General features: G+C 44.9%; 12 protein-coding genes, 3 long non-coding RNA genes, 1 other non-coding gene and 1 pseudogene across 49 annotated transcripts; 13 read left to right on the top strand and 4 right to left on the bottom strand.

The window, feature by feature from the left end:
• The first annotated feature begins 10,049 nt into the window (after positions 1-10,049).
• On the top strand, positions 10,050-18,347 carry LOC102575984 (arylacetamide deacetylase-like 4). Its single transcript, XM_006264478.4, has 4 exons — positions 10,050-10,205; positions 12,677-12,893; positions 14,368-14,431; positions 17,548-18,347. Exons 1-4 carry the CDS (start codon positions 10,050-10,052, stop codon positions 18,320-18,322), a joined length of 1,212 nt encoding a protein of 403 aa, XP_006264540.1. The 3' UTR covers positions 18,323-18,347.
• A 1,168-nt stretch (positions 18,348-19,515) lies between these two features.
• Positions 19,516-278,393, bottom strand: LRRC38 (leucine rich repeat containing 38). 21 transcript variants are annotated; one of them, XR_009456174.1, is made up of 6 exons: positions 160,463-160,550; positions 157,525-157,646; positions 156,748-156,784; positions 155,873-156,144; positions 151,608-151,648; positions 19,516-20,899 (listed from the first exon to the last, which is right to left on the bottom strand). XR_009456174.1 is itself a non-coding variant. In XM_006273446.4 (2 exons), the coding sequence occupies exons 1-2, from the start codon at positions 194,220-194,222 to the stop codon at positions 172,499-172,501; spliced, it is 1,008 nt and encodes a 335-aa protein (XP_006273508.2). In that variant the 5' UTR covers positions 194,223-202,326; the 3' UTR covers positions 169,420-172,498. The 21 variants fall into 21 exon arrangements, 1 of the variants encoding a protein (XP_006273508.2); XR_009456175.1 differs by having other exon boundaries at positions 20,807-20,899; positions 156,026-156,144; XR_002087305.2 differs by lacking the exon at positions 19,516-20,899 and adding an exon at positions 148,213-151,528 and having other exon boundaries at positions 156,026-156,144.
• Positions 35,373-37,012, top strand: LOC106738715 (arylacetamide deacetylase-like 4). Its single transcript, XM_059716723.1, has 2 exons — positions 35,373-35,509; positions 36,238-37,012. Exons 1-2 carry the CDS (start codon positions 35,373-35,375, stop codon positions 37,010-37,012), a joined length of 912 nt encoding a protein of 303 aa, XP_059572706.1.
• Positions 44,849-50,997, top strand: LOC102575756 (arylacetamide deacetylase-like 4). The gene is made up of 4 exons (XM_006264477.2): positions 44,849-44,965; positions 47,107-47,323; positions 49,852-49,915; positions 50,211-50,997. The coding sequence occupies exons 1-4, from the start codon at positions 44,849-44,851 to the stop codon at positions 50,995-50,997; spliced, it is 1,185 nt and encodes a 394-aa protein (XP_006264539.2).
• Positions 68,199-70,289, top strand: LOC102575295 (arylacetamide deacetylase-like 4). Its single transcript, XM_019500752.2, has 3 exons — positions 68,199-68,397; positions 68,748-68,811; positions 69,303-70,289. Exons 1-3 carry the CDS (start codon positions 68,199-68,201, stop codon positions 70,075-70,077), a joined length of 1,038 nt encoding a protein of 345 aa, XP_019356297.2. The 3' UTR covers positions 70,078-70,289.
• Positions 83,358-87,963, top strand: LOC109286449 (arylacetamide deacetylase-like 4). The gene is made up of 3 exons (XM_059716562.1): positions 83,358-83,565; positions 83,916-83,979; positions 85,668-87,963. The coding sequence occupies exons 1-3, from the start codon at positions 83,367-83,369 to the stop codon at positions 86,440-86,442; spliced, it is 1,038 nt and encodes a 345-aa protein (XP_059572545.1). The 5' UTR covers positions 83,358-83,366; the 3' UTR covers positions 86,443-87,963.
• Positions 95,424-100,871, top strand: LOC102575060 (arylacetamide deacetylase-like 4). The gene is made up of 4 exons (XM_006264474.4): positions 95,424-95,667; positions 96,839-97,055; positions 98,584-98,647; positions 99,500-100,871. The coding sequence occupies exons 1-4, from the start codon at positions 95,491-95,493 to the stop codon at positions 100,272-100,274; spliced, it is 1,233 nt and encodes a 410-aa protein (XP_006264536.2). The 5' UTR covers positions 95,424-95,490; the 3' UTR covers positions 100,275-100,871.
• Positions 100,964-108,385, top strand: CFAP107 (cilia and flagella associated protein 107). The gene is made up of 4 exons (XM_019500636.2): positions 100,964-101,527; positions 103,720-103,833; positions 104,699-104,873; positions 105,831-108,385. Exons 1-4 carry the CDS (start codon positions 101,396-101,398, stop codon positions 106,022-106,024), a joined length of 615 nt encoding a protein of 204 aa, XP_019356181.1. The 5' UTR covers positions 100,964-101,395; the 3' UTR covers positions 106,025-108,385.
• Positions 116,006-116,079, top strand: TRNAI-AAU (transfer RNA isoleucine (anticodon AAU)). The gene has a single exon. It is a non-coding gene; the product is annotated as a tRNA-Thr (tRNA).
• On the top strand, positions 128,381-139,790 carry LOC132244677 (uncharacterized). Of its 3 annotated transcripts, none has more exons than XR_009456392.1 (6): positions 128,381-130,701; positions 131,004-133,421; positions 133,513-133,588; positions 134,433-136,989; positions 137,086-137,170; positions 138,899-139,790. It is a non-coding gene; the product is annotated as an uncharacterized LOC132244677 (long non-coding RNA). The 3 variants fall into 3 exon arrangements; XR_009456393.1 differs by having other exon boundaries at positions 130,979-133,421; XR_009456394.1 differs by lacking the exon at positions 131,004-133,421 and having other exon boundaries at positions 128,393-130,701.
• On the bottom strand, positions 135,903-138,899 carry LOC132244678 (uncharacterized). The gene is made up of 2 exons (XR_009456395.1): positions 138,242-138,899; positions 135,903-137,079 (listed from the first exon to the last, which is right to left on the bottom strand). It is a non-coding gene; the product is annotated as an uncharacterized LOC132244678 (long non-coding RNA).
• On the top strand, positions 220,642-250,583 carry PDPN (podoplanin). Of its 2 annotated transcripts, none has more exons than XM_006273444.4 (6): positions 220,642-221,037; positions 238,026-238,111; positions 239,644-239,776; positions 246,069-246,107; positions 246,738-246,849; positions 249,219-250,583. In XM_006273444.4, exons 1-6 carry the CDS (start codon positions 220,968-220,970, stop codon positions 249,223-249,225), a joined length of 447 nt encoding a protein of 148 aa, XP_006273506.1. In that variant the 5' UTR covers positions 220,642-220,967; the 3' UTR covers positions 249,226-250,583. The 2 variants fall into 2 exon arrangements, with proteins under 2 accessions (XP_006273506.1, XP_006273507.1); XM_006273445.4 differs by having other exon boundaries at positions 220,646-221,037; positions 246,738-246,843.
• On the top strand, positions 278,391-388,052 carry PRDM2 (PR/SET domain 2). Of its 3 annotated transcripts, XR_009456171.1 has the most exons (11): positions 278,391-278,476; positions 293,775-293,848; positions 306,212-306,329; positions 308,546-308,649; positions 314,099-314,251; positions 326,140-326,266; positions 354,216-354,326; positions 357,225-361,713; positions 383,054-383,189; positions 384,621-384,981; positions 387,706-388,052. XR_009456171.1 is itself a non-coding variant. In XM_059716258.1 (10 exons), exons 2-9 carry the CDS (start codon positions 293,840-293,842, stop codon positions 383,160-383,162), a joined length of 5,220 nt encoding a protein of 1,739 aa, XP_059572241.1. In that variant the 5' UTR covers positions 278,391-278,476; positions 293,775-293,839; the 3' UTR covers positions 383,163-383,189; positions 384,621-388,052. The 3 variants fall into 3 exon arrangements, 2 of the variants coding, with proteins under 2 accessions (XP_059572241.1, XP_059572242.1); XM_059716258.1 differs by having other exon boundaries at positions 384,621-388,052; XM_059716259.1 differs by lacking the exons at positions 383,054-383,189; positions 384,621-384,981; positions 387,706-388,052 and adding an exon at positions 365,352-366,943.
• On the bottom strand, positions 324,136-326,126 carry LOC132244596 (uncharacterized). Its single transcript, XR_009456187.1, has 2 exons — positions 325,854-326,126; positions 324,136-324,332 (listed from the first exon to the last, which is right to left on the bottom strand). It is a non-coding gene; the product is annotated as an uncharacterized LOC132244596 (long non-coding RNA).
• Positions 388,053-400,621: 12,569 nt separating the features above from the next.
• KAZN (kazrin, periplakin interacting protein) lies at positions 400,622-1,037,028 on the top strand. Of its 5 annotated transcripts, XM_059716417.1 has the most exons (16): positions 400,622-400,713; positions 403,255-404,704; positions 525,242-525,399; positions 713,189-713,399; positions 928,345-928,536; positions 987,154-987,290; positions 992,818-992,988; positions 998,324-998,513; positions 1,003,338-1,003,468; positions 1,007,098-1,007,148; positions 1,008,627-1,008,750; positions 1,030,700-1,030,905; positions 1,031,482-1,031,600; positions 1,034,602-1,034,833; positions 1,035,521-1,035,622; positions 1,036,088-1,037,028. In XM_059716417.1, the coding sequence occupies exons 2-16, from the start codon at positions 404,584-404,586 to the stop codon at positions 1,036,256-1,036,258; spliced, it is 2,316 nt and encodes a 771-aa protein (XP_059572400.1). In that variant the 5' UTR covers positions 400,622-400,713; positions 403,255-404,583; the 3' UTR covers positions 1,036,259-1,037,028. The 5 variants fall into 5 exon arrangements, with proteins under 5 accessions (XP_059572400.1, XP_059572401.1, XP_059572403.1 ...); XM_059716418.1 differs by lacking the exons at positions 400,622-400,713; positions 403,255-404,704; positions 525,242-525,399 and adding an exon at positions 712,928-712,983; XM_059716420.1 differs by lacking the exons at positions 400,622-400,713; positions 403,255-404,704; positions 525,242-525,399; positions 713,189-713,399 and adding an exon at positions 901,062-901,283.
• An 18,018-nt stretch (positions 1,037,029-1,055,046) lies between these two features.
• On the bottom strand, positions 1,055,047-1,058,630 carry LOC132244657 (nicotinamide N-methyltransferase-like; annotated as a pseudogene).
• A 58,533-nt stretch (positions 1,058,631-1,117,163) lies between these two features.
• On the top strand, positions 1,117,164-1,149,793 carry TMEM51 (transmembrane protein 51). Of its 5 annotated transcripts, XM_059716336.1 has the most exons (4): positions 1,117,164-1,117,255; positions 1,142,317-1,142,805; positions 1,145,353-1,145,785; positions 1,145,895-1,149,793. In XM_059716336.1, exons 2-3 carry the CDS (start codon positions 1,142,456-1,142,458, stop codon positions 1,145,765-1,145,767), a joined length of 765 nt encoding a protein of 254 aa, XP_059572319.1. In that variant the 5' UTR covers positions 1,117,164-1,117,255; positions 1,142,317-1,142,455; the 3' UTR covers positions 1,145,768-1,145,785; positions 1,145,895-1,149,793. The 5 variants fall into 5 exon arrangements, with proteins under 5 accessions (XP_059572319.1, XP_059572315.1, XP_059572316.1 ...); XM_059716332.1 differs by having other exon boundaries at positions 1,145,353-1,149,793; XM_059716333.1 differs by lacking the exon at positions 1,117,164-1,117,255 and adding an exon at positions 1,117,338-1,117,657 and having other exon boundaries at positions 1,145,353-1,149,793.
• The last annotated feature ends 3,640 nt before the right edge of the window (positions 1,149,794-1,153,433 follow it).

Below are 1,153,433 nucleotides of genomic sequence, written 5' to 3'. Positions count from 1 at the left end.
CCACTTTAATTGCATCACCTCCATCAGGGTATTTCCCCTGCAAGGTGGTTTATGCTTGATCTGAGCTGAAAGGGAACACCCGGGAAGAGCGGGTAGGGAGCGGGCACCCACCCGCCTCCCACTGCTGCCATCACCGCTGCTGCCGGGAGCCAGGGCAGAGCCCTGCGGATGGCGTGAGCCCAGGATGGAAGAGAAGGCAGTGGACAGGACCTGCCTCTCAGCATGGAGAGGTGGGTGGGAGGAATTTGTGTCTTCTTTAGGACTCCCTGGGGCAGCATAGGATAGATAGTCGTTGCGCTAGGGGAGGATGGGAGCCATGAATGTGTGACGAGGCCCTAAATCAAACGTCTTTCTTCCCTAAAGCACAGCGTGCACTTAGGACGGGGGTAGCTGGCAGAAGAGCACTCTGAGGCTGGCTGGCTGTTACGGGGCCGGGCCAGAACAGCTGCAGAGGCGATAGTCATACCTTTTCAGTAGTGTCTAATTTAAAGGCTGGATTTTCGGAGAGGAGGAGAACAAGAAGCAATCAAACAGCGAACACCGCCAGGCAGGATGACAGGAAGTGTAGTTTCAAGGTTCGTCTGTATGTGCAGCAAGGTATTCATGAGCCGCAAACAAGATCACTTTAATAAGCCAAGTAATGGTTCAGTCAGCCTTAACCCGCAAAGCCCCTGAGCCTGTGCTTTCCTTGCACTGTATCAAGTAACATCCCTGAAAGGAGCCAGTTTATATTAAGACAAGGAGCGTATCTCCTCATACCTCCCAGCACCCCTCAAAGGATCCTGGTTGAGAATCACTGCTGGAAGGACAAATGCAGGACTGGATGGCGGGGGTCCCAGGTCACCGAGTCCAGTCCTGGCATTCACAGACCAACATTTCCTCAAGGATTTGTCCAGATCGCCACTTCAAGCTGCCATAGACAACTACAAGCCTGAATATAGCCAGCTGGGAAGCAGGGGGGACACGGGTGCTCCCAGTCCTTTCCAACCTCAGCTTGGGGGATAATTTCTTCCTGACTGCCAAACTGAGGTCTCTTAATAGTTTTTGGAGTATTTGCAGCCAGCCTGAAGAGACCTGGTATTGTGTGATATGGACTCCACACCTTCGCTCAGGATACACCCTCTTGCTATCTTGCACATCAACCAACAGGTCTGTGACTAACCAGGATCCTTCCTCATTACCCACGTGCTTAAAAAAGATCTCAACCCCAGCTATTTCGTGACATCAGACTCAACTCTGACGTGAAGCACATCCCCTCCGGCCTCCTTGCACAACCTGCTTGTGAAACGCCAGATTGGGAAAATGAACCCAATGGCACCAAAACAGTGTGGTGCCTGGAGAGAGGTGTCACAGAGCAATTTTTTGGGATCTATTCAGTCAATAAAGTGCCCTGCTTTGCCCAGCTTCCTCTACGCCTGGCAAGCACCCAGACACACAGGAAACAGCAGTGGGTAGTTTTTCTTGGTTCGTGTCTGCCCTTGTTTGCCTTATAAGCCATTGGGAGGCTCTGTCCCTGCTGAGCAGGTTGCTGATTGCTAGGGAAAAGCTAGAGACAAATGGGTTGGAGCAGCCTGGAGTCAAAAGAAGTAAGCACTGCAATGAACGGCATGTCCTGCTCCCCGCAGCTGCCCAATGCCAACTTCTCAGCAATACAGCTCCTCGTGCGGTGCGACGCTATCTCCTGCCGTATTTGTTCTGTGCTAAATTAAACCATGAACCTTAGACTTCTTTGCACTTGTGTCAGGTGTCCTTGAACCTAGTCCTAAGGCTCCTAGAGAAATCCCATATTGGCATGGCAGCAAGCTGACAGAAGGGGAAAAGGGGAAGCAATGTTAATGGTTGAGATCACCAAAATATCCTCTGATGAGCAAATGTGACTGGGATATAGTCCTTTACGGCCATTGATTTTCTGGAGGTTATCTCTATTCTGACATGATTCAGACACGTTTGCAGCACTAAGCCCAGCCTGTTGGAGACAGCTGACATGGCTCAACTGGGCTAATTAAAGGGCACCGATGGACGCATATGGTTGCGCTTTCTCTCTCTTCTTGCAGCGCCAAATGCATGACTGAGGATGAGACTGTGCAGGAGACTATCCCTATGGGTAAAGCACAAGAGTGTGATCATCAAGATACACCATCAAGACAGATTTACTGTGTGAATCGGGGCACGTCTCTTAAGCTTTCTGAGCTTCCACTTATCTGTTGGGGGGAAAAAGTGGATGTTAAAGCACAGGATGTTGGGGATGTTCCTATGCTCATGGTTGAAACCGCTTTGAAATCCTTGGATGAGAGGGACAAGGGAAGGGGAAATAATTGTCCTGTTAGGAGAGGGGCACTACATTGCTATGTGTCCCTCAATTCTTGGTGCTGCTAGGGGCAGCCTAAGCTTTGGGGTGGTAAAAGGCTAGCTTGAACTGTGTGCTGGGAGCTGTGAGAGGGAGAGGGGTCTCAACAAGGCTCAGGCCACCACGTTGTTTTACAGAACGAACATTTGAGACCTGATGCTGACACCTTTTCTTTTTCTTTAACTTCTTGGTTTTATACTTGGTAAAAGCAACAGCCTCAGCTCAGGCATCTTAGCACCCTAATGTTGGAGACGAGCAAGATACACATGCTGCACCACAATAGATCTGGCTAGAATGAATGAGAGCTTCATCGCTGCCTTTTGTTCTGCAGCAAAAACCCTCCATTTATACTGTGCCTTTTATCTGAGTGTCCAATAGCACTGCCCCTAAATCGCTGCCTGCTTTTTAAAATATTTGAAGACCTTGTGCCTGTTATGATGACACCCAAACATGCCAGAATTTGTATGGCTAATACATAGCAAACTCAGCTAGACGAAAATACAGCACTGCAATAAATGGCCATGTCCCGCTCCCCTTTGCTAGCCCAATGCCAACTTCATCAGCAGTATAGTTCCTCCTGGGATGAGGCAATATCTCCTGCCAGATTTGTTGTCGCAGGTAGGTCATTGTCATGGGAAATGACCCATGTCACGGGTAGGCATTGTCACGGGTAGGCATTGTTGTAGGTAGGTCATGTCTGGTGTTACTCACCACCTGGATAAGGGAGAGGAGGCTGATGTCATTTACTTGGACTTTAGGAAGGCCTTTGACTTGGTGTCCCATGAGGCTCTCAAGGTAAAACTGGGGGACTATGGGCTCAACAATTCAATGGTCAGATGGGTGGGAAACTGGCTGTGGGGTTGGACCCAGAGAGTACTAATAGACAGATTTATGTTGGCCTGGTGGAAAGTAGCCAGTGGGGTCCCCCAGGGTTTGGTACGTGGACTGATGCTTTTCAACATCTACATCAATGATTTGGAGGTGGGGGTGAAAAACACACTGACAAAGTTCGCCGATGACACTGGGCCGTGGGGAAGTAAGGCCACGCAACAGGGTCGGCTGGTGATCCAGGCGGACCTAGACAGATTAGTTTGATGGGCGGACCAGACCCAGATGCTGTTCAACACTGAGAAGTGTAAAGCGCTCCATCTGGGGAGGCAAAATCTGCAACAAACTTCCAGGCTCAGTGCTGCTACGCTAGCTAGCACCACGTCCAAAAGGGACCTGGGGGTCATGACTGACCATGAAATGAATATGAGCCATTGACATGATGCTACAGTTAGCAGAGCAAACAATACGCTGGCATGCATCAACCGATGCATCTCAAGCACATCTAAGGCAGTTATTCTCCTGCTCTACTCGGCATTGGTGAGGCCGCAGCTGGAGTACGACATCGGTTCTGGGCACCGCACTTCAGGAAGGATGTGGAGAAGCTTGAGAGAGTCCAGAGAAGAGCCACTCATATGATTAGAGGCCTGAAGAACAAGCCCTACGAGGAAAGGCTGACAGATATGGGGCTGTTCAGCCTAGAAAAGAGAAGACTTTAGGGAGATTTGGTGGCAGCTTACAAATATATCAGAGGAGAGCATCAGGGGCTAGGTGAGCAACTATTCACCAAAGCGCACTAGGGGAAAACCAGGATCATAAACTCATAGAAGAAGGTTTTAGACTGAATATGAGGAAAAACTTTTGCACGGTTCATGTGACCAGACTCTGGAATAGACTCCCAGTGGGGCTAGCGCAGGCACCTACCCTGCAGATCTTCAAAAGGAGACTGGACGCACACCTTGCTGGGGGTATTTGACCCCAGCCGTCTTTCCTAGACCCGATGATCTCACAAGGTCCTTTTCAGCCCTAAATTGTGAATTCTGTGCTAAATTAAACCACGAACCTTAGACTTCTTTGCAGTTGTGTAAGATCTCTTTGAAACTAGTCTAGGTTTGCTGCGCTTCAGCGTCTTAATAAAATGGCTATCAGCTAAATTGAACAACTCAGCCTTACTCAGAGAGTATACTATCATAGAGTGTACTACAGGCATGGAGTGCACATGCTGTAATGCGTAGGCAGGGGCATCTGTTATATCATGTTAATGGCATGTTTTTCATCCTTGCATTTATTCATCTTTCTTGTGTAACTCAATTTGCTTCTGTCTGGAATTTCCATGGGAAGAATGGAGATGGGACACTTGCTGAAACCACAGGCAGGATTATTTAAGAACAATTTGAATTTCTAATGAGGGGGAGAGGTGAAGCAAACCGCCTTGCACAGAAACATGTTTGACATTTCATTTTAATTCCAATGCATGTCCTAAGACCCGGAGCCAGGGATTAACCTGGGGTAGCCTTGCTGGTGACCTTCCAGTTCTGAAGTGCATGAGTGAGCACACTTAGATTTCATAGATTGCATAGACATTCGGGCTGGAAGGGCCCTCGGAAGATCATCGAGTCCAGCCCCCTGCCTGAGGGGCAGGAAGTCAGCTGGAGTCATAGGATCCCAGCAAGATAAGCATCCAATCTTTTCTTAAAGGTGTTCAATGTAGGTGCTTGAACCACCTCTCATGGCAATCTATTCCAGACCTTGGGGACTTGGACAGTAAAGAAATTCTTCCTTATGTCTAGCCTGAAACGGTCTTGTAGGAGTTTATAACCATTTGACCTCGTCATCCCTTGGGGCGCTCTGGTGAACAAACGTTCCCCCAGATACTGGTGGCCACCCCTGATAAACTTATAGGTGGCCATCAGATCACCCCTGAGCCTGCGCTTTTCCAGGCTGAAGAGTCCCATGGCTCTCAGCCTCTCGTCGTAAGGTCTGTTTTCCGTACCTCTGACCATGCGCGTGGCTCTCCTCTGGACTCCCTCAAGCTTCTCCACATCCTTTTTGAATCGTGGAGCCAAAAACTGGACGCAGTACTCCAGCTGTGGCCTCACCAAGGCCAAGTACAAGGGGAGAATGACGTCCCGGGATTTGCTTGAGAAGCATCTATGGATGCAAGCCAGCGTTTTGCTTGCTTTACTAGTCGCAGCATCACATTGAAGGCTCATGTTCATCTTGTGGTCAATGATGAGCCCCAAGTCCCCTTCATCCGTGGTGCTAGCCAGTGTAGCACTGCTGAGCCTATAAGGATGCTGCAGGTTTTTCCTCCCAAGGTGGAGAGCCTTGCATTTTTTGGTGTTAAACACCATCAGGTTCTCGTCCACCCATTTCCTGAGCCTGTCCAGGTCAGCCTGGATCGCCCCCCTGTCTTCAGGTGTGGATGCTTTGCCCCAAAGTTTGGTGTCATCGGTGAACTTGGCCAGTCTGCTTTTGACTCCAGTGTCCACATCATTAATGAAGATGTTGAACAATATGGGTCCAAGGACAGAGCCTTGGGGGACCCCACTGGTCACAGAGCACCACGATGATTGACTTCTGTCATCCACCACCCTCTGGGTCCGACCACAGAGCCAATTCCCCAGCTAGCATATCGTGGTGGACGCAAGGCCACAACTGGCCAGTTTTGCCAAGAGGTGATCATGGGATACCAGATCAAAGGCTTTTTTGAAGTCAAGATATGTGACATCAATCTCTTCTCCCTTGTCCAGGTGATAGGTCACCTGGTCGTAAAGGGAAATGAGATTGGTCAAGCAAGACCTACCCGCAACAAACCCTCAGGATATTGGTATTGACCAGTCCATTAAGGATGGCCTCTTTAAATAAACTTTTCTAAGACCTTCCCCAGGATAGAGGTCAGGCTGATGGGCCTATAGTTTGCCGGATCCACTTTCCTCCTTTTCTTGAAGATAGGCACCACATTGGCCTTCTTCCATGGGAAGAACATGGGGCAGACATGTGCAACCTTGTAGACTCCAAGATCCATGCCCATCTTGGCATAGACAAGATGTAAATCAGCGGCCCGTTTTTGAAAAAGAACAGTTCCTCCTATGACTAGAGATAGTCAGCCCAGCCTGTGGGCTAAAATCCATGGTTACATTATGCTCAGCAAACTCTGCCTTGAATGACTTTTAGATGTTGAAAGGTGTTAGTGGAGGACTGACTCGGCGTTGTGTCCTGAAAGGGTAAGTTTTACTCTGAGGTGCTTAGTGATCATTTGATAAAAGATATCCTACCAAGTTGAGAATAGTAATTGTATTTAGCAGTGCTAGAAAAATACACTGGGGGGGGGGTGTAATAACAAACATAACGTTCAGCGTTCTAGCCAGAGGGAGAAAACTAAAAAACTCCACAACGCCGACACACAACTTTAGGAAGTTAGTTGGAAGCAGCTTAGAAGAGAAGGCAAAAATGTCAAAAGCCTGCAGGCAGCTTGGAAGCTGTTTAAGTATACCATATTCAGGCTCAGAAAATGTGTATGCTACAAGTCAAAGGGTACCAAGCACACCATGAAAACCCCTGCACGCATGCCTTAAGAGCAGAGTTAAGGAGGCCATTCAAGGCAGAAAGGCATCCTTCAAAAAATGGAAGGTAAGCCCAAATGAGAAAAATAGGAAAGTGTGTGTGTGTATTGATCTATCAATCTATCTACAGCTCTGTGCATGTGTACACACACACACACACACACACACACACACACTTTATATATATATATATATATCTATATATATATAGATAGATATTACGGAGACTCTTTCTTCCAGGTCCCCAGGCTCTAAGAGACATTATCAAGTTTATATGAATATAAATAGTATTTTATATTTCTAGTATATTAGTATAAACTTGATAATGTCTCTTAGAGCCTGGGGACCTGGAAGAAGCAGTCCCACATATAAGTCAAGTCTTATAGGTTTAACTTGCAGACTTGACAATCCCCAGCACCTGTCACATTTACAGAACCGGAGCTATTACCCTCTATTTGAGACTTCAACATCAAATGTTCCTCTCGACAATGTAACATTTATTTATTACAGACCAGTAATATAACTAAGGGGAGGGGGTGACCAGGGCAACAGCCCTAGGTGCCCACTTTCAGGGCGGAAATAGCACCTACTGCAGCTGCTGGCCAGCCACACTGCTCTTCCCACTGCCCCGTGAGCCTCTGCTGCGCAGGGCACAAAGCAACACTATTATGCCTCTGTTACAGTCCCCAATATAAGAGATCTCTGGCCAGGGGCGGGACAAATTCATTTACAAACAGTTTACAGCATTTTTTGGTGCTACAGTCCGTCACTCCCTCTATTCTACATACCTCCACCAGAGAGGGAGCGTTGTTTGTCCATCCAGCAAACAAACAGCTATGAACATCTTCCCAGAAATAGGATTTGGACCTGAATTCTAGGCAAATACTAACAGAAAAACAATTGCAAGATGAACTACAGAAGTCCATTAGCCCCCTGGCTAACACAACCATTTTGGAGATGTTGCTGCTGCTTCTATATATGATGGACTAAAGTCAAAAGCTTCCTCAAGGTGGTGAGGACTGTGCTGTGCTGGAGATGCAATCTCTATCGCACTCTTTCTATTGTTTTTCCAGGGATGCTGTTCCTGATGGGAGGGGGTTCAGAAATCACGATTCCTATCTTACTTCAGGTTATTTCAGTGATGAGCTGAGCTGTGCCCCGGGATTACATAAGCTTTAATCATAACTATGCAAGGCAATACATGATTCATTATTGAATATATAATTCTTCACTATCTCCCAAAGCACAGTCTCTAATTAAAGTGTTAGATTGTGAAAAAGTCATCACAGGGAACTGGTGGCTCTCCACAAGTTACAGCAGGGGACCTGCATGTCTGTCAGTACCCTTGAGGGCCGTCTGAGCGGCTTGGCTCAGGTGTCAGCTGCAGGGGCCAGCAACGGAAAGATTCCTATTAAAGAGCAAGTCTATGCTTGGTTGGGGATTTGGGACCAGAAAATCACAGCAGAAGGTGTTTCCTGGCATCAGACTCCTTCTGCTTTTTTTTTACATGATCAGTGAATTGTGCCGACTATCACTAAATTCCTCTGGGTGAAATGCACCTCTGGACAGAGAAGATGGTGAAACTGTTAAGCTTTACTTTGATTGCCTAGGTGTGACATTGTGGGTGCACCAGTCATGAGCTTCCCTTCTTTAAAGGCATCTCATTCACCCTTAGGAAATGAACCTAGGGTCCCCTTTGTACAGAAGACTAGAATAAATAGCCCTGAATGTAAATTAAAAAAAAAAAATCCCTGCCAAGGGAGCTGATTTGCACACAAACCTGACTATTTTCAAGACAGAGGGAGCTGTAACATCACTTTGTCTTCCCATAGCACCAGTGCCAATGACTTAAAAAACCAAAAAAAATCTCACTCTTGGGAGCTGGGGAGAAGAACAGAAATGCAGAATGAGTGAAGTAAAATATTGGAAACCCTGATAACGCAAAGGGGAGAGATGATATACCTCTGGTCTGCTGGATTCAGGCCAACATACAATAGGCCTGTGCAAAATGGCACTGTTTCATTTTGACTAGAGTTTCAAGTTTTTGATGAAACAACATTTTGTTTCGAATACCATTTCGAGTTGAAACAGCTGTTCCGTTTTGCTTCATTGAAACAGTGAGGCTGTTTCGATGCTGTTTCAACGTTTCACCCATTCGCTATAATGGGGAAGCTTGGAACAGCCTCTCTCATCTGGCAGGCAGATCAGGGCCCAACCCTGGGGGGGGCTGCCGGGGCTGTGCCAGTCCTCCCGGGGCTGTGGGCCCCCGATCTGCCTGCCAGATGAGGGAGGGAAGCTGGTGCTGTCACCTGGGACTGGGGAAGGGAACTGAGCCCAATTGCTCAGGTCCCATCCCCAGTGTTACGATCAGGCTGGGGAAAGGAAGTCAGCCCAGCTGGGCTGAGTTCATTTCCTTAGCTAGATGGTTGCACTGGGGAGGGGAGCTCAGCCCAGCTGGGCTGACTTCCTTTCCCCAGTGCAATGGTCATGCTGGGGTTGGGAATTCAGCCCAGCTGGGCTGAGTTGCCTTCCCTACCCGATCACAGGGCTGGAGTGGGAAACTGAGCAGTCTGGCTCAGTTGCAGTGCCGGGGCTCAGTTTCCTTCCCCTGTGCTGTGATCCCACCCCAGCCGCAGGAGGTGGAGAGAGCCAGGGCTGTGCTCCCTGCCTGGCTGAGCCTGGAGCTGCTGGGCACGCAGCCCTGGTTCTCCCCTGTCTCCCACCACCTGGCTGCTGGCTGCTTTGAAACTTGAAATATTTTGAAAGTTTTGAAACATTTCAACTAGCCTCGTTTTGTTTCGAGGCTGTTTTGAAGCCATTCATTGCATTTCAATTTCGCTGTTTCGAGCTCGAAATGAGTCGAAGCAGTGCCGAAACAAAACAGCCAGCAGAATTTCGCGCAGCCCTAATATACAATCTTTTTAGTGTGACAGGGTGGTAACCAATGCCATCCCGCTCTGTTGGGAGCCACTGGTTGAGCAAGTTATGTGCCTCAGCCATACCAATGCAATGAAAAATTACGGTGAGATGCATCTTCCTACAACACACATACAGGTTTTGATAGCTGACAGCAAACTAGAGATGGACACAAATATTAATAATTGCTTTGAGAAGCCACTCCCATTTCTAATGTAGACCAACTGTTATGTTTTGTACTTTGTCACATGACTACATGTACTTACTAGCATTCCTAGGTGGTGAATGAGAAGAGGTAGGAAGGAAGCTTTAAATTCTGTAACTTTACCTAGGGAGACACTTCTGGAGCCACAACAGCTAAGATTGAGTGGTTCGTCCCTTAGCACAGGGACATGGGGTTCATCAGAGATATCTTTTTTTATCCTATTAAGTTTTTGTTGGCGTTCATATTGCATTATGAACACCCCAAGGCGGAGATCCCTCAAGGACTTGAACAGCGCATAAAGGTTTTTCTTTTACATCACTTCCTGAATTTCGGACTTGGTCTGGTAAGTGTGTTTTGTTGGAATTGGTTGCCTGATTTCATTTCTGATAGAAAGGTGCAAGCGGCTGGGATTTTGTAGAAGCTGATGTTGAAATATACTGCAAAAAAAAATCACAAAAATATCCCTGCCAGCTAGATTCACTCTAACAGGGGAAGAAAATAAGTGGTGACTGTAGCTGTAAAGTGCATGGGTACTTTGGTACCCAGATGCCTTCCCAGGCTGCAAGCGAAATAAGCTGCCTTTTGTGGTTGTTTTTGTGAAAGGTTTTGTTGCTTGCTGCTGTGTGTAATGGAAGTATTGAGGGAAAAGCAAGTTGGAGAAAGAACGTGTGCGACCGCCTTGTGAATGGGGTGCATTCTTCAGCCCTTCTGGCATCTTGAAAAAAATTGTTCTGTGGTTGGGTCCAGCTTTGGTGAAGCTGTCCCCTGCACTGAGGACCTTCCTCTGCATTGGATGGAGTTTTACTGCTTTCTTGAAGCTGCTGCCCTCAGGTAGGATCATGTTTGCAGGATGAAGCAATGTCTTGGATAACCAGGGCCAAGCACATTCTGGTCTTTGAGTACCAGCACAGAGTCCTCATGTTGGATGCTAAACAATACAGACACTAATTAAGAAAGCTGAGCGGCCAGATGACTCACAAGATAAACTGAAGCTTTCAAAGAGGAATCCACAGTGTCACTCTGACCTATTGTGGTCCTTCTGAGTTCTTTGCAACAGAAGAAATGCCCAATTTTTTGGTTACAGTCAAAAAACAAGTAGCGACTGGGATCCGGTGTTTTCTGAGGGGTGCCTTGAATCTGAAAAAGTTGAGAACTGCTGATCTAGATAATGGCAGCATACTGATCTCTGCTCTCTTTTCCAGCCACTTCACTCCCACTTCTGTTCCATTTTTGAAAGGCCGCTGCTGCATATGTTTTCTTGTAGGGTTGTGCGAAATTTCACTGGCTGTTTTGTTTTGACACTGTTTCAATTCATTTTGAGCTTGAAACAGCAAAATTGAAACAAAATGAAGGGCTTCAAAACAGTCTCGAAACAAAACGAGGCTAGTTGAAATGTTTCGAAACTTTCAAAACGTTTTGAGTTTTGAAGCAGCCAGATGGTGGGAGAAGGGAGAACCAGGGCTGCGTGCCCAGCAGCTCCAGGCTCAGCCAGGCAGGGAGTGCAGCCCTGGCTCTTCCCGCCTCCTGCGGCTGGGGTGTGAAGCTGATCACAATGCAGGGGAAGGGAAATGAGCCCCGGCACAGTTCCCCTCCCCAGCTCTGGAATCGGGCTGGAGAAGGAACTGAGCCGGATCACTCAGTTTCCTTCCCGAGCCCTACCATCGGCCTGGGGAAGGCAACTCAGTGCAGCTGGCCTGAATTCCCAACCCCAGCACAACCATCACACTGGGAAAAGGAAGTCAGCCCAGCCGGGCTAAGTTCCCAACCCCAGCCTGATGAACTCAGCCCAGTTGGGCTAGCTACAGCAGCTAGTCTGTGTTCATATTTTCAAGATCATCTTTACAACACTTATATAACAAAGAGCACCTTTCAAAAATACTCCCTGAATGTGGGAACATCCATTTTGGTAAACAGCTAAATATTTGATGAAAGAGATATTGAACTATTTGTCCCTCTCAGTGGACATAATTATACATTAGTCAGTGCTAATGTAACAAATTGAAAAAAACTAAGCATTAGTGTTTGACCTAAGAGCTAATTTATGAGCAGGGGGAAAGGACAGAACGTAAGGAACAGAAGAGATCCACCTCAATCTTTACAGAAGAAGATGAAAAATGGCTAAATGTTTCAGGGATGGGACTAGCTATCAATGCCAGGGAGCTGATGAAATGGTTTCTCTACTGGCTGTCTCTGCCCACTGTTGTACAGGGTGGTTTAGGCAGGTGTGTGAGCGCAAAGCGGGCTGCGTACCAAAGCAGCTGGCTGTATGAGTGACTTCTGGATGAGGAGTTTTACAAAGCCAGGCCAGGTCAGCTCTCAGGGACCCCTCACAAGCATAAAATACGTGCCCCAGGCCCATACATCTTGGCACAGGCTCATCTCCTTTACTTATAATCCTAAATTGAGCATGGCCTTTATCTCTTTCCGTTCCCTTCAGATCTGAGCCACCCCCATTGCCCAACATATGTATGCGTGACATGGAACAGTTTGCATGCAGGTGGGACTTCAATTGCTTAAACAGTTCAAAACTTACAGGCTAGGTACAGAATTTACACTTTTACTGGTATAAGTAATCAGAAACAGATCTGGACCCTTAACAGAACAGAAATTTAGTACGTATAGACTGGTTTAAAAATGGCAGAATTGCTGAATTTAGAATTGCTGTGAATTTAGAGAAAGAACAGAGAAGTGTCTTGTTAAGTGCTTGTGTGATAAAGTTGATTGCAATGAGAGATTCACCCTTCAGTATGTTGTTGAAACAAACTGCCTAGGATCTGCATGTTAAGTCTGGTTTATATATTTTTTTACAAACAGGCAAAAGTTTTGGACAAAGCAGGCCTCTGCTATGAGCATGATGTCCTGCGATTTTTAGTGGATGGTATACCACCACAGAAGACTAACAAGCTTTTAATTAAAAATGTGATGTTCAACAATTTAACCGTGAGGATCTACCAGCCTAAAGTGCCGTCTGCCGGCCTGCGGAGAGGAATCGTTTATTGCCATGGAGGAGTTGGCCGGTTTGGAAGCATTAGTAAGAAATTCTGGAATTATACAAAACTAGAAACTAAAAACTACAAAAATTACTGTGGAGTTCTTTTTAGGACATGGGTATTCTCAAATGCTACCATGAACGGGAATTAAAAAAAAAATGATTGGTATAACCAACTTCTTTAATATAAAAGCAATCTACTTCTATTGCTGTTGGTTATAGCTGTGTTGGAAGAAAATGTTCTTTTTGGGTAAATGTGGTCTCTTTTATTAGACCAACTAAATAGTTGGAAAAATTGTTCTTTGCAAGCTTTCAGGCACCGCATAGAACGAGTCTACCTATCTACTTCTACTTACACTTAAGCAGTGTCATGCAGCTGAGTATTTTCTTGAATGGCAATCTGTACTGTTCAATGATTTCCACCCTTTGGTCATTTGTGTCTTACTAATTTACTAATCTAATGAATCCCCTCTTATTCTGGATACTAGAGAGAGAAATTCAGGCTTTGATCATGCCACATCTCTTGGGCTAAAAATGGATGTCACTTTTGTTGTGGCATTTTTGTTGGGTCCATGCCACATCTCTTGTGCTAAAAACAGATGGCATTTTTGTTGTGGCATCAGCCTTGCTGGGATGTGTTTCAGCACAGCTGATCTGATTGATGAACAAAAACAGAGGCCTAATCCTGCAGGACAATGACCCCTGGTGCCATGTCCCAACCTGGGCATAGCAACTTGATTTTCAGGGTGCATACCTGGAAGCACATGAAGGGGAGCCCATAGAGGTTCTCTCCTCCCCACTTACAGGCTGTGCCCTGATCTGGGGTACAGCAGCATGAAACACATGTCCCGGGAATCACTATGGGTACATCAGCACGCGTAGAGGTAGGAACTGCTTTGGGACTGCCTGCCTGGGGTAGTGGAGAGCATGGGCAGCCCAGGGCTGCTGGTGATTACCCACCATACACTAACAGATATTGGCTAAGACTATTACCACAAATTGTAATGACCTCAACTTTGGGTATATGTGGTGCAACAAAGGGCAGAGACATCTGTTAGCTTGGGGTTTGTACCACTATAAATATTTTATAGCGGCACAAAGGTAATAGTTGTTTGCAGCCTAGCAAATATAATCCCTGGTTAGAAGCTGTGCCTGAGTTCCTTTACCGTTGAAAATTTCCCTCCATGGAGGAATCTCTTTAAGAGATTTCCCATTATCCTGAGCAGTCTCTCTCATTTTTTGATTAAAAGAAAAAAGAAAAAAAAAGCTTTGAGTTTATCATTCAAAATGCTTCTCTTCCTTAATCTTGTATAATGACAGGGTTTGTCTTAAATTCTTTCAATTTCCTTTCCCAGGCAGAGAAGGAACAATGCTTTTTAAAATAAATCATAATTCTGGTTGCCTGATTTCACAAGGTGCCTGGCACTTGCTGGCTGAAAACCCAGTCCTTTAAGGCACCCCAAGTTGGACAAAATATTTCATCAATGCATCTCATTTAAGCGCTTTTATTTTGCAGATGCCTATGAGAGAGTATGCCGCTACATCTGCAGAAACAGTGACTCAGTGGTTGCAAGCGTTGAGTAAGTGATCTTGCTCTAGCTGCAGTATCTGGGAACCATTTATTACATGTCACGTGTGGGCTTGAGCATCTGCTGTGTACCCCAACTCAGCAACTGGTTCTTGAAAGGAGAAAGTGGATTAGCAAAAGAGACATACTAGGCATGTCTACACGTTCATTAATGCACCTTAGTTACTGTGCATTTACTTTAGTACCTCTAATAAGAGGTACTAAGTGAATGTGCAGTAAGTAGAGTTACTGCGCAGTAGCTCCAGTGCAGTTTTTTTAGTGACACTTACTGTGCATTAGCCTAATAACACTGGGCAGTAAGCTATTAGCACAGTTAATACCTGCTACACTACTACATGGTATTACTAGACTAATGCGCAGTAAGCATCTTGTGTAGATGTGCCCACTGATTCCTTGTGCTCTATGCTTTGCTGTCTTGTTGAGCAACTTGGAGTAGACCAAGAAGATGTCTGGTTTAGAGCCTAAAAGAATGGACTTATAGTAGAAAAAGGACTTGAAACAATTAAAAAAGCATCCTTTTAGCAGGTATTGGGTGTGTGACCTCTTCACAAGAGAAGGTCTTACTCCCTGCAGGGTGACATAGCCAGGTCAACACTTAAAACGGTGGTTGGCCAGCACATTGGGAAATACAGCGTGACTTTTGGATCACAAGCCAGAAGTGCTGCGGGCAGGGAACAGCTCTGCCGAAGGATCTCCTAGAGTGCAATTTAATTTGCCTTTGGTCATTCAAGTGGCTGGTTAATGGTCTTCTAAATACTGTTTTTGGCACCTGCACGTGTATGCACTGAGTGCAAGTACCACGTGTACAATCTGTTGCAGTTGACAACCATTACTTTCTGTCCTGTCCTGTCCTGTCCCCTGCAGTCACAGAAAAGACACTATCACCATCCCCTTTACATTTGCCCCTCGGGTATAAGAAGACATCACATCCCCTCTTATCAAATAACAGACCTTTCTTATCTACATGTTCAAAGAGCATCATTCTCTCTATAGATTTGCACTCATTATTAAGAGCTCAACAGAGGCTGTTTTCAAAACCTGTCACAGGTCCTCTCGATCCCAGTGGCCGATTAAACTAGCCTGGTTAAAGCCCAACACTGCCTATAGCCAAGGGTACAAAGTCCAGCATGACATCTTGGACTCCTGAGTCTAAATGGCCACGTACCCGTTAACAACTGGGTTAATTGAGGGGGCAGCCCTTTTATGAGGCTTAAATTGACCTCTCTGGAATTTGTAGAAAGACACCATAGCTGTTCTGCAGATAAGTCCCCTTTCAAAGCCATATCCAATCATTTTAGATTATTTAAAATTGTAATTGATCTTAGCATGTCCAAAATACTTTTTTTTATGCCATGGTGACCTCTGTCACAGCATGGCTGTTCTAATAATTAATTTTTTATTTCACTTGTAGTCCAGAAAATTTAGGGGGTAGGAGACAGGGGGCAAGAGAAAAGTTTGTTTTGGTTCCACCCAAAAGGAAGATCCTCTAAAATTGCTTGGGGAGCTGAAAATTAAAACACTTCATTTTTGACAGAACAAGAACTTTTTCTTTGCCTCAAAATGAAACGTTTCACTGAGTTAAAAGGATTTTGAAATAAAATGGAAGAAATATCTAACCCACCAGTAATTTTGAGTTTAAAAAATTGAATGGTTTGATAAGAAAAAAAAAATATTGAATCAAAATGTTTGACTTTTCAAATTCTCGTCTCCAAAACTATTAACTAAAATCAGTGCACATGGGGGAAAAAATGACAGGTTTTTTAGAACTGAATCACTGCTTCTTGTGAAAAAGATATTTCATCTGAAAAGTGTTGCCCAGCTCCAGTTAAGAGCAAATACAAAAGAGCAGCCCAAAGATGTTTTATTGGCCTTACCAGACTCAAGGATTTTGCTATGGATTTGGGAACAGCATTCTTTAGTAACACAAGGTCACCTACTGGTGTACTCTATCCACTAACGGGGTGCTAATGTACATGTATGACCCATTTACCCGTAGATAGTCTTCATTGCAGAAGTCCAGCTACATGACCCTGTGTTGGATACCAGGAGTTTCTGGAGAAATGTAGTTCAGGCAATCAATGTGGAAAACAGTGTGGCCCAAACTGTAGCTCAGCAGCATGCATCCCATTTTAACAACATAGCTTTAGTCCTGCTAGGCTGAGGCCAGCTGGCTGGCTGATAGGAGGAGGTGGCCAGAAGAAGGCTTGGCTGTCTGCACTTGGAAGGCCAAATGGAATTAATAATGATTTTTTTTTTTTTATCCTGAAACCTTTGGCTAATCCAAATGGCATCGTAAACTGGTAACCCCCCCCCCCACAAAAGTACACATCTGTGCATATTTTAGTCCTCTGACTTTTAAGAGCTAGCTATATAAGTGAATAATTGTGGTTTGTCCAACCCCATCTTTCATATTTCTGGATTAAGGGTTTTATTTATCCTCATTAGGTGTGGAGAGACAAATGACCTGAGGAAAAAATGTTGTGCTCTTTGAATTATATATACAAAAAAATTGCATTGGTTGCTCCTTAAATCCAGGACTGGTGGAACTAAGCTAATACCTGGCTTAGAGCAGTGGTGCTCAACCTTCGGGCCCCATGGACTGGATGAGTGGCATGGAGCCGGTCTGCAGGCAGGATCCCACCAGTGGGGTCAGTCTGTGGGCTGGATTCAGGATGGGGTTAGTATCCAGGGTCGGTCCACGGTCCACTGCAATTAATGCTGACACTGCACTTCCACCACCAAATATCTATGGGGGGGTCTCACAGACCAGATGACACGGGCAGGAGGTTAAGCAACACTTCCAAGCTTCTCCCTTTACAAATCTTTTGTGATCCAGAAGACAACGGGATAGCTTTAACATTTTCAGACGTTTACTTTCTAAAATCCTGTTCTTGAATATTTACTGGAGGAGCTGTAAAAAGTTAGACTCCGGGATTACAGCCAGGAGGCTGGTTACTGGTTCATACCCTGAAGCATTCAGGAAAAATAAGTCATGTCAGCCACTGCCTGAACCATAATGCAAAATTAGAATAAAAAATAAATAAATATATTTGACTTTTCCTATCAGTCAGATACAAGGTAATTTAAATTCTTTCTCTGGTATTTTAGGTATCGCTTAGCTCCCGAGCACCCATTTCCAGCCCAGTTTGACGACTGTCTCGCTGCTACCATCCACTTTATGAGGACGGCAGAAGACTATGGGGTGGACCCCTCTCGCGTTATTGTCTGTGGAGACAGCAGTGGAGGCACAATTGCTGCTACTGTTTGCCAGGCCCTGGTGGACAGAACGGACCTCCCCAAGGTGCGGGGACAGATCCTGATCTACCCATTTCTCCAGGCTGCGGACTTTAATTTGCCTTCATATCAGCAGAACGAGGACGCTCCAGTCTTATTAAAGAGTAGGACTCTTGACTTTGGTTTCAAGTATTTGAATCTGGACCTATCACTGATAGATGATCTCCTGAGAGGTGCTCATATTCCTGAAAGTCTAAGACAGAAATACAGTAAATGGCTGAGCCCAGACAATCTCCCTAAGGAATTTAAGACAAGAGGCTACAAATCACCTCAACTGGCTCCATGTAAAGAAGAGGTGTACGCCCTGGCCCAGTCATTTATTGGGGCAACCTTTTCCCCACTTTTAGCCGAAGATGCCATTATTCGTCAACTCCCCGACTCTTTCATTTTGACCTGCGAGTATGACGTGCTCAGGGATGATGGGCTGCTGTACAAGAAGCGACTGGAGGACAATGGTGTTCGAGTGACCTGGTGCCACCTCAGCGATGGCTTCCATGGTGTGCTTTTTGCAGTCGACTATGGGATTTTATCATTTAAGGCTGGATGTAGAGGAATAGACAGGACAGTCAACTTTATAAAAACTTTGTAAAAAACCCCCACCTTTTTCTTCAGAGCTGGGAGCATGGCATTATCTGTCCAAAGTCACTCCTCTCAGCCATCACAGAAATGTCGAGATACTCTCTGCTGTCAAAGATTTGGTCATGTCCATCATTGGAGCTCCCCTCTTGCATGTTGTTCGAGGTGCTTGAGTTGGTGACTGCTGTTTCTTGCCGCGTGTAAGTGATGTGGTAGGATGACCTGCAGATTCACAGACTACTCGCTTCCTGGTACTCAGCTTCTTATGGCTGTTAGTTATACCCATGAAACACTTGGCCTCCCAGAAAGAGACTGGTGCAGTGCAGTGAATGCTAGGGAGAAAAGGCGGGGCTTGGTAAATGGCACTGGGGCTAAGTCTGAGGCTGTAGGAGGATGAATCTGCAGGATAAGTGGAACAATGAACTTGGGAGAGCTGGATCTAGTGCTGGTTCCAGAAGGGCCTAAATTTGATTGAGTTTGAATCTAAGTGAAGGCTGCAGGGACCTAGAGAACTGAAGAGATACGGGGATACAGGCAGAGGAGAGATGGTGGAAGGAGAAGGGAGACAGAACTGGGAGGAGCAGAACAGCACAAATTATAAGGTAAAAAAATGCAACCAACATTTAACGAGGAGCTCGATATTAATGGTGCCTGTAGACATGCAGGAAGGTTGCTCCAACATGCTGCAATTACAGCACATTGGAGCAGCCTCGATTGAGTCTGCTGGAGCATGCTAAATTGGCGCACCTCCAGCAGCCTCCGCGTCTTGTGTATCGGTGTCCCTGCGCTTCAAAATGGTGGTGGAGGAACTTTAACCAAAGCTCATTTGACAAGCTTTAGATAAAGTGCCCCCTTGGTCATTTTGAAGCATGAGGATGCTGATACACGAGATGCTGTGGGTGCTTTAATTAGAGAGGCTCTCAGAGTTACTCTAATTAAAGGCCCCCCCCCGACCAACTCCCCTGGGCATGTGTAAAAATGCCCCTTGGGCTTTCAAGATAAATTTAAAAAAATGTGCACCAGGAAATATAAACAGTGTGACTGGGCACATCTACATGTGCGCTTTACTGTGGAGTAGACTAATTAGCTCTGCAGTAAAGTGTCACTGTTAACATGTGCACTGCGACTAGGGTGCAGTAAATTAATTAACTCTGTAAGATGCAATGCAATCTCTGTACTAAATAATCATAAAGGTATCTTTTGCTCAGCCACTGCAAAGAGGGGCTGGCACTGTAGATCCTGGGCCAGCTGTATCCAAACAGAAAGAATTTTGATTAATAAATTCCCCATGGTTACATCAGTCAGGATTTTTCAAGAAAAATGAAACACTGCTTTGCAAGAATTCTGCATATTTCTTTGAGGCTTGAAACAGGGAGTTTGTATGTGTGTGTGTGTGTGTGAAAGAATGACTATGTTTGATCTGCTTGGGGGTAAATGATCTTAAATGGCTTTGCATTTAAGTAAGAAAAATAATGACATTCAATTATTTTGGATTTAAAACATTAGAATTATTCTTTAGTGGCATTTCACTCCCAGCCATGTGACTCAGTTGAAACAAGGCTTTTTGCCATTTAACTCAGAACTGTATTAAGGATTCATATTTGATAGACGCAGTTCACCAAGACTTCTCCCCCTTTCCTACCCCCTCTTCTATCTTTCTCTCACAGGGCCTCTGATCTCCCCTGCCACACATTTCCATTTTCACAGACCAACATTTTGCATACTGGCTTCCATTCTACCCAGGAGAGGTCACAAAGAAACAAAAAACTCTCCATATATCTGAAGATGGGGGTTTGTACCCAAAAGCTTGCAAAGAACAACATTTCCAGCTATTTAGTATGTCTAATAAAAGATATGCAGGGGTGTAGGTTGTAGGTTGTAGCCGTGTTGGTCTAAGGACATAGGCAGACAAGGTTCTATTAATTCATTAATTCTATAATTAATAACTATTCTCCAACTAGTTGGGTTGGTCTAATAAAAGATATCAGATTCACCCAAGGAACCTTGTCTGCCTAATAAAAGATATTGCATTTACCCAAAGAAACTTGTCTGCCTATTCTCCAAGAATAACATTTAATAAATTGGTCATTTTGCTTATTGTACTCAATGTTTTACTTTATTTTATTTTACTTTAACTAACACCACTTTTCTTTCAAAGTATCTTGCATTTTCACTGCTTCTTCATTGGTCCCCAATACCAAAAGCTAATTGTCATTTATCATATTATCACACCTTTTATCTTGATGTTCTCACACCTTTTACCTTAATATGTTAACATTTTGAACCACTCAGTTTTTCATATTTCTATATTGAAAATGTGCCTGGGCTTATACCTTTATAGGAATATTTGTTTCTAATTAATGCATGAACACATTGCATCACGGTAACTTTTCTTGCATTAAACCAGCGTTTTTCAACATGTGGTCCACCAACCCCTGGGGGTCTGCAGGCTATGACTAAGGGGTGCATGAAAGACGACTGTGATCAGTCAAAAATATGTGAATACCCACACTTACAGTTCAAAGGGGTTTGTGTCTCCATTCAAAATTTCCAAAGGGGTCTGAACCTCCATTCAATTTTTTTTAGGGGTCTGCGAATGAAAAAAAACACTGCATTAAACTAAACCGCAGTCACACCTTCGCCCACAATTATTTTGTGTTATTGCAAGCACATGCTATTCATCACTGCTAGATGTGAGGGATACCAAAAATCAAAAACAACTTGGGAGAATGCTGCATTGAACATACCTGGAATGCAAAAGTAAAGACTGTTCTAGACGCTGGCTCTAGGCCTGGGAAACTTCAGCTTGGTTCATTCAATTCCCTGTGCACCTTCAGCTGTTCCCTGTGCATCTGTAACACTGTTCTTTACTTTCTGCCATACGCTGTTGCACTGAGCTGCAGCGCTGAAGCAAACACTAGCTACCTTCTAATCTGGAAGTGATTTCATATAGGCCCAGATCCTTTAGATTAGGCATGGCAAACTCACCTGGCCCTGCAGCCAACTTTGTTGTTGTAGAAGATGGATAGGTATTAATGGGAGTAAATGATGCTGACATATGTAACTGGTGCCTCCTGAATCTCGGAGGGCACCTGCAGAAGCTGCCAGTCCTGTCAGGGGGGGCACGTGCACCCCTGTGCACCCCTACCAGTCGCCTATGGATGCTGATTAGTGCATGGGGTTTGGGAAGAAGGGGGCAGAGGGATGACTGAAAGGAAGAAGGGGGCAGAAGCCATGAGCTAATGGGGTGGTATATGGGTGGTGGCTGAGCATGTTAGGCTGGAAGAGTTGGAAGTGACTGGGGGAAGCAAGGCAGTGGCTAGAAGAAGTTTAATTTGCAAGGGTGTCCAGGAACTGGTGAAGACAAGGGGATGAGGAATGGCTAGGGTTCATGTCTTGAGGAAGGGCTGTTGATAAGTTATTTACTAAGATTCAGATCATTTTGTAAAACACTGAACTCATCCGTGATGGGCAGGGCATTAAAACATTATTAAGAATGCCATGTCAGAGCATCATTCTTATATAATAAAGGGCTTAGTCTGTCTGTTCTGCATGAGCCCCCCAACCCCACCTTGCTCCCCCAGCCCCCCATGGGTGCCCCACCTGGGCCAGCTCTGGCCCTTTAAGGAAAAAAAAAACCCGAAAAAACCCCGGGACTCACCACTCCTGCTGGCAGGGGGTGATCCCCGCTGCCCCACATTGCCCCACACCATGTGGGGGGCTCTGCAGGGGCCCCTGAAGCCCCAAGGCCACTGCAGGAGCAGTGAGTCCTAGGGCTTTCCTCATTCTTTTTTAAAGGGCCGGAGCTGGCCCGGGTGGGGCACCCGGAGGGGGCTGAGGGAGCACGGGGGGTCGAGGGGTCATGGCAGAGCCCCCCCATGCAGCGTGGGGCAGTGGGGGGGGGGCAGCAGGGATTGGCCTCCTGCCCGGCAGCACCCAGTGAGCACCAGGGCTTTTTTTTTTAATTACAGGGAGCTGGGGTGGGTGGGGGAAGCCATGGGTGGGGCTGAGGGAGTAGGTGGGGGTTGGGAGGAGTCCCCCATGGTCCCAGCCCCCCTGCCCTCCTCCCCCATCCCTAGTATTTACCAGCTCGCAGTCAGCTGCAGCAAGGGGGACTGCCCAAATCATCAAAGCTCTCTGAATCTTTGCCGAAGAGTTCTCCAAATTTCTCTCCAAGCTATACCAATATCTATAGATGCCCGGTTGTAATAGTCTGCAAAATGTCACCTGGCTGGTTTTATTTAAATTTCTTTGTTTCACCAAAACTTGTGCAGCTGGATTAAATCAGCTCTCTTGTGGACTGGGAAGGTGGCAATTACTTGGGATTTATTTTCTTGGGAAAGTAAAAGGGAGGAATCTTTATCTCCTTTTGGTTCCTCATTGTGGAATGCTATTCAACACTGGCCTGGTTCTTCTTTACCTTAGTTATGGTCTTCTCTGACAAGGTTGTTTTGGTTTTACAAATTATCTAAGCATTTTAATAAAAATGTATCTAGTATAGCAAAATAGCATCTAATACATTTGGTTGCACCAATCGTTACTAACTAGTGTTTTAAGATTAAGCTATGATATACTGTATTTGGATTATTTAATGTATGGTCTTCCCTTATAGCGTCTCTTTTCAGGCCTTGTGCTTTGTTTAATTGTGTTTAGTTAGACATGTGAATGGCTTCCTTTACTTTGCTGACCATGCTAATTGTCACATCTGCAAAGGTTCATGCTACAGTCACTCAGAAACAAGCTTTGGGGCCTTCTGCTTAGCCACACTTCTGCAGATTGGTCTAGGTCCCTTGACCAAGGCTGGCAACAAAGCTCTGCTACCACAAATTAATTATTTTCTTCGCTGTAAAAAGAACAAAGAATGAGAGGATGAGTCCCTACACATTAGATGTGAATAATCTAAGTACTCTTAAACCTCCCCTAAAAACATTAGTATTTTAGGTCTCATTTCACTCCTTGGAGCCATGCTATGCAGTCCGAGTTTGGGACTGTCTTAATTCATCATACATTTTCTGAGGCCTGCAGAAGACTGAGGTGGTTGTTACTCATATAACTGTTATGGAAAACAAGTCCAGGAGGCAGAGCTACGTTTGTCAAGCATTGGTCACTAGAGACACTGGACAGCAATCTCCCAAAGACACGTGCTCAGGGCACATCCCACCCATTGTTTTAGTCACTGGACCTTAGCGTTTCTGCTCTTTATCGTGCCTAGTCAGTGCCCATCTTATTGCAGGAACATGCCAATTTATAGGGCAAGTAACAATGAGCTTAAATTGCCCCAGGGAAGATTTGAATTAGATGTTGGCAAGAATTCCTAATTATGTGGTGGTTAAACAATGAAAAGAAATTCCTAGAGGGGTTAGGAGTTTCTGTCACTGGAAGTTGCTAAATGTAAGGTAGAGAAATATTTGTCTGTGATGACTTAGACAGATATGATCCTGGCTTGAGCAAGGGTGCTAGAGATGATACACTTAGATGTCTTCCATTTCTATTAGTCTATGCTTTTACATCCACAACATATTCTTGGAAGATATCCTGAAAGAGCGCAGTGTTCTGAAGCATCAGAAACGGCTGAGTCTAGACAATATACTAAAGACATTTAAGATCAGGGTTATAAACCTCAACTATCTACTTCAGGTTCATATAATCCACTTTTTTTAGCTGAAGATGTCACTGCCTATACCATGAAGCCTGCGTTTGAGTAGTATGACATGGTCAAAGAAGATAGATCATTGTACTAAAAACAACTGTAGGACAACGGTGTTTAAAGAACTTGGGACCACATGGAAAATGTATTCTCTGGAGAGAGATTGCTACCATCTTCTACAGTTTTCCTCTCACCCTCCCCTTTGTGGTATGTTACCCTTGGGTCTGTTCAGTCCTATGACTTGTAAACTGTTTGAAACTGGGAAGTGATCTTTCTGGAGGGAGCACCTGGCAAAGCTGGCAGTATTTTAGGTCATCAATAATATTAACTTCTAAAAAACAGTAAACATGAAAAAAACAGAAACTGAAAAACAAACTATGCAACCAAATAAAATATCTAAGCAGCGTTGCCTACTGTCTGCAAATTTATGGTCAGACCGTGAAAAAAATGGGCAAAAAAATCCTGTCCATAAAGTCCTTAGAAATTCAGGCATCTGCAAAAACAAGCACACAAAAACACTAATCTATCTGGAGCTTGACTGAAGATCCCTTATGGGGAAAGTAGCTGGAAGCAAGCACCAGCTTGTCTGAGCATGAGCACAGGTCCTCCACAGAACATTGTGTTAGGGTTGGAAACCCTTTGTGAAGATGGCTGGCCTCTGTTTGTAATGATAGGTTAGATACTATTGCCAAAAGTTCTGCAGTTTATTGATTTATTCTAAAACTTCTGTTGTCACTTCAATGTGGTCCAACTCTTCAGACCTATCTACTAGGAAGGAATGATCTGGTATGGGGATTTTCTTAGTATCTTCTGTGGTAAACACTGATGCAAAGAACTTGTCTAGCTTTCCTGCTATGACCTTATCAATCCTGAGTGCACCTTTTATACCGTGGTCATCAAATAGTCCCACCAATGGTCTTGCTGACTTCCTGCTTCTAATAATTTTTTTTAAAAGTTTTTCTTATTAACTTTAAGTAATCATAACTCTGGGAGAGGTGAAATCTTTTATTAGACCAACTAGATAGTTGCAAAAAGTGTCTTTATTTGCAAGCTTTCAGGCACATACGCCCTTCCTCAGGCATAGGAGAGTGCAAAGACTATAAACGTTTTCCCAGGTGGAAATGAAAATGCATCTTTCTTGTAAACGTTAACATCTTTTGCTAAACACTCCTCATATTCTTTTTTTGGCTTGCCTTATTTCATTTTTAAACTAAACCTGCCAGAGTTTGTGAGCTTTCCCATTTTCCTCATTCAGTCACAGCTTCCATTTTTTTGAAGGATGCCTTTCTGCCTTGTATGGCCTCCTTAAATCTGCTATTAAAGCATTACTGGATCTACTGGATGCCTATTTCCCTTGTCTAACTATATTTAACATTAGGGTAAGTTGAGGTGAGAAATAATTAGACATATTAGGTTTGGATAAAGTTCTGGCCTGTAGGCTACAGAAGCATGGGGAGGTATTATTTTGGGTAATTTATCATATGTTCTAATTATATGGAGCAGGAGCAACTGTATATATTTATCTGAAGCTCTTTTGCATTATCCTTTTTCTGCCCTGCTGCATGTGGAAAGCTCCTAAAAAGCATTGATTCATGGGCTGCTTTATTAGTCAAGTCATTCATTTATGTGCAGTTTAACCAAGGTGGAAAAGAAGATGGTATGTGGAAGTGTAACCAGGTAGCTGGATGCCCAGGATAGCTGTGACGCACAGGGGCAGTGGTGACTTCCGGCTGCCACCGCACTGTCAGCACGATCATGTCACTGAAGCAGCATCTGTTTTTTTCCTGCTGTTTTTCCCCACCCAAGCTTGTGCTGGGGGTGGTTGTCCTGGTCAGCCTGTCCTAGTTACACTACTGGTTGCATGCACGTCGTATCCCTTTTGCACCTGAAAGCCTGCATTCGCTTACTGCTTGTTTGTATCCCCAGGCTGATGAATGGGTAGTTTGACTGAATTATACACAGTGCCAGCAGCTTTTTCTGTGCCCGTCTAACAGATTCCAGGGTCAGACTCTGCACTCATTTCCCCAAACGATATCAAATTAATTGTTGGGCCTGAAATATTTTTATCTTCCACCTGCTTGCTAATCAGGACCTGTGTCGTGTCTATGGCATTTGGGCATCATAGAGGAATCCTTTTTGTTAATGATGTATTTTGGTGTCAGAATCGATGGTATTCTTCTCCTGATCCTTACTCGCCCAGGCATAAGAAGGCAGGTGGGTACCCGGGGCAGCTGCAACACAGGGCAGTAGGTTTTTCCACCTCCCGTCTAAGTCAGCATCTGTCCCAGTCATGCCACCTGTTATGCTACGGCAGGGGCAGGCAATTATTTTGGGCAAAGGGCTGCTTACTGAGTTTTGGCAAGCCATCGAGGGCCGCATGACAGCCAGCCCAGCGCAGATAAATATTAATTTTCTAAATTTTTTAGGGGCCCCACGAGCTGGATAGGAGGGCTGCATCCGGCCCCCGGGCTGCATTTTGCCCACCCCTGTGCTACTCGTTACTCATCTGGGTCATAACAAAGATTTCTCTGTAGCTGTTTCACATGAGGTGCTCTGTCCCATACAGTGCAAATTAGCTCCTCAGCTACTGCTACAGGGATATTTCTTCTGTAAAATTTAATTGAAGGGTTTTAGTTCTCCTTTTTGTGCATATCATGAGATATACTTAAACAAGGATACCTTCATTTGCTATATTAGCAGAGCTATAAACTGTGTCAGGTTTGAGTTCCTGAAGCTGCTGTTTAGTTCCTTTACTTTTTAAAGAAAGGGAGACAACTTGGTTTTGGTCTTCTTTAATGGTATCCTCCTAGATTTAGTTTCTTAAGCATTTTTAACGCCACCTGTTTCTAAAGGTGCTGAATATGCAATGTCTGAGGCAAATCTAAGGACCATATTGTTATTCCTTATGCAATACAGAAGAAACTGAAATAGGTGTCACGACACAACTAGAAAATGTCTTATGGCTGTGGAAAATGTGCCGAAATGTGCAGTGATGCTCACCTGAACCTGCAAAGTCCCTGGGACTATTGCTGCATGAGGTCTTAACAGTTCTCTTCAGACAGATGAAATGATCACAGAAAGCTATGAAAGACCATTTTGGGGCATCTAAGCTAATGATTTCAGCACTATTACGGCAATCTACAGTATTGAAAATGGGAGCAGTTAATTCGATCGTGACTAGAAAGTGATTAGAAGGTGATCGTGAGGAGTGGTTCCCAATTCCTTTTCCTATGTGGTGTCCAGTATTTACCTTCCTCATTTGCCACACATATACTTCCTTCTTTTATTGTCAGGCTTCTGTTATTTAGAAAGCATTTTTATTTCCTGCCCTTCCCACAATGGGATTCAGACCTGAATAAAGGCACTTTGTACTCAAAAGTTTGTCTAACATTTCTCCCAACTATACAGTTGGTCCAATAAAAGATATCACAAATAGCCTTGCATCTCACATCTTGCCTGGACTACTACATCAACCCAACTCCAACTTTAGTAACGTTTAAAAATGCCATCTAAAGGCATCGTGGGAAACCTAGGAACACGGAAAACACGTCTTTTGTTCTTCCTTTTGGCCACCAGGCATCACTGCAGAACGGAGTTTGAACAAGGAACCGACTAATGAACAATGACTAACAGATAATTATCCCACTCACCTGATCAACTTTTTCTGTTCTGAGCATAAACTATGGGGATGCAACAGTTTCCATGTAAGGAAAAAGAGAGCTGATCTTCAGCATCTTATATTGAAATGTTCTTTAATGTTCATGACATTGTATCTTCCTAGATTTTGCTCAATACCTACAAGGATGAGTGGATAAATAAAGAGCAGCAAGTCACTTAGGACGCTCACAGACGTTCAATCAAAGGATCTGATCCGCAGTCCCAACAGTTGTGCCTCCTGCCATGCTACACATTACAAAAAATGTGTAATAATTTTGTGGCTTACACATTAAAAAAAAAAAACCAGGAAGATTTTTTTTTTTTTTCTGAACCCACAGGTGATACTGCTATAACTATAAGGCTTGGAAATTGTTGAAAGTTTATTTTTGTCGTACCATTAATTGCTTGAACGTGCGGGTTACACTATGAGACGTGATCAACTGGTTAATCAATCATGTCTTAAGTGTAACATCTACCAGGGATGTCAGATCCGTTAGTGTTCGATCGTGACAGCTGAAGGGAACCCAAGAATGAAATGGTTGAGCTGCTAAAAACAAAATACAGTCTCTGTTTAAAATCAGTTTGTAAAGTAAGGACTCAGAGCTCCTGTCTTTTAAAAAGGGACTTGGGATGGTCCTGGGAATTACCAAGCAAGGAGCTTAGCTTCAGTACTAGGTAAACTGGCTGAAATAATAGTTGAAAATGGAATTTTAACATACCTGGATGTATGGGTTAAGGGAAAAAAAATATCTTTCAAGGAAAATTATACCTCCTGACTTACTAAAGCATATCAGCAAACTAGGGAATAAGGGAGAAACATTTGATATAACTACAGCTCTGCTCTCTTTTTGCTACACAACAAGCATAACAATATTTTCATGACCCCAACACCCAAAACTTAAATGAATTTTAATCAAGGCAACCAGAATGCAACAACTAATGAAGGAGAGTTCAGTGGAATTGATGCTACCAAAACCTGTACAATTTGAGAACCTTTCTCCACCGGCTATTTGATCCATCCTAAAGTGTGCTATTGCAAGTGTATCATTTCAATGACGTTCTGTAGGTTGTTCCAAAAAACTACAGGAAGGTGAGCATGCTATCTTTATTCCCTTAAGAGGACGAACAAGCAGTTATTATATTCCTAATGTGTGAAGGCTCTACATTGCAAAACTGATCCTCTGAGACTTTTTTTGGAGAAGATGTAAACAGATAATGCAGTCTGCTGTTTAAGCTAGGAGGTTGCTTTTCTAGGATTATTAAAATTGCAATTCCTTTATTCCTCATAGTCACCGAGGGCTCATTTCCATTCCCAGATAGATGTTCCCAGGTCCATTTGAGGAGGGAGAGGGAGTGGAAGTGAAGATTACTTTCTATATGACAGCAGAGCAATTGGAGCAGGATTTCTCCAAATTCCACCAAAGGCTTTCATCTCACAATATCTCACAGACTGGACCACAGGTATCCTATTTACTGCTTGTACATGTAACAAAAGGAAAATATCTCAGCATTCAAGCTGAGCGACTGAATTGTGACAGTCATATTAGGTAATAGTAAGAGAGTCGACACGTGGGCTGATGAAATCTCTTTTAGAAGAAGTGTTGTATACAAAATGTAGTTTGACAAAGAAGAGTGGAAGGCAGGAGGGGCTAAAGGGAATGACAAAAGAGAGAAACAGGATAAAGAGAATAACAAGGGAAGCAGTCAGAAAGGCTAGGAGCCTACTGGGAAAGTTGCCAGAAGCATCAATGCCGAAAATGTATAATTAATTGTAGTGTAAGAGTGACGCAGTAGCTGTGATGGTCCAGCTTGTGCAAGAGGCAAGGATTTCCTAGAGTGGCAGCTTTTATTGGACCAACTAACTATGTAGTTGGGTGAGAGTTAGGCTTTTAAATGAAAGATCTTCTTCGTCAGGTCTGATCAGAACCAGATCAGTTTTTAATCAACAACCCATCGCATCCTTTAAGAAATCGAATCAGTCCTGATGAAGAATACCTAGCATCTGAAAGCTTGTCTGACTCTATCCCAACTATTTAGTTGGTCCAATAAAAGATATCACTCTAACCACTCCTTGCCTCTTTGATAATTAATTATTATCATGTTACCGATAAAAAGAAATGTAGACCAGGTTATATAAGTATCTTCCCTTATAAATTTTTGGTTTGACAAGTACATTTTACTTCCAGAACATTTCTGTTGTCTACATGCTCTATCATTGGTCCTGAAATTTGGCTTTGATAACATGCCAGTGAAGAAATTGCAAAATCTCTTGTAACACGCCAGAAAAGTTGTTCTAAATTTAACAAATGCCACATGGGGTTGAATGAAATGCAATGAATGTAGGACACGAGCTCTGTAAGAAACATGTTCAACAAGACCCGAGAACGACAGAGAATTGTACAAAGAGGATGATCCCCAAACAAGAGGGTCTTATAACAATTCATTGTAATGTTAGCATAACTAAGAAAATTCATACCTACTTGCCAACATGAAGTGGTCTCCTTAAAATGCTCATTGAGAATTAAGGCAGACAAGGTTCTTTGGGTAAATCTGATATCTTTTATCAGACCAGCTCAAATAGTTGGAAAAATTATTCTTTCAAGTTTGCAAAGAAGGTTTCCAGCTATTTGAGTTGGTCTGATAAAACATATCAGATTTACCCAAAGGACCTCAACTACCTGTGTCCTTAGACCAACATGGCTACAGCCTACACCCCCATTGAGAACTAAATGAGAGGAACAGCAAAAGAGTCTGAATCAGCCCCAGGATAAGGATGAATCTGTAAAAGGGTATGCTGGGGGTTTGGGACAGGTCCTTCCCCTTGCAACAGGTTTTTATCTTTCCAGTGGCCAGGTAATGGAAAAGAAGAGCTGACTGGCTTTTTGATTCCCTTCCCTCAGTGTTTTTACCATTTTATTGAATATTTCATACCTCTCGCTCAATCTCTTGCAAGTCTGGATCCACAGACCTGTGCTTAGAAAATGACTGCTTAAGATACGGTCTTATGTCAGAACATGCATGTACTACGTTTTTATTTCTTAACAAGTGTACAACTAAAGGAGGAACAGGAGTACTAGCTGGTTTCTTGAAAATAGGCAATATGCTTTTGACATACGCTGACATTTATTAGCGCACCAAACCTGTACAGTCAATGACAGTGAACAGGAGTAGGAAATACAGGCTGTAGGGGTCATATGTACATCATTTCAACTTCACAAGGTGAGCATTATAACTTATTTGTTGGGTCAGTATAAAAATCACCATATTACCTGTCTAGTTATAATCTGTCTAGGAAAACTATCATGTTTTCCTTTAAGGACTAAGACATTCCAGATATTCTCTCTTGGCTTCATAGCTCTCAGATGACAATTGGGTTCTCTTCCTAAACTCATCGTAATTACTCTATTCTGTATAGAATAAAAAAAGAGCCTGTTCATCAGCCACCAAAGTCTGATGAGATGTGTATGAAAGACCTTCATACAATAGATCGAGCTTCATGTGTACCTGGTTTTAAGAGTGCTCAGTTACTACACATGATAAACAGCACGATTAACTTGTCTACTGAACAGAAGAGGAATGGTTTCTTAAAGAACGCGATGGGTTGTTTAAGGACGGAGGTACATTATGGAAATATTAAGCCCAACTGACTTTGATACCAGTGTATGATCTGAAAAGATATACATCACCTCCAGCTCCAGCATTATGGTAAAGTAAACCTGATACTTTCCTTTAAGGACTAACAAACTCCAAATATACTCTCTTGGCTTCATAGCTCTCAGAGTGACAAGAAATGAGTTCTCTTCCCAAACTGACTATACCTGCTCTATTCTGTACAGATGAAGTTGTTTTTTTTAATTATTAAATTTGGTACCATATTTACTCAAATACTATACACACCTTTGCCCCCAGTAAATCAGCCCAAAGATTGCCACCCTGCTCTGGCCCAACAAAAGCAGAGGCAGTTTTGTTAAGGAACTGGCAATAGCCATCAATTCATTAGCAGCTTTTTGAGAGGGTTAATACTGGGAGGGTTAGCACCCTTTGACCTGGCTGAGGTTGAGTGAGCTGCTGCATGCAATCAGATGCAACTGAATTTTTTCCCCCAACATTCTGCTTTCCAAAAATAAGGTGCATGTCTCCATCTGGGGACATATAGTTTTCAAAAAAAAAAAGGTATCTTTTAACAGTCAGAGTCCATTGATAATGCTTTGGGAGAAAGTGCAAAGACTTCATCAAGCAGTTGTGCAATAGGAAGAGCAGGAAACAGGAAGATTATTTTCTGAACCCACAGGTTATATTGCTATAACTATGAGGCTTGGAAAATGTTGAAAGTTTTTTTTATCTAGAACGCAGTGTCAGCACCAGTGAAAAGAGCATCGTGGCTGTAGAAATATATAAAATAGCGCCTAAAAGGAGGTATTCCTAATTTTTGGGTAGTTTGTGTCTCTGCTATCTATGAAACTGGAAGTATATAAATAAAATGTAACAGTTTGGTGGAAGGAAAAAGTAGAGAATGGTAACTCTCTGGAAATAACTAAGGCAAAGAATAAAATGCAGAAGTCCCATAGGCTAGGACTTTGTTGGCAGAGTCTCCAACAGAATCCAGTTCAATACTGTGTAATTAGTAGTTTCCTCACCAACAGCCAAAAGCAAAGCTTATATAAAACATCTCTCTTGACTCTTTCCCTTTATAACACCATAATCATAACCTGCCTCCTGTTTTCTCCAGGCTTATTTATTCTTTGGAACTTGGTTATATTACATGTTTCACTAAGCCTTGCCCACACATACGGCGATTATCCCCTCTGTACTACGCAATTACCATTGCATGTTGCATGACCCACATATTATAATCAGTTAGTAAACATTATGATCCTTATATATGCAAGGACAGCAAAGCAAAAACAAAAAAATTGCATTGGATGAGCTGGTAAGAGGGATCACTTTCTTATCTTGCTCATCACCCCAGTACCTTGACTCTGTTGGGTCACACCACATACTTTTAAAAAGTTATCAGTCTGGGTCCCTCACATTTGATATATTCTCACTTGGCAATCAGGCTCCTCTAATTTCATGCAAATGACCACCGCTTTATATAGAATAATTTTACAGGGGCTTTGAAAGCACGCAGAAGCATGGCATTTTAGTGCCGAGAAAACCTGTTTTGAATGGAAACATGACAATGAATACGAGTTTGTTCCCTGTACCGTAAAATAAGAATGTTCTACCTAATGGCTTCCTACACACAGTATCATTTTTACTTCTACGTCTTCCATAAAAAATACAATTTGAAATAAAATAGAGTAGATTATGCATCCATAGTAGCCACTCCATACTTTCTATTCCATGCCTAAATTAGACCACCTCTTTTCCCTAAATTTTGGCGGGGGAAACTATATCTTTAAACTGACTGCTGTATTGGCATAGATACATCACACCTTTAAGAACTTTTAAAATGCTGATTTTGCTGATGAGGACAGGACCTTGTATTTGGACGAGAGGGCTGATTGCCCAGTTTTAAAGAATAAAATAGACAATCACTTATTTATGATGGTTTAGCTAAGAAGGATCCTGCCTTGAGTAGCAACCTGGATTAGATGTCCTTTCCAGCCCAATTTTGCTATGATGGTATGCTTCATTGTACTCATTAGCAATGAGATGGCAGGGGCATGTGGAACCTAGTACCTCTAAGAAACTAGTTAAAAATAAGACTTTTTTCTTTTTTATAGTAACTGAAAGATCTTCTGGAGGCTGACTACTGGCCTATTTTAAAATAATCTATGTGGAACCTGGTTGGATGGAAGGTGGAAAATATTGCAACCTCATCATTTTCTTTGCTCATTTCCAGGGTGATAATGCTAATTGCCATCGTTTCAGATGTTTCAGATACTCTATAGGAGCACTGGCAGAGTAAACTCAAAGCCAGTTTACTAGCCACATCATTCTCAGCAAAGCGAAATGGAGCTTCTTCATATTCTTGTCTCATTAACTGCAGTAATTTTGCCTGCTGCTTTTCTAATACTGTTGGCCTCAGCACTTCATTATGATTACGCCAAATCAGTACTACCTCCTGGAGTTGAGCAGCCTTTAAAGCTCAAAATCATGCACTGGGGGTTAATTATGGCAGTAATTTTGGTGAGTTTGCCTGGTTTAAAGCCAATGCTTCATTCTGGCTCGAGAGATGTGAGGGCGGGGAAGGAGGAGAGAAGTTGGTAAATTAAATGCTGTGTTTTGTGTGGTGCTCAGAGATGAAGGAATTTGAAAAGTAATGGATTTTAAATTGCAAGTTGCTTTTTTTGCTGCTGCTGCTTTCGTACAGTGTCAGAGATCAACTTCCAGATGTACGAGCCAGATCCGTGAGCCACTGTCCGCTATTGTCACTCAATGAGCAGATTACATTTGCTGTATTTGAGCATTAGTAGAGATTGCAGCTTTTGATTAAGAGCTGTGCTGTTCGTTGGATGCCACATTCACGCAGGGGGCTGTCCAAGATATTTCTCTGATGAAGGGTTATTTTGAAGCGTCCGTAGCCATATCTCAGTCTGTTCAGCTTGACCCACATTTCTCTGTCAAAGTTGTGCTCAATGGGGGACTCATTTGGTGTTGGTATAAAGCGCTGTAGGAATAAGTCTGATCTTTCTTAGCGGTCAGCCCACTCTGTTACTGCCCATAGGTTTGGTTCAGCCTCCTCAATCCCTTCTAGGAGCTTGTGGGCTTCACATACAAACAGTTTATGACTTTTAAGCCTCTTACACGTCCATCTGTTTGGGTCTTCGGTTAACAGTCAATGGAGCAGGTGATTTTTGTCATCTCTTGTGTCTCTTGCTGGTAATGATGTGAGGGGTCTGTCTGCTTACGTCACTTGGTCTAATGCCCGAGTGTACAAGGAGTACATCTGTGTGCGTGTGTGTAAGTTGTGCAGACTGTTATGAGTCTCGGTGCATTGCTAAGTACGGTGTGGAGATTTTTAGTGACTACTTTCTCGTGCTACCTCCTGTGAGTAGCTGTGAAGCAAAACTAAAAGTCACGCCTAAGGCAATAGGACTTTTGATTTTATGCTTAACGGGTATAGACAGAAATCCCAGTTGTAATGTGACTTTAGGGTATGGACATATGTACATTTGGAGCTGTTTCAGAAGAGGAACATTTCAGAAGGTCAGCACCTGTTTCTTCTAACCATTACATGTGGACAAGTCAGGAACAGCACACATGTAGCAAAACTGCTACATTTAAAATGTAGCACCTACCCAGGTTCAAAAGGAAGGGTGGAGTATACCTTACTCCTAAAATATTCGGTTACCTTGCTATTAGGTCACCCTTCTGGGAAGAGGGAAATGTAGGTGTTAATCTCCCTCAGGCTGGAGGAGGGCCTAGAACTGGCTTCTCCCTCTTGTTTGTGGGTTTCTGACCTGTGAGGTTTTGATATAGCTCCAGAAATGAAATGACACCTCTATTTCCCTATGTATTGTACCATGGATGTATTGTAGCATGGATATAAAAACCTCTATAGTTTCTGAAAAATGATGAGATCTGAGACACTCTTTGCATTAACTTCATTCTAACAATAAACAGGGAAAATTTCTGGAGAAGCTTGGTATCTGCAGTGAGCTTGACTTCATACGGTATGAAATGGATGGCATAAAACCAAGGAAAGATCCAACCCTCGTCATCAAAGATCTACAGTTTGGGGAGGTGCCAGTGCGGGTTTACCAGCCAAGGAGCCAGTCAATTTGTCCAAGGAAAGGACTGATCTTCATTCATGGCGGCGCTGGCCAGTTTGGAAGCATCAGTAAGAATTCTTGAGAAAAAAAATTTTAATTTAAATGTTAGTATGGCAAGGCGCAAAAAGGGACTAGACAAATTCATGGAGTATCCTCTGGCATCTCTGAGCCAATGGTGGTGGATGCCAGGGGGAATAATGAGCAGGGGATAGATATCTCTAGATAAATCCTGTTCATATGCTCTCCTTTAAAGAAGTGGTGCTTAACTTCCCAGCCCCACAGACTGGATGAGTGGTGCAAGGCTGGTCTGTGGGCAGGGTCAGTCCACAGACTGGATCCAGCATGGGGTTATTGCGTGGGGTTGGTCTACGGGTGCAATGCGGTGCTCCAACTTGGCGTCACCCACTGGATCCAGCTGCAGAATGACCCCATGCACTGGCACAATCGGATGCATGGGGCCACATCGCCCGGCCCGCAGGGCTGCCCATGGGTCTGGAAATATGGCAGTGAGGGAGCGGTGGCAATGTTAATTGCCATGGCTCTGCCAATGCTCCTCCGCCACCAAATTTCCAGACCATTAACTGATAGGTCAGTATGGAAAAATGAAGATAATTCCAATTTAAGAACTGTATTGTCATCTAAGGTAGAGGCTTTTGTTTCTATGGTGTTACAGTTCCTCAGTGTTATTTTCCACTAGGTATATTTGAAGCTGTGGGATAATGTTGCTAAAATTAAGTCAGGTGGAATCGGAGGCAATTAAAAGGTGACAGTTTCATAGAAGGGCATCTTATACACTCTGTGGGTTTTTACCTTCTATGTTGTAATTTTGTCACTTTAGTATAGCTAAGCAAAGCTGTCATTCATGTATGATTTCATATTAAGTCCACTTATCTGATTTTTTAGGTATTGCTTGGCTCCTGAAAATAGGTATCCTATCCAACTCTTAGACTGTGTCACTGCTGCCATATATTTTATGAAGACTGCTGAAGACTATGGTATGGATCCAGCTCATGTTGTCATTGGTGGAGACAGTGCTGGAGGCAATCTTGCTGCTACTGCTTGCCAAGCATTAGCACATAGAAGAGATATTTCTAAGTTGCGAGCTCAGGGCTTGATCTATCCAGGTCTCCAAGGACTGGACTTGAACTTGCCATCGTATCAGCAGAACCAGTCAGTCCCTTTTTTATTCCAGGAAACGGTTGCCATGCTTGGTTTGCGGGGTTTTGGATACAGCATGTCATTCAAGGACTGTCTCCTGGAAGGACCTCATGTACCCATGGATATGAAACTGAAATATAGGAAATGGATACACGCAGACAATATTCCTAAAGAATTTAAAGTCAGAGGCCACACACCAAAGTCGCCTTCTTCATTCTCATTGGAAAGCTATGGAATAACTAGGACACTTTTAAGCCCAGCTTTTTCCCCACTTACAGCTGATGAAGGTACCATTTGCCTGCTCCCTAAGCCTTGTATTATAACCTGTGAATACGATGTTTTTCGGGATGATGGGCTCTTGTACAAGAAACGTTTAGAAGACAATGGTATTAAAGTGACCTGGTATCACATCGAGAATGGATCCACGGAAGTATACGGTTTTTTTGGTTATCGCCTTTTTTCATTTCCATCAGGGGAAAAAGTATTGAACCACACCATACATTTTATAAAAGATTTATAATGTAATTCTCCCTCCCCCACCATAGATACATCTGCCTATTCCTACTAGAAGTGCTTGTAATGGTCTCTAAATGAGTCAGCTCTATTTCCTTATACTGACTATAATCAGAACTGAAAAAATTTGCAATGCGTTCATATGAGACACTTTATGCCCAAACAAGCATATTGTATCGGCTAACAAAAATTACTTACAGGGACCTCATCAAACACTCTGCCACCTGCTTTTTCACCTCCCTCTTCAAACCCATTACATAAATCACTCAAACCTTATCACCTCTCCCTGATATTACATATTCTCAGATGGAAGGAATGACATTATGATTCCATGTCTGAAAAAGCACTGTTATAAATCCAGTATATGGATGGGAGTTCTGGACACAAAATGCAAACAGCTTTACAAAGAAGCAGCTTATTTTGCTCTCAAATTTAAAAAGAAAAGCAAATGTAGCTCTACTCTAAACTACTGCAGAATTTTGTTGCCCATTGGAAGGATTCCTACACGTGGAATGACGATTTAGCCCCTCTTGCAATGCAAATTATTCCGAGACAAGATTTGTATCTATTATACTTCCTAGTTACCAGAGCATTTGAAATTAATCTGTATGATATGGAGCAAAGGTAGATGCAGCATAGTCAGTTCTATAGCTCCTATCCCCTGAATCCTTTCCTTATATTCTGGGGGGAAAAACCCACCATCCAAATCTAGCATGCTTATATTTGTTGCCAGAGAAACACATTTTTGGCATGTTTTCAATTAAACAATATAATTTAGAATTAAAGAGTTTAGAAAAAAAACCCCACTTGATTGCCACTCTTTTGTTTGCTCCTAGTTTAAAATTCTCCGGACCCTTTATGCCTGACTCATATAAGGGCCTTGTTACATGGTAACTTTGGGCGGCTCCTGGAGCTTGTAATAGCTGGATTGTCCACACAATAACACACCCAAAACTGATTTTAAGCACTTCTAATGCTCAAAGTTACGCCACTCTAGGACAGGATTATCTCTGATCTGTGTTACCCAGCTCGTGTTACAGTAAGGTGTGTAGGCTTATACTGTAGGCTACACCTTACCATAAACACCCCCCCACCCACTTGGGTTCGCTGCCCTCCCCATCGTCCTCAGCACCCCAGATCCCTGCACATTACTTCCCCTCTCCGCCCTGTGCATCGCTGCCACAGCCTGAAGGCGCTTCAGAGTATGCTTTGATGTGTGCAGAGGCGCTCCTTGGCTGTGCAGTGTCAGTGCTGCCAGCTCGCTGCTCTTCAAAGGCTCAGCACTCGAGTGTCTGTTCAGGCACCTCTGGATAAATTTTTCTACCAGGAGAACAAACCTGGGAGAATTCTCCCAGATTATTTCAACATGTGTATGCAGCCACTGTAAACTCCTGTTACACCAAAAAGTTTCCCCCTTCCCAGGTACAATAACATTCTTTAGAATAATTATCCAATAATCTCTCCATATAAATGGCCTGGTCCGTCTGTCTGTGTGTCTGTCTGTCCGTAATGCTCGGGGGGGGGCGTGGCTCCCACCAGCGCTGTGTCAAGAATGCCCAGCACCCCTGCAGTTTTCATCCCGCTGCGCCTTAACACACACAGGGTCATCTATGTCCTGAGTTTTGCCTGTCAGCAGCTTGAGGGGCAGTTCCCCCCAAACCTCTGCACCGATCTTCTGGAAACTTGGCAGGCTTTGTGGCCTCACCAGGGGCCACCATCCCTGCAGTTTTCACCCCCCTGCGGTGTAACACATACACATGACATGAGTTTTGCTTTCAAGAATTTAGGGTGCAGTTCTCCCTGAACCCCTGCACCGATTTTCTTGAAACTTGGCAGGCTTCATGCTCTCCACAGAGGCTACCACCCAAATAAGACAAAAAACAATAAAGTTATAGATATTTCATTGATTCCCCATTATAGCCTCTGGCCGGATCTCCGAGGTGGCTCCGAAGCTTCGGCTGGATTGAAGCAGGAACCCAGTCTGGAGCTCCAGATCAGATCCCTAGCATCCGAAGCGGCTGGATCTGAAGCCAGATCAAATAGCTGCCTACTCGTGCAAGCCTAATATGCAGGTTAGGATATGTTTTCTATTGCAGATATAAATGCAATGAAAATAGAAGACACTTACCTCACATTACTAAATCACCTTGAAAAAAAAAAGTTGAGATTTGTGCTGTGAGGATGGTTACAGGTTTAAAACTTTTGTGTCAGCTTCTCTTCTGGAGGCTTAGCTTGCATTTCCTCTCTCTACAGGAAGTACGACATCTACCATGGTATTCACAGTTCATTTCCCCGTAGGAGAACATTTCAGAGTTCTGTGGTAGGAAGCATGAAATCTAGGAGAAACTCCAATAATGGTAGAGGGTCTGTGAAATCATCTTTTTTTATTATTATTTTCTCCCCAACAAGGTATAATTTACCTCGGGAGTCAGAAAGCTTTTGTGATTCGTGAATTGCCACCACTTCCATGCTAATTGTCACCAGTCAAGTTAATTATTATGTTGAAGGGACAGAGGAAATTGATTTGCTGAAATAATGAAAGGCTTGAAGAAATGAGTAGGAGTAAGAACGTTTGGATTGTCTCATCGCTCTTAAAAAACTTTGTGTACTGGTAAATCCCGCTGAAGAGATACCATAATTCGGGCACATTTTCCAGTTCTACAGCTTAACTATCATTTGGCGTCCACTTTCCCAGTGGTAGGAATTTTTGCATGGGTTATTATGATCAGTTCTAATTATTTTTTGTGTAGTGCCTGTGATCTCTCACTTTGGACCAGTATCCACGATGTATCATGCAATCACAGAACTAAAAGATAGTCCCTCCTCTAAAGAGCTTTCAAACTAAGTATAAAGCAAAGGACAACAGATGGAGGCACAGACACAGGAAGAGCATGAGTAAACAATGAGATAATACTGGTTGGCACGGCATGATGAACAGATGAACAGTGATATCAACTTATCAGCAGACAAGGAAAAACTCAGGAGGATGATGAGAGAGATTTCTGGATGTTTATAAAGTGCTTCTCTCAAGTTTGAAGGGGCACTGTGGGAGATCACACAAAGGCGCTCATTTGAAAACTTCACAAGTAGATTTGTAGTAGTAGAAAATTATTAGCCAATCAGACAGGAGTCAACATCCTGATGAATAAGAAATGATAGAAAGTTTGGAAATAGTCTTGAAAGTGAAAAAGTAGCTTATATTTGGTATGACTGCATGACTACCAGACTCATAAAATTGTTGAAGGCCAAATATAACGCACATAAAAAGACTAAGATCTAAAATGAGGAACAAAAAAAGACATGCATGTAGGCAAGATCAAATGACATAGAATTAATTCTTGTCGTTCAAGTAGTAATTTCTATAACCTGTTTCATGTTTCTTTAATGTGCCTGTTAATGTATTTTCAAGAAATGGAAATACAAAAAAATACATGTAAAATGTAATTCATTCTGGGGTTCAGATGAGGGAAATAGATTTAATAGATTTTGAGAGTCAGAAGGGACTTCAGTAGGTCATGGAGTCCAACCCCCTGCCCTGGGCAGGGAAGAGCGCTGGGGTCAGACGACCCCAGCCAGGTGCTTGTCCAGTCTCCTCTTAAAGACCCCCAAGGTAGGGGAGATCACCACCTCCCTTGGAAGCCTGTTCCAGATTCTGGCAACCCTCACCATAAAGAAGTTCTTCCTGATGTCCAATCTAAATCTGCTCTCTGTCAGTTTGTGGCCATTGTTCCTAGTTACCCCAAGGGCTGCCCTGGTAAGCAGAGCATCTCCTATTCCTTGCTTTCCCCCCACAATGAGTTTGTAGGTGGCCACAAGATCACCTCTCTTCAACCTTCTTTTGTGGAGCTGAAGAGATCCAGGTCCCTCAGTCTCCCCTTGTAGGATCTTACCTGCAGGCCCCTAACCATACAAGTAGCCCTCCTCTGGGCCCTCTCAAGGTTATCCACATCCCTCCTGAAGTGTGGCATCCAAAACTGGACACAGTACTTCAGCTGCAACCTGACCAAGTATCACAAGGGGAAGTATCACTTCCTTAGACCTGTTCATGATGCACCTGCTAATGCATAATAGAGTGCGGTTAGTTTTACTTATTGCTTCATCACATTGATGACTCACGTTCATCTTGGAGTCTGCTATGACTCCAAGATCCCTTTCTGCCACTGTGCTATTTAGAAAGTCATCTCCCAATCTGTATGTGTGTTGGTGATTCTTTCTCTCTAGATGCAGCACTTTGCACTTATCTTTGTTAAACTGCAACCTATTCTGTTCTGCCCACTTTTCCAACCTGTCCAGATCCACCTGGATTCATTCCCTGCTCACCGGTGTGTTTACTTTGCCTAATAATTTGGTGTTGTCCACAAATTTGGACAGTGTGCTCTCCACGCCCTCATCCAAGTCACTGATGAAGATACTGAACAGCACTGGTCCGAGGACCGAACCTTGTGGGACCCCACTGCCCACATCTTTCCAGGTCAATACCGACCCATCCACTACCACTCACTGGGTGCATCCCATAATCCAATTCACCACCTACGTCTGCTTAGTTATAAGAATGGGATGAGACACCATATTGAAGGCCTTTTTAAAATCCAAGTAGATGACATCTACCTCGACTCCTGCATCTAAGCATTTTGTGACCTGGTCATAAAAAGAAACAAGGTTAGTCAGGCAGGATCTACCTGCTATGAACCCATGCTGACTGCCCTTCGGCATTAATTTTCCTGCTGGACTCCCAGAAATGTGATCCTTAATAATTTTTTTAAAGGTTTTCCTGAGGATAGAGGTGAGACTAAGCAGCCTACAGTTACCCAGATCTTCCTTCCTCCCCTTCTTGAAAATAGGGGCCACACTGGTCCTTTTCCAGTCCTCTGGGACCTGTCCTGAGCACCATGAGGGCTCAAACAGTTTTGCCAGTGGTACTGCTATGACACTGGCTAATTCCCCCAGCACCCTTGGATGAAAATCGTCTGGGCCAGCTGACTTAAACATGTCCAGCCCCTCCAAGTGCCCCATCACTAGGTTGGCACTAACTATTGGTGGGCTGGTGTCCCTCTTGTGCCTGTCTATAATCCAACTGGGAGATCTGTCTTTATCTGTGTCTTTATCTGCAAAAAACTGATTGAAGAGCTCAGCTTTGTCCCTCCTATCTGTCACCAATTGCCCTAGTCTGTCCTGTATGGTTCCTATGTTGCCATGTGCCTTCATTTTGCTCCCTATATATCTAAAGAAAGACTTTTTGTTGTCTTTAATTTTTGTTGCCAGCCTGAGCTCCATTGCTGCTTTGGCCTTTCTAACTGACTCCTTGCCAGTACGAGCCAAGTAGGTATACTCCTCCTTGGTGGCTCCCCTCTGCTTCCACAGTCTGTATGCCTCTTTTTTCACCTCTAGACTTTCCTGCATTTCCCTGTTCAGCCAAGAGGGTTTCTTGGCCCCCTTGCCCCACTTTATGTGCAGTGGGATAGTTCCCTTCCATGCCCGCAGGAGAACGAGCACCCTTCCTGGTTTCCCATCTCACCAATGCTCTTGTCCTTCAGTGCCTCACTTACTAATCTCCTGAGCTCATTGAAATTAGCCTTTCTGAAGTCTAGCACTTCTTCCCTACTGGTTATCTTTGCCACTTTTTGCCGGATAGTGAATTCCAACAATTGGTGGTCACTGTCCCCTAGGTTACCCTGTATCTGCACATCTCCTACCAGGTCATCCTCTGTAGCGATGCAGAAGACATGGGTTTAGTATGGGTTGACACTGGGGATTGAAATGGGACCTCCAGGGGGGAGGATGATTTTGTATAATTAGAAGTACAGAGCTGGACATGCAAGCTGAGAGCTTTAACAAAACGAGGTCAGCTGTAGATCAGGCCCAGCAGTGGGTGAACAACACAGTAAGTGTCATACTTCCTGTAGATAGAGGAAATGCCGTCATAGAAAACTGACACCCAGGACATTTCTAATGAGAGTATCACTATTTTGGCCATAGCTAGTAATTAAAATGGGCTCTCCCTAGCTAAAAGGATGAATCTTAACAGCTTGTGTTAAAGAGCCAGGCTCTTTTGGGGAGACCTATGACATAGTCTCATCCAGTGTGCAGCAGTACAAAGGGAGAAAGTTATAAATTGTACTTGCCAGTACATTACATTAGCCAACCCCAAAGTAACACTGATACTTGTCCGAATCTAGACAAAGGGAAGAAGCTTGTAGGAGTATGAAGGAATTACAGGTGTCTGATGGTCCCGTGAAATCCATTGGTCTTCTCTGTTACTCAAGAAAATTAGATCAAATGAGATGTAAAGCCGGCAAAGCAATTCATTAGAAATTTAGGCTTGCTCTTTCTGATAGATTCTAGCCCTACTGCTAGAAATTATCATAACTTCTAGTAATTATCGTAACTAAAAATCATTCCATCTCAGAACCAATATTAAAGGCATTGGGCCCTAAGCAGTGGTTTGCTTTATCCAAGACAAAAAACATACCATAATAAATCTAGAAACATTTCAGTCTATTATTCAAGTAAGATTAACTGCGCAATCATTATATATCTGGACAATCACTTAATCATATAAGTATGTATTTGAAGCTGACAAGTCTAAGTTGATGAGTAAGTGCTCATTGATATAAATAAGGTTTGCACAATCTAAACCATATATTGCAAAGGCCTCCTACTTTTCCTCTCTCAGTGCAAAGCCAGCACCTCCAACATAAGAGGTAGAATCCTTTTTCACTTAAAATGCCCAAATAGCAGTTACCTTGTGCTAGTTTGGGCACTTATGCAGCTTGCGTCCACATAATTACTGAGCATTTGCAGGCCAAGCAGATACGTGACACCATACTCACCTACACAGAGCAAGCATATATTACAAAACTGTACCCAGCAAACATCCACGATTATATGGAGAAGGGAGCTCTTCCTCGTTTTAGCCTGATAGCCAAGTGGTTAGGGCACTCTCCTGGGAAATAGGGAACCCACATTCTAGGCCGTGCCGTCTAACCTGGATCCTTGCTGCCAGTGGGGAAGAAACTTTCCCACTGTTCTCCAAACATTTTATCCAATGACTATTAAGTGTAAAGTGCAACAGCTCAGCTTGAACAGGAAATTTGGAGAGGGGACTTGATACTACCTTGCTTGTGGGCTGATTACTAAGAGGACTAGGTTGGGAAGATGGAGAGATGCAGGTTCTGGTCCCTTCCGATTGAGGAGCTATACAACCGGGCTTTCCTGCTTCCTGGGAAAATGCCCAAATTTGGCTAATTAGTTCAAACATGGGAGGATTCTCCTCCTCCTCGTTTTTGCTAGGCCAGTTTCAGGACTCACACTCTGGTCTATATGTAATACCGCATATCACCCAGAACATGGCGCGTGGTGCAGGTCCAGCAGCCCTGTGAATGTGGATGTTTATGCAACCACCCTGCAAGACTAGGATTGCAAACTTCTGCCCCAAATCTCTTATCAGCTACATGTTAATATGCAGGTATAATAACACCACACTGTCCTTTTGTCTTACTGAAGAACAAATACTATGCACCAAATTACACTTGACGCTGATCCCTGGAACATTATAAAGTTTTTGGCTCTCAATTAATTGTTACATTTTTTGGGGGGTGGAGCCAGCAGGATCATTAGCTATGCAAGGGTGGAGAGTTCGCAATATTGCAACATTAATATAATATTTACCATGACCTGGAAGTCAGCACCATGCTCTTTATCATTTAATTGTCTGCAAAGACACTGGTGAAACAAGAGCTGAGAGTCAAATCAGAATCACTTCTTTGACTATATCATTATGGCATCTGCTTGGGTTCATTTGAAATTAGTAGGAGTCATTTTAATTTCTCCCTTTATGTTACCAATGCTGTTTGTCTGTGGGATTTGTTACGATCTCTACAGATCAGAATTACCTCCTGGACTAGGTCAGCCTCTAAAGCTTCGTGTACTTCACTCACTGGTCGTTACAGCATTTATTCTGGTAAGTTTATTATGCTTAAAAGGTGGGGGATTCCACTTTTATTTTTGAAAGAAGCGGGAAGGTAGATTTAGCCTCTTAAAGATAGTGCAAACCGTTGGAACATGAACCATACGAGGTTAAATTAACTCTTAAAACTAAAGACATATGTAGTTTTAGTTTAGTTTAGTTTAGAAGGAATCCATAATAGCACGGTAACAGAATCCCTGCTCATATTTACACATTGTTTTATTGTCCATGTACATAGAAAATAAAGTAAGGTAAAATAAAAGAAGAGATGGATTTTTGCAAAACCTGCTTCCTCCGTTCCAACAATTAGTTTGGTTTCCAAAATCTCTGCTGCCCCCTTGACCCTCACACCATGAGATGTCTCTTGCCTTTAACCTCATTTCCAATCAATGGGTATTTTTCTTTTTCTTCTCATTTTTTTTATGTTCAAACATTTATGTGATTATTTAAATTGATTTGTAAAACTGAACAACAACAAAAAGGCACTTTTCTATTGGAAATGGGGATGAGCGAGGGACTCTGTATTGTTCACATTGGTGCTGCTTCTTTTCAGTGGATAAAGATAAGTCGTCTCCAGCAATGTCAGACTGGCAATTGTCAGCAACATTACATTCACATTGTAAAGCTGTATTGTTTCTCGGGTTGTTACTGTGTCTGCCATGAAATACCACCTATCTTTCCTGAAATACAGCACAACACAACAAGCTCTAGGCTCTCATAACTTTCTATAATTTGGAGAGATCTGGATTTCATACCAGTTTTATACCAGTAATTCTCAACCAGGGTGTTGGGATATGTGGGGAGAAGTGGGTATGCTAGTAGGAAGGAACAGGCTGCAATAGGATCTGGACAGGTTACAGGGGTGGGGGGGATGAGAACAGGATGGGGTTCAACACTGAGAAGTGCAAGGTGCTGCACCTGGGGAGGAAGAACCAGCAGCAGACCGACAGGCTGGGGATCTCCCTTCTCGTCAGTGTTGAGACAGAAAAGGATCTTGGAGTCATCATTGATGCCAAAATTAACATGGACGGACAGTGTGGAGATGCGGGCAGGAAGGCCAACCACACCTTGTCGTGCATCCACAGATGCATCTCGAGCAGGTCCAGGGAGGTGATCCTCCCCCTCTACGCGTTGCTGGTCAGGCCGCAGTTGGAGTACAGCATCCAGGTCTGGGCGCCGCACTTCAGGAGGGATGTGGCCAGCATGGAGAGGGTCCAGAGGAGGCCACCCACATGGTCAGGGGGCAGCAGGGCACACGAGGAGAGGCTACAGGACCTGAACCTGTTCAGCCTCCACAAGAGAAGGCTGAGGGGGGATCTAGCGGCCTGTTACAAACTAGTCAGGGGGGACCAGCAGGCATTGCAGGCATCCCTGTTCCCCCGAGCACTACCAGGAGTGACAAGAAATAGCGGTCACAAGCTGGCCGAGGGTAGATTCAGGCTACATATCAGGAGGCGCTACTTCACTGTCAGGGCGGCTAGGATCTGGAACCAATTTCCAAGCGAAGTGGTGCTGGCTCCTATCCTGGGGGTCTTCAAGAGGAGGTTAAATGAACACCTTGCTGGGGTCATTTGACCCCAGTACACTTTCCTGCCATGGCAGGGGGTCAGATTTGATGATCTGCTCAGGTCCCTTCCGACCCGACCGACCAACTATGAAACTATGACACCCAGGATGCCTTAAGTTCCTTTGAAGGGTGCCCTGAGGTGTGAGGAGGTGTGAAAAGTCAGGTGTGAAAAGATAAGTGCAGGCTTAGACTCAGTCCCTGCTTGGCCATTCTCCAACCCCTGCTACCTGGCTGCTCTGCAAGATAGTAGGCACTGTAATAAATAAGTTAGTTTCTGAAATGGGGTACCATTTAATTCACAAAAGATATGGAAGGGTGCCTTGAATCTAAAAATGATTTCCTAAAGCTAGATTCTAAAAATGATTTTCCCTGAGCCTGGGGAGGGGCGCGTGTGCCCGAAAGCTTGCAGAAAAGAACTTTTTTTTGCAATTTCTTAGTTGGTCTAATAAACGGTAACATCTCTGACCCAAGAGTTGTAGAGTTGTGCATTTCTTCTTTGAATCTAAAAAGACAGAGAACTCCTGGCTTATACGAATCAATTTCTGACCTTTTTTATTCATGTTAACAGGGAAAGATTTTGGAGAAGCTGAATATCTGCAGCGATTTGAGAGTACTCAGATTGCTTCTAGAGGGACTACCAGCATGGAAGGATTCAAATCTCCTCATCAAAGACGTACAGTGGGATGAGGTGCCAGTGCGGATTTACCAGCCAAAACCAATATCTGCCAGCAAAAGGAAGGGAATCCTGTATTTTCATGGAGGCGCCGGCACGACAGCCAGCATTAGTAAGAAATACCAAGCTTCATGTAACGATTGATAGGTTTGAGTTTTTTTTTACATTTTGTACATCCAAAGAGGTTCATATCAGACATGAATTTCAAGGTGTTCATCAATTTGTATTGTCTGTCCCAAATTAGCATGTGATTTAATCAGCATTGGAAATAGTTCATATTGGTGCCACCTTTGTCCACAATGACATGCAGATAAATGTTCTTTCTTTGGGTTATATCCAATGAAGGGCTGTCACGCCCAAAGAAAGCAATGAGAAGACATAGGTGCCCAAATCCAAAATTACAATCCAAAAATGTACTCTACTGTGTCCAGTCGCTATGCCTCAGTAGTTCCAGCACCCTCCCAGGAAATGGGAGATCTGGGTTATACTCCCTCCTCAGTTGGACAAGAGTCCTCTACCCATCCGGCCAGAGGTTAGGCTGGGAGGAGATACCCTCCATCTTCCTTGGTGAGCCTTGGCCCCTGTTTAAGCAAGAAGTTAAGATTCAGCTTGAGTCTGTACCAAGGGATTAAGGCACTCAGCTGAGATGGGTCCTTGTTTATAGGACAACTTTTGTCTTTGATTTAATAACTGCTTAATGTAAAATACAGGAAGAGTCCTGAAAATGGGAACTCTCCCCACTCCTCGGTGAGTATCATACCCTCTTCCGGAAGTTGAAATAATTCAATTAAACCTCATCAGAGTGAGGAGGAACTCGATATAGGTCTTCCCCTTCTTGGACAATCCTCTGACCGCTGAGCTAACCAACCACCAAATTACTCTTTTAAAGGCAAGTACTGCTTCCACTGTTGTTTCAAAAGTGTGTGTGCTTCTTATCTCTTAGTAGACATCCACCCTCTGGAGAACGGTCTGGGTTATAGAGCCCAGCTGGTGTGAGGCACTTCGTTTCGTCTACACACGTCCCTAAACTCCAAAGAAGAGCAGGCTTTCAGATGGCTTTTGTCTCCATATTTTCCTACTGGCTGACTCTAGACAGCTCCCTGATCCGTGTGCTAGTGGTCCAGATGCCACTCTGAAGCACCGATCTTACAGCACATTTTTACATGGAAATTGGCACCTAACAGAAAGTTTTAGAGACTACACTAGGGGCCAGGCATTTAGCACAAGTGACTAAAGCCTTTACTGTATCTAGTTGTGTGTTTCTAATACAGATAACAAATCATGGGTGTGTGTACATACAGGAATTTTGGCCATCAGCCAGGACAGAACCTTTTAAGACTTTAAAACCTTATCTAAAGGAGACTTAATTTCACTATGATGATGTATTGTGCAGCATTGCATAAGTGAGAAGCTACGTTGCAGGCACTGAACAACACTGTTTATGGAAACCGGTGGCTTTAGGAGAAGCCTTTCTTGCTCTGCCTTTTAGGATGCATGACGCACACTCCTCTAAGCTTTTCTGTCAAATGTGATCCCTTCAGTAGGAGGCCCAGTTTACCACTGGAAAAAAACTACAAGTCTGGTCGCCTTCATTTTCTTTTTGAAAAACTGCAGATCTGCAGTATCCGTTGAATGCTATAGGAGATCACAGAAAGCGGTGGACCCAAATCTGGCCACCCGTTTAGCTCCTGGAACTCTTCTTTGCGATTCCTCAGTGTCATCACCCTCTTCAGTTTTAGGAAAAGACAGTATCAAAATCCTTAGCGACTGAGCTCCTGCTCATGAACAAACCTGAGCCTCGGCTACCAGCTCTGATGCCCATCTTTCGGAAAAATGTTATCACGTAATTTGAACTGAAAAGTGTCTGATGTTTGCCCCACCTGATTTTTCCAAGATTTCAAAGCTTGAATTTGAAATGCGCCACAAACAGGAGTTTGTGTCCACAGGTATCGAGTTAAGAGTACAGAGGATCTGAATAAACCGTTGGCTTCTGGATAAAAGTCAAACTCCAATTCATGCTAATTTGGATTATTTTTGAAAGCACAGAATGGCTGTATGATACCAATTTCATTATAGATTGGGAACACTATATTTCCACTGTTCTTGCTTTTCATTTCTGTTGAATTGAATACACCTTCTAGGCATATAGGGGTTGTAGAGTACAATGCTATTCTGTCTACCAAAGTAAAAAAAAAAAAAATCATAAGACCTCTGAAGTCAATGAAGGTATACCAGTAATGAGTAAAATGATCCGGATTAAGCCGTTCTGGAGGTTTGGGGTATTCAAAACATGTTGAAATCCGTCCTTATTCATTAAAGGAAAGATCTGATTGTACGTAAAGATTGCATTATGTGAAGAAAGTCCACTACAGGTCTCAGGGTTGCAGCAGTTTTTACAGAATATATACTTTTATCCCCAAGACAGAAAGTAAATAATAATTGAGATTGATGCTTATGCTCTATTATGACTTCAGTACAGAGATATCAGGTAAGAATTTGGCACAAAGAAACTAGGGATGCAGAAGACAGGATTTAATACTTAGACTCTTAAATAATTTTTCATGCGAGTTTCAGGTTGGAATTTTAATTTCTAAAGAAAATGAGAACTTGAATACATCACTCAATATATTGTGTTTGCAGATTCATTTGAACGGGTGTGTCGCTATCTTTCCAGAGAAACTAATTCTGTGGTTGTGTCGGTCGAGTAAGTAAAGCCAGTCCTTTACTTTATTTCCAGTAAGAAACCTTGCATTTAGAAAGATTCTGGAATATGTACTGAAAGCTGAAGATATGATCGCTTGGTCTTTACTAGTTGTAGTCTTTTGCATATTTTAGGAGCACATTTTTAGGAAAGCTATGCCAAAGTAATTTTGTACAGTCACATTATCCCCACACATCCAGAAGAAACCCAACGTAAATTTTAAAAAGTCCATACTTTTAAATTAAAAGACATCATTTTTCCAGTTTAAAAATAAGCATTTCTTTTTTTCATGTTTTAGTTATCGTTTGGCTCCCGAGCACCCATATCCGGGTCAGTACTGGGATTGTCTCAATGCTACTGTCTACTTTTTGAAGAATTTAGAAAGCTATAACATAGATCCAGCGCACATTATCATTTCTGGGGACAGTTGTGGAGCTAATTTTACTACTGTTATTTGCCAAATGCTGGTGAGCAGGAAGGACCTTCCCAAAGTAAAAATACGCGCACAAGTCTTGATATATCCAGGCTTCCAGGGGCTGGACTTCTACCTGCCATCCTATCAACAAAATCATTCAATCCCTATCTTGTTCAGGGACCGCGTGGTCTATTTTTGTTTGCGCTACCTTAATAAGGACACATCGATAGTGGAAGATGTCCTCGAAAACTGCCATGTTACTAGGGATATGCTGCTGAAATACAGGAAATGGGTAAGTGCAGAACACATACCCAAGGAATTTAAGACCAGAGGCTATAAACCCCAGGATCTCACTTTGCATAAATTTAAACCGGAAGTTCATGAAATAATGAAGCCGGTTTTGGAAACAAGATTTTCCCCCCTTTTAGCTGAAGATGCCATCATCTGTCAGCTCCCCGAAACTTTTATTTTGACCTGTGAATTTGATGTCCTGCGAGACGATGGACTGTTGTACAAGAAGAGATTAGAGGACAATGGGATTCGAGTCACCTGGTACCATTCTGAGGATGGTTTCCATGGAGTTTTACCTGCTTTTGGCTATGGGATTTTTGCCTTTCCAGCTGCCAAAAAGATGATGGATACTATTGTGAGCTATATAAATGCGTTATGAAAATATCCTTTTTAAATACCATGGGCATCTCTATTTTTTTTTTTACCGGCAAGGCACTTTAAGGCAAAAAGTAGGTGGTTTGGGTGTCAAACAAATGCGAAAAGCAGTATTGTGGTTACCTGTCTGCAACAAATGATAAGTTGGAGGAACCACAAGCCATAGGACCTTTGATGCAGTGCAGTTGTCTATCAGATGACACGATTCTGATCATATATTTTATTGATTAATGACAGCAATTGCAGCTTTACAACATGACAACAAGAAGAGCAGTTTAGGTCTCTCTCTCAACCAGAAATTGTGCATGAGAATGCCTGCGGTTTGGTTTTTGTTGGAAACTAAAAATTGAGGACTGTTTTAGACCTGGATTCTTAAACTGGACCCCCCAAACTTCATTGCAAGCACATTAGAGAAACATGAATGGTGCCAGCCATGATTTGCTCTTCGCCTCTTTGCACTTTTTATTTCTGTTTTTGAGGTTATATCTTGTTGTAAGGATTCTTTTAACATTGATATAAACTGTTATGAGATTCACCGGTGGAAGGACCTATAAGACTGTGGCGTTATACTATTTTAATAAAAAATGGTAATGTGGAATCAATTTTGCATATGTTCTCAATAAAAGTCATGTAAACTGGCAGTTTAATCAGATTGTTTCTCATGGTCCTTCCCTTCACCCCCTGCAAACTACTCCAAAGCGCACTTGATTAGCAAACACTTACCTCTTGTGGAAATGCCGGACTAACAGAAAAACGATCAAAGTCTACCTGTCCCAACCTAGTTTCAGCTATAACCAATGTCTTCACCATGCCAGGTTGTGTAGGTGTGTAGTGGCACAGGTGTTAGCAAGGGGCTCTGATCATCATTCAGAATGGGGAAAAATAATGATATTCCCAAAAATGTACGTGTGGTGGTCTGGCACGGGCATTTCTAATCACACCGCTGCCACGAGGATGCTGCCTAGATTGTATGAGGGGCAAAACGTGGCATGGCAGCTGAGGAAGTATACAACATGACATAAACGGGTATTACAAGTCTGAGGCTTAGGCTGCATAATGGTGGAGAGGTTGAGGTCACGTTTTTATGGGAGGCAGAGGTATAACAACATGGCTGAGAGCCTGGGGCATCGGCCACGCACAGGAGAAGTGATGACATCTGGTTGCTGCTGGCATGGTTGCTTCATGGCAGCTGTTTGTTTTCCATCCCATTTCTGTGGTTCCTCCCCAGTCCCCCCAGTTGGCGCCTGGAGTGTCTGCCCGTTACCCCACACTCGTTACACCACTGGTGGAACGGCACCAAGCGAGGCACGAGAATGCCATGCAAGACATGGAGCAATGAATATGGTGAGGGATTAAGTATATGAAATGAATGACTAAGAACACTTATAGGAATGGATGCTTCGAAAATTAGATCTCAAAATGGAAGCCTCATTATGCGCTGTGATTAATAATTTATCAACAAGATCCAGTGTGCCACGTGGCTGTATCCTGAATTACAGCTTTGTCTATGAGCATGTGTCTACATTGTGCATGTATGAACTTCCATATCTATGCAGACCTTTATATTCGTATCTGCCTTTTTGTAAAGAATGGGCTGAAAGGCTGAATTCGGCCTATCGATCACCACTGAATTTGGCACGTGGATCAACAGATTACTGCTTCTGCAAGGTGAAATGTAATCCCATCGCACAATTTTGTTCATAACCTGTGCTTGTTACAACAAGCCTCGCTTGCACGAGCTATGAAGCATTTATATATGTGCAACATATACTTATAGCAATATAGCAGAAGTGTTTTGAAAAGCAAGATAGACTCTCTTTGTGTTATTACACTTTTCATGAATACAACACAGCATCAAATACAATTTGTTCTAACGTCATTGGTCGATGTACGTGTAGAGAGAACAGGGAAGTAACTTGTTTTTGGAAAGCCAATGCATACCAGTTCCAGCAGTCGGACAGACTTTGTATTTGCTTTCTTCATATTCTTAAGAAAAAGTATGGTTAGTGTTTTCCCATTCATTTGGGTAGCAGTGATATATTACATTACCACCTTAAAAACTTCAAAGCTCTCACTCATTCATTCCTAGCTGCCAGCAGGCAACAGGCAGACTAAGCCTATCTGCTATAAACAGCCCATAGGTTAACCTAGTTAGAGAAAACAGAGCTGATTATAATGACCAGAGGGAAGAAAAGGACAACGATATGATATGAAGGATGAGTGAGTAGAAAGGCAAAACGTTCAGTTCTCAAGTATCAGCAACTTTTTTTTCTGCAGTAGTATTTGGCTGACCCCTAATATACAGGAATCAGGTTTGCTGTCATATATATTTTCTAATGAACTGATTTAGTCCAAATAATTTTCTAAATCTTGTACGGTGATAATTGGTTCTTCATTTAAAACTGAACATAAGAGCTATTAGAGTGGAACGGACACATGATTCACTTAATCCAATAGCCCATCTGAGATTAAGACTAACGCTCGTATTTAAGAAGAATCTGAAAACCCTGCACGCCATCCCAATTTTTGCAGTACTTTACCCCAAGGGACACTTGCCTATTCCAAGCTTCTTTAAACCTGATCAAAATTGAACTGTGATAATTTCTTGTTACCCACTCATGCACATGGACTGGCATTTTTGAAACATTTTCAATTTCTCTCAGTGTTAAGATACTTTAAATAGCTCCCCTGAGAAAATAGAAATTTAATTTTTGTGATGAAAAAAATATTACATAAATCTAGAAAAGATCACATTTGAAAACCACAGAAAGAAAAAACCAAACCAAACCTGACTATACTATTTGCAGCCACAAAAACAGAAATATTGGAAGATTTCCTTAAAGAGCTAGACCATAAATAAAAGAAAATGAGCACATTCTGTAGTCAATGAGTATTTGAAAAAAGTCTCTCTGGACACTTCAAGTGATATGAACAGAAAGGAACGTCACATGACTGCTGCAAGAATGAATAGGTTTTTTGAAGGAATATCCTGAGGATTTATCAAGGATTTAAAATAGCAGAGCTCCATACAAACCAGTTTAAGGTTAGGTACAGACATTCATAGATGCTAGGGCCAGAAGGGACCTCAACAGATCATCAAGTCTGACCCCCTGCCTGGGCAGGAAAGAGCGCTGGGGTCAGATGACCCCAGCCAGATGCCTATCCAGCCTTCTCTTAAAGACCCCCAAGGTAGGAGAGAGCACCACCTCCCTTGGAAGCCCCTTCAAAAAGCCCAAGATGGAATTGCTCAAAACTACGCAGGTTTCTGAAAGCCACCCTAGTTTGTCAGGAATGAACAGAACAAAAGATCACCCTTCGCCATGGGGTGGGGGGGCACATAGGCTTCCTGCCTTGGCTGAGGCCAGCAGGTTGGGGGCTCTTGAGCAGGCCTCTCAGAATAACCTGCTGGCTTTCGGGGCTGCTGGAGATTGCTGAGTGCTGCCAAGTCAGTGCCAAGCATCTCCAACCTGGTTTGTTCTCTGTCACTGCACCTGCTCACAGGGGTCTCTTGGGGGGCTCCTGCATGCCCATGTCCCCTGGGAGCCAGCACAGTGCCGGGGAGCTGCGTGGGCTGCAGATGCCCGTCACTGATGCTGACTGCTGATGTAGGGGAGGGGGCAGGGGAAGAATGCTTGACCATCCCTAGCCCCAAAAACCTGGCTTGTGGAGGGTATGGGGGTCCTTCAGTGGGTGTGTGGAAGTGAATCAAGACTCCCATGCCCCCTGCAAACTGCACAGTGCCAGGGACCAAGGCATGGCCAAGTCCCCCTTCTCCCCTCCTGTTGTTAGCAGTCAGTGTTAGAGACTCCCTGAGCGGGACGGCTAGTGGGGGACCACAAAGGCACCTGGGATGCTGGTGAACAGTGACCTACGTTGATTTGTGAGTGGACCTGGTATTGAAGTTTGATTCACTGGTTTAACCTCGATTGATTAAGTGTCATACCACATCGATGTAGGTCTATCTTAGACCGGGATCTGCCATTTTAAAACCAGTTTATGTGCTCCAAATTTGAGTTCTCAAAATGGCAGCATTGGGTTCTGTATTTATTGTAAGAGGCACATTACGTTGATGCAGGTCTGAAAGGAAAGAACTAATTTTACTGAACTCCTTCCCAGAAATTCTGTTTCTGGATCCTGCATCGCACCAGGTAACAAAATGAACGAACCTGGAACTTACTTGTTCATTTTATTCATTCCAATCAACAAAGCACCTATGCACGGACCTGCCTTCAAACATGTAAACAGACTCATTAAAATCAATGGGACGACTCAAGATCCAAGTTAATCCCATGATCACACGCTTTTCTGGATTGGGACATAAATGATGCCCGGGGTTCAAGACAGTGCAGCTCATTTTCCTATCACTGTGATAGCACTGCAGTACTAACAAGAAGTTAAATGAAAAGTCCATACATATCGATATCTTCACAGCAAAAATCTCATTTTACGAATGGGAATTAAGCAATCGGAAAGCAGGAAATTCTAAAAGGGAAAGAGCCTATTTGTCATTTCATAGACGATTGCATCTCTCTTGTAGTACAAAGGGGCCTTCGAGTAGTAGTAAAATATTTCCTGTAAGTCTAACTCAACTATTGAATACCAACATGGCATTTGAATTGCTGGTCTCATAATTTCACAGCTAAAGACCAAAGAGTGTTTAATCGCGAACCTGAGTGTGGATGTTTAATTAGCAACTTTAATTTCTGGTATTTAACTTCTGTGTGTGTAATTTCTCAGTGTTAGTGTTGCAAAACTTAACATAGATGCTTTTACTACACAAATGGTTAACTACAAAAAAAATGGGAGATTAGAGAGAAATAATGATTAAGCAAGGAACCATTACAAATAAATAATAAGCAACAGGCAGTGACATAATCTTTGCAAGGGCTTTTTATTATGTTGAGCCAAGCTCTGTGCTCCTTACATTAAACTCCCATTGATTTCCAAGGAAACTTTGAGTGACTAAAATCTCTTGGCTTTGGTCCATTAACTGAGGACTTTTATAGACTTTACTGTGCTCCCAGTTACAATCAGAAATGCTAAGATTATCTTCTCTGATGTCAAAACCAAACACTGCTTGTTTGGTAGGGCTTGCTTTAGGAGACCATTTCCCCCAGCCTTGGAAAAAAATCTCTTACAACTTATTTTCTATCATGATAAGAAGATAGCAGATGGCTCCTTGTGCCAGTGGCTTGACCACTCTGCTATCTTTGGCTTATGTGCAGGTGCATTATTGGTCAAAGCACTTGGACAAACAAACTACTCAATACTCAGTTAAATTTTCTATTATTCTGTTCTTAGGTCTCCTCTCCAAATCGGGGTCCTAAAAGTTGGCTCTGTTAAGTCAAAACCTTCAATGTCAAGGGGTGGGGAGGGTTTGAAACATCACAAAGAAACGAGCAGATTTCTCCTTTGATAAGGAATATAATTTGGTTTTATATACTGTATCTTTCATGGGTAACATATTTAAAAGTGCTTGATAGTAGTAGTCGAGTACTGAAGTGATGTACTGTGTAAGTAAGTGCAGTGAGTTATAAGGCTAACAACCTGTAGACAGCAATGATCGTTCCATTGAGAGATGGGATCTTAGCATCCAAATACGGCACAATCTACCACGGGAATTGAAATCTCTTTATTTACACGATGGATTAATTGCAGTAGAAGTGCAGTACCCTACACTTATCCAAGTGCAATCTCGGCATTGGATATATGGATTTGGCAGCTGACTTCTAACTTCTGGAACCATGCCTCTTCTAACAAGCCGGAATGCCAAATTTACAGGAGTTACAATCTCATCTCTGCCAAATGGCCCTCAATGGCCATAGAGTTGGCAATGCCTAAGCAACAGCCAACCCAATGATCTGTAAGGTCCCTTCCAGCCCCTAACAACTATGAAACTATGGAGAAGAAACCAGTTCTCCATGCTGTGCATTAGTCCTTTGCACTTAGATTGCTTGCTCTATGAGGAAGGGATTATCTTTAGCTACACATGTGTCCTGAAAATAATACAGTGGATTCCTGTTTCTTGACTGGGACTTCTAGTAGGTAGATGCAAAATGTTGACTGAAAAATGTCAATAAAAGCTGACTGCACCGGTAAAGAGGAAAACAGGAAGGATTATGTGGTTTTACAGCGTGTCACAGAATATTATTACAAGACTAAAAAAGATGCTTTGTAGAGGAGATTGACTATGAAATAATCGAGATTCATTTCCAAATGTCCGAAGAAATGTATCATTCAGTCCTAGCTCCATTGAGAAGTTTCTTACACGATATTGCTGGGGTCGTTTGACCCCAGCACTCTTTCCTGCCATGGCAGGGGGTCGCACTTGATGATCTGCTCAGGTCCCTTCCAACCCTACCCTCCCTCCCTCCCTTCCTACTACATGCATTCACGATGACAGCATTTTCCATTTCTAAATGTATGCATAGGGGCCAAACACTGCTCAAGGCAGGAACATTCCTGTCAAAACCATTCAAGTCAAGTGTTTGTCTAATTTGTACTTAAAAATTACCAATGATGGAGATTCTACCCCTTCAGGTACGTTGTTCAGGTCACCACCTTGGGTTAGAAGGTTCTTCCTAATAGCCAAGCTAAATCTCCCATGTAGAAATTTAACACTTGCTAAATTTCTACATGGCCTGGTTACACAGTGATTTTGGGTGGACCCTGAAGCTGTTAACCCCTGGATTATCCACACATTAATACCTTTAAGTGGCTTTAAGTACTCATTATGCAGCTCAGAGTTATGCCACTTCAGGGCAGGATGGTCTCTGCTCCACACTACCCAGCTCCTGTTCCATTAAGGCCATTCCCTACAGATGTGCCACCCAAATTGAAGTCCTCCAGTGTCCCAGGATCTCTTAAACCCCTGCCTATAGAGCAAAGATACAAGCCTGCCCTGGCTTACCAGCCCACTAGCAGCAACTCACAGCTACTGTTCCTAGTCCTGCCCCATCTCACCAGGCCTCTGGTGGCAAGTCATAGCTGTGCAGGTGGGGGGACAGACAGAGAAGGTTTGTAGATTAAGGCTGTGACTGCTTCAAACTCCAAGCTAGCACTAACACTGATCAACATTGGTGCGGCTGAAAGCATAAAGCCTAGATGAACCAGTTTTCCCTATTAGAGCCTGTCAGTGGTTGCATAGGGTGTTGTTGGGCATTGTTTTCCCCACATGTTAAATCCTCTTAAGATAGGAGTGCTTGCACACTAAGGCAAGAAAAGACAAGCTAAGTGCCCTCTGAGCGTCTCAAAGTTGCACCCGTTTTGGCAAAGATTATCTCCAGCTGACATTAGGCCGCTGATGTTCCAGTAATGTCAGTCCGCTCCATGGGGCCAATACCAGCAATTTGCAGCCCTCCAGTATCCCAGGATGCATCACTTCCACCCCCCCTTCCCATGTGGACAATCTATTATTTAAAACTCTACTGATCCAGATTGACAAACCTGAGGTGAGCCAGATAGCTGCTGGGGTGGGGGAAAGATGTCACCTTTCATCATCGTTGTGCCACCCATAGACATTTTTATGCAGGCACAAAGTGACAGCAAATAGATGTCCATATCTTTTGTCACACCACAATGTATCCCGGGATCAAAAAAGCCTGTCTCCCAAAAAAGTGGAGCATTCCAGGTAGGGGTAGCGTGCGTCACCCAAAACAGGAGCCTGGCCAGCCGGAGCCACGATGGGAAACAAACATCCACACTGGTGTGGACATGGGCTTTGAGGTTAAGACGGGAATTAAACCGTGTCATTGCTCCGGTACTCTTCTCGATATTCCTTACCGCGATGCTACATCTGGCCACCAACAAGCTTCGAGTCGGAGTGGACTAAACTACCAAATGAATGTTAAATCTGTTAAACAGCTGTTAAATCTCAGCCAACTCCAAGCCAAAACCAAGACCACCCTGACCTCAGTCACATGTTCAAAGCAACACTGAATGAGCATACATGGAATGGGAGCTATTTTCTGGTAGCTCGAACACTTCTGGGTGATACCTGTAGTCCAGGAAAATGTTTAATCATATATGTAGGGATCTACTGAATTTATCATTGCACCATTTTCATGGACACCATGAATTCAGGCAGGCTCCATGAAAAATGGCATTTTAAATCATTTGGGGATAGGTTGGCAGCACGTGGAGCAGCCAAACTGTCTAAATCCTGCCTCCCGTCCTCCATCCATGAAAACAAATGTGGAGAGAAGGTATTAGTGGAAAGTATAGAGAATGGAGTTGCAATCACCAAGGAAGGAGAAGATGAAGACATGAATGACGGGATTAAGTCTAGGTTGCTGGTGAGAGAAAGCCACATGCAAAAAGGAAGGTGCTAGGGCAGGGCTTGAGGTGGCTTGTAGGGGTTACTCAACACCAATAAGCTATGTAGAACTGGGCCCTAAATGCCAGTTGGATGGCATATGTAGCATACAAAGGTAGAGAGTATGAACCAGTATTTCTGTTCTTTCACAACCACTTTCCAAATGCTGGGGACTTAGCAGAATATTTCAGACTGCACGCAGAAGCATTTCAACAGCTCAGTTTGCTTGGCCACCTTTGCATGTGCTTGAAATTAGTTACAAGAAATATCTGAATCACTCCCTCCAATCCCGGATCACTGCCCACCACTCCGATCACCCCCGCTGCCCCCTGATCACCCACCCACTTCCCAAATCACCACCTTGCCCCCCTGATTACCCCCACACCCCACTGATTGCCTGCTCTGCCCCCTATCAGCTCCTCCACCCCTGGATCACCACCTGCAGCCCCAATCAATCTGAGAGCAGTGGTGGCATGAGGGGGTCTTCCACCTCCTTGCTTTCTCCTGGGCTTTCTGCAGCCTGTGCCACCCCGCATGCCCGGACCCAGCCCCTGCCAAGCTTTGCAGCTGAAGGGGGCCAAGAAGGAGGGGACAGGGATTTTCTGGGCAGCTGCGGGGCCTGGATCCAGGCTTGTGGAGGCAACATGGGCTACGCTGAACCAGACAGCAGGCAGAGAGGGGGAACCCTCCTCCTTCACTGCTGTTACTGTCACTGCTCTCAGGCTAATCGGAGTGGCACAGGGTGGTGATCTCACGACGGAGGGGCCGATTGGGAGGTGGGGGCTAATTTGGGGGCCAATAGGAAGCAAGAGACAATTTAGGGGGTGGGGCAGTGATCCAATTGGCAGAGGGAGGACCTCCTTCCTCCATCCTCACCTATATTGTGGCTAGAGAGCTGGCAAGTGGGGCAGGCACAAGGCACACCTGCAGCTCCTAGCCACTCACCTGCTCTAGTGACATCTCTGAGCTGTGCATGTTAGAGAGGGTATTAACCCTTACGTGCGACTGATCACTAGCGCGCGCTAACCTTACCACTGTCTAACATACCTCACAACTATAGCCTGCTAACTCTAATGTACAATCTCACCCTGAAGTAACCCTAATGCAAGCTAGGTAGCACGGCCCAGAGTTAACCCTAACCCGAAGTGGCATTATTGAGATGCTCAGAGGACACTCAGCACTAGTTAACAAGCTTTAATGTGCAGGCATTTGCATTTTAATTGCCTTTCGCATGGCCTAAGTGTAACATGTAACTTTACCCTTAGCATAAGGCTGAGTATCCTCTGAAGACTTAACTCTCCCTTTCATCTCCAGCCCAAAATAAAGGCCCAGTGACAAGGTTGTGTTTGTAGGCACCTGCATACACATTTCCATCCCGTGGGCAGTGCCCCACAGTCTTCAGGATTCGCAGTTTGGCACCTACTAAGCCAAACCATTATGCCCTTGTGTATTATTTTAGTTGTACCATGCTGCTGCCTGAAGCACGGCATTCCTTATCTTTGATTTGATAGCATGAGATTTTCATGTTTCCCTAAATATAGCACAACTGGAGCATGCTGAGCCTACTGCCTACGCAGTCTCGGCACACTGAAGAGATCAGACCATTCCTATTCTAACCTGTGGGCTCTCTCTTCTTGAACAGGGGGCAGTTTTGGACCAGTTAGGTTTATCTAGTTCATCCTACCTGTAAAGAAACGAGGAGTAGACCTGGAGCAATCCATCAAGAATTGGAGTTTGAGAAAATAGCAGTGAGGATTTATCAGCCTAGAGCACCATCTGCTGGCCCAAGAAACGGGGTCATCTTCTTCCATGGAGGTGGTAGGACAGGTGGAAGTGTTGGTAAGATGAAGAAAAAACCATTTGTGGAAACAACTTAAATGTACGCTGGCTGGGAATTTTACCAACTTGTGAGTGTATGTGTCTTTGTGCAAGAAAAAAAACTTCTCTTTAGAAATGAAGAAGAGAAAAACCCAGAAAAACACAGGAATTCATGGCAGTATATAGCAGCTGATAAAAAGAAAAAGGAAGCAAAGAGTAATAGCAATCACTTGCAAAAGACCTGCATTAGATGAAGACCTTGAGGAAGGAATTCAGTAGGGGTTGTGCGTAGCAAAGGCAACACACACACACACTAGTGCAGGGCCAGAGGTGGTTTGCAGGGCTTACCGTGGTCCAGAGACACTTGTTTGAAACATATGCTACAGTGGGAAAAAAATATGCTGTAAAATGTTCCTGGAGACATAGCTCAACTAGGACCACCCCCAAAATGCCTGCTGTATCTCTGAGCATAGCAGAAAGGTCCCTGGCTTCAGTGATATGGTGAGAGAGCTATTCTACAGTAACTAGTGCAAATAAAATAGAGACCACAGCAAAACTGGGCTGTAAAAGCCTGTATGCTGGTAAGTTTAGCACACAGGAACAGAAAATATGAACTGATATTTTCCAAACACAAAAGACTTAACACGGGGCAATTCCCTTCCAAATGTATACAGGACCTTTTCAACAGCTCAGTTTCCTCTCCCATCTTTGCACCTGACTGCAAACACTTCTAACAAACATCGTCCATTCTTGCTGAAGTTCAGCCAGGCCAGTGAGTGTTTGGTGGAAAGTGTGGGGATATGCAGAACTGTCAGTTCCAAATGCTCAAAATCATTTATCTAGCTTTGAAAATCACACAAAAAAATTGAATATTGGGTTGTTTATCTGTGATTTCTGGAGTTGGTGCATGTGGAAGTATGCTTGGGTCATGTTTCCATGCTTGTTTCTGCTATGAAGAAGTCGAAAACAATTGTTTTTTTGGATAGAAGCTGAGACTCAGAGGTAGTTATGTAATTCCTAGTCCTGCACCTTTAAAACGCACCAACCCGTAAGACATGCCAGGACCTTGAATTTTACTGCGTAACTCTACAGATGTTATTTCTTAATATATGTATACTATCACCAGTGCAACACTCACACATGCCCATGCACACATCCCCAAGCCCTGCATCTCTTCTCCCTTCCATAGTGAACAATGTCACTTCAATATACTAACATGCACGGGTGCCTATGCACAAGTAGGGAGGCTGACATCTCTGTAATTCCTGACTCTCCTTCCCTTTCTTAAGGATGGGCACTATAGTTGCCCTTTTCCAGTCATTCATGACCTCACCAGACCGCCATGATTTCTTAAAGGGAATAGCTAGTGGCTCTGAAATTATCTTGGCCAATTCCTTCAGCACCCTACAGTTATTCGCATCTGGCCCTCCCAACTCGAAAGCACCTAGCTTCTTTAAGTAAAGCCTAGCCTAGTCTGCTAGGCTGCTTGTCTCCTTCCTCACCTTTGCTGCCAACAGTGCTTGTCTTCTGGTAGCTGCCTCTATTTGTGAAGATCAAAGTAAAAAAAATGAATTAAAGGCTTCAGCCTTCTCCATATCAGTTGTCTTCTGCATTGCATAAGGGACCTCCCACCTCCCCTCACCCCTGAAAATGGTCTTTTAGCAGGCAAGCTGAGCCTTTGGATCCTGTGGAGTTTTGCCATGTGTCCTGCACACCTGAGTCGCATTACGTCACGGGCAGCATCCTGCCCACTGCATGGTTGCATTTGAAGGGACAGTTACGGACTACCTCCTCCTGCACGGGCACCTGAAAGAACCATGAAATATAGAGGTAGCAAGCACAAGAAAAGGCTGTCCCCATGCCAAAGAGATCCTTGCCTTTGCATAAAGGCTTCCAGAAATGGTCCCAATGATGGAGCTTACAAGGGAAACTGTGGAGAGCACACTTTGCCATATGTCATAGTTGTCACAGACATTACACATTAGGGCTGGAAGGGACCTTATAAGATCAGGTCCAGCCCCCAAATGTATGCTTTGATGCTGTGAGGACACAAACTGAAGGAACACTTAAGATTGAGATGCACACTGTGATAATCTTCTCAAGTCCTCCAAAAGGGATAATAAATACTCAATGTGGAAACACATAAATATATGTATTGCAGACATTCATTCTAGCACAAAATAAGTGGGATTATATTATAGGACGAAGGCACGTCTACAGGTATAGCTGCATCCTCATCTGTAGGTGTCGGAGCATTTTAAGGAACATGGTTATCCACCTTGGTAGGTTTACCAGCGGGTAAAAAAAAACACAAAGGAAAAATACTCATTGGAGGTGGCAGTCAAAATACCTAGTTGTCTGGCTCCCAAAGCCCAGATTTCTGGATGTACCCTGTATATACACAGAATTGTTCAACTGTTTAATATTCCCCTTCTAGGTGTCACGGAGGTGGACCGGCTAAACAGCCTGGGTTAAACACAAAAGATAGTTTTCATGATTTATTATAATCCAGCTGGCATGTCTTCTAAACTCTCAGGAGCCCACTGGTAGTAACAAGTCTTTTCTCTACTAAGTGGTTTCGTTCTTTCACATCAGTGGTACTCAGTCGTTTGGCCTTGCGGGCCAGATGAGTGATCCGAGTCTGGTTGTGGGGCAGGATTATGCCCCAGGATCTCTTGCCACTCCCACCCACCAAGATCAGGTCCTTGCATTGCCTCTGCCCATTGGGATCAGATCCCGAGGACCCATGTAGCCCCTACCTGGCATAGATTCCTAATCTCCAAGATGACCAAAGGCACAGTTGGGAAATGAGCTCACTAATATCCAGCCTCAAGATTGTGCAACTTGGGAGGACCAGTTTCAAGAAACTACCAACAACTTCTCTGTTTCCTACCTGGGGTTTATCACAGCTTGCACAAAGCTCAGAAGTGTATCCAGGATCTATCGTCTTCTTGGCAGAACTGCTTCGCTACATAGTCCTATAAAATTCACAGACTTTATATAGGCTGAAGGCAGGGCAGGGTTATACATTAGTTCAGGAATGAATAAGGTTTTATAGGCGACTGACAACCTACTTTGCCAGAATGCCACTGCCTATAATTAAGGGTTTAGGACATTGAAGAATTTACATATGCAGATGAGGGGAGGGAGGGAATATCTTTCCTACCAAAACCTGATGGATTACCTTTACCAGGGATCCTCAGGACCAGAAACAACAAATCAGAGATCTGAGACAGTCAAGTCCCTGGATACCTTTGTCTTGAGCCAAGTGAAATGCAGGGCACCCTACTACTGGGATTAACCCTAGCAGCTTTCACTGCTGTCATGCTGGGGGGCCTGAGGATACTTTTTTTCCAGCTCTCCAAGCTACAAATCCCTCCTGGAGTGGATCAGCCTGGAAGGTACCGAATGTTTGCTGCTCTAATGACAACCATATATACTGTGGTGAGTTGACCTGGCCCCTGCGGGTCCTGTGTACTTTCTAAGAGAGGTGGGGAATTAGTTGAACTAGGGTTATCTCTGAAGGGAGTATAAGAGGCTGCTTTTATGCTTCCCAGTGAGCTCTGTCAGACCATGCATGATATTACAAAGTCAAACTTTGCCTGGCTCCCATGTAGGTACATATTGTTGTGGGAATATTGGCAACCCCGGGGCTCAAAAAACCATGAATCAAGCTCCCCAGCCATCATATCACCTTCAAAATCAGTAGGCTAGTGCCATGCAGCGTTAGCAGAGTTGGGTGTGCAAACTTGATTCTCATAATAAACCCAGAGCTTTCAAATAGTAATCCATAGTATTAAAAACATTTCTGATCTGTTGTAGTCTTGGGTTCTTTGCAAAAGAAAATTTCTATTATTTGTGTATAGTCAAAAAGTTTGGAAAAACGAAGACCTGGCATTTTCCAAGGAGCACCTTGGGTCTGAACAGTTTCAGAACTACTGCCTGGGATTTTAAGAAACAGATGGAGTTGGTTTTATTTCCACTCATGGAGCAATGTATTTAGGATGCATTCTGGGCATGGTTTCAAGTTGCTACCTGTAGACAAGAGACCGGGCACTCTAAAAATATTTAAGAGTTGAAATTCTCAGGAAATCCACCTACCGTCATTGCCCGGAGAAGGACTGAGTAGCTTTCCCTTCTCCTGCCTCCTAGTCAGCAAGAATTGCTCTGTGTACCCTGGGAAGTGCAGGGTCCTATCCAGCAATCTCTGGCCAAGGAGAAAGGCTGGAGTCAGTGCCATGGCTCTGCCCTGGTCTATCTATGACCAGTAGAGCTGAGCAGCTGGGTGGAGAAGCATAATAGCACCCTAAAAACGATCCCATAGCAGGCAAGTGCGTTTGTATGTGTTAGAGATTTGCCATGTGTCCTGCTTCTCAGAAGCACATGACCTCATGGGCAGCATCCTGCCTACCATGTGGTTGTATCTGAAGGGACCATCTCTCCTGGAGCATGCACTAGCCATTGGGCACCAGAAGGAGCAATGCATTTTAGGGGTGGGAAAGCATTGGAGATCATTTCCATGCAAAAGAGACCCTGCTTGTGCAGATAGGTTTCCAACAATGGCCACACAACTCTGTACAAACCTAGGTTTGTAAACTCTTTCAGACAGGACAAAAAACATTTTGGATGGAAACACATATATACCTGTATCTCATATGCAAATTCTAGCATGATACCATCACGCTAAGCCTACATGCAAATAACAATATAATAATACATTCATTTGAATAGCTAGGTTTGTGATTCTCCCAAATATATCAGCAACTTGAAAATCCTGTTCTCTCTACTTACTGAAGTACTGGTTTGATTGTGCTGGAAACAATTAGATGCACAACTCAGTAAGTGAGGAATGACAGACAAACAAGCACTGAGTATACTATGGCAACAATATAACTTTGGTATTATTAGATTTCAGTTTGATTTGATAATTGGAAAATACAGTTATCCTAACCAATGTATCCATGCTTACATATAAGAAGGAGTACTAGGAGTAGCTTTTAGCAGAGCCATAATATGTTTTGTCATCCCCAAACAGCCCCAGCTATGTTTGGGTACCTCAACTTGAAGATATATGGAAGTAGATTGATTCAAATGACATTTAACAAAGGCAAACAAAGTTGCTGCATGATCTCATTCACTTCAGTTTGGATTTGGTTCTTATACACTAAGGGTGCTGACAGAAGTGATGTTTTGCCTATGAAAGTGCTCCACAGCCGTGTACTGACAGAAGTGCATGGCTCCAGAGTGCTTTAAACAGTGCCTGATCGTGTGACAAATGAACCCTCATGAGATGAGGGCTCAGATGAAGGGATTTTGAAGTGGAGCAACCTCATTGACTTCTGTTAGTGCATGCTGGGAGAAGTGCTGGGTTGCTCCTGGTGCTGTCTTCAGGATGGAAGGGCGGCGGGGGGGGGGCGCTCCAAGCCACCCTCTCCCACCCCTCCAGCGCAGACTGGGCAAAGCCCAGAACAGACCGCGCTCCCCTGCCTTCTCCCCCTCCCATCCTGAGACACCACCAGACCTGTGCGGGGCAAGGGGAGAGCAGGTCTAGGCAAAGAGGCTACAGACACACAGCTTCTCTCACTGGATAAGCTCTGAAGTAGAGCTCAATCCTTCACTCTCCTGATCCAACAGTGAATGTCTGTTGGGTTGGGAGAGCTGGTTTACCCTCTGACGCTTTCTGTGAAGCACCATGAGTTAGACTAGGGAGCTACATGTCTGTCAGTGCCTTGTGTCTGTGAAAAAGAGCTTCATAATCTTATCTATTTGATTCTCTATAGCCCATACAGCTCCTACTTCAGATCAGATACTAGTCTTGCTAAAAGGCATCTAAGTGCAATTCTACTTCGGCAGGTCCAAGTCCTGAAAAGCTACTAATATATCTACTCTTCAAACACACTGTCCTCTTACTTTTAAGACTGAGTCATAAAAAGGAGAAAAGAGAAGGAGGGCCCACACCCCTTTTGGCATTACATACTTTTCTGGGACTCGAGCAGAGTGGGACTGGAATTGCACTTGTGCACGGAAGTCCACTAAGATGAAAATGGAAGGTTTTGGGGGTAGGGGGTGCTGCCTTGTCTTGCCATGCAAACAGTCTAGCAAATTGCTGAATGTGGTCCATACCATCCACAACATGACTCATTATTCACAGTGCTTCATGGTCTCAGAAAATAAAACCACCTGAGAACTTCAGAAATGCATAACTAAGTCCTGTGCACATGATTTTATTGGTGTTATCAACTAGAAATTCAAACCAGAGGAGGAAAAAACCAATCTGAGTGCAGAACCTGAGAGAGTCAATCAGTGTGGACTGTTTGTGGCAGCTCTTAATGCAACAGCAGAATGACTCTGGATTTCAATAGGGATAGCCAATATCTTTTTTTTTCCTTGTAAGAAGTGACTGTTGGTGCAGGGAGGATTTTTTTACATTGGGAAGATGAATTTCCTTCCCTGTTTAGAGAGACCAGGGAAAGGTGCCTAGTAGACAATTGAATCAAACTTTGATTTTCAGTCTGCTTCTCTTTTGGGTGGACTGGATGGTTCAGATGATTGATACCTGAAAACATGATAGAACTGACCTCCTCCCCTTCAAATCCAGTCCCTCCAGGCATAAAAACAAAAAAACTGCAAACAACTGGCGTTCAAATGCTGTTCAGTATCTTCAGGAAGATGGACTGAGATGAATATCCACAGGAAAAGCCAATTTAAAGCGGTTTTCTTTGTGCATTGCTTAGTATAGGACCAGATATCCTCTGTAGGCTTCATTCTCCCTTCAGGTCCCAGGCTAGAAAAGAGGCCCATGAATAAGGCTGTGTTTGGACCTGGGCAGGCTGAGCTCTACTCAGGGCTCTCTGTCTGGCACCTATTACCCCAAATCATCAGGCTGCTGTCGCTTCTCATTTCAATTGTCTCACTCTCCTGTTTGGAAGGAAACATTCCTTATTTTTGCTTTTGGAGCGTAAGATTTTCAAATGCACACAGTCCATGCAGTTCCCAGGCACTGAGGAGATTGCATCCTTCTTAATCTAATCTGCGGGCTCTCTCATTTTGAACAGGGGAAGGGCTTGGAGAAGATGGGGATCTGCCGTTTTCACACCTATATGCGCTATGTACTCCATAAGAAGAAACACAAAGCAGACCCCGAGCTCTTCATCAAGAACCTGCAGTTTGAGAAGGTGCCAGTGAGGGTTTATGAGCCTCGAGCCCCATCTGCTGGCCTAAGAAAAGGGATCATCTTCTTCCACGGAGGCGGTGGGGTATTTGGAAGTGTTGGTAAGATGCTAGAGGAAAAACCATGTTGTAAATATTTTGGAAAAGCTATCTCCAGATTTTACAAACCTGAAAGGGGGGCACATTTGGCCTCACGTTCAAGAGGGTCTCTGATGGTTGCCCTTTTAAAGGAGACACATGCTGATACTCTGCCAGACAGATCTGCAGAAGAGGCACCTCCTTGAACATCACTGGCTCTTTGAAACAAAAGGTTAGCCTAGAAAAGGTGTAATAAAGAGAACACCGAGTATGAAAGGGCAGTATGTTCATGAATAGTATGGGGTATATATCCCAAAGATAAGATGGACTAGAACTGTCAGTCCTTAGCACCCATAAAAATACTTGTTTTTCAGACACTCACGATAATGTGTGCCGGTACATTGCCAGAGAAAGCGAAGCTGTGGTTGCATCTGTTGAGTAAGTGAACTCTGCTCAGTGCTGTTATATGGAGGTTGCTTGCACTGCTTTGACTAGCCATTACTGAGAAAATGTCACAGTTTTCATTTGGGTCTTGTGCCCATGGTAGTCAGAATAGACTCAGCATAAGACGCTGAATCTAAGCATAATAGGGAAACCTTGTACAATTGAAAAAGAAGGGGAGGAAGGCAGGAAGCAGAGGGAGGAGAGAGACCGTTCATAAAAAATCATGTTACTGAAAATGGTCTGTCCTGATTCAGTGGTAAGCAAAATCTTGTTGGATACTCTGCCAAATACTCTGCTCAGAGCAGTCTGATAAGCAAATGCCCAGTGGCATTTCCAGGCATCACTGCCATCATTTTTAGGAGGGTGCCTGTTTATGAAGTATTAACTGAGAAGTCTTCTTTGGGGGGTAGGAGTGGCACAGAGATAACAATCACATTTCTATCAGGTTTCCCTGCTTTCTAATCACGCTCTCTTTCATACCTTAGGTATCGTTTGGCACCTGAGAATAAGCCCCCAGCGCAGTACGAGGACTGTCTCACAGCTGCCATACACTTCATGAGGAATTCAGAAGACTACGCAGTGGATCCGACACGTATTATCACAGCTGGGGACAGTGCTGGAGCCTACCTTGCTGCTACCGTTACTCAAACACTCTCAAGTAGGCCAGACCTTCCTAAACTCCGTGCTCAGGTTTTGATGTGTCCATTTATCCAAGCCCTTGACTTCAATTTACCATCATATCAACAATACTGTAGGATTCCAATATTGTCCCGAGAAGAAGTTGCTTTCTTTGCTTTGCAGTGGCTGAAAGGGGACACATCATTGTTGAAACCTGCTCTAGAGGGTGCCCATATTCCTCCAGAAATAAGATTGAAGTACAGGAAATGGCTGAGCCCTGACAACATCCCGAAGGAATTTAAGGTTAAGGGCTACAAGCCACATTTTCCTACTGAGTATAGAAAAGATATCTATGAGCAAATTAAACAAGTGTGTGACCCAGTTGCTACCCCACTTATAGCTGAAGACGCCATTGTTTGTCAGCTCCCTGAGACTTTCCTTATGACCTGTGAATATGATGTGCTTAGGGATGACGGGCTCTTGTACAAGAAACGATTGGAGGACTGCGGTGTCCCAGTAACTTGGTACCATGGTGAAAATGCTTTCCATGGAATTATTAACCTGTTTGATAGTGGCATGCTGACATTTCCAGCTGGAAAAAAGGCACTGGACAATATTGTAAGCTTCCTAAGAGGCTTATGAAAACTCTTTATTTCTTTGATTATTAGCATCTCATGGAGCCAAGGGTCTCAGGAGGTCACCTAGTCCCAATGCCCGCTCGATGCAGGATTCTCCACTAGGGCTGTGCGAGGCTTCGGATCCAGAGAAGCTTTGGACACTTTGGGGTCGAAGTGCTGGCCTCGTTTGGCTTCCCGAAGCTTCGGAGCCTCTTCGGAGATCCGACCATAGGGTATAGTGGGGAAACAATAAAATATCTATAACTTTGTTGTGTTTTGTCCAATTTGGATGAAATTTTCAGAGGTGGTAGACTCTGCAGAGAGCATGAAGCCTGCCAAGCTTCAAGAAGATGGGTGCAGGGGCTTGGGGGGAACTGCACCCCATATTTTTGAAAACAAAACTCCTGTCATGTCTATGTGTTACAACACAGGGGGGGTCAAAACTGCCGGGGTGGTAGCTCTTGTTGAGGCCACAAAGCCTGCCAGGTTTCAAGAAGATCGGTGCAGGGGCTTGGGGGGAACTGACCCTCAAGCTGCGGACAAGCAAAACTTGTGCCATGGGTGACACTGCGTGTGCTAAGGCGCAGCGGGGTGACAGCTGCAGGGATGGTGGCCCCTGCTGCGGCCACGACACCTGCCAGCTGTCGAGGAGATTGGTGCAGGGGGGTTCGGGGGCCCTGTCTTGTCGCAGTGAGGACAGGTGTTTCCAGCAGGGATGGGCACTGCGTTGCTGCGTCGGATGTTCTGATGCTCTTCGCCTGTTCCACTTGTCCTCTTCTGCCTGTTGACGAGCTGTTGAGGTCCCTCCCAAAAAGCCTTGTACATATACTCTTGTACATATACTCACCCGCAGAAGCATATACTATTTGTCACTGTTGGAGACAGGATGCTGGGCTAGATGGACCATTGGTCAGACCAAGTATGGCACTTCTTATGTCCATCTTCTGCAGTGCTCCAGCTTAGCTAGTCATTCCCTAATTGCATTTATACAGCTATTTGTTTTACCCTAAATGCAATACTTTACACTTGTCCTTACTGAGTAATACCAAAGTCTCCAGGTCATTTTTAATCCTAATCGTCTCCTCCAAAGTGCGCACTACAACCAGCTTGGGGTCAGCTGTAAGGTTACTAACTGGGCAGTCAGTTCCATCCACCAAGTCATTAATGACACTATTGAAGAAGCACTGGGCACAGGCCGTAAGGTTGGGGATCCCCACTAGATACCTCCTCCCAGTTAGACGTGGAATCATAAATCCTCACCGAGCATGATTATGTAACCAGGTAGTCACCCATTTTATGGTGGCTTTACCTAGATCTCCAACAAGCAGAGGCAAAAGAGAGAAAATATACTTTCAACATCAATGCAGCTAAAGAAGGAACTGAATCCTAGGATCCCAAACAACCTTTCCATCTGAAATATTTTACCTGCTGTTAAGGCTCACGGAGCGCATGCTGTATTAGAGGAGGGATTCTTACAAGTAGTTTTTCTTCAGTTTTGATGCTCGTATTGGAAGACTAGCTGTCTTTGTCCTTTTAAAAAAATCTTGCCCTGTTTCCAGGACTGTGCAACACTGAAAAAGGGCTTCTATAGGAACTATGGAAATTCCCATCCTCATGGCAAAAAAGATGACTAGGGAAGCAACTTCTACAATGCAGACCACATCTAAAAACCTGCACAGCTTCAGAGGGATGCTCCTGAGAGACTAATGCAATAAACCAGCCTTGATAATGAAAACTGCACATAGAAACATACAATATGCCCATCTTATTATCATGATGTACATGCAAGAATATACCAACTATATTCCCTTGCCCTAGTGCCCTCTGCTTGCAGAGGAGAGTTTGTGGGCAAAGGACCTTTAGAGCATGATCAAAAAGTATTTAGGAGGCCACAATGAAGGTGGAATGGACATGCCTATCTACAAAACTGCAAAGCTGAAAAGTCCTGCTCAGCTGCTGCCTAATACAGGAGATGCCTAAACCCCACAAGGGCCTTGCTTTTGGACTGGAAGTTTGCACACTAGCCTGAAGGGTCCTGCTCTGGGCTGGGTGGAGCGGATGGCCACCTACCTCATGTCTAAGCCCACTCACAACCCACAAACAAGATACTTCTCCACCTATGGCTGGTGACAGGCATGCACTCTCAAGGGGGTAGGCTAACACAGTGGTTCCCAAAACTTACATTTTATACTGCAGACCAGCATGGGAGCGAGATGGGGCACACGGAGCTGGCTGCCTCCCTCCTGGGGCTGCCCCACCGCCCAGCTTTAACCCTGCACGTGACTGCCAGCAGCAGAAGCCGCTCGCCCGGGCAGACAGACGGGGGTCTGAGTGGGGGGCTCATGCCACGACCCGGCAGCCAACCTTCTGTAGCTCAGTATTGGGCCGTGGCCCGGTGGTTGGAAACCTCTGGGCTAACACACCAGCAGCATTGGCTTCCTTAAAAGGCAGAGTAGTAACTGGCTGCTGTTTTTATTTAAAACAGGGTTAGAAAAGGAAGCAGCTGTGCTGAGTACCTTTTCACCTGACCGACATCGCAGTATAGGGTGGCCCCTGGTCCTGTTTTATACCAGACTGTCCTGTTTCTAAACCCCTTGTCCCCTGTCCATTTCTAAATGAGGAACGGGCTGCAAAAAGTCGTGGTTTCCAGTTCATTGGTGGAACTACACGTCAATCGCTTGTCCTCGCGATTCTATTGGCTGTGCCTAGAGGCAGGGCAGTGCACAACCAGGAGGAGCAGGGTTCTGAGCCAGGGAGGGAGGGACATAGGCTGTTTTGTGGTGGCCCCACCCCTTGCTGATGATTGGCCAAGGGGCCTGGTGTCCCCACCCTTTGCTGCTGACTGGCTGAGGTGATCCCACCCCTCACCACTGATTGGCTGAAGGGGCCAGGGGTTCCTCCCCCCTCACCAAGGGGATGTCCTATATTCTTGGGATGCATCAGTGGCCACTCTATTGGGGTGAGAGCATGAGAGTATTTGGGCTGATAACTAGCCTAGTATATGTAGGCTACAGCAGGAAACCACAGTCTTTTCTTCAGCAGACAGGGTAAATTCTAAACAGGATTCATTTCTCTAAAAATGCCATAGATTAAACTGTGCATCCCTTGCACAGATCAATGAGAGCGCCTTATTTAACATTAATTAATAAGATTATAGGGATACATTCTATATAGGGAGGAAAAAGCCACAGGCACTTTAGTGCAAGCCTGGCGGTGGCGTACAGAGTCCACTCAGGTCAAACAGCCCCCAGCATCTGGATAATTTGGAAAAAATATTGAGTAAAAATATTCATCCAGCTCTAACTCAACCAGGAATCCATGACTGCCCACTTCCCTGAATGCCCACCGTCTGTCTGGGCCTGGCAGGAAGCCCCCTGTTTTAGTGGTGTGCTTAGAGAGCCAGCCAACAGCCGGGAGTGGGAAAAGGATGTAGATCAATGCAGAACTGGGCCCTAAACACAATGCTGGCAAATGTCACACAGAGGAAGAACAACCAATATTTGGACCTGATTCCAGAAGCATTTGCCAAACACAAGGGACTTCATATACTGCCATGATTTGCAGAATATATGCAAGATCTGTTCAAGAATTCAGTTTGCTCCTCTGTCTTTGCATCTGATGGCAAACAGTTCCAACAAACATCTTGACTTCTGGCTGAAGCGGGCAGGGAGCAATACAGGACTATCAATGCCAAGCACTTGAAAAGCCAGGAGATGTTGCATAAACAGATGATGGGTTTTTTTACCTGTGATACCTGGCACCTGTGCCCTTTGAATTCGCAAACGGGCCATGTGCTGAAGCTTCTTTCTGCGATCAAGGAGCTAAGAAAAACTCATTATTTTTTAACACAGAAGCTGAGAGTGGGGTAATCACATGGTTTGTAGTCATGCACCTTTGAAAGAAGCCAGCCAATGAAGCACCTGCAATAAAATCATGAGGTGAGAATGCTAAGTCATAGGGTTAAAGCTACAGCTGTATTAGTATTACTGCAAATTGTGACAAGGTTCAAAATAACTGGAACAGCTAGAGCTCCCTTAGTTATTACTTCAGTTCCTGACATGTTGAAATGCTGTTCTCAGCTCAGCCTTGGCAAGGAAATTGCCACATTTATTTTTTCAGGAAAGGGAGCCTGTTGTTCAGCTCTGCCTTCCTAAAAGCCCCATTGGGCTGCAAGCAAAAAAACCCTAAACAACCCCCAAAAAAGCCAACCCCCCTCCAGGGTCTACTATCATCCCCAGGCACTGCTGCATGGATTATGCAGTATTCAGGGGTGGATCCTGGGGGTGCAGTGGTGAGGATAACCCCTTCCTGCCACTGTGCCTGGCTGCTCCAGGTGCAGGGGAAGACCCAGAACCACTCCTGCCCCACCCCACTCACGGGTGCTGGCTGCAGCTGTCAGGAGGGTAGGCAGGGGTGGTGGGGGTGGGTATGGAGCCCCTAAGTGCACAGAGCTGGCCCCGAGCCAGCACATTGGGGTTGGGGGGTACTATGTGGTACAGGGCCTCTTTCCCCCAACCTCTGCCCCTGCTCCTGGTTCTGGTGGACAGCCGCAGCAAGGAGCCTCGGGAACTCACACAGCCCTGTGCTGGAACCGCTGAGCAGACTCGCTGCCGGCAGTGACTGCACTGCTATGTGGTTCACCTGAAATACCTGCTGCTGCCTCGAGCTCCCCCCTGGTGTTGGCGTTACAGAGCCACAGGAAGTGGGAGCAGATTTGCTGCTCCTAGCTCCCATGTCCCTGCATGCATAGACACTTGCCCGAGATCATTTACACATGAATAGTTTACTCTCAGGTAAACTGATATCGGATCAAATGCATGTGTAGACGCACCCAGTAGTATCCTCTGATTCAAAAGCAGCCTCTGCAGGCTTAATAAAGGAAGTAAAGAAAAAACAGCTGTCTGCTCAGTTCAGCAGCCTCTCATTGGCAAAGAAAAGGACTGAGATGAGTGTCCCCATGAAGAAACAAAACCAGCTGTTTTCTTTCTGCACTGCTTAGTATAAGACTGAATATCCCCTGAAGACTTGGTTCTCCTTTTAGTCTTCAGTATAGAAAAGAGGATTAGGGATGAGGCGGTGTTGGAGGTGCTTGCATACAAATTTTCATCCTGTGGAACTCCACAGTTTTTAGGGCTCTCAATTTGCCACCTATTAAACACAATCATCTTGTCATAGTAAGGATGCGATTATTATTTTAGTTGTATCACACTGGTTCCTGGAACATGACATTCCTTTTCTTTGCTCACGGGCGGATTAATGCCTGGGCCAGCTCAGCACAGACAAAACCAGCGTGCGTGATGCGGCGGGCCATGACTGCTGGGTACCAGGTGGGGGGTGACTGTGCCAAAGCCCTGGGAGTGGCCAGAGCCACCAGTGGCAGGGAGTGGAGCCAGACATGTGCATAGCTGGGAATTGCTGATGACGGGGTGGCCCCAGAACAGCCAGGTCCCAGCCTGACCCGGCCACGATCCTGAGCACTGGCTGGGTGCCACTGCAGCCAGACTGAGCCGCGGTGGGGTGAGGGGCTGCCCCTGGAGCTCAGTCCATGCTGCACATGCCCAGTGGGCACCAGCGTGGAGGGGTGGCCAGGGCTCCTGCCCTGGGCCTGGAGGGCAGTGCATCCCGCTCTGGCCACTGCTCCCACTGCACCAGCTGGGAACAGAGCCATGGCTGCAGGGCAGGGTGAAGCGGGGGAGGCAGGCTCAGGGCCCCATTGAATTTTAATCTGCCCCTGTTTTTGCTTTGCATGTGATTTTCAAATGCATACCACCTATGCAGTTTCCATGCACAGAGGAGTTTAGGGCATTCTTATTCCAATCAGTGGGCTCTCTCATTTTGAATGGGGGAAGGTTTCCGAGTTTCATAGTTGGTAGGGTCAGAAGGGACCTGAGCAGATCATCGAGTCAGACCCCCTGCCATGGGCAGGAATGAATGTTTGGGTCATATGACCCCAGCTAGGTGATTATCTAGCCTCCTTTTGAAGACCCCCAAGACAGAAGCGAGCACCACTTCTCTTGGAAGCTGGTTCCAGATCCTAGCTGTCCTGACTGTGAAGTTACACCTCCTGATGTCTGGTCTGAATCTTCTCTCAATCAACTTGTGGCCATTATTCCTTGTTACTCCTGGTAGTGCTCAGGGAAACAGGGTCTCTCCTGTTCCCTGCTGGTCCCCCCAATAAATTTATAGACAGCCACCAGATCCCCCCTCAGCCTTCTTTTGTGGAGGCTGAACAGGTTCAGGTCCTGTAGCCTCTCCTCATAGGGCCTGCCCTGCTGCCCCCGATCATGCGGGTGGCCCTCCTCTGGACCCTCTCCATGCTGGCCACATCCCTCCTGAAGTGCAACGCCCAGACCTGGTGTTGGAGAAGATGGGTATCTGCAGTTATATCAGCTTTATGTAGCTTGTATTGGGTATGAGGATACATGGCATGAGCCCCAAGCTCTGAATCAGGAACTTGGAGCTTGAGAAGGTGCCAGTGAGGGTTTACCAGCCTAGAGCATCATCGTCTGTCCTAAGAAGAGGCGCCCTCTTCTTCCCTGGGGACAGTGGTATATTTGGAAGTGTGGTAAGATGATGGAAGAGAAGACGATAAATGTTTCTGAAAAGGGAACTCTAAATTTTCTCAGATCTCACTTCGAGGGGATGATTGTGGCTTCAGATTTGGGAGGAAGTCAGAATTTGACTCTTTCAAGTCGGACATCTTGATATTTTGCTTAACAGTGTCCAAAGGAAGAGGGTTCTTCCTGAAGGCTACTGTGTCTGAAGCGTAAGTAGGCTTGGCAGGATTCAAATGTACTGATAAACATTGATTTCATTTCACACTTAAAGCTGGATGGAAAAATATTTCCATCAACAATAATCAACATTTATAGAAAGGGGACTGTAACAGGAAAACCTTAGCCCTGTTACTGGACAGTGGAGAAAGAGAGTTGGAGGGCAGAGGGGTTGAAGAGGAAAACAGTGGGGAGCCTAATGACTGCTTAGTTAAGCAATTAGCTGCTATTCCATCCTAATGACACATCAATTAAGTAACGAACTGCTCACACCCCATGTTCCCAGAGCTCCGGGAGTGCCACTGCCCAGCTTCTTCCGGCAGAATGAACAGAATGATATAAAGCAGGAGTGATTCATGGATTTATGGATATTTACTTGTTATATCCTGACGTGATTTTATAAAGCTTTTAACAGTGTACTGTCATTACTAAATTGTCTGCCCCCAACACCCTGAATTTGCACAATCCTGAAAATTGTAATCAGTAATAATCAAAATAAATGTTTAAACCCCGCAAACCCTCCCCTGCCCTGATTCATAGGTTCATTAATAGATCCATAGATGTTATGGGCTGGAAAGGACCCCTCAAGATCAGGTAGGACTTGGGCAGGAAAGACTGCTGGGGTCAGATGATCCCAACAAGGTGGGTGTCCGGATGTTTTTTGAAGATATCCAGAGTAGATGATTGTACCACTTGTTGGGGAAGTCTATTCCAGACCCTGGACACTCAAGTTGTATAGAAGTTTTTCCTTATGTCTAATCTAAAGTGGTCTTCTTGTAATTTATGGCCGTTAGTCCTAGTCTTCACCTGGGGAGCCCTGGTGAACAGATGATCTCCCCATCTCTGATATGCACCCTTTATATATTGATAGGCTGCCACCAAGTCCCCTCTGAGTCTTCTCTTCCCCAGGCTGAACAGACCCATGTCTTTCAGTCTCTCATCGTATGGCCTGCTCTCCATACCTTTAATCATAGGCGTAGCTGTCCTTTGGACTCTCTCACGCTTCTCCACATGCTTCCAGAAGTGCAGTGCCCAGAACTGGATGCAGTACTCCAGCTGCGGCCTCACCAAGGGCAAGTAAAGCATGAGGATGATATCTTGAGTCTTGTTTGAGATGCATTGGTAGATGCATGCCAGTGATTTGTTTGTTTTGCCAGCTATGGCATCACATTGGTGGCTCATGTTCATTCTGTGGTCTATCAAGACCCCCAGGTCTCTTTTGGTTGCAGTGCTAGTAAGTGTAGCACTGCCAAGCCTGTAAGTATGTTGTGGGTTGTTTCTCCCCAGGTGGAGCACTCGATACTTCTCAGTGTTGAACATCATCATGTTTTGATCTGCCCACCTTGCAAGCCTGTCCAGGTCAGCTTGTGTCCCCAGCCTATCCTCCAGCATGACCACAGTCCCATAATTTGGTGTCACCTGCAAACTTTGCCAGTCCATTTTTAACACCTGAGTCCAAATCATTAATGAATATGTTAAAAAGTACTGGTCCGAGTACTGAACCCTGAAGGACGCCACTGGTCACCAAGTGCCATGTTGACTCAGTTCCATTTATTATTACTCTCTGGGTCCTTCCTCGGAGCCAGTTTCCTAGCCACCGGACCATTGGGTTATCGAGGCCGCAGTTCTCCAATTTTACCATGAGCACATCGTAGGAGACCAAGTCAAAGGCTTTGTTGAAGTCCAAATAGGTGACGTCAACCTCATCTCCCTTATCCAGGCAGCGTCTTACCTGATCATAGGAGGAAATGAGGTTGGCTAGGCATGACCTGCCCACAACAAAGCCATGTTGGCTATCTATTAGGATGTTGCCTTCCGTTAGCCTATTGCTAATGGATTCTTTGATAATTTTTTCCAGGATTTTTCCAGGGATTGAGGTCAAACTGATTAGCGTGTAATTCCCTGGATCCTCCTTCCTTCCCTTCTTGTAGAAAGCACCACACTGGCCCTCTTCCAGTCTTCTGGAGCCTCTCCTGAGCGCTACAAGTTCTCATATAGTTTTGCCATGGGTTGTGCAATGACATCAGCCAATTTTTCAGCACTTTTGAGTACAGTTCATCTGGGCTTACTGACTTGTAGAAGTCCAGCCTCTCTAGATGTTCCCTCATGAGATCTTTGCCAACTGCTGGTGGGTGATCGGCCTCAACTTGATCTTCCTGTATCCTCTCAAGCAGGGTGGTACCCTTGGACTGGTGGACTACCGATGCAAAGTAATCATTTAGGAATTTGGATTTCTCCTGAGTGTCAGTTATCATCTGTCCTATTTTGTTCAGCAGGGATGCAATGTTTCCCTTATTTTTTCTCTGATTTCTTATGCATCTGAAGAAGGACTTTTTAATTCTTCTTGACTTCTGTTGTCAGTGTGATTTTGGTTTCCACCTTCATAGGTCAGAGAAAGGCTCTTGCTGACTGCAAAAACTTCAAACTTTCTCATTCTGCTCCTCTGCTGAGTTAGTCAAATAGGCCCAGTGCAAGACAAGAACAGGAGGAAAACCTGATAGAATATTTAAAAAAAGGAGTTGGGGGTGGTGGTGGAAATGAGAGCTTAGAAGAGATCATTTTAGTAAAAAGAAAATTGTTGCTCCAAAAATGAACACAAACCTGTCAGGTCCCACACCAAGTCCTCTTTGGCTTAGTGCTTATGCAGACAAAAGCCCCAGCAGTATTTATAAGCATGGACCAAGAGGTGCCAGTAAAACTGCCTAGTTGTCTTGCTTTGTCCTCCCAAAGCCCAGATTTCTGGACATACCCTGTATATACACAGAACTGTTCAAATGTTTAACGTTCCCCTTCTAGGCCTCACCGAGGTAGACCAGAATCTTTCCTCTGCTACTTCGATTGAAGAAAAGAGAGTGAAATCTAAACCCTACCATCTCTTCACCAATTACTTCCCCCAGTTATTCTGCCCATGGAAGGAAAGAGAGAGAGGCTGTAAAGGTATAAACCAGGATGGCTGTTATTTCGTTGGTGGTAGAGCGCTCCATTGGAGGTTGCTGGTAACACACCTTGTATTCCAACACATTTCTGGGCCTTGGGAACTGATTTGTGTACTGTCCAAAGAGTTCATGAGGAATATTGATGAATATTTCTCATATTGAACTTCACCGTCAGATGCCAGACACCATGGATTAAACACAGAAGATAGTTTTCATGACTTATTATAATATAACTGGCATTTCTTCTAACCTCTCAAGACTCCAATGCTTTTCGAACTGAGTAGTTTTCATCAGTAGTGGTACTCGGTCTTTTGGCCTCGTGGGCCAGAAGAGTAATCTGAGGACGGGTTGTGGAATAGGATCAGGCATCACGCCACTAGCACCTACCAGGATCAGGCCCTTACATTGCCTTTGCCCACTGATATCAGGCCCTGAGGCCCCGCACTGCCGACACCCAGCACAGATTCCTGTCTTCAAGATGACCAAAGATACTGTTGGGAAATCAGTTCATTAATTCCCAGCTTCAAGACCGTGAAACATCAGAGGACCAGTTTCAAGCAACTAACAAAAACATCTCTGTTGTCACCTATAAAATTCACAGACTTAATACAGGCAGAGGGCGGGGCAGGGCGGGGCAGGGCAGCACCTTAGTTCAGAAATGAATAAGCTTTCATAGGCAACAACCTACATCTGATCCTATGAATTGCACTGCCTATAATTGAGGCTTAAAATAATTTAGGACATTGCTGTCTCTCTTTCACCTTTGAAATAATTAAGAGGCCTTTATTTATGCAGATGAGGGGAAGCATGTTCTTCCTACCACAACCTGAAGGATTACCTTTTACCAGGGATCCTCAGGACCAGAAACAACAAATCAGAGATCGGAGACAGTCAAGTCCCTGGGTACCTTTGTCTTGAGCTCAGTGAAATGCAGGGCACCCTACTACTCGGATTAACCCTAGCAGCTTTCACTGCTGTCATGCTGGGGGGCCTGAGGACACTTTTTTTCCAGCTCTCCAAACTAGAATTCCCTCCTGGAGTGGATCAGCCTGGAAGGTACCGAATGTTTGCTGCTCTAATAACAACCATATATACTGTGGTGAGTTGACCTGGCCCCTGCGGGTCCTGTGTACTTTCTAAGAGAGGTGGGGAATTAGTTGAACTAGGGTTATCTCTGAAGTGAGTATAAGAGGCTGCTTTTATGCTTCCCAGTGAGCTCTGTCAGACCATGCATGATATTACAAAGTCAAATTTTGCCTGGCTCCCATGTAGGTACATATTGTTGTGGGAATATTGGCAACCCCGGGGCTCAAAAAACCATGAATCAAGCTCCCCAGCCATCATATCACCTTCAAAATCAGTAGGCTAGTGCCATGCAGCGTTAGCAGAGTTGGGCGTGCAAACACGATTCTCATAATAAACCCAGAGCTTTCAAAAAGTAATCGATAGTATTAAAAACATTTCTGATCTGTTGTAGTCTTAGGTTCTTTGCAACAGAAAATTTCTATTATTTGCGTATAGTCAAAAATGAGGGAAAACAAAGACCTGGCATTTTCCGAGGGGCACCTTGGGTCTGAACAGTTTCAGAACTACTGCCTGGGTTTTTAAGAAACAGATGGAGTTGATTTTATTCCCACTCATGGAGCAATGTATTTAGGATGCATTCAGGGTTTGATTTCAAGTGGCTATCTACAGACAAGAGACTGGGCATTCTTTAAAAATATTTAAAGACTACTCTTTAAAGAGTACACTTTAAAAATATTTAAGCCTTGAAATTCTCAGGGAATCTATCTACTGTCACTGCTTGATGAAAGCTCGAGTAGCCTTCCCTTCTGACTCCGGGCATTGCCTGCCTCCAAATGAGCTAGAATTGCACTCATATGAATACATTCATTTGCATAGCTGTGTGTGGGATTCTCCCAAAGATATCAGCAACTTGAAAATCCTGTTCTCTCTACATACCAAAGTACTGGTTTGATTGTGCAGCAGACAATTAGATACACAAATTAATGAGTGAGAGATGACACACAAACACACATGGAGTATACTATGCCAAAACTATATCTTTGGTTTTATTAGATTTCAGTTTAGTTTGATAACTAGAAAATACAGTTCTCCTAACCAATGTATCCATCTTTACATATAAGAAAGGGTTCTAGGAGTAGGTGTTATCAGAGTCGTAATAAGTTTTCATCACCACTGCACAGCCACAGCTATATTTGGTACCTCAAACTTAAGGAACATGGAAGTGAATTGATTAAATTGAAATGTAACAAAGGCAGACTGACTTGCTGCATAATTTAATTCACTTCAGTTTGGATCTTGTTCTTATTCACTAAGTCTATGAAAAAGAGCTTCATAACCTTATCTATTTGATTCACTACACCCCATATAGCTCCCACTTCAGGTCAGATACTAGTCTTGCTAAAAGGCAGCAAAGTGCAATTCTATTCCACCAGGCCCAAGTCCTGAAAAGCTATTAATATATCTACTCTTCAAACACACTGTCCTCTTACCTTTAAGACTGAGTCATAAAAAGAAGAAAAGAAAAGGAGGGCCCACACCCCTTTTGGCAGTACATACTTTTCTGGGACTCGAGCAAAGTGGGGATGGAATTGCACTTGTGCACCGAAGTCCACTAAGATGAAAATGGAAGATCTTTGGGGTAGGGGGCTGCCTTGTTTTACCCTATAAACAGTCTAGTATATTGTTGAAGGTGGTCCACTTCCACAACGTGCCTCATTATTCTCTGCGTAGCCAGCGTGCTTCGTGGTCTCAGAAAATAAAACCACCTGACAATTTAAGAAATGCATAACTTAGTTGTGTGCACACTATTATATTGGTGTTACTAACTAGAAATTCAGTCCACACGAGGGAAAAAAATCAGTCTGCATGCAGAATCTGAGTCAGTGAATCAGTGCGGACTCTTTGTGTCAGATCCTAATGCAACAGCAGAATGACTCTGGCTTTCAATAGGGATAGCTGATTTCTTTTTCTGCTTGTAAGGGTAGACACTTTCAGGGAGGATTTTTTTACATTGGCAAGATGAATTTCCTTCCCTGTTTAGAGACACTAGAGATGCTTGGATGACAAATTGATCAAGCATCCTTTCATTCAAATCCAGTTTCTTTAGGCATAAAGACAAAAAAATAACAATCCCAAACAACTAGCATTCAAATGCTGTTCAGTATCTTCAGGAAGATGGACTGAGATGAATATCCACAGGAAAAGCCAATTTAAAGCGGTTTTCTTTGTGCATTGCTTAGTATAGGACCAGATATCCTCTGTAGGCTTCATTCTCCCTTCAGGTCCCAGGCTAGAAAAGAGGCCCATGAATAAGGCTGTGTTTGGACCTGGGCAGGCTGAGCTCTACTCAGGGCTCTCTGTCTGGCACCTATTACCCCAAATCATCAGGCTGCTGTCGCTTCTCATTTCAATTGTCTCACTCTCCTGTTTGGAAGGAAACATTCCTTATTTTTGCTTTTGGAGCGTAAGATTTTCAAATGCACACAGTCCATGCAGTTCCCAGGCACTGAGGAGATTGCATCCTTCTTAATCTAATCTGCGGGCTCTCTCATTTTGAACAGGGGAAGGGCTTGGAGAAGATGGGGATCTGCCGTTTTCACACCTATATGCGCTATGTACTCCATAAGAAGAAACACAAAGCAGACCCCGAGCTCTTCATCAAGAACCTGCAGTTTGAGAAGGTGCCAGTGAGGGTTTATGAGCCTCGAGCCCCATCTGCTGGCCTAAGAAAAGGGATCATCTTCTTCCACGGAGGCGGTGGGGTATTTGGAAGTGTTGGTAAGATGCTAGAGGAAAAACCATGTTGTAAATATTTTGGAAAAGCTATCTCCAGATTTTACAAACCTGAAAGGGGGACACATTTGGTCTCACGTTCAAGACGATCTCTGATGGTTGCCCTTTTAAAGGAGACACATGCTGATACTCTGCCAGACAGATCTGCAGAAGAGGCACCTCCTTGAACATCACTGGCTCTTTGAAACAAAAGGTTAGCCTAGAAAAGGTGTAATAAAGAGAACACCGAGTATGAAAGGGCAGTATGTTCATGAATAGTATGGGGTATATATCCCAAAGATAAGATGGACTAGAACTGTCAGTCCTTAGCACCCATAAAAATACTTGTTTTTCAGATACTTATGAACACGTGTGCCAACACATTGCCAGAGAAAGTGAAGCTGTGGTTGCATCTGTTGAGTAAGTGAACTCTGCTCAGTGCTGTTATATGGAGGTTGCTTGCACTGCTTTGACTAGTCATTACCGAGAAAATGTCATAGTTTTCATTTGGCTCTTGCACCCAGGTAGATTAGGCTCAGCATAAAACAGTGAATCTAAGCATAATAGGGAAATCTTATACAATTAAAAAGGGAAGGGAGGAAGGCAGGAAGCAGAGGGAGCAGAGCTAGAGTTTATAAAAAATCATATTACTGAAAATGCTCTGTCCTGATCCAGTAATAAGCAAAATCTTGTCAGATATGGCCTTTGTACATGCCACGAAATTGGCCTTTAAAGTGGCTTAAATGCCCTTTTGCAGTGCTTTAATGGTGTTGCTGTTGGTGGTGTTACACTGCCAGCGGCGTATTGTGCTTTAACGGTGATGCTGTTTACACTGTCGGAAGTGTATTGCGCTTTAAATGAATTTGGTATGTGGCAAAATAAAACACCTCCAAGGTGTTTTAGTTTTCTGCCTAACAAAGTGCAACAGCCGCAGAGGGAAGCACCGAGCCCTGTGCAGCTCAGGGGCTGTGCATGCAGCCCGTGCAAGCAGGCTCTGAACATGAGCCTGCAATGTGATTCTGCAGCCAGTAAAGCGAGCAAAACGCTGGCCTGCATCCAGAGATGCTTCTCAAGCAAATCCCAGGACATCGTTCTCCCGTTGTACTTGGCCTTGGTGAGGCTGCAGCTGGAGTACTGCATCCAGTTTTGGGCTCCACAGTTCAGAGGGGATGTGGCTTGGGAAAGTGCATTGGAGAGACACACACATGATCAGAGGTCAGGAAAACAGACATAATGACGAGAGGCTGAGAGCTATGGGACTCTTCAGCCTGGAAAAGCGCAGGCTCAGGGGCGACCTGATGGCCACCTATAAGTTTATCAGCGGTGTTCACCAGGACCTGGGGGAACGTCTGTTCACCAGCGCGCCCCAAGGGATGACAAGGTCGAACAGTTATAAACTCCTGCAAGACCGTTTCAGGCTGGCCATAAGGAAAAACTTCTTTACTGTCCGAGCCCCCAAGGTCTGGAATAGACTGCCTGCCCACTTGAGCTGTGCCTGCCCACTTGATGCTTCACTTCGCAGCTGCAGGGGAGGCTGGTACTACCTTCTGCAGCTGCAGTGCCCATCCAGACTGCCCAGGCCAGGTGCCAGCAGGCGGGTGCTGTCTGGGGGACACCGCCGTGGAGGGAAGCACCGGTTCATCCCGCAGCTCAGGGACTGCTCAGCTCACCCTCCACCCCTGCCACCAGAGAGGCAGATAAGGATCAGGCCCCCCACACTTGTGTACATGCCATAGGGGTTTAGATCGGTTTCATTCTCCCTGAATTGAAGTGGTGTTTTTAAAAACCCACTGCTTCAACACAGAGAGAACTAAACCGAATGAAACCCTTGTCGGGTATACAAGCAGCCATACTCTGTCAAATACTCTACTTGGAGTGGTCTGACAAGCAAATGCCCGGTGGCATTTCTAGGCATCACTGCCATCATTTTTAGGAGGGTGCCTGTTTATGAAGTATTAACTAAGAAGTCTTCTGTGGAAGTGGCCGGGGGGGGGGGGGGGGGGGCGGTGGGAGGAAGTGGGTTTGCAGGACACAAAAAGATGAGATGGTAACATCACATTTCTATCAGGTTTCCCCACTTTCTAATCACATTCTCTTTCATACCTTAGGTATCGTTTGGCACCTGAGCATAAGCCCCCAGCCCAGTACGAGGACTGTCTCACAGCTGCCATACACTTCATGAGGAAACCAGAGGACTACGGAGTGGATCCGACACGTATTATCACAGCTGGGGACAGTGCTGGAGCCTACCTTGCTGCTACCGTTACTCAAACACTCTCAAGTAGGCCAGACCTTCCTAAACTTCGTGCTCAGGTTTTGATGTATCCATTTATCCAAGCCCTTGACTTCAATTTACCATCGTATCAACAATACTGTAGGATCCCGCTATTGTCCCAAGAAGAAGTTATTTTGTTTGCTTTGCAGTGGCTGAAAGGGAACTCATCAATTTTGAAACCTGCTCTAGAGGGTGCCCATATTCCTCCAGAAATAAGATTGAAGTACAGGAAATGGCTGAGCCCTGACAACATCCCGAAGGAATTTAAGGTTAAGGGCTACAAGCCACATTTTCCCACTGAGTATAGAAAAGATATCTATGAGCAAATTAAACTAACATTTGATCCACTTACATCCCCACTTTTAGCTGAAGAAGCCATTGTTTGTCAGCTCCCTGAGACTTTCCTTATGACCTGTGAATATGATGTGCTTAGGGATGACGGGCTCTTGTATAAGAAACGACTGGAGGACAGTGGTGTCCCAGTAACTTGGTACCACGGTGAAAATGCTTTCCATGGAATTATTAACCTGTTTGATAGTGGCGTGCTGACATTTCCAGCTGGAAAAAGGGCACTGGACAACATTGTAAGCTTCCTGAGAGGCTTATGAAAAACAACTTTCATTTCTTTGATTATTACCCTCTCACAGAACGCATAGAAATAAGGCTAAAATGGATCTCAGGAGGTCATCTAGTCCCACTTCCTGCTCAATGCAGGATTCTCCATGTCAAAACCATTAGCAAAATGTTTGTCCAGTGCCTGGACTTCCACAACCAATGCACCTTTTCTCTTCCAATATTTAACCACCTATCCCACCGACTTGGAATGTTTTTTGTAACATTCATCCTAACATCTCCCTTGGTGCTATCTAAGCCCATTTTTACCTGCCCTCTCCAGATACAGAACATGTGACCACTGTCCTCTTTAGAAGAATGTTTTTTTCTAATCAAAGACCATTCAAATTCCTCTGCCCCACTCCCAGTCTTTTCCTCTCCACACTATATAATCCAAATGCTTTTGTCCTTTCTTAATATGTCTTCTCTTCCCTGTTAATTCATCCCTGGATGCTGTTACCCTTTTTTTTTTAATCAATACAGCTATGCCAACTGATATTCAGCTTGTGGTTCACCATAGGACCCAATGGTGATAAGTGTAAAGTAGTGCACATAGGGAAAAATAACCTCGGCTCTACATACCCACTGCTGGGCTCTGACCTAGGCGTCACACCTCAGAAGGAGGAGAACTTGGAGTCAATGTAGATAGCTCCCTACAAACACTGGTGCAATGTGCATTGCTAACCAAAATAGCCAATAAAATGTTGGACATCCTTCAGAAGAGAATTGAAAACAAAATGGAAAACAACAGTATGTCACTACGTATGCCGACATGTTGAACACGGCAAGCAGTTCTGGTCTCCCTGTACTCTCCCTCAAAAGCATATTCTATTTTCCTTGTTGGAGACTGGATTTTGGGCTAGATGGACCATTGGTCAGAACAAGTATGGCACTTTTTATTTTCTTATGTCCTTCTTCTGCAGTACGCCAGCAGAGCTAGTTGTTCCCTTATTGAAGTTATGCAGCTACTTGTTTTGCCTGGAGTGCAATGCTTTACAATTGTCCTTACTGAGTAATACCAAAGTATCCAGGTCATTTCAAACCCTATCAGTAGCCTTCCAAGTGTCCACTACAGCCAGCTTGGAGTCATTTGTAAGATGACTAACTATGCAGTCCATCCCATCTGCCAAATCATTCATGACACTATTAAACAGGACTGGGCACGGGCCAGATGGTTGGGGATCCCCACTAGATACCTCCCCCAGTTAGACATTGAATCATCAATGACTCCTCATTGAGCATGGTTGTGTAACCAGGTGGGCTGGTTACAGAGGCTTTACCTACTGCTTATCTGTTGCCTTTATTTATGCCTCAGAAATTAAACCATATCAGTAAGATACACTGTTTCTATGACGAGATGTCATGCAAGATACCAATTGATGCTGAAGTTTAGAGGATTGTGTGAAAACCCTTTCTGCTGATGGTTATCATATGCAATAATATAGTTGTCTATTTTATGATTACTTTTCACTTTGCTGCAAGTACTTGCCTTTATCTGTATCCATAAATATTAAAAATCTGTATTTGACCAGTTTAACACATTTGTTGTAAGTAAGGCTTGAGACATAGAGTGTGTTTGCCATTGTATGCCTATCTACATTTGCTTGACATTAAAAATGTGAAAACCACCTACATCATCACATTATGATGTAGGTGCTATGGTATACCTTTGTAGCATCAGAATCGAAGATTGCAACTTACAGCAATAGTTGTGAAATATTTTTTAAAGTACTCGCTCTCTTTTCTTCTACATCTGTAAAGACTCATCATGGATGGTGGAATGTTTTACACTTCAGTCCACAATTTTAAGTTGCTTTCCTTCAAAAAGAAAAAAAGGAGTAATCAAAGCTTTTGAGGAATGTAATATATTCACATAGCACATACTTACATCTGTGCTACATCTATAAATAAAATGAAATATCTATTCCTTACTATGACATACTGAAGATGTCGATCCACACACCGTTCATTGCCAGACTCAGCGTTCCAACCCATAGCGTGACTTGGAACATCTAATTTCATATTTATTACACTAGGAAGTCATTGACACTTGATCCCCAGGGACTCATTTGGGATGTAGGATGCAAGATTCAGGTTTCTGATTTGCTTCCTTCAGAGCACAGCCTTGGTTCTGGTTCTCCCTCATTCCACAGGGGCACTTTGAGCACATGGGGAGCACCTTTCACTCTGTTTTCTATCCAAAATGTCCTCAAAAATTGAACAGTCTCTTAAAAAGCTTTGGGTTTGGCAAAGCAATGCTTCCCAAAGAAAATTCCTGGCTGGTTTGTTCAGTTATTTTCACTAAAATACCAATCCTGTCAAAGCTGTCATTGCTAATAGGAGCATGGAAGAGAAGATACACAGGATCATGGGTCTGCATCATGTAGTGAGAGTGAAATCTTTTTTTGGTTTGGAAAATGTGACCACTTTTTATTCCTGCTTTGTTCAAAGAGCCAGGCCTACACCTAGTGTAAGAAAGCCCAGCCTGGCACCTGGGTCCCATTGTGGGGGACCTAAGTCTAAGAAGTCCAGCAGGACTTCTTAGGTTAATGGACGTGGTGGGATACTGCTGGCTGCATCTGGGACACGAACTCCAAAAGTTACAGGGCGCTTACACAAGTGCCTTCCAGGCACTTCCGATCATGCTGTAACTTTTGCACTTTACACAAAGCGCTTAAAGATCCATTACAATTGACCTTGACAGCGGTTTGGAGGTCTATTGGATCCTCTTTCCACTGGCAGAGGCCAGGAGTTGGGGGTGCTGTTGCACACTTCACAGCATGCTCTGCAGGCTCCTCAGGCTGTGGGAGACTGCCTAGAAAAGGGTCTAGCCATAGAAGAAACTGCATTCCCCATGCCCAGCCCAGCCCTACAAAGCCGCACGGGATGTGGGCAGAATCACTCCAAATTAACCCTTACACAGGTTTCCTAACCCTTACCCTAACCTAAATTAACCTATACACAGGTTTCCTAAGGTGCTTTGCTCTAGGGCCTCTTCAAGTAGTAGCTGTTTAATGAGGGTTAATTTTTCACACGATTGGCCATTTTTAAAGTGCTCTGCAGCCATGAATGTTTGTTATGTGATGGCTGTAGAGCACTTTCAGGGGCCTTATTGAGAGAAAAAAATGTACTTCTGTAAGCGGTCCCAGAGGCAGCAGGCAGTACATTGCCACAAGAGCTTCCTTTCACAAGCACGTGGCCATGGAAGCTCATCACTCTGATTGCTCTGGTTCAGCAGCTAACCAGTCTACTGTAGGCAAACCAGCTGTTGGGTTGGAAGCACGTGATGGTATTAAGAAAGGACTGCCACATATACACCTGATCTCTTCTCTACCTACGTGCTTTCTCTTTATTACACTTAACTTCTGATAAGTAGGTCTTATGTCTCATTCCTGCCCAAACGTTCACTTTTCTTGCGGCTCCTGTAATTTAAACCATCTCCTCTTAATTAACACTTATCCAGACATTGAGTGATGGCCTAGTGAATTGTATTCCTGGTTAATATTGAGTTCTTACTCATTCACTCCCTTCCCTTAATCTTAGCAATTAGTTTAGCTATTATACCAATAGCAACTATTAATACTAAATAATAGCAAATCTATTTTTGCTATTATCTATCTGACAGGTCAATGAAGAAAAGTGCCAGACAATTTCAATGCAAGGATACTGTAACAAAGAGCCTGGGGCTGCCTGTTACTTTAAGATAATAGCGGCTCAGCCAGGGAGCAGTGCAGGCTAAGCAGCAGCTGCAGGTTGCCAGGGCAACAGGCTAATGGAGTAATTAGCAGGCACCTGCAGGTGGTCAGCTGACCACCCTGGGAACATATAAGCCCAAGACTGAGCCCTGAGAACATATAAGCCCAAGAGTGGGGCTGGTGGGCTGTGTAGCAGGACACTAAGGTATTTGCTACTGAGAGAGCCTGGAGGGCTCCTCAGGTGCTGGTTGCCAGGGCAATGGGAGGCAGCAAATGACCCACACCTGCCAGTGATCAGCTAGCTATAAGGGGCAAGGCCTGGCTCTATGAGGGAGGGAGTTGAGGCTATAGGCAGTTTTTCCTACTGGTATCCAAGACAGAAGGAGCTCCCTGCCAGCAGCCAGAGAGCGAGAGAGACTCCTAGAGCAGTGATGCGAGGAGAAGCCTGACTGCAGGTACTGCTAGCAGGGTAAAGGGTAGCAGCTCCAAGATGTCTAAGCAATGTCATTACTGCCAGGTGGCTTAGGTTTAAGTTATAGCCAAGAGGCTTGAGTTTATGTTGCAGTTTGTTTAACACCAGTGGTTTGGGTGAGGCTATAAGGGGATGGAGGAGGCCTCATAGGGGATTCACGGCAAAGTGAGGACCCCAGCCCCAGTGAGGGCACGGAGTTCGGGGGTACAGACCCCAGCTCCAGAGCCCAGCCCGGTGAGAGGGCATCCTTGCAGAGGGAAGAGCCCAGCCTGGTGAGAGGGCAACCTTGCAGACAAGGCCCTAGTGAGGGCCTGGAGAGCCCCAGTGAGAAAGGCAGCAGTACGGAAAAGGCCCTAGTGAGAAAGGTGGTGTACAGAGAAGGCCTGCAAGGCTTAGATACTCAGGACACCCAGAGCAGGAGAACTGTGGCCAAGTGGAGGAGAGGTAGCCTCCCTATAAAAACACATATCACCAAAGTCGTGGCGGGCGAGAATACGAGGGTGCAAGTCCGAAACTTAGCACAGTAGAGGAGGTAGCAAGGGCTAGCACGGTGACCCTGCCGTCCCTCCTGTTACAGGCTTCAAGGGAAAAACAGAGGACATCAAAGTGTTGGATTTCGTATCAATGGAGGACAGAGTAGCAGAAAACCAGAATGTCCTCTATGGTGGCCACCCTAGGCCAGGCCGGGCTGGGGGATGCAGCCCTGGGGACAGCAAAACAGACAGTGTCCCTGCCTGTGTTCTCCTGACTCTGCCCCTGCAGTGCCTGCTGTAGCACTGGGACCTGTGGCTGCTCTGGAGAGCCTGGAGCAGCAACTTAAAAAAAGAATTAAAAAAAAAAAAAATTTCCTTGCACATCTCCTGGCATGCCAGGGAAAATGTCTCCATTGCCACTTATTGGCATGCGTGCCAGGCTGTTGTGCTTATCTTGTTCCAGCAATATGTGATAGCCTGTTCTTTGCAGTATCTAGAAATGGACTCCTCCAGAAAAGGTCATTCCCGTGTCTCTTGTTCCTGTGGGCATGCAACTAAAGCTTGGGAAAATAGATAAATGCAGACAATATCCCTAAACTTTTTAAGACAAGAGGCTACAAACTTCACTTGATCACTTCATATTTGTAGGAAGTCTATGAGGTAGTTACACAAGCTTTAGAGTAAGATGTCCTTTGGGAGGATGGACTGCTCTACCAGAAATGATTAGAAGACATTAGCATTCATATAACCTACGGCTAGTTGATCATGGAATGCTATCATTCTCCTTTGGAGAAAAGAGGATGGACACTGTAAGCTTCCTAAAAAGCTTATGTAAAAATGCACTTCCATGTTATATTTCTTTGTGTGAATTTTTCCCTCGTCTCTTGAAGTCTGGATCAAAGACAATTTTAACAGGATGGGGACTGCAGTCTTCTCCTTTCACATTTTCAGTTGTGAGATTAAAAAAAGCAAACCCTTGACTGCTTTTAAAACTTTCTGAATTTGTGCTCTATAAGAATAAATGGTACATTTTTCTTTAGTGTTAGTTCCTAAAGGGAAGTTTTCTTTCTGTTTTCAAATAATTTTTCCTCTGCTTCTGGGATGCACACAATGCAGCACATTGTCATAAACTCATCTATTTGGAATAGGAACTATATTTGACAGCTCAGATGCTGTTTTATGATACCTATACTACTGGTAAAGGTAGGATATTTAATGGTTATCATTGTATATACATGAGGCACTGCAGAGAAGTTTTCAGATTTACTGAAATAAGAATAAAAGTGGGCAAATCCCCATCATCTCCATAGGAAAAGTTATAGCTAGTAAATCAGTTTTGACCCTGGAGGTGCCTAATCCCATGGCTCTCACTTTTATACACGTGGGGAGCCTGCTCTGATGTGCTGGAAATCCAGTGAATCAGAGCAGCCTCGATTAATCGAGTCTGCTGGAGCACAGAAATTGATGTGCTCTGGAAGCCTTCCATGTTACGTGTATCAGTGTCCCCACGCTAAAAAGATGGTGACGGGTCGCTTTGAAATAAAATATGTTCAATGAGCTTTAGTTGAAAGCACCCCGCTACCATTTTTTTCAGTGTGGGGATGCTGATACATGTGACACACAGACAATTTAAATTAGTTCAGCTTGCTAATTAAAGCACCTGGTACCACATCCCAAAGCACGTGTAAAAATGCCCCTTGAATCAACATCCTTTCAACACATGAGGGCACCTACAGTAGCCTATTGACACATATTTCAGTCTTGATAGGGATTACCACCCTCCCATCTGAGCCTGATCAGGATCAGAGCTCTTCACAACAGGAGTGACTGGTGCCTCCTGAGTCTGGGAGGGCGGGCACAATTTGTGGGAGGGCCCAGGGATGGGCCAAAAACCCCATATCCACTCCTATACTTTTGTGCTACGGCTTAGTGCCCCCCCACCCCAACATGCTACTGGCCCACGCAGCAAAAAAGCTGCCCTGTCCTGAGCAGTGTCGAGTCGGGGGCCAATCATGGGGGGGCACATGCCCCCTCTGGCATCCCAACCAGTTGCCTGTGCTTCACAACATCCCTATATATTCCTTCACCTGTGTCTTCTGACAGGTTTGATTCAGTAAGCACTCTCAAAAGCACAGCAAACATTTGGCAACAGCACTGGATTCTGTTAAAAAAATAAAAAAAATACAGTGGCAGCTGGCTACTGCTTTTTCTTAAACTATTAATAGAGGAGGAGGAGGAGGTGGCAGCAGTTCTGCTCACCTTTTAAATGATAGTCCAGCAGTTACAGCATTCTTGCAGAAAGTAGAAGATTTGGGTTCAGTTCCCTTCTCTGCCAGAAATGGGTCAAATCCTTGCTCCATGATTCCCAAGACAAATAAGTGCTCTTGCCGCCAAACTATAGGTGAATGTGGGTGAAGGACTCCCCATATCCTGCAGAAGCTGTCTTACTGTTCAGAAAACAATTCAAGATCCCTGGGGCCAAGGAGAGAAGCCTGACTCTGGGCATGTCTATACTGGCTCTACACTGTTCTCAAGACTTGGGCCAAAAAATAATCTTCACCCACCTGTTGATGTAAATATACTCCAAGCCTGGAACAGAGACGGTGAGAACTCCAGGAGATGCCCGCACTGCTACTCTCGGGATCTCAAGAGTGGCATCAGGGGGCAGCTCAGAGGGTCCTCACCATCCTAGTTCTGGGTTTTTGGAACATCCAGAGTAGGAGCAGGTAAGCAAGGTGTTTTTTGGCATCAGTTTCGAAAGCAAAGAGCCAGTGAAAACATCCACTGTTGCCTGGGGCTGATAACGCTCACCTGCAAAAGTACAGAGTTCTTGGTTCCAGTAACGGTGAAGGCACCCAATCATTTCATTTGTGCAAACAGCAAGTCATATATCTGATTTAGCCCTTGTCTCCTGCTGGGAGATTCTGACAGACCCATATTTTCATTTTGCATGGTTTCACGAGCCTCTTCTTTTATTCCCCTTCTCCTAGATCCTAAGGGGTTTTATTTGTTGTTTCCTAAGAATGGGATTGCAAACAATTCACTGAGTAAGGCATCTGGTATCTGAATATGAAAGGTTAGAATCCCCCCATCCCACCCTGGCTCCCCACCACCATTACTTGTGACTGCCTACACCAGGGGTGGGCAATTATTTTGGGCAGAGGGCCACTTACTGAGTTTTGGCAAACCATTAAGGACCACGTGACAGTCAGCCAGGGGCAGATTAATATTAATTTTCTAAATATTTTAGAGGCCCTGCAGGCTGGATAGAATGGCCTGGCAGGCCACATCCAGCCCCCGGGCCGCATTTTGCCCACCCCTGGCCTATACTGTCTGTCTCAGGGGAGAAAGGCAGGCAAAGGTTACCCTGCCTTGCTAGCTCCTGCCATTTCCACTGTCAGGCTGCTGCTTCTTTCTGGGCTGAGCCTGGCTCAGACCGTGGCGGTGGTAGTGGCCAGGCAGTCTGGTTAACCCTTCCCTGACTGTTCCCCTGGGACAGACAGCATAGGCAGCCACAGGTAAGTAAGGGGGGGTGGGCAGTGAGCAGGGATCTGGGTTGCTTGTGAGGGCATGGGGGGGCAGTGGGCCCAATATGGTCCAGCAGGAAAGGTGGGTGGGGTGTTTACACCAAGATGTAGCCTAGAGTGACCACACCTTAGTGGAACAGGGGTCAGAGATAAGCTGGCTCTGAAGTGGTGTAATTTGGTGCTGCTTAATAAGTGCTTAAAACCAGTTTTACATATTATGATCTCTAGGAACCACCCAAAATTACTGTGTAACAATGCCCTAACACTCAGTAATCCAAATGCAGCGGACCTGAATACAGTACGGAGGCAGAACACATTCAGCGTTTCTCCAATTTCTTGTAAATGGCTTTACCACTAACTTTCATTTCAGGTTATCTGCACCATCCTATGAACGTTAGCCTTAAACTTTTTGTCTCTCTTCTGGTGGATGTAAGACTGAAGTGCTCACACAGATCACGCAGCTCTGTATCGCTTCTCCTTCCCACAACTAATATGAAATTAAATGCAGCTTAAATATACACATGTGATTTCTACTTTCTCCTAGCTGGTGTTTAGTGGCAACTTGCCTAGTGTTTTGACATTAAAAATTAAAGCATTATTTTTGCTTGAAGCACAAACCGTGTCTAACATGTCACGGGTAGAGCTGCTTGGATACTGGCTGTTTTAAGATATTGATTTATTAAAGTTCAGGAGCAAATATTCTGTTTCTCTAGTAATAGAAGCCAGGAGCCTTTGTTCATACATTAACTGTAAGAGGGGAGGAGAAAAATTCCTCCTAGTGATCACGTGCATGAGTCTAACAGGAATAGGAAACAATACATCAGAGAGGCACAGGAGAGTTCAGGAAAAATCAGATCTTTGCCCCTTGCTAAGCAAAATGGAGTTTCTTTTTACACTGCTTGTGTTGGTACTGGCAGTGTTCGTTGCTTCTTTTATATTGCTGGTTTTGGGGACAATTCAGTTTGAAATCTCCAACACAGAAATCCCCCCTGGAATGGATCAGCCTATAAAACTCCGAATCATTCACGGTTTTCTAGTGGGTTCAGCTGTCCTGGTGAGTTTAACCTGCCTCGACCTTTCTCTCTCTCTTTTCTTTTTTTCTCTCTCTCTTTTTTTAAGGGTTTGAGAAAGGTGGGGAATTAGTTGAATTCATAAATGTTAAACACAATGCAAATGTCTGAAACAGGAACCATGACAGATCCGTTACCTTTGATGTAAAAGCAGGAACCTGCTTTTATGCTTCTAGCCATTTTGTTTTGTGTTCATAAAGTTTCTGCACAGTATGTTCTGCCAGACTGGCTTTCATCAGGTTGATTCAGCCAGACTGCCTGGATTTTATGTACAGACAGCGTGTTGCTGAAATAATGCCAACCCCCTGGCTTAAAAATATTACATGCACAACCCCTTCCAATTGTTGTGAGAGACATTATCATTTAGAGATACTACCTAGCAGGAGGCTGAGGGACTTGTGAATCGGGAGATAGTGTCGCAGTTATGGAGAAGCTAGCTAGTTGGTTAGTTAGAGACAAAAGGGTCTGCAGGGGTTGCCTACAGCTCTACAGTTAAAGTCAGTTGTTCATTGAACGGCCATATTTAATGAAACCAATGATCACTAAAAGAATCATGGTATTGGCTTAAAAACCACTAGACATAAGAAGGAAAAAAAAGGGGGGGGGGGGCATTTTTTCCCAGCTTTCTCTAACCAGGGAGGTAACTGCTAGGAATCTCTGAAAACAATAAACTATCAAAAGCCGTACCTTAAAGAAAAACCATACATACTGGAAGACAGGAGAGAAACCAACACGTTTGGCAATACTGCCTCAGGACAGCAGGAGAAGCCTTCAATTCTCTAAGAGCCAGGCAATAGGGTAGGGCTGAATCTAGCTCCACTCTTGCAAAGGTGTCTGACTCACCAGAGGTGAAAGTGCCACAGCTCTTTGATAAAGCTGTGCATGGAGGTGCCTCTATAGACACTGCCTATGCTGCAGGTAGGCCCCCACAGCTTCCAGAACGGTCATTTGGCACCTAGTATATGGTTGTCAGTATTATTTTATTGGTATTATGTTCGTGCCTAATACATGTCCATTATTTTTGCTTCAAGAACACCAATTATTTTGTGTTTCAAAAAATACAGCATAGCTGAGCATACTGTATAGCTGTTTTCCATATGCTAAGAAGACTGGAGTCTTCCTGCACTCACCAGTTGGTTGTCCCACTTTAACTAGGGGAAGATTTTGGAGAGGATGGGTCTCTGCAGCCAACTCAATTTTGTCCGGTGTATAAGATATGGAAAGAAACCAGGGATGGACCCAAAACTCTTCGTTAAAGACCTAAATTTTGAGACGGTGCCTGTGAGGGTTTACCAGCCTAGAGCATCATCGTCTGGCCAAAGAAGAGGAATTGTTTTCTTTCATGGTGGTGGCTGGGTATTTGGAGACCTCGGTACGTATTCAAGATTGCCAACTGTCAGTAAATTTATGTACAGTCAGTTGTAACAAAAAAAAAAAAAAAAAACCTAAAAACCCCTCTCTACAAAGTCCATAGAAAAAGAAGAAAATGGAACCATCCATAAAAAAAACCTAAGCAACCAGGAGCTTTATTGAAGCTCTGTCTCTGAACAAGGCTGAATGCTAGACAGGGAAGAGCACTGCCACCAGATATCTGAGTGGCAGTGCAGCACCCTGTAGGAAGCATCTTCTCAGGGATTTGTAGCCTATATAGCTCACCCTCTCCCCAGACATGTGCTGTTGCATTCCAGTACCGGCCTGTAACATGGCTGGTCAGTAGAGGAATGGGGCACCAGCGCTGGGATCCAACTAGGAGAGGGCACCAGAATTGCCAACTAATGTTTATGTACTGGGGTTGGGGGGGGGGAGAGGGGAAAAGGAAAGAGTGAGGAAGGGAACGAATGGGACACAGGTTGGCTAGAGAGCCTAGCCAAGGGGCTGCTGCCACCCAAGTGGATCTGATGCTGCTATAGCAGTGGCAGCAGTAGCATGGAAAAGTAAACCTTCCCTTCCCTTCACTCACATTTCCCCCACCAACCTCCAGTCCACAGTGCTGGCAACACCTGTCACCCCCCTTCCCCATTCCTGCCCCTGCTCCAGCCCCCTCCCTTCCCCAAGCAGTCAATGAGCTTGCCATGCCTCTGCTGCATGGTCACAGGTCAACAGACAGCAGTCTTTCTTTGGGAGTCTGTGCTAGGACAGGGGGTGGGGCCAGTGGGGGTAAGCCTTGGAGGGCAACATGGTCCGGGATGCAATCCAGGGCATCAGGTGTGGGGGTGAAAATGGGACCTCTGTGGTGGGGGGCAGCACAGTGTAAAACCATTCCTGAAGTCAAGCAGGGTTGCCAAACCAAGGGGAAAAGTTATTGGTAATTTGCAATTACCCAATTTGCAAAGTTTACTGACAACCAAAATTATTTACTATGGTTGGTGTTAACCACCTAAGTTTGAAACCATCCCCTGGCCAAGGCCTTGCAGAATGGTTAAATTTACATTATGTAAAATGTATGTCAGTAAAAATATTGCCTGTCAGTAAAAAAATTGTAGATTATCAATAAAAATGGCTTGGGTTGGCAACCTTGCATGTGTTTAACAGAAAAATTGAGATGGATATTTCTAAAAAGATTTCTCTATGCTTTTACCAACCTCAACATCAAAAACAGAGCTTGGCTTTCACCTGAGATTTGGGAGATGCTCTGATGTTTAACTTTTCTGGTTAGCTGCACTGATTCTGTATCAGATGTTTTTTGTAGGAGAGCACTTGGCAAACTTTACTGGCTGTATCAAGCATCAGGACAGCCTAGAAGAACTAATAGGGCATGAAGGAAGGCAGCATTTAAGAGTGAATGGGGGAAGGAGAGAATTTCTTCTTTCTTTAACTGTAATCTTGGGGAAAATAGGTCATGGAATTGGAAATCCTTAAGACACTAGCAAAGCATCAAGAAAAAAACATTTTTCTTTCAGATTCCCATGAAAAGCTGTGCCGTTACATTGCCAGAGAAAGTGAATCAGTGGTTGCTTCAGTTGAGTAAGTGAACCCCACCCGGTGCTATTATGTGGAGGTTGTTCACTATTTATGTGATAGGCACTTTGAAGGGATGCACTGGTTTTGGAGACCCCCTTTCTCAGACATTATTTCTACATTCCAGTAACTCAGAAAGACTGAGGCTGAGTGAATTTTAAAGCTTTTTACTTTCGTCTTGTGCTGAGATGGTCCTAATAGGCCCAAAGTAAGCTCTTGCATCAGAACACAGCAAGGACATCTGCTGGAACTTAAAAATAAAAAAAAATAAAAGGTGGCGGGGGGGAGAAAGCAAATGTAATAAAGATCATTTTACTACAACATGAATCTCTTTGTCTTCCCCTAATAATTATTATAAACTTGTTAGATACCGAGTTAACTACTCCTCCTCTTAATCAATTCTTGGCTAGACGAACTGCCCTTGAGATTTTGGCTTGAATAAGAAATCTTTCATCTTGTATCCTATATTGTGGAATAACTTTCAGGCATCAATTTATGTTGGCTCCGTACTTTTATAGTCTCTGCATAATCGCATAGTAAGATACTGCACTTGCCCAAAAGCCATGCAATTGAAGTGGACAAGACAAACCCCACAAATATTCAAAGAAGTAAAAATAATATAGGAACAAGTATTATCATTCCCATTGGACAGATGTCATTGAAGCACACAATGATTAAACGAATTAGCCAAGAGCCCAGAGAGAGTCTGGGGCTAAGGTGGGAAAGGAACAGAAAAAGAAACCCAACAGAAAACCAACCCCCCCCCCATGAGGGCTGAATATTAAGACAATTGTAAGACATAAAGAGCCAATTATAAAGTCTCTCAATTTTATAATAACTCTTTCTTTGATATACTAGGTATCGTTTAGCCCCTGAGCACAAGTATCCTGCACAGTTTGATGACTGTCTCACAGCTGCCATACACTTTATGAGGAATACAGAAGACTATGGAGTGGATCCCACACGTATTATCATAGCTGGGGACAGTGCTGGAGGCCATCTTGCTGCTCTTGTCAGCCAAGCAGTCGTGAGTAGGCCAGGCCTTCCTAAACCTCGTGCTCAGGTCTTGATCTATCCGTTCGTCCAGGGATTGGACTTCAATTTGCCATCATACCTACAAAACTGTAAGGTGCCACTTTTGTTCCGAGAACGTGTTCCTTTCTTTGCTTTGCTGTGCCTGAATGGGGACGTATCGGTTTTGGAAGATGTCTTGGAGGGCACCCATATTCCCACGGACATAAAACTGAAGTACAAGAAATGGTTGAGTCTTGACAACATCCCTGAAGAATTCAAGGTCAGAGGCTATAAGCCACAGTTGTTCATTGAATGCAAAAAGGAAGTTTATGAGCAAGTTAAGGAAATATGTGAGCCAACTTTTTCCCCACTTTTAGCGGAAGATGCCATTTTCTGCCAGCTCCCTGAATCTTTCATCCTGACCTGCGAGTATGATGTGCTTAGGGATGATGGGCTGTTGTATAAGAAGCGACTGGAGGATAGTGGTGTTCAAGTGACCTGGTACCATGTTGAGGATGGATTCCATGGAGTCATTTCCATGTTTGATAATGGCATACTTTCATTTCCAGCTGGAAAAAAGGCACTGGACAAAATCATAAATTTCCTAAGAGGCTTATGACAACACTGTAACTATTCTAAAAGGCTTCTAAATGTTGTCATTTTCTTTGTTCCCATGGTGTTTGTTCTTCCATTTAGTGATATTTTATCACTCGGCCTCTTGTGGGCTCAATTCAAGTTTAGTTGAATTCCACTTCTACTGGGAAACTAAAATCTTCCCTTGCAGTGAATCATGCTAAAAGATTTACTTTCGCTTTCTTCTATTGGATTTTCCCTTTGAGAGTCCATATAAAGCAAATTTACAGAATCTATTAGAAAATTAGAACTTTTAGTGACCACACTGTAAAATTTAATTGCATTTAATTGCTGCCTGAGTGCTGTGCTGCGGCTGCATGCAGCACGGGCAATTATCGGCCAAATTATCAGCCACATCTGGAACCTAAGCCCTTATTTCCCATAGACTCTTGGTGTCTTTTTACGCAATTTCTATTTGCACCGTGTTGTTTCAAGAACGTAACCACTGTGTAAATGAAGGCCTGACTGTACTTTGGGTATTTTATTCTATTTTCAACAGAAGCATACTTAATTTCTGAGATAACTGATTGCCTGTATCCCTCCTAAATTCTATAGCCATTTATTAAAGCTAGTGCCATTCTCATGTCCAAGTATTACCTCTTTAATGATGCTCTTCCTTTACAATTTACAGGACTCTTGAGCACACTTGGAGAAATGTAGTGTTGTTCAGTGAGTGGAAAACGTTCAGTTTACTTCAGTAGAAAAGGACCCTCTCTATCTTAGTAATAGAGAGAGGTAATCAGCTACTGTTAGTCTCAGATCAGACAGGGTGGCACTTTATGGCCTGGTTGAGAGAGCCATAAGCTTTCATGGGTGACAGCTTGCTTTATTAGCAATAGGTTATGCCGTTGCCTGGCGAGTGTTTACACACACTGCCAATCCCCACGGAAACGGAAACAATGGTGATTCTGAAGCATCTGAATTAATGAGTTGCACACAGTCACTATCTCACCTTACATGCAGGCAGGTGAAAGTCTGAGCCCCTTTCTACCTGAGCTCTTTTGCCTGACATACTGACAACCGTTCACGTTGCAGAAGAACAAGGGTAGGGGAGCCATTCACTCTTACGTTATAGGAGGGAAGGTGGAGCTTGCGAGACAAAGAAACATGTTTGCATCTCAAGGAGACGTAGAGGACCTGTTTCATCCCATGGGGAAAATGGAACAAAAATACTCCAGTAAAGTTCTCATTGGAAACTGGTTCGAAGACAGGCAAAGGGTAAGATGGGGAAAGGAGGAATAAGGAAAGCGGCGAAATAGCAATAGAGGGGAAGGGGGAAAAGAGGAATAGAGAAAGTTGGAATGGATGCTCTGGAGATGATCAACTACCAAATATTGGGGAAGTTGGGATTGTGATCCATCTTAAAACGAACAAAGGAGGAATGGCAGAAATCGGTTTACCAGCCTGCATCCTGGGCAGGGGCTGGCAGTCTTGCCACTGAACCAGGACTGAAGCAATGCCCGAGTATGAAGGCACAGTGGCTGACAGACAACATACGACCTTTGGCCATGTATTTTCCCATGGTATTTTTCCCAGGACTAGGTATGTTAACTTCCAGTGTTTCAGCCCCATTCCAGTTGGGTAATTACTTTCTGTCTGCCTGAGATGACCACAAATGCATAGATGTTTATCCCTGTATCTTGTACTGTTAATAAGCTATCGTCCTTCCTTCTCAATGGTTTTTAGTGGTTGTTGAAGTGACCCCCATACCAACAGACATTTTATCACCTGCATCTAAAAATCTCTCAAGCATCCTGGGTTCCTTAGGTGAAAGAAGTGTTGTAATAATACTTCATTATTTTTCATTCCTATTATGCTGTAGCATACTTTTGTGTTTCGCTGTGAGATTCATGCACCTTGCCAACTTTCCATTCTTTTAACATATGCTATCTGTCTTTGTGAGCACCGCTTTGGGAAAAAACCCAAAACAAAATGCAACAAAAACAGCTTGTTTCATAATGGTATGTCACAAACAGTTCTCCTGGAAGGGTGCAATTCCCTTAGTTTTCAAAAAGAAAATAAATACATTTAAGTTTTACTGGGTAAGATGGTTTGATAACTGGAGCTTTATTTAAAATGGCAACACCCCAAGACTGAGGTCTTTTTAGACAACCTCTTTTCTTCCTCTCCACACTCAAATTGCATGTCTAATGCAGTTTGTATTTGTGTTGGGGGGGTTTTTAATCTCCAAGAATCAAAAAAATTGTAACTAGTAAGTGCAATGTATTGCATAGAGGACAATACCCTAGAATATATGCTTCTTGGGGCAAGGCCCTTCTCTTTCCTATTTCTATATGGTCTTACCTCAGCGGGTTCCCATGGGAAAAAAATAATATTTCCCCCACCACTAACCTCCAATCATCTCAGAGTGATACTGCATTGGCAATTTAATACACAGAAGGCAGGGTAGATTTGCACCTTATAGATTAACTAAATCAGAAATACATCTAGCATAAGCTTTTGTGAGCACAAGCTCACTCCATCAGATGCTGTGACAGGATGTGCGTAGAGCAGTGTATAAAATGGAGAGAGTGATCTGAATACAGAGGGCAGGAAGGGAGGGAGGAAGGGCAGTGCTGGGAGAAGTGAACATGCATTACAGGACAGAGGCCTGGTTACCTCTCCCGCTTCATAAACTAATACCTGCAACACCCCACCTATTTAGCAAAGGTACCAGAGGACCTGTGAAGATCGTGGTTGTTGTGAATACTGGGTTTATGCCGGGTAAACACCAGCACTTCCAGGAGCCCGGTAGCCTCCTATACCATATTGGTCGTAAGGATAACTGAGCAAAATATTTTCAGAATTTTATTTTTTTTTTTACCAAACACACCTATTCCTTTCAAAAGAAGTGACTCATGAATTTATAATAATTGTGAGACTTAAGATTAAGCTGGATAAATCGTAGAAAGTGTATTGGTAGGGAGCAACCCTGAACCGGTGGGAGATGAGCAAAGTACCAAGAAGAGTGAAATCAACTGCTCTTCCCCCTCCGCTTCCCCCTCCAATAATTAATCCCTGGATCACAAAAAAAGCTATGACAACAAGCCACCGCAGGGCCTGTATTTGAAGCCCATCGTGCATTCACACGCAAAGGATTTCACAAAGAGAGGTTACGCTAATTGATTTGAATACCCGAGACAGAGGGTTAAGAAAGGCTTCAACAAACAGCAAGTATTTCCCCAAGTGACTCTAAAGCCACATCCATTGGCTTTGTGGTTCTTTTTATTGACAGAGGTTCTGTAGACACCAGATTCATTTCTGCTTTGGTGGACAAGCACAAATGAGTTCAATGCCCAATTTCAATGCCCAGTTTCTGCGCTGTGAAAATCTCCCGCAAGAGGCAATTGTTTTGATGACGGCTCCTGGTCTCTTGGTTCAGCCGTTCTGAGTGTGAATAACCCAGATGCAGTGCATACCTCTTTTTCTAGCCGACACAAGAATTTACAAAGCCCAGCAATAGCACCTACAGGACAGACTTTGTTCGCTTCCCGTTCTGCGCTCCAGACCAAACAGTGAAGAGAAGCGTGATGAAGAAACTTGAAGTAAGTGAAAGCAGTCTCAGATTGAAGGATGGATGAGTCAGTGCAGAAAAGAGGAATGAATTAAGAGTAATAAGGTTTCAAATTCTGCCCTACCTCCTCAAATACGTACACGCCCAGGGGGAGGGAGAGAGAGACAGAGGCAAGGGGACCCCAGAACCACCCTGGGTGCCTCGGGCAGGACGATGGCTTGCAGAGAAGGGATAGCACATGCTCTGCAGTGCCTGCTGCCGACAGTACCCCAAATGACAGAAAGGAGCATCGTCTCTAGCGGGAGAAGGGGCTGCGGGGTGGTGAGAGGAGTACCATGCCATCAGGCCCTAAGGCAGAGTGCCGATAGGGGTCCTGCCCTCCTACAGCAGAGATGCACTAGTGAAAAACTGTTCTCTGTTTCATCATTGCACCACACAGGAAAGGTCTGTGCCATTAATGGGATCTAGATTCAGCAAAATGTTAGCTATCACCCAACCATAACCCCCTTATAAAGTCCTTTCTGCAATATCCCCCATCCCAGCCTTCTTAATTGCTCCCTCCAGAATGGGATGAGAGAGGGTGAGTGTGTTCACATGTGTATGTACATGCTGAGACATGTCAAGACATAAGTAACACAAAAGGGTAAGCTTTTCAACTGCAAAAGCCTGAGTCAGTGTTCAAGGTAGGTAAACGCACATGACCGCCAGATGTGAGCACTTGACTTGATTGGGAATGTACCTGATTGCATGTGCAAATGCAGGGTTTTATTGGGCCCAGGTACCCAGGCACTCCTTACTTTATCACCTGTGGCATAATCTGACCCCCCAAATCTCCTCCACCTTTTGGAGGTCCTGCGCACGTACTAGCCACTGGCTTTGTTCATATCTCATTATAGGGCCTGCCCAAGAAGTTTCTCTTTACCCGTGATGAAGGACCGAACATCCAGAATCTGGTTTCAGAATATGACGATCATTACAACAGACACGGCAATCCTGCGCTGCCTGCCTTCCGCAGATGGAGTCAACACAAAAATACCTGGTTGCCCGAGAAATCAGATTTCCCGACTCTCGGTAGTTTTCCGCATTACCTGTTCAGAGATAGATTCAGCTTGGGTTAATGGTCAGTCCCTAAGACCTGAAACAAGAGGAGCCTCTCTCGCTTGCAATTCTGCACAGGCTTCACTGGGTGTAAAGCTCTTACCCACTTCATGGCTCTCCTTCCCATTTGTAAAAGGGGAATAATCATAATCACGACAATTAACACTTCACAATTGACAAGGGAGGCTTGTAAAAACCTTTCCTTACATAGGCAATAGCACAACTGCCACTGAAGGCAGTGGCTGACATGGGGTATAAGTGGTAGGGGGAGAACTTAGCCTGTTCATATTTTTCTTTGAAAATTAAATTCATCGCAGGCCATTCAGTTCCTACTGCATAGGAACCATGCAATCAATGTCCCATCCAGTGATTAGAGCAGGGAATTCCCAAGATTGGTGTTGTTCTAGTCCAGGTTTGCACAGAGTTGATTAGGCATCTGTTTGATGCCCTTGCAAGCTTAGGACAATTTTTTTTTCAAAAACTTTAGATCCTAAATCTCATTTTCCAAAGACATGTGAAAACTTAGAAGCCTACATCTCATCTTATGACTCAGTCACTTTGGCTCCTAAGTCACATAGGTGCTTTTGAAAGTTTCACCGACAGTCCCATAAGCTGTTGTAGTTGCCCAGCATCACTGTGAACAATGGATTTCAGCAATACATGTACAAGCTGCTAAATTCTCCACGTCCCGGGGACACTGTGCATTCGAGGGGAACCAGAACTCTACACGGGTGTGCCGCGTCCCTCGTTTTTCAATAGGTAGCAGGGGGCTCTCCTTTTACTCATCTATTTTGGGGGTGGGGGTCTTTGAATGTTGTACTCTATTGACATGATGCTCCAAATGATCTTTATATTCACTGTGCAACGAAGACCCCAGTGATCAAAAGGTTCCTTCTATTATCTTTGACATTAATGCACTTTCTCTTCTAGAACCACCCACCAACTACGGCCTTTCTGGGCTGCTGTGGAAAAAATGGACCAAAGAAGAAGGTGGACCAATGAACAGTGTCTATACCGTTTCCTATGAAAAACCACCTGTTTCTGCTTATCCCGTTCACCAAGTCAGGCATCAGGCCTCAACCCAAAAATTATCTTCCAGCAATGGGCAGTGTGTTTCCCCATAACCTCAGCCTGGAATATGATGGGGCAGCTGGCTGAAGATGCTACAATAATTGATGCTTCAGTGTAGGCTGCTTATAGTGATATAATTGCAACTGAAATACAGCAGGTTGCTGAAACACCTAAAATATTTTGTTCCATGTGGCAGAAATGAGAATAACAGCACTCCATGTGTATCCTCTAAGAGCGGGGCATGGAGTGGAGGCTGCCTGGATGATAGTGCTACCAAGAGCTTCTTGGAAATCTTCCATACTTGAGGACAGGTAGTAGCCTGGTGGTTCAGGGACTCACTGAGAATGTAAAAAACCTAGGTTTAAGGCCTTGATTCATGCCAGGAACCTGAACTTCAGTTACCTACATCTCTTGTTCAGGCATCAGCTCTGCCTACCGCTTACAAAAAACTCAGCATTTCCCGCTATCTCAGCACACTGTACACCGATGGTAAAATCTGAAATGGGATGCTTTCACATTAGAGTGAAGATAGACCCCCATAAGTGCAGTGTGGATAAAATCGGGAGCGGGGGTGCCAAACTCAAGTGAGCTAGTGGGTCAGATGCATACTGTGGAGCTAAATTCGAGTGAACTAATGGGCCAAATCCACACCACATGGCTTCTCCGAGGCCAGGCAATCTTATCTCTGGATCTGGCCTGCAAGGCTCTTCACTGCAGACGCCAGAGCCGCTGCATTACTGCAGCTAGCACAGAGGGTGCAATAATACCACTGCTCGCTGCCTTTCCATGGTTTTGTACACCAAATGGTCATCCAAACCTAGAAATGTGGCAGCAGGTAAGTAAGTGTTAAATCCCTCTCCCGCCTGAGTGCTGGCTGTCTCAGCAAGCAGCTATGTTGGCCAGATCTGGAGGGGGGTAGTCCAGACCAAGGCCAGGTACAGACATTACACTTTTACCAGTATAAGTAAGTATACCGATAACAGAACAGAAGTTCAGCATACATAGACTGGTTTAAAAATGGCAGAACCTGGTGTAGGATTGCCTAGGGCAAAGGTGTGCTCTGTTCACTACCGATCTAAACTACGCCACTTACAGAAAACTGTGCAACTTAGGTCGAGTCTACCTCAAGCTTTTGAATACCTGTACCTTGCTCAAGAGACACTCATGGGCCAGATGACCCGTGTCTGTGGGCTGGATCCATGGGCCCATATGACTGGCACTCTGGGTCAAGAGTATCTTTGGGTTTCTCACGTTTTTGTTGCAGGCAACTATGTGTAAAGCAGGTTTCAGGATCTTTGCTCACCTCCATAGTGGGTTGAGAGGCTTAGCACTTGGAGGTCACTGGCTTGGGAGTTGCATAATACCCCCCAAATATTCAAAAGAAATGAATCAACAGGGTGTCAGTCAGGCTAGAAAGAAGCCAAGGTGCTCAGCAGAGAAAGTATCAGTTTATACTTGAGCCCAACTCATGCTTACCAGGATGTCTTCAAAACAAGGACAGAGTTTAATGGTTTTTATGTAGAATTATAATCTTTCAGGATGAATGGGATTTAACTCCAGTTATCCCTGTGTAGATTATATTTTGGGCAGCCAGTTACTCTAGGTATTAAGCCTAATTTGGGGTGGGGGCAGAAAGAGATTTCCAGCCCTATTTGCCTCTGTGAAACTTTTTGTGGAAGTGCTTGCCAGTACAAGAAAGACGTGAACAATCATATTCTGTAAGAAGCAGGACAGGACTCAGCCGTAGGCTCCACTGCAGAGTAGGATTTTACGCTAGTAGAGTAAAGGCTACAACAATGTGGTCATCAGTCTTCTTCCAAATTCTGTATTCAGGTCCCACGAACAAAAGACCTCTCTAACAGTAATAGTAAAGTCGGATATTAGTTGATTATTTAAACAAGAGAGAAACACTACCTTGATTTTCCTAAATTGATTTGCAAAGTTTATATAACTGGTGTGTGCAGATTTGTCCTGTTGGCTTGTTTAAAACAAGGTTACACTGTTTTCTTTTTAAAGAAGGAATAAAATCAAAGCATGCAGCTCAGTTTTTTATATGCAGCTTGTAAAAGATAACTTACGGTATCAACAGAAAGAGTAAACAAGAGAAAATCTTATCTCGATTTCTTCCACAGCTATAGATTTAAGTAGGCAGTCGTCACAGGCTACATGGAAGTTTCAAAGTCAATAAGGTCATAAGAAACACAAATTATACAAGCACCAGTTATAAAGCTGTATATACAAGTTATAAAAATCCAACAACTGTATCTTGGCGAGGTTTTACAATGGTAGGTTTTACAGGCTTGACATTTCATTTTAAACAATATGTCTATTTTCAATTATTGTTCACTTGGAAGTAGAGGATCAGCTATCACAGACTTTGAAATAAATAATGCATTATAATAATGCCAAGTTGTTTCAGTGTTACTGAGTAATTTTTTTCCTATTGAATTTTTGCTCTTGACTTACAGATAAGCCCCTGCTGCAAAATTCAGAACACCTCAAATTTCAAAGGTATTTGAATCAATGGTTTTCATTCAACCATTACAGAAAAGGGGATTAGCAACAAAATTAAGATCAGGGTCTGGGTTTTGATTCCCAATTCTCTCTGAATTAACAGGTTGATCAAACCTGACATTTAAGGTCTAAATTCCTGGATGGAAAGCCCTTATTCTATTATCTTTTGAAGGACCTAAGGAAGCCGGTCAAAAATCTATGCAGCTCCATCTCAGTTTGCAAAGAAGCAGAGTTCAAGTACAGTATTAGAGCTAGTCCAAACCAAGTACGACTCTGGATTTGATGATCCCCAAAGTGCGGAAGTGTTTAAAGCCAGGGCTTGGTTCAGAGTCATTATTTAAGCTTCCACCAGGAAAGTGTGTTCAGTGTACAAACACGCTGCCACGGGCTCCGGCCCAATGGTTGAAGGTGCTGCAGTACAGCTTGGATATCTTACTCTTGGAAGGTGTGTACATCTCATTTGACTTGTCTCTGTCCTCCAACTTCCCTTTCTACCCTGGTTCCTACATCTTTCTTTTGAGAAGCTGAGGACAAGGAATTTGTTTTTGCCTTGAAACGTATCCAGCACCTCTCAGACTTTCTACTCGTGTGCCAAAAGAGAAGGAAGTCCAGGTACAAGGTGAACCCGGATTTCTCCCATTGCAATAGGCAAAAAACTTAGGATCATAGGGAAGTAGGGCTGGCAGGGACTTGCTGCTCAAGGCAGGACCATCCTGGAGTAAAGGATGTGTTCAACCTGCTCTTGAAATTTCCCAAGGATGGAGAGTCCACAACGTCTTTAGGTAGCCTGTTCTAATGCTTGATCACTCACATAGTCAGAAAGCTTCTCCTAATTTCCAGCCTAAACTTCCTCCACTCCAGGATAAATGTCCCAGGCCTTTACACATTCTTGTTGCTCTCCACTAGACTCTTTCCAATCCATCCACATCCCTCTTGAAGTGCAGGGACCAAAACTGGACACCGTACTCCAGGGGAGACCTCACCAGTTCTGAATGGGACAGAAGAATCACTTCCCTTGGCTTGCAAGTGACCTTCCTGTTGAAACCCAGTATACCGTTGGCTTTTTTGTAACAGGAGCACACTGTTGGCTCCTATTCCTTTTATAGTCTACTGTAACCCCCAGCTCCTTCTCTGCAGTACTGCAGCCTAGCCACTCATTCCCCAGTCTGTATTTGTACATCCCATTATTTCATCCCAAGCACGGCACTTTGCACTCGTCTTTGTTGAACGTAGGTGTGGGTGTCTGTGGCTTCACTTCATCCACGTTACAAGAGAGACAACCTGCAAAATGAGCTTTGTGGTCAGGCTGTACACTACCAGACAAGGTAAACCTAGAAGAAAACATAGGCGTGACCTTTCTGCTGCTGTATGGGGCACCTTGCTGCTGTTTTCAATTGTTCACGAGCACGTGAATGAACTGCTGACAGACTGCTGGTGCAAGTCCTAGCTCTGGAATTGATTTAAATGCAAACATTGCTTATCTATGCACACCTGACTCCAAGAGGAGATTTTAGCCCACAAGGAGGTTCAAGATGGGTACAAACTGCTACCCGAGGCTCGCCAATGCATTTGCAGTTAGCTGACTGCTAGAATAAACGTTAAAATAATGCCAGGCAAATACTCATTTTACATCCACCCATTAGAGCTGCCAATCAGTTCTTTTCCCAGCCTTCCTTAGAATAGGATCCACTATCTGAAGGATCTCATTTATTTCTATTGGGGTTTTTTGCCATTGCTATCATAAACAGCCTAACAGTGAAGTTTATTATGCAGTAATATACTTTTAATACAGTGGTGGTAACTAAAAATGACTTTGCTCGCTTCTGTTTTAAATCTTCCCTGCTTGAGATTAGCAATACTAGATCTGCTCACAGACATGTGCATCTTTTAAGCATTTGAATTCAATCTTTGCACAGCTGAGGCCTTAACACTTGAGTGGTGCATAGATCAGGACGGTGCCTCTGCACAGGCATGAATTTTATACATTGTAATTAGAGCTTTGTTTCTTCCAAGTTAAATATGATTGATGTCAGAAATCAAATTTGAGCCAATCATGCTCCTTTGGAAGCAAAGATCCTTGTGTATTGCAGAACAGTGACATCTCGTGGTATAGTGACTATTCCCAGCCCAGGCAAGCATACCAGGCTAATCAAATAAAAATGTATAAAAGAGAAGCAAGTTGAGTACAGGTCTGTTCTAGGAACTAACTAGCAGTGCTAGCTTCTCTTTTGGAAGAGGATTGACGAATCAATTAAGTTTTACATGTCCTACTTCACTTCTGAATCCTAGAGTCAGACTTCCACAATCTATATAAATGCAAACCACATGCAAGTAAGAGTCTAAAAACAGTTGCTGGCATACACCCAGCACAACTTTGCACCATTACATCCCTTGAAAATCTACTTTATGAGGAATCCAAAAAGGACCCTTCTGGCATTCCTGCACCTACAAGAAAAGTCTGACGTATAACTGCAGATTTCTATTACAAGGGATTTATAACCCAGTCAACAGCAAAACTGACTCCATGCATTTAAAATGCCGGTTCGGCACGCATGCAAGGATAGCCTTCATTACACCCTGCTCTACCAGTTTCCTTGGAAAGCTAGACCTCAATCTTTTATAAATATTAAATATTTATGATAAATGAAACATTCATGATTATCTGCAGCATGTCTAAAACCAAAGGTCACACATGGGGAGAAATGCCCAGGTTGGTGCACTGGGAATTATGAAAAGACAAGTATATCTCTGTGAAGCTGGCTTGAAGAATTCATTCCTGACTGTTGAAAAGAAATTCCATAATATCTAGTTGCTCCTTGGACATGCTTTTATTTGTGTGTCTTTCAGACCAAAGGAAAACCCCATGAAGGAACCAAAGTAAGGTCCCATTAGACAGAATGCAAAATGTGTCCTCACATATTGGGCTACACTGTGCAGTCTTGGCTGGGCTCCTTGCAGCATAAGCGTGAACAGATAAAATTACTTATCCTTTTAAAATTAAATGACTAAACCACAGAACTCAGCAGATTTGGGATTACCACTCTAGATGTGTATGGGCAGGAGAGACTAGACAATGTTAGCAGTAAGGAGTTGGCCTGGCTTGAATAGTGCTTCCTGCACATAATCAAGGGTCTGATCTGTTTGTCTGTGAGATAATTTCAACAGAAGCTAGAGTTGTGTAAGAAGTATACGGTCAAGTCCATATCCTGGTAGTTTATTGTCTGGAGTCAAATATACAAGCATAGTGAATTATACCTTATTTGCAGAGGTATCTAAGTAAAAATACACACCAAAAACTCCCACCTCCTTCACCAAAGGATTTGAACGGTGCAGGAAAGAGAGGCTTGTAGAACACAATTTGTGGAGGGAGAAAGGAGTGAGAAACGAAATGTCCACAGAGAGAGAGACGGACTTGAAATGGGAACCAAAAGTCAAATGTCTCTAAACACTGGGGATCTGAACTGTGGCTCCAGTTTTGTAGTTTGAACCTACCACTGTTAAGATGAACTGCCGGTATTAAACTAACCTCACTCTGGTGCTGTGAGGCTTAATGCATTAACATCTGGAGAGCACCCTGAGACACTTGAATAGCAATCACTAAAAAAGAGGATGAATTAATGGCAAAACATGAATATCTTGGTAGAACATCTTCAGTAAAACTTCATTTTGTTGAAACATGCCGTATTGGCAACCTGGGATCATTTGCCATCAATGTGCCGATTTAATGAAGCTGTCCTCGGGACTATTATTTTCAAACAAACGTTGAATTGCTCATGAGCAGAAGAAGCGAGACAAACCCAGGCTTGAAATTTCCAAGTGTAAAATGTGTCGGGTATCCAGGCTGTAGCCGTATTGCTCTAGAGGAAAAGGCGATCAGGACACGTAGTAGAGATGCTCTACTACAAGTCCTGATTGCAAGTGTAAAACAGACATTTTGCCACAAAAGCAGTCAGGAAACCTTGGTTGTGTGAAGTCCGGCTCGCCCGTGAACCCCTGCGACACAACAGACGCTTGCTGAGTGTCAGAATTGATAGGTGTGCTCACAGCAAAGACGTCTCTTGAAACAAGTTAAAAAATTGGGGGAATCATGAAATAAATCCTCACAAACTAGCCAAGGTTTCCAGTTCCATTTGATTTAGTGCTGGAGGATGCCACTTTCCTGGAGCAATTTCCACGTGATAGCAAATAAGAGTATTTTCTGGGCCTGATTCGGAGCAGACCAGTGGAGTTCAAGCAGCTGCGAGTCGTTCTGGGCAATGATCCTCGTTGGGCCTCATGGTATGAAAGATGGGGGTGGGAGATCTTGGGGAAAGCGGAAAGCACCTTCCAGAGGGTGCACGTGGCCGTGCCTGTATACAGCGACCTGCAAGAAAGGATGGTGGCAGGAGCTCGGAGAACCTGGTGCTGGGTCAACATCAGACAGAAATTGTCTCTGCTGCACTCGCGTGCCCCTGCCTGCCAGGCATAACATGCAGCCAACCAGCCCCAGGGGCCTTGGTCTGGGCAGGGAATAGCGTGACCACCCCCAGGCAGTGCAGGACAAGGCCAGACGCCCTCCTATTCGCTTACCCTCTGTCTGGCCCCTGCCAGAGCAGCATGAGCAGGGGCCTTGGTTTGTAGCAGGGGTATTTAACATAGACCGGGGCAGTCACACGGCACCATCTCAGGCCCGGGATAGTCTGGGCTCAGGGCAAGTCAGCAGGACTGAACAGAGCCGCAAGCAGCCACGTGATGCTGTGAGCATGCATCTGCATGGGGTGGCCCTGGCATGGTGCCCATGGCTGTCCCCTCGGCCGTGCTGCTGCCCTGGCTCAGCCTAAGCAGCAGGCATCCCAGGAGGAGTGCCCTGCATCACCCCTTGTCTCCAGGTCCATCTGCCCCACGGTGCAGGGGTGACGGCAGCTGCCCGCTCTCTGCAAGGGCTGCGCAGTCGAGGCCTTGAAGCTGGTCCGGGCACAACACAGCTGACTGGGGGAGCTGGGTCACCCCATCTCCACCCTCTGGACAGGGAACTAATTAAGGGGCACACTGCTACCAGTGGCCTGCAAGCTAGGCTGTAAACAGCCTCTGCCCCTGCTCCCTACCTCATTGCTGCTCATTTCTTACCAGACTCACGCAGTGTGCTGCTTGCGTGACACCAGACTGACCAGGTCGGTGTAGTCCGAGATGGATTCGGGAGCAGGTTCTGGAGCCTCTTGGATGTGCTCAATGCTACACCCAGCATCTCTTACAGCTCCCAGTCCAGGCCCGGGCAGGAGAAGTTGTGCTGCCCGACCAAGTAGTAGGTTCCTTTCAGGACTGTATTTAACACCAGGGAGCTGATGTTCTTCACGGCTGCACGAAAGGTGCCCAGGTCTTTGCAGGCAGCTTCCAAGCACAGCGCGGAGAGCAGGCACTCGGCCGCGGGCAGCGTCCCGGGGGCCAGAGGGTTGGGTTTCCTCACATCGCGCTTCAGAACCTGCTTCACTTTCTTCCTCAGTTTCTCTTCCTTCTCAGCCCACTTTTCCCTGGGAGGAAATGTCTAGTGAGTGATCCCGTGGGGTTACCTGCCTGCCTGGGAGCTCGTGTACAGAGAAACAGGAGGATGTTCAATGAAACCAAAAGGCAGAGCATTAAAATGGACAAAAGAGTGTGCTTTTGCCCATGCAATGCACAATTAGGTTGTGGAGCTTGCTCCCGTAAGGGGCCAAGAGCCGGGCAGGAGGTGGAGACAGGAACATGCTGCCAGGACCAAGGGGCTGGAGTAAAACCACCTTGCTGGGTCTGCACCATCCCTGGTGGGCAGTGAGTGTCGAGCTCCGGGTGAAGCTCTTCCCACATCCCTTGCAGGAGAAGGGCTTCTCCCTGGTGTGCACGCGCAGATGCTGCGTGAGCGTAGATCTCTTGGTGAAACTTTTCCTGCACTGCGTGCAAGTGAACGGCTTCTCTCCCGTGTGCACGCACACGTGTGCTTGGAGGTGATCCCACTTGGTGAAGCTCTTCTCGCACTCGGGGCAGAGGTAGAGGTTCTCCCCCGTGTGCACCCGCAGGTGATTTCTGAGCGTTGAGCAGCGGGTGAATCTCTTCCCACACTGCGTGCAGGAGAAGGGCTTCTCCCTCACGTGGATGCGCTGGTGCTTTGTAAGCAGTGAGCTTTCAGTGAAGCTCTTCCCACACTGGGTGCACAAGAAAGGCTTCTCCCCTGTGTGTACCCGCAGGTGCGCTCGAAGGTAATCCCGCCTGGTGAAGCTCTGCCAGCACTCGGTGCAGTGGTACGGCTTCTCTCCTGTATGCACGTGCTGGTGGACTCGCAAGTCTTGTAGAGAAACAAAGTTCCTCCTACTCTCAGAGCAGAGGCGGGGGTGCTCCCCCACGTGTGCTCGCTGGTGCCTGATGACCCGGTATTTAGGTCGGTGCCTCTTCCGTCCCTCATTGCAAAGGTGCTCCTTCTTGTGTGCTACTCCATGCCCCCGGAGCTCCTGAGAACCTGTGGTGTGGAGATGTGGAAGGTGGTACCTGTGCCAGGGGCTGGAGCCCAGTTGGAGGGGCCATGTGCAAGCTCCACCATGCGGTGAAGCCGATAGGAAATGCTTGGCACTTGCTCGCTGGCCTGCTTGACGGTCTTGAGCCGAGAGGGATGCTCTTTCTTTCCTAGAAGCTGTGTCACTGAGCTGGTAGAGCATTGACTGTTCAGTTTGAAGTTCCCTGATTGAAGTCCTTCCTCTGGCAAGGTGTGTGGCCTTGTTACCTGGTGTGGTGTGTGAAGAGGAGAAACTTGTGAGTTGGGCGAGGAGGCAGGAGGTCACAGCTTCTGCAGCCCGGCTCCCCGCTGCTGCCTGCCCACTGTGGACTTGGGCACCGGAGGCTGGTTCTCCATTGCTGCATGCACACCCAGGGGGCCGTGCCAGCCAGATCTGAGCGCAGGGCAGGATGTGTCCTTGGGCGGAGGGGGTGGCAGCTCTCTGGCTCTGCACGCACTCCTCGGGAGGCAGGGGGGACCTGCACACCCCACATCTATCCACATTGTGGGCGCAGCCTGCGGGCTCAGGCTCCCACCCTGCTCCCCTACCCTGGGACCGCTGCAGCCCAGTGGGCACGACCCAGCATGGCAGGGAGCAGTGGGGCAGTCCCAGCCCCCGCCTTCCCCAACTACCCCTATCTCCCCTTCCCTCCCTATGGGGGCTCAATAGCGCCCCTTCCTACACCCCGCATCAGGACCTGCTTTCTGGGCTGCCTGGGGCCATGTGCATGTACCGCCCTCCTCCAGCTCCTTGCCAGCTCCTGGCAAATTTGAACTGTGCCAGCCTGCAGGGAGTTCATGGCAAAACTGCAAAATTCACGGGCTTCCCCGGTAAAATGAGAAATCCACATTTGCCTCCGGTTAAAGGTAAAATCCACGATTTAATCCATTTTTTTCCGAGGGAAATGGAAAGCCCTGATCATCAGGCTCCTGTAGGGACACAAATGAGCTAAACTGATTTCTTGACAGAAACCCTGAATGACACAGCTGAAATTCCCATGATTTTGACCCAAAGACAGAAGGCTTTGTGGCTTAGTTGGCTAAAGCACCTGTCTAGTAAACAGGAGATCCTGGGTTCAAATCCCAGCAAGGCCTACTTCTTGCATTTGGCATGGCCCTGTAGCTCAGGTTGTAGAGGCCTGGGCTTGGGAGTTTAAATCTCACTATTTCCTTGCTTTATCATGGGATAAATTTTGGAGCTCTGGACTCTAAAACCAATCATTATTCAAACCTAGTCAGATCATTGTACTCAGTCGCAAGAGGTCCCTCATAAGTCACAGGGTCTGTCTACACATGCAATTAATGCTATTTGGGTTTACTGCTCAGTAATTTACTGTGCAATGAGCCAGCCCTGGGATGTTGTCTACGCATGCATCCATTTGGAAGAGATTTCCTCCTTATGGGAGCAGCCTGCTCCAGGCCTCCTGTGGCCCTGCTCTGCCTCCCTGCCGTAGCTAGCAGAAGGTGGAGGCTCCAGCCACAGCTGCGTGCGTCCTAGGATCACTCTTTAAAAGGTAGTCCAACATGATGCTCCCTGGCCACCTGCTTTCCTGCCCCACAGCAGTCTGCAGCATGCTGGTGCAGCCCTCTATGACTCTGTCTGCAGATCCTGTGCCCACCGTGGGAGGGCTGCTCCACCCCCAGGCCCCAGCAGTGAGGGTGGCTGCTGCTCCCCCTGCACTGTCTGCTCCCCCTTCTGCAGCATGAGGCCAAGGCCAGCAGGGCCTGCCTGTGGTGCAGCTGCTGCTCAGGTGCTCAGGGGTCACATGGACTCTTGCAGGGTAAAGGTGAGCAATGATAGGCATGTGACTTGTTGGTCTAGGGGCATGATTCCTACTTAGGATGTGAGAGATCCTGGGTTTAACTCCCAGATGAGCCCTGGTTAGTGCTGTGCCTGGGCAGCCTGGTGTGCTGAGCATCCCCTTCTATCTAGCTCCAGAGGCAGCTGGCGCCATTTCCCTGGTGCAGCTGGTGCATGTCCCAGAGCAGGGAGGTTTAGGCACCTTCTTGCCCCTGTCTCCTTGGTCCCCCAAGCCAAGGGTCCTTTTCACCCTTGCTCTGTTATCTTCTAACCGTGGCCTGACAAGGTGGCTTCACTCTTTCCATCCTCAAGGCTGCCTTTGTGTCTAGGATCACTTGAACATGTTAGCAAAAATTCACCCCATATAGCACAACAACTATTAATGCATTTGCTCACCTGTGCTATTAATATTTTAGGATGCAATTGTAACACGGAGTATATAGGCCATAGCACCATCGAGCTGGGCCGTGGGGTTGTCACAATCCAGCACACACAGAAAACTTGTGTCTGGAATGAACACACACACACACACACACACACACACACACACACACACACAGATCTACAAGGTCCCTTCCGACCCTACATCTATGAACCTATGGGACAGTGATGACAATCAATTAATTGAATCACTGTCCCCAATTCAGGCTGAATCTGAATTGAATAGGGCCCATTTTGCGCACCCCTTCCGGTGCCCCCGACTTCTCTGTGGGACCCCAAAGCACATGGAAGAGGAGAAGGAAAAAAATCCCCAAGTACATCAGGTGGGAGATCTTCTGGCAGAGTGGGGATGAAAAGGAAAGGGAAGCATTAAAGCATCTGACCCCATGATGCAACGGTAGCATGTCTGACTCCACCTGAGATGGCTGTGTGTGCAAATCACGCTGGGGTCAAGTAACTCATTGTGAGTGGTTCCTGGGAGAGCCCCACTCTTCGTGGTGTTTTAGTTGATGGTGAGGTGGTGGGCAGGGACCAAAGGTCTGTAGCCAGGTGAGAGAGGGAAGAGGTGCAGCAATCCCTCTTGCACAGGTGAGACGTGTGGAAGGAGGTGCAGTGAGACAGGAGCAAGGGGCAGTGGGTTTCAGCCGGAGGAACCTGCCCCAGGGCTCTACCAAGAGCAGAGTTGACATCTGTGTACCTGGAGCCCACGGTGGGACCATGAGAGCAATGGACACGTGGGCGCTGGGCTCCCTGCTTCTTCCCATCTCGTGCTGTGGCCAGTCCCCAAGACCTCCTGTGCAGCCAGCCAGGCAGGCAGCAGGTGGTGGAGGCTGCGTGTGCAAATTGCACGAGGCTCGGGGGTTTTGTCTTTGGGGGACTGTGAGAGCCTGGTCCTGTGGGGTCACACTCATCCTCTGCTGGTAGGGAGGGAGGGATAGAGGCCAAGGAGGGCTTTTTGCCTGAAATGGTGGTGAAAGGAGATTTACGCTCCATTTTGGAGGATCATTTCATTCTCTCCCTGAGTCCAGGTGTTTCGGTATTGCGCCTCTTTGCTAACAAAGGCAGCTACATGCCCAGACCCCTGCACCGGTGATGGCGGAGCTGGGCTGAGAGTGTAGATTAGATGCTTTTTGCGGATGCTGAAGACAGCACAAAGCCTCCTTAGCTGCACCTGTTACCCGATCGCCTGCTCTATTTACCAGTGGGTTAATATAAGCATGCAACACATCTGGAATAATGGGATGGACATGAACTCAGTGATGGTTGTGTCTGTTTATTGCTGGACTAGGGTGCACAGGGAGCTCATTGCTGCTTGTTCCTGCTACTATGCCATTTCCCTTCCCACCAGAATTCGCTTTCCCCAGGATATTCTCCTCCAATGACTTTGCGAAGGCATCAGGTGAGGCCACGTGCTTTGGATGTCAAGGTGCGAAGGCATCCCAGTGACCCCGCCGGCATAGCAAGTGATACTAGAGCATCCTACTAAACTCTACAGGTGGTCTTTCAGTTGCATAGAAGTCCATAGAATTGCCCAGTATTTCCTGCCTATCACACCCTTTAGCTGCTGGGAGGAGTTTGGGGAAGACATTGCTGCTTTTCTCCCCCGATTCCCCCTCTCTCAAGAGCAGAGACCATATCTGGAAAAAATGGGACAGTGCCATTAGATCGGGGTGAGCAAAATGCGGCCCGCGAGCTGGATGCGGCCTGTGGGCCCCTAAAAAACACAGAAAATTAATATTTATCTGCTCGGGAAGCGACGCTGGCCCCGCTGCTGAGCAGGGCGTGGGGCAGCGGTCGCCCGACTTGGCGCTCTGGGAGGCAGGTGTGGGCGGTGGGCCCGGCCGTGCGGCCGCAGCCCCAGACAGCCGGGACCGGGTCCCTTCGGGGGGGGCGGGCCGCTCACTGGCTGTGGGAAGCCGCTGAGGGCTGCCGTGCAGGCACTCGGGGCACGTCAATATTCATTTTCTAAATTTCCTGGGCGCCCGCAGGCTGGATACAGTGGTCTGGCGGGCCGCACCCTGCCGGCCTCTGCCTTACATCTTCTCACCTCGGGTTACTTTGTGCGGTCGAGCAGAGGTGCTGCCGTGGGTTATGGGGAGGCTGCAGGTTTGCAGAGGAGCCCGAGCGTGTGAAACCCCCGAACGTAAGGGCGCAGAGGAGGGAAGTTGCAGCTGCTGGACACGTGCTCCGGCCCTGGTCACGTACAGCCGGGCTCGGTCTCTGTCCTTGCAGGCCTCGGACGCATCGGCAGGAGACACGGATGGGGGAGCAGCGGGAGAGAGGCGAGGACGGAGAAAAACCAGCTGGAGAAACAGGATGCGAAGGGAAGGGACCCTGGACAGAGCGGCCTCCCTGCCTCTAGGGCTCGATCATGTATTGGCCAAATCTCAGCTCCACGAAACTTATGTATTAGCCAAATCTCGGCTCCAAATTTCACGCGCTTCCTTTGGCCGAGCCTCCGTTGAGCGACCCGGAAATGGGCCTCTGCCCTTGATGGTGTTGCACTTGTGCAGCAGTCAGGTGGCAGGTGGGCAACCCTGTAAGCAAGGCGTGTGTCGCCGCCGCCTCGTTCGTAAAGCTGTGGATCTGGGTGGTGGTCTTGTGCAGCGCAGCCGCCCTGTAGTCAGGGTCCAGGCCAGCTGCCAGATGTAGCTGCCAACGGCGCAGGCTCCCGTAAGCGGGGTGCGTGCTGCCTCCTACCACACAAGAGGGGGAGTGGGTTTGGACGTGCGTAGTGCTGGACGTCCTGTAACTGGGAGGCCAGGTCCGCTGCCATAGCCCTCCAGTCAGAGAGGTGCCCCTGTAAGCAGGGTGGGCATAGCCTCCTTGCGCTGGCGTGAGCGAGCCGGAGCAGTCTGCAGCGCGGTGCCGCAGGGCGGCCTTGCAAACAGGAGCCGAGTCTCGTGGGGTGATGGCAAACTCCTTAGACCCCAGAGCTGGATGACCTTCCCGTGGCTGGGTTGAAGTCTGTGGCCTCCTCTCCGATCCCTGTGTGCAGGCATCGGTCCTTCTCTCTGCATCTATGCCTGGCACATCCGGACGGCTGGGCCACCCTGTAAGGAGGGTGCGAGTCCCGTGCCCCTGGTGGAGGGCGAGGTTCTGCAGAGCTGTAGACCACCGTGTAAGCAGGGTCCAGCTCTCTCACTGTGCCTTTGGGGACAGCTCTGTCCTTTGCCTGGCTGAGGGGCCCCCCTGTAAGCAGGCTCTGCGCCTTTCCCTTTTGCCCTCTGTGGTGCCGGTCTCAGCCTTCTTGCCCCCTGGGAGCGGAGGAGGATTTTCCTGTGGAAGGCTGGAGGGCAAGCGGTTTGCAGCATGGAGCTCCTTTCCAGCCTGGGAACAGTCTTTTTCCCCTTGTGAATGTGTGGATGGCGCAAGAGAGGAGTGCCTGGGTGCGAAAGCGTTTGTTATTTTCTTTTTGTTCTTAAAATCGCTGCAGCGTACTTTCTTTTCTTCCCAGTGCTGGAAAAGGGGTGAGATGCATCCTCGTAGCCTTCTCCTCCCACCTCATCTAGGGGATAAAGCAACATTACAGATTTCCATGCCTTCTAGCCTTGGGGAGCATTAGGCCCCCTCTCTAATACTTTTGGGCACGTGACCTCCTTGTACCTCAGGGTACGGGTCTTATGCCCCCTCTTTTTGGTGGCTAGAGTGTTATTTTGGCCACTTGGTAGCTTGCACAAAGGGTTACTGCCACCCTTGAGGGAAGGCTATGTATTCCCTTCCTGAGACCCTGGAAACGAGTGCCCTGGCACTTGGCCAGCCGTTCTTGTGTGCCCCCGCCCCTGGCCTGCAGCCTGTAAGCAGGGTCCAGGTCCCCTTCATTCTCCGGGTCTGGTTCCACTTGGAGAGGCTGGCCAGAGAGAATAGCCACGGACTACAGGGAAGGTTCAGGCTTCTGGAGCCTACTGGATGTGTTGGCACCCCGAGACGTAGTGACCTTCCTGTAGCTCAGGTCCAGGTCTTTGCTCCTCTGTTCTACTGCTCCAGGCACTATTGAGACGGCCTCCCCCGGCACCCTGTAAGCAGGGCTGCACCCCCACCCCTTCTGGCCGTGGGGGAGGAGGCCTTGCTTAGTCCTTTGGGCTCTGGCTTCTGTGACGGGAGCCTAAAGTCATGGGGCTTATGTCCCCAGACATGGGGCAGCATTGACCCCTGATCGAGACCGCATGAGGCAGCTGTCAGCTGGCATTCAGGTCTTTGCAGGTTGTCTCCGGGCTTCACGCCCCAGCAGCCAGCTGTGTGGAGGGAGCACCGCCCTGTAAGCAGGGTTGCCGGTGCTTGCAGTCACTGTTCATGGTGCCGCCTGAGCAGTCCTGGCCCATCGCACTCTGCTTCTGGCTGGATGTCAGAGGCCGAACCTGCAGACGTCTGCTCTTCCCACTTTGCACGGACTGATGATGGAGTGGCAGCAGGTTCGTGTACAGGTAAGAGGAGAAGAGAAGTTAGGGCCTGTAGTCTCATCCTCTGACGTGCTGACTTCAATCCAATGCCCGTCTGTTTTCTAAGGCCCCAGAAGGAGAAGCAGGGAAATGACAGACAAGCAGCAGTTAGTCACTAAGGAGGGAGGAGACCCACGTGAGCCCACCCGGAGAGAAGGTAAAGGAGTTCGAACACAATGTCTGTCCTCTCTGCAAGTTGTATCCCCAAGTTGTTGACCTTGTGATGAACATGTCGTGGAAGGTTTGGAGCGGTGGGACCCCCTTATACACAAGATTCGTGCCTTAGGTCCTCCTGTTGTCATACACGGGTGAGTGCTAGCGGGGTACCCCTCATTTAGGAAACCGGACGTATGTCACACACCCCTTGTTTTGAAAGGACAGCAAGCTTGAGAGTACAATAGGCGGTGTGAGCTACATTACTGTATATGTTATGGGGGGTGTGCAATTCATTGCCAGTCAGCTGGACTTCTGTCTTGTGTACTATTGCAGGTCCCTGAAGGGCAGCTGGACAAGAGTGAACGGAAGCAGGAAAAGAAACTGGGGAACAAATAGTGTGGGTTGGGGTGGGCGGGAGGGAGGGAGGGAGGGAGGGAGGGGAATTGTTAATGCATGCTTAGACGAGTCCTGATGGAGACGGTGTGCATCTCTCCACTTTCAAACGCCCATTAGGAGCAAGCAGCCCCACGCTTCAAGTTGCACCGTGCATTCGGTCTTGGGTTGGCGCCGATTGTGCGTGGCGAGGCTGAGGCATTGTGCCGGTTGTGCGTACTGATATGCGGCAGTTGAGGGTTTTGCGGGTTGTTTGGCTTTGCTAGTTAAGCGGTTGATCCAAATAGATGCGACTGAAGGCAGCGTGTAGGTTTTTCTTGTTGAGCGGGTCTCGGTGGTAGTGTAGAAACGCAGGTTTGTGCTCGGTTCTGTTCGTGGCTTGGCTGTAGCTGCTTTGGCTGGAGGTTGCGGGGCCAATTTGAGGCTGTTTGTGGTCCAGTTTGTTTGTGTCTGGAAGTGAAGTCTCCATGGGTGCTTGAAAGTGTTAATCTCCAACTCCAATTGGGACAAAGATCTTGTCCTGTGTCCAAACGATCATAAAGTTAGTTGATGCGGTCATTGTGAAGGCGGTAGGAACAAGCGGGCCTAAGATGTACACGGTCGAATAATAAATGGTATAAAAAACTTTTCTCCTTGTGGCTGGTGCGTTTCTGCACTGAGACGATTGGGTCATTATCCTTCCTACTGAGGCTGGCTGAAGGAATAAACCTTTTCATTCTGTCTACCCATCCGACCTGTGTTCCTGCTCGTTTACTGCAGCTATTTCCTGTTGTGACTTACAAGCGGTAAGAGACTGTGTAACAGATGGTTCCTAGTCGTCAGTTCACAATTGTTAATGCCCGGTAGGAAATCAGTCCCGATTCTGTGAGGAACTGAAAATAAGGTACAGCGAAGTAGTGATGCTTTGGTATGATCTGTGGAAGTCCAGCTGATCCCTGTCTAAAAAGAGAAACTGGTCCCAATAAAAGTAAAATATTTAGGACTAACTTCTCAGCTTCTTGGTGTTTTTTAGTTGCAGTGTTTCAGACCGTAGTCTCTGAATGCCTCTGGTACGAGTCTTGCTTCTTCTACTAGCACGGTGGGTGCTCTTTCTGTACCGGGCTGGGTCACGGCAGTGGGAAGATGCACTTGTCCCCTTGCGAGAACGAGAATGCCTGTGTCGATCCCCAGTCGCCTCCAGGTTTTCGCGAGTCCCTGAAGTCCAGCTGTGGTCCCCCCCCACCCCCATGCCTGTTCAATGTAATGGCTTTCAGCCATGTCTCCCGATTTTTCATCCCTGAGGGGCCACTGAGTTGTGAGGGAGCCAGACACATTTTCTCACTGCCATTATATTTTTAAAATATATAACTTTTTAATTCATTTTGAATTTATTTTCGGCCATATTATTTTAATTCTTGGGGAAACGGTGAGTCAGTGACGGTAAAGCAAGGGAAGTCTGAGAGGAGTCTAAGATGGTCCTAGGGTCTGCATTACTACAGGAACACAACCCCATATTAACCAGCTCCCGGGGAGGGCTGGGGCCCAAGGCCTGTGGCGCACCCTTGGTCTCTCCAGCTGTCTCCCTCCTATGTCACAGTGCTAGTGCAGGGTTTTTATTATCTCGATCTCTATATTGCGCGCTCGCTCTCTCTCTCTCGCTCTCTCTCTCCACCTGATTTGGCTGTACTTGCACCTCTGCCCGAGCCCTGGCACCCTGGCAGTCTGAGTACTACAATGTGGCCAACCTGCTGTCCCTTTAATTGCTGTGGCCAGAGGCACCGGGTCAAGAGGCGTAGCCGACAGCCTGCTCACCAGGAGAGCTTGCTAGCCTGGTGGGGAGGGTGCTGGCTTAGGGCCTTGGTATCATGGGTTCAAATCCCACCCTGGCACTGTGAGAAAGTACCCTGAATAAACTGGTCTGTGGGAAAAGTTCTTTACTTCCAGGCCCCCGACTCTTTCATTGCTGGGCCCAGAGGCATCGAGATAAGAGGCGCACCCGACAAATCCTTAACAAGAAGAGGTAGCTGGTGTTGTGGGTGAGGTGCTGGATTGAGACTGGGAATTATGGGTTCAAATCCCACCCTGGCACTGTGAGTAAGTACCATTAATAAGCTGGTCTCTGGGACAAGTTCTTTACTCCTGGGGCCCTGGACTCTTTCATTGCTGTGGCCAGAGGCACCGAGATAAGAGGCGCACCCGACAGGTCCTCAGCAAGGAGAGCTTGCTGGCCTTGTGGGTGAGGCGCTGCCTTGAGACGCTGGAGGCATGGGTTCTAGTCCCATGCGTGTCTGGGCTGGTGAGTGATCCTGTGTGAGCCCAAGACCCATGGCCTGGGTGCCCCCCTAGCTGTGCTGTTTGAGCGCACAGCAGCTGGGGTTGGCTCCATGCTGCTGCTCAGCGTGACTTAGGCTGCTGGTTACTGTTTGTCACCTGACCTTTTGGAGGTCACGGAGAGGTCGCCCGGGTCTGGGGGCGTCCGGTTTTGGCACTCCAAATGTACATGTACAGTGTACAGTCATACGTCCAGTGTACAGTCGTCCAGGTGAATGTAGAAGTCCACGTGGACATGACTAGTCTGGTTTTACGTTCACCTGGACGACTGTAAACTGGACGTACAACTGTACACTGTACATGTACATTTGGAGTGCCAAAACCGGACGCCCCCAGACCCGGGCGACCTCTCCGTGACCTCCAAAAGGTCAGGTGACAAACAGTAACCAGCAGCCTAAGTCACGCTGAGCAGCAGCATGGAGCCAACCCCAGCTGCTGTGCGCTCAAACAGCACAGCTAGGGGGGCACCCAGGCCATGGGTCTTGGGCTCACATAGGATCACTCACCAGCCCAGACACGCACGGGACTAGAACCCATGCCTCCAGTGTCTCAAGGCAGCGCCTCACCCACAAGGCCAGCAAGCTCTCCTTCTCAGACACCTGTCGGGTGCGCCTCTTATCTCGGTGCCTCTGGCGGCAGCAATGAAAGAGTCAGGGGCCCCGGGAGTAAAGAATTTGTCCCAGAGACCATCTTATTAATGGTACTTACTCTCAGTGCCAGGGTGGGATTTGAACCCATAATTCCCAGTCTCAAGCCAGCACCTCACCCACAACACCAGCTACCTCTTCTTGTTAAGGATTTGTCGGGTGCGCCTCTTATCTCGATGCCTCTGGGCCCAGCAATGAAAGAGTCAGGGGCCCTGGGAGTAAAGAACTTGTCCCAGAGACCATCTTATTAATGGTACTTACTCACAGTGCCAGGGTGGGATTTGAACCCATAATTCCCAGTCTCAAGCCAGCACCTCACCCACAACACCAGCTACCTCTTCTTGTTAAGGACTTGTCGGGTGCGCCTCTTATCTCGATGCCTCTGGGCCCAGCAATGAAAGAGTTGGGGGCCTGGAAGTAAAGAACTTTTCCCAGAGACCAGTTTATTCAGGGTACTTTCTCACAGTGCCAGGGTGGGATTTGAACCCATGATACCAAGGCCCTAAGCCAGCACTCTCCCCACCAGGCTAGCAAGCTCTCCTGGTGAGCAGCTTGTCGGCTATGCCTCTTGACCCGGTGCCTCTGGCCACAGCAATTAAAGGGACAGCAGGTTGGCCACATTGTAGTACTCACACTGCCAGGGTGCCAGGGCTCGGGCAGAGGTGCAAGTACAGCCAAATCAGGTGGAGAGAGAGAGAGAGAGAGAGAGAGCGAGCGCGCAATATAGAGATCGAGATAATAAAAACCCTGCACTATCACTGTGACATAGGAGGGAGACAGCTGGAGAGACCAAGGGTGCGCCACAGGCCTTGGGCCCCGGGAGCTGGTTAAATATGGGGTTGTGTTCCTGTAGTAATGCAGACCCTAGGACCATCTTAGACTCCTCTCAGACTTCCCTTGCTTTACTTAGCCAAGGGAGCATCACTGCACCTGCGTGAAAGGGGGACCTGTTACATAACACCTGGTGCGTGGAAGTGGGGTGCAGATTGAGATGCAGGGGCAGAGCCACAACAAAAAGGGACCTTGGGCAGGTAAAGTGGGGCTCAGGTTGCAAGCCGGGAGCCTGAATCCAATGCTGTTACCCGAAAACCCCGACTCGACTGCTGCCCAACCCTGGAGGTGACCAGACATCAGAGCCACCTCTATCTCGGACCTTAAGGCTTCCCCGATGGCAACAACTGCGTCTCAGTGAAGGCGGAAAAGTTTCCCAATCTTACCCAAACAGCAGCCAGGCGCCCAACTCCCTTAAACCCGCCAGCATTCAGAACATAGCCCTACCCCCCAGCAAGCCCCACTGCCCCATGGAGCAGCGCCGGCTCACGCCGCTCCGCACCTCTTCTCCAGCCCTGCAAGCACCGCGTCCCGCAGGCCGGGCCCGCCACCTCCGCCAAGCCCCGCGGCTCCTGGCTCAGCCCTGCCCCGAGCAGGGCTGGCTTTCCCCGGCGCCACGGGACGGCAGCACTGAGCAAGGGTTTTTCCTTCGGTACATTTTTTGTTTTTGGATGTGGATCAGCCAAAAGCAAGAGTAGCTTTGTATCTTATGTCAGTCAGAAGCCTCCACTTAGTCAAATGCATTTTTGTTTCAACAGTTCAAAAATATTCATTCCCTCCCTCCAGCCAAATGTGCTGGGAAATGTGCTGACCGTCACTGACTCACCGTTTCCCCAAGAATTAAAATAATATGGCCGAAAATAAATTCAAAATGAATTAAACAGTTATATATTTTAAAAATATAATGGCAGTGAGAAAATGTGTCTGGCTCCCTCACAACTCAGTGGCCCCTCAGGGATGAAAAATCGGGAGACATGGCTGAAAGCCATTACATTGAACAGGCATGGGGGTGGGGGGGGACCACAGCTGGACTTCAGGGACTCGCGAAAACCTGGAGGCGACTGGGGATCGACACAGGCATTCTCACAGGATGCCCTTGCTCCTCCAGTGTGCAGTGCATGTGCACCCCGAGTCTCCCTCTGGGGACCCTGAGCTCAGAGTTAGGGGCCTTTCTCTGTCTGGGAACAAGTGCAGGTGCCTGGCCATGGCCTCAATGGCTTCTTGTGGCAGTAAGGTCTACAGCCTCGTTGTGTATAATGGTGGGGGGGGAGCATCCCCTCTTCAAGGCACTGCTTTTCAGTTTCATTGAACGCCCTCCCTTTTCTATCCACACAAGCCTCTAGGCAGGCAGGTGACTGAGCGGTTTCATGCACTCAATATTTCCTCCCAGGGAAAAGTGGGCTGAGAAGGAAGAGAAACTGAGGAAGAAAGTGAAGCAGGCTCTGAAGCGCGATGTGAGGAAGCCCGGCCCTCTGGCCCCCGGGACGCTGCTCTCCGCGCTGTGCTTGGAAGCTGCCTGCAAAGACCTGGGCGCATTTCGCGCTGCTCTGAAGAACATCAGCTCCCTGCTAAAGCCAGGGGGACCCCTGGTAATGGTGACCGTGTTGAAAGAAACCTGCTACGTGGTTGACCAGCGCAGCTTCTCCTGCCTGGACCTGGACCAGGAGTCAGTGGAAGAAGCCATTAAAATGCTGGGTTTGACATCAAGTCCATCAAGGAGATTCAGGAACGTTCCCCAAACACCTTTGCAGACTTTGGAGCCTTGCTCCATGTGGTTGCACGCAAGCGGGGCCCTAAACCAGCGCGAGGAGGAGCATTGCTCAGCGCTGACACCAGCTCGAGTCCTCGTCTGCTCTGCATCGCACCTGGGAAATGCTCTCGGGCGAGCCACTGTGTTCAAAAATTACCTTTTGCTTTTCAATAAAGTGGAGCTGGAAACCTCCGCCAGCTTGAAAGGGTTATTAGTGCTGCCTACCACCTTTTGGGGGGCCTGTCTCCTGCAGCGTCGGGGGGTGCAGTGGAGCAGCCAGCTTCCAGAAACAAGAGCACTTTGTTAGTGAAGTCCCCTTCATGATTAAGGAAAGGGAAGGGGAGGGAGGGAAGTGGGAGCCAGCTGTGCCTCCGAGCCCTGGTCCCTGGGTGCAGTGTCCCAGCGCTATGCTCGCACCTTCCCGCCAGTCTCAGCCCACCACGCGCCTGCGCGGGGCGCGGAGCCGGAGCCCAGCCCTGGTCCCCACAGGAGGTCGTGCGGCGATTGGCTGGGAGGGATGCCGTTCTGTGCGCCGATTGGTCCGCCTGCGATCCTTGGCGGTCCCATAGCGCGGGCCGGGCCGGGCCGGGCCGGGGCTCTCCTCGCTCGCGGCGTTTGCACGGCATCCCCCCCCTCCCCCGCCTTCTTTCACAATAAAAAGCAAGCGGGAAAGAAAGCAACGAGAACCGCGGGGCGGGAAGAGCGGGAACAAGCCGCGGGGGCACCCGGTTTTGCACCGCCGCGTGTGGAGAGGAGCGGGGCGGAAGTGGCGGGAAACTGGAAACGGCGGCGATGTGTGCCAATAAGTGTGCGCGCGCGTGCACAACACGCACTAGAGCAGCGCGGCCATCCCCGCAAGCAGAGGGGGAGCGATGCGGGTAGTTACAGATAACGTTGTGTCCCCATGCACGTTAACACGCCTCAAGCCCGGTAGCACAGGTTTGCTGCGCAGCCACACAGAGCAGACCCCTCCCCCCAACAAAACAGAACCAGAAAAAAACCCTTCCGGGCGCTGCCCGCCCCGCGCTGCGACGCGGCCGGCAGGAAGCACGGCAACGCCGGCAAAGCCCGCTTCGCGCCGGGCGGCGCAGCCAGGGTGCGCGGACAGGCACCACGTGACGCTGCGCAGAGCCAGACCGCGCACGTGGCAGCCATGCCGCGGCCCCGTGAGCTGGGGCAGAACGGCGCGGTCTGATTGGCTGGGGCGTTTCCCTCCCCGCCAATCAGGAGACGGCAAGAGGAAAGTTTCCCCCCACGTGCCCTAGCGACAAGGTGAGAAAGTGGGCGCTGAGGGGGACTGGCCCCTCCCCGGGGGTTCCTATTGGTCCCCCATCGGGGGCCAAGAGTATAAAGGGCCGCGTGCCGCGCACACGGGCGGACTCGGTGACGGACGGCGGCGGGGGGCAGAGAAGAGCTGGTGGAGCTGGCCAGCGGGGGGGAGCGGTAACCCCAGAAGCGCCCTGAAGCGGCAGCGGCGCCTGCCTCGCGCGGCAGGAGGAGGAGACGGGCGGAGAAGAGCTGGTGGAGCTGGCCAGCGGGGGGGAGCGGTAACCCCGGAAGAGCCCTGAAGAGGCGGCGGCGGCGCCCCGAGGAGGTGAGGCGGAGCCGCGGAGCTCCCTGCCCGCTCTGTGCCGGGGTGGGCGGGGCGGGGCGGGGTGGGGCACGTGGGCTGCAGTTGGGGACCTACGGCCCCTCTGCAGGCCCGGGGCTGTGAAAGGCTGTGGGGAGTGACGTCCCGAGCCACGTGGGTGCTGCGTGGCTTGTTCTCGGTCAAGCACCGGTGACCTGCAGGGTGGGCAGTGGCCGGGCTTGCACGTTTCTGTTCCTTCCCTGAGGGCACCGTTGGGGGCGGTGGGCGAGGTCCCTGGGCCTCGGCCGCAGCTTTCCCTTAAGGTGTCACAGGGGGGCGGAGGCTCAGGTCCGTAGCCAGCTCTGCTGCCCCCTTAAGGTGTCATTTAGGGGGGCCGTGGGCAGGGGCGGTTTGTCTCTGCCCGCGGTCCTCTCAAGGCATCATTTGGGCCAGCAGCAGGGAGGGCCGGAGGGCCCCCGCAGCCATCCCCTAAGGTGCCATTTGTGGGGGGCAGCGGCAAGGTCCGTAGGCCCCCGCTGTCCTCCCTTAAGGTACAGTTCGGGTCGGCAGTGGGTCTGGTCTGAACCCCTGTAGTTCTCACTTAAGGCCTTTGGGGGGGGGCCACGGGCCAGGCCCCTTGGGCTTGGCCCACGGTCCCTCTTTAAGGCGTCACTTGGGGCTGCAGCGGGCAAAGGCCTGGAGGTCGCCGCTGTCTGCTCGGGGTCATCTTGCCGAGCTGCGGTGTGGTGCTGCCCTGCTCGCAAAAGGGTCAAGCACTGACAGTCTTTCACACCCCCAAGCCCGAGCTAGGCGTGGTGCTGCCTAGCTCTGTGGGCGGTCAAGCACTGGTGGTCACTTGAGGGGGCTTATGCCCTCAAGGCCATCCCATGGGGAAGCACGAGCACACGGGGTGCCGCCAAAGAAAACCAGCAGAGAAGACCAGAGAAAAGCAGGTGTGAATTTGCCTGCTATTTAATGGACAAATAAAGTTGATCTGCCAGGCACCTCCTTGGTGTCTGGTGCCTTTCACCTCCAAGTTCATCCTTCCCCGCTGCGCTGTTTCTCTCATCTCCTTTCCTGTTATTTCACCTCCAAGTTTCCCCGCCCGCTGCCCGCTTTCGTTTCTGCAGTGGTTCCCTTGTAACCACTGCATGCTGAGTGTCCGAGCTGGTCACCCGGGATGCTGAATCCCTCGCTGGAAAGGGATTGATGAAAGACATCGCTTGACTGGACCGGCCACCTGAGGCTGCAGCCCTGAATCCCACGAGACCGGTCCCCTCTGAGGGTCAATGTGCATCGCCCCAGGAAGGACAAGCAGACGAGCAGCAGTGAGCTGACCGGGAGGGAAGAAGGCCAGCCCAGCCAAACAGGAGGTAAAGGTAAGAGAAATTGGACACAGGGAGTGTCCCTTCCACGCGTTTCATTGCTAAGTTGCACGCCCTGGGATTTGGAAGGTTTGGGATGGGATTTCCCGTGCCGCTAGTCTGGGAGCAAGGTTCAGGTACCCTGCCTTTATTGCTTGTCTGAGGCTACTTTCTGAGGCTGGCCAGAGGTATTGCCTGTGCGTTACGGGGGAGGCTGCAAGTTTCCAGAGAATACTAAGTGCATTAAGAGTTCAAGCCGCTAGATGTATGCTCTGGCTCTGTTCGCTTACAGCCCATCTCGGTCCCTGTGCTTGCAGGCCTCGGAAGAACCGGAAGGAGATGCAGATGGGGGAAGAGGCGAGGTAGGAGAAAAGCCAGTCAGAGAAACGGGATGTGAAGGAAAGGGACTCTGGACAGTGGCATCTCTGCCTTTAGGTCTCGATCACGTCTTAGCCAAATTTCAGCTTTGTGAGCCTTTGGGCGAGCTCCCTGTAACTCAGAAACGAGTCTCTGCCCTTGATGTTGTTGCACTTTTGCAGCAGTCAGGTGGAAGGTGGACAACCCTGTAATCAAGTTGTCACCACCATCATGTTTGTAAAGGCCACGGATCTGGTTGGTGGTCTTGCACAGCACAGCCCCACCCTGTAATCAGTGGCTATTCCCGGCCGGTCGGAGAGGAGCCCCTGTAAGCAGGGTGGACTCCTTCCACTGGTCTTAGATAGCCGGAGCAGTTTGCAGCATTGTGCCGCAGGGCGGCCTTGCAGACCAGAGCCGAGTCTCATGGGATGACAGCAAACTCTTTAGACACCAGAGCTTGACTTTCCTGTGGTCTGGGTTGAAGTCTGTGGCCTCCTCTCTGAGCCCTGTGTGCAGGCACCTGTCCTTTTTCATGCATGTGTGTCTGACACTAGATGTCTGGACCCCTGGACCGCCCTGTAACAAGGGTGCAAGTCCCGTGCCCCAGTCGAGGGCTAAATAGCACAGAGCAGTGGACCGCCCTGTAAGCAGGGCCCAGGTCTCTGTGCCTTTGGGGACAGCTCTGTTCTTTGCCCTGGCCGTCTTCCCTGTAAACAGGGTTCTGGGCCTTTGCCTTTTGCCCCCCCCCCCGTGGGCAGTGTGGCTAGTCAGATGGACCGTGCCCTGTAACGAGGGTGCGAACCGCACGTCTCTTGGTGGAGAACTAGGTTCTGCAGAGCAGTGGACCACCCTGTAAGCAGGGTGCAGGTCACAATGTGCTTTTGTGGACAGCTTTGTCCTTTCCCTGGTCTGACAGCCCTCCCCATAAGCAGGGCTTGGCCTTTTCCTTTTGCCTCCTATGGGCAGTGTGGCGAGTGAGACGGACTGTGCCCTGTAACGAAGGGAGCGAGTCCCGTGTCACTTGATGGAGGGCTGGCTTCTGCAGAGCTGTGGCCCGCCCTGTAAGCAGGGTCCAGGTCACAGTGTGCCTTTGTGGACAGCTCTGTCCTTTCCCTGGCCTGGCGGCGCCCCCTGTAAGCAGGGCTCTGCGCCTCTCCCTTTTCCCCACCGTGGGCAGCCTGACTCCCCAGGCGGGCCGGGCCCTGTAACGCGGGCACCGGTCTCAGCCTTCTCGCCCCCTGGGAGCGGAGGAGGATTTTCAGGGTAAGGTTTGAGGTCAAGCAGTTTGCAGCATCGAGCTCCTTTCCAGCCTGGGAACACTTTTTCCCTTGTCAGTGTGTGGAGAGCGAGAGAGTGGTGCTGCGCCTGGGAGCGAAAGCATTTGTTATCTTCTTTTTGTTGTTAAAATCGCTGCAGCGTACTTTATTTTCTTCCCAGTGCTGGAAAAGGGGCGAGATGCGTCCTTGTAGCCTTCTCCTCTCACCTCCATACCTAGGGGGACGGACTTCCAGGCCTTTTGGTCTCGGAGCATTAGGCCCCCTCTCTAATACTTTTGGGCACACGGCCTCCCTGTATTCCAGGGTACAGGCCTTAGACCCCCTCTTTTTGGGTTCCTTTGGGCACTTGGTAGCTCGAGTGCAGTTCCTGCCCTCCTTGAGAGACAGCCACGTATTCCCCACCCGAGTCCCTGGGGACGAGTGCCCTGGCACTTGGCCAGCCGTTGCTCTGCGCCCCCACCCCCGGCCTGCAGCCTGTAAGCAGGGTCCAGGCCCCCTTGATTCTCCGGGTCGGGTCTCGTCCCACTCGGTGAGGTTGGCCACAGATGATACCCACAGACTACAGGGAAGGTTGTAGACTTTTGGAGGATACTGGGTGCGCTGGGACCCCTGAGGCTTCGTGACCTTCCTGTAACTCAGGTCCAGGTCTCTGCTCCTGGCACCATTGAGATGGTCTCTTCTCGCACCCTGTAAACAGGGCTGTGCCCCCCCAACCCCTCTGACCTTGGGGGAGGAGGCCTCCTTTAGCCCTTTGGGCTCTGTGACAGTCGTGATGGGAGGCTGAACCTTTGTGTCCCCAGACACGGGGCTGCTTTGAGCCCTGATTGAGACCGCCTGAGGCGCCCGTCAGCTGGCATTCAGGGCTTTACAGGTTTTCTCTGGGCTTCATGCCCCGCAGCCAGCTGTGTGCAGGGAGCACCGTCCTATAAGCAAGGTTGCTGGTGTCTGTGGTCACCTTCACGGTGCCGTCCTAGCACTTCTGTCCAGAGTCCTGGCCCATCGCACTCTGCTCCTGGCTGGCCCAGATGTCGGCAGCCGAGCCCGCAGGCATCTGCCCTCCCCCATCTCCATGGATAGAGCACAGATTGGCAGCAGATTCAGGTATGGCTTAAAGTGGGAGAGAAGTTGCAGCCCATAGACTTGTTTTTCAACATGGTGGGTTAAATGCAGTGTGTGTCTCCGTTTATCGTAGGCCCTGATGGGAGCAGCTGGAAAGGTGGTGCACAAGCAGGAGTCGGCTGACAAGGAGGGAAGAAAACCATGCAAAGGTAAGGGAGTTTGGATGCGGCCCCTTTTTTTATTTTCGGTCCCTTTGCCAAGCCATAGACCTTGGGATTGGGGGGCTTGGAAGTGGTTTGTTGGCACCTTCTTATGAGCAGGATTCGTGTCTTAGTTCATGATGTTGTCATACGCAGATATGTTTTAGGTGGAGTACTGAGGATCTTGTAAACCAGAGGCATGTCTCGTCCGCTTCGTTTTTACAAGGCAGCAAGCTCTTGAGGACACTGGGCGTTGTGAGCTTGCTGTCACTTGGGTTCGGTCTGGCAGCCGCAAGCAGGCGGTCGTTCCTTCCCCCACTCACTGCTGTTACCTGGGGTTTGGTTACATCCCCAACTGGAATGCAGGTGTTTTGAATGTTTTTTTGGTCCGTTGAGGGGTTTGACTTTGCTGTCGAGGAAGTTGTAGTTTCTGCCCATTGTCCTCCTCATGTGCGGATGCTCGTTTCCTTGAACCGCACCGCCTGAGCAACCAGCGTTTGGTCAGCCTTGTGCCGTGGCAGCTGGTGTTTGCAGGGGTGGCACCATCCTGTAAGTAGAATTGCAGGTGCCTCGTGCTGCAGTATCTTGTGATGTGGTACGAGTTGGGCCTGTAGGCTTGTGGCCCATGGCTTTCCATTTCCAGCTGACCCAGTCTTTGGGAGCTGAACAAGGAGATTCCTGTTCGCCCCGCTGTCAAACAGAAGACGACGGATCAACAGGGGTGGCAGAGAAGGACCAAACAGACATTACCACTCCCTGTCTCAGTCTCTGGCCCCATGCCTTACACCCAGACTGTGTCTCTCTTTCTTTGTCGGGGGAGGGTCCTTATTTCTTTTGTTTTTCCTTTTTGCAGCTGCCAGACAGACAAGCAGCGGGCGAAGCACACCAGGAAGAAAAGCCAGGAAAATAGGACGCGAAGGAAAAGGACTCTGGACAGAGTGATCCCCCTGCTTTTAAGTATCAGTCATGTATTAGCCAAATTTTGGCTGCATGAGCTCCCTGTAGCGCAGTAACGAGCTTGTGCCTTTGATGCTTTTGCACTTCTGCGGCAGTCGGGTGGAAGGTGGACAACCCTGTAAGCAAGGCGTGTGTCACCGCCACCTCGTTTGTAAAGGCTGTGGATCTAGTTGGTGGTCTTGTGCAGCGGGGCCGCCCTGTAAGCGGGTCCCGGGCCAGCTGCCAGACATGACTGCCAGGGGCGCAGCCTCCTGTAAGCAGGGTGCATGGTGCGTCTTACCGTGTAAGAATGACAGGCAGTTTGATGTTCCTAGCATTGGACGTCCTGTAATTGGGAGTCAAAGTCCACTGCTGTTCCCAGCCAGTCGGAGAGGAGCCCCTGTAAGCAGGGTGGACGTAGCCTCCTTCCACTGGCGTAGATAGCCGGAGCAGTCTGCAGCGCTGTGCCGCAGGGCAGCCTTGCAGACCGGAGCCGAGTCTCGTGGGGTGACAGCTAACTCCTTAGACCCCAGAGCTTGATGACCTTCCCGTGGTCTGGGTTGAAGCCTGTGGCCTCCTCTCCAATCCCTGTGTCCAGGCACCGCTCCTTTTTCATGCATCTATGCCTGGCACTCCACATCCAGACAGCTAGGCCACCCTGTAAGGAGGGTGTGAGTCCCACGTCCCTCGGTGCAGGGCTGGATTGCACAGAGCAGTGGACCGCCCTGTAAGCAGGGTCCAGGTCTCAATGTGCCTTTGGGGGCAGCTCTGTCCTTTGCCAGTCGTGACCGGCCCTGCCTGTAAGCAGGGCTCTGGGCCTTTCCCTTTTGCCCCTCTTGGGCAGTGTGGCTAGCCAGACGGACTGTGCCCTGTAACAAGGGTGGAAGTCCTGTGCATCCTGTTGCACAGCTAGGTTCTGCAGAGCTGTGGACCGCCCTGTAAGCATGGTTCAGGTTTCTGTGTGCCTTTGGGGACAGCCCTTTCCTTTGCCTGGCCTGGCGGCCCCCACTGCAAACAGGGCTCTTTGCCTTTGCCCCCCCGTGGGCAGTGTGGCGAGTGAGACGGACCGTGCCCTGTAGGGAGGGTGCAAGTCCTGTGTCTCTTGGTGGAGGGCTGGCTTCTGCAGAGCTGTGGCCTGCCCTGTAAGCAGGGTCCAGGTCACAGTGTGCCTTTGTGGACAGCTCTGTCCTTTCCCTGGCCTGGCGGTGCCCCCTGTAAGCAGGGCTCTGCGCCTCTCCCTTTTGCCCACCGCAGGCAGCCTGACTCCCCAGGCGGCCCGGGCCCTGTAACGAGGGCACCGGTCTCAGCCTTCTCTTCTTGCCCCCTGGGAGCGGAGGAGGATTTTCAGGGTAAGGTTCGAGGTCAAGCAGTTTGCAGCATCGAGCTCCTTTCCAGCCTGGGAACACTTTTTCCCTTGTCAGTGTGTGGAGAGCGAGAGAGAGGGGCGCCTGGGAGTGAAAGCGTTTGTTATTTTCTTTTTGTTGTTAAAAAAATCGCTGCAGCGTACTTTATTTTCTTCCCAGTGCTGGAAAAGGGGCGAGATGCGTCCTCGTAGCCTTCTCCTCCCACCTCCATACCTAGGGGGACGGATTTCCAGGCCTTTTGGTCTCGGAGCATTAGGCCCCCTCCCTAATACTTTTGGGCACACGGCCTCCCTGTATTCCAGGGTACAGGCCTTAGACCCCCTCTTTTTGGGTTCCTTTGGGCACTTGGTAGCTCGAGTGCAGTTCCTGCCCTCCTTGAGAGACAGCCACGTATTCCCCACCCGAGTCCCTGGGGACGAGTGCCCTGGCACTTGGCCAGCCGTTGCTCTGCGCCCCCACCCCCGGCCTGCAGCCTGTAAGCAGGGTCCAGGCCCCCTTGATTCTCCGGGTCGGGTCTCGTCCCACTCGGTGAGGTTGGCCACAGATGATACCCACAGACTACAGGGAAGGTTGCAGGCTTGTGGAGGGTACGGGGTGCGCTGGGACCCCTGAGGCTTCGTGACCTTCCTGTAACTCAGGTCCAGGCCTCTGCTCCTCTACTCTGCTGCTCCTGGCACCATTGAGATGGTCTCTTCTCGCACTCTAAACAGGGCTGCGCCCCCCCAACCCCTCTGACCTTGGGGGAGGAGGCCTCCTTTAGCCCTTTGGGCTCTGTGACAGTCGTGATGGGAGGCTGAACCTTTGTGTCCCCAGACACGGGGCTGCTTTGAGCCCTGATTGAGACTGCCTGAGGCACCCGTCAGCTGGCATTCAAGGCTTTACAGGTTTTCTCTGGGCTTCATGCCCCGCAGCCAGCTGTGTGCGGAGCACTGCCCTGTAAGCAAGGTTGCCGGTGTCTGTGGTCACCTTCACGGTGCCGTCCTAGCACTTCTGTCCAAAGTCCTGGCCCTTCGCACTCTGTTCCTCGCTGGCCCAGATGTCGGCAGCCCAGACCACAGATGTCTGCCCTCCCCACTTTCTGCAGACAGAGGACAGTGGCTACAGGTCCAGGTAAGGGTAAAAGAGGGAGAGAAATTGGGGCCTGCAGACCCATCTTCCATCGTGCTGACTCACATCCCGTTTCTGTCTTGTCCTTTTTGCCTCCAGAGGAAGAAGCAGAGAAGACAACAGACAAATAGGAGTTATCCTATAACCAGGGCAGAAAACAGTGCCAGCCCACTGGGAGACAAAGGTGAGAGAGTATGGGTAAAGACTTGGGGTATGAGAGCCGTGGAAAGCTTGGAGTGCCAGGACCTCCTGGGTCTGTTGGCTTATAAGCAAGGCACAGGTCTCCCGCCCTGCTTTCTCCAAATCTTAGTGTGACAGGTCATCGCTCTGGGCCGCCCTTAATGTGGCCCATGCACCTGTCTCTGGGCAACTGCCCACCTCCTCACTTGCCATGCCTTGATCTTGATTAATTAATTGGTGGGAGGCTGCCCTTATACTGCCCCATCGCTAGGGGGCGCTGTCTGCGGCTCCTTTCCTCCCCAATACCGCAGCCCAAGCCTCGCAGATGGAATCGCTGTTATCTCTATTCTGTCCCTATTTGGCCCCTTCCTGTCCTCCCTGGGCCCTCCTTCTCTGTGCCCACCTTTGGGCCTCCTGATGATGAACCCCTTTGTCTGGGGTTCACCTTGCCCCACTTGGGCTTCCTAATTATGCTGCCCTCTGCCTGGGGTTCACCTTGCCCAACTTGGACTTCTTGTACTGCTGCCCCCTATCTGAGGCTTCCCAATGACATTGCCTCCTGTCTAGGGCTTGCCGTGTCCCACTTGGGCTTCCCAATAACGTTGCCCCCTGTCTAGGGCTTGCCGTGCCCACACTTGGGCTTCTTAATCATGCAGCCCCCTCTCTGGGACTTGCCGTGCCCAACTTGGGCTTCTCAATAATAGTACCCCCTTTTTGGGGCTCTCTGTGTCCACACTTGGGCTTCTCAATAGTTGCCAACCTTCCTGGGGCTCACCCCACCTGCACTGGGGCTGCTCAATAGTGCCCCGCTCTGGGGCTCGCCACGCCCATGCTAGGGCCTCTCAAATGCCCCTCTCCAGGGCTGGGGTCTATGCACCCTGTGTGCTGCGCCCGCTGGCGCTGGGGTCCTCGCGCTTCGCTGCGAGTCCCCTACGAGGCCTCCTCCAACCCCTAATAGCCTCACCCAAACCACCCGTCTTGTAACAACAAAACACAAGCCCCTGGGCTGTAACGTAAATTGAAGCCGCCTGGCTAAAACAACACTGCTCAAGCCTCGAGCTGCCATAAGCTGTACCTGCAGTCTTGCTTCTTCCCATATCCTGGCTTAGGGAGCTCCTGCCTCTCTGGCTGCTGGCAGGGAACTGCCTCAGCCATTTGCTCTGTGCTTTATATAGGAGCCAGGCCCTGCCCCTCTGGTCAGCTGACCTTTGGTTACCTTGGCAACCCCCAGGTGGGCAGTTTCCCCCCTTCAGGCCCAGGGCACCCCAGTGCTCTGTGACACTTAGGCTACTTTGTGAGGTTGGGCAGAGGGGTTACCTAGGGATTGCAGGGAGGCTGCAGGAACCCCTTCACGGCAGGGCTGAAAAGGGAGAAGCTGCAGCTGCTCGAGATGCACTCAGGCTGTGCTGACTTACCCCTGCACCACCGAGTCTTTCCAGCACTGCAAGAACAAAGACTGGGATGGTGTGAGGTGGGTGCGAAGGAAAGGGACTCTGGACACAGTGATCGCCCTGCCCTTGGCTCTCAGTCACGTAAGAGCCAACGTGGCTGAGGGAGCCTTGGAGCAGTGGGACCTCCCTGCAAGCAGGAAGCCGGTCACACCCCCCTTCTTTTAAAAGGTCTCCAAGCTCGTGAGTATAATGGGCGGCGTGAGCGACATTCGTGTATATTTTTAGTGGTGTGTGCAGTTCATTGCCAGCCAACTCCACTTCTGTTTTGTGTACTCTTGCAGGTCCCTGAAGAGCAGCTGGAGGAGGAGGAGCAGAAGCAGGACAAGAAAGCTCGGAAACAACAAGTGTGGGTTGGTGTGGACAGGAGGAAGAGAGGCACATGTTTAATGTATGCTTAGATAAGTACAGATGGTGGAGACTGTCATGTGCATCTCTACACTTTCAAACGCTCAGTAGGAGCAAGCTGCTGCACGCTTCAAGTTGCACCATGGACTCGGTCTTGGGTTTGGCCCTATTTGTAGGCAGTGAGGTTGAGGTGCGCGTATTGGGTTGGACCCAATTTGTAGGCAGTGAGGTTGAGGAGTTGTGCGTATTGCATTGGACCTAATTTGTAGGCAGTGAGGTTGAGGCGTGCGTATCGGGTTGGCCCCGATTTGTAGGCAGTGAGGTTGTGTTGTGCTAGTGCGTATTGATATGTGGCAGTCTAGGTTTTTGCAGGTTGTTTGGCTTTGCTAGTTCAGGAGTTGATCAAAATAGATGTGACTGAAGGTAGCATGTAGAGTTTTCTGAGTTGGGTTGTCAGTGTTGGTGTAGAAATGCAGGTTTGTGCTCAGTTTGGTCAGTGGCTTGGCTGTAGCTTGCTTTAGCCGTAGGTTGTGGGGCCAGTTTGAGGCTGTTTGTGGTGCAATTTGGTTGCGTCTGTAAATTGAAGCTCCATGGGCGTTTGAAAGGGTTAATCTCCATCTCCACGCATGAAGATCTCCTGTATCCAAATGATCCTAGCGGTAGTTGGCGTGCTCAGCGTCAAACCGGACGTGCACAATCGAACAATAAACAGTGTAAAAAAACTTTTCACCTTGTGCCTGGTGCTCTTCTACACTGAGAGGACTTGGCCCTTACCCTTTCCTGGTGCGAGCTGGCTGGAGGAATAAACTTTTTCATTTAGTCTACTGATCTGATCTGTCGTACTTGTTGAATATTTTACCATTTTTAAATCGGAACAGGAAATATTTTTAATGTGGCAGGTGCTGCCTAGTCACCAATTTGCAACTGTTAATGCACTGTAGGAAATCAGTCCTGATTTATTTGAGAAAATAAAAAAGAAGGTACGGTGAAGGTGTGGTGCTTGGGTGCAATCTGTTGAAGTTCAGCTGTCCCTTGTCTCAAAAGAAAAAAATGGTCCCAATAAAAAGAAAAGGCTCAGGAAACTTTGTGAGCTTCTTGGTGTTTTTTTAGTCCAGTTGTTTCAGACTGTCTTGTCTGAATCAAAGGGCCCCTTGGGACTCAGAGCGGGGGGGCAGCAAAGGCACCAGTCGCAGGGCTCAAGTGCCTATATACTAATGCTAGGAGCATGGGGAACAAGCAGGATGAACTAGCGCTCCTGCTTGCACAAAACACCTATGCCTTAGTGGGGCTAACGGAAACCTGGTGGGATTCATCCCATGACTGGGCAGTACATATTGAGGGCTATAGATTGTACAGAAAGGACAGGTCGGGGAAGAAAGGTGGAGGGGTGGCGCTCTATGTCAATGAGCAATATACATTGACCCTCATCAAGACGGAATCCAAGGACGAGGAAGTAGAAGGATTGTGGGTTAGGCTACACGGGGGGGGGGGGGGGGGCAAGGAGGAAAGGGATTTGGTGGTAGGGGTCTGCTACAGACCCCCACACCAAGGGGAAGAAAGATTTGGGGCTCCTGAGGCAACTCTCAGAGACCATAAAAGCTAAAGAGGCGGTAGTCATGGGGGACCTAAACTAACCAGACATCTGCTGGGAGTCACAGAGGGCAAAGTCCCACCGCTCACGCAGGTTTCTAACCTGTGTACAGGACCTCCACCTGACACAGGAGGTACACGGTCCCACTAGGGGGAATGCCATACTGGATCTGGTATTGGCAACGGGGGATGACATGGTAGGGGACCTACAGATCGGTAGCCATCTGGGGGACAGTGATCACCTAATAATAGAATTCACCATAAGACGGCGAGGGGGTAAGGTAACTAGTAGGGTGAAAGTGCTAGACTTTAGGAAAGCTGATTTCAATGAACTCAGGCGATTAGTCAAGGATGCACTGCAGAGTAGGAGATTTGAAGAAATGGAAGCCCAAGAAGGGTGGCCGTGCCTTAAGGAAAGGATCCTTTGGGCACAAAGCAAGACGATCCCCGAGCGAGGCAAAAGAGGGAAAGGAGCCAGGAGGCTTCCCTGGCTGACCAGAGAAATCCAGGGCAGCTTAAGGGCCAAAAGGGGAGCACATAAAAAGTGGAAACAGGGTGAGATCACTAAAGATGAATATACCTCCTCTGCTCGTGCTTGTAGGGAGGCAGTTAGGCGGGCCAAAGCTACCATGGAGCTGAGGATGGCAACCCAAGTAAAGGACAACAAGAAATTGTTTTTTAGATATATAGGGAGTAAAAGGAAGGCCCAGGGAGGAATAGGACCCCTGCTAAATGGGCAGAAGCAATTGGTGACAGATAGAGGGGACAAGGCTGAACTTCTCAACGAGTTCTTTGCCTCAGTGTTCCTAAGTGAGGGGCACGACAAGTCTCTCACTGGGGTTGTAGAGAGGCAGCAGCAAGGCGCCAGACTGCCATGTGTAGACCCTGAGGTGGTGCAGAGGTACTTGGAGGAACTGGATGCCTTTAAGTCGGCAGGCCCGGATGAGCTCCATCCGAGGGTGCTGCAGGCACTGGCCGACGTCATTGCAGAGCCACTGGCGGGAATATTTGAACTCTTGTGGCGCACGGGCCAAGTCCCAGAGGACTGGAAAAGGGCCAACGTGGTCCCCTTTTTCAAAAAGCGGAGGAAGGAGGACCCAGGCAACTATAGGCCAGTCAGTCTCACCTCCATCCTTGGCAAAGTCTTTGAAAAAATTATCAAGGCTCACATTTGTGAGAGCCCGGCAGGGCAAATTATGCTGAGGGGAAATCAGCACGGGTTCGTGGCAGGCAGATCGTGCCTGACTAATCTGGTCTCTTTTTATGACTAGGTTACGAAATGCCTGGACACAGGAGGAGGGGTGGATGTCGTATACTTAGACTTCAGGAAGGCCTTCAATACAGTATCCCACCCCATACTGGTGAACAAGTTAAGAGGCTGTGACTTGGATGACTGCACAGTCCGGTGGGTGGCGAATTGGCTAGAGGGTCGCACCCAGAGAGTCGTGGTGGATGGGTCGGTCTCGACCTGGAAGGGTGTGGGCAGTGGGGTCCCGCAGGGCTCGGTCCTTGGACTGATACTCTTTAATGTCTTCATCAGTGACTTGGACGTGGGAGTGAAATGTACTCTGTCCAAGTTTGCAGATGACACAAAGCTATGGGGAGATGTGGACACGCCGGAGGGCAGGGAACAGCTGCAGGCGGACCTGGATAGGTTGGACAAGTGGGCAGAAAACAACAGGATGCAGTTCAACAAGGAGAAATGCAAAGTGCTGCACCTAGGGAGGAAAAATGTCCAGCACACCTACAGCCTAGGGAATGACCTGCTGGGTGGCACGGAGGTGGAAAGGGATCTTGGAGTCCTAGTGGACTCCAAGATGAACGTGAGCCGGCAGAGTGACGAAGCCATCAGAAAAGCCAATGGCACTTTATCGTGCATCAGCAGATGCATGACGAATAGGTCCAAGGAGGTGATACTTCCCCTCTATCGGGCGCTGGTCAGACCGCAGTTGGAGTACTGCGTCCAGTTTTGGGCGCCGCACTTCAAGAAGGATGCGGATAACCTGGAGAGAGTACAGAGAAGGGCAACTCATATGGTCAAGGGCCTGCAGACCAAGCCCTACGAGGAGAGACTAGAGAAACTGGACCTTTTCAGCCTCCGCAAGAGAAGGTTGAGAGGCGACCTTGTGGCTGCCTATAAGTTCATCACGGGGCCACAGAAGGGAATTGGTGAGGATTTATTCACCAAGGCGCCCCCGGGGGTTACAAGAAACAATGGCCACAAGCTAGCAGAGAGCAGATTTAGACTGGACATTAGGAAGAACTTCTTCACAGTTCGAGTGGCCACGGTCTGGAACGGGCTCCCAAGGGAGGTGGTGCTCTCCCCTACCCTGGGGGTCTTCAAGAGGAGGTTAGATGGGCATCTAGCTGGGGTCATCTAGACCCAGCACTCTTTCCTGCTTATGCAGGGGGTCGGACTTGATGATCTATTGAGGTCCCTTCCGACCCTAACATCTATGAATCTAGAAATAGCAGGACATGTACTCAAAGCATTCATAATGGCATGGTGTGGGTGCTTTTTAATACAAAACAAAATGGGCCTGAGGATGCATCTTAAGGAACGAGGTCCAAGCTCTCCCTGAGCTACCAACTAACTGGCTGGGTTTGGATTGTGCTGCCGTAGGATGGTAAAGCAGAGACGCAGCTGCCAGGCAGGCACTGGGGGTGTGTAGGGCTCAGCATCCTCCACAGGTATGACCCGCACTTGGGGCATGATCTCCCTGCCTTTAAGTATCAGTCATGTATTAGCCAAATTTTGGCTGCATGAGCTTTAATGCAGTAATGAGCTTGTGCCTTTGATGCTTTTGCACTTTTGGGCTGTTTCCTTAAGCACAAGAAGGGACTGAGGCAAGGAGCAGTTCAGTGCTGTTACCTTCAAAAACTGCTTCTGCAATGTTCCCCAGGACGATGCACGGGGTTTTGAAGGAGTGATAGTTTAACAGGGTGCTGTGTCCCCTTTTAGGACCACTGGGACTGAGGACTATTGGGGCAAGGGAGTGGCCTAGAGATGCCTGGGTCTCTGCCAGTGCAGAGTTCACGACTCCCCCAAGCTCAGCCCCTCCAACACCAAGGCTGTGGGCAGCTACTAGTCCCCTCCAGCTGGGCTCAGAAAGCCTCCTGCTCTTGCTGAGGGTGAGGGGTGCAGGGCCAGCCACAGTGCCGCAGGCCGGGAGCCCCAATCCCTGCTGCAAGCATTCAGCCCACTGCAAACCATCAGTGCTGGGTGCTCTACTGGTGCCACGGGCAGGGTGCTTCGATTTGGGGGCTCAGGCCAAGCTGTGACCCAGCAGTGGCCAGGTGAGACATCGACATTGGAAAGGCTCCAGGTCGGGATCGGTGCTGCTGAAGCTCTGCAGAAGCAGGGCCTGTGCGAGCCCCCCAGACCAGGCTCAGCTGTACCTTGACATCGAGGTGAGCTTTGCCCCCGCGTCCAATCCTGTGCGCTGAGCGGGAGAAGGGCTTGCAGCAATTGCTGCTGGTTTCAGATGAGCTGCACAGTTGCAGTCTGGGTCTAGGGGATGCCCAGCAGGAGGAAGGGAAGGGCTGGGGGCTCCAAGAGCTGGTCGCTAACTGGGTTTGCATCCAGCCAAGCAGGACACTTGTGGTCAGAGCCAAAGAGGGACAGTGGCTCTTCCAGAGGCTTGTAACCGTGCTGGTTGGATGCAGCTGGCTCCGGTTAGAAGCAAGGGCTTTGAGGGGCTCTGCATTTGGGCTGACTGCACTTCCCTGCCTCTCCTTTGCTGCATTCATCAGTGAAGTTACCCTCTTCCTGCAAACCCACAACAGCTCCTCTGCTGGACCCACCAACAGCACAGGAGGCAGAAAACAGAAGGACTGTTATATGTAGATACAGATAATACACTAGAAGATAAGATACTTAGATATACAGATAATATACTAAAAGACTGGGGCATTCACCACGCTGCGGAGCTGCTGCCTATCATTTCTGTTTGTTCTTTCGGACCGAGTTATTTTTTATATGAGCACAAACAGCGCAAAGCCAGTCCCTGGCCCATCTAGGATTGGCTCAGTACACTGACAGTGTTTTAAAAATATACATTTGGGCAAGCCTGGCCAGTCTCAAATAAGAAACGTGGACTAGCTGCAAAAATATGTACCTATCCGGTGTAAATATGTAATTTAGGCTGCCATCTCTGACCATGCTTTGCATCTAATTTAAGGTGCTGCTTATTTGGCCAAGTGGGGTCTGGATGCCTGTCAGGTAAATATTACAAGCTGTACATTTTCATGGCAGATTTTCACTAAATTTAGTAGGCACTAGATTAAAAGAGAACATGTGGCAGGCTGCAGCTTTGCTCCTTTGCCATGTTTGTGTTGGGAGCTATGGAAGGGGCCCCACCGAAAGCTTGCTGGAGCTTGCCTGGAGTTCGGAGGGACTGTACCGTCACGTGGCAAATCTGACATCTTTACAGTAGGGCGCCGCATGCCCATCCCACACCAGTGCAGGTCTAGGGCCCAGTGTAAAGGTGGAGGATCCCCTCTTTCCCAATGCTCCCCTTCATTAGACTAGTAAATGTTCGCACTAGACACCGCTGTGCTTGTGCTCACCAGTCAGCTTGTGTCTTCCCCCGGTGCTTTGAATCATGGGTTTCGGGTCGGCGAGACTGCTTGCACCCACCAGTTGGTTTCATATGTTCATTTTTTTTTAAACACAAAAATAGAGCAGTTTTGAATCCCCAACAGCACGCAGGAGCCATGGCCAAGTACAGCCAGCTTGCTGACTATTTTATCCGCGCACTGTCCGAGATTTAATTCGGCTTTGATAAGCACATGGAGGCACCTTGAAGTGTGCTCTACTATAAGAAAATCCAAGCCTCCAGTTACGCCACCAGTCCCAACAGATGTAATCCCTTAACCTACCCTTTCCCAGTGCTGTTTTAATACAGCCATCGCAGTGCGAGCTGTGATCTGAACAGGTCTCATTAGCTCAACTGCTCCACGCGTAACCTTTCCTTGGACAGGCAACCTCAAAGAAAGGCTGTGTGACTTGCAGGGATGTCAGCGGGTCAGAAGGTGGTGCTCGTCCCTCTTTTTATACCTAATCATCAACCTCATCTACCCAGGGTAAGGGGCATGCTGGAATCCACCACTTCGGTGTGCGGTGCCAGCTCTTGCCAGAGATGCCCTGATTTCTTGTGGATCTGAAATTCCCACTGCACTTCCTATGAGTCTGGGAATGAATTACCTGCAGATTTGTAGCTGAATGCCAGCACAGGCATCACCCAGATCCTCCCAGCAGTTTCAGCTGGATGCAGCTTTCTTTCTTCAGTCTCCATGGGGAGGAAAGAGGCTGCTGCTCTGTGTATTCCCTATTGCAACAGTGCCTAAGGGCTCTCATCAAGGCTCAAAGCCCTTTCTATGCATGCTGTTATTTTTCTGCACCGCAAAGACAACAGTCTCAGCCCCAGCCCCACCCCAGGAAGCACAAAATACAGATATCAAATATTAGGGCTGTGTGAAGCTTTGGGTGGTGATTCGATTTGGAGGAATCTCCAAATCCGAATCGAATCAGGGGACCAATTAAAAGGTCCGAATCGATTCAAAGCCCTCTGAATCTTTGGAAAAGATTTGGAGATCTTTGATGATTCGGGCAGTCCCCGGTGGCTGCAGCAGGGAGCTGCAGCTGGACTTGGAGCTGGTCAGTACTGGGGGGGGACCATGGGGGGGGGACCCCTGCCAGCCCCAGCCCCTCCCTGCTCCTCCAGCCCCCCCCCCAGTTCCCACCTGCTCCCCCAGCCCCCCTATGGGTGTCCTGCCCACCCCAGCTCCCAGCCCTTTACAGAAAAGCCCCAGTGCTCACTGGGTGATGCTGGGCTGGGGGGGGCAATCTGCCCCATGCTGTGTGGGAGGCTCTGCCACGAGCCCCCCAATGCCCCCCAGCCCCTGACATGGGTGTCCTGCCTGCTGCAGCTCCGAGCCTTTAAGAAAAAAAACAAAAAACAAAAAAACACCCAGAGAAAAGCCCCGGGACTCGCTGCTCCTGCAGCATCCTCAGGGCTTTGAAGGGCTTATGCAGAGCCCCCATGTGACATGGAGCAGTGGGGGGGCAGCGGGGATCACCCCCTGCCATCAAGAGCAGGGAGTCTGGGGGTTTTCGGGGGTTTTTTTTTTCTTAAAGGGCTGGAGCCACAGCAGGCAGGGGAAGCCATGGGGGGACCGGGGCAGCAGGGGGGCAGTCGGGGGGCTTGTGTCGAGCCCCCCATGCAGCATGGGGCAGTGGGGGGCAGCAGGAATTGCCCCGTCTGGCAGCACAAGCTGATTTGGGGCTTTTTTCCCTACAAACCCCAGAGCTGGGGTGGGCAGGGCAGCCATTGCTGGGCTGGTGGGGATGGGCCTGGCTGATTCGGAGATTTGGCAGAACCAATTTGGGACAGTGATTCGAATCGAATCAGTCCCCCAAATCGGCCAAATCCGAAGTTAATACTAGCGACTTCGCACAGGCCTCTCAAACATGCTGTGACTGGCAGACAAGGTGATATTTCTGTGTCCTACTCCCCATCAGCCTTTCCCGATGCATAGTTCTGTTGAAATCAATGCAGAACAAGGCACCATGCAGAGGAAGAAAGGTGACAAGATTTATCCCAAAACAAGCTGCAATGCTGGTTTGTCGGTATGACAATACTTTGCTTTTTCATGTAGAAGGTCAGTGTGTTTTACACATTAACTTAAGTCTATCGCTGCCCTGGTAACATAAATTTTGAAGGTATTTTCACACTCACATTTCTGCTCCCTTTGACCTCAGTGGAAAGAGGATTGGGCCCCTTTATCAATGCTTAAAAAAAGACAGGGAAGCAAGGTGGCTTGCTCACCTTAAGTCAGCAGCAGAGGTAAAGAAAGGTCCCTGACATTATTTTCTTTTAAATCACTTGTCTCAACTTTCCTTTGCACAAAACATGAGCGTACAATCCCTTGTTCTGCTCTCTCCCTCCCATACAGCAGTACAGCATCAGTCTGTACCTGTTCCCCTGATTAATGAGGTTCTTTTTCTCCGAGCGGGTCATTTCATAGGAACAGGCACACTCTTTTCTATTTATAGGGGAGGATTTGCAAAGCCACCTCAGCCAGCAGCACATCCACCCCACGATCAGCAAACGGCTACAGGCAGAAATATGTTCCAATTAATACCAAATGAGAGATGTGTTGTTTTTCTTTTTCAGAGCTGCTAATGAGGGGGGAAAAAAAAGAAAAAATCAAAATAGCATCTCCTGGGGAGCTGGTGACAGCCATAAGGTGTTAAAAGTTTAAACTTAAAAGAAAACAAACACACAAATATCAACCCTGTTAGTGAGAAATGTAAAAAATGCCCGTGAGGTTGGAGATGGCCTTTTTTTTTTAAATCACGATGTGTTGGCACCAAAAAACCTGAAATAATGAGCCAGCATGCTGCCAACTTGGAATAGGTTCTCCCAGTTTTTTAAAGTAAATGTAGCTTTGGCTAACAGGACTAGTTTGACAGCCTTAGAGACCACAATCATCTGTTTCTGCCCCAGGCTACAAAGGCAAGAACATAAGCGGTGAGCTTAATCGGTGTTCCCATTTGAAGCAAGCTTATAGAAGAGAAGCTTATTAGAAAGAGGGCAAAAATAGCAGGTATTTAATGAATTCTGCTCAACACGTCTTCACTCCGAGACACAGGCGGGGAATTATGTTTATAAAGGCCCACCTCACCAACCCAATTGCTGGTGCCTTTCTTCCATACAAGCCTGTGCTGAGGCAGCTCCGTGCCATCCTGCAGAAGCTGTGCAGCATCAGCGCGCGCGCACGTGCAATGTCAAGACAAAAGTGTTTTGGCCACAGGAGCCCCCCAGCTTGAGAAACCCAGCACAATCTTCAGGCCCTTTTTCATGTATGCTCTGCCTTCCCTTTAGTATCCCAAAATGAGGATTTCCTTCTCTCCTTAGATAACAGCTGCATTTCCTTTCCATCAGGGCTTCCACCAATTACTGACATGAAACAGAAGCAACAAAAAGGCACAGACTGGGCCCAAGCCTAGTGCTTCATCTGACTGATGTGGAGAAGGCATGCCATTTCTGCAGCTAGTATCCCACAAAGGGAACATGTGGCTAACATCTTACCCAGTCACTTTTTGATGCCCCAATCCAAATAACCACAATACTCATTTACATCTGGGTTGGCGTGGAACCACCTTCATGGGAAGGTCAGAGAAAGGCTCACTTACGCTTCTGGATCCCCTAGTACAGGGGTGGGCAAAATGTGGCCCATGGGCTGGATGCGGCCCGCCAGGTCATTCTGTTCGGCCCACAGGGCCCGTAAAATATTTAGAAAATGAATTTTTATCTGCCCCTGGCTGCCTGTCATGCAGCCCTTGATGGCTTGCCAAAACTCAGTAAGCGGCCCTCCGCCCAAAATAATTGCCTACCCCTGCCCTAGTAAGACCTCTGCCACCATGTCCTACATGAGAAAAAGAGTATTCTTAGATTGTAACCCTTCTACCTACCACCAGAAACAATGGTGGTTTTTCAGCGGTGACCCCCTTCTTTTGAGGGGACATTGGTTATAGGACACACATTGTTTGTGTCATTAGTGGGAAAAATCCTCTTTCCCTCAGCAAGCGCCACTAATAATTAACATCCAATGGACATGACACTCTCAAAGATGCAATGATAATCTGTAGAAGAGCAGGTTTTCCCCCCCACCTCCATGGTTTCAGGAGAGAAACAGAGGGATCCAGTCAGCTGGGTTCATACCTCCCTATGACAGGTATATTAAGAAAAACCCACAAAAAAATGGAACAGTAAAAAGTGTACAGAATTCTACAATTGCGCATCACTTCCTCTTCCTGCTTCCAGGTGCCTCTGGGATTTCTATTCCACAGTTGCAGCCAGTAGTAACTTTCAGTAAGTTTAGTAGAGCAGAGCAGAGCAAGAGCAGGGCAGCTCTGTACTCAGGGGAAGGTGGGATTTAACCAGGGAAAAGGGGTTTAACCCCCTTCCCTGGCCCCAGGCCCCATTTGGGGTTTGCTTGAGAGGTGGGGCAGTGCCTGCCTCCCCCAACCCCTTTTCTGCTGTAGCAAACAACACAGCCCAGCCCAAGGCTGGAAAGCTAAACAGGAGACTCTGATTTAACTTAAACCAGGAAGGGGTCTGGGACAGAAGTTTCATAAACCAGGTTGATCCAAATCAGTTAAGTCTGATGCCACATTCAACCAGGTTCATCTTAAACCCGTTTCAGCCTTTTTAAAACTGTTTTATGTGCATTGCATTTCTGTTCTGTTACATATTTAAACCAGTTTCTGATCACTAAAACCAGTTTATGTATAACATCTGTCCCTAGCCTGAATGACTATAGACACACAGATTGCTTCTGTATGCTCCCCTGTGACACAGTATTGGTCAGCACGGTAGGCAGCTGTATCAGCACAACAGTAGACAAAATGCTGCAAACTTTTTGACAGACTTCATGGCAAAGGACAGTTTTAAGGAGGGATTTTTGAGTGCCTGTGGAGATGCTGACAGGCAGCTCCTGAGCCTCAGGGCAGCATGAGAGAAAGCCTGAGTATACTTATTTAAAAATGGAACAAACAGGTGGTGGAGACAGGCATCAATAGTCGGTCTGAGGCAGGAGCTGCCATCCTAATTCTGCAAGACAGATGATGGGGGTGGGGATAGACTTTGCAGGCCCTGGAAAGCAAAGACCAGGAGCTTATGTTTGATGTAACAGAGAAAACTGAGCCAGTGGATGGCTGCAAAAAGCAGTGATGTGGTGGAAGAAACAGGCTGGGAAAATGATCTTCGTACCAGCATCCAAAAAAAGTACAAGCATGGTAAGATGGCATTTGTCCTGCATTGCAGTAAACTAGATGCAGCATGAAACTAGATGCACCCAGTTCTGGGAACCGGCTAAAGAGAGGTCACGATAGACTTTGGCAAAACCAATTTTAGTGCAGCGCAAAAGCTAGAAGCCAGAGTGGGGAGCACTGCATCTTGGATGGAACCGGAGGGGAACTCCAGACCAGTTGGACACAGCACATGCAATGAAAAGAAAAAAAGGTGGTAGCTGGAGAAGAAAGAATCAAGAGTGGGTTTGGTTTTTTTTTAAAGATAAGGACTAAAGGATGTTTGTATGATGAGGAAGAGTCATGTGGGTGGTTAAGGAGAGGAACAGAAGAGAGAGATGAGAAAAGGCATGAGGAAGTCAAGAGACAGGCTACAAACTTCTGAACCAAGATGCCACATGCGCTTGTTTTGCCTTCTGCTCTCCCAGCACAGAGTCAACTAATGCACCTGCAGGTAACAGGGCTCCACCTCAACAGCAGGCTCTGCATGTATGACTGCAGATGAGGATCTCAGGAACTGACTGCTGCCAATGTGCACATTAGGAAAAGTAGCTCTCTTCTGAATTTCTCGTCCAATGCAATCCTGCCTGCCGTGACCTGCCTGTAAGACAACGTTTGCTTAAACACAGGTGGAGGAGGCTAATGCAGCTAGTGGCTGCATTCCCTGAGCAACAAGAGTAGCTGCAAACTCAGAATTCGTGCTTCTTGGCCCTCTTGAAATACACACACACACCACACTTCTTGGAGGTAAATTTGCTCTTTACCAAAAGGCTGAAAGATTTGTGCAAGGTAAAGAGAACCCCATGTATGAGTTAGAAGGAGCCAAGATTAAGAAGACTAGAGAAAGACATTATAGGGGCACTCCTCTATAGCATTTCTATAGCACTTTTCACTCCACATCCCAAAGAGGTTAGCAAGCTCACATGCACATTATATACATATATGCATTTACTGCATCACTTTTGGATGAGAGATGGCAGTTATTTTAATGCTGCTCATAGACAGCACAGACTACCGCATGCACAGATTTAGGGAGGACGAATGGAAACCTCTGAATCAGAATCTAGCCAGGATGCTACATCTCGTGTACTGCTTCTTGAGGTACTACAGGCAGTTCAACTATTTCAGGCAGTCAGGGTGTTGCCAGCTCAACTAAGATCTGGACAGAAAGCATGAAACCATTCAGTTCAGGCTCTACAGTAGTAAAAATGAGAACAGGAAAGCAGTCTGCAGCTTACCTGGGGCTGTTGCAGGTGGGAAGCAGTTTCACCAGTGATGCCTAGAAGTAAGGAAACTGTTATAAGTATAGTTTATATAATTACATGTAAAACCAACCTCCCCGTGAAGCAATGCACATGCTTAATGACCAATGCCATCTTGCTGCTCTAAGAAAAACAACATTTTTCTATAAAATAAGCCGTTTCATCATGAAAACTTTTCAGTCAAAACATTTCTAGCCGCTCTACTTGGAAGGTGATTTCTTGAAGATTGTAATAAGGGCTCATATTTTACAGGTTGCATCTACAACCCCATATGGCAGCATGCACCAGGAGGGTGCAGTTCATGTAATTCATAGCTTTCCCTGTCCCAAAGATGTTAATGTCTAATTATTAGAGAAATAATTAAAAAGATAAGCAGCAGAGAATGGTCCAGGACTTAACAGCAGCTCTCCCTCATTTTGCCCAATATGTTGTTTGTACCATTCCTGTCTTTTTCTCACCCCCTAAACTGCCTGTCACATCCTCATCATGGTCCTAGCTTGGGAGTATCCTGAGCAGGGACTTGTTAGCATGATGTGCAATGAGGCCCTGATTCTTGATTAAGATGTGGGGATGGTATTGCCTTGATTAAACTGCAACAAGCATAATAAAATGTGAATAAGCAGGAGAGAGCCTCAGACTGTTGGTCTCTCTGGAATAAGTCTTCAGCAACCACTTTCCATTTGTGAGCACCAGATAACTCGCACAAGATGACTGGGGATTTCTGCAGGCACTGAACACATCCCAGTTTTTCCTTCATAGGTACAATTTGTATGGGCTGGGTTTAGTCATTCAGGATATTTAATCGATTGGAAAACTTCAAACCTGTCAGTGCTCTTTGTTTGCAAGTACAGGTGCCAGTAGCATTGAGCCCTCTCCTAACCCTGGCATGCAGGATCCCTTCTGAAATTCACTCTGCAATCAAATATATTGAGCTCTCACTATACTAATTTGCCTCACTGTCAGAAGCAGATTTATGTTGCTGTCAATGGTATCATGTGAACACCACTCAGCCTCCCGTGCCCTTCAAATAAAAGCCAGAGCTCGGAGCCAGTGGCAGAAAGAACAGCAGAGTTTCCTGCAATGTTTGGACTGCAGCCGCTGCATTGGATTCGTGCATAGGCCTAATAAGACCCCTCTCCCAGCGCCCTTCCTTAGAAGGACTACTGCACGGTTTTACTGCTTTAAGAAATACGGCTTTATTATAGACCTTATAAATCATATAGAAGGCCAGTTCTCAAATCTGTCTGGCATGTAGCTCCGATGCGTCTTGTGGCTCAATTCTCTATGCACTCTATACTCAGATGCAAGTGCGCAAAGTTAATTTTTGTTCCCTCTCTTCTCTTGGCCCCATTGCTACTCAATGCAGGAAACCCCAAAATTCAGAAAATGAACACATTCAGAAAATGAAATGGCAATGCAACCCCACTCCCCCCCAATTTAGAAAAAGTTTTTATTATACAGCTTTTGGAATAGGGTGGGTTTTCTCCCAGAAGCCCCTGTTTATTTCACAGTGAGTCAGGCAGTATACAGCTGTACCTTCTTGGAAAGTCTACCATTCCAGGTGTCTCCGAATAAGGTTGTGAAAATCATGTGGCCCAATGACTTCATATTATCTCAGGGATGTATTTTAGCCATCTTCAATGGTCCAGGCTCAATGCACTTCCTATTTATCTACAATTCTGAAAAACTACCATGTGCCTGCTAAATACAATATAGTCAATACTAAAACAGCACATAGCTATTTGCCTTAGGGAGGTCTCAAACTGAGTTTGTCCAGTTAGCTACAAGAAAAAAAAAAATCTTTGTAAACAGTGTATATTAATTATGAGTTTGTTGAAAGGCAACAAAGATGAAACTTCACACAGCCACGCTTGAAGTCACTTTCACAGAAGGCCTGTATTTCATACATTACAGTGTGCTTGGCATATACTGAGATATTCAGTAAGTTGGTATATTTTTGTGGATGCAAAGCACATTCATTGTCAGATTTGCTTTAAAACATTAGGTGAATTTGGACGATTATATAAATGGCAACACGTTCAGCTGCAACTCCCCCTCCGATTTTAGAAACAATATTTAATCCTAAACATAGTTCCAAGACTGGATTGGTAAAATTAATTATAACCCATGAATACTTTCAGGGGGAAAATAACACTTGGGTTAGGTGCTGGTTGTGTTACAGGGACAAATCGACCTGAAATGTAACCCCAGGGCCTTCCACAGAAATTATTCATAATGAGCTTGCCGTGGAGGTGTAACGTTACTTCCTGTTCTTTCTCGGTAGATACAGGAAGTCTCCTTGTGGATGGCAGCTTACCGTGGCTATTATAGAAATGCCTTCAGCTATGTTGTCCAGTTCTGGCTGAACCTGGGATTAAATTAATTCAAAGTAACGTGTGCCAGGACAGAGGTCATAGGTTGTGTCAACATGTCTTTAGAAATGTATTAACAAGTTGCACCACATATATAATTAATAGAGGAAGGAACCTTAGACCGTCAGAAAGCCTGCATTGCCTCTCAGCCTATCTCCCTTTCCGATACTTCTATACACCTTTTTTCCCTGTGAAGTTGACTTTCAGTACTGTTTGGTGTGTGTTACTCAAAGAAAGGAAGAGCAAATAGGAGTGCGCACAGAAATGTTGCACTAATGATAGGCCTAAAAAGCATTCGTATAAAAACTGGTTTACCCCTCCAGAGCAGCAGCTTTTTATATAGAGCTCGAGGTGCTTTGCAAAGCTTAATAAAAATTTAAGCCTCACTACCCCAGGGTCAGGCAGGTAAGTAGTATCATATCCATTTTCCAGATGGTTAAAATGTAGCATAGAAAGTTTAAGTGACTTGCCCAAAGTCATTGAAGAAGTCAGCTGCTGTGTTAGGAACAGACTCCAGGAGCAGAATTGGGTAGAAAAATTGAAAAACCATTTGGTTCACATGGGACTGAAACAGAATTGGTTTTGGTGGGGGAGAAGGGGGAAAGTCTGCTGATACATGAAAAAAATAATTTGTTTTGGGTCAATCTAAAATGTCTTCCTTGGCTCAAAATGAAATGTTTTGCTTAATTTGGGGATGAATTAATTACTCCTTTTATTTGACCGTTTTTCCTTTGTCAGTTTAAAGGAAAGGAAATAAAAATGCCATTTTGAAACAGGAAGTTGGACATTATTTTAATGCAGGGGCGGGCAATTATATTGGGCAGAGGGCCGCTTACTGAGTTTTGGCAAGCCATCGAGGGCTGCATGACAGGCAGCCAGGGTCAGATAAATATTCATTTTCTAAATGTTTTAGAGGGCCTGCAGGCCAGATAGAATGACCTGGTGGCCCACATCCGGCCTCCGAGCTGCATTTTGCCCACCCCTGTTTTAATGCAACTTTTCAAGTGAAATGTTTCAGCATTTCTGAGTTGAAAGCAAAATCTTCTCTCCCCATTTTTGGCCAAAAACTGCTTGTTGAATTGTATTCACGAGTCCTAGCTTCTCTTTAAGAACTGTAGGGATTGGACAACAATTATTTCCTTGGATGATTTAAGAACACTGTTCCTAAGCCGCTGTTCTTTGCTATATGATAGTTATTGGTTGGTGGACTGGATGGTTCCTAAAACTAGGATTGGTCAGTTAATAGGTTAAAAGATCCTACTCTCCGAACCCTGCTACACAGCACACGTGAAATAAATGAAATGGTCTCAATCAGAACCGAAGAGGGTTTTCCTTTTTTAGTTACCCAAGTGCAGATCATCAGGTTAAACCAGCAGATCCAGAGGGGGACACAAAGTAAGGAATCTGAACCCACACTTACAGGTTTGGGAAAGAGTCCAAAGGGTCAGTGGATGCTGGACAAAGAAATGGAAACGAGTTTAATGGAAACTGTCCCCCTTCTCAGCCCTCACATACTCCTATCCAGATTCTTCCTCCAGGACTGATGAACAACCACCTGGGCCAGTAGCAGGAGGAGACTGAACTGGAAGCCGTAGGCCTAGCGCATGGTGGGACAGGAGGACAGCACATCTGCAAAGGGCTTGGAAGAGATGGAAGAAGAGCTGCAGCCAGATTCATTGCAGGCTGGCACGTTCAGGGGTCTCACTCCTGCTGCAGAAGGGCTGGGTGCTGGTGGTGGGGAAGCAGCGGGGTGGTCAGTGAACTGTGACAGAATAACAGTCCCAGACACTGCAGTCCTTTTTCTCTAGATAACTTAGGTATGGTATGGGCGGCAGAACAAGAAGCTTTCTTCATACGAATAACTCATACCTTTTGGAAAGACTCCAAGACTTTTCACCAACTGAGTGCCTAGTCCTACATCCACTGAAATGACTGTCTTTCTATTCATTTCAATGAGCTATGGATCGGGCCCTAAAGAAAGAAGTGATGGAGCAGCCCAAACAGGGAACTTGGACATCAGACCTTCTGGATTTATTGCCAGCTGTCACACATGCCTATGCAGGGCCAGGCCTTCTTGAGGGGTGATGGTTGCAACTGAAGGGAGGAAGATTTGGTCCCTCACTTGTACATTAATATGTGGCCTTCAGGGAAGAAGAAGAAGAAAAAAAAAAAAGTGTCATGACAATTCAGAAACCATGTGATAACCATCAAATCATTGTAATTAAGACATACACAGAGCATTGAACGACATGCCCCAGTCAAAAAAGAAACCGTGCCGATTTTTGCTTTTGTATACCCTTGTCACTCACTATGACCTCCGTCAAGTTGCCTCAGTGACAACAAGATCACAGAACCAGCCCCTTCCCCACAAAGAATTTCCATCTCTCTGTGAAATCAAAGGTCTTCAAACTATCCCTAGCACTTTATGTAACATTTGGAGATGTCATAAATTTACGTACTAAAATCTGCTCTTTAAAAAGACTAGGGCAGGCAAGACAATTATCTTCTGCTTTTTGTTTAATCCAAGCATCACAGGGAAAAATCCTTCCCCTTCCAGTGTCACAGAACTTGGACATTGCTGTATCCCAAACCATCCCCCCAGGGGATGTCTGTTTTTAACTTCAAACCCAGGTATCCTAAAGCGTGTTGCTGAGGGAAAGGTACTTGGTATGCAGAAGTTTGTCTATTTTCCTTCCAGCTAGATACCTGGTCCAGTAAAAGCTAACACCCACAAAAATCCTTACCTCTTGCATGTGTTCAGTAGTTCAGATTCAAGGGACTCTGCAGTAAAAGGTAGAGGGGAAAAAAAAAATTAAAGCAATTATCCAAACACTTCCTTTCTCTGCTCTTGGCATGGTGAGGGGGCTCCGGGAAGAATGTTCTGTCTAAGAGTCTGTCTGCGTGACACTGTCCTCCATAAGAAACACGGTCTGAGGTCCCTTTCTATTGCTGATTTTGCAAAGTCATAACTGCCACTCATTTTGCTCATCCCTATAACATGACTGCACAACACACTCGTAGGGTTTCAAGTGCCTAGACCAATGATGCTCATCCCGAATGCCACAGCACCCTGGGGTGCTTTGAGATCCTTTCAAGGGTGTCACACAATGTTAGCGCAGTTAAGTATGCAAACATCATTCCGCAGATAAACCCAGAGTTTTCAAATAGAAATCCATAGTTGTGGTCTTTCTGAGATCTTTGCAACAGAAAAACTGCTTTCTTATTTTCTTTGTTAGTCAAAAACAAGTGCAAAGTAAGAGCTGGCATTTTCCGGGGAGCACTGCGAGTCTCTGCAGGGGTGCTTCAAGTCTGGGAAAGTTGAGAACTGCTAACCTAGATTCTCTTGACTTCACTGAATCATATAAAATGCCTTGCACGTTGGGACAGTGAAGCTTGCTGTTACTATTAAAGAGGCTTCATCGGGTGATCCCTTAAGAGGCCTTGGTTGAGATGTTAGTTGGGGTGTTGCTATTCACTTTGAGGAGCCTTTAAGTTTTTGAACACAAGGGCTAACATGGTACCTGGACAGAGTGCATCTTGCATCCTCTCTCTTGGGGAGCATCCATGCTGGGTAGGGCAACGCCTTGCCTTCTTATGGGGGACGAACACAAATCAGCACTTGTTTTGCCGGACTACAAGGCACCTTGAAGCAAGAAACAGCTCTGATATGTCAGTCTGCCTGGTGCAGCAGATGGCTGAGCTAGGCTAAAGTCACAGATGCTCATTAATCCATTGTTAAACTAGGACAAGGTATGTGGAGATGCAGTGATTATCAGATGCAAAGGATGTGCTTGGAATGGCAAAGACTCAAGGGCCTGTTGGCAAGAGACAAGGCTGCAGTCATGGGCTTTGATTTTCCTTTCAATGACCCTGGAGTGACTGCACTGGAGTCACCATAAACTTAGAAACCAGCCCCATAAATCTGTAAAAAATAATCTCTCTCTCTCTCTCTCTCTCTCCCCCCTTATGGATCATTTCCTTCCTTCCTATGCCAAAATAAAAATTAAACACATGCAAGAGTGCTGGAAGGGTTTGTGCTTTCCAGCCAGTATCTTCATCAGAGCTAAATACTGATGTTCACAAACCTCTCACTTGATACTGAGTCATGTATCCTATGTATTAGTGGATAAGCAGGAATTGAGACCGTAGAGGAAATACTGGTCTTGGGCCACACACAGCCAAATGCAAGCACATGCTCCACAAACCAACTATCTGTCAATAATACACAACCTACAAGATAACTTTAGAAAGAATCAGTCTCTATGAAATATTTCTGCTGGAAACACTAAAATGCTCTCTGCTCAATGTGTTTTGTGCTCCTAGGAAGCAATATTATTTAGATGATGATAAATGTTTAAGTCACTGATGTTATGCCACCAGTCTTGTGTTCATGAGGCTATGGTTGCAACACTTTCAGCTTTCATTCAGAAACCTACATTTTAGGATTCATCTTCATGTAATTTTTTTTTTTTTTTTTTTTTTTTTTTAAGAGGCCAATGCAGATTAAATAATCCCAAGAACAACTTTTTTCTTACAGTTTTGCTTGAAAGATTTTTTTTTTTTTTTTGCAGCTACAGCTGATTTTTAAGTGTGGATATTCCGTAATCTAACTTGAGCCTTGACATTTTGATTAGTGCTTGGATTCTGAGAATTTCCCATATGGTGTTATATGGAATAATGGATTTCCTACCCCTGTATTTAAAATTGTCCTTGGCTGGAGTGAATAGCCACTGTCCAAAAGCAGAATGGCATGGAGAAGTTTGCCATAAAAGGGAAATCTCTGATCCATTGCCCTACAGCATAACACTCCTCCTCCACCCCTTTTAAAAATGCAACACACATAGAAAAAATAAATGTTTCTGAATGCAGTGATCATGAAAACTGAAGGATGAACTACACCGAGAGGGAGCTGGTGGTGGGCAAATAGTGGCATAGCCAGGCAGACTTTAGGGTTTTGTTCACACAGAGGGACTTCTACTGGCTGGCAAGGGCCATCACAGGCATGTTCACACCCGTGGGGTGTCTGGCACCTTCATGTAGCTTAAGTTAGAGTAAAAGGTAAAAGTATGCATCAATATAGATGGTACACACCCACTGGTACTGCTGCTAGTTTAGTATTATTATTGACATCAGCATCACCTAGCTGTCCACGGTACAGATTTCAACATAAAATACAACGTTCCCCCCAAAAAGATTAAAATATTCTATTGTTTTTCCTAGTTTCCAATACTAATAGTGGATACAAAAGACAAAGGATAACTAGAAAGCTATATATTATTTTGGGCTCCCATGGATGGAAGGAAGACGTCAGTCTCCGAAGAATGAAGACTCGGACAAGATATTCAGTTGTAAGGTCTTTGGAACGGAAAGCATGCCGCCCTACACAGTTCTCCAGTGCACAGCATGTTGCGGGTAGTGCCAGAAATAGAGAATAAGAACAATGATTTTAAAACAACTTCCATAAGGATTTTAAAGTGTACTACTCATTGGCACCCACAAGAAGCTGCTGAAGCTCTTAAATTACAAGTGTTGCTATAAACCATCACACTATATCTTTACATGGCAGACTGAACAGGCTTCAAAGGAGCACCACCAGCTTTTCAGGTTCCCTGTTGTCATGGCAGGGTCCTACAGGAGGGCCGTGATCTCCTTAAGGCCCCTTCCTCCGTGCCAAGTCGGCTCAAGGGCACCCTTGGGTTCTCGCCTGCTTCGTCTTTGATGTTCACATAAGGTTGGGAGGCTGCCTTAAGTCTCCTTGGACATGGTTAGTTGTGACCTCTGTCCCCTTGGACTCCCAGACCCCTTGTGGGTCTTGTCGTGCAAATGAGTGCATGGCTCCAACCACCCCTTATACCACGCCCCAAGCTTCACGGTTGGAATTGATGTTGGTCTGTCTCTACCTCTCTCTTTCTACGTACACTGCCGCCCCCTCCTGGGGCTCTCCTCGCCCACTCCGGGCCTTCTCTGCACTGTTGCCCTCTCTCGGGGCCTTCTCAATAGTGCCCCCTCCTGGGGCTTGCCACACCCAACTTGGGCTCCTCAGTAGTGCAACCCCTCCTTTCTGGGGCTTGCTGCGCCCAACTTGGGCTCCTCAATAATACGCTCCCCTCTCTGGGGCTCTCCACGCCCACACTTGGGCTCCTCAAAAGTGCCCCTCTCTAGGGCTGGGGTCTATGCACCCCATATGCTGCACCCTCCTGGGCACCAGGGTCCTCACACACCGCTGTGAAGCCCCTTTGAGGATACTGCACCCTCACTAGCGCTGGGGTCCCCACACCACTGTGGGTTCCCCCTGAGGCCTCCTCCAACCCCCAATAGCCTCACCCAAACCACCGGTGTAACATCAAAACCAAACAGAAACTCGAGCCTCTTGGCTATAACCCAGACATAAGCCACCTGGCTAAACCACATTGCACCAACGCCCTAGAGCTGCCATCCATAACTCTGCTTAAGTAGTACCTGCAGATCTCACTGCTTCTTGCATCATGGCTGAGGAAGCTCCTGCCTCTCTGGCTGCTGGCAGGGAACTGCCAGCCTGGCCTCAGCCCTGGGCTTTATAAGAGCCAAGCCCTGCCCCTTCCGGCCAGCTGACTGCTGGCAGGTGTGGGTCATTTGCTGCCTCCAGTTGCCCTAGCAACCCACAGCTGTGCTCCTTATTCCCTGCTAGGGCTTTTTCTCTAGCAGTTTCTGCCCTCTAGGAGCAGGGCACTTCAGTGCTCTGCGACACCTGTACATAAATTAAATAAAAATCTTAATATGCATTTGCCCAACTGACCCAAATGACCGTGAGGATTTGTTGTAGTTACTTTCTCCTGTGACCACAATCCATGTGAGAGGCCAGATCTTTAACAGGTAATACTTTAACCTACTGCAGATTGTGCAACATAATTTATTCCAGAGACATTAAGAGAGTTACGAGGTTTGGGGGAGAATTAATAAGTGAAAACAGACTGGGAATTTTTGCCGAGACTGCCAGGATCATTTAATCCATTATTAAATGCTTCAAGGGACAAAATATCACTTCTTCTGCAAAGCCTTTCAATAATTATCTACTTAAGATGCAGAAGCACAGCAACATACACTCCAACACTAATAAGCCATCTATCTGATGTACTCAAACTCTATAATCTGTGTCTAGTTTGGGTTATAAGAGCCTGATTCCCTTTAAAATTGGACAGCTTTGCAGGGTATGCAAGGCTGATTTAGCTGTCCAGGGGAAAATACCTCTTGTACGGGGAAGTTTTCTGACAATGCAACTGCCTTAGGCTGTTCTTATGCTACCCCACCTTCACTCATGACGTCTGGCCAAGGGTAGGGCCAGGAAGAAAAGAAGTGGACTTTAAATATGTTTGGGGTGTCCCTCTCCACCGGTCATTCTAGGTTGGCAGAATGGTCTTGCACTTTTTCAACACAATTTAGGGCAGCCTACAAGTGCGGATGGGGATTGCAGCTCTCCTGGGTTGCTCAGATCAGTGATTTTGGTTCAGCCAAGGAGAGATGTAGCCCATCCTGTTTCAGATCCAGATTCAAACTCTCCAAACTTCATTTCAAAGTTGTGTAAACTGAGTTTTAGTGCCTGTCTGTTAGAAGCAGAATCTTTTAAGGCTTAAAGGATACATGCCTGGTTTGGATAGTCAAGCCTTCAGTCCTCACATTTGTGGGCAGCATGTGTGGAAGAGGGGCTTCGTGATGGAGCAAAATGCTCTGTGTAGAGCAATCTTGCACGTCCTAAACAGACCTGGCTCAAGCAACCCAGTGTATTCCTATTCATTGTTCATTCCTACAAACTCTTGTCTTTCCATGACCAAAAAGTCAGGTCTGTTCTGCAGGGTTTTACTCAGATTTTTTTTTTTTTTTTAACAAGCTAAGAGAAAAAAAAGTACATTATGCACTACTAACCCAATATTACTCATTGCTGTGGGGCTTTACAGGGCTGGTGGTGGGGAATGAGATCTGAGCAATAGTGTCCGTGAGCCAGGAGAGTCTAACCATAACTCAGGCATCTGCCACTGCCAGGAAAAGTGTCACTCGTGGACCGTTACTGTCACCGGCTCTTGACCTTGTCCTTTTCATCGTGTATTTTATCATTGCACTGCATCAGTCGTAAGAGATGGGAGGTGAAATAAATGCCTCTGCTGGGAGATCAAGAACTTCTGTGGGCTATGTAACGGACTCTGTAATGTCCATAAGCAGTCACATTTCATCATATTTATTCCTTCTTTGGAAGAGGAGTACAAATATTCAACATTTCAACAGAAAAAAACACTTTCATGAACCACCACTTAACTCCACAGTAAAGCACCTGTATTGCCACTAGAGGTCACTAAGAACAGGTTTTTACAACAAATAAAACTATTAGTAAGCCCTCCTGCTTAAGATGGTCATATACATTAAGATTTAACCATAAAAATCAGCCTTTGGGGGGGTTTTGTCCTTATTTGCAGGCAGATAAATTTAATCAAGACATGCGTCAGATTGGCAGTTCTGGAGACAAGAGTGTTTCATTCACACGACCAGTACGGAGCACAGGGCAGAAATGGTGCGAATGCCTCCAGGCATCTCTGACCACAGGTTTGATGGCTGGCCTGAAGGGACCACCTCCAGGAAGAAACAGCCATTTTATCCCGCGTCATCCATTCGGTCTCCGAAAATGCTTATCTCATTCAAGTATTTTGATTCTGATCCATTTTATCCCACGTTGTTCATTCGGTCTCAGACCAGTCCGCAACAACTGCAAGAGGACCTTAGCTTAGCCCTGATTCTATGTGGAGCCGAACTAACGAACCAGGCGCACTTTGCTCAAGTTTCATTGATGTCTACCAGGTCAACTGTCCATTTCTGCACATTTTAAAAGCTGTTTGCTATGGCCGCAGACTTTCCCAGTCTTGTGCTCATTCAAGCATTTGTTCCTGATTTGTTGAACCCGACCTGTGTCAGCAAGCAAGAAATCCAACTGAGCAGAAGCCAAGTCATCGTAAGCTGTAAAGATTCACAGCTTTTAGGACCCAAAGGGAACATTGTACGTGATTTAATATATAATGCAAGCTATACAATTTCACCATTGCTTCTACATTGAACCTGATAAGTTGCATTTGATTAAAGAAATCTTCCAGAAAGGCATCCAGTCTTGATTTGAAGACTTCGAGAGGTGAAAAAAATCCACTCTTTTCCCTTACGGGAAAGCTCCAAAGATTAGTAGGTACAGCCAGCTTTCCTCTTCCTTGGTACACGGGCCTTGCTTTTAGCTGTACTAAAATCATTTTGTTTTTATGGGTCCAGCATCTCAGGTGATCCGGACTGTTTTGTAAAATTGCCCTGACCTCAATATTATTTACCACTTTGCTAATCTTCACACCATTTGTTCACACATTTTATCAGTACTGATTTCATATTTATTTCCAGACCATCGATGAAAGCACTGATCAGCCTTGTAGCGATCCCTGAAGAAACCCAGTACTGTATAAACTTTCCCATTCAATGACAGAGAGAGCTCTCCCTTCTTAATCCAGTTAGAGTTCTGTTTATTGAGTTTGAATATCACTAACATTTTAATCAGAATATAATGCATCATGAAGGCAAATGTCATATGAAAGTCTATCACATCTATGCAAACTTGGAAGTTCATGACAAGATTAAATCAGGCTTGTTTAAAGTAGTGTGGTTTTAGGGATGGGTTCCCTGTCCTTTAATTCATTATTGACTGAATCCCATATCAACTTTTCATATCAACCAGCTGATAATTGGGGGCCATTTTCTTTGCCTTATTAGCATGAAATTACCACACTTGGAATGTTCTTCAATGCCTCCTATGCGCCGGCATTTATTTTAAAATAGTATAATGGTAACCCAGATCATTCTTTGCAGGGGTGGCTGGTGCAAAGCCTTTTTGGTTGCAGTTCTTATTACTGAAATCCTATTTGCCATTCGTATGTGACCTGCCTATTTTCCATGGTATTTTATGGAGAAGCCAGCTCATGTGCCCTGCTTCTTCCAAGAGACTCTATTGATTTGCTAGATTTTATTTTCTTGCGATTGGTACCACATGCCTCTCTGCATGCTTTGACACGAAGTCAGATTCTGTAACGATTTGGCTGCATGACAGCAAGCACGGGACCTCCGAACCCAAACCCAAGTGAAATCACACACAAAAGCAGAGTGTTCTCCTCTAATCATGAGCAATTGCAAACATGAGAATTTGCATTTATGCAACACAGATGGGGGACCTGGCTTCAGCCCAAAGACCAACTGTTTACAAATAAAGTCAGCATATGGACTAGACCCCTGGCAAGATTTGCAGTGAACCAAATTAAAGGATTCTGATCAGAAGCACTTGGGGTGCTGTCATTGTAGTGTGGCAAATTAGTTGCTGGCAGCTTGGTTTCATGCAACCTACCTCCCAGGCACTAGAAAGAAACATTTTTAAACTGGTATGTGTATCCTGGACTGGATTCACATTGACTTGGCCATTAAGATCTCCATTTCCCAGTGGTACAATCAACAAGCTTCCCCACTGTTGTTCCACTGCTCCAAACAGTGGCCCATTCACATTCACAGTGGCATACGACTCACAGCACAGACAAAGTCAGCTGAAAAACATCTAGGCCAATCAAGGATGAAATGGTGGCTTCATATAGTTGATCTAATAAAAGATATCACACCTACTCAAAGAACTTTGGTTTCATGTAGTTGCTCTCAGGCATTTTTTTAATTTCCATTACCTCTTGATCAGACCAGTCTCTTTAACCCTCCTAGATCTAAAGCATTAATGCCCATTTTGCAGATCTTCACAGCATAAAAGTGCTTCCCAGCCAACTTTCTGGACCTTCATGCACAAGAAGATCCAGCATTTTGTCAAGGAGGTGCATCCACAGGCAATTTAACAGCTGCTTCCTGGCTGTAAGAGATTTAAAATACTATCTGGGTCATGCCTGGTATCTCTTCTTCCCTTGCAGCACGTAAAACATTTGCTCCTTTCTGGGGGACAGCGGGAGACTTTACTGCAAACCCAAAGCCCTTTACAAGGACACACCTGCTTAGTGACTGCACAAGCCTACACAGTAACCTGCAGATACAGCTTCTCAAATCTGCCTTGTTTCTAGTCCAGTGCAAGTTCAGTCCTTCTAATGGGGTTCTTGCACATTAACCTCACTAGAACTGAGGAGACCTATGCAGAGGGGCTTCGTTCCCTGGACAGATATCCCACCCCTACATAGAAAGGAGAGGGCCGTTAGCCATACTCCACCACAGTTGCACAGCTAAGGGTAGAAAGATAAAGCTGCACCCCCAGACTGCTTAATTTCTCTCTCACAGCTGTCTTTGTGGTGTTCAAGGTGGGTGGGAGATCCCAAAGAAAGTACTAATTTGTGGAACACCCCCCTGCCCCAGCAGCTGCATTACTATGGGAAGGACCTGGCCCCATGAACTAGTGGAAAGGCCTGGGTCAGACAGCTGTGCTGACCCACACACAACCCAAGAGATTTACAGGGTTTGGTAGCTGACTCTGCAGCACATTCCTCCAGGAGCGAATTGGCGCTAAAATGCAGAGCTCAGGGTTAGGGGTGTAGGCTGTAGCTGTGTTGGTCTAAGGACATAGGCAGTGGGTGCTTGTGCCCAGAAGCTTGCTAAGAATAATTTTTCCAACTATTTGAGTTGGTCTAATAAAAGATATCGGATTTACCCAAACAACTCGGGGTCAGACTCTTGTAACAGGTACTCATCCCAGGGGTGGCTGTGACACACCCTAATGGCTGTTGAGCCCTTGTCTAGTCTGGTTCTCCTTCTTGCCTGCCATGGCATGATGCTATTATCCTTTAGAAGAAGGGAGGCTGCCCCAGGGCTTCCCAAGTCAGATCTCCTCTTGTGACCACAAGTGTCTGTGCTCATTTCCTTAAGGGCTAATTGCATGGCTCGAACCGACCTTATACCACACCCATGCCTTGCAGGCTGGGTGTCCAATGACTCTCTTGTTGGGCCTTGGCCTTCTCAGCCTTCTCCTCTTTCCTCTGGTTTGGCCTTCTAGCCTGGGCCCACTCTACTGGGCCTGGCTTCTTAGGCACCAGTCTTGTCTGCATTATTTTAGTTCTGGGCCCCCAAGCTCTGCACTTCTCTGGGGTCTGGGCCCCCCAGCCCCAGTTTGTACCTTAAGCCATGAGCCTGGTAGGGCTTAAAGCAGTCGCATGCCCCTCAGGCACTAATGGGACCTCCAGCCCCAACTTAGGCCCTTTCCATACCACCAGTTGTAAACTGTGACAAAAACTTCACCAGCTCTAGATATAGCCAATGACAGCAATAGCTTTCCGTCTTGCAGCATGACTTCCCCTTACCCGGGGTTGTGTTGCTCTGTAAGGCACTGATATTTGGCTGGTAGTCCTCTTGCTGCTCGAGTTAGGCATTGCCCTCTTGGTTTCTTGTGGGCAGCCCAGCCTGGGGAAAGCAGCCATAGCGCAGGTCTCCAGCTGCCTATTAGGGCTGTGCAAGGCTTCGGACCGTGCTTCAGATCCAGAGAAGCTTTGGATGCTTCAGACGCCGAAGCAGTATGTGCAGATCAAAGTGCTGGCTTTGTTAGGCTTTCTGAAACGCTTCGGAGCCGCCGTGGAGACCCGGCCATAGGGTATAATGGGGAACCAATGAAATATCTATACCTTTGTTGTTTTTTGTCTGATTTGGATGACACTTGCAGGGGTGGTAGCCTCTGCTGAGAGCGTGAAGACTGCCAAGTTTCAAGAAGATCAGTGCAGGGGCTTGGGGGGAACTGCACCCCAAATTCCTGAAAGCAAAACTCATGTCACATGTATATGTTACACCGCAGGGGGGTGAAAACTGCAGGAATGGTGGCCCCTAGTGAGGCCACAAAGCCTGCCACGTTTTAAGGTGATAGGTGCAGGGGTTTGGGGGAAACTGCACCTCAAGCTGCTGACAGACAAAACTTGCAACATGGGTGCTCGTGGGACCGACTGTGTCTGTCTTGGGGCAGTTGATTGTCTGTCCTGCAACGGACAGCAGAAAATGACCCGTTATCTTTATGTGGTGAGGTTAGTGTCTTGTAAAATCTATTTTTATGAGCAGCCGTAAATTGTCTCTCAGCACACCTGCATGTGATGGTTTCTTATGTCCTCACAGCTGCCAACACTTTCCACTGATTAATAAGCCACTACTCCATGCTTATTATTTTTTATTAACAAACCCTTCAAGCAGAGTATGCAGTCATGTCAAGTACGGGAAATAAATCAGAGTAATTGGTTAGCAATTAGTGCGGCGTAACCAGTGCTGCAAAAGTGTGCGCTGCTAGTGGTAATGGAACGCTTTTCCATAAGCTTGTTTGCAGCCCGTTTTCCCCGCCACCTCTTGTCTGCCCAGAACAGACGGGGCCTGGACCATGCTGTGACAAAACCCTAGGGGTCACGGTGCTCCCAGAGATACACCCTGGGTTTCCATGAACTGCTTGGTCCCCATCCTGCTGAAGGGGCATGCCCACATTATTAATTTGCCCACATTTTACCACAGCACTTTGGTAAAGTAAGAAGAAAACAAGAGGTTTTCTGCAAGGAAGAACAAATGGTATAAAAAAAGAAAAAAGCAATCAATTGCTTTGACAGTGGAATATAGTAAAGCAAAACTGACAACAGCTTTACCCTGTGGTTGGACTACCACGTAGCCCTCCTAAAAATTCCTCTGAAAATCTCCAGGGGTCAATCACGGCCAGCTCCCTCAGTTGGGGACCTCCAGTTTTCCTCTCCTCACAGCGAGCCCTCTCTCTCTCTTGCCACCTGCCCACACTTACCTTCTGGGGAGCCAGAAAATCCTTTGAAGTGTTTCTGCCTATGGATCCATGATCCGGGCCTGTTTGTTTACTATCTTGTACAAGATAGGCATATAGGGTGTGTCTACACATTCAATTAATGTGCTTTAGGTTAATGCACATTAACCTAGCCTAGGTTAATGCGCATAGTCCCTCCATTGGGAAGTACTAAAAAAATGTGCATTAGCCTATTTTAGTGCACATTAACTAAAGAGCATGGATTTTTTGTGGCGCTTTAATGCACATTAATATAGGCTAATGAGCATATATTACATATATACCCATATATACACACCCACAAGAGCACCTTGGTCTAATTGGGGACTGTGCTTCTGTGTGGTAGGCATAATTTATGTCATAGCAACACATAAGAGCCTACTGAAACTAGTCCCAGGAGTTGCCCTAATGCATTGTAAGGGATAATCCTATTCTCATGATGCTTCCAGTCCACATAGGCATGACAGAAAAAAGGAAATTTGAGTATTATGGACACATTTCAAAGCTGGGGAGGCTTTCTCATGGTCATACTGGGGGACTGCAGCAGAGCTAGGAATTGAACCCATGCTCTTCAGTTGCTGTTCATTTAATAAACTCATGCCCAACCACCCTTTAAATATAAATATTAAATAATGACAGTAATCCCAGGAAGAACCAGATCCAGCTTCTGTCTCATGGAGTCATGGCTTGCAATATGAGAATCCAATGTTAAAAGCATGTAAATGTCTATACCTATTCAGTGCATAAATGTTCCCGTGCATGAACGTTCTGGATCGGGTGAATGCATATAATATTATGTATCATTCAGTAGTGTCAGTGTTACGAAACTTTCTCATCTTAATATTTTTTGCAAACAGTCACTTTAACACAAAGAAGTCGCCGTAGAGATAAGCCTGGGAAGCTGAGCTCTGTTGGAGCTGAGTTAGCTGAATAAGGCTTGGTTTCAACTTGGGCCACTTCTCATTTGCTAGGTTTCAAGCAGACCTTACACCCTACCCAAAACCAGCATTTCAAAGGGCTCCTATATTTACAGTGGGTTGAAACATTCCCAGATCCCAACATCTCTAAATGTAGGAGCATTGGAGAATTGTATGAAGTCATTTTTAACACATTTAGAATTATTTTGAAAATTTAGAGTGGAACCCGCTCAAAAGACCAAGTTTCACAAGGTTTGGTGCAACAGCACCACACAAAACTGCTGGGCTTCACATGATACTAATGCAACATGCAGTAATGCATGATACTAATAAAGCTACTCCTCAAATCTATAGAAAGTATAGGATATTCCTGTAAAACACAGTGAAGTCACCCTTGAAAGTCTGGCTAGACAAATCATTTAATGAAGTTTGGCTGTTTTAGATCTGTAATGAAACTTGAAAGCAGGAAGAGTGACCTAGTTCTATGTTTCAATGCAAAACTCTGCCAAGCTCTAATTATAGGCCTGTTTATACTATGGCTGTAATTGCTGTACATGTTACGTACTGCCCAAACTGCATGGGACAAAGAAGTTGCCCATTTCCATTCATGTAGTGAAAGGCCTCTGTCTGTAATCAGAAAAGAGCCAGGTGTTGTTTCCATTTCTGCCCTTTCTCTCACACACAAATGACCGACAACAGCGTAGTAATAGAAATATATTGGTGTTATTTGTAATCATGGCACTACATATTGAAAATCATGTCAATTCATTTTCTTAAAAGAACAAGAATAGAATAAGCCAGTACAGATGTCGCATATCCTTCTCCTGTACTGCCTAATTTTGTTGCAATGTATTTCTAGAAAAAAAAAATCTTCTGACTGGCTGTAGCATCACAACAAGTTGAAAAAGCTGGAAAGATAAGAAGGAGTGAAATACACTGCGCCTGGTTTTGATCTCAGCCTGGTGTAAATGAGGAGTCCGTCCTCTGACATCAATGGAGTTAGACTGATGTGAGATCGATATGAGATCTATTGTATATTTTGTGCCCCAGCCTACCTTATGTGATGAGAATACATGACCCCAATACAATGGGTTTCACCCATAGATCTCAAAGCACTTTTAAGAAGGCAACTAAATATTGGGATCCCCATTTTACAGACAAGGAAACTGTGGCGCAGAGAGGTGAAGTGACTTGCCAAAGGTCACACAGCTGGTCACCAGCTAAGAATGAGTCCTAATCTTGCACCCTATCCACTAGACCATGCTACCCCTCTAATAGGCCAATACAATTCCAGTTCCATTTATGTGAGCACTAGCACACTATTTAGATACAAAAGGTTTGGGGTGATTGCCATACAAGTCAGTTCACATTAACTGTACAAGGCAAAAACATAGAAAACAAAAGGAAAAGGAAAAGCTTTATAGAAATAATACCAATTTTACAGCAGTTAAACAGACGCTACTTTTTGTCAGATCTGATTGTTCTGAAATAGAATATAGTCTTTAGCCTGGGTTTTTCTTGTTTATTTATTATTATTTTCAGCCTTCGTGGCTTTTCTAAATATTATTTTCAATATGTATGTTTTTTAAAAAAATATTTCCTTTACAAATTTGTTAAAAATAAACTTGTCCTAAAAAGCTGTCCGGCACTATTCCAAAAAGCTCTTGTAACAAATGTTCATTTTCATTTTTTTTTAACAAAAATGTCTATCCTCCTGTAGATGAAATCAAGTTTTGACAAGAACTACAGTACAGCCAGAATTGTAAGATTTGAGGGCCAGATTCTACTCTTGCTTCATTGCTGTTCATTAAGAGAACACCACTGACCTCAATTGTCATCACTCTGGATTTATACCACAGTAATTGAGTAGAATATAGCCCTTAGTATTTCAAAATGATTCATACCTGATTCTGCAGGTAAGTCTTTAAGCCTGGGTGAAGTCAACGAGGAGGGGCCCACATGGATCAGCTTGAAGGATCTTGTTGGCCAGTACTCATAATTGATTATGTTATCTTGCCACAGTGGGAAAGCTCTCCTCATATCTAACCCCGGATCCACGTAAGGCATTTTTTTCATAATTTATTTAATGCTAATTATTCAGAGAACAAATTATTTAAAGTATATCCTTTGATAAATGTGAACCCCTTTGGCTGAACAAACTCCATGGCAATCTCTGCTTTACAGAAACATAATTTGATCCTATATTCAGTGAAAAGGCTGTTAGGATCATTGCTTTGTAATACGGATGGACAAGAGAAACCCCAGATATGAGTATATTTTTGCCCCTATTCATCAAAGCAATCTTATTCAGGGCAGTAGGTAAGCAGGCGCTTATCTTAAAGCATATCATTAAATTCTACCGACGTGAATAAGGCTTCAGCACATCCCGACTCATGGATTTTAGACTGAAAAATGATCCAGAGAAAATTTTACACTTGGCTTCATCTCCAATAATGTATATATTCAAGGGCAAATTAATAATGTGTGTATTCAAGACAGATCCTATTTTTCCTCCTCTACTTTCTGAAAGCAAACCACAGTATTAAGTATGAATATTTTAATTGCTCTTTTTGTATTTCCTAATGGGACATGCTTATACTCATACTTCAAACCCACTTATAATGAGGCATGCATTGAGCTCCATAATTCAGACTCTGATCAACCCAGATTGCCAACTCCATAGAGACTGGGGCATCTTAGCTCAGGAGAAGGGACCGATTTTTGAAATGCAAAGCAGCTCTCCATGTTTGGGGCTGTTCAATTCCCAGGTTTTGCCATGTCTCTTTGTAATGAACATGGGTATCACAAAATTCTGGTTACGCAGAAGCAGAATGAAAGCACCAGAGTATTTCAATGCATTACTATTCCAGTCGCAATTCTAGTTGGAGTGACCCCCTGTTTATAGTAGTCAAGTTATTCAGGTGAGTAATGAAAGCCAGCATTGTGCTGGGGCTTGAATGATATGGTAGAATAAAGATACTGAGATCCAGCGTTATTAAACAAGGATTGTCTTTGCCTCATTGCATCTAACAACACAGAAGAAAGTTATCATTTGTATTTGTACATGGCCAAATGTACTGGGTAGGTAGCTGCTTTTCAGCAGCCAGTGATTGAGAGAGGTTCCCTTTGCTGTTAAGACCTAGAACAATATTGGCTTACGTAAAACATTTCTTTGCTTTAGTGAAGCCCAAAATCAGTGTCATTGGCTGAAGGGTGGATATTTATATCAAGAAAATGCTAGCCTTCTGTTACTACTCTGTCAAGATCTATGGACTATTTTGACTGAACTTTGTCATGCTGCAAGTTGAAGCGTTTACCAGAATCTCCCTTTTACCTAGTCCTAGTGAGGAAGATATATGATTGCTTTTGTATTTCCAACTCAAAGCCCTGCAATAAAGCAGATCCTTTCTGGAGTGTAGTTACAACCAACTAGTAAGCACTTATAGCCATTCAAGAAGGCAAACTAAAGGCTGTCAGAAGTTAGTTTTTCTTAAAACACAGGACTTCTCTACACATCCTTTCCATGTCCTCTTCCCTTCGACTTTGAATGCAAAGTCTGAGTAAACATCACAGAAATGTCCAGTTTCACGGTCTCTTGGTTAGAAAGAGAAGTCCAGCTGCAATGTTCTCAGAGGTGCATTGCGCTTTCCACCATTGACTTCAGTGAGATTTGGTTGGGCCATTATTAATTTGTTGGATTTAGTTCACATATTTAAAGCGCTTCCATTTCTTCTTATTTCTTTTATTTTCCCATTTTTAACATAAAGAGAACATAGACAATGTTCAGCCCTCACTTTCTTCGTCGTCTTCATCCTCACCCTCTTTATTAGGAGCACATCTTTGGAAGCAATGTACCAATGCTGCCAAGAAGAAGCTTGATAGAATAGCAGCAATGGAGACTGCAACTCCAGAGAAAATGATGATAAAAAGGTCCGTTAATGATAAATTAAATTTGCATTCACTGAAGCTGACATCAGATAATTCATTCAGAAAGATTCTTCTATTTTCCACAGGCAGGGAACACTGGATTTCATGGAGACCTGCAAAGAAAAAGAGAAGAAATCAGAAGAGCACTAGTGAACTATGCAGCTGAAGAAATTAGTAGCAAGATCACTCTATGTTCTCAAGTTTGTAGTCAGCTTAATTAGATAATACCCAAAACTAATATCATATGATGGCTGGGATATGGTCTAGTTCAGATAAGTGGAGCATGGTATTGATGTTCATGTACTGTAAAACAATATTGTTATCTAGAGCAGTGGTTCTCAACCTTTTTTGTGCAAGGGCCCGTTTGCAAACATCAATGGCCAGTCCTGACCCAGTGCCCCTCATTCCTGACCCGCTGCCCCCCACCCCCAGGAAGGGGGGTGGGGAGGGGCATGGGGAGCCTCAAGCAGCCCCTTCCAGGCTGGAGGTCTGCCAGCCTGCAAAGGAAAAGCCACGGTTTCCCATGTTTTTCGCATCTAAAGGAGAATCCATTTTTAAAGTTTGTTGATCCATTTTTAAAGTTTGTTCCCGTCCCTTTCATATATTCTTGCAACCCACTTTTGGGTCATAAATTCATACATTATAGAGTCGGAAAGGACCGAATGGATCATCGTGTCCGACCCTCTGCCACTCGCAGAAAAGAGGATCGAGTTTGGACAACCCCAGGTTGAGAAATGCTGATCTAGAGGAAGGAACAGTTTTTTTTTTTCCCTTTGTGAAACAATCCCAACCAGGAATGAATTCTCTTTGAGTACAAATCACACCCGTGCAGAGGGTCTGCACATCTAGATCTGACCCATAGCTGGCACCACCTAAATCCCAATTATGCCCTGCTTCGAGGGTTTAAATGAGACTTGAATCACGCAGATGCCCTGCACTAGCACTAGCTTTCTATACAAGAGGAAATTCTGTAATCATTTTACTGGAAACAGGTCTTTGTCCCCGTTAGCCAGAAGACTTGCTGCCTGCTACACAAAGCTGTTGTCTTAAGTGAGGAAACAGCACACCTTTCTACCTTCCCTTCTACCTCATCAAGGATAAAAACATGATGAGGTTTTTCCTTCTGATCAAAACAACAGCTTAGGTTTAACTGGTGCTTGTTTAACTCTGTGATCTGCTTTCACCTTCTCCTCATGCTGTTATAAGAGATGCAGCTCAGCTGATATTATTCATGCATGTATTATTGAAGAATGCGTAGAGCTGGGCAAAAGCGTCAGGTATTTATAGTGAAAGCAAGCAATCTAAATTCAGAAAGTAATGCAAATATATTTGGGCACTAACAGCCAGGACACAGCAGTAAAAGGAATTGGTCTCCCCCAGCAAAGTAAGTAGAATATGGTGAATATTTTAATGGGGCCAAGGAAGGGTGTGGATGAAGCAAAAGGTAGAGTGAGTGAACTCTTCAGCGCCCTTAGCATGACAGGTTCTACCTGGCTATTGAAGATATGAATGTAAGGAGGAAATACGAGAAATGTGTATTAATGACCTGAGAGCTATAGCTGGTCTATTTGATACGCACTTCCCTTTGTCTGACGCTGAACACAGGAGGGCTAGAAAGGAAATCGGCCTTTCAATTTTTGATTCTCCCTTACAGAGAGATGCTCTTCTGGTGCAGTGCTATGCTTCTGCATGAATATAGCCTCACGTTGTTAAGGGAAGTATGATGATATGGTTTCTCCTGTGGCTGGGAATCCCTATGTCATGTAAATAATGTCTAGCTTTTCTTTCGTGCTGGTCTTGGGTGGTTGGCATTAGTAATGTAGGGCAGGATTCAGAGAGGTGCTTTACGCACCTCCAACTTTGGCACGACAATGGCCAGAATGTAGGTGACTGGCCATAACAGGCTGATACAAGGAAATGTTGATTGCTATTAATGAGGCACTTTCAAAGGTCAGTTTACAATGGATGGAGAGAGTTTTGCACCTCCAACACCCAGGGCATGTCTACACATGCACTTTAATGCACATTAGTTTATTTTAATGTGCATTAAAGGCTCATGTAAAAAACCAAACTTTTTATTTAATGTGCATTAAAATATGCTAATGCATATTAAACATCAATTTTAAAAGTTTGTGCTTTAGTTAATGTGCATTGTCCAGGCTTCATGCACATTTTCCTTGTACCTCATAATAGAGGTACTAGATGTAATACGCATTAACTAAAGCACATTAATGCATGTGTAGAAATGCCCCATATCTTCTGTACTCCTCTGGGACAATGCAGCCGACAAAAACCAGAGCTGGAGAACTAGAGAAAAAGCATTTTTGGGCTGTGGGACATCCATAAATGGATGGGTGGCAGCCTAGAGCTAGCCAACAGGACATGCTAAATTCAGGGGGCTTGCTCCACTCCTATCCCTCTCTGGAGCTTACAGTGTGGCACATTTGGCATTGCCACCCACTCTAAATTGAAAATACGGTCATCTTCTAAGGATACACACCTAACTGAACAGAACTCGCTCTGCTTAAAAGGCATGGCTGGACTGTGGTGCCCAACTTCTGTACAATGGGTAGAGCCCTTGAACAGAAAACAGGAGACCTGGATTCTAGACCCTGCCTGGATTTGGCAAGGGAAGGGATGGAGTCAGACCCATCACATCTCCCACTTCCTACAAGAGAACCCCAACCAGCAGGCTATGCTACCTTTCTGCACAAGAGAAAATGCTGTATGTGTTTTGCTGGAAACAGGTTGTGGTCCCTTTTAGCCAGAAGACTTTGAGCGGCAGAACCTTGCAGTCTTCTTTTCAAAGCTAAGCCACTGTGCAGCCAGGGATGTAACAGCCAGGGCAGGAGGGAGAGCAAACAAAAAGGATCCTGCATATAGCCTAGTGGTTAGGGCACAGCCCTGAGGGAGTCTGACTGTGGCTCAGTCCGCTAAATTGCACCTAAATCCCATTTTAAGTGCCTAGGCTGGTTCTTGGGAATTCGCTTCTTGATATAATCGACTACCTGGATTTAGCCCTGCTGTTACATGCTAGTTGCCCACTTTGGGAGTAGTAGGGGAGGAGTTAGGTTAGGGTATATCACAGGCTTATTTTTCAGACTTTTTCAATTTTATTTTTTTTAAAGACATATTTTGTGTTCCAAGCCAAATCAGCCCAATCAAGTCCAAATCCATGAGTCAGTGCTGAACCTTAAGTGGCCCTACAACCGGCAAACATCCTCCACCCCCACCAGGGGCTTCAGATATTTCCAGTGTCTTTTGGCAGGCATCCTATGTGCAGGCCCACGCCTGGAGGCTTGGGGTTCAGATGCCCCCAAGTTTCTCCTGCCTTCAGCCATATGGCCACAGGAACAAGCTAGGGAGGAGCCTCCTATTTCCATAAAATGCGTTTTAAGTCCCAATACCTCAGCGGGTACTAAACTACTCCAGAACTGTTATCCCGGAGAGGACTTAAGGAAAACCTCCTTCATGGACCCAGATACAGATCCTATTATGTTAGGACTTTGCTTTAGGAAATTGTGACTACAAAAATTCAGCCTGACACCAGCTAGTTCTTTCATGTTTTGGTGCCTTTGCGGCTTTCCTCTTCCCTCTCCCCCGCTACACAATACACAGCTGCCATCACAAGAGGGTACCAGGCATCTTGCCCATAGTTCTCTAGCAAAGGAAGAGTCTGAGTCATTTTCTCAAGGCGTAATGCCACCTGAAATATGTGCCGCACGTTTCTCTTGAGCCTGGGGTGCTGTAGGATTGTGTGTTGGAAGCCTATGCAGGTTGCCTGGCTTTTTGTACCTTTTAAAACCGTTCTGTCCGCATGGCTGAGGAAGGTGAGGAAGTCAAAGTTCTCGACATCTTCACAAAATTGGAGCTGTCCTGTATTCCCAGCACACATAAAGGTTTCCTTAGAGCTTATGCTCACAGGCTGGCAGACTGGGACACCCAGGGAGTGGGAGGAAGGTGAAATTTAATTATAATGTCTGTGACTGCGGAGGACAGCCAGGGAATTTATGGGGTAATGTGCTGCCATTTCACAGCTCACAGTGGAGGTTTCTCTATGCCCCAGCCTCCTGCAGAGATCTCCATAATGCACAGCCTGTTTCCTAGATCTGTGCTTTGGGTCAGTGACAAACTTCAGAGAAACATCCCACATGGTAACAATAAGAGTGAAAAGCAAAACAAGAATATAAGGACTTCTCCTCCCCCCAAATCCCTTGCAAAAAAGCCCCAAGGGCAAGAGAAAATGTAGAGATCATGGCTGTGAGAGACCTATATCTCTCCCTTTCTCTTCTGTCAGACTGCAAAGCAATGAGTGTTTTTTTAAATAAAAACATTGCAATTTATAGAGGCCACTGCCAATTTTCAACTGACAAAAAGAGGGCAAGAGCTGTGACCCAACATCACCTGGATCTACTTCCTCCTGCTGGAAATATCTGCCATTTCTGCAGTTGAGCGGATCTCGAATTGGCCTCTTCGGTCATCTACAGACTCACGGATGGCTTTCCTATTTAGTGAAAGACTGTCATCCTCGTATTGAGGGTCTGCCATCACCACTGACTAGTTTGTCACAAGCAGGTATTTTTGTTATAAATCAGGAATACAGAGCAACCATATTATGTCCTTGTGGGGTGCCCGCTAGGCTCATTTCCATCTAGCCACCTAGTCTTCTGTACTCCTCTGGACAACGCAGCCAACAAAATCCAGACTTGGAGAACCGAAAGGAAAGCCTTCTTGGGCGGTGGAACATCCTAGCAGAACGGATTACATGCTTTTGCTAATGAACTTCTAGCAGAAGGAGAAGGCTTTATTATTATTATTAAAAATGAGCACATGAACCGACAAACTAGAGTTTCCTAGATTCCTACACCCTGGAAAAGCCAACCAGCAGAAGTCTACTATGATCTCTTTACACTCATGTAATTTACCTTTATGATCTCTTTACACTCATGGTCTACTATGATCTCTTTACGTTCATTAAATGCTTAGGCTATATGGGGCCAGCTTTTCCAGTGTATCAAGCATACGGGGTGCTGAGGAGTACTGAAAATCTGACCCCAACTGCGGGCAGTGAACATGTGAATGGTGAGCTAAACAGAGAGCCCTAAAATGGAGCCAGGATGGGCCCAGGGTTTAACATCTGTCTAGGTTCTCCAAGAGTCTGAAACCACTTCTTTGAACAGCACAGTTGTCTTTCCAAGAGCGTGATGCTCTTCCATAACTTAGAAGTTTTCAAAATGCACACCCTAAATGATTCATTCTTTCATCCCCCGCCTATAAAATCTTTATATCCCCTTTGCACAAATGGGAAACTGGAGGCAGGAAAAAGGTAAGCGCTTGCCACCTACAGTGAGTTAATGGATAATAATGGACATAGAACCCAATGGCCCAGGATCCCACAGCACCCCTGCAGTCAATGGCACCTTGAAATGAACTGTCTTTTGCTCTAGGGATTTGCAGGAAGGGTCTCATCTATTATGAGTTTATTTTTCTTTTTGTCTAAAAAAACCCACAGTTCCTTTTCACCTGCTTTTCAGGAACTTCCTTCCTGATGGGTCATGTTCTGAAAAATATATATTGTCAGGGTGCTTTAGTCACCCTACATCCCAGGATGAAATGCAACAGTGACATAAAAGGACCTGACTAGCCCAGCGGCGCTGAAAAAAAAGTCAGGATCTCAGCCGTTGAACCTTTTAGAAAAGCCTGTCTTTTAAAATTTCCTGGCTGACGCATCACACCGAGTTGAAGGAATCAAGTCGTGAATCATGAAGTGACGAGTCAGGAAATGAGAAAGGCAAAAGAAAGATTTGTTCTGAGGGAGACAGAACGTCCCCAAATAGCGCTGTCTTCTCACAGGGTACAGCCACACAGAGCAAAGGGATGTCAGGCGGAGACCTGCTGCCAGCGCGCCGTATCCATGCATGCGGGGTGGAGGAAAGCAGCCTAGTTGTGTCAGTGTGGCTCTGTGCATGTGCCAGGACGTTGTCTCAGGTCAGCCTCCATAAAGTCTATTACTGTCCGGTTCAGAACGTATTCCTGTATGTGCCACATCCCATGAATGCAGCTATACTGCGTCCAGTTTGAAACAGAGCATTCATGGAGTGAGTATGGTGAGGCTCAGCATGCCTTGCACCATAGAGACATACAAATAGCGGCACATGGTTTAAAGCACTAGGAATCCGTGCCATGGTGCATTTCATTGCAAATTCAAAGCTAGTCCTGTTTTGCCTTCCTTATTGTGCCAAAAGGGGATGACTTGCAGAGCAAATCAGCTGCTGAGTTCCTTTAATGGAAGCCTCATTGCCATATTTGATGCCTACTTGGCCAGCTTGCTGGGTTAGCCAAAGTCTGGGCTTCTTTCTCTATGTGCTGATGATAGCTCAGGACAAATCAAAAAGCACTTTTAAATGTGAATTAATATTGAAAGATAATTGTCTCTCCACTAGTATGTATTAGGGCCTGATCTTGCATGGTGCTCAGTTCCTACAGTTTACAGTCCTTGCCCCTGCTTCCAGGGCTGTGGGAGGTCACACTCATAACCACGAACAACAGGGTGGGGAGCTCAGCTCCCTCCCCTCTGGTATTCAGAACAAAATCCCCAACTACTGCTGGCAGATCCAGCGTGTCTGCTTTGTTTTCTGAAGATCCCGAGGTTTTCCCCTGATGATGATGATGATTAGAAGAGAGGCAGGGATAAGTGAATCGACAAACGTGTCAATTGTGAAGTACACTTTTGGGTTGGTGGACACGATTCCCCAAGGACTTGATCTTAGACCACCAGCTCATCACACCCCATCCACCAACAAGCCATCAAAATAGCAACCCATGGAAAGTCTTTATATAGACTACAGTTGAAACAGGAACAAAGACACCAGAGGCAGCATATCCAATTCCCCAAGGCCATCTAGTTCTCTTATGATTTATTTAATACAATTTGTACACTAGAAATAATGAAGTGCTAGCTGCTCTCTGTTTCTAAAGCATTAATTATGTCTAAAAGGTTAAAAAAACATGGGAACATAATTAGAAGTCAGAAGTGAATCAGGGTAGCATATTGCAAATTAGAATTAACTGGAAGACATTAGCTATGGGGAAGAGATCGCTGCAATGTTGTGGCAGAAAATTCTGCTCCCAGGGGATGTGAGATCTGTGGAAAGGTTTTTCAGCTTAGCACAGCTGAGAATATAATCTTTGTGGAGGTGGGAATTTGCAAATATTCAAAAGAGGAAAGAAAATGTGAGTCTAAATGTGATGGCGAGACTGCGAGCCCTCCCATTTTACATGCATAAGAAGATAACATAAGAACATCAGAACTGCCATTTACTGGGTCAGACCATAGGTCCATCTTGTCCAGTGTCACCCAGGGGCAGAGAGAGGATGCTGAAAAGGAGAGTGAGCTGGGTGTGACTGGGGTTTTTTCCACTGTTCCTCTCTCACTTGCAGCCTCAAAGGATTTAAGGTTTAGGAAGTTCTGATTCAGCAGCTGTACCCCTATGCCCCATGCTCCAGAGCTGCTCATGCACCTTTCCTCCAAGAATTTGTCTAATCCCTTTTTACGCGCACAGATACTTCTGATGAGTAGCGCTTTAAGATCAGGTATCTGAAAAGACAATTGAACTGAACCTCCCCTGGCAGCAGAGTGCAAGCACTTTAAATCTATGCCCTGTTTACATTTGATTGGACTTCAATACAATTCGAGTGCAAATGAGCTTTCAGCTGGTGGTCTGCCCAGAAGCACAATTTCATCCATGGAATGAAATTCTACACTTACTCTTATTTATCAACATCATCATCATCATTATATATAGCAAATAGGCAAAAAACATGTCATGGAAATTCGGCATTATGGAAAATAGCCCTGTAATAAAGAAAGCTGCTATTTTCTTGTATACCCGAGGCATACTCAGCACAAGTCCAAAGGAGAGATGCAAGAAGTGACTTTAACCCCACCAGGTGCCTCTCAAACCTGGATTCTTTTGGTTGCCAGTGAGAGTCAGTCATCATTTCCCAATTTCTCTATTAGAAAATGTGATCTCACACTCAAAAATCTTTTGGTGCAAATGTTCCAATTTTGACAAAGTCTTACTTAAACAAATAAGAAATCTCAATACTATTTCAACACTTCCAAAGAGGAACACGTCAGTTTTTGTTTCAAATCAACTTGCATTTGAAAAAAAATATAGTGTTAAGCTCTTCAATAAAACCAGATGTGGAAATTAAATGTCATCAATGTGGATTTTAAAAAAAAAGTATTATTTCAGGAGATACTTCCAGTCTGGTTCCAAATAGTTTTTAAAACTCAGAATACCCTGAAATTCGGTTTTCATGCCAGTCTGCTCCTCAGCTTCATTTAGAGGAATTTACACTGTCTGCCACTGCCCTTCCAGCCACAAATCAACCTGGCATACAGACAGCCTGGCCGCTCTCCCTGGACCAGAAGGTCTCATAGACAGACTCTGCCAGCAGTCAGATCCCCAACAGCTTTCGATGTCTGCTCCATGCAGGAATGGTGCAAAGCAGCTTTACTGCACACAAGTATCAGAGAGAAAATATATGCTGCGCTTTCTCCCACCATGTGAAAGAGAAAAGGAAAAAAAACAGGAGCAAAAGACAGAGATCAGGTGAGATGGCGGAAAGAGTTATTGTTCTGAGCAGCAGCATTTCCGCAGGTCTTCCAGCAAGTCTACGCTGTGTCTCTGCTGAGCCTGGGTGCACCCTAGAGAAGCATCCGTGCCCCCTCAGTCCTGCTTTTCATGTGCCAAATCCTGGGCATCAGACAATGTAGTCACTTGAGTGACCGAATGGGCACAGCCAAGAGCAAGCGGGAGCAGTGTTGGGCATAAGTTTGGCAGAGCCACCGTTGCTTTACTTGTAGGACCTGCTGCATGTGGGGCAGGGCATACTTTTTGGTTGCCCTCCTGGCTCAGCGCAAGTGCAATGCAGATGTGCCCTTTGTCCCTGGGAATAGCTCAGATTCGTGCTGTGCACATAATATGCAAGCAAGGCAAAATGTGAAGTAGGGAGAAGGACTTGAGCTCAATCCTGAAAAACCTATGGGGTGTTACTGATGTTGGTGGGAAGCGGGGTGCAGCTCTGGTCTGTTCCCCAAGTGACATTCACAGTTTTCACGTCACTTCGGGAAGCAAACGCTGCAAATAGAGGAGCGTCTGCTTTGCAGCAAGCTGCAGAGAGTAGATCCTGCTGTGAGAATTAGAGGACACCATAGTGAGGTGGAGCCCAATTACAACACAAGCAAACAAGGCTTCTCTGCAGATTCCCACCCCGGGGCTGGAAATCTAGGTCACGCTCTCAGGCGAGCCACAGTACATTGGAATTTTCTATTTGCTTTATTTTCTGACATGACAATGTGCAAGTTTTTGCAGGGCTCTTAATCATGGGAACGAATAGGTGGCAATGGGTAAAGCAGGACCTCAGATCAAAGAGAAGCTGGCACAGAGACCTAGCTAGCTTCCACCCACTCTGCATACGCACCTTCTTCTGTGTGTGACGGGAAAGAAAAAGACTCCATAGGGTGCTAAAATTGTGCTGGCAGTAACCGGACTTGACTGCCATGCTCAGTGGCAATAGGAGCCAGTGGGTGAGAGGCTATTTATGGTCCTGTTCACATTAGTGAGTTAACTTGGATTGTGCACGTTGCGGGCTGTTGCAAAGCCTCTGAACATCAGTGGGAGTTTCCTTCAAGAGGTCTTTTGACTTCAAGGGGCCTTTTGTTTGTAGCTGGAGCAAGAATAATAGCCACGTCTCTAATGACACATGGGGCTTCTCCCACCAAAGCTAACACAATTGCCTCAGCAGCGATTGCCGAGAGGTAATTAGCCTTACAAGAAAATGTAAAGGAACTGATTTTCTTCACACATCTCCCTAAATTCCCGTTTTAGATTGGCATCGCACACTGCTGTTTCATCACCACAACACTGTTCTTGGAGAAGGCCCTGTCTTGTATCAGCTAGATCTACCCAGTATCCTGCTCTACTACACGCAGGTCATGCAGGGCAAAAGGGGCTCTGTGGATGAAGGCAGGGCAGGGGATCTTGCTGCAGAGTGATCAGCATTAATTACAATCACTATTTCGCTGGCAGGTATGACGCTGCACAGCGTGACTTCCCAGCAGCTCTCTCCTTGTCCAACCCACTAAGGTCAGAAGACAGAAGGATGATGTCTTATAAGTTGAGCTCCCAGCCTGTGAACACATCTTGGTCACTCAAATAAGCTTTGTGCTTCCCTGACTAATCTATATTACATCACAGAAAAGAGTACAAGGCAGTAGCATAACTAGGACGGATGCTTGGGAAGCAATCCCATGCCAACTTGGGGTGAGGAAAGAAGTCATTGCTGCTTCCATATGTGGCAGCTGCTCTTGGTGCCCAGTCGTGTCATCACGCCTCTGGTACAAGGGGCAGAGTTAATCCTGTGCTGCAGGTGCTTCATATCAGCTTAAATAGTAGGAAGCAGCCACATGGCTCTCCTCATCCCCAGCAGTGCATTCCCCAGCAGAAAAGCCTCCCAGTACAGGGCCAGTGCCATCAGCTCTGCGCTGCCTCCACAGGGGCCCCTCCATCCTCCAGATACAAGCCTATGGGGGAAAGCCTGAGGAGGAAGGGGGCATAAACCCCTGGGATTATGAACTCTTGTTGCAATGGGCCAAGATGGAAATGAGAGAAGTCCTAAGGATTTCCCCACCTTGTGCAAAATGCTGCTCCAACCCCAGACAACCCCTGAATGGAGAAGATGGCAACCTGACTCGTCCAGGCCTGAACCTGCCCAGGCACCAGGACAAATCTATCCTAGGACCCCTCTAGGCTCCCCAGACTGGTTGGTAGCCAGACTGCAATGGCAAATATGGCTACTCACATCCAAGACCACGCTCTCTGACAGGGTCTAGAGATCCCACTGAATCTGCAAGCCCGCTCATCACCACCCCCCCAGGGGTGATGGCTGCGGTACAACACACCCCTAGACACCTAGACTGCACCATTTCCTCTTCATTCATTATTCGTGGTGCCATTGAAATAACAAAGCACATTCGATAATTGAGAAGATCAAGATACCACAGCTAACCTGACTGGTGTGGTTATATAACCTAAAGCGCCAGCTTTACATATGGGTCATGAAGACTCAGCTCTTCTGTGACAAGGTGTAGGGGGAAGGCTTGTGGTGGGGAAAACAGGACCTTCTCTAGTAAGACAAGCGTTGCTGGTTCATTCCCCAGTGCACTGTAATCCCTGTCAGAAGACAAGCTGTACTGAGTTGGTAGCATTGGTCTAGGGATGCGCACCAGAAAAGTGTATTCTTTGCACCTGCGGCAGTCATCCCACGCTAAGAAACAGCACCGAACAGATCCCAGTTACATTCGGCTCCATCACAGGAACAGCATCCACACAGACAGGCACAACCGACAAGTATCTGGTCAGCAATCACAGGCGCTATTTAAGATTTTAGAAATGTTACTACTTAGACTAGTAGATTTTGCTTCAAGAAAACATACCCTGACTCTTAGGCACACTTCCCAACTAACAAGACAAGTTGGAGAAACCTAGCGCTTGAGTGGAGCCTCTTCTGAAAATGCCAGAGCCTTAAGAAAACCATCCTATAAAGTATACTAGACAAATTAGGCATTCTGTAGTTTGACTTTTTATTTTCTTCATTTGTTTTGAACTATCCTATTCAGTAGCATAGAGCAGTGGTTGCCAGCCTTGGTAAACCTAGCACCCCTTGGGAAGTTCTAGATCTCAGCTTGCACTCATTAATGACTATGGCAAAATAGTAGAACAAATCTTGCATTGCAAAAAACTTAGAAAGACCGTAACAGGCCAGAGTGGTCTTCCCACTGTGGATTCCTATTTGAAATTTATGGGCGTAATCTTGTGAATCCTACGTGGGTGTTTGCACTGCTAACATTGCATGGCGTCCCACCCCTTTAAAAGCCACCCTGGATGAGAATCACTGGCAGAGAGAATTCTATTCCTTCCAAGTATTTTTTTCTGTACAGCACAGTTAATCTCAAGTGGTCCTCCAAAGGATGCTCATATACAAATATTTACCACCACTTTTACTGGCTGCCAGTTAACACCAGGCATATAGCAGCAGTACTGTACAGCAGATACAAACTGTCCTTTGAATACTGAACGCAGTTGTAAAAAGGAAGCTAAAATCACTGCAAATATTGCACTGAGTTCTGTTTTCACTACCCCTGGGTTTGCTAACTTGTAGAAGGTATTAGGAGCATTTGAATATTCTTCTCCAATTTTTCTGGAAAAATAAAATGAACATCTGCCCCCAGGGTGACATTTTAGCTGTTCTCTGAAGTTACAAAATGAAGTTTATAAAGCCTTGCAAAGTTTAAGTGGATCATGTTATCCCTTAGATAGTATTCTGCCTCCACTTACATTTCCCTGTCTTCTACTTAAATACAGTCGCAATTGTCTTAGCTGTATTAATAAAGCAGTGAGAGAGACATCAGCTTTGGAGAGATGGAATTCCAGGGAAACCTGCCTACAGCTACCAATAAATAAGAAGGCAAAAAAAAAGAAAGAAATCAAAATCTGAGCACCTAAAAAAACCAGCTTAATTCTTTCTTTCTTTAAAAAAAAAAAGATGCAAGAACCCATAATTCTCCTTGACTTCAGTTTGCCTCAGATTAGGGCTGAAAGTGCTTCACTATTTAAATAGGGGCTTAGGGGCTTGTTTTTGAAAATGTTGGCCTAAGTGGATTTGTGAAGTAGAAATTACCAAAGTTATCCTGACAGCCTCAGGAAAAAGGAAGAAACTAGTGAAAACCAGCGGCCGTCAGATTGTTTTACAGCAAGACAATCAGGATTCACTGTTTTTACAAACTGGTGCAGGGGGCATGCAAAAGACTCACTTCTTTTTGAAGGAATGGCTTCTGCAACAGCCTAAAAGCTGCTGAATGAGCAAGATGTACTGGAGCTTTTCGTTCTTTTCCTGGCTCCTGTTATGTTCTGCGCTAGCAACATGTCTGCACATTCAGCAATGCCGGATGAAGTGCTGTGCTGGGGCAATGTCTCAGGGCTCTTCCAGGGTGAGTCTGGTTTAATTCTGATATCCACTGTTAAGGCTGCTCTGTGCGTACCACGGAAACATGGATCGGTGCTTAATACGAAGAAGGGAGGACTGCACATGAAGGCTGACAGTTTCACTGACCTTCTACCTAAGTAGAAGGTTAAATGAAACGTGTGCCTTTCTTTATGACCCGCTTTGAAATGAACACTTACTGTTTTCGAGGAGTTCATTAGGGCCACTGATGTCAGCATGGCCAGTTTGGCCCTTGGCTGCAAGAATTTACAGGGAAAATAAATTAAAGCTTGCTGCTTTAGGCTAAGAACCTCAATGCGGTTGTCTCATGATCCTTTGGGCTAAGGACAGAAATTACACCTAAACCGGTGTAAGCGATCGGAAAACTGCTCAAATCTGCAACACAACAGAAGTTCAATGCACATAAAGCACTTTCAAAATGTCCAAAACTTGTTTAAGATAAACCTGGATGGTTTCAGGCTTAAGTAGTATCAGACTTAACTGATTTAGGTTAAATCAGTTTATTGAAATTCTGTCCCAGACCCCCTCCAGATTCAAGTTAACTCACAGTCTTCCAGCATACCAGGATGCTTTGCACCTCCCCTGCAAACCCCCCTCCTCCCCCACCACAGGGTGAACAGGCTAGCCTTGGCCCAACCTGCCTGCCCCAGCTAAGCAGAGAGGCATACACTAGCTTCTGGCCTGGGTCACTACAGACATGGGCAGCATTTCCAAAATCAATAGTGAATGTCTATTCACTTGCTTATTGGTTCAATCCATGGCTGACTGGTGCCTCCTGAGACCAGGGGGGTCCCCCAGCAGCCAATCACCGACCAGACCAGCGGCAAAACTGGAAGTGCACTTCTGCTGGCACTGCCGGTATCACAGCTGGTGCTTCCAAGGGGTGCACGGCCAATCTCAGCAGGTGCACGTGCCCTACGCATCGCCAGCGGTTCAATCTACACAGCCCAAACTAACCTGCAAAGACTGAATTGATTCAGCCTCGGGCTTTTTGACTGTCTGTACATAACCTTCACTCCGGTTTACCAAGCCATCAGTATCAAGCTGCTGTCTCTCTTGCTCCAGTGACATTGTTCCATCCCTGGAATCCGACTTTAGCTTCCTGCACCCCATTCAGAGGCCTCCCTCCACAAAGCTGCCTACAATGTCATCCTACCTACTCATTTTTTTCTTCTCCCTGTCTCATTGCCACTTTCCTTTCAAAACTTTTTCTGCAGATGATTTTTATCTATCCGTCTAATCATGGAAGTCCTGATGACAGCTCAGCCAGCTATATATCTGCAGCAATGTGAACCTAATACTTTAGAGTTTATTAAGGTCAAGTGCCATTCCTGCACATGCAAAAGAGCAACAGCTGACTCAACAAGTGCCCGGCGAAGGAGACGCGGACATGGCTCCAGCTGTAGCTTTTGTGTTTTCACATGGGATCTCCTGCTGTCAATGGCATTCCTTTCAACAATTTTCAGAGGGAACCAGAGAGCTCAGATTCTCCTATTACCTCAACTCAGGAGACAGTCCTCTCCCTCAACCATGTAAATGCTAATCCTATTGATTTCCTACATATGTAACCATCACACTACAATCTGTCAGGAACTCTGTGACTGACAGACATCGTGGGCCTCTTAAAAATACGATCAACCCATATTGTTTTGCTAGTAGCCCCTCTCAGGCACTGGTTTCTGTTAAAGTGATGCAAGCATCATATAGCTCCGTAGCTGGAACGTTTCAATAAATAAAACATTGAAACTTTTTGTTCCTCTAAATTTGGGAAGGCCCTTCATTGGAACATGTATTACCTAACGACAGGATGATAATGACCATGCTGTTGTCACTACTTTTAAATGGTAGAATGGCTGCTTTTTGCAATACTGTTACATCATAGTGGCTTTCTGACCCTCACTGGGCAAGCTTTTTCCTAAGACACAAAATGAGAGAGAGTGTGAAAGCAGGGCAAGATGATGGAAAGGAGACACCATAGTCACACTTCAAGAACTACTTAAACTCTAATTAAAAGCAATGTTAAAAATGCATTAGCCATTAGCAAACAAGGTCATGCTCACAGCTACCTAAAGCATGTCCATGGAAGGTATAAAACAGAAACAGAGACCTCTACAAAGCACTTAAATTAATATGCCACCACAGGCTACTTGAATTCTGCCCAGTACTGGCATTTTTCTCCACGCACTGTCTATATTTAAGATAGGGGGAAGTCAGGAGTGTACTAGAGTAGATTTTCCTTATACAACTGTACAACTTACACTGTACCACTATACAACTTACTACTGTGAATGAGTGCCCTTCCCCCAAGTTTTATCCCCAGAAAGCTGTTCAGATTTAAGGACTAAAATTGCAAACTTAGACCCCAAACTGCAATCCATAAGCAGGTGCCTTTGAAAACAGCAAGTTGTAGGATAAGCCTGGAATTTGAAATAATAGCAGTGGGAGAACAACATTAGGAAGTGTAGGCAAGAGGCAATATGTGCATTTTCAGCTGAGATGGGACAGGAGACAGACAGCAGATGAGGTCTGGGAAAACAGGAAGGCTGTTTCAGATAGCAGGAGCAGCTGGGTTGTATTTCTATGGCATTAGTAGCTCTGCCTGAGGCAGCAAATACTAGAAATATCAGGAAATAAGCTTTGGATGAAATCCTGGTGCCACTGAATGCAATGGCCACACTTCCTTTGGCTTTGGTGCGCCTGTAATTTCCCCTTGTATTCTTAAGATCTCTTCTACACCCCTAGCAGACTAGGATGGTTGGAATACAGATCCCAAAATTTTGCAAATCAAGTCTCCAAACATGCTTGCATTTATTCAGCATTAACTCACACTTCCAAACAGCACATTTCTTACATTGCATCTCCCAAGTTCCTTGGAAAATTTCAAGTGTATGCTCTTCCTCTCACTTTTGATAAATCAGTTTAACCTTCAAATTCCCGGTCTCTCATCCTTCAAAGACAGGATACTATTTATTTCAGAGCACGGGTGCCCGTGTGTGTGTGTGTGTGTGTGTGTGTGTGTGTGTGTGTGTGTGTGTACATACACACGGAGAGGGATGTTCAGCAGAACTGTTATGTAAAAGACTATCTTTTCTGTACAGAAGCACATTGCAAAATAAAATTCCTTAATATCTTTAGTATCTGACCCCTTGCAATGTGCAGCAGATATCTCAGTGGTTCTGCAGTCCCGTAAAATGCATTTTACCTCCATGCAGTTAACTTGAAGAAAGCTTAAATACCAGGGTGAATTTCGTCTGTGGTTTGGACAGCACTTTTTAGATTCTTTCAGGAAGAAAAACTTGCTATACAACACCATTCATTTATTTTTAAACAAGACTTCAGTTCCTTTGACAATTTGATTCATTGACTGTAGACATTCCAATGGCAAAACGTACATTTGGTTTTGAAGCATGATGGAAATTCAAGATTTTTTTTAACCTTTTCACAATCCTGGAAGAGGAATCAACAGCCTTCGACTTGAAGCACAAACCTTTATATGCAGCTTCTGTTACTAGTCTGTTTGCAATGTAGCATGTGAGAAGCAACACTTATTACCAAGGGATGCTTTATTTAAAATATGGGTTGGATGAATAAATGCTAGGAGCTGTAAAATGACTCAAATCCCAGCTGGTTATATGAAGAAACAGAGCTGGATGTGCAAAAAGCAGCACAGCTGGGGAAAAGCTTCCCAACCAAACAGTTGGAGACAGGTCAGCACTGACTGCAAGTTCACAGACTTTCTACCTGAAATAAGAATTCAGGGAAAATGGACATGGGTTTTGCAAAATGCCATGGGTTGGATTATTGTTAAGACATGGGCCACCAGTTTATCCAGACATCTGGATTGCACAAGTAGAGGGTTTGGGGGATGAATTGTTCTAGGGTTTAAACTACATGTATGGGGACTACAATCTGTGTGTTTTGTTTTTGTTAAACCCTATCCATCAGGCATCTGGTTTATATAATTAAAATCCAAGGCAGCTGGATCAGGATCCCCCTTACTGAAGCACCAAAGTTCAGATAGAGTAGCTGGTGGGCTAAATAAATGGTTCCAGTTGGAGTCACTTTATTTGACAGAAGAGGCAGAGCCATTAAAATGAGACTCCTGAAATGCTCTTTAAGCGCGTGATCAAAAGAAATTTACAGTCTGAAGCCATCCTGATGTTTCTCCTTCCCAGCCCCTCCTTCCTTTCTCTCTACCAGCTCTAACCTTTAAAAGGGTCACCATACTCCACAGTCATATCTGAAAGCTGCAGTCCTAGGTCTAGAATCTCGCACTAGTGCAAGTTAGTCCTATGGGTGTTACACTAGCTACTAAATATCAGGAATGTATCCTCTTCCTATCCTGGCAGGCCTTCTCCTCTCCCAGTCCACCATATCACACCTCAAGCTGGTTTTGAGCCTAGCAGAGATGGCCGCTACATTAGCCGAAGCTTTATACCACCTTTGCAATGCTTTGTGGCCAACGCTGTTGCATAAAATGTTGTAGGTCTCTGATAATTCAGTTCACCTGTATTTCAATGTGTTCCCTTTCCCCCCAACACCTGAACGTTGAATGTAAGGTATCTGGTGGTTTCAAGCTTGAGACTTTATAGAACTATCCCTTGACAGCCTGCACTGCTAAATCACAGCCTGTTCTCATTGACCCTTAAGTAGATGTAATCACCAATCATCCTAGCTTTCCCCATTAATACACACCAGCAAGTGCAAACAGTGGAGTTGCTACAGAACCAGAAAGGGAACGTGTGCTGCAGAATTCATTCTTTTATTTTGAACTCTGGAAGTTCACCCTGCCTCTTCCACTTTTACACTGTCTCCAGGCATCATGCTGGCTGCCCTACTTCTCTTGACATACTCGAAGCAAAAACACTTTAATGTGTCTCCAGACATCCAGAAGCATATCACAAAGTCAATTAGTCTGAATACTAAATATCCAGGTGGAGTGCAGTTTTTCCTGCTACCCTGCAGAGTCATTTCCGGCTGTAATGCTATCAGAGAAGTTAATCAGAATGTGGCTTTGACGACCAGACACATAAAGTGATAAAGCATCTGATGTCAAATGCCTAGCACTTAGCATTGTTAATTACACTGTGAAAAGCAGGTGGAAAATGCTGCTAAATCAGAATAGCAACATGCTATTTTTATACCTACATTGCCTAAGAAAGTGATAGAGTGATGTTGCTGCCATGATAGTAAAAAATCCTCGCTTCTCCCATAAGGAAGTGATGGCAGAAGTTGAAAAGCACTGGAGAATCATGTCCAGTCTCACTCAAGATTCACAAAGCAATGCTCCGACTTTGCAGCTCGGTTTTTGCTTGCACATCCTTAAATAAGGTCTTTATACTCTAACTGAAGAGACAGCAAGTGCATCTACATGTGCATTAATGTGCTTTAGTTAATGTGCATTAAATCTAGTATCTTCACGGTGAGGTACTAGGAAATTGCGCATTAGCTTGTCTTAATAAGCATTAACTAAAGAGCATGTTTTAAGTGACACTTAATGTGCATTGAAATAGGCTAATGTGCATTACAGTGCATGTGTAGATGCACCCAGCCTGTACTTCTAAGGGTATTTGAGTCCTGATCCTGCAAGCCCTTCTGCTTATATGCTGTCATAAGTAAAGCTATTAACCCTCTGTTTGCAGGATTGAGGTATAGGGATGCGGGGAAACAACTGCAAAAAGAACCAGTCTGAACTTCTGCCCAAAGATAAATCAAAGTGAATCTTTTGAGGCTTGGAAGAAACTAGTGAATACTTTTAGTTACTTGGCCAGCATTTCTGTTTCCTTGATTCACCTGGGCATTAAAGTGGTCCCAATTAGATATTGTCAGAGGGCATACATCGCTGGGATGATAACAGGAAGCACTGGAAATGCTTTGAGAAATCTGGATCCCTTGGGATTTCCAGGCCAAACAAGCTTGGAGTTGAAATGAGCTTAGAAAATAGGCATAAGAGCAATGCCAGGTGAGAGGAGAAAGGAGGCAACTCTGCTGAAAGAGGATGGGGCAGGACACAAGCTGGGGTTGAGGGCACAAGGCCTGACCAGAATTGGTTTGGATATGAGGGCAAGGTAGGTCAGAATGACTGGGGAAGTCCTGGGTCAGAAAAAGAGGTGGGAGAAACCAACACTTTCTAACAGGGAAAGGTTTAGGGAGCGAAGTTTAAATGCAGCTTGGACAAGATCTTGGGATGAAGGTTCAGCTGGGAACCTGGGCTGGGGGAGAGGGACAATAGATAGAGTCTGGGCTTGCATGTAGGGGAAGACGGGCCTGAGTTTGACTTGGAGACAGCAGTAGAGGTCACAGGTCTGCACATTTTCAACTAAGAAACAAACCAAAATTGGGCATGATACGGGAAGAAGGATTAAGGTGTGACTTAAACATGGTGAAAGAGTTGGGGCAAAGTGGGGCCTATTGAGTGGTTATATAACCTCCCCCCCCACCCAACACACACAGACACATACACACACACTCCTTTTTTTTTTTTGAAAATCAGTTGTTCCCCAAAACAACATCCTTTTGTTACAGCAGAGAGTACATAATGCACAGAAAAAGCCACCCAAGGTCAGAGACCCAAGGGCAGGGACATAAGATATTACAGCCTCACTGGTGATGATAAGAAAAAAAAATGAAGCTACTGAAATTGGTTTCTTAGCTCACATCGTCTTTTCCTTCCTCTGCCTCTGCCAATCCAGGGAACACAGTGGAGCTGTTTTGACAATGGGGCCCCACCACCGTCCTCTTCCTCCAGTCCTCAAGCCCCAGTCGTTTATCACCCCAGCCCCTTCCTTAATCAAACACAGTCCTACTCAGACACAGACCCTGCAGCTCCGATCTCACAAAGGTGTTACTTCACGCACCGAGAGCTGCTCTGTGACCTCCCATGCTCCTGGCAGTTTGCCTTTCACTGCCAGCTGGGTGGCTCAGTGGCAAAAGTTTATGACCTGGTGCTTGTAGGGAGCCATGAACTGTGCTGTGATCTCCAACTAAAGCTTGTCAGATTAAGAGGAGAGTTGAGGAGGGCGTCTCGAAGCCTGCACGCGACAGTCTTAATACTATTTCAGTGCATGCCAGTCCAACCCCCCAGACCGCGTCCCCTGCACTTTGGGGTGTTCCAGAACCAAACTGCCTGCGGATCCAAATTTTGTAGCTTGAGCCAATGTCTAAATTGGCTTCTCAGACTATAAACGATGTTATTTTCATGAGCGACATCAGCAGCTAACCTGATGTCAGAGATGTGTATGCTGCCTACCAAAAGCAAATAACCCCAAGGAAAGGATCAACCACAGTGGTTTAAAATAGGGAGCATGGACTGAAGCTTCCTGTGCTGTTTTATAGATGAGCAAGGCAGAGTCAAATCCGTTTCTCTCAGTGTGCTGGCATGAAATGTTCATCCCTTAAAGGGGCTTATTAGGGGAAATCTATTTATTCACCTGAAAGAAGCCAAGGTCTGGAAGAGAATCAGCATTGGCTCACCCCATGTGAAAAGGCTCCTTCTCTCCCTGATTAGTGCCCGAGCCAAACTCACACATTATTAGGTCCTACATTTTTTGGGGGGGGGGGGGGGGCAGGTAGGGATGTTGTTGCTATAAGAAACCAGCTTTGTTTTACTAGACTTACTGGTGTCAAACATGTAATTGTGGATGGACCAAAACCCACCATTTGGGTCACTGCAGGCAACACACCCAGACAGATAATCTGACCCGCAGGAACAGTATGTGCACACACACACACGCACACGCACACACCTTTTAGCCTTACCTTTCTGAAGCTTGGATGCATTCTCCTGTATCCAGCTGAAGAGGTTGGCAAAGTCACAGTCGCAGATCCAAGGGTTGCCCTCCAGGCGTATAATCCGAAGAGATGGAAGACCTTCCAGGGCAGCCACGCTGAGGGTCTGCAAGTTATTGTCATTCAGCTCTAGCACTTGGAGCTGCTCCAGGTTCTCAAAAGCAGCCTCATCAACATCCACCAGATTATTGTTCCCCAGGCTTAATTTGATCAGCTTTTCTGCTGACCTGAATATCCCAGCATCGAGCTGTGTTAAATTATTGTAGCTTAAATCTAAAAAAACCAGCTTTGTGGAGCTGCTGAAAGTCCCATCTTCTATGGAGGTGATGGAATTATTGCTGAAGTCCAAGTAGACCAGATCTCCATAAAAGATAAAGAAATCAGATGGTATATCCTGAATGTTGTTATCCGCTATGAGAAGTTTCCGTACATCCAGGGGAAATGGGCTAGGGACCCTGGGGAGTCCTTGATCTCTGCAGTCGATAGTGTGGTAGTCCATACAGCTACACACAGGAGGGCAGAAGTGCCCCAAGGGTAAGAAGAGCAGGCAGACAAAGAGAGAAGGTGGCAGAAGGAAAAAGGGACAGCATGGCCACATCGTCAAGGATTTGAAATCTATGATGATGAGCACCACTGCTAGGAGAAAGACATTTTGCTCAGCTGAGTAGCAGTGCCTGGTACTTGTGTGTGTGGTTGTATCCAAGAGATCACATATCATCATAGATCAGATAGCAGCAGACTCGTGCGGGGGGGGAGGGAGAGTGGGATGGAGGGAGAGAGGGAGGGAGGTAAGTGTGAGGATTTACACTGTCAGGGAATTGAAATAGTGTAGAGCACAGGGGACAGAGGAAGGACTGGGCAAATACACGGCCTTTTACAGACTCCTTTGTTCTTTTTTTTTGATGTTGCAGGTTAAAAAAGCAAAGAGCCTGTCTTTTGCTGGAATTGGCAGCAAAGGCACAGAGTGATTGGAGCTCCCCTGCAGCTCTGCCAGCAACAGTTTATGTTTAAGTAGCCATTCAGGTAATATGCCCTGATGCTGTCAGGTGTTTTATTTCCTCCCACAGCATGGTGCGTTCCTCCTTCTGAGTGGTCAGCCCCCAAAAGGTGGGCAGGCAGGGGGAGGGAGCTAGCCTGCTCCTGCTGTAGGGAGCCGAGCTATTCATTTCATCATGCCCCATTGGGCACATCCTTGCAGCACACAGATTTGTGGCCTGGACAGCCCTGCGGGGCTAAAGGCATAAATAGCACAACTCCAGTGAGAGCAACAGGAACTGGATGCCTAAATACCTCTGAGACACTTTCCTCAAACTCCAAAGGAAGCTAGCAACAAATGACCTAAATCCATATATATGATCACAGTCATGGTTACCCAAGACAGGGTGCAAATGTGTCCTTCCCTCTAAATCGGTCCTTACTTGGCACGTGTTCAGAGCTAAATCTAGCATCTCAGCCTGTGCGCCTTGTTCCATACCCTTCATTTTATGAAAAGAAAGCCTTCTCCCTAATGGATGGCCTCTTGTGGTGTGCTATTTTATACTGAGAGTCCTGCATTTTCACATCACCGTTAAGAAAGACGGGGAAATCCTGACCAGCTGGGCTCAACAATGTTGCATGGTAGTTTTGCTTTGGCTTTTGGTGCCTGGGATAACAGATGGATTATACCTTTGCACAAACTTCCAAGAGAAGCGTGTTTCACTTCACTCGCTGCTGCGATAGTAGGGCACAGAGGAGGAGGGAGATGAGAGCCTAGAGGAGGGAGGGAGCTGAGGGGGAATTAATTTTTGCCGTGCAGATGCTCTAAGCTAGGGGAGCCTGTGTGAACGGAGTGACAATGCAGCTGCAAACCTGTGCCCTCCCAGGCAAGGGGGATAAGTAGAGAGCCAGTGTAGGCAGATCTGTGCCAACCCACGCATTGCCCCTGGCTCTAGCAGCATGCTGGGGGCAGGAAGGAGAGACAGAGAATAGCATAGCCAGGGCTTTCTAACACCAGTCACTATCCTCTGGGAGCATAATAGCCTAAAGCAGGCAGTAGAGTCACAGTTATAGCATCCCTCAGAGCTGTTCTGGCCTCCACCAGGGCTATAGTGGGTTCAGCTGTCTGAGGATAGGAGAGGTTTAAGACAGCTCCCCTGTCCTTACTCATCAACAAATGAATAAGCAAAGGGAAAGCTGGCTGCGGAAGCCGTGTTACATAAAGAGCCCCTTCTGGTCTGGAATCCATCCATCCATCAGCCACACAAAGGAGCTACCACTGATATTCCTCATGCAGAATTAAAGGCTGTTAACCTTTAACAGCCCAGTCCTGCAGACACTCACTACTGGGGCATGTTCCTGTTAGGAGCTGCAGATACTTAGCACCTCTCACTATTTAGCCAAAAGTTGAATCAGAAGCTGCTATCCTATCTGCTTCAGGTAAAAAAGGCAGGGCAAGTGGGAATTCAAGAATACCTTGAGAATGCCCTCTATTAATAGTGCCTTTAACTTATGACTACAATTCTGCATCATTTCCTGGAGGTCTGGGAGAACAGACTTGATGGCACAGGAGTTCCCTTCCGGTCCCTTGTTCCAAAGACCCAGAATTGGGGTCATAATACTTTATATTCAGAGAGAGCTGAGTATTGTTATGTGTAGGAAACAGACGGAGAAGGGATTTAAATCCTGCCTTGCCAGAGGTCCCTGGCCATGTTACTAATAGAGGCAACAAGAGAACTCAAATCTGCCCCCAATCCCTGGGCTCTAACCACAGCCCCTTACCCTGAAAGGATTCCTCTCCTGTAGAGTAAATCATGAGTATCCTTTACCTTGCAAGGAGAGTGCTGTGAGCAGGTACAAATGCCCCTAGTGTGATAGTTTGCACTCCTGACACATGCTGTGGAGTTTCTGCAAAGTGCCTCGAGGCACGTTTTATGTCTGAAATGTCATAGACAGGAAGGTAGGAGCCAAGCGGCTGCAGTCAGGACGGTGCCAGGTGTGGTGCAATGATGTCGAATACAGGCCCCGAAGAGCTGACAGCCAAACAAAGCTATGTGCAGAAGAAAGGCATGATTGCACACAACAACACTGCCCCTCAGCTGCCCAAAACCAATTGTAGCATGTCCCACCGCCACCTGCCTCCCTGCTGTAGTCTACAGCCTTTCCTGTATTATTCTCCATTTGAGCCAGTTTCCTCTTGACCTGCTTTTCTGTCTGACATTTCTGTGTCTGTCTGTTCTGCTACACTGCTCAGCTCTTCCTGTGGCTTTGGCTGATTTGTGCATCTCTTCTCTCCCTCTCAGTATAGAAAGTCTTTCTCCTCCTTTTGAAATTTCAGTCATTGTAAATATTTTAAAACTTCCAAAACGTTTCAGACACTCCTGGTAGAACAGGGAAGAAATGAAGCAGAATCATCTGTCTAATGAGACACAAAGGCACAATCACTGGCTGGGTACTTTATTTCTATCATATAGACAAAATGCTATTAACATAGTGGGTACAATCAGCTTTTTAAGGATATAGCACCCTCTTGTGCCCTAAAGGACAGTGGTCATTCCATAAATAGCTTATAATTTCCACAATAAACCTCTAAGCAATGTCACTGTGCTTTCCCTGCTTTGGGTTTTCTTTCTTTCCCTTCCAACATCCTTCAAAACACACACAGCTCAACATGGAGCTACAGGATTTAATTCATGGTGTATTCCTTTTGACTGGCCACGTTTGAGGTCCTACTTTCAGACAGACACATACTGAAATCTCTATGCTGTCCTCAGGTAACCCTTCTTGCTGTCTGACTGATATGCAGGTAGTGGATTGTGCTTCCTGATACATGTAGAAAGGGTGATGCAATGAGTAGATGTCTCCTGTGTGATACAATTAATGGGCACTTACACAAGTTACATTTTTCGTGCAATTGGGCCTCTGAAAGTGCTCTACAGCTGGGCCATGACAAATGTGCATGGCTGCAGAGTGCTTTTTAAATAGATGATGGCGCAAAAAATCAACCCTCCCTCAAATGAGGTATTAGATGAAGGCACTCTGCTTTACAGCATCTTAGGGAACTTATGTTCCCTCAAGAGCTAATTTTTTACACGTTGCGGGCTGGGCTTTCCTGTTGCAGGCAGGGAGGTGGAGCAGCGCAGAGCTGCTGGCTGGGGTTTGCTGCCTGGCTGGAGCTGGAGCTGGAGGTGGTGGTGGTGGGGGTGGACTAGAGCCCCACCACCGCCTTGCAACCCCTGGCTGGGGTACTGGGGGGGAGCCAGGTTGGGCCTGCAAGGTGAGGGGGCTCTGTTCCAGCTCAGGCTGGGCAAAGGAGAGAGGGGGAAAGGAGCAGCAAGAGCTGTCCACTTGCCCAGCCTGAGCTGGAGGTGGGGGTGGAATGGAGGTCCCGTCCCTCATCCCACAAGCCCAGCCTGGCTCCCCCCGATACCCCAGCTAGGATACCCCAGTTGGGGGGGCTGCTCCATTCCACCCCCCAAACCCTCCAGCTGTAGCCAGGCATCAAACCCCAGCCAGCAGCTTGGTGCTGCTCCATCCATTGCCCTCCCCCTCCCGCCTGCAAGCCTGGCCAGCTTGGTATAAAGTGCCATGAGTTACAGCACAGCCAAGGTACGTCTGTCAGTGCCCAATGTTTTACTGTGTCCCATGCCACTGAATTTCCAACCAGCTTCAAATTGATTTCAGTGAAATTTTGCAAATGCAGCTGCACTCCCTTCCGGAGTCTGAATTTGGTCCATTGTAGGGAGTTCAACAACGTCTCCTAGCTATTTCTTTTGGTAATGAAGACCCTAGAGCATAGATCTTAAAAGGCACCTAGCAAACATGGAGATTTCAAGTAAATGCAGAAGCATCTCAGGTTCATTAAGGTAAGGTCTGCAGCACTTTTACTTTGACCCCAGAGGAGCTACAGAATAACATTTCTCCACCAATGAGTAGTCTACAGAGCATGAAGGTGCTTGTTTTCCGACATTTCATCTTTTTCTGGTACCATCCAGCAGCTCTTCACAGTTAGAACCATCCCACTAGGCTTCTCATGGGCAAAACTTTAGTTCATTCAATTTTAGGGGAGACTGGGGACAGGGAACCAAACTTTCCAGCTGGTATCTTTTAACTAAGGCTGCTCTACTCAGTCTGGGGAGACCCCACTTAAATCAGCTGTCAACCACCAGACCCTTCAGTTAAGACCCCCTCGAAGACTAGTGGGGAAAGATGCTTTTAAGCATACCCAGAAGGGGAGCACACTCACTTTCCTAGTCAAAGCACCAATCTATGAGCTTTCTGAGCTACGTATCATCATTGTATCTCTCATTTGTATGGACCCGAGCACAGTAAGGGGCCTCCTATGCACTGGTACAGTATAATTAACAATCAAGCACAGCAGCCTATGAAACACCAGCATAATTCAAGTACAAACGCTTGGAAGTAGCTAGGGAAGTTATGGTGCCTACCCCTTCTGTGGAGGAACGGCAGACACAAGGAGCCCCTCTCCCATTTGCAATGACAAACTTGATGCTTGGAGAAAATGAAGACCTGAGCACTAGTTGGCCTTCTAATGCAAGGCACATCAGCCTCTCCTAAAATGAAACAGGAGAGATGAGGCCGCACAACTACAAGTCAGTCGTAGGGTTTTATACCAGTGACCACCACCGCACAGGCCAGCACCTCACACACAAAAAGCAACAGCAATAGCAAAGTCATATAGGCTACACCTTTTTCTTCACAAGCCAGCACAGAGGGGAAAGTGGTCTCCTGACCTCAGGGAAAAGGAGGCAAAGCTTCGGTGCTCTCCCTACACCTCAGGAGGCAATTTGTGCGCTTCACTGCCCCCACAAAAGAAGATGCCTTAAAGGTGCAGCATAACCTCAAACAACTCCAATAAAGAGCAGAAAAGAAGGTGCAGCCACGGCTTGGAAATGTCACAGAGAGTCAGGACTTTCAGGCATTACTTATACGTGGCTGAAGCAAGGAACTGCCTGCCCTCAAGTTGGTGAAGTTAAAGGAGCTGTTTCTTTGGAAGGAAGTTGCTATTGCAACCTTGTGCTTTATTGGCCGTCCAACTTCTGAGCATTGGTCACAGGCCCGAGAGGGGTGGTAGCCAGGCAGGAGCCTGGGGTCAGCATAATAATGCCTCCTGGGCCAGAGTCAGCCTGTGGCTTGCCAGTTGGGCAGCCCTGGTTTGTCTCACCTCCCAGGCTGCTGTACCAGGTGCAGTTAATGATCATAGGCAACTTGCCTCTTCATTATCATGCATTACTAATGTGCGTTGAGATCCAAGCTTTCATACTTGGATGGCTCAAGTTAACCACCTCAGCATCATCCAATCAACTGAGCAGTGAAATCAATGGTATTTGCAAGTACATAGAAACATCTCTGACTTAAGTAGATACGTAATCTTTTGGCTTAGGTGCTTTCTTCTTACAGCAAACATTGGCAAAGGTGTTGGCCATGGAGGTTTGATGTTTGTGTGCACAGAGCCAAAGGGCAGCATAAGCCAATGTTTCCTTTGATCTTCTACTTAATAGTGAACAAACAAAAGAAAGAAAAGGGGAGCTTTTCCTTGTCTTGAATAATTTATAAAGAATGTTGGAATCTGAAGTGAACTGAAGCTCATATTACACCTGCCCTGAGTCCTTTATTGCTGCTGCACCATTGAGAAACAAAACGTATCACAATTAATCAACACAACGGTGGCAATGATTGAATTTGAAAACTTTCGACATCGCAGTTCAGCAGCCAGATTCTGCTGGAAAGAAGCTATCATCTGCCCCAGGGGGAATGTGGGTTGGCCAGACATGAGGCCATGATTTTAATCACAAGTCACAAATAACACCACTGGCAAATGGAGCCTGTAGCTTATATTTCCCCACCCAAAGGAGAGTATTTGCATCCAGCTATGGTTAGCTTCCCAGCCTCTGGGACAGGTGGGAGCATGTAATTTTACATGCTGGCCTAGTGTGACAATGGTTTCAAAAGGAATTAAAGGCTGCTGAACATGGCAACTCCGACTTGCAGCAAACTCTGCCTTGTTATCTAACTGAGAAATGCAAAATGCCCTGCACAGTGATGAGAGAAGAGCTCGGTCTCTAGTTACTGGGAGTTTCTCAAACCAAGATGCTGAAGCCTGACAGTAGGGTAGAGGACTGTGATCTTTATTGCTCATCTGGGGTGCTTACGTATACAACACATATAAACTCCCAAAGCCTGGGCCTGGCACTTGGGCTTTAGTGTGAAATTTGACATGAATTTGTCAAAATATTGCTCTACGTTTTAAAAATGGTTCCCAACATAGAGTTTAAGGGTTAGCAGTGACTGCAGGCTGAGTCTCTCACTTATTTCCAACTGCTGAACTGCACAATAAAATTGAACACCAAAGTGTTAAGCAAATGGCACAGGGGATGGCCCACCTGGTAGCAAGTGGGAGTGGAGTTGTCCAGGTGACATACTCCCCGTTTAAGATGTGCTGCCTGCTGTGAGAATGCTTGAGAAGTTTTGCTTTCAAATAGCCATGCAGGATTGGTTTGAACACAGGCTAGACAATACTTGGGGTCTGCATATTTGACTCGTTAGAACAGGGTTTCTCTTGAGATTTACAGTACATCCTGCCTCTATTCAAGTTGGAATATTTCCTATAGGATCATGATACAGGATTCTCCTGGCTAAGACCTGGAGTTACAGAGCATCATTCAAAATAATGGGTTGGGAGACAGGGATAGAAGCCGGACCCAGCATCATTAAACAGCCAAACAGTAAGTGCTGGACTGGAGTAGTCTTGACTAAACTAGTTTCCCCAGCCTAATCTTGACCCCATTGGTGTAGCTAGCTATCTCTCTTGTGTCCAGATTAATGCACTCAGTCCCTGACAAATACCTCTGCATCAAAATACCTGTACACAATAATAACTCATCAGCCTACCCCTCCTGATCTCTCTCTCAAGATACCTGTGTACCTAGCAGAGTCTGCTGCTTTCAACATATCTGAGCTTCTTTTAAAAGAAAAAAGAAGATACGTTTTCCTGTCAGCTAAAAAGAAATGTACATTTTGAGCATCTCCATTGCACTCGTATGTGAAATGCATGAATATGCATACATCTTTCTCTTTATTTGATTCAAGTGAAACAACTTCGTTATTATTATGACTCACATTGCAATAGTGCCTAAAGACCCCAGCCAGAATTCAGGGCCTCCTTGCATTATTCATGGAAAGAAGATGGTCCCTGTCACAGAGCCTCTGACAAAGTAGGCTGTTAAAAAGCTAATGCCTCTTTGAAATGGTTAGTCTCTAAGGTAGCCCTGCTTTCTGTCCCAAAGAATTTGCAAACATTTTTAGACTGTAACTAAACCATAGTTCTGTCATTTGTTCTCTAAGTTAAAAATAGCTCTGTCTGCAACTTTGATATCTTTAGTTTCAGGTTCAGTCCCAAACCCCAAATCTCTATCCTGCAATCAAGATTTGAAGAACCTTGGGCAAACCTTGGGCCTGAGTTTTCTCAGCAATCAGTTCAGCTTTAGAGCAGTGGCTTGAGCTGAGAGTTGCTTTGACTTCTGAGGCTTGTTTGAACCTAAAACTCAAAGTGAATCTCAAGCAGTGAGAACCTATGCAAAGCAGAACAGAAAAGAAGGGTTTGTACAAACCCTTAAAACCTCTACTAAGCCAAAGATTTTCATGCAGCCTCAGTTAAAAGTAAAATGTTATGTAATCTGAACCCATCATTGCCAGTATGTCATGTTGGCTCCAAGTAATGAGACACTAATGACTTTATTGAATTGATTTCTTCCAAGTGCAACCCCTGCGTTCCATACTCACTCTCTCTAACCTCTCTATAGACAGGAATAATCAATGCTTTATCAAAGCAGTTAGAGCCTGACCATGTCATTCCACCTTCTGGCTAAGCAGAGGGCAATATAAGATGACAAATGGCACGTGCCCTGGGAAGCAGAGGTAGCCAAAAAGCTCTTAGAGAAACGAAAGCATGAAATGAATCTGGAATATGATGGAAACTCATCTGCATTATTCTAGCTGATAGCACCATGCTTTATTGCCTATCCATACAACCTATGGAGTACTCTGGACATTCTTGTTGTGGCCCAGCTAATAGCATGTGCTCCAAGGGGACTGAGAAAAGCACAGACTGAAATCCCACTACACAGCTCCTTATGTATTTATTTATTACAATTTATGAGCAGGATGCTTTTCTGTTCATAGGCCTCCATCCTATGCTGTGAGATCCAGGACAACCTGGATTTTCAGCATAGACAATAGAATAGCTGGTGGTTCCTTCCACCCTGGTCATTCAGCAGCTCAGCCATCCCATCCTTGCATTCTCCATTACACATAGCAAACTCCTTCCAGTCTGCTGCCACTTCCTCAGAAGATTAGGAGAGGGGCTTTGAAGAATAGAAGCATAGGCGATCTTGACCTCTGGGGAGAAGAATGGAGTACACTGAGCCCAGGCTCCACATACCATCTGCATGTAGCAGCAGAAAGCTTCCTTTTGGTTCTGGAAAAGATTACATATAGAAGAGAAAGTTTGAGCCAGTCCTAGCCAGTGGCCAGTGGAACCACAGCTGTACAAGTCCAGTCACCCAAACACCCTGCAAAAAGGACGTTTTTTGATCATGATAGAAAAAAAAGGAAGGATGCTTTAGAGAGTGATTGCAGTGCAGCCCCATTCCCACACCCTGATTTGGGGGAGGTCATGGGTTGCTTGGATTTTATGCAAGTCCTTTATATTTTGCAAGCTTAAAGGTTCTTTATCCATTAAGTCAGTATGGCAGCTCCCATTTACTTGCAGACAACTTGAGTTCACTTTGCTATTAAAGTTGTAATTCTAACGGACAGAATGTCCTTTGGAGACTGAAGGAGATGATCATTATGGTGATGGTTTTGTGCAAATACCAGTAGGTGCCAAATTATATCCCTAGCTCAAAAGTCATTTCATGGGCAAACAAGGGCACAGGAAAAAGTAATGGCTAGCCAAGGTCTTATTAGCAAATCCCTTGCCCTTCTGTCTACTACAAAACAGAAGCTTAAATAGCACAAAGGTGTGAACTGCCTCATTTTTGCTCTGCTATATCATCATATTTGATGGAATACAAACCTAATTGGAATAGAAGAAGACAGCTGGGTTTTGCTAATAAACAGAAAGAAAAAAAAAAAAAAACAGGCACAGGGAGTGACACCCTTCTTCTATCCACTATGCCCACCACTATTGCATGCCTTTTGCTGATTCCATATGCAGAATTCCTGGTTGATGGGCGATCCACAGTGTGTAGATAACCAGTTAGCCTTTTTCTGGGGCTTTGTACCATGCCGGCACTTCACAACAGTTACTAAGAGTTTATCAGAACAACAGTCCAAATCTGCTCCCTCAGAATTGCATGTTCAGCAGCTTGCATGCACCTGTTAGGCACCCATGCAATGCCCTGAGGAGCACCTGCTGTTGCAGAGATCTTGTTGGAAAAATTGGTTTGCTATACAGAAATTGCTTCGTCCACCACCAGAAAGCACCCACTTCTGTTAAATAGCTGCAGTGTTGCACTTCAGTACAAATTAACATCACACACTAATTTAGGACAGGAAGTGAAGGTTGGAAGGGATCTCCCAATTCCTCTGGTCCAACTCCCTGCCTGAACACTGTTAAGACAGCATTGGACCTTCCTGGATCATTCATTAACACACCACTTTTGTAGTTTTTTTCCTGCATCACTCACTTCAAACCCCCAGGAGAATGGTTTGGCTTGCTCAAACCCTTGAGCAACGGGACAATCATAGGCCAGCTCCTAAAACTAGACACATTGGCTTCACTCATGTGAGTAGATCCCTACTGAAGTCAACAGGACTAACTTCCAGAATAGGGACAGTGATATGAGCAGATATTTTCAGGATGGGGACCATCCTGATTAATTAGTTCAATTATTGTGCCCTGGCCTACAGTCCCATGCATGGTGTGCTAATATGGTTGCTCAACTGTGTTCGCATAAAGATGATCTTTCTCTAGTCAGTGCAACTTTCTCTGGCTATGTGAAAATACAGGAGCCCTTAAGAAATGCAGCAGATTTGATTTAATGTTTTCTGACATTTCACTCGCCTTGTTAATAAGATGGGTGAAATGCCAGGAGAAATTAAATCAACTAGTGCAGCAGCCCCCAAAAGGGAAATACTAGGAACTCTGTATTACTTCCTCCAGATTTGCCTTTTTAAAATAATCTTTCAGACCCACACCGATTTACCCAAATTAAATTATATTGATATATATTGCATCCACTTTGGTTGTACTATTCAAGTCCTTGGAACTTTATTTTAGTACTTCGTTAATATTTGCAGCACTATTTCAGTGCTTGACAGTAGTACTGTTAATACTTGGTGATCCCATAGCATTATATATTATTAACTAGTAGATTCTAGAGGGATGTGGACTCTGTCTGTCTTTACTAGTGACTCCATTAACTCGTCTGTATACTTTTTCACTTTTACCTTTATCTTGTTGTAAGGTCAGATATTACAGAAATTGAAAAACACACCAGAAATGACAGTGCGTGGAAAACCACTAAAATTGAAGGTCTTTTATCTGGATTGGAAAGTCTCTGTTTAGTGGTCATTAGCCATCATCATTGTCTTTCTGGGAACATGTGTATGTCACAATAAACAGGATTTTTCTCAAAATAGGAGAAAATGAAGACTCTTGATTTTCTTGATGTGAGAGTGAATCTAAGAAAGAATAGGGGGATGTGTTTATAGCACTTGTGCATTTTCCTGGAAGCAAGTAGCACTTCAGAGAAATGAGATATGAAGAAACTATTGCCCAGGTGGCTACCCATGAAATACATTACACTTTACATTTTCTCTGCCCGCTACAAGAATCAAAATATTTTTTAGAGACCATAGAACAGCACACGATTAAAACTAAAGCCAGTCCAAATGGTTTCAACTAAACAGAATTTTTCATTAAAAAGGTCCATTTCTGTTGATAATTTTTGTTCCTTCATAGAAAATACCATAGAAAAATAAACAGTTTCTGAACATTTATATATATATAAACATTTGTGAGGCTTTGGGATTTTCTATGAAATTTTAAAATAGCTTTTGTCTTTTTTTGGGAGCGGAAGAGTCCATCTAATTGTAAAAATATCGCACCATATCTCAATACCACTCAGTGGGATGATGTCTTCTGAGATGTCTTCTAAGTCTTCTACGTGTGCATATTCTAAACATAAAGCTTTTATTATTTATTATTATTGTTGCTAATTTTGAACTGCCCTTAAAAAGTGCTTTCTTGGCTCAGCCAGCTAATATCTGGCACATTTTAGTACCTAGGCACATAGAAGTGATAGAGGACAAGAGCAGAAGGAATCAATCAGATTTCTGGAGGCTATACTTGGAAATTCTCCAAGTGTCTGATCTGCGCCTGATTTTCTTTTTTTTCTTGTTCAGGATAAGCCTTCTGAACTATACAGATGTGAAGAGCTGTAGTATAAGGAGTTGACTAAGAGATGGATCATTATTTTATGGCAAAAAGTTCTCTTGATTAACAATGCAGGGTCGCAGCCAAGAATGAACCCCAACTTTTTCAATGAACTTTTTGGGAGCTTTATTATAGAATCAGAGAATCACTGAAAATGCGGGTTGGAAGGAACCTCAGGAGATAGTTTAGTTTAACCCCCTGCTCAAAGCAGGACCAGCCCCAACTAGATCATCCCAGCCAAGGCTTTGTCTACCCGGATCTTAAAAACCTCCAAGGATGGAGCTTCCACCTCCTCTCTAGGTAGCCTGTTTCAGTGCTTTACTAGCTTTATGTGCAGTAACATCAGGTGAACCCCATCCTATTTGCAACGCACAAGTTGGCAATTTAATGACCCACAGTCTGAAAAAAACCCACCGGGAGTAATCGAGTTTTAAAAAATTTCTGCCATCGCTCCTGTTCACAACAAATAGCAACAGCTCCATGGCTCATTTCCTCTTTTTTGTAAAAGGGAAAATACTCCTTGCATGTCCTGGCCTGCAGGCTGTAAATCGTTTTACTCTTATTTCACAGAGCTGTATGTGCCCCCAAATACAGATAAATCCCATGGGGTCCTTCCCTTCAAGAAACACCAATCTATTTTCCATTCATTTTTGTGAAATCTGTATGTAGTCTATTGTAAAGTATGATTATTGTAATTAAAAATTGCCTCCAGGCAATTAAAAATTGTTAACATCATTAGTGTTGTACATGGTGTACAGCTTCCTACGCCTACAAATATGTGAATCATAAGTCTTTAACTGGCTTTCCTGCACTGATACCAAAGACAGACTAGCAGTCGAGGAAATAAAACCCTCTTCTCCCCTTATTAAGATCTAATAAAATAATTGTTAAGAGGGACAAGTGTAGTCTAGCAAGTGGGACATGAGGCAGGGAGTCTACAACCTTGGTTCTTTTCCCAGCTCTGCCACTGCCCAGCTGTGACTAGTGGCTTACCTTTCTGTGCCTCAGTTTCCAATATGTCAAATGGGGATAATGGTATTTATCTATCCTTGTTCATAGAGTTCACTGAGATGTATGGATGAAAAGCACTCCATAGGAGCTAAGTATTATTACTGTTGTTATAAATCAACCAAGCTGACTTTGCTGTTGACCTTAACAGGACTGAGCCCCAAGTTTAGAGGAAACCTGTTTCTAACTAATTGCCATAAGAGCCTTCAGCATTTTCAGTGTGAAATTCATAGACCTTAATGTATTGATATTTGAGCACTGCCACTATGCCTTGATCTCCGGCCAATTTTAGATGACAGCGGCTCTGAAAGTGCTGCACCACATTCCAAGGGAGCAGCTGTCTGTCTCTCCACAGTGTCCTTGAATTGGTTTATGCAAGACGGGTCTTACTTGTAAACCCGGAGGAAAGCAAAAAGCATTTAGCCCTAATTTAAAGCCTGATTTAACTCACCCTGTAGCCATAAAAATCCTGTGTTTGAATGGCCTTTCCCTCACTCCCTCCAGTTACTATCACAGGGTCTTGCTCAGTGAGTGCTACCGCCTGGATTTGCTAAGCCACGTCCCATGCCAAGTCTGAGAGTATATTCCCTTGCACAGTCTCTCCCAATCCTGATGCGTGCAAAGTGAGGATAAAGTGCAACAAACCAATATGGCTGCATATCCCACCCATTTCACACTCGGTTGCAAATGCTACCAAAGGCACGAGGAACTGAAGAGCCAAGTCCTCCTGACCCGCCACTGATTAGTATTTTACAGATTGATTCTTTTTCTCCCCTCATGCTTATTTGAAAAAAAAATCAAATTGAATTGCATTTTAAAAGGAAAACAAAGTACAAACCAGAAGAATGGCATAAACAAATACCATCACAATTAATTATTGGAGGAAAAAATCAAAAACTACTATCTGATTCTGGTATCTTCTCCCAAAGAGCTACCACTTGCTGCTGGAAACATCCCTTTATTAAATTAAAGTGCTACTACAATGCATGAGTATAATAAGATATTTTAATATGTATTTGATTATAGAACTAGATGCCTCATTTAGGAATGTAGGAGGATTTTACAGAGTAACCACAATCTATTTTCATGATTCATACATTTGAGGATTGTCTTTGAATTGAGTTTGGACATTCATTGGGGCCTCCTTGAAAAAAACCTCAGATGGCAGTTAAGTATTGAATTTGCTACTGGTCAGCAGGTCACTTGGGATCATTATGGCAACTTGCATTTCAGGAAAGCAAATGTTTTCTACAGTGGTGAGAGCACGGTGCTTTATATCTACCGTTCATGGAAGCTGATTAAAATGTAATTCACTCTCCAATATATAGCTTTGGATTAGGGAGAGAAAGCAGGGGCTCTGGTGCCTGAAGTGGTGATGCAGACTAGAGGTCCAGTTTGTTCAGAGAGTATTTGTTTGCTTGAGTTTCTGGAGGGTGGGAAAAGGGTGGCATCCAGCATGTAAATAGTGATGGCCTTTACGAAGAGCAACCAGTGAACATGCAGCTCCCTCTCGTGGCCACAAAACACCCGTATCCTATACAGGCGCCCTTGTTGCTGGTTCATTTAACAAACCCTTCGCAGACACAGGGGAGAGGTGAGTCATGGCTGATGAGTAGGTATACAGATGTTACAGAACCAGGGAAAACCACTGTGGATTTATCACTCCAGTAACCTCTCCCTTGCTTTCACGAGTGCTCCTTGCTGTGAAAGGCAATCAGGACTTGTAGTGGAGATGATCTCTTTTATTAGACCAACAAGATTTTTGGAAAAAAAATTCTTGAATTGAAATTTTTTTGCAAAAATCTTGTTGGTCTAATAAAAGCTATCATCTCTATTGCGCGTCCTGATTGCCCTTTCCTCTAGACCTTCGGTTCTGAACCGGGGGTACATGTACCCCCAGGGGGTACGTGAAGCCTCAACAGGGGGTATGTGAGATATATTTCATACGCTGTCTAACACAGGTCGAAGGGCCTAAAAAATTAATTTCCCATTGAAAGCGGGTAGGTGAAGTCTCACTCTGAGACCAAGGGGTATGTCGACTGAAAAAGGTTCAGAACCGCTGCTCTAGACCAAAACGACTACAACCTGGATACCCTTGCTGGGAAGGCCCTTATCCCTGGCACAAACACTTCAACCTCTGTCTCTGTCAGATGCCTCCTTAAAAACACAATGGGAGCATTTCCAATTAACAGCTGTCGGGTCAGAGTTTCCCATCCACGTCCCCATGCCCACACAGAGGCACCTCGATTTTTCCATAAAAAATATATAGAAGCGAATCCACCGTGCAAAGGGGCACTCTTCTCCCTTCATTTAGCAGAAGTAATCAGCTGTACCACTATGCACCATCTCCTAGTTCTCCTGAATGACTGTTACTCTGTGCAGAAGACCAACAAATGGCCTACAAAGTATTCAAGTCCCAACTCTCAAGTTCATGTAGGGTCATAGCATTACATAAACTGAGCTGGCTTTCTGAGCAGGGAGGAATTTCAGCTGTGGTGATTTAGATTTGAATTGTTAGCTATTATTTCCCTGTTAATATTATAATCCCTGTCTGTTTACAGTCAGCACTGAGCAAGTACAAATGATTAACAAGAACGACGGTGTTTATGTTGGATTTTTGCTTAATTACTTTAAAATCACTGTGAAGGATTGAAAGGTTTGGAAATAGCAGAAAAAATCATCAACACAGTCAGACGCATCCTATGCATAATAGATAGGATGAGACGGAGATAGTGAATAAATACACAGAGTCCATATTTGTGTCTTCTATTTTTTGGGGTCCTCTTGCTCTATTGCTTTCCTTATTTAACTGGCCTGGTTAAATGAAAACTCCTGACCTAAGAAAACCTGTGTCAACGTTATAATTTTTGGTTAAATACACAGTGGTCATCCACAGGTTTAAAATTAGCCAAGTAAAGTAAAGAGTGAACTTTCTATATTTAAGTCTGAGCCACTCTGTTCTATGGCATGTACACCCAACTGGTGGCAATTTTGGAAAGCCTTTTTCTGGAGAACGATAGTGATCGGTTACTGTGGGTCCTACGTAGCAAGCCCCAGTCCTGCAAACTAATATACAGTCCCACTAACTTCAGAGGAACCCATAGTTGCAAGACTGAGCCCAAAGTAAATACAATAAACATGTATGTGGGCTTCATTTTTGTCTCATGAGACAGTTATGGGACATTCTTGACTAAAGGCCTTTGACTCTGGAGTAGTATCAGAGAGGAGCATAGTCTGAGACCGACCATTTTAGGGCACTTAACCCAGGCTCCTATAATAGCCGAATGTAAGGAGGACCCGAACAGAACATATATGCAGGCAAATGGAGGAGTGAAGAGCAGAGGGTCGTGTTGCTGCCATTGTTAATCTGCCATTGTTAACATCTGTTAATCTCTTTGCAGTGGCTAGTGACAGACTTTGGCTATGGTGGTGGGGACTGAGGACACGGTAGAGACACATCTCACAGAAGAAATGGTGGTAAGCTGAAATGCAGTGGCTCATGTCACATATTTAGATCAAATGACCAGACCTTTTTCTTACACAAACAATAGGCTTTGCATCCTTTTTTATGTAACTGAAACATTGCTTACAAGCTGCCTCCAATCCGCTCCGTGTTACAGCCACTCCCATGCAGGCTCTCCATCGCAACATGATCGTCTTCCTTGATGTCTCTCTCAACTAAACCCAACTTAAAGGCTTTTGGGTGTGCACATGAGTGAGGGTTGGACTAGAGGGTTGGACTAAAATCTGGGGAAGTTCTGCAACGAGGACAAAACCTTGAAGGTTTGAATCAGTGTAGACTCATGAATGGGTGCAGAGTATGTCTAGGGACTACTGTCCTTCATTTCTCTTCTAGCAGGCTGTGACACCGGCTTTAAACCCCTCCTCCTAGCCAACGGGGCCCTCTCTGAGGGAAAAAGTCTCTGCACCTTATTCAGTCCTTGTACTGCGATACTTCACTTGGATCACAAAAAAGCTACTGGTTCAGGCAAAATCCTGCCTTGAGCAGGAGGCTGGATGCGATTATCTCATGAGTTCCCTTCCAGCCATACTTTCCTCAACCGTTTTCATCACACACGCAGTGCCTTTTTGAAAATGGTAAAATGCCCATGAAATCCTAATTTTCACTTGGATAAAGCATGCTAGCTTTTCGTTTCTGTGCATGCCTCATGTCCTAGAGCCTCGGCTGGTGCATGCTGGTATAGCTGCAGCCGTTTCAGGGGAGCAAGGCTGATCTAGGTCTGACTTCTAACCTCGGCAAGCGAGGAATAAATGCTCTCTAGTCCAAGCAGCCATTCACTTTTCCTATTTAATAAACTCTCTGAACTCTACATCTGACATCCATGGCTGGGCTGACAGGTCCACACTTATTTGACAGCCAGGAATATAAAATAAATGTTCAAGAAGTGAAGTTAGATTTACAACTGTTGACCTGAAGACTGTCACATACTATACATATTTATGGACCTTCTGCTTCTTCCATTGCAAAGACGAGAAGTGGAAACCTCAGATCCATCCTAGAGTGCACAATTCACTTCTTCAAGCAGTCATGAGCTACAGCTTTCCCTTTTCAATCTCCCTCATTTTTTCTGCTCTGAGTCTGACTCCATTTTCAAGTAAATATGCTAATTAGTCAGAACCTGTGTTTTTTTATCAAAGACCAATATAGGAAGAAAATAGCACCTTCACCTTCTCCCACTCCCCTGACGTTTGCCTGATGAAAACCCTTCTGGCTGTCATTCTAACAGTGGCTGGCAGCTGCGGCGATAGGGCGATATCATTTGCGAGGTGATGTGGGTTAACGAGCTCCTGTGCAGCAAGATGTTCCCAAATGATCTTGGAAGTAACGAACAAAGAAATACACCTGACAAATAATGTAGGCCTGAATAATGAGGGATGGCTCTAGTGTCCTCTGCACTTAAAGGGAAGATTTCCATTGACTTCTGTGAAATTCAGATCACTTCTTTACTATTCATTCACCCTCTTGGTGGAAACCAGGGCAAATGTTGGGCAAGTGTTTTACAGCAGAATGGAGTCAAATGTTCGGTGCTTTCCTACTCTGGATATGCCAAAGGCTCTTGCAGCGGTGGCCTTAGGGTTGTTGGGGCCCTGGGCAAGAGAGTCATTTGGGGCCCCTTAGAGATAGGTAAATATTACCCCACCACAGTTGCATCATGGATCTTTTTCATAGTCTTTGGGGGAATTAGAGAAATAGTCAAGTGTTAAAATGCAAATAGAGCCACTTCCTTGCAAAAACTTCACCCCCAAAAACATTTGTTGCAAAATTTTGGGGCCCCTTAAAGTGTGGGGCCCTGGGCGGTTGCCCGGTTTGCCCTCTCCTAAGGCTGCTACCAGCTCTTGCACAAGTGAGTTAAAAGCTAGGAGCACAGTGACTCAGACAGCAAAAACTGGCACTGGACCTTAGCTACCTAGAGCCTAGGTGAGAGCCAAAGGAAAACTGCAAAGGACCTTGAATCAGACCTTTGTAAATGAGAGACGGTGGGCCCATCATACCGAGTTAATCTCTCCTTTCTGAGAAAGCGCCCTGGGAAACAGTCAGCTTTACTTAGGCAGCCCCTCTTGCTCTGCTCCTGCAGCATATCATGGAAGATGTAGTCAGAACAAGAAGCCACTATTGCAACATTACATTTCAAATGCAATCTCTAAAAAAAAAAAAAAAGAAATACCAGTGGCGCAACAATCCCATTACTTTTACCAGAAAAAAGGTAAGTGACACGTTGTTAAGGGTGATCTCCACCTAAATTTTAAAGAAGCTTGTGTACCAACAAAACCACAGAATAAACTTGGGAGACCCAGCAAAGGGTACTGTGCTACCCAAAGCTTGTCTAACTCTATCCCAACCAGGCAGTTTGTCCAGTTCAGGATATCACCCACAAAAACCCACTAATTTTGTGTCTTAGTAATCATTGTCAAGGGTTTTGCTGCTCTTGCCCATTTCCTAACGCCTCCATAGCCTGTTAAAATAAAAGCCCTGTTTTTGCTATGTATATTAATGATGGCCTCATTTTGGCATCACCTGTCTCTTAGTCTCTTGCCTAACTTCTTTAACAAATGAGTGTTGTGGTCACAGATTCACAGATGTTTAGGGCTAGAAGGGACCTCATGGGAACATCAGGTCCAGCCCCCCTGCTCTGGGCAGGAAAGACTGCTGGGGTCAAATAACCCCAGTGAGGTGTGTGTCCAGTCTCCTTTTGAAGATCTCCAGGATCTAGAGATGCTAGAGATCAAGCAAGTTCTCTTGTCTAGAGCAGGTGATGTTTCATTTTATCACAGCAATTTAAACTCATGCCCAGGGTGGATTGCTTTACATCAGAAAGGAATCAAAATGCCATTCAAATGATCCGTTCTATGCTTGTTTTGCCTTTGTACTTTTTATTTTCTTAAAGGTTCACTTTTATTACACTAAAGAATGTGGATTTAAACTTGAGTTTGCAGGGACTGGTAACAACATATATATATTTTATATATAAAATGTGCGTGGGTGTGTGTTTCAAGTTCAGAAATGTAAAACATTCCACAACTCCTTCTGTCCCTCATGCTAATGAATTAAACTTGAAAGGGTGGAAATGAGCACAAGATCTGTCCTATTCACTTACTTCCTGTACTTCAGCGAAGCAATTATTAAAAGCCTGTGATAAATTAGTTAGTCATATGTGGGCCCCTGGCCACTGCTGAATGCAGCCTCACAGAGCTCAGCTGATAGGTGACTGTGCTTGTGAAACCAGAGGACCCAGGTTATCTCCTGGCTGTCTCATTAAGATCCAGATTATAAGCATGCTGGCAAACGTGATGTTTGTGGCTGACTCCAGACTCGCTACAGCAATTTTTTGTCCTTGTTCAGCTCCATCTGCTGCTAGGTTTTCTTTTTATGCTGAACTAACTCCAGCACAGTTGAGAGCCTCCTCTCGAAGAGTTTTTCTAGAAATGCCAGCCAGTGCAACACTTGTCCATTATACTGTCCCCAAATTTCCCGAGAAAAGAACAACCGAAGCCTACAATTTGTTATCCTTTGCAAAGCTGCTCTAAAACTAGAAAGAACTTGTCTCTTTCCGTTGCCAAATTTCCTGTTTCTGTATCCTGGGGCAGCTGTGGGCTCTGCAATATTGGGTCAGAAACATAAAAGCTGTTTTCTTCAAGCTTTATTAATTTTCAAGTCATTTCCTGTTTTCCCTCTGCAGCCAAAACCACCCCTTTGGCAGGTAGCGAAATCCCAAACTCCAGACTGAGTAAGCGGTCCGAGTAATCAAAAGGAAAGATCCAGAGTGACTTGGATAATGTGTCTTTTTTTGCTTTAAAAAAAATGGCAATTTTATTTCATTGTGAATGAGCTTCCCACAGCAAACCCCATCACCCTTGAAGTCCACAGTCAACTTTCTGAAGCACTGCCCACATGGAGATTTATACTTTTCAGACCACTTCTGGAAAGTGCCTTCCCTTGAAAACTGAACACATGGTACAAATTCCAGGCTGTATAGATCTCACATCTATACAGCACCTGAATTTGGGAGAGCGCTCAGATGACTAAGGTCCACACTTTCAAAATGACCTCAGAGTTTGTGGATCCAGCTTGAAAAGCCACAGCCCTGTCTGGAAAAGGACTGACTACCTGCTGGTCTAAATTAAGTCAATAGGAACTGTGCATGTTCAGCACTTCTGAATCCCTTGACTTAATGTCTTGCAGTAGATTCCCAAGAGACAGAGAACGAAACTCAGAGACCACTTTTGACCCTACTGACCTAAAACTCCTATGACTTGACTTTACCTGCATCCCTATTCCCCCTTCCACAAAGGAAAAATCCCTGAGAGAAATTAGGGGGGGCTGGTGGCAATATTGTCATGTTGCCTTGGGATTTCTGCTGCAATGAGCAAAATGAAGCTGCACACTTGGTGCTCCATAAAGAACCTTTCCTCCCTCTCCATCTCCAGAGAAGACGCACGGGGAGGAAGCCAAATCAGCATATTTCCCACATGTCATACCGTGCCTTTTCCCTAGCAAGCACTGCTCCATTTCTGGGATGCAATGGGACCCCTGACAAAGTGGTGGTTGTGGTGGCTTCAGATGGATTTTGCACCCTAGGGGATCTGGGGTCTGGATTCTTTCTGTGAAACTAACTCAGCCTATCAATACAGTTTGCTAGGGAAGGGCAGCCATCTCTGGGAAAGAAGCTATAACGGTAGCAATCAATACCACACAAGAGCTTCAGGGGGATTTGAGTAAGCTGGAGGCACTGTAGGGTCCAACACATGTGCCAAGCCCAGCAGAGGCAGGGACCCATTGCCTCCACCTTGCTGTGGCCATGTGCACACACTCGCTCTGTGCACCGTGGGTGACACGGTTCTGGCCATCTGCGCTGTCCCCTGAACCATGCTCATCCCTTCCTGCACAACATGTTCACACTGAGTCAGAGGAGGTCAAGACCTCTCCCATCTGCACTATGTGTTTATTGAAACACATACTTGCGAGTGTCATAGTTTTGGGACCTGTTCCAAAGCCTACTGAGGGCAATGGGATGTGTAGTCAGACCCTTGTTGCAAAACCCTTTGGTTGGAAACCCCTCCCCGCCCCATCCCAGATCTCATTATTGTTTTATTGCAGAGCCATTACATGCAGCAGTACACTCTCTCTCCATGCCAGACATCTCTCAGCCCTTGTTCTTGATAACATGGAGAGACAGCCTAGCTTCCTAGGAGGCTGGGTAATGACTGATAGGGTCAGAAGGAAAAAGCAGATTATGAAATTAAAAAAAAAAAAAGGCTGCTTCTCCTCAAGGTCTTCTCCCTGTCCTCCCCCGAAACACCATGATTAAAAACTCACAGGGCAGCCCTGCACAAAAGCAGGGAATTTTCAGAGGTGCCCTGGAAACTCACATCTTGACATATTTTGATCAGACAGTTCTGGCTGAGAGACTGTAAGTGAGACAGACAGGGAGAAGTGACTATCGGGGTATTTCTAGCGATGATCTGTAGAAGTCCAGACCCCAATTCAGCCCCGCGCTTAATACTTTGCTGAATCCATCACTACTCAACAAAGCACTTATGCAGGCACTCAGCTTTAGATATTTGCTTTCATCCCAGTGAATTACATTCCTGTTTAAGCATTTGCTTAAGTGCTTTCATGAGTAGGGATGAAAAGTTGAATCAGGAGTCCACTTAAGCAAGGATCTGATGTTCCTCCTCAAAACTATGAAACAGCCACAAAACAAACCATTACTACCTCTCTTCATTTTCACAAATGATATGGGTACGTTTGTTAGAACTGAGGTATAAACTGGATATATTTTCACTAAAAACCCTTGCTTCCTCCCAACTGGGAACTAATACAGCCTGCTATCTCATTTTGTACCTCATACTCCTCATCTTGGACAAAAAAATTCCCATATTCCATAACTTCATTGTCCTTCTGAACATTGGCCTTTAAAAATAAGATTTTTTATCCATGGGCTTCTAAATGGATCCCAGGGCCTAAATCCCTTCATGTCTGTATTTCCTAGGAACCCACACTTTTAGTCTAAGTCCTATAAGCATTCATGGGAGCCACTCACAAGTCAACTGAAACATTGAGTTGTTATAAAATTTGCACTATCTCATTACAATTCTACATAAAATTTTATCAAGAGATGCAGAATCCCTGCGGAAAGTTCCAGTTGCAAGTGTGGTTTTTTTCACTAAGAAAACATATGGTCAGAGCATTTTCAGCCTAGGAATTAGCCATCCCAGAGATTTTAGGAGATGCCGTATATGCTGAAATCCAATATATGGGAGTACTTTTTACTTAGTTCCTTGAAGACATTCATCCAAAGAAAGTTCTTACATTAACAATGAATTTTGGCGTTTTAATTTTAGTTCCCTGGTGGTCTGATATTCAGGCTGGGAATATTTGGCTACAGGCACCCTAATTTACCAAGGCAGATGAATCCTTTGCCTCGGTATGCAGAACAGCTGGAGAACAGACACAACACTGCAGCAAAAGCTGAGCAATTAAGTGCTGAAACATGAGGCCAAATTCACCAGTGCGTTCAGAGAGGGCCACTGCCTTGAAGTCAAAGCCACTTATACTGAATCCAGCCTCTCACCTCTAGAAATCTGGATCAGTGGAAACCTTGTTATTAATAATTAATGTAATTAATATGATAATATAATGTTCATCTAATAACTTACTATAGTTGTATATTCTATTCTAACTAATGGAATATATTATTTTATATATCATTAATATGTAATAATTATATAGTGATCAATATGCTTATTGATATAGTAGAAGCATTTTTATTTGTAAGTCTCTAGAGAAATGCAAGACTCATGTCCACCAGGGCCAAAGCAGAGGATGGCAAAATGAACGTTGGAATCAAGACATCAGCCACTTTGAAGGGTAGCAGCAGGAGGCATGGTGCCTCAGTTTTAAAGGGCAAATGATTAATATTACCTTGTGCACATGACAGCAGACAACATTGATAAAGGCACCTGATAAGTCACAGAGGGGAAGCACACATAGGTGGAGTCGGTGAAACAGCACGTGGGAAAATTTCACATAGAAAACCCATCAAAATCTCTTAAGTAAGAGCGGCTGAAAAAGAATACGTCTTTTCCAATATCACTGGACTAAGTTGCCAAACACTTTCATTTTGAATCCAATTTTCTGCTGAGAAGCTGAAATTTTCCCTCCTTCCAGGGCCTCCTACTTGTCAATGCTGTATGCAAGACTGGTTTCTATTGCTGTGAACCACGCTGCCAGCAGCGTCCAGCAGAGTAGCAGCCTGCAAATGCAATTTAATTGCTTAAACATAAAAATTAACAAAGTTCTTTGTGTTCTGCTGTGCCTTCTATCTGCAGCTATCTTTAGGGTCTATTCAGCCGCAGCTTCATATTTCTCAACAGTACCTACTGCTTGGGTCTTAGGAGCCTTAATGCACAGATGTGATATTATTTATATATATAGTCTCTGCGAGTTCAGGGATACACAGAGGCAAAGGTTGTATCCACAAGTGAAACTATTTGTCTGCTTGCCTGTGCTAGAGGACAGCTCCAGAAACTTGACTGGCTTACTGGCCTAGTCCGCGTGAAGCTCAATCTGTGACCTAGGGGCGAGCACCTGGTGCACAAAAGGCTGGGAGACATAGTGTTTCACGAGTCTCCCTATTTCTTCTGTGTCTGGCTGCATAGGGTCAAGCACCACCCTAGCAATGGCAAGAGAGGCAGGCATTTTGATGATGACTTTGATGTTAGCCTGAAGTCTGACACCTGGCTCCCAAGCTAGCATCTAAGCCCCAGGAAACTGCAGCAACCGTGGTGGGTTGAAAAGCAGTAGGGCTCCCAAATTTCCCTGCGCTGTACGAAGCAGCAGGAGTCAGCCAGGGCTCAGTTCTCCTGGGACGCTGCCGTGTGTCCGAGGAGGAGCACCAGGTTTGCATCCGAAGCTCTGTCACCACTGCCCTGGCCAGGCCTCTCAGGGGACTTTGCAAAAGGGATGGGATCTTCCTTTTTAGGCTGTTACTGCAGGAGGGGGTAGGGCCTTATTTTATTATCAGTCTGCAGTATGTTGCCCATCCTGCTTCCTTCCTTTTAGTTTATCTGTTTCCTTTTCAGGCAATCAACTACCATTAGTTTGAGGTGCTCTCTTCTTTACTGTAATAAGTAAGCAAAATGCTAGCAGCCGTGGGGTTGTTAATCCTTTTACAAGATGCCGGTGACCATGGGGCCTCTAGATGGAGGCACTGGTCACTAAAGACTTGGGTCTGAAGGGTCTTGGTCCTCAGGGCAGGGGAGGGGGTGAGAGAGACTCTGCAAAGGGGGAACAAAGGACCAAATCATCTTCGAAGAACTGCACCACCCTTTGGGAGCCCCGATGCCCCTTCATGTGCGCATGTGCACTCTTAGCAAGTACATCTTATCATTATCATAGAAAATTTGAATTGCAAGGGACCTCAGGAGGTCATCTAGTCCAACCCCCCTGCTCAAAGCAGGACCATCCCCAACTAGATCATCCCAACCAAGGCTTTGTCTAGCCAGATTTAAAAACCTCCAAGGATGGAGATTTCACAATCTCTGTGGGAAAATTATTCCGGTGCTTTATTACCCTCCTAATAAGAAAGTTTTTCTAATATCTCACCTAACTGCCATTGCTGCAACTTGACCCCATTGCTCCTTGTTCTGTCATCTGCTACCACTGAGAACAGTCCAGCTCCATATTCTCTGCAGGGAGTTGAAGGCTGCTGTTAAACCTCCCCCTTGGTCTTCTCTTCTCCAGACTTAATCAGCCCAGTTCCCTAGCTTCTCATAAGTCATGTCTTCCAGCCCCCCAACCATTTTTGTTGCCCTCCACTGGACTCTCTCCAATTTGTCCACATCCTTTCCCCAGAACTGAACACAGGACTCCAGATGTGGCCTCCCCAGTGCTGAACTCACCTCACCTGGTGCTCTCCCCTACCCTGGAGGTCTTCAAGACTGGAGAAGCACCTAGCTGGGGTTATCTGACCCCAGCGTTCTTTCCTACCCAGGGCAGGGGGTCCGACTCGATGACCTACTGAAGTCCCTTCTGACCCTAGCATCTATGAATCTATGACTCCATGAAACAAGGGGAATAATCACTTCCCACAATCTGCTGGCAACGCTCTTACCAATACAGACCGGTATGCCGTTTGCCTTCTTAGCAACAAGGGCACACTGCTGACTCATATCCACCTTACTGTCCACTGTCACCCCCAGGTCCTTTTCTGCAGAGGTGCTGCCCAGCCAGTCAGTCGCCAGCCTGCACCGGTGCATGGGATTGCTCTATCCTAAGTACGAGACTTTGCACTTGTTCTTATTGAATCTCATGAGATTTCTTTTGGTCCAATCCTCCAATTTGTCAAGGTCTCTCTGAATCCTAGCCCTCTCCTCCAGACAGTGGTTAATAAAGACTCATCACTGTTCCTAAGTAGCAGATGGAGACCAATAAACACCGTAAAAACATCATACTTGTCCCAAGTCTCAGGTGGCAGAGCCGGGGTGAATGTACTTATTTCCGGATTTCGCCATAATCCGTACCTCACTCCCGCTCTCTGTCCTGATCTTATTTCAGTTGTGGTCCAACCAGTGTGAGATTTCTGAGAGATCCAAACCACATCCCCTATCTTTCCACACTCCACCTTGAAGGTATTGGCATAGAGCACTAATCTATCTTACGTGATCCGCTACCGCTGCCTTCACATGCAAGAAAACTGTCAATTAATAATGAGAACAGTGCTGCTGGCAAAGATTGGCACTTAGTTACAGAAAGACATCCTCCCTAGAGCTAATTCAGCACGTAAGTGCTTGCCAATGCTTGGATTCACACACAAATGCTAGACATATGCTTAGGATGTCACTTGAGGGCATGTAAACTTAGAGACCAGCACATATACACCAACAGAATCACGCTCCATGCTGACCAGCAGAATTAAGCCCTGCGTGTACATATTTCCTACACACATTCACACGCAGGCTTACTCCGAGATGAAGAACACAGCAGCTCACTGTTGGAAATTATGCCCTACCCCGGATCCATAAATATTTTTGAAGGGTACTTTAGAAAGAAGCAAGCTCCCTGCACAGCTCACTCTGTCTAAATGCCTCCCTCTCCTTTCACTAAATATAACTGTCTCTGGCATCTTCTAAAAATCCACTGCAGATCCTGTAACTTTAAACCTGGGCTGAGATCATAATTTTAGTGCTGACCAAACAGAGCGAAGAGGGCGGGCTTGGCCTCTTCTTTTTGAGACCACCTTAGGCACCCTCCCACCCCTTGGTTAAAGAAAAAATGCTGACTCCTCTCTCAGTTATTTTTCTTTAGCTGTATTCGTTATCTCTCTGGGAAAGCCTGCCCCTCTAACTACTGCAGTCCAAGGGAATTTCTGCAACTCCAAAAGGTTGTCCACAGGTGGTTTCTCTGTGTGATCTCAACTCCTCTTATCTCTAAAATAATCCACGACTGGAACAGTCTGATCCCAAGACTGGAAAGCTATTCTCTCAACAGAATTAGCCAAGATGTTTCTTAAAACTCTGCTCTTCGTCTTCTTGCTAGGGACTGTACCCTTCAGGGCATTTGCTGAAGAAGGTAAGAAGAATCTTCTGATAAAATCATTTCCCAATGATTTGCTGTAATTCACATACATTTTGTCCTTATTGCTAGGTATGTGATTGTACTGTGTTGTTTATAAAGTTTTCTTTTGAATGCCTAAAGCCACTACTGAGTGTCTAGCTGGATTGTATCAGGAGTGAGACCTGCCAAAGTTTGCAGGCTGATGGAGTTTCCTGGGTGTTTGGAAAAAAAACCCAACAACCAGTTGATGTGCCTGTGGCAGTCAACACAGGACTGCAAGAGGAGTGGCGGTGTATGAGCACTCGATGGAGGCATTACATCGTCTCCAGTTTCACAGTGCAATATGTGCAATGGATACCGAGAGCAATAATTTAGCTGCAATTATGAGACAGCAGCACTCTGACACCAGCTCCTCCCTCCCATCCCCCAAGATCAGTTTTTCCCAAGGAGTGTTTGCCTTTATTCCAGATTGACGAATGGATATTTCAGCGCGCTCTCGCAATTTGGGGACTTCCATTCTAACGCTAACTTCGCTAGACTCACGGTTGACTGTATTTCTATGATACGCAAGTGTTACGATAGCTTCTCTCAAGCGCTTTGAAATGGCAGATTTTGAGGAAATGTAACAAGACGTTATAAGATGTTCTGTGTCTGCTGTGTGCGGGAGGGCGAAGAGTTAGTTTTGTAAACTCTTTCTTTTTGAACGTTATATGTAAGCAGCATGATACACTCTGCATATTGAGGGCTGGTGGATATGTTTTTTTACCCTGATAAAATATACAGGGTCAATTTGGTCCATTACTACTGAATAATGCTGGGCTCTAGAAGTGGTCGCATTGAAATGGAGGTGACCATTCACCAAGTAACATATTACTCATTAGATTCAGAATCTGTGCAACAGGCAATGAATCCAAGTCCGTGGCACAGGATTGGTGTGATAGAGCAGGGTGTTGCCAATATAGTTTGGCCTTTCAAACAACAGTGTTTAAAAAATAAGGTGTAAATCGTGCCCCAAATTTTCAAAAGCAGATTATTTTGCACTATTAGGAAATAGAGATCCCAGCCTGAGGTACAGGATCAGAGGCTTGGCTGGCATAAGTCAGCATAGTTCTGCTGGAGGAAGTGGACCGTGGCAATTTATAGCATCTGAGGATCCGGCCCACAGGACTTTAGCTGGAATTGTGTGTTTGCAGCACCTTGGAAAAATCACACTGGAGGGTCTCAAGTTTGGTTGTCAGACTTCACAGAAACCTGAAGTCAACGGCCACTTTTGAAAAATGTTTCTCTTTTTCCATTTTGGGCTCACTAGGATAAGCATCTATGGTTTCTATCCCTGTCATCCAGCCAGCACCTCCTTCAGAGTCCTTAACAGTAGTTCAGAGCAAATCACAAATCCTATTTTTCTCACTTCATACTGACTCCATACCTGCCTTTCACCAGTGTAAATGATTACACAAAGTGTATAGGACCAGTGAATCAGCAGAGTCACTATCCAATTTTTAACCCAGTGCAGTTTCCAATTAAGAAACGTGAGACAAACATGCAATTGCTGCATGTAGATGTCTAACTCAGTTAACTAGATGCAGAAATGCAAAAGACAAAAAGGATTTTTATTTATTTAATTTTTTGGTACGCCTCCTTTCTCCAAACAATAAAGCAAGCATTTTAGAAACTGAGTGGGTATTGTGCACATCTCCGTAGCAAGAGTCACTGAGTGTCTTTCAACACTGCAGTTCAAACAGTGTAAGCCAGAGAAGGTTTAAACACAGGTCTTGTTCATAAGGCTTTTATGGCCGGCTAAGATAGGGCTGAACTCTGGTGACTGATGTAGAAGCTGGCTTACAAGACTATTTTATTAGTGAATTCTTAATAGTCTCGCTTATCTATTGTTTCTAGGTTTTGCAGACACACGGTTCTCAGTAAATGCACCATCAATTATTGTAGAGCCTCTGTACAGTGTGTAAACAAGTCTCAGATGAGCATTTTCATGGCTCCAGTGTATAACAAGTGCCCATTAGTGATTGGTACTATAGATAACTCTCTCAGTGCTAATACAATTTCCTTGACCAGTGAAGACTTGAGACTGAGATTTTACCTAATAATTTCCTCCCCATTTCTAGTGATATAAAATACTGCTCAAAATCCAATAAAAACCCACAAGGCAGTACAATCCAAGTGAAAACAAATCTTTCAGTTCACTAAGTGCTTGGAACACGCGTTCATGTCTGCCCTCATCTTCCCTATCCAAACTTGGTTTAACCATCCACGCAAATAGCCAAGTATTCTGTCACATTTTTCACTCAAGCTGTTAATTCTTCTTATCCCCTAATGAGTTTCTGGCCTAAAGCACTTTTTGCAAAAGCATTAGCAGATGCACATTTGTCCTTCTGAGATCCTGCTTCCTGCAAAGCACAATGTTTTGCACACTCCGCCACGCCCAAGCTTATAAAACCCAGAGCATCTGAACCGAAATGGCACGCTCTGGCCCAGACACTCTGATGCCAGTGCACGCTACTGCCTTGGCTTAGCAGTCTGCAGAATTAACCAAATAATGAGAAGCACACAGTTTCAAAGGAATGCTTCCCACAGGCAACAAATCCCACAGCTTCAAGCTTGTGCCCACATGCACATACTATTGCAGATGATCAGAGATCACCCTACTAGCCACCGTCTCCGCTCTTGGCTAGATGGTCCTGCTATTCTGCACAGACACATGCCAGTTGCCAATTTTGGGGTCAGAAAGGAATTTTTCCTCTATATTAGGTTGGTATAGACTTTGTATGGGTTCACTTCCTCTGTAGCATAGAGTACTGTCCTTTTCATAAGACTTTCTGAGTGTATATTAACCAATAACTTCTTTATCACTGCAGTGGTATGGCATCAGCATTGCTCTCTTCTCCTGTACGTTCACCTATGTTGTAGGTGTTTCAGTCATTACGTATGGGGGAGGGTCTGAAGTGATGATCTGGTGGAGTAATTGGTTGCCCACTAATGCACTAAATTGGATTCAGTGACTTAGGAGGCCCTTTGCAGTCATATGCTCCATGAATCCATGTTATTTTGGCACTGTACAAACCAATACGAAGGCAGCTCCTGTCTCAGGCAGAGTTTGAAATCTAAGAAACCCATTTCGAGCAACAAGTGAGGGAGAAGCTTGTATAAAAACACGTACTGAGCTCCAGACATAAATGTTTCTGTGGTAAGCCGAAATGAGCTGGAATTTTGATGAAATGTTTCATTTCCAGGAAAAGTTGATTTGTTAAAGCAAAGAGATTTTGCAGCAATGTGTCAGTTTAGACAAAAATAATAATTCAGAGTTCTTCCATGTGTCTACACTGTACACACATCCCACCAAGCCCCAGACAAGCAGCCCGGGTTCACATGAGCTGCCTCCTAAATTGAAAGAACTGCAGCTAAAATTTGTACAGGGCTGCAGACAGGCTAATTATTACTGCCTGTACTAAGATTGTCAGGAGCAATTAGTTCATCCTATGGTAATTAATCTGACCATGAGACCATGCAGATGCAGCTGCATCTCTTGTGGATCAGGAAACTGCCTGTGCAGGGCAACGCAGGATGTGTTGAGAGCACTGCTTTCTGGCATGGCAGGTTCATTGTGTAGATGTGGCTTCAGTCCCATGTTAGAGTTTCTGATCAGAGAGAATGAAGCCCCAGGATAACCAGAGCACAGAGGCTTGGATGCTCAAATCAGTGACAGACACAAGCTCAAGCTGCTGCCCTTAATCAGGGCGTTCAACAGGGATGTGGCCAACCTACTCTGGCCAAACCTAGTGGTCACACACATGAAAATAGGAAAAGAAAGGACACATTTTTGTTCTATTTGTACTTGAGAACCAAACCTTAGAGGCTTGACTCTGGGATCTATGTTTTAGGGATGCTAGATCTGAAACTGCCTGCCTCCCAGAGGGATCTGGTCAAGGGTAGATGAAAGGCATCTGGGAAATAGAAACTGCAGAAGGCATATGTATCACTTTGGACCCGTATTAGCCTTAATTAGAGGACCGAGTGCTGGCACGCTGTGTGTTTCACTTAGATAAGCATCACATTTCTCAGAATCAGAAACCAAAACAGATTCTAGGGGTGGGCTTTTTCAGGAGCCCTCAGTGTTGATCTAACACGACCACCACTGAACTGGGGAGTTTTGCCATCAGTATCAAATGGCAAGAGAATTAAGCAGACACTGAACCCTTTTGAAAAAAAATTAAATCCCATAATCCTTGTTGTAACAAGCAAATGAACACACAGATCAGATGCCAACATGTGTCCCCAAAGCAAAAAAGGAAGGCTTGCTTTGGGTCAGTGAGATTTTGAGTTAATAAAGCAGGCAAACTCAGATATGTCTTTAAAACATTATTCAGATCTGGGAGGGATGTCACTCCAGCATCCTGGTTTCACTCTCAAGTGGGAACATCAGCTGCTGTCTGCAGAAAAATCTTGCCCTGGTTTTAGCTGGACAGAGGGCTTTGCTTTGGACCAGAACCTATCACAGGTGGATGCACCAGTGCTGGGCAGCTGGGTTGGTAGTGACAGAAGAAACGGTCCTGCAAAGGACAGTATCATTTTGGACCTGCTCCATAGAAACCACTAGAGACTCCCTGCTGCTGTTATGCTGTTGCATAGTCGTGCTGTGCATAAATCATGTACTGCCTCCCCAAACCCTAATCCTTTGGGAAACTGTGCCCGTTCTGCTATGTGCTACCCCCCCCCCCCGCCCAATATAATGCAAGGGAATGTATAGGATTTGCCCCCCATTCTGTCCTGAGCCCCCATTGCTATACAATAATTTAAAATTTGCCACCTCCCATCTCAAAAATGGCTGCATTGCGAGCAATGGGTGAAGTGCTTGCTGCATACACTACTGTTGACTAGAGGCATCATGCTTAAGGTGCATCCTCCATCCACCTTAGACACTAGACTCTTTTGAGCATCTAAAGCTAGATAAAGAACCACACACACACACACATACACACACAGTTGATCTGACTTATTTGGCAGCTGGCAATATTTTTACAGCATTATTGCTACCCTGGTTAGCTCCAAGAGACTGCAGAACAGATGTCATTCGTCTTGTTGTCCACTCACTTTTCAGTCCTTGAGAGTTAGAACTAAGTCTATAGCCATGTACATGAAGAAATCCTTCCTTTAAAAGATTACAAGCAGTCCTTTCATTAACTGGGGCTGACCGGGGAAAACTGGAACTATAAATCCATAGTCAATACCTGTCTCACAGATTCACACCTGCTGACGATCTGACTCGGACAATTTAGCAGCAAAGAAAAACAGCTGGCACCATAACTCCATATCAAGAGATAAACTCCCCCCCCGCAAAAAATACAGTTACAGATCATTAAAACCCAAGTAAGAAAAAAAGCTTAAGGCAAAGCAATTATGCAGCTGGGCTCCTCTACCAGCATTCAGCATGTTTCCTTCTTGTGTTGTTGTTTAAAGAAGCCACACACCACCCCCCACAGAAATGATTACTATTTCCCCCAAAGTCCAACATGTTTTATGTTTCAGTTGTGCAATTTCTTGTTCATGTGTTTGCTTTTTGTCTGGCAGCGGTCAGGGACTGCAGGATAGACTCTGGACATGCCTGATCCTAGCATCTATTGCTTCCTAGGTTCATGCTGCGGACGGGTAACATCTCAAGATCTCTGATGATTTTTTCATGCACACACATACCCCAATCCTTTCACACCAATCTCCCATTGTAGCAAAGCTCCCATGGCAATTTGTTGCCCAGTTTGGTATTCAGTGGTCATGTCTACAAGTCACCCTGCATCGCCATAGTGACACGCTGCTGCGATGTAGTGATCACGTGCATCTACATGTCACCGGCAGCTATGTCGCTGTACCAGCACACCCCCATTTTAGCGCACCACTACAGAGAAATGGCAGCTAAAAATAACCATGCACTGCATGTACAGTGCAGTACGGATAGTTATACCATGTGTACAGTGAAGCATGGCGCAGTAACAACGTCGCTACAGGGCGATGTATAGATGCGCCCAGTGTGGCATACCCAGGTATAGAGTCAGGATGAGATGGTGACAGGAAGAAGGGGGAGCGGTCTCATGAAAGGAAAACAAAAATCAGCCATAGACTTTTCTTTCCAGATGATTGGCCAAAGACTCTCAAGAACCCTGGAAATTTTCCTTTGCATCTGCACCACTTAAAAATACTATTTATTATTTTGAGAGCCTTCTGGATGTGGGCAAAAATGAAGTGCCATACCGGAACATGCAGATGTAGGGTTCTTTTAGAAACAGCTGTTTCTCTACTAGTATCTGGCACTGTAGGATGAGATGTGGAGGTAGAGCGGGGGTGGCCTTGTTCCTCTGGCTAGCCCAGCCACAGCAATAGAAACCATCTGCACCAGGGTGGGGTGACCCGATGCATCAGCCAAAAGAAACCTTTCTGACAGTTCAGCAAAATGTTGTCATCAAGCAAAGCGAGCCCCATGGAGCGCAGCTGATCTACAGGGCTCTCTGCAACACAAAGCTATTTGCAACACAAAGCAGAGTACACCCGGATCTAGTATGTACATCAAGGACTTGTGTTTTCAAGGGGTAGATGATGATGCTTTCCTATTCTCTCATTCACCTCCCTTCAGTGCTGAATACAAAAGTTCATAAAGTCAGTGTCTGTACCCAGGAACAACAGCAGGCACTTCACAGTGTGCATCTTCCTGAAGAAAAATAACATCGGGGCATCTTTAAGAAAATCATATCACGCGCACACACACCAGTGCACATTGATGGGTCATGGCACTGTTTTTAAGCCTGGGCTGTTACTAGGACATAGAGGGAGGAAACAATGGCAGTATGAAAACAATTCACAAGTCCCTAGTGGTCTGATGTTGCTAACTCTCTGGGTTTCATTGTAAGTCTCCCAATATTTGGTACTTTTCTGAAAGCCTCAGCTGCAGGAGTCGTGTGTGCCAGGAAAAAAATGTCGCTTCTTTAAAAAGGCAAATCTTCTAGTCTTTCTTGTAAAGGAAAGCTTCAAAGGTCGACACCCCTTCCTCCCTCCCCCATGAGGCTCAGACTCCAAATGAGCCTTAAATGTTATTTTTCTGAAACTCATGGTTTTGAAGGAGAATTGGTGAAGGTCCCATGTTTTTGACATGATCTAAATCTGTGGTAGCATTCCCAAAGTGCAGTGTCTGCAAAGGAAAGTTACCACATGATATTAAGTTATAACATGAAATGAAAGGGAACTATTGCTTTGGCTCGGATTGAAACAAAGTGCACTGTTAGCTCATGAGAGCGGCTTGGATATTTGCTGAGCTCTCTCGTTGGACTATGTAAAAGTTCCACCACAATATCAATTAGGCGCACACATTTTCCTTAGCCTAAATGACTGCATTGGTAATGGCTTCTCTCAAACTGTCCTGTGTGTCAGACTTCGCCCTTTCAGTAAAGATCCTTCTAAATGAGAAGAGCACGGCTGAGAACAAATCCTTAGCACCAAGTTATCTGTTGGCCTGTCAAAGAGGACAGAACTAGCGGAGAATATGGCCCTAGAATGACAATATTTTCATACTTTCACCGAAGGCCTGGCTTGACTTTAATCATGGCATTAAGCAAAGTGTAGAACAAAATCCACTCTAGAGTTTCTAGTACAGAAGATTTTCAGCAGCTCTAACTAGAGAGGTATTTCCTTTTCTTTTAATAGCATGATTGATTTCCATACCTCGGAGTTTAGACAAGCTATCAGTTAAAACAAGTTAATGAACAGGGCAACCGACTGTGGAACAGCGGAGGATGCGGTAACCATCTGCGTGCCCACAAGTACTCTATAGTAAGCGATGGGGCTAAGTTGTTCTGGTTTGGCTTTTTCATTAAGGGGTAAGGAGCTCCACTTAAGTTGTCACTAGCCACGGGCACACAAACCGTTGACATCAGGTTTTCCGCGGTAAGCCCCTGCTCCCACTTACCTCTATTTAATTCGGGCGTTTGTTCACACACACAATGACACACTAGGCTAAAAGTGAGCATGCACATGTTAATAAAATGTAATGTAGTCAGAAAAAACCCACATTTTAATACAAGTAGTGCCATAACAGTCAGTCTGCTTCCTTTACAGTAAATATTCCAAGCACTGAATAGGACTGCTAAGCCAAAAAGCCTTTAGTTTAATGAGTAAAACCGAAAGCACAAATTGGCCCCATGCTCTTGTTTAAAAGTGCCCTCCGCACATTCTGGAACATGAAGTGGTGAATATACTGCAGCATATCTTACAATCATGGACAGGTTTCTCTGCTGTTTTATTTGGATGCCAACTGCAAAATTTTGAATTAAGCAAATATTTTTTTTCATTCAACAGAAAAGGTCTTTCCTTCCAGGACCAAAAGCCAGATTGGTTTAGAGTAAGCAACCAATGACTCAGCAGCAGGACAACCTACTAGTTGTGACACCTCCATGGATTTTGCAAATCCTAAAAGTACTGGGGAAAAAAATGCTGCATGTGGGGTGAAGCCTCAGCATGCGTGAGGTGACGATTTGTCCAGCTTGCATCCAAACCTAAACTCTGTGGTTATCACGTACCACCAGACCCAAAATACAAATGGAAAGAAACTGGCAAAGTTTGCACAGTTTTCCATTAAAAATATTGTTTGTCCAAAGATGCTGAAGCTATTCAAAGCCCCCTCCCTTCCCCTCATTGATTCCTAACCAAATCATGCACTAGCTTCTATTCAATAGGTGGTAATTATGCTAAGGGTAGGAAGAAGTTGGAGCAGGGTTTCTCCAAACGCTGGGTACCATGTTTAGGTCTGGGAACTCAAAGGACTTCCCTTGGCTTTCTCGAAGAAAATAATCTATGCAATGCGTGATGCAACATACTGTCCCCTGAGAGGCATGACATGATGAGCACGTCAGTGAATGACAAGGTTCTTTGGGTAAATCCAATATCTTTTATTAGACCATCTAAAATAGTTGGAAAATTTCTCTTTTGCAAGCTTTTGGGTACAAACACCCTTCTTCAGGAAGAGGTGCTCTTCCTGGATGGGATCGAAGCCAGAAGCCAGTATGCAAGACTGTCTGCAAATGTGCTGCAGACAGTGGGTGAGAAACAGGTTGGGGGGGAAGGGAAATGGTGATCTGGTGATACAATGTAGCTGGTAAATAGTAGAGGTTATCTGGGGTATCAGATGTTAAGAAAGTTATAATGTGCCATAAATCCAATGTCTATATTTAGTCCATGATTTTTTCCATCCAGGAGGTTGACAAAATGAAGTTCATAGGCTCATCTGTGAAAGGTGTTATGTAAATTCCCTTTGAGGATTAGAACTGAAAGACTGGGGAGAGAGTGGTTTTCTTGTGAGAAATGTGCCCCCACAGGTAATTGGGTATTTCTGTCTTTGACAGATTTTTGGTGTGCGTCCATTCTGGTATGCAGTTGTTGTTTGGTCTCTCCTACGTATTTTCCACTGGGGCATTTAGTGCACTGGATAAGATGCATTACATTTCTGGAGGTGCAGGTGTATGATCCAGAAATGGGGACGGTTCTGTTGTGGGGTGTAGTTATTGTGGGAGTGGTGGAGATGTGTTGGCAGGTTTTACGTTTCTTCTCATGGATCTGTTCGGTGTGCTTTGGGGCATAGGAAGTTTGCTTCCGGTGATGAGATTGGCAAGGTTCAGTGCTTGTTTAAAAGGCTAAAATGGGTGGTTTAGGGAAGATCTCTTTAAGAATTGGGCTTTCTTCTAGTACAGGTTACAATTGTTTGAGGATTTTCCATATAGGTTCCAGGGAGGGATGGTATGTCCCAGTGTTGTGCGATTTGTGGAGGGGTTCTTTCTGTACTACAGCAGCTCTTCACGTGGTATCTGGGTGGCTCTTTCAAATCATCTTTCAAAGATCACACTTTTGAAAGAGTCACCAGGAATGAAGGAAGAGAGAGCACATACCGCAGCCCTTTCTTTTCTGACTGTCCTCTATGATGGCCACCCTATTCAGAAACCAGAGGCATTAGAAAAAGGTATGCAGCGATAGGGCTAAGCCAATATATCAAGTTGCCTCAATCCTCTGCTGTGATGGGAAAGACAAAACATGGAGAAATGAAATGTCATTAACACATTTACAACTATGATCAGCTTGTAACCTATGTCTGACTCTCTGGCAACACCTGATGACCAACAGAATGCACACGTGGTAAAACCAGCAAGATACCCCTCTAGCTCTCTGTAGCTCCCTAACCCATGACTTCTCCTAGTGGATAGATATCAATGTTGTTATAAATAAACAAATACTCCTAGAAAAGCTGACAGTGGATATCTTATCTGAAAAGAGGAATCAGTCATGTAAACACATGCACCTCAGTCCTCTTCGGCAATACAGCTATAGATCTATAGACAGACTCCCTATCAGTGATTGCAACGTGGATTGACGTCAAGAGCTTTGCTCCCATTTCTGCTATGTCTGAATCTGGCTTGTAGATTTTGAAAAAAGTACCCAGTTTATGTGGGTTGATTAGTATTGTCACTTGAGAAATGCTCAGGGGCCTCAAATGACACTAATGTAATCCTAACAAAGGCTCATATGCATTTAAATTTTGAGAGTTCACCAGTGGGTTTTGACTGCCAATTTCAATTAATGAATGAAAATAAAGTAACTTGAATTGTAAGAGGTGCAATGCTTTCTGATTGACAGCAATGACCTCATTAGGTGTATGAAAGCAGCTTTCTGTCCTTTAAATATTGCTAATCAATATAAAATTGCTAATCAATCATATGGCTCTTTTCATTTCTTTTATTCTATGCTTGGACAGAGGTGAGGGGTTTCAGGGAAACCGTGGATGAGTCTTCTAATTTTTCTTAAGGTGAATTCTTTCAGTGTTGGCAGGCAAGGTTCTTTGGGTAGATGTGATATCTTTTATTAGACCAACTGAGTAGTTGGGAAAAACATCTTCATTATTGACAGGGAATAAAACATACCCATGTAGGGGGTAGCTCAAAATCTTCTCACTAACTTAGATGGCAGCTGGGCCTTTGCTGGCAATGCACATGGGAGTTTAAGTCACTCAGCCTACAAGAAAAGTCTGAAGTTGGTTTGATCTCTTCCATCTTCAAAAGCTCTTTGTTATGCTTGGAGGTACCTGAGAGACATGCTAATCTTCAAGCATCATCCAACTCTTACTCAGTCTATTGACCTTCACAACAGGAGTACTTTGAAACTCACCCTAAGAGGCTTTTCCATTCAGCTGATATAGTGAGCTCATCATTTTAAGAGTGGGCCATTGTATGCATATGCATTGAAAAACTTCTGTAGCAGCATGGAGCTTTCAAAGACATTGTGTCTTGCCCTGGCGTGAGAAGTTGCAATCCTATCACAGTTGGGGACTTTCAACTAGAATGCTCCCAGTTAGAATTTGGCAATGCAAAATGCAGTGATTAATTGACATCTGCACCAGCCTACATCTGCAAAAACAATGGCAAGAGAAAAGGTAGCAGGAGAGAGGAAGACACCAGACAGTAGGGGGTATTCAGATTTTACAAACTGCTCAGATACAGGAATAGAAAGCTGGTGCTTTCCCCTGCTGTTCCCCCTAAAATTTACCATCATGTTAGGTGTATAGGTTGGAGCCGTGTTGGTCTAAGGACACAGGCAGACAAGGTTCCTTGGGTAAATCCGATATCTTTTATTAGACCAACTAATATAGTTGGAAAAATTCTTCTTGCTTCCTCAGCCTGATGAAGGTTGTTTGCACCCAAAAGCTTGAAGAATTTTTCCTACTATTTTAGCTGGTCTAAGAAAAGATATCGAATTTACCCAAAAAAACTTGTCTGCCATCATGTTAGGTGACGTTTACCTCTGAACATTGGACCATTAAAGGTCCAATGCACATATACAACTTAAGCCTGATTTAAGCCCTATTTCAAAGTGGGCCACAGGCCCTGTATTGGATGCCTGTTCCCAGTGAATTTCTCTCCATACAGAACAGTATTGTTGTACCATGAAGTATTCCCCCTCCAGAGTTGTTCAAATAGGTATAAAAAAACACAGCACAAAACAAAAAAAACTTTCATACTGCTTTTGTAACAGTAGAGCTGTTCATAAATGTTGGACTGTCCCATTGTACAGGGAAAACCATATTCTAGTTCTTGGGGTGACATCTTAGCTCCTTTGAAGTTCATAACAAAGTTTCCATTAACTTCAAGGAGTCCAGCCTTGCTGTGTGCTGACTCAAAGAATATGTTCTTAGTGCACACGAGAGAAATGCATTTCACTAGGTTGGTCACCATGCTCTGGAAACAGGGTGACATTTATGGAGTATGGTTAAACCCTGTGTTGGGGAGTTTAAACAACTAGAGTGAGATTGTAAGTACTTGTAACTGAAACCTGACAATTTATAAGAACCATAGGTTTTTAAGGCCAGAAGGGACTATTAGACACTCTGTATAACACAGGCCCAGTTAATCCAAAAAGCTTGTTGGGGTTTTTTTCTTTTTTTACTAAAGTGAGTCTTCCAGGCAAGTATCCAGTCTTGACCTGAAGACTGAATAGATGGCCACCCCACCGCTTAGCTCAGTTATTTGTTACAGCAGTTTACCACCCTCATTGTTTAAATCTGCCCAACTGAAGAGCTCATTACTATGATGTATTTCCTATTTCTGCAGGTACCTCAAGGCACCCCTCAACCTTCTTTATGATGATCTAAACACATCTAACTCTTTAAGCCTCTCTCTGCACTGGATAAATAAGGCAAATACATGGGCAGATATGGACTCCTTGCTGATTATCAGTGGCAAACTCTGCCAATCTTCAGTGCACACAATCCAATTATGTCAGAGTCCCTCTGTGTCACATCTCTCTATGTGAGGTTCCCTAGGGATCTACATCTTTGTTTTCTTACATTGTTTCCTTTGGGTGCCTGGAGAACAGGTCATTCTACAGAGCTTAGAGCCATTGCAATGCCAACAGTGTAATTAGCTCCATGAATGGGTTGCTTGTTATGTATGTAATAAACGTCTTTCACTTTCCGCTTGGGGTTTCCCTGTGGTAATCGGTTTTCTCCATCTGCACTCATTCACTGACTACTGCGTAAGGGATATTTTTTCAGTTGGGCCTGCGATTATAACCTTACCTGATCCTTCCGATGCATATTGCTGAGCTCATGCAGATGGACACGCTTAACTACAACATAGTCATTCAAACATGGTAATGGTAATGTAATGGCATTATTTTTATAAATCCCAAGATGGGGTTGCTCTATGGACATCTCAGGGCATTTCCCACTCCACACTGGAACTTTGCCTTTCTTCTTCATTTTAAATATTTCTTTTTCTGAACTTTCAGGGGGAAGGAGGAGGTTGACCATTTTGGGTCTGAAGGGAAAAAATGTGTTAAACACACATGCACAGGTGCATGCATATATGTGGGTTATAGCTTCTCTAGGGAAGCATTTCAGATCTACCATTATTTGCTCTTTTAGAGCTCTTCCCAAAAGTAGATTGGCCAAAATGATCAAGCCCTTGATTTTTAAATAAATCATTAGGTAGAAGAGAGATTTTAATGGTAGTTCCCTACTCACAAATAATATTAGATTACAAGCTCCCTGGAAGAGAGGCCTCCTCTGTGTTTAGCATCAGATGTAACAGGACCCTGATCTGTGTGATTGGCAAGGGTGTTATGACAATTTATGCAATTTATGGCAGTGCTCGCCAATAGAGTCAAGCAGTCCTGCCTTGGCTCACAGCAAGTAGGCCGGAGGAGATGAAATAATTCTTCTCCATAGAATACAAAGGAAGGGGAAGGATAAATCTAGGGATGGATATAATACAGGCTTTTGTCTTCAAGTTGCAAGTTCAAAGCCCACCCTACTTTGGTAGTGAGTGAATGCTGACGCTTCTGTGTTACATTCCTTATTGACCGCGGTCCAGTTCCCAGGGGACGGTTCCCGCACTTGGGAAAGTACACTGCAGTTAATGCCCTTACTAACCACCAGAACTGAGAGACCTAGCAGGCAAGGAAGATGAAGATTAAAGTCCATCTTGCAGGCTAAAATGTTAGAAATAAGTGAAGATTTCCATTGACTGAAATTTGAGGTAAGCAAAATGAGAAGTCATTGAAGGGCCCGATGTGCAGAGGGTGGATGCTCAACACTTTCTGAAAAATCAAGGCCCTTTTAACTCTCTCAAAGGGAAGTTTGCTTCCTTGCTTTCCATATTGTACTTGTCCAGGGCACTTATTTATACCAACTCGGTTCCTAAAGTTTGACTTTCCAATCCGTATTGAGGCACCTAAGTAGATGCTTCGTGCCTACATTTAAGTAACTAAAGTCTATATTTAGATGCCTAAATAGAAGTTTCTATTTAAGTCCCTAAGTGTGGATTTAGAAATCTAACATTAGATTCTCTGGTTTCAAGATTTTGACAGAGGCATCTGGGATCTCAGTTTCATGCTATAAAGTTGCACTAGAACTGGATATATTTTTTAAAAAAATAACTTCAGACAGAAATGTCTGAAGGTACTAAAACATGTTTTTATGTTTTGATTCAACCTGACCTGATTTTCCTCTAATTTTTTGGTTCAAATACTGGGCCCAAACAATCCATCCTTTGCTCAGCTCCAATTCATGCACAACCTCATAAAGAAAACAAAGAAGTTAATGGATAAACTCATTTCTTCAGTAGAGAGATTAAAGCAGTATATTTCTAATCTCAGATGCCCAAGAGATGAGGATGCAGCTTAGATCACCCAGTTGTCACTGGTGCAATTAAAAAAAAATTAATATTTAAACACTACAGACTGCTCACTTAATGTTTTATTTCCCCTACAGAAACATATTAAAACAATACAGTATCCCCTGATTTCTATTCTCACACTGTGGATAGCTGTCCTCTTTGCTTACAAACAATTAACTGAACTGTGCTGCCAATATATCATTTGTCACTTTGGAAATCGCACTGGGATATGGAGTGTGTTGAATGGAAGCAATTCTATTCATCAAGTATAAGTAGAGAAACACTGGAACAGAAGCTAGTGCAGGAGGGAATGAAAGGATCAGAGATACCCACTGCTCAGAATAAAATGGTTAGTAACCAGGTGGTTTTTACACTTTTGAATCTGTTGCTGGGGTTCATTTGGGGAGAAACTCAGTCTCTTTACCTTTCCTTTCAACAACTCCTCTCTTGCCCTCTTCAGCCACCGTACAGGAGGCAAAAAAAGTCCTGCAGTACAAATTGGGACTTCCAACAACTCTGAATGGCAGGGGGACCTATTTCACTGCACACGATGTATCCCTCCACAAAGGACAAGTATGATTAATGCAGAGGATGCACAATGTTCCTAAAGCATGTCTTTGGATTAAAACTATCCACAAGACGACCCTGAGTCTGCCTTTTCTAAAACCTGACGTTTAGAATTCAGTACCTAAATTCATACTGAAATGGTAGTATTTCAACTGGACTGCTCATATGAGTCCCAGGCTGCTCATATGTTTAAATATTCATTCCTTTTCAAATGTTTTCCTGGATGGAGGTACTAGGTATATATTAGTGCTAGGTAGAAAAAGCTAAAGTTACAAAGTCAGTGTTTGAGTTGGTGGCTCAAAACAAGGCCTAACTTTCTTCATTCCTCTTTGAACTTGACCATTTTGCATCAGAAAAGCCTGAAATCCTGATACTCAAAACTTTTGAGCCGAGACCTTCAGGAAGTGCTACCGATACTTCACAGATACCTTACAGGACCGGGCCACTTTTTGATCAGCTTTCTGCACAAATAAAATGTGAAGCTAATCTAAAGAGTATGTGATAGATGACAGATAACAAAAGTTTCAAAAGGTGTTTGGAGATGGAGAGTGGTTCAGCTTGCTGCAGAGACTGAGACCAGGTATAAAGTATGAATCTAAATTCAAGTTCTTCAAAAGTTTGTTTGGAAGTGTTTCTGTCTTGGGTTTTGAACTCAGGCATATACTTATTATTAGCTCTTGGACTAATAGAGTTAAGTTTCACAGTGGCATTTGGAAGTGGCAACATCATCATATCCCAAGCAACAGCTTAAGTGGCAGCCTTTTTAGTTATGGTGAATTAAAGGCTCCCTGGAAACTGCAAATAATATCAGCATCGAAGGATGATCACAGTTTCATGAGTAAGTTTGATATCTGAACAGATGGCACCTGTGTTCTTCTGACCTTCTTAAGAATTACCAACTATTTTCATGTAGTTGCCCTTTCCTGTCCTGTCTTGTTCTCTCTCTCTCTGTTTTCCTCTTGACTGGAAAGGCAGCCAGATTTGGCCATGCCTGTGAGAGAAAGTGATAGGACCTGTGTGACAGAATTGTGCCAAGGAGTTGGGTAACACATGTGAGACTAGAATAAAAACCCTTTCATTTTGAACTGCTGTTTAAACAAACAATAAGTTTAAATGCTGAAAAATTGATTTGCCCGTTTTCTACTTGGATTTCCCCCAAAATGTCCCCTTATACCTGCTGGCAATCATGAAGGTTCAAGGTCAGTGATTCTCAACCAGGTGCCATGGTATCCTGGGGTCCCTTGAGATCCTTTCTAGGGTGCCATGCAGTGTTAGCACGGTTAGGTGTGCAAACAAGATTCACAAGATAAACTGGAGATTTCAAGTAGGAATCCAGCGTGTTAAATACATTGGGAGCTGTTGTGGCCTTTGAGTTCTTTGCAACAGAAGAACTGCTCTATTACTTTTCTGTTGTGAAAACTAACAGTTGGCATTTTCTGTAGGGTGCCTTGCATCTCAAAAAGTTGAGACCTGCTCTTTTAAAGGTAAGTCTATAATCAGAGATTTAGTTGAGATGGGAAAAGGAGTTTATCAGGATTTAAGTTCATCAGGATTTAAGTAGGCTTTATTCACCGCATGTTGCAAGTGTATGTGCACGTACATATATAGCAAGACAGAGATGGAAACAGAGGTAAATCCTCTCATGCTGGATGTATTAATGTATGGACTGTTCAGTTTAGCCAAGGGTGATCAACTGACACTGCAACTCATTTTCTGTATTTCATTTAGCAAGCTCAGTTCTAGAGGATGAAGAAAGTACAACAACGGATTTCAAAGATAGGAACGACACATGGTATGATGAAGTGCCAACTCTGGTGAGTGTCACTAAACCAAGGCTCTCCAGTTCAGCATGAATCTGCATTCCCTATGTTGTCTTTTGACCTGTCAATATGGTTTTAACCATTAAAGTTACATAGCAGTAAGTCATGACTTGAATTGCAAAAAAAAAAGGAAAAAAGCTGACCAAATGCCAGGGATTTTGCTTTGCAAAAAGCTGGAAATATTTGTGACAGTTGCTGAATTGCGCAAAATAGTCTCAGCCTGCCTCTGCACCGCCGTGCAGTAGTTCTGTCTTGGTGTGTTTCCACCGGCTTTAGTGAAGATGAGCAAATGTCAAACTGATGTAACACACCAGACAAACTGATCTGCAAACTTCTAGAAGATTGGTAAATTCTGCTTTCCCTGTCTCTATGCTGATGTTTTGAAATTTTGCTGCTAGGGACTGCTGTGGAAAGCAGTTATAAAATTGCTTTTTCCTTATGACAAAAGTTCACCCAGTGACACTAAGCAAAAATGCAATTTAATTTTTACTTTACAAATTGATGAAGCAGCATACTGTGCTCTTAACTGGAAACTTCCCTGGGAGCATCCTAAAACCCAGGCCTCCCTATGTGGATGTAGCTTATGGTGAATCCACATGCATTCACAGTGGAAATCCAGAGAGTTCACTAGAGGGTTCTCTCCTTTTATTACTAGCCTGTTCCTCCCACTCTCTCTCATACACCTGTTTTGTAAAATATTGGGCTTGATTCTCAGCTGCTCTTTAATTAGAGGTAAAAACACCTGGTTGTAGCTCTCTGGGCATATGCCTCTTATGGCACCTGCCCCATTATGGACTAGAGAAGTCTAACAGCCACCCAGCTGGGAGCTCCTGGGCTACGTACAGACAGTCAAAAAGCCTGAGGCTGAATTGATTCAATCTTCACAAATTAATCTAAGTTGCGTAGATTGAAGCAAGGGAACAGACATTCACTTGTGATTCTGGAAATGCAGCCACATGTCTGCAGTGGCCCAGGCCAGAGCACGCCTCCCTGCTCAGTTGAAGCAGACAGCTTGAATCTGTAGAGGATCTGGAGCAGACGTTCAATAAACCAAATTAACCTAAATCAAGTTAAGCCTGATACTACGTCCATCCAGGTATATCTTAAACTGGTTTTGATCATTTTCGGTCATAAACCACAAACCAAGACAGCAAAGTGATTTATGTGCACTGAACTTCTGTTGTGTTACAGATTTAAATCGGTTTCCAATCATTTATACTGATTTATGTGTAATGTCTGTCCTTAACCCTGAAGTACAGTATGATCCTGCTGCATCCCCATCAAACCTTGTACCTAGGAGGGAATACTTCACTTTCTACTTACCCCCACCATATCTCTGGGTTATTTATACAAAATAGCCATTCACTCCTGTACTGTAAAAGCAGTATAAAGCAGGCTGGAGAACCTGCCCACTGGCACATATGAGGGTGAGGATATCAACTTTTGTATATTATAAATAAAATGGAAACTGGGTCTTACTTTGCCTCTCCTTTCTTTCTTTCCTCTCCAACATTCCTGCCTTGCAGTTGCCTACAAGCCTGCACAATATAACAGACTTTCTCCAATTAGAAGACCTAATGACCACAGAAAGTGCAATCGCCACGAATGAAGACAGTGAAAACTCTACCGATCCTGACGTTACTCTTGAACATGCTGACGGTAGAAATCTTTATTCTCCACTTTTTGTTTGAATAGACTCTAAGTTGTTTCTCTCACTAGGATGCTCCCAACACTCACTCAGTAGTCTTTTGAAAAAGTCTCCTGCAGAATTTGAAGTCCTCTCGAAATCAGGATTACATCAAAAGGAACCTGCTGCTTTTGTGAAGCATTTCTGAAGAGTCATTTAACATCCTAAATTAGTAACCAAGTGCATGCACTACAAGGGGAATTCATAGATTTGTTGTTACCTCACCAGCACTTCCCAGTTCAAATCCAGCTTAGACCAACAGTGATTGAAGTCATCTGCCAGTACTTAGATTGCACGTGTGAAGTCACACAGCATAAACCATCCTCAAAAAACTCATTCTTTTGTTCAAACACAAAGAGTCTGAGGTACAGAAGACATGAGTATAATAGCCTAAGTATGCTCTGGTGTTATACCAGGGATGTATTTGGTAGCCGTGTCGGTCTGAGACAAAAAGAAATGCAAAACTCTAAAACTCTTGGTTCCGAGATGATTGTGAGCCCGAAAACTTGCAAAGCAACATAATGTTTTTTGCAATTTCTTAGTTGGTCTAATAAAAGGTATCATCTCTGAACCAAGGGTTTTAGGGTTCTGCATTTCGGTTTTATACCGGCATGTCTTTTTTGACTTCTGTGGAGTTATCCATGATTTATTGTGGTGTGAAACAAACAAAAAATTAGATCTACCGTCTTTGAATTGTAGCAAAATTTTCCTACACCATCAGACGAAAATCCAGTAGAAGAAATGCTTCCATATGTGCACCAGTATACTGCAAGGGAATAATGGGCAACCCTAGCCTCTGCTACAGCAACCCAGTCTGTTAACAATACATGGAGTTGAATATAACTTACATTAAAATAGTTAGAAGAGCAACCGAAATATGGCACCGTGGGTTCTGCATGTACCATCCCTCAGTGCCTTCCTGAATTGGATATGCTCCATTAACAAGATAGAACAAGGTTTAAGTGCAAGTCCTGAAAATTTAGCCTCATATCAAAATAACTGAGCAGTGTTTGCCTTCCCATAGCAAACAGCCATCACCAACAAGGGATTCTGGGAGCATTGAGCCTGGTTTAGTTAAAAGACATACATGGCAAAGCAAAGCACAGCTATCAATTCTCCAACTGTAAATGCCAAAATCAAGTATAGGCAAGCCCATCAAGTAGATATAAGCTAGGCAGAGGCACAACATTTGTGGGCAGCAGGAGAGAATTGATTTTAGCGAGGCACTGTGCAGACTTTACATCTGCAGCTGTGAGAAATGTTTGCAAGGAAACTGCATGAAACTCATCTGGTTTTGAATTTCATTGCAAGCTCAAAATTCAGAACACAAGGTTTATTAAAGCATTCACTTCGGTGCATGAACCTGTCATGGCTGCGCTGGATCCATTCAAGAGAGTTTCCATGAAATCCCGAGTCCAACAGGTCTCTCCTGGAGCTTTGCTTTGACATGATTTGTTTCAGAAGTCAAGAGCAGATCCTGGGCAGCCCATAGATTTGCAAAGCCCTGCAGTGCCAGCCTCTGGAACGGGCTGGATTTGGGCTCCACTTTCCTAGATAATCCATACTCCATCTCCCCCTATCTCACACAAGCAGTCCTTGCTGCTGCAGATGATGGACCTGTCTAGATGCTGGAATTGGATCTCTTTATTGGTATATTTTAAAAAGGACAAGTTTTGACTGAAGTTCTCTCTTTTTTGTTGCTGGCGTCTCCCTCCCTCTCCTCTCTTCTGAATTCTGTAGCAGTTTTATACCCATGGTCAAAAGATCAAACATATTTGTAGTTAAAAATGTATGTTCCACCTTCTTTTCCAAGTCCCTTTCTATGGACAGTCTCTTGACTTGGTTCATTATTTAATAATAGAAGCAGTGGTTATAAGACCTGAATTTGATAGGGTTGCAGACTTGCTTTCCAACAAATACGTGAAAGACATAAAGAAAGAAGCAGCACATGGGTTTCATCTGTTTCTGGTTGGTAGCAAGTAAGGGGTCAATAATACCGATGAAAGAAAATTTTTATAAAATGATTCAGTAGAAGTTTTCCTACATATGAGATCTCTTGTTTCCAATCTGCTAGTCCAGGGTTGGACCTTTCTATGGTAGAGACAGCCACATAAACTGAAGGAAACAAAATGGGAGGAGAGGGGGAGAGTGGGTGTGGGGACATAGACACATATCTGCTTATGTCTGCCTGTGTCCTTAGACCAACACGGCTACAACCAACACCCCCAGGCACATATCTGGCATTCAACTGTCCGGCATGACCCATCCAGATTCTTATTGGCACACACTGTCATTGCAAGGTGACATTCAGTTTCTGACTTTTAAAAATACATAAAAACTCTTTCCAATTGCCAGTAGAGGGAAAAGATATCAGACAAGTATGGGGGCAGGGGGAGATATTATATTCACGGCTATGTACTTTGCTAAACAAAGCACATCTGTCATGGGCATTAGCTTAGGTCTGAACTTGTCTTATAGCAAGTCTTTCAGTCTTCAAAACAGAAGATCTTTCACAACAGCAACCAGTCTCTCTTTCTCAATAATAGGACACTTTGCCAAGTAATGCTCTCTAGAGAACAGCTAGTCAAGGAACTTGAAGTGCTTCCCAAGATTACATCACGCCCCCAGCAAGAGGGTTACTGTAAATCCCATTTTACAGGCGGAAAAACTTACAGACTGAGGATCTAAGCGGCTTGTCAAAAGGCACACAGGAAACTTCCTTTGACAGCCACAACTAGGACCCAGATCTTCCATGTTCCCAGCCTTAACCAGAGAGCCATCCTTCCTCTTTAAAGCAGTTGTCATCTTTCAGGCAAATCTCACCAGTTGCCTAAAAGAATTTTTCCCTAACGTAGGAAAAGCATGTAGCACACAGGGAGGTATTTTTGCATCAAAGGCAGCCTCAGAGCCACAAACTGCCATGCAATGCCTAGACACTGGGTTAGTGTGGGGCAATGCTGCATCTCTGGCTTCCTTAGCCGATGAAGCAGCCTTTTAGCTTTTTCTTCGTCGGCTGCCTATTAAGGAGGAATAGGGTTCCCCATTCTTCTTCCTTTCACTCTCTGTGGAGCACAAAGGGTTTCCATTTCTTAGAAGCTGAGAGAGGTTAAATCGGATTTACTTTTCCCTTGCTGCTGGAAACTAGAGCCATTTTTTCCCTCTGCCTTCTCTCCTCATCACCCTTCTTTCCTGGCCAAAGCTGGAAAGGCTGGATAGGTCCTGAAACTTCGATAAGCTTTCCCCATGATGCTTCATCTACATTGGGTGTCACAGGAATTGTCCTTGGAATCAACATCCTAAAAACTTATGACGAACGGGCTCTGAACAGGCATAAATAGGCTACCGATTTCCACAATTCTTTATCAGAACCTGAATATGAAGGCCCAGAAAAATAATTAAATGCTAACAACTTGCATGTAACAAAAAATTATTTCCCTCTTTTCAACATTTTCAAACATTATAAAAGAGTCAGCTAAACCACAAGTGCCTGGTTTTGGCGAAGGAACAAAAATATCTTCCTACTTTCTTACTTTTTCTGTTAAAAAGCAAACAAAGCCGTCTTAAAAAAAAAACATCCTGAAAACACTGGCATTGTATAACTACACATCCACTGTTGAACCATCAGATTGCAAGACAATGACAGGCTGTCCTATGTGAATTTAAAGATCCTGGCACTGTGGAGTGCAATTGCTGTGACAAATCTGCTCGGATGAGAGGAGCTCGCAGCCTCCAAAACAAACCTGCCTTCCTGTTTGGTTAGGCATAAACCTATAGCAGGCTCAAAAGCAAATATAATAAAGGTTAATGTCTCCGAGCTGGAGCCTTGAACAAATCATTCCACGTTAACTGACACTGTTCAGCATACAAATTAGTGAAGAAAATAATAAACCCAAAGGAACTACACTAATGTCAGTATTCAGAGCCACCATATACTTACCCTAGCTGTTTGTCATCTCAATTGTACTTGGCAGATGTAGTTATTCATTACATATGATGGCAAAGTATGTGGTAGTATTTATCTCATCCACATGCATATATACCATGTTCAAAGAATATTAAGATTGCAAAAAAATCAAGCACTCAGGAGGCAGAAAATGCCAGAATGAAGGTTGCCCGTGGAACCTTTAATTTTTCCTTCTGGGGCATACGCATCATAGTGCAGTTATTAACAATTCCCGATTGATGGGGGGGGGTTGTATATTTTTAGAGATCATAGAATCATAGAAGTAGGGTCGGAAGGAACCTTGTAGATCTTCAGGTCCGACCCCCTGCCTGGGCAGGAAGAAAACTGGGCTCAAGTGACCCCAGCCAGGTAGGCATCAAGCCGCTTCTTAAAGACCCCCAGGGTAGGAGCCAGCACCACTTCCCTTGGAAGTCGGTTCCAGATCCTAGGCGCCCTGACTGTGAAGATAATAGTTATCCACTTTTTAATCTATTAAAAAAAGCATACCTAATGTTTTTAATCAGAAAGTTATGCGGTACTAAGTTAAATAACTTACAAAAATTTACTATGTTGCAAAATTACTAAACCAAATGTATAATTCTAACCAAATCAGATCATATTCCCTTATTGCTAATTATTTAATTCTATGTCAATTTAATCCTGTATCATCTTTTCCCTTATTTTGCCTGGAATTACCATCAGGTAACCTACTCCATAATTACCTAGACCATTCTGCTTGACCTTTTAAAATATAGGACAATATACAAACTCTTTCACTCTTGTGGATTTTTCCTGAGTTCCAACATTTCTTTAAAAGCCTCAAGAGGCCATCTTCTCGGCCAACTCTTTTAGAACTTCTGGAGTCTACCTGTCTGGCTAAATGATTTAAAAAAATGATTTTGGATTTCTAGCATCCTCCTTAGTTATTAGGGAACAGGAAAGTACTTCATCTTCCTCACTGGATGCAACTACATCATCCTATTTTTTTTTAACCAAATACAGGCCTTTAATATGGAATGACCTCAACCTTCCTTTTTTCTGTCATTATTAACTTTTACCATTGCTACCTAGCCGTTAGCCTATACCATTGTTTTGATTTCTTTTATTCCAACTATGGTTACAAATTCCATCTTGCAAGAGTGATTCATAAAACTTAAAATTTAATCAGCATATCACCCATCTAAAGTGAGAGTGTTTCATTACTCTCTTTTTTAAGCAGCATGGAGAAAATAAAGCAGTGGTTTTCAACCATGTTAGACTCAGGGCACCCCATGGAAAATGCCAGCTCTTAGCTTTCACTCATTTTTGGACAAGAGAAAAGTAATAGAGCAATTTTTCTGTTGCAATGAACACCACAACAGGTCAGAATGTCTATAAAAACCACCCTATGGATTTCTAATTGAAATCTTTTGGGTTATTTTGTGAATCACATTTGCATACCTAACAGTGCTAACACTGCATGTCACCCTTGAAAGGATCTCAAGGCACCAGGCTGGGAATCACTGAATTACATTTGTATGTCTAGTATGCAGTGTCCGGGGCCAGATCTTTTCAGGGTACTTAGCATGACAGATTGTCAAAGCATAGTTTCCCCCTTCAGGTGCAGTTCAGTTCAGTTCAGTTCTCTGCAAATCAGACTCCAGAGTCTGAAGTTGAGCACCCTGAACGTGAAGATGACCACAAAGATTGGTTTAAATCTGCAGCAAGGGCAAGGATAGAACCCTTACGTCACATTTGATGTGACCCATCTCCAAAAACCCAGCCTTTCATTTGGGATGCATCCACCCTGGGTTTGAGGAATATCCTCTCCAATGAGGAAGAAAGGGTCTGAAATAAAGAAAATGTTTTCAAATATATATAAATATATATATATTTGGGAGTCGAACTCGATCTACTGATGTCCCTTCTGACCCTAACATCTATGAATCTATAAAACAGCAGCTACATCAAAGACTAAATGGGAAGCTTTTAAGCAGTCATAATAAAGAGGATAGCATAGAAAATTAAGGCAATCTAATTTACAGTTGTTTTATATCAGTGGAGCACTGTTCATCTTAATGGGGTTACTCCTAATTTATACCTGTCTAAGCAAGATTAGGATTAATCCATTAGAGTTAGTTTTGTCTTTAGGCTAGTTTATGATGTGTGGCCCATTTGCCATTTCTTTCACGCAACGCTGTTCACTACCACTTGGCAGTGGATTCAGCTTGAGACAACTGCACTCTTGCTTTGGTAACCTACCATACGATAGGACAACAAATCAGGAATCACAGCACAAGAGTCAGTGCATTCAAGGAGTTATTCTGCTTCTGTCTTCACAGATGAACTGGGTGAAGAGCCAGAGACAACAGAGGAAGAAGGTATTAAGGCAGAGTTAGTTATAAAGAAAAGAGGTGTACTGAAATCCTAGATGAGGTATACCTCCAACCTGCTTTTCAAAGACCAGCACGATTTGGATCAGAAGTAAAACAACAGGACTCTTTTTGTCTTCAATGGGTTTTCAATCAGGCCCCATAAACATCAACAGGGAACCCTTGATCCTAAGCAACTTTTCTTAAAGTTTAGAGAAGATTCAAATTCAAAGGATCTCACAGCATCCCAGGGAGCCCTGGGCCCTGGGTTGAGAATCACTGCATGTTTCCAGCCAGCCTGACTTTTGGGTCAGGTCAAATCTGGGGGGTGGTGAAGCACTGGAACAGGTTACCCAGAGAAGTGGTGCAATCTCCATCCTTGGAGGTTTTTAAAACCCGGCTTGACAAAGCCCTGGCTGGGATGAACTAGTTGGGGCTGTTCCTGCTTTGAGCAGGGGGTTGCACTAGATGTGACCTCTTGAGGTCCCTCCTAACCCTCATTTTCTATGATTCTGATTCTTAAGATTGGGATGTGGCAAACATTTGTGATGCATTATAAAGTGTTAGGACTGTATGCCATCAATCTCCACTCTTGCAAAATGGTAAACATGCTAATACACTGCACCTTTTCTCTTCCAGGTGGCCTGGGAACAGCTGCACTAGTTGGAATCATAATTGGCATCATGGTAGCAGTTGGAATCATTGCTGGAATCATTATTGCTGTTGTGAGGAAAATGTCGGGCAGGTACTCGTAAGTAAAATACTACAAGCCAAGCTGTGTGGCTAGATGCTGTTGTACCTCCAGTTGTGCTTCTACCAACAATGGACAGACTCCATAAAGGGCTGAATTCAACATCTAATAGAGTCTTTCCATTACTTTCAGTTGATTCATGCAGACTGGTTCCTTATAGGGAGTGAACCTAATGAGTCAAATAATTTATTTGATCTCTAGGGGAGTCTGGAAAACATACAGGAAGTCAGGCATAGGATTTTTAACATTTCCATTTTTGGACTCAGGCAGACACATATTGGGTATGCCCATTATGATGACATCTAGTGCATAATGCAAGTGAAGTGGGGGAAAGAATACCCAAATGTTATCAAAGTTTGATCAGCCTTCTATCTCAAACATCAAATAGCTCCTTTAATTTACTAGTGTGGTTGAGGTTGTGGGACATCGGTTCCTTCCCTGCTGCTGCCCAATCAAGCTCATCCCTTGCTAGATTTAAGGTATCCCTTGAAAAATACCAGCTCTTAGCTTTCACTCGTTTCCTGACTACAGAAACATAACAGAGCAATTCTTCAGTTGCAAAGAACTCAGAAAGAGCGTCGCAGGTCAGACCACCTTTGACATTAGTGATTCCTATTTGACATTTCTGGGCTTATCTTGTGAATCATGGGTAGGTGCTTGCACACTTAATGTTGCTAATATTAGTATGGCATCCTTGAAATGATCTCACAGCATCCCAGGGGGTGGCAACCACAGCTTGTTTCCAGCCAGCCTGACCTTTGGGTCAAGTCAAGCTCTTGCCAGCCTCCTCCACTTAGTGGCCAGATACTGTAATAAACACTGTAACGCCTGCTACTGTGGGATAAGTTAGTCGTAGGGGCTGGTTATACATGAATTTGAGGTGGTTCCTGGAGCTCTTAACCCTGGATCATCCACACATTAACACCTGAAACTAGTTTTAAGCACACTTTAGGCAGCTTAAAGTTATACCACTACAGGGCAGGTTTATTTCTGATCTGCGTTATCCAGTTCATGTTCCATGAATGTGTGGCCACTCCCCACAGACAAGCCACCCAAGTTGCAGTCCTCCAGCATCCCAGGATGCAGTGCCCCCTTCCCCACCCTTCTGTTCTGGGTGGATAAACTTTCCACCCCCTAAACTCTACTGTCCAGGGGCCAGTTCTGGCACCAAGCTAACTCTCCCTCCTGCCCCTGGGGGTTACTTTCCTACCCCAGGGGTGCAACCTCATGCAAGCAGACTGAAGAGCACACGCCAGCTAGCCAGGTCACAGATGGGTCCAGGAGTAGGGTGTGGGAGGGATGAGGGGGTACAAGATAGGGGTTCAATCAGGTCCCCATGTGCTGGGGATTCCTTCCTGGGGCAGGGGCAGCAGCTTCCCCAAAACTGCCTTCTCTCACTGCTCCCAACTTCCAGCCACTTGAGGAAACACAACCAGCACCCCCCAACCCCCCAATCCCAATTTATTTAAATGTGAGACCTTCTTTAATTAATTTCCTCTTTATTTCTTTTTAATTTTTAAAATTCTTTTTATTTTATCCTCAGTACCTGACTTCCTTCATTTCATCACTCTTCCCCTACCCCCATTGCCTTTCTACCTCCCATTTCATTACCAATCCCCATCCCATTAACTCTCTGCCTCCCAGCTTCATGTTCCTGTCCCACCAACCCATCCCTCATCCCCCCACCCCCACTTAGAGTAGGGACAGACAGATGTCCTGGTTCACTAGCCCTGTAGTCCTGCCCCTGCTCACCAGGCCTCTGGTGGCAAGTCACAGCTGTGCAGGTGGGGATCAGAGAAGGTGTCTAGACTAAGGGTGTGACTGCTCCAAACTCAAGCTAGCACTAACACTGATGATCAGCATTTAAGTAGCTTAAAGTGCAAGGTGTAACAAGGCCCATGGACACATTTAAACAGCTCAAATTGCAAGGTGTAACAAGGCCCCTGGACACATGCCATGTTTGTACTGAAGTATGTACTCTTAGGTGCCTGGATACTGCATGCATACTCCATAGGTCATAAAACTGTTCACTGTTCACTTCTAATATTCTTGAAATTAATTCTAGCACTGACAAAATTTGCAGACCACAGCACTAGACTATAATGCTTTGCAAAACCAAAAGGAGATAAAATGTATTGAGTATTGTAGTTGACAAATACTATTCACCAATTCAAGCAGATGTATAACTAAAGTAATCTGCACTGGTGATAACCAGAAACTGAAAAAAGGAAAATACAAATTGGAAAAAGAGGGAGAGGGGAAGCGACAGAGGAAAAGGGAGGAAGGAAGGGGACAGCAGTGACAAACAACTACATAGATTTAGCTCACTCAGGTTAAATGTCTCCCCTGTTTTCCTTTTGTTTTGACAGGCCCTAAAAATAATTGAAGAAATAGTGCCTCTTGTTATGCCAGAAGAAAAAATTGCTTCCTGTTTTACAAACTACTAGAAAACTGTTCCCATAACCGTGTGAGAAGATGATCCATGGAAAGAGTGAATGAAGAATTCCAGTTCTATGGGGATACCACACAGCTTTCTGGAGGAACATTTTACAGACATGACAAAAACTGAACAGTTTATAGGACTCTGCTGAAGTATTTTAGAGGAATAAAATATAGAAAAAGAATATGCAGTAGGAGAAAAGAGAAGGGGAAAAAAAGGAAAATCTAAAATGTGGTTTTCAAGTAGTAAAAATACTGTGCTAGCTAGATGTTAAAACAATGGCAGGAAAAAAAATATTTTACATTGCATTCTATCCTTTTCTCTAAAAATTTTTATCCAGATTTTTTTTTTTTTTGTTCTAAGCCCAAAAACTAGTCAGGGAGCCTGCTGTATTCTTCAGTGTTACAGAGGTATAAAATTCCCAGCGTCTGGGTACGTTCATCTACCAAATCTGTACTGTTTAGCAGGAAACGTCATCCTGATAATCAGGAATGCGATTAAGAGGAGGAAAACACATTTGTGGCCTGGGAACTTCAACCATTCTGCTGAGACGAGACCTGTGAACCATTATACAGTCAGGCATGGTAGACCCAGCTGGAACTGGACCTACCAATGAAAAATTGCTCCTTCCTCTGACTGATCGGCAAAGAACGACCAGTTTTCTCTGTTGCAGAGATGTGCAGAGACTGGAATACACATCCTAAATTAAAGGGTGCTTGGAATATACCCACTTTTGATGGGTCACTTAAACCTATTACTCAGCATGTTTTGGATCCAGTATGTAGAAGCTTCCACAATTGGTATATGCTATTATATATATATATATAATATATATATAAAATTTCTTTGTCTTCTCTTTTTAATTGTATAGCAAGCTATGTTTGACTACATACGGTGCACTGGAAGATCAGTGCATATATGAATGAGGTGACATCTCTCTAGACACAAAATAACTTGTGCCATGGCATCGCTTATGCAACAGGACTGAAATGTGACTGAGGTTTCAAACAAAAAGGCTTTATTTGCTTAGTGGCTGCAAAAATCATGTTTTCTATTTCGACCCTCAGAAGTTGGAAAATTACTGGAATCCTCCTCAGAGAGGACTAAGACGTACAAACTTTTCCAGATTTTCTCTTCAATTCCTTCTGTGTGCCATGATCTATCATATCAAGCTGAGCTTTGGAAATGAAAATTATGATGTATATTATGTCAGAGTTTATAATGCTTAGTCCCTATTTTATTTTATGCTATATTATGTATATTAAAAAAAACACATATATTTTGTTCCTCCTGATTTTTCTTGTCTCTCTCTTATTGCTTCTATGTCCTGGATTTTTGTCTTCCACCTGAGTGCTGGATACTGATGTTCCAGAGTTCAGCACGTTTCCTTAATGTCACGACAACCAAGTGTCTTTAAACGCCTCCTGCCGTTCCACTCTGGATACACTTGTGAGCAAAACTTAATTTAGAAGCTGCTTGTTGTGCAAAATTTGGCCTTGCACATTGATAACCCCCAGTCTCTGGTGACTTTGAGAGGGTTGCAAAGAATAAGGAGAGGAGAAGGTGAAAAAATAAATTTGTGTGAAGAGTAAATATTTTAAGTTTTAGACATATATACATCTGTTACCTCCATTTTGTTCAGTACCGTATTTTATACATCTGAGATTGTGCAAACTTTTCTATCTATAGAAGGGTCCCAACTGAAGGAAAAAGCCTCCAGGCTAGATCTGGAAGTTGGGATATTTAAATGTCTGGCCACTTTATAAAGACGAAGTCCCACTAGCAAAACCAAAACACAGATTGGCATTTCAAGAAAATCTCAGGAGTTCAAATATGCTGGGATGAAAGATTTTGGTTGTGGCCTGTTATCTCTAAATCCAAACATTTCTTCAGGACCCAGGGGACATCTGTGATGCCAAGTCTCTCATTTTCTTTTTTACCAAAAGTTAATTCAGTAGGATGAAAAATCATGCTTATGCTGAGAATCAGCATGGAGCCTATGGACCACTAACATTTTACTTATGGTCTGCTTTGAAGGCTTAAATGGCCTTCAGTGACATGTAAGCTGATGCTATTCATCTATAAAGAAGTGACTTTTGCTCCCCTCCACCCGCCCCTGAATTTTAGGATGACCGTTGTATCCTTAAAATCAAGGAGCCTGACTTTATTGATGTTTTATTCTATCTCGATTTGAGGAGACTGCTCAAACAAAATTGTGATTAAGATCTGTACATATTAAGTGACATGTTTCTTGTGATGAACAAGATGGAATACAGGATTGCCAGAGCGGTGTAATAAGCCTAAATTAAATACATTTATGTTTGTTTGGGGTTTTTTTGTTGTGGCCCAAATACTACTGTTGTGCAGTTTAACTCAAAGAGCATTAGCTATACGCTTCTACCATGATATGATGATATAATGGAATTAATTATTTCCTAATACCACAGAATAGATTTTGATATATGTTCATACTTCAGTCAAATGAAATTAGGCAAGAAGTGAAGTCTTGCCTACACATGAAGGTTTAAGAGGTCAAAATCAGTGTAAGAGGCTATTTAGATAAACCATCAGGCAAAGATGGACATGGACACCCTGGAACAATTTTAAACCTGGTTTGTGTAGATTTAAGTCAATTCTTATGAGGTTAAGCAACATTTGATATAAGCCATTTTAAACCACAAAGGGGAAATCATGGCAGCAATGAAGTGAACAGGAAAGCTCCCATTTACTTCCGCGGAGTCCACTCCAAGTAGTCGCATCACTTTACCTAAGGGTGCAGACAGGTGTGGCAATTCTCTTGCTATTAAAGGGGGTGTTGATTGTTCTTGCTACTAAAGGACACTGATATAAGCTGTTACAACACAGCCGTTGTAGCTGTGTGGTTCTGTTGCCATGTTAGTATAGGAAAACCACTTTATCTTTGACCTTTTATTCAGGGTCAAAGTTAGCATATTTAGCTATACCACGATTGTTTTTATTTTTATTTTGTCATCAGCAGTAAGTTGATGAATAGGCAACTCATTAGTGGTCCCGTTGCCTTCAATGGGATGATTACTTGGGGGAATAGAGCAAGTAGAACTTGAGCAATCATTTCTAAAAGTTCTGACAACGTGTTAGTTTTCAAATACTGTGGCCTGTGATCCATCATCACGTTATCTAGATGTAGACATCTGGTAATGCCAGTGTGATAAAGGAAATGTGCACATGTACATTGAAAGCTATGTTATGCCCTGAGATGAAGATTTCTATAACAGCTTAAGTTTCTATTTTTTAGTGTAGGGGTTCCCCCAGTGTGGCTGGCAAGGCCCTTTGATGAGACCTGGCACCCAGGACTGCCCCTTTGAAATGTTCCTTGGAGGCAAAACTTTGGTAACCCCCATGCGTGTGGTTTCATCAGTGCCCACTAATATTCTTTGCTTTATTCACTTCTCTCCATAATTCTGTTTGGATTTTGAGGAAACACGTTTACTTTTAGGGTCCCAAAAGGGGAAAAATGTCCCTGTTGATCACTGCTGCCTTTAACAGATAATTTTGTAACAGATTGCAAACTTTGCACACATGATTGGGCTTATGTGACCTGCAGGAAGCTGCTGAGTTGTGGGTGAATCCATGTGAAAGCAGCAAAATTATTGATTTTTCTTACTGTGGAAAGATACAGTGCCATAAAGAGTCATTTATATTAGTCTGGAGTCAGAACAATGTCTGATGTCTGTACTAGGCAAAGCCCTGGAAAGTGCACTTGATGACTGACCAGCCATATGGAACTATGAATTATTTAGCCATTACAAGGAATACCACAGATGTCACCAATTTCTCCCGCACATTAGCTCAGTTGCTCATGACTTGCTCTTGCAAAATAAGCCAGGTTCCCTGACTCCCCGCCAGCCTCCCAACCTAAAATGTCCATATGGAGAAATATTGTTTGAGACGGAAGTAACAGCACCCTCTCCAAAAATAGCCTTGTAGTAGGTCAGGCAGCCTTTACAGAGTTCTGGATCATTCACACCATACCAAACCAATGGCAAGCCCCACCATCCTGCTTGGATGCATTTGCCAGTAATTCAGAGATTTTCATTATGGACTATAAGACCTTCCAAGCATAGCATAAAGATACTTCTGGACTCACTGACTCTCACTAGCATAACCAGAGCAGGGTGAGCGCGGCACTGACAAGGAGGGGGCACCAGAAGAACTCACCAGAGAGAGTCTTTACTACAGCAGGGGCACCAAACCAGGCAGTATATCTGGAGTGCAGGGGGGCAAGCTGAGCAAGCAGAATGGGAGCCTTTGCCAAGCCTTTGCCTTAGCCCTGCACCCAACATGTACATATGGGAGGGTGAAGTGGGGCAAGGGAGGGGGCAGGGAAGGAGTGAAAAGGGACCGGAGTTTGCTAGGGAGTGCAGCACATGGTGCTACAGCAGCAGCGGGGGCAATGGCAGTGGTAGCCTCGGATGGTACGCTTTCCCTTCCCATCACCCCTTGTCTGCAGCGGTCGGCATAACCCCCATCCCAGGTGCTCACTGAGCTGCCTATGCCTCTCATCATTAACATCACACAAAGCAAAACACCAGTAACCTTAAAAGGTGAACTTCACCTCTAAGCAGATGTCCAATTCAAGGGTGTCCTGCCCCCTCTTCCTTGTGCTGGCCAAGGGAGGGATTTCATTCCCAGAGAGGAAAAACATTTAACATTTCAACAGTTCCTATTGTCAAGTCAAAATCAGCAATTCCTCATCAAGTTCAGCCCTATATATCTGGTAAAGGGAACGCACCCCTGGCGCCTGGGCTTTGAGTCATTCATGGGGCTCGCTCTGACAATGCAAAAGCAAGGACCAGGTTTCCTGTGACAAAACCGAATGTCACTGAACTTTCATAAATGGGATCTCCTTGGTTTACTGGTGTCTGTGAGGAAGGCAGGGTGGTGGAAAAGCACAATGAAGGCAATTGGTATAGGTCAGGCACGCTAGAACTGTCAGCACAAAAAAAGTTTTTCAACAGTGTCCATTATTGGTCTTGTTTTTACAATAATAACTGAAAGTATCTCGTTGGAGATCTTGAGAAATGTCACAAAAATTTAACAAAGTTATTGTAACCATCAAAAACATTCAGAAAGGGACCCTACTCCCTTTTTTTTCAAAAAAAGGAACTCTGAAAATATTTTGTATTAGTAATGAAAAAACAAGCCCACAATTGCTATAAACATATGGATCCTTGCCATTTGAAAAGAATTAGTTTTATCATGGTAAAGCTATCCCTGTATTTCCCAGAAAACCACTGTTCAGTAAAAAGGTTAGATGATACTCTGTAGATTAATTGTGCCTTCTGTAACAGGTTGTCAAAAGAGCTTTAAATATTCATTATTTATCAGCCCTCTGACAGAAATCAGTTTAATCCCAAATTCAGCTGGAGAAAGTGAGACTTGGGTATTAAAGGACTTGGACAAGGTTACAGAGTGAGCCAGTGATAGAACTGTGACTAGAACCCAGGAATCCCTAAGTCTCAGTCCTCTAACAGCAAGGTCATATTACTTTGCAGATGAAGTAATGATTTTTCCATTATATTTTAGACATCACTGAATCCTTTTATGACCTTTAAAATGATGCAAACACACTGCAACAAAGAGCATAGACAATAAATTAACTAGATGAAGCATACTGAAGTCACACAAGTCTGCGCCTGTGCTCAAAAATGAGCCTAGAGCAGCGTTCCTGAATAGAGTAGCATAATGATGGATCTTTTTCACTCTGCCAGCTCAAAGCTTAGATTCACTCCCTCAGAGACAACTCCTTAAATCACACTGAAGTCTGCAGCTTCTACTATTGTTAGCAATCACTTATGGTTATTAGCAAGATGCAGAAGGCAGTGCTGGGTAGGTAACTTGACACGGGGTGCCATAATAAGAAATCTGAATCACTGCATTGTACAGTTCTTGCAGCTGCAGTGTGGAGCCATTTATGTATAAATAAACCCGGCATCACACTAGCCATGTGTCTCTTTGTCTGGGTCTTGTGGATTTAGGCATCAGACCAAACCCACAGCCCCCTGCTCAGCAACAAACAGTTGGGCTTGGTCACAAAGGTCCCCATTCAATCAAGTAGCTTGTTCGGTTTCTCCGGGCTGCAGAGGGCAGATTTTTAGACTCCTGTAAATGCTCAATTGGCAAGTGTCTTAACAAGCAAAGAGCCCTGCAGATTCCATGCATTTTCAAGGATGTGTTTTCTGCTTCCAGAAGGCGGTTGGCAAGGATGATTGATTAGGGATAGTGTGAAAGAAAGGAGATTTTGAAAGCAAAAAAAAAAAAAGGAAACTAACCCTCCTCAAGTGAGAGATCTAGAGGATTGGAGAGGAGGGGGCAGGGGGAGAAATGGAAGAGGGGGGGCACTGAAGCTTCAGCAACAAAGAGCAACATCATTTTCATTGACCCTGCCACAACAGCTCTGAAAAGAATCAATGGTCCATGATGGAGGTTCTTTCAATAATAAAACACAAACCTTTGCATTTTCATAGACAATTTTCATTCTTAGAATGAATCTAAAAACTCAATTGAACTCCAGCTCCAATGTTTCAAATATGAGCATTAAGTTAGAACTCTTGGGCGCGTCTACACGTGTGCTTTAATACACATTTTATTTCTATAGCTGATTGATGACATCAATGGTTAGACAGAAATGGTGCTGAACTCCTGCAGCTCCTAGTAACACAGAATGCAGGATGCTCAATGCCCTGGGCAAAGGGGAGAGAGGAGTGGGGAGGAGACAGAGGAGGAAATCAAATTCCAAAGCACCAATGATGCTTCCAGGGTATTTGTACCCAAAAGCTTGCAAAGAAGAATTTTTCCAATTATTTGAGTTGGTCCAATAAAAGATATCAGATTTACCCAAAGCACCTTGTCTGCCAAAGCACCGATGAAGCAGCTTGATGCAACGCTCTTCATGTGCTTGACTGGTTTGCCAATCATTGAGTAATTTATGGAGGGAGCTGTGTGGGAGGAGATTTCAGCAGAATCAGAACTTTCCTGCTGAATTTTTATTCTGATAAAAAATAGCTGCTATTTCCTAACTCACTTCTGGATTTTGAATACCGTTACTCCAAACATAACAAGGTAAATATCCTGCAAGTTATCAGTTCTCCAAACACACATAACTAGTGGTCACCGCGATAGCAATAAACAAACAGAGATTATGTTGCGGTGTGGAAGCAGGCGAGGCTGAGGCTTTGGCATTTTGACTTGCAATTCCTCCCTAATTCCAAGGAGGTAATTTTCAGATGAAAATCCATTAAGCTATATGCACACCACTATTTAGCAGAACAAATATTTGATTCTGTCAATGTTGCCCCAAAATAGCATGCTCCAGTCAGCAGATCTGAGGCAACTGTGTTTGCATTAGAGAAAATTAGCACTCATTACAATTTTTCTAGTATTTCACATTAGTATGCCCAAAACATGTCTTAGGAGATGAAAGAAACAGTTCCTTGATCATCTCTTTAATTGTATCACTGCTGTGCAAATATCTAGTATCAGCTCAGGGGAACAGTGATGGATTGACATGCCAAGACGTTAATCATTAAGGGGAAATCCCTGGTTTAAAGAAATCAAAGTCTGGCTACTGAAAACAACGTAAAACTTTTGTGCCTCACCAGCAAGATCCAATTTCAGGTCTTAAGCAAAATGCCGTCTTAACTGACGGAAAAGTTAGGGGAGCACTGCAGAAATTCTTGGGAACTTTAAAACATCAAAATGAAACCTTAAAAGTCTCCAGACATAGCATGTTTAATGTACATCAGAACAAAGGGCCCACAAGAAAGAGGGGCTGTAGCTTTGCATTCCGATCTTTCATTTTTGCTCGTAGTTAGCTTCAGTCATCGGGCACTTTTGGCGAGTTGCTGTTGCAGATCTGCCACGGTACTGTACAGCATCATTTTTATACTCACAAATCAGTGTCCTGCAGTCACAGAAAATGATGCAGGTCAGGAATGAAGCATGTTGGCAGCACTTAAGACCTCCCTCACTCACGTCATTTACATCAGGGCTTCAATTCAGTATAAAAAATGTCTGGGCGTTCACACTTCATGGGGCCAAGCAAGGACAAGGAGGCCACAGACATTTCATTGCCAGCAGCTCCTGCAGCCCTACACAGGAGCCCACAGTACAGGAAATGGACATGCTTATTTTTATAACAAATCAGGCCCCAGATTATTATCAAACATAAAGCATCACTATTCACTTATACATGACTGAACCTCTCCACCCTTTTTTCTTATCTTTTTAAATGCCAGCTTCTTCAAAGAAGGATGTGACAGACAAAACTCCTGTGTTGTGGAAAGACGGTCAAGACGTTTTAGCTAAATGATTCTCACTGGGTAAATAAAATCATCATCGTCTTCAGACTCAAGGCACAGATTGTCTCATCACAACCATCTCAACTTCTAAGGACAAGTTATAAAAACTTATACGTATATAAAACCAGATTCATAGATTTTTAGGCCAGGAGGGGGCATTCTTGACCATCTAGCCCAGTGGTTCTAAACGTTTTTAGACTCAAGGCACTCTTTGTTAAACTCAAGCTGCCCCTTCATAGCTTGTGAATTAAGTGGCAACCCATTTTAAAAAGTGATGTATTTATTACCATGCTTACCTCCTTGCAGAGGGGCCAGGCAGTAGGGGTAGCGAATGGCCAGGCAGGGAGAGCCTGAGCCTGCCTTTATCTCCTTATACTTCCTGAGGCATCCTTCAAAGGATCCCACAGCACCCCAGGGTGCCCTGGCACCCTGGCTCAGAATCACTGGTCTAGTCTGATGTGCTGCTGAACATGGTCCAGAATATTTCAGAATGATTCCTACATCAAATAATGTCTTTGAACATAACTTGCAGGCAAAAAAAGAAGCATCAGTGATGTTTTAAAGTTCCCAAGGGATGGTGAGTCCACCATTTCCCCTGGTTAGTTATCCCTGATGTTAGAAATCTGCAGCTAAATCCCTTTGAATTTCCACAGTCTATTTGCATTGTGTCCATTGTTTCCACTGCCATGCCTTTTTGTTAGCTTCAACAGCCTTGACTGTCAGAAATGTACCATCCCTGGTATTAGTATATCATCTTAATCATCACTTCAGACACAAACTATTAGTTTCTTGAAGAGGCAAGTTTTCCAGGATTCAGATCATCCCAATGGCTCTTTTCCACGCCTTTTCTAGTTTTTTAAAGTGTTTTTGGAAGTGTGGATGCTGAAATCAGACATGTGCTGTAACTTATCTCACCTAGCAACAGAGATCAGGTTTTCCTAGAAGTGGAGAAAAATCTTAGGTGGCCTCCTCACATATGGGGCAGCCTGTGGAGCTGAGGGCACCATGCCCTGTGGAATGAAGCCACTGACTGTTTGGCGCCCTAGAACAAATAGTAACTTGTGCCAATTGCCCCTTTTTCCATCTTATGCCATGTAGCTTTGCCCCTTGTCTCACCAGCAATGCATATGGAACCAGTACCACCTCATTTCTCTTCCCTGATGTTCACATGTACTCCATAACATAGTTCTCTGAAAAATGCTTCTGAGAAATACCATTGTCTTACTCAATAGATCTGCCCTCATCTGTATTCAGAGCCTGGATTCCTAACAACCACATTTTAGTACTGTTTTCTTATTATTTTTTATAACTACTTGGTACTGCAGAGCTAATACGGCTAAGAGAGCAAGATAAATTCTTTTAATGGCTATATATTATGAAGAGCATAGTTACTTAAGTCTTAGTTATTCTACAAGATGTGCTGAAGCCTGTCATATTCAGTAGCTAAATTATGCAGGTAGCATGCAAACTGTGCAAAGGTGGCCTCTGCGCTCCTGATGCATGCATAAGTTCAGATCTCTAATAGTGGAGTGGCTCCCAAAGAGAAGGTTGTAGTGGTAGAAAGTTGTTGTAACCTTACCTCCTCTAGAGCCATTTCTGTTTGGGAGGAAGGTGAGGACAAGTCATAACATCAACCCTCCTCTAAGAGAGAGAGTTGGGCTGATAGCGGTGAAGTTTCATATAGAGGTTTTACCCCCCACCCCCCCCATTTTTAAAAAATATTTTTCTTTTGCAGAATCAGAGTTCTTGCCTGTTGCAAAGAGCTGGGATTCCTGCCCACTGAGTGGATTGAACCCGTTTCTCCCAGGACACCAAACAGCTGTCCAGCAACAACTTAAAAGACACTGCCGATTTGCCATGGATGTGAACCATCACTGTAGAAGTGAACAAATCTATAACGCAATTACCCCCCTGGCCCTATTGTACCATCTAATCCCTACTTTTCAAATTTATTGATGCAGGAATTTTGGTTCTTGGGAAATTAGTCATCAATGCCTCACTTGAACGAGGAAATGTCTCCATTTCCTGCTATCAGCAGTTGTCTCTCTCTCAAACAGTACCTTTTTTTTTCAATGCCTTTTAGATATTTTTCACATTCCTGCCTCACAGCATATTTGAGGCATTGTATCATGCGGGAAACAGAGGTGGAGCTGGCAATTCAGTCAGGTACACTCCTGGGAGGGGGGAAAAAGATGGAAGTATCAGCTCCTCTTGTTTCCTGTCTGCATTTAATAACAAGACTGTCTGAAGAGAGGAATGTGAAAGGGCTCATCAGGCTAAAAATGAACTTTGGGAATAAACACAACAGCTTAGATTACTTTGTTTTGTGAAAGAATATGCTGCCTTCCATCTGTCCCAACATTCCCATGCATCCCAGTAGGGACGTGCAGGCTGAATAAGCAACAGTAGATGGGTCTTTGTGGAGAATCGTTTTCCATGTTATCCAATATGCATCTTTTTACTGTTCTTAAGCCTGCACAAGCTACTCTACGTGCAGTTATGGCAAAAGGTGCTATTGGCTTGTCCATTAGTGGTTACTGATGCATAAGACCCCAGGATGAGGCTCTCTAGAGCATCTTAATCCTTTCTGTGCAGCACATAGCTATTCTCAGAGAGTTGTTAAGGGTAATGGATAAATTAAAGTATTCTTCTTCATCCAGAAGGCTGAACCTTTATGAGCTGTCTTTTTGTGTGCCAAACAGCTGCACAGACAGTGGGTTTAGGGCTGGGCTACAGTTACCAGACCATCTGGTCCAAGGGGAACTTTGGATTAGCAGTTTCCCCATGTGTATGAAGCAAAGGGCTTGAGGGAGGAAAGGGACTTAGAGTGGATTTAACCAGTTTGAGTTTTGATAACCCTGAAGAGTGATGAAAGACAAGATACCTTCTTTGGGAACAGGGCAGTGGCAGACTTGTGTTTACTTGAATGCATTTTTAAAAACAAAGATATTTCTTCTGAAATGCCCTGCATCCTAAACACTTATCTCTTATATGCACCACAGATATGTCTCTATTTGATGTTTTATTTTTTTCTTTAAACTGAGCCCAGAATTTTTTGGCTCATCTTCAGTTCCAGGGCATCCTATATTCAAAGGAATGCAGCATCACAAGAGGGAGGTACTGGAACACCCTGCCACTGTGAATAGAGGGCTGAAAATGAACTAATTTTAAGAATGGACTTAGTAAATTAATGAAAAACATGATGAGATACGATTTTGTTCACTAGCAACACATGGGAATCAATGACCCATAAAGTCCCATTAGTTCTATATTCCTAGAAGTCCAGTGGTGTCCTAGCTGAAGTTTCTGCCAAAAAAAGATGCAGCAACAAAATAAATATATGCAACCTTATGTTCAAGAAAGGGTTTGCATATACTTTGTTAATAAATAATTAAGGCTCTGAAAATATCCAACTCTGCATCACCCATTTCTGATCAACAAAGGGAGTCATTGAAAAGGGCCCAAAAATCTGTTGCTGGTTGACACAGGAGAAACAATGCCATACCAATACAGGAGTTTGGAAGTAACAACAGTGATGAGACTCAAAGATCTTCTCCTTCATAAACCATCCAGTTCAGGTGAGAGGAGAGTTTTCATTAGCTACAGTTATCTCACTTAGTGTAGTGACCATGGTTGGTCCTGGGCAAGAGTGGCAACATAGAGGACACCATAATAACATAGAGAACACCAGTGTGCCCTAAAAAAAACTTGAAAAACCTTGTAAATCTTTTTAGGACAAAGTCAACATGCCATAATGCAGATTTCCTTAGGACTATGCAAAAACCCTGTATCAGACCACTACAATGTCATCTCAACAGGCCTCAACACTTGTTTGATAGCAGCTTGACAACTTCTGTTAGAAAGGCACCATTATCAGCATACAAACCCCTCATTTCACTTCACCAAGGAAAGACAGTATTCTCTGCTGCTCCAAGTTGTTCATCTTTAATTCTTCTCTTAGGTTTTGGCTGGATTAACAAAAGGTTAAAGTTAGCAAATACTTCTAATTCCTTAGGATAGGTGCACGTTACATTGATTTAGCCTGATGTAGAACATGGATGGACAAATCAATTAAACCAAGTTAAAATGAGTGGGACTTCAGAAGGGACTTATTGCGCCTTAGTTGACCTGCAGTAATTGTTTCCTGTACCCATTGCTAGCTTGCAGTAAAGCTGAAATGGGACAGCCTTTTTCTTAAATGAAAGAGGACTTAGAGTGTCTATTAGAACTGTGCGAAACAACACTGTTCCATTTCACCTTGAGTTGTGAGGTTTCAAGGGAACAGCGTTTCATACTGAATTTCATTTAGATTCGAAACAGCTGTTCCATTTTGCTTCATCAAAACAAGCAAGGCTGTTTCAACTCTGTTTCGATCGGCCAAGGATGGGAAGTCAGCCTAGCTGAACTGACTTCCCTTTCCCAGTGCTATGGTCGAAACGTTTTGACTTTTGAAACGTTTTGACTCGTTTTGTTTCAAGGCTGTTTTGAAGCCCTTTGTTTCATTTCAATTTTGCTGTTTCAACCTCGAAATGAGTCAAACAGAGTCGAAATGAAATGGCCGGCGAAATTTCGCACAGCCGTAGCATTTATATCCATGCTCTGGGAGGTGTGGGGGGGCGGAGTGGGGGTGTGTGGAGGTGCACTTTAATTAGAGTGGCTGTGAGAGTTGCTCTAATTAAAGCATCTGGAGAGTCACATGTATCAGCATCCTCACGCTGAAAAATGGCCATGGGGGTGCTTTAACTAAAGCTTGTTGAACAGAGGCTATTTTTCAGCGTGGAAACACTAATACAGGTGACGATGGAAACTGCTGCAGCACGGTAATTACAGCGTGTTGGAGAAGCCTCAGTGTACGTATATAAGTGCCCTTTGTTACTGCAGTGTAGCTTCCACTTACCACAAGAAAGTGAATACATGCAACAGTTTCGCCAGAGCAGCTGGCACACAGTAAATCCAGACCCCTCTCCACCCCTTTTACCTTAATATCAGTTTGCTCATCTGCTCATACTCCCTGACAAACCCTTATTGCTTAATGGAACATATGGGTTATTTAAAATAAGAAAAAACAGCATTTATCCTCTTGCAGTTCTGCAACACTTGATTTTGCAAATGAAGGTCTGCTGGATTTAGTGTAGACAGCTGCACAAGACTGTCCAAAGTGAACCAGAGTGAGAGTCACCCAAGGGAAACTATCCTTGGCGCTAGGACATGGCTGTCTGTAGGACCTAACACATTGATGTGATCATGAAAACATTCATTGCTGTTAACCATGCTGCATGGGGAAATTAAAAATGCCATCTGTTCATTTGAACTGAGAAGCGTTGGGTTTTGGAAATGTTAAACCCTCCTGTGTTAAAGTTAGTCTTATTTAATATTGCTTTTCAGGTGGCAGTGTTCTAGTGGATTGTTTAACAATTAATAAAATAAGTTACCTTCCCAATGAGTGTATTTGAGAGACCAAGTGGAAAACAACAACAAAATGGGAGACAGAGAGAGAGGAGATAATGTGTTGTCAAAGGACCAGTATATGTAACATGTTTTGTATGCCTGGAACCAGGAACCACAAGGATACTTTGAACAGCAACAAACAGGAACACTTCTGCAAAATATCAGAAGGGAAGAATTCCCTCTTGCAAACTAATAATGCAGATTTTCATTGTAATAGCATGCTCAGTAAATTGTATCCTAGCACCAGCTAGTGGCAAGAATGAATGGAGACATCTGTATTTAGAAGGAAAGCAGGGAATATCTTTGTCTTAGGAAAACTTGGTATCTTGTATATCCTGTTGCCCTCCCTTTCTAATGTATATATAATATTTCCAATAAAACCAAAACTTCAGAGTGGTCTCACAGGCCATGTTTACATAAGAATGGTTTTAAATCACAGCTCCCTGTGGGTGCAGTCCAAATTGAAGCAACGCTGGGAGAAACCACAACATGCAAAGTTTTACCATTCACTGTGCTTTTAACCTTCTCATGCTTGTCACTACTCAAACAAGGTTATTTAGTTAGCTCTCAATAAAGGCAGATTTAAAAACGTTTTCCCTTCCTTTGAGCGGAGATCCTGAAAGTAGGCAACACGATCAACTGGCAAGCACCAATTCAGGTTCAGCTTATATAATTACTAATCATCATAAATAATTAACCCACTTGAGGGTTTTAAAGTACCTGCTTCCACTTCCTAGACAATCAGTTCTGGGTAAGCCCAAACCCTGAGATAGTGCATATCTGGTCTTAGCAGAAAAAGGTAATGCTGTCCTTTTTGGCAGCTGATGGTTTAACTTAGCTTTTCATCCTGGTAGGGCAGCAGATTGTGTCATGTAAGAGCAGGCCCACTCTATGCTGGATAGCGTGCTGCAGTGCAAATCCACTTCCACATACATATACTGCATGCGGAAGATGTCCTGTATCCATTCAACATACCCAGTGCCGATCTCACAAGTATCCCCAAGGCAGAGTGGCAATGGGTATGCACCAAGAAGTGGCTACACTTTTCTTTGTGGTATGAGTTGTATATGCAGCAGGAGCACGGTTTTATGGTGGAGTTCTCTAGCACCTTCTAACATGGTTTAGATGTGCCACAAAATTGAAGGACACTGAACTGATACCAATACTAATTTTGGGGACAATATTTATCATTGGGCGATAACACCTACAGGCCATACAGGAGATTAAGGCCCTGTTGTATTCATTTTTGTACAAATTCCCAGTCTGTGCCCCTAAAGAATTTACAATCTAAATATACTCCGTGGCTGAATATTCCCACTTGGCTTAATAGCAGCAGAATATAGGAAAATACAATATTGTTAATAGGGGGCAAGGGAGGGGGCGGTGTCCGTTGTCTCATTCTGTATTCTTTTCTTCACAATTCAAAGTTGCCAATAGTATTTAGAACAGCACACTGTCTCTGGGGAGGGTTAGCACCTCCAAGACCCTACATTTTCCTGCTTGACTAGGTGAAAGTCCAGCTCTGCAAAACACTTAAAAGCCACTCCCAGCTTTAATTTTTTTAGCTATTAAGCTTTCCTGCAATTGGGTGTGCCATATATTGCATCACCACCCACATGCTCCTGAGCTCCCAGGCCCAAATAGACCTTCAGCACAAAAGGGCAATGAAAAAAACTTCTGCCCATTTGCAAAAAAAGGGCAAAAAAGCTTTTGCCTTTCTGTAGCTGATTGCTCAGCATCAGCACTTCTCTCAGTTTGGACCAGGCCTTAGCACTCACCAAACCTAGTGCAGCTGCAGGTCCAGAGGGCATCATGCTAGAATGACTGGTGAGCTGGGGGGAGGGGGAGGGTTTGTTGGGGTTTTTTGTTTTTAAAAGAAATGTGCATGCCCCTGGGCCAATGGCCAAGATGCTGCAATGGGTAAAGGTCCTTGACATCATGAAGCAGGGAAAAATAGCTGCCAGTCTGAGGACCTGCTGACTAGTATAATTAATTATGTTCATGGAAGAGATGTTATTCTGGAGAGAGAGGTCCTTCTTGGAGTACTGCTTATAGAAATGCAACTGAGAGACAGGGTCTGACAAAGCACCCATTATCAGGCAGTTGTCCTAATTATCCACCAAACTTACTATAACACAGGCTCAAAGCAACAGTTGCGTTAGTGGATGTCTGCAGCATAAAAAATGGTTTGGCAGACAATCTTTTCCTAGAAGCACTGAAAATAATGCATGGCAAAATAAACACTCCACCTACCTGTGGACAGGTAGGCTCAACAACTGCAAATTCTACATCTATTTAGCGGAACAGACCAGTAGACTATCTACTGGACATCAGGTTCCTCTAGGTCTCGCCTTGGCACTATAACTCTCTGATATTTATTATAATGATACCAACCTGATTGCAGGAATTTGGATACATCCTACTCTCCTCACCATCCACATGAGTACTTCCATCTAAGCAGAACACATCCTTATAGAAGATTTGAAAATATGTCAAGACTATTACAGCTTATGTGATTCCAACCAGTTTGTCTGAAACAGCTCTCTCCTTCTGTGGGGCTTAATTGAAGAACAAGGACTTCCAAAATAATGTCAGCGAATCTGGATCACATACAACTACTACTAAATAGATATCACTGCCAGAAGAAGTTGAGAATATAAATCTGCAAAGTGGCTGGAACCAGCTGGGGAGGAGGAGCTCACACCATTTGGTGGAAAGCTACCTTGGACCACATCTCATTAACAGTACAAGTCTGGGCAGATAGCACACAAACAGAAGTAACTGATGTGTGATTGAATGCTGCTGGGAGAATCAAGACAGGAAGTTTAACATCACTTGTGACACTGTGATTCCAGTCCCCAAACACAGTTGACCACCATCCCTCAAAAGGGAAGCTTAGACAACACAAAAATAAGACTGTGCTGTAATAAACCCAGACTCTGCTACCTAAAATCTCCAAAACTTCCCAACGTGCCACCTTAACTCCAGGTACACTTATTGGTTGGTTGCTAGTAACGCGCTCAGAATCTGCCTGATCACACGATCAACGTCAAAAGTTGTGGGAAAACAGTGGGATCAAGAATAGCACTTGATCATTATTTCATCTTGCCGCATAAGATACAATTTCTAGTGATCTGTATCAGAAATGCTTATGGGCATGGCAGCTACACAAGGGAAATAAGAACTCCCTCTGCAGCTACATAAGAGAAGATATCCACACATGTACTGTATCATCTAGAGATGCACTTAAGATTCCTCTCCAGAGGAACAGTTTTGATTCATTCAGCATTCATGGAAAACACAGAGCAGTTGACAAACTGCCATGTCAACCTTCAGTGTTGCTGTCCAAAAATCAACATACAAAAGAACAAGAAATGTATATTTATTTTAAGAAACCAGTTGTCTGGGTTCCCAAAGAATCAGGGGATGGCAGTAGGAGTCACTGAAGTGGTTCAGGATTCACAAGCGCTCCTTTTAACAGTGTCCATGTTACACAATGTTCAAACTGGAAGTTACCAGTCTAAATAGTTCATAAAATTCTTTAGCCTCAGGCTATATATATGGCCTGCTTTTCAGACACCATATTTCTTATTGCTGATGAGGCTAAAGAATAAATCGTAGTTCAGTCCTACTTTGACAAATAAATGGCCTATTCCTTTGCCAAGCAAATACTTAATTTACATATTTTCCCCGTAAAACTGCTAGTACTAGCCATAACACCACTCGGCCTACACAGTCCTGGTTTACTAAAATAACCTAGAGTGACACAGAAAAATGTGATAATGCAGAACTTGTTCCAATTAGCAAGACAAAAAGACATTTACACTTATCAGTGTATCTTTGGTCAAGTAATTTTCAAGGCTACTTCAGACTGTGCAGCTGAAAGATGCCTTCCAAGTAATCCATTTCATTTATAACATTTTTTTTAATTTTATTATTAACAACTGTTCATACTAAGGTGCTGTATCAAGGACGGTCCCAAAAGCATGGCTAGAGTACCATATAAAATTCACCTTTTTAGTAACGCTATTGTTTTCCTATACTTTTACAGAGTCATTGTAATTGCGGGCTTGGGGTGGGTTTTTTTTTTTTGGGGGGGGGGGGGGGGGGATTGTTAACTAATTTGTACCTCTGTTTGCACTGAATGAGATGTGTCAGCCTGGAACTGGATCCAAGTTTACTGTTAAATCCCAGGATCATTTTGCACTGTGGACACCGGGCACAACCAGCTCTTTACTTGTTGGATCACTTCTATGTCCATAAGCAAACATATTCAGATTTATTCTAGTGCTTTACATCTTCTGCCATGGAGACACTACTAGATTTCAGTGATCTGATAAAAGAGGTTCAGAAATCTAGACCCAAAAGGGAAGGTTAATTTACTGATGATCAACTGGAATTGATCCACATAAAAGTGCATAATTCGAGTTACTATGGGGTAGAGGAGATGAGAAATAACAGATCCTGTTAGGTTTGCTTTCTCTCTCAAACAAAACTAGAATGGTTTTCAAGTGGAAAAATGCTAACAGTTTAGTTTAAACAAATAAGCCTATCAGTGTGGCTTCTTTGCTTAAAAGTCTGTGTTACCATTTCCTGCAATTGTATCACGAGCCATAAGCTATCTGGTGTTTTCCTTAAGGCCTAAGATCCCAAAGTCAGAGGATTATATGAGAATCTCAGCTTTCATTTAAATTTAAAAACAAACAAATCCCACCCCTCTCCACAAACAACAACCTTCTATCTTTCTAGGTTGGCTTTTGCTTTCTGTCTCCAGAAAACAAAATAAAATAACCCTAAATCTATTGTTTTTAAAAGTTCATGGCTTTTTAAACCAAAACTCACAATGTTTGGGCACTCACAGCTTTGAAATGCTGTAATGCTGAAGCAAAGAGAACACAAAGCATATCCCTGTGCATATGACTTGCATGATTAAAATACCTACAACTTTAATCAAGTAAAGGTTTGAGCGCGCGTCAGACTATCTGAACTAAATATAGTGGAAATTAGAGTGTGTGTCTGCTGCATTGCCACCAGATGGTGCATGTTCTCATTACGAAGATGAGTGAAGGAGACATTTCTTACATGGGAGTAGCCAGATGCATAAAAAAACACTCAGATTCTAGTAGAAGTAAACAAGCAGCTACTTCAAGAAAGCAGACCGATGAAGCCAAACACAGGCTGGATTGTCCTGGATAGTGCAGAGCATGGTCATACGTGGCATCAGAGCTGAAATACTCTATGACAGTAGTTCTCAACTGTTTTACACCCATTACCCTTCTTAGACTCGAGGCACCCCTTGTTAGACCCAAGGGCCATGTCCAGACGTGTGTGCATGTTTGGTTCCCTGCGGACAACTAGCGGTGTTGCACCTTGGGGAATGCCTATGACATATGCACTTTGGTGCATGGCAAGTAACCCCAGATAGGGTAGGGGAGGCTGAAGCCAACACTGGACTGCCCTCAGCAACCTTACCTGGGGTCTGGGGGGGCATCCTGGGGCTGCAGCTATGCCACTCCTGCCATGTGGAGCCTGGCCGGCAGTGGAGTGTGGCTCCAGCAGGCCAGGCTCCAGCTTCGGGCGGCACATGCTGCTCCCATGTATGCCACTCTGCTTTTTTTCCCCACAGGTTTTTTTGACTCCTGGATATCCAGGAGTCAAAAAAACCCTCCACACTGGTCCCTTGCAGCCGGAGAGCAACTGAATGTGCATTATGTGGCACCGCAGATGTATCTGCGCTCATCTGGATGAGGCCTTTTAGAAAATGCCAGCTCTTAGTTTCCATTAATTTTTTTACTACAGAAAAATAGAGTTATTTTCTGTTGCAAAGAACTCAGAAAGGCTAGAACAGGTCAAAATGTTTTTAACTCCATGGATTCCTAATCAAACTATCTGGGCTTATCTTGTGAATCACATTTGCACACCTAACTGAGCTAACACTGTGTGCCGCAACACGCTATATAATTATAACCATGTTAAACAGTTGCAAGTCCTGAGAATTATTAAGTATAGAATCTTTGGTGGATCCTGAAATATGCAACAGTGGGTAATAAGCTATAATGCTGCAGAAAAAAAAAAGACTTTGAACAGTCTCTGCTGCATTCAGTAGCTGGATGCAAGATCTCTTCTGCAAACCTTTCTGCTTTGAGTTTCAAGATCAAAGTTAGTAAGGATTCAAAAAGGTTCACCTGTCAGGTGCCTCTTATTTTTCAACTTAATGAAGCAACCTTGCCAGAAACCTAGACAGCTCACTGAGTGCCTCCTGAGGGCGTGGGGAGAGAGCGGAGGAACGGGAGGGGATGGATGGATAGATATGGGTATGTTTTTGGGGGAGGGAATTGGGAGGGGTGGTAAAGGTGTTGCTGCCACTGCTGCAACATCATCAGCTCCACTGTGGCTGGGCTCCCTGCCAGCCTGTGCCTGATTTATTCCCCACCACCACCCCATGCATATGTATTGGGCTTAGAGCTGCAGGGGTCCCTGGGGGGAAGGGGGCATGACTTCACTTCCTGCCCTGGGCACTGCCCCAGCCAGCACATATGGCCAGGCAGGGGCAGTGCAGGGCTGCCACTGGCATGGCCAAGATTCATGACCCCAGCACCCCCTCACAGCCAGCTCCTGGGGTGGGTGCACCTCTCCCACTGCCCTAGTTACGCTTTCCCTGTCAAGTCTTGCATATTCAGCACAAGGGAGTCACTCAGGTTCTAGACAAAACTGAAGCCAAAAAACAAATCTCCTTCTCTTCTGGCAAGTTTCCCGCACACACAAGGAAGGATTTTGCAAAGTGTACTGACAAGACACATATCACTCGTTTAAAATGAGCAGAGTCCCAATAATGGATGCAGGAATTGTGCTTCACTTGTATATATATATTTTTAAGCTGCTCGTACTAAGCAAAGATTTCAAGTCAGTAAAAGCCCCTGGCTGGTTATTTTATACACATCAATTTAATAGCAAATAGTAAACAGGTATGCTTTCTTGTCTTCCATAAATAAACCCGCTATACCACTTCTGAATTATAAACGCCTATGTTCACAGCAAGAGCTCTGTTATTGCAGTTATGAAGTGAACCCCAATTTCTTCCAAAAAGAAATGCAACTTCTGAATGGAGACACTTTCTCTTCCATATTGGAAACTGCAATGGCTTTGAAATTGAACTGTCCATGCTGTACCCTCCTTTCAAATGCTAATTTGACTTGAAATCAAAAACGGGAATTTGAGTCTCATTAAACTACAGCCCATACCACTCCTCATCGTCCAACACTCCCTCCTCCCCACTCCTCCAGCTTGCGATGCTTCTTCTTTTAGAAGGTAAACATTGACTCAAGCATTATTAGTAACAGTAACTAGCGTAAAAATTATTAGCTATAGATGATTGACACTATGGCTGCCAGGAAGATGTATAGCCGCCACATTGTGCATTTTACATAGTCTTGAGATACTGATTTAAAATCAAACTTTATTTTAAATATCAGCAGGTCATTCCCATGTCTCCTCTCTCATTTTATAAACATATTTATTATTTACTGCAGGGCAGCCCATTGGCCACATGCTGCCTACATGGTGTTTTTTACAGCCCCCAAGGCCCCCACATGGCCACTGTTCTTTTGATGCTCTGGCTGCAGCAGCAGCTGAGGACTCCAGGCTCCCCCTCCCCCTGCTGCCACCCAGGGAGCTGGGGAGAGGACAGAGGTCTCATACATCTGAAGGGGGCATATCCACTTGTGGCATGACTCAGTATCACAACAAGAGGGCATGCCTTGCAGCCCATCCGATTTACAGGACAACAAAGGAAAAAACATACACACATATATACTTACATACACATATATATGATGTTAAAAAAAATCAAAGCAATATCAAGGGATAGTTGACTTATTAAAGAAAGATTAGATTAGATTAGATATCTGTCTACCGTAGGAATGCTTTTTGAAAAGTTGCATCAGCTAGGTAATTGTAGCTATGCAAATTTGTCTAAATGTACATAAGCCTAAATGTAGATAGGTTGGTTAAAAGACTAATTGGAGGACACAAGAGATTTTTGTTCGTGTTTGAAGGATGTGAGCAGTGAGGAGAACAGAATGGTTTTGGATCCAGTGAGCTGGAAATAGAAGCAGTAAAATAAAACAAGGAAAAAGTACATTTAGGCTGAAATCTTTTGGGACAGTGAGGATGCTACTGTTATCCTCTTCTCATGGAAAATAACAAAGTGCCTCTGATTGCAGAAATACAAATAAATACAAATACACAATGGTTTGTTGGTCTTGTCTCAATTATTTCTGAAATGGTTCATCACCAAAGTAGGCAAGTGCTGAAGAAATAAGAAATAATAGTGTTTAAAAGTACACCTTTTTAAAAACAGAAATGATGAGTTCAGGTCACTGTAGTTAGTGAGGGTGCATTATTTCTTCTGTGAGTACTGAGATGACCAATGGGAATTCATGGGGAAAAAAAATAAATAAAAAAATCAAGAAGCATAAAAGGATCACAAATTTTACTAAATCTTCAAACAAAATTAATGTTACCCATTCTTTATTGCTTTTCCACCATTCACCATTAATTTCTTGCTGTTTAAAAGCTTCAGGCATTAAAACAGATCATGTGCTAATCTTATTCAGCCCTAAATTGCAAATAGCAACCAAAGTAAAGAAATCAAAACCAGTCTTGAAGCAAAGCATGTGTGTAGAAACATTTTGATAAAATTTTACATGCAACAAATACAGATATACAAATGTAGTAGTTTTGAAGAAAATGCTTCTATTTTTCTTATTCAACACCGAATGTGGATACTGGATTTCCATGATACGTAAAATTGAAAAACCTTTTTTCAGCACTTGTTACTTGATTTACGCTGTTCTATTCTAAATATAATCTTACCAGCCTTATCACCATAATATCCGAGAGGCCTTCCTGTGCAGCAATATGACTAACATCTAGATGTGTTTGTTCTCTCATCCTCTCCCCAGGGATCTAAGTGTATTCAGTGGAGTGGTTTGTTTTGGATTTATATATGTACATTCATGTGTACACAGACAGAATGTTATAAATTTACATTAAAGAAAGCAAAGTCAAAGAGATGCACCTTGGATTTAGAGCAGAAGGTGAGGAGGTTTTTAAATGGCTCTTAGTTCTTGTGAGAGTTTATTCTGCAATTTTGAACTGGCCCCTGAGAAAACTGTGTTCTGGCTACATCACATTTTCCATACAGACTATGATTTGTCTTACAGCTTCTGACATCATTTCCAATACAAATATCAGTTTGGTTAACCCTCCCCCACCCCCCATTTTCATCTCATGGGAGAAACCTAAACAGGGAAACATATTCAAAGACAGCATGTCAGAAGGGATCTTCTTTTTTGGGCGGGGGGAATGGAAAAGAAGTGAAGGGGAAGAAAAAAAGTGTTCTTTTTTGGTATAAAATTAAGAGGAAGTTAAATAGTTTCCTTATGTTACTTGGGTGAGAAAAGTCAAAGATCCCACTTGGATGGGCCCACCTTGATCTTGGACCTGAATCAGGAGCAACACCCCTGCTCTCTGAATACTCAAATGTGGGCAAATGGACTGAGGGGAGTCAAAGCCCTGACTTCAGCCACTACATAACCACGTTCACTGGCAGCATTAGCTAATTATTTGCAAGAATTTACTCCTCACCAAGCACCAAAGCCCAGGGAAGGTAGATGCATCGAAAACCGTGGCATATAATTCAGTCTTAAAGTCAAAGAGTAGCCTGCCTGAAAACTCAGACCGAGCCACAAATGATAAAATAATGGAGCATCAATGATGTCCCACATGGTCCAGTCTGTAACATGAAGAGTCTAGTAGTAAGAGTCGCCCCTCTGGAACTGTAATAAGACCCTTGTCCACAGATGACCATTCAATCTGAAAGGAAATGAACACCTTTTTCAGATGTTTCCCATCACTTATGTTAAGACCACTGTCTCCAAGACATTCAAAGCCTATTATATTGTAACTTGCAATTGTCAATGTAAATACCACTGAGCCCAAAACAGAAGCTAAATCCTGGATCTACTGATCCTGGGGTTGTGCATAATCTGAATCAAACCGCAAAACCCTGGACATTAATACACTGGAATCTTTGGCTTTTTGAAATGTGAATTTAAGTTTAGTTACTATAAAGCTACAAACTGCATCATTAACTACTTTGAAAACATGCTCTCCCTCCCACTCTGTTGATACAGTTTATAACCTACACTGACAAAAAGCAGGTCATTTCAGAGAAGTACTTCTGACAAAGCTGAAATGGTTTTGTGTAATTCTTTTTTTTTTTTTTTTTAAAAGAAATGTCTGCATGATCTTTAAGAGTGAGTAGCATCACGACATTAGTTTCGGTTTCCTTCTCGTTCTCTGCCTCTCTGCTTCCGCTCCCGTTTTTAAACCTTTCTGCTGTTTTACTACTCCCTTCCCCCTTCTTCTCTTATTTTGGTAAGAAACCTTCAATAAAATACTTTTTACTGAATCACAGAAGCCTTTTCCAACAGGTAATGGTGATCTCCTCCGTCACTTTAAAAAGAAGATTTTAGTTTAAATGCGGTATCTTCTATGCCGTCTCTTTCTCTGTGAAAAGTCTCTGGGGAACTTTTCAAATTAACAATTGAAAACATCAGGCTTAGAAAAGACTATGTTCCCACTTGTAAGAGAGAACAGAATGAAAGGAGACAGATAGCATAATGCCACAACAATGGTGCATCCATTGTCAAGCAGACCACACAATACTGCAAACCTCTTAGTAATTCTTAATTGAAAGAGGAAGACTATTCTATTCGTCCCATTGTTAATATGTTAACAATGTTAATTATCTAAATAGTTGATGGACTGACAATTTCAAATTAAGAGTTTATACTGAAACATCATTTTCCTTTTTCTCTTGGTTTAAAATGAACAGGTAAATCCTATCAAGGATAACTGCAGTCCTACGTGAGACAGTAAGGATACCTGGTACTTTACAGCTTCAAAGTATTTTACATACACGAACTAATCAAACTTAAAAAAAAACAAAAACCTAGGAGACAGTATTTTGGAGGTAGATAAGATGGTAGCAAGGTAAGTAAAACTGAGCCAAATTGAGAATTATAGTTTTAAGTCCCACTTCCATACTTTTGTCTAGCTCTAGTTATTTACCCATTTTCTAGTCAACTATCTATTATCAGTTAACAATCTACAACTTTTGGAGCAAACCACTTAGGTGTTTGAGTTCCTTCTGTTAATGCAAACACTGTTACCTACACCAATGATCTATTTTTGTCTCTTAAACCAGTTTAAGAAATACTGCTTCTTGTAAAAATTAATATTTAAAAAAGCTTCAATTTGTATTAAAACAAAGCTCTCTCTTTCTGTCTCTCTCTTTCTCTGCCTCTTCCCACCCCTTTCTCTCCTGCTGTTCTAAGAAAATTCTTGAAAATGTGTGACAGACTTCTGTTGAGAAAAATGGAAGGGAAAAATCTTTTTTTTTTTCTTAATGTTGCTGATACTGCTTCAAATAAGGCTCTTAAGAAACCTCATCCTGTTTAACTTAACAATACTGTCCTAAGTACCAACATAAAATTAAAGAGAAATTAGCACAGGAGAAAGATGTTAAAGTGCCTTGGAAATAAGCAATGTTCATGTGCATACTTGTATCTAAACAAAATCTTATAACATTTTCCAAACTGTGGAAAAGTAACAATAGGCCTAAACAGATAGGAACAATTTAGGTTTTAAATATCACCTAATGTTTAGTGGCATTGCAAATCCCCAGATAATTGCACAACAACATGAATCAAACACAAGTATAATATCAATTTTCAGTTGCAAAAGATGATAAATTAAAAGTCCCTGATAAGTACAAAAGTCCTAAGCAAGAAAGTAACATAAAGACTTAACTCTAACTACAAAATTCCACTGTTTTTCTACTCTACATACTAAATCTAGAAAAGAATTAAGAAAATATTTATATTTATCTTGCCCTTTTAAAAAAGTCACTTTCCCCAAACTCTAGCTCACCTGCTCTTACTACCAATCTCCCAAACTTTACCTTACAGGTTAACTCTACTCCCCAGGATGTCCTTTGGTCAAATATGCACCAATCAGCTGCAAACTTTTTTTTTTTTTTTTAATCGGATCTCTACAGGGAGGCTTGTGCCCTAAAAGGGTAGGTGGAATTTGTCCAAAACTCTTTGTTCTTCCCAAAGCAAGCGAGTGATTGAATGTGGATCCTTGGGTATTAGAAAATATAAAAGGAAGAGATAAAAGGGGTTTAAAACTTTGTGAAAGATGAGGTCTATAATTATTTTGTATTTACTATTATAATTATGCAAGCTACTTTTATAGCCGAATAAAAGGACCAGTTCCTTATCCCAATGTGTTTATAATCTAAATTAACAAGCAGAACAGAAACTCTGAGATAGAATGAGAAGTGAAAATAAGTGGGGGATTCTACTTTAGTAGACTTAAAAACCATGAATGAAAAGTCATATGGGTACTGTAGTAAGAAAAAAAGAACATACTTTGCTTAAGGACTATTTTTAGTTTAACCAACCTTACAGCTAAGTTAACTTGTGTTTGGAAATTTGTGCTTTAACCGCTAGAACCTATTCCCTCCCTTTCCTCTTTATTTTCATTCCCTGGTAACATACCAAGTTTCTAGTTCCTTATCAAATCTGAGACATGGTTTATGTCAGAAGAGTTGAATAGGTAGAACTAAAGGGAACTAGTTATACCAGTGAAAATCCCTAATATAGGTGTACTTATATTGGTTTGCTTCAGGTTTAAATTAATTATTATTATAGTAAGGTAAAATAGATTAGGCATGTTCACAATGAAGACTGGCCACCGATGTAGCTGGATGGATTTTCATTATGCTGGTGGAACCTTTTTTTAATGTAGTCTTGATCATCTCAGATGAGGAGAAGAGCTTCTCAACCTTTTTAGACAATTGGAAAGAAACAACTATAACAATAGCTTACATTTACACAGAGAGGTTTTTTTACTGAAGGGTTTAACAAACTGACCTTGTAACTTCACTGAAATTCATCCACTTCTGGCTAAAAGATAGGCAGGGATCTGGCATACATACAGCAGTGAAAGAAAAATGTTGGCATTGGCAAGGACACTGGCACAACCTTCTAGTTTTATGACACGAAGAGAGACTTAGACACAGTGAGGTCCAACAGGTATTTCTCATAACAGAAGAGCTATCCTTTTTAGTGGTTTTGAAACCCCAGCAGAAAGGTATTTTAGTGTCTGTAATGTATGCCAGGGTTTTTAAGAGTTTTTGAGGGTTCAGTGTACAACCCACATGGAAATCCAGTTGATCTGTTTTGGAAGGAAAGGAAGTCTGATTAGACCCTTCTGGGATTTGAACTCCAGAGAGACTAGCTCAGTGGTTCTCAACCTTTTCAGATTTAAGACAACCTTGAGAAAGTACCAGCACCTAGCTTTCACTTGCTTCCCGACTACAAGAAATAATAGAGCAATTCTGTTGCAAATAACTTGGAAGCCCACAACAAGTATGTTTTTTGACATCATGGATTCCTATTTGAAATCCCAGGGGTTATCATACAAATCATACGTAGGTATAAAAATACCTAACAGTGCTAATGCAACACCCATAGCAGGATCTCAAGGCATGACATGGTGTTGCACCAGCCTGGTTGAGAATCACTCGACTAAGTTTTGGTCATGCATCGTTACAGAAGCTGACGCATGACAGAGTCAGGAATCTGTTGATATTGAACATACGTTTTATATCTGTCCATCTGCCTATCGATTCTTTACAGGCTTTGAATTTATCAGAGACCCAGCTGCTGGAAGCAACTACAAAATGCAAGGTTTTGGGAGCCTACCAGGGAGGACCGGCGGAGCTGCCTTGGTGAGTACAGTCTAGCAATTCTGCCCTTTAGTTTCTAGTAAATGTACTGGGATTTCCATCAGAGAGCTATTTCTGCATCCAGCCCTCCTCAGGACTCTTTCTTTCATGCTCGCCTCTGGCTAGTAGGTGTTAGAGAAATAGAGGGAAATAGACCAAGGGTTTTTAAACCCAAAAGCTTGCCAAACATTTTTTCCCCCCCAACTATTTAAGTTGGTCTAAAAAGATAACAGATGCACCCACCGAACCTTGTCTGCCTTAGAGAAATATGAAACTCTACCATCTTCTGTGGAAGGCAGCGTACGATTTCCGCCTCTTTCCTCCCCCCAGCAAGATTTCCTTTCTGCTACGATGATGGATGGGATTGTTTCTGCTTCTTCCCTTCCTTCAGAGATAATTAGCAACTGAGAGAGGAAAAATGGTCTCTGCTACACACCTTCCCAAACTGGGTGTTTTGGAGCCTCCCTCTCGACTATCAACGACTCCGCCGCCTGTTTCTGCGACGTATCCTCTTGACGAATGGGAACGGCAGCATGGAATAAACGTGATTCGCGACCGTTTCACGGCGGTCCTTCGCGTCAGCCGCGAATCGGACCGTTTCACCAGCAAAAACATCGCACGACATGGGAGCTGCCTTGGCTTCGAACTTCGAATATCTTGACGTCCAGAAGGCGATCTTTGCCACGGCAACTGTTTGAAATCAAAGGGGTTGTTTTAATGAAGTTAAAAAAAGAGTGGGAAATTGTTTATTGCTTTTTGCTAATATTTGGCTAAATAAATAAATAAACAATTGTTCATGTCATTGCTTCTTGCTAATATTTGCCTAAATAAATAATTGTTCAGGTCATTGCTTCTTGCTAATATTTGGGCCAATACATAAATAAACAAACAAACAATCGCTTAGCTTTTTGCTACAAAAAGGTTTCGGTCATTTCCTTTCGCTGAGGGAAACCCCAACAAGCGATTTTTTTTTTTTAATTATGATTTTTTTTCTCCCAGGACGGATCACATATAATTATGCAAAGCTGAGGGGAAATGCATATAAATGAGCTTGCTAATTTGTTTCTAAACATCCCCAATCTTCTGTGGGAGTTAATTAAAGGATCCTTGCCCCCCCCCCCCTTTATGAAGGACCTTCCCAAGAGCAAAGCGACAGCCCACCAGGTTTCCCACGAGGGGCTCGGTTACTAGAGAGAAACTTGGATTGACAGTTTTAAAAAAACCAAACAAAACCCCCCCAAAACATTTGAATCGTGAGCCACGATGTCGCCCCAGGCGGAGCCTGCCCGGTGTCTCCGCAGGGGCTGCTCACCGCTGCAGGCAGCGGGGGTGCGTGGCCGGGGCCGGCCCCACGGGACGTGGCGACGAGGAAGGGTCGCGCCTGTGGTACCTGAGGGGAAGCGCGGGGCGACGTCACCCCCTCCCGCCCGTGACGTCACTTCCGAGGCCGGAGACAAAATGGCGGCCGGATGGTGCCGGAGCCGTGGGCAGCGCCGGGCCACTTAGAGTCGGGCCGGGCCGCGGGGGCAGGCGGCGCAGGTAGGAGCCGAGCCTGGGCCCGGACCCAGACGGCGCTGCGGGGCGGGGACGGGCTGCGCCGTGTCGGGGCGGGGCGGGGATGGATGCACAGGCAGAGACACCCGCGTGGACACGGGCTGACAGACACCTGCACACGCCCACAGCCGAGACGCGCAGCCCCGCGCGGGCACCCACAGTAGAGACAGACACGCGCGGACCCCCCCTTCCCCCCCCGGCACACAGACACCCGCGTGCCCCTACCCCCTCCACAGATAGACACGCACATGCATTCCCCACAGGGACGCCGGTACGCGCACACCTGCACACGCCACGTAGACACCCCCCTGCCTCCTGCAGAGACACCGACAACAGACAGGCGCGCGCACGCCTGCCTCCTGCGGAGACACCCACACACGCTTACACAAAGACGCACACCTTCCCCACACTGACACCGTTACAGAGACACCTGCGCACGCCCACGTGGACACCCCCCTGTCCCACACACACTGACAGCAAAGACAGACCCACGCCCCTCTGCCTCTGGCGGAGACACACGCGCACAGACACCTGCACACACAGACACCCCCTGCCCCCAAACTGGCACCCACACCCCCACAACAAAGACAGACATGCACACCCTTGCCTCCCGCACAGACACCTTCACACTCCCAAAGGCACCTGCACACCCACACAGACACCCCCACACACTACACAAAGACACGGACACCTTCCCCACAGACACCCACGCACACCTACACAAAGACATGGACACCTTCTCCACAGACATCCACACAGAGATACCTGCAGACACCCCCTTACCCCCTCCACACACACCTACACACACCTACACAAAGACACAGACACCTGCACATGCCCACACAGACACCCACAACAAAGACAGATGCACGCGCCACCTGCCGCAGAGGCACCTGCACACCCACCCCCTGCATCCCCCACATATGCCCCACTGTCAGCCAGCTCCTGCCTCTTGCTAGTGGGTTTAAAAGAGATGGGGAGGTAGGGCTGTCCCCCCTCACCCCACCCAACCCCCTAGTGCAGAAAGAGGAGAGGGGGATTCGGTTGGGAAAAAGTCACAGTGTCCACTGAGATGCGTCTCCCGAGCTTCCTCTTGGAAGTAGTTTCTCAGAGGCCTGCATGTGTGTGTGGAGATACTGAAGATGCACAAGGCTCAGGATAAATTGCACAGATGTAGTGAGTCTCCCTTTTGCATCCAAGCATCTTACGACACTGAGCTCACTGTCCATTGAAATCGGTTGCAGCTGATCTTTGAAGCTTGTCTAAAAGCCCCCAGTTGAGCTTTTCATTGGGTCTGGGGAAAAATCACTCCAGCACTTTCAGAATCAGGCTCTTTGCTAGACTACCTCATTGCTCACGCTCTTTTTGAAGCCACAGAGCTCTGGCATGTACATACTGTGGTTTATTGGTGAGAGAAATGGTTTCTTAGGGAGCATAAGGCTGTGTAGATCAAAACCAGCAATTTTAAACACAGCTTCTAACTTACTTTAAAAGCAGTTGCAGGATGTACAGTATTGGTGCAATGGTCCTTTGTGCAAAAAACTATCTAACGAGGACATAGTGCTTTCTACACTAAAGTTTCCAAATGGTCTTCAGCTGAAGAAACTACTGCAAGTGTTTAATTTTGAAATGAGGCAAGGAATTTTGGGGGTAATATTTCTTCTTATTGGACTAACTGCATACTTGGGGCATAGTTAGACAGGCTTTTGAACTCAGGGCATTTTTTTTCAATGACTTGTTGCGACTTGCAGTAACCTGAGGAGGAGTGCCTTGCATGTGAAAGCAGTTAGTCTAATAAAAGATATCAAGCAAAAAAATCCTTGCATTTCACAAATCCTGGGTCATCACGACTTCAGCATCACTCTAACACTACCATTTTGAGAGGACCAAGAACATGTCAAGCTCTTTGCATCTAGTGTAGACTGAAAAAAGCTGCCTTATCCACAGCCACTTCTTGAGCATCCTATGAAAGAGCTAGTATAACCTCCATATTTGGCATTTTAATAAGTAAGGGCATGCACACCAATTAGTGAGTTTGGTTACATCTTTCCTACTGTTTCAGTTCATGTCTTCCACACGACCAATATTCTCTTATTCTGCCTTTATAAATATCCTGTTCTCAACCAGGTATACTCTAATTCACTAGCTTGATTAAAAAGGATGGACATGTGGAACAGGGTATTGACATAATGAAATCACTATAGCATGTCTGAGCCTCCTGACATCCTGCTAGGACTGTGCACACTGTTTTTTAAATTTTAAGTATTCTAACCTGTCAAGACTTCTGGTACAACTCCAATAATGCCAACACTAATGTCGACTAGCCTCCAGTATTTTAACCCCTTTGTTATCTAGACTTTGTCAATTAGGCTAAGATAGATACAGTGGTTAAAACAGTGGCAACGGGTCAACATTCACACCTCCATGTTGTTACTGCAAATGGAGTTGCACCACTGATAGCAACAGTGAGTAATTTTAAGAAACAAAAGACCTATCAGACTTGCATGTGCTGAACTGTACGTGTGACCAGAGGAACCCTATGGTGCCCTGCATGACAGCACTGGCCCATCTGCCTGAAACCTGACCTCTGGGATCTCTGAGAATGAAAGGAATAGGGCAACAAGCTCTGTGTCCTGGCAAATGTAGTAGAAATGTGGCCAAAATTTCACGCTCAGTAGTATTGTAGGCAGCTTCCAAATGTAAAACTGTCAGCGCGAACATTTCCTTCACACAATGTCCTGATGGATGTATTAGTAGGCAGACCAGGCTTTAGGTTTCCAAGACAAGGATTGTGCATATACGGGTGCCACAGTTGGGCAGATACTGAGAACAGGCTTTTCCCAGCATGGCAGAGGAGGGAAAGTGTGCTGCATATGTTCACCTGTGTTTAGTTGAAGGTTGCAGGTTTTCAGGGGTTGGACTGCACATACTCTGTTCTCTCCTTTCCAGGAGTAGGAGCTGTTCAAATAGAAGGATCAGTCTTTGTTTTAAAAACTTGTGGTGTTTTCACTATAAAAAGCAGGTAACAAGTGTCTTGACTCGGCTTGTGTAGATTCTGTGCATTGCCTGAGTAGATCTTTTCTTCACAGTTCCCTGTGTTTTGTCTTTCTGCATAAGTCTGTGCCTAAGTGTAAGGGAAAAATGTAGCAGTAAAGGAAAGTGAATCTAAGTTTCTCTTAGCAACTGCTGTAGCTACTAAGATTTGAAATGGTTGATGAATGGCTTAAGTTCAGGTCTTCACTGCAGAGATCATTGTGTTTTAGTGGTGTATCCAAGTAGCTGTTGAAGCACGTAGGATCCTTTGGCCTGAGAAGGGATACGACATGAATATAAAATATTAAGTATTTTCCCTTGCTTAGATGTTGCCTACTGCAGGTAAAAATGTCCATAGTGCCTATTGAATCTGACAGGTGTGATAAGATCCTTTTATTAGGGGTTTATACATTCAGCTGGAAAATATACATGTTGGGAGACCTTGTATATCAGCTTAATCTTTTTCTTTAAATTAATCTTCCTTCTGCTCTTTTTAGTTAGGGCAGTCATATTTATTGCTCTCAGATGTGGAATTTTGACTTACTTGTCCATTATGCCTTTTTTTTGTTCGTTTTCCCACAAGGTTTATTGTAATGCCCAGTCAACTTTTAAATCCTGTTCATCAGCATATTTTATGCATATGAAAGTTTTGCCTTTTTCACGGCCATTCAAAAAACTGAGTATGCATTATCGTGATGTTTTTATATCAAGAATGTTATTGGGCAACTCTATATGTAATAATGTCTTGGAAAGAAAACCACAGTTTCAGCATAATGTTCTTAACTGGGTGCTTCCATTTCAGCCTGCATCAATTTTTTTAAGAATGCTTTGAAGTTCACCTAGCCTTGATGCATATCAAGAGACTCTTAAAGGACTGCTGCATATTTCATGGTGTATTTGCTAGCTGGTTAAAGAGCAGACCTAAACTTGAACTCAAATATTTAAAAAACATAGCTTTAGCATTTTGTGGCTTTGCAGTCATGTTTTTAGTTTAAAACTGTTCTCTCCTCTGTTAACATATAAAAAGCCCAACCAAAAAAAAATGGAGAAATGTATTTTTTAAAGGAAAGAGGCCATACATAAAGTATGGCATTATGATATTGACCATACATAAAGTAAGATCAACTTAAGATCAGGAAAAATGCTTCCTCTTAGCTTTCAGTTAAATTTAGATACTCCCTGCAACAATGATAGCTAACTTAAAAATTGCACTTCCCTCAGAAACTAAACCATGTTCCTGTTGAGGTGAATGGTTGAAACAAAAAGCAAAGCAGTCTATCTACTATTTTTCCCTTGGGGTTTTTTTTTTTGGTAATATTGAGGACATGTTATTTGGTTGCTAGAATACAAGATGGAACTAGGACCCCAGACTTCTCTTTCTATCTTACTACTAACTTTTCCATGCAATCATGAGCAAATGACTTACTTTCCTGTGCCTGAGTTTAGCTGTCTAGAAGGTCATAATGCTTATAACTCACGATGTTGTAAGGTTTAATGGTTCATTATAAAACAATTTGGGGTTCTCTAATGAAAGACAAGATAAGCACAAAATATTAAAATTATATCTGAGTGTACCCAGATAAGTGATGTTGTCTGTTCAATTTTATTTCTGTCTATTGTAATCTAGTATTGCAAGGTATGAAATGTAAAGTTATTTGCGTTACGCCTTGGTGGTGCTGAGGAAGGATGGATGGGCAGCTTTAACCTATGTTTACCTTGTTTGGGTTATGACCAAGTTATAGTTTTAATGCAGTCTGAAGTGTGTAATTAGGCTATTTCCCATCCTAGAGTCTTGCTTATGTAACTGTACTTTATCCCCCTTCTTCCTATTAGTTATTCTTACAATGGGAAGAAATTAGTAGTTCTTGAAAAATTGTGGCTGGAAGTGGAGGAGGGGGATTTATGTTGGAGAGTGATTAGAATGGCTATATGTTAAAATGATGCAAGTACAAGCAGTTTTCACTTGGTTATTGAGTATACTGGTGATAATCAAAGCTTTTTTTGTTTTGTTTTTGTTTTTAACCAGTCATTAATGATGGAATAGTATTTACTTATTTTTCCCAGACTGTCATGCTCTGACTTACTTTTGCATCCTATCTTCACTTTGCTTTTATCTTAGCCCTCTTGCATAACAAACTTTCTTTGTAATTAAGTTGCCTGGGACTATTTTAATTGTTTCTATTTAAAGAAAAAAGTGTAAAAAGAAACTCTTTCAGAATTTAATGTCAAGTAAAAGATTTCTGCAAGCCTCATTTAATCTAATTTGCTCATACTTATTATGTACTTTAAATATCTCGGTGTTTAATTGCAAGAATAACACTGGAAATATAACCATCTTTTATCATAGTGAAATTATTTAATGTGTTAGAATTAAAAAAAAAAAAAAGCTGGTCATAAGCAAATTAAAGCAAAATGGTAAACCTTTAACCCAGTAGGAATACCAAATTCTATCACTGGCTTGTTTGTGCATGGGCTTGTAATGGGGCCTAAATCTAGATTACAGCCTGTAAAATGGGATTATTTTTGTTGTTGTTTTTCATTTCTGTGGTTTGGGGGTGTCAAGCCCTTTAAATGTGCTTTATGGTTCTGGGATTACCTATATTGCAGACTTATAAAGATGATTAATATTGGTTATGTAATCAAAGCATGCTCTATTTTGTTTAAAATAATAGTTTTTAGTAAAATTCTATAGAAATTAGAAATAAAAGGTGGCCTACACATGCTGTCTGTTACACTGGATGGCTTGCTTTTCTTTGGTAATTTTACTTGTGGTATGCTTTTTAGAAGGAAATATTTTTAATCAATCTCTGCAAGTAGAATTCAGAACAAGGTCAAAGTATTTTTGTCTGTAAATTAAGTTAGCACTTTATTTAAGAACTACCACAGTGTTTCTTCTACTGAGAATGTCATACATAACTTGTTGATGAAGACTGAACCTTTGAGTTTTCTGAAACTGAAATCAAGGTCATGAGATGCAAGGAATTCACCTCTTCCTTAGATCAGTTTATTTGCTAGGCATTTGGTAACTAATTCAGAGGACTTCATGCTCTCACTTGTTTGTTTATTTTTTAAAATAAATTTAATTTAGTGGCAGGCTTTGATTTGCAGTACCTAATTTTTGCTGGATTTTTTTTTTTTTTTTTTTGAAAGAATCAAAGTCAACTGAGTTTGGTGAACCAATTAATTTATATAGGGCTACTTCACATCTCATGAGGATACAATTTATAGACTTATTTAAGCTTTTAAAAATGTCTCTAGGCCAGGAGTCATGAACTTCTGGCCTGTGAGCTGGGTGCAGCCCACAGAGCCATGGTTTCAACAACATTCGGTAGTGGGACGGTCTCCCCATGCTGTACTCCATCCAGGTGCTGGAGGCTTTTGTGGAGAGAGAGCTCTACCTGTGCTGCACGGCAATTGGATGCTGGCAGAGGAGAAGCTGTCCCTGAAATAAGACTCATCTGCCCACCTCAGACCCGAGCTTGGTCATTTTGGCCTGCTGCCAGAAAACATTGCCAACCCTTGCTTTAGACTGTTTTCAGTTTGTGCATCAGGTTTGGAAGCTCCTGTGATTATTTGTTTGGTTTTTTTCTTGAGAACCATGTAAGGACTCTTGTAGGCACCTGGACAGCCTCTCCTGGTAGAAATAGTTGAGTAATGCCTCGTAAACTCCTCTTCAGTAACTTATGGGGCAGGCGTTCCCTTCCTCTAGTCCCTTGGGAGTTGCTCTTAAAGGGGTCTGCCTCTTACTAGGAGATCAAAATAGCCAAGGCTTCCTTCCTTTGTTGCTGGTGTCCCACTATCATCTGCTGACTTTGAGTGTGGTTTGTAAAAAGACCTAAAACAGAACATGCAGACACTTCTAGAAATCAACCAAGACAGTATGAGACTATCTTCAGAAACATTTAGATCTAAAAAAAGACATCTGGTCAGGGTTGGGGAGAGGGTGATGGTGAACATAATAACAGAACAAAGCCTTTGGGTAGTGGCTAGATGAAACTGAAATGGGGACAGAGCTGTGAGCTGTATAACTGGGCAAAATAATTGCATGTAATTGATGCAGATTTTAAAAGTATACATTTGGTTGATACATGCATAAAAACCGAATATGAACTTATGCCTATGCTAGGAACCCTGGCTCCTATCTAGTATTTTCATCTTGTATAATCTTTCTTCAAAGTTTTATTGTCATGGTGGTCAAAAATTGCCTAGTGTTACCCCAGTGTTGATAGATGATGATTTTGGCAACAGTAAATTCTTCCCCAGAGAGAGAATGTCTCTAAGTATATTATTTCTGTATGAAGGTTAAGAATCTGATTCTGTGAGCGATTAGGTCTGAACAAAATGATAAAACAGTATTTTGGTAGAGGATGCAGAAAATGGCAGTGAAACTGCCTTTCCATTTAGTTTTCCCAAATATTACTTCAGTATTTGTCATCTTCCTTGAAATATCTGGTATAAGTTTAAGAAAATATTTTCTTTGAGGAGTCAGTGAGATGAACCTATTTTTTTCCTCTTGCTTCTTGACCATTTCCATAGTGTTAACATAAAATACAAAACGAAACAAAACAAAGCAAAATGCGTGAGGTTTAGGTGCAGACATTTATTTGGTGTTGAGCTGTTGCCCTTAAACAATTTACTACAAAGGCCTGCAGTAATATGCAGTATTTACATTTTTAAAGGTTATGTGCTCTTACAGGAAGAAGGTCATATGTGCTCAAACTCTGTAATGGCAGACTTTCTCTCTGATGTGTGAACTGCATATGGGTGCCTTCTCTTAGCAGGAAATGCCCTGTTTTTATTGAAGAAAAAACAATGTCATTCCTCTATTTCTACTCTACTTTTTTCATCTAATGGGAAAAGTGGGGAGGAGGATGCTGGCTCAGCTAACTGCCCCTTCTACCACTTTTCCTGTCAGAGTACTGTAGAAGTGGGAAGAGGAAAAGGTTATACCCAATGTGCAGTTTGAAACCATATCTGAGAATACTGGACACTTCCAGGTAGTTGGACTACTGGAAATTTACATTTAGTCTTGGTCATTTGTGTTCACGATAAAACTGTCAAATGCGGCCAATATTATATATTTAAAAATAAACTTGAAAAGTATACTTCATAGAGTACATACAGATTAGAACAGAGGTTCCCATCATTTTTAGATTCAAGGAGCCCCTCAGCATATGCAGCTCTTAGCTTTCACTCATATCTTGACTATAGAAAAATAATGGAACAGTTCTTCTGCTGCAAAGAAGGCAGAAGACAACAACAGGTCAGAGTGTTTTTGACACTGTAGGTTCCTTTTTAAAATCTGTGGGTTTATGTTGTGAATTACGTGTAGCTGTTTGCACACGTAAGAGTGGTGGCACCTCATGACACCCTTGACGGCACGTTACGGCACCCCAGGGTGTTGCAGCACCCTCGTTGAGAATCACTACATGGGGAAAAACTGCTAAGCATAAGTACCCTTTGTAAAAAGGGGTTTAGGTTGTAGCCGTGTTGGTCTAAGGATATAGGCAGACAAGGTTCTTTGGGTAAACCTGACATCTTTTATTAGACCAACTCAAATAGTTGGAAAAGTTCTTAGCAAGTTTTTGGGTTTAAATACCCCTTGTCAGGCTGAGGAAGCGTCTGCAGTTGGTATGTGCTCTTAAAGTGCATCTAAACAAGCGAGTCAGGTTTTTCTTAAGGTTGGGGCAATATGAGGTTTCCATCTGTAGTTTTCAAGTTTAAATTTGCTGTTTCAAAGTAAATGTTTCTCGAGGAAAACTGCTCCTCTTTGTGGGGTAATGCCATAATTTTATTTGCATGTTGGTCGCTTCCACAGTCTGGTAAGTGATGGCCACAAAGGAAGAGTGGCGTCTTCATTTTAGAGAATGTAGTCTAGATGGGTTTACTCAGTCATATGTCAAATTTCCAGTTGGGAGTAAGAAGGGAAAACTTATGCTTAGGATTCATGCTTAGACCTTGGTGGTTATGATGCAACTTCCTATGTGATGTGGTGCAGCAGTTCATGCATAGCAAAGCAATGCAGAGGGTTGCTGGAGAGGAGATCAACACAGAAAATTGGCAAAGGGCAGCAGTTTGAGTGGCCTGAGAGAAAAGACAAGTGGAGCAATTCAAAATGAAACAGAAAATTTAGTGTAGGATGAAGTGGGAGAAGAAGTGGAAAAAATGAGGCAAGCTAAGAGGCTCAAAGGTAAGAAGAAATTCTTGGATCAGAGAAAATTAGGGTTGGAAAGGATCTCAGGAGGTCAGTCCCCTGCTCAAAGCAGGACCATGTCTGACTGTATCATCCCAGCCAAGGTTTTGTCTTGCTGGGTCTTAAAAACCTCCAAGAATGGAGAGTCCAGAGCCTCTCTGGGTAACCTGTTCCAGTGTTTTACTACCCTCCTAGTGAGAGCTTTTCTTTATATCCAACCTAAATCTCCCTTGCTGCAGCTTGAGCCCATTGCTCTTTGTTCTGTCATCTGCCACCAGTGAGAACAGTCCAGCTCCATCCTCCTTGGACTCCCCTTCAGGCTGCTATTCAATCCCCCCCCCGTCTTTTCTTCTCCAGACTTAATAAGCCCAGTTCCCTCAGCCTCTCTTCACAAGCCATGTGCCCCAGCCCCTTTTTTTGTTGCCCCATTTTCTGTAATGGGGGAGGGGAGGTGCAAAATTGGACATTTGAAGCTAGTTTTTCTCGTTTCCACCTTTTAAATGTTGGGTCTCATTCTATTCCCAAATGTACCACCATAAGTCTAGAATAACAAATTCACTGGATTTATACCTGTGTAATGGAGATCAAAATTCAACTTCCTTTGCACTGACGATCCCAGGGCTTTAAAGAGAAAGTGACTATGTTGGAGGTTGGTGTTGATCCATCATGTTTACATTTTTCACCTATATTTTGCTTACTATAAAGGAACTTTTAGAAAACCAAATGTTGATTATAAAGCCTAAAAACAACCAATACCAAGGTTACCCCATAAGACATCTTCGTGCATCATTTTATTCGTTTTTATTTTTCCTTATTTTATATGAATGAGGGATGCAGACTTTAAATGATACTTCTGAGACTGTCTGATGATTGAACTATAAAGGGAAACTCCATTCAGAACTGAGGCTGGATTTTTTTTTTGTGCTGAATTCTACAATGGGGAGTTCAGGGGCATTCAGCTTGTAAATCTGTATTTAACTCAATCCTGAGTTCTCCTTTGCATTTTGTTTTTTACATAACTTAGCAATTATAAGGGGAGTCTTGTTCATTGCACGTTTAATTAAGGGAACTTTTCAAATTGATGTGGCCATAATTGTATCGGTGTTGCTGGTAAAAGCAGAGGGAGAATCCTCCCTAGTCAGAGGGGAAGTGTTAGGAAGCTGAAGAGGGTGGCTGGAGAAAAGAAATCTAACGTTCCTAAATGTGTCCAGTGATATTTCTTTCACAGGATTTTTAATAATCTACAGTTATAACCAAGACAGAAGAAATGTTAACCCTTTTCCTTTTTATGAGACCAGTAGAAAATAATGCTTAGTATCTCACTAGTCATCAAAGGCAACCTAATATGCATCACATTCTTCTACATTTACTATTAATCTCTCTGTACTGTTCAGCAGCCTCAGTCTCACTTGTGTTGTGTTTTCTGTTTGGAAGAAGGTATGCTTATTTGATTCTTAAGCCATAATGTGTTTCTCCCTGTTAATTTTTATGTGGAGGCAATGGCTTTTTGTCTGTTCATTATTTCACAGATTGCTCAAGGCTAGTCATAGTCCACGGACAGTTACCTTTAAGGAATTACATGTAAAACAAAGAACAAGCTATAGAATGTTATTCCTGGTTTGAGACAATTATTATGTTGGAGTCAAGTTACAGTTTCCTTAAGTATTTCACGTTTTTAATACTTGCTTTACATCTGTTTTCCAGCAGTGTTCGATCAGTTGTTTTTAGTGGACAGATTGAAATACCCTAACCCAGCGCCGTAGGCTTGTTCTGTAAAGGAAGCTACTTAAATTATTTTAATATTAGAAATATTAACAAAAACAGCTTAATCTTGAAACCAGTCTCGTGTCTTGCCCTTTATGAACCTCACTTAACTCTGTTATAATATACTTGCCATTTTTGTGATTTAACTGGTGTCTGCTGTTATCCTGTCAGTTGATTGGCAGCATAAAATGGTTATTACAGTGTTTTAAAAACTTGAAAACCATTCTCAGAACTCTTGGATGTAGGAATCAGTTGAAGTGAAAAGGTGTTTTTTTGGTTCCTTTACAAGTAATTTTAACAGCCATCTGGAAAATTAAGTAGATAGCTATCAACTAACTGTCCAGTAAACCGCCTGGATGGTGAATGTTATTGCTTGATTATAGCTGTTGATTGTGAAGGTTACTGGCCTTCCTTCCCAACTCCAATTTGAACATGTTATTACATGTGAAGGATTGTGTACTCTGGCTCCTAGAAGTAGGATTATCAGCATCAATAAATTATTAAAGATAGGATATTGCCATAATTTAGAGTACAGTAATCGATACAGTTTTGGGACTCTTGCTCTAGTGCTGGAAAGGAACAATATTTAGCTATTACAGTCTTGTCCGGCTTATCTGTTTAGATACAACTACATGCCACTGCTGAACACAATGAGTGCAAGCACTATGAGATAAAATATTTTTACTGCTATCTAATTTGTTGCAGCTGCTTATGTGAGCTTCCCATAGTAATAATGCAGCTGTAATTCTTTTTAGTAGCTTTACCCTAATTTCTCTCAGCCTGGGATGACTGGATTCTCTTGATCCTAAACAAAGGCAACATAATTTCCTTGATATACATTGTCCATCTAATAAGATAAATGGTTAGACATATTTTAAAATTCTTATTATATAAATAGGTCCTGACTGCTTGCAAACAGTTACTTGTGTGAGTAACTTGACATTGGTGTAGCCCCAGTTTGCTCATTGGCACCTCAGACATGGACAGTACTATTGCAATGTCCAAGTGTTTCCAGAGTCGGGCTCTTAGTCTTTTATTTTATTCAGCGTTCTCTCTCTTTCTCTCTCTCTGATCTATTTGACTACCTTCTAGAAATTGCTAATGTTGAAAAAAAAATTTCTTTTGACACTGTACAGTTTTTGGGTATAAAGAAGCCAGCTAACTATCTTTATGATGATGATTTTCTCATGCAATTAACAATTGAACTGTGAAACTTGCTCTTTGCAAGGAACTGAAGTGGGAATATAAATTGAAAAAAAAAAGAATCTTAAATCCGTTTCAGTTAAGGTACTTAAGCATGACTTCTAACAAAAGTCTGCACAACATTTTCAAAAGAAATGTGAATTTTGAATTGACTTCTGGATGAAAACAGGTCATGGCAAACTTTGTACTTTAAGCTTAATGTAATTTCTCCTCTAATTCTGTCTTACAAGCAACAAGCTCTTTACTTTGGACTAAGGCAAATGTGTAGTAATTTTTTAATTAGCCTCTAGCACGTTAAAAAACTCTCCCCAACTATATATATATATGAGACTTATTTTTAGATAGATATCTATTTTATATATATTTTTTTTAAAAGAGTTAAATGAAATTCCCTTCTCTTTCTTGTGTTGGAGATACTTTCAGGGAGTTTACCTAAGACTTATAATATTTTGTTGAACTAAAAAAAAGAAGAGTTTTATACAGTCTTTAAATACTTGATTTCTTTGGGAGGTGGAGGAAGTTGTCAGATTTAAAATCTATTTTATGTTGGTTAAAATCTATATCTCAGTACTGAAGAAGAATGTGAGAAGTAGAACAATCAAGCAATCAGTGTTCAAAAAGAACAAAATGAAAAAAATTAAATGGTGTAATTTAGGTGTAGTGAATTGAGTGTTTACAGTTCTCTCCATTTCAGGAGTCTATCTATAACTGCCTTAATTACATAGATAAGGATGCTTGGGTTTTTTTCTTTTTAATAAATGCCTTATTCCGTGTTTTAACCTGTTAGTTTTCCTGTAGCTCTTACCCCTCAGTGTATACATTTTGTGCTGCTTGTTAGTCTGTGTCAAATAGCAAATGTTCAGTGGTAGAGTAGTGGTGACATTGTACATTCACATTTTTCAGGAAATGTTTTTCATCCTCATTGTTTGCAATAATTTGTCTGTAGTTCTAGGTAAAACATTGCAAAAGATGTTCCCTGTGCTTTCAGTATTGTATTTCAGTGAAATTCCTCAAGTATTACTGTGTCCAGATGTCTCAAAAATATAGAAAAAATGCCACGTTGTCTTCTGAACATAATACAACTCAATTGCATTTATATTCTTCCCATCAGTAATTGCTTTTGGATATGAAACTCAACAGAGCATAACCAAGACATTTATTGTACTAAAAATACATTTCTCTTTCAGGCTACAACATTTTCGAATGCCTGTACAGTATTAGTGTCCGTAATATTTCAACTCTAAAATGACATGGATATTGATATGTAATCCAGTTCAGCAATGAATACGTGCTTAAATTGCAGCGTTGCTAAAAATCGCTCAACTTTTTCATGATGCCAGCCACATCTCAGGAGAGAAGTTTGTCATACTGTCTACTTCTGCTTTTTATTTAATTACCCCATATGATCAGCTTGCTTTCAGCAGAGTGCTAGCATATGCTCAGCAAACCAACAGGAGTCCATGCATTGTATTTCAGGGATCTTTTATCTAATGTAAAAAGTGCATTACTTAAGAGAGAGAGTGAGGAGTGAAGGTATCCATGCTGAGGATGGAAATATGTGGGAGGAGCCATCAAAATATTTCCCATTTCACAACTTATTGAAAATAGAAGTAGAAAGTTTTGAGCATTATGCTTTTTTGGATTTCATTGGTGCTGCTAATTTGGAAAGTCACATTTGAGGCTCTAGGTAGGATGGTGAATATATTGGGACTGAAATGTATAGTACTATTTTGAACCGACTTACTTCCATCAGGCATATTTCAGAACATCATAATTATGTTCTAAAAGGTATTTCCTCTTCCCATGTACCGAAATGATTCCAGTTGAGTTCCTCATCTGTAACTGGTTCTACATGGGTAGATCATTCCATATGTGGAGCCAGTTGCAAGATTGGGTCATAAATGTATGTTTATCAGCTTATTTCTCTAAACACAGGTCTGTTAAATGCTGTGTAGGTGAAAATAAGTTATTCAGAGTGGAACAGAACACTACAAGAGGTTTCCTTATCCAGGAGAATTTTTTGTTAGACACTGAATCTCTGAGAGAGGTGATACTGTATAGTACATTTAATTTACTGCCTAATGTCAGTGTAACAGTTGTGTTGCAACTTCCAACAATAATTCCTTGTGCATAAAAAAGCATAGCAAATTGCTAACTCTCAGGTGTAGTGTTCTCCTGATGACTATAGTTACATGCATAGAGGTTTCAATCTCTATCTGGAATATTTATGGAAGCAGGCCCTTTCAAATCACAGACCGTTGTTTATTAAAAATGCTAGCATGCAGTAAACTGGTTTTGAGTACTTCAATGCATACTATACTAAATTTTAAGTAAAACCTCCTTGTTTTAGAGTTGGTGAGTAAAGACTTAATTGCATGATTCTTGCCATTATTGAGAGCTGTGCAGCTAAGTCCTTTCAAACTGCTGTGAACATATTGGGGGCAAGCATCATGACTGGGCTGAATTAAATCTCTGCGTCAGTCCAAGTCTTTAGCAGCGCTTTGCATTGCTAAATGTTACCGCAGTTGATTTGTTTTTAGTTATTTAGTTGATGCCGGTTATTGGAATATTCTTGTCTCAGTTTAAGATGGAGCAATAGAAAAAAAAATCATGATAGAAATCTCTTCCTTGTTTTGAAGATGAAATTTCATTCAATTGCATTGGCAGTGCTGTAGCCTGAAGCAAATACAGTCTAAAGCAGGGGTGGCCAACCCATGGCACGTGTGCCACAAGTGGCTAGGGCAGCTTGTGTGTATGACAGGACAGGGAACAGAAAGAAGAGCAACAGGTCAGGCTGGGAGTACAGGGTAGGGAGCAAAAGGCAGTGCAGCATATTGAGCAGGGAGCAAAAAGCAGAACAGCACATAGGGCACGGGAAAGGATTTGAGTGGCACTCCGGGTAGGTTAAGGGCTTAGTTTGTGGCGCACCTGCCAAAAAAGGTTGCTGCCCCTGCCCCCACGGGTATAAAGTAATACACTGCCATTTGAAAATCCCCTTTTTAATAAGAACTCCACCAATCTATGTGTAGTTTCAAATCACTGTAAATCTGTAGGTAGGTACGTATTACAATTGTCTGTTTTTCTTTTTAGGGCTCATGTAATCAAAGAAGTTTCTTTGTTGTGTGTATCTTTTCAGAACACAACAGGAATTCAAAATGAATCAGGTGAGTTTAAATGTAAGACTTTATCAAAGTGCTTTACTTAGATGTTAGAATAGTTAATAATTTACAACAAAAGTACCAGTTATCTACCTGAAAACCAGAATGTTACCCTGTTCTTTACAATCTTTGCTATCATTACATTTCATAGTCCTTTTCTACCCACAGTGTTTGTGAACTTTACCTTACTTTGATTTAACTTGGTTTTTCTTTTTGAATATACCCTACTCAGATGTAAGACATTGTGTCTGGCACCACTTAAAAGAACACCTCTCCAGGAAACCCATTTCAGTCTGTACTTGTAGTTCATCTGCTTATAAGAACATTTTGAAAATTGCAGACTTCATCTTTCTGACAACCCACATTCTTCTACTGTGGTGATTTGAGACTGATTCAACAAGAAACCTTCACATTATTCCAATTCCTAAAAATTCTTTCTTTAGAACAAATTTGAAGGACAGATAATGAAAAGTAATAAACTAGTGATCTACTGCATAGATATAAAAATATCTTGATACACAGCTTTGGCGTGTCCTGGAGCATGTTCTTCTGATCAGTGCCAAGTACTTTTATTTTTTCTGGACTTACTTGTAATTGGCTAGGGATGCTTTATATATGCTCACTTTATATAGCTGCACACATACTCTTTTTTTTTTTTTTAACTCAAGAAGATTTATGGGGTAGATAAACACCTCTCTCACTTTTATAAATGTTCCTCATTTTGGTTGGATTTAAGTTCATCTCTGTAAGGGAATGGAAGTGTAGGATATGATAGTGAAGGATTATCATCAGTTTTTTGAGTTCACTGAAAAGAATTACTAAAAGCAGATGTTTCTGTTGTTTCTGAGGCCAGGAACAACCTTGAATGCAGAATAACGTAAAGCAGTTAGCCGTGTGGTTTTGTTTTTCCTTGACATTCCCTGTTTCTAATGAGGGCTTTTATTGCTCTCATGCACCAAACATGCCATTCAGGAATAATGTAATTACTTTATCTCCATCAACATAGAACAGAAGCGCTACTACAGTAAAGTACACCCGACCAGTGCTACTACAGAGAGCTAATTATAACTAATTGTAATGTGGAATTAGTTGGTGGGATTTCTCCCCTCTTGTTCCTCTTCTATTATGTTTTGCGGAAGCAGAGAAGTATTCTAATACATATTTATAACAAACAGTGCTATAAAGTCTTCTACCGATCAAACTAAGCAGCATGTAATGAAATGTGGTCTTTTTTTTTTTTTTTGTATTCATTGTAACACTAATGCTAATGTATCTAAGCAGCCTTTGCAGTAATGCATAAATACTGCATCACAGTTGCATTAAGTGCATCCAAACTTTTTTTTGTTAGTAAAATTTGTTTTGCACATACTCTGTGACATAACAGGGAACAGTGGAGAAACTCTGTTTGAATGGTAATTTTGTTCCAGCAGTTACCAAAGTGCACTAGAAATAGTGCTAAGAATGTGAAAGCTCCAAATTCAGTCTTTGATAATTCACTGGATCATAGAATAGCAGGGGGTTGGAAAGGACCTCAGGAGGTAATCTAGTCCAACCCCCTGACTAAACCATCCTAGTCCAAGAGTAGGTCTAACTTGCTCTTAAAGATGTCCAGGGATGGCAATTCCACAACTTGCTGTGGATAGTTTTTCTTTTCCACTGCCCTTCACCCCCACTTTTTTCTTCCACAATCATTTTATTTCCAAAGTTAAGCACAGTTTGAGTTTTCTAGGACTACTCATTCTTATGTTGGATTGTTGTTGTTATTATTATAAATGCAGTGCCATGTATATGGCATTTTACAGACCAGTAATGAGAAGTCTCTGCCTCAAGGAGTTTTTCTTATAGTTGAAAACGGACATCTCTTGCTTTTTGATTGGTCTCCAAAATGCACAGAGCTTACCTGGCAGTTTAGGATTTAGTTTCCATTCAAAATAAGTGTCTATTTAGCACCAACTTTGGGGGTTTTGTTTTTTTTGCAGTGCCTTTGTCACCTCTTCACTGTTGACAAGCTGTAATGCCAGGTCTATATAAGAACTGTCTTTGACTGATGCCGAATATCTTCCAGGTGTCTTTGCATTACATCATTCTGCCTGTCTCTGCTTTTATTGTTATATAAATGACCCTCAAGTTAGCTGGGCTTTGTCTCTCACAGATTATGCAAAAAATATTTTTATTATTTTCCTGGATTGCTCTGTAACGTTCTTGAAGCAGTCCTGGAAAATGATTTCAGACATACTTTTGTATGGTTTTTACCTATATTGAAGAAAATAAGAATAGGAAAATTCTTGAACATGGGGATACTTATTTAAGTAGGGTAATACTTCTGTTGTTCCTTGATAAACAATAGTCATGAAGATTGCTTTGGGATTATCAGCATATGTTCTGCATTTGTATAAACAATTTCTCTGATATGCAAAATGTTTAATGTAATAAGTAAATAGCTTAAAAATAAACTTAGATCTTTGATACATAACATCTGCTACATCTCCAAATGTACTGAGATTATGGAGAGAAGCTGTGTATCACCTGGGAAATTGGATGGAGAGCCATTTAGAAAGGGTGGTGGTGATAACAGTTGCTTAAGTAGGCAAATAACATTCTTAACCCCACTTTTCCCAAAATGTATAGAGCATGGCTGTTCAACTTAAGTTCAGCTTGCCTGTGCACAGTTACTTGTTGTTATAAATAATTTCTTCCAAAACTCTGCCAAATCGTATATTAACATCACTGCCAGTAGTAGCTGTTGCAGGAGCAGCCAAAGCAAGGACCTTTAGCCGTTCAGAGAACATTTTACTGTTTTGAATGGACTCCTTTTGCCTTGTTCTCCATCTCGGCTTCATAACATAATTGTCCCTTTCGCCATCTTCTAATTCACTTTATCCCTTTCATTGGCCTTTCCTTCAATGCATTTTGTCCTTCATATATCTTTAAGATTAGTTTAGTCCCTTCAAATTTAATGTACAAAAATGCTACTGACCTGGTATGTGCTATTATTGTGTTTACATTGCATGTGGTTTTATTTTACTATGGTAATGAAAGTGACACTGCTTCAGAAAGGTTGCATGAAGTTGATCCAACTTTTTTCGTCTGTTTGCTCTTAGGGTAAATTTTCACCCCTCCAAATGCTAATGCTTTATTTAAAACAAAAAACAACATTTTTTTTTTAGCCATTTGATGCACTGCAAATGTGAGTGCTAGTAACCCTGCTTTTATGCAACTTCACAGTGACAAGTCTGAAGAGTAATGATGGAGTTGAATAGTTGCTTTGGTACTTGGAGAAAATAAAAATTTTTGAAGAACTCTAGTGCTAGAGTCTCATTTTGGGCGGCTTTTGGCTCTTTCGGGCAGGTTTGCTCCCAGAGATCTGTAAACATTGGTTGTTACATACATAACAAATTGAACAACCCCCAAAATCTTTTTAGCAAAAGCTATTTAGATGTCTGTGACCAAAACCCTAGAATTTCTGCATTTGATAGACCACAGTCACCAGCAGGCAACTGTTGCTTTGAAGTATGCTTATGTAACTGCATTCAAGTTACAAGAAAAGTTTGAGTTGCAATGATTTAAGGGAACAGATTTGGGTACATTGTATATTGTATCAAATAATGTTTTGTTAGTTTTTTTGAGGTGTAAAACTTGTGCCATGAGCGAGACCATTGCCAGTAATGTTCTTATACATTGATTTGTCAGTTCAATTTGTGCAATGGGTGTAGAATTCATATGGCTGCATTCAGTGAGCTGTATGTGATCAACTTTTAAACTTGTGTAAATAGATATAATTTTTAAGCGCTGATTTTTTTTTTTTTTTTTTTTTTTTATATATATATTTCAACTTTAGTAACTATCTATTATTAGAGCTGTTTGCAAGTGTTGTAGGGTGGAAAGCAGCACTAGTATTCTGGAATTCACTTCTGATGATCCTAAACGCACAAAATTAAACAGTGTCGATTTTCGGCTGATTGACTGTGGCTTAATGATATTTTTTCAGAATGAAAGCTGAGACATGAGCAATTTAATGGGGAAAAACATTCTTTAATCATAATTTCTTTGCCTAGTTGTGACCAGATTGTGAATATTCAGACCTCAAAATCTCATAATCAATACTGTCATCTTGAATTTTTTCCTTACATTATAGTAGTAGCCCACCAGGCAAAGGCCAGTATGACCAGTAAGTGCAGAGTGCCTCTACTGAGGTCCAAGTGGAATGCAGTGATGGGAAGTTCATCCCCACTAGTTTCCAAAGGCTAAAAACAGGGAAGGTGCTAGGACTTCAATCACTATTTTCAGTCTGCTCAGATGTTGCTTATTGTACATTTGTTGAAGGCTGAGTAGTGTTTTGAACTTATGTCTGTCTCTTCCTGACTTTTGGAAAGGCAGCTTGACACTTCTTTTGCTCTCCAGATTTCCATCTGCAGCAAATGAGGGAGAAGGGTGCTTTCTCCTCAGGTGTCCACTTTTGCAGGTGGAAGGGGAATCTTCTTCTGTCGTTTCAAATATTTGGGCCAGTCTCTCTTACACACAGTTCTCTAGCTCATGTTTTTGCAACTGTTAAAGAGTTACTGAAGCAGTAGCAGGATAAATTTGATGACTGTTATATTTTCATTCTACCTGGGGAAACTGATAACAATGGTAGAGGCACAGGAGCTGTCTCTGTGAACTATAGAAAACATTGCATCAGACCACTTGGCAAGTCACGTTGATAGACTGTATGTTAAATAATACTTAAACTAGGGACAAATGCTTGAGTTGGGCTTTCCCACTAGCCATGGAAAGCTTCCCAACTTGGTTCTGCTGAGTAGGTGAGTATATTTATTAAACGCTGCATGATATAAATATGTATGTAATAGGAGGTTAGGATGGAGAAGGGAGAAAAAATGTTTTCAAATGCTAGAACTTTCTTCTAGTTGTACCCACAGTGAGCTGCTAAAGCCAATAGTGCATCAAAAATACCTCAGGGAAGTAGCCACCAACACAAAATTTATTTTTGATAATGGAGTGTATTAATGAAGAGCACTGATGGCTGACTAGAGTGATCCTGAGCAATAATCTTTTTTGGATGATACGGTGTTTAAATGACTGCCCTAGTATGTTAAACAAATGGTTCTTCAGTGTTACTTATGAACAGCATTTGTCTTGCATTCCTCTTGCTTTACAGTCACTAAATATGACACTCTATCAAGGATATGTGACTGGGGTGTGGGGATTGCTATATTTACCTGTAGTAATAGTTCTCTGAAAGTCAGGTCCTTTGTACATCTATATGTACCCTCTTGAGTTCCCTCTGAGGAGTTAAGACTCTTTATTATTCCTTTGATACTTAGAAAGGTTAGGTTGAAAAGGAACTGGCAGTGAATGACTGTGATATACAATACACAGCTGTAATATACAGTACAATAAATATATCTGTTCTTCTTGGCATAAGGCATGTGCATGAACTGCCTCACTTTTGCGAGATACGTTCCGCTTGTGAGCTGCCAAGGTCATGAGACCCCAAGAAAAAAAAGACTGGTATAGCAGAGCCTTCTTTCAGAGAAATGTATTTATAGTAAAATTTCCTTTAAAAGTGCTAGTGAGCTAAAGTCTGCATGTCTATGTAGATGGCCACGTTTGAAAAAGTTAGAGTTGGTCTTGAACCACTAAGCCTCTTGTTGATTGAAGCACTAAAAAATGGATGGCACAACCACCCCAAAAATAGTTATTGTGTAATCTAAGAGTTCATTTATGAGAAAATTAACATGCAAAAATAACTCTGTATTCATGCTTTAATGCATTTATTTGTTCTTCTGCCCTTTAAACGAAACTAAAAATCTCAGCTTATAAGGGTATTAGTTATTTTAACTATTTAGGAAATGAAACGTATCAGTAATATTTTAGTAGGCATATCTGTTTTCAGCAGAGCTTGCTTATACTGGTACTTTGTATCTGTATAATTTCATGAAAATTCTGCAAACACAGGAATTTTTAAACTTATGTCAATACTTAAGTGTACCAAAGTGTGGGTCAAATCTGTTCTTCTATGTGTTTTGAAGCAAGAAAAAATTAGTTGGGGGGGGGGAAACCAATACACTTACAACAATCTAATGGTGCAGCTCCATGTTTTTTGTTATTATATTCATGTCTAATGTTGATTAATAGCACTGGGAGTTATATTTGAGTATCTTGTAGAATGCAGATATTTTGGGAACGATTGTTTAAACTGCTGGATAGATGCTTAAAGACCCATTAAAATTTTACTGCTTCTGCTTGGTCCTTGGTCACACAAGCTCAATTGTTAAGAAACAATGATTGGGAAAATGCATAGAAAGTTGTGCAACCTATCAAAATTTTCAATAGAAAATTAGGCTAGTTAATAAATCTTCATATTGTATTTTCTCCAAATGTTTCTTACTTGTGCTGACATCACAGAGATCACTTATTTAGCCCTTAAGCAAGATGTAAAGCATTTGAGAGAGCAATACTGGGAGATGGGAAGTAAATATTTTTCAGAAAACAAATTTGTGATGGAAAGGGCAACATCAGATGTTACTGTTGCGATTGAAACAGCCCTATGAATAGATAAGTGATGCAGTCAGTACAAAATAGGATTTAATGTTTAACTTCCCCTAAATTGTTGCCGCCCTGTTTTCACTTTCAGGAACCAGATGATAGGTTGTTTGTTCATCTTGACATTTTCTAGCTGCCATATGTTGAGCTTGCAGTCTCGTCTGTCTTGTTATTCTGCCTACACCTGTAAGAAAACTGTGTTTGCTTTGCCTAGAAGTATTCATAATGTTGTTGATTAGCTCTCACGACCAAAACTTCTTAAATCAGCGTAGCTATCATTCTCTTGAAGACCATGCTGCAAAACTGGTTGGGGAAAGATTACCGGACTGTTTCCCAATATAGGCCTATTCATTTAGTATGTTAGAAATTATATTCATCTGTTGATTTAGAATTGCACAGTCTTCAGTCCTATCTGATGATACAGTTGAATGTCAAAGTATGTTCTTACACAGTTGAATTTTTAGTTTGCAATTTTTTACAAAGTAAACTCCAAGGATTGTGGGTAGCATTCCTGAAACTTTCTCTAAATGAATTTTTGTTGCGATTGATTTAGTAAATATAATGGATATGTACAGTGCATAGAGTTTACAAAGTTAGTTGATTATGACAGTTTTGAAACGAAACATAATCGTAGATAGTTCTAGGGTTTTCTAGCGGTGATGATTGTGCTATAGATAATAAACTACATACAATTGACTCACAATTTGTCCAGCGAATTCCTTGTAAGGTTTTGTTGTGTTAGTAGCACGTGTTTTACTGCTTTAAAACTAAAATCCTAATTCAGGATTTGGCAAAAGCCCTACACTTGCAAGCTGTTTTTTAGTGGACTAGTGGAGGGAGGAAGGAGAGAAGGAGTCTTCACCAGTTTTGGTGTGGAGGCTCAACCACGAATTTGTTGCTTCCATAAGCATATCTATAAGAAGGAAACTTGGCACTCAAGTGTTTGTATTTGTTCAGACAGATCTCTGGAGCTACAAGGCATGTAACAGTAGGAACTTACAGACACCTAACATGAGTATAGAAGAGATGCCATGCTTGTTTACTGTCTGTGCTTCCCTCCACTTACGTACAATGTCACTCTACTCCCTGTGAAGACAAATTTCTCTTGTTTGCCTTGCTTTTTCACACACAAAAGAAAGAAAAATGTGATTGCAAAAACTGGGAGACTTGAGGACTAGTTTGGTACCTGACACTACCTTAAATCAGTTTAACAAAAAAAAAAAGAAAAGAAAAATTAAGATTTTTTATTTGATGTCATACATGGAAAATCTGAAAGTAATTGCACTCAAACAGGAAGTACAGAATTAGCAATGTAGGTAAAGCTGTGCATAGTGAATGTGAGCGCACTAATAGTTAGCAGCCCTTCCAGCCTCATACTTAGTATCACCTTATGTTCAAAATAATCATCACCCTTTTCGGTTTCAAGGCAGGCTGTTCGCTGCATTTCATGCTTATTAGTAACTATAGTGTGTGGGGAGAGGTACAGACCTGGTTGTGCTGTTAAGATCAGGTTCCTGTGTTTCAAGAAGATAGTAAGTTGACCAAGTTCATGTAGGAGTGTGCTTATGCAGGAATGGATTGCAAGTTGCATAGAGAGAGTGCTATCCATAGCTAAGTACAGACAGTCAAAAGCCCCAAGGCAGAAGTGATTAAGTTTTTGCAGGTTGCTCTAAGGTGTGTAGACTGAACTAATAACGAACTGAACTAACCTTCAGTTTTCAGTTAGGAAAGACGGGCAGAGGCTTGCACTAACCCAGGCCAGAAAGCAGGGAGTGCTAGAGCATGCCTCCCAGCCTGCACCGTGGGGGAAAGAGTCCCCCTCCTGGCTACATTTCCACCCCTGCCTCCACGTATTAGTGATTTGCACTGGCCTGGCTTTGTGGAGGGGGAATCACCCCCTCCTCCCCACAGCTGGGCAGACCAGGGCTTGGGGAATCCCTGGTATTGGTCTCCCCCCATGTGGACAGATGCCGAGCTTGGGGGCTGGCCCTGGGAGGGGGGACTCCTTTCACCCTCTCCCCAGTGAGTCAGTGACTTGTGCTGGCCTGTCCTGGGAGGGGGATGGCAACCCTTGCAGACCAGGGCTCGGGGCCAGCCTGCGGGCTCTGTTCCCCCACCTCCCTCCTACTGCCCTGCAGGGCCGACAGGCGTAGGCAGGAGGACCAGGATGGGGAGTAGAGGCATTGTGGGGTGGGGCTGGCCCCAGCTCAGCCAGCACAGCCAAAGCTAGCCCACCTACCCTGCTGGGGGGAGGGGGAGAGAGTTAGCAGGGGAGGGGGGCCCAGTGTATCCTGGGAAGCTGGGGGACTGGGATATAACTTGAATCGGGAGGGGATCTGGGCTAGAAGTAGAATAGACTGATTTAACTTAACTGTTTTAAGTCTGATACTACATCTATCCAGGTCTGTCTTAAACTGAGTTCAGCCATTTTGAAACCGGTTTATGTGCACTGAGCTTCTGTTTTGTTACAGGTTTAAACCTGTTTCTAATCACTTATACTGGTTTTACGTGTACCTTCTGTCCCTAGCCCTTGCCGTGTGTCTTATCTATTGCCATTATAGGGCTCTAACCAGGTGCTATCTTTATCTAATAACATTGCATAATCTATTACTCAAATTTTAAGACTTATTTCAACACAATATCGTTATTATCAGTTGATTCTTTTTAACTAATTATATCCTAAGCATAAATCTTCATTAAATTAATACAAAAGCTATTTCTAAATCTAGACAAAAATGCAACGTTATTTGTTTTGGGGCTAGGGTTGCCAACTCTCCTGGTTTGGCTAGGAGTCTACTGGACTTGGCATTGATCCCCCAGTGACTATTGAAAGCAGTCGGGGAGATTGATATTGTGAACAGGTTGAACACTACAATTAATGACATTACGTCATGCTGAGGGGAAAAAAAATCTCCTAGAATAACTTCAGTCAGAGTTGGCAGCCCTGTTTGGGACATGTTTGTCATTTGCACTGTCAATTTTAAAGACAATAAATTATAAGCTAGAGGTCTGAGGCTGATTCAGTAAACTTACTTAAAATAGTGATCCTGTTGAGGAAAAATTTCTTACTAGCTTCAGTTGAAGCTTTTTCATTATGGATCACAACTGAAGAAGCGTGTTGCTAATTCCCACAGACTTCTGTGATTTGGACTTGGGTTTGCCTAAAATTGCCAGAGGATCAAGCTCCAAACAGAAAATCAACAGCAAAAACAAATGAGAGAAATGAATTAGAAGCTGTACATTTTAAAAAAAGGAAAGTGAAGTCTATGTTCACTGAAGTAATTAAGACAAAGTAAGGAGTAGAGCTGCAGCACTACTTTGAGACTAGTTAATATAAATAAGTAGTTAATGCTAACTAGATCCATTTAAATGCAGAGTCTGAGTTTGCACAATACCTGTCATCCTGTGGCTTTTGGTGTCTTACACTAGGAACCATGCAATTAAAATGTGCTCTGCAACTGTAAGGCTTTCTTACTAAGAACTCCTTTAGCATCTCTAGAGAGATGATCTGAATTGAATGTACTTATTCTACCACAGCAGTTTTACCAACATTCATAGATACTTCAATGCTGACTGTTTCCACTGTGTAATTTGTACAAGTAGAAATGGTGATTGACTTGAACAGTTTACAGTCTAATATGAAACCTTTTTTCAAATGTCCTCAAGTGGTCAGAGACCAATATAAAAATATTTACTTACTACATCAAGAACAATAGTAATAGCTATTGTGTTGCATTTAAAACATACTGGAGCTGAAAAGTAAAGTTCAAACATGCACTTGCTTGCCTTACTTGATTTAGCTTCTTTGTATTAGAAACAAACATTTAAAAAATGCATTTTTCTCCGAGCAGTTCACTCTTAAACCCTAATTAATAGCTGTATTTTAATAAGGCAAGGTGGCACGTGGAATTTCCCTCTAAGCAATCTTTCAGTTGATTAAAACTTAATGGAAGTGTACCTTTGGACTGAAATTGGATCATTTGGTGGGTTTGGTTTGTGGATTTTTTTCTCTTTGTTTTAACTGGATCAAAAGTGGTATAGCATTAACCAGTTGGAAGACAGTTAGGACAGTATTTCAAACATTTGTTTAAAAAAAACTAAAACGGTTTGCAGACTTGTTTGGAACAAATCTGGCACTTCAGTGGGATGTTGTAGAAACTTGAAATGCCATAAAGGATTCTGCTGGCATTAAGACTACTCATTACAACGTAGTAATGTCTCTACAAACTCTTTAAAAACTAGGAACCATGTTGGCAGCTGTATAATCTTGGTTTTACGCATCACTTGGTATCAGCTCTTGAAAAATGGAAGAAATAAGAATTAAGTTTAGCCACAGCACAAGTGACCACTAGGCATTGTTGCATGTTATGCAGCATAACACAGTTCTGAGATAATCCTGTTAACAGTTTGACTCCATCACTGAAGTTAGATAGGAAGGTCATACTGGGCACGTCTACACGTGCAGTCGATGTGACTCTAGCTCAATTTGAGCTGGAGTAAACTAATCCTGCTGTCATGGTTTATCTGTGTATTTAAGCTCAATAATTTACTGCACTTCTAGATGCTGCTTGAATCTGGGACTATCCTAGCTGGCAGTGCAGTAAATTCATCTGCTATACCCTAACTGTCATGTACGTGTAGACGACGACACTTTTTATTTTGCAGCAAATTAGTCTGCTGTGCACTAAAGCGTCTTGTGTAGATGCATCCATGGTATAGCAAAAATGCTTGAGAATTAAAAATTAGATTTTTTTAAAGGGTTTTGTCAACCTTTAGCAAGGGAGAGAGATACGATTGTGGTTAAATAATGAACTGTGATTAAGTTGAGTTCCTAGTTGTACCAGAGACTTCAGTTGTGATTTTTCTTACAGTACTTCTGTCTCCATGAGGCTGTTTTGAAAATAATGTTTGAGGTATATAGATGTTTTATTACTAAATAGCTGGGCACAGAAATCTTGACCAAGTGTTCAAATGTATAGGTCTAACTGTATGTAGACTTAGGATCCTGGGTTGAGCATTCATCATATGAATTTCTACCAGCTTCTGGATGGTATACCTGACACAGTGTCTTCATGTTATGAAGAGCTAAAATTGATTATTTTTATTTCTGGTCTGTGAACTTGTTAAACTGGTCAGTTTGCAGTGCAGTTCTAAAATGCTGATGTACTTTACCTGAAGAAGGAAAAAAAAAGCATACTGAAAAATGACTTGATTTTGAATCGTGGAAGAAATGTAACTTCTCAAGGCATATAGAGGACACTATGCTTCACTTTTTTCTTCTTTACCTGTAGCTACCAGGTGACTTTCACACTGTCACTGGTGAATAGAATCAGTTTAGTTGCATACAAGAAATTAAATATTTGTAGTTCTGTTTCTACAAGGAACAAAAGAAAATTCTGAATTTGTTTTTTAAAGAGAACTCAGGGGCGAACAAATGACTTGCAAGATGTAAACAAACCCAGGTTACATTTGCTTACCAAATATGGACTGGAGACAAAACTCATACTTTAAGCATAGCACAGCCGGAACAAAGCAGGATTTATAGAGAACTACTTTGGCTCTTCAGTCCCAAAGAAGGAAATGTAGTATCGATTGAAGGCCGAAGTATAAACCAGTGAAATAAATGTACTGTACCAAATAACCTATCTACTGCAACATGGAAGTTACTTGTTGAATGTCCACGGAGAGACCCTAGTTGAAATGTCACTTTCGGAGATCACTTTTATTCTGTGTTAGTAATGCTTATTTTTGGGTTGATTGTCAGTGTTCTGGAGTGTTTATTTTTCTGTACTTAGGTTTATGATGTTTTTGCCTTCTGATTCCTAGAACACAACTGAATCTTCAGGAGCAGTTGAGACCTTGGCTGATGTACCTGAACATGTGCTTAAAGGGCTTCCTGAGGAAGTGAGGCTTTTCCCATCTGCTGTTGACAAGACACGGCTCGGTAAGTGCTGTAACTGTAAAAGGAGTGGGGAATTTACAGCTCCAAAATAACACAAGCTGGTAGTTATGGGAAGTGAAGACTTAAAGTAACCAAACTATTATTTATTTTAGTTCATTCCAAATGAGCTTTCCTTTTTACTCAGACTAAAAATAAAATGTGCAATCAGTCTGGTGGGAATCCTAAAAATACCTTTTAAAGAACAACTGCTGCAGTTGCATAGTAATGAGATTATATTTTAGTGTGGGGGTAAAATGGAAAAAAGCCCTGTCTTTTTTGGCCCTGATTTTTTTTTTTTTTTTTTTTTTTTTTTTTACTGCATGACTCACACTGATGGAACACTAGATAGCTGTTAAAACCTCCCTTTTCAGCTGATAAAGTAACTTGTCATTGGCAAATTCTTACTCGATGTTATGATTCCTATATTTCTATATTGCTTTAGTCCCTGTTCACTTCCATCCTATTAGATTAAACAGTTTCTCATATTAGTATTCTTACGCAGTAACTAAGGTAGATTTCCCTCCCCTGCGATAACTTGACTCTTACATGGAGAGTGAAAGTAAGCTTCTGTTGATACCATCCTGTATGATCCACGGTGGACTGGCTGACCAGTCTCCTGTTACCAAGTTTTACTTGCGAGTCTGACCAAAGATTGATCTGTAGCATTTGTGCAGAAAGTTTAAGAGATTGGTGAGGGATTCTAAAATGTAGGTGCATGCTGGTAATAATTGTTAGTTTAAACTCTCTGAGGCAGGGATAATGTCTTCCAGTAGGATCCTGATCTTAATGGGATACCTCAAAGAGCTTCCATAATGCACTCATCTTGAATTCATAAGTGATCTTTAAAGTAGGAGAGGAGTTTTGATATTGTACTCTTAGAATATATGTTAGTATAAATATTGATATCTCGGGTGAGGAACTACATTGCAGAAAAAATAAGCAAGATCTAATTAGAAATGCCATTCATTGAATCATATCAGATGTTGAAAAGAATGGAAGTTTCTATTTCTAGGATGATTTACCTGTCACTAGTATAGTAAAAGTGAAAGAAGTTGCTAAAGTATGTATCAGAATCTCACGAAAACAAAAATATATCTTTCCTTTGTAGCCTTACATTTCTGTACCTTGCAAAGGTTCATTGTGTTTGCATGGAATTTGTCTGAAGTTCCCGTGAAGGACAGAAGGGTTGAGAGAGAGTGGTTTGGAAACATCATTAGTAAAATTGCAGAGAAGTCAAGTTGGGAGGGACCTCAATAGCTTTTATCCGAATTCGATATCTTCCATGTTACAGCTTTTGTCTGAGCACTCAAAAACTGCTGCTAAGTTATTAGCGACTGTGAATGGGTTAATGCTTGCTTGCTGACCCGGAGATGGGGCAGCAGTTTTGCAGCACAGCCTCTCCACGGAAAAAACAGATCTAGGCAAGGCATTGAAAAACTCTTTTGTGCATTCTCCCTTGCAAAAGTATGGTGCATGTTTTATTTTGGGGGGCATGTAGCATCTGAGAAAATACAGTAATTTTTTCTCGATGGGTACATTTTTTAATGCCATGTAACATCTTTGGAATGGACTTTGCTGTCCATTTTTAAATGTAAGTAGATGAAAATACTTTTTCCCTAGAACCCCGTCTTCAAATAACATTTCATAAGCATTTCTTTAACAACATATTCACTCGCCAAATAAAACAGGCACCAAGATAATAGTGGAAGGTATTGTGAATATGATCTGATTGTACTTGAGGAGCTGGCAGGTCACCTTTGTCTCTAGGCATAAAAATTAGGGCCACGGATACTTCATAATCAGGAGAAAGGCCTCAAAATAAACAGGCTTAATTGGAGTTCAGTGGGTCTGTCTCTGGTGTTAAATGGTCCAACATCATCTGCAACACGTATCATTTGGTTCTTGAAATATTCTGAACACATGCAAGATGGAGGGTGAAGGTTGTCTGTATTTCATCAGATGAACTTTCTTTTCCTCCCTCCATTTTTTCAAAGCTAGTTTATTCAGTTTCAAAATGTGTGTTCTAGGTTTTCATGAGTGTATTAAGTAAGGTTTTTGGGGGGGGGTGTAGTTGGTTTTACAAACTGACTTTAATATTTTGTGTGGTTACTTTTCTTTTGATATTTTTTTCTGTTTTGTATATTTAATACTCTGGTAAAATGTAAAGGTGTTAAGAAACTTATTTAACTTAATTGCAATGATGAATTTTAACTTTTCAGGTGTTTGGGCAACAAAGTCAATTTTGAAAGGCAAAAAGTTTGGACCATTTCTTGGTGATAAGAAAAAAAGATCCCAAGTTAAAAGCAATGTGTACATGTGGGAGGTAAGAAAATAGCTGGTTATGGAAGTATCCAGCCTACAGTTGTATGACTTTTGTAACTGATGATTAATTTTTCAATATTTATGCAGATTTTGATCAGAACTATTTCCATTCTAAAAATGCACATATTGCAACTTCAAATAGCAGACTGCAACCATGTGGGATTACAAAGCTAAATGTCAAGTATGCATTTTGTATAGTTACAATCATCTTCCTGTAAAAGTTCCTTACTGATCAGGCTTGGCTTCCTGTTGCTTGATCCTACAACCACCCCCCTTCTGAAGCGGGGGTTGAGCACCATCAGCTCCCACTGAAATCAATAGTCTTACAGTCTCTTGGGGAAATGCTTGGCACCTCATTTGATCCAATAATCCAATGGCATACCATTGGGCTGCCTCTGTACTTGCACTTCTTTGCTGGTCTTTGCCAATATGCAAACACTTCTATAAGCTATAGACAGACACGCCAGTTGCACTGCTCTCAAAGAATACCTATACAAGCTGGTAAAACTGTTACATCAGCATGTTTGTAGAAGTAACAAACTGAAGGGAGTAAGAATGGGAAGCTATGGTAGTAGCACACGGTTTATTAGACTTACTATAGGTACAATTTACAGGTTTGTTGTGTTTTTTTTTTGTTTTTTTTTTAAAGATACTGAGGGTGTCTGTAATCCCTGCCGGCCACTAGCCTTATAAAATAAAACGAGTTGTGAAGTATTCTGTGTACACATGCAGGCATCAAACAGAATGTCGGTCCCTTGTGGAGATTTCTCTAGAACCTAAAATGATAGTTTTTCAGAAATGCAAACCAGTGTCCAGTTAAAAAAACAAAACAAAAGGCATTTAAATAGAACGCCAGATAAGTCAACAAATGCCTCAAGACATCAAAGCAGGATACAATAGATTGTAGTATCTCAGACACTGAGCTAGTACAGGAACAAGTAGGAAGATGGAATCCCAATCGAGTAAATTATTGACCTAAAGTCACTTGTTTCTCTTGGGGCACTTCTGTGCCATTGTGGTAGCATGCTCTGGCTGGAACATTCCTGAGCACACTCCACTCCACTGGCACCACTGAGTACTCCTCAAACACATGCCTGAAGAACAGCCTCCGAGGAATACCCTGGAATGTTCTTGGTGACATACTTCCAGGGTTGGAGCAAGTCAGTGGAAGCAGATGGGTAGCATGTGCTCAGGGCTGTCCATCTGGAGCATGCTGCTGCTGCTGCAGTGTAGCTATGTCCAATTCTGGACATTCATGCAGTGGAACTTTTACATCAATAAAGTATTTATTCTAATAGATAAATATATCTGAAATTCAGTTTCAGATTTTTAATCTGCATTTTTCAGGTATTTTAAAAAAGTTTATAATTTGCAATAGTTGGCCACCTAACTTAATTTGCCAAGATATTGGGATGATTTTCAGATGCAAGAATCTTAATTGTAACACAGCATGTCATGTGGCAGCTTACTGCTGTTTTTACAGTGGTCTTTTAATATGGTCATGACTTACAGAGCTACCCTAACTAAAAAATGATTAATAATACTGTAATGCAAAATGGCATTTCTGAACCAGCTGTGGACATCAGAGCTCCCTGTGTGTGTGTTTCTTTTTGAAAGTACACTTAGAGTGGCTGGGGAAAGGTCTTTTCCTTCTTGGAAGAAGTGGCTGAACAGAAAGTGATGGAAGCCCAGAATTTGAAATACTGGTGAGCCATCTGGGCCCGGTCTATCAGGGATCATTGATAGTCTTACTGCCCTGAAGAGGTGTTAACCCTCTTCTGTTTCCTAGTGTTTAAAAGGTCTACATTTGGTAGGGTGGAGTTTCTTTTAGTTGAATGATGTGGTGTTATGTTCAACTATGCTTTCCATACTGTTAGATGTCCCATATTAGTACAGCACTCTGTACCACTCTTCCATTTCAACTGAACAGATCATTTTTACAGTCTTTTTAGACTTACATTTCCAGTCAGTGTAACTGTGTACTCTCTGCTATTTCAAGGAATTGGCCTGCTGATGAGCATGCCCTCAGAAATCAGCTGACAAAATCTGAGCTGGAACATTTTGATGAGGAATGTTATTTCTTTCTAGCCGTTGCATGGCTAGAGGATTAACAAAGGCTCATCAAAATTTGAAAAATCTGATTTTTTTTTTTTTACCCCCAGTCAGCAACACCTTTTATGTTCCACCACAAACTAGAATGATATAGACTCTACAGAAATACATTTCAGTAAACCGCCCTTGTGTTTAGACCTATTTTTAAAATGTAACATCAAATAAAGACATGTAAAATTTTGGGAAGAAAACATTACTGTACAACTGTATGTCAATTAAACATCAGAAATAATTAAAATGATGCAGCTTTGTATAACAAAAATGGAAAACGTAAGGTGAGGTCTGGATTTCAGTTTATTCCTCAGTTCTGCAAGAGATTGAGCTTTGTAAAGAAACTTGCTGAAGCTGCAGGATAGCCTGGAAATCTTCTCTTATATAAATAAATGCATGCAAACAGGCACCCCTGGGCCCCGCTCAAAGCATTTTTTTGAACTAAAGATGGCGTAAACATAGAAATGTGCAATGATTTTTTTTCAAGATGAGCGGCTCATTATTTACAAATTATGACCTGGAAATCACAACTTCCTGGCTGGGATGATGTAGTTGGGGCTGGTCCTGCTTTGAGCAGGGTGTGACCTCCTGAGCTCCCTTCCAGCCCACATTTTCTAAGATTCTAAATTGTGTCCATTGTCTGTGCTAAAACCTCTTATTGTTATTCCATCCATACTCCCCTTTCATCCACTTATATGTTTCTCTCACATGTTATGTCAGCATCTTTTATGCTACAGATGCTTTGGAGACAAATCAGTCTTTTGCTATATACTTCTTACATAACATAGTACCAATTAACCCACTCTTCTTGCTAAATGTAAAAGAGCAAGCAAAGAGAGATTGTCATCCTCTGTATATACAAAGACATTTAAAAAATAATTTTAGCTAGCACATCCATTCTATCATTGTAGGCAGAAGACAAATTAATAATTTTGAAATTAAGACTAGATCATGACCAGGCTTAACAAAAGAAAACTCTCATCTCTGGCAGTATAGCTTTACTCCCCAAAAAGCATTTTTATAATGCTCTTTGACTACTGCAGCAGCTTAAGCCACGTGTTGTATAGGTGCAGACATTTTTGCCATTGTCTTCTGAAACTGCTCAGTAGACAATAGTATTGTACTGTTGCTAACACTAGGGAACTATATCAGCACTGAACAAAGTGCAAAAAGACAAAGACCGTAGAGAGGTTGGGATTGTAATAGACTCATTTACAGATGAACTGACATTGATAGATGGAACAGAAAGGAGCAGAAGCAAATACTAAACTTTAAATAATCAGACTTTGAAAAGATACTCATCCCTTTCTTTTCAAAAGTTACCCAGTACTGATAAGAACAGCCTAGTACTGATAAGTCAGCCTACATGCATAGTATACTAAGGTAGGAAAAAACATTTTAAATCATGGAAAATAAGATGTCTCCTACTGCCAAACAGTGGTTATTTCTGTGGTTGGGAAAGAACATTTGACATTTCAGGATACCCGTAGGCCCCTGCTTCACCTTACATCTATTACACAATTAACTAGTTAAATACGCAAAGACTGGTCACACATGCAAAGTAATTATTACACCATAAAAATGACTTTCCAGCTTTAAAAAAAAGCCAGCCAGCTACTAAGTTAGTGCTTGAAAATGTGTAAGAACTCTATAGCTGGTTCTACCGGCTTTGAATCTGAATGGGTAGGTAGCAGGACTCTTACAGACACCTATTTTTCATTGTGATGGAGAACATGGTTGGTATGTGGCGTCTTGGAAAAGAATCATATTTTATAAGTTGGTGGCCAACACTGATTGTTTGTCAGTATATTGACTGTATTACAAGCAGTTCTGAAATGAAAAAGATGATTAAATGGAGTTACAAACCAGTTCTCCTGGAAATAAAACTGAAAAATGCGTGTGGGACTTGGAATATAGACTATTTTAAACTTGTAGTTTGCTAAGCTTAATTAAGGAGATCAAGTGATTTTTTTTAAATGTTAGGATGTAATTTACCCATTGAAGACCAATAATAAGTAAACCTACTTTACTTACTTGTAGCTTTCAAGTGAAGCTAAAAGGGTAAACTTTTCTAATGTTACTTTTCCTATTCCATTAATAATAAGAATAACAAACACCTTAATGCATTTCTATATTGATCTAACATTTTCAAATAGAAACTGTTCTTTGAGACCTGATAAATCGAAAGAAAGTTAAATGTTTACGCTAATTTTAAATTTAATGCAGCTTTAATTACTGTTGTAGGTTTAATTTAAAACATAACTATACAATCCTATTCAGCTTGAACTATTACATGAAATGCTTAATTTAAGATCACCTTTAGACAGAGAGGCTCAAAATCCATATTTTTGCAGAAATCTTGTCTCGTCTACAGGAATGATTTATATGTGATAAATAGTCCGTGATGAGCACATTAGATCAAGTTGTAAGAAAGTACCAGTTGTGCACACATTATTTTTAACTTTTGTGGCTTTGTCAGTATATCTTTTTTCTTAATTTCACAGTGAAAACAGCATCAAGGTCTGGTACTGAAAATGTGTACACTTGGCAGTTTTTTTGCCTTTCATCTGGGTGGTGAAGGGAAGTCTAATGAGCTATTAAAGCATTAATTTGTTGTACAAACAGAAATAGTCTGATTTTTCCTGTTTGACTTCTACTGTTTTTCTATAATAACAGTAGGTGCTTTTTTTCAGCACGTTCCTTAACAGTTTCGTTGTGGGTACTATCAGACATACAGGAACTATTAAATAGTACAACTCCAGTATTTGCCAGCACAGAATAAGAAACTTTGAAAAATCAAGCCCAAATAAACACATTCAGTCAAGTTATTACTAGGTACTTGTTCTAGTGCACCAAGCACAATGTTACCTGATGTAAACTGTACATTCCTACAGTTGAAAGGCTTCCTTGTAAAGCTCACCTACTCTTTCCTTAGTATCTTTAAGTGGCCTTCCTTAAGTCAAATCCAGACTCAACCAAAAGTTGCGAGAGTTCTGCCAAGGGAAGTCAGGAATATTACCTCCTCTGTCTGTCCGGATGGTAGCCATTAGAACTGAAGGCTTAAGCCAATTCGTCGAGGACAGGGACACAAGAACAGCCAGAGTTTTTGCAGAGACTGAGGGAGAGTACGTTTCTGCTCTCCAAGCCTCCTGGGAAATATGCAATATGCCAAGTTTCAGTAAAATACTTAACTTGGTATAATGCTTATAAATAAGATTATCAAAATACTCCTTTCTGCCATAAGTCTTTGCAGTATATTTCTGTGTGGTCAGGATGATTATTTTTTCTGCCCGCTGAAGAGGAGTAAATGTCGTCTTTTTTTTTTTTTTTTTCCTTTTTCTCTTTAGGTGTATTACCCAAACCTGGGATGGATGTGTGTTGATGCCACCGATCCAAAGAAAGGGAACTGGTTGCGGTATGTGAACTGGGCTCGTTCTGGAAAAGAGCAAAATCTGTTCCCACTGGAGATCAACAGGACCATTTACTACAAAACACTAAAGGTAGCATTGTTGGAATAGTCAGTGATTCTTTCTCTTTGTTCAGGATCCTGTTTCTATTTAACTTTTCAGCTTAAACTTAATTTTTTAATAGCTTTAGAACAGGGGTGTCAAACTCATCCAGCCCCAGAGGCTTGATGAAGGGAGTTGGGCTGATCTGTGGGCTGGATCAGGCTGCGCTGGAACCAGCATGCTGAGCTGATTGGACAGGGTGCTACATGCATCAGACATGGCTGGTCCAGTCCCACGTGCTGCATGCAGCAAGTACTGGCCCCACTTGCATCGTTCTGCACGTGATGCTTGGGGCTGGCTTTGGGGCGCACACTGCGTGGGGCAGCCTCCTGGACTGGCCCTGTGTGTTGCTTCCGGGGCTAGTCCAGGTTGGGCCCCAGGTTGTCCATGCGTGCCAGAGCCAGTGTACAGGGCTATTCTGATGGGGTGTTCCATGCAGCGTGTGCCCCACGAGAGCTATGCATCACATGCAGAGCGAGCCTTGGAGCAGGGCCAGCACATGCTGTACACAGCACAAGGGACCGACCATACATGGGGCCTGTGCTGTGTGCTGTGCCCTGCTGGACTGGCCCTGTGCACTGGCTTTGGCATGGCCCAGTGTAAACCAGCCCTGGACCCAGTGCATAGAGTTGGTCTGGCTTGGGCACCGCATGCAGTGTGCATCCCCCCCCCCCCAAACCAACCCCCTGTGCTGCACACAGTGTCTGTGATGTCTGGACCAGCCCATATGCCAGATGAGTCAGTCTGAGGTCCAGGGGCTGGCTCATAGTGCTCCATGGACCAGATCTGGCCCATGGGTTTTATGTTTGACACCCCTGCCTTTAGAAGATTCACTTGAAATATTGCAGATACTCAATTCTTCAAGTTCATCATTTCTTCATAGTTAAAATGGCAATTGAAAGCCAATCTTACAAACTAGCATATGCAGGAACACTGAGATATTTATATTTGTGTTAGAGGTTTGATACACTGCCACTAGTCTGGTCAACTCAGTCCCAAGGCCGCTGTGACTGTTGGGGCATCTTAGACGCTGTAACAATCCTTCTCTACCCCGCCCTATGTTTGGCTAGCTTTGTGCACTGTGTCAGTTGAAGCCCCATCCAAAGCCCCATTATGTTGCCACTGTAAATACAAATTTATGTGCAAAACTTACTGTAAGTGATTACTGTTGACTCTTCAGTTGCCAAGGATGCTCAAGATACACGTTATTCACAATAGCCAGCTTGAGAGATTTTCAGAAAACAACAACAACAAAAAAGATTGTGGATCTCCCAGACTCAGTTTTGCAGAATGTTTCTGTGAAGCAGTTTTTTGTATTTCAGAATGCATAGCCTAAGATGCATTTTATATCCTCAACAAAAAACAATCCCACTACTTCAGAGGCTTAAATATGTTGTAAGAATTTTAAAAGGCTAGTTCTGCTTTGTTCTGGACTTTTGCACCTGTGATTAAGGGAAGTATTAATATACACTGATAGCTGTTTCAAATAAGGTAATGTAGTATGATGTACATTTATCTTTGCCATCGCTATGGCAAACAGCTGTGTCTTATTTTATATGCCAGCAAAAGATAGACATCTGAAAGTAAACTGGTGGTCACCTAAGGATAAGAAGCTATGGATATGATATCATTCAGTATTGAGGCTTTTATATCTTAACAGTGCCTTGATGTGATGCGGTAGTTTAGTAAGCTTAAAATTGTTCTACACCTGTTCTCTGAACTGCATGATTTTTAAATGTATGGTCTGCAGCAGGGGTGTCTAACTCAACCAGCCCCCAAGGCCAGATGCAGGGCTCTTCGTGGGCTGGATCTGGAGCTAGAGGCAGTGATGGTGAGGTGAGCAACATAAGGGAGCTGCAGGGATTAATGCAGCTATTGCTCACCCACTGCCTCTGACACGTGTCCAGAATGGGGCTCCATATCCTGAATTCAGCAGTGGGCCCTGACCCCAAATTACTAGGCCCTGGCTTCTGGAGTCACTGTGGTGTAACACACTGCATCCTTTCTGCAATGATGTAGTCTTTGAATCAGTCGGTAAGCAACAACAGGAACAAAGCTTTTGAATTTATTCTTCGCATTGATGGTTACTACCTGATGGGTTATGCTGGTAATGGAAGCTAAGAGTTATTGATGGTACAGATTATCTCTGTTCACAAATGTATCACTTCAGTATTTGAAATGGTCCTTGTAATTGGACTACACTCTCCCATTGGGATGGATTCAGTCCTAATAGGTCTTGTCTTCCCATTACTAGTCACCCCATGTAGTTCACACAGTCAAATAGCACTTCCTGATCAGAAGCTACTGATAGAATCCACATTATTAGTGTAGAAAACTGAGATCTGTCGCATCGTATGATCAGTTTGGAAACTAGATGGGAAGAAAAAAATAGTTTTGAGTTTTCTACCTGCAGATCTACTACTTTTTTCCAAATATGAGAAATTCTGTATGAAATAAATTAGCATAAAAAATCCATTCAGTTTTTGTAAAGTTTTTTTTTGTATTTATTTCCTGCAACTTCTGTTGCACAACAGAGTCTGTTTGAAGCCACTTAGTACTTCTACACAAAGACCTGAAAGCCTGGCTGTTTTTCAGATGCCAAGTATGGATTTGACTAAACTCTATTCATTGCAAGTTTTAAATACATAGATGTGTGGTTTCCTGTGCAGTAAATGGTAACAGCACAGGTTATAAAAACAGGCTCCCATTCCAATGCTGCCTCCCATTGGCAAAAAAAATGTATAAACTCATACGTAATAACAGGAAGTAAATATATCCACGGTGGAACAAACTGTGGCTCGCAAGCTGCATGCAGCTTGCCGACACAGTACTTGGGGCTCTCTCGAAATTGGCCGAAGTCCTGCCCACTTCTCCCGGAGGCGGCTCCAGGAGACAGCGCAGCCCTGCACCTCCCACCGCTCCAGCTTTCCCACTTAGGAGCACGCCCCAAGCCCACCCTTCTCCTTCCTTCTCTCCCTCCAAGACTGCCAGCTCAGGCATCGGGCTGCTGGGGCGAGGACTGCAGCTGCAGCGCTTACCCTGGGGCATGCTCCCCGCAGGGAAAGCCAGAGTGGCTCAGTGGTTGGGGGGGGTCAACTCCACTCTGGGTCACTCAGCACCCCCCGCTTGCTCTCCAGCTCTTGAACTTTGGTGGGGGATCAGATGTGGCTCCCAGGGTGAGTAACTCTGGCCACCCCCAAAATAGATCTACCTCTACAGCAATGCAGATTGTCCGTTACATTTGAAAGCATTTGTTTCAGTATTTTTGCCCTTCCTATTCATATACTTTTTTGAGGAGGGGGTTATTGGCTAAACTCTTACCCTTCTAGTTTGTCACGCCTTGTGAAGCAATGAAGAAAAACATTTTAACAGTGGAGGTTAAAAGGGTTCTTGGCAACTTTTTACCTTCTATATAGGGTCAGTTTCCTAATACAGTCCAAGCTTTGGAGAGTCACTTTAGCTGCTGACAGACATAAAAAACAAAAAATTGCACTTTCTGGGAAGAAACAGCACGCTAGTTTGACCTGGCTCCGCAGCATACGTATAAATTGGGTGCTTCAGCAGGGCTTTTTGACGCTTTTATTTAAAGCCGATTCAATCAGCTGTTTAGATAAAAATGCCCAAAAAGCCCCACTAAAGCACCTACTTGATCTATACTGATATTGGGCAAGCCAGGTCCAACTAATGTGCTGCCTCTTCTGGGCATGCGCTGGGCTTGGTGGAGGGGCACACCGAGTTTTAAATTGCCAGGTTTTTTTCACTTCTGTAAGCAGCCTTAGATACTACAACATGCACTAAAAAGAAATGTGTGTTAGGCAGTAATTATACTTTGTAAGTTTTCAATAAGAATACTTGTTTTTAATCTGGAATTTTGTTTGGTACTCCTCAACGATGTCATGGTAACTATAATTAAATTAAAGGAAATGGATATTAAGGAAACTTGCTTGATCCACAGTGCTGCAAAACCTAGTATTTTGTAGCTATCTGAAATAACTACGTAAGTGCTCAGTGACGTGTGTGTTTATAGGAGGCAGATTCCCAAGGTTAAACTATTGGAAAGAGAAGCATGTAAATAATAGCTGCAAAGACTGAACAAATGGACAGAGGATCACGTAGGAAAGATTTCCGATTTCTTGAGGCTGAAGAGGCATATTGCCACATGGAACAGTTTAAAATATACAAAATCATTCCTTCTATCGGATTAGTTTAAGTCACCATACATGCCTCAAATGGCTTCTTTCTTAAGGAACCCTCATTTCTTTTAGTAGAGTTTACTCTTTCCGTGGTGGTCATTTTTAATTTTTTTTTAAAAATAAAACATATAAAAAAAAATAGCATATAGTTCTGTGTCCATTGATAACACACTCTAATATTAATTAACATTTATTTGTTTAAATGGGCCTGCCTCCTATAATCAACTAACATTCTTTGACTGATTCAGATACTAAGTTAGCTAGGGCAGAGAATATGCCCTTTTTTGAAATGGCATGTACCACAGATACCATAAATTTATTCAGATGGCTGAAATACTCTCCATGTTAGTTTGAGTACTCTTGCAGTCAGCATGCCTTTAGGAAGATTTGCAGTGTCACTGCTGTTCTCTCACAGAACTGTTGTGGTGTATTTATGTTCAATGTCCTAGCCTTTTAAAATTGTCATGAACTTACCACCTCGGGCACACAACTAATTGCCCTGACCCTTACTGCAGTGATTCACGAAAAAGAATAAAATTAAGTGTATTTTACTTGGTCGCGAAAATAAGGAAAAATAAATGTTGTAATGCTGGCATCTATGTAGCTTTTTATCGTTATTTGATTAGTTGGCATTTAAAAGGTTTTCACACACAATTAAAAATAGCTCCCATTTAATTATTCCAAATTTCTCTTACGTTCTTGTGGATTTTTAGTCTGTAATTTAAGTAGCTTGATTTCAAAATGTGAACATATTATCATAAAGTTTAAGAAAACCACTTGGCCAAGATGAGCAGAGTCTGTCTGAGCTCGTTTGCTAGAATAGAATCTCAAAGCCATGTAGATATTTCATTTTCTTTATTGTGTCTGTTAGTAGCTAACAGCAGAATTGCACGTTTGGGACTTTCTGTTCTAATGAGGCCTTGGATAGAGTTTTAAAAGGAGAAGTGAATAACATTCTTCACATCTCACAAGCTGATGCTTTCAAGTTAGAATAGACAGTATTGGGAGGCAGTTTTGCATACGTGTTCCCTAATATACATATATGCAACCGGGGGCTGCCTTGCCACAACTATTTAAACTCATAATTGTTTTTCAAAACTCCATTAAAAAACACCATTGAGTGACAGTTGAGAAGTATGTTAAAGTTCTTGGAAACTGTCCATAGGATACAGTACTTACAGGATTATGTCTTTAAATATTAACTAAATAGAACTAGCAGTGAAAACTCAACTTCAAAGTGTTTTAAGAATCAGCTTGACTGTAAAGCTGTGCCCAACTTAAGGTGAAACGTATTTAGGGAAAGCTGTTTTTTCCAACGGTAAATAGATAACAAGCTTGGGACCTTGCTATGAAGTGACACAACTGTAAATCAAAGAATGGAATTTGATTTTTTTTCAGGTGTGAACACAGCATATGCGTAGAAACACTCGTATGTAGAGTTCAGTGCTGCTGCAAATGAAATCAGGTCCTTGTTGTGCTGGGTGGTGAATCGGGATGTAGTAAAAGACATTTCTTTTACTGAAGAATTTAGGATCTCATGAGACAAACGTTGCTGGTAAACTATGTCTAACCTTTACCGGGCTGGTATTAAGAAGTCAAAACAAAGATGGTACTCGTAGGGTGTGCACGAGTGTTAGGCTTCTACCAGGAAAATCGCAGTTTCCCCAGGGAAACCCAAAGTGTACACGTGTGCACATAGTTTCTAGCAAACCACAAATGGCAGTTCTGGTAGAAAACTAAACTGACTGTACTCCAGGAGGGTACAAGTCAGTCCTGGTAGAGTTTCTACCAGAGGAACAAATGCATTTACACTTACCCGGGGGTGTTGTGGGTAGGAGTTTGCTGAGTGGAACAAAACCATGAGAATTTTCTTGGATCTTCTGAACACTTGTACGTACAATTTTGTACATGGTACGCTTTAAAAAAATCAAGTGATTCAGGGTTTCTTTAAAGTAGAGTTCTTGTTTTAAAAGTATTGCTAGCCTAAGATCTGTTCTAATTGCCCAAGCTTGGATTATGGATGACAGCATCTCATTTTAGAAAAACTGGGTCAGGTGGTCTTATTTAGACACTGATTTAGGTTTAGTGTTTTAAGTTCTTAGTTGATTAGAAAAGGAAAATCATCCAAATACAGAGTGAAGTTGATTGCTTAACTTCATCATTCTATGTTCTCTGTAGGTTGTTGGTTTAAAGAACAGGTTCTTTGAAGCAGGAGCTTTCTCTTCATTCCTAACTATCAAAGAAGGAAATAATAAGCTACTCAGAGTTTATTCCATTGGCTCTCCAAAACTTTAAATAGAAAACAGTCTAATGCTTTCTTTATATAAAAAGATTACATTGGTTTAATTAAAGGGTGTATTTTAAAATTTGCGCAAGTCTCTTTATAATCTTAGATTGTTTTTGGTTTTTTTTAAACCTGGCATACATCTATTTAGGTTGCTTTGATTTAACTTTGGCCTTAACACTCTTAGGTTTGGAAGCATGAACAGCCATGTTTTACTGGGGTTCCTGGTGCACATTCATTTAATGGTGCCATGGGATCTGATCCCAACAAGCACGCCTCCTGCCATACCGCACGTGCTTGGCAGGATGCACGATTTTGGGATCATGGATTAGAATCCGTTCTTGCCATTATTACTTGCTAGTGGAGGGGGAGCCCAGGACCAAGATCTCAAGACCAAAGTGAAAGCAACCAGTGTGGTCCCAGGACATGGACTGACAGTCAGCTGCTTGTTGGTCCCAGGGCCTGGACCACACCAGGGCTGCATCAGGACTCCATTGTGGTCCCAGGGCTGGGACTGACAATCAGCTTATGTTTGGTCCCAGCCCCAAGACTACACTGGGGCCAGATCAAGACTCCAGTTCAGTCCCAGGGCCAGTTCTCAGCCCCAGCCTCAGAACTGCAAATACCAGAGAAACAATTGCACGCAGTTTTTTTAAGGTCCTGTTGCCCTGGGATCAGGGAGAGGTTCCCTGATCCTGTGGTCCCCATGTGCTGGGGATGTCAGAAAACCATGTATACAGGTGGACTACGTGTGCGCTTGTTAAAGGTCTTAGCCCACAGCAGCCCTGGGATCAAGAACTTCTCGTTGATCCCAGGGTCCCCCCATGGCTGGGATGTATCCAGTGTCTTGCTCTGCAGCTCCAGAGCAAATGTGGAAAAGGCAATCAACCTTTCAGGACTCACTGAGCCATGTAGCTCACCATCACCTGACACCTGACTTCCAGGCGCCAGACTTCCATGCGTAGATCCTGAGGTGGCGCAGAGTCACTTGGAAGAACTGGATGCCTTTAAGTCGGCAGGCCCGGATGGGCTCCATCCGAGGGTGCTGAAGGCACTGGCCGACGTCATTGCAGAGCCACTGGCGGGAATATTCGAATGCTCATGGCGCCCGGGCCAAGTCCCGGAGGACTGGAAAAGGGCCAACATGGTCCCCATTTTCAAAAAGGGGAGGAAGGAGGACCCGGGCAACTATAGGCCGGTCAGTCTCACCTCCATCCTTGGTAAAGTATTTGAAAAAATTATCAAGGCTCACATTTGTGAGAGCCCGGCAGGACAAATTATGCTGAGGGGAAACCAGCATGGGTTTGTTGGCGGGCAGATCGTGCCTGACCAACCTAGTCTCTTTCTATGACCAGGTTACGAAACGCCTGGACACAGGAGGAGGGGTGGATGTCGTATACTTGGACTTCAGGAAGGCCTTCGATACGGTATCCCACCCCTTACTGGTGAACAAATTAAGAGGCTGTGATGTGGATGACTGCACAGTCCGGTGGGTGGCGAATTGGCTAGAGGGTCGCACCCAAAGAGTCGTGGTGGATGGGTCGGTCTCGACCTGGAAGGGTGTGGGCAGTGGGGTCCCGCAGGGTTCGGTCCTTGGACCGATACTCTTTAATGTCTTCATCAGCGACTTGGACGTGGGAGTGAAATGTACTCTGTCCAAGTTTGCAGATGACACAAAGCTATGGGGAGAAGTGGACACGCCGGAGGGCAGGGAACAGCTGCAGGCAGACCTGGATAGGCTGGACAAGTGGGCAGAAAACAACAGGATGCAGTTCAACAAGGAGAAATGCAAAGTGCTGCACCTAGGGAGGAAAAATGTCCAGCACACCTACAGCCTAGGGAATGACCTGCTGGGTGGCACAGAGGTGGAAAGGGATCTCGGAGTCCTAGTGGACTCCAAGTTGAACATGAGCCGGCAGTGTGACGAAGCCATCAGAAAAGCCAATGGCACTTTATCGTGCATCAGCAGATGCATGACAAATAGGTCCAGGGAGGTGATACTTCCCCTCTATAGGGCGCTGGTCAGACCGCAGTTGGAGTACTGTGTGCAATTCTGGGCGCCACACTTCAAGAAGGATGCGGATAACCTGGAGAGGGTACAGCGAAGGGCAACTCGTATGGTCAAGGGCCTGCAGACCAAGCCCTACGAGGAGAGACTAGAGAAACTGGACCTTTTCAGCCTCCGCAAGAGAAGGTTGAGAGGCGACCTTGTGGCTGCCTATAGGTTCATCACGGGGGCACAGAAGGGAATTGGTGAGGATTTATTCACCAAGGCGCCCCCGGGGGTTACAAGAAACAATGGCCACAAGCTAGCAGAGAGCAGATTTAGACTGGACATTAGGAAGAACTTCTTCACAGTTCGAGTGGCCAAGGTCTGGAACGGGCTCCCAAGGGAGGTGGTGCTCTCCCCTACCCTGGGGGTCTTCAAGAGGAGGTTAGATGAGCGTCTAGCTGGGGTCATCTAGACCCAGCACTCTTTCCTGCTTATGCAGGGGGTCAGACTTGATGATCTATTGAGGTCCCTTCTGACCCTAACATCTATGAATCTATGAACCAGAATGTGCCTTATTCTTCGATCCCTGCTGGAGCTACAGAGCAAGGCATGTGTTATGCTGGGTAGTGGGGACCTGGCATCCCAGCACAGCTGGTGAGCTCCCCTCAAGTTGGCACCCTGAAAACCATGAGGGGCAGCCCCACACAGGGCTGTCTCACATGGCAATCAGCCTGCCAACAGGGAAGTTGTCAACTAAGCCCCAGCCTGCAGCCAGCATCAGGCTGCATGGTAGGGTTACCCTGCCACATGTTCCATTTTAGGCACAATGGAAACACAGAAGTGTTACTGTGGAAAAATGTTTTGTGGAATATTTTTTGTGGCAGGTTTCCCACTTTGTCAATCTATTAGTTACCTGAATGGAAGGCCGAGTTACTATTTATGGCCCGATTTAACAGGTTAATCCTGTCTTAATTGTAATGTCTGATGGGCCTTGGATTCTCAGCGATAAATACTATTACTTTCTTGATTGTAAGAATTAACAGAATAATAGGATGTTCTGGAATTTAGCAATGGGGAGAAAATAGCACTGATATGCATACATTAAAATATAAAAATACTTATGTTAAAACAAGGGATGTTTTTAAACGTACTGCATGCTTTCCCCTTTCCATCAGAATGATGCAATTATTGCTCAGTTGAGGTGGAGTCTATTAAATACATTTCAATACTATTTATATAAATTGTTCCTTAACAAAGTTAACAACCTTTTACTTACACCAGAAATTTGAAACCTGAATCATAACAGTACTTCTGTTTGTTGAGGCTTGTTTTTTCAACAGACTTACACCAGTGCCAATTGTGCAAGTTGCTGCTTGTAGTAAAGGAATCCCATTTATCACGTACGTACTCAGAGTAATTTTACTTATTGCCATTCTTCCCAAACTAGTTTTCAAATACAGTGAGTTAAAAAAAAAATGAATAAAGCGTTACTCAGTCCAGTTCTTGTCAAGTCCGTTTGGAGTGGGCATGTAGCTTTGCAAACACTTTCCACACTACTCAGCTGAGCAGGATGCAGGACCATGAGCAGGACCTCAGGATTGGCTGTAGAGGGGAATAGGGAACCATGAGTGTGTTTTATTAACCAAAAAACCTGAGGGTTTTTTTTCTTTAGTTTTTTTTTTTTTTAGGAGAAATGATAATTTTAATGATGCTTGGTGATTTCTATCTTCCAGTCAGTTAGAGGCAAGATTAATTCTAGGCCTTTCCTCCCCCTTAAGTCATGAAGGATTGCTCAAACAGCATGGTTATAACATTGATGGCTCGCATGTGAATGTGTTCTTCTTTCTGGCCTGCAAGGGTATAAAGATAAGGACTCTCTTTGTGCAGCATTTTGAGATCTACTGACAAAAACTCAGTAAAAGAAGTCAGGTTTTATTTCTTAGAACTTCTCTGCTTTGGCTGAGGTGAAACTTGGAATAATAGTTTGAGATTTTTTTTTTTCTTTTAGGATTTAATTTTTAAAGTAATTACCTATTTCTGATAGCACATTTTTCAATCACAGAAAGGAGTGATTGGGGTCAAGAGAAAGAAAGGCATTTACTGTTTGTTCTCGCCTATGAGTGCAGTTGTTCACAACAATAGAAGTGTCTGAAAGATGTTGTTTTTCTTCTGAAAAATACGGGCACACAGATTCTTTTATTGGGCTAAAATTGGGGATGCACTACAAATGAAGGCCTTGATGGTTTTTAAGGTAAGGTGAAATAACCAAGTAAAGCATTGACTCAACTATTGATCAGCTTGGCAACAGTGCAGATAGATCAGAATATTAACCTGAATAAACCCGACTTGCTTTTTTTATTCCTTTTTCCTTTTGAATAAAAGGAAAGTGCGTGTAAGAACTTTATTAATAATATAACTGTCAAAAGTTGTTTGTTTAAACACGCAAATAAACCTCTTTTGGCATTTATATTATTAATAAAGTTATATATAAAAATAATTCCACTGTACCTAAGCGACTCTTTCTTCTGAGCCCTTTGCCTATAAACCTTATACCAGCGGTTCCCAATCTGTGTTACAGGTGCCACCAGTGCATTGCAGACAACCTGTCAGTGGTGTATGTTCGCAAATTTATTATAATTGTGAGACAAAAAATTGCTGGCGGTACTTAGGGTTGAACTGAAACATGTGCTGGCGGTACTTAGGGTTGTATGTTTTTCCATGGGAGGTGTGGAAGCTGGCAGAGTTTGGGGACGGCTGCCTTCCAGGCCGCGGCGAGCTGTCAGCTTGAACAGGGCACTGTTTTTGTTGTCGTGGATAGTCCGTACCCGATGGCTCCCCCGGCAGCTCGGTTTCGTCTGCACAAGGCTCCAGTCATTGCAGTTTAATGCAGCGACAAGAGGAAATTTAAAGCTGCATTAAACTCGACAATTTAAGCGAGTGCATGGCGGCAATCCCGTTCTCAAAACCTGTTCAGAAACAGCGTCGGACAGAAGCGCGTGCAGCCCTCCCCTCCACCCCCCCGGCACTTTCAGACCTGGTTTTAAAAAGCCCTTTCTTCAAAGCAGCGGAGGGGTGGGAAGCGGTGCTCGTTTCCCAGCTGCTGCCCTTGCCTCTCCTCCTTACCTTCCTCGGCACGAGCTGCCCGTGCTCCGCCGCCTCCGTCCCACTGCAGTCCTCCTTCCAGCAGAGGCGCGTGCAGCAAACGCGTCTCCCGGCGGCTGCAGGCGGGCGGGGAGGGCGCGGGGAGTTTTTTCTCTCTCTCCCTCTTCCTGTGGGCGAGCCCGAGCCCGAGCCCGAGCCCGAGCCAGGGGGGTCGGAAGTATGCGGCGGGCGCGGCGTGCAGCCGCTGGCGGCCCGGCCCGGCCCTAGGACCTGACCGCTGTCGCGCTTGTGTCTTTGCCCCGCGCAGCCCATCGAGCCGGGCCAGGAGCTGCTCGTCTGGTACAATGGGGAAGACAACGCCGAGATCGCCGCCGCGCTAGAGGAGGAGCGAGCCCAGCACCGCAGCAAGAGGCACTCGCCCAAAGCCAAGAAGGGTAAGAGCCGGCCGGGAGGGGAGGGGAAGGGAGGAGGCCGCGCCCGGGACTCAAACTTGCAAAGTTTTGCAGCCGCGGGGCGGGTGACCTTTCTTGGGCTGCCGGCCTGCTCCGCCCTGCCACAGCACAGGGCCCCGCCGCCGCTCCGCATTGTTTGCTCGCAACCCTGCGAGACAGCGAGAGGGAAAGGGGGAGACGGATCCGAGCAGGGGGGAGGGAGGGAAGTTGTTTGCGAGTTTAAAGGGGGGGGGACACCCCTTGCACAGGCATGCGGAGACTCTCGAGTTGGAGAGCAAAACAACCATTCAACTTCGTGGGTGGTTGGTTGGTTGCTGTTTTTTTTTAACTCGGTAGCTGGTGAAACTTGGGGGCTGGAGGGTGCTTTCGAAACCACCCCTGGCTTCTTGCAGCGTTCAGGTTTCTTTGGGGAGATGTGAGATCTTTTATTAGACCAACTCGATCCTTAGTGGAGGAAGGGAGGAGTTCCTGTGCGCTTTTAAGAGCACAAATCCGCATTTTTTCCGGCACAACCCCCCTTGGACAGGCATGGGGAGATCAAAACAAGCATTCGACTTCGGGTTTTTAAATCTATAACTTGAACCTTGGGGGAAAGGAGGGTGCTTTTGAAACCAGATGCAGGCTGTGGCTTCTTGCAGTGCTCATGTTCTTTGGGGAGAGGTGATTATTTAATTGTATTAAATCAACTCAAGCTTTGGGGGTGGGAAAAGTTCTTTGCAAGTGTGCAGGCACAACCCCCCTTCGATAGGCATTGGGAGACTCGGAGTTGGAGATCAAAACAAGCATTCAACTTTTGGGTGTTCACGGCCTTTTTGTTTTTTTAATCTGTAACTTTTGAAACTTGGGGGAAGGAGGGTGCTTTTGAAACCACACGGAGCCCGTGGCCTCTTGCAGTGTTCAGCAGACAAGGTTCTTTGGGTCGATCTTTTATTAGACCAACTGGATAGTTGGAAAAATGTGTTCTTTGCAAGCTTTCGGGGAATGTTCAGCTGATTTTTTTTTGTTTGTTTTTCATTTTGAATTAGTTGTCATCTGGCTGGAAGGTGAGGTTAGAGGTAAATATCTGCCCGTTGCAAATGTTAATCTCCAGCCGGCCCTTTTCGAAGGGATTAATGTGAGAGTAGTGTAGACCTCGCAGAGCAGATGCAAAGAGCAGCGTGGCTTTTTCAGGATTGCAGGGGGGTGCAATGCTCTTCCCTGCCTACAGTGAGTTCTTTTCAAATTGGGCCCATGACACTAAAAGGTTACAATGTTGTTTGGTAACACTTGGCTTTCCTTTTGAGTGTTAACATATTTTCCTGCCTTGCTGTTTGCAGCACAACACGGGATTGTCTCACTCTTTTTCATACTAAAAAAAACAAACCACAACACCATTTTGTGTGAGTGGAGTGGTTATTAAAATTATTTTGAGGTTGCAAGTTATTGTGTAAGGGAGTATCCATTGAGAAATAATTTTGTTTTACAAATGTAACGGTCATTTGAGCTGTCTTGTACAGTGAGTGAAAAATATGGAAGTTTTGTTTGATACATAATTTTTAGAACTGCTACTATAAAAAAAAATCAGATTTTGCAGCCTTAATTTGAGTTGCTGCTTTTGGCTAATTGTTTGGAAGGGAAGGAGAGGAGGTGAACAATTTTGAGGCAGCACAGAAATTGTGTGTGTAGGTGTAATATACACAAATCATTTTATATATATTTTTATACCTGCATAACTTGTTCACAGTTTCAAAAGCTCTATTTTCAAAATACTTCTGCAGCAGTCAGACTGAGGGACATAGATAGCTTTGTCACTGATGGTGTAGTTATTCTGGCTGAAATCACACTTCTGAAAAGCTATCCTGAATGTCACCATAAGAAATATGTAAAAAAAAAAATGTGTAGATAATATGCAAGTGTCTGTTTAACTCGAGGGAATGTACGGTACGTCCTGATCTTATTTCAAATGAATAAAAAAGAAAAGGGGATTTAAAAAAAAATTTTTACATGGAGTAACACACATAATATTAATTTTAAATTTAACAAGTTTAGGGCCTTACTTGATTAAAGCAGGATCAGAACTTCAGGGAGACATACCTTGCTCTTAATTCAGATTAATTTCAGATTAGAGGAAGAAAACACTGCTGAAAGGCAGTTTATTATCAATCTAAGCCTCAAATGTTTAGAGTTGTGATAAGTAGTAAAAGTCTGGAATTCAAGTCCTTCCTTTTATGAAAGTCCTAAAATACCAATTCAGCACATATTTGACAAGAGCAATTTGAGTCTACTAAGAGCTGATGTTTGCTTTTTACTAAACGTATGTTAACTTAAATCAAGTTTTGGAGTATGTTCACCTAAGAGGCTGTAACAAAAGCAGGTTCAAAGAATTTCATTTATTTTATGCATCAGAAAATCCAAGACTGAAACACGGGCAAGGCGATTCTTCATTATATTGAAATGCCTTAGTATAATTACATACCAGTCTTTAACTTATTTCACAGTTCTTGAAATTGTTGTTGTTTGGTAATGCTAACTGATGAGGATTTTTAACTGCTTGAATTTATAGAAATTTTAAGTTAGAAATAATTATTCAGTGAACCTCATCTGTACTGGAAATTTAAAAAACAAACAAAAAACTCCAATACATCCTAGGCCCTCAATACTTTAAAATCATAAGCAACACAGTGTTTATATGTACATGTCTATTTATACATATATGTCTATGTAAATAAATAAATATAAAATTGTGGAGTTTTGTGGTCTTCGGTCACTGAAAAGAAGTAGGCCAAAATTATAGGAAGGCATTGCCTTGAGGCATGATTAAAGCTTCATCCTCCATGTTTTAGAGGCTACAGCATATCTGGATGGATGGTAGGGACACCATGGCTTTCTGACCTTTGTATATTCAGAAGCTCTATTTTTTTGTTCCATGGATTTAATTGGGAAAAATATAGAGGATGAAAAAAGGTGCATGGTGTTAAATTTCATATATGTTATATGCAACACTGTTATTTGGAAATCAAGCTAATTTACCTGAATGTAACATGATATTTTTGCTTTCATTGGTAGTAACCATTATAGTTAATATTGTGGAACAGTTTTCATTATTACCTCCTCTTACATACACATTTAGCTTTTTGGAAACTATCTCTTGGATCTGAAAGTCTCCACACTTGATCTTAGTCCAGATATAAAGTTTTTATGGAAAATACAAGGAAATTTTGGTCATATATGTATGAATTCAAAAAGGGTGGAACATAATTTCCTTTTGGAAAAAATTCAATGCCACTTTTTTTTTGTAGATTTTTTCACTTTTTAAGATCCATGGTTTAATTGTCTGCAGATGAAAAACTTGTTAGCCAAACTGTCTGGTAAGCTTACTGGTTTTCCCCCAACTTCACATAGTTCTTAGGGGTTAGCTCCTTGGGAGAGTTGTGAAATTGAATTACCATTAGTCACCTGACCAGATTAGTAAATTCTCCTGCAAACATTTTTTTCTGACCTTCAGATTTTACTCCCCTTGTAGATCTTAAGAAATAACTCAAAGCATACAGTTTAAACAGTTATGAAGGACTACTTAAGGCAACAGTATGTCATGTTAAAATGCTACCATGAGTAGTCCTAATTTTTACCAGTATCTAATTATTCACTTCTCTAAAATGGATAGTTTTTATGTCTATATTTAATTAAACATTTCTGTTTGGGTTTTTAAAAGTTTAATGAATTTCTTCTACAAGATCTTTAGAGAAATGGACATTTAACAACTTGCAATAAAATTATTATTTCATCTTTTTTTTTTTTTTAAAACAACTGTTTACTTCAGAAAAGTTGTTTGTAAAACTTAGCCAGCAGGATTAATAGCCCCTCTGTTATCCGTGAAGGTCTGTTGTAGCCGAACCCTAGCACACACCTTTAATAAGTCTCTATTCAAACTTAAGTCTGTTGACTTAAAAAAATGGTTTCCTTTAATCTAAAAACTTTAATATGACATAGCACTTGCTTGCTTTGCAAAATTCAGATGACAGATGAGGATTAGTTAGCCAGCAGAAATGGAGACAATGCAAAAAGTAAGATTTGAAGTATGTTCTGCATTGATTCTTACTGGCCTCTCGGTCTGCCCTTTGTTCCAATGTTTGGGCTGGCTCCTGGTATTCTCCACTTGATTCTACTCTTTCCTATTGCCTTTGAAAACAAAAGGTCTAGTTTTATACTTGTTAAAACTGTACATCCTCTTTTCTTGCTGTCTCTTTACCAGTTACATCTACTCATGAAACCTAGTTTTTAGATCTTTGTCCTTAGACCTGTTCTAGAAAATGTTGCATCTTTTTACCTATGCAGACTGATAGCACTTGTCTCACCCATACCTCTTTAGGATGAAATACATAACTTACCATTGTTCCTAACATTTAATGTTAGCTTAGAAGTCACTGGGAACAGTTTCCCCAGATCAGTTAGTTCTTTATTTGCACCCAACTGCAATCCTGCACGTACAAAAGCTTTACTAATGTGGTATGTATATTTTAGTCTGGGAAAGAAAATTAATGGCTTAAGTGAAAAAGCTCTGAGCTTTCCTAGGTGATATTGAAGATAGTGCTCAGCCAAATGAAACGAATACGTAGCTCCTTCATAACATACAGCACATAGGAATACACAAGAACCATGTACTTAAGAGACAGTAAGTAATGCTGGGACAGTTTGTGTGAGCAGACCATTTCGCTGAGCCAACCTTGGACAGAAACATCCTCCAAAAGACATTGGATGCCTCTATCAAAATGTTATGCATTTCTGTCCTGTGAACCAAGGCTTGCGGAAAACTCTCTCAAGCCAAATAGTAGCATTACGTTCTTTTTGCTTTTGATTCCTTTTTTTTTTTTTTTTTTTTTTAAGGGGATCGAAAGCTGTCTGTTTAATAGTTCAGATTAGATTTTAACATCTCCATCAGTTGGGTAAATAGTCATTGCTTTGAAACCATGCAGTTGGCATTCGGGCTGGAAGGGGATTCATGGGAGTTGTCATTTGACTTCTACTTAGGTCAGATGGGTCACCTGGGCCTTTCAGCCCCAAATAACCCAAAACAGGTCCCTCTCAGTACTCGCCTTAAATAGTGCACTTAAACTGTACTGAACAGACATAGGTCTATGTTAGGTGCTTCAGAAACAGGGTCCCAGAAGAGTCTCTCCCCATTCTCGCTGCTGGGCCCCTGAGAGTTAACTTCTAACCAGGGCATTATTCTTTTCTCAGAGTAGAAGGCTCCTCTCTTTTATATTACGTTTTGCTCAGTGTATGTAGGCTTAATCATCTGACCACTCAGTGTCTCAGGTTATTAGTTACATTATTAGTTTGCTTTCTGTAAGGCCCTGGGTTAAATTAGAAACAGGCAGGTACTGTGGAGGGGAGAGATTTCCAGGGAAAATAGGAGAAGGAAGGAAGAACTCAGTGTAGTTGAAACAGAGAAAGAAAAAAGAAATGCACTGAAGGATAACACAGGAAAAGATTCGTTTGGGAAAGAGGAATTCTAGTGTGTACCGAAGAGTGAGTTGCTGTGACAGAAATGAGAGGCGTAGTCATGTAACACAGGCACACTAAATAAAAAGAAGATTGACAATATACTGCTAATGAATGCTGTACGTAACTTTTTTATTTCTTATAATTCGTATGGCTTGTAGCTTTGGAGGGGGCATACATACTGCACACACACTGCTAGACTTTTAATCAACAGGTACTGGGTGAATTTGTCAAGCCTTCAAGCCTGGGTTTGATGCTTAGCCTGTTCCAACATTTATACATTGCTAGTTTTGTTATACCAAGGGTTTAAGCTTTACTTATTTTACAAACTTGTTTTTATAGCATGCTTTGCTGTTAATTTTATTATTAAAGCTCTTTTGAAATGGGGCATTTATATTAGAACATGGGAGGTATACGCCCAAGTCTTCTGTTGCAGGTTACGAAGTGGGCACATGAGGTTAGTCAAGGAACATTTAAAATAATCTGCAATATCTTGAACCGGGAATTCTTTGGCAGATCAAAACTGATCCAAAATTCTGATTTGGTAGATCAAACTAGAAAGATCAGGCCAGTTTAATTAAATTACAGATTCTAATTTTGTTATGCTTTAATACTTCCCTACACTCCCACAACATAAAACTTGTTATAGTTGGTCCCTTTCTTCTGTGCCTGTGTCTATCCTGGTGGTGGTTTTCCCCACGCTGTGCTCTTTAGCTGTATTTATCTCTGCTGTGTTTCACTTAGCACTTTATCCAGGCAACCAGCCCCTGTGGCATAAGCTGTTCTATTGTCTGGCATGAAAACTATAAGTGAGTCTCCTTCTCCCCTCTCTGCAGAGTCAGGCTGGCAGACGAGAGCAGAGTATGTGATTTCGTTTTGACAGAGGTACAGTGCTTCCCTTACACTGCAGGCTGCAAAAAGAAACTTGAGTAGGAGTCTGTGATGATACCTGATGTCCTGTCTACATTACAAACTCAGCTGTGTCAGGTGACCCAGCTAAAGACAGTACCATAATTGAAGTATAGACAGGATATAATTATACCTCAAATCACGTTAAACTGCGCACTAGCTGTCCTCATAGTGATGTTCGTAGTATGCAGCTTTTATAGCACTGTCCCAACATCACTAATAATCTGTGCTGCGTAACTTGTCGTACAATAATTAACTCTTGTTGATATCTCTCTAACATAGTTCTCAACTGGTTTTAAAGAGGACCTGAAATGTAGTTTCCCTCAAAAATGTTGTCTATTTTGAGGCCACTTTTGAAGCAACTTGGATTAATTATAGCTTGAATAGTTATAGTATCTTTATATAAGGCTGCCTTTGACAGTCATCCTTGTGCTACTGCTTTAGAGAACTAAAAGTAACTCTGTTTTAAAAGTTGCATTGGATATCCCCTGTGTACATGGGTTTTTCACATAGAAACAGGAGAAAAATGGGAACATACCGTTGCAAAGCTCACAAACTGACCGAGAAAGTAGTTTTTAGTTTCGTCTTAAAGCTCGCTGTATTTCAGTTTGATATTGATCTTATTTTAAGGTTTGAAGTTGTAGATGAGACTTTATGTAAATAACTACTAATTTGAATAGCAGCTATTGAAAATAACATGTTGTTTCTTTATTAGACAACCACATTTTTTCTCCATGAGTTAACTTCCCGTTCAGGATTAATAATCACGAGCGTTGGGGTAGAATGGAATATCAACATAGTTGATCAGATTTTTGTCATGAAGAAACTTTTATAACTCCAGCTGTGTTTAACATGTCACAGAAGAAAAATTTAAAATTACAAAAGGATGGTGTTAGTTGCTTTTTTGGATGTCCTGTGATTCCCCCCCCCCCCCCCCCCCCCCCCCCCCCCGATGATGTGGAAACTTTCATTTCATGAGACTCTCAGTGTTGTTTTGCTCCAGCAGTGCAGGTTTATTAAACATTCAAACATATCGCTGTAACCTGCTTACAAAGTGCAAGCCTTGATTAACATTTTGAAGCAAATCAATGATAGAAATCATGACCAAATTGATTGTCCACAAGTATTCTTTTTTATTTGAAAATTTTTTTTTTTTTTTTGTTAGAATAACTTTAAGAACACCACCTCAGAAGGAAGAATTTTTTTAAGAGATTTTAGTCCTAGATATAAAAGAGAAAATAAGTTTTTGGGTGAAATCCTGATGGAGAAAAAATGAAATTATTTTTTAAAGAGGGCTTTGAAAACTGGTTAAGTTTATAAGGGTTCACCTGCTTGATCCTACTTTTATTGCAGTGGGATCCTATTATGTGAAATAACTCAGCTGGATGGTATTACCAGTCACTTTCCACTGGCTCATTCCAACAATTGGAAAAAATCTTAGATAACGTCTAATAACGTGGCTCAGACTTTTAGCCAGAGTACCATTGGCAAAATTTAGAGGCAATACCTAATAGAGTCCTACTTTTCTTCTTTCTTAGCTCTCAGATAATTTGAAGTGGTGGGGGGTTGGCACGTCTATTAGAAGGCTGCCTTTGGCCTTGTCCAGGGATTGTATATTGTATAATAAACTCTGTCTTGTAGATGTCTGATAAATTGGAAGTCCTGTTGGCTGTAGGAGTGAGCTTTGCTCTCATTCCTGCATCAGTTTTGCAGATAAGGAAGTTCTGCTATTTTACATCTCCACTTGGATTTTCTTTCCCAATAAATGCCTCCAGTTCTTTCTGATGCTGCTGCCCTGAGCTTCCCTAAGCATTGGAAGGAAGTTGGCATGATTCATTTCTGCTTCCCTGCTGCCTGCATGGTTCAGAACAGCAGATGACAAGGCTTAACTTTTAGGAACAAAAGATACCTGCATCTTAAAATAAAAACATTTATTATATATAAATTCTCTAAGATTATGAAAGTGACTCCCTTCAGACATGGGAGCCCAGAATAAGCTCCAGAGTATGTGAGAATTCATCATTTTACTATATAATCCAGTCATTGCCAACCTTTTTGCTCAGTGGGCTGGATGAGCAGCGCCCTGTTCAGATCTGGCTGATGGTCCCAATCTGGTGCCTGGGGCAGGTGCAGTGGGGCTGAGGATGGGCAGGGGGCAGCCCAGCACTGATCCAACTGCACAGGGGAAGGGAGCTTGGTCCGGACAAGGCAGGGGTGTAGCCCAGCCCCAAACAAACCAGACCTGGGGGAAGGAGGCATGGCCCGTCCCCAGCCTAGCTCTGCAGAGGGAAGTGGGGCATGGCCTGGCCCAGCTCTGGCCATGCCGGGTGGGAGGATGTGGCCCGTCTCCAACCCACTGCCTGGGGCTTGGGAATTTTGGCAGTGAGGGAGTGTGGTGGTATCAGTTGCCACTGCTCCCCTGCCACCAAATTTACTGACCTATGCAGAGCCCCGTGGACCAGATGCCATGGCTCTGCAGGCTGCATTTGGTCCACAGGCTGGAATAATCTGTTTAAATGTTCTCCATTTTTAATTCATTGAGGTCCTTATCAGGTTTACGGTATTGTTTGAAAATGTATTCTGTACAGGTGTGGAAGATGCCTGTGCGTGACTTCTTTTATTGTGGAGAAGCTGTTGCACATCAGCTTCCACGTGGCTCTTAACAGAGTGGGACCTTGATCTAGTGGCAAGGAGACCAAGACAACTGGGGATCTCATTGTGCTGCGCCTTCATGCACCTTCACAGCCTTTGAGATTCTACCGTCTTCTGCCTGCTCTGCCGTTGAGGACTTGTAGACCCACAGCTGGGGGCTGGCCAGGCTTATTATAGTGGCAACCTGTACTCACCATATCATAGTACCATCAAAAGATATATGTGGCTTTTCAGGAGGGAAACCATTGCCATCTGCTGTCTTCACCACATCCTGGTGGTGCTGTCATTGCTTGGTCCACAACTGCTTATTCATCAGAGTTCCCCCTACTTACTTCACAGCTAACCTTCCCTGAAGGTCATGGCTCTGTTCACCACCTGTGGACATGCTGGGTATCAGTACAGCTCTGCCCCTCAGTGTATTATGTATTACATATGTTATTCTTTAATTGGAAGCTTCCTGGCTTTAGTATTATAATAAGTGAATGTGAAGGAGGATGTGATTGACTGACTTTCTCACTCTTTTCCTTTTGTTCACTTGCATCATGTCACTACTTATCTCCTCTGTCATCCTTTTAAGCTCTCCTCTTCCCATGTGTCTAATAATTTTCAGTGCCCTTTTCAAGACCTTTCTGATTTGTGCTGTATCCCCTTGGAAGTACTTAAACAAGAGTAGTCAAGATGAGGCCATGAAACCTGGCATCACCTTTGTTGCTTTTGATCCTTATTGCAGGTTGGGCACACATTTTCTTTGGATTGTTCATAAGGACACTTCGTTTTTTATTATTCTTAATTGTAAATTCGGCTTGTCTATATGCACAGTTGAATTAGTCTGGTTTAAAGAATGATGTTAAAGCAGCACTAAGGTCGGGTACAGGTGCTCTTAGTTTTGCTTGGTCTGGTTTATTTAGGTTTATTTAGTCATTGAGGAATGGGTTTAAATTAAACGAAAAGAATTGTGCAAGTAGAATTGTTATTGGTCTCAATAAACCTTTTTATATTGGTTTGTTCGTGGACAGTTCGAATCCATCAGGACGGATGTGAAAGTTAGATTCTCTTCCCCCAATCAACAAGTGTTGTTGAAACTTTTGAAGTTTTATAATGCTCTTTAATCTTAAGTAATTTAAATAATTTTGTCAGTACACATTTTTCCACATCATAGTTTACCCCATCTGCCAGATCAGTAATAATGAATAGCGCCTGTCCTAACATGAATTGGTGGGGCATCTTGTTGTTAACCCTCTTCTGGAATACAGATTGACTTGTTTGTTCCCCATTTTTCAGCTTGTTAAATTTCTCTGTTTTGTTCATACTTGCAAGGAATTCTAGGACGATTGATGGGTGTCATTTTTGTCTTCAGAAATCATGCCAGTTTATAGTCTTATGTGTTTTCAAGTGATTTGCCATTACTAAAACAGAACTTGCTACTCTTTAAAACAGCACTTTTGAACAAAGAATTCAGGAATCTCCAGAGCATCATGTATTTTGTGGCCAACTATTTAAGTTTTTCTTTCCATAAACATTTTCTCTTGGGATCAGTTTGATCACCATTACATTTTAGCTTTTTGGGATGGGATTTTCAAAAGCCATCCAAGTGCTCATCAGACCAGATAACCACTTCTGTTTAAAAGTAGACTTAATTATTAATCATCTCTCTGCATAAAGCGTCTCACAGCATTGATGGCATGTTAAGGTGTATATTTGTTCATTATGTAGAGGTAGTACTATTGCTGTGACCATTTAATATATTAACTGTAGGGATAGTTTTGCAGCTGTCATGTAAATATTTATAGTATTTGCTCCTATGGCATCGCTGAAGATGGACTGTCATGAGTACAAATGAATTGAGACTGGCAGAAGAATCTGCTGCATTCAAAACATTGTCTCAATCCATCTTAAGTATGCAGTGGATCCATTAAAAGATAACACCCACAAAAATGCTTGTTTTCACAGTAAAAATCAAGATGTACATCAGATTTGCTAAACTGTTTCTGAGTTGTAGAGGTTTGTTTTGAGAATTATGCATTTGAGATTTGGGGGCTTTTCCTCCTTTATTTGGGATGGCAAAAGGGGAATGATGCTTACTGACTGCCCCTGGGAATGAGGCACCTAGCTTCTTCAGGCCTTTTTTGAGTGTTGCTCAAGTTTAGCTTTTTATTGAAAATAACAAGTATTTTGAATAAGGAAAGTTGTTTTAAACCTGATAACATTATGATGAATTCATTTTGCACTCAGCTACTATTCCAAATTTAGAAAAATAGGTATTTTCCACAGCACTTCTGTAGAGCTCACAAAACATGTAGTGTAAAATATTGCTTTCACCTGTCAAGTTATTGCACTTTAAGCTTCTCTTGGGTATTTTACGTAAGAGTTTCAACATAGCAAAAGTAATTGGTTGGGGTTTTTTTGGATATATACGCTTAAAGACATGGTTTGTAAATAAATACTTAAGAATTGAACATTTTAACACACAAGATTGATCTTCCCTTTTAAAGCAGCTTGCAAGATTCAGTCTGTATCCAGAGGTAGAAGTCGAATTATACTGAGGTTTACGAAGCTGCTAGGCATGCCCAAATTCAGCCAATTTCAGAGTAAGAATTGACTGTGCAACTGACTTTCCGCCTAGTAGTATTTCGTTTTAAGATGCAGAAAAGCAAAAGTCCAATGTGTCAAGTCCTCTGGGCCTTTGTTGAGGATTGCAAAAATAAGGTGGACTTTGTTCTAAAGCCTCATTAATGGCAACCACATCTTTAACTGTTGAATGTCAGCTTCATGTTCTCTGCCATCCCCTGTAAGGAGTTTTTCTTGTTCATCTGCCCACAGATGAAATTTCCCCAAATATATTTCAATGCTAATCGTAATTTTGTGCTCTTTTCAAACCACGTTCTAAAGCAGCAAAAGTAGCACGTGTACGGAATTAAAGCGAGGACATCCTATATGTGATCAGGGTTATATTTTCTTCAAGATTTGATTGGTGACTAAGGTGGTTGTAATTGCCCAGTCAGTTATCGTTATAGATGTGTTGCTACTTGCAGGAATTCTAATATTTCTGTTGCAAAAATGGTAGTCATTTTATTGGCCTTTTTAACGAAGTAAATAATCTTGGGCTGGCTGTTTTAGTTTCTCCTGGCTGGGTGTAAATTGTAAATTTAGTAACTTCTGTTGTTGCTTCTGTCAAGCAAGACACCAACTGTTGTGCAGTGCTGCTTCTGCTGCCAGACAAGAAAAGTGCTGACTGAGCAACTGAAGCACTGCAGCTATACATTGCCTTTGCATCTGTAATTCAGTAAGGCATTTGGTCTCAGAAAGGGTACAAATCTGTTTCTTTTGGAAACCATTCACTGGGGCTATTAAAGCAATGAGTAAGATGCTTCCTTTCATAGAAAAAGTTGAGGAAATCCCCTGGAATTCAGCAGTATTCCTTGCTGTATGTCCAGGAGAGTGAAAATGGTTCCTTCAAACTGATGCACTAAAAATAATGGGTCTGTTTAATGTTTGTTACAGATTAAAAAAAAAAAAAAAAAGAGAGAGAGAGTACTTGTCTACCAGAAAGGTAGCCTGGAGCCATCACTTACATCATGACCTTTAATTGTCACTTGAGTTGGAAGGAGGTAATTTTCCAAATATAAGAGATGCAGTTGAGGAGGTAAAGTTTTCATGCCTGCAAATGCAGAGCCTTAACACTGACTGCCTACCAGCCATTAAAGGTACACTGCTCAGTGTTAGCTTGGAAGATTACAGCTCGTATAATATACCTAGATGGTCCACTGGAGCCTAAGGATAACAAAATAACAAAAAGGTCATAGTAGCTTCCCTTGTAGAAAAGTATTTTTTTTTTAGTAATAGTGATACATCAGTACTGTCTTCTCAAATGCTAGAAATCATGTACAAGATTGAAAAACTTACCCTGACACACTTGGGTTTTTTTATTACTTTGAAACTGTAGGTGGCTCTCAGGGCTGGAATTAGACAACTGCTAGACCTCTACTTTTTGTATCTTCTTGCTCAGAGCTCTTTTAGAAAATGTAATGACTTTTCTTTGCATTGAGATGTTATAAAATAAGACTATACTTTATTTGACAGCCATTTTCATACAGCCAGCAGGAATATTTGCAGTGAAAATATTTGGATGGTTGTCCTTTCTAAAATGTGTTATCAGTTTCTTACGGCACAGATGCGGAGAGAGCAAGAACACTGAGCGAGAAGTGGATGGCCCTTTCTCAGCTTCACAGCAGGTTATGGCAGCATACGGCATTGTAAAATGAGTTTGCATCACAGCCCAATACTGATACCAGAGTCTTCTGCCATTTGTAGACTGTGTAGATACCAGAAGCACCATAGGCAATGAGAAGCAATGCGAGGTTGAAGTTGTTATGTATTCCATCTAGATGTCACGTTTTGAACTTTCAAGTGGAAAATTAACCAGTTACGTGTTGGGCTGGAAATTGTTGCTCGAGTTACAAAAATAATTCTCAGTGTATGCTTCACATTTATCTGCGATACAAACTCTGACCTCTGCAAGTTGTCAGCATTTCTAGACAAGTCTTGTGCTTTCAATTGTACTTACAAATAAAGAAAGGGGAAGATGAGTTAGGGGTACAAAACTGGCTGTGTCTAATGATGAGGGCGGCATAATGCACACCTCACCCTACAGTTCCTAGGAGTCTGTTCCCTTTTTGGTGAGCTGTTTTGGTGAATTATGTTTTCTGGGTCAAGCAGAAGCTGTGTTAAGTTTAATGGGCTTTACATTTCTGGAAGGCCTTGGTCATCTTTTCCCAGACAGCTGGCCTGTTACAACACCCAGTGCTGCAGCTAGAAACAATGGTAGCCCTGTTTCCTGGGTACGACAGCTATCACATAGCTTTGTTCTGCAAGTGAACCCATAGCCTGTGTTTAGACATGGCTATTTGGATAAACCCCTTTCCATTTTCAGACTTCCATGCGGTCATATCTTTACAGTGAACTTTTTTCATCCCTTATTAGGACAAAGGGGACTTCTTTTAGAGTGGCAGCAGCAGTACTTAAGTCATGTTGATGACAAATATTAGCTCTAGTGTCTGCACTGTGGATTGAACGCTCTTAAAATGTGATATATCAGTGCAGGCAGTACTGGAATGTAAGGTCTCTTGGTTACAATAGAAAATGCTAGTAAAGTTGTCATTTATTTCTATTTAGGGATTACTTCGATGATGAAAATCGCAAGTGGTCCTAACACTTATTTGAAATATAAAACCAACTTTTTTTTTTTCCTTAGAGACAACATTTCTAATAATTCCTCTTGGAAAAGATATTTAAATCATAGCCTACTGCAAAGCACTAATAATCTTGAATAAAAGGCAATTTTACGCACAATACGTATAAGGTTTGTGAGGATAGTTCATGTCTTGCCAGTAAGGAAATCTGACATTCATAGTTTTATACTCTCAGTGCATTGCCTGTTTATAAGAGAAAAAATACCTCCTTCATGATGAGTGCAGAAGTAACGTATTTTGAATGCAAGCAAACATTTATATTTATAACACTTCAATTTTAATTTCTGGAACAGCTTTCTTCTATGGGGGTTTCTTGGTTATGTTACATTATTTAATATATTTTAACCATATTGCATGTGAACACAGAAAGATGCCATACAGCAGTCACTTCTGAAAAACTCATTCAAGTAGTTATATTTTTATTTGAATGGTGAGCTAAGTGATGTCTAAAGAAATATAACCAAGGAGAAAAATGCATTTCATATTTCCTGAAATAGTCAGGATGTGTGAGTGTAGTGTCGTTAGCTGTCACGACCCTTGTAATGAACTGTGGGAAGCTATATTATTAGGAAGAGTGGGAGGTACTTTGCTTGCATGGTTCGAACACAGATTATACACCTGCATTTAATGCTAGAGAGAATTTTACAACTGGTCTGAAAAATTGATGCTGTTTGTTTGCCTATTTTAAATAATATATGCTGGATCCAGCAAAAAAGGTTGGGTTTTTCTTTTAATTCCCAAAAGACAGGAATGTGACATTTAATTATTTTACACTTGATTGCCGTAGTTCTCATGTACATGTGGCAACTTTAGAAAATGCTCATAAACATATATGACCTATTTTGTGTGTTGGAAGGGGTTGTAATTTCCCTTGTTGTGGAAGGAAAGCTGATATATCTAGTGATATGCCGGAAAAAGAAATGTCATTTGATGAAAGGGAGATTGCAGAAAACATGACCTAACTGATATTCTGAGGTTATTTTACAATTCCTAAGAAAAAAGTGTTGAAAGTGGTTAGTTTTTCAAAAGTCAGATACTTTTTTTTTTTTTTTCCCCAAAAGACCCCGAGTGACTTAGGGGCACACGACTTGTTGAGCTCAATGAGACACTTTTTAAAATGCAAACTGTAGGCCCCTAAATCTTTGTTTGTTTGTTGACAACCTTCGCTAGAATTCATAGATTTCTTGTACTTTTGGCAAAGATTTTGTTTCCGGAAAGGATGCAGATTTTCAAATCGGAATGCTTTATCTAAGGAATATAAAGCAGTATTAATTACAGTATAGTCTTTTCTGTTTCTGAAGCCTGTGCACAATTTTTTTCCTTTGTTCAGTTCCCTATTTGCCTGCTTTTTCAATATAGTATTCATGTGGTTATAGTTGGTTTTAATGTCTTTGGCTTGTCTCAGAAGAGACACTTGTGGTTTTTTTCCACTGCTACAAGATATAATAGTATTTCTTGGGATGCTCCTTTTTCTGTCCTAATTAAGGCATGGGCACTTGCACTTATTAGTCTGCCAGAGCCATGAAATAGTGAGGAAATAAACCCCAGAAGTGCTTATCTACCCATTTTCAGTCATTGTAAGAGAGTATTGTAGACTATAAATCATCCTGGATGAATAAGTCCCTCTTATATATACAGTAATTAAATGCATTCTATTTCTGTGGGTGTCAGTGCAACAAAATCATATGTTTAAGAAATTAAAGTACTGCAGTTGTATGTGCTTTACCTTTAATATAGACATCTGTGTGATTTCTGTTCTTTTTCAAATCATGAATGGTCATGGTATACAAATAAATAATATAGCAAGAACACGAGAGACCCTGGAGTGTTCCAGTGTCACTTCTTTTTGATCATTATAACACCACATAGGGAGACATCTTTCCAGTTCTTATGGCTGTTCATCGGAAAGCAAGTACCATATTTACTCAAATCTAAGATTACCCTGAATTTAAGACACCCCCCCCACTAATTAGATTCTATACATGGAAAAATTTCTTGTAATTTTCCATATATTACACCTAATTATTGAAAGGTTGCCTTTAATTCATCCCCCCGCTGCTCCAAGGGGGGCAGGCAGTGGGGAGGCAGTTGGTGTGGAGAGGTCAAGCACCTTGCCCCCTGCTTGTGCCTGCCCACCCAGCTGCCACTCCTGCCCCCAGCCTTTGCTCCCCACTCCCCTCCCCTCCTCTCACCCTTTCTCTGTGCCAGCAAGCCCTGTCCTTGTTCTAGCCTGAGGCACTGAGCACGGCCTCAGCCCACCCCCCGTAGCAGCTGTGCAGGTTGCACTGCTCCCGTGGGGCCAGGCTGGGCTGTGCTTTGTGCCCCAAGCTGCAGAGTTCATGGCATCTGCTGGCAAGAAGCAAGAGTAAGGTTGTGGGGGCAGATGGGGAGGCAGAGGCTGCAGGGTGGGGGGGGGAGAGATGGGGGAAGAGGGTGCAGGGGGGTGGAGAGGGCAGGCCGCAGCTACAGCTGAACCCAGGTAGGGGTTGGAGCCTGAGCTACAGCTGCCACCTGCCCTACCCCCCCATACTCAGTTTTAAGACGATGGGTTTTTTTAGGGGGGAGCGGGGGACCTTGTCATAGAACTGAGTCAATAGGACATGTTCAGAGGATGCAGAGCACTTTTTACATTTTTCAGAAACTGTGTAGACATCCAGGTAATAGTAGTGATGATACTTTGTGCACATTGCAAATCATAGTGTAATCTTTCTATCGGGTAATGACATGCTCTGTCACAAAACCATTTGTCCCAAATGTATAGGAAGGCAGGGTGAAGTGTAATAGTAATATGCTACTTTCTAATAGCGTCATTGAAGTGCCCAGTGTAGATGTTTTGATGAGAGCGTAAAGAAACGGCTTTTAAACAGCCACAAGTAATTTTGTCATATTTTTGCAAGGTATTGCAGCTCATTTGCTATGTAGATAATCTCAGCCGTTTGAGGTTATGCTTGTTTTTGAAAGACCTGTATTTCTGCTTGGTATGAAACGTCTTTTGATATACTATAGATTAGGCAGTATCTTTTGTTACTAATTTTAAAATGTACAGGATACATGCAAGTAAATGTATTTGCTACCCTTGAGATTTTTATTGCCTGTCCTCCCAATTTTGTTTGCCCTTGCCAATTATCTTATTTGTGCTTGGAATGTGCATGACGTCTTTGCAGGGAACATTTCTTACTTGCCTGTGAAGTTCACAGCAAACTTCTAGAAGCTTGAATTAAAATTAGTCTTATAATAGACCAACTGCACTGAGCCTCATATGGTTAAAAATAAAGAATCTTTGGAGCTATATCATTTCCTTTTTCTTTGCCAATGCTCTATATTTAGTAGGTAAAGCTATATTTGTCTAGCATTTTAAAACTCTTCAGCAATTGTAAACTATGAGGAACATCCCAAACAGTACTACCACATGGACTATATGACAAAATTATGACTTGTGGAATAAATCAGACCAATGTTGATGAGTACAAGAGAGTAAACAGATGTTTTGGCATGGCCTTTCCAGAAGGGAGAAAAAAATTAAACCATAAATTGTCTTTGTTATAAAATTGCTAAAGGTTACGTATTATCATTCAGGTGACTGCTTACTGTGTGTGTGATAAAAATGCCTGCATGTAGAGCTAACTCTTATTGTTGTTAAGCTTTCTTTGTGGGATGGAGAAGTAGTTTTAAATCTCCAGAGTAGCAGTAACATAACTGTGAAGTTTCTGTTTTGTATTCTGATGTCTGTCTTGGAAGCCCCGTTCCTTCTACTTGTAAGCTTGAAGTATAATGTATTTTAAGCCAGTAGGAAGGAATGAGGTGAGTTACCATACAGGAAAAAATAGTTTGATCGGTCAAGGTTTATTCTGTCTGGGTGAATGCTGTTGTAGCAGAAGACCTCTCTGTTAATATTGTGCTACTGTTTGTGGTGTTTACATTACAGAAGTTATGGGTATTTGTGTCTCGTCTGCTTATTTTTTTTTTTATTTTTTTTTTAGCAAATTTAGTCACTGTAAAATGTTGACATCCTACAGAATTTTAAGTATTGAGGCTAGCAGTCCTTTTGTAGGCCTTACATTGCAGTTAGGTTTTTTTTTTTTCTTTTTAAGGGCTGAAAGTTTGCTTTGGAGCCTGTTAGTAACCCTTGAAATACTTGAGGCAGTTACTGGACATATTGTCTTCCTATGGGAGTTCAGGCCCCTGCCAAGCTGTAGAGTCGAGCCTGTGCACCAGACCTCATATAAGATTTTTGTACAGCCATCCCCCTCCTTTGCTTGTACGCCTACTTACTCTGTACTGATCTACTACTATTAGCTGCTAAAGTCTAACAGAAGCAGTGCTGAGATTTTCATTCTCAGGAGGAGTAAGAGTCCTGAGTTTAAAACTACATTACACTGCGTGCATCTGTTTATTGTGGAGTAGACCAATTAGCTTCACAGTAAACCATCTGTACACACGCTGAGCTATTAAGCTGGAGTAAACTAATTAACTCCACTGTAGGTTAGTATTGGTAGATAAAGTGCTATCTGATGCTGGAGTCACTCCACCACAGTGCATGTGTATATGCTGATGGGGCTGGATGGGGTACAAAGGTGCTTCAGTGCAGGGGCTGGGTGCCGGCATGGCCCAGCCATCAGCCCCTCTGCAGCACATTGAGCCAGGTCGGAGCAGCCCTGGGCTAGCAGGCTGATTTCCCTCCCCCAGGTTCCCTGCCAGCTGGGGTTGCACTGCTCCCAGCTCAATGTGCTGTGGTGTCGGGCACATGTGTAAATGCAGTGGTGCGGAACAAGAAACTCCGATGCGAACTGTGCTAGAGTTTGTCACATTAATATTCACGTGTATCCATGCCCACTGTGTGTAAAAGATGTCAGGTATCGGCACCAGACCAACCCCTTAAGCTGTATTTTAAGCATTCTCTAGTAAATGCCTATTTACCTCTTAGTGCATAATACTTGCCTTTCTAGTTGTGGTTAAAAAGTTGTATAATTGCAGCAAATATCTGTATCTATATTTCTACTAATTTATGACGGTGACAAACCAGTTGCTTGTAAATACTGCTAGTTGTGCTGTTTCTGTTCTTTCTGAAAACCTCTATCTACCATTGCATTTCTCGTGCATGTCTTTTCTGTATAGCCCTTCGGATTAAACACAAGCCAGATTGAATTGGTTTTCTCTTGACAATCAGGTCGCTCCTGATTTCATCAGCTCTGAATTTTGACCTTTGTTACTAGAATGTGAACACTGTTTCTAGTGTCTAGAATCCTTACAATTATCTTCAGCTTGCAGCGTAGCAAGAATCTCTCTTCTGGAGAAATGAAAGTCCTTGTAGTCTCAAACTGGATCTACAACTCTGACTCCACTTGGGAGACGACTTGCATAGGGTCAGAAGGTTGCATTTTGTCAAAGCTTTTTTGAACTGCTAAGTTTTGGGTCTCCAAAGAGTGTGACCTGTGCTAGGCCAAGGCTTTATCATGGAAGATTCTCTTGATTTGGGACAGTAGCGTTCAACCTTTTGGCTCCATGGGCTAAAAGAGTGGTGTAGGACTGGTCTGTGGGCCAGATCAGGAGATTGGGCCCACACACCTGGGTCTGGACCACGCTGCCCTGAGGGACCAGGAACCCTGCACCACATCTGCCCAGCTCTGCGTGCTGGGATCAGGACTGTGCGCTGTCCCTACCTAGCCCTGGGCCCTGCATGCAAGGATCAGGCCCTGTGCTGCCCTGCATATCAGATCTAGTGCTCAGGGCCATGCTGTATGGGGCTCCCCACGGACCAGATGACAAGGAAACGGGGGCTGGATCTGGCCCATGGGCTGGGGCCTTGAGCACCCCCTAGTTTAGCATGATCCTCAGAAGGGGCAAGATAGAAACAGCCACATGAACCTTAACTTAAAGGGCAATAGGGGAGGTTGCAGGAGAATACTTTAGTTGACTCAAGGCAGTTCAGTGCTAGAAAAAGAGTGCTTATATCCATGTACATACAGACCCTCCAAGTATAACCACTGAAAGCAGCAAAGGTACGCTTTTGCTGTCAGTTTGTACTGAATCAGTGCATGAAATAAGCTCTGCTGACAATCCTTTTTATACTAGTAAAAGCTGCATCTAACTTAGGATGTTTTGCTGGTATAGAAATATTACCAAAATTCTGCCCCCCTGTCAATACTGTTATTTCAGCAAAGAAGTCATGGCCTCAGTGATATTTATTGGATGTGGAGTACATTTGTAGTTATTTGTTTAGCTGCACGTAGTAGTAGAGAAAGCTGGGATAATATTTTAATCTAATTTTGGCTTTTTTTTGTCTACAGTTTTAGTTCTATATTTTGAGTGTGTGTGTGTGTGTGTGTGTGTGTACACACACACGAATTTTAGCAAATATCATGAATCCAAAATACGATTTTCAGCATGTCAGACACTTGTGAGCATGCCTTTTCAGGCGGACAGAGTTCCAGGCAATTCACTTCCTGATCCAGGAATATTCCCTGCAGTGCATTTCCTAGTGTGTTGTTGCTTTTGTTCTGGAGTTTCAGGCTTTTCTTTCATGAGGTAGATAGTTTTGAGCTTCAAAAACGCCCAGATGAGCCAGGGAATGTCTGCATAGTTTGCATACATGTTCAAAACTATATGCCCAGGGAATTTGTCATAGAACTTGCCTCAATCAAATAAGTCTCCAAATAGTAACTTAGATGAAAGTATATTTCTGTCACATTGTGGCAATATCTGTATAGTTTAGTGAGGGATATTTGGAGTTAATGTCAGAACATTATAGATTCATTAATATTTTTCTCTGTATAGGCAGAATTGGGGGATTTTTGCCTTTCCTCTGCCTGATATAGAAGAACTTATCCTTATAGGTTCTCTTTTTCCAAGCAGTTGCAGTGTAGCATCTCATTCCCAGCCTGGGTGGATTGGCATGTTACTTCTAAGTGCTTCATGTTGTAGAATTAGCCCAGCCTCCATCAGACAGCTAGAAAATATTGACAGCTTTTGATGCCTGCTTTAGTTTTTTAAAATTTATTTTTCAGTTCAGCAGAATTGATGGATGTGTAGGTCTGCAGGGCTTCCTCCACCCACAAGTGATCTAAAAGGAAAAAAACCCAAAACAGCCCCCCACCCCCATGCTGTATGTATTTAAATATGACTGATTCCTTTAAGCTTTCAGTGTCGTAAAGTAGAATCTTTAGAATCTGTCATCAAGTTTCATTCCTTGCTAAAGTCTGCAGTTGTACAACCCCCCACCCCACCAAAAAAAACAACCTACTATGGAGTATTTTAGACACTGCATACACAACATTTGTATGACATGCCTTAAAAAAAAATGCAAGAAATTGCCAGCTGTAAGCAGCCTTTTTAACTCATAAGAGTGGTTTAGCTTGTTTTGTGATAGATTCCTATAAAGATTTTATCATTGGGATTTCATTATGTCAAAATAAGTGTTGACAGCAAGAAAATATGCATTGAAAGAAATGGCCTTAAAGTATTTGTCTCTAGGACCTGGCATTTCGTCATGGGTAATATTTTTATCTCTAACTTTCTCGATTGCCACAACATGTGTGCTCATTTTTCATGCCCAGCTGGCATAACTATCTTGTTAACACAGTTCTGCTACCAGGGTAGATATTTAATTTTTTGCTAGCACAGTACTGCACATAACTATTTTTAATTTTTACCTAATCCCATAATCTCAGTTATTAAATATGTGAGGCCCTAATTCAGGCTGATTTTATAACTTTTTCTTAATTTGTGGATTCTTAAAAAAATTCTTAATTTTTTTTGTGAACTTTAAAGCGCAGGGATTAGCATCATAGAATTTTCCCACCTACGTTGTAACCTTTTCTGGTTAGCAAAAAGGAAGAATGACTTATTCAAGAGGAAGAAAAGGAAAATAGTGTTAAAAAGAAGATTAACTTTCCCTGCCTTACCAAGTTTCATCGAATCTGAGACATTGCAACATTTACTGTATTTTCAGTTGCATGGAACTTGGAAGATGCTATTGTAATATGGCTAAATTGGAATTAACGTTTTTGATGCAGTTTTTCCAATGTTTTGACCTTGGCCTTTCTTATGTGTAAAAGGCATACCTTTCTGTAAACAATTGTTCTGACTGTTGCAGGTGCCTGGGTGATGGGGCAGTTCGTTTGCCACTAAACTCAGACGTGTGCACAAACTGTAAAATTAGTGTGCATACGTTTTGGATGCATGTGGTCCTCCTTCCTTTATGGGCCAACCTGTTGTTATTCAGAGTAGAAATGTTTTAAAACCACAGACTGGGCACTGTGGCCACTGCAGCCAGAGTAAATAAGTACAAAGATGCCCACCCCATTCTATAATTGCTCCTAGTATTGATCTTCTGAGGTTGGTTTTGAGGAGAGTGGATAAAGTAGTGTTCAGGGGAGCTGGGCTTTTAGGAGCCATTCTCTAAATGTGCTGCTGCAGCAGCACAAATTGGTAAAGTATTCCTTTGCTATTGTCCATCTATGTAGCCAACTGCAACATGACCCTTGGCTTTAGGCTTCAAGGAAATACCTAATCTTCTGCTACCAGTGTTAGGTTTTTTTTGTCTTGCATTGTTTCAGGGTTGTTGTAGAGAAGTACGTTCCATTCTTGTAGTAAATGATCAGGCACTCTTAATTAGGTATTGAAGCATTTTTTTTTTTCGTTGGATATTCTTTTTAAAACAGTTTTCTTAAAAGCTAGTCTTGATTATCTGCTGCATCTCCAACTTTAGCGAAAGACTGAGTTTAATTTCCCCCTCCGCCTTTCTTGCATATAAATAATCATTCCATTTGTTCATAAACACTATCAGCTGTGGATAGTTACAGCCACTTTTTTAAAATTTTTTTGGATATTTGCAGTTTGCATAAATCTTGTAGACTGTTTTTGAGTCTTCTGTTGGTCTGAGCAATGACACTTGCTATTCCTGTATATTATGGACACATGCATATTACTGATTTTGGGGGTTGTTTTTTGCTAGGTAGCATTCAAGTTTATCTGATCCTTGCAGCAACTCTGGATATAGAAGTCTGTGAATCGGCCCAACCCTACTGAAATCAGGCAACCTCCGTTGATTTACATCAGTCATGTAGGACTTCCTGTGCCTACCATATTATCTTGCATGCCACGTGCCCCCAGAGTCCTGCCTACAGCTGGCTTTTTCATGATGGTGGTTGCCAGCTTCTCTCAAGGACAGCAAGCAGGAGAGACAGAGTCCAGGCTGAACCCTTTCACATCTGCTCTCAAATTGGCAGCCAAAAAACCTGCTAACTTGCAAGTGGCTGTGAAAAGGTTGAGACTGGACCCCCCCCTTGCTGCCCCTAAGAGAAGCTAAGCTGGTGGTCATCTTGAAGCACAGTGTCTCCATGTTTCTGGTCTACCGGAGAAAAATCAGCCTCCCGCTTAAGACTGCCTCCTGTTTTGGAGGGATGACTTTTGGGGAAAATATGCTTGTGATATGTAAGTAAATACGGTATGTCAGTGATTGATAGCCAACACTACACGGATGTTGTAATAGCGTACATGCTATCAGTGCACTTGGCCTGACTAATTACAAAAACATAGGCAAAGAGAGAGAGAGAGGGAGAGAAAGAGATGAGAAGCACATTTGCTATTAACTGAATGTGGCAAGAGAAAATGGAAACACCACTGAAAGTCAAAAAAATATACATGTTGGCCATTCCCCTTTTGACCTGTGTCACTGTAGGAAATTCGGCTGTTCTCCATCTGTTTCTTTCACTCGGTTTTCTTTTGCATCTCTCTTTTGCGATTCCTTTTATACACACGCATACAGATCGAGTTCTGCCTTTCATTTACCCTTTTGTCATTGTTTCCATTTCACTTTCCCTGTGTTTCATTCCTGTATCTTTCTTGTTTAGACCAAGTGGAGGATCCAGCTGGCAGTAGCAGCCATGTAGGACCCTTCAGGAACCTGATGGTAAGTGCACGTGTGTACTTATACTCAGGCTTCCACCAGGTTCTGTTCTGTGTTTTGTCCTCCACGGGCTTCTGTTGGCTCCTGAACTCTGTAATTGAAAGAATATTAAGGGACAAAAATCATTGGCTAATCACTTGGTATCCGTCTTTTTGAGTGTTGCAGGTATTGCTTTTGCTTGGAAATGTAGTGGGCAAAGCATGGCAGTCTTCAGGTTTGTCTTGCTTGAACATGAAGAGTCTAATTGACCTTTAGAAAAGAATTAAGAACCAGAAAGAGATGGCAAGATGAGGCTAGTTTCTACATCGGAGGAAAACTTGAGAGAAGCGGTTGATTATCTTTTATTCCTCTTCAGAAATTGATCTGACAAATCTAAAATTATATGTGCATGCAAATCATCTTGCTGGCTATTCTGAGCACAAGGGCAAGTTAAGTACTAGATGAATCTTCACATCCAGTGTATTTAAGTTTAAAGGTCACAAACTTGAAAAACTTCCAACTGTATCAACTAGGCTTTTTTTTAAAGCAGGAGGCTGTCAACAGGGAACTTCCAAATTACCTTCTTTCCACCCTGAAACTAAGAGGACTTTTAGTACATCACAAGCAGTTCAGTGACATAGAGTAACTGATGAGGAAGTAGCTAAAATTCATTTATGAAGCCTACTCTCCTATTGATGATTTCCCAATTCAGAATCATAGTTTTGGGATTGCATTTTTTCTTTTTTTTTCTTCTGTAAAGGGACAGTTTTGTGAAGTTTATATTATTTGAACATATAATAAAAGTAAGAGCAAACTCCTTGTGACTGGTTTCCACATAATTTTACCTAACAGCTTAATTACCAAAATACACGTCTGTGCTTCCATTTCAGAGTTCTTACAACAGTTTGGCAGTAGGCTGAAATGTAGCCCTCTAAGTTTAAAAGTGTCCACCCAGTAATTTGTCTCACTCAAATAGCCTGTAGTAAGATGTAAGCCAAGGAAAATGCAGTCTGAAGCCACTGATGCATTTGATACAGAGGTGAGGACCTGAGAGACTCCAGGTTTTAAGAGCACTTTTTGTTATCGTAGAATATCTCTGTTGGGTGCCAGAACACTTGGTAAACACATCTGTAAATCAAGAGATCACTCCAAACCTGACTTGATCTGGAGTGAGAGAGGGAGCTGTAGCATTCTGCTGGTGTTTTCAAGGAGCTGTTATTAGGCTGTTATTAGGCCTCAATGCCAAAGTTGCTTCAGAGACTTGGAGGCTTTATCCAAAGGTTGTATAAAAATTGGAACACGTGAGGATGTACGAACAAAGTGATTTTTTTTTTAACCCTATTGTGCTGAGTGTTTGGGCCTCTCTAAATACTGTAATTTGACATTTTCTTTAATGCATGTGCTAGAGCTACAGGAGCATCAGCTACGCTGCTGTCAACTTTTAACAGGAATCACAGCTGGCTTAGCAGAGATGGCTGATGGTATCCAGCTTTGAGTCCTTTAGTCTGCAGTTCTAACACAACAGCAAAGGTTGCGAGAATCATGACCTGATGTAGTATTGAATTGTCAAGGTTGGCAGGCAGAGATGTGCTTAAATTCATTTCAGTCAGTCTGTGAACATAAGAGAGCACACTGAAACATTGGACATTTTCCAGCCCCACTTTCCCAGGTTTTGGTGGCTCCTCTCATGATCGTAGGAGCAGGGAAATTCCATAGAGACAAAATATTACAGTTTGGGACAATGTAATGAAACATATGACTTCGGTTTAGAGAAGGAGTATTGCATATACTGTATTAATGAACAGCCCATAGGTGTAAACCTGTGCTTGGTTTCGGTTGCGTAGGTCATTTCTTAATGCGACGGAAGACTGGTAAGGTGAAAGAAAAACAAGAGTGACTCAAAAAAATCTGAAGCGCACTAAGAAAGGTTTGGAGAACAAATTAAACTTGAATCCATATTTTCTCCATCCTTCTTAAAGAAACAAATTGATATTTTGGGATCCAAATAAAAATAATAATTATTCTTTTGTGATGGAAAGGTGACTTTGAGTGATGCTATAGCAGCATCCTTTGACAATTACAGTAACAACACATTTCTTAAAGTTTGTTCAGAGGTAACAAAACATTAGCAGAAGTACAAAATACCTTAAGGAGTAAAGGAACAACTTCAGATAACATTCAGACCATGTCACGCCAGGTAAGTCCACTGTTTGAGTATCAGAATATATTTCTAAATCCTGTGTTTCAGTGGCCAAAGGAAGGCCAGCGTGTTATTTTTTTGTCTGAGAGGGCTAGCAGAGAAGTGGTGGCATCATTCCAATGCCTGGGTGTATAGATGCTTGAAGGGAACAATGTAATATAGAAGTATGAGGCTGTCAAGGATGTATACTGAATGAAGACGTAAGGAAAACATGTTTCTACCCTACACTGCAAGTATCCCTACCCTTTTGATTATTTTGTGCATGGCAAGAGTCCATGTTTGCAAACAAGGAGAAAAATTTGGAGTGCATACCACAGAGCCATTTCATAGATGCTGTATCGGGCTTAAATGACTATAAGAATTTGGATAATGCCATATTTGGGTTTTCCTTTTATTCAGCAGTTTCCAAAATCACATCGTTAGAGTCTTGCTTTCCTTGGCATTTTTCTTCTGGGAGAAGTTCTCTGGGGTTTTTTGTTGCCACACGTGGGCTATTTTTTTGAACAGTGAATTATTTGTCTTGTCATCTAGAGTGACAGTGTTCAGGTCTTCACTTGCCTTGATAGGTCTTACTTTAGAAATAAGGGTTTGTTTTGGGTTTTTTTCCCCTTCCTGTCTCGTTAGGTTTGTCAGATTTATCAGAGTGCTGCTCAGAGGTTTTATGCAATATGGATAAATAGTTTATTCTGTTTTGGTGTTTCTTTGGCATTTTTTGGCATTGTGTCGTCATTTGATTTATTCCTGCTTATGTTAAGCATCTACTATGTCTGCAACAGACTGCTAAGTCTGTAATTCTGCTAACCATCACCTATTCCCTTCATTACATGATTTTTGCTTCTGCAGATTTTGTCACTCTTTATGTAAGTTTTATTCTATATCTTTTTCTGTAGTTCCTCAAGATCATATGGGGGGGGGGGGGGTTCTTTGTAATACCTATGCAGTTTTTGCTTTTGATATCTTCCCTACATCTACAAATTCGTTAATTTAAAAAAATCTACATAGAAGCATACAGGATGCAGAATGAGAGACCTGTCGATCCTCACTTGAGTGCCCCCAGATTGATGTAAAGCATTAATATTTGAGGCAATTTTATATTCCTTGTATGGTAGTGATATCTAGGTATCCCAGTGAAAGTGTCATGTAACTGGATCTAAGAGAGTTACTTATATAAACTCAATTACTTCTGTCCTCTGAGTTTGTGTTGTCAAAGAAAAAAGTTATTTTAATCTTCTGTTACTGGAGAGCTCATTGTAGCATTGCTTTTCATTTAATTTTCTTCTAGCCCCTCACTTACTGCTTTATCAATTGACAGTAATTGACATGGTATCAAATGAAGCTGGATATGTCATTTTTTACCTTTTTCTCTTTCTTCATTCTGTGCTTTGCCCTTTAGTGCTTTTTTGCATATGCTTTATTCATTCTCTGAATGTTGGTTTTAGTTTTAGATATTTTTTTTAAATCAATTATGTGCCATTTTTTGAGGCTGGGAACACACTCACTCTCTTGCACACTTTTCTGAGCAGCAATACACTTTTTTTTCCCTCTTTCTTTCAGGGAAGAAAAAAGCCCAAGAGGGTAAAAACAAAGGAAAGAAGGCAACAGATACAAAGCAGAACAAGACTGATTTAGATTTTACTTCCATAGATATGAAGGACTCTAAAGACGGTAAGAGATTTCAAGCATCTGACTTCTTTATTTTTGTTATTTATATTTTAAAGGAATTCATTGCATTTATTATCTGTTAAGACAAGAAGTAGTTTTACACTGTTTGCGCAACTATTAAAGTGGTAGGTAGCTTATTTAATCCAGTTTGTTTTCAGAAGAATTTATCATGAGTTTGTAACTCTCTCACAATGTAGAACATTTAGTTTAATATGGAAGTTAAACAAAATCTAGTACCTTCAAATATAGGATTTTATAGAAGAGGACCTAGAAACAGGACAACGATGCAACTCAGTCTTTTGGAATCCTGGTAGATTAATTGCATTGTGCAGCAGCTGCCTGCCCTGGTGTCTTGTCTAGCCATTAGGGCTAACGTACAACACGTAAAATGTAATATAATGCAAACAGAATAAAACACTAGCCACAAACACCAAGGATGATTTATCTAAATGGCAACCTGCAAAGATTATTTAAAAAATTGGCTTTATGCCCTTTTTCACTTTCTGGTGCAACTAAAATACCTAAAGGTTCGTATGATTCTTTTCCACTTGTGGTTTGTTGGGGTTTTTGTTGGGGGGAGGGGGGTTTAGTTTAAAAATATCAGGAATGTAAAGATTGTCTTCCCTAGCACTGCTGGAACAGGGGGAGGTATAAGTGAAGGTGGTGAGGGCAGCAATTACTAACTTTCATTCAGGTTCCTTTCATCCCATTTCCCCTTGTCACTCACCAAAATAATAATAATAATAATCTGTGCATCTGACAAGCTCCTGCAGGAAGTGGCAAAAGGGGAATTTTATGGATAACTTGTTAGCACGCTACTTGTCAGCAGCCGGTTGTTCTGCGGATGATACTTGCATCTGGAAGCAGGTAGATGAAATTATCAAGGCTCACGTTTGTGAGAGCCCGGCAGGGCAAATTATGCTGAGGGGAAACCAGCACGGGTTTGTGGCGGGCAGATCGTGCCTGACCAATCTGGTCTCTTTCTATGACCAGGTTACGAAACGCCTGGACACAGGAGGAGGGGTGGATGTCATACACTTAGACTTCAGGAAGGCCTTCGATACGGTATCCCACCCCATACTGGTGAACAAGCTAAGAGGCTGTGATGTGGATGACTGCACAGTCCGGTGGGTGGCGAATTGGCTAGAGGGTCGCACCCAGAGAGTCGTGGTGGATGGGTCGGTCTCGACCTGGAAGGGTGTGGGCAGTGGGGTCCCGCAAGGCTCGGTCCTTGGACCGATACTCTTTAATGTCTTCATCAGCGACTTGGACGAGGGAGTCAAATGTACTCTGTCCAAGTTTGCAGATGACACAAAGCTATGGGGAGAAGTGGACACGCCGGAGGGCAGGGAACAGCTGCAGGCAGACCTGGATAGGCTGGACAAGTGGGCAGAAAACAACAGGATGCAGTTCAACAAGGAGAAATGCAAAGTGCTGCACCTAGGGAGGAAAAATGTCCAGCACACCTACAGCCTAGGGAATGACCGGCTGGGTGGCACGGAAGTGGAAAGGAATCTTGGAGTCCTAGTGGACTCCAAGATGAACGTGAGCCGGCAGTGTGACGAAGCCATCAAAAAAGCCAATGGCACTTTATCGTGCATCAGCAGATGCATGACGAATAGGTCCAGGGAGGTGATACTTCCCCTCTATCGGGCGCTGGTCAGACCGCAGTTGGAGTACTGCGTGCAATTCTGGGCGCCACACTTCAACAAGGATGCGGATAACCTGGAGAGGGTCCAGAGAAGGGCCACTCGTATGGTCAAGGGCCTGCAGACCAAGCCCTACGAGGAGAGACTAGAGAAACTGGACCTTTTCAGCCTCCGCAAGAGAAGGTTGAGAGGCGACCTTGTGGCTGCCCTTAAGTTCATCACGGGGGCACAGAAGGGAATTGGTGAGTATTTATTCACCAAGGCACCCCCGGAGGTTACAAGAAACAATGGCCACAAGCTAGCAGAGAGCAGATTTAGATTGGACATTAGGAAGAACTTCTTCACAGTTCGAGTGGCCAAGGCCTGGAACGGGCTCCCAAGGGAGGTGGTGCTCTCCCCTCCCCTGGGGGTCTTCAAGAGGAGGTTAGATGAGCGTCTAGCTGGGGTCATCTAGACCCAGCACTCTTTCCTGCCTATGCAGGGGGTCGGACTCGATGATCTATTGAGGTCCCTTCTGACCCTAACATCTATGAATATGAATCTATGAAACTGGCATGCACGTGTGCTTTCGGAGACAGTTTACATTAGCAAGAGGAGTCTGTGTTGTTTGATTCAAAAGTCTATTTTACGTCTAATTGGGAACCAGAAGCTAGGAAATGGAAAATTGGTTTAATGAGAAAAGCATTACACTGTGTTTTTAAAAGCAAAAACCCAGACTGGGGTTTTATATCATTCAAGGTCAAACAAAAATCCAAATAGCTTTGGGTAAAAATATTTGAAAAATAACCTTTCAAACTAATTTTCCAGACTCTTTAATGTTGGTGTAATCTGTGCTGAGGTCTGAAGAGCAAAACTTCTGCTTATTGTTTTGCTTCCCTTCATTAAAAAGCGATAAGAAAAGTTAATTGAATTTAATCCAAGACTTTTGAACAGAACAGAACATACAACATTTCAAAATGAAATTAAACCAAAAGCAAGTAGTGTGTTTCTTGGAATAGGTGTGGCTGTCACAGGATTTCATATTTCCTTAGTGTATTTGGATGAAAGGAACCCCCTACATTTTGCCAAGTAAAAGTCCAGAAAAAGAAACGGAATACAGTTTTGTTCTAGACTACATCATATGACTAGAATGAGTAATGTTCCAGGAATTGTGCATGTTAAATATCTTGTGTGAGGGTAAAGAATAGAAGAAAGGAACTAAATACTGTGAATTAGTAAACTAACTATTGTTTTTCTCTGCTGACTTTGTTAGGCCATAAAGAGGAAGATGAAAAGCCTTCTGTTTCTGCTGTGCTTTCATTGGAACAAACAGCTGTGATTCAGGAGATGGTAAATCAAGATGCACTTCCAAAACTGGTGATCCCCAGTCTTACAAGTGAGCAACAAATCATGTCTGAAGAGAAATCAGAAGCTATTACATCAGACGATTTGGAGGAAGAGGAGGAGGAAGATGAGGACGACGAAGATGAAGAGGAGATGGAAGATGCCGCTATGTCCATCGGAAGTGGTGGAAAAGAGTCTCTCCTGTGCGAAGAGAAGTTGGACTCTCCGGAAGAGCAAAGAAGTATGTCAGAAGACTCTCCAGAAAGCTCTCCAAAAAAAACGCCTGTTGTGAAAATTCCTAAAGTAAGAGGCGAATCCAATGGTGACCTCCAGGAAACCTTCATGTTTCCCTGTCAGCATTGCGAGAGGAAATTTACAACAAAGCAAGGACTTGAACGTCACATGCATATCCACATATCTACTGTCCATCATGCTTTCAAATGCCGATACTGTGGGAAAGCCTTTGGTACTCAGATTAACCGGCGAAGGCATGAGCGGCGTCATGAGGCAGGGCCAAAAAGGAAACCATTCTTAACGTTAGCTTCCTCGCAGCAGTCAGAGAATATTGCTGATAACCAAATACTTGTAGATGATGGTCTAAAAGATGAACTAAATGTTTCTAATCTTGCACAAGACTCTGCAATCTTGGATCCTGAGAAGGTCTCCCAAGAAATGTCAAATTGTGCTTTTGTGGAAGAGAACAAGGAACCCAAAGAATTGCATCCTTGCAAATATTGTAAAAAGGTTTTTGGAACTCACACCAACATGCGTAGGCACCAGCGTAGGGTTCATGAACGTCATCTTATTCCCAAAGGTGTCAGGAGAAAAGGATACTTTATTGAAGAACCACAACTTCAAACAGAGCAGGCCCAACCAGCCCAGAATGTGTATATAGCAAATACAGAGTTAGAAGAAGAAGGTGAAGCAGACGATGTATACATTATGGATATTTCCAGCAATATTTCTGAAAATTTAAACTACTATATTGATGGTAAAATTCAGTCCAATAGCAGCACTAGCAATTGTGATGTGATTGAGATGGAATCCAACTCGGCAGAGTTGTATGGATTAAATTGTTTAATTACTCCAGTCACAGTGGAAATTTCTCAAAATGTAAAGGTTACGCAGGTGCATGTGAATGATCTTCCCAAGGAGCCCTCAAGCAGTGGAAGCAATGAATCAAAGAAGAGAAGAACAGCTAGTCCTCCTCTTATACCAAAAATAAAAACGGAAGTAGATCCAGAACCTGTAACGCCATCAGGTTCATTAAATCTTCCTCTTAGCATTTCAACAGCTGAGAGTTTACCTTTTCACAAAGAAAAAAGTGTGTATTTGTCATCTAAATTAAAACAACTGCTTCAGACACAGGATGGTAATAAGATAACTCCATCAACTGAAATCCCTAAATTAGGACCTGCTGCATCTTCACCCATTTTGCCTCCAGTTTCTAGTAGGTTTAAGAGAAGAACCAGCTCTCCTCCTAGTTCTCCGCAGCACAGTCCAGCCCTTCGGGACTTTGGCAAACCGGGTGATGGGAAAACTGTGTGGAATGATACAGTTCTAGGTTCAAAGATGCCAAAGTTAGAAAGCCACAGCAACTCGCCTGCATGGAGCTTGACTGGAAGGGAGGAAAAAGAAACCATGAGCCCTCTTTGCTTTGAAGACTACAAAATATCTAAGGAATGGGCAGGCCCTCCTACCTTTGGTAATGTGTGCAACCAGCAGCCATTAGATTTGTCCAGTGGTGTAAAGCAAAGGTCTGATGTCAAAAGTAAGAACCAGGTTCCTTGGGAATCTGTATTAGATTTAAGTGTGCATAAGAAACCTTGCAGTGACACCGAAGTTAGAGACTATAAAGAAAATAATCTGGTGCAGCCAGCATGTAGTAGTATTAAGAAGAAACCGACGACGTGCATGTTGGAAAAAGTTCTACTGAACGAATATAACGGGATGGATGCAGCTGCGGAAAACGCACCAGATTTGAATAGGACCCTCAGTCCGTGTAAATCGACAGAACTACAACCAGAGCCCGACACTGAGCTTAGTCTGTCTGCGCCTTCTGTTGAGGCTCATTCACTTAGTTCCTGTACTTCACCTTTGCCTCAGATGTCTTCTGCATCATCCTCATGCCAGCTGCCCCCTCTCCTAACTCCAACAAATCCTCCTTCCCCACCACCTTGTCCCCCTGTTTTAACAGTTGCTACATCACCCCCTCCACTCCTTCCCACTGTTCCTTTACCCCTTTCAGATGCCTCTGCCAGTGTCACTCACACTCCTTGCCCATCACCACTTTCAAATGCTACAACACAGTCCCCACTTCCAGTCCTTTCACCCACAGTATCCCCCTCTCCATCCCCTGCACCTTCTGTTGAACCTCTCACTTCTGCTGTTTCACCTGGTCCTCCTACACTCTCCTCCTCCTCTCCCTCCTCCTCTCCCTCCTCGTCCTCCTCTTCCTCCTCCTCTTCTTCCTCCTCCTCCTCTTCTTCCTCCTCGTCGTCCTCCTCCTCTTCCTCCTCCTCATCTTCCTCTTCTTCCTCTTCGCACTCCTCCTCCTCGTCATCACCTTCCTCCTCCTTTTCTTCCTCCTCATCCACTTCATCTCCTTCTCCTCCTCCTCTCTCAGTAGTTTCTTCTGTTGTTTCCCCTGCTGATAATCTAGAAACCCCCCTGCCCATTATAGCTTTTAAGCAAGAAGAAATGGAGAGTGAACATGAGAAACCAAGAGAAGATCCACAGACTTCAAGTGAAGCAGGTGTAGTTCAAGAAACATTCAATAAAAGCTTTGTGTGCAATGTTTGTGATTCACCCTTTCTTTCTATTAAAGACCTAACTAAGCATTTATCTGTCCATGCTGAAGAATGGCCCTTCAAATGTGAATTCTGTGTACAGCTGTTTAGAGATAAAATGGACTTGTCAGAGCATCGCTTTTTGCTTCATGGGGTAGGAAATATCTTTGTTTGCTCAGTATGTAAAAAGGAATTTGCTTTTTTATGCAATTTGCAACAGCATCAACGAGATCTCCATCCGGATAAAGAATGTACACATCACGAATTTGAAAGTGGCACCCTTAGACCCCAGAATTTTACAGATCCTACTAAAGCGAATATCGAACATATGCAAAGTCTACCAGAAGATTCCTTAGAACTCTCTAAAGAGGAGGAGGATGAAGACCTAAATGACTCCTCTGAAGAGCTTTATACAACCATAAAAATAATGGCTTCTGGAGTAAAGTCAAAAGACCCAGATGTCCGTATGGGCCTCAATCAGCACTATCCGAGTTTTAAGCCACCTCCATTTCAGTATCACCACCGAAATCCTATGGGTATTGGCACCACTGCTACAAATTTCACAACCCACAATATCCCACAGACCTTCACTACTGCCATTCGTTGTACAAAATGTGGGAAAAGTGTTGATAACATGCCTGAATTACACAAACACATCTTGGCATGTGCCTCTGCCAGCGATAAAAAGAGATATACACCCAAAAAAAATCCAGTACCGCTGAAACAGACTGTTCAGCCTAAAAATGGTGTGGTAGTTATAGCTGGCACTGGAAAGAACGCTTTCAGGCGAATGGGACAACCTAAGAGACTTAATTTCAATGTTGAAATTAGCAAAATGTCCTCTAGTAAACTAAAATTAAGCGCATTGAAGAAGAAAAATCAGCTTGTCCAGAAAGCAATCTTGCAAAAAAAGAAATCTGCACAACAGAAGGCCGACTTGAAAAATAGCGCATCCGAGTCGGACTCTCACATCTGCCCATACTGTAATAGAGAGTTCACTTACATTGGAAGTTTGAACAAACACGCATCGTATAGTTGCCCCAAAAAACCCGTCTCCCCATCCTCGAAAAAAAGCTCATCAAAAAAAGCTGGAAGTTCCTCATCACTTGCAAGCAGTGATAAAGGCAACAACCAGCGTAGGCGAACAGCAGACGCCGAAATCAAAATGCAGAGTATGCAGGCTCATTTGGGAAAAACGAGAGCACGAACCTCGGGGCCCACGCAGATTCAGTTGCCCTCTGCATCTTTCAAATCCAAGCAAAATGTAAAATTCATATCGCCGCTTAGATCGAAAAAGCCAAATTCATCATCTTCATTAAGGAACTCCAGCCCCATGAGAGTGTCCAAAATGACTCATGCTGAAGGGAAAAAAACTAAAGCGGTAGCTAAGAACAGTTCTGGAATCTCGAGCAAAGCGTCTCGGAAGTTGCATGTAAGACTACAGAGGAATAAAGCCGTTTTGCCAAATAAGTCTGCTGTGGCAAGCAAGAAGAAGGCAGACAGGTTCAGTGTAAAATATAGGGAGAGGATTGGAGGACCTGTCACTCGGAGCTTACAGCAGGCAGCTAATGCAGACACAATAGAAAGCAAGAGAGATGAAAGTGCAAAACAAGAACTAAAAGACTTCAGGTAAGCTCTTCACTCAGTTTGACTAAAAGAGGAACATGTTTTATACCCGGGGTTCTCTCCAGCTCTTTTTCAAGTTTATCTCAAATTTTACAAAACTTGCAGCATGGTTAGCAGTTCAGTCAGGCTGAGTATGTTGTACATGCTTTATGCATTTGTTCACGTCGTGCCATGAACGTCATCTGAAGAAAGAGGTTGAATTGCAAACTGAAACGGAAATCCTGGGGGGGGAAACCAGTCAGTGTGAGGGCTAATTAAATTAAAACAAAGTTTGTATGTCATTTGAGATAGGACCTTGCTTTAACATCCCATATGCAATTATACATGAAAAATTCTGGATTAAATATGTATGTCAGGGTTCTTTCTCATCCATTGACCTAATAGTGTGGATGATCTCTGCAAGTCTTCTGTGCCTAATGTGAAGGGTAATACAGATAGTTTGGCCAATAATTACATACTTGCTATGCATTCATTTATTAAACTATGTTAACTAGTTCTCTCAGACTCTGCAGAGACGTAGCATTTGGAGCACTCCAGACAGCGGACAGATGTTCATAAGCTGAAGTAGTGCTTCAAAAACGATCCTCAGAAAATGAGCAACATCTTTGAAGTGCTCTAAAAAGTGTGACGGGTTTGCTAGGTCCTCCAACATCCCATCATACTCTATTCTGCTTCCCTCCCCACCTCTTGGGATACCTATTGTACTGGAGGGCTCGGTGTCCTCATCCTTTAATGCCAGTCAGTCCCCGGAGTGCTCTGCCTCAAAGCTGCTGAGTTTCCATATTTAACTTGAGTGTATCCAAAAGCTTATGCAGAGAGAGGGAGTTTGATCTTCAACCAAAAATTCTCATTGCATTTATATGGCCAAAGAGCTTTCTTTTAAATTTGATTTAGTAGTGGTTTGTTATTTTCTGGCAGGGTGGGGAGGAGTTGGGGGGGGGTTTGGGTTTTGTTTTGTTTGTTTTTTTAGAGATTATGCAGAGTAAAAGTCACTTCAGGTTTAATAAGCTATGAAACCTTTCTGGAACCATTCATTATGTTCTCCTGTTTACCTGTTTGCAAGCAAACAGTTTGAGAAAACGACAGTAAAGCATTTAAGCAGGGAACAGTTAAAAAAAGGATTTTTTCAAAGAATTGAGAGAGATTGAAAGTGTCATACATTTTGATTAGGGATAACGTGGTCAAATACAGCTTATCAGATAATATATGTGAATGCTCCCCTTTGTCAAAAATCTGGTACACTATCTTAAATGGAAATTTGAGGCTTGGAATTAAGGTGATATACTAGTTTCAATTTGAGCAAACCTGCTTTCTTGATCACCAGAAGAGTTTGAAGCATACTTCAGTATTTTGGAAGTTGGAATCCCATTAAAAGTTGTCCTGTTGACTCCTGAATCACTAATATATCTTTGCAAAAGTTAACAAGGATTTCCAATAGCAAAGTTGCTTTCTCTGGGTATTTCAAAACTCAAATGTGATGGACAAATAAGCTACTGAGTCTTATTTCTTTCCTATCCAAATAAACTATTCCAAGACTTAGTGGTAGCAGAGTTGCCTTTTTTCCCCTGATTACAGTACAGTGCTTGTGATTTAAATACCTTCCAATGCAGTTTTAAGGAAATATTTTGTTTGGAAAAAGAGGTTTCAGCACGGGTCTGTGGGTTATAAGGGAAGTAGATGGCAGTTCTTTTGAACCATAAAAGAATAACAAGGATATGCACGTACACAAGAAAGAAAGAAATTGAAGCAAGAAAAGGTTTGAATTTTTAGACAAATAATATATTCAAAGTCTTCAAAGAACAAGAGAAATCAACCAGCCCTAATTATCCCAGTACTTTAATGTCTCTATTACTTGCCTCTAAATTAGTTGCTTTCTTATAGTGCTGTCTGTAACAGACTGTTTTTACTAGCCAAAGATTTTTCATGAGACACTATAGTGGAGATGAGAGGAATTTGGACCTAGAGGCACACATCTTTGCATCAAGATGAACGATTTAAGCTGCAGTGCAAAGTGATCCTCTGTAAATTATTGTAAATACTTAAGGTGTTTCATGTTTCTGAAGGGAACAAGGAGTTACTGAAGGAGAGCTTTGACATTATGTCTCAAATAGGGTATGTTCCCCATCATTGGCGATGTATAGGGGGTGCACATGCACCCCCTGGAAGCTCCAGCCGCAAAACCGGAAGTGCCAGGAGAAGCGCACTTCCGGTTTCACCGCTGGCTTGGGAATGGGCCGCTGTGGAGCCGACGACCTGACACCCCCCCCCCCCCCAACTTGGAAAGCACCAATCGCTCACGTTCCCCATTGCAGCATACGTTCTGGGCTAGTCTTATGAATGGTTTTGCTAAAAAGGGACAATTGGTATCTTGTGGGAGTATTTCTTCTGAATTCCTAACACTAGATTTTGCATATTCACTAGGCCTGTGTGAAGCGGCTAGTATTCAATTTGAATTTGGCGGATTCGGGGGGCAGTGGTTCGGTTCAGTGACTCGAATCACTGTCCCGATTCGATTCAGCTGAATCTGATTCGGCACTTGTATGCATACATAAATAAGTAAATAAAAATTAAAAGCCTCAGATTACCAGGTGCTGCTGGGCAGGGGGCGATCCCTGCTGCTCCCCACTGCCTCACGCTGGAACGGGGGCCCTGCATGAGCCCTCTGACCCCCTCCCTCTTCCCCCCCCCCCCAAGGTGTCCTGCACAGGCCAGCTCTGGCCCTTTAAGAAAAAAACAAACTGAAAAAAACCCTCTGAACTCATGGCTCCTGCCAGCAGGGGGCGACCCCCACTGTGCCCCACTGCTCCGTGCCACGTGGGGGGCTGTGCACGAGCCCCCAAGGCCACTCCAGGAGCGGTGAGTCTTGGGGCTTTTCTCAGCTTTTTTTTTTCTTAAAGGGTCAGAGCTGGCCCAGGTGGGGCACCTCGGGGGGGGGGCTAGGGAGGGAGTGGGGGGGCTCATGCCAGAGCCCCCCATGCAGTGGGGGGCAGTGGGGATCCCCCCCACCCAGCAGCACCTGGTGAGCCCCAGGACTTTTCTTTAAAGTACTGAGCTAGGGCAGGCGGGGGCAGCCATGGGGGGGGCTGGCAGGGGCCCCCCCCCATGGTCCCTCCCCCACCCCTAGTACTTACCAGTTCTGAGTCAGCTGCAGCTCCCTGCTGCATCCACCGCGGACTGCCCGAATCACCAAAGCTTTTCCAAAGATTCGGAGAGCTTTGAATTGATTCGGACCTTTAAATTGGTCCCTGATTTGATTCGGATTCGGAGATTTGGCCACTGAATTGGGCCGAATCTCCTCCGAATCGAATCGCTACCCGAAGCTTCGCACAACCCTAATATTCACCGTTGGTATATATGCCAAGAATCAAGGGTTCTGTGTATCCTCCCTGCTTGATGCACTAGTTGACCCTCAGGTACTAGTGGGCAGACTCTGATTCTGTTCTTCATACCGACATTTCTGTCTTTCCCAGGAAATTTTAACTTAAGAAGCATTTCCAAACCATCTGCTTCACTCTGAAATTGTGTTCAAGTCTGTTTTTCACCCTTCAGTTTGTTTTGTTTTCCCTTTGTAAGCATATCCCTTTCACAGACAGTTTATTATTTTTGTCATTTATCTTCAGTTTTTGTTTCTTATTTTCTAGGAACCTCCTGTAAAAACAAAACAAAAATCCCTAAATGACAAGGTAGAGCTGTTGCATGCTCCACTTAAGATAAGCACTACGACAATGGATGTGAAATACACCAAGCTTGCGAAACCAGCTGAAGCTGACTCACAATCATAAAATGCAGCTGATTGCCTGCAGGCTTCTTGCTAACATTTAGTGCCAGGCATACGTTTTCTTCTTTGGTGCCTGACACATGCTGGGCTACCGGATGACTCACAGAAAAGAAAAGGGTACTAAAAAAAAGAAACAAAATGGGTTAGACTAAACAGAATTGGCTGCCATTGACCTCCCTGCTAGCTCAGATTGCTCGTTTAGTCCATACCTTCATGAAAGGCACACACACAGAAGTTCAATTTCAACTTTGCGGAGCAGGTTCCCTGTTTTATTAGTGATTCAGCGTAGATTCAGGGACAACTAATATTGCTGCACTCAAAGTATTTTTGTCATGTGTTGAGTCTCTTGAAGCTTTTCTTTTAAATGCTTCAAGTAGAGAAGGACCTAGGCTGACAGCATTTACTTTTTCTTGCCATCCTCTCCCCATTTTTAATTGGCCAACATAAACATGGGGGAAAAAACAGATTTGGACATTTTATGAATTTCCCCATCTCCTTTTATACATGCAAATAACCTCCCATGGCAACAAAATACTGGCACCAATTTGTGAATATTATAGAAGTGGATACCATTTTATTAATAAATAGGCCAGAAATGGGGCTATGTACATGTACAGTTTGCAAGTTAAATATATAATTACTGTAAAAGATCTTATGCATCATTTTCTAGTAACTGAAAGCAACACATTGACCTACAGATCATAAACATTTTTTTTTTCATGGAAAAACAATTTGTCATGCATTTATATAGCCTTCAGGTTTAATGACTGAGTTCATGGAAAGTGGCTAGTATCATTATGCACCCCCTTGCCCCTCTTTTTTTGTTTTGTTTTTCCTTGACTTAAAAAGTAATCTACCTCTTAAAATTTGTAGTTTAATACTTGTTTGGTGAATTTGTGCCACTTTAACTTTCACTTTCACTATCATTCCCATTTTGTTACATTTCTGTTATGGGGACTTTATGTTGAAATATTGTATAAAGCATTTGTAGCAAGTTTAAAAAATAAAATATTTAAAATTATTTAAATTGTTTTGGACACTTCAATTGTATTATATATGTGATTTACATTTTACATTAATTTCATTTTTGTTTTTATTTTGGGTTGTTAATCTGGAGAGTGTTCTTGTATTAAAGTTTGCTGTTAGTTATATTGTTCTTTTGTTGGAGAGTGATATAAAGACTATTCTAATTAAAACATTAAAAATTACAGTTTGACATACAAATGGGGTTGTCCTTGCTTTTGAACATTGTAGACTTCTCGGAGATGTTTTAAGTGCAGGTAAGCAAATGAAGAGAGGTGTTCTCTTTTTCACTCTGGCATGAAATGAACATTGAGAATTCATCCAATGTATTAAAAAAACCCTACGCTCTTGCAAGCACTTAATGACCAGCTAGATGGGACTACTGTGATACATTTTATATAACTGTAACCAATAAAGTAAACTTTTTAAAAACTGGTGGAAAACTTGCCTTTTGTATCTAAACGTGGACTATGAGGAACAACAATGTACATCTAGAGGGAATTAAGTGTGCTTGCATCCTTTAGATAATTACATGCAACTTATCAAAGCAAATGTGAATAAATTCTGTCTTACTGTGTTTTGTTTTTTAATAATTACTTATGTAAGTGCTATTAACAATCAATTTAACAATATAGCTACAGATTCAAAAGCAATAGTTAAAAGTATCGTGTAATGATTGACTAGCTGTAAGAGTGTCATAAAATACTTGGTCTACGTACATTTTATGCTCTGATTGATATTTCTAGCTCATTGAACTAATTTAAAATCCAAGTGCATTTTAAGTCTTGTAGGACAGGTTATTTTTATTCTTTTTGTTTAGAACATAATGTTCCAAAACAAGGAGGAACTATGACACACCTGACCATCCAAATAAAATCCTTCCATAGTGGTGTTTTTGTATCTTAAAGCCTGTTCATGCTGGTGTGACATTTAAGTAATTTTAAATGATCATGTCATGGATCATACTGAAACTGTAGGAAGTTAATACACCTATTGGAACATCCTACCACTAGCCCTGAAGGAAAAAGCTAATTGATACTTTTTGGTGGATGGAAACAGCACAAGATGGCATGTGATGATATCCCATGGTTTCTTTCACTGTGCACGCTAGCTTGCCAGTGGCTGGTGAGAGAGAGCCAACACCAACGCACGTTTGCCTATTCAAATAGATAGTCGTGTTCATTTGAATGAGATACGCAAGCAAAAATTACATGTTTATTTTATTTTGTGGAAGTAGATTCGTTGCTACAAGTATTTCCCTTATATTGTCCAAACAGCAGTATCCTATAGGAATCAGCTCCAAGAGTCATAAAGCGCACGATAAACTGTTACAGACTTTACACATGCAAAGTATTTGAGCTGTTCCATTCAGCAGTATATGAGCCACTCTAACCACTTAATTGCAGTGATGATTGGGGATAACTGTGCTGAGGATACACATCAGTGATGCATCAGTTTTGTTCCTGATCGTTGTTTTTATTCTCATCAGCATGCTACAAATAAATTGTGCCACCAAGCCAGTACATCCCAGGTACTTTTAAGGGATTTTTTTTTCTTACTGTGGTGTAATAATTGCTGTAGTTTGATACCTAGTGTGGTCTAGACATTAGATTGAGACAGAGGTGCATGGTTAGTGTGGATACCATTAGCCAAACGTATAATTATCTTAATTTACATAAAGTAGCATACTGCAAATTTTAGAACAACTGTCAGTTAAATTGGCTATTTTGGCTGAATGAAAACATTTTGTAATAATTGCAACAGTATAGTTGCATGGACACATCAAGTGTGAAGCAAGTTTAGAAAACATCCTGTATCTCAGATATTAAGTTGGTAATGTCATCGTTGCATGGTGTGCACAGATAGATCTGTTCATACTTCAATCACCATGTCAAGTTCTACTTGCATTTTCACCAACTTCAACTTGTGACCATTAGATGCCTGCTTGGCGGTGTCAGTCTACTGTATATCATCTACCACAGTTTGGGACCCTCATGAGCCTATTCAGTGGTCGGATCCAGCATTGAAATTGCCTCAGAGGCAAGCGCCCTTTCTGTTACTGGTTTACATTGTGGTAGAAAAATCTAGTGCCTGTGTCGTTTGCTGCCTTCTGCGACTGAATCCTTCTCTCGGGCTGCTCTCACTCTGACATATTTCAGAAACCAGATTTATGCATGACATAGTACAAGGGGGAAAAGGTTTTCATGCACCCCTGAGCCTGGGGGATTGTGACAACTGCCCCTTGGCTGCTGGGACTAGCTGCAGGACTGGGCCCCTGTGCTGCTAGGACCCTGAGTCAGCAGCTGCTGGTGTTGGGTGTTCTGGACCTCCCAGCTCCAGCTAAGCATGGTGCACCCTCGCACCTGGGAGCCCAGCAGTTGATAGGTATCCTAGCCATGGGGGGGAAACCATGCTACACGTGCAAATTAAAGTTCAATAACAACCAGCTATAAAATTAATACACCTTTTCAAGGTCTAACTGTATAGCTGGTTGGAGTTTTTTGTGGTGTGATAGCTGCTTTGCACATCTAGCTGATCTTAAGGTAATTGCACAATTAACCAGTTAATTGCCTATGCCTCTAAAATGTAGAGAGGGCTTTATTCTCTTAATGCCTGGGTCCTTTGTCCGTTCCATGTCACTAAGAACAAATAACTGAAAATGTTGGGCAAACAGTCTTCAGCCCCTTTTTCAAAGTAAGGAACAAAGCTATACTGAATATCTTGTAGTTAAATTGTATATAGAGATGAACCTTATTTTTCTTTTAGAATTCCTTTTCGGTTGTGCTGTAAAATTTTATATTGATTCTCAAGCTTTCATTCGGATGGTTTAACATTTTCATGCCTTTCCCATATCTATTGTGTATTTTCCTTTCCATTTCATATTTCAGTTACCACACACGAGTCAGGTTAGCGGCAGCACCTGGTTGTTGGTGGCAGCTCGTGTTTTCACCCAGTCACCTTATGGGCAGCCAGTGGTGCAGGAAAGTCGAGTGACTTTGGCAAGGTTGCACAGTGAGTCAACAACAAATGACCTGGGATTTCTATCCAAGATCCTTCTAGCTTGTCCTTTATCAACACAATTCCTATTTAAGGGCATGTATAAGTTGTTAGACTGTTCTTCAGGGGAGATGAGTGCTTGCAGCTCCTATTTAACTCGGAGGGAGTTGCAGCTGGCCCACACCTTTGAAAATAGTCCTGAACGCGGTCAAATTAAACCAATTGTTTCTCCTGTGGGCCGTGGTTTATATATGCCATGTAAATAGTTTTGAGCAACCCTGCGCTCCAGCAGTTCTTGATGCTAGGATCTCACAATGCCGCATCTGCCTCCCTACATTACTAAGTGGTTAGGAGACTGCGTGATATCCTCACAGTGGCAATGCTAACGCCTTCATCAAGTCCCAGATAGATTAGTAGAGTTGCAGTTTGCCTTCACCTCAGAAAAATGAGCCACATGAAAACTGCTCCTGTGCATTATGTTTCTCTATTCATTGGAAATTGGGAGCATGTTTTTACAGGCTTGTGTACGTGTGGGTTCTTGGGGAATTTGATTTGAATGAACTTTTCAAGTGGATGGCTTAGCTACATTCCAGCCCCCGTGATACACACTTATTCCAAAGGAAACAAAATGGCGTTAAGGCTGCTTTTAATTAAAAGTGATTGTGTTCATAGAGAAGCTCGCTGCAGTTTAAATAGTCCACTTGAAATTCATACCATTGGACCATAAACATTAACTTTTGGCCACTGAAATGTTGCAATAATTTAAATAGAAAAAAAGGCACTAATATTGATGTAAATCCCTCGCCCCCCTCCCCTCCCCCCCCAACTTTCCTCCACTGTGGAGTATTTTACTCCCAGATGGATTTTCCTCAAAATTTTCAGATGGCAAATGAACACAATCTGCTCACTTACGTGTGGCTGCCATGAGGCACTTTACTCCGTGGTTATACTTCAAGCTGTCACTCTCATGATTTTGCCTATTTATAGCCAAGACCTTAATTTGGGGTAATTTTCCTAAGTGTCTCTGTTTCCATCCAGGAAGAGCACACACCAACTGCTGAAACTTCCTTAGCTTGACGAAGGGTTTTTGAACTCGAAAACTTGCTTAATAACTATTCTCCAACCATTTGGGTTGGTCTAATAAAAGATATCAAGTTCACCCAAGGAACCTTGTCTGTTTAGAGAACCATTTTTGACTTGGGCATGTAACCAAGTTACCAGAGGTAGATTGAGATTTGAAAGTCAAGTACGTCAGCTATGGTGTGGCAACTACCCCTTTTGTGCAGTCTTATCCTGTGGTCAAGTAAGGGTTTCTTTACGTTCATTGAGGGGCAAGATGCTTCTGATTTGCCACGGGCGAAGAGTGTGTACATGGGCATTTATAGCAGTGTAGCTTACAGGTGTAAGTGGATACCTTTTACATGCTTGTGATAAGGTGTTTGTGTGCCTATACAAAACCCTAGAAGCTTTGGAAAATCCCAGTTTGGGTAGAGCTACTTCCCTAGGGAGTTTTAATGGTGTCCAAATTTTGTTCTGGTTTCCAATTGGTAGAGAGAGGCATAGTTCATAGAAAAACTGTAAGTAGAAATGAGCTAGTAGCTTCCCGGGAAAATCTCCAACCTGTGGGCCTATAGTTGGTTCCTAAATCCCTATGTAAGCATCTGCGTGAAAAAAACGGAGGAGCTACAACAGTCATTGAAATCTTCAGGACATACAAAAGTTGAGCATCTCTGGAAATCTGGCCACTGTATTAAAGTGCCTTGAATATTTTTATTTCAACTGAAATAATAAAAAGATGTCTACACGCAGCTTCAGATGTCCTGACACCCAATTAATCCTACAACAGCCCAGCAGAAATAGCATATTCTAATATTCTGCCAACCTACCAGTGACAAGAAGGCTATCCCTTTTACCCTTTCATTGTTCTCGGAGGCAAAGATTAACTAGTCTTTTGTGTCATCCCTGAAAGGCCACCAAATCTGGATTAATTACCCTATTCTAGGTACCTGCATTTGAAAATAGTTGTCTATTTCAAATAGTTTGTCCGAATTTTGTAAATTTGAAGGGTATTTTATTGCATTGTGATATTGTCCACGGGAAATGTTTTGTGTGTATATATGTATATGTATGTATAAAATAGACTTTGCAATTGGTTTCACCACTCAGCTAGAGCATGTGTAATGTCACATTGCATTGATGTAAAGTATTTTTCACTATCCATCTATTGCACATTCAATAGAGAACCTTTTTCATTGCTGTCACCAATCAGGTTTCGCATGCATCTATCAACCCCACAATCTGGTTTAGTAATGTGGAGAGCCTGGTGAATATGAGAGTTTAGTTTGAGGGAAATGGATGGGTTAGCCATTTCAGAGTACGTTCCTGGAGTAACAACATACCATTTATCCATAAAACTGCCTGCAGAACACTAGGAATAGTCTGAAATGAAATATATAAGAAAATTAATCTTTATAAGAGGTTTGGGTGGTGACAAACCATGTTTTAGTGTGCAGTAGTAAGTTAGTTGAATAATTGATCACAGTATGAAAAGCAAATGGTTATTTTGTTCTGCTGAATTTGGTGCTTGAACTCAAGTCTTCTGACCTTCACTTCGTAGATGTGTATATTCATGGCATGTCCCAACGGTCTTCTCAGACTGGAGTTCCTGTTATCTCTGGTATACAATGAACTTCTAAAGGGTGCATGAGAGGAAAAAATGGAAAAGCAGGAGAGAGAAGGGATATGCAAATGGAGGAAAATAAAGCAAAATAAAACATAGGTTGTTGGAGAGGTTACAGTGTAGTTGTATTGATGTGAGGTGTTATTTTTTCCCAGTTTCCATAACGTTGAAGTATAGTGGGGCACAGTTAAATGAAAAAGCAGCATGTGGCCACAAAAAGTTTGGTAAATAATGTAGTGTCACCCTGAAAAGTAATGAAATGGGCCTGATCTTCAGCCATTTATAATTCGGATCCATTCCTCATCCTTATCAAATGTGCACGAAAGTATGAACGTAGAAAAAAATTACTGCAGGGTAAAGCGGGGTGGAACTGTGCACATTGGCTGCTGCATGGTAATGCATCGTGTGGTAAGTGGAAGTCAAACCATGAGAGCCTAGACATCAGTGAAGGAAGGACAAGTAAGTTGCTGCAGTTCAGCTTCCATTTACCATGGGGTAAGAGCATGTATAGAAGTAGTCCCCATGGAGCAGCTGATGTGTGGTATAACTCCCTGCCACGTACTCATGCTTTTCGCCATGCCTCAAATGGTTTATATGTTCAAATCACAGATTGCTAATGTTGCGGAGCATTTAAGGAATATAGGTGGGATTCTTACAGCACACCCTATGATGATAAACTAGTCTGATAGCTGACGTGGACTGTTTTATTGCAAACGCTTTAACGTTTGGGAGATTTATAAGTAACTGGGCCAATCTGAGTCAAATGAAGCACTGTGTGACCCAGTGGATCCTCAGTGCAGGTCCCTCTTGCGCACGGAGGCAGAGGTCCCAGTGTGAGACGGGTTGGGCAGACAAAGAGAACAAGATGCAAACAAACTGAGGGAAAGATCCAAAATGGGACAGATTGAAAAGCATGAGACGGGCATGGTCAAGCTTGAGGGAGATTCATGAAAGGAGAATGACGGCAGGTAATATGCTGGCCCCTGCTGTCTGCAGTGGCAGCCCAGGATCTTGACCTATTTCTCTGCTGTCAGTGGATGCCGCATCAGTGCTGGTGCATGCAAAGGGTGACAACATGCTATTGCCATCGTGTACCGTGACATCTGGTGACAAGGTCTGTACGGTGGTTTTAAAGGCTGCATGCCAACAGATGCCTTGTGCATCTCGGTATGATGCCACGCGATGGAATTTCTGGATTTCCCCCCCCCCCCCCCCTTTTTTTTTAAACCTAGGAAATTTATGCACAAAATTACATGAAGTACATGATTAACATCATCCAGGTTCAGCTTCTTCGTGCATATGTTACAACACAGTCTTCAGTTACGTGCCCAGATCTCTCCCCCAGCCATGGCCACAGTGGGCCTGCATTGGGGATGAATCAGGGTTGTGTCGTGAAGGAGATTATCGGACCCTAGCCTCATTTATTGTTGTATAGTGCACTATAGTGTGTAGTATAGCACAGCGAATGAGGCCTGGGACTGCAGGAAGAGAAGGAAAAGTCTCGTAGTGGGTCCTGTCATGGAGAACAGGATTGTATCCTGCCCCTAAGCCACAAAGTTCCTATGTGATCCTGGACAAGTCACCCAAATCAAAGTTCAGTGGGTCACTAATTAGCTTTTCCTTTTATTTCCTGAGTGCTCAACTCAATGCTCTGGGGTTTAATTTGCAGAAGTACCGGCTACTCGCAACTGCAAGTGAAGCCAATGGGAGTTGTGCTTCAGTTCCCCAGCTATAAAATAACATCAAGCCTGTGCCTCGCAGGGATTTTGTATAGATGCATTAATTTCATGCTTGTGAAGCACTTGGATACAAATCTACAAAGCATCATACAAAAGCCCGCAAGGAAATTAATGATTCCATCCTCAGAGCAGGATTTGAATAATGTTGAGTAAATAAGGCACGGAGAGACGGTGAATAATGAGAATAAGAAGATACCAGATAGCAGTTCATTCAGTGAGTCATTCTATTCAGTGAATGGGACAGTATAAAAATATGTGTTCGTGTAATTGAAGACTGCACCAGAAAGCATATGCACAAGAGGGCTAAATTGGGGTTGCGCGTGACTTTTAACTTTAGCATTTCCTAACATTTCGGTGTTTGACTGTACAACATGAATAATGTTCCCTTAATGTAATGTTTTGTGCATAATTAAAATCTAGGTAATATCTAGAGGCTCCAGCTGCAATCAAAGCCTTGTTGTACTAGATACCACAGAGAAGAGACTGTCCATGCCCAGAAGAGTTTGAAAATAGACTGAAGCCAAAGATGGGTGGGGAAACGGAGGGGATCTAGTTTGTTTAAGGTCAAACAGCTGTTCATTGCCAAGGCAAGAATAGAGTCCAGGGCTCCTGATTTCCTGTCCTCTTTCCTTGCCACAGGATCATGCAAACTCTCTTTCCAGTTACCACTGCCACATGTTTTCTGTCATATCTATAGCTTTTGGTTCTGTGAAGTAGTAATATTAGGATTTTGAAGAGAGAAAAAAATCCTTTTGACAGGGTATAGCAGCTGGGGCAGGTACCCCCATGCCATTTTGCTTCTCTCTTGGGACAGAAAGTTTTTAGCATCTTATGTTCTCTTTCCCCACTGCTTCAAGCCTATGGCAGGTCATTTGAACCTTGTTTCATCTGTATGTCTGCTCCTCTGTCAGTGTCTTCTGTAAACTTGGTTTTGGTTGTGCTTCTGCCAAAGTACGACACGAAAGCATTCACGGTACTGTGTGGAAATACTTGATTTCTTAGGTTAAAAACCATCTCCGGACACAGGGGTCTGTAAGGGAGCATCAGGTAGGGTAGCAAGGAAGGTCTTAGAAGTTTGCCTGATATTTTGCCATCTAGACAGTTACAACACCTCAGAGCGAGTGATTTGTAGATTCTAATCTGGGAGCCAGCGTAGCAAATTTCAAAATAGGTATGCCACGTCTGCGTTGTGGTTAAGTATCACAAAGCAGCATTGGCCAATCATTACTTGAATGGGAGAACTCCAAGAACCTGCCAACGGTTTGAGAGATCTGGCATCGGTATTTCAGTAGACGATTCTTCTTCTGAGTCATTATTGGCTCGGGGACTGTATGGTCTTCTGCTTCCAGAGGTGTGTCACTTCTCTGAGAAGGAACATTGAGGCTCTGAACACTTACATCTGGCATCAGTAAGGGGTGATGAAGTTAATTCTGGCGTCTGGGCTAGGTACTGCTAGAGCCAGGAGTCCGTTTCACCTAACGTTGAGCGTTTTGTTGGTCTCTCTTCCTGTCTGAATTATTTGGCTAGGGATAGAAAGTGCACGTAAACTGGTATAAGTGATCTGAAACTGGTTCAAATCTGTAACACAACAGAAGTTAAGTGCACATAAACCACTTTCAAAATGGCTGAAACTGGTTTAAGACAAACCTGGATGGATGTAGTATCAGATTGAACTGATTTAGGTTAAATCAGTTTATGGTACTTCTGTCCCAGATCCAGATTCAAGTCCCCCAGCATCCTGGGATGCTTTGCACCTCCCCTGCAAACTCTACCCCCTCCTCTCCTTGCTGGGTGGGCAGGCTAGCCTATGCCCAAGCTGTCTGCTCCAGCTGAGCAGGGAGGTGTGCTCTAGCGCCCCCCAGCCTTTGGCCTGGGCCACTGCAGGCATGTGGCTGCATTTCCAGAATCAAAAAGTGAATGTCTGTTTACTTATCGGTTCAATCTTTGCAGCTTGAGACTAACTTTCAAAGATTGATTCAATTCAGCCTTGGGCTTTTTGACTGTCTGTGCTTAGCTTTTGGGTAGTGTTACTGAGTAGGGAACAGGTGAGGGCTGCTGTAGCCTAAAGTAGACATTTACATCTTGGAGAGGCCAGGAGCTGTTTTCAGGGTGGCTCTCCACCCTGTCCCATCTTCCTTAAAAATTCTGGGGAAGAAAGAAAGCTTTATTCCTTGCCTGAAGCTTTTCAAGGAGGCCTGCCAATGGCGGCAGCAGCAGCAGGGACTAAATCAGTGTCCTTGCTTCTACCCGTTCACCTGGTGGGAAAAACATAGGCACCTTGTGCTGCTTCATGACCTTTTTGAGGGTATTCACTCCCATGGTAGCTGGTGCAGATTGCCATTCAAACTGGAAGCAAGATGCTTAATTTGCCTGCAGTGAGGCTGCTATGTAGTGTTAGCAGAACTGGTTCTGCGTTTCATTTGGGTACCGGTTCGTCTGTTAACGCAGCATAGGATGACAAGAGCTGCTGTGACATGCGATTAACAATTCCTACATCAAGGTGCTGTTTGAACTAGTTTAATATATTTACAGATTCCCTTGGACGCAAGCCCCAGAGTTGAGCATAACCCACTGCTCTTCTTAATGTCACCTCTCCTGTGCCTGATCTGCAGAGGATGTGATTCTGCTACAGCTACCAGCTAACGGACTTGGCTTCCTTTATCACAGCAGGGCCCTGGTGCAATCCCCAGTGACAATCAAGGTGATGCTTATCACACCAGCAACTGGATTGACTACACCCCCCTGCACTATTGCAACCATATGTGTCGCATCGAAGCGTGTTTTTTAAATCGTAGCGTGTTTTGTTTTACTGCTCCTTTATCTGTGCATATTGTTTTGTGTAGCAAATTATACAAGAAGACCTGCAGGGCTGAAGCAGCTGTTTCAGTTCTGCTAACCCCTTAGTATTAACCTGCAGAGTTCTTTATATAACTCACCCAGGGCAAGCACATCTATATAAAAAAAACCCCATATTAAATGTTCCCTATCTATGATATACTTTCTGTTTAATAGTAAATAATGAACCTTATGCTTTTTCCACAGCCAGGAGGGTGATTTGGTAGACATGAAAGCTTTTTATCAAACTATCAGATTATATTTTGTGGCAGTAAAGAAGACTCATTTGAGGATTGCTGTTTGTGATCAAACGTTCTTCACCTCTTGGTGCTCAGAACTCAGTGTGCTGCTTTAAAAGGGCAGGGAGATAAATCGCTGAAATGATACAGCCCATCTAAATTTATAGACTCAGAGCAAGAGTTCCAAAAGCCACATCAAGTTTTAAATACAGGATGAGATTTTGAAAAGGTCTCAGCACCAGACAAATGCTAATCCCATCTCTGAAGTCAGTATGGATTTTACTGACTGGCCGGGGTTAGGCTGATACTGAGCACGCTTAAAATGCTACACCTGGAGCAGAGCTTGAAAATTTAAATAGCCTAGATATTTTGAGGGTTGGTCTGAATAAGCAGAGAAGCAGAAACCATTGCAAAGATATGGTGGCTTGTGGGCATTCATAGCTAGACTCTCCTGCTCTTTCCCCCTAGAAAAATGAAAACCCTAAACTCCCAAAGTTAAAGGCTTTTATAGCCTCGGTAGTTCATGAGAGATCTGGCCATGATATAACATTATCTGGGTCATGCCCTTGCAGTATACCTCTATGTCCTGTGATTGCAAAGATAGACTCCTGCCCTCTAACCCAACCTCACTGTCGCTTTTTTTAAATCAATCAACTCTCAAAGTAAGCACAGTGTAATGATTGAAGATCACTTCCCTCCCCCCCACCCCCCTTTTAGACACAAGAAGTGGTTTTTATTTTCTAACTCAGTGGCTATTGAATAAAATGTACAAAAAAATCATAAAACTCCTTTTGTCCCATTAGATACTCCACTTTGAAAATCTCCCTGGGCTGCAATGCTACTTGTGCATCTGGTATTAATGGCTGCTATTTCTTCATGTCCCCTAATGGCTGTCTGCATACTCGCTTTCCCAATAAAAACAATTCAAAAGCAAGTCATTTAGCTTAGCCATGCAATGTTCTCATAGTATTTCATCTCTGACCAAGAACAGGAAGCAGCAGAAATCTTACTGAAAATCTTGCTTTCAAAAGATTAACCAGCTCAGTTTTGCAAATAGACCAGGAAGTTTAGATCATTTGGAGAAGTTTCACTTAAAACATCCAAATTGCTGCATGAGTTCCCATAGAGGAGCTTTGATGTAAATCTGCATAGAGGAGCTATTGATATCAGTCCCCATCAGTTAAAAACTCAGCTTGCTTTTGTCACCCTCTTTATGTGAACAATTAAATGCAAATGTAGGAAGTGATTTTATGTATGTCCAAATTCTGACCCTACAGGTTTAGTTGTTAAATTTGGGAATTGGAAACAAGCCCTAACTGAAAAGAGTGTGTCAAGCTCTGAAATCCTCAGTACTTTCTCTTTAAAATTTCCCTTTTTGCTCCATGGACTAACACTTGGTATGTTGTCACCATAATGTTCCATTCATTATATCTTATCAGGATCTCTCAGTCTTCTGGATCCCAGTGTGTCTAGCAACCCTATCAAATTGCCTCAGGGCTTCATTCCCATAAGTAACTGGATGGATGTTTCTGGGCTTAATTGGGTAATGTGGAGGGCTTACACTTTACAAGAATCTAAATCACTTTAGTGCGGGGAGGGGGGGAATACAAGGTAATTTGCATGAGAAATACTAAATGCATTTAGAGTGCATGTAAAGGAGGGTTGCATGCACTCAGTCTGTTTTACCTAATTGGTGAGCTGGATGACAGCCTTCTGCTTCCCTGCCAGAGTTCAAGGACCTGTGTAGATATAAAAAGCAGAAATTTGATTTAGAAAAATATCACCTTGTGCAGAAAAGTGAGACCTTTCATATCTGTCAGGAGGCAACAAGACTTCTCAGATAGGATGCAGGGCAGGAACTCGGGAGATGGTCATTTTTTTAGCTTTGTTCGAGCCTGGTGCTAATAGCACAAAGGTCACAGGTCCAATTTTCATAGGGGGACACAAGACCTTTCCTGCTTCAGGCAGCGGGTTGGACTAGATCAAGGTATCTCAACCTGTGGGTCGCAACAATATGTGAAAGGTTTGCGAACAAACTTTAAAAATGGATTCTCTTTTAAAGGAGGAAAATGTAGAAAACTGACTTTTCCCTTGCAGGCTGGCAGAGTTGCAGCCTGCAAGGGGCTGCTTGGAGGGCTGGGGGCGGGAGGCAGCAGGTCAGGATAGAGGTGCACTGGATTGGGACTGGCTATCGGTGTTTACAAGTAGGTCCTGGTACAAAAAAGGTTGAGAACCACTGGACTAGATGACCTCTTGAGGTCCCTTCTAGCTCCATTTCTCTTTGATTTCCTCACTATGCCACTGACTTGATAACCTTGGGCAAGTCACTTCCCTGTCCTGTGTCTCAGTTTCCCTATCCGGAAACTAGGGATAAGGATCCTGTCCTCCTTGGTAAAGCAATATGGAAAATGCTATAAAAGCGATGAGTTGCTTTCTTCTATTCTTTTAGTATTATCATTCCCATTAAAGCACATGTGTTCATCCCTGCTACCCCTGAGAATTTTCTCAGCCCCTCCCATCTGCTGTATTTCACTGTTGGGCCTGGCTTTCTGATCAGAAATGTGAAGAATGCCGTGCATTCAAAAGACTGTCTAATTTTATCCCGACAGTATAGTCAGGCCGTTAGAAGATGCCACCCTAAAAAATCCTTGCCTCTCGTATAATTTCTGGACCGTCACAGCTGCAACATCACTCTTACACCCCTGGGGTTATGCCCCTAATTTGCCAAGAGACAACGTAGGTTTTTGTTTATATGAGAAATTTGCACTGTTCAACAACTCTGTTTTTTCAGTTGATTCAAATCATATGGTAGAGAAGTGGTTTGCCATGTCGGAGCAGGGTGGCACCTTGGAGAGGAACTAGTTAGTATTATGGTGCACACCGTGTGTGGGCCATTTTATTTCAGTTGAAGAAGTGGCTTATGATTTATCTTGAGGCAATTTAGGACTTCAGTAAATTTACGCACGTAAACTATTTCTATATAAATCCCACTACATCACTAGGGGGGAAAAAAGTGTTACATGCTACTATTTTGGCTGCTTTTCCCATTTTCTGCATGGTAAGTGTCTTTTCTGAAGGGTGCTCTCCTGCAGCCAGGAGAAGAGTTCCTTGAGTTACTGTTATACTGTGCATTTGATACGCTACTAAGACTGCCTCCACAATGGACGCCTTCAAAATTTTCAGCCTTTTGTTCTCACCTTTGTTTAGCCCTACTATTACTAGCAATGGTAAGAGCAGGTATTTAGTGACAGTGTTAAAAATAGTAGGGCCCGAGCCACAAAACTGGTTCCATATGAGGAAGTAACTCTGGTGGGAGTGTTTCAGCAAATGCCCAGGGTAGACGAGGCAAGCGTTGGCCAAAGGAGTTAGGTGTAGACTGAAGAGCTAAAGTATAAATTAAAACTATATAGGGAGTAAGTTTGTTTCTAGTGACATCTTGATTGCTCTCTTCCTTGCTTACTGATGTCTCCATCTCAAGAATGGAGCTGTGACACCAGGACCAGAGTCCCAAGAAGCTAATTTAAGATCAGTAGAGTCCTGTTTTAATTTTTGCATTGAAACTGTTCATGACAACACGGGGATTCGCCCTAACCCATCCACTACTATTTCTCGGCAAGGCAAGCTGCATAAATGTTGCTCAAATGTCAGATGCATGGAAGACCTTCATGTCCTTGCTGGAGGAAGATAAAGTATATGATTTGGTCTGGGCTTTGTACTGAGTTTGGGACGTGGTCCCCACGTCATTTTGTCTGTCGTTCCTGGTGTAACACCAGGCTGCTACATTAAGGTCAGCTGGCACCTGTTTGTGCCGTCATCTCTCCTAGCTATAGGCAACCCTGCACTTTCTTCATGGGGAGGCAAGGGCACCACCATGTGGGAGATCCTTACGTGAACTTCTCTAAATACGACTTTTGTTGCGAGGTAAGAGGAGCTGAATGGGAGAAGCAGAGGGTCTATCCCGCACGAGTGGGCGGTCACGAGATACTCCAAATGTTTTGCCTTTCTGAAAAGGCCCTATGTTGCCACACAACTTAAAACGCAAGAATTCCTTTGTTCTTTTGATCAGATCACTGCTGGCGCTTCCCTCTGGTTTTAAGGCAATATTTCTTTTGCTGGGAAGAGTTTTCTTCTTTCCCTCTTTATTGGCTGACTCTATGGGACTCCAGTTGTTTTTATTCAAATGTTGGATTGCATAGCGTAGCAAAATCATAGTGCCGCTTGGTCCTTCTCAGTTGAGGGTTTCCAGCAACTGCAATTATTAACTAGCAGTCTGTTTCTTTAACCTGGGCTTAGGATAAGTCTTAAGTGCATAGTGCAGCGCCATGTAGCAATACCGAGTGCTCTGGTTTAGATTGAATTTCAAAAAAGAGGGGGATAGATTTTTTTTTTTTTTTCAGCCTCATTGCCATTTTGTGCTGCAGTTTGACTTTTGAGTTCTCTATGTTAAGGTGGCCATAGGTCCTCAGATGCAGATGCCTTGCATGTGAAAGTGTATTTTTATTTCATTAATTTAATAAGGACTCAAAATCACAGCATGTCCTTGACATTATACAGTACTTAAATGGACACGTTCTGATTCACCACTATGTTTTTCCTGATTTGGGGCTAGCAATAATTGTTTTAATACTGAAACCGAAGGAACTTTCTAACTCAGGTTTACTTTTAACTTTATTTTTCACAATGAAAGTTGGACTCTGTTTCTGGTCATTTTTATTTTTGAGTTTCCTCAGTTAACTGCAGTTGCTCCACAGGAGGACCGAATACAAACAAAAATATTTTGATGGCCCATTTCTAGGCATCCCTGACAATGCTTTTTTGGAGCGGGTGGAAATTTTTCCTTTTAAAATTTTGATGCCCTTTTCAGATTTGATGAAATGGCGTGAAAACTGTTCACCCTTTCCCATTTACTTTTATGGATGCTGGGGGTGGGGGGTTGAAAAACCTACATTAGTGGAAATTTTTAAATTCTGAACTAATGAAGAAGAGAACAACTGGCTTCTCTTTAACAACTGATGTCTCTCCTATACTCCCTAGATGTATTTGCACTACTTGCACAAAGAATAAAGGCTAAAATTAAATTGAATTCCCCTGTTTCTCCTAGTTCTCCACTGCTGCTTTTATCTATTTTTAAAATCATCATACACTATGTTCTGTTTCAATCTTTTTTTAAACTGGTAGAAGGTGGAATCCAATTATATGCTTTTAGCAAAAATTATAAATGCTATTACATGATATTTATATATATTATACAATTTTATTTTGCATTTTATTGTATTGTTTTAGCAAAAGCTATAAATAAACTAATCCTGCTCCTATTTGAAGACTAATGTTAATGGATTGTAATGTTATAGTTGGAGCTGACTTCAAAGACATGAGAGTTTTGGGGGGTTTTTTTAAAGAAATAATAGGCTGAGGTCGTTTTTATCCTTGTCTTTTGGTGCGAGGTGTTTACCGTGTGCGTGGGTCATGTTTTCAAACTTTTCCTTGTGACCACAAAAGTTAGAAAGGTTCATTTCTAAATGAATGCTGAGCTCCTTATATTGTCATAAGAGTCCAGGCAAAAGTCTGCCGTGGGGTATATGGGAAAACGGATCCTGGCACTGTCCGGTGTTCGGTACAGGTGGCTTGCTGCAATTAGTTTGAGCCCCATTCACTGGTTTCTTCTCATGCTTGTCCAACCCTGGATGCCGTGTCTATGCGGGGGGAGGCTGGAGTCTAACCCCTCTTGCGCCTTTTCACTTTACCCCATTATTCAATTTAGGTGAGATGGCAGAACAGTGTAAATCATGAGTGGCCTCACAGTACTGCCTACCTGGAGCGTAGGGCCCTTATCTGAAGCCTGCTGAAGTCAACAGAAGGTCTCCCATTGCCTACAGTCCTGTTAGGTTCAGGACACAGAGGAGCAGGACCAGGAAGGGTGTTCTGATAATGGTGGGCTACCAGCTTGGCCAGCTGTTTGGGGTAAATGTTTGAACTGAGAATTGTATCCCTGTCTCTGCTTTTCTTTCTAATATGACATGTGGGTGAGAGTTTCTCCTGCCTCTTTATACAGTTACAGACTCCGCGTGGCCTCTAGATGTCCCTCCTCCTCTTCTCATAACACCAGCACCAGGCAATGCAAGAAATCCAGCTGCACTACCACCCACTTCTTCAAGGAATAGACTCCTCTGCGCATCAAACCAAAACAGGTACAGTCGTGTGCAGGTAAAAGAGACCAATCAGGACTTTAGGACAGATGTCATCTCTGTAGCCAAAGATCACAATGTGCTTTGCAAATATTAACCAAGCCTCACAGGCATCCCTGTCAGCCAGTTAATAAGTACTATCCCAAGGCACGGGTGAGAAAAGCAAGACGTGTTGGGTAAACAACCTTCGCAAGGCAACCAAGAGAGCCTGGGGTGGAACTAGGTTTCTTGGGTCCTGGTTCTTTTCTTTTGTCATAGACAGATGCTGCCCTCCTGCTCTGAAACACCTGGACTCGTGTTTTCATCCAAGTCCCAGCAGTACATACTGTACTCTTTATACTCCTGTAAACTGACTTCCATTCCACGTGTGGTGCATGAACCTCGGGGAACAAACAGGCTTTAAAACCCAGAGTGCTGCTCCTGCACGTCTTGCGTGGCAGATGAGAAAGCCCGCAGCGACCCTGGGAAAGCCAGGGGGTTTTGCCCATAACTCCCCTCCAGTCTGGATGCAGGGTGCCGTGTGTGTCCTTCGGTTGCCTCCTTGGCCTCGGAGGGGGCTGCATTTAATTTATGCTATTGGTAGTTTCTGAAGCGTTGTCAGATCCTTTGGGACATAAGAGCCAAATGCTGAATGTCAAATATTATTAAAGCAGCTGCATCGAAATCCTGTATTACTGAGAGTTGCCTTGGCAGAGTGCCCGAATGCAAAAATCATGCCTAGTTTGCATATTCATTTACATATTTAATACTTGCTTTGTAGAGAGACATTTCTAATACAAAAGTACAGTGCCATGATACATTATAAATGCATTGCTTCGATTTTCAGCTGAGGGAAATCAGTGGAAGTCAGCTACATGCACTTACAGTGACTATGGTGCTTGTGGCCCAACACCCCTAGTGCTCCCGGCATGACTTGCTTCTCCCTGAACTCAAGAAATTTTGACTAGACTGGTGGGCTGCCAAAGCCCAACTTATTAGTCAAAGTTTACTGAAAGCTGCTCAGGTTCTGATTTTGCACTGGAAAGGGACTTGGGAAGCCTGTGTTGATTCCCTGCCTCTTCAGCTGGCCTGTGGGGTGACTCCAGGCATGGCACTTGATCTTTCTGTGCTTCTGTTTCCCCATCTGAAATGGGGACACCAACCACTTTCAGACTGTAGCAGTGCAAAGCTCTAGCCGAGAGCCTAGGAAATACGAATGGTCGTGTGAGCAGCGATTACTCGTGTGCATGTGCTAGCATGCCTTGAACAAGGGATGGGTCCTGATCCCAGAGACGTGTTTGTTCGCACAACAAACTGCCAATGAGCAATTTAAATCAGGGGAAAATATCAATAAAATAAAAAACCCACAGCTGCTCCTTGCAAAGTGAAAGTGGCTGTCTGATGGAGACCCTTGCATATGACTGTGTTTGTGTGTGTGTGTGTGTGTATTTGCAGGCACAGGACAATGCTGACCTGAAATGAGGAGGCAAAATTATCCTCAAACACCATCATCTGTTCTGTTTCTCCTCCGCTGAGGTGAGACCGGTTCCTCAGGAGACAAAGGGGCCAGCGATTTCCTCTGCCAGAAGCACTGGCATGCTCTTGTCATATTGTCCTTCCTTCCAGGGAAAGAGATCAATGCAGGGCTCCTGCCTTCTCAAGAGAGTCATTAACTATGAAGGCTGATGTGAGGATGATTTCATAACAGTCCCTGCAGTGTGAAGTCCCATCCATCAAGACCCAGTGGAGTATCATGGAAAAATGTTCAGAGACAATTGCAGGCTGATTGACCATGTGTGAGGGTTGATAGATTTGGGTGAGTTTCCTCTTTCTGGTGAAGCCTAGAGAAGTTTGACATACTATGCAATTAAATTTTCAAAAAAAAAAAGACTGTTAAATTATTTTAGCTTCAACGTTACTTTAGATGCTGTGAAGTATAGAACTGGGCAACACAAGAAACCCCACCAAAGGAGCGGTTACATTTTACAGAGGTTTTTACATCCCAAATCTTTGGGAGCCCTAGTCTCCCAACTTTGTATCGTGAGCTTTAAGAGCCTGGGGCATTGTAAAAGTTTGGATGCCATCGCTTTTAAAGTGTGGTAGGATCTACATCTCTTGTGAAGTGGCTTTTGTGAAATGCAATGATGGTCTCAGCCCGTTTTTTTTTCTCATGGGACAAGTATCCATTTTGCAAGTCTCCATTATTCTCAGTGCCATCGTTATTCACGATTTGTCTTTGCCAGCATTTCTAAAATGCCCATTGCTGTGCACTGTATCAAGCAGCATCTTCCCCAAAAATAGTGTTTGTGACCTCCAGAAGGAACGAGTCCAGTTTCAGTGGGCTTAGCAAGAGTGGGTGTGTGATGATGGCCGGCAGCTGATGAGGATGGAGGTTCAGGAAGCTGCAAGTCCTGCAGCTTGTGCAAACAGATGTTTTCTTGCTAAAACATGCCCACAACACATACAGAAATATCCTATGGAAGAGATGCTGTCCTCTACAAGCTTCACTTCAGTGGTATAGAGTCAAAGGGGGTCCTTTTACATTATCCACAGGCCTGCACCAGTGGAGCATAAATTTGGGATTTTCAAAGGAGTTTTAGGCAGTTGAATGCCCAGCTCCCATTAAATGTTACTAGAAGCTGGGTGACTGACTCCAAAGACAGATGAAAATGTGCTTCCCTGTCCCTCCTTGCTCCCCTGTCTCCCCAAATGTCAAGAAAACAACATTTTATAAGGTTATGTTTCTTTCCAAAATTTGAGAGGGCTTTTGAAAAACCAAACACCTCAACCTTTTTCACAATCCCAAGAGGTCAAGAAGAACAAAGACATTTGACTTTTAACGACCATTTTAGGGGTCCCAAAAACTGATCATTTTTTGTGTTTTCAGTGAAAACCTGATTTTTATTTATTTATTCTGGACAGCAGAATTGTTTTGTTTAAAAAGAACTAGATTTGTGAGAGGATGGAAGCCAAAAGCCATTTTAAATTTAAAAAAACAAAACACAACAACCACTAAATAAAAGCATAGAGGAAAATATTTGGAGTCTCTGGCTGCTTTGAAAATCCCAGCCTGATTACTTTTCCAGTGCAGTTGTCACAGAGAGAAGTCTTAGGAGAGACATTATGTGAGATACCAAGGACTGAATGAGCCATAAAGAGCCAGGTCCCTTACTCCTTTCAAAGTAACCAAGGGGACCTTTGAGAGGAGGCTTTGTGGAGAAATCCCCAGCCATCTGGCTGCTTCTGCCAGCACTCAATTCTCTTTATATGTACATTTGTATATGTATATATACACATAAAGAAAAAATAATAATTACAAATTAAGACTGAGATTTTCACAGCTGCCTAAGAGATTTAGGTGCCTTACACTCTTTAGAATTACTGGGAATTTGGTGTCCAAATTCGATAGGCTGGTTTGAAAGTCTCAGCCTGATTGCAGAGGAAAAAACCAACAGTTTGTCAGCATTAGATCTGCCTAACAGCACCTGACCTCAAAATACAGTCACGTAGCTTCCCCTGCAGCTCTCTATAATTCACTCTGCTCTCTTCTGGGTAGTGACTAATCCTTTCTTTCATTTTCTCCCGCTTTCTTTCCTGATCCAGAATTAGCGTGGTAAACCTGCACCCGAGTTCTTTAGGACAGGGACTATGATCTGTCTTTGGACCACAACTAGCTTGTCGCGCAAACAAGTGCTATCAGTAAGAGACCAACTCCAATAAATAACCTCCATCCTAAAGCATAACTTTAAAGTATCCCCAAGTTTTCCAATAGTGTTTGCTGGGTTTTTAGTTAGAGATCGCATTTACTCAGCGGAGAATTTCCACTGGTCACTTGGGGGTTGTTGCTCAGGAGAAATGTCGTTGCGTCACAGCCTGAATTATACTCAGCCAACTCTTTTGAGGTGCCCCGAATTAGCTATGGACAGTATGGTAAGTTAAGGATGGAGTTTCTGGCACGGATTCTGCTGGGTTTAGTGCCTTTACGGCAAACCAATGAGGTTATTCCAGTTCCATTTTGTGCAGCTTAATTTCCTTTGGGTTTTTTAGAGGGATATTAACAATAATAATCGACAAACTCAAGGAGAAAAATGTGTAAATTACTATGATATATGAACATTTTTCCCAGAGCAATTCTGGTTTATCACACAAACCTGTAAATATGTATTTACAATTTTAAAAGCACGTCTTTACATCCCTGATTGTAAATGCTCCGTTTTTAAAGTTTTATAACGTGTTATTTAACCAAGAGACCACAGCACACACAGCTTGATATTGTATTTGTCCACTCAAAGGATCCATTACAGTCTGAACTGTGGTAGAAAAATATCCACACCGTGAACAAGAAATATCCCATTATTGCACCAAACTTGTCACTGATGATTCTCAGACAACAAAAGCAGATTCTTTAAAGGGGGAGGTGATGGAGTCTATTTTCCCACAAAACTTGGCAATCCAAAATGGTATTATTTCTCTCTGATGATGAGGATAACTTCACCACAGTCAATTCAGGAAAAATCACCATTTTCTTTTTTTCTCCCAGGGGCAGAATTTCACAGTTTTGCAGCAAACTTCCTAACCTCCCCCGTGCCTGCTGGTGAAATGTGTGAAATTTTGTCTTTGACTAATATCACCAATTCTCATGAAAATTCAAGGGAAAAAAAAAAACTCAGGTTTTTGCATGTAGAATTTTGCAAGGCTGACACTGGAAGCTCTGCAGTGCCCTGTGACGATGTGAATATTGAGATGGGTATTAAAAAAAAGACAAGTAGAGATACGATGTGACCTGGTTGGGTGCTCGGATTATGAGCATTCCTTTGGAAAACGAAAGGCTCTGCTGTCTGTCTGCCATTGTAACGAAAAACAATAAACTAATGTGATGAACTTCAACCTGGGGACATGTACTGACTTCTCAGCATTGTCAATCATGCCACCGACTTTGAATCCCAACGGTGCAAAAACAGATTGTTGGAAACAGAGAATCAGTTTCTTGTTACCACCCTGAAACTGCTAATGGAAGTTGTTACCTCCTTAAAAATAACCAAAGGATTTTGTTTTGGAGTGTTGTGGAGTCTCTTTTTTTTCTGAGGGAAGCTGGAAGAAGAGGGAGGGGAGAAAACTTGTAAGTAAATGAGTATTCCAACAGTGTAAGAGGGGCCATTGTGCCCTGTGTGCACTAATAATTGCAATCAATGGTACAGTCTGACTGCTTCTTTTGTATCAGTCTGCCATCTCTTTGAACAAGACCAAAGCATCACACTAGCCTCTCTGGTCTTTGGGCGTTCCACCCAAATGCGTTTTACTCTACCTCTTCAGCCCATCCCTTTCCAGGGACATCACAGTATGGGGACATTGCATGCCATGAGCCATTGCACTGGGACTTGGGGATCCCTGGGTTCTGTTTGGGTGCATCTACATGTGCGTTTTAATGTGCAGTAGCCTACTTTATATAAAATCACGTAAAAACTGCGATTATGCTAATGCACAGTAAAATAGGCTACTGTGCATTAAACGTCACTTAAAAACCGTGCACATTCATTACTGCACATTAAGGCAACCTAATGTGCATTTCGTTAGTACCTAACACTGGAGGTACTAAATGTAATGCTCATTAGAAAAAGCACCTGAATGCACGTGTAGACATGCTCTTTGTGACCCTAACACCAATCTGCTTTGTGACATTCAACAAATCACTTCTCTCTGCCACTCTTTCTTCTCTAACCCATGATGTGGTTAGACTGTAAGAGACGGTCCACTCCTGAATGAGCTTATGATGTCCTTCCATCCCAACAGGTACTGCCAAAATAAACCAAATAGGATAAAGTTTAAGAAAAATCCTGAAGAAACAAGCCTTTACAGAGTCTGTCATCTAGGCACGGATAATAGAGAGCTGCTTGAGTCTGAGTTGGAGAGTTTCAGTTGCGAAGCTTAGATGATTTCCTATATTATGAGAGATTCTGGTGACTATCAGTTGAGGCCAACCCTTGTCAACCATTGCGATTGCCCTTGCACACTGCTTGTGCTTCCCCGTGTCGGGAAGTGACCTTCCATAAAGAGAACTCAAAGCTCTTCTTCTGTCTAAATCCACCCTTACCTGCCTGGAAGTCTTCATTCCTTCTCCCCAAACACATTTTTCTATCCTTTATTATCCCTTGTGCACTGCCATATTTCTCAAGAAAACAAATCATTAGCTCAACCTGTTTCTGTGCACACATCTGATATTGTTCTGAACTCTGGGAGCTGTAGGGCTAGGACAAATCCATGCTGTTCATACAGAGAAATCCAGACATTCAAAAGTGTGGCAAAGAATTATAAATCAGACATCTGGGCATAGCCATATGTCAGAGCCAGGGTGAGTTTTTCTCTTCCATTATTTATTCCCAAATCCACCCCTAGCTTGGAGTTAAGAAGCCTTGAAAATGAACTCTGCAGAGTATATGCTGCTAGCCTTTTAATTATGATCGTATGTTGGCATTTAGTTGGACGTTTCAACATTTAAACAGGAAAAGCTGCGTCTGATGAAGCATCTGCATTGTTGGTGTTTCTGTAATGATGCCTTCATTGCTTGTACTGGGCATACATCTCATCCTACATTATGTAGCTCATGCCCTCAGTATCAGGGAGAGAGAAATATTCCCAGCTTGCACCAGAATTTCAGCTAAAAAACTTGCCTTAAAGCCTGACAGAAGGGTCTAGTGACAAGAGTCACGATCATGAGCTTGCGGGGGTCTCAGTCCAGTTCATCCGAGACAGGTATCCATAGGATACAGGAGGGCACCTCTGCTAGCCATGTGAGTAGAATGACATGAATTAAACAACCAAGAGCACAATAAATCTCACCTGTTAAGGGACACTTTGCAAGGCAAGACAGGCTCAAATATAAAGAACGTAGAGGGGTCAGAACAAGTCAAAAAGACCTTGTGATCGCCTCTAACTCAAGGAGGGCTGCCAGCCAAGGAAAAGAAAAGGAGGCATTGTAGAATAGTTGGGAGAGAGGTGGATGAAGGGTGAGATGGTGGTTTTAAGTGCTTCCCACCCATGTTCTCTGAGGCTGCACAAAACCCAAGTGAGCGGATATCTCTGCCCCTCATTGCATCCCAAATGCTCCAAAATGGTGGAACAACAATTCTTAGTAGCAATTTATGCTGACTTTTTGCAGTGGATATTTGTTCACTTCTGGAGCAAGAACACAAGTAGATAGCCCAAGCCTGACCGCAGTCTCCAACCACCCTAGGCAGGCACTCCCAGTGCTCCAGGGGTCTGATCCTGTGCCATAATGGCACTGTTTGTCCAGCCCCAGCCCAGGGGCACCTCAAGGTACCCCATGTATTCCCCACTCGATGCTTGCAGGGGATTCCCTTGGGATCCCAGACTGCACATCTCGTGCTGCAAAGCAAGGAAACCCCGTAGGGCCAGGATCTTGCCCATAAGCCCTGGGAGTGGCAAGGGTCTGATCCTATAAGACAGCAGTCCCAGGCAGTGCCTGTCTGTGCCAATCCATTGGATCAATGGTGCAAAACATGTCCCAGCACAGCCGATCCTGCCACAAAAATGCTGTGTGCATACCCTGAGTTCTCCTGTACAGCTGCCTGAAAGACACAGCCCCAAGTTTATCCCTCTATTACAGGAGGAGAGCCATGATGGAGTCTAGCCTCTTGAGGCGGAAACTGCTTTTCTGAATGAAGGGCTGTATATGGGCAACTGGGTCTTCTCTTTCTTAAAAAGGTGGTGGTGGGAGAGTGCATTATTTGTGCAGCATCCTTCATTCAAACGGCTGATCTGATTAACACCCTTGGGAGCAACTCAGGGCAAGTTTTTTAGAATTTCACATGAGGTGAAAGATCCATTTTCCCCCCCAGAAATACGGAGTTTCTTTCATGCCCCATAAATGTAGCCTATTACTTAGAGTCACTGCTTTATGTTCTCCTTGATTCCCTCATTTGCAGCCAGGTACAAAATCAGCAGGCTTCCTCTTCCCTGCTGTAGCCTTGATGGTTTTTAATAACATCTAGTTTCAATTACATGAGTAATGGCAAACTTCTCTGAACCACACATCATTCACTGCCTGGGTGCTTTCTTTGAAGTGTTCTTCAGCTAGTTACCTAATTGTCTTTCATCCGCAAGTGCCATCAGAACAGCAGCACTCATTCTCCCTTTTAAAGGCCTCGTGGAAGAGGTGAGAAGAAAGACCCTCCTAATATTAATGTGACTGCTCTTTTGGCATTTTGTGTTGCGTGATATATATTATGCACACTTGCAGCCTCCAGGGAGATAAAAGGATATGGCGATTTTGAAAGAGCCAACGATGACAATCCCTTTGGAAAAAGAATCTCAGCCTTGTGTGTAAGTACTGATGTAGGTCAGATACATTCAGAAGAGAGAAATCCTGTTAACTCTTATAGCCTTTGATGTCTATGCTCAGGTGCTTCTGGATGGTAGCTAGAGAACAGCATGCACAAAGGTGAAAGAAAATAGGAGGAGATCTATTGGCCAGCACAGTAAGTCTGGGATCCCCTCAGTCTATTATCTCATCTCGGATACTGGGATAGCAACCGAAGGCAAAGGACAGAAATGGGAACACAATGCAAAAATGAAGCTCTGTGGGGTAGTGTGTTTTCCTTGCATACAAAGAATAAAGCCTTTTCCCCTCAAGGCAACAGGTCTGAATCCTGCAGAGCTCAGTGTTGAAAAGTCCCGACCAGCTGATAACTAACCAGTAGGAGCCTTTGTGAAATGTAGAGGGGTGTGTTTAGACCAGTCTCTCAAGGACACTGGTGTGCACGCAAAACTGGCACACCATGTCCTGGCTGCATCTCTCCAGGTCAGGGAGGAAATAGCTCGGAAAGGGGGCCAGGAGGAAGCTTGCTGCATAACAGAGTGCTCTTCAGACAACGAAGGGTGTGTGCTTCGCTGTGGATGATAAGTGGCAGCACCTGTATTGGTCAGATCATTATAAAGGCAGAACAGGTGAGCCCAAACACCTGTTTGGTGATTGTGTTGAGGAAGGGGAATGTAATTCTTTGAATTTACACCTTAAACTCTTAAACCAGTGGCTGGAGCAACGGGAAAGGGTGTGAATTTCTGCTGTGTTGCTCTTCTGAAAGATGGAAAAAGTACTGGACTGCTTTTTGCACAGAAATAATTATTTCTGGTCTTCCAACTAGCTACAAACTATTTTATTAAGATGTGGCTTTGCTATGTAGTTAGTTATTTAATATCTTTCTCTTGAAGGGAACCACAAGAGCTATCTAGTCTGTTTTTTGGTAATGCTTTCTATACAAAAGGTTAATTATGTTTGTCCCTTTCTTTTCTTAAAGTGTGTGTTGTAGATGTATCACACACACACTGAAATGACTGCTGTTTTTCAGGATGACTTAATTGTGAAGCCTTTTAAATTAGCTTTACATAAGAGTAAATGATGCTCTGGAGGAGAGGTTATATTAGTGTTCACAGACAGCGTTGCATCTGCTAGAACAAATGATTTGAGACTTAAGAGCTCAAAGAGACTGGAACGTCTTAAGAAGTGCTAGCCCCAAATGCTACTTTCTTGGAGTTCAGGAGCATTCAAACAGCCTAGTTTAATCCCATTTTCACATGTTTCTTAAATGAGTCAACTCCCATGAGTTAGATGGTCCCCTTGGTTACCTTTATGGAAACTATAGCTGTTCTACTTCCGGAGGGTAGCTATCATGGTAATTACATGGCCCTTTCTCCCTTCCCTTTCTTCTCTAACTGCAAGTCTTAAATGCAATATTGATTTCTGGAACACATCAACTAAATTCCAGGATGTCGTCTTTAAATGTCCAGTAATTTCCCCCCTCGTCTGTATTTGATCTTGTTTGATGTTTAAGAAGCCACGCACACATGTGAATCCTACTTCAAAATGTTTATTGTCATATTTTGCTGGTGAACTTCATTTTAGATAAATGGATTAATTCTGCCCTGTTTTGATTGTCCTCTGCTTCCAGTGCTCTTTCCTCTATGGCTAGGGACAGAAATTGCACATAAATCAATACAAGTGATCAGAAACTGGCTGAAACCTGTAACACAACACTAGTGACAGGAGTTGCACATACGCCAGTTTAAGTGATCAGAAACTGTTTTAAACCTGTAGCGGAACAAAAGTTCGGTGCAATTAAAAACCAGTTTTAAAATGGCTGAAGATAAACCTGGCTGAATATAGTCTCAGATTTAACTGAATTAGGTCAAAATGGTTTATGAAACTTCTGTCCCAGACCAGTACATAGCTTATTCTTCCCGGTTTGTCAAAAATGGGCTTTTTCATGCACAGATATGTATTAAATACTTTGTCTGCTCTCTTGGAGGTTCTTCATTTTGTTATGACCTTCTCTCTGTCCTGTTACAACCTTGGCTATTAGTATATTTTTCTAACCATGGAAGAGAAATGAGTACCAAATAGCTTGTACTTACCTAGGCCCAGGTTGTTTTTGTGCACTTTCCTTCTACTCTGCAGCTGCATAAGACTCTCTTGGCCAGATCTGCAGAAAGCTGTGTGGCAAGGCTTCTCAACTCCCTGTCAGATCAACTGAACCTCAATAAGAAGAAAATAAGTTGTTACATCTTCATAAAATGACATTAGGGGCCTTGTCAGTGGGAATGTTAGTCGGTTCAGACAGAATGCTACTCAAGATTAAATAGCTAAATTTACTCTTTATCAAATCATCCAGTTTTATAATCACTTGGCTACTCTGTTTCCAAACAGACTGGACTAATGTCCTGGGGGGTGGGAGGTAGGACTTTCTGATGGACATATCTATTGGATGTTGTCCTGGTCTCTTCCCCTAGGGGAAAGGTTAAAAGCCCTGTTGTTTCAGATGCTTTTGGTGGCTTGGCCTCCCAATGTATGTGTTGGCTGAGAGCATCAAGGTGGATTGGACAAAGTGTTTCTAAACCAGCAGTAGCACGTGAGTCCATACTAATCCCTGAGAGAGGGCAAGTTCAGGTTATGAATGTCTGCTGTCACCTCTGGGATATCGCACTGGTTGGGACTCTGCATTATTCTACCTTGTATGAACACCTCCAGAAGTAACAGCAAAGAGATTTCCTTTGCACATTTGTACCAAACAGATTGGAGTCCTCTACCTTGGGCAGACATAAGTCCCAGGGATGCAACGTGGTTATGCACTGGTTTTTAAACAGACAAAAATGCAATACGTGTGTGTTCAGGTGTGCAGCAATATACTTTGAACATTATTTGCTATTTTTAACCTTCTAGCAACTACAAGCCCCACTGGGTATACCCTGCTATTTGGCTAGTGTATGACCATACATGCAAGGCCATCCCTGTCCCAAGAAACGGTATCAACCAACTTAAGAACTAAATTCAGATGACAGTCTTGTGACCAAATCTCCTTTCTCTGCACCCTATAGACTTCTGCTAAGAACAATGTCATCACTTCCATGGCTCATTGGGCTTGGAGACGCGCTGTAATGTCCTACAAGTGCACTTACCTGGAAGAACAATTGTGGCACTTAGGGACAGAACATGCAGTAATGATTTCAATAGCTAAAAGCTGAGCAAATTTAAGTTCCATTGACTTGAACTGATACGACTAGTGCACTAATTAAAATGGGGCCACTAATATTTTTACAAGCCTCCTGAAAATTGAACCCTTGGTTGTAAAGAAAACTATCCAGTGACAGGAGTTAAAAATGACCATAACCGGCAGCCATCAGCCCATAACTACTGAGATGCCTACTCCTCCTCTTTCTGCACCTCCTGAGTAGGATGGGAGAAGAGATCTTTCAAGACCATTTCTGTTTCCTTAGCTTAGCAGGTAAAGGAGCTGGGTAGGAGGGGTAATATTTTTCTATTGATTTTGTAGCTCCATACTATTGCTCATCATCATAGTATCTGACATGCTTTCCACACGCAATCAATAGCAACAAGCAAACTCCCCAATCTGTTTTTTAAATGATCACCTTTGCACACAGAGGATTTATTTTTTCCCATGCACTGCATGGCACCAAATAGCTTTGCTGCTTTCAAGGGCAGCCCCTACTCGAGCAGTACTGGAGGCCAGTCCTAGCCCATGGTCTCTGGCTTAAGACCATGTGAGCAGGAAATATTGCTGTGGCTACTTGTGACTGCAGCTGCTGCTGTTTCCACCCTTTCTACACATGATCTGAAACATTTTCTCCCTTTATCTTACAGAAAACACGAGTGCAGGGTATTTGCAATGCAAAGGCCCTGGCGGCTGGCCACTACTGCCTTCTTGCTTTCTTCCACTTTAAGGCAGCATGTTGGTTCCACTATTACTGCTGTGGTTCACTGCATGCCAAGAATAGAAATCCTCCTCTAAGTGCCTGTGAGACTGGGGAATTGAACGAGATCACCAGGCACCACTGATTCTTGCTTGTGCTAGAATATTCAAGGGTAAAATCCTGCTCGTCTGATCTTGCAATGAAAGAAAACCCGTAGCAAACTACCCAGGGAGATGGGCATCTTCAAAACAAAGAGAGAAAAAAGCAAGTCTCAAATCAACCCTGTTTACTGAAGGTAGAAAGATAACCCCTCCTGTGCCAGCACAGGCAGCAGCTCTGCACAGAATTGTGCAGCTCTAAAGCTGCAAGAACTTGCTTTATTCCAGATACGGAGAACTGGAGCACAGAAGGGCTAAGGGAGTTGCCCAAGATGGTGTAAGTCTGTAGCAGAATTGGGAGTTGAACCCAAACCTTCTGAAACACAGGCTAACACCTTAACCACTGGATCATCCCACCTCTGGAGAGGGAAGAGGTATTCTGAATTTAAAAACGTGTTTCAAGGGCTCAGTTGCTGTGGTAGAGGACATAATAGAAACCCACTGAATAAAGCATTAAGTCGTACCCATTGCAAGAAAAGACTGTTCAAAGGAAAATGAATTGCATAATGTTTTACCAGCTTAAGATAATATGGGGCTCTAGGAGCTCTAGGGGCTTTTTAGTCTTTCTCGTGATGTTTTCAAGAGGTTTTGTTTTTGTTTTTTTTTTTACTCTTAATAGTAAATTATCCCTCATACTTGCAAATGCTCCACTCAATCAATGTGTAACGAAGAAGTGCTCTATCAGCCTGTTAGCCAACCATGTTTGTACTATAATGCATAGGGTCTGTATGGGAGATGACTGCCGGGTGTCTCACCCAAGTCTTTTGCTCCGGTTTGACTGTGTGTGTGTGTGTGTGTGTGTGTGTGTGTGTGTGTGTGTGTGTTGCACAACAAGTTTTCCCACTTGAGCTGCTGTTTTGTGTGGGGTGGGGAAAACTCCTGTAGAGCAGCTTGCTCCACCTGCTTCTCATCTGAGCAGCCCCACACACACAAGCACCTGCAAGGGTTGGAGGCTTTGCCTTGAGACTTCTACCAGTCCATAGGAGCAACAAGCTTCACGGACTAAATAAAATAAGCATGGTCAAGTCCCAACATCTGTCACTTCATAAGAAATACTTTACTGTATGAACAGAATTCCATCAATAGTCATTAGTGCGGTAATAACCTGCAGGTAGTCGATCCATAGCAAACACTCCACATGGGCACTTGCACATCTTTTTAGCTGAGAAACGTCAGTCAAAAGTCACTGACATTCCTCTATCCAGGCAGAGTGAAACTCCAAGAGCCTTCAGGTCACTATGAATATAAAACTTTGAAGCCTGACCCCTGTTCTTTCCTTCGAATAGTGAAAATAGGTATGTGTAGAAATGATCTGAGCACGCTTTTGTATTGGCAGGAATTGTTGTAAATCTAGGACATCATAACAGCTGATCAAACTCCACGACAACTTAAGTTGAAAAATATTGAAAATGTTCCAGAGCTGAAACCACTTCCCAGTTTGTTTCCTTTTTGCTCTTGAACATGTGGGGTCATATGCCAGTTCCTGGAAAACTAGTCCAAACCCAGGAGTTTTAGTGTCAGTCTGAAAACTTAATTTTTGTGTGTGGTTAAAACCATGTTTGTTACTATCTGTTTTCTAAACGTTGATAATCTGCATCATGGACCCTGCTCTGCAACTACGTCACTCACAAAGCGTTCACTTTGAAATATCGAAGTATGCTTTCCAGTTGTCCCCAAAACGAGTGAAAAGGTTTAACTCTTTCAGGTTAGAGTTGTGTTTTTGTTTGTTTGCTTTTTCCCCTAAGAACTTAATTGTGCAGGTGGGCTTTAATCTGTAGCTGCACCACAGGAGTTGATTTTAATTTAGCTTCTAATGTATGTGTTACACTAGCAGGCAAGGTTCTTTGGGTAGATGTGGTATCTTTTATTAGACCAACAGAGTAGTTGGAAAAAAGTGTTTTGCACGCTTTTGGGTGCAATCGCCCTTCAGTCATGGGGAGTCTCTGCTTACTAGTAACTTACTTGTAAGAAGTGTTATACAAGTGATGCTTCAAACTGGAGAAAGCTGCAGGGCTGCAACAGGTGAGAATCTGGTGCAACAGTTCTGCCGAATTTAATTTGCGCACTGAAAAGAAAGGGCGCGTTTGTGGGAATAGGGTCGCAGTGCTCAGCATTCGAGAGCAAGCTAAAAGTTTTGCAGTTTAGGAGCCTAGATCCCTGTGGCTGCACCCCAGAGCATCAGTCGCAGAGAAAATCAGACAGATTAATAGATTACAGTCAGAAGGGCCCACAAAGGATCATCGTGTCCGACCCCCTGCCCCTGGCAGGAAACAGGACTGAGGTTGGATGACCCCAGCCAGGTGACTATCAAGCCTCCTCTTGCAGACCTCCAGGCTAGGTGATAGCACCATCTCTCTTAGAAGCCCATTCCAGATCCTGGCCACCCTTACTGTGAAATAAAAATCTTCCTAGTGTCTAACCTAAATCTACTCTCCGCTCTGGTGACTTTAGCTGATAAGAAAATCAGTCTTTATTGAATGAACAAATGGATTGCTTTGAAAAAGAAGCTGAAACTTGGCCAGACTTGAGCAGTTTATTTTCACAAGGAATGCGCGCACGCGTGCGCGCGCACACACACACACACACACACAAAAAGGTGCACATCCATGATGCAGGTTAGCCCCTTGATAAATGAAGTCTCTGCCCCAATGTACAAGTAAACTGAAACTTTTGAAAGAAATGGTTGCCATAATCTCTCTTGCTGTGGTTAAAATGGTGTTGGTTTGTTCATGAGTGGTGTTGTTTTTTTTTTTTTCTTAGTCTCTTCATGTTAACTGTTCAGTCTTACTACCTGCCAATTAAACAAAAGCTGTCTACCTGGGGTGGATATCGGGCATGGACTACTTTATCCAAAATGCTTAACCTTTGGCAAATGATGTAAGAAATGGAATACAATCGTTACCAAGTGCCGGACAAACTTACAGAAAGAGTTAGAGGCTCCACTTATTAGATACAATTTAAATAATTTTGCCCCGAGAACTAGCGACTTTCACTGGGAATGGCTTGGTAAGCTACTCTTGAGAATGGAAAGTCCCAGCCCAGCACTTGCTGTCTTTTTAATGGGAGTTGAGCAGCTAGTTGTTTTATGGTGCCTTGGCCAATTCCTCCTTTGTCCCATTTTTCCCTTGTATTTTTTTTTTTCCCTCTCTGATTTTTCAGTTTAGAGACAACACAAAGTCACTGTAACTTCTCCTTATTCACGCATGAATGAGCCGAACTGTTGAATCTGCAGTATACAGTAGCCATCCAAACAGATTCAGAGCTGAGCAAAACAAGCACATCCATCCTAAATTCAGGGCACCTACCGAGTCGTAGCAGAAGCAGGAATGAAGTGATGTAGAACATGGTGCCTCTGACAGCGGCTTTAAAGTTTTATCAGGAAACCATCCGAGGATAACAAAGGCAGCAGTGACATTTACACCTTGGCCCTCAAACAGAAGTTACCGTTTGAAGCAGCGGGCTCTTTGTTCAGGTTTATGGTTCCAGGGAAGGAAATAGATGTGCAGCCTGTAATGGTAATTAAGAGTTAGCTTCAAAAAGCATAACCCAGCAGTAGGATTCCTGAAATCTGCTTGATCAGCAGCAGGAAGAAATGCCCTCTGCTGTAAAATAAATTAAAAAAAAAAAATAGACAGCATTTTCACTGTGCTTTTCCTCTGAAGAGCTTGAAGGATGTTAAATGTGCTAATCAAACCTTAAACCTGCATTGGTAACCGGGTAATATTGACATGTTGCAGAAAGGGAAACCTGGGGTTATTGTAACCTCCCTCGGTGAAATGCAGTTGGGGATAGAAGCCAGGAGCTGTCAGCTGTGCCGGGGAAGGAAAAGTTCAGACAGCTGCAGTGAAGCCTATAGCTGTGTGCGCACCACAGGAAATATCACCGAGGGGAAAACACGCTCTCGGAGGGCTGCCCAAATGCAGCAATGTGCACCTCTATGGGGCAAAATGCACTAAATCATGGCATTAGCTCTATGCCTGCAGTGCAGGATGAAGATGAGGTATCTTTGTGCCATTTTCCTTTTCTAGCCTCATAGGAAAGTGGAGCTAGAAAGGGACCTTGCGAGGTCGTCTAGTCCAGCCCACTGCTCAAGGCAGGATTGTCTCCAATCCTGAGCTTGCTTCTGATGCTGACCTGGGTAAGGAGGGAACTTGCTGGCGGTATGCTTCCAAATCAGCCCAGCCAGATCATTATTTTCTTCCTTTTCTTTGCATTTAGGGACATGTGCTGGCTTGATCTAATTGTGGCCAGCTGTGACCAATGCCGTTAAATGTAGCAGAGCCACCTGGTGTGCACAGAGACGGGTGTTGTATAATCACTCGGTGCTGCGTGCAGTGTGTAACCACTGAGCTCTGCTCCTGCTGGGGGACGCTGCTGAACAGACCGGGCAGGAAGATGCGGATCCCCCACCTATCTGCCCGGGACTGTGGACCAAAGCATGTTCAGCCATCAAAAAACCCTGACCAGTATTAACACTTCCATCACCCCCGTGCTCTGAGGGTGTTTCTTTTTGTTTTGCAAAATCTTCCTCTTTTGGAGAGAAGAAATCTGGGTCGTCATCCTCCCACCCTACTACCATCGCAGGACTCGTAATGATTGCAGGATGTTTTCCAAAATACTCGGGTCATGTTTTTCCTGAGCTTTTGGTTCGAGTCGATGTTTCCTTGGAGCTCAAAGAAGGCAAAAACTTCTCTTGTATTCTCCCCAACCTCTTCTGAATTTTAAGATTTTTTTTTTTTTTTTTTCAGATTTGAAATCTATTGGGGCTGGACCCAATGATCTTGTGAGGTCCCATCTAGCCCTAATGCCTATAAAAGATATGAAAAACTCGTGATTCATGAAAGCCGCCCCTCCCCTCCCCTCCCTTTTTTTAAAACTTATATTTGTACTTCGAAGTCAAAAGAAAAACTTCTTCTGGTTTTATCCTCTCCGCTTTCTTTTGCACAGTTTCAAGACCCACTGTTAAAGGTCCCCAAACTTGTTTAAAAAAAAAAAAAAGGCTCTGAATTTCTCTAATCAACATGGCTCTATGCTGCAAAGCATTTAAATTCTTTAAACTTTTTTTGCAGATGGGGAAACCGAGGCACAGAAGTGAAGCAAATCACACGGCAAGCTGCGGAGAGCCAGGCGCCGAACCCAGGCTATTTCTCGACCAGATCCCGTTCCTGGTACGTTGTTTCTGTCATAAGACAAATGACTTGTGCAATGACCCGCTTTCATCTATCGAGCATGTTCAAAAGGGGGAACTTGGTGTGAGCCAAGGTTTCTCCAAGTTAAAAAAAAAACCAAACCAAAAACCCTCCTGACTTCTATGAAAATAGCAAGCAGCGTTGGGGCCCTCTCCTTTTATATGCATTCATGAAGACGGGATCACAGCACTGTCCTAGCTGCGTGTTTAGACCTCAGTTTTGCAGGTGAAGGTCTCTCGGGGCGGGGGGCGGTGGGGGGGGTGGGGGGGTCCCCTGGTTCTGCTGCTGTGGAATTCTCCGGAAGCCTGGTCGTCGCTCTCCTCAGCTGGCGAGCTGCTGGGCTCTTCGCACGGGAAGACTTTCCTCCCCCCTCAAACCTAGTCTAACCACTGAAAATAACCGTCTGCCGGTCACGAGGGCAGCAAGAGAGCGGCCTCTAAACATGCGAAGCGGCCGGGGTTATGTCTGGCTATGGAAGAGAGAGCGGTGAAGTACGGCGGGCGCTCCTGTTGTGTAACTCGACAGTTGGGGCCCGCAGCAGCGAGGGCCTGCGGAGCGCTGCCTCAGAGTGATCCCTGAACACCCGGGGCTCAGCCCGAGCAAAGCTTGGTGGTGTTCGGAGGTCACCCAGCTCCTACAAAACACCTCCGTTCTTGGATTTGCTTGGACACGGGGGCACTGCTGCTACGTGTCTGCATCCCCTAGTGTTTCTCTGCAGAGTCGTGCCAGGTAGGTGAAGGGGACTTACCTCAGCCCAGGGAGGCCGTGCCAGTCTCTTGCATTTAAAGCTGGTGCTGCGGTCTGGCGTCGTCTGAAAACTATCATCATATAGCAGCATATCGTTTGGTTTTTCTTTAACTAAGTTCTAGTCCTGACTACCATTTTTTCTGGTAATCTTCTTTAAAAGGGACCAGAAAATTGCTACACGTGTGTTGGGCAATGGCTATAGAGCTATATACACATATCTATATCTATAGATATAGACATAACTCTCTAGATCTATATATAAATATAGATAGATGGATATAAATATGTGTATATAGCTCTATAGCCATTGCCCAACACACACACAGCAATTTTCTATCTATAGATGTAGCTATCTATAGATAGATATATTCAACTAATACTATATTATAATATATATGCAACTAGAATATGTTATAACATCGTACTATATATGCAACTAGAATATGTTATAACATCGTACTATATATGCAACTAGAATATGTTATAAAAATTATAACTTGTATAACCAATTAGTATATAATATAATACAATATGATAGTATCTAACTGTATTGTATACATATTTATAAATGTATTATAACTATACATTATACGTAGCAATTATATTATGCATAAATATATGCATCAAAATGTATATATTCTTTTTTTTTTTTTTTCCTTCGTGAACCTTAAAGTCCTTTGGAAGTCAAGAACACCATTATCTTTAAATTTTAGAGGGGGAAACTGAGGCACAGGGTTCATATGACTTTTTTGGTAATGAGGCCTGGGTAAAGCAGTTCAATTTAATCTAGGCTTCGAAATTAGCATTTCCCCAGCTCCTTTCCTTCCTTTTCCTCCCAGCCAAAACGCTGTAGCTGGGCTCAACACTTTCTGCTGTGATAATGGGAGCTGAAGAAAAGCACAGTTTCACCTGGAAGCAGTAAGGGTAGGGTTTACCTCTCTTTTGATGAAGGCTAAATTACCAGGGGTTTTCTCCCAGGGTAAATGAATGTACACAGGCAGCTACTGCAGGAGCTGATGCAGGGGAAGCCCTGTCCTCCAGCAACTCTCTTATGGGGGCCAAATTCTGCTCTCCTCACTAGCAAATGCATGTGTGCACACACTCGCCTATGCCATGCACGCACACACACAACCAGAATTAGGTCCAAAATCTTTTGTATTTTAAACAAACCAACAGGACCTCTTTCTGTCTGGAAGTGGGGTATAAAGGGCCAAAAGTCAAGTATGGGAAGCTGCTGATGGATTCGCTGTTTGTGGCTTTCAAGAGCTGAGTGAACTCTGACCACACACGGGGAAGAGGGAAGGGTGGCCTCGCCCTCAAGCTGTAATGTTGAGGGATGAGCTGGGCAGGTGCTGGAGGCCAGTCTGAGCTCAAGGGTTTTCAGTGTAGGTGGTTGGCACACATGAGTGAAGGCAGCCTGAGCAGCTACAGGCAGACATACCCTTGTCTCTCTGCCTTGGTTATCCCCATTCTCCAATGGGAAATAATACTTGGCTGTCTTGCAGGGCTGGAGGGAAAATGTCAATGATCATGACATGGTCAGTTAGCAGAGCGGTGGCAGCCGTGTAAGTACTGAAGGCAAGTGGGTTAGTTTGCCCTTATGCTCCTCTAAAACGGTGCATAGAAGTTGGCCAGAGCTGAACTCTGCGCACGCACACAACAGAGCCGCACACTTTCTCTCTCTGTAGTTTCTATTGCAATAACCAGGCAATTCTTGTATTTGAGCTCAAGTTGTGATGTGTGCTCACACAATTTGAACCTGTCTCCCTGTAGGGCTCCTAGGGGGTCCCTGTGCTGCACAACGGACAAAGCTCTCTGAAGTCGGCATCCTCTACGCTGCCAGATGGGATTTTGAAAATACAGATGAATCGGCTGTCACAGACTTTGCTGGGAGTTAATGCTTGGTCCCTCTTCTGCAGAAATAGCCTTGCTTGCCATTTTTACACTGAAATATAATTGTGGAACAGCAGCAGCTACATGTGACATGACAGCTGGAGTTAAATATGTGGAGGTATGCTCCAGCCCACATCTTCTTTCCCCCTTTCTCTTATAATATTGTTGGTCTTTGATGATTGCAAATGGACGTGAGAGAGTTAAAGCAACCAGGCTCTCTCCTGCCTGGCTGAGTTAGCACTTCCATGTGCTTCCAGAATGACTCTAAGTAACAGCCTTTGCATCACAGAAGGGTGGGGGGGAACACTGCAGCAGGTCAGAGGAAGCGTTATTTAACGATGGCTCCAATCTCCTCCCACTTTCCTGTTTTGCTGGGTGAAAGAGAAAGATTTGTAGTGAAGGAATTAAGCAGGGACTAACGCCAAGAGCCAGTACAGCTCCTGACAGCAGAAGCTGCCTACTGCAGATTGCTGCTGGATTTGGAAAGGGAGACGGAGCAAGGAATTCAGTCAGACCACCTGGAGAGGAAGGATACCATCTTTTGAACACTGCTGCAGGTAGGCAGGTTCCCTGAAGCCCAGATCAGGCATTAAGTTCATAGGCTGAAAACAGAATATTTCATTCTTCAGTTCTGGGTCCGAGCTTCACGTTAGAAAAGCTGGACAGTGATGGATCTTCCTGGTAACATGCGTTGCTGAATTGGTGCAAGGATCCCTGAGTGTCTGGCTAGCAGACTGAAATGGCGAAGGGTTAATACCCCTGCCAGGAACAAGAACCAAACCACTGGGGAAGAAGAGAAATACTCTCTTCACCACCCCCAGGTGGAAATGTGCCAAGGCTCATGGACAAGGTAATTGCACAATTAGACACTTAAGTGGCACAAGTATAGCAGACATCTGCTTTTTGGGGGTGAAACGTGCACATTTCCTATAACCTGATTTTTCTTTCTTAACTGGCTGATGAGGCCCTCTGGACCTGCTTCAAATGCATACAACGGCCCTGGAGAAAGACTAGTCTCAAATCAGACACAAATGATGCTCTGAGTGAGCGTCTGGACGTTGGTGTCGTTCTACCCACTGAAGAGAGAAATCCCTCGGGTGTCTAGCACAAGCAACCTTACCAGGTGTCTGACCGTCTTCTACCCATAGAGGTCCTCAACCTCAGACTGGGGGGGGAGTCGGAAACTTCAGAGGTCCTGGATTGTGCCACATGACTAACACGAAGGACCCTAAGAGAGCCATGGACTCTTCGCCAGTGACCTCCAACTCTGCAGCAGGCCCTGTTACCTTCTCGCAGGTTTTTGGGCAGCAATGTCAACTTATGGAAGCAGGTAAGCGAAATTTCTATACGTCCTCATATGTATTTCACCCCAAACTTCATCCCCAGTAACTGGTAAATTGCTTCCTTTAACAACTTACCGGTATCGGGATGAGGGGGGTAGGGGGAGAATCCACCTTTGATAAGGATCCTAAAGGTTTAAAATACCAAATGACCTTTGGATTTGTCTGAGCAATGCCTTTTACCTCTTTTTTTAATAATCCCATACAAAGAGCCCTAAAACCAAATAGTCCCAAATTAGACTGTGGGTGGTGACTTGGTTTGAAATTTAGCTGTTTTGAACCTGGTAGTGACATCCCACTTGAGCTATGCTTGGAACAGTAAATGATATGTCATAACTTATCAGTGCTGCCTTGGGAGTGATTATTGAAGCATGATGCATCTCTGGGTGATGTGATCTATGGTTTAGGCGTTGCATGCCATAAAGGACTTGGTGGGGGTGGTTTTTCTGTTTGTTGCAGTATTCAAATGTCCCACACGTGGATTAGGGTCCCCCTTGTCATCCCCTGTTCTTTCCCTTCCACCCCCCTATGCAAAGTGCTGTACAAATTTAGAACAAAAATAAGTCCCAGCCCCCAAAGATTTTTTACTGAGTAACAAATTTTCTAGACTAGGTCTGATCTTCTGATATCCTGCATCTTATGGAGTTATTTAAATCTAAATAAAATAGGATTCTACACTCCTGCTTTTCCCAACTCCCCTGTCGATCTCCCCCACCTCCCTACATTCATTCTGCACCCATTCAAATGACTAACTACCCAAAGTACAAAGCTATAATGAATTGGGCCCATTGCTACTGTGTAGCTTCGTATCTTGTGCTCATCACCATTGTCAAACCATCTGAGTCTGTCCTGAATTTCATGGGCATCCCCATCCTCTGCGGGAGGAGGTGGGTGGGAGGGAAGGATAGAATGGGGCTTGGTTGCTGCATGTGAATCTCCTTGATCATGTATTGTGTTTTACTTGGGTGCTGCTGCTTAATATTACCAAGACTCACTGGTACTTTCTCCATAGCGCCCGTGACATATATACATACACATACATATATATACATATACATGTCACGGATGCTATGGAGAAAGTACCAGTGAGTCTTGGTAATATTAAGCAACAGCAGCTAAATCGTGTGTGTATATATACAGGATTTATTCTGTAGGATATACTCAAATGTGTGTTGCTTCTCTGCCACTTTTTCCACCTCCCTGCTCCCATACGATCATTTTGAAAAGTTTTGCCTAACTCTTATATTCACTTATGTTTGCACCATGTTGTTACAAACCTCTTTTTATCTCCCACGTGTGAGAGAAATTTCAAATGGGTTTAAAGTAAACTAGATGATACACTCTGAGTTTCCTTTTCTAGCCTGTGATGTCATTGGGCTGTTAAAACAAATCTTCAGGAGTTTTGAAGCAGGCTGGTTAGTCATCCATGGACAGCATAGGCCATGTTATCAATTTATACCAGATCTGTGGTCCTCTTGCACCTGGCACTGTATTTAAATACAGCATGGGAGGTCTGTGCCTCGAGGAATTTGCACTCCAATGGAAATGATGCATAGAAGTTGTAAGAGTAAGTATTTAGTATCATTCTGGTTTTAAAATGGGGGTCTGAAACATGTAGGGTTGTCTACTTCATACACACAGTCTTTGGAAGAGCCAGCATATGAACCCAGGGCTTTTGAATTCCAGTTTAGTAACCTGACCATGAGACCTTTTTAGTCTATTGGTGTCTCATTTCTTTGCTGCCTAGGTGTAACTAGGGAGTGTTTTGCTTGCAGAAAATGTGGTTGCTGGCATACATTATGGTTATCATTCAGTTCATAGATTAATTATATGATAAATGGTAACATGCCACAGATTCAACCTATTTACCATGCAACAAACAGGAAAACAGTCACAGAAATCTTTCTCATTGAATGCAAACCAGCCACTTGAAGCAGAACTTTTCTGTGACTCTTTGCATGGCACCTTACTCTGAATATGTAGCACGGAGCAGTGTGTAGTAATAGTAATAAAAAAAAAAAAAAAAATCCTGACTGGTTAAAGAGCGTTATCACTCAAACAAGCATGTATCTTGTCTGTGTGTGCTTCATGTCTCCTCTTCTGGATAAGAATGGTTGGCATAGTTTAAAGGCAAAATGTCGGTATGCATGTGTATGGGTCTGCTATCCCTACAGAACTAGCTACTGTATTTCGGTGTCAAAATCATTCAGCTGGGAAGAGGAAGGATGCCCCTGAGGTTAGACAATTGGGCTCAAGCTCAGGGCAACAAGATTGAGTTCTTCAATCTTCCTGGGTCTGATTTAGCCCAATTTAGCGTGCAGGGCCATGACCCCCAGAGCTCCCCCCATGCAAGCTCCATAAGGAGCCCTGCAAGACAGATGGCACAGCACTGGTGGGGCAGATCAAGCCCATGGTCCAGGTGTTGAGTGCCCTTGTCCTATAGTGTTGTGCTTAGAGCATTCCCTTGGGAAGCGGAAGATATGGGTTCAAGTTCTTTGAAGCAGAAGAGGCAATTATATCGTGCCCTCACCCTCCATCTCAAGGGAGTGCTCTAATCACTCGGCATTTTTATGCCAGATCCAGTCTGTCATATATTCCCTGAGAGTACTTACCACATTGGCAAGCAAGACAAAGGATGGTCTGGTTTTGGATCTCGGCAGTGTTTAAGTGTGAGTTACGGTACCTTCCTTCTCCTTGCGGTTGAGATTTGGGTGCTTCCCTACATGGCCAATAGATGTGGAGGACCCTGGGGAACTTTATTTTTGGAAACTTATGTGGCTCCAGGTTTAGCTGGTATCCAGTGAATCTGCATCTTTCATCTGGGTGCCTACCATGGTAGTAAGATGCTATTTAAGTGCTGGAGTCCTTTTGTGACTCCTTCTTAGACCTGTCTGCCTAATCTCACTTTACAAATGAGAAACAACAGCACTAACTTCTCAGAGGGGTTCTGGGAAGACATTTTGTGTGTGGTGTGCTTAATTACAAGTGGCAGGGCTATGCAAGTACCTTAAGAAACTTTTAGGTTAAATTCTGCTTTCCGTCACACATCTGCACCGCTGACTTTACTGGGACTGCATGCATTTACCTCCTAGCATTGGCTCCCTTGATCACATCACTCTAGTTCAATGACTTTTTGTTTCAACAACGTGCTGTACTTACATGATAAGTCATGACCTATCCAGAACATCAAACAGTGCACCTAAGGAAATACCGAACTCCAAATAAGTCCCTAGACTTGGCAGTACACTTCTAGTTGACCCTTTTCAAGTCATGTGCAAGCTGTTAGAATTTTTCTATGGCTTTTTTGTGTTCAGAATGGTAGAACCTAGTTGTAACAAGGAGGGTTTTGCTTTTCAGAGTTGTACAAACCCACCCGCACCCTTCGGTCCTAGTCCCATTGCAGGGAGCCCTGACTCGGCTTTCTTTCAGCATTTTGATCGGGTTCAAGGAAGACGGTCTGTCCCCTGTCCCCCACCCACCCACCAGGGATAACGGGCTCAAATTTTGTACCAAGGTCAAGAGAAAAAATCCAGCCCTTCTTGGTCATAACGTGGATTCCTGCCAGTAGGACGTCAGCCGCAAGGGTTTTGCACTGGAATATTTGTATTGGGGGTTGGGGGAGGTAGACAACTTGAACACAAGCCATCGCAGAAAAAGCCTCAGTCGGGATTTCCATCCTGACTCCTTTCCTTGTTGGTGTTCAGGGAAGGAGTGTGGCCTTGGTTGATTGCATCTCTCACTATCTGAGGGAAGTTCTGGGCTTTGTGGGCTTTAGTTTGACTGTGTGAACATCTGGGAGAATCCCTGGTGACCCGTGGCTGGCTGGGAACCCAACCCCTCCTTTCTGCAGCTGTTAAATGTCTGAGTGAAGACCTCCTCATTGGCAAGTGCCTTGGCCTTTGTGCCTTCCCCTAATACTGTACTGCTGTACATCTTTTCCTTAAAACCAATTGTTTAATTTGATAACAGGTACATTTGCTCTAGCCTGCCTTGCATCACTTTTTTTTTTTTTTTCATGCAAAACTTGCAACAAAACAATTTTTTCTGTGCCACTGATTTTGCATAATCTGCTAATTATTAATGCATAGTTATTGCACATTTGCATAATTCCTGAGGCTGTACTATGGCAATTGTGTTATTAGTCTAAATAGCATGTTGTCACAAGGGAGCAGCACTGCAAAGTCAAGCCTCTTGCATAAATGTTTGCTTTTTACTTAACCTCTGAGATACTGTTTACTTGCAGTCTTTTTGGACACTTACACTAGCTATATTGAAAAAGGTAACTCCCTGTTTCAGCTCCAGCTTCCCAAGATAAAAACTCCTCTTTATGAAATGTGCTTAGTAGGTCTGATGCAGGGGAGATCTGTTTGAGATGCACAACTAGTCCAATTGAGTACTTCTTCAAAAGAAGGCATTAATTCAAAATCACCACGGGGATCCTTAAGAGGAAATGGATCCTCTTAACCCTTTGCCATGAGGGCTGGCCTTTTTTAATCATCTGGGTTGTGCATAAGGGCACAGAGCTGAATCTGTTCATTGGTATGAAACTGGGAATTGATGGGACTTCCACAGAAACTTAATGGAAAAGGAGAACAAAGTGGCTGAAGGGGGGAAGGATGGTAAATAAGGAAACAATTTTTTTCAACCCATGTCAAAATGATAACTTTTTCAAGTTTTCAGTTCAAATCATCATTTTGATGCTCACCATTTAGTCAAACCTCTGCCTATGCCCTGACCCATTCATCTACTATTGCTTGAAGTGGGTCCAAACCTTTTCTAATACGAGATGCTGAACGCTCTCAACTCCCTCTGATTTCGGTGGGAGTTGGTGGGGCTTTCACGCAGGAGCTACGTAGCACCCTGCAGCATCAAACACACCAATACAACTGCTGAGTGTTTCTGAAAGTCTGGGTTAGCTGTCATTCTGCATGATGCACTTCACAGGGCTGGTTGCTGTATCTCATCCTCTGACTCACTGCTCCATAAATATGTTCTGTATTAAGTTAATTGTCATCTTCCATTAGTTCTACTTTGGCTCACAAATATCCATCTTGCTGGCCTATAATATTTTAAGGTTGGCAGCTACAGCAGGGGTGACCAACCTGCAGCATGCATTCTGCAAGTTGCGCAGGCAGCCTGTGTGGGTGGGATGTGGCAGATCAAGGAGGGGACAGTCAGCACAGTGACGGAAAGCAGTAGATGGGACAGGAAGCAGAGCAAAGCAGCAGAGAAAGGGGATTGGAGTTGCGCTTGGAGAGTGCAGGCTAATTTGTAGCATCCCTGGAAGGTTGGCCCCCATGGAGTTAGGACAAGTAAATCAAATATCTGGATGATTTGAATGGGCAAAGATATCTAAAACTCCGGTATCTGAAAAGGTGCTCAAGCTTTTGGATGCATAGTTGATACATTTATATTGCCTACCCGTCGTACACGCTCTAACCAAGTGTTCAGTTGGCCTGTTAAGTAACACACGCTCCTCCATGGCTGGTCAACAAAAGATGAGTCTTTCATTTTCAGTGTAGGGAATAAGGGCCTGATGTCAAATTTATGGGCATGCTTTATGGATGTTAATGGGCTGTGATTCAACCTTAGACCTTTGGCTCAAAATGAAGAGGTTTATGATTTTAGTACAAGAGATCTTGGGTCCAATTCCCAGTGATGCTGGAGCGTGACTCTTATTAGACAAAACATGCTAAAGTTGGCTTGGAACGTGTAGTGGTGTACAAAATATTCACGGTGCAACCTGAGAGAACCTGAACCTCACCTGATCTCCAATCCTATTTCCATGCTAGATTCCTAAAAATGGCCATAAGCTTCTTTGGGCCAGTTGGTAATTTCAATTACAAAATGTGTAAAACTAGCACTGGGAAAGGATCAGTTGTGCAACTCTGGTTTTGACAGAGACTTAATTTATGATTTGTGGCAACCTTAAGAGTGGAGAAGTACAAAGCTTGTGCCTGGAAATTAAAAAATTGCCTTGAACTTTTATGACTCAGATCCACAGTTCTGCTAAACGTCCTTTTTTTAGCGTTCATAGATGTACTGCCACTTTCACTGACTCATGTTTTTGTAAAACTGCACGGCTTAAGAGAAATGAACAATATCAGGACTGATTGCTTTTAGCACCATCTGTGTATCAGTAAGACAGCTCTCTAAATTAATGAACTGGATGCTGTAGAAAGTGATTTTATTCTCAGCACTGAATAAATGAACAACTAAGTGTAGTCTCTGGGCTTAGGATCATGGATGGGCTTTTTATTATTTAAAAAACAAGGGCTTCTTAATATTAACTATTAAACAGAAAGATGCTAGATTTTCTAGTGCATATAACTGGCCTCTCCTGATAGACGGTTTGCAGGAAAATGCAATCAGCTTCTGGAGAAAAATATTGAGTGGAAGTACAGTCTAATGTAAAGCCTACTGAAGTCTGTGGGTGACTTCCCATCACCTTCAATGACTGTGCTGCATCAATGACTTATATAGCAACTCCTTCCTTCTTTCTTTTGACTAAGTCTTTTGCCTCTCCATATTCCAGTGCTGCACTATGCAGAAGTCTTGCATGGCTCATGGGGTAAATGGGCAGAGCCACTCTCAAAAGTGTATCATGAGTAGCTGATACTACTAGCAGCAGTACTTCAGTTTAAGATGTTGGGAGTTGGGAGGCCCCTACCCATTGGCAGCATGTTAACTGGTGAGGGCAGCACTGGGGTGGCTGAATCAAAAGCAAGTCAGAAAAAGGATTATTCTTGGTACAGCTTGGAGTCTGCTGTGTCTACCTTGTGGATCTCTGATCTGCGGCAGAAGACTTAGGCAGAGCGGGAAGGGCATGCCCAGTCGCCAGTCACAAGGAAGTGATATGGTGATCTGGAGACTATGAGAAAGGAACCTCCTAGGAGATGTGTTTCCCTACCTGTTGCGTGACAATGAGCTGAAGTAGTGCATTGCCTTACATGGGTCCAAGCTGCATGCTTCCCTTTCTAGTCTACGCTTTATCATGCAATCTTATTCAGCTCCCAGACATGTATTGGTTTTCTCCTCTTCATCAACCGGAAAGCACCAGTCTAAACAAAATCACTTGGTGTGAAAGCAAATCACTCAGCCCAGCAAGACTGGAGTGGACATAATGAAGCTAAATATATTATGGGCTTTTTCTGTGCAGAGACTATCCTTAAGGCGAGTTCACTTGTGATGCAATTTCTTTGAACAGTTTTCTAGTTTGGGCTTTTTATAATTTTCTTCTCTGCAGCAGAGGAATGCCCATGGCAAAAGAGATTTTTTTTTCCCCGCTGTCAGCAGTAAGTGGAGGCATGTTAGCAGAGCTCAGTAAGATACCCTTCACTTTCTAGTTCAGGGGAAATTTTGATGCTCTTGTGATGCAGTAATTCACTTGATGGGTAAATGTGTGCAACAGTCATCTGCTGCTTGGGTTCATTACTTTTGGAAGAGTTTCTGGACCAGTAAATATTAAGAAAATTAGTGTCTTCTCCTTTTTTTTTTTTAAGAGTGCATTAAAATGACAGCCAGACAGACTTTCTGTATTCAGAAATCAAGTATAATTTGGACATAATTGGGATCACTTGGAATCAACCCCCCCCCCCCCCCCACATGCACGCACGCTGCTACTTGGCAGTACAGAGAACAGCTGAATGTGCAGTATGTGGCACCACAGAGGTGTCTGCCCCACAGCCACATTCGTCTGGACGTGGTCCAGAAGTTCAGTGCATATAAACCACTTTCAAAATGGCCCAAACTGGTTTAAGATGCAGTATCAGACTTAACTGTTTTCAGTTGCATCAGTTTTATTGAACTTCTCCTGTTCCAGATCTCATCCAGATTCAAATTAACTCACAGTCCCTCCCAGCATCCCAGGATGCTTTGCATCTCCCCTGCAACCCTTCCCTCACAGGGTGGGTGGGCTAGCCTTGGCCCAAGCTGCCTACTCCATCCAACCAAGCAGGTGTGCTTTCGTGCCCCCCGGCTTCTGGCCTGGGCCACTGCAGGCATGTGGCTGCATTTCCAGAATCACAAGTGAATGTTTGTTCACTTGCTGATTGGTTCAATCTATGCAGCTTAGACTAACCTGTGACGATTAAATCGATTTGGCCTCAGGTTTTTGACTGTCCATACTTATCCAGAGTGACCATTTTGTTTAACTATTTGCATGGGGAGAGAGTTTATTTATCACTACTTCTGCAGTTTTGTTTTCCTACCTTCACTGCATAATGTACTTGGTTGTCTTTTCTGGGCCGTGACGTAATGTTCTCAAACTGAAGTCACTGGAGGCTACTTCTGAGGTCATGGCTTCAGAATCGCCCTAAAGCAAACCACTGACCAATCTGCTAATAAAGGGCCAGAACTGAGGCTGAACTGAACAAGATGTTTTGGGAGGTAGGGGTTGTTTTTCATTTGTTTTGTGCATGGAACCACATTGTACGTGGAACCACAACTGTGGTTCCATCTTTTAAGTGGAACCACAAATCACGGTTTATCTACAGTCTGGTAAGCTGTCATGCAGGACTCCTCATCCAAATTACTTGAACTCGGACTTCTGTCAGAAGAACTTTGACCCAGATCTAGATAATGCCTTATGCAATTTAATGCAAAACTTGAGAGAGCTTCTCCATTTAACAGACTGCTAAATGGAAATGGTGGTATTCCAGAATAATGTAAAAGAGTTTATGAAAGTTTACTAACAACTTCCTTTATCTGGGTGTGTGGGGATTTGTGTGCGCCTTTTTAAAAACCATTCTGTGTTCTTGCAGAGTTTTAATTAACTACTGGGCAGAGAACTAGACTGCCACTGAAGGTGGTTCAAGCACCTACTTTGAATGCCTTCAAGAGACATTTGGATGTTTATTTTGCTGGGAGCCTACGACCCCTGCTGACTTCCTGCCCTGGGGGCAGGGGGCTAGACTCCAATGATCTTCTGAGGTCCCTTCCAGCCTTAATGTCTATGAAACTACCACTTTTCTCAAAAACCTCTAACCCGGGCCTAAAGTGGAATTCAAGTGGTATAGATAGATAACGTTTATTCTTATCCAAATGGCCTAAGGTTAATGGTGATCATCAGTGTTGTTCAAAAGCCATGTGCAGACATTTGTAATCTCTTCTTTGCCAAAGAAATAGACTCAATGGAGACGATTTAATGGGCTTGTATCAAAGCTGCATTACCTAGCTGAGGCTGGTACAATTGATCTTCTTGTGTCGTTATGGAGTATGTCTTTTCTAAAGAGACTGGTATTCAGTGTGCAGCCAACAGACCAAATGCTGTTTATATCTGGCATGAAGTGTAACGACTAGTAAGGAAATGCAAAGAGAAGCATCATCTTGGTTCCCCCTTAATGGGTTTTTCAGCACTGGTGTGCTGGGATGTTTGTAGGCCCCTCTCTTCTATAGCAGGGATTAGTTTGGAGCCATGTAGAATCGGCTTTTCATTACAACATTGTACAAGCAGTTAAGAATGATCTAGCCTGAAAACCTAAAAATCATTCCTAGTGTCCTCCATCTCTAGCTGTTGCTACTGTTGTTGTTATAGCAAAACCAGCTGGAGATCCCAACAGGTTAGTATGTTCTGTACTTTACATCCTCACAGTAAGAAATACTCCCTGCCTTCAGGCCCATACACTCTTCAGTAGATAAGCTAGAAATGGGAGAGGAGAGGAAAGAAGCAGAGGGGTGGAGTTATTTGCCTAAGTCCACACACAAGGCCAGTTATTGGTGGGAAGGGATTGCTGATATAACAGAAAGATGAAGCTCTCATATGCTGCATCTCTGCACAACGGGCACATTAAGCAGATGGGTTTCAGTCCCCACAGATGGTCTCCAGAAAGCCGTTGACTTGCAAGTGGAGCAACAAGTCTCACCACTTGTAAGTGATGCTGAGTACCTACTGCACAAAGGAGAAAGCTCTACCAGCTAAGAAGAGATGCTGATGTGCTAGATGCCATAGAAATGTACCAGTCCCCTGCCCTGGAGGGCTTGCAGTCTAAGACAGACTTAGACCTACAATCCAGTATGTAAGAGTTGCATTGGCTTGACCCAGGTCACTGAAGTAACTGTAATCTAAATTAAGTGAGACTCTGACTTGCATATGATACTCAGTCTGCCTGCGGACTGGCTGATTGTGAGGCAGAGCATCTGAGACATTTCACAGAGATATGGGCAGTAATACAAAATAGTTCAGAAGCAGTGTGGAAGGAAGCTAGAGAGGATTTGGTTAGAGCTGGTTAACCTGGAGGAGGGTTAGTAGACAAACCTTCTTAAAAATACTGTAGCATTCCAGGCAACAGATAACAACACCACGGTGTGATGCTATTGTAAGGCTGTTGTCTCAAAACAGTACCATGTAATTCTCTAGCACTTTTGCTGTAGCTGTAAATCTAGTGTGCAGTGAAATTTTAATTGCTGCCAGATCAAACTGCAGCTTGGCAACTATTGCAAAGGCACCAGCAAGGAGCAATAAGGAACAGTTGTGTCCCTCATGGGTTTCCTGAGTTGTCTGCTTCTTGAAGTGGTGACTTTTCCCTCAGGTGCCAGGTTTGGTGTCTATTCACCTTAACAGGAATTATGCATGTACAAGTAGAGGACTCTTTCCTCTCCTCTCCTCCCCTCCATCAAAATAAGGCAAACCTTTCTTCACAAAACCTTGCATTTACTCTGTAAACCTGTCTTTGCTCAGAAATGGTTCCACTTCTGAGTGAAAAACAAAATGCAGTGATTTGATACTTTTCTACCTATAACATATGACAAACTCAGATTTTGAAAAGTCTCTTCCATTTTGCTTGCAATATCTTGGAAGCGACCTATCCTATCTATTGCCAGCAGGAGCAATAGCTGCTTTCTGTTGTAGATGGACAAAACCACCTGTTAGTAAGCTGTGAAATCCATGTGCACCAGGACTGCTTCACTAAAAACCTCCTTTATACATACCTATGTTTATGGGGACATTGGTAGCGCGTAGGTCTTGAGCACCCTCTGTGCACAAGAGTGAATTTCACCCAGCATGAAGGTTTGCATCACTTGGGCTCCCCGAGGACCACTTTGTTAAAACTGCTTTCAACTTCTGTCTTGAGCCAAACCTATTGTGACAGCTCCTGTTTCAACAGCAACAAATCAAGTCAGCAATAAAATTTTCCTTGGATCAGTATGGTGTTCTTTGGTAATGAGGGCATTAGGTTTCCTAGGCACAGTACTCAGTTGTTCATTTTTGATGATACATGTTGCCTTACTTCATCTCATGGAAACATGAATTGGGTTGCATGTTGTGAATGGGTTTTGTTTCAAGGTAGGATTGCAGCAGACTTGCTCATTTGAATGTGATGACTCGAGTTTTATCAACAAATAAGGTATTTTTAGTGTTCGTGAATCTGATGTGAGAAAAGTATCAAATGAGTGGAGAGAGAGAGATTCACGGTTTGGTCTCCAGGTTCTCAGTGCTTGTGTGTGCGTCAGAGTTGGGCTACCAGCCAGTTATTAGGGAAACCAGGACAGTAAACTGTTTATTGCAGCAATAAAAAATCAGGGCCTGATCATTACCGCATTGAAGTTTTACTGGCACTTTTCTCAAAGTCCCGCTACCCTTTTAGACGGATCTTTTTGATCTTCTTTGGGATTGATGCATCCTTTTGATTTGATGCCTTCATGGTGTTGAGCTTCAACAGTTTTAAATAAATAAAAAGAAGAGTTATGAATCTGTTCTCTGGGGCTACACAGGAGGGGTCCTAGGTCCACTAAGGTCCCATCCTCGTGCCCCAAGCAAAAGTTAAGAGACTAAGTTCTATAATTGCCATTGGTAAAGAGGAAAAATAAGCCTTTCACGATCCCCAGAGTCACAGAGATTGGTAGGAATGCTATATCATACATGCTCTTTGTCAGGGAACAAAAAGTATATTTTGGAGAGAGTATAATAAATGCCAAGTTTTGATGCAGACTGCAGCAAGTGCATTTCAGGACTTAAATCCTGGAAGAAGGAGGGGCAGAATAGTCTAAACATTTCCTACTCCACCCACATGCACTACATCTTGTGTAAAGGCAATAAAACGAGGTGGTCCCTGATAGGGGTACAAGTTCCTGGCTGTCAAGAGTGAGAAACTTCCCTAAATTGGGGTGGTGGAAAAGGTTAAAGGGATGGAGAAAACGCATGGGGAAATATTGCATACCTCTTCCTAATCTACAAAATAAGTCAAATAAACATTAAGGACTTTTAAAAATCACTTTTCCCCTCCAGTTTTATGTAGGTCTGTTCTCCTAGCCATGTAAATGGCATGTGCCTTCTATTGGACACATGTGTTAGACCTCTTGCTGCTATCAGAGGCTTTTTTGCACCAGTGGGGCTTCTGTTTGCTTGGTCCAAAGGGCCTGTGTGCTACTCCCCTGCCCATTAAATTACAAACTCCCATAGTGCACTGTATGGGGTTTGGGATGTATGTGTCTTTTGGTTTTTTGGGGGGTTTTTTGTTTGTTCCCGAGGGGGGGTTGTTGTTTGTTTTTTAATGCATACTTGTTTCCCTTATCTTGCTTTGAAGAAAACCTAACTACAGGATGTCATTTTAGAGACTTCACTTTTTATATGCTTAAAAGATTCACACATGTCAAAATAAAATATTTGTATAGTGGGCACAGAAGATGGAAGGGTTTGCTCATTTATTTTCTTGATTTTTTTGGTGGGGGGGAGGGGGTTGGGGGGAGTTAAAAGCACTTGTGAACTCGCTGGTCAGTGATCTCCTACACTGGGGGTCATATGATCACAAATGTGTAAATGCTAGATTGCACTTCCAGGAGTGTGGAGGGGGAAGAAGGTTGGCATTTGAGTTATTTTTCTAACTGGGGTTTTGCATGGAGTAGAAATTAAGTAACCTACAGGGGGGGGAAATAGATATATATATTTGAAGTGCAAAGATCTGTACTGGGCTTCTTTTTAAATGGGTGGCAGCACAAAGAAAATCAGCCAGGGCAGCACTTCCATGGGTCTGCCCCTTACTCTAGGGGTCAACAGAAGGGCCACTATATCCATCCCATACCAGCCAGGGATTCTCTCATAGCAAGGCAATCCTCAAGGCCCCCATTAAGCTGATAGCAGAACGGCACAAATGGGCCACAAAGGAAGCCAGGATGCATCCCCATAATCGGGACAAGACATGTCTATAGGAAGATACCAGCAGTCATCAATGAAATGCCAGTAGCTGGCACTTGGTAGTATGTAGCATCACTGCTGAATTTCGTAGGACCAACAAAACTGACTGGGGCTCCAGGCAAATGATTTGCATGGTGCAGCTTTTTACGTGAGCTGTTAACTGTAGCTTTGAAAGATGCATTTCTGTCGAACATCATTCTCTGATGCCTGAACTGTTGTCGTTGGCTGTCCAACCTGAAGGGAAGTGACTCGTGCACTGAGCCATTCAGATCATTACCGAATGTGAAAGCATCTATCAGATTGCATAAAGTCCTTCTGCACCCCATCAATGAGTTAAGTTTTTTAAGAAGTCAGCCACTGGACAGGACTTTTTGCCACTTGCTGAAGTGTCTGGGTGAGCTGTAGCTGTGGGCTCCACCTCTTTCTCTGTTCTTTACCATCCTAAAGAATGGCTGCTCTACAATGCCTGTTCAGTTCAAGCTGAAAGTCTGCAGTAATCAATCAGAGCTGTGAATCCTTTATGTTCAGGATGCCTCTGGCAAATCAAAGTCGACAATCGCTCTGGGTTTTTAGTGACTTTGCAGGGCACAGGCAGAGTAGCAAATAAGAGAAAATGCACCGTTTCCATGCTATAGACAAGAGAATGCTTCTCTGGAGAAGTTTCATTCAAATTCAAAAGGAAATGTAGGATTCTCTTCACAGAGAGACACCGCACAGAAGATACAGCCAAAGAGCTAGGCTATTTTTGTGCCACCCCGTTTTTGGGCTGTTGAGGGACAAAATGGCTCGTGGACCAATAGGCAGACCCCTATCCTCTTCTTGCGTAGTACTGGGACCCTACGTGGGGAAACCTTGTCGAGCCCTTCACGTCAGCTGTACTTTGGTGCTCCCCTGGGAGAATAATTGCTTTGCAGGCTTTCATATGGCCCCTCTATACCACAGATGATTGCAAAGGGGTGAAGCCAAAGGCCATATGAAAATCCTGGCTGTTGGGGTGAAGTTTGCAAAAACAGAAGCTTTCTCTGCAATGTAATCCAGTTCTAACTTGAGTACTTCCGTTTTTCTGACACGCATTTGTCCTTGACACTTCAAACGTGCATGCCTCTCACATATGTGAGCCTTTCATTACCCATATGGGACATTTGCATAGCTGGTGCGTGCAGTTAAATAACTCTCTATTCTGCCATAGAGGTAGTTGATTTTCCATGCTGGATACAGTGGTTCTTACATTGCATATATACAGTTTATAAACTGCTAAATAACAGGCTTGGAAAAAATGCGAGGTAGTTCATTCCTAACCTACTTGCTTGTGCAGGCTTATTTTTTTCAATGGCTGTTTTCCAAATCCAAATAAATCCTTATCAGGTGCGTATTCCAAAGGAAGGCTTCGTACTTGCCCATATATGAATTTTTCCCTCTAGATTCACCAGCGAGATCCATTGTTTCAACATCTGTGCGCTAAACAGTTGATTTGCTCCTGATTGAATTACAGGAAACATTCATCTCCATTCCTGATGGAAGGATTTAATTTTGTCAGTTAATGTTAGGGAACAACCAAGTCTAAGGAAATTATAACGTGTCTGAAATTGAAAGCATGCACCATATTTTATATTACTGCAGTAATGAGGAGCTGAGTACATGGGTCTGAGTGGATTTGTAAGCTATAAACATGAATTAGTTATTCCCTTTTTGTAAAGAGCTCTGTGCTTCTCATGCATTTTAATTGCAGCAGAGGAAGAAACCCATTACTGTGACTCCTGAGCAAAGAAGTTGATTAGGAATGTTGTCTGATTCTTGCCTTATTTCATGGAAAACTATGCCTTTTTGGCTGGCTGTAAGATTTCCCACTGCTATTTTTAACTGGTAGATTCTGATTTTCCCTTTTTTCTTTTCTTTTTCTTTCCTTTTCTTTTCTCTTCTCCCCCATCCCCCCCCCTCTTCTTTTTCCCCTTTATCTGACCAAAATACTTCCGTTTTCATTGGGAAGCTAGGAACAAAAATATTCTCATTTCAGAAACATTTAGATACTTTTATCATTCTAATGAATATAATCAAGTAAATAAATTATTGAAATTGAAGATTAGCTGACTTTACCACGGGTGCATTATCATTCCAAAATACTAGAGATGCATAAAAACAGGATCCCATGCCATGGGAAATTCCAATGCTTTGAAATAACTTTACTCTGAATCAGGATAGGGAAAGAAAGAAATTTCAGAATTGCTTCTGAAACACAATGCTTCAATATATTGTTTCAATCTTATAAAACCATTTAGTTTCAATGTGGATGGAAAGGGAATTTAGGATGAGGGAAGCATATTTCTGGGAAGCAAATCCAGACAACTGTTGAGCTTGAACAAACCGATGCCATGATGGTATAGGACCTGCTACTTTCTGGCAGGACTGGATAGAGTCCCTGTTAACCTGTTACTAGCTAAGGAACAACTTCTAGCCTGCTCCATCAATAGGATGGACACACAGGGAATGAAATGTTGGCGTCTGCTGTGTTAGGGGAGCTGCAAATTTCGAGAAATCTGGAACCAGCAATAAGCTCGCTTCCTCTGTGGGTCCCATCTCAAGAGACTAAGGGACTTGGTAAAGGTCGCGCATCATGTGTAGCAAGGCCTGGAAGTGACTCTGTGTTCCAGGTGCCACGCTACCATCGGAGCCATCTAGGGTTGCCAACTGTGACCTGAAGCTATTTGGGGAGATTTTTCTTAAAATCGCTCAGATTGCTTTCAGTAGTCACCGGGAACCGGATGCCAATTCCAGTAGACTCCTGGCCAATCCGGGAGGTTTGGCAACCCTAGAGGCATCCTTCCTCTCAGTGAGAGGTAAAGGATGCTATTCTTAGGAAGCATGGAGGTATGGCTAAAAAGATAACCGAGACTAATAGACTGCACTGGCAAAAGAAATCCCAGAGCTGCAAGCTCCGATATGTCAATGACTTGCTGCACGACCTTGGAGACATCACTGAACATGTCTGTGTCTCTGCAAAATTAAAAATACTAGCCTCCCTTCCTGAGGTGCAAGGAGAACTAATTAGATGGTCTGCAATAGGACTATTGTCTCTACGCTCCAGGAATTATTGCTGCAATCTCCTGGTGCGTTCAACAATTCCACGTACGAGTGTGCTGTCCATGCAACCAAGGCATTTGTAGCACAAATCCATAGGCTATTTACTCCTGCTTTTGCCTCTTTCCCTGTCTTACCTCTGCAATATTTGTTGGTGAGAGCGGCCCTCAGTCAGGCAGTTTTTCAGATGCTTCAAAAAGGTCCGTTCTTAAAGGAATCCCTCCTTCCCTCCCAAGTATTGTGGCACAGGTAGCAGTCGTCTAACTCTGCAATCTCTGCTTCACTGTGCATAGTCCCCTTCCCAAGGACTGTGTGCAGCTAAACATGACTGTAAAGCTGGTCTGTGCCACTGTGTTGCCTGTCTTTTTTTACTGCCTGGGATTCATTCATAGACTGCAGCGTATCTGGTCACACCTTAGACTGACAGTAATTTTATTTCTTCTTGAAATAACAATTCCTGGGAATCCCACTTAAGACGGTGATCTTGCAACAATTGCCAAAGACTCCTCATTAATCACCTAATTCTTGCATAGTCGGACTGCACCTGCTTTTATAATGCATTATCAATGGGGCTTCATTGCCTCTTGCGTCAGAGCTGGACTCGGGTAACAGAGTTGATATAATTTCAGAGGGGTCTTCACAGTGTTCCCTAGTTGCGTGATGATTTCAGCAAAATGGTTATGTTGAACAGTGCTCCCGAAAAGGATAGATATTAGAACTGATTATGTATTGCCTTCAAATTTCTTCAGTAGGTTCTGCTAACTTTCTCTATGGACATTGCAAGCATCTGGTGTGGACTTCAAATAAAACTGCATGCTCTGAGGGGCAGTGACTGGCTCCGTTTTTGCATTTGTAGCACCTTGCCCAGTTGCATCCCAATTGTATCTCTGTCTATTCTCAAACAGAGATTATATCCGCTTGTAATTAGTCCTTATTTGTGGTAGCAGTTACAGTCTCAATGCAAGATGCTGTACTGGCAGCTCTCAAGTCTTTGGTTGCAGTAAACTTTACCTCTTGGCAAAGATCCATGTCACAAATAAGCTTTAAGTGGGGTTGAGCTGGCAAATAGCCCTTTGCTAAGGGATGAATCTCTTCCTTTGTACACAAAATAGACAAAGCTTGGATAGTCCTTTTTAAAGCTGCTTTTGGTTGTTTGCTCCCCTTTTGAGGGGAGGGGAGGAGAGGGGCTTCCATGATTCTTTCACCTTGACCTCTCTACAAAAGTAATGATTAGTGTCGGTTGTGCCATCAAATCACTATCTAAAGCTGGCAAGGTTTTTTGGGTAGATGTGGTATATTTTATTAGACCAATGGAGTAGTTGGAAAAAACTTCTTACCAAGCTTTTTTCCAACTACTCCATTGCTCTAATAAAAGATATTGCATCTACTCAAAGAACCTTGCCTACCTATTTCCTTAGACCAACATGTCTACATCTGGAAAGTTGCTGATTTCTGTTGCAAACTAAAATGAAGACGCTTCTCCACTGGTTATTCTCTTATCTGAATATAATTAAATGTGCAAAGGAAGAATTCAACCTGATCTTTTTAGGTCCACCAAAAGTTGTCACTCTTCTTGACTTGTGTTAGAAGTCATAATAGCACCAAAAAAAAAAAAAATGCTGAGATCTGTCGGGGTTTAGGATACTATTCCAGGAGAAGTTTGGGAAAGTGCTGTTCTGAGGCTCCTGTCCTTACCTCTGTGCATCTTACCTGGGTATTCTGGCAGGAGGCCAAACAGATGGAGAATCATTTTAAATCTGACCAGGGGCACTTCTGAGAAAAATGCATTAAATCCCTTAAAGAATTTTAGGGGAAGCTGCTGAGTAGGTAAAGAGGCAGAGATCCCCACACATTTCTGAGCCCCCAAGCTAGACTGTTGGTTCAGAGGATGGAGGAAGACGGTCTCCTTTTTCCTTCACTGATACTTTGTGAAAGAAGAAAAATATCTATGGAAACTCCAAGGTTCAGTCCACCCTCCTCCATCTCCCCTTTTTTCAGGTCTCCTTGCCCCTCTCTCAGATGACCTGCAGTGAGTAACCGTAAGTGAAGTTCTCCTTTAGTGCCAGGACTACATTAATTTACAGCTTTACAGATTCTGGACAAACTAAACTAGTCCGTGAGATAACTCTGGCAGTGGAAATGTATGCTTTGAGCTATAGGAACCCTATTTGATTTAGTGGTGTTGCACGCTGTCATGAGTTGTTCAGATAAATATTACAAGTTTGCCTTTTACACATGACACGTGTTCAGGAGAAGGTCTGGGAACACGGAGCTAATGGACAATTAAGTTCACTCTTTCCACTAATGGATCCTCGAATATCCATTTTAAGTGCCAGTTGTAGTACCCAATGCAGGATTGTCCTTCCCAGCTAACTGGCTAAAACAGGTGCTACTGTACCTAGCTTAATTTCACATGGCAACCCTGGTGCCTTGTCAACTTTCAAGCCTGCTATAGTTATCATTAGTTCATCGTCGTGGTTATTAATGCGGGGCATGCTGCGATGCGGCTCTTATTGTGCAAACTCTTGCACTGCCCCGCTGTAGGGTCCAGCAAAGAAAATGGAGAATAAACTAGGCAAGAAAGCAGAAGTTTAATGGAAATTGCCTTGTCATGGAAAAGGGAAAAGGTCACTGCAGTTCTTGTAACTGAATATACTCGCATGATGCCACATTCACAGATTGTAGCTAATATTTGCTGATCTGGGAGGCAGTTTGCTTAGCCTAGGAGTCCACTGGGTGGTTAAATGCAGACATTCAAAAAGCCCAAGGCAGAATTGATCCAATATACATGGATTTCTCTAATCTGTGTAGACTGGATTACAAGCGAATGGATTTCACGTTCAGTTTTCAGTGGGGAGAGGCAGGCAGATGCCGGTAGTGTTCGAGGCCATACAATGGGGGGACACTTCTGCATGCCTCCCAGCATACCGGACACTGCTGAGCCCAGCCAAGTTCCTAAAAACTGTGCATGGTGGGGGGAGACGCATCCTTGTGCAGAGGGTGAGTGTGAGACCTACTGGAGCCTTTAGGGATGTAGGCTGGCACCGTCTGAGGACAAGGCCTCTACACCGGGTGAATCTAGAGTGTGGCAGAGGGAATTTTTCCTTCTTGGCTGTGGTGTAGGTACAGAGCAGCCACCACACTGTTTAAACTAGATGAGCCCTTTCTCTGAGCAAGCATTTACTCCCAGCTGATGGCTATGAGGCCTGTGCGAATAGGGAACTATTCGATTTGGGTTCGGATTCGGCCAATTCGGATGCCAGCGATTCGATTCGGAGCTCCAAATCGGTTTCCTGCTTCAGTTGGGCCGAATCGGGTCCCTGCACATTTCATCTGAATCGGACAAAAGACAACAAAGTTATAGGTATTTCGTTGACTCCCCATTATACCCTATGGCCGAATCTCCGAATCTTTTCCGAATTGGTTTGGAAGCTCCAAATCGATTTTGGAAAGCCTAAAACTTCCTGCGATTCAATTAGGGTTCGTAGATTTGGCCTCCAGATTGTCTCGATCATCTCCGAATCGGAATCATGATCCAAAGCTTTGCAAAGCCCTAATGGCTATGCACAGCAAGTAGCGAACACCCGGGTGGTTACATATAAGCACAGTTCAGGTCTATTGCAGTAGTTTTCAGGATCTCTGGACATGTCCCCAGACCCTATTGTGCTCAAACACTGACAAAAATGACTGTTCCTTCCCCAAGAACTTCTTATTTAATGCACAAATAAATCAAGTAACTTCTTCCCTCTTATGACTAAATTGGCAATTTATAGGAACTGATGTTGCCCACACTCAGGTCATGAGCAAGTCTTATTGTTGTCTTCAACAGAAAAAGTACTTAAGCCCCCAGCTTTAACATGCTTAGCAAGTGTCCATTTGGAAATGGGCCGCACTGAATTTTTCATTAGAAATATCCGCTGCAACTCATCCTCATTTTATGCAAAGCAAACTAAAATGCAGCTGCTGAGAAGAGAAGATTTTAAAGAAATGTAAAGAGAATTAGCCTATGCAACTTCTAGAGCTATGAAATGTTGCGGTTTTTATTTATTTTTTTTTTTTAATGCCGTTCCCCAACACAGTGGCTGGCTGTTCTGCTGTCCACAATGCATGGTGTTTTGTTTTGTTTTTTTTCAGTTGAGTGTTTTGGAAGGTATATTTACAGATTTGGCAATGCAGAAGATGCATCCTGTCCTGGATGTACTTTCAGCACTTAGCAGCAATGAGGATTCATTGCACTCCTATGTGCGTGGAACTTTCCGCAGCAGTGACAAGCGGCTAATAAATAATGCCCTGTGCTTATGTAACATTTCTCATCTGAGAGGCTCAGACTTTTTTTGGAGGGATTATTATTAGCTCCATTTCATAATGGTTAAAGCCAAGGCACAGAGTGCTTCAGTGACTCTGTGAAAGTCGCAGAACACGTCGCTGGAAGAGCCACGAATAGAACCATGTCTTCCGATTACCGATGCATGCTGCATCCTTAATATATCTAGTGTGAGTTGAGCAGTTATATCTGATGAGCTGAGAAGGTTGTTAAGTTATCAAAGCTACCGTTTCAAGATTTTAAATAATGGAATATTCTGTTACATACAGTCAAAAGAGTCAAGTATTTTTATTTAAATGAAGCACTATCTCCATCAACGTTCCCTTCTTTTGTATTCTTCCCCTCTCCTCCCCAAACCTACCTGTCTGGAGTCTGGCACTCATTAACTCCCATCCCCTCTGATCTTCCCTGCCATGCATTTGCATTTTTGCAGACCTGCATTTTGCATATTGGTTTAAACTTCTATTCCACCCAAGAGCAGACAAACACAAGCAGATGCTGCCAATGCCTGAAGAAAGGTATTTGTGCCTGAAAGCTTGTTAAAAAAATTTATCCAACCATTTGATCTAATAAAAGATATCATGGTTACTCAAAGAACCTTGTCTGTACCATTTCCATGGAGTTCATGTGAACTATTTTACATGCATGTATAAGTCTTTTTTTTCCCTTCTTCCTGCTGGCCACTATTCCAAGTGTTTGCTGTCTAGGATTTATTCATTTTGCTACTGCAAAATCCAGTCACCTAACACTTAAAGTGTTCATTTTTTTTTTTTTAAATATACTAACAATGCATGGATAGGTTGGGGCAGGGAAAAATCAATGACATGATCCTAGCATCATTTTGCACCTGCATGTAAGATTAACACAAGTCCTCTGCACTGCTTCAGTCCCATTCTAATGGGTATGCAGGTGGGATTTCTGCCCATATGGGAGAGAGTTCTTCATTTTCAATTTATTTTTGTACCTTTCCTACTACTGAACACCTAGCAGATAAAGGAATACAGAAAGCTTCATGGTCCTGATGTGGGAGTTTTCATATGCAGGACAGCACTTGGGCATGCCCTCACTTTAAACATTTGCATCATACCCAGGGAAGTCGGTATTCTCAAGTGCTGTTTTCACTAGACTGTGATCTCCTTTGGGCAGAAAGTACCTTGGATCCTGTATACATACAGTGCTACACTGTGGGGTTTGGTCTATGATTGAGCTCTGAAATGATCCAGCAATATAAATAATGATGTTTTCCCGAAGGGGGCCTTTGCGGGACACTAGTACCAATGTTAAAATTCTCTGCGCAACACAAAACCAGCAAATGGATGTGACCCTCTACTTGGTGTTAAAGTGAAAGAATAGACACTTTACTGAATACACAGTTCTGTAAAATCAGCTATAAAAAGAACTTCGGGTGAGTTGACGATCTGTACAGACCACGAAGGCTCATCTTGCACGAATACAGCATTCGTCTGAAAATGGGTAACCTGCAGTTCACCATTGCAAGTACACCTCTATCATCAAAGTTTTTTTTTTTTTATTTTATTTTTTTTACCGAACAGAGACTAGCCCTCAAACTGTCCCCATGTTTTATCTGGAGATGTCAAAGTCTTTTTAAAGCATTGCCTCTCCTGTTTCTATTGCCATGAACTGATCACATTAGCTGATATTTGAGAGAGTGATGTCAAAATGACATTTCTTATTGCTGTTTCTTATCGGGACTGTTCCTCAAGGACTAACACAGTCATTCAGCTTGGGCTGTCACTGCGGCAGAAGCTAGCCTCTGGTCCGGTCTAATTTTTGAAGATGCCAACGCAGGCATTATGAAACCACTACAGACTCCAGCAAAGCTTTCTGTGGGCCCCTGCAGTTAGCCCATTGCTAGTACAAGCTTTAAGCTTCATGGATTAATCAAATAAAATGGAGCCAAATCTGGAAGCCCACATCCAGGAGTGGGACCTAATTCAGTATTGCCCTGCAGCTACTTTATTCCAGCTCACTTATTATAAAAGGGCTACAAAACAGATGCAATTCCCATCTCCTTGGCACAACCCCTCTGCCCACCCCCACCCCACTTGCTTTGTGCACTGGCTCTGTACTAGTCCTATATGGGGAGGAGGAGATGTGGCTAGATGAGACCTGCGCAATCCTGCCTTCACAGCCCTGTAACGATCATTAGATCAGGGGTGTAAATTGAAGACTTGTTTGTCCTTTCCCATGCAAGTCCCTAACCCTTACAACCTCTAAATGGGGTGAGACAGGTTCTGTCCTGGTGCCAGGACTGGCATTTGTATGAATATATGCTTTTGACCAAAGCCTTCAGTGGAAGTTTGCCTGGTCTGTGGTAAAGAGATGCATTCAACCAAGACAAAGCAAAACGACAAAGATGGGGCTCTTTACATTTTTTTTTTTTTTTTATTGATACAGAGTGATTGTGGTATCTATTCATACGTGAAGAGAAAGCATTGTGGGAAAGTTGTGTCCTGGCACGAAACAAGAGCGCTGGATGAGCCAAAGAGACTTTCAGCACCAAAGCTTTCTGAATGGGTAGGGGAAGGCGTGTGTGTCGCAGCTTGTTCAGTGCAACCCTGGGCAGCATTCTTCACAGCAGTTGTTAAGGGGACTTAATTTTCATTGGGGCTTTTATTAACATGTTTAGAAATCTACATTTCCTGTGTTAATGGTCACTAGCGGTAAGTTTAATGGTGTACGCCTTGCCTTGGGAGATCATGGTTATTACAATGCAGACCACGGGCAGAAACCTATGGATAAATCTATATGCAATTCCTTTGATTCCAAAGGCTTTCCACCCCTCTTGCAGCTCACCAAGGAAAAGTTGATCAGAAAAAAGGTAATTTTGTAAAAGAGCTAATTCTGACTCGCTGAAATTTGATTTTGAAACAATAGCCACTCTCTGTGGAATGGCATTCCCCATGCATCTCATACATTTTTGTGTGTCTACTTCCACTATCTCTGACTTCTTTTTTCCCCTGTAGTTTTGAAAAGTTGGTGTTTTATTTGGGGTTTTTGGTTTTTTTGTTTTTACATACAATAGACTTAAATACAACTATCCTCCCGGCCACATGTGCTGTGATACTGACCTCCTGTGGCCAAATAAATTAACCACATGCAATTTCACCTAACGATCTCAGATGAAAACAGGCTGCCTTGAGCCTCTGTCATCAATCATTTGGTGAGGCCAGCTCATCTCCGCAGCTTTGCCTCCTGCTTGCGAGACAGAGACGTTTTGTCTAATCGGTTCTAACAAATGATTTATAAATGTTATAGGAGTAACGGGTTAATTCAGCTGCCGTTGTAAATGCATATATTTTTATGGGCTACTATAAGAGTTAGGTCAAGCCCTAAATTATTGAAGAATGGAAAATCTTAAAGAGGTTGTCTGGATTTCCGAGTATGCGAGATGGACAGAAATGCTGCTGAGGCTCCTGTTTCTTTTTTTCTTTTTAATAATCAGTAGAGAGAATATAACAATTCACTAAAATGGAAAGCTGTTTACAAGCTATGCTGCCACTGTAAGCCTTAGTCATACAGTATGGGGGATTTCTGCACAGACTGCACTGCAGGAATAAGACCTGAGACCCAGTTACTATTTTAAATTGCAGTTTTAAACTATTTATTTAGTGTATGGGCTTAACGGGGATGAATGAACTGTGGAAGGATTGTCTGAAGATCTGACTCACACCCTCAGCAATGCTAAATCCAAGTATAAACTCAATAACTTTGAGCTGGGGGCAAAATAAATCATAAAGAAAATAAAAAGAAGTAAAGTTTAAGTCTTCCAAATGCTGCATAACACTCGAGCTTTTTTTTCTTTGGAGTCGTAAAGGCTAAAAGTTCTCAAAGCGAGAGCTAAAGGTTTACTTCAGGGAGCGGGACTGAAAAATAATGAATGTAATGAGACCTGCAGGGGTTTGGGTTGTAGCCATGTTGGTCTAAGGACATAGGCAGACAAGGTTCCTTGGGTGAATTTGATCTCTTTTATTAGACCAACCCAAATGGTTGGAGAATAGTTATTAAGCAAGCTTTTGGCTTAAAAAAATAATAATAATAATAATAAACAACTATTCTCCAACCATTTGCGTTGGTCTAATAAAAGATATCAAATTCACCCAAGGAACCTTGTCTGCCTATGAGACCTGCAGTAAAGTTTCTTGAGTTGGCAACACTGACACTTGCATTTGTTTTCTATGAACATTCAAGTGCTTATGCTTTATTCACATAAACACAGGGAAAAGACTTTAAGATTAAAAAAAAAAAAAAAAAAAAGGCAAATTGCAACATGGTTGGCATGTTGTAACCAGGCTGGTCTGTCCAGGATAGGTCCAAGAGTTGATGGAATACATCATCCTAAGAAGAGTTTGGACTATTTGCAATAGCAGTATAATATTCATGGTACTGGGCTCTGGTCTTGAAAACAACTTACACAACAATATCTCTTTGAAGAAAGATATTGCATGGGTGAGAGATCTTTTCCAAATGGTATCTAGAACTTTATTTTCACATCATTTAGAAATAAAATGACAGTGGTGTAAAAGAAGAAAAAGAGGGCGGGAAAATCCCCAAACTAGCTTCGTGCCTGTTAGTTTCTGGACTGATGATGCTGCTGCAAATCTAAAGTATTTGTTAGGTTTTTGGGCAGGGAGAGGAACCATGAGTTTTGTCTGGGAAAGATAGATTTCATCACATTTTTGAATTTTGTTTGATTTGTGCTTGGTTAGGAGTTGCAAATCAGCTGTTATCTTTTAACTTCTGTTACTCGTAGTTTGGCATATTGATTTAGGATAGCTGCTTTTTCCATATACCTTATATAAAGTTGTACTATTTCATAGATTCATAGATGTTAGGGTCGGAAGGGACCTCAATAGATCGAGTCCAACCCCCTGCATAAGCAGGAAAGAGTGCTGGGTCTAAATGACCCCAGCTAGATACTCATCTAACCTCCTCTTGAAGACCCCCAGGGTAGGGGAGAGCACCACCTCCCTTGGGAGCCCGTTCCAGACCTTGGCCACTCGAACTGTGAAGAAGTTCTTCCTAATGTCCAATCTAAATCTGCTCTCTGCTAGCTTGTGCCCATTATTTCTTGTAACCCCCGGGGGTGCCTTGGTGAATAAATCCTCACCAATTCCCTTCTGTGCCCCTGTGATGAACTTGTAGGCGGCCACAAGGTCGCCTCTCAACCTTCTCTTGCGGAGGCTGAAAAGATCCAGTTTCTCTAGTCTCTCCTCGTAGAGTTTGGTCTGCAGGCCCTTAACCATACGAGTTGCCCTTCTCTGGACCCTCTCCAGGTTATCCGCATCCCTCTTGAAGTGCGGCGCCCAGAATTGCACGCAGTACTCCAACTGCGGTCTGACCAGCGCCCGATAGAGGGGAAGTATCACCTCCTTGGACCTATTCGTCATGCATCTGCTGATGCACGATAAAGTGCCATGGGCTTTTCTGATGGCTTCGTCACACTGCCGGCTCATGTTCATCTTGGAGTCCACTAGGACTCCAAGATCCCTTTCCACCTCTGTGCCACCCAGCAGGTCATTCCCTAGGCTGTAGGTGTGCTGGACATTTTTCCTCCCTAGGTGCAGCACTTTGCATTTCTCCTTGTTGAACTGCATCCTGTTGTTTTCTGCCCACTTGTGCAACCTATCCAGGTCTGCCTGCAGCTGTTCCCTGCCCTCCGGCGTGTCCACATCTCCCCATAGCTTTGTGTCATCTGCAAACTTGGACAGAGTACGTTTCACTCCCTCGTCCAAGTCACTGATGAAGACATTAAAGAGTATCGGTCCAAGGACTGAGCCCTGCGGGACCCCACTGCCCACACCCTTCCAGGTCGAGACCGACCCATCCACCACGAATTTCTGGGTGCGGCCCTATAGCCAATTCGCCACCCAGCGGACTGTGTAGTCATCCACGTCACAGCCTCTTAACTTGTTCACGAGTATGGGGTGGGATACCGTATCGAAGGCCTTCCTGAAGTCTAAGTACACGACATCCACCCTTCCTCCTGTGTCCAGGCATTTCGTAACCTGGTCATAGAAAGAGACTAGGTTGGTCAGGCACAATCTGCCCGCCACAAACCCGTGCTGGTTTCCCCTCAGCATAATTTGCCCTGCCGGGCTCTCACAAATGTGAGCCTTGATAATTTTTTCAATTTGTGTGTGATGTTTTCATTAACAGCCTCACAGAAATAGCAGACATGCACATCTGATGATGGGAGACAACATGAATGTAGAGGAGGTTTGGGATATCCTACAGGATGGCTTTGAAGGCTGGAGTAATAGAAATAGGATGTAGTTTGGTAGTGTAAAGTCATGCATTTAGGAAAAAATGATAAAAACTTTTGCTGTAAGCTAGGAGCTCTCATCAGCTGGAAGTGAGTGAGGAGGAAGAGACCTTTGGTGTGCTAGTCGATCACAGACGTCTGATGAGCTGGTGCAGATGTGCTTCTGCTGTGAGAAGAGACATTTCTAGTAGAGAGGAAGAAATGCTACCATATTTTCTTGTGTATAACATGCACTGGGATATAACCTGACCTATTTTTTTTTAAAAGAAGCATGAAGAATAAATCTTTCCCAGTAAATACCTGAATAGCACAACTGGGGAGCCAAGCCTGTTCCTGAGCCTGCTGCCAGCCCTGTGTACCAGGTGGGGCCCTCAAACTGACCCCATGTGCCAGGTCTGGGGCTGTGCCCTGGGTCCAGCCACAGACTGACCCAACATACTTGCCTGATTGGGCACGCAGGGCCATGTCATCCAGCTGGATCAAGAAATTTGGTGGCAGTGGCAACGGCATTAATAGATATGGCTAATTAATTGCTAATTGTCTGGCCGTGCCAAACAACACTGCCACGGCTTCCCTGCCACCAAATCTCTGGACCCAGCTGGATGGCATGGTCCTGCATGCCCAACGGGGCTGGTGCATGGGGTCAGTCCATGGCTAAACCCAGTGCACAGCCCTGGACCTGGCACATGGGGTCAGTTTGAGGGCCCCATCTGGGGTGCCCCAATCCAGCCTTGGCTCTGTGGGTCAGATCTGTGATTGTCACATACAGTGTGGCCCTCAATTCCCACCAGCTGTTTTTTTTAGAAAAAGTTGTATTTGTATGTGAGAAAATACGGCAGTGCCATTGTTAAAGGCTCTGGAGTGACTTCATCTCGAATACTGTGAACAATTCTGGCCACCCAAGTTCATGGATGATGAACTGAAATAAGTGCAGCAAATAGCTCTGATAATTTTTAAGGATAATCCTAGGGGTGTAGCCATCAGGGGCAGCTAGAAGAGCTTGATTTGTTTAATCTGACAGAATGACAGCTGAAAGGGAATACAATTGCTGTCTCTAAATATGATGGGGTCAACACCAGGGAAGGTAAAAACTATTTTTAAGCTAAAGGACAGTGATGGTATTAGAACAAACGTTAAACTGAATAGATTTTGGCTGGACATCTGAAGAAAGTTCTTAACTATCAGAGCAAGTGGGTGAAGGAACAGCTTTCCAGTCAGAGTAGCAAGGGCACCCTCCCCTTCCCCCCCCCATTTTTAAGTTGGGGCTAGATAAGTTTCTGAACATAATCCGTGATGTGCTTGGGATGGCTGGGGACTAGAATCAAAGACCCAGAAGGTCCCTTCCAGTTCTGTTTTCCTGTATTCCTCTTATTTCTTTTGAGGCTTCAATGTTTTACCTACTTGCCGTGGGCAAAGCCAGGAAAAATACTGTTTTTAAGTTAAGTGAGCAAACTGTGAAACAAATTGTATCTGTTAGGGTCGTGTGAAATTTCACCGGCTGTTTTGATATGAGTTCAAAATGGCAAAATCGACTCGAAACGAAGGGCTTCAAAACAGCCTCAAAACACAATGAGGCTAGTTGAAACATTTCGAAAGTTTCAAAACTTTGAGTTTCAAAGCAGCCAGCAGTGAGGTGGCGGGAGACGGGAGAACCAGGGCTACGCAGCTGGGAGCATAGCCCTGGCTCTCTCTCTCTCTCCTGCCGCCTGGCTGCGGGAAGCTGATCACAGCACAGAGGAAGGGAACTGAGCCTGTGCTCAGTTCCCATCCCAAGCGCTGTGATCAGGCTGGAGAAAGGAAATGAGCCCAATCACTCAGTTCCCCTCCCCAGCCCTACCATCAGGCTGGGGATGGGAAGTCAGCCTAGCTGGGCTGAGTTCCCCTGGGCTAGATTGGGCTGGGGATGGGCCAGGAACTCAGCTCAGCTGGGCTGACTTCCCGTCCCCAGCCCGATCTTGCACTGGGGAGGGGAACTAAGCAATTGGGTTCAGTTCCCTTCCCCAGTCCCAGGTGTCAACACTGGCTTCCCTCCCTCATCTGGCAGGCAGATCGGGGGCCCACAGCCTGGATCTGCCTGCCAGATGAGAGAGGTTGTTTCAAGCTTTCCCAGCATAGCTAATGGGCGAAACGTCGAAACAGCCTCACTGTTTCAACGAAGCAAGACGGAACAGCTGTTTCGAATCAAAATTAAATTCGAAACAAAATGCTGTTCCATCCAAACCTCGAAACTGAAGTCGAAATGGAACGGTGCTGTTTCGCACAGCCCTAGTATCTGTCTAACTGGTAGAATGTCCTGGTTTGTTCTGATGAGACCAATGCTTCTTTCTTCTGGGAGCTGAGGTTCCTTGCTCTGGAGTTCCTGATTTGCATTGCATTCACCACTAGGATTATCCTTAAAAAATTATCAGAGCTATTTGCTGCACTTATTTCAGTTCACAATTCATGAACTTAGGTGGCCAGAATTATTCACAGTATTTATGACAGTCTCTCCAGAGTCCTGCATCCTGGCATAGGCCAGGAGAGGGAGGCAGAGTACACTGTAAAGCAAATGGGCCTTCCAAACCTGCCAAAGCTACTTAGAGCTCTTATTCTATTTATGTGTACTGCATGTTTATGCATCCTAGTCAGCTTTGGAGTCCCACTGTGCTAGGCTCTGTACAAATGCAGAGAGACACTGTCAGCCCCAGTTAAGCAATCGGATCTATTTTTCTAGTACCCGCTACCCAGCATTGAATGTGGTTCCAAAAAGCTTTAAAAATGCTGAGTCCCAAGAGGTAGGTGGTCCCAGAAAACTGGAAACCGTGGAAAGTGCTGGGGGGTGGGTGGGATCTACTAAGGTCTTGTGTACCCATAAATCCCACTTGAAGTCCATAGGAGCCTTCTTGGTGCAAAGTAGAGAAAACTGTTAGCAAAGCAATGACTGATCAACAGTAGCTGAAGGTGTTCAACGTGTTTAAGAATCAGACCATCAGACCAGAAGTAGTAAGTGCAAGTCATTTTATTTTTCAATAACACTATACAAGATGATGTTGCTAATGTGGATGATGTGCATTTTTAGCAGCTAGTCTTCTGTATCCTGTATGCTATCAAGAGGCTCTAGTCTTCAAGGACCATCTCTTACTTGTCCTTTAAGCAGCCAGGATAAAAATGCTTGACACTGATTCTTCCTAAGTTGCAGTGAAGATTCAGTAAACTTTATGTGCAATGAGTTGCCAGGAGGAGCAATGTAGGTCATTACTGCAACTGCTGCAGCTTTTGCATATATATTGCAAATTGTGCCCCCCTCCCTCCCAGTAGCTCAGCAGTCTCCTCTTTTGAGGCTGAAGAGGACTACCATTCATGGCACAGATGATGAATTCAGTGATGGGTTTTCTAGTGGCTGGTGAAGATCTATTGTTTGAAGAATGCAAAGTGATTCGGAACCCAGTTCTGTTTTCTGAGCCATATGTCAGGATGAGGGGAATATTAGATTAAAAAAAATTATATAATTTCAGTTAATTGGCTAGACTCCTGTCAAGCCCAGCAGAATCAGGATGTCATGGCGGGATGTTTGGGTTCTGTTCCCAGCTGTCACTGATGCCCTCCTTGACCTTTGACAAGTTTAAATAAGCCCCATGCCTCAGCTTTTCCACATGTAAAATGGGGGATAAGTAAATAAGCATTGATTGTCCCAAAAGGACATTGAAACATTTAATTATGCAAAATATATTAACAGCAATTACCAAGAACATTTCCCCAATGGGATTATGAAAGAATTATAAGGATAAATATCTGCAGCAATTTTACTTTGCTTTTCCAAGGAATATGATGTGTGACTTGTCCTTAACTTCTACCACTTCTAGGTTGTGATCTATCTTCAGCCATGATAACTCTGTTCTCTCTTTGGGCTGCCCTAGGCAAAGTCAGCCTCGATTTTTCTTTCTTTCTTCTTTTCCACTGCACACTTTATGCTTGCCTGTCACACTAAGACTGTGGCTACTTTGGTCCTATTATCATAAAGCCCATCCAAAAGAGACATAATGATGTAATTACAGCCATGTAATTAACTGTGATAGATCTCCTTTAGGTCAAACTTGAGACCATCCTGGCTGTTATGCGAAACAGAATTAAAACAAATTGCTGTAACCTTTGTCCGGAGGGCTTTTCAAGAAGGCCTGGGTCTGCATTATATGCCTTTAAACTCGCATAGAGGAAACAGAAGCATAGAATCAAATTCATATTTTATAGCTTGGACTAACCTTTCTAGATATGATAAATCTTTGGGGGACTAATAAGAGTCATATCTCATAATATATTTTTAATTTCTTGGAAGCTCCCAGTTGCACTAACACAAAGGGCAGCAGAATCTCCTCGAAGTGCAGAATTGCTCAGAGCAAGCTCTCGTTTTTCATTCTGAATTGTGTTGTTTAGCCTGCAGGACCCAAACATACTGATGTAGGAGCAGACGCTGAAGCTCTCTTTAAGATTTTGAAAAAGGAAACAACTTTATTTCTATTAGAAATTTGCACCAAGCTTCTTTAGATTGATGGGGAACTTGCATCCTTACCACAGGGCAATTTGCCTTATTCATATTCAGGTTCATCCAGAACAGGCAGCTTTTTGCCTGAAATAAACTAAAACATAAATGGAGCAAACAATATAGAAACAATAAATAGTCACAGGAATAGCTGCTAAGAAAAACACACAAGGCCTTGAAGGCAGTTCTGCAGAAGGTATACTAATATGAATGTTTAACCACCAAATCAGTCATACCACTCATTATGGCAGTAAATGGTCATTACCCTTGAAAATTTGTATGCTGCCTGATCATGTGTCACAGCAGTTTCTCCCATAATCACTATGCTTAGCTATGTGTCAAAAGACAGCAAAACTGTAATTTTCCAATTGAACGTTGCTTTCATACTTTATCTTGCAAATAAGTACTCAACCACCTGCCTTGCCCGTTTAAACATTTGGTAGGATAAAAATTTCCGATGGATGCATCGGAATTACAACCACCAAAATGAAAATGTGTGAAAGTGATCTTCACATACTTCCCAAACTCATGTGAAATAGCAGAAACCTCTGGCCACTCTACCTCCCAAGGTCAGATTTTTTACAGTCTTGTTACACGGTAATTTTGGGTGGTTCCTGAACCCCTGGACTGTCCCCTCACATTAACACCTTAAAGTGGCTATAAGCATTGAGCTTCTTTCCTTCCTTGGAGTCTCAGAACAGCAGAGACTTTCTATGCCTGAAGAAGGGTGATTGTGCCCAAAAGTTTGCAAAGAAATGTTTTCTAGCTACTCGGCTGGTCTAATAAAAGATGTCACATCTACCCACTTGCCTGCCTTAAAGTGGCTTTAAGCACTCATGTCGCTCAAAGTCGCATCACTCCAGGGCAGAATTGTCTCTGGTCCCCAATACCCAGCTCCTCTTCCATGAAGATGAGACCACCCCCACACATGTGCTGCCCAAGTTTAAGTCCTCCTGTATCCCAGGCTCTCTCGCATCCCTGCCCGTAGAGCAGAGGCAGAAGTCTGTCCTGGCTCACCAGCCCACTAGCGGCAACTCCCAGATACAGCTCCTAGTCTTGCCCTTGCTCACCAGGCCTCTGGTGGCAAGTCACAGCTGTGCAGGTGGGGGACAGTCGGAGGCTTTGAGATTAAGGCTGTGACTGCTCCAGAGGCCAAGATAGCCCTAACACTAGTCAACATTTGTGCAGTTCACAGCATAAGGTGTAACAAGGCCCCGAGTGTAGTCTCCTTTGCCTTTAGCAGGTCTGTTGCACATGTGTTAAGGTAAGCAATGGCACGCATCCTTAAAGGATTGGGACCTGAGCTATTGGTGACTGAAAATTCACTTCTGCCCTTTAGCTATGCAATAAAAATCAGCGAGAGCTGGGGGAACAGATTATTTCTCCAAGTCCTGGATGGGGTCAGAAAGGGACAGCCTTATTGTAAAAGTGAGCAGGCATCACCTCGGGGACGGCTGCTGTGTTGGCAGGACACAGGCCTCTGCGGAGCTTAGGTCAGGCTTGCAATGTTTTGTCATGAGCAGGTGGAGACTGTAGTCTTCTCATGACTTGTCTTTGTTAGGAAATGAATAGCGTATGTCATTTTTGCTTTGTGTTCACATTTACCATTTTTCCCTTCACAAGACTAAGGCATCAGATATTCAGAGCCTCACCTCAACTATTATTTTTAGTGGCTTGATGGTCTAGTCAGACCTCTCCGTTCTTGTCGGTGAAGGCGTGACAGTCCATCGCTCTTTCCGTTTACAGCTCTGCTTGTGCGAACAGACAGCCAATCCAAGTACCGAACAATTGAAAGGTCAACACAGTAAAAACAGCACGCGTTGCCTTTAGGTATCAGCATTCTTGTGTCAAAGCTTGCCATAGGAGTGGAATATGGCACAGCATGAATCTAATCTAGTGACAGACGAAAGCAAAAAATGAGGAATGGTAGAAATTTACAGTAACTCATTCCTGTTACAATCTCCTGCCCATAATCTCCTGGTCTTCCGTAGATGCTGGAGGGGGCTGTTAGACTGATGAATGGCTCCTTTCATTTGTTTTACTACATAGAAGGATGTGTGTCCACTGTTAAGATACTTCCCTTTAGGGCGTATTTTTGCCTAGCTCATGAAATATGACTTTCAAGTAGATTGCGCTGTGCAGCGTATTTTTTTTATTTCTCCTAATAAATTGAAATGGGCATAAAATGTGAGAAGGGACGACTTGCCAGGAATGCAGAATTGTTGTAAACATTAATATGTCGAAAGAAAATCACTGTCCACATTCTCTGCAGTTGGCAGGCTTAATAAATGTATGAGTAATTAAAATAAATCAGTGCACTGCTAAGAGTTGTTCTCCTGTTAAAGAAGGTATCGCATACTGGGCTGCATGGTCTTTTGGGCATGTGATCGAATTAAGCAGGCTTCTTATGGAGATGTATATGGATTAACCATTTGGGGCACCCTCAAGTCATTTTAGCTAAGAAAGATTCTGATACTGAGAACTGGAGTTCAGGGCTGCTACTTTTTCTTTGTGTAGATTGCTTGTGATGCTGGTACAATTTATTGGCAAAATAAAAAGAGGTACATTCTCTTTACTATCGGGCTGTAAATCTTCCTTGTGTGTTTTCTCTAGGGATCATATGCAATCTTCTATGCTTTATGGTGCTGTACCATGCTGTATGTTTGGCTATGGGACTGGACAGGAAGAAAACAAATAGATCATATTACAACTATGTATGAAATGAGGCTGAGAATTTAACACTCCCATTTTCACTGCAATTCAAGAGGAGTTGAGTGCTTACCGCAAATTCTCTCCCTAATTGTATGTGGTTGGTTTGTAAGCTTTGCTTTGATTTTATATTTGATGTACTTGATATTTTCATCGTGATCAAAAGCCTTGAATAGAAATCCTAACAATACATGTGAAGGCTACTGAAGAGAGATCTTCTCTTGAAACTTCATAATATGTGATAGAAGTGGAAAATAAGGGTCCTATCCTGCAGGGTTGGGAAAATCTCTTGGAGGAACTGGCTCCTGTTAGGAATGGGTGGGGCTCTGAATAAATAGCTGGGGTGTGTGTGTGTGTGTGTGTGTGTGTGTGTGTGTGTAAAACCAGGAAAAAGTGGTGGTAGTGGAACTGATTTTTCAGGCAAGTCTGGAGAAAAGATCCTGGGATCTCTATAAGATGCTAGAAGAGGTATTTTCTACCAAATGAGAGAGGTTTGGGGTTTTTTTCCCCCCAGTGCTTTGACGCTGCAACAGTTTCATAGCAGTGACAATTTGCACTGGGGTAGTTAACAAAAACACAATGTAGACTAATTGAAAAGTGGAGTTTACAGATTAAGTCATCCTGGTGGCATCCACATGGCTACCCTAGCCCTTACCCCTGCCCGCCCTGCTACCCCTGTCCTAGCATGGAGCCCTGCTCACTACCCACTGTGCAGCTCTGTTTTTATGAAAAAGAGATTTTTTTTTTTCAGAAAAGAGAATGTTTTTGTGGACTGTTATGGACGTGGCTTTTTAGGGTGTTGTTTTTTTTTTTACCAAGTATCCACAAGTTAACAGGCAGCTGGCAACCCCGAGGCCATCTGCTTGTGAGGTTTCATGGGCATGAAGTTGGAGGCTGGTTTGCAATGAGTTGAAAATTTAGCTCCTGATGTCTGAAGCAAGCTTGGAAATTCATGTAGTCCAATACAGCTGCCATACCTGTGGCACGTGCTTTGTTTGATATGTACTAATCATTAGCCGTTCTTGGCAAGAAAGTAATTTCTAAAAACATAAGACAGGAGGCATTCACCCACCATTAGGCTGACATCAAACTGTGAGGGAGAGCTTTCTGACTTTGAAAATGTTTCCCTTTTGCGTCCGAGTCTAAAAGTCTAGTGAGTAGCTGTGTTAGTAATCCTTTACAGGTTGATTTTTTTGGAAGCTGTTTCAGTACAAGGCAATTTTGAGTGTGGGAAGTTCAAGTCTTCTAGCTTGAGAGTTTAATTTTCTTTTTCTAAATGTTTTTATCTACCAAAGCCAAGGAAACCCATCAAAATGTTGGCGCTCATTCAAGCATAACAGTTTTGAAACACCTGAACTGTAACAAAATGTTTCATTTGGTTACTTTTCACACTATCTTTCTACTTAAAATGTCTAAAACCATACCTGGTGTCAAAATGCAAAAGAGTAACTTGGATGCTGTGTATGATTTGAAAATTCAAATCGAGTTCAGTTGCTGAAGTCTAAATCCACCTCTTAATACACTGAACCTACAAAAAGAAGACAAGGATGATATTAATTAGTAACATTTATGAAATGCTTTAGATGTATCCTTTCCTAAATTTTTGCAATGCTCCTGAGAGGAAGGGAGGTTTGTAAATCTTGTTACCCTTGTTTTAAAGAATTGGGACAGAGATGCTTAAGCTAATACTTTGATATCTAGGCACTTGCAGGCTTAGGTCTGATTTTTGGAGATGCTGAGTGTCCTCATCTGTCCCTGAAGTTAGCAGAAGTCACGACTGCTCAGCATGGCTACTTAATGAGCCTTTAGCCACGCAAGTTTGAATGTTTTAAACTTGTTGATTGGCCAAAGACCATAATTCCATGCTCAGACTGGATGTAGGAAGTGGGGGGGGGGGGGGGGGAATTATTTACATCACAAATAGCAGTCAGTCTAACTCTCATCGAGAGATGCCGATCTACCATGTCCCTGTACAACACACAACTGTTGAATTCCCACTTGTCCACCACCACTGAAATAAAAAGATTCAAAAGGGGGTAAAATGAAAGATTAGATCTTTTCACAAATAAAAAATTGAGCCCAACAAAATATCTATTTTGGAGGTGATGCATATGTACATACACACATTTCTTTTTCACTTTAGTTCCCCTCCTATTCTTCCTTTTTCTGACTACAGGTTAGAAGTTGTTCATTATTTTGTATCACACTGGTGTCCCCAGCACCATCATGGTAGCCACCAGACCAACATGTAACAAAGGAATGGCCCTTGGTCCAAAGGAAAAAGTTAATATATTCTTGTAGTACTTCCAGACATGGCAGAATGAAAAAAGAAATGGAAAGGACATAGCCAAGATATGTAGGTTTAGATTGTGCAGTCTCAAGAAGTCCAGATCATTTGGACGAGCTTTGAAATGTGGTTACTTATCTGGCCCATAACATGAACTCTGAGTACTGGTTATTACTAACAAATGCATTAGAAATCCTCATAATAGTAGCCTCATAATAGGGATAGTTATAAAGGGGAAGAAAGAAGAGCTGGAATATATATTTATGACTTATTTTTCAAACCAAAATAAGCACCATTCAATCTAATATTTTTCTAATCCTTCCTGAGGGACTTTTCAAATGTATTCACACCTTGATCTTCCAGGAGAACAAATGAAAAATTGACTAATAAAAATCAGCAATGTAACATTTTTAATAACTCAGTTTGTCCTTTGCTGTCAAAGAAACAAATGCCTATTACTCCATTCAAAAGCTCATCAGATGAGATGACCTTCATGTCAAGAAAAAATTACTCCATATGGTAATGTAATCACAAAAGAGAAATATTATTCTCCTATAGATTATTCCCTCTAGATAGCCTAGTAAGAGAGTCATTATAACATAAAATATAGAGAGTGTTGCAAATCTGATTGACTTTCATTTCCTGTTAAAGGCTCAGTATCCTTCTCTGACACTGTCGTAGCAATTTATTGCAAGGGTCCATTTATTCATCCTAAATTGCAATAGAACACCTGTAAGAAGTACAGATTATATCTGCATGACTATAAATGAAAACATCATGATCAGTGTGCTATTACAAGCAATAACAGATGGCTTTTAGATGACAGAGATCAAAATATATGTGTTCACACACACACACATTCTCTCTTTTGTTTTTAAATCAGTCTAACTGGGAATTGCCCAGGGTTGGTTTTGCATCTTCAAGTATTTATAGGGTGCCAAATGACTACATAGAAAGGCACCTTTTCATCTGAAGTCACTTCTCCCTCAGAGAGATCTGTTTGGTTTACCAATAGAAGTGGTCTCTGATTCTTACTATTAGTTGTATTGTCTGTGTCAGGGGTTCTCAACATGTTCATGCTCCAGGCACCCCTTGGGAAAGGACAGATGTTAGCGCTCACTTCTTTCTTGACTCTGGAAAATATATAGAGTAATTCTTCTGTTGCAAAGAACTCAGACCACAACAGGTGAGAACGATCTTGATGGATTCCTACTTGAAATCTCTGGTTTTATGTTGTAAATCACATGTAGGTGGTTACACACCTAACATTGTGCACCCTACAACATCCTGGCTGAAAGTCACTGGCTTATGTGATACCATCTGATGGGAAGCTGGAGGGTTTTTTTTTTCTGGCACATGTGTCAAAAGTTATATTGTCAGCCAAGCTCCAGGAACAGGATGTTTCTTTGCTGGACATGTCTAAAAGGCAAAAGAATGCAAAACTGAAAATGCAGCTACATAAACATTGAGGCAAAACAGTATTTAACTTTGTAAATTAAATATGCTTCATCTGGAAACTGAGTGAATACTTATGACTACTATCATTTTAAATCATATTTTTACATATAATCACATTTTAAAGGCAAATACCTGTAATCTGATATTAAGTGCCTTGACGACCAAGATAATAGGTCAGCTGCCAAAGACGGATATTGCAAAAGCTAAAATGTTCAGTGTAATTTCAGTAAAGCGCTGGGAAATAACCAAACCATTATATTTCTCTCTAACCTTCGCAAACATCACCTGTAGATCTGCGGCCCATGCATAAGAAGCATTTGTGCTTTGCACAGTATTTTGGGATTAGTGAGAATGAAAAGCACCATCATTATTTTATTGTTTCACATTTTCCCTTAACATCAATCTCTATGTAATACCCCAATACAGAGATATACACAAATTTGGTCATAACTATAGTTAGGCTTGGCAGAACTCATTGTGTATTTTTTAATAATTTCAACAGCTAAAATCAATGACATTTCTTTCCCTTTTTTATCGGCTTAAATTTTCAGGATTGTGTGAAATTAAAGGTGCCGGGGGGGGCAGGGGGCAGACAATTTAGTAATGACAGTATACTGTTAAAAGCATTACGTATTAAAATGTAAAAAGTAAATATCCATAAATCAATAAAGCATCCCTGATCACATGGGGACCAAGCCGAGCTCAGCAAGGGTTTGGCTCCTGCCTCGATCATGCAATGGTTGCGCTGGGCTCACTGGGACTTTGGTGCCTGATCCCCAGCTAGGACCTGGGCAGAGCAAGTGGTCGGCAGCACCGGGCCCCCGGCTGCCAACAGCTCTGCCCCTCCAACCCCCACGCTCAGCACAGCCCTACCAGCATTGCCTCCAGCTCCTGCCTGCCCAAGTCACTGCCACGTTCCCTTTCTATACATGTCAGTGGTTACCAACGGGAATATTTTTCTGTCCGTCTGTGAGTGTCAGGTGAAATCAGTGATTATCGATAAAAATGGAATCCAGCCAAGCCTAACTATAGTACATGATGATAATCACTGGATAAAACTTAATTACAACCCAATTACTTCAATATAGTCTTTACAAGAAATTCTGTCTTGTTTTGTTGTCGAGCTCACTCGGAACAAAAATGGCTGCCAACGAGGGCTGTATACCTGAAAGGACCTCTTCTTAAATTAATTTTACCTCCTGATTTAATGAGCACATGTACTTATAAACTCACAGAAAATGTATTTTGTGCTAAAAGGTTAAGGGATGTAGGTTTTGGAAATAGTTACTGTAGTCTTCATGACAAAGAAAATATCTGCTCTAAGTGCAAAACTCAAATAAGCCTTAATTAGGGGGTTGCAATCAATATCGCTGTTTTCTCTGTGTTCAGTTAAAGGTTAACAATCCAGTCTTTTATATAGTGTAAAATATGAAGTTATTTCTAAAATAATGTTTATGTGATTGCTAGTACTTTTTGAAATAGAGTTAGGGAGAATGAGATGACAGATGATAATGGAACTGAAGTTTTTTAAATCAAGTAATTGTTGTATTGGGTAGTTAAAGGAGAGTAGCATGCTATTCATCCACTCTGATTGTCATTATCCCTTATTCATGCGGAGCAGCTGAATGAAAGGATTCTATAATTGTGTTGGGAATACTCTCGCATCAATATGATCTTGACTGAATGTCACGTCCACTTGACGGTGTTTAAAGAGGAGAAGAAATCACTCAGTCTTGTACCCCTGAGAAAGGTCAGAACATCAGATTTGCTCTGGTTGTCTGAAAGCAGACCAAAAAAACCAACATCAGTTTTGGCTTTTAAGACTTTTGTCTGAAGTCAGTTTGCAGGAGGATGAGGTTGCCAGCAGTTCACCATTCTCTTACCATTGCTTTTACTTTCAGAGACCACATGGGATGAATTTCTGGCTCCATTAAAATCAGCAAGAACTTTTGCCATTGGGCTAGGATTTGGGCCCTAATCCATATAGCTAGAACACAAGGTAACTTGTTCCCTAACAAGGCATCAAGAGCTTGAAGGAGAGAGGGGACAGCCGGTGGTGTACTTCTCTTGGGGAAAACATTGACTTTCAGTGTACCTGGCTTCAAATAGAATCGACTAGCTTCAGCTCGGCTGCTCAAAAAGCGCCTCTGGCACGAATCATAGAATCAAAGAAAATGAGGGTTGAAGGGGACTCAGGAGGTCACATCTAGTCCAACCCCTTGCTCAAAGCAGGACCAGCCCCAACTAGATTATCCCAGCCAAGGCTTTGTTGAGCCAGGCCTTAAAAACCTCTAGGAAAAACCTCTAGTCCATCACCTCTCTGGGTAACCTGACAGTATAAAGGATAAAGTCTAGCACGAAGGCAAGGCAGCTACACAACCCCTGCAAGCTGTTTTATTGATGGGTCCAGTGTAGTCCCAGGAATAAAATTCTGTTGATTCAGCATCTGCCTCATGGGGCTACTGTGGAAGTTTCTCAGGATATAAAGCTGTATAGCAACTACTGCACATCTTTGCATAGGAATGAGACTAACTTGGGGAGGGGGAGAGTACACCCTCCAGTGGGCTTAGGGAAGTGCAGGTTGTGATAAGAAGGAATTTAGTGAGATTTCTTTAAAGGTTATTCCTTTGTAGATTCGGAACTACACACCAGCTGGAGACTAGTATAATCTTTCATCAGATCAGATGTGTTATAATCCAGGTGCAAGTTAGTCTCTTGATATTCTCTTTTAATTGAAACCCCAAGTACATAATAGACTTCAAGATCAGAAGGTGGCATTAGATCACCTAGTTTGATCTGGTCCTGTATATCAGAGGCTATTAATTTCTACCCAGTTACCCTTATACTAAGCCCAGTGATGTGTTTGGCATACAGTGTTGATTTGTAGACTTCAAGAAATGGTGAATCTACTACTGCTTTTGATGGTTTGGTTTCAGCAGTTACTCCTCCTCTGTTAAACTATTATGGTTAACTTCTTATTTGAATTTGTCTGGCTTTAACTTCTTGCTGTTGGCTCGTGCAATGCCCTTTGCCATTCAAGAGCCCTTTCGCACCAGCTCTTTTCTCCCTGGGAAGGTTCTTACATGCTGTAATCAAGGTTTTTTTCTTTTTCTTAAATTAAACAGACTAAGCTCTTGAAGCATCTCCCTGAAAAAATTTTCTTCATGTGTCAAATTTTATTTTTTGGCTCTTTTCATTTTCTTCCATTTCTCACTAATCTTTTTTAAAAGGTGGACACCAGAACTGTATGCACTTGTCCACCATGCCATAGCCGCAGTACTCCAAGGATTTCATAGTGCCTTTTTTTACAACGGGATAGCACTGGGAGCTTGTGCTTAGGCGCTGTACTGTATGACTTGTAAGTGCTCTTCAGACTCATAGCATCAGTCCCGTGTTCTGTGGATATTGCCTGCATGCCTCGTGCCTAGGTGCATAACTAGGCATATAGCTGAATTAAATTGGACCCCTTCAAACAGTAATAATTGTGGCAAGTGAGCCAGTTTGCTTTCCTCTGATGTTATTTACTACTTCCCCAAACTTTGTATCATATGTTGATTTTACTAGCAGTGATTTTTATATTTGTTTTCAGATCTTTGGGGGAAAAAAAAAATGTTTCCTATCATTGATTAACATTAGGCCCTATTGCGATCCTAGCAAAACTCCTAAAAATTCCCCCATTCAATGATCATTCTGCATTGACAGCTACCCAAGGAGACCTGTCAGTTATCCAGTTCTTAATCCATTTAATGTGTGCACTACTGATCTTGTACAGAGATTTTGTTTTTTTAATCAGAACATTTTGTGGTACTAAGCCAAATACCTTACAAAAGCCTGCATTTACACAGTTACCTTTTTCAAATAAACTTGTAATCACATCAAAGAATGAGATCAGATTTGTTTGAAAAGACCCGTCTTCCAGAAAGCCATGTTGACTGGAATTAACTGTGTTCATATCCTTTAATTCTTTATTGATTGAACAGATATCAGCTTTTCCATTATTTTGCCCAGGATTAATGCCAGGCTAACCAGCTTCCGAGTTGAGTCATTCCATTGGCATTTTTCAAACGTTGCACAACATTTCCACTCTTGCCGGCACCTGGACTTTCTCCAGGGTCCCAAGACTTATTAAAAGTTAACGCCAGCATATGAGAGAGCTCTTCACTCGATTCTTTTTAATCCTCTTGGGTACACAAGCTATTTGGGTTGGCTCTTTAAAAAAAATGTTCCTCTTTCCTAGATGCTATCTACCCTTCTCCTTACTAATGGACTGGAAAGTTTTTTCAGCATCTTCATGATATAAGTACATCACCCTCCCTCTTTTCCAATACAAACCAGAAATAGTTGCTGAACATTTCAGTCTTTTCTACTTTCCTGTCAGGGGATGGTCCCCGTAGAGGCTGAAGGCTTCGTAACGACTATCAATGTACTCTGTAAGCACAAGTTGTAGAGGTCTGTGTGGGCAGATGGGAATATCCCAGCCCTGCTCTGGAGACCACTGTGCATATCAATGTGATGTGAGATGGCAGAATTTTGTGAAGGAGGGTCAGTGTCCTAGTTTCACAAAAATACTCAAACTATATTGAAAGAACATTTATTAAGCTTGCAAAGCCAAGCACTTGAGTTAGGAAAATCCAGCATTAAGTGTCTGCAAAATTGTGTAATCACATGCTATTTTCCCCCCAGGACCCTTTCAGGGTCTCTGCTGGGGCTGGTTGTGTAGAAAAGGAGGCCGTATTGCATAGAATTCCTGCCTCTCATTACAGAAGTTGGAAAACATTTATTTTTAGAAAGAAGGCTTAGTCACCAAATCCATGCAGCGTACAGCTATGGCATTTTAGAGCATTGTCACATCCACATCTGTGACAGTCTTCTGTTTGGCATCTGCAGTGTATATAACGGCATCCTGAACTGCATTCTCCAAGAGCACCTTTGGCATCCTCTGAATTTCCCTTTCAGTCAGTGCAGAGGCACATTTAACTCCCTTGTGGAAAGCCAGACAATGAACCACCAGCTTAGAAATGCCCTGGGTGTTACTTCAGAGTACCTTGAAATGGGGCTAAGTGTCTTTCACCAAGACCTTTGCTATGGTCCAGAATCATGAAGCTACATGCAGTGTGCTCTGGGTTGTAGATGAGGTAGAGAGGCTGGGGGAGGAGAGGGGATATCATTATTTATTTATTTTATTTATTTACTTAATTTTTTTAGATTTATATCTAATCTTATAGCTGACAGCTGCAGTGGAGAAGTGGATTTTACCTGTTACAGAGTTCCTATGTGAGGTTGGCAAGCTGCTTAAAACCAGACCTACCATTGCATGTCTCCCCTGATTCTGGTGTCCAGCTTGAGACTCTGAAGTCTGGTTTGTAGAAGGGCTGCTGAGCCCTCATGATCACAGCTGAAGTTACTGGGATCTGTCTTGGAAATGCATAAAATTATAAAGTGATTCTAATTATTCTGAGAAATCTGGTCTTCAGATTGGATACTCAGTCTTGACCGTTATTTCCAGAGGCCTCAGTTCTCTATATGCAAAATAGGGATGATAATGCCACCTCAGAGTCCTGTAAAAAAAAAAAATAATAATAATTGATTATTTGTGAAGTGCTTGGAAGCTGTAATAATGAATACCATAGAAGAACCCATGTGGAGAAAATCATTCTGTCTTTGGAACAGGGTTTGAATACTGTGAAGCAGGAAAAAAAAAAGAAAAAGAAAAATCCTAAGGCTATGCACAGAACAATTAAGCGAAAATCAAATATTGAAGAGATGCTCAGGCAGTGAGTACCGTCCATTCTGTGCACTAGATGAGGTACGAGTCCTGTGCAGCAAATAGTACTTGGTGACGTAAAATAAAGATTTTTATAATACTTGTGTATGGGGGGAGGATGAATTAAGGCTGAAAAAACTAATCCTGTTGGGTTTTTTTCCACTCTCAATAGTCTTTCTTTAACTTAGGCTTTGTATGTGTCGTATTGATCCATTTCAGAGAAAATAATAGTAGTCCAATGACACTAATTTTAAAAAAATGTATAGCCTGGGTGAAATATTGTTAGATGGCATCAATGAGTCCAGCTGGAAATGTATTTTGCAATAACACCATCCTTGTTTCTGTGCAAAGCCTGACTGCCTGCACATATCTTCCTTTCTTCAGGGCTGGGGTGGTTAAAAACAGCGTGTGCTATTGTGGTACAGCTAGAATAGGTTGTCTTAACCTTGGGACTGTTAGGAGGACCTTTGCTCGCTAGCGTGTTGAGTCTAAACGTGGTGTTTGTTCTGCTCGGTTTGGTTGGGGTCTGATGTCTGGCCCTCTGGGGTTTGGCTCAGAAGGACTACATAGGGCTGTGGTTTTGTTCAGGGGTAAAACTTGAATGTTTGCTGTAAGTAAATTTACTTTGTTCTCTGGCTAATTGCTGCAGTGCTACTGTTACTTGAGAGAGGAGCAAATGTGCAAGAAAGTGACTTAAGAGGGAATTCTCCTCTGGTTTCTAACAGCAGAGCCTTATGCTTCCTGCGAACAGAGCCTCTTCACAAACAATGCTCAATTCTTTTTTTGAGTAAAAGGCTTGCTCGGTTTAGTAATGTTATTGAAACATTTGTCTGCGGAGGTCCTTACCCCCAGTGGGAATTCAAAGGAAAAAGCATTTGGTCCTACCCTCATTGTGCCATTATTATTTTGCATTCTTTGTGAATAGAAGTACTAGTGTAGGGAGTGTGGAAGTCTCTTTGCAAAAGATGTTCACTCCATGCCCACCGGCAGCTACACAGTAATGCTGACAAAAGTCAATAGAGATCTGCCAAATTTCAGCAGCTGTCCCAGAATTGCAAGCGGATATTGGTATATCTTCCTGCCCGGGGCAGGGGGTCGGACCTGGTGATCTCTTTAGGTCCCTTCCAACCCTAAGCGCTATGATACTATTGGTGTGATCCCATCGTGTCGTCTTAGCTTCCACGCAGGCTGTTTCAACATGTTGATGGTATTAGTGGACCTTTTCTTGTTTTTAGGTTGAGTACCAGAATGGTGATGGTTTTAAAATGCATTTCAGTTTAAGGAGGGAACGGCCCATTTAGAGCTGACCCAAAACATGGAAAAGGCAGGGCTGATTTTCAGAAAGGATGTGCATGCTACTATCACAGCATCTGATGAAAATGAGCTTCAGCTCATGAAAGCTTGTGCTGTATATGTCTACTTTGGTTGGTTGATAAGGTGCAAATCCACCCTGTCTTCTACTTGACTTCAGATTAACATGGCTAACTAAACCTCCCAAAACATGGAAGCAATTTCTAAAAAGGGTTAACAGTTAAAAAATCAGTGGAATCAAAAACCCAGTGTTTTAGTAGGAATATAAATCGTGCTTCAGAGCAGAACGCGAACTAACTCTATGCTGGAAAGGGCAACTCATCCTATAACTGCAGCGTTTCTGAACCTTCCTCTGAAGCACTTGGTTCTGGTTGTGGACAGGAAACCTAATTAAATGAACCACTGGTCTGATAACATCTGGTAATTCCTACCATTTTACAAGACCAAAGCAACTATGTATACTCTGCAACCTCCCTTTTAGCAAATGTATCTGATAGCAGATGTTTGAGACAATAAATTCCTTTAATAGATAACAAACGGCTTTAGATGAAAACGGTAATTTATAGTAAGGTTTATATGGTCTGAGACATAATGGTTAAATTCAGTCCACAGAACAAAAGGAGTAAGAATTTCCTAAAGACAAGAAATCTCATGCTGCTATCTTCATACCATTCCCTTCTGGATTATTTCAGTACAAGAAACCTACTCAGTGTGTGTCAAAATAAATGTGCTCCTTCAAGAAAAAGGAGACATGGAACAAGACATGCATGCCTGATGAAGAATAAAAGCCTCTCTGTGTGGAGGAGACAGGAAAGGCTTATAGATAGTTGGTTTTTTTTTCCTATTGAAAGCTTTCTCCTTAATGGTATCAAGTTCATTCAGGACTTCAGTTATCTGTTACATAAATAATAATGTTATCATTAATTTGAAACCAGCTCATTGAATTCCTTGGGGGAGAAAACAAGTTTGTTGTAATTTGCAGGTGACTTGAAGCTTTTCTCCTTATTGCCAGGGTTTCTGTGCTTGGCCAATGCAAAATTTAAAGAGATGTCTCAATCCTAACTCTCCCTCTTCCCCTCTCCCCTTTAAATGCACACAAATAAAATACTCCTATACTGATTTTTTTTTTAAAGGGTTAAAGGAGCGCTGGTCCTCCAAAGAGGCTGCAGGGATTGCTGTCAACAGAGAACATAGCAGGATGGGATCAAAACTCCAAATCTGAATGTTTCAGACTCCACATTGGGAGCTTGGAAACCTGGTTTCTACTTCAGGCCAGCCTTGCCGATAAGATAATGTGTGACCTCAGACAAGTTATTTAATCTTTGTGTGTGTCAGGGTCTACACCTGAAATGTGTGGGTGATAAGGCTTCCCTGTCTTTGCAAATGGTTTTGAGATCTATGGATGAAACACACCATGTGTTTATAGACTTTGGATGCTTATTCAAATAACTGCTCTCAGTCTTCTGCAAAATTGGACTATAAATCTCATGAGCACATGCTTCCTTGTGAATTTCAAACACTTTCCTGCTCATTCCGAATTCAGGAAAGCCATGGGAAATCGGTGAAATTGCATGCGTTTTGGGAGGCATTGGTTTTTAATGATCAAAACAAAACACAAAAAAAGCCTTGTTTCTCATACATTTCCTGGATCATCATGGCTACAACATCACATGGGTTTCAAGTTAAGCAAATACTTAAACAGTCTGTCAACTTGAGAATAGTGTTTCTTTCCAGTGATCTGGGACTTGCAATTCCAGTTTTGGCAAGAAATGAGAAGCAGCAATTAATGAGACTCTTTACCTAATGTTTCCTAGACTTAAAGTTTCAGTTTGATTTGTATTTTAATGAATAAGTCAAGGTTTTTGTAGGTGTTTACATTTCTTCTGAATTAGATCACCTCTCTCTGTTCCTAAGTGGCAACAGTTTGTGTCCAGTTACTAGTTGTTAAAAAAGAAGCATTAATTAGGAAGTCTTGGAATGTTATTAATTGACTGTAGCAGCACTAGAGCTGGGCTACAAGGGCACATCTACACATGCGCACACTAAGGTGCATTAACACGGTGTGCAAACCAACTTGTTAGGCAACATACACATGTGTTAAGATGCTTTGACTATTCATGCCTTAATTTGATACCTGCTTTTGCAAGTATTAAATTTAGGCACTAATAGCCTAAAATTGCCATTTTTAAGGTGCATTAAGGGTGCACACGTGTAGACATGCCTTTAATGTGCCTTAAATTGGACTAAGGCGCCTTAAATCGGCATGTGTAGATGCACACCAAGTGTTTTCTATCCCCCAAGAATTTCCGATTTTTTTCCTGTCCTGAATTGGAAGTGAGTGTTGTCTTAAATGTTGGAAAACAATCGGTTTTAGAAAATAAATTTGGATTGGGTCAGTTCAAACAGTTTGTTTGGTAATTTTGAAGCAAATTCATTTTTATTTCAACCTTTACATCTTAAATATTTTTTCACTACAAATCAAATCTCCTTGGAAGTGATTTTTACTCATAAAACAAAGTTCTTTCATTTTGAAATATCAACACATTGAATGCATTAAAAATATGGAAAACACAACAAACCAAACCATTTCCCTATGAATACATTTGAGAAATGGCTGCTTGTGTGTGTGTGGGGGGGGGGGGGCGTCCCCCGCTGGTCATGATGCCCTGGGCAGTCATCCTTGTTGCCTACACACAAGGCCAGCTCAGATGCCCAATACCTGCTCCAAAGAACTGAAAGTAAAGAAGAGCAGGCAGTAAACAAAGGGTAGTGTGATGATAATACCTGCCTTTAAAACAGAATTTCATCAATTGATCTTAAAGTGCTTTACTAAGGCAGGCCAGAATAGCAAGTCGTAGGACACAGTCAATCATGTACTGTCATGGACATATACTAGTTCGTGTACCTATCCAGCTGTCCCTCAGCTTTTCCCTTTGCAGTCTTTAGATTTCCTCTGGGTTAGGGGAAGAGCTGGGATTGGAGAATAGGGGATTGGATCAGTTCAATGGAGCATCCTCCTCATTGCAAACAGTGTAAAGGTGCCTATGGATGAAGTGGAGAAGCAGCAGGCATGTCTGGCATCACTGGCAAGAGTGACAGAAGGTGACTTAATGGAGTGGAGGAGGAGGAGAGAGAGAGATGGGACAGGGGCAGTCACGCTTAGACCTGATGCGGTAAGAAAGAGAAAGCTAGGGGAGAGATAAGTAGCAAATGTACGATCTCTTTTACTCTGTTATTTGCTGAACATCATCCCAGCTTCCTTCTTAATGGAAGAACTCACATTTTGTCCAGATCTATTGTACTCTATTGTACTAGAACACAGTGGTCTACTTCACGGTCGTGCCTTGAAATGAAAAGCACTTTGTAGCCCATAAAATACAACACCATTGAAATATAGTGATCGGAGACCAGCGACAAAAGGGTACAAAAATATCACAATGACAAAATAATCTTAATAGAGAAGCGCTGCAGACTAGTTTTGAAGGACAATCTCTTTGGCCACGGACACCAGGGCAATCCTCTACATTTCTGTGGCTTTGTCTATATTAGAAAAGAGCTGCTGCTGCTGCTAGTCAGTGCAAGGGAGTGCAATTCAATTACAAACAGGGCCAAAAACATTCTTCATTCAGCACAGCTTCAAATACCACCCCTAAAACCTGCTCGTTCATCTACACGTCTTGAATGTGTGACACCACCCCAACTTAACTTGTACAGCGTGCAGGTACAGTGCAACAGATGCATCTTCAGGCAGTTTAATGGATGCTAAGCCCTTCTCAGTGTTGCAAAATTGCTCCATTTCAGACAAGGGTTATTTATTAATTGTTGCAAGTGAACGCAAGACAAGGCGTTTGGGTTTTATCTTTCCCAGAATGCAGCCAGATAAAAAGTTAGTACAGTAGGGAAGTGTTGTTAGTACAATAGGGAAGTATTGTCAGAACGATATGTAATAATCACTCGGCATAGGTAAAGCCATTTAAAAAGGAAAGAGACCCAATGTATTTGTTTATAACTTAGTTTTTACCTGGTATATAAAAGTGCCAGGACTAGACAAATTTGTGTTCTGAGTTGGAATATGCTGGGTGATTGTCCAACAAAAACATGATAACAGGAAAAATGGTATTTGAAAGGTTTAAAAGTGAAAGTTTGCGTATAGTAAAGAGAGAGTGTGTGAGTTAATGAGATACATTGACAAAAATATGCAGATCTAATCTGATTTCTACCTTAGCTGAAGTGGTAAAGTGCTTTTTGGGTGAAAGAAATGCTGTCATGATGACACTAATATTCCAGCAATTTACCGAGAGATAAAAATGAGTCATTTATTATAATTGTGCAATATTTTTCTTGTATCATGAAAGGTTTGTCTCCTGTACAGTCCATTTCTCTCTTATTGTGGAATTTGCTGTATATTTAATACAATTTAGAGTTATTTTCTTGACTTGGAACAGGATTTACTTTTTAATGCAATTGACAACATAAAAGCCAAGCTTTAAGGAATCTTATTATGATAATTACCCGTCCCCTGCTGGAAGCTAATGTGCGTATTACACTGAAAAAAAAATCCTACTTAGTTGGAGGCTCTGAGTATGTGAAAATTTGCTATGAAAACTTGTTGAAACATTCTTAAGTTGCAGAATGGAAAAACATCAGTGCGTTTGAAGGGCTTCCACCACTGCTTAAGGATTTCGTTTGATTTCTTGTAATTTTTGAGATATGCCCCGGCTCTCTGTTTTGATTCTGTAAATGCAATTCTTAGTTTTACTTGTGCATGTAGTCTTAGGCAACATCATTTTCAAACCTTGTGATTTGCTTGTTTTAATGTATTTTTTCAGAATGTTTAAAGTCAATGTAGCATGGAAGTCCAGCATGTTTAGCAAGAATACCAAAATTCAGATAATTTGAAGCCACATCTTAGGTATCCTACATGGAACAAAATTCTGAGGTCCATCCAAAGCTAAATGAATTTCTTTCAGTGCAAATGTCTGTATGGAATATTTAATATATAAAATGAATGGATAGAATACATAGTGAACAGGTAACAGGAGAGATGGAACTATCCAGAACAATACAGAAGACGAACATATTTGGGACATCTTTTAAGATTGCCTGATAATAGGCCACATTTTCCTCCAGAGCGAGAGATGATACAGTAGTAGCTGAAATGAGCATGAGAAAAAGAGAAAGAAAGATCGCTCGATCAACTGAAGCCAGGCTACTTATGTATCTGATGGGGCAAGAAGAATGAGATGATAATGATGGATACTTGTAGGCCCAATGATGTCAATGGGACTACCCAGATGTGTGAAGTTAAGCACATACGTGAAGTGTGAGATTGGGGTCTTCGCATTTTGCATATCACAGTAACGTGAGTCTTCTTGCTTGCTTGAAAACCGGAAATTCCTATTGCAAACTTTTATTTGGTGACTTGCAGTCAAAACATGAAATAAAACAAGGAATTCTTTTCCAGGCACAGTGTTTAATTGTGGTAGTGAAAATGGAAATACTGGAATGGCTGTTTTTCTGGTTGTATTTCCCATGCTAAATTCTCCAGTTTCCCTGATATAATCTCTTCAGAAGAGCTCTGGAATGTCCTTTTTGGTATGATTGAAATGCTGTCTAACAAGGTGCTTTTTCTTTTCCCCTGCAAAGCAATTATTTTCAGTCTAGCAAATACTTTAATTCCTGCTTATTAATAGTTATGGGCAAAAATGTAAAATAGTGCAGCTATCTTCAGCATCTTATCTAAACTGTTCAAGTTCAGTCTTTGCCAGGTGAGTAAGTTCTGTTTCTATTTGTGCGTACGTGCAAAAGCCGGTCCTTACTTTTGTAACAGTCTGGAAAAAGGGTTTTTGTTCTTTTAACAAGGAGTTTGTTTTTTTTTTTGGTTTTTTTTATCAAGCATACCAACTGCATATTTGCCTTGCTGGAGTCCTCAGGTTCAATTATGTCCATGTGCAGATTTGTTAGGGTTCACAAATACACCTGTTTACAATCACATCCCTGTTTCAACATAATGGACTACTGGGATGGCAGAACTGCTATGAATTTCATCGTTTAGCATGGCTAAAAGCATTCTTTGTGAAGACTGCCCCACTACTCTTAAGTGAAGTGTTCAGAAGATATTTTACCCTAAACCTAAGCATCCTTATGTTGGCTATTTTTAGAAGCAACCTCAGCGCCCCACATCTTTGCTTATTATGGCAAGTGTGACCAGTGCCATACCTAGACTCCTGGCAGCCCCGGGTAAACTTTTAGTATTGGGCCCCCCTTTCCCAGAGATAACGATTTATTGGTTGCAAAAGTCTTTATCACATCTGTGGCATTGATGTCTTTAAATAGTTCATTCTGAATTGATAACATTGCCAGTCCAATCCCGTATATGTGCAATATTACAACTTTTTTTACTACTGTAATTTTGTTTTAATTTCTGGACCCCTCTTTCTGCCCAGGCCCCGGGCGGCTGCCCGGTTCACCCATGCCTGTGTCCAGGTCTGAGTATAACACATGCTAAGCAAAGAGGACAGTGTGAGCATTTAGTTTAAATGGCATCCACAATGTAATGCATGCACAAATAAAAGGTTTTCATCCCTCACCCACACCTCTTGTACAATACTTTCTAAGAAAAAGCACATTACAGACATAAGTCAGTTAAATTGTGCTTTAGCTAGAGAAGCATTAGCCTTGTTTTACAGACACATTTGGGGCATATAATAATGGCTTGACAAAGGTTGTCTAAAAAAACCCCTCTCTTTGGCAAAGCTGGAAATTGGATCCAAACTGCACAATTCCAGATTCAGTTCCTTAGACTCAAGCCCATCCTTCCTCTGTCCATTATAAAATGTATGTATTCTGTATTTTTTTTTGTCATGAAAACTTCTGTTCTTACATATTTGTCCATCTTCCCTCTTTAATAAGCAAAGGTAAGGTGAGAGTTGAAAATCCAAGAAGGGATCCGAAGTATGTTGCCACCATCTGGATTTATTAGGGAAGTTCTCCATGTTACTTATCGTGAATTAAAGGAGCCATAGCAAATCAAATTTAAAATGTGTGTCAGGTAATAGTCTGTCAGAAATTGTAAAGCACTTTCCAGCTTGATCATTTATAGTTTAAAAACCCCACATCTATTTAGAGCCTAATTGAATTTGAGAAATAAAAGTCAAGAAGATGAATGGTTGAACCTTTTCGAATTAAGAATAAAGAGGAATGAAAAATGTATGTTGTGTATGCACATAGTACATAACAAATACAGTCTGTTTCACAAATTATCTTTATATGAAAATAAATGGCATTCAGAAGAGCAAGAGTACATGCAATGTACTTGCTGCTGTCAGATGAGCAAGGTGAGGGTGATGGCTGTGGATGATTTCTATATCCTAGTTTCTTGGACCAGACAGAAGTTGCATGTCACTTGTCTAGTAGATGCAAAATGTGACCGCTACAGTAGAAGCAAATCAGAGCCATTTCCCCTGAGGAGCGTGGATGCAAATAGGCCAGGTTCAAGTACCTTTCCTTCTTCCTTAAGACATGCTTCATCCTACAGCCCCTTGGAGTGTCTTTCCCACTGGACCCTTGGCTGTTCTGGGAGGCACCACCTTTTCTCCCGCACCTCAAAGTAATTGGGGCGTGAGCAGAACTGGAGCTATTTCTTCTGAGTCTTCCTGCTGGAAGTTGTGCTTAGGACACGTTTCAATTAAATATTATTTTCAGCCAAAAATACTGATTACTGAAATCAAACCTGCACTGGAAAGGGTTGATTTATTTATTTACTTATTTTTTTTTTTACAGATTTCTCAGGGGGAAAAAACAAATTTTGATTTCGGCATTTTAAAATAAAAAATGGCTGGTCTTCAAAATGTTTGTTTTAAGAATTACTAATTATTACAATCCTCTAAATTTAAGTGGATTTGGCCATTATTGGAAAGAAGATCAGAGTCAATCTCTTTCTCTTCCCTGGAAGATGGCAAGCTGCAATGTTTTGAGGTTATCAAAATTAACTGACTCAGATTTTTCAAGATTTTATCCTGATTCTGATTTTTTTTTTTTCTATGGGAATTGGAAAATGGTTTCTCTTGCACACTTCCATCTCTCTGGAGAGAGTCCCAAGGAAATATTCCTGTTGCCTCATTAGACTTGCTGGACACCTTGTATTAGCACCAAACCAGGAATATATAAAAGAGTTTTAAGCTAGGTACAGACTTTCAAAAAGCTTGAGGCAGACTCGATCAAACCTTTGCGGGTGCCTCTAAGATGCCTGCACTGGCCGAGACCGGGAGGCTGGGGGTGCTCTCGCATGCCACCCTGTGTGCCAGAGATGGCAGCTGAGGGGCCGGTCACTCCTGTTTGGCTGTCGGCACGCATCCCCAACCCCCTGGTCTCAGCCTCCGGGAGGGGGGGAAGCCAGCACAGACTCTATCCCCAGCTCTCCTCCAGCAGCAGGGGGAGAGGAGATGGGGACAATGGAGCCCCCTGCCACAGGGACCCAGTCCCAGCCATAAACAGCTTGGAGGAGGGCCATGCATTGGGGGCATCTGTTACCCCCCTCCACTGACACATTCACTGACAGCTGGCAGGGGCTGGGGAGAGAAGCTGTGCTGGGCCGGGCAGAAAGGAAGCAGGCTTCCCCCAGATGTCAGGCTCTGGGAAAAGTGTAGATGGTACAAGATGGTAAAAAGTCCCCATAGGTAGGAAATAAACTTCATTTTTGCACAGAGGGAGCTGAAGATGGAAGGTTGCCCCTCTGGATCCATGGGAGTGTCTTTGCAGAAAAGGACACTTTTCCCAGAGCCCGACAAAGGGACTTTGGTCCCAAAAGCTTGGAGAAAATGACACTTTTCTTGCCATTTTCCAGTTGGTCTAATAAAAGGTATCGTTTTGGAACCAAGCGTTCTAGCTTTTTGTATGTCTTTTTGTCTCAGACCAACACGGCTACCAAGTACACCCCTTAAATCTGATACTGCGTCTATCCAAGTCCATTGTTAAATGGGTGTATGTGCACTGAACTTCTGTTAACAGGTTTAGACCTGTTTCCTATCACTTCTACCAGTTTGTGTGTACTGTCTGTACTTAGCCTTGGTCCATCTCTGAAACAGAGAGAAATAAATGCAGAGGGATCCCTGCAAGGAGAAAATCTAATAACATGCCAAGTTCAAGAGAAAGCTTGGGTTTTACTTTATTTAACAATAAAGAGAGAGCCTGAGGAAGGGAACAAGCTTAGACACTAGCCCTGTAGCTGTATTTGTTTCACAGTGAGGATGGTGAGGGCCTTGACTCTGGTGCCAGGAAATAGAGATCACAGTGTAGCTGCAGAGGTGAATTCACAATAAACCTGCGTTATTTTGATTTTTCCAAGTTAGGAGCAAGGATAGCATCTCCATCCCACCTTACTTATTTCTTTTTGGCTGTCAGGGCAGGGGTGAATAAAATTACTAGAGAAATATGACCAAAACCAACAGGTTTCATATACACGCTCTTCAAACCATAGGGTCAAGCCCTGGCAGAGCTTGTTCAACCCATTTCAATCAATGGAGCTGATGTTGTTCAGCTGGGATCTTGGTAATCAACCTGTGAAATGAACCAGGGGTATTTAAAGGCCAAAAGGCACTTCCAATGACGTTGATTAAAATTTCCATTTCCCCTACCACTGCATGATGGTTTTCTGCACAGATGCCTGTCTTCACCCCAGAAGTAGATGCATTTCAGAGGAACAAAAGCCTACATTAGACAGTCATTTCTTCTGATTCTCCCAATGCCCAGATTTAGAGAGACTACTCTGAACTCACTTTTATTGTTGTTCCCAAGGCCCCCTCCTCCCCAATTCTGGGATGAAAGCTGTATAAAGTCACGTTCAGTGCAGCTGATCTGTTGGACCAGGAATCATCCTGTGCAGACAGAACAGTTGAGTAGTCAGTGACAAGCTAAACTGGCTTGATAAGATGTGGATTCAGGTCTTGTGCCAGCCATAGATTTTGTATGTGATGCTGGGGAACTCCTAATCTACTTGATTCCCCATCTGTAAAATTGCTTGCCTCCCCAGGGCTGTGAAGATAAAACCTAGTAATGATGCAAGATATTAAGGAATTACAGTGGGAAAGGCCTGCTGACTGTCTATCTAGGCAAACAGGTGTGATGCCTGCACTGAGCAGAGGTGACACAAATAAATATGGAAACTCTTTTTGGAGCAGCACCATATACAAACTCAAGCAATGCTCTGCTGAAGTTGCCATTAACAACATCTCCAGGCAGAATCCACTATACTTTCTAATTAATTAAGTTAATGATTTGTATTTTGCTGGCTTTTCTTTCAGTTCTGTGTCTCTCTATAATGCTGAAACCAGGTGTCTAAAAGTAACCTCTTCTTAAAGACTGCACTAAACATTGAGGGCCTAGAGCACTAATACATGGCCAGGCTCAGTTACTTGCATTGAGTGTTTCTCTGGTACAAAATCTAGCAGAGGAGGGGCAAGAAGATAAGAGCACGGATGTAAATAGTAATAAGTCTAAGCTATATATGTCTCTGCAAAACGTGGAGTGCCGTGTATGTGAATGCTGACCCAATGAAATGTTGGCATGTCTTGATAATTTCTGAATCAATATAATCAACTGCAGTTTAACATTGGTATTGATATATCAGAATTCACTACGAGGCACTTTCTAAAGAGCGAGGTAAACCAAAATGCCCTCTCTCTCTCTCTCTCTCTCTCCTTAAACTTGCATAGCTTTCATTTCAGTGTTTTGAATCCCTTTGGCCCAATCATCACTGCACGGGTGGGTAAAAAAAAAAAAATACTGTTTTTTTTATTTTTGCCTAGTGTTTCAACAAATAGGTCGCTATGGCAACTGGATCCTCTAGCTGTTAAACCAGATGCACCAGCTATCTGTCCCGAGACTTGCTTTTCTTTAATAAATTAATAGAGTTTAAATTAAACATATGAAGTTATTTCATCTCAATTAATTTGAATGTTAAGCCGGATGTTTGCTTAGTTTCTTTCTTCCCACTCACCCTGCAACATTAATTAACTCTACCAGACACTACAGTCTGTCTCACAAAGCTGCAGTCATTCTCAGCTATCTGCAGTTACAATATTCAGTGCCTACATTGGAAGTAATCAATGTCCAAAATAATTGCTTTTCACTAGTCTATAGTCAGCTGTCTTGTCAGATATTTAAGATGTAATGAAACTGTTTCAGTTCCTAGAAGAGGCATTCAGTTAAAATGTAGTGTAATCACAGGCAAAAAGGGAAGCTGATAATACGCTAAACAAATCTAGTCCTGTTATGTTGTCATTTTGTTGACCTCCTACAGTGGCTCTTCCAACAGTACTGGCACCATCATATTTACTCCTGGTTTTGATGCTGTGGTAGCGGAAGGCTGGTTTCCCCACAGCAAGTCTTGTGGCTAGCATTGCATTGCAATAGAGTAATAAAAAGGGACGATCGATATGCCCTCTGCGGTGAATGAAAGAATATCCTTAGGCTTTGAGTTAGTCAGAATACACTAACTTGCTTCATACGCTTTCCCTGTTTTCACTGGGGGATTTGGGCGAATATTTGCAAATCCTAAAAACTAGTAAAAAATTGAATTCTTTGCCTTGGGGTAAGGACTGAATGCAGATTCATTTTGATTTGAACTTTCAAAAGGTCTAGCAGCATTTACATCCACAATTTCAGCTGATGTTAGTTAATGCAGGGATTGGCTTGTTACAACCCTAAATTTCATATGACATGTCCACGGGGCAAACGTCTTGGGCAGAAAAGCAGGAAGGGAGAAGTAGTGAATGGCAGTGGCTGATGTAAATGAGACCTTTTTATACCTGGTTTCTTATCCATATTTGTAAATGGCAGAAACACTGACTGAGAGTAGCCTACATTGAGCCTTCCTTTTCAAGAAAGGTAGCAGAAAGATGATGGTATCTGAAGTATCCTATTTAAAGAGGCTATGTGTTTTTCATCTGGTTGGACAGCAAGTTTAGCTCAGAAAAGCACTGTTCTGAAATAATTTTTAAATTGCTTGCTTCATTTGTGCCTTCTCTGTATGCTCGCTGTTTCCACTGATATTTTTTCTGAACTAAAAAATGCAGTAATAAACCCATTTTCCAATCTCTTCTGGTTTTCTTTTTCTTTCTTATGGCATTGTCAGGTAATGATGCAGTACAAGAGTTTGTTTAATGGACAGATGCCTCTTTATTAGGTAGATGACCTGGAATCACAAGATGCTCTGGCTTTTCCCCGCAGTTAATTCCACGGTATAACAAGGAGCTTTTTGAAGCGTAGGACATTTCGGCTGCATTATTAGTTCCTTGTCCTATCTGGGAAGAGATGCGACTACCAGCAAGTAGATCTTGCATAGTACTTGCTAAGATACCAGGGAGGAGCTGGGTGTCCTCTACCTACCATAGATAGCTAAGAGAGAGACTGTCTTCAGAGGTTATCATCTTAGAGAATACATTACACATTAAACACTTGCTTTGTTCTTGTCTGATAAAATGCACCTTTTCTCCCACATTCAGTATTGTACAACTTCAACTCTGCTTTTCCAGTGAGCTTTGAAAATAATGGAGTCAAGTTGCCATAGAAACTCTTTGCATAGTTATTTTAATAGGCAGTTTGATGCTTTCAGAAATTGTGTTGTATTCCCAGTTTCTGTCTGAAGGTCATTGGAATTGTTGGTTCTTCATGACAAAAAAAAAAAGTGACAGGAGTAGGTCCCTGACTCTAGCAATGTGCCAGAACTACTTTGATTTTTTTTTTAAAGTGTGCCTGCACATAAATCTGAATGTATATGGATCAGGCTTGCCCAAAGAAAAATAGTTTTATGTAAATGAGTCTATCTCATCTTTTTTCAGCTGCAATGTATTTTATTTTACAGATTGTTTTGCTTTTGTCCATTTTGCTTAAGTTGTTGTCAATTTTCCCCAAGACAGTGGAGAAGTAGGATGTCCTGTGGCTCTTGGAATGTCAATTTATTTGTTGCCAAACTTTTTTTTTTTTTGGCACTCCTGAAGCATTATCTTTCTAAAAAAAAAAACTGGAATGAAAATCCTCTTATTGTGGTGACTTGTCTCAGAGATGCATGTATTACTGATTCTGAATTTTTAACTGAAATGTAAACCTTACAAACAGCCTTTAATTTCTAGTTAACCTTGTTCCTGGCTGACTGAAGTTGGAAAATAGAAACATTTTACTTTGGTTCCCCACCTCCATCATGAAAAAAATACGTGCAGTGTGAATCTAGGGGTCTATATTAATGCCAAACACAGAGATGCACTTGCTCAGATGGTACTACTTTGATTATTGAACTGAGTTATTAGATGCATGAAGAATACCATTTAAATGTAAATCCATTCTCTTTCTATAATAGATAAATGTGCTTTGCCTTGAATTTGCAAGCAGAATACATCGCTTTGATATACTAACCAGAACTGAATAAAGTTGGTCTGTGAACCAGAAAAAAATTCTTATGGATTTAAAGCAATTGGAACAAAGGATTTTATCAGTTAGTTAATTAACTTCAGTTTTTATTTAATAAAGATTTTCTCTGATGCTTGTTAAGGTAACCAGATGTTCATGGCTGCTTTTCTCAATAAAGGATTTCTGTTGGAATAGAATAAATTGAAATACTGTATCTGGAGCAGAAATAATTTGTTAGCATATATATTGTGGCCGTACCTACATGCCAGCTGGTTTGGGGCTCTGTTGTGCCTAGGCTTAATGTATAAATGGTAGTTGTTCTGTGCCAGGCAGTATCAGAAGTCTGGAGTCAGGTAGGTAGCTTTGTTATAAAGAAAAAAGCTGTGATACAGCATCTGAATATATCCCTTGCTTATTTAATATCCCTTCAACGTGGTTGCAAAAAATGCATGCAGATTATACCCTTGCTCAGGAATTGCAGAAAAGACACCAGCGTCCAGTTCCCAGACAGCAAGTTTAGCTCAGGAGTTGACTCGAGTTAGTAGCATCATGGCATACTTGCCTGTTGCTTGCTTCAGGTCTCCCAAATAGAAACAAGCTTCACAGGACGTCAGAAGAGCAGTTCCTCAGGCTGAATATTGCTTGCTGAGAAAAAGAAAATCTGGCAAACCTTTATAACATTGCCTCCAATACCTGCTGCCATAGCAATATAATCAAGGACCGTCCAGGCTTCAGTCACCTTGTTGTGGAGGAGCCTGTGTTCCTGGTAGGCCTAACTCTTGGGTAGGGGCAGAGGAATGAATGCTCACCTGAGAGCTGTGTAAGAAGCAGCACTGGCCATACATATCAAGTGTAAACAGTGGTGTATTTACAAGTCTGAATGCAGTAGGAGGAGGCACGGTTGTCTGTGTTTACACCCAGGACTGGGACTTGGGAGAACTGGGCTCAACAGGAGACTTTTCCAGGCACAAATGAAGGAATAGAAGTTTAATTCTCAATGTCTTGTTTTGGTTTTTTTTCAATTCCACCCTTGGGTAAATCTCTGTGGATCAGCTCCCTTGCATGTACATTTTAGATGATAATACTTGCATGCCCTGTCTGTTTTTTTTATATGGGAAGAGGGACTCTCCCTTCTTTTCTGCAGTGCCTAGTACAATGGGACCCATTCTCAGTTGATACCTCCAAGAAGTACAGGTATGCAAGCAATAAACCGTGGAGACAAACGACGGAACTTTGTTTCTCAAATGTAAGGAGTTTGCTATTTTTTATTAGGAACTAAATGTGTTGCACTTGTAAACACTACTGTCATTGTTTGAAAGTGACACTGTTTTTTTCTTATTCATTGAATATTTAATTGCACTGATTACTGTGAGGCATAGCAGTGTTAAATAAATAGGTTTAAAATCTAGCAGTAATAGCTGAATAAATGTATGTCGATAGTGGATCTTCTTGACTTCAGCTTATTTTAATTCTAGCTACAGATTTCAGACTGTTCTGCATTAAATGATTAGGCTCATCATAGTGGCTTTCACTAGTCCATTAAAAAAAAGGAAGGAAAATAACACTAGGTGGGGATCATTAAGTAGCCCCCCTCCGCCCCTTTTTTTCCAGCTGCCATTGTTAACCAGATTTCATACTGAGCGCATTAAAATGCGCTATCAAAAGATGTACTGGATGGTCTTGTGTAGTAGTTCCCAACCTTTTCAGCATGTGTGCCACAACTTAAGTTCAAGCTTGCCACAAATTAAGCCTTGCTCCCAACCCCCTCCCCAATATGCTGTGTGCCAGGCATAAGGGCTGCCCAAGCCTCTTACAGCACAAATGCTGAGGACTGGCCACCCCTGTCGTACTTCTAGTGAATTCTGGCTATGGGAGCAGACTTCAATCTTACTCCAGGTGAGAAGCACTCTGTGGCTGTGCTGTTGCATTGGAGCAGCAATTCAAGCAAGTGGCCTTTAAAGGAATTGCCCCCAAAACTGTGTGGGAATAGAGGTCTGCTACAAAAACAGGCATGTTGAAAGGGAACAGGGTTTGGGTGTCAAAGGCCATAGCATTTTGAAATAGCGAGGGACATTTCTTGCAGCTTTCAAGATGAAGACCTTTTCAAACACTAGGGCTAGGTACAAACATTTATACCAGTAAAAGTGTAGTGATCCCGTTTATACCAGTTACAGAAGTTCTGTGCGTGTAGACTGGTTTAAAAATGGTGGAACCTGGTCTAAGATTTGCCTGCCCCCGCAACCAAAGAGTGAATTTGTTTTCTGTTTGTAGGATGCATTCAAATGAACCCTTCTAAAGGGGAGCCTGTGCTTGAACAGCTTCCCCAGAGCAAACTGTGACACATTTGAAAAGCACTGCTCCAGTTTTTCACTTTGTTATGCTCCTGTGCTGTCTGTTCCTCTCCTTTTTTTAAAAATCTCTCTAATAACCTGCAAGAACCCTAAAAACTGAGAATCTAAATGATACATTAATTAGGCTGTGAGCAAGGAGACAGTCAGTGTAGATAGAGTTTAAGCAAACAACAACAAAAAAGACTTTGTCTTCACAAAAATCGTTTAGCTTCTAGGGTCATTAAAGACGTCTCAGACCAATGCATCATGCTGTAGAAGCCACATGGCAGGTTTGGTAAGACAGAGAAAATTATTTGAACTAGTATCCGTTCTGATCACCATAGCACAATTAGTTGGTACAAGTAGCTCCTATTTTTAAGATTCTCTTCATTTTTAGTTGATGCACACAAGTCACATGTACACGCAGATAACGGTGTGTGCTAGGACGTCAGAAATCTTGGGTCCTCTGCCTAACTTAACTGCAGATTAGTTAAGTGACCAGCCTGCAGTTGCAAATCACCAAACTGGCCTAGATAGCTGTTTCCTTATCAGAAATCAAGGGAATGATGTATGTCTTTGTAGAGTACTTGAAAGCTGTTTGAGACCAAAGTATTACATTCTCTGTATCCACATGCTCCTTTTAAGTTCAACATGTTGAGAAGCTGCCTTTTTAAAGAGCCGCCATCGCCTTAGTCTAGATTTGGGTGTCAAGAAGTTACCTTTTAGCTTTTCAAATAAATCCAGCATGTGATCTTTCACCCAGTGTTGCCCTGATTCTGAAGCCATGTAAGTCAGTAGTAGCCCTCTCCCCCCACTCCTCCATTGGGAACAGAATTGAGACTTCTTGAAAACTCCCGTCCTCCGAGCAATTTGGGCGTTCTTCATATGGTGCCATCACCTTGCTCCATTCAAGGAACGGGATTCAGCTTGCAAAGAAACTCGGGGGGAGCATGAGGAAGGAAAAGGGAACAGAAGAGGGGAAGACGGGCAGGAAGGACAAGGAGCTGCTTTTGATACTTTGTCATTAAGTCAGGATATTGTTACAGATATGGAGGACTACTACCAGGAATCCATTTTGTTTTCAGGGAAAAACCGTTTCTCATCTCCTCCCGACTCACGTAGCATTCATCACTCGGGGGACCTGACAATTGGTCTCTGAAACTGTCCGATGCCCCTTTTATCGCTTATAAACACCAGGAAAAAAATTAATTGCTTTTTGTACAGTATCGTTCCAACCAGGAAAAGTTTCTGCTGAATTCCCTGGGGGAGAGAGCTTTACGTAATCCTCTTAAAATTGATACTTGTGCTTCAGTTCATTCTCTCATTAGTGTTCTGTTTGTCTCCCACCCTCTTCCTGCTGCTCTTCAGAGAGCAGCAAGGAGTATTAATATTTCTGCAGCAGCTTGGTAGCACTTGTTTCACTTCAACCAGCCTGCCATGCGTGCAATATGGGAACGGGCGGAGCCATAGGATGAAGGAGGCCTGGGGCAAGTGGGCACTGCTGCTACTGAAGCTGAACCTGTTCCCTGGATAAAACAGATTTGGACTCCAGTGGGTTCCCTCTATGCAAGTTTGAGTGAAGCGCCATTTTCCAGGAACGTAATTACAGCATAAAGCGAAGGAAACCTCTATTTCCTCTCCTAAAAATAGTTCTGATAGAAATTTTCGCTAGCAGCTGATGATCACCCCTGCATGATCTTAGTTCCTTTCGCCCATACAGAAATAATCAGTTTCTGCACTTATGATATTTTTTTTCCAGAGAAAGGATAATTCAAAGTCCCTATTCAGTTTCTTTGACCTTACCCAACTAAACTATAAGCCTGGAGATACTGAGAGAGAAATGGCAATGAGATGGATCAACTCTTTTCCGAACTGATTTTATGATAAAAACAAAACCTTTACTACTTTGGGTGAATACCCTTGTCTGGCAGAGAGGACCCAGAGTTGTTAGTGAATTGCTGACAGACTATTATAGATCTGTGTCTCCGGCTCCTTATGTATAACCTGATCTTCTGTCCTATATATTGAAGCTAGGTGACCAATGTATCTGTTCAGATAAAGTGACCCTATGCCTTGATTCGGGTTAGAAAACTTGAGAATCCTCAAAATAATATTAATCTTTCTCCTATCTCTGGGATTGGAATGGAGATGGGAACCTGAGATCAAATAAGAAGCATTGCGAGTAAAGGTCCTTTGGATAGTTTGTGGAGAGAGATTCTCTCTCCAGGAGGGCCAGCCTAATCGCCCAAGGGTCTTTGAAAAGCTCCTAGGAAATTCTGAATTGAAGATTGATATGGGTTTCAACATTTCTGGCTGCTTCTCTGAGCATCCTGAGGTTTGCATTTAGCAGTCACTACCCAGTACTTACACTTAATGATCCAGAAACTAAATATTTGATGAGTAGCCCTTGAGAAATGGTGCCATAATAATGCTACTACATATATAATTACCAGTGAAAATGGCCCATGCTTTACCTGTATGGGTGTAAAGACCCAAAGTCTTAAACTTATAAGCTTTCTTAAAGCTGGATCTTATTCACGAAGGTCACAAAGAAGATTTTGAACAGGTTTGCAAACTGGTTAAAGTCTAGATCTTCTAATGTCACCTCCACCCTCCTTAATCCTTCAAACCCTATGGATCAATTAAAATTGAATGAGTTGGGTTTTGCATTAGGGAAGGAAGATTCCCACTCACTTCCCAAGGGATACCCTCCCTATGTGTTATATATGCAGGATTCTTCATCTTATGTTTTGGGGGGGGGTTTTCTCCCAATTCCTTGCATTCATTCTTCCCCCTGTGGTATTTTCTAAGCAAAGCACCAACCCAAAAACTTTCCAGTGAACTGTTAAATACACAATGTTCAAATAGGCTCACTCTGGAGGAAAACATGAGTTAATCCATCCTCAGTTAGCAATTAGGCCTGCATACGAAACAGCATCTGTACTGGCCTAGCTCTCCATTGGGTCAATGATCTGCCCATTAAGTAGTCCCCAGATGCCCTCCGAGACTAATAATAGTGTCTAAGTAATGGAACAGATCTGCTCAGGTGGAAATCTTTTGGGTCAAGAACTATTTATTGTTGGAAACTGCAGCATCACAGCAGGCATTCAGATGGCGCGCCTCTAACTAGTGTTTTACAAGTACTGGAGAGAAAAATAAAGGTTCTCCGCCTGTTGTTAATGTCTGATATTTTCAGGATAATTAAGCTGATCAAAGACAGAGTTCAGGTATAATTTCGACTCTTAATTCACATGAATTTCCTTGTTTTGTTAGGGTCAGGACAGCGTCTTAGAATGGAGGTCAGATACTGGCACCCATTGGGCCCGAAGCATTGTCATTAAAGTCAGCGTCTTCTCACATGTAATTCTCTGTGCATGCATTTTTAACTTCTGCTCGCTCCGAATGCACCATTGTGAAGGACCTTATTTTTCAAAGCTTCCTGAGGGACTACAGGCTCATTTATGTTGTAAACACACAACTGAGATCCTAATCAAAAATGTGCAATTATTTTATTGTGGAAACTTAGAGTTTTAATGTAATTAAAACCTCTACAATCAAATTTAAAGCCAAGATAGCATACTCCTCTTTGTAGTCATCCTAATCAGAATTTTAGATTCTACCCAAGAACATGTAAATTGTATATCTTCCTGCCAAATAGTGCAGTGCCACAGCACACCATCTGAATTGTGCTGCCATTTAGTGATGGCTTTATAATTTATACCTTAAACTTCCTGGAAACTGAGACTTTGCACATATATATACTTAATATGTCTCCTAAGAATTTTTATTTGGCTGCTAATCTGAAAAATGCCACTATTCTAAGTATTAAAGGGAAGAAAATATCTAGCAGTTGAACTGAGTCAGTAAGTGAGAAATCTATAGACCATATGCAAGTAATGGACTGCAGAGACGAGCACACCTCTGGAAAAATGTGTATGCCAAAGACATGCAAGGCTGAAGGGCGATCTGAAAGACCCTCCTGCCTTTTGGCCTTGATTCAGCAAAGCACTTAATGACATGCATAAATTATGCATCTGCTTAAATCTATTCCATATAGCACTTGAGCATATGTTATCAGTGAGAGTCCTCATTTAAAGTTAAGCACGTGCTTTGCTAAATATTCCAATTACTTATTGGTATTACCATGGTGCCTAGGGCCCCTATATCATGGACCAGGACTGTATTGTGCTAGGTACTGTAAAAATAAAATGCAGAACAAAAGATGATCTGTGTCCCACAGAGTTTACAAAAGAAGATAGGATAAAGCATGTGCTTCACTTTAAATCTATTCTAACACTTTGTAGAATCAGGATCTAAACCTCCTCTTTGCTAAGGCCAGGTACAGACATTACACACAAACTGGCTTAAGTGTCTGAAAACCAGACTACATCTGTAACAAAACAGAAGTTCGGTGCACATAGACTGGTATAAAAATGGCAGAACCCAGTCTAAGATGGACCTGGATTAACGTGCACTCAAACTTTTGATTTAGGTTAGACCTGTGCATCCAAATTTCTGTACCAGATTTGTTATTGATTCATGTTAGGTCACTGTCTGCTGGCATCCCAGGCACCTTTGCAGCTCCCCACCAGCCACCCTCCCACCCCTGGCCTAACTAACTAAATAGCTTTAATTTATTATAGCATTATATCCATCTTTGTAATATATATTTAACAGACCTTATGACATAGCAGTTAACAACAGAGTTAGAAACTACCCTGCTTACGGCTAAAAGTCTATGAAGAGAAGAGTTAGGCAGAGTGTTCCCTTAAACTGTTCCTTAAGGTAAAGTGTGTTACGTTTTGGTGAGGTACATAGGGTGTCTTGTGCATGCTACACAGAAAAACAATGGGACTGGTCTCTTCCTTTTAAACTGGTTACACACAAACCAAGGATGTGCTTTTGAAGAAGAGTTTTGAAAAATGTAATTAAGTAGAGGTATGTCCCTTGATCTCTGGGGCTTTCTTCTATTACTTTTCCAATTTGTATTCTCCCTTCAGGTGGGAAGCAATTGTCTTTGATATATAATACAAGTCACTCACACCCCCACGAAGAGTAGTTATAATCAGAAGAGCCAGGGCATAAATTAACTGCTGCACTGAAATTAAAAAATAGTGTTTTGTTTTGTTTTTTTCAGCAAAGCATTCTTGACTTGGAATTAGGCAGGGTATTTTGTCTTTTTCCAGAATAATCTCTTATTGATTTCTGGAAATAAGGGTGACATATCTTAATTGCTGTTAATATTGTGGGATTGGTTAAATTATATTCAGCAGATGTGCAAGTTGTCCAATTTCTTTATTTCTCAACAAATCTTGTATCGAGCAAAGGTTGTGACATACAGTTACCCATACACCTACTTGAGTGGTATATGAGAAGACTAGTGTGTGTGTGTGTGTGTGTGTGTGTGTGTGTGTGTGTGTGTGTGTTCATGATTCTGTCTTTCAAGTGTTGCACAGCTCAATAAGCACTTTTTAGAAAGAGAAAGGTGCTGCCTTACCTTTTCTGTGTTACACTGGGAAGCCCTGAGCAGGTGGCCAAAGTCCATTAGGGAAGATTTTGCAGCTGTACAGTCCCCCATTGTACAGATAGAGGGTTACCTATATCTAATTATGTATCTTATGATAGGATATAGGCCTCAGTATAAAGTGTTCATAAGACTTAACATATTCAACCAACTCTTGCTCTTGGTACCAAGTCAGCCCTAGTAGGATCAGAGCAAAGACAACTGAAGTCACGGAGGACTTGGCATTGGTCCTGAACCATAACCAGTTCTGTGTGATGTGCAGGACCAAATTCTTGGCAAATAAGGGATTAATAAGCCAGTGGCCCGACCCAATGTGAAAGAAGTGTACAGGTGCCTTTTTTGATGGGACAGGAGTCTGGCATGGCAAATTCTGCTCCTGTGTGTTATTAACTTGTTAACATTTTCTCCCTAGAGATCAGATTATTTCTGATAAGTAGAAAAATCATATTCTAAGTGGTGTGTAATACCTAAGTAATGCTAAGTAAATTCATTATATTATGGTTGTAAGTATGTTGTTGCAGAATACAGGAAAGAGTGGTATTTGTAAGAAGGAGGGGCAGAAAAGGACCCTGAAAGCAAAACATACACAATTGATTCCAGACATCCCCAAAATGGGCCATAAATGGGTTCTGGGTATGAATCTGTAAATTACCTTCAAATTGACTAATGGAAACATCAACTAGACAATTATGTAATTGGTTTCTGCTCATGTTGGACAAGCACTCCTTTGATCTATACAACATTTGCAATTTCATAGTTATGGTTTTAACTGCAAGCCAATTCAGCTGGAAAAGACTACATTTTCATAGAGCTTCCCGAACATTAAGAATTTTGATTTGATTTACAAGTTTCTGTTGAAGGCATTATTTTTCAGGGCAGCTAAGGCCAAAGTGTTGGACGTAATCAAGCTTACCTCGGTTTCCTTTTGGCCTTATTCTGATTCTAGTTAGTTGGTCAGTTTTTATGATGAGTATATAGGCCATCGTGGTTGTGGTGTGTGATAATGCAGGGTTTTGTTGCAGTGAATTTAGATACTGAATTTGTCCCATGGATGACAGAATGAGATTGCTATGGGACAGGCAACATTTCCATAGAAGAAATTACTTCTGGTAACAGGAAGTGAGCTCCAGTCACCAATGCGAGGGGTGGAAATGAGCCGAGCTTGTGAGGGAGCAGTGGTTTTGTTTCCCCTCCCTGCAGAGTGAGTCTCAACATTTTCCTACGAAGCCCAGCATTACAATTTCCAGCAGGAAAAGGTTGTGCTCGCACAGGCTTTGGTTTTTATTGTTAACATATAATCAGCAGCCATTGGATACAGAAGATAGCTCCAGCCTTATTCTCTTCTTGATCAGGGCACTCTAAAGAAAATATCTCCCAAGCTAAATATGTGAAAATCAATCAAAATATTCTTAAATTGCACAGGAGCACAAACCTCTTTGCTTTTGTGCCATCCCTCAGTAAATGATGAAAGAAACAAAATCATCAAGTTCCATAGTACAAAGGAGGGTTACATTGAAAAAGTGTAGATACCTTGCAGAAAGATAATGGGGTCAGCATGGTTACCAGCCCAGACGGTTAGCACATCCACAAATTAGAGTATGATCACTTGGAAAAAGAGTGCAGGTAACTCAGTAGAAAAATGAGAGGCAGTAAAAACAAAAAGGTTACTCTTTAAATAATCCAACTCTCCCTTCCCCAGTCATTATTGTTCCAAAAATCCCAGAGTTAGGATTTAGAGACCTTTCCTCATAGATAATTTGTTTTAAAAAAATCCATACTTGCCTGAAAATTTCCTTTCTTCGAGTAGCTGGGTCCACAGAACTGGACCCCCGCTCCAAATTGACAAAAGATAAAAACCAAAGCAAAAGGGAGAACTTGATCCTTGTTGTCCGTTTCCCTATGACAGAGAGAGGGAGAAAGTTTTCAAGTATCCAACTTGCCCTGAAAGTCAGCGAGAGTGAAAAGCTCCATTTTGCCATAACAAGTCCCTGTGTTTTAAGAGGCTGAAAGCTTTAGCGCTAGAGCTCGTTGGATCTCAGGGGCCAGCATCTCTCTCGGATCCCGGTTCTCCAAGCAGGGCAAAGATCCACAGTTAACAAATGTCAACCTCATTTCTCGAAGAGGGGAAATTTTCAGGTAAGCACAGATGATTTTCATGTTCTTTAATCTTCCAGCTAAATTAATAGCTGCAGGGGAGAAGACAAATAAGATGCATGATGCTTTTGCTTTAAGCAATGGCACATAAATCAAAGTCTGTAGAATTATTGCATTTTAATGCACCGTCTAGACCTTGTGTACCATAGATTACATTGTAGCTGAACCCCCCACCATGGCTTGGAAATGAAGTCACTCTTTGGGAGAAGGAACAGTGAAGCTGGAAAAATGTGTCAGGTTTCTGGTATGATGTTTGTATTTAAAAAAAAAAAAAAAGTCTTAAGAGTCTTGTTCTCATTTTGAGAGAGAAGGCATCTGGAAACCTAAATAAGGCAGGCTTGGATTTTTTCCCCCTTTCTAAATAAAATATTAGCTATTGCAACAGGCTGAAAACATGATGAAACTATAGCAGTTCATGAGAGAGAGAAATCACCAGCAAGAATCAACCTGACTCCTTGCAGTGAGAGTAATTTATTCAAATTTTTTTTTACATGTCCTAAAAGATGATCTCAACAGGGCAACCAGACATCAAATAAGCCCCACAGACAAACATTGACTTAAACTGCAATAATGTTTTCAAGGGAAATCTCTTCTATATTCACATAGAAAAGCCAAATTTTAGGCTTTCCATGTAAATGCCATCGGCAGCAGTGAACATCAGTACCGCAGAAGCGGCAATGAATATCTACCCGCCCGGAGTCTGTCTTGCTGCTCTTCCGAGCGCCGAAATAAAAACGTATTTGCCACTGCTGGGTCCTTTCTCTGAACACTCCTTACTTTTGTCTTTGAATACATGGCATTCAAACCTTCACGGGGATAGAAGCAGCTGAAGTGAGTCTGAGCCAGAATAATGCATCTGAATCTCCTTGAATTTTAGGAAGAGCTCTGCCTGAATTTAAGCAGCTTTTCCCTATACGATGGATACGAGTCCGAGCAAACGTCTGCTAAATGTGAGGAAGATTTTATCGTGATCCTAGACCAGGCTGTAGCTGTTCCCACGCCCAGTACTGGTCATTGACTTCTTAGGGAAGGTGGTCTGTATTCAGCAGCCTTGCCTTCTCTTCAAGAGTTTACTTTGTGGCTCTAATTCTTGCTTGAAGGATTTGTGAGAATATGACTGACATTTCCTTCGGAGGGGCCAGCTTCATAGAAGGGCAAGCTGAATCAATAAAAGAGAAAAACAGAGAGAAGGAAAAAGTGACACTGCCTGTGACTAGCAGCACATCTTACCTTCCAGTAAATTAATTCTACCTTCCAAGCGGCAGGGAGCCGGAAGAGACGGTTCCAAATATATCAGTCCAAAGGCCAGATCATCTTCTGCCAGAAGAGACTCTGACAGGCGGTGACCTCAGGAGCATCTTCAATCTAAAACAGACTCCGGTATAAACATCTTCACCAGCACTAGGAAGAGTGCTAGATAAATAATTTAAAGGAGATAAAAAAGTCTCTTGAACATACTTTCCTTTATACTGGGCTACCCATATACTTAGAGATAAGAGCTACAGTTTTTGTAATGTAAGGAACATACTCAAGATATGTAAACCTGAATATGAAATGATAAAGGCTTTGGATCCGGTTCTCTGTTAGCAGTAGTTTGGATGGTCTGACACACCAGGAGGATGTACTCACTTTACGTTTTTGGTAGTTATAAGAATCTGTTTAAAATCATACGTGCTATGTGCAAATAACTCCTATTTATTGCTGAGAGGAGTGAACTGGGAGCTTGTATCCTCAGTACTATTTGCTATGGAAAGGGAATATGAACCAAAGTGTTACAGCAGGAGAGTTGCACCAGTATACATACAGCTTTGAATTTAATTCCATCTTGATACTAGCGTACCTTTCCTATGTAGACAGGTCTTGAAGGAAGTCCCCAGACAGAATTTTTGGAAAGATTTCTTGTGTTTGCTCAAGTCTTCATTTAAAAAAAAAAAAAAAAAAAAAAAGACATACCTTCAAAATCTGTAAATATTGTTTAGCTAGGCCAGACTGACTTTATTTTAATTTAAGGCTGAGGCTTACCACATTTCAAGAGATGCTGTCCTTTTCCATCAGAAGTTGGGTATTTAAGTCTTTTGGGGACTGATCACGTGCTGCCTTGAAGGAGTGAGGGTATAGGTCTAAGCTTATCCAAATGTTAATATGGAACAATGGTTTTCAGCCTTTTCAGGCCAGCAACACCATCTTTGTGGGGGAAATGACACCCCTTCATTATCCTAACAGTAAGCATCAAAAGAAGAAAAAGAAAGAAAATAAATGGCAGGAGGTTAAAATTATGAGAGCCTATCTTCACTTGTACCCATGAAAGGAATGAAAAGATGAAATGGGTCAGGTTCAGTTTGGCACATGGTAAACTGGTATAATTTAAAACGGGTCTAAGGGTTTCATCTATCCACATGCTTAGCGCTAAGAAGGATTTTAAACCAGCAAACAATGTATTCAGATACTACTGTTATGAGTACCTTTATGTTAAGTTGCAAGAATGCCTGCAGATCACCAAGCCCATCTCTAATGCTATAAAAATAATAATAGTGAATGAGTTGCATGCACTTATTGGGCTTCTAGCTAGAACTCTATATTCCAACTTAAAATCCACTCTTCAGATCTTTAAGGAATTAATCTAAGGCCAATGAAGTTGATAAGGTCCTCTTCAGCTTTGGTTCAAACTTGAAAGCATTAGCCTGGGGGTGGGGGGAGATAAAGACTTGTTGAAACTCCTGCAAAAAAGAGTGATAGGGGCCAAAGTCTAATGAGCTTACAGCCAGTCACACTCTTCATCGGCAAGGAAAGCAGTGAATGTATGGAGGCAGTATTTAATTAAACTAGAGAAGAATTGACCTATCTGCTATGAGATTGATAAGCGATCACAGTCTATTTTTGGCTAACTCCTTTGCAGATCCTTGAATGACTTCATAATTCCTCTTGGGTTTTTTTGTTTTTTGTTTTTATCTTTTGATGAAACTTGTGAAGGTTTGATGGGGCGGAGGGCATGGGGGGAGGGAAGGAAAAGAGCCCCGTTTTCAGATTTTCACCCAAAAGGGTGGTGGCCCCTTGGCTTTTTCAGCTTCCGTTTTATTATTTTTTCTGTCAAAGAAAAAAATATCAGATCCTTGTGTACATGAAAAGCAACGTGTGGGAGCTGCTGAAGGAAAACAGGCTGATGGCTTTTTTGAGAAAGGAGGTACTTCTCATTGTTTGCTGCTTATCCACAGAAAGCAATGGCCAGTTTAAATACAACGTGGTTACCCATATAATGAATTCCTCCCTTGGAGCTCTGGGTGTGTCGACACCATCAAAGGACTACTATAGTGCGTTGCAGTGAAGCATAGCACACCCGCTCTGTTTGTGCTATGCCCCAAAACAGGTGGAAAGTAGCCACCCTTTGTGAAAGCTGTTTGGTGCAGGCCCAAACCACCCATTTACATCCATTTCTGGGTGTAATGTGTACAAAGCAGGTGGACTGTGCTTTCCTGCAGCGCTCTCTAGCATTGTATTTTTAACATCACAAGATCAGCTGTGACCCAGTCTGGATGATTTTCCTTGTAATGATTCATTCATCACTATCTTGAACCTGGTTCAGCCAAGCACTTAAACATGGGCCTGTATGTTTTTTACCAAACGGAGATGGTTTTACACTGTGCTTAAACACTTTGCTCAGTGGTGGCCTTAGGGAAGAGATGAGCTAATTAAATAATTCCTCCCTCCCCCCATTACTGAAAATGCACTTTTCCCATTTTACCACCTTTTGCAAGCAGGAGAGCATTCAAAATAAATAAATGCCACAAGCAGAATGAGACAAAGGCTGCATGTCATTCCAGACTGAATGTGACATTGCAGTAAATACATATCTCATCCATGAGCTAGGTCACACTGACACAAGTCTTTCCTGGTGGAGTTTGCCTCCAAATTGATTTTTCAGAGAAAAACAAAGGGAGCCAGAATACTGGTGGATTGTCTTCAGTGTGCTTTATTGCATTGCTTGTTTTTGCAAACTGCTCTAGAAGAAATGTTGTGGAGGAGAAATCACCTGTAAAATACTGTATATTTTGCTTCTAGATGCAGAAGAGGGCAATGTTACTTCTGTCACAATGGTTAAAACCCCATGGATCCTGCAGGTGATCCCAGGAGCCATGGCCCTGCACACTAGATTGGGCACTCAAAGCAGTGTGGGGCCCAATCCCAGTATGCAGGGCCCCTGGAGCTTGGCCCTATCTGGGCTTTGGCAGGGTGGAGACATTTTTGGGCCCTGGGCCAAATCCTGGCCCATAGGGGTGGTGCAGGGCCTCATCTGACCCACAGACCAGCCCTGCACCTTTCATGTGGCCCAAGGGTCAAAAATGTGAGTTCTACTGGTTTAAACCTTTCATCACTCTGTGGCGAAAAAAGTATTAATAATGCATGTGCAATTATACTTGTATAAAAGTGCTTCCACTGATATAGCTGCAACACATTTAATAGCATAGTTATGTCAATGAAAAAAACATACCTATGTGGACCAGGTCATGGTTAGAATTATAGAAAATTTGAGTTGGAAGGGATGTTAGGAGGTCATCTAGTGCAACCCCTGCTCAAAGCAGGACCAGCCCCAACTAAAAACCCCTAAGGATGGAGATTGCACAACAGGTCTGTGGAGCCTGTTCCAGTGCTTTACTACCCTCCTAGTGAGAGATATTTTTCTAATATCCAACCTAAACTTCACTTGCTGCAACTTGAGCCCATTGCTCCTTGTCCTGTCATCTGCCACCACTGAGAACAGCCCACCTCCATCCTCTTTGCAACTCCCCTGCAGGGACTTGAAGGATGCTATTAAATCCCCTGCTCAGCCTTCTCTTTTCCAGACTTAATAAGCCCAGTTCCATCAGCCTCTTCTCACAAGTCATATCCCCCAGCCCCCTCACCAATTTTCTTGCCCTCTGCTGGACTCTCTCCAATGTGTCCACATCCTTTCTGCAGTGGGGGCCCAAAAACTGGACACAGGACTCCAGATGTGGCCTCACCAGTGCTGAGCAGAGGGGATGAATCACTTCCCTTGATCTGCTGGTAATGTTCCTACCCATGCAGCCCAGGATACTGTTAGCCTTCTTAGCAACAGGGGCACCCTGCAGTCCCGTATTCAGCTTACTGTCCACTGTAACCTTCAGGTCCTTTTCTGCACTTCTGTGGCTTAGCCAGTCAGCCCCCAGCCTGCACCGGTGCATGGGATTATTGTGTTCTAAGTGCAAAATCTTACTAAAACTTTGCTGCATGTCTTTGTTAAATTCTTTAAATCCCATTAAATGGATATTCTAAACTCCTGGCTTACAAACAGCTCCACAGTCCAGTGACTCAAGTAACTCCCATCCCTGCTTGGGCACCAGGCCTTGCAATGCAGCCAAATGCGCGTAGTCCCCCACACATCAATACAGAGCACACCATCACTGAACTGAACCAGGAGTATAACCTCCAAGGTTCATCGACCTGCAGCTCTACCAGCATCATTTACACCATCATCTGCTTGCAGAGCCCATCTGCTGTCTGCATTGCACAGGCAGGGAGATCTCTGTGTGATGCAATGGACGAACTCATCTGACAAAGACAGAAAGGTCTGGGGCAGAATACTTTAACCTCCCTGGACACGAATCTCAGGATTGCTGTTCTCCAGCAGCAAAATTTTAAAAACCAGTTTGAATGGGAAATTGTTGAACTAGAAATCATCCACAAACTGGACTGTGTTGAGTATGCTGTAAAAAGGAACTAGGGATTCTTATCCTATTACCTGGACCACTCCTTGTGACCTCTTTGTTCCCATGGGTTCTGTTCTTGTAAGCCTTTCCCAGCACTACTTCCTCTCCCCTTTCTCTTCCCACCTGCACAAATACAGACTGGCAAGGCTGGTTAGCTGCAGTACTACAGAGAAGGACTTGGGGGTAGCACTAGACAATAAAATGAATAAAAGTCAACAGTATGCTCTTGTTGCAAAAAACCAAACCAAACCAAAAAAGCAACAGCATCCTGAGTTGTATTAACAGGAGTGTCACTTGCAGATGAAGGGAAGTGATTCTTCCTCTCTGTTCAGTACTGGTGAGTCTGTACCTGCAGCACCGTGTCCAGGTTTTGACCCCGCATTTCAAGAAGGATGTGGGCAGATTGGAAAGAGTCCAGCGCACAGCAACAAAGACCATCAGGGGCCTGGGAGATGAGAGTTGAAAGGAAAGGCTGAAAGAGCTAGGGTTACTGAGACTGAGGAGCGATTTGATAAGAGTCTTCAATACCTGAAGGATGATTACAGAGGATGGGAATGGGTTTTTCTCTGTGATCATAAGGGACGGGACTAGAAGCTTCAACAAGGGAAATTTAGGATGGAGGTTAGCTGGAAGTTTCCTACTATGAGGGTGGTCAACCAGTGGAATGGGCAGCCGGAGATACTGTGGCATCTCAATCCTCGGACATTTTTCAAGAGCAGGTTAGACAGACACGTGGCTGGTATGGGTCAGTCAGGGACAATCCTGTCTTGAGCAGAGGGCCAGACTAGGTGACCTCATGAAGGCTCTACTTTCCTAGGAACCTATTTACTTAGTCTAGAACGTGCATGATCTATGCCGCTTTCTACTTCTAACTCAACAGATTTTGTAATTTGTTAGCATGCCACAAGGTCTTGCTTTCCTTGTCAATAAATAGTTTGTTTAACTTGCCATTGCAGTCCCAAGAAAATATTCCCATTAAAACTGCAATGAAGCATGTGCTGCACTAAAGCCTTATGGTTTCAGGTCAAGATTTCAGCACCTTATTAGCACAACAGTGAAGTTGAAGGGAAGAATCCTTCAAAGATGCAGGGCAGAACATTATTTTTAAGCATCATTAAAAACATATTTGTCAGCTTCCACAGAAGCTAATGAACAGAAACATAATGACGTGTTAACAGCTTGAGATTCTCTCCTTCTGTAGAGAAAATCTTTGTCTCATATGGTTCATTCATCTTGATATGGAAATGCATGGTAATGACATTTCTTTCCAGGATGTTATCTCCTGGAGGACTTAAAAACATGACAACCCCCCACCCACCCCCCCGAAAAATAAAAAACTGCATTTGCATAGTTTCTCATTTATTTCATTAAACTTAAAAAGGAAAGTCATTAGAAAAAACAGCAAGTGACAGCTGTAAAACGGATGAGGGGGAAGGGATAGATAACATTCCTGTTGAACCTTAACGCACGCTATGCTTGGGCTAAGCACTGCAGAAGGTCTGGGACGAGGAGGTTTTATGCACGTTGGTGAAATTCGTGTCTGCTCAGTGCTAGCATGAAGCCTGCATTAGTCTCGCACAAAACCTAAGGTTTTATGTGATGAATAGAGCTTGCTCTGCCCTTCTAGACGGAAGTGAATTTTACCTGTTATGGCTGCAATATCCAAGTAATAAAGGCTAGGTAACAGCTTGAGGCATTTGCTTTAATTCTGACTATCCTACTTATTAGCCTGTCTGTGAGCATTGTTTAAGGGATTACATTCATAGCAGAGGTGTATCCAGGGTAATAAATGGCTTTTACAGGTAATGAAACACCAGAGTGTAATTGGGGCTTTTGCGAACACTAAAGAACCATTTATTCTGAACAGATTCCAGTGCCATAAGCATTATTCCTTCTATGTGACATGAAACAAAGTTGACTTGGCTAAAGCAGAGTTTTAACAATGTCTTCTTTTTCCCTGCCATATTACAGACTGCTATATAAAGAGGATAATCCCTCTATATGTAATATGCATCTAGTTAATAGTAATAATAGTCTCTAGCGGCATTAGTAATATGCACCACAGTTCATCAACTAATATTCACTGAAGTTTTTATTCTTATATTTTTGGTAGTCCATACGTTTTATAGATATTCTTGCAATCATTTAATTATGAGACTCCTAGGAAGGAAAAGGAGCATGAGCGAAGATGCCCAAAGGTACTTCCTGAGGCAGTTCGTCTGCAATAATACAGACAGCAAATCATGCTCAAACAGAAAAAGGGTACTTATAGTGGTGGAGCTGTAGGACACGTACCTTCTTTGGGAACTTATTACTGCCCCCTCGAGTGACAATAGTTGTCACATACTGCTTTTTCCATCGTCACATTTTTTTTTTACAAACGTAAATTGATGTTTATCCTCACACTGTTTTCCCTTGTTAAATTATAATGATCCCCGTTTTGTAGCTGGGACGAGGCGAGTCATGGAAAGGAAGAACCTTGTCCAAAGCCAAACTTGGCGGCCGGTATTAAATCAGGATTAGAAGGCAGGCATTCCTGGGTCTCGCTCCCCAGCTTGCTCCGCTAGTTAAGAGCTCTCAGGCCAAACCACTTTCCCTAGAGACAACCAACGGTGAACATAGACGGATGGAAGATCTAGGAGGAGGAAATATCGGTGATTTTGGTTTCCCTCTACAAATAAATGCCTGGCACCCTTCTCTGCTGCTTTCCTAGATTTTTGTTTAATGCCCTTCTTGGGTGAGGTGCTAGCTGAATGATTTTTCAAAGCAATGTCATGTTCAAAGGTAATGACCTGTGTAAAAGAAAGGGGTGCTGGATGCATTCAACATGGGTTAGTTTTCAAGGTGGGCTTTTTTAACACACTCCCCATTATTCAATTGCAATTGAAGCCAAAGGGAAAACTCCCCAATTGTGTTCTGTTGAGTTGGATTTTGTCCAACTCTGAATGCCTTGGAAAAGCTCAAGTTCAGAGCCCTTAATGCAAAGCTAACCTACAATTTACTATGGGCCAAGACAGGCTGCAATCTTTCTCTGAACAATTAGATAGTTGCTTACTTATTGAATTAGATTCACATGGATGCAATCTCTCTGAAGATTTAGACTGAGGGACATTTTCACAAGAAGATCCAGGATAGCAGAGTAATCAAAGAGTTATGTTTCCAAACAACTCATTTAAGAAAGTGGTTGGACCTTATGTCTGACACTTGAAGAGCTGACCCAGGGCAAGAGAACAGACATCTTCCATTCGGTGGAGTCAAGTTTCGGTGGAAATAGCAGATGAGAGCAATTGTCGGTTGAGAGAAGCCCTCAGATCCATGTGCGAGATGAAGACCTACATTGACAATGGTTCTCAGAAAAAGAAGCTTTAGTGGTTGTCTTGACACATCCAGTGATTTAGTGTCTTGCTCCTGTTACTGTCCAAGATGACCACATGCAGCAAGACACCTGTCCTGCTACATACGGTAAACGGGACGATGTGGAAGCTCCTCCTTGCTGAAGTCGATCACAAGGGCTGACAAAGTGGGTTTTAGGTGCATTTTTTTTTTATTTGCCCAATATAGTTCTGCATTGTACTTGCATAATGAGGTCCTTAACTTCAATAGCTGACACATGATACATTGCATACTCTTTTCTTTTAAAGAAACCCTATTTCCTTTCTTTGCATTTAATATGTGCCATTTTCTTTAGTAAAGAGTTTATCATTTTGTCTCCTCCTGTTTATCTCAAAGGGGATGGAAGGATTTGCTTTGCAAATGGAACAGTTGGATTTTAAATCCAGGGGAGTTGTGTGGAGCAATCTGCACCGTAAGATATTTTAAACTGTAGGTGATCTAAATTATCCAAGTAAATTGCTACTTGACTAAAGACACTTTTTCTTCTGTGCCTTCTCTCCTAGATTTCAATCTATTTGGCATTCTTGTACGTTACTTAAAATGTATGTAGTATTAAAGAAGAATAGCCATTTTCATCTAAAGAAATAAATGACTGATAGCTGCTTTTTTTTTTTTTTTAAATCTAAATAGCATTGGATTTTGTATTTTTAATTAGGTTTAGGACTTCAAATGAAAGATGCAATATTTTTGTATGTAATATTGCTTGTGAGAGAGAGAGAGTGGTTCCTGCTAAGGAGCCAAGGTTTATCAACAGTTACCCACATAGTGGTATTGGACGTAATACAGTCATTTCTCTGCATTTAGAATAGGAAAGACAACAGTATCTTCAGTGGCTCAGATGCCACCATAACGGTAGAGCCTGTATGGTCAATACCTAGACTGAACAGGGGATTTGTGAAGGTGTGATAAAGCCTTTCACCTCTAGACAACCGCTTCACAACAGCTCCAGGTTGGTAGTGACCCAAAGTCATTGTCATCCGGCAGTCTCTATGAAATGACCTCCCAGCTTCCATCGGGCTACTAATGAATTGGTGTCCGTATCACAAAGCCACCTCACAGCAAGGCTTCCACATCAACCGTCTTACCGGAGAAGCCAGGCATCAAATAGGGTAGGGAGATTAAGTGAGCGCTCGCACTCTGGTGGGTGTCCTTCCGCACCAGATTTGAGATGTGTTGCTGGTGTTTGTATGGAGAAAACGAGACCTTTTCTAATGCTGCCTTTCAGTCCAGCAACGCCTTTCATCAGCACTGGGAAAAAAATCACTAAAGAAATACAGCTGTTTCTGGCGAAAGCCTGTTTAATTTCATAGTGAAGAGCCTGGCTCTAGTCTCTGCCTCTTTTTTATTTTATAGTTGCTGTTGTCGACGTGTTCGTTCCCACTTCCAAAGCACAATGTGGAAGAATTCATACTTGGGATACCCTGGCAGCTGGGAGGTTACATAGCCCTGTAGTTAAAAAGAGTAGGGGAAAAGTGTCCATGACTAAATGTATGTTCCCTAGATCAGCAGGCAATTAAACTGATATGATTTATGGCTTTACAAAGGGGCCTGATGCTGTTCCAGTTGCCCTTTATGGCTGAGCTCCCTTTGACTTCAAAGGAAGCAAAATTCAGCTCATAATGAATGCTGACTTATCTTGTTATAGTGCTATCATCTTTGCTTGGATGCAAGATTTCATTTGTATTAGAAGAAAAGCATTGCTTGGCTATTGGAAAATTATGCAAATAGCCAAACTGAAATGAGTTGCCCCAGGACACTCTGAAGCCTTACTGCTTTTGTTCCATTGTGGGCCCGGCTTAGTCATTCTGGCAGTGTCCTCGCATGTTTTATAAGTATCCTTCTCCTGCCTGCTTCTTAATTCATCTCCATTTCCTCTGAGCATAACTTAATGATTGCCAGTAAGGGCGGGGAAAGGCCATCTTTATTAGACCCATAAATGAGTCTGTATAGACTTTGGAGGAATGTTATAGGAAATGTTTTTCTGAGTAGATATTTAAAATGTACTTCAGAAGAGAAATTAAGTATACTGAGTATCCTGTGCGTGTTTTTTTTTTTTAATGCATTCATAAGCACACTACTGCTAACCAACCTCAGATCCCTCCAGATTCATTAGACTGTTTTAAAGACCGTGAGTTTTTTATTTTATTTTTTTAAAAGTACGCAGTTTGGTTTCTCTGGACTGACTTTGCAGGTTTTGAATGCTGGTGGTTCATAGCTAGATCGTATCACCAAGCTGTTCTCAGCTCCCATACGGACCGAAAGCATACTTTTTACAAAATGAAAGTTGAAATTCCCAGGTCGTTCTGTGTCCAGGAAATAGGGCTGTAAGAAAATGATGAACAGTATGAAGACGTGATACAATCTCAAGAGTTTGCTGCCCCCTAAACAGAATCAAAATGTTAGGCAACAATTACCAGTGGAACCCTAATTTCTCCTTGGACAGAGATGGTCAGTAAGCACCCAGAGGCAGGGTGCTCTGGTGCAGCGAGTGCCAATTTTTTTGGCAGGCATGCCACAAGGGAAGCATTGCACCTTTCCTGAGTGCCACTCTAATCCCCTTTCCCTGCCTAATTTGTTGCTTGGCTTTCTGCTCCCTGCCTGACCTGCTGCTCTACTCTCTGCCCTGTTGCGGGTTTCCCTGCTTCCTCCCTGATCTCCCACATGCCACACACGCAGACTGCCTGTGCCACTTGTGGCGTGCGTACCACAGGTTGGCCACCCCAATCTCGTGGCCGGGGCCCACAGATAGGAGAAAAGAGACCCAAGTTCTAGTCTCGGCCCTGCCACAGATGTGCTGGGTAACCTTGTTTAAGTTACAGAAGCATTAAATTGTTCATACCAGGTGCTGCAGCTCTTTTTGGCTCAAACTTTTCATTATACAAAAATGTACTGAGGATTATTTGATTCCCTTCCAACTTCCACTAGGAAAAACGATAGTAAGGAATGGATTATTTATTTTACTTTTAGTAACAGACTCCTTCAGCACTTGCTTTTGGCCCCACAGAAAATATTTGTCAGACGCATTCATGGAAGGGAGCTGCGTTCTGTAGTGCTGTGAGTTTTTATATTTACTCAGGGAGCTGCATTTCCACTGCAGAAACTCATTTTGCCTTTCAGACATACAATGCTATTCTTGTTCCACTCGTACCTTATGAGCCACAATAAAACAGTCTATGTGATCTCATGTGTTTTTGAACCCAGCAGAATAAAAAGGAGGCTTTATGGCAAGGCAAGATGAACAAGCTTGCATAGATTTACTGAATGCTAAGCAAACCATGATAATGTCAGTTTTAACCTGTGAGCATTGAACAAACCTCCTTCAGCTTCCTCCTATCCCTCCCTTCATCCCCCCCAGGTTAGAGAGATTCCCAAAGAATGGGGACGGAGAAAGAAAAACTTTTCCCAAAGATTCATAGCTCGAAACTTTCACTTTCCAAACAATTTCTGCTACGTGTACCCATGAGAAATGTTATGCAGAAATGGGTTTGTTTTCAAAAGACGGGACTAGGGAGGTATGAGGGTTTCAGTGGTACATTGGAATTGCCATATCAAATCACACCCATTTTCTAATTCCTGATTTGCTAATTCTGACAGTGATGAGTGCAAATGCTTCAGAGGAAGGTGCATGAAATTCTGTAGAGGACAATGTACAGAATAACCATTAACCAGCCCCTCTGAGTCGCAGTCCAGTGCCTTGTCCATTAGGATACAGAAACTGTCTGCATGCAAAGCAACTGCAACTGTATGCTACAAGGACTGGGTAAGAGGTGGTGTACAAACCAATGCTCAATGCATGTTCTTCCCCCCAGCAAAATCACAGGTTTTCCCCTTGGGGGGGTTTTCTGGTTAACCTAAAAGTCTGTTTTTCACCTCAACAGGATGCATAGTTTTTCACTTAGTCCTATATGTTAATATTGTTCCGTTTTGGTGATCCAACTTCATTTTCTTCAGTTGCCGCCAAGCTAAATCTAATCTTTCACTCTACATGTTGAATGGAGCAGGGCAGTAATGTGTTACAATTTAATATGTGGTTGGAGAAAAAACAGGTAGTTTAGTGTATTTTGCTACCTGGGAGATTTCCCAAGTCTGTGTTTAGTGACTTTGAGGTTTTTTTCCCTTCTTTTTATACCTGCGCTCATTTTGTGCTGGAAATGCTTCTTTCCATTGGTGTGTGTGTGTGTGTGTATATAAGCAAATTATTGATCATTTCAAGGAAAATTTCTCATATAGTAATTTGACCTACCCACTAAATGTCAGCGCCAGCCATATTATGTACTTTACATTTATCGTGTTCACTCCCCTCTGCATCATAAAGCGAGTTTTTGAGGATGTTCCTATAAATTTATGGAGTTCTTTCCATTTAGAACTATTGCTTTGGAGGGATTTTTTGCCCCTAGATTTATGCTTTTTTTTTTAGTTCAAGTACTAAAACGGTCTAACTCGATCTTTACCTGAATGCATTGTTCATATTTTAGGTTTTTTCCATTCCTTATGCTGGTACTGTTAGCTCTATTTGAATTTTGAAAAGCATGCTTGAATTCTGATTGCTAAGTCATTGGAAGTAAATCGTGTGAAATTGGTTTCTGATGATAGACTTTTAGAAGCATCTGTAAGGTACCTTAATTTGCCTTTTTAGCAGCATCTGTAAGGTGCAGTATTGCCAACTCTTATGATTTTTGGCATTGTTCTTAAAATCTACATTTTGAGGAATGTGAAAAACTTAACTCTTTCTTTTATACGTATATATAAATATATATAAAAGAAAGAGCTAAGTTTTTCACATTCCCAAAGTGTAGACTTTGAAAACAACACCAAATATCATGAGAGTTGGCAACCCTGAAGGTGGTAAAAATGAAGCATCTACAAGTACTAGTCACTTTGGCTCTTGACTTTTCTAATGGTGTTTTATCCAGTCTGAGACTTATCAAAATACAGGGCTTAGACTGTGTTCTCAGTAATATCAGAACCATACTGTTTTCTCTTTTCTTGCGCATTTCCTAGCAAATTAGTTTGAAGTTAATATACCCAAATGGCATTCTGTTGCTAGGGAACCTGGATTTGTCTATATAACGTTAATTCATCCTCAGGTTCAGGAAACTCTTTGATGAGTAGGTTCTTGTTTCCTTATCTCAAGCTTGTCCAGCTGAGGGCACACTTCCCTCACATCTGGAGCAAATCCTCAGCGCCTATTGTAACAACACATAAAGATGGTTTAGCAAATACTACCCAGTTTGTACACAGCGTATCTTTCATTTTCCAAAATTGCTGAACTTTTCCTTGTCAATAGCAGAATTCTGCAGCCAATTGTGTATTACCTGAGATTTACTGTAGTGCAAGGCTTTTTGGAAAGCGATCGCTTCTCAGAAACAAGTGTATTGTTGGCCTCACTTCTCTTGTAACTCAGAATTTTCATACATCCAACTAGTAAAAGCTGTGACAGCTGGACAATTTTAAAGCAGCACAAACCAGCAGTTTTAAACTGGCGCTGTGTAATGTTCTCGTTGTCATGGTAAATCTAGAGTAAAGAATTCATGTAATCCCTCAGGTGAGAGAGAATGTTGGCTCTGCAGGAAACCATCAAAACAGTTCTTTCTTTTCTTTTTTCCAAATGTATTGCTGAAATCCCTATGAATGAAATTAGAAGCCTGAGTTTTTGGGGGGTTTCCAAAGTTACTAGTGAGGACCTGACCTAGCACTGCTGGAGATAATCATTTGTCAGTATGGTATTTGTATTGAATGAGCTTCAAAAAATCTTTATTGGTTTTGATAGATTAAAGCTTTTGATAGATTAAGCCAAAAGAAAGGTGGTTTTATGGTTAGGGCACAGTTTTGAGAGCAAGGGCATTCATTTTCTATTCCTTTCCCTGAAACAAAAATGCCATGTGACCTTAGGCAAGGGACCTAAACTCCATCGGCCTGTTTCTGCATATATAAAAAGGGCTTAATACTCAGGAACAGAGGTAAGTGCCTCAATATCTGCAAAGTAGTTTGAGCTACTTTGGTGGAAGTGAAACGCAAGAGGGTTGGGTGCACAAGCCACCCTGTATAAACCAAACTAGTTCGATGTGTTTCTGGCCTGCAGCTCTTAAGACTCAGCCATTCATAACCTAACCTCTAAGGGCTGCCTACTTCTGTGTATCAGGAATCACTGCAGTGGGGGGAGAAAGAAGTAGACAAGGGAGTGCCAGTCCTCTGTTACACTGCTGTAAAAATGGAGTAATGCCATCATAGCGAATGAAATTACAACATCAAGGCAATATTTTACATACCTATAGGACACCACTAATATGATTCTGATCTCACAGCAATCTCCCCTCTGTAAAATTACATTGCCTTTAGTGGAGCTTTCTTATTCCTGGCATGTGAAACCAAAACCAGACCTTTCATATTTAACGTACTGCATACATATTACATCATAGTTGGTCTATGAAGTTGGATTATTGATTTTTTTCATAATTGCCAAGGACACTGCTTGTCAGTCAAATGCCAAAATGAAAAGATGTCTCGACATATATCAAAACGCCTGTGTCAGAAAGAACGGCTTTTCTATTAGACAGCTGCTAGGGTAGAGCGATGGAGTTATTAAATGGATGGATTAACTTTTAATGTTAATGTTGTTGTTTAAACACCTTAAAGTCCCTCAGCATGATGGGGCTGTATAAAAGTTTAAGTAGTTCTTATTAGCAACCTAAAGGTCTAACAGTTTGGTACTCAGGAAAAACCCTAGGTCTCTAAGGCTAAGCCAGTACTGCAGATAAAGGGAGTGACTGCAGCTCATGTGATGTACTGGACCTAGCTTGTTGGGATACAGATAACCAGAAAGCCAGCATGGTGTGATCCACCGGTTCAGGAAGATGGCTAGATGATGATGTTCTCTTCTGAAACTCCAGCACGCAAGCTCTGTGTTCAATGCGCAGCCAAAATCCATGCTTCTCCATTGTACGAAGGCATCAGTGGGCATGCTGTCATGGGAGTCCTGACAAGTTCTGAGCACTAACTCCCAACCAACATAAATTCAGGACAGTAGCATTCAGTTCTCTATATAGGAAGAGCAATAAAGCCATTCACTATTGAATAAATATTCTCCTTTGGAGATTAACGGTCTATGCTGGGGGTGGGACAGAGAGGAATTTACAATGGTGTGTCTGACTTCACTTCTGAGTCGCCCCATTTTCAGAGTCAACAAAAGTCCCACTGACTCAATGAGTCTTAGCACTTCTACGTGTGCTCTGCGGGTGAAGGGAGCAGTGCTTTAATTAGAGTGGCTCTGAGAGTCGCTCTCATTAAAGCACCGCCACATCTTGTGTACCAGCATCCTCGCACTTAAAAATGGTGGCAGGAGCACTTGAACTAAAGCTTGTTTGACGAGCCCGCCATTTTGAAGCATGGGAATGCTAATGCACAAGACACAGGAGGCTGCTGGAGCACGGTAAATGCCATGCTCCAGAAGACTTGATTAATTGAGTCTTCTCCAACACGCTTGTGCTTAGGCACTCCTAAGAGTTAAATCCTATTTAACTTTACATGCCGAAATGGCACCTACACAGCTGTAGTTTTTGGCATTTTCGATTGAGATTCAGCCGGGGATGTGAATGCACCCACTTGCCCACTAAGCATGCATAGCAGGACTGTACTGTGGCCAGACAGGTATGCAATGACATAGGCCTTCCCAGATGTCTCCACAAGTATGGGTTGTTGGCACTGAATTCACAACTCAGCCCCAATACCCTGCTTCAGGTAAGCACAACCTTCATACTGACAAATCCTCTGGTTGATAATAGGCAAATTTTATTGATACACAGTAATAGGAAATAAGAGCAATGCAGGCAAAGCAAGCAAGGTGATTACAACATGCATTACACAAATTCCCCAGTGCCCAGAATATACACAAGGCGAGCAGTGCATCCAGCAGGTATATAAACTGTGAGTTTCTTCGCTTGAATGTCTGACATCAGCAACCTTGGATGTTGGGGGCCAATGCCAACTTGGTGTTTTGAAAACTCCTCCTTCTGTATTCTTTCTCTTCTGATGACTCTTTGTTTCCTGGTATTGCTGATTGGTTTCCTTGGGGCTGTCATGCTGTCCATGCTCTGTTGTCAGCCAAAAACCTATATTCAAAAAACTATAACACGCACACACCTTAATTTGGTCATTGCATTTGAAACCTGAAATCCCAAGAGTTTTTGCAGGTGGGTACTGTAGCCCAGGAGCCAGGCCTATCTCTATCATGAAAATAAAGTTGGCATGTTTTTAATTTCCCAGGATGCGTATATCCATTGACCAAAAACACCCTCTCTGCCTTGAAGGCTATGAAACTGTGAGACAAACAGGCTCTTAGAAATCAATTAACTCTTGCCATTCCCCACGACCATTGTTTTAATGCACTAACTACTTTACCAACAAGCCAATTCCTAAAAACAAGCCTCTGAATATTATTTTCTAGCCATCTTGAGTGAGTCTCAAAATTGTGGCATGGTAAAAACTTGTGACTAGGGGATGCTAGAGAAGGAGCCCAGTAGCTCTTGTCCAGGGAGCAAAAAAACAAGTTCTCCCCTTTTTTTGCTTCCCAGCAAAGTGCTGTAATAACTAAGCCACAGGCTAGACATTACCCAATCCCTTTATCACTCTTCCCCATGAAGCCAGTCCCCTGATTGGCCAAAAGAGGGGGATATGTATTACCAGGAGGAAGAGAGCAAGCCAGAGGGTATATTAATTGATAAGATACCTGATGCCCTGTATAGAAAGTGCCCCCCTGAATTCTAGCCTGAGCTTGATCCTGTTGTGGCAGAAACTCTTCTGTCATTCATTTTATCCAAGAAATATTAATGTAAAGTGCCGTGGGCCAGCGTCAATGTGGAGGGAGCTGAAGAAAGGCATGGCAAATGCCTGATCTCTGGCCTGGAGCACTTTCCCAGGGAGCAGGAGATGCAGATTCAAACCTACTTTGGGTGAGGGGAGCCTGGAACCACCAGGCTTTTGGGCTAAAATATGGGAGGGCCACAGTAAAACAGAAGTTCAGACTGTGTAAATGCCAAAAACCAGAGATGCACAACTGCATGCATGCCAAATGCAATAGGTAGGGACCTACCAAATACATGATTTAATGGATTTCCAGAAATCATGCAACTGGCAGTCTCCCATGAAATACCCCGTTCCCCTTGAAAAACTGCGGGAACTGGCTATGTTAAAAAAAAGCTTGCAAAGAGCCAGCAAAAAGCTGTCTCCTAGAAGGGCGGGGAGAGTGGAAAGAGAGCAAGGAGGGGAAAAAAAAAAAAGGCAGACTGCCTGTTTCCTGCAAAAAGCTGTCTTCTAGAAGTGGGGAGAGGAGGAGAGAGAGGTGGAAAAAGTTCCCATCTCCAGAAGCGGGAGGGGAGAAGCAGGGAAAAGCCAGTCAAAAGTCCCCTTCTCTTATAAGGGAAGGGCAGGAGGGGAAGGGGGAGAAAAGCTACTTAACTTGTTTGCTTACTGAGTAATTATCACCCTCTGCCCCTTGAAGAGGAAAGTGGCCAGGAACTGAAGCCGGAGCCCCAGCACCATGGCAGGATCCACCTGGCTGAAGCCGCTTGCCCGCCCATCTGGAAGCGGGGGTGCAGAGCAGCACCAGGCCAGGCTACGGGCACTGGCGGGAGCATGACATGGGCTGCCGCAGTGCGAGCGAGTGGGGCTCGGCCCCGTGCAGGGTGCCAGGGCTCCAGCTGCAGGTCCAGTGGGTGGGAGCTGAAGCCAGAGCCTCACATGCCAGAGTAGGAGCCCACCTGGCTGAAACAGCTCATATGGCATGGCACAGTGTGGTACAGCACAGCAGGGGCAAGATCAAAAGCAGGAACCATCAGTGGAGGTGGGGGGCGCAGAGCAGCCCCAGGAATAGCGATGGCCGGGGCCTGGGCTAGAAGGCGCTGGCAGGACCCTGGCTCAGGCTGCCTTGGTGCAAACCTGTGCAAGTCACCTGGAGGGCTGGGTATACATTTGGCCCGCCCCAAGCTAGGGCTTTCAATCAGTGCCTGGGAGGGGGTGGGACTTGCAGCACCCCTCAACCAATCAGAGCTGTGGGGGGCCCCACTTTGATTCATAGTTTCTAGGGTCAGAAGGGACCTGAACAGATCATCCAGTCCGACCCCCCACCCTGGGCAGCAACGAGTGCTGGGATTATAATACCCCAGCACTCCAGATATCTATATTTGCTCCACCTTCAGAATGGCAGCCCCGGCCATGATGCAGCCTTGAAATCGGGGGGCCGCGGCATGTTGCAGCCGGGTAATCAGCTGCCAGGGCCCGTGAATTCGTTAGGTCTCTAGCAATAGGATTGAGCTCTCCATGTCTACATCAGTTCTGAAAATGGGACTTGGGCTCTGAAATGATCTAGGGGTGCTTTTTTGAAAATTGTACCTAAAGCTTTTTCTGTTTAGCTGATATTTCCTTTTGATTGGAAAGGCAGGTCTGTTTTTTTACTTCCACACTTCATTGCTGTTCCACTTTATCTGTTTCAGGCATCAGCCCAGGCGTTTGAATGACCTAATCCTTCCGTATGCCTGAATGGGATTTTGGGCTTTGTGTTTGTTCTCCACAATGTAGTGATGTTTATCAGAACTGGAAAATTGGCTGTTTAATGCCAGCACCAAAGTCCTTCCCAGTATTGCCTGCAAAGTATTGCTCCCCCACGCAAATTGTGATCCTCGAAGCTGTTCACCAATGATCTGAAAAGTTTTCTTGTTTTATAGAGGGGATTGTTGCTTTTCCTACATTTACCCACATTTTATTTCATTGCCTTGACACAACAATTTTAGTGCAAAGGCTGCACGTGACAAGAATGAAGAAAATGGGAGCTAGCATAGTACATGTTATACCTGCATACAATTTCAAAGGTAATGTTTGGTTTCCCCCTTGCTTTCCCATAGCTGAAATAAATGTCATCAGTGATTGTTTACTATTACTGTGCGTGTTACCTGGAAAGAAAATGTAAAGTTTCATATAATGTCAGGGCTCTGAGATAAATCACAGAAAAACAGGCGAGTAAAAAAGCAGTGGGGCAATATGTTCCGCACCTGGGGAAATGAAAAAACAAATGGCTTTTCCCATTGATTATCCACCAGTGGATACTGAAAACTTTCTCAAGGTGTATCCAGCTGAAAAGAAATGAGATGTTTCAGCCATCCTTTTTGAAAAGCACTGCAGAATTCAAAAGGGATGAAAGCAACCTGGCTCTGCAGAAACATAATAGGGTTCTATAGAAATTTACTCTGGAGATCTATAGCATTTAAATGAACAATTGCCTATTTTAAAGGGGTTTAGTCATCCCGTGCAATTTAGTAGGGAATTACATGGACAGAGGCTATGTTTGTGTATGCCGCCCAGCACAATGAAAGAACAAGGTGGAAATTTCATGATTGCTGGTGTTTTATGTACATTCACACTTGCATTTTATCATGTTGTGGAGCTGAAAAGACTTGAGAAATGGTTTTTCATAGATTCATAGATTCATAGATGTTAGGGTCGGAAGGGACCTCAATAGATCATCGAGTCCGACCCCCTGCATAAGCAGGAAAGAGTGCTGGGTCTAGATGACCCCAGCTAGATGGATATCTAACCTCCTCTTGAAGACCCCCAGGGTAGGGGAGAGCACCACCTCCCTTGGGAGCCCGTTCCAGACCTTGGCCACTCGAACTGTGAAGAAGTTCTTCCTAATGTCCAATCTAAATCTGCTCTCTGCTAACTTGTGGCCATTGTTTCTTGTAACCCCCGGGGGCGCCTTGGTGAATAAATACTCACCAATTCCCTTCTGTGCCCCCGTGATGAACTTAAAGGCAGCCACAAGGTCACCTCTCAACCTTCTCTTGCGGAGGCTGAAAAGGTCCAGTTTCTCTAGTCTCTCCTCGTAGGGCTTGGTCTGCAGGCCCTTGACCATACGAGTTGCCCTTCTCTGGACCCTCTCCAGGTTATCCGCATCCCTCTTGAAGTGCGGCCCCCAGAATTGCACGCAGTACTCCAACTGCGGTCTGACCAGCGCCCGATAGAGGGGAAGTATCACCTCCTTGGACCTATTCGTCATGCATCTGCTGATGCACGATAAAGTGCCATTGGCTTTTCTGATGGCTTCGTCACACTGCCGGCTCATGTTCATCTTGGAGTCCACTAGGACTCCGAGATCCCTTTCCACCTCTGTGCCACCCAGCAGGTCATTCCCTAGGCTGTAGGTGTGCTGGACATTTTTCCTCCCTAGGTGCAGCACTTTGCATTTCTCCTTGTTGAACTGCATCCTGTTGTTTTCTGCCCACTTGTCCAACCTGTCCAGGTCTGCCTGCAGCTGTTCCCTGCCCTCCGGCATGTCCACTTCTCCCCATAGCTTTGTGTCACCTGCGAACTTGGACAGAGTACGTTTCACTCCCTCGTCCAAGTCGCTGATGATTTTGTCTTGAGCTTTAATTAAATATGCATCAGTGAAAACCTAATCACCTCACCATCTACTATTTTAGGTGTAGCAGGGTCTAAGAAGCCCACAAACTCACAGGAAAGTACATTTTTAATAGATCAGTGCTAGCAGTGAGACCAGTGCCCCCATACACAACTGGTATAATGGACTATTTCTCTGTGATGTTTTGAATTAAGAAATAGCCTCACTCCTTTTTTCAGTGGGAGCAATTGCTTACAGTCCGCTATCACCACAAATGCATGCTACTTATATATTATTACTACTCACCTCCTGAATCCATTATGATTTTCCCCCCACATATATGTATATGAACATATGTAGTCATGGAAGTCAGAAGGCAGGTAAGCACAGTGTGGGTTTATCCCATGCTTCCTTCTTTCCGTGCGTCAATCTAAACTTGCAACACCTGCTACTATTCCAGTTTTGGACTCTCAAACTCATGTTAAACTGCGTTTCCCGTTGCAAGCTTTCTTCCATCATCCTCAATGTTAACTTGAACCGAACTTTTGGATAAGTAGGAATGAAGGCCTGGCAGGAACCATACATATTTTTTGTTTTGCAGGAAATTCCACCGTTGTGAAAAATGCCCACCCTGAACTGGAATGAAAACAAAGTTCAAAATTACCCATTAAATAAAATTGCAAAAATGTGTGCGTATGTATTTGCAATTTCATTTCATGGGCAAAAGTGTGAGTGCGGGTGCATAGGGTATATCAAAATGTTTTTGTATGGCTAAATAGAAACATTTCATTCCTGTCATGATCTTTTAAAACTCTTTAAGTAGAGGTTATTTGAAAATGAAAAATGTAAAAAGTACATGCCAAAAATGTCAAAAATTGAGATGCTACCACATTTATTTCAATGCTTTCATTTTTTTCTGAAATAATATTTTATTAAAATTGACAGATTTTCCTAACATGTTAGGAATTCTATCAAAACTTGAATTCTACAAAAAATACTTTTGTTGTGGGGAAAATCCCAAACATTTTGACGAGTTCCCAGTCGGTTCTATTCATAACCTTTCTACCTCCTAGTGCAGTCAGAAGGTACTCCAAAAAACCTTATTATCTTGGAAAGAGAAGAAATAGCAATTTGGCCGTAAGCTGAGTAGCTACCTTGTCCAGTATCTTTCTTGTCCATTTTAAAGTATATTAGAGCTTTAGGTATCTTTTTTTTGCCTGTTAAGCACTGCTTACCACTACCTAAAGCAAGACTTGTATTAATGTGCTGACTGCTGAATACAAAGGAGTATGGCAACACTAACTTTTCACTGTAGCTCATAGTTTCTGTTTATTTTAAAGACAATGAAATCCCATTTGCTAGAGAGCCAAACCTCTCTGTTTTCTGACTGGGAAGACTGCCGGGTACACTATTACACCCAGCAAGGAAAACCCCAAAAGGCATTTCTAAGACTGTTACCTCTGTTACCTTGTCTTTCTATGCTGTGGTAGGGAAACTCACTCAAATTACAACCTGGGCTTGTGGCTGTAGCACAGTTTATCACAGAAAAATATATTAACAAAGAAAAATACCTTGCCACATTTCCCACGTACATTTAATTGAAAGAATAAGAATAAATGCTGTGGGGGGAATATATTTTTTTTCCTATTTTATAAAAATAAATAACAAACCTGGAAAATATATTGCTGTGATTGGGTTCCCCTGACAATGGTATAATTCTGACAATGCTATTAAGAGCGTCAGTTATATTTCAGCTTTGATTTATGTGTGCATTCATTTCTGGTAAGTTGATTTTTCTTTTTTCTTCTATCTAAACAGGTTTGACTACACCCGTGCACAATAGATGAACAGGAACTGATCTGTATTCTATCAGTCCCTTTTTACTTGAAACAATGCCTTTGATTTCTCGTTTCACCTATACTGGTATAATGCCCTTGATTCAGGATAGTACCTAAAGACATGCTTCGTTTTGTCAGCTTTTATTTGGTTGAATTAAGAGTTGAGTATGCTTTTTAGACGGTCCTAAATGGGGATAGTTTTCTGAATCGGCCCCTACAGCAAGAATAAGTGGAATTACATAGGTATGAAAAAAAGGAAGATCAAGCCTTACATCTGTCAGAGCCAAGATCCAAGGCTTTTTGGAGTTTGTACACATTGTATAATATTCAGGTCTTTGGAAGATTATCTAGGCTCTGACACTCAGTTCTGCATTTTCACTCAGTTCGTTACACGCTTTGCAGTATATTTAGTTCAGGCTGCTGATCGTGTCCGGTTTCAGAAATTAAGCCGCCTCAAGTGTGGAAGTTACTTGATGGGAAATGGTTTACGGAAACCAATGGTGCTTGTAGGAAGTGGCATCGATGACTGAAGGTACCTGTGGAAAATGGTGTTGATGACCTTCCCTCTAAGTCTGTGCAGAACCAGTTCTCTACCATGGTTTCAAGAAGATACAGACCCGTCCACTAACACTTTCTGGGTTTGACCCCTTAGCCAGTTCCCAAACACCTGACCATGGACTCTGCAAGCCCACAGTCCCTCAATTTTTTTATAAGCGTGTCATGGGAGACCATATCAAAGGTCTTTCTTAAAATCCAAGTATATGACATCCACTGCATCTCCCACATCTAAACATTTCGTTACTTGATCATAGAAGGAGACGAGGTTGGTCAGACGTGACTTGCCCGCAGTGAAACCATGTTGGCTATCCTTCAGCATCATGCCTTCTGCCAGGCTCTCACAAATGGACTTCTTGATAATTTTTTCCAAAACCTTACCTGGTATCGAGGTCAAACTGACCAGCCTATAATTTCCTGATTTCTCCCTCCTCCCTTTCTTAAAGGTTGGCACAACACTGTCCCTTTTCCAGTCTTCCAGGACCCCTTCTGAGCACCACAGCTCTTCAAATACCTTTGCCAATGGTCCCACAATGACTCCAGCCAATTCCCTCATCACTCTCGGATGTGGTCCATTCAGTCCTGCCGACTAGAAAACATTCAGCCACTCTAAGTGCTCCTTCACCAGTTTGACACGGACCATTGATTGGCAAGTGCCCCCCAACCCCCTGCATCCATCCAGTATCCAAACGGGTGGGCGACCACCATTTGTATGTAGGAATGACAACGCAAAGTATTCATTAAAGAGTCCAGCCTTTTCCTGACAGTTTGTTATCAACTATCCCATCCCATTCTGCAAGGGCCCCACGTTGCCCTGGGTCTTCCTCCTGCTTCCTATATACCTACAGAAGGACCTCTTATTGTCCTTGTTTTTGGTCACCACACTGAGCTCAGTTTCCGCCCTTGCCTTTCTTATCCTCTCCCTACAAATACGGGCTATACTTGTGTATTTCTTTTAGGTAACTACCCCTTGTTTCCACTGTCCATAAGCCTCCTTTTTCTTTTTTTTAAGCACTCCTTGACTCGTCTAGTAAGCCAAGTTGGCTTCCCAGCCCCTTTACTACCTTTCCTGCATACAGGAATGGACCTTTTCTGTGCTCTGAGGATCACTCCTTTGAGGAATGACCACCCTTCCTGAACTCCTTTCTCCTCCATCCCTCTTCCCATAGGTTCTCTCCCACTATTTTCCTAAGCTCATTGAAGTCGGCCTTCCTGAAGTCAAGCAGCTCTGCCCTATTGGCTGACTTCCTTGCCCTACGACAGATAGTAAATTCTATCGTCTCATGATCACTATCCCCCAGATTACCCTCAATCCTCAGATCTCCCACCAGGTCATCCCCTTTGGCTAGAACCAAATCCAACAAAGTCTTCTCCCAGTCAGCCCATTCACCTCCTGTACTAAATAATGTTCTTCCACACGGGTCAAAAACCTACGTGACCAGTCAGATCTGGCCGAGAGCTCCTCCCAGCAGATGTCAGGGTAAATGAGGTTACCCATGAAAGCCATGTCCCTGGAACGTGCAGCCTCCATCAGTTCTCTTTATTAAATTATTAAGTAATGTGGCATTGTTCTGTAGCAGAGATGTCCCCATGTGGATTACAGCTGGACAGCAGTGCCCCCACATTTTACGAACCTGAGGTTCTTGTTTTCTATGATGGTGATGAATAATTCTGTGGAGTTGTCAGAGTGGGGTTTGCATCCATCTGGATGCAGTTTGGTATCTGAATGCAAGACTATTGCATGTTTTCTGTAAAGGAGCTAAGAGACTGTTTGATTATTCAGTACAGATGAATTTAATAATTATATTTAGTGTAAATGGTCCAAAAGATCAAGGGTATTTTGCATTGATAGCCAAAGGACTTGTGTGTGTGTGTGTGTGTGTGAATTGCGCACTTAAATACCACATGGCTTTAAAGCAGGAGAAAAAGGTGATCCAATGATTTTGGTGCCAATCTTTCGTGTAGGAGACACCAGCTCTGTCACAGTTTCTTGACACCCAGGGCAAGTCACTCTGTTTGGTGAGATTATCCCATCTGTAAATCAGATCTAATAGACGGAGAGTGTGGTATTAATGGAATTAACAGGGCAAGAGTTTGAATGGTGTTTATTAGGGCTGCACAAGGCTTCTGTCCCTGATTCAATTCAGCAGAGATTTGGTCCGATTCGGTGGCTGAATCTCCAAATCTGAGTTGAATCAGACAACCCTTTAATCTCTCCAAATCAAATCAGAACCCTCCGAATCGATTTGGAGAGATTCAGAAAGATCCGGAGATTCAGACATAGACACAGCTTTAAATGTTTTTTTCTACATACCTCTAGGTAGCAGGGGCTCGTGAATGCTACGATGGTGGGGTGCATGAAGCATCCCACAGGAACATGATGGGCTCCCCAGCACACTTGGCAGCAGACCCAGAAGTGGACCAGGATCACTTCCAGCCCACTTCTGGGTCCACTGGGGACCACACAGCGGTGCCACCTCCCACCCTGCACACCCTCCCAGTTCAATGACTGGGGCATCCTGGGTCTGGGGGGGGGCACCCGGAGTCCCGACACAGCCAGTTGCCAAGCTGGGGGAGTGCGGGGGCTCCCTTGCACTGTCCCCAGTGGACCTGGAACTGGACTGGAAATACTTCCAGTCCATTTCTGGGTTCACCGTCGAGCACGTGGAGGCTGCCTCCCACCCTCGTGCTCCTGTGGGATGCTCCATGTGCCCCAGCATCACAGCATTCACAAGCTGTGCTGGTACCTCGAGCTATGTAGAAAAAAGTTTTAAACCTGTGTTTGTGGCTGAATCGCTGGTTCTCTGAATCAGCATTGAATCTTCAGATTTGGATTCGGCTGATCGAATCTGGGACAGTGATCTGAATCAACAAATCAAATTACTGTCCCTGATTTGGGCTGAATCTGAATCGAATAGGGCCTGCTTCACACACCCCTAGTGTTTTATGTCTGTGTCTTATCACCAATAATATCAGTATTGGTGTATCACCTACTGTTGTCCAAGTTTTCACTGTTTTCTCTAGCATAAATTGATTTTTTTCCCAAATGTATCCAAGATAGTTGGTCTTGTATGAATGTTTGATAAAACTTGACCCTTTGATCTACCATACTCAACTATCTATTTTTTCTTTCAGTTTTATCAAGTCCTACATTTCTAGTGTCTATGCTGAATAATGTGAGGTACAAAAAGATCTAAATGTTCACTGTTAAAAATAGCATTTTAATATTTTTAATCAGCAAGTTTCCTTAAATAAATTATTCCCAAGGAGGTTTAAATAATTACTTTAACAGTCTTCTCTATCACTTTTTTTCAGCTACATATAAAAAAGCACAGATATCTACAAAGAGAGATTTGTAGTGTTCTCAGTTATCATTATTTTATTGCAAGTCTCATCATCTTTGGCAATTTTTCTTACAGGGGACACCCAATTTCCATTAACAAAAAAAAATAAAAAATCCTAGTCATTGTGGCTGTAGGGAAAGGTAACCTTAAAACCCTGAAAGATAGAAGGCTGATGAAAAGTCCCCGATACTTGTTTCTTTTTTAAAAACTCATAATTTTTTAAGGCTTCGAACCTTTATGCCCTAATATATAATTTTTGAAAATTAGTGCGTTGGCAAGATAACGTTCATTAGTCTGTAAATGCACACACGCAATTCCATCTTATGTTCTTGCAGACATACTGTAGGAAAAAATTGCATCTAGCAGTATTCTGATAATTGCAGCATTTAAACCCAGAAACGTCCGCAATGAGTTCAATAACATACAGGAAGCGTTCTCCTTCATCTCTGATACTGGGGAGCTGGAACATCCTATCTATATCAGAGATCTGCATGTGGAACCAGAGCAGTTTTTAACCAAAGAGGTCATGCTAAAGAAGGCACATCCTCATTCAGATCCCCCACATCCACAAAGCCGTATGTGGCTTCATTATGTAGAGCTGTGCTAGTGAATGCGGTGAAGGTCCACCCTCTGCAAAGGCAGCTCCATAGCTGGCTTAAAAGTTAGTTAATGGCTTTATCTTCCCTACACATCTGCAATGTAGAGTAACTGCGCTGGAACTCTCATTTTACAGGCACAAAGCTGAGCCATCAGCATTTAAGCAACTTGCCAAAGGTCACACACAGAGACTTTAACAGTGCTGGGAATTAAGCCCAGATATCTTGATTCCTAATACAAGGCCTAACAATAATATCATTCTTCGGGTGCTTGATCTACAGCCAGTGAAAATGGATGTAGCTCCATTAGAGTCGTTTTATCCTTGGATCCTGATCTGTGTTTATTTACATATATAATTTGGGGTGTCCGTTTCTTTCTGGTATAGATAGTGTAGTTGTTTCTGAAATACAATAGTTACATATTCAGTTTAGGAAGCTGCAAATAAATTATTGCTAGAAAAGAAAGGGGTGAAGCAGTTGCAAAGTTGGCTGCTGCTTACATCTTGTTCTTCTCTGGAAGGCAGTACTTGCAAATTTAAAATGAGCTCTTTTTGGGCTCGTTACATGTGCTATTTTGGCATGCCTTCAGTATTTCTTTAAATCTGATGGCCTTCCTGGCCTTGCAGTTTCATTGCGCATAGTTTTCTGGGGAATAAAAATTAGCTAGTTGCCTAAAACATTTCTGAAAACAACGATATTTAGAAAAATCAAAGTTTGCTGCTATGCTATGCATAGTGAAAATTACCAGCGACTTCCATCTACTATACCATGCCAAGGCAACTTGGCTATATCCTCAATTTTGTTAATAAAGTATCCAGAGTTTTAGTTAGTTACTGACATTGTTTCGTCCTTGTTAACATAAATATATTCTTTCTTCCCACACCATTTTGTGTTGGTTCTGTGAAGGTTACTTGGCAACAGTTTAACTAGAGTAAAGTGTTGTCCTTTCAGCCTCCAGACTCTGGAAAAAAAAGAGTTAATTCATCTTTGCTACACTCCTGTGAACAAGCAGGTGTTACCTCCACTCTGTGGAGAGGGAAACTGAGGCAGGAAAGTGCATTAGTTTAGCCAGGACCACGCAGCACCTGAGAGACTGAACAAGCTAAGAACTCTTGCTTCCCTGTTCTCCTTTCACTCCTGAGTGGGCTGCATGACCTTTCTACCAATGTATACATGACAACTTCATGGAAGTGGCTTTTAAAACGCCGTTTATGTATAAAAAAATAATGGCCTCATTATAAATATTTGTGAGGCATGCAAGAGGTTTTTTGATTGAAAGAGTAATTTGATGGCCATTCAGACAATACTAGCAACAGCTGGGGGGGTTGCACAGTGCTTAGTACAATGAGACCCCAGTGAGGTGCCTGGGGCTCCAAGGTGGTCTCTCAGTACAAATAACAATACTTAAATAATGGTTCCTACTGCTTTAACTGAAGGCGATGGTCTGTGAGCTATTAGTAGTGCCCAAGTACTGCATGATTTCAGTATTTTGGGATCTATACATCAGATAGCAATGCTGCATAAATTAAAGTCTGGAACGGAAATGCCTAAAAGAATAAATGAGCCAAGCACCCAATATGGAGTAATTTGCTTTTCATTGGTTGCATTTACACATGTACTTTACTGTGGACTAGACTAATTAGCTGCGCAGTAAAGCATCACTATCTACACATGCAACGGTATTAGGGCACAGTAAATTAATTCCACCATAAGATAGTACTGTTGGGGATGGTACTATCTTAAGGCAGAGTAATTTACTGCTACTGCACTGAAACACATGTATGGATGCTGGCTGCAAGCATAAATGGCGCCCAGCCATCTGGGGGCCTGCTCTGTCCCAGCTCAGATTGCTGCTGTCCTAACCACACATGTAGTCACTGTGCCCAGGAGCAGTTCCCTTACCCTCAAACAGTGCCAGAGTTTACTGCATCACATTAATTGCATGTGTAGATGAACCCATTGTGACTTGGACACCAAAATCACTTTCTGCTTTTGAAACTCTCTCCCTTCTGTACTAGAGCTAGGGTGCGCATAGTGGGGTGGGGGAGAGAGGAGGTTTCAAAAGAAGTTTCAAATTTGTTTTCATTTCATTGGGTTCAAAAAGGATCCACTTGAAAGAAATGATGATGTTTTTCTACTGATTTTTGTATCAAAATTGTTATCCAAGCTCACCACTTCCCATCAAATATTTTGATAGCAGTTTCAGTAATGTTTTTATTTTAAAGAAGTCAATGAAGTTTGGTTGAAAAAGTTGGGGGGAAATTAAAAAGTTCAGATTTTGATTAAAATTTCATTTTCTAAGATAGATTATTTTGAAGAAAAAACACTAACTCTTGAGCTCAAAAACAATTTACCTGGTTTCATGAAATGTGTGTTTTCATTGCTTTCCTGATACTGCAGTCCAACTGTTGTCATTTACTGTAACTATGTTTATTGGTCTGATGAGTATTTTGACAATCCCCATATTTGCACATGGAAAGTTTCAAGTTGCAGCTTTTTGCTAGTTGCATACAAAACATTGACAGTACTCCAAAGGGGCCAGAGCAGTAGTAATTACTGTAATGAGTTCTTCACAGTGTTTATCTGAAAGGTGACTGAGTCCCTAATACAGATAGCAGATATTTTTTCTTAGATTAACGAGGTGGTAAATTATTCCTGTGAGGGGGCTCATTGAATGCCTCCTTTGAAACAAATTAAAGATTAAAAGGAAAACAAAAAACTTTAGGTCTGTTACTTGAGTAGAAAATCCTTATGTAGTTTTCAAATCCAGTCTTTGCAATGTTTTTACAGGGAGGCAAATATACCTCTGTTTCATATGACCAGTGGCTAGGTCGAGAAAACTTGGTGTGTATAGCTCCTGTTGACTAACTCAAAGTAACCTCTATTTCCTTATTTGATACAACTGCTGTCCATAGTTCTCTAATATCTTGGATTTGAACTTTAGCTGGGGTTGTATACAAGATGCCAAGTGGTGGATCCAGTTCTGATCTCATTTATATTGATGTAGATCCAGAGGAACTTATTTTAAATTAGCGTTATAACACTCATGTAATGCTGGTATGTAAAAAAATAAATAAATAAATATATATATATATATATATATATGTGTATATATATATATATATATGTGTATATATATATATATATATTTTTTTTTTTATCTGACCCCATGAAGCTACCAGGTGAGGAGACTTTATTAATTGGTTAAGTCTGCAATTATGTCTGAACACTGTGGCAGTACACTTGCAGTGCCTGCCACTTTAAGGGCTGAGTCGAGCAGCCAGCAGGTGCTTGACTGTGGTAGCCATTTTAAAACACTGGCTGCCTATATAAACACAGCAGTTTGCTGCTGGCATCCAGGCAGAAACATTGCCTAGCTGAGCTGCAGCAGGAACAACCAGGAGGTAAAGGCAAGAGCTTATGGGGATGGCTAGGAGGCTCTTGGTCCTGGGCATAACCTAAAAGTGCACCCTGTCAGGGATGGGTGATTTGGTGGGGCTCCTGGTGGTGCAGAAGCCCCCAGGAAATGCAGGGCCAGTCCTCCACCAGTAGGCGGCCGAGTGTGGGTCAAAAGTAAGACGTGTAGTGAGTGCAATGACCTGCTGCTCCAGGGGGTAGTGCGAGTCCCCATGAGACCCTGGAGCACCAGTCATGGTGTGGGGTGCATGTAGTTTGCACATGCCATCTGTGAGGCATGGGCTGTGGTGTAGGGGAGGTTTCAGAGCCATAGATAGTGCCTCCTGGCATCGGAGCATGTAACGGGCAGTCTCCCGCATTTTCCACCAGGTTATGGGAACAGCAAAGTCACAGCAGGCGAGACTGGGAGGACTGCCCCATAGACACAGGTGGGCAGGCCAGCATGAGACCCGGCCCCAAGCATGCCCCCTGTCGCACACTATTCGTAAACAAAACAGTGGGGAAGCTTTTTTTTAAATTTTTTTTAGATAGTAGCCATTAATCAGACCAAAGTAACCTGTTGTATATCTTGCCATATACCATAGGCCAAAGACATTACAAGAGTTTTGTGTAAGAGACTTCTCCCTTGATACAATGAGAGAAGGCATATTGGCATACAAAAACTCATCACAAGGTAGTAGGTTCAATAAGGTAGTTCTTCTGTACTCTAGGTGGTTTCCTAAATCCAGCTTCTTTGCAAGGCACGAAAGCCACAACCTCAGATTGTTTTGAATTTGCAGGTTCAACTCAGTTCTTTCAGTTTTTAGAAACAAGGTTTGGATTTGGGCCTCTCAATTTCCCAAGAAGAATCAGGTTGCGGCAGACCCAACAGGAGAGAAATAGTTATTCACCAGGGGCAGTTAAGAAGTGGACATGGAAAAACGAAGCGACTATTCCTCACACAAACAAAATACCTACTGCTATTCTGTACAGTCACATGCACCAAACACAGGGAAAAATCAAACCATTATTATCTGAAAGTGACACCTTTAGATAAATCGCTTGACCCCAGAGGGCAATGGTAAGTGACTCATGAATAAGGTTTCATAAAGAGCGCTGACCCCAGCACTTTTTCCTGCCCAGAGCAGGGGGTTGGACTCGATGACCTACTGAGGTCCCTTCCAACCCAAACATCTATGAATCTATGAAAGGAAACCTGGGCATTTCACCAATCCAGACTTCTGTTGTCTCTAGTGCTGACAATACAGACATTTCGAGAGGCTAAGAGGAAGTTAGATTGCACTGAAAATGAGCACCCGATCTACACTTAGATTGACCTCAGTAGGGATCTAAATGTGAACTGTACAGGAGTTCAGGAAGTTTCAATCAGTCTAAAAATGACTGAAAATCAAAGTTAACCCTATCTCCGCAGCAGTCTAACTTAGGTTGCTCTCATCTGACCCAGTCTAACTGAACTTCTGTATAGTTCCCAGCACAGCCGCAGGGCTAGGAAAGGCCAGTCGCTGGCCCCAGCCAAGGGTCTGTGTGTTTTTTACTTGCCCCCCTGGCACTGGGCTATTTTTATGCCCTTACCATACCCGTAGATGGACAACCCACTGATCCCATGAGCTGCTTCTGGTGCCATTTTTACCAGTGTTTGCCAGTGCCAGGAGCCAATTTAAGTAAATTAGGGTGGGGGGAAGGGTGGGTAGGATTTTCAGGGGCTGGTTTGCTGGGAGAGTTTCTTCATCTCGAGGTGTGGGGTTGGGGGGCCTAAAAATAGCCCATGGTTTGGGAAGGGGGAGAGTCTCCTAAGCCTCCCCCCCCAACTGTGCAAGCTTCCCTTATCCTACACCAAATCCTGCCAGACCCAACCGGCTCCCTGATCCCTCCAAGACCCTCATGCACCCTGCTTGCCCAACTCCAATCCTGCCAAACCCTCCCAGTCCCCACTTCCCCCGATCTTCTTTGTGGACGTTGCTTCCCCCACACCCCCCACGTACCCTACTGCCCCTCCATCCCTCCAAAGCCCCCCTGCCAGTCCCCCATCCTGACTTGGCTTAGATCAGGTGGCCATTATAGATGCTGCAAGGCAACACTTCACAAGACAAACATCTGGGACAGTCCCTTGTGTGAATGCAGTGTCCAACAAGCAGCACAGCACTTGACTGAAGGCTGCTTTTTACTAGGATCTGTGGCTGAATGGATTGTAAATGTGGAAGCTCAGATTAGCCGCTCGCTGAGTTTCTCTCGCAGTTTTGTTGAAAAACAGCTCTGTCCAGAAGACATCTTAGTTTCCCCTGCAGGCATTTATTTTGCTCTAAAGTCTCATATGAGGGCAATGTGTTGTTAAAGTTACAGCTATAAGTTGCTGTTAAATTATAAAATCACTAAAGAAATTCTACCAAGGCAGTCATTCTTTTGGCTGAACATTTTAGCTGACCTTTTTGTTACAGATGACAACCAGGGGCTGCACTAACTGGTTACTGGGTGAAATGCTGTGGCCTGAATTATCTAGGGGTCAGAGTAGATGATCTCATGATATCGTGACCCTCTCAGTTTATAGTTTGAGTCTATGAATGAATCTACTGCAGTGAAATATTTATTGGATTGTTCAATTGCTCCTGGGTGCACATTGAGGCCGAGGTAGAAATTTGTTCCCCAAAATGTTTTAGAAAATTATTAATTTTTGATTGTTTAAAATAAATAAAAGGAGTAAAAAATAATCAGATCATCTGAAATCTCCTTGAAGGAGAAAGGTAATGAACTGAACAATGTGTCTGTACACGGTTATGGAGACCAACTCTCATGGATTTTCTGGCACAGCCCAAATTTTGAAGCTGTGCCCTTGTGTTGCCAAGGACTCCCTAGAATGGGATTTTCATCCTGTATTAAGAAAAATGTCTTGGATTAGCATCAGGGGGCATCCTGATAGGGGCTGTCCTTTGTAAACTGCAATTTTGTGGTGTCTCCACTGCAGCCATGGTACTTAATCTCAGCTGGCAGTTTCAGGGCTACTAATAGCCATCTGCAGAGTATCTAGTACTGTGTCCTGAATTTTGCTTCTTAAAAATTGGTTGCTTTACCAACCACCATTGGACCTGTGTTATTTTGAATCAAAACTGATCATCCACATGTCATTGGCTCTATATAGCGAGTAGATCATGGAGATTAACTAGGTGATTGGGATGCACAGTCCCAAATGAAGGATTGCATCCTTACTGGTGGCAGATCTAGGAGATCTGTGTGGATCTGCTGTCCTGCCACAACAGTCTCATCTCCTAATGGATTTCCTGTGCCTACTTAGATTTTCAGACTCCCGGGATTAATTTTCATGGTGTAGGAAGAGCGGTGTTGGGGAGTTGTATGCATCTGTTCCACCCTCTCCTCCCTTTAGGCCATCCTGTTTCACCCTCTTCCCCAACACTGATTTTTGGACCTGCAAGTAGTCCCATATTTGTGATGAGGGGAACCTTCCCATGTATGGATCGAGGAAGCGTGTCCTGACCCAAAAGGCTGCTAGACAGATGCCTATAGGAGACCTAATGGTTTCATCCTTAAATTCTATAGGATTTTCCCATAAGTTTCTTACCAATTTTTGCAAGCCTTGTATTCATTTGTTAAATAGCTTTGAGATAACTGTGAATTCACGCATCATAAAGCAGGAGCAATCAAATGCAGCTAGCAAAGTTTTCAGCAGCAAAACTTTACCCTTATTAAAGCACCTTTTATCTGAGGGTCTGAAAGCACTTTCGAGTCAGCAGCATAACTAAGCCTCATAACAACATCCCACCTGTTTTACAACTGGAGAAACATGGAAGGCCACTTCTCTCAAGATCTTGGGGATGGAGTTTGAAGTTTCTTGCACCCGCAAGGACAGTGGATAAAGCCCTTCAGCCCAATTTTTTTAGATTTCTCAGCACCAAGTTTCACAGCAGATGATCCCAGTTGGTAAAGTAGCCACTTCTTTGGAGGCTTAATGGGACCAAAACTTTTATGATTATTTCCCCCTGCCTGTGTTGGAAAAGTTGCAACCAAAACTGTGACAGAAAGGCCTCATCTACCATCCTGCAGAAAAGCCAGTCAAATAGTCCAGGAGTTTGGATCCCGAGTCCCTTTCATCAGTGGACTCTCCTTCCTCAGTCAGTCCTGCTAAAGATAACATTTTGACAGTGGTAGTTTTGTCAATAGCTGTCAGCAGCTATTACTTGCACCTTATTATACTTTGTACTCATCTGGGCAGCATTTTCAAAAGAGAATGAGACAGGGTCTCCTGGAACCACCTTTGCTACTCCAACCTCTTCCTTGAAGTAGTCTCCAGCACAAATGTATTGTTTGATCCCCGGCAGAAAGCAATTTCTTTTCTCCCCTGCATGTCCTTCAGCCTCTTGTGATTCATGCTATGAAACATCCTGCAAAAAAAAAATAAATCGCCTGTGTCAACCTGTTGCAGACTCCAGCGTCAGACAGGCGGTCCTCATTTAAAGAAACACTGCATGTCATCTCTGATGGAAGGAGCAACAGGAAAAGGCCAGGGCATAGAGAATGTATCATTTTCTCTAGTTCTCCTAGCTGGTGTCAGACCACGAAAGGAGGATTGTTGTGGTGTGGCCACCTTTTTAGATTGCTTGTTACTTTTGAGAAATGTTGGCGTTACAATGGGGAGGCCCGAGAAAGATGAGGGTGCTCCTGTAACCGAACATCCATTAAGTGGAGCATCTCACTCATGGTCTTGTCAATGTATTCTTTGACCTGATGCCAAGAGGAATGAAATGGAAAGAAGACTGTAATAGTTTTGCAGTTTAGGGATCAAAGGTAATTTTTTTTTAATTGAGCGGAATATACCTTGTTCGTTGCATTTATACCTGAAGACCATAATTGTCAGATTTTTTTTTTGTCATTATTGTACATGTATTTCTCTATCTAGGTCATTACTAAAATCTGGGGAAATTGCTAGCTATGGTAAAGTGCAGTTCAGCAGAAACATTAAGGTTTAATGCTGGTGGGGATGGAAAGTTTGCCTCATTATCCTTTTCACTTAAGATTGTTGAATGTGCAAGAAGTTCCTCTCAATTTATGTAAATATTAAATAGCGAAGTTCTTTTGCAGACTGAAAGGCATTTGGAAATGAGGTTGTAGTCTGACACTGAGCCTCCATAATTTCAGTACAATAAATTGGGGCCCCCCCCCCTTTTTTTTTTAATCTCTGCCTGCTGGCTAGAAGCCTGTTTTACTTTAATGAAGAAATACCCCAAACACTTACTTTTTAAACACAATTTCCAGTGTTTGCATGAGAAGAAAGATTTCTCACTGTGTGTAGTTTAAACACAGCACTCAGGCAAATCTTTTGTGTGAGAAACTACCTATAAAATCAGCAGGAGTAGAGTTCTGATCTTGGTTGGATTGGGGCAAATTCAGTGCGAGTCTACCGATTTCTCTATCGTTGCAGAGAACAGAGAAGGAGCAGCATCAAGGTGTAAGGGACCAAAAGGGTAACAAGAAAGCAGTCTATGTGAGTGCATTAGTAGTAGTAGGAAGACCAAGGAAAGACTTGGTTCACAACAGAGATGGGAAATTAAAAGTAGATGATGCTGAGAAGGCTTAATTACAAAAGTTAACCATGATCATCTGATAACACAGTATGCTTTGGTAACAAGAGAGTAAGCACCCAAGCTAGAAGACCAAAGGGGAGAACTATATTGATAAAGAAGATGCATTTAAATTAGCTGGACCTGAAGATTTGACCTTAAAGTACTTGGGGAATGGCCTGGGCTACTCTCAGATTTCTTAGATCTTTAAGAATCCACAGAGCACAGGTAGGGGAATGAATAAGGACAAACATAGTATCTTAGTTTTCCAAGGAGTAAAAGGAGGACCTAGAAATTATAAACCACACAGCTTGGCTTTCATTCCCAAATAGATCCTGGAACAAATAAAGAATCTGTTTGCAAGGACCTAAAAACTGAGTTGATAGGCAGCAAGCAAAATGGGTTTGTCAAGAATAAGGCGTGTTAGGCCAATCTAATTTCCTTCAGGGTCAGGATAACAGGCCTACTGCTTAGGGATGAAGCAGTAGATTTGACTTTAGTATCATGTGATCATCTCATAAACATAGTTTAGATTAAACTTTTCTAAATTGGGCGTACAAGGGGTAGGAAAACTGAAGTGAGAGTTTTTGTTAGTGCTTCATTGTCAAGCTAGAAGCATGTGGCAAAAGGGTTCCTTCTGGATCTGGTCTGGGTCCAGCATTATTCAATATTTTTATTAAAGACTTGGATGATGGAGTCAAGAAGTACAATTATTAAATTTGCAAATTATTTCAAGATTGAGGAGGTAAAGTGGGACGGAGGTGTTGCCAACACTTCGGAGGGCAGAATCAGAATTCAAAATGATCTTGAGAAATTGGAGAGATGGTCTGAAATAAATAGGTTGCAATTCTGTAAGAACAAGTACAAAAAGTACTACATTTAGGAAGGAAGAATTGGCTCAACAAATACGAAATGGGAAATGGCTGGTTAGGCAGAAGCGTTGCAGGAAAGCATGGTTATAATGGATTACAAACGGAGCATGAGTCAATGATGTCACGCTATTGCGAAAAAAAATCCAAGCAAACATCACATGGGATTGCTTCCATAGGAGGCTTGCATGTAAAACACATGAAGTAATCTTTCCATCTACCTGGAACGATTAAGGCTTATTTGGAATATGTTCAGTTTTGGGTACTATACTTCAAAAATGTAGACCAATTGGAGAGAGTCTGGAGGAAAGCAACAAAAATAATCAACATATTGAAAATGCAGTGTATGAAGAATGATGGAAAGAACTGTGTGTGTTTAGTTTAGAGGAGATATAATGGCAGTTTTCAAGCATGTAAAAGATTACTGCAAAGTGAAAGGTTTTAAGCTGTTCTCTCTGCGTCCACTGGGAATAGGATGAGAAGTAATGGGCTTAAACTGCAGCAGGGGAGATTTAGGTGAGACATTAATTTGGCGTGAGATACAGAATTAAGAAGTTATAATTCTAATGTCTGGGGAAGATCTCTGGTCACAGTTGGTGTAAATCTAAAATGAGTGCCTTGATTTAAAGGGAGTTACTCTTCAAGTGCATTGGCATTGCTGAATGTGGAACCTGCCCTCGTGATTCTAAACCAGGATTTTTGGAATACGAACCTCTCCCACACTATCTGTCTCAGGTTCTTTACTAATCAAAATGAATGGGACTGGGTATTTGGGAACATAGGGAGGTGTCCTGCCAGGCCTTAACTTATTGGAGCAAACTGAGCAAGCAGAAGCGCGGTGGCAGATTGGTTTGGGTTTGCTACAGCTCTGGAGTCATGAGTCTGTTGAGCTGGGGAGTCGAAAGGCAATCAGATGTGACCCTAGATGCATCACTCGCTTGTACACCATTAGTTAGTTAGGAAACCGGTATGCCTTAACCCAACGGGCCTTTATTTATAGTTAGCTATAGTTTCTTAATAGTCTTTATAGTTAGCCAAAAAGGCAAAATTGCTCTCTCCCTCTGCTCCTATATGTTGTACCCATTTACCATATATAAGACATTGATGGGATATTCCCAGGGAGCGAGTGCAAAACAACATAACGGAGCTCAGCCTTGCAAAAAAAAAGAAACCAGGGACAGGTTCAAGGGCAGAAGTTTGCCCTTCTGTATTTTTTCGAAGCTTCCAATCATGGGACTTATTCAGCTGATCGCTTGATGAACCTTAAAAGACTGTGTTGGATTTTGTCTGGCCTACTGAGAGACTTGTGTGCTGGCCGCTTGCAATGCTAGCAATGGCCTCTGTATCATTCTAAGCCTGAGTATACAGCAAACAGTGTGCCCTGATATCTTTTGCAGGAAAGTGAGCGTCATGATTCATAGGTACTTGTCTTGAGTCAGCTACCAGTTGCTATGCTTTTGGGTAAATCACTTCACTTCTTTGTGTCCCGCTGGGGGTAGAGCAAAGAGGCGCATAGGACTGCAAGAGGCTTCTTGGGTCATAAAATTAAATCCCCAGTGATATCAGGCTTCCATTTAATAAATATTGATCAAAAGGATTTATAACACTTCCTATGGTCCCTCTTGCACACCGCAGGGAACATCCTCTAACAAATGAACCAAATCACTCCTGCCACGTGCCACAGGAAGAGAGCAGGAGAGGTGCAAGGGTACTAGCAGTGCCTTGGGTCCTTGCAGTGGCAGGACATTTGTTTGGCAAAACATCAATAAAAAAAAAAAATGTGCTAAATCCCAGAGATTCGATTAGGGCCAAATTCGGCCCGGTGACTTGTGAAAAGCCCCATTAAACAGGGGGGCAGACTATGAAAACCAGACACCCCCTTAGTCTGTTCCCTTTAAGGGCTCCTTCCTCTACAGTAGCCGCTGGGATGAATGTGGACTAGGGAATAGCTGGTGGCTCTGCCACAATATGACTCCTTGAGGCCAAATCCCCATGTAGGGGCCAAATGGGGTCACTTCTCCCCAGATGATATTAATGAAGCTGATTTGCTGCCCACCAGGTCATCTCAAATCCCTCCCTCCTGTCTTATACTCTACTTTGAGTTTTATTATGGACAATCCTTGGGCCATTTCATTTGCAGAGTAGTCCGACCTCCCTTACATAATGACTTCCCTCTTTCTCCCTCAGACACAAGCATGCGTGCCCTGTTATGAGGTTTAATCTGTGACGTTCATGACTACAACACACTTCCACCACTGTGGCTGGCACAGTAACAGGCTGTGCGCCTCTGTGTATCACTGTACCTCCTTAGGGGCACATTACATTTGTGTCAAAGATGCCACAAAAGGGCCAGTGTGCATACCCCTAGTATTCTGCATGCTAAAATGATTATTTAAGGCAAATGTAAAATTTGTAAATGCAGAAATTGTAGCTCTTTGTATAACATTGCCTAAAAAGAGAATTATTTTTGGGGGAAGGGATCTTTGATCTTTTTTCCTTTTAGGAAATATATATGACTGTTCCAAAAACCCAAGAGCTCATGGAGGTTTTATTTCTCTGCTTCCAATTTCATTAAGAAAAAAAATTACTTCGGTGCTGCACTCCTCACTGGGGTGAATCTTTCTGCCTGACTCTCAGAGATTTGTAATAGAAATGCTGACAAATCCTAATTTATAACACTGTGAACACAGCCACATTAATGGGCCTCAGAGAAGAGAGAACAGGCCTCGGAAAAGGGAGAACAGTTAAACCTCGAGACAACTGAGCGCAGCAGATGGAAAGAGAAGGTATTAAGGAGTAAGGTCAGGAAATGAAAAGCACATTGCCACCTTACTGGTGTAACAAGAGTGAAGTGTCCACATACTCCAGTGTGGTGAATGCATGTCTCAAGGGGATTTGGTACAAAAGAAGTTGGACAAAGAGCTGGTTGCTCAGATGTGTAGGATTTCTCAGACTGAGCAGAAAAGCCATATACTTGATATGATGGGTAATGAGTAGAACGGATTGAAAACTGCAGGCAGAAAACAGATCACTGATTCTGCAGCTTTCATAGGAAAGTTGGAGTGGAAGAGACCTCATAAGGTCATAAATTGTATATATGCACACATACATTATATGTAAAACTAGTGTCACTTCACTACATGCTAGTGTTACTACACACACACAAACTGTACATTTACCTGCATCTCTTCTGGTCTAAGTATAGTAGTTCTAGGCCAGGCCAGCATTTGTCCACTTGTCCTTCTCTCCGAGAGAAGCCACCTTAATAATAAAATTCACTTGCTGAAAGAAGAGGGAGGGGTGACTTTTTGAAGTGCAGATTCAGACCTGGGGGGACGGGGGGAATCACTGGTGGTTCAACCACCAGCCCTGAATTTACATTTATCAGAAGAAAGAGATGACAAAGAAATGAAGGCAAACGAGGATGGCAAAGAAGAGGGGCACAGAAAGAAAAGTCAAGCTTTCTTATTCCCACTGACCTTGGACCTAGAAAACCCATCAGGTCTCTAATGTGCTACCCTTGCATAAGAGGCAGAAGGAAAATCCCCAGGGAACACTGTGAAGTTTGTTCTGCAAAGTCCCTTCCACATGCTTGCTTCAAACTGGGGAAGAGTTGGAGAGGACGGAAGGCCTGAATGGCTTAGTGGAGACTCGATTCACACTGGTCTGTCTGGGTACAGATGCCGATAAGGATCACCTGCCTTCCTCTATGGTGCCCCCTACCAGCCCTTCATCCATGTCAGGAGGAGGATGGGCTAATGATAATACCCATACCAAGCACTTCCTTGCAGTTGCATCAAAGGAATGTCATTTGTCTTATCCTCATTGACAGATGAATCACCTTGAGGTACAGAGGAGGCTAAATTAGCCAGTCAGATTTCACACATTAAGGCTTACTGGTACCGTAGGAAGAGAACCTAGGTCTCATGTAGCTAACACGGGAAAACATGACTGTAGGGACCTAAGCCATTCCAGATCTGGTGCCTGAGACTGTCAAAGTAGCACTCATCATCCTATCTGGACTAGACTGTGCAAACCGCAGAAAGATGTAAGGAATGGTGTGTTCATTTCCTTTGGAACACGTGTGAATTGTATGGGTTTCTGCTGCTGCTGCTCATCAGACATTGGAGGGTTTTTTCCCTGTCTCCTTAATTAGTTCTATGTGTATTAATCCTCCACCAGGCTGACCAAAGTGTCAAGAATCACTGCTCATTGCAAAAGGCAGAAGCTCCTGGGAGTTCCCTCCTTTAGGCACTGGCGGGTCAGTTTTGCACTGGATGGATGGAAAAGTCCATTCGATGATTCAAAATTGCAGGACTGCCATGTGTCAGCACTGCGGGGGCACTACAGGGACTAGAGAGGCACTGCCAGAGGAGTGTGCGTGAATCCTAGACCTGGACAAAGGCATTCATGCTGAATGGAGGAGAGCTGGCCAGATGGGTCCGTCCCGATGTAGCTGATCCCAGTGTTGAAACTGGAGTTGGATTTTATTTGAACACCGGCAGCAGCCAGAATCCAGCTTCCTGTCCCAAATCACCCGAATCTCCCAGTATCGGTTGCACTAAGGAAATTGCTCCAGCTCCCTTGGACCTATACTCACAATCATTTTCTTCTGGACTGGGGGGCCTCCTTGCCGTTTTTCAAATACTGCTTCTGGCCATTTTTGTAATGAGCAGCTGCGAGGTATATTCAGATCTCATAAAGCTGGTCTGATTCTCCAGCCAGCTACCCAGATTAGGTGCTTGGTAGTTTCACCAGACAGCTCTCACCCAAAGTCAGGGGAGCCCCCCTGAAGAGAGCCCAGGAGGTTAACGGTGCCTTAGGGGTTTGCCTCCCAAAATGCAGCAATGCCGCAGAGGGCTTTTGGCAGGTTGCTGGAAGTGAATAGAAGAGAAACTGAGAGTCCAGAATAGATAGCTCTCTTCTGTCACCTATGAACTATGCTGGAGAAATCACTTTATAAATACGATCTTTCATGGTGTACAGCTGTTCCTAGGCAGCCATGTGGTCTAATGGATTAGGCAGGGTATAGCCCTAGCTTTGAGGAGACTTGGATTTTCTTCCCAGCTCAGGGACTGGCTCCTACTGTGTAATCACAGGCAAATTGCTTTCATTTTACTGCATCTGTATCTGGGTAATGATATGGACCCACCCTTGTGAAATGCTTTGACAAATAAAGTTAAAAGTGTATGAGTGCATGTGTGAGGGTAAGCGCTGAGCATCATTATTAAATATTCCTCACCAGACAGAAGTATTAAAATAACTTAGCTTGGGGCAATGTTTCTTCGGGCCTTTCATCTTCTGTAAATGAAGTATTGATACAATGAATACAACAATAGCTTCCTGGCTAGTAGCAGGCTGTAAAATTGTCCTCATCACTTTTTATCAGCCTCCTTGTCTGGCTCAAACTTGCCCTGCATAGACTCAGAGGCTGAAGAGTAATGCAAGCAAACATACTTGAAAGTAATTAGAGCTTTTCTAAGCTAAGAAGGTAGGTTTTCTCCAAAAATAAATGCTGCAGAGGCTGAATGTTACCATCGTGGTCATCTGCGCTGCTGTGAAAGCCCTGACTGCACATCAGTACTCAGCTGAAGCGTACTTAGGGTTTGTCCTCTGAAAAAATCAGAATCCCTCATCGTCTTTGCTGTATGACTCGGGCTATGTTGTTGCAACTTGCAACACCGAGATTGCATTTTTGAGACTTTGTGGGCTGCTTTGCACCATCTTTCTCAGTAATCATTGGATTCGGTTGCCTTGGTTACTATGCCTGACATGCTCTACAGGGCTGTTTTCTCCTAGCATCACTGAATCACAATCCTATGGCTGCCCAGGGTCGTTTTTCAATTGGTTACTTGGGTCCTGATTCTGCAGTGAGCCCAGTAAGCTGCCACTATGAGGATTTTTCAGACCAGGAACCATGGTGTCCAATCCATTAGACCAGTTCCCTAAGCCCGTGCCAGCCCATAGGCCGCTCTGCTGCTGTTTAATTAGAGGTTTCTTTTAATTTCCTTACTCCCATTAAAATATTGCCTCTTGCCCATCTTTTTATTATATCCTGATCTAATATAAATAAAAAGATAATATGTATATCTTTCTCCCGTGGCACATACTGATTTTCTCCCTCTTCAAAAAGGGGGAAAAAATCCTGTCTGCAGCTATGAAAGGAACGTGGCCTTCTTACGATTTCCTACAAGAGTTCACCGACTCAGGTTGTGTTGCTACAGCTCCCAGACAGTTCGCAGATACTTTCTGCTCCCTTAGCTTTCTTTCCTTTGGAAGAGCACTAACCATTTTGGCTGAGATACGCTAAGCTGCCTCTGAAGGGATTTGGATACTCAGTTGCTTTTGAAATTAATGGGAGTCAGAGAAGGGTCCAAACATCCCTGAGCTGCTTTGAAACCTTCCTGCCTAGCTTTTCTGCTTCTATAGTGTTTCCAGTCATCATTAAACAGCAAAAAGAAACAAGCACTTAACTGTTTGTCTTAAGAGATCTCCGAACTTTATTGTAGAGAGCTACATAAAAGGAAATGATCTATATAAGTGTAGCTGTTTTTTTCAGCATAAGGAGATGCAAGCCCAGCGATGCAGCTAGGCAAGCGTCTTCTGTCTCAGTGATAGTTTTTGACAGAAAAAAACCAGTGCGCCCAAGATCAAAATGTGATATGGGAAAATTTTGTCCACTTTTTTTTCTTTTGTCTACTGAGAAAACTCTCATCAAATATTTCAGTTTGCTGAACTGACCTGAAGAGTCTTGCTTTAGGTTAGTTCAACATTACGCTGCATTTACCTGGTGGTGTCGCACGGCCACGTGGAGATGGGGTCATTCTGTTGTCTCATCCCCATCCTCTTCTATGGGTCAAGCCATCTGTACTCTCTGCCATGCAGCATCGTCTCTCTTCACTATCATGCGTCTATAGGTGCTTCATAAGAGAGGTTGGCCGGCCAGGGACTGGGCTCAAGGGGAAGAGTGGCACTAGGCCGGTCGTTCTCCACCAGGCTGCCGTGAGATCCATTCAAGGGTGCCCCATGCTGTTAGCACCGTTAGGTGTGCACGCATGTTTCACACGATAAATTCTGACACTTCAAATAGGAATTCAATAGTGTTAAGTGCAGTCAGAGTTGTTGTGGTCTTCCCAAGTTCTTTGCAACAGAAAAATTGCTCAGTTTGTCTGTAGTCAAACTAAGAATTGGCACTTTCGACGGGGTGCCTTGAATCCAACAGGGTTGAGGACCACTGCATGAGGCACTCGCAACAATTTCCATGAGGCAATGTGGCATTGCAAGCAGAAGTTAATATTGAACCTCCTGAAAATGAGAGGGTTCAGGTCAGTTCATGATAACAAATTGAAATTTTGATTTGGAAGTACTGAAATAGTCTGTTTCAGTCAAAAATACTGAAATGAAGAATTGTACCTGTTTTGAATAAAACCGTTTCAGAACATTGTGTTCCATGCAAAACGAATATTTCAGCCATTTGCCTCGATTCAGGATGAAAACCAATGTTGACATCTTTTCTGTATGGTAGAAAGCTGGACTTTTTTGCTCCCCAATAGCCAATACATTTCCAGAGAACTGAAAAGATGAGATGGATTTTTGCACCACTGACATTGTTGGAGTTGGGGTTGCTCATTGGCTATGAAAATCAGGGCCACCTTTTATTTACAAGCCTAAATGTGGCTTTAGGAGCAAGTTCAGTTTTGAAGATTTGGGGTGCAAGATTTACCGCAGCAACTGTGACGAGTCTGCAGTTCTACCTCGGGCAGCGGCCAGTCTGTGATGCTACAGAGAGAGGCTCAGATCTCGCATCATACTGCAGACAAACTGTGCTGTACAGAGGGAGGAAAAACTGTCGTTTTGGAAAAAGTCCCCGTGTGTGCTGGCAGTCATATATTACTTAAAACCTAATCACAAGAAGAGCTGCTGAAAGCATGGTTCATTACATGTCCAGCTTAATATATTATCCTCCCCCATCAGCAACCTCAGCTGAAGCATTTGTCACGATGCTGCTTTGCTTTACCTTGAAACTTCCAAGGATACAGGACTCAATTGCTTTAATATTGAATGAGTGAGTCTATAGAAAATCTCTGGACTTGAATCTGAAGCGGCTGATTTAACTAGTCCATGTTTCAGACAACATTTCTTATTAGTTATATGCTCTTCTGCCTCAGCAAATTTTATTACAATTTTTATTTGTTGCCATGGTGCCTTGGAGGCCAGAATCCAGTCAAGCCCGGTGCCATATGTTGGGATAATGGTAAATAATGTCTGATTTTGAAGAGCTTATAGATAAAACAGTGAGCAGGAAAAGAGAGACAGGGAGGTGAAATGATGGGCCCAAGGTCACGCAGCAGTTGGTAGCAGAGACAGAATTAGTATCCAGACCTCCTAAGCCAGAGTCCTCTGGGCAATGCAGTAGGCTGCCTGTCCTCTGTTAAGAGGACCTCCTTCAAATTAAGCAACGTGTGTTGAGGTTTTTGTGGCCTTATGATGGCATCCTAATGTTCACGGAGGTCCTTTTCACTCTCCTATCCGGACAGAGAGTAGAAGATGTAGAGATGCCACAGGAGAAAGAACAACGAGGGGTGGGGAGGCACAAAGGCAAGCGACCCCCTGGAGAACAGCAGATCACTAGCAGCCTTCCCATGGTAGGGGCAGGGAGAGTTGGGGGAAAGCTGCTTCCTTCCCAAACGTGTCCTTAACAGAGCTGCAGAGCAGCAGCTGCCTCCTGGTTTTGTTTGATTTTTTTTCTTTCGGCTGTGATCAAGTTTTTTGGTGCTTTTAAGTGGTGGTGTTTCGTTTCCTTCTCCTTAGCCCCAAGAACAGCCTAATATGCACCCTGCTTGGACACAGTAGCTGCTTTGCACAATGAGGAACAGGAGACGGGATTTTGATTGATTGTTTTGGTAGCAGTTTCCCCAGCAGAGCCAAACTCTTGGCTGAATGAAGCTGAGGGGAATTTTGCCATTGGCTGCAAAGGAACCAGTATTTCCCCTTCAGGCTCCTCACCAGTTCTGGGTATTCTGGCCAATATGCACCTTTTCAAAGGCTGTACATCATGCGGAGTTTATCCCGCTTGCCATCATGTAACAACCTGAAGCCTTCATGTACATGCAAACACTTATTGACAGCAGCTCCACAGGTAGCTCTAGCAGCCAGTCCATGGAGCAAGGAGGAGAGCACTGCTAGCTTCCAGGAGACCCTTTGGTTGCTCAGCTTCCTGAGCACAGTGGAAATGCAAGACGACTGTAGCTAGAGCAGCCTGGAGCACTGTTTGTCATTGAGAACAGGAGGAAGCCGATGTTCAAAAGCCTCAAATAAATGCAGAAGAGGAGTTAGATAGTTTAAAGCAGGGGCGGGCAATTATTTTGGGCAGAGGGCTGCTTCCTGAGTTTTGGCAAGCCATCGAGGGCCGCATAACAGGCAGCCCAGGGCAGATAAATATTAATTTTCTAAATTTTTTATGGGCCCCGCGGGCTGGATAGAATGGCCTGGTGGGCTGCATCTGGCCCCCGGGCCACATTTTGCCCACCCTTGGTTTAAAGCCACCATCCATACCACCCAGGGCCACACTGCAGCAAGATGCCCAGAGGAAATTCTGGCTGAGTCAGCAGAATCTTTGCTGGCCCTAATTCTGAACCAGTCGGTCTCTACTGATCTAAACTGTGATGCTTATAGAAAACAGCGTAACTTAGACTGGTTCCGTCTTGGGCTTTTTAAATGTCTGTACTTAGCCTAAAGCGCCCCTTTGTCCTGCCTTCCACTTGACTTCAGACTAAACTAGCTACCGCTCTCTACCACACAGAGGATGTGACACTGCCATTTTTTATGAGAGCATGAAAGCAAAGGATGGGCAGGTTTCTGGATTGGTTCTATTGTACTGTCTGCTTACCTGAAACTCTGTGAATCCTTTCCAGTGCCCCCTGAGGCACGTGGAAAAGCACATTTGGCATCTCACCCGAGTAATTCCAAACTCCTGATTCAGCATAGAATTGATCTTACAATTTAAAATATAGCTGCCCATTACTCTGGGATACTAATGCTAAATATTTATGAAAACAATACAGGGCAGCAGGTGCCTCAGTGTCCCCAAACTGAGGAACCCATCAAAATCCCCCAAACTTGCTTTGCTGTCCCTCAGATCTGCCCAGGATGAATATAATTTCATTACAAACAAGTCTTTAATGTAAAGAAAGAGGAGGGAAGAGAGGGGTAGATGTGTGAGCAGGTGGGTTAAGTGAGCTATAGATCTTGGAAGGAACTTTAAAGAGTCAGAGTCTTGGAAGACTTTGGGACACTTGTAGTTCTCCTGGCTTCGCGTGGTTTCTGCCACTCCTGAGAGGCATATCAATGCCTGAAAATCAAGGCAGTCTATTTATATCTTCCTGTTTTGGTTACAGCTGGGTTAAATTATGAGAACCTTAAACAAAGCTGGGCTGACTTGTTCCCCTTTGTGCATTGTAATCACGGAGAAGAGCCGATGTGTGTTCTGTTTCCCATTATGGCATTTGACTTGGGTGATGGGGCGGATAACATTCAAATGTAAATGTGTGAAATTTCAATATAACTAATTCCTCTGGCTTGTGACCACGAGCAGCTTTTTCATAATGTACCTCGCATTCAAATGCGATTTTAATTTAGTTTCCATCAAGTGGCCTTGCTCCCCGTTAACATTACATTAGAAATAATATTTCATGGTGTTGGAACAATTTAAATTCCTATAGGGAATACATCTTAGGAGATCCTGGGCGCCAAAGAAGCAGGGGGTCACATTCTTCCCTGCCCTTTATATGTGATGCCTGGTGTGTAGACTTGGTATGTGACTGAATCAGATTTGTTTCATTTGAGTATGAGTTAGCACATGGGTGAAGATCTATATAAGTTTATTTCATGGACCCAAACTTTTAGTTAGTCTTTGGACTTTTTGGCTGGGTACAGACATTCAAAAAGCTCAAGGTGGAATCTATCTAAGTTGCTTGGTTTTGTGTTAGTGGTGTAGTTTAGGTCAGTAGCAAACAGGACACTCGCCCACCCCCGCTTTGGTGGGGAAGGGCAAATCTTAGACCGGTTCCACCATTTTGAAACTAGTCTACATGTGCCGAACTTCTGTTCTCTTCTGGGTATAGACTGGTTTTGCGTGCCATGCTTCTGCTCTGTCATGGGTGTAGGCTGGTTTCCGGTCACTTATGCTGGTAAAAGTGTAATAACTGTACCTGGCCTTAGAGGCATTAATTTAAGAGTCAGGTATTAAATTGCTTTTGGTGGAGGGGAAAAACAAGATTATACTAAATCATGTTTCCCTGAGCACAGAAAGCCAAACACCAGGGAGTTTCCTTGCTCAAAAATTCCCAAGCCCACCACTCCAATGACTTTTCTGTTCCTCTGCTTCCTCTTGGGGTCGCACTTATCTCTTCTGTTGGCTTTATCTGACCTGCGTAGCCTGCAACCAGTGCCTTAGCCTCTGCATTTGCAACCAGGGAAACACCTCAGTCCACTTAGCCCTGACCTTATCTCTCCATTGTCTGCAGTTTGCTTGCTTGCTTTTTTGCTACAAAAAAACGGGCTTACTTCCTACTTTGGTTGAACAGTGGGAAAGCTCTGAGCGTATGCATTGGCTTTCATACGGTCTGCGATTCTCTAAAACCCCCACACTGTGGTAGCCTTTAGCACCTTTCAGCATAACATTGTTGAACTTGGAGAGCGGTTATTAAAGAAACACTAAGAGCATCTAACCAATTCTGACAGCTTTGAGCCTGCAATGGTGCAAAGCAGCTGAAAGAACAGTAGGTCTTTTCACCCGGGATCTCCTGATATGCAAGCATTGTAAGATTTGACTCCTTATGGCAGGGGGTGGCAAACTTTTTGGCAGGTGTGGCACAAATCACCTCTGTATACTCCCCGGGTACCATTGCAATCCCTTTCCCGTGCCAGATCTGCTGCTTTGCTTTCTCCCCCCTCCTTATTTGCTGCTGTGCTGCCTGTCTCCTCCCCAGTATGCTGCATGCTACGCACAGTGGCTGCTCATGCCACTTGTGGCACCTGTGCTGCAGGTTGGCCACCCTGCCTTCAGGGATCACCACCACAGAAAGAAAGATGGAAAGCCGGCTTTAAGCCACTCTTCCTCTCCTAGACTTCAGCTACACTCAGGCTTGGTCACAGTTAAGGATTAGTTCCTATGTCTTAACAGCCTAGGATTTATGATAGCTGAGCTATAAAGGGCACTGTCAAGAATGTAAGCCCAAAATATAGCTGTTGGTTGTGGGCGGGAGGGGTTTGGTTTGCTTTTTTTTAAGGAAAATGGGTTAGGGGGTTGAGGGATTTTGAAAAGAAGTAAGGGATAAGTGTTTTACCAAGCTGTAAGGGAGGGAGAGAGGGGAAGGGGCTCATGTGAAATTGTAAAAGGAAATGCATTTTTAATTTTTGTTATAGAATTGTCAACTACAACGATACAAAAAACATGAGTCAAGTCTAAACGTACCAAGTTTATTGCTCAAAAATCTTCCCCAGTAAAAATATATTTGTTGGGGGCTTTTGATTTGCCTTTCTTGTATCCGAGGCTTTACAATACACTCGGCTCTGCTTTCCAGCTTTCCTCTCGAAATATCAGGGCTAGAAACTTTAAAAAAAAAATAAAAGCTGGCATTGTCTCGTCATCATTTGCCCCCATGAGTGGGGAATCTAGGAAAAGCACGAAAGATGGCTAAACTTCCAAGAGGTAGCAATGCTGACAGTGAAACGTAGGCTCCCACTGGTGCAGTCCCCGTTGCAGAATAGCTCTCTTCGGTGCAGAAGAATTGCACAACCCTCATAACTTCCAAATCCTGCCTCCCTCTCGAATGCTGGCAATGCAACGTTCCCTGGTCGTGGGCTCTCAGTCTCCACCCCTGCAGAGCTGGGGTGGGATTTTGCCTGTAACGAGTTGAGCGTCTGATTGATCTCTTCTACTTGATATCCTGTGGCTGGATCTTATCTGGACAGAAATAGGTCGAGTCATATTTCTGAAATTCATTGCTTAGCTTTTTTTAAATCAGTTTGTCAGGCAGCTCTAAATAACAGACTTCCCAACTCATAAAGAAGCTTAGTAAATCAGCGGTAGTGTGCATCTTGCAAGTCTTGAAGTATAGTTCAGAGTGATGTGCTTCTATCAACTGTAAGCTTATCTGAGGTTTTTCTGCAAAAACGACCACTAACAACAACAACAACAACACGAAAGACACTGAAGAATTGTTTGAGGTTCATTTATTTAATGAGCCTACAATAAAAATGAAACCTCAAGCCTTGTTGCGGTTTAAATGCAAATTGTATCTCAGATTTTTCAAGTATGTGGAAATGCAAAGGTTTTTATTGTGCAGAAGTAAATGGTCATTAGTTCATATCATTATGCTTCATATAAATTACAGCCTCTTAAAGGGCATAAAAATGCTGGGGGACCTCTGTTAGCCATGAACATGCTTCATCTAATATGTTTTTATATGACCATGTGCAGAACCCCCCCATATAGAATCTTGGTTAGGGCTTGATGGGGGAATTTTAAATATACATTAATATTTCATATCCTATTATTCACCAGAAGAAAAGAAAATCAGGGCACAATATTGTAGAATTAGTGGGTTTCTCTAGCCTTTCCCTGACACAAACTTCATTTCCTTCTTTGTCTTATTTGAGGCAGTTGTTGAGCATATGAAGGGGGCAAGAGGCCTGAGTTATAAATCCCATTGTTGCTGTGTGACCTTCAACAAGTCTCTCATTCACTTCTGTGCTCTGCCTCTGTTTTTCCTCCTGCCTTTTGTCGTCTTGAATCCGTAAGCTTTTTTGGAATTGAGACAGAGGTACAACGCTTCAGTCTGTTGGAGCCATGGGATGATGAATAAAATGCAAGAAACAATATTTTTCCACTCATCACAAAATGTTGACCCTTAAAATAAGTCATTCCTAACCTGTATATTATGTTGCCCAGCTCTGTGATCAGTCTAAACCCCTAATACTTATAGAGCCATAAATATTCATAATGACCCTTACCAACAGCGGGACGTCTACTGGTTCCTAATCCAAATACTTACTATGTAATACTTCTTTAAAAAAAAAAGAATAAACTGGTGTTGCAAATGCCGTTCATATGAGGAAATGGGATTGCACCTGGTTTGTTGATAGAGAAGTAAGAATTGAATGGGTAGACTCTCAGGTTACATGAAGCACAAACTAGTGCTCTGAGGTTTGGACCGGAAGCTTATGCCACCTACCAGTTGTCACTCGAGTTCCCAATCAAGTGATGACATCTCAAAAGCCACCACTGTGTTGCACACCTTTGTTGCTCTGTCAGCAGAAAAGCCAAGGCATGAATGGAGATGGACCTCCTTTTCCTGCTGCTTTTCAAGGGGTCCCTCCAGGTCAGGGTTGAGGCATATTGGCAGGAGTAGAGCGAGGAAAGCTTGCACCATTGCTGCTCATGCCAGGGTTGTTCTGTGGATAAAGAATACAGCAACAGCTCCTTGCCCTTTGGAAATGATTCCAGCAACCCCTCTAGCATAGTTTCATTGTTCATCGCTCTCCCTTTCTTTCCCCACAGCTGTGCAGTCATTGCATACCTTAAACGACCAGATCTCTCACTTTATCGTGAACAAGTCAAAAACGCTGGATGAGGACGAAGATGCTTTTCTGCCCAGCGAAAAAGAGTCTCTGAAAAATTCCATGTCACTGATGAGACACCTCTTAATGGATGCACAGGTATGAAATCAATAAACTCATATCCGTTATGACGTACGGGAATGCACATTTCACAGATCCAGAAGCTGTGCTTCATTTTTATGGTAGGTTTAAACTGTGAGAAGCATTAGCCCCAGACACTTGTTTGAAAATGGCTTAAACCTCTGAAATTACAGCAGTTGAAAGGACATCTTGGTACAAAGAGTATGAGGGTTTGATGGCACTATATGTTAGATGTAGGACTGAAAATTACTTTAAAGTCACAGAAGAAAATAGAGTAATCTGCTCACTGATGGGAATCTAGCATTAGTTCTATGGAAAGAAAATCAGTTTGTCACTAAGTATCTGCGCTGAGCGCCAGTTTAAAGGTGGCAGACACATAATAGCATTGTTTGGTTTATCTACACTCCCAAATGTGATGTGAGAAGTTGGGCATTCATGTGCAGGTGTTTCATGGTGTCTTTGCTGCTTGTACAGCACATCAATCTATTCCAGTATAATTCCTTCTCTCTATAAGAAGTCTTACAAACCGTAAGTTTTTTCTTTTGAAAACTCCGTTTTAAACTTTGCAAATAAATCTTCAGTTGGAAAAGGGCATCCTATATCGAACAGTTGTTTTGAAAATACTTCCTTTTCCTACTGTTTCTCTTGATAATTCCTAAATACTGATTTTTTTTTCTAACAAAGCAGGTTTCAGATTGTCCAAAACAGTTGTGCATTTTCTCCTCACCTTGATGAATACCAGAAACTCAGAATGTGTATTGTCTGGATAATGCATGCACCCCAAGTTAAGCAAATCCTTCCATTTTTATTCATGGTCCCCTTCCCTCCCCTTCACAACAGGCAACTGGCTCAGCTGTGCTACTTGGTGGCTGCCAGTAACAGAAATGAAAAGGAGTATTCTGAGACTGCCACGCTTCATTTAAAAGCCCTAATGAGGAAAGGAAAATAGAGAACCATTTGCAAAATAAAACGGGAGGAAATTATTCCTGCAAGGATTAGCTGCAATATGTGCAAAGTCCTCTCGACTGGGCTTTTCCTCATCACTATTCCATGGCTAACCCTGTATTGCCAGTGGGAATACCAGCATGGCTTGCTGCAGATAGTGTACAACCGTGATTACCCAAACCTCAGTTAACCAAACTGCTCACTTATCCAAGTGCTCCCAAGGGACCAGTTTCCTGTGACTTGCTGCCTACATTTTACAAGTACTTAAATGGAAAATTGAAATGGAAAAAACTACACGTTTTCACATTTTATTCCCATACCCTCTTACTTGGAACCTGGTGGTTATCTAAGCAAACACATCTCCCTCTCTTTCTTTCAAAGCCCTTTGGTCCTAATTAGTTTGGGTAATTGAGCTTTCATTACACAGAAAAAAATGGGCAGGAAATCTGTGGTAGGAGTAATGCATCTATTTAAATTTTTAGTTACATTTCTATGTAGAGTCAGGCATACACATTTGGAGGTGAGCCACACAAAGGTCCGTAGAGACATGAATTTGAGCTTCGCTTGGCCAAAGGTCACTCCTAGTGTAATTGGGCTTGTCATCATTTGGGCTTGGGAAAAAAGGCGGTCTGACATGATTCTAGCTACCTGCCCCTCTCTACTCATAGTTTCACAGTTTCTAGGGTTGGAAGGGACCTGAACAGATCATCCAGTCTGACCCCCTGGCATAGGCAGGAACGAGTGCTGGGATCATAATACCCCAGCCAGATAGCTATCCAACATCCTCTTGAAGACCCCCAAAGGAGGGGAGAGCACCACCTCCCTTGGGAGCCCATTCCAGAACCTGGCAGCTCTCACCATAAAGTAATGCCTCCTGATATCTACTCCTGGGTCCAGAACCACTCTAGCCCATTGGGCCACTAGGCCTGCAGGACTTTTGACCTTGCTTGGAGTTGAGTGAAGGGAAGAACTACGAATCAGGCTGAATTATTTCCCCCAGCTGGTAAAAGCCTCCCCGTGGCTTCCCAACCAGCATACATACTTCCCTCAGCTGCCGACGTCCCCCCATAAAGTTACAGGTCTTGGGCGATCTGCATTTCTGCCTTGTGCATCTCACTTTGCACAGACTCCATAAATATGGATATGGCTCTGCTCCTGTGATGGAGACAGCATTTTGGACGAGTGAACGTACTTCAGTGGGAAGGGGAATCTTACTCTTTGTGCAGAACAGGCACGTGGCGAGGACCGGGGATGGGAAGGTACTGGAGTGTTTCCAGTTCAGTCACCCATCCTGGACAGAAGTGATCAGGGATTTTTGAAGACGCCAAAAACACCCTCCCTCTATCCCCCAAAATTCATTTTGTATCACAGAGATTTGGTTCTACCTCAGGTAGCCACTTTTCCACATTATTTTTATAATTGAAGCCAGCTTGTAATAATGTTTCTGCTTGTAAATTAAAAGCCAGTTTCATCTTGAAAATGTCAGCATTTCCAAAACAAAATCGTTCATTTGCGGGGAATAAATCAACATGAAATGTTTTGACATTTTCAAAAAAATTCTTCTATTTCGTTTAGCTGAAATTATTTGTTGAACAACGTGACCCGTGTGCACAAATAGTTTTGGGGGAATGAACGCTCCTTTTTCTGGCAAATTTACTAAAGAAAACAAACAGCAGTCGCCCAGTTGTAGAGGGGACAGTCTTCAGGGAGCACTTACTTGCAACATGTGTAAAAGAAGGACTGGTAACCTGTCTTCATTTTATTCCCTCAATGATTCATTTTAGGTTAACGGTAATGGCCATCCAGGAATGCCTGCTGCTAACAGTGTGCTAACAGAAGGTGGGAAATTCTACCTTCTGCTAAGAGCTGGTATTTTACCAGGGGAGGTCGAAGAAGAGAGCATACTTGGGGAGCTCTACAGGTGTTAAAGTGCAGCTAAAAATAAAGCTGTATTTATTCTAGTGGTTCAATAGCGGAGCACAGCACTATGCGTCTTCGGCCAAGACCGTTCCACCTATCCCTTGGGTTCATTATTTTAACTTCTATACATTCATCTTGGAATTCAAATTAGGCTCTGCAGCTACTAGGAAATGGAGGACCCCAAAGGTTAAATTTTGCTTTCAGATATAAATATGCAACTCGTGTTGTGGTTAATGGCAGCTTCAGGGGAGCTAGGCATGCACATCCGAGAGCAGACAGGAGCTCTAGAAGCATCTGTGTATTGGAGATAAAATAAATATAGGGACAACAAACTATGCATGATAATCCACTTTGCTAGAATCTCCTTTTTAGTACCTGAATTGCTTTATTACTTATCATTTGCCCTCAATGCATATTAAGTGCTGCCTGTGATACTGTATCTGATTAAAGAAACACTAATAACAATAGGGAAATGCAAAGTGCTTCTGTGTCCTCCTAATATATCTGGAACACTTCCAGATGGTACTGGGCATTTTTTTACTTAGATTTTAAAGTTGGAAGGATGACAAGATGAGAAGCAGTAATGATGATTAAAAGGATGGAACAGACTAGGTGACAACTTCAAGTAGAAACAAAAAATCCAGTGGGGAAATCAAAAATCATGATCTTGGCAGCAAACTGCCTAAACTGGAACAATACCTCTCACATGTGCATATGAAGTACTGAGTAAATATAATGTGGGGATACCCTATAGATCTAATTACATGGCAGGGGGGGAGGAATTAGCTAATTCCCAATGCAATTATTTACATTTGTTTTATTTAATCCTTTTTTTCCTTTGAAAAAGAGAAGGTAGTAGTGGTAACATGGACCCTCCAGGTACGAACACAGGCCAGTTGTGCTAGTCACTGTCCAGACACCCAGTAAGAGTCAGTGGTCACTCCAAAGTCAGCTGTCTAATTAATCAGAAAAAGGCAAATGGATGTAGAAAGGAAGTTGCAATTTGTTGTTAGTGGTTAAAGAACAAACCTAAAGTTTGAGAGACCCAAGTTCAAGTTCTTGTTCTGCTACAAATTTCTTGTCTGACCATGTCTACTTATTTAGTATCTCAAACACCTCTGTGCCTCACTTCACCATCTGCAAAATAAGGGTAATTTTACTGTCTTCTCCAGAATAAAGAGACAAAAGATTAAAAGACAAAAGATTATGAAGTGCTGAAATACTGTCATAATGGGGTCATGTAAGTATACAGGTTTCCCTCGATTCATGCTGTACATGCATAAAGCAAACCCACTTTAAAATGTAACAAATAGGGATAGGTTCCCATGGCGGGGAGGGAGGGAGGGAGTAAGGCTGGGACTAGGGAAGGGGCAGGGGGAGGGGAGCCACTCCTGGGGCTGCACAAGGCAGCAAAGCAGAGGGAACAAAGCGGCACTCGCCCCAGCCCTAGCTGCTGCGGCCCTGGGAGCAGCCAGCACCAGCTGTCTGCAGATGCTGGGCTGCACCGTGCTCTGCCTGTCCCCACTCACCTCTGCTCCTGGGCTGCGCCGTGCTCTGGTGCAGGCAGCTGGTGTTGGCTGCTCCCGGGGCCACTGCAGCCAGGGCTGGGGTGAGTGGGACCACGGCCCTTTCCTCCCTCCGCAGACTTACATGCTTGGGCCAGGGGGGGCATCTATGCTGATCACATAAGAGTGAATATACCTTGCATATAATGAATTATGGGTCTAAATATGCTCATTGCATAAAAGCGAATTCGCATATAAAGAACCCACATAAATCGAGGGAAACCTGTATTACAAACATACAGAAACTGAGGTGGGAAAAGTTTCAAAACTCAGTGACTTAGAAACTTAGGACATCTATACATGTGCTCTGGGGTAGAGGAGGGGGGGTGCTTTAATTAGAGCTGCTCTGAGAGCCACTCTAATTAAAGCACCCGCAGTTTCATGTGTATGCAGTGTCCCATGCTTCAAAATACACAGCCACCGCTTTGAAACACTGGGACGCTGAATACACATGACACAGAGGCTTCTGGAGCGCACTAATTAGCATGCTTCAGCAGACTTGCAGTAGACTCAATTAATCAACTTAATCACGGCAGACTCGCAACAGGCTCAACTAATTAGCGTGCATCAGATCAGAGGTCCCTAACATGTATAGGTGCCTGTAAGTCCTGTTTAGGCTTCTAGGATTCAAGCTACTTAATCATTCCGGTTAACATTTTCAGAAGCAGCAAGGTAATTAGCCACATTTGTTTGAAATCAGGCAGAAGGCAGGGCAGAGTGGCATCTGAGAGACTAACTAATTCAGAGAAGCATAAGTTTTCATAAGCAACAGCTTCTGTCAGATGCTATGAATGGACCTACAGGGAGCCAGGTTCTGAACAGAAAGAAGTAATTTAAATACACAGAATAGGGAAGGGGGAGGAAAGAAGAGGAGGCACTGCTTAGAGAGGCAAAGGTGATAAAGCAGTAAAACCATACAGATATATAGGGGGTTAGCCCAAGTAATGGGATAAGAATCCACAGTCTCTGTTTAGACCACACTTAACACAATCCAGTCTGTGGATGAGTCCTTGTTCTGCAGTCTTGCCTAGGAGCAGAAATTACATATAAACTGGTGTAAGTGATCAGAAACTGGTTTAAATCTGTAACAACAGAAGTTCAGCACAGTTAAACCGCTTTCAAAATGGCCATAACTGGTTTAAGATAAACCTGGTTGGATGTAGTATCAGACTTAACTGATTTAGGTTGAATTAGTTTATTAACTTTCTGTCCCAGATCCCCTCCAGATTCATGCCCCAGCATCCCAGGATGCTTTGTACCTTCCCCATAACCACCCTCCACCCCCTTGCAAGTTGGTTGAGCTAGCCTTGGCCCAAGCTGCCTACTTCAGCCAAGTAGGGATGTGTGTCCTAGTGCTTCCCTGGCTTCTGGCCTGGGCCACTGCAGGCATGTGGCTGCATTTCTGGGATCAAAAGTGAATGCCTGTTCACTTGCTGATTGGTTCAATCTATGCAACTTAGACTAACCTTTGAAGATTGAATCAATTCAGCTTCAGGCTTTTTGACTGTTAGTATTTAGCCTTTGCATTCAAGTTGGGTTTTAGAGTTTTGTTATTTAAGAACAGCTAACTAACTTGACCAGCATGATGCAGGGAGTCTCCAACAGCTGATAATTGCATCTTGATTACTGGAGTCCTGGTCCAAGGCTCTAATTCCAAGACTATCTTCTCCATGCCTTTTTTCTCTCCTTGTTGCTCTGAGACTTCTTGTTTACCGTCTTAGGAATATTTTTAATTTTGTGTTTTATTTGGTATTGGCCTTTCTACCCCCAACATTTCATCCTCTTTTTCACTTGCTTCCTAATTCTCTTAGCAGTGGCCTGTCTTCTCTCTGACAGGTAATTCAAAGAGAGAGCATCGGGACTGAATCTTTGGAGGTAATTACCTGGGCTACCAACCTGCCAGCAGTGAGTGATTCAGCAAAACCCATGGGGAAGTGTGGGGCAATGGGCACTCTCTCAGGCCTATAACACTATTAAGCTGCTCTTAAAGTGCAATTTAAGCATGGACTTTGGAAGTGGTGATTTACAGTGTCAAGTAGTAGGTGACTTTTTTGCAGAATTTAGACAGCTGCTTGACTTGGGAGCTGTGACTTGAGACAGTGGTATGAGGATAGGTGGTGTGAACCCAGGACAGAGGTCCTCCTGATCTCTAATCCTGATTAAATCTGGTCTTTTGTTAATTGTAGAGCCTCTCCCTGCTTTGGTCTTCTCCTTTGTAAAACAGAGATAATTATTTGTTACGCGTCTCCTGGGATGTGTTGAGGCTGGGGCTCCAGTGTGCTAGATACTGAATATAACATTCCTGTTCTGAAGAGCTTACAGTCTAAGACTCATAACTAAGAGAGAAAAGAAATATCATTAATCTTCAGTTTAGAGATGTGGAACCAAGGCACAGGGAAATGAAGCAGCTTGCCCAAAGGTACACCGGTGATTTGAAGCCAGATCTCTTGGATCCCAGTCCAGCACCGTCGCCTCGGGACCACATTTTAATCATTTGTCTGACTCTCAAAAATACCATTTATTTCTCTTGTAGCTTTATCCATTGTCATTTAATCATTGCCGATTTCCCTGGCCTGTTTTTTGCAATACTAGAGTGCAAGCAAATGTGACCTTCTTTTAAATTTATTTTCCCTGTTTGGCTAGCTATAGTGTTGCCACATCTGCAAGACTAGAACTTGCTTGTTAACTTGTGCTGCTTAGTTGACTCCATGACAATTACAGAGCAAAAGTGGAATCCTTCACAAGCATTGGCTATTTTTCTTTTTTCGTATAATATAATAGAATATAAGTATATTACACACACACACACACACACACACACACAGAATTTTAACAACTTTTCATTTTTTAAATGCAAGACAAATGCTGTACTTGTGAAATGTGCTATCCTAATAGCAATGTAGCCTGGAGCCCCAGATTCATCCAAACACGAGCAGTTTCAATACAGGCCAAAGCATTTTTTGCTCCCTTCAACTACTGAGCTAACATGCCTGAACCCCGTTTGGAAAGCACCACCTCTCAAGGGTGAAAGAAACACTTATCCTCAAGCTTCGTTCAGTCTTTGCCTCCTTGGTAGAGACTGCCTGTCATAAGGGCAATCGATAGGATGGGTTTAATTATTAAAGCCACTGCCTATGAAAGCTGGATTGAGAGCAGGAACTCAGCCCCACGGAGCAACGAGTGGAGGAAGATATAAGATGCACTTTATTTCCCTCCCTTCTCATCCATCTTCTGCAGCACAAAGCTGCTGGACCAAGGATGAGGGCAGGTCCTTCATGGAAGTAGCCCCAACACATGCTGCTGTTGCTGCTGATGATGAATTGTACTGGTCCAGCCTTATGGAGCAAGACAATGACTTTTTACAGCTAAGGGCATACTACTTCATGGATTTCTGCAATTCCATTTGAACTTGGTTTCAAGGAACCTCATCCAAAAACAATTTAAGTCAATAAATATCTTTTAATTTATCTCAGTGGGCTTTGGATAAGCCTCTGTTTCCTTATGTCTGAATATCACCTCTTCTGTGATTACATATTCATATGTATGGGCTATTTATACCCCAAGGCATCATGGTTGGGTGATTTCAGATGCAAGCAACAAAGCTAGTTCTGGTATCTTAACATTATCTTTATGCCTAATGTATTCATCAGTACAAATTTTATATCTGTGGTATAAAATAATAGGTGCATCCCATGCTTTGTGTTCAGAAGTGATGGGGTGGCCATTGCAAAATGACTGGCTTTACCTGGCATACTGAATGTAGGAAGCTCTTTGGATTCTTACAGGTAGGTATTGTTGGAAAGACTTTTCTGGTTTAAGAGACAGCAGTCAGATGAAGGCTAAGGAACAAAAAAACAAAATTCCACTTGTTTAATTAGTCTTCCAGGAAGCTGCAGTCAATCTTAATAAGAGGAAATGCGCAGGAGCTACCTTGCATCCAACGAGTTCCTGCCTCGTTCTGGTAGAGTGGAGAAACCAGCACTGTCGACAGTTCCCGAGTGCTGCATCTTTGCTCTCTCCTCCTTAGGCAAATTTGTCTGAGACCTTAACAGTGGGCATTTTTACTGAGCAGCAGCACCAGGATATGCTTAGGATGGGGATTTTAGCCACCTAAAGAAGTGCATTTCACTGCAGAGTTCAGCTGGGTGATAGCACCCGGGTCTGAGCACTCGGCTTGGCCTAGCTCCAGCACACCACAGAGCCACGCCGGAAATATTGCATCCTTTTTGCTGCATTCGCCTGTTCGTGTTGGTAGGCAGAATGGAGGTATATCCCACAGTTCTTAGCACTTCAATAAGCTAAATTACTCTGATTCTTTCCCAGTGAATTGTAGAAGAACTTACCTGTCTTTCTGGCCATGTGGCAGGTAAATCGGGTGGGCATCTGAGGGCTGTCTGCACTTGAGTTGCTTAATCTGCATCTTCATTGTAGAGTGGGTAGGTTATGGACTTCAGCCAAAGCCTCACTCTAGGTTTAGTTTGTAGCCCCAAATGAGCCAGTTAGCCTGAGTTGAAAATATTACCAAATATTATAGGTTAAAGGGCTGTGAGTGTGAAGGAAAGATGACTTAGGGACAGCCCCTGAATAAAAGCCAGGATTAATTCTGCAGTGAAGATGTACCTTAACTGACCTTTGATTTTAAAAATTCTTCCCTTTACCCCTTTAGTCCATATGGTGCTTTGAAGTCAAGAAGTTCTGGGTTCGCTCCTTGCAGGTGATTCCTGGGGGGAGCTGGGGTGATCCCAAAAGGATCACGTTCTACACGACCTCTCTTCTGCTTCTCTTCACACCAGCACCACTGCAGTGGTGAGCTGCCTGACACAGCGAGCTGCAGAGGTAAACATTTCAAACGTTGTTCTCATATTGCATTCTGCTACGAGAGGCTCCAAGGAGGAGTGAGGCCCTAACAAATCTAGGCAGGGATAAAACAGGAAGAATAACTATCAGAACTCTTGTGGTAGACGTGATATCTTTTATTAGACCAACTAGATAGTTGCAAAAACATTTCCTTGTTTGCAATTATCTAGTTGGTCTAATAAAAGGTATCGCCTCTACCACAAGAGTTCTGACTGCTTTTGCCTTTAGACCAAATGGCTACAACCTATATCCAAGAATAACAAGGCACATCAAATATTTAAGGAAGATATTTGCACTGCCAAATAGCAGCAAGGGAAGGAAGAAGAGCAAGGGACATTCTGCTTTTGGCTGTTCCCTGCAGAGAAAGGGCAACTTGCAAAATCTTGCAGTTTTGGAGGTCACCTTTGTGTACATGCAGAGCAGAGAGAGAGACAGGGTTAGAAGGAAATCTGCTGCCATATCTGTAGGCAGGATCTCTGCCATGGAAGACAGGGCTCTCCCTTGCATATTCCGCACTCATCCTGTTGACAGAAGTCTCCCTGATGTCGATCGAAGCTGTGCTCGCAGGACGAGTGCAGAATAGGCAATAGCAGCTGCAGTGCAGGCTGGCCAGGGGATTCTTGCCCACACAGCTTCAAGTCACAGGTGCACCCTGCCAACAGATTAAACAGCATGGCTGGCACTGAGGTACGTGGAGACTTTCAGCACTAGGTTGTCAATTCAAATTCAGCCTCGAGTAGGTCATGATTGAAGGAAAGTCATTAGAGCCTGTATGGTGCTTGGAGTCTATTGAACCTGGTGGTCTCCATCCATTTCTTACTAGATTGGATTTCCTCAGCACAAAAAATGCTATTAATATTGTCACTCACTGACCTCACTCCATCTGGCAGCCTCAGCTGAGAAGTCAAAGGGCTTTGGAAAGTAAGCTCGCTTTCTCACCGCTTGTTCAGGTTAAGGGTTGTAGCCTGGCATTTTGTCTGCCCGTACCATGTCTGTTCTGCAGGTGAATGGAAGATTTCAGTGGCCCGTGCTGTCACCCTGGAAGTTAAAAGCACTAAATTCCCTTAAACAATATCAAAGAAGTAATCCACTTGGCTGGCGAATCTCAAAGTGGGTGCAAGCCAACAGGAACTTGAACATGTTCCATGCACTGAAAGCTGCAGTAGATAGCGCGGGTGCAATAAAACTGCACTTAGTGCGGATGCATAAAGGAAAATCACGGGGAAAGATGCATTTTCCCTATGCAACACATTCCACCCTCCATATAGCCCGGGAATGAATAAATAATTTTGTCTCTGCTAGACAGCCCAATGCAAGATGTTATCTCTTGGCTATGGCATTCTATGATAGATTGTCATTGTTGTCAATCATTTCTGGTACCCTTATTATGCTTGGAAGGGATGTTTGCTCTGTGCATGTTGTTTTATAATCCTCAGAGGTGGAATTTTATAGCACAGCAGTGTTTTTTGCTCTGACGTTTCCCTAAGCAGGATTTATTGCTTCTAAGACATGTGTGACTTGAATCTATTATGCCTTTACTACTCAGACTTTAAACTGGCCTCCAGCTTTGCCTAAACTATCTTTTTGCTTGACTGTTTTTTTGTGCTGTGTTTTTTGTTTTGTTTTTAATTGCTAATGTGAGGGACTTAGTTGGCATGGAAGAGAAGTAGGTAGCATCTAAAAGTTGAGTCATAACACACCAGATCTCATCTAGCAATTTGCCAAAGCAGTTTATCTAAGGATGGAATCAGACTTAAAAATAGGTTAGGAATCAGACTTAGAAATAGGTTAATATAGTCTCTCATATTAAGTAACACATGTAAAAACAAAAAGCTTTGCTCCCCGATTCATTTGATGCCAAGTTTGACTTATGCTTTGAGGCCCTTCACAAGGTGTTCCAATTGTTTTAAAGTATGCATGAGCTCTTTTTAGCCTATCTCTGTACAACACAAGGGTTTCTTTAGGTACCTTTAGGTACTACTAGAATAGAAATATAGTAGTAGGGATGGGCTATTTGTTCTGTGCTTGTACAGCATCTAGCACAGTTTAATTAGTCCTTATCTTGTGACTAATGTTCCTAGAGTCTATGATGATACAAATAAATTAAATAATAAGGGTTATGTTGTCCAACAGTTTACTCGGCTATAAAGCACTTACATACGGATTACTTCCATGAATAAAGACAGCGGTTTCAGGTCCAGTTATCAAAACTTTCAAGAGTGAAATTTGTTTGTGTAAATATATTCAGCCTAAAACTTGTGAACAGAGTAAGGGTTACTCTGAGATCCTATGCGATGTGCAGATATCATCTTAATCCTCTGCACTAGGAGTGAATTTGACTTCCAGACACGGAAAGAAAAGAAGCCTGGGGTTATTTCCACCCTAACTTGTCAGCAAAATAATACAGACGTAGTAAAAAAGCAACAGTGGCGAGGAGGTGGCAGAATTCACATCCAGCCTGTGTGTGTTTGACAACTGCAAGGCACAAGAACTGATCTGAGGTCAAAATACTAGCTGTTCTTGCTTACATTTCTATTTCTGAATGAGTTGCCATAGCTGCATCTGTACTTTGACCATAAAATACTGTGCCTTTCTCTGTCCCCTTCCATCCACAATTCTCCTACATCTTTAAAACATGAATGGGATGGATGGTGCTATAGTTTTGCATACTTTGTGACCTCTTGTGCTAAACAAGTATAACATGCTTTACATTCAGATACAATGCATACTTACTGGTCCACGTCCCAATTAGCAAGAATTCATCAACTTGCACTCTTGTGTTTTCTTCCTGGGTGTAGCTGTGTGGGGAGATCTGTCAGGTGATGAGCACTTCTGAAAAGTCACCTCTTCACTTAAGTATCTCTTGAAAATCTCATCCAATGTATAGCCTTCTAACATTACATTATTAAATGGCTCCGGTTTTCATTAGATAATGGGCCAAATTTTCCACATAGCTCCCCTGATTCCCATCGGTATCAGTTGAGGATTTCATGTTTTGGAAAAGTATTGGCCTATTTACATGTAGATCAGTAGGACCATATTTCAAGTCTGAAGGCAGTACGTGTTAAATATATAATTTTGAAGTATTACTTCCTGATGGGGAAAAATAAGTTTAATTTTTAGTAATGGAAAAAACCCAGTGCTCCTGCTTTTGTGTTTGTTTGTGAACAGTATCCAAACTACTGCTTCTGCACGTGAGCCTTCAGTTCTTTTTCTTCCTCGGAAACAAAACTTGTCATCCACTGAATTCATTTATGCTACCGTCTTTGCTTCAATAGCCTTCTGTGTTAGCTTTATTTTCAAAGCAGAGCATCACTGAATCAGCTCTGATGGCTTTTGAAGAACTGGTAGCAGCGCTATTTCATCATCCGACCTTTTAAAATATTTCCTAATTTCTCTGAAGATCTGTTGTTTAAACCTACGCTGTCATTCTAATATTTTGCTTCCTATTTAAATATTTGCCACCATCTGCTCTTCACTCTTTGAGTAGACAGAGTTTCAGGAACAAACCAGGATGACCTTTTTCCATGTGAGTGAATCATGTTGATATCGGTAAAGTAGAATTGGACCCCAATTTAACAAACATACAAGTCTGGGTATTAAAAGCACCCCTACCTTACTTACCGTGCTTTAAAAGACACAGGCACCGATAACATTGGTAGTGAGTACTTTGCTAATATAGTTTTAAATTGGTGTGTGCATGCATTTACATCTTGTAAGACTTAAAAGGAAAGTCATATTTTGGGTTCCTTTGATGTTTCCTAATTTATGCGTTGGATGCCTGGATCCTGCAGCGATAGGCACTTTAGAAATGGAGGCGGAAAGATTAGCTAGATAAACGATAAGTGCTCTTTGTTTTGTGCAGTCACGTGTCCACGCTGTAAAGGTTAAGGCAGAGCAGCGAGTACCACGTGGGAAGCGCAATAGCTGCCCACAAGCAAGGAGATGCCTAATTGAGATGCCTAATGTGGCCACCTGTGCCTGCTTCCCCACTAACAGCTCCAGCATGCTGGGCCACTGGATCCTTGGATCACTGACTTTGGGATGTTGCCCGGTGCTATACAATGAATCTAGACTTATGTAGGCCAGCGCAGACTGAAAACATGTCAGTGTTTGACTAGGTTTCCCTTGATGCGTTTCCTCCTGACGTGGTTCGTAAGGGTCTCCCCCAGACACTGTCGTAGCACCGGCATGCTTGCTTGGTCGCTCCCAGGACTCTTGGGATTAATGAGACAACCTCTCATCCCCTGTGAAGATCATCGTTGCTGATACTGGTGGGAGAGATCTCAAAAGCTGTCCCTCTCTGAAGGCTGTCTTTCTGACATAGCCACTGAATTGTTTCATTAGTAAGCTTTACAAGTGGAGAAGGAGCATGAAGCTACCGTGTCCATAGAACTAGGCAAGAGAAAGGGGAGGGAGAATGTTACCAAAGTGTGCTTTTTTTCATTCTTTTTTCTCCCTTTTTTTGAGAAATGTTATTACACTCTGTGGTTCACTGTTCTAGGTCATTTGAATCCTGCCAAAATTTTTCATCAGCGTTTTAGAACCTGAATTTTTTTCGATCCCGAACATCTCCAGAAGCAACAGCCATCACTTCAGTAATTTATTTGGACAAAAGTAAAGTGATTTTGAATATTTCCGTGAGCCTTTACTTTCAGAAGTTATTTCCAAAGTCTCTGATATAATATATAATATTATATAGTCTCTGATATAGTCTCCTCTTATTATATCGGTATTTCCAAAGTTATTTTTCCCAGCACAGGTGAAGTTTTGTTACAATTGCCCTTAGTGTCAGCCAGTATTTGCATACAAAAATGGTATTTCTATATCAACCCATATCTCTATGTGTCTATGAAGAGAAAATGGGTCTGTGTCCAGGGGTAAACTTGAAAAATAAACTTGCTACTCCACACATTGCATTTTTTTACATGAATCTTATCATCTCATTTTCATAAGAAGCATTTCTCAGCCACTTTCAAGCTGGCAGTTCAGAGTCTAATGATCCTTGTTAGGCCTGGTCTGAAAGGGAGCACAAAGGAATCTCACTTCTGTTGAAGAAGAAGATAAAGCACAGAGCCAAGCAAGTTTCATCAAGGACCATGTTGTGCCTAATGACATCATTAGTATGTGTTAGAGGAGTCAGGTTTGCAAACCATTTCCCTAAAAGTGTACCTGACAACCTACTGCTTCTTTTCATGATCTAGGAGAAAAGAAATTGATTTGTGGACTGCCTTTGCTAGCCCAATTTATTTGGGGAATGATGTGCTGTGTAGTGAATGATGATCAAAGCCTTCTTTTAACAGGCCAGTTTTGCAGTAGGGTGTATGTTCCCAACTCTAACAAAACTACTGTCTATGCAGTATATATCATTAAGTTCTCATGACTGGTGATAACTTGGCTGTGTATACAGTTCTTTTCATCTAAAGATGCCAGGGCATTTCATAAAGGAAGATAATCATCATTTCCCCTTGAATGCTATACTTAAAGTTTGGGGGGGGGGGGTTCTTCTGTCTCCCCTTTTTCAGTTTCTCATAACCTAATCAGATTAATTCCTTTGAGGATGACATTTTTCATGCGTGGTCTTTCTTCTTAGGGAGAGGTTTTTCTAAACATTTGAACAGATTATTTTTGAGAGAGACTGAAAGAGCCACCACTTTTCCCACCTGATCCAAATGGGGAAAAAATGGGGTTTGAATATCTCTTTTGAAGTCCTCTCTAATGCAGGAAAACCTGGGTGATGATGAAAATTGGGCGAGCGCTACTTGGAATATTTGCATATCCATGTTGTGGCTGTGCTTTTCAAAGCTGAGTTGGGGATGCAGCCACACAATTAATGCTAGGTCTGTGTAGCTGAACCTCTCTTGCACCCGGATTTTTGCAGACTTCTAAACCTAAGTCAGGTCTCCAGACTCTGCGTGCCTTCAATAGGAGGCTATCATGTATTGCCAAAAGCCTTAGTACAAGAGAAGACTTAGCTCCCAAGGCAATTTATAACTACTGGACACCTTGAACATGACTTCAGGCTCTCCTACAAGTTCAGGAGAGTGGGAGTTATAAAGAGAGATTCCTAACTGGACGCGGAAAACAGATCTTTAGTTTACAGAATGAATGGGCTCTGCAGACTTGTGCCAAACCCATGCTAAAATGAACTGGGTTTTCGATAAGATGGTCTAGTGCATTCAGCTACAATTTTCTCCTATTGTGACATTAGCATTCTGCCTTAATCAATGTAGTTGTCCGACCAGCACTCTTCCCCCACCCTAATTCCAACCCTAGAGTGGCTACAGCACATGAAAGGGTCTCTTGTAGTTTATCCAGAGCACACAGATCTCTCTGAAAAGTTCATGCAACATTTTTTTTCCCTTTTGACACCAACTCGTTTGATCAGCCTCTCCCAAGTAAGAATGGCAGTCTTTGTGCATTTCTCATTGTTATTCGTTGGCAGGACTGACATCTGAGAGTCACAGTGGTCATTTAACTACAGCTGTAGCAGCTACTGTATAGTAGCCAGGCTCGACCCAGTTCCTCCCTAGCGACTTGCAAGAAAGAGACATTTTGAATTTGTTAAATCCTTATCCATACAAAACATGACTGTCTGCATCATGAAGAGAATCTAAATTCAGCTGGCTTATAATACAAGGATGCCTTTTGTTACTAAGGATCATGCCATCCCTTCATCACTCTCCTGTGTCTCAATTTGTTTCTTGCCTGTGCCGTCTAGTACGTGTTACTATTTTCAATATGGCTCACTCGGCTGTTGTAGAGCTGCTCTGGGCTTAGTGGAAAGTAGTACCACCTCGGAAGAATGGGAGTAGGCTTCTTCTCCAGAGTAGGACAGAGCTCGTGGCAAGGACCACCATAAAGGCAAGATGGGAAAGCAGGGGCACAGTATACCTGGAGCTGTCGTAGAAAGGAGGACATATAGAGATGGGGAACCTCCTCATTACTCTTCAGTTGCTCTAAGCTGGGAAACAGAGTACATAGGGGATATAAAAATGGAGGTGGACTCGAGCCACACAGGTCAGCTCGTGGCAAAGAGCAGAGCACAGAGAAGAAGAGCTGGAAAATAGGAGGAAATCCCGCATTGCAATCAGGAGGATAGCAAGCAAAGAGTGAACCAGCTCTTTCAGCTTCCTATTCTGTTCTCTCTGTGTCTCTGTCTTTCTAGGATTGATTTGTTTTCATGCGGCTCGGAAAGAAACTTTTTTCAGTTTTGCTTATGAGTTTCTGCTTGGGACAGTAATCTAGGAACTCAGCTCCTGGCAGATTCCTGCCCACTTTTGAGTACTACATTCATATAAATGATGGATTCTCATCGCTCCTATCACTGGGGGCCAGAGGAAAGACATTGGAAAAAAGCAGCATTATATTTACCACCATTCCAGTTATTCAAGGAAGGAGCTGACAGCAGTGCATTAGGTTGAAGGCGTATCAACACAAACATCAATTTACTTTTGATTTTACATTTCCTTTCTCAGCTGCTCTTTTCTTATTTTGTTCTTTAGTGTAGCAATGCAGCTGCCCATCATGCCGAGAAAAATTTAATACCTTCAGTTAAGAAGGCAGAATGGATTTCATATCTGCAATTGCACAATGGTGTTTGAGGAAAAAGCTTCAGTAAATAGGGCAGTATTTCCTAGTGGTTAGAGGGCATGGGAGTCTCTCGGTTCCATTTCTGACTTTGCCTTTGATTTCACTGTTTAGAAAGCTGTTTAGTTTTTCTCCCTTAATTGCAAAGAGACTCGGTAAAAGAAGGTGGAGGTGAAGTAGTGGAGAGGTCAATGCTGTATGTTGTATAACATTTTCATATTGTGCTTCAAAAAGAGAAAACAGGCCTCCAAAAAAAAAAACCAACCCCTAAAAACCACTTAAAAACCTGTTAATTAAGAAAACAAAGTAGAAGGGTTCCTGTAAGTTCCAGAGAGATGATAGAAGGGAAAGTTCAAGGAGCAAAGGAGCCAGTAAATGGCTTATTTCCACCTAACTTTAGGTTTCTTTAAGTCGTCTTGGTTTCCAGAAGGGTTTCTTCTTTGGAGAGTAGGATAATAAGGATGTTAGGATAGAAAACAAGACAAGGAGATGTCTTTCAAGTAGTATTGTAGGTTTGTGCATCACTGCCTCTTAAGGGAGAGAAGGACAGCTACTTCTCTACCTGCTGTAGGACATACAGCAAACAGCTGAGATTGTCCTTCACTCAGTGGAGGGGACCTCTTTTCAGAGTGAGTGGATCTTCGTTCTGTTACCAAAGCTATCACCGTGGCAGGGAAAAGTGTCTTGTTAAATGAAATTTTGCGGTGATAGCTGGGATCAGAGCAAGCAGTAAAGTGGTGACTGCCATGTTCCTACGGGATAAACAGTATTTTTCAGTGTGGTCTTTTTGTTCCGATTGCAGAAGTGCCTCAAATTGTGACCAGCCCTCCCCTGAGTGAGATGCAGGATAAACACATAGGAAGAGACGGTCCTAGTCTCAAATGCCTACAGTCACTGCACAATCTTTGAATGGAATAATACAGGAAAAAGCTCACATCTAATTAGGCTGCTGAGAAGCTGTTTCAACATCCCATATTTATCTCACCCCTGCATGCTCCTACACCAGGACTCCAGGGGAGAGCTCTTCCTATTGAGTATACCAAAGGAAACTCAGCAGTCTGTATCAGCACAAAGATTAACAATATCTGGCCCCAAAAATAATTGTCTGCCTTGTCATCGGCATCCATGTGAGACAGATGATAGGCTGCCACCAGACCTAAGGAGATCTAATTTGATAAGGGAAGTTTTGCTATTTTTTCCTGATATTACAGTTTGTCTGGCACAGGTCAGATGTAGGAGTTGGGCTGCTATGGAAGTACAGCTTGCTAAAATAAATGTATAAACAGCCATTTTATTTCCCTTTTGCACAAAAATACAAAGCAAACTTTGCAAATAGATGTGAACGTACGTCTCAGTACTGTATCAGCCCAGGGTGCCACTTGAACCAGTAGACCAACCACTTGTGTGCTGTGAATACAGCAATTCTACCCACATCGGAGTTCTTTAATTTGCTCCTTCTTCAAAGGCACGTCGCTCACAAGCTGGCAGAACAAATACCGACGCCCAGGTGCCGGCAGGGGAAAGGAAGGAGTCCAAGGGCTGCTGTGGACTTTTTGCCTGAAGAGGCATTTTCAACTTGGCTCCAGAGAACACTGAATTTAGGCCCTTAATTGAAATTAGAGTTTGTTTTGGATTTGCTCACTCTGTGAGAACAGATCCTGCTAGTCTGTGTTGTGCAAGCTCCAGAAAGCCAAGGCATGAGCCTAAGGCGAGTAATTCAGAGTACAGCCTAGTGAATAAATGGCGCCAAGTGATCTATTCCTTGAGTTCAGCTTTCTTTTTTCACCTGTGGTGGACTAAATCACTCTGAGCAATTGCCTTGATTTTTACTTGTTAAAGCTTTCTGACGCATTCTTTTTGTGCCTTTTTAGATGCCTGTCTTAGGAATGTAAATATCATTTGAAAAATCTTAGTTAACCTCCTCTTATTATATCAGTTAAACGATTAACCAGTACCGCAGCAGCTTGGACACCGCTGCTGTTGGGAGCTGCTTCGGGCTCCTAGAGCCCTTTGGCTGGGGGGATGGAGGGACAACACAGTCCACATGAGGCCCTGCCCTGGGAGGCAGCACTTGTGAACCAGTAGCTAATTGCTTAATTGATGAGTCATTAGGCTGCTGAGTATTTTCCTCTTAGGCTATGGGTACTAGTTCCCTTCCCTTTCCCTGTTCCTCACTCCTCCCTCCTTCCCTCCTGCTGCCCTCGGCTTCCTGCTGGAGCCCCGCACAGTTCCCCTTCGTCCCCTTCCCTGCCATGCCGCATTCACCCCAAGCTGAAGGATAACTGGTAAGCTAACTGGTTATGACTGCATTTATCAGTTAAACAATTAGTCATTTAACCTTTCACATCTCTAGTCTGTATCAATGGTAATGGGATTTTTGTATTTAGTACTTTCTGCTCAGGTGGCATTTGCCTTTGGTTATAAACAGAGACATTTCAATGCGTATTGGATGAATGCATGTACACTTTCAAGGCAAATAATTGCACTTCTAAATATAAAATTCAGTTTATTTTCAAATGTTGGTGACATAAAAATCTGATTGCTCCAACATTAGGAGGAAGTGAATGCAAAAGGTGAGGAAAGCATGGTAGGGTGAATTCTTTTAGAAGTATACACATACTCACCGTGACACTTATTTCTTTTCTCACATGCAGCATCATTAAACTCCACAGTGTTTTGGCCAAATCTAGAACGTCCCAGCGGGTGAGATTCCTTGGCCACGTATCTCCGCCTGTCTCCTGTTGAAGGGCCCCCGGGTGTCCCTTTAGATGTGCATACGGATGGGCCCTCTGCACACCGATCTGTTCTGTGCAGAGCTGGGACCTCAGATGCCCCTGCTGCCCTGGCTCCCTAGTTCCTGTGTACAGTCAAGGGTCACACCAAATCCTGCATCTAGCACTCCTGGGTTAGAGACAGAAATTACACGTAAACCAGTGTAAGTGACTGGAAACTGGTTCAAATCTCTAACACAACAGAAGCTCAGTGCCCATCAACCACTTTCAGAATGACTGAAACATTCACCTGGATGGATGTAGTATCAGACTTAACTGATTCAGGTTAAATCGGTTTATTGAGCTTCTGTCTGACTCCCCAGATCCATCTGTGGCTTTATAACCTGTTTTAGACTCACTCTCTCTGGAGATCCTCCTTTCCTGCCCTTTTTGGCTCCTATCGGATCATGGTGCCAGCCATAAAGTGAAGAGCAGGAACTACTCACTAGCGCTGTGCGAAGCTTCAGGTGGTGATTCGACTTGGTGGAGATTCAGTGGCCGAATCTCTGAATCTGAATCGAATCAGGGGACCAATTAAAACGTCTGCATAGATTCAAAGCTCTCCAAATCTTCGGAAAATATTCTGGCAGCTTTGATTTGGGCAGTTCTCGGTGGCTGCCGCAGGGAGGTGCAGCCGACTCCAAGCTGGTAAATACTAGGGGCTGGGGGAGGGGACCATGGGGGGACCCCTGCCAGCCCCCCCTATGGCTGCCGTGCCCACCCCAGCTCCCAGCCCTTTAAAGAAAAGCCCCAGTGCTCACCGGGTGCTGCCCTGGTGGGGGCTCACTGGGATCCCTGCTGCCCCCCATGGGGGCTTTTTTTCAAATCAGGACAGTGATTCGAATCACCAGATCGAATCACTGTCCCCCGAATTGGCCAAATCCTAATCCAAAGCAAATACTAGCTGCTTCGCACAGACCTACTACTCACCCACTAAATGGGTGGAACAAGGGATAAGGAATGAGCTGCTCCTCCTCTCTTGCCATCCTGAGTAACAGGGCAGGCACAAAGAGGAGGCAGTTTGCTTCTGAACACGTGTTTCAGAATATCCCCTGTTTTCTCCTGAATCTCAAGGTCTTGGGTCAATAGGCCCATGTGAAAATTTCATCTTTTTTGCTCTACAAAAAATGAGTGTAGGCCTCATGATCATACAGAATAGCTTGACAGTGTGACCCATAGAGGACTCTGGTCACCAAACTTTCACCCAGATGTTTTCAATTAGAAGAAAGGGATAATTTCATGCCACTTCTTCAGCTACTTAGAAAGCCGATATATATTCATGGAAGAGGGAAAACCTCTACACGACTTAATTGGAGTTCACGAGAGATAAATAAGAAGCATCTTCCTAGATATGCAAGGAATAATTAGAGGAGACTGGAGTGTATCTGTTATCATAGCAGTTTATCAGCAATGCATATTTTCAGTTAATCAGAAAAGAAAAACAGCAATTGTGCAGCAAATAAATGAACTAAAAAATCCCCCTTAATTTCATCCATCCCATTCTGTATTCTGAAAGCGCTTTCCAAACAAGTCTAGGAAATGAAAGCTCAGGAAAAAGGGTTTTATTCTCTCCAAATGCTGTTTGGTAGTTTGGTATGAAAAGTCTCTAAAAATGTGGAGATAAGAGTGACACAGCACGAAGCGATAAGACATTGTCATGCTTATCTCCCTTAATACGTACGAGGCCTAGACGGAGCCCATTTAAAACAGAAGTTGCAAAAATGCAGGCTGTGTAGTGTGTCGATAACCAACTCGGAAGATCTGTTTATATAATAGAATATTTTCTATAGGGCTTGAGGACAGGAGGAGCGCTGTGTACAAGTGTGGGAAGATTCCTTACCACCCTCATTTGTAAGTGCACAAACAGACCAGAAACATTGATCTGGTCCCCAGGCATCCCACAGTATATGTATGATCAGTGTACACCTCTGTGGGGTATTCTCATTTTCCAGAGGGGAACTGAGGCACAGGGAGACTCAGAGACCTGCCTGGGAAGGTGCAGGAAGGCTGTGTCTTCCCAGGGGATCGAACCCAGCTCTCCTGAGTCTTGGCTCAGCAACCTAAATGTAGGCCCACTTTTCCCTACAGAAGTGCTTTAAATCTCCCCCCCCCCCCACCTGGAGCTGGTTGGGAAGTCAGGAGGCACATGGAGCCATGCCTAGTTAGCTCCCTCCGTAGATTCATAGATGTTAGGGTCGGAAGGGATCTATTAGATCATCGAGTCCGACCCCCTGCCCTGGGCAGCTTCCAGATTTCATAATCATTCAGGTTGGAAGGCACCCCAGAGGATCATCGAGTCCAGCCCCCTGCCCAGGGGCAGGAAGTCAGCAGGGATCATAGGATCCCAGCAAGATAAAAGATGTTTGGATATTAAATATAGATGCCACTTGACCGCTTTTCCGGAGCAGAGACAGCGTCTTCCTCTGTGTTTAGACAGCACCTGACACACTTTGGATGCATGTCATTTTCCAAAGGGCCTGAGAAATGAATGGTCTCCGTTTTACTGATGTGGAAACGAAGCTGAGAAATGTCGAACAACTTGTATAAAATAGCATCGGATTCAGGCACATTGCGGCTAGAACTAGACCACCCAAATCCTGTCTATCCAGAAAGGCTCGCTGTTTTGCTGGAACCTGTTGGAGAGCAGAAACGCATGCTGTGCTTACTCGGGGAAACTTCATTTCTTTTTCTTCTCATTGTTTTAGACTGGGACTAGTTCACTCAATATGTGCTCTACCAATCTTTCTCCTGATGAGTTGCTTGGGCTTTTTCTAGTAACCTCTTCCCCCTAAAAAAAAAATAAAAAAAATCAAAAAGCCCACCAAACGTAATGCCAAATAACCAAGAAGTAGGAGATCACTAAGCAGCTACTTACACTGGGCTCAGAACAGCCAGCTCTCTCCCCTGCCCACAAACCCAAGACTAGAGTGAGATTTCAGCATATCTGGACCTTGAAAGAAACAACTTAAATGTATATTTTTTATCTCTGAAAAGTTAATAAATGCTGAATGGCTTGGTGAGATAGAAGGAGGTCCATGCTCATTTCTCTTGGGTTTGAGGAGCTTCTGGCCATCGTATGAGAATATTTCCATTCTTTACCTGCATATCAGCAACTGATGAGAAATTCTCTCTCATGCTGCATACCCTATGGGTTGCTTAGGGAACACAGGCAAGAAGCTAAATTTTTCAGGCAAATGTTACTAGGATGATTTTGAAAGCAATGTTATTACAATTTAGGATTTAAAATAAAATGCCTATTATTCCTGCTTAAGAGAGACTTTAAAATATTCAGTAAAATCATGCCAATTTAGCTCTGGTGGCAGATCTTGCTGTCCAGATGATACTTTTTTTGTGAATTTTAACTCCTTCTGTGCTGCAATCAATCAAAGCCAATTTCTGGTGGTAATCTGTTTCCCAAGTGCAATCATGCATGGTATCTCTTCCCTTTCATCTGCACTTGACTTTGGTACACGCAACATCACTTCCTCGTGGACTCGATTTCTCTCACCAGAGGGCTTGAGCTGAGACCTTGTCCTCAAGCTAAAACACCCTCTCCTACCCCACTGCAAGCCTGCACCCTGTGCTGCTCTTTCTGATTGACAGTACTTTTTGTCAGGGAAATAGGATCTCCCAAGTTATTCCTGGCTATCCTTAGTTAGCTGTGTAAGCCTGAGGATGCCACTTAATCTTTCTGTTCTTCAGTTTGTTTTTCTGCAAATAGGGAATAATATTTACCTGCTTCACAGGGAAGATATGCAACTCTTCATGAATTAATTTTGTAAAGTTCTTTGAGATCTTTAAAATAGAAAAGACTCTAGAAAGCAGTATTAATGAAGTGCTGTATTAGGCTGCTTCTGCATAACAATATCTACATAGATTCATAGATGTTAGGGGCTGGAAGGGACCTCGCAGATCGTCGGGTCCAGCCCCCCCACTCTAGGCAACAGATCAATAATATCACTCGCGTTCCTCAGTTCCATCAATCAAATGTAATGTTCCATTAAAAGAAGTTCTAGGCATGGACTGGGCTGTTATATTACCAGGATTGGGATCAGTTGAGCAGAAACTGTGATTCATCTTTTATAACACTGATCCTGCTTCCCTTGAAATCTGTTTCAAAATTCCTGCTGATTTCATGATGTACGGCCTGAATTTAAATAAACTAGAGATAATTCTGTGGATGAGCCACATCCAGTTTTGCTCCTGAGCAAGTTCTTTGTATTTTTCTCTTGGCAAGCCTACTTTGTTTTAAAAGAAGACGGAACAAATGAGCCTCACTTAGGATCCAGATCGGCAACCTATATTCAGGTTAAGTAGCAACTCCATACGTGACTAGTTCCATTGAGTTGTTCAATGTTATTTAACAAATACAAGGGGATCAGAATTGAGCCCCAAGTGGTTCCCCGACTATTGCTGTGCAAGTGGACTCCCACTGTGAATTTGTTCAGCGAGAAAGTAAAAAATATAAGCAGGGCATTACTTTTTGTGAAGCCTAAGATGCAGCCTACATTAAAGAGAGTTAGCATTGTTAGACTCTACACAACTCAAAATGCACTAAACAAAAGTAATTCTTCTAACTAGTATTAAGCATCTGCTTCTTTCCCAGACCCTTGGAAGGGCATTTTATGCTCAAAAACTTGTTTAATGTCTATCCCAGCTCCTTAGGGTAAAATTTTCAGACATGCCTAAGTCTTAATTTGAAAGGTGACTTAGGATGTGTCTGCATGGGCAAATTAGTGTACAGTAAGTCAAGGCATGGGTTTTCAACACAATAGCTGTTCCACATTGAGTTCCCATATGAATGCACTCCCCAGTCAGGGAGGAAGTGCAAGCAGAGTGGGGTAGAAGATTTAGGATAACTCAGGGGTGGGCAAAATGCAGCTCAGGGGCCGGATGTGGCTTCCCAGGCCATTCTGTCCGGCCTGTGGGGCCCCCCAAAATTAAGAAAATTAATATTTATCTGCCCATGACTGTCTGTCACGTGGCCCTCAATGGCTTGCCAAAACTCAGTAAGCGGCCCTCTGCCCGGAATAATTGCCCACCCCTGGACTGCTACCAAGTATAGTAGGTTTGCAATATACTGTGTTGTTTTAAACTTTACTTTGCAGTTTTAATGTGGTTGTCTTCTAGTTTCTTTATTGTTTATCAAGCTGGAGGATGAAGAGATTTGAAATGATTTGAGTAAAAAGAGGGAGGCTGATTGGTGTGCAAGGCAATTAAAAAAATGTCTTATCTTGGTTTCCTCCCATGCAAAAATAATGACAATTCCTTGCAAGGCTCTTATGATATTCATAGGCCCAGTGGCCATCTTTCTCATTCCTTCTTTACGTAATACTTTTTACTGCTTTTGAAGCAGTGAGTAATGTTAAGTTCCACATGAGAAATCCCTTCAGAAGCCATTGAAAGACTTTGCTTTAGGGTAACAGACAGTACGTGCAGCTATGAAAAGCTGGGAAAGTAAGATTTTATTTTTTAATTAACTCTCAAATCTTGATGCTTTCCTGCAGATGATTTTTTTTTTTTTGCTTTTTTTTTTTTTTTTTTAAAGGCATCAGCTCCAGAACATGATTATAGATCTTGCAAAAAGCTGCCAGCTGGGCATGCCAATAAGTAGGGACCTTGGAAAAATTCTTAGTTAGGACCTGCTTTTGACCAGAAAATCTGTCCAAAGCAGGAAGGAAGATTTTACTCTTTCTTAGGACTTTGGTTCTTTCTCATAACTCCTTCTTTTGAAGACTTGGGTTCCTGTTTCACTCTACTACAACCAGGTTTGGTCTATCAAGCAAGCTTGAAGGTTATCTCATTGCTGACACCATTTTGAAAAAAGTAGCTGCTCTTATGTGATCATTGTCTTATCTACTTTTTTAAAATTAAAAGAAATCTTTCAACTGACTACTTATTTTAAATCTCTCCTATTGGCTTGTATACATTAAGCCTGCGAATGTAGAAGCTTGTTAAAAAATATCTTATTTCTCTCAATCCCTTTACACAATAAAAATCAAAATCACTGTGCTATGCATGCACCCTGCATGTAGTATTTCCCAGTCATCACTTCTTCCCTTCCAAATAATGGCAGTTTCTATTATTTTTTTATACAAGAGGAAGGGGAATGTCTCTGTTTTTCTGGAAGATGCTTGCTTTGTTCCTATTTTTTTATCATCCTTACAGGCCTTGCTGAAGCCAAGAGATTTTTTTTTTTCTTTTCTGGTTTTGTCTTGGACTACAGAGAAAAGTGTTCAGCTTAATTTGCTACCTTGGGGTTACGCTCCTTTGCTCATTGTTAATAATTAGGCTATTGTTAATTAGGCTGCAGAATGTATACTGAATGTATCATTAAGATATCCTTAATGGACATCCTTGGTTGATGTCTGTTTTACATTGATAAAAGCTGCTATAATTATAGATGGGAAAGTATTTGAATATTTCTTATCTCTTTTATAAAATACAGTGGCTTAAATGATTTTTAGCCACCCCTTAAAAAGATGCATCAGATTCACATTCTCTGCTTGCTGTTGAATGCTAACACTGATGAAGGCCTGGAGCTCAATTTGAGGTCCTTTCAATGTAATAAAAAAAAAGCCTCGTTTCAAACCAGTAATCATTCTTTGTTGTAAAAAATATTTTGTGTTTCACCCTTTAGTTACTGACCTGAGTAAACTTCTTGGGCAGCAGCAAACTTCCTTTTCAATGGCAATATGATTCAGTGAAGAAGATTCATGAGAGGGTTTTTTTATTCGTGTTCCCCTTGATTACTCCCTTCACTTACAGCAAAGTCCCATTTGAACATATGGAAAACTTCTGAGAGACTCATCCCCATTTTGAAATGCAGCTGCATTCAAGGAAGACAGGCAGCAGTCAGGTTATTTTCTGCTATTTCATCAACATGACCTAAAGGTTTGATTTATTTTATCTGTGAGTGTAAGATCCCTAGATACTGAGATCTCTAGAAACACTTGTGTCAGGTATTCTCGTTTTGACTTGCACCCAACAAGAAAAGCTCCCGTGGAGCTGACAGTGATGCTAATGTGCCTGCAGTACTGTGAAAGCACTGTTGTCAAATGGGCACCTTGCATCAATACAGCCTTAGTCTATGCAATAACTGGCATCCTTGAGGTTTTCTGAAGAGGCACTGAAAGATTAAAAATAAACGATCTTAGAAGACGAACCAGGGGTGTTGAACCACATATATGGGGCCGTTGACATACTGGGAAGAGATCAATCCAAAATAAAACCGAGTAACTGCTGTTTAGAAACAATTTACCTTGACTTCCCATACCTCAGGTCAAATTTTCAAAACCTGGTTTGCTTTGAGTTTGTTCAATGTAGTCTGTTAGCAACCAGCGGGATTTTGAACACTTTATGTGTTGGCACGCAAACCACAGCATATTTTTAAAATGAAAATCTATATGCGCATGCAAAGTTGCACACGTGCAAATGGAAACTGGTTTGAACTGTGGCACGTAATAGTGCTCTGAGGTCTTTTCAATTGTAATTGAAAAGGACTTGGCAGCAAACAGTCGGTATATTATTAATAGTGGGTTTGGATTGTTGTAAGCATGAATGAGTGGTTGTAAGTGTGAATGAGTCGAGAGGTTTGAGCAGTGGAAGTGTTTATGAATGAATACAGTCCTAAATGTAATGGAAATTCAGTGCAGTCTGCAGTCAGCAGGTCAGCTGCTACTATCAGAGCTCTTGCGTTCTATGGAATAAGGTACAAAGAACATGTTGGCTCTGGAGTGCCTGTCACTATACCGTATGGACTGGAGCAGGAAGAATCCTTTCCATTTATATTGGAGTGACAAAGTCCCATAAAAAGCCCCTCCAACATTTTGCAGACAAGGTTCCTACGTCCTTAGACCGACATGGCTACAACCTACACCCCTCCAACATTTTATTCCTTTTGATACCAATTCATTATGCCCTAGAATTAAATCAAGATGATTTTTATCCTGTAATATTCATTTCCAGGCTTTGCAGGACTGTCTCTATAGGGTTATGTGTTACAGATCATCCAAACGTAGCTATTGCAGCAGTAGTAGCCAGATCCTTGCCAGTGCTATGGCTTGACATGAGCACCAATGCCTGCAGCTTTGCATCTTATTACTAGAGTCATTTAGAAGTAGCTGTTGTAGCAAAGTGGTACAGAGCCACCTGGGTGAGGCTTTGCCATCTTGCTGCCCACGTACTTTGTCATTGCCATAGTATCTGAGCACCTCACAGACTTTAATGCTCACTCCTGAAAGGTGGGTAAACTGTTGTTATCTCCATTGTAGAAATGGGGAACTGAAACCCAAGGAGACTCGGGATAACCCTACAGCCGTGGCGTAGCAGGGCACTCCACACCGGGGGCAGCCAGCGCATATGGGGCAGTGGCAACTATTTTTGCCTTCCTACCCGCATGCCCCCAAAGGCAGCAGCTGGAGCTGTTGCCCCCATCACTCCTCCTCAGTTATACTACTGGCCTACAGTGCAGACCACAGCATAGCACAGAGATACTCGAGCTAACTGTAAATGAGCTGGCTTGGCTACTAGAAACAACGTAGAACACGCTCAATGACCACAGGAGAAATGTGGTCCTCCTGGACCGATTGCCCTGAGGAAGCAGGATAAAATCACCTGCACAGAACCCCCTGCTGCTGTCAACAGGCATTTTCTGGCATGCGAGTGTCTCTGTTATGTAGATATACCTGAAGCAACATGCCTGCGTGCACACAGGGAGACCGCAGCAAAAGAGAGAATTGAATCTGTTTGTCCCAAGTTCCTGCCTGTTGCCCCAATGACTTGGATCATCCTTCCCGGGGGTAGGCGTGGGTGCTAAAGCATGGCAAGTGAAGGCATTTTGCTTAGCATGTAAGCCTCGGGGTGGGCAGCGAGGAAGGGGCTGGGGCTGTGCGACCACAATAAGGATCAGGCCCCTCGTGGCTTCCCCGCCACCCACCCCTGGCACGCCAACATCTTACAAGTGGAAGTGGCAGGTGCTTTTGGCACTGTGCCCAAAAACACTGCTGACCCCTGATCCTTCTTCTCCTTGCTGTTTGCACTGTTTCCTGTATTTGGGGCTTCACCTAGTTAAGGTGTCAACCCCCCTCTCCCCCACAAAACCCCCCCAACCCTCTCCATATTGAACTCTAACTCGCAGAAGAAATGGGAGCAAAATCAAATCTTTAAATCTTTCCCCATTTGAAAACCAGTCCTTATAAGACTTTAATTAAAAGTATAATTTGCAATTAAAAAGCTGCGCAGAGTAATTACCCGCTCCCCACTCCTCCCATTAGCTTAAACCTCCTGCCAAATGTAAAATTGTCAGACAAATCCTATTCTCACCGCTGCACTCGCATCACTCTTCTCTTCAGTGATGACTCTGTACTACAAGGGAATAAACCAAACCAAAAGCTATATTAATATATCTGCTCCACTGAAAACACAGGGAAAATGCAATGTTTGCAAAAGGGGGAGGGGGAATTGATAGGGCAAGGAATTTTATTGTGGTACATTTGAGGGTAGTGCACACAATGGAAAGTGAATAAAGACCATATAAAAATACATGGCAGCAGCCCCTCTAAATCTGTCAAGGTGCAAGATTCTTATTTTAGTTGATTTACTGGTCTGACAAGGAAGCAATCATCGTTAATCAAAATAAGTCATTCCCACCCTGTGTCTGAAAGCAGAAGTTAGATGAAGGTCATGGAAAAGAAATGATAAAGCAGCTCAAGGATGTTTTAACATTTGGAGTTTATTGAAAAGCCCATCTCGTCAGGAAGCAGATTTTGCAGATGCTAATTAACATGGGAGCTAGATTGTTCCCAGTGCAAGACCTGCACTTAGCACTGGATTCATCAATGTGTATGTTACTCCGGAGCTGATAAATGATTCAGGGAAGGAGGGTTTCCTGTCTTCCTTATTGCTTCAGGATAGTGCATTGGAGGTGGCATTGTGGATGCTGCTGGAGTCACAAAGGCATTTTTGAAAATTGTATATCTTGCATACGACGCAGATGGCCCTTATCAAGCCATTGGTATTCAGAACACAGTCCTTCTTTCTTTCTTTGCCTAGATGTGGGGTTGACACTAGTTTACTTCCTTGGTGCACTGGGCATCGCTAGCTGATTCCCTAAAACAGGCAAAGCTCAGAGGGGCCGTTGTGAAGGAAACAATCCCACCTTTTCATCCAAAAAGAAACCCCATAACTAAGACACTATCAATCTTCCATCTAAAGTGCAGAAGGTAATAGGAAGCAATTTACCAAGATTGCAAGTGGCAGTAGCGCTCATGGACATTGTAAGGCCAGAGTTGTCACCAGTTTGTTTGCCGCCAGCAAATGTTGTTGGGAAAAACTGTGCATTGGGGCTGTCTCTGGGCCCTTGAATAACATGGAGACGGGTCATACTAGCAATAATTAATATGTGGTAGGTTCTTCAGGAACTTTATGTGAAACTAAATGCCATGTCCGTGTGTGTTCCTCGTGACCTTTTTTGTCTTGCAAAAATAATTTATGGGCCCATAATACTGTGAGATGAGAAATGAGAAGGACTATATCTTTTGTTGTTCCAGCCTCATAAATATTTTGCTAGAGGTATTTTAAATCCTCTGAAGAATATATACATAAATGCAATCAATAGCACCTCATGCACACTCCTAAGAATTGCAAACAAGATCCGGCTGTGTGAAAAACAAAAAGTTAACCCACGGCAATCAGAAGCCTGATCTTATTCCCACTGGAGACTGTGGAAATTGGTATGTCATAGTATAATTAGCATATGCCTGCCTCGGTTTATGAATTGGAGATGTTGCCTTTTCCAGATAGGTCTTGTGCCAACCTAGGAAAATAATATATTGCATGCTCAGAGGCAGTGTTTCATCGATGCACTGAAAGTAGGATAATTAAAACCTCCTCAAGCTCCAAGTGTCTTGGCAGTTGCAGATCGGTTCAGAAAGTTGCACTCCAGGATCCAGATGTGCCGCTTTGGTAAAAATGGAGCTCATTATATTACACTTGTGGAGAATAAAATTTGATGGGACACAGATTCCCTCCCAAAAATAAATATCTCGAGGTAATCCTGTAGCAGATATGCAGGGAAGTGGTAGCAGGTGGTTGTTCTTCAGACCGCACTGAGTACATTGCCAGTCCAAGAAAATAGATCTATTACTGGATTTGCAGGCTTATGAGAGGCACGCTTGTGTCCTCTATAAACTTCAAACTTCTTGTTTGCAGGAGGGAAGCCAGTTCCACCAGCTGTTCTCACACTTTTCCACTCACAAGCCCTCATTCATTTGCCATCCACCCTTCTGCCATTATTTTTTTTTTGCAGGGGGGAAGCAGGTGCTTGTGACCCCATTCATAACTACTGTGACCTCACTTGGGGCAGCACTCCCTGGTTCCAAAACTGTTGCTTTACACATTGGTCTTCATTGTGTTGCTTTAGACATTGGTCTTTACACAGTGGTCTTGGTTTTAAAGTTTGACTGATTTTTAGATAGGACAAACAGCCAGCAGCCTGTTCTCCAATTAACTATGTATTATAAAGTAGCATTTAAAATTAATGCTTCAAACTGCCCAATGCTAGATTGACACAAATGGATCTCATAGGAGAAGGAAAATGCTGCAGAGGAGATTTGGGGGATGTTGGCAACTGAGTAGAAATTGATTGCTCAGCTTTGGTAGTCTCTGTATTATCAATTATCATTGTGGGTTGTTGAAAATTATGGGTCTTCAATGGGAAGCTATGTGATATGGGATATAAAGGAATTAAATAGCTAAAGATAAAGTCCTTATGGGGTCTCACTAGAAAATAGGCTACAGTAGAACTACTCTAACTACCTCTGGATGCAACTCTCACTCAACTTAATCAGCGTTGTGCATGTATTTTCCTAGCTGTGAACGCAGATGGTCTCGAGAGACGGACTGTTGGGAGTGAGGGACTCAGACAGCAGGGCCTGGGAAGGCTATAAAGTTACTGGGCTTATCCTCAGAGGGAAGACAGGCTGCTGCTGAGCAATGTAAAACACTATCTGAATGATTAAGGGGATGACACTGATAGGGACTTGAAATAATTACCAAATAGTTTGTTTCAGCCTGAGAAGTGTTACCACAAAGAAGAAGAGAAGAGATCCACACTGTACCAGCAGGATTGGTGGTCCTTACTCCTTGGGGAGTAAGGGTCCTGTATCTTTGGCTCATCTCTGGTTACGCACAGTCTGTAAAGGTCGATAAACTGTGCACAAACTTGGATGTAAGCATCAGTCAGCATTCAGTAGGATTGGTAAAACTGGGATAAAGACAAAGGCTTTGCTCTTCTTGACTCAGGGTAAGATGCCAGGGCTGGAGCTGCTACTGCACTTCTGTAATGTTTGAATCGTGTGCTGTTATCTCTGTATGTCAGTGCCATAGATGAGGTTTGTTATCTTCCATTTTCCAATACAAGAAGAGCCTGTCCATGTCGCCCCTACCCAGAATGCCCTATAGTAAGCAACTCCACCTGCAGGAAATGAAGCTTTTATGACTGTTCATTGTCTCAGAGATATAGACAGCCATAGAAAGTGCCAAAAGACCTGAAATCATCAAGATTGCACTAACAGTACTTCCAATTTTACTTTCTGGCATATGCATGTGCAAGGACAAAATAGAGTGGTACAATGTAACGAACCATTAAACATGGCTTTGATACAGAAGCTGGAGCTGGCTAGAAAAGGGAACTTCCCCTTTGCACAGCAAAGTGTTAACAGCACAATTTCCTGGGGATGGGATAGTCCATCTTGGCAGCTGGTGAGTTGGCTGTGCAATCAGGCCAGCTGACTTGGTTCCTCTCAAAAGTTTGATGGAATTGAGATGTTTCTAAGGAACATCTTGATGCCTCCAATCAGCATTTTCTGATTTAAAAAAAAACCCCAAAACTTTTTCTGTTGGAAAATTTTCTGACATCTCTAATAAATACACAGGCCATTGACTAGACAAAATGCAATGATGTAGACTGAATATGCTTAAATTGCAATCAGGACTCCCTTTGATACAGTCTATAGCTCTCAGTGTGGTGCTTTTGTCTCCTATCATCGGTTGAAGAAAGAGGGACAAACCATGGTAGATAAAATAAGATTTGTTCCCTCCCCCAAATCCAATTCCAAAACTTCAGTTGAGCTCATTTTGTTTGGTTAAATACATAGTCCACATGCCAATATTAGATTTCCATCTGGACCTTTAAGGAAATAATGGAAGAATTGTCATTTTCAGAAATGTCCTATTCCATTTTTTTTGATCTCCAAAGCTTCTATAACGTCCTGTGAAACAGGCAAACTGCCTGGACTTGCCATTGTCAAAGATACAATAGGTAGAGGAAAAAGATGATGGTTCATGCCCTGAAATAGTGAATTCAGGTCCTCCCTGTTACAAGTTGTGGCTACAGAGTATATGAACCATGGAGAATATCTAAGAGAGGGATCATTTTGGACAAGTCAGATATATGGCATATGAATAATTCAGGCTATGTTTAGTTGTGAAAGTTGTAGTGAGTGAGAGATGCGACTCTTAGTCCAGTCATCACAGAGTCTAGTTCCTTACAAGTGCTATATAATATATATTTCCTTGGTATTCCATGGCTATTACCAAATCACACCATAAGAATCAGTGAAAAGTAGGCATTTTCTCAAAATATAGTATTTTTATAACTTGTATGTGATCAGACTTAGAATGGGATATGCTGGTTTTCTAGTCCATAGTGATTTTTCATTTAGTCAGGACAGATACTGAGTGTCCAGACTTCATTGATACAAGAGCTCTGTATGCCTGCATATACATAAATAATTAGTTAATACATAAAGTACCAATAGTCAGTACTCAAAAGTGTGCTATAGTTCTTGTGTTTTACAGGACCAAAACTCCTTGTTCTTGTGGGTCAGGACTTACTCTGAGAGCTCTTCACATCAGCTCTTAACAGCCATGTTCATCTTTTGATCGGTTTCTGAGGATGTAGAGGTTAAAGCCTCAGGATCAGTGGAATGACACTTTTTGGCTGCTCATCCAAACCAATGAAAACCTCTCTAACCTATTGGTTCACCCACCTGTCTCCCTGGGATGGGTGTAGTGTCTGGTTCCCATGGCCTGCAATACAATAGACCAGACCGAAGGCTACTCACCCAAACTATTTAACATTTCATTGCAAACCTCCAAGTAATTACAATTCAAGCTGGTTTTCTTTTTCCATTTTCTTTTCCAAATTGCAAACTTTGAAAAGGGAAAAAAAAGCAATAAAAACAGTTCCCATAAATATCCCCCCCACACACACAGATCATAGATCTAGATCATACATAGAACATAGATGTGATCAAACATTCAAAATCCAGTCACAAAAATGAAATGATGAGAAAGGTCAAGGCTGGTTTGAAGTGTTTTCCCTTGTTTGATCAATGAGATTTAGAAATAAACAGTATAAAAGGCTAGCTGTTTATTTCTAATTCGCTGGCAGCAAATCTCTGGCTTGGTCATACATTTCTGCAAAGGAAGGAAAAGTGGTCTTAAATAAGAAAGCTGATCCATGCAACTCTCATGTACTTTACTTACCTTGTGGCCAATTTCCCAATTTTAACCAATATGGAAAAATATCAGCCAGTGGTAGAAACATCTGAGAAGGAGAATCAGAATTTTTGAGCAATTAGATTGAACCCCGTCTCTGTCTCTTTTATTTGTTTTCTTTTCATTTGTTTGATGAGGAAACGGTGAAGGTCTTATGTTCTCTCTTGTACGTGTATGAACAAACACATAAATGCCCAACTCCAAAGCTGAAAACCACCCGTAAACTGTATGTTAAAAACCCCTGGAAAATAGCAAACAAACCAAAAAAAAGTGCAGTTTGCCATACTTCTTATACTAAATCAGGCTTTCTTTTTCTCTGGCTTTTTTTCAAACAAATTTGAGAGATGCACTTTGGTTTTGACATCTAAGGTGCTTTATCATCCTATATCTACATTATAAACATTTCTGAACTTCTGTGCTGTCAGGGCCCCTTGGAGTGGCAATCATTTTTAGGAGAGCGCTTTGGGTGGTGAGAATGTCAATGGTTACTTGGTTATTACAGTTTTTATATCAATATTTTCCAGTCTTAGTGGTTGTGGGGGGAAAACATGCAGATACAAAGAACCCGCCATTCCACTTGCTAGTCCCATTGTTAAAGCTCACATTAGCAACTGGGAATGGGTTTAGAGTCTGTTACAACTTGCAGATGTTTTACCATGGTAACGAGGAAGAAAGCAGAACTTCAGAGTGAAAGACAAACCTCCAAAGCTGAGGCTAAGCCTTTATAAGGCTTGCAAATGGTGTTGGAAAATGGCTACTGATTCTGGGGCCCTGAATCTGGGCACCTTAGGACCTGACAGACAGACACGCCAAGTACTTGCAGCTCCAATGACTTTAACTGAAAGGCTGGCTATATGTTCAGCATCACTGAAAATCCAAGTTCAGACCTTACAAGCTGAGCTCCCCAGATCAGTGACATCTTTTGAATATATTGGACTTAGCTTCTGCAACAAACCAGGGACAGGTTCTGATGAACCACATGGATCTATTTTGTGTTTTCCCACGATCCGACCAGCTTTGATATTTGGACACATCCGAATTTTTTTTTTTCCATTTGGGGAAGAGTTCTTTTAAAGTGAAAGGGCGTGTTTATTATATGGCAACTTTCATCTCCATAGATTTTCAAAGCACATTATAGGCTTGACTGGATCTTCTAAAACTTTCTTGCTTTCAGGTGCTCAGGCTCACCTTCTCTTTCTAGAAATTGCATTGCACTCAATCAGAAAACATTCTTGGAGAAAAACGCGGCAATAACACATAGCAGTACTACCACAGTAATTTAGGACAGCTGCATCAAGCTGAACTTTAGTGAGGAAAATATAACTATCTAATATTGAGCTTAGTTAGGGCACCAAGGCTGATGCCTGTTTCACATAAAGCTAATGGGAATTTGGTCTCATCTGAAGAATGCTTCACACAGTAGGTTTAAATACATACCTTCCCTGGGGCTTTATTCAGCAGTGTAGCCAACAGAATAACTCAACTAATGAATCATAAATAACAATGGTGGGCTCAGTTCACTGCTATTTATGGGGTTATTTTAACCATTGTCCATTAATATTAGCCACCAGATATAAAAACATCCATGAATTCTGAAGGTTTTATGAATTTCAGCACAGACAGTTATCCATCAATCAAAATGGTAATGCACCTACTATAAAAGAGGCAGAGTCAAACTGATTTACATGCTTAATGCTTACATTGCCCGACAGCACAAATCAAGACCTCCATTGGCTACCATTTTGTTCAACAGAAAACTGTCAACTAGAATGCCTGCATTGTTAGAAACTGATGTCAGAGTAGCTGGGAAATTGTTGCGGGATGGAGAGACAGCCAAAAAGACCATGGTCTGGGGTCCTTGAAGCTGCCACCTCTTCACGTAAATGATGGTGTATATATCAGTGATGGTTGCAAACAGCTGTAATGTCCCAAGGGACAGCCCAGCTGTTATGGGAGTTTATTACCTTCTTGGGTCATAATGTGGAAAAAATATAGGCGATGACTTCTCCATCTTCAGAAGGGATAGACAGAGTGGGTAATGTATCAACCGTTTCGCATCGGAAAATTTTAGGCAACAACAGCAGGTTGAGTTGGCAGCAGTGCATCTGCCATATGGGAAATCCACCAGACTAGGCAACAGAGATGTTACCTGAGAGACTAACTGAACATGGTCTTAGTTTAACTAATAAATTGGTTATATATTTGAAATTCTGTACTATGTTAACGTGTGTTAAGAGTTGTTGGGGAAGGAGAATGTGAGGAGCTGTTCCTTTTTAAGAGGGTTGGCATGACCCAGTTGGAATAGGTGATGATTGACGGAGCATCCTAACACACGGTGGTGGCCGGTTAGATCTCAGACACGAAAGAAAGCAGAACTATGTCCCTCTCTGAATACCACCAACAAACAGGAAAGAGCATCCCCTACCTATATGAATCATTGAGGCCTCTTCAAACTTTTTGCTAAAGAAGTCTCCACAGATGCAACCCCATTTAGCTTAAGGCTATGGTTCTCGTTTTTTTTCATACCAGTATCCTACTTCCATTTACCCATACATGAAGGGCAGGATAGTCACAGTCCATGGTGCCTGGTTGACAACCCAGGATGAAGGATTCATGGCTTATGAGATTTAAGATAAAATCTGAAGGGTATAAGATTTGCCATTTAACAATGCCTACTATAAGAAATCTTTCATTGAATTTTTCATTGAATTTCAAGGGTCATGATAGTATAATGGCAGCAATTTAGGACTTTTTAGTGAGCATATGTGTGAGTATACAGAGAAACAACATTCTTTATTTCCTTCAAGTGTGGCAAGAACAATAAATATATAAAAAAAATATGCCCGGGTGCTTGTTCTGTCAGGCTGACAGCTGTCAGTCATCTCTGCTATGCAAGTCAAGCAAGCACTTAAGGATTGTCAGTTGTGCCTGACATCACGGGTGCAAGCACTACAGTTTTTCACAGTTGATCAAAACTGGTGCAGCAATTTGCAAAAGTTAGATGAAAATGCATGTGCAGGTTGATTGAACAAATTTATTAGATCTTGTGCACAAAATTGCAATTTCTCTTCTTCACAAGGTAATGAACACATGATCTGAGACTGGATGGGGGGAGGGTTTACTAACAAAAAGTTATATTGTTTTTGAATAAATCATGCTGTTGGCTCCAACTTTGATGTGATGACAAGCCAGGAATACTCTCTGCTATCCAATCTCCTGCATTAATTTCTAATGCATTAATTTTTATTCTAATGCCCGAATACAGCAAGCCCTGCAGCATATTGGTTCATGCAGCTGCTTCTGTCTCTTCATCACAGCAGTCAGCTCTTTCCTAACTTGAGAGCTACACATCCGATTGGTTTAAAAGCAATATTGACCTGAATATCTTTCTGGTTGCAAACTGTGTTTATCTAATATATATATATAGTTTTGTTGTAATTGGGGACTTTAAAAAGCTGCTGGAATAGCAAAGTACCATGAGGTATGAGGTTGGAGAGAAGAAATACAAGCTGTGCCCAGCAGGGTTCAGAACCTAAATTCTCACTTAGATTGGAGGCTACCTAGATCTTATGGGACATATCCCTAGCTCTGCTGTCCCCACTCACTGGGCATTGTGCTCTTACATAAAGAGTAGGATATTGGAGTCGGGAACTACTGCGAGCATCTCAGAGAGCAATTCCACTCTCAAAATGTTCCTTTTAGCTGGAAAGAAATTAGTAGATAGAAAAAATGTATGGGGTGCTTGTCCTTTCCCTAATTGTGCATGTAGGACTCTGCTGACAGGTCTGTGGACACACACAGGATATAAACTCTCCTTGCGTTTTGCAGATAAAGTTAACTGTGATACCAAATAGATGCACTGTTCTGTACTGCCTGGGGACAATTCCCCTCCAGCCTTACTTCTCTGTGATTGCAAGGAGCCTATTGTATGATCTGTAGAAGAGCCAGATGCAGTCTTTGCAATACAGGGAAAGGTCCTTTATATGCCCCACACCTTGCATCAGAAGGGTCAGGCACAGAATGACCCTACTCTTCCTTCTCCACAGGTTCAGGTGAAGGCTGCCCAGTCTGTGTTGCATAGCTGGATCGATTATATAAAACAGATCTATTATTACGTTGTTTTCCTGTTCTAAGAAGCATCTGAAAACATTATGGGTGGAGCTGGGGAGAAGGAGTTGGGGGTGAGGAGGAGCTGTTCAGTAAACTCGAGTGGTACTTGGTATTTTTAATTGGCTTTTCCTGATCTAGCTGGCATATTGCTTTATCTAAAAAGCATTAAAGATAGGCTGATTTTAAAGGATAAAATTTAGCAAGTGGCAACAGTTATTTTCTTCTGCCAAAACAGAATGATTACTGTACCTGCAGATCTCTTCCTCTTCTGGCTATGCACTTGCACTATTTTATGGAGCACAGATATTCTTGTATGCAAGATGTTGGGCTGCCTCCTAATAACCCAAGGCCTTTAGTCCATGTGGAAAGCAATGGAGATCTGGAATAAAATTGTGAGCTCACTTTGCTATCCTAGAAGCCCACATCTCAAACATTAGCTTAGACCCCTAGCTCTCTCAAGCACTTTTGAAACTTTTATCCAAAGATCTCTGTTTTCCATTGAAAAAAATGTAGAGTTTTTGAAAGTTATTTAACACTAGTTGTTTGACAAGAGAAAGAACATATAGCTGCCAAGCTGTGCCCAGGGAAAATAAAGATTCCAGGGTCTATCAAGACAAATCCTATCACTTAATTTTTGGCAAGTTTTTCAATAGAGTACCTGCAACAAGGTGTCTGTTCATTAATATGTATATTTTGCAAATATGTATTAGCAGCTAGACTAAATTAGGTTCCTACTATTCACATGTTAGGAGTGCAAATGGTTGCTCTGCCATTTGCTCCCCCACCCAGGATAAGGGAAAGCCTGATAGAAAAACAGAAAGTTCTGTAGGGAGAAACTTTGTGCACAGACAGTTCTGAGGAAAAGGAGACGATTTGGGTATACAAAGAAAAAGGGCTTTGTCCCAAGTGTGAGGAACAGAGAAAAAAGGCCAAAATGATCATTGCCTTAAATAATGTCAAAAAGGTGAGCCATCTCCCACGATGGTGACTTGTCAGCACAAAGAGGGGTACAATTCCTGTTGGGTTTGTAATGTCTCTTCTTTATTGTAGGTTGTTAACAGGGGGGTTGTGTAGAGTGAGTGCCTCCTTTCCAATTTCTACTCAGTGAAGTCAACATGTCAGAGAGTGGAGTTCCTGCTTTGTATGTGGACAGTTCGACTTGTAGCCTTGCATAGCAGATTTGTACAGAGACCTGATAGGGAAGCCACTGTAATGGAGAGCTCGTTAGAGCAGTAGTTCTGAGGGGGAGTCACAGACTCTACTACTCTCTCTACTACTTTTATGGGGGCGGGGGCCGAGGAGGAGGTCGCGTGTCCTGCTTTTTTGGCCGCACTGTAACCTCTTCAGCAACCCAAGAGATGATGTTGGAGTTGTTGTTCTGTTTTTCTTTTTCCTACATTTTTCTCTTTTCCCTTTTTCTGCTTTTCTCGTTTCTTCCTTCCATCTATCCTTTAGAAATTCACTGCATGCCCCCAGCGTGCCTGCACACCACAGTTTGAAGAATGCTTAGAGAGATATGGGTAGATATCTAATCCCTGAGTGAAGTGCACAGACCCAATCTCCCTTTTTCTCCCCTTGCTACTAGTTGTAGCCACACTGAAAAACAACGGTGCAACACGGACATTAGGTTAGTGTAACTGAGAAACGAGTTAAGTTCTGGTTAGGCACATTGTCACTTTGACCAGGTCCAGGTGTCCAAGTCCAGTGTCCAGCAGCCCTACAAGGATAATGGATTTCTGAGTAAAGGGAAAGTCAAAGATCAAAGGATTAATTGGATGAGTTCCTAACCTCTTTCCTCAACCCAACTATTCATCGCACCATGACTTTAAAGTTGAGTATGTCTTACAGAGCACAGTTGGAGTTAAGCATCCTCTGTATCTGATTTGCCAACTCAAACATTAAAAAAGCCATAGACTTTCTAATTAGAAAAATAAAGTTCCCTTCTGATATTAGTCACAGAGCGTGATTGGGTTTCAATTATATTTTTTTTTTAGGTGGATAAGGGTAATGAACAGATCCTTATCGAATAAATGGATACACTTTGTTATACTGAATGCATCGCACTAATGAGATGCTTTGCCTCTCTCTCTCTCTCTCTCTCTCTCTTTCTGTGTTAGAAGTTTTTTTGGATTGTCTTTTATGTGAAATTTATAGAAGGAGCTTCAAAAGGTCAGTTGAAATTGGCTAATATTTCCATCTACATGCTTACTGGAATAGCCGGAGTCATATCAAAGAGTTTGGCCTGCTCTTGAGCTCAGGCCAGCTAATCCTTCCAAAGACTGCTGAGATTGACCCAACAGGCTCAGTTTTCCACCAGGTCTGATTGCACCTCAGTTGTTCTCTGGATGGGGAGTACAAAGGAAAGGCGAATGTTTGCAGCTAGAATCATAGAACTGCTAAGACTATTGAGGGAGCTGGAGTTTTTTGTAGCGTCGTAAGGTCGAGGAGGAATTTTTGGAAAGTACATTTATTTTTCACGAAAGACTGATTCATTGAAACAAAACCCAGTCAGAAGAAGCCATCTAGTTTGAAGAATTTCTTAGTTAAAAATTGTTGGTGAAGTAATGAAATTCTGAAAAACATCCTGTTTTTAAACCAAAACAATCCATTGTTGTTTCAAAATTAAAGCTAGTTTTAATAAAAGATTGAATGGAAAGAGGTGGAAATCTAAATGAAACACTATTTAAAACATCATAATGAAATATTTTGACTTGGCTTATGCCAGGTTTGTTTTTTTTTTCAGGTTGTTGGTTCCTGTAGATTTTCAAGATGGGGGGAAAAAAAATTTCAAAATCTCCAAAATAGGGGGAGGGCAGGTGGGAAATTTTATCAAGTTTTAGTCCAAAGTGCCTAGTGCAAGAGTTCATGTAACCTCTGTGAGGTTAACTTCATGAAGAGAATGAGCAGTTCTTTGCATCTCTAAGTTATTCCAGAAAGGGGCAATTTTTCAAAGTAGACTGTGAGCCTAGGCCTACAGCAATGACTATGTTAAAAGGGCCAACATAATGGTGGGGGAAAGAGTGTGTGGTATGTTAAACTGCCATCAAAACGCCTATACTGTCTTCCACGGGGAAGTAGGGAGACCATGAAGATGGAAGATAGGATTTTTTTCTTAAATTCTCCAGTCTAAAACGAGAGGGAGGGGAAGGTGGAAAAGGAGAGGAAATGGCACTTCCCATATTTCAGGATATTTCTTTGCTTGACCAAAACTAATAAAGGAGGGTGAATCCTGTAACAGCACTACTAGGCCTTCCATCCTCTCTCTTAAATACCACAGTGGGAGCATCTACACGTGCCCTTGACTGCACCTTCGGTACTGCACAGTCATTCAATATTTGGTTTAGCTGTTCATGCAACTACCTTTAGCTAAAGCAAGTATATAATGACTGCGCAATACCAAATGCGCAGTCAAGGCCATGTGTAGATGCTCCCACTATAGTAACTGACTGCACAGTACTCAGCGGTACTACGCATTCCTGGTGGTGCACCGTTATTTTTAGACCCACCAACACTATGTTGCCCCACTTGGGCTCATAAGGCATTAATGTGGGATTTTCTAAATGTAAAGCTTCTGAAGAAATACAGAGCCTTAAACCAGGAGTTTAAGGGTCATATTAAACCTTTCATCACAAGCCAAAGTACTCTGACAGGCCTGGTAGTTGCATGAACAGGTCTGGGGCAGGATATACTCCTAAACTTGTAAACAATGACCATCTGAGGAGGTATGTGTGTTTAGTCTCCTTGGTCATATAATGGGCAGAGTAAAATGAGAAGCTCAGCAAGGGTTTGGCTGATATTATATACTTAAGAACTGCGATATGCATTTGTGAGTTCCACTTCATTCCTGGGAATCATAAGCTGTTGTCTTAGTTGTTGGCTTCGTTTTATATCTCCAGAAGCAAAAAGGACATTTAATTTTTGTTAATTGAGTCTGGACTGAAGTAGCATAACTCAAAGGGCCATACTTAATGGCCAAGGGGAAATCCAACAAGACACCTTTTTTATATACCACTACTCTTATATGTTGACCTTGCAAGGACCTGAACTGTATTCAGTAATACCCTGCATACAGAAACCGGCGAGAATTAACTGTACCCTCTGTAATGTGCTGTGGATTGCCAGCCTTCTAAACAGCAGCAAGATGATTGGACAACCCCAGCCTTGATGAGTACTGCTTTAGCTTTCTTTTTGCATTTACTAATAGAAGTTGTAATCAAGATAAGAAAATTATGGAGGCAGAGTTCTGGGGGAACATCTTGTAAAAATGAGAAGTCTGATATGGTCCTGATGAATCCTTTTTGCATGCTGTGCTTTAAAAGCACTTTCTAGCATAATTGTTTCTTTACATATTCCACTTTGAATGACCTCCAACAGTCTTATTGTGGCTAGGTAATGTGTTAGCTAGCTAAGATAAAGCTTTATCTCCCTTTCAGATAGATAAAAAATCTAAGTTATCTTAGTTTTCCAGGTGAACAGGCTTTTTGAAAGGGATATTAGGCTTATGGTTTAAACTCTACTTTTTAATTCATTCTTGGTACTTAATTGGTGCTTTAGAAGTTTATGACTTTCTTCTACCTCGTTAAAAAGACAGCCTTGCAGGATTATTTGCTTCCTTTGGGGAAATGGTCAAGAAAAGGATCTGGAAGTCGCATGTCCTGAAGTCCATTTCCAGATCTATTCTAGATTAATTAGGAGACTCAGGACAAGTTACTTAATCACCCTGGAAATCACCTTAATCTGTACACCTCACAGGGTTTAATCCTCATTAAATTAAATAGGTTTATAACATTTAAACTTGTTTATTTTGGAGCGTCACATCAGTGTTTGCATGTACTAGATTTTTGAACAAATTAAACCTGGTCCCTGGCCAGCGCTGCAGGAAAGGCTGCTGCCTCCCCCAGCCCAGGGCCTCCCTGTGGGAGCAGGGAGCCAGTATACGACACAAGAAAATACAAACAAATGGCAGCAATTCAAAAGCAGCAGCAATTTGAAGGGGTGAACTACAAAAACGTCACAGCGCCATCTGGTGGACAAAGAGGCTCATTACACATATTTGAGTGCCTTTGTGTTTACATGCAATGAATCCATGGACGTGACGCTTTAATTCACAGCGAGCCAAACTAAACTATGTGCGAGGAGTTTGACTTTAATGCACCAGAAAGACTTTTGAAGCATCCAGAAAACCCACTCATTCAAACAGCCATGCCACTGCAGTGCAAGAAAGGGCAAAAAATGTGGTGTGTTCAAACACCCCCTGTGTCTTGGTTGGCTATCAATAAAATGAAATAATTCTTTGGAGAGTAATGTGCTAGAAATGCAGCTGTTTATCTTTCCTGTTTACCTTCATATATAGTTCTTTTTATTCTCTTTCATAATAAGAAGGTCATTGTTACCAAACTGATTCTATCAACAGTTTTGGCTGACCTCACAATGGTCCTACATGGTATTATTCTGTGACTTGCATTGATTTCATTGCATACACCCCATTGCTTCCTAATGCATCACTGTACTGCACAAGGAACTGTTATATTATATTGTCCTGTCTTTTTCAAAACTACTAAGTGCCAACTTTTTTTTTCCCTTGTTACAGAGAAGATAAATTTGGTTTGACATAATTAACCGTTAATTAAAAAAATCTTTTAGTGTAGCCACTCAGAAGGAAACCCAAATCAAATGAAGTAAATAAGCACTGGGTTTGGTTTACAGATTTATAGGTGGCAAACTGAAATGTCAGGAGGTTATGCATTCATCTGTCAACTTATAATGCAATTAGACAAGATAATTGGGTAAACAAAGCTTTTACTGATGGCTAAAAAATGTTTTAGCCTAAATCATTTGCTTTGATAACGGTATAGCCTCACTTGGAGAGGGACCCAAGCTGCAGCATTCTGATCTGAATCTGGATTTAGAGCAAAACTCAGGGGTGTTTGGATCTGAGATATTGATCCAAGACCTCTCTCTGCATGCTTCAGCTCAGCTCTCAGCGGAGACAGTATCATAGCTTTGTTTTGCTTTTCATTTTATCCGGAGGAGGTTAAAGACTTGAAACACTGAGAACTGTTATAAATGTAAGCCTTGTAAGATTGCCTATTGCAACCCGCAAATTACAGAAGGCCTTGCAGAGAAAATAATTATACTTGTACCTACATAGTAATCTTAATTCTAATATCCCTAATCTCTACAAAAAAGTGCTTAAGTATTCTCATCCTCATTTTACAGATGGGAAAAGTGATGTCCAGAAAGGTTAAATGAATTGCTAAAGATCCCAGAAGCCAGTGATAGAGTTAGGAACAACCCAGTCCTAGATTTTTCAAACTGCCAGTATCCCTGCAAATTAATTCATCTTCTCTAAGGGATTATCAGCCATCTACCTGGTTTGGAAATGGTCACACACTGTGGGAAGGAGACGGAAACTAGGCCATAGATTCAAATTGCTTTTCTTTGCTCTCACAGCCCCAGGAGTAAATCTATTGAATGAGTAATTCCAGCTCGGTTAGGAGAGAGAAGAAACCCAACTCAGTGCTGGACTGTAAGGCTCAGACTCAGAAGAGGCATCTTTCTTAATTTTTTTTCCTGCGACTGACCCTGTAGGCAAACAGGTTCACAGCATTTTAGAATTTTAACTGACGAGCATAACATAGTTTCAAGGGACAACTGAAGACCATTAAAAGGACTGAATCAAATTAACTTGGGATCGAAGTTTAGACTATATTCAGAAATACCCTACATTCAGAACCCAGGTAAAACCCCTGTACCCTCCGTAACATGCTGTGGATTACCAGCCTTCTAGTGCAAGTAGCTTCTGAGTTTTTCTCTCTCGATGAAATGGAAAGACTATTTCACTACCAATAGGTGTTTACCTTTCCCCGCAATCGTGGTCACCAAGAAGCTGCATCTTTGTGCTAATGCAAGAAGCGCTTTCTATCCAGGCGGTAGAACTGTTCTCCGTATTGTAGGCATATGTGTTGTAGCCGTGTTGATCTAAGAAATAGAGACAAACAAAACTCTTGGGCCAGAGGTGATATCTTTTATTAATCCAACTAAATAGTAGCAAAAAAAATTTTTTCAAAAAAATTCTTTTCTACCTTGGAGAATTTTAAAATCTTTAAATTCTCCCCAGCCTGATGAAGGGTGTTTGGAACCAAAAGCACACAAAGAAAGAATTCTTTTTTGCTACTTTTTACTTGGTCTAATAAAAGTGTTGCCAAAATCTGGAATGGGCTTCCAAGGGAGGTGGTATTTTCCCCTACCTTGGAGGCTTTTAAAAGGAGATTAGACAAGCACTTGGCTGGGGTTACTTAACCCAGTGCTCTTTCCTGCCCAGGGAAGGGGGGCGGACTCAATGATCTAATAGGTCCCTTCCGACCCTAGAAATCTGTGAAATCTATATTGCCTCTGGCCCAAGAGTTTTGTTTGTTTCCGTGTTGTAGGACCCTTAGCACCTGGGGAAAGGAACAAGTGACAAAAATCATTATAGGACCCAGAGAAACGGAGGACTGACTGCCTTGAATGGACTTCGAGCCTTGATTTATCAAAGTACTCCACTGGGTAGTTTAACTTTAAGCAAATACTTCATTCCTAATTAGTAATTAATGTAAGCTTGTACTTTGCTGAATCTGGCCAGTAAAGTGTTACAGAGCAAAGGTGCACTATACTGCCCATTGCCAATGTCAAGATATAGTGAAGCCCAGGTATGTGGGCCTACTTGGGTTGACTGTTCAGCACAATCTCTACTATTGAACCTGCCAGACAGGCAAGGGAATTTCTAATGTCTCTGTGCGCTGCACCTTCTGCACTGCCTGTTCCTAGTCAACTGCAGCATACAGTTCCAGCATCAGAATTACGATGATACAATATCCAGTCTTTTACTGTAGTGACATTAATATGCCACTTTAACATTGTCTGAGAATGCGAGTAGCATGGTGTGGGGGGGCATTGTCAACTGTCCTGGTGTCAGGTATTAATAAAATAAGCAGTGTCTGTATTGTCACACTGGGTTTACGAGTGCAATTTAAACAGCAAACAGGGAGCAACCACCGTTCTGTTTGAATGTGGGGGGGAGAGGAATGAGATGTAGGTTTGAGTCTTAGCTCCCTTGAGGCTTAGCATTTAAGGTAATTGTTGCACTTTTCCTTTGTGTTTAGCAAGTAGGAAACTCACGGATAATTATGGAGCTCTCAGAGCCAAGGCACATGAACAGAGAATTTGTGGTTTTTAAGATGTGCTTAAAGGTATTTTTGTCCAGAATAAAGCATTCTATTAAGCTAACAGAAGATAATGCAGTCTGCTTGTTCATAAATACAATCTGTCCTTTTATGGATGGAGATACTTTAGTCGAGGTCAGTAAAATGAACTTAAGCAACTGAAGCCTTCTATAATCCATTTGGTATCAAAGCATTCAATTCAAAGAGGACAGTGGGATAAAAGAAAAAAAAATGCAGGCAGTTGGGTAGCTTAGGCTGGGCAGACAGACACCTAGTCCAGGTACAGCTGTGATGATAAGAAATCAGGAGAACACTAATGTGAAGTGTACACCAGTGCTTCAGTCTATTCAGCTTCTCCTGATGACTGTTTTCCATTTTTGCCCCTTGGCTAATTCCCCAGAGTATGGCATACTCCGCTGTTCTTCTATACTTGCCTGAGTACCAACACAACCTTCCTTCTACAGAATGAGATGTAAGGTCCCCACTGGTTCCCTTCAGCCACTATCTCCACAGCCTCCTTCTCCACCCAGCTGGTTTCCATCATACTCTGACTTTAAGCAACTGGCTGGTTTCCAGCCTGAGGGAGGGAGTGGAATGAAATGGGAAACGGGTTATATCACTGGCAGTACAGGGCACCTGGCTCAGCAGAGGATACTTGTGATGTGTCAGGCAAGACTTGGCCAATCTTTGATCAGCACTCTTTATTTTAGCGAGTGTAATTTTCCTGTTTCAGCCAAGTGAAAAAAATAGGTTGCTGTTTATCTAGCAGGATAACGACCTCATTGCATTGTCTGATCCTCTTTGTCTCAGAGTTTAACATGCACATAGAACAAATGAGAGTTGAAACCCATTCTGGATACATTTGCTGCCTTTTCTTTATTTCAGAGGTAAGGATAGTCTGGGTTTGGCCACAGCTTTTCAAAGCATCTTCCTTTCTTTTCTGCCTTTGTTACCCATGGAATGGCACTGATCAATTCAGAGTATAACTAATTAAATACCTCCTCATTCCACAACCCTAAAACAAGTGGACATTGGCTAAGGGTTTAAGTGATCAGAAACTGGTTTAAACCTGTAACATAAGAGATGTTCAGTGTGCATAAACCAGCTTGAAAATGACTAAAACCAGTTTGAGATAAACCTGATTGAATGTAGTATCAGGCTTAACTGCTTTAGCTTAAACCAGTTTATGCAATGTCTGTCCCGGACCCCTTGCTGGTTTAAGTTAAATCAGAGTCCCCCAGCATCTCAGCATGCTCTCTGGGTTGTGCGGGGCTCTGTGCTCCACACCAGGACTGGCCCCTCCCCTCTGCTCCCTGGCTGGAGCTTGGCACAGACTTGCAGGCACAGCAGGGTCTGCTGGGTTCCCCGTGCCCCCCGCCCCCCACTCATTTCACTACTCACTGCTTAAGCAGAGATCCCTTCCTCCTCTCTGCCACAGCACAGGCTGTAGCCAGCACGTGGTATGCTAGCTAATGCTGAGAGGTGTCTGTGTCTGTCTCTCTCTCCAATTTCACTGGGATAGGCAGATAGAACAGTGACTGCTTAGGGCTTTTGGAGCTAATCAACAGGTCAGTTAGTAAGCTGTTTAAGAAGTTTGAAGTAATGTGGAGAGAGGCTATTGTTTTGCTAATTGGGTGGTAAAGACTGTTACCGGTCCCCCGGCTGGCTTGCTCACCTGTCAGTTTGCTGCAGACAGTATGACGAAGCAGGGAGGGAGATTGAGAAGCTCCATGTCACCAACAGATTCATGAACTGCACACACCCCCACCACCCACCTTGCCTCAAAGTGCTAGCCTGGGGCTGGGGGCTGGCAACACTCCTGCCCTTTGAGCAGCCAGCAGGGAAAAGTCTGGGACCGTGCAGGCAGACATCCCTAATGAGAGAGTCCTGCTGGGGCCTGGCCACGCCCCCCTCAGCTCAGCCCTATGGAAGGGAAGGGAGGGCTGCTGTAGTGCCCCCCAGCTTTTAGCCTGAGCCACTGCAGTCATGTGCCTGAATTTCCTCAGTCCAGAGAGAATGTCTGTCCAGTTTCAAAGCAGTTCAGCGTAGTCAGGTTAGACTAACCTGCACAGATTGAATCAGTTCAGGCTCAGGCTTTTTGAGTGTGTGTCCCTAGCCATTAAGACCTATTTCACATATAAAGATGTGATCCTGACGGGTACTTTTTCTAGCAAAAACCATTAAACGTGTTTATAATGTGAAGCGTGAGCATTTCTGTAGAAGTCAATGGGACTGCTTTGCAAGTATTGGGGCCCTGATTAATGCACATCATATATCAAGTAATCTTGGAAGCAGCTGACAGTATCCATTTTGGGCAGTCAGATACTGTTACTTGTTTGCAGTTTCTCCCCAAAGATGTAAAAACTACTCAGTTTGTGAGTCTCCCCGAGTAGGAGCTTGGATGATGATATACAATGCTATGAAACCTAGAATTTGAACCTGGTAGGTTAATAAAAGCCAGCAAGTTACCGTAACTCACAAATTAAAGGCCCTAATTTTCACAGTCAGGCTGCGAGATCTAATTAAAGCTGGTGGTGCAATTCAGAGTGTTTGGAGTATGACTGCCGTGTTTAATTTATCCATGGGCTTTGCTACCTTAATTAAAAAACAGTAACTCCTGTAATTTTTCCAATAAGAACCCCAAGCTATGGGAAAGATCTCTCCTGCAATTTATTGGAATTAGAGGAAGGAAAGTACTTAATATTACTATATTTGCAATAAGGGACTAGCCAGAACTTTTACATCGGTTTGCATTAGCTCCACATTTGCCACACAGCTGGGCTTGTTCTTGTTTATGTGCCCTATCTAGCACAGCTGGGTGGACACTGTACAAACCCATAGTGCATAATAGTCCCTGCCCTGAAGAGCCTTTTTGTCTGCACCCTAGCAGCCGGGTGCTTACACACGATGGCAGTAATAAGCCAGGCCCACCCATGTCAAGCCTCAGAATGAGTCAGTGAGGATGCTCTGGGGGTACAAGTGCATGTGTCCTGGCCTCTAGCTGCATTACCACTCCATCCAGAGAGAGCGCAGGCGCGTCCCCAGCCCAACGAAGGGTGTTCGCGCTTAAAAGTTTCCTAAGAAGAATTTTTCCAACTATATGCGTTGGTCTGATAAAAGATATCGGATTTACCCAAAGAACCTTGTCTTCCAGAAACCCTGATCTTGAGCGAGGTGTCACCCTTGCATTTCTGAAGTTGATGTAATCTTGAGCCCAAGCAAGTGATCTATGGCCTCGGTGGCATGACCGAGCACCCTGCTACCACGAGTGAGAAAAAATGGAGGGAGGAAGAAAGTTTGATCTTCATTTTATAGATCAGGGGCTAAGTCACAAAGCACTTCACTGACTTGTCCGAGGTTACATGGGACAGCAAGGCATTGAGCCCCCATCTCCTGAGTTCCAGTCCTGAGCATTAGCCACCGGGCTTGTCATCCTGCCTGTTTGAACCTTCCTAGCACATTCAGGTGATTTAGCTAACATGGCTTTATTCCCTGTGTACAGAGATCCTGAACAAAAGGGCTCTAGAAGTGTTTGCCAGGGAACTGGAAGGGGGTTGTTCACGGGACTCAGAATATCAGCTAGGGGCTGCTTTAGACAAAGATGCTTCTATAATCATGTTAAACAATAGGCTGTGAGCCTGAACAGTTTTGCTTGATATGCATAGTTTCTGTAGGAATGGCAGTCCTTTCTCAAGGAGACAGGATAATTGACAGGTTATTTTGTGGCAATTCACTGTTCAGAGAACCTAAATATAGGTATGCCAGGGTCTTAATGGTGACGTACAGCAGTGCCTTCCAGTGGACAGACCCCAAAACAGGGAATCAGAAGATGCAAGTCCTGGGCTCCTCCCTTCCATTGTTTCCCTTGTTTGACCTAATGCAGAAGTCACGTCACTCTGCATGCCTCAGTTTCCCCTGTGTAAATAGAGATAATGTTGCTGGTCTCCTCTTAGGTGTTTTGAGATCTACTAATGAAAAGCACCACGTATAAGAAAAAAGTACCATTATCACAATCATCCTCTAGATGCAGAATACTGTATCATTGCTTATAGTTTATTATTATTATTTAAATAGCTTCTCTGTTACAACAGGCCCAAAGTAATACTCTATATTCAGACACTGCAGACTGGTGCATGGGCAGGGGGATTGTTTACTTGCATTTTTTGGGGGAAATCCAGTTCCAAATGTTGGAAGCCAATGATTATTTTCAGTAATTGAGAGAAATTCAGTCCCTTCTGCTGACCCTGCTTAGAGCTACTTCCCACTTGGTAGTATATAAAATTGATAGAGATGTTGAGTTTTTCCCTAAAACCCTTGATATCTCCACCCATGTTTGGCTTCAATACCGGATATGAAAGACCAAAGCACTTTGTGTGTGAGTGTGTGCGCGTGCGCACGTGCATGCGTGCGTGCATGCATTTATATACAAACCCATATATATTTTATCAGTAGCAGTTTAAAGGATTGCTTTCTATAGAGAAAAAGCAGGCTGGCTGTAAGGCAGAATTGCAACCATCTGACTTTGAAGCAACTTTTGAACCCAGCATGCATTAATCCCTGAGCTGCTGCCACCCTCCAGCATTATTTGTGCGGTAAGGGAATGCGGCATACCCACAGGACAGAACAATAGGAGGGAACTCACTCTACCAATGGAAATTTCTCATGAAAGACTGAAATCCATGCTGTGCGGGTAAGACCATCCATCTCACTGGCCTATGCTAAGACTTTGAAGCTGCGGTACAGGAAACAGCTCCATTCTCAATCCTTGCCTCTCGTTCCTGAGTTCTAGTAGGTATTAATAATTCCCAACTGATAATGCTGGCCACCGTTATTTCTTATTTACCCACATAGTAGCCAACGGCAATGCAGGCTTTCCCAGGACCCACAGCCCTCGTTCCTGTACCTTGACTGGGAAAGGCCAGAAGGGGTTTTAGGTTTTCTATTTTAGCCTATCTGCCGAAAAGACCAGAAAAGAAAGTCTGTTTTGTTAAAATAGATCTTGGGGTAATGAATTTGTGACTACATAAAAACCACTTGGCACTGTTTTAGGCTGCAAAATTTGGGAGAATGATGCTCTCATGTTCAGGGAACTACCATAAAACTCGAGAGACCTGTCTTTAATTTCTTGCTCTGTCTTAGACTTCTAGTATGACTTGGGTGAGTCATGTAGGCTCTCTCTGCCTCCATTTCCCATTTTTAAAATGGGAATAATAGCTCTGACCTACCATACAGGGGTGTGTGGGTGTAAAAAGTTAAAAAAGTGTGAGATGCACAGATACCGTGGTAATATGGGCCTATCTTCCTATATGTCTGTACAGTGCCTAGCAGAATGGAGGTCCCCGACACAATGCAGATAATATTTACAACATCATTGCTTTGCCATTGACTGCTTGAGCTCCATCTGAAACAGCAGCCTAGAGGTGGTAGGCCAACCTATTACACTTTTATTGGTATAAGTGCTCAGAAACTGATCTACACCCGTAACAGAACAGAAGTTCGGCACACACAGACTGGTTTAAAAATGGCAGATCCCAGTCTAAAATTGGCTCCCTCGACCACAGGGCAAATGTGAGTTCTGTTCACTGCCAATTTAAACTACGCTGCTCACAGAAAATGGCATAGCTTAGATGTATTCCTCTTCGGGCTTTTTGCCACCTAGCCCTAGAAGCTCACGGACAAGCTTCTCAGCCATCTAGTTAGCGCAGCATCGTTCTGCAGCAGCCTGTCTAATTGACTAATGACCAACGCTGGCCAGCTCAGAATGGAATCCCTGGCTGCTGGACCAAGAATAATGGTGACTACCATTCAGGACATCAAGGACAAGGAAGCTAATAAAGGAAGCTGAAACAAGATTGAGCCAGTCTCCAAGAGGGATGTGCAGCCAGCATAACCTCTTCCTCACTCCCAAAGTAATGCACAGCACAGAAGCACATTTCCAGGAAAAACATTGTAATTCTACTCTCGTTTGGGTTTGCCTGTTCTCTCTCGTTGGTTATTTTCCAGTTGTGAGAGAAACTGCTGGATTTGTGGTGGGGGGTGTTATTCTCGTACTCTTTAAAATGCTGTCAGAGGCACCTGGTGCCCAGAAGAGGAGGTTTTCTTTCAGGTACAGATCTACATAATTTTAAGTATAATTGGTGCATTGCTGTTGTGATAAAGGGCTATACCTGGAGTTGGGGGGGGGGGGGTACCACTGCTGTATCTGCAGGAGATTGGGGAAAAGCTGGTAAAAGGATTAAACAATGTTCGCTTTACACATGGCTTCCCAGGAAACGAGGAGCTGATTGTAACGCACATGCTACGCAAGTGTTTTCAAAGATTTGCATTTGGCTGGGTTGTTCAGACACGCTTCTAAACCCACTGCTTCCTGCTGGTGATGCTCCTTAAAACGCTCTTTCAGTCCATTCAGGGTCCTGATGCCCTTGAGCTGAACTAGACACAAGAAAAGGAAAGACTGATGACAATCCATGTCCGCTACTTAAAGCAGTTTACGCTAGGCAACAATCTCAGTATATGGATGCCTTCAGTTACTAGGACTCCTTTTGTAAGAAAGTGCATGGAAACTCTTCCTTCTCAAAATAGCCCAACACTCCTCTTCTTAAGTCTGTGCTTTGCTAGCACACCTTCGCAATATGACTGCTCCAGGTGGTGCAGTTTCTTTGGTGCTGGCAGATTTCAAGTCTCCTGCCCTATGTCGAAAGGCGGTTACAGAAGTCTTCAATGAGGCTTAATGCCAGGGGGCAGGAGGGGGTTCACCTAGTGTGCCATTACGCCTCCTGTGGGATCCATATCAGCAACAGCCCCAAAATGGGCACAGTCAGGCAATTTTGTTCATCCTTGGAGCTAAGACGAAACGTAGCAAAATGCATGAGTTGAAAAGAGAGGACTCTTTGAGACAGGTCTTCATGCAAGGCAGCCACGGAAGCATACCCGGTCCTCTGAAATCCTTGTGTGGCGTACAGGCACCTGCATGCAGGACAGAGGAACTTGCACAAGAGCACGGCATCCCCCTCCACCTTGTACAAGTGGGTAGGAAAGGACAGGAAAAAGGCAGGACCTGGGTTTCCCAGCTTCTGGGCCAAGAACCTCTCTAAAATATGAAGGTACCAGGAGGCAGAGTCAACAGATGAGTGGTTCTCTAGCACGGATTGTAAAATGATGTTCTTGCCTTCAGTAAAATGCAAACCTCCAAAGTTCGACTCAGCTGATACCTACTGTGGCAAATATTAAATCAAGCAGCATATCTTTCAGAGGGGAAAAATATAGACTCTGCCACCTTTCCTCCGGGATTAAGGGGACACCATTAATTCGTTTGGAATTAAGAAAGAGGGAAAGAGCAGTACATACAATCCTTGGTTGTTCTGCATACGTGTAGATTTGTAACCCCCTTGGGGGTTATCTCTGACCTATATGCTTATAGCAATAGGCAGATTTTCAGCACTGTGTAAATGATTTGTGAAAACGTAAGTCTCTGTTAAGCCTGTGTTTCGTACATCTCGGCACAAACCATTCTTTATTCCATCTTTGTTTCAAATCGGTTCTCAGGATTTAGTTCTGTACTTGGTGTTTTACATCAACGAAACCAAACTATATTGAATAAATTCCTGCCCAATACTTTAAAACTTATAGGGATTAGTGACTTTGTTTGTTTCACTTGGATAGTTTCAGCTCTTAATGATTTTTTTTTAATTAGCGTTTGGTATAGAATCGAGATGTGAACATTCAACCTCAGTACTCTGTGCATTCACAATACGACGTTTTAGAGTCGGAACATTTTTCTGAATTTCACTGTGTCCATCTAGAAAGATGTTTCTTGCACTACCTGCTGCATCCCCCACCCCTGCTTTGAATTGAAGGCAGTTTAAATATGCCATCCTATTTGATAACTGGGGTTGGGGCAAAGCCTACCAAAAGAAAGTGCAGGAGGGGGCACCGAGCCCAGAAATCAACAGAGCGCAAAGGGCAAAGAATGAAAAAAGTGAAGCCAGGTTGCAGTTTATGAGGTCAAAATGAGAAAGGAGGCAGTGAACGGAGAGTCCTGGCAAGCGCTCACCACTCGGAGATGGAGCCCTTGGCCCCTGGCTGCTGGATAGATGCATGGGTAGATGAATTGACAAGGGGCTGAGGGTACATACATCATTACATTTTAAAATGCCTGAGCATGCAGGTGTTCACAGGCTTAAATCACCCAAAAAATGGCATGTCCAATCTAAAGTTAGTTCACCTGAGGATCACAAATCACCCGGGCATCGGTCATGCTGCATCGGACCGAACAGAGACCTGCAAAAATAGCTTTGCTGAAAACATAATGTGCACTACTTTGCTATTCATCTAAAAAAAACCCCATTTGAACAATGAACTTGATGAGGAGCTTTACTTACAAGAATCCTCCTCGGGCAGCCTCTGTTCTTGCAGCTAAAAAACTTGATTCATGTCTCTGCTGTGCTTCATAGGGAATGATCTTTTTCTGGATAGGTCACTGAGGATCTCTCTCCACTTAACTAGCTCTCTGCCAGTTTTTCACATAAGCTTGCCTCTCTATTACGATCTGGCAGGACATGCACTTTCAGAGCACGGGGATTAATCATACAGGAGTTTGATTTGATGATAGGCCCAAGGGTCCCCATTGTTAATACCTTGTGCTTGATTATTTGAGCCCCCCCCTCCAGCTCCAGTTAAAGTCCGCACGGTCAGCACCTCTGCTCAGCTGGAGGGGAGAGCATATTTCAGAGCCCGGTTAACTGCGATTTGGATTTATCTAGGGCACACTCTGAGAGCTTCATATTTCATCTCTTTCTAGTTGTAGAATTGCTGATGCTTATGTTGCTCTCACAAGTCTTGTGACATTTTGCTGTTTGTCTTAAAGTCAAGCTCCCATTTAGTATCTCAGCTTTCACGTAAAAATGAAAAAACAAACAACCCTGGGTTCTTTTTGATGGCCTAAAGCTTTCTGAACCTTTCAGGTGCACGTGCTTAAGGCTTTCTCCACAACTATGAGGGACAGGATTTTTTTTTTTTTTTATTGTTGAAATCTCAAGAATTTCAAGGTAGTCTCATAATTTTTGGAGGCCTGATGTTGGAAGTATGGTAGATGTAGGCTGTGTGGGTGACTGACTGCCCAGGAACTGGTCGTTTCAGTGCAAGAAGCCAGCGAAAGCAAATCCATGATTTTAGCGTATGAAGCGTATGGGCCTCCACTCTTTGAGAGGTGTAAAGCAAGAGGGCTCATTGCAGTCAACTTTCTGAAGAGGATTAAGCAGATATATCACTGCTGTCCTGCCAGAATCGCCATGCAAGTCGATGAGCATAGCTGATTGTTTTGTTGACTTGTCAGAAAGCAACTTGGGAGGGAGCAGTGTGGCAGGAAAGGGTGCGTCAGGACCCCCAGATCCTATTTCTAGCTTGGCTCTTGCCTAGCTCTCTGACTTTGGAGACTCGCTTCACCTTTCTGAGCCCAATGCATCCACCTGCAGACTGATGTTGATGACACCTGTGTGTGTTGTCAAGTACGGTTTGAGATCCATGGTTCAAAGCTGCAAACTCCCTAATAAGATTATTTCATCAGGACTTCCTATCCACACACCTGAGATCATTTATGCTGGAAGGTGAGAAGCCTTTTCAGAGGGAGAAACTGAGGCACGGAGAGGTGCAGTGTCTTCACCAAGGCCATGCAGCAGGGCAGTAGCAAACCAGCAATAGTTTTCTTGCCCTGACCCCACTGGATGAGGCTGTTGTTGCTGCTTTCTCTAAGCACTAAGACTGCTCAAAATATACAATACATTTATTGAAGAGACAGAGGCCAACCCCTTAATATCAGAATGAGCTTAAACATATTTCATTTAAAACCCCAAGCTAGTCACCAGATAGTGGACTGTGTGAGAAAGAAAGTGATGGTGAATAAGACAAGCAGTAACTTGAGGGAGGAAGCTGCTTCTCTGGGTAATGTGGCAGCTGCAGTCACACATTGAACCAGAGACCTCCAGAATTAAACCTATCGGCTTGCTACAGCTACAGCCGAGGAAACCAGACCCTTGGCTGAGGCTGTGATGGACTGATAACACAGGTGGATCGGGCACGGTGGGGGATTTATAACATGCTTGGATCAGCTGGCTACAGCAGGTCGTGCTGCCACTGCATACGCAGAAAATGATTAATTTTCAATAGATGTAAGGAATTTAAAATGCAGGCTTTGTCCAAAGTATCCCCTTAGGCTTTAAATTTTCATGAAGCTCCCTGTGTTGACATGGATTTCTGCAGTTTCTCCTGGATTCTGTTTGAGAGCAGGGTGCTATGAGAGTTGCTAGAAACTAGCTAGCTGATAAATGTTCAAGCTGCCTTCCCTCTTTTTCTCTCTCTCTTTCTTTTCCTCTCCATGCACCAAGTGTCATTTCTCATGTCTCCCACACGTCTGTGCTGATGGATGAAAGGGAAAAGGCTGCTTGTTGCTTGTGCATTTTTCTCCAGCGTCCCTGCTCTGGCTGTCTACTCTCTTTAGTGTGACTGGTTGCTTTAATTATGCCTTCTTGTGCCATTAATAAGTAGCATTTGTGTTAGTCTGATGCAGTCTACAGCATGCTAATGGTGCAGGCTGCACACTTGCGGGCAAACAGTGATGTGAGCAAACGGCAAGTAAAGGATAGCCAGAGTGGACTGGAGACAGGGAGCAACTTTGTCGAAAGCCACAAAAGGCCTGAAAATCTCCTAGTGAATCTTGCAGAGTTTTAATAGGCTTGTGGGTCACAGAGTGGGCAGGGGGAGAGCTTCACAATGCAATGTGTCCACTGAGAAAAGCCCTCCTAGAGCCACGCAGCCTTTGCATGTGGACAGGCACTGTTCTGTACGCATGGATGATAGATACCCTTGCTCCTTGGCCCCGTGGCTCCAGGAGCAGTCACGCTGCTGTTTCCCAAGGCCCCGGCGGCACTGAGAGATTGCTGCAGTGCTGCAGCATTATCCCGAGTGGGAAGTTTATGGAGGAATCTCTAAGCTTTTTCAGTCTCAAGTGCTGCAGAGAGTGATAAATACCCTCTCCCAATACCAGCACACCCCCCAGTTCTGTGGAAATCCACCTTGAGAGATCCAACAGGACAGCAGCTGTGAAGTGCTGGGGAGGGGAGATGTCCCCCACCTCCTTATGTGTGCACACATGCATGAATGCAAGCAAATGCACATGCACGCGTGCACATGCACGCTTACTTTGTTACTAGCTCTCGTTCTCCTCGCCACTCTTTCCAAGCAGGTAGGAGGGGGAATTCTGCCTGGGGAGTGATCTCTTGAATCACAGAAGGGAAAAATCAGGTCATAAAAGAAAGGAAGGAGAGAAATTTGGAGACATTAAGGGTGAACTGGCCTGCACTTTGCCCGTCATCTTGATAAATCTCACACTACCGGTATTTCCTTAGCTCCAAGCAGTTACATGATACCTTTTGCCAGCCTCAGGCTGCTCTGCGTTGCACCTCCGGCTCCAAGTGCAACATAGATTTATTTGATTTCTGGCTTCTCAAAAGCAGCAACACAAATATTTAAATCGAGCGCCCACCCCGACAAAGCAAGGCCCTAATGAAACGTGCCATCCCACTGACCAGGCTCCTTCCCTTGAGGACACGTGGTAGAAGTTAGCCACATTATTCAAAGCTCTACTGAAGGCTGCTCACATATCACAGGAGATTTAAGCTGTGTTAAAACTGAACCCAAGCTGAGGCTTGTGCTTGAATCTGAAAGCCTGTTCCTACCCTAAAGCTAACCTAAAGAACCGAGCGGACCTCCCTTGACCTGGTCCTGTGCATCATCAGCATAAAAAATAGACTGCTCCGTAAGATCCCCCCAAGACATCAGAGTAGCATTGATCTGTTATTTACTTTCCTCATGAGTACCACGCTGCCCTTATAATATGCCTATGATGATATCAATTTGAGGTTACCGAGCATATGTAATCATTTAAATGTGCAGTTCTATTCGCATTCCTTCTCAGCTTTTTTCTTACTATTGAAGGAACTAATGTTTTGTCATGTAAATGAAAAACAGGCAAGAAGGGAACATAGTGAGCCCACTGTGCCCAGAGAAGCTCCGATTCTTCATTACTGAGACCCATGCTGTTTATGTTGCATCTCGGTTTTGATTTCATTAAAGCACTCAGTGCAGAAAACTGCTTTGCTGGGAAAGCACAGAAAAGCAGTATTCCACATATTGTAAGGATGAGGATTGTAATGACTTTTAGACCAGCTCATCCACTGGAAAATAAACGCTCATGATAATAAGGACCCTAATGAAGAATGTTAAATGTACGATGTGTTTTTAAAACAATGAAGGAACTTCTTAAGCCAAAAAACAAAACCTTAATCTGGAGTTTAAAAAAAAAATTGTTTCAAAGCTCAGTAAGATTTCCTCAATTAATCCAAATATAGCTGTACCTAGATATGCAACTTCCATTTTAGATGAACAACACGGTGAAAAGGTGGAAGGAGAAAAAGAGGAATAGAGAAGTGAATTCATCTGCCCAATTCATATCGACGTCATTGGCAGAACAGAGAGAAGCATCAAAGACTCCTGATTCCTGGGTCTGCACTCCATCTACTTTTAAATACTCCCAGATCTAAATTTTCTTGACTATTTTTTTATATATTATAAATGCAAAATATTCTAGATCAGAATTTATTCTGCAATGAAATGTATCCTTGTGTCTGGAGCCAGCACGTGTCCATGCAAAGTCCTTGCGCTGTCTTCTCCGTACTAGAGGAAATGAAAGTGAAACATGAAGATGATGTGTTAATGTCATTTGTCTTCACACGCCTTCACTTACCGTTTAACATAATTCTTTGTCCCTTCAGCCTCCTGTCTGATTCCTTTATTGTTATATTTGCAGCTTAGCACTATGATGCAATATTCGTCCTTTTATTTTGAACCATCGCAGTTTTGTCTCTCGTGAAGTCAACCCATGTCTGCCTCAGCTTTTGCTGCCAAATGCAGAATGGGACAAGTTTTCTGCTACTGCTTCCTGATTCCTTTGTTGTCAGATAACCTTTCATCTTTCCCTCCCTGGTGGGTGAAGTCTGGACACCCCCAGTGAAGTTTCATCATCTGTGCCTTGGTGGGTGCTGATGACAAGTATGTTAGGCAGCAGAGTCTGTTATCTCTTATTCGCTTTCTGATGCGACTTGAAGGAGCAGCTCTTGTTATAACCCAAAACAAGCCGTTGCTTGGAAAGGTTTGACTTGAAACATCTCCTAGTTACACCAAATGACAAGCTGGTTTAATTCACACCGTACTTTTTGGCTATTACATATCTCTTGTCTGGTTTCCATAGGAGGCATTGTGCTTTATTAATGGGCTATGTTATGGATGCTTACTGAGTCAGTCAGGACTGCTTGTATTTTTCTGCAGTCTCTGCACATTTTGTTTGGTCCAGGGCATGTTGTGTATATTTTGGGTCTACATTTCCCTGTCATGGTTAGCAGGTTTCAATAAAACTTCAGCCGTGTTTCCTGCCACACAAACTCTTGTTTCAGCCCCCACTCAAAATAAACTTTGAGCCAGATTCTCTGCCCTTTCTTGGCACTGCTTTCTGGAATCAGACTGGACCCAGTTCCCCAAGTGAGAATTTCCCTATGGGGAAAGTCCTCAGTTGGCATATAGCTGGGCTAACCAGCTACCATGGCGTCACCTTTTAAGCGTACAAGGCCAGAGAGCAGGTTGGAGGCTGAAGTGACATAGGGAGCAGCTGCAGGGAGCGGCTCCCGCTCCTCCAGAGTTGATTCTGTGCAAATGCCCCTGTCTTTCTCCACCTATTATAAGTGCTACTGCAATGGCTGAGAGTGGTGAAGGGCAGGAGCAGCTGCAATGTCCTGTACCCTGTTTGTGGTCAGCTATTCAAGAGTCTCTTCTAAACAGCAGCCTCCAGGCTGCTCTGAGCTGCTGCTGGGTTGAGCATACACCCTTAAGGCTGAAAAGCAGAGAGCACCCTCGTCCCCAAATCACTGCTGCACCATGCCAAAACTCAAAACAGCAGAGGATGTTGCTCCTACTTTCACGTATTTATCGCAATGGAAATGCTCAACCTGCTTCCACTGTTTTCTAAAGGGATTGTCCTGCAGACTGGGGACAGCTGTGGTCTACTGGACCGTGCTGACCTGCAAATTAGTTGTTCTCTGTGTTGGGAAACTTACAGAATTATCCTATGGACCAGCTTCCCCCCTATGCAAAATGCAAATAATACTCTCTTGTTAACAGCTTTGAGGTCTGTGGTTAACACATCTGGTTTCTAACTGTACCACCAACTGATTACATGTTTTAATCTAGAAATGCTTGTGCCATGCTCTCGTTTCCATTCATGTGGGATGCGTAGGGATTTTCATTTACCTCCCAAACAGTTCAGACTCTGTTTGAGGCATACGCCCACTTGCTGCATTTCATTCCCTTACTAAATTTTAGTCTGTGAATTGAACATAATCCGCACAGTAATTAAATATAAGCCAATGAAATCCAGTCCACACTGAGACCTACGCTGCAAGAAAATTATGGCTGGGAATGGAAATGAATGCTGGGAAAGTCGCAATTAAACAGAGAAAGAGAACATCCTACAATGCCCTAACCACCTACTTCCAGTTTTGTTCCTGTAGTAGGTAACCATCGGTCCCCTGGTGCACATGTAAGAGGTCTAGTCAGATGCCTGAAGAATCGGTTTGTGGCTGACAAGCCCAATTCGAGAGTGATGCAGCTCATTACGATTTTCACAAAGCCATGTGTTGTCTAAGTTAGAGTCCAAATTGTCAGCATGCTGCTTGCTTCTTTCTCACTTTGCTTCCTCTTGTGGATCATGTTGAGCTGCACCCAGCGCCAGATGTTCCCTCCAGATCAGACAGGGTCCTGCACGCTCCTCCCAGGTGCCTACGTTGACCCCAAACAATTTCATATCATTTTTGCACTTATTGTGGTACTGCCATAGAAGGCGACTGGCTTTCTAGAGCCATCTTGAATCTCGTTGTATAAAATATTCTTGGGAATACAGTTTTCTCCCTTCTTCTAACATAGCCAATCCATCACAACCTCCTCTTCTTGATAGTGTTTTCTAAGTGTGTCAGTCCTGTTCAGTCCAGTACCTCTGCGTTTGCTATTCTGTCTTTCCACTTTATTTTCAGGCTCTTGTGCAGACATCTCATGTGGAAGCTGGTCAGTCTCATGATGTGCCCAACGTACGTAGTCCACGGTTTTGTCTCCTAAAGCAGGGATGACAGCACACATCTCGTAGATTTGCATCTTCACCTTAGCTGATAGTTTGCTGTTAATTCATGCACATTTCTGTAGTAGTCTGAAATTCTTAGCTTCTTTTCCAGTTCTGTTAGTCAGTTCAGTCTGAAGGTCAAAAAATGCAAGAGAAGTGTAGAGAAAAACAAATACCCCTGTACATAGCCTACATCAATCTAACAAAGGCCTTCGATACAGTCACCAGACAGGCCCTTTTTACTGTTCTGAAGAAAGGGATTGTCCCCCCTCAACCTGTTGAACACCATTTGCTCTTTATATCAAGATACAAAGGCAACTCGAGTGCATGAAAACAAAGAATCATACGCTTTGACATCATCAACAGGTTAAAACTGGGGTGTATCTTAGCCCCCGTGCTTTTTAACACCTACTTTTCATTCCTGCTTCTTCATGCATTCAAGGACAGCAGTGATGGCATTTATCTTCAAACCAGACTAGATGGGAGGATTATTCAACACTGCAAGGTCTAGAGAGAAAACCAAGGTGAAAGCACTGGTTCTGAGGGATTTCCTGTTTGCATTTCTATCCCAGCACTGAGTTATTGACTTCCATTAGTGTTAAACTTCACAAGGTTATCAAGTGCAGGACTGGGGCAGTATTTGGCTGGTGGCGTCAGAAGAGAATATTCCCATTGTGGAAGGCAGCACTTTCCAAGGCATTTGTGCTGAACCAGTAACCTGGGATGAGGCTGAAAGTGGCAGTCTTTCACACAAGCAAGAGCTTTGACCATTGGTCATTGCAGACCCCCCAGCATTCCCCTTCTGTCCCCGAGCTCAGAGCCCTGGCCAAATTTCAGGATGGGGATTTAGAAGGACCAACCCTAGGCGTAGCTGCTTTAATTGGAAACTGTTTTCACTGCTACAGACACGATTATGTTCCAAGTGAATCCTTATTCTACACTCTCCACCATGGTCTTTGAGCAGCTTCCAGTAATGCATGGGGCAAAGTGACTCGTTCCCTCACACATCCTCTTCCTATGTGCAGTACAATAGCGCATTTTGATGGGGCTTGGCTTTGCAGGGCTGTGCGTCTGATTTAAATGTACACGTTGCTGGTTTAGAGAAGACCGAGTCAAAGAAATACATGTTGCCCTTGGAGGGAGGAGAGGCAATTCTGTTTTTACAAGATTCTGGCCCAGAGTATTGGGAGTACTGAGAGACAAGTTGTTGCACATGAGGCTTACTGCATCTTAGGGTGTTTTTGAACTGGTTCTGAATTTAAGAGTTTTGCTCTGCACCTTTCTGCTCCCTAAAAGGAGGGTGGAAATCATAGCAGTCTTTGATTGGAAATTCTGGTTTCAGACTCACTAATTGTTTTTCCTCTGCTGGGGGGGCTGGGAAGGAGCTGGTGGTCTTGGTCCATGTGTGTACCAACAGCATGCATAAGGGTAGCTAAAAGGTCCTGGAAGCTACATTTAGGCTGCTAAGTAGGAGGTTGAAGGCTAGGACCTCTATGGTAACATTCTCTGAAATGCTTTTAGTGCCATGCACAGGGCCAGCTAGACAGGCAGAGTCTCAATTCATGGCTGAGACAATGGTATAGGGAGGAAGGACTTCGGTTTGTTAGGAACTGCGTGACCTTTTCGGAACGAGGGGAGTCTGTATAGGAAAGGTGGTCTCTACCTGAGCCAAAATAGCACTAAACTGCTGGCACATAACATTAAAAATCTGGTAGAGCAGCTTTTAAATTGACCAATTCACCAACCTGTATTGCACCCTACGCTAAAGGAGCCACCTGAGCGTGGTGAATAAGATCTCCACTAACAGTACAACTCTACTGCCAGAGGTGTCATTTCAGGATTGCAGAATGTGTAGGCGTTCCTGAGCTAGCTTTAATCACCTAGCTTGGATACAAATGTACCAGTGATGTTATGGAGGCATGAGCTTCAGCCACCAAGTACCTCAGTTGTTGGGTAGGCTTAAACAGTGATCAATGAAATCTGTGCTGCCATGGCTTCTGTATCATTGGTATCTAAGCCAGCTCCGAATACAGGTAGCTCAGGAATCCCTGCACGTGCTGGAACTGCCTCCCAGCTGCACTGTAGACACAGCCGGGCAAGAAATTAGTTTATCAAGTGGGGCTGCTATGATGTGCCCACCTGTCCATTAAAAAGTACATCAGTGCCCTCAAATGCCATCCAGCCCATTGGGCTGTCATCCGATAGCACGGATATGGCCTGAATTTGAACCCACAACTCATAGGTAAATGACCTGAGGTCCCTTCCTTCCTCTTCTGGTCCATTGCAGAATGAGTGAAACCTAGCATATGATCTTGTAATAAAGCTGAAAGCAGATATACCGTGTCATCCATGGGGCTGTATGCTGGAAGTAAAGGGTTCACCCTCATGACTGTTTGTATTGTTTAAGTTTGGTGTTAGGTGTATGCATCAGAACCGTAGAGCTGTGCATGGTCTAACATCATTACAGGTTTGAGAACGCTTCTCTCATACAATATTCCTTTCCCTGTTACACAGACAAGACTAACAGATACTGAGGTTCAAGGTCTCAATGGAAGGCTCATAAAAGGATGTGCTTTGGGAGATCCACTTAATGAGTCAGGGGTGTCATTTTCCTTGCTTTTTTCCAGCAAAACTCTCCAGTATTGTAGATGACAGCTAGCATGAAACCTGCAAGTCTTGAAGGGCTTCATGATCTGCAGAGGTTTAGAGTTGACTGACATGAATCCTTACTTACACAATGAAGGATGCAACATTTGGATGCTCAGATTTGGGTGCTACGGTTTTTGTAGGCTCCTTTGATTGCTTTTTGTGGCATATTATTGTTACATTTTGGAGGGAGGGGTTCTAAACCTCAGTCACAGTTAAGTTCCTGCTTGACATGACTTATTTTGCAGTTGCCAAGAGGTTATTTCCCCAAGTGGGTATGTATATTTGCTCTGCACTTGAGATCTGGCATAGTAGGATGGACCAAGATGTACAACCAGACTTAATTTAGCCAAGGCAGTTCTGCAGTCCACCTCTTCCCCACCTAGCTCACTACACTGAAACTGTACCCATCAGAAGAAAGAAAGGAAAGGAAATTTGATCACATAGTTGAATGAGGTGGGGGAAAAAGCACTAGCTGAAAAAAAAATAAAAATAAAAAAGGACTGGCTTGCGTGCCCCACTGAATCCACTACATTAAACAAGCAAAAACAAAGGGCCACATTAAAAAAATAAGATTGGATATTTTGTTTGTTTCAGGGAAACGATTGTTTTAGGCCAAAATGAATTCCATATTCGAACTGCGTGTTGCAAGATGGAGAATCTCGAGGGCAATCACTACTTTGGCACGTGGACATAGTTTTGTGAGCACTTGCTCACATGGGCACTTCCACAACTGTGAGTCATTCCACAGGAGTCGATAGAAACCGCTCATGGGCACGAAGCTACTTATGTGTACAAATGTTTACAGGATCAAGGCCATAGGGATCAATTCATGGCTCGCTACGCCCATTCAGCTATCACAGAAAACAGCAGGCTCTCCTGAATTCTTTTATTTTAATTTCTTTTCTGCTTGCTCTGGCCAGATCCAGCACTCGCTGCGTTTAATGGAAAAACTCTCGTTGGGTAGGATTTGCCGCTATCCAGCATTGTGGCTATTTGAGAACTCTTCTCTTGCAGTTTCTCTGTGGCTCATTTATGAATTCTTCCAGCAGAAGGCGAAAGTCAGGATGCTCACTGAATAAAATATAGCCTAAAATTAAAAGTTAATTAATTTTGCCAATTGCTTTCCATTTTTTTTTAAGCCACCCAAAGCAATTTAGACCAGTTGGGAAGCTTGCTATGAAAATGTGAAATGTGATTCTCAAAACTGTCTGGCTTCATTCCTTGAACATTTATTCACTGAAGCAGCATTTGAGAACCTAGGAATTTAGCAGGTTTTCCACGTCTTTATATCCTAAGTGACTGAACTGATCTGAGTAGAATTATACGCGCACGTTTTCACTCCTGCTTTCTCACTTTCATCTAGTTGAGAAAGTACATGCCAAATCTCAGCTTGATACAAATTAAAATGGCAATGTTAGGAAGTAATGGGATGCTGACACGCTCTTAATTAGAGGTGCTAAATGCCAGTTGTTTAGAGCCTGCTCCAGAGCTCACTGAAATGAACGGCAGGACACCTATGGGCTTCCTTGAGCTTTCACGAGTGCCCTCCTACGGGTATGCAGTGTATACCAGGTAGCATACGCACTGTCTGTACAGACACGTGAAAGCGTGCAGGACTGATATTCAGGTGGTACAAAGCAGCATAGCTTCACTGGCTTTGGCTAAGTTATGCAGATTTATATCAGATGAGTATCTGGCCCACCATATTTTAATCAGCAACTGGTCGTTGCTAATAGGACAATTAAACCTAGAAAGAGACCCTGACATGTTTGTTTTCACACGTTCTGTTTTCCTGATGCACAGGCTCAGCCAGCTGTGCTGCAACAGTGATTTGCAGCGACTTGATCAGAAAATGATCACTGTGAGCTATAAAAGCTGCATTCATTTTGAATTACCATTGATCCCTGGGCAGTTTTTATTCAGTCCTTGCTAGATGCCAGAAATGGCAAATGGCAGGTGGCAGAGCTATATTTTGCTCCTTTTAATCATGAATTCCAAAATCAGTGATTACAACTCCTTAAAAGGAACAGATTTTTTATTAATGAACATTCTGTGCCAGTGCTCAGCGCTCCATAGTTACACTTGCACAGATCAATTGGATGCATGCGTCTTAAAAAGGAAGTCGTCTCTGTGAACTTTTCTAAGGTTCACCACTTCCCTGAAGTGTAAGGACTCACGGATGGTTCATTAAAAATGCTGGAAATCATTTAATTTAGAAAATTATCCTCATGTATCATATATATTTAATATAATCCTCACCTCTTATTTATTTTCATTGCCAGGAACCATGGCCCAAAACCAGGATCTTTTTTTTTCCTTAAGAGCTTTATCTACTGATGCTTCTCCATCTGAACTAACACTCTGTCTCTGAATTTCAAATATGAATGCAGCAGTCATGGATTGAAGGGCTGTGTTGCAGGGTGAACTGGCTGTGGAAGTTCTTCCTGTGCCCATTAGTAGTCAGCCCTTAGGTTGCAAGACAAAACATCAGGGAAGACGCATAAAAGCAGAGGCAGGGTCCAGATATTGTCCTGCAATCTACTGTGATGAGGCCACTGGTCCAATTTGTTGAAGTTCTGGATCTTAAAATGTGTACCGCTACCACTTGAAATAAAGCATCAGCTCCATTAGCTCAAAAGCAAGAGCAGACTCATGTGGACTAGTTACCAAAGTGGGAATAAAGGCATGCATTCCACCCACAACAAGTGTGTAACAATATGGGGGTTGCCATATAAAGTTAGACCAGCGGTCCACCTAGTACAGTTTTTACAAGAAGGTGCAAGAAATCATATCATCTATCAATGAAACAACCTGCCCAAAGGGAAGAGTCTTCTTCCAAGCAGATACTGGTTGGCTTAGCTACTGAGCCATGAAAGCTTTATTCCCCTCAGATTCAGGCCATCTAATTGAACACTGGATCCTTTCATTATCCATATACATGTTTAATCCTTTTTCAAATCTTCCTAAATTCTTCATCTCAGTGATGCGCTGTGGGCAAACAGTTCTTCACGTTTCATTTGCATCATTACGTCTTAAAAAGCAAATACCCTGTTTTGACGCTTTACAATTAGAGAGGAGCACAAAGTTCATCTATTGATCTGAAAACCCACCTAAACCTCTGCACCTAGATAGAAGCGGAGCATGCAGCCAAGCCACAGAAATAGGAAGTTGTGCGTGTGTGTGAAGGGGGGAGGGCAGGCAGCTTTCCCATCCATCTCGCAGCTCTGCTAAACCATCTGAATTCTGGGCTGTAGCCCCCCAACCCAGATATTCCTCCTAGCATTTCCCGAGAGGAGGCAGCAGACAGTGGGTTTTGCACATGGTGTGGGCTACACTAGAATCAGCAATCATTTTTGGTACATGTCTTGAACACAAATTTACACTGTGGTCTCAGCCCAAGGGCAAAACATGAATGCTGTTGATTGAAATCTGGAGCATTGATTCTCAGTCCACGTTGATGGAATTTGGCCTAGCAAGGATAAATTTCAAATGCAACCATAGGAGACCCCCTTTCTTTTCTGGACCACATGGGGTATTTACTGCAATGTGTGATAGGTTTGGAGAGCAAAAGATTAAAAAGAGCAGTTCTATAAAGCTGTTTTAAAATTAAATGTTATGGCCTGGAAGATCAAACAGAAGTTTTGATATTCTCGCCTTTGGGTCACTCTTTGTTTTAATGCCTTTGAGCTAATGAAAGAAACATTTCCTGACTTCTGTATTTAGAAGTGCTCCACCTGGGGCTGGAGGGGATGCTGGATGACACAAGGGCCGGTTAATAAGATCCAGCACTTACCTCTTAGACTAGCAGTTCCAGTCCAAACCGGGTTGGTAGAGACTGAAGATTAGGTGAGCCTTGTTTTGGTCTACAGCTTTGATGGCCAATGATTTAGTTTCCTTGTGAAAAACCAGGCTTTGCCTAGATGATGTTGAAAAACAATTACTTTTGACTTGATAAAGGGCTTTCCACTGCTCAATATTTCCCTCTCACTCACTAGAAATCAGATGTTGCAGATCAGCACGGTGGAGCAAGGCTTGAGAGTTTTGTGCAACTCAACAGAGCGAGGAAGCGGAAATTGCTGGTTTGGAAGATGTACAAAAGCTCACAGGGCATATCTTGCATCTTTTAATTTAGCAGTTGCTTTCTTGGACAAGTCAAATCATTTTCCAGAAAGCCTGCAATGAAAGACAATCATTTTCAGTGCCACCAAGATCCTATGACCCATGTAAGAAGAGAAGGAGGCTCCAAATTTCAGGCATCTGGAAATCACAGTGTGTCAGACAGATGCTTCTTCACTGACTGTATTCATTTACAAGAAGTTTTAAAAGGAGGAGGTGGTGTTTCCCTCAGAAATGCTCTAACTGGGACCAGAACCCTCTCTTTACTGTGAAGTAATTCTGGGCTGAATAAGAGCTCCCGAAGTCAGCATCTAACTTTAGGAAAAGGTCAGGTCAAACCCCTAGCTTCGTGTTTCCATGTTTCTCTTGCAAATTAGAAATGACTTTGTATTAATTTTGTGTTTGTCATAATAAAATGGCAAACAGAACCATCTGAGAGCATTTTGGTCATATAACAGTTCCCCGCCCCATATAATTTTTAACTGAACTAACTCAGTACTGGGTGATCTGAAGTCTATATGACTGTTTCTATAGGGGATGCTATGACACTTATCAGCAATAGCGGGGGACTGGGCTCCATAACCAAGGAAGTGCCTTCAACTCCTATCCTGAGACCACTGGCAATGACCCATTCCCACACCAGGTGCCAGTCAGTCTCATGTGCCACTTCTGTATACTAATGACCACAAAAAGGAGAGAACAATTCAAGGATGAGGGATATCTTCCTTGTCTGATGGAATACATGTCCCATGTTACTGGGTTTTTAGTTGTAGCCATGTTGGTCTAAGGACAAAGGCAGACACGGTTCTTCGGGTAAATGTGATATCTTTTATTAGACCAACTGAGTAGTTGGGAAAATGTTCCTAGCAAGCTTTCAGGCGCAATCACCCTTCTTCAGGCACAGAGAGTCTCTGCTGGTATGAGACTCCAAGGAATATGCATTCATCTGTGAAAAATGCAGGACGTTTCCCTGCTGCCCAGTGGAGGAAACCAAATGAAATTTTAGATCCGAGAGATCAATTTTGTGAGAGCAGACCCCTGTCAGGAGATGATATATTCAGTGCTCTTTCTAGCTGAGTTTTGAGTCTGTCTTTCAGAAGGCAAGGGGATCGAAGCCATTAGGTTATAAGAAACTATAAGAAAAAGCAGATAAAGTCACAGCAACCCTAAGCTGCCAGTCCAAGCCTTGCTGCCTATGTCCTTAGAGCAATATGTCTACACCCCAAAACCCAAGAATCCAAACCTGACATGAGTTTCTTTTGCAAGTTCAACTTGCTTTTCTCACGCATCACTAAATGTCCAAGTTCCAGTACAAAACCAGGCATGGTGAAAGACTTCAAAAATCCTAATTTTATTTTTCCTCCGTTCTTTTCTATTTTGGTTTGTAGGCTTCCAGTGACAAGGTGTGTAATATATGAGTTATCAACCTTGTGAGTTATCTTATTTGTGTCATTTCCCTGATGACAGGTAATTATAACCTTGGCAATCTCAAACAAAACCATGACAATGAAAACCCTTTTGTTTCATTATTTCCAGGCCAGCATTGCAGAGTGATTCAGAGAGATTGTATAGAAGACCAGGTGCTTTGCTAATGTAAATTCGTTTGCAGCAATGTCAGTAGAGTTCATACTACTAGATCCAAGCACAGGACCCGTTTCTTCATACTTTAGGGGTGCTCAGCAGAACAAATCCTCCAGTTGTTTAGAGCTTCCCCCATTGTCTTGCGCGTTCTTCTGTCAGACTAGGCGTAGTTTGCCTACTTAGCTAATTTTTACTTTCACTACCCAGCCAATTACAAGTTAGCAGGCAGGCAGCATTCCCGTCAGGAGCTACCCCAGGAAAGATGAAGCAAAACAGGTATAAAGAAAGTGACTGGAGGACAATGAGGGTCTTACAGACAGAGAGAGGAGAGCACAGAAGGAAACATGCCCTAAAGAAATGAAAGTGGACCTTAGAGAGAAAAGAGCACAGAAGTTCTTTGAACAATTTTCCCCCCAATTTAAAATGGATTCATTAAACCTGTCTGACAAGCACTGTGTTTTAATGGGTGCCTGAATATTCCATTCGAAGAGATTTCTGGACTGTAAGAGTCAGTGCAGGAGTTGGGATTGAACTGGGTATTATAAGATGTTTTACTGGTGCAGATACAGGTGAAGGTAAAGTTAGAAAAAAACAGGGCTAGCAAGATGCACTAGCCATTTAAGCAGCTGCCTGGGCTTGCATACATTTGACATTGCTTTAGTTTTCTGTAGGTATTTGGCAAGTCAGGTAAATTCTACAAGTTCCTCCAGCAGCGAATTGCTTAGTAAGCCAACTTATGCCACTTTACAGCAGTTCGTTGTCCTGCAAATGATGGACGTGGTTAAAGCAGTGGTTTTCAACCTGTGGTCCATGGACCCCGGGAGTCCACAGACTGTATCTAAGAGATCTGTGAAAGATGCCTACCATCTACATACGTGAATAGCTACACTTACAATTCAAAGGGGTCCACACCTCCATTCAAAATTTCCAAAGGGGTCAGCAAATGAAAGAAGGTTAAAAACCACTGGGTTAAAGTATTATTGTCACTGTCTAGTGGCTGTGCCACATAACAGTACATCACTCTGCTACTGTTTCTAGCCAATAGACTGAATGGATGGAGACTGAAATGCAGATAATCATTTAAGCGGACACTTAACTTGAAGCATATGGATACGAAGCATATTCCATTGTGACTCCACATGTTTTAAGTAAGAGCTTTAGTCTTTGAGGCTAAGTACAGACAGTTAAAAAGCCCAAGGCTGAATCTATTCAGTCTTTGCAGGGTAGTCTAATCTGTAGAGATTAAACTGAGAAACAACTGGACAGACATTCACTTTTGATTCAGGGAATGCAGCCACATGCCTGCAGCAACTCAGGCCAGAAACTGGGTGCACACTAGAGCATGGCTCTCTGGCACATAGCCAGCATGAGCTGTGTGTTCGCTTCCTTTTCCTGCTGCCCTCAAGGCCTCTCAGATTTGCAGCCCAGAAACGCAGCAGCAAGACTCTGCAGGTTTGTAAATCACTTCTTGTTTCCAGGTGCCTCTAGGATTTGTAGTCCACAGATGCAGCCAGAAGTAAGTTTTTAGCAGAGCAGGGCAGCTCTGTACTCAGGGAGGGGGTTTAACCCCCCTCCCTGGCCCAGACCCTAGCCGGGGTTTGCCTGTGAGGAATAGTCCCTGCCTTCCCCCACCTCCCCCCAACCCTTCTCTGCTAGTGCAGACAGCACAGCCCAGCTCAGGGCTGGAAAGCATGCTGGGGTAGTGGGGGACTCTGATTTAACTTGAACCAGGAAGGGGTCTGGGACAGAAGTTTCATTAACTGGTTTAACCCAGGTCAGTTAAGTCTGATGCTACATTCAACCACGTTTATCTTAAACCAGTTTCAGCCATTTTAAAACTGGTTTATGTGCAGTGGACTTCTGTTCTGTTACAGGTTTAAACCAGTTTCTGGTCATTTAAACCAGTTTACATGTAACTTCTGTCCCTAGCTTTAGAGGACCAGGGAGCATTTGTCTTTACATAACTGTGATCCCAAAACAAATGGGCCAACATTGTATAGATTCATTAAAAGTAAATTTCAAATTCATCACAATGAGTAGAGATTCTTAAAAATATATATGAATTTTCAAAAAATCTCAAAGATTTGAACTGGCTAAAATGGCAAAATTGTAATGAAAAATTATTTTTAAACTATGAGATTGTTGTAATTTGAAACATCTTAATCCTCTGTAATCATGTGTATTCACACCAGACACCTTCATCAGGATTATGTTCCTGCAGTCAGGTGATAGTATTGGTGTCACGATTTGATGCAGGTAAATGAGTGAAGCCAGACCAAACTCTCCATACAGGATACTTGCAGCACACTGATTTTGAAAAATCATAGTTTACAATTATTCTAAAAAGCATATAGTTCGTAGAAAAATCACAACCTGTTCATGAACAATTTACAAACAAAATAGGAAGCAAAATTCATTGTGTAAATTAGATCTTAAATTACTCATCCACCCTAAACTTCCCATGGTCCAGCAAAAACAGGACCATCCCTTGGTAGGTTAGACAATGTTGTTCCCATCTGAATACTTAATAAAATATTTAAAGTATTATATTTAATAAAACATTTATTGCTAAAACATTCTTAATGCCAGTTTTTATTTGTGTGTTTTGTTGTTAAGTTTTCATTGTAAAAGATGATGTGAAAATGTTTAGTGTTTAAATCTGAACAGCTGCAATGGTCTAGCAGACAGCTTTAATGAACAGATGTGTATTTCAGGAAAAATCCATTATCCTTTCTATTATTATGCCAACAAAACTCATTTATTTTGGAGGTGATTTGCATTTTAAGCTGCAGCTCTGTTACATACTAACAATAAAACAGTGGCCCCCAGATAAGTAAATTTATCTCTTATCTTGAGAAATGCTAGATATTGCAGGACTGTTATTATCAGAGAGATTCTGCCCCGCAGTAGAGTACATCCCCAGGTGTACCTACCTGCTGTACCAATGAAATATCCATGACCCGGAGACACTTACTGCTTTCCTACTGCTCCTTTGAAGTAAAACAGATTATTTTGGGTTTTAAATTGCGTGATGCATGGCACATAGTATAATTTGTCACATGACCTTTGGCATTTCACAACTCTGTCCCTCGATTCACCCACCTGTAAAATGGAAGCAGTGATGTTTACTTGCATCCCAAGGATGTTATGAGGCTGAACTAAGATTTGCAAAAAGCTTTAAAAGTCTTGCTTACCAGGCACTAGAAAAGCGTAGCTGTGGCTCGATGGAAAAGTGACTCATTAATATGCATAGGTTTTCTAGAGCTCTGTAGGTTCCATATTAGTGTAATATATATTCCGAGCAAGAAAAAATTCCCATCAATGGCATTAACCTGCATAATCCAGGTTGCATCTCATTTTATTTTCTGCCCTTTTGGTTTGGAACTGAAACGCGAGGGGCCGTATTTTGATTCAATCGCTTGGGGTCGGTGAAACTGGCCAGCTGTCACACTGGGACGGGGGAGGTCGGGTCTGGGCCACCTGGAAATCAAGGCACCAACCAGGGTGGGCAAGCAAAATCCAGGGACAAACTGGGTCAGGAAGCCAGGAAGCCAGTCTGAGCCCGGGGTCTAGGCGTGAGTCAAGAAACCAGGAGGTCAAGCAGAGAACAGAGTCAAGGAGCAAGCCAAAAGGAGTAGCAAAGCAGTCTTCAGTCAGATCAAGCCCCATTTCCCAAACACTTCCTATCCCTGTGCATGGATTTATATGGAAGTGGAGGGTCAGCCGACCCCAGCGAGGCACTCTGGTAAAAGGGAATGGGCAGCCCTGCTGGAGGCTTCAAGCCTGCCTGGATCCATCTGTGTAGTCAGCTATGGGACAGTAGGCTGGGATGAGTAGCTGTATTGCAAGGCTGAGGCCCCAGGTTCAAGCTCATGACCTGACACTAGTAGGCAATCAGAGATACTAAGTAGCTTTAAAAAATAGTCTTCAGCATACCAAATACTACCGAAAATTTAGTTTGTGTCTAAAAGGTCTTGATTCAGGCTAATGTTAGATGGGGGGAAGTACTTGTGAATCACAGAATCATGGAGAAGTAGGGCTGGAAGGGAGATCCAGAGGTCATGTAATCCATTTGCCATACTCTCTCCTAAAAATGGATTTATTTTTCTGTAATGAAAACTTCCCTGAGCAGAGAGAAGTAGTTAACCATGTAAGTCTGAAGCAGGGGTGGGCAATTATTTTGGGTGGAGGGCCGCTTCCTGAGTTTTGGCAAGCCACCGAGGGCCACATGACAGGCAGCCAGGGGCAGATAAAAATTTTCTAAATTTTTTAGGCGCCCTGCAGGCTGGATAGAATGGCCTGGCCACATTTTGCCCACGCTGGTCTGAAGTCTACAAGGTGCATCTCTCCCCTGTCTTCTGACCCTCCCATGAAATTGGAGTGGATTTCCTTCTTTCTTGATGAAATTTCATGTGCAATATTTTTTTATTAGAAAGATATTTTCAAAATCTCATTGAGCAGCTTTTGCCTTTGACATTTTATATATCTGATGGAATTAAATGCTGAGTGCACAGATCAGCACTCAGATACTCTATACAGCTATGCCTCTCCGTTAAAAGCAATTAATTCCTGAACTGGCTTCTGTTTAGCTTAGTAGCCAGAACACAGGACAGATGCTTAGATTTGGGTTCGGATGCTTAGATTCAAGTTCAGAAAGGAACCAAAGCACCAAAGACTCTTGAACTGGAATTTCAAACACTTTTCATTGCCCCGTTGCTTCTCCCATTTAAGTCAGTCTAAATCCCATTGGCTTGACTGAAAACCAAATAAAGCCAATGCTTGGCGCATATGGAAATCTTACCCTTAGATGACAGGATAAATGGAAAGGGAACACAGGATAGTAAGATGTAGGCCTAGAAGGTGCTTTTTTGGTCGCAATATCCAGCCCCCTGCTATGCCAGGTGGCCGTATCATACGATTCCTCCTAGAAACCGAATAAGCTCATCTCAGTAGTAGTTACGTTTTTTGCCTCCACTTTCTTCCTAATTCTACCAGCGCCTCACTACTCTCATGATTAGAAACCTTCTAATCTCCAGCCTGAATTTTTTTCTAGCTAGTTAATACCTTTTTGTTCTTGCCTTCTAGCTCATTGTCTTTCAGCTTAAATAGCTCTTCCTTCTCCCTGGTATTTAATCACCTAATTTATTTATAAAAAGCAAGCATATCCTTCTCAGTGTTTGTTTTGTTGGACTGAAAACAAATTCATTTTTTTCCGGGCTCCTCTCCTAGCATGGGCTCTCCATTCTCCTAATCATCTTAATAGCCTTTCTGAGCACCTGCTCCAGTTTGAGTTCACCTTTCTTGAACATGAGTGACAAGATGTTTGCACAGTATTTCAGATGAAATCCCACCAGTGCCTTGGAAAGAAAGAATGTGATATAGAATACGATTTTTTTATAGCACAGGCTCTTATGTTTTTGGACAGGAAAGAAGAAGATCAAGACCTGAGCTCCCATCAGTCTCTGTCAACGTGACCCATATCTAGTATTTTTGCAAAACAGCATAGCAGGCCCCTTAGACTCTAGAATAATGTTACGTGTGGTCAATTGGGTGGGTTTTGCAAGGGAGATGAAAGAGCAATGGCTAAGCGCTGATATTGTGCACCTTAAAATGCAACTCGTAATCAGTTAGAGTTGACACCAATTAGCAGAGGAATTAATTGAACGAAAGATAATATTTCTCCATTTAAAAAAACAAACAGCATTTTATGAGTTCAGGCATCTATTTTGTAGCTGGGTTGGTCTGAGACAAAGAGAAAAACGAAACTCTTGGTTCAGAGGTGATATAGTTTATTAGACCAACTAAGAAGTAGCAAAAAATGTTCTTTCTTTGCAAGCTTTCAGGCACATGTGCCCTTCTTCAGGCTGAGGAGAAATCAAAGGTTGTAAAAGTCCACTTAGGTAGAAAACTTACTCCATTTTGCACAGGGATAGTTGAGACTGGACGTTTTTTTCCCTGGGTCTTTTTTTGCATTTTATGAGTAAAATGCAGATGTTTACCTGAGTCTCTCCATTCAACTTAACACAGAAAATTAACAGAAATGTGACTTCTCAAGACCAGAGCTCTGAAAGAAGAGTTGAAGGAATAAATTTCTAAGATATGCTAGTAGACAATGCAAAAATGTTTTGAAAAATCAGAGTATTTGAAACAAAAAGAAAATAAAATACCCCAGATAAGGAGGGCAACAAGTGTCAGCTTGTCTTGCCCACACAGAACAGAGACACTAATTTTGCAGGGGGAGCTGATGGATAGCTCACACTAAGCTCCTGAAAGACCATGTGGTTAATCTAGACACAGAAAAGCTGCATCCAGCATTGTTTCAGCTAGTTGTAGTTAAAACCTTCAGGGACTGGGGTTTAAGTATGACCGGCTTGCACACAGCTAAAAGCAATTTGTTCCTGCCTACGCTGACTGGAAAGCACTGTGCTCACTAAGTCCTCTCTTCACAGGAGTGGTCCAAAATGATATTTTATAGTAATGACAAGCCCTGATACTAATTTTCAACCCTGTTATTCTAAGTAGAAAGGCCAAGAGTTGCCTGATTGAACTGCATTTCATGCTATTACCTGAGAAATGAGACAAGTAAGAGGGAACATGATAGAAGCATATAAAATTACACACAAAGATCCCTATGTTAAAAGAGAATTATTGAGGCTTCCAAAAGTTCAGAAATGCTGCAGTCAAGGTTGTTTGCAAAGCCATAATTTGGCCCTCTTATGTGTACACATTACAATACAGTCCTTAATTGCATGTAAATATACCACTTTTTTTCTACGAGACCTCTGCCCTCTTCAGGCAACAGGATGCCTGTGCTCATTTATTGCTTTATTTTCTCATTCCTGGTCAGTGTTTGGCCCTACACATTATTTACTGCATGATATCCAACCTTATTTCTGCAGATAGAATTATCCATTTCTTTAGAAATTTTTCTGTAGCTCTCATCATTACAAGGATCCGCACGTTCCCTAAACATCAACTAATTTATCTTAATCCAACCCTTTGAGGCAAGGAGTTAGTATTATCCCTAATTTGCCAATGGGGAACTGTCTCTGATTGAGATAACAAAAAAAAAAAAAAATGGTGGTGCCCCAATTTGGATGCCAAAAACCTGATTTTTTTTTTTAGTCTGTCGCATTATGGAGCCCTTTGGATGATCAAAGCCCACCTCCCAAACTCCAGTGAGTATTCTGCACTGCTGCCTTCCAGATCCTATCATCTCCCGATGGCTGCCCCGATAACGAAGAACACGTAATTACTGACACCTGCTCAACAGCTCAGTGTAGGCGATGTAGGCAACGTAAGAGGTCCCTGGCAGGGGCAAGGATAGAATCCAGTTCTCCAAGGAAACACTCAACTGTCTTAAATACATGCCGCAGGCAGACCTGGATACAGGCACCCCAAAACATGCAGGGGCCCAGACAAAAAGGGGGACCGAAAATGGTCATTTTTTTTCCTGTTGTCTGATGATTATCATCATGATCTCTGGTGAAGCGGGGCCCAATGCTAAAAGTTCTCCCGAGGCTGCCAGGAGTCTAGGTACAGTACTGGCTGCAGGTAACCTTTCTCCTACCATATCCTACATTGAATTTGCAACCCTAACTATATTGTTTTTCATGCCCAGTTGTGTGAGAGAGGCAGGGAGGGGAGTGTAATGTCCTCATATTTTAGAAGGGTGAGCTGAAAAAATGGCAAGTCTATCATGTGGCATTATACTGACATCCCTATGAGTCATTAGCTTTATATTCACCTCACCCTGTCACTTGAGCTAACAAAGTAACTGATAGCAGCTTTCATGTGTAACAGCAGTATTTATTTTTTATTTATTTATGCAGTTTATATGCCAGCCTTCTCAACAAAGGCTCAGGATGGCTTACAGCAAGAGAAACAGGAGCTTAAAAGGGCAACTGGAATAAATAAAACAAAGTACCAAGATGAAAGAAAATAAAGCAGCATCCCACTAACAGCATCTCAGCCTAGTTTGGGTAACTAAATGCCTGCCCGGACAGAAAAGTCTTGCAGCACTTCCAAAAGACGTCCAGGCTCAGAGTCTGATGGACCTCAAGCCGGAGGGCGTCCCAGAGCTGAGCGACTGCTGAGAACGACCTCCCATGTGGTATCACCAAGCAGACTCGACTTGGTGATGGTACTTGCAGGAGGTTGTTCTTGTCTGACCTTAGGGATCGTGGTGGGATATAGGGGAGACATCAGTCCCTTAGGTATGTAGGTCCCAGGGAAGTTCAGGCTTTACAGGTCAAAACTAGCACTTTGAATCGCCGCTGGAAAGCTATTGGGAGCCAATGGATATGCTCCTGGCAGCATATCCATTGGACTGGGGTTATGTGCTCCTGGCAACCTACTTGCATCAGAAGGTGGGTCTCTACAGTGTACCGGCCAGTGAAGGGGGTCCCAGGGGCAGCCCCAGGGAGCCATTGCAGCCGGCCTGTCCCTTAGGTGCAGCAGCCCAAGCCCATGCTGCTACAGCAGGAGCTGTACGTGTAGCAGCTGCCACCCAAGCACAGAGAGCAGGGGCAGGTAAGTTTATTCAGCTAATCCATGGAGGGAGAACACTTCATATCACTAAATCAGAGAAAATGAGGGCTGGAAGGGACCTCAGGAGGTCACACCTAGTCCAGCCTTCTGCTCAAAGCAGGACCAGCCCCAACTAGATCATCCCAGCCAGGGCTTTGTCTACCCGCGTCTTTAAAAACCTCCAAGGATAGGGAGTCCACAACCCCTCTGGGTAACCTGTTCCAGTGCTTTACTGACCTCCTAGCAAGAAAGTTTTTCCTAATATCTAACCTCAACTTCCCTTGCTGCAACGTGAACCCGTTGCTCCTTGTTCTGTCGTCTGCCATCACTGACAACAATCCACCTCCATCCTCTTTGCCACCCCCCTGCAGGGAGTTGAAGGCTGCTATCAAATTCCCTTCTTCTTCTCTTCTCCAGACTGAACAAGCATAGTTCGCTCAGCCTCTCCTCATAAGCCACATGCCTGATCAGCACTGGAAGTTAAAAGCTCAAGTAGATCAGTAAGGATGCAATCATTGGTGCTTTGAGCTACTGAGAGCTGAAGTCTGTAACAAGCGTGTGCAACCTGAAGTATTTCAAAGGCTTATATCTTGGTCAACTACGGGTTGGGTTTTCAAGGAACAGCAAAATCTGTGCCTCTGGCACAAAAGCCAGTCTCATCTCCACCTGTATTCAAGTCCTTCCTCCAAAGCTACCACTTCTCAAAGAAAGGGGCATCAGAGTTTTTTACTGTAGAAAGAGTATACTTTTCTCTGGCCTCTTTCTTGTGAATGGCTGGATGATTCTGGGTGAAATTTTTCCCAAATCATTCAATCTGATTTGAGTCAGGCACCCTGCATGGAAAATATCAGCAAAATGGTTAAGGTTTGAAATGTCACAGGCAACTGAACATGGGATCTTGTAACAAAGACATGTCAGGTCGACTTGACACTAAGCAGTTCTACTGGCTCATGACAATGGTATAGAGAAGAGAGGTCAGTACCTTGTGGTCTTCCTGACTGAGAGGACATTCATTGAGAAGTGGGACATTCAAAATAAATAAAGAAGGTATTTTTTCTTGTGTCATGAAATTAAGCTGTGGAACTCATTGCCATGGGAAGTCATTAATGCTGGGAGCTAATGAGATTCAAAGAGGGATTGGACATTTATATGGCTATAAAGAATATCTAGAGTTTATACATTTAGTAATAGTTTGGGAAATAATGCTGGACCTTGTTTCACAGGCTTAACCATTCTCTTAGGACTAGAAATCAGAAGGAAGTCTATGTGGAGGACAGATTATTCCATGCTTGCCTAGTACTATATAGGCTTGTTATGCCAATCTCTTAAGGATCTGATTTTAGCCACAGTTGGAGATGGGATACTGGATTGGAAGGAAATGTTGGTCTGACCCAACACAGCAATTCCTATGTTCCTATCTGCTTTCTGCAGATGAGGATTTGAGTCACATTGGTAGGTTATCAACTTAATATCAGACGCACACTGTGTCTGGGGACTATATTGTACATTGCCAGGAAGATGGACTGGATGTTAGTCACTAGATTTTCCTTGTGCTTTTCCATCTCTAATCTAAATCAGTCTTCCTGGCTTTCAATCTAACCCCTGTCACAGATGATAAATTCTCTTAAAACTTTTAAGAAGAAGAAAAAATTGAAAATACCATCCCGTATGAGACATGCTGAATGCATCCTGATTCTCAAATTACATATAGCCAAAGGGAGCCTGAGCATATGGACTAATGGCTTGTATACAGAAATCTGGTACATTTTGTATTTGCTAAATTCCCCACGAGTCTAAATTCACTGGTGCAATGTACCAGTACAAACTCCACCGTAACAAAGTTAAGATATGCAAAATCCAAAAAGAAAAAAAAACCGAACACACTTCAATGAGCAAAGTGTATCCATTATTTACAAGAGGGCTTAGAAAATAGTCAGGGAAATTGCTCCTGATGGTACAATAGGAGCCCAACCCACCATTAATATTTAAACGTGCTCTAGCTGCCTTTTCTTATAATGTACTGTCTCTTATCTACCAGGAAAAGGTAACTTCTTTCCCTACCGTTTTCATGTTCTATGACTGACAGCAACCTCATCCTTCCCCAGGTACTGGCACAAAGCAGTACAAAGGTAGGGAAAAAGAAATAAGCATCTCCATTTTGTGTCTAGGCAGCCAGATTCTTGCAAATCCTAAAGTATACGAATCAGAGCCATCCCCTTCTTCCTTAAAGAATTCTTTATGAGCGAGAGGACTTGAAAGATTTCCAGGCAGAGAAACAGGGGCAAAATTGTTTCTAGTTGCATGCTAAATAGGTCCCTCAGTGCTTTTGTCGAGCCAGTTCCACTCTCAGTACCCGCTTTGGCATGTGCATTTGCAAACCTTCTCTTATTTCTTTCCCCAGTCATTCTCCATGCTGAAAGGTGTTTTGCAGCAAAATGTCCTTTTCATGCAATAATCATGCACAGTGGGGAAAGAGGCAGCAGCAGCCTCAAATTTCAAAGCAGTACATAAGAGATCATATAAAAGGACAAGCCAAGTAGCAATCAGTTACTAGAAGGATGCAAGGATTACGCTATTTTCTTTGTACTAGCAGAGATGCTGCTTGGGAAAGGCCAGCAGAAAAGTCAGAAATGTACTGCACACTCTTTAATTTCCTCACTAAGCAGCAGGTAGTTAGCTTCAGCAGTATATAAATGCTTTCATTATCATGTTTATCATGAAGGGTGGTACAGACTACCATTACTTGATGGCTGAAGGCCCCTTAGAGGAATTTATCACGGAGGTTTTAGCTGATAATAAGAAACCCTGAATAGCTGTGCCAGTACATACCATGAAATTAGGGAAGGAGAATCTTATACACTGACTAACAGAAAGGGAATGAGAGGGAGCAGCGTGTCCTTTGTCTATTCCAGCATGAAACCACGGCTGCTTCTGCACAGTATGCTTGCAACACCTCCCTATGGGTTAGAGGGCAAGGGACACAGATACAACAGTATTTCTAGAAGAGAGAGAGAGGCAGGGAGTATGTTTAGCCATCATGCATAAACATCAGGAAGAGGGACAATCTTTTACCAAAAAGTCCAATAGAAACTAATGAGAGTTCTGTAGAAATATTCTGTATAACCACAGTAGTAGTGTTATAATACTGCTGAAGGCTCTGACTGTGATCAGGGCCATAGTGTGCTAGATAGGGTAAAACACACAGTGAGAAGCAATCCCTACTATGAGAGCTTACAGTCTAAATAGACAGGGGAAACAAAGGATGGGAGGGGAAAAAGAGGCACTAAGACACCTCTGAGTGCAAGTCACACAGCATGGGAATACAGTTGTCTTGACCCTCAGTTTGGTTCCTTCTCTGTTGGCCACGTGCCTCTACAAGCTGGACCTTGTCTTCACTGCTGACCTTGTCTAGTCCATCTCGTGGTAAAACTACAGTGCTGTGGACAAGCCAGTGAAGAACAAAAGCAGTCAGGACTCTTGGCAGAGGTAATGTTTTATTAGACCAACTAGATAGTTGCAAAAAATATCTTTATTTGCAAGCTTTGAGGCTCACACGCCTTCCACAGGCAAAGGGGAATGCAAAGATTATAAAATTTCTCCCCGGTAGAAATGAAACATCATACTGCACAGGAGAACTGAAGGAAGTTATCAGTTCTCCTGGGCAGAAAGGTTAATTTTATTGAGCCTAACTAGCATAAAAGTGGGAGCTGTCTATTTACCTATTTAGTGACGAACAAAGAATTTGAGTTTTACCATGAGATAAACTAGGCACGGTCAGCACTATCCCCATATGTTTTGCCTCCTGTGAAACCAAAGGGCCTTGTCCTCACTACGTTTCCTTAAGACCATCTTCCATTACCCTAAAATGAAACTTTTCTCTTCTTTGCAAAGCAAACATGGGTGCTTGTTGGGCACTTCAGAAATTTTCCCTTCCTTGTAAGCGTGCTAGAAGGCCCAACATTGCCTTCCTGTTCTTCTTGCCAAGATGCACTGCTCATGCAAGCACAGTTTTAATTGAATGGTTTGAGAAGATAATGCGATCGTGTGCATCTGACTTGCCATTTAATTAATATTGTTTCCTGTGAAATTACCTGCCTTGTAGTTACTGAAAATAATTAGGGTTATTTCATGGCAATTATGTAGTTAACATATTATCACCACTGCAGTCATTGATGTTTGTCACAGGGTAGCAGTTAGTAGGGCTCTTCAAAGAGGTCAGACCTTGATTCATGGTACTGCCATGGTACATAATGTGTAGGAAGTATGAAATAGAAAATAATGAAAGAGCTTTTCCTCTTCTCTGCTTGGCTTCTTCAATGGGCTTTTGAGACATTTATTTACTCCATCCATAATCCTTTCCTTCAAAAAGGCAATCCATCAAAAGCACAACATAAAACACAGGGTGAAGGTATATTTAGTGCCAAGAGTAAGACTATTATCCATTTACATAGGTGGGTTAGTGGTGCTTTTGCTGCAACACAAAGTATTCAGTACTATCAGAAAAGGGAAAGCATTGATGGTTTGTTGCACAATCCTTAAACAACTGCCAGGGCAGTAAATTTGATAGCAGGTGAGTGATCAGCAGTGAAAGTAGCCAGGGCACTTTGTTCCCAGGGCACAGGGAATAACTGGCACTTTATATAACTTTAGAGCCAGTGGAGTCGGACTTTTAAATTGTTGAATGTGTGTGATATGAGTCCTAGTGATGGGCAAGCCTCAGAAGGTTGTGCGTTCAGCTTTGCTCCATATTTTAAGTATCTGGAATCCCTCGCAAAACTGATTGGGAATCTTCTACCTTCAGGCTCCTTTATAGCATTTCTAATGCTTTCCGTTAGATGTGGGTTTTTTTCTTTTTTTGTAATCCAGCTCTTTTGTAGTTCAGTTCTCAAGTACTCACAATTTGGAGGTGTAAATGTAGCACAGTTAACCTAGCTAGCTCAGGTAGCAACAGTAGCAAAGACATGATTTTCAGTTCAGTCTGTACAAACCCACCAAGGTTGCCATCTGACCATAAATTTACAGACAATCCATAAAAGAACAGGTTAAAAACACATATCTCAGAAGTCTGTTAAAAATGGAGCCATCCTTAAAAAATACCTATGAAACAGAGAGCTTGTTTGAAGATCCATCATTGCCATCAAAATAAGATAGCATAGTGTGGAGTGCAGGAGAGGGTGTCAGGATGTGGAGTAAGCAAGGGACCCTTGAGGTTGGGGCAGTATGGTATTGCTGCAGAATAGCAGGGTTGCCAACACAGACATTTTTGGGTTTGTTTTTTTTTTTTACTGACAATCTGCAAATCTTTTACTGACAACCAAACCTTTTTACTATGGTTGGTGTTAAACTCCTGAATTTGAACCCAGCCCTCCTAACTGCTGTCCAAGGCCTGGCAGAAAGATTACATTTACTTTATATAAAACAGGTCAGTAAAAAAGTTTGGTCGCCAGTAAAAAGTTTGCAGACTGTCGGTAAACCAAAATTATCTTGGGTTGGGAACCCTGAAGCCCATCTAGGACTTTGGGTAAATGCTGTGGTTACTAGCTCCCACTGAGTGCATAGCACTGCTTTCCTTGCTCTTATTAACTAAGGTATCTAGACCAATGATTCTCAGCCAGGGTGCCACGGAAAACATGGCGTGCAAACATGATTCACAAGATAAACCCGGAGATTTCAAAAAAAGAATTCATAGTGTTAAACCCCTTCTGACTTGCATTTTTTCTGAGTTCTTTGCAATAGAAAAAAATGCTCTATTATTTTTTGTAGTCAAAAACTGAATGAAAACAAAGAGCTGACACTTTTTCCAAGGAATTCTTCAAGTCTGGTAAAGTTAAGAGCCACTGATCTAGACTGAAGTTGTACAGTTGTGCCTATATGGAATCAGGAAGTACTGTTAGGGCCTTTTATCCAGACCAGTTTATTCCTCCCTAATATTGTCTAAGCATTAAAATTATGAACAAAGAGACATGAATAAGTGAGGATTAGGATCCACTCTCACATATTTCTTAAGTAGGTAATACACTGTGAAATAGAAATAGATTATGCTAAGGAAATTTAGCATAAGTAAACCAGTTATTGGACTAGACTAAAATAAATATAGGTTGTTGGATAACCGTACTCACTCAGTAAGCTCATAATAAAAGCATAGACTGTGTTCGATTTTTGAATTCAGCACCAGTAAAATCCTCCACCTGGAGTGAATGACAGCTATTCGTTTCAATGAGAAGGGAGAGAGAGCCAAGAGATTCTTCCTAACCTTTAATAAGGCTTTCAGTCTATTTATAAATTTCCATCAATGTGTGGCTTCCCATTAAGCAAGTTAGGAAAATAAAGACAGATGGCAATGAATTAACTCAAATATTTTTTTTTTAAATGCAGTAGAGCCATTACTGGCATCTCTTCTGCACTCACTTTAATTAGCAATCACAGCTTAACTTTCCTGCCGTTCAGTCACTTCCCACCTAAGGGACAATTGCAGCTCCATTCTGTAGACTGCTTCTCCATTAACCAGGCCACAATGCTCAGCCCTCTTTCGTGTGAAGAGCCTGCCTCTGCCATGCCAAATTATAAAATCCCCTTTGCTCACCACTAATTTCCTCATGTTTTATTGGTTTGGGGATCTAATTCTTCCTAGAAATAATGAACAAGCTCAAATTCCCACGGTTCCTGCCCGGCTCATTGACCTATCAGCATCTCTTCCCCTTTTCCTCATTTATGGGGAGGCAAAATGCCTCTGAAATAAGTATGCACAGAATCAGGGTAAAAATTGGTGGAAAACCTTACAAGGAAAGGGATGGAAGAACCGAGGTGCAAACCTCCATGAAACCAAGGGCTCCGCCCCTAGCTCAAGCATGCACATGCCTGGGAAGTGATAGGTGCACCTCAGGCAAACAGGAAAGAAATCAAGTGTGGGGGTTGTAATGAGTGTGCATTAATCAAGCGCTCAACCCTCTGTGCAGCTAAACATGACGTGCATTTTGAAACATTTTTTTCCTTACTAATCATTGTAAAGATATTTAAGCAAGTGACTATTTATGCAATGCTTAAAAGCCCTACAAGCGTGGAGGAGGTACTGCAGAGAGAGCTCTCCCTTACGTATTTGCACTCCCTACACCTAGTGCATGATGGACAAGAGTCCACATGAAGGAAGAGGTCCCCAAAGTATCCGGTTCAAGCAGCACTTGAGGCCAGTAGGTCCTAGTTCAAACAGCGCTGTGTAAGCAATAGTACACAAAGGCCAGCAATAACTGCTGGTCCAAGTTGGCAGAATCCAAAAAAAATTGCCACCAGGCAGCTTTGAATTAGTTTTCTTATGTTAAATGGTTTGAAAAAGGTACTCCTGTCTGTGGAAAAAAAAGCTCAGAGACCTCCTTGCTCTGTTAGCAAATTGAAACTCTCGAGATTTTCTCTTTAAGTGAGATATTTTATTTTTTTAAATATATAGGGCTCTCCTTATATGTATTTAGGACCTGGTTTTTCAGAGAGGCGAGCAGCTGGGAAGATGCATACTGCAGTCTCAGAAGCGACTGCAGCGTCATGTAGAGATAACCAAGCTCATTTGAAATGAGCTAGTAGCAGTCCAGCTGCAGGGTAAATTAGTCCACACTAAGCTCTGTGATGCTGCAGTTATGCTGCAACCAATACCCCAGCTACCTCATTTAAAACTAACTCGTGTATCTCAACCCAGCGACGCAGTCACTTTGGTGATTGCAGTGTAGAGCTGTTGGCTAGACTTGTGGGTACTCAACATCTCTTTCAAAAATCCAGCCTTTTTGATTTATCTATATAAAAAATACTTTTTTCTTGCTCAGAGAACAGGAGAAGTTGCTAGAAATGGGGCAAGAAGACCAGTTTTTTCTTGTCTGCTGAATAAGAAAATGAGAAAATCATTGCCTGGTATAGCTGAAACATTAGCCTGCAAGATGTTTGCCTTGAAAAGCTCCAGAACCATTGGCATAGTAAAATTGGATATTGTAGTCCTCCAGACTATACCAGAAACACTGTTCCTCATTAATTGACTTATCAGTAAATTGGATGATTCCTTGATTGCAGTTAATGTTTTGTCCCGCTTTGGGTTTGATTGGGATGGCTTGGTTTGTTTTTTAGGAGCGTTGCGGGGTGGGGTGGAGCAGAGAAGGGAAGCGCTGTTCTCTTTTTTTAATGGCTTTTCTCTAACATAATAGATATTTCAACGGTAGAGCTTTCCAGACTCGGAAAGACTTTTTTTGTCAACATAATTTTAAGGAAATTGGAGAGTGAGTCTGGAAGCCAGGCTGAATCTGGACTTTATCTTTGATAAAGATGATTTCATGTTACTTCGGATTCAAGTCTCAGTCTAGCTCAATTGCATCAAAGAGAAAATTCTCCCTTGGCAACATTGCTTGCAGGAATAGCAAGCATGAGATATTGGTTTTAGCAAAGAACAAACCCCCTCCATTTGAGTTTCCCATAGCCCCAAGCTCCTTGTGTCCCATTTTTCACAACATGACAGGTTGCTGACAGTAGTTATAGCCCACCAGACAGCTGATAAAACAGTGAACTCATCATAGAGACAGTCCATAGTTAATTTATCTCTAGGCTTTATCGCATATGCTGCAGGATAGAAGTTTTTAATAGTCATCATTAGCTTCAAAGTATGCAGGTGATACTTAGGAGAAAAAATCTTGCCACTCTGTGGCCTTGCCTTCTGCAAGCTTAACTGAGTGTGAGACGAAAATGCTGGTTTTAAGACCACCAGTTTTTAGGGATGAGCTTCTTAACTTGGATTTAGATGTTTCAGCATTGGCCCATGTCCATAAATGTGGCCTCCAGCTTCCCTCTAGCTTTAGTCAGAGAGGTTGGGTGTGATTTCACAGTTTGGGTGTATCACCACATTGCAAAACCACTTGATTTTCATTCACCTGGGTCTTGAATACTGGAGAAACCATCTTCTGTTAAAAGTAAGTTCAGTGCCTTCAGGTTCACCTGAAACGTTGGATTTTCATAGGCCCATCGCGACCCCCCTCCACAGTTCCTCTGCTAGCCTGGGGGCTAAAGCCAATGTAGTTATTCTGACTTGCATAGGATCCCATGCCCTTCATCTGGGAACTTCTGAATTTTTAATGTTTGTCTACTTCTCATGCTTGCTGATTTGTAAGGATTCTGGCCACAAGGTATTTGCACTGATAAATGATCCCACGAGGCACTGTGCTGTGTCTTAATTTTAAATGCAAATTTTGCTGTCCCGCATATGGGAGGCTGAGATTCGAACTATATGAAAATAGAGCAGAGACAGAAAATGCAAGCCCTTACATGCGGTTTATCGTGAGAACTGGGGCTTTGCTGTGGGGACTTTAGTGATTAAAGAAGTGAGCATCCTGAACAGCGTAATTATATTCTTAGGCTGAACACCTGCCTCATGCCTTTGAAGTCCTATTGCAGGGGTGGGCAATTATTTGGGCTGAAGGGCCACTTAAGGAGTTTTGGTGACCTGTTGAAGGCTGGGGGTGGGGGCGCTGACCCAGCATGGCACAGCGATGTCGTGGACAGGGAATTGATCTGATCTGGGGGCACTGGATGGCACAGGTGGGTGGTCAGGGTCTCAATTGAGATGGGCCCAAGCACGGTCAGGCAGATGAATGAGATGGGGCCATGGAGCAGCATCTGGGAGCAGGACAGATACCCAGGACTGGGGCTGGGGCCAGGATCACAGGGCCGTAACAGTGTGGGGATGGTGCCAAGGGCAGAGCTGCAATATGCTCCCTGCACATCCTTGCGACAGGTGCCGGTTCTGCAGGCAGGGACATGCGAGGAATGGATCACGACCCTGGCCCCGTGCTATCACCATCCCATGATCGCTGCCCACCCAACCCACTTCTGGACACTGCTCCCTGACAGCCTGTGGTTCCATCCCATCTGCCCGGCCAAGCACACCCTGCCTGCGGGGGCCCTGGTCAGGCTCCATGGACACCATGCTTGCCCTCCCATCTGCTCTGTATGGTGCCCCTGGCACATGAGCGCAGGGCAGATGGACCACGGTGCCCAGGCAGCAGGGCCAGGGCCGGCAGTAGCGCCACCTCTACCCCACCATGCAGCCAGGGCAGTGGGACTGGCTGTGGCCCAGGATGCCCCTGAAGCTGGACCGGATGAGGGAATCAAATCCCTTGAAGGGCCAGATCCGGCCCACAGGCCCTATTTTACCCACCCCTTTTCTTAGTGCCACAGAATAATCTTTGCTTTCTGGTGAGGGATGTGCATTGGTATCCCTGAATGTAAGTGTTTGTATTGCCAGTTTTAACATTTGCCTTTATCCTTGTTTGTCTGTTGTGAATGTCACATGGAGATAAAGGCAGACCCATACTGTGTGTTTAAAAGGAATGTGATGAAAAATAATTGAGCTTATCTCACCTCAGATTGAGCGGCTGCAGCAACTGCAGATGAAGGGAAAACCGCAAAGCCAGACTGGCCCCATTACTTAAAATAAATAAATGTTGGCTGAATAAGCATTTATTTGGAAGGGGGAGGGGAACAAATGCTGCTTTACTCTGCTTGCTGCTGTCTGGAGGCTCCCCTCGGCACTGAGCGGAGGTACGAAACCGCTGCAACGTGACCCCCTGGAATGCAAAGCGATGATGCATCCGTCTGCTGTTGTACAGCATTGTTACAGCTTTTTCTTATGTGTCCATGTAACCCAATGCTGATTTTGCTGGAGCATGCCGGTCTCTTTGTTCACAACCACTTGACACACTGGGCGCAATTATCCTTTTGCCTACCCTAATGCAAGGCGTCATTCTGCCTCAGCTGAAGGAGTTGTACTGGGCTCCTTGGGGGAATAGACTATAGGGGCTGAATCTCCTCTCCCCTCTACTGGAGGTTGGGAGGATAAAGACAGCATTTTTCCCATCTCCTTTCACATGACTCCTAAAAAAGAAAGCAATATCTCTTCTCCCTACCTCCCTTTACAGCTGTGGGGGGGATTGCCCCAGCTATCATGGGCACGATTCCTCTCTCTTCTCACCCTACTTACTATATGTTTGAAGGGGAAGGAGGGCCTTGGCAGCTCCTTTCTTGCCTGCCTTGTGGGGGAAGATTCTTGCACACTGTTGGTTTATGGTACTGTGTCTCGCCTTGATATCTTGAATGCACTAATCACCTCCAAGGGCATGTGTGGAGGTCTCCAGGGATCACGGCTTCAGCTCAGTGCAAGCAGGGATGATTCAAGCTTTATGAGATCTTTGCGCTGGGTGTTAAAAATCTCACAGTCTAGTAAAGTTTGAACCCTTGTTCAGGTGGCTAGGCAGTCAGAGCTCTATCAGCTAACTCCCATAGATACTGCCTGAAAAACAAAAGAGTTTGCAGTAATCACAGCTGGAGGATTTGGTGAAAGCCTTCCTGAAAGCGTCCACACTTAAGTTTTGTATTCTTGTCACCGGGCGCGTCTACATGTTCATTGATGCACCTTAGATACTGCACGTTTAGTTTAGTACTCAATACAGTACTAACTAAAGGCACAGTACTTAGAGTTACTGCACAATAGCACCAGCACGGTTATTTAGTGATGCTTACTGAGCATTAACCTAATAACACTGCACAGTCAGCTATTAGCCCAGTTTGTGCTGTGACACTCTGCTGTGCAGTGTTATCAGGCTAATGTGCATTAAGTGTCTCATGTAGACGTGCTCATGGACAGGTCAAATCCTCTGTTGTTATGATTGAAATCAGTTGAAAATCAAAGCAATTATTCAAGCCAATGAAGGTGTGCCAGCCCAGTAGTTGTCTTATGATTTATGTTCGGTACAGTTTCCCCGAACATTGCCTCTCACTTGTGCTAAATTGATTTGCAGCTTTTCAGCAGGCTCCAATCTGGTCTGCAATGGGAATTTTTCCTTAGTTCAGCAACTGATGGCTGGCTGTTGATGCAACTGCTCCAGCACGAGATCCCAGTTTACATGACACAAAACTGGGATTTCCACTAAGGGAGCTTACCCTGGGTTCAAGCACATTTAACTGCTTTCTATACAGATCACATCTCTGCCTGTCTATATTTGGGGTTTACAGAAGAGGTCTATGACTTGCCATCAACAGCTGAAAAAGATAAATTCCCTTTGCAGGGGAGGCCTAAGGCTTTTGGAGAACTTTAACTTACAACCGTGTCTGCAAGCCTTCTCCCATGGCATGGTTCTGTGGAAGGTCTCTGAATCGTTGTCTGCTAGGTTAGTAGAAAAAGCTCTCTTAAATCTTTTCCAAGGTTTCCTTCTAGCTCTTCATTTTGCACACATTTTTTCAAACCTCAGCTACAATATTCTGTTTCCACACTGGTCTAGAGAAAATAAATGAAGAACATCTGCAGTTCACATTTTCCCCCTTCATCATCAGTTCATATGCAACCACTGTGAACTGAGGTCTTACTCTCAGCAACTAGACCTCTTGGTCCTTCATGGCCTGAAGATTTGTTAACAAGCATTTGATTACTGTCAAAGAAGTAAGCTTGGAAACAAAAGGCTATTTCTGGACATTTGCTGAAGTAATCAATTATGTTAACTGGAAAAGGCAGTCTGCTGGTCATGTTTCAACTGCATCAATGCAACCTTTTCTTTTGCTGACTCAAGGAAGGGAACTGGTTGCAAGGGTAAAACATTATAGCTTTCGGCAACAAACAGTTGAATCGTGTACATATAGACCGGGATTTTCAAACAGCCTGAAGAGAGTTGAACATTTAATTCCTGATGACCAACTCCATTAGGCTGTGTTGAAAACTGCAGCCACAATGTACATGTTTCTGCTCCTTGGCAGTTAAAACATTTGAGGTTCTTCAAAGGTTTTGTGTAGCACTGACAAAATGAGCCGTTGCACCTTTCAGCTCTCAACTGACCCAGGCAGGAAACGCAGCTGGGTGATTTATAAGTTACGGCACTTTTCAAATATTTTGGGTGGCCATTGATCAAAATTGATACTTTCAAAAAGAGCTTTGTTCCTTCCCACTCTCAGGATATGCAAGTAAGAATGGGGATGAAATATAAATGTACTAAAATATCTTTTAAAATCCATTGCTTATGATAACATCCAGCACCTCCATACCATCTCTGTCAGCCTCTAAACCAGCGTCGGGCAATTATTTTGGGCAGAGGGCCGCTTACTGAGTTTTGGCAAGCCATCGAGGACCGAATGACAGGCAACCAGGGGCAGATAAATATTAGTTTTCAAAAGTTTTTCGGAGCCCTGCAGGCTAGGTAGAATGGCCTGGTGGGCCGCGTTTTGCCCACCCCTGCTCTCAACTGAGGCTGCATCTGTTTTCACTGGGATTGGAACTTTTAATTCATAATTAATTGCAAGATTGGTTAATTTATAATTTCATCATTACTGTTGATGTGAACTTGGCGGGATAAGACATGGTACTATATCACAGTCTGTTTGTGGTGCTGTGCAATATATTCACCAGTCAATCGAGTCCTGGGGCGGTATTGATTCAGTACACCTATGTTGTGTTCCTTGGTCTCCCGCTGACCTCCTGTCCTGTGTGAGCTCGGGCAAGTCTCTCTTCTGTCCTGGTTTAACCCTCCCACCTTTGTGTGCCTTGTCTGTTTATAAATATCCAGGTTGTAGCCATATTGGTCTAGAGGCAAAAGGTATCAGGACTCGTGGTAGAAGTGATATCTTTTATTAGACTAACTAGATTTTTGCAAAAAAAGTCTTTAATTGCAAGCTTTTGGGCACAAACACCCTTCTTCAGGCATTTTCTCTGAGCCTAACCTGCATATAAAATGAACTGTTCCAAAAAGGAGATCTAGCCACACGTATGAGAATCTTTTGTGCCTGAAAGCTTGCAATTAAAGAAAAATTTTTTGCAAAAAAACTAGCTGGTCTAATAAAAGATATCACCTCTGCCACTAGTTCTGATTCCTTTTGTCTGTTTATAAGCATCAACCTTGACTCTTGTATATTTTACAGTACCTAGCACAATGTGCTACAAACTTATATGAAGCTCCCAGTAATATAATTAATAATTATTGCGCTAAGGGTCCAACACACAGTCACGAAGTTCAGATCCAAAGTATGTACACATAACATAATAGATTATTTTGTTTTAAGGATTTTTTAAAAACCCAGTCATTTGGGTGTGAACAGTGTTTTCTATAGTGTTTCCACCCCAAATGTCGCAGCACTGGTAGTCAGGGCTTGACAGCCAGAAAGGGAAGTGGGCGAGAAACAGATTTGACTAACCTATATTCATTCTCCGGATGAATGAAATTCAGAAGGTAAACAGGAGATTGAAAGGTAAATTAGTTATCTAAATCTCTTCCAATTAGAATAATTTAAAGCATGATTAATAAGGCAGACAATGTGACTTGCCTCTTCAATATAGGATAACCTAATAGAGCCTCCTTTGAATCCAAGCAAGAGTCACTTGTGGCAGTTGTCGCATTGTTGTTGGTTGGAAACTGAAGTCAGCAATATTCTTACTAGGAGAAAGGGACAATTTTTTTTTTACAGAGCAGGTAACTGTCCATTGACGTACCTTACTAAGGGTCATCGTAAATTCTTCATCACTTGGAGTCTTTAAAATAAATCAAGACAGGGCAGGATTCAAAAAATATTTGTTCAATTAAGGGGGTTGGGCTAGACACTTTCCAAAATCATAGAGTGAAATCTATGTCCTGGAATTGAGGCTAGGTAATCAGAACAATCCCTCCTAGCCTTAGATTCTATGAGTATTACTAATAGTGTGTATTATTATTATTATTTCATTAAGTAATTAATCATCAGAAAGCCCCAATTGTATATTGCTTTTCCTAGCATGGTGTGTGTGTGTGTGTGTGTGTATCCTTCTCCATGAGGCAGAATCCAGTATGACCCTTGCTCGTACTGAATAATCCCAGACTCCACAAATATTCCCAAGAAAGGCTGCCTGACATGAGAGAGAGCACCCGTATCTGCCATGGCATGAAGAGTACTTTCTCTAGTCCTTTATATACCAGTAGGAGCCAACGAGGTTTAACTGAAGTGATGAACACTTGACATGTTTTCTGGGTCGAATTTTTAAGCCAAGTTTCTAGAAAAGAAAAGTCGGTGCGTAGCCTGCTGAGATGCTCTTGTCTGGAATTACATGCCAAAGGTTTTTTCCTGATGTTTTACATCACATTAAGCTAACCCAGGAATATTTTTGGCTTTGGGAGATATGTTGAAAAAAAAAAAAAATCTTGTACATCCACTTTCTGAATAAAGGCTTCAAAAATGCTTCGGAGGCCAGAACTGCACGAGCTACAGCACAGAACAAATTCGTACGATGTTGTCATAACAACAAACAATGATTTGAAATGCAGATTCTTCATCTTTACTCTTTACTTTGTGACTGAAAGCTGTGGGAAATGTGGGATTTGCTGTATTGAGATTGTGCCTATTAAAATGAGAACATGATAATAGAAGTTGGTTGGATGCCCACGGGATAAAGAGTGTGATTTATGAAGCATCTAAACCAAGAATTATATATGTTTACAGGCAGGTCTATCCAGCTATTTCTGTTCAGCCTGTAAGACGGTGTCACAGTCGCAGAAGCCTCCGAGTCTCTGCAATAGGAAACAAGCAACGTGACTTTAGCACAATTAGAGCTCAATCTTTTGGACTCCCAGATGGAACAAGTGGGAATTGTGGTGCCTTTTTCACTCCTCTCAAAAAACACATTTCTCTCCCTGCAGCAGTTTTAGCCACATAGCCAAGTGGTTTTAAGAAAGTTTTACTAATTTAAAAACGAAAACCAAACTTGCTGTTTACTTTTTCTAACGAAGGAACCTAGTTATTCCTTCTGAGCCGGTGCCTCATTAGTCAGCGCTTGCTTGGCACAGAATATGATCCAGAATATTTGTGGTAGCGCAGACATGGATTTAATGGTCAAAGAAAAGCAACATTGGCCATACAGTCTAGTAAATCGGTCTGAGTGGACTGATGCTCAGGAGGCCCGGGTTCAGTTTCCAGAACTGAACTGCTGTGTTGCCTTGCTCCGGTCTCTCCATTTCTCTATGGCTTTGCTCCAACTTCTGCCTTTTGTTTATTGGATCTTCTTAGACTCTAAAGCCCAGATTCCCCAAATAATTAACATGTCTAACTCCTAGTGCAATCAGTGGGAGCTTAGCGTCTACTGACCTTTGTGGGTGTGGCCCAAAGCTCTTTGGGGTAAGGAGGTCTCACTGTTTCATAGTGCCTAGCAGAGCAGAGCCAGCTGCTGCCTGATACGGCAATATTGTTTGTATTAATTCTTATTAATATTATGTGCGACTTAGTTTTCCTGTTGGAGCAGGGGGCTCAGCCTAGGCAGGAAATAACGCAGAACTAAGAAATCAAACAACTTCAACTCAAAGCACCTAAGGAAACAGTGAGGCCATCACTGAGACATGCTGCCTCCAAAGCATCAGCAGAACTGAAAGATTTGCCAAGATTGAGACCCTACAAGATCAAAGGGCCCTGACCAGCGGCAAGGTGCTTCTGACAAAGCAGGCATGGAGACGTCAGCTGGGGCGGGCTGACGCTGCGAGCCCGGGTCTGCAGCAAGTGTGCAGTAACACGGTTCCCAAGAGACCAGGTGCACGGTGTATAAATCATGCCAACTCAAGGGCTTGAGGGGAATGCCAAGCATAGCTCAGGCGGTATGGATCTAGGCCTCCGTTGTTTTAAATCCATTTGTCGAAGAGCTGTGTGCCTTGCGGGTAAAACAAATTATTGCTTGGTTGGAAGAAACAGTTTCTGTGTCACTGCAAGCCCTTACTGTCCACAGACTGCCAAGCGCTAGGAGCTAGGGGAGGTCCTGCAGGCCCCTGTTAGAGAGCGGTTGCATGTCAGGATCTCGCCCCACAGAAGGGAAGGCACGAGCCAGGCCTTTATAAGGGGTTCACTTGGGAGATTGGAAAAGGTTCTTAGAAAGACAGTATACAATAGGGATAACATCTTATTGAGGCACTTGTTAGATATGAGTGCTACCCAGGGTTCATGCTTATTAGAGCTCTGTCTCAAAACAAGTCGCAGACCCCACTTGGATTCAAAAGAGCGATAGTGGGTTACTGAGGCTGCAGAGTTTATGATCCAAATCTGCACTTTCCTAAAGACCAGATATTTTTAGAATCCCTAGTTTAGAGTTTCCCTCTTTTAAAGATACGGTCCACCTCTTACAGCAGGAGACCTCACAGTCCAGCGCACAGGGCACCGAACTGCAAATTAGAGGACCTGTATTTCATCCCTGCTTATGCCACTGACCTGACGTGTGACAGTGGGCGAGTGTCTTCCCTTCTCCAGTTCAGCTTTTCTCTTTGAAAAAATGGGATGATGATATAGGCCTTCCTTTTTAGGACCCTATGGACTGGTCAGGGACTAGTTCTAGATTACAGCTTTGTAAAGGGGCCTGACACAGTTTAAATTCAGGTTTGCATTTTTTATGTCACGAAGAATGAGAGAGGTCTGACTCCGAGTCATGTGGTGCAAGCTTATCTCTAAGTTGGAGCAATCTTACCGTGAATTCAAAAAACTTTGTTCTGTCTTCTTTTTCCCTTCCTTGTAACTGTGCATTGTGCCTGAAACGTCTGAGTCTTAAATTAATGCCTTCTGACCTGTCGTCTTCTCTCTTAGACCAGTGTAAATCTGAAATAATGCCATTGAGTTCATTGGGCTTGCTTGGAGTTTTATACTTCTGTAACAGCAGAATTTGGCCCTAAGATTAAAAGCTGCATAGGGAATTTGCTGACCGGTAGGATCTCCTCGCTGCACTGCACTGATGCCGAACAGCACTCTGATAAACCACTTGACTAAGTGAGCAGTCCTGTGCTCTTGCACAAGTTTTACACGAGCCATATCCCAGTACAGAAATCTCAGGCCAAAGTCTAAGCAATTACAACTAGCAAATGTATTTAATGCAAAGTGCTTGTACCTTCCCGGTATTAACCCAAATTCCTCAGACTTCATGTTCCAGATTTCATAAAGCCTTATGTAAAATATAGCACAGGTTACTGGAGGGATGTGGGGATGGTGCTTCTACACCCCGGTTTCTAGTCTGCTCTCGCAATACACCATTATGAATGCAAATGAGCACCATAGCCTAGGAAGGATTGCAGAAGGGATCTTATCAGGGTATTGCACCAAGCAGCTGAGCGCTGCAAATTTAGCTGAGGAAGATATTTGTGCTTGTGTGGGTAGGGAGCTATAGAAATGAAGAGTGAGGGGGGAAAAAAAATCCAAAAACCAAGCAAGGAAAAGATGGTAAAGAAGCAAGAAAGGAGCTAGTGGAAAAAAGAGCAGGAGGGCTGAGAAAAATGTCAAAGCAGGGTTCACTGGAAAGGAAAACGTGCGAGGAAAACAGACCCCGGGAGGAATCTTGTCTTCCTCTTTCTCCTTATACAATCCTTCCTCCATCCCGTCGTGAGACATGTGGGAGCTAAGTGCTCTTCAGCCCCATGAGCCTCTCTGCTCCCAGTTCCCGGCCAGGACTGGAACTGCTCCTAAGAGGGGATGGCCTTAGAGCACCGCTGCTCTGCCGGAGATGAGGAGGAGCCAGGCGTGCTGGAGAGAGGTTCAGGGTTGGGGACGTTTATCTAAATGAAGAGTTAGCATTCAAGGCCAGCTTCTGTTGTTCTCCTCAGAGTCCCTCGAAGTTACACCACTGACCTGCGAGGCCAGTGACAAATCACGCAGGGTTTGTAAAGGGTTCATGCCGAATGGGAGCTGTCCTCAAGATAACATCAAGGCTGCTGCTGTTAGGAAGACAAGCTGCTCTGATCAGGACTCAAAAAATGAAGGAAACGCACGGGAAAGAATGGCCAGGTTCAGATTAGATGGCGGGTGCCAATTCATTGAACCCAATGGACTTGCCCCTGCAGTTGCCTTCGAGTTTGGCCCCCAAATGTTCTGTGAGCTTGGAAGTTTGGAGCCCAGTGCTGAAGCTCTATAGGACCCTACACAAACCAGCAAAAAACAATAATAATCCCCAAGTGATCACCAACTGCTGTGGTCCTGTGGCTAATTCTTGCTGCCATTGTCTTTGAGTCATCACCCCAAAAAGAGGCATGCGGGTCCCTTGCATACAGGTGCCAGCTATTCCTAAGGGAAATCTCCAGCAAGTGAGGCTCAGGGCATGAAAAGAAGTAGGGTATGCACACCCATTTCTCACCCTGGTTTTTCCTTATCGCAGTGAAGCAGGCTCTGATGGGAGTCTCTATTGTGGCATGTTCCTGCTCTTGAAGCTGCAGCCCTCAGAAGGAATGGGACAAACAATGCTGCCGCTCCTCCTGTAGAGAAGGGGAGTAGATGTGTAACTGTAAAGCAGTGGTTTTGGAAAAAAAACCCCAGCAAGGACAGAAAGTCCAAGTTGCAGGGTAGCTTTCTCAGACAATAGCACTCTGAAGAGCAGCACTCCCTGTCCAGCCAGCTCTTCCAGTGGCGCGGTGACCTCCGAGCAGAAGGGAGCTTTCTGAGGCAGCATTTACATGATGCAAATAGCATGTCAGATAATCCCCGCCAAAACTCTGCAGCCAAGTGTGAACCCCAGACCTTCAAGATCAAAGCAGCATTTTTCATGTCCCATGCTAACAGATGAGCTATTTAGCTAATGCCAAAAGGAAGCAGGTCTCTAGGTGAACTAACCGCTAGGCTACCTCTCTGAGTTTTGGTATTGAATTTGGCTCGGGGAAGTAAAGCAGTTACCATAGCAAACACTTTGATCCTTTCATAATAGCAGAATACAAAGTATTAAACAGAACAATGCTCGGGAGATGAGTAGCGATTATAAAGCTACGTTTCCATTTTAGGGGTCCAGTGCTACATTATCCGATTCTCCTTAATGGAATTATAGCACTATAATTGCTGCTTGTTGATGCATTATTCTATCTAGATTCCCACAATAATGCAATTTATTTATGTTGACATTCCCAGCACGTTTGCAAAGCTGGATTGTGCTGTGATGGATTCTGCTTTGATATAAAATTCTGTTGAATGTCACTGGAGAGCTACTCCTTGATACAGCATCAAATAAAAGTCCAATCTCCCAGAAGAGGGATTTAACAGTGAATTTGAAAACTTACAGAGTGCAGCCTGTGTGTTAAATGATTATATATCTCCTCCATTTCTTTACATTTCGGGAAGAAAATACCGCTGTGCATTTCCTTGCTTGTGCCAACTTGCCACACCTGTGAGCTGTGTGTATGTGTGTATCGGGGGGGAGTTTGTGAGCATTTGCACTGTCATAAGAGGTCAGCCTGATCTGATTATCGCAAGCCCCAGAAATGTTACTGCGTCAGGTTTCTAACAGGAGGTGTTTTAGAGGAAAGGACAGCTTTCCCTTTGCTGAAGACAAGAAAAGACTTCCCAATAGAGGACCAGTGGCCCTATTTTGATCTTTCTCGAACCAGTGGATATCAGGAGTAACTCTATTTACTGTGGTGAAACTGTGAAAAGAATCTGCCCCGTTGCCTTATTCAGCTGGCAGGAGAATCACAATACTTAATGCTAGGACACTTCTGAGACCTGACCCTGGAAAGCTATCGTGGGATTTCTGTTGCCCACGATGTCATATCTGGTCCTGCCGCATAACAAAGCAGATCGGCTTCGGCTAACGAGCAGGAAGCAAAGATGCCCACGGGTGAGCAGGACACAATAATGGGGCACAGTGGGGAACTGATGACCGGAGTGACATGCTGAGAACAGCTAGAAAAGCAGCAGTCAGAGGGGAGAGCAGCCTCTGGGTAGTAAAGTTAGACATCCGTTTGGTAGGAGTAGTGGGGCTGGACTGATTCCCTACCACCACTATGGGTCATTTATCCGGTTGATTCAGTTGCTGGCTCAGTGGGGCCCCTTTATACGCAGGCTTAAGCACTGCTTAGGACATCCAGGAGAGGCCACTGAGGGAGCCGGCAATGCTGAGCAACCTGGAACTCCCTAGTGGGTAAAACAGAGCCATTAGAATAGCTGGAAGGCAAATCTACTTGCAGATTAGCCACCAGACTTGCACTTTTTCTCCATATGTTTCAGGGGGAGTGAAGCGTGACATTCGGTAAGTTAGGAAGGAAGGCGGGGCAGGAAAGGTTATTTCTGTTTTATCTTGCGAACTCTGAGCAAAAGGACTCTCAGCTTTATGCCTTATGCTTAGGGTGTCAGAGGTTTTGGAGCCTGTTCTTTGTTCTGCCATTCACTCCCGGTCTGACCTTGGGCAAGTCAGTTCGTTGCCATACGCCTTAGTTTATCTATCTATACAATGCACGTGACAACGTACACCTGCCAGCCAGGTCGGGATAAGAGATTTCATTCGTTCATGACTGTATAGAGCTTGCAGAAAGTAGGATGAAGATCAATGTGTTTTTACAAAGCGTTCACCTTTTAGAAAACATTGCCTTTTTCCTGTGTTACTTCATATCCTGTCCCTTAGCAGCCAGAAGACTGCATTTTTAATGCATTAATAGTGGCAATAAAGTTATTCTCTACTTGTACTATGGTAGGACTGTTCCAGCCATCGTACATACACATTAAGAGGCATTCCCTGCCTGAAGAGATCATAATCTAAATGGACAAAACAAGGGAACAGTGGAAGAAAGGAAGGATTATTTTCTCCAGTGTGCATATGGGGATACATGCCACAGAAGACTTATGTGACTAACCCAAGATCACACAAGGAGTTTGTGCAGGAGGCTCCAAGGTCCTGAGTTCAAGTCCTGACAGGCAGTCCTTCCCCTTTTAATATTTGTACATTCATATGAAGAAGAATCTTGATCTTCCTGTGAACTCACATCTGTTTTTTTACTCATTCATGTTTGGTTCCCACTCTCTTTGCTTCCCTTCACATGTCAGAAACCTCCTTATATTCTTCAATAGGTTTTATGATTTCCTTAGTCATTCATATCTGTCTTAACTCTCTGTTGTATTCATATTTTTTGAGCAGCCAGCTCATTTCCTGAGCTTTGGAGTTGGGTTTTTTGAAAGTCTTCATTTCCTTTTTCAGTCTCTATTCATCCTCATTTCACTCCTACAGTAACTCTTTTCTCACTGTATCTTCACTTTTTAAAGTTTGCCTGGCTAAAATGTACTGGTTTTGATTTTATAAAGGGACAATAATAAATAATATGGGTATGCACAACCTGTCAATATGGATAAGATTGGTCTTGGCTGAAAAGCTCTGGAAAATTAAACTCTCACCCTCTTGAAAAAGGTGTTCATCAACTTTGCTTTTGTTCAGAAGTAAGCTGGACCAAGCCATCCATGGCCTGCAATTGTTTTCACACTTACATGCTGCCACCATCACCTTTAGAAACAGATGTGAACAGAAAGGGAGTAAACCACCACTTGTGACCATTGCAGCCTCAAAAGCTGCAAGTTTGGATAACTTTATCTGAACCTCTTTCAAATCTGCTTACCTAGGCTTAGTACAGGCAGTCAGAAAGCCCAAGGCTAAATTGATTCAGTCTTTGCAGGTTAGTCTAAGCTGCAAAGATTGAACCAATAAGCAAATGAACAAACATTTACTTTTTATTCCAGAAATGCAGCTACCTGCCTGCAGTGGCTCAAGCCAGAAGCCAGGGGGTGCTAGAGCACAGCTTTCTGGCACATAGCCAGCATGGGCTGTGTGTTCACTTCCTCTTCCTGCTGCCCCCAGGGTCTCTGTGATTTACAGTCCAGAATTACAGCAGCAGGACTCTGCAGGGTTGCTCATCACTTTCTCTTCCTGCTTCCATGTGCCTCTGGGATTTGTAGTCCACAGTTACAGCCAGCAGTAAGTAATCAGGGCAGGGTAGCTCTGCACTGGGAGGAAGGGAAGTTTAACCCCCCTCCCTGGCTCCAGATCCCAGCAATGAGCCAGCCTTCACTACCCCTGTTAGGGAGCAGAGGGGCGGGGCCAACCGTGTTCTCTGGAGCAGACAGTACAGCCCAGCCCAGGGCTGAAAAGCATGCTGGGAGACTGATTTAACTTGAACCAGGAAGGGGTCTTGGACAGAAGTTTCATAAACTGCTTAACCCAACTCAGTTAAGTCTGATACTACATTCAGCCAGGTTTTTTTTAAACCAGTTTCAGCCATTTTGAAACTGGTTTATGTGCACTCAACACCTCTTCTGTCGCAGGTTTAAATCAGTTTCTGATCACCTAAACTGGTTTATGTGTAACTTCTGTCCCTAGCCCTAGAGAGAGGTTGGATAGTCTGGTCTTGAAGGCTGGTGGGCTGAGACTCAGGTGGTCTGGTCTCAGCTCCTTACTCCACTGATGTCCTGTATGATCTTAATCTTTTTATTTCTTAATTACCCCCCCGTAGCATGGGGATGTTGCCTCTGTTCACTTTTTGTCAGAACTCTTAAGTATTTTTTTCTTTCCAAGAAATATGGATTATGAGCATATTTCCATCACCCCTTACTGCTAGTGCAATGCCAGAAATTAGTATTAATAATACTTCCAGCTTTGGTCCTATCACCTTAGGACTGCACTGATGCACTTTCAGAGAAGAGGCTTAAAAGGGATAACTTCATTACCTAAGTTGTAACCTTTTTAGAGGGAATGTTTTCCAGCCTAGATATTCCCAACTCCCAAGCTGCAGATCTTCCACTGTCCCTGTTCTGTTCACAGTTGAGTTGCTCAAGGATTATTTCAGGGAATACTATTTCCAGAAAAATGCCAGTTCATCAAAAGTAAATTGTTATCTAAAAAGGTTAAGTTAGAATAAATTTCTGATTTAAAAACAAAACAAAAAATGGAAAATGTCAAAATGTCCAGGTTCAACATTCTTTAAATGAAAATTTCTATTTTATTTATTTTAAAATGTTTTTTCTTTAGAAATTTGTCTTGAGATAGATAGATAGATAGATAGATAGATAGATAGATAGATAGAATAGCATGTCTTGTTATTGGATGGATGGATGGACGGATGCTAAAATAGAAAATAATGTTGACATGCAGGGAAATATTTTCAAATTATATATATATAAAAAAAGGTCAGAAATGGTTGCCCCAAACCATTATTTTTCCAGATTTTTATTTTGTGAATATTTTTAAATTTTGTCTTTAACCCCAATTCAGTGGGAAAATGGGGAAAACTTTGGGTAACTTGAAAATGCTCTAAGGTCAGGAAAACTATTTCCTGCTCAGCTGTAGGAGGTAGACATCAACAAGAGCACATCCCAAGTGCCCCCGCCCCACTATTCCTATTTCCCTAGTGACATCATAGTCAGTCTAGTGTTGTTGGTTGTAGCCGTGTTGGTCTAAGACATAGGCAGACAAGGTTCTTTGAGTAGATGTGGTATCTTTTATTAGGCCAACTAAATAGTTGCAAGTCTGTCAATCGATTAATTTAAAAAGTGCAAGCAAGATAGCTACAACAATAAGGGGAATGGGAATTACAGCTTCGTCATTCTATCATATAAAACCATTTGTATATTTATTTCTGCATTGTTTTACCTGCTATGCCTCATTTTCCCCATCTGTAAAATGGGGATAGTGTTTTGACCCACCTTCCTGGGAAGCTGATAGTATAAATTCACGAATATGCATAAACTGGTCTTTCATGCTCAGACAAAGAATGCTTTCAAAGACCAAAGTGGGTTTCACATGCTATATTTTATTGTGCACTTTACCGCTCATGACTGAATTTATTCCTTTCCCCCTCACCTTGGAGGGAAGGTGAGTTGTTGCAGCACCTGTAGCCCATCTTTTTACCAAACACCAAGGCAACATATCCGGGTACATTTCTTCTTTATATGTCAGCAACATCCATTTCTACTGTCAACAAATTGATCTTGTCATCTTCTCATGTCTCCTTCAATGACCTTTTGTGTCTTCTGCACTTGGAAAAAAAAGATCTCTGTATTTATCTTAACCTCCAGTGCAATTTCTCTTTGCTTTTCCTTGTTGCTTTTCCTGCTCTCCACCTCATCCCATGTACTTTTTGCCTCTCTGTTTAATGGTTTATAGCTCTCATGCCTCTTTCTTACTCTTGATTATTCTTGCACATTGGGCTTTTTTATTCTTTGTCATTATAGTCCATTTAGTGCTAGATAGCATTCAGACACTTCAGGGAATGCATTTGTTTTTCTTGGAATGGTTTCCATTTTTCTGTCCTCCCTCTTTCCTCTAGTCTGTCCTAGGTAACTTCACCAGGTGTTGTTCATGGTCCCACAGCCTTGGAATGGCAAGGCTGATGGTGTAAATCAGCATAGTTCAATTGATTTCAGTGGAGTCGCACTTTTACACCAGCTAATTACTCTATTAGTATATATGCATATGTGGTTGTCTGCATGCATGTGTGTATGTTTCTAGACACACGCACACTCATGTGTAATAATGATGTCATTAATATGTTAACACGTGCACATGAATATATTAATCTTGCTTTTGGTTTTGATTCACTTTTTCAATAAAAGGCATATTCAAGAAGCAATTACCAGTTAAAGCATTATGACATTGCCAGTATAGACTTGGCTTTGACCAGTCTCAAGTCAGGGGAACACTGATCAAGTTGAGTCATGTGATAGCCAAAATATACTCGTATTTACAGAGGATAGTACCTTTTCAGACACGCCTCTACCCAGTCAGAAATTTGTGCATGCAAAATGAAATCCACCTCTTCCTTTAGGCTGGCATTTTAGGCCAACAAACTGTTTCAGTCCTATTTTGAGAGCTTAAATGGTACCTGAGACATATGAAATGCATGAGCTAGCTTGCGTTGCAGTCCGGTTGTTGACAAAGCAGGTGGTAATTTATAACAAGTGGTAGCAAACTGAGATAAAACCCCAGGCTTCACACTACATTTGCTTTGACCAGCTAATGTGCGTTAAAACTGCAACTGCCTTATGTTAGTAGGGATGTTAATACGCGTTAACCCAGGTCTCAAGAACTACCCCCGACTTAGTTGATGACCACTGGGTGCTTCACTGTCTGAAGAAACCTTCAACTTTCCAAAGTCAGCTAAGCCTCCCAGTGAAATGGGAGGAGGCAAGAGTGACACCAGGTGTAGTAAAGGGCTCAAAGCTCTTTGTACAGCCAGAGACTGATATCTGTGGCTGAAATTTTTAAGAGGTGCTCAACTCCCATTGCAGTCCAATAGGATTTGGACTCCTAATTCCCTTTGGCTAATTTGAAAATCCAGGTCTCTCCAACAGGTAGGAAGATTCTGATTCTCTGATCCTTATCCAGACCAAACCCCTGCTAAAATCCAGCTCCTTCTTGAAGCGAATGGGTCTTCTACTTACCTGAGGGATTTGGAATTAAGCTCCAAAGTGGAAAATTGAGGATGTGTATAACCATACCATACATCCCAGTTTGGCTGGGACAGTCCCGGATTTTGGAGGCCAGTCCCAACTGACTGGGGAAAATTAAAATGAGCTTCCTAGGTGCAGGGTGGAGAGGCAAAGCGTGAAATAGGAAGCCCTAGCAGACAGCAGAATGGCCCTAAAATAATTGATTAATGGAATGGTCATTTTAAATTAATAGATTAAATTAAATTAAAAATTTAAATTAACAGATTGACAGACTTGCATTTTGACTTGACCCTTCCTCAGAAAGTCCACTGAAACAAACAAAAAGGCATGAAGCCTGGTTATCCGTATCCCTTACTATCCTTATTTTCATGGGGCTCAGTACGTCTGGGTTCTGTGCAAGACAAGTATTGAATAGCTTTTTTTGGTGCTATTTCTAGCTAGACTGTGGCACTAGAAATCTTGAAAGAAACCCATTATCTCCTGAGGTTTCTGACCAATTTAATGGATCTGAGAAGTTCATCTGCTTTGGATGCATTTCAAATAAATACCTGCACTGCTGGAGGCTTCATCAGATTGAATGTCGAGCTCTGCCCATTCCTAACTTAGATACCTGAAATGCTGAAAGAAATATGGTAGAGATAGGAGAGAGTCTGCAGTGCAAGATAATAGGAGCTGTGGAGTCTGTGATGCAAAGGATATGGAGAGACAGATTTACATCTGGAGAGACTTAGGCAGACTGTCCCCTCTCAGAGGGGTTCATTACAGAAAAAAACAGGTGAATTATTAGTTTGTTTAGAGAACTCTGTAAATGCTTTCCAGGAAAAGAAAAGAACAAGAACCTACTGATTAAAACTCACACATCTCTTGGTGTAATTCCATTTAATGCTCTGGAGCTATGGTGCTTTGCATCAGCTGAGGATCTGGCTGTTAAGAGACAATGAACATAAGTGTAAAATATAGCTGCACACTGATAAATTGCAGTCGGTCCTAGCGGGCATTTAAGTGTGTGTCAATTTGGTTGGACTTTTCACTAGCAGCATTAAAGATATTTAACTATAAGGTGGTTTTCTCATTATTATCTAATATGCTATAAATGATTTATACATTTCTGTATACATGTGCATGCATATGTATGTATGCACACGCATGTGTGTGCATGTGTATATACGTACACACATGCACTTTTGACAATTTATGCAATGTGTTCAGTTCTCTTCTAACTCAGAAGTATGTCCAAGCAATCTCTATCAAATTCGGTGCCCAAATGACTTGAGACCCTGAATCCCAATGGCTTCCACTGATACTCGATGCCAGATTCACTTTTGACAATGGCTTAAACTCCTTTGTGATTGAGGACCAGATTTTTAAAAATACTGTCACCCTGTGTGCACACACGCATGCACGCACGCACACGCACTCTCTTGCAGAATACTAACAGCCAATGGGTTACATTTTCAAAAGTAGGGGCAGATTTTTAAAAGGCATTTAGGTGCTTGGTGGGATTTTCAAAATCACATGGGTACCTGAATTTTGATAGGTTAGATGCCTCTGCCTTATTTCTAAAACTTTCTAGACACTTAACTACCAGTGAAGATGAGGTGCCTAAATAAACTTTAGAAATATACCCTCTGAGGATTAGGCACGTAACTGCCTTTAAACATCTGGCCTCTAGGAACTTTTGAAAAAGCCAGTATATACCAGTCTTGTGAAAAAGGTGCCGAAGTATTTTTTGCCCTTATAGTTCATTTATTGCTAGATAGCATTCAGACCCTTCATGGAATTCATCCATTTTTTTCTTGGAGTGTTTTCCACTGGGATTTAGGCTCCTAAGTCATTTGGGCACTTTTGAAGATGTATGCAATATGTTCAGTTCTCTTCAAACACAGATGGATATCCAGGAGATCCCTGCAAATTCACTAGCTTTGTGCTGGCCCCCTCTCCCTCTGCACTGAATGTTTTATGCCAAAGGTCCCCGTTCTCCCAGGAGTTCAGTCTAGCTGTGCATCACTCATGTTCCCTTCCACGGGACAAAACCAGGGAGATTGCTTTGCTGGATCATGACCTGACTTGTGTTAACTTTGTCTTTCGTGACTCTGAAAGGGACTCCTTATCCAGTAAATGTAGATGTTTCTTGTTACAGTATGTATAATCAGCATTTGTATTCTGGTGGCACTAGAGAGGCTGCGATCAGGGCGCTATTATGTCTTGCATTCTGTGTAGATCAAGAAAGAACCCCTACCAGAAAATCTTTCCATCAAGAGAGACAAAAGATGGAAGAGGGGCTAGAGAAGTGAAATGACTTGTCTAAGAGCCCCTTCCTGAGAAATGGCAGAGCCAGGTATAGAGCCCAGATCTCCTAACTCCTATGGCACTGGACCGGACTGTCCCCTTCATCATAACGGAAGTGATCAGGCAACCTGCCACGGTGGGGTTTTGAACGAGGGATAGTCCTGTGGTTTGAGGTATCCAAGCAAAAATTCTACCTGTGCTCCAGGTCTGTTTCACTTTGTTGCATTCGCTATTTCTTTCAGGTTTAAGGCTATAATCACATTCAAATAAATCTTCTGAAGGTAGCTAATGCTTACCCAGTTAAATGGCATGTGCAAAGTCAACAGCTCCATTAATGTATTCTGAGGGTAATAGGTTCTGCCTTGGTGGTGTCTTGGATGCATTCATTAGGAGTGGAGCTGTAAGGAACAGGTCAGACCTTAGTTGAAAATGCCATATGGACACAGTGATTTCAGCATGTTTCCATCTTAAAGAAGGCATTAAGGCATCTTACTTGCAGCGGTGTTTATTTCCCTGTGGATTCCAAGGTGCTCCTGAGCATTGGCACCTTGACCCCAGACCCTGGTTTGTACTAGATTGACTGTCTAGGACTTGCTCAGTGATAGCTATAGGTTTTATCATGCTGTGATGCAGCAGTGCCAGGGAGCAGGGGGAGCACAGGCCTATATTTTTCATCGTGCCATATTCCTCTAGTATATGCTTGTCAGCATCTCACGTTGCTTCATGCAATCAAGTGATCTGTCCAGGGGTTTCTTAATATTCAAGGAAGAGTCCAAATGAACGGCACTTCAAACTAATGTTCCTTTTAAATATATGGTAGCAGCTTTGTAGATTTTCTCATACGGACCTACCAGTGTATTTAGAGAAGGTGCCTGCAATGAAGACAGAAGTATGTGGCTCAAAGCCTATTTAATTCTTGGTATCCTTTTCTTACATAATTAGGAGCTCGAGTGAGATCACTAATTTTTTGTTTTGTTTTGTTTTGTTTTGTTTTTTTGGTTTTTGTTTTTGGGGTTTTTTGGGGGTGGGGTTTACCCACATCTCAAGCAGCAGTCATACAGCAGCAGCTTTCAGTCTTTACTGATCTCAGCTGGATTTGAAACAATGATCTGAGTCCTAAGGGTCCTGGTAATCTGAAATTCCACAATTGGTCTTTTTTTTCTAACAGTGCCTGTTTTTTAATACCTTGCTGTGTGTTGCATGTTCAACATATGATGTTCTACTTGCAAATGAATATACAGAGTGTTTCAAGAACTGGTTGCTTATGTTTTTGAAGTTCCTACTGGAAATGCTTAATGTGAACCGCAAAGAAAGTTTTCAATGCATCATCCTACTATGAAACTATAAAACTATCCATATAAGAGAATTTATTTTGGTCTTTATGGCTGCCCTAGGATGAGTAAACTCTTGAAGATATCCTTTAAAAATGTTTTCTGCTTTATTTTACATCAGGAAAACAAGGCTTTTCTTAATTGTTTTGCTGGGTAAGGCTTGGAGATACTGAACAGTAGTGCCACATGAGACTGCAGGTAAAAATGCCCCACAGCCTAGCATCTTGGCTCTGTGGCTGTATCTTTGGCGGTGCTTTGAAGTCTTTGGGTTACAAAACTAAGATGCTTTGTTGTTCCTCCTCTTCCCCAATGGCTTCTTCCCTCCATCCAAGAAAATAAACTTAGTTTTAGTCTTTATTTCTGTCTTAGGTGCTATTGAGCTGCTAACAGAAAAAAATGTTTTTCAAAAAATTTCATCGGTGTGAAGTTCACTGAATTGCAAACAGCTAGGAGGTGGGCGGTACACAATGTTCACGTCAGTCCTTTTCATGCCTCTATTGTGCAGCCTGTGATGTAGAGCTTCAAAGAGACAAGTGACAATTTGTCTGTCAGCAGTTTTGATAACATCGTGGTTATTTTTTAATAGACTATTTAAAGTCTCTGCAGCTAGTCCAAAAATCCTACTGTAGTTTCAGTAAAAGAATTTACTCTTTGCTTTTTCATCCAGCTACAACTACTGCATGACAACAGGGCATCCTCTGTCTACAGTGTGTGTATAGAGTGATGCAACATGCGTGGATGGTGTGAGAGTCAGGTGTGCCACTCTCTAGAAATCATAGAAAATGAGGGCTGAAGGGACCTCAGGAGGTCACATCTAGTCCAAGTCCCTGCTCCAAGCAGGACCAGCCCCAACTAGATCATCCCAGCCAAGGCTTTGTCTAGATGGATTGTAAAAATCTCCAAGGATGGAGATTCCACCACCTCTCTAAGTAACCTGTTTCAGTAGTTTACCACCCTCCTGGTGGGAAAGTTTTTCATAATATCCAACCTAAACTTCCCTTGCTGCAATGTGAGCCCATTGCTCCTTGTTCTGTCCTCTGCCCCCACTGAGGACAGCCCAGCTCCATCCTCTTTGCCACCCCCCTGCAGGTAGTTGAAGGCTGCTATTCAATCCCCCTCAGTCTTCTCTTCTCCAGATTAAATAAGCCCAGTTCCCTCTGCCTCTCTTCACAAGTCATGTGCCCCAGACCCCAAGCCATTTTCGTTGTCCTCCACTGGACTCTCTCCGATGTGTGCACATCCTTTCTATAGTGGGGGGCCCAAAACTGGACACAGTGCTCCAGATGTGGCTTCACCAGTGCCAAATAGAGGGGAACAATCACTGCCCTTGATCTGCTGGCAGTGCTTCTATTGATGCAGCCCAGTATGTCACTAGCTTTCTTGGCAACAAGGGCACACTGCTGGCTCCTATTCAGCTTCTTGTCCACTGTCACCCCCAGGTCCTTCCCTGCAGTCAGCCCCCAGCGCATGGGATTGTTTGTCCTAAGTGCAGGACTTTGCACTTCTCCTTATTGAACCTCATGAGATTTCTTTTGGTCCAATCCTCCAATCTGTTGCAGTCCCTCTGAATCTGGGCCCTACCCTCCAGTGTATCTACTACTACTGGTGTCATCTGCAAACTTGCTGAGGGTGCACCCCATCCCATCCTCAAGGTCATTGATGAAGATATTGAACCAAATTGGCCCCAGAACCAGCTCCTGGGGCACTCCACTTGATACTGGCTGCCAATTAGATATTGAACCGTTGATTACTACCCTTTAAGCCCAACAATCCAGCCAGTTTTCTGTCCGCTTTACAGTCCATTCATCCACCCCGTACTTCCTTAGCTTGCTTGCGCGAATGCTGTGGGAGACTGCATCGAAGCCTTGCTAAAGTCAAGCTACACCACATCCACTGCTCTTTCCTCATCCACAGAGCCACTCACCTCATCACCGAAGGCAATCACATTGGTCAGGCATGACTTGAATCCATGCTGACGGCAAAACCATTGGATGAGCAGTAAGTTTTGATTTAACTTAAAGCTTTTTATAACAACCATTAATCACACTAAATTATTTGGCTCTCTTCAACTTGGAAGAAGGATATGCAAAGGGGGATCATAATGAGAAACCATAAGTCAGTCTGACAAAGTAGAGCTCCCTCTGCTCCAGAAAGATACTGCAGCAAGACAGATTGCCACAGCCGAAACAAGTAGGGATTAGTTTGCTGTTGCTGTGTCGGACAGACCAGGCAGGGGTGTTTTCTCCTGCCTTCAAATCCTATATTTAGTACATCAGACCTGAAACCCAGAGCAGGAGGCCCTGGTGTGGAGGAAGAGGTCTGATCCAGTGTTGCTCACTGAATAACTTTGTAGAGTACAAATGACTCGTACATAAGATCCAGCTGGTTCCCAGGAGTTTTCTGTTTTACACAGTGTGAAGCACACCTTGCAGATACCTTCTTCGCTACTAGTGTGGGCCTCCTGCCAGTGATCATGTACCGCCTCATGGCAATCTGAGCTAAATGCTACAGCCAGGTAGACCCTGGCTCAGTGGTTGGAGCAGTGGAGTAAAAGTTTGGATTCTCTCCTCGACTCTGCTGCTTGGGGTGAGATGCTTTTGCAAATCCCACTCGGTGTCTGTCAGCCTCCCGAGAGGCCTAAAACCGACCCTTTGGGGCCCTTTGAAAGTCTGACCCTCTGAGGACCCTAATTCTTTGAACGTCGGTTCTGTTTTTCTCGGGGGATTTCGAAGGGCTTTAGAAACGCTAATAAATGCATCTATCCATCCAGCCAGCCATGCTGGATACCCCAGAGAGATGGGCACAAATAGCATAATTAACCTAGGGCAATATTTTTTTTGGTCCTTTCTTCCTTGAGATCCCTCTCGTTGTGCAACATGAGAAGGCCAGGAAAGCTGCAGCCCCCCAAACTTGTTAGTGACTTCCAGGTTGAAAACCAGCGTCTCTGCAAAAAGTAAAAATTACAATTAGGGAAATCCTGTTACCGTGACAGATCAATACACAGATAAAGGAATACTCAAAAAGTATTATCTATAAATAGCCAATAGGGTAAGAAACACAACCGTACAGAAGTGCAAAACAAGATACCATAGTGATAGCTGCAATATAAGAACCTGAATAGACTTGGAAATATGGTCATTAATAGTCTGTCTCTCTTTGTTTGTATACTCCCTTCATTGTACAGATCACAATTTCAATTTGGATTTGAATTTCAGACTGCAGCTGTGGCATTGACATTGGAAGTTGGCTGGGGTTTTTTCTCTAGTAAAAGCCTTGCTATGAATGTTCACTGACATCTTACTGTAGAATTTACTGGTCTTCCAAGCATTTTATGAGGAAATAGTTTTGCATGAGAAGATGAGACTGAGGGAAGGGGAGGCTGCTCATGTTAAAGGGCTTGTGGAGCTACTTTGCTCATCCCAATAGCTAGAGTGTAGAGGGGGAGGAAATGTGGTGTGAATGTCTTTGACAAGAAGTGGTAGCGTAAGAGGGATGGTGTAGCCGTGACGGTCCAGAAATTATGTGAGAAGCAAGGATCTCTTAGGGCAATGTCTTCTATTGGACCAACTATTAGACAAGCTTTTGAATGCAAAGGATGCAAGGATGCGTATGTCAGGGTGATTTAATAACCAGCAAAACAACTCAGTATTGACAGAGATGTATTTTTTTAATCCTTTCATTCACATGGCATATTCCAGCTACATGCCACTTGTGGCACGCATACCACAGGTTGGACACCTCTACTTCATGAGTAGAGAAGAGACGTACCAGCAGATAGTAAATGATCCAGATCTATCTAAGAGCAAAAAGCACAAAAAATCACCTCTCTTGAGAATCTGAATTTCGATGGTTCAGAGAATCCAAACTAACTTGGGGTTTGGTTTTGCAAAACAAAACGTTGACAAATATGTCTCATTCTGCTCCCACCCCGCCACTCCCCAAAATCCAAATCCAAACCACCGTTGTTCCATCTGTCATAGAATGAAATCAAACCAAAGCCTGGCTCCACTATGTGGATGGCTTAGTCTTAGTGGAGCTCACTTCAAAATCACCAATGTTTTCAAAAGCCAAATGCAAAGTTTTGCAGGAGCCAGTCCCTGCTTTCTTGTCCCTTGTCCTAGGGGGTGTAATATCTTGAAACACATGAATGCCTTCACCCCAGGCACTGCCTAGGACAGATGATCTAGGAGAGTTAGATACGTGGCACAGACCCCGTGCTCAGCACCATCTGTGCAGAGGGGAAAATGATTTCAGCGTCCAGAGATGAAGGCAAACCTACCACAGCACCCCTTGGGCAAATTTCTGGAGTCATCTCTCCAAGTTATTAATGGAAGATTTTTCTTTCTCTGGGATGACAGTATTTTTCTTTATTGTTACTTAGCTTTTGCTCATCATAGTGTAATGAGATATTTTCCCTTTCCCTTTTAAAAGGGAAAATATGAAAAGCCACTGTTGCCTGAAAACCAAAAGTGAAGGTGAAGGAGGCTGAGTGGAGTGGGGAGAGGGAGAGGGAGAAGGAAAGCTGCCCAGCATGCTCACACCAGCCAGAGGTGTGCATTAATGCAGTCAAACTTCCAGCATAGTGTAGAAGGAGAAAGGCTGGAGACCTCGAAAGATGTGTAAGAGCCTCCAGGAGGGGTAGCACTTGGAAGTGCATAGTCTGTGTCTTGCATGAAAGCTTCAGTAATGTCAGGTAAGTAGGTGACACTGGGTGCATCTACACAAGATGCTTAGTGCACAGTAGCCTAATAACACTGTGCAGTAGTGTGTCACGGCAAAAACCGTGCTAATAGCCTACTGCACAGTGTTATTAGGCTAATGCACAGTAATAATAATCATGTGCTGGCACTACTGTGCACTAACTTTAGGTAGTGTACATTTAGTTAGTACTTTATTAAGGAAGTATTAAACTAAATGCACAGTATCTAAAGCGCATTAATGAACGTGTAGATGCACCCACTGGGTTGTTCCAAGATCATTAGCTTTGTGTTCAAGGCAAGCGCAGACACGAGTAATTTTTTGCAGGGATCAGCTAGAGGTCTCAGTGCTCGTACCAAGATGGGACTGGTTATACCATTCGGGTTAGCTTTAGTACTCCTAACATTCCCATTTTACCAGGGATTCATTGATTTTTTTGATTTTTTTTTAAACCTAGTGGCAGAGCTCATCTTTGCTAGATTCCCAGGGGAACAAAAATATTCTCTGAACTCATAACAGATTCCCTTTCAATGAACTACTTGGCATAGCTCCTTGTAATGGATTTCTTTAGAATAAACTCTTCGCAGAGTTCCTTATAATGAGATTTCTATTGAATAAGCTGTTAGCAGGGCACCTTTTAACTGAATTCAGGTAGTTAGAGTGAGGCGCTGTATGTCAAGGCTCCTAGTTTCTCTTCCTGACTCTGCTACTGAGCAGCTGTACTACTGGCCAATTACTTAACCTCTCCGTGCCTCAGTCTCTGTCTGTTCATTGGGTATAACTCCACTCACCCATCGCGCAACAACATTCAGCAGCTCAGCTGATATTTAGGAGGTGTCCTGTGATCATCTTTGTATAGAAAGTTCCTTATTTTGGTTTAGTAGAGGAAGGAAAGTTACCCAGAACAGGCTTGGGATCACTGTCTTTGGTCTAAGACAGGGGTCAGAAACCCCCGGCACATGTGCCCAACACGGCACGCGAGGCCGTTTTGCTCGGCATGCCACCGCCAGCCTGGGCTCTAGGCAGCTGCTGCCGGCCACGAAGCCCGGGCTGCTCCCAGCAGGTGGCTGGGCGGCTGCAAGCCCTGCTGCAAGCAGACCATGGTTGGCAGCAGCTAACCAGAGCCTGGGCCGGTTGCAGCCAGGAGGCTGCAAACATCTGCTCCGGCATTAGCTCGTACCGGTGGATGCACGCACGCCTTGGAGCAGACGATGGGGGAGGAGCCCAAGGCAGCACAACCCCGGCCTCTCCCCCGCTGCCAGCACAGAGCTGGTGGCTGGGCTCCATAGCCTGGTGCAGTTGTTTGTAGCCAGCTTGGGCTCTGCCATGCTGGCAGCGACTGCATGCGCACCTCAGAGCGGACAGCGGGAGGGCTGTGCTGCCTCAGGCCCTATCCCCACCATCCGCTCCGAGGCATGCATGCACCCACCAGTGTGGAGCTGATGCCGGAGCCTGGAGCAGCTGTTTGCAGCCTCCCGGCTGAAGCCGACCCTGGCTCTGGTAGCTGCTGCCACCACAGAGCCCAGGCTGCTTGCAGCAGGGCTTGCAGCTGAGCCCGCCTGACTCCCACCAGCTCCGAGCCCAGCCCCGGCCCAGCCCAGCACCCCACCAGGATGAGGCTGGTGCTGCCCCTTGCCAGGAGTGCTGTACCTTTTGTGGGCTTAGCTGTGCAGGGTGGGTAGGTGGTTGGGCTGATGGGCAAGCTCTGGGCTGGGGCCTCGGCCAGCTGCGCTGCAGCCCGAGGGCTGGCTCCCCAGGGAAGCACAGGGGAGACCACGGCATTGTTGGGTCGGACTTTGTCCAGTGGCCCAGGAGCCCGGCTACACGTGCCCGCGCATCTGGTTCTGTGTGTTTGTCTGCCTCTGTCCGGTGCTGTGTGTCTGTGTGCGCACACGTCTGGTTCTGGATGTGTGTGTGCACGTGTCTGTTCTGAGAGTGTTCTGGTTCTCTTTGTTTGTGCACATGGTTCTCTGTGTGCATGTGTGTGCACGTGTGTCTGGTTCTCTCTCTGCTCTCCTTTTTCTTTCTCTCACTCTCTCTCTCTCCTCTTTTTCTTATTTGTCTCTTTTTTCTCTCTCTGTCATTGCAACATGCTCAACAAAAAAAAATACACAACAACAAAGGCAACATTTATTATTATTACATATACTAATATGCAATGCATCCTGCCATGTACACCCCCCCACCCCCCCCCAAAAAAAATGTTTTTCTGGCATGCTGGCACTCCGGCACCTTCCAAGGTAGACATTGTGGGTTTTTTGGCACTCTGGCCAAAAAAACGTTGCCTACCCCTGATCTAAGAAGACTGGGTTGCAAAATCAGTTAATGTGTACTGGTAGCACAGTATTATTTGATTTTCGCCAGCATACTGCATACAAACTGAAACCCAAAAGATTTTGGGCCCTACCCTCAGTTGGCCTATATCACTTCAGTTATATCTACTGGAAATGTGTACAGCTGAGGCATGATCCTCTGAATTAAAATGATATGGTTACATGTTAAATATGAACCCAAAGGAGAGCGGGAGGTTTTAGCCAGGATATTTTCAGGTGCAGTCTGAAAAGCAATCCAGAGTTGCTGTATTTACAAGAAGGTGACCCCTAGCAAGAGGAGATACAGAATGCTCTTGCCCCAGCAGTGGTGAGATCAAGTGAATGGGAAAGGTGATAGCAATAAAGGAAATGACTGTAATGCTTTTGTTTAGGTTACAAATGACAACCAGCACGAAAACAGAAGTCTCGAGAGACCCCGGGAGGCCCCTTCTGGTCTTATGTTCCTATGGTGGTGATGGTGATTAGTGCAATTAGTATAGCAGCAGTACCAAGGGACTCAGTCAAGGCTGGGGGCCCCTTGGGTTATGTAGCATATATACACATAATAACATGCTGCTCCGCAGAACCTATCATCTAAATCAGGTAGCCAAAGAGCAGAGGAAAGGAAGTGTGTTGTGTTATCCCTGCTTTATACTGGAGGAGCGGAGGCTCAGAAAGATTAAATATCTTGCCCAAGATCACTTAGCGAACTTGTGGCAGAGTGAGTATCTCCTGTGTCCGAGCATAATGCCTTCAACTTAAAACTAGTTTTCCTCCTATTCATATAGCTGGTGACACTGAATCGCAGAGATCCTCAGCACTGTTCTAGGCATTAGGGGCAAGAGTGTCATCACAGTAACTAACATGCACCATTTATCCCCTCCCAAATATCAGGAGCCTGTTGTTCTGGCTTTTCTGAGACATTTGGGATTATGAATGGTTGACTTTCTTGCTGCAAATCTTTATAACGGGATTAAGCAGATAAAACCATGTAGAAAATGATTAGTGCTCTCTTGGGAGCCAGTAATGGTTTTCAAAGGCCCTTGCGGAGGTAATGTCTACCCAGTTATGTTGCTCGATAGGAAACTTACACTTCTTCTAACACTAATTTTAGAGGGAATGTGGCTCTTCAGGTAATAAGTATTGATTCTTTAGAGACCTTTTGAGAATTGCCGAGGATACAGATTTAATCAGAAGAAGAAGCCTGGCTGCAGGACACACATCACACAGAAAATTGCACATTTCATTAACTTTTTTGTTTTGATGAAGATAGGCGTGCGAGAGGGCTTGGTTCTCTCCTTTTCTTCCTTTCTTTTTTTGGTGTGCTTGTGTTTTCAGCTCCTGTGTGGAGAGACCAAAAGCAGAATAGTCCACGAAATGGAAAGTGGCTGGGAGAAAAGGTGCTTTGAAATTTCCATTGAGTGGTGTGGTTTTGCACACAGAGCGGACTTGCAGTAAAGAGCACAAGGTGGGACACGTCTTGCATTGCAGTCTTGATGAATTCTCCAGCTGTAGCAGGAGAATGCACTATGGGCTTAAATATGGATAATTAGGCAGTTGCCCAGGGCTGCACCATTTATATCATCTGTTCCCTCTTGGCTTTCTGCAGAAGCCACAGCCTCTACACTTGACCCTTGAGAAGTACCCGAGCCATTATTGCACTTCTTATACTTTCTTCCACAACGATCAAATATTGGATACTGTCTGAGTCTGGATATTGGATTGCATTAGATCACTGATCTGACTTCATACAGTCATTCCTATACTTTGCATTTGTTGCCTAGTGTTTGGTTGTATTTCCTGACCTCAAGACGATTCTGCTATAATCCTGCTACTGCACAGTCCTTGATGGTCTTGAGGTTCAGCAGCAAGACTGGGTACCAGGGTCCAATTCCTGGTCCTGCCAAAGCCAGAGCAAGAGGCCTAAGCCCCCTCTCTGCCTCAGTCTTCATGAGTCAGATGGGAATAGTCTACTTCACAGGAAGGTGATGAGGTTTAATTAGCTCATCCATACATACAAGGCTCTCAGACACTACAGTAAAGAGAATCAATGTGCTGGCGTTGTATAAACTAGCCTCCCTTGCTATTCTTAAAGCAAATGAATTAAGAAATCTATGTCTCCTGAAGGAGCCTTTTCCTGCCCATAACATTTGTTACTTCTAGCAACACCTATTAAGAACATAAAACCCCCATGCATTTGTGTTTGCTCCACAGCCAGTTTCCATCCTACTCAGATTTAGTTTATTCATGAGACATGTCAGAAAACAGCGTGCCTTTTCTAGTGATTACCATGCTGGCTTGCAGGGGAAGAATGACTACTACTATTAGCCAGAAGGGACCTGAATCCTACTCCCCACATGACTCCACCTTGCCTTGCTTTTGCTAGGAGAAGGGGAGATGGAATCATGAGGCCCAGACACGGCTGCCGCGATAACAATGCTTTTCAGAAACAAAGCCAACAAAATGTATGGGTTTAAAGTTGGCAGTTTTCCCTTAAAACTGTCATTTGAGATTAGCAAGCAATTTCCAGCAATCAGGAGAAATGGTACTCTTTACAGGACCCAAGAGCATGATGCAGAGATGGCCACTCCTCGGACTTTCCTTGCCGCACGCCTTCCAGCCGGGAACAGCAAACTGCACAAATAACCATTAACCATCTTGTTTTCATGGCAGGATCAGTGTGCCGTGGTGCTGCTCACTGCTGCTTCTCCTTAGCCCCGTTCCTGGCCACTTGTGTCTTAAAAAGGAGGCATAACAAAGCCTGCAGTTTGCTCCGGTCCACACTCCAGCATGAGTTAGCCAGAAAATAAAACTGAAGACAAAGCAAAATCTTTGTGAATCATACGCTTTCCATAGTCTTGCTGTACCAAACACATGCAACTGTCCTCTTTCTGATTGAAGTCTGATTTGCCCAGCAGCGTAGAAAATCAGCTGAAAGTCGGCACGGTTGACCCCCTTAAAACAACACGGAGAGTTTCTTGTTTAGGCATTAAAGGACTAATACCCCATGATTTTGAAATGCTGCCCTTTGTAGTGGTTTTGAGAAATAACATTATCTGGGGGGAACAGGCATTTCTTTTCAATCTGCTATTCCACCCTTTGTGTTTCCTGCCAATGTCTAGTTGATTTAATCGAGGAAAGCCCTCTCTGCTCTCACCTTGTTCAATAAAAAGCTTATGACAGATGGCTGTGAATTTGGTAAATAGCCCGCCTCTATTAAGCACAGAGCCTGGTTAATAAGCACAGAAAACTTCCAAATGAAGGATGCTGAACTTCTGAAGTGATGTGTGAAAAGAGTGATGATTGTTAATAGTAAAGAGATCAGCAATAAATTTCATCCCTCTTCAAGATGGGCCCCTGATGCTAAGGATAAATAGCTCCTAGGGGAAATTCTGGGCTGCAAGATAACATGGCTAGAAGCCAAAGTGGCCCCTGCATCTTCAAATGCTTGCTAATTAAGCTCTGGCCATTAATCTGTCTCTCTTGGTTAAGGGTCTCTTATGAAATAACAAATTAGCATTAAGTGTCTTGAGGTAGCAGGGAAAGGTCTGTTTGATTTGAAATCAGGTATCATCCAGCTCATTTGAAATGGAAATTGTCTGTTCCTAATTCTGGTGGCAGCTGAGGGACACTGAAGGCTTTGGATTTGTTCAAATTGATCCTAAAGTTGGACGGGCTACAGTATTCTCCAGTGCACTGATTAAGAGTGATTATAGAATTAACTAGCTCTGAAAGTTGCAGGAGGATGTCATTACCATATAGAGATATCTTGTGTTCCTCAGTTCCAGGCTCTAATCCACAGAATGATTCATTCCCTGTGATATTTTGCACAATGCTACTGACTTGGCATTTTTAAGGCGCATTATTTACTCAGATCAATCTGTACGCGACGGCAATATTCAGGCGATCATACATATTGTTCTTTTGCACGAAACCTCTGGGAAGTTAAAGAAAGACACCGCGGTCCATGTAGCATCTGTCTGTCTTGGGCTTTGCCCCAGCCAAGTGCTTAGGTGCATATTTATCTCTAAGCCTGAATTCACTGGAAAATCTCCCATTAGCTTCAGTGGATTTTAGGTCAGGCCATAGATCACTTGAGCCTTAGCTCACAGGAAAATTGTAGGTCGATGTCTTCCCCCTCGTTCCACATGAAGGTGTAGACCTATTTAATATTTAGTATAACACTTCCCAAGACCTTCTCAAAGACGTATAGACAGCCAGCAGTGAAACGCGGCGGATAGGAGGCACACGAGAACAGAGGGAGGGGAGTTTTAGCCAAGCACGCCAAAAATCAGCCTCTCACCTGAAATAGCATAAAACAGAGAGGGCTTCACCTTCGTGGTCTTGTCCAAAAGACACGCGCAGAGCAAACGGCAGGGAACTTGAAGGGTCTGCTTGAGAGGGCTGGAAGCATAAGTCATTCCAGCTGAAGTCTGAGGCTGTGGTGGTGGGGAGCACAGGATGATTTCAGCCAGACATTTTACCCCTCAAAACGCCCAGCCTTAATCATTTTTGGAGGCACAAGGAATCCATTTCCTGTCATCCCACTGTGCCCTCTGCTCCCATCTCACAGATTTTCCCCTCTCCTGTGCCCGCCTTGTCTATTAAAGTGTAAGCTCCTTACAGCGGAGACTGTTTCCTAACCTGCGTCAGTAGAGTCGGGAGCTCGATGGGGCACTGTTCCTGTTTGGTCCCTTGGCACTAACATATGAAATCATTTGCAAAGGCAGCGTAATGAAAAGCTATTTTTCCTTTCTCTAGCCGATTTGGAGGCTTGGGGGTAAGGGAGAAGAAGTTGTTAACAGTTCATTGTATTCACAGGGAACTGAGGCATCCTAAAAATGTTCATAATAAGCCAGAGTGAAAGTCTAGTTGCTCTCCAGCATTTCTGTAGCACCTGTCACTGTAGGGCTGAATCCTGCATCTCATCAGTGCATGACAGTGAGCAGAGCAATTCCATTATAGAGAAACTTTGAGGACAGTGAAGTTATTCTGTTGGGTGAAAACTGGCTTTACAAGAACCATACTGTGTGTAATTTCCTCTAAACACCTAATTTTCTATCAGGCCAATTGCACCCATTTTCTAATATGTGGCTGTGACATTATAATGACTTATAAAGCACCATTCTGGGTGCCCCTGTATCTACATGAGAGCAGTCATGGCATCTAAGTGCTCAGCATTGCTTCATTCTTTTCTGACCTATAACTGCTAGCAAAATCACATGTTTATCAGGCAAGAAGCCCTTGCTGCAACTGAACATTTAAAATCAGACAGCTGTAGTCCATTAGCAGTTGTCCAAAGGCTGAGCTCTGCCTTCCAATGTAGTTGAACCCCCTGATCAGTCACTTATATTAGAGGTTGGGATTTGACTTGAGAGACTTCAGAGCACAGAAAAGACAATCCTTCCTGTGGATGAAAGCGTGCATGGAATTTAAAGCAGGTGGGGAAAGAAGCCATAAACGATCTTGCTGTTGCTCACCTTTATTGTGCAATGCCTGCGAAGTAAAACAGAGGAGAGAAATGCATCACCAGTAATTGAGACAAGCTGCATGGAAAAAAAAAGTCTGCGGAGGCCAATCTCCCTTCAGATGCTCACCTGGATTCATAGCACCGGAAGTACAGGGAAGCACATAAAAAGCAGCAGGGATGAACAAAATAAGAAGAGTTTAACACACACACAAAAAAAAAGAGGGGTGGGGGGAGCTTCTGTCTCTCTGTCAGTTTAACAAATCAGCATAGTTCATGCTAAAATAAAACACGATAGGCCAAATCACCAGCTGGTGCATATCACCATAACCCAGATCACCATCTGGTATGTTTTTGCCATGGCTCCCTTGAAGTTTTTGCTGCAATACTGATTTCTACCAGCTGAATTTCTGGCCTCGTGTTTGGGAGGCTGTTGGCATGATTCCAGTTTAACTCCAGTTATAAAACTGAAATCTGTTGCTAACGTGTGATGCATTGTGCAGAGCACAGTGGGAAACACGGAGACCGGTTCACCTAGGGCCAAAAGGGAGTCATGTAGCCCTCCTTGTCCAGCAGCAAAAGCTGAAAATAGTAAGGGTGCACCACTAGAGAGTTTTTGGGCCTATACTGACGGCTGATTTTTTTTTTTTTTTTTCTAAGGAGCCATATTGGCCAATAGTGATCTGGTTCCAATATGCAGCCAGGCAGCTCAGAGACCAGCGTTGGGCTGGTAAGTCTGGTGTGGGGGAAGGGGCTAGGGGAGGGAAGGGGCATAAGGGGGCAGATCAGCCACCCCAACATTTGCCATAGCCCCTTTCCCCTCCCCCAAAGCTCCCTTGTCAGTGCCACCGCCACTTACCCCAAGCCCCGTGCCCCCCAGATAAGCCACTTGCGGCTCCGTCCCATGCCCCACCCCAGCTGAGCAGTACCTGCCGCTGCCCCACTCCCTCTCTCACCACGGGGGCCTCGATCTGCGCCCCCCCACACCCCTTCCCTTCCCCCCACCCTTCCCCCACAACAGACTTACCAGCCAGATGCTGCTCTCCAAGCCTCCGGGCTGCGGTCCTGGCCACATGCACGCTGCGGCTGTGCGTGTGCACAGGGCATTTATCGACCATATTATCAGCCACATCAGGCAAAAAGGCTGATTTCCAATACAGTCAATTTTCCCTATGTCAGTGCTGATCCGATATGGGACTGTGATGTTTCGATGCACCTCTAGAAAATAGTGCTTCCGATGTCCTAACAAAGACAAAAAATGTATTCTAAGCATGCCGGTTTTACACTGCATTTTAGTATGTGATTGCATGCGCTCTGATCTTTAGAAATTGGTCTTAGGAGCCCAGTTTCTCACAACATAGAGTCTAGTGCAGCTTAGCAGCCCAAGTCCAGAATGGAGCATTATAAACCTCTACTTTACCCTTCTGCATGACATTGCCCCTTGATTCCCAGAGAGTTTTCTACTAGAACCACAACACTTTACAACAGTTGAGGATGCAGCCCAGGAAATCAAAATCAGCTACTTGAGGATAATGTCTAGCAGAACCAAAAATATCCCAGGCTTGATTGCAATCTTGATGAGCAGTGATCAAATATTACTACCATGTAAAGATTATTGGGTTTAAATTGAAACTTGTAGGTCTTTAGAACTCGGTTTTCTCGCCATGACTCATCAAGGCCTTCCTCTGCTGTTGGCTGAAAATGGTCCAGTGGTGGCTATTTGACACTGAGTGATTATGTTGCTGTCCTAACTAAAAAGATCTGCCATCTGAAATGTATCAGTTTCTACTCGGTTCATTGCTCCCGTGAATAGCTTGTTTCATGGTGATTCAGCCGTGGAATTAACTTTTGGAGGAAGTCGGGCTAATCTGGAGACTGACCGGCATCCTACATCCTCCTCTTTGACAAAAATATTTCTACCATAACCAGCATGATGATAATTTAGATATATGTGTTCTCCAAACACAAAATCATTTTCACAAGGGAGCAGAAAAGTCTTTAGAGTCCCATCAGGAGGTCACCGCATGGTTTTTCTAGGAAATACATGGGATATTAGATGTGAAGCTCCTGATAGTGTCCAACAGCTATGTAAAATTCTCCCCTTGCAGAGGCTGGAAATCAACCACTAGTCATTGAACTCAGTACAGGAACCGCTGGGTGAAAATCAGTAATCCCTGTTATGTAGGAGAGGTTACACTGGGTCATTTGTCAAGACCTGAAGAAGTATGTGATTCAGTATAATCTCAGTTTGGCACAAGGGCAAAAGGATCCTGGTAGTAACTGTTGCCAAACAAGCTTCCCCTCTTGAAAATTCAGTTCCTATAGGGAAAGGGAAAGGGATCTGTTCTCCACCACCTTGTGAAGTCACTTTAGTGATGGATCTTGGGTTCTGGGACTGAATCTCCATCTGGCGTACACTGGCTGACCTCCCTGATTTAGTTACCTTTGCTCAGATGTAAATGGCGCTACGAGACTCAAGGTGTAGCATTATGGAGATACTGTACGTGTAATCCAGAAAAAAGGTGGCAGGCAGTTTTGATGCCCCCTTCCACATACCCCTACATATGCACGTATGTGTATTTACTGGCTGTTGAGTTCAGGTTGTTCCCATAGCACAGGTTTTGAGTTTATAAAAATGTTTTCAATAATGTGCTCGTTGAAGGCTTTGTGTGTTCTGTCTAATCCCTTGTTTGCCCTTGTTCTGTATCAACTGCACAGTGAACACAGAAACCATCACTTTGATTAATGTGAAATAGGCAGTGTGAACAAGGTAAAACAATGCAGAAGGCTGCCAGATCCTCCACTTTCTGTCTCTAATCAGATTAACCTGGAGTGGCAGTCAGAAGTGGAGATAAACTGGAGTTTGGTATAATACATCAGGGTGAGCTAGGGAGAAGCTAAAATGTAGTATTTTTTAGTCTCCATTGTAATGCTGTTCGAGTATTAGGGAAATATAATTCAGGAGCAATTGAAAAACTGAATGGCATAGCATGCATGGACCTTAACATTAAGCATCTCCAGCAGGAAATGTATTACCTTGCAGAATGAAGCCCATTGAACAAAACTGTGCCTCTAAGATAAAGAAAGCTGTACCTCTGATCAAAGCAAGGTGCGAGGCACAATGTGGTGGGGACATTAGGCCTCTAATCTCCCCTTGTCAGGCCGTACTTCTAGAGATGTGGAAACAGCAACAGAAGTGGTGTTTTAATCCTACTAGGCTGGACTGCATATAGCCCTTCTTTTAGGGGCAGATTTACAGGCCGTTTTTCTAACAGACAAAGGAATTCAGAAATTTTCTATTTTAATGAAAAACACTTTTGTGTCGGCGTAATCCCCCACAACCAAATACCACCATCAAAGCAAAGCATATGCAATGGTAACTGCTGCCAGAGGTTCTGAAAAACTCCTGCCATCCTGCAGCTGTTGTCTGCCCGCCACCTATTTAAATGAATTGAATACAGATTCATGCAAGGTACTTGGGCAACTCTTCAGAGTGACCTTTGAGAAGTAAACCTGGCTTTGCATAGGATTGTTTGGATGCTACAGTGATGGCATCCTGGTAATGCACTACATGGATAGCAGTCCAAAGTAAATGTTGTAAATCTGCTCCTGCAAGCTCTTTTCTCTTGCTTGAATTGCTGGAGGCGGCTGTACCAGGGTTAGTGCTGTGGGGGCCACTAACTGCTTTACTGCAGAGAACAACCACCACTTGATACTTTCACACATCTAATGCACCCAAAGCAACAAAAGTTCATGTTCTCTCCATATCTCAGCCCCAGTGTGACTATTTTAAAACAAAATTAGTAAAAAGCTGCTGTTGATTTGAAGTTCAAGTACAAAAATCACCAGTTCCCAGCCAGCACATCCACTCCTGTAGTTCCAGACTGCTTCGTAATGAAACTTTCTCAGGCCTTTAGTCCATAATGGTGCTTTAAAAGAATCTCCCCTGCTTATGTATAACCACTTTAACTTAATAGTCTTTAAGTACTTATTGACTCAATGGACCATAACAGATTCAATCTAAATGGGCAAAATGAAGCCTTATAAAAATGTTCCTATGTATTTATGCAACCCTGGAGTCATTATGTTCTTCAAAGTAAATAATCTTCATGACAATGTGCTTCCAGTTATGTACAGTACTACACTTGCACAACAAGAAGTATGGTGAAGTTACTAAGCACAGAAGGAATGGCATTCACCCATTTGGAAAGTTTTTTTAAAAACGAAAAACATATTTAAGAAAGATAGTAGGCTGCTATTGATGTCACAGTTATTTGCTTCTGTTATAACGGTGTCTAGCGGCTTCGACTGAGAAGACGGCCTTATGGTACCTGTGGTGTTACGTATGTACGTTCCTGGGACTGAGACTAAAAGGAGAAAAGTACTCCCCTCCTCATTTTACAGGTGCAGCATGCACTGACAGCCGCAGTTGCCAACCATCTTCCCAGCCCGTAGTTGACTTAAAGCACTCAGTTTTGTACTAGAGCAATAACATCACGGGGGGGTCGGTAGACTGGCGTTACCCACAAGCAAAGCTCCATGCCTTTTATACTCTCTTTCTCTCTTCTGTCATAATTATTCCTTGAGCTCTCCTGGTGCTTTAGGGGAACTGGCGCCCAGCCACTCTGCAGTGTTATTTACTGTGTCTAGTCTTTCCTCGCCCCCACAGATGCTGACAGCTATTGATTTTATTCATGATAATACCCCTGCCCTCAACTAGTTCTGCAATTTCGTCCCAATTTTGAGACTAACTTTCATCATTTCTTTGCTTATTGAGGCACAACTTTGTTCTCCATGTAATTATGGATGATTTAGTAAATGTCACATCTCAGGAGTGAAGAGATTTAAGATGAAGCTTTTATCAAATTAAATATGTTCCCAGGGCTCAGGGCTCTCTTGGTTAGCAGTCCTCTACAAAGTGGGCTACTTGATAGCCACAGAGGACTTCCCTACTTTTGAGACTGCTCTTCTGTCACCAGTCATCTGACTCGTAGGACTCTGTTCTCTCCACAGATTGTCTCTGTTATTTGGGAATAATCCACCGTGTTTCATGGCAATTGCTAGACAGAAACAAGCAACATTAACAGTGGCCTAGCATGTGCTCATATTAGATGCTTAATGAGATACAGACATAGCGAACTGCTGGTTTGACACCACTGAACTTTATTTTCTGGTTCGTTCATCTGAAATGGGGCAGTCTTAACAGAGTCAGAACGGGCTGTAGTTGTGCTGGATAGATAATTTAGACTCAGAGCAGATTGGAAAGCTTAGATACTTTATTTAAGAAGATGACAATTCAGTGATACCCGGACCTTTTCATAGGAAAGGGTTGATTTCATGATTTTCGCAGTTCAAAGAAAATCTGATATAGAAAACTCATAAACAGCTAGAAAATGCCATTTTGACTTTTTTTTAAATGAAAAGTTGTCATTTTTTGTCATTGGAATGCATGTCTCGTTATGACAGTCGAGTTAAATTATAGTTCAAATAAGAAAAAGTTTAAAATAAAAAAAAAAGGTATCACAATTGTCTAAGCAGCGTTTTGATCTGAAGAGAAAGTTCATCTGGAATTCCAGGGAGTGAAATTTTTCCGGATTTAACCTGATTTGGGATGCGGGGGGGGGGGGATTCAGAATTTTGAAAATGTTTGCAAGTCACAAAACCCATTTACCCATTTTGCTCCATTTCCATGAAGCACCATTGTTTTCAGCGCAACTCGGCAGGCTCACGGGGCAGTGGAGGCAGCAGTACACATTGCAATCTCCTGCACATGCCATTGTCATGGGAGTTGCACAAGTTGTGTGATCTAGAAACCCCATTTCATTATATTTTTACAGGACATTTCACCCCCATAGAAATAAAATATTTGTACGCGGGATAGTATACTTGATCCTTTTCACCTTGTCCCATAATACGAAGACACCGAGCCACCCCATGAAATTAATGGCTGGTAAATTTTGAATAAAATAATACACTGCTTCACTGAACATATAGCAAACCTTTGGGGTTCCTTGCCACAAAAGATCATGCATTTAAATCCTGAGGCTGTAAGGTCATAACCACTCCCAGTAATGGCAGTTCTGCAGCAGTAGCATAGCTAGGGTGGGGCAAGCAGGGGAGCTGCCCCTGTCGCGGCTGTTCAGGGGTGGGGAGAAAGCTCAGAAAAAAATGCTGTTATCACAGCCGCACGATTGCATTGGCATCACAGCAGCAGTGAGAAGTCGCTGCATCCCTAGATGTTACAGCTGCGCTGGGCACTCAGCTGGGTTGTTATGCCTTTTTTAGTGGGGTGCGATAACAGGATAGCCATCATCTTATGTTCAATCATGTGCCTAACTAGGTCACCTCTAGAGCTTACTTACTAAGGATCCCAGTAACCAAAGTATTGCCCCAAATGGCCAAGTGAATTAAGAGGAGCCATCATTCTGTAAAGCACTGGGTATGGACCGTGGCCATCCTGACGTGCCAGACTTCAGGGGCCAGCAGCCTGCTCAGGTTTTGTACTACAACAGTAGTCCACCTGTGCCTGCACATCCACACTCTGCTAAGGAGTCTTTCAGTACAGTGCAGCCACCCAGGTTCATAGGACACATCTCCACTGCCAAAGGACCACACCGGGGCATGCTCTGTGTACAGTGAATCTTGAAATGGATGCCATATAAAAGCATTAGTGGGACCTGCCAGTCAGTGGTGTGTGCCAATAAACTTAGAAGCTACATTATAGTTGGGGATGGAGCGACTGCCAAGGTGTTATGCTTCACTGCAATTGTCCCTAGTGCCATCCTTAGACGACAAAAACATGCCCATAGAGATCAAGGCAGGAAGGGACTGCTGAATCATCCAGGCCAGTGGTTTTCAACCTTTTTTTCATGTGCAGACCCCTAAAAATTTTCAAATGGAGGCACAGACCCCTTTGAATTGTAGGCACGGATATTCACATACTTTTGATAGATCATAGTCATCTCTTGTGGCCCCTTAGACATAGCCTGCAGACCACAGGTTGAAAACCACTGATCCAGGCTGAATTTCTCCAATATTAGAGCCACTAAATTCCATTGTGTGGAGCCCCATAACTTGTGTTGCTGGCTCGGGAAATGCAGCGCAGAAGGTAGGGTAGGGGGGCATGTTAGGGACTACCTTGTTCAGAGAAGCATTGGCAAAAACTACTTTGTCAGCTTCCCTTTTGTTAGACTTCGGTGGCTAACCACCTCTGTGCTCAAGTAGAATCCACCATCTCTCTTGTTAGTGTGTTCTGGTGATTAGTGAGCTGCTACATTCATGCCTAATTTCTCATTTGAATTTGTTTGGTTTCTGTTTCCAGTCATTGGTTCTTATTATGCCTTCCACCACCAAATTAAAGAGCCTTTTATTGTTCTTTTTTTTTTCTCTATACAAAGGTAACATGCAGTAACCAAGATGCTTCTCAGTCTTCCTTGTGACCAATTAAAACGAGATTGAGCTCTTGAAGAATAAGGGTTACTTGGCTGAGGCAAACACACAGGAGCAGGTATTACATACGCTATTTGCTCCTTCTCAGACTAGCAGTGACATGGGTGTTAATATTCTTTGTGATTTACTGCGTGGCAAAATTAAATTGAGGAATCAATACGCTGTATAAATATCTGAGGATCAACCTTTTCCTTTGCATACTTATACATACAGATTAGGTATGTTGCAATAAATCGATGCATAATTACCATAGTGTTCTTGGCTGAAGGCATCTCAGGACAGAAGGGATAGTTAAAAGGTTTTATCATTTCTCCAACACTGTTCATGTGACAAATAATTGATGAAACTTTGAAATGTCCAGGACTTGGTCAGTCTGGTTTCTTAAGCCTCTCCATGCTTTAACAGTGTGACCGCTGTGTTTTCAGTAGAGAGAGTTGTGCTTGTGATGGACACATGACCTAGTTCTCAAAGGTATTTTGGCCTCTCCACTTCTGCTCATTTCAATCTTGCTTTTCTCATGAGTGTCTTAGAACTGAAGCTGGGATTATTCTTCCAGCAAATAGTAAATTTGCTGCCAAATGACATTTCAGGTATGCTGAAAACTATTCAGGAATTTAGATAGGATTTTCAAACTGAAAAATGAGGGGAGGGAGGACTGGGGGGAAAAATGCCTTAAATATTCAGTTGTGATCATTTTGAAACACAGTGGTTCTTTTTAATTGTAATGTGCCATTAGTTTAAAGTTGACCTATTTAACGCCTTTCCCCACCTTATATATACACCTATATAGGCGTGTCATTTTATTAAATGACACAAAAATAAAATGGAACAGAGTATACTGCCCCACAATGAGTTTTTTTTCTTTCTCCTGGCCACACCCTCACACATACACACTTTGGCTCCTGAGCTGAAAAGTCGAGTATTTAAACCGCGCTACTCAGCATGGCTAGTAAGAGTGAATAAGAAGGGGAATATGAAATCAAAATAATGACTCTTATGTGAGGAAAGGACCCATAGTTCACCACCAACACTTACTAGAACAGCTCCACTGGCCGCAGCAGTGTCAGAAAACTTTTAGCAAGGGCTCAAGCATTTTAATCACTAGATGATCTATGCTCTTTAAAGACGGTTTCTACTACGTCTCCTAATACCAGTGTAGTGAAGTGACCGGTCCAGGGGTACGGTAAATCAGAAGAAGAGCTAAGACTAGGATGCAGGTGTCCTACTAAATAGTCTTGCATTTTAATCCAGGTGCCATGCTGACCCCCATGGAAAAAGATGCTCTGAATTCCCCCAGACAGTGTCCATCTCCATTCTGACCCCCGCGTACCAAACATACAGGATAGCAAAGTCCATGTGATAAGTCAGTGAGCTCATCTGGCCCCACAGCTTTCCTTGCATGATTGCAAAGATAATTTTTAAAGAATTTTTCTAGGTAATTTTACCTTTCTCCTCAAACCGTAGACACATTGTAATTATTGAAATGTTATTGAAATCATTAACAACTCGGCCGGTTTTTAAAGGTTCTCAGCCAACAGTAATAAATTGCAATTAATCAGAATTGTAATTTGACAGAAAATGATTGTGTTACATTCACTGCTATTTTTCTCTCTCCCTCCCCACCCACACATGCACGCGTAGAGACTGCTTCAGGGAATCGGAAGGAAATGAGACGTACAGTCTGTGTTGCTTGGGAAAAGTCTATTTAAGTGAGCAGCCATAGACTTGGTTAGAATATCAGGCAGGTTTTCTAGAAAATGAGATCACCCTGAGCACTAGCAAACCCATTCAAAGACTCAAGAAAGGCAGGTGGAAATGATGACATTTGGGATGTAATAGGTATTTTCCTTTCTTAATAATTCACTTGCGAAAACTACATAAATTAAACGTTTGTTTTGAAACCCAGGATTTGACTCTGCTCCTTTCTTTAGTTTCCCACATAATAACCTCATTTCTTTATATGGCATTACTCTTGATATTACACCATGACAAGTGGGAGCAGGATCAGTTACTGTAAGGATCTGCAGATAGGTTCATAGGATAGGCCTGCATCTTAGCAGAAGGAATTTCGTGCAATTCCTCTTCTTATTCCACAATGCTCAGGGGAAAGGGGAATGAAGCAAGCAGGTGTCTATAGTTAGAGGTTTCCAGTGTCATGACACTGTTGAAAATATTACTTATCCTGGTTGAAATTTCCCAAAAGATCCAAGTCCCGTTTTCTTAAATGACACAGGGATATAGGAGCCAATTCCACAGAGTTGCATTGACACTTGGGCTTCTAGTTGCCTACATCATTTTTGAAAAACAAACGTGTGGTCTTAGGACATGTAAGCATTTTGGGGAATGTTACCTGCTGACAGTAAAAATATTCAGGCAAAAAAACCCCATACAAAACAGATTTTTAAGATGGAGCTCAAACAGTTTATTAACAGGACTGTATGACGCAGTGCCCGTGACTTCAGAGGACTGGACTTAATAACCCTAGAGGCCCTTTCCAATCCTATGTTCCTATCTTTGCTCCCTGTCAACATGTACATATTCTCGGACGTGCATAACCTACTATCTTTCTCTCTCTTGGAGAGAAAGGATCCACTCCCATGTAGCCAACTGGTTTTCGGTAGACCACCAGCAAAGTTCCCCACCTTGCACCTGGTCTGGGAAGCCTTGAATGAATGCTTTTGCCCAGTTTTGCCATGTTTACCAGACTAAGGCTAAATTTTCACTGAGCTATTAAAAGTAGGATGAAAGGTTCTTGTTGCAGTATGTTGTCTAATAAATTAAGCTTTACAGATGCTGTGATTGCCAATTCCCAATATTTATGCTCCTATATTTTTCAATATAAAACCCCCCTCACTTCTGCTGTGAATCTGAAAAAGGAAATTGCTTTGAACTGCTTCTGCTTATATCCAGCTTTACAGATGAAAATCGAGAGTTCAGAGATTTTGCGGATGAACTGTATGCAAAGCAGGGGTGGGCAATTATTTTGGGCAGAGGGCCACTTACTAAGTTTTGGCAAGGCATCGAGGGCTGCATGACAGGCCACCATAGGGAGATAAATATAAATTTTCCAAATTTTTTAGGGGCCCCGAGGGCCAGGTAGAATGGCCTGGAGGGCCGCATCTGGCCCGTGGACCACATGTTGCCCACCCCTGATGTAAATGGAAACATCTCTGGTTATAAGACATGATTCTACTGGGGCAGATTATATAGGGGTGCGTGTCATCCCTGCTAGATTAGCTTTGAAATAGTTCTATTTTCCAAAAGGCAAAAAAACACATAAAATGTTCATTCCCGGGACAACATTTGAAGGCTTGATCATCATTATTAATTATTGAAAATGTTATTGCTAGGGAAGAGTTCTGTGGTTAAATATTTGGTATGGGACTAGAAATGATGGATCCGAATAGTGACAAAGAAAACAGCACTATAACCCTGGTAGCCCTAGGACTTTGCTTTGCCAGGATGATGGTGAAGAAAAATCTCTGAGAACTTGAACGTATGTTTATTTTTGTATCTGAGACTTCCTCTGAGCTTGGGCGCCCAGGAAAGATTTCTAGTGCATAGGCCTGTTTCTCTGTCGCACCAAGATTCATTCAGGATGTGAAGCAGAAACACAATTAGAGAACAGATTACAGCCCACTGGGTGCATCTACACAAGATGCTTACTGCACATTGCCTAATAACACCGTGCAGTCGAGCATTGCAGCACAAACCGTGCTAATAGCCTACTGCGCAATGTTATTAGGCCAATGTGCAGTAAGGGTCACTAAATAACCATGTACCGGCACTAATGCGCAGTAACTTTAGGTAGTGCATGTTTAGTTAGTACTTTATTAAGGAAGTAGTAAAGTAAATGCACAGTATCTAAGGTGCATTAATGAACTTGTAGACACGCCCACTGATTCTCAGTTGTGCCAGTGCCTGCCCATTGGCTTAAGTTAGGCTAGCTACGAGTAATCTTCGGGCTTCTTAAATCTCACCGCTTGACTGTGTTCCCTGTTGGACTATATTACACCTGAGAATTGGTGAAGCACCAGCATCTTCCAGTCTGCCAAGGGGCAACAGTGGCTGGAGGGCTCGGGAGCCTTTTTGTATCAGCTGAGACGCCCTCCTCTGCATACCAGCAGCATTTAGGCAGCTAGTTAAGCCCAGAATCTGCTGTATTGCACTAGCTGAGTAATGCAATGGGCCTGGAAAAGAGGGTGAGTGGGTTTGGTGTGGGGCGGAGGAAAGTGATGGGACCTATGAATTTAGGTACTGGAAAGAGAAGTGTAAAGAAAGAAGGGAAAGAGATTGTGATGGAAACCCATTATGAGAAAAGAACACCGTTCCAAATCAAACATCACACCCACACGGCTCTGGTGCATCCCAGTACATCGGGAGCGGCCCCACTTCATAGTAGCTAGGGTCAGAAGGGACCTGAACAGATCATCTAGCCTGACCCCCTGCCACAGGCAGGAATGAATGCTGGGTTCACAAGACCCCAGACAGTTGATCATCCAACCTCCTATTGAATTTGCCCAAGGTAGGGGCGAGGACCACTTCCCTGGGAAGTTGGTTCCAGATTTTGGCCACCCTAACATATAAAAAGAGCATATAAAAAATGGAAACAGGGAGATATTACCAAAGAGGAGTATACCTCCTCTGATTATTACAAGTCAATTCACTTCAGAGTCTCAATACCATGGCAGAAAAGAGAATCTGCCTCCTGACTTTATTTCAAGCATTTCAAAAGGGGATTGACACTAAAAAAAAAAAAAAAAAAAATAGGCAACAGAATAAAGGGGCCTGAGTTTAAGAGGTGCTCAGTTCTTTTTTTGAAAAGGCAGCCTGGAGAGACTAATATCCTCTTGGCTTGTTTTGGTTTCAGGAATAATAAAAGGATGCTGTTAAGCAAACTGTTACTGTGTCATCGTTAGTGTGCATGCCAACATTCAACCTGGTGCAGTATGAAATAGCTGAGATAGGAAATCTTGGAAATCAAGATTCATAATGGAAGGACTGCCAGATGTTTAACTAAAACATTTTTAGACACTGATGACAGTATAATTTTGGCTCTGTGCCTCTATTTTCAGAGCTTCTTTGATACAGAGAGAGAAGAGCAAAGCTTGAGCCTCACTTATGAAAGATTTTGCAGGGACAGATTTCCTGTTCTGCTGTGTTACAGTTACTTGCAACATCATTCTTGTTTCTGATTAAAGTAATCCATTGTTTTTCAACAGCCAGCGGGAGGGAGGAGGAGTTTGTGCAGTGGCAAAATGTAATAAATGTTTCCGAAAGCAGGGAGAACTATTTAGTAAATGTAAACTAGAGTCAAGTCCCATGTTTCTTAATTTGTCTAAACAAAGTAACGGATGAGATTTTGCTTTTGCAAAGCAGGAATTTCAATTACTTACAGGAAGTTTGCAAATTAAGAAGAAGGAGGCTAACAATGAAAATAATTTCCTAGGTTTCAAGTTCCACAGGGTGATGAGCCAGAAGTTAGAATTGATTAACATAATAAGCACTTTAGATGTTCTTGCCAGTGCCCCAGCACTTCAGCTATTTGTAGTAATAAGTGTTTGGAGATCAAAATGGCTTGTTCTAAGGACTGGGGACTCTAAGGATTTAGGCCCTAACTTGCTTCTCACGTTTGCATCCTTGGACCCCTCCTGGACCCTACCGATCTAATTGAGGCTTCACATGAGCACAATGTGCAACCGGTTGCAGGATCAGGACTCTGACGTAATAGGATGAAAGGACCCTCCCCTTGCAGATGCTTGAGCATCACTTAACAAGGATCACCACTCATACACCTATTTCTGAGGCAAGTTTCACCCTTTTAGCTGTTTTCAATCCTAGACTTGCAGAAATTCAGGACTGGAAGGGACCTCCAAAGGTCATCTAGTCCATCCCCATTTGCTGAGCCAGGATCAAGTACACCAACATCATCCCTGACATTTGTCTAACCTGTCCTAGAAAGACCAGTGGTCTACAACCTCCCAAGGCAGGACTGTTCAGACGCTTCACTCTCTTTATACCCAGCCTGTTTTCTCTAAACATAATATAAATCTCTCTTGCTAAAAATTAAACTTGCTACTTCATCCTGTTCTTGGCTGACATGGAGAATACCATAGCTGATCAGCATCCTTTTTACTAACCTATTGCATATTAGAAAAATGTTGCATGTTCCCTTCTTCCCCTTCCCCTGGGGAAGAGTGACTTCTCTTGCCTAAACTAAACAAGCCTACTTCTTAAATTTGTCTGCCTTGTTCTTCAAGTGTGAGACCCCAAGGTAGCAGTACTGAAAACAGTACTCTAGCCAGGGTCTCGCTGGCCCTGAGCAGAACAGAATAATTAACTCATAACTCTCGAAACCAAACTGTTTGATGGTTCTGATTTCTATATAATGGATGGATAATCCAGCTCCTAATGGAAAGGACCCCCACGGGATACAGCCCTCCTTTGTTAACAGTGGTGGTAGCTGTCCATCACTATCAGTGCTGATAGCCTGCAATTTCGTCTCCATGCTAATTTTGATTACAAGGCCTCTTATGGTGACAGAGTCCAATTGTCATGAGGAATGCTTTCCCATGCCCAAGACAGCAAATGTCAGATTGCCCTTCAGGTTGTTGTTTCCTAAATTTCCTTCGAGCTCTCTTTTTCTTCGGCCAACTGAATACGAGTTGTTTTAAATATAATTAGACTGTCATGAATCAGTTTTCACTATTTATTACAAGCACTAGTTTCCCGTGTGTCAGTGCACGCTCCACATTTTCTCAGTTGAGTAGGCAAGGAGTGAATGGGCCATGGAGACTGAACCCTGCACCCACCGTGAAATCTGGTCTTTCCAAGAATTTATCAGTCATATTATAGAGGGGTAGGTTGTAGCCGTGTTGGTCTAAGGTTGTTTGGATGAATCTGATATCTTTTATTAGACCAACTTAAATAGTTGGAAAAACATTTTTTAGCTAGCTTTTGGGTTTAAAAACCCTTTGTCAGGCAGAGGAAGCATCTGCAGCTGGTGTGTGCTCTTCCGGGACAGAAAAAGAGCACACGCCAACTCCAGGTGCTTCCTCAGCCTGATAAAGGGTTTTTAAACCCAAAAGCTTGCTAAAAATTTTTTTTTTCCAACTATTTAAGTTGGTTTAATGAAAAATATCAGATTCACCCAAAGAACCTTGTCTGCCTCAGTCATATTACGGAGCATGTATTGTACGAGGGAAGCTAAATAATGAATCATGGTTAACTAGAAACCTCATGCCTTGAAAATAAGTTGCTTCCATGTCTTTCTGTGACAGAAAGCTTCTCATTCAGGTTCCTTATTCTATATCTGGATTGTGGCCTACAAAAGTTTTGGTAAGAGATACTGTGGAGATATTGATCCTTTGATGGAGTCCTGCTACAATGATGCTCTCTTTGGTCAATGTTGATTTGCCCATTCTGATTGGTCAATACAAATTTAAAAACCTTGACTGAGGTTTGTCATGGCCTTTTCAGCATTCTTGGGCTATGTCTTTTTTTTGTAGGAAACTGCTAAAAACTCATTGGTTTCAGTCTGAAACTGGTTGATGCTTGGCAGGTTTTTTGGGTTTTTTTATGAATTTCATTCTGAGTTTCAGGGTTCAGGGAAAAATAAAACATAGTGATACTCCGGAGGCCCAAGCAATGTACTTTAAATTAAAGTGGAAATCTAACAGGACACACATATATCTGCCATGGCTCAAACTACAGGACCTCTGTATCTGAAACCATGAACCCCTAATACAATCTAATCCCTAGAGGAAAACTGGTATCAATACTATGAGATCATGAATTAGAAAAAGGAAGTGTTTCAGTAGTGTCTACCTGTTCATTGATCCTATTCACCATAGATTATGTACTCCTACAAAATGAAATCAGCAAGGTCCCTAGAGAGCCAGGTATAACTCTGATGTCCCGTGGACCCAGTGGGAGGAGAAGCTGCTCGGCAGCGGTCCACCACCCGGGGGTGTCACCCACTTCCAAATGCCCTGCGTTCTCCCCATCGTTGTGTCACAGAGGGGGGCAGTGCCAGGATCCCTCCAAGGGCATCTCTCCCCCTGCCCACCTCCCCTCTACTTCTGCCCACGACAACACTGGCCCGGCCCTTCCCTCTCCCCTTTTGCCTCAGGCCCGGGGATGGCATCTGGCCATGCCTCCCCCCCACCCCAGTCTGGGACAGAAGTTCCAAAAACTGGTTTGACCTAAATCAATTAAGTCTGATACTACGTTCAACCAGGTTTACCTTAAACCAGTTTGAAAGTGGTTTATGTGCACTGAATTTCTGTTACAAGTTTAAACCAGTTTCTGATCACTTAAACTGGTTTATGTGTAACTTCTGTCTCTAGCCTTTATGATTAACTGCAAACAACATTAAACGATATGGTCAGATGCCAGGAGGTGATGTGCCGTCAGCTTCTTTGAGTTACTTAAGGCAAGACAAGTCCAGATAAAGTTGTGGATTCTGCGGGATGTCTATACCGTCTTGATCCACAATCCACTGGAATCAATAGAAAAATGCCTGGACATGACAATTGACTTATTGATCCTTGGGCTTAGATTACTTCATTTAAAATACTTGTATGTCTTGGAAATGTTGTACCTAGAAGGGAGAAAAAAGAGCAATTACCGTAGTTCATGAAAAAGAAAGAAATGTTAAACAAGTCAGGGCCAGAAACTCTTTTAACGACACCTAACTGTTAAAGTGATGGGATATTTGTAAAGGATAGGTTATTGCATTAGAAGACACAGAAGAGTTAAAATATTTCTAATTCTACATGAATTATGCACCTCAGACTTCTTCCACAAAGTTTTTTGGATGTACCAGGGTTGAGAGATTAGATTAAACTAGTCAGAGCTAAAACAAATATATTGACACTGGTATATGGACCAAATCACCCAAGAGACCATTTCTAGACATAATACTTGTGACTAAAGCCATAATCCAAAAATATCAGGACCAAATGTAATAAATCTACCGGTGTTTTCAGAATGGTTTTATCTTTTTTTTTATATATATAGTGTCTGTAACACTCTCTTATTTGGTATTAGCTATTCTGTAGTGTCTTTCCATTTTTTCCATCATGCTGCTGCATTGATAATCAATTTTGAGACACACGGACCCTTCCGGGTTTGAATTACTTGAGTTTATTGAATAAAATGTGCGTTGCTGTCGAATGGAAACTTTTGCTCCTTATCAGGATCATCTGTCTTGGCGAAATGACTTGCAACAGCTGTTCCATGAAGTAAAATCTGATAGAAACATTGTGAGTAGATATAAACATAAACATTAGTTACTATGGAAACAAAAGTTATTAAGAGATGGTTTGAAAATGTGTTTTTATATGGCAGGGTCCATATACTAACTAAGCATGCACAAAGGTTTTGCTAGTATATTTGGCTGAATTACTCTTTAAAATCTTCTACTGACCTGCATGTAAATCATTTCAAAACTGGTGCATAAGAATTCAGAGCCAGAACCTCAGCTGTGATGAGTCAACCATTAAAGCCTATAGTGATACTAGGGCACTTACTGATGGCCATGAAAGGCCTCAAAGTCTTTTAATGCAATAAATAAACTGAAGGCATAAAAAAAAGTTTAAGCCAGGAACGGGTTATTTTTGAGGATCAGATAGCTTTCAAACTGGACACGGCCTGGTAAGGACTGAAGGTCGTTATCCTCTGAAGGCTGTTCAAAAAGAGCCGTGGCTCTGTCAGGTTCCCAATTCACAGAGACTCATGGCGATGTTGCCAAAATCATCACCAAATCCAGCAGCCAGCCAGCTGAGTCTAGGCTTAACCAGGCTTGGATAACAACCTCTATCCCCAGCACCCAAGATACATGACTCCAACCCTGAATCCCATTGGAAAGGATCATTGTGGAGGAAGCTTGCACTTCCATTGCCCACGCTTTGGGCTCCAATCTAAATAGCGAGAAGACTTTCCTCCTCCTGGCTGCCAATCCAGCAGCTTTCACAAGTGCATACAATTAAAAACTATTCCTGCCCTCCCAGGATTGCTGCAATTCAGTACAGCATTTTCTTGGAGGCTGAGAGGAACCAGGAAACTCTAAATCGGTGATTCTCAGCCAGGCTGCCACAAGACCCTGGGGTGTCTTGAGATCCTTTTGAGGTTGCTGCGGGTTGTCACGCGATGTTAGCATCACTAGGTGTGCTAACACGGTTCACAAAATAAACCCAGTGATTTCCAATAGGAATCCAGAGTGTTAAAAGCATTCTGACTGGTTGTGGTCTTTGTGAGCTTGGTGCAACAGCAAAACGGTTTTATTTTTTTCTCCATAATCAAAAACTGAGTGAAAACCAAGAGTTGGTATTTTCCGAGGCATGCCTTGAGTCTAAAAAGTTGTGAGCCACTACTCTAGATGAAGAAACAATTTACAGATGATTCAAAACATCTTGATGTCGAGACATTTTCCCTGAATCCAAGCCAGCTTTCTAAGGGAGCCCTGTCTGGATGCCCAACTAGGCCAGGGACCTGGTACTTCCAGATCTGTTTTTATGGGGCAAGCTCACTAGGGAGATCGCCCCAGGGCCTGGGATCGTGGATTCTTCAGGTCCCCAACCCTTGGCATGTCTGCCCTAAAGCTTTGGCTCCTTGTTTCCAGAGTCCCCAGCCTTTGAAGACTGTGGATGTTGTCTGTCTCACAGATCCTGATGGTACCAGGATCCTGGCCTGGGTGGGACCGTCTGCTTATGCCCTTCCAACCATGATGGAGTCAGGATTGAATCCAAATTAAATAAAAAAGAGAGAAAGAAAATTAAATTTGCCAGCTTTTTCTTGACCCCTCTGGGAGTTTGTAATGGGGCATGGAAACTTTTGCTTCCAAACCTCATCAAGTCAGCGTTGGTGACAAAAAAGCGTTATCATAACATGACTGCATAGAGGCCTGGATAAAAGAAACTAATGGTTTCACTATCAGCCCAAATCCTCATTGCAACCTGCACCTTGCTGGCTGGCTTGACAGAGGCTGCAGACTGCTTGAGCCATTGAACTACATTTCAGTTTAGGTTTGGGGCTGGGGAGTGAAGAGAAAGCTAGTACTGCTGCCGCCTCTATCTGTCTTATCCCTCTCCCTTTCATTATCTCATAGATTCATAGACGTTAGGGCTGAAAGGGATCTTGAAGATCATCAAGTCCAGCCCCCTGCCCCAGGGGCAGGAAATCAGCTAGGGTCAAATGATCCCAGCAAGATCTGGATCCAGGCATTTCTTGAATGAGTCCAGAGTAGGTACCTGCACCACATCTGGAGGGAGTCTGTTCCAGAGCTTGGGGGCTCCTTTCCCTTTACTTTTCTTCCCCCCACAAAACAGTTGTGGAACTAGCCTGCTATACGCCCCTCTCCCATTGTTTATCCTGCCTTCGCGCTTGACTTCTTCCTGCACCCTCTGTCTGTCTTCTCCATTTATGTCTGTCTTCTCCATTTAAACTGTAGGCTTTTCAGAGCAGCGATTGCACTACTCTGCATTCATACAGCGTCATCTAGCAACCCGGGGTCCTCTTGTTGATTGGCTCCTGGCATGACTAAAGTTAACATAAATGATAATAACAGTCCTTATTGCTATAGATCCTAAGATTTGAGCCTTCAACTGTCCACATCCTCACTGAAGTCAGAGGGCTGTACAGGGGCAACAGCTTTGCCCACTTGGAATAAGTTGCAGAATTGGACCCGAATCAGTAACAGAACTGGTCCCATTAGATCCATCTCCCTGCCAGTGAAGGAAAGGTCCCCTTAGCACTTCTTGTTACGGACAGAAATGAGCTGATAGTCTGGCACTAGTCCCGAGGGCTAGATTCCCTGAAGACGAGCCAGCTAAGTATTAATAGGCAGTGACGGCCACAGTATAGCAGTATCCAAAACGTGTGAACATAAACCTAATTGAAGCAACAGCTCATTCAATCAGCCTGAGTGGGTATCAAGCTCACGGTTAGCATTTAAAGGGCTTAGCTGCCCTGGCAAGCATCTTCTAGCATGTATAGGTGGTGCTACAAACTCCCTGCAAAGAAGCTGAAATCACTGTGGTTCCTAGGGCCTCCCACCTCTGCCTTCCCTACAGCAGGTTAAAATCTACACCAAAATCACCATAGCAACTGCAACCTCTGTGATGCATGTGGCACTCTACAGCGTACGCAGTGAACAGAGTTCCTTCAAACAGCGCTGTGTAGCTCGATGCTTGACGGGGGAATAATATGCCCTGTAGCAGCAGAGGCACGGGCTGTCTTCCTTCCCTTGTGCATAACAAAATCTTCGACTCGGCAGCAGGGGATATGCTAACTTGTCTATTGTGTGTGTCCATCCCTTCCCCTCCCCTCTCCCCCCAGAGGAAAAGCAGACAGGTCAGTTAAGAGCTTTTAAAATGGGAATGTTTCTCTTTGGTAAAGGGATGCTCAGGGAGCCCTGCAGCGTGACGTGAACCATGCTCCATGCAACAGCCCTAGTCTTCTCCATATCCCGCACTAACCTACTGCAATAGAGTTTCCTGATATTAGAGTGAGGGGCATGTGTGTGCAAAAAAAAAAATGTATACACTACTACCCTCTACTGGATAGACTCAGGACAGCATGATTTCTATCAAGCTCTTCACTGGGGATAGTTAAGGGACGTCTTTGGTTAGCCCACATCGTTTCGGACCAGGAGGACCTGAGTCATATGCAGGTGGTTGCCATGCAGTTGTGATGCACAGCATAGGACCGCACTTAATTGTTTCTTGGTCTTATGTTACATTAATACTAGCCCACAGTACTTTGGTGGTGGGGTGATATAACTCTTGGGAAGGGCATTTATCCCCTAATAAACTCTGCTGCTTGCTGAAAGCAAAGGAAAGAGCTGGGAGACGAGGCAGGGCTCCTGAGATAAGGGCAAAAGGACTACAGGTAACACTTTGGTACCGTGGGAGAGGAGAGCATCTGTGACCGTGGTGATGCTGTACACGACCTAAGCGAGCGTGGACGGACCAGCTCAGCCTCCTTGCTGTGTTCTCTGGCCTGAATACCTTTCCTCTGCCTGTTGCTCTCCTTCTACCAGGGACGGATTTGGCTCCATGCGTTTAGTTATCTCAGGCGAGTCAGGGAAATCATTGTTAATTGTCTTAGCATCTGTTCGGATGTTTGCCTGCGTATCCTGATCTTGTTATGTAGTCCATTAAAAAGTCACCTTCCACCATGCTGCTTCATAATGTTGGTTTTGAGGTCAAGCAGGCAGATGCACAGCTGCAGAATGGTTTTAATACAGGACATCCAACTTCATAATTCAATACCATTAGCGGCATCAGTAATCAAAACAAGCTTTTCCATGGTCCCTATCACTGTGGTACGCGAGTGCTTGACAGACATCCATGAATTTACCCTCTCAAGATCCAAGGGAGGCAGGGAAATATCATCCCTATCTTGCACCTAGGGTGCATCGCCAAGGAGCAGAGAGGATAAGTGTGTGCTTCAGGTCACTTTATTGGCAAAATGACTGCTCAGAACAAAAAAGAATATGTGCTGTTGACCAGATTTTGAAAGGAACAATAATGAATCTTTTATCGGTGAATCTCACAACACTTTACAAAGGTGGATAGAGATATGTGTCTCCATTTAACAGACTAGGAAATGGAGACACGGAAAAGCCTGAGTGGCATTGACAAAGGTCCTGCAGTGAGCTGGTGAAAAGGTAGGAAGAAAACCCAGGTCTTCTGGTTTTCAGTTCAGCTCTGTATCATTGGGACATGCATAGATAAACCTGCTGCATATAAAAGTGTGCACGTGTCCATCCCAGCTGTGTATACCTGTACTATATGTACAAATCAGATATAGTAAGTGCACATGCAAAAGCCAACAGGTGGCAAACTAGCTATTTGTATATGCATTTGTGTGGCTTTTGTATGCACCTCCACCATGCAATTGCAGTAACTGCTGGCAAAAATGTCCATCCCTTTTGCCCAATACCACTGCCCTCTATCTGTGAATTTTTACATGTCTGCAGTGTTCAGAGCTATTTGCGTCCTGCATCAGATCTTGGAACTTTACCATTCACACCATCAAAGGCAAACACCATTAGCTTAAAAATCATCCCCATCTTCAAACTCACACTTTTGCCTTAAAATTCTTTGCAAATGTTGAGCAAGGTGGAGTGTTGTAAATCAAAGTTATTTACATCACCTATTTTAATCATGATTTAAATCAGCAATCAGGGACACTGATTTAAATTATTCTTTGAATTTGTCTTGCGTTTTTCTCTTATTTTCCCAAAGAAAGATTTGATGCTCATTGGTTGGCATGATTTTGTACTTTTTACCAATCAGATATACTATATCTAGAAACATTTACTGAAGTAGTTATATAATGTAATATACATTTATTCAGATTCTTATTCTTTTAACAATTTTAGGGGGTTCAAAAATGGTGAATGATACCCTATGTTTCTTTTTACTGGAATTCAATTAAAATACATGAAAACAGTTTTTCAAAACTGGTTTATTAGCTAGAGAACTACTGTTAAATATGATGGATTCAAAAGAGAATGGGAATAGTTACATCTACATTACAAAGAAGTTGAGATTGTTAATGTGTTACTGTTTATAAAGCACTTAATGAACCGTGGTTGAAGGTATCAGTGCAGTATCCTGAGATTTACTGTTTTACTTATATACTTATTACAGCTATTATAGCCACTTAGCACTGGAGCAGCCCCAATATTATTAATCATGAAATTCCCAAATTCACTCTGTAAGTTTTCAAGTCTACCAGATTTTATTTCCCAAAGGTTTCAGTGGAATGTTTTTAATTGACACTTTGTGTATAAGAATTTTTTTTTAATCCAATTTTATTTCAACATTTAAAATTTTCAATTTTGAAAAACAGCACTGTGACATTATTAGGCTGACCAGTCTGACCTCTGGCCAGGATACGAAGAGAAATACAGTCTCTCTCTCTCTGTCACACACATACCCTGTCTGAAAAAATATACACATCGAGAACAACCATAATCTTGAAAATCAGACTCTTTTGCCAAAAGGCCCTTTTTCATCCAAAAAACCCACTTCATTTTCAAAAGTTAAAGGGAGGTGAAGCATAACTGCAGTGTAGAGCAGGGAGGAGAAATTCAGATTGCAGTCTTCCTTAGAGTCCTTTTTTATCATATCTCTGTAAGATACGATTATTTTAAGAGTTGCATTATACCAACCTCCACTGGCAGGGAAGTGTCACTTAGTGAAGTTCTCCTTGGCTTAACCAGCAGAGGCATGAACAGAAGCTGAGAGAAACATAGTGGCAGGATGTACTTCACCTATCACCAGTATGCATCAGGACAGCTCATAGTGATTACTGAGGCAGGGAATCTGCAGGAGCATTTTGACTAATGAAGCCATGCATATGCAAACCGGTTATTTTGTACTTTGGAAAATGCTAATTGTTTTAGTGGAAAATGTGTTTTGAAAGTTCATTTTCCCCAAAGTTTCCCATGATTTCTTTATGAAAAACTCAAGTCAAAACTATATTGTTTCATTGAGAGAGACCAACATAGAAACTTGAGTTCAGCTCCATCAGACTTGACACCCTTTAGGCAGCCGGTGTCCCCTGTCCTCTGCTCCTCATTGTGACCCATATTGCCTCCTAGCGCTCCTTGTCTGTCTGTCCTGATGTATCTCTTCTCTTAGACTTGGGTTATAAGCTTGTTGGCACAGGGGCTCTGAATATATAAGGGCTTATCATGATAAAGCCCTAGTCAATGACTGGGTGCATCTACACGTGCACTTTACTGAAGAGCTGACTAATTAGCTGTACAGTAAAGCATCACCATCTACACATGCAGCACTATTGGGTCACAGTAAACTAATTAACTCTGCTGTAGTATAGGACTGTCTGGGACAAGTACTGTCCTATGGCAGAGTTATTTAGTGCGCTGAAATGCACATGTAGATGGTGACTGGGGCTGGCCAGGGCACAAGGTTGCTACAGTATGGGGGGCTGCCTGCTGGCTAGCCCTGTACTGTAGCACCCTCGTGCCCCAGCCAGCCCCACTGCAGCACCTTGAGCCTGGGTGGAGCAGCCCAATGTATTGTGCTGGGGAGCAATAAACTCCGGGTCAAACTGCACTAATAGCACATGTAGATGCTCACAGGCACATTAATAGCACGTGTAAATGCGCCCAGTGACACTTCTATGTACTACCACAACACACACAATAAATAATAATGGTGTTCAAAAAGTCATTTTACTTTTTTTTTTTAATCTTCAATTAAAAAAATACTAAGCAGCTGCAACATTTAGCTATTATTTAGCTTAAAATGATGCAAACCTAAAAGTGAAGGAAGGAAAGCTAGGATCTGTGGGTATCTAACTCGCATGGGATTTAGTGGGACTTGGGTATCTATCTAATTTTCTTTGGTTCTTTTGAAAACTTTAGTTGAGAATCTCCCAATAAATCTATACCATGCTAGACTAAACTGTGTTGGCAGGCACCATACACAGTAGAATAAATTTTCCTAGCTGTCAACATATTTTTCCCCCCACTGAAGATTTTGTTTTTGGAATGTACTCTTATGTAACCATGTCGGGCTATTGGACTGAGTGATTATGTCATTATAGCTGCTGCAAATATTTTGAATAAATATTAAATAATCCTACAAAGTCAGACCTTGTTAGCGCTGGCAGCAAAAGCTGACTGATTCCACAATCATGTATTAAAGGCAGAGTGGGGGAGGCTGATGCCATTCAACCCTTCTAAGGAGCGATTCATAATGTTCTGGCGGGGAGAGATGCCTCCTGCATAAATAAATGCATTCGCCATAGCATTAAAATTCACAAAGCTGCAGTGAGGCGTTTTAACCCCAGTGAGTTGGGAGACCAGGCAGGAGACTGGGAAAGCAGTAGGTTAGGACCACTAAAGAGTTACTCTTTGCCGGACTGTGGAAGCGTCCCCCTCTCCTTCTGCCTGGGAAGGACACCTGCTTTTTAATATTGCCAACTCACAAGAGTTGGGGAAGTCATGAGTCAAACTGTCCGAAAACCAAAAGTTTGGTTGAAAAATCTTGCAAATTTAGAAGCTAATGAACCGAGGGTCGTTTTTACTTGTTGTTTTGGTTTGAAGGGGGAGGGGGACTTTGTCATTATTTTTAATCACAAAGATTCATATTTCCAGGCTCCTCTGTAGCACTTGAGGTCTAGAAACCTATACATGCATTGACATTGTTTAATACTAGCTCTGTGTGTGTTCGGCAAAGGACTGAAGCACGTGGCTAACTTAAAGTACCGATATGTTTTTAAGTAACAGGAATTGGTAAGGAGGATGTTGTTCTTGACTGGATCAAGCCATTTTAGAAAGACTCAAGATAATATGAAACTGCTCCATGGTAGGTCATGCTCCTATGGCCGTTCTGTGCTGGTCTTGGGAATCATGCTCTTGCCGATGAATGATACAATACGCTGTTGTTGCTTGGTAGATTAATTTTCAGGCCCTTCTAGCTAGTGTGTGTCTAACCCAAGGTCTTTTTTTAAATGCTGAAGATTCCTGCTGGACAACAGACGGCTTCACCAAATCCAACATAATTGGGTCTTTAATCTGCTCAGGAGAATCCTAGAGGTGCAACTAATAGCAAGCACCATCTCCTGTTTCTCTCCTGTCGACAAGTTGGTGCAAGAAGGCACATGATTGAATGTATTTGCATCTTCTAAACAATAGCCTAGTCATTCTGCTTAGGAAATGTGTATCCCACTTAATGCCTATTTATGCTGTATTTGTACCATGCCCAATTTTTGCAGAGGTGGACTAAAATGAGTGTGACAAAAAAATGCTTTTTTTTTTTTTTTTTTAATATTGGATTGAATCAGGGTTGGATGACATCCCTGACAGGTTCTAAAATGCCAGATCCCCAAACCCCAGCTGTGCCATTACAGAGAATCATTGGACCAAATCCTGAAGCACACTGAACAATTGCATTTCCTTCTGAAATAAATGGCAAGAGCAGGAGTTCAGCACTTCTACCTTGTCTTTATTGTGCCTATGCTAACGTAGCGCCCCGTTAAATCCTGCCCATGGAAACAATCAGTTGTCAGCATATGGAGTAGCTCTTATCATGGGTCATCAGCGGGGTTTGAATCTTGGATCTTTCCTTCTAAAACACACACCTCTGCTACTTGAGCTGGAGTAACTCATCTAACTGGCAGCAGTAGTAGGCTGTTATGTTGACTAATCACCTGAAGGAAGAGCAGGACACTGTTGGTTTTTCTAAAATGACACGTTGTGCCAAGTTACCTGGAGTTTTCCATTCAAATGATGGAACAAGGCTCTATGGGGAGATTTGGTAATGAGCTAAATAATGCAGCTCCTCTCCCATGGAACGCAAACAGTCTGTGGATTAACTGGTCATGAAGTAAAACCATCTCACAATAAAAGCTCTGGTATGCATACTCAACCCTCTAGGTTTCCCAGAAAGCAAACTGGACCATTATGGAGGGTTCATTTGTTTTTTTTTAAATATAACCTAGATCTCGAAAACATGGAAGTGTTAGGATTTGAAAATAGATGCCTTATTTCAACTTTACTTCGTAGAAATGATGCTGTTATGCAGAATAACTACATAATAAATTTGTTTAGAGGCATATAAAGCCATAAAAGCAGTGTTAATGGTGTGCAATTTAATAGCTGAATTGTAAATGAATTTTCCTTTTCCAGTTTGAATGTAGCAGGTTGCTACAATTAGAAGAACGTTCTTTGGGGTGCCTTTAGTTTTTTATGGTCGTTGTGAAGTGCAGTGTCATTAATTTTCTCTTTTGAAGAAGCCATGTGTTTAACCGTTTACAACTTTGAAAGGAAATTTGGGCTTCTAGTGGCACTGGCTGTCTCTGGTCCCTGAAGCAGCAACACGTTGTCCTGGAGCAGATGTTTTCTGCCAGTTTAGTTCCTTCATGCTCTTGTGGTAGCCATCCTGGGCATTTATTGTGTATCAAACATATGACCTTCTGATCCTTTCCTGACACTGTCAGCCTGGTCCCAGGCCATTTGGTACCTCTGCTGCTGGGGATAGCAATAGATGTAGCCAAAAGTTGCTGGAGCGATGACAAAAGGATATCTCAATGACAAAGTTTAACTTATCAGGGCTCCTGGTACAGGGCATATCTTTTATTAGACCAACTAGATTTTTGCCAAAAAAATGTCTTTAATAAGGTAAGTTTAACTGATTTATTTATCTGAGCACCCCCACCCTCCCCAAAATCATAGCGTGCATTCTGCAATTAAGTGTTTTGTCCTGTCTATGAAACCAAGCAGATAGTCTCACAGTGCTGGGTGCGCTCAAAATATGGATGTTCCCATAGGCACTAAACACAGCGTCGAAGCCAGTGACATAGAGAGACTAGGTTCCCAGAAACTTGGTGCAGCTTGAATGCAAACTTTGTTTGACCTCCCTACGGTGACTTGGGGGCATGGAGTGAGTCCTGGCTTCTGTTCTCAGCTCTTCATCCAGTTTGAAGCTGAACACGGGTGCCTGCTTCCCTGCACGAGTGTCCTGATCCCTGGGTGGTACGATCATGCTCACTCCTGTTCAGTCTCTCTGACCCAATGGATCTTGCATTCCTTTTTGGAGAGCGGGATGGCTTCCTCAAGGGGAATTGAGAGCTCTCGCCCCGGGAACTCCCCGTTGTTGTCTCCTGGGAGATGGGGATGTTGGTCTGAGCCCCTTCAGGCCGAGGGGGCACTACACCCAGGTTTCCCACATCCTGGATAAGAGCTCTCGTCGCTAAACTCTTGAATAGAGAGGGAATTGGCAGCACCGCCACCACTTCCTCCTCTGCCAAGGGTGCTTTTGAAGACTCGGTGGCCATGGCTACTGTATTTGGTGATGAGCCCATTCCTGCAGAACTCCTCTTCTTAGTCTGTGTATGTTGTCTGAGGTTGTTTTCCCCTGTGAAACCAGCATTATTTTTATTGTTAACCTGCTAAGGAAATGCCATGAAATAGCGCATCTGATTTTCCTATGACTATCATGGAGACCGTTTCTGTTTTACAATAAGCAGTCGCAGTAGGCAGTTGTGCCATCAATAACTCCCAGTATTTCTATGGAAGAATATGACAAATGCCAAATTTACATCAACAATCAAAAACAAGTAAAGGGATGATAACTTAAAGATAAAGTCCTTTCTAAGCATGAATAAAACTGTCGTATGCAGCGAGAAAAAGAAAACAAAAGATTAAACAGGGAGGAGGAATAAAAAATAGATTGTAAAAATACCAGACAAATTATTTCATGTGCTGCCACTTCACATTTTATGGCGTCTTCCATTCAAGGGTCTTAAAAATTTTCGAAGCCTCAGTAAAGTCTCATATTACCCCTGTCAGGTTTGGATAGATAATGATTTCCCCCATTTTACAGATAGGGAAACTGAAACACAAAGAGAATAAATGATCTGTCTTCAGGTTCCCACAAAAAAAGTGTGGAAGAAGCAGGCATTAAGCATGGTTTCCCTGATTCCTGTTGTCAAGTTTAAGCAGAAAATATTGCTTCCTCTGTTTAACACTTATGTCCACGCACTTTGGGAATGGGTCAAAGCTAGCAACTCGTGTGAAACTCCAGACAGAAGGATTGCGTCCCTTCTCTCCGGTCTGAATTTGTCTCAATGAAAGCACCTGATATCAGCAAATGACCTGATGCAATCCTACGTGTCTGCCGCATCCTTCCTGAACTCCCATTATGCACTCCTAAGCCACAATTTGAGTTCTTTGTGTTCATCTGTCCTTAATGGCTGGCAATTCTCTAGTTTTTCAACCTGTGGAAGACAATGTTTAGCACATAGTGAATGCCGCAAGCCACTTCCAGCAGGGATTTGAACTATCAGCTATTTCTCCCTAATCATGAAAAATCTGCTCCCTAGTTGCATTCTGCGCTGAGCCAGGCACAGCAACGGGGAGAGGAAAAAGCCAGCGGCCCCAGTTATTATTAAGATTGGTTGAAAAACATGCCCTCGATAAAACCTTTTCCAGTGAAGATGTTGAAAGCGCAGTATTGATGTTTGTATGTTTTTGCACGGAAATGTTCCTGGATCTCCAACACCGCTCAAGTGCCAGGATATGGCAGTTGTCAGGGCAACAACATGTGTTTGTTTCAAGAATAACTGAGTGAATGGAGCGGCTGATTTCTGAGTCACAGCACTCACTCGAAAAGGTGAAATGTGGCTGAGAGGCAACTACACTTATTATGCACCAGAAGCTTGGAAAGGAGTTTGATGAATGCCACGAAATAGCAAATTGCATGAAAAAGGCCTGATTCTTTTTGCAAAGCTGCCTTTTAATCCTGCTGTGCAAACAGTGCTATTTTAAAGAGAGAGAGAGAGAGTGTGTGCTTTTGGTATGAATCCCCTGAAACCCAAATGGTTTGGGGGAACCTGTAGAGGCTCCTCAATCTGTTTGGTCGAGTTGCAGAACTTTGGCCTGTATCTTTCTTTGGCGATAGCAAAAATAGGAGGAGGGGACGTGGAATGAGTGCATAAGTGCAGAGAGGGATGACAAACAGCAGGTTTTTTTCAGAGCACAAGGATGCATCCCATGTCCTAACACCTGCTGTCCATTTTTACCAGCAACAGGCAGCCTTTCCACAATGGGAGAAGCACAGGAGTTACTTGTGTTTAGAGCTGCTTTGGCAGGATCTGCTCATGCCGAGGCTTTGCAATACATGGGGCAAGAGTAAATCATTTGTTTGCCCAGTATATGTTTTCTGCTTTGGGAGCATGGCAGTCCTGTCAGGAATGTACTGTAGAAGTAAGTACTATCGTGTTTGGCTCTGGGTGTTCCCTTGTGCAGCATTGATAGATGCAAATTATGATCAGAAGAGGGGAGTGTATTAGCACATAGTAAGACTAGGGTCCAAAACCCTCAAGTTCTTCATTCAACTCTTTTTCAACCCTTAATCAGCTACATGAGGACTGCAGAATGGGGCATGGCCCAAAACTCCTAATAAAAACTGCTATGACAATCTTATTTCTAATTCACTAAAACACTGGTTTAATTTCCAGCCCCTCAAGTGAATGCACTAGGGTGCTTACAACCCAAACACTGCAGTACTGTGCTAGTACAGGAACAGATTATGTTCCTCTCAAATGTATTCATTATGCAAAGTTATTTCAAATTTTTCTCCCTGCTGTTGTTTGTTCTGCAGCTTGATGCTTGAAATCTGCAATTTAAGCTGCATTGCTTAATTGAGATTGGCTGTGTTCATCACCTAGAATTGTATCTACTCCCTGTGGACAAGTGGACTTCTTGTGAGCGCCCTGTACAATGTTCGTACAATGCCCAGTGCAATAAGGCCTTGGCCTGGTTGGCTACAAGGTGCTACTGCAATATAAATGTTTAAGTATAATAAATAATTATGATGAGGTTTCTTGGGTGACTGCACACAGCGAATGGATTTAAAATTCATTTCCCATGAGTATTCAAGCTTCAAATTCACTTTCTATGAATGTGCATGCTAGTAAAACTCCGTTGCACAGAGGGAGAGCACAAGAGAGATGCAAATATGCATAGAGCAAATTTGCATAAGAGTTCAAATGATAATGCACGGGCCTTTTCCAGCATTCCCCCAGATAGGCTATAAAGAGATGTTTCATTTCACTGTCCAACCTCAGTGAAGCATCACTTTCAGAGGTATAAAAATATTTCTTTGTACTAATTCGAAGTGTTGATAATATCGGACAAGGAAAATTATTTAAAATAAATGTTACCTTCAGAAAGGGTTAACCCTAAACCAAGATTTGACATCATCACTTGAAAGTTTAAGGCTGTGATTTTTCACAGAAACCCAAGGGAGTTGGGAACTTAATTACTGCTGAATTTCAGTAGATTCGTAGCACCTTATTTCCTTAAACTTTATTGTTTAATCCAAACATTAAATGCACAAGGTAAAATCCTGACTTCAGTGAAGTCGGTCACAAATGTCCAACTGACTGTAGTGGCACCAGGACATAACCCACCATGACTCCTTGTTTGTACCACCTCTGTATGCCGAATATAGCACAGGTCAGTTATTCTTTCTCTGCATGCTGCTTTATATCCCCTCTGGTTCGTCCCCTTTATACTTTCCCTAGTCAATGGCCTGGAGTAGAAAATCCATGCTGCCAAGATACTAGGTGTGGTGACTTCAAAAATTCAGCCTGGCTTGACGTCTTCACAAGAACAAGTCATCTGAAGCGGATTTGTATATGATTGGTGTTGTTTACTGCAAAGCTTCATTTTTTTTCCTCTTTAAAGCTGTAGGTTTTAGATTCAGATTTTAGCAGTCACCATTTTTCTCTGTTTATCTTTCATCTGGTGGCACACTCAATTGTTGGAGTGATAGGGGGATCATACACGTCAGAGGCTTTTTCTTTATTCAGAAGGAAGATGTGGGGTTCTGTATATCTTCCCCCCCACCCCCCCGATAATGCGTTGTTTTGACAACTGCATCTGATTTCTGTCCTAGAATTGAAAGAGATGCAAATTAGCAATAATGAATATTTTCATTAAAAATATCTCGACATTCCATCTAAGACTAGCATAATGATGCCGCTTTCTATAAAATACCCTGAAGTAGATGCACACTATTTTATTTTTCTTCTCAGAACAGATAATATTTGTTTAAAAAAATGCAATTTAATACAAGTGAAATTAGGCTAATTACTAATTATGTAACTGCAAATGAGGAAGATTTTAATCTTGAGGCAAGTTGAGCTGGTGCAGATTTAATGCTTGGTTAAAATTGTTAGTTTTAATTAAGTGTTATTACAGAACAGAACCTTTGTCAAATATTCGCAGGTCTTAAGACATTCGTTCTGGGGGGAATTCTTCTGCTGACCCCCTACGTGGCACTGGGCCTGCCGGTACATAACACCTCATGTTGCACTAAGTGCCATTGCAAGTCTTGCCTAAAAGGCATCACCCCTAGGCATACCCTGTGGACTGCAAAATGTAAGGTTGCAGGCCCTCAGGCAAAATGTTAACAGGTTTCAAGTAACCTCAGTAGTTGAAATGGCTGCCGCCTCTCTCTCCTAGAGCATCCAGTGCACATCTGGCTGTCCCTTGAGATGTAAGAAGGTGCAGGTTACCAGGCTGTCTCTCCTCAAGGAGAAAGCAAAGGATCCATGTGACTTTGGGTATCTCCATTTTTGAGAATCAGTGTGTAGGAAAATAGGCACCTTATGAGAAGTGTCAGGTTGAGCAGCAACACCCGCTCCCCCCCCGCCCCCCAAGAACAAACCCAGAGGCTCTTCTTCATGATTTTTGATAGCTTAATAAAAATGAATTAGTGTCCTGAGTCCCACTCATCACATCCATTTGACAATGCCAGCATCCCCTCCAAGTAGTACCCAGCAGACGCTGATAGTCATGAACCGGTCCTCTAACTCCAGTGGTGCTTCACCGCCCAGTCGAGACAGGAGAAGGGATTGACTTATTTTGTAGGCTTGCCAGTCACCAGCACTTGCCTCTATTCTGTACAATGCTTTAAATGAACATAGGAACGATACTTTCTCATTCTACATTAACAATGCACATAAGGCAAAACACATGGTCTTCAGTAAAAAAATCCTCTCTAATGTTCACATCTTCTGGCACCAAGCACAATTTGTACAAGCCCAATTACACTTGAACTCATTTGGATTCAAGTTGCTTATACATGCCTTGCTACCAAGCTACCTCTGGATACAGAATTAATAAGTACAAGGTAATAGGAGAGGAAGTCTGTAAACAAAGTGAAATCAGCACATTTGCTTGACATGTGGATCGTTTGTTATCTCATTCAGCATTGTCTTCCAGCTCGGAGACAGGAAGCCACTTGTACTGCTGACCAGTTTAGGAATCCTTCCATTGGCTCAAGGCAAGTGTATTTAGCAGAGAGCGGTCTGAGGCAATGGAGCAAAAGTGGTTCTCGTTGCTCCTTATGGCATGCCCCCAGACAGCTGTCAGGAAAGGGAAGGCCAGGAATACATGGCAGTTCCAAAGAAACGTTGTTGGGGGTCCTCCTCGTTGTTAGAAACCCAAAACTTTGACCAGGCTTGTGACCCATTTGGTTAACCTGGGGTGAATCTACTTCATTTAGGATCCAAATGGAAGGAAAGCAGAACTCTCTGGGTTCAACCCAAAGTCCCGCGTGAATTGGAAAGTTTTGACCGGATTTCACTTCTTTTTCTCTCAATGTCAATGCAGGACCTCTGGATCCACATGAACCAAACCAAACCTATAAGTTAATTTACCATCTCATTGTCGTTGCACAGATGAACAGATGTGGTAGTCTGCCTATTCTGAACCATTTACTATCTTGCGCACTTGTGTCAGGTCCCCTCTTATTTATCTCTTCTCTTAGGAAACAGTCACTGTCTTTGCATATGAGAGTCTGCCTAGGCTTCTTGCCCATCTCTTTTTATGAACAAAAGAAGCCAAATGTAGCTGAGGAAAAAAACACAGGGAAAATAAGAATAAGTTCTCTTCTGACTTCCCTCTTTAAATCTTGATTTCTCAGTGAGAACATCCTGAGGTGTATACACAGATTGATCACAGTATCAACTGTCCCATTCCCCTTTACCCCCATAAAAAAAACCAAACTTACAGCCCTAGCCTTTAAATATCCCTCTAAATCTTCCTTTCTCGGTAAGTGTGACAACTGTTTTTTAATGGTGCAGCTGTTACCTTTCATTTTGTACCTTTTGTTACAATGTTATGCATCAGAGCAAACCTTTATCATATTAAAATTGCTCTCAAGCACTGAGCACTGAATTATGAAGTCATTAGCACTTGTGGAATAAACGTAATACCCTAGGACAAGACAGAAGAAGTAGGTACAGGCAAAAATTAGATACATAAAAGTACCGGTACATTTTCAAAAGTTAACTAGTGAAACTCATTCATACTTCAATGGATTGTGATATGATCTGTGAGTACCCAACCAAACGCAGTAAAAGAGCAGTTATCCTACTTTGTTTATTGGCTATGGGTAGATTTTATACATAAAATGTCCCTGAAATACCCAGTCAGCAGTCCTTTCACCCTGATGACTTGAATCCTGCCTGCAATAATTTTTTGCATGGGTATTGGCTAGGAACCCATAGGACTATTTACATGCAATAATCCAATCTTAGTCTTGTAAAGAAATGTATTAAGCTTTCATTACTTTGTTCACTGCGGGGGTCAGGAGGAAATTGTTCTCCCTTCATGAAAGATTTCTTGGCTTCCACGCGTTATTTTTCCTTCCTCTGAAACACTGAGCAGAGTTGTGGGGTTACAACTGCGAGGTGACCTTCTCATACCTGGGGGATACCCTGCCATAGAAGGATGCATCAGGGGCAAGAGCAAGACCATCAAGCAGTCCCTGACTTGGAGAGCCACCTCTGCACCCTCTACATGTATGCATCTGCATTCATGGTATGTAGAGACACTACCACAATCACTGCAGTGAGGAATTTTAGATGACCCTATTTCTGCCAGAATGGCCACTAGTATATTATTGCTTATTGGCACATGGCATTTTGGCCCAGCTATATTGAAGCAGGTTGCCCTACTTTACTCTTATATCTGTCAGAACGTGCAACCTGTGGCCATTAGGCTGGAGATCATCAATAAAACTCCTTTGCCATTGTTAGTGCCCAGACTATGAATCAAAATCTTGGAGACAAATGGATTAATTGTGACTTTATGAAGCACTAATTATTCAAATAAAGACAAATCGCCTAGCTAGAAAGCTACAGAACATGTAGTAACAGCTGCTTTCATTGTCTTGTGCATGGAGTCCATGATTGAAGATTTAAGCTCCGCAGGGACTAGCTAACCAAAAAGGAAAAGGGTTAATGCCAGGGTAGCCTCAGGATAAAACATTAGCAGAATGAGCTGAATAATCATCTGTAAGAGGATACTGTGCTACCAGAATATTTTCATAGTGGATGCATTGCAAAGGGCTGTGGGTATGCGTTTCACTACACATAGGAAGCATATTTAATATTGTGCCTAACACTACAGGTGAGAAACTCTTTGAGCCAGGTAAGCAGGCCTAAGGAGGTCAGTGGATTTGCTTCCACATTCATGGATTTTGTGTGAAGACCAATTAGAATCTCTTATTCAACAGCATGAGCACAGTCCCCTTTGGTCCATTTGTTTCATGGTTGTCAGACTCTGATGTTCAGTCTTTCCCCAATTTTTGTTCTATTCCTACTGGAGATGTGAGAGGAAGATAAGGAGCTACAAAATGACACACAGCAGGATGGTGGCAGGCACAGGGTCCCCCTGCCACGCTCCCACGAGCTGGCCATGCCAGCAGAAAGCTCACTTGTCCAGGTCCAGATGCATGGCACGGCTCCAGAGCATGGGCAGCTGCAGCTGTCAGCACTCCTGGGAGCACCAGGGCACATGCTCCAGGGAACCAGCCCCGACTGGCCTGCAGCAGGGAGCAGGCAATTTAAAAGGGAGATGCTGAGAAAACTCAGTGTTTGGCTTCCCCAGCACAGGAAAAGAACAGAAGAGCCTTCAGAGAAAAAAGACCCCAGAGGAGAAGCGCTGCATGATAGACCCCCGGGAGCTGCTGGGATGAAGGGGGGAGTGACTGTGAGGGCCGTTCCTGCAGCAGCCCTGATTTGAGACCCCAAGGGGAAGAACACGTGTGAGGAATGGTTGATGTAAACCAGCCAAGGGAAGGAGGGAGAGGGAAACTGAGGCAGCCTGACTAAAGAAAATGCTTTCTGAGGCAGCCTGACTAAAGAAAATCCTGCTGGTGAGAAGACCCAAGCAGGGACCCAAAGTCTAGGGCAGAGCATGCCCGAGAAGAGGGAGAAAATCTCATTCATAACATTTGGTTGATAACGTAAAAGAGGGGAGCAAGGGCCATGGAAATGAGGCCTTTCCTTTGATTTGGTTCATCCATACCAGAGAAGAATACTGGGAAGGAGAAAAAAGTGAAAAATCTTTCCCAGAAGATTTGATTTAGAGGTAAGAAAAGAAGCTGGACCCTGTTCTCCTTATGGGGACAAGTGAGGAAGCCCAAGTCAAAAGGCAGGAGACCTGCAAAGGGGAAGACGGGTGAATGTGTTCCCTGGGATTCTTTTGGGGTTAATTTGATGAGACTTTCTATAGCAGCCAAACAGGCAGGGAAGGAGAACTGGACACTGCAAGTCAAAGATCAGAGAGAGAGGCAAAAAATAGTTTCCCATCACCATCTGTGGAGAATAATGACCAACAATGCGAGAGGAAAGGGGTAGCGTGTAGGGAGGTGGAGCCCTGTAGAAGAATTGCCATGGGTCAAGCTGACCGTCTAGTCAAGAACATCTGTCCTCCTGAATAGCTATATTCCATCAAGACATGGCAGGAGAGTGGGAGGTATAGACGGAGGTCAGTATAACCCAACGCAATTCCGAAGTGGAAGAATACATCCTGCTCACAAGGATGTAGTCCTATTTGGGTCAACAAAAGATGACCAAAACCTTATAATGAGTAAGGGGTCCCAGTCCAGTCACTAGCAGGTGTTCCCTTCTCAGAAGCCACTGTATAGCCTGGAAGTCCATTTGAGCACTCAGCAGAGAAGCCAAAGAATGGTCAGGCCAACAGTACTGGTCTCCCTTGTTGCCCTTAGCATGGTAAACTGAAGCCAGAGTTAAGGTAGACTGTTGGAGCAATATCAAATGAAGCTTGTGCTGAATACGTTTGTGAAGCAGAGATGATGGGCCAAATTCTGAAGTCAGCCTGGAAGGAGCTCAGTATGGGGTAACAGCCAAGTGATGTAAGCCATCCCCTTCAGGGTGTGCATCATATCAACTTTGACTCCGTTTACACTTCCTGAGACTTGCCCCTGTGCTGACTGCTGTGCCTTAGACCCTGAAGTCGTCTGTCTTCTTCCTTTATCCCAGGCGTGGAACCCAGCAGTGAATACTCTCCTGAACGGGCTCTTTGCCTTGAAGCCCCCTGCCTGTTTCCTACCCTGTTAGCTTGACAGGCCACATGGGTTGGCACCTACAAGAAACTTCCCTCTAGTAACCTGTGATCAAAGTGATTCAGAACAGCTTCTTCACGACAGATGTACTGTTTATTCACCCAAAGGTCACAGCAATCGGAGCAAAGGGTTGAAATATCCTTTATTCACCGGGTCGTATCTCAAGCTTGTCATTTCACTCAGAGTGGGTAGAACTAACGGCTTCAGACCCATCCCACAGTGCCCCATCTTAATCCATCTGCTCTCTGCAAGCAGCTTCGTGTCCGATTGAAACCAACTTCTTTCCTGGAGAAAGTTTTAACCATTTAATGTCCCTTTGAGTCTAAGCCTTCACTCTTGGCAAACTAGCTGTGTGATTTTTATTTTTAGCTGGTGTCTGACAATAGCCTCTTCCCAATTATTAGCCCAACCCCTATTCTCATGACTCCCTTGAGGTTGTTTACAGGGAAGCCATTGCCGTGTTTCCTGCTTGTTCTTCTTAACAGCCCTTTTTGACTGAACTCCATGAAGTCAGAGTAATACCTAGGCAATAAGCTGAGGGGCGCGTAATATTTCTAAAACATAATACGGACATCTCCTGCATTCTCCATGCCCATGTACCAAGGTGCGGCTTACAAAAACACACTTTCCCTCCCAGATATCAACTCTCGAACCTATATTCACATATCAAAGTAGACAGAAAAAGAAGGGATAGCAAACACACCGCTGCAAAAATAGGACAGCAGAGCTCCTATGGGACTCAACCAGGGTGGCTGGAACCCAGGGAACAGTTGTTCCCACCCTTGAAGCAAACCATTAACAAGAACTGAAGGACGAGGCCAAAGGCACGGGGAAGTGGCAAATGTGAGGTGACAAAACTGTCCCAAAAACTCCTTAATGGAGGCACTGGGTCCCTCTGAATACCTTCCTGCCCTAGGTAAACTGCAGACTGCTAGACAGATGACATAAATGTACCCAGATTCCCATCCACTATAAGAGGCTGAAACCCCCATCACAGGCCAGGGAGTCAGTGTCTTTCTTCCCATTGTGTTGAAGCATTGCTGAAAAGGGCTTGCTTAATCTGAGCTCCAAACACTTTAATTAATTTTACCCATTAGCGCTGCTGCTTTTTTTTTTTTCTCGTAAGCACATCCACTAGAAGATGTAGCTGCTATTAAAGCTACCTGCCCTTCATCTGGAAATATAATCATTCTTAAAATGTGCCTTTTTTTATCTGTTTTACTTAATTTTTTCCTAATGTGTTTATTTTTAAAGGGAGCAAGAGGAAACTAAGGATTGTTGAATGGTACCCCCTGCAGTCGCACCTCCTCAGGTCCATTATAGTACCTACTGAAACAGATCTGGACAGATGAGGGCTCTGAATACCGAGCAATATAATAACTGCCTTTAGACTGCCTGTTGGGTTGTAATTGGGTGCAAGAAAGATCCCATTTGCCTTATTTTTGGTCTGTATCTACCCCAAACTCCTCCTAGGAAAGAGGCTGTACTCTGTGCCCTGGCCTGGAAAACTGAGTGAATCCAGGTGGCATTGTAATGAAGTGATCCTCTATCATCGTGATCTGTTGAGATAGACTGCAGGTGACTTAAACTCAGGTTTTACTGAAATGTCAACTTCAGTGAAGGTCAGCTGCATCTTCCCTCTTCCCTCCCCAGCCTTGTCCTGACTCCTCCAGCCCCTGAATTCCTCGAAGAAGAAAATGCGGAGCTGAAGCCAGATGAGCTATTTCTGCTTAGTCCAAAGAAGCTCTCCTGCAGAGGTGAGAGTCACAGCCATGGCACTCCATATAACTTGAGACTCTCATTTCCTGCAAAAATTGGATGTTCCTGCTAACTCTGAACATGAATGCCTACTTCCCATTTTTTCCGTGCTGGCTAAGGGTGTGGGCAAGAGGGTGCATCTGGATGTGCTCATGCCCTCTACTTGCTTGCTAGCTCTGCCACTGTCTTGACTTGCTGGGTTGACTGTGAGAAGCACTTGGATCCAGATACTTTGAAATTTATAGGAATTAGCCACTTCTGGGGCTAAATCCAACTTTAGCCCAGAGGTCTAGGAAGAAGTGAGCCCTGTGTTATTGTACAGGAAGTATTTCTGTCAGTAGACCACTGAGAGACAGCATACCACAGTAGATACTTTGAGGAGCTGGGCCTTAGGCTCTGTACAGCTCCCTTTCACTTGCTAGCACTGCTAGGGTGTCGTGCATCTTTAGCAAGTGGTTTTACTGCTGTTTAATGAATGAATGCTGCTCTAGTAGTAAAGTAGTATGAACATAACATTGAATTGATTCTCATCCTGATAAAGTAATACGCATCAGCCCCCTGTTTCTGCTCCTGCTTTGGCAGACACGTCAGTGGGAGCTTTGTCTGCATACATGCATACTACAACTCTCTCCCTTTTGCATGGCCCCTTCCCTTGTCTCTTGGAGACAGTCACACACTATCTTTTACAATATCAGGTGTAGTACTGCTTCTCCGATCAAAGATCTTCATGAAAGGGGAGTATAAAAGGTCTTTGGCTTCCACGTGTTTCACTAATCTTCATTTCCAAGGCATTTCCTCCAGCTCCAACACAATAGTGCTGTCAATCCGTAGATCTCTTTAAAAAGTTCCTATCTACAGATCCACACAACTGATACTTTTCCACTCCTCCCCATCTGAGCCCAAGCACTCGCACCAAAATGCCTTTCCTGATTCTCAACATTTTCCAGCTCTCTTAGAAAGTAACTTATTTTCTTTCACCTGAATTAGCTAAGGGGCTAGATAACAGCTCAGTTATCTTATAACAGAGCCTGGAGCCTCACTGTTGAGATGTTCCAGCTGATGACCAGCACCATCAATTTAGGGCTGCAGATTATTCATGCTGACAGCCAGAAAATCAGACTTTTGAATCTGGACCTTGCTGTGGCAGCTCACAGCTGGTCAGACTTATCTTGAGCTTTCTCCAAAGTGCAGGAATTGATAAGAAAGTCTTGACAGCTCAGCGCTTCTTGCTGAATATAGTAGCTTTCTAAGCTGTGCAAGAGGACTTTCAAGGTGCATGGTGGTGGGAAAGGAAGAGACTTCACCTATGTCATCTTGTTTTTATTTTGAGGCATATTATAGGGGAACAAGAAAACTTGTACGGATACATTCTGGACACACCTAAGCGGATGGAAAAAATGAGAATAAAGAGCAACTCTCCCACTTCAGGACTTAAACCTGACTTCAGCTGAGCTGAGGGAGGAAGAAATGAGTTCTGTGCTATTCTACAGGATGGGGGTCTCTTGCAACGCCAACTGAAGCAATTAGTGCAGTCCACTGTGAGAGACAGCATGCGGGAATAGATCATGCTTTAGATCAGACTTTCTATGTTCTATGATAGAGCTTGTCAGTGATGTGGAGAAAGGCTTGGGGAGTACGGAAAGGGATGCTCTGACCCATAGTTTTAGGTGGATTTTTAACTGTTCTGTATCAGAAGTAAGTAAAACACCTAGGTGAGCTGATAGTACCTCATTTGATCTCTATCCTACAGAGACTTAAAGGTGAAACCTTGCCGTAATACTTCAGGGGCTGCTAAACTGCTTGCTATTGATTTTTATACTAAGATACTTTATCACTCTTGTTACTTGAAAAAGAAATGTAATCTGTGTCAGAGACTAAGGAGCTGCATTAGAAAAAATCATACCTCCTCCCCTTCCAGGACTGGATCTTATATTTGTCCAGTTTTGTAAACCGTCTTTCAGCAGATCTCTTTTAACAGAAGAAGACCCTGTTCCGCCCTGACACCTCGTTTAGTGAAATGCTTTAAAAATGTGTGCCTCTTGTGCATAGTGCAATAAGCTAGACAATCTGATGAGCTGTGTTGCCTCAATCCAAATAATACTGCTATTACGTTCCAGGGCCTGTCCAGCAATCCTTGTTCTTCCGAAGGGGCATGAAGAGGGTGGACCAGGGCGGGCGAGGCTCTGGGTTCCCCTTCCCTTCCCCACTGCTGCTCCCCCTGTGCTGTCTGAAAGCAGGGGTGCATCCACACCCCTGCACCCCCTCTAAATACACCCTATTTACAATAATAATTGGACCTTTATTTAACAAACATGGGGTTTTTTATTTAGAACTAGGTTATTTTTCTGCACAGATTGCCTCGTCTCCAAAAATGTCTAATTTGGGGGGTTTGCTTTTTTTTTTTTCTCAAACTTTTCATCCACCTTTATAATCTAGTCAGTCATGCGTAGGCAATGGACAGCCTCTGAGTCATACCTATTCCGTTTTTGTGCCCCTGGTAAGAGCAGGTTATCTTCTCCTTCAGACACAGAAGGTCGTTTTTGCAATAAAGTCGGATTGCCACTGACCTAAAAAAAAATAGTACTTTAAGCTCTCCGACAACCTGCCTTCTGTGAATAAATCCAGAAGAGTTTTGTCAGCTGCAGCACAAGGGTGGGGGGGGGGGGGGGAAAAATCTCTGCTCAAAGTGTATTTAAGGCTTTTGTTTCATACGGTTGAATCAAGTATTGACCTGTTCTAATAATGCATCATTTCTACCCAAGCACTCAAGTCTATCAACCGCTTTTAATTAGCACTTCTCCTGGGTGCAGCACTATGTGACTGAATACATGATTCAGTATTACCATAGTTTTATAGGCAACATAGGCAACTGGACTATTTTTTAGCTTGTTCTCAGTGACAGAAAAGTTTAAGTTGTACAAGTGGCTCGGGTTTTTAAAGAGCCTTAGGGGAGTTATGTACCTAGTTTACCCTGGATTTCAGTTGCATTGAAGTCCCTTCACCCCAGCACTCTGTTCAAATCAGCCAGGCAGCTCTATAATGCAGAGAGAAGAAAATCGAGATGACATTTATTATTATGTTTTATAATAATGCCTAAGAGAACCTGACTATGATGCCACTGTACTAGCTATTATACGAAGACTGAGATAATGGTAAGGTAGCTGGTGTGCCAAGACCACCGGCCGTCGAGCCGAACAACATTATCTCATTGTTTCCTTGTGCCCTCTTGGCCGTCTGTCTGTCTCTCTATATCCATTCTCTCTTCCATCAAGCACTAGGAGATTGCAGTCAATAACCAGAACTCGGAGGATGTATTCCAGTGCAAAAGGTAGTAACAAAACAGTTCCTACTTTGAACTATTTGCACTCTAAATAAATAAGACAAGCAAAGGATAGGAGAAAGGACCTGCTCTGATACTCAGTTTGCAAGTGGGAAACTGAGGCACAAATGACTCGCCCAGATCGCAGTGGGAAGTCTGTGGCAGAGCCTGCAGTGGCACCTGCTTCTCCCAAGTGCCAGTGCGGTGCTTTTCCGTGTCTCAGATTCAGTTACATATTTACGAGGTGACAACATGTGTCTGTGACCAAGTTATTAGGACCAGAAGACAGGAGGGTGATCTTTTGGGGTCATTCAGCCCAGCCCCCTGCCCATGGACGCACCACGTATAAAGAGCCCTTCCATAAACTTATTAAACTCTGCTACAGACAGAGTTAAGCTTTTTTGATCAGGCTATTCCCACTGGAAGACTTTTCTAGACCCTCACAGTGCTAACGGTATGAAACCTTCATTTAACATTGAATCTGAATTTGTTCATGCCCAGTGGATCCCCATTTTTTTTGGCTCCAATGTCTTCCTTTAGCTTTTCTCCCTCCCTGGTATTCTCTTTGGATGTATTCACAGACAGCGATCACACCCTTTCTCAGCCTCGGAGTACCCTAGCCAAACTCTGCCCCACGCCCCGCACACAATGGGCTCATCGTTCCCTAATTGTCTTCATAGCCCTTCTCTGCACCGGCCCCGCTGTCAGTGCATCGTTCCTGAACAGGGGTGACCAGAACGGTGCGCTGTATTGCGTGCCAGGACCTTGTGCAATGACACTAGTGCTTCCCTAGATCTCTTGCAACTATCTGACCTTGCATTTTAGGATCACATTTGCCTTGTTTCAGGGCTGCATTAGCAGCTTATGCTCACCCTGTGGTCCTCCAAGGTCCTTCTGAGTTTCCAGAGGAAGAGCTCCCAGCTTATGGTAGAAGCTTTTGTTAATGGTTCCAAAATGTGTATATATATATATACACCGAACATTTTACCCTGTGGAATGTCTTCCCATTTCTATTACTCTGCTCTTCAGTGTCATCCCTTATATGGTATCGATATCCTCCTCCACCTGGGTAATCCCTCTTACTTTTTTGTGTTATCAGCAAATTTTATTATCACGCTCCTGCTTTTTGTGCCAGAGTCATTAATGAAGATATTGTACAAGATCAGTCCCAAAACTGATCCTTGAGGAACTCTACAGTAACCTCCTTCCCAACCTGACATTTCTCATTTCAGCACTACACATTGGCATTTCCCTTTTACGTGACAATTATGAGCAACCACACATGCTTGAAGTGAATCTGCTGACTGGGGGTCAGGGCTATTTCCAGCTCTACCGCTATCTCGTTGTATAGGCAAGTGGTGTAAGCACTGTGTGCCTCAGTTGGCTCTGCTGTGAAATGGATTTGATAATATTTTCTTTTCTCATAGGATTTAATTAGGTGCTGTAAAGTACTTTGAAATAAAAGCTACTTGCAAAGAGATGCTGCTATCCTGGAAAAAATAGCTGTTCTTTTCTCATTAAACAAATAATACTTTCTGGTCAGTCTATGTTGCAGAAAGATGTATGATCTGTAGAAGCATGTGCCAAATCCACAATCTTTTTATAATATATGTATAAATATACAATATTTGTCTACATCCAAATTGACTGGCAGACCTTTCATAGTAAGCACTAAAGTGAAAATCTTTACAGTTTATTAGGGAATTCCTTTCAGAGTTTTTTTTTTTAACGTCTTTCTGTATAAGAGATACATGCGCGTCTATCTTCACTCTTCTGAGTTTTTAAAATTACACACTGATAGTGCTGCCTGGTCACTTGTTTTGCTCTTTGATGCAAAACCGGCCAGTTCACCAGCAGAGGGATCACAAGATAGGGGGGAAAAAAATCTAAGAATGGTGATGGTATCATTGACGGTAATGACAAACTTTGAAGTAAACCACGTAGAGCAGAGTTGAAACTCTCGTTCTCTGCTGGAACAGGAGGGAATGTAGTTGCCCTGAATAGCTTTCCCTGTACGAAAAGCTTTGCTTATACTTAGGTTTCTTTATACAGTCAAAGGAGGAGGAAAAAAACATTTTTAAGAACTGAGTCACCTATAGTTTGCAAGTTGTGTGGCAATGGCACATAGGAATTATGGCGTCCATATTCGAGGTGTATGTGGGTAGATTCTCTTACCTTTCCTCACATTGAGAAAGCTTTGACTTTTGTCAGGAGCAATGTTGCCAACTCTTGAGATTTTTCTCAAGTCTCAGAATAGCTGCTGTTTTTCTTAGCTCCCATAGGCATGTGTTAGGTGAGAAGCTCAGCTTGCATTTGCAAAAACAGGAAGTTTCTGAAGAAAGGCTCGAGAAAGAGAAGGCAAAGAAGACACTGAACATTTCTCATATTTTTCTCTTGTGCAGTTGTATGTCAATCCCACCATTTTAGAAGATTCAATCCCGGGTGGGGGTTTTTTTTTTGTTTTAAACACTTAGGTCTTGTCTTCACTGGGGAAACAGGTCTGCTCTCATCTTGTCAGCTGCTGTTGAACAACCTATACAAAATACTATAGTAGTGGAGACATGGCAGTTTGGTTTTTATATGCGTTTTCAGGCTGAGCATGTCTTGCCCTCATCGCACCCCTGCAAGGTAGCATAATTAGTTCACAAATGCCAAAATGTTCCCATACCGTGGCAATACCGCTATTGGAGGGCCTTGGGTAGAAGAAGAATAAGAAGAAACAGTTTCCCCCTCCCAGAACCGAAAGGCAAACCTGGGGAGACAAATCTTCTTGGTGTGTGCATAACAATTCCATGATTTCTTTATTATACACATTAGACCCCATCTCTTTTGATGAGGTATCCTATCTATAACTTTACCGTCCGTATTAATTAGCATAAGATATGCTATCTGACGCTAGTCTAAGCAGTTTCAAATATAAGCACTTTAGATGTAAGTCTAGCGCTTGAGGCTTTTGTAAGGCTTTCTATTATACTGACTTTCACATTTGTACATACAGTACAGGTACAATAACACCCCCTAAAATGAGTTAGATTATAATTGTTGCCTTCTGTTTACAGGATTCCCCAGCTGTGCTTAAACAATGCTAAACATTAGCAATCATTTGTACTTCTGAAGTGCTATACCATAAAATATCTCACTGCTTGTTTCTAAGAATAAATCTGTTTGGAAGGTAGCGGAGGAGAGTTTCCTGGTGACCTTCAGATGGTATTTTCCACCACAGCTGAAATAAATAGGAAAGGATAAGGCATCACTCCACCAAAATGTATAGCTTGGGTCATAGATACCTTATGCAAAATCTGTCAGTTAACTTGCCTATTCTAGCACGAGAGGTGGCTTTTATTCTAATGAAGGGGTCTGTAAAACCTTCTGCTCTCCATTAACAAAAAAGATCACTATCCGTTGTGGTTGTAATATGCAATGATATATGCAGTAGCCTAACTAGAAGCGGGTGAATGGGGCACCAGGCCTGGGCACCGGCTTCGAGGGGGGGCAAGATTGAGGGCTGCCACCACCACCAGCCTTGCTGCTGGTGCCGCTACTGCCCACTGCCCAGGGCACAAAAACTGCGGGTTATAAACAGCCTGTTTATATAGACTAGTATTGCAATAACCATGGCTTATACATTCGTATTTTGCAAATGAGGAAAGTGAAATACAAAGGCCAAATTTTCAAAAATGATCGGTGCTTATTATTATATAATTATTTATTTTGGTGACGTGGCTTTGGGGCTGCATAGCAGGGTTTCATAGATTTCATAGATTTCTAGGGTCGGAAGGGACCTGGTAGATCATCAGGTCTGACCCCCTGCTCCAGGCAGGAAAGAGTGCTGGGGTTAGGTAACCCCAGCCAGATGCCTGTCTAATCTCCTCTTGAACACCTCCAAGGTAGGGGAAAGCACTGTTTCCCTTAGAAGCCCATTCCATATTTTGGCAACCCTCACCATAAAGAATTTCTTCCTTATGTCCAATCTGATCTTCAAAAATTGCTAGGCCTATTTAAGATGTCTAAGGCTGCTTCCCCTCCGAACTCACTAGGCCCTTATGAAAATCTCTCCGTGATTTGTACTGTATAAGTTGTCTGAGGCTGCATAGTTGTGTTAATGGCTCAGCCTAACAAACTGAACCTGGAGAAAATTTTGCAAAAGAGCCAAATGGATTTAGAAGCCTAACTGCTGAAGTCACTGAGGCTTAGGCTCCTAAGTCATTAAGACCTTTGTAGAAAATTGGACTCCAGATCTCTTGGTTTACATTTAGTAGGAGGAAGCGAGATTTTTAAATGCAGTGATTTCTTGTTTGAAAATGGAAGTGAAGAGGTTATGGAAGAGACAGGCAAAGAAGAAAAACGGCTGCATGCATTTATAGTGTTTATGGCTGTGGAAAGTGGCTCCTGTTTTTCACCAATCTCGGTATAGATATCAAACCTTTTATATGAATTGATTTCATAGCACAGATTCGCTGTCACATGAAGCAGGATGCTTTGCCAACCACAGAATAAACTCTCTTTATTCTGCATGTGTGGATATTGCCAAGATTTACCATTTCACTGTCAACATTTCCAAAGGAAATGCAATGCTTCAGAAGAAAAGATGCTGAGAGAACCTGTAGTTGCCTTCCTTGCAGTCTCCCCAAAAATATCTATCTAAAGAATATGTCTGTGAATGATTAATTATAGGATTTTTGTGTCATTTATTACTACAGTCTAAGCATTTCAGCTTCTATCCAGTCATCGATTTTGGTATTTATATGTTCCTTAGAATTGAAGAACTAGGTCCTACTTCAACCTGCTCGAGTCCCCCACAAAACTGAGCAGACCTGGTGTTCTAACATACTGTCATAACAGCACTGAGATTTTGGTCACAGAAGAGAAGGCAGGAGAAGAAACCCCCACCTTTTGCATTAACTATTTTTCAGGGACTTGAGGAGGAAGAACTAGGATCATAGGAGGAATGGGATCTGGTCCATAGTGTCTAAGGACCCAGTGAATTCAGCTGGCAAAGCAAGGCTCCCTATAGACCCCTGAAGACAATTTTTTTCCCCCCAGCAGAGTATGCATAATATTTAAAAATAATTAATGTTGGTGTGTACAGTGGGATATAGGGTTTTTTCCCCCCACTTATCCAGTGGAGCCCCATCAAACCAATCAGCAGCTTTCTGTTCAGGGTCAAGGGATAGTCTATCCAAAAAATAAGAAGGAAAATGCAATGGAGATAAGACCAGGTAGAAAAATAAATACAAAAAGTATGTAGAAGGTGTTCGGGACAGAGAAAGATAGAAGAGTCTAACTAAATGGGTGGAAGTGGGATGGGGGGGCAATTAGATGTGTACCACATGGATCCCTTAAATCAAGGCAACAGCATTTTCCATCTGTGTTAGATGAGATGGAGGATCAGCGTTCCTTACTCCTTTCCCTTGTGCCATTCTGGTTTGCCTTGCATGTGCCTTGGGGCTAGTGGTGGCATTCTTTAGCCCTTCATGGGCACATTTTCTGCACAGTACCTGAAATTACTGTGCAGTACAGGTGCGCATCTACATGTGCACACCCTTACTGCGCAGCAGATATGATGACTGATGATGACTTGAGTGTAAATTTGAGTCAATTAGTTGCTTCGCAGTAACGCACGTGTAGACACCTTACTGCGCAGTAACACTGTGTGCATATGGATGACTTGGAACTGACTTTAGTCAGTCTACAGCGTTAATGCGTTTTAATGCCTGCATGTGTAGATGTTGGCCTATTCCCACTGTGCTGGGCAGTAAATTTAAGCTGGTGTAAATGCATATGTAAACATACCCACATGTAGCAAAGTCTTCCTTTTAATTAGAAATAGAGTGGGATTTTCCAAAGGGTCTAAGTAGCTTAAGAATGTATGTCCCATTGAAAGTCAACAGGACTTGTTCTTCTGACTCACCTAAAACCCCACACCAAGGAAGGGGAGGGTGGGGGTGCAAAAAGGAAAGGCAGGAAGAACCTGAATTGTGGGTGAGAGGTAGATTTCAAAATTTAAACTAGCTTTTGCCAAGACTAAATTTGTATGAGAGGTTTTGCACAAAGCTTTTGACTCCATGGATTTTCTCACGGATGGCACACAAACATCTGTGCATGCTCCCATCCCTCTCGTGTGAATGCAGGGCTTGCATCACCACTGCATGTATATTGATTTCTGTTGTAAGCCCAAATGTCTGAACACTGGGTTCCAGCTGCATTCAAGGATGTCTGTCATATGGCTTCATTCTGCCCACTCATCACTGGGAAAGATCTTGCCCTTTCCTGAGGATTTCATTCAGGCATAGTTAAGCAGCAAACACCCACATACAAAGCACGGGTCTCAACAAGCAGTAGAGTGGACGTTAGCTTTGAAGCTGACCAAAGGGGTGAATGCAGAGGTTGAAGGCCTGCAGCCCTCAATAAACACCTCTCTTTGCTGAGGAGGGAAATTCCTCCAGGCCATTTCAAACCACAAATGGAGTCTTCCACTTGATAGAAACTGAAAGGACAAACAAAAACCTAAGAGAGATGTGCTGAACCCTACTGCAGAAGAGATGAAAGGCAAACCCAGTCGGGAAGCAGTAAACACAGCGAACACTTTGGCATATTTAAAAGCAAAGACTATCATTGGAAACAAAGCATTACGCCCCAGAAAACTATTCTCACCCAGCTCTGCTCATGCCTGTGCTGGACGCCTCCAACAGCCTGTTGTTCCCCTCTGTGTGTCATTTCCACACATGGGCTGGGAATCTGCACCAGTGCCACTTGCTTTTCTTTTGTTAAAGTTGCATTGAGGGAGCCAACAAGGTACAGGTCTCATCACTCTCAATCTTTCTGATGTCTGCAAGGACCAGCCAACACGCTTTCTGAAGAACACAGGCATGATTAAGCCCGCTAAAGATCAGGGACAGATGCCAATGGGACGACATATAGCATTTTATACATTTTATATGGCTAAGGATCTTCCTTCCAGAGATATAGCTAAGGATCTTCCTCCCAGAGCCTTGCCTTGTGCATGTAAAGGGACACCACTCTCACACCACAGACAAATGCGTGATACATTAAGACAAAAGAAATAGAGCAGTCTCGGTGCATGGCTTCTGCTCAAATATAGTGTATCAGAACTTGATATTATGTCATCGTTCTCCTGTTGACTGATGAGAGTTTTGATCCTTTCTGTGATGGTTTCAGTGTTTTAATAATTTATGACTACATTAGACTTTAGTGACCTGATTCACCTTCTCGTTCTGTTTGTGCAAGTCTGGAGTCATTTCAGTGAAGCTGGGGATGTTCAAGCCGTGTAATATCTCTGTACAGGAAAGCAGAATCAAGTTACTTTTCCTTTTTTTCAATAGGTAAAATAAAGCACTGGGAAAATTGAATCCAATGCCTTCCACTCATAACCATATATTTTGTATTCTTCTTGCAACTAAGCAGAAGACCTGAAAGACTGGCCAGTTCCCTGTGAAATAGGTGGCTAATGTCATTCCTTATTTACAGCAATAAACAGAAAAGACCAAGGCGTAGAAAGACCAAATGACTTGACATCACATCCTTTAAGTCATTAGCACAATTGTAGGAAGATAATCCACTCCCACTTCATTTCTCTAACCACTAGCCTGTGTTTCCCCTCTCTGCAGTTATTCATTCAAGGTTATGTTTGAATACATTTGTTTCTATCTAAGGCTGAATTTGGGGAAAATCATTTACCTGATAACACATGTGTTTGGAGGGGTGGGGGACAGAAAGGGTGTTCCCTAAGGAGCTGGGCTCCTTGGCTGCCAATATGCTGCTAAACCTTATATAAGATAGCATAATGAAGGAGGGGAAAAATCATGCTGTTCTTCCTTTCACTCCAGCCGACAAATACTGGCAATCTTAAATCACAGTGAAAGGCTGTAAAAGTTGGCTCAGAAGAATGGGCATATTGACAAGAAAGAGCATCTTAACTTGTTTTAGAAGAGTTTTTTGATGAGCATGAAAGATGTCAGCCTGGCAGCCCTGAGGATTTGAAGTCCCCTACTTGAACACAAAGCAGGTACTTCATTTGCAACAGCAGGATAAACTTCTTTATGAACTCCTGCCAATAGGCCTCAGTCCTGACCAGAAGAGGTCATCTCCAGGGACTGAGAGTGTTTGAGAAAGACAGCAAGGGTATCACTTAATCCCAATTGTAATGGTGATTTTTGCGATGTGGACAACAGCTGTCCACCAGGAAGTGGGATGAGACCACCAACTCTTTTGGCATAATTGGCAGATGGTAACAGCTTGGGGTCACTACCAACTCAGATGAAAGGTCCCATATCCCATTATCGGTGTAGCGAGCCATCCATTTTCTTGAGAGGTGTTTGGAGCAGTCCCAGGAATAAATGACCGTCTCTAGGGGTTATATTAAATATTCATGGCATGAATTAAGAGTGTGTGCCTATTTGAAACTGAAGACAAGAAGGATTAAAAATTGTGTTTTATCTTTTATATGCGACTCCACAGAGAGGGAATATGGGCTAGGGTTTAGCATAGTGGACTGAATGAAGGCCTCCTGGGACCTCTCTCTGCCTCTGCCCCTCAGTTTCAGTGTGATATTCAGTATGTTGCTTAACCTTTCAATGCTATATTTTCCCACTCGTGTAAAATGAAGATAATACTTTCCTCCATTCTAGGAGATGTTAGAAATTGTATCCATTAATTCGCGTTGAGTTTTTTTAGGTGCTTGAGCACGTATTTAGGCTAAATATTATAGTTGTCACAAACTTAGTAAAAATGTCATTCTATCAATATGGCACAAGTGAATCAAAGAAAGCTAGGTTGATGATTGATAGCTGTTAGAAGTAAATTACAGATAGAAATCATGTGCTTTATAGGTTGTTAAAAGCAAATTAGCAGAAAGTATACATGGTTGCAAGCCATAATTCTAGGCAACATAATTACTTGATGGACTTTCAAAGAGCACACCAGATGACGAACCATTTATTAACCCTTTATAAATCTATCCCTACAAAGAAATAGGAACATTTTTTTTAGTCCCCTCCAATCCAGGGTGACTATCAGCAGCCTCCACTGCTTGAAAGTGGGTTTTTTCAAACACAGGTAAAATTAAATTTATTAAATGGTCATATAAAGATAGGTTTTTAAAAGATGGCCAAGATGGATGGCATTATATCCCTTGTGATGTCAGCTTTTAATTCAGAATTAGTTAAGACCTTAATAAAGAATTATGGTATTAGAACAGGACAAGCTATTTGCATTGAAAAAATAATTTGACAGATTTGGCAATCTTTTTAATTCTGAAATTTTCATAAACTTCTCCTGTGTTCATAAGATTCATAGAAGTTAATTGTTTGGCATATATTTAGTGCAAACTAATTTAAAACCATAGATTTACTGTGCATTTTTAGTTCTCTACATCGGTCACTTCAAGTCAGATATTTGAAGTTGGGGAGGGGGGAGGGGTTTGTTTGGGGGTTTTTTTTACTTGATCAGATGACCTTAAACATTAATGGCTTGTGGTTTGAAAAAAAATCCACAAACACTCATAATTGTTTGAAACCACAATTTGAATCATAATTAGAATATTTCAAAATGGTTGTGAAGAGCACTTTCCGTACTACAAATACTCTCACCGGCGGAATTGTTCACGACACATTTGCTTTCTGCAAATGTTGTGAACAAAATGTGATGCACTTGAATGTTCCTGAATAGAATAATAAAAGAGACTGTATTAGCAAAATGAATCAATGGGTTTTATCTGCAGGAGTATCCATTTGTTTTTTGCCTGTATTCATGGAGGGTCTATCTTGGAAATCTGCAACAAAAGAGAACATCTTCAATGTTAATTAATATACAAACTCTTTCAATTAACAATTACATTTAGAACAAGAAAAGTGGACTTCAGAATAAATAACAGAAATACACATTTGGTGATTTGAGCCTTGAATCGCAATAGGTAGCAGTAGTCAGGATCAGTCCACAGAGCATGTTGGCAAAAGAGGGACAAATCTGAATGCCATTCAAATCCACGGCCGACTTCTGACTTCAGAGGGGCCAGTTTATGGCCCAGAGAGCTGTCAGATTATGAGAACTAAGGTACATCTAAGGTACATCTACTCTCAGCTGATGGAAAAGCTGAAGGTCACTGACAGCTCCTAGGCTGCCTGCAGAAACTGGCAGCCCCAGAAGTTACCTATTTACTAAGGATGTGCGAAGCGGGCCCTATGCGATTTGGATTCGGCCTGTATCTGGGACGGCGATTCTATTCATTGATTTGGATCACTGTCCCCGAGTCGATTCAGCTGAATCCGAATCTGAAGATTTGATGCTGATTCAGAGAATCAGCGATTTGGACATAGACACAGCTTTAAAAGTTTTTTCTACATAGCTCGAGGTACCAGCATGGCTTGTGATCGCTGCGATGCTGGGGCACATGGAGCATCCCACAGGAGTGTGGGGGGCCCTCCATGCGCTTGGCAGCAAACCCAGACATGGACTGGAAGTACTTCTGGGTCTGCCAGGGAGCATGCTGGCCCTCCCCCCGCCCCAGCTCAGCGATTGGCTGTGGGGGGACCCCGGGTACCCCCCCAGACCCAGGAGGCACCAGTTGCCAAGCCAGGGCAGTGCAGGGGTGGCCCCCCATGCACTCCCCGGTGGACCCAGAAGTGGACTGGAAGTGTTTCTGGTCTGCTGACAAGCGTGCTGGAGAGCTGCCCGCGCTCCTGTGAGACGCTTCACGCACCCCAGCATCACAGCACTCACGAGACGCCTGGTACCTTGAGGTATGTAGAAAAAACATTTAAGCCTGTGTCTATGTCCAAATCTCCGAATCTTTCCGAATCTTTCTGAATTGATTCGGAGGGTTCTAATTCGATTCGAAGATTTCATAGACATTAGGGCTGGAAGGGACCTCGGAAGATCATCGAGTCCAGCCCCCCGCCCAAAGGGCAGGACGTCAGCTGGGGTCATAGGATCCCAGCAAGATAAGCATCCAGTTTCATCTTGAAGGTGTTCAATGAAGGCGCTTGAACAACCTCCGGTGGCAGGCTGTTCCAGACCTTGGGGGCTCGGACAGTAAAGAAATTCTTCCTTATGTCCAGCCTGAAACGGTCTTGAAGTAGTTTGTGACCATTCGACCTAGTCGTCATCCCTTGGGGCGCTCTGGTGAACAAACGTTCCCCCAGATACTGGTGGTCACCCCTGATAAACTTGTAGGTGGCCATCAGATCACCCTGAGCCTGCGCTTTTCCAGGCTAAAGAGCCCCAGGGCTCTCAGCCTGTCATCGTAGGGTCGGCTTCCCTGACCTCTGATCATGCGCGTGGCTCTTCTCTGGACTCTCTCAAGCTTCTCCACATCCTTTTTGAATTGTGGAGCCCAAAACTGGACGCAGTACTCCAGCTGCGGCCTCACCAAGGCCGAGTACAGGGGGAGAATGACGTCCCGGGATTTGCTTGAGAAGCATCTATGGATGCAAGCCAGCGTTTTGGTCGCTTTACTAGCCGCAGCATCGCATTGCAGGCTCATGTTCGTCTTGTGGTCAATGATGAGCCCCAAGTCTCTTTCTTCCATAGTGCTAGCCAACATAGCACTGCCGAGCCTATAAGAGAGATTAAAGGGTCCTTGGGTTCAATTCGGATTTGAAGATTCGGCCACTGAATGAGGCCGAATCTCTGCTGAATCACATCAGGGACCGAAGCTTCGCACAGCTCTACTAGTTATTGTAAATTTTCTTTATTTTTCTTCTTGATAGGCCTTGGAAAATGCAATTATTCTGGATTAAAAACTAGCCATTGACAACAGCCATCAGCAAAGGACTTTGATTTTCATGGTATTTTTATTTTTAAAAGCTCTAGTTAAACAAGAAAAATCAGTACTGATAATGAGTCCAGTGCAGAGGCCAAATTCTGCTCTCAGTTATCCAGAAGTAAATCTACAAGTATCTTATACAACTTCATTATTTATTTCAGTTGAATTCAGCAAAAGCTGCTCTGAATTGACACCCAGGTAACTTGTATTTGACTATATACATCTATGTTGTCTTCTATCACTTACTTGCAATAACTTCTATAACTTACTGCATCCTCTTGTTCTCTATTCACTGCAATAAGTTTGCAGAAATACTGCTGCCTCTTGTTTGTTTTCTGCCTCAGTCTGTATTCATCCTTCCTTCATTCTGCCTCTAGGGAAGTGGCTGTTGTCAGTGCTGTAGTGTAAAGCAGTGGTGCCTCCTGAGGCCACATCATCCAGTCCAGAGGAGCTCCCCATGGGATGAAAATTTGGCAGATAGGGAGCAATGGCAGTGTTAATTGCTGCTTCCTTCCTGCCAAATTTCTGAGCTACAGGGAGCCCTGCTAGCCAGATGACATGGTCCTATGTGCTAGATTGTGCAGGTGGGGTCTTTGCATGGTTGGATCCGGTACGTGGGGTCAGCGCAGCACACTGGATTGTACCTGCTGACTGACCCTGCACTGGGATCTGGCCTGTGGACCAGCCCTGTGCCAGTCATCCAGCCTGTGGGGCTGGAAGTTGAGCATTACTGGTGTAAAGTATTCTCATCCTATCTGTCCATCTACCTGCAAGGCATTTTGGATGTTGTGTGAGAAAGATACTATAGGATACTAAGTTGTATATGAATTTAAATATAATCGCTGGCCTCACCACTGCCCTATAGGCAGTATTGTAATTAAGCGATGCAGTTCAGTTATAAGATGCCAAAAATCAGTCTTGGATCATTTTCCTCACATTGTTATAGTGAGACACATTATAGAAGAAATGCATAGAGCTCTATAAATGCATCTTTTCAGGTGTAGATCCCACTAGGGTGGCACAACGATGGCTTGAGAGTATAGAGCCACAGTGCACATGAGTGCAGAGCAGGAACTGAAGAATTTTGTCCAGTTGCCACTAAAGAAAAAAAGTGAAGTGCAACGTACCAGTAGATCTCCAAACTGGGATTTGGCCAGAATAATACCAAGATTATCAAGCCCTGCTCCTGTGTAGAGAGCTGTGGCAGGCTTAATGACCAGCAGAGGTCAGGACCTTGGTATAACATCTCAGCAGAACAATGACTCCTTCAGCAGCACAGTGAGACATAACTCCACACGAGTGTGTGGCTTCATTACTTGCCAGAGGGTAGCGCCGCTTTCTGCAGGCACCATCTGAAAAGATGCATGAAACAGCTGTGTGAATCCGGCTCTGGACAACAATCTTCCTTATTTCCTCATTCACTTGCTGCTTAATAGTCCACTAAATTATGATGCTTTACATTTTAAATGCAGTGCTACCATTGATTTCAGTGTTTTGCCATGGGGCATATTGGGACTGCAGGTGGGAAGTCATGACGCAGTGCATTCAGCTTCCAAGTTTCTTTGTTCAGAGTTGCAGCAATGCTGTGTGTATGCATATGGCCATTATGGTGCTAGAACCCTCTGCCAGACCCTGCTATGACACTCTTTACATTTTGGGTGTGGCGGTGACGTGACCACAGCAGTGCATACTTTCAGAAGGGCTCAGCACCCAATTGTTCTCATTATTTTCAGTGTTATTTGCGGGAGGGACTTGGGGAGAAGGGAAGGATTCTCCATTGATCTCAAGGGAAACAGCCCAAAACTGAGCACTTCTGAAAATCTGCAGGCAACTAGTTGCAACCTTGCTTGGGACCTAATGTGCAATAGTAATGTGCAGTTCTGCTCATCTCACACTGGGCGCATCTGCATGTGCACATTTGCTGCTCAGTAACCAATATTACTGCGCAGTACAGGTGCACATCTACACATGTGCACCCATACTGCACAGTAAATATGGTGACTTATGCCGACTTGAGTGTACATCATGCAGGTATCAAATTTACGCCTGATTAGCTACTGCGCATTAACGCATGTGTAGACACCTTACTGTGTAGTAAGACTGCATGTGTGGATTGACTTGGGACTAAAGTTAACGCACGTAACACCTGCATGTGTAGACACCAGCGCAGTAAATTTAAGCCAGTGTAAATGCATGTGTAGACACGCTCACTGCATAGTGAGCGTGCATTTGAGTATCTGGTGATCAGAAGAATGGCTTTAAGTGGCAGCTGTGCAGAATATGAGGAAAAAAGGGGGAAAGGAAGAATTAGTATTTTTTTATCGTCTTCCTTATCAAAAGAGCCTTGAACTTCATAGTTCCCTTCTCTCTCTCTCTCTCTTCCCCCTCTTCCAAATGTAGTCACTGAGAGATGTTCTAGATTTTGGGTTTTCAGGACAAATGTTAGCTAGCCTTATTTTAAACACTCTTAGCACTTAGTTTAATAACAGGACAAGGTTTAATAACTTTCAAACTGATTTAGACTTTTTCTACATACACACACACTATTATTTTAACTGTGCTGAAATGGTGGAAGCAGTACAGCCCTCTCCCCTCTCCTGGTGTGGATTGCTGCGCAGGATGTTGGGTGGTCCTCCTGGATTGGAAGGGATTAGCTCCACACCCACATCTTTCTGCCTGTTCCTCAGGGCACGGTTTAATAATTTAAAAACAAAAACCTGCCTCTGACAGTTAAAATATGTATTTTAGCTCTAAATGGTTATCTTGGTCCTAAATTACCATTGCTTAATCCTATTGCATACTAGAGTGTGTATCAAACAGCATCCTTTCAATAAGGAATCAAAAATTCACAGCGACTGCTGTTAAACATATATTGCCCGTTTAAACAAAATTGCTGAAACATAAACTCTCCCCTTCATGATTTGAAACAGCTACTGCTGGAGTAGATTAAAATCTGGGACTAATCTGAATAAAAACTGTAACTCTAATGGATGATAAAAATATTGCAGTATTTCATTAGGCTTGTCAAATCCTTTCCTATATTGATATTGTTAAAGACTATTTAATCAAGTGCCATAAAACATGAGGTGTCAAAAAAAAAAAAGGAAGTGCAAAAGAATTTGTGTTGAAATTTTTGTCAGAAATATTGACTCCCTTTAAAAAAAAAAAAAAAGCTGGAGGCTGAAGTCTACTGCATAAAAGTTAAATATAGGCAGAATATTCAGAGACTCATTGGATTGGCTTGCTGTAATTCATTAAACAAATCTTGGATTTAATAGACCTGGATATAGAATTGTGCCATAGATGTACTCAGCTATGAAGTATGCTGTGGAGTCATTTGTTTTTAGGGGCCCAGATTTCTGATTCCCATGAATGCAAAAGGGAGTTCCTGGGAAAAATATTTCGGCTCAAATGCTGCTTACGATCACTTCTTCACAGTAAGATTCCTTCAGCTTTCTATTCGAGAGGTTGAGATTTATCAAATAGGGAGCGTTTGGATTTAGAGGGTTCTGCCCATTATAAAAACCTGTATCTCTTTGCTGGGATATAGTTCCAGCTGCCGTAAGGCAGTTGATAAATGCCAGTCCTCAGAGCGATATAATAGAAAACTGTCACTGGACCCATTTCACCTGTAGGGAAACCGAGACAGAAGTTAAACCACATATCAGAGTAAATTACTGAGAGTATAACGCAGGATTTTTGACTTCCTCGTCCTTTGCTCTGACTGCTTGACCACATTCCAGCATCTTTTTAATTTGTGTAATTCATAGTTCTTTCAAACAAGAGCAAAACACTAAAAAGTGATTTATAGTACAGCAGCGGTGCATCCGGCAAAGTCCCCCGTTCTATCAGAGTGCTGGCACGCTCTCAGGTCGGACAGGGAAAGAATCATGGTCCTCTGGATTACTGTTCAACATTTTAGGAGGGAGAAGGAGGGTCAGCTGCAGTTATGAGCATACAAAATAAAATATGTGCCTTTCATAAAGGAAAAAATATATAGACATTAGAAGTCAAGATACTTTGTTTACAAGCTGAAAATCTTGAGACAGATTTTTGCAGCGTATAAACTACAACAAACTCATTCTGTTACTTAATAACTAGAAGTGTGCTACACTTGCTCTCCTAATCAGTTTGCTTGTCTGTTTGATTAGACCTTTTTGTGCTTTCTTCACTAATGAATAGTCCCATGGATGTATCAGCTGAAGCTTGCAAAACGCCAAACGATTGCTCCTTGCCTCATGGATGGAACTAGAGTAGAGGAGGAAAATCAGAAGACTACACCAGAAATGTGTCTACACTTAGTCCAATCCTAAAAGACCAGTTTTATTGGCAGATGTTAAAAGAAGCTAGGGAATGCCTGAAGCCCTTTCAACTGGGGATGATTGTTGTGAACAGAGATGCAACGAGAAGATGTGGGGGGGACCCTAAATACACCAACAGATAGCCTATTTTTTTTGAAGAGGCACATAAACAGCTAAAAAGCAATGAGCAGAATTTACATAAGCTTTCAGGATCTCAAAGGTCATCAGATTGGAAGATGACACACTGAAATTCCTTTTAGTAAATTCTGGCTTATTATTTAATCAGAAAAGAAAAGATGTAATTGAGTCAAGTCAAACAGACATATTAAATTATGGTCATTCTCAACACACAAGGCATTTCCCTTGTGGCTAAACAGGTTCTGTACACATTCAACTACAGAGCAGTAAGATGAAAAGCAAACTAGATGATGTCCAGAAGCCCTAAATGGTACGCGTTTGCTACCCCACATCCCATTCATTTCCTACCTCCCTCGTATTTCCTGACCTGAAACACTCATTAATCTAAAGAGATACCAAACAGGATGGAGAGTGGTTTAAAATTTTCCAAATATTGTTGAATTCTCTCAGCCCACATACCCTCTTTGTGTAAAAAGTTAGGAAATATAACCCTCCAGAGAGGAACATTTCTCCCAAAACCTGTTGTTCAAAAGTCAACTTTTCTAATACTCAAATTGACCCTAGGATCTTTTGTGTCTGATGCTTAAAGATGCTGAATGCCCAGAATAAGGGGAAAGGTAACACTGTAGCTGAGTCACTGATTGGGAGTTGGAGGATCTGGGATCTCCTTTCATATCTCTTTGCCTTGGTTTCCCATCTGTAAAAAATGGTAATGATCCTTACTCCCACTCTTTACCTATCTATTGGATGGTCAGCTTTTCAGGGAAGATACTGTTTCATATCCCATGTTTGAATAAGAGTAAACCGATTGAGTGTTCTCACACAGTTGTAAATAGAAACAATAAATAGAAATGTTTGCAGCAATCAGTGGGTTTGGAGTAAATTAACACCTTCTGAGGTCAAGAAGCAATACTAGAAATAGGCGGAGAGGCTCTGTTGAACGCACAGATCTCTCCTCTGTATTTACCCTAGTGACACACTTCCCCTTCCAACGGGAGTAGCATGCAGGGGTCCAAAAGGACAATAGGATTCGGCGTCTGCAAATATCAAATGTATTGTTACTTCCACGACTCTTCAAAATTGTATGTGATGTTGCCTTTGATTTAGATAATTGTCTTTTCTATACCACATATGGGTACAGGACATGGATTATTCTGTATCATAAGACACAATGGAGCTGATACTGTCTTTTTGTCAAGCTTGACAGAAACTCAGAACCATTAAAAAAAAAGCAAGGAAATATCTAAATAATTTCAAGAAAATAAATGTTTTATACTCTTTAGTTTTTAATTATCAGAAAAGCTTATGGGGTAGCTGGGCATATCCTAGATGAACCTAAGACAACCTAGGAAATAACCTAGGGGTTTTTTTTAAGTATTTAAAGGATTAGAACCACAAGCCCCTTGATTTCCTATGGCATTTGTGCCCTAAATCTTTCGGGCATTTTTAAGTCCACAAAATGCTGATTTAAATATAAAGACAGAATTAAACTCAAAGCATTGTTCTCTAGCCGTGTCAAAGGTAAACTGTGGTTTTGTTATGTGGCTGTGTGATAGTAAGGTTACATGCTATCCATGTTTGAATTCTTATTTTTTGGCTCACTTATGGAACAGCCACGTGGACCAACCTTTTTGGTTAGCTTTACTTTGCCCGTACTCACTTAGTAGAATGGCATTAAATACTGGTGTCAGACCATACCATGATAAAGTAGGGTAATATTTGCCTCTCTGAACAGCAGGGCCTATATCACTTACTCCATGTCCACCTTCTTTGAACACGACCCTCAGCATGTGAATGCATTTTACCCATATCAGTCTCCAGTAGTGGACTTTCAACCCGTATCCTGCTCATGAGCTCACTCTTGCCCCCATTGAAGTCAATTTTGCTGTCAGAGCAATGATAAGACTCTGACTGTTGAAGAATTTGAACATCCAGTTAATTACCTCTAGTAAAATGGATATGAATTCACAGGAGAGTATTTCTATTCTTTCTCATGTAATTCTGGCAGTGAATGGCTGAGACCAACCCAAGGGACTCAAACTGCATAATGTTCTCTCTGTTTTATTCTCTTAAAAAAACACTCGCTATATGAGATGACTGTATACTAATGCACTACTCCCTCCACTGCTTAATTTCTCGTTATTTCTTTTAAAAAGTAAATTTAAAAGATTTGTGCTGAATGGGAGGTCTAGGTGTCACAAAAGTTGACCAGTGACAAGCCTGAGAGGGGTAGGTGAGTGCCTAGCACTGGACGGCAGGGCTGGGAGCAGCAGTGAGGAGTGCTGACATTGGCACCCCCTCTAAATTGGCAACTGGAGCTGGTGCCCTGCTCACCCTAGTTACACTACTGCCCATATACCTAGTCTGGCTGGCAAAAAGTGTCTAGATTAGTGGTTCTCGACCTCCTTAGATTCAAGGCGCCCCTCAATAGACTTGAAGCACTCTTTGGAAAATGCCAGCTCTTAGTTTTCTAACTACAGGAACATTATAAAGCAATTTTTCTATCGCAAAGAACTCAAAAGACCCCAAAAGGTCAGAAATGTTTTTGACACTATGGATTGCTCTTTGAAATCTCTGGGTTTACCTTGTGAATCATGTTTGCACACCTAATATTGCATGGCACGCTTGAAAGGATCTCTGTGCACCCCGGGGTGCCACGTTACCCAGGTTGAGAATCACTGGTCTAGATACTGGTGCCAGTCCTGCAGTCAGAGCTGTATGCAGTTCTGTTGGAATGACATGGGTGGGATCTGTGTGGACACAGGAGCATGGGACCAATTTCAAAATTATAATTAATATCTGCAGGTAGCTAATTTAATATTGGTAAAGTTAGAGAGTAGGAACTAGCTATGCAATCCAGGGTTAGCTTAACTGTGAGTTAAGGAGACACCAGCATTTTTTTTACAATGGATAGAGCATCGAGCCACTGTACCACCCAGCCTGCCATAATCAGAAGTGTTTGGAGAGAAGCAATGATACTTCTTGTGCTTTGTATGATGCCTGCAGCCCTTGCAACACCCAATTCACTGAAATCAATGGAAGAAAGTATTTCTTTCACTCCTGCTCCACCCTTGTGGGAGCATCTATTAGCAAAGCCTCTGCAAGAAATAAGTGTTGTTTCTTTTTTTGTCCTGGTTTATTTGTATTTGGCCAGCAAACTCCAACCACTGTCGCATTGAAAATCCCTTCGCCCGTGTTGCTGTCTCATGCTTATGCCTGTGGGCACATAGCGAGCTGCTCATTTTCTGTTAGACTCTCGCAGTGCCAGCTGCCAGCTGATATCTCAGAATTTCTGCTATATTGTGCACTCTCTTCAGGCGGAAGCTCAGTGTATGGAGAAATCAAACCCTGCTTTCAGAGATCAAAATCAATTTTAAATGGACCCAGCTGTTCCCTGCAAGGTGGGGGAGAAAATCTTTTAGGATATCTTAAGGGACTATTTCAAATAATAAGGAAGATTTCTAAAGGTAGGTCATTAATTTATGAATGAGTCCATGGCCAAGTTTAAGTTGTAAATACATTTTTCTTTAAAAATACCAGGCACTGTCATGTAAAATATTCTTTTGCATCACTACATAAAATACATCAGCACTGCCAGTGTAGTAGCTTGACTAGTCTATTATTAAGGTTATATTGACTAGAAGTATGAGCTTTGTGTTTTGATACTGGATGCTTTCTTGGTTTTCTCAGACCAGGTTTCAATACATTTTTCTTTTAATGGAAACATAATGGGGCTGCTAAAGCTTCCACTTTTATTCAAGTACCAGGAGTAAGGATCTGGGGGATCCTTATAGATATGCCGCAGCGACTGCACATTCAAATGATCTACTTTGCAACAACAGTTCCAGTAAAAGCACATGCAAATTAGGCATGAAACGCAGAATGGTATCATGCCTTTCTATGGAGTCTTAAATAGGGTTCCTTAACTCTGTCACTAATAACTGCCCAGATGATGAAGACAATTAAATAAAAATCAACTTAATTCTCCCTTTAAAGCGTTTGTCCAGCCTCTGTGAGTTTATCTGTGAAAACTGAAGTCTTTCCTTTTATGTGTATCTGTTTTGGGTTCTCATGCATTAGCTTAAAGCTATGATATTTGGGCTGCAGCCAGTGCTGGGTAAGTGTCACTCAAACTAATTTTTCATTTAAAAATCATTACGTAATTTCTATTAATATTAGCTTTCCTTTACTTTCCATAAAGTAAGATTAATCACAAAATATAGATTTCATCTTCTTGCCTGTGTAGCCTTACGAAAAATCATTAATATATGAGGGTTGATAGAGCTGATTTTATTTTTTCATTACAAAAAGCTCCCATCCTTGTACTTAGTTTCAGAAGATAACTCTTGGAGTAAGACCTGTTACGTCAATGCAAAGTATTTATGCACCGAGTTGTCCGCAATGTGCATCTTAGAGGGGATTCAGTTCCTACGTGCCATTTTCCACACAGCATACGCATGGGAATCTCACTGCCACCCGTGGACCGTTCACCCTTGCAGAGAGATCAGAACATCCATTTGTAGTTTCACTGGGCAGAGAAAAGCATTTTGCCCTCTACTCACTAACTGGGGCATTTATGCTGCTTCCCTTGGTAAATTTTTAATCCCTTGGAGAATCCCTTACTCCCCAGTGAGAACCACTCCAAGTTTCCCAAGATCTGGGACTGGACCAGTAAAAAGGTTCTGCATCTTTTCTGCATCCGGAAATAGTTGCCCACCCCTGCACTTCCATAAGAGCAGGGGTGGGCAATTATTTCAGGTGGAGGGCTGCTTATTGAGTTTTGGCAAGCCATTGAGGGCTGCGTGACAGGGGCAGATAAATATTAGTTTTCTACATTTTTTTAGGGGCCCCGCAGGCCGAATAGAATGGCCTGGCGGGCCGCATTTTGCCCACCCCTGCATTAGAGTCAGTGGGCCTTGTGTTTGGACCAGCGTGCTTGACAAGACCCCTGGAGAAGCTGGTGGCAAAATGCCAGAGGATATGGCAAACAATATTTCAGGATGCAGAAAAGATGCAGAACCTTTTTACTGGTCCAGGTAGGATCTGGACTACCGCTATCCAGGATCGTTGCACAATCTAAGAGCAAACTACAAGCAAGCGAGCACAGATTCATCTCTCTTTTGTTCCTGAGAGCTGCCTGGAGGATCGTTGCGTGCCAAACCCCTCTGATTTTGTTAGACTCATAGTTTTACTCAAAGCTTGCTCCAGAGCTCCCAGTAGGATCATTGCCAGGCTGGACAACAACATGTTTCTGCTTTACCTCATTTCACCTGCTGTGATCGAGAAAGGCAAAAACTATGGGTCTATTTGTTTGTTAAACAATTTCCTTCCTCAGACACAGAGTGGCCATTCTACACCGTTACTGAGACCAGCTGAAGACATTCTTGGGGCCCATTAACAGAGGCACTCAAGTGCTCGGAGGTGAGATCAGAAGGGGAGCAAAGCTGAGGTGGCACAGTTTCTGCCTACAATGGGGAACTGAATCTCAACTTACCCCTCCCGCTTTGGTATTTGCTGTGGCAAAGGAAAAACAAACCTGGTATCAGATGCATGATTTAAATGGTGAAAAATAGTATAACTCCCCCTTTTCCAAGCCCAGTCACCCTTGCACCCTGTGGGGAAAAGATTCCTTTTTCCATCCCTTTTCTCCTGCACTTTGCTTGTGGTCACCCAAACCAAGTTCCTGGAAGGCCTGAGACTGGTGACCATCCCGTGGGCCTGAAGAGTGCCCCACAGGCTCACTGCCAGGCCAGAGTTCAGGCAGACACGGGGATGCATGAGAAAAGCATTGCAGGAGCAGGCAATGCTCCAGTAGCTGCTTGCACTCTTCCCTTGTTTTTCCATGGCTCTTCTTTCCAGAGATTGGCCTGGCTTCAATGATATGGTAGGAGCCATGGGGGTTTTTTTTACTGCATTTCAGCTGATCTTCTCGTACTGTAGATGCATCAGAGTGCAGCTTTGCAGGAGCTCTTCCTCAGCTTGGGACCAATCCTCCTTTTTTGCCTTAAGTGGGAGAGGATACAACCATGGTTCCTGGGCTGTTTCCCACCACGTTGTTTCTCTGGGAAGCAAGGCAGATTCTGGGAGACAGGTGATGACAGGGAAGCTGGGGTGGTCCAGATCTTCAGGGGTAGCTCTAGAGTGGTGGTTTTCAAACTTTCTGAAGTCCTGGCACCCTTTCATATCGCTTCTTTCGCTGTGGAACCCCATATCTTACCCTAAAGACTGATGTGGAGTGGGGTGACCTGGCCTGGCAATGGCCACGCACTGCTTTCTGGCCCACTCTGCTGTTATCCTCATTCTCCTTGTGGCACCCTAAGGACCCGTCGCCGAACCCCAAGTTGAAAACCACTGCCCTAGAGGACCGTTGACCCTCGGTGCAGCAGAAACCTGCCTACATACTCTTCAGTTCTGCTGTTTGGCATAATCAACCCCCTCTCCCCACATCCCCTCCATGGTATTGAAAAAAAGGCAGTGAGAAATGTCAGTGCTCCCTCTAGCAGCACTAAGTTAAATGATGCCTAATAATTCCCCATTTCCTTCGAGGGGCACATGCCACATCAAGCTTTCCAGTGCCCTTTAGTAAGGCTCATGCTGCAAGGCCACTCCATCCAGCAGCTGCAGCTGCCTTTCCCTACTCCCTTCTCCAGGAGATTTTTAGCCCATTTTACTCTGTACTCAGCCTTTTGAGCACGGCCATGCAGCAGCCGACTGCAGGCACCGGATCGGATAGTCTTACTGCAGTAAAATGTAACTACAGCAATGAACACTGTACATCAGAGCAAGCTTCCTCTCTGCAGAGCCTAATTAGTGAGAGACAGCTAATTGTTTGTTGTTATTTTTAGTGCACTGCAACCAGTAGGGCAGCCTGGCCTGCTGAGGGGATCGCAGCTATTTACCAGTCTAAATTGCTGGGACCCCTTGCCAAAACTGTTACGATCTGATGTGAAATGAATTTAGCAGGTCTCAGTCCAGTTCCAGGTAGAGAGGAATCCATGTCTCCACCACCAGCACTATAAATGAAATTGTGGCTGCGTTAGCTAGCAATCTCTATAGCTTTCCATTGGCTTAAAAGGGATTTTGGTCTCTTGTGGTACAGACATATTGGCAGGGCAGTGCTGTACTGATCTTACATTGCTCCTGTTACCGAAACCAGGAGTATGTTGGGATTGCTGTAGGACTAGGTTAACTGTGGAAGGACTAAAATAATCGACTTAGTAAATAAGAATAAAGTTCCCGGTGCGAAGAGGAAGGGACCAGAGCGGTGTTCTTGTGGATGCTGTTGGACTACGTATTTGGTTCCCTGCACATACAAGGGATCGCTTGCAGCGACAGACGATCCCGTCCAGCTTTATGCCTACGTCTCTGCAAATGAAGGGCAAGAGCAAAGAGAAAAGAAAGGGGCACAGGGCGTATGGGAGGTGTTTTTCCTGGGCAGCGGCTGGGATGCAGCTTTAATGACAGTGGCTTTGGCCTGACAATGGTTTCTATTCCCCTAACACCTGTCACCGAAAGCACCCAGAGTTCTTGGGTGCAGCTAATTAACCATGGCCAATTTAACCAGCTTTGCAACTTCTCCTTGCCCCCTCGCTTAGGGCTAGCCGTGTTTGGGCAGGTTTATCTACCGTCCAAATAAACCACTAAGATTTTAGTTAGTCTAGTGAATAAACCAACATGTGGGATCACTAGCCTTTTAGTGCTAACATGTTTACAGGAGTGTGGAATCCCGTAGGAGAGGGATGACGAGCACTTTGTAGAGACAGAGACAGGGACGGGGACGGGCAGAGGTAAACAAAGCAGCTGGAGTCACAGGTTTGCTCAAGAGCGAGGAAACAGATGTGCGGCAAGTGCAAGTGCTTGTGGAAGGGAGATCGCAACGGTTATCAGGCCCCAGCCGCCTTTCCTGCCCAGAGCAGGACGATCTCCCGAAGTCCCTTCCAGCCCTAAACTTCTGCAGATCTGCGAGTCGGTGCTAGATTATAGGCCTAAACTACGTCCAGTTTAAGAGGCCCCATACGATAAAAATAATCCACGAAAATGGATTTTCATGAAATTTTAAAATGAATTATTATTTCTGCACAAATGTATGAACTCAATATGAATAGTAACTGTGGAGCCATATATATATATGTCTATTTTTGTCCTATTAGAATGAAAATGCCCAGTTTTGCTTTCCTTATTTACAGGCCCCTCCTATTGTGAGATGAGGCTGAAGTTGGTTGCTTATTCCCACTTCCTAAATCCTTTTTCCCACTTCCTAAATCCCAGTTCCTTATTCCCAGTTCCTAAATCCTTACTCCCCGTTCCTTTTTTCAAAGCTAATCTATACCCAATAAACGATTGTTATTAATGAATTCCACATCCTGAAGAGAGAAAATTTCATTAGCTATGCAGATGTACTAATCAATATGTAAAATAATATCCCGTATCAAGTACAGAGCCCTAAATGAAGGTCACATGAGCGTGGGATTATGGGGCAACATATTTCTTGGGCCACAAAATCTTTAGGATGCGTAAATTCATTAATAACGATCTTGTACCGGGTATAGATTCGCTTTGAAAAAGGAACCGGGAGTAAGGAAATGGGAATAGGGAATAAGGATCTGGGAATAAGGAACCAGGAGTAAGGAACTGGGACTAGGGAATAAAGGATTGGGAATAAGGAGTAGGGAACCAGGAATAGGGAATAAGGAACCAGGAGTAAGGAACTGGGAATAAGGAACAGGACTAAGGGACTGGGAGTCAGGAAGGGGGGTGGGGGGGGCTCGGAGCCGGGCGGGGCGCGCGGGGGGGGGGGGGTCGGTGCTGGGTGCGGCGGCGCTGTGAGCCCGGGGCGGGGGTGGGGGGGGTCTGTGCGGGTGTCCCGGGGGGTGGGGTGGGGTGGGGTGGGGGGGTGTTGGTGCCCCCCCGCGTGGCGGCAGAGTGGTGCGGGGCGGGCGGCGCGTCCCTCGCGGCGGCAGCGGTGGAGCGCGCCGTCCATCCGCCGCCCCCCCTCACCCGGGCCGGGCTGGCGGGCGCCCCCCCCCGCACATGGTAGGCTCCAGCGAGAGCGGCCGCCCGCCCGCCGCCGCCGCCGCCGGCCCGCCCGAGTGTGCGCGCGTGTGTGTGTGAGCGAGAGAGCGATCGGCGGGCGGGCGGGCGGTCGGCGCGGGGCCGGGCCGCGCCGCGCTCGGGGGGACAACAGGTAGCTGCGCCGGCCCCGCATCATGCCGCTGTGTGTGCGCTGTCTCGCCCGCAGGCCGGCATCCTGAGCATGATGGACGACAACAAGCAGCTGGCGCTGCGCATCGAGGGCGCGATCCAGGCGGCCGGGCAGGAGGTGACGAGCCTGCGAGCCGAGCTCAGCGCCACCAGCCGCCGCCTGGCCGAGCTGGGCGGCCCCGGCCCCGGCCCCGGCCCCGGCCCCGCCGAGCCCGCGCTCATGGACAACAGCCAGCACGGCGCCCAAGGTAGGCACGGCCACGGCCACGGCCACGGGCTCGGGGGTGCGTGCGCGTGCGAGGGGGGCGGGAACTCGCGCACAGCCCCTCCAGCGCACGGACACACGCAGGAGGGGCCCCTGCTCCGCGTGTGTGTGTGTGCGAGGGGGGCAGGAACTCCCACAGAGCCCCCCGAATCCCCAGCACACACACAACAGATGCAGGAGGGGTTTGCACTCTGCACACGCATGTGTGTGTGTGTGTAAGGGGGTGTGCGTGGCGGGAACTCCCACAGAGTCCCTTGAGTTCCTCCCAGCACACACGGACACATGCAGGAGGGGTTCGTACTCCGTGTGCACATGAGAGAGAGAGTGTGTGTGTGTACAAGTATGTGTGTGTGTAAGGGGGGGAGGGACTCCCGAAAAGAGTCCCTTGTTCTCTCAACACACAGACACACACGTGTGTAGGAGGGGTATTCTGTGTGTGCGAGGGTGCATCACACGGGCACACACACACAGATAGAGATTCATACTGTGCGTGTAAGGGTGCATGAGTGTGCATGTCTTTGCATGGCCCTCGTGTGTGCCTGTGTGTGTAAAGGGGGCAAGAACTTGCATAAAGAGTCCCTTGAATTCCCCCCCCTCCACACACACACATGGTATGTGTATGTCCACGTGTGTGTGTGTACGTGTGTCAGGGCAGGGACAGGAACTCCCATAAAGAGTCCCTTGAATTTGCCCCCAATGTGCACATGCACACAGTGTGAGCCCCTCCTGTGCGTGTGTGTTCGTGTGTTTGTATGGCCGTCAAGTGTGCATGTGTGTATGTAAGGGGGGGCAGATACTCCCCTAAAGAGTCCTTTTAATTCCCCAGCACACACACATGCGCACACACCCCGGACCCCCTCCTGCATGCAAAACTTTCCCTTGGGTGTTTTCATCCCTGCTGAAGAAGCACCACCTTTCCAAAAAAGGGACCCGTCCTCCTCCTTTATTTTGCATCCTGGCTGCAGATTTCCCCCACCCCGGCAGCGGGGACCACTCCAGATGTTGCAGCCCAAAAAGCTTTTTTCTGTTTCATCAGCGGCAGCACCTTGTCGTGTTCACTTTTCCTTTCATCGGAGGCAGGGGTTTCTTGTTTTCAGACCTCCGCCGCTGCCGCACTCGCTTCTCTTCTTATTTGCCCTTCTCCATTTGCCGTGCTTTCCAATCGGTAAAACAAATCCGGCAGCATGATGCTGTTACTGCATAGAGTTTGAATACACAGGGCGCATGAAAGCTGAAGCATGCGTGTGTGGGTGTGTGTATGGGAAATCTTGTTTTTCATGAGCGTCTTCTCAAATGTGATTAATGTGAGGATTAATCGCTCCTAATGACAGGGGAGTAAATGAAATCTTGGCTTGAAGTACTCCTTGTGTAGATGAGATGGTAGAAATAGACAGCCGGTTTCTGGTGACACTGTCACCTGCAGAAGCTGCTGGGAATCTTTCAAGGGATGGTGTAGTCTGAGAAACGCATGGTTTGGGTCTCAGTGATTTGTCAAGTCGAACAGCAGCGGTGTTGGAGAATCACTGCTTTGGACTTTAATATTGTGCTCTGCCCGTGATGCATTTTGTTGCAGTTTAGGTGGCAGGAATCCCCAGAAACAGACTGGGCACCCCAAGAAGTACAAGACTGTTAGATCTGGGGGTTAAATGTCACATCCTTCCTCTTTTTAAAAGAGTGGATGGTCATCATTTTAGAATTGTTCTTAAACAATATTAATTGATTCCGTTTAAATGTAATGGGAAATATTTCCTTTTTCTGCAAGGGTGAGTTGTTTAACTAGCAGGTAAGCATTTTTGCAAGCTGAATTACTTTTCAAATTCACCCTCTGGTACTCTAAGTCAGATAGAAGTCTAAGAATCAACTCAGTAATTTGGTAACAAAGCAGCCATGTTATAATTGTGATTAATGTGTTACAGTCATGCTGTTTTAATGCATAGTTTTCAAAGATGGAATTTGGCAAATGGCATAACTGGTCCTATGATATGTCTCTGTGAGATGGAGGAGAAGCATTACTATACGTGCAATCTGCTAACCACACAAAGTGCAGTAGTGGAGTTGTATTTGCAGATTGCAAGACACTGTGTTTTGTATTGTGTGAGAGCAAGTGGCTGAAAAATGAACCTGGTTAAGCATAAAAACCCAGACACGTGAGAGCATTGAAAAATCCTTCTATTTTTCCAACGGTTAAGAAAAAGAGTTTGAAAAGTTAGGTGGACTTTATCAGCAAGTTCTCTAGAGTCGGTGGCAAAGGCCGAGCATGTAAAACAGGTTGCAGGATCGGTTAGGAGTGATTTATGACCCTTGTTTTGCATGAGGGTTACCAGATGAGTTCGAAATTGTTGATGCTGTAGAGTTTTTCTCTCTCTTCTTGCCTGGGGTAAATGCAAAAATGAACACAGTGCTTCGGTCACTGTTGCTTTAGAAATGTAAGTGAAAACATGTTGGAAAGACTTCTGACTTGTAAGGTGATTCACACTCAAACGTCGTTTATTGTTGCTTAGAAATGCTGAGAGCCCTCCCCATCCTTGAGAGAGCTCTAATTGAATCGAATTTACACCTGTGGCATAAAAATGTCAGCAGATATTATTTACTTATTACTTATTTACTGCGAGTGTCTCTTGGTATGATGTTTATGCATTATTTAACAGCTGCATTTTTGCATGTTACCTGTAGCTTTTTAAACGCAGCGTACATCATCTTAAATACAGCAGAGTTGTTTGGAGAAGATTGTTATTCCTTTACAACAATAATGTTGCCTTGTTAATGGTATTAGAGGAAATTGATTTGGAGGGATTAATTTGTGGATTTGTTCCATCAAACTTCTTTTTTTTTCCCATTTGGGCAGCACGGGGAATTTTAACTATTAAACCAACTTAATCTAGCATCAGATGGGTTTACTCTGCAACCAGAAATGTGACTAAGGAAACAGAAGTAAAAATCCCTGTAGCATTTACACCTGTGTGCAACTTCACTCACCTGAGTTGCTCCACCCTTCATTCAAAGGCTGTCTGACTTGATCCCAGCCATGCAGTCAGTCCACTAAAAGAGCCCACCCCACAAAAAAATCCTTCTCTTGCATAATCTCTGGACCATCATGGCTGTAACTTTGCTCAGACATGATCACGTGAGTAAAGTCATGCGTAGGCTTAGAACATGTCCCAGTACCGAAACCCCCAATATAATCTGAGCAGAACCATGGCGTTTTTTATTTTATTTTACTTTTTAAATATGTTCATCCTATTCTCCAGCTCAGACTGTCAGTTTACTTTTTACCCAAGTATTTTACTGCTCTTTTAATCTGGACTCCCTGCAGATGTTAAAGCACCGAGTCCAAAAGCAAAGCATCCCTTAATATGTAAAGGGGTCGAGCAGCCCAAATACTCTCTCTTTGAAATATTTTGGTCAAAAGAGTGTGTGAAAGGGCCTCCCTTCCTCTTTCTTCAGAAGAGCTGACCAGTCAATAGTGGGAAAGTTGATATACGGTAGGGGGCGTCAGTTTAAAACTCTCAGGTTGGAAATGAAGACTTTTGGCTAGAAAACCGCACACAATACCTTTGACTCTTAATTCTTTTTTTTTTAATGATTATTTTTTTAATATTCCTCTTTCTAAGAAAGGTTTAGCCTGTAGTAGGTATTTGGGGTTTTTTTGTTGTCATCTCTTTGCAACAAGAGAGTTGATTTGTTTGTTTGTGGCATCCTGGAGAGGGGGGACTGGGGGACGTTTGCCTTTCCTGAAAGTTTGCTTTTAAAAGGATCAGTTTGTTTGGAAGTTTGTCATCTGCGTATCTGAAAAGATCGTATTCAGTTCGTGTTACACTCACCACAATTGAAAACAATGGATTTATTGTAACCAATTCAAAGAAATGTGGTCTGTTTGTCAAAATGCTTGTGTCTAAAAACCTTGTTTCAGTTTAATCATGATGTGCATTTGAGTTGAAATATACGGCAGTGGGATTTTTAGTGTTATCTAAGGAGTTATGCCTTGACGACCAGAACTGAAGAGGAACTTTAACTCCCGTCGAACTCTGCATCAGCGAGTATCAGCAGCGAACCACGTGCCATTCGGTTATAGCAAAGTAAGTCTCAGTGCCTGCATCTGCAAAGTGTTGAGCACTGCAACACCCTTCGCTCCCCCAAAAGACTTGTTGATCTGGATGGGTTCATTGGAGTCAAAAGCTCAGGGCGCCTCACAAGAATCAGCAGCCCTACGAGCAAAATTTGGCTGTGCGCTCCTCTGCCTAGAAGTGATGAAAGACAGCAAGAGGTTTCCTAATGAAGTATAAATCTATGGCAATATAGCCATAGACGGGGTTTTTTTTTTCTCCATGAGTTAAAGAGGCTATTATTTTAAATGTGACTACAACCATGTACCACGAGTATTGTAACAGGAGCCAATCAGTTAAGTGTAAAATTACATTTGAAGTGAACTGCGTTTGTCATTCTTATTGGAGAGAATGGGAAGAGCGTTTGAGCTCAGCAAAACACTGATTAGATTCACCCTCTGTCTTGTATCTCCTTCCTGGTTTGTCCTGCAGGTATGCACTCTGGTGAACTATCTGTTTTATCATTTTCCATCTGTTTTTCTAGGTGGACTCAATACATTTGTGGTAGACCTTGATTTTCCCCAAGAATTTTAATAGAGCTCTCTAAAGAATTGCAGTGAAAATAAGTATTTCTCGCTCTGGTTTGTGAATAACTTCATTGTTGAGAATTTTAAAAATAGCAGGGCTTCAAAGCTAACTTATTCAAGTTAACAAAGCTTGGCAAGCAAAGGGACTGATTGCTCAGAAGGCTGGCTCATAGGATAGAAAGCCTTTCACAGGTTTTTATTCTCCTATTGGCATTTTAAAAATCACGGTACCAATTGGGACTTTACAAAAATTAACTAGTATGTGTGATCAGGCTTTTCTCTGATGTGCTCCCTGGGTTTTCTCTTGCATGCAAGATGATACTTTTCTAGGACCTTTATTTATATAAAGATTTAAATGTTTTTCTTTTTGTTTTGCAAGGAAGAAGCAGATGTGGGACAGTAGGACAGAAAGGGGTGTGCAGGTGTGTGTGAAAGTTCTCAGTGTATGTTCACTCCAACAGCCCTGACCACAGGCAAGTCAGGATTTTCTTCTAGAAGTCTTGACAGTCCCATTTAAATCTTACCATTACTGGAGAAATTACTTTTAACTTTGGTCTCGCTGTGAGATTGATGACGGATCAGAGGTGAAATTAATGCTTAATGCTTCCAGCTTTTAGAGCAGCAATTTCAGGCAGCTACTAGTGATGTCAGTGGAGTTGCATTTACTTAAGCCTGGTCTCAGCTAGTCCTGTTACCATTTGAGTTCTTACTGCAATTTTTTTTTATTAATTAAAGATTCATTCTAGGTGAAATTCATCCCTGTGCATAGGGACAAGCACAAGGTCCTGCTTAAATGCTACCTGAATCATGCTTGAATGCTTGGACTTAAGCCAGGGTTGGGCAAAATATGGCCTGCAGGCCAGATCTAGTCTGCCAAGGGGTTGTATCTGGCCCATGGCAGGTCCCTCTGTCCTGCCCCACCCCACCCCACCCAGGCATGGAGGGCAGCCTGGGCCATGGCACATGTGACTGGTCCTTCCACCTTTGGGTGTTTGGTGAAGCTGGGCTGGCACAGTGGTGGTGGCTTCTTCCAGCTGTCACTGCCAATGTCACCACCACTGTCAGACCCAGCCCCACTGCCCAGGCACCCGGGGTTATCCACCTCGCACCCAGTGCTGGGGGTGACAGACGGAGCGGATGGGCTGTCCATGGAGACTGACCAGGACTCCTGCAGGCAGGGTGTGCTCAGTTGGGTGGATGGGATGGGGCCGGGAGTGGGACAAGTGGGTGTTGCTGGGGCGGTGACTGCACAGGGCTGTGTGAGGAGTAGATTGTGACTTCCCCGGGCCTCAGCCCTGTGCTGTCACTGCCCCACAATCCTGGCCCTGGCCCCAGACCCACTTACCTGCCCCACCTGCGGCCACCCGCCTAGCCTAGTGCGTCCTGCCCACAGGGGTCCCAGGCCAGTCTTCATGGAGACCCCACCTGCCTAGGGCCAGATGGTAAAAATTGGCATCCCTCCCCCTTCCCCCATCATCATGCTGAGGCCAGATCAGCAGCCCCTGCAACAACACCCCTTGCTCCTAAGTCGCCCTCCAGCCAAAATAATGACCTGCCCTGGCTTAAGCTGTGCCTAGGCATTGATACAGCGTGGAATACGTATCTGAAGTTAGACCTTTGGGTTTCAGTTTGATAAATGTCATCTAGTCAGATTTTGAGGCAAACTGCTTGACTTGCCCCATACTTGGTTATTATAAGAGATGGCTATTGTTACTGCTTTAGAACCAGCTGTGGCCCTGATTCAGCAAACCGCCGGACCATGTGTTGAGGTCCCTCTGATGTCTGCTTAAGTGCTTTGCTGAATCAGCCTGCAGGTGCTCGGCATTTGGAGAGATTCGCTGTGAATCTATGGAGAACATGAGATTTGGGGTGGGAAGACCTGCCATGCTGCATCAGAGAATCTGTCCACCTAGCCTACTGCTTTGGCTGCCAGATTCTGCCTCACCTGCAGCTTCAGAGGAAGAACACCTTAATTAACATTTGTCAAGTGCTTTGAAAATGTAAAGCACTATAAATGACTGAGTGTTATTAATAACATCTCATTTAGCATTTGTCTAATCTTGTTTCATCTTCAAAAATATTTTTGGCTTGCAGTGGTAGCAACCGTGCTCAAAGCTCACGCTGCCTTGGCTAGTTTTGGATTTTATATGTTGACTGGAGCTGCACAGATAGAGAGGATTATGGCTAATAAATGGACCAGTATAATTAATCCCATAAGAACTGATCCTTTTGGAGGTTCTGAGCACCTGTAACTCCATCTGAAGGCAGTGGGAATTGCAAGTGCTCAGTGTAATCTGCTGTTTAGTGAATATTATGACCTACCTTTTGCCTTTACTAGAAAGAGCATGAGGCTGCTACAACTCTTTGCTAATGAAGCTAGGCTTTAGCTTCAGCTATAGAAACTCGTGTGCTCAGCTGTTTAAATCTGAGGTTCAGTACTCGGGAGTCATGACCAGGATGATGTTTGTAACATCACGATTTCTAAAAATCAAGCCCCTAGTCACTTTTTTGTTAAGGGGAGCCGGGATAATACCCATTTCATCTAGGACGGGATTTGTCTTTCTGCTTGTTCCACTCCTAATCTGTAGCACGTATGTTACAAGAAGGATTTCAGCATCATCTCTGCTTGGTGATGCCAAAGGGTTAGAGTTACCTTTATCATCACCCTGACATCATATACTAGAGTTTACTTTTTTTTGCTTCAAAGGATTTTCACATACCTTGACTGCTGTAACTGAGAACATTTGCCTTTAGCTTGGTATCTCAGCAATCTGTGCTGTTGCCACTTTGTGAATTAATCTGCTAAGGCTGTTCAGACTTTACAGTGTCCATTTTCCTGGCAGTGTTGTCCATTGCTTCCCCCCCCCCTTTCCGCCCAGCTCTACAATTGGGATAATTAAAGGAGCCCAGAAAACAGGTGTCCAAATTTAATCCTGTACAGCAGTCCTCTTTTACGGTGTTTGTTCCAGGATCAAGGCTTTCATGATTAAGGCCTAAGCACAGTTTTTCAAAATGTTTCCTACTTTGTCTTCCTTCGACTGCCCTCCCCATCTCATAGGCTGGGGTTGCTAGTGAGTTGCATACTTCTTAAACAATTAAATACACGGGCAAATCCATTTGAGCCCAGCAATATTCAAATGAGATTTCTCGGCTTAACATACTAGTTTGCAGACAGCACTTGAAGTCCCTGTTATATTTGGTGTTTGATGTTTTTAATTAAAAATATCCCTTTAAGATCTCTCTTCTTTTTCCTGAATTCTGCCTAATCAGTAATTTCCTTTAGAATTGGTATGATAATATTTACAATAATACTTACAGAGGTGTGTCCCCCCCCCCCCCCAAATGCATGGTTCTCCTAGTATTTTACAAATATAAATTAATTAAGTTGTTACATTGCACTTTGAGATTAGGTGTAGTTCGCTTTTTTTTGTTGTACCACGCTGCCCGCCACCTCCCCAATTCCTGCGTAATAAACTGAAATAAAAAGGGATGTCACTGCTAGGGGTTGAATCCAGGATTCCCAGCCCTGTTGTCTACTTACTAGGCCAGAGTCACTTGTGGGTCACTGGATGGATAAGGGATGGTGTGGATGGGCACAGCTCCTGCCCCCAAAAGACCAAGCAAAATGCTCTCCATTTGTTCCAAGCTGCCTAGTTTCGCATGTCGTGCACATCACTGTAGCACCAAGGCATATCGCAAATGCAAAACCCGATTCTGCCACCTCCCCTCACTCTTAGTTGCATTAAGCATTCACCATAAAGGCAGCCAGATTGGGCCCTTAATTCCTGCCAGTGCACCTAAGAATAGGATTGATGTTAACTCCTGGGAAGTTATTTGTTCATGTGCCATTAGTCATGCCAAACTGCAGCGGAGCTCTGGGAGGAGAAAGTCATTGATTAAAAAAAATGAAGTAATGCCAGGATATGTAGACTTTGAAATGAAGTTTCCCCTCCCCCACAATTTCCATAAGCGTTGACAGCTTGCTAGCTTGTTTATACTTGCATAACCATCACAGTAGAAAAAGCATATTCCCAGTTTTTTTATATCAAATGGTGCAATTCCTATTCTGAATAGCTTATATTTTTCCTCTAGCATCAAACCGGGTATATTTACTTGTTTTAATTTGTGCAGAAAACTTCACTGGTAGCGTGATGTATGATAGTGCTTTAGATCTCCACCTTATTAAAATTCAATTCTCATAATTTCTTGTTGACAGAAAAGCATGAGATAAGAGAATTTGATACTGACACAGCAGCTTGCAAATGCAGTATATTTGTAATGTGACAAATGATGTGTGTTTAGAGCTGAACTGCAATTATATTTATATTAGGTGCCCTGATGAATCAGTTGATCAGAGTCAGTGTTTTCCAAGTATCTGAAGAATCCCTGTTCACCTGAAGGAGACCGCAGGCATAGATTGGCTATGAGTTATAGAGCCTTGCACAAATAGGTAGTGTTACCGAAAGAGGCAAGAATTATGATGGCACAAGGGCAGTAGAGAAGACTGACATAATTTGGGACAAATCCATGATGCCATTGGGTTTTTGAAGGTTTCCATTATTGGCTATTGGCATGATCAAGACATTGGAAGTTGGAAAACCAGGGTTCTCATCTGGGTCTCAGCTGTCTTGTGGTATAGGTCTAAGCAAATCCCTGGGCCCAACATTTTCCAAAGTGATCATTGCTTCTTTTCGTCTCTTATTTATGTGTTTTTTTGGAATGCTTAATTTTTTTTTTTTTTGGAAATGAATGTTCAGACTACAAAAATTTGTCTTGAGTTTTCGGAGATGCATATTGAAATGAATGAGAACCATGGGTGCTTGGCACTTGAAAAACAGGTCTGATCCATCTCGGAGCATGCAAAATCAACAGGCAGGTTTGAGAAGCTTGGCCCAAATTTCTTTGTGTTGGCCTGCCCATCTGAATACGATTGATGAAAACTAATGTGTGTTCATTCAGTGCTTTAGGATTCTAGCATGAATGCCACTATATTTGTGCACAGTGGTATCATTATACACCCTGCAGTGAGGTTTTTAAGGATAGATGATGAGGCCAAAAATTTTAGGCAGGTAGGGGAATAAAACGAGAAGGGATGCAGCATGAGGAAGGTAGAGAAGTGCCTTGAGATTAATTTTTTTTTCCTCTGGGTCAAAGTTACTTGGCAAAACTTGTCTGAGCTGGGGCTTGTCTAGAGACTATCAGACTGTCTTGTGCACAGGGCTTTAGTGGTGGTCTTTGCTCCTCGTGAAGCCATTGCCTGGTGCGCAGCTTTGGGAGCTGCGTGGCACAGACTGGTGGCTCTAATCTTCCTGGGTCCATGCACTGTCCAATGCAAATTGCCTGGGGCTTTTCGGAAACTTCCTCCAGGTCCCTGCTCTTCCATTCAGCTGAAGTCACTTTGCCTGGTTACCTCTCTGCAGGCAGCAGGAGTGCCTGTGGGCCACTAGACCCGTTCCCGTGGTGCTGTTTCTAAAGGACTGCGGGAAGTAGGAACAAAAGATGCAGTCTGGGACACATCTGCACCATGGGGTCACAGTACAAAAGCAGTTGAGAGCTGCTGTGGTAGACTAAGCAATGGTGACAAGGGCTTGTGAACCAAGAGGGCCTGTGATAACAGATGCCTCTGAGAGGACAATATGTGCAGCCTTTATAGCTGGGGTAAGAACAACTTTGCACTATTATTTGTTGGAGTGCAGTGTGTCACTGGCTAGAGACTGCAGTTCCCCAATACATCTGTGCAAGTGAGCCCAGCACTTGTTTGGGCTAAGTAATCTGATATATTACTGTTTTCCTCTAATCTTATTAGCCTTCCCTTTTCTCAGATCCTGGGGGGAAGGAGTGCCTCCAGTTAAGTAACTGCTGGACAAAGATACCTCTGTGCAATTATCCTGACTACACAGACCTGTCGCTCACAGCTGCAGATCTCTCTACGAATCTGCTTGGCGATGCATGGTGGCGGGTGCGTTGTCCTGTTGTGTAGGAGGTTTTGGGGGGTAGCTTTCTGTTTTGGGCATGCCTGATTAGCTGGCCTGTCTGTCTGAAAGCTAAATTGCCATTTCTTACTCCTGGCTCTGACTGATAACGTGGAACTAAAAACTGCGTGTTCAAGTGCAGAAGGTGAGCTGGAGCAGTGTGTTGTGGGTTCCCACAAGAGGACCTGATGAGAAATGTTTTTTGATCATTAGGCTCTCTGCTCTGTCCTCCTAGCTCATCCTATGATTTCCTTAGGGCCTTCAACAAAACTGATTGTAAAGATAGTCTCCCGTTGATTACCAGTAACTTAGAGTTGTGTGCAAGAGCCAGAACAGGTGGTCTCTATTTAAAAAGGAACAATTTTGAAAGCCTTTTTTTCCCCCCTTTTTGCATGTACAAGTCTGTGGTTTGCATGCAGTGGCATTTAAGAGAGGAGTGGCACGGCAGGTGGAATATGTTATTGGGTGGCTGATGCCTTGTGGTGTTCACCAAAAGATGGCATGAACGTTACGGGGTGTGGACGGTGGCTTGGAATCTGCCTCCTTGCTAATTTGAGTCATCAGGGACCGAACTGCCAGGGTGATAACAAGATGAGGGATTGCATGTCCTTGAAGGACAAATGAGTTGTCTGCAGTTCAGTTTCTAAGCGCAGGCGGACATAAATTGCCCGTTTGGGAGAAAGGTATGAAGCCTGACTTTGGGAAGTTCAGGTTTTGCTCCGAGGGCACTAGGTGTGTTAAATGAAGCTATGGAGTTTTCTGTATAGACTAAATTAAGTTTTCTTCTTCTTTACACAGCTAACTACACCTCTCTTTGCACCATCCCTGTGCCTGCCGCTCTCTTTTGTTTAGTCATTCCTCTTTCTTGCATCTACAATATGTCAGTTCTCCTCTCGGCGTAGGTATTAAGACTCTCGTCTGCTTCTTGCTGGTGAGGCAAACCCCTCCGATTATTTGACACAGAATTGCCACCTCCCAACCTTTGCAGTTCCCCCCCACCTTTTGATATGCCTATTTCCCAGGTATTAATGACCTGCCTCTCCTGCCTGATGTCTGGCTCATCCTGTAGAGGATCAAAAAACTCTCCATCGTTTCCTCCACCAGGGAATGGACAGTCTTCCTCTTTGCGAGGTTAAATCGCCTTTAATACAGGAAATAATGGAAGCTTGAAGAAGCTGCATTAGAGGAGAGAGAGTGTAGTGCACAATGGCATGCTTTTATCTTTCTCCAAGATGGTGTTCCACTACTTTTTTCATTGCAGTTGTAATCAAAAACAGAAGAGCTGACACTTGCTGTGTATAAATAGCTTTTAGCTGAGATGATAAAACAAGAGTTGTGCCTCTACTATTGCAGAATAGGGCCAGTAATGCCCGCTTGCAATGTCTTGATTTTGTAATTGGAGATTCTCTTAGAGACCTCAGCCACAATCTTTACTTGCCTTTTAATTGCTGCAAAAACATGGGATTAGCAGAAATCAACATACTCTTGGTTTTTCTAATGCTAACCCGGGACCTGTATGGCTTCTGCCCAGTTTGGGATACTTGATCCTTTGCGGAGGAAAACTTGGATCCTTAAAAGTGTGTCCTGGCCACAGCAAGATTTTTTTTTTTTTGCTGTATTGCTGTGCTGCTGATGTAGGGTGTTAGATTTGTTCAGATTGGGAGGACTGTTTCTTTAGCACTTTCAGTTTAGGCCACAGGCAGCTCTTTGCACTTGTCGGTACCCGGTATAGAGTTTAACCTGTCAGAGCATCTCCTTCAGCAGTTGCTCAAAGAAGAGGGAGGTAGATGTCTTTCGAAACTGTCCTGTGGCTCCTTTGTTTAGAAATGTGTCACTTATACCTCTGTGCCTCCCACAGGTAACCCACCCATGACTACTTTGAGATGACAAGAGCTACATGTGTGTTGAACCATTAACAAAGCCACTTGGACCGCTTATGCTGGGCAGGACTCCCTGGCACTTGTGGCGCATTCACACACACACACACACACACACACACACACACACACACACACACACACACACACACACACACACACACACACACACACACACACACACACACTGCAAATACAGTATGGCAGGTGAATATTGCCAGGATCCCCATCACGCTGTGCATCAGTCAGTCACCTTTCAGCAAATTGTACATCCTCCTCCATAAAATTAACTGCATATAAACATCCTGGGAGGAATATTGGGCTATACTGACCAGCAGCATCGAGAAAAGGCTGACACTTAAGTTTTGGACAAATGGATATAATAGGACAGTTGCCAAGACTCATTACAGTCCCTTTTTAACCATAAAAAGTCCTAAAATACCTCAAGCATTCTGTTCATCTTATTGTAGCTCTTGTTTATTTCCCGAAAATACATAACATGCAAATCACTCTTAGCCTGTGCAGGAAGCGTAGGAGAGACGATTGCGTTTCTACAACGATCCTGCCTATAGCATCACCAACTAGTCAAGTTGTCTCAGCTCTTCCATTATAAGGCTGTATTTTCTCGGGCATTTATGACTGCTGTAAAATATTGTTAGATGTTGAAATTTGCTTTAGGGATACTAGAGTGAACACAGTTGCCAGTTTTCTAAAGAAATATGCTACATAGAGCTTGAAAGCAAAGCTAATTGTTTGGGGGTTCTGGTTAAAGGTAAATTTAATATATTGTAAAATAAAAATATATTTTAAAATGTTAATTTAACTGAACAGAGCAGAGGGAAGGGAAACAAAGTGCTCTTTTTCTCAGTCCTTTAATTGTTTCTTGCAGTCGGGGATCTGGGCTGTATTGAGCTAGGCATAGGCATGCACAGATGGGTAAAACAAGGGGAATCTGTACTTCAGAGAGTCCAGGATTATGACTAGATTGAATGGTTGTACTGAGGGGGATGAAGGAACAGTAAAGATGACTGTTAATATAACTAGTCTCACTGACCCAGCCAGAGAGGGACACTGTGCCTAGGTTCTTACAAGGCTCTTGCGGAAACTTGAATTGATTAAACTTCAGCTGTCTCTTAGTGGTTCCAGTTGGCAACTAGAGTTCAGGAAAAAGAACAGCTGAATAGGAGAGCACATCCAGCTGCAGAAACCAGTGAGAGGTCCAGGGGGAGGACTGGGGGCTGAGATCCTGAGAACAAAGTCCACCTGGCCGCTCCAGGTCTTACCTGGGTGAGCGAAGAGGAAGAGACAGGGAGTGAGAGAGTATTTCTCAACCAAGTGGTTCAAGTGGTGCAGATACTTCTCAACTTAATGAGAGTCAGTGACTTAGGACCAGAATTTATAGTTACCTTTGGACAACTCATTCTAAAGCTATACCCCTGTTTAACCCATTAGTGGCAACCTAGGCAGTGTGGCCAAGGGCTTGAGTGAGCCATGCAGTGTGAATCCCCATCTCCTACTCCTATAAGAGATCCCTTTGGATCATTTGGGGGCCTCGATATGTGGCTGGGAGGGTACTGGGGTGGAGGCGGGGAGCCCGCACAGCCATATCCTAAGCAGCAACTCTTTTATGGATAAGTAAGGATTCATAGTACAAATGGGATTTAGGTGCCCCAAACCCCATAACAGTCAATGGGCATTGGGTGCCTATAGTCCCATTTAGCCTCCTGGGGCTGACCGTCTTATGAGTGCTTAGAAACAAAAAAGATCAGACAAGCTTGAAACAAGGCCAATGAGCCAAGAACCCATTTGTCTAATGCATTTTTCTCTTTTTGTCTATCAAGAGCATGAAGCACATATACAACTGTCTCTAGCAGAAGGATGGGAAGATTGTGGCCTGGCTGTGTTCTTCACTGCCTGGTTTATAACTGAGCACAGTAGGCTCTGCTAAGGAAGGTGGCAGTGGGCTGAGCCCATCCTCTAACACACGGGCAATTCCATCCAACGTATGGAGCGACTTCTGATTTACACTAGACAGAAGAGAATCAGGCCGTGAATTACTTGGCATGCAGCAAATGCTCCATGCCATCTGAATCCTGCATTTTTGTGGTTTCATGTGACAGTGTCACATTCAGGAGATGGATCCTTCATCATGTGGCGATAAAAGGGTTCCTTTTATGCACATTTTCTGCATCATTATTTTTACTGTCCTTAAATATGCCCAATTATTTGCTTTTATCTTTGGCAATTAATGCGTTATCTGCAATGGGAAAACAAACTGTCATTTTTTCCACCTGCAGAGTCTTACTGAAATCCTTGCGTTTTTCTGTCCCCATTATCATAGCTAGAATATTTAAATGATTCCTGCCCCCACCCCATTTGTCATTATTTCCTGCTTGCTGAAGTCATAGTTTGAGTATTTGGAGGGTAACCGCCTCAATCGTACATGCATTGGGTGTTTCCTGGTATATTTGCATCACAGAATGTGAGTCTTTTAGGACAGGCATTGTTATCCTCAGGAGTGGAGCACATTTAAAACCAGTATCAGGTTTTGCTCGGCGAGAGAGAGGTGCAGTGGTTGTCAAGAGCTCACAATTCTCCAGGGACTTTCTTCATGGGAAAAGTGGCTCAGAAATGGCACACCCTTCTCTTTGGTATTTTCCGTGGACTAGCTGAAGCATCTCCCTGTTGAGTTTCCTGGCTGTTGTGTATCCCATTCTTTGGCACCCAACACCCCTCCATCCCCTGTATTGGATGGAGAGCCTTAGGCACCTCTCTCAGGACTGTAGATTCCTTTAGGTGACACAGTTCCTACAAGTTAGGTGCTGCAGTGTGCCCTCTGGTCTACCACCAAGGTCTTTCTGTGGCCCTAGCTCTGAATATCTTTCTTTGAAAACAGGACTTTGGCTCCAATATGTCATCAAGGCACTTCTGAAAGTTTTACCCAAGATACGTAATGGGGAATCATAACTATGTCATTATGCTCAGCAGTCCATGCACTTGGGAAGCTAGCTGCTCGCTTATAAGCGGCGAGGAGTTGTGAAACCGTACAAAGTGGAGTTGAATCAAACTTCTTTTTGCTTTCAAGCAAACTAAAGGCAGTGAAAACCACTTTGCTTTTTGGCCACTTTTTACAGAGAATCATTTTATGTGCTATTCCTCCTCGGACATGCATTGCTTCTAGGAGATTTCAGTAAATGATCTAATTTAACACATCTTTCTACACTATGCATATCACTGTGGTTTCTGAGTGCATTTCTTAGGGACCAGTTTCATCCCTGGTGCAACTCCTCAGATAGTTGCGTTTATTCTGCAAGAGCAAAACGCCTCTTTGCTTCAGCATTATACATGTTGCAAGATTAATGGAAAGCACTTTCTCAAATAGGTTTGAATACCCTGTAGATTACTTGGAGATTCTTTTCTTTTTCATTTAAATGAAAGGTTATTATTACATTGGGCTGAGGTTATGTAGGGTGTGTCTGAGATTGTTGTGGTTTGTGGAATTAAACCCAATAATCCAGGTTCACCGTTCTGTTTTGGTTGCCTTGCACCATTCTGGCTACGCTCTGCAGTTGTTAACCCAGTTTAATGATCCACTGAGCTCAGCCCACAGGTAGACCTGGCTCCAATTTTTGGATGGATGTTTGTTTGATTTTTTTTTTTCTTTAAATTAAAATACTCATACAAAAATCTGTAGGAGCCCTTGCAATTAATTAAGTCTAATGACAGCAGGATAATGTCCATCCTGAAGCATTAAAAAAAAAAAAAATCATATATGGATTTATGGGTTAACTCAGCCCATCAGCAGCATTAAATGATCATAAATGGTAACAAATTAAAACAGCCGTCTGATCAATCCAAGTGTCAGAGAAGTTTTTTTCCACTCTAGTTGTCTGTGGGAATGTGCCTTCAGACTTCTGTCAAGCCTGGTATATTAGGGGTTAATTTATTCAGTATGTGTTGAATGTCACGTTAAATACCATACTGTTAGATGCTTAGGGACAAATCTGGCATATTTTTAAGCACATGAATAGCTCTGGCACATGTAATGCTCTTGACTTGAAGAGGACTGCTTATGTGAATAAAGGTTTACAGGTCTTGACCATTAGATACCACAACAATAGGTGCCTTAAAAATGCCAAAGACAGGTAGGATACGAACCATTCAGTAACTTCACAGTCACAGAAGTGTTAATTGAAAGTTAGTGCTGTTTTTTTTTTCTGAGTTGTTCTGCGTTGGCCAGCTCTACAAATGTAATGCCTTGCTCGGAGACTTCTGCTCTGCCGATTGCATCTTGAGTCCAACCTGGAGAGACTACTTGAGAAAGCACTGTCAGTCTGTATGGCATGTCCATTCACTGGCATCTCCAATGTGACTTCCAAAAAAAACCCTGTTTTGAGGGAGTTTTGGTGAAGTTGGATTTCTTTCCACTGAGCACTGGATTGACACCCATCAGCTGATATCACACAGAGAATCGAGTACCTGTCAGAGGCCAGTGCTTATGGGTCACTACTGACCTGACCTGGACTTCATATTGGTAATTTAAATGCAAAAGGCTCTTTCCGTAATGTCCCTCAGCCTTCTGTTGAATAGCTTTCATTAACAGTTGACTAGGAAAATCTTTGACATTTTATAGCAGAATAGCTTTTTTTACTTTTTGGTTTAGGAATAAAGAAAGAACAGCCATGTTCCTGCACGGGATTTAGTACTGCTTCTGAGTTTGGTTTCTCTTAACTTAATGCACCGTTTCCACACGTCACTTGTGCACTTATATCCGGTGGGAGCCGAGTCATTATAGGGTCTGCATAGGTTATATGAATTGAACTTTGCATCTCCCTTACCTAGAAGGTAGACTAAAGAGGTAGAGGAGGGCTGAGGAGAGGTCAGTGCCTTGGTTTTCGGCCAGAAGTTTCAGAAGCGATTTGGGGTAGTTAGATACCTGCTTCTGAAAATCATGCCCGCAGAGACTGAAGTTGGACATCCCCAACAAGTGGATGCTTTTGCTAATGCCTGGGCATATTCTTTGGATACATAAATCTTATTCTGTTTAGCTTTGGCTGGGGACAGGTGAGCGGCTGTGTTCAACTGTTAGGAAGAAAACTAGCTCAGAGCATTGAGGATCTTGTGGTTTGTGCTGGCTCCTTTTCCTTGCTAATGATTAATGAATGGAGAATATCTTCTTTCAGTAATACTTTTGAGAAAGTGCTCTCATTTATTAATTTATTTGGGGCCATTATTTTGGACTCATTCCCCCAGAGAGCATTCCTCTTTGGATTCCACAATTTTTAATCAAGAAAAACAAATGAGTGCTGGTGTCCTGGCGGTAGGGGAGGGGGGAAAGCTTTATTCCGGAATTGTTTATATCCACAGTCAAGAGACATTGATTGAACAGACAAAAGGCTTGCTTTAAGAAGGTTGAATTTATTATAATCCGTTACAAACAGGTGGCATGGATGGAGTTAGAGACAGTGCCCAGGCTAATCAGTGGAAAATTATTAAACATCCTGTGGTTCCCCTTAGGCTTGTTTTCTGCATGTCTTGAATTTCTTTAAGCATGTGTACATAGTTCAGAGGGTAATACCGTTAATTATACCAACAAGAAAGACTAATAAAAGGTATAACCCTCTATAGTATACTAGATTCATCCCTGATTAGTAGAGCTGCTCTGAACACGTTGGAAGTTTCCTTATAAGTCCTTAGGCTGGCAGTATTAAATTTGTAATTCAACTTGCAAGAGAACTTTCCTCTTTCTTTCAGATAAAAAGGGGCACAAACGTGTTAAAGCAAGGGGGGAAATGCAGCAAAAGCTTAAAGTAAGAATGCATAAGATTAGGCAGGGGTGGGCAAAACGTGGCTCGGGGGCTGGATGCGGCCTGCCAGGCCATTCTATCCGGCCCGCGGGGCCCCTAAAAATTTAGAAAATTAATATTTATCTGCCCTGGGCTGCCTGTCATGCGGCCCTCGATGGCTTACCAAAACTCAGTAAACGGCCCTCTGCCCAAATTAATTGCCCGTCCCTGAGATAAGGCCACAAAATTTTAACTTTTAGTTGGATTTGCAACTTAGCAACTGGAAGATCTGCAGCTGAAGAGGCAGGCCTTGGCAGGTGTGAAAACCTTCTTTCAGAAGATAAAATAGTTAAAATTTTGCATACGAATGCAAAATTGCTTTGCAATTAGGTTCTGATGCTTTGATTCTTTTTACATTGAGGGCAGTCGAGAGCGCTCAGCACCTCACAGGATCGGTCCCCCAGACAACAAATTGTAGATCAGGGGTCGGCAGCATTTTTGGCCAGAGTGCCAAAAACACCTGCAACCTTGACTTGTAAGATGGCGGGAAGGCTACAAGCAGCTTGGGCTCTGCGGCCAGTGGCAAGGGCTTGCAAGGGCCTGGGCCAGCTGTGACGGCCATCCAGGAGGCTGCAAGCAGCTGCACGGAGCTCCACAGAGCCCTGGCCCAGCTCCTTGCCAGCAGCGGGTGCACACGGGGCCGATGGTGGAGAAGGGCTTGAGCCCCTTCTCCACCATTGGCCCTGAGGCGTGCGTGCACCCACCACCAGCAAGGAGCTGGGCTGGGACTGGGTGGATCCCCGTGCAGCCACTTGCATGGGATGGCCCGAAACTGTGACTTAATTACCTCAATTAAGCCCAAGGAAACCATTAATCCTCACTTAGTTAAATGTGGATTAATGAGTACCCCAGACATAATTGGGGTAATTAACCTGTGGTTTCCTGCCATCTGGCAATCTGTGAAGTGGGGCAGGGCTGCTGGGGCCCCTCGGCCAATGGGAGGTGTGGAGGGGGAAGGAGGGTAGGGGTCCATTGTGCTCAGCCCTCGAGAATGGCGGTCGGCTGTGCAATCTGCCCGTGAAAATAGCCTGCCGCCTCCTCGAGTTAGGTGGACTCCAGAAGGGGACAGGGGGAGGGAGACTAGAGCACCGAAGGTGCCGTGTCGCAGACTTAAATGTACTAAACCAAGAAAATTCTCAGCTCCATTGCCTGTAAGTCACCCCACTAATTGCCCAGGTTTTGTAGTCGTGCCACGTAAACTTTCCGTTGATGTGTCCTACAGCATTGGACTAACAGTCCTTCTTAATATGTATGTTATGTAGAGGAGTCTTTTTCTGTCTCCCATATGTATGCATAGCACCCATTAATGTCAGTGGGAGTTATGGGAGTGTATCCAGAATACAATAGATCCCATAGATTGTAATACAAGTGATTTACAAAACACGATATTTTATCACCGTGCTTACATTTAAGCTCGTCTGGTAGGGTAAGTATTGTCCCAGGCAGTATGTATTGGCTGCTTGTAAAATTTTGCCCAGAGCTTTGCCCAGTAAAGTATCTGAGAGCATACAATACCGCACGTGTGTGTCCCTTTTGGTGGTTGCTGAAAATATTTCCATTTCATAGTCATAAAAAAGCCCATGTGCAGCAATATATGGTAAAAGGAAATTGTATTATTCATAGGCAAGTTGTTATGGATGTTATTAAAAAGTATTATATGACTGGAGGTAACAATAAGGTGCTGGCCAGGTTGTGAACTCAGTAAACATGCTTATAGTATCTGTCTGTGTGACAAGTATAATCACGGAAGAAGAATCTTAATAAGGAATTGTGCATGGAGGATACTTTCATATTATATTTTAAGTGCATAGCTCTGACATCTTAAAATCTGCCTGTGGCCCACAATTTCCTTCCTGCCTGGTTATGCAGGCAAGTATGAACTTGCTTTGTTAGTTATTTTGCCTTTCATAAATGATGAATAGTGGGGAAGAGCAGCTATTTTTTGATGATCTAACGAACATTTTTTTTAGCAATATGATGGGTCAAAAAATGACACCAAAATAAGTCATTGCCACATGGTTTATTTAGCTCTTGAGTCCTACCCTTAGGCTTTGCCCAGGTTTATTCCTGCAGGGTTGAACTCCTGACTGCCTGTCCCCGTTTTGTTTTAACCAGGTACAGAGCAGTGCTTACCTTTCTTCTCAATAGCCATTTATGGAAATGGAGACAGATGAAAAATCCCCACCTGGAGAACAGTGCGGTTGCCCAATGCTGTAACACCGGGGAGGGGAGTCACAGAGGGGAGTGGGGGGAAAAAGCAAAGTGTTTGTTTTAGGTAGTTCCAAATCAAATCAAATCAAATCATTTACTCATCCATTTAAACCCTCCCAGACCCTTCAGCATATCTAGGAAGGATCCTTTCCTTTTCCAGTGCCCTCTTCCCCTTGGAGAACATCTCTAGCAGTCCTTGTGACTGTTCCCTCTCTTCGGTGCTATAAGGCGTGGCTAGGAGAGGGAATATGAACTCATTTACACTTCTGGATCAATCATTCATACCCGTCCTTGGAGGGTTGTTCCAACATAAAACCTTCCAGCAGTGTCAAGTGAAAAGACCTGAACAGCCTTGCATCATCTCTTAATGTCCCCATCACACCACTCATTAGCATTTAAATGGGTTGTCTCCTGGGCACTGTAGGCATTTTCCAAGCTACCAGTAGTCTAAGAGATTAGAAGTCCTCCATCAGCCCGACAGGTTTATAAGCACAAATACATAAATAAAGCAAAACCTCATGATTGCAAATAGGTATGTGGGCTGCTCCAAGTGCAGCCCTAGTACACTTCAAGTGAACATGCAGCGACTCTCTGAAATAGGCAGGTCAGAGTTTATTTTTGAGGGTCACGGCATCCCTTTGGTTTATGAATCATAGGTCAGAATCTCATATTTAGATTAGCATTTTTTCATTCTTTATATGACTAGTGCTGGAAAACAGGTTTTTTATCATTAGATCGATGTCTCATTAACTCCTTCACTGCAGTGATTCTCAATCAGGGTGTCTTGAGATCCCTTCAAAAGTGCCATGGGCTGCTACCCAGTGTTATCACTGTTAGGTGATACGTGCACCTAACATATGTTAGATGCAAACATGACTTAGATTAAATCCAGAGATTTCAAATAGGAATCTGTAGTGTCAAAAACATTGTGCCCTGTGGTGGTCTTTCTGAGTTCTTTGCAAGAAAAGAATTGCTCTTTTATTTTTCTGTAGTAAAAGATGAATGAAGACCAAGAGCTGGCATTTTCAGAGGGGTGCCTTGAGTCGACGGAGGGGTGCTTTGAGTCGAAAGCGGCTGAGAACCCCTGCCTTACTGGTTACTGACTGCAGGACAATAGGCTTTGAATAATAGAAACCTTTCTTAAAATACAGCCTGCGCGCTCAGTGTAGAGAATGTGACAGGTAGTAACTGTGCTACGAGGTTTATAAACCTTCTCTTCCTAGCGAAAGCTGCTATCTAGGCAGTATCTCTCCGGTGAATATTGAGGTTAAAGGTTTCATATTCCTGTTTTCTTTCTTTGTAGCAATAATGGCCTAAAATAATTTAACAAAAGATATTATCTGTATAAACACCTTTAAGCTGTCCCTTTCGTTTTCAGTTTTCACTGCAGTTTTCAAGTTGTTTTATGTATGATATATGCAAGGGACTTTTCTTCTTTTTCTTTTAAATTCTTTGAATTTTTGCTGTGGGGAAGCTCTGAGTATTGGACTCCTACGTTAATCAGGAAGTATTATCCAGCTGTGTAGGGGCTCCCTCCCTTCCCAAGGGGGAAGGGGAGTAACCCACAAGTTACACGCCAAGGTAAAACTCAAGTATAATTTTTTATTGCAAAAAAAAAAAAACAACACACACACCAAGTTATTACTATATGCCTATAAGCTGCTAGCGCGTCGGGCTGGAGGAAAGGCACTCCCCACCCTGTCCTATGTTATTACCTGATAGATTTCGGGAACCCCACCCTGCGTTCAGGGTGGCAAGACTACCTCCTTTATTGGGTTTTCAGCCTTGTCCTTCCCGAAATATTTCCATTCTGGGCCTAGTTCACATGGCTTTTGTACCTTTTCTTTCCCCTATTTCCTTTGGACCTTCCAATTACACACCAGCTTCAAGCTTTATCACCTTTTATGGGTTAGAGCAAAGCCTTGCCATATGCTGCAGCAAAGGGTTACTTCGGGCCATGCTGCAGTTCCCCTTTCCAAAGCCGTTATTTCGGGGCTTTCTAGAGCTGTTAGGTTATGCAGGAGCAGTTTCCCTTTCCAATATCGGGAAATCAGCAGATGCATTAGGTCATTATCCCATGGCCTCCAGGTTCACCTTCAGAGTGTCAGCTTGGCCTCCTCCCAGAAGCCTCTTCAGGATGGGTCTCGAGCTGTTGTGGTAAGAGGAGCAGGATTTCTGCAGTATTGTTGTATTTGAGGAAGGCAAAATGTTTGCACATAAAATGATCTTGTACTTGTTCAACAGATGGGAAATACATTTCTTCCAATCTCTGAATTTTACATAGTCCAACAAGGTAAAACCAGCTGATGATTATACGTTGTGACATTCTGTAGTGAGGGCTGCTATACACCTGCATTTATATCAATGAATGACAGAGAAGGGTAGGAAATGTTATACTGCTGCTGTTTCAGCAGTGATAATGGCACCTCAGTTATACCATGACATTGCTACCTTATGGTATAAAACAACGTAAAATTTAATTGCAATGCTTGCAAACCCACCCCGTCCTGCAAACTTCATGCGTCTGATGCACAGCTTTGGACCTCTACCTTTCACTTAGCATAAACAGTTTTTTGTAGTGAAGCGCATGAAAAAAATGAATTGTAAGATGAAAGCAGCCGCACCAGTTTTGGCCATGTGCACAGGCTGGGAATTGAAAGGTGAATATCAAATGAATTGCCGCCTCTGTCTCCAGCGTGCTGATCCATAGTGGTCATTTTATGGAATTTCCCAGTGCTTGTTGAAAAGAAAAGACAACCGCTTTTCTTTATATAAAAAGAAACAGCATGGGAGAATGATTATATCAGACTCGCAGATGAAAATGCTACATTTATGTCTCACTGGATTTCATTCATTGGTTTATAGACTCAGGTCCTCCAGGGAATATCACAAATCCAAACAGCATTGCCGAGTGCAATTGTATATTTGGTTTATCAACTTTATTAATGATTGGGATGAAGGAGTAAACAGCACATTAATTAAATTCACAAATGATGATTAACTTGGAAGGTGTTGCAAACACCATTGAGGACGGAGATTAGCACAAAGGGACCTTAGATAAATCAGTAATATAGGCAGGGGATAGCAAATTGCTAAATAAATGCTACAGTGAGTAGTGATGTGGGGAATACCCAAAGGGAGGGAGATGCTTGGAGCCTAGGGAGGCTGAGAAAAATCCAGGGCGTGATGAAGACAGCAGATTATATGTAGCCCTGCAAACCTCTTGCTAAAAAGACATTGCACCAGCCTAACATGCTCCTTCCGAGCCTTAGACGCTAGACACGTGGACGAGCAGACGACCTGGAGTGAGAAGTGAAGGGTTCTGATTTCAAACAACCAATGCAGTTTCAATGATATCAAAGAAAGCTCACAAAATTTGGGTCTGGATCATTTCAAGAGGCTAAGTAATCTGTTAGACCACTTTGGGTACGTGCCAATGTTCAGGGAAGTTGTGGGGGGAGGCTAGATCACGTTAAAAATGTCCACCTGAGCTAACTTAGTTTGCCTAGGTGTGGGCTTTACACTTAGGTCCCTAGTTCGATTGATCTAAGTGCAAACTGTACAGAAGTTCAGGACAGTTAGGTTGGCTTAAAAATGGCTAACCCAATCTAAACGAGCTATACCTCAGAGGTAGTTTTAACTTGGGTAGGGTCTGGCGAGACTTTATATAATTGAACTGCTGTACAGTTCAGAGCTCAATCCTGGGGCTGTGAAAGCCCAGCTTCTGACCCCAGCCACGGGGCTATGCTTTTCTTGCCCCACACCGCTCCAGCGCTGGGCTGTATTTAGCACCTTCCCCCCCGCCCCGACTGTCGAATCCTCCATCGTGGAAGCTGCTCCTGGTGCCAGTTTTACTAGTGTTCACCGGATCCGGAAGCCAATGGAAGTAAATCAGTGTTGGGGGAGGGTGGTTCGTTTTGGGGTAGAAGGGGTCAGGGGGCTAAAAATAGCCCCTGGTCCTGGAGGGGAGAGAGCAGCTCAACACCCCCCTGTAGACCCTGCTAGCCCCCCATATCCCACCAGACCCTCATGGACCCTGCCAGACCACCCGCATGCCATGCTAGCCCCCCCCAATCCACCTAAGCCCCCTGCATACTCCCCCCAAAACCCCTGCACACCCCAGTCCTGTCAAACCCTCCTAGACCCACCTCCTTGCAGACCCTGCAGACCCCTCGATTTCCCTGCCAACCCCGTGCCCCACGGACCTAGCTTGCCCATCCTGACTTACCTTAAATCAGGTGGCTGTTTTTAACTCAGTGTAACCTCCCTGAATGTCTGTACGTACCCTTTGGGAAGTAGATCGAGAAGCCGGTGACCGGTTTGCTGTTGCCAGCCCTGGCACTGAAGAGCCGTGTCACCTTGGGTAATCACCGTCATTTCTGTTTCCCTTCTTGCCCTTTGTCTGTTTTGTCTATTTAAAATGCAGGCTCGTTGGGACTGGTATTGTGCCTTACTGTATGTTTGTACTTTGCCTAGAGCCATCAGGCTCCGATCTGCATGGGGTCAGTGAGGTGCTTCCTGATGCCAATTAATAATAATTTAACTGTGTATTAATGTTCTCCAGGTTTACTCCAGCATGACAGTTCCCCTTTAAAGCACGAATAAAATGTGACCTCAGCAGCAGGTCACGTTGCACATACAAACATGTTTCAAAGAGCCACTGGCAGCATTTCGATGCAGAACCTCTGCCCCCAGTGTCTTTTCTCTCTGGGGATGGAAATAGATTGTCTTCAAATTAATGCGAAATGAGCCACCGCCGTGCCACTCTTAACCTTTGCAAAGAGACTCTGCAGAACCAGAAGGTGCCATAAGTGGCAGCCTGGGAGGACTAGCAGCATGACCAAACTTTTTGCAGCTATTTACAGCTCCTCTATGCACCCAGCCTGCTCCTTGTGCAAGGGATTGTAACCTCAGCCACTTTATTCCCTTGTGAGTCTGAAACTCCCAATTATATGATATTGTGGGGGTGTTTTTGTTGGGGAGGGAAGCTCTGAGAAATGAGCAGTATTTTGGAGGCCTGGAAGCAGCTGTGCTTAGGGCTAACTTTCTTTGGAGGTAGGCAGCTGGCTTATACTTGCAGATTTTTGCATACGTATCTGCTGCACTCCCAGGTCACACATTTGCAGGTACAGGCAGATTGGACAATCTCACTGGAAGTACCTAGAACTGATTTCAACATACAGATATCATCATTTGTGCCTGCATACGGTAGTGGTGGGTGCAGCGCTGTGCTTATAGGTTGTGTGTCCACTTCTTAAAAACCTTGTTGCCGAAATAACTTCCTGCATGCAACAGCTGGTGTGGGTGGGGATAATGTCACCATGAGATGACCGATGCCACCTTCAGTTCTTAAATCCACTGTCGGGCTTTGTACCACTGCTGTAGGACTGAGACTAGGTCCCTTCCAATCCCGTGTTTCTATACGGTGCTTAGATCCTAGTACATTAGGCTCTGGTACAGTCTGCAGTATTTGGGTTGCAACCAGTGGCAGGGGAATGTTTTTATAGGTTTAGATTAAAATCATTTTTACTGTCCTACATGTATCAAATGCGTCTTGGGTCCAGCTTGATGAGTCAATCGTTCTTTGAGGACCGGGTCTTGCAAACATGCCTGTACTTCTAATTAAGTGCCTGAGGAGTCTCATTGACATCAGTGGGACTATTTATATGCTTAAACATGTGTACTTGGAAGAGAGAGCCTTAAGGCAGCACCCTGTCAATCCATGCCAATTAACACATTGTGGATGATAACCTCCCGTAGGTTTGGTGTGGTAGTATCCCTCCCTTTTCCAATTGCCGCAGGCTGAAACTTTGTTAAAGTGATATCAGACGAAAGATATTTATGTACAAAATATTAGTGTGTTGTAGACAATGAAAATCCCCATCTATTTTTGAAAGATGGAGTAGAGTGATATGGAGGGATTCGGGCAATGTTGTCCCATACCTGACTTAAGTCTTGAAACTATTTTTTTTGGTTTCAAATCTGCATCCTGGGTGCTTTGTTTAGTACCACATTGTATGTTTGGTTTCGACACTGGTAAGTCAACACATGCCAAGGTGATGGAGGAGAATGCAGTGGACCTGGACTTCACCAAACCAGGAAAGCCAGTTGATAGAACAACACAAGGGTATTTTCACACCACCCCTGAGTGTGTGACATATCATTGTACCATTTAGCTAATGTTGTTTAACCTGGCATTAACTGCTTAGTTACTGACTCCGCTTGAAAAGCAGAAGTGTTAGATTCAAAGGGTTTGATGGTAGAGTTAAACACCAGTAATTTAAGACAAGGGGAGCTTTCAAAGACAGGCAATAAAAGTTCCTTCAGAGCTTTCACAGGAGCCATTTGTGAAATACATGTGCATTTGATGCAAAGTTGGTGCCTCTGACTTGCAAGGAGTCTTTCGGCTTTGTGACAACACATAACTGGATGCTGAGCTGCTGTCTCTTCGTGACCAAGGCTGTAAGTGGGAGACCCCCCACCCCCACCATGCTGTGCTGACAGTTTGCTTGCCCTTTGCCTTCCTGGATTTCCCTTGCTTGCCCTTTACCTTCTTGGATTTCCATTTAGACTTCCTGCATCCCCCACCAACTTCTGGATCGGTGCCCTGCTCCGAAGAAGAAAAGGCTTCCAGCGATCACCTTTGGCAGCTTTGCTCTGTAATGTTTACAGTATCTAAGTGTTGTTGAGATAAAGAGGAATAAGCCAGCCAAAGGCACAGCTTGTGGCTATGGACCTATGGATTATGCTTATTTAAAGAGGTGCCATAGTGGTCATTGGGCTCTATTGTTTTAGGTTGGGAAATTTTAAAAAATTGTATGCGTATACAAATTCCTCTCCCAGGCTTGAGCTGTCTTTGCTGTATATGCTGTCAAATTTATAAAATGAAATGAAAAGTAGACCATGCCAATGATAAAGACCACTGGGCCTGGATCCCCACTGCTGTAGCTCCATTACTTTCAACAGAGGCATCTTGAGTTGCACCGGCTGAGGAATTGGCATAGGAGGGGCCCTGAAGAAGGCAAGGAGCAGACAGATCAGGATTATATCCTTGCAAGTTGGTGGGACACTGGCTTTTCATAAGGGCTCCGTACTCGGCACCTCTCTCCGTAGTTTTATGGGTAAATTTTGACAGGAGCTCCCAGGCTGCAATGTTTCTGGACTGAGTTTACCTGCCTATAGAAATGGGACGTATCTAGCCATGCCTAACAGAAAGGGTAGGTGCAATTGGGATGAGTTGCAAAGGTATGCACAGATCAGAACGAAACAAAAGAAGAGGTATTCTGATTTGGTAAAATGGCATTTAACTCCTAGATTTGAGGAGCTGTCTAGGTCAGGTGAGAGAGAGCTATGGTACAGACCAGTCCTGTAACCACTTGAAAGCAGAAATAACTGCGAGGCTCCATGTGGGCGCAGAATTCGGAGCACAAACGGACTTCAGGGAATACTTGAATGCCTTGATATTGCTGTGTAAATTAATTTGTCCTTGTTAGACCCCCGGTCTTCATGTACCAGACTCATATTATTAAAAAGCTCTTTTCATTTATAAAAAAAAAAAAAAGAGAGAGAAATTACGCCAGCTCATTATCTTTCTCCTAGGCCAGGAGAAGTGTGTTAATTTAAAGATCGATTGCTGCAGTTAAGGTCCTATTATGTAATCTTGAAGACACATGGTGGTTTGGATTTTTTTTTCATTCTTTTTTTCATAATTGTACAATTGGGTTGTTGGCTGTTTTTTCTCTCTCTCTTCATGCAACAGGAAAACGGTACTCTGGAGTACGGTTATTACAATGTGCTACTGTTCTAGATTTAAATAGTGCCAGGCCTGTAGCAAGCAGTAAAGTCATCCCAGGCAAAATACTGTTAAGTTGGTCACTATCAGACAGGAACTCTAAAACAATATCCTCTTCTCCATGCTCAGTGGAGATGGCTGAAAGAGGATGCAAAACGTGTTTTGTCAAGGGAAAGGAACAGGGATAGGCAAAAACCATTTGGACCCAAGTGTTTGCCCCAGACTTGAATTAGCTGGGTTTTTTTAGGTCTGAAATGCCCAGGTGAGCTAGAGAAGCTTTTTTCCCCTCTTCTAGTTTTTGCTGGAACTGGATGGATATGCTCCAAGAGCACAGCAGCATCTGTCTTGATACGTTTCTATCCAAACTTGGAGTCTCAGGAGATTCCCAAACCTAGTTTCTCCAAAAATAATCCTGTTCTCTTGTGGTTTCCCAGTTTTACAGGTTCTGGATGCCTTGGGCCTTGCATCGGTTTAGTTAACCTGAGTGGACAGTCTTTTTTGAGTTTGTTGGCTCTCCCCCCCCAATGCAGCTAAAACCTTTTTGTAATCCTACTTAGTCTTATTTTGGTTTATTTTGATATGTGGGTTTCCACAGTCTTCTCAGCTAGCCCCTTTATACGTCCCTAGCAATGCAAAGTGGAGGATGTGGATGATGTTTTGCCTTAAGGAGGATGTGAATTATGTTTGGCCTTCTAGGCCCAGGGTTGGCAACTTGCAGCCCGTGGAATTGATCCGTGCCGCGGTCAAGACGGCACAGACCCCTGTGCGGGGGCTTCTCCCATGCTGAGCCATGGGGAGAAGCAGCAGTGGTGACCAGGTTTTAAAGCCCGCTGGCTTCTGACCTGAGCTGGGTCGTTCTGACCTCCTTGTAGCCAACACTGCTAGCGCCTGTCCCAGGCCTTAGTTGACTAGTGGGTTTCAAATCGGCATCTGAACTGGAATTGACCCCCTGAACTATGGGAAGTTTGACCATTCTTAATTACAGATCATGGTTTCCTGTGCTGATTTAGCACGTGCAGCGGTTTGGCAAAGGCACCGCACGGTTCAGGGTCTCCTCTGTCGCTCCCTGGGAGCATCCAGTTGAGCCAGCAAAGGATGCTGCTGTGATCAGAAATCATGCCTTACCTAGCTAGCTGGTGATACATCAGTGGTTGTGGCGTTCCCTTGGCATTCCTTAGACTCCCCCTAAGGAGTGATGCAAATACTAGAGGGTTTCCAGTGTTAGCTGTTTGAATTCTCCTAGTGCCTGGGTACCAGTGAAGAATCTTTCTCAGCACTATACAGATGCACCATAAAATGAACGGAGTCCATAACCCACAGACTTTAAGGTAACTTGTAATATTACCAAGTTATTACAGCATTATCCTATCTTTTGGGGCCCATTTCAGGTCTTTATCGTTGTACAGCAATGCAGGGCACGGGCATTAAAAAAAAATATTTACCCAAAGTGACTTAGGAGCCTAGAAGCTTGCCTTATACATAGGTATGGAGAAAAAATTAATATGGTTACTAAAGGTGTGAATTTTAAGTTGATTTATTAAACTCCATTAACTGCCTGAGTGGACACAGCTATGAATTATATGGCCTTAATAAAGTTTAGTTACGTTCGCTTCCGAAGTGAAAGGAGCGACATCCAACTAAAGGTCTTTTTGTTCAGAATTAGTGTGCTGCCCGCACGGGAGGTTAATGCAGTTTGTTTAATCCACTTAAAATGTTAACTTGGATGAATTTGTCTGAGCCTCTCCCATGCAGACAAGGTGCATGTTTCATTGAGAAGAACATAAATCCAATTGACTAAGAGCCAGATTTGTAATAGTATTTAGACATCCAGCTCCTGTTGATACTGCTGGAAGTGAGTGCCTAAATACCTGGCTTAAAAGAAAAGAAAAGAAAATGTTGTCTGGACATGAGCACACTGGTTAAAAGTAATGTCTGACTCTGAGTGTTCAAGTCACTTTTGAAAAAGGGACTTTGGCTCCTAAGTTGCGTAAACATTTGGGAAAATATCCCCTTTAAAATGCAAGGGAAAGATTTTCAGAAGTGGTGGTTAGTCGCCCACCTTTTTTGACCATCGGTGGAAATAAGGAACCTAATTTTTTTTGCCCAAGTGCTTTGCTGAATAGGGGTGGATTTAAGCATGGGCTCCTTTCCTGAGGTGGAGCCCTTCCACGTAGTATAGCAGCTTTTCAATTTCTGTAGAAATGCATATGTACTGGGGCATCCAAAGAATGGGAAAGCTTCCCAGTCGCAGCCTCCCCTTCTCAGGATGGAGGAGGCAAGATGCAGTTCAAGGGCCTTTGAATAGTGAACAAAGGGAATGGGTGAATCTAATTCCCTTTATCCCCTTTTCTTTAGGGTCCTCTGCAAATCAGTGCCCCACTAGCCTTGCCCCTTTCCCATATTGGAGTTTTTGTGTACCTGTTATCTGCACCAGCTAATCTGTGCTGAGAAATGTGGAGTAGCAAAGGAGTTAATAGCCCAGATTGTAACCAGAAGTGTCAGGATGCCATATCCACAAGGAAAACTCCGATTTTGCCAATTATGACATTTGAGCAAATGTTTAAAATTGCGTTAAGTTCTTACAGTCGGCCTGTCAGGGGGTTGCAATAACAACTCACTCACAAATAGAAATTCGCCAGCAAAAATGAACCTGTAGTGGAGCAGATGGGGGTGGAGGGAGTTCACATATGGATTTAACAAATGTTTTTTCTTGCAACAATCGCATATGATGATAAAGTGTGTAGACAACAACACCAGGCAAGCTGCAAATGGGGCTGCCTCCCCATCTCAGCTGTTTGCTGACATTGGGAGTTTTGCACTCACGGCTGCTGTGACGGCTTCTCAGCACACAGCGAGAGCAGATCTGGGCGCGAGAGGTTTGCAAAGCTTAACGTCTAAAAATGTCAGGGCTGGAGGGAGCCATTTCAAGATGTGCTGTGGGGAAAGCTTAACACCCGATGCATGCAATATGACAGACTGTGTGGTTACAGCGGAGGCCGACAGCCTCAGCGCGGCGGGCTGAAATAACGCAGCTTGGTGTGCGACAGGCTGGCGCTTCTCCCTGGCACCACATTGCTACCAGTGTGTGTGTGTGTGTGTGTGTGTGTGTGTGTGTGTGTGTGCGCACATGTGTGCATGTGTATGCGCCTGCTGCAGCTGAATGCTGTGCCGCTGCAATGTCACCAATATGCAGCCTTCCTACGGCAGATGAAATCATTTGGCGGGGTGGATCCCACCTGCATGCCACAAGTTGCTGACTTCTGGGCTGGGAATCGGGAGACTTGGTGGTTATGTTACTGGCTCTGCTCTGTGACCTTGAGTGAGAGCCTTCCTGCTTCTGCGCCTCTAGGTTTGGACAAATGACCGCGTTGTAGTGAGTTAACCGAGTAGGACTTCCAGCAGGGCAGTGGACCCACGGTAGCTGTCTGTCTGTGTGTTCTTCACGTGCGGGAAGTGAAAGATAAACCAGGGCTGTTTACCCCTGAATAAAATGGGGCTAAGTTGCCTTGGTTTAATTTTGACTCCCTGTCCGGTAAAAGTGAGCAGATGGACAGCTGCTGCACATCAGCTGCTCCACGTTAAACCCCTGCACCTGTTTTCTGCACTATGATGTGAGCATTTGTTTGCCTGTATGCTGGTTCCCCCCTCTCACCTTCTTCTATTGCAAGTTCTCCGGGGCAGGTATTGTCTGCACCTAACAGCGTGCAGCTCCACGATTAAGGAAGGAGATGTCGCAGCTCTTCAAATGCTGCAGGGTGGTGCATGTTGGGCATTTCAAGGCATTCTTAGTTGTCTGTGACCCTATAGTTTCCCCCTTCTGTTTTATTTTACGAACTAAATAATCACAAAAGATTTACTGAAATAAAAAATTGGGGGGAGAGGGGGTAGGGAAAGGAAGGAACAGGTGGTCTTACTGATCCATTGCTACACAGGAAAAGTATAGCTTAGCCTATGATGTTGAAGGGAAGAGCAGTGAAGGGCAACGTTTAGTGGTTACACTTGTGACTTATCTATACGTGTAAAATAGCCCTTTTTTTCCAGGGTAAGCAGTCCAACATCCAATGCTATTGTGCATGTTGTGAACCGTAATGCATTAACGACTGTAAAACGCTGCAAAGCCCTCATAGCAAACGGCTGTAGAGACACTACATTGGTACTATATTAAGGGTCTTGGTGGAAAGGGAAGGAGTGGATGTGGGAAGATGCAGCTTTCAGCCGAAAGGAGCCAACCCCACGCCTTGCATTGATGGATCTGAGCTGAGAAACCTACTGTTCTCTCTAGGAAGAAGGTGAAGGATTCCTCTGGGCCTTCTGTCATTACTTGCTGCAGGAGCTGCTCTCCTTGGAAGGAATATGTTGGTTATCACTTATCAGATCCCTCTTCCCCATTCCTCCCTTTAAGAGTGCTTCTGGGTTTCACCCTCCACGATTACTGGTTCCAAGGTGTTGGGGAGCATGGGGAAGATGGGAAGAGCTGGAGCATGGGGAAGGTGGGAAGCAGGGATTGGGACAGAGGAGCTCTCTCATCTCTGGGTAGCTTGCAGAATGCCAGCTGGGATGGTGCAAATCCTTGACTGCTTCCAGTCATCAAGAAGGCAGCAAGAAGGCATGAATTTTACATGAATACCTGCAGGCCTTAGTGAGCTGTACAGCTGTGGTAAGGGACTGTTCCTTCCTGGGGGAGCTGCTGTCTAAGGCAAGAAAAGCCATGCGGAGTGTGGAAGGAAATGGGGATATCCCCACTTGACAGGTGAGAAATGAAGCACGTCATACAGGAGGTCCATTGGTGGTATGGGACCAACCTTATCTTGCTGCCTCTCTAGGTCTCTTGTTTAATATCTAGATAGTAACTGCTTTGAGGAAACATCTTTGTCCTGTATCTGTACAGTGCTTAGCACTGAGGGGTCTTGGTCCACGCCGGGCCTTTTAGGCGTTATTGAAAGAGCAATAAAAAATGAGAGGTGAACCCCCAGCAGGTTAGTGAATGAGCCAGTCACAAAGCTGTCAGCCCTACCTTGCGAAGACAGAGTGAGGCATGCCCAATCCACTGGCACAGTGAATTAAAAAAACCAACATACGGAGCATTGTTCATATGAGAGCCTTTTTTGAAATGTGAAAGGTGTCTATGAGAGAGACAGACCTTGGGGAATTGTAAGAAAACAACACGTTGCACAATTAAGTCATTTTGATGTAAATCACATTTGCTGCATTGTAATTAATCTTCAAGTGTTCCTGCCATTTAATGCGTCTTTGGTAAAATCAGCTGTTTTAAAATTTAGATCGTACTTGTGGATTTTTTTACTTTTTTTTATAGGGTTTTTTCAGTGGTTAATTGCAAATGTTCCAATTCCTTTAATCTATTATTATACTTTTTAATAAGCCATGTAATTCATTATTTAAATGCTTGTGTTCTGATAATTAAGTGAGTTATTTTTGTCTGTGCTGATTAGTTGGTAAGTACAGATTATTATTTGAATACATGGCATGATCCCTAGCAAATAGAGCAGTTCAGGTGATGTGACTTTTTTTTTTGTATTACGGTATGATAGATGAGGGTGTTAAAATTAAACAGACAGGGTTTGAAAAGATTCTGAATTGGTAAATTTGTTTAGACTGTGCAAGGCAGGTGTAAACCACTAGTAAACCTAGAATCTGCCTCGTTTATTCAGTTGTAGGCTGTCCAAGGCAATCGAGGTTCCTAGGCACTCACAACATATAAGTAATAATGATGGATAACATTTAATACCCACTGCTAATGCTTTTATTCCGCAGTCTCATCGACATGTTGTTTGGATGCCATGTTGTGGTATGATGAGGGACCTAATTAATAGGTGTCATCTAGCTGTTCATAGATTCAGACCTCTGAATTTCTATAGAGTGATTTATTTATTTATTTATTTTTTAAATAAAACCACTTTTAGAAGTGTTTCTTAGTTCTTAGTTGCTTTTGCAATTCGAAGTAAAGGGCCAGATTCATTCCCTTGTATAACTCCATGGAAGTCATTGCACATCGCATCAGTGGTTAATTGGACATTAGGTAACTTTATTTTTTTTTAGATAATAGGCATGCTTGGTTTTCACTAACTTTAAGCATGTGCTTAAAATTAAGGAGGGGAGCAGTTTCTGTCCAAGTAAATGGGATTACTGATTTGTCCTAATTGAGGCACATGCTTAAGTGTTTTATTGGATAAAAGCCAGAGAGATGGGCTTCTTGCAGGACTCAGCATTGATGGATTTTGGACACTTAATCCCTATTAAAATTAACTGAACATCTCAACCAGCGTACACCCAGAGGCCTCTTTGGACACACCTTTATAACATCAGAAAGTAAATAAAGTGGCACACGTAGACAGGATCCCTGCTGTGCTTGGGTTGCTCTAGGCCTTCCACTTGCCTTCGCACAAGCCCAGGGTGTGCGGATAAACCGAATAAGAGCACTCCTTGCTTTGCCATTATTACTTTGCTGGCATCTGTGCAATGTACTTGCTTTTGCCTTCCTACTGAGGGGCAGAATTCTTGATTTGTCTTATTACTGCACTCGATCACCGTCCTGTGTTGCTGTACTATCCAGAGTTTTGATTTTCCACCCCCCTGTTACAGTACTTTTCAGAAGTCAAGTGCTTGCTTTCTTTCACAATTCATTATTTCGCATACATGCATTTAAGAGAAAAATCTCCCCAAAATGAGCATTTAAAACCAATCTGCTAGACATGATCCCATTAGGTTTCTTGTGGTGAAATTTTTAGAAGCTTCCTGACACAGTGGACAAACACGGTGGTTATCTCAGTTATCAGAGCTGAATGCGAGCTTCTAGAAAGGCTTTCATCCTTCACAATTTAATGAACTGCAAATTTTTCCAGATTTAACAGTCCAGTATCAAATCCCATTGCTGGACACTGTGGGCTTTGCGCATCCCAAACATCTGGGAGTTCCATATGGCTGGAAATACTCTCACTTATGCTTTAATTCAGTGCATATAATGTAATCGCACACAGTCTTGGACTCAGCTTTTGCCTTTCTGAGTCATATAATGAAGGTCATTTCCTTGCCTCTTCAGCTCAGTTTATATAATCTGGACTGTTTCAATGAAAGGGAAGAGGATGCAGGAATCCTCCGTTCATTAAGAGTTAAATATAAATATCGGAAGGCTGAGATGTCCTGATGTTTCTGTGCAGCAGCCCAAAATAGCCTGACAATACATTGCAGATTGCTTAAGCATGATTTTTTTTTTTGAATTAGATAAGTCTTCCATCTTCTCCAGCAATCTCATTCATGCAGTTAAAATAAATTTAACAGCCGTCCTATATTATTCAATCCCCGACCCCTAGAAAGAGGAGGAGGAAACGATGCTCCTACCAAATATGGTGCAGTCCTCTGAATTGACTTGTTTTAATTGTCAGGTGCCTTTTCAACCCCCTTGAAGTGACTTCGACATTAGCAGGCAAACACAAAACACTAGAAACGCATGTCTCGGGCATGTGGGCGCCTAGTGCATTACTGAACCTGTCCAGCTGTCGGCAGGAGGCACTTTGAACGGGGAGACTGCTGGATTAACTGCAGGTGGAAGATGCCTGGCATTTAGCCCCAGTGGCTGGTGTGGAAGCAGCAAAGCATCAGCTGAGAAGATGCAACGGTGAAATAATGAATATGTGGGTTTTTTTCCTGTATTAGAGCTATGGATGACTATAGGCTTGGAGCTGCATGAACAGTCAACAGGCACCACCTCCACATGAGACGCACACACAGGACCCAATCACTGGTCATTTGAACATACCCTCATTAATCGGCAGTCTTTGGTGTTAAGTATCGGGTGGTTTAAATCTACTCCCTGAGAACCCTTCTGAATAAGTATGTGTCCCGATTAAGGGTCTGATCCACAGTCCACTGACATCGAAGGTAAAAAAAACCTCCCATTGATCTCAGTCAGCTTTGGATGAGTCCTTAACTATCTATCCCTGATATACGGGCAGTTTCGTGGAGCTTCAGAAGCGAGCAGGCAAAGCGAAGGATTCAGTGGAAGATGGTTGCATGCAGAGGCGGTGTAGCAAAAGTTCATGGAGTGGCCTGGGATAGACTGGAAAGATGTTGTTTAAGGGAGCTGGGATCTGGGAGGAGGAGGATTTCTCAGCAGCCTCATCCTTTGATGGTCACAGCTGGAGTAGGGAGAGTACATTGCGGGAATGGCAAGAGGTCAGCATTCTTACGGGGGGGGGGGGGGGGGAAGAAGATGGGTTTGCCATGACAAACCGGGGGAGAGCAGCAGTGATGTGACTCCCCACACATGCTGCTCTAGAGTGCAGCCTGTTATTTCCACCCCTTCTTCAGTTTTTGGACCCTTCTAGCTCTTGGAACATTACATTTTACCAAAAAAAGCTTGTGCTTTATGCACAGTTTTGATCCTTGTGCGGAGGGGGTTAAAGTGTAAGTCAGTTAAGTGGCTGGATTGTCCTGGTGTGTTTGCCACAGGATAATGGAAAATTCCTTTGCGAAGTCTGCTTGATCTGAGGCCAAAGGAAACAGGATGAAGTCAAAGCCTATTGCACTGGAGAAATGATAGCACAACACAGTGCGCATCTTCCGGTGCCGCTGCACTTCGGCTGCTGCCAGCATTTCTTTCAATTCAGAGGGAGATCCACAGGCCAGCAAGGACAGTCCTTTGTTGCGTTGTGAGAAGTTGATGCTTTTCGTTCCATCGTGGGCCTGATTCACCTTTTAGACTGCTTTTAAAGTAGCGGGGACACATCCCAAAGGCTCCTCAGTAGCAACTGTTGAGAAAAGTCCAGTTCTCGGTGGAAATCGTAGCTGGCACCAGTTGTCACCCTTACTGGTGGTCACAGGGGGCAAGCCAGAGAGCTGAGCAGTCTTGGAAAGCTGCACTCATTTCCCGCTTTGGGAGGTGGTTCTTCCAAGCTCGGGATGTCAGCACATGATAAGGAGGGAAGTGGAAACTTAGCCATATACCTTTGTTGATCTGGGGACACACTACAGGACTTCAGTCTGGAGAGCTGTGACATTTCACAGGTGCTGAATTCCTTTCTTGGGCGGGTAGATATGAGGGAATGACAGAAAGACCTACTTTTTGATGGAGTGCCTTTTCTTGGTGTTTCCATTTTAGTTAAGGACTTCCTTAATTTCTGAGGGGCGCATGCATGCAACCTGTAGTCAACAGAATTTCATCTTCTGTTTTCAGTGATTCCAGGAGGGATTCAGTGCTGAATAGCTGCCCTCCAGTCGGACATTACTGGAATTAATGCTGTGCTGTTTTATAGACCACAGCCTCAATATTGCCTATATGTTGGCTGAGCTGGCAGCTCCTTAACATGTTCACTTCTTGCTCATTTATCTTTTAGTTTTTTTCCAGTGCTTTGCTTGTCTTCCTCCATTTTTTAATTTGCATTCATGGTATGGCTTAGGAGACTGAAAATCTTCATTATCAAAGAATTGCCCTGTTTTCAGAGGGCTCTTGCGAGAGAGTTCTCCATGCTTTTCCCACTAGAAGGAAAAATAATGCATTGTTTTCCCAATGTGGTTTTTTTTCCCTTTAAAGAAAAAACAAACCCTGTTTATAATAAAGCTAAATTAAATATATATCCCAGTGTGACCACGTTGCAGCGGATGGTGAAATAATTTGGATAATTTGATTACTACTTGCATGAATGAGGCCAACTTCCTGAGAGGATGGTGCAGATGGTACTCTGATACAGGATACTGTCCCCTTATCATATGGCTTCTGTCCCCATGTCACTGGCTTCTTTCTTGTCGACTTCAAGCTTGAATATCACAAGTCTCATCTCCTCCCTTTTCCTCTGACAGATCTGTACATGCAGATCCAAAACCTATCGATGGTGAGGGATGCCTCTCCAATAATCTCAGGCGGACTTAGGATCTTCCTTCTTTTCCCATGTTGCTGCAGAGAAATGTATTAAATCGGTGATCTCATAATCTAAAACTGTTTACTACCCCATGTCTCCAATGGAAGGATTGAACTTGTATTTCTCAGCCTGTTATCATTATTAATACCACTTTGCACTTCGATCTACTTCTTCCAAGGATCTCAAAGCACTATAAATGGGTAATGTTTTACCATAAGGTTCCCAGTAGCTGTGGGAAGGGCTGTAGTCTTTTTTCCATCTTTAGGAGCTTCCCCCAGAGTCTGCTGAAGTCAGTGGAAACATGCCTATTTCATGGCTTTGGCTTTGGCCCAGGTTGAGTAAACTGAGTTGTAGAAAGATTAAGAGATTTACCCAAGGTTGTAAACTTGTGTCATTGTTAGAGATGCTAATAGAAGCTGACTATCCCCATGCATCCCCTGGTCTAACCCTACAACACTTCCTTATCTACTGAAATAATGTCCTGCTCATCTTCATCTGTGTGGCGAAATGTCAAGTTAACAGTAGAAAACAAAGGGAAAAACACGCACTTGTATCTCTGAATCTTTTAGAGGCAGCTGCTAGACATTTAAAAGTATAGGAACTTTCCAGATTTTCATCAAGATATGCAGCAGCACCAGCATAGATCCAGGTAAAGGGATTATGATTATATTAGGATAATTTTGAGACAAAAAAGATTGTATCTATTTTCTGTCCATTTAGGTTATAAGCAAATGTGCTGGGCCACTGCTTTTTAATTGCATTTAAAGGATGTCATTGCTTTTTTCTTTGCAACCTTTTTTCATCAGTGCCTGTATTTCAAGACCCTTTTATCAGCTGAGCCTCACATCAGTGACATGTTATCTGTTCTGTTTATAAGGCAACCGAATAGGTTATGCAACTGTTTCTGTTCCCTCAAAATAAAGAATTTAAATGCTCCACATATAATATTTGCTGTGAAAAGTGCAAGTTCAGCTTCACAACTTGCATAGCCTTGGGTGGTGGTTAGAGCATCTTGGAAAAAAAAAAAGCTGTCACATTCTCCTTAATCCAACATGAGGGGACGGATCTGGTTATTTTGGGTGATCTGTCTGTCATCTCTCATTTATCCACCTGTCATTGTATCTTGTTTTTTTCCTAAAAGCTGATAGAAAATCAGGTGATTTTTCTGAGGATACCTGATGATAAATGCAAGTTGGATCACTTCTTGTCATTTTGCATCTCCCCAAAACTTCCTTGTAATGGAGAGCAGTGGGATAAAGTGCCTGCGCCAAAGTGCTCACAGCCTGTTTGATATAGTGTGGGAGACTTTCTCTTTGTGCTCGTTGTGAAGACACTGGGTCAGGTTGGCTTATGCTCTCGGACTAGAGTGGCTGGAAGTGGATCATTTAGGAACTTTTCCGTGACGCACATGCGTCGTTTGTGAGCAGCCTCCTCTCCCTCACCTTCTTCACTACTGATGCTGACGATGGCATCAGTGATCACTAGTTCCCTTTAATGAAGTAAAGAAATATCTTCCGGTGAGGTTGAAATGGGAAGAAGGAAATCAATGGTTTGGAAGGAGGGACAGAAAAATGCAGATAAGTGAATGTAGAGCCCCAGCTGAACATTTAATGGGCAGGAGAGCATAGGGAAGCGGCACGGCTGGTCTTCATGGCTCATGCACAGGACTGGGGCCCAGCTTTCCAGTGTGCATTTAGTTCCCAGCTGTACCACAGACTTCCCAGTTTTATTTTGGGCAAGTCACTTAATCTCTCTGTATTTCACGTTCCCCAATTGTAAAGTGCGGTTAGTATTTCTCTCTTTCTCAGGGATCTGAAGCATCAACACAGTAGTGTTCTGTTATAAGCACGGACTATCTTTTTCGTTCTGTGTTTGTGCAGCACAATGGAGAGCTGATCCTTGGATGAAGCTCCCAGGCACTGCTTAAATGCTAATACTGTACTATTGTGATAGGGCCTGTGGGATCGGGACTTGAGAGGTGGAGCTGGCTGCAATGGGCAGGTGAGTGGATGAGACCAGAGAGGTGGGATGATGGGAGCCTTTGCATTATTTTGCCAGCCGGGCAGCATCGTCTGTGAACTGGGATTGCAGGCAGGAAGCTAGGGGAGGTGACAGAGAAGGAGAGGAAGAAGCCAGATTCCTTTCCTGGAAGGAGGGTTGTCCGGCCAACACATTCATGGGCCCCCGTGCTTTTAGGGTTCAGGGAAATTCAAAGAAAAAATGAATTACGCCGTTTTGTAGTGTCCTCTTGAGCATGGTTTGAACAGCAACAGTTAAACCTCCAGTATCAGACCACTCTTCATTGTGCTCCTCCAGTAAAAGAGAATGGCTGTTCACCATCCCAGGTATCTGAATTTGGCCGGAGGCAGATTTCTTTGCAGATCATAATTATTCTGAAACAAACAGACAAGATGCCGGTGAAAGTCTCAGTGCAGAAAGCACGTCCGTTCTGGAAGATTTCCCACTGGAAATCTTCAAAACTGTTTTGTCCTCAAACTAATCAGTTCAACAACAATATCTGGTCAAGGTTTTCTGTTTTATCTCGGTTTGAGCCCCTACATAAGGTAAATGTACAAAGAGATTTATGAGGGATGTTATTTTAATTCCAGGTCAGAAATTAATTCTGGAAGAAGAAAGATCCTATTAGTTTGCTAACAATAAATGGAGAACTTTTAAAATCCTTCTCCTTCCTGGACAAACTCTGAGACTAACTGCATCCTCATCATTTCTTAGCGGGCCTGAGCTTCCTAGACAGTGGAGCTAAAGTAGCTCAGGCATAATTTGTTGCCCGTGATCGCAAAAGAAATCTGTGATCATACTGGGAGCGAAACCCAGATCTCCGGAGAATCACGCAGCGTCCTAACCGTCACGTCATTCTTCTGAAGTCTGATTCTGCACCCCCGGAAGTAGTGGGACGTAACACCCTTGACTTAATCAGGAATGGATCGTGTTTCATGGGATCAGATCTGCTGGCAGATATCTATGAAGTGATGAAGAAAGCCACACTCTTGTACTCTTGGAGAACTTCACTGATGCTCATGAACACTTGCTTTGATCCAGTTCATTTAAATCTGATAATGGTTGTCAGCCCAAATAAGGCATATTTTTGGTCTTGAAATTAAAAAAAAAAAAAAAAAATAGAGCACTGTAAACATCTTTTATATCCAATTTCCTTTGCTTGGTGATGTAATGGGTCATATAATAATATCCTTATGTCTGATTACTCACAAAGACCTGTGTTTTATGGTGCCCCTTTCTGTGTTAAGCTTTTGCAGTTTTCCCCCCACCTTTCAATAATTGTCTTTCAAAACCGTCTCCTCATTGCTCTGATTATTTCTTTTCCAACAGATAAGCTTGTTACAGATAATCTCGTTTGCTAGATTTCCTCTCCAGCCGGCAATCGCCTTTAGCCTCCTCTGAGGATTTCATCTTGTTTGGTTGTTGGACTCGGCTATCTATAAATATTCTATTTTTTCATGGTTCTTCTAGATGATTAAGGCCTGTCCTTTCTCTTGGCTGAATTGTTTCATGAAACGCTTGAAAAAAGGGGAGCGCTTCAAGGAAGCTAGCAATTTGGGGCTTTTTATTTTGGTGCACAGTACTGCTAACAAATCTCTTTGGTCAAAGTACATAATTGCTTTTGTGTACTTCATTTTTCACAGTTTCATCAGCTCCAGGGCCAGAAGGGCAGGGAGCGGTATAATCATTTAGTCTGATTTTCTGCTTAACACAAGCTAAAGGATCTTACCCTATTTTCAGGTGTTGAAGTTGATACCCCCCAGGGTGGCTGGGATTGGATGGGGGGCATCCCACTGAGTCCTGCTGGTGTAGGGAACCGCACCATATCGTTAAACAAGCTTATCAAGCTCCATCTTTGACCTAGGTAGGCTGTTTACCCCACATTCTTACGGGAAGGCTGGTTTTCAGCATTAAAAACTAGTCCCTTTTTAAATGCAACTCGAGTTGAATGGCCAAGGTACTGGATTTTAAAGTCAGTTTTGAAGAACCTTGATTTTCATCAGCAAACATGAGGACTGCATTCAGGCGAGGAGCTGGACTGACATGGGCACGAACTAGAGTTTGCTAGTGTGGCGTGATGCTTCGAGTGCAGGGGCAGGACAGCAGGACATCTGTTCCCAACTCCGCTACTAGCCTGCTCAGTGACCCCGAGCAAGTCATTTCACCTCGCCTCCCTGTTTCACCATCTTGGAGCAATGGGGCAATGATACTGATTTCGTAACAGCACTTTCAGATGTCTAAACAAGATGGTAGTATTAGATACCATTATTATTATGATCTGTGGAGCAAGTATAGCACGTGTATAATGCAAGCTTCCCCACTGAGAGCTGAATCCTGCTCTGTACAGTCATACCTATAAGGTGTCAGAGAGGTTGGGGTTTCCAGCAGGGTTTAAAGTATGAGGCAAGTTGCTTCTATTGAAATTAATTTGCTGCAAAGGGAATCGGGTACCTCACTTCCTTGGGCTCTTTCTGAGACCTTGCCTGTTTTGTCTTTGCCTCTCTGTTGAAATAGCCAGTGGGTTGGTTAATGCCCCGTATGGTGACAGTTTGATTTTGGTGGTGTTAGTGATGGGCATGTTCCTCTGTTAGAAACTGGATGGGGAGCCCCAGAAAAATGGGTTTTCAAGATCCCTGGGCGAGTAGACAAACAATTTAGTTTATGACTTTCCAAAGGGAAAGCACGGAAAGACTTGAAGGCTGCGAGCTGGTTTCTGTTTATGCTGGTCGTACAGTCTGCTGTTTGAACAATAATTGCAATGCTTCCTGCCCATGGAGGACAAACCAGGGTGCTACCATTGTGAAAGCCTGCTTTATATCGGACCTTGCCTCAGTACAGGGATGTTCAGATTTTCTCTTACTGTTTCTCCTTGAGTTACGGCCACTAAGTTGAACCTCACTAGAAAAAGCAATTAAAAATTGGAGGCAATGTGATGGTGGTTCTTAATTTTACATCTGCTCCCAAGGTATTACTGTGATAGGTACATTTGGGAAGCAGACGGATACGTTTGCTATGAGGAGGGGAAGGTGCTCAAGGAGCCACATCCTGCCCCTCGTCCTTTCTCTTGTCGAGCACCCCTAATTTACAGCTTAAAAAGAGGACGTGAGGAAGTGCAAGAACAGTGGAGCGAGAGACAGAACAAGACTGTAAGTCATTTGACAACTCATGTCCTTAGACAACATATCTGACAGTCACTGCTGTGTGTTTAAGGTAAGAAAGGAGTAAGATGTAGCAAGAATTCACCTTGTTCGTACTGCACGTCTCAGTAGCGCACAGATTATTATTTTTTTGTATAAATAATGGAAGAGGCGCAAAGTAATGGGACAGGTCCTTTAGCAGAGCACAGACCTTGACATCAGTTTGCAATTGTAACCTGTTCTATAATTAATCAGACCTTGGCTTTGGAATGCCATGCCATTAGTCTAGCCTATGAAAAGTTCTCGTTAATGCCGAAACTTGAATCATCTTAAATGTGGTTCTGTGCAGAAAATAGATATGGGGGTGGGGGGGATGTTTTTATTATTTACATAATCAGCCTCCGGCACATGTAATTCTCCAAGCCTCATTGCAATTACTGACTGTGTATTGGACTATATTACCTGACCTTGGATTATTCCCAGTCCCTCCTGTGTGTCCGGAGGATGCCTTGTTCTCGCTCCACAAAACCCCTTTATGCCTTCTGATTCGAGTGAAATTTGCTCCCTCTCAGCCTTGGAGCCTCATTCTTGCCATCAGTGGGAGGTTTGCCAGTAACTGCGCTGGAACGGGATCAAGTCCTTGACACCCACTTCCTTTCCTTATTCATGCAGGGATCTCCAAGTGCTTTGCAAACACTAATTAGTCTAAGAACCCCTTTGGAGGTAGCCTAATAGCACTGCTTAGCGAGCAGCTTTGTTTCTTTTGCTTGAGATATTTGCTTTGTGCCTTGGATGTACATGGAGCTAGAATTTTTAGAGGCCATAATTGGGGCTGGTTTTCCAAAGAGTCCAGCTCCCAGTGTAGGCACATAAATGAAGTAGTTTGATTTTAAAAGATTTCCATTATGTTTTTCCCTCTCCCCCACAATGGGAAATGTTCGGTTTTGAGGTCTTCTGAAACACCGGTTCCCAGCTCTGGCTGCTGAGTCCTTAGGAAAACTCTTATCCTAGATTTGAGCTGGACTTTTACGGCATGAGGTTTGAGCTTTGCTGTGATACGTGCGTTGCTGGCTGTCTTGCCTCCTGCAGTAACAAAACCTGAGCGTCTCATCTCATTTATATAGTATATTTTGCCTGACAAGGTGGCTGTTTGTCTCTGCTCTGCGGGTGGTCTGATATGATGAGGACACACATCAACAATAGTAAAACATGCTGGCACTCCATATTAGGAATGTATTTTTCCGTATTCTTGGAAAAAAGAAATCTCCCTGCTGCTCCACTGGCAGTATTAGATATCTGCTTTTCTAGGTCCTTTTCAGCTTATCCTGGTATCATCTGCTTGCTCTGAATGATGCTTCCTTCAATGCAGTTATATCCTCTGCAAACCGTGTTGATGCATTTCAGAGGATGTGCAATATTCGGGTGGTGGTTATCCATATTTTGACATATATTCCCTTCATCTCACATTACAACCTACGAGCTCAATTCTGTAGTTCTCACTTGCACTACAAGTCCTCAGAGTTCACGAAACAGGGACTACTCGTCGTGAGTAAGTGTCACAGGTTTAGGCCCATTTTATTTTTCTTCTGTACAAGCGTATGTTGCAGATGAGTGGATTAGGCCTTTTCCCCATGGTGTGGGGAATAACCAGATGTCTTATGCTGCAGAAGCTTTCATGGAACAGAATCTCTTTGGATTTTTATTTTGTCCCAAGGTTGGTTACTCGCATTGTTTAGGGGCACTGGACTGTGACTCCGAGCACCTGGGCTCTATTCCCTGCTTTGCTACTGGGCTGCTCTGTTATTTTGGGCAGGTCTTCTCTTCCCTGCACTTTTGTAACCCATCCTGTGAGATGAGGATGAGGATGCTGTGACATCTTTCTGTTAAGCACTTGAGATCAGTGGATGAGAAGGACAGCATCAGAGCTCAGCATTAGAAGTGTCCCCAAACTAGTTAGCAATCCATGATGATAAGAATAAGCAGTTATTGACTTCTCTTGTGGCAGAGAACAAATGTAGGCCTGACTCCTGCATATGCAATATATGCATAATTAGCTTTACTCAGTGGGATCCCACTCAGTTTGTAATAATTGTCCTTCACGCATCTCAAAGGACAGACCATCTTAAAATTCACTGAAACATGGTTAATCTTTGTATTGTTTCATGTGCATTATACTTTATTGTCAGGAACAGTCTCTCTCCCTTTTAGACATGAATTAAAAAAAAAAAAAGTAACCATCTATCATTATGCACCACCATGTTGAGATAGAGGCTCAAGGAGACATGTGTACCACGTACCCCGTCTCTAAAAGTGCCTGGTAGGAAGCACTTTTCTGCATGTGTGATCGGTTGGCACAACCTTTGACCTCCAATAATGTTCCAAAAAGCACGATGCTCGTCAGCCAGTCTTGTGCCAGGATTTTTCTCATATTTTTCAATGAACCATATTTGTTCACAAAAGCATAATTCATAGTATAGTTTTCCAAGACCTGATCTGGCAGTCTCACACTCACAGAAGTAGGCTCTGTGGCCCTCCGGGAGTGGTCCCTATGATGCGGATAATATTCAGCAACAAAAATTCCAGCAAAACATTTATCATTTCTTGACCTAATGCTTTATTGATTTTTATGTAAAAATATATGAGCATATAAAAATGAGCAAACCCTATGTGCGCTCTACTCTTTTGAAGCCAAGAATGCATTCCATATGGGATCTCATGCGTTCAGCTTGCCATTACGTGCAAAAGAAGGAACCTCCTTACACAGCTATTTCCTTAAGGGCATTAATTACAGGTCAGTGCATGAGCTGCTTTTACTTTTCCAGTGCATTAAAACTATTCTTTGTGACAGCTATGGCAGAGTTTAAAAACCAGCACCAACACAATGATACCACATTAATAATATTAACACAATGCTGCTAACATTAGACTATTGAAAGCAAGCCTACACAGTTACAGTTTTTTCTGGTTGACCTTGAAAGCTGAAACCAAGGGAAATGGATAACACAACCATGGTTTGTTTCTAGGGATGAGCTTTGAACTTCTAATGTTCATTTACTGTTTCTAGTTTTTATTCCCCATATCTTCATCTGTCTGGTACCGATGGCGCAGTCATCTACAGAAGCTGAACCGGAGACCTCTAAATCTCTGAACTAGATCCAGTAGCTTGGAGGCATAGCAGACATGCAAACTTTTTTCATGACCCCAGTGCTACAAGGCAGAGATTCAGGCTCTGCCACTATGGATTATATATGAAACCCTGCAGTTGTGCGCTTTGGATGCTGTAAGTGAAAGGAGTGCCGAAACATCACAGGACAAACCAGATCTTGTTATTCCTGTCTCCAGAGTTATAAATCGTTCTGATACGCAACCAAAATTTTGGTTCCTTTCCTGATGAGATCTGGCTCGTTCTGTTGAGACGTACTCCTGAAACACTGTAAAGCCATATATTTTCAGGTGAAAGTAGCTCATACCACAGACCTTTTCTGTGCTTTAAAGGAACTGACAATGGCTTATTGGAGGATAAACGCATTTTGGTAGCTGAAATCAGGATTCCTTGCTCTGCTCTGTGTGATCCCAGATAAGAAATAGGTCTCTGTGCCTCATAGCTCTTAACTGTAAAGGGGAGATAATCTGTAGCTACCTCAAGGTGAAATGAGGCCTAAAATTCCCATCGTTCAGAGGTCGCATGAGTATATCTGTGTGCTCCACTTAAACTACAGTTTGAGGACTTACATGTAATAGAAAAGGCCATGTACAGGCCCTCTAATGGGATCAACACCATGGTAATATTGTAAAGTATTTGGGATCTTCTTGCAGTAAAGTTATGCATTACTCAGAGCACTTCCTGCTCTCAGCTGCTGAGCGTACGCGCAGTGCCCAATATATACGCTCTTTATTTTGTAATTTGTTCGTTGCTGTACACCGGATCCATTGTCCACATCTCCCCCGGTTCTTCGGTAACCAGATGTCATTGCACATTTACTTGCTGGTTGTACCCCCAGTTATTTTTATTTTACATACTTGGAATTCCTGCTTTCAACTCAGCGGTAATAAGTGATCCATTTGCATAATCAGCGGTTTTAATAGTTGTGTCCCTGCAGTACTTTGAGCAGTGCCCTTCACAAAGCTCTGTTCTCCAGAAGAAAGTGGCATTATAATAAAAGCTGAAATTCCCCAGGCAAATGTGTGTGTGTGATACTTGGCTTATTTTTCAATGACATCCCAATGCACACCCACAATGCCCAGTGGTGCCCTGATGACACCTTGTCCTTAGAATATACTACAATATCTGCAATATCTTCTCAGGCTTCGTAGAGCACAGGTTGCGGGGAGCATTCCCACTCTGCTACCAGGGCAAGTATGCTGCACTCTCCTCGATGCTTGGGACAGGCCGAGCTGTATTATGGCGTTGCTTCTTCCTAATCTGTCTTCTTTTTTTTGCCCGGCTGCCACCCAAGGGTGCAAAATAGATTCCTCATCCCTGTGCTCAAGTCTCAGGGGCATGAGGGCCGAGCGCTCTTTGCACAGAGTCGGACGCATAGCCCGCTTGCAACACCCCCAAGCACAATCTGGGCCAGTATTTGGAGATGCCTCTGTTTGCGTGCACAAAAGCATGGTTATTTGAGAAGCAGCACACTTCTGTGGACAAAGCCATTAAGTCGTTTAATCTTTTTGCCTCATTTTCCTAACCTCTGGTTTCACTTAAAGCAGTTTGAGGCATGGCCGCTGTCTTGCTAATCCTCTGCATGAAGCCTAAGAAAATATGGCCCAGTCTCTGCTGGGGCCTCCCTGCTCTGTTGGTCATAGTAATATAATAAATAATTTTTGCAAGCAAATTTTTTAGGTTGTCTTTAAAAGCAAAGTAAAACAAGCCAAAACAAAATCCCACCCTTGACATTGCATCTTGCAGTTTCTTTGTTTCTCCACACTTTTCTTTCTACCGGGAAATAAAGGGTGGCTCTATGGCAGGGGCGGGGAAAATGCAGCCTGCGGGCCAGATGTGACCCACCAGGCCATTCTATCTGGTCCGCGGGGCCCCTAAAAAATTTAGAAAATTAATATTTATTTGCCCCTAGCTGGCTGTCATGCGGCCCTCGATGGCTTTCCAAAACTCAGTAAATGGCCCTCTGCCCAAAATAATTGCCTGCCCCCGCTCTATGGGAATAACTTTGCATTGTCTGCACTGTTGTGCATCTCCTGCATCTATGCTACCTCCGAGGAGAAACTGGTCAAAAGAAGGCATGGAGTTTTTTTCAGTAAATTAGAGTCAGCTCAAATGAAAAGGCTAAACAGAAAATGCTGCATCTTAGCAGGCTCGGAGCTAGACTGGTTTTTGGTGCTGCGTTACCCGGAAAGGATGCTGTCTCTTAAAGCCAGGTGGGGCATCTAGAGAACGAGAATGAGCAGTAAGAGAATGTGCCTGCAAAGTTGAGAGTTCAAAATGAGTAGCTTCCTATTAGCAATAGGCTTGACTGTGCTAAGACAAGTAGATGCTATTATGGAAGTTTTCTTGACAGATTTTTATGTGGTACATCTGGCCTTTAAGGGAAAACAAAAAAGAAGAAGTGACTTCAGTGTTTCTAGGAAATACCAGATTGACAGTCCTGGAGGTGGAACGGTCTGTTTACAGGAGGAATCGAGAGAGAGGGAGCAGACAAAACGCCAGCTGCATCGTCATTATCCTGCCAACGTGCCAACCTTTACCTGCAGTGAACCTCAAGGTTCAACTCCATTCCTTAATCATTACCGAACCGGGGAGAAAACAGTGCGGTAAGCTGAATACTAGAACACATCCTGGGAAATAGGCTCGAGTCCAGTTTTGGTTCATCACGCAAGGAGCAGGGGATAGGCCCTGATATTTTGTAGATTCATTCCACTCTGAAATATTCTGGAGGCCAGGATCCATCTGCAAACAGGCTGTACCCACTGCCTCCCAGCCCTTGTGCAACTTCTCTCTGTCGCATCCCATGCCCAAACCCAGAGCATCCTCTGGATGCGCTCCCATGCATCTGGGGCTAGGGGGAAGGGGAGCATGTGGTGTTTCAAGCTTTCCTCGTACTCTCCTCTCACATCCCTACAGCAGACTAGCTAACATTATCTATTCTGAGCTTCCCGTCTGACAGCCTTTTTTGACTGTGGGAACTGGGGGAGTCAGAGAATGAGGTTTAAAAATGGGACAAGAATTGCTTATAGAAGAATTCTTCCTCCTGGGGAGCATGCTGCTATATTAACACTGGTGGTTCTTTGTATCCAGAAGGCCCCGAAGCCAAGTCATCACTTGGCACATGATGGATTTCATAATCATTCTTAATACAAAAAAAAAGGCATGAATAATGAGCAGCGGTAACTCAACAGCAAACATTAGCATCCCATTCATTCTCATTTGAATTAATTTCCCTGCAAGTCTCTTAAAATGCTATCTATATTTTCAGGACTCTTCTTTAAAAAAAAAAAAAAGAAAGAAAAGAAAAGAAAAAAAATCTGTAAGACACAGACAAGACTCTCTATTTATATTCCCTTCAACTACTTTAAATTTGTGTTTATCAAGTCTAACATATTGCAGGTTTCATATAAGAAAGAAGAGATGACTGCAGCCGAAACTCTGATGGAAGGTGGATGTGAATCAGAAACCAGTCCAAAACCATAATCTCTGCCTTGCACAGAAAAGCTCCACTTTAGGAATGATTGCAGGGAAAATAGGATGGATTATAATTGCTTTGGGTGCAATACTACTATGCAAGTGTGAAGAAACAATAAAAGATGCAATTTAAAGCTCTGCAGCTCAGGTTTTCGGACACTGATGCTGACACACCAGGAGAAAGGCAGGTGCATGTCCCACTGTCTACATGAAGACAAGTTAAACATTGGGATGTTAAACACTAAAGTTGAGAGAGCCTGTATGTGGGCCACCCTAGTTCACTGGATATTTTGGGTTTGCATGGCAGTGTTTAGGTAAACCACATTGAGTTGAAGTCTGTCTTGTGGTTTAAACCTCACATATTTGGAAGTATAGTGTGTTGGTGCTCCATTGACAGCTTCAGATGGGCTTGTCTCCCCTTCTTTTGGCTTGATTCTTTCCATGACTTGGTTTTCATAAAGTTTCACGTAGCTGATGGGTACCATAGGCCTCTGGTACTCTGAGGAACAATTACAGCCTTTCCCACTAATAACAGCTAGTATCGACACTTACCTACTTTTCATCTCCACAAGTTGTCTGCTGACACTACATTTGTTTTAGCCCTTTTTTCATCATTCTGAGTGGGCTGAATACATACTAAGAGTCTTCATTCTGAATTGGTCACTGATCTGTCAAATGGCTGATAAGCTCACCTGACTTCTCTATACCTGTCTTTTCTTATTGGAAGAAAACTTGCACATTGTTGCTAGAGTTAAAACTATTTTACTGTTATTTAGCTACTTGCTGTCAGTCCATATGGGGAATCATTTTCATCTTTGCAGCAGCAGGCAAAATACCAATTTTTACGCTTTGGGTGTGAACATGAAATCACAACATTGACATCTACTAGACGCTTTAGGTTGTTTCTGGTAAGACACCATGTGCCGTGATTTTTTGGCGTGGGGTGGGGAGGGTGATGGGAAAAGGAAATCCTTCACCTAGAGCTGACTGGTTGAAATGCAGCGCTCGTAGTGTTACTGTAGTGGCATGAGATTACTATCGTGTGCGGTGTGTTATATGAATGTCATGCTCCTCTTCAGTTTCTTGTGAATCAAGTGATGACATTAAAAGAAAAACCACCCTACACAGAGTAGCATTAGCAATTGGTATCCTAGTTGGCAACTTAGCAGAGAGATCAAGGAACGAATGAGTATCAGGATAGGGCTATGTTGTCACATATAAATCATTGGGGATAGCATAATTTATTGCTATTATACCTATTCTGTGGATAAGCAGAAGACTTCAATGTCTTGGGATCGCATCCTACTGCCAAAGGATATGACTAACATCCATTAGACAGATTACCATTATTCTTCCTGTGGCCAGGGAAGAGGGGGTATAGTTGTCACCAGCGTTTTTCACACTCAGTAAAACACACTTAAAGATTGCTTTCCATGTAACCCTTTCCATTTTTAATGCAGCTGGGTGGGATTTAACTCTATCATTCCTAAAAAAATATGTGAGGCTAAATACTGACCAACTGGATGCGGAAGGCAGGGTAGATTTGTACTGTACAGATTAACCAAATTGGAGATGTATAGCATAAACTGTGTATACATGTGCAATAAGACGCACTGCATGCTCAGTGAAAAAGCTGTTCGAGCATTTGGAGCTCTCGGCATTGCAATACATTGCTCTAAATCATACCGCTTGGACTGATGGGCCCTATGCCATGGTGGAAAGGGAGAGCTGGTGTTGGCCTCTGACTTGCTGACACAGAGGGACCTGATCCTTAGAGACTTTGGCGCCTCCTGCCAAGGTATGGTCCACAGCTCCCCATGGATGTTAATGGGAATTGAAATATAATCAGTCCATTGCAAGATCTGGCCTGAAATGCTGACGGAGAGGAAGTTGCTCCCTTAAATGCATCAGCTGTATTGGAAGCTCTTTGTCAGGCTATAACTCAGCATTGATTAGTCACAGTTCTCATAAGGCATCGTCCGGTCTTTATAAAATAGATATGCAGCAAGCTTGTTATATATTTATAATAATCTCCCATTGCATCTGCACCTTCTCTCCCCTTCGCTCTGTCACGCTAAGCCTCATTAGCAAACAAAAAGGAAAACCTGCTTCTTTGTCACTTCCTTGCTTCTGTATTCACATAATAATTGAGCCAGTGTGGCCTTGGCTACACCAGCGCCACTTTGGGGAAGTCAGTCAGGCTGCCTCAGTTGCATCTCGGGCACAAATTAGCCTGTTAAAGTTGCCCAGGGTGCAATCCATGGGTATTACCATGTATGATACATCAGCGCTGAGGAAAGCTGATCAAGGATGCTTGTATCTCGTGCTGTACAATGCCCAGGAAAAGTGATGGTCCCTGCCACCAGATGCTCGTTGTCTAGGTAGGAGAGCGTTCATTAGGGAGAGGAGATGTATCCTGGTGTGGTTTACTAGTGTAGTTCGGTACACAGCTGAGTCCACTTATATAGGGCATTTATAGATCTAGTCCAAATGAGCAGGATTTATCCCTTAGTACTAGTAGCCAGCCCCGTTAAGAAGCCCCCGTGCCCTTAATCTGGAAGGCTTCCATGAAAAAGACATTCAGATGACAAGAGCTGCGTCGGGACGCAGTAAGTGTTGGTGCATACCTGTGTCAGACTCCTTGCCTCTGCGTGATCGCTGCACAGCACAGAGCACATGGCTGTTCAGCGCAGATCCTTACGTGCTCCAGACCCGGGAGACTGTGCATGGCTCTGTGAGATAAAAGAATAAAGCAAGAGGAAACACGGGAGGGAGAGAAGTCGAATCCTCCACGTTCATTATTCTGCATGCAAAGAACATCAAAGGCACTAATGGAAACCCCTTTTTATATTTTTCAAAGCTCGGTTGTTAAGATTTGGCAGGCAGATTCCTTATCAGTGAAATATTTATGAATGAAACAGCTGGGATGCTGGATGAGGCAAGATTGTAAGCTGTCCTTCCCCCCCCACACCAAATATTAGCTGCTGTTTCGTTTCTCCTTGTTTTATTTTTAATACTTGCATGATAAAAACAGTTGGGGATCTCAGTCAGGGTTGAGGTGCTCTTTGCAACATGCTCAGTGAGCGCCTTGCAGGACAACCCTTGTCTTTCATTTCTGGCTATATACATGAGAGAGAGAGAGTCAAAGGTGGGAGAAAGAAACGGCATGGCTTCATGTCACGGTGCAGTGCCCCAAAGATGCCCCGTGTAGCTGCCAGTGCTTTAGCTCGTGTACTGGAGTCTGCATGGCAAAGGCAGCACCTCGTAGGCCTGAACTAACACTGTGCATGCTGGATCTAGAACAAGAAGCAGTTCAGCTCCATTGGCATGGCACTGCACCCTACTATGCTAAGATAGCTTCTCTACTTCTGCTTCCAGTGCTGCTTTGTACCATGTACATGTACTCCACACTTTACTACCCCCGTCTTCCAGACAAGGGACTGAAGAGCAGAGAAACCAAGAGATGTATCCGGAGTTCCTGGCACAGCCGGGAAATGCACTGCTGCACCTGAGTTCCCCTGCCAATGCCTTAACTGCAAGGCTATCCTTTCTCTAAGGCATAGTTTCTCAACTTGTGGTACGCGTACCCTTGGGGGTATGCAAGACACAGGCAGGGGGTATGCGTGTACCTCAACACTCTCTCGCCCTCTTTTCCTCTCTGTCTTGCCCCTTCCTCCTCTCAAAACTATGGCAAAAAAATTGGAATAAAAAAAGAATTGGGATAAAATCCCCAGTAATAATTTGGCGTGCCACGCTTTGTGCGGCACTGGGTTCAGCCCTCCTAGTTTTGGCCAACATCGCCTCTAGCCCAGGTACATACTTGAGATGTGCATCCCTGGTGTAAAAGGTGGGAACCCTACCCACACCAGATCAGACATCTGTTATATCACGGCCTTATAAACACAGCCCTTCTTCCAACACATGAATCTGTAAATATAAAATCCCCAGGGAAATTGAGTGTTGGAGTACTTATTAACATTTTCAGCAGTTAGGGGGTTCTTGCTACTTAAGGTTGAGAAACACTGCTCTAAGGCATTTGTGTCCAAGCAGAGCACTGCCAGACCGGAGACTTCTTGTGCATTTTTGGGAAACACAAGACCCGAAACGCAAACAAAACTCATCACCGGGTTTAACATTTAAGACTCTGAAAAGCTTTTCTCCGAAGAAAACATTAGCTGTCATAACTTGGTGAATTTGAGCCAGCTGGGGATTTCATTAAAGCGTTGATAAGATGAATGCATGCGGACAGCTCTACCTAGATTACCGCTTGGCAGGGCCCTGCTGACATTTCTGTATGAACAGGGAATTATTTTCACAGTGAAAAGCTGAACTAGCCTGCAGAAGGAAGCAGGTGCATGTCCCTGCTAGCTGTCCAGAGCTCGGCATATAATACACGTCCTGACTAACCAGATGGTAAGTATTGGCATATCGAGTGAAGTGTGATCCTTAGGGGGCACTTAGAAGCTGGCATTAATGTCCTGAAGCTTAACTTCCCAATGCTCAGCTTGTCAGAGGGCACGGGGAGACCAACAGACATCCGTGGCCCCCAAGTACCCCGAGCTAGAGTGAGAGAAGCAATGTTACGTGCAAAAATGGCTTCACATATCACCAGGTTGGGAGGCAGGGGAAATGTTTCACAGAGTTACAGTGCTTTATCTGGGAGACAAATGTTACTACACAAAGACATTTTGGGCCTGCTCCCAAACTCGGTGCAATCAATAGTGCAATCAACCCTTTGTCCAGGGTCTGGAGCAAACTCCCCCCAGAGGTGGTGCAAGCACCTACTCTGGACTCCTTTGAAAAACAGCTGGATTTCTTTCTTGCTGGGGTCACTCGATCCCAGCTGATTTCCCACCTATGGCGGGGGGCCTGGACCCAATCATCTCATGAGGTCCCTTCCAGCCCCTAATGTCTCTGAAATCTCTGAAATAGGAGTCTTCCCACCGAGTGTAGTGGATCAGGACCTCATGCCTCAAAGAGCACAGTGGCTCACAGTGTTTACCTTGCCTGGCTAACCCATTCATTTGTAAATATAATGACATTTCATGAGCATTTTTTATGTTATGTTACAGGTTCCACACAGGGGTTGAAATAACACATTGTCACTCTTATAATACGTATAAATGCATAGTGCCGCCTCTCCAGTATGATTACGTGCAATCTTGTGAATAGCTGGAATCATAGCACGAGGACGTGGTTGACAAATGTCAGCTCCAGGGTATACTTTGTGCACCCTAATTTTAGTCATTAAAAGAAATCCTATCCCTGCCCTGTGTATAAATATAAAGGGGCTTTTCAAATATCTGTCTAAGACGGGGAATTGCCCTTCATGCTGTCCCTCACATACACTAACCTTGTGCCTTACTTCCCACCCAAAAGATGTCAGATGAAAATATTTCCATGTGGCAGGCTCTGTTTTCCAAGATTATGAATTCTTCCTCTTACAATCTGAAAGGAATTTACTGCGATAAAATGGGATGAAACACTAATACGTTCAGTAAGGTCTACCCGCATATGTGTTAATTTGATTTGGGAGCTAATCTCTTCAACGGGATATTACATCGGTCCCAGTCGAGTACCCCATGCAGCTGTAGATTTTCTGGTTTACACATTTATTTGCGGAGGATGAGGCAGAGGAAAGGGACAATTCTCCATGTTTTGGAGTAAACACATTTTCCTTTTTTCTTGAAGGACTGCAGAAAGGATTATACTCCCTTTATACTAATTATCCATCCTGGGGACACTTCATCTTATACAAAGGCCATTAGTGGAATAGACATATTACCTTTTTAACATTTCTGTCAATGCGGAATACTTACATTTATACCATCCATGGTACGCTAAACCTGAAAACCTCTTAATAACTTACTTCTAGAACTAATATCCATAATTCATCCAGGATGTTTTCCTTCAAGAGTGCAGATTTTACTGGTCTAAATTAGGTTTATCTTAAAAAAAAAAAAAAAAAAAAATTATACCCATCCACATGCGGGGAGCTTATGATGATTTATGAAGGTGTTTTGATCCTGGCTTATTAATTCCTAATCCTGATTTATTATTATTCTTTCTAATTTTGCACAGTCTTTCAGTGAATAAAGTCATTTAGAAATGTGAAAGTACAGGTTAAGAGCTACTATCGAATTTCCATTGAAATATCAGGTGGGTGATGCTGAAAGGCAAACCTACCACATTTTAGTTATAAATAGAGAAGGGCAAACCAATTCAGATGCAGCTGGGACTCAACTCAAGCCTTTTGCCTTATCTATTTTAGGGCTGACAGTAAATACTATGAATTTATTTTTTTTAAATCTACTTCTGCTTTTCCTGCCTTTATCCAGAAGGAGCAGTACACGGGAAGGTAAAGCTATTTCTTACCATTTTTGCTTTTGGAAAGTCTACATTTGTTAATGCATGGCCATTGTAGTATTGCACTTTTCCCTAGCCACAGGATACAGTAAAATGCTGCGGCTACTTGAGATACCTGGAACTGAGAGTGCCAAGTTTGGGATGGCGTCCCCTGTTTCTGACTGAGAATTAAACCTGCAAATGCTGGAAATGGCACGGAAGAGACTTTGCTCTAATTGCTGGAACAAAGATGATCAGTCAGACGCTTTCCCATAGAACAAGGAGAATATGTGTATATGTGTGCATACACTAAATTGTAGCTCTGTAAATCCTGTACTGCTGCTGAAGTGGACTGGTCTTAAAATACAAATCTTTAAGATCTGATAACTCTGTCGTTGCATGGAACTAACTGCAAGAATATAAATACGTGATTTAAATTAGAGAGGGTTAGTTAGTTGTCTGACGTTATGGCATCTGATGAAGTAAGTTGCCGCATATGGAAGTTTATGTCTTTCTGACCGAGTTAGCTTCCAAGGTGCTGCCCTGCTTTTCTATTTGCCTTATTTAAATCAGCATAAGTAAAAATACTGCTGGTCTGAAAACGAAAGAAAGAAAGCTTCCATAATTTGAAAAAATATACATTCAAATTTAGTAATAAAAATGGCCAGCGAGACAACTAGCAAAACAAGGGCAAAAATACCAGGGTTTTTTTTTCTTTTTGTTTTAGATATTATCCAAATGTTGAAACTTTCTCCAGATTTTGAAACTGGAGGAATGTCAACCAGTTCTAAAAATAACCCTTCACAACAGAGTGAATTGGACCATGATAGTGCTAGTGCACGGTGAATTAAGACGATGGTCTCCAGTGTTGAATGTGGATGTAAGTAAGATTAAGCATAAGGATGAAACCAAGGGCAAAACAATGTAGAATGTCTTAAAATATGCTAAATGAAGTCATAAGTAGAGAGAAAATATGCTAAATGAAGTCATAAGTAGAGAGAAAATATGCTAAATGAAATAATAAGTAGAGAGAAATATCTCTCTTCTGCACTTTGTCTTCAAATTTCCTTCCCCCCTTCCTTTAATATTTGTTTCAAATGCCTGGTATTAGATTTTCACATTAATTTAACATCTGGTCAAGCATCACTTAATTATTTGGCACTGTCTAAATGTATCCGCATTAAGAAGAGTTCCCAATTAAGCTGCAGTCACTGTTATTAATGATTGTTACAAAAAAGTTGGTTCCCTGAGAAACACCTTAATCTCCGATTCACCCCAGGTACGAGCCCAATCCCAAATCCATTTCAGTCCATGGAAAGACTCGCATTGATTTCAGTGGACTTCGGTCCAGGTGCTACGCACACTTGTAGTAGTACCGTATTGGACACAACCTTAGGGACAGGATAGATGTATGGTAAGGAAAACAGTTATCCACAGAATAGCTGTCAAAATACAATGGAGCAACTGTAAGCGACAGCAAAGGTGGAGAAAAATCTACTCTCTTCCAAACCTGTGGTCCTTGCTGACTTGGTGTTTGTTTCAATTTGCAGTCATTACAGAAGCTTAAAAGTGGTTGTTGTTTTATTTTTTTTCTTAGAGTGGGGAGTGGAAGATAAAAAAGAGTAAATACCAAAAATAAGTGGCTGTCCATGCTCCAAGCAGCTTGGTGTTCAGCAAACCCTGTAATTGCAGCGTCACGATCAGAGGCACACAACATCTCCTGGGTATTAGGAGGCAGGCTCGGGAACAGTGGGGGCATAATCTATTTTCTTTTGGGTTCAGCATATTGAATATTGCTGCTACACAAGCAGTAGGGCCATTTCAAAGGCAGAACAGGAGAAATGCACCAACATGCACTGCAGTGGTGAGAGTCCACCTCACACTGAGATGCTGATGGCTTGCACTTAATAGAGAAGATTTAAAATGTAGCATGCAGGCTAAGCGTGATTTTAACTCTAGGCCATATTATGGCTTTTGCATTGAGCTAGGAGGAGACGGGCTATTAATCCTTTTGACATTCCCTTTGAATACCATCATATTTCAATTCTGTTAAGCTATTGGGCCTTTGTTTATTGGTTTCAGGCTGAAAGCAAGAACTATGCTGAGCCTGCAAAATGTTGTTTTACTTCCTAACTTGAAGAAGAATATTATTATTTTTACCATCATTTCATTCCTTTCCCTTCCTCCCCCCACCCCTGCCCTCAACACATTGAGTAGGCGGTGGGAATGGGAGCACGACACAGCTCTTACCAGTGATGGAGTCATGGTAAGTGATAGCAGTGACCACAGAAATGAGGCTGGGGATTTTTTTCCCCTTTTACTCCTTTAACATGGATTTTTGAAGAGAAAGAGGAAAAGGGATGAAAATGTCATCCTCATGGGAGTGAGAAAGGAGTTGTCTGTCTGAAGTCAGGTACAATGTGGAGAAACCCCCCGCAGCCTTCCACAAATGTGCTCGGGGTCTGTTTCCTAATGCTTCTGAAATAGGGTTTTAAGACCGTGTATAATTTTTAGCAATCAAGTAGCCCCATTATGTTACTCACATGCCTAGAAATGTGCATAAGCTTGAGGTCTCTCTGTTCAGTTCTGCCACGGCATCTATAAATTTAATTTGCAAAGCTGCCTTTTGTTTCTAGCTTAGACTCCAGTCCTGCCAGATTGTCTTGTGGCCAGATCACTGCTGGGGACTAGGGAATAAGACAGCAGGGAGATGGCACTAGATTAGAAGACAAATGATAGGATATAATCCTGGTTTTGCCCCTTTTTTAACTGAGGTGTATATCAGTTAATTTTTTTGCAACTCGGTTTCCCCATCTGTAAAGTGGAAATCATTCCCCATGTCTGTAAAGCGCCAGAGATACCAAGCACACGCGCTGTACCACTGTTTGCTAGTATTACTGGCACAAGCTCCCTGCTTTTGTCCATGTAGCCTCTCTCTGCTTTCCAATTCTTTCTTAAAGACCACCCAGAAACCTTTCCTCCCCTCTTCCCAGTGCCAGTAAATCTCCACCCACCCCTCTTCCTCCTTCCTCTGAACCAGAGACTTGACCTTGGCTCTGGTGTTCGTTTCCACTGTCCAGCCTAGGTCCCAAGGCGCACACACTATGGGGCCACGCACCAGAGGAAGTGCAACTCTCAGTTGAAGGATCTTGTCCTAATTCTGCAAACTCCTCAGTGCAAGGAAAGCCTCTTACTCATTGCAAAACACTCTGTGAAGTTGTAATGCTATAGAAGCAATTTTTAATTGATCATAATTACAGGCTGGTTTTTCTGATGCATTTGCTCTCGATCAGTTAGCTCAGAGGACGTGTATGCATTTCCAGTGAAGGGTCCCCTCTCTCTCCCCAGCTTGATGGAGACGCAAGAAACACAGCGACTGATTTATTTATTTTTTTCTCCTCCCCATCCCCCAACCAGTGCCTGCTTTCTAAAGCTTTGCAATGACGTTGATCAAATTTGATCTTTGGAGGTCATAGGTTACAGCATTCATTAACCCGCACGCTTCTCTCCTCCCCCCCCTCCCTTAAATCCACGTTCGATATAACTGTAGGACAAAGGGACATCAGAAAACACCGTGACAAATAATTTGGGGCAGCTGCGCCTGGGCATTGGAGTTCCATAATTCCTGTGTCTCCCAGGTTAAACCTCTTGCTTTCACTCCAGTGTAATGGGTTATCTGAGGCTAATCAAAAGTCCAGCTCACCCAGCAGTGGAAGACCATGGACAGGTGGTCTCCGCTTCAGTATAGAGCGCTACCCGAAAGTGCAGTCCCTCTCCTGACGCTGCAGTCTGCAACGTAGCATGACTGCCTATCCTCCTTTGTGAGAATTTGAGGATTTACTGTTGATGAGACTATAAAACAATGACAGACCCGCACAGATTATATGATCTGCCGAAGATAACCCTAATCAATCTCTGCTCTCACTTGGTTTGACTGGTGTCTGCGCAGCAGTAATAAAGACACAGTAAATGGAGCTGCTCCTACAAATCAATGACCTTTGGATGTCAGTCTCCAGTGTGAGAGTGAGTAAAATTTGGAATCTGCAATGTGGGCCCTAATCGAATTTGGAGGACCTTGGAAGACTGAGAATACAAGGAGAAAGAGGTCATTCTGCTGGTTTAAATAGAAGGGGGCAGGTCCCTAGCGGGTGCAAAACGACTTCAGTGGAGCTGAAGATGAGGAGTCTTATTTATTCCAATTTGAATTTCTGACACCCTGTTCTCCTCCATTCATCTTGCTTACACAGTCTGTCCCTAGGGGAAAACGGTGTCCTTTCATCATGTCCTTCGTCAGCATTGTCTCGTGTGTCACTATAGTGACTGGAAGCCTCAGCTGAGATCTGGGGGCCTTTTGTACTAGGGCCTGGGTGTCCCCACGATTAAAAAGACCAGATCCGATCCGCAGCAGAATAGGTGCCATTCCACTTCGTTCAGCAAGTGGGCGGGGGACGAGGTTTGAGAAGCCCACACAGTGGATTTGGGCTCCCAGATTCATGGAAGCTCTCTCCTCGGCACTTATAGCGCGGTTTCCGGGCAGGAGAGGAGAGCAAGAATAGAGCCGGTTAAGTTACCGCTACACGCGTCTGCTGACTGCTGTTTTCTTAAAAAGGAACAGCAGTAGCAATGGGGATGAATGCATCCTTGGGAAGACCAGTCGCAATCATAGTACAGGACCATGCGTCGAGCCGTCCTTCTTTTAACACCATCTGTCTGGGCACGGTGGGTTTCTGGGGGCCCTGAAACAGAAGAAGTCGATTAACCAGGCTCTTCCATTTTACATGCACTTTTTTTTACCGTTTGAAGAGAATCTCTATCTTCCATTGCTCCTTAAATACATTTTCTGAGAGGTGATTCTTGCAGGGCACCAAAGCCAGTCCTTTGAACCTACCCCTTTTCTGCAGTGACTTCTAACCTCACCTCTGCAAGTCACTCCCCATTTCCTTACTAGCTTGGCTGGCGTGAGCCAGCCTAGGATACCCAGCAAGAACCTGGTTTGAGTCTTCAGCTATCTCCTTGTGACTTCTGCAACAAATTTCAAGTGAAGCTTAGCCAAGGCAGGCAGACAGATTGCTCCCGAATGCAACCGTATGAAGCCAGCAAATGTTGCATCGGCTGCTGTCCAGAACTATAGCTTGGCCAGAATGCGCGGACCTTCCAGACCCATCTGGCCTGAGATTGGGGTTTGCATTGAATTGTGAAGAGTTTCTTAATACTAATTTTCCATGCAGATGTTTGGCACAGTTGTGGTCCGTAGCTTTTACTCTCTTTATAGTTTTAGACTTTATATCAGGTCTGATGCCAACCAGCAGCAGGTGGTGGTATGCAGTATACCCCCCCAGCCATGTGCTACACTGTGGAGTTTTGTCTCTGAACGTTTCCTGACTCAGTCGAGCTGGCCTTCCCCACACAGCGCAATTCCACTGTCATTTAGCATCTGGATGAAGATGATTCAGGAATCTGTTTGGGAGTCGTGCCACTTAATATTTGTTTCAGCTAAAATATTTACCATAGGAGCCTTGCCTACACATCTACAATATCTCTGCTGGATGCCATTGTAGCCAAATACAGAACGTCTCTCTCTGATCTGCATCACAAATACAAATCTAATAATAATAAAAACCATCATTCAAGCAACCGTTAAGGATGAATGCACCTGCTCTGCTCCCGAGACCCAGGATATCCATGGTGCAGTTGCTGGAGATCCATTATTTAGAGAAAGGAGGAAAGACTGTGCAGAAAACAGGAATGATTGAGTCATAAAGAGGAAGGATGGTCTGGTGGTCAGAGCACTAACTTTGCGTTTAACAGGCACAAGTTTTGATTCTGTTGTGCCTGGGGAACCTGTAATCAAATAGGCTTTTTGTACCATAGTTCCTATCTGTAAAATGGGTATAATAGCTGTGCTGCATTTCCCAGGGTAGTGTGAGGATAAACACATGATAGACTGTGAAGTGCTCAGCTGGGACTTCATAGAAGAGAGAGGCTTTATGATGTGACTTTATGATTTCTCTTTGACACTAACATCCTGATCTGTGTTTAATAAAGGTCTATTTTGAATTTGGAGGAACTCAGCTCTCTGGCTTCCATTTCCCTACCCCAAGCTGACAGTCCCAATGTAATTGTTGTTTCATTTATCTAACATGATGGAGGAGGCAAGAAATCCCAGAGAAGCCCAGGAGAGCCAGAAAGACGAACATGCACAAGAGAAGAGAGGGCTTAGCAAGCAGCATTTTATTTCAAGCATGGCTATTGTCTTTGGGTGCCTCAGATTTAGGGTGCCCAACCTGAGACAACCTGGCCTGATTTTTAAACATCAGGGGGTGCGTCTGGTTCTCAGTACCTTTGAAAATTGTACTGTAGGAGGATCGATTCAGAACCGAGTCACGTGCAATTAACTCCACTTTGGGAAATTTGGCTTAATGAAACTTTAGTACAGCCAATCAAGGCATGAACAAGAAAAAATCTTGGTTTCCTTCATTGCCTGTATTCTTTCCTATCCAGCTAACCAAATCTTTCCAGCTATGATATTTTTGAGCTGCCTGTCACAGTAACATCTGAGTGTTGATACTGTATTCCTTGCTCCAGCTCCTTCTTTCTTTCTTTCTTTCTCTCTCTCTCTCTCATGTATACAGACACACACCCCTCCCTCCTCTTCTCTGTGCCTAGCCGAGTGTGCACTTCATAACCGCCCAGGAAGGCTGACAGGTAACCAATGAAATGCATATTATAGCGACAGCCCCCTGCCCCCCAGAGAGTAAGGACCCTCTTCCCCACTGCTTTACATGTTCGAGCCTATCTTCATTGTTGCTTCATTCTTCTCTGTGAACAGATGGGTCCATTGTCTGCACTATTTATCATCAACCTCTAAAGTGCAAGGCTGTGAACCGGCAATGGAGGAGCAAGGTTTGCTCTTTTGTTCCCTTCTAATTTCAATGTCAGTTTTGATACCGATTGTCATTAAATGCATGCATTTGTATTTACTTGATTGGGGGGGGGGTGTAGTACAGAGGTAGGAGAAAAAAGACTGAGCTGCAGAGATGAAGAAAAAAGGGTGTCAGCTGGGAGTCAATTTAGGAGGAAAATAGATCTCCCTTGACTAAATATTATTATCATTGCTGCTAGGTATTGCGGATCCAACGTGAGAACGGCGGTATATTAATTCATGCCTCATTTCATTGATGCGACCTGGCCTACAGCCTCATGACTAACACACTTGAATCAATATAACACAATTCACGCACCGTGGTATCTCGGTGCACCTAAGGAACATTTGTCTGACAGTTTATTTTGTTGATTTCTATAAAAGTGCCTTTCTCCAGCCCTTCTCCATACAGTGCTTGTCCACTGCCACTGCTGCGTTTAGCTTGTGGTGAAATGCTTTGAAGATTCAGTGCTTTGGGTATTTTCTGGTTTCAGTGGCTTCAATCGAAGACAGTGTTAGAGGGCTTGTGTCGAGTGTAAATGCTCCTGTGAAGTTTATGGAGTACAAGGTAGGGTATAGACTGTCAGAGCTCATCTGGAGCATCCCTTAGCATTGGTATACAGGAGGCAGGAGCTGAATGGACTACAGTTTAATGAATGAAATTTGGGGGCTCGGGGTGGGGGGCAGGTGAAGTGCAGGGTACAGAGTAAAGCCTAGGGCATAGGAGATATTGTTTTTTTTTTAATATTTAACACCATTACTGGATTAGTCATGCATGCCTTTACTATTACTATTACTACACAACTAAGCTTGGTTCCCTTTCAAATCCAAATCTCGCTGCCGGTTTGTTGAAAGGCTAATGAGCCTGTTCAGTGAACTTGGGCCCACCTTCCAGCAAATCCAGGTGGCTCGGGGAAGGCTGTTTTGTTGGCAGATCACAAGCGAGCAGGTCATTTATGAGGAAGCTGCATGGGCCGGAGAGCGCTTAGATTGTGGCATCTTGCATCCATAGGGAGCGAAGGTGTGCCTGCAACCTAACTCCCAATACCAAACAGCTCACACTCTTGGGGAGGGAAGGAGAAGGGAGAATCAGCTCTGAAACTTCCTCGTGATGCACTTTTGATAATGCAACAGAACCAAAGCCTGGAAAACCTTCGTCTCAGGTGATGGAGGGGTGGGGAAAGGGTCCATAGGTTGAGGGTGCCTTAAACCGTAAACTGGATTTAGATCCAGTGTTGGAAACTTGGATTTCTTGCAGCCTACAGGAGTTTTCTTTCCCAACAAATGCCAGTGCTGCTCTTTGGGCTGTATGTTGATGGGAGTGAGGAGTCTTCTGCCTTGTGGTACCAAGGTAGTCCATAGTTCCTAGCTTCTCTGCTCTCTTCCCCTGTTTTGCCACAATAGGAAGGGTTTTTCTTTTTGTTGTTAAGCAAGTGTGGCCGGAGCCGGAGGGTGCACATTTCTCCACCGTTTTTCGAGGAGAGTCAGGGGAGAGTCTCTTGTAGCACGGTGGAGTGCGAGTCTGTGGGCAGGCAAGTCATTTTGCCATTAAAAAGAAGCCTGGCAAATTTTTGCATTTGTCTAGTTTTGCTGTTTGGCCTCCTGAATCTGACAGCCAGCCGTGCTCTGAAAGCACACTTTATTTAACAAAGGTTGCCCTCGAATCTCTTCAGGCCCAGAACATGACGGTTGGTAAATCATTTGTTATTACACAAAGAGCAAAGCTGTGCCGTGATAAGCAAAGACTAGAGAAATCCGAAAATTTGGGGAAGGAAGAACCTAACGATGTGAGGGCGAGAGCATTCCCCCGGGTAGAATCAGGAGCTGTCAACGAACTAAGATTTGGAGACTAAGTAAACCTGTAAATCCTGTAAATAAGAGGGAAGCACTTCCTGCGACCAGTTATTTATGGACATAGTATAATGGAAGGATAAGAAGGTTTCGGATATACAGTCTCAGGCTCTGGAGTCTTCTCTCTCATCCACTTTCTGTCATCGCCATTACCATACTATCCAATCGCATCACAGACAATAATGGACTTAACTTCAGAGGACACCTGTGATGTGGGGAAGGGTCACTACATCTCCATTTTCCAGATGAGGAAACAGGCATAGAAAAAATGAAAGGACTTACTGAGGGCTTTGCAGGGAGTCTGTGGTAGACCCAGGATTTGAACCTGGATCTCTAGACTCCGACTCTAGTGTTTAAAGAATTGTACTTTCTTCCAGGTGGTCTGATGTTTTCCCTGCTTTGGCTGTGCCCTCTGGGTTGGGATGAGACTTCTACACACACGAGCAATATTATTTTTCTTTCTACTTCTCTGCCGGTAGCACTCAGTGTGTTGGTTGAAATGAGTTATTCCCTCTGAAATAATGTTACATTAACATTAATGGAACCACTTGTGAACAATGCATTAACAGTGGTACTTTACACTCCTCAGCTGAAAGATGCTGTGTAAATGCTTTGCCAGCCTTACCACCTACTTCACAGTGGTCTTGTGCAACTTGGTTAACAATCATCCCTATTTTGCAGATGATAAAAGTTCAGTAAATATTTAGCATAGTCAGCTTTGGCACAGGTCAAATAATGCAGGTTGATATCAGGAGAACTGCACTAGCTGATGTCAAGGGGGAGTTTCTCATACAGAGGTTAGACGTAATTTGAAGTCACTCAGCAAAGTAGAAGCCGAGCATGGAAAAAGACTCTGCTGTAACTTCTAGAAAACTGCCCTTTGCCATGTTACACATGGACATAACTGGGGATGTAGGATGTGTCTGCATCATGGCAGCAGGTGTCCTGGCAGGGATGCCTTCTAAGTATGCCCTACTCACCTGCTCCAGGCTTCAAAATAGACTAGCGAGACTGTCAAGCACACCAGGGACTGAGGTCTCAAGAGCAACTTCAGGAGAGCATCTCTGGAGTGGTTCCTGGGGGGTTGAGGTGTGCAGTATTGGATGGGAAAGGGTATGCTTGGGAGAGTCCCTCCTTGGGCCTGCTAATGTGCTGGTATAGATGCAGCCATTGTACAGGAGGTGCCAGTGTATGTTGAATGATAGAGGCAAATGCACCGTGGGATCAGGAGAGAGTAAGTGGATCATAAGAGAGAAAAAAAACAAAGTCACAATTCTGATTCCAGCAAAGTTGATAGCCCAAATCCCACTGGTCCAGAACAGAGTACTTGGTAGTAGACGAGGAAGGGGGAAGGCCAGAGAGTTGGAAAGCTGGAGCAGTTCTGAACTGGAGTTGAAGACGGGTAGGGAAGTGACAAAGGATAAGGACAACGAGCGACAAGATTACTCTTTGTGGAGTGAAGGGGCTCTCTGGCCCCAGTTGTCGTGACCCCTCTCAAGTCTGCTAGGAGGCATAGACTTAATCAGCAATGATGAAGGGGATTTCAGTTGCCTGCATCTTAGATTCAGTGAGTCACTTTTTCAGCACAGGCAGGATCAAGATAATGATGCATCCTGGCACAGTTTCCAAAGGTGCAGCCAAATGTGCAGACATCATGGGTTGAAAAGACGTCAAGTTGCCAAAGAGCTGATTTGCATCTGTCTGTCTGTCCTAAGCCACACTTGTCAAGCACTTGCCACAGAGATATCTAATGCAAAATCCCTGGGGCGTCCCATTCTAGTGAAATGCATCTTCAAAGTGTTAGATCAATGTAATAACTTCATATTCTATCGGAATAAAAAGCTTTTGTACTGCCCAAAATGGCAACATGGTTTTTTTTTCTTTCATTTTTGTCAGACGTTTGCTTGGCATTATGCTTTCCCTCACTTTGGGAAATTTCTGAATGCAAGGGGATGCTTTAATCTAAGATTCTGACATGTTTTGAAGTAAGCCTGTAAAGCAGTTGCAGATCATAGGTACTACCTAGCCAGACAGCTTCTATCGCCCACCATTCAGGGAAGGGAGATTTGAAAAAACAATACCTAAGGGACACATGCAGTTGTTCAGACATGGCTCATTAATAAATGCATCCTGTAAGCACAGTGGTAGCTCACTGGACTGGAAGATGAATTTGAAGAGGGATCTGTGCTGGATGGACAGGGTTTTCAGTTCCTCCACCTGACGTTTGGGATGGAAGCAATGATCGTACTTAATGCCGCTTTCTTCATTCTCTTTGTTTGGCACCTCCAAAGGGGTTGCACTGTCGGGGGAGTAGGAACAATCTGGAGACTGCATAGCATCACTAATGAACGAGCCTAGTAACCTAGTAACCATATTCATGGACTCATCTGCCATAACCTGGCTGCCAACCCTTCATTTGTTCTGTGTTTTTAGATCATAATTGCTCTAGAGCAGGGGCTGCGTTGCATCGTCTGAGTTTGTAGGGTACCCAGCTCGGTGGAGTCTCCATTCAAACCAGAGCCATTGGCACGACTGAATTGCAAATGGTAAATGGAAGCCGCGTGCGTTTGGCGCATTCTAGGTCTGTTCAGCCTGTGTGGAAGTAATGATGGAGAAATTACAGCCTAGATTTAACCTTGTGGCCCAGAGAGGTACCAACTGCAACAGTCTGGGGCTAGTAATACCTGTTGTGCTCCAGTGGGGAGTCATCTCAGAGAAGGCAATTAGTGTTTCTGCTATTGCCCCCTCTCTCTCTCAAGTGGGGTTTGCATCAAGATGGCAGCTCTGCTTTTTCCATAGGAACGCACCTAGATGGGACTGCGATGGGGTTGTGCTGAATTAACCCATAATCTATTCCAGCCAGTGCTGCCTTTGTTGTGGACTGTAGCAGCCTTTAGTGGACCTTTGAGCATCCTCAGTATGTGTTCTGGATCACTGTGAACTGTGCGTCCAGGCTGGGTAGAAGCTGGTATAACAGGAGCAGAGGCTAGCAGAATGTGTTAGAAGTGAACGAGAGTAAAATTGCATGAACACCTTATATTTGCATTGAGTATTTTCATTGCCCATTGCGTGGGAAGAACTTGGCATCAACATTAGCTGAACTTTACATTGTTTCTTTTCCCACTCTTCTGCATTGGATTAAGTGGTCTTGGCTAAGAATTTAGTGAGGATATACCAAAATGCATCATTTTAAGATGCTGCACAACTTTGGGTTTATGATCAGTCTTCTCGTACTGGTAATGCCACAGCATACTGCACTCTGTGGTTGTCTTCCCAGTGCCTTTAAATATCAAGATCATTTCACAGAGGGGGATGTTGCTTTAATTAAAATGTTAATTAGAACTGGTTCTCTGGACTGAGTGCATCATCCCTGAATGACTCCAAGTTTCTTCTCCCGTACACATGCAGAGCCTGAATCATCCTGCTCGTAGCCTCTGATCCCACGCAGCACTTGAGTACATGCGCAGTTTTAAGGATGGGGGTATTTCTACTAACTTTGTCAGGACGATTCACGTGCTTAAAGTTGCATGCATTTTTAAGCACTTTTGCAGATAAGGGCCGTAAATCTGGGCTCAGCTCAGAGTCACTTTCCATCTTTTGCCTTGTAGTTCAGCTTTAAGTAAATGATGCAGTCAGACCCTCTTAATGTCAACATCAATTTGCCACAACAGTCTTTTTTTGCGCTATCCAAGGTTTTCCAATAAGCCATCTGACCTCCTGCAAGCTGAGAACCAAATCAGCAAAGCAAGAGGGTGCTGTTGTTGTTAACAGTCTTTTGATGCTAAAAAGTTGAACTAGGGGTCCCGGCCTGTCCGTCATTGTTTCACATAGCTGTTGCACATACTCTCTAGGTAAAGGAGAAATATAAAATTATATAGTGTTGCTAACTGAAAACCAGCATGGATCACATGTAGGGTTGGGCAAGCCTTTCTCTTCTTACATATCAGTGAAGGACTCTGTCTACCGGTGGCGCTATGCAAAATAATAATAGGCTCAGCCCTGGGAGTGGGGTTGCTATGCAGGGTCCAAGGAGCATTGTCATTCTTAATATCATAAGGTGAACTAGGCTTCTCTAGAGGAGATTCTGCAAGCTGATGGGGTGACAGGACTGCTGTGCCTGGCATGTGTTGAGAAGTAATGAGCAGCTATGAGAGACACCGTCTCACGGGAGCTGTCAGGTTGCACTTGAGCAACTGGCAGAGCCGGTCTCTTGATGCCATGTATCCCCCCCCCCGATTCTGCTGTTGACTTGCAGATCTTGAAAGTCCACTAACTAAAAGCATCAGGAATAAACATAAAGAGGAGAGGTGGAGGAGGTCAGGAGTCGTTTTGAGTCTAACGATTATTGAGGCCGCTGCAGGCGTCAAGTCAAGGACCTGTGTACTGCGCACAGGCTAGGGATGCTAGTAAACAGGAAGACTTCCTGCTCTTTGCATGTGAAGTAGAGCAGGAAAAAACATCTCAGCAGGCTTTATTAGCATACGTCACATGTGCCCTGCTTTTCTGTATATTGGAACAAACTGAGATAAGTCCAGCGCTTTCAAGGAAGTAAAAGGCCTGTCATTTGTAGACATACCTAACTCATTCCTCATCCTTTTCCAGCAGAAGCATGAAATGGTTACTCTGTCTTTTGCTACCTTTCCTTCGAACCTGTGTCCTAATGTCGCTGTTCTTCCAGCACAGGAAATCAAGATGAGAGTTATACTTTCCAGCGTTGCGTCTGTGGACTTCCAGCTCTGTTTTGCTACTCAGCCGTTCTATTTAACCTGGCTATGAAGCTATAAGTGGGGTATTCGGAGCAGAAGGGACGTCTGAATTAACTCATGGCAGTAAATTTTCTGCTTGTGGAAATGACTTGAGCACTCAGTGTCTCCATCTGCATGTTGTTTGTGGGGGACAGACAGTTGTAACACAAGGTTCCTCCCAGATTGCCCCTCCGGCTTACGCCAGCAGTGTTGGGACGGCTCCGTGCCGATGGAGGAGAGCAGCACTCAGTCCTCCCTCCCTGCTCAGCTTTTAGCTTCTTGGCTAAAATCATCGGCCTGGCTCAGTGGTGATAGTAGGTCTCTATATTGGACGTATGTTCAGCTGTTTAGCAAGGTACTTGCACACGTGCTGAAGTCTAGCTCAGTTCAGCTTAAGCATGTGCTTGAATGCTTTGCTGAATAGCAGTGGTCCTAAAGTGTTGCTTTACGGTTTTGCAAATGAGGGCGCAGGGTACACTGTGGCTATTTTGACTCCTCCGTCCTTCTCCGGCTGGCATTGTGGGGGAAGATTACCCCTTGTTGAGACAGCTTTGCAAAATTTTCTCTCTTGGCTGGAGGAGGTGCGGGGAAGGGGCAAACAAGAGGCAGCCTTTCTTTTCTTTTTTTAACCAAAAACAGAGTTTGAAATTTAGCTGTGATCAGTAATGATGAATTGGAGAGGAGGCTAAAGCCCCAAGGAGTCACTGAAACCTGAGTTTGTGAAGTAACAGGAGTGGGTTTATTGGGAGGGAGGGCATCATTATTCTGGAATTAAAGTCATAGGCCTTTTCTATAAAACTAAATCCGAGTTACCTGACCAAATTTTAGTTTAGTCTGTTAATCTATCACAGCACTGCAGGAAAAAGAAATCTTCACAATAGTAAAACTGCCCCTGGTTACCCAGATTTAGATTGTGCACATTAAATAAAAGCAAAAGGCCTCTGCTCAAACCCTGGTGTGAAACATACTGTGGAAAGCCTCTGCAAGTAGTTTTTTATATTGCTGTAAAACCCAAGCATAAAAGAAAACACGCATCAAACATGTTCATTTTCCTCCAAGGACCATATCATCCTTTAAGGCTTAATTCAGCTTGATATTTTGTCTGTCCTCTATAGGCTGTACTATTGAGGGTAAATCTGCTCCCGTGCATTTTTGTGATTATACTAAAAGAATCTGAGATCTGTGCGCTCTCTTTCTCTCCCTTTCTTTTCCTCATCAGGTAAATTTTTCACAAGCCTCTTTCGGCTTGCCGAATGTTATCACAATTAAAACCTCTCCAGGCAGCAGAATCGAAGACTCGTGCAGCTGTCACTCATTGCGCTGCAGTGTATGCTTTTCTAAAATGCTAACAATTAGGGGAGGAGGCGGTGGCCAAGACGTGACGTGCTTGGAGCATTTTGATAAAGGCAAAGCCAGCTACTAGTCTCTAATCAACATGTGGCCAATAAATAACAAAGAAAATGGTATTTCCACTGAAAAGTTGACAGGTTTCATTTTCTCCTCCCACCTTGTTTTATGAGGAAGAGTGGGTTTGTGAGACGCTTTCTCACTTTCAGATGTCAATTCAGGCTACTGAGACTTGGGACTGAAAGGGGAGGAAAACATCAGGGTCTCTGCTTCTTGCTGGGTTTTTTTTTATTTGTAGTTTGCTGGTTTTCAGTCTTTTGGTATACATATTGGGTCAAATTGATAGGTGATGTAAATCAACACTACTCCGTTCAACTTCAGTTGGTTAGCTGAGGATTTGGTTCAGCGACACTAGCATTTAAACCTGGGGATTGGTGCTGTTCCCATACAACATCTGGCTGGGACTAGAGGTGCACCGATATATCAGATTGGCATCAACAGAAAGAAAATTGACTGTATTGAAAATCAGCTTGTTTTTCCCTGATGTGGCCAATGGTTTGGCTGATAAATGCCCTGTGTGTGCGCACAGCCATGGCACAGCACGTAGGCAGCAAGCAACGCAGCCCAGCAGCTTGTAGAGCTGCGTGCAGCTGGTAAGTCTGTTGTGGTAGAAGGGGACGGGGGAGGGAAGGGGCGTAGAGGTGGGACAAATCGAGGCCCCTGCGGTGCAGGAGGGAGTGGGGCTGGGCCAGGGGTTAGGGCAGGTAGGTGCTGCCCAGGTGGGGCGCAGGATGGAGTCGTGGCTTGTCAGTGGGGGCAGCTCCTGCTATTGCATGTACCTCAGGAGGGCATGGGGGTAGAGTGTGCCCCTTGATCTGCATGGGGTGGGGCAGGTCATGGGCAGGCTGGGGCCGGGCTCTTCCCAGCGGGGGTTGGGTCAGGCTGCTCTCGGGGTGGGCGGTGGCGGTCGCACTGGGAGCAAGACAACATGGGGGGCTACAGCCACCCCATGATTCGCTGTAGCCGACTCCCAGCGCCGCCATCCACCCCAAGTGCAGCCCGGCTCAACCGCCCTGCCCTGTACTGATCTGGGGGCGCATACCCCCCTACCCTCTCAGGGTGCACGCAGCAGCGGGAGCAGCGCCTCTCACCAGACGAGCCATGGCTCTGTCCTGTGCCCTGCCTCGCCCCGGCTGGGAAGCACCTGCCCCAGCCCCACTCCCTCCCTCACCGCAGGGGCCTCGATCTGCCCACCCACACCCCTTCCCTCCCCCTCCCCTTCCACCACCACAGACTTACCAGCTGGAGGCAGCTCTTCAAGCTGCCGGGTCGCATATCAGAAATCGGATTGGGATCAGCCAATATGCCTCCTTAAAAATTGGCTATCGGTATTGGCCCCCAAAATTTCTATCGGTGCTCCCCTAGCTGGGACCAGAGCAAGCAGACTGCAGCTTCACCCAGCTGTGGGGAGGCACAGAGGTCCTGCTTAGAGGAATTTCATCTGACCCTGAACACTATTGCGCGTCCTCTTCTGTGCTCACCTGTTCAGCTGTCTTGCTTCCTTCAGTATTTCCTTCCTCTTGCTCCAGGAATGCCTTGTCTGTTTGTGCTGTCTGCCCCAACATCTGTTGTGAACAACGAGGCAAGGAATGGCATTAACTGTACATATCTGCCTCTCCTGTCAGTATTTCTTATGCAGTTTCTCTTAGAGACGTCACTGTCTTTCTTTACTGACCTTTTATTCCTAGGGTTCTTGAAGTGTTTTTTCATTAACATCTGCATCTTCTCAGCTTCCAGTTTTGCTCTTAGCATATACACTTGTCTATAATCCTTCCATTTTCCCTTTGCATATCTTTTTTTAGGCTTTCCTCCTTGCCCCCCCCCCCTTTTTCTTAGCCCGTGAGCGCCTGTTTTGGGTTCTTTCTTATTAAGAAGAAGGCTTTTGACGCTGTGTACTCCACGCCAAACCCTCCCCCACAATGAGAGTGCCACTGGCTTTGTCCAAGACTGAAAGTGGCTCTGGGCATGCACCAAAAAGCAGCCTTATGATGGATCTTTTGGCCTGCAGCATGTAGGTGCACATTTTCTTAGTGGATCCCCCTTAGCACAGTCTAGCAGACTATAGATATGGTCCTTGTGGTAAACACACCTGTTAGAAGACATGAGTAACTCAAAGATATGTGCATTTATTTTAAACAAATTTAATAGGGAATTTCCTTTGGGGTGAAGCATTCTCCAAGAGCATCTCGGAGGCTGCAGACCTCTTGCTCGTTTGCTGTCCATTTGCTCTGACATTGTCTCTCGGGTCTAAACACTTCAGAATCCCTTGAAAATGTTAGTTAACGAAGCCCTGTGGTGTAGGCAATTACTTCTGTACCTCTGCAGGGTGACTGGGCAGGAAAGAGAGAGAGTGTCTTTGTATGAGTGTGTGTTTGGGTGTGTGTACTGCAGTCAGCGAGAGTGCGTTTGTACATACTGCAGTTGGTGTGTGTACTGCAGTCAGTGAACATGTGTGTGTATGTGTGTATTGTAGTTGGTGTACTGCAGTTGGTGTGTGTACTGCAGTCAGTGAGGCGGTGTGTGTACTATAGTCAGTGTACTACAGTTGATGAGTGTACTGCAATCAGTGGGTGGGGGTGTATATGTGTACTGTAGTTGGTGTACTGCAGTTGGTGTGTGTGCTGCAGTCAATATGTGGGTGTGTGTGCTGCAGTCAGTGTACTGCAATTGGTGTGTGTACTGTAGTTAGTGTGTGTACTGCAGTCAGTGTGTGTGTGTACTGTGGCCAGTGTATGTGTGTACATGTGTGTGTACTGCAGTCAGTGTGCTTGGGGCCCATACAGGCACACCCAGAGTGGGTAACAACAGCAGGACAGCACCTTGGGCTTCAGTGTGGACTGTGTCCACTTAGGCTGCTAGCCCATGCAGAAGTCTCTGCTGCTGCATCTCGGTTATTGTTGTCACCCATGCTAGCTCAATTGAAGGTAATGGGCTGCCCCGTGTGCTGCAGTTGCACCTCCAATTGCAGCATAGATATCCCCAGAAAGGTTGAATGACTTGGCCAAGGTCATACTGTGAATGAGTGGCAGAGCGGATTGGGAATCAGGAATCCTCATTCCTAGTTCTCTACCTTTTAACTGTTAAGCTCCATTTCCTATATATTTTGGCAGGTTAATGTTGCAAATGATAGCACATACTTGTATGCTCTCCGCATTACTGATGTTTATCTTCCAGAGCATGCGTTTCTCTTTAAGTGCTTTCTATTTCCTTCCTAAATCTTTCCTCCCTATTATTTTATCCCATTTATCCCAGCACTTAGATGCCAGGTTGATGGGTTTCTGTGTAGGTAGGCAGATTAGATTTTACCTGACGCATTCTGCTTCTCTTCCAGAATTAGATCAGTTGATGCCATTTTGGTTTTATAGAGAGGGGGGGAAAGAGAAATTATAGGATCATAATTAAAATCCAATTTAGAAAACAAGGAGGTTTAGTTGCTTGAGCAGTCATCCAGTTTAGGATCCCTGGTATTCCTAGCTGCTGTAAATGAGCCTAAGGGATGCTTCATACCTCCTTCCCATCACACACCTTCCACATTTTGTCCATCCATTTAACCTGATTCACACATTGGCTGCCTGTTGGATTTTTACACTCAACTTTTCTTACCATCACATTCCTTGTCTACATGATGCTCTGATTCCTGTGATTAGTTTATGCTTCTAGCCCCTACCCCGTATTGGAGCAAATCCTCAAATCACTGTAACTCCACTGAAGTTCACATTTTTTCACCAGCTGGTGCAATGTGAGGATCTGACCTGTGTTTGCATCCATTGGCAGTGTGGATAGACCCATTGCCTACTTTCCCTGATGCTTTTTTTTAATATCCCATTTGACTTCTTTACAGTCTTCACTTCCACATCTTTTCCTGATTAAACCACATGGTGCGGTTTGGGGGTTTTTTTTCCCCCTTTTGTTGGTCTTGAATAAGTGTGCTCCTCCACTATTGGAGATACTGTGGAATAGCTCCCAAAAGAGATATCTGGAATAAAGTAGAGCACAGGATGGGCTATTGTGCTTAGATTTTAATGCCCTAAACACCCACTCTAAGCTTTCTAGATAATGCTTTAGGTCTTTAAGATAACTTAGTGGAGACCACTAAGCAGATAAACATCAGCATTATGTTGGCAAAACCAAGGCTGATTCCTCATGCAAAGCTATGCTGCTAGGTAGTGAGGAGGGGGTAGATGCATTGACTTGGACAGGCACTTATAAAAAACAGATGTACAAGTTAAAAAGCACAAGTGATAAATCTAAACACATATGGCAGCCCTTTCAGGACTATTTAGAATCACGGCCGCTCATGAGCGACTGTTAGATTCCTTCCTAAATCGGGAATTCATAGTCTCTTGTCAAACACGAGGCCTTTTTATTTATTTATTTTTTGGTCTCCCTCCCTTTCCCGAGGGATGAATCGGGGAGAAGTAGTACAGTGGATGTGCACTTTCCCACTAGGCAGGGAAAGCTCAGTAATGGAAGAGAAGAGCATCATTAGGAGGACATGTTTATAGGTTTTCCTTCACAAACACCAGCACTGGAAGAATGAAAACATGCCATGAGCTCTGTAATCACCCAGGTAACCGCCTGTGTGCCTGGCTAATTTTCTGCAGTGGTCCTAATTGAGTTTGAATGGAAGCATCTATGTCGTGCATTTTATTGCAAAAATCGGTAGTGAAATGACTTCAGGCTCAAGCCAAAGGCTGAAATAAGTTGTATAAAGCAGAGCTTTGTTCAGCCAGGCTTGTTCCGGACTTCACAAATAGGGAGAGGGAAGCAGGGCTACCCCTCTGCTCCCTCCTCTATTTGGGGGAGAGAGAATTTTAACTCTTTCCGTGGCTAAACCTGGGCAGGGATCCTTGAAGCTGTTGCAGTCTCAGCAGTGTTGCCATAAGGAACTCTCTGGCCTGTTTCTCTGCACACCCTCTGCCCCCCAAAATGCAGGGGTCACCTATAGAACTAGTAGCGTGTGATGGATATACGGCTCGTGTCCTGTCTCAGGACCGTACAGAGCTCTTACTAAGGAAGCAGAGGCACAAAGGCTCTTTTGTCTGATTTGCTTTTACTTTATGGCTCCTTGGCAGAGTAAATGAGCAGTCAACTCGGTGGAAACTTTTAGAAACACTTCTGGTATAACGGGGTTCCTCACTTGGCTTCGGGATGTTGGAATTATTTTGCCCGAGTTCCCATCCACAACTAATAGTGGAAGGGTCTTTGCCAGGCCGTTCCAGCTCACATGGGAGGATTTATGGCTTACCGTTGCAGCCCTGCAGCTGGGTAAAGCAGTCCTGGGGTTTTTCCGGCATGTGGCAGGGGTGGGAGGTTCCCTGGATGGCTCAAGAATTTAGGAATAGCCCAAGCAATTGAAAGCCATCCTTGTCTGTTCCCATCCCTTACACCTTACCCATGTGAAGGAACAGAGCATTCGAGACTGGCTTCCCACTAGGTAAGGGGAACTTGGAAGCTATTTTTTTCCTCTATGAATACTTTATTTTCTTTCAGCGTCATTTAGAAACTGCTTTTCAAGCAAGTTAATGTTCCAAGTTACATAATGGCCTGTGCTTTAGAAATAGCCTCTTTTGCTATCCTCCGCCTCCCGTCAGCCCAGCGCATCTTGCTCTAATCAGTTCCACTGAATTCTTTTCTATGAGAACCTAATCGGTTTTATGAGTTATTGTCTTAAGTGTGTGGTCTATGAAATTAGTCCTTTCCCCACAATATCATAAAGAGATTAAAAAGAAAGCCCAGATTTATGGGAACTAGAGAATGAATATGAATACATTTATAACCCAATGAAAGACTGCAGTGAAGTATCTATAATCCAGCATTTTAAACTTAGAAGTCTAGTTTAGCTTCTAATTACACACAGGCACCCCTCCCCTTGCCTCCCCAAGCATTTGAGAGCAGTACTCATACTGGTGGTGTGGAGGGAGGGAAGGATGCAGAGCCAAACTTTGCTGATGTCAATGGGGGGACAGCTGCACTGACTTCACTGGAGTTTTACTCACTTTGTCAGCAAAGAATTTGGCCTGCTGCAGAGGTAGTTTTTGTTCCTTGCTTCAAAATCAACTCTTCTGTGGGGTCTGCAGTCCAGTTATATTAGTCAATTAGTGCCTTTAGGTTTCAGGTTTATAAGCTGGCATGAAAAAACCAAGCAAACAGAAACCCCCAACCCCCAAACATGCGTATTTACTAATAAAAGTGTTTATTAAGATGTATATCCAGTCCATGGGCTCTTCTAATTATCTAGGTCTTACCATTCAAGCCCCAGCAAGCTGACATTCTAGTTAAAGTACAGCTGGACTATTGTTTTGTTTACTACCCCTTTTTGATGTATTGCTGCAGATTAAATTAATTTCTTAACAATTTCACTTGCAGTCCTGTTGAGTAAATGGCCTCTGGAGGACTGCATCATTAGCATTGATAAACACTTCACAATATAGTCATACACAGATGGAAGCAGCTAATGAAGAGAAAAGAATTGTCATAAAATAATTAAGAGTCTGAGATTTCAGCAGTTGTGGCTATGCTCCTCACTCCATTGTTTTACTCGCCAAGGACCCTGTTGCTAAAACAAAAGCTCAAAGCTTCTTACCCAAGCTTCGAAGAAGAGACGTATTGTCATCTGGACTGTCGATATAGAAGGGAGTGGGAATGAGTCATGATTGAGAAGCCGTTCTGCTCTCCGTGTAACGGGGCTGAGCTCCAGCTGATCTTTGTATTCGTAGCTACCTGGTAGCAAGAGCATTGAATGATGGCACAGAAGGGATCTTCAAATGCTCTCCCTCACATACTTTCTCCTCCTGTTAACATTTGTTTTTCTGAAGGTGACCTTATAATAGGATGAACAAATCCCAGTGATATTTGGTATGTTGGGCCAGTATGGCCTTCTCCGAGATGAATCGACACAGGTAACAGTGACTTCAGAGAAGCTGTGCAACTGAGGCCAGCTTAGGTCGTGGCTCGCTGCACCAGTTAAGTGCTGGATGTTTCTAGCCAACTGGTTGGTGATTGGGATTCAGCAAGGGTTGGACACTGCAGCCCCGGTTCAGCCAGGTGTGTGAGCATGTGCTAAGAATGGGTTTAAATCCATCCCTGAGCTTCTGGTGGGATCTCCAGAAGCGGAAGGGGGTTGAGCACCATATTTGTATGGCCCTTCAGTAGAAATCGAAGGCCAGTGTTTTTGGGCCCTTTGAAAATTCCCAGTGTTAAATATGTTTAAATCCCATTGCTTTCAAGTATACTAATCTTGTGCTGGAGCGCACTGTTGAACCGAGTCCTGTTCAGAACTGTGGCTTGCCGAAGATGAGTCTTATGAAAGGGTTTGTTTTCTCCTGACGAGCTTATACAGAATAGCCCTAAGACCAAGAGCCAAATATCCAAACATCATAAATCTGCCATTTGTCAGATGCAGCATGAATAGCACAAGCTATTTATCAGATGTAGTCTATCATCACTGGCACCTGTTTTGGATTTATACAAGCAACAGGCCACGTAATAGCCACTTACGCACAGAAGAGAGGCATGGCAGTTCATTTCACAAAGCAGCTGTGTGCTCTCACCCAGAGTTGTATAAGTATACGTTGGGTTTGCTTTGGATATGTGTCCTGCTGTTTTACAGGTAGGGTGGGATTTTTCACCAATATCTGAGTAGTCTGGGAATGCAAGTACCTTTGTCTTCCAGTGGGACTTCTGTTCAGTTTTTGTTCAGCGCCTAGTACAGTCAGGTCCTGGTCCATGGCTGATGATCTTTGCCATCATGTAGACAGTACGTAATTCAAGTGAGGCAGTGCGACCTTCATGTAAGCGAGTCCAAAGTCACTGAGCGTGTGTTTGGGTTGTCTCGGAGGTGATTGCAACACCATTGCCAAGAAATGAGTGTCATGACATTTGTATAATGACATTAGTGTAACTGGTAAAAAAAATTCCCCGTAGGCAAGGTCTATATCCACTGGTTTCAGTGGAGCTGCATCAAGGATGAGCTTGTCCCACAGTTCAGATAAGCATCCCAGCCTTTAGGTGAGCACCCAAACCAAGCAGCCACGCACCCACCATGAATTTACCCCTAGCATGGATCTGTTTATTGGTTATATTGTTGGACAGTAAGTGTATGGGCATATCCAGGTAAGCTAAAAGAGAGATGTGGGTGATAGTTATGTGTACATCACTAGATTTGCCTTGGAAATAGGAGACCTCTAATTGCCCACAAAGCATTCATAGTAGTTAAAGAATTGAAATGTAATCTTACGGATGCTGCATAGTACACTGGTTGTTGGGAAAGAGTCCTGTCTCTTGTAGTTTATTTGGGAATGCTTTTCTACGTCCTGTAAAACAAAGTGACCTGAAGCATCTCTTGAGAATAATTTATGATATAGATGGTTTCTTTTTCAATGGAAACAGTGGCAAACACAGAATTCCTGCTATCAAGGACTCGGAGAGTCTTGTGGCAATCGGCATGACAGAGCCTTGTTTGTAATGAAGTGAAGGGACCCCGACTGCTTCTGGTGGAAGTTGTCTGCATAAGGAAGAAGGGATCAAAAGGGAAGAGTATGAGAGTGTGCAAGCACTACATTCACACGTAGATGGCATCTGGGGGAATCACATGGTCTGACTTCAGCCTAAAGTATTTCTTGCAAGTTAGCAGAAAATACCAGGAAATGGCATTGCCGTCTTCAGCAGTGTCTCTGTATCAGCTCTGCATCTAGCACACGCATGGGGATGATGTCTCTTCCTCTTGAATTGAGGAATTAAATGTATAGATTAACTATAGTTAGTCTATGAAGGTGCAAATCTCCCCTGCCTTCTTTCTGACTTGTGACTAATCACAGTTACCTACCTCTCTTGAATTGGGCCAGTACATATTTTCCACCAGTCCCACAGACCCTCCCCTTTCACCAGTCAGATAGGAGCTATCTCACAGGTATGGGGCTGTAAGCATTGCCTCTCAAAAGTACCTTGTATCTAGGCATCGCACTCATTTTAATCCCGGAGACACCCACATCCCAAACAAATGTATTGTCTTCCACTTATTTCATTTTTTGTAAATGATGTACGTCAACATTAAAGAATTGGAGGAAAGGTAGGAAGGAAAGGTACCAGAAGGGCTGGGAAGCCCTCTTGGCCCAACAGGGAAACCATGGTCCTCCTGAGAAAGAAGAAAGAGGTGTACAAACAATGGAAGCTGGGGACAGGCCCCAAGGAAGACTATTCAACAATGGCCCACACTTGTAGGGAACAAATTTGAAAGGCTAAGGCTGCGACTGAGCGTAGATTAGCAACGGGAATCAAGGACAACAAGAAGTCCTTCTTTTAGTTACGTAGGGGACAGGAGGAAAACAAATGGGAGTGTGGAGCCATTGCTCAGCAACTCAGGGCAGCTGGTTACCAGCACTCAGGAGAAAACTGAACTCCTGAATGACTACTTTGCTTTGGTATTTCACTTCCAACCCCTTACTATCTATGAATTTTGAACCATAAGGTATTGAAAGAATCATTTACATTGAAGGAAGAAACCCTACAGCATGGAAGATGGTGTGTCCTTCCTTTTGTTTTTTTAAGTTTCTCTGTGTCTTATGTGTAGGTTGAAAGCCCACCAAGAATTTGTTTCGTTGGGTTTTCCTTTATTTCCATATATCGGGTAGTCTCCAACATGTGTAGGAGCATTTCCCTAGTGCTTGGGTATCTTTGTAGTTTCATTCATGTGAGATTTAGGATTTGGGGGTGCATTTAACCAAATTCAGTCATCCAGCCAGGCTGTGTAAGGTCTTCCTCTCCGGATGTTTTATTTTTTTAAATTGATGTACATGATTTTGTCTTAGAGGAAAATAATGGGCAGCTAAGTGGTTCAGCGCTTGATCCATTTACGTATCTGATATTGTTACTGACACTTTCCTTAAACATCTCTCTTTAAATTAGATTTTCTGCATCCGCCCTTTGAGACCAAAAGTCCCGCAGTCCAATTTAGACAAAAGTGAAGCTTGATAAAGGCAGACATTTCTAATCCAGTAATATGGCCTGGAAGGAATTGAGTAAGACGATGGTGGGGAACAAAACAAAATACACCTTTGTGTTATTCTTGAACTTGAGTTCAGACCTCATAACCTTGTCCCCTTCCCACCTCCATGCACTCTTTGGGGGGGATTACTTGCTAGAGTTAAATGGGTAAGTTACTTACCAGCAAATAAAACAGCGACCCTGCCATTTCTCCGACCACTGATGTGATGCTAAAAACCTTGCGGAAAAATAAAGAAAGGCTGCTTGCTTTTTTTTCTCCCTCCAGCAGTGTTAAGCCATTATAGGCAACCTGTGGCTTTTGAGACCTCATGTGTCATTATCTGTAAGGGAAATCAGTGGGAGATGGCGATAATGACTTGTGGCATGATGTGGACGGCCTAGAAAAGAGGCCGAAGGCCTAACGGGTGCATCTTTATATGGTAGAAATCACAACCAGTTACTTGGCAAGGATTTGTTCACTTGTAGGTATACCATAATAATGTGCTCCGGCATGGCTCGGGGAAGATGCCAGTATTTGCTTTTCAGAGCAAGTGGGTGGGTTCTTGCAGGGAGGAGAATGGGACAGTCATGTTTCACGTCTAATAAAGGGGCCAATGGATTTTTGTTGATAAGCGTTCTGAAAAATAACAGCCCACGATAGATGGTGGGGAAACGGCGCTTCCCCGAGAACAATGAGTTTGTTAGGGAGCTACTGGTGGCAAAGCCAGGAGTGATGATTACGTCGAGAAACAGGCGCCAATTATCACTACTCTTCCAAAACTCCTAATTAATGGTGACAATAATAGTCATCATAAAAACAAAAGGCAGATTCTTCCAAGTGACTTCACAGGATGACAGGCGGTTCTGTGCTGGTGACATGCTGCTCGGCAGGCAGAGAAACAGTCTGAAAGCATTAATGTTCAATGACAGGATGGAGGTACTTGAGTGATAAGAGGGTCAGGGGCTTTTCACCTTTCCTGAAGTATTTTTTTGCCATAAATCCATGGTAACTCAGCAAATTCTGTGACTGCACAAGAAGTAGTATCTATAGTAAAACAAGCATTCATAGATAAGCCAAAATCCTCAGCCATAACTTTTAGCGTTACACATGCAATCCATCATACAGTCTCCAAGTTTTTTCTGTAAATTCTTGTTTGCTTTTCAAGTTCCGTTCTGACTAATAACAATTTCACAGCAATTCCCCCGTCAGAGAAGATCGAGGCTCTCCTAGAGATAATGGGTTAACTAGAATTGCCTAACCAAAGCGTGTCCTCTCAATATCAAGATGGTCTTGCTGCAGGGCTCGGATTCTGGACATATATGAACTTTCGAGGAGCTCTGGAATCCGGCTCCTGATCCCATCGTTTTTTGCCTAAATGAGCTCGGATCATTTCTGCAAATAGCCAGAGCCAAACGAGTGACAGAGGTGAGACTTATTGCAAGTGGACTGGACTGTCATGGCTCAGAGCAAACATAGGCACTTGACAGTTCATCCCACGGCAGGTTTATTGCAAGGGATTCACCAGTTTAGTCTTTCATGGGTGCCAGTAAGGAGATGTGAAATATTCCCCACCCCCCTCCGACTCTAACAAGTTGCAAGATGGAGATCACTGCATTTGTCCTAGATTTTGGAGCCCTGCCCAAGAGGAGATTCTTTTTTATTTTATTTTAACAACAACTGACAGCTTACAAGCACCAAGCGCCTGGGTAATTGTGGTCCTGTGTGTTAAGCTACTGATATTAGGGAGAATTTGTTGGGAGTTTGCTTCAGGGCAGTCCATTTCTTGGGCTGCTTGTAGCTCAGAAAGAGAGAAGTGAACTGGAGAAAGGGAAGTGACATTTTTCTAAGAAACATGAAGTTTTCCACAGGGGGAAAGAAGGGGATTAAAATCCAGGTGTAGCATTTCCCTTTTTCCTGGGGCACGGAGAAACCTTCGTTGTGCTTATCTGAAAGACTCGCCCCATTCTGTGTCATTTCAAGCGAGGCTGGACAGAGCCCCGGGGAATTGACTGTAGTGGACAATCCTGCATCAATAATAGACAGCATAAATTATTGAACAGAGTCTGTCTGGTTTGATCTGGACTGTCCCGCCCACCGCAGCGCTATCAAAGCCTTTCCTGTTATAAAGCATTTGTCATCCTTGACCGTTTCAGTTTTTCATGCATCATGGTCTCCTAATTTATTTGTATTGTTGATGAAATACTTGTTAAATCATTATCAATTTAGGGATCTTACTTGTACTTTAAATTTCCTTTCATTCTACTGTTACAGGATGGGGAAGAAAAATGTTTTCTCTGCATTTTAGTCTGTTTTGCAGGGAGGCAGGTGGGCAAGGATAGCATCTGAAAGGACATTAAACTCCTCTTTTAAATGGACTGGATTTCAAGTTGACCAGAGCCCTCTAGCATGTGACACAATATTAGAGCATCCAATGCATTATTGTGACCTTGTCTTAGTCTGTGTTCATCTATGCCAGTGTGTATCGGCACTGGATTCTCAAGCAGTGGTGACTGGTACAAGCTTATTCATTTCCAAAGGACTGGTGGCCCCTGGCTGATGCTTAGGCCCCCACCCTCTGCAGCAATGCAAAGGGAACGGGTTTCATGATGGGAACTAACCCATAGGGAAGGAGTCTCTATCGGGCAGAGCTAGTGCAGGATGGGTGTGGGAAGGGGGAATGGCTGGAGCATCTTTTACCTGCTTCTACTCAGTGTGCACTGCAGTCCCTTGGAGGCTAGAGCCCTTCTCCAACTTGTGGGAAGTTTGGGGCAGAGAGTCAGAGTTGTAAGTGCTTATTTGGTTCCCAGCCTCTCCTCTCCTCTCTCCTGGGCTGCCTGAGATGGTTACTGTAGGAATGAGAGGCAGTCTGTCTTCAAAGTCCTCGCCCTGCTCCCCTTGAGCCTGTTATCCCTAGCCAAGGCAGCAGAAGCAAGAGAGCAGCCAGAGTTACTCTTTGCACCCTGTCCTGCAATGCAACAGGCAGGGAGTAGGGAAGCTGCTGATCAGTTGTCTCGGGGAAGGTCCGGCAGCTGCTCGGAGCGCTGCTGCATCATGTCGAGCCACTTCTGGGACGGCAGAGAAAAGTCAGGGATAAGTAATTGGGGAGGCAGTGGCCTGGTGGCACTGGAGTTTATTTGGGGATTTAAAACAACTGCATGTGTCTCATTTTCAAGTCACAATCAAACGCACCGTTCTGTCTTTAACACAATTTTTCCAAAAGGATCTCCTTTTGTAGTTGCAGCGGCCAGGGCTTGGTCCTTTCTCTCCAAAGTGATCTCCTAGTTGGTCCGAATGCATTGGTTGACTGACCTCGTTTTCCAACCTCCCTGAGACCACGAGAACCACGTGGGCCACGTCTTGCACTCTTTCCCTATCGCCTAGGGACGTGCCAGGCAGGGAAAAAGGATGAATAACTTAAATGGTGTCCAGTGTGAATGGTAGTCAGACAGTACAAGTAGCATCTTGCTAAGCCTGTTTGCATTAAGCTGTTTATTTTTCTGCTAAAAGAGCTTATAACAGGCTTGGCTTCCATGAAGACAAACCACAAAATCTTGTGGCTTGAAATTCTCTGAGACTCATCTAAAAAGCATTTACAATATTGTGTTGCTGTGGTTTATTATTTGTAGTGCAAAAGCACCTAAAGCACCGTTCTTGGCCCCGGGTCCCACAGTATCACATTGTGTCCAAAAGCAGAATGTCTACGGCTGCTCCTGATGCCGTCACAATATTAGTATGAACCATAATACTTTGCATCTTCATTTACATAGTCCATCATCGTTTGCCATAAGGATTAAAGGGAGAGTAGTATGGTCTGAAGCAAAAAGCTCTTTGACTTTTGCTCTGTGGCCTTGCCTATTTCCGTTTTTCCTTTACCGTGATAGGGATTGTACTTGTTGAACTAATCACAGGAGTTCCTGTTTTTAAGTGCTCTGGAAATGGTGAGATGTGTCAGTCAATGGTAATTATCAAAAATGATTAACTCTTTGAAGGTGAGACAAGCAGTCACATTGCAACAAGATCCTTTCAGGGCTCTACACTGTACCTTTGGTTTTCCCAGCCTACGATACCCCGATCAGCCTGGTTTTCAGAAGGGACAAGGCACCGACCCTCCAGTGCTCTCTTGTGGCATCACTTCTTGCTTTTGAAAATCTTGACTTCTCTGCTTCACCCATTTCTCCCTGATACGCTTCATAAAATGATAGCAGCTCAGTAAGATGCTGGTAGTGTTTCCTCCCATTTGTCGAGGAGCTAGAATTAACATCTATCATCACTGATCTATCATCAATTGACGCTGATCTATCATCGAGTGACATCGCCTGTCTATCATCATTCGAATCTGAGCTTTTTCGACATTCCCAGCCTCATCTTTCATGATGTGATAACATTCACATTCAGATGATGTCTTCTGAAGCGCCAGCTGTGCTGGGGGTAAGAGGAAGCTATTTTGGTTGGCTGGAAAATTAAGCACAAACGAATGAGTAGATCATTGCAGAAAAATATGCCAACTATGACAGGAAAAAAATTCCCCAGCAGTTCCATGACTTTCCTGTAATGAGCTTACGGCTGCTTTGAGCTCTGTGAACTTTTAAAGGCCGATGTCAAGAGCTCAGCGTGGACCTGCCAATTAAGAGCAAAAACTCTCCTCCCGGATCTGCATCCCAGTGGAGACTCTGCTCTTCCTGCACTGCGAGTTGCGGCCAGAGCGGTATGAGGAGCGTCATGATCTGACAGCAGGGATTTTGGCTTGTGCCAGGTATTACTGGGATACACAGATTGTGAGGGATCTCCAAGTCTTCTGGGACCCCTGCCACAAACACATTATTCATGTGCGACCGTCCGGACACTCGGTTGTAACATGAATCCAGCTGCAACCCCGGCATGTCAGAGTGTAGTTAGGAAAAAAAGGCTTTGTCCTTCGTTTATTTGTGTCCGTTTTTAAACCGGTGTGTAAAGCAATCTTGTTAGATCAGGATGTCACCGATATTTCCTCAGAGGTTTCTTGAGAAAACATTTGGACTAGGGGCTTTGAAAGCGGTTATGATTAGTTTTGCTTCATAGCGGTTTTGTGTTAATCCCCTTTCCCAAAACAAGGTGTTTCAGCTTGTGCTGATATGAAAACTGATTGAGGTATTAAGAGGGAGATCTTTAAAATGCCACATATTTTCTACAGGCTGCGCATACACGGACAGCACTGCTTTAGAGAATAACCGCCTTGGCAGTGAAAAGTAATCCTGTGTCGTGGATGTTCTTCCAGTGCAACCGAAACAGCAAGTGTAAGGCCTGTTGCAATTGCTACACCGGATCATCTCAGTTGGGTACGCTGTCCCAGAAGTGCGCAGGAGCAGATGTTTCAAAGCAAAAAGGAAAATAACGCCCCCAGGGCAGAGATTCTCGAGAAGTGCCAGGATTCGATATTATTTGCAGGCATCTTTAAAAATGTTAGACTGGGATTTTTAGGAAGGCTTGAGAGGATGAGACGCCTGACTTCCATTGACTTTCAGTAGGGCTTGTCTGAGTAATGCCTCCCCACCCTTCTGTTTTGTGGTATTTTACAGTAGTGGTCCAGGATGCTGTAGAAATATCTAGTTATGGCCTGTCACTATAGACTGTAGTGCAAGAGTGGCTATCCCTCCCTCTCCGAGTCTAATTTCCACATGCAGACATGCAAACAAATGCCTGTGTTGGTTGGTATAATAAGACTCATCTGAGCAGGTGATAATAAAGAACTTTGTTTTCTATCAGTCTCTAAAAAATAAGGATGTCCCTGCCCCAAGACTATGTCCTAACAAGAAGACTATGTTCTTGGGGCTGGGAAAATCCAGCTGGAAGATGTAGAGCCATGAATCTGTGCTCCTTACAAGCTGGGGGTTCCTGTAGTTGATGTTGTTTTTTCAGTGCTTGTCTAAGGCTGGTCCTGCTCTTTCCTCTTGATATGTGACTCTTAAGGAAGAGTTCACATCTAATGGTTCTAGGGGGAGACTGAGTCAGAGCACCCACAGTTTTGTCTGGTTTACTATCGAGTAGCTTCAAACAAATTAATTAGCCTCCAGGTGTCCCATTTTATGCATTTATGAAAAGGGAGCAGCACTATCCTGAGGCGTTGCAAGTCTGGAGGCATGAAGGTCTAGCGCCAGGGGTGAAGCGAAGAGCTGACTGGTCGAACGACCTATGGGTTGGGGGGCAATTCTTCCGTGCAAAGGACTCTGGAGAGGGAAGCCCTGACAACTCGTGGTTTCCTCCCAGTTAGATGGTCAGAAACTCAGGGCTGGTGAGGAAGGGTCATCTGGAGAAGCCCGGGGCTGTCGTCATATTTACGAAGCGCTCTTGTTACGGAAAAAGAACGACGTTGTGTTATGGGACAGTGTCTCTCGTTTCTCCTCTGGTTTTAGAACAGGCTTTTGCAATGTGTGTTTTTTTTTTCAATCACTCTGATCTGGGTCCTGCTGATGTGCTGGGCCACCCTGCTGCTGGCACTAGCCACAGTCTTGAGCAGTAAATGGTGCTTTCAAAGTGCAGACTATCGCTGTTCCGGCACTGTTGTCAATGGGAGTTACGTGCATCTATTACTAAGCGCCCACAGTGTCTTGAAAGAGGGTACACACCAATTTAGGTTTTTTTCTACTGAATTGCACTATATTGCTTTGTAGTGCTTATTTCCCTAGTCAAAATGCTCTTCCCTCCTTTGGATATACCTAGCGGTCCAAATTTTGCCCTTGGTTGCACAAATGTAATCTCAGTAATGCTGAAATTCAGGGCAGAATTTGTCTCTGCGCATTGAATATCAAAGTGTTGTCTTCGAAGAGCCATTTAAACCTTTTTTTTACTGCACTGTAATCATCTATGGGACAAGAATGTCTAAGAAGGGAAACAAATGAGAGGGAGAGATTGATTCACTGCAATCCCTGTTAATTACTATCCGAGGGAGGAAACCCTCGGCTCGCCTCCCCACTCTAATCTCCGTAAAGACAGCCTGCCATCCCGTATCTCTGTCTTGGGTCAGGGGCCACCCGTCCGGGGTCTGGGAGAGGCGCAATTCTGGAAGCCTCATTGTCAGGCGTAGCAAAATGAACTTGTAATGAATATCCTTTATCTGGAAGTTTTGTCAGATCAGCTTGCTCGAACTGCAGATAAGTGGCTGCCTGTTTAGTACACATGTAGGGTTAATCTGGGCTAACAGGATCTCCAGCTTAACCTGTTGTCTGCCAGCTCTCACTGGGTGCGCTGTGCCATGCAGGGGCAGGGTGGGAGCGCAGATGGGACTTGATGTAGCTGCAGCAGATTCGGGAGTTTCTTAATCAACGCGGGGGCATGTGGAGGTCTCTTCTTCACGTCGGCGTTGAGAGGGCCCTTTGGTCTGGTTACAGCAATTCCTTACAAACCCTGCTGCCTGACCCCTGCGCACGTGTGGAAAGGATACAGCTGCACTTGCCAGTGGAGCAAGTCTGCATCAGAGCAAAACACGTCCAGGTAAATCTTAATGAACTGTTTTACCTTTGGCTTTTCAGCCAAAGGTCGATGTTTAGTAATCTGTTAAGACAAAGCAACACAATGTGTTTGTGTGAGAGAGAGAGAGAGAGAGAGATTTTAAATCCATCCAGTGTTGCCAACACAAATAACCATTTTTAAAGGCTTGGGGAAGCTTCATGTTTCAGTCCTAGGAAACGTGGAGGTTTATCAGTCGCTCAAAATAAAAATAAACACCTAGGAAGTCTTTAATCCCAAATCGCAACATTCACGAGAGGTAAAGCCAAAGAGCTTTTCCCACACACACGGAGAGAGGAAACGAGATATGTGCATGGGGATTTTCCTAATTGTTGGTTGTTTATCACTTGCTTTATATTTTTTCTCAGGGAAGAGGGCTCTAACATAAGCCGAGAGTACAATGGTCCTCCTTATTTTCCCACAGGATCATGTTCTAAAATGGCTTATGATTATAAATGAGCAGCTTGCCATTGCTAAAAGGGAAAGGCAGTGCATGTGACGGAGCTTACTGCAAGATGATGGCATCTCCAATGATATCAGGACATCTGTTCACGCACTATTGATTGCTCTGTGTCCTGGAAGCAACAGGTGGGGTCTGAAAGGCAGGGCGCAGAAGGATGCAGGGCATGCTGGTGAAGTGGCCAGCACATTGGAAGGCCTCCCCTCTTTCTCTTCCCCTCCCTTGTAGGCTTTTTCTTCTCCTTTCTTCAGGTCTGAAGCAGGTAGCATTTTGGGGGGTTTTGTTTTGGGCTTCTCTGATCATATATCAGCAGCATGGTGTCACCTTAATTTTGGCCTGGACTGTGCTAACACGGGAGAGAAATTGGAGCCTTTCTGAAAAAGGTCTTTTTACGTTGAACCACAATTTTACTGTTCTTATTTCTTCCACCTCCTCCCCTCAGATGTCCCCTTCCGGCGAGACCACGGGATGCAGGCTGCCCTACATCTTTGCCTCCCGTAATACAAACCAGTCTAGTCCATGTGTCCGCTTATTGTCCTGCTACCACCAACAATGCCATTGGATGCCCCACCTCGAGGCATCCTTGCTCTGTGCGGATGAGCACCGACAGCCTGTCAGTCAGTGCTGGTTTCATAGCCATGACTGGGTCACACCGAGTTTCACTGAGTTGCATTGGCCAGGCAGTCTGCTTCTCCCATCTATTTCAATGGAGTGGAGCTGAAATTGCCCATTTTAGAGCAGTCATCTGAATCCTGAACTTCTGCTTATCTGCTTCTAGCAGATTGGGATCCACCTTTTCACACGGAGCTGGCTTATAAGGGGGCTGGATTAGCAGAACTTTTCCGCCTCGACCTTGCTGGTCCACCCATTCATCCTTTATCCCAACCTGTAATGGACTTAAACGCACAGGAGACTCCAGCCTGCTTTAATCCTAGCCAAGGAGAGGCCCCCTGAATAATAAGCTTTTTGATATTGTGGTCAGTTGTCACAATGCATAGGGTGCAAAAGGCATCCACACCTCGCGGAGCTCCTAATGTAACATAGGCAGGACACAGCACAGGAGCGGTAGGTACGTGGGTGAAAGCACTGGGAAAGAAGCTGGCTTGGGGAGGATCATCTAGAAAAAATGGGATCTGGGGAATGGAAGAGGGGTCTTGATGGACAAAAATGTCTCAGGCATATACTGTGGTAGCAGCTGGAGACTGTCATGCATCAAGACCCTAGCGTGCTACAGTGCAGTACTACCCATGCCAAACCCAGTTGAATATTAACATTAACAGTGTGATGATTTTTGTCTTTAGATTTAAAAATGTGATCCTTGACATTGTAGCTCGCAAATGAGCAGACCATGGCTCCTCCGTGGTAATGTATCTCTATCAATTTATTTCTCATTAAAAATTTTACACACTACAATAAAAGTCAATAGTGAGAAAACAGTGGAACTTTATAACCTGTTAAATCAGGCCACCAGTTATATACAAGGCCGCCTCAGGATATCATCTGGATTTAGAATGAAACCAAATCAATCTGTGTTTTTTTTTTTCCCCCTGTGACTGCAAATGCTAAATACAAAAAGAAAAAAAAATCATTGCATTTGAATGACTGTTACTAAAGACTTTGGCAAAGAGGAGAAGAATTGATCTGTCCGTATGAATGGCTGCTTGCGGCTTCTGCATTAAAGATACTTTTTATGTGCAGGGGAAGAAAAAAGGAAAAGATTTAATTCTGTCATCTGCAGTGAAAATCTTTTTCCTCTTTAACTCATGCAAGGTATCATTAAGGATTATGTTAGACGGTGGCACAAGGGAGATGACTGTAGTTCATTGGTTCGTCATGGGTTCAGGCCAATGATTAATTATTATTTGTCGGCTGGAGTTGTTTCATGCTAAAGTCCTGCCAGGTTTTGACCAAGGGGAGAGGACCGAATTTTAACAAGAACTCAGTAGCGTTCAGTGGAAGTGAACTGCAGGGCAGGGATTGGGAAGCTTTGGGATTGTGCACATCAGTTTTTGAACACGGGGCTGAGGAGGGGGCGGCTGTTGTAAATGAACACACTCCTTGTCCTTTGTATCTATAGTGGCTCACCCCATGTGGGGATCTGCTCATGTGCCAGCTCCCAGTAGCTGAAGGAAGGCAGTCACTTGCTGCATGGATGTAAGGAACCCATCCATGGAGGGTCTGGTTGCAGAATGGAAACCTCCAGCAAGAAGTTTGTACTATAGCTTGAGCCCATGCCTAGTCATTATGTTGTGAAATCACAGGGGTGAGAGAAGGAAATGGAAAAAAAACTAGGTCTGATTCAGCCATGGATAGCTGTATAGGCATATACTAGCTGCCTCATTGCTGACTCCTAAAGGACGCACAAGTGCTTGCACAGATTGGGCTAGCGAAGACGCATTTTTCTCCCCTACTTCTGAACTGGGTAAACTGTAGTTGGTGCCAACTTCAGTCTGTACTTCTGGGTCAGCGTCAGCGCAGCTCCGCTGTGTCTGAATGGAAGCTATTCAACATTGCAGTCAAGGCTCAACATGAAAAAGACTCTGGAAGACTGAACGGCACAGAGCGCTTGCACGCGGGTTTTGCATTGTCATGTCAGTGCTAAAAGTTCCAGATGTTCCATGTGCCGATAGCTGATTGGCTGGTTAAGAGCTTGTCACAGCTGGGAAATTTTTCCGTGGCCTCAGTTTTTGGTCTTGGAGTGTGATACAAAGAGGAAAAATCAATTTCCATCTTCCATATGGTGCCCTTTGATTTATTGGAGGAAGAAATTCTTTATCTCCCTCTTGCTCTCTCAGAAGGGATTGCTTTCCTATTTGTTATTAGACATGCTGTAAGAGCCCTGTTTGACCGAGCCCTGATATTTTGATAACCTTTCCATTTAGAGGATATTTGCTCCATTGTTTTTATGGTCAGAGTGCTCTTTTGATTAAGTAATTAGAGGCTTTTCTTTCTTTTCCTTTCAAAAAAAAAAAAGAAAAAGGAAGAAAGATGCAAGATCATGCAACTGACCTCTCTGCAGAGTTATTTAACAAGACCAACCCTGAATGTGCAAAGGCCCTTTCGTTCGAGCTTAAACATGGAAAAAACAGAGCAGTTTCAGATGCAGCTATCTGCCATTGCTCTCAGCCATCCCCCCAAACAGTTTCCTGTGACATACACACACATGATGTATGGTGACATTTTTGCAATTAGTGGATTGCCTGAGGTCTTTTCAGACTGCGGGAGCAATGGAGCACAAAGTGTTTAGGTGAATGGCCCTCCATGTGGAGCTGTGCATGTGATGGTGTTGCCAAAGCAATCTTATGATGTTATGGGAAGACAGGTGGCTGTCTTGGAGACACCTTTCTCCTGCTATTCCTTAGATGCTAACATGGAAGTGTACATTCGAGTTTCATGGCCTTAAAGCAGGATGATCAAACTCGCCCAGCCCTGTGGGCAGGATCGAGCTCACAGACTGACCGCACATGACAGAGACAGCTAGCAGGGCCAGTCTCATATGAGCACTGCCTACGGAGCATGCCCCGGATCAGCCCCGGCTCTAAGGGAGGATCTAATAGGGTGGGACATGCAGCCAGGAGGTGGAAGGAAGTGTAAGAAGGTGTAGACTTAAGTGGGAGGCAGTGTAATTTCTGATCTCATTGCTAAGGGTGTAAGGCAGAGTGGCTTATGTTTCCAGCTGTTTACAGTCATTCTCACTCCCACAGATAATCTGCAGCTTCCATCACTATTGAATTTGCCTATGGAGAGGTATGTTTTTGTAAGTGAAGCCGTGTAAGACTGTATTTTTGTTTCCCTATTTCGGCATTGCCACACACCCAGGCTTTACAGCAGGTTGTCAGATCCCACCGCTCCCACTACGTGTGGCAACCTGCTTTGGAGACCTTTTGTCTCCTGTGACACCTGAAAAAGGTTTACCCACGTCAGTATAAAATTTAGAGGTCTGCATTTCTTATGGATTTATAGTTTGATCTCTGTCTTCCGGATCGTCAGCTACTTGGGACAGAGACTGTTATTGGAGGGTATATAAAGGAGCAACCAAATCCTTTAGACTACCCTGAAAATCTCAACCCATACTTATTTTTCTGGGTGCTTGATACAGCGCCAAGCACATTGTTGGTCTTGAATACTGTAATAAATTCCATGGAATTGCCTACAAATTATCAAAGCCTACACAGTAACAGTATCGATCCAGCCAGCTCATTATCCTTCCCAAGCATGTGTGAAATGTTCTGACCTTTTGACTCAGAAAATGTTATAAATGTGAGAAGTGCAGTGGAGACCCAAGTAAACTGGAGGAGTTATCACTCACATTCCTTGTGACAGATACAGGGGAACATGATGGAAATCTTTATTCATGCGAGTAGTCCTTGTGTAGGTAAATAGTCGCGTTGAAGCCAACATGTAATCCCCAGTATCTCTACCCTCAGTGAAGAGGGTATCATCCATGTTCTATTATGTGAGGATGTGCAAGCAGTCGCTGCTCCAGGGGTTTCCATACATTTTCAAGATCTCAGCCAGCTCCGCATTTGCAAATATGTGTTAAGTCTTCACAGCTCTCTATCTCTTTTTCTCTCTGTCTCTTGAATCTCTTCAATAGCACATTATCATGAAAGTATTCCCCAGGCTTCCAGCACATTTATCACAGAGTAGAGATGATCATGCATAAAAAGATTCTGATTGTAATCACTCTGGCCCTGTTCTGCACTTTGGAAATGTCTTTCTCTCAGGACTATACAATGGTATTAAGTAGAGGTATAGTAAGTCTCCAGGTAGCATGGCTAGATTTTGTTGATTAACAATAGGGCTACTGGAGGGTGTGCCACTGAAAACAGCCTTCAAAAAAGAGTAGCTTGGCAGCCTTCCTAGTATGCTTTCTAATTGTAGGGAAGAGCTCAAATTTTACCTGGTTTCATTTTTCTTGGCCTGCCTTTGTCTCATGACAGTGTAGGAGGAGAATTACCGTGGTATCTGATTGGTGTATTGACAAACCTGACTGGGGTTTGCAATACTCTGCAAAGGCATTGTGTAGAAAGGCAGCGTAATAGGAATGAGCGATCTCAGTCACGCAAACGCAGAACGGGCGCAAGCAGGTGCAATGGTCGTATCAGCGTCACTAGAACTGAGCACATCAGTGGCATTCTCTGTCTACTAATCGTTGCCTGCATCCACCTGCCAAACCCTGCATTCCAGATGGGCAGAATTCGGTTTGGTGCTCTCCCACCATTGGTCTCACCTGGCCTGGCAAAACATGGGGACATCACTACCCTCCAGGGCCTTCCCAGGGTCATTTCTTCCTTTTGTTTTATGCTGCACACAGTGCAGTTGAAAGAAACAGCATCATGTCCCCCACTCCTCTCGCAGCAAAGCCCATTCACATTTTGAATGGTTATGATGACCTCAACCCATAAGCTGCCATCAGCCAGGTGCTCGCAGCTTAAATAGGTGTAAATAGGACTGGTACAACCATATGCAACACGGGGGAGGATTTGGCTGTGGATCCATCTCTCTGGGGATGGAGCAACATGCCCATTTGTGCCTTTGTGTAGAGTAATTCTCATTTGCCTCCTTTCAGGCTCATCAGTTTGGACAGAAAAGGCAGGATCCCTTGGAGTTCTTTGTTTGCAGCTCTAGCGCCTGTCAGAAAAACAGACAGCCTTGTCCTTCAGCATTTTTATAGCTTATGACTGATTATATCAATGAAGGAACAAATGCACACAGGCATTCTCAGCGGATCCACGTGAATCAGTATTTATATAGAGAGCAACATGAGTAGGCACGTCTACACGTTCATTAATGCACCTTAATTATTGCACATTTAGTTTAGTACTTGTTTAATGAAGTCCTAACAATGCGCAGTAGTGCTGGTGCACAGTTATTTTGTGATGTGTACTGTGCATTAGCCTAATAACACAGCAAGTGTGCAGCTGGATATTAGCACGGTTTTTAATCACTATGCTACTGTGGAGTTTTATTAAACTAATGTGCAGTAGCATCTTGTGTAGATGCACCCACAAGGACAGAAAATCAGGCACAAATAGTTGGCCCTTGGTAAGCAGTGGTTGCAGACCAAAGCCTTAGGGGCACTGCAGCCTGCTCATTTGGAAGCTAGTAAGTTAAATATTACAATTTTGCAAGTCAGCTCTACTCCGCTGGCTATAGTGCAGTGCTGTCGGCTGTCTGCCGAGGATCTGGTCCAGTTATACGATTTTCTGTTTCAGTGTTTTCAGACTGCGCTCCATACCCTGCTTCCTCCTCCTAGATGTGCGTGGTTTCCAGTGGGAGAGCTGGGACCCATTTAAATCATATTTAATTATAATCTATGCAAATCTAGCCTGAATAAACAGCCTTCAGACATGCTGAGCTGGTTTAGATCAGTAATGTAGTATCTTATCTTGCAAACTCTTACTCACATGAGTAATGGTATTAACTTGAATGGGACAACTCAGGGCAGCATTGTTATTCAGGAAAAGCTGTCAAGCAGAGCTTGCACCTTGTTGAAATCAAAGGTTTGAAGTGTGTGCATAAGTCCTTGCCTGAATTGGGGCCTGAATTATTGCAGGGTTGTGCTCTGCACTCCAAACTGCTGAGCATTTCTGGAGAGATGCTGATTTCCCTCCGTTATCATTGGCTTGAGGACACAAGTTGAGGGCTCTGGTCACTTCGCTCAAGACCCTTACTGCCTGGAAGGAAAGGGTTCAAAGGCAGTTGAAAACAATAACAGTGGTGCAGCAAACCAGGCTGTCCTCAGCTCTGGAAGGATATTGGAATTGTGCACAAATACAGTACAGAGCAAGTGTAGCAGCAGAATAGGTGAATTCGTACGGTTCTGGGGGACGTTTTACAGGCCAGAATCTCCATTGATGAATCCTGCCCCTGATGCATGCCATCTGTCCCCATCCGTGCTTCTGGCACATCTCTTATGCCTGAGCTTGCAAGGGAATCCCAGGAAAACAGTCTCTGGCTCTCTTTAGTGCCTGTATGTACCAAGGCAATTCTTCCCCAGCGGGAGGCTTTTAGAGTCCTCTTGCACCACTCTGATGCTTATACCCTGCATAAAGGGGGCAGAGTTGGGCAGAGAGTCTCACTCATTGACTTCAGTGGAGCGACTTGAACTGGTTTTTACCCATGTTTGTAAGGGCCCCACAATCCAGTATGAAAAGCTGGCAGAGGGATCTACCAGACTTGGAGAATGTTTCTTTTCCCGACACGGTAATGACTTGCTAAGTGACCCTGGGCAAGAAACTTCATCTCTCTGTGTTGCTGTTTTCCATCCTGCCCTTAGCCTGTCTTGCTGATTTAGGCTGTAAGCGCTTCCTATCAGGAACTCTTGATTATGTGTGTCCTAGAGCACCTAGTACGAAGGGATGCTGGTCTTGGCTGCGGTCTCTCCATGCTACCGTAAAGCAAGAGCGTTTAGCATGCCAGGAGCTAGTTACAACATCAGTAGGGATCGGAGCAGGCTGTTCAGAAAGCTAGTAATGAGACCTGATGCATCCTGTCTCCTAGGTGGCAAGTTTGGACCAGACCCAAGTCAATAAAGGCAGGCGGCAGTTCCCATTTGAGGGCTGTTTCAAGGACTCTGCGAGATGAGTTGACTTTTTTTTTTTTTTTTTTGCAGTCTTTTGAAAGATCCAATCCAAGGGAAAGTATATGTATTTGTGTTTGCTCCGCAGCAGGTGATTTTCCTGGCTTCTATTCCATTCATGTTCCCCGCTCTTCAGGCGCTTGTTTCATTGTAAAATTGTGAGCTATGCGTTTCTTATTCAGCATTGCCAACCTTGGCCCTCAATATTGTGTTTTGCAGCACTCTACTAAAGTCACCACGAATTACATAGTCAATAGAGATGTCAAACCAGTAAATCAAGGGAAGGAAAGAAATACCATTTGAAAGAGAAAATTAGCTGGGTTCTGTGTATTTATATTTATGGCATAAAGCTAGAATAGTCTTTGCAGTGATCTACGCACAGAAATCATTTTGCCAAACTCTGAACTAAAGCGGCATCAATTGTTAATCTTCTTGCACGTTCTTTTGGTTAACAAAGATACAACTTTTCCTGATGACTTATAAAATGCTTCGTGACAATGGTGCTGTGTTTTCCCAGCAGCTTAATGCAACATTTAGTTATTCATATGCCATCGACTTCACAGATCAAATTTGTATCCCACTACACTCCATCTAGCATAATATTTATAGTCTGCCTAAGTGCAGGAGAAAAATACAGCTGCAGCATGGAGCAGGGCTTTTTCCCTCCCTCCCCCACCCAGGGAGTCGAACACGGGGGACCTGCTGATATAAATTGCCACAGCACCGTTAAAGCCAGTAAAACCGCATGAGCTTACATTTACACCAGCTGATGTTTTGGCCCCCCTGGCTGAGTACCACTGATTCAACAGCAGCTCAGCACCGTTAGAAATCAGGCCTAAGGGCGTTAATTTTGAGGGGGCCGATTTGAATCCTAATAAATGCTGAGTGATGTTTTAATTGCATATAATTACCAAAGCAGGTTAGCGGCCAAATGAGCAGGCGCAGATACAAAACGGGAGTAACCTTTTTGTAATAAGGGTGAACTGATAAACTGATGATGTGATGAAAACTATTACACGTTGCCTCATTTGTCCAGGCCTGTAAGTGGGGGGCAGCGGGTACCAACGCTTTCTACAACTCATACCACTTACGTGCTGTGTAATGAAAGCTTTACAGGAAAAGGGAAAATTCCATTTATGACTTGGCAGCGCCACTCCTTATGGGATATAAGGTCACTTCTGTGTCGCACGCCTGCTGGGCAGAGACTGTCAATAATCATGGTAAAAACCATTGATTACGCCTACGTTTCCTTGTCTTCCCCTCGTCCCCTGGCTCTGCTCATTTGATGGAAATGCAATGCAAATTCTTGATGCTGAAATCCCCCTGGTCTGTACCTCGGCTAGTTAAAGCGTATCTGATTCGGGAAGCATGCTGTGCTTGAAAGATGCAAAGGATGCATCCTAGCTGGGGATCTCCCCAACTTGTGGGGGGACTTGCTAGTTTTTTCAGGTTAATCAGGGCCTAAAGCTTTAATTCCACAATCATTACGTGACAGCCCCGCCCCCCTGCGCCAATTGGTGGAGAGGCCCCGGGGGGAGGAGGGATGAGGGTGCCACCACCATCTTGCCTGCTGGTTGCCCTTTGTGCAGCCCCACCCCTCAGCTGTGATTGGTGGATAGGCGCTGGCAGAGGGAGGGTGGAAAACGGTGCGGCTGCCAGCTCGCCTCCTGCCATTCATGCCACCGTGCCAACCGGCGCCTTCCCCTCCCCACCGGGGACTCGGCATTTTATTTTTATTAAGGTTGATTTGTTGATTTTGCAGATTTCGCGCACAATCCCGGATTTCGCAGTTTCCACAAAATCCGCAAAACCGCACATTAAGTTAGGTCCTTAATCATAGCAAAAAATGAGATTTAAAGCAGATGGAGAAAATTCAGACCACATCACAATTAGCTTATTTCCCACTTTAGTTACTCTGTAGCTGTTTGTTTATTAGTGTGGTTTCCTTGCATGTCTAGTCTCCTCGTCAACAATGCATCTATTTTAATTCCTTTTTCAAAGCCACCATCCTTAATAAACCCTGGCTTCCACACCAAGTGGAGTGAGGCTTGCAGCGCTTGAGTCCATCCCTTACGTAGCTAGTTTTCCCAAAGGAGCTGAAGGGAGGTGTCCATCTAAATACCACTGACGTCCATGGGGTGTTTTGAAAATCCCAGTGGGCATGTTTAGCCCTGTTCCTCCCGTGAGCATAGGAGTTTGAGTGTAGAAGACATTTGCATGCAGGAATTATGGACACGCTTCTTATAGTTGCAGCAGTTATTCCCATGGCTTGTGACGCGCTTTCTTCAAAACTGTCAAACGTGAGAACAATGTACAAATATATGCGTATACATATCCTTTAACTGAGCAGTATTAGTTCGCTGCACATATACCTTTCGTCCATAAATCATAGACTGCTTTACAGATAAGTTATGCATGGACAAGATTCAGAACTATTCTCTCCATTTTGCATTTGGCAAAACGGGGGCACAAAGTTTAAGTGACTTTGCCCAAGATTGCATGGGCAGCAACTGGCGCAGAGAGAACACAAATCCCAACTGTTTTGCTTAACTAAAACCAGTCTTCTCACCTGTAGAAAGAACAATACAATACCTGACACCCTACAATGAATGACTCTCTGTGACAACCTTATCCTGGCACTGTAGGCTGGAGCACCAGAGCGGATAGATAATGTTTCATCCCAAAGGGGAAGACAGCAATGACATGAACACTGGCTTTTATTGTGCTTGAGTCTTGACTTGCCTGCTATAGAAAGCTTGGTAACTGTGTGTTTCCCTTCTTTTAAAGCCCAAGCTGTCTTACTGAGCATATAGTACCTGAATGCTTAACTAGAAAAAGAACTGTCTTTGTTTAGTGGCATCCATGAATTCCCATAAGGATGCAGTTCTCCGAGGAGTAGTCTTTACATATGCGACTTAACTAGCTAGCCGGAGGAGTTAAAGCTTCAGAATTCAACATGAATTTAGATCTTCTCTGTCTCTGTTATGGCTGTCACCGCAGATCAAGTGACATCTGCAGCTTTGTGTATATTTAAGGTAAGGGTGTGAAGAGAAGCATGGCTACTGGGTAGATAACTACAGGGAACAGAACAATCCCTTCAGAGCTGCAGATTAGGCGAACATCCCTTTGACTGCACATGAGTGGCATAGAGAGATGCTCAACGGTTGATGGCCAAGGGTCAAAGCGAGGCACAACGTGACGGCAAACAGCCATTTTATTAATGAGGTACGCCAGATTTTTAAATAGAGTTGCCCTGGAAGGTAAATACAAATCCAGGGTGATGACCTTGTAAAGCATAAGCTTGAATCTTAGTTTCCGGGTGTTGTTCTCTGGTAGTTGATGTGATCGATATGGTTAATTAAACCTCAAAAAATGAAGATAATGTTAAAGCTTTACTTTAACTCCCCAGAGCAGATGCTTTTCAGTACATCCCAGGTAGGGAGCCAAACACCAGTCTCGTGCAGGCGAAAATCAAGCATCATTCAACTGATTGTTGTGGATTTACTCCAGATTAATATAGTGTGATTTAGCTCAGAAGTTTGGCTTGTTGCTCTTAACCCAGTATTATCATTCCTGTTCATTATTTAACTTACCTATTCAATTCACTGTTGGGAGATTTTTATCAGCTGCAGCGCAGATGCTAAAAACTAAGAGCTAAAAAACAGGGTAAAGATATGGAAGTTATTGTACGAAACTGTTAAATTGAATATAGAATGTGATCCTTCTATAGGGTTTCAAAACCAAAGTGTAATTATATTCATTCCTGCTATTTATTTAAAGTTCTATAGGAAGTTAATCACTCTTTATTAAATAGATCCCATCTTTCCACAAGAGTGTCTAAAACTGGAGCGTCAAGGCTTCCTACCTACCTTGTTGGGGCCAAAGTCAGATCTTTTACATTGTTGCAATATTAATTATTGCTAAGGAAAAAGGTTCATTTCCAGTTTTTTGGCCTAGGAGGAAAACCCCTAGGGAAATGTTCTGCAGAGGGCAATCAGAAAAGAAAACCCTAAATTTTGTCCTTTTGACCCGTTTTGTAGAACCGAACAGAAAATTACTTGTTTGCCACTGTATTGTACGGGCTGGTTAAAAATACCTGTAAAGGGTCTCATTCTCTATTCAATTCTTAGGGTTTCAGAGTGATTTCTGTAGAACCTTGTTGTTTCATTCCTGTAAAATTCAATAGGATTTCTCCTTAAGGGTTGTTTTTCTGTTGCTGACTGATGCTTTTAAACTACTCTACGGACTTTGCAGAGTGAAAGGGAGAGCTGCCTTCTCTGCTGTTCTCCAGCGCCAAGTTAATGATCATACAGCCTCAGAGTCATTTCTTCCCCCATTACCTTGGCTATTCAGAGGCTAGTTCAGAGTAAGATGCGTCCAGCTGCAAGTAGAAAACCAAACTTTACCCAGTGTCTGTGCACACAACAAGGGATTTCCTCATCCTGACACCGGAGGCAGCTGTGTCTGCTAGCATGTTTCTGAGCAGCAGCTGCTGAAGGTGGGGAGGCTGTAAAACTGGAGGGTTTCAGTCTATTAAGGAAAGAAATACCAGCCCATCCATGCTCCTCTTGAAGTTAATTAGGACTCTTCCTAGTTGCAGTATTTGGGGCCCTTTGTAGTCTTCTATATACACTCTTTGTATGATACTGGAGTAAACTGGAATAACATCTTCAGCATCTCCAGCACTTCCAAAGGAGTATTTTACTTGGCAATGTGCTGCAGTAGCAAATTGCACTGCCCGACTAAACGCTGCCTGAAGCATCTTCCTGCCTTTTTCCCCCTTTCTGTGGGAAACGTCCTTTGATCTTGTCTCTGAATTTTGAGTTCCTGAAAGGTACCAGATGGAGAACCCCGAGGTGCTCCGTGCCGGAGCGGCCTACCATCTCAATATGATAGGGCCTGTTTTCCAAAGGGGATCATTCCTGAGTCCATGCCCTTTTCAGTCCTTGTCCCATCTTCTTAGACAGTGAACAAGCTAATTAGCATCCGTTGCGAAAGCAGAGGCTTTTCGTTAGAAATGCTCATCTACAAAGCTGGGATCGAGAAGGAATTTGTTACATTCTCATGTTAAAGCCCCTAAAAACTCTCATGCTCCCACCCCTTGTAGAAGGATGGTTATATCCAGCGTCTGCAGAACAAATTGCAGACCCCGAAAGACGTTCGCTTGTGCCCTCTTCCCAGTTGCCAAGAAGTCATGTGATACACCCACATTCAATTCTAAAGCTGCCGCTTTCTCATGAACATAATTTAACAGCACAATGCTGCTAATGAGGCTTTCATTGACTATGTGATTCAGTATTTGCTTGCTTTAATTAATGTAACATTCCAAACATACTGTTAAGCTCCAGAAAACTCGCAATCCGTGAACTTCAGTACTTTCTGGAAACAAAAATGAAAACAAAACACCATATTTCCTATATTGATTTTTGCTAGTAAAGTTTCAAACAAAACAAGAGAGAGAAAGATCTGTCAAAACTAATTATAAAAAAGCTGCACTTGAAAATTCTTTCCGGTCTCATATTTTGTGTGAGAGAGCGCAGATTTACCTTTCACTCCACGCGTGCATTTTTTTGTCCAAAGAAGGCGTGTTCAATCAGCACGCATGCATTTACAGCTTTGCAGTAAGTCAGTGGAAGACAGAGCTCTGCTGCAGACCATTTGGGAAGAGACTGAATCAGTAGTGTTTTGGGTTGGGTTTTTTTTTTTTTTGGGGGGGGGGGGATTTGGTACAGCAAAGTGAGAAAAGAAATCAGGTAGGTGAGGGAAATAATAGCTTCAGTAGACTTTGTTTGTAGATTTATTGGGTTTGTCCAAAAAAAAAAAAAAGCACCAATCAGATCTGATTCCATTTTTCAACAAACAGTGTTAGCACAAACGATCCCACAGAGTCGAAATGAATCTGATATTGGCCAAACACAAAGGCTTCCTTTCATGTGCAGCTGAAACCAAGGAGTCTTTCTGGCACTCCCAAGGGTAGATTTGAATTATTATACTCTCTTCCCCTCCCCAACACCAGCTAGTTCAATTACTGTTTAAAGGTGTGGTCTTGCAAATGCTGTTTTGAGAGATGACTCCATGCCTCTGTGTTGGTTGGGGATTTCCAGGGACTATGTCGGATTCCAGGGTGTTGGATAAAACTGTTTCTTAGATGATTGTTTGTTGTGTTGTACCAGCAACCGTTGCAAGGAACTTGGAGTGAAAGGACCTCAAATGCATTGCTTGACATGGAAATCTTGGTTGCAGTCTGCAAAGTTTCGTTTCTCAGATGGATTAACTAGCTTCCTGTTGTGGGCAGTGCCATTTAAACCATCCCTTTACTTACTAGAGAAGCCCAAATCATGTTTCCAGCTTCAGGGTAAAATGTTGCCTGCTTATCTTATTAGATATGGAATAAGGCATGAATTTCTTTCTAGCTGTGGATGCTGGCAGATCATTATGAGCCACTTGGAGGTGCACCTTTGGTTCACTGACATTGGAAGATTTCTTTGTGTTTCCTTTAATTTTCCCAAGAACTGTGCATAACTTGGTATAGCCTTATGTCTTCTCATGGCTGACTGCGAGACTGTTGTTGGTATTGCAGTGGTTCCTGTGGAGGTCTTGTCTGAACCCCGTTGTGCTGGGCACTGTACGAGCATATATAATGAGAAGAGTGTGGCTGACCCAGGGAGACTGTGTTCTTGGTAAATCTGGAGGAAATTGGTTTAGTTCCTGAGCATCAACTTTGATGAGAGTAATGGGACCATATTACAGTCTCAGGTCTTCAATTGTGCTCATTGCTTCTGGTTATGGGTCTTGTAGGCTGTAAATGCTGTTAGGCATCTCATTTGGCATGGGCCTGATTGTCCAGGACTTTGACCTGCATCGGAAGGGGAGCAGCACAGCTATTTACACCCCTTGGCCTTCCAACTTTCATTGCTGCTCCTCACCAATAGGTGGCCAGCTCATCCTGGCAATAACCTAGGATAACCTTATGGACGCACACAGCCATGTCCCAGGAAGAAGCATTATCAGATTTTATTCCACGTACTTCAGGGGCTTTCTCCCAGGACAAACGTGACATCCATTTAGAGACTTAGAAATGCGTAAGGTGGCTTTACACCTGCTGGGGTGAGCGATTTGCATTGGATCAAACCCAACTGTTGTGGTTAACATGAGATTTTCAATGAACATGAAATGCATAGTTACAATAACAGCAAAAGTAAAGAATAAGAAGCAGGGCTGGTCCTGCTTTGAGCAGGGGGATGGATGAGATGTGACCTCCTGAGGTCCCTTCCCACCCTCATTGTCTCTGATTCTCTTTCGTTGCTGCAGCGTCTTGCGCATCATGCATTAAATTAAATTTCAACCTCAGAATGTAAAGAACCATAATCAATTCACACAAGCCTCTGACCTCCTCACAGTATTGAACAAACATGACACAGGTCTTGAGGGCACCATGTTTCTGATCTGCTGGGTTGATGGCTATTGATTTTATTTACTCTACTCTTTGGTAATTTTCTTTGGACAATAACACACCGCATGACTAGCTAATAGGTTGTTCCTTTGTGATGTTGATTTTTAGCATCACGGAATCAGAGTCCATCTAGATGAAGATGCCTCATTGCTGCGGGTGCCTCTGTTCTTCCTTTTGAACCATTTCTTTGTTTGTTCTGCCTTTAGACACACAGACAGCAAACTGTCTGAAACCAGACATCTGTTAAATATTCTATGTGACAAACACTCGCAGAAGCCTAATTCCAGTGGGAGTCAACTGCAGTGGGAGAAGGCACAGACCTCGCTAAGATGAGGAGTATCAGTCTATTTTATGATTTAATTAGCGCCGGCCAAATTAATCATGGACAATAAAATTATCCAGTGAATTTAGTCCTTTTTTCACTCCGTGAATCTGGCTCATCCCCATTCCAGAGATCTAAAAATGGCTTTGATATTCTTCAGTTCTGGTCAAATAGTTTGGCCAAAGAATTGTATCAGTCCTGTGAATAATTTGTGAATATTCTGTTGCCAGTATTTGCTATTTGGGATGTGTGCTAGGTCACTTGCATTACGTAGATTTGTTTTTTCTCTTTCATTGAAAGCCTGAACAATTCTTAACAAGCCAGACAGTGGATGTCAAATAATAACTAGCAAATGATCTAATATGAATTCTATTTTTTTTTTTTTTTTTATTCCAAAGAACACTGCTTTTGATCAAACTAAAATACTTACCCAAGACTGATTTTGGCCCGTCTGGATGCAGGTGAAAAGTAGACGTGTCTTTTGATGCAATTTCAAGAAACAGCTGCATAGAATCACTACAATAGCACCTGACTATGTAGTGTCCAGTCCATCGGTCTTACACGTCTGATTAAAGATGAATCTGACCTCCCAAGAAGATCCAATTAGTGCTATACTGATATGCTTCAGCCAGCAGGACGCAGAAGGAGTTGTTTGGTCTACGTGTTACCTAATTTTAATAACAAATTATGCACAGGTGAATTTTTTTGTTCGTCCAAGTATTCAGCGGTTGGGTTTTTTTTAGCTCATTTCCCAAGTGTTTGGGGAAAGAGCTTAACTTGCTTTCTGCACTTCAGATGCTGCATGTGTTTCTTCTACCAACTTGGAGAGTGATAGGGGGAGCCTTTTGACATCGCTTCTAGAGGGAATGATCTACCAAATGGGGTCAGCGCGGTGGCAGTGGGGAAGACAGATTAGCCTACTACAAAACCGCCAGTCTGGATTCAGGACCCAGAGGTGGTCAGCACTGTACTGGCATAAATTTTCTCCTAGTGAATCGGGGAATAATGGGATATATAGATTATATTCCTTACAGTCAGAGTTCTCAGTGCTTCTGTAAACTGCCATTTACAGAGATCTGAAATCCCTGGGCTGGGAGACTTCAAGCCCCTTTGTTTGAGGCCGAGTTCACCCAGGAATTTCAGCAGCCGGTTCTGAAACCTTGGCGTCAGACTTTTTCTTTCTAAGGGTCCTCTCTAGCACCTCTCTACTCAGACCCAGATCTCATTGAAGCCAGTGGACTTTGAGTCAAAGACCCTCTGAATTTAATGCATGGATCTTGAAGATCATTTAACTGGAGGAGCCCATTCTGAATAAGGCTCTAATTAGGCAGGCAGGAAGAATAATACGTGGTAGTCTGGGACCCTGGAGCCAAGTCCTGTGTCCCAGCTCTGCCATATATAGTCTTTGCAGAGCTTGATGTAGAGCAGGCCCTTATTCAGTGAGCAATAGGTCTGCCCTGCCCTGACTTCTTTGGCTTTGAATTAGGCCCTTTTTGTATATTTGCCCTTTTTGTATATTTGCCTCATTGTAAAAAGATGATGCAAATAACAGCCCACCCCTCCAAGAGTGCTGTGGGGACAACTGCTTCTGCAACATTTGGCTGTCACAGGGGTAGGGGCTGTTTAAGTGCAGAGCATCAAATTTAGGAAATACGGAGGGTGGAAGAAAGTGACCCTACACCTTATTTGTGGTGGATACAAGAGCGGGGGTGGGAATAAAGTTTAACTTGCTTTACAAATAACCTCCTATAAGCCACCTTAGTCTTTGCTTCTGCAATAGGCTCCATTGAGGCAGATCCCTTCAACCATGCAGAGCTCTGATGGACCTGGAAGCGGAGGGTCCGCTCTAGCAGATGCAGTGGCAGCGCTGGGACCATGGGAAGGATATACTGCTAGCAGCGGGAGTAGCTTTTCCCATGCTCTGGCTGGTTTGGTCGGGGAGGAGCTGGGAGGTAAAATAACAGTTAATATTCTCCATTTAACAGAAGAAGCATATTAAGGGGGAAAAAAGTATTGTAAAGATTTGGGGGTCACTACCCTGCTCCTGCAGTCTAGTTAGCCTCCCCCCTTCCCCCTCGGGTTGCATTTAAAAGACGATGCTTGGCTTGCTTTTTGAGTAGAGACCTGCTGTTGGTTGAAGGCTTTTCTGATTGCTCTTGCCTTCAGCTTTCTGATTTTAATGCCAGCAAGTTGCTGAGGAGTGTCAAGCTGTGGAGGAGAGACAAATATATATTTCATTTTGCTGGGCTGCAGCAGGCATGTGGAAATTAATACTGATTAAAGCCTGTTTGACATGATACAAGCCAAACCTGTTCAGGCATGTTCTTTCCTCTGCGAATCTCTCCGATAGCTGGAGAATTAACAGGATTTCTGTGTGCAGAGCAGCTGCCACCGAATGTATTACCAACAAGACCTGTTTAGTTAAGGGTAGGAGGAAGGATCATTGTGGGGTGAAGGCTGAGGTCTGCATGTCAGAAGACTTGAGTTCTGCTCCCATCCCCACCATATCCTTCCTATATGACTTCAGGCCCAAATTTTCAACAATGGCTTGTTTTTCAGGGATTAATGCCCCCCGGTTTCTGTTGCCACTAGCTGGCCTTGGAGAGTCCTCAGCATCTCTGGAAGCTAGGCCAGAGCTCCGTCTGCTCACTAGCCACTTGACCCTAAATTGCTACCTGCCCCAGTTTTTGTATCTGGGCCCTGGAGTTGAAAACACTTATTGTAAGCAGAGGGTCATTCTGCACAAAATGTGGGATGGGGTGGCGGGGAGGGATACACATTGCATTGTCCATCTGCTGCAAAGCTGGTTCATAATCTTCTCTGTATAATTGTCCTTAGAGGGATAAAAAAGAAAAGCAAAGAAGAAGGCTCCAAAGTAAAAGAAAAAGCATGCTGAATCTTTCCGTACAGGTGAGCAGAGGAGTGCTTAGAGCTAGTACAAGCTGGTACACAGCTTTGAGGCTGCGTGCGCATGATGTATTCTTCACAAAGACGGGAGGTAATGCTGCCTCGGTCCCAAGGCGTTTTCTCAGCATGCAGTGCTGGCTCTGCAAGGAGATTTTTGTGCGTGAAGCAGTTGCTGCACCCTGGTGGGTATATCTGGGACAGATATTAATTTAAGAGGAAATCAGGTGAAGGCTGAAAACTCCTTCCCAGTCAAAGTCTGGCTAAGCCACCTTGTGCTTATTTAATAGAAACCAAGTTCCTCTCCACCTCTTTCTGACAGGTTTATTAAGAAGCGTACTTAGAAAAATCAATATGCACCTTGTCCCTTTTCTTGGTGCCAAGCCTTGTTTCTGCAAAGCACTGGATTGGCAGTTATTCAGCAAGATTTCTAACCCATATATCTCTGAAATCTCCTATTTAAGGTAAAAAAAAAAAAGAAAGCAGGTGAAAAAGCCAGCTCTGGGCTCCTGGTTCACATGGGACTTGGTGCGAGTTTTAGTGTCTAAGTCCTTGAGCGCTGAATTTACAAGGAGCATAGAGATAACATCACAGCCCTTCTTCTTGCCGTAAAGGGGACTGAAGTCCCCCCTTTACACGGTCCTGCTCAGATTAGACCTCCAAGTGTGGGGAAGGGAGCATGGGCTACTCAATTAAGCAGCTCCTAATTATACACAAGGAAGTAGAAGTCTTGCTTGTATCTTGGGCACAAAACAAGGCAGTTGGTAGTTGCCTCAGAAGAGGATAAAGGAGAGGGTCTATAGGTGCCTAGCTGGATTTGCACAAGTATCTAAGATAGTCAGGTACCTAGATCCCATTGACTTCAAGTGGCTTTGAAAATGACTCTAAATTCCTAAGTACTTTTGGAAATCTGACTTGAGATCATTTCTAGTCCCCAGGGGCAGGTGGGAAGCAGGGGAGGTGTTTTGACTAAATCACTATCCCCACCCCTCGTTGGCTTCCAGGATGGGGCAGCTATGGGCTGCCCTTTAATCAGGGAAGATTGCAAAGGAAAAATGTAGTCCTTAATGATTGATAGCCTGATTGTTTTTTGCAGGGTGCCAAGTACCTGCAGCTCCCTTTGACTTTGGGAACTGGAATTACTCCAACTCTGAACGTCAGGCCTGTAGTAAAGAATAATACCAAGCCATCTGCTCTCTGTCTAGAGAGGGTTTTTTCCCCCCCCCGAAACTTCTCCAAATCAGAAAACTGAGGTGCTTCTCCCTTGTGCTTCAACCCCTTTGCCTCATACGGCTTTTGTAAGAAGGGAAGGGAGTGGGGTCGGGGGGATATCATAGGTTAAAGTGTGGGACTTGCAGTGAGGTTCAGACCAGGCTTCCTAGTTGGGTCTTGCTCAAGCTGTCTGTCTCCATTCCCCCCATTGTCTCCGTCTCTCACGTGCGCATTACAACATTTGCAACCTCTTCAGGGTTTCTGTATGTCTTCAGAGGCTGAGAGTTTTGTATATGCCTTAGTGCTGTGGACTAGCAAATGCTTTGGTTTCCCTTTGAGATATTTGAGTGTCTGGAGAGGCCAGCTTAAAAAAAAATTCTTAATTGTGGTTCGTCTCCACAAAGCATTTGTTCCCCTCTCCCGCCTATCCCGGATGTAGTTTTTTTTATCATGTGCATTTATTTTCATCCCCCATCCTCTTTTTATACCTTCTGGTCTATCAAAGCTAACATGTGCAAAGGCAAGCACTGAAATCTTGGGACTGCAGCTACTGCAGGCGAGTTACGAACACAAACGCCTGCGTTCAGAGCGAGTGCAAGGGAGATCTAATTGAAGTGCTCCAAATCATAAGAGCAGTGGCAGAGATAATTGTAATTGAGGTACTGTTTTTAACGGAACTTGGAAGATTAAGTAAAGAGGGCAGAGGTTTAACTAGAAATTAAATGCGGCACTGGATGGCTCGGAGGATTGGTAATGGGATATTGGATCCTTCCAGCTGTAGGTCACTGGTTCATATGTGGCCCTGGATGCTAATCACTGAAAATCTTTGCAATCTGTATGCTGTTTAGGGGTTTCTCGGTGAAATGACTTGGTAGGCTTAGCCCTGTACCTGCGTACAAGTGTTTATGCTGTGAAAACTAGCACCACTCCTTGGCTATCTAGGAAAGCAGCCCACGGTTGAATGGCCATCCTGGGTGATGTGCAGTACCGAGCCATGTTTCCACAGAAGTAGCTCCTGTAGCATCAGGATTATGCTGCAGTCCTTTGGGGATTTTTACTGCTGTGTCTCGCCCTGCTCTTGTTTCACGAACAGAGGACTTGAAGCATTAGTTACCTTTCACAAACACAAGCATCACTTAATGTAACTAGAGGGGAGGATCAGGGAGGGGGAGCTCCAAAGCAGCAGGTTAAATAAAGTGTGAAGGGAAAGAAGCTCCTTCAAGTGCACTTGTAGTTAGCAGGGCGGCGATGGTGAAAGCTGTTTCTTTCAGCCATATCTTTGGGCTGTAGGATGGTAGGTCAGTCTGGACTACATTTTTGGCTCCTGTTTATCCTTGTTGGGCCAACCCAGCTACTCTGACTTCATGGGGCACTAATAGTGCCAGTTGCGCTCCAGTCCATCTGGTGCATCAGCAGCAGCAAAGTTGACAAACCCCTCAAAAGCAATGGGATTGCAGAAGTGTCTTCTGTAGGCCTGACTGGGCTTGGAGGACTCCTTCCCCAGCAGTGCAGTCAAGCTGTGGGTGAACTTAGAGGGCTGGCACTTAGAAACCAACCCATTTCCTCCTCATTTTACTTGTAAACTGCATACATTTGTTATGAAAATCAGCAAGGAAAAAAAGCACACAGCACTCCCAACAAAGCCACTTTTCAGAGCACAATGGTGTTTGAAGGCAGTTCTGTAGTTGTTATAAATGCGTCCCAGGAAAATAAAATAAGCCATTAGCTACAAATAGCTTGTGATTAAACTTCAGCATTGCCACTTCAGAAACGAAGAGTTGATTTTAGTAGGTTCAGAGGCTGGAGAGGAATAAAGGAAAAACCGAAAGATATTCTAAGAGCCGGTTGTTACTTCCTAAGATTAATATTAAGCACATGCTGTCATTTTTCACCATATGGGGGCTAAAACAATGAAGAGTGCACTGTTATCTAATGGCATGAATAAAAGATGTTTCCAAGCACAATAGACACCTAGAAAGTTAGTTGCAGATCCATGATTTAAATATCACAACTCGGGAACCTGGTGAGCGCTCCTTTTACGAGGTCACTATTATGGCAGTGCACCACTGTCAGGCATCACTGGAGGCCAGTTTGTATCAGTGCGTAACGATCCGTTGTCCGTCTTTTTTTGTATAGTGGCCATAATCAAAAGCTGTAAGCAACTTAAGTCTGAGCAGTGCCATCCTCCTGCCTGTCTGCCTGGAAAATGCTCTGCTGCACTGACATCGTGGTGCTTGCTTCTCTTGTTCTTCACTGCAGCAGGCGTGCCGGCCATGCTACAAAGAAGACACAGACACCCGATTGAGAAGCACTGTGGGGACGGATTAGGAAAGCACTCAGAAGGTCGAAATAGTTGGGAAAAGGCATGGAAAATATCCCGTGGACACAATTTAGGAAGACTGTCGTCTTCTAGTGGCTGACCCCAGCCTCTCTGAGCCTCTTTCTGTCTGTCCCCTGCTGCGTTTGTGCTCGTTCACTTCTCTAGTTGCACACCTGCCACTTTTGGCAATTAAGTTATTACCTGGTGAGGGCAGTTAAGTTGTCTCTAGGAGTGTGCTTAATCCAGCCCAGTTGTCCTGTGGCAGGATTAGCAGGATTGCCTCTGTGTGTATTCATGGTCGTGCAAATATTTTCATCTCCTTTCAGCTCCTTCTTTTTTCCTACCAGTCTGTTTGTGCTCATGAAGGGCTGGCAGTTCTTTAAGCAGCTGTACCTAACTCACTCTGCAGATCCAAAGTGATACCTCTGACTTCCCCTCATTGCGTTAATCTGCTTAGACATCCTTTTTATATATGTGTGGGTTTAAGTTTGGTTGGTTTTTTTTTTAAATGGGAACCACAGATTCCTATGAGAGAGCTTTCCTCCTGATGTGAGAAGTGGTTATCTCCAATGAGATTGCCCTACAGCCCATTTTAAGCTTCCTGGAACAGAAATGTATATTCTTGGAACAGCCTGCACTCATCTCTGTTAAGACTTAGATATCAAATGCTGCTCAGCTTTCCTCATGCCACATAACTTTTCCCTGCATTAGCACAATACCTTACGTTAGGATGCAAAGCCTCTGTAATTCATCTTGCAGTGGATAGACTATCCTCTTCAAATATGTTTGGCAACCTAATGAACCAAGAAGTACATATTGTGTTTGGTAGCACTGCTGCAGTTTTTCAAGGGAAGTGTGCGCGCAGTACAGCGGGTCAGGGAGATTTTTTTTTCCTTCTTCCCTAAAAGAGGCGTTTCCAAGCTGAAGCTCAGGTCTGAATCTAACCTTTTCTCCAATGTTTTCATTCTGGACTTGAATACAATTTTTCCTTTTCAGTATTAAAGCAAACCTGTTAAGTTAGGCCATGATTCAGCCCAGTAATTGATTATGTGCCGAAGTCAGCCATTGTCGAGCAATTCACTTAAGCATGTGTTTAGATTATTAACTTAACTTCAATAGAATTTAAGCCCAAATTAAAGACGCTCTTAAACAATCTGTTCGATAGAGATGAATTAAGCGCATGATTACGTGCCTTCTGGAAGCACGGTGTTAATGTTCAGCACTATTCCCCGTGCTCCATTAGGAAGAATTTGGCCCATTCATCCCTCCGCGTTTTGAATGTTCGCTCACAGGGTCCTTCTTCCATTGGGATCAGCTTGCTTATCCTTAAGCTGCATACTGTCACTTCATCCCCCTAAATGACCTTGTTTAACAGTGTAATCCTGGAGATTTACAGGACATGACACCACTTAAAGAACTAGATTAAATATTGGATGTAAAGCTGCTGTCATTTCCAAGCCTTCTTATCTACCATCTCAGTGTTAATAAGTAAGAGCTTCATCTGGCGGGATTCTGGGCTCCTTTAGTTCCCATTACCCCCTGGCATCAAGCCCATTGCCCCTCTGTACGCAAAGTCTTCTGTGATAATAAGAGCCAAAACCTTTCTTTGCCTGCGCATGGTGTTCCATTGAAGTTGATGGATTTAGGATAGTCTACGAGTCGATTTTGGCCTCCAGCCGTTGCTTCAAGTAGAAGAAGCAAGCAAACAAGATAGAAAGACTGTTATTATTATTATTCATTTCTGTTGCAGTAGCCTTAGGCAGTTCAGGATCCCATTGTGTCAAGTGCTGCACAAACACAGACAGTGAGGTCCCAGTCCCACATCACTTGCAGATTTAAGGCCCTGGTCATCCAACCACTCACGCAATTAAGTTTAGGGACACGATTGAACTTAATGAAGCCAGTGAGATTACTCACGGGATAGGTAATGGTTCAGTTTACCTCCCCTTAGATCTTGGATGTAGCATTCAAGTCACTGCTTGCGGGATTGGGGCTCTAGGAGAGCCACAGCATATCAAATGTTCAGAGCTCGGAGAAGGGGAGACAGTCAAATGTATGTGCATTTAGTTTTCCCTTGCAAATATTTTAAATGGCATTTTAAGCCTCTGTTTTGCCAGGCCTAATAACATGGATGGTTTCGGCCGTCCCTGTAAAATGTGGCTTAACTTTCAAATTAAGCAGGTTAAATTAAAAGAAATCAAAATGTACAAAAGCTGCCATTAGATTATGATAAATTATTTAGAAATGAGCAGCAGCAGAAACCTCTCAAAGAAATTGATGTTTTGTAGCAATAGATGGAAGTGCAGCTTCTGACTTCCATCATGTTTTATTTTAATTTTAGAGGGCTCGCTGGTGCCGTTAAAAAGATTGGAAATATAACTGACCGGCGACTATCTCCGTGAAGATATGTTACCAATATCTCGTAGGCTATTAACATAATCAAATCAGGTGGATGTCAGGAAAAGAAACTCCCTGTGAGGTGAAATACGATACAATTAGCAAAAGGATGAAATGTTTAACAGAAGCCATGATCATAAGAACACCAAGCTTTTATACAGCTCTTTTCATCCATAGATCCCAAAGGGCTTCACCAAGGAGGTCAGTATCCTTATCCCCGTTTTAGAGACGGGGATACTGAGGTGCAGGGTGATGAAATGGCTTGCTCGTGGTTACTGAGCAAACCAGTGGCAAAGCTATGAATTGAAGCGGCATCTCCTGAAGTCCAAGCACCACCTCCCTTCCAGAAGGAAAGCCATTTGTGGAAATGCTTGTTTGCTTGTAGATAGATCAAAAAGACCATACCGAGGCTTTTTTTTTCATGGGTTAAGCCCTGATTTGCAAACACACAGTCTGTATGTGATCTTGGTGATTCTGTGGGACCGCATCTGGGCAAAGTTGGATCCAGATTTAAATTGCCTTAGGCTGCACTGCCTTGTCCCAAGCAGTCTGTGGGTAGAGATGCGGATGGGGGCCACTTGAAGATGCCATGGTACCTCACAAGGGCTGGGAGGAGGAGGGCAGAAATGCTGCAGCTGAATTGCAGTGAAGCATCATTGTCTGGCACTTTACTGTTTGTCTCTCAGACTTGCTAGCGGAGAAAGGCACTTTTTCCTGCTCCCTGAGCTGAGTTCTGCCCTCTGTCTTGCCACCCTCCAGTCTGGAAAATCAGCAGTGATCCTTTATAACCCTTTCCCTGTAGACCAGGACTGGAGGGCACGACAGAGCCCTTGGTGCTTTCCAATTAAGCTTTTGCTGCTAAGCAAAGTCATCCCCTCCCTCTCTGTCTCAGATGCCAGCGCCGTTTGATCGCATCAAACCGGTGATGAGCGATCAACGTGACAGGGGGTCAGTCATTGGCTCTGGGTACAAGTCAGACGATGAAGAATTTGGGATGTCGGTCCGTATGAAGCCACGTACGTTCTGTTGACATGCCATCATACTATTTTCTCATCAGCTGTCATGCCGGCTCTTTGACAGCATAGCAAAGCATCCTCTGAGCTAATCGCGCTTTTGTAAAAGCCTTGCCTGTCTCGCTGGGCTTCTCCTGGCAGGGCTGCTCTAGAGGGGGCAGGTGAGCTGAGCGAACGCTCGGTGGGCTTCACGTGTATCGTCTGTGCCTTTCCTCCTCCTTTCCAAATACCTGTTTCCAAAGCCAGTTGAAATCCGTGGGAACTTTCCCGGGCATAGGGTCTGAACTGTTTGGATTTGGTGCAGCTCTAAAGCATGATATAATCTATATCTTTGCACTACACAGGTGAAGCAGGTTAACACCTCTCCATCTTTCTGCCCACCTGTCTCTCCCTTCTTGTCTGCTTCTGTGCATTTCATTTAAGGATGCTGTCATCGATTCTGCCCAAGAAAACAGCACTTCTGTCTGCTGATGCCTCCAGTGGAAATCCATTGGGTCTTGCCTGATATAGGCAGGTGAGACAGCCTTCAAAAATCACACACCACATTGTGGCACCATCATTTACTGTATTTTCCCCTGGGCTACCTTTCTGCTCGGCTGCACTTGCTCATTTCCTGCTGCTTTGTGGCCTAGCTGGGGAGAATGAAATAGTGTCTAATTACCCCTTAAAAGTCTGGAGGATGCTGCTGTTGACTGACAAATAAATCCGTTCCCAAATATCAGAGCAATAGAAGTGGTTCTAGAAATCACACTGAAATTAAATTAGGGGAAGCAGACAAACAAACTTGGCATTTATCTCCCTTTTGTGTGCATGCAAGTTTGGGTAATTATATACATCTTAAAACAGATGGCAGATCCCTCATTTTGATACCTGAGACTGCTGTGCACTGTGGCTGCTGGGGGTTTATTTTTATGATAGTATCATTCTCTGAATCAGACAAGTGACAAGAAAGGAGAACAGTCATTTATTGTTGGCAGCATTGTCTGTGTGTTCTGCTGAGATAGGCTGAGATTTAATCGTTTCTAGCCAGCATACTTCTCTCTCCGAAGTGCAGGGTGCCAGCTGTTGTTGCGAGAGTGTGCTCTGAGTAAATGTGACATACAGTTTATGCCCTCTTATGAAACTCCCGTTGGGTAGCGTATCTTCTTCCAGCCGCATATGCTTTACCAAGGCTTAGGCTCTTAGCACAGTTTGGGGGTGTTTTATTTTGGCAGACACTTCCTTGTTTAGGTTTTGGACTGATTGTACCCAGAGGTCCTACTCAGAGCCTGTCTTATTGCCCTGTCTTTGAAGTTACCGGGATATATTTTGCCAACAAATGACTTCGGTGGACTGGTGCACAGATCACTGAGGGCTGAATCTGGCCTTTGAAACCTTACATCCACGCTTTTCTGAAGTGGTGGAAATGCATCTCATACAAGCCGAGGCAAAAGAAATGGGCATCTGACTCGGTCATTCAGCCTGTCCCGCTGCGGAGGCAGAGGAGGTTGTTTCAGACTGGATGAACGTCAGCCGGTTGAGACGCTAGACTGGGAACCAAACCTTGCTTGCCTTCCTCATGCGAAGACTTAATATCAGTGAGACTACTTACCCAAGAAAAGCAAACAGGATTCAGCCTGGGGTCTTCCTTCTTCTTTTACATGGACTTGGATATATTAAAAGACAATGAATACATAATGGAAATGGGGCATCAAACAAAATAAGCATTGGCCCTAGCTAGCATTAGGCAGATGCAACACCACCAAATAGCGTTGTTCAGGAGAAGGTGAGGTGGGGGAACAGTCATTTTCCTGTTTTCAGAAGTCTCCGGCTCTTTTTAACCTAGCAGTCCCCATTTTCTCCAAGCATGTTATGACCGCTGTGTATTGCTGAACATAAAAGGGCTATAATTATTAAAATTGTGTGTATAGGAGGATTTAGCCTCTCATTTGAGTTGTCCTAATGACACTTCAACAACTGGTATGGTAGATAATAGGGTTTATGGCAATTACATAGCCAGTCGAATACTGTACATGAATGATTCAAATTTGTGCTTGAAGCAAGCAAGAGTGGTTCTCTGCATTTTTGTTAGCATGCAGCTGCTTCATTTAAAATATTTTGGCAGAAATTGCAAAGTCATCCATCTAGGCTGGTGTTATTAGGGAAGCATAACCGCTTAGCGCCCAGGGCTTTTCCTTATGGCTCCTGTGCATTGCCTTAAATCAAGGGGTCAAATAGCAATTGAAATACTTGTGCAGATTAATTTATATGGAGGTTCACTTTGAGTTTCCTCTTGCATGGGTTGAGGATGTAATGTCTTGTGTCTTGTTCTGTCTGTCTGTCTGTCTGTCTTTATTATATATGTATATTTCTTTTGGTAATGTCAGAGGCGAGGATTTGTGTGGGTGACATCTTTTATTGGACCAGCTGCAGAGTTCAGATAGACATAGATGAGTTTTTGGGTAGCAAATGCCCTTCTTCTGATATCACCCACAAAAATCCTTACCTCTCAAATATTTCCTGGGCCATCACGAATACAGCATGAATCCACTCCTACTTTTAATAATGTTGGCATTGTATTTATTGCATAGCCAGGTTTGTTCATGTTAAAAAGACACCTGTGTTCCTGTTGTGTGCCACTGCCACTTAAGTAATGGAAAGCCTATAGCCGAGTCTGGGATGATTATGGGTAGATGCAGTCTCTCTGAGAGCTCTCTGATATTGCACTAATATTTGCCTTCCTCTTCTCCCCCCCCAGTCTGCTTCCCACAAAGTTCACTGTGCTCAGAAATGTTGGTAGTGTTGAGCCCTCTGGGCCGTTCGGTCTTGGTTTCTATCGCGGGCTCATGTCACGCTGTAATGGAGGTCTCGGGAATTCTCAGCCGGGGCCGAGACGGGGAATTCTGCAAGGTCTGGAAAAGCGGGGGCAGGGTGTAGTGTTGTGATTTCAGCCAATTCAAGCGATGGATTTTTTTTTAATGTTGTCCTGGTAGCTAAGAGCAAAAATCTATATAGAAATGCTGAGGAACTAAAAAGACATTTTGGCCTCTCCTATTACTTTTAAATACTCTTCCCTGCAAGATGTGTCATCGAATTTCTTCTTTCTGGACCTTGGCCTCCTTGCTTCAGCACTCTTTGCCTAGCAGGCTATTCCAACTGGTTATTTCTGTGCAGTTGTGCAGGAAAATGCTTTTCGGGCTCGGTTCTCTGTTAGTTTATTCTGCCATCCTCAGCCTCTCCATCGGACTCTGTGCTGCAATGGTGACTTAAGTGAATAGCATGCTGTATAGCTTGGTAGGCCCAAAATGTGACTTTTTTCCTCTGTCCTACTTTTTGCAAAAAGACAGAAGCCATAATCCACCCCCCCCCCAACATGATTTGGCAGTCTAAACTTAAGCATCTAAATCCATATTTAGACATCTAAAGAAGTGCCCTGCAATTCAGCAATTTAGTTTGTGCGTTCAGAACCTCTGAAAATTGGATTGTTCTACAGGCATGGAAAAATAAGGATTTGTATGTCTGATGTAGGCTACCAGTTTTGAAAATTTAGGTCGGCATTTTTATTTTTTCACCAAATGCTATTTTTTCCATTTTTAAAATGAAAACCAGCCTATGTTTGATGACAACTGTATACTAGATATCAGTATGCCAAAAGGAAGGATGCCACTAGGGGTAAACCGATAGAGATTTTTGAGGGTAATACCAATAGCTGATTTTTAAGGAGGCATCTCAGCTGATACCGATCTGATTTCTGATACAGCTGCGTGCAGCTGGTAAGTCTGTTGTGGGGGAAGGGGCGTGGCTGGGCAGATCAAGGCCCCTGTGTTGAGGGAGGGAGTGGGGCTGGGGCTGGGGCAGGTGCTGCCCAGCTGGGACAGAGCCACGGCTCATGGTGGGTGGGGGGGTCGGAACAGCTCTTGCTGCTGCGTGCACCCAGGCAGGGCACGAGGGTAGGGGGAGGGCGTGTGCCCCAGATCTGCGTGGGGCAGGCTGCAGCTGTGGACTGGGGCTGGGGCGGTGCCAGGCAGGCGGCGGTCCTGGGAGGGGGCTATGGGGGAGGGCTGCAGCCACCCCAAAAATCGCTCTAGCCGCCCCATAACCACTCTCCCAGTGCCACTGCTGCCCACCCTGCACAGATCTGGGGGCACATGTCCCCCCCCCATAACCTCCTGGACAAGCGGCAGGAGCAGCAGTAGGAACAGGTGGATGAGCGGACGAGCCACCGAATGGGCAACGTGGAGTGGCAGGAGCCACATCCCCTCCCTTCCCACAGCCCCCAGACGAGCCGCAGCTTCATCCTGTGAACCCCCCACCCTGGCTTGGCAGTGCCTGCCCCAGCTCCGCTCCCTCCTCACCACGGGGGACTTGATCTGCCCCCCCCCCCCCAATGCTTCCAGCACAACAAACTAACCAGCTGGATGCAGCTCTCCACGCTGTCACCTGTGCTTCTCACTGCCTACACGCTGCTCTGCAGCTGCACACATGCACAGGGTATTTATCAGCCAAATTATCGGCCACATCAGGCCGTGTTCCATTATGGACAATTTTCTTTATCTCGGTGCCGATCCGATATCGGACTGATGTATCAGTGCACCTCTAGATGCTACCACTTGGCCTCTGTCCAGGAGGTGGGGTGAAGCTGACCTCATTAATGTGTGCATCAAGCTCTTTGCCTAAGTACAGACAGTCAAAAAGTCTAAGGCTGAATTGATCCAATCTTTTCAGGTTAGTCTAAGCTGCATAGATTGAACCGATAATCAAGTGAACAGACATTCGCTTTTGATTCTGGAAATGCAGTCACGTGCTAGAGCACACCTCACTGCTTGGCAGGAGCAGACAGCTTGGGCCAAGGCTAACCTGCCCACCCTGCGAGTGGGGGTTTGCAGGGGAGATGCAAAGCATTTTGGGATGCTGGGGGACTGCAACTTGAGTCGAATCTAGAGGGGATCTGGGGCTAAAGTTCAATAAACCTATTTAACATAAATCCGTTAAGTCTAATACTACATCCATTCAGGTTTATCTTAAACCAGCTTCTACCATTTTGAAAGTGGTTTATGTGCACTGAGCTTCTGTCATGTTACGGATTTGAACCAGTTTCCAATCACTTGTGCCCATTTTTGTGTGATCTCTGTCCCTAGCCTGTGAGAGGCAACTATAGAAGTCTCTACCAAGTGTATAATGTTACTGTGTTGAGGCTGGCAGCTCACAAAGGATGCAGCCATGTTAAATCACAGCTGTTAGGAGACAGTGCCCCAACACTGTCATAATAAAATTATTATTGCAGTTACAGCAGCCGATTAGGAGCCCAAATACAGGTGAGCACCCAGCTATGTTAGGTGGTGTGCAAACATGCCATTTCTTAGTTGCTACCCAAGAAAGCTGCAACGTGCGTAGACAAGACAGTGTGGTAGGGGAAACGGGGGACCACAGAGGTGACAGGTAAAATTGTCAAAAGCACTCATTTAGGCAGTTCGGTCTGGGTCATGCAGAATGTCAACGGCATTTAAGGCTCCTTAGTGACTGCAAATGGGACTCTAGGCTCGAGAAGTCTTAGATGCTTTTGGAAAACGTTACCCAGAATGACTTGCCTATGGTCACGTAGCAGGTCATTTAACAGAGCCAACAATGGGAACCAACTCTTTTACTTTCCAGCCCAATGGCTCTGACAGGAGCCATAGAGAGGAAGCTCATCCACACTCTGGGACAATCTTCACAGATCCGTGTTCCTATGATTCCTCAGGCAGAGGTGTCAGTAATGAGCAGCCAGTGCCCGGGCTGTCAACAGGTTAGTTTGGACAAACAAGGTTTTTATGAGCATCACTGCTCATCCAGCTGATCGTTTACTACTGTGGGAGCCAGAAGGAGGAGAAATATGACCCTGTTTCTAAATATCTGCCATTTTCCCAGTATTTTTTCCCCACAAGTCAAGTCAGTCCCAAGGCTGCTGCGACCATTGGGATACCTTTGATGCTGTTACAACCCTCCTCCGCTCCAGTGAGGTTAGTTGAGTTGTTTGCATCATTGGTGACTCTTTGGGCAAAATGACCTACCCGGTGGCGCCCATCTCCTTTCCAGGTGTGGATGGCTGTTTGCTCGCAGGGAGCTCATCCACCCTTTGACAGGTCTTGTATTTAGTTCTGTTGGGTGTCCATCCATATACCTTCCTCGCTCAGGCTAGCTTAGGTGGGGGCGCCAGTTTAGTCGCCAACACCCCAACCATGGAACAGGCTGTAGTGCTGTACATGGTACAAGACAGCAGACCGAGAGAGGCCTGACAATTTGTTTGTCCCCCGCAGCATTTTTTCATTTTTTGCCACCAACCAAACCATTTGATCCTTCACAGCTGAGTGGGATAGGTCTGTAGGCGTTGCATTTAATAGAAAGCTGCAAGCTCATGACATGCCTAATGGGCAAATATTTTGCTTTGTTTCTACCATGGCAGGCTCCCTAATTCACTATTATGCAAGTATTGATTTTTTGCTGCATAGTTTAATATGCTGCTTGTTAAAGATCTTAATCTATCGAAGCTGCAGTTTCCTGGGTCAGTGTCCTCTCTGTTCTGAGAAGAAGAATCGGGGAGAGATCCTCAGCTTGTATACAGTGACTTCCACAGGCTGATGCCACTTTATTTGACTGGGGAATTTGATGAAATCTTAGTATTTCCTCTGTTTATGAATTACCAACTTCTGTAGGCTTGCAGAAATGTGGGTGGGCATGTGCTGCAGAAGATCAGGATGATTGCTCATATATATTTATTTGCATGTCACGGTAATGAATCTACTGGTGCACAGCATCTATGAAGTGTGTACATGCGCGTGTGTAAAATAGGACTCGGTGACATGGCATATTCTGAAACTAGCAGTGAAAACACAAGAGTTAAAATGGGTGTAACACTCATTGCTATGGCTCAAGGAAAACATTTTGTCTCTAGACAACAGTGTAAAGAGAGAAAAGGGGCTAAGACGACATTGTATGTTAAAAACAGGGTTAAGAAGCAAAGGCTCAAAAAGAAGACCGATAAAACCCCCACTTTTTTTTTTTCATATATTTTAATCTCATGATTTTTAAATTCATTTCATGATTTTCCGGGCCTTATTCATGGTTTTTTGAATGGTCAGGGTTGACATTGACACCAAAAAAAATTCCAATTAAACTTTTTTGATGAAAAGTAGTTTTCATTTGTCTTCATTTGTTGGGGGGGTTTTTTGTTACAGCGAATCAACATTTTTCAGCATTTTATTGGAAAATCCTATTACAAATATTACATTTGCTGTTTCTTGGTTGTTTTTTTTTTTTGCTAACGTTCAAATTTACCACCCAGGAAAAAACACTTTTTCCAATCAGATCTCTTGTGTGCTTTTAAGTGTATTTTACTTATTATACATCTGAGGTCATCTTCAATACACCAAGTTGCATTATTTTTCTGCTTTTTGGATAAGGCAAACGTGCTTATAAAATCGGTACTTTTATGACACAGTGCAGCATATTCCTTACAGTTGCATTTAGCGCAGGCTAGTGCTGGTTAATTCAGTTTGGCAACTGGGCTGCAGAATAATTTGTCAACAGTAGCAGAGCTGTGAATGTAGGAAAATAAGATGTTCATTTTTCAGATGTTCCAACCCTGCGAGAATGAAAGGAATGCTTATCGCTGCGTGAATCATATTGCATCCGTATCACCTGTTCTGATAGGATTACCCAGCTGTTGTTATACAGACTTCCTATTGTAATAACCAAGGCACACATTTCTATAAAACTGATAATATCAGCAGGTAACGGCATTGGATTAGCATTTATTTGCTGCTAACAATAAATTAACAATAAAATACAGTGGCGATGCAAGTTGCTAAATTACTGTCCTTGGAGAGATCAGATTTGAAGTTTGAAGTGGGTCTGCAATGCGAGGCTGTCTGGAGGGCCTGGATTCAAACAGTGGGTGAGCAGGGATTCAGAGTGCATGTTGTTATGAGTTGAGTCCAAATCTGGTTCTTATATCATCCGCTCTTTCCTGAAGACTGTGTAATAAATTAATATCCTTAACATATAGCTAAGAGCCTGGACCTTTCAGTTCCCGATATGCCGAAGTAGCTAAAAATAAGCAAGTTGCAGCTTTAAGAGGCAGCTTTAATATAAGTGTTGCCTACTGTTCGCATATCATCATTTACTTGTCTTGTGTATGTAGTACATGGTACAGGAGTGTTGGGTTCTCATTACACACCCAAGCTCCACATCTTTTCAGTCAGCGACTTTAAGTCCACCTTTCTAGTTTTCTTTCTCAGCCTTCCTCCCCCAAGGCTTCTCAGTTATACAGGTGCACCAGTAACATTATTGAAAACCATGGAGGTGTGAAACCAGTCTGTGCATGAAGAGAATCTCTTGCTTCTTGGCTGTTTTTATTTCTCTGCCAGAGTTGCATCTAGCCTAAAATATGGTAATACTGACACTTGGCATTCAGAATACAGATCCACTGATTCTGGAGGGTGGACAGTACCGGTGCCCCTATTTTAGACATGGGGAAGGCTCAGGCCCAGGTAGCTCATGTGAGCAGCTTCAATTCTTGACAAATTAGTGGCAGAATCCACTATGGACCCAGGCCCTTTGAATGCCATTTCCGTGTGCTTTGCCCATTGCTTCACTCTAAGGGTGAAGGATGTGATGAAGGGTCCTAAACTAGGACCCAGGAAATTTGCTTTACTACAGACTTCCTGTGTGACCTTCAGCAAGTCACTTAGTCGCTCTGTGTTTCAGTTCCTTATCTGTAAAACGGGGATAAAGGCACTGGCTTACCCCAGTGCAGCGTTGCAATGACACATACACTCCCATACTTATCCAAAAGTAATAGCATCAATGTAAAGGGGTCCCATGTACATACTTGAGCAAACATGCATCAGGTAACATGTCCTCCTATATTAAATATAGATCCCTCTGCCCCTCCTTCATGTCTCTAACTTTACCTTGCAGTAAGTCTGCAGCCGTTAGAACCGAAACCCATTATTTTCCCTGCGTGATATTTTGATCAGTCTCCCTCAATTCCCCTGCAGCAGTGTCTAGTAGGAAACCAGGGGAAATTGCCTGTGTGTTAGGCTAGATGCTAGTTTTCTGAACCCATTTTCAAATCCCTCCGCTCTTTATTTTTAATGACGCTCATCACCACCTAGTTGCCCAGGCTTGGCTCTTAGCCCTCATGGGACTGATCCAGTCAGTTGATAGTCTGTCTCCCCCCTCCCCTTTCTTCACTTCTAAAGCTCTTTTCTGCAGAGCCTCCCTCATGTAAATCTGCCTAATCGTGTTATTTATTGGCTGCCTAAGGCTTACAAATTCCCTTTGAGTGTTAATTGGGTCTCGAAGATCAAATACTGATGGCAAATTTCTGCCTCCAACCCTTTCTTTGCTGAGGTCAGTTGTTCTTCTTCTTCTTCTTATTACACCAATTGAAGGCGTGAGGATGGTTGCAAATTTCCAAACTGTGAATGAAGTTAACCACGCATTACAAAAATTACTGGAAAAATAATTTCAGCGTCTCTTCTTCCCTAATTACAGAGCTGCAGTCATTGTGGATGCGTGTGTCGGCAAACCCTGTGCCAGTTGGTATAAAGGTGTAAGAGGTTTAACTGGCAATTTTAAACTGGTTTTAAATAGGCAGCAGCTTTCTTGATTCATGGCATGAAAGTATATGAGTAAATTATTCTTTCCAACAGTGAAATGAAGCAGTAGGGGACTAGAAAAATAGAGAGGGAGAGGCATGATTTATAGAGCCTTATTGCACCAAAGGAAATCACATCGCTCACTTGACAGTTTCTTCTGATTCTTGTATATTGGGAAGAAAGGCAGAGCTCTCTTCTTCTCTTTAGTCCTGTTTTAACTTGCCCAAGGTCTGGAGGCCATCACCTTTTGTCCACAACGCCATCCTTGTGTGTCTTTGTACTCAGAAAAGGCCTTTGGCTCTGCCAGGCTTTGGCAGTCTCCTTCCTTTGAGAAATGCCCATTTCATGGCCATTCCCTCGAGGGAACGTGTGACACGGGGGGATCAAGAGGGTGCAGTCAGCTTGAAAATCGGAGCATGAAAGGCCTCTGACCTTTGGGTATGTAAAACCTTTTCATGTTCACATTATACATGTTATGTGCACCATTTTGGTATCCCTTTCCACTGTGGATCCTCGGAGAAGTAGGATGAATTGGGGCAGCCTGCCTTAGCAGAGATGTTTTCACTAGTGGCTGGGCTGCCTCCTTTAACCAGACCCTCAAAGGCTGCTTTGAAATTCATCCTTGCAGTATCCCCAGCTGGCACGGTCCCCAGGTGTCCTACCCACTCAGCCCTTGAGACGTCACATTGATTTTACCGAGTTCCCCTGAGACTCCAAGCACAGTAAGCCCAGGGGCCATGCCCCAAGGGGCTCAGTCTCACCGAGAGGCAGGCAGAACAGTCCAGACACGTTTGGAGCAAGAGACTTCCCTGAAACTGCTCCTTCTTCCCCTTCCTAGCTGCCAAAGACAGGTCTGCGGTCAGCTTCCTCGCATGCACACCCTTCCCCAGGAGGGCTCTGGATCCAGCGCTGCGCCAGCTGTAGCTTTTATACCTCCGTGCCCACCCTCGCTAAGAGTCCGTCCTCCTTGCCACGAAGAGGAGATGCCATACTTCTTGGTGGGCTGCATGGCTCTTGCCTTTCGGTTTCAAAAGTGAGCTATCGGACACTAATACGGCTGCATTGTTATGAATGGAGAAAGCTACTGTCAGCAGTTCACAGAGGATGTTAAGCTGTATTAGGCGAGTTAGTACATCGTGGCTTCCAAGGTCGTGTGCCTTGTTACCCACCCTGAGGAGCTGGCTCCTTACCTTGCAGAAGTGAATGCAGCGACACCTGAAGCTGTTGGCACAATCTCAGTGCATGGCATTCCCCCTTGGGCTGGCTTCAGAGACCAATTCAAGGGATGTGGAAGATCTTATACTCTTTGCTTCCCTTGCCCTTTAGGAAGTCTGTCACCACTGACTGCATGAGACTCTATCAGCCTGTGTGTATTGGATTGTGTTGGACCCTCCACATGGGCTCCTTGTATCCTCCTGAATGCTACGGACACAGATTGTGCCAACAGCATCAGGTGTTGCTGCATTCACTTCTGCAAGGTATCCTCCTGTTCTCCCACATCCCTGGAGCACATCCATGCAGCAACGTGGGCCCCACCACATAATCAGCGCTGTTCCTCTGCAGAGGTGCCATGGCAAATATCTTGCCCCCCCCCCCCCCCCCCATCTACTCATCAGAGCAGGATCCCTCTCTGATCTGAATTTAAGCATCTCATTGAGGGCAGTATTGATTTAGAGGTAATGCAAACCATTATTGAAGGCAGGCAGGAAGGTAACGACTCACAAATAGATGTAATTTCTGTTTAAGGAAAAAGTCTTAAGAATGCACACGTGCCCTTGCACGTGCACATACACCCCCCCTTTCTGAAGCACTAGCTGGGAGATAGCTACTAAAAGACCAGACCAGAGTTTAACTTTCTTTCTTCAAGGTTTATTGAATCCTGTCAACTGGATAATGGAGCTCGTGTGTCAGCAGTGCTATCACAGTCTCCCAACCACCCGTTGTGAAGCTTTATTTAAAGCCTGACATGTGCAAGGTGTTTTTCAGACCCATCTGAAGCCCCAGACTGTGCACTACAGAGCTTACGACTGAAGAGCCTAGTTTGCAGGAACGCACTGTATTGACAGATCTCTGCGAACGCGGGGAGCCCCTTAGCTTGGTGCACAAGACAACTTTTGAAGGGGCTCAGGAAGCGGGTTTGTGCATGCTTGGGGGGGGGTGAAGGGTATAATCTTAAAAAATCAGAAGGATGGGATTTTTAAAAGCTGTTCTAAGGGATTTAGACTGCAACTTCCATTGACTTAAATTCCTTTGAAATCCCCTCTCCTAAGTAAATGAGTAGCTTTACTTACGAAGTTTCCCTGAATAAAGTTACTCATACTTGAAACTGTACAAAAATAAGGCATAAAATAAATCAAAGCAAAGGAGGGAAGAGAAATCCCAGACTGGAGCTAGACTCTAACTCAGTACAAATTACAATAGAGGCAAAATGAGCTAAGCAATTTTTTCCTGTGCATCTGGTTAATCATAATGTTTTTCAATTCTGTAAAAGCCATCCCATCTTTATCCTCTTTCGGTTTGTCCCTAAAAGCCATGGATCATGATCTCTGGTGCAAGAGGAATAAAGAAAACTGGCTAGTGGCGCTTCCCCATATGTATATGTCAAAAAAAAAATGCGAGCAATTCTGGATCCACCTGCAGCTTCTTCCTCATCAAGGGAGTATCTTACCCCTGTGACAGATCAGTTAATCAGAGTATGATTCATATTTGACATAGAGGGGAGTTAGCGTCAATAAGTTTCTCCTGACATCTGCCATGAAGTTTTGAGAAGAAGAAACTGAAAAGAAAAAATAACATCTGCAGTCTTAAACTACAGAAAATGGGCAAAGAGCCTTCCTCGTGTACAGCAAGTGGATGCTGAAAGTAAAACAGGAGGGGAACTGTCCTGGACCCGAGACTTTGTAAAGAGCAGTGATGGCTGAGGAATGTGTGTGTTGGAGGGAACTGCCAAAAGTTTTGTTGAAATCTTTTTTTTTTCCGCCGTTTAGTATTCTCCCCCATCCAGAATACCTTTTTCAGTTCAATTTGTCCAGCCTGCATGAGTGAGGAAAGATGACTGGCCAAATTCTTAGTTCATGTTCAAGTGGCTCGAACACAGTTGCATCCGTCTACGTACATCGAGCACCTAGCCCGGAGTCTCTGAACCGCGGGGTTGTTCGCTCAAGCATAGACTGAATGGGAAGTGACTGAAAAATCATCATCGTCTGAGTGATGTTTGGTGGAACCACAAGTAGGAGTTTGAAGTGATCTGGGGCACAATAATCCTCTGACCCCATTTTCAGGATTTAGTATTTTTGACATTAGGCGGGTCCCCCCCAATTATTTATGCAGCCTGGTGTTAATGGGATATACAGCTGAAGGGCTGCCATCCTCCTACCAAGGTTATGCTGAAATGAGTACGCCACTGCTTTTTGCTAAATGTCAGTTCTTTGACCTGAAATTGCTGGCACCAAAGTCCGGAGGAACTGCTTTGCAGCCGGTGGAGACGTTCCAGGAAAGACAACCAGAGCTGCGTGTGAATCGGAGCTCTGGACCCAAATGTTAGGGCTGGTCAGATCTGAATTTGGATCTGAACTCTGTGACTTGACCTTCACCATTGGGCAAGCGGCCTTGGTTACATTGGCCTCGCCGATCTTTGAGAGGGAGGCACGGGGATGAAGACGGTTTTGTTATTTCGTTATACAGGCGCTTCTGCTTTCTCATAAGGAAAGTCTCCCAAATCTTTCACTGCTTGATCGGTATCTTGTGAAAGCAAAACGAAAGCCCCATGTAACAAATAATATAAAGCCGACTTTATTACCAAATGTTTTCTGAAATTAAGGGCTGAGGACCCAGCCCTTTCATAAGCAGACTAAGGAAATGAATTGTTTCCATTTGGGCTTTTTATCTTGAGCCAAGATAAAAACGCATCTTGTACAAATGGTAAATGATTTTCCAGAAGCAGGACTGGATGCCTTTACAATTCCTGAAGGAAATTCAGTCTTAAATATCTATATTAAGCACTGCAGATAACATCCAATCTCGCTCTATTTATAACTGCAGGGTGGAAAAAAGTCTCATTTTGACTCATTATCTCTGACTTTTTTTGTGTGTGATGTCATAAGAGCTGAACTTTCTTTGCAATAGTTTTTTTTCTCCAGACTACAGCATCCATCTCTAGTTCCAACTTAGCCAAGCAGGGCATAGCTAAAATAAGTAGAGCTAGAATTGTCCCTTTGCTCTTTGCTGGTTAACTGTTAGCAGGTAGTGGGTATTCTCAGTACAGTATTACCAATATTTGGAATAAAGAAGGGAACTTTTTAAAATTGCACTCTATGGTTGAACTGACTTTGATGTAGGCTTCCAGTTCAGGGAAGTAGTAAAGCGCATGGGTGATTTTGAGCAATGTTGCGTACAGTGATGCATGACTTCACCAGTAGTCAGGTACCTGTTTAAATGCATTCCTGAATTTTAGTCCAAAAATGCCCATTATTCAGACATTAAGCCCATAGAAAATGTGGGTGCACCTTATTGCAGAAGCCCTGCATACGTGACTGCAAAGGGACATTTCTGCAAGCTGATTGGGAACCTGAGAATGCAGTTGCTCTTGCACCTAGCTCCCTTTTGGCACATGTGCAATCTGTTAAATGCCGCTGGCAAATATAGATATTTTTATTTATTTATTTTTTTACAAGGAGTGGTTTGGCCACTAATGCCTAAACATTTTGCCTTCGCTCAATCTCTATGAAGCCCTTTCTTTGTCAGGCAGAGTTATCTCTTCCCCACTCTTTTAAGATAAGGCGAGCCAGCCGCTATCTGTTTTAATTTTTATTTGCAAATATCATAGAGCCGTTGCTCCTCTGTTAGGATCAGATCCTCTTATCAGAAGGATTATAACTGGCTCACTAAACAATATAATCTCTGTATAACCCCAAGCAATCTTTCAGAAGGATTTTCCAAGTAGCTGAAGAACATCGTCGAGTCTCCAGATATAGGATTAATTGGAATAAATCAAGCTTATATCCAACCACAAGTGTAAAAAGAAATGTTATGTTTGCGGGTATAAGTGCTGGCATGTGTGTGTCTGTCTACCTCTTAAGCGATCCCTGGGTAACTTTCCTGACTCGGACCATAATCCTGGATACACATATTCGCACACCAGGCTCCATGCACGTGAACGGTTCCACTGAAGTCAGTGGGAGGATTCGTGTGTATGCATACATTTGGATAGGCTAAAATGGTACCTTCTGTTGAGTGTGAACCCTTATATAATTGCAATATTTGTGGACCCAGTTTTGCTACCTTGACTCGTGTTGGCTGTTCTTACCTTTAAATGCAGGCCTCTTCCATTTAAGAGAACTGCTTCTGTGGGTGCGGATCAGTCACACGAATAACCAACACCTGTTTTGTCCCATTAATTGGACCAATGGTTAACTGCAGCAGTGGTTTCCATTCCTCCCAAGGTGTCTGTGTTTCTCACCCTTGGGTTAAGAAGTTAGGAGTCATTTGAGCAGATGGTTTTCTCGGCCTCCCTGGTTCTGGCTAAGCCAGGAACCACCTCCTTTAAAGTATTTCCAAGTACTTCTGCTTCCTTTCTGTATCAGTTTCAGCTCAACCCAGACTCTATAATTTATTGACTCTCTGTAATCTGATCTAGATTAATCTGTCACGTTTACTTCCTTTCAACTCTTCAGTTGTGATCCAAATGGATGACTGCAGGGGAGCGCTGAGAATAAGCTTGAACTCGTACAATTAGAAGTAGACAGGTGCATACAGCGCACGGGGAGTCCTACGGGGAAACGGTACAAACAAGAAGCAACAGAGGATTCACAAGAGACTATTGTGAAGATTGTACTAGAAAGCCAATGAGTTTGGAGCAATAAAACTTTTTAAATAAGCAGAAAGCATTCATAATCAAGAGCTAGTTTTTACAAGGAACTTGGGCAGATAACATAAATGAGTCAGGTACTTAAGATGTTTCATGTTATTTTGTCATATTCTAGGAGGGCCAGACTCTGTGTGTGTGTGTTGCTACATTCATATTTTAGGGTTGCAGAAGTTTTCAGTTTTACATCCAGGTAGCTAACTCAGTTTGGACGGTGTGAATAACCCTCTCATCCATGACTGATCTTGAAAATCAAAATCAAATTTTGTTTCAGGTTGACCCAAAAACCATATTAAAAAAAAAAAAAAAATCTTGTAATTAGTATATTTTTTTCCATTGTTGATGATTTTTTAAAAATTAAATAGACTTTTCAGGGTACTGTAGGCAGCTTTCTTTTTTTTAATCAAACTTTACATGTTATGTAGGTATGAACAGAAACTTTGGAGCAAGGAGTGATGCTAGATATATATAGGTGTATTAGCTGACCGCTGTGCCCACAGCACCTCTAGAAGAGATTGGGGCATACATTTTCATTTTGGCAGTCAGGGTATATGAGAAATGAGGTTGCTGTCTGGTGGATGATGCAGAGTGGTGATCCACTTGGAGGAAGTGTTTTAGGCACTTTGCAATTCTTATTTCTATTCTTCCCTATTACTCAGTGACCTGGGATCTTCTTGGGGCTTTATAGAAGGGCCTTTTAGTTCTGCTGCAGGATTTGGCTGGTTGCATCCCATTTTTGAGCCCTGGCTTTCTGAAGAAAAGGCAGAAGTAAAGTAGATGTGCACCTTATAGACTAACTAAATCAGAGATGCATAAACTTCTGGAAGCAATTGCTTGCTTTGTCAGGGCAGAAGCTATGAAGGGATTGCAAGCAGCAGAGCTGCTAAACAGAATGCGATGGCCAGATTACAAGGGGTAGGAAAAAGGAGGAGGCACTGCTGAAAGAGGAGAAAAAACAAAGCAGTTAACGCATTGAGGGACTATAAAAGCTCACCCTGGGCCAGATTTCCACCTCTGCTTTTTCCAAAAGTCCCCACCAGGGAGGATTTGGAGACCCCAAAGGTAGCGGGCACCAAGAGGATTGACTATTAACTGCTGTATTGTGCTACACGATTAAGCAACTGATGCAGGCATTTATTCATTACTTATCCTTGTTATATCAGAGCATCAACCCCAGTGAATTCTCTTTCTGTGCGCCTTCCCTTCCCAGCAAAATCAGGTCCCGTGCTCACCGTCCCCCGAGCTGAGGGAAGGCTCTGTTGCCTTTGCACTGCCAGATATCTTCCATCAGGCTTTTTTACCAGGAGAACTATATGACTTTGCTGAGTGTTTTATTTAAAATCTGCTAAATTGCATTCACTGAACATAGCCCAGCAAACTGGATTAATAAATAGCATATATGTTTACCTGTTGTGGGTTTTTTAATAAAGGGAATTAACCGTGATGAGCAGTGCAGAATGACTGTGTGGTGGGTGATTTGATTACTGCACCTGGGAGTGACTGGGATTATCAATGTTCCATGCTGGTTGGATTTTAATGGTATTTAGTTTTAATAGTAGTAATTTTATTTAAAATTTATTTTCTGGAGTTGAGCTTGTAATGTAGGGAAAAGAGAGAGAGAGAGAAAAGGAGATACTACTTTATTTTCCCCTTTTCCCTAATCCTGCAGAAATCGTGACAAGAATTAAATAACAAATTAGGAGGGCTGAACTCATTTCCAAAGGCCAAATAGTTTCCATCTCGGGTGTCACTTTTGGACACTTTTGTTTTCTTTTATATTGCATCAAATATTTGTAATCCCAGCAGGATTGCAGGGTTAGGGTCATACTTACTCAGATGGGAATAGAAATGTTCATCCTTTTTAACATGCAGTGACCTTGTGTGCATCAGCGTACGTATAAGAAGCTGAACATGAGCCAGAGAAACTCAATTGAACTTCAGAAAAGGTTTTCGATTCATTTGACTGAAGGTCTGAATTTACATAGCCTGATTCAGCCCTCCCTAGTACACGCTTCTTAGCACAACATACATCCTGGGCCATGTGCTAGGGTTAAAATTTAAAAAAATTTGAGTGCTTTTTGGGAGTCTCTTTTTTGGATGCTCAGCTGGAGAGGCTTTGAGTCGTGTGCCTTTCTGATGAGCCTTAAACATAGCTCACGTAACTAGGTATTTTTGGAGATGTTGGTCCTTGAGTTAAATCTGTGTCCTGGTTAGCCTTTGGGGTATAAAGAGGTACAGATTTGGCTCATTGGTTTGCTTTTAAAGGTAAGGTGAGAGTCCTTGGCTGCTCTTTCCAGTTTGTTACTGTGCGTAGCAGCTGAGTGCAAGGCTAGTTACTTTGGGGTTTGTTCAGTTGCTCTGGACGGGGGAAAAAGCATGAAAAGAAGGAAATAAATTTGTTCTGGAGAGCTGAATTTCGCCTCTACAGCGGCACAACCCCTTCAGAGAGTGAGGAGAGCTAGAGAGGTACGAGAGAGAAATTCGTGTTCAGAGTGCTCCAAGTTTTCAGGTATCATTTAATCCTGAGCTCATTATCTATTAAGGGGTTTAGATTTAAAGAGAAAAAAAAAAAAAGCTCCAAGTCGTAGTTACAAAAGCCTCCCTCTTTCTTCCATGCACTTGTCTATTATGCTAGAGTAGTAGCTTTTCCTTTAGGATTGAAGCCTGGATTTACCTGACAGTTCTCAGTGAGAACATCTCATGCCGTTCAAGCTCAGAGCTCATCTCTACCCCTCTCCTCCAGGAGTCCCACCAAATGTAGACAATCCTACCTTGAATCCTTCCCTCCGCGATGGGGAGCCAGACAAGGGAGGAATCCTGCCATCCAAACAGGCTGTGAAGCCTTACGGACCCTTATCTTCTCTTCAGCAACTTAGCGCTCCAGATTTCCCCCCAGTGCCTGGTGGATCGTACTGGGAGCGTGCATTACCCTTACCCTCTTAGTAATCGCAGTGAAGCCAACTTCACTGTAGCTCGCATCGTACAACCCGTTCTGTGCCACGAGACTTGTAGACGCAACGAGATTTAAAGAGCGCAAAGGCAAGTAGAAGTACGGACCTGCATGTAGGACACCGAGTTTGGATTTGTGGGGTTTCCCCTCAATTCCCATTTTGCTCCGGTTTTGCGGCGCGACCCTGGTAACTCCATTTCTTTCTGAGGAAAATGAAGGTAAAGAGTGCTTTTGTTTCCTGACAGCCATGGCAAGGCTGAGTTTATTGATGATGCTCTGCTGTGATGGTTTTGGGGGTTGTATAAATAGATGGAGAGAGAGATCTTTGGGTCTTAGTTTATTGTAAGACCAGTCACACATTTTCTAGCACAATAAAATGCAAAGGAATATTTGACATTGTTTTGAAAAGACTGTAAAATTTCTTTTCCACGAGGCCGGGGTTGACAGTAATTTGACTCGCCATTGCTTTGAGAGGCAGCATTTGATTTATAATCTGATGATGCTAATTCATCCCATATGGAATTGAAAAGCACCCCTGGGCCAAGGAGTGTAAGAAGTTTTAAAAATAGATCCTTGTTCATAAAGTCATAGACAGAAACTTGGATTGAAAATGCAGTTACTTGAAAACCAAGAAGTTGGTGATTGTACCCAAGGTAGAATGAGGACCAGGGATTTGACAAAGAAAACTGGGACTCTTTAGGGTCCATGTAAGATGGCTGAGTCAGGTTGAGAGGGCAAGAGCAATATTTTTTTTTTCAGGCAGGGAAAAAAAATAATGTTGCACCCCAAACCTGCTCCCATTCAAGTCAGTGGTACAACCGCAGCTGACTGGTGTAGGCTTAAGATAGACTTTGGATTGGGTGCAACACTGTAAAAAACTTTATAGATCAGTGGTTTTCAAACTTCCTAAAATCACAGAAATCTTTCAGGTCACTTCAGCCACAGACCCCCTACGCCTGGCTCTAGTGCTGCATGAGCTGACACGGAGGCAGGCAACCCAGCTCGGCAGTGGCAGCCCGCCACCCCCAACCCGCTCGGCCATTACCTCCAGTCCCTTTGCAGAAGCCCCCGATGACCCCGTGGGTCTGTAGGATGCAGTTTGAAAACCACTGTCATGGACAAGCGGGTCAGAAGCCTAGCTCCAGTCACACAAATCTCTGTTATAGTCCAACCAGACCCTGAATCTAAACCAGATCTGAAGTCCTCTCTGTACTTGGGAACCTGTGTGGTTGCAAGACTATCATTGGCATAGGTGGGGTCAAGACATAAACTTGGATGCAAGCCTGGATTTGGGTCTAGGCTTCAGATTTGTCCGTGGGTGACAAAGGGCTTGATTTGAGGGGTTGAAACAGAGTGCAGGATGTTTAATATCTGATGACAGGTCACAACTGTATCACCTGATTTTGGTCTCAAATCCAACCTCCGCCCCAGGATTAAGATCTGCTCCCAATAATTGCCTCTGGCTTGCTTTGAAGGGCATTTTTAAGGAACCTGTTGTATGTATTAAGTCTTTTAAAGAGTCTTTGTGTGCTGTTAGTACAAGGTAGCATGAAGGGGGGTCATTGCGCTAAGGTTCACGTTTGTAGGTGGCCAGCTGCACTATCACCTGCTCCATTCAAAGAGTAAGCTTTAAAGGATTATTTGGGAAATGAGCTCCTTTGACAGTCCCAGCTTCCATTCACAGAGCTCGCTGCTCCAGTAGCCCTTTGAGAGTAGCATCTGAGGAAATGCTGACAATGGAGATAGGGATCATAAACTTGAAGCAAAGAAATTGGGATAGATTTGAATCATGGTAATACCGGTGCAGTCCTCGAGTAACTGCTGCAGTACAAGTGTTTGGGCTCAGTTCCGGTTTCACTTCACTCTGAAGTAAATTATAGCCTCACTGCACTTTATAGTGTTTCGTTGACTCTAAAACCAGAAAGTGGCCTTTTGTTCACAGCAAATAAGAGGCATGCTTGTCTCTATTTAGCTAACTCAACGTAAAATCCTCGTGAAGATAAGTCAAAGTTAACACTTCAGCCACTCAAAACCCTTGGCTTGACCTGATAACTCACAGCAAGAACTATAAATTGCCTTGCTTTTTGTGAGTTCAATGGAGATCCGAGTCTAGCCTAAACTATAAAAGCTATAAAAAAAGTGCATCCAAAATGTAAATATCAAGCTTGCTTCAGTAGGAAACAGAAATGGTTTCAAAGTCTTTTGTGGATCCTTTCATCTCGGCTCCTTTTGGTGCAGGCGAAGGTGGGAATCCTCAGCCACCGCATGTACATGCAGCTCATTAGATGCCATCTGGTTTCCCCTACTTTGATACTTACCCAAGTCAGTGAAATCTGGGGCCTTAGGTTAGCACTGACAATTGGAGTTTGAATCCTGATGCCATTTTTCTTTTCTTTGTTCAAAACAGTGTCGTAAATCAACTCGCCTAAGAGTCCTGGCTGCAAGAGAGAAAGTAGATTTACTGTTACGATTATAAAGCACCTTCCTCCCCACCCCCTTCCCCTCTCCATCTGTCTAGAGGAAGACAAGCCCACTTTATGAAAAGCTAAAATATGTCTTTCTATGCAGCCCAAGCGAAATCTAGCCTGAAGCTTCAGGAATCGAGAAAGAAGAACGAAGGTTGAAGTGATGGTTAGAAATGACTTAATTGTAGATACAACTGTACGCAATATCGGCTGCCTCGTGTGGGTATCTGGAAATATCTTTCAGGTTCCGGTTTAGCCTTGCTCCTGGAAACATTAGGCTCATGAATCAGTTTATGATCTGAGTAATCTCCTGGATTCTCCATCTAGCCCATTGACTCTGACAGGCTGCTCAAGCCTGTCGTGCTTGAAAACACTTAAGCGCACGCTTAGCTTTAAATATGTTCTTACATATCAGTTAAGTCAGAGGGGATCGAGCCTGTGCTTCAAAGCAAGCTGCATTTGCTTAAATTCTTTGCTGGATCAGAGCCCAAGCATGTGTGCTTTGAGATGTCTGGGCTTGGTCCCAGTGTCTAATTCTTTTAAAATTGATGGGTTCACCTTTAAATGTTGCTAGATACTATTCTGGAGCGCGACCAGTTTTAAAAAAAGATCTGGGTTCTGCGATTAGGATGTGAATGACTAAGAGTTTGACAGTGCTAATCCACAGAGAGGCATTTACTGTCCCCAAATAGGCATGGCAATTGTTCAGTGATTTAGGCCACGGCGACCTAATCCATGCATCAAACTCAACTAAGTCCCAGATCTTTAATGCTTTTGCGTTGCTGATTCCCGGTACTTTGCCTGCTGGTATCTTGAATTGTACACGGTATCTGATGATTCAGAATGGTTTTCTGCCCCCCTAACTCCTAGCCTTTAATTTGATTGCTGCTACTTTCTCCCCTTTTGCTACATCGGGCATTTATACCCTTCTAATAATTACAAGCTGTTCTCTTCCCCCGTTGTGTTCGTTTGGCCAACCTATGCATATTGGGCCAACTGATCCATTGTGTAAATCATAGCAGCTCCCTTTAAATCAATGAAGCTGCATTGTTTTATACTGGATAGGAATTCAGCCTTTTTTATTATTATTTTTTTGTCCCACTAAATCCCTAGCCTGCCTTGATAATTTTAGTTGCTGTTCTCCTTGCTCGCTTCAACCTGTCAATACCTTGCTGGTAGAGCGCCCAGAACCGAGTGCCGTCCAGGTGAGGTCTTATTAGAGCCGTGTAAGACGGGTCCGTGACACGGAGCCATAGCTCCAAAGCACATTCTCATATTTTGCTGCCACAATGCACTGCAAAATCATACCTGATTCATTGTTCACCATCAGCTTTGATTTTCGTTCCCTTTGACTCCTTAGTGAGTATCTGTTTCCCTTCAGTGTTATTTATTAAAAGTTGCTTTATTCCCTTCCCCGTCTATTCAGGCGTCATGATTTAGATCCCTCTGAGGCTTTTATGTACTTGCATGGACCCGCGGCTTAAAGAAAAGGGACGTTTATTGAGATTCGTGGCAGAATAGTGGGACACGGCAGTGTTTGCCGTTTCGTGTCTTTTGTTTCCTGTTCACATAACCCACGTCCTCTTTCTCAACACCCTTCATACCCTATCTTAAACTCTCACCTCTTTTTTTTTTTTTGTATCTGCCCACTTTGTCCCTCTATTATCACGCTTCCCTGCTCTGATGCAGCAAATGTCAAAGCGGAGCAAGGAACTCTCTCCAGCTCTGTCTCCTCTTTAAGCCAAAGGTGGAATTGGGAACTTAAACGTGATCTGTATCCATAATATATTGATCTGCTCGGCTCTTCGCAATTTCAAACCGTCTCGTCTCTCTTTGCACCTATACTGAGCTGAGTGATGACACGCTGCAGCATTAGAGTTAGACTTCTGATTGAGAAGTTGTGTGTTACCTTTTACAGGGGTTTCTGTAAGACCAGGAGAAAAAGGAAAAGATGCATGCAAGGCGTACACTAATTTTAGGTGCTTGAGTTTGCAGGTTCCCAACCTGGGAGACCTTTACAGGGGCCTGATTTTTTTCAAGCATTTGGGGGCTGCATGTATTCTAAAAATCAGGTCCCCTTGGGGCATTAACTTGGGCGCCCAAAATTACTTGGTACTCTTGAAACTTTAAGCCATAAAAGTCTTGGTGTTTCTTTTTTATCTTTCCCTGCATCCTTGATTGCCAGGATCCTGTGAGCGTGCTTTATATAATCAATGAACTGTAGAGCGTGCAACAATTACTCTCAATTAGATGTTGCTGTTTGCACCAGTATTTTTCAGTTAATTATGCTAATTAATGAGTTGCGTGGAGCTGTGTGGGATGCTGTGTGGCACTTAGCTCTAAATATGCTTCATGCAGGATTTTTGTGCTTTGTCAATTTTATGACCACATGATAACTTGGCTGTGGTGCACGCCAGTCACTCGCAACTTCGTGGTAACTGCAGGTTTAGCTCCAGATCCACCTGTTGAAGTTGCAGCCTCTCCGGTTTCAATTACAGCAGGTTTGCTGATGATCAACATTTGCATAGTCCCTATGACACCCTTGTACAATGCTGAGTCCATATGCTAGACAGCAGTATTACTTTCTCATAACTCATGAATGGGGACCCTTTGGTAGATATTTTGCTCTGCTTCCTAATAATTCCCCCCAAAAATAATAAAGGGAGCATTACTTTCCCACTTGTAAAATGTACATTTATTATTTGTATGAGGAGGTGACTAGAGAAGAATCAGGATCACGGCCCCAGTGTGCTAACTATGTGCCTAGGAAGATGTGGCAGGCAGGACTAACGGTACAAGAGGATTTAATTTCTAGCCTTTCAAAAACTATTTTTGTTTTGAAAGAGAAGATAAGAGCTATCAAATCACAGCTGTGTAGTGCAATAAGGCTTCCGTTTAATATAGCTCCCTTTCTATAGCTGAACACATTCTCTGATGTTAAAAACCAAGATTACAGCGATAAGTAAAGGAGCAAAATTACCAGGTACAAGCCAGATAGGAAAGGTGCATTTGAAAATGGGTGAAAAGATACAAAAAGCCTTTTTTTTTTTGGAAAAGCAGAAGGGAAAGTTTTTGTGCCTCATGTGTCTATGTTTTATGGAGAAGAGAGAGGCAGGCCGGAAGCCAGAGTTGTGACGGGAAGCCACATGAACAAAGCAGTCACGTTGGTGAGCTTTGTGACCGATGGATGGTTTTGTAGGTCTGTTATGTCCATAAGGGAACGAAATGATGGCAGTGTGGCATTGCACCGTGGTTCGGTGTCCCACCCTCCTTGCCAGCTTCAGAGAAGGATGAAAGAAACCCCGCAGTCGGCACTTATAGAATAATCTCGGTATAGCAAGGGGAGTGGTTTGTATGCACAGATCTAGTTTTGGCCCATCTCTCTTGGACAGCAAGGGTGAAAGTATTTTTTTTTTCCTTTTTCTTTTTTCTCTTTTGACCCCTATGTAAATAGCCAGCTGCCTTTTGTTTCTGGAGTTATACAAGCAGTACATCAAGGGGTAACACTAACATCAGCTCCTAAGCTTGAATTTACGGATGTTGGCTGTCAGCGAGATCGACAGTTCCATTAAGCAGCAGACCTCTCTCAGTATGAGTGATTAAAATGTCTGCATCTATACTACTCTTCATACATCATATCATTGCACTGGCACTTAATCAAGAGTTGAATAAAATGCAATGTATTCTTCATAGCTTTTTATTTTTTCCCAGTCTGGGACTCAGATGAGGTATTGGCAAGACATACTGGCTGTCAAGGGGTATGAGCTTTTCTGGAAGCAAAGTTCATAATTCTGCAAGTTCCTGTATTTGAAGCTGTTATTTCTCATCATTGGAAAAGGAAGCAAGCTGCAGGTTTCTGGTGCTGAACACACAAGTTTTGTTCGGGTCTGAGAAGGCTTGGACTGATTTCTAGGTTCCAGCGAGAAAGGGTGAGGAACCGGTCAAAGATTTTGTGGGGAAACAGGCAGAAATCTGATTTTTGACACTTCTTGTGTGACCTTAGGCAACTCACCCAATGTCCCTCTGTTCCTTCCTCCTCCCACCTTATGTGTTTCTTGTTCCCTTAGGCCCTTTGGTGAAATGCTGCCTCTGTTGCGCAGCTGGACCCAGGTTTGGGTGCTACAGAAACAAAACGTGGTTCCCACTCTTACCTGGGGCCTTGCTGGAGTCCAAAGGGGTCCACATGGGCGTTGGTGCCTGCCCACACAGATCTAGTTGCCCAGGCCAAAAGACCAACAGTGTTTGGAAACTTCCCTGACCATAAGAGACCTCATTAAAATTGAAAGAGGGCAGGGTGCTCTGTATACTGGACTAGAATTGAAATAGCCATGGACAGCCTCCTGGAAAAGGTTGATGAGCATCTTCTGCAGTAGAGGCATTGAGCAGGAGTTTTCCAAAAGTGTTCCCGCCCCGTGTTCCTCAGTAAGTTAGTAAATACACCTCCTCCCACTGTGTTTGTGCCTTTTTGGGGCTCCCTTTCCCCACATGATCAAACAAATAGAGTATGTTTCCTTGGCTTCATCAGCACGGTGCCTAGTCATAACCTTCGACTGTTACTTTGTGGTTATCTTGCACATTGTTGTCCAACGAAACATCATACTAAATGTCCTGCTTTGACAGAAAAGCACGATCCCAGCAGTCTTTCCTGCCCAAATGCCAAGAGGCGAGACCCGATGATCTGCAAGGTCCCTTTTAGACCCTAACAAGAACAACTGCAACTATTTTGCCTCCCTTAATTTGATGATCAGAAACAAACACCCAGTCAATCCAGCAATAAATGGGTTCATTCTCACCAGGGAGCCAAGGGTGGCTGGACATGATGCTAACCGCATCCTTCCCTTGTGTGCCATTGGTTGTAGACTTGAGTGTGCCTTAACCACACAAACCAGTGGGTTTTTAAGCTTTGACAGAAACTTGATGGTTTTGGTTGGTTGGTTTGTATTTTATTTTATATTCCCTTTTCAGCCTGGGTATATATATGTGCTTTTCATGACATGGAGGAGATTTCAGCTTCCAGATATGTCATTATTAGTGATGTGATCCTTCTGAGGGAGCCCCTTTGGTCTTGGAGTCCAGGCCCCATTGTTGTTCTTCATAGGGTGTGTGTAGACGAAATGGAGGACCTAAATTGAAGCAGTGGGTTTTTAAACACTGTTTCAATTTAGGGCGAAGTAAGTCCTTGTGTTGCGTACAACCGGCAGCAGGGAGGGGAGGGGGAGCTGCCTGTGGGTGGAGCGGTCCCTGGGCTGCTGGGGGGGCCTGGTGCTTCCCTCCACAGCAGCGCCCCCCCCCAGGTGGCACCCACCTGCTAGCATCTGGGTCGGGCGGTCCCGCGGGGCACCGCAGCCACAGAGGGAAGGACCAGGCCTCCGTGCAGCTCAAGCAGGCAGGCAGGCTCCAAAGGAGGAAAAAAGAAAAAGATCAGGCTTGCCACTTGGTTTTTTTCCCCCCCTTTGGTGCAGCCTGCCTCCCCGGGCTGCTGCCAGGCTGCCTGCATGGGCTGCCTGCACAATCCCTGAGTCGCACGGAGCCCGGTGCTTCACTCCGCATCTCCAGGGCAGCAAACTAAAGCTCCTCAAAGGTGTTTTAGTTTGCTGCGCCCCGAAGTCATTTAAGGTGCATTATGCCACCGAATGTGCTACAGCAGCTGGAATTAATGCGCGATACCCCACCGACGTGTACAAACACCATTAAAGCGGTGCAAAAGCGTTTAACCCGCTTTAAAGTGTCGTGCGCACGTGCCCCTCGTTTTGTCTACACATGCCTGTAGGCATCAAACAAAGGTATCTCCGCCCAAGAGAACTCGCTGTCTTGAAGTCTGTTGTGTTGGCTCTTCCTACGTCAGCTTTGGCATGCGGAAGCGGATGTGCTCCTTTGTCTGTGCCCTCCTAAAATATCCCAGAAGTGGCAACCACTCCCCTTTCCATCTATTTTGCTCAAAATGTAACAGGTTTGAGCATTTGGGGGTTTTTATTTTATTTTCTACTTCCTCCTTGTCATGTTTGAATGGCGTTTGGAAACCGCTCTGCAATCAGGAAGTGACATGAACACGATGGTTCGAGAGCTGTACCGCTGTGCAAGCACAACACGACTGATCCATGCTGAGCAGTTTATCTTGTACTGCGTGTGAATTTGCAATATGGTACCAAACATCCAGTTATTAGCACAGCAGCGAAGCCTCTTGAGAAGTTTAAACCGTCTGGCTTGTGCCAGGGCAGGGCCCTGCCCCCAGAAGGCCTCGCCATCGACAGCGTGCATGTCTGGCTGCACATGGACACCTTTTGCTCTTGCCACTTGGCAGCTGCAAAATGATGGCAGGAAAAGGAGCTCGTGAAAATTGCTGTGTCCATGTTTTCGCCAATACTCTTTTCAGTGCCAGGAACCTAGACCAGGCAAGGAGTGTTTCCAAACAAGCAGATGGCCTCTGGTGCAGTTGCATGACACTCACATGGCCTGTTTGAATCTGCAAGTGTAAAAGAGGAAAAACCACCCGTCAGTGTCAGCTCTTAAAAGGGACATTTTTCTCATAAAGGGAATGCAGCTATGACAAGCCTTACGGTTGAGTGATTAATGGCTTCCTTTAAGACCGTGCACAAACATTTTGGCTCCTTTTCTTTGTGTTTTCTCTGCAGTTGTGATCTTCTGCAGAGCAAAATTGGCAGGGCTTGTCTAGCATACAGTACTGACATTGCATTACATTCCCCTGGCCAGCCGCCACTCCAGCATTATCAGCAGCTAGCACAAAAGTACTGTCCTTGCAGTGTCTGAGTGCTTGCTGCTGCTCACATCACACCTTGCCTATGTGCTCTGGACCAGATGCTAGCTTGAAGCACATCCGAGTAAAGAGAGATGGAGGGAAGGGAGGCTTGTCCTTTCATAGCTCTACAACTCCCAGCTTTTCTAAGTTATATAACTGCTGCTAATGCTAAAGATGTTGTTGGAAGTTTTGGTTTCTTTAAAAAAAAATGCTCAGCTTGCCTAGTGTAAAGCATTGATAACTTTGTCAAAACTGCTGCCTGTTGGCGCCGAGCATTATGGCAAGAGCTAAGATTAATAAAAGCCTGTCACTTTTATTAACTTTGTAATCTAGTGTATTATTTAATTCTAGGCAGGCATGAGCTGCAGCTTTCAAGGCTTTTAAACTGCTTTCTCTCTCTTTGTGCGTGTGCATAAAATAGATACACAGTGGCCGAAATTATCGAGTCAGTCACCAAACAGTAGCATCTCAGGCCTGCCAGTAGCTTCCCTTACAATTGCAGCATTCGAGCAAAACATGTTTGGGGAACTACGGATTTAAATGCTGACTCTTTGTTAGCAAATGGGCTCTTTATTTCTTGGGTTTGGGCCTTTCTTTAGCCAGTGCTTTCAGTGTGGATGTAGTCCAAAGTTACCACATCTCATATTTACTTAGCAGAGGGTTTGTTTTTTTTTCCCCCAAAGCCCCAGCCCCTGGAATCATGTGAATATATGAAAATCTCAGCTTTTTTCCTTTTATTTTTTTTCTTAAAGAAGTTATAACCACCGAAGAAAAGCTTGAAAAGGTGACCTGGATATATTTGAAAAAGTAGAAAATAATGGTTTTTTAAAGTACTTTAAAAAAACCCCAATCTTGACATTAGTGATTAATCTCTCAATCTTTCTGGGCCTGACTTCTCTTTCTGACACGGTACTTAGGGTTATCTGGGAGAATCTCTCAAACAGACATGCTAGGCCAGTTCTCCCCATCCTCCCACGACTGCTGGAGCAAGGGCTGTGGGGCATCAGTCAAACTCCTTTCTTCCTTCACAAGTGAAGGGATGGGGCATTAATCAAACTGTGGAGCATCAATCAAACTCCTTGCTCCCTTTCCCAGAGAGTATAAGAGAGTCTCTGCCATTTTACTTCTTCACTCCAGCTATGGACAACCAGACTTCAGTGGAGAGACACGGAAAGACCGTATCACTGTAGGTGCTTGACTCTGTCCCAGGCCAGTGGGATTGCACCTGCCATTTATGCAACACTTTGCTAGCAGTCTTTCCATTTGAAAAAGAAACTAGCTAACCTGAAAATATCATAAAATGCCCCTTGGTACAAAACAGGTCAATAGAGGGCCCCAGGAAAAGAAAATGCATTAGCATAGGGTAGCCATAGTCGTGTTTATTCCATTTAGCAGCCTGCAAATTTGGGACCGAAAACACACAAGTGCCTGATGGGGGGTGTTATTTCAGCGTGAATTCAGGGAAGCGCAATGTTTAAAAATTGTCACGGCCGTTGCAAAGCTAGCGTCTGAGTAAGCAGAACTGCGAAGGGAAAAGCTTTGTGACAAGCTATGAACAGAGCGAGCATCAGATGAAATATTGGTTAACGGGCCAGTGCCTTGTCAGATGCACTGACAGACGCTGAAAAGGTGAAAGTAATTCCAAAAATAGTTTTCAATTCTGTTTTTTCTCTAAAAAAAAATAGAAAAAGTAAAACCTTCCCTGGCTCTAGCGCTGGCTTTTTGTGATTCGCCTCCGTTCTAGAATTTTCTCTTGGCTTTGGAAGGCAAGAGTCAGATGTTAAGAATAAGGAAGAGTCTTCAGTTGAGGTCTAGAGCTATCAGGACTCATGGTAGAGATGATATCTTTTATTAGCCCAACTAGATTTTTGCAAAAAAAAATCTTTAATTGCAAGCTTTTGGGCACAGACACCCGCACACAAACACTGAGTTGAGGTCCAGGCACTTCCTTTGATGGTTTATTGTGAGCGATACGGCATGTCCCTGCAAACATGGCATTCACCCTGCAACCGCCACCCCTTTCATTGTAATTTGGATCAACATCAAGCCTTTGTTTTAACATGTTTATGCAGAAGCAAAATTCCCTAGATAGGCTGCCCTCCAAGTATTCCTCCCGGTCATTTGGGATGAAAAGTTCCCAACCTAAATCTTTGCAGGTCAAAACTGCATCTAATGAGGTTCAAATAAGCATCTGAGTCTGAGTGTGTGTTGGAGTCACTAGTCCTCCTGAAGGTCGATCCTCACTGCCTTCTGCCACCTTCCAGACAAGGCATGTCCTGTCCAGAGCTGAGATGAGCACAGGTAATCTTACCCCTCCATCCAAATGACACTCCAGCTTCAGTATTTCGCCATTGCCATGTGAATTAGGGCATTTTAATGGATGCTTGTAAGTAGGGGGGTGCTCCTGTCTCCCACACGGCTCCTGACTTAGGAGACAAATGATGGATATTATCCAGACTCCGTCTCGGCTCCTTCCCTGCTTTGCCATCTCCATGTTGTTCATTGCTGATTAAAAGTATGTCTTCATCCTATATTAGAAGGAACAAATTCCTAAACCAGGACTCCATGCGCAAACGTAAGCCCTAGCCACAAACTCTATCCTAGATTGGCCTAATTAAGATTTCCCCTACAAAATCTTCCGGCTCTTCCTTCTTGTAACAGAAACTGTACCAACCTTTTGTGGCCCTGAGTAAGTCTCATCAGATCCACATCTTCTAGCTATCGGGCTGAATTGGGAGAACAGCTCCGTACCTCCAAAGTGCATCCTGAAAGCCCGAGACCCAATGACACTCCCTTAATATGCAACTACCAGGTTTTTTTTTCTCTTTGAAAGCAAATTTATATAAAGGAAAAGTGTATTTTAATGCTGCTCTGCCAGACTAGCAAAGGTATAATAGATAAGTCTTCCATTTCCCTTGCTTGATCTAGTCTGGATAAAACATAGTCCAATAATAAATATAGAATAAACTGCTCATAGACTAGTTTTATTTTGTGAATGTTGTAAAAAATAATGTACGCTCTGGTAATTCTTAGGGGCTGACCCAAGACTGGGATAAACTCCCTTAGGAACAAAGAAATATCACAAACCTCTCCACCTTCTAACCTAAGTGTAAGGTTCATTTCTTTGACTTTCCTTGCATAGGCATTTAAATGTGCGTGTGTTTTAAAAAAAACCCTAAATGGAAATTTGCACACCCACTAGCTCCATCCCTGGGGAAAGGATGAGAGAACAAACACATGACAGATGTTAGTCATGTCACTGTGCAACTGGAAGGCGCTCACGTGCTATGGTGCTGAGCCTCATTTTAGAAGGCGTATAGGAGAGCATTACTCATCTCATCGGTCCCTGCTGGGTTTGGTGTTTGTGCATGCCACCCGCGTGTGTTGCTCCAACTTGTGCCATAACCATCAAGGGCTCTTTGGTGCCATTCACTGCGCAGACTTTGTGCCATGTTGTGAGCCATACACACGTGTGTGTGCATGTGTGTGTATAGTTGTGGTTCGGGCATTGCTTTTGAAATCCACTCTTTTTCTCCTCCCTTTATCTTTTATGGCTTTAGCAACATTTGTTTTTCTTGTAGCATCATGAGTAACTAAGAACGGGGCATGTCTCAGCAGTGCAGAGATGCACAACCCAGTTCTTCACCTGGTATCTCTGGAACCAGAAGCAGTATAGCCATGTTAGCACAGCCAGGCACCTGAGTTAATTAGCTCTGCTGAAAAGCAGGGATTGTTAGCCTGGGTGCCAAGCTATGTGGCTATCAGCTCTGGAGCTACTCTTTGCAGAGGAAACTTGGGTATCTTTGCACAGATCTGCTGTATGCTAAGGTCAGGTAGTATGTGAGCTAGTATCTCTGCATGTTACTGCATGGTGCTCCATAGATGTACCCATAGTGGTTGCACAAGATTATTCTTGAAAGGCATTTTTCATTCTGCATCAGCCATACAACATATTCCTCTCAACCCCATTAACTATAAACCAGGTAAGTAATTCTAGGTCCAAGTCTGAGTTAAGTCTGCTTCAAGGCTTCCCACTAATTGCTTCTTTATCGCTGGTTAAATTCAGACTTGAAACAACATCCAAACCAGTTTCCAAGCTTTGTGTTTCCTTTCTGACAAGGAAACTCATCAAAGTTCGCGTGAACTTTGAATCGTTCTGGATGAGAATTTTCGCTGCCTCTGGATTAGGATTCACCGGAAACCATTAAACCTGATATCTGCAAATGCAAACAGATATTCCCAGGAGACATTTCTGCATTATTCTTCCTAAAATGTATTTGCATTTACTTAGCGGATAATATTGGTAGTAGTAGTAGGGATGATGTTGTTTTTTAGAATAGAATAGAAATAATACAAAAATAATCCCTGTGTCCTAACTATCCATTTTTTGTTTCTAGCACTTAGATAGGAGTGATTTATGAGTCTGCTGTAAAGAATATAAATATAAAGAATCGGTATAAAGAAACAACAGCGATGCACTAAGGCAGGGGTAGCCAGTCTGCAACGCAGGGGCCCCACAAGTGACACACAAGTGGCATGGCGAGCCTCTCTGCATGGCCCATGGCAGATCAGGGGAGGGAGCAGTGAACACAGAGCAGCAGATCAGATAGGGAGCACAGGGTTGGGAACAGAAAGCAGAATAGCCAGGGAAGGGGTTCATAGTGGCAATCGGAAAGGATGCAGGGCTAATTTGTGACATGCCTGCCAAAACCATTGGCTCCCACTGCACCAGGGTATGCATACTGGCTGAAGCTGCTGCATGGCATGAATGTGCATTGTGCAATGGTTGCGTTCTCCACATTAGCCATGAGTGCAGTTCAATGGCAGGTGAAGTTTATTCTGACAATAGCTTGCAAGTGTTTTGCTGAGTGCGTTTGCAGCAGAAAAGCACTACATAAATGTAGGATTATTACCACTGACACATTTTGCACGTGCAGTGCAATAAATTATGTGTATATGCGGTGTAGATTGAAAACACTACACTGCAAAGAAAGCATCTATTACAGTATTTGCATAAAACAAGAAAGGCCTGGATAAACTCCAGAAAAGTTATGCGATGCAGAAAGAAACCGGTAGTATTATTTTATTTTATTTTATTTTATTGCATAAAACTATTTTTATAGTAGCTTTTTTATTTTCTGTGTTGTCAGGAAAAGTAGTACAACAAGCTTTTTTGAAAAAGCTGACAGCAAACAGAGAGATGAAATTTCTAGGCCATGAAAACCCCTCTGCTGGAATTTAATACTTCTGCAGGTTTTGATATTTGAAATGCGATTCAGGCCAAAAGCTGATTGTGAATGGCAGAGGGAAATGTAAGCTCAAGTCTGAATATTTTAAGGAATGAAGGAAGTTAAAGATAACTGGTTACTGTTGGAAAGGTTTTATGAAGTATTACTGTGCTAGAAAGCAAGATTTAGCTAACAGCATATAATAGTCCAGATTTTAAAAGGACAATAGTTTTGTGGGAGGAGGTTCTCACCCCTCCCACCCCCCCCAACCCCCAAAAAGATGCCCAAATAGATTAGGTTCCTAAATGTCATTGGCTTTCAAAACAAGTTAGGCATTTAATCTGGTTAGATACTTTTGAAGTCCCTTCTAGGCACCCATCTCCATCTCCAGGCATATGAATACGCTTTCAGATCGAGCTCTTAAACACTTAGGATAGAGACAGAAGTTGCACATAAACCAGATCAGAGATCTGTAACACAACAGGAGTTCAGCACACATAAACCGCTTTCAAAATGGCTGAAACTGGTTTAAGATAAACCTGGATGGTTGTAGTATCAGACTTAACTGATTTAGGTTAAATTGGTTTATTGAACTTCTGTCTCAGATCCCCTCCAGTTTCAAGTTAACTCACAGCCCCCCAGCATCCCAGGATGCTTTGCACCTCCTGCAAACCCCCCCGGGTGGGCAGGCTAGCCTTGGCCCAAGCTGTCTGCTGCAGCCAGGCAGGGAGGTGTTCTCTAGCACCCCCCAGCTTCTGACCGGGGCCACTGCAGGCATGTGGCTGCATTTCCAGAATCAAAAGTGAATGTCTGTTTGCTTACTGATTGGTTTAATCTGCACAGTTTAGACTAACGTGCAAAGATTGGATCAGTTCGGCCTCGGGCTTTTTGACTGTCTGTACCTAGCCGTAGGAAGGATTTTCTATGACGGCTAATCTCTGAAGGGATAAAGTGGCTTTTGAAAATGAGAATACAGCTCCTAAATCACTTAGGGCCAGATTTTCATAGGTACTCAGGCACCTAAAGGTATAGGGCAGGGGTTCCCAACCCCAGGACCGCGGCCACAGGAGGGCTGGCTGCCGGACCAGAAGCGATCGTCAGACTGTGGACTGGCAAACTGCGGACTGAAAGTTTCTGGCATACCGAGTATAAAAAAGGGTTGGCCACCTGCCCACAGTGTGCCGGGCACTGGTGGTCTGCAGTTTGTCGGTCCGCGGCTTGCCAGTCCGTGGGCACTTCCGGTCTGCGGTTTGGCGGTCCTCAGCCTAAAAAGATTGGGAACCCCTCTCTTAGGGTACCTGCAGATCTCCTGTATTATGCACGGTTTTATTTCCGTGCCCAGCACATCCGGTGGCTGCTTCTGGGTCAACCAGCGTAAAAAACAAAAGCAAGACAGTGGCTGCCGTGGTCCCTCTGCTTTACCGGTGGCAGATTAGGGTGTTATGTCTTGTGTCAGGGTTGATGGTAGTTTTACTGAGAGGTTAGATTATGGCTTTATACAGGATGGTTTGGATAGGGATGATCCCATGTCAAACAGGGTTGAACTAGGTGACCTGAGAGGTCCCTTCGAGGCCTACTTCTCTCTGATTCTCTATGATATGCCCATTAAAAGATTCTTCTAAAAGCATAGGTATGTCCCACTGGTGTTTGAAAAGCTCCCAGGCAGAAGGAGGGAAAATATTGGGGGTGTCGGGGGGCTTGTGCAGAGCCCCCCATGCAGCATGGGGCAGTGGGGGGCAGCGGGGATCTCTCCCCCGCTGGGCAGCACCCGGTGAGTGGGGCTTTTTTTTAAAGGGCCGGGAGGTGGGGCAGCCATGGGCTGGGGTAGTGGGCAGGGGTTGGGGGGGAACAGGGGCAGCAGGCAGGGGATGGGGCCTGGCAGGGGTCCCCCCATGGTCCCCTCCCCAGCCCCTACTTACCAGCTCTGCATCCCGCTCCAGCTCCCTGCTGCAGCATGTGGGGACTGCCCAAATTATCAGAACTCTCCAAATCTTTTCCAAATTGATCGGAGAGCTTAGAATCGACTTGGACCTTTTTATTGGTCCCCTGATTCAATTGGGATTTGGAGATTCAGCCACCGAATCGGGCCGAATCTCCTCCGAATCGAATCGCCACCCAAAGCTTCGCACAGCCCTAGTACTCAGTGACTTCAGCCCATTTTGTTGCAACTTCATTGTTCTCAGCACCTGAGCCAACTAGATGACAGCTGATTTAGCTATGTGTACAGCTTGGATTGTAGTATACATCTCCCCTGGAGTTTGCTTGTTGGCTTCTTTGGGATTACCATATTTTTTTCCCTTACAACACTCTCCAGAATAAGATACATACCTCATTTTTGAAAGGCAGAGCGAAGGAAAAAAGATCTTTCCTTTTAAGAAACTGAGCGGCGGCAGCTAGAAAGCGAAGCCTGCTCGTTGCTCTGCTCCCTGCAGGTCCCTTGCAGACGTACTGTCACGTTTGCCCAGTAGACTCTAAAGTGGCAGAAACTGCTGCTACCATTTATCCTTGCTCATAATATGTATCCCAATTTTCAGTGGCTGGTTTTTGGGGGAAAGGTGCACGTTGCATGCGGGAAGATACAGGATTTTTCCAACCAAATATACCTGTAAGTGTTTGCAGGATCAGGGTGGAAGCGTGTAATTTTATATGTGCCACCCAATGCAGACGCTGAATTAGATGTTCAGCATTACTCATTGTAATGCAGTGGCAATTGGCTGCTTACCAGTTCCTTGGAAAAACCCAGCCTGTATATGAAGTGCCAGCCCTACAAAAAGCAACCAAACAAGTATATTCAGCTCTAGTGTTTCACTTACTGTAGCATAAGGTGTTACTTGTAACCATAGCAGTTTAAAAAAAAAATCCGAAAGCAGAAGTACAGCTTTTAAGCCAACAGGGTCCCTTTAAATTTTTAGCTCTGCCTGCTTGTAACTTGCTATTAAATCAATCCTCTATTTAGTAAGAAACATTTCCTATACTGCCCTGCACCTTATTATCTGTCTCCTTGCTGCAGTGCAGTTATTTTTATCTATTATATATTGTTCTCAATAGAATTATTCTGCCCCCGGCCTATAGATAAGGACTGTTACTAAATTAATCTGAGCTTTTTCCTTGAAGGTTAAATTGCTGCCTTGCAAGTTGGTGAATAAGAAGGGTAGAGGCTTTCTCCCCTCCTCTCTGTAACGTATACATAGTCTTTAATCCCGACCTTGCCATTTTTGAAGTATTATTTTAGAGTAGCAAGTTTCATGCTGAAATTCTTCATATAATCTTCTGAATTGGAGTCTTGTTCTAAAGCTGCTGCTAGGTTGAATTAAAATGCAGAAGAAGAGGGTAGCTTCAGATCTAGAGCTGTGTCGTGCCCAACTGCAACTTCAAGCTTGCAGCCTAAGCAGAGGAGGGAGCTACAGTGCTTTAAGCTATGGTTTCTGAAGGGGTCCTTGAGGATGTAGACATTAGGGCTGGAAGGAACCTCGGAAGATCATTGAGTCCATCCCCAAAGCTCAATACACAGGCCTGTGCTGGAAAAATCCCTCTCTGGCTTCATCCCACCTCCCTCGCTCTCCTTAATCCCACCCTCGTTTAACCCTGAGAAATGTAGAGTGCTCCATCTGGGGAGAAATAACCCACAACACGCTTACAGGCTCGGCGGTGCTACGCTTAATATCACCACGACCAAACGAGACCTGGGGGTCGTGACAGACCGCAGAATGAAGACAAGCTGCCAATGCAATGTTGTGGCCGGCAAAGTGATAAGACACTGGCATGCATCTACCAATGCATCTCAAGCGAAACTAAGATGGTCATCCTCCCTCTCTACTTGGCTTTGGCAAGGCCGCAGCTGGAGGACTGCATCCAGTTCTGGGCACTGCACTTCAAGGAGGATGTGGAGAAGCTCGAGAGAGTCCAAAGGACGGCTACGCATGTGATTAGAGGTGTGGAGAGCAGGCCATACGAGGAGAGGCTGAAAGACTTGGGCTTGGAGAAGAGGGGACTCAGAGGGGACTTGGTGGCAGCCTATATAAGTATTTAACCGGGCGCACATCAGGGCCTGGGGGAGCATATCTTCACCAAAGCACCCCAGGGGAAGACAAGGAATAGCGATCATAAATTGCTAGAAGATCGCTTTAAATTGGACATAAGGAAATACTTCTTTATGGTTTGAGTGTCCAGGGTCTGGAATAGACTCCCCCAGAAGTGGTACAATCACCTACTCTGGATATCTTCAAAAAACGCCTGGACGCCCACCTTGCTGGGGTCAAACAGTCCTTCTTGCCCAAGCGCAGCGGGGCTGGACCTGATGATCTCGTGAGGTCTCTTCCAGCCCCTAACATATGTGCATCTATGGCTGGTTACTTTTGGATCCCCTTTTATAAATAAGTAAAAGGGCAAAAGCAAAACAGGTTTAGCCCAAGATACTAAACGTCTGCAAAGGTGGCAGATTTGTTCGAACAGTCAAGCATGCCTAAAAACGCCATCCTGGTGACACGGACATGGCAAAATCCAGTGGGTCAGGGCACAGCTTTGTTCGTTCTCTTGCCATGAAGCCGGAGAGGAACGGAAGAGCTATGAGCATGATGCACGTACAGGCGTTGCTGACCTGAGGGGCCCTGTGAGCTGGTTAAAATGGGCTGTTGTATTTGGCTGCAGAAAACACAAAACACTTGGATTCCTCTTGTCAGAAGTAGGGACAGCTAGGGACAAAATGGAAAGGGGTAGAAAATGAGGAGAAATGTTTTTAAAACTGTGTAAAATGCATCCGTCAAAGCTGTTCTGCTGAGAAGTTGATTTTTGTTGGGGTTTTTTTTTTGCAATCAGCCACTAAAATGATGGTACATTTAGTCCTTATTTTACTGAGAGGGAATGGCTTAGTAATTGGAAATTTACCCTGGGATATGTCAGATAGATAGCATTAGGATTTATATCCTCTGAGGCTGCTCTTCAAGTAATTTAGTCGTTAGTCTATTATTATTTATAACTGAGCTTGAAGGGGTTGGTCACTTAACTAAACCCTGCTGGATTGATCCCGCTAAATTCATATTTTTATGTGCGCGTGCATAGCAATAGCTATAAACATGGCAAAGATGCCGACACATACTTGGCCAATCATGCCTATAATTAACAGTAACTCAGCACTTGCACCTCCTGGCTGAGCGTCTCAAATCATTTTCGAGGCACCGACTCCTCCTCCTTTCACATCAGCGTTATGCCACATTGATATCAGCTGAGCTAGTCCCGCTTCACAATAGCCAAAGAGAAGGGGGAATTAGAAGCAAATAGATTATGTGCCCTCTGAAGTAGATTAGCTCTTAGAAGTTAAATCGAAACCTCATGTGGGAGCAGATTATCCTGCACAGGCCTATTGCAAGGCTTCTTGCACCTTCCCCTGAAGCATCTTTATTGGCCACTGTCTTACAATAGACCTCAGGCCTGAGCCAGATCCCCTCTTCCCGATGGAAGGACAAACCTCCGGCAATAGGCGGTGAGCAGTTTTGCACAGCGAGTCACTGCTGATTGAAGCGACTAGCATTTGAATCCCATTTTCCCTGTTGTATCCCCTGGTTGGGCCACCTCCCTGTGCTAAACCAAAGGTAAGGGATGTCTGTGCCACGATCCTGCAACATATTGTGTATTCTGGCTTCAGCGGGTACCTGAAGCAGCTGAGGATCATATCCTAACCCTGGCATTTTCTCCAGTCTTTGCTCACAGCGGGGAACTTTGTTGCATGTTTGATTGTTCCCATAACAGCTTGAACCAAATCAAGGCTCTGCGTTTGTTAGCAAACACTGGCAGTTGTTTTTCAGTGCTTGTTTGTGCAAACCATTGACTTTTCCTTTTAAGTGTTCAGTCGCCTCCCCCAGTCCCTTTCTCTCCCCCCTGCTTTTTTCTTTTTTCAATTTTTTAATGGAGATCTTACACTTTGCCATGAAGGTTTCCAGCCCCAAAGCTTCGGCGTTCTACCCGTGCATCACAAGCGAAACAGGTTTTCATTCGTTCCTTTTTCTTCTAGCTAATTTACTGCTTTCAGTTGATTTGCAAGTATCCTGTTAATATCCGTAACGCGCAGTAGGAGCACGGGGTATGTCATAGCACATCAGATCATTGACCCATCAGTTCCAGCATCCTGCCTCTTGTCATTCCAGATCAGTCCGCCGCTCCGTCACGTCTGACACCTTGCCCTCTAGCAGTGGCCAATATGTGCAGCTTCAAAGGGACATGGTGGAAGCAGAAATCTTACCTAGCCAGGCTGTCATTTAAGTCTACACCATTTCAGCCACCGTTTATTTCTTCTTTGACTCCTGCAGGTACTCAGCGAATGCCCTGCAGCCTGAGATTCGATTACCATCTCCTGTCTTAGCCCATACACATCTATGAATGCTGTTGGGCTGCATGGCCACTCTTAATTAGCCATCAGATCATTTGTGTCTTTCAGGAATGCATCCTCTATGGCTGGTTAAAGGCTTATTCTGTTTGTCTAGACATTCGGCTTAATTTACTTGAATTCTGTCCCAAAGAAGCAGCAGACTTGCATGATAAAGCCAATCTTAAGGCCAGTCTATGTTTATGAGGACCAGCCTGCTAATTTTTTTTTTTAATGGACTGAAAAAGCAAATTTCATAACTGTTTCTGAATTACTTTTTTTTAACTACTACTAATGCTTTGCCATTCTATAGTATCTCAAGCCGAGTTAAATAGCAGGGATGCCTTTAAAAACAAAACTGGAAACATGAGAATAGTTGATGGTCTATACCAAATTGCTGCCTAAATCCTATGGACTTTAAAGGGTTTAAGTAGGTGCTTAAGACTAGGCACTTATTTAGGTGCTTTGCTGAACTGACTGTTGATGAGAGAGAGCACAGAATTCAGACCTCCTGATGTATGTTTGGCATCTGTTCCCAAATCCATATTTGAATATTGCAAACGACCCCCCAGCTTTATCGTTGGCTGAACCAAGTCTCATTCCAGCTTTTGGGGTTTTCCCCATCCAGATCTGGGGCTAAATTCGATCATTTGAACCCATCTCTAACTGTAGCTCATCCAGTCCTGCCCTTTAAAAATTCCCATTGATGCATGGGATACAGAATGGGGCTTAATGACATGCACTCGCAACGTGACCCACGTTCAGGGAGACTGATGTTTAAGGGAGAACTCCACGCCATTCATACAGACAAACCGCGTGCGCTCGATGTGACAGATGCAGAGGGTGAAGTCGGCGTTTAAAAGGGAGGTTTATCTCTGCCGAATTTCCCAACATTCATATAAATTAATGTGGGAATGGGGTGGTTAATGAAGATGAACATTAGAATAGCTTATTAGCAACGCTCTCTGAAAGCTGAAGTGTGCCTTTAAAACAAAAGTGTGTGCAGTAACCTCTGGTTGGTAAAGATAGTGTCCCAAATTTGGTTTTCCACTGTATACCCTCAGCCCTGTTAAAATCACGCATATAATCAAGGATGTGATCTAGTGGATTTTGCTGTTTTACATTTGACATCATTTTTGAGAGGTGGCTTTTGTCCTGTTCTTTTTTCTCACCAACTCTTTTACCCTGTCCCCACAGCATAGAAATACTGGCAGTTTCCGCCAACCTTGCTTATGGCTCTGTACCTCATCCATCTAGAACCAGGCATCATCTTTCCTCCCTCCATTTTTTTGCTGACTGAGATTTATTGCTGCAAGATATAGGGTTCAGGATACAGAAAAGGGGTCGACATTTTATATAGCTTAACGGTTCAATAGCAAGGTCTTAAAAAGGTTTGAGTGCGCCCATACACCCTTATGCGTCAAGGCTTCGTCGTCATTCTCATTTCCGGGAATTAGAAAGAAACTTTCCATGGAGTAGTTTATCCTGTGAAGGCCTAACACTGCACATCTTGGGTCTTCGTATGAAGGATCTGCTACCGACAGGCTACTGGACTAGAGGGACAGCTGATCTGATGCACTGTGACATTTCCTGTGTCCCTGCGAAGAAAGGAGTCACCTCCGCAAGAGTGGGATGCACAAAGAGGCTAGCTGATTTGCTCAAGGAGAGGTCGGCGATGGAGCAGGATCTTGAGCCCACATGCCCCAGTAAATTGTGTTGTGTAGATGGTAGTTCAACATGCAAGTGTCTTGAGGGTTTCTTGTGGCTGAGTCCTTCAATGCAACAACCGTGTCCGCAGTCATTGAGCCATAAGGGGTTGGGGTTTGGAACCGGGGGGAAGAAAACATTTCACCTGCCTTTTTTCCCTCCGTTACCATGTACCGTGCTGCGCGTCTGGTTGCTGCCTGCTGTCTCGAAGAGAGCAGCATTGGGGGGGTGTTGTCCACGGGTCCCCCCCAGCCAGCTGCACTCTCCCAGAATGGCGTCTCAAGTCAGAGCATCGTTTCTGAACCGCGGCACTGCTGAAGCTGTATTGCACCAAGCGCAGAACGAACAAAGCTAAAGGTAGCGCGCAAAACAAAATCACTCGGTCACGACCTCTCTCTGAATGTGATTTGTGTGTCGGGGGGAGAAGGGTGGTGAGATGGGTTCAAGGCCTGGCTGAGTTACCGAGAGGGAGACTACGAGCAAATGCAGTGAAAGAGAGATAATATTGATTGAGCAACACAACAGCACTTTGATTTTTTTCCCCCCCTTTCTTCCTTTGAAGATTTATTGTGTATTATAAGGTCTGATCTGGGAGATGCACGCTGCTTATATCTATGTGCAGTTTGGGGAGACGAGAGATCAAGAAAACACTTCTTTGACCACAGGACCAAGACAAAACAGGAGCGTTCATCTGTTTAAAATGGTGAGCTATGTTTAGCTTTCTCAGCAGTGCAACATAATCTGGAAGAGCTACATGAGCTGGTGGTTTAAGTGTCGGATGGGGTCCAGGGCTCCTGTTACTGGCTCAGCGAGGGCATTTGTCTGGTAATTGGAACAAAGACATGTCCAGACTCTGTTCCCGGCTATGGAGGAAATATAGCTTCACCACTGGGGCAATGATGGTGAGTTGGGACTCTTTCAAACGACCCCCTGGATGGCAAGTGTGGTCTAGCTGGGGGCATGTTGCCTAGTACTTGGATTAAAGGACTGAGAGTCAGGATTCCTGTTGCGAGTCAAAAGCTTTTCAATAACTTGCATTGTAATTTTGATCAAACCCCTTTGTTTTTGCTGTGATTCGACTTACCTGGCTGAGAAATGGGTGCAGCTGCAGCTCTTCAGTTCCACAGAACTGAACTTGGACAGCAACTATTTGCAGAGGCCTTTGAACTCTGCCATTCAGCTGCATTTGTTGTTCATAGGGTCATAGGAAAAGGGACCTCACAAGGTCTTCTAGTCCGGTCTCCTGCTCAAGACAGTTGTTTGTCATTCTTAGTCTTCCTAAGGTAGACCTACATATGGGGTTAGACGCCAGCTTCACACACTCCAGTTTAATTGCATGCTGCTAATTGGAGATTGGCAATTTAGTGCACTATTAATACATGAGGCTGTGGCTTTATCATACGTTTTCAGGCGTTCTGTAATTTCTCTGTCACTACGTACGGTAATGTATTCACTGCAGCATGACATAAAACGAGAGTCAATGAATAATGTAAAACACTGAATCCATATTAGATGTATTTTTCTCCCTGCTTTTTTTTTTTTAAGTGAAAAATATTGATTTTGATTGGGTTCAGAGGTTTCAAGCAATGCAGGGTGTCTACGTTTTTGAGTCTGTAATCAATATTCCAGACCTGGTTGCTTCCAGTGTTTGAGCACCATATCCTGTTCCCCTTCAGGTCTGCAAATTGCAGGCTTTCAGGTAAGTCTCACTTCATTTTGTAGTGATTGCGAGAAATAGATTTAATTAGCACACCAAGTTGCTGAAGAAGGGCTGTGTTATTAAGCTCGTCAGGAAAACAAGCCATGTGCAAGGGTGCTGTCCTTTGCCTCCACCGCTAAGTACCTTGTCATCGCCACTAAGAAACCCGGTGAAGAACTTGAGACAGGGTCTGAGAAAATTAAGGTTGCGGAGATGGAAGAGGAAATGCTATTGAGAGGAAAGGCAGGGCATACAATTAATATCTGTATCCAGGTTCCAAGGGAATTCTGGTCCATAAAATAAGCAAGGGGCTGCAAAATATGCATCTGGGTTCATGTTGAGTTTCTTAAATATGCTGTTTCATATTCCCTCCCTACCCCTCCTATATCGCACACACTTTGCTCCTGGAGTTGAGGGAAGTCTCTCATTTTGCATTTGGAGTTCTGGTTTCGGGTTTGTTGCATGTGCACTTGCAGCTATACACCCATACACAACGAATATGTATTGGCCAGACTTCAGGAGTAGTTACTATGCTATGGTGTCTGAAATAGTGATGTTTCTCTGTACTCGCAATAGGAAGTACCTGCAGGGTCTCAGCTGCTCTGTCATTATTAAGGTTGACCGTCAGTGCGATGCCACAGCTGGCAGAGCTAATCAAATACTGGCATGCATCTACCGAGGCATCTCTAGCAAGGCTACGGATGTCATCCTCCCTCTCTACTCGGCCTTGGTGAGACCGCAGCTGGAGATCTGCATCCAGTTCTGGGCACCGCACTTTAGGAAGGACGTGGAGAAGCTCGGGAGATTCCAGAGGAGGGCCACGTGCATGATTAGAGGCCTAGAGACCAGGTCAGATAAGGAGAGGCTGAAAGACTTGGGACTGTTCAGCCTGGAGAAGAGAAGACTCGAAGGGGACTTGGTGACAGCCTGTAAGTATATCAAGGGCATACATCAAGGCCTGGGGGAGCATCTGTTCACCACGGCCCCCCAGGGGAGGCCAAGAAGTAATGGGCACAAACTAATTGAGGAGCACTTCAGGCTAGACATAAGGGAAAACGTCTTTACAAGTCGAGCGCCAAGGGTTTGGAGCAGGCTCTTCCCCGAGGTGGCACAGTCACCCGCCCTGGTGATCTTCAAAAAATGTCTTGACACCCACCTTGCTGGGATCGTCTGACCTGCCCAAGTGCAGGGGGCTGGACCCAGTGATCTGTAAGGTCCCTCCCAGCCCCAAACACTTATGAAACTGTGAGTGTGGCCACTCTTTGGGTCTGTAGGGGCTAAGGCCAAGGTGCCTGAAGTTGTGCAACGCTTAGCCAGCCTCCACGTGGAAAGATTCATACAGACCCTCGAGCTCCCTTTTAAACTGCCTTTTATCTGACAGAACCACTAGGAACGGGGCTAGTGGTAGTACCGTTTGCCCACGGGTCCGCAGTTGCACAGAGCAAATAAAGTGTTGTGCATCTGCCTCCAGTACTAGAAGCAGATCTTGTCCTGTGTCTGTTCATACACATGCACGTGTGTGTGTGCCTGATCTCATTACAGCCTTCAAAGAGTAATGGCATAGCACTGCTTCTGTTTGCCTGCAAAGATTAAAAGCAGTTATTTGGTCATAAAAATGAATCCCCAACCAAAGACAAAGATAGACAACCCAGAATGCAGTCGTAACAGATGTTATCTCATTAGGATGTTGCTGTAATGCGATGTAAACTGCAGACAATGGATTGAGGTTGCTTTATAGGATTTCTATTGTTATCACTTCCACTTTGCTGGTCTGCTGTCTCTGCTCACATCCCTCAGTGCTACCTGTTCTCACAGAGCAGCTTATTTTGTGTTAATTTTCTTGAAGCGCAAATGCAAGTAGTAATGTCAGGTGACATCAGAGCTTGCTGCCTTGTTATTAAAATCCACACAAGGGAAGGTAGGTGGTGTAATTAAGAAAGGCCTCCGGCACTCACGTACAGGAGAGGTGAAGGAATAGACAAACCAGGTATTGATTTGTTTGAACACAAGTTTGTCTCCTTTCATGTAAAGGAGGCTGTCATGCCGCTGCTCTCCTCTGTAGCATGTGTCTATAGGCACTAGCATCAATGCTTGCACAAATAACTAGTGATTTTGAGCACCCAGACTGACGCATCTTAAGGGTGGCTGATCGGACCCCTCTCAGTTGTCTCATATTGGGCACCAAATACCTGAAGCAATGCATCATCATTTATTAAAAGCTTGACGTAGATCAACACTCCACTCCTGCTATGCTGCAAATTGTTATGTGACAATAGTGGTTTCTCTGGGAGACCACAGCACGCAAATGCCATAGTGATGGTAATTGGTATAAAGGTTTGTAGTAAATGGATTAAGAAGCAGGTTTTCGCGAGTGTTGGGACTGAAACAAACGCCAGGTCTGGACGGTGCCTGTTGCTCGGGATAGTTCAGATCCTACCGGAAGCTTTGCAAGTAGCTGCTTTCTAACCTACAGGTATCACCGAATGCAAGCCTCTTAGTTGCAGGTCTGCAAAATATTCACAGCAAAACCCAACCGAGGCAACAATCAGCCAGCTGGGGCTTTCATTACAAACACGGAACTCAGAGCAAGCTAGTCACATAATTCAGGCATTTCTTGAGTGGATCTAGGCCAGCTGATAGAGCATTAATCCAGGTGCAACATGATAGATTCATTCCTTTACATTTTGGGTTTGTCTAAACAATAAAACCAGATGGGACAAATTTGCAGAATATGTTCCCTGAATTTTGGTGGGCTGGCACGGCAGAGCATCGTGTAGTCCTCGCTTCCATGCTGTTGCAACACTTTCTTGTTTCACAATCCCTCCCCAGGGGCTATATCCTCATGTCCCCTCCTAGCAAACATCCAGTGGACTTGTAGTGGCATTTTGCTTGAGTAAAGACTTCAGAAATTCTGTGCGTTTTTCTTGCTCTTTTCCCAAATGTGCCTGGATTTGGTTGTCACATAGCTTATCTGGCTCGCATAAAAAGGCCCCTCAGGGAATCATATCATTGAATAAGAATAACCATATGTGATGTATTGATCACTGTGGAACTTAATCCCTGAGGCCCGGTATTTTTCCAAGTGATAACAAAAATCCCCAGTGCAACTACGGTGGTTCACTTATTACAACCCGATTCTCGCTTCTTTTCGTGGAGATCTGGAACAGTAATGAACTCTTTCTGTTCAGGTGGGGGGAAAAAATTATAGTTTCGTATGATCTAATATGCTTATCAGGCTGATACCAAAATAACCTTTGGCGCATCCTTCAGAAATCTCTCCATCTCATGGGATAAATGGTAATCTGCTTTAGGGTCGCAGGGATCTGTCAGAAATCCCTCTCATAGGATTCACATTCAGATGCACTGAAAAGCGAGCCCTGTGGTCATGCAGAATTGTAGGTTCAAGGACTCGGAAACCACGTCTGGATTCTGCTCTACAGCCATGTCGCCAAATGTGGGATGCGTGATGTTTGAGAAAGAAAAGCACACAACCTGGTCATCCGAAGGCAAGCAAGGGCGTCAGGAAGACTTGAGCTCTGATGCTAATTGCTTATACAGCAAGGCTCCACTCCCTGAGTTATATTTTATTAACTTTCCTCTATCAGAATAATGAGAGAAGCGATTGCCAGTTGCTACTTTATGTTAAATATTCCCCCTGCACACACCTCTATCTCAGGTACGCTTTGGTCCCCACAACCACAGTACCTGACTCTTTGCATATGTACGGCTACTGGAGCCCTAACAGGTGGGCACAGATCTGTATGTGCTGAACCAACTGGGCAGCCAACCAGCCAATTTTATACACTCGGAGCTGTTGCATACTGACTCTGTAGATACAACCATTGCATAACCAAAAACGGAGGCAAGATTTTAGCTCTCTCAATAATAGACTTGCAGGATCTGGGGGCCCCATAGTATTCTTTGCAATTACTGTAGTATGGCTGTACGGGGGCTCATTGAGCAAAGCCACAATACAAGTAGTCTTACTAATGTTTTTAGGATCAATCCGAGTAAAACTTCTCATGAAAGGGATGGCAGGATCAACCCTACTGCCTTTTGCTTCAGCTACAGAAACGTGCTGCCATTTTCTCTGCAGTGGACCAGTGGACCTGCCCCATTGCGTTTTCATTAACCTTAGGAGAAAAGAAGAGGTGAGGATCTGTCAGGCTTGACGGAGATCACAGAGAGGAATATGCTGTTTGCAAATATGACACGTAACTGTTAGAAGAAACTGCCATTGAATGTTTCTGGGTTGGGATGAGCATGGGTAGCGGGCGTTAAGGCATCTTGTGTGCGCATTATTGAAAACATATAGGGCACTTACAGATACAAGAGATTCAGTATCTAACCTAGGGGCGGGCAGTTATTTTGGGCAGAGGGCCGCTTACTGAGTTTTGGCAAGCCACCGAGGGCCGCATGACAGGCAGCCAGGGGCAGATAAATATTAATTTTCTAAATTTTTTAGGGACCCCGCAGGCTGGATAGAATAGCCTGGTGGGCCGCATTTTGCCCACCCCTGGTCTAACCAAAATGTACATAGCTGTTACAGTGAACTCTGTCATTATGTGACTCCCTCCCTTACTTTCTTTACCTTTTGTCTTTCTAATTTCTACCGATTTTCATTCTCACTGACATCCTGCCACACTTTTAGCTTCTCCCATTCCTTGAAGTCTCCCTACACCTGAAGAAGGGCGACTGCACCCAAAAGCTTGCCAAGAACTTTTTTTCCAACTACTCACTTGGTCTAATAAAAGATATCACATCTACTCAGAGCTGTGTCTGCAAATAGTCATGCTAAAGTAAACTTTGCTAACACTTTCCTTATTTACTAAGGTGTTCCTGAAGAGGCTGGATTCATTTGATCTGATTTGGTTTCACTTGCTTTCTGTTTTTTGGCTTGTTTAGCTTTTTCCAAGGGAGGAAAGAAAATACTTAACAAATGTTGAGAGAGAATTTGCCAGCATGAATGCACCCGTGTTTTTGTCACCCTCTCGTAGCACCAGTGCTTTGGAGCCTGCTTGAAGATCTGGCTGCATCTTCAGCTAAGTGTAAATCTACATACGTGTAGGTTGATTAAACGAATAGGTTGATAAAACGACACCGATCCAACCCAGCCTATGGTTTGGCACGTATGCAGCAGGTGAACAAAACGCTTAAGCAACAGGAAGCTAGTTGGGACTATTCATGTTATTAACAGGAAGCTTAAATGCTTTGCTGAATCAGAGCAGCAATGTTCAAATCTTTAGGCTAAATTGCAAATTTTTACACTTGGATTTCAGTGGAGCTCCAATGAATGGGATGCAGGGGCTGGTATTTTATTACCGTATTTAAGTCCCAGGCCGAACCTGCAGCGGTGAATTTTGTCAATGCTGAGAACTTCAATAAAACTAAAAGGCTCTAAAACAAAATGTTTTCCTGGAAACGTTTCCTTTTGAGGCCTTTTCTTTCTCGCTTTTCGAGTGATCATCCTTATAGTCTAATTGGAATGGATTATACACTTCTATTTATTTTTTTTTAACCAAATCCTCCGTATTCTGAGCTTCGTCATTTATTTTGTGGGCCATTATCTTAGTCTTATTACAGTGTTTTGAGCATGTGAATGCGAATATTTTAAGGAAGCCAGAAGCCATTAGGCATAAAATTTTATGATAACTACCATAATTCTTATGACAGAAAAGTGTGATGAGTTCAGGAAATGGTACCAAATTAGTCTGTTTTCTGACAGCCTGTAGATTGTAATTGAGAACCGGGAAAACGGCACAACAACATTTGTCCTTTCTTGTTGCCAGCGCTCTAATGAGGAATGGAAATGAACCAATCTCACAGCTCTTCTGTCAGCTAATATTGCTCTGTGCACGCGGTGTAGGAAGTCGTTTCAAAATAATTGTGGGCTGTTGGTTACAGTGATGTATTTGTGGTACTTTAAGTGCCGACTCACAATGCACGGGGCTTTCAATCGTGGCAATTTCTTTTCCCCCTGTGGCATTATTCATTTCTTCTTTGTCTCATTGTTGCTATGATTTGTATTATGGAAATGCCCGTGGGCCCATACTAAGATTTAAGGTCCTGTTACGTGGAGAACTGTGCAGACTTTGCTTGCTGTATTTAGATTATAAGCTCACCGGAGTAAAGAAAATATCGCTACTCTTTTTCTTTTTCTGGCCCTTCTTCCTTAAGCGATTGAACCCAAATCCATGGTAGTTAATTTAATCCAAACGTTAATTTAATTTTCTACAGATGGACTGTTTCCCCATCCAAAAAAAGCACTTAAGGCCATGCTGAATTTCACCCTCCGAATGGTCCCATTGAAGTCGAGAGGTCAGGTGGTTTAATTAGCTGTAAGCATGTGCTGACAGGCTCTGCTGGACTGGGGTCCAAGTATGAGAGTCAGAAATTCCCGAGTTTTTGTCATGATTGACTCCCTCTCAGTGAGATTCGCAGAGCCACTTTAATCCCAATTAAGCCCTGATTTAAGGGATTTAATTAATGCATAAACCTTGTGTATCTGTGTGGTGCTTTAAAGACGTAAAACACCATATGCCAGACAGTGCTGGTGTACAGGTCTTCATGTTGACAGTACAGCCAGACTCGTGATGATGCAGTAATTCTGCTTCTCAGAGGATTTTGACATTTGGGAACTTGCTTTAATGATGAATTTTAGCAATTTTCCAATAAATCTTGAAAGAAAGACCCTGCCTCTTGCCCCCAAATGTTTGAAATTTTTCATTTGACCAAAAAATGAAAAATTGTTAGAGTCTTGAGCATTTCTTTGTTTCTGTTAGCTGGCAATTCATGCATAGTTTTTTTATCTCAAAAACAGTTTAAATGAAAATGCTAAAGAAAGGTGCTCTGAAAATGTTAAAATCAGATTTCCAGGATGGCAAATATTTTCCTCGGTTTGGTTTCTAAACAGCATTTCAGAAAATTCAGTGCCCTCTCACAAAGCATTTTGGTTATGCTGGCATAATTTTCCGAGGGAAAATTGTTTGGCCGGTTTTTCCACTGAGCTGTAATTATGACCCTCTTACTAAAAACTGGTATTATCACAAATGGTTGTAATGGGCTTAAATAAATCTGCAGACAGCACTAGCCTTAGCACCTCTGGCCTGGGAGAACTCAAACACGACCCAACAAAACATGGTGCGCACTAAAACTGAACCCAAGAAGTCTGGAGGCATCGTGGCTGTGTCCTAGCAAATATCGACAGGAACAGGAATCCACCCATTCAGGTTGGGGACAGAGAGGGTCCTAGCTAATGTCACGGCATCCTTTGGAAAGGTCGGTGAAGGATGTTGATTTTGAAAAAGAGCTTGAGAAACCAGCCCCGGGACTGAAATCCTTCTTTTTGTAAGGAGCCCAGCAAGCCAGACTTAGTCCCCGCTTCCCCTACTGATGGGTCTAAATCCAGATCAAGGGAAGTCTGACTTTCTGAGGACAGAGGGAAGTTCATCTCAGTATCTAGCTAGTCCTTGTCCTTTTGTTGACCCGGCTGGAAAGGATTGGAGTTGTGTTAGCAGTTTTGTGTGCCGTTGTGATGCAGCCATCTGTCTGCTAGAGGTTGGCCTGAAATCACTGCCACATCTTGTCCTGGCCACCAGACAGCAGATGGGCACTGCCAGCATGGGTTGGACACAACCCAGCGCCATGTGCACGGCATGCCATTGCTGTCTCCTTGATTGGGTCAATCTACCACAAAACCAGCATGCCTGCTCCGTTTTAATTCCTACCGTTCCTCTGAATTATAGTAGATGGTTTATACCAGGGGCAGGCAATTATTTCGGGGGGAGGGCCACTTATTGAGTTTTGGCAAGCCATCGAGGGCCGCATGATGGGCAGTCAGGGGCAGATAAATATTAATTTTCTAAATGTTTTAGGAGCCCTGTGGGCCGGATGGAATAGCCTGGTAAGCTGCATCTGGCCCACGGGCCGCATTTTGCCCACCCCGGTTTATACATTATCAGTCTTTCCTCTTGTTCCAGGCGTCTTCCCTTAGCCCACTGTCAGCCCTGGGATCCAGAGCAAAGACTCCCAGTAAACTGTAGTTAAGGCATCTTGCTTCCACGTTGGACTGTGAGTGCATTTCGAGGTCTCCGGATGTTTCTAGAGATGCACAGAGTTTCCATCTCAAAGCAAGCAAAAATGCATGAATTGAAGCATTCTTCTCTAATAGTAATGCGCCACAGGAAGCCCCAATCTGGATTGACCGAGGAATTTCTAAACAGCCGGCGACTGTATTATCAGCATCTAATTTCTAAAGGAGAAAGTTGCTCTGAAAGTCGAGTTTGCCACCTCTAACTCAGCCTGGTTTTGGTTCAATCTTTGTTACATAAATCCTGTGTTTCAGTCTCACGGATTGACACCCTCGACCTAGCTTATGTGAGGGAGCTGATGTGGTAGAGCAGGATGTGAAAGTGTCTGCATGTGATGTGATACCTTCGCTACCAGGGTGGCCTGGCAGCCCGACTTGACTCCTTGACTCTGTTACAAGGGACATATTATTGCATGTTGTCTGCGGACCTGCTCCCAAGACTTGCTGAGCTTCTTTGGGCAACCTTCAAATACATTATTTCTGTGGGCATCGAGAACGGCACTTAGATGATGTGCATCTTGTAGGTGCATGGCTAGATGGAAAGAGCCTGGAAGATGGAGCTCATTGCCGGAAGTGCTTTTCCTTTTGGGTAGTTCAAGAGGAGCCCTCTGCTGCCCTTCCAGTTTGAGGAGTGGGATACGGTTGGGCCAGGCAGGTGACAGCAGAAAGGGATAAGGAAGAATAAACTTTGCACAGGGCTTGTGTTGAGCATCCCAGGATTTGTTCAACGCAAGGGTATCAAACCATCAGGCCCAGGGCCCTTGGTGGCCACGGCCCCATGTGCAGCATTTAAGTCAGCCCCAGCACTGCACGCTGCATATAGTGTGAGTGCTGGACCCGATCTTATGCATGCACACCAGGCCAGACCCGTGTGCCATGTGCCATGCACAGGGCCGGGGTCAGCATGGCAGCCCACGGGCCAGTCAGGGCATGCGGCATGTGGGTCTAGTCATAGGCAGCACTGTGGGCTGGATCTGGCTCGCAGGCAGCCTCTTTGACACCCCTGGTTTAATGTATTCCTCCACATCACTTTATAAGTACTTAACACTTCCTATGGCATTGCTGTCGAACTCCTAAAATAAAACCCTTCCTCCCTTCTCCTCCTTTCCCTCAAAGACTCCAAGATTTCATTTGCAATTTATCATCTCCTGCTCTGGGCAATCACTTGAGAGCGGCCCGTTTGGATATTTATCAGTGAGCCAAAAAGAAAGCGCGGCTGCTGTGAGTGTGCCTGTTAATTTGTGGTTAACTAGGGAGTGTAGCAAGGAGCTCTGGGATGCTCAGATGCATCAGCCGGAGCTGTCACTTAAGCAGCGCTCCGTGCCCGTAATGACGGGTGTCTTCACAGGGAAACTGCTTAAGGTGGAATTTCTGCTGGAGTCGCCGATGCCTTGATGCGATCGAAGCAATGTTGGTATTTTGGAAGCACAGAGGTTTAAAGATTAAATGTTTAATGGGACTCTGCTAATCTGCCGTAAACCCTTAAAAGCTGGTTGATACCCAGTTAATTAGCAGGTGTACTGGCTTTCTGAAAGCAGTTGGTAATGACACTGTAGTGAGAACTGATGGAGGGAGCGAGGCCTCTCTACACTGCAAATGTCTTTTAATAGGTTTTATTTTCCCTTGACTTTTGCAAAAAGGCACAATTGAGGCATGTTCAGTAATCAGCTCCTTTTAGGTTGCATGTAACATTCAAGGAGCAATGTTGGAGGGTAAAAATGGAGAAAAAGCAAGAGACCAGAGAAGTGTTGAGGACCCAGGAGGGAGGGGCTGGCACATGGGAAGCTGGAGGCGAGATTCCCAGTCCCAAACTGACGGTGGCTGGAAGCTGCCTGGAAGAAGAAAGCAGAGCCTGGTGGGAAATACAAAGGATGCTTGAAAATGTGGAAGACAGGTTGTACTTGCAGGGTGGGAAGAAGCAGATGGCCAAAACTAACTGCTGCTGCTACTGGGAACAGTCCTGCCAACCTGTGGGAAGGAGGGGCAGGACCGCAAAGGGCAGTTCAGCCACAACTTCCCAGATTTCTTTCCTGGTGTCTTCTTTTGTGGTGTGTTCAGGATCACCCTAAAGTCATTACAGGCCCAAAGTTGTGGGTTGTCATCCCAACCCAGGTGAGTTATGCTTGGGAAATGCTGCACGGGTTTCCGGTGCTCCGTGCCGTGGTGGGAAGAAACAAAAGGAAATGAATATGTAAATCTTTGGTAAGATTTTAAATAACTTAATCTTCTTAGGAGATGGACTGTATTTGTCACCACTCAGTGGTATGAATTATTTGTCGCTGGGGTTTTTTTTCTTAGGTTTTTGTCTTCCACTCCACCACAGCAACCCTAGAGACCCGGGGAACAATGCTGGTAAGGATAGTGGGTGCACACGTATATATTCTGTGGAAAGGAGGCCTTTGGGTTCAGAAGGCAAAGAGGACAAGGTCTTGGCTTTGCCATGGTTGTGTCATATGTTCATATATGTTTATTAGAAATTCTGCTTAATTTTGGTTCTGCAAACCCCCCCAGATAATCGGAAGCAGGTCATGTTGATCTTAAATCTCCGACGTCGGAGGTTTAGAGGGTGTTGGATTGTGGGTTTTGATGTTCATCCCGTCCCCATTTTCTGTCTAACCCCCACTGAAAACACAACCCATCAGCTCCACTCTGCCTCCCTGGCTGTGTGTTAGAGGGGAAAAATGTTTTACCACCTACATTACATGCCTTTTAACACACTGATGCCTGCCCTTTGTGTCGGGTACTCTGCTTGTTACTATGTCTATTAGGCCTGTGCAAAACGACTAGTATTTGCTTTGGATTCAGCCGATTTGACGAACAGCGATTCAATTTGGTGATTCAAATCATCGTCCCGAATTGATTCGGGAAAGATTTGAGATCCTGGTTGGAAAGGAGTTATATAAGTGAGAACTATGATCTATGCCAGGCTTATTGCAGTTTTACTGGAGGTCCTGCCCAAATGATCCACGCTAAAAGAGAGAGCGAGCTATGGTGGGAACACAGGTCCAGGAATCAAAAATTGATCTGATTTCTAGTCCTGGTTCTGATGCTCGATGGGTTTTTTTTTCTTTGTTGTTGTTTGGCGTCTCATTTAACTTCTGTGCCTCGTTTTACCCATTTGGTAAAATGGGATTAAAGCTACTTAGCTGAATACCTCTACGGGAGGTTGTGGGGACAGTAGTCATGCACAAAGCATTTTGAACAGGAAAGTCTCTATATAAGGGCTAAGTAGATCCCTTATTAGAAAGTCCTGAAAAATGTAATAGGGGTAACATCAATAAGCTTCCATAAAAAATTAGCAAGGTCTTATAGAAATCACACTCACTGATATCGGAGCTCAGCCAGCGCTGTCTTGGTCCGCGACCATAGGCCACGGTGTAGACTGGAATCCTTACTGTGGGTTTTATGAATGTAGCCGTAGTTGAGATAAATTCTGTTAAATTCTATAGACCATTTAAAGTAGAGTTGGTGGGCATTTATTCATGTGCTCTGGGAGTCGGGGGGACCAACTTTATTAGTTAGTGGGGAGGAGGAAGGGGAACCAACTCTTTTATTGGACCAACTCTATAGTTGGGAGAGCTGCTGGACAAGCTTTTGGCATCAAATGTCCTTCCACAAAACCTGTTATTTTCTATAATTAATAAATTACATAGGACTTTTGTAGCAGAGAGCCATCGACGTAAACCTCCTTGCTCTGCACAGCCTTTGTGAAAGCTGATATAATTGAATGCCGTAGCTTGAAGAGACACTCAACAGGTCTCAGGGCCGGCTGCTTTTCTGCAGGCATGGCATTTCAAAGCAGACACTGTGCACTTCACTTGCATTCAGGGGAACATGGGGGTGCAAGATCTGATTGACATGGGAGAACATCCCAAGCAACGGAGAGCGGAAAGGCCCTGAGTTGGGTCCGCTGGTGTAGAGAGCATGTCGGTCAATGGGCTGATATGGGAAGAAGTCTAAAGGTGGGTCTCAGGGACGGGTAGGGAAGGTCTTAGATTTAGATGGGAATCTGCGATTACCTGAAACAAGCTTTCTAACCTCCTACACTGAACTCTGTGCCATTGATACCACCAGGCTATGGGAAGCAGTGGTGAGATGTAACGGAGGCTTGCAGGGCTGCTGGCACGTGGCGATTCAGTTGTGCTCTGTCAAAGCTGAACGGTACCAAAAAGACTTTTGCAAACCTCCTGGACACACACAAAGCCCACAGTACTAACGTTGAGCTGGAAGATCTTCAGTGTCTATTCACCATCTAAGCGCACCCAGCAAAACCTCTGTGCTATTACATTACAGATCCAGAGCAATAAGGCTTCTCCCCAGCAAGGTCCCTGCTCTTTGAGCTCTTACTGAACGTTAGAGGGCAATTGTGAGATTTTTCTCTCTGGTTTCTGTATTGCAGCTAAAAACCTTTTCTGTTCCCTCTGCTCTGCAAGGTACTGAGAGCCAGGTAATTATAGCGCTCTGGGGAATAAAGCATGTCTAGACAAAGTGGATCTAATCTTGCATTGATGCACAAGGGTGCTTAGCTTAGAAGTCTTACCTCCCCTTTAGCATTTATAGGTCTAATGACACAAGCCCCTACCCCACCCCTGTGCTATAACTCTGATCAGCAAAAACAGAAGACACGCAGGATGGGAGCAGGGCAGGCAAAGCTAGACAAATTGGATCGGAAAGGCTGCAGCATATTTTATACTCACAGCAGCTGCAAGCCGCTTCACTGGCTGTTGCAGTTCCCAAGGTTGAGACGTGTGAGGAGCAGGCTTTGATTGCTAACAAATGCTGCAGCAGTCCTGGGAAGGATGGTATGGCAAGTGGGGGCCCGGTTCCTCAAACCAGCATTTCCTTGTCGTCTCTGCATGGGGGCTGAGAAATTCATGAGCGCTTCATCTCCCCACAAGCACAATACATTACATAGGTGGAGCTGACGTGTTAATTTTCTTGCATTGTAACACACCCAGTTTTATCTTTGGGGCATTTTTACTGTATTACTTCACCACTTTTTTTTTCCCTGGAGACAGACTGATAGAGTCATAATCTCCAGTAAAACTTCCAGTTGATAATACCCTTGGGTCAGTAGGCAGCAAATGAGTCTCCTTTCACTTAGACTGGTGTAAATCAGGAGCCAAGTTCATTTTAATTGAGAAATTGCAGCCAGTGCAAAAGGAGAAGAATTGGGCTATAGGAATTAGGATGGTGATGTTTCTGTGTCCCAGACTTTGACTGGGCCACTGACTTCGACTTCAAGGCAGTGACCTGCCCTATGTCAGTCCCTTCTTGATGAAACAAGGGCAATAATACTTCCGAGGGCCTGTGCCAACTGAACATCTTTGTCTGAAAGTACCAATTTGTCCAAATCAAAATGTTCTGTGAAAGTATGCATCGGTTTCAAGATAAGTTCATTTTGAACTCTAAAAAAAAAAATGCTGCCTGGTGTATGAAACCCTTCAATTAAAACACCTTTTTAAAATGTCTATTCTCCTATACGTATATATATTTCTTAAAAACTGAAATCGGAGCAGAACTTTTGGATTGTATTGGGTTTAAAATTACTCTTTGGGAGTGGGGGCAGCGGGATCTCTCTTCATGGGAAATTCAAAAAGATTTGGTTTTGTTTCATAGGGGATGGGGATATTTTTGAACCGCTGTACCGGATACTCCCTTGACCCACAACATGACTTCTCTGGAGGTTCCCTATGGTCACTGCCACCAGGGAGTATTATGAGGATAAAAGAATTAATATTTAGGAGGAGCTTTGCTTAGATGAGAACTGTATGAGATTCAGTATATAAATAAATGTACAAACAGATCAACTGTTCCCATTAAAAAGCTGCACAGGAAATGGGTTCTGAGTCCAAGGGGACTCATCACGGGCAGTTGCCTTCCTCTTTTGTGCTATCCCTCTAGTGCCAGAGATCATCATCATGCACTTAGAAGTGGAATTTTTCAACCCTTCCTTGATCCGGCTGCTGGCACATCCTCCGTCTTTGGCTACTGTCCCCACATTATTAAACAAACACAGTCTTAGTTTTCTCGTTGTCTCCATCCCAGCCCTTTTCTGATTGGGTCTTTTATTCTAAAAATCATTTATGCTTCTATAGTCTCTTCCATCTAAAGGTTTCAAAGTGATGCATAACTGATGTAAAGAAGCCTGAAATCTCTTCTCTGTGTTATATCAAGTATTACCATCCAGAGACAGAGGTGCACAGCAGAGATGATGGGGCTGTGCCAAGATCATGTAGTGAATCGACAGCCATGCCTCATTAGAAACCAGGAGTCCTGAACCAGTTTGGGATCCCTGCCACAATGGATCCTCATCTCAGCTGGCTTCTCAGGCATGAACATCCCTGTAACCCCCTGGCACAGGGCAGGGTGGAAATCTGGGGGTGAAGTAGCATAGGACTTTGGTGGCCCACTTTTGTGGTTCATTAGGGCTCTTCAGACTGGCAGACTCGCACGTTGAATGCCGATTACCAGCAGATGTTTGAGTTGGATAGTTTTAAGCCCCGACTCACCTGAAGGATCTTTCTTCCTTGGTTTGCCAAGTGAAGTTTCTGCCATCCAGCAGCTGTACAGGCAATCGCTGATTCAGCTGGAAAGATTAGACCGATCACGAGGAGCTGGGGCCATGATTTTGCTGAACACAGGCTGTAGCTACTGCATCAGCAAGTGTTTCATTCCCTCAAATGCCATCGAATGTTTTTGCCTAATAAAGGTAATAGCACGAGGTCTTTGTGGATCCCTGAGATGATGCCTGACTTGTTTCCCCATTACAAAGAAGTTGGTGGTTTAGATCAAGAACTCATTGGATCCAGGTCACGTTGGTTGTGCATGTCCTGGAAAATGTCAGTGCAAAAGTTTCTTATGGGACCACTAGCTGCAGACTGGACCTCTGCATGGTGGGCGGGGGCTGCAGTGTCAGCCAGTTAGGGGTGCTGGACAGAGGCAGGAATAAGCAAGGGCAGTGATGCGAGGGGTAGTTGTCTGGACAGGACAGAAGGTGGCAACCTAATGAAGACAGAGGCAGGAAGCAGGGCTTGCAGGGTTGTGGCAGTGCTGGTGTGAGCTGGTGATGCAGTGGAGTATTTGAACAGCAGAGGTTGCAACAGGTGAGGGCAATGAGTCATGCATACGGCATGACCATTCGTTTAGACAGCACTCGGACGAAGCTTTGTCTGTCATCGCCTGTCCTGCCCACCCCGGTGGTACACTGTGTTCCCCCGGGCAGCCAGCTTATGGCCGGCCGGCCTGCTATTCATTCCATTTTGGTTGGGTCCGTGCAAGCTCATTGCACTTGACTGGGGAACAAAAGAGAAGAAAAGTAGGAGGACAGGAGGAGCTCAGAGTTGCTGGACCCCAGTCCAAGCCCTGGCCCGTCGGGCACTAGCTCACTCTGTTGCACTGGATGGGTGACAGTGTGCTGTGCCCTGCTTTTTGAGACCCCGGGGACTTCTCTGTGTTACTGGTTTTCGTGGTGTTGGTGCCAAGAGTTCTTCTCATCGAGCATCACTGGCCCAGACGTGCCGTCTTCCTCCCCGCTGTCATTTTTAGAAGTCGATCCATACCAGGACTTCTTAAATGATGCCCCTGCACCACTTCAGGAGTTTTCAAATCAGGAGTAAACCTGAATTTCTCAGGGAGCCAGGTTTGGCTTTTGCCAGGAGATATTTCAAAAGCATTTATTCAAACAGCCCCTGAGCTCTGTGCATCTGAGACTTCAGCTTGAGCCTGGGCCACGTTGGCTCCCTTACGGTGGCCTTGCTACCCACAAATGCCACTTTGCAAGGCTGTGGCGCTTGGTTTGTGCCCTACATTTGCTAAAGCGCATTCATAGGATTTCAGTCTTGAGGATTTCTCCCATAAATTCAGGGCCGGTTTCCCAGAGAGTTCCCGCTGCCCTTCCTTTTCCAGAACAACAAGGACTTGGAGCACTTTTTGTGATTTGCCCCTAACTTTTAGTAGTCTGTGTTCCTTTAAGGGCCCGAGAAGGCCACCAGGCTAAAATACCTTGCTCCTCTGTGGTGGATTTTGAATTCAGTTTCCCTGCTTTGTTCATCCTCCTGCTCAGCCCTTCTACCTCCTGAAAACAAATCTAAGTGCCTTGCGATTTCATAATCATGAGTTGTCACTTTGAGTTGCTGCCGGCAATATCCCGGCTTCTCTTATATTGCTCTTCTCTGCTGCGTTTCACAGCAGACATTAAGCCCCGGCTCTGACAGTGGCTGGTGTCTTCCTTTTCCCCATGGGACAACCTTTCTTTCACCACTGTGCTATTTAGTCATATTTGTGTGTCAGGAACAAGCAGGAGCCCTTGTTTCTGTAAAGCATCCAAGATCTGATTGACAGAGCAGGTTGCAGGCTCATGGAAAAGGCCATGTTTCAGGCATTCACAAGATTATGTTTGTGAGCCGCTCGCAAAGAAAACAAGAGCGCTAAACCGGCTTGTAGCGCAAACTGGGCTTGTACATAGGGTCCAGTCCTGGGAGGTGATCCGAATCGATTGCTGCTTGCACATCAAGGTACTTGGAGGGTACTGAGCGTCTCAAAGGGAGACCTCCATACCTTTCTGGGTTGAGTTTGACCCCCACACCCACCGAAGTCAGCACTCAGCACTGCACAGGATGAGCCTGTGTTTTTCAATATATCAAAAGGATAATGAGGTAAATAGCAGGCAAGTTCTTTGCTTTATGAGACGCACAGCAAAGCCAGAATGCAAATTTTAGTTCCTTTCAGGCGCTTGGTGGTGGGATTTACATTCAACCCTTGGATCCGTTCCTTCGTGCACTAAATAAGCCAACAGTTCAGGCAGCTAAAAGCCTAGCAGGGGTTGCAAAAAGTGTGCATCGTCATTAGGAATAATACCATATTACAGTAGCACCTAGGAACCCGACTGAGATTGGGGTCCTATTGACATGCAGTCTCAATTCCTGTCCTGAGGAGTTTGCAGTATAAAGAAACAAGAAACAACCGGAGATTGAGAGGAAAGAGGTAAAGAGCAGTAAAGGATTTGCATTAAGTCACACCGGATCAGGGGCAGGACTAGAAATTCAAGGTCCTGGTCTAGTGCCCTCCCAGGTAGATCGTGCTGCCTTAAGGCCACTTCAAATTAATCCAAGATGTTCTTGCATTAGCATTGTGGGGGAAGAATCTTTTTACATAATCCTTTTCTGCCACTGTCCCTTTTAACAGGATTAAGGGGGTTTGGGGGGGGGGGGGGGTTCTGTTTTTTTTTTAAAGAATCTGTGTCCCGGCTCATTAAGGTTACCCGTTCAGACATGAAGATCATGTTGGTTTTAAATGTCATCGCTGCACTTGAACCAGCCAAAGGATAATACTGTTCCTTTCATGTTTTGTTGGCCTAACAGCCGCGCCAGCCTCTGTAGGGGAGGAAAAGTCATGCCAAACTCTGGCTGTATCACTCAGCCTCGGTGAAGCAGAGTGGAGGGTGAGGGAAAGGAACATTTTGCTTTTAAAAGGCCCTCTGATTTTCATAGCTCCATCCATGGTACTTGGTGTTTGCTTGAAATCATTTAGACCAATTTCTGCAAATAGTTAAAAAAAATAAAAATAAAAATGCTGCTTGCCATGCTCTTAGGACTGAGGATTTATACAGGAGTAATGCTGAGCCTTTGGATGAGGTCTCTAACACTGGGATGATAATTCCAGATTAATTACATAAGTGTGCGTGCGTGCATGTGTGTGTGTGTGGGTGGGTGAACACTGGGATTTGCGTGCACGTGTGGGTGTGATTTTGATTGCAGCCCAAAGGAGTTAGGTACCCAACTCCCATTGAATTTCAGTGAGGTTTGGATCCTTAATTCCCTTGCATGCTTTTCAGCACTCCTGCCCACATCCTGGGAACAGGGATTATTGAGTGCAAAAGCAATATTATGTCCTGTTACCTAAATGGAGGCTCGTGATCTCCCCTTGCCATGTCTGTGGAGCTGTCCTGGTCAGCACAGAAGCTGTACATCCTATTTGCTTCCCATAGCCCAGGTGGAGATTTTTGAAAGGGGAAAATGAAAGCACCGAGTTCATCCAGGAGAAGGGCATTGCAAATGCAAACCTCTTAAAGCATTTCACAGGCTACAGAGCACTATTGAAATCTAACAACTTCTGAGCTGTTTTTACAGCACACGGGGAAAAGCTGTGCAGGGTAGGACAGGAAGTGGAGAGATGCACAGTATCCATTTGGAACTGTACTGCAATTTAGGCAGACTGGCAGTCAACACCTGTTGACATTAATTGGGATGTAATAACCACATAGAGCGGAGAACCCACCCCGGTGTGTTTTGTTCGACTGTCTTGGCAACAGGAGAAGTGCTGCTGGGTGGAAGTGCCAAGGACCCAGCCTCGGGGCCGGCACCAGGGAGTTCTTGCTGCGTGTCGTTAGCTGCTGGACGGGATCCTCAGAGTCCGACCTGCCTTGCAAAAAAGGAGTATCCAGGTCACAGGAAGTCTGCGTGGTTCAGTTGCCTTCTTTTACTGCAACCCATAACATTTCTCATTGATGTCTTTATTATTATTCCTTCCTTGGGCACAATGCCTGTTATGCAGTGGGAGTCTTGACTGAGTAAGGACATGAGGATTAGACACATTTACAACCAGTTCTTTGTTGCAGGCTGGGCAGTGGAGTTTGTGCCATGTGTCACTTCCAGAGCTCTTTATGTCTAGATTTATAGCACCTTATTAGACTTGGCCTCATTGTTGCAAAGTACTGATGGCCTCCCTATAGGTAATGCACTGATTGGCTGGACAGGAATCAAATGACATGAATACACCCATTAATTTTAAGCTCCCCCAGGGTTGGGACCGTCTCCTATTATTTGTTTATGCAATGTCCAGCACAAAAACATGATCTTAGCTGAGGAACATACTAGGTGTGGCCATGATAATAGTCATACACTGAATGTACCCATTCATCTTCTCTCTTTGGCTTTACTATAGGCCATCAAGTACTCGAGCAACTGCACCCTCTTCCCTCCCTCCATCCTCTTCCCATATGAATCCGAGGCAGCGGGGATGTGGGTCCATCCCGGTCAGGCAGGTTGCAGGACCCTGATGTAGTTATTCCATCAGCGCTGAGTCCTCCTCCACGCCCGTATCCCACTTGGGCTGTCTTCGGCGCTTACTACAAGCCCTTTGGCAGATCCTTCTCAGCTGCTCCATGATCTGCCGGTCCATCTGTCTGTCTAACCTGTAAACCTGCAATCTGTGTTATTGCTCCATTTATCTGCTTGTCTTTCCTGCTCATCTTGCTTGCCTTTATTTTCTTTTGCACGATATTTAGTCGACTAGTTTTTCCTCCGTTTCATTTCAAAGTGGCCTGTCCCTGAGCTCTATTCCCTGGCCATTTTAATTATTCTCACTGCTGATCATTGAATATATTTCAAAATGTAAAATACCGATCAGGGATTTAAGGGGAAAAAAAAACTACAATCTTTTTTTCCAGAAACTTTCTTTAAAAATAAAACTTCTACATTTTATCTTTTTTTAACGAACCATTTGAAGAGGACCATTAAGACAATGAAGGGACAGGACTGGGGGAAAAAAAAGGGCTTTAAAATAATAATTGGTCCCACTGAGAACAGAGACCATTCCAGGTTTTTAGTGTAAGGAACTTGCTGAAGTTAGGACTAGGTTAAATTACTCTGCTTCTTAAGAAAAGCGATGGCAGGGTTATATAGAGAACTACAGGAGAGCCCTGACCCTTCTGGTCCGCAGGGCACCTTTCTGACACAGTTGTGATGAAAACACACGTGACAACATATCAGTCTGACCTGAAACCTCATGGTCATTTATTTCTTTGGCAAAATTAGTTCCCGGGATGTGGATGATAGTCTTCTCTCTCCCATTTCCAAGTGGAAAGTTCACCAAGGTGCTAGGGCCTGTGACTGTCCAGTTACAGGGATTGATGCTGTGCGATGCTCTGCTGATTTGGGGGAGGGTTATTTTGGTTTTATTTTCCATGTGCTAGGATGTCTAGGGCCAGGTCATTGGTTAGCATTAACTAGTACTGTTTGTTATGTGTACCACAGTACTGCGTGGTGTTCCCTAAGGAGATGGGGACCCAGTTTTTCCCGGCACTATAAACACACATTAAGTGGCAGTCCCTGGCCCAAAGAGTTTAGGACCAAATCCCACACCACCCATTCAGTGCTTAAGTGTGACTCTGGTCTACCCTGTTCAGGACCTCAAAAATCCATTAATACAGGGCTGTCAAACTTGGCCTGGGTACTGGGCAGGATCTGGACCATGGGGCTTTTCGTAGCACTGCATTGGGGGGCAGCAGTAGGGGTCCAGCATTGGTGGTGGGGTCAAGTGGCCACAGGCTGAGCCCTCATTCCCCTGCTCATCTCCTCTTTGCTGCTGACAGCAATGTCCATCAGGGCCCAGGGGCCCTGATTTTCATGACAAGCCATGTCTCCTAACCCCGTCTCCCAACTATTGGTAATCCAGCAGACAGAACAGCATCTAGGCTGGATCTGGCTCATGAGCCATATGTTTGACACCCCTGTATGAATGCATCTGCTTTCCATCCTGTGCCCCATAACTCAGAAAAAAGCATCAAGGAGGTGGAGGACCTGCCCAACTGTGGTCTGAGCAATTTTTCAGGGACTTGAGCACGGTGGAAAAGAATTGCAACTCGGTGCTTAATTTGAAAACAAAAGCAAAAAAAAAAAAGAAAGAAGGTGGGGAGAGGGGTGGGAAGCTGGCAGGATAGTTACCCTTTACAGACAGGTATGTGAGGCGCGGAAGTAAGCTCTTTTACCCTAACAAGCTGAGTTCAGTCAGGAATTGACTCCAGATCACCTGAGTCCAATCTCCATACCTCAACCCCAAGGCTGCTCTTCTCTCTCCCTCCCTCCGTCTCTGGTCATCTATTTCCCCCATCACCATTTCTCCTCTAACTTTGATCTTGAGCTTCATTTTAGGGCGAGCTCCAAAATATTTCAGGGCAGTTCAGCCCAAACTGCCAGATCCTTCCGATTTAGGAGGGAATCTTTTCACCCGAAACTACAGATTGAGCCAGACGTGCACATATCTGGGCTGAAGTTTTTAGGGTTTCCAAGTCTTGAAAACCTTTCTCTGAACTTAGCTTTGAATTCAGTTCCCTGCAGACTCTGATTATGCTGTTGGTAAAAATTTCCCACCCACCTTGCCCAGCACAGGCACTAGACCTGGTGTGCTGTACTCTCTGATCGAACCTGTTACATCTTGCCTGTCGGAGCAAAACCTGCCAAGACTTAATACCGTGGGGTAGGCAGGAGTCATTGCCGGGGTAATTGCCTGGCTTTTTTACTGTTCTGCCTGCATCTGACTAGTGGCTGTCGTGCTATGCTCTGCCAGACAAATATCATCGCCATGCATGTACGGTTCAGGTTGTATAACATTTGTTTACAGCTGCTCCATCTGCCTGCAACCTCCCCTCTGGCTTCCTGGACATCTGAAAGCTCACTGAGCTCTCTGTACCTATCTGCCTATCATTAATTATCAAGGTAATCTCGTTTAGGGCTAGACGGTGGGAGCTGCAGATGCTCAGCGTCTCATAGGATTTGGCCTTTCAGGGTTCAAAGAGTACGTCTCAACCACAAATAAAGCACAAACTCTGTTAGCAACACCCCTGTCCTGCAGTTATGAACTGTCACGAAACCCTCTGAAGCTTGTTAGGGCCATTGTGTTCCCAGGCGGTGGCTCTGCTTTGCATTTTTGAAATGCCAGTGAGATCAGCGGCAACCAGAAGAGCATCTCTCATCACCATGGCGACTTCTTCATCTCGGTTTCTAGCTGGAGTAACCAATGGCCGATGGATGCGGGATTCTTTCGCCCCCCTCTAAAGAGAAAAGAGCAAGAGACCCTGACCCAAAAGACTCCGAATAGGTCTTGACGCAGGCCAGCCCACCACAGGATTGCATTCACACAGTCGAGCCCATCCAGTCCACCTAGAAATCCCATCAAGCATAGGCAAGATCCTAAATAGCTAGCCCCGTCTCTCTAGGCACTTTCCATTTGGGACCGTTAATCAGCTAACCAGTTAGGAACACATGAGCAATGCTGGAGAGTTGGCAGCATTAACTTTAAAGAAAAAAAAAAGCAAAAAGCAACCTTGCTTGACCGTCTTGGAAACCTCTGCAACCTTTGGTGGCCAACTAGCCTTAATGACGCCGGCAGCACCACTACTACCCTACTCCCTGGTCTTGTACCACAGATGTGACTAACGCGTGTTGGCCAACAGAGCTTCACACTTACTCAACAGGAGCAAACACGCCGGCCCAGGCCTCGTGCCAGCCTTTGTCACATGGCTGTTCCCCCGTCCTTGACTCGGCGGCGTGGTATCTGTGCTTCGGCAGCTCTGCATACCTGCCTAATTGCAAAGAGACAAATATTGCTGAAGAAGCAGAATGGCCTCTTGATTGGAGTGTGATAGTGCAGTTGGGTGTGCGGCGGTGAGAAGCCACGACACGAGGGTTTGATCTCTCTTTCTGCGTCGTGGGTAAATTCTGGGCTGTGCACAGGTTCAGTAGGGGAGAACCCTTGACTTTGGTGCTCCTTACAGTCTGACACTGCTAATGTGGGACTTTTATTCCTGCCCTCTTAAATTCGGGTCAGTGAGGAGAGGTGACACAGCAGTAACTGGAGTTACAGTAAAAACTGGCAAGAACCTGTTTCCTTACGTACCTATTTATAGCCATTCCTGAGTGTAGGGGGTTCCAGGAACGCAGAGGACATTTTTAGAGACTGTTTTGCAGGGATTTGGGAAGTGTGGTCATTCTTAATGCAGGAGATAGGAGCTACGTCTGCATAGGATGTTGGTCAGCAATCTGTGCCTCATTTCCCCAGCTGTAAAATGGGCATTGTCATGATGACCCCATGCAAAATTTTGCAGAGTGCTTTGGAGAGCCTTAGATTTAAAAAAAAAAGATGTGTGGAGGAGCACAATGGTATTATCTTGCTAACTTAGAGTCAGTTTGGTTCCCTCACAATCCTGAATGGGAGATGCATGTTACCCAAGACAGGCGTATGACGGAGGCATGCAGTTTATCCATCAGACCTAGTAAAATCCAATCAGAGGGAACTAGGCTAATAAACTTCACTTCCTCTTAAAGGAAAGCTGACATAATTAACCCTGAGATGCCTGGTTCTTGGTCACTTGGAAGGGATTTTATATATATATATATATATATATATATATATATATATATATAATGTGTGTGTGTGTGTGTGTGTGTATGTGTATAAAATATGTTAATACAATGCATTAGCACTGTGCTAAAATAAAGGGATAAGTCTTGGCTCACAAATGCTAAGGGCCAAAGTCTCATCTCCGTTCCAGTAGTATAAACCCATCAAAGTAACTGGAGTTCGAGTGTAAATGAACTCAGAATCCACCTTGGTGCACTCCTTGTTTTGTCTGGAGCAGGCTGTAGCGCAGCCCCACACGGACCGCACTGCAGGCTGACTCAGCAGACGTGCTGGGGCTTGATGCAGCATGTGAAAGGTTGCTCAAACAGGTGGAGAGGAGGTTACACAGGTTCAAGAGGTGTCTTGCAGGGTCAGTGGTTTGCAGGTTTTGAACACGCTTCTTCGTTGAGGTCTGCTAGTGGCCAGCGAGCATCCCACCAGCTGTGCTGTGGGCTGGTGCTGTAGACTAAAAGGTTTGCCTTGAGAGTCTGAGAGGTACCTGAGGCTAAGGGTTGCAACACAGAGGTGCAGCTAACCAGCACACACGTTGGAGGAACACTTTTTCCTGAACTACAAGTAGAATTACCGAGCGGATAATGTCCCAAACAGCAAAAGAGGGCATCTGGTGTAATTCTAATAAATGGATAACATCTAAATCTGCTCTGTTTTCAGATGTACCCAGCGGTACTGGAGGCAGGCCTGCCTTGGTGCTGGTTTCTACTTTTCCTGTTTGTTTTTAAAGTACCCGTGTTTGTGCTTGCAGTAGAAACTGGCCTACGGCAGTTCAAGGCAAATGCCGTTGTAAGCTCTGGTCAGCAAATATAGGGTAGGACATGAGAGTGAAGACCAGGAGTGTCCTCCGGCCCTTGAGGGAGAACAGCAGTCATCACTAAGGACCGCTGGGGACCAAATTTTTGGAGGACGTGGGGAAGCAGAAAAACAACAGGACCAGCAGCAGGGATTAAGGAGAAAGAAGACTGTCAGGGAGTGGAGGGGAAGGAAGAAGAAGGATCACTGGTAGGGAAAAAGAGATGGGTAACAGGGATAAAGAATCAGCATGAAAGAGGGGAAATGATGAGACTGAGCAGCTCATTAACAGGTGAAGGAAGGATCAAGGGATCTGAGGAAGGAAAAAAAAGACCCAGATTGATTTGTTCCCGTAGGTACTGTTACTCATAGATGCTCGGGTCGGAAGGGACCTCAACAGATCATGGAGTCTGACCCCCTGCCTGGGCAGGAAAGAGTGCTGGGGTCCAGCCAGATGCCTATCCAGCCCAAGGGTCTTTAAGAGAGTTATGGTACTAAGGAGAAGAGCAAGAAGAAGGGATGGGGGATGACAGGCCATTGAAGGGGAGTGGCAGCAGAAGGGAGCAGAGATTTGAGATGGGGTTGAGAGAGGCCTGGCAGGAAAGGAGGGCAAGTTGCAATCAGGAGCTTCAGCAGTGTCACTGGGCCTGGCTGGAGGAAACGCAGAGAGATGCTTTGCTCCTTTGTGGGCATGCCCTTTCCCGGGGCAGGGTATCGTCAGATACCTAAGGAACATGCCACAGCGTCACTAATGAAGGGAGCCGGTCATCACCGAGCCTCTATTTTTTTATTTTATTTTTTTTAACTAGATAACCCTACTGACAGCAGGCTGGGGATTGATTGCTGCTAGTCCAGTCCGTGGCTGCTAATACGAGGAGGTCCCTTGCCCACTGGCCCTGCGCAGGGGGAAGCCGCAGCTCTGGAAGACGTGCAGGCTGCTCCTACTGAAAGCCTGAGAGGCAGGGGATTAACTCTCCTTTGTTAAGGAACAGCACTGGAAACTAGGGAGCTTAGATTATTTTCCAGGCTGGCATCTGGTCTCGGCAATTTGAGTGACATCAAGTGTAAGGGAGTTGTGTGCCACCATGTCAGTACCCAGACTGGCAGTGCCAAGCCAAACACCGCACACCAGCCAAGACCATGCAACAAAGGCAGATGGTAGGAACTGACTCATTAAAATGAGAAAACAAAAGCAAATCCCCCTTCTGGACAGTTTTATGAAGAAACAGAGAAACATTGTTTAAAAACCTACAGTATTTTTCTAGGCTGACCTTTACTCCTGAAGTTGTATCTGCTTCACAAGAGCAGCTGTGATTCATGCAAAGAAAACCCTGTTGTAGGAGGATGCTGCGAGGATGCCTGCCATCTTTTTCCATTTTCTAGAGAGGATCTTGGCAGGACTGAACTGCAGACAAGGAGCTTCCCAAAGCAGGCCGTCCACGCCATCCGTGGAAATTCATGAGATCATGGCTGCCTGGCGCCGTGGGCTGGCAATGATCTCCGTCCCGTTGACTTCAAAAGGGACTTGCAGCTGGGGACGTGCATTTGGGGCAGCGGGCTCAGCGGCCAAAGAAACTTCGGTTGAACCATATTCCTACAGAAAGTATGAACCATACTTTCCATAGGAATATGGATATGGATGCTTATGCATATGGATGCTTTGCTAAAATAGTGATTTTCACCAGATTTCCGTGTTGCAGGGGAAGGAGGAAAATAGCATTTTAGCAGCATTTAAGTATCTGACGTGTACTTTTTTGGAACGAAGCATTTCAGGGTTTCAGTTGGTTAGTGGGGCCATACAGTGTCCTTAGATAGGTAATAGGATTGTAGGGCTGGAAGGGATCTCAGGTCATCGAGTCGGGTCCTCTGCTCCCACGGGCAGCATGACACGCTGTCCAGTCCATAACCTGGTCAAGTCACTAGGCTTCCTTTGCCGCCACCGGTCCTACTGGGAGGCTGCTCCAGACATGTGTTCTCTGATGGTTAGTAGCAGTTTTCTCATTTTCTGCCTAAATGTTATGCCTGGCCAGTTGATACCCACTGGTTCTTGGGTCGGAGCAACTGTTCCTCCTCCTGATGCATTCAGCGATAGTCCCTCGCAGTCTGGGCTTTGCTGGTTCGGTCTCCTCCATTGCCCCCTCTGTCCCTCCAGTTCCTCTCTGTCCCTGCTCCAGGTTGAGTAACGATACACTGGCAGGAATGAAACCAAGCAGCGTGATTAAACCAGTATTTTGGGCCGCGAAGCAATGAGTTAATAAGACTGTAGAAGGAGCAGGGTCACGACGCTTCCAAGCCCATTTTTCTTCCCGTTTCAGAAAATAAATGTATACATTTCTAGAGATTAAAATGAGCAAGTTCTCTCCCAAGCCCTGGGAACGGGGATGTTTCGAGTGGAAACTGCCATTTGACCTTCTCCCCTAGCTGTCTCCAGTCAACCTTTTTTGCTTGCTTTCATGTCAGCATTGGGTCGGGGTGACGGGTCATTGTCTGACCTTAAGTCGTAACAAAGAAAGGGAGCGGGGCCTCATCGGGGAAAGCAGCAATTCCACATCCTTGGTTTCAAAACTGCGGATCTCCTTGGATGTTGAGACACCGGGGATTTTCTCTTTCTCTGTCTGCCCCCTTCCTTTAGCTGGTAGCTGGTTCATAACCACAGACAGCCATGAAAATATGGGTGGCCTTCAGTGGGATTACAGACTTATTTACAAAGAGCAAAATGATCTCACATACACAGCTGCTTCAAAAATGTGAGATGTCAGCATGCAGCGTGCAGGCTTGGGAATATTAGTCTTGAGACTCAGGCAAAGCTGGTACATAATGAATCCTCTGTCTGTGCATCTTGGCCACTGTGTTCACGGGAGAAAGCACGTGCGGCAAATGCTGAGAGGTGATGAACCAAAATCGTGCCTGCCACAACTCTGGGCTTGGGGGGGGGGAGGGGGGGGGTTGGTTTTGAACCTCATCTCTGTGGCTCAGCTCTTTTGACTCGGTGACGATGCTCCGGCAGAACCGTGCAGGAAGCATCAGCAGGGCCCTAGATCTAGATCTGGGAGCAAACATCCAGCAGGAAAGAAACGCCTCCCAGCCACCCACAAACTGTTTCCAGGAAGGCTGGGCAGTGTTATATTCCCCTTGCTCTTGTGCGGTATAATGACGGCAGATTGGGCAGTAACAACCCCAAATGATCTTGATTTACTGTGCTAGATGCTGGACTCCTGCTGACTGTACTTTGCAGGCTGGGAGAGAGGCTGAAGCCTGCTGTGCATAAACATTATCCAGCCAGCCAGCCCTCCTTTCAAAGCATCTGGGTGGACTCGGGGGAGAAGGAAGCGGATCGGAGGCAGATAGCACCCTGCTAGCTGGGGTCAGGAGAGGCTGCAATAAGAGTCGAGGTTGGTCCTGCTGTTGTATCGCTCAGGTGTAAGGAAGAGCACTCTGAAGCTCCCAGCTCCGATTCCAGGATAGATGCACGTGAGGCTGTAGAGAGGCATGTCTACAGGGTCCTCCCAGAAGGGGCAACCGGGCAATAGCCACAGCTGGCTCTATGGTATTTGGTGATGGTTTCATCGTGCTGTATTCATTGCATTGATGGAGGAAGGCTGGCTCACGTTGAAGTAGCCAGGTGCTCTGGGTGCCTTTGCTCAGTGCATGAGCTCGGACATGTCAACTCGCTTTTCTGCGTTTCAGTTTCCCCACCTGTAAAATGGAGCTAATGCTTCTGCACAGGCGGTGAGGCTAAATGCACCACGGTTTGCAGAGATCGGTGACTGGAAATGGAAGCAGAAGGACAAAGGTCTGTGTGCATTTGGGTGCAAGTGGGTATTGTTTCAGCTCCTAGGGCTGAGATCCTGGGGGTTCGCATTTGGCTAAGGACACTGATCTCTGGACTCTTTCAAAAAACATCTGGATATTTTCCTTGCTGGGATCACTTGATCCCAGCTGACTTCCTGCCTATGGCTGGACTCGATGATCTCACGAGATCTCTTCCAGCCCCTAGTGTCTATGAAATCTATGAACTCACCTTGCCTGAGGAGAGAGTGACTTCACTCGTGCTAGTAGCTGTGCTCGGATGTCCCACGAGAAGCCGCACCTGTCAGCCATCTCCTAACTCCAGGCCTAAAGGTGTTTGTGCATGAGTGGGGACGATAAAACAGGTGTATCGCAGGCTGTGCCCTATGGACTATGCTCCAGATGACCTGTGCCATCTTCTTTCAGCCTTGACCGGCTAGCAGGACAGTAGTGCAAAACGGGGTCACCTGAGCCCATCTGGATTGTGTTTGCCCATCTAAGGGCCTCATCCATCCATCCAATCAATCAATATTTATGGCTCCATCTTTGCCGTTACAAGGAGCACTAAAAAGATGGACATAAATCTGTGCATCCAAAGTGCATCTGCCTGGTTGTCCACCTGTCTGACAGGGCAAATCAATTACAAATAGGGTCTGGTTTTGAAGACAAGAGTTGTAAAATGTGCAATACACAGCCCAAGGCATAAAAACAACTAATAGTAGGGGATATAATTAAATCAATGGGTGTGTGTAGGGGAAGCATTAGAAATCTGCTTGATTTTTCAGGTGATGCCTATTCCCCCTGTTCTCTTCCTGCTCACGTACTGCTTCTTTGGCCTACTTTTACAGACACCTTAACTTACAAAAGTATCTCCCCCTTCCTTTCCTCTCTGTTTTTGTTGCTGTAATCCTTTTCATTCCCCTCCTTACCTTTTCTCTGCTCTCTGTTCCCCTAAACCCATTCTGGACACATCTATTGCCATCTGATCTGTCCTGTCCTCCACCCTCAGAGCTTTCCAGGCAAATGCTGTCTGCTCCCGAGATATGGAGTATAACATGCCTCACTTGGCATATTAATCTAAGTGAGGATGGAGGAGCTAGGGGGTGTGCGGGGGCAGTGGGAGAAGGTGGTGCAAGACATTGAGTTGTGAATAGGAGTTTACCCAGTGTGCATATGTTCTCCTACGTTGTTAGCTCGGTAAACGCCTCTTGTAGCCCATTGGAGTCTGACCGTACGAGCAGGGCCATATACTGCTTTAGAAAAACTTGCTAGTGACTTAAAGCTGATGAAAAGGGGCAGGTTGTCATCCCTAGCGATTTAAAGCCCCTAGTGAATAGAAGCAGGGCTAGCAGCACAGGGCCGTCTCCTCCCCATACACAATGTACCATCCTTGATCTCGGAGAGACCACGTCTCAGCAGTTTGGTCCCCACGGCCTGTTGGGAGACCACGCCGTGAGCGGTAGGGGTGGTTTGTGCTGTGGAAGTTTATCCAGTAACAACTGCTCTGTGAAAAATCAGTGTATTGCACATACACAGTCAAGCAGGCAGCAGATGGGAGCAGCTTTCAGTTACTTCCAGACCATGCTGTATTCAACCAACAACCTACAAGGCGCCGTATTACACAGCTGCTCTTCTGAGTCACTTATTTGGTCCGATGCAGAACTGCATTACGCCTTCTCTCGGTTTCCCCATCCTTGCTACCAGCAGCGGATCTGTACTACAGGTAGTACGATTATAGGGAGAAGGCTAGTGTTGGGCGCAGCCAGCATATAGCTAGGGTTTGGGGGGCATGAGGCAACCAAGCTGTGTTGTTTGCTTTTTGTATCCTAGTAGCATTAATGTTTTTAAAAAAACACCTTTGTGGTTTTGACTCCTGCGTCCTGTTTCCAAAGTGGCTGAAGCCTAAGCGGTGCTGAAAAGCAACAAGAAATAGAGTCCAAAGTACCTGAGGCCACTTTGAGAGTTGGACTTAAAAGTCCGGGTCCTTTAGGCGCTGTTGGAAATTTAACCATAATGATAAGGGGGCTTGTTGTGGTAGGCACGATGCAGACCCAGTGGGAGAACATGTTCCAAATAGTCGAGCGCAGTAGATAAGGCAGACAGAAGTGCAGAGAGGAGAGGTGATTTGCCCAAGGCCAAATGGTAGCTCAGTGGCAGAGCGGAAACAGGCCCATGTTGCCTGTCAAAGCGTCTAGTAACCCAGGCAGCGTCCCAGGTTACTAATCGATCCGTGTTAGCTCTGCGAGCAACCTCCCCGGCTCCAGGACAGGTGCGGCAGACTGGATGGCATGTCCTGATGATAGGATCAACACTTGTTGGCAGCAGCTGGTCAGGTCCCCAGTGCTGTGTTAGTCCCAAGCGGCTGCTGGGAGCAGCAGCTAAATACATGGCGTGCAAATTGTTCCCAGGGGAGAGGCTGCTGTAAGGGGTTGTTGCTCTTACCAGACATTGCTGCAAACGAGCGTGGACTGGACTTGGGGTTTTTTTGTGCAGAGCAAGGCTGATCTCACACCAAATCTCTCCCCCCTGCTCCCTGCAGCACCTCTGCTCCAAGGTCACCCCAGCTGCCTGAGGACGAGCTCGGAAATCAGGTGTTAGGGATGGCAGGGCAGGATCCTCCCCCGGGGAGGGGTTGGGCACTGCACCAGGTGGAGCCCGCCGAGCGCTCCTCGCTCCCAAGTCCCTGCTCCGGGCACCTTAAGCAAGGGGCTGGGCGAGTCCCGGGACGGGAGGCCACACCTCCGTGCCGTGACCTCATGCACAACACGCTCAGCAACCTGCGAAGGGGTCAGATTGCAGGCGGCACAGGTAGAGCCCATCGCACTTCCTGCCCTGCCGGGGAGGAGTCTGGGGGAAGGCAGGGAGCAAGGCCGAGGGAGAGTGACAGCCGGCGATCTCTAGCCATTCGGGGAAAAAAACCCTCCCACCATGAAATCGGACAGAGAGGAGAGCAAGCCCGGTACGTGCGTGCCACTGGGACGCCACTGCCCTGCCCAGGCTAGACACGGGTTAAGCGAGGGCTGAACTTGCAACTGTGTGCAGTTGTGTGCAAGGAGCCGAGCGAGCGAGTCTTCCTTTCAGGCCTCGCCTATTGTCCAGCGGTGCTTCCCGCGGGTCCTCACGTTAATTGAAACAGTCTTCCAGTCTCCTTCCTCCCCGCTTCCCCCCCCTTTCCCCTTCCCTCTTCCCCTGCAATCCTCGGTGCTCTGATCCGGGCAAAGCTGCGTATGGAAAAGGAAAAAAAAAACCCACCCCGGTCTGTTAAGCGCAAGCATGTGTGCGGAGCAGATGTTGCAAGGGAGTCGTGTGGGAAAGTTCTTGCTTTTAAAACTCACAAAAGACTTGTTAATTTGCTCGGGGATGTTTTAACCGTTTGCGGGACTGCCCTTGACTCTCTCGTAGCGTGAGGAGGAAGGCCCGACGCCGGGTGTTTTGAGAGGCGGGCGTGCTGGGATCCCATGAGCTGCAGGCCAGGAAAAAAAATAACTCCCCAGATTTCAGGTAGGTGCGAGCGCTCAGTCGCTAGGTTCAGGATTGCAGCACGGCAAGGGGAGTTTTAATATCTGCTTTGAGGAGTGCTTGCCTTTAAGAGAGTGGGAGCAGCAGACGTGCACCATTTGCTGGGCTAATCTCGCCTGGCTTTGATGCTTTGATTTTGTTGAGTCTGATTGCAGGTTCATTTATCTGTGCGAGGTTTTAGGGAGTGTTTTTTTCTGAAGTGTTTAAGACCACTTGTAAGCCCGGGCTCACTTACTGCCGAGTTGTTCTGTAAGCGGGTTAGAAAGAGCTGGCTTCCTTTGTAATTTCTTTCTTTTTTTTTTTTTTTTATCATCCTGGAGGATGAAAGATTGACAAGAAATGGGGAATGGCTGCATTTTTCCTTTGGCACCTTGAGAGATATAGAAGGGGACATTACAGCGGTAGGAGGGCACGAGCGGTGTTAGGCTGTTTTGTATATCGTTAGCCCGTCTTGCGTCACGGCGGAAACTGGAGAGAAGTTTAAGTTCATAAACTGGTTTGTCAATGTGCTGCCAGTTTATAAGCTGACCCCTCCGTCTGACCGGGACGGCTGTTCGGGAGGCGTTCAGGCCGGGGCCACGGGGAGATGAAGCTGAGGAATTTTCTCCAGCTGCCTCTGCAAAGTACTTCCTCTTTCACATGCTGACGAATCAGACCCGCAATTAAATTGGGAGGGTTTTTTTGCAAAAAACTAGTTGGTCTAATAAAAGAGATCACCTCTCCCACGAGTCCTGATTCCTTTTGCCTCTAGACCGATACAGCTACAACCTGGATGCCTGATGAATCAGATTGAAATTTTGATGCAAAGCGCTGCTCGAGTAAATCCTCACCCAGTGTAACTCAGTATACCTTCATTGATCTGACCCTGTATTTGCAAAGGAAGATCGCTATAAGCGTCTTTCAGGTTTCTTTTTCTTCCCTGTGCTCCTCCGAGCACCCTCTCAAAGTCGAGTCCTCCCGTAGTGGACTCTGTCCCGCAGCACGAGAAACCTTCCAGCCTCCATTTAGCCCCAGAGGACGGGGAACAGGGAGTTGCAAGGAGAATCTGATTGGTTGAACTGCGGATAGACGTGCTTGGTTTTATTGTTATTGTTTAAAAAAAAAGTGCATGTAGGAAGTTGGGAAGGTGTCAGGTGAGCGTGATATAAATCACTTCGTGGTGCGGGCCATGGGTTTGTATAGTGCCCTGCCTCGTACTGAGATACAGTCAGCATGACTAGTAGTGCTGTTATCTCCTGTGATAGTGCGATACTGTGCTGTGTAATCAGGGGGTGCAGCTGCGGTCCGAATAGTCTGTGTTGTAGCTACACGTGTGTATCAATATAGATAAACGCACGTGCTCTCTGAATACAGTTGCTGAAGAATTACAGGATGCAACTTAAAACAATTTTTTTTTTCCCCTCCTTAAATCAAAGGATTGTGACAAATCGGTGGCAAACTGTGACTTCGGGTCTGTCACCCTGCTGGACAGCTTGGTCACTTGGGACTTCATGGCAATAGTGGAGGAAAAAACATAGACATTAGTTCCCGTTTGAACTAAAGTAAAATCTTCGCTAATGCTGTCTGTCTAGGTAATATGGCAAGTATGAGAGCACTCCAGCTACCGCGTGTTAGATGAAGTGGTGATATATCTGTGACACTTTTGCAATAAGCCCAGGCAGTGCTTTGAACAAGTATATATGAGTTTTATATTCTTAAAAACTTCTAAGAGGAAATGTGGCTTGGGTTTGGTTCTCCAGACTGGAGAGACACGCCATACGTAGAGGTGTCTAAAAAGGTGGTAAGATGCCTCTGTTGGGAGTGGTTACAACACTGAAATGGGCACCTGTTGAGTAGACCGTAACTACCACCGCTCTGCACGCCAGACGTCTAACCTCCTTAGCAGATTTGGCCCTTAATCTCTAGAGACCGTCGTCATTCATCTTGTTGCTTGGGATGAGAGGGACTAGATCAAATTTAAACCCAGGGGTCAAACCCCTCCAAAAAATGTAGTGGGCCTCTGCAGCTTAGTTGCTCTGGTAGTGAGCTCAGCATCCACTTTTCAAGGGATTTTTAAGCTGTTGGCTCTTCCTTCTTCTCCTGCCTGACCCCATCCAATGCTGATCTCAAAGGCAATTGAAGCTGCAGAGCACTTTCCAAGGTAGGAACTCGAATTACTTTTTCTTGTCATGCCTGATCCCATTGACCAGATTGAATCCCCTCTCTTTTTTCTGGAATTAGTTACAAACGTAGAAGGCTTTATTAGCAACACTCAGTCTCCTTCCCTCTGGACTTTCAGCCAGTCTCGGTTTATAGTTTCATAGTTGGTCGGGTCGGAAGGGACCCGAGGAGATCATCTAGTCCGACCCCCTGCCGTGGCAGGAAAGAGCACTGGGGTCAAACGACCCCGGCCAGATGTTCGTCCAGCCTCCTTTTAAAGACCCCCAGGGTAGGAGCCAGCACCACTTCTCTTGGAAGTTGGTTCCAGCTCCTAGCCGCCCTGACAGTGAAGTAGCACCTCCTGAAGTCTAGTCTGAAACTACCCTCTGCCAGCTTGTGTCCGTTGTTTCTTGTAACTCCTGGGATTACTCAGGGGAACAGGAACGCCCCCAATGCCTGTTGGTCCCCCCTGACTAGTTTGTATCAGGCCGCTAGATCCCCCTCAGCCTTCTCTTGTGGAGGCTGAACAGGTTCAGGTCCCATAGCTTCTCCTCGTAGGGCCTGCCCTGCTGCCCCTGATCATGCGGGTGGCCCTCCTCTGGACCCTCTCCATGCTGGCCACATCCCTCCTGAAGTGCGGCGCCCAGACCTGGATGCAGTACTCCAACTGCGGCCTGACCAGCGTCACATAGAGGGGGAGGATCACTTCCTTGGACCTGCTCGAGATGCATCTGTGGATGCATGACAAGGTATGGTTGCCCTTCCTGACCGCATCCCCACGCTGTCGGCCCATGTTCATTTTTGCATCAATGATGACTCCAAGATCCTTTTCTGTCTCAACACTGGCGAGAAGGGAGTTCCCCAGCCTGTCGGTCTGCTGCTCGTTCTTCCTCCCCAGGTGCAGCACCTTGCACTTTTCAGTGTTGAACCCCATCCTGTTCCCTTCGGCCCACCCCTGTAACCTGTCCAGATCCAATTGCAGCCTGTTCCTTGCTACTAGCATACCCACTTCCCCTCACATCTTAGTGTCATCTGCGAACTTGAACAGGGTGCTTTCTACCCCCTCACCCAAGTCACTGATGAAGATGTTGAACAGTGCGGGCCCAAGGACCGAGCCCTGGGGAACCCCACTCCCCACATCCCTCCAGGTCGAATAAGACCCGTCCGCCACCACCCTCCGGGTGCAGCCCTCCAGCCAGTTAGTGACCCATCTGACCGTGTAGGCATCAACACCACCGCCTCCTAGTTTCTTACTGAGAATGGGGTGAGAGACCCATTTAAAAGCAGGCAAGCTGGGTGTGGAGACGATGCGTCTAGTTCTGGCTTCGTGATCCTGAATGGAAAACAAGCTAAGGAAAAGCTCAGTCGTTAGCCAAGGGGAATATCCTGGCAATTCATTGCTTCCTTGAGGTCAATTAACTTTTTGGAGCCCTCTGGCCCAGCGAAGCTTCCTCATCAAGTGGATTGTAAATGCCAAGGATGTTTGAGTGATCTGATCCTTCCGGGTTTTTTCTCAGCCCTGTTTGGCTGCCTAACAAGCCTTTTGCCCCATTTCCTTCAGAGATTTTCCCCTGGAAACTCCTCCCCTGCATTTCAGCGTTGTATGCGAGATATTTCATTCCTATCCATTTTTTTAAGACCCTTTTAGGGCAAAGCTGATGCCAAATGCAGTGTGTTTTTAAAAATAAAAAATTAATTTATCCAAATGAATCCCGGATACTGACTTTAACTACAAAGACACTTCTTTTTATGTGCAGCACTGTGATAAGTCATGAGAAGCTGAAAGTTAAAGCTGTCTAGCCACTGACTAGTGGCAAATATTATATTAAAATTTCAGCTTTCAGTGGGGAAGGGAATGTATCCCTTTATCCTCATAAAGGATATTGGCTGTTGAGATATTGGCTGTTTGCAATAGTGACAAGCCTGAAGTGGAAGCGGGGCTGAATGCAATATAGAAAACAAAATGACATGATTTTGTATCCATGGCAGAACCAGACTGATGGGACCAAGACCGCTGCTCGAATTGCATGACCTTTGGTGGAGCAGTCATCCGCCGTGGTCAGGGGATGCTCGACACACTCCTGCGTATACATTTGGTTGTTTTTCAGAAGTGCCATAAGGCTCGAATGGCCTCGCTCTGTTCTGCCAGGCACCAAGCAGCGCAAGACATTATTAAAAACGTTGTGTCTTCAGCCAAATTCACATCTCGGGAACTGGACTTCCCCACAGCCAGAATTCATGCCTCCTCCCAGGCGTCTCTCTCGTCTCATCGATTGAAGCATTTTTTGGAGCTCCTTACCTGAACTGACTGTGGCATCCTGCACGATAGGCAAGGTTGCCTTTAATTTCCATCCAAGATATTTCTTGGGCTTAGCTAGAATCGTTCCCTGTCTTTTTAGCATTCCCTTGCTGCCGTTTTCACCTTTTCTATTGTTTCATTTAGTTTATCCCCATCCATAAGGCATTTGTATCCTCCTCTTTCGAAATCCCTGCTCCCTTTCTGGATCCAGCACAATATTAAATACGCTTATTCATCTTGAAAAGCTGCCCCTGGAGCACTGCATTCTCCAGTGCGAGAGTGATGATAAACTTTTCAAAGCCCTCTTGCTTTAATCCTCCCACTCTGTGTGTGATGTTGATTAGGGAACGTGGAGGAAGGGACAGGCTTTTCCTTGTGTTTGTAGAAAGGAAGAGTGGTCCAGTGCTTAAAGCCCAAGCTTGAGAGGGCAGGTTCAGTTCCCCGCTTTGTCAGAGATGCTCGGTGCAGGCAAGATGCTCGGTTTGAACATGAGTTGTGTTGCAGAGATGGGGAGGTGTTTGGGCACGGCAGTGTTGGGGGGACACGAGTACGGTGGATGGGTTTGAAGAGCATCTGGTACGGTGGGATTCCCAGTTCCCAGCAAGACCCTCTGGGCTGTAGCCCAATAATAGTCACTTTGGCATCGATTTAACTCACGCTCCCATCACCAAGGGTCATTTTTCTCCTCCTTGCCAATTTGCTGCCCAGATACTTCTCCCATGTTAGCGGCTATTCTCCTTTCTCCCGCACGACAAGGTTCAGCCTCTCTGCAACATACTTCTTTTGCTCTGCCTTTTTTCCAGACAGTTGAAAAATGTCGATGCCCGGTGATACATAAACCTCCTATTCCCGCCTGTGGAAACAGGCACTCTTGGAAATCACAGTTATGCTTCTTCTTGCTGTGTTGCCAGCAAAGGTGTCTTTGTTTTTTCTTTATAACTATCTCTATTTCTTTCTCAGGGAATTGCATAAATGCCACTGGGTTCTCCTCTAGACTCTTTTGTTGAACTTCTTCAGCAAGAGCCATAACCTTTGCTCCCAGCAGACTAATCATTGTCCCATTAACTTGGATTTTCTTTTTGGACTTTATTGGAATGTCCATCTACCCCGGGCAGCTCATGTCTCTATTTGTCTTTGTCTTATTTATACCACAGATGTGGTCAGGAAAGCCATCAGATATACTGTATCTGTGCAGTAACTCGAAACCATGTGAAAACTGCCTGGTTTTAAGTTTCCTTATAGTATCACACTGAGGCCTAGTTCAAACCAATCTAAGCAGATTTATGGGTTTGCATTGAAAGTAGAAATGCCTCTGAACTTCAGAGGAGGCGCACTTCCTTTGTGAACACTTAATTAAGCCTCACCTTTACTCTGTCAGCTCATGCGCTGTCTCTACTCCCATTCCACAGAGAGAGAAACTGAGGCTTCAACAGGCTAATGCATCATTATATACAGTCCTAGAAGAAATCATTGCAAATATAACCTGGGTCACCTCCGTTCTTGCAGTTTAGCCACAAGACCGGCTTTCCGCCCTTTTGTAAGTGGGCAAAAGCCAAATTGAACTAAAACAGAATGGGGAGACCATCTTAAAAAACCAGTTGTTGAATTTTACTGTGTGATATGCATGCAGTATAACTGCAGACAAGACCTACAAACCATGTCCATGGCTCTGTGTAATGTGGTCACGACAAAACAGTAACGCTGTAAACTGGCCTGTCGCTGCTTCTTTTTTATGTGGCGCTTCACAAGCTTTTTTTTTCTGCGGGTATTGTCTGCTTCACCGCCTCTGCTTGTATTGTGTTGATCTGAGCCATGAACTGTGTACATGATTTTTCAGCCACTGAAGAACACTTAAACAAACAGCTCCAACTTGAAGGGAGGAAATGTCTTAATCAGCATCTTTGGAGTTTGCACTTAGGCAGTAAACGTTGCATTGATGAGTAACTTGGCTGTGTTTTCCTAACCTCAAATAAACACCGTGTTCCACGCACTAGCAAATTACTGGATGCAATAAGGAATATTACACCTTCTCTGTCAAGCTCGTCTCTTTGCTGTGATGAGATTCCATTATGAAAATCACAACCACTAATGCAATCTCAAAAGAAAAAAAAAGGGGCCATCACTTCTACGGAAACCCAACCGCAGCTCCGATGTACCAGTATAGCAATGCAGAGCTATCGTGGCTACTGTGTAAAACCCCGTGGACTAGGCTTTAGGGTCTTCAGTTCCTGGCTCTGCTACTGGGTGATGCCGAGTCTCGCCCCTCTGTGCCTCAGTTTCTTCATCTCTAAAATGGGGGTAGGCACCCTTTTCTCCTTTGTAAAGGCTTTGAGATATACTGATGAAAAGTGCTGCGTAAGAGCTGGGTATTAGTAGTATCCAGGAAACGAGGGAATGCAACTGCCCAGACTTGTTCAATCAGCCCAAAGAGCAAGCAGAAATGGAGGAATTCATCTTGAGTCCAGGATTCGTTTGGAGCCTGATTCAACAAGGTGTGCTTAAGCCTGCGGTCATTTTAAGCTAATGTAGCCAATAAGTACCACGCGGATTTGAAACCTGAATTCTAAAATCATGAGCCTTAATAATAAGGATTGCTTTTGAAAAATGCTGGTGCTGTGACAGTATCCCTTGGGTGTCAACCCATGGTTTTCCTCTTCATAATTCTTCTTTTGGAGCTGTCCCAAGGGGATAGGCTTGGAGAAAGGGAGTGGAGGAACGAATGGCTTCTTTAAGCTAATGCTTGCAAAGAGATGAGAGTCTACCTGCACTGCCTCCTGCTCATGTTGCCCTTGAGACTGCACAGCTCATATCATATTATCTCTGCAAATTTAAGTAGGTTAGGCAAACAGAAATTGTGTTGAGAAGCTTGGATGAGCATGTAGTTGCTCGCATGTAGTCTAGGGATTAAACCTCTTGGTGTTCGTGTGCTGAATGACCATAGCGGCAGCTCCAGGTAAATGCAAGGGCTTTACCACACACCTAAGACCCATCAACTTAAAGTTAAGCACCTGATGAAGCAAGAGCACAGAGGAAGCAAAGGATTTAATGGGTGCCCCCAGCTATTCGGGCAGCATAGTGTAAGTAGAAGGGACAGACTATGCCACCTCCTTGGTACCTCGCTCCCAGGACACGCTTCGAGCAGACTTGATGTGATGAGTAGCCGTTCTGTGACCAAAAGGTCAGGCACAACGTGCTTAGCCCAGATGCAGCTTTAATGGATGCGTCAGTGATTTACCTGTGAATCAATTTAAGCCCTTGTCTGCATGGCAGGATCTTATTGAATATTTGGGTGACAGCTTGAATTGAAATTGTAAAAGCCCCCGGTCACATCCTACGGTCTTTCATCAAGCAGAGGGACTAATGAATGCAGACCCTTGTTTTTATACTGCTAGCTTCAGGGTCGATTCTTTCAGGTACTGAAAACCCTTGATTGCTTTTCAGCCTAACAGAAGATGCGCGCGCCGGCATTTCCGAGGAGCATCTGCACTCTTCGGAAGATGCCTTGGGTAGCCTAGTTACCTGGCTCAGAGCTCCCCGAGCTGTGGCACGAAGCCCACAGACCTTATCGACAGCTTCATAGGAGCGAGACGAAAATCCAGATTCAAACCTGAATCCCCTCAAGGCAGGGAATGCTCTGTGGTCATTCCCATATGGTACAGTGCTGCAGCTACTTTTGATAGTCTTATACAGAGCCCTGCCAGCACAAAGATCGAAGCATTGAGCCCAGTGAACCATCAATCGCTCGTACTTGTGCATGCACCACATCTGGTTTTTTTCCAGTTTTGAAGCTAGGCAGTGCTGAGCTGAAGTGTCTTGGTGCAGATATTCTTTGCTTCTTCTGTCTGGTTTAGCAGGGAGAGATCAGAGGGAGCTTTTAGCAGCACAGGGAAACTGGCCTGTGCGAGCCAGACTCAACTGACTGATGCATGGTCCACACTGCAGGCTAATTTTCCTTCTGTGCAATCTTCATTCAGGGATGCTAGTTTGACAAACATGGGTCAAGTAAAAGGAAAATGTCTTGCAGGTGTGTTTTGATACGGTTTAAAATAAGGAAAGCATGTGCAGCGGCCGCAGCAAGTGAGTTTGCTTAATCAAGGCCTGTTCCAAGACCAGTTGAATTCAGTAAAAACACTTCCACTGACTTCAGTGGACTCTGGATCAGATTCGTAATCCACAAAGGGTGGGTAGGTAATAAGGGTAACTTGGGTTTTTTTCCCATTAAAAATTTCTTGTGGCTTCATAAAAATAGCCCAAAAGAAATGAGGGTCAGGGTTTTGGGCTGCTACTCTAAACGCTCTTCATCTTCAACGCTTAAAAAATCCATCATTTACCTAGATAAACCTGTTAACCAGCAGTTGGCACATAAAGCGTTCGATGTCTAGAAAACGCCGTGTAAGATGTGTAGCATAAACCAATATTTAAAGAGTGCTTAATTGTTTCAAGGTGAATTATAGCTTTCATCATCACCTGGTCTAGAAATATTTTTAATGTCATAACTAGCCATTTTTGACATTATCAAGAGTTTTTATGCATGTATTGGCATGAAGGTAAGAGCTAGTCTGCATGAAGGAATTGACTGACATATAGCTATAATGGAATAATTATTCCCCCTATAGCTGTGCTGCCATAACCCCTACCTGTCATGTGGGCATTTTCTTTTGGATTAACGACTATGCTCAGTTTTCAAGTCCATAGAAGAGAAAGTATGATAGCAAGTAACAAATGCATAGTTCTTAAACTTTCTGCTCTCCCTGGAATTTTTCTCCAGTGGCTTTATCAGATGTGGAAGTGCGGAAAGGAGTATTATTCATGCAGGTAAATGAGCCGCGTGAACTAGGGTGCTCTTGAGTTCTGCAATCAGCTGCAGCCTGAGTTGCGTGTGGCAGCTTTTTTTTCACATTGATTTGTCTAAAGTTTGCATTTGCCTCCCTTTTGGAGGACTGGTTGGAAACGATTAGCATTACTGAAAGCATCGCTACAGGTCTGAAAAGTACCAGTCGCTCACATCTTTAAGATGGTTCAATGGTTACCGAACAGAGGCGAGGAAAATGGTGCGATTCTCAGCAGAAATGAGAGGGAAACTGTCTCAGACGGACATGCAGGCTGGGCACAGTGAGAAGGCTTTGCTGCTTTTGGAGCAAACCCTTTGTACGTCCCGATCCACTTTAAGATAACCCTGGATGCGACATTGCATGTCCAAGTCTTGCTGCACCCTGTTGTATTTCTGACCTCATGGTATTATGCATGATGATGGTGAGTCCTTTCCACTGCCCTGGAAACTACCTCAAGCTCATATGAGCTTGAAAAGCGCATCAGGGAATTCAAAAGTGTCATTATCCATCTGCCAAAACAGGCACGCTCTGATTGTTGGTACAGATTTTCGGAAAACAAAGCCGAAATTTAAATTCCTAAATAATTAGCCTCATTTCACCAAAGCCCGAGGGATCCGGGTTGTCGCTGGAAGTTGTTGGGTGTTCAGCATTTGTGCAAGTCAAATCGCTTACCTTCATTTTTGGATTGAGTTTGGGAGCGCCCTTTACCTGTTTTAGAGAAAAAGAAAACATCCTCTTTGCCAGCTAGTTATTCTTTTAACGTCCTTCATGCAAATATAGTCTTGTTCCTCCACGATCCTGCGATTTCAGGCAGAATGCGATGGAAACTTGTTGGGAACCAATTACAAACACATGGTCCTTCTTGGATGTGGACAAGAAAAAATGCTTTGGGAAAAACAACTGAAACCAGTTAAGAGTACGTACAATTTTGATCAATGAATCCCCACCTGGCTGCGATTTATTAAAGGCTCATTTAATTCCATCTGTGCCTTCCCTGACACAGGGCTGAGTGAAATGTGGTGAGTCAAATGTTTAGCGAGGAAAGCAGCATTGGAGATGAACAACGTAGGTTTTACTGACATCGAAGAGGAGCGTGGGGAAGAAGGGGGAGCTGACCCGTCCCAAACTGAGGGTTTACATACATCAGATATTGTGGCATTGGTGCAGCTGCAGAAATCGAGCCGCCAGGTTTGAGCGCTGCTTTGATCCGGTCTCTGAAACGTTTTTGCCTTGTTCCTTACTAATTGCAGTGCAACATGCTAATAAGAAGCCGATGCCTCCCGTAAAGCTCCCTCTGTAGAAACCATTTTAATTATGCAGTACAGATCACTGTCATTTTCCTGTCCTTTATATTTTCCCCCCAGGGGCGTTTGCATGACAGCAGGAGCTCTTTATCCCATGTAATGGCGTGCTTTTCCCGCTGCAGTTCTCCACCCCGCATCTCTCTAAGAGGTTCCCAGGGTTTCTCATCCATCTCGGGAGCTTTTCTCTGGAGGCCCTGGGGCTTTCCTCTTATGGACCCTTCCTGGCGTCCGTCTGCCTACGTGTCGGGAGAAAGAGACAGCGAGATGTGTCGGTCTGCGGCGTCCGTCTTGAAGGATGTTACGGCGGTCCATCAAACCCATACGCTGCACTCTTGGCCTTCTCGGTGTAGGGCAGAGGTGGGGGCGTGGATGCGCTATCTGAAGGAATATCTTTCGAGGAATAATGCTGAGAGAGAAGCACCTGTCTGCAAGAACGAAACGCCCGGGTCTGGCATGGAGGTTTCTTTGGGACTGGCAATTAAGAAAAGGCCGAGTTGGGTCCTTTGCACCATTTCGGTTTAAGTTGTGGGGAATAGCAGCGTATCAGCTAGTATTTCAGACCCCCCGGCTTCCAACCGAGGAGGGGAGCAGTACGTGGTGCACATGGCGGCGGGGAGAACACAACGCGCTTTAAACCAACTCTGAACTTTGTTGAACTAGGTGTCAGCTGCATAGTAGGGTATGGTACACCCTTGTCTCTAAATACAGTGCTTATTTCCAGTAGGGTATTTTTTTTTTTCCAAGGCACAATACTAGAGTTTTGGGTCTCCAAGGCGAGTGTTTGTTCTTATTTTGTTCTCTTTTTTTTTGTATCATGATTCCTGTTCTTGGTAGCGGAAGACCCGGAGACTACCTCTAGGGCATGCTAAGCTCAAAAACTCACAGCTGCCGGTCATCTTGGGTTCAGAGGAGCAAAGCTCTCATCTTGGAGTGAACCTTTCCACCTCCCGGACTCGTGCGGGTGTAGTAGGTAGCACGCTCCGGCAGGCAGCCTTTGATCCCAGCCGTGTTAGATCAGACCGGTGTGCTAGCACACCTTCCTCTAGAGCGCGGGAGCCGCTGGTGATTTTCAGATTACCATTAGCCATGACCCTACATCTGGGTTTTCAAAAGCAGCACGGCTTCTTTAACTCCCACGTTCCCATGAAGGCAAAACTGTGTTCTTTGGGAGCCCTTAAAAATGCACATTGAAGAGGTGATGGGTCAGGGTTTTATGCCTGTGTCTTTGTATTGAGGAGACAAGCCCCAGAAGATCCTTTGGACTGAAGGAAGTACTGTGTTATTTTTTTGTTATATTGAAAGAATTGATTAACTTGCTTGATCCTAAGAAAACGTAGGGGCTTTTCCCCCTCCCCACCGTGTTGTGTGTGTTGTGTTGTACTCTAAAAGCTTTTTTAAACAAGCGTATTCGTCTGCATATAATGTGCACCCTTTCTTCTCAAACCAGCTGGTGTAAACTGGGGTGTGCATTATATGTAAAGAAATATGGATCCCCATAGGTCCAGAAACTTGACATTGGCACGGCAGTGGCTGCCACTCCTCCCTGGCCACCAAATTTCCAGCCCCGTGGGGAGTCCCTGGGCCAGATGACACGGCCCCATCCGCAAGATCTGGAGCCCCAGCCCCAGCATGGCAGACGAGGTCAGGGCTCCCTGTGCCCTACCCTGTGAGCTGAGCTGATGGCAGGCTCAGGAGGGAGCTCAGCTCCTTGCTCCTCAGTTATTTACCCAAAGTAAGATTTTTTTGCTTTCATGCTGCCTTTTCAAAAACAGGGCGTGTGTTATATTCACGGGCATTATCTGCAAAACCAAAAAATACTGTATTTCTCCAAGACAAGACTTTACAAGAGGTGCCACCGGAGTTCACGTTAATTTTGAAACCCATTTAGCAGTTTCCTCTGGGGCAATGAAAGCTGAGATCTTACAGAGGTCGACGGGGCTGGTCCCATTCCCAATTTCATAACTGCTGCAGGCATCTTCTCCGCACAATGAATGCGATCGCAGCTTGATGTATTTTTGCACGTGCCACATGAGAGAACGTGCCTCCGAAAAGGAACGGAGGTTTTGTTTTTGTGCTCATTAGTACTCAACGTAGCATCATAAGAAAAGGAGCATCTTCCTTTCTTTAATAACCTCCTTGTTTTCATAGTCTTTCATACATACCCTCTCTCTTCCCCCATGCACGTTTTCCTCTTTCTTCTGGTGGAACGCTGTGATCTGCGTTAATGATCTCGGTTTCGCTAAGTGATCGTAGGTTATATGCAGCTCCCAAGCAATACCTAACACTTTGCAACGTTAAATTACCTGTACTCGGAGAGCACCTTGTTAGAGTAAGCAGGGATTTCTCCAAACTAGTGTCATTTGCAGTACTGCTCTTTTCTAGAAGACTTTGTAGAACTCAGTACCCGTATCGTACGTATTTCTAGTTCTGTATTTCTGGGTCTAGGCATTTCACCCAGAGGATTTCATTGCAATCCGAAGGGCTACGAATAAATGCAAAGGTCTAGCCCCTAACTGTAGAATTGGGGACCACTTTGTGCTTATGTTTTTGTGTCTGCCCCAAAAGTACCCTGTATTTTTTTTTTCATTGTAATTAGAATAATTTACATAAGGTGTTTGTTTGGGTCTTCGTCTCAACTCACTGGCCTCAAAGGAGGTTGTGAATAACATCATCCGTGTCAAGAAAATCGTATCGGTGCAAGACGGGAATAGGCGAGAGCAGAGTCACTAAGTGCTGCGTTACAGAAGTTAGAGTGAACTTCCTGGGAGATTTCCTTAGACCGTTTCAGGTAAAATCCATGTGTCGGGAACTTACAGGCGTGCGGTGAAGCTCGCTGTACGCGGCACGTGGGGAGAAATCGGGCATTAGAAGGAACCGTTTGAAGCTTGAGCTCAGTGTCCATTGAAGTCAGTGGGAATCATTACCCTAAGTTTTGGATCAGACAGCTAACGAGTAGTATAACGTAACATCATCTGGGATGTAAAAAAGAGACGAGGCATTTGTGTGCGCACGCATATAGGCCCCGAGTCAGGAACGATGCTTAAACTTGGGTTTGACTTTAAGCACATGCTTAAAACCCGCTCAAGTCACACGTGCACGCCTCTCCCCAGCCTGGCACTGTGTTGTGTCTATTTTAGGCATACGTAGCTTTAAGCGTCAAAATACAAATACTTTCTGTCGTTTATTCTCCCGTGTATTGTGCGCTGTGCTGTGCCGGTGATGAAAGAATTTAAGGTTTCCGGGGGCTGCAGAGATTTAGCGCCAGCCAAAGGCATCCATTACCGCTGTTGCAAAGTCAGCTATGAAGACTCCCAGATTCGAATGGACAGTTCATTCATCCCAGAAGGAGGCAGCCCACAAGGCAATTGTAATAACCCTACATGGCAGGAAAAGTTGCTGAGCTGTTTCCAAGTCAGTAACATTCAAGAAATTTAAGTATTGATCAAATGTGCAGTAGTCTGTTTAACCTGCTACGGGAATTTCACGAGCAGGTCCCTGTCTTTAAAGTATTTGAGACGAGCCTGCAATAAAAGTCCCCAAGTCAAATCCCCCAGGATTTTGAGCTTGTTCAGAATCCACATGTGGGTCCAAAATGGCATGCTTGCAAATGGGACAGACCAGACTGCCTGCAGATTCGGGGTTCATTTCCGCTTCACTGGTTTTGGCACGTGTCTCTGGCTGCTTTCAGTGGTATTTCACTTGTATAGACCTGATGGAGTGGAGTGGAGAGTCAGACCACAGGGATATAAGGCCAAACCCGTATTTATAAACAACAGGAAAATCCAAAATCAAACCCGCACATGTGATGCTTCCAAGCGGAGTCCCTTTGCAAGGACTCTTTCTACAGGACCTGCGGGTCTTTTCTTTGCCAGAGTCTTCCCCAGGCTGACTTTGTCAGTAATGCTTATGCTTTATACCCAGGAAAAGGTTTCTAGTTTGTCCTCCTTTTCTAAGGATGCATTGCTGTGGCAGAGGCCACCTCTAATTTTAGCTTAGAATGAAAGTTATGTCGGTATCTTCCCCAGCTGAAAAACCATAGCATCTTTGCCGCAGAAATCCCATAGTTTGGAGGAATATTTCCCTGCGGTACAATGGAAATACCACACGGGCTTGGAAAGTAGGTCCTGTTGTAATGAAAACCATTTTCTCTGCATTTGTGTGATGTGCTCAAATCAATCATTTCCTGTGGAAGAGCTGACAACCGGTTTTGCACAGTGTGGCTCATAATTACTAGCTGTTGCAAAAATTTAAAAAAGAAAAATGTTTCAAAGGAAAAAAAGTTTTGTGTATTAAGGGTATCTTTCCCACTGAGTTTCCGCTGTTGGAGATAGAAAAGTTGAGTGTAGGATTTGTATTGCTGACGGCAAGCCGGTAAGAGAACAGACTCTAGGATCGGGGTAACAGTGATTTAAGGTCAGCGTGGAGGATGTCTGTCCAGATGCCCCATGCTATACAGCTGCTATGGCGGGGCGGGCAATTATTTTGGGCAGAGGGCCGCTTCCTGAGTTTTGGCAAGCCATCGAGGGCTGCATGACTGGCAGCCCTGGGCAGATTAATATTAATTTTCTAAATTTTCTAGGGGCCCCGCAGGCCGGATAGAATGGCCTGGCGGCCACATCCGGCCCCCAGGCTGCATTTTGCCCGCCCCTGTGCTATAGTATGCTGGCTCTAAGCAGAGGTGTAGTGTTATGGATGGTCTACACACCAACTTGAAGTGCAATTTTAAATAGTCACTGTACAGATGCACTTACTTCAGGCTAGAAGTGGCTAATACTGATTCAGATTATTTTGATAACAAACTGCCTTTTAGGAAACAAGTTTAGTTATTTAAATAGGTGCAAGCTTGTGTGCAGGCTAGCTGTATGCTCATGAGGACCAAGTCCAAGATCCTCACCAGTATTTAGGAGCCTCACTCCTATTGATTAGGCCCAATGCGCTTGATTCAGTGTCCTGCCAAGTCAGCAGGAGCGCTCTCGTTGACTTATTCGGTGTTTTGAATCCGGCCCTAAATTTACTCAGGACCTTAAAAAATGTACGACCTGAACTAAGTTTGACCCGAAAAGACTTGGCAAGCCTTTAAATATATTTGTACACTTTCAAAATGTCTGCCGTCTTGAGTTTGTTCTTCTCGGTATAAGTGATCTCCCCTTGCTGGAAATTCTTCAGTAATTGTAGTGTGGGAAAATTCACCAGCAGCAAGCTGTTTTTCCCCTTGGCCCACGCCCCAGGATCAGCTTCCAGATGATGGCTTTGATTGCAGCACACTTGGATGCGAATGGCTGTTGCTTGTGCGCCCCTGAAAGATCCCAAATGCTGGAGGTTGGGAGCTAAATTCTCGCGGCCCCTGGAGAACCTGCAAGGTTACGTCGGCCGGGGAGAGCGAGCCGTCACATCAGCCTTCGGACGGATGTTTATTGTAGGAATTCGGGGAGAGCTCTTGGGCTGAAATGAAATCCCCAGCCTGGAGCTCAAGTGTTCCTAGTTAGTGATTTTATTGCTAAATAATTTACAGAATGAGTTCTTGCCAGTTTTCATAAGTGAAACATTTGAAGTATGCAAAAACATATTTTATGTCTCCCTGGAGCGGCCGCTCTGGTGGGATGGAGAATAATCTAGCCTCTTTTCCCCTCCCTCCCTCCCCTGTTCTCTCTGCAGATCGCACTAAAGCAGCGTGTGTTGTGCACAAATTGAAGCTCACACTTAAATAGTCACTGTACAGACGCTTAACAGTTAAAGATGCTTGTGAGATGCTGACAGCTAGATCTTTGGCATATATTTTCTCTTGTTTGCCCTTTTGTATATAGTTGTGGGGAGGCAAGTCTGCCCAGTGTTGCTCATCTCTTTCTCTGTCCTTGGGGTCAAGAACTTAACAGCATTCAGAGAAGGAAGGGGTATTTACACCAATATTTCCAGTGTTAAGGCTTAATGTCGGGAAGGGGAAGGGAGCGTGCAACTTTGGAAGAGAGAGAAAAACTGCCTGCTTAAAGCCAATCTGATTGTGAGGAGTTAGAAAGAGATCTGCACGGTGCAGGCCGTAGCGGGTGCTGAACTCCAGGACATTTATACAGTACATCAGGAGGGTCCCTAAGTTATGATAAGCATCTTCCTAAATACATTGTGCCTTTCCCCATCCTTTATCGCACAGGGGCTGAAGGTTCACTTCAAATAGTAAGACTGCGCCACCGCAGACTATGCAAGCAAACAGCAGCCTGGTCCTTCGCATGCCGGATTCAGACGTTATGGCCCATGGTCAGCCCCCTTTTGGTAGCTGTTCGTTTGAGCCCGGCCTTGTCAACCATTTGCAACATTGCACGCTCTTGAATGCGCCACCCCCCTCCCAGGTCTGTCAGCTCCATCCTGCAAAGTTTAGCTGATGCTTTTTTTCCCTGGGGCTGCGCCACAAGGAGCCGACCGGTGCAGTTACATCCTTGAAGTCGAGAGGGCTTCAGACATCAAAGTCAGAAGTGTTTTCTGCGCCCCTCTTCAGCGTGGAGGAAGCAGGGAGGCAGGGGTCAGCACTCCCCTCCTCCTTGGCGTGTAGGACCAGAGCCCCCAGTCTAGTGTGGCCATTGCTCATGTGTGCAATGAGGAAAATGCATGTTCTCGCAACCTATGAGAGACGGTGTCATTTCAGATCCCGCGGTGGGAGGGGAACACGCAGCAAGTCTGCACGAGAGGGAGGATAAAGCGGGGCTCATTTGGTAACTTTCTGCCCTGGGAAGGAAAGACTGGAGCAGCAGAGAGAGCGCTCTGTGTGTCACGGCGCAGGATGCCACCAAGAGAGCAACCTCTTTGTAAAGTGCTTTGCGACAAAAAGCACTGGGCGGCTGTGTAACAATCGTCCCCTTTCAGCCTCGCAGCTACTGTCCCTTGGATGTGTGCGGCACCAGAGAACAGGGGTGGGATTTTGCCCCCGAGCCCCCCCACAGCGGGACCCAAACCTGCTCATCAGGATCCTATTCCTTGGGACCCGTGCTGCCGTCTGGACGTGGCCGAGGTAACCACGAAGCGTTAGACGCTGTGACCGCAGGATCAAACTCTTAGTTCCACCACCCAAGCTGGCACGTCGAAGCCAAGAGCTGCTGCAAATCTGAGCTTTTTCCTAACTATATTTAGTATTTTTATTTCTCATAAAGGGGAACATGGCACACCCCTAAAGGGACATTTTAGTCAGGCATTAAAGTTGGTAAAACCACCTGTCTTGGCAGGATCTGCTTTTGTAAACCCATTCTTGTATAAAACTTCAGCAGTCCCCAGCATGACATAAGAGTTGTCCATCTATCCATTTTGCTTTCATAGATGGGGGTTTTTTCCCCTGTGATACAGGTTCCTGATAACAAACTACTGGATGCAATAGTGCAAAGGTATGTTTGAGCTCTTCAGCAGTCGCACCGTATGCAAACTCTGCCATCCTCCGTTCCAGTTAAATTTTAAACGACGCATTTGCATCAAGGTGTCGGCGGTTCTTTCACAAGGCTGTGGACCGAGGGGAATATTTTGAAAAGGTTTGATTTGCCAACAGTTCGTTTTATAAATTAAAAAAAAAAAAAAAAGAAACCAAAGCCAGGTTTTCTGTCTCTCCTCTCTGTGCTGGATCTGGGGCCCTTCTGGGTAGCGAGGTGGTGGGAATGTGAGCGTGAAGATAGAGCAGAGTCACTGTAACTTTAAGATAAAAGGCTGATGGTTTGCAAATGGGCACCAGCTGCAAAATTGGAGTCTTGGTTTTGAATGTTGCATCCTCCCAGAAGCTTGGGCGGGGAAGGGGAAATGTAACGGTCATATCGTTTGGCAGTCGGGGAGCTTCCAGTTTCAGTGGGATGCTGTTGCATTAACAGTCAGACCCCGTATCTGACTTGGAGACCTCTCCATCCTATCTCCATGTCTCTCCCTTGGGATACTCCTAGCATTCACAAGTTGGTACCCTGCCGCACAGACCGCCTGGACTCGTGCAGGCGCTTCTGTTGCAGAGACTTTCTTCGGTCTCTCCAACGTGTGGACTATACTTGAATAAACTAGGGGGAGGTCAAGTGGATAATGGAAGAAGCTTTCACTCCAGACGTGGACTGCACCAGCACTGAAAAAATATTGGGTGTTCAACTTGACCCCCTTCTCCCTTAATGCACCGTTGTGCTGCTGTGTAGCGGCTCAAGAGCCGTTCTGCGGGGCAGATTCAGCTGTTACATGGGCAAGTGTCAGGACTTCTTAGCCCAAACTACATTTCTAACCGCACAGCGCTATGAGTAACTCTCCAGGATCCCTGGGGTTAATTTCCAGGATGCTGGGCTGAGTCCTATGCATTCCTCCGTGGTCCTGGTGAAGGCAGACTGCGGGCCCCTCTCTTTGAATGAATTGCAGCAGATGTGCCAGCTCATCGTCACCACCACCTCCATGACAGGCTGTAGCGTCTAGTTCACCCGCCTCCAACTGGGAAGCTTTTCTGCCCTCTGTCACCAATTGGAGGAAGCAGCCTCCAGAAAGCAGCTGTTTGAGTGTCATCTCGAGCTCTAGAAATATGCTGTTGTGAAATTATTGGTGCCCCTGGTGACCTGACACTTCTGCTGGAAACAAAACAAGGAGATTTATTTTTTATGATCATTCAGCTGCATTTCCTAACAGGCCCTCAATAACGAGAGATGTGAGCATGTGAAAAGAAGAAGAAAAAAAGCCCTGAATAATTACAGGTATTGTGTATGTAAGCATCACTTACATCTTCTGTGAAGCAAATATCCTGCTATTTAAGCTTCCAGTGGGTGTGGAAGGGGAAAACTTGAGCTTGCAAATATGAATCTAATTTTAGAGCCCGAGTTCTTGAATTCCCAGGCTTTTTATTTTATATTCCTTTCGATCCACATCCACCCACAGTCATGATTTTTCTCCCCACAGTAAAACTGTGCAGAACTGTGTTTTTTAGTTCTCCCATCAAACCTTCCATACTAAGCCATGTTGCCTACACCATTTTTTAGAAAATAAAGCATCATTGAGGCTCGGGAACATGATTAACATGCAGTTCATGCAAGTATGCAAGTCTCTGCTGAAAAGTGCTTTGAGAGGAGAGGGATGAACAGAACAGCTTCAGCAGAAACTGTGGCTTTTTTGTTTTTCTCCCCCACCATCCCCAAAGTATAAGTAAAGCCTAAAACAAAAGACTTCAGCCAGCGCACAGTCTCTAATACCCACACAGCATATTTTCTTTGGCTAGTATGTGCTAGTCAGGTACACAATATAGTAGTAAAGTATTTTTAATAGGTGGTTGGTGACTATTGAACGTGGACCATGGTCTTTTTAGATCACCAGTCTCAGGCACAGACTTTGAGGGGATGCTCCCGACCTGGCCCCCACCGCCCACAGCACCGACCTTGGTTGTTAGGCCTCTGCTGTTCCTCACTCAGATGCCGAATGCTGCATCGCCTTGGGAAAGCCAGCCCTGCTTTCTGAGCCTCTTCCTCCCCTCCCATCTTGTCTATTTAAATCCTACGGTCTTTGGAGCAGGGGTTGTTTCTGTGTGCATGTATCTGCACTCTCCCTTGTGCAGTGGGGCCCTGCTCTCCATCGGTGCCCTTAATGTCACTTTAATATAAGCAATCAGAGCCACACGCTGCACCTCCACAATCCATTATCATCATTCAGCGTTATCCTAAACCTGGATCGCGCCTCACAGGCAAGCCGCACATTTAAGAAATACATATCTAAAGAAACACAACTGGAAAATCTCTTTAGAACAGAGAAAAAGCCAATGCAGGTAGTAAAATACCTTGAAATGAGCATTTACTCAGCAGTTTTAATTAATTGGCGTAGATATGTATATCTGTACAGTTAGCACTAGAAGGGGGAAAAATCCCATTGTGTCTCTGTGCTAAAATGGCCCAGTGCATCAAGACTGGGATTGCTTATTCTTTTCTAGATTTCCCAGCTCACTTCCCTCTGTAAGCAAGAAATCATGATTTCTTCTACTGCAGTCAAGTGTCGAAGTTTCCAATCTGCAGTTTGGGAAAGGACAACGCACCTTGCATATCTGCTCGGGCATTGCCTGTAACGGCTTCCTTTTGTTCTGCTCTTCTCTCTCATAATTACTGTTACATCAATGCTTTAAAAATCACTTCAAAAAATGAGAAGCCAGTAACAGGGTCATCTGCCAGAATAAGTGCGTTGCCCCTCAGTGTCTGATAGCGGAGGGCCCACAGTTCTTCATATACCCCAAAGCTTTGCGTGACCAATGGGTATTTGGGTGAAATGGGTGGCATCCTCCACAAAGAAAGTGAATATGAAGCACATCCTCATAGGGTTATACAGATGTCAAGAAGTGCTGGAGAGGGCTTGTGGAAGGATGTAATTTATTTAAAATGTTGATACCAGATACCAAGGTCCAGGGTCTAGGATGCTAGGCCCTCTTGAGTGACTTGGCTTCTATTACTGGTTCAGCCATTTATCTTAGCAAGACGTTGTCCATCTCTGTACTTACATGTCCTTTTCCATCTTTCCTCTGGCTTGTCATCAAGATGGTTCACTCTCTGAGATATTGGTCATTGCACCCGACATAACGTGCCCTGCTCTCACGGAGGGTCACTCAGAAGTTGATTGCTGATGGAGATGGTGTTTTCACCTGGCTCTGTAGACAGTAGGAACATGCACATGCCCAAGCCAGGGGGATGGGTTGTTAGTGGATGTAGTCGACGCTTGTAATGGCAAAGATCTTTCGGGGGCACGTTACTGCATTGTATCTGGCCTCTGGGGCACCGTGATTGCTTCCTGCCTTTGTGCTGCGGTGACGCTATGTTGCAACATCTGTGCTACCTCCTCTTGCGGTGTGGTTGTGCTGTATCTGTGATATTGCAATATATTTTTGGTGCTGCCCTTGTCCTGGAAAATGAGGACTGCAGTCACTTACAGGGTGGGCAGTAAACTGTTTTCGGAGCATCTTGGCAGTGTTTGGACATAAATGTGCAGCTGGTTTCCAAGCCTGGGAATAGGCTTTTGAGGCAAGGGAAGGGGTAGGGAAAGCACTTTGTTACGGGAGTGATTTTTGGTACCTGTGCATTTGGAAGCGGAAGCCATGCATCACTACAGCTAGCAGCCAGGTGTGGTCTAGTCCCAGGGTGTCAAACTCGCCTCGAGACCTAGGCTGGATCCACACCACGAGGCTCCTTGCGGGCCAGATCCAGCCTGAGGTATGCAGAGGCAGCTCCAGCCCTGACCCAGAGCACGTCACAGCAGCCCTGGTGCTGGGCACATAGCACGGCTCTGACTTCTGCCTCGTTGTTAGAGCTGGAGCCACTGCCCCATGCCCCACGGTGCCACAGCAGCCCCAGCTCCAGCACGGGCCAAGTGTCCAGCCATGTGTCCAGCACGGCCCCAGCTCCAGCATGGGCCAGGTGTCCAGCCACATGTCCAGCACGGGGCAAGTGTCTTCATCATGGCATGGCGGTGGGGCCGGCAGCCAAAGGGGTAGGGCAGTAGCAATGGGCACAGTGGCTGGAGGATGACTGACTGGGGCTGTATCAGCCCTCGCTTGATGCTATGTCCACCAGAGCCCAAAGGCCGCAGACTCTGTGGCAAGCCCCTTCTTCACCCAGCTACACACCCCAGTTTCTGGCAGCCCTTGATCTGCAAGGGAAATGTAATGCCTTAAATGTCGGCCGGCAAAGTAGCAAGTGCAAAGTTGTCTAACGACCAGGAAAAGGGTAAGAATCGCACCTTAAACTTCAGGGGCCAGCACCCTTTTCTCAGCTCCACCAACAGAAATCTGAAATGGTTTCACCGATTCGGCCCCCAGCTGGAGTTTTTCTCTCTGAATTTGCTGCAGGTAAAAGCAATTTCTCTGTGCCCCGGAAGGAGGGAGCTTTTGCTTTGCCGCCAGGGCAGTCCGTGGAGCAGATCTGTGTTTATGCTTTTGTATTCTTGTAATTGGATTGTTCTGAGATTAAAAGATCTGGCTTCACGAACGCTCACCACGGAGCAGGAGAACGTTCCTTACTCCGATCTTGCCAATCTCCGTGCTGCTAGTTCCCAGCTGATCGGCCCCAGCGGCCGGGTTTGGGTTGTTACGGACGCTGGAGGCTCAAGTCACAAGATGGCAAACCTGCTGTTAAAATATGCAGGCTCACAGATGGAGCCCGCATCTCGGAGGGGGTCTCGTGGATCGAGTGTTCGGTTGGGGCGGATGCCAGCAAGGGCAAAATAGCCTCTTTATCCACCAAAGTCGTCAGGTGATACACGCTTTGACCGTGCCTAGCAAATACCATGCTGCTCTCCTTCGGGCACCGGTTCAGCTTCCAGGACGGCCGGGCTGGTGGGGTGAGGTGCTCGCTGCGTGCATGCCTCTTGGCTTGCTTTCACTGCGTGGGGAAAAAGCTTGCAGGCTTCAGTTCAGATGTGCTGTTTCTTCTGAATGATGTCGTGTTTAACTCCTCCGTGTTTTTAACCAGCCAGGTTGGCTCCTGGGTTAAGTGGCAAAAGCCCGTATGCACAAGCTGGGAATAAAAAATAAAAATAAAAAATTGCCTGGATAGGAGGCTGCCAAAAAAAGACAAGGCACCAAGAAGTCCTTCTCTGTCACAAGCCCTAGGAGCTGAAAGCAGGCACTTCTAGCAGGTGATGTGTGTATTCAGTGCACCCACAGGATACCTTCCTCCTGTGCGGAGATCTTTGCTCAAAGTTTCTCCCTGCAGATCCCAGTGGCGCACACCTGCTTCCCTCACCCCCCATCCCGGATAAATGCTAGGTTCAGTAGTAGGGCAGTGAGCCTGACTCACACACCTGAAATAAAAATCCGCAATGGCTATATTGCAAAGTGATGGCGTACCTCAGTAGGGGAGAGAGGGGCAGGACTTTTGGGTCCGCTGGCTGACTCCGGCTGACTCCTCCAGACTGTATTGTGCCCCCCGTTTCTCCTTCTCCACCTCCCTGTTGCTTAATCTGGAGAAGAGCAAAGGTAAATATTCCCATCGCACGAGAGCACTGTGAGGTTTCATTAGGGTGTGTAAGGGCGATTAGTGGTGGTGCTGCTGCTTTAAACAGAAGAAATATGTTGGATGGTTTGGTCTAAATAAATTGCTTGAAATATTTCTTGCCTGCTTTATTGCTCTATGTAGCAAATGGGCATCTTATGGTTTGGAAATCAACCCCTGAAAACCATTTAAGATGGCAACAGTCCTCTCACTCCAGCCAAGGAAACTTAATTGGGTCTCTGCTACTAGCATGGCCTCAAGCGGTACTTCAGCACCCATGGGTCACTCTTGGGAGCCAAAGGAAGGGAAAAAAATGACGTCAAACATGGGTTCAGACATGACCTTGTATTGCAGCGATTACAGTCGGGTCTGAAGGACACATTCCAATATTTTAATCTTGTCCAAATTTCAGCTTTGAAAGGGCTTTGATGTTGCAATTATGACCCCAGGAGATCAAAAGGGAATCCACTATCTGGGCTCACAATCAGAACAGCCTGCGACTTCCCTTGTGTCCTGAGTAACTCCTGCCTGTCTGCTTTGCTGCCGGAGCCTGCGCAAAGGGATGCCAAGTAAGGAGGGACGGTCCTATGGAAAAGCAGGGTCGGTCTGCTCCGCAGCACATCCTTTTTTTCCCAGTTGTGCAATGATGAGCTAAGCAATGATATAACATGGTCATTCATAACGGTGCGGCTCTCATTGAGAGCATGGCAAGGTTGCCCTCCAAACACTTGGCTAGATAGCCTGTCCTGTCCTCGTGCAGAGGGGCTTGGCAAGAACCGTTTCTTCCCTTTTGCACCCTTCGTGCTGGGGCCAAGCACGACATCTGTGCTTGAACTCATTGCAGCGGTGGTGATTTGGCCAGCTCAAACAAAACGGGGAGAAAGAGAGTGGTATGCGGTGGGCTGTTATAGCCAGCAGGGTGCGCGGGACCACACACCGCATCGTCCTGAGCCGCGGCACAGCAGATACGCATCAGCTCCAGCAAGAGTCTGGAGTTAGTCCAGTCTTGCTCGAGCCACCCTCCCACAGGCATAGCCGTTTCCAGCTGGCCTCATTCTGCTCTTATCTTCCCCATTTGTCTCTGGTTTCCATAGCAGTGTTAGGGTGGACCTAGCTACACGCACCCCCCTCTTCCTGATGCTACTTTTTTTTTCTTTCTTTTATTAGAAGTAGCAGAAAAGGCCAGTCAAAAAATAAAAGTTGGGCTGTCACCGAATGCCACCTAAACATAGAGGACTGCGGATTTTAACTTTGGGGGGCACTGTTCTTTGTTGAAAAATGTTATCGGTGGAGCCCGTGCTGGCAGGTTTTCATCTGTGCTCTTGAACACGCTCATTGATTTTCCTGTTTTGTGTTGCTGCTGTTGTTCAAGGGGTTACCCAGGGCCAAGCCGAGCTTGAAAGCACTCCCCGTTGAAAGAGCGGCTTCTCTTTTTTTGGAGGCCTTACTCTTCATTGTTTTGAGTGATATTTATGAAAGTTTTCCAAAGGGCTTGGGGAGCGAGGGATGGGGGAGGAAAGAGAAACGCAGGTATCTGGGTAATGGAAACCGAGGGCAAAATGAGCCTAAGGACAGCAGAGGTAATGTACTGCTGTGAGTGCAGCGACTCTGAATATTTCATCTCTAACCAGCAGCGCATAATTCTCTCCCTGTATTACATACCCTTTAACAGAGCACCACGAACGTGCGCTGGCCTGGCTTCGCTCCGCTGCGATAATGGACTTATTTCAGTATCCGTGCGGTATTGTCTTGAATCCCATTATTCAGCTGAGGAACAAATCTGTTCCAGTGTATCGCTTTAACCTTTGATGTATGAGGGCTTCCTCTTCCCCCCTCCCCGCCGTCTCCCACATGCTTGCAATATTTATGACTTTTGATGTACTAGGACACCCTAGCAGCCGCCTGTGGTACAGTTGCAGCTCGAAATGCATCTTTTTATTGCGTTTTGTAGCAATGGCTTCACATGGGTCTCTCTAAAGATGCACATGTTATAAGTGAGCCACTGAGAGCACTTGGTCTTCGTTGCTTTGACTTTTAGAGGCTTTTGACTAACATTAAGTTGGGTTTTAGTCGGCTACCAAATGGCTCTTAGTGCAAGCCGTTGTTCTTTCTCGTGTCAATCCTTTCCTCTGGGTTGTGACTACACGTGTCATTTTTTGGCAGATCTGGGATTTCAAGGATTATTTCTGGATTGGCTCTGTGGCCATTTCTTGGCCAGACATCGTGCTCTGTTTCCATACTCCGAGGGGTTTTGTTTCAAAGGGTTAGTCATGGTCAGTAATAAACTTCAAAGTATTAGATACAGATGTGCAGGATAAGAGTTCAGCCTGACAAATTTATTTCTACCCAATAGGGAAAGTTTGTCTTTTTTCTACCCCCACCAAGGTCTCCGAATAGGGCTGGAAGGGACCTCTCAAGATCGTCGGGTCCAGCCTCCCTGTGCTTGGGCAGGAAAGACCGCTAGGGTCACCCAAAACCAGCAGTCCCTTGAAAAACTTAAGCACTGCTGCTCCAAAGACAAATTTTCTCTCCCTGATCATGGTTTATAGGGTCTTCAAGCTCAAAGGAGAGAGAGATGCTTCTGGAGGAGAACTCTGCGCTCCTTTGTAAGCATCCCCCTGACACGCACGCCCAAAACCACGTCCACACCCACGCAACCCAGTCTCGGTTACAGTGAGATTCATAGTAAGTTGGTGCTTTGGGGGGTGGGGAGGGATCAACATGACTTCCTGGCTAAGGGGGTTCCTCTCTGCTTTGCCGGACACTAAATAGCATGTGTGCGAACCAGCAAAAGCGGTCTCGCCGCGAGGTATGTGGTTGCAGTCCGGGCACAGGGGTTTGATGGTTGCACGGGCAGATCCGACGCGACGATGCCTGTTACCAAATGTGAATCTGCTGTCTGCCTGCTGGAGTGACTGAAAACTTGCCAGCGCCGAAGAGAGCAGGCAGTCACTTCCTCGCATTGTGTTCTCTCTTCCTCCAGTGCTGTTACGAGAAGAAGTGTCCCAGCTTCAAGAGGAGGTTCACCTGCTCCGCCAAATGAAGGAAATGCTGACAAAAGACCTGGAGGAGACGCATGGCAGCAAGTCGACGGAGGTGCTCTCTGCCACCGAGCTCAAGGTCCAGCTGGCACAGAAGGAGCAAGAGCTAGCGCGAGCCAAAGAAGCCCTGCAGGGTAAGAGCGAAACCCTCCCTCTGTTTCTGTACCCGGGTCTCTCCGTGTCCTGCTTGCTGTGGGTGGCTCTCTCGCATGTCTTTGCTGCCTGCTCTTTTCCTTCCCCTCTTTCTGCCTCGTCGTCCTCTTCTCTTTCTCTGCCTCCTCCTCCGCTCTCGTCCTCTCTCTTTCCCCGCCTGCTAGAACATCCTGAGGTTCGTCCCAAGATGTTAGCTAACGAGGAAGGAGAAACTGCACCTTTCCTTCTCACGGCAGGGTTTACAGTCACTCTGGAGCCTCCTGCTTTTATCCAAGGGGAGTTGGAAGAAGCCGAGCTGCTTCTGAAGAGCCTTTTACACTGAGCTGATGGGGAGGTTGTTTGCAAGGAGCCAGCTCAAACGATTTGGCTCTGAGCAAGAGCCTGTGTCTTCTCTCTAATGTAATCCCAGTGGCTGAATTCCCTGTCATCAAGGGCATATTCATGTAGCTTTCTGAAGGGTGTTTTCACTGGACTGGGTACTATTTTCACTTAGCACCCTCTTTTGAAGGGTGTTTTCCACTGGACTGGGCACTATCCCAGTGTTGTCCATCTGTGTATGAAGCCTTCTGAACCCATTTGCTCCTGTCTGACATTAGACAGGGCGTGTAAAGGTGAACATCACTCATGGCAAGGCATTGGCACGTAAGTGTTTGATTTAGGCTTGCCTGGATCCCAAGGTTTGCTTTTTCTTTGGATGTAATCAAACTGTTCCTCTTCCTCGTTTCCTAATTGGCCCTGCCCGAGAGGTTTGCTTCGCTCTCCTTTGGAAATGGAAAGCAGCGTGCACGTGTGTAAGGAGGGTGACCCCTCCTAGCACAATGACCGACTGGCTGCGGGTCCTTCCCTCCAGCAGGACAAAGCCATGCTTTTCACCACTATAGGTGTCATTTAAAAAAAAGACAGATGTCTGTCGTTATTATTGCACTCTGCATCAGTTATAAGAGACAATTTGCCACCAGTGCCAGGACTACCAGGAGTGGCCAGAACCGGCCTGTATGTGGATACGATCCAGGGCATTATGTCGTGTTTCTCATGCTCTCTGTTTGTAGGGTTGCTATTAGCTCCTGTATGAACTCGTGCAAGATAGTAAGCAGATTGTGTACCTCTTCCCAACTGAAGAAAGTTGGTGGGGTGCGAGGAGGTGCAGGCTCAACGCTTTTCACGAGCGTGGCAGCCTGCTTGTACTGACGCTGCCTTTATTCATCTCCTGCTTGCGTGCACGGCTGTTGTGAGCGCGAGTGAGATAGGGGCAGCCGCTCCCAATGAAAACACAAATGAAATACCGCTCCTGCCCAGCCCATGGGGGAGCTCCAGCTGAGTCCTCTCCTGCTGCTTCCCTGTTTTTCTGGGCCAGCTCAAAAACCTACAACCCTAGGCGCTGCATTTGGCGGTACAGTCTCTTGAGCTTCACTAAACGTGGTGCTCTTTTATTTCTGAGCCAGCACAGCTTGCAATCAGCAGCGGCACCAGCTTATTTATATATTTTTCTATAAATTTTGGTCTCTGGCAAATTGATCCTCTCACGCGTAGGGAAGTAAATACTAGATTCTGGAATTCCCGTTTAAAAAAAAATCAGTCTCCTGACCAGGAAAGATGGTTGGCAGAAACATCCGAGCTTGTAGGGTTTGTAGAGCGTGGGCAGCTGCATGCCTGCAGTGGATTTGCTGCATAGTAATGCTGCTTCATCAGTAAAGTGTTGAACCGATTTTAAGGGCTGTAAGGTCAAATGATGCATCGAGAGAAAGATCCAAAAAAAAAAGGGGGGGGGGGGATGGTGGGAAGCCCATGGAGACCCAAGTATAGTAAATATAAGGCAATCCAGTCACTGAAGCAGTTGGGCAATGAGGACAGGCCAGTCTCTTGAAAAAGCGTTTGGACCGAAGAGATGGGAGGGATCAAGCCAGGCAAGACCTAAGAGCCCATCATGCTGGCAATGGGAAACGTATGAAAGAGAGATGAGGAGAGACCTCGAATTGTGTGAGCTTCCTAGGACCTCTGGGAGAGCCACCCAACGTGCATCATTCTGCTGGATTGCTCAAGGTCCTGGGAGCTCTGTTGCTTGATGTTTAAAAGGCATTCGTGCATGTCAAAAAAGGCATCAGATGAGTGTTGGCCTTGCTGGCCTGGTCTGAGCCGCAGCAGCGCTCTCTGGCTTTTGAGATGCTTTACGGCGTGAGAAATAGCTCAGGAAAAATCCAGGTTGTTCCCATTACCTGAAGCTGGGGCTGGAAAAGCATTCCCCAGGCAGACCACATTGAGCTTAATGAGGTGAGTGAATGAAAAGGACAAAGAAGCTGAAGAGCGGGGATTAAAAACTCCGAGGCAGCTATGTCACCACGGGGATTTCAGGGGGGCGATTGCTTAGCAGCTGTTCTGCATCGCAGCAGGGGCAGCGCGGGACCTCTCTTCGAATGCCGGAGGTGCCGAGAGGGAAGTGGCATAGAGCCGAACGATATTGCGGAAGGTACGCTAAGATGACGGTGCTTTCCAACAGGCGACAAAGTTGAGGGACTAAATTGCAGGCAGGTGTAGGCTTAATGGAACCTGCACAAAGGAATTTATGGGCCTGTAATATGAAAAAGCAGCAGTATGTGTCTTTTTTTTTAAGCATTTAAATAAAAAAAAGATCAAGCAGCAGCTGTCGCATGCCACCTGCTCGCTGTGCCGCCTGAGGCCTTGTAGGATAAGAGCAGTGGAAAATGTGCACCCTGGGTGGAAGAATCCTCAGCTTTCAAACTAAAAAAGATGTCCCAACAATGTCTAACAAAGCACCGTTACTTTCCCCTCCTACAGTTTTGTCTCACCTAGCGTCTTTAGCCCAGGAATCTCACTTGCCACAAGCATTAAGGCTCACAACAACCTTCAGGAGGTTGGGCAAGGATTATTGTTTCCCTTAAGGGGGGAAAACTTCAGGCACAGGAAGGTGGCGGCTTCTCCAAGGTCCCTCTGAATCGGATCCTAGCAGAATTCCCCACCGTTGGCTCCCAGCCCCGGGCTCCTGCCTGTAGGCAACGCTCCCAAGAGAGCAGGGGCTTCATTACACTCCAAGTTAAACTGAGCAGAGTACTGGTGATTTTCCAAACTGGAAAATCTAGATCCTGCCACCAGATCTGCTTGGGGCCTTGCAAGAGTCTGCCCGTGTGCATCTGATTCCAGAATCCGGCAGGGATCAAATCTTGAGATCTGGAGTTTGCAGACATTTATCTTCACTGCAGTATTTACAGAGTTCTCCTGTAGCCTGGGTTCTGAACCTGAGGAGCGTGTTAAAGTATATCAGGAATTTGGGGATGATTTTTTTTCCCCTCTAGAAAATACCTTCTTCTTCTTCATTTTTTTTTTTTTTAAACTGAATTTTTTTGTGGGAAAGATTGTTTCGACAGAGCATGCATCAGGAAAGTTTCTGGGCTGGATAGAGAGAGGCTAATTCTGTAGCCCGGGTTGGCATGGAGTTATCAGCTACCTGTTCTGCTCAGTTTGGAGCAGGGATTGAATATGGGCATCCTACATCCGCAGCCTGTGCCATGAGCCCATATGGGGTGTAATATCAGTTTCTCTCACTGGAGCTGTTCCACTTTGTAGAAACATTCATTGGACCGGAGAGAGCTCGACTGATTGACTCCCCAGCCTGGTAGTTGGTCAGGGATGTGGGAGTGGTCATGATGGAGGACAGACCAGTCTCTTGAAATAGCATTTGGACCGAAGAGATGGGAGGGATCAAGCCAGGCAAGACCTAAGAGCTCATCGTGTTGGCAATGGGAAACGTATGAAAGAGAGATGAGGAGAGACCTCGAATTGTGTGAGCTTCCTAGGACCTGGGAAGTGGTCTGGGATGTGGAAGACCTGGGGCCTTGAACCCAGGCTTCCCACATCACAGCTGTGCTGCCCTGTGGGTAAGGTGGGGAGGGTATCTCATGTCTGTGGGTGGCTTTCCATCCCAAAGCAAAAAAACCCACAAGCTTAGGAAGATCTCCATTTCATCCCAGTGCAGAACAAAAACCAATCTGAAACCTCTCAGTGATTGCAGGAAGAGACATTGTGTTCTTTGGCAAGCCGGAGTCAGGTTCCAGATGGTCATTATACCCCTTTTCTCTTTCTTTCTTTCTTTTACCCGCCTTAATCACTACATGGGAGGGAGAGTCCTATATTTCTTTGTCGCTATAACATGGGGTCAGGGCATGGAAGAAGCTGAGAACCGCTGTCCTTTTAACATAGCGTGGTAACAATTACTTGCATGTGGTCGAAGTCAGCATGTCAGTAGTAACCACTGTACCCACCATTCATTTTGCCTGGAACTCGAAACCCACAGAAAACGATGATTCACATAAAAGCTAGTCACCAGATCAGGCGTTTGCTCTGCCTCCAGATACCAGGGCTGAGCCTTGAAGCCGTGACACAAGCTACAGTTCATAGTCTTACAGGCTCTTGAAAGCATCACCGTGAGCTGGAAACTGGTGCTCCTGGCTCGAGCATCCCCGGGATGGAATAACTTATATGTCCCAACTGACAGGTGCCCGAGAAGGCAGCACGGTGCCAAGAACAGGAAACTACCTACACCCTGCAATAGCTCCTCAGCAGTCGCTGCCTGCCCGCAGACCAGCTCTGTCTGAACAGATGGAGTCAGTCCCTTGCATCGACAGCACATCCTGATCCTTGTTAGCACATGATGCCAAACAAATGCAGCAAGACGGGAAAAGAAACACGAAGCCAAAACTCCTAGTGCATGCTCATTGGTGCGGTATCGTGATGTGGTGGGTGGGTAGTCACAGCACAAGAAAATGCTGCAGATATGCAAAGAGATGTCAGCTATTAATAAACAGGAAAATAAATCAGGAAGTGCCATGTCTTATCCACAACCGGCATACAATCCTTGTTGCTCCAATCCACCCAAATTAGCAGGGAGGGAAGAAAGAAACCCTTTCCCCCGCTCCACAGATGCCGGCAAAGCAGCAGATCTAAATATAATCTCCAATCCCCGGTGCACCGCATCCAGCTTTCACTCATCAGTTTTAATTTAAACATTCGAAAGAGACATTGTCAAAATTTCTTAGGCTCAGAAGTTGAGCAGCCTTAAATTTATTATGAGTTTGTGAGCAGACTGGACCCAGAGCTCAAACAATACACATCTGAGATCCATCCCGTGTTGGCCACTCAAGCAGTTTGCTAAGCGGGCCTTGTTCAGCTCCTGATTTTGACAGTGAGGGAATAGCCCGGATTCCAGGAGAAATGGCCACTGAATTTGGATGAGATCAATTTGGGAAGTTCAGATTGTAGGATGGTATTTTCCCACATGTTTTCTATCTGCTATTCTACTTGAGGGTATTGGAAGTGGTGAGCACTTCTGAAAAGCAGGTGCAAAGCACCACATCCTGTTCTAAGTGGTACTTATGTGTAGGGACCGACTTAAATTGCGCTGAGACCAAACCATTTTTGTGGGTTGGTCGCAGCACAGAAAGCAAATTCTTCAGTATTTCCCAGCCCCGTGCTTCAGCACTGGTCAGCAGAGATGCCCCTGCGGGGTGAGGTGGTGGCCACTGTTTTGCCTGTTGCCCTTCATGCTGCCCTGCCAGCCAGCGCCTTCCCCTTCCTGGGGAGGATGCCAGGCCGGGCTGCAGTGCAGCAAGGACCGTTGACTCCCACTGGGAAGCCAGCATTTTATTTTTATTAATTTCTTTAAAGTGGATCCTATGCAATCCGCAAAATTGCGAATTTAAGTAGACCCCCCCACTTCTGTGTCTCAGCACTCAAGCACTTGACCAAACATTCATGCAAAACATGGACGAGTCCTTCTCCTCCTCCTTACTGCCTGTTGCGCCTTCGTCTTTAGGCAGAAATGAAGGTGCATTACCAAAGCAGACACGCTTAACAATTTTTCAGGGACCCAAGCAGGGTAGAATAAGATTGCACTTAGAAGTCTAATAGGTGGAATAGGATCTAACCCAAAGCGTCTTGAGTCGACTCACCCAAAAATGGAGGCTCCAAAAATCCATGGCAGCTTCTGGGAAAAAAACCAAGGTCTAAATATTGTTGTTTTACTCCACTGCTTTGTTGCTACTGATAAATTACAAACAGTGGCAATAATGCAGATGCTTAATCATTCAAAAATCCCGACCAAGCGCCTCCGCATTCAGGAACTGGCTTTAAAATGAGAATTTGGGGGTCTTGTACTTGGTCTTTGGTTTACAGTGCAGTAGCGTTCCCATTCAAGCCGTCTCTACAGCCACAAGGGGCAAAATCCTCCTTTCTTTTAATCGGATGCTTGCAAGAACTTCTGCCATAACACAACAACAGCAGCCCACCACATACTAAGAGATTTGCGATGGTAGGGAACGGATACTTTGCAAGAACCACAGGTTTTGGAAGACCTGTAAAGCCACTTTGCAGTTGCTGGTTAACAGGATATGACCATGTTTCCTCATCGGTGCACCTCTGTTTTCCATCCTGTTACATTTGCTTTGAACTCCAGTGTGATTTTTCTAGTGCTGCATTGATGAGGTGGTGCCGCGAGCTGCCTGGGCTAGAGAAAATGCGATGCAAATTGCAGCTGTTTGTTTTAAAGCCACATTAACGAGTATCAGCTCCATGGTGGCAATAATGGCTTGGAAATCATTGCCTGTCAAATGAGAGAGAGAAATGTCAAAACAGGGAAGAGAAATCAGGACGGATCCTCAGCTGTTGTACATAAACAGAGTCCTAGCAACTTCGGTGAAGCTTAGGAGGATATGGTCTGTAGTTCTGCTGCAGTTAAGATCATTATAAAGAGTAAAATTAAATATTTTATAGTCTATTTCTGATCATTAGAGAGAGGGAGAGATTGCTATCTTCAGCATTGCTCCTTTTAATCAATGGGAGTTGGGGCAGGCTTTGAATAAGACACTAGACTGGGAAACCAGCTCCTCCGGGGAGTGGGGTTTCAAGACCATCGAGGCTTGAAGGAGTGGGGCTGGAAAGTATTTCATGTAGGGAGACGGGAGAGGAGGATCCAGGGAATAAGATGAAGATGCGCCAGCGTGGAAAGAGGAGACGAGGGCAGTTGTGTTTCCGCAGTCAGTGGATGAAGATGGAAGGTTTTGGGCGATCTAATCTCTGTTTAGCCTTGATCCGCCTTTGTCTTCATCCTGCTGCAAAGACCAGATCAAAAGTCCTCTCCTGTACAGCTCGTGGATGCCAGACCCCCGGGACGTATGTGGTGATACGGATTTGATGGCAATCGCTTGTTCCATCCCAGTGCAGCTGAGAGAGCGCTCATCTAGCCAGAAAAAAAGGCTAAACTTGGAGGAGCGAGAGCAGCTCATCTGTGAAAGGTCCTTGTAGTGCTGCACATCTGTGCTGGAAACCAGAACCGGCGCGCAACGCCGAGCCCGGCCTGGAAACATGCTTCACGGCAGGCCTATTCGCCTGCAGGTTCAGGGTTCGTCTAAATGCCACGTGAACTTTATTTTGGCTCCACTCGCTAACCTTCCCCTCCCTGTCCTTGCTCTGATCTGCCCCGAGAGCAGCTCTGAGGAATGCACCATCCTCTCTCTCCTGCTGCTTCCCCGGGTTACATTGCGCTTCCAGGAATTCCTCGCCGTTTGTGCTCGGTGTTTGGCTTGGGAAGACAGCAGCTCTGACGGGGAGATTATGCTGTTTGCTTTGTTGTATTATGCATTTTGCTGGCTTCTATCTGTACGTGCATGTGTAATTGTTTGTCACCCAGTGCGCGTACGTAGACATCTCTATAAAGCATGTGCACATCTGTATATATGCATAAATATGTGCCTAAAGTACATGGTGGGGTGGAGCGAAATAACCGTTTTTATCAGCAGGAGTTTAGGAATGGCATATTTTTCAGATGAGGGAGGTATGCAGATCATCAAGATAAGCGCCAGTGATACGTGTATGTGTTGCTATTATACGTTTGGCAAATGCCGAGTAGGTAGAAGAAGAGTCTTTTTGGAATTGTTTTTAACAGTTAAGGCCGTGAGCCTTCAGCGAGCTCCCGCACGCTTGAATGGACTAACTGCAGAGGTGCAGGGCTCCAGGAAAACACTGCCAGACCAACTTAAAAGCCATGAGATCTTAATAAACGTGGGATCTTATCGTCTCCCTTTCTAGCATTCGAATCATTGGGGATCGTGTTGTCCAGTTCTCTTCTGCAGTTGTGATGGCTAGAAACTTTTTTTTTTTTTTACAGATGAAAGCTGAGACTCTCACATAACCACTAGGAGCTGGGGCTTAATAAATAGATCAATAAAGGGAGGGCTCATAGGGAAATTATGAGTTTGTTGCACTGGATCTGCTCACCCAGACGAGACTGCAGGACCTGGGCCTTGGTTTTAGCACGGAAGAAAAAAGACCACATGACAGCAAGTCACCAACATGATGGTGCACAACAGTAATAAATGACTAATGACGGCGGGGAAATGAAAGAGTCTCTGACACTGAGAGGTCTCTAAAGTTTTCCACTGAAAAAGCTTCGCATGTGAAAAAAGTAGCAAATATAAACGAATATGTTGTAGAAAAAAGTTCAGATCAAATGCAGGCAAAATTTTCCTGGTAAAACTCTTCATTAGAAATAGATTGTCCAGCTGAGTTCATTTGTTCATGCTTTTTTTTTCTTAAGCACTGGAATTTTATCAATGTTTAAATCTTTGCGTGGCGGGGTGTGTGTGTGTGTGTGTGTGTGTGTGTGTGTCTAAATATTTTCATAGATTTCATAGACATTCGGGCTGGAAGGGACCCTGGAGGATCATCAAGTCCAGCCTCCCGCCCCAGGGGCAGGAAGTCAACTGGGGTCATAGGATCCCAGCAAGAAAAACATCCAGATGTCTTTTGAAGGCATTCAGAGTAGGTGCTTGATGTTTGGAGAGATGCACTCTGTTTATGGCACCTGTCTGTCCTTGCAGCGCTTCACCTCCTTGCTTACCTAGGAAGACCTCTCTCAGCACGGTTGCAGTGCAGGCTGCCCCACCAAAGGGGTGTATGGGAGGTGGGAGAGGTGCATGCTGCTACAGCTGCTCCGGGTGACTGCAGACAGCAATCCTCCTCTGAAGCCCCCCTGGTTTTTAGTTATTTTATGGTCTGTTTTTAAAATTCAATTAGAGTCAGGGATTCTGCAGCAACCAAGGAAGTCTGCCCCAAGGAGACATGTTAAAGTCATAATCCACTGGAACCCAAGTCATGGTGACTTGAAAAGATGCTTTGGAGGTAATTCGATATTTTAGAAAGTAGTCGTTGTATATTGGAAGTTTGCAGATACAAAAGGGCTGGGATTAAGTTACAAATAATCAAGTTCCTGTATTACCACTAGTTAGAAAAATGATGTCAAGAGGTAATCAGTCTTATGCTTGGTATAAGAAACTAGACAGCCATGAGAGAATTATCTCCCAGAACATGATTTACTGCATTGTACAGCTGTAACACACTGGCCAAGTTGATTTGACAGATGGCAGGGTAAATGTGCCCCTTACAGACCAGGGGTCGACCCCCTGCAGCCCGTGGCCCAGCTCCGGCCCACGGAGCCATCTGACCCGGCCTGCAGACCTGGCGCTTATGTTCCTTTCCCCTGTTTTCGGCCAACAGTATCGACTAAATTCCATCTGAATTCACAAATAATTTATGGTCCTTCCTGAAACTGATTGTTGCTGTAAACTGATTGTTCATCAAAAACCTTTCTGTCTGTAGTGATAACAGAGTATCGTTTGCCAGTGGGCAGTGGAAGGCAAGTTCAAGATTGATGATCGTGGTAATAACCTGTGGTACGGTAACATCGGATCAGGAGCCTGTTGTGCTGGGTCCCGTACAGACATAGAACAAAAAAAAAGTTTGTTGCAAATGCTAACGTTACATCTGATGATGCACACACCGATCTTAAGTAGTCCGTGATGAATGCTGCACAAATACTCCAGGCATGCAGCAGCAGGGGGCTGTGGCAGCAGTCGCTTTCCCACGCCGATGCTAGGAAAAGTGATGGTGGCAGCCGAGTCCTAGTGCTTTTCCATCCTCTGACTTGAACTGGGTCGGTCTGGCCTGCACATGCATAGCTTAAGCTTTCATAAGCTGCAGCTTACTTCATCAGATGCTGCCTGAAACAGTATCTGAAGCATTCCCCTTTGCTGGTACGGTCCTGGGCCTGCCGCAGGAGGGGTAGATGGGTTATATGGGCTCAGGCAAGTAATGCACTTGTCCACTCCAGTGCAAAGGAAGACGGTGGTTTGGCTGTATGGAAAAGAGGACTTAATTTGTGGGTTGAGCAGTTCTAGAGGAGGAACCTAAAAAACTAGAAGGAAGGTTTGCCTAGAATTTTATCTCCTTGGTATTTCTTGTTAAAAAAGCTAGACTTGGGGAAGCAGGTGACTTTGCATTTTGCTTGCTTGTTAGACTGAGTTTGTAGAGCAGGCTGAGAGACATCCCCTCTCACAGGTGTTGTCTTCTGACCTTCCAGTTGGGGTGAAAGACTGAATACCAGGCTGACTGGATCATTAGAAACTGCCACGAATGGATGAGACCTAATTTTAAAAATTCACAAAAAGTTGGCGCACCATGCTGAAAAGCAATGTGAGATCTCCCCCCACCCCGGCAAATGTTGCATTAAGAGACACTTCATCAGCCGTATGGGACACCCTTCCTGGACAGTGAAGTAAACAGAGGAGTCCAGGTTATATTTTTTTAACCAAAAAATCCTAAATTGTGTGCTGGCCTTTGCTGAAGGGTGTTAGCAGGGAACCCCCTGTTACTGCCCAGCTTCTAAAAGATGGTTACAAGTATTTATGAATCTAAAAATTAAATCTCTGTGGTCTTAGTGCTATTGAAACTTTGCAGGACTCCTTTAACTGCTGCAGTTCGATGTATAACAATAACATCTAGAGACCCCCTTCAAGAACTAGGCCTTTTTTATGTTTAATTATGTATATAAGCTGGGCTCTCAAGAGCCTACAGTCTAATCAGCAAAGAATGGAAGTGGTGGGGGGGAGGGAATAGAAATGTGCAGAGGAAAAGTGACTTGCTTAAGGTTGCAAAGAATGGTCAGTGGCAGAGCCAGGAGTCAAGCTTACAGATCCTGACTGCCAGCCAAGCGCCTTATTCACCTGGCCACTCTTGTCTAGGAGATGTCAGTGCCAGAGCAAAATAAGTCACCTGTATCCCCATAGCTGCTGTACCCATTTAATGCCAAGAGGCATTTGTAGTACCCGGAGAGATGCAGCTTCCAGTAATTAGTAGGGAAACTGTACAGCAGCCTTTCTGAATCAGAAGGTGCAGCAAAGCAGGGCAGGATAGATATTGGATAGCTGGGGCTTAAAGCCGAGAGAAGCTTTCAGAGCTGGAAGAGCTCGCCGGGAATGTTTGTTTTACTAGGCTCCAGTAATTTTAACAGCCTTGCTTTTGCATAACATTGCCTCACTGATACAGGCTTGATGCCGGCCAAGTGGTTAGTGACAGATGTTAACTCTCATTTGGAGATAGAAAAATCATGTACAGCAATCCGACTTCTCCTGATGAATATTTTAATATTAAAACTGCAAAGGCCCCAAAATGCTGAGGCAGCTTCCTCTCAGTTCCTTAACACCCCCCACCTCCCCCCAAATCTCTTGTAGAGGGTTGTTTGGTAATAGTTCGAACACAAAATACAGATTAACCGTTCCTGTTTGTGTCCTCGCAATATGCTTTGGCCCTTTTTGACAGTGTTTGCTGAAAGGTAAAGCAGGTGAGGAGCTGCCCCCAGCACCTTTCCCTCCCTAACCAGCTCCTCCTGGAGGGGAAGGGAGCAGAAATCACCTTTCTTTTGTTTTTACGTTAATGAGCGGGACGTACGCTCCGCTTAGCAGAAAATAGGTGGATACAAACAGCATTGCGTGTTTGCATAAGGCACCTCGGGAGTCTCCTTGAATCTCTAGGAAGCGTTGAACATAAACCAGTGTTTTGTTTGTCTTTCCTCCATGCCTCCTCCTCCGGTGCTAATTCCACTGCCAAATCCCTCTGCTCTTGATCCTTTGCTGCCCAAATAGCACTGAGCGGCCACCTGCTCCTCCTCCCATCTGCATCCGCACCGGGATTTTGTGACCCGGCCTTCTTCCCTGAAGTGCACGCTCCAGATGATCATTTTGGGACCCAAGTTCTGGGGAAAACCTTTTTGCAAGTCCAGTTGTTCGCCTGATGATTAGACATCTAGCAAGAGGAGATGCAGACAGTTTGGTTATTGATAGATTCTATTATGGGAATTTGCTGGAGCCAGGTGTTTCGCCAAACTGTAGGAGCTGGAGATATGGAGTAGGCTTGCAAGATGGATGAGCTCTGTTAGAGTAGAGAACATTTTTCCTAGAGAAATGAAGCTCGGTTTCCTGCAAGGTTTAGAAACTACTAGCAGGCCAGGTTCATTGCTCGGGGGGGAGAATGAAAGAGGGAATAAAAAAGAAATGAAATAAAGCCCCACTTCAGCAGAGCAGTCGAGCACGTTTCAGTCCGTCCTTGTTCAGCAAAGCACTCGCGTCAGCAGGACAGAACGTGCTATTTTTTGTGGATCTCTCTTATTTTGCATTTAGCTTGGGCTCTTACGATTTGATTATCCTTCCTTCCGTCTCGTGTGCGGATGGATGCTCAGTGCCGTTGAAGTACCAGGTTAGCTGCATTAACATGCATTTAACTGGGGAAATGCGTACGCAGGCTGCTTACCCCGCTGGGTAGAAAGGAAGATGCCTAGAGAACCTGGCTTTCTTACCTCTCTGTCAGATGCACCAGGTTCTCTGTACAAAAATCCAATCAATTTTTCAAAGACCTACCTTATTGATCCAGGCAACAAAAAGCTGACTTCCTTATGCAAGCACTGACCCTGTTTTTCATGGAGCACAAATTCTGTGCAAATCATACCTTAGTATTTTCAACCAAAGCTGACTTCAATTTGATTTTTGGTCCCCGAGACTCTTGTTTTGTGGTAAAGGCACCTGTTAGTGAGTGAATTGTTACCTGCCAGCATTCGCACTGAAGATCTTTTTAAAGGGAGTTGTAATTAAATGTATGGCCACTGCAAACTTGGGATAACGATGCAGTGTTTTTGGAGCTGCATCCCTGCGATCTCGATGACCCCATGTTAGAAGTGTCACTGAATCGAGCTGGTGTTTATTACAATGATGAAGTCTACTACCTGTTGGGTTGGATTTTGCAATGGGCACTCAGTGGCATGACACACTCGTCAGGACTTCAGCTAGTCTGCCTCTGGCAGGCAGCTCAGCTCTGCAGCTGTACCTTTTGGCATGGTCAATCCATGGCAGAGGTGTGGGGGGGAAGAGAAAAAGTCATCTTCCTGGAAAGGTTACCAGGTGCGCTCGCTGCTTGATTACAACAGCTGAACACTAACCTTGCCAAACACCCTGTCCTGGGGTGATACATTGCCTCGTGGGAGTCATGGTTTGGAGGGAGACTGCTTCGTTCTTCTGTATTAACCAACCTTCCTATCAAAACTGCAACCCCCAGGATCCAGCGCAGTCTTGCAGAGCAGAGGAGGGCAGAATGAATCTGATTTTCTTCAGATGCAATTTTTCATGACCCCAGCAATGTCCGTGACAGAGTGGTAGCCATACTTATTAGCGCGCCAAGCAATACAGCCTAGCCCATTGACATTGGAGGGACATCCAAAGATAGCATTGAGGTGCTACAGATTGCAATTCTCCCCCTATTTATCTGCGTGGGGAAATGCCATGATACAAAATGTGTTAGTACTCAGGTTAGTTGAGGTTTGGCTCGTCCACTGGACATGTTTAGCTCTAAAATCCCAAGTGCTACCACGTGCTGAAAAATGTTCAGCATGGCAGTATAACTAAAGCTGTGCATATAATGGATTTTGGGGGAGGGGGGGTTATCATCTGAAATGAAAATGTGTTTAAAAAAAAAGATCTTTTCTGTCTTTCACTTAAAAACATTTTTTAAATCAAAAATAAAAGGTTTGATTTCGGGAGCATTTAAACTTAAACAAAAGTTTCTAAACAGAAAAACAGCGTTTTGAAACAGAATGTCAAAATGCCTGGCTGAATGTTGAAACAAAGCAGTTCAGTTTTCTTATGTTCCTTCCCTCTGGTTTCCATCAAAAATATTGACTAAATTCAGCCTGAATTCACAAATAATTTTTGATCCCTCCTGGAAGTGATTTTTTTTCTGTAAACTGATTTGTCATCCAAAAGCTTTCTGCCCATAGTGATCGCAAAGTATCGTTTGCCAGTGGGCAGCGGAAGGCAAGTTCAAGATTGATGATCACGGCAATAATCTGTATTACAGTAACATCTGGTCATGGATCAGGGGCCCGTTGTGCTGGGTACCGTACAGGCATAGAACAGAAAAATAGTTTGTCACCGCAGATGCTGTCATTATAGCTGACAAAGCACCCCAGTCTTCAGTAGTCCATGATGCCCGCTGCACAAATGCTCCAGGATGGCGCCAGAACCGAAAGCTCGGCCTGTGATTCTGAAGGTTACATTTTTTGGGAGAGCTGTAAAACACAGCCCCTGACCGCTGTAGTCCATGAAGGAGCAAGCCTGTAACTGGTGAAATTCCAGTTACAGCAAATACAATCCATCTAAATTTCCCTGCAGTTTCAATTAGATATGGCACTCTGATTTACTACCTGTCCTGAACCACTGCATCCTCTGAAACAACTGCTGCGCTTCGTCCCAAAGGTGCCCGCATTCCCAGTTCCCGAACACACCACCTGTGAAATGCATTAGGATCTTTCATGGCAAAGGCTGCCACACAAATGCAAACTTTTCTATCGATTCATCACTGAAGGTTAAACCTGGAGACGTGTGTGTGTGTGTGTGTGTATAATACATATGTATTAATTACAGGATGACTCGTGTCTGTGTAATTCATGGTCAGGGCTGACCGATTTTATGGGTTGGTCATGGTGACAGCATCGAATTTCATGGCTAGGATGTAAGAACAGAGGAAATTAAGTGAATGTTAATGTGACAAGATGGTTTACACATGCCTTTTTTTGCAGCGTTTTGCTGAGGTATGAGCACTTAGCCCCGTGACAAGATGCATTTCTCAGCATTAGAGAATTAGAGCATGATTCAATAACCATTGAAGACAATGGAAAGGCTCCCATGGACTCGTCTGAGCCTTAACACAGGCCCTCGGAGAACTGGCATTCCACAGAATTAAAGAGCGCTTCTGAAGCAAGGATCGAGATATAAAAGGAAGCACAATTTACTCTTTATAAGGGTCAAGACATAGTTCTGCTCTGGGAAGTGACTTGTAGAGCGCTATGCCTGTTTGTCTTTTATATCACAGTCGCTCAACTTCCATTACCAAATGAAGTGTGTTTGATGCCAGCTCAGCTGGAGATGGGAAAGGCAAGCTGGGTTCAGTCTGATGAGTGCATTAGCACTAGTGACAAAGACTGCTGCGGCCCCATTTGAACTGCAGGGACTACCAAAACAATAGCGGCCCCAGCACTAGGTGTTGTGCATCAACATAATCAGAGAGAGCCCCTGTTCTGAAAAGGTTACAGGGCGAATGCACGAGCCGGAAAAAGGAAGGGTTATGATCCAGGCTTTTCAGATAAGAAATAAAGCACAAAGAGAATAGCTGAATTGCCTGAGGTCAAAGAGTCTGTGACGGAGCCGGCGAGTGAACCCAGATCTTCTAGTGCCTGAAGGTCAAGGCTATCCCTCAACCAATAGGTGTTGGAGAACCTCTGCCTCTCTCTCTGAAAACTCACTACCTTTCCCTTCTGAAACCCCATCATGATCATTATCTTGTTCTGATGCTATTGTCTGGATTGTTATTCTCTGGCGTGTCGGTTCCTACATTATTAATTTAATATGGGCATAGCTAACAGTAATAAAGCAGTCTCTAGTCCCCCTTAGTTTAATATTAAACCAACGTAGTGGCTAGATGAAGGGTAAAGAACACTGATTAAATATCCCCTGGCTATGACTGTGGGTCAGGTACAACTGTATTATCTATGGAAAAGGGGTAAAGTAGGGCTGTACATGGCAGATATTTATGTGATGCCATGTATTATATAGTATTTTATATCTCATCTCATCTCAGCCCCTCACTGTTGCATTAGGTGCAAAATATGGGAGGTGATAGTGCCTCTCTACTCGGCACTGGTTAGGCCTCATCTGGATACTGTGTGCAGTTCTGGGCTCTGCATTTTTAAAAGGATGTGCAGAAGTTAGAGAGGGTCCAGAGCCAGGCATCGAAAGTGATAAAGGGCTTGGAGGTCAAGTCATATGAAGAGAGGCTGAAGGAGGTAGACGGGTTCAGCTTGTGGAAAAGGCATTTAAGGAGGGACGTGATGGCAGTTTTCCAGTACTTGAAGGGCCGCCCTAAAGAAGAGGGAGAGCACCTTTTCTCTCTTGATGCAGAGAGGAGGACCTGGACCAGTGGCTTGAAGTGTCAGCAAAGTAAGTTTAGATCGGATATCCGGAAAACCTGCTTCACTGTGAGCATAGTGAAGCAGTGGAACAGACTGCTTAGGGAAGTTGTGGACTCTCCATCATGGGAGGTAGTCAGGCACTGGTCGGGGTGACCTAGGCGTAGCTATGCCCATTCAACTAAAAGCATTTCCAAGGCTCCTGGGCTTTGCTGGTTGCCTCCCTTCTGCTACGTGTGTGAGGGTATTTTTAAGCCTTCCTTGGAGTTATTGGGTGTCGGCTGCAGCCAAGGCTGGGGACTCTGACTGCAGCCTGCCAATGCTTCTGCTGGGACCCAAGCCGAAAGTTCGTGGCTAAAGGGTCTTGTCCCTCCACTCAGTGTCAGGCTGATCACCATGTCTGGGTCAGGAAAGAATGTTACCCCCTAGTCAGACTGGTACAGACTGTGGGGGTTGTAGCGGTGGGCATGGTCCTCTACCGGGATTGCTTGAGCATATACTGATAACATTTCATAGAAGCAGGACGTGGGCTACCGTGGCTTTACCTGTGGCAGGGTCAGGTGTTAGGTATGTGTTGTATCAGGGTTGGTGGTCATCGTATGTAGAGTTTAGATTATGGTTTGTATGGGGTGGTTTGAATAGCGATGATCCTGACTCAAGCAAAGGGTTGGACTAGATGGCCTTTGGAAGTCCCTTCCAGCCCCACTTCTCTATGACACTATAGATCTAATTTTTCTCCTTCCAAAAATACACTTACATATATATATATTTCAACCTAATATATCATTCTCTCCTTCTAATCTAATTTTCCCATGGCAATAATATTTAGGCAGCATAAATTGCAGGGAAACTATTCTCTCTCTGTTCTTTTGCGGCTACTTTTTCATCTAATGTCATGCTGCTAAGATATACAAAATAATTATGTATCTCAGTACTCCCAAACACTTCACAAAGTTAAATGGTACAATTACCCAGTTGATTTTCCTCTTCCTTCACTATTATCTGTAGTGGTTTTATTTTTTTTTTTAGTTTGAAGTACTCAAGGAATAAATCTGTTAGTTGTTTGAAATGATGTGAAAAGTGGATTGAGATGAGATTAAAGACCCATGCACACACTAGGGAAAATGGGTAATTTTTTTATTGCGTTAACTAACTTGTTTCAAAGTCTTGAGTGTAGACAAGAAGAGGATGTAATTTTAATATGCATTCAATGGGGAGCCAGTCTTTTTAGCCAGTGTCCACAAATGAACCCTAACCCTAACCCTTCCCCTCTCTGATCCGCTGCTCTGCTTTCTTTTTCTTCCCTGTGCTCCCTGCCTGCTTTGCTTTCTGCTCCCTGCCCCATCTGCCACTGGGCTGCCTGTCCCCACCCCAATTTGCCATCTGCCACAGGTTGGCCACTCTTCATTAACTGATTAAGGATAATCCTTGGTGGACTAACACATGTTAAAATGCTTTGCCTTGTCTACATGACCCATGTTCGCTTCTTGTGGCATGTGTGCCTTCTCTAGTGGCCCACCCCATAAAAAGACTGTTGATGACCACTTAAAACCTGTGCTTAAAAGGCTGGTTTCAGCAAAGCTGTTTAGATGAGATTCAGAGGTCTTAAGTTTGACCCCGAAGCTGATGGTTTTACATGTAGACAAGGGCTTTTAGATGTGTAGACAGCAGCACGGTTTTACGTGTAGACAAGGGATTTAACTTGTTTGAAGTCATATTATTAAAAACACGCCCCTTTTCCAGTGAAGACAAGGCCACTCAAAAGAGACATTCTTGAGTCCTCTGTCTTCTCCGGCAAGAAACATTAATGTCTGTGCAGTGAGGGAAATGCTCCGCTGCTCCTGGGCATCACGGCAGTTGTGCGCACACACCCTTTCAGCGTTATAAAGCAATCTGTGAGTCTATAAAAAGTAGCGTGCCAGTTTAAGCAGCAGCACAGAGCCCTTAAAGTGCAATGGCTTTGCCTCCACCGGGGCTTTGCCTCCACTTGTTTCTCTAAAGCACTTAGCTCTCAGAAATCAGGATGATCCTGAACTGCCCAACTTGCAAGAGGACAACTGCACAGCCTCACCAGAGGGCATGGGTTAGTGCAATCCCCTTGCTTGCACTATGCTGTGACCTGGGAGTATCCACGCAACAGAACTGGAAGATCCATTGAGCTTTTTTGGTCCACATAGCTTCAAAATGATCAACCTTTTTCTGCTCGGCATTGATTTATTGCTTCTGAAGGATGCACCGCTGAGTGGCTTCCTCTGTTGCCTGAGCTGCGGAAAAGGTGAGCCTATTTGTAAGAGAGATTCTCTTCTTTGGGCTGAAGCAGCAAGGTTAAGCCACTTGTTGCACAAAGAGCTCACGTCATATATTGTATACCATCTAATAGGCAAGCAAATGGAGAAACTGGAGGACAAGGTTACTGTGTATGGCACTGAAGGCCAAGTAGGGCCAGTGGTCAGAGTCGAGAATTACAGCACTAAGATCTTGTAGGTGTTTCATTAAGGCTTGTATGTTCTTTGACGGCTCCATTACATTTGTGATTGAAAATAGCAGTCGATTGTGCAGTCGATGTTAACAAATGTGCTGTTTTTTAACTCAGTTCATTGGCTCTCTCCTTGGAACAGCAGAGCAAGGTTATTTTTTGGGGAAAGAAGGGAATGAGAAGAAATTGGGGGTTTTGTGCATAGATTTGGGGACAGTGTGGGAGAGGTTGCATGGATGGAGAGCAGTGTTACAGAAAGCAAACTGGAAGCAGGAGAAGAGCATGAATGGGAGATAGAGGATGGTGATGCTGGCTGAGCGGAAAGGCTGTATCACAGCTGACAGAGAGAGAGGGAGTAGTGTTCCTTGGAAAATAAGGACAAAACATGTGGGCTTGAAATGCTTGCATTGTGCTTCCTATTAACTGCAAAGACTCAATAAAAGGATGCTGAATTTCCAGTCGGGTAGGTTCAGTAGATGCCAGTGCACTGTCCCGGTCTGGCACATGCTTGGCCAGGTCACGCGTTAGGACTGGAAACTACTTGCCCTTCTTTGCAAGCTGCTGCCCTTAATGAGAAGCCAAACAACAGCTTTGCCAGCCAGACTTTGAAGCCTGTCCTGATGTGTGCAATGGTCGTGAGACTAAGCCGCCACAGACACCGTGACTTTGCACAGCATGGCTTCTCTGCCCAGCTGACAAACTGCATCAGGCATTTTATGATGGAAACGCATATCTTCCAGGAACTAAATTGAGATGCTTCATTTTCACCGGCGGTCAGAGTTAAATTGCAGGCTCCTATCTGGAGCAGTGGAGGGCTGGTGCGTTCGCCCGCTTCTCCTCTGTCTAATCGCTTGGATGTATTAATAAGGTGTTGCATGGCCATGGCCTCCCAATAAACTCTGGCAGATTTTGGGTGAGCAACAAGTGGTGAGCGGGACAGTGGGACAGCGTTCAGATCCGCTGGCTTTTCCTCTGGTTTCGTAAGTAGGTTGCACTGGAAAAAAACCAGCATCATATGATCAATTAGCACGTTTCAAAGTAGTGTTTTCCTCACACTTCCTACCAACATACTTTTGGGCCAGAGATTCCCTTTATTGTGCTTTGTGGTCACAGAAGGGCCGGTTTTCCTCTTTGCTGAGAGCAACACAGCAGTGGGCAGGTGAAACGATGAGCCCGGAGAACCTCCCTTAAGATACTTCTGCAAGGGATGGTGCACGCTCACGAGCGGGAAAGGACTGTGCGGTTGTGTTTGGAAAGAGAGATGCTGCGAGATCCTCGGTGTTCTCCGCACCGCACCTTCAGCAACAACTGTAGGCCACCTTGGGATATGACCCACTGTTTCCATTGTATGTTTGTACAGTATTTACCCCAACGGGGCAATCCCCGCTTGCATCCCAAGTAGATAATAATCATGCCAATGGAGTGTGCTGCTCCACCCGGTAGTGCCAGCGATAGGGCTACTGCCTCTTGGCCTGCACATGGAGATGGTCCAGGCGCTGCTGCCTCTGAAGTCCTACTTCTGGAGCACTCCTGTAAAGTTGCGCAGGCAGAATGGATGGCGATGCAGTAACCAGGCTGGGATCAGTGCAGGGGGACCTGCATTGTCTGGGAAGCCAATGCTCTCGCCTTCTGTTCATCCCGTCATCTCCTTCCCCCAATGGCAGTCTCAGCAAGTGCTCCAGAATAGTTCATTTTGACTTTTTCAGTGGGGAAAGGAAGCCAGGCCTGTATTCTCCAAAAGAGACTATTTTCCCCAGAAGGACCCAGTCTTTGAAATGGCGAGATCGTTTCCCATTGACTGCAGCGTGAGTTGGACAAGAAACTCCCCAGCTGGAATCAAGGAAACACTAGAGAGAGAGTTGGGGAATGGAAGACGCGGGGTTTGCCGGTAGCAAGAGTCAGGAAAGGTCCGATTGCCCATCCAGTCCATCCCACTGGCTGTCCCCATGGCTCTGTCCCCAAAGATCGTGTCTGCCCGTGTTATGAAATGGAGCCTTATTGACTTTGAGTTTTCTCACCAAAGAAGCGCTTCTCCTGGCTGCTTTAAAAGAAAGGAGCAAAGCCTGTCTGGCTAATTCATTCTTGGCTGGCTTCGCCATCACGCTGTAGATTTAAACGGGGTTGGTTTCCTCTGCCGAGCGTGTTTGCTGAGATGTACTAAGCTGATGCAATGTCAATACCTTCCCTGTTTACTGTCTCGCAGGCTGTTAGCTCCCTGGGCCTGTCTCCTTTGTGTGCAGCTTTCCTGAGCCTGCTGCCAGGCTGAGATTGGCCTTCTGCACCCAGGACCTTTCATGCGGTAATGGGACACCAAGGGAGGCCACGGCTTCCTGAACAAACAAGTGGCGCATGAGATAGCAAGCAGGAGGAGAGTGTGCCGGCAGGAAGCTCCAGCAGCTGATCTTCCTTGATGATTCATATTTGTTGTTTTTCAATGAAACCCAGGGCTCGAAGCAGTCTGTAGCATGTGGATTTATTTTTAGAAGCAAAGGGGGAGCTTCGTGATAGGTAAACGGGTCGCTGCCAAAACCAAGAAGCAGTGCAAATTTCTAAGTGCAACCCGTGTTTATCCTGGGGGTTGTTTTTTATTCCCTGCCCCGCACCCCGAGTGCCTGCCCTCTCCACTCCCATCTCCAGGGGCTTTATAGGTTTCTTGCACTGGCCTCCACGCACCAAGGATATAGGAATTTTTCTACAGAAAAAGGCACTGTCCTGAGCTTCCTTCCTGTTTGCCAGCTAGGCCTGCGTCCCTGTGCAGACTGCCGATTCAGGCAGGACTGCAAGGAGGAGAAATGCAGGGGCAGGCTTTACAGCATGGGCAATGAATGAGGAGCCAAGTGACAGCCAAGCAGAGATGCCATGCACAAGACCCAGCGCACCTCACCGTGGTGCATGGGGACCTGGAGTGCCGTGTTCCCACCTCCCTACTCCATCGGTAGAGCTGGAGGAGGGAAGAACAGGGCCCGCTCCTTCCCTTTGGAGGAAAGGGATTTAATTCTGGGCCAGAGTCCTTGACCTAAATGAACTTAGCTAGGTGCTCTGACCTGCCTTTGAGGATAATTGCTGGGGCTAAGGTACGTCCAAAACATTATGGCTCCATTTGACTTGGGTTTAGAGGCTGAGAGTGCATTTTTGGGCAAGGAGTCAGGTTTCCAGCCGGCGCAGTTCACCATTGCTGTGGCAGGCTGATTTAAGGCCGGTACGTACCCGCAGACTTATTCCCACGCAGTATCGTCATAACGTGGCGTCACGTGGGGGACAGCCCTCGAGGTTCGTGCCAGGTTTTTATTGCAGGGTGTTGCTGAGGTTTGCGTCTGTCTTTTTTTCCCACCCCATCTCTCTGCCGCGGTTTCCTTTGTTTTACGACTAGTGATTTGGAAAGGCATCGAGTGAACATATCGAAGTCTCAGTTTCTGCGTGGTGCCTTTTAACAGGTTATCTGGTGGTGTCTAGCCCTGAGATCCTTGCCAAGTTTTTATGGCTGGGCTGTTGAATGGTTTCTGTCTCACAGCTTTGTGAATGCTTCTTTTATTGCAAGGTGCAGGGTGGGGGGCACACCTGAATGTCAAAGCCTTTTGTTTCTCTGCTGAACAAGTCCCAAATCAGTCCTTTATAGGAGAAACCCCCTTGAACTGCCCCTCACCTCTGACCTCGAAGGGAGGACTTCTCAGGACAGGGAGGGAATTTGGAGTTGGGGGCCCCCTGCTTCTGCCAGCGAGCATGCCAGGCATCGAGGTGCTACCTGTAGTACGCCCATCGGACTCTGACCCGAGATGCTGGAAGCCGATGGTGCTCCATAGACCAGCCAACGGGCGGTTGATGCTCCAGCAGTGCCCAGCTGTCGGGGTTTTCTGCAAGCTGAGCATGTCCCTTCCCCGGCACTCCCGAGATCCAGTGATCTGCACATACCCCAGTGCGTGGCTCTCCTGGCGTTGTGGCTGCATCCCGCTGGGCCAGGCGTTATGTGGTTGATCTCTCGACTCTGACAAAGTTGATCGTTATGGAAGCTGCTTACCTGCTCAGAAGATGGGTGGATCCTGGTGCCTTTCAGTGTGGTATTGCAATGATTTATTGAATGAATTAGGATTCATTGAAATGATTTACAATGCCAACTCCTGCTCTTCACTGGTGAAAAGGCAAAACACCTCGTCTGATTAACTGTACAAAAGGAACCCATTAAGGCCGTACCTATCTGTATTTGCTCATTTTTCCTCTCAACTTTGTTCCATGAAGCTAAAGCGCTAAACAGTTAAGTGGCGGATGCCTTCCCCCAAAAATGTCTGCATGCTCTAGTGATAGGAGACATAAATTCACTGCTGTAATTGTTCATCTTTGCATAACTCCTTTTTTTTTTTTTTTTTTTGTGCTCTTTCAATTAATTTCCTATTAATCGGGTTTGGAATGAAGTTCTCTAATGACTGATAAATCTTTTAAGCTTAGGAGCTAATCACTTTCTGAGGGGGGGAAGGAGTGATTAAAAAAAAAAAGTGGATTAATTTGTGACTCTTACTCTACAATGGGCACTAGAACAAATGGGCAATTGTCTTTGGACTTTCTTATTATTGATTAGGCCAGCACAGTTTGTTCAGCTTCGCGCACAGAGAGATTTGTTTTAGGGGAAACCAACTGTAACACTTCAGCCTATAAAATGTATTCATTAATTTGCGAAGAACAAAAATCTGTGCCAGTACAATTAGCCGGGATTCAAGTCGGTTTTCTGTCCTGAGGCTGGATCCTCAGCTGAAGTAAATTGGTGCTGAAGTCAGCAAGAGCTGTCTTGATGCACAGCAGATGCGGGGCTCGCCCAGCACTCCCGCTCTGCTCTGCTAGTCCCTCAGATTGTACCAGTTTAATGGAAAGCAGGATTTGGCCCAGCTTTAAAGGGGACAACGTTTATAGGGTCAAACAGCCGGAGGGCTAGCTTACTGTGCAAAGCTGAACGCAGCGATGCTCATGTGGTTTCCATATGGAGCAGATACTCTTCAGGATGAACGGGAGATGTTGGCAGAATAACTGCAGATAGGGGGAATACAACTATGTTGCTCACTATATCAGACCCCTGGGCTTGGTATTTCATCAGCTCACATTGTTTGTCCATTCGGGAACCTCAGGGTAACTGTGAAGTACCTCTACTGTAGTTGCTCCTGATTTCACCAGTGCCAGCATCCATGCCTCTTTTCCCAGGGACGCAGTCAGATTTATGGTCTCTACTGTTGCTTCCCTCTGTCCCCGACACCTCTGCTGACCCTCGGCATGACTTGGTGAGTCTCTGACCTGCGGTTTCCCATTTTCCTCGTCTGGAAGAGGCTTAAGGGAGTGGTGCATCTCGCCTTGGGACCAGGGTTGGGGAAGCCTGTAAAGGAAGCCTCTGCATCGAGTCCTAAGGTTAAAATCTGTGAAGATGCTCAAATGACTCTGTGCCTTATAAGTTTTACGAATGTCTTAAAAATTGTACCCAAAGGGGTTTTTTTTGTTTTTTAATTGATATGGACACTGTATCCATTGGCCCTTACTGGAAACAGGGTCTTACCTGGACCCTTTGGACCACTGCCCCCCAATCGCATGAACCTAAAGAGGGTCCCTGACCTTTTAAAATAGACCCTGAGCTCTGCCATTGCTTCCAAGTTTCTCCAGCAGCTGTTTGCACTCAGCGCCATCCCTGCTCAGTAATTCTCCCACTCAAGTGCTTTTCCTCCCCTACTCCTTTTCAAAAGGGAATCTTTATTAGCTCATTTCCCAGTGAGATGACTTGCTGTGTCAGATGCCTGAAGCCTCCATAAAATGTGCAATTAAGGCCTCATTTGAGCTCAGTGGAAAATGCAAGAATAACCCTAAAGTAAAAGAGAAAAGGGGGAAAAATAAAACCCCTCAGTGGGGGAAGGGTCAAGGAAGGGTAAAACATATTCTGGCTTTTGACTCGCCCCATCACTTCACCCTTGCTCTTGACTGTGGTGGCCAGCATGGCTGTCGGATGCCATCACAGACGGGGAAGGCTGCCAAAGTGTGGGAAGCCATCAGGGAGACTGGTTGGATGCCAGCTGGTAGAGTATAAGACACACTCCTACGTTGCCTCCAGACTGAAGTGCTCTCGGTTTGTGGGTTTAACAAAACCGCTGCTATTGCAATATGTACTTGCGTGCTAACAGCCCCGTTTGCAACAAGGTGCTGCGCCTGGCCTTGTAAATGATTTTGTCCCCTTCCCGGCAGTCGCTGGGCATGGAGGCCTTGCTGTGGTGCCAGCTGGAGTGGGGTGCTGATGGTACTCCTCAGAAGATGCTCCAGCCTCCCTCCTGCTCAATGTACTGCCCCAAAGGACTGGGCACGCATTGTGCGTGCACACCCCGGCGTGGCAGCACAATAGATTCCCGTACTCTGAGGAAATGGGGGAAAGTCCAGAGGCAAGCCCGTGGAGCCCCCATGATCCTGGCATAAATCTTCTGTGGCAGCAAAAAGGGTCTAATGCCAGGGGCACTGGGACAAAGGAGGCCTGGGTACCGTTCCCAGCTCTCTTCTTAAATGGCCAGTCATTTCACCTGGCTCTGTGTCCGTGTTTTCCGTCCTACCCTGTTGCCCTATTGAGATCGTAATCTTTTGGGTGTTAGGACTGTCTCTTACTGCTTGTTTGTACAGCTCCCAGCACAGCGGTGCTAAAGAGTACAGCCTCTTACTTGTGACCAGTACGTGGAGCTAGGAAAAGACCCAGGCCTGACCATCTCCCCTGAAGAGTGCCTTGTATTTTGCTGGACGGAGGACTGAGCCCTAAGACACCAGCTAGGAGCCATGGGCGGACATAAATACTGATGTGGGGAAGTTGCCTTCTGATACCTTCCTACCTCTGTGTGTGTTGCTTGCTCCCCGCTTGCTTGCCGTGGTCCTAACAGGTCTGCCATTGGGAGTCAGTGGGATCAGCTATGATCTGCTTTTACCTCAGGTGGAGTAGATCTTCTCTTAAGTGCCTGGGATTTTCCTGTAGGAAGGTGACCCAGGCCCCAGGCTGGTTGTGTCCTATCCGAGGTGCTACATTTTGGATTTTGACAGCAGGGAGCAGCGCGGGGGCTTGGGCAGGATCCGAGTTCGAAACCTTGCTCTGCCGTTCCTATTCAGTGTGTGTGGCCTCTGTCAAGTATCCCTCGTGAAATCCTCCAGCCTGTGGCATGCAAGAGTCAGGCTGGATAATGGAACGGGCCCCTTCTGCCCTTAAATACCTGGTGCTGGAAATGAAGTCACCTGGATCAACTGACCAGAGAGCATTTATCGAAAGCAAGCACTCCCCCACTTGTTCAACATCCTCAGGGGTTATCGCTTGCATGTTCCCACTCGAAAAAGTCCTTGCCTTATTGTGCAGAGGGAGTGTTTGTCTTGGCCGGGTGACTAGTCTGGCAGAAGTACTTGGGGGCCTTGCATTTATACACCACGTTTCAGTTAAGGCTTTTAAAGCACTTTACAAATATGCTGGTTTTTAAAAAAAATGACTAGGATTCCAGGTGCTCGTGTTGGGATGCCTTAAAAGAGCTTGATTCCTCCTCGCAAAATGTGTCGAGTACTCCCCAATCTGAAAGGCCAGGCCCCTTTTAACTTGCTGTAGCTTGGGCATCCAGAATCACTACTCCCTTTTTGAAAATGTTAGTAGTCTCAGCCTCCCAAGCCCTGCTGTGACATAGGTGTTAGCCCCATTTCCCGAGGAAGAAACTGAGATGTGCAGTGAACCTAAGGCAGAGCTGGGAGCTTTGACTCCTATCATCCTTGGACTTCAAGATGGTAACTGCTTAAAAGCAACCCAAGCTCCCAGGAATCAGTATAGTGTTTGCTGAGTATTAAACCTGCCGAGACATTTTATACAGTGTTCTTCTAACAATACTTCTAAGAATTTTTCTTTTTTTTTTTTTGGCTAGAGATGAAGTGTTTTCCATAAATCTTTAAGGACCCTGAAGACTGCTGCTAATTAGAGCAGGTTGTTGCTATAGGGTACTAGCTATTTAATTAAATTCATTACGAGTCTTTTGTTGCCTTGAGCCTCAAAGAGTACAAATGTAACTTAAACTTTTTATAAGTGCGTCTCATTATCCTTGAGAAAGTTTTTAAAAACGTTTTTCTTTGCCACAGACTGTTAACCACAAAAGGACGTGGAAATACAGCAAGTCTTTCGGGTAAGCCCAGTTTGACTGAGGTGTTCGGTAATAATAGTCCTTAGCCGCTCCACGGTGTTCTCATCTAGAAAGCTTAATGTGCTCCACAGAGGAGGTTAGCAGCATTATCCCTGCATTACAAATGGAAAAACCGAGGTACTTCACTGCCGGACTTGCCTGTGAAAAAAAATTTGCAGGAATGGGACTGTCCATCCACATTTTAAGAGCTGGCCAATGATTTTGGCTGTCTCCATCTCATAGATGCTTAGATTTCACAGATTCATAGATGTTAGGGTCGGAAGGGACCTCAACAGATCATCGAGTCCAACCCCCTGCATAGGCAGGAAAGAGTGCTGGGTCTAGATGATCCCAGCTAGATGCTCATCTAACCTCCTCTTGAAGACCCCCAGGGTAGGGGAGAGCACCACCTCCCTTGGGAGCCCGTTCCAGACCTTGGCCATTCGAACTGTGAAGAAGTTCTTCCTAATGTCCAGTCTAAATCTGCTCTCTGCTAGCTTGTGATAGACGTTTGATAGACATTAGGGCTCGAAGGGACCTCACAAGATCATCGGGTCCAGCCCCCTGCCCAAGGGGCAGTAAATCATCTGGGGTCAAAGGATCCCAGCAAGATAAGCATCCAGGTGTTTCTTGAAAATGTCTGGAGTAGGTGCTTGCACCGCCTCATGGGGGGGAGTCTGTTCCAGGCCTTGGAGGATCAGACAGTAAAGAAGTTTTTCCTTATGTCCAGCCCGAACCGGTTTTACAGGAGTTTGTGACCGTTGGACTTTGTTATCCCCTGGAGTGCAATGGTGAACAGGCGTTCATCTGATTTTGGGTGTGCATCTTAATTCACGCAGGGCTTGAGTTTTAGAGGTGAGAAATAGGGTTGTGCGAAGTTTCGGTCCCCGATTCGATTTGGCAGAGGTGCGTAGAAAAAATCATTTAAAGCTGTGCCTGTGTCCAAATCGCTGATTCTCTGAATCAGCATCTTCAGATTCAGATTTGGCTGAATCGAATCGGGGACAGCGATCCGAATCAACGAATCGAATCGCTGTCCCTGATTCGGGCTGAATCCGAATTGAACAGGGCCTGCTTCGCACACCCCTAGTGAGAAGTACTTGCTACTATTTGGAACTCTAGTTGGAGAGAGGAGCGCCTACCTATTAATGGGCAACAGGCTTACTGAAACCAAACCCACACATCTATTGAAAGAGAAGTCTTTGAGCTCTTGATTTTACTCCCCTGAATTGCCTGGATTCTCTCTAGATTTCTATAGCGCCCCACGACAGGGAGAAAGTCCCTGCAGGTTTGGGAGCCTGTATTTTGGAATCTGCTTTTTTCATCGGATTTGTAACGGAAGAGCGCGCAGGTGGCCGAGGCAGTGCAGTCTCTCCGGTTACCAGCTGGCATAATCGAGGCATCTGCAAAGCCATGAATCACATGTTTACTGCGCAAATCATTAGTGTCATGTTCACGCTTAGCTCTCTTGCTCCTGTTTGGTTTTGCTTTCCCACGATGATAGGTGGGAACGCAAAGAGTATGGCTGTTGGGTGACATGGAAAAGGACTCGCCTCCCAGTTACAAACACTTGGGATGTAATTTGATAAATAATCAGGGTTGAGTTTTCAACAGATGGTTTCGCAGGCTGGGTAAAGTGGTGTACTTTAAGGTATGTAGGAAATGGTTTGGGACCAGAGCTGCAGTCAGTCACTCATTTCCTTTAGTGCTCGCTAGCAGGATTGATTGCTTTTGTTCTCAGGCGTGTATTTGCATAAGAAATTATTTAGAATACATCTCTTAGTTTACAGCATTTATGCAAGGAAGCACAGCATGGGAGAAGCCTGGAGAGCCTGTTTATTTTTTAATTTAGATTCATAGATGTTAGGGTCGGAAGGGACCTCAATAGATCATCAAGTCCGACCCCCTGCATAAGCAGGAAAGAGTGCTGGGTCTAGATGACCCCAGCTAGATGCTCATCTAACCTCCTCTTGAAGACCCCCAGGGTAGGGGAGAGCACCACCTCCCTTGGGAGCGCGTTCCAGACCTTGGCCACTCGAACTGTGAAGAAGTTCTTCCTTATGTCCAGTCTAAATCTGCTCTCTGCTAGCTTGTGGCCATTGTTTCTTGTAACCCCCGGGGGCGCCTTGGTGAATAAATCCTCACCAATTCCCTTCTGTGCCCCCGTGATGAACTTATAGGCAGCCACAAGGTCGCCTCTCAACCTTCTCTTGCAGAGGCTGAAAAGGTCCAGTTTCTCTAGTCTCTCCTCGTAGGGCTTGGTCTGCAGGCCCTTGACCATACGAGTTGCCCTTCCCTGGACCCTCTCCAGGTTATCCGCGTCCTTCTTGAAGTGCGGCGCCCAGAATTGCACGCAGTACTCCAACTGCGGTCTGACCAGCGGCCTATAGAGGGGAAGTATCACCTCCTTGGACCTGTTCGTCATGCATCTGCTGATGCATGATAAAGTGCCATTCTGATGGCTTCGTCACACTGCCGGCTCATGTTCATCTTGGAGTCCACTAGGACTCCAAGATCCCTTTCCACCTCCGTGCCACCCAGCAGGTCATTCCCTAGGCTGTAGGTGTGCTGGACATTTTTCCTCCCTAGGTGCAGCACTTTGCATTTCTCCTTGTTGAACTGCATCCTGTTGTTTTCTGCCCACTTGTCCAGCCTATCCAGGTCTGCCTGCAGCTGTTCCCTGCCCTCTGGCGTGTCCACTTCTCCCCATAGCTTTGTGTCGTCTGCAAACTTGGACAGAGTACATTTGACTCCCTCGTCCAAGTCGCTGATGAAGACATTAAAGAGTATCGGTCCCAGGACCGAACCCTGCGGGACCCCACTGCCCACACCCTTCCAGGTCGAGACCGACCCATCCACCACGACTCTTTGGGTGCGACCCTCTAGCCAATTCGCCACCCACCGGACTGTGCAGTCATCCACATCACAGCCTCTTAACTTGTTCACCAGTATGGGGTGGGATACCGTATCGAAGGCCTTCCTGAAGTCCAAGTATACAACATCCACCCCTCCTCCTGTGTCCAGGCGTTTCGTAACCTGGTCATAGAAAGAGACTAGGTTGGTCAGGCACGATCTGCCCGCCACAAACCCATGCTGGTTTCCCCTCAGCATAATTTGCCCTGCCGGGCTCTCACAAATGTGAGCCTTGATAATTTTTTCAAAGACTTTACCAAGGATGGAGGTGAGACTGACTGGCCTATAGTTGCTCGGGTCCTCCTTCCTCCCCTTTTTGAAAATGGGGACCACGTTAGCCCTTTTCCAGTCCTCTGGGACTTGGCCCGTGCGCCACGAGCGTTCGAATATTCCCGCCAGTGGCTCTGCAATGACGTCGGCCAGTGCCTTCAGCACCCTCGGATGGAGCTGATCCGGGCCTGCCGACTTAAAGGCATCCAGTTCTTCCAAGTGACTCTGCACCATCTCAGGGTCTACGCATGGCAGTCTGGCGCCTTGCTGCTGCCTCTCTACAACCCCAGTGAGAGACTTGTCGTGCCCCTCGCTTAGGAACACTGAGGCAAAGAACTCGTTGAGGAGTTCAGCCTTGTCCCCCCTGTCCGTCACCAATTGTTTCTGCCCATTTAGCAGGGGTCCTATTCCTCCCTGGGCCTTCCTTTTACTCCCTATATATCTAAAAAAAAAAAAATTTAATTGAAGGGCCGAATATTCGTTGCTTGCCCCGAAGCTTCAACCAAGTCTTTGCCTTGTTCCTCGGGCATTAGCAGCCTGGCATTGTGAGCGTCTCCTATCTTGGTGAGTACTTTCTCCCTGTGTGATATAAATTAATGCATGGTAGGTTATTCAGGTGGAAATTAAAATGGTTGCGAATGCAGAATAGCAGCAGCTAGTTTCCAAGATGAACTGAAATCACAGCCTCCACTATGAACAACCTTGAGTAGTGGGATATCGATCTGCAGGCTCCAGATTGCACCCTCCCAACCACCCTCCTCTGGTTTTAGGGCCAAGGCAAGCCCAAAGTGGTGATGGCCCGTTGTGTCGCCGGGGTTGCCTCTGAAATGTCATGAACCAGACTGAGTCCTGGTGCTGCTCTCTGTGCACCTGTAGCCATGAGTCCATCTTGAACCCAAACCCAGTTCAGATCCAAACTTCACCTTTTTGGCCCGTCTCCAGGTAGTCTCACACGTGGGACCAAGCCACAGGGCCTGCTCTCAGAGGAGTCCTGCTCACATCTGTGGAACTGCTGCCCCCACGCATGTACACGCTGGTATCCGCTTATCCTTTGAAGAGCGCTTGGAGCTCTTTTCCTTGGGACCCGAGGGAACTGAAAACGAGTTGGCATTTTAAAAAATGATATATCTGGCAGACAGTTGAGTGGTGCGTTTCAGCGGCCGAGCAAGGTCTGGTAGTGAAAAGAGGTCCTGGAAAGTGTGCAGCACACGGTCGTTGGTGCCCTGTAAAAGCGGGCTCGTGTAGGCAAAAGAACCCACGAGAGAAAGGCCATCAGGACTCGCAGTAGAGATGATGTCTTTTATTAGAGCAACAAGATTTTTGCAAAAAAATGTTGGTCTAATAAAAGAGAGCGCCTCTACTACGAGTCCTGATTTCCTTTTCCTCTAGACCCATACGGCTACAACCTGGATACCCAACCCGGGAGAGAGACGCATTTGAGGAGCTGCAGAGGCAGGTAGGGCCTGTGGCTCTGCTCCAAACAATCGGTCATGACCTTTTGCTTTACTTATGTCTCATGTTCCCTCTCTTGTTCCCTATCTCTTCCTTCTTTCCCTTTCTTCCAGGCTTCAAAGCACAGAGGCAGCACTTGTCAGCCTGAGAGCTTTGTCCTCCAGACCGGAGCACTGAGGCCAGCCGCAAGAGCCAAGCCAACGGCTCAGATGCTGCCGATGCCGACAAGGCAGGCAGTTCTTCAAGTGCTGTCGCTGCCAGCGGAAATGCTGGGCTGTGGTGGCTAGACACAGCAAGAAGGGTAGGAAGGGAATCTGAGACCGAGAAACCACGGGCAAACACAGCAGGCCCAGCGAGCTAAATTTAACTCAGAGCCAGCCACAGACGTGGTGCAAGAGGCTGCTTTTGAGCCGTGAGGTTTGGGTTTCCTGGAGGACCCCACGCACAGACCCGATCCAGTCTTCCCATCCAGCCCTGGGGCGGGGAGGAAGAGGTCAATTAAGACATCAGCTCTCTGCGGCCTGTGGCAGTGCAAGCAGGGTCTGTCTGTTTAAAAATCCCAGGTTGACTTTTGAGGCCGGAGAAGATGTGTGGCATTCCCTAGACTTCTCTGTGCCTGGCAACTCTAGCACATGGAGTCGTAGAGCAAATGCCAGCATGGCTTCAGCTGACACAGCTGAAAAGCATGTAAGGGTGGACACTGGGGGGGTTTCCCCCCTCTTTCGTGTGCTCTGTTCCTTCTTTCATTAGCACTTCTCCCCAGTAGCTGCCTCCAGTCTCTAGGTTTTCTCCCTAGCCGATATGCTTAGCTCCAGAAAAGGGCAGCAGCACTCCTGCATTTTAAGCTGTGCAATTAAATGATCAAGTCCCGTTGGCCTCCTTGAAAGTCCAAACTTTAACCTGTTCTTTCTGTCTGATCACACCACAGACTGTCCAGAAGTATCAGGCAGGTCTAAGGAGGGTCCTTGCTGCCTTCCAGCGGGGAAAGTTTGTGCTTTGTCAACCACTACTTTATTTAAATGGTTGGGAGCCTGTTCCGGGGAAGTCCAAGCCGTGCATTTGCAATACGTTTCCATTCCATTTGCAAAGTTTTAACGAACAATTTATCAGGCAGGATCCCGATCTCCTGTAGAAATTTAACAGGATGCTGATATCCCAGCACACGACAGTCTCTGTTGCCTTCGCTGTTGTGGAAGGAAGAGTTGTTCCTTCTGTCCAGGTTTATCAGGCCTGGTCCATGGTCAAGATGGGACACCTTGCAGCACAAGTGCATAACAAGCCCATCAGGGGCCAAGACCAACACAGCTTAGACATGTAGGAAGATCTCCAAATACACTGTTCATTTTCCAGAGTTTATATTGTCACTGCTGAACACTGTAAAGTATTGCATGGGCCCCATGGTCTTTTATTACAAGCCCTTTTGGTTAGCCTCTGGGATCTGGAAGTGGAAATGATATAAGAATAGCATTTTTTTTGTATATTAGTAGCTAGCTGGAAATATTATTGGTAAAATAGTAATGGAAGACCGTGCATGGAGATCTCCTGAGACCTTTCACTTGATTCTGAAGACAAAGAGATTTGGAAATATCTGATAAGGAGTTAGTCTGCAGGAACCCTTCGGGGTCTGCCCGTGGCTTTTTAATAGGTGTTTTGGACTGTTTGTTCTGCATTAGTAATCAGGCCACAGTGTGTGAGCGAGCGCACATGAACGGTAGAGGAGGAAAAGAAAACGATAACGATGCCACCCCTGAGACCAACATAGCGTGGGAGGGTGACGCAGAGCTCGGTCAGCTCTCCCTGTTCCCAGACTGCTACCTCTTGATTTCTGCAGTCCGGGGGCAGCAATCCCCCTCCTGCTGCACAGATCCAACCCCACAAACAATCGGTCGGCTTTTACTGTAACTGGCTGACTTCACCTGCCAGCCACCAGCATCCCGGGCACGACCGCGTCTCAGCTGCTGGACCTGCAGCTCTGTAAGTGGGCACTCGGCGTGAGCAAATACTTCGCCTGGGACCTCTAGGCAATTTAGAGTTGAAAGCTGTTTCCTAAAGCATTTGAAAGAGTATTTGCTTTCTCAGAGGCTTTTCATGAAGCTTTGGACTAGACCTGTGACCTCTGTTGTTAGGTATGGAAGAAGGTTGGTTTTGTGATTAAGGCCTTGAATCTGTCCCTAGCGCAGTCACTGACCGCTGTGCCCCAGTTGCCCATCTCTACAAAAGAGAGGGCAGCCTTGCCCTGACTCATGGATCCCGTGAGGATAAATGCCTGTGAAGTGCTCCTTGGCTACAGCGACGGTGACTACATGAGAACCTATGTAGACTGGCATATATCCACAGAGGTAAACTTATTTACATAGGAATTAATCTATAGGGTTGCAGTTAGTTTAGCTATCGGATGCACTGCAGAAATTCGTAGAAGCTTGTGTGCACGTAAGATATCTGTTCCTCAGAAAGGGAATAGCCTGTGTGATCAACTTCACTGGGAGCCCGATGGAGTAAAACACTGAAGCATGTGCATTGTGCATATTCCCTCTGAGTCTCACGTGCATCCAGATTAGATGTATGGATCGGGGCCTGATTCGACCTTGCAGCGGTCCGTATGATAGAAGATTGTCTAACGGGTTGCTTGGCATCTCTCCAATTTAAACCTAGTCACCTTCTTCCCATCAGTCAGGTTAAGAATTGGATCTCTCTTAGACATCAGGCTTATGGGTCCCAATGGGCTGTGCAAATGGATGCTGTTGCATTTGCCCCTTTCCTCTCAAACGCTGGTTGCTCACAGCGAAGTAACCGGCTATGTCAAGTTGTTAGATTAATAATCATAGAATGCAATTCTGCCAAAGCCGGGGAAGGGAATCGGCTTCTCCCGGGCCTAACACAGAAGGAACCAGCGTGGAGAAAAACGTTAAGTAAATAATGTACACAAAGCATTTGTTCCAAGGGAGCAAAATGATTGAGGCAAAACCCTCCGAGTCTAATCAAGAGTAGTTTGGGTAGCGCCTGACGTGAATGCGCTTACTGTACATGATGGGAGGACTCTGGGAATTCTAGTGCTGGAGCTGATGACTTGGAAAGTCATTATTTACATATGAAGAGGATATTTAATAGCTGCCTGTGGGATTTTTTGGAGTATTTATTAGCGGGGAAAACTTCATAAACCCTGAGTGCCACAAGAATGAAAAGCATTCTCTCTCCATCAGCGGGGAAAAGCACATGGAAGCAATGAGGATTGTGTTTTGTGCGCTTCCACCGTGTCATCAATAATATTGTGTTTTAGCTTTAATTACATTAATTGCATACGGATGATTTAATTTAATCCATTGGCATCATAAAGAACTTAATTGGGCTAACTTTTTTTTCCCTTTTTATTTTTTTGGCTTTGTGGTAAATTTTATTTTCCTTTTTTGTGGGGCTGCATTTTCCATGCTGGTTGGGAGAAAGGCTATTGCAGAGCCCAGTGCAGCACCAGCTTTTAAGCATGTGCTTAACTCCAAAGCATACAAATGATACCATCTCTGTACAGCAAAGAATTTAAGTACATGCTTAATTCCTAATATGTGCTCAACTGGCTTGGTGAATTGAGACATAATGGTGGCAGTACCAATATAAGAGCTATTTATTAAACACAGGCTTAACTTTAAGCATATTTGTAAGTCTCAGTGGGACTGAACAAGGGCGCACGGACAAAATAGCTGTTTAAATCTGGAGGATGCATTCACCCGCAAAATAACAGTTCTTGCATAGGTCAAATCTGACCCCTCAGACTACTTGAAAACATCTCTATTCAAGAATATAAATTGGGGTTTTAAAGCAAATTTGGAAGCTCTGAATAGTTACGACTTTGCTTAGGAAAGGCGGCATCGACCAATTTTCCCAAAGATATTAATGACTGTACGTTCAAATCAGAGGAGCACATTCAGACAAGCGATTAACTGAATTCTTATTTAAGCCTGCAGTTTGGATTGCTAAAGCATTAGAATGGAAAATCATAAACACAAGCACAGAGGTTTTAGTTGATCTGTATTGATTTTTGTTTCGGGTAACAAAAGCTAGCCATATTGCACATAGCAGCAATAAATCAAAAGTAAATGCACTCAAGCATGCGTTCGCTTCAGCTTCTGCAGCAAATGGAGCAGCCTTCTTACCAAGCTAGCACCCAGGAGCAGCATCTAAAGACAACAGGTAGGTGGGGGGAAAAATGTAATGCTATGTCAAAAGCTGTCAGCTTTTGCTGCGCTGTAGGCTTGGCTTGTCTCTGGTGGCCAGCTCACCCCCGGGGGTTCCCAGAGCGGGACGTGCCTGATTGTGACCACCACTCCTCGAACACTCGGCCCCGAATGCTAGAACGAGCACCAAGCACAGTGCCCCAGGTACTGTAATGCGATTCCCCACTAGCAACTGGACATATTTGCTCCCGCCGGACTGGTATTTTGGCAGGTCAGCTCTGCTCCAGAGCCGAGGCTGCAGCAGCCAATTCTGAAGGCAGCAATTAAGCAGTAAAAGCTGTGAACACAAGAGGGTCAAGTAGGCATTTCGTGCTGGCCCCACCATCCAAAACCTCACCCTGTGTTAGCTTGGAGCGCAGGGATTGGGATGTGATCCATGCAGCAAACTCTCCCATGGAGAGCACCGCGGGCATTCGGCATACGCTTCCCCGGGCCGTGCATCGGAGCTGCTGTTTCAGCAGGTGACAAAGGGGAAGATCTAGACAGCAGCAAAAATCAAATCTAGGAACAGGTGAGAAAACAGGAGAGAGGAGCCACAGTCTTAGCAAGGCCCTGCGTGATAAAATAGCGCAGTAAGTAAGTGTATGGATGCTGGGGAGGAAGACAACTGCTTCCTACAGAGTACATTGATTTTGCCCATAGTAAAAGTAGAGTGGACACTTGATGCACAGCATTAAATTGGGTGAAGTCACTTCCCTCCGCAGTATAGGTACTATTCAGCCAGTGAGAAGTAACCGTGCACCAGCCTAAATTGTGCTGCATCCTCTAATTAGTTTAATCCGGGGGTAGCCTTTTTCTCAATGCAAACTTCCCATCCTCCCTCTCACCAGGGCCGGATTAACGCGTAGGCAACCTAGGCGCGTGCCTAGGGCCCTAAGTGAAGAAGGGGTCCAGTTGTGCTTATTTTACATATTATTACTGGGTGAAAAAAAAGTTATATAAATACACAGTATTAAGTAGGGGCCCACGAGTTTGTCTACCTAGGACCTGCTAACAGGTTAATGCGGCCCTGCCTCTCACACTTTGCCAGCAAGCATTGTAATAATGCTTCCTGCAGGCCGCCAGCTTGGGAGAGCTGCTCACGTGTTCACCCCTTACAGGAGAGAGAAAATTTTACGACTGGGAAAACCTGATGTAAATTGTTCCACGGTCATGTCATGCGTCTCTCTGGGACAGCAGCATTGTGGTCTTTCAAACCCACCTACCCCTCTGTCTGTGAGTCCCTGGCATTGGGAGGAGCTCCCAAGCAGACCATTCAGCTCACACCTGTCTTTTCTTACCACGTAGAAACTTGACGGGAAGATTTTTGAAAGCACCAAAGTGATTTAGAAGCACAAGCTCCCTTGACTTGTGTTCGGACTTGTGCTAGGCAGCCCCTATGAGTCTCTCCAAAATATTTTGTACTAAGAACGGAGAAGCTACTTGTTCCTCTTTCAACTTTGCAAAGCATAAACTTCCTCTTTCTCACTGTGCCTCTCTCACGTGCATGCCTGCTTCCCTCTTCAGCTTCTCCTCCACGTAATGCTTTCCCAATCTGTCATGGAAAGGTCTCCTTGGGTTTTTTTTCCTTCTCATTATCATCATCTTCCTGAATCACCCATGCTTTACTATGTGTGTTTTTTTTCCCCTGGTAAACAATTAGGAGTAAAAACCTCCTCCCCAATGCCTAAGTCCCTATATGAGTAAATCTCTTTCCTCCCGTTGCTTGTTGTAATCAGATCAGCATAGGATGTCTGAGATAATTGAAACATATTATGTACAGCTAGTTGAAGGGGAGGGAGGGCTAGGTAAAGTCACTGTTATTTAGGAAGCTATTTTAACACATGAGAATGGTAGCTATTATGCCATATGTTTTATACCTTATCATTATGTTGTTCTTTATACCCTAAAGAAATGGTGAGTTTGCAGTAGAGCATCTGCTAATAAAAAATCCTAGCCAAGCTCATTTTTGGAGCTGCATAAATTGAATAAGTATTTAGGTGAAAACCATTAGATTTAGTCATAATGGCACACAGGCAGTAACTAATCAGTTTGGTCTTGCACTCCCCTGTTCCTTGCACACCAGCTTGGAAAAAGGTTGCCTTAACCTGAAGTACGTTGTGCTAAAATAAATCTTTCCATTTCAAAAGGGGTAATCACCAGGTTCATAGCCCCTAATAACCCGTGTTATTGGGAGAGGGGGTGCTATTCCGTAACGCTTCACATAGATTGGGAGGTGAATACAAGTCTTAAAGCGTTTGCTTTTATTGCCCACCTGATCCTAAATGTCAAAGTTTGCAATTTCACACTAGGTGGAAGCTACTTGACAATCGTAACAAATTAACACACAGGCATTCATTAGGGGAAAACCATCTCTATACTCTGATTTCCCAGGAGCAATTAAGCAGAGTATTTGCAAAAATATAGTGCAACTCAACCTCTCGTTTCCCAAATCACATTTGTGCTGGGGTGGAGATTGTTGGTTGGAGCAGAGCCTGGGATTTGGGGCTCTTGGGTTTGGTACTGACCCCCACCAGTGAAATTACACTTTGGCTTTGGGCAAGTCGTTTATCTTCCACATGCTTTATTATGGAAAATGAAGGTGGTGTTATGTTATTATCTGATTTGTAAATCAGTAACAAAACAGAAAGCCTTCTAGGGATTCTCGATATGTGGGAACTTCGGACTAATTGCAATACCGCAGCTTCGCAACCGCCAGGCTGATCTTCTGTTCCTCCGCTGTACAAGGGTCATGTTCTCAGATGGTGTAAAATCCCTGTAACTTCATTGAATGGACATATGTGAGTTTATAGTAGCATGTGTTTGAAGTTATCACCTCTCTCAGATCAAGGCGAAGAGACCTCCTGGCTAGTTTGGTTTTTATTCGTACAACAGCAAGCACGATTGCTAAAATGGTAGCGGTATTGCTACGGTCACCATTATTTTGAAGCCTTGAGATACAAAGCTGCCTGTTGTGTCTTCAGATAAAATCCAAATAATATAGCAGGTGATTTGCTGACTTAGGGTTTGTGCAACTGCTCGCTCAGATCTATGGGGGAAATAGGTTGGGGAGACCTGGACGGAAACGGCAAAGCCGAAAGGGGGTGGCAGTCATTTGTTTTGCTTCTCTGTTCCTCTTCTTGGGCAGAGAAGTGTTGAAGGAAGGGTAAAGAGAGGTTGGGGTTTCTTCCCCAAACCATCCTGTGAAATCTCTAGCTTTAGCTGGTGCTTAGAGGAGGCAAGGCTGGCTGTGACTGCTCACTTGCGAGGTCAAGTTAGGGGACTAGTTTTGGCAGGCTAAAGGGGAGCGGGTGTGCGTAGCACAGCAAGTCCTAATGGTGTTTGCAGCTCTTCCTTTGGATACTGTGGTTGATGCTGAAGAGATGCAGACGCTGTGGGTTTGTGGGCCGTTCTCGGGATCATCCCTCAGTCCTCTCCGCTCTTGCTTGTAAATGCTCCGTAGCCCGATGGTTTAAAGCCCAACTGTGCTCCCTGGCAAGATGTTTGTGTGGTCGTGCTAAACTGCACGGGTCAGCACAGGAAAGTCATCTCGGCTCCCCCACTCTTGAGCAGCAGCTGTTCCTAAAGCACGCGCTGTACACACAGTACTTGCACGCGAGTCAAGGGCTCTCCATGCTGTTTGCAGTGTACTTAAAGCTGCTGCTAGTGGAACCGTGTCAGGCCACGGGGCGTGCGAGCTGCAGCAATTTGCATTTCCAAGGACAAAGCAGAAGCTCGCCGCTGCCACGGGTCTGTGCTGCCAACATTGTTTTCTTGCTACTTTTGACAGTAGTGGCATGCACCTGCCATCCCACAGGGACCCGCTGCCCCGCGGTTCCCTGCTGGGTGGTGGGTCAAGTATTGGCTCAGGGGGAAGCGCAGCTCCTCAGAAACAAAGAGCTTTGCTCGAGGGTCAGGGCACTCCTCCCCGCGGGGACGGGCTGTGGAGACCTCCCCCTGGTACTAGGAGCTTGTTCCAGACTGCCTCTGCGGATCTGCAGGTATTGCCGGTGCAGCTCATCTCCCAGCACCATCGAGGGTCCATCCACTTTGGATGCATCCGGTTGAGAGTTACCGGGAGTCATTATTTGCTGCTGTGTTGAGAGTTTGGTGCCTCATCCCCTTCCCCAGTAGACGGGCGTGCATGCAGTCATCCCCCCGCTGGCTAACCAGTTCCTTTTATAGCCATCCTGGCAGGAAGGGCATGGACTAAAGCTGCAAAGACTGAGCCGTCTCGCTCCAAAAGGCAATTGGTCCAAGCCCATTCATGGGGCGAGAGAGGGGACAGCAACACCACCACCACCATGCCGGCTGCAGCAGTTCTGTAGATCCATAACGGTTATAGGAAAATCTTCCTTTTCTTCTTCCCCTCCCCATCATTTTTCTCCTTCTTTCCTCTCCCAACAGCAGATTCCACAGCTGGCTGGGATGCGGCAATAGAAATAGAAAGCATTCGTGTCCGAGGAGTTTTTGTTGGCTTTCTTCCTTTTTTTTTTAATCAACAGCCTCCAGCAATTTTGCTAGAACAATAACTTTTATATTAACTTTGAAAACATCACAGCAAAAAGGCTGTTTCATGTCTGAAAGTACAACGAAATTAAAACTTGCGCCACAGACAGTTGGGGAGGGGGGGCAGATGTGAGCAAAAAAACCAGCGAATGCCACATGCCCTCAGGATACGATGAGTAGAGAGAGAATTTGATCGACGCTGCAGCGCCGCGGGATGTGAACACAGCCTGTAATCTGTAGGATTTCTGCAGTCTGGGTGAACTGGGCCTTTCGGCCTGTGTGTCATGCACAAAGGGAGTATGGAGACTTTGGTGAAACAAGGCTGCTTCTTGAAAGAGCCTTTCACCTAAGGCTTTGTTTTATAAAGGCATCCAACCTGTTTGCATTGCATTGCCTGGGCTAAAAACTCAGGATGTGGTTAGCTGCTCCGAAGAAAGCTGTGCAGTGACTCTTGACTTTCGGTCGTCTTTCGGTCCAGCCATCGGTTTGCCTCCACCTTGCACAGATAAAATTTCTCACTTTTTTTTGTTACCCTAACACATCTGGAGAAGTACATCTGGCCAAAGCTCCCTCAAACTGGGCTGGAAACAAAGTGAATCGCAGCTCAGTCTGGACTGGTGCAGCGCTGGCCTTTCTTTAATAAGAAATGCAGAGCCAGGAAGCAAAGGTTACAGAAGGTGTTAATTGGGCTAAGGAAATTAATTTCCTTTCAAGCTTGCCGTAATAATGATTTTCTTGTATCCCTCATTCCAGGTCTTTGTCCCATGTGTGTCTTGTCAGGATGAGTTACGGGCACATTATTGTGTAGTTTAAGCCACAAAATTAAGCGACTAATCGCTGGGGAGGCCAGGGACTGTTACAAAACCTAATGTGAAAAGAAAATACTTTTGTGGACACGGGGGATGGGGGGCTGTGTGCATGTCTAAAAACCTGCTTTTTGTGATGGACTCCCAAACACAAGGGTATTATCCTGCCAAGTGCTGATGCTGAGTCCAAAGCACCACTTGCTAGGAGCAGAAAGTAAAATTACCAGCCTGGTTTCACTCTCTCACCTAAATGAATTGTCAAGAATAAAACCTGTATAAACAGAGAGAAACATTTAGCTATAAGTCTAGCAGCTTGTAAAAATAGAAAGCAACACTGATCAGGAATGGCTTTAAATCCATGCTTTCTATCTCAGTAGTGATCCTCATAGTTGGTGCCGTAATAACAATCCTATGTTGAGTCTTTGCAGCAGTGGTTTTCAACCTGGGGCTCACAGACTATGTCTAAGGGGTTCACAAAAGGCAACTACGATCAATCAAAAGTATGTGAATACCCACATTTACAATTCAGAGGGGTCTGCGCCTCCACTCAAAATTTCCAAAGGGGTCCGTACCTCCATTCAAAAATGTTAAAGGGTCCACAAATAAAAAAAAAAAGGTAGAAAACCACTGCTGCCCCATAACTGGGAGTGAACAGAGGCTCTGACCCGGTAAGCCATTCATCTCAGAGGTGCCAAGAACTTTTCCTTCCCGGGAGCTCCTGTACGATTCCCAGTCCTTGGTACCACTGAAAGTGCTGCACTGCGTTCAAGTACCCAGTTCCAAAGTTTCGGGCAAAATCTCTAAAAGTGTTTGGCGCCAGCAGCCTCTGCTGGGAGATTTATGGCTTAGATGCCAGCACCCAAAGTTCTGGGCTCCGAAAACCTGGCCAGGTATTTTGATAGCTCAACTCCACATCCAGCCCTGATGGACCTGTCCTAAGCCAAGTGGCAAGTCTGCGGTGCAGCCATGAGCATCCCCAGGTGTCCAGTTGCTACCTCAACCCACTACCTTCTCCTGGTGATGCACAGTAGGAAAGAGAAGCTCCTCTCACGTTTCTCTGCTGATGAGCCCTGGCTTACTGCAGGGCTTCTGCAAAGCTGGGCAGTGCCCGCAGGTCCCATGTCACCTAGTCTGTTCCCTAGTCACCTAGTCCATTCCCTCGGTGCTGGAGATGCCACCGAGGTCAGTTTGAAAGCCCCGCAGGGTACGCATGCCAAATTGTGTTGGCTTAAGAAGTGACACCAACTTAGGATCAGTTAGTCATCTTGTGAAGGTGACAAATGCTATAAAACTCAAGGCAATCTGAATCAGCCAGAAAGAAATTCCCTGGATCCCTGCCAGTAAATGAGATGTACAGGGGGCAGGCATCCTGCCCTTCCGTGCACTTCACCTGACACTTTCCCTAGGGAAAATTGCACCTAGCGAGAGAGACGTCATTTTATTCCTCCCATAGCAGGGAAACTACCACTGTGTTTGCATTTATTCTGGTATCAGATGTGTGCCCATCCTATAGCAAAAGGGAAGGAGAGAGGAAACGATTGCAGCTTCCATGAGTTAATGCAGCTAGCAGGACTCGGATCCTGACTGTATGTACTTTCATGTCAGTGTTAAATAAGATGAGGTTACAGACTCAGCCCTGGACTTGCAACTGAATCCACTGGGGTTGGGTTGTGCCCATGAATGCATGTCCACAAGGACAAACTTAACTATAGGATAAGGGTCCAAGCAGGAGGCTTGGATGAGTTGTCCATGCTTGAATGTGGTGAGATTGTGTAGTGAGGTCTCTTGAGACACGGGCACCTGTCCTTTGGAGCCAGTCACCCAAACCCACAGCCTCCTGTTTGGGGCTCTTGGTCCAAAGGACAGGAATGGAGCTGAACTGCCCTGTCCTCCCAAGGGCTCCCACAGCAAGCAGGGAAAGAGGTGGTAGCAAGGAGGCCTGATTCTGCTGCTGCTGCCCTACCTCTGGCATCTCCAGCATCATCCTGGCTCCATTTTCTTCAATCCTCTCAAAACATTTTCAAAAGAATTAAATACAAGTGCTGAGGAGTCATTTCTAGAATGCTTGAACCCTCACGGCTCCAGTTTAATGTATTAATCACGGTCTCCCAATTTTTTGTCACATATAAAATATAAAGAGCTTGTGATTTAGTAGGGTTCTGAAAGTATGTAGCAGGGGTTTAGGTTGTAGCCATGTTGGTCTAAGGACATAGGCAGACAAGGTTCCTTGGGTGAATTTGATATCTTGTATTAGACCAACCCAAACGGTTGAAGAATAGTTATGTCTATGTATACATTTAAAAAAAACCCCATTTGAAATGCGTAGCTAATTGCAAAATGTACAGGCACCACTGTGTGTTTCTGCTCTTTTTGGTGGCCGCTAGACAAAGGACTGTGAGCAAAAGATTGGTGAATGGATTTTTACTGGTTGAACTGGACAGACTAGTTCTGCAACAGCTAACGTAAATTCTTCTGAAAAGTCCCTTGGCTTTGAGATTATAACAGGGCCGTGCAGGTGTGGCAAGCCCCGTCCTTGTTAGCATTTACTGGGCTGCTGGCTGAGTGGGTCCGAACACAGTTCATAACATTGGAGGCCTCCCATATATTTATATATATATCAGACTTACTCCTCGCAAGCAAGGCGAGGGCAGTGATAGGAATTGGACCAAAGCTGGGCTCTGCTGCAGAGTCTGGCTCAAGTCACCGAATCTTTGTCCCATCCGTAAAAAGAGGGTGCTGCTACTTCTTCTGACCTCTTGCCTATTCCTAGTATAAGCTCTTCAGGCATAGGGACTGTGTCCTGTTACACATAGAGGTAGTCACTTGCCTTAGTCTGGAGTCAGGCCAACGGCAGGGTAGATTTGTATCTTGTAGATTAACTAAATCTGGATGCATACACTTTTGTAAGTAGCAGCTTGCTTCATCAGATAGCATGTAGTCAGCTAGGCCAGATGCTTCATCAGACAGCGTCCGATGAAGCAAGCTGCTGCTTATGAAAGCTTATGCATCTCTGATTTTGTTAGCGTGCAAGGTGGAAGTTTCCCCTGCCTTTTGCCTGTTACAAATATGACTCCCACAAGAGATTCCTGGTCCGGTCAGGGCCTGTATGCGTTAGAATAAAATAATTAAGAATATAGATCTCATTTTGGATTTTGGACACCCCTGTTTTTCCTCTCCAAATGCATTTGCGGTTTCGAAACCAGGCACTTCGTTTCAGCAGGATGTGTTTGAAAAGTCAGCGCTGGGGGAGAGGGAGAGGCGTTGTGTGCGTGTGTTTGTGGGTGGATATGAGAGAGGTAAGGCATGTTTGCAGCATTGCAAGGGACCAGGTGGCAGACTGCACTCAGGCAGTTCAGCGTGTGTTCTGCACACACTGCTTCTTCCACAGCAACGGCACGCACGGTATCGAGCTAGTCCAGGTGTTTCTTGCACAGCCCCATATGGTCAATGGGATTCATGTTTCTGAATCTGAAATGAACACCTGCCTTACATAAATATATGTTATATCAGGCAGGTATTCAGAGTCATAAACAAATATATGTTTTTCTAGGTTGCTGATTTCTTTAGCATAGAGAGGGTGTCTTTCCAAAGTGGCTGACGGTCCAGAATTGAACCAGACATAAAGCATACTTTAATTAAAAAAAAAAAACCCACCATCTGATTTCTTCCCATCACCCCACCCTAAAATTTCTGCTCTGTTCCCAGTGGCAGCAGCCTGTTAATATGCATCCAGCCAAACCCATGCACCAGGTCAACCCATGCATTTCTATCGAGGGTTCACCTGGTATCCGGGGAGCCGTGGCTGGACACCGGGTCAACCCCCATTCATTCCTGTGGTGTCCAGCGGAAACTTTTCTGAATCCCAACCGTGCACCAGGTCAACCCGTGCATTTCTATGGCAGATTGACCTCGTGTCTGCGGAGCCACAGACAGGCACCAGGTCCATCCCCATTCATTCATATGGCAGGTTGACCTGGTATCCAGCCAAAAAAAAAATGTCAAAAGTCCCACACAGGCACCAGAACCAAATGGTTAACAGGAAGAAGTAAACAGGATTCTTTCTTGAAAGCATCTCACCAAAAGAAACCACTAGAGCTGATCAAGATTTCTCACCCACAAATATGGAAAAAATAAATGGCTTCTTTAATTAGAAAAAAGCAAAAAGCAGTAACTCTTTGCAGAAGCTCGTCACTGTTGATGTTTCCCGTTTTATAGTTTTTTCCACAGTATTTTAACCAATTTTTTGGCACTGTTTTCATCGATCAGACTGCAATTTTCTCGCTGTACCCTGGGTTTTGGGGGAGCACAACGTTTTAGAAACTCTTTTGTTCTCAGTGATTCTGTTTTAAAACAGCATTGAAAAAGCGGTGGGAAATGGGGCAAATTCTGAACCCTGCGAAGTGGAAACAAACTTCCTGTGAAATCTGTTCTTGCAGGCTGCTCTGCTAGCAAGCCCCTTCCCGTTCTCTCTGTCCCACTCAAATACTTTCCCCTGATCCCACTCTTGTTCTCAGATATATGTTGCATGTACCCAACCTCTGCACTATCACCTAGCAGTGGATGCACCAGCAAGGCTATACCTGTTTGCTGGCGGCCACTTGGTTTCATATACAACATAAGCATCTCCTTGCTTTGTATTCCTTCTGCTTGAGTTTGTCTACTGTGATATGGTGAGCAAACAAGGGATTGGAATTAATTAGGTAACTTTAAGAGGAAGGGAGCTGTTGGGGACATTCAGCGGTTGAAATGCCCTTGCCCATTCCCAAGGACAGAACAGGAGAGCATCTTGAAGGGTCAAGCAAGCATGCGGGCACATCAAGCTACCTCCTTATACGTGGCCTACCGTCCTCAAGAGCTTCTCTTGCAAATGCTTTTGTCGGTCACCCAGACGGCCACGGCTTTCTTTAGCGCTGCAGTCATCGAGTATGAATTCACTGACGCTTGAATTCAAGTGGCACGTATTTAATAGTGCAGTTACCTAGGTCCTCTCTCTTATTGCATTAGTATGTCGACACCACTGTCTTACTACAGGGAAGGAGGAGTGTAGGGGCTTTGAGGACAGGTTGTATAATATGCCAGGGCTGTTTCTGAAGTCCCGCTGATCCCCGCATGCTCTCTCTTGCAAGTCTTTAATCTGGAAGCATCGCTCTGTCTTTGATTCTGCCAGTGTTAAAACACACCCTGTGACCACTCATCTGTTGAACCATGGTGCCACAAACATCGTGACCTTCCAGTCCCTTCAGATTTCCCAGGAGCAGCTGCTTCGCGCCATAAACACGCGTTCTGAAGAATAAAGTGCTGTAAAAATGCACAGACCCCCTGGGCTCATTGTAGCTGCGAGCGTTAGAGGAGGCTTAACTAAAAGATAAAAAATAAACAGCAAAACAGCATACGTGCAGATAGCAGCATGGTATCACACCACTGCTCCATATCAAGGACTACTCCCTTGTCTGGCTAGGTAGTTTTAAGTCCCCCGCAGCTATGATGCCTTTTTATGCATTGCTTGTTAATATTCAGCTGATACAAATCCTTTTCACGGCCAGGCATTTATGGTGAAAACCTTCAGAAATGCTTCTTGTTTTAAGGAGTAATGTGACTTTTTTGTCTTTGCAGACAACTCTTAGAGTCTTTGCCACATCAGTAGGAACCTGTGGCTTTTTGCTGTTCAGAGCTGTCTCGGGAAGAGAGGCTTTTACAAGAGCAATGAATGACACCAAACGTGGCAACTGCATCAAGTATTCTGCATAAGTGTTGTTCGCGTAGGGCTGGTGATGGAAATTTTTTTGCAGTGCATCTACCTTCACGTGGGTCATGAGAGCACATCATTTCCTTTGGAGGGTATTTTTGTTGCTTGTATCTGCCCGGTATCGTGCATGCCAATTCTCTGCTAGTAGGTAAATGCGAGAAAGACCGAGACGAAGGCAAGACGGAGAGAATTTGGGCAACCAGTGTTACTATGGTGGGCGCAATGTCTCTCTACAAGCGCATGAGTAAACTGAGTCCGAGGACGTAGTTCCCTATTTAAGTATTTACTATAAACTAACGACAGAGCTACCACAATGGAAGCATCTTTAATTGGAAAGTAAGTCTGTGTTTTGGAGAGGACTCCATTCGACAGCAGTTTGCAAGTAGTTAAAGACCTATGGGTTGCTTCCCTCGAGATACTTGTCCTGCTGTAACTCAACTTCACTGCCTCCGAGACCTTCCTCTTTGATTTTAAGCAGTTTCCTAATGGAGGGTGTGCAGCCTTCACCCCTAGCTCCTGGGCTGCAGGTCAGACCCAGCCAGAGGGGACTAGAAATCGCAGTCACAGGTGAAATGATGTTCATTCAGCATCATCCCCCAAATCCTTACTGACTTAGCCAAAGGCTAAATGAGCCGTGGGCACTGAGCTGCCCTGATCCTCTACTGCTGCCCTACCCATGTCCTGAGCAAAGTCGGAGAAAGAAAAATGTCTTGGATTGTCCCCAAGCCGAGCGAGGAGTCTTCTTTTCTGTGCATCTCTTTGCACTTTGTCTTCGCTCGCTAGCCCTGGGCACGTGGGGGGAAGTTTGCACTTGTGTCCCACCTGTTGCCGCATCCACGGAGGACGCCACTCTGTACCCGTCAATCCACATCCCTTCGGCCATCCTGAAAGCGCTCAGATTAAATAAATTTCTTTTAAAGAAAGCCCTCTGGCATCGCTATCTGCGGATTATATTCTCAGAAGAACTGCTGCCCCCTTATTTCGTGACGTCTCTCTCTGTGCAACTTTGCTTCCTGGCGAGCCGGAGATGAAATGGAACCGATTTGTTGTACGTGTGGATTCTGTAGCAATAGTTTCCATAGCGACGGTATCCAGGAGAACCGCGCTCCCTTTCCCATGGGAGGTTCTGGTACTTCAGATAGCTCAGGTACTTTAAACAAAATTAAAAACCGAGCCTTTCGTACACTGGAAGTATTCAAGTGGGTAGGAGAGTAAGCGGCACCTATAAATCAGCACTCGTTCTCAAGCAACTGTCGAGACCGAAATGATTTCTGGTTAGCCGCCAGTCTTTGCACTTGCCGGGTTTGTTTTCTCCCTGTGCTACAAACTTTTCCCATTGGGGTGGTTGTCAAGAAGGACAGTGCAGCCTTAATAGCATCCCTAGTTAATTGTTATCTGCCGCATCTTCTCAAGAAAGGAGCTGGGATGGCTTGTGCCACAGGATGCCTAATTTAGCATAGCATACGATGCTGCTTGGGAGAGTTTGGAGCTGAATTTGACAGGCCTACAGGGCAAGGCAGCTGTAATGGCCCCCAGGAAGGGCCTGGACTGGGAAAGCACTCAGGAGCTCAGAAACCCTACTAGTAAACTGAAGCATTTGGCCACTGTGCAGGCACTGGCATTAGAGACTTTTCTCCCTTGCTGTAACTTCTCCCTGGACAATGTCCCAAGGTTAAGCATCGCTGTCTATTTGACAATCAGGACCCGTAGTAGAGATGATATCTTTTATTAGATATCATCTAATAATTGGTCTAATAAAAAATATCATCTCTACTACGAATCCTGATTGCCTTTTCCTCTAGACCAATACGGCTACAACCTGGATACCTGACCGTCATATTTGAGAGATGAGTTAGGACTTTGCAGTCCATTTAGTCCTTCACCTTTCTGCCGGATCCCATTAGAGCTAGGGTTTACTCCTACTCAAAAAAAGGAAAGCCCGCACAAAACAAAAGAGCATCAGCGTAACGTTCCCTCGTGCCTCTTCCCGTCCTCGGCTCGTTCGTTAATCAGCCTTGATATTTTGGGCTAGTCGTGAGGCTCGGGACCAGGAAGGTTTCATAATTTTTCTGACTCCTTTTCCCAGGTCTGTGTGATCAGAGAAAACAGTCTAGGACACTCAGAGCAGCAGCCAGGAATCTGCCGAAGCCAGCTGAAATCTGCCACTGTATTTAGGGAGACTTTGTTCGCTGTTTAAAAGCTGTGCTGTGTCCTGATTGAGGTTCACTCTGTGCCCATTTTTCAGTGCATGTATGGTATGTGAAGGGCCAGGGACAGAGAAGGCATCGTCTTGTGAGTTAGTTCCCCTGGCCGTTAGGGGCAGCGCCAACCAGAAGTCTAAGAAAACCTAGGACCACCCCTGGGTTACAGGCCGTATGCTAGTCTGTCTGCTGGGGTCAGAAGGACATTGCCCTGCTGGACAGCTGTCTCCTGTTTGCAGGGGGATTTCTTGTAAGCAGCTGATAAAGGCCATTTTTGGAGATGAGATGCTGAACTAAATGCAGTGCTGTTCCAGTCTAGTTTGTTCTGTATTTTCCCCATCTTTCTCAGCAGTTCACCCTCCACAGCACCTTTTGCTTGCTCTTAGTGCTGGGGTCACGCTATCACCCTGCTACACTGTCCTGCATTAACAAACTGGCAGAGCCTGCCCTTGTTAAGTATTGGCATAAGCAGCATCATAAGCAAAATAGCTATGGGATGAGCTAATTAGTATCTCCAATGACATCTCCCATCGGGAAAGCAACTCCTTTAGCCTCCGTGTCCTGGAGTCCGTGGGCTCGGCTTTTATTGCCAACGTGAAATGAATTCTTCCTGGTGCTGCCTCCTTCAAGGCAGGCTGCAGTTCGGGGCTCGGGAGTTGCAGCCCGAGTCCATTCTCCATTTATTTCTGTCTTGCTTGAGGTTTCGGCTTTATGCAAGCTGACGGGGGACCTAATTAAACCATGGCAAGCAAGGAGGGAGAGTACTGCCGTGCAGTAAGGGCGAGCATGGCTGGCCTGAGGAGTTAACTAGGCAGCCTCTGAGTGCTGGAAAATGCCCAGCCTAGAGATCTGTGCTTTTAAACCTGAGTAATATATTAAAAATAATAATAATAAAGGGAAAAATAAGGATTGATTCTGTCCAGAGAAGTTATGAACTAGGCTTCATGTTGCCACGGGTGTTTTGCTCTGCTTGCCATCCTACCCTCTACTCACAGGCAGATATTTCTCTTCACTGCCCTTTTATGAGTCCCGGGGGGCTGGGTGTAATCTCCGTACGCGGAGTACGGCAGAACGGTGTCCCCGGATGTATCCGGACCCCACCTATTCCTCCCATAGATGCCTGCTCAGCATCAAACCTATTGACTGTTATTGGGCCTCCCTCTTTTGGAGTGGAGGTGGAGTGCCTAATTCTTTCCGCACTTTGGCACAATCTTTCATCAAAACCCCACCTGGTCGAGGCATTTTCTCGACCACAGGTTCCTAGCAACTGCAACCCATAAGCCAGCCGATGCCGTGTCCATCAGATCATTCAGTACATCGGGACGTGTGTAATCATCTCTGCTCTCTACCCCACCCCGCCATCCGTTGTGTCCAGCCTACAGCATCCTCCAACAGGCTACGAACTAAGAAAATCACAGTGCAAAAAAGTAATCGCGTATTTGTCAATTTTTAATCAGTTGGAGGCCTGGGTTTTTAAGCCGCATTGGAATTTGCCACTGCCTTACAGCTCATAAATAATATAACGTCAGATTTCTGTGCTAGCTCCTACCGTAACCCTTGGTATGAATTTAAAGTGACTGCAAGTTTTATGATCGGCTGGGAGCACTTGCCGGTAATCACTATGCACAGAGAAGGAGACTTTGCTTAAGTCAAATTTTGTTTTTCTTGGGTGTGAACTGCATGCTGATGGGACACCTGGCATTAGAGGAATGTGTTATAGCACTGGGATTCTTTTCCGAACGGAGAGATGCGCCGTTCCTGATGTCGGCAGAGCCATGGGTTTAGCAAAAGGATGAAACGGAGGGCCCCCTGCCGGCTATCGCAATGACGACGCCCTCCGGGAGCATCACCCCTTCCCTTCCAGACTCGTTTTATTGTAGGATGAGTTTGAAACTGCGGGCAATGTTACATCTTTATTGAGGGCCCTCCCACACTGTGGGCTTCTTAATGGAGGCTAGCATGTTATGGGACACTGGATTTTATTAGCGCTGGCTGCTGGATCTTGCTGCCTTGAAACTGCCTCCAAAGGCATGCTGGGGACAGAGCCATTCCTAATTTGCAAAGCAGCACCGTGCTTGTCTCCCTGGCAAGGGGAAACTGCTGGGGTAGGCCGTGGTTTTTAAAAAACTGCTGCTGCAATGTTCTGCTAAAATCCTAGGGACCTCGGGAGGTCACCAGGGCCAAACCCCTTGCTCCTGGCAGGTTCATCCCTAACAAAACCATCCCAAAGAAATGTTTGTCCATCCTGAGCTTCGAAGCCTCCAGCGGTGGAAGCAGCAACATGTTCCCAAACATCCCCCCATGGGGAAAAATGTTCTTTCTAATACCCCCCCTTAAATCTCACGTGTTGCAATTCAAGCCCGTTCCTCCTTGTCTTGCCCTCTTTGGACAGGAAGAAAAATTGATCACCATTTTCTTTACTGATAACGTCCCCCCATTTGTGCCTGAAGCCTGTTATCAAGTCCTGCCTCAGTCTTCCCTTCCCTACGCTACATCCTTCCAGTTTTTCCAACCTTTCCTCGTGTCGTGGTTCCTACGACTCTCATCACTTGTGCTGCTCTCCTCGGCACTCTTTTCTTTTCTTCCCTCCAATTGATCAATGCCTTTTTTGAAGGGCAGCGTCTCAAGCTGGATACAGTACTCCAGGTGCAGCCTCATCAGCGCTGAACAGAACAGAAGACTCCCTTTTCATCAACTTGTGCCGGACACCTCTATTGATACATCCCAGTATGCTGTTTAGCTCCTTTTGCTACAGCATTTACCTGGTTGACTTATTCTGCTTTTGATCTGCAGTAACCTCCAGGTCCTTCTTGGCAGCACTGCAGCCCAGCCGTTCATTTCCCACGTTGTTTGCTTGCATTTAATTGTTCCTGCCCAAGTGCAGCACTTTGCACTTGCCTTTAGTGAATTCCCTCCAATTTATTTCAGACCGTCTTTCTGATGTATCCAGATCCTTTTGAATCCTAAGGCTGTCCTTCAAAGCGCCTGCAAACCAGTGGACCTGCCGTCGTCCACAAATGTAACAAGCACGCACACAGTCCCATCCTCCAGGTCCACGGATGGAGATCGCTGTACTGTTGAGGGCTGTTCAGCTGGGGATTTGTTCTTTGCCGTTGGTCCCCTGCTCTTCTGACCGGCCAGTTCGGACAGCTCCCAAGCGCTGGGGCAGACTCTGGCACTCTGCGCTCCTCTCCCTGCTGCTCATCAGACTCATAAATCAGCCCTCTCCTGTTCTTTTGCTTACGAAGCAACCCCACAGCCCCGCGTAATGCATCGCCGTGACAGTGCGTCTCGTGTCCGGGACCCGGCTGTGCTTCATCACTGCTCCAAGACGAGGGAGCGAGCCTGTGTCGGAAATCCTGCGACTTTATCTCCGTCCTGCCCTTCTGTCCCCCAGATGGGGTTACAGGAGACGACCGCCTTCGGCGCTCACCAGCTTCTGAGTCTGTCCCAGCAGACAGCTGTGGGGAGAGGGGGTCAAATTGAACTCCTTCTGGGGTAGAACGGAGCAGACTGTGAAACCGTTGAAGACGCAGGGCCTGGGAGTCCTAAGAAAGGCTGAGCCATTATGCCAGGTGGTGATGGGAAAGGAGAAGGATGGCAATGCTATGCGTGGGTGACACCTCTCCCTCCGCCCCAGTGCCCATAACTCCGTTCCAGGCCATGCTGGATGTGAACTGCTTTATATATAGGAGCTGGGCCAGAGATTTCTTCGGTTTCCCTAAGGTACAGCAGCCCTTGCTGGGGTACCGCTGCATCACTGAGATGCATTGGACAGTTCAAAGCCCTGTTTTAGGGAGAGGTGGTCACTCAGCAAAGGGCTCCTTCCTGGGGCAGCAGTGCAAACCCTGCATCTTAGTTCCCCCCTTGTACCAGGGGGCGAATCCTTCCCTTCTCCTCCTCTCTCACCCTGTCTGCTTGGGGCGTCTGCAGGCACCAACTTGTGCTGTGTGCCTGTGCACTGTCCAGTGGGGTGGGGGCTTTTGCCTTGGCAAAAGCCTCTCCCATCACGCGGACGATAAATAACGTAAGGCCGTCACGTCCGTTCCCCTCAGCCAGTCGGATTATTCTCTTCGGTGCATCCTTCGCTTCTGTGTCTTAACAGTGAGTTGTTCCTGGGGCTTTCACCCCTTGGAAACTGTCCCTGGGATCATGTAAAGTATCCGTCCCCTCCTCGGCATCCCGAAAAGGATTTTTTTTACCACCAGGCTTGACACAGTATTCCTTTAACCAAATCACGCTGGCCCTCTGTACGGCAAAATGCCCTCCTGGCTCTTTTTTGTCCCAGTTAGATACAGCGTTGGATGTCTTGTATACCAAGTATTTGCCCGTAGTGTTTTACAGTAGTTGACGTTTTGGTGAGACGTCCCTGCTCGAAGCATGATTTTTCTGGATCGGGAGTACCCACAGGTCTTTGTGACCTTAAACATAGCTTTTGCAGCAGTAGGTAATTACAACAAATGTCATATTTTCCCTGATATTCCTGCCCTCTCTCGCTGCCTTGTCAGGTTGTTGATCCGTTTCAACAAATTTTGTAATTAAAGCTGTTTCTAATCTGCCATGTGCGCGAACCGGAATAATGCGCCGCGAAAATCTTATCAAAGACAGGAGACGCCGCACATCAGAGCGGCTGCCACCTTGTTTACTGGCTCGGACGTGTTCTGAGACGTTTTCGCAGATTAATACGTGACCAGGGAAGAAAGCTGAAAATGTTTGCGACCTGACCTCGGTAGAGCCAGAGCAGGCAGAGGCCTTCGGGATGGGGCCAGGAGGTTTGAATCCAGTTCTACCAGATACTTCCTCTGGGCAGCTCCTGTAATCCCACTGCGCGCTTTTCCCATCTGTCAGGCTGAAATGATGCTGACCCTATTTCATGCAGTTGCTCTGAAGTTTGGCTGCCTGCATTTTTGTGTTGTGTGCATGCATGTGCATGTATTTACAACTTTAGGGCTTCGATATAAGGATGGAACAGGGTTCAAATAACTTGATTTGAATTTATATCCCCTCCCCCCCCCGCCAATGATCTATAGAAATTTTCAGTCTTAAACCCAATTCTGTATATGTGTGTGTGTGTGTGTGTGTGTGGGAGAGAGAGGGAGTGTGAGTATGTATATGTAAAAATTAAAAGTAGGCTCTTTGAACCCTACTTTTGACGCTTATAGCCAAGAACTCAAGCTGATCCAATTCCCATCAGAGCCCCGAGGAGACTCCCATTTGACTTCCATGCCGAGCCTAATCTCGATCTCACATTGGCATTTACCCGCTGTTACTTCACTGAACAACTTAAACTAGATCCAGAGCCAGCTCACTGATTGCTCTGCAAGTGCTTTATAAAAATGTCCCAAAAGATCCAGCTGCAAACATTATGGCATGCCTGCGCGCACACGTTTAATTGCAAATCATCTTTATGGTGAGCAGCTCAATATCTGTTCCATCCTACGGTCAGCTAAGGATTGAGTCTTAATGAAGAGGCATATTGCTGTGTCCATCAATCAAGGAGAGAGCATTTCTGCATACTTGCAATACTGCATGTAGCTAGCTTTCATTTAAGGGACACACACGCATCAGATGCACGTTCTCCACCTAGACTCGACCCAGTATTGCAGTAGAATTCGACTCTTTACCGTAGTATAGCACGCTGGATCATAGTTTTATCAACCGGTATGCATTTCACAGCCAGTTTTCTGTTCCCCACTGGCACCTTTAGGCAACCTATGAAGGGTTAAGCTCTTCCAGTGAAAAAGGCAGCAACACAGCAAGTAAAATGAAGCTATCCCTGTCTGGGTTACCCATGCATGGCAAAACTGTGGGCTTTCCCATTACGCGCTCTGGCCAGTTTGAGTGTAACATCCTTGGGAACCTTGTCCATTGATCCGTTTGTGTACTCCGGCATGGGTCCGCATTGTGCAGCTGCAACATGGAGAGAAAAGACTCTGCAGTTGATGCAGGCCGTATGAGAGAGAGCGGCTGTTCTACCTGATGCTAGTCCTTAATCCTCATGGGCTCAGCAACGCCTGGCAGGCTTTGCAATCTCTAGCACACCAAGCTGTAAAATTGGAATCGTCCTTTTGGCAGGAAAATGAGCTTTCCTAGTCTAAGTGTGTGTGTGTATGCGTGTGTGCACGCTTACTGGGGCTGGCAGTGCTGCTTGTTACTAAGGTTGTCTGATACTTGCTGCCAGCAAACTTAACTCTGGCATTTCTTGCCTTTTGAGTGCTTGACTTTGCAACCTTAATCATATGGTTTTAACGTAGTCTTTTATTGGCAAGAAACATAATAGTTATGGGATGCTCCATCTATGTTTCAGCACCACAGCAGGTTTTTGTCCTTTAACTGGGGTTCTGGGTGTTGTTTTAAGGAGGTTGCTGTCCTCATTTCAGACTTACATGGATAGAGAAAAAATTCTGTTTGTTTGCCCAAGTGATAGCAGATGTGGGCAGAGGGGGTGTGGAGGGTAGCTGAGTGCTCGCTGTTGGAACACGATCCATTTATGCATACTTCTCCATACCGTCACTCAGAGAGAGACCCATCCAACAATGCCTCCTTCTCCAAACTTCAGACACGTGTTGTTTTTAGCACCTTCCTGGGATACAATCACCTCTTTGTAGAATCAAAATCCTCAAATGATTGATGGGGGCGCAGACGATAAACTTACTGAAGTCATCAATATATTTACCCTGCACCGTGGCAGGTGGACTTGGGTACTCTTGACTCATCCAGGTTGGTATCAAGTCTCATCCTTGATAGCAGAACACGGCACTGTCAGCTCATTGATCTGTTGAAACCAATACCGTTATCCACATTTTTTTCCTAATATTTAATGTGATTTTCCAGTTTGCACTTCTTTCCCATTACTTGAGGGCTTTGGGAGGGGGCCATCGTTTTATTCTGTGTTCCAGCAGCACCTGCCAGGGTGCAAACCTGACTTTCCACTTGGACTCCTGGGATCTATTGCAATATAAATAAGAATTACTGTGTGTTGCAGCCACAGTAGTTTATTAAGATAATCCATCCCTGGCCTTTCTGTAACCTATAAATGGAGACTCTGCTTCTAGGAAAGTAAGGCTTTGGAAAGCAGGATGTGGCAAGGAGACCTCTCTTTGTGGCTTCCACCCTTTCATACTTTTGGAACTTGTGTTTCTTGTCATTCACCCTTCCTATCACTGAAAATGCATGGAAGTGGCTACGATCTAGCTCCGCCACGCTTAGCATGATTCGCAGGTCAAGCCATCAAACAAAAATGAAAAATTTCCAAATCTAAATGCTCCCAAACATAGCCAGATTCAAAGCCCGGTTCCAAACGTTGCAGTTCTTGCAGGTCCCAAGCATTCAACAAAGCTGTTTTGCATTACGAAAGATTGCCAAGGCATCAAAGTGTTGGAAGAATAAGAGCATGAAACCAGATTCCTGTCTGCAGGCATCAACACCAAGCTGCGTAGTCAGGAAAAGAAGTGCGTGCAGAAAAGGGGTGGCGGGAAACTGCAAGAACTTTTGTTGATTAACTGCTTGCCATGACTGTTTATGCCAGGGTTTTGCTCTTCTACTTTCTGCCGTGTTCACGAGAAAAAAAACCCTGCTTCAACTCTGAGGAACGTCTAGCAGCAAATTGGGGGAGAATGGGGAAATAAATGGATTTTAATGTCATCTAAAATTCCTGCTGGTTTTAGGCCACCATGCCTTCAAATGTCTTTGAAACTTGGCAGCATAAATTCATTTGTTTTAAGGACCAAAGACACCCCTGGCATGCCTAGCTGTTGGCGTATGCAGCAAACTTATAGAGGGATGGAAAAGTAGAAATACAGGTGAAGGGAAAGAAAATGAAGAACCACTCTACAATTTCTCTTAGGTGGTCAGAGTGGTTTCAGCGTGGTAGGAGTGACAGAGTTATTTTTATCATTCGTAAGGTGGATTTGTAGAGGTACACAGCAGTACAGCCGACTTAGAGGCAGAAAGAGGCTTCACCGCTTCCCTTGGTCTCCTGTGCCAGACGTTAGTGCCCCCACCTCGCTGTTGGCAATCTGTGCTTTCTTTCTAACACAAACTGATCTGGTTTCAGTGTCCTCCAGTTAGGTCTTCTGGAGCTTTTCTCCACTGGATTAAAGAGGCCTTTAATACTGGTATTTCCTCTCCAGCCAAGCACGGGATTTGCACGGGGCTTTCCAGAGTCGGGAAAATTCCAGGTAGCAACGCCTGCAAGTTCAAACAGTTTGGACCCGTTTCTGGGGTCCCTTCCCGGCAGAGCAGGACCTGGCTCGGCACATCGCCCTGCTGAAAGCAGTGGTGTAAAATGACCGGGCACAAACGCAGGTGACCGAATCCGATCCGGATCTCATAAAATACAGAACGTGTTGACAGGCGCTGGGCAGGCTGCAAAGAGGTTCGGGGTCCAGTTGGCCTGTAAGAGGCTGGAAACGAAGGTAACGTCACACCACCGTTAACTGAATCCGTTGCAGTAAGGAGTAGAAACGTGCATTTCTTAGATCCAGGGAGCCCACGTTTGATCCCCAGAGAGGAGCTGGTCAGAAGTATCACATTGCTAACGTGCTTGTGTGTGCTGTCAGAAACCTCGTGGCTGAGTGATTATTGAGCTAGAAGTCTCGTGGGGGCAAGTTTTCATATGAGATTCCTGCCATTTCCCACGTCTGGTTGAGCTGAAAGCACCACGAGAAATTGCCTTTCATAAGGCACGTCTCTTTCTGTTTGCTCTCTGGTCCTGGCCCCTATTCCCAAGGAGAATATAGGCTGTATTACACCCTCTAATGTTTGGAACAAGCTATGAACTTACATTTTCTCTGTGCTCAAGTCCAGTCTACACATTTGCAGTGCTGGAGCAGTGCCAATTCCCCGAGCTGGTGCTGGAGGGCTTGGGGAACTTGTAAGAAATAGCTACTCATGTCCCATCAGCTTATTGCATTGTAACACAAGAGGCAGGGAGCAAAACTGCTGCTGTAACTTATACTGCAGTGTGCAAGTGTTGTCCTGGGATTCTGGTTTTTGTAATGCATGTGTTGGTTTGTGAACAGGGTGGGGGGATATTTGGTTTGGCTCTGGCACAGCCAGGTAACACCATGATTGAAAAACAGCGTGGGCCACTCTTCTTTAAATGAAATATAGGCCCCAGTCCAGGTACTTAAGCATATCCTTAGCCTAAGCGTATGAATGGGCCCTTTAAGGTAAATGGGGTTCACCTTATGTTGCAGCACACTGCTGGATCAGAGCTCTCATCTCCGACGGCTGAAAGAGGTGTCGTTGATAAATGGATGTGAACTGGGTGAATTAACTGCTGTCTTTAGCTCAGAGCAGGTTTTATAGTTCCCTTTGCATCATCCCAGTAGTGCCAGCGGAGCGTCCCAGCCCTGCTTTCATTCACACGCCGTATTATGGAAAGGTCAGCAGTTCAGAGTCATTCCTAGAATTGTAATTTTGCAAAGTGTTTTGGAGAGCTTGACAGGCAGGTCTCCTAATACAAAAAACCTGGTGTGTTGCCGGCTCGGGCTCCCGCTGAACCTGTGCTCTTTCACGCAGCCATGAAGGCGGATCGAAAACGCTTGAAGGCAGAGAAAACAGACCTGGTAAGCCAAATGCAGCAGCTCTACGCCACGCTGGAGAGCCGGGAGGAACAGCTACGGGACTTCATCAGGAACTACGAGCAACACAGAAAAGTAAGTCTAGCAGGACTTCCTGCATAGCCAGCACTCCCTCCCTCAAGTAGTGCTGGCACCTCACACCCCAAAATGATGTTATATATGTTCTTTATGAGCTAACAGGGAGAGTAAAGCAAAGCCCGTTACTCCAGGTGTGTGCACAGACCATCCAAACCTCGAGCTTTTCTGCATCTTGAACCTGGTGCACTCCTCTCTGGCTAAGAATCATCTCTCCTCCTGCCCAAAGCAGCATCGCTGGGCAGCAGGGGACCAAGGTGGTCAGTGTTTGCAAGGAGCTGTTACCACCGGCCAGCTGAACCTTGTGGCCAGTGCCAGGGAGTCTCTTTGCTGCCGCTTTAGTTGTGCTCCAAGTTAAGAATGGGATAAATATTCAGAGAGAGCAAGAAATGGGGAAAACGCTTCATAATGCAAACAAAGGCCCAAGTCTGTATGTGTTAGGAGCCACGGAGAAGCCTAATGACTCCAGTGGGGTTACGTCAGCCTAGCCAAGCTCTGATTTGACCCATAAGGTCGTGTAAACAATCCTGTTTTAATTGCTGTACTCTGGCTTTGTATCGGCTCAGAGCTTGATGTTTTAAAGACGGCGTCAGCGGTGAATTGCAGCCAGATGCTGTCAGAACACTGCACGTTCCTGGGGCCCGAACAGAGCTGGCAGGTCAAGGTGCCTGCTAGAAAAGCCCTCAGGTAGAGGTGGAAAAATGCCTGCTATGACCCGGCTTCCACCCTCCCGAGACCACCAAGCGGCCACACTGCTCCAGTCCTTCCTGGATGCAAGTGTGAGCAGATGTGTGGGCCTGACCCAGCACCGACTATCACTCACCCACCCTGGCTTACCTGAGCTCAGGAAAGCTGGGAGCTCCCTAGGTCCTGCACGTGGTCTGCGCAAAGGGGCCAGTTCAAAGTCCCCAGGAGTCCATGGGGACCTTTCAGTTGACACCAGTGGATTTTGGATTAGGTCTTGAAAGCTCGGTCTTAGCCCCTTTCTCCATCCCCTTTGCCTCCGTTGCATATTAGAGAAAAGAAAACACCAGGAGTGATACATGCACCATCATGATGACCGCTCATTCAACGGTCCAGTCTCTGCACCACAGCCTGTTACTGTTTAATGCTGCCTGCAAATGTTAGCCTTACAAATTGTCTTAAAAAGGACCAAGGGTTTGATTCCACCCCCCACTCATTGCAGTCAATGGTAAAAATTTGTGTGGTGCAGAGTCTAGTCCAAACTCTATTCACAGCCACACTACCATGATGAACGATCGTGGTGAAAAGATCTGGAGAGATTTGACTCCCTCATTTAAAAAAAAAACAACCCTGACCTTAGGCAAATAAAATCATGCAAAGCTACCGGTAATACATCTCGAGTCACTGAAATATGTTGCAAGGTACAAGGTGAAAAATAAAATAGGAAAAAAGTCATACTAGTGATTAAATTAGCAGAGTTATGTTATGTCACGCCAGAAAAACATCCATTGCAACAAGATGGTGTCTGCTCTATCCTTCTCTTTATGGGATGAAACTGTAAAGCAGGTTACTTTCAAGGACAGGTTTTATAGTTTCCCTTAAAGTTAAGAGCTTGTTAAAAGAACATATAAACTGCAGTGACTAGTTTAAGTTGCCTAATAATAAATAGCATTTCTCTGAGCATGTTCAGCCTCTCTGCACTGTTTGCGAGAGGATATTTTTTTAGACACCGTTTCCTGTTTTGCTTTTGATTACGCTGCATAAAGCCATCCACTCAAATGAGCAGCCGTGGGAATCCAGCATCTGTAATTATTCTGGGCTTTTTTCCATGCAAGGAGAGAAACTTGCTATTTTTAAAGCACTGCTACAAACAAAGACCCCTTGAATCTGGTGGTGGACTTTTTGGAGAAATGATATTTTTCTGCCTCCCCAGCCTGAGAAAATCAATGCTTTTAGCAAACAGCAAACAAACGCACAGGATGAACCCAGGGAGGAATGCATGCAGCTAGGGAAGGGGCCCAAGCGCTCTTTCAGCGTGGGACTATGGAAAGTCTCGCTGTCTCCAGCTTCTCCATGTGCTTCCTACAGGCTCACGCGGTGCAGTCTCCGTGGGAGCCTCCGTCCATCTCGGGGGGGCTGTATTTGCAGAGAGGATGCATCCTCACTTGTGCTCCATGGCAGGCAGCCTGCATATTTTAATGACTGATTTCCAGGAGCAATGTGGCGTATGAAATGACCCATGCACTGGCATATGGGTGACTCTGAGGTCATCTTCTGCATCCATGGAGAAGGATAGAAGACAAATCATTCCTTTGAGCCTCACGAATAGTTTGCATTGACCCCCCCCCCGGTCACCGGATTAGAACCGCACTAATATTGTGTAACAGTGAAGTGACACAGGCACCATTGACCTTGTCTACTTTGCGGTTGGAAATTAAGCAAAAATATACTTGATTTTTCTTGGAAATGCTGGGCAGCCCCAGCTCCGGTCAACGAGAGCTGCAGCTTCTCGGTGTGTCTGGAAAAAGAAGGTTGTCTAATGTTGTCATGTGTTTGTGGCTACTTAGGGTCATATTGTACTTCCCTAATGAGCAGGGGGGAGGATCTGCTCGTTCTGAGTTGTGCCAGCCGTACCCTAGGCTCAGCTTTAGCAGCAGTGCCAGTCCAACACAGAGTCCAGGGAAAAGTCCCTGTGTCCACCGGCCAGGAAAGCCACAATATATTCACAGTAACAGTGCTGAAAGGCTCTTTTTTGTAACATGCTTCCTCCATGGTGGAGGGAACTAGATATAGCTTTCCCTGATTCAACTAATAGCAGCTTGGAAGTTATTAATTGAATTAGGGGTACACCTAGAACAGTGGTTCTCAACCTTTCTAGTCTCAAGACAAGCCTTGGAAGATGCCCTTGGCTTTCCCTCATGTTTTAACTATGGAACAATAATAGAGGAAGTCTTCTGTTGCCAAGAGCTCAGGAAGACCACAACAGGCTAGACTGTTTTTGACAGTATGGATTCCTGCTTCAAACCTTTTGAGTTTGCCTTGTGAATCATGTGCAAGGGTCTGCTCATCTCAGAGTGCAGATATTTCTTGGTACCTATAAAAGGGTCTCGTGGCATCCTTGGATGCTACAGGGCCCCGGTTAAGAGTCAGTGAGCTAGAGGATCCAAGTAAGAGCGGTTGTGCTAGGTGCTGTCACACAGCTGTGTCTCCAAAAGCTCATAGCCAGCAAGGGAGGGAAAGCAGATGCACCTTGGGGAGTGACTTGTCCAGGACATCAGAACAGCTTCAGTGCAGAGCCGGATGCCGAATGGCCTCTGGTTGCTCTGGGTAGGTTTGCAGGGCTTGGGCCCCATTCTGACAATGCCCCAAAACAGCTAGAGCTTGGGTTGGGGGCTCGGTGGGCAGTGGAAGAGGAAGAGGTGCCATGGCTGATAATTTAAGCCAGTGGCGTTCAACCTCCAACCCACAGGCCTGTGGCCCATGGGCGATGTTGTCTGGCTCGTGAGAATCCCCATGGGTCCAAAAATTTGGCACTGGAGGAACAGGATTAAATTGCCATGGCTTCCAGAGCCTTAGTTAACACTGCCACCTCTCTTCCAACTGCTAAATTTTGGGACCCACGGGGAAACCCTGTGGGCTGAATGACACAGCCCCATGTGCCACATCATGCCAACATGCAAGGTCAGGCCACAGACCAGCCCCACACGCCATCCACACTCCAGATCCAGTCCGTGAACCGACCTCACCCATAGGATCTGGCCCATAGACTGGCCCTGTGCCATTCATCTGGTCTGCAGGGCTTGAAGGTTGAGTGCCAGTGATTTAAACGGATGCACCTTCCTGTCATACCTTTTCCCTGTTAACTAAACCCTTTCTTTGGTCTAGCACTGGTTTGCTGATGTCATATGCAGAGCTGCTCTGGGAGTCGAAAGACCGCTGCTCCCTGCATCGCCTGCAGTGTTGGGTTTCTGCTTTCGTTGTAGGTTTTTTTTTCTGATAGGAACTTGCAGAAACTCATACAGTCGCATCCAGCCACAACACCCAAAACCACTCTCAGAATGTCCCTTAAGCAGTCCTCCAAAGGGAGTAAGGTGCTGATGTTTTCCAGTTGGGCTAGAAATAAAATACCCAAGTATCTGCAAAGCATGTGAGCTTGGTCTTATTTAACATAAGCTGCCACTCCTGTGTACTGATGCTTCAAATGCCAGTCTCTAGGCTATCTAGAACTTGGATGTCCACTTTGCAGAGGCAGCTTGGAAAATCTCAGCCTTGAGGCTTCATCATGTGCAGAGGGGGAGAACCGCCTATATGGACTATGTTTTCCCTGGATCTTTTCTGCCAGTAGCCTTGAATGGGTTCTGTCCGAGCGTTTCCTCTCAGGTGGGTCCTTTGTCAACTGACTGGCAGAGTAAACCGAAGATGATGAGGTCCACTGGATAGAGGACCAGAGAGGGGAGTCAGCCAACCCAGGTTCAGTTCTTGTCTCTCCTTCTGTCTGCCTCGCTCTACCTCTGCGGGCTTCGTTTTCCCCTTCTGTATGAAGGGATGATTGTGCTTTCGCTGCCCGTTGGCATGGTTTTTAGACCCATGGATGTGAAAGGCCAGATAAGCTCTAAGTACTCTTGACTCCCAAAGGTCTACAAAGCCCTCTGCAACCCGGACCTACAGAACAGACGAGGAGGGTGCTCAGATACCTTGGATGGACAGCAGTGCAGAACTGTATTTAAATGCATACATCAGGATCTCACTAAGCAGTATTTTTATTGCTTTGTAGTAGAAAGACAGCATGTTAAGCGGTGTTGGTAGCTGGGGAGTGTTTCCACATGATATCAATTATCCTATCACTGTCTTTGGAAGACCAAATGCATCAGCAGTTCAGGAGAGGCCAGGGGCCTGTGACAACAGAAAAATGGTGCATCTTTAGAGCAGCTGGGCTTGCAGTCTGTCCTGCCTGGGCCTTAGATTTCATGGCACTAGGGGTTGGGATCCCGATGCTATCGCAAACCCCCTGACTACACATTTCTGTCCAGTGTTCACCTCGGCACCCGTGTTGTGGTGAAATGCTGTCACTTCGCTACGGATGCCCGAGAGAGATGGGGCTCCAGTGGGGATTTTTGCCACACGGGCAGGGTAGGTGTCACTGAAGTGGGTGGGTGGTCTCCTGGAGGGGTCTAGTCCACAACATGGTAAAGACACAAAGATGGTAAAGACAATTTCTTTCTTACCTTTGGTTTGTTGGCAATTCAGGTTTGCTTATATCCTCACTTATAACCCCAGGGGCCAGCCTTGCATCCTAGCCTATACGTCACTGCTACAGTAGGAGAAGGTAAGGAGGAGGATGAAGAGGAGCGGTGAAGAGAGCCTGCTAATGGAGACACTGGTTAATGAAATCCTGGCCCCAATTCAAGTCAATGGGAGTTTGTGCCATGTATTTCATTTGAAGGGTTCAGGTTTTAGCTGCTGTATTTTATGAGGCATAAAACACTGGCATGCTTTGTATGGTATGGACTTCTTGGGAAAGAGAGTTTCGTCCCTTCCTCACATTGCCCTGGTGTCTTTGCAGGAAAGTGAGGACGCAGTGAAAGCCCTCGCGAAAGAAAAAGATCTCCTGGAGCGTGAGAAGTGGGAGCTACGCCGGCAAGCCAAAGAGGCAACGGACCACGCCAGCGCGCTGCGCTCCCAGCTGGACCTGAAAGACAACCGAATGAAGGAACTGGAAGCCGAGTTAGCCATGGTGAGAGCCCCCTGTCTTTAACTGAAGCTTTTTGGCTAGATAGGAGTAGTCGGAAACCTCAACCAGTCCAGAGGGAGCTTGCATGGTCGCACCTGGGACCTTTATCACCCCAGGTGATGTTTGTCATCACCACCTTGTTACTGTCCACTTAGTCCATGTCCTGCCAAACCGTGACTTCAGAAGACATGTTTTAAAGGGACACGATCTAGAAACAAGACCCCCAATCCAGCCAAGTATGCCCAGAGCTCAGGTGTGCTGGAAGTCCGAATCCAGACCTGGATTGTGTGGCTGCCGTGCACTTGAAGGTGGGGGAGGAGTGTGTTTGAAATCCATGTCCACACCCGGAGGCTTAGGCCTGGCTGTCGTTCGAAATGCTGCGCTCGTCCTGAATGGAAGGCCTGAAAACCTCGTGCTCCGGTGAAACGCAGGTGGTTCAAAGGTCTGTCCCACAGTCTGAGCAGGGAGAGGGGCTGTCCTCACAGAAGCATGCTTGAGCTCAGTCTGAGCGTCCCTGCAGACGTGCCAGGGCCCACTGCGAAGTCGTACCAAGTGTGAAAGCGGAGGAGAGGACGTCCCTGGAAAGCTGTTGTGCCCTAGCAGAGCAGTTCAGTTGAGTAAGAGAGATGCATCCATGTTGGCCCCACCAGTCAGTGGAGCCATCTCAGGGATGAATCTAGCCTCTGGTGTTTCAGCTCAAAATGTTTGCCGTCTTCATATCATGCCAGCTTGCAATATGAACTCAGGGTTTCCCAGGGGCCGAACTTACCTGACACATGGTACGTGACTAGATTATGGAATCGTGGTTGCTGTCTTTATGGTAGCAGAGCTGCAGGGATGAGAAATGCCCTCGGTTTCAGGGGATCGAGATAGCAACCAAAGATAGGATTCCCATAAATAGACCCCCCACCCCCCTTTGCCGTCAAATCTCTGCCTTTTAAAAAGCAAAACCAAAGAATTCTTCCGAGTCCTTTTGCTTTTCTGACTGTGCCAACCAGCGTGGTGCTGAAGGCACAAGCGATGATGGGACTGAAGGCAGAAGGCAAATATCATTTAACTTAGGGATGCTGCTTAGTTGTGAGGCTGTGGATGCTCACCTGTATGCTTCCTTGAGTGCTGTCTACCCAGTGAGCTACGTGGACGAGGCGGAGGGCTGCGTGCACCTCCGCAGAAACGTGACATAGGGTTTCCTTTCATGAAATAACGGCATTGAAATGCAACGACATCCATGCCACCCGTATCTCCAAGCGCAGGTGCCCGCACGTCCCCTTCCATAACGCTGCTCAGGTACACCAGCATAAGCAGCCTGTCAGCAGCCTCCTGTGCTTTCATTGTTCAAAGCAAAATGCCTGCCATAAAACAAAAATGACAGCTGGACTGAAGTCATTCTTCCCCCCTCAGCTTAGAAACATTTGCTGTTATTAAATAGATATATCACAATCTGTTGTGCGTGGATTCACCTTGGGCCTTGCGATTTCAGTATGTGCAATCTCTGTTTGACTGCGACACCTAGTGTTCAAAGTCTGGGTCCGCTTCAGGGGTCTCCGCAGCCTCAACCCTTAGTTATTCAGCTGGAAGGAACGTGCTTTTTATCACCCAGCTAAGGAAAACGGGCTTCAAGAATGACGCAAACTCTCTGGAAATGCATTTGAACCATTTATATACTTTTCATTGGTCTGACTGTAGAGTGCTTCACGAACTGGCTGGGACTTGAGTCCAGAGTCCAGAAGGGCATTCAGACATAAAGCCAGATTTCTGACCTCTTTAGCATGTACAAAGGCCCTTTATTCACACTGAGTAGCACCTTTCTTTACTCAGCTGAAAGCAAGGGGAGTATCTGAAGCAACCTGTGCTTTGCTAGAGGAATAAAGGAGGCCCAAGTCATTTCCATTTAGGCAATAAGGGTAGAGATTTCATCACCTAGTTGCATGGCGGTCTGCAGTGGAGGAGGACTGGACTCTGTGACCAGAGTGCCCCTTTCTAGCCTTGTGGTCTACATTTCCTTCACGCATTCTTCAAGACTAACCTACAGCACAGTGGTCTTAACCAGTGAGTTCACAGCAACCGGCATCTATTGCAAGTATTTTAGTAAAGAACTTTCCAACCTTTGTAGCAGGGTCAGCCAAGGATCCCCCTCGAATAACTAACTTCGTTTTATAGGCGTGGTGGGGTTTTTTCCAACTGTTTCCCAGGGATGAGTATCTGATGCACGTGGCTTGAAAAAGCCTCTGCTTTTAAGCTTCTTTTCTTTTCAGTTAATCATTAAAATCACTATGGGTTCAGCTCTTTGGCTGGTATAAATACCCCAACCTCTGTGTATTTAGTGGAGCCAACCTGACTGGCACCAGTGCAGAACCTGGCCTGCAATGCCGCAACCTGGTTCCTGCATTAGTTGCAGCACATCCACAGTTTGCCTATCTGACTGCAAGCCGTCAGCCTTCAATTTGACCCGAGGATGGAACTGCAAAAGGCTTACTTTCTGGTCTTTGCCTCTAGCATCTCCAGGTGACTCATTTAAACATTGAAAGTTTGCAAGGCACCCCTCAGAAAATGCCAGCTCTTGGTTTTCACTCATTTTTTGAGCACAAAAAAATAGTAAGAGGTCTGGGTTTATCTTGCAAATCGTGTTTTCACACCTAACCCTGCTAACATAGTGTGGCACCCTTGGAAGGACCTCAGGGCACCCCAGGGCGCTGTGAGGATCACTGATGTGAACTGTCATTGCAGTGAAATATTAACTGTTCCGATATTTAACCTGTGTCACAGGTTCCAATATTTAACCTGTGATGTTTAACCCTTAAAAACAACCTGGTGTGATGCAGTGAGGTGAGAGGGGGCAGAATCAGGGCACGGGTAAGGCAAGGGCAGTCCTGCCAGGCGCTCTTGGAGCAGGAGAGAAGGGAGGAGCTCCACTGGGCTTTCAGAGCCCCAGGCGAGCTTGCAGGGCTGCAAGTCCGAGAAAACTATCTGGTACACGGAGCCCACTTGAGGCGGAAATGACTTGGACACAATTAACGGGCAGCTTCGTAGTAATGTTTATTTGAGGCAGAAGAAAAGTGCCTGGAAATGCTTTGAAAGGGCTGTTTATTGACTCTTTGCTTATAGAAAGAATAATAAAAAAAAAAGGCTTATGGGTTGAGATCTCATCTATGTGGCCCAGCTGCAGTCTGGAGGGACTTTTTATAAGTAACTTATAAACCCTTGAAAATCAGGATGCTTACTGGCAATGCTGACTGACTCTTAACTCTGGAGTTGCACGGCTGTGTCACCGCTGATGCCTTCTGCATGTTTTCTGAGGCTGTGGACAGCTATAACTTTGCTTTAAATGGGGAGTGGCATTTACCACTGGAGGGAGCATGCGTGCGCTGCTCTGATTGAGTTGAATGCGCGTGAACAAAATCGCTATAATGAAAAAGTGAATGAAGCAGCATTAGTTGAAAGACTTTTGCTCCACTTAGACCGGTAGAGGGAAAAAGAGACGTGCCGGTTACTGGGTAGGAACGGTTCCAATATAAGATTCAACCCATGCAAAGTTAGGGTTGTCCACAGAGAGTCGGAGATTACCAAATGAATGCATGCTTTGTCTGGGCACATTATGCTGCGATTGCATACAGCTCACAGCCAGGTACGGCTGCATGAGCAGTTGCTCTGTGGAGAGGGTAGTATGCAGACTGAGTGACTTGTGCCTTTACCTTTGGTCTGGGTGGCAAGTTTTGCATCACTTGGGACTCTTTCCCTTAGCATTACACTGAGTTTGCTGGAGCAGATTAGACAAAAGTTCCTGCAGACTGGCCAGGGGACGGGGCAACCAAGTGCATGAGAGTCCTGCTTGGTTTTTAATTGTTGTTTTTCACATGATCTCTTCCCTGCCTGCACAAGACATCCCCTGGTAAACATTTACTCCTCTGGGATGTAAGTAGCTGGGACCAAGGGCAATGCCTCTGGACATCAGTGATCTCTCTGTCAGACATTGGGAAACCGGCTCCCAAAGAAATCTGTCCCAAACTCCTGCTCTGCAGGGAAAGCAGACTTGGACTCTAGAGGGGCTTTGTCCATAGCCCCTGATTCCTCAGCTGGATGGCCTGCAGCAAATACCACTCGGGACATTGCACATCAGCTTATAGGAAACCTGCCTTGAGAAAGGGGTGCGGGCAACAGGTCACTCTTGCTAGCTTTTTGTTATCAATAGGACCTGATGTGTGCCCTAAGCATGCCTCCAAAACAAGGGCAAAGACCGCACGTCGTTTAATACAACAGTCATGCTTGCTTTAGGTCCAGATCCTGTGATCTGAAGCACCCCAGTGCACAGGGCAGAGGCCCAGTGAAGTCGGGGTGCTTCGTGCAGACAGGCCAGTCCATCTGCACGGCTCAGAATACAGCATCAGGCTCTGAAGGACTAGTGCTCAACACGACCGCAGAAAACAACCCCATGCGAGTCTGATAAGACTTGAAATCAAACGAGATGTTCTGTAAGTTTTCTGCATTATAAAATGTCAAGTGAATCACAGAAATGATTATCCGCTGGCTAATTAGAAGGTGCAGCTAAGTGGCAGGTGCTTCTGCAATGAGAATTGTTTTATGTTGGGGTTTTTTGTGGGTTTTTTTTTTTTTTTTTACCTTATAGATGCTTCTGTTAAATTTTTCAAAAAAGCAAAATACTAAACAGGAGGAAACATCCCTTCTAACTCTGCTGGGAGCGGCGGAGGAACAAACAGGCCTGTTTAACGCATCTGAACCAAAGCCAACTGCTGACTTTTTCTTTGTACCTTCGTCTGTCTTTGTGAAACCTGGCACCGCTTGCTGTGCAATTCAGGGACTCCTGTATGCGGATGAACATCTGTTTCAGTCTTTGGTGCAGGTTTCTCTCTGAGGCAATCACACACTTGGTGCCTGCTTTCATTTTCTTTACTATGTCCACCTGCGCTTGACTTCAGCCGGCCAGTCCTGGCTTTAACCTTAGCCCAAGCCCTTCACACGGAGGTTACGGGAAAGTTGAAGCTGGTTTCTCTGCTGCTGTTCGTGTTTTGCTCTGTATTTGAGCAGATACGAAGAGTAGCTGTTCCAGCACTTAAACCTTGGCAAGTTTGGGCTTCTTACTGCAGCACTGGCAGCAGGCAGATCCACCTGCAGATTAGTCATCAGCCTTGAAAAAAGAAAGGGGTGTCTCTGGGGAGGGTTTGGCACTCGAAGCAGCAGGTAGGCTGTATCTGAGGGTGCGAGTCACCCGCGTGCCTTGTGCCAGCCCCTCTTGGGTGGGGAGGGGTGGTGATCTCATTGCAACCCAAGCGCTGTCTTGAGAGAGCTGTTTTATGGTCCTGTGTTTCGGTTCTTCCACCAGGCCAAGCAGTCCTTAGCCACGTTAACCAAGGACGTCCCCAAGCGGCATTCATTAGCCATGCCAGGTGAGACGGTGCTAAACGGGAACCAGGAGTGGGTGATGCAGGCGGACCTCCCGCTCACGGCCGCTATCCGACAGAGCCAGCAGACGCTGTACCACTCGCATCCCCAGCACTCCGCCGACAGACAAGGTGAGCTCCGAGCCTGCGGGAAGCCTGCGGTGTCTTCTGCCCTGGAGACAAAGATGCTCTTCAGAGCGTTGCCCCTTGGTCCCAGGAAAGGGCTGGACTCATCTGCTGCAGCAGGGAGGGTGGCGTCACTGCTGCTGGTGGCTGGAGAGAATAGCAGATAGATTTAAATCCTTACCAGTTTCAGAGGCACGGGGCCAAAGGTTTACTGTTCCCAGTGTAGCTAATGCCAGGGTGCACCAGTAACCACACAAGGTCTCTGAAGTCCTCTGTAACCTTGTAGAAGTATTACAAGGTGTTGGAGCCCAGCTCAGGCTTCACCCTGAATGTCTTTGTGGATCCCCCTGTGGCATCAGAGGGCTATCTCATCCTCTGTGTTACCTCCCGTCCTAAACTGGTGCATAGTGGCTGGTCCCAGGTCCCATCTCTCACTCGTGAGTTGGGATGCTGCTCTCGTAGGGGTGTGTTGTGTAACGCTTACTGGTGCACGTTGGTAAAGCACACGCTGGTCTTTGGAGAAGTGATGCTATCGGAGAGCAAAAGCGTAGCTGATTCCACCCTCTGCAGCTGGAGTGCGCTCCCGTCCTTTTACCATGACCGGCACGTAAGCACCCTGACCGGGTCGTGGAGTGGAGATTCGGGTCAACTCCAGGCTGCTGCGAAGTTTCCTCCTCCTCTCTGTACAGCCTCACCTTTCCCTGTGCCTTCAAGCTGCTGACTCTCTGCCAGCTGGGTGGCCTGATTAACTAATCCCCTTCGGGGAGCAGCATTAACTCTACTTCAGAGCAGCAGGCAGGAGTAAATTGAGGCTAATCTCCCTACTCTCTCTGCCTGCTTCCCTGTGAAGCTGGGCCAGCATTTTCAAACCTGGATGCTTACGGTTGGGCATCTGAGGAAGCAGCCTGCCTTTTGGAGGGGCTGAGCACCTCTGATGAAGTCAGCTTCTGGAAAGAAGGATCCTTATTTGGGTACCTAAAAGCTCTGGATGTGTTATTCGTTATCTGCATTACAGGAACATTTAAAGGATCACAGCTGACAGCAGGGCCCGGCTATATTAAATATCCTAGAAACACATAAGAAGAGCCCATCCCTGCCTGGAGAAGCATTACAGTCTAAATGGATTTGGGTGTCTAATTTTAAATGGCCACCTTCACAAGTGTTGCTGTCTCTGGAGCCTCTGCGCTCTGGCTTAAGTACATGAGGCTTTGCCCTCTAGCTTTTCAGTCTCAAGCTACTCGCACACTGTCCCTGACCCAGTCATCTTCTCGCACCTCCCCAGCACAGCACCCGGTCCCAGTTTCCACTGCCCATGCTCTCCTGTGAGCTCACGTCAGAGGTATCTGTGGTTGTCTCCTTTAGTCCTGCAGCACTTCCCACTCTGTTTGGGGAGGGTGGTTAGTAAAAAGGAATTGATGCTCCAGCTGAACAGCACTCGCACCCTGCTACCTCTGACCCCGCACACAGCAAAGCGCATTAGTAGTGTCAGGGCTGGCTCCGGCGGGGCTGCCACCAGCTTGTGGCATCACGCTGCAGGTTTGTGGGTTACTGCGGTTGTTTCCGACAGTGCCAGAGGACAGGGGCTGCGCTGTACGAGCTATCCTGGCCTTTCCAGCAGCCGTGCTGCATCCAGGAGTCTCCTCAGGTCTTCAGAAATGGCTCCAAGTGATCAAGCGGCAGCCTTATCGGATGCAGACCCTCTGTCTTGACCGCTGGCTATACCAGTCTTCTCCCAAATGCTGCTGCACGTGAGGCCTCCCTAAACCCCTGCCCTGTAGCGTCACAGCCCGGTGAAACAGCCGTCCAGTTCGAGTCGGGAGGTGGCCGCTCTGCTCGAGCGGGCGATTCCAAGAGATATAGCAGTTTACAGAGCAGAAGGGGGTTAGTGGCGTTTTCTCAACATCAGGCTTTCTGTCTTGTGTAAAGATAATGCCTGGATGGGCCAGCAAGGCCCCCATAATGATAGTTATAACTTAAAAATATGGTGTTTGCTGGCACTTTTACTCCAGGGATCTCAAAGTGCTTTACAGACCTTGGTTTCTCTGTCGCCCGTTGGCAGTAAATATTGCTGTGGAGTAACCGAGGCACAAACACGAAACAACTTGCCTCTGATCACTTGACCGGTCTCTGTGTACTGCGCAGATCTGCTCATTGCCACTGCTGTGCTTTAACCATTGGCCAGGGTTTCTTTTTTTTATTACAACGCTGTCATGCAACCTAATACAGATGGATGTTGCCAAGCTCACGGGATCCCCAAGGAGACGGAAAGGAAAGTGAATATTGGAGTTGTCATTACAGTCCCTAGTTATTTAGCAGCATGCTGGGCACTGAGATGGAATGGGAAGCCACCACAAAGCGCATTAAGAATAGGAGAAGCCAGTGACTTAGTGGGAGACCGTCTTGTGTGTAATAAATTCCAGAAAAGACACTTGCAGCCGTGTCAGTGCTTGGACGCTTTGCACAGCCGGTGGGTTGCAGACTTCTGGGGGGAGCGGTTCGTAAAGGGACAAGATGAAGACAAAAAACATCTCCCCCTACATTTTACAAATATCAGCACATAGTATGAACAGATTACATTTGTCCTGCGCTGGAAGTGATGTCAGTCTAGCGAGTCGCTCTCTCTTCCCGCAGCCCACTTCTGTTGGCTTTGCTTCCCCGGAGCCGCAAGGGAACATCTGCATTTTTAAAAAAGAAAAATCAGTTATGCTTGTAAATGTTTCTGTCGATACTGGCTCTGAGGAAGCCTTTTCCCCACACAACCGAGCTCAGGCCAAAACAAATTCGATCGCATTGCTTTACACAAACTCCCCGCTGCCCTCCGCGAGGGAAAGTCGCTGTGCGGTTAGCTTTGTCTGGTTCTAGGGACACATCCCCTCTTCGGCACCAGAAGTCAGGCTTTTCTGACTCACGCTGCCGATGCTAGGTGCCCTGCCGTCACCGTCCGCTCTGCCCCTTACCCGATGCAGAGGAGCTGCGGAGCATATGGTAAGGGATGAAGGAACTCAAGCCCTTTTGTCTTCCATATGCAAAGACGTAGCCCGTGCTTGGATACAGGCCAGTTTGAAATGCACGTAGCAGCAGCTGCCAGGGAGCAAGGTGCGTAACTCTGTGGACCGGGTGCAGATCAGGTGTGCAGATCTGTGGTTCCCAGATTGGAAGTCCGTGCCACAAGACATGCAGTAGAGCGGTGAGAGCACGACCAGCTCCTGTTCCCAAGGCTGGAAATCCAGCACAGCCACCTCACCCCGTTAATCCTCGTAGGCACTGCCATTACTATGCTGCACCTGTATGTTCCCTGTCCCCCTTCGAGACCCCAGTGCCCCTGAGCAGCTGCTGATGCTTAAAGGCCAGCTGCACCTGCAGATCAGCCTGTGGTACACAAAGGACTAGAGCATTTTCCTTGGTCCTTTTTGGCAAAGAGCACGATGCCAACATTAAAGAGGGTACTGCAGAAGAGCAGACGCTTCGGGGACATCTCGGAGTGGTGGCTTAAGCAGAGGCGAAGCTGAGGCAGCTCCCTCGTGGTCTCAGTTCAGCTACCGACTGTCCCTGTGATGGAGACTGCAAGCACAGTGTGAAACCTGCTCAGTGAATCTGTATGTGCGTATCCCCTCCCCTGCCAGGTGATGCGAAAACTAAAGAAATCCAATCGCCCGCACTTAATCAGCACCCGGAAGTTAAGCATCCACGACCATGCAGTGAGCAAGGCGCTCCGGGCCAGATGGTCTTGTTTATTGAATGACCTGCCTTCAGTTTTTAAAGTGACTGGTGAGCTTGGGTGCTTTACAGGGTCTGGTGCTTAGAAGGCACCGAGCACCTCACTTCTGGGGAATTGCAGCCCCCTTTCCAAATGGACCTCCAAAACCCAAAGTGCGCAGATTTACTGATGGCTTCAGAAAATGTTAGCCTTGGCTTGCATCCTGAACCAGCATCTGCACTGTAGAAGGTGCCAACGATCGTGGACATACGTGAGGGCACACGTTTGTAGTGACTCCTTCTCATCTGTAAATCCATGGATTGCTTTGCATGCCGCAGTTTATCACCAAAGGTGAAGAGCATTGGAGGGGGGACCTGTTGTTAGTCCCTGATGAGATCACAGCCCCTCAGGCACACGCTGCTTCTTCCCAAGAACTACGAACTCCTACTAAAACAAGCTGCCCTGACATCCCAGGGCTTTTTACCTGCCTGCTGTAGGTACTACACAGAGCGATCACAGTGATACTTTAACCACTGGAGAAGGTCATAGTATGCTTTTCATGCTCCAGGGTCACAGGGAGAGGATAGCAGAGCTGGGAAATGAATCCAAGTTTCTGGAGTCAGTGTACCACAAGTTCAATCCTGCTCTCCCAGGTGTCCCTCTAGAACAGCGATTCCCAAACTGTAGGTTGTGACCCCAAACGGGGTCACAACGTCAGTGGATGGGGTGACAGGGGTGGGTCGGGAGTGAGGGGCCATGCTGAGGAAGAGTTTGGGCTGCACTGCTCTAGAAGGCAGGAGCAGGAGAGCAGGCCTGTGGCATTCATGCTGCGATGCACAGTTTTCATGCAGCATCCCAGGTAGCAACTGTCCTTGTAGAAGTACCGCAGTGGAAAGAGCCAAAGGCAGACAGAAAACACTGTAGAGTGATTTGAATAAATATGACAGGACATACATATCAAATCTATATTTGAGCTCACATCCTCGTCCCTAACTACTGTGCAAGGCACCTTCCTGGTGGAAAGCGGCTGACGAGATCTAGTCTCCAAATTAAAGCAAAGCCCCTTGCAGGGAGGTTTTTTGTGACGGAAATACAAATTCCACTGACACCCGACTCTGTTCCTTGCCTTTCAGCTGTCAGAGTGAGTCCTTGTCATTCACGGCAGCCTTCCATAATCTCCGACGCGTCAGCAGCAGAAGGCGACAGGTCGTCCACGCCAAGTGACATCAACTCCCCTCGACATCGAACGCATTCCCTGTGCAATGTAAGGCGGTTGTGAAGGTCATTTGTCACTCCCGTAGCTGTCATCTTAACATCTGCACCAGCATTGCTTCCTTTAGCCGGCACTCTTACCTGCTTGTCTTGAGTCACCTCTTCTTGTAGGATCTGATCCAAAGACCAGTGTTGACAAGGCAGAGATTCCCATTGACTTCACTCGGCTTTGGATCTGACCATTCATACTGCTCATGCTGTGCATTTGAACGGGACTTAGAACTGCCCAAATACCAAGCAGCAAAGGGCCCCGTTCTCTGCCCCCCGGCTTCTCGCCTGTAAAGCAAGTGAAGATGGCTGTTGTTCCAATTTGAGCAAGGTTTGCATTGACTTTGCGTGCTAGACTTGACCATTCACAATACAAGGCAGCGGGAAACAGGTTCCTCCTTTTCAAGAGCTCTTCCAAAATAGGACCCATCTATTTCTCTGCAACGTCCTGAAAAACGGGCACAAGCTTGTTCCAGGACATTTTATTGCAGCACAGAAATGCCAGTTGTCAACGGGTTTTTGAGGAAGTGTGGGTTTTGCCGCAAGACATCTGGGATCTCACTGATCTCCAGTGGGACAGACTGATTTCCAGCAAAGTGAAAATGTGAAAATATTGAGTCTTCTGCTGCAAAACAGAAGACTTGGACTTTGAGTTGGGACTTGGATCAGGACTTTAGCAAAGCTCTTTTTTCCCTCAAACTCCGAGCAGATCTTTTCCAGTTTTGTTTGAGAAAGTAGGGGAGCTTTGAAACTTCTCCCTGTGGCCCACGACCCAAAAAGCAACCCAGATTCAGCCATTTCATCAGATTCACTTTGAGCTTTCAAGGTGGTCTGAGTGAAGCTTGAGAGCTGTGAACCCGCATGAGCCAAAATGAAAACACGAACTAAAATGTCATGGGTAAACTAGCTAGAGTCTCTGGCCACACCACACACTGCAGTCGGGACAGAGCACAGCAGCTTCCTCTTCCAAAACACAGGACTTTATGGGGTGAGCTTCCAAGCAAATCTGCATTAGTTGACAGTATGATGAGGGTGCAGGTTATGTGCTCTGACATGACCCCACACACACTGTTCTCTACTGGGCTGGTATGAATCCACACTAATTCCATCAAGGAGGTTCATCTTGGTTTATACTAGTGCAATTAAGAGTAGAAATTGGCCCTTTGCCTTTGATTTCTTTGTTAATATGGGAGAAGAGGTGGGGGTGGGGAGGACAGGAGCCTCCAGCCTGAGACTGGAAGCTTTCTGTATAGGTGAGCAAGCAAAGAGAAGACGAGCATCTCTTCCATCCTTGTAGTGACAGCATGAATGTAAATGGCTGGAGCTAAGGTATGGCAGAGGGTGTTTGAAACTAGACGAGAAAATAAATTGCAAGGTGCAGGAGATACCCAGAAGCACTGCAATCAGATAGAGAGGGATTTCTACTGCGAATAATTAAGATAGCATGGCTAGTAGATGCAGATAAATGTAATTTGATTCTGGGCAAAGGATCAGGTGAATGAGTTTCTGCCAGATAAAAAAGCCTTGCAGCGCATGCTGACTAAGGTGAAGATCTGGGAGTCAGCGAACAAGTTCCAACCCCTGCAGGCAGTTGTGCAACTTCATGGGAAGAGAGACAGCTGGGGGAGACTGGAGAACAGGCCAGACAGGCTCGTAGCTCAGGAGACTGATAACAGACCCCTGAGCTGTCGCTTTGCTGGTTAAAGCCCCTGCCACATCTGTGAGGCTCCATCTAATAGTGTCCGAGTGACCTGCGTGGAACAAGCGGGTAGTGTCAGTCTAACCACGGCAGGGGTTGACCTTTCTGACAGCCACCGCAGTAGCTCAAACTCTCTGATCCTTTCATCAGCAGTACAGTAAGGAGACCCCAGATCTCCATGCCAGGGAACCTCCTAGGACTAACTTGCACTGATTAAATTTGCACGGCCTTTATACTTGCAGCAGTCAGGCTTGGAGCTTCTCCTGTTTGCAAGTCTGTGTGCACTTGTGTTGTCTCCTCGCACATTTTCCACACCAGGCTCATACACATTACACATTCAGCCCAACAGGAGCTTTCCTGGCTTTGCAGGTTTGCTTAGTAATAAACTGGGGCTTCCTCGTTGCAGTGAACTATTGGCATCTTCCCAGTTCCTTGGAGCAATCCTGACAATGGGGTCACTTCCCACTAACCCACTAAACCCCGAGAGTGCCATACCAGCAATCACAATCCACTACTGATTTGTGAGAGAAGCTGAACCACGAGCTTTTGGGCTTTCCAGAAGCAGTTCTGCGTAGCTGATTACTTCTGGGATCTCTAGCAGTCACTGCAACATACTCTAGGGATGGCAGGTCACTTTGAGAAGGCATCACCCACTAAGACGGTACAGTGGAGCGGAGTTAGTCTGAAGGAGTATACCTTGATAGGTACATGCTGACAGGGCCAAGAGAGAAAATTGTAGCTGGGAACTAAGAGGTTCTTCTTGCTTTATTTCAATCCCTGCACCCTACTTTCTTCTGGTCACCAGGCTTGCATGCTTCAGAGATGTCTGCTCCCTTACACCCGCTTATCGATGTGCAATAAGTGCCAATGAATGATCTGGCATGAATTAGTGAGACAATCTGGGGCATCCCCTCAATCAGCCTGTGGTGATCCTTGTATTAAAAGGGAGAAGCAGATCAATTGGGAACAGCATACATAGTGTGGTTCCAGGTCAGTCTTTCCTCCCCTTACTTCTTGATCTGTTAGCCTAAGGCAGGGTGCCACAAGATCTTTTTACAGGTGCTGTGTAACATTAGCACTGATGGGGTGCAGACACCTACACATGACTCACAAGATAAACCCAGAGGTTTCATGCGGGAATCCCTCGTGTCAAAAACTTTCTACTCGCTCGTGGTCTTCTGAGTTCTTTGCAACAGAAGAACTGACCCTATTATTTTTCTTTAGACAAGAAAGGAGTGAAAGCAAGGGCTTCCTCGAGTCCAACAAGGTTAAGAACCACTGCTCTAAGGGGAACGGGACCTGGATTAAAATATCTTGGTTAGCCCAAATCTCTTGTTTTTGTTAGTGAGAGGGGTTGGGAAGGTACGGCTGAGCTTTGACAAGCTCCCCAAAGTTCGGGTGCCTCTCAGAGCCTTTCTGGCTTGCAAAAATGCGGTAAAGTCTCAAGAGACGTAGCTGTAACACGAAGAAAGGGTTTGATTGATCTGTCTTTTTTGGATCCAAGAGAGTTTTGCTCAATTCAGTTTAGGGGTGGGGAGGAAAGTTTCAAGGATTCTTATTTTATCCCATCTGAGTCATCCATCTTATTTTTAATTTTTTTTTTTACTTTTCTGAAGCCATGGCAGAACTTCCTTCTTGATTAGCCACATACACTGAAGTCATCAGAGTAACAGAGAATAAGAGAGTTTTACCTGCCTTAATATGTTCCTCCCTGTTCAAAAGTCCTGTTTCCCATTCCCCAAATAATCGGTGTCTGTTAAACGGTGATGCTTTTGCATAGGCTAACACCACGAAGCCTGCATGTTAACAGGATTTCCGCAGAGAATGCTTCTGGCTCTATACTTACATCCACAGACTGCTTTTGCTTTAGCTGTAGGGTAACCCAGAGCTGTCTTTCTGCTGTTTCAATTTGATCTGTCTCCTTCTACTGGTAGGGGGATAGTCCTGGACCGGTACAGAAGAACTTGCACAACCCAATTGTACAGGTAGGAAACCAGTTCCCTTTCTCAACCAACCTGCTAATGTAATACAGTTTATTAGCATCAGCTGTGAAGTGCTTTATAGGATGTTGGCAAGAAAAGATACAGACCACACAATTCAGACACAGAGAGCATCTCTCTCCCTGTTGGAAACTGGCCTGAATCAAACCCACCGGATTCCCAGAGCTTTGACTCCAGATCCAAATGTTGACTCAGACCCGTATCTAGCAGAGGTGACGGAGAAAGATTTGAAGCAGTCATCACATCTAGAAAATGTAATGGACACGGCCAGACCCGACAGGTGTAGGGAATCGCATCTGATGAGGGAGGGAAGGAGCCGTAGGGACCTTGCACTTCCTGCCAGCGCCTTCCCAGGTGTGACACCAGCTTAGTCCCCCTGGCCGATGTGTAGCTGGGTGCGATTCGAAGGGAGTCTGAGTCGCTCTTAATTGCACCCCCGTCCACGATACCTATGAGTTTAGTGAGTAGGTTCGGAAGGAAGAGGAGCTCTCCTAGCGCTCTCAAGACTCAGGGAATCAATCGGGTGCAGAAAGCGGGTAACAAAGGAACCTCGCCATTTTTTACATTAAAGAGATGTGCACCAATGCTATTGAGAGAGAAGCGGCCTGGCCTCAAGCAAGGGTTATACTGGCTAATGCCAAACAGCTGAAGGGCACCCCTGGAATGGCTTTGCTGCTGCATGTCCAGGTTGGTGGTGCTGAGGGTGGAGGGGGGACGAAGTGGTTCGAGCACATCAAGGACACGGTGCATCCTGGGATGGAGCGCAGCGAGCACACTCGGCCAAGCTCTGTACCCGTGCATGGGGGTGGGGGTGTTTGTGCAGAAAACGATGCACGTGACTTTAGGGAAGGCAAGCACTCGGCACAGTGTCCTGAAGATTGCTCCCTGCACACCTGCTCTCCCAATGTCCACCCGCAGCAGCCTTCTGTTGAAGCTCCCCCCGTCACCCTGGAGTCGGCGGATTGCTTTGTAGCGAGAGCAGGGTCAGACCCCATTTCCCATATTGTGCTCGGGCTGGTTGCTGTCCTATAGAAGGAAGGGGGTCATTGGTGCAGGATCCCGTCCCTCACCTTGGTTCTGGGATTTACTGGTCCCTGATGCCTTTCCATAAAGTTATGAAGATATTAATGGCAGCTTCCCAACACGGACCCTTTTCTCTTTGTCCTTCTTACCAAAGCTGCGGTTTTTAATGCCGCCTAAGGAATGCGGCTGTCCGTAGGCTTCCCGCTCCCTTCGTGAGCTTTCTTAAGAGTTTTAGCACGCTGGGCACATCACTGCGGGCTCCTTCCGCGAAATATTAGTAGCCAAGTCCCCTAGCGGTCTTCATCGTTTCAGCCGCTCCCAACACGCTCGTTCAGCCTACTTAGCATCCGAGCAGCTTCTCTCCATACGTGTGAATGCTAGAGATGCTCATGTTATTTCCCCTCCTCCTTTTTTTTTCCCCCCCGCCACCCCTCCCTCAGTCTCTAGAGGACCTCGAAGACCAAAAAAGGAAAAAGAAGAAAGAGAAAATGGGATTTGGCTCCATCTCAAGGGTATTTGCCAGAGGGAAGCAGCGGAAGTCCCTAGACCCAGGCCTCTTTGATGGTACTGCTCCCGATTATTACATAGAGGAGGATGCAGACTGGTGACCCCCCGAGCTGGTAGCTTGCCTCCCTCTGCTGCCAGTGTGCGTGCGTGGGCGTGGATGTGTGTCTGTGTGCGGGTGCGTCTAACTCAAAAGAAAGTTGAGCCTTTTCCTCTGCGTCGCCACTTCTGTAACTGATGTACATACTACAAACAAAAACCTGTGTGTGAATATGTTAACTGTTGTCTTTGGAGCGATGCAGTCGTGTTGTAATCCTCTCCCTTTGTTTCTCTCTCTCTCTCTCTCTCTTTTTTTTTTCTTTTTTTTTCTGTTTTTTTTGGATTATTTTTCTTCTTTTTACGAAACTTGAAACTTGAAGGACTGCTGTGTACTTGTAAATAACAAAACTATTGTGCACTTTGTGCTTGTGACGTCTCTTGTCCAAAAACGCTGTTTCCTTGAGCCCATCCCGTCGGTGCATTCTGTATCTGGTATGTTCTCAGAGTTGGGTGTTGGAGGGGACAGTATCCTATTCACAGGGTGCACCTGAGTTACCTAGCCGACAAAAATGTTAGGCTCTGCCTGTCTATCTAGTAAGACCTCAAAATCTCACTCGAGATGATGTCTTCCTGGCCAAAACCTTAGGAGGCAACATGGGCTCTCTCTAATGCCTGCCAGACTGGAATAATTGTTTAGTTTTCCTTTTTATTGTTTAATTTATTTGCACAAATTCAGAAGAGCTATTCTAACTAAATTATTACGTAGATATTGGGATTTATATTTTTCCACAGTGGTTGGGATGGGTGGGGAGGAGGAGGGCGAGTTTATACTGTACTGTTCTATATTAAGCTGCTGCCTAGTATTTGATGCCTGCAGAGCTAAAGGTGGTTGGACTGAATCCCGGAGAACATCAGTTCTTCTCATTCTGACTTTGTGATTTTTCTTTTTTTCTAAACGAATTTCTTTTGTATTTCTCTCTCGTGCTTGCATGTTTTGTACGCTCCTCGGTCCTGCAGTCTGCCCTGACAGCAAGATCGGGGACTGGGATCACTATTGTGGAAGGATAAACGCAATCAGATAGCTGTAAATACCTTTATCTAAACTGTAAAACTGCTTCCTGTATTGGAGAATAGATGCTTATCGCGAAATAATGCACAGGAAAAAGGCAGATTGCAAAGCAGGTCCAAAAAGAGACAGGAATTCTCAGTACTGCATGGATTTGGAACGCGCTGGCCTTTGCTTTTGTCTTTTCTGTTTGCAGAAACACCAATTGCTTTTCCTTTTGTGTCTTCAGCTTTTCCTCTTTACAGCGTTCATTTTGTTTGGTAGCAAGACAGAGGGCGATAAAGGTTTTCTAAGGAAGCCAAGCCCCATTCATCTCTATGCAGCAACGTGCTTAAGTCCTGTGGGAAATGACTTGAGCACCTGCTTAAAACTAAGCATGTGCTTTGCTGCATCTGAGCAAAGAAACGTGTGGGCAAGGAAGGGAACGAGTAAGTGATTATGAAGATCAGGAAATAGTATTAGATCAGGCATTTAGCGACACTGGAACTCTTGTTCTGTATCAAACGTTGTTAATTCAGGTCTGTGACATTTATGTTGTCTGTATAAAACCTGTTGTGGGTCTGATCTCGGCCTGCCATTCATCCCGCAGTGCAGCAGTTTAATAGCTTTGGGAACCCAGGTAAGCAAAGCTGGCAGTAGCATCTCGTAAACGCTTATTTTGGGCATTGTTTCCTCCTAACTCTGCTTCATGAACAAACAGATGCGCATTTGGAAAGTCCAGGCAGTTTGATTCAGTTGCTTCTTAAATCAAGTTCTGCTCATTCTCTTCTAAATGCCAGTTAACGTAGAGGAAGATCCCCCACCAAGAGCACAAGCCGCATTGATCTTAAATTGCACTTGTGTTCCTAAATCCGTTAGGCTTCTTTGAAAATCTTCCCCTGTGATTTTTAACTGCAATTTCCCCTTTCCTTTAACATGCACAGCTATTTGCTGACTACAGAATACAGTACCTTGTGCTTTAATGCTTGCAATATCATTTTAAGCTCTTAAAAATGTAATAAGATTATTTAATAATGCTATAGTGTATTATTTTTAATTCTGATAAGTGCACCCTGTTTGAAAGGGATATTTTGTCTTAAATTACAAAACTAAAAACAAAAAATACCACCGTGCTACATTACTTTCTAACATGATGATGCGGAGAAACCACAGGGGGTTAGGGAAAGTGGGTTTTAAATATCTGCACTGTTTTGCAAAGGGATCTGTTCAAATTGAGGGGTTGGGGAGAAACTGCCCTGTGGGTCTTTCTCTGCAGAGGAACATTTTTATACATCTTTTTTTTTTTTTTCCTTTCAGTGTGTTTTTATAATTTAAAAAAGAAAAACAACAACCAACCAAGCCAACTCCTGGTTATTTCGTAGTCTCCTTTCCATTTCAGCTTTTGTAAATTAGGAAATAATTCTAAAGTTACTAAGAGGATCATTTATTTAAAAGAGAACTACAATAAATAGCATATGAATTATGGGTAACATTAGATTTAACTTTTCCCACGTGAGTGGGGGAGATTCCTTGAAGGCATGGATGCAAATATAAAAATATAAAAGATCTAAATAAAGCTTATTTTAAAGTATGAATGAATTTGATGTGATTTAATTGCTTCTAAGTTGTGCTTGCTAGGCCTAGGCCGCTGGCCACTAGCCAGGGGCTCAAATCTGAACTGGTCGTGTCCGCTGATAATCTTGGGTGTCCTGCCACTCACCACCATGGTATCAAAAGCTCTGCCGCGTGCTCTTTTCCCCAGAACCAGAGTTTGCCTAAATGTATTGTTTTCTTCCTAGCTAGTTAGAAAGGTTCACAAAAACTGATCTCCGCAGGCAGAAACACAAGCCCCGCTTTGAAATTCGCTGCCTTTTACTTTTTTTAGATGGACTTTCAAAAAAACCCGTTTGCGCTGAGAAGCAAACCGCTGACTATTGGCGATAACTTGCCTTCTCTTTCCAAGTCTTACCTGCGCTGCCCAGTCCTTCCTCGCAGCGCTGTGGCTCGCGGCCTAACTCCTTCCCGTGGCTGTTATCGTGCTAACAAAAGAACCGGGACGATTCTCTCTGCTCACAACTTGCACTTGAAAATGCGATGTCAGGTCGTTGCTCGGTGTGTCTTTTGCTTCGTGAAGCCCTAACCAGTGTCAGGTTCCTGCGGGAGGCCGCGCTCTTCAGCCATGCTCTTACATCTGCTTTGCTTGCCCGCAGAACAGGCGCACCACGCACGGACATCAGTCAGCTCATGCCTGCTGCTTATGGCAGATGTGCCTCGAGTCACGAGCCACCTTGTCCTGAAAGCCCTCGTTTGGTATTCTGGCCATCTGCCCTAGCTGCGAAGCTTTGATCGGCTGTGCTCTCTTAGCGCCCTCCCTTTGCACTTCATAGGACGCGGTCTATATTAAGAACCGTAGCATAGGTCAGCCATGGACGTGACAGAGTCTGCAAGGGATTGAAATGCTTCCACGAATTTCTTTTAACTGCAACCCAAAGTCTGGGTGGACCCAAATGTTCCCCCTGCAGGGCTGAATACCCAGGACAGCACAGCAGTGTTCAAACACGTTATAACCAGAAAATGAACTGGATTAGAAACGGCATCTCCTCCCTGAGCAAAATGCAGAGAGAGAGAGAAACCGTGGAAAACCAATTTCAAACATGCTTTCTTTCTTCGTGTGCTGCAAGGCTGGGTGTAAGTAATACAAGGCCAAATCTTCCTCCCTTTCCTAAGGGTCATGTTACCCCACATTTGAGCATCCCTCAATCACAATGGTTTCATCCTGTGCTGCTGTCCTAGCCGCTAGGCTGTCCTTCCTCCCACTGCCGACAGGGGGGAGAATAGGACCCCGAGGGCAAAAGAGTGGTCCTGTCGGCTGTTCTGCCCCCTGCAGACTTCAGTATGGAGAGGGGGGAAGATTTAATGAGGAGAATATTGTGCCAGGAGAACGGGGAAGTGGGAACTAGAGGAGACAGAATAGATCTTGCAGTGCAGCTGCGGACAGTGGGGAAAGAGTAGGGGCAAAGAAAGGAAAGGAAGAGGAGGCATGGAAAACCTGACTTGCCTCTTCAAAGTCGGCTTAAATTGGGCCAGTTTTGAATGCACTGAATGATGCCGACCTCGGTTTACTCAAAAGCAATAGGAAGCGACCTAATCCTAGCAGAGGAGACCGTCACTACCAGAAATACCACAATACCACGTCACTGCCAGAAACGCCGCAGTTGCAAACCCCCTCCCTCCCCAGAGCAGCGCGGAGTAACACGTTTCTGGTAGTGGAGAAAGCAAAGGAGAAAAGACAAACCAACTGCCTGAGCCCAGGAAGAAACAGGACCTGAATGGGAGGTTTGTGCTTGACCCAGTGCAGCACCAGCTGTGTATTTTGGACTGTCCAGGCTTTGGGGCTTGGGGCTTTGTTTCAGGCCTCTCAGTCAAATAGAGGACAGTGATTTGTATGGATTGCAGCTGGGACCGAGGATCAAGAATCCAGCTAAAAGTTAGTTGAGCAGAAAGCCTTGAGTTGGAGTAAACAGTCTCCAGCTTTGATTTTGTAGCTCTGGAGAGTCACGGGCAACGCCGAAATGCACGGGAAGCAGGTAAGGGATCCTGCGGTTCAGAGATCGGCGGGGACACAAAATGCAGGGAGGCAAACCTGGGGCTCCCTGAAGAGCCGTGGCTGCTAAAAGCACAGAGGTTTGCCAGAGGTATTCATCCTTGTCCCTCAACCTGCTGAACTTACAACATCGGACAGTGCGATGATCAGTCTCCGCAATAGCAGGGAGTGTTGCAGCCAGGCCTGCCGGACAGGGCCAATCATGGAGGGACCACGGGACTGGACCCCTAGTTCTTCATCCTCCTAGCAGGGAGGTAATGCTGAATAATTGCTTTGACGGGGAATTAATTCATCTGTCACGATATAGTCTCTAAAGGAGAATTGCCTATTCAGCATTTCAGCCAGGGGTGGCGTAAAAGCCTAAAGCCAGATCTACACCCCACTTGTATACCAGCTGGGCCGTTTAGGGATGCTGTATTTTCACTGAAATAGCAGTGCTGATACAAACTCTAGTTGTGGGTGAGCTTGTGTCAAGGTGCCCTATAACCCTGCAGTTTATTACCACTCCATGCAAGAGAGAAGCCCTTACCTGGACCGTTCAGCCAGGCACCTCTCACATAGCTGCTTTCTTGTGGATGGGCATCAGTCCGTCCTGCCTTCTGATTCTCCATGAGATCCACTGGGCAAAAGAAACAAATGCACTGGTGACACGGGTTGCTCCAGCTGCACCGTCTGCCCAAGCTACTCAACGCAGCTACGGCAGTGTCTGAGCGCCGTGTGATGGCTGTGCTAATGCAGCCGGAAGAGAGTGCTATTTTTCCCCTTGCAGATAGGAAATCAAGGCACCGGCAGGATAATAGTTTGTCCAAAGTCATTTTTCCAAAGAGCAAAGACTTGAAAGCAAGTATCCCAAGCTCTAGGCTAGTGCCCTAGTTGCTGGACCTTCCTATACCGCATAAGATCTCCAGAAACTAAGCACACCCCCCCCTTAGTGACTCGGCCCTTCCTCTTAAGTAGTCAGGGGGATCTTTCCAAATAACCATGCAACACCCCCCTTCCCATGGTGCAGGTTGTAATATCCCCCATTTTACAGGTGGGGAAACTGAGCCACCAAAGTAAAATACCTGCCCAGCCTTGTTTAAAAAAGCCGTGGCTAGGGTGGGTTTGCAACTTGGAAGCCCTCACTCCAAATGCCCTCATTTATAAATACACGGAGCCATCTGCTGCATGCATGGGCCATAGCTAAATGAGAAAATAAGCAATTGCTTAGAGAGGCAGTATATTGGAACAACCCTAGTCACTGAGGGGCATTTCCATGAAGTGGTGAGAGAGAGTTCCCTGTAGCTCTGAGGTTGATTTCCCGTTGGAATACTCTTGCCTTTTTAATTCACTTTTCTGTTGAGAATAGGTGGCCTGGATGACAGCATGTCTACCTGGGGGAGTTGGCAGCTGCGTTATAAATAACTCTTTGCAGAGCACCTATTATTAGGAAATCCAACTGGACCCTTTCTGTGTGAGGCAGCTTTTGAACTCAGCGGACCAGATCTTCAGTTAGTCTAAGACTAACAAACTGGAGCTGTATGGATTTACCGCTACTCCGGGATCTCAACTGCTGGCGACAGGAGGCTACACTGATTTCCACCAGCTGGAACCTGACCCCTGACTTTGATGGAGCTGCGCTGATTGACAGCAGTGGAGGCCCTGGCATGATGACTGCATCAAAATCCATGCAAGAAAGAGGTGTCAGAGAGGTAGATCTGTGCTGGAAGAGAGGCATGAAAGCCTGCAAGTAAGGAGTCTGGTGATGAAAGCCATGTTTTAAACTACTTCTCACCAGGGGTACTGAGAACATGGGGAGATGCTGATAACTGCATATAACTGCATGTGGTACTATGCAACCATTAGAGCCCTGTGTGCTAAGATAGACATTGCTCCTGCTCCCACAGAGAAATTGAGGCAGAGGATTGAAAGGATTTGCTCAGAGCAATAAGGCTGCCACGGTCCAAATTGGCACGCGCATGTTCCTGGCTCCCCGTCCTGTGCTCAGGAACGTATTCCTTGCTTTTAGTGCTGCTTACTTCCCTCCGTTAAAAACAGTGAAGCCAGTGGCTAGCCCAGGCCTCTCACTTTCTGCTCTGCAGCCGTGACCACCGCACCACGGTGGTTTGATAAAGTAAACTCTTCATTGTCCTTGAACCCCATATCACCCACCCCTAGAACGCACCTCCGCCTGCAAGCCCCAGCGCGTGCATCCGACGGCCACGCATGTTTATCTGTACAGGGGCTCTGCGCTTTGGGGCCAAGCGTGGTGCAGGGCTGGTTCAGAGCTGCGCAGTGCACAACCTGACGGCCTCACGTGGCCTGTGGAGCCATAAAGCCTGACCTTCCCCTGGCACCACAGGCCCAGCCCAAAGCTGCTGAGCTGCCAGCATGTCCTGCTACTGAACACAACCGACTGGCAATTTCTATTCCATTACCAAAAGGTAACGCTACAGCGGGGCACGTACGTATAACCTTGTGCCAACGCAGTCGTGGGTTCAGAAACAGAAGGCAGAACTGTCCGGTGGGCCTGAAGCTGCTTGGTATATGTGGCCAACTCCATCTACAAAGAACGAAGTGGCAGAAGCTGCCCGCGATACCTAGAGTCTAGCCACTGGATAAGCAGAGAAATGAGCAAACCCCAGCCCTAGAGCGGCCTCTTCCCAACGGAGGAAGAGAAGCAAACCTAGATGACACTTTCAACCGGCTGCTCGCTGCTGCAAATACCAGAAATTAAGCCTGTGCAAAGCGGCTAGTATCCGATTTGGATTTGGATTCGGCCGATTCGGGGGACTGTGATTCGATTCGGTGATTCGAATCACTGTCCCGATTCGATTCAGCCGAATCTGATTCGGAGATTCAGTCGGAGCCGAATCAGCCAGGCCCATCCCCCCCCCACCGCTCTCCCAGCCTGGCAGGATCGCCTCTGCCCGCCCCAGCTCCCAGCTCTTTGGGGAAAAAAAGCCCCAACTCGGCGTGTACTGCTGGGCGGGGGGCAATCCCCGCTGCCCCCCACTGTGCCATGCTGCATGGGGAGCTCTGCATGAGCCCCCCCCTCCCCGTCCCAGCCCCCACATTGCTGCCCCATGTGCCGCAGCTCCAGCCCTTTAAGGAAAAAAAACAGAAAAACCCCCAGACATACCGTTCCTGCTGGCGGGGGGTGATCCCCGCTGCCCTGCACCACGTTGGGGGGCTCTGCACAAGTCCCCCAAAGCCCCGAGGCTGCTGTAGGAGCAGTGAGTCCCAGTGTGGTTTTGGGGTTTATTTCCTTAAAGAACCAGAGCCGCGGCAGGCGGGGCAACCACGGGGGGCTGGAGGAGTGAGGGGGGGGATTGGGGCAGTGGGGGCAGCAGGGATTGCCCCTCATGCGGCAGCACCCGATGAGCACCGGGGCTTTTTTTTAAAGCACTGGGAGCTGGGGCGGGCAGGGGCAGCCGTGGGGGAGCTGGGGGAGCGGTCGGGGGGCTGGGGGAGCAAGCAGGGGATGGAGCCTGGCAGGGGTCCCCCCACCCCTAGTACTTACCAGCTCCGAGTCCGGCTCCAGCTCCCTGCTGCAGCCGCCGAGGACTGCCCGAATCATTGAAGCTCTCTGAATCTTTCCAAATCTTTGGAGAGCTTCAAATCGATTTGGACCTTTTTATTGGTCCCCTGATTTGATTCAGATTTGCAGATTCAGCCACCGAATCGGGTCGAATCTTCTCTGAATCAAATCGCCACCCAAAGCTTTGCACAGCCCTCCCAGAAATGTCATGAGAAAGGGGGGGAAGACCCTCTGCTCTGTAAGACTTCCTCCCGAATTTTCCAAATTCAGAGTATGGCTTGACTTTTGTGTAGCTAGAAAGATAACAGAACTGAAGGAAGATGGTCTGAATGTGTAGTGGAAGATAGCGGTCTGGCTACAGGCTCCCTTGGAGACATTTTGTGGCATACAGGTGGAGGGCAGAAGAAGGGAGTGCTGCAGGTTGGCAGGTGGACCTTGCAATGGGATAGAGGGGGGAGTCCAGGATGAAGAAGAGGGGATCAGCCACAATATTAACAAAGGAAAAGGATGAGAGCTGAGAGCAGATGAGAACTCGGCTCTGCTGGAGAGGTGCAAAGCCAAGCGATGGTCCAAGAGGGAGATCTCAGCAGCAGAGAAATCAGCCAGAGCAGCGCTGGATGAAGACCAGATCAAGAGAACATCCCTTTGGGTAAGTGAGGAAGTTAAACCAGGGAAGTGAAGACATAAAAGGTGAGCAAACATGCTGCCAAGGGCACAGGAAGCTGAAACTAGCACAAATGAGCCTGGAGATAGCAGAGGAGAGGAAAAGGGTGACCAAGAACTAAGATTGGGGAGGAAAACTGATGAGAGGTTGGGTGGACAGAAGAGGAGAGAACTTGGCCGGGGAAGCGCTGGATGCAGCATTATTAAAAGGGGAAAAGAGGGTTTAAAGTCCACAACCACGATCACCAGTCTGATCCAGGGCTAGGGTTTTGGAGAGAGAGGTGGCCTCCAAATCAGAAGGCAGTGTCAGACAGAGGGGGTCAGGGTCTCTTTGAGACCCAGGAGCTGGAGGGACGAGGAATGAAGGGATCACAGATAGCAACGATCTCTTTAGAGAGGGTGTGGAGAGAAAGGAGGAAGCCTGCAACGGACCCAACACGGTGTGTGACTGATTAACCAGTGGGTTTCACTGGGTGTGAACAAATGTAGAAAATAAGAGGGCACTGCAAAGGGTTAATGGAGATAGAGAGTGCGAGTAATACATCGCTCAGCTGATTATTTTAAAATAATTAAAGAACACCTTGTCAGAGCCCTTGAGGCTTTGCCGCCGTTGACGCGGAGCAGCCAGTTTCACACCCAGAGCATTTCTGTCCGCAAAGGCAGCAAGGCAGATCCCGCACAAGAATCGCGCGCTGCCAGCTCGGGGACTTCTCCTGGAGCCGACCAACTGCTGGCGCCTTGCTGTGCGAAACCGTCTGTGGCAGGAGACAAACTGCCGAAGAGCAGCACCGGGCTAGATTGTGCGAGCCTTGTTCGGGTGGACGAGCTCCTGCTCAGACGACCGGTCCCAGGGAAGCTAAACGCCGGCACAAGGTCTGCAGTCTAGCTCTGAATGATTAGCAGGCTAGAGAAGCTGATTTATAGCGAAAGGTTACGTGCGGAGCTGCAGCACCTCGGCTAATATCTGGGAGCGCAGGGAAAAAATCTACAGCTAACTGGAGGAGGTAGCGGGGCGGGGGAAGAAATGTCAAGGAAGGAGGTAGAATCCCAGTCCCAGAAGCCTTGCCCAGTCCTCCATGCAAAGGAAAACATGTGGGAGCTGTGCGCTAAAGGGTTGGGGAGAAAGTGATCCAAAGTAGAGTCCCTTGCTCCAGGGATAAAAGATCTGGGTTATTCTGAGAGCTGTGATCCTGGTTCTCAAATCCATTGCAGCACCGGGTTTATACAGACGCAAAACCACTGAGTCCAGTGCTGTGCAGGGGAGACGCGGGCCCTGCGCTCTTCATGGCTTCAGACTCCACGTATTCGCATCGGGTGCTAGCAGAAAATAAACAGCGGTCCTAACGTGCAACCATGTGTATAACGGCCTGATACTAGCCCCTGTAAAGGAAGCTTTAGGGTTTCACCTTTACTTCAAGGTAAGGATTTCTAATATTAAAGGCATGGGATGAACCAGCCCCAAAGCCACAGATCCAGCCCGGGACATGCACCAGCCTTCAGCGTTTGAACCCGTTGCAGGAGCTATACCGAAGAACCCCAAGTCGGGATGGCTTAGGTTTCAGAATGGGAGTTTTACTTCACCCTGACTGCAGGCCTGCGTGGCCCTGAGTCTGATCTCACATTGATACAGCTCCGCTGACTCGCTTCTGATTTGCACCCGGGTCACTTAGTTAAGAAGCAGGCTCGCTGTATCTGAATTTGAGATCTGGGCGCATGGTTTGGATCTAGACCCACCTCTGAGCGGATGCTGCTTAGAGAGAATTCGATCGGGAGAACGGTGGCGAAGTGAAATGGAGCGACTGATGACTTGCGTTGCAGTAGCGCTGGGAAACCCCAGCCTGTTCTGCTGGGTGCTGTATCGGGATACCCTCTGCCCAAGGACTTTGAATCCCTCATTCATTTCAGTGCAGGTTGCAGCTTGCTGTAAGTATGCCGGCAAAGGTGATATCCCTACCCATACTAGGGAAAATACACCACGTCTCCACATCAGATGGAGCTGTTGATCCAAAAGGCCCCACAGAGCACTTGTGGGCTGTGAGTTTGGAAAGGGCAGGGAATAGCTTAAGGAACAAAGCTGCTTGCAGAATAAACTCAAGTTAAATGGTGCATGCATGGGCTTCTAATGTAGAACTGGACTGGTGGTCCTTGAACCTGGGAACTTGTACAACTACAAGCAAGGACATTCCCAAGCCCCTGGCACGGGTAGGCGAGAGCGAAACTCACCCTGTTGGCAGGGAAGGTGGAGAGGTCCCAAAAACCTTGACGGGTTTAACATTGATTAACTGTAGTATCCCATCGGTTTCCCAATGCAGAATCCTACACTCCCACGTCGCATGCAAAACCCCAAGAGCTGCAATAAATCCTGCGGTGCCAAAATGGGAGGTAAAGGTAGTTTAGACACCGAGGAATAATGACAGACAAAGGAACGATGCCAGGGGAGCCAGGATAGAGCCCGGTGCTTTCGGACGTGACAGCTCTGCAGACGCGCAGGGTTCGAGTTAACTGTTGAATCCCAGCAGAACTGCTCCTAGGCTCTCTGCTAGTAAAATCCCTGACTAACGCTGACCTGGTCAAATGTGGTTCATAAACCCAATGACGTTACGATGCAAGTATTAAGAGCATACAGCATACTATTATATGTTGTGGGCTCTGGCATGAACTAAAATGCATCTAAAAACGAAAACCTCCAAATCTGAAAGCTTGCAAGCTCTGGCAACCCTCACGTTCAGGCTGGATCAGATATTGCATCTAGTCTCTCTAGATTTTTTTTAACATCCCTGACCACATGGCCAAATCCACTGATCTTCTATCTCTGCAAGAAGCAAACGAAAACCCAGAACAGTTGGTCTCTGTTGAATTTTGTATCTGAATACGGCCAACGTCTCGGCGAGAAAAGCACTTCTGCCTGAACCAGATCACAAGACAGTCCCAAATGCCAGTGCTTTTTACAGCTATGCATGGGATACTACATTAGCAGCTCAAGAAACGAATCCTGCAGGGTAATCCCATTGAGGGATGGACACACCCTCTGAAGTGCCACCGCTTTTGGTATAAAAGGAGACTTAAGCACCAGTGAAAGCATCTGAATGGAAAGCGTATCAATTTTGCAAGGTGGCAGCTGAACTGCAAAAACTAGCAGCCTGAGGCGGAGAGCTACCATCTCCAGGGTATTCTGCAGGATGCAAGGACCAGCCCGCACGCTGACTTCAGAAGCAGCGCTCAAAACATCTGGAATGGAAAACACCTCGGTGCAAGTCAGCTCTGGAAGGGAAGACAGCCTGCGTGCACGGTGCCCAGCCAGTGAACCTCCCCGGGCTGAGTTGGTTTCCTGTAAGGCTTGGCATTATTCAGACAGTTGTTTGTCTCGCCAATCCATTTCCATTCAAAATGCTGCCATGCGCAGCGCTGATCAGAGATGCAACGTCCAGCCTGAAGGCTGAATGCACGTGGTGGCTATGTAATGGGTCCCTTAGTTGTAGGTTTTGCAGGCTTAGGACAAAGGTCACCAAGCGCCGGTGTTTGCTGCCAGGGAACTCCAACAGCAAAACAACTCCTATTTCTCTCACTATAGGAAATGCAAGTCCAGTCTAGTACCCAGAGACAAATACACTGTAGGATACAGGAGGACGCTCCAGCTGAATGTGTTATGCAAACAGATGCTCAAATCAGGGGCAGCCCTTGGGCTTCGGGCAGTTGCGAGTGTAGCCCGGCACCATCAGTTTTGGGTGTCTCTTGGTCCATTACAATGTGTCTGTGCTAGGGAAGGAGGTTTTCTCTTATGTCTGAATTCTGAAATCACTCCACGGGGCATAAAGTCATAACCTGAAAGCCATCGATGTAACCCGTACCGGTAACATGACTTCTCGCGCACAGCTAGTGGCCGAGCCGTGGAGGGAGCACTCTTTGGGTTAATTTATTTCAAACACAGCATCTCATGCTTTCAGATCCAGAGGGCTGAAATTCAGTCTCTGTTGGCAGTCCAGCTAGGAGGGGGAGTGAGAAAATGTCCTGATGTCAGCACCCAAAGGAGAGAAGAATTATTTTAGGTGAAGCATGAAGAAGAGAACCAGGCAGGCTGCTGAGAAAACTTCCCCTTATTAGGATGGATCAGTCAAAATAGAGATTAAAATGCTGACCCATATAAAACTAGACTGAGCCAAGAGGTTGGAAACGTACTGAGCCAGGCCTTCGGCTGTTCCTAATACCCACGGCTCCACTGCTTACAGAGCTAACACAGCTTATACCAGCTGAGGACATGGCCAGCTGTAGGGAACAATCCTGCACTGACCTCCGGTGGGGCTGGATTCATCATTGTAGCTACTGAATATGGGAGGTAGGGGCACAGCCTCTGCACCAGGACTTTTTTTTGGACCTTAGATGCTGGAGGCTGCAAGTGGGAGAGGAACAGGAGGAAAACCCTGAGCACGTCCCACTCACTCCCTTTTAGCATCCACGCTCTGCCCCTGTGCGACACAGGCTGCTGGGCCAGACGGTCTGACCCAGCACATGGCAGTTCTTCTGTTCATCATTCAGATTGGTAAGTAAGGGCACGTCTTCATCGTTTTCCACCCAGACACAAACACTGGGGGCAAGTTGTGTTTAACGGGCACAATGTTGTGCACTAACTGAGCATGACTTAAAAGTTAAAACAAGCTACGGATCATGAGAAAGTAGACTGAATCCTCCCCTGGTCAATCTAGACCGCCACCCCTGATGAATCCAATAGGTCCATTATATAGTAGATGAGACCCTCGACCAAATTACGGGGTGGATGAAAATATATTCTACAGGAAAGCAAGAGCTGGGGGTGCAAGTAATGCTAGATAACACTTTGTGTTTCTCCTAGATCTTGTCCAGAATCTTACCCTGTAGCCAGCCTCATGGTAAAGAGGAAATGAAGATGAGGAGAGTGAGGCCTGGAACGGTTTGATCCGATGGGTAAAAATGGCACGTTTCTGTGCTTTTCTTGCTTCTGTACCCCTCCGCGTGTCGTCTGACTGACGGTTCGTTGCGTCGCTTCAAACTGTTTGAAAATAAAATGCTCTATGGAAGCAGCGTACCGTGGATGGCTTGAATACAGGATGTTTCCTTGTTAGTGTGTTCTTAGGAAACTCTAAAGAGCCCGCGTGGCTAAGAGAAAGGCTAGCTTGACCTTGGCTGCATCTGCACATCCACTTGCAGGACCTGCCAGCATGGCCCCTGGGGACCAGAGGCACCAGACCTAAGGTAAAACAGCCTCTGGGCTGCTCTAACTTGTGCCAGGGAATGAACTAGTCCAGCCATCCCAAGGGCTGCAAAACTGCCTACTTTCTGGATGTTTTTACAAAGCTGTTTTACAGTCAGTTGTTTGCCACTGGACATAATCTAATATATAGTCTTTTCATCCTGGGCTCAAACCTTTCCGGTCTTGCAACAAGCCTGAGCCTTTAGTCCTGCAAAAAGAAAAGCCTGAGTTTCACCCGCACAGACAAACAAGATAATCGAGACTGGGCTGAGCTAGGAGCACAATGAAAGGCAGTCTGCCCTCCTTTATCTGCTTCAGCTTTATTACATCCCACGCTTCCTGCATCTCTTCACAGGTGTCACGGGAGCCTTCCGGGAGAATTAGCATCTACCTGCCTTTGTTTGTACCCAAAGACATGCATCTGCAGCTGTGCTATTTAAATTGCTGGTAAACAGAGGAAGGATGGGTTTTATATACCAGGGCATAACACTCTGCAGTTCTCTACCGTGGTTCACGTGAAGGTAGTAAAATGCTGCATAGGCATAGATGAGTTGAGTCTCAGGTACTGGGAGGTAGTTAAAGTGGTATTTCCACATTTTTCAGATGGGAAAGCGAAGCACAGAGGTGTCTTGCTTTTGAGGCAGGGTCAGAAGCAGGAAGAAATCTCATGCTCTGTCTTTAAGTCCACTCGTCCTCCTTGTCTTTTTACTTCTCCCTCCAAAAGCAACTAGGGCCCCGCTCCACAGACTAGTTTACGTGGGACCTTCCTATACAGATATCGTTAGAGCCGTCGTATCCAAGCACGTCACAAATGGCTCGCCAAGCCCGTCCGTCCGCACCAACCTACAGGTTGCACCAGGTAAAGAGCAGCGAGGCAGCCGTACGTGCAGAAAACGATGCAGGCTGGCGTGCTGCGGAGGCACAAGTCAAAGGAGCGCCAGCATCCTTCCTCTGCAGGTCTCTGACTGATCTCTGAGCACAAAGGGAGCTCAGAGCCTGCCCTGTCTGAAAAGCTATCCCCCGTGTGATAGCTGAAATGATGCACCTAACCCACTTAGTTAAGAATCAGGCTCGCTGTATCTGAATTTGAGAGCTGGATACCTCTGTAAGGAAGGGCTCTAAAGACAGGTAGGTACAAAGCATTGTCACAAAGGGCCGAAGTATCACACCATAAGGCTGGACTCTACTCTTTCCAGTGGGGCGTGACCCACCTCCTATTTGTGACTGTAGGTGGGAGTTATTCATTTAAAATCCCTCCCCATGGCCATAGCCAGTTTGCAGAATCTATAGATCCCCCTTAGGCCTTCCCACGTCCCCTTTAAACGCAGGCATCCTCACCAGAAGGCAACGACAAGATGGCTAGGAACGAAAACCGGGTGTTGGAGTCCCCCTGCCCATGCCAAAGTCTGCCAGAGAATTGGTCATCTACATCTACAGGTAATGCTATCACCTACTGCTACTCAATCCAGTACAGGTACCCCGTGAGCTTGGTCTGGCCTGCATCTCACAGGATCTCCGAGCTTTGGCTCGGTCTCTGCTCTGAAGTCATGTTTCGGTTTATTCCTAATAGGACTCTTAACTCATTTTGGGTCGTGGCACTTCAGTAATAGTTATGGCGATGAGATACCATGGTGATGAGTGCTACAGAAAAACCTGAGCTAAATGGGAGAATGCCATGCCTTTGAGCTAAGCCCTCCAACAGCATCATCTATCCAGACAGCCACTGATCTCATTAAGGCACTCAAGCATATATTCTGCTTCTTAAGAAAATGTTTATTGCACTTATGCATTTCCTTGCCTCTGCATCTCCTGGGATTTAATGCAGTCATAATTACAGGCCATTGGCTTTTTGGACTTGATGGAAAGCAGAAATAAAGACAGTCTTTTATGATAATACAAAGCATTAAAGTAGCAATGTAACTCTTGCATTTTAAAAGCTTGTTAATAGATAAATTACTGCCAGTTGTGGTATTTGTGCCCATAACACCACAGGGCGGTTGTGTCAGCACTTCCAGGAGGGCTGGGCAGTATTATTTCGTGAGTTTATCGCTCTGATCACAGACCAGGAGGAAATGTGTGCAAAGTTGTATCAGCTGGAGATTATTTTTGCAGTCACATCACTCAGCAGAGGGTTTAAAAATGAGAAAAAAAATAGCTGAAAGCTTAATGCATAGCACAGTGTCATCAATTTTGGTGTCTCTAAATAATATGAAAAATAGCGCACTGAGGCTTAATGATTACCACACACCCTGAAAATCTGTCAGCAGAAAGTTTTATTTGGGTTATTAGTTGTTAAAAGTAAGCCTCAAAGTCAGAGTGGAACGGCAGAAAGTTTTGTGGTTTATCTGTGCTTACCCAAAGGGCTTTGGGTATATAAAAAATTCACGTGGTTCTGCTTTCCCAGGAAGTCTCCAGGATCTCTTTTTTGAGTAAGGCAGGAAACCACTATAAAAGAGCAGCGTCTGTGATATTTGAAAGTGGCTGGTCTCAGCACTGTAGGAGGTTGGCTCTTGGAGCAGGATTGCACTGTGCTAGGCGCTGTACCGACACAGGGGAAAAAAAAAAGATGATGCCTGCTCTACATTGCTCCTGCATTTTGATGCCTGTGGACAGACTGGCGTGCCTGCCCAAGCCCCTGGTGACAGCCCTCTGCTCACAGGGTCACAAGGCATCACACACCTGTTCTTCACTTTGGTCCTGGGAGCCGTCCCTACTTAAGTTTAATAGTAAGTGTTTGCAGGGTCAGATCCTCAGTGCTCTTGTTTCTAGTTAGGGGCAACTTTCCAATACCAAAGCATCCTCAAGCAAGCAATTAATCCGTCCCCTACAGTGCTAGGCAGACCTGATATTGGGAGCGGTTCTACTTGGGACACAGGCAGACTGCAGGAAGGCGGGAGAGGAAGGCCAAAGGGCTGTTTTGCAGTGAGCCACTCGTTCCATGAGTTCAGCCTTTTTTTCTCCCCCCCCCCCCCCCATGCAGCTTGACTGCCAGCTGCTTGCCATTTTCTCCAAATTTAATTTTCTGTTTAAAATGAAATGCTCAAAACTCTCCAGCTAAAATTCACCTCGCTGCAGAGACCTGGCACAAGGCCAGAGCCATTTAATTAGGACTCAAGTGACTGGCTGACCCTCGCAATAATTGCTAGGCTGCAGTTCATTGGCCCGCACCACCGCCAGAAGTCAGTGGTCAAATCTGAGATGTATTTGTCAGGGTACAGGGTCTTGTTTCTGGTTCCTGATTGGCTGAGTGTAATTGAGCAATGCATACTTGGGCTGGCCTCTGGCCAATGGCTTTTGCTACCGTTCATTCAGGCAATAGGTCATTTGCATGGAACAGAAATGTTAATAATTCCAGCCCCAGGTGTTCCCCAATCAGATGCACCTTATTAGTATCTCTGGAAAGCACAGCAGCAGCGGCTGATTATGGATGTGTTGGAGGCAACTGAAATCATTGCGGCAAAGAAGCGTGTCCTTGACCAACTGCATACATTCCCAGCAGCTCAAACTACTTGAGCTCCCAACCCAAGTAAACAGCATTTCAAACACACCCAGCCAAAGTCTTCTGAATGTCAATGCTTTGTTCTCAAAACTTCAACAGCAGGGGAGGGGAAGGATTTTGCTCATTAAAAAATCCCTCCCCCCCCCCACCATCTTTTTTTTTAACAGCTATAAAGCAGGTAAGATTTTTTTAAGTATTGATGAAAAATGGGTTCAAACCATAGAACAATAAGAAATTACTACTTTTTTTTTTTGCGTAAAGCAAAGTGGAACGTGCTTAGCTAGCTCAAGTCACAAACAGTACAGGGGTCGTCAGCCTTAAGTAGGAGTCGCTGGGTGCGTCTACACTAGATGCTTAATAGGGCTGTGCGTAGCTTCAGGTGCTGATTTGATTCGGGAGAGATTCGGCCCGATTTTGGTGGCTGAAGCTCCGAATCGGAATCGAATCACGGGAGCCAATTAAAAGGTCCAAATTGATTCGAAGCTCTCTGAATCTTTGGGAAAGATTCGGAGAGCTTCAGTGATTCGGGCAGTCCCCGGTGGCTGCAGCAGAGAGATGGACCCGGACTCCATGCTGGTAAGTAGGGGGCAGGGGAGAGGGGACCATGGGGGGGACCCCTGCCAGCCCCCAACCCCCACTTGCTTCCCCAGGCCCCCGTGGCTGCCCCCACCCGCCCCAGCTCCCAGTGCTTTAAACAAAAGCCCCACTCACCAGGTGCTGCCGGGCGGGGGACGATCCCTCCTGCCCCTGACTGCTTCCCTCACCCCCCAGCTCCCCCACCCCCATGGCTGCCCCACCCACCCCAGCTCTGGCCCTTTAAGAAAAAAAAAGTGGAGAAAAGCCCTGGGACTCACTGCTCCTGGTGCAGCTTTGGGGGCTCGTGCAGAGCCCCCCACATGGCGCGGGGCAGCGAGCATCGCTCCCCCGCTGGGCAGGAACTGGTGAGTTCAGAGCTTTTTCTTGGTTATTTTTTCCTTAAAGGACTGGAGCCATTGCCAGGCTGGGAGAGGGGCGGGGGATGGGCCTGGCCTGGCTGATTCGGAGATTCGGCATCCACCGAATCTCCGAATCAGACTTGGCCGAATCGATTCGGGACAGTGATTCGAATCACCGAATCAAATCACCGTCCTCCTAATGGTCCGAATCTGAATTCAAAGTATTAAATACATAGATCATTCAAATCATTGCAGTTACCCAGGGTAGTTCAGTCGATGAACAACTGTTTGTTGTAACTATGTTATGGCAATGACAACCACAATCCTGCTAATCCACATAAAATTACAATCCATGCTTGCTTTCCCTTAAAGTGAGGATGAGGATTATGCCACAGATCCAAAGATTCAATGCATGGATGTTTGTAGAATAAAGCCTGATTTTTTTAAAAGCTCAACATGCAGTTCATTAGTATGTAACTTTGTTGCCAAGGTACTATCAGCTAAAACACACCTCTGCAGCTTGTTTTAGCGTTGGTTTTGTCTGCTCCTGTTACAGGGTACTACGCTTTTTGCAGCCACGTGGGGTTTTTTGAAGCAGGGTACTGCAGCTTTCTTCCAAACAGCATGGAGTTGCCAGTGCTCAGAATATCCAGGGCCTTTCTCAAAATCCCAACTTCAATTAATGTCAGAGGGTGGAAAAATATATATATATATTTTTTAAGTATCTTTCTATCCTTCATGATTGCAGAGTCTGGAAATGGGACCCAAATGCACCCATTTTAGCTCATGGCAAACCAAGAGATCTTGTTTTAAGGAGCAATGGAGATGCAGCAATCTTGAGGGCTGGGTGGTTCCCCAGCTCTACTGTCATGGTAGACCGCTTAAATAAGGTGCATGATGGTGTTACCCCACGTTGCATTGCTTCTGAGGGCTGTAGCTGTCTGCCACCTGCACAAGCACCTTTGAAGCTAATCCAAGACTTAACCACCCCCAAGACATAACAATATGGTTCAAACCAGGCCTCTGTGCACCAAAGTGCATGAATTTCATCCAAGATCTGTGCCGGTGCAGGGATCTGCACACATGCCCAGGGTCACTGCAGACTTTCCCATTCTGAAGAGGTCACAGAGGCCCCAGGGATTTGCTGGACACTGTTGCTGTCTGGATACCATGTGGTTGGTACTGTAGCGTCCAGCCCGGCTTGCAAACAACTGTGGACATGGAGCATGGGGCGCTGCACAGCGCCAGCTTTGCCTGTGCAAGCCGTCACTGTCCCTGGGTGCATCTCTAAGGCTCGCGCTCAAATGCAGACAAAGCAAGACAAGGGGGACCTGACACAAGGGCACCAAGAAGCTTCTGGAAATGCAAGTGAACTGGCCACGTGCTCCCAGCATAGAGGCATGCTGGGCAGGGCACCCAGGGTAGTGAGCAGCCGGGCTTCACTGCACACCTGGAGCCTCCCCCTGCCCTGCCCTGCTTCCCGCTTCACACTCAAAGGAGCAGTAGCAAGGACTCGAATTCAGCCGTGTGCCATGGAGCCAAAGCAAGGCCCATGTACACTGGAAAACCCACCGATTTTGGGGGATGGCGGGTGTTTGGTGCGGGCTTATGCTGGCCGGTGCACAGAGGCATGGGACTGGCTTCAGGACTTGGAGGGACAGGCAGAGAGGTTTTTCCTGGGCACGCTTGCCCCTTCCAGCCTCTCTCTGCCTCCCCACACCTGCTTTGCGCTATCACAAAACACAGGGCATCAAAATCCAGGCAGCGGCAACACCCATCCCTGTGGGTCTGCCCGCTGGAACGTGGTCTAGACGTCCCAAGGCCAGGAAAGCCGGCTCAGGCTACGCTGAAGCCTTTCTTCCCTAGTAATTAGCCTGACGGATGGGCAGATAATGGTCTGGAGGGAGCACTCCCACGTAGCCTATCCATCTGGATGTATTGGCAACATGTCTTCTCGCAACAGGCAGTATTTGCATTTCCCTTCTCAACTTCCCACTCTTCTCATCGCCTTCCAGGAACCCCCAGGGTTTTCCTTGCACTCGCCAAGGAAGGCTCTATATTGCAGCCAGACGTGACCAGAAGGCAAGGGAGGGGATTCCCGCAGCATTTCAATCCAGCTGAACTGCTGGCAGAGAGGTGGGGAGCTTCTCCACGTTCAGAGGAGCTTCGCGTCGCTCCATCCACCTCCGCGTGGATGCGGGAGCAAGGTCAGCCACAATCAACCGCAACACACCTAGAGGCGAGGGCTCTGCTATACCCGAGGATCCAGCAGACCCAGTGCCCGGTTATCCCGTGTCCAGCAATACAGCCCAAGGAAACTCTGCCCAACACCTTCTTCTATGGGGTGGGACTGGTGATACCTCCTGGCTCTGATGGGGTGGGTCTTATTTACCCGATGGTCCTTAAGCAAAGCCCCTTTGGCACTGTCCTGATAGAACTGCTCAGGATCCCTGGGGCTGTTCCTGAGAAGGGCTGAGCACCCAAAGCAATAATTGACTTCAGCAGGATTTGTGAGTCTCCCAACCAACATCCAAGAAGGCCCCATGACATGGTTCAGCATCAGCAGCGGGCAGCAAATACCCTATGCACGCCCTTATTGCAGCTGCCATGCACCTGGCTGAGCACAACTGTTCCAGTTTTCTCCCTCTGGCTCCTGCCTCTTGCAGCAACGTGAGATTCAACCCTGGTTTCCAGTAAGATTTTTATTTAAGTGACAGATGAACCAATTATTGGTTAGGAGATCAATGCATTGGCAGTTTCCTGCAGGAATCTATAGGGGCTCAGGTGGCTGCAGTTTGCTAGAAAGCAGTCGAGGCTGAAATCGCACCAAGAGCGACCGAGGATGATCTGCCTGGATTGGACGTGACCCCACGGGAAGCGCGTGGTGAGGCAGCGTTGAAGACCAACAGGGATCGCAGAGCTCTTTTTATTCTCGACGGGTACTTTTGGGTGGGAGGAGACTCCTGATCCAACACGCTCGCAGTTTCCCCTCGTGTCGCTGGTCTGCGTGAAGGATAAGTGCCTGCTGTTGCTGACGGCCGGTGGTGTTACTGCTTTGGCTCGAGGTTCAGCTAAACTCAGACTTTGTCAAAGACCGTGGCCGGGCCGGTGGGGGCGTTGTTGTGCTGGAAACGATCTGGTGGTGTTTTATGAGCAAAGCTGAGGCAGCCAGCTCCTGGGGCACTCTGCAGCCCTTGCCCTGGATGAGGCCGTAGCAGCGCTGCGCTGTCACCACTGTATTAGCGTTATCCTAACCCGGGAATCTGTGCATCTCAAGCAGCTTCCCAGGTTTTGCAGGGAGCTCTTGAAACCTGTTGTGACCAAAGCATTAGATCATGCTGGAATCAGGACTCGTGGTCGAGGTGATATCTTTTATTACACCAACTAGTTTTTTGCAAAAAAAAAAAAAAAGGCGGGGGGGGAGGGGGCTCTTTTGGCCAGACATCCAGCTGCATCTCCACTGTTTGCCTTGTATTTCAGACTCCGACAGCCTGTCCAGCCCGACCCGCCTGAGCCTCAGCCTGTCCGAAGGGGAGGAGCAGGTCGACCGGTTGCAGCAGGTGGAGCTGGTCCGCACCACGCCCATGTCTCAGTGGAAGGCCAGCACCGTGCAGACGTGGCTGGAGGTGGTGATGGCCATGCCCATGTACGTCAAGGCCTGCGCCGAGAATATCAAGAGCGGGAAGGTAGGAGAATCACCCGGGCACTTAAGTGTCTGATGCATTGCTAGCTAGCCCTCTGCCGACAATGGGGACGGCTCAGTTGGGGAGTCTGCCCATCTCTGTGCGTCTGGAGGGGCTTCGGTATCTAAAACTGGGTCCATATGCTGCAGCTCAAGCCTGCGCAGTGGATTATGATGGCTCCCTTGTCCAGCAGTTCCTGGCCTCCTCTGTCATCTCCTCACTATATGCAGTCTGGGCTTCTCAAAGGAATGAGTTAATCCTCACAGCGGTATGATGGAGTAGATGCTCTTGTTACTCCTTGCAGACTGGGAAACTAAGGTATCAAATGACAAAGTGCCTTGCCCAAGGTTACCTTGGAAGTCGGTGGCAGAGCCGGGAACAAAACCTGGGTCCTCCGGTAAGACCCTGAACGTCTTGCTCCTCTCTTCCCAATGATTTAGTTAGTTAACTTTGGAAACCATGTGGGGATGGTTTTTTAGGAACCACGTGGCATAAAAACAAGTATATTGCATTGCCATCATGCAAGACCTGAGTCCCTAAGTCCATGGTTGCCTTGTTTTTTTTCCCTTTCGAGCACAGATGTTGTTAACTCTGAGCGATGAAGATTTGGCAACAGAGCTTGGCGTGTGCAACTCCCTTCACCGCCGCAAACTTCGACTGGCAATAGAAGACTACAGAGACGCAGAGGCAGGCAGATGGTATGGACTTCCTCGGGGCATCAGAGTTTCACTCTGTATTAATTGGTGTACTCATGTGTATGGCCACACGCACATAGGTTTGCACATGCTTATGTGTATGTGCATGCCTATACTTACACGTGTGTATGCAAAGCTGTGCATATGTGCATGCTTGTGTACATGCCAAGGTGCATGTGGGAGGAATGCATGCACCTCTGTGCATGGGTGTTGTTGCCAATTCAGTTATTTTCCCTTTTATTTTATTTGAATACCTACACTACCGTTATCGTACCATGCTGAGCTGGCATTGGCTGTGATTAATCCTTTCGGACCCTAAAAGACTTAAAGCAGCAATGCTGAAAGCAAACACAGCCTCCCAGAAGGATCCTTATTAAATAACTTTGCATGTTAAATTAGAATTTTTATGTGGTAAGAGCAAAATCAAAGAGTAACAAATCGTGAAAAGTAATACATCATGTTAACAAAATGTAGTGGATTTGGCAGTTGGTAGTTCAGCGATGAGAATCACAAAATAACCCTCCTTTTATACTATCTTAAAGCATTATTTATACTACTTGGCCTATCTGATTACGCCTTTTAATTTGTGCCAATACCGAAAAAGTAAAGCTAAAACATATTAAAGGCATGGTTACCTAAAGCTTCTGCAGCTGTATTTTTCTTCCATTTCAAGGACAACTCATAACTTTTGGAGCCCTCAAACCTTTACCCTGGTTTTGCTCCCCATAGCACTGCCTAATGCTAGTCTGACCTTTACAACTCACAGTTGCTGTATTCTGCAAAGCAAGTTCATTTTTCTTAAAACCTCCTTGGAGCGGGTGTGTGTGTACACATGTGCACACTTATCTATCTCCAGAAGTCAGGCAAAGAGAGATTAAATTTTCTGTGAAAAAAAAAAAAGAAAGAGTGAAAAAAAGTAAAATGCCGGGGATGAATCCACACTGCTGGGCTCGGTGTGGGAGAAAAGTCACTTGAACCAAACTGATGCTTTTGTTTCGCATAATTATTTCCCTCGGTGATTTCCCCATCATTTTTGCTCAGTTAATTAGTCAAGTGTAGAGCGTGGTGCTGGCCAAGCTGATTTTAAAAAGAAAAAAAAGAAATACATCAAACCGTCTCTTGTATTTAAAGCCACCAAATCGAAAAGAAAAAAAGAGAGAAGAGAAGAAAAGAAAAAGCCCTCTTAGTGGCCTAGTGAGATGTGAGCATGGGCGTCACTAGCCAGTCAGGAAAAGAAAGCAAACCAGAGCAAGATTTTGCCGAGATTACGACCCCGCATAGCTCCCTTCTGCACCAGATCGTATCTTCTCTAGACCTGTGGCCACCTTGGCTGGGCTGAAAATGGCTAGTTTCAGCTTTACCTTGATCCTGAGCCTTAGGGGGTCTTGGCTGTAGCCGTGTTGGTCTACGGACATCGGCAGACAAGGCTCTTTGGCTAAATGTGATCTCTTCTATTAGACTAAATAGTTGGGAAAATTGTTCTTTGCAAGCTTTCGGGTACAAACACCCTTTTTCAGGCAAAGGGAGAGTCTTTGGGGTATTAATCCCGGGCTCTAAATCATCTAGGGCCTAGAGACGTCCGTGATTCTCTATGGCTTTTTAATGCTCGGTGGCTGCACGGTATATATAATTCAGCTTCTCAGCCTGCGGTTGAATTGGAAGCAGGGGGCATCCACCACTTCCCATTCCTAGCAGATATCCCGGCCGCCGTTTGCCAGCCGGTGCAGAGGCACAGGGGAGGAGTCGTGCGCGGGGACGAGTCCTGCCCCTTGTCTGCCGGCGCATGGCTCCGAGCAGGGGGGGATGGTGCTCTTTGGCTGCAGGATCCCAAATAGAAATTCGGGAAGCAACACGGGGGTCTGCACCCCTTGGGGCCCGGAGTGAGGTTCCAGGAGGGCTCCCGCTTGCTGTCCTCAAAGCGCGTCGGGGAGGAGCTGCCACGGTGAGCGGCAGTTCAGTGCCAGCTCTGTCCCTGCATTATAGGGGCAGACGATAGTCTGCAAATAAATGCTGGACCTTAACCTACCTGCTTTCTAGGAAGTTTTCTGCTGTTGCCCATATCTCAGATTTGTTCTGGGAAGCCCCGTCTCCTGAGAGTTAAGAGAAGCAAGCAGCTAATTAACACGGCACGCTCTAAATTAGCGTTGCATTTACTATTGTAAGGAGAGGAAATAAGAAAGACTCTCGTGTCAGGAGACTTTTCTGCTAGGTCTCTGCTTTATTACACACTTCAGAGCTGGGAAGAGAGGGCGAGGCTACATTAATTAAGGTAATGCTGTTGAGCCCCTTGCCAGAGCAGTTGGGCATCTCCCATCCAGTTTTAACGCGGATACCAACAGACTGCAAGTAATTCCATTAATGCTCGTGGAGTTATAGGGCTGTACATCCAGGGCAAGCGGGATAAAAAGTGGACTCAGGGTTACTTTTCCCTTCACCTCTGATGTGTGCCTGACCATGGTCATTGGTGGAGGAGTTTAGTGGCCAGTGTGGGCATATTTCCCTGGATACTGTGACTCACCCCCAAATATAAAGCAGACATTAGAAGGGGGCGGGAGTGCATGGATTTGACTATCCCGTTCATATAATACATCCCCGACCGCCTCAATAGAGGATTTCTGTGCTGCAATGCTGACATCCTGTGGCCAGCGACCGAGTAGCTAGGGTATACTCATTAGTGGAGGTGATGCCAGAAATGTTTTCAAGGGAGATGGGCAATCCTGAATAATTTCATGCGCCCAGCATTGGATTTTTTTTATAGGGGGGATAATGGCAGTGATCAACACAGGAGCTAAGAAGTCAGCAGATTTTCTGCCGGGTTTTTTTAAATGTAGGGAGTGCAAATCATTTCCCCCCGTAGACTTTAAAGCAAGTGTAGACATGTAGCAATAAATGAAGCCCTGACCCCACACCAGGCTTAAGGACATGTGATTTTGAGCACTGCGTGGCAGAAGCATCATACATCGTGACTCAGATCTAATCCTTATCCCTCCTGTTTTCTATTCAGCTTGTCTAAAGCCTCTGAGCTGGATCACCACTGGGTAGCCAAAGCCTGGCTGAATGACATCGGGCTGTCTCAGTACTCCCAAGCTTTCCAAAATCATCTCATTGATGGACGGATGCTGAACTCGCTGATGAAACGAGATTTGGAGAAGCACCTTAACGTGTCCAAAAAGTTCCACCAGATCAGCATCTTGTTGGGAATAGAGCTGCTTTTTCAAGTCAACTTCAGCAAGGAGGTGAGAAGAGAAAGGGTTAAACCAGGCAGTATGGCTGGCTTTGGTATACTGGGTGTCCCATTCTGGGGGAACTGCTTGTCTGTATGACGAAGGATCGGTCTTCCAGCCAAGGCTAATCCTAGTGTCTGTGGAGCAAGCACTCTGTGCTCCCAGTTCTTGTCTCTTGTGGTTCAGTTGCTTCCGGGACAGAGCATCCTCATCTTCGGTTGGCCTTGTTTTATATATATTACATAGCCTTTCCGCCCAGCAGCTGCGTTGAGTGGAGACAGACTTGCTCAGGTTTGCTGGAGTAGCTCTCATCTAGCAAGGCACGTGCAAAACTGAGCTGTATGGCAGGCAGTGGGCTGCACTGAACTCTGTTGTTGGTGAGAGATGTTTAGGTAACGTTAAGGGATTTCACCTCCCCAACTCTAAGTGATCCTTCTATACCTGGAAAGCAAACAGAGAAAAAGGAAAATGTCATTCAGCCAGTGACCGTTTTAGGTTGTACCGCGTTGTCTTGGACTGACTCCAGGTATGCTGGGCTGTTTGTTCCCTTCTTTTCCTCCGAGACCCCCAACAATTGGCCTGGATCTTTGGTCTGGCAATGGTAGAAGAGGATACAGCTCTGGGCTTTGTGGAAGAAGTGTCGAATGGAGGTGGCAAGGACCATGGTACTGCGAATAATGCTGATATTTATGCATGTAGGTTCTGCAAGAGCGGAGGGCTCGCTGCGAGACGCAGAACGTCGACCCCCTTGTCTGGACAAATCAGCGGGTGCTCAAGTGGGTGAGGGACATCGATCTGAAGGTAGGACCTGCTCTTTGTACAGATTGTGAGCACTAGGCATAGCCATGCCTCGCTGTGCAGAGCCCCAACCCACAGGCCCACGTACCGCTTAGTGCTTTGCACAGGGGAGAATTTCACTGATGGAGGTGGTTGAGACATTATTTGCCTTCCTTTTCGTTGGGTTGCATTCCCAAAGGATAGCTCCTGAAGTGAGGCCTGGGAAGACTCTGCCTTTGTAAGGCTCAGTCTTCATCAGCGGAGACTGATAACGGGCAGAGGAAGTATGTAGTATAAAAAGACCTAAGCGCTGTGGGATTGATATGGGGGAGATAGCAGTCAGGCAGGGGTGAGGAGCCCCTGCCACCAGCCTGCTGCCCCCTAGCCAGAGCAGCCACGAATATCATCTGCTCTCATGTCAGCAGCTGCTAGCAAAGGAGGGGCAGGACTCTTGCTTGCTGGGTAACTCTATGGCTTGGTCGCCTTTAGGAGTACGCAGACAACCTGATGAACAGCGGAGTCCATGGGGCTGTGCTGGTGCTAGAGCCGACGTTCAACGCAGAAACCATGGCGACAGCTCTGGGCATCCCTAGCACCAAGCACATCCTGCGGAAGCACCTGGCAGAGGAGATGAACGCCATCATTAGCCCAGCCAAGTGAGGCAGAAATTCCTGCCCACCTTCCCACATAACTACCGAGAGCAAGCTGCATCAGGAAGGTGCAGTGAGTATTGCAAGGGGAGAGGATAATGGAAACCCCACAAGGAAGTCTGCAGCGCTGACTGCCACGGAGCTGGGCTCTGCAGGGACTTGCACCCGGGGAGACTCGGGGCAAGAAGCGGGGCCACGAGAGGAGAAGGGACCAACAGACTTGGCAGGCCATGGCTCCTTAAGGTACTCCTTTCCTCCCTGCAAACAGGAGAAGCTTTGCTGGCACCTTGCAACCCCTCTGCAGAGAGGACTCCCTGTGACCTCCCGGCATGTGTCTCTGCTTGGGCCTGACCCAAACCCCACTCCAGTCAACAAGCAGCCTTGCCCTACTTTGCCTAAAACTGAAATTGTAATGCTGCTGCCTGTGCTGTTTCCAAGTGCTAACGGTAACTGTAGATTGCTGGTAAGTATATTTGTCCTGTTTCAGTAACACGTCAAGTTATCTCGGCCAAGAGCGTGTTCGAGTGGTTGCAGCAGGGGGAAAGGGAGTCTGATCTCCTGGGGTCTGCTCTTGCTCTGCCACTGCTTCGCTCTGTGAACTTGGGCAAGTCATTTAACCGCTCCGTGCCTCAGTTTACTCATCTGTAAAGTGGACGTAATGCTACTTACCTACCTCACAGAGAATTGTGAGAATTACTGTTTGTAATAACTTGCTTTGTGATACACCATGACAGTGCATAATTGCATTATGTATAATATATTAAACAGCTGAATACATCACTGGGACAGTTTGTGGCTTTTAAGACGGTTGCTAGTTGAGGAGCCCTCAGGGCAGGAGACATTGCCTGAAAATTTTTCAAAGAGATGAGATGCAAGAAGATATCAGCCTTAATGAACAATGTGCTAAGGATATTTTACCCACACCAAAATCCTAGGAGGGAGCAGGAAGTATTGCAAGAGGTCCTTGCTCATTGTACTATAAAGCCTACTGACTAGGGGCTGTAATTTCATTTGCTGCAATGAGTCAGTGCACCATTCCCCTAGCTATCCAGTCCTGAGCTCAAATCCAGACTGAGATTTGAATTTGAAAAATGAGCCTGATGGCCTTGACTCAGTCGTTTTGCCATCACACAACCGGTCTACGTTCTGGCGTATCCGAACTCAATAGCTTCCTGTGCACAAGGCTGAGACTGTAATAGGTTTTGTTTCAAACAAAGCTGTCATTCCAGAAAGTGATCCTTTTCCAGCACGAGAGAGTTTTCCATCTTTTATTGAATGTTTGCTTAGCCTCTTTCCACCCCACAGCTGCCCTACCAATCGGCAGTCTGGAGCAGCCAGGATGCGTTCCTCACCTGCTGAAAGACCTTTACCGATGGCATGCTAGAGAGTAAAGTCTTCTTGTCCCGTTACAAAGCCATTTACCATTGCTCAGCTTACTTCATACACACCTCTTAATCACACCGATCTCTAACAATCCCAAGTGGAAGTAGTGGGTCTCTCTTAAAAGTGTATCCATCTAGTGCAAACTATAAAGACTTGTCTCTCTGGTGTGCTCTACCTGGCCCAGTCACTCCAGCTGTGTAGGCAGTAGGTAAAATCACTGAGGGACAGATATTAAAGCCCTTATATCCACTGGTGAGCAGGGACTTGCACAAGGAGTCGCACAAAGCAATTGTCTCCTTCAGGAATAAATGATTTACAACCTGGCCCCAAAGGAGTTCATTTCTGCAGGCAGCGGACATAAAAACTGGGGGTGAGGGCAAGTCTCTTCATTTAGATCTCGTCCTAGTTTTTGAACCTGCCACGTGTAAAGTCAGAGCTCTCTATTTCTTAGCTCGGTATAAAGTGCAGGGTCATTTGCCAAATCCTAGACCTAGAATTCAGATTCCCTGCAGATCGTTACCAGGGAGGGCAAAGGAGCGGCCCAGGTTGTCTGTCCTGCTCTAGGAGCTTCATCTCCTGCTTCAGCTCTGGAAAGTCCCTGGAAGACTTGGAGGAGGGAGCAGGCAACTAGACATGGGTCCTACCAGAGCCTGGCCTGGATCATTTATTGAAATCTAACAGCTGACGCTTTTTAAGGACACGGTGACCAAGCCGAGCAAGAGAAAGAATCTTAACTCTGCCATAGCAATCAAAATGGATTGATCTTGTCTCAGAAGAAACTGCTTTGCACTGAACCAAACACTGAAGACAAGCCCCTAGTGCCAGGACCCCAACTGATGTAAATGAATGCTGCCTTATACCAGCTGGGGGACTCTGACTAGGAAAAGAGAATTAATTGGGAAACGTTGCCGAAGGTTAAGAAACATTTGCTCGAGTGCCGTGACGTTCAAGCTCGAGCGCTCGGTGTTAGGAACATGGGCTAGATTCTTGCTCGAACCTCAGTGATTTTTGGGGCTGTAATTCAGAAGCATCACTTCCTTTGTTCATCAACTGCAGAGAGCCAGTTCCCTGGTTTGGCCCCTTGTTTAAACTGCTGAGCAAACACCATCCCTCCTGTGCAAATGTTTGCATCAGGACTTTGCTTTGATTCCCACAGCTTCCTTCTGTTCCCAGGGCTCTCAATTCAGGTAAACAGGACATGCTTGGCAATGTGGTGAATCCTGTTTCACAGCTGTGGCCATGGTAGCCGCTAAGAGGCTTGGCTTTCTCAAGCTGTATTAAACCTATGGCATGATGCCTTGGAAAGTGTCTCTTCTTTTCAGATGAAGTTGTCTGAGGCTTGGCCAATTGCGAAAATCTCTCTGAAATGCATAAGATCAAAGGAAAGTAAGGATGAAAGGAGTCTCATGAGGACATCTCGTCCAGCCTCCTGCTCAAGGTAGGATCATTCCTGAGTAAACCATCCCAACACGATAAGGTGCATCTCGCATGCAACACCCATGCTGGCCCCAGAAGGGGAACAGGGCTACACTGCCCAGCCCCACCCCCATTGGGAGACCAACGTTTCCTGTAGCTCGTGCTCTGGAAACACCAGGTTTAAGCAGCCTCTTTCCTCCCCATGGAGACTGAAGAAAGAAAGCTGCATCCAGCTGAAACTGCTGGGAGGATCTGGGTGATGCCTGTGCTGGCATTCAGCTACAAATCTGCAGGTAATTCATTCCCAGACTCATAGGAAGTGCAGTGGGAATTTCAGATCCACAAGAAATCGGGGCATCTCTGGCAAGAGCTGGCACCGCACACCGAAGTGGTGGATTCCAGCATGCCCCTTACCCTGGGTAGATGAGGTTGATGATTAGGTATAAAAAGAGGGACGAGCACCACCTTCTGACCCGCTGACATCCCTGCAAGTCACACAGCCTTTCTTTGAGGTTGCCTGTCCAAGGAAAGGTTACGCGTGGAGCAGTTGAGCTAATGAGACCTGTTCAGATCACAGCTCGCACTGCGATGGCTGTATTAAAACAGCACTGGGAAAGGGTAGGTTAAGGGATTACATCTGTTGGGACTGGTGGCGTAACTGGAGGCTTGGATTTTCTTATAGTAGAGCACACTTCATGGTGCCTCCATGTGCTTATCAAAGCCGAATTAAATCTCGGACAGCGCGCGGATAAAATAGTCAGCAAGCTGGCTGTACTCGGCCATGGCTCCTGCGTGCTGTTGGGGATTCAAAACTGCTTGCACCCACCAGTTGGTTTCATATGTGCATTTTTTTTAAACACAAAAATAAAGCAGTCTCGCCAACCCGAAACCCATGATTCGAAGCACCGGGGGAAGACATAAGCTGCCTGGTGAGCACAAGCACAGCGGTGTCTAGTACGAACATAATGAAGGGGGCGTTGGGAAAGAGGGGATCCTCCGCCTTTACACTGGGCCCTAGACCTGCACTGGTGTGGGATGGGCATGCGGCGCCCTAATGTAAAGATGTCGGATTTGCCACGTGACGGTACAGTCCCTCCGAACTCCAGGCAAGCTCCAGCAAGCTTTCGGTGGGGCCCCTTCCATAGCTCCCAACACAAACATGGCAAAGGAGCAAAGCTGCAGCCTGCCACATGTTCTCTTTTAATCTAGTGCCTACTAAATTTAGTGAAAATCTGCCATGAAAATGTACAGCTTGTAATATTTACCTGACAGGCATCCAGACCCCACTTGGCCAAATAAGCAGCACCTTAAATTAGATGCAAAGCATGGTCAGAGATGGCAGCCTAAATTACATATTTACACCGGAGAGGTACATATTTTTGCAGCTAGTCCACGTTTCTTATTTGAGACTGGCCAGGCTTGCCCAAATGTATATTTTTAAAACACTGTCAGTGTACTGAGCCAATCCTAGATGGGCCAGGGACTGGCTTTGCGCTGTTTGTGCTCATATAAAAAATAACTCGGTCCGAAAGAACAAACAGAAATGATAGGCAGCAGCTCCGCAGCGTGGTGAATGCCCCAGTCTTTTAGTATATTTAAGCTACTTATCTATATATCTATCTACATATAACAGTCCTTCTGCTTGGGTCCCAGTGTCTTCAGTACCTGAAGCATTCAGTGCCACAGGAACAAAAGGAGCAGCTCCAGTATCTGGGCTGGGTTCTCATCTCACATGTTGGCCGGACCAGATATATTCGGGCTGTCCCGGTGCGCTGTTCATGGGAATGTGAAATGCTGTTCTACAGCTACACCTTACTATCTGAGTTGCTTCTTGGACATGCTTTTATTTGTGTGTCTTTTACACCAAAGGAAAAACCCGTGAAGGAACCAAAGGAAGGACCCATTAGACAGAATGCGAAATGTCTCCTCACATAATATCAGGCTACACTGTGCAATCTTTATCCGGGCTAGTAAGCAGCCATACACTTAAGCAGTCTTATTGAAAGCAATGGGGATACATGCACTGAGGCCCAAAAACATGTCCTGCTGTTTCAGGGCTACTCATGTCAAAGGCGGCTTAGCCAGCGCGTGCACTCGGAGGAATTGCGCAGACCCCGCGCGCAGCGTGGGCTGCATGTGCACGTTCTGAGGGCAGGATCCAGCCGGCGTTGCGTGCTTCTGAGGAGGTGTCACTGCCCAGACAAACGGCACTGTTATAATAGCAAGGTTGCTTTTGGATAGGCCTTTTCAGCCCCTTCCACGGAGCATTTAAAACTTTCACAAGGAGGCTTCCTGGCCTCCAGCAACTCCTGTCACTTGCCTGTTTCTGTCTTTGAGCTTTTCTCTGCAATGCTGCCATTTTTTTCTTCCTTGGCCCTCCTGGACCTTCTGCCTCGGTTATGGCAGCACCTGCCAGGTCAGCATCACTGCTTGAGATCCTCAGTCCAAAGAAGCCAGCTTCTCCATTGCACAGCTCATCTGGTTTGACGCCAGGCTTCACTGGTCTGCTCCGAATCAGGCCCAGAAAATACTCTTATTTGCTATCACTTGGAAATTGCTTCAGGAAAGTGGCATCCTCCAGCACTAAATAAAATGGAACTGGAAACCTTGGCTAGTTTGTGAGGATTTATTTCATGATTCCCCCAATTCATTAACTTGTTTCCTGCCTCCTGTGCTGTTGGTGGGTCCAGCAGAGACGCTGTTGTGGGTTTGCAGGAAGAGGGTAACTTCACTGATGAATGCAGCAAAGGAGAGGCAGGGAAGTGCAGTCAGCCCAAATGCAGAGCCCCTCAAAGCCCTTGCTTCTAACCGGAGCCAGCTGCATCCAACCAGCACGGTTACAAGCCTCTGGAAGAGCCACTGCCCCTCTTTGGCTCTGACCACAAGTGTCCTGCTTGGCCGGATGCAAACCCAGTTAGCGACCAGCTCTTGGAGCCCCCAGCACTTCCCTTCCTCCTGCTGGGCATCCCCTAGACCCAGACTGCAACTGTGCAGCTCATCTGAAACCAGCAGCAATTGCTGCAAGCCCTTCTCCCGCTCAGCGCACAGGATTGGACGCGGGGGCAAAGCTCACCTCGATGTCAAGGTACAGCTGAGCCTGGTCTGGGGGGCTCGCACAGGCCCTGCTTCTGCAGAGCTTCAGCAGCACCGATCCCGACCTGGAGCCTTTCCAATGTCGATGTCTCACCTGGCCGCTGCTGGGTCACAGCTTGGCCTGAGCCCCCAAATCGAAGCACCCTGCCCATGGCACCAGTAGAGCACCCAGCACTGATGGTTTGCAGTGGGCTGAATGCTTGCAGCAGGGATTGGGGCTCCCGGCCTGCGGCACTGTGGCTGGCCCTGCACCCCTCACCCTCAGCAAGAGCAGGAGGCTTTCTGAGCCCAGCTGGAGGGGACTAGTAGCTGCCCACTGCCTTGGTGTTGGAGGGGCTGAGCTTGGGGGAGTCGTGAACTCTGCACTGGCAGAGACCCAGCCATCTCTAGGCCACTCCCTTGCCCCAATAGTCCTCAGTCCCAGTGGTCCTAAAAGGGGACACAGCACCCTGTTAAACTATCACTCCTTCAAAACCCCGTGCATCCAGTCCTGGGGAACGTTGCAGAAGCAGTTTTCGACGGTAACAGCACTGAACTGCTCCTTGCCTCAGTCCCTTCTTGTGCTTAAGGAAACAGCCCAAAAGGGATACTGCACCACCCCCAGGACTGATCATGCCCCAAGTGCAGGTCATAGCTGTGGAGGATGCTGAGCCCTACACACCCCCAGTGCCTGCCTGGCAGCTGTGTCTCTGCCTTACCATCCTACGGCAGCACAATCCAAACCCAGCCAGTTAGGTGGTAGCTCAGGGAGAGCTTGGACCTCGTTCCTTAAGATGCATCCTCAGGCCCATTTTGTTTTGTATTAAAAAGCACCCCCACCATGCCATTAGAAATGTCAGAATGCCTTGAGTACACGTCCTGCTAAGACAGTCTGAAACAACTGGACTAAAAAAACACCAAGAAGCTCACAAAGTTTCCTGAGCCTTTTCTTTTTATTGGGACCATTTTTTTCTTTTGAGACAAGGGACAGCTGAACTTCAACAGATTGCACCCAAGCACCACACCTTCACCGTACCTTCTTTTTTATTTTCTCAAATAAATCAGGACTGATTTCCTACAGTGCATTAACAGTTGTAAATTGGTGACTAGGCAGCACCTGCCACATTAAAAATATTTCCTGTTCCGATTTAAAAATGGTAAAATATTCAACAAGTACGACAGATCAGATCAGTAGACTAAATGAAAAAGTTTATTCCTCCAGCCAGCTCGCACCAGGAAAGGGTAATGGCCAAGTCCTCTCAGTGTAGAAGAGCACCAGGCACAAGGTGAAAAGTTTTTTTACACTGTTTATTGTTCGATTGTGCACGTCCGGTTTGACGCTGAGCACGCCAACTACCGCTAGCATTGTTTGGACACAGGAGATCTTCATGCGTGTAGATGGAGATTAACCCTTTCAAACGCCCATGGAGCTTCAACTTACTGACGCAACCAAATTGCACCACAAACAGCCTCAAACTGGCCCCACAACCTACGGCTAAAGCAAGCTACAGCCAAGCCACTGACCAAACTGAGCACAAACCTGCATTTCTACACCAACACTGACAACCCAACTCAGAAAACTCTACATGCTACCTTCAGTCACATCTATTTTGATCAACTCCTGAACTAGCAAAGCCAAACAACCTGCAAAAACCTAGACTGCCACATATCAATACGCACTAGCACAACACCTCAACCTCACTGTCCACAAATCGGGGCCAACCCGATACGCACGCCTCAACCTCACTGCCTACAAATTGGGTCCAATGCAATACGCACAACTCCTCAACCTCACTGCCTACAAATTGGGTCCAACCCAATACGCGCACCTCAACCTCACTGCCTACAAATCGGGCCAACCCAAGACCGAGTCCATGGTGCAACTTGAAGCGTGCAGCAGCTTGCTCCTACTGAGCGTTTGAAAGTGTAGAGATGCATATGACAGTCTCCACCATCTGTACTTATCTAAGCATACATTAAACATGTGCCTCTCTTCCTCCTGTCCACACCAACCCACACTTGTTTCTGAGCTTTCTTGTCCTGCTTCTGCTCCTCCTCCTCCAGCTGCTCTTCAGGGACCTGCAAGAGTACACAAAACAGAAGTGGAGTTGGCTGGCAATGAACTGCACACACCACTAAAAATATACATGAATGTCGCTCACGCCGCCCATTATACTCACGAGCTTGGTGACCTTTTAAAAGAAGGGGGGTGTGACCGGCTTCCTGCTTGCAGGGAGGTCCCACTGCTCCAAGGCTCCCTCAGCCACATTTTGGCTCTTACATGACTGAGAGCCAAGGGCAGGGCGATCACTGTGTCCAGAGTCCCTTTCCTTCGCACCCACCTCACACCATCCCAGTCTTTGTTCTTGCAGTGCTGGAAAGACTCGGTGGTGCAGGGGTAAGTCAGCACAGCCTGAGTGCATCTCGAGCAGCTGCAGCTTCTCCCTTTTCAGCCCTGCCGTGAAGGGGTTCCTGCAGCCTCCCTGCAATCCCTAGGTAACCCCTCTGCCCAACCTCACAAAGTAGCCTAAGTGTCACAGAGCACTGGGGTGCCCTGGGCCTGAAGGGGGGAAACTGCCCACCTGGGGGTTGCCAAGGCAACCAAAGGTCAGCTGACCAGAGGGGGCAGGGCCTGGCTCCTATATAAAGCACAGAGCAAATGGCTGAGGCAGTTCCCTGCCAGCAGCCAGAGAGGCAGGAGCTCCCTAAGCCAGGATATGGGAAGAAGCAAGACTGCAGGTACAGCTTATGGCAGCTCGAGGCTTGAGCAGTGTTGTTTTAGCCAGGCGGCTTCAATTTACGTTACAGCCCAGGGGCTTGTGTTTTGTTGTTACAAGACGGGTGGTTTGGGTGAGGCTATTAGGGGTTGGAGGAGGCCTCGTAGGGGACTCACAGCGGAGCGCGAGGACCCCAGCGCCAGCGGGCACAGCACACGGGGTGCATAGACCCCAGCCCTGGAGAGGGGCATTTGAGAGGCCCTAGCACGGGCATGGCGAGCCCCAGAGCGGGGCACTATTGAGCAGCCCCACTGCAGGTGTGGTGAGCCCCAGGAAGGTCGGCAACTATTGAGAAGCCCAAGTGTGGACACAGCCCCAAAAAGGGGGTACTATTATTGAGAAGCCCAAGTTGGGCACGGCAAGTCCCAGAGAGGGGGCTGCATGATTAAGAAGCCCAAGTGTGGGCACGGCAAGCCCTAGACAAGGGGCAACGTTATTGGGAAGCCCAAGTGGGACACGGCAAGCCCTAGACAGGAGGCAATGTCATTGGGAAGCCTCAGATAGGGGGCAGCAGTACAAGAAGTCCAAGTTGGGCAAGGTGAACCCCAGACAAAGGGGTTCATCATCAGGATGCCCAAAGGTGGGCACAGAGAAGGAGGGCCCAGGGAGGACAGGAAGGGGCCAAATAGGGACAGAATAGAGATAACAGCGATTCCATCTGCGAGGCTTGGGCTGCGGTATTGGGGAGGAAAGGAGCCGCAGACAGCGCCCCCTAGCGACGGGGCAGTATAAGGGCAGCCTCCCACCAATTAATTAATCAAGATCAAGGCATGGCAAGTGAGGAGGTGGGCAGTTGCCCAGAGACAGGTGCATGGGCCACATTAAGGGCGGCCCAGAGCGATGACCTGTCACACTAAGATTTGGAGAAAGCAGGGCGGGAGACCTGTGCCTTGCTTATAAGCCAACAGACCCAGGAGGTCCTGGCACTCCAAGCTTTCCATGGCTCTCATACCCCAAGTCTTTACCCAAACTCTCTCACCTTTGTCTCCCAGTGGGCTGGCACTGTTTTCTGCCCTGGCTATAGGTTAACTCCTATTTCTCTGTTGTCTTCTCTGCTTCTTCCTCTGGAGGCAAAAAGGACAAGACAGAAACGGGATGTGAGTCAGCACAATGGAAGATGGGTCTGCAGGCCCCAATTTCTCTCCCTCTTTTACCCTTATCTGGACCTGTAGCCACTGTCCTCTGTCTGCAGAAAGTGGGGAGGGCAGACATCTGTGGTCTGGGCTGCCGACATCTGGGCCAGCCAGGAACAGAGTGCGAAGGGCCAGGACTTTGGACAGAAGTGCTAGGACGGCACCGTGAAGGTGACCACAGACACCAGCAACCCTGCTTACAGGGCGCTGCTCCGCACACAGCTGGCTGCGGGGCATGAAGCCCAGAGAAAACCTGTAAAGCCTTGAATGCCAGCTGACGGGTGCCTCAGGCAGTCTCAATCAGGGCTCAAAGCAGCCCCGTGTCTGGGGACACAAAGGTTCAGCCTCCCATCACGACTGTCACAGAGCCCAAAGGGCTAAAGGAGGCCTCCTCCCCCAAGGTCAGAGGGGTTGGGGGGGGCGCAGCCCTGTTTAGAGTGCGAGAAGAGACCATCTCAATGGTGCCAGGAGCAGCAGAGTAGAGGAGCAGAGGCCTGGACCTGAGTTACAGGAAGGTCACGAAGCCTCAGGGGTCCCAGCGCACCCAGTACCCTCCACAAGCCTGCAACCTTCCCTGTAGTCTGTGGGTATCATCTGTGGCCAACCTCACCGAGTGGGACGAGACCCGACCCGGAGAATCAAGGGGGCCCGGACCCTGCTTACAGGCTGCAGGCCGGGGGTGGGGGCGCAGAGCAACGGCTGGCCAAGTGCCAGGGCACTCGTCCCCAGGGACTCGGGTGGGGAATACGTGGCTGTCTCTCAAGGAGGGCAGGAACTGCACTCGAGCTACCAAGTGCCCAAAGGAACCCAAAAAGAGGGGGTCTAAGGCCTGTACCCTGGAATACAGGGAGGCCGTGTGCCCAAAAGTATTAGGGAGGGGGCCTAATGCTCCCCGAGACCAAAAGGCCTGGAAATCCGTCCCCCTAGGTATGGAGGTGAGAGGAGAAGGCTACGAGGACGCATCTCGCCCCTTTTCCAGCACTGGAAAGAAAATAAAATACGCTGCAGCGATTTTAACAACAAAAAGAAAATAACAAATGCTTTCACTCCCAGGCGCTCCTCTCTCTCGCTCTCCACACACTGACAAGGGAAAAAGTGTTCCCAGGCTGGAAAGGAGCTCGATGCTGCAAACTGCTTGACCTCGAACCTTACCCTGAAAATCCTCCTCCGCTCCCAGGGGGCGAGAAGAGAAGGCTGAGACCGGTGCCCTCGTTACAGGGCCCGGGCCGCCTGGGGAGTCAGGCTGCCCGCGGTGGGCAAAAGGGAGAGGTGCAGAGCCCTGCTTACAGGGGGCGCCGCCAGGCCAGGGAAAGGACAGAGCTGTCCACAAAGGCACACTGTGACCTGGACCCTGCTTACAGGGCAGGCCACAGCTCTGCAGAAGCCAGCCCTCCACCAAGAGACACAGGACTTGCACCCTCCCTACAGGGCACGGTCCGTCTCACTCGCCACACTGCCCACGGGGGGGCAAAGGCAAAGAGCCCTGTTTGCAGTGGGGGCCGCCAGGCCAGGCAAAGGAAAGGGCTGTCCCCAAAGGCACACAGAAACCTGAACCATGCTTACAGGGCGGTCCACAGCTCTGCAGAACCTAGCTGTGCAACAGGATGTACAGGACTTCCACCCTTGTTACAGGGCACAGTCCGTCTGGCTAGCCACACTGCCCAAGAGGGGCAAAAGGGAAAGGCCCAGAGCCCTGCTTACAGGCAGGGCCGGTCACGACTGGCAAAGGACAGAGCTGCCTCCAAAGGCACATTGAGACCTGGACCCTGCTTACAGGGCGGTCCACTGCTCTGTGCAATCCAGCCCTGCACCGAGGGACGTGGGACTCGCACCCTCCTTACAGGGTGGCCCAGCTGTCTGGATGTGGAGTGCCAGGCATAGATGCATGAAAAAGGAGCGGTGCCTGGACACAGGGATTGGAGAGGAGGCCACAGGCTTCAACCCAGACCACGGGAAGGTCATCAAGCTCTGGGGTCTAAGGAGTTAGCTGTCACCCCACGAGACTCGGCTCCGGTCTGCAAGGCCGCCCTGCGGCACAGCGCTGCAGACTGCTCCGGCTATCTACGCCAGTGGAAGGAGGCTACGTCCACCCTGCTTACAGGGGCTCCTCTCCGACTGGCTGGGAACAGCAGTGGACTTTGACTCCCAATTACAGGACGTCCAATGCTAGGAACATTCAAACTGCCTGTCATTCTTACACGGTAAGACGCACCATGCACCCTGCTTACAGGAGGCTGCGCCCCTGGCAGTCATGTCTGGCAGCTGGCCCGGGCCCCGCTTACAGGGCGGCCCCGCTGCACAAGACCACCAACTAGATCCACAGCCTTTACAAACGAGGTGGCGGTGACACACGCCTTGCTTACAGGGTTGTCCACCTTCCACCCGACTGCCGCAGAAGTGCAAAAGCATCAAAGGCACAAGCTCGTTACTGCGCTACAGGGAGCTCATGCAGCCAAAATTTGGCTAATACATGACTGATACTTAAAAGCAGGGGGATCACTCTGTCCAGAGTCCTTTTCCTTCGCGTCCTATTTTCCTGGCTTTTCTTCCTGGTGTGCTTCGCCCGCTGCTTGTCTGTCTGGCAGCTGCAAAAAGGAAAAACAAAAGAAATAAGGACCCTCCCCCGACAAAGAAAGAGAGACAGTCTGGGTGTAAGGCATGGGGCCAGAGACTGAGACAGGGAGTGGTAATGTCTGTTTGGTCCTTCTCTGCCACCCCTGTTGATCCGTCGTCTTCTGTTTGACAGCGGGGCGAACAGGAATCTCCTTGTTCAGCTCCCAAAGACTGGGTCAGCTGGAAATGGAAAGCCATGGGCCACAAGCCTACAGGCCCAACTCGTACCACATCACAAGATACTGCAGCACAAGGCACCTGCAATCCTACTTACAGGATGGTGCCACCCCTGCAAACACCAGCTGCCACGGCACAAGGCTGACCAAACGCTGGTTGCTCAGGCGGTGCAGTTCAAGGAAACGAGCATCCGCACATGAGGAGGACAATGGGCAGAAACTACAACTTCCTCAACAGCAAAGTCAAACCCCTCAACGGACCAAAAAAACATCCAAAACACCTGCATTCCAGTTGGGGATGTAACCAAACCCCAGGTAACAGCAGTGAGTGGGGGAAGGAACGACCGCCTGCTTGCGGCTGCCAGACCGAACCCAAGTGACAGCAAGCTCACAACGCCCAGTGTCCTCAAGAGCTTGCTGCCTTGTAAAAACGAAGCGGACGAGACATGCCTCTGGTTTACAAGATCCTCAGTACTCCACCTAAAACATATCCCCGTATGACAACATCATGAACTAAGACACGAATCCTGCTCATAAGAAGGTGCCAACAAATCACTTCCAAGCCCCCCAATCCCAAGGTCTATGGCTTGGCAAAGGGACCGAAAATAAAAAAAGGGGCCACATCGGAACTCCCTTACCTTTGCATGGTTTTCTTCCCTCCTTGTCAGCCGACTCCTGCTTGTGCACCACCTTTCCAGCTGCTCCCATCAGGGCCTACGATAAACGGAGACACACACTGCATTTAACCCACCATGTTGAAAAAACAAGTCTATGGGCTGCAACTTCTCTCCCACTTTAAGCCATACCTGAATCTGCTGCCAATCTGTGCTCTATCCATGGAGATGGGGGAGGGCAGATGCCTGTGGGCTCGGCTGCCGACATCTGGGCCAGCCAGGAGCAGAGTGCGATGGGCCAGGACTCTGGACAGAAGTGCTAGGACGGCACCGTGAAGGTGACCACAGACACCAGCAACCTTGCTTATAGGACGGTGCTCCCTGCACACAGCTGGCTGCGGGGCATGAAGCCCAGAGAAAACCTGTAAAGCCCTGAATGCCAGCTGACGGGCGCCTCAGGCGGTCTCAATCAGGGCTCAAAGCAGCCCCGTGTCTGGGGACACAAAGGTTCAGCCTCCCATCACAACTGTCACAGAGCCCAAAGGGCTAAAGGAGGCCTCCTCCCCCAAGGTCAGAGGGGTTGGGGGGGCACAGCCCTGTTTACAGGGTGCGAGAAGAGACCATCTCAATGGTGCCAGGAGCAGAGACCTGGACCTGAGTTACAGGAAGGTCACGAAGCCTCAGGGGTCCCAGCGCACCCAGTACCCTCCACAAGCCTGCAACCTTCCCTGTAGTCTGTGGGTATCATCTGTGGCCAACCTCACCGAGTGGGACGAGACCCGACCCGGAGAATCAAGGGGGCCTGGACCCTGCTTACAGGCTGCAGGCCGGGGGTGGGGGCGCAGAGCAACGGCTGGCCAAGTGCCAGGGCACTCGTCCCCAGGGACTCGGGTGGGGAATACGTGGCTGTCTCTCAAGGAGGGCAGGAACTGCACTCGAGCTACCAAGTGCCCAAAGGAACCCAAAAAGAGGGGGTCTAAGGCCTGTACCCTGGAATACAGGGAGGCCGTGTGCCCAAAAGTATTAGAGAGGGGGCCTAATGCTCCCCGAGACCAAAAGGCCTGGAAGTCCGTCCCCCTAGGTATGGAGGTGGGAGGAGAAGGCTACGAGGATGCATCTCGCCCCTTTTCCAGCACTGGGAAGAAAATAAAGTACGCTGCAGCGATTTTAACAACAAAAAGAAGATAACAAATGCTTTCGCTCCCAGGCGCAGCACCACTCTCTCGCTCTCCACACTGACAAGGGAAAAAGTGTTCCCAGGCTGGAAAGGAGCTCGATGCTGCAAACTGCTTGACCTCAAACCTTACCCTGAAAATCCTCCTCCGCTCCCAGGGGGCGAGAAGGCTGAGACCGGTGCCCTCGTTACAGGGCCCGGCCCGCCTGGGGAGTCAGGCTGCCTGCGGTGGGCAAAAGGGAGAGGCGCAGAGCCCTGCTTACAGGGGGCGCCGCCAGGCCAGGGAAAGGACAGAGCTGTCCACAAAGGCACACTGTGACCTGGACCCTGCTTACAGGGCGGGCCACAGCTCTGCAGAAGCCAGCCCTCCATCAAGTGACACGGGACTCGCTCCCTTCGTTACAGGGCACGGTCTGTCTCGCTAGCCACACTGCCCATAGGAGGCAAAAGGAAAAGGCCGAGCCCTGCTTATGGGGAGGGCTGTCAGACCAGGGAAAGGACAAAGCTGTCCACAAAAGCACATTGTGACCTGCACCCTGCTTACAGGGTGGTCCACTGCTCTGCAGAACCTAGTTCTCCACCAAGAGACGTGCGGTTCGCACCCTCGTTACAGGGCACGGTCCATCTGACTAGCCACACTGCCCACGGGGGGGGGCAAAAGGCAAAGGCCCAGAACCCTGCTTACAGGGAAGACCGCCAGGGCAAAGAACAGAGCTGTCCCCAAAGGCACAGAGACCTGGGCCCTGCTTACAGGGCGGTCCACTGCTCTGCGCTATTCAGCCCTCGACTGGGGCACGGGACTTGCACCCTTGTTACAGGGCGGTCCAGGGGTCCAGACATCTAGTGTCAGACACAGATGCATGAAAAAGGGCAGGTGCCTGCACACAGGGCTCAGAGAGGAGGCCACAGACTTCAACCCAGACCACAGGAAAGTCAAGCTCTGGTGTCTAAAGAGTTTGCTGTCATCCCATGAGACTCGGCTCTGGTCTGCAAGGCTGCCCTGCGGCACAGCGCTGCAGACTGCTCCGGCTATCTACGCCAGTGGAAGGAGTCCACCCAGCTTACAGGGGCTCCTCTCCGACCGGCCGGGAATAGCCACTGATTACAGGGTGGGGCTGTGCTGTGCAAGACCACCAACCAGATCCGTGGCCTTTACAAACATGATGGTGGTGACAACTTGATTACAGGATTGTCCACCTTCCACCTGACTGCTGCAAAAGTGCAACAACATCAAGGGCAGAGACTCGTTTCTGAGTTACAGGGAGCTCGCCCAAAGGCTCACAAAGCCGAAATTTGGCTAAGACGTGATCGAGACCTAAAGGCAGAGATGCCACTGTCCAGAGTCCCTTTCCTTCACATCCCGTTTCTCTGACTGGCTTTTCTCCTACCTCGCCTCTTCCCCCATCTGCATCTCCTTCCGGTTCTTCCGAGGCCTGCAAGCACAGGGACCGAGATGGGCTGTAAGCGAACAGAGCCAGAGCATACATCTAGCGGCTTGAACTCTTAATGCACTTAGTATTCTCTGGAAACTTGCAACCTCCCCCGTAACGCACAGGCAATACCTCTGGCCAACCTCAGAAAGTAGCCTCAGACAAGCAATAAAGGCAGGGTACCTGAACCTTGCTCCCAGACTAGCGGCACGGGAAATCCCATCCCAAACCTTCCAAATCCCAGGGCGTGCAACTTAGCAATGAAACCCGTGGAAAGGACACTCCCTGTGTCCAATTTCTCTTACCTTTACCTCCTGTTTGGCTGGGCCGGCCGCCTTCCCTCCCGGTCAGCTCGCTGCTGCTCGTCTGCCATCTCGTCTGCTTGTCCTTCCTGGGGCGATGCACATTGACCCTCAGAGGGGACCGGTCTCGCGGGATTCAGGGCTGCAGCCTCAGGTGGCCGGTCCAGTCAAGCGATGTCTTTCATCAATCCCTTTCCAGCGAGGGATTCAGCATCCCGGGTGACCAGCTCGGACGCACTCAGCACGCAGTGGTTACAAGGGAACCACTGCAGAAACGAAAGCGGGCAGCGGGCGGGGAAACTTGGAGGTGAAATAACAGGAAAGGAGATGAGAGAAACAGCGCAGCGGGGAAGGATGAACTTGGAGGTGAAAGGCACCAGACACCAAGGAGGTGCCTGGCAGATCAACTTTATTTGTCCATTAAATAGCAGGCAAATTCACACCTGCTTTTCTCTGGTCTTCTCTGCTGGTTTTCTTTGGCGGCACCCCGTGTGCTCGTGCTTCCCCATGGGATGGCCTTGAGGGCATAAGCCCCCTCAAGTGACCACCAGTGCTTGACCGCCCACAGAGCTAGGCAGCACCACACCTAGCTCGGGCTTGGGGGTGTGAAAGACTGTCAGTGCTTGACCCTTTTGCGAGCAGGGCAGCACCACACCGCAGCTCGGCAAGATGACCCCGAGCAGACAGCGGCGACCTCCAGGCCTTTGCCCGCTGCAGCCCCAAGTGACGCCTTAAAGAGGGACCGTGGGCCAAGCCCAAGGGGCCTGGCCCGTGGCCCCCCCCAAAGGCCTTAAGTGAGAACTACAGGGGTTCAGACCAGACCCACTGCCGACCCGAATTGTACCTTAAGGGAGGACAGCGGGGGCCTACGGACCTTGCCGCTGCCCCCCACAAATGGCACCTTAGGGGAGGGCTGCGGGGGCCCTCCGGCCCTCCCTGCTGCTGGCCCAAATGATGCCTTGAGAGGACCGCGGGCAGAGACAAACCGCCCCTGCCCACGGCCCCCCTAAATGACACCTTAAGGGGGCAGCAGAGCTGGCTACGGACCTGAGCCTCCGCCCCCCTGTGACACCTTAAGGGAAAGCTGCGGCCGAGGCCCGGGGACCTCGCCCACCGCCCCCAACGGTGCCCTCAGGGAAGGAACGGAAACGTGCAAGCCCGGCTGCTGCCCACCCTGCAGGTCACCGGTGCTTGACCGAGAACAAGCCACGCAGCACCCACGTGGCTCGGGACGTCACTCCCCACAGCCTTTCACAGCCCCGGGCCTGCAGAGGGGCCGTAGGTCCCCAACTGCAGCCCACGTGCCCCGCCCCGCCCCGCCCACCCCGGCACAGAGCAGGCAGGGAGCTCCGCGGCTCCACCTCACCTCCTCGGGGCGCCGCCGCCGCCTCTTCAGGGCTCTTCCGGGGTTACCGCTCCCCCCCGCTGGCCAGCTCCACCAGCTCTTCTCCGCCCGTCTCCTCCTCGTGCCGCGCGAGGCAGGCGCCGCTGCCGCTTCAGGGCGCTTCTGGGGTTACCGCTCCCCCCCGCTGGCCAGCTCCACCAGCTCTTCTCTGCCCCCCGCCGCCGTCCGTCACCGAGTCCGCCCGTGTGCGCGGCACGCGGCCCTTTATACTCTTGGCCCCCGATGGGGGACCAATAGGAACCCCCGGGGAGGGGCCAGTCCCCCTCAGCGCCCACTTTCTCACCTTGTCGCTAGGGCACGTGGGGGGAAACTTTCCTCCTGCCGTCTGCTGATTGGCGGGGAGGGAAACGCCCCAGCCAATCAGACCGCGCCGTTCTGCCCCAGCTCACGGGGCCGCGGCATGGCTGCCACGTGCGCGGTCTGGCTCTGCGCAGCGTCACGTGGTGCCTGTCCGCGCACCCTGGCTGCGCCGCCCGGCGCGAAGCGGGCTTTGCCGGCGTTGCCGTGCTTCCTGCCGGCCGCGTCGCAGCGCGGGGCGGGCAGCGCCCGGAAGGGTTTTTTTCTGGTTCTGTTTTGTTGGGGGGGAGGGGTCTGCTCTGTGTGGCTGCGCAGCAAACCTGTGCTACCGGGCTTGAGGCGTGTTAACGTGCATGGGGACACAACGTTATCTGTAACTACCCGCATCGCTCCCCCTCTGCTTGCGGGGATGGCCGCGCTGCTCTAGTGCGTGTTGTGCACGCGCGCGCACACTTATTGGCACACATCGCCGCCGTTTCCAGTTTCCCGCCACTTCCGCCCCGCTCCTCTCCACACGCGGCGGTGCAGAACCGGGTGCCCCCGCGGCTTGTTCCCGCTCTTCCCGCCCCGCGGTTCTCGTTGCTTTCTTTCCCGCTTGCTTTTTATTGTGAAAGAAGGCGGGGGAGGGGGGGATGCCGTGCAAACGCCGCGAGCGAGGAGAGCCCCTCCCCCCCGGCCCGGCCCGGCCCGGCCCGGCCCGGCCCGCGCTATGGGACCGCCAAGGATCGCAGGCGGACCAATCGGCGCACAGAACGGCATCCCTCCCAGCCAATCGCCGCACGACCTCCTGTGGGGACCAGGGCTGGGCTCCGGCTCCGCGCCCCGCGCAGGCGCGTGGTGGGCTGAGACTGGCGGGAAGGTGCGAGCATAGCGCTGGGACACTGCACCCAGGGACCAGGGCTCGGAGGCACAGCTGGCTCCCACTTCCCTCCCTCCCCTTCCCTTTCCTTAATCATGAAGGGGACTTCACTAGCAAAGTGCTCTTGTTTCTGGAAGCTGGCTCCTCCACTGCACCCACTGACACTGCAGGAGACAGGCCCCCCAAAAGGTGGTAGGCAGCACTAATAACCCTTTCAAGCTGGCGGAGGTTTCCAGCTCCACTTTATTGAAAAGCAAAAGGTAATTTTTGAACACAGTGGCTCGCCCGAGAGCATTTCCCAGGTGCGATGCAGAGCAGACGAGGACTCGAGCTGGTGTCAGCGCTGAGCAATGCTCCTCCTCGCGCTGGTTTAGGGCCCCGCTTGCGTGCAACCACATGGAGCAAGGCTCCAAAGTCTGCAAAGGTGTTTGGGGAACGTTCCTGAATCTCCTTGATGGACTTGATGTCAAACCCAGCATTTTAATGGCTTCTTCCACTGACTCCTGGTCCAGGTCCAGGCAGGAGAAGCTGCGCTGGTCAACCACGTAGCAGGTTTCTTTCAACACGGTCACCATTACCAGGGGTCCCCCTGGCTTTAGCAGGGAGCTGATGTTCTTCAGAGCAGCGCGAAATGCGCCCAGGTCTTTGCAGGCAGCTTCCAAGCACAGCGCGGAGAGCAGCGTCCCGGGGGCCAGAGGGCCGGGCTTCCTCACATCGTGCTTCAGAGCCTGCTTCACTTTCTTCCTCAGTTTCTCTTCCTTCTCAGCCCACTTTTCCCTGGGAGGAAATATTGAGTGCATGAAACTGCTCAGTCACCTGCCTGCCTAGAGGCTTGTGTGGATAGAAAAGGGAGGGCGTTCAATGAAACTGAAAAGCAGTGCCTTGAAGAGGGGATGCTCCCCCCCCCATTATACACAACGAGGCTGTAGACCTTACTGCCACAAGAAGCCATTGAGGCCATGGCCAGGCACCTGCACTTGTTCCCAGACAGAGAAAGGCCCCTAACTCCGAGCTCAGGGTCCCCAGAGGGAGACTCGGGGTGCACATGCACTGCACACTGGAGGGGCAAGGGCATCTTGTGCAGACACCCCCAAAGCTGCTTCCGGGGAGCTCAGATGCCAGCACGAGAAACACTGAGCTGTGGAAACCCCAGGGCCAGAGACTAGATTAAAGCTACGTGAGTTGGTCAGCACCCGCTGCATCACATCAGGAGAAACTAGAGTTGCTGCATGTGGCTACAGCTGCAGCTGGTTTCCCATTTGCATTGCCTTATTCACATCATGGCCCTTTGCAAGGCGGCAGAGATAAAGGTCCTGTTCGGAAGCCCTCTCCTTCGGGGGACACAGACTGGTGAGACCTGAGCTAGAACGAAGGGCCCACGAGCCCTCAGCTGGAATTGTACAGAAACTCACCCGGAAAGGTTGCGTTGTCTGCAAAAATGTATAGTGTGCGGTTGTCTAGGGTTTTCAGAGACTGTCAGGGGCTGCAAGGGACCTGGTAGGTCGTCGGGTCCAGCCCCCTGCACTAGGCAGGAACAGACAACGGGGGTCAAATGACCCCAGCGAGGTGACTGTCCAGTCTCCTGTTGAAGATGTCCAGGGTAGGTGACTGCACCACCCCGGCGGGAGTTTATTCCACAGTCTGGACACCCTGACTGTGGAGGCGTTTTCCCTGGACTTGCACCTGACCCGGCTTCCAGGAGTTTGTATCCTTTGCTCCTGGTCTTCCCCAGGGGTGCCCTGGTGAACAGCTGTTCAGCGAGCCCTTGATGTACTCCCCGATGTAGCGGTAAGCTGCTACCAAGTCCCCTCTCAGCCTGCTCTTCTGTGGGCCGAAGAGGCCCAAGTCCCTCGGCCTCTCCTCCTACGGCTTGTCTTGCAAGTCCCTGATCGTATGAGTGGCAGCGTGGTGTTTGCCCTGCGGGCCGCAACATCGCACTGCCAGCTCATGTTCACGCGATGATCTAGCACTACCCCTAGGTCCCTTTCGGCCGTGGTACAAGTCTAATTGTTGCCACCAAGCCTGAGGTCTGTTGGGGATTGTTTGCCCCCAGGCGCAGCACCTGACACTTCTGAGAGTTGAACTTCATCTGGTTCTGGTCCGCGCACCTCTCCAGCCTGGCCAGGTCCACCTGTATCTGCAACCTATCCTTCGGCGTGACCACGCTGCCCCATAACTTGGTGTCGTCCGCAAACTGGGCCAGCAAGCTTTTCACCCCCACATCCAAATCATTGAGAAAGATGTTGAAAAGCACCGGTCCAAGCACGGACCCCTGAGGGACACCACTGCCCACTTCGCGCCAGGACGACACACATCCGTTCATGGGAGCTCTCTGGGCCCGACCCTGGAGCCAGTTTTCTACCCACTGAACCGTCGAGCAGTTAATTTTCCCACAAGGATACCATGGGATACTAGATCAAAAGCCTTTTGGAAGTCGAGGTGTATAACGTCGACCTTGTCTCCCGTGTCCAGGTGGCGAGAGACCTGGTTGTAGAAGGAGATGAGATGGGTAAGACAAGACCTGCCCACGACGAAGCCGTGCTGGCTGTCGTTCAGGATCTTACCCTCCACGAGTGTATCGCACATAGATTCTCTATTGAGTTTTTCCAGGATTTTCCCTGGGATGGAGGTTAGGCTGACTGGCCTATAGTTGCCCGGGTCCTCCCTCTTCCCCTTCTTGAAGATGGGCACAATGTTGGCCCTCTTCCAATCCTCAGGTATCTCCCTCCCCTGTGTGCCACGATTTCTGAAAGAGCTTTGCCAGGGGTCCCGCAATGATCTCCAGTGGCTCCTACGGCACTCTCGGGTGAAATCCATCTGGGCCTGCTGACTTGTACATGGCTAGCTTTTCTGGTTGGTTTTGCACCCGCTCAGCATCCACAGCGGGAAGGCTATCAAACCCACCATACCCCTGTGAGCCGTATCTCGCTTGTCTTTCCCCTTGGTCCGGTGAAACACCGACGCAAAGTGGGCATTCAGGAGTTCAGCTGTTTCCTGAGTGTTGGTTACCAGCTGTCCCGAGGTGTTCAGCAGGGTCCCCGTGCTAACATTTGTTTTCCTTCTGCTCCCTACATACCTAAAGGACTTCTTATTGTCCTGGACTCCCTTGGCTAACTTCGACTCCGTCACTGCCTTAGCAAATTAAATAGTTTTAATTTCCTATTGACACCTTTAGCCTACTGATTCTCCAAAAATCCTCATTCCTTCCAAAAAAAGGAAGGAAAGGCCCCTTCCCTTGAAGGGTGTGTCGGTAGCCAAGCCTCCTACCTCTGTCCCTCCAGCTCGCACACGTATTTCACCACCGGGGTCCAGTCAAACGCTCCCGGCTCCTTCTTCAGCCACTTCTCCAGCTCCTGGCGGTTCCGGTCCGCATAGTCCGAAACGATGATCTCGTTAAACTTCTTGCAGGCAGAAAGGAGCTGGTAAATGGTGGGGCCACTGCCAGTATCTATCAGGATGTCACCCTTCACTTCACCTGTGTTGGAACAGGGGGGAGCAGTGTTACCTGGCACTGGAAAGGCAATCGCTGCTGTCCCGGGGTTGGGCTGGCTGGGAATGACCTTGTTTGCACGCTGCCTCGCGCGGCCGGTGCGCTGGATGGGTGCTGCTCCAGCAGTGACCCGATGCCAGCCTTTGCACAGACAGGAGCCAGTAATGGGGGTCTCTCTTCGAGTATGGAGAAGCAAGTGCCAATTCAGTTTGCAAACATTTCTGGGTGTTTCCCGAGGGTTTTATCTGCACTTTGCCAGTAATTGCTGTAATTGTCCAAAAATTTTGCTTTGACAGTGCTATCCTCAACTTTTGTGAACCTCTTGCACCGGCCAGTACCCCTCATTCTCTGCTCGAAAACCACACTGCTTCTTTCGAAAGCCATATAGTCACCCAGCGGAGTCCACCCTGCTCCTGCAAGGTACGTCCCACCTCTACTGCGCTACGCACCGGCTGTAGGTCGGAGTAGCAGGATGACTGTCGCGTGAGACTGCACCTCTTTTCTTTTATAGCAGCAACACGAGCCCAGGCATGCTGTCACCCACATTTATAAGCAGTCTGTCTGTCTATCTATCTATCTATCTATCTATCTATCTATCTAAAGCTCTGTATATCTCTGTGTAGGCATATACATAGAGCTATCTCTCTGTCTATCACTATATATCTCTATCTCCATTTCTATAGAGGTGTATTTCTATCTCTATCTCTCATAGTGTTTGCTGTGCAAGCCCCAGACCCTGTGAGAGGCCATGGCTCTCTCTCTGCAGCCCATTTTGTAGCAGTCCTGGCTCTGCACAGCCGGGGCACATGAGTCCAAGTCCGAGCCCCTGGCCGTGCCCCGCAGCAGGGCTGGCTGGAAGGGGAGGCAGAGGCCTGAGCCCTCGGAGGGACGCTCTTGCCTCTGGGGTGTCAGGCCCCGGCACAGGCTGAGACGGGGAACCGGGGCTGGCTCGGGCTCAGCTCCCAGCTCCGTGACACGTGGCTTGTCCTGGGAAGGAGCCTCGCGAGCGCCCATCAGGCGTGACTGCCCATGATCAGCACCTGTCCCACCGCTCCCCAAGGGACCCGCAGCTCCCAGCTCCCTGCGGCTTTGGTGCAAGTCCCCGGCCACTGCCCCTGCCCCTGCCGCCCCACATATCATCTAATATGGGCAGAAGGTAACCGAGCGGAGCATAACTCGCCACTCGCACGCAACATCTGGCGTGAGCGCGGTGAGCACTCCTGGCCGCGCGGTGCAGCTGGCCCTGGCCCCCCAAGTGCCGCAGCTGGGGTGCTGGCGGCCGGGACCCGCAGCCCCAGCAGAGGCCTCTGCAGCCTCCTCGCACCGTACCTCCAGCCACAGCCCCGCAGATGGACGTGCCCGTGTGCAGCCACAGGCCCTGCCGTGCTCCAGGTAAGTCGGGCACGGAGAGACTGGGCGCAGCCGGGGGAGGCAGTGCAGGGGGTAAATGAGGCCTGACGGCTGGGCCTTGCAGGAGCTGCCTGAGGCCTGCTCGTCCCACAGGAAGAGGGTAGGCAATACCTGTGCCCACCCCGGAGCCTGACTCACCTCCCAGGCTGCCTGACCTGGGCGTAGCACTTCACCACGTCTCCCCAAAGGCAGGGTAGATGTACGCCCGATAGCCTGGAGACCTGAGATCACGGCTCTGCTCCAGGTCAGGTCAGCCTAAGTTTCAGCAGCCGAGCTGTCTGCCATGCTGCCGGGCTCCTGGGTGAGGTGCTCCTGCCTGCTCTCACCTAGCTGGACCCATTCCCCCGACGGGAAGTGAAACATGGAGGTTCAGATCTGGGACTAAAACCAAGTCAGGCTGGGGCTGTAACCACTGTGCTTTTTTGAGGCTCTCAACCAGGGGCACTTAGTGCCTACAAGGAGGACCCCGCTCAACAGAAGACACATATTAGCCAGCGTTTCCAGGAGCCTGGGGGGTGGCGTGTTTTCGGGGCTAAGTCCCACGCTGCTACGTCAGCGAGACTGGAGGTCAAGTCCTGATACGGGAACGGTGGGTCTTTGGGTGTGAGCAGCGCGACTGCTCATCTGGACTAACACGGGGCCCATGCAGAGACACCGAAGCCCTCAGTCTTTAATGCTCTTGTTCCACCTCAGAGGCACCGAGTCAAGGGGCGCAGCCCAGAGCTCTGCTTCCAGAGGTGCTTGGTAGCCTGGAGGGCAGAGCACTGGCCTACAGTCTCCATGTTGTGAGTTTGGATCCTGGCCTGGCCGGTAAAGTGTTTCTTGCCTGACTTCTTTGCTCTTGTGGCCTCCTCCCTCTTTCATTGCTGTGGCCGGAGGCGCCGGGTCAAGAGGCGCACCTGACAGCCTCCCTTTCAGCACAGCTTGCTGGCCTTGTGGGGAGAGTGCTTCTCTAGAGACTTGGTGTCAGTGGTTCAAATCCCACCCTGGCACTGTGAAAAAGTACCACTGACCAGATAGTCTCTGGGACAAGTTCTTTACTCCCGGGGCCCCCGAGTCTTTCATTGCTGGGCCCAGAGGCATCGAGATAAGAGGCGCACCCGACAAGTCCTTAACAAGAAGAGGTAGCTGGTGTTGTGGGTGAGGTGCTGGCTTGAGACTGGGAATTATGGGTTCAAATCCCCCTGTGGCACTGTGAGTAAGTACCATTAATAAGATGGTCTCTGGGACAAGTTCTTTACTCCCAGGGCCCCTGACTCTTTCATTGCTGGGCCCAGAGGCACCGAGATAAGAGGCGCACCCGACAGGTGTCTGAGAAGGAGAGCTTGCTGGCCTTGTGGGTGAGGCACTGCCTTGAGACGCTGGAGGCATGGGTTCTAGTCCCGTGTGTGTCTGGGCTGGTGAGTGATCCTGGGTGAGCCCAAGACCCATGGCCTGGGTGCCCCCCTAGCTGTGCTGTTTGAGCGCACAGCAGCTGGGGTTGGCTCCATGCTGCTGCTCAGCGTGACTTAGGCTGCGGGTTACTGTTGTCACCTGACCTTTTGGAGGTCACGGAGAGGTCGCCCGGGTCTGGGGGCGTCCGGTTTTGGCACTCCAAATGTACAGTGTACAGTCGTACGTCCAGTGTACAGTCGTCCTCCATGTAGAAGTCCACGTGGACATGACTAGTCTGGTTTTACGTTCACCTGGACGACTGTACACTGGACGTACGACTGTACACTGTACATTTGGAGTGCCAAAACCGGACGCCCCCAGACCCGGGCGACCTCTCCGTGACCTCCAAAAGGTCAGGTGACAACAGTAAGCAGCAGCCTAAGTCACGCTGAGCAGCAGCATGGAGCCAACCCCAGCTGCTGTGCGCTCAAACAGCACAGCTAGGGGGGCACCCAGGCCACAGGTCTTGGGCTCACACAAGATCACTCACCAGCCCAGACACGCACGGGACTAGAACCCATGCCTCCAGCATCTCAAGGCAGCGCCTCACCCACAAGGCCAGCAAGCTCTCCTTCTCAGACACCTGTCGGGTGCGCCTCTTATCTCGGTGCCTCTGGCCGCAGCAATGAAAGAGTCGGGGGCCCCGGGAATAAAGAACTTGTCCCACAGAGCAACACACCATGCCAGGGTGGGATTTGAACCTATGACACCCAAGCTGTAGAGCCAGCACTCTCCCCACTAGACCAGCAAGCTCTCCTAACAGAAAAGCTGTCGACTGCACCTCTTAACCTGGTGCCTCCGGCTACAGAAATGAAAGCAGCAGCCCAGCACAAGAACAAAGAAGTTGCCAAGGAGAACACCTTACCGGCCAGGCTGGGATTCAAACTCACAACGCTGACCCTCTAGGCCAGGTCTCTGCCCACCAGGCTAGCAAGCACCTCTGGATGCAGAGCTCTGGGCTGCGCCCCTTGACTCGGTGCCTCTGAGGTGGAACGAGAGCGATAAAGATGGGTGTCCTTGTTTTATCTCCAATAAGACGAAGCCCCATTCAAAGACACCAGTCACACCGTTCATGCCAAAAGACCCACCGTTCTCGTATCAGGACTTGCCCTCCAGTCTCGCTCACATAGCAGCGTGGGACTTAGCTCCCAAAACAAACTACACCCCAGGCTCCTGGAAACAGTGGCTAATATACGTCTTCTGTTGAGCTAGCAAAGCCAAACAACCCGCAAAACCCTCGACTGCCGCCTATCAGTACGCACAACCGGCACAATGCCTCAGCCTCGCCACGCACAATCAGGGCCAACCCAAGACCGAATGCACGGTGCAACTTGGAGCGTGGGGCTGCTTGCTCCTAATGGGTGTTTGAAAGTGGAGAGATGCACACCGTCTCCATCAGGACTCCTCTAAGCATGCATTAACAATTCCCCTCCCGCCCACCCCAACCCACACTATTTGTTCCCCCAGCCGGGGGCAACAAGAAGGGCTAGCATGGCCAGCAGCGACCCCGCACTCACCGGCTCTGCTGTGTCCTGGGGTAGACATTTATGCAACCCCTCTGCATAGTTACCACGTCACGCACAGGTACACAACTGTAAGGTACCATAGCCATATTCCCGCCCAGCTAAGGGTTTGCCTGCTTTTGACTCCAACCCCTCCGAGCTTGGAGACTCCACAGACCCTGGGGTTCTCCACCCCTGGGAGGCAGTAAGGAAGCTCATCCTCAAAGTCAAGCTTTTGGCAAATTAACCTCTTGCTCCTGTTCTGCTCCCCCGACTGTGAGCACAAGGCAACCGCTTCCCATCCTGCCTAACACCACCACTCTGCTTGAGGACTGCTGTCAAGCCCAACACCTTCCACCTGCCAGGGCTCTGGGAAAGCCTGCTTGAAATGCTGGGCACAGGCAGGGCCTCTCTGAGCTCACTCCCCCCTGCACAAAGGCTGGCCCTGCCCTCCTGGCCAGGCACTACCTGGAGCCCTGGCTGCCAGCAGGATCTTGCTGCTGGTCTGGGAGACGCTCCTGCAGTGAAAGCAGCTGCTTCCCAGGGCTCCCCAGGTGCTAATTGCAGCCCTGGCTGCAGCCTGTGCCTCGTTGCGGCTCTAGGAGGAGGCTCGAGGAGTTCAGGTGAAGTCACTGAACAGCCTTGAGCCTTCAACCAGGGCTGCACTGGGGCAGGGGCAGCCTCCATTGAGCCCTGCTCGTCCCAGGGCTTGAACCCAGGGCTCCAATTAGTGGTAACGAGGGCCTGCCCACCAGCTCTGATCGAAGGGCCAGTGAGCTCCTCCTAGAGCCGCAACGAGGCGCAGGCTGCAGCCAGGGCTGCAATTAGCACCTGGGGAGCCCTGGGAAGGAGCTGCTTTCACTGCAGGAGCGTCTCCCAGACCAGCAGCAAGATCCTGCTGGCAGCCAGGGCTCCAGGTAGTGCCTGGCCAGGAGGGCAGGGCCAGCCTTTGTGCAGGGGGGAGTGAGTTCAGAGAGGCCCTGCCTGTGCCCAGCATTTCAAGCAGGCTTTCCCAGAGCCCTGGCAGGTGGAAGGTGTTGGGCTTGACAGCAGTCCTCAAGCAGAGCGGTGGTGTTAGGCAGGATGGGAAGCGGTTGCCTTGTGCTCACAGTCGGGGGAGCAGAACAGGAGCAAGAGGTTAATTTGCTCAAAAGCTTGACTTTGAGGATGAGCTTCCTTACTGCCTCCCAGGGGTGGAGAACCCCAGGGTCTGTGGAGTCTCCAAGCTCGGAGGGGTTGGAGTCAAAAGCAGGCAAACCCTTAGCTGGGCGGGAATATGGCTATGGTACCTTACAGTTGTGTACCTGTGCGTGACGTGGTAACTATGCAGAGGGGTTGCATAAATGTCTACCCCAGGACACAGCAGAGCCGGTGAGTGCGGGGTCGCTGCTGGCCATGCTAGCCCTTCTTGTTGCCCCCGGCTGGGGGAACAAATAGTGTGGGTTGGGGTGGGCGGGAGGGAGGGAGGGGAATTGTTAATGCATGCTTAGAGGAGTCCTGATGGAGACGGTGTGCATCTCTCCACTTTCAAACGCCCATTAGGAGCAAGCAGCCCCACGCTCCAAGTTGCACCGTGCATTCGGTCTTGGGTTGGCCCCGATTGTGCGTGGCGAGGCTGAGGCATTGTGCCGGTTGTGCGTACTGATAGGCGGCAGTCGAGGGTTTTGCGGGTTGTTTGGCTTTGCTAGCTCAACAGAAGACGTATATTAGCCACTGTTTCCAGGAGCCTGGGGTGTAGTTTGTTTTGGGAGCTAAGTCCCACGCTGCTATGTGAGCGAGACTGGAGGGCAAGTCCTGATACGAGAACGGTGGGTCTTTTGGCATGAACGGTGTGACTGGTGTCTTTGAATGGGGCTTCGTCTTATTGGAGATAAAACAAGGACACCCATCTTTATCGCTCTCGTTCCACCTCAGAGGCACCGAGTCAAGGGGCGCAGCCCAGAGCTCTGCATCCAGAGGTGCTTGCTAGCCTGGTGGGCAGAGACCTGGCCTAGAGGGTCAGCGTTGTGAGTTTGAATCCCAGCCTGGCCGGTAAGGTGTTCTCCTTGGCAACTTCTTTGTTCTTGTGCTGGGCTGCTGCTTTCATTTCTGTAGCCGGAGGCACCAGGTTAAGAGGTGCAGTCGACAGCTTTCCTGTTAGGAGAGCTTGCTGGTCTAGTGGGGAGAGTGCTGGCTCTACAGCTTGGGTGTCATAGGTTCAAATCCCACCCTGGCATGGTGTGTTGCTCTGTGGGACAAGTTCTTTATTCCCGGGGCCCCCGACTCTTTCATTGCTGCGGCCAGAGGCACCGAGATAAGAGGCGCACCCGACAGGTGTCTGAGAAGGAGAGCTTGCTGGCCTTGTGGTTGAGGTGCTAGCTTGAGGTTGGGACTCATGGGTTCAAATCCCACCCTGGCACTGTGAGTAAATACCATTAGTAAGATGGTCTCTGGGAGAAGTTCTTTACTCCCGGGGCCCCCGACTCTTTCATTGCTGCGGCCAGAGGCACCGAGATAAGAGGCGCACCCGACAGGTGTCTGAGAAGGAGAGCTTGCTGGCCTTGTGGGTGAGGCGCTGCCTTGAGACGCTGGAGGCATGGGTTCTAGTCCCGTGCGTGTCTGGGCTGGTGAGTGATCCTGTGTGAGCCCAAGACCCATGGCCTGGGTGCCCCCCTAGCTGTGCTGTTTGAGCGCACAGCAGCTGGGGTTGGCTCCATGCTGCTGCTCAGTGTGACTTAGGCTGCAGGTTACTGTTTGTCACCTGACCTTTTGGAGGTCACGGAGAGGTCGCCCGGGTCTGGGGGTGTCCGGTTTTGGCACTCCAAATGTACATGTACAGTGTACAGTCGTACATCCAGTGTACAGTCGTCCAGGTGAATGTAAAACCAGACTAGTCATGTCCACGTGGACTTCTACATTCACCTGGACGACTGTACACTGGACGTACGACTGTACACTGTACATGTACATTTGGAGTGCCAAAACCGGACGCCCCCGGGCGACCTCTCCGTGACCTCCAAAAGGTCAGGTGACAAACAGTAACCTGCAGCCTAAGTCACGCTGAGCAGCAGCATGGAGCCAACCCCAGCTGCTGTGCGCTCAAACAGCACAGCTAGGGGGGCACCCAGGCCATGGGTCTTGGGCTCACACAGGATCACTCACCAGCCCAGACACGCATGGGACTAGAACCCATGCCTCCAGCGTCTCAAGGCAGCGCCTCACCCACAAGGCCAGCAAGCTCTCCTTGCTGAGGACCTGTCGGGTGCGCCTCTTATCTCGGTGCCTCTGGCGGCAGCAATGAAAGAGTCAGGGGCCCCGGGAGTAAAGAACTTGTCCCAGAGACCATCTTATTAATGGTACTTACTCACAGTGCCAGGGTGGGATTTGAACCTATAATTCCCAGTCTCAAGCCAGCACCTCACCCACAACACCAGCTACCTCTTCTTGTTAAGGACTTGTCGGGTGCGCCTCTTATCTCGATGCCTTTGGGCCCAGCAATGAAAGAGTTGGGGGCCTGGAAGTAAAGAACTTTTCCCACAGACCAGTTTATTCAGGGTACTTTCTCACAGTGCCAGGGTGGGATTTGAACCCATGATACCAAGGCCCTAAGCCAGCACCCTCCCCACCAGGCTAGCAAGCTCTCCTGGTGAGCAGGCTGTCGGCTACGCCTCTTGACCCGGTGCCTCTGGCCACAGCAATTAAAGGGACAGCAGGTTGGCCACATTGTAGTACTCACACTGCCAGGGTGCCAGGGCTCGGGCAGAGGTGCAAGTACAGCCAAATCAGGTGGAGAGAGAGAGAGAGAGAGAGAGCGAGCGCGCAATATAGAGATCGAGATAATAAAAACCCTGCACTAGCACTGTGACATAGGAGGGAGACAGCTGGAGAGACCAAGGGTGCGCCACAGGCCTTGGGCCCCAGCCCTCCCCGGGAGCTGGTTAATATGGGGTTGTGTTCCTGTAGTAATGCAGACCCTAGGACCATCTTAGACTCCTCTCAGACTTCCCTTGCTTTACCGTCACTGACTCACCGTTTCCCCAAGAATTAAAATAATATGGCCGAAAATAAATTCAAAATGAATTAAAAAGTTATATATTTTAAAAATATAATGGCAGTGAGAAAATGTGTCTGGCTCCCTCACAACTCAGTGGCCCCTCAGGGATGAACAATCGGGAGACATGGCTGAAAGCCATTACATTGAACAGGCATGGGGGTGGGGGGGGACCACAGCTGGACTTCAGGGACTCGCGAAAACCTGGAGGCGACTGGGGATCGACACAGGCATTCTCGTTCTCGCAAGGGGACAAGTGCATCTTCCCACTGCCGTGACCCAGCCCGGTACAGAAAGAGCACCCATCGTGCTAGTAGAAGAAGCAAGACTCGTACCAGAGGCATTCAGAGACTACGGTCTGAAACACTGCAACTAAAAAACACCAAGAAGCTGAGAAGTTAGTCCTAAATATTTTACTTTTATTGGGACCAGTTTCTCTTTTTAGACAGGGATCAGCTGGACTTCCACAGATCATACCAAAGCATCACTACTTCGCTGTACCTTATTTTCAGTTCCTCACAGAATCGGGACTGATTTCCTACCGGGCATTAACAATTGTGAACTGACGACTAGGAACCATCTGTTACACAGTCTCTTACCGCTTGTAAGTCACAACAGGAAATAGCTGCAGTAAACGAGCAGGAACACAGGTCGGATGGGTAGACAGAATGAAAAGGTTTATTCCTTCAGCCAGCCTCAGTAGAAAGGATAATGACCCAATCGTCTCAGTGCAGAAACGCACCAGCCACAAGGAGAAAAGTTTTTTATACCATTTATTATTCGACCGTGTACATCTTAGGCCCGCTTGTTCCTACCGCCTTCACAATGACCGCATCAACTAACTTTATGATCGTTTGGACACAGGACAAGATCTTTGTCCCAATTGGAGTTGGAGATTAACACTTTCAAGCACCCATGGAGACTTCACTTCCAGACACAAACAAACTGGACCACAAACAGCCTCAAATTGGCCCCGCAACCTCCAGCCAAAGCAGCTACAGCCAAGCCACGAACAGAACCGAGCACAAACCTGCGTTTCTACACTACCACCGAGACCCGCTCAACAAGAAAAACCTACACGCTGCCTTCAGTCGCATCTATTTGGATCAACCGCTTAACTAGCAAAGCCAAACAACCCGCAAAACCCTCAACTGCCGCATATCAGTACGCACAACCGGCACAATGCCTCAGCCTCGCCACGCACAATCGGCGCCAACCCAAGACCGAATGCACGGTGCAACTTGGAGCGTGGGGCTGCTTGCTCCTAATGGGCGTTTGAAAGTGGAGAGATGCACACCATCTCCATCAGGACTCGTCTAAGCATGCATTAACAATTCCCCTCCCTCCCTCCCTCCCTCCTGCCCACCCCAACCCACACTATTTGTTCCCCAGTTTCTTTTCCTGCTTCCGTTCACTCTTGTCCAGCTGCCCTTCAGGGACCTGCAATAGTACACAAGACAGAAGTCCAGCTGACTGGCAATGAATTGCACACCCCCCATAACATATACAATAATGTAGCTCACACCGCCTATTGTACTCTCAAGCTTGCTGTCCTTTCAAAACAAGGGGTGTGTGACATACGTCCGGTTTCCTAAATGAGGAGTACCCCACTAGCACTCACCCGTGTATGACAACAGGAGGACCTAAGGCACGAATCTTGTGTATAAGGGGGTCCCACCGCTCCAAACCTTCCACGACATGTTCATCACAAGGTCAACAACTTGGGGATACAACTTGCAGAGAGGACAGACATTGTGTTCGAACTCCTTTACCTTCTCTCCGGGTGGGCTCACGTGGGTCTCCTCCCTCCTTAGTGACTAACTGCTGCTTGTCTGTCATTTCCCTGCTTCTCCTTCTGGGGCCTTAGAAAACAGACGGGCATTGGATTGAAGTCAGCACGTCAGAGGATGAGACTACAGGCCCTAACTTCTCTTCTCCTCTTACCTGTACACGAACCTGCTGCCACTCCATCATCAGTCCGTGCAAAGTGGGAAGAGCAGACGTCTGCAGGTTCGGCCTCTGACATCCAGCCAGAAGCAGAGTGCGATGGGCCAGGACTCTGGACAGAACTGCTCAGGCGGCACCATGAACAGTGACTGCAAGCACCGGCAACCCTGCTTACAGGGCGGTGCTCCCTCCACACAGCTGGCTGCTGGGGCGTGAAGCCCGGAGACAACCTGCAAAGACCTGAATGCCAGCTGACAGCTGCCTCATGCGGTCTCGATCAGGGGTCAATGCTGCCCCATGTCTGGGGACATAAGCCCCATGACTTCAGGCTCCCGTCACAGAAGCCAGAGCCCAAAGGACTAAGCAAGGCCTCCTCCCCCACGGCCAGAAGGGGTGGGGGTGCAGCCCTGCTTACACGGTGCCGGGGGAGGCCGTCTCAATAGTGCCTGGAGCAGTAGAACAGAGGAGCAAAGACCTGGACCTGAGCTACAGGAAGGTCACTACGTCTCGGGGTGCCAACACATCCAGTATCCTCCAGAAGCCTGAACCTTCCCTGTAGTCCGTGGCTATTCTCTCTGGCCAGCCTCTCCAAGTGGAACCAGACCCGGAGAATGAAGAGGACCTGGACCCTGCTTACAGGCTGCAGGCCAGGGGCGGGGGCACACAAGAACGGCTGGCCAAGTGCCAGGGCACTCGTTTCCAGGGTCTCGGGTAGGGAATACATAGCCTTCCCTCAAGGGTGGCAGTAACCCTTTGTGCAAGCTACCAAGTGGCCAAAATAACACTCTAGCCACCAAAAAGAGGGGGCATAAGACCTGTACCCTGAGGTACAGGGAGGTCACGTGCCCAAAAGTATTAGAGAGGGGGCCTAATGCTCCCCAAGGCTAGAAGGCATGGAAATCTGTAATGTTGCTTTATCCCCTAGATGAGGTGGGAGGAGAAGGCTACGAGGATGCATCTCACCCCTTTTCCAGCACTGGGAAGAAAAGAAAGTACGCTGCAGCGATTTTAAGAACAAAAAGAAAATAACAAACACTTTCGCACCCAGGCACTCCTCTCTCTCGCCATCCACACATTCACAAGGGGAAAAAGACTGTTCCCAGGCTGGAAAGGAGCTCCATGCTGCAAACCGCTTGCCCTCCAGCCTTCCACAGGAAAATCCTCCTCCGCTCCCAGGGGGCAAGAAGGCTGAGACCGGCACCCTCCTTACAGGGCCCGGTCTGCCTGACTAGTCACACTGCCCACAGAGGGCAAAAGGGAAAGGCGCAGAGCCTGCTTACAGGGGGGGCCTCAGCCAGGCAAAGGACAGAGCTGTCCCCAAAGGCACAGTGAGAGAGCTGGACCCTGCTTACACGGTGGTCCACAGCTCTGCAGAACCTCGCCCTCCACCAGGGGCACGGGACTCGCACCCTCCTTACAGGGTGGCCCAGCCGTCCGGATGTGCCAGGCATAGATGCAGAGAGAAGGACCGATGCCTGCACACAGGGATCGGAGAGGAGGCCACAGACTTCAACCCAGCCACGGGAAGGTCATCCAGCTCTGGGGTCTAAGGAGTTTGCCATCACCCCACGAGACTCGGCTCCTGTTTGCAAGGCCGCCCTGCGGCACCGCGCTGCAGACTGCTCCGGCTCGCTCACGCCAGCGCAAGGAGGCTATGCCCACCCTGCTTACAGGGGCACCTCTCTGACTGGAGGGCTATGGCAGCGGACCTGGCCTCCCAGTTACAGGACGTCCAGCACTACGCACGTCCAAACCCACTCCCCCTCTTGTGTGGTAGGAGGCAGCACGCACCCCGCTTACGGGAGCCTGCGCCGTTGGCAGCTACATCTGGCAGCTGGCCTGGACCCTGACTACAGGGCGGCTGCGCTGCACAAGACCACCACCCAGATCCACAGCTTTACGAACGAGGCGGCGGCAACACACGCCTTGCTTACAGGGTTGCCCACCTGCCACCTGACTGCTGCACAAGTGCAACACCATCAAGGGCAGAGGCCCATTTCTGGGTCGCTCAACGGAGGCTCGCCCAAAGGAAGCGCGTGAAATTTGGAGCCGAGATTTGGCTAATACATAAGTTTCATGGAGCTGAGATTTGGCCAATATATGATCGAGCCCTAGAGGCAGGGAGGCCGCTCTGTCCAGGGTCCCTTCCCTTTGCATCCTGTTTCTCCAGCTGGTTTTTCTCCGTCCTCGCCTCTCTCCCGCTGCTCCCCCATCCGTGTCTCCTGCCGGTGCGTCCGAGGCCTGCAAGGACAGAGACCGAGCCCGGCTGTACGTGACCAGGGCCGGAGCACGTGTCCAGCAGCTGCAACTTCCCTCCTCTGCGCCCTTACGTTCGGGGGTTTCACGCGCTCGGGCTCCTCTGCAAACCTGCAGCCTCCCCATAACCCACAGCAGCACCTCTGCTCGACCACACAAAGTAACCCGAGGTGAGAAGATGTAAGGCAGAGGCCGGCAGGGTGCGGCCCACCAGACCACTGTATCTAGCCCGCGGGCGCCCAGGAAATTTAGAAAATGAATATTGACGTGCCCCGAGTGCCTGCACGGCAGCCCTCAGCGGCTTCCCACAGCCAGTGAGCGGCCCGCCCCCCCCGAAGGGACCCGCTCCCGGCTGTCTGGGGCTGCGGCCGCACGGCCGGGCCCACCGCCCACGCCTGCTTCCCAGAGCGCCAAGTCGGGCGACCGCTGCCCCACGCCCTGCTCAGCAGCAGGGCCAGCGTCGCTTCCCGAGCAGATAAATATTAATTTTCTGTGTTTTTTAGGGGCCCACAGGCCGCATCCAGCTCGCGGGCCGCATTTTGCTCACCCCGATCTAATGGCACTGTCCCATTTTTTCCAGATATGGTCTCTGCTCTTGAGAGAGGGGGAATCGGGGGAGAAAAGCAGCAATGTCTTCCCCAAACTCCTCCCAGCAGCTAAAGGGTGTGATAGGCAGGAAATACTGGGCAATTCTATGGACTTCTATGCAACTGAAAGACCACCTGTAGAGTTTAGTAGGATGCTCTAGTATCACTTGCTATGCCGGCGGGGTCACTGGGATGCCTTCGCACCTTGACATCCAAAGCACGTGGCCTCACCTGATGCCTTCGCAAAGTCATTGGAGGAGAATATCCTGGGGAAAGTGAATTCTGGTGGGAAGGGAAATGGCATAGTAGCAGGAACAAGCAGCAATGAGCTCCCTGTGCACCCTAGTCCAGCAATAAACAGACACAACCATCACTGAGTTCATGTCCATCCCATTATTCCAGATGTGTTGCATGCTTATATTAACCCACTGGTAAATAGAGCAGGCGATCGGGTAACAGGTGCAGCTAAGGAGGCTTTGTGCTGTCTTCAGCATCCGCAAAAAGCATCTAATCTACACTCTCAGCCCAGCTCCGCCATCACCGGTGCAGGGGTCTCGGCATGTAGCTGCCTTTGTTAGCAAAGAGGCGCAATACCGAAACACCTGGACTCAGGGAGAGAATGAAATGATCCTCCAAAACGGAGCGTAAATCTCCTTTCACCACCATTTCAGGCAAAAAGCCCTCCTTGGCCTCTATCCCTCCCTCCCTACCAGCAGAGGATGAGTGTGACCCCACAGGACCAGGCTCTCACAGTCCCCCAAAGACAAAACCCCCGAGCCCCGTGCAATTTGCACACGCAGCCTCCACCACCTGCTGCCTGCCTGGCTGTCTGCACAGGAGGTCTTGGGGACTGGCCACAGCACGAGATGGGAAGAAGCAGGGAGCCCAGCGCCCACGTGTCCATTGCTCTCATGGTCCCACCGTGGGCTCCAGGTACACAGATGTCAACTCTGCTCTTGGTAGAGCCCTGGGGCAGGTTCCTCCGGCTGAAACCCACTGCCCCTTGCTCCTGTCTCACTGCACCTCTTTCCACACGTCTCACCTGTGCAAGAGGGATTGCTGCACCTCTTCCCTCTCTCACCTGGCTACAGACCTTTGGTCCCTGCCTACTACCTCACCATCAACTAAAACACCACGAAGAGTGGGGCTCTCCCAGGAACCACTCACAATGAGTTACTTGACCCCAGCGTGATTTGCACACACAGCCATCTCAGGTGGAGTCAGACATGCTACCGTTGCATCATGGGGTCAGATGCTTTAATGCTTCCCTTTCCTTTTCATCCCCACTCTGCCAGAAGATCTCCCACCTGATGTACTAAGGGATTTTTTTCCTTCTCTTCTTCCATGTGCTTTGGGGTCCCACAGAGAAGTCGGGGGCACCGGAAGGGGTGCGCAAAATGGGCCCTATTCAATTCAGATTCAGCCTGAATTGGGGACAGTGATTCGATTAATTGATTGTCATCACTGTCCCATAGGTTCATAGATGTAGGGTCGGAAGGGACCTTGTAGATCTCTGTGTGTGTGTGTGTGTGTGTGTGTGTGTGTGTGTGTGTGTGTGTGTGTGTGTGTGTGTGTGTGTTCATTCCAGACACAAGTTTTCTGTGTGTGCTGGATTGTGACAACCCCATGGCCCGGCTCGACGGTGCTATGGCCTATATACTCCGTGTTACAATTGCATCCTAAAATATTAATAGCACAGGTGAGCAAATGCATTAATAGTTGTTGTGCTATATGGGGTGAATTTTTGCTAACATGTTCAAGTGATCCTAGACACAAAGGCAGCCTTGAGGATGGAAAGAGTGAAGCCACCTTGTCAGGCCACGGTTAGAAGATAACAGAGCAAGGGTGAAAAGGACCCTTGGCTTGGGGGACCAAGGAGACAGGGGCAAGAAGGTGCCTAAACCTCCCTGCTCTGGGACATGCACCAGCTGCACCAGGGAAATGGCGCCAGCTGCCTCTGGAGCTAGATAGAAGGGGATGCTCAGCACACCAGGCTGCCCAGGCACAGCACCAACCAGGGCTCATCTGGGAGTTAAACCCAGGATCTCTCACATCCTAAGTAGGAATCATGCCCCTAGACCAACAAGTCACATGCCTATCATTGCTCACCTTTACCCTGCAAGAGTCCATGTGACCCCTGAGCACCTGAGCAGCAGCTGCACCACAGGCAGGCCCTGCTGGCCTTGGCCTCATGCTGCAGAAGGGGGAGCAGACAGTGCAGGGGGAGCAGCAGCCACCCTCACTGCTGGGGCCTGGGGGTGGAGCAGCCCTCCCACGGTGGGCACAGGATCTGCAGACAGAGTCATAGAGGGCTGCACCAGCATGCTGCAGACTGCTGTGGGGCAGGAAAGCAGGTGGCCAGGGAGCATCATGTTGGACTACCTTTTAAAGAGTGATCCTAGCACGCACGCAGCTGTGGCTGGAGCCTCCACCTTCTGCTAGCTACGGCAGGGAGGCAGAGCAGGGCCCCAGGAGGCCTGGAGCAGGCTGCTCCCATAAGGAGGAAATCTCTTCCAAATGGATGCATGCGTAGACAACATCCCAGGGCTGGCTCATTGCACAGTAAATTACTGAGCAGTAAACCCAAATAGCATTAATTGCATGTGTAGACAGACCCTGTGACTTATGAGGGACCTCTTGCGACTGAGTACAATGATCTGACTAGGTTTGAATAATGATTGGTTTTAGAGTCCAGAGCTCCAAAATTTATCACAGATAAATTATCAGATGTGGATAGATGTGGGGTGTGCAGGTCCCCCCTGCCTCCCGGGGAGTGTGTGCAGAGCCAGAGAGCTGCCACCCCCTCCGCCCAAGGACACATCCTGCCCTGCGCTCAGATCTGGCTGGCACGGCTCCCTGGGTGTGCATGCAGCAATGGAGAACCAGCCTCCGGTGCCCAAGTCCACAGCGGGCAGGCAGCAGCGGGGAGCCCGGCTGCAGAAGCTGTGACCTCCTGCCTCCTCGCCCAACTCACAAGTTTCTCCTCTTCACACACCACACCAGGTAACAAGGCCACACACCTTGCCAGAGGAAGGACTTCAATCAGGGAACTTCAAACTGAACAGTCAATGCTCTACCAGCTCAGTGACACAGCTTCTAGGAAAGAAAGAGCATCCCTCTCGGCTCAAGACCGTCAAGCAGGCCAGCGAGCAAGTGAAAATGGTAGCAGCCAAGCATTTCCTATCGGCTTCACCGCATGGCGGAGCTTGCACATGGCCCCTCCAACTGGGCTCCAGCCCCTGGCACAGGTACCACCTTCCACATCTCCACACCACAGGTTCTCAGGAGCTCGGGGGCATGGAGTAGCACACAAGAAGGAGCACCTCTGCAATGAGGGACGGAAGAGGCACCGACCTAAATACCGGGTCATCAGGCACCAGCAAGCACACGTCGGGGAGCACCCCCGCCTCTGCTCTGAGAGTAGGAGGAACTTTGTTTCTCTACAAGACTTGCGAGTCCACCAGCACGTGCATACAGGAGAGAAGCCGTACCACTGCACCGAGTGCTGGCAGAGCTTCACCAGGCGGGATTACCTTCGAGCGCACCTGCGGGTACACACAAGGGAGACGCCTTTCTTGTGCACCCAGTGTGGGAAGAGCTTCACTGAAAGCTCACTGCTTACAAAGCACCAGCGCATCCACGTGAGGGAGAAGCCCTTCTCCTGCACGCAGTGTGGGAAGAGATTCACCCGCTGCTCAACGCTCAGAAATCACCTGCGGGTGCACACGGGGGAGAACCTCTACCTCTGCCCCGAGTGCGAGAAGAGCTTCACCAAGTGGGATCACCTCCAAGCACACGTGTGCGTGCACACGGGGGAGAAGCCGTTCACTTGCACGCAGTGCAGGAAAAACTTCACCGAGAGATCTACGCTCACGCAGCATCTGCGCGTGCACACCAGGGAGAAGCCCTTCTCCTGCAAGGGATGTGGGAAGAGCTTCACCCGGAGCTCGACGCTCACCGCCCACCAGGGATGGTGCAGAGCCAGCAAGGTGGTTTTAATCCAGCCCCTTGGTCCTGGCAGCATGTTCCTGTCTCCACCTCCTGCCCGGCTCTTGGCCTCTTACGGGAGCAAGCTCCACAACCTAATTGTGCATTGCATGGGCAAGAGCACACTCTTTTGTCCATTTTAATGCTCTGCCTTTTGGTTTCATTGAACATCCTCCTGTTTCTCTGTACACGAGCTCCCAGGCAGGCAGGTAACCCCACGGGATCACTCACTAGACATTTCCTCCCAGGGAAAAGTGGGCTGAGAAGGAAGAGAAACTGAGGAAGAAAGTGAAGCAGGTTCTGAAGCGCGATGTGAGGAAACCCAACCCTCTGGCCCCCGGGACGCTGCCCGCGGCCGAGTGCCTGCTCTCCGCGCTGTGCTTGGAAGCTGCCTGCAAAGACCTGGGCACCTTTCGTGCAGCCGTGAAGAACATCAGCTCCCTGGTGTTAAATACAGTCCTGAAAGGAACCTACTACTTGGTCAGGCAGCACAACTTCTCCTGCCCGGGCCTGGACCGGGAGCTGTAAGAGATGCTGGGTGTAGCATTGAGCACATCCAAGAGGCTCCAGAACCTGCTCCCGAATCCATCTCGGACTACACCGACCTGGTCAGTCTGGTGTCACGCAAGCAGCACACTCATAGATTTCATAGATTTCATAGACATTAGGGCTGGAAGGGACCTCGGAAGATCATCGAGTCCAGCCCCCCGCCCAAAGGGCAGGAAGTCAGCTGGGGTCATAGGATCCCAGCAAGATAAGCATCCAGTTTCATCTTGAAGGTGTTCAATGAAGGCGCTTGAACAATCTCCGGCGGCAGGCTGTTCCAGACCTTGGGGGCTCGGACAGTAAAGAAATTCTTCCTTATGTCCAGCCTGAAACGATCTTGTAGTAGTTTGTGACCATTCGTCCTCGTCATCCCTTGGGGCGCTCTGGTGAACAAACGTTCCCCCAGATACTGGTGGCCACCCCTGATAAACTTGTAGGTGGCCATCAGATCACCCCTGAGCCTGCGCTTTTCCAGGCTAAAGAGCCCCAGGGCTCTCAGCCTGTCATCGTAGGGTCTGCTTCCCTGACCTCTGATCATGCGCGTGGCTCTTCTCTGGACTCTCTCAAGCTTCTCCACATCCTTTTTGAATTGTGGAGCCCAAAACTGGACGCAGTACTCCAGCTGCGGCCTCACTAAGGCCGAGTACAGGGGGAGAATGACGTCCCGGGATTTGCTTGAGAAGCATCTATGGATGCAAGCCAGCGTTTTGGTCGCTTTACTAGCCGCAGCATCGCATTGCAGGCTCATGTTCATCTTGTGGTCAATGATGACCCGCAAGTCTCTTTCTTCCATAGTGCTAACCAACATAGCACTGCCAAGCCTATAAGGATGCTGCGGGTTTTTTTTCCCCAAGGTGGAGAACCTTGCATTTATCGGCATTGAACACCATCAGATTCTCATCCGCCCACTTGCTGAGCCTGTCCAGGTCAGCCTGGATCATCCGCCTGTCTTCTGGTGTGGATGCTTTGCCCCAGAGTTTGGTGTCATCGGCGAACTTGGCCAGTCCGCTTCTGATTCCAGTGTCCACATCATTAATGAAGATGTTGAACAGTATGGGTCCAAGGACAGAGCCCTGGGGGACCCCACTGGTCACAGGACACCACGATGAGTGACTTCCATCAATTACTACCCTCTGGGTCCGACCCCGGAGCCAATTTTCCAGCCAGTGGATCGTGGGGGACCCAAGGCGACAATTGGCCGGTTTCTCCAAGAGACGATCATGGGACACCAGATCGAAGGCTTTTTTGAAGTCAAGATATATGACATCAATCTCATCTCCCTTGTCCAGGTGATAGGTCACCTGGTCGTAGAAGGAAATGAGATTGGTCAAGCAAGACCTACCCGCAACAAACCCGTGCGGGCTATCCCTTAAGATGTTGGCGTCGGCCAGTCCATTAAGGATGGCCTCCTTAATAAACTTTTCTAAGATCTTCCCCGGGATAGAAGTCAGGCTGATGGGCCTATAGTTAGCCGGATCCACTTTCCTCCCTTTCTTGAAGATAGGCACCACGTTGGCCTTCTTCCAGTCTTCAGGCACTACACCAGAGCGCCAGGAGTTTTCAAAGATCCGCGCTAGAGGCTGGGCTATGATGCTCGCCAGCTCCTTGAGTACCCTGGGGTGAAGATTGTCAGGGCCGGCTGACTTGAAGGTATCCAGCTTCTCAAGATGTTCTTTCACAAAGTCAGCATTAATGGAGGGCAGGGGATCACCCTCACCCGGACTTCCCGGCCCTGTAGCGGGCACAGGCGTCCCATGGGGCTGATGAAAGACCAACGCAAAGTACCTATTTAATAGGTTGGCTTTTTCCTGGGCGTCAGTTGTCAGTTGCCCTATCTGGTTCAGCAGGGGTCCAACGTTGCCCCTGCTTTTCCTCCGGCTCCCCACATATCTGAAAAAGGACTTTTTATTGTCCTTGATGCTCAAAGCTAGCTGGAGTTCAGTTGCAGCCTTGGCTTTCCTGGTTTGCTCCCTACTGGACCGGACCAGTGCAGAATAATCCTCCTTGGAGGTGACTCCCATCCTCCATCCTTTGTAGGCCTTTCTTTTTAGCCTCAGGAGGTCTGCTAGGTCCCTGGAGAGCCAGGGGGGCTGCTGTGCCCTCTTGCTGCCTTTCCTCCGAGATGGAATAGACTTAGCTTGTGCATTGAGGATCGCTCCCTTGAGGAGCAACCACTCTTCTTGAACTCCCCTGTCCCTGTGGTCACAGTCCCTTAGGGCCTCACTGACAAGCCTCCTGAGCTTGTCAAAGTCGGCTTTCCTGAAGTCAAGGACTTGCATGTTGCTGACTGACTTGCCAGCTTTTCGGCGGATGGTGAAGGTGATCAGCTCATGGTCGCTGTCACCCAGCTTCCCATCGATCACTAGGTCGCCGACTAGGTCCTCCCCAGTAGCCAGCACCAGGTCGAGCAGCGCTTTGCCTCTCGTTGGCCCATAGACTTCTTGAGTCAGGTAGAGGTCATCCACGCACGAGAGGAAGCTCTGCGACCGCTCAGATTTTGCTGAGCGATCCTCCCACGAGATGTCTGGGTAATTGAAGTCACCCATGACAACCATGGTCCTGGAGCAAGCTGCCTCAGCCAGTTCCTGGGCAAACTCCTGGTCTAGCTCAGGACTTTGGGTGGGAGGTCTGTAATAGACTCCCACCATTGTGTCCCCTGTGCCGTGTTCCCCACGGATTTTAACCCAGAGGGTCTCCAGTTGTCCACCCTGGTCGCCAATATCGGCTTGCAGGGACGCGTAGCTTTCCTTAACATAGAGAGCTACACCCCCACCCCTTTTCTCTACACGATCCCTCCTGTACAGGGTATAGCCATCTATCCCCGTGGTCCAGTCATGGGTGGAGTCCCACCAGGTCTCCGTGATCCCTATGACATCGTAATTGTTTGCACTGAGCAGGAGGATGAGTTCCTCCTGCTTATTCCCCAGGCTCCTGGCATTTGTGTACAGGCAGGCAAGTGTCCCCTGGGGGGCTCCTTCCTTGCCCGCAGATTTTACCAGGGCTGGGGCTGGGGTGGGCTCCCTTGAGTGCCGTGATCCGCTGGCTTTGCAAGGATTGCTCAGCGGGCCAGCAGTGGCGGTAGTCCCCCGTCCCCCAGCGGGCTTAGTTTAAAGCCCGGTGGAGCAGGTCAGCCAGTCTGGCTGAGAAGATCCTCCTCCCTAGGGGAGAGAGGTGGAGGCCATCTCTTCCCAGCAGCTCGCTGCCTCTCTCGCCAAAGAGCGGGCTGTGGTCATGAAAGCCAAAGCCTTCCTGACGACACCAGCGCCGCAGTCTTTGGTTGACTACATAGATCCTCCTGTCCCTTCTCAGCCCATAGCCTGAGACTGGGAGGATCGACGAGAACACCACCTGTGCCCCCAGACCCTTAAGCCCCGCTCCCAAATCCCTGTAGCGCCTCATGACCTGGCTGGGAGCGCTCCGAGCAGTGTCATTGGTGCCTACATGAATAAGGAGCATGGGATAGTGGTCTGTGGGTTTGAGGAGCTTGGGGATCCTCTCTGCAATGAGTCTCACTGCGTGAGTCTGGTAAGAAATGAGCAGCAATGAGGTAGGGAGCAGGGGCAGAGGCTGTTTACAGCCTAGCTTGCAGGCCACTGGTAGCAGTGTGCCCCTTAATTAGTTCCCTGTCCAGAGGGTGGAGATGGGGTGACCCAGCTCCCCCAGTCAGCTGTGTTGTGCCCGGACCAGCTTCAAGGCCTCGACCGCGCAGCCCTTGCAGAGAGCGGGCAGCTGCTGTCACCCCTGCACCGTGGGGCAGATGGACCTGGAGACAAGGGGTGATGCAGGGCACTCCTCCTGGGATGCCTGCTGCTTAGGCTGAGCCAGGGCAGCAGCACAGCCGAGGGGACGGCCATGGGCACCATGCCAGGGCCATCCCATGCAGATGCATGCTCACAGCATCACGTGGCTGCTTGCGGCTCTGTTCAGTCCTGCTGACTTGCCCTGAGCCCAGACTATCCTGGGCCTGAGATGGTGCCGTGTGACTGCCCCGGTCTATGTTAAATACCCCTGCTACAAACCAAGCCCCCTGCTCATGCTGCTCTAGCAGGGGCCAGACAGAGGGGAAGCGAATAGGAAGGCGTCTGGCCTTGTCCTGCACTGCCTGGGGGTGGTCACGCTATTCCCTGCCCAGACCAAGGCCCCTGGGGCTGGTTGGCTGCATGTTATGCCTGGCAGGCAGGGGCACGCGAGTGCAGCAGAGACAATTTCTGTCTGATGTTGACCCAGCACCAGGTTCTCCGAGCTCCTGCCACCATCCTTTCTTGCAGGTCGCTGTATACAGGCATGGCCACATGCACCCTCTGGAAGGTGCTTTCCGCTTTCCCCAAGATCTCCCACCCCCATCTTTCATACCATGAGGCCCAACGAGGATCATTGCCCAGAACGACTCGCAGCTGCTTGAACTCCACTGGTCTGCTCCGAATCAGGCCCAGAAAATACTCTTATTTGCTATCACGTGGAAATTGCTCCAGGAAAGTGGCATCCTCCAGCACTAAATCAAATGGAACTGGAAACCTTGGCTAGTTTGTGAGGATTTATTTCATGGTTCCCCCAATTTTTTAACTTGTTTCAAGAGACGTCTTTGCTGTGAGCACACCTATCAATTCTGACACTCAGCAAGCGTCTGTTGTGTCGCAGGGGTTCACGGGCGAGCCGGACTTCACACAACCAAGGTTTCCTGACTGCTTTTGCGGCAAAATGTCTGTTTTACACTTGCAATCAGGACTTGTAGTAGAGCATCTCTACTACGTGTCCTGATCGCCTTTTCCTCTAGAGCAATACGGCTACAGCCTGGATACCCGACACATTTTACACTTGGAAATTTCAAGCCTGGGTTTGTCTCGCTTCTTCTGCTCATGAGCAATTCAACGTTTGTTTGAAAATAATCGTCCCGAGGACAGCTTCATTAAATCGGCACATTGATGGCAAATGATCCCAGGTTGCCAATACGGCATGTTTCAACAAAATGAAGTTTTACTGAAGATGTTCTACCAAGATATTCATGTTTTGCCATTAATTCATCCTCTTTTTTAGTGATTGCTATTCAAGTGTCTCAGGGTGCTCTCCAGATGTTAATGCATTAAGCCTCACAGCACCAGAGTGAGGTTAGTTTAATACCGGCAGTTCATCTTAACAGTGGTAGGTTCAAACTACAAAACTGGAGCCACAGTTCAGATCCCCAGTGTTTAGAGACATTTGACTTTTGGTTCCCATTTCAAGTCCGTCTCTCTCTCTGTGGACATTTCGTTTCTCACTCCTTTCTCCCTCCACAAATTGTGTTCTACAAGCCTCTTTTTCCTGCACCGTTCAAATCCTTTGGTGAAGGAGGTGGGAGTTTTTGGTGTGTATTTTTACTTAGATACCTCTGCAAATAAGGTATAATTCACTATGCTTGTATATTTGACTCAAGACAATAAACTACCAGGATATGGACTTGACCGTATACTTCTTACACAACTCTAGCTTCTGTTGAAATTATCTCACAGACAAGCAGATCAGACCCTTGATTATGTGCAGGAAGCACTATTCAAGCCAGGCCAACTCCTTACTGCTAACATTGCCCATACACATCTAGAGTGGTAATCCCAAATCTGCTGAGTTCTGTGGTTTAGTCATTTAATTTTAAAAGAATAAGTAATTTTATCTGTTCACGCTTATGCTGCAAGGAGCCCAGCCAAGACTGCACAGTGTAGCCCAATATGTGAGGACACATTTTGCATTCTGTCTAATGGGACCTTACTTTGGTTCCTTCATGGGGTTAAACCCCAAATTACCACACGCATGTTCCTGGCTCCCTGTCCTGTGCTCAGGAACATAATTACCACACGCATGTTCCTGGCTCCCTGTCCTGTGCTCAGGAACATATTCCTTGCTTTTAGTGCTGCTTACTTCCCTCCGTTAAAAACAGCGAAGCCAGTGGCTAGCCCAGGCCTCTCACTTTCTGCTCTGCAGCCGTGACCACCGCACCACGGTGGTTTGATAAAGTAAACTCTTCATTGTCCTTGAACCCCATATCACCCACCCCTAGAACGCACCTCCGCCTGCAAGCCCCAGCGCGTGCATCCGACGGCCACGCATGTTTATCTGTACAGGGGCTCTGCGCTTTGGGGCCAAGCGTGGTGCAGGGCTGGTTCAGAGCTGCGCAGTGCACAGCCTGACGGCCTCACGTGGCCTGTGGAGCCATAAAGCCTGACCTTCCCCTGGCACCACAGGCCCAGCCCAAAGCTGCTGAGCTGCCAGCATGTCCTGCTACTGAACACAACCGACTGGCAATTTCTGTTCCATTACCAAAAGGTAACGCTACAGCGGGGCACGTACGTATAACCTTGTGCCAACGCAGTCGTGGGTTCAGAAACAGAAGGCAGAACTGTCCAGTGGGCCTGAAGCTGCTTGGTATATGTGGCCAACTCCATCTACAAAGAACAAAGTGGCAGAAGCTGCCCGTGATACCTAGAGTCTAGCCACTGGATAAGCAGAGAAATGAGCAAACCCCAGCCCTAGAGCAGCCTCTTCCCAACAGAGGAAGAGAAGCAAACCTAAATGATACTTTCAACTGTCACAACCCAGTGGTTTTGGTGCCTCGGCAGGGTGGAATTTTCCCGCCACGTGAGAGCCTCTTGCAAAAGTAAAGGCTTTCTGTTGCTGCAGAAAACCCCGGTGCAAGAGAGTTCCCGCCCTTCGGATGTAAATTTGTGTCCCGCTATTGGCCAGTTCTAAATTATGCAGACGTGGCGGCTAGTAATTGGCTTGCTGGCCGTTTAAAAATTAGTGCGACTTCCGCCCAAGTTGGAGAACTTTGAGCATGCTGTAGAGTGCTTCTGAAGAGATCTGACTCGTGGCTGAGCTAATCGATAGCCTGATCACCTATCGATTCGTCTCCCCATCGCCGAGCACAATCCCAGACGTATCCCTTTCCCTGCCGGCCCGATTTGTAGACGGACGTGCTGGTCTGAGCCCTCCCTGAGCCCTGCCAGCTGGAACAACTAACGTGGTTGTTCAGATGACTGGACCGTTTTCGTCACAACAGCAAGCGACGTAAGTAAAGTTTTACAGCCATAAACCTTTCTTGGCCTCTCTATTCACCAGCCCGCCCCGACGAACGAGTAATTACTGAATCACCTCGAGTCGGCTTTAGCCGTCCGAGACATGGCGACGAGGATGGGATTAAAGGGCGCGGTGATGGAGAAGAACCTAATCGGGTGCTGCCCCTGGCGCACCGGGAACCGCCACGTAGAGAATGCCAACGATCTATGGGCGCATATCGCTTACCACCAGGCGGTAGAAGGGGATGAAAGAAATATTGATGGTTACTTCTCGTAAAGAGAAGAAGCCGCAGTGAAGGAATGGAGAACTAAGCTATCCCTTGGGGAGTTCGGATGTATAATGGGGAGCGACCGGGTCTATTATCGACCCCCGGAGGAAACCTCGACCATATCCTTAGCCGGGGTGAAAGCGCAGAAGGCAGAGAAGCTGACCCCCGCTCAAGAGTTCGCTCAATGCATTCGATACTTAAGGGAAGGAGGGGAATCCACCCCCACGGACTGGTTCAACTGTCCGGAGTTGGCGCCGGAATCGTGGCGCCATGAGCTCCTCGTTCAGCTCCGGGAGGATTTGGAAACTAAGGGCCGTCATGTGCCGAGATGGGGTCTAACCAAATGGAAGAAGGGAAAAATGATAAATGTGCTGTTCCGTACAGTAGCGAGTCTACTAAGGGAATATGCAAATTTAGAGGCACAGATGCATACGGCGGGTAAGGAGTCGCTGGAGCAGGCGGCAAAAGGCTCCAGAGCAGCACTTATTAATGGCACCGGCCGCATGATACCGCTAGCAGAAAATGGCGCCGAAGCGCGAGTCATCCGGGGAACCCGGAAAGGAGGGGTGGAGTTTCAGAAGACCCGGCGGGGATCCGACTAGCGTCTCCGCCCCCTGAGGTGACATCGTTCCCTGCAACCCCACCTCCTTGCCAAGGGGAGGGGGCAATGGGAGCAGAGATATACCCAACGTTCTCAGACAAAGAATTTAACTCTTTCTCTACCGCAGCTCACCCGGTAGCTGTGACGAAGCATGTTGCAGATGAAGATGGTGCTACATGTACCGCTATTATCTCACGCACATGCACCGGACCAGAGATTCAAGAGCTTTGCAAGGAATCTAAGATAAGATCAGGAGAAACCTTAGCAATGTGGTTAGGGCGGTTAATAGTGGAATTCGGATCTGACACCTTGGATAAAGAAGAAGCAAGTGCCTTGACCCGACAGGTGGCATGGAGTGGTGGACGTGCTACCGATTTGAATGTGGTCACAGACAGTGCCCACTGGCCCATCCCGATCCCGGCGCTCGTAGTGGGACAGGTAACCCACAAATTTCACACCTGGCACGAAGGTCGTCCACAGAAGGCCACTGTGGAGCAACTCCTCCTGGCCATAGTTTGGGTGTCATATCTCTCATGGAGCCCGAGAACAAATCCAATGGGACTAACAGCCATACAACGAAAAGAGATGGGCTCATCGGCACCTGTCGGACCCTGGGGCGATCCCAACACCCTTGGAAGCTATAGAGGCCTGTGTGGAGGTATATGGAGGAGCAAATGCCGTTACACTCCGACTCTTCTTGAACCCAATGGCAGGTCAACCGGTGGGAAATCTCTTGGGTCATCTCCCACGTCTACAAGCATTTATGCAACAAAGTGAAGAAGCTTCTGATACCATAGGGGACCGATCTTCAATATGCCCAGCCGGAACACTGAGACCCAGACGGCAAGAATTTATCCCTCGACGAGAGCAAGGATGATCACCCCCAGGAACCCCGAAGGAGAGAACCCTGAGGGAAAGAACCATGTTTGGTTTTCTTCTCTCCCGCAGCAGACTTACAAAGGCACAGCTACGAATTTTGGGAGAAAAGGGCCAGTCCTGTCTGGCTGAAGCATTAGGATTCAAATTCGAGGACTCCTCAAAAAATGAGTGATGGCCGTCGGCCTTCTCCAGTTCAGACCTGACCCTACGGATTCTCGACCATACGCCGAACTCACTGTTTGCAACCCTACCGATCCGGATGACCAACAACAAGCATTCTTCCTTCTCGATACTGGAGCTCAGACCAATGTGATTACCTCACTGATACCTCATTAAAAGACCGCCAAAACGATTAAGGTACAAGGGCTTAACGCTATCGCTGTCACAACGAAGGTCAGATTTTGGGTCCAAGGCTACCGATATCCCCTAGAGGCTGTCCTAGGGGGCATCAACATTTTAGGGATCCCGGGGATAAAGGCGCTTGACCTTAAAGAACAAGTGCTACAGGCATTACCCGTCATTATCCCAGAACAGGATTGGCATCGACCTACGCTTCGTAACAACTCCACCTGGCAATATCGACCAATACCGACTAAGGGTTCGCTAAAGCAGTCCCTTACTGACCTCCTGCGGCAACTCGAGCGATGAGGCTGTATTGAGATGGTAACAGCCAGCACCTACCTATCATCAGGATGGGGGTAGCGAAACCTGGAAAGCCTAATGAAGCCTGGTTGGTTGTAGACTACAGAGAAGTTAACAAAAGGTGTCAAGTACTCCAACAGCCTAATCCGTCTACTCTGCCACAGTGTATGTTTGAGATGGCACAGTTCCAACAAAGTAAGTGGGTTGGAGTCACATTGGATCTTAAGAATATGTTCTTTTCCATCCCGATAAACGACCCGGAAGGAATACTAAACATGTGTATTGATGGCATCATGTATAGGTGGACGGTCTGTCCACAAGGATATCGTAACGCTCCATCACTAGCCACAGGTGCCATGAATAACACCCTGAAGAATTTTCGAGCTTCGTATTCTCTTCCCCCAGAGAAGGAACTAAAGATTTGGAGTTACGTGGATGATATCGCCATCATGGGTCGTGATAGTTCCGTAGTTACTAGTATAGTCAGTCAACTAGTCACTCACCTTCAGAGTGAGGGATGGACAATCAATGAGGACAAGTCATGTCTACAACCTATAGATGACATTACGTTCCTTGGTACTCGATACATCGGTTCCATCCGTCACAGAATTTCTCATGAGGATCCTGACGTCGATCCATTGAAAACATTCTTCCCTACAACTAAAAGGCACTTTCAACAGCTGTTGGGTCATTTGACTTGGTATCGACACTATGTTGAACCTGGTGATTTGGTACTCCTTGCCAAATTGCAGCGACAGATCCGTAACAAGTCCCGAAAGTCCACACCCTGGACAAAAGGAGATCAGCAGAACCTGCTTCACCTGCTAGCTACGGTTAAAGATACACAACTCCATGCCATCGATCTGGATGAGTCACTAACCATAACCCTCGGGTTCACCACCAACCACGTGCTGTGCTGTCGCACATAATTCTCGTGATGAGCTAGTATACACGGCCCATAAGACACTTCAAGCGGCACAACACCGATATGGAGCTGTGGGAAAAATCCTCCTAGCTGAACAACTGGTGGAGCCTTTAGCAAGGGGGCATGGGACGTTATGTGCTTCCGGTGCCACATTGTTACCCTTGCTGGACGCAGACAGAGTTGACCCACATTTTCAGGGAGAGTCTAAGACCTGGAATACGCTAGTGCTTACCCACCATTACAATTGGCATTGTTGGAGGTTGGAAGACACGGTACCTGATCCGAGCCCAGAGGATGAGGAGAAGGTCCCTACATTGTATGGAACTTCTGCCCCGGCATGGATGGCCTCAGACGGAACCTCCCGACATGGCGGAGGCTATGGATATTATTGCAAAGCTTGCAACGATAAGGAAATCTTTCAAGCCGACCCAGATGATAATTCGGCCCAAAGATGTGAATTATTAGGATTCCTTAAGGTACTGGAACATTGTTTGACACATCATAACGATACACTCCCCGTTCCGATCATCGCAATTGATTCGCAATACATTTATAAAATTCTTACGGGCACAGCTTTTCCTTCTGAACATTTGAATGATTGGCAAGATATTTGGGAAACGCTAACTAAATTTGTGCGCCTCCCGTTGATTAGGCACACTCAGTCCCGTCATCCAGATACCGATCCAGTGCATGAGGTAATTGATAAGCTTTTAGAGGATCCACTCTGAACCGACATAGCCTTGCCTGTTACATCTACCACCGACCCTGAAGTAAATCTGTTTCTCGCATGGCTTCATGAGAATTGGGGTCACCCGGGACCACGAGCTTGCCATCAACGTTGGTGCCAAACCCTTACGGAGCCAGCTTCATATGGAGCTCGGCGTGATTGGGAAAAGGTAGCTCAGGCCTGTGAGATATGTGCTAAAGAAAAGTGTCATAGAACCAAGCACCAACTAGGAGCTTTCGATTCTTTACAGTTTCAAGCAGGAAACGTTTGGCAGGTAGATTTACTGGGACCCCTCCCAGGGTCTAAACCGCCAAGTAAAGGACTGGTTGTTGTCGACTTGGGAACAAGACAGTTACAGGTTATCCTCCTACGGAAAAGTAATGCCACTGCTGTCATTTCTGCTTTGACCGCTGTGCTCGCTACTTGGCAACCTCCTCATGAAATTCAGTCTGATGGAGGACCCCCGTTTAACTCTAATGCTCTGGATAAATTAGCTCGTTTTCATAATGTAGCCTGGCATCTTCATTTGCCATACCATCCGCAGTCCAACTGTGTTGTGGAAAGACACATAGGTTTATATAAGGAGCAGCTTCGCCTTAGAGGAGGAGGGACGTTTAAAAACTGGACTAAATTTAACCACGGTGTCCTTATTTCACTAAACACCGCTAAACCATTATGGGACGAAGCTAATGTTCAGAAACCTCCACCTTGGAAACCCAAGTTCCAACCTGACGAGTTAGTGTGGATTTCAATACCACACCCCCATCAGTCTCATCCACAGGTTCACAAAGGGACAGTTCAGCGGTCGGGACAATATCCCAATACCTATTCTGTCCAATTGGAAGAGAAGCCCGATCGTCCTCCTATTATCGTTCATCACAACTGGATGACATGCTGTTCCAACGTTCACCCAGTATCCTTACAGTAAATCCAATTATGAGTCTTTTGTTTTGTGTTGTTGTTTTCTCTCTTCACAGGTCTAACCCCAGAAAAGTAGTAATCCATAACCGCCCGAGTGTGAGATTCATCGAGCACCAGATTGCAGTTCATTCGAGTTAGTAGAGTGATAGTTGTGAAGGAGATACTGAGACAGGGAACATTTATTAGCTCAGGACTTGCTATAATACTGTTTTCTCATTTTATTGAGATGGTCTGTTAGTAGAAGAGGACGGACTGATTACCAGGCGAAGGAAGTCCCAAGCAGATGTTCTCCAGTCAGACGATGATCAACAGTTATGTGTTTAAAGTTACTGTATATTGTAATTTGTAAAAAAGACCGGTCTGTCAAGTTGTGTGTGTGTGTGTGTGTGTATACATACATACATACATACATATATATATGGTTGTTAAAGCTTTGCCAGGTCAGTAAGTCCTGAAACAAAGTTGCCGGATGATAAGGTCATGTGTCTAAAATTCCAGTTGTGCCGTCGGCAAGGGGGCATGTCATAACCCAGTGGTTTTGGTGCCTCGGCACGGTGGAATTTTCCCGCCACATGAGAGCCTCTTGCAAAAGTAAAGGCTTTCTGTTGCTGCAGAAAACCCCAGTGCAAGAGAGTTCCCACCCTTCGGATGTAAATGTGTCCCGCTGTTGGCCAGTTCTAAATTATGCACACGTGGCGGCTAGTAATTGGCTTGCTGGCCGTTTAAAAATTAGCGCGACTTCCGCCCAAGTCGGAGAACTTCGAGCAAGCTGCAGAGTGCTTCTGAAGAGATCTGACTTGTGGCTGAGCTAATCGATAGCCTGATCACCTATCGATTCGTCTCCCTGTCACCGAGTGCAATCCCAGATGTATCCCTTTCCCTGCCGGCCCGATTTGTAGACGGACGTGCTGGTCTGAGCCCTGCCAGCTGGAACAACTAACGTGGTTGTTCAGATGACCGGACTGTTTTCATCGCAACAGCAAGTGACGTAAGTAAAGTTTTACAACCACAAAGCTTTCTCGGCCTCTCTATTCACCAGCCCGCCCCGACGAACGAGTAATTATTGAATCACCTTGAGTCGGCTCTGGCCGTCCGAGACATCAACCAGCTGCTCCCTGCTGCAGATACCAGAAATTAGGCCTGCGCGAAGCAGCTAGTATCTGGTTTGGATTCGGCTGATTCAGGGGACTGTGATTCGATTTGGTGATTCAAATCACTGTCCCGATTTGATTCAGCTGAATCCGATTCGGAGATTCAGCCAGAATCAAATCAGCCAGGCCCATCCCCCCCCCCACCGCTCCCCCAGCCTGGCAAGATCGCCTCTGCCCGCCCCAGCTCCCGGCTCTTTAGGGAAAAAAAAGCCCCAACTCAGCGTGTACTGCTGGGCAGGGGGCAATCCCCACTCCCCCCCACTGTGCCACGCTGCATGGGGAGCTCTGCATGAGCCCCCCCGTCCCAGCCCCCACATTGCTGCCCCGCATGCTGTGGCTCCAGCCCTTTAAAGAAAAAAGAAAAACAGAAACCCCCCCCAGACATACCGTTCCTGCCGGCGGGGGGTAATCCCCGCCACCCTGCACCACGTTGGGGAGCTCTGCACAAGTCCCCCAAAGCCCCAAGGCCGCTGTAGGAGCAGTGAGTCCCAGTGGGGTTTTGGGGTTTATTTCATTAAAGGACCAGAGCCACGGCAGGTGGGGCAACCACAGGGGGTTGGGGGAGCGAGGGGGGGGGTTGGGCCATGGGGCAGTGGGGGGCAGCAGGGATTGCCCCCTCCTGTGGCAGTACCTGGTGAGCACCAGGGCTTTTTTTTTTTTTTTTTTAAAGCACCGGGAGCTGGGGCAGGCAGGGGCACCCGTTGGGGAGCGGTCAGGGGGGCTGGAGCCTCGCAGGGGTCCTCCCATGGTCCGTCCATCCCCCCGCCCCTAGTACTTACCAGCTCCGAATCCGGCTCCAGCTCCCTGCTGCAGCCACCGAGGACTGCCCGAATCATTGAAGCTCTCTGAATCTTTCCAAATCAATTTGGAGAGCTTCAAACCGATTCAGACCTTTTTACTGGTCCCCTGATTTGATTCAGATTTGTAGATTCAGCCAGCAAATGGGGTCGAATCTCCTCTGAATCAAATCGCCACCCGAAGCTTTGCACAGCCCTTCCAGAAATGTCATGAGAAAGGGGGGGGAAGACCCTCTGCTCTGTAAGAACTCCTCCCAAATTTTCCAAATTCAGAGTATGGCTTGACTTTTGTGTAGCTAGAAAGATAACAGAACTGAAGGAAGATGGTCTGAATGTGTAGTGGAAGAAATCAGTCTGGCTGCAGGCTCCCTTGGAGACATTTTGTGGCATAAAGGTGGAGGGTAGAAGAAGGGAGTGCTGCAGGTTGGCAGGTGGACCTTGCAATGGGATAGAGGGGGGAGTCCAGAATGAAGAAGAGGGGATCAGCCACAATATTAAGAAAGGAAAAGGATGAGAGCTGAGAGTAGATGAGAATTCGGCTCTGCTGGAGAGGTGCAAAGCCAAGTGATGGTCCAAGAGGGAGATCTCAGAAGCAGAGAAATCAGCCAGAGCAGCGCTGGATGAAGACTGGGGTTGTAGAGAGGCAGCAGCAAGGCGCCAGACTTCCATGCGTAGACCCTGAGATGGTGCAGAGTCACTTGGAAGAACTGGATGCCTTTAAGTCGGCAGGCCCGGATGAGCTCCATCCGAGGGTGCTGAAGGCACTGGCCGACGTCATTGCAGAGCCACTGGCGGGAATATTCGAGCGCTCCTGGCACATGGGCCAAGTCCCGGAGGACTGGAAAAGGGCCAACATGGTCCCCATTTTCAAAAAGGGGAGGAAGGAGGACCCAGGCAACTATAGGCCAGTCAGTCTTACCTCCATCCTTGGCAAAGTCTTTGAAAAAATTATCAAGGCTCACATTTGTGAGAGCCCGGTAGGGCAAATTATGCTGAGGGGAAACCAGCACGGGTTTGTGGCAGGCAGATCGTGCCTGACCAATCTAGTCTCTTTTTATGACCAGGTTACGAAACGCCTGGACACAGGAGGAGGGGTGGATGTCATACACTTAGACTTCAGGAAGGCCTTCGATACGGTATCCCACCCCATACTGGTGAACAAGTTAAGAGGCTGTGATGTGGATGACTGCACAGTCCGGTGGGTGGCGAATTGGCTAGAGGGTCGCACCCAGAGAGTCGTGGTAGATGGGTCGGTTTCGACCTGGAAGGGTGTGGGCAGTGGGGTCCCGCAGGGCTCGGTCCTTGGACCGATACTCTTTAATGTCTTCATCAGCAACTTGGATGAGGGAGTCAAATGTACTCTGTCCAAGTTTGCAGATGACACAAAGCTATGGGGAGAAGTGGACACGCCGGAGGGCAGGGAACAGCTGCAGGCAGACCTGGACAGGTTGGACAAGTGGGCAGAAAACAACAGGATGCAGTTCAACAAGGAGAAATGCAAAGTGCTGCACCTAGGGAGGAAAAATGTCCAGCACACCTACAGCCTAGGGAATGACCTGCTGGGTGGCACAGAGGTGGAAAGGGATCTTGGAGTCCTAGTGGACTCCAAGATGAACATGAGTCGGCAGTGTGACGAAGCCATCAGAATGGCACTTTATCGTGCATCAGCAGATGCATGACGAATAGGTCCAAGGAGGTGATACTTCCCCTCTGTCGGGCGCTGGTCAGACCGCAGTTGGAGTACTGCGTGCAATTCTGGGCGCTGCACTTCAAGAGGGATGCGGATAACCTGGAGAGGGTCCAGAGAAGGGCAACTCGTATGGTCAAGGGCCTGCAGACCAAGCCCTACGAGGAGAGACTAGAGAAACTGGACCTTTTCAGCCTCCGCAAGAGAAGGTTGAGAGGCGACCTTGTGGCTGCCTATAAGTTCATCACGGGGCCACAGAAGGGAATTGGTGAGGATTTATTCACCAAGGCGCCCCCGGGGGTTACAAGAAATAATGGCCACAAGCTAGCAGAGAGCAGGTTTAGATTGGACATTAGGAAGAACTTCTTCACAGTTCGAGTGGCCAAGGTCTGGAACGGGCTCCCAAAGGAAGTGGTGCTCTCCCCTACCCTGGGGGTCTTCAAGAGGAGGTTAGATGAGCATCTAGCTGGGGGTCACCTAGACCCAGGACTCTTTCCTGCTTATGCAGGAGGTCAGACTAAATGATCTATTGAGGTCCTTTCCGACCCTAACATCTATGAATCTATAAGACCAGATCAAGAGAACATCCCTTTGGGTAAGTGAGGAAGTTAAACCAGGGAAGTGAAGACATAAAAGGTGAGCAAACATGCTGCCAAGGGCACAGGAAGCTGAAACTAGCACAAATGAGCCTGGAGATAGCAGAGGAGAGGAAAAGGGTGACCAAGAACTAAGATTGGGGAGGAAAACTGATGAGAGGTTGGGTGGACAGAAGAGGAGAGAACTTGGCCGGGGAAGTGCTGGATGCAGCATTATTAAAAGGGGAAAAGAGGGTTTAAAGTCCACAACCACGATCACCAGTCTGATCCAGGGCTAGGGTTTTGGAGAGAGAGGTGGCCTCCAAATCAGAAGGCAGTGTCAGACAGAGGGGGTCAGGGTCTCTTTGAGACCCAGGAGCTGGAGGGACGAGGAATGAAGGGATCACAGATAGCAACGATCTCTTTAGAGAGGGTGTGGAGAGAAAGGAGGAAGCCTGCAACGGACCCAACACGGTGTGTGACTGATTAACCAGTGGGTTTCACTGGGTGTGAGCAAATGTAGAAAATGAGAGGGCACTGCAAAGAGTTAATGGAGATAGAGAGTGCGAGTAATACATCGCTCAGCTGATTATTTTAAAATAATTAAAGAACACCTTGTCAGAGCCCTTGAGGCTTTGCTGCCGTTCACGCGGAGCAGCCAGTTTCACACCCAGAGCATTTCTGTCCTCAAAGGCAGCAAGGCAGATCCCGCACAAGAATCGCGCGCTGCCAGCTCGGGGACTTCTCCTGGAGCCGACCAACTGCTGGCGCCTTGCTGTGCGAAACCGTCTGTGGCAGGAGACAAACTGCCGAAGAGCAGCACCGGGCTAGATTGTGCGAGCCTTGTTCGGGTGGATGAGCTCCTGCTCAGACGACCGGTCCCAGGGAAGCTAAACGCCGGCACAAGGTCCGCAGTCTAGCTCCGAATGATTAGCAGGCTAGAGAAGCTGATTTATAGCGAAAGGTTACGTGCGGAGCTGCAGCACCTCGGCTAATATCTGGGAGCGCAGGGAAAAAATCTACAGCTAACTGGAGGAGGTAGCGGGGCGGGGGAAGAAATGTCAAGGAAGGAGGTAGAATCCTAGTCCCAGAAGTCTTGCCCAGTCCTCCATGCAAAGGAAAACATGTGGGAGCTGTGTGCTAAAGGGCTGGGGAGAAAGTGATCCAAGGTGGAGTCCCTTGCTCCAGGGATAAAAGATCTGGGTTATTCTGAGAGCTGTGATCCTGGTTCTCAAATCCATTGCAGCACCGGGTTTATACAGACGCAAAACCACTGAGTCCAGTGCTGTGCAGGGGAGACGCGGGCCCTGCGCTCTTCATGGCTTCAGACTCCACGTATTCTCATCGGGTGCTAGCAGAAAATAAACAGCGGTCCTAACGTGCAGCCACGTGTATAACGGCCTGATACTAGCCCCTGTAAAGGAAGCTTTAGGGTTTCACCTTTACTTCAAGGTAAGGATTTCTGTCACGGCGGGGTCCTACAGGAGAGCCGTGATCTCCTTAAGGCCCCCTATCCGTGCCAAGTCGGCCCAAGGGGCACCCTCTATTTCTCGCCCGCCATGTCTTTGATGTTTGAATCAATTGGGAGGCTGCCTCATGTCTCCTTGGACACGGTTAGTTGTAGCCTCCGGTCCTGTAGACTCCTGGACCCCTCGTGCGTCTTATCCTGCACACATGGGTGCCTTGGGGCACCCTAGCCTTATGGGCTATGCGTGGCTCCAACCACCCCTGATATCATGCCCCAACCCTCGCAGATGGAACGGACGTTGGTCTGTCTCTCTAGGTGCACTCACGCCCGTTTCTCGGGTCTCTTCTGTATTGCCGCCCCCTCCTGGGGCTCTGTGCCCAGTCTGGGCCTTCTCCGCAGTGCTGCCCCCTTCTTCGGGGCCTACCGCGGTGCTGCCCTCTCTCTGGGGCCTTCTCTGTATAACAGCCCCCTCTCGGGGCTCTCCGGTAAGCTGCCCCCTTCTCTGGGGCTTTATGTGCCCGTACTAGGGCTTCCCAATAGCGCCCCCTCTCTGGGACTTGCCACGCCCACAGTGGGCTTCTCAATAGGGCGCTCCCCTCTTTGGGGCTTGCCGTGCCCACCTTGGGCTTCTTAAAATGCTGCCCCCCTCCTGGGGCTCTCTGCGCCCACACTTGGGCTTCTCAATGTTGCCCCCTTCCTGGGGTTCGTCACGCCCGCACTGGGCTTCTCAATCGTGCCCCCTCTCTGGGGCTGGGGTCTAAGCACCCCGTAAGCTGCGCCTCCTGGGCACCGGGGTCCTCGCACCCCGTTGTGAGTCCCCGATGAGAATACTGCGTCCTCACTGGTGCTGGGGTCCCCACACCCCTGTGGGTCCCTCCGAGGCCTCCTCCAACCCCTGATAGCCTCACCCAAACCACCTGTGTAACAGCAAAACAAAACACAACGCAGGCCCCCTGGCTACAACTTAACTTCAAGCCGCCTGGCTAAACCATGGTGATCAAACCTCTTCAAGCTGCCCTCCTTCACTCAGCTAGAGCGGTTCCTGCAGTGCTCACATCCAAGCTCCTGCTCCTGCTCCTGCTCCTGCTCCTGCTCCTGCTCCTGCTCCTGCTCCTGCTCCTGCTCCTGCTCCTGCTCCTGCTCCTGCTGGCAGGGAACTGCTAGCCTGGCCTCAGCCCCGGGCTTTATAAGAGCCAGGCCCTGCCCCCTTCTGGTCAGCTGACTTCCTGGTTGCCCCGGGCAACCCGCAGCTGTGCTCGTTATGTCCTGCCAGGGCTCTCTCCCTGGCAGTTTCCACTCTCCAGGAGCAGAGCACCGAGGTGCCCTGCGACAGTTTCTAATATTAAAGGCATGGGATGAACCAGCCCCAAAGCCACAGATCCAGCCCGGGACATACACCAGCCTTCAGCGTTTGAACCCGTTGCAGGAGCTATACCGAAGAACCCCAAGTCGGGATGGCTTAGGTTTCAGATCGGGAGTTTTACTTCACCCTGACTGCAGGCCTGCATGGCCCTGAGTCTGATCTCACATTGATACAGCTCCGCTGACTCGCTTCTGATTTGCACCCGGGTCACTTAGTTAAGAAGCAGGCTCGCTGTATCTGAATTTGAGATCTGGGCGCATGGTTTGGGTCTAGACCCACCTCTGAGCGGATGCTGCTTAGAGAGAATTCGATTGGGAGAACGGTGGCGAAGTGAAATGGAGCGACTGATGACTTGCATTGCAGTAGCGCTGGGAAACCCCAGCCTGTTCTGCTGGGTGCTGTATCGGGATACCCTCTGCCCAAGGACTTTGAATCCCTCATTCATTTCAGTGCAGGTTGCAGCTTGCTGTAAGTATGCCGGCAAAGGTGATATCCCTACCCATACTAGGGAAAATACACCACGTCTCCACATCACATGGAGCTGTTGATCCAAAAGGCCCCACAGAGCACTCGTGGGCTGTGAGTTTGGAAAGGGCAGGGAATAGCTTAAGGAACAAAGCTGCTTGCAGAATAAACTCAAGTTAAATGGTGCATGCATGGGCTTCTAATGTAGAACTGGACTGGTAGTCCTTGAACCTGGGAACTTGTACAACTACAAGCAAGGACATTCCCAAGCCCCTGGCACGGGTAGACGAGAGCGAAACTCACCCTGTTGGCAGGGAAGGTGGAGAGGTCCCAAAAACCTTGACGGGTTTAACATTGATTAACTGTAGTATCCCATCGGTTTCCCAATGCAGAATCCTACACTCCCACGTCGCATGCAAAACCCCAAGAGCTGCAATAAATCCTGCGGTGCCAAAATGGGAGGTAAAGGTAGTTTAGACACCGAGGAATAATGACAGACAAAGGAACGATGCCAGGGGAGCCAGGATAGAGCCCGGTGCTTTCGGACGTGACAGCTCTGCAGACGCGCAGGGTTCGAGTTAACTGTTGAATCCCAGCAGAACTGCTCCTAGGCTCTCTGCTAGTAAAATCCCTGACTAACGCTGACCTGGTCAAATGTGGTTCATAAACCCAATGACGTTACGATGCAAGTATTAAGAGCATACAGCATACTATTATATGTTGTGGGCTCTGGCATGAACTAAAATGCATCTAAAAACGAAAACCTCCAAATCTGAAAGCTTGCAAGCTCTGGCAACCCTCACGTTCAGGCTGGATCAGATATTGCATCTAGTCTCTCTAGATTTTTTTTAACATCCCTGACCACATGGCCAAATCCACTGATCTTCTATCTCTGCAAGAAGCAAACGAAAACCCAGAACAGTTGGTCTCTGTTGAATTTTGTATCTGAATACGGCCAACGTCTCGGCGAGAAAAGCACTTCTGCCTGAACCAGATCACAAGACAGTCCCAAATGCCAGTGCTTTTTACAGCTATGCATGGGATACTACATTAGCAGCTCAAGAAACGAATCCTGCAGGGTAATCCCATTGAGGGATGGACACACCCTCTGAAATGCCACCGCTTTTGGTATAAAAGGAGACTTAAGCACCAGTGAAAGCATCTGAATGGAGGGCATATCAATTTTGCAAGGTGGCAGCTGAACTGCAAAAACTAGCAGCCTGAGGCGGAGAGCTACCATCTCCGAGGTATTCTGCAGGATGCAAGGACCAGCCCGCACGCTGACTTCAGAAGCAGCGCTCAAAACATCTGGAATGGAAAACACCTCGGTGCAAGTCAGCTCTGGAAGGAAAGACAGCCTGCGTGCACGGTGCCCAGCCAGTGAACCTCCCCGGGCTGAGTTGGTTTCCTGTAAGGCTTGGCATTATTCAGACAGTGGTTTGTCTCGCCAATCCATTTCCATTCAAAATGCTGCCATGCGCAGCGCTGATCAGAGATGCAACATCCAGCCTGAAGGCTGAATGCACGTGGTGGCTATGTAATGGGTCCCTTAGTTGTAGGTTTTGCAGGCTTAGGACAAAGGTCACCAAGCGCCGGTGTTTGCTGCCAGGGAACTCCAACAGCAAAACAACTCCTATTTCTCTAACTGTAGGAAATGCAAGTCCAGTCTAGTACCCAGAGACAAATACACTGTAGGATACAGGAGGACGCTCCAGCTGAATGTGTTATGCAAACAGACGCTCAAATCAGGGGCAGCCCTTGGGCTTCGGGCAGTTGCTAATGTAGCCCGGCACCATCAGTTTTGGGTGTCTCTTGGTCCATTACAATGTGTCTGTGCTAGGGAAGGAGGTTTTCTCTCACGTCTGAATTCTGAAATCACTCCACGGGGCATAAAGTCATAACCTGAAAGCCATCGATGTAACCCGTACCAGTAACATGACTTCTCGCGCACAGCTAGTGGCTGAGCCGTGGAGGGAGCACTCTTTGGGTTAATTTATTTCAAACACAGCATCTCATGCTTTCAGATCCAGAGGGCTGAAATTCAGTCTCTGTTGGCAGTCCAGCTAGGAGGGGGAGTGAGAAAATGTCCTGATGTAGGAACAGCAAAGTCACAGCAGGCGAGACTGGGAGGATTGCCCCGTAGTGACAGGTGGGCAGGCCGACATGAGACCTGTCCTCAGGAGAGTGCCCCCATCACAATCTGATACTAAATATATGAATCTCTACTTCTTGAACTAAAAGATGAAAAGTAGTGCTACCCCCAGGTAGCAGCTGTAGCAAGATTATTAATCTCTTCCATTGACTACCCATTAGATGAGGCTAAAGAGTGGTACCGTGGGTTGCTTCTTTAGTGGTGCACGTATAATTTATGTCACTGATGTACATAAAATGCAGGACTCCTTTTAGGTACTTCAAATGGTTCTCTTGTCTCCTCAGGTTAATGTTGGCCATGGCCAATCCAGCCCTAAGGAAAGAAATAATACACCCTGCTTCTGTAGGGGACACCCTGGGCCTCACTTGAGTAGGAAGCTGTGACCCATGGTATGAAACACACCCTGTGCAGCAGACCAGCACAAGGCCTGTGTACCACTAAGTCCTGCTTATGTCCTATTAAGAGGATGTACATGGTGCGCAGACCTTGGGCTCTGCCTAAGAGTGAATTTCATCTGGAGTGAGGATGAATTGTTTCTGGCTTCCACTGGACACTTTGCTGCGCTCCATTGACCCCTGCTATGATATCTGAGCTGCACTGAGCCTACAATGACTAATATCTGTATCCAAATAAGGTTTCTTTGGTGTTTCATCATAGCTGTCAAATGACTTCCCAGTGTTTTCTCTCTCCTGCATAAGCCGTCGCTAACCATCTGTTCCTAATTCTGCAAAGCTACATTAAACTTCTGTTCAACTCTTTCAAATTTCCTGTCCATATGATACCAGCTCAGTTCTTATCTTACAGCCCCATTATCCTAAAGCTCTGGATTTCATTTTCCAAAGCTATCTGTTTTCTTGATCAAACGGCTTGCTTTGCCTTCTAGATATTGCTGTCAGGCATAAAAAGAGCCCCTAGGAAGGTTGAGAAGTTTGTCAACCAAATGCAACATGTGGGATTAGTAATTAGAGCCTTTCCTTTTTTTTTTTCCAGCTAACTTGCATTTTTGAAGAGCAGGAATGATTCAGAGCAAGGATATAGCAGGACACTGACTGTACTTTACTATGGACACACTCACAGAAAGCCCCAGAGCTCGATGAGGGTCACAGAGGGCCATATCAGGTGTAGCATCCAGATTCCAGAATGGAGTCGCTAATCCCAATTTCTCTCCTTCCCCTACTTGTCCAGCACAATGGGCTCCAGACTGCATAATAGCAACCAGGGGAGGTCCCAGCAGAAGCTAAGGCTACTTTATGAAAATGCAGTAGGATGAGCAGAGCCACCCCCACCAGCACAAGTCTTATGGAGAGGTGGTGTGAAGGGGGGTCCCAGGTGGCAGTAGGAGGAAGGGATGGTGCTGCTGCATCTTTTGTTCACATTTCTGGAGTCCTTTGAAGACAGGGAGGACTAAGCCCGTCTCAACCTGATTATGATACCGCCCCTCTCCAGGCCAGGAAGCAGAGAGCGAGTTGGAACCTATGGGCATTTGTACATGCCACGACTTTTCCCGTTTACGCCGCCGCAACTGCACTTGTGTTTGCATGATTGTGATTATGTCACTTCCGCGCTCTGTTGTAAGATTTCAGTGCATAACATCAGATGATTCACAGCTGTGACTTCCACAACCACGTTCGCTCTGCCTTGGTAAGTATCTAGTTTACTCGTAATGCTGCCTACAGAGTTCACTCTGAGCCACCCTATATAGGCGCACTATGGATGAGTTACAGTTGCCACGGGAGACAAAACTTGTGTTTCCTTGACTTCTCAGTGTTTGAAATCTCAAGGAAAGGTTACTTTAGCATAGTTCTTATCCTGGTTTTGTATGAAGTCCCTAAAAAAAAGTATCTGAACTAACACGCCTTCTACACACTTCAGAAGAACACAACTCAGGCAGCCTCCCATCAGTTTGCTGTTGACCTTTGGAAGCTGTATCTATCTCATCAGCTCTGAAGGATGTTTTTTTTACCAACTGGTATGTATATATATTTTCAGGTTGAAAACAGAACCACCCTCCACCCCCTCCAAAAAAAAAAAAAAGAGCCTTTACTAACTGGAAAGAGGCCAATAGGTCAGATTCACCAAATTAATTAGCAAAGGTTTCTAATAATGTCTCTTCATGGCTGCTTGGACCAAGCTGAACTTCAGAGAGGATTAGCAAAGCCAGGCCTGCTGGTTCTGGAGACTTTCCATTCATATGGGCTTCCAGGGAGCATATGCAACAATTCACATCAAACAAACACTGGGCAGCTGTATATCTTCATAATTAAAATTATGCCAAAACGCATCTGTTCCAAGCAGAAAGGTCCAACTTTCCGTAATCTTTTTGTACTTCTGTTTTCCAGACAGTGACCTGCATTGTCCCAACCAGTGGCTACCTCCTATTTCGCTTTCTGTCACTGAAGTCATGGAAGTGCAAATCTAGGGTTCGGACTGCCCCAGGGGGCGTGGAGCAGGCATAGCTGAATGAGAGGCAGCAGTCACACCCCGCAGTACAATATGAGAGGCTCATTCTACCCATCGGAGCTTAGATAGTTCAGTGACTCTCGGTACATACAGTGGAAAGCCAAAAATAAACAGATGGGCAGACAAAGCGTAAAGTGTTAACAATATCCCCTGTAATCCCAGCTGGGAAGGATACTCTTATGGTAAGCCATCACTTTGCCAAGAGTCTACACCGTGGTCAGTGTTTGTCACGAGACCAGCCCTCCGTGCATCATCCACAGAAAAGATGAGCCTGTTATGGCTTCTGCTGCAGAGTATGGACTGCAGAGGCTCGAGTGTTTCTGGTCTAGCTATGTGATTTGGCATCCGGTGTTGATCAAGGTACCAGCCGTCGCGCTGTAGGGGATAAAGCTCTGAGGGATTAAGTGAGATTGAATTGTTGCCTAGGCCTCGTCTTGGCCTCTTGCTCAATGATGATCCTCACTCCTAGAATTGCACAGATAAAAAATAACTGAGAAGCTGCTGCTGCCTGAAACTGGACAGGTAGCAGGTTTGGACGGACCATTGACAGTGCTGATGGTTGTAAAGACTCCCCAAATGGTGGTTCTCTCCCCTCGGTCTTTGCTTAGCTCTCACGTTCATGTCGTGTGAGTACACATCGAGCTCGAATACAGCCATCTGATGTTAAGTGTGGCCGTTCGGTGTAGATCCAGGCCAATCTACGTGAGCATTCACATTACTCATTTCCATAATGCTTTGGTAGACTCCCAAGTCAGTCGACAGGCCAGGGTCCTCTTTTGTCACTGGCATTTTAGAGACGAAGTCTGCCCCACGGGGAGAATCCGTTGTGTTGAAAAGGTGGTGATTTGAGCAGTGTCTTCCAGCCTCTCTGAACTTTTGTCTCACTTCCAGACCTCTGCCCAATCTCATGGTCCACTTTCTTCATGCCTGACACAACCCAGCTCACCTGCTTGTCGACCTCACATGCGGTCCCACAGCTCAGCTCCCTGCAGATCACCTGCCTGCCACCTCCTGCCAGACAGGCTACAGAGACACCCAAGCCAGATCCACACACACTAGCTCTGGAACAAAATTAACACTGCTGCCTTTGAGGGGCTAATTAGCTCTGCCTTGTAGCAGAATTAGCACCCGCAGAACAGCCGAGTGTCTCAGCACAACACTGCTGGGTGCTCTGGGAACATGCAGTGAAGAGATGAGTTAATACCCCGTATCCATCCTTGCAGACCACTCATGCCAGTCTACCGTAGGGCCACGGCCTACTGCTGGAGGACCATTGGTTTAAGCCATTGCTTTTAGACGGCTTCTGTTGCAACAGCTCACAGCGCTGTTGCGAACGTGAGATGGACAGTCTGAGCCTGTTTTTAGAGAGGGACAAAAGGAAAGAGTCGGGGAAGGGGAGAAAAACCGCAGATCGAGGGGAGTAGAAGCAGAGCCCCGAGTCTCTCAGACCAGCTCGTGCCATCCAGAATTTGAGCCAAAGGGGGTGGATGTGGCAACGGCACTTGTTCCCTCTGCAACTTGCTCTGGTCAGGGCACCTCTCAAAATCAGTGTAACAAAGCCTCAAAGATGCCATCTGTGAATCCCAGGGCCCTAGGAGACCAGGAGGATGGCAGCCATCATGGTAGTGTTCACTCCTTCCAGCCTCTTCTTCCCATTAGCTCCCACATGCCATTCGGTAACCCCCAAAAAGCAGCATCCAAGAAGGGACGGTAGCCTCATTCTGTTAGCGCTCAACCAGTCAACTTAAAGCTTGGTAATTTCCATGAAAATCATTTCCTCCCACTCAGACGGTTGTCCTGCCAACCTGAGAAGCCTTGTCGACCCCTTGCTACACTTCTTTTAGTCTAAACCATCCAATTTATCCCACTCTATTTGTCCCTACTTTGGCTGACTTTCCTTAACGGTGTTAATTATCAAGCGGAGCCAGGCTATTGTTACCTTGGACACGGCAGAGTCCAGGCCTCTGCACAATGGCTCCGTGCAGCATCTCCTGCGCTCAGCTGTGTCTGTCAACACAAGAGAAGGATATGCAAACATTGTACCCAGTCGAGAACTAGAATGCGAATTCTCCTGTAAATTTCCAGCTCCAAAGGATGGGAGCCTGACGTAGATGCAGGCCTGCCTACCCAGATGGCTCCGGTTAGTTTGTACGCCCCAAACAGATGGCGCGCATTGCAAATATTGTGCTTTTGTTTACATGCCTGTGCATGCACACATGCACACACACACACACACACACCCCTAACGCCAAAGCAAATTGAGAGCCCTGGGGCTTTTAGTTTCTCAACCTGTACAAGCTCCTGGACGTGTCAACAACCTAAGGCTTTCTGCGAGGTGTGTCGGCGCTGTACACTGACGGGGATTTGTCGGCGCACACTGCTAACTGAGCGCGTTGTTAGCGTCATGACGAGAAGCAGGCCTAGCCCGCTCGCCTAGCATCAGAGCCAGCTGTCTGCGAGTCCCAGGGCAGGTAGTGGGGTTTCAGATGAAAGCGGGAGGCTGTTGTGGCCAGGCCACCTGTTTAAATAGAGCATCTCAAGAGTGACTTGATAGACACTACCTGGCGGGTGTTTGGAGGCCTCCCTACAATGGCTTGGCTCTTTCAGCCTTTCATCCCAACTGGCAGAACAAGCAGTGGGGTTAAGGGCTGAATGAGTGTGGGAGGTATTTGCACACTCATGGCCAGACATGTTCCTCTTCAGATCAGGAGACAGGCACCTCCGAGGGGCAGTGTGAGGGAGCTTGCTCTGCCCCTCTCCAGGCTCGCACCAGGGAGCTCCAGGCTTCATTCGGTGCTCAGGAATGAAGTGGGGAATTGCAATCAGGGTAGGCAAGGGCAGTGTTTCTGGGATCTTGCTCTGGGATGCAGTCAGCAGAGACTGCAAGAAGTAGCACCTCTTCCCCCAGGAGGCATCATCCTGCATCCCTGTCTCCCATTTGGGGAGAGATATAGTTAGCCATGTTAGTCTGAAGTCAAGCAGAAGGCAGGGTAGATTCAAACTAAGTGAAGTAGATCAATAGCACAAGCTTTCATGAGCTGTAGCTCATTAAATTGGATGCTGCGAAAGGACCTTTCGGGAGCCAGAAGTCGTCTGCGATGGCTTCTCCATTCTGCAGAGGAGGAACAAGAGCAGTGCGCCAGCCAGCAGAGCCAGAGCAATCGAGAGCCTGCCGGAGAAAGAAAAGCAGGTAAGAGAAAGATGGTTTTGTAAACCAAAGCTCCTTGTCCCCTTTGCCAAAGTGTCTCACTTCTGCAGAGAAAAAGTGTTTTGGAGAAGACGGGAAATGAGAGATGCACGATTTTACCTTGTGCAGAGGAAATCCAGCCCGGTGCTGTGCTGCTGCCATCTAGCTGCCCTTCCAAAGCCCTTTTTATTTAGGCTACACTCACTAGTGAAGTCGTGTGGCACCCAGTGAGGTGGTTTTATCCCCAGTTTGCAGGCCCAGAGAGGACTAAGAGGCTCGCCCAAGGACACATAGTGAGTCGGTAGAGGATTCACAAACAAGCCCTGCATGCCTGGGCTTCTAGTCCCTTGTTTTAATCCCTGGACAACACTTTCTTCCCACCAGATGCACTTTGGACACTCAGGAAGCCAGGAGCCAAAGGCCAGCGCGTAGCATGGGTTCCCCCCCGAGAAAGGGAAAGGACATGTAACAGGGGTGTTGTTCAAACCTTGCACACCCTGGGGGGAGGTGAGGATTCAACCAGGGGGATCGCTCCAGTGGTCAGGCTTGGATCAGCACTGCCAGGACATGGGTGTCCTAGCAAGGAACAGTCATTCCCTGGAAATACGATAAAATGCCAAGAGGAGGAAGAGGAGCTCTGTGTCCACCAGTCGCACACTGTCTTGACAGCCCCTCTGGCTTCAGCTCCGCAGTCCCCAATTTAATGCACTTCTGTCCCCTGGGCAGTGGCTGATTGTGACCCACGGTGAACGTGACTTGAGACCACAAGCCCAGGCTGTCCCCTGAGCCGGTCTCCCAGCTCTGATCTGAGTCTCAGCTGGCCGTGCTCCTGCTGCCCGTGCCATCCCTTCTCAAACAACACCTGCACTACTCCAGATAGAAAAGAGAGCCTATGCCTAGGGCACAACTGGTCAGCAGGGATCGTGGAGGGTCCCAGAGGCATGGGTAGAAAAGAGGGTCTATGCCTAGGGCAGGGTTTCCCTGCCACCCCTAGACATTCAAGGCTCAGTGAGGCCAGCTTCTCCTGCGTGCCCATCCTTTGCCAAAGAGGGCTCCACTGGCCTTTGGTGTTCAGTTGGGGATGAAAGGTGAGCCAGGTGAAGGCACTGACATGGACTGTGGGTCCCTCAGGCTAGGGGGGACGTAGCAAAAAAGCTTTTCTTGAGCTAGCTGGGATGTCACCACCACATAACCCTAAGGGCCGAGAAGAGCGCATGGCCAAAGGGGGACTGTGACCATGGGTGGAACGGCTGCAGAGAGGGAAAGAGGCAGGGTGTAGATTGATAGGAAAGCAAATTCAAACCGACAAGATGACGCCAAGGAGCAGTGACATGAACTGCGAGCAGTGGAGAAAGCTGGACCGCGTAGCACTGTAACAGGATTATAGGCTGCCTTTCTAATTATGGATGGCAAAGGATGAGGGGATGAATGCCCAACCCTTCAGGAACAGCAATCCTAAAATTAAGCCAAAGCTACTGCTCTTCTGGAATACAGCCTCTAGCCCCAAGTAGGACCAGCTGTCCAGACCAGCAAGCGCACCTGCTGTATGCTGTACTCAGCTGTCCCCTTGAAGACCTCCTAATGCACATCATCCAATAGCTACATTTTTCTAAGCAATCCACACCGCTTAAACCTACAGTCCAGCCTGGTTGTGGGTGGCTGCACTTCTCCAAGAAATGTTGCTCGCGCTCATACATGGCAACGCCTGGAGTGATGTGGCACTGCAGTCGGGGATGGGGCCCGTTAAGTCTTCCTCCGTGCACCCTGTGAAATCTCCCGTTGGCAAAGGTGCCCTCATCTCGTTCCAGCTGGAAGGCCCACAGTGCTCCCTTGTTTGTTGTTTGCAAGCTCATTATTATGGGAAGCGGGGCTTTGCCGCTCTGAATCAGACCACAGATGGCTCCCATTTCCTCCGTGCAGACTCGAATCCAGGTTTTGTTTACTTCGTGATAAAGATGGGACCCAAGAGGAAGGTCTGGATCTGGCTTTTTGCAAAAGCAGAGGTTTTGTTTGGCTGTTATTCCTTGGGACCGTTGTCCCCATCCTGTCACCCACCCCTGACCTTGAAGAAGAGGGCAAAAAAGCCACACCTGGCCAGCTGTGCATCTCTGTTCATAGGCAAGGGGGAAGGAGTTCTTTCCTGACTCCTACAAGTCATCACCACACTGCATAATGTGATAATGTTAGTCCTGCCTTAGCATGCATGTGACACTGTCGGGCATGCGTGCTTTAAGTGGGCATCAGGCTGCCCAATCCTTTTAAAAAAATCCACCTACCTTTGGTTTTGTTTTTCAGCCACGAACAACTTGGGGATTTAGGTCTGTATTTACTGACGCGACATTCAAATTGCTGCTAGAGGGACGCACTCTCGCTGTTCAGCTCTACAGGTGTTCAAGAGGATGAGCAGCATCGAGCCCTGGATTTCAGGCTTCACTCAAAAGGATTTGCTGGTGGTGCCAGGCAGGGCAAGAGGAAGAGGACAGCAGATAGCGCAAAGGAAGAAGGGTAAATCACATCACGGTGAAGGTTATTGTCAGAATTTGCAAAATTGCTTGGCACGTTGGGAGGAACTTAAAGGCTGAGCACCCTGAAACTCTGCCCCAGGAGCTCGTCTGAAGATGTGACGAAGCCCTGTTTTTTCTGGGTTGCACATCTGTTCTTTGGCTGTTCTCCCCTTGGTCTCATGTCAAAGCTCTGTCAACTCTTGCAGTCTCTTCCTCGCAACCCACGGAGGATTGTCTGGAGACTGCTTCACAACAGAGCACCTAATCTGTTCCCAGCCTGCCTTTGCATTTTTTTCCAGTCATCCTAATAACAGGTAATCAGGAAAACAAGGTATCAAACAGGGAAATGTGTCGTGGCATTAAGCAATGTAGCACAAGATGGATGACTATAAAACGTATCTTGTAAGACAATTAGATTGCACTGCAAGTGCACCGGGTGAAAAATGAGCATGCTTGAAGTCTGGGATTTCTGTTTACGAATGTCCCAATATCAAATCGATTATCACCTTTGTGGGACAAACCTTCGAAGAGGCATGTGTGAGCTAATGAAATAATTACAGTATCAACAGATGAGCAAATCATACTGAGATAAAAGGAGGGAGGCACTCTCCACTTGTCAACTGGTCCACGATAGCTGTTAGATAGGTGTGGTTGCACTCAGTTTTGATACACCTAATAGATTTAGGAGCATAAAGGCCAGTATTTTAAAAGGAGTTAGGCACCTAACTCTTTTGAAAAATCTGGGCCGTAGTTTAGTGTTGGAGTGATGCTGTAGCTGTGATGGTTCAGGACATATGTGAGAGGCAAGGATTTTTGTGGGTGACATCGTTCGTTAAACCAATGTACCGCTGGGATACTTTCAGACGAGCTTTCAAATGCAAGGCAGTTTCAGTCTCGAGAAGAACGTCCCACATTCAAAAGCTTGCCTACAACCGTCCCCACCATGAAGTTAGTCCGGTGAAAAATATCACCCACAAAAATCCTTGCCTTGGGGCCTTCATTTTATTTTCAAAAGTGATCTAAGCAGTTAGAAACCTGCATCTTTCTGAAGGTCACTGTTCTGGAGTGGCTCAGGGAAATGAGATTTAGACATTTCAGCATGGCACAGAACAACGCAGAACTGCCTCTAAAAGGATGGGGCAGAGTCCTTCGGCCTCACAGCTGCCACCGGCATGCAAGGGCTGAGCACTCTCAGCTCTCCTGGTTGTCAGAAAGGAGGCAGCTGAGCATTTCCCAGACAGTGCTCGGTAGTTTGGTGAGCCAGGCCTGCCTCTCTGTTTTTCTTTAGTGCATAGATACCTTGCTGATGGATGCTTTAGAAGCACCAGCAACAACGATTAGATGGTACCTTGCCTTGATCAAGGACAATACTTCCCTTCAGGCTCGTGCAACACACCGCAATCAAAACTTCCACCTACCTCCGAGCTTGCAAAAAGCAGCCCTACTTTCTCAGACCCTCATCCTCAGGGATTTCATCGACAGGGACAAGTTCAAGTGGTACCCGGATGTAATACTTGTGAGACAGACCCAACAGCTGCAGGTGACTTGAGGAAATCCACACAAATCTCCCTAGGAGGGGTACTATTTATTTCTACACTTCAATACTTCACTGAATTTGGGCCTGATAGTTTAAGTGGAACTAAAGTGGTGCACAGATTTGTGTATGTTGTCTGCAAGGGGTAAATATGACCCTCAGAAACCATCCTGTGGCTTCTTTGAAAGCAGGATGGGTTTCCCATTACATTTCTCCTTAAATGGGAATTAAATTTCTCCTTAAGTGGGACTAAAAGCTGCACAGTCCAGCTGCCCAGAAGTAGATTTGGCCTAATCCAAAGCTCCCTGAAGTCAATAGAAAAAAACCAAGCTCACATTGACTTTGTATCAGACTCTGGCAGAGTTTCTTAACAAAGGGCCTGATCTGAAAGTCATTAAAATCAGTGTGAATATTTCTACAGGCATTAATGAGTTTGGGAGCAGGCTCCTAGTTTTGAATCAGGTACTCTGATTTGCTGAACTCTCCAGGGAAATCTGTTGTCCAAGTGCCAGCTTTGCCTCTGCGTACTCCCCTGGCAATAGAAAGCGACTATTCAGTCAGATCTAAGATAACGATGGCCGTGGGGAAAGGAACTGTGACAGGTATATCATTTACTATTTCAGCAGTATCAGTTTACTCTGTTTTAATAACCACTGTACTCGTACAGGATTCTGCCTTGGTCTTCGGGTTTGTCTTTGTTTTAAAGAGGTGAGTATGTGTGCAAAGACTGTCTTGTCGATTCTTGCGTGCAATATAGAACAAGGATGGGCTAAATGTTTGTAACTAGCTTCCCCCCCAAAAGAAATCTCACGTCCTACTGCACCTGCCGAGTAACACTGTACCCTGGCATCTCCGTTCTAACAGCCTGGCATCAAATGCCACTTTGAATGCCCCTTTTGTTTGCCTGTTGAAAGCTCACCTGGGAATCGTTTTCTTTAACGAACTGTTTTATCATCACATACCGGGATGCAATTCTGCCGTGGACAAGGCAAGCAGTGTTAATGTTTCAAGGACTTGAGTTCCCCTTAAAAATGCATCGGCAATGGAGATGGAACTATTCAGATGCCACACGGATGAACCGAGACGGATCAGGCGGTGGTGTGTCGCACAAGTGGGAAGGTGAGGTAGGAAGTGGTCTATAAAGACAACAAGCCAGACTCTGCCCTCTGATGGGCACCTGGGAGGCTTATTGGTTTAAGAAGGAAAAAAAGCCATTGAAGCTTGGTAGCACAAGAGGCAAATGGGAAGGAGACCTCGATCTGTTTGGACAGGAAAAGTTGCAAGAGGAGAAAGCAAACAAAGACTCTGGATGTGGATAAATCAATCACGTACACATTGAAATCGTGCCACCTGCCAATGAAACACAGCCGCACAGGGAGGAAAGGTAGCAGATGTTAAGCAGGGCGTGCTCATGCTACATACCTCGTTAAGGGGGAAAATGCAACACTGACTTAGCTTTGTGTGGGAAGGGAAGCACACCAGAATTTGGCAAGGAAAGTCCGCTTTGCTGTCCTGTTAGACATTGCAGTTATTTTGTATCTGCTACAGGCTACTAGGCCTGTGCAAAGGGGATAGTATTCGCTTCGGATTTGGATTCGGCCGATTTGTGGGACAGTGATTCGATTCGGTGATTTGAATTGTTGTCCTGAATCGATTCGGCCGAATCTCCAAATCAGCTAGGCCAGGCCCATCCCATGCCCCCTCTCCCAGCCCAGCCATGGCCACTCTGCATCCCCCAGCTCCTGGCACTTGGGGGGAAAAAAAGCCCCGACTCAGCGGGTGCTGCCAGGCAGGGGGCAATCCCCGCTGCCCCCCACTGTCCCCACGCTGTGTGAGGGCTCTGCACAAGACCCCCAACCCCCGCCCACTCTTGCAGCCCCCCCATGGCTGCCCCACTCGCCCTGGCTCTGGCCCTTTAAGAAAAATTACCCTGGACTCACCACTCCTGCTGGCAGGGGGTGATCCCCACTGCCCCTCACTGCCCTGCGCCACGTGGGGGCTCTTCCATGAGCCCCCCAAAGCCCTGAGGCTGCTGCAGGAGCCGGTGACTTGGGGGGGCATTGGTTTTTTTATTAAAGGGACAGAGTTGGGGTGGGCAGGGCAACCATGTGGGGGTGGGGGAGCGGGCAGGGGTTGGGGGGCTCATGGCAGAGCCCCCCATGTGGTGTGGGGCAGCGGGGATCGCCCCATGCCGGGCAGCACCCAGTGACTTGGGGCTTTTTTTAAAGGGTGGGAGCTGGGGCAGGCAGGGCAGCCATGGGGGTAGGGGAGCGGGCAGGGGATGGGGTCTGGCAGGGGTGCAAATCAAATCAGCACCCAAAGCTTCGCACAGCCCTACAGGCTACCCCTCTCAGGTCTGTGTTTCATCAGGGCAGCCTACTTTTCTTTCCTGGCTTCAGAATTGATACCAAAGTCCTCTCTTAACACATTCCCTTCTAATCATTGCAGAGCAGGCCTGGCCCCGACCCGCTGTCCAGCCTTGGACAACATTCACCTTTGCAAAATAAGAGCCCGGTGGGAGCTTGAGAACACAAGCCACTTATTTATGTAGCTGAAGCTCCCGTCTTTGTTACCAGAGGCCCATTTAGGAATCACAGGAGTTAGGCACATATTTGGAAATCTAGCCAATTAAAAACTGAGTTGGGAAGAATTTGAAGTGCTAATTGACCCAGAGCCCTGAGATGTTTTCAGTCCTGCATCCGACGATCACATTTTTGGCAGACTAAATAACAAATTATATCTCTAAGTTTTCTGCTTGCTTCACAAAATCAGGAAGAGGGTTGTAAGCATGGGGAAGTGTGTGTGAATGTGTGGCTGTGGGTGCCGGTTGCCTTGCTCTCTAATGGTAGCCCGCAAGGATGATAACAGCCTTCTACTGCTGCCGGTTCCTGGAGTTATTTCTGTAAAGCAAGTAGGAGAAGGCTGTGCTTTAATGCAGAAAGTCCTGAGTAGAGCCGTGCGGAAAGTGACTTCCATTTTGTAAAGGATTTGCAGATGTGTAAATAGGGATGAAAACCAAAACATTAAAATGTTTCTTCTATGGCACTAAAAAGCCCATGGTTTTCAGTTGATACATTTTGACCTTTTATTTTGTATTATATGACATACAATAGACTGCAAGTTTCTTCCATTTTGTAAAGGATTTGCAGATGTGTAAACCAAAACATTAACATTTTTCTACTATGGCACAAAAAAGCCCATGGTTTTCAGTTTATGTTAACTGAAGCATTTCATTTGGAAGAAAATTGAACTTTTTGTTATATTTTGACCTTTTATTTTGTATTACATGACATACAATAGACTGAAAGTTTCTCTGACCCGTTCTAGCTCTGAATTCAAACCCCGGGGATGATGAGTGGGAGTGGGGGGTGATTACAGCTGGTTGAAAGATGATTTTAGAGCAAATTTGGAAAGGAATCGATGTGGTTGCTTCAATGCCAGCTTGGACTTCCACAGTGCTTTGTGCGGAGGCACCCCCCTCCGCTCCCCCAAAGACCTTGATGAGTTTAGTACTCAAGATAAAAGCATTCTTGTTCATGCCAAGCATCCTGAACTGATTTCCTCCTGCCGAGAGCTTAAGATAACATTTATAATACTTCAAGGTAATATTAATCGGTGATAAAATGGTGTAAAACCATAAATCTGATGACCTGGATGTGATGCAGTCACCCAGACTGGAGACACAAGGAGAGGCAGCTTTGTCCTGCAGTCCTTACTCATGGAAGGGCTCCGACAGAAGCTGGATAGTACAGGACTTAACTGAGAATTAAAGGAGTCAGAGGGCTATGGTGGGAAACGGTGGGACTTGAACCAAATCGGTCTGAGAAGTGCTGCCTAAGTTGGAAATGGCTTTCTGCCAAAATCTTGCTTTGGGATTAGAACGAAAAGGATGAAGGTGGAATCCGTGTGAAATAGTCCCTGAGTCTGAAAGTGGCCTATATCCAACGGTGAGTCGGAGGCAAATTGAATAGAGCCGATGGCTCATGGCAGAGTGCTTGGATGAGCTGGAGCCGTCTTATTTGGGAGAAAGATTTTGCTCTTGGGACCGGTCGCAGGAGGAAGATTTTGTCCACGTGACCCTGTTGACCATGCAGTAAGCTTGTTTCACACTTGCTGGAGAGAGGTAGAGGGGGCGCTGCAGTATTTGCAGCATTGGAGCAATTGCACAACATGGGTGTTTCATTTACAGGGGGTTGCTGCCTCCAGAGTAGGGCAGCTATAAATATTCAAACCTCTTTCGCCCGCTGGGGTATGATGTACTGATACAGGATGGGAGCTGGGACCTAACTCAAAGTGGATGATACGATGAACTCCATGGCTTTTGAGGAAGAACTGTAGACACGTCTTCTCTGTTGAAATAGCGGCCTTTTTTCTTGGTTCCCGGCAAGAAAATCTGCCATGCAAATTCAGCTTCAGCAGAATCTGATTTCTTAGAGAAAGAAACTGAGCCCACTGGAGTCGAACAGGTTAGGACCAGGGCCCTTAATATTTAAAGGTTTTATTATGCCTGTAAACACTGCTGAGGGCCTTAAAATCTTCAGGAGGCTTTATGGACCGCACTCACTGAGACATGTAACAGACTGTCTCTAGGCACAGGGAAAAGTGTCACAAGGCTAATAGGCGAACTAATGCATGCAGTAAGTACTATGTGCTATGCATGCAGCATGCAGGCAGGCATGTACACAATATGTACTATGAACGTAGAATGCACACAGTGTACAGATGTGGTGTCCAGATGGACCAAGTGACACCCTGCCCGTGCACACAGAGGTACTGTGATTGCAAAGTGTTAAGAGCTAGAGAGCCTTGGATGATGGCCAGCACCTACAAATATCCCGTTAACACAGATGTGTTTGTCAAAGGAAAGGGTGTAATCATAGTTGTGGAGAGGTTGCCAGCGTGGTAGAGGTGAGGTACGCACTCATATCCAGATATAGCTAGTGCTTCTGTTTTACTGTGGCACCAGCCAGTCACAACCGGTATACTTCCTTGTCCTTGCTTCCCACTTTGATTTTGTATGACTTTGCCTATGATTATTAGTCATGCAGTATCACAGGTGTGCACGCACGTTTCCAGTGGTTCTACCCTCCGCTCCCACGAGTCTGCACAAGCCACCACCCCATGGAAATGGCAGCTATTATTTTATCTTATGACATCACACCACCAAAGTTGACTGCATAAGTGGAGGTGGCTCCTGGTAGGTTCCTCCCGGTGTTTCTACATTCAAACCACAGGAATGCATGGCTGTAAGGCAGTTGCTCTAAGCTGAACAAAGTCACATTAAACTAGTCACTGATTACATCATTTGCATGCTCATAGATGCAAACGAAGGTTGGGCAAATATGGGGGCGGGGAATTAATTGCAACTCTTGTAGAGACTAAATTGCTCCGACAAAGGAAATTTCCAAGGTCTAAATGAGTGCAAAATTGCACAAATAGCAAAATTAATGTACCCTATAAGGTTTGCTGGTTTAATAGCGCACAGAGGATAATAGAGAGGGAAGAAAGAGGTATGATTGTCTTACTGTAATAATGTAATAATAATCAAGGGCTATTGTCACAGAGTGGGCTGGCCCCTTTTAAATTATGGGGCACACTCACACGTGATTAACTTTGCAGGTGGTGTGATAAAGGACTAATGATGTCAAACTGTATTTATGTCTCAACGATAAATACATCCCAAAGGAAAGGAATGGGAAGGTTGCTACTGGCAGTTTCAGTGATACAACTGGCTGGTGAGTTAGTCTGCAGGTTTACTTAAGAATGGGGAAATTGAGGCAAGCAGGGTCAGATACTGAGTTTGGGGAGGTCCTGTTGTGACTGTTTACAGCCTATCAAAATAGTGTTGCTGAAATGGAGAAAATCACATATAGTTCATAGATTGTCAGGGGCTGGAAGGGACCTTGCAGATCATCCGGTCCAGACCCCCTGCTCTAGGCAGGATTTCCGAGCCTGTAAGGTTTTGAAGTGCCCTTTAGCGGTAATAAAATGCATGCTTTTTAAAATCTGTGCATGTAAATGTTGTAGGTAAAGGTAGCCATGGGGCCAAATCTTCAGCTGGTAAATGGTGCGATAGTTAGGCAATGCTCCCCACCCACTGTGACTGCCCATTGTTATTACTTCCTTTTCGTTAATCAGAGGACTGCTGTGACTCAGAGCACTGAGCACAGGACTGAATATCAAGAGATGTGCGTCTTCCTCGTGGTTCTTCTGCTGACTTATAGGCCACAAGCAAGCCAGGCAGTTGCTGCAAAATGATCTGAAATGTATATGAACTACAAGGTTCAGATTTCCCAGTTTAAAAAAAAAACAAACCCAGCCTTTTTTGATCAGAAACGGTATGCCGATGGACAATCTGGCTGGATGTTTGCAAAGTCACAAAATGCACCAACTTTACTGCAGCAAAGTATTGTGCCTAACTCTTTAAAGGTGACTAATACTTTTGGGGGGGGAGGTTCAACCTGAGACACTTTTTGATCTCCAGGCAGTGCAAGGATTCGATCTCTGAATATCAGGCTCCTGCGCTGAATCCATGCGCTCTGAATTACTGCTCTGTTCTGCAAATTGCCATGTCGGCGTTTGCTGGGGTTTTCCTCTTTGCCCCTGCCGTTCCTCTGAAAGGTGTGTTCACCACCCTGCGTCCAGGTCTCCCTGATGCATTCCAGCAACTGTAATAGGATAAGTGGGGACTAGCAGAAGAAGTAAACAGTCTCTGAACTTTCTCAGCCACTTGAACGATTTTCCACTGACTGAGCAAACTGCACGTCTGGTAAACTGATCCAATGCATCGAAGTGATTATCTTCCTCAGTCAAATTCTTCCTTTATCTGATACGGCAACTATGTCTGCAGACGAGTGGCCAGGGAGAGGCCTGTCTGCTGAAACTCTCTAGTTCCCTATAAACCGTGTCTTTCGCATTCAGTTCTCGTACGTGCACATGTGGAAGGGGTGGGCACCAGCTTGGTTTCCTTCTTTAAGAGCTGGCTTCAGAAGATTAAATAATGGTTTTTGGTAGAATCCACACACCAGTTAGGCTGTACTGGTGCTGATGGGTGCTGTGGTGATGACAGCTCCTTGGAACAGAGTTGATAATGCACTGGGCAGTCGCCATCAGCTACTCCCCATCTGTCCCTCTGCCCACAGCAGGGGCAATTATTTTGGGCAAAGGGCCACTTACCGAGTATCGGCAAGCCATCGAGGGCCGCATGACAGGCAGCCCAGGGCAGATAAATATTAATTTTCTAAATTTTTAGGGACCCTGCGGGCTGGATAGAATGGCCTGGCAGGCCACATCCAGCCCCCGGGCTGCATTTTGCCCACCCCCAAGGGTTCCCAGCTGTTCCAACACCAGTAGGGCTAACCTAGTATTTGTAACTTCACAAAATGTTCACCGTGTGTTTGGAGCAAGTCCAAAGAGCCTCTTCCTGTAGGAATTGTGAATCCAGGAAGAGCAGAAATCCCATAACCCAAAAGTGTGTAAGGGAGCAGAAAGGAAGTCTACAATGCTGACCCTTTCCCTTCAACCGTTGCCTCACTCTGGACTGCCTACTCGAGACTAGGAGCTGCTCCTGCATGACTTGTCACGCTATTGAGGGTGCTCACTTCCAGAACCTCATCCAGAGGGTTTTTTACAGATCACACATGATCTGTACTGTTGCAGCTACGTCTAAGCTGGAACGCAGCAGCCCTTTGTTTCCGTCTAGGACTACGCCCATGTTGAGACCACATGGGGGAATTCAGGGAGGAAGAAAGTAACATCAGAAGCGCTGTTTTCTGGGTTTGGGGGAAGGGCCTGAGAGTTGGGCAGCTTGGATTCAGCTTGAGGAAAGGAACAAATACTAGTTTCCAAACAGAGATTTGCAAAGAAGCACATTCATTGCAACTATATCCACAACTACAGATAAGCCTGTCCAGACTGAAGCTCATTGTTAGAACTTCAGACCCTCCGCTAGAAAAAGACGGACAGAATTGGATGCCCTTTAAGGTGGTTTTATGTTTTCTTAGTATATAAAAAAAAAAGCTGGCAGAAGAAATGTGCTATAAATCCAGGGGAAGAGAGGGAATGCAAGTAATTAACCATCAAGTGTCAGCCCTGTCATGCTAATAGGATCAGGACGACTTTTCATCCAAGCAGCAAATGAAATATTTATTTGCCTCTTCCCCAGTGACATGTTTACAGTAAAGCACGATGTATATAATTACTGATCACCAAGGAAAGCCGGAGAATGAGATTTGTCGAGCCCTCACGAGAATGTAATCCTAAAAATACTGGTAAATGAAAGTGAAAACTGATAGCTCTGGTAGAGGAAGTGGTTTCTCTGCATCTCAGAAGGAGAAGCGTGGTTCTTGAAGCCAAATCCAGGGAGGTCCATCTGAATCTTTCCATGCGATTCAGTATTTTGGATCACGCTTTTAGTCGTTAGTATTTGCGGTGACTGGAGAAATAGGATGTGCCAAGTGAAACTGGTCTGGCATTTATCACTGGTGTTTCTTAGACTGAGGCAAGGATGCTTGTGGGTGACCTCTTTTATTGGATCAGCTGCATGGCTGGGATCGAGTGAGAAAAGCATTCTTCGTCAGCTCGGAGGCCTGAAACTCAATGAGTTTCTTAAACTGTAAAATCACTGACGTGGGGACTGTGCATACTTCAGTTGTTCCTGCATGAAGCTGGTTGCAACGGAGCCTAGATCCTGCTAGAGAATTTTGAGCACTGCCGAAATATAAATGTTAAGTCATGCTGCCTGGATGGGCCGTTAGTTTTCAACGGGAACCCATAGTGCTTTATAAGCTGCACAAACTCGTGGAAAAACCGTGGGGCAGATTTTGCCAGTCCAGGCATGCTTCAGAGAGCGGAAAATATGGGGAATCATTGCAAAATTGGTCCCGTTTCTCAGTAAAGGGGACCAGGTGTTTGAAGTGCCTTTATAACTTCCCTCAGACTGAGCAGAACTGCTCCTTGCGGTTCAAGGACTCCAGGAAATGGCTGCTTTTCTGGACAAAGACAGTGAAGAGCCTTTAATTCTCTTAAGTACTCCTCTATAGACTTGGGGACAGGGCTTTTCAGTGTTTTAAAGGAAAACAGAAAAGCTGTCAAGCTGGTATGCCCACAATGCCAGCCCCTCCGCACGGGGTTTTCTCTACCGCATCTAGCACAGGGTCCGTGTCTGCACCAAGTGGCCCAGACGACGGTGCATTGAGGAAGGGATTCGTTTTCCCTTCTTCCCAGGCAGAAGGAAGGGCGCAGCGATAACACCCCAAGACAGAGGCAGAAGGGAGGGGGCAGAGACGAGGTCTTCCATGCAATGCCACACTCATAAAAGCTGCTCTTGAATCTCCGCCGCAGGCCCTTCCTTTCCGGCATTTTGGAGCGGACGGCGGGAAATTCAGGCCCCTTCTCGCTGTCTACACGTTCACGAACGCGCCGTAGTTACGACGCATAACCCAGCGCTAAACCAACCTGCCCCAGAGCCAGCGCACAGGTGTGAGGGTTTGTGTTGGATGTCAGCGGTGCAGTACTTAGTAGTAGGGTCAGGGGTGGGGGGGTTTCAGTCATTAACTGCCCAGTGACCTGTTAGCACGGGTTCTGCCCTGCACAGTGTAGACACAACCAGGAGGGGCAGCATCAAGAAGCTTCTTGCCCTGCTGGCAGGGACTTTTTGGGGTGGGATCCGGGCTAATCGGTGCAGCTGGGGCCGAGGCAGCTGGTCCCGGAGGCTGGGCGGTGTGGGAGGAGGAGGGAAGGGGCTGGAGCTCCGCCCGGCAGGAGAGGAGAGGAGAGAGGAGGAGCGCAGCGCAGCGCAGCCGAGCCGCGGGCGCGGGTGAGCGGGGTGCCCGGGCGCGGGCGCGGGGTGTGGACGTGCTGGAGCCGGGGAGGGCGCAGCCCTGGGGCCCCCTGGCACGTGCAGCCCGGCTGCCCGGGGGCTGCCCCGTCCCTGGCAGGGGCGCCCCTTCCTTCCCACGGTCCAGCTGGGGCGTGTTGCAAGAGCCTAACCTCTTTTCTCCTCCTCCTGCCCCGATTGCAATGCAGAAATCTCCTCCGGCCTTCTTTTCCAGGTTGCCGAAAGTTGCAGGAAGCTTAGGTTCCAATGGGGAGGAAACAGAAAAAGGGGTTTTACTCCTCTTGCCAAAAAAAAAAAATAGCAAACCAGGAAAAGCTGTGTTTGAGCAGCTGGAGCGAGTGTCAGGAAAGCTTTAGAGAGGAAGCAGGAAATCCATCGCAGGTAATTCGTGGCGCTTGGGTCCGGCCGCACGTCGGGGTCGGCTTGCTTGTCCTGTTCCCACCAGCGTCCAAGTGAAGGGTGGTCCTCGGACGGTGGGGATAGGCCTGTCTCCCCCGTGAAAACCCGGTGAAAATGGCTGCGGGTCACGGCAGTTGTGCTTTGTAGCCATGTGTTTTCTTTTTCACAGCTCAAACATGCCACGAGAGGTCAGGCAGTGTGGATTTGGTCCCACGGTCTTTCCTGGCAGAGGCCTGGGTTAGCTGTGTCCAGACGTGATTAACGTGCGCGGAGCCGGAGCCCAGAACAATGAAAGTGGAACTGCGACAATCCACAGAGCTCCCAAATTTTTGTTTCGGGAAACTTAGGTAGAGAGAGAGGGTAGGAAGACAGGACTTCTGTCTCTCGGTGTACGGTAATAGAGCCAAGTCCCTGCGCGGACTAGAGGGAAAGAGCCCCTCGTGCCCTAACCCTAAACCTTATTTTCAAAAGGCTTTTCTGAGCCTACATTTTGTTCAGAGCCGGTGGAATTTAGGACGAGTCGTGGAAGCCGTTCTAAAAGTTTTGCTTTTGGTTTTCAATAGAGGGAAATCCAGTAATTGTTTTTAGTGATTGATTTATTTATTTTACAAGGAAGTTTCCAAGCAGTGTTAAAATGCCTGCCTTTGGAAGCAGAAACATCCCCTGCAGCATGTTTTAAGCCCAAACGTTGCCGAATGAAAACCCAAATGGAGCAGACTTCCTTGTCTCGCATGTGAAGGCAAGCAGGAAACATAAATAAGAACAAGGTTGACTTGTCCCCCACCCTAATTTTATGGTAGTTTAGGTCAAATTGATTGTGCTTCTAATACACTTGGTGGCAGAATTGAAGGCCAGGGCTTGTTCTGAGCAGGTGTGTGTGACTAACCTAATAACAGGCCAGCCGGACTTTTACTTAATCTGGACTTTTATGTGGTTTGGTCAGTCTAAAGTTTCTCAACAAGTTGTTACGTTTGGCTGGAGCAGGGATGAGTTCTGTCTTGCTGCAGTTATTGAGAGGACTGGAAATAATGGCCTATCCTTAGCTCTGACAGTAAATGTCACAGCAGGTAGTGTCTCTGCTCAGGTAACATGGCATGACTTCCCTTGGTCTTGGTGTTGCATGCCCTTTTGGTGTAAAGATGAGCTGTTGGAGAGATATTAACTCTTTCTCACCTTTCCTTGTCCGTTTTGTTCTGTTGTTCCCTTTGCCCTAGCTGTACTAGACACAAAAAGGTGTTTTGGATGCATCTATAGTGCACAGCATTAGAAAGGCAGATCAGAAAATGTGTGCTGTGAATGCCTGGTTATTCAAAAAATTACAGGAACAGCTGTTAAATAGAGGGTTAATTGACCATTAGTTTAATTAGAGAGGTGAAGTAGATTGTGGACAAGTCTCCCAAGGGATGCAGTAAAAAGGCCCAGTGCTTGAGTCACTGGGTTATAAATCACTTGAATTGATTGTGTGGAACAATCCTGCATTATTGTGAAGGCAGACGGAGTGACCTAAAGAGTCGCCTCTGTCTGGGAAATGTAGACTAGAGAGGGGAGCAACCAGCCAGCTCATTTAAATCAAAACCTGAGTACTTTAGTCATCAGGAGCTCTTGTAATCCTGTGCAGAGATGCTCTTTTTCTTTGCAGCTGAGCCTGGAGCTGGTAAAGCCGTGGAGATGCTGCATCTCCAGTTACAAGACACCAGGTGCTCATCAGATCACTCTGCAGCTTGCCAGTGTGGCTGCTTTTGCTCAGGTGGGGAAACTTGAAGATAATTAAGGCTGTGGGAGATGACCGCGGCCCGATGCTTTGTGCAGCGGGGAGCTGACAGGCCCGTGGCACGCAGGTTGCACAGACCTCTTAAGCTGGGAGCCCTTCGAGGATGGGAAGAAAGAGCAGGGGGTCTCTTTCCCACCCCTACGGCGTGGAGCCACAATCCTGGAATTGGTGTTTCCGAGCTACAAGAAACCTTAGTGCTGTTACCTCGCTAGACTCGCAGTGGGGGCTTGCCTGGGCAGCGTAGTCCTGTTTCTCCTTCGGAGCCAGCGCTGGGTGTTAAGTATGAGCTGCACCTTATCGAGTTGGGATGATTTAGTTCGACGCTGAGTAGGGGGCTGGAGTAGATATCCTCATGAGGCCCCTTCCAGCCATACTTTCCTATGATCCTGTCGGTCTCCGAGTGTACTGGCGTGAGCTGTAAAGCAGCTCTTTGTGTGCTTGTGGGAGGAAGTCCCAGTTGCACCTTAAGCTCCTGCGCGGTTGGACTTGCCAGCAAAGCCCTGTTTATTACAGCAACGTCTACACTATTGCTTTTTTCCTAGGGTAGCAACGTAGGAGCTTTTATCAGAATAGCTGATAAACTATTATAGCGGGGGCAAAGGGGACAGCTAAATTTCTGCCTGACGTGGTGGGGGAGGAGTTCTTAATGAGACGCTAGTCTAGAGGCTCTGAGCTGAACCCAAGGACTGCACCTCCTCCGCAGTAGACGTGGGCTGGTTGCTCTAGAGGAGTTGCATATGTGACAACTTCACCTATGTGGATGGAGGATTCGGGGGGGTTTCTGAACCCCTGGGTTTCTTACTTTTGCATGGTTCTCTCTGAGGTCGGATGGCTTTTCTAAAGATACGGTGCACCTTGATCTTTCCGTAATCTCTCCCAGCCTCGTGCTCTCTGGTCTGTAAGTGCTGCCATTGAGTCACTGGAGACTGAATTGCTTTATAGCCATTAACAGCTTTTATACGAAATTTCTAGCTCGGCAATATTGTGGGGTGCTCCTTGCCTTTTTGATGTTTAAGGCAGAGAGAGGTGTAGTTGGGGTGTGAATCTGAGATTGGGTACGGTGGCACTGTACGGATGAAACTTTTCAGAGAAGCACCAGGTTTTGTAGGCGCAGATGCATCTGATGGAGCAGGGTGTAGTTAACAAAAGCTCATGCCTCTCTAAAGGGGTTACTCTGCCCTTGCCTCGAGTCTAATAAGGCAGTCAAGTTATGTGCCTGCAAGTCTTGTTGATAATGGCCTTGAAAAATGCAGTGACGTTTCTCTGGTCATTTCACTAAGCGATGTGATTTATTTCAGTCTATTCCTTATCGGTCAATTCACACGCGCAGAGGATCCCACGCAAGTGTTAACTCCCCCTCAGTTGCTGTGAGTCGAGAGATGGGCACCTGCGATGATAAAGCCAAAGGTTGCTGTTCCTGAACCAGAAAGGACTAAGGAGATAGAGACGCAACAGGTTTTATAATACGTAGAGCCAAGACTGCTTCCTCTGCTCAAGGGTGCATTTACATTGTCTCTGACTCCTTCCTAACTCTTCCTCGGCAGCTCCTTTTGGCAAGGAATCGTCCATGTGGCTTAGCCCAAATCATTGGGGTTGGCAAAGCACTTTAGGGATTTTATTTGTAGGCGATGGAGGCAACGGGGTTTTGTTGCACGCGTGTCCTCTTGCAGTGCTTGAAATAAGCAGGTGTCAGCCTTGTGCTACTGCATGAGGGGTGGGAAGGGAAGCAAACTAGTCCTGTTGGGGGCTCAGGGGCATGAATGTGGAAGCAAAAAGAAAACCCCTGTGTTTTGTAAATGATCAGAGATCAATACAAATGATCAAACCTGTTCCCTTGTGACCCTGTGTCTAGCCGTATGGGCAAGTCATATTTGACTTGCAAAGACTTGTTTTGCATCCTCACCTCAGTGCGGGATCCTGCAATGACCTTTTCATGCCATTTACCCTGTAACCATGTAGGCATGGTGCAGGCTGGCACAGTCTTCCCCATGTCTTATGCTGGTGTGGGTTAAACTAGCAGTGCTGCCGTGGCACACGGGTAGCTTTTTGTTCTTATGATAGTCTGGCTTGTAAGGCTTGTGTAGCATTCAAGATTGGACTGTAAAAGCTAATACAGCACTAATTTCACTGACTTAAGCGTGTGCTGAGGACTTGCAGCTTGACTCCTGCTGAAGCTCATGGGAGGTGAGGTATTTGCTACACTTCAGGATCAGGCCCCTGCTTTGAAAAAAAAGCACTGTAGCCCCCAAAGCCGTGCCTGTCACAGGATCAAGACCCAAACCATTTGTGAGCCTGACTTCACTTTCACACAGCAAGATCAATTTTCCATTTTTAATAAAAGCAACTTCCTACTAGAGCTGGCTGAGTAACAACAGAATAAAACCTGCTAGTTGAAGGTATGTATTCAATTTGCAGGTACTTGTACAGCGATACGCTCCTTGTTTGGTATTTGATCCCGAGGGGATCAGATCATTTAGAAAAGGGTTGCATTGAATGCTGGCAACTTTTTATTCTTCGGTGTGGTCGCTAAAGCCTGACGCATCCTGACTGCTCCCTCTGTCTCTCTGCACTTCCTTTTCACACTTTCTTTCCTGGAATAAGTCATTGTGAGATTTTTCTTTTCTTCTTCTCTCTTCCTTCTCCTTCCCCACATCTTATACATACACCGATCCCCTCCAGGGACCCACCCGCAGGGCTGGGAAACGATGCCAGGCATATTCTTGGGTCTCTTAACCAAGGACAGAGGTGTCTTCCTTCAGTCACAGGTGTAACTATCTCTCGGTAAGGAAAGGGTGAACCCTATTGCTGGCTGCGGCGGTAGCGCTCCTTCAGTAGCAGGTCCTGCACACCTTGTGACTTGTTAGCTATCCACCCTCTTTGTCACACGTGGTGACTCCTGTGTACAGTCATGGCAGACGACTCCCTTTTTAAACGTATTTCTTTTGGCAGAGCCCCTGGCAGCAGGGGTGACAGATGGGAGCCGAGTGTTCAATGTTAACTTCTAATACCTTATTTAAATGACGTTGTTTGTGTGCATGTGTGTGTATGTGCTGTATAAAGAGAAAACCACGCGTGATACTTGGAACTCTTAGGGAATCGGAAGATTTGGGGACGTAGAAAGGATAGTTAATTGTCATTTTGAGTGTACAGTTCAATTTGCAGATAAAAGCACCTTGGCCTTTGAGAGCTGTATTTTAGACGTCCTATCGCTCAAGCCAGAAAAGGAGATGGGAATTGGGAAGTAGAGAGTGAACCTGGAATTTGACTAATATCAGGCCTAGATTTAAAGGATCGTCTAGGATAACGGGGAATAATTCAAAGACCTCGGGGGTCATTGGTGGCGGGAAGCCGGGGCCCTTCAAACTAATTTCACAGTGGCCGCCAACAGCAGCAGCATCACGGCGCCACCATGCCCAGCATCCGCGCCACGCGCTCCTCTGCCCCCGCCACGTATAGCAGCAGCGTGTGCTGGCCCTGCAGGACGGAGGCACGGGGGTCAATCCCCCCAAATAATACTTTATCCCGCCGCCTATGCTCAGGGTTAATGTTTTGCAGAGAACAGACTGCTTGTAAGCAGAAGAGATCGTATGGAGCGGAACAGAAACACGGTGTTCAGTCCTGCTCTGCCAACAGGCTAGGGACCTTTAGAAACATAGAGCAAGAGGGATCACCAGCACCTGAAGGCAGCGATGAGGATGACAAAGGAGATGGGGCTTTGTCATTACGTGCAAAGGATGGGCATTTCCAACATGAGCTTATTTTGTTAAATTGTGAAGGGCAGGACAGGAAAGCTATTTGGGAGATGGGAGTGTGAAGAGAGTATTGTAAAGTAACACCCAACAAAAATCTGGCGAGTCCTTTTGCAGGCAGTGAGCTGGTGGGACTGCCAACACTTTGAATCTGTTCAAAACTGTGGTGGACACGAAGAGCAGGGTGAGGCATGAGTGGCACCACTCGGTTGGTCGGGTCATCTCTCTCGTGCTGCTCCTAGCATCTCAAGATGATGGTTGGAGGGGAACTAACTGGGTCCCATGCCGACTAGTTGCGGTGGTTTTCAGAAGAAGGGTCTGCACCAAACGGCAGCCAGAGCAACTCTGCATGTTGATCCCTGGGAGCGTCTAGCGTGTTTTGCTTAAGCTGGAGGAGGGGGGGAGAAAACCCTTTGGGAGGTGGCGTGGTACAAGAGGAATAACTGAAGTGATGGAGCTGTACAAGAGTTGAAGGTGCAGTTGTATTAGAAGCAAAAGTAAGAGGAGAGAGGAGGGGCTGGGAGTGAGAAGGCACCGATCCCATAGCCATATTGAGGGACACTGGGGTATAATCGTAAACTGAGAAGGGCATCTACTTGTAGGTGCACCTTGGGGGCTACTGTAGGGTGAGATTGCTGATGCTTTTCTGATGTTGCAAGGATCACAACACTGTGATTTCTTGGAAATTGGTTGTGCAGTGCTGTAACGCGAAGAGCAGCCACTATGCCTGGCTTGCCATGCTTGAGCGACCCAGAGCGTATCGGCACAGGATGCGCTCTCTGACCCGAAGGGGCTTTCGGCTAGCACGGGACAAGGCTGTATTCACTTCAAGGCTTTTTGAGGAGTGTCCTCAACTGCTTCTGCTTCTGGATATATTACAACACTTCGTGATTTCATGCCATCTCCTGGGCTGCAGTGTTAGAGGGAGCAGTGACTAAACCTCAGCTTGGGTGCCCCATTTACAACCTGGATAATCAGACCTGATTGAGAGGGACTTGAACTCACTGCTTATATTGTGCTTTTTGGGTGGAGTCAGGAACACAAGGTAGAAGATGAGTGACAAACTGAAGTGTGAAGTCAAGATATTTGCTTTGGTTGGCTATTCACTTTGGTTTGTCTTGTATTTATCAGATAGATAATCCTTGATGGTGATGGAGGCCCGAACAGCAACAGCAATGCTTGATGCTTCAATTTATCATGTTGTGTCGTTTTTTTGGGTTTTTTTAGAGCTTTTAAGGACTGATAATAATCTGTTTTGCAGCATGTTCTGGGGAGCCTGGCTGCATTTGCAAACAGAGCAACTTAGCTGGCCATGGGATTCGCAACCCTTTGTCCTCGCGTATCTTGGGGTAGGACATCTCATACAGTGTTACCAGCAGGGAGAAATGTGTGTTTATACGCTTGTTCGATTCTGTTTTAGAAGTCACTTATCACGAACGTCAAATTATCGGTAGTTCAAAGGACGACGACAGTAGCTTGAAGTGTTAGCTTAACAGTATGTTAATTCATATTAATTTCTGACTGCTGAATGTAAGTAAGTTGATGGTTTCCTTGGCTAGGTCCACCAGTCCTTCAGATTAGATGTCCAAGCCCAGCTTACTATTTTACTAAGAGGCAAAAAAAAAAAAAAAAAAGTAGATCTATTTTTACACTGTATGGGAACAGTATGTGCTAAAACATCTTGTAGAACTACTAGTGAGTAGACGGAGGTTGATTTTAAAATTCAGGGTTGTAACCTAAATGAAAAGCCACACCCTCTGAGCCACACAGGTGAATATCTATATCTAGTTGGAAATGGTGCAGCTCTTTTAAGGTGGGATTTGTCATACTTCACTCTTTTTGTAGAAAAACTGGGATCTGTGCTTGCTGAATAACCTGCGCACAATTAAGAGAGTACGAGGCAATGTTACAGTAAAATCATGTCTTACAGTTTGGGAAAGTTAACAAGCATAACTTTTGGTCGGTTGACCCCTTTTTTTGTTAGATGAAATGACTGCTTGCACTTAATGCAAAAGCCATGCGCTATGTGCCCTTTATCACAAAGGATACCGCATGTAGAAATTAGCATTTTTAATGTATGTTGGGCAGTTAAAGGCAAGCCTTGGGTTTAATCGCTATGAATGACTGGTCAGAAGTCTTTTAGTAGCATCAAAAGCGCCGGGAATAAACTCCTACAGGAAGTGAAGACCATCAGAAACCTCATCCCTTTCTAGTTGACCTTCTCTAACATAAATATATGGCTGTGGGCGTACTTAAAAAATTCCCAAACCCAAATGCTTCCCAGCACACACTTCTCCCCACGGGGAGAGGCCAAGAGAACAAGATGCTGATCGTGTGCAGCAACACGAGACAGGAAGAGACCTCTCAGGACAGTGTCAAGACCCCTACGACTGAAAGCAACTGAGCAACAAACCCCTGTCCAAAAAAACCACTGCACTAAGTCACAGGTGCTAAGCACCACATGGTGCATGTAGGGTCTTGAATACTAATTTTAAGGGAAAAAACTCCACGGTGTGTCAGGGAAAGATGGCAGGAGATCCAGGGCACCACCACGTCTGGGAGGTGTTGATGAGTATGATATGAGATCATCTGTCCACACGGAGGAGGAGGAAACTGCAGTCGTGTATGTGTGCTTACAGGGATGGGTATGTTGCTTTGTTTCCTTGTGAGTCGACAGCTGTCAGATTAATATTGCATACCCAATTTCTCTAGCACTGAATAAAAAGAGGTAAAAATGAAAGGCAGCTAAAAAAAAAAAAAAAAGAAAGAAAACATGCCTTGCAGCAGATCAGTTAAATAGCCAGCCAACTGCAGCTGCATTTCGTTTTTAGAAAACCAAAGATATATAAGTTAGGCTTTTGTGGGTGATTTTTGTAGAGAGGATATACTAACTGCTTGGGCTCAGTTGTCTTTGAACAGTCCCCTTGTGTAGGCACTAAGTGCTTTGGTATCTTGCCCACGGATACATACTCTTAACTGTGAAGTTATGGATAAGAACAGCTTTCTTTCACCTTTCGTGAGACTGAAGGACGTGGCATTCATAACCAAATAATTTTAGCAACCTGCTGTCTCGTGGCAAGTACGTCCGCGTCTCTTTGACAGCATCTGTTTTGAGGTGCATCATCTTAACGGCCGGGCTGCGATTTGATGATTCCAGCTTGCTTTTTGTTGTTGTGATTGGATTGTGCCAACTGGCTTTTTGTTGCATCTTTTTTCCTGTCTTGCCTAAAAGAGATTAAATGTGATGGACGCGGTGCAGGACCGAGAGATGGAAGCTGCTGGGTTTTAATTGCGGTTCCACACCCGAGCTAAGGAGCTGTAGGCAAGGAACTGACTTCTGTCCTTTGTAAAAAAAAAAAAAAAAAGCAAATCGGGAAAGCACACGATATCCAAAAAAGGGTATATATAGCACTAGAATTTTGTCATGCTTTTCTGATTTTCATAAGGCTCTAGCGATGTACATTTTGCTGTCTCTGATACTTTGGACATGGCCATACTTGGAATCCAAAACAACTTCAGAAAGTGGAACTGTTCAACTGCAAGCGTCAGCTCAAAAATATTTAAAAGCTATTCAAATTATTACTTGTTTGGTATCTCTGGGATTTTTTGAGACATGTGTCAGTCCCTCTTTCCACCAGTCCCTTCCTTAGAGTTGTTAGCTTGGGGTACAGGCAGATCCACCCATTTGACTGGTGTCTAGAGCTGGCTTAATTAAAAGTCCACTAGATACAAGTAGGTTGCTTGACATCTGTGAAAGTGGCTGCAACTTTTAGTGCTCTTGAAATTCAGGCCATTTATCTAAGTGCCTAAAGACAGATTTGGGAGCCTGCTTTGAAGTACCCATTTCTGTAAACCGTGGTCTAAGTCATTTCTGGACTATATGTTTTATTAGTGCATGTAAGCATCAAGAGGGAGACTGGGAAAGGTCCATGATAAGCACAGTTAGCAACGAGCAACCGAGCCCTAGCATCTAGCCATATCATTAGGCAATTGAGAATAATTTCAGAGTTTCTCAGCATTTATGCTGATGTGAAAAGGCAAAGGATTAAAGATGCGGGATCCTTGGCAACAAAACAGAAGCTGTGATCCATTTATTTGTGAGGATAAGCAACAAATTATTCTCAGGTGGCAGCAGATTTTGTTATAAAACTCGGAGCCGAAGACTTGAAAAGGATGTACTTGGCTGGCTGGAGGAGTGGCCTGTGTCACCACCGTATTCCCACCACCAGATAGTAATTGTTCAAACTGCACCCTTCGGAGACCAGGCTGTTTCAATCACCATCATTTTCCTGCAGTGGGTTATTACTAGATCTTAAAACTATGCATTTCTCTTTTCCCTGCCATAAAGGAAGATCCTCTTGCGTGTGTAGGTCAGGGTAGAAAGAGCCAGCATACAAAGCTAATTTGAGCTGCTTTAACCAAAGTCATTCTTCAGTACCAACTCTGATAGAAACCTTATGGTTGGGAAGCACCTTGCATTTGTGAACCTGATCCAGAGCTTTCGTGGCAAGTCGAGACGGACCGAGCTCCGGTGTCTGCTCACGATCTAGCTGTGCCGAGGAGCAGCAGCATGAATTTTATGAAAGCTGTGATCGTTTCCGTAACGGCAGCGGTGGAAACCTGGCCAGGGCGCTTTCACTCTGGGGTTTGGTGCAGCTATAGACTGTGTTGGGCTCAGGCATTGTTAATAGTGTGGGCAGGGGGAACTGACCGGAAAGGCAAAAATAGTGGGTAACCTCATCCTTATGGCACAAAAAGGCTGAGGGAAAGTGAGTCTTGGGGACCTCAGCCCCAAGTCGGGAAACTGGCTGTACAAGAGCTTGCACCTCCACACTTCTGTCAGCAAGATGTGGGGAAGGACCTTCACTTATATCAGTCTTTTCCTAGTTGGGCTCTGATCCAAAAGATGCAGTCTGTAAGCAGGGCCCCTGGACTCCGAAAATCCTTCTCCCTTTCCATTCCCAGACACTGTGGGGGCCCTGGCTCTTTCCCCTAAAACTTTGGTAAGCTGCTGCCTCCTTCTTTGCGTCACTGGGTTAGTAGGGTTAGGTCTCTAGCTATCAGAAGGCAAAGTTTAGAAAGTCCTGGTTAGCGGCTCAATTATTCAATGCCTTTACATTAAAGGAGCATGTGACAGCCGAGTTGGCTATGTGAGCAAACCGCCCTACTTGTTTGATGTTGATAAAGGCAGTGGAAATCGGTTCATTAAAAAGGGAATGTGATGAACTGAGGTCTAATGGATCTCTTATGCTGTTGTAAATTGGTGTTGGCATGCTCTCCCCAGCTCCTGCCGAAGCATATTACTGACATAAATGAACATGTCAGTCTTCTGACTCTCCTCTGGTTAGTCTCTTTTTTTTTTTCTCGGTGGCAGATAAAATGCAATCGGACTATTTCACTTGCGGCATCAAGGAATATTCAAGTTCCCTAGCCCTGGCTAGCAAATGATACCTTTCCAGCAAGAAGCATTCAAGGAAAACTGCAACCATCTGGCCAGCCCAGCAGCATGCACATTGTTGTACTGAATACATCAAAAAATATTTTAAAGGTAAAATTAGACTAGCAGGGATATTACTGGTTTGCAGCAAATTACTCTAAGTTATAACAGTGTTATGGGGATCTAGTGGTACAGGTTAGAAACCAGGTTACCAGTCTGATTTCCAAAGTGTTTAATAGCTGATGGCTCATTAAAACTTCTAAAAAGTGAGACACTTTTTTTTGTTAACTACACCACCATTTCAAAAACAGAATAGTAGCTAGGTTATAGCCCCTTTATTTCTAGAATCCCAAATTATATCCACTTTTATTACGGTGGCTAATGCAAGCACTAAGCTGGGAAACCCCAGTGGAAAACTCGATGTCATTTTAAGGACTTTGATCTGATCAGCAACAGATGAAGGTAATTGCTATTATATGTTAAGCTGATGGTTGCAAGTGTTAGGAAGGAATTTTCCCTAATTTCAGAGTTGCCAAACTGACTGACGGCTTGGCTGAGTTCTTGGCTTTTTTTCTGTGATTTCTCCACCCTCCTAGCCCTCTTTTTCTGACCTTGCCTTGAAACATTATGTATTGATTATTTGCAGTTGCACAGTCTGATTGGTCTGCTCAGTTATCTATGTACCTATTTATATTGCTCTCATCTCCATAGCTGTGGCAACTACCATGTTCTGACCTTGTGAAAAGCGATCGACTGTATGTGGGTGCAGTTTTTCTCTGCAGACGTTGGCATCGTTGCTTTTTTTTTTTTTTTTTTGCTTCAGTTCTGGTGCTTTTAGATGCTTGCAGACAAGGTTCAAGTTTAGATGCTTGCAGTATTTGTACTAATATTATTTTTTAATACGGTGGCACTTAGAGGCCAGTCACATTGGGAGCCCTGTGGTGTGCTAGATGCTGTACAAATATGAATTGGCATCATAGCAAAAAGCAGCTTTAAAAAAAAACAACTAAAACTTATTGCATGATCCCTCAAAGAGTAGGGTGATGGCAAGTCTTAATTGAGCTGAACTTGCAAATCTGGTTGCAGAGAGAATATGATAGAGGTCCTTCTTAACTGTTGCTGGAGACCTGGGAAAACTGGTTTTGAGTTTAGGGGAAGCAGGCAGAACTTTTGTAGACTCAATGACAAGTGTTAAAGTATCTTGCTCAGGCTTCAGACTTCAGTGAGTTCTGGGCTTGCCATGAAAACCCTCCCCAGCGGACCTGGCTCTTAACGGGTATCTGGTTCATTTAGGCTGGGGAGCCAAAAGCCAGATCCCTCCCTACTGTCCTGTTGGCTGCTTTGAACTGCATAAGCTCAAGGAGAAGTTTGAACTTTAAACTCTCTAGAATCTTTCCAGGATATGTTTGAACTTGGAAAAACAATTGCTCATCATCACAATTAGATGCAACTCTCCACTTGCCAAGCTGGAAGCTAGGAAGTGAAAGAGCCAAGTATAAACTCTGCCTTTCCTTTCTCACCTAGACTTTCCTTGGGTGCTTTTCCCTCCTTCCAATTATCACTTCAGGTCACTATTAAAGTGGATAATTCCACTGACTTGCCCAAGGCTGCATTTGGCCGTGATTGCTCTTTACTGAGTAGAGCAGTGGGTTTCAACCTGTGGTCCATGGACCCCTGGAGGTCCCCAGACGGTGTCTGAGGGGTCTGAAAAGATGACCGTGGTCAATCAAAAGTATGTGACTACCCACATTTACAATTCAAAGAGGTCTGCACCTCCATTCAAGTCTTTTTTTACGGGTCCACCAATGAAAAAGGTTGAAAACTACTGGAGTAAAGCGTGTAATCCTGAATTTGGGAAGGGTGAAACCGAAGCCTCGCAACATTCCCCTTCAGGTGGCTTATTTTACTACTTCAAGCCTTTGTGGAATATGTTTGAAAGGTTGGGGTTTTGTTTTTTTTTCTCTTTCCCCTTTAAATACTCTATCCTAGGCATCGGCAACATTTTTGGGCAGAGAAACACCCACAACGTAGACTTGTAAGATGTTGGCGTGCCAGGGGTGAACAACAGGGGACCCATGAAAGGCCCAATTTTCAAGTCTTTCAGTTATGCCAGCTCTTGAAAGAAGCATGCAAATAGCTTGATGTCAGCTCTTTTGCTTCTGCAAAGTTTGTCATCTCCAGCCACCAAATATTAAGGCTGGAACTTCTCAATGACCTAATAGTTTAGTCCTGTTCTCTGTCTCCCCCCTAACCCCCCATGGGAATCTCAGCCAAACCCCCCCCCGAGAATTTGCACTGAGGGGCTGAGAACTAAAGGGAAAGTATCAAAGTAACAGAGGTTGGACTTGGTTAGTGCAAAACAAAAGCAGAAATGGTATTTTCCCTGTGTAAAAGGATGACTCAGACTGCAGAGCAGCCATCTGGCAAGGTTGGAAGCCGCCGTTGCTTTGGTAGTCACTTCCCAAGGCATGCCCAAGCACTGCTTTGCATCTTTTTGCCAGCATTTAAAGGTGTAATCACTTGTCTATATATGCTTGGGTATTAGTAAGGTGCGTTTGCATTCACAAGGGTCACATCAATGAATGGTTCAAAATCTGCATCATAGGTATTACAGTTATGGGCATACTGATTAATGGGGAATCTGATTTATTATGGCAGCAGAAAGCCTAAGCAAATCCCCATAATCAATTCTGCTAGGAGATAATTCAGGCTTCAGTTAATCTGGCTTAGTCATAACTTGTGTAAGTACAACTTGCCGTTGCAGCAAAATGTGTATTTATCGGAAGCAGTTCCCTGGGGGTGGGAAATACACCTGGCATCTTTGCTTAGCTTTCTTGCCTAGCAACATCAAAGGCAGGTTTCATGTATGATGGTCTGTTGTCTAATGGGCAGCTTCCATCTTTACATTATGACTTCTAGGCAGAGGACCACGTCGTAGTTTGCAACACAGGACTTCAGATGAAGCGTACTGCCCCGCTGACGTTGGGTATGAATTGCACGCTACCCTGACTTCACCTCCGTGGGCGAAATAGCCCTCGAGCCGAGTTTAATAGGTTTGTTACGCATCGTAACCACGTCAGATTTGCCCTTTCCCGTCCAGCTCGTCTTATCCATGTGATCTCATGGTGCAGATTGTGTTTCTGAAAACGTGGGTGGGAACGCTGGGATGCAGGTGCGGGGCGGGGGACCCAGAGCAATCCTGAATTTGGTGGGGAGGCAGGAAGAGGGGAAACCACCCTTGGGATGCCTTTTGACCTGTGTGGATCTCTTCAGAGCTTTCTCCTCTGCATAAGGCCACCTGCCAGCCTGGGTCTCCGGGCATGCTGAGATCTCCTCTATGAACACACAGGTAGATGAAGGTTGGCCCTCTACGCTGTGTGATGACTTGGCCAAAGCACGTGTCCCTGCTCTTTTGTCCCCGATGCATTTTCCTATCTCCGTGGCGATTCTGATTTTTATGTATGTATTTATTTTTGCTCTGCTGTTAAAGAATTGGAGTTTGCCTTCTTTCCTGCATGCACCAAAGGTGGCAGCTCTCACTGACTTTGTACTGAGATTTTTCTCCCTTATTTGGTGGCCTTGGCAAACTGACCGGTGCATGCTGCAGTGCACGGCCTCTGTTAAACAAGTCATTATAGTCCGGATCTCGTGCAAACAGAGTCTTAATGGCCGATGGCTCGTGCTAATTTAAGACATCTCTGAAGAAGGCTTAAACTCTGCTGTTGTCCAGGGGATTATACCATAACTGTGTTTGGAGAAGTCTGCTATAACATCAAAATGAAGTAGCTTTCTCTCTTTAACCGTTTTTTTTTTTTCTTCTCCCTTAAACTGTGTGCCTGCGGGGGCGCAGGATTGTGGGTGTAAGTGTGTGGAAAAGGTTTGTACTTGTAATGGAAAGAGGAGAACAAACCTGCTTTGGAGGTGGGATATGCTGTGTGGGGACAAGAAATCAAAACGGAGCTCAAGGAAGGCGTTGTTCAGATCCCTGCACAAGGCAGGATTAGCTTCTCTGGCATCGGCGCCCTGTGCTGTAACTGCAGTCGTGGTTTCGTGACTCAGCGTTTGTCACGTAAATCATTGCTAGGACGCCCGTGAGCTAACAGGTGCATGTGGGCTGGAAGCAACGCAGGCTGCAGATCCAGGGAGGACCCACGTCGTACAAGTGTGATTGATCCTGGGGTATGTTACAGAGCTTCTGACCACTCTTTACTACTTCAAAATTAAAAAAAAAAAAAAAAAAGTGAGTCTTTTAAAAAGCTTAGTTTAGGGTAAAACGAGCTGAGCACCACATGGATTTGCATAGCGGAGTATCAAGTGGCTCAACAGAAACCAGGTGAAGTTGCCAGGAAGGCTTCCCCTCTCGTCCCTGTTTCCTTTGCAGCTACCTCTGCTTCTCTCGAAAGCATCAGGAGTGGGGCAGCAAACAGGTTGAGTTGTCCCTGCTGGCCGTGGTTACCCAGTGGGACCGGCTAACTAACTACCACCAGCTGGACCTGCCTGGGTGAGGCTGCCTGCTGATAAGCAACAGCTCCTTTCGGAGCCCAGCGGAAGATGCTCATCAGGATAGATGCCTCTGTGTAGCCCTGGGCTTCTGCCTCCTTGTTCTTATTTCCCTGGTTCTTGCCTGTTGATGCCTAGTTACCCGGTCCCAGGTCCTTCCTCGTTTGCTCCTAGGTCTTGCTTGTTCTGTTCTCTGGATCCTCTTTCCTGGCTCCATCCTTGTTCCTGCCTGCCGACTCCTTGTCCCAGCCTCCAGCTCCTTGACCCTTTGTGCTCCAGACTCCAGTCTAACCCTCTACTCGCATCCCAGTCCCATATAACTATATCTGGACTGCCCAGCTAGTGGCTTTTTTAGTCTAGATCCCTGCTTCCTGTTGCTGATCTGCCCCTGCACAGCTCCCAGTTCTCTCCGGGATGAGCCCCTTCATCCCAATCCCTTACAAACCCTGTCCTCCAGACCCACCTCTACAGGAGACCCTTGCTGCTCTGACCTTGTCTGTTCCTGATCTCCTGGGTTGTGTCCACGTAGGGTCAAGCCCCGACTGTGTCCTTGTATCCCGGACAGAAAGCGGCTGGAGCTGCCAGTCCAAACCAATTGGTCTCCAGGCTTGTACTTAATGGCAGGGATTTTCTTCAATACTAGGGTCACCACCTCACCTGCTGGCCACAGCCTGGGAGAGGAGCGTGGGTACCTTACCAGCAGGGAGAAGAAGGCAGTTTAGTTAAACTTTATTTAAACAAATTTATCCTAGTTGCATTTTCCCCAGTACCAACCTCATTTTTAACACTAAGGGATTCGGGAGCCAGAGTTCAAAAGTGCAGAGGTAATTTAGTGGCCTAAGTCTCGAAGGCTTTCTAAGAAACCCGGCTGCTGTAAGTTTTGAGAAGAGCCTGAAGCACTTTGGCTCATTGCAAAAGTTTAGGCCCTGAGTAACTTCATTTCCAAGCCTTTGTAGTGGTACCACAGTCGGTGAGTGAACTTGCTGAAGTATCATGTGCTTAGGAGAGCAGTGAAAGCAGGTGCCTGCTTGAATGCTCCTGTTTAAGGCTGTTGATAAGCTTATTTGCTTTATATTCATACCACACCTACAATATGTATGGCTGGACTTCCTGTTTCCTAGCTGTGATTTTTGATTAATTTTAGTTTTTACTGGTATCGTGGCTATATGAAATAGCATCTTGCCTTAAGGGTATTGACTTCAAAAGCAGGTGAAAACTAGTTCCTTCAACAAAACTGCCAGTCAGCTTGCTCCTTCTGTGCCAGATGATCCCAGCTCAGGGCAGAACTGGAGAGGAAAGGTGACTTAAGTGAATATTGCACAGTACATAATCACCTTAGTCGCAAGGCAGCGCTCTTAACTTGCTCTAAAGAGCATTGCATTAATATGGCTCAAAATGTTTTTGGAAGGGAGGACGAGTCAGCTATGCAGTTATGGTGGTCAGCATAGCCTGCCGTTTGTTAGCTCACAATTTGAGGGTTGCTGAGATGGGGCATGCATGCTACTTCAGTCTGGAGGGAGAGCTGGACCTTTTTGCTGTTGTAATGCGTGATCTTATTACGTGGTATGGGCAAGACAGGAACCGTGGTACCAAAAGAGTTTTTCAAGTCTAGTCTAATGGAAAAATGATCGCTTCTCCGTAAAAAAAGGGAGTACTCTGCCCTTCCAGTCGAGTTGCCACCTTGTGTATGTTGGGCTGATTCAGCATCCGTCAAAGTCGGTAGGAGCCCTTCCACTAGCTTCCCTGGGCTCTGTGGATCAAATGCATTATAGGGGAACCATTAGTAAAAGGCCAAAAAGAAAAAGCTCAGAACTGTTTGCTTTTTAAATAACTGCTTTACTTTTATTCTTGAGAGTGAAGTAGTAAATATGTTACGTATATTTGAATTGGAAGGAGTTTAGCAATACCAGCCTTCTTCTGCTGGACTCTCCTCTGAACTCCTTGCCAAGAGGAGGGAGCTTTAATTTCCGTGCATGCCGATTAGCGAGGGTCTGTTGTAATTAAGATAAGCATCTGTAGGCTGCACTTCAAAACAGGGCTATAAAATGTTTCAGTAGGCAGACATGAAATTTCATATTTTCCCTGCGATATGGAGCAGAACCAAGAAATGCAGGCAGCCCTTAACTTTTCAAATGAAAGCTGCCGAAAAGGTGGGGGAGGTTAGCTGCAAAGAAACATCTGAGAGCTATAACTTCACGGCTCCATCCATCCATCAGGCTTGAAAGGCGACAAAGAAATAACATGTTCTGCGACTAAGATTTAAGTTGCTCTAGGTGCTTGCTTGGACTTGGCTATTAAACTTGTACGGGGCAAGGAGGGTGGGGAAGTGTTAAACAGACCTCAAAGATAACAAGATGGTTTAACTTGTGCTCGCATTTAAATGCATTGACATTTCATCACAAAAATTTCGTCCCATTGCTAGGGCAACGCAAAATGTGGCAAAGACCCTGGTTGTGCTTTGCTGCAGTGGTAGCAAGTGAATAAAATAGCTTTTGCAATACAGCAACATCACAGTTTTTTTGTTGGCCCGCTTTTGAACTAACAGAGTGCAGTACATTTATAAAGTGTTTTCAGAGCTCTGTAAGCCGGGACAACTCTCCTTGCACTTTAAAGGGCTGGTGAGTATGTAGATGTTAAACAGGCCATTTAAGAGCAGGGGTGTCAAACTCATCCTGGTCTGCGGGCTGGATCCAGACTGCAGAGGCTCCTTCCACAAGGCCAGCAGAAACCGCAGTGGGGCCACGCTCAGGCTTGACGTGGATCCGAGACCAGGCGGCAGCACCGAGCTGTGTTCAGGTGGAAGTGCAGATCCAGGGGCAAATGGTGGCATGGGACTCGAGACGGGCATCAGCGTGGAGCCAAGAGCCCACGGCAGTGTGGGGCTCTGGCTGGGCAGCAGCGCAGAGCAGAGGGCATGCAGTCCAAGTGGCCGTGCAGAGCTGAAGGCCCATGGTCATCGTGGTCCAGGTACCCCAAATACTGTGGCAAGCCATGCTCCCACTTTCTGGTAGCCCACCAAACTACCGGCGGGCCACGTGGAATAGTTCGGTGGGCTGCAAATGGCCAGTGGGCCGCATGTTTGACCCCCTTGAGTTTAGAGTAACTGAGAAGGACCGTGTTGGTGGGAAAGCTGCAGCCTGTATCGTACCAGGGGACAGATTTTCTGCAAGTCAGAAGTATTTGCAGGGCAGACATTACTCTCTAGCTTCTTCAAGTGCGTGCCTTCCAGCAGCTGCTATGACTCTACTGCGCTCCTGTGTTGTACTGACAGTTTGAAGACCTTCCCTACAGTTAACACTTAAATTTCTTTCTTCCTTGCTGAACTTTGCTTCCTTCATTTGTATACTCCCTCGTTCAGTTTGTTGTCTCTGACTAATGTCGTGTGAATGCCTTAGTTGCTTCCACTTTTTTTTTTGGTACTGCTAGGCCAGCCCTGTTTTAAAAAAAAAAAAAGTTAAAAATTTAAAAAATCCAACTTCCTCTGACTTTATATAGCTCCTCTAGTTGCAGCATAATCCATGAAATGTGTGGCTGTGGCATTTGAAAGCCCTTCCCAGGTATTTGATTGCTTCTGCTGGAACCAGGCAGAGGGTCTTCCCTTTGCACTTCTGGGAGCTTGCAGACAAAAGTTGATAGAGCTAATACCAGCAGTGGGGTGAAGCACCTCGTATTCCTGATTACGTATTGGAAAGTCCATGTTGAGGAGAGCAGAGGAGCGTGGCTGACGACTCTTTGATGCGAACATTATTGTCACCGGTTCAGAATTGTGGTTCTTACTCAGCTGGCTTTTGTTAAAATTGGCTTTTATCACGTGATCGGACTTTGATAAGTACAAATCCCCTGGCTAGGTTTTTCAGTTAATAGATGTTATTGCGTTCTTTGGTGTGTTCCTATTTCATGCACACCACAAGACAGCTCTTTACAGCTGCCTGGACTCCAGGCGTGTGTCCTACCCACAGCAGGTAGCCATATGTTCATCTCTTTTGTGCAGTTCTCCATTACCTTTTAGCTCCGTGCTCGTTATTGTAATAGCAACATACGTTCTCTTTCAAGGACTGCTGATAATCTGGAACAAATTCGGTAGCCAAACTATTTCAGTGCAGGCCTTTCAGTACTCAAGCACACGTTAGAAGGAAGATCCAACCCATATGCCTTGGGGCTGGGAGGGAGAAGTTGGTCCCAGGAAAGGAAATAATATTGTAACAAATTTTCCACTTAGTAGAAATGTGACTTCCTAATTTTGTTTGCTCTCGTTACTGATGCTTTCGTTAGCAAACACTTGGGATTCAGCATTTACAGAGCCCCCACCTGCCTCGGATTTGCCATCTGCTGCAGTCATAATCTTCATTTCAATTTGCGGTTCTGAAGGGAGCGATCCAGCTCTGTTTTTCAAATGGCCACTCGGGATTTTTTTTTCCTGCCGAATTGGCCAAGGCACTTGGCAGAATAACCCACGTTTAGACAAGTTAAGTGACTCCTGTTGCTCTGCCAAGTACTTTCATTCCTTGAGGACCACTCCTCCTGTTCTAGGTGATTGGGAAATGTTTCTGCCCTTTATCAGAGCTTGGTGCCAATTGCTTTCGAGTTATATATATATATATATATATATATATATATATATATATGATAACAACACCTTAAGCTCATTTTGTCTTGGCCATGCAAAGAGAGACTGCCCGAGTGTTACAAGTCCATGATTTTAAGGGCAGTGACATGGTCCAGTGTAGGTCAGAGCACCCTAATGGTTGGTTTGACTGTGCCAGCTGGCAATACCCCACAAGGGACCAGAACCAGCTGGAGGTAACCCGCCTTGACTCATTTTAGTAATGTCTCCTGCAAGCCACGCTCCCTGGGCCAAGGCTGGGAGTGGCACAGATAGCAGTACGCCCGCAGCATTTCGGGGAGAGCCCGTCCGTGCCATGGGAATTCTGCATCATGACTCCCCAAAATGTGAAGGAATCTGTCCCGTTCCCCCACCAGCAGAAAGGAAATAGCTGAATTTATATCCGCAGCACGTTGCATTACCCAATACCTGTGTACTACAAGTGGCCTGGGAGAAGGGCGCAGTGCATCATGTGGTGTAGTCTGCTGTCCTTTTCCCACCTTGGCTACCGGAGGTCTATTCCCTTAAGGTGGGCGGGGGGGTGTGCAAAATGGTGGATCTGGCTGGCAGCCGGACTCCGTTTCCCAGCAGCCCCTGCCTGCATTGCTGCGGCCGGTTTCCAAGCAGAGCCCAGCAGCAGCGGGGCCATGGTTTCCATGGAGACCAGCCCCAGCAGCGCTGGCAGGGCAGGGAGCAGCTCCGGGGCTGAGATATTGTAGCGGTGACAGCGTGGTCCAGAGCCGGGGCAGAACTGTGATTCGCTGCCCGCAGGGCCGTGTGGGCAGCAGGCTGGCTCTGCCCCAGCTCCGGACTACGTTGTCACCGCTGCAAGATCCCAGCCCCGGAGCTGCTCCCTGCCCAGCCAGTGCTGCTGGGGCTGATCTCCGTGGAAACCCTGGCCCTGCGAGGTCAGGGCCCCAGCACAGCTGGGGTCTCCATGGAAACCGGCTGCAGCGACATAGGCAGGGGCTGCTGGGAAATGGAGTCTGCCACAGGCCACACTTTGCCCACCCCTGCTGTAAGGGAACAGAGCATCATGCATCCTGTAAGACTGCTGTTTGTTTTGGCTCTTGAATGAAAGAACTGTCCTTTCTCAGTCTAAAGAAGGAAACCTCATACCAACATATGCCTGACATACCATTCAGCTATAAAAGATGCAGGGCACACGATAAACGATAAAGGTGAAGCCTACAGTGAAGTACCCAATAGCTTCCTTCCAACATAAATGACCATGGAAAAGCGGAGGAGTGGGAACGGCGGAAAGCATGCCTCTGTATTTGTAGAGCTGGTCTACAGTTCTTGTCAGTCTATTAAAGCCAGGAAGTTTCCGACAAAATCTACTGCAAACTTCATCTCAAGTGCAGAGGTCTGGGAGGTCTGCTGCAGAATTTGACGTCCCCGGGTGTATGCGCCCCTGCTAGCTGCAGTCCTGGTTAAGGACTTCAGATACGTCACCTGGGCCGGACACATTTGTCGGCACGATATCTAGTCTTTGTTCAGAATGCGTTCAGTTATTACCAGTGCTCGTTCATGCTGTATTTCCTCTTATTTAATGCACTCTTCTGGAGTAGGTTTCACATATATATGATGGGTGGGGTTTTTCATTAAGTTCTTCCTTGCAAAACCTTTCTGTGATGTCTCCATATCATAGTGAGATTTGGCATCTGTCAGGGCTTTGTAATATAGAGCAGACACGAATACAGAACAAAACATGGAGCATTAGGGTAAGAAGAGGCTTTCTGTCTTTTTTGAAGCATCTTTTTGTGAAAATTCTCCGCTTTTATGGTTTGAAGTGGAGTGAAGCTAATCATCTGGTCTGAAAGAAATTTAGATGGATTAGTTAAGAGCCCACTGGGTTTTTTTCCCATGGATGTTTAGTGTGGGAAATCAAAGTGGTGCGCACAGTCTTATGCCAGTCAAAAATTCATATGAAATGCCTCCCAGTAACCAAAGTCAGAAGCACCAACCCAGAAATGACACCTGGGGAAGAACCAGCATCTATCATTTAACTAGCTTTTAATGACCCAAAGCAGTACGTGAGTCTTGCCCGTGAAGCTTCTTGACTGTCCTGCATCATCTGCTAGACTCGGATGACTTGCTGCTGTTACAGCAGTGATTAGGATCGGGGAGTCCTCATTGCATTTGCCAGTGAGTCAGTTATCTGGCAGCTGGTCCTGGTTAACCACACATTTTCATAAGAGTCTGTGAAAATCTGACATGCTAGAAACTAAGGAGAATTGAGGCACACTTGGAAAAGAGCATACTTGGTACGAGCGAGTACACTTGCCCGTTCACTCCTGGTTTGGAGAGGAGTTCCGAAGAAGTTGTTCTACCATTTACCAGGTGGGGCTTCAGGTAACCAGTGTCACCGTCTTCCTATAGGTCCTTGGTAAGGAGAAACTAGAAGACAGGTCGGATTTGTGGTTGTGTAAATTAGAGTAGCACAGTCGCACCTGGTTTGCTGGAGCAAACTGAAATGATATGCCAGGCACAGGAATACAAGTGGTGGAAATGTGTGTGTAGGCCATGAAAGAAGACTCCAAATCCAGAAACTACAGCAAAGCTGTGATTGCCTATTATTTGTGTCCCCTTACCACCGAGATACTCCAGCAGTGAACGAGATCCCTGTGAGGCTAGGTGCTGCATGGATATGGGATTAAAAAAAAACCCAACCTGCTGTCCTTTCCTCAAATACCCAGCAGCCTAAATACAAGACCAGAGCCAACAGATGAGGAAAGCCCAAGGAAACGGATGAGAACCTCAAGAGTTTTATTGCATAGTTTTTTTTTCCCATTAGTCCAGCAAAGATTTATTATTCTGACTTTAAAAAAAAAAAAATGGTCTGAATTAATTACAGATTGGACTGCTCTGCACCTACTAAAATGTCACATAGCTTCAGCTGAATTGTCTGTGTTCTGTAATACATTATTCTTGAGGGGTTTATGCTCATTTCATGCCTTCAAATTTGGTCATTCACAATGTGTCTCCTAACGATTTACTCTGCTTTTGGAGAACATAAAAGAAACAAATGGTATCATAATAAGCATACCAATGTAAGTGCATTGAGAGGTCCCCAAGCACTCTAGAATAAATCTCCCATGTAGTTAGGGCTAGCCGCAAGCTGCTGTGGCTTGGCCTTTCTGTAGGCATTTATAAAGTGCCAGTTGCTGTAGGAAAGCAAAGCAAGTCTCTAGGTCCATCAACCGTGCAAACTCCAATTAAATTTCCAAGGCTTTATGTGGGAAAGGATGAATCTAAGAGAGATTATAATGACGCTGGTCCTGCTGCTGCTTCAGAGCTTTAACAAGGAGGAGCCTGCCGGTTTGGACACACGAGGTCAAGATTTGCCATCACCAGCTTCTGTTGCATAAGGGGAAATCTGTGCTCAGGAGTTGGATGTTGGTGTACTTTTTGGCGGGGGGAGCACAGAGAACAGGGCAGTTGGGAAGTGAGGGATCTCTTGTTCAAATTGTCCCTGCACGGAGAGGGTGGGACAGAAGCATCCCTTGTCTACCTGTCGCCTGCGAGGGAAGTAGCCGCATCGCTGCAGACCGCAGCCAGCTCTCTAATCAGCTCTTTAAATGTATTAAAGCTTTCCATTTTGGTTTCACGCCCAGTATATTTTGACAACTGCAGTTAGTCTTCAAAATTGTGGAGGCCCGTAGGGCATGTGGCAAGAATCTAAAATGCCTATTATGAAGGGTTTGGTTTTGTGGGGAGTTTTTTTGCAGTCAACTTTTTAATACCTTTCATTATGAGCTTCCAAAGCAATGTCATGTTTATCAAGTCATCATACAGCTATTTTATTTTTTTTTTACCAATAGTAATTAGCCCTTTTTAATTTCAGATTGCCTAATAAACATTTAATCATTGTGTCTAGTGTCTACACCACCGAGGTAGGTAAGAATTCTTCATCTCACAGATGGGTAGGTTGCAAAGGGTAAAACTTTGCAGAAGTGTCTGAAGTCTGACTGTGAGTCAGTGGGAATTTCAACTCCCACATCACTCGTTTTTTCAAATGGCATTTTAGATGAATAACTCATTGGGGCAGACGTTACCAGCAGCTTCTGCCTGTGGTCCCGTACTGCTGGAAGAGGAGCTTCTACCAAAGGCCAGCACAGAGCCCCGAGGAGTCTGGTGATACGTGCTGTGTTTCAACTGCACAGCCATTTATTTGCAGGAAGGGAAGAGAGACTTCCTAGCTGAAATCACAGGGGGGACTGCAGTTAGGCAACGTGTAACCACTCAAATTGGAATTGAGTCAGAAGGAAATTTTACCACTGCCTGCTTTTGTCAAGCTTCAGGGAGGTTTTTGGCAAGTGGTGAGGATCTTTTTTTCGCAGTGTATGAGAGAGAAGCAACCTGGCAAAAAGCAAGGTAGGGGCACGCTGTCTTTCCCAGGCGTGATCCAAATGGGCAGCTGGGACTCTGGTGCTCACCCCCATCCCGGTTTGTGACTTGTGCAGAACGTCTGCCGGCGTGAAGACCTGTGGCACGAGCAAAGCGATGCCGAGCGGCCGCCGTTGTTCCACATTTGTGTTGTGTTGCATGTACTAATGGATGTTTCCTCTCTTTCTCCAGGTCTCTCTCTCAACTTGGGCATTTGCAAGCACTCGGAAGAAGGACGAATATTTGGATTTGAATATTGGATTTGAATATTTGGTCTGGGAAGGCATGCCAAGCTGATTGTGCTCTGTCTGGTGACAGCGTGGTGGGCGCAATGGCTCAGTCTAGGTCAAATGGATCTCACTATGCCCTGACTGCCATAGGGTTGGGAATGCTTGTCCTTGGGATCATAATGGCTGTCTGGAACCTGGTCCCAGGCTTTGGCCATGGTGATAAGTCTCCCTCTTCTTCTGGAAACAGCAGCAAGCCAGAATCGGGTAGTGGAGGAGGCATGCTGAAGAGCAAGACATTTTCAGTGGCCTATGTATTGGTTGGGGCTGGAGTGCTCCTTCTGTTGGTTTCCATTTGTCTGAACATCCGGGACAAAAAGAAACAAAGACAAAACGAGGATCTTGGCAGGATCCAGCACGAGGCATCTGCTGAACCTCAGCATCAGGAGGATAGGTAAGGGGCTAGGTCTAATGTACCGGTATTATTAAAAGGTGGGGGTGTGAGATGAACCTGTTTAGAAATGACTCTGTTAAGACCAATGGTAGCACATGCTAAAATAAAGGCATTTAAAGTTTCATGTTTCAGAACATAAACTTGATTGCCTTAGAAATCGGGAAGGAATTCCTCCTCCTAAATTCCACCATATAATCAGGTAAGTCAATGATAGCAGCATTTTCCTTTCTCAGAAGTGTAAACTGCTGGATGGTGCTGGCAAAGGTATAAGTGACTGGATGTATATATGGCTGCATCCTATTTACAGAAGTTTTACAAGACTCCTTGCTTTTCGTAGTAGGAAAATAGCATGTTAAGGCCTGCTTTTTAATAAGAGTTGGTAGCGTCAGCGTGAAGGCTCCTACAGGGAAAGAGGAAGGGAAACAAGAGTGTGCCGAGGTCTCCTTCTGATGGCGGCATGTTAAATCTAGGAAGTCTGTGGGAAACTGCAAAGCAATTTATTGGTCGTGGATATGGAAGTACGTACCAGACGAGAGCTCGAGATAAATGAACAAACTTTTGGGTCTGTTTTAGTAGGGGAACTCCAGTGAACTTTGAACGAAGAAGGCTTTTGTAGTTAGGATGTTTTAAATAAACTCGGGCTCAGACATCACAGGAAAGAAAACGAAATCTTGTGGCAGAGGGCAGACAGCTGTATCCTTTCCCTACAACACTGGTGTCCTGTCTGCCCCCCACCCCTTTCAGAGGTAAAAAAAAATGGACTATTGAGATGAAATTTAAAAAAAGGAGACTGCCAGGTGGTAAATGTCTAGCTTAGTTTGCTTAAAAAGTATCATCATGGGAGTTATAGAAAGCTCAAAGATACTTAGGGAAGTTGCCGTGCAAGACAGGATGGATATTTATATTGTGGCTTGTGTGAAGGAAAATTTCCTAATGCTAATGAAATGCAGGCTGCGTGTATATGTGCAGACTACGTATCGACTGACACTTAACAGGTTTGCAAAGAGTCACTCCCCTCCAGAAAGTGGACAAGGCTTGCATTAATGTGACCTAATTAATTGTAAAGCCATCAACTCAAGGTACATCCCTCTAGATTGTGTCCAGATTAGTGGTGCAGATGGCAAGGAGATGAGAAGAATTTTTTGCTGGCCTATTCCGGGGGAGAAAAAATCACTATTGGGGTATACAGCATAACAGCTTGGGGGAAAATGGAAAGAAGAAACAGGCCACATCTACACAAGTGGCAGGCTCGTTAACTGCACAGTCGTTTAGTACTTGCTTAACCGAGCACTAAACGACTGCGCAGTAACTGGCGTTACTACACAGTACCATCCCTGCACGGTTATTTTTAGACGCTTCAGTAGCAATGAGCTACTGCACCGTAGCATCTTGCGTGGACATGCCTATGGAGTAACGAATGCAACTTGCCTGAACTGCAACTCATTTTAATCCCAGGGCCACAAAAACACGCTGTAACAGGAAAAACAGTGGGGCTACAACCAGCTTCTCAAACTAAAGTGGAACAGGCATTTCCAATCTGCTGCTTATCATCAAGCTAATGTCATGTAACAGTGGGATGAGGTTCAACAGAACCGTTGATTGCTCGGTGGAGTGAATGCTAATTGTGGAAGAACATCGAAGTCCAACACTGACATAGTGTCTTGTATCTGAGAAGGGCTTAATGAGCGTTAGGACTGGGAAAGCGAATTGCTTGGTTAGCACAGTGCAAGCAGCTTTGGACTCTTTTCCGTCTTTTTAGTTGGTTTCTCAGATTCACGCTCTGTATTCTTGTCCTGCTTGTTTCAGCGATGCGCTAGACTACCAGAAAGTAATGCATAAAGTATGTTTGTTCAGTGGTCATGAGGACTTCAAATCAAAAGTAACCTGGTTACACCTAGAAGAAAACTAGTCTGGTCACGTAGTTAATTTGGCTTCAGTCATTGCCAGAGAATCCAGCAAATGATCCCTCAAAAGGGTTGTTCCTGGCATAGTGACACCCCCGGCCTAAATGTCACGTTGCTGTGGGAGCTTTGGGTCTAATTCGGGGTGGGCAACATGCGACCTGGGGGCCGGATGCGGCCCGCCGGTCCATTCTGTCCAGCCCGCGGGGCCCTAAAAAATGTAGAAAATTAATATTAATCTGCCCTGGGCTGCCTGTCATGCAGCCCTCGATGGCTCTGCCCAAAATAATTGCCCGCCCCGGTCTAACTACACTTCAAAATCCCAGTGTGGCCTAGTGACTACGGTAGGGAATTGCAAACGATAGCTCTTGTATTGCATTCACCCTTCTGATAGCAAATCTGCCGGAGGCAAGTCGCAACTCCTGCGCCTTGGTTTCCCCCATCTGTAAAATAGTTCTTGCACCCAGGGATGTCAGAGGTTTATCTGATAGTTGTGCTACCGTTTGAAACCCTTTCATGAGAAGTATTGTGGAAATGCGGATTGTATCGCTTATTCTTTTTGGTTTTTTCAAAGCTGAGCTATCAGCAATGCATCTGAAATGGCTTGGTGCACTGACCGCTGTAACATTTTAACTTCTGTCTACAGTCAAGAAGAGGATGATGATTCACGCTCCCGATATTACGTCCCCAGTTACGAAGAGGTTATGAACACTGGCTACACCGAGACAAGAGACTTGAACAGAAGCACCAGGATCAGCATGTCTCTACCCTCCTATGAATCTCTAACTGGGATCGATGAAAACACACAGACCTCAGCGACCGCTGCTACAGGCCCCGAAGCCAACGCGGAGCGGCAGCCAAGCAGACACAGCTCTCGCTTGAGCAAACGCCTGAAACCCCTGAAGGTTCGGAGAATTAAGTCCGAAAAACTGCACCTAAAGGACATCCGGGTTAACCTGCCAGACAAAAATTCAAGTCATATAACGATAGAGCCATTGACCCCTCCTCCACAGTATGATGAGATTCAGGACAAAGCTCCAGATAGTAGACAAGGGACTTAATATCTATGGACTGTCCAGGTAAAAACACTACTTGAGCTTTGATTTCTGGGTACAAAACAGTGAAATTTCCACAAGCTTGAAAGAGATCAAGGAAATGCTGGACTCTATATACCTCTTTTTTTTTTAGATGGACCAAATGAGCCTTTCAACAGATGGTTGTTCATGAACACTGGTGCATCTGATCTTCTGAAAGAAATGAAGTTAAGAAGTACTAAATCTATACTCTTTAAATTAAGGAGCACCTTGCCTGCATCTTTTATAGTCTCTTTCTAAGCCACTAAAGTGTTGTTGTTTGGGGTTTTTAACAATTTTACATGTGGTAAAGAGGGGGGGGTGGGGGGATTAACTCTTTTTTTTTTCCCCTTTAGTTTGACATTATTTGTATTTTCTTAAATGAAAGAAAAAAAGAACATTGTAGCTTTCTCTGCTTCCATTAAAAATGGAGTTGGGCTAATGGTAGAAAGCAAGCCTACGTTTTTGCAACGTGTCATAGTTTGCCGAGAAATAATCCACTGAATGAAACGAGAACGTGAAATCCAGCACGCATTTATTTAATCGTTTTACCGTTAACCCGCGATGCCAGTGAGGAGCTTTCTATGTGCTGTTGGCCAAAGGGGGAGCATCATTTTGGGCGCTCCGGTATGAAGGGACAGTCTGTTCAAGATTGGCTTGTGTAATTTCGGTCAGTTGGACGCCGCTTTAGCGTCCCACGGCAAACGTGTTCAAAATGCTCGAAGCTAGTGTTGAGTGTGTGCTGTGCAAACAGACTTTAAAAATAAATATTTTGTATATAGTGTGTGCATCTGTATGGGTTTGTAAATGGGAACGAGTGAGCTGCTCTAACCCCGGGATGAATGAAAGGAAGGACGCGATGGTTTTCTCCTGTTTCTCAGCTTGGAAAGTTGCTGTTGCCACATTCGTGATGCACTACGTCTCCGTTTTTAGTAAAGCCACGGGAACCATAAAAGCATGCATATCTGTGACGTCACGTGAAGAAATATGCGGTAAGTGCAGCTTGGACGAGGAGTTTCCTGGATTTCAACAGACAAGTCATAAATCTGTTGTCTCGGTCTCTGGTATGAGGAAGCGGACTTGGTTTGACTTTGGGCAAGCTAATTTCCCTGATGCCTCTTTTCCTGGAAGTGTCCTTGGCACTTCTCCCTCTGCGAAGAAACCAGTTGTTGAACATGTTGGTATACCAAGCCACTTAAGGGATAGAATAAGATCAAGTAATGTGGCCGCTTTGTATGAGTGATGCTACAGAGCAATGCATATTAGGAAACTGTGTCCAGTATGAAATACAATTATTGAATTCCGGGGGTTTCGGGGTAAATGTGGTGTCTTTTATTAGATCAACTAAGTAGTTGGAAAAGTTGTTCTTTGCAAGCTTTCGGGCACAAGCACCCTTCAGGCAGAGGGGTGGAAAGGGGTATGTTTTTGAGTGCCAAGTGATCCTGTCTTAATTAATAAGAAGGCCTACTCTAGAGAAACTCAAAATAAGAGGCTAAATATGAATTGTCTGGCCTGAAGACCTGTAACTCCTACTGATTTAAGCATGTGGTTTTCTTTGCTGTCTTTAATCACGGCATGATGTAGGGTACAATTTCCATATTTCTTTTCCTTTTAAAGAGCGGAAAAGAGCTTAAAAATTGAACAGAAAGACTGTGATTTTCGTTGTGATGTCTATTGTGCACCTCTCTGCGGAGATGCTTAACGGATGTTGCGCCTTTAAGTAGGATTACCGTTGCAGAGGACCCGATTCCCTAGATCGGCAGCGAGAGTTGTTGTACGCCATGACTAATACAGTTCAAGATGGGCAGACTCTCGGTTAAGATCTGGTGAATCCTGTTTAGGCACGTTGCAGATAATCTCAGTGGTGTCTAAACAGGCTAATGCGAGTCATGGGACCTAAGCTGTGAAAGCATTAGCTCTTTGCTCAGAAGTCGCTGCTCTCCTGTCTTGAGAGAGACACGTGCATCCATACCGCGACTCTTGTGTCCGAGCAAAATCCCTCTGCCTTTTTCTGTTCACACAGCCTCTGCCCGTGACTAAGCAATGTGGTGCTTAACAGGAGACGCAGCTCATATCTTAAATTACAGTAGCACTTCAATATCATTAAAAGCACCACAAGAAGAAAAAAATCTGACCCTGGATGCAGTGCCTTATAACTTTGTGTTTCCGATACCAAGGATTTTTATGAATCCCTTCTTTCCATGCTTCAGGGCATCTGCTGCTCACCTGTAAAGCCCGGGAAGCATGCATTGCTATCCATTGGTTTCCCTGCCTTCCTCTGAAGCTCTGGACACTGCTCTCCAGACTCTAGGGCAGCTTCCCTACTGGAAATGGGATAGATTCGCCCCTTACCAGAACAAGCTTTGGGAGCCAGTTGGCGAAGGAAATGGGTGAAGTGCACGCACCTCAGAACGTGGGTGGTACACATCGTGCACCTGGACTGAATGCATCTATATCGCATACGCGTGCCCGCTTAATTTGGATAATCGGTAGAGAAAACGGCTCCAATATAATGCATGTCAATGAACGGCCGGGTCTGCCTGCTGATTTCCAGTAGCTATTACGCACAACTTGGTGTTTGCTAGCTCAAACTACCCCCCTGTGCAGATCTGCTCCCTTCCCAAGTCTATTATATCAAATGAGCCAATTGTGCCTTAATAAAGCTTTTAAAATGTGCTAATGAATGAGACAAATTAATGAAATGCAGTAAACAAATGTAAATTGGCACAGTTGAATCTTATTAGCCTGTGCTAATTAGGAGAGTCATTTATGTGACATGGTTCTGTTCATAATTAGCACACCCAGTCAAAAGATAGATATATATATAATCATTCTGCACAGCACTGGTGCTGCAAGGCACTGGGAATAATGGGAATTTTTGACTCTGGCTTCCCTAGGGACATGACCAGCGTAGCTGGGGCCTTTGGCTGTAATAACCAACAAAAAAGGCAATGCCATGGAGCCTACAGAAGTATTCCTGCTTCACAGCAGCTCTTCTGATGGGTTGGGTTATAATGCAGGTGCTAAAGAAAGACATGCATTTTCTATGGGAGGTCAAGTAACGAGACAGGACATCAAAACCAAAATTAATGAGCCCAATTCTGCCCAGGGAGTTGTACTCAGACCAAGAGATGGGGTCTTAAGCTACTAGTGTTCATATGCATATATATGTGAGGGGTTTTGTTGATTTTTGTGTGTGTGTGTGTGTGTGTGTGTGTGTTTATGTGTGTGTGTGTGTGTGTGTGTGTGTGTGTGTAAATATAATATGCTACAAGTAAACTCACATCAAGAATGGAGTCCCAATTCAAACAACTGCTCTTCCACTGAGGCGGTAGACCAAAGCCCATTCAGTTGAGGAGCTGCAGCACACCAGATAGGTGCGATATAAGAGGCCGCAGGCGTGCGAGTCTAGAGGGAGCAGGGGTCATCCAGCGTGGTTCTGTGACAAATGTGACTAGTGCTAGAGGAGGCTCTTCGTGCTATGTCATGTAGCGGCAAAGTTTTATTTTTGTCTCCTGTAAATTTTACGTTATTGTACAATCGAACACACCGCGCAAAGCGACTTACCTGATTTCCAGTGGAGAAGGACGGCCGCACCTGGGTTCTGTGATCGCACAAACCTGGTCCTACAACACTTGGTGCGTGTGCCATGATGGGACTCAGCTGGCTGCAGTGGCGTGCAAGACCTGGAAGCAATGGGAAACGGCTGTCAGCGGCGGTGCCCTTTTAATACGCAGTCCCCTTTGTGTCAAAATGCATCGTGTCCCCCGACAAAGATCCTTGTACAATAGCTGCCTTTGTTGTCTGCAGGTTTTCTGTCTCGCTGCTTTTTTTCTCTCTTAAAACACCCTGGCTAATGACGTTTGTACTGCCGAAAGAAATAATTTGATTTTTCTTAACTGTAAGCCCTGTCTGCACTGAATCAGAATTTTTAACTGGAACTGATCTGAAATGCTCTTGCTTAAAAAAAAGTTGATGTAGTTTCTTGGCCAGCATTAAAGGAAGCAGATTTGGGTTGTGTTTCGGTCATCTTTTTTCAACAGAGGCAATATGCCAGCACTTCGTTGTAAGGATTTTTTGAATTACTGCAATCAAGAAAGTGATGCAGAAAGAAAAGAATGAAATGAGTGCAGGTATTAAATAAAAAAGCACCAACGTTTTGTTTCTGTTTGGAAATAACGTCTTTCCCACTTAAAAAATATACTTGCTCCAATTAGAATTTAAAATTAAAGTCATAATAGCCCACAGCTATATTGTGATACCAGATTCATCCTTTTCCATGGTTTTATACGTGCAAGTGAAACTTAGTATTTGCTTCCTCAAAGCTGAGAACTGCAAAAATAAAGTAATGACCAAATAATGGAAGTAGAGCCCAAGTATCTTTTAAAAAACTTCTCTGAGACTGTGGTTGTAACCCAAGAAAGCCAACCTGTGGCTCTTAGTGAACCTGGAAGTGTCCATTTAAAAGAAGAGACAAAGAGAAGTGCATTGTGCTCTCTGCTCAGACTTGTTCTGCCGGAACCAGTTACCCTACTTTCCCGCGCTGACTAAAAGTTACTGTCATTTAGTTACACTGCAGTTTACAACACGAATACCAGACAAAATATCTCTGAAAATGGCAAGAAAAGCTGGGTCTGGTTTAGTTTTTTTTATTTTATTTTATTTTTTAAAAGGCCAGCTATTTTATAGATGCCAAGCTAAACTAAGTCAGATTTCCGGCGTTGCAATACTTGTTTGTTCTTTTTTTAAAGTGACCTGCTCACAAACATGGCACAAATACAGAACACGGTTGCACTTGTCTCTCTGGGCTATGCACATCTCTCTCTCTCTCTTTTTTTTAAACATAATTCAAAATTATTAGCACTTGCACAGCCGGACCTGGAGCCAGGTTTTGCCACCTGCAGCTGACTGTCGTACATGGGATCATGGGGGGTGCAGAGACGGGGAGAATCAGGCCTTCATTTGGCTTTGTATTAAGTTTTAAGATGAAGTTATTTTCTTTCTCCTGTGTGTGTGTGTGTGTACGTGTACATGTGCGTATGTATGTATATATTAGCTAGCATAACATTGCAATAGTTGCATTGCAGTTTATACACACACTAGCTAGCAAAACGTGTGTATCTGTGTATATGCATGTGCGTGTATATGAGTGTACGCATGTGTATACGTCTGTATTTGTCTGTGTGTATATTATGTGTGTGTATGTGTGTATATGAGTGTATGCATGTGTATATGTCTATTTGTGTGTGTATATGCATGTGTGTATGTGTACGCATGTGTATGTCTATTTGTGTGTGTATATGCATGTGTGTATGTGTACGCATGTGTATGTCTATTTGTGTGTGTATATGCATGTGTGTATGTGTACGCATGTGTATGTCTATTTGTGTGTGTATATGCATGTGCGTGTATGTGTGCGCACGTGTATGTGTGCTTGTGTGTGTGTATATTTGTGTGCATGCGTGTGAGTACGCATGTATGTGTATATTTGTGTGTACGCATGTGTGTGTATGCATGTGTGCATGCGTGTGAGTGTACGCATGTATGTGTATATTTGTGTGTACGCATGTGTGTGTATGCATGTGTATACGTGTGAGTGTACGCATGTATGTGTATATTTGTGTGTATTTGTGAGTATACGAGTATGTGTCCATATCTATCTATCTATCTATCTATCTCTATCTATCTATCTATCTATCTATCTATCTGTGCCTGTGTATGTGTGCATGTACGTATATATGAGCGCCTGACATGCAAACATTGCAATGTGATGCTAGCTAGCGAACAAGAAAGGGTACTTGGCCAACCTGCCCATTTTATTGGGATAGAATGAACCAATATGAAAGGCAGGCGACTAAATGAAATAGCTAAAAGTAATTCGGTAATAGGGTCAGAGTTGAATGTTAGTGAAAGACAGATGCCTACTTCTGTTAGGCTGTTCTGAAATGCCTTTTAGGCAACGCAGCGGTTATTTTAATCCCTTTAAATAAATGATGAGGTTGTTTTCTGTGTTAGTTGATCCTGTTCATTAGAGCCATTCAAGGTGTTTTGACATAAGTAATTGTAACAGTGTACCAAGTAATCCTCACTAAATGAGTTTTTAAAATTGAAGCCTTACAGATAAAAAGGAGAGACAATGAGAGCCTTTTTAAAAAGTCCAGATGGTGTTTTTATGCTGAAGTCAAAAGGAACAACTATAGGAAGACATGAAAATTCAGACATTGTTTTGAAAGTAGGTGCATAAAATTCATTATAAATCTTGATACTATATTAGATATGAACTGACATGCCAGAGAAAGCAACTCCACCAAGCGGGGAAAAGTTCTTCATCTGTTACTTCATAGTTAGCATACTTGCATGTACGCAATAGACGTATCAGTCATTCATTTTTATTGCTACTGTCTTGTACGTTTTGGTCAGATTCGGTCTAAAATAAAAATGAGGGAAAAAAGCACAAGAATAAGCTTGCCAAAATATACTAAATAAAATAGAAAAAGAACACACCGCATTTTGCGCACGTGAACCATCAGCTGACATGGGTGACTTCCTCTTGAGTCCAACCAGATTTTAATTCAAGAGTAGCTGGGGTTGAACTCACTAAAAGTCTGATTATTCTGATCCATATCTCTGGCCACTTTTTCTGACTGCCGATGAAATTGGTGAAACTCTTTTTTTCACCTAGTTTTGGTTTCAGTCTGCAGGTGTGGAAGAGCGCCACGCAGCCATTGAATTCAGTGATTCAGAAACCAGTTTTGTTCTTCGAGATTTCAACTCTCTTCACGGTACATTTGTTAACGATTGCCAAATACAGAATGCAGCAGTGCGAGTGGGTCCAGGAGATATTCTGCGCTTCGGCTCAGGAGGGACGTCCTATGAGCTAGCGATAGAAAACGCTCCCCAGGTAATGTCCAGTGAACTGATCGCTTCTTCATCCTTTTTAAGGTAGCTGCATATGAATGTTTTCTCCGGATTTGAAGTCCTGGTGCTCTGAGACTTGGTAGGAATTTTTTCTCCGGAGCCTGTACAAATGTGGCTTGTTGATTCACACGCTTAAGCCAGTTCAAAAATAAATCCTGAATTTTAGAGGTTTTGCTTACATGTGGATTAAAGCAAAAGAAGACAGTTAACTAATTCTGCGATCATATTAGATACGACTATACCAAATGATCAGATCCTGAATCTGTTCGGTCCCTCTTTCTCAGCCAGTTCTCCCACTGACTTTAGACGACAGTGCAGAATTAAGGCACTTTAGGTACGTACCGAGTGACTTTCATCAAACCAAACTTCTTATGTTAATGTACCAAGAAAATAAAATCATAAGATACGTTCTTTTGCTAGTATTAGTTTCCTGTTTTGTGCTCAGGTTAATGCTGGGCATGTCGAATAGTGATTCTCAACCAGAGCCTGTGGTACCCTGCGCTCCTGCCACGTCCTTTGAAGGGTGCCACAAGGTACAGATAAGCACCGGCTCAGGCTTGTCCCTGCCTGGCCAATCCCCCACCCCCATTCCCTGGTTCCTCTACAAGGAGGAAAGCACGGTAATATAGAAACGAGTTTTCAAAATAGGGTGCCACTCAATTCACAACAATGATGGAGGGGTGCCTCGAGTCCAGCGAGGGGTGCCTAGTCCAAAACGGTTGAGAACTGCTGATCT

The sequence above is a fragment of the Alligator mississippiensis genome, chromosome 13 (assembly GCF_030867095.1).
Source record: "Alligator mississippiensis isolate rAllMis1 chromosome 13, rAllMis1, whole genome shotgun sequence".
Lineage (NCBI taxonomy): Eukaryota > Metazoa > Chordata > Crocodylia > Alligatoridae > Alligator > Alligator mississippiensis.
Note: the sequence above shows the minus strand (reverse complement) of the source record. Positions and strands in the feature narration are given on the sequence as shown.

Coding starts and splice junctions, on each gene's coding strand:
- LOC102575984 (XM_006264478.4), top strand. CDS start 10,050: ATGGGGTTCATCAGAGATATCTTTTTTTATCCTATTAAGTTTTTGTTG. Junction 12,894..14,367: donor TGGCCGGTTTGGAAGCATTA/GTAAGAAATTCT, acceptor TTTATTTTGCAG/ATGCCTATGAGAGAGTATGC. Junction 14,432..17,547: donor TCAGTGGTTGCAAGCGTTGA/GTAAGTGATCTT, acceptor CTGGTATTTTAG/GTATCGCTTAGCTCCCGAGC.
- LOC106738715 (XM_059716723.1), top strand. CDS start 35,373: ATGGCGGCGCTGGCCAGTTTGGAAGCATCAGTAAGAATTCTTGAGAAA. Junction 35,510..36,237: donor CTGGCATCTCTGAGCCAATG/GTGGTGGATGCC, acceptor CTGATTTTTTAG/GTATTGCTTGGCTCCTGAAA.
- LOC102575756 (XM_006264477.2), top strand. CDS start 44,849: ATGCTGTTTGTCTGTGGGATTTGTTACGATCTCTACAGATCAGAATTA. Junction 47,324..49,851: donor CGGCACGACAGCCAGCATTA/GTAAGAAATACC, acceptor TTGTGTTTGCAG/ATTCATTTGAACGGGTGTGT. Junction 49,916..50,210: donor TCTGTGGTTGTGTCGGTCGA/GTAAGTAAAGCC, acceptor TTCATGTTTTAG/TTATCGTTTGGCTCCCGAGC.
- LOC102575295 (XM_019500752.2), top strand. CDS start 68,199: ATGGGGATCTGCCGTTTTCACACCTATATGCGCTATGTACTCCATAAG. Junction 68,398..68,747: donor TGGGGTATTTGGAAGTGTTG/GTAAGATGCTAG, acceptor CTTGTTTTTCAG/ACACTCACGATAATGTGTGC. Junction 68,812..69,302: donor GCTGTGGTTGCATCTGTTGA/GTAAGTGAACTC, acceptor TTCATACCTTAG/GTATCGTTTGGCACCTGAGA.
- LOC109286449 (XM_059716562.1), top strand. CDS start 83,367: ATGGGGATCTGCCGTTTTCACACCTATATGCGCTATGTACTCCATAAG. Junction 83,566..83,915: donor TGGGGTATTTGGAAGTGTTG/GTAAGATGCTAG, acceptor CTTGTTTTTCAG/ATACTTATGAACACGTGTGC. Junction 83,980..85,667: donor GCTGTGGTTGCATCTGTTGA/GTAAGTGAACTC, acceptor TTCATACCTTAG/GTATCGTTTGGCACCTGAGC.
- LOC102575060 (XM_006264474.4), top strand. CDS start 95,491: ATGGAGTTTCTTTTTACACTGCTTGTGTTGGTACTGGCAGTGTTCGTT. Junction 95,668..96,838: donor TAGTGGGTTCAGCTGTCCTG/GTGAGTTTAACC, acceptor CACTTTAACTAG/GGGAAGATTTTGGAGAGGAT. Junction 98,648..99,499: donor TCAGTGGTTGCTTCAGTTGA/GTAAGTGAACCC, acceptor TTGATATACTAG/GTATCGTTTAGCCCCTGAGC.
- CFAP107 (XM_019500636.2), top strand. CDS start 101,396: ATGTTTGCATCTCAAGGAGACGTAGAGGACCTGTTTCATCCCATGGGG. Junction 103,834..104,698: donor GCGTGATGAAGAAACTTGAA/GTAAGTGAAAGC, acceptor ATCTCATTATAG/GGCCTGCCCAAGAAGTTTCT. Junction 104,874..105,830: donor ATCAGATTTCCCGACTCTCG/GTAGTTTTCCGC, acceptor TTTCTCTTCTAG/AACCACCCACCAACTACGGC.
- LRRC38 (XM_006273446.4), bottom strand. CDS start 194,222: ATGATGATATGTGATCTCTTGGATACAACCACACACACAAGTACCAGG. Junction 172,756..193,471: donor TGCATCCAAGCTTCAGAAAG/GTAAGGCTAAAA, acceptor TTTTCTTTGCAG/GTCTCCATGAAATCCAGTGT.
- PDPN (XM_006273444.4), top strand. CDS start 220,968: ATGTTTCTTAAAACTCTGCTCTTCGTCTTCTTGCTAGGGACTGTACCC. Junction 238,112..239,643: donor ATGATGAAGTGCCAACTCTG/GTGAGTGTCACT, acceptor CCTGCCTTGCAG/TTGCCTACAAGCCTGCACAA. Junction 246,108..246,737: donor AGAGACAACAGAGGAAGAAG/GTATTAAGGCAG, acceptor TTTCTCTTCCAG/GTGGCCTGGGAACAGCTGCA.
- PRDM2 (XM_059716258.1), top strand. Junction 314,252..326,139: donor TTTACTACAAAACACTAAAG/GTAGCATTGTTG, acceptor TGCCCCGCGCAG/CCCATCGAGCCGGGCCAGGA. Junction 354,327..357,224: donor TATGAAGGACTCTAAAGACG/GTAAGAGATTTC, acceptor TGACTTTGTTAG/GCCATAAAGAGGAAGATGAA.
- KAZN (XM_059716417.1), top strand. CDS start 404,584: ATGACTAACACGAAGGACCCTAAGAGAGCCATGGACTCTTCGCCAGTG. Junction 404,705..525,241: donor ATGTCAACTTATGGAAGCAG/GTAAGCGAAATT, acceptor CTTTCCCCACAG/CTGTGCAGTCATTGCATACC. Junction 1,031,601..1,034,601: donor GACGCAGAGGCAGGCAGATG/GTATGGACTTCC, acceptor TTTTCTATTCAG/CTTGTCTAAAGCCTCTGAGC.
- TMEM51 (XM_059716336.1), top strand. CDS start 1,142,456: ATGGCTCAGTCTAGGTCAAATGGATCTCACTATGCCCTGACTGCCATA. Junction 1,142,806..1,145,352: donor CCTCAGCATCAGGAGGATAG/GTAAGGGGCTAG, acceptor TTCTGTCTACAG/TCAAGAAGAGGATGATGATT.